Source organism: Phascolarctos cinereus, unplaced genomic scaffold, assembly GCF_003287225.1.
Source record: "Phascolarctos cinereus isolate Bilbo 61053 unplaced genomic scaffold, phaCin_HiC Scaffold_4;HRSCAF=312, whole genome shotgun sequence".
NCBI lineage: Eukaryota > Metazoa > Chordata > Mammalia > Diprotodontia > Phascolarctidae > Phascolarctos > Phascolarctos cinereus.
The window spans coordinates 18,010,182-19,056,369 of NW_027555847.1; the positions used below are offsets into that span (position 1 = coordinate 18,010,182).

At 44.5% G+C, this 1,046,188-nt stretch overlaps 8 protein-coding genes, 4 long non-coding RNA genes and 2 pseudogenes across 20 annotated transcripts; 11 read left to right on the forward strand and 3 right to left on the reverse strand.

Annotated features, from left to right (window-relative positions):
- The first annotated feature begins 104,796 nt into the window (after window positions 1-104,796).
- LOC110196009 (uncharacterized) lies at window positions 104,797-111,373 on the forward strand. Its single transcript, XR_002321076.2, has 3 exons — window positions 104,797-105,136; window positions 109,337-109,445; window positions 110,192-111,373. It is a non-coding gene; the product is annotated as an uncharacterized LOC110196009 (long non-coding RNA).
- A 28,962-nt stretch (window positions 111,374-140,335) lies between these two features.
- On the forward strand, window positions 140,336-208,788 carry AVL9 (AVL9 cell migration associated). 3 transcript variants are annotated; one of them, XR_002321064.2, is made up of 17 exons: window positions 140,336-140,524; window positions 160,980-161,100; window positions 163,564-163,649; window positions 171,750-171,821; window positions 178,691-178,780; window positions 179,659-179,725; window positions 180,755-180,795; window positions 181,778-181,816; window positions 183,401-183,470; window positions 183,766-184,301; window positions 197,433-197,567; window positions 198,428-198,647; window positions 199,901-200,018; window positions 201,947-202,000; window positions 202,466-202,554; window positions 203,062-203,780; window positions 203,948-204,022. XR_002321064.2 is itself a non-coding variant. In XM_020968934.2 (16 exons), the coding sequence occupies exons 1-16, from the start codon at window positions 140,438-140,440 to the stop codon at window positions 204,061-204,063; spliced, it is 1,941 nt and encodes a 646-aa protein (XP_020824593.1). In that variant the 5' UTR covers window positions 140,336-140,437; the 3' UTR covers window positions 204,064-208,788. The 3 variants fall into 3 exon arrangements, 2 of the variants coding, with proteins under 2 accessions (XP_020824593.1, XP_078008224.1); XM_020968934.2 differs by lacking the exon at window positions 203,062-203,780 and having other exon boundaries at window positions 203,948-208,788; XM_078152098.1 differs by having other exon boundaries at window positions 203,062-204,041.
- Window positions 208,789-217,426: 8,638 nt separating this feature from the next.
- Window positions 217,427-246,583, reverse strand: KBTBD2 (kelch repeat and BTB domain containing 2). Its single transcript, XM_020969075.2, is given in 6 exon segments — window positions 217,427-219,555; window positions 219,558-220,083; window positions 222,797-222,962; window positions 228,827-229,338; window positions 233,712-233,787; window positions 246,458-246,583. Coding segments are annotated over 4 exon segments (1,869 nt in total). The 5' UTR covers window positions 228,997-229,338; window positions 233,712-233,787; window positions 246,458-246,583; the 3' UTR covers window positions 217,427-218,548.
- Window positions 246,584-257,669: 11,086 nt separating this feature from the next.
- On the forward strand, window positions 257,670-262,850 carry LOC144454175 (uncharacterized). Its single transcript, XM_078151675.1, has 6 exons — window positions 257,670-261,981; window positions 262,125-262,196; window positions 262,320-262,394; window positions 262,494-262,592; window positions 262,692-262,806; window positions 262,838-262,850. The coding sequence occupies exons 1-6, from the start codon at window positions 257,670-257,672 to the stop codon at window positions 262,848-262,850; spliced, it is 4,686 nt and encodes a 1,561-aa protein (XP_078007801.1).
- A 438-nt stretch (window positions 262,851-263,288) lies between these two features.
- LOC144456604 (uncharacterized) lies at window positions 263,289-263,773 on the forward strand. The gene is made up of 3 exons (XR_013485601.1): window positions 263,289-263,384; window positions 263,482-263,580; window positions 263,677-263,773. It is a non-coding gene; the product is annotated as an uncharacterized LOC144456604 (long non-coding RNA).
- Window positions 263,774-266,537: 2,764 nt separating this feature from the next.
- On the forward strand, window positions 266,538-267,000 carry LOC144456605 (uncharacterized). Its single transcript, XR_013485602.1, has 3 exons — window positions 266,538-266,627; window positions 266,717-266,815; window positions 266,904-267,000. It is a non-coding gene; the product is annotated as an uncharacterized LOC144456605 (long non-coding RNA).
- Window positions 267,001-267,658: 658 nt separating this feature from the next.
- Window positions 267,659-268,128, forward strand: LOC144456606 (uncharacterized). Its single transcript, XR_013485603.1, has 3 exons — window positions 267,659-267,754; window positions 267,844-267,942; window positions 268,032-268,128. It is a non-coding gene; the product is annotated as an uncharacterized LOC144456606 (long non-coding RNA).
- Window positions 268,129-270,086: 1,958 nt separating this feature from the next.
- Window positions 270,087-275,729, forward strand: LOC110195989 (uncharacterized). Its single transcript, XM_020968997.2, has 6 exons — window positions 270,087-270,182; window positions 270,460-270,558; window positions 270,648-270,746; window positions 270,846-270,944; window positions 271,044-271,142; window positions 275,569-275,729. Exons 1-6 carry the CDS (start codon window positions 270,146-270,148, stop codon window positions 275,607-275,609), a joined length of 474 nt encoding a protein of 157 aa, XP_020824656.2. The 5' UTR covers window positions 270,087-270,145; the 3' UTR covers window positions 275,610-275,729.
- A 40,547-nt stretch (window positions 275,730-316,276) lies between these two features.
- On the forward strand, window positions 316,277-320,126 carry LOC110195993 (NF-kappa-B-repressing factor pseudogene; annotated as a pseudogene).
- A 56,871-nt stretch (window positions 320,127-376,997) lies between these two features.
- LOC110196015 (NF-kappa-B-repressing factor pseudogene) lies at window positions 376,998-380,956 on the forward strand (annotated as a pseudogene).
- Window positions 380,957-426,526: 45,570 nt separating this feature from the next.
- RP9 (RP9 pre-mRNA splicing factor) lies at window positions 426,527-463,657 on the reverse strand. The gene is made up of 6 exons (XM_020968969.2): window positions 463,452-463,657; window positions 445,255-445,285; window positions 441,631-441,760; window positions 440,769-440,860; window positions 431,940-432,001; window positions 426,527-427,434 (listed from the first exon to the last, which is right to left on the reverse strand). Exons 1-6 carry the CDS (start codon window positions 463,571-463,573, stop codon window positions 427,233-427,235), a joined length of 639 nt encoding a protein of 212 aa, XP_020824628.1. The 5' UTR covers window positions 463,574-463,657; the 3' UTR covers window positions 426,527-427,232.
- Window positions 463,658-477,007: 13,350 nt separating this feature from the next.
- Window positions 477,008-511,700, forward strand: FKBP9 (FKBP prolyl isomerase 9). The gene is made up of 10 exons (XM_020968970.2): window positions 477,008-477,410; window positions 490,003-490,148; window positions 491,394-491,583; window positions 495,419-495,564; window positions 499,153-499,342; window positions 500,180-500,325; window positions 502,265-502,451; window positions 508,736-508,881; window positions 510,007-510,170; window positions 510,605-511,700. The coding sequence occupies exons 1-10, from the start codon at window positions 477,148-477,150 to the stop codon at window positions 510,779-510,781; spliced, it is 1,755 nt and encodes a 584-aa protein (XP_020824629.1). The 5' UTR covers window positions 477,008-477,147; the 3' UTR covers window positions 510,782-511,700.
- A 5,223-nt stretch (window positions 511,701-516,923) lies between these two features.
- Window positions 516,924-598,945, reverse strand: NT5C3A (5'-nucleotidase, cytosolic IIIA). 3 transcript variants are annotated; one of them, XM_020968993.2, is made up of 10 exons: window positions 552,825-552,984; window positions 546,305-546,359; window positions 534,555-534,653; window positions 533,558-533,627; window positions 532,885-532,931; window positions 531,864-531,949; window positions 530,103-530,192; window positions 522,632-522,794; window positions 521,493-521,693; window positions 516,924-520,206 (listed from the first exon to the last, which is right to left on the reverse strand). In XM_020968993.2, exons 2-10 carry the CDS (start codon window positions 546,338-546,340, stop codon window positions 520,105-520,107), a joined length of 894 nt encoding a protein of 297 aa, XP_020824652.1. In that variant the 5' UTR covers window positions 546,341-546,359; window positions 552,825-552,984; the 3' UTR covers window positions 516,924-520,104. The 3 variants fall into 3 exon arrangements, with proteins under 3 accessions (XP_020824652.1, XP_020824651.1, XP_020824654.1); XM_020968992.2 differs by lacking the exons at window positions 546,305-546,359; window positions 552,825-552,984 and adding an exon at window positions 598,753-598,945; XM_020968995.2 differs by lacking the exon at window positions 546,305-546,359.
- Window positions 598,946-599,397: 452 nt separating this feature from the next.
- On the forward strand, window positions 599,398-972,243 carry BBS9 (Bardet-Biedl syndrome 9). Of its 5 annotated transcripts, XM_020969068.2 has the most exons (22): window positions 599,409-599,730; window positions 623,344-623,466; window positions 626,790-626,940; window positions 629,115-629,179; window positions 640,003-640,116; window positions 689,025-689,199; window positions 697,912-697,996; window positions 701,109-701,292; window positions 702,622-702,751; window positions 731,204-731,385; window positions 741,227-741,297; window positions 744,679-744,732; window positions 750,540-750,642; window positions 755,511-755,615; window positions 761,884-762,024; window positions 764,912-765,007; window positions 771,503-771,675; window positions 777,326-777,478; window positions 892,231-892,413; window positions 915,449-915,671; window positions 968,808-968,918; window positions 969,379-972,243. In XM_020969068.2, the coding sequence occupies exons 2-22, from the start codon at window positions 623,355-623,357 to the stop codon at window positions 969,408-969,410; spliced, it is 2,643 nt and encodes an 880-aa protein (XP_020824727.1). In that variant the 5' UTR covers window positions 599,409-599,730; window positions 623,344-623,354; the 3' UTR covers window positions 969,411-972,243. The 5 variants fall into 5 exon arrangements, with proteins under 5 accessions (XP_078008226.1, XP_078008228.1, XP_020824727.1 ...); XM_078152100.1 differs by lacking the exons at window positions 968,808-968,918; window positions 969,379-972,243 and adding an exon at window positions 968,143-968,795 and having other exon boundaries at window positions 599,398-599,730; XM_078152102.1 differs by lacking the exons at window positions 915,449-915,671; window positions 969,379-972,243 and having other exon boundaries at window positions 599,402-599,730; window positions 968,808-968,916.
- The last annotated feature ends 73,945 nt before the right edge of the window (window positions 972,244-1,046,188 follow it).

Consider the following 1,046,188-nt stretch of genomic DNA (forward strand, 5'->3'; position numbering starts at 1 on the left):
GTCTCTGTCTGTGTGTGTGTGTGTGTCTCTCTGTCTTTCTGTATCTCTCTGTCTGTCTCTCTTTTTCTCTTAGATACACATTCCCTGGCTCCACTCACACAGCCTTGACCTACCTAGCTCTGGTCTTCATCATCTCTCACCTGGATGATTGCCAGAGCCTTCTAATTGTTCTTCTTGCCTCAAGTCTTTCCCTATTCCAAACCAGCCCCACTCAGCTGCTAATGTGAATTTTCTAAAGTGTAAACCTGACCATGTCCCTTCCCTACTCAGGGATTCCCTATCCCCAAAATAAAATGTGCAGTGCTCTGTTTGGCATTGAAAACTTCAAAGCCCGGTCCCTTCCTACCTTTCCATTCTTCTTGCACTGCTCCCCCTCACCTTCCCACTCTCTCAGATCCAGCCACACTTGCCTTCCCTTCACCATGTTCCTTGTACACAAAAGTGCAGCTCTGTCCCAGTGCCCTTGCACTGGTCGGCCCCCGTCCCTGGAATGCTGTCCCCTCACTTCTAGCTCTCAGTTTGCCTGGCGTGCTTCTAGATTCAGCTTAATCTTACCTTCTGCAGGAATGCTTTCTTGGTCCCACATGTGCTAGGCCCTTCCCCACTCCAGTTCTGTCCCACCTGCTCCGTACATGTCTGCGTGTCGTCTCCCCCATTAGACTGTGCGCTCCCGGAGGGCAAGGACTTTGTACCCCTAGCTCTTAGCAGAGTGCCTGGCATACAGTAAGGACCTAATAAATGTTTGATTGTTGATAGATTGACTGGGCTACAGAGGAGGAAACAGAGGCTCAAAGAGATGAATTCCTTTTTCAAGGTTACTGAGCGAATATGTAACAGAAGGAAGCTAAGCAGGTTTCCTAACTCCAGTTGGGATGCTTATTCTACAAGATTCAGAGAGCATTTCTTCAGGAGCAATGTGACAGAAAGGCAGCATGTCACAGCGGATCAGGGGCTGGCCTTTGAGAAGGGAAGACCCGGGTTCAAGTCCAGCTTCAGACACATTCTACCATATGATCCTGGGCAAGTCACTTAACTCTGTTTGCCTCAGTTTCCTCATCTGTAAAATAAGCTAGAGAAGGAATCTTTGCCAAGAAAACCCCAAATGGGTCACGAAGAGTCGGCTGTGACTGAAAGGATTCTACAGCAGCAGCCTAGGACAGATCACAGAAGCTCTCAGTGCCCCAGGCGACAGCTGCTGGCCCTTATGGTGGAAGGAAGGAATTTCCTCCCTCAGGTTTCTCTTTATTAAAAACAAATGACCTTAAATCTCCCCCAGGACAGACAGGGGGCCCCCGAGCCCCAGTTCTGTCCATATTCCCTCTAGATCAACCCTCCAAAAAGCCTACGATTCCCTCAAGCTGAGATCCCAGCCCTGGGCCACGTCCTCTCCAGGCCTCAGCCACAGCCTTCATTAATATCTGTGGCCCAAACGTCCATCGGGTCAAGTCGCCAAGCATTTATTAGGCACCTACTGTGGGCCAGGCACTGGGCTAAGTTCTAGGGATACAGAAAAAGGGAGAGAATAGTCCCTGCCCTCAGGGAGCTCCCAGTCTACGGAGGGAGACACCATGCAAACATGGACACTGGGTAACCCAAGAGGGAAGCCACTAAGATTCAAGAGAATGAAGAAAGTCCCAGACACCCAGCCTGGGGAGCCCCTCTCTAAGGATAAGCCCTTCCATATCCTTGCGCTGGGCCTTGAGCTCCTGACAGCCACCTTCCATTCCAAGCCTTTCCAGTCTGAGAGGGGAGAATCTGGCAGCTGAGGAGCCAGGAAAGGCTTCCAGCAGAAGGGAGGATTTAAGCAGAGTCTTGGAGGAAGACAAGAAAGCCAACAGGTAGAGGGGAGGAAAGAGGACACTCCAGGCCTGGGAGGGACTTTGTTCATCCAATGACATCATGAAGATGACTCGACTTGCGCACGAATTAGATTTAAGTGAGGCAGAGTTGCACAAATTCATCAGCCTCACTGTCTCTTCCAGAGTCATTGATGTCTCCTGGCAGGAGAAAAGTCAACATGATTGGTTACGGCCCAGGCTGCAGTGGATGATCTTGGCATCTTTGCTGTCTGACCAAGCTCTAAGCACTCCACAGCACCTTCACATTGGAAGAAATTGGCCTCATCTGCCCATTCTGCTGGGGAAGTCTTCACGTGCTTGGGGCAGACACCCCCTAACTCACTGATGGGTTGGAGGCCTTTTGCTTACCCTCAGCCTAGTTTGGTCCATCTGCCTAGACAGTTCTACTAGAGCGTCGCTGCTGCGTAGGCTACAGCCTCTTGGGGCCACAGGTGGGAGCTTGTGGATACCAAGGCGGATGAGCAGGCTTGAGAAGGGCTCACCCCAGAGGCCCCCATGCACCCGAGGGAGGGAGATAGTGAGGAAGTCAGAGGTGACCCCAGATTTCAAACCTCAGTGGCTAGAGGCATGGTGGCCCCCGCGAAAGAAACATGGAAACTTAAAGGACAGGCTTATCCACTCTTGGAAAAGGACATCAAATACTACGTGGGGCGACGCCAGGAAATCTAGGCGGTCAGCATTCGACAGAGCTGCTTAAGCTCGTAGCTCAAGCTCTGCCCTCACACGAAGTGTTAAGCAGATACCAGGTATGGCATTTTAATACTTCAGATCTAAAACTCAGAGAAAAATTAATTTCACATCACTGAAGTTGAAAATAGGTTCTGGTAGAATGAACTTCACGCTGCCTTAGCAAACGCTAATCCTCAGCTGGCCATATCTACCAGACAGCAAAGGGGATTAAATTCTCTGTGTTCATTCTTGAATGGTTTTCTTCCCCAAAGAGCCAACTGCGGTGTGTTTGTGACATGGTTACATTAAACAGGCAAATGGAAATCATTAGTGAAAAGTAGGCAGGCAGGAGCCATACGTACAAACTTTTTGTAGCGGCAAAGGAAATTGAGGGGATGTTCACCAAGTGGGGACTGGCTGAACAAGTTGTGGCGTATTTTTTTGATGGGTTGCTATTGTGCTGTGAGAAATATTCCTTTCTTAAGGAATGAAGATGGGTAATGAAGGGTCAGGTACAAGAAAAAGCAGGTGAAGCCAGCGTGGCTGGATTTCAGAGCGCATAGAAAGGAGTAAAATGTAAGAAGACTTAGGAGATGTTATCAAGATAGAAAGGCCAAGATTTAATACCAATATGTCAGTGCAAGCAAAGAATTAAGGATGGCACCAGGGTTATGAACCTGGGTGACTGGGAAGATGGTGGTGTCCTGGACACGCTGTTTTCCTGATGAAAAGAACTGCTATCAATATTTTTACATATGGGTCTTACCTGAGCACCTCTCCCTCGTGATTTACCTTTTCCTGTTTAATGTAACTATGTCATAAACATGCCACAGTTGGTTCTTTGGGGAGGAAAATGATTCAAGCACAACTTGTTCAGCCACTCCCCAGGTGGATAATAATAATAATAATTCATAGGGAGGAAAGATAATGAGTTCAGTTTTGGATACATTGAGTTTAAGGTGTCTGTGAGACTTCCAGTTCAAGATGTTCAATAGACATTGAGTTTAGAGGTACAAGACAGGAGACCAGGAGAAGAGTCAGGGCTGGACAAAACGATCTGGGAATCCTCTACCCAGAGATGATGTTTGAACCCCTGGGAATTGGTGAGATCAGCAAGTGAGCTAGTAGAGAGAGAGGAGAGAAAAGAACCAGACCTTGGGACATCAGATGCTTGGTGAGGGGGACAAGAAGAGCCAACCACGGAGACTCAGGAGGAGTCATCTTACAGGCAGGAGGAGATAGCTGAGGACTAGGAAAGGTCGTTAGATTGGCACCTACGGGGTCATTGCACTTTGGAGGGGGCACGTCAGATGATTTTTGAGTTGGAAGCTCGATTGTAGAGGGTTTAGAAGAGAGTGAGGTGAGACACCAAGCCATACAGACAGGCTTTCTCCCAACAAGTCACTTTCTTTTTTGGATAATATTTGAAAAGAGCCCATAGCACTAAGCCTGGCACCTAGTAGGTGCTATATAAATGGTTATTCCCTTCCCCTTCAGTCTCTTCATCTGTAAAATGGGTATTCAAGTGTAGATAGGTTTATGTAGATAGGATTTTAGTTGGGAAGAGAAGAGAGGAGGAGAGGAGAGGAGAGGAAGGAGAGGAGAGGAGAGGAGAGAGAGGAGAGGAGAGGAGAGGAGAGGAGAGGAAGAGGAGAGGAGAGGAGAGGAGAGAGGAGAGGAGAGGAGAGAGAGGAGAGGGAGAGGAGAGGGAGGGGAGGGGAGAGGAGAGGAGAGGAGAGGAGAGGGAGGAGAGGAGAGGAGAGGAGAGGAGAGGAGAGGAGAGGAGAGGAGAGGAGAGGAGAGGAGAGGAGAGGAGAGGAGAGGAGAGGAGAGGAGAGGAAGGAGAGGAGAGGAGAGGAGAGGAGAAGCGGAGAGGAGAGAAGAGAAGGAGAGAAGAGAGGAGAGAGAAGAGAGAAGAGAAGAGAAGAAGAGAAGAGAAGAGAAGAGAAGAGAAGAGAAGAGAAGAGAAGAGAAGAGAAGAGAAGAGAAGAGAAGAGAAGAGAAGAGAAGAGAAGAGAAGAGAAGAGAAGAGAAGAGAGAAGAGAAGAGAAGAGGAGAGGAGAAGCGGGGAGAGGAGGGGAGAAGAGAGAAGGGGAGAAGAGAGAAGAGACAAATTCTGGCCATTTTTACCCCCAAGGATCAGGCAGAGAGCAATACTAGATGCAGAGCTGACCTTGAAGCCAGAGAGCAGGGAACAGCTGAATTTTCATTCTACTTCTAACAGTACTGGTTGTATCACCCTGGGCAAGTTGTTTAACCTCCCAATATTCCAAGTAATTATCTAAGACTATAGGTTGCAAAAAAAAATTAAAAGTGCTGATCCCCATTGGTAGAAGGAATTTCTTTACTTAGGACTTCCCTGTGCCATTGAAATCACAGATCTAGTTCCTATCCATTTTGATAGGAAGTATGACATAGAAGACCTGGGTTCAAATACTGCCTTGGGCACTTTACTAGCTGTATGACCTTGAGTGAGTCACTTAACCTTTATGTCCTCATGTCTAAAATGAAGGGGCTGGTTTTCAGTAGGCTCCAAGGTCTCTTCCAGCTCAAAGTCTGTGATCCTTTGAGTCAAGCCAAATTCAATTATTTGAATTTCTTGTCACTAATTGTTCTCCATATCCTATCCCTTCCTATCCTTTCCCCCTAAATAGTGGCAGAGATAACTGCAGCTGCAGAGATGATGGTATATTCTCCAAAATCATAAGCTTTCCTTGTAGAAGAGGAAAGAATATTAATGAATTGAGGATGACATTTTTATAGATCGATTCATTAATCTCCAACACCATCCCTCAATTTCCCAGCATTTTTAGTGTCTCTACAGCGGCATTCTGTCTGGCACTTTAATTAGGAATCACATTGGTCTTATAATAAAAAGGAACAAAGAAGTATTAATCAAAGGATGTCCAACTTAGAAGGGAGCTCAGAGGCCATGGAGAGCCACTTGTCCCTGAGATGAGATGCCCTCTACAAACAGACTCCGCAGACGATCATTCAGCATTGGCCCAAAGACACCCAGTGAGGGGGAGCCCACCAACCCCAAGGGCAGCCCCTTCCACTTTGGGATCGCTCCCAGGCTTAGTTGGCAGATTGTTCCTGACCTCAAGCCCTAGTCTGTGCACTTCCACACCTTCCTCTGTTCTGTCCCCTGGGAGCAAACAAACTACTCTGTCTTCTGTATGACAGCCCCTCCGATGCTTGAAACCAACTCTCAATTCCGCCCAAGCCTCCTCTCCTCTAAATGGAGCATTTACAATGCCTTCTACTGATCCTCCCATGGCATGAGCACCAGGCCCTTCACCAGCTTGGTCTTCCTTCTCTGGGAGCTCCCCAAAAGTGACCAGCAAACACTTCACATTTGCTTTCTTGTCTGCCACGTTTTTTCTTGCTAATCTTACTCCTTGATTACTCTTAAAACTGTATTACTATGGCCTTGACATTCATAGAACATACTAATAAACAAATGGATTTATTTCACTAGACCTGTGATTTCAGCAGTTCAGGGATGAACACACTTGGCCAACCCTGCTCTGCACTTTAGGGCCTTCAGGAATTGCTTGGGTCACTGAGAAATGGAGTGACTTTCCCAGGTCATGCAGCTGGTGTGTGCCAGAGGCAGGGCTTAATCCTGGCTTCAAGACTGGCCTTCTGTCCACTAGGCAAGCTCCCTGTTTTTTGAGCGTGGACAGTAAATGCTTAATGAAAGCTTACGGAATTGAACTGACTCAGAGGCTAGATCTCTACCTCCTACCATGCTAAACAAAAAGTCAAACCAAATAAGGGATAAATATTTAACCAACATCCTCAGATTTGGAATACTCACATTTGGAATTATTAAAATAATAATATCTTTTAACATATGTGCAGTCAAATGTAACCCCCTTGAGGGCAAGGCCTGTTAGACTGTGAGCTCCTTGAGAGCAGGGACTGTCTTTTGCCTTTCTTTGTATCCCCGTAGCTTAGCACAGGACCTGGAGCACAGTAGGTGCTTAATAAGTCCCCTTTTGCCTTTGTACCCAGAGTGCCTAGCACAGGGCCTTGTCTTAGGCTTTTTTCCTTCATGTGTTTTACTCTGCCACTGCACATAGAAGCTTCTGCCTCTGATACAGATCTGCTGCATCTCCAAAATTCATCATTTTAAAGAGTTGTTGGGGAGTATAGCTGGATTACTGTTGGAGGCAGGTGGAGGACTTCAATCCCAGTCCTCCTGAATTCAAGGCTGGCCTTACATCCGTGACTCTCAACTCCTCTGGGTCAATACCCAACTTCATTCCCCACCCTCAACACCTGATTCCTCATTTCCAACCCCCTCAACCTTCCCACCCCAAAGTTTCGACCAAACTCCACCCAGCCCAAGCTTGTTCAATCCTGTAAGATGGAAGTCCTAGATCTTTCCCTCTCCCACTCCTTCCATCTTCTAGCTATTACAGAAACCTAGCTCCCCTGATGACCCAGCTTCACTGGCCACCCTTTCCAGTGCTGGCTGCACCTTCATTCACTATCCTGCACTCAGTGGACAAGGTGGGGAGTTGGAATACTCCTTGCCCTCCATTGCCACTTCAAGGTTCTCCCATTACCTTTATCATGCAGTAATTTCTATCATCCATCAAAATCCTGGTAGCTGTTGTCCACAGACCTCCAGATCTTTCCCCTTCTTTCCTCAATGAGTTCCATTCATGGCTCACAATTTTTCTCTACTCTCCAGCTCCTGCCTTCATACCAGGGGACTTCAACATACCTACAGATTCTTCCTCAAACACCCTAAGCCCTCAGTTCCTCAACCTACTCGCTTTCCATGACCTCCTCCATTCCACTTTGGCCACACACAAAGACGTTCAACCTTTGATTTTGCTATCACCCAGAAATGTACCACCTCTATGTTCAAGAATTCTGAAATCCCCTTATCTGACCATACTTTACTAGCTTTTCACTTCTTCCTGAGCCTTCCCTTACAAAACCCTCTGATAACTTTGTACAGCTCCGCCTCACTTAAGTCCAATTCATTGAAAGTAAAGACATTGCCTTCATGACACCATTGGTCCTCCTTCAGAATGAAGGATGAACAATAACATTCTTACAAAAACCAACTTTTCACCCTCCCCATGACCTCCAATCCCTTGACCCCTCAGCTCCCTCCCAGGCCATCTCCCCTGCACTAACTGCTCTCTGCTCATCTTGCCTCTTGATGAACCAATTCATCTCTACACTGCCCTCCTCTCTGGAATCCTTAGCCCCCTTATCATATCACCAGTTATGCCCAACCATGCCCCAACTTTGGATCACTCCCGCCATTTATCACCTTAGTGCCTACACACATGCCACTGAATGAAGGTGGAAAATGTAGACTGGGTCCACAACAAATTTATGTTATATGACCTCAACTGGGCCCTCACTGCTGCTAGGCAATCCTTCTATACTTGCCTTATCAACTCACTAACCCATTCCCTGCAGCAGCTCTTCCAAACCTTTGCATCCCTCCTCAAAGCTGCCATGACTCCCTCTTCCCCGTCCTCTCATCTGAGAACTTTGCCAATTTCACGGAAGACAATTGAAGCGATCCGCTGAGTTGTGCCCCTTCTCGTCTCTTGCTCCTCTCCCACCGCTCAGGTGCCTTCTGCCACTCTCCCTTCCTTTATCCTGGTCTCACATGGTAAGGTGCCCTTACTCCTTACCAAGGCCAGCCCCTCTGCTTGCTCAAGTGATGCTGTTTCATCCTGTCTCGTCCAACACATCGCCCCCTCTGTTATCCCCATCCTCTCATTTTTTTCAGTCTCTCTCTGTCTACTGGATCACTCTCTACTGTCTACAAACATGCCCATGTCTCCCTCAGCCTCAGATAACTTTTACTTGGCCCTTCCATCACCACTACTGCCTTATGTCTGTCCTGCCCTTCCTCAGAAAAGTACCTCCACTTCTTTCCTCTCCCTCTCTTCTTAACCCCCTACAGTCCAGTTTCCGACCTTGTCATTCCACAGAAACCACGCTCTCCAAAGTTACTAATGACCTCTTAGTTGCCAAATCCAGTGGCTTTTTCTCAATCCCCATTCTCCTTGATCTCTCTGCAGGCTTTGACCCTGTCGACCCTGTTGACCCTGATAGTCTCCTCTCTCTAGGGTTTCAGGACGCACCTCTTTCCTGCTTCTCCTCCTACTTCTCTGACCACTCCTTCTCAATCTCTGGATTCTCCTGCAGATCATTGCTTCTCACTGTAGGAGTCCCTCAGGGTTCTATCCTGGGCCCTCTTCTCTTCTCCCTCTACATTACTTTGCTTGGAGTTCTCATCAGCTCCCATGGATTTAATTACTATCTCCATGTAGCTGACTCTCAAATGTGCCTATCCAACCTCAAGTTCTCGGTTGATCTCCAATCTTACATCTCCAACTAGATGTCCAGTAGATGTCTTAAACTCAGTATGTCCAAAACTGAACTCATTATCTTTTCCCCTAAACCTTCCCCTCTCCTCCTGTTGAGGGCAACACCATCCTCCCAATCCCTCAGACTCCCAACCTAAGAGTCATCCTGGACTCCTCACTACCTCCCCACTCCCCCCATATCCAAGCTTTTGCCAGGGCTTAGTGATTTCATCTTTACAACAGCTCTCAAATATGCCCCCTCCTCTCCTCTGACACTGCCCCTACCCTGGTAGGGCACCCTCATCACCTCATGCCTGGATTACTGCAATAGCTGCTCTGGAGGAGGAGGGGTGCGGTCTGCCTGCCTCCCATCTCCCCACTCCACTCCACCCTTCAGCCACTGAAGTGATTTTCCTAAAGTGCAGATCTGACCATGTCACTCTTCTACTCAGTAAACCCCAGTGGCTCCTCACCACCTCCAGGAGCAAATACCAAATCCTCTGCTTGGCATTCAATGCCCTTCCTAACCCAGCCCCCTCCTACCTTTCCAGTCTGCTCACACCTTACTCCCCAGCACATACTTTTCAATCAGTGACACTGGCCTCCTGACTGTTCCATGGACAAGACCCTCCGGGTGTTTTCTCGGGTGTCTACCCAGCTTGGAACGTTCTCTCTCCCCAGCTCTACCTTCAGGCTTCCCTGGCCTCCTGGAAGTCCCATCTAAAATCCCGTCTACAGGGAGCCTTTCCCAACCCTTCTGAATCCGAGTCCTCCTCTCTCTTGTTTGTTCCCTACCGATCCTGTATAAACCTTGCTTGCACAGGTTAGTGTGTTATTTCCCCCACTATATTGTGGCAGGGACTGGCTTTTGCCTCTTTTTGTATCCCCAGCACTATGTCTGCCACATAGTCATTGTTGTTCAGTCATGTCCAGCTCTTCATGACCCTGTGGACCATATATCCTATCCAGGGGGTTTTCTTGACAAAGGCACTGGAGTGGTTTGCCATTTCCTTCACCAGTGAATTAAGGCAAACAGAGCTTCAGTGACTTGCCCAGGGTCGCATAGCTGGTGAGTGTCATAGGCCGGATTTGAATTGAGGTCTTCCTAACTAGCACTCTAGCCACTGAGCCACCTAGCTGCCTCCTAGTAGGTGCTTAATAAGTGCTCGTAAAGCAAGCTCTCACTCTTTTGCACGCAGGAGAGGCTTAATAAACTCTTGAGTTACATTGAATTTTTATTGTTTTTAATATATTTCAATTCAATTCAACAAGCATTTATTAAGCCCCTGCCTATGTGCCAAGCACTGTGCTAGGCACGTTACTGGAGAGAGAAAGAGACCAAGAGAGACAGAGACAGAGACAGAGACAGAGACAGAGACAGAGAGACAGAGACTCGTGCAACCAGGTGGCACATCAGACAGTGTCGTGCATGGAGTCAGGAAGACATGGACTCAACTCTGGCCTTAGACACTTACTAACTCTATGGCCTTGGTCAGGCCACTTGACTTGTGTTTGCCTCTGTTTCCTCAGTTGTAAAGTATGGGTAGTAATGGCGCCCTGCATTACAAGGTTGCAGTGAGAGCTCAATGAGGCAACATTTGTCAAGTGTTTTATAAACCTTAGAACACGACATTCTTGCTAGCTGTCACTATCATCATCATCCTCACTGCAAACTCTAACCAGCCCCTGCCCTCAAGGTAGAGGCGGCTGGGTGGCCCCGGGTCCCCTCCCAGATGTCTGCCCCAGCTCAGAGCTCTGGTCCCTTTTGGGGTCCCTTGGCTGGAATGCTTTCTTTTCCCTAGTTGCTCTCCTCATTCAGTCCTATCTCGCTTGGCATCTTTTCATATGTGTCTTTCCACTTTGTCGCAGTCATCAGATTTGTTATTTTCTTTGGCACCATAACATTCCATTACTTTATTATGCTCTAATTTATTGAGCCCGTCGACAGACAAAGAGCTGGGCCCGGCATTGACTGGCGAGGGAGGGGAAGGGAAGAGAGTGGGCTCATTTCCAGTTAGATAAAAGTACAGGGCTTTCAATAACTCCAAGCTGCCCCCGAAACAAAAACCCATCATTTCGAACTCCAATATCCTCCCAGGGTTGCTATCTGGCTGCCGATCACGAAACAGCAGTCTCCAAAGTATTAAAATTGCGGGCGACCCAGCCACCCATAAAGCCACGGATATTGGGCTCAGTAGACTGTGCCATATCCTCCATGATAATCTGATCCAAAGTGGCCTAAAAGATAACACCCAGAAGATGAGAGTTTGGGAAGCAGGCAGCAATAACAAATGAACTTTCTAAGCCCCAGACAGGGCCGTGGTAGTTGTGTGACCAAGCTCCCAGCCTCACACAACGAACCAGAAAAACCACAATCAACAAAAAAACAAACAGGCACAATTAACAATGGAAGGGGACTGCAACCTCACCTACACAAACAACAACAAAATGCAAATAGCAAAAGCCTTCAGGTTTCAAGGAAGTCTCCTTTTGGAACTCCTCTGCTTAGCAGAGTCCTCCTTGATTTCAGGCAGACTTCTTTTTGACTCCTTGATCTCTATAATGTCCCCCTGTAGTCCAGACGAATCGTGCCCACCTTAGTGTAGGACTGGCATTGATTTGGGTATGACTAGAACATAGGACCAAGTATTGTCAGTCCCACCTGGGACAGGGCCCTTTTGTGTGCCAGCCAAGTATGGAGCCTGACTAACAAAAGAGCTGCAAATCAGTTGATTATCCAAGGGTCATGTTAGCCCAGTATGTCTCATTTGGTTTTTTTTTAATATATTTTTCTTCATTTCTTTAAATATTTTCCAATTACATTTAAAAACAATTTCAATATTAATTTTTTAAAATTTTGAGTTCCAAATTCTCTCCTTCCCTCTGGCTCCTCCCCCACCTGTTAAGAAGGCAAACAGTATGATATTGATTATACATGTGAAATCAAATAAAATATGTTTCCATATTAGTCATGTTGCAAAAAGAAAACATGCAAAAAAAAAAGTAAAAGTAAAAGAAAGTGGAAAAAAGTCTGCTTTAACCTCCACTCAGAGTTCTTGAGTTCTCTGTCTGGAGCTGGATAGCATTTTTCATCATGAGTCCTTTTGAATTGTCTTAAATCATCATCTTCATCAGAGTAACTAAGTCTCACATTTGATCATCCTGATAAAATAGCTGTTACTGTGTACAATGGTCTCTTGGTTCTGCTTACTTCACTTTGCATCAGTTCATATAAGACTTCTCAGGTTTTTCTGAAACCATCCCCCTTGTCATTTCTTATAGCACAATAGTATTCCATCACAATTATATACTACGACTTGTTCAGCCGTTCCCCACTTAATGGACATCCCCTCAGTTTCCAATTCTTTGCCACCACAAAAAGAACTGCTGTAAGTATTTTTGTACACGTAAGTCCTTTTCCCTTTTCTTTGATCTCTTTGGGATACAGACCTAGTAGTGGTATTCCTGGATCAAAGGTATGCACAGTTTTATAGCCCTTTGGGCATAGTCACAAATTGCTCTCCAGAATGGTTGAATCAGTTCACAACTCCACCAATAGTACATCAGTGTCTCAATTGTCCTACATCCCCTGCAACATTTGTCATTTTCCTTTTGTGTCATGTTAATCAATCTGATAGATATGAGGTGGTATCTCAAAGTTGTTTTAACCTGAATTTCTCTAATCAGTAATGATTTGGGGCATTTTTCATGTGACTTTGGATAACTGCTAGGCTGTCTCATTTTTCAAAAGTTGTACCATTTGTCCAACAAAGGAGAAAGTAGATAGCAGTAACAGAGGTGGCAGAGGCAGCACAATTGAGTCACAAAGCGGTGATTTATGCAAAGGACTGAATAACACAAAGCCACACTTAGGCGAGAGAGAGAGAGAGAGAGAGAGAGAGAGAGAGAGAGAGAGAGAGAGAGAGAGAGAGAGAGAGAGAAATGCCAAGTGGACCTGGAGACAGTAGAATAAGAGAGAAACGAAGGGAGGAGAAAGGTCAACTCTACAGGGAACCTCAGAACCAAGGAAAAGGAACCAGAGCCAAAGAGGGGACCAAGGAGCAGTAAGACACAAAGCTAAGAGGTGAAGAGCAAACCCACGCTATACTGTGAGTCCTGCAAACTGTGCAGGTCTGGTGATGGAGGTGGGACGTAAGAGGTCAATTAGGAAGGTGCTTTCAGTTTTTCCCCCATAAACTCCTAAAGTGGCATCCTAAGCTTGGAGCAACTATGTAGATTCCTGATGAAGGCGAGGCTCATCCAAGGAGTGGGGTGCTTGACTCCCTAATAATTCTTCGTCCACATGGGAGACCCCAGTCCCAGTCTGGCACTCAGAGTTAGAGCGACTCCATAGATCTCTGAGGGAGATGAGACCCACCCAAGAAAATTGTCTTGATTTTCAATGGGTTAAGATATGTCTCTATTCCTCAGCTGCTTATAGGGGAACAAGAAATGACTCACATTCAAATGCTTCCAGGGCCTGAGCTCTGAGCGAGAGAGCAAAGAGGAGGTACAAAAATCACCCATTATTGAGAAGCCTCCAACATTGAATCCTGTCTGGGTGAGCCAAGAGTAGCTATGAATATTTTTGAGTAGATAGTGTTTCCCCCCTTTTAGTACCTTAATTAAAGACAAATTAAATAAGGACCTTATTTGGACGAACATCCCATCAGTGGGATTACTTGGTCAAAGGGTATGATCAGTTTTGTGATTCTTATTATATGCAGTCAGATTTAAGTCAAGTCAACCAGCATTCATTAAGCACTTACTGTGTGCTAGGTGCTGTGCTGAGGGCACACACCCAAAGACAAAGACAGACCCTGCCCTAAAGAAGCTCACCTTCAAAACCTCTGAGTTAAACAAAATGAAGGTGTAGAGCGGCGCCCCCTGCCGCTCATTCTCCCAACTCCCCCTCACACCGACAGGTTGAGTCCCCAGAGAGCAGCCGATCGCTCCTCTCCTTTGGATCCTAAGCACACCCCTGATGTGTTATGGCATCTGCTAACATCAGTCATGAGCCCCCATGGGGCACTTTCCTCCAATATCCGTCAGGTTCCATCAATTAGTTTTGAAACTATAACAAGAGGAGTATTTACAAAATAATCCCACAAACCGGGGAGACTTACCTACGCAAGGCCCTAGGGGAAAGTGGGCTCAAACTTGAAGCACAGAGGTGGTGAGGTACACCTGAAGAAAACACATGGGGCGAAGTGGGTACCTCTACACTCCTGGACCTTCATCCCTTCATGGAATCATCACTATGTTCACTTCTGGGGTGGTGCCACCAGTGGATTTGCTCCCTTTGCTCCACTGGGTCAAACATTAAGCTGATCCGTATTTGGTGAGTCATTCACCCAAGACCAGGAATAAAAAAGAAATGAAGAGAAAGAAAGAAAGAAAGAAAGAAAGAAAGAAAGAAAGAAAGAAAGAAAGAAAGAAAGAAAGAAAGAAAGAAAGAAAGAAAGAAAGAAAGAAAGAAAGAAAGAAAGAAAGAAAGAGAGACAGGGAGGGAGGGAGGAAGGAAGGAAAGGAAGAGAAGGAAGGAAGGAAGAAGGAAGAAGGAAGGAAGGAAGGAAGGAAAGAAAGGAAGGAAGGAAGGAGGGAAGGAAAGAAGGTAGGAAGGAAGGAAGGAGAGAGGGAGGGAGGAAGGAAGGAAGGAAGGAAGGAAGGAAGAAGGAAGGAAGGAAGGAAGGAAGGGAGGAAGGAAGAAGGGAAGGAAGGAAGGAAGGAAGGAAGGAAGGAAGGAAGGAAGGAAGGAAGGAGGAGAGAGAGGGAGGGAGGGAGGGAGGGAGGAAGGAAGGAAGGGAGGAAGGAATGAATGAAGGAAGGAAGGAAGGAAAGAAAGTAGGAAGGAAAGAAGGAGAGAGGGAGGGAGGAAGAAAGGAAGGAAGGAAGGAAGGAAGGAAGGAAGGAAGGAAGGAAGGAAGGAAGGAAGGAAGGAAGAGAGGGAGGAAGAAAGGAGGGAAGAAGGGGCACTAGGTGTTCAGGAACACCGGGCAGCCAAGTGAGGAGTACTACCTCACTAAAAAGCCACCAGGGAAGGGAGGGAGAGGCCATCACTGGAACCTTCTTATGCACCCCCAGTGCCAGCTCATCCTCTTCTACCTGTAATATTGACCAGCTATGTGACTGTAAGTAAATCACATAACCTCAGTTTCCTTAGGTGTAAAATGAGAACAATACTAGGGTAGCATAAGAGGATAGAGCTCTGGACTTGGAAGTCAGAAAGACCTGAGTTCAAAATCTGCCTCAGATACTTATTAGATGTGTGATCCTTAGCCGCTATCTGCCTCAGTTTCCTCATCTGTAAGATGGGGATAATAATAGCACCTATCTCAAAAGGTTGATGAGATGACGCATGTAAAGTGCTTTGCAAAATCAATAGCTAGTATAAAAATGGTGGCTATTATCATAATTATTAATATGATTATTATATCTCTCACAGCATGTTGTGAGGACCATAAGAGATAATACGGAGAAAGCACTTTGGAAATCTTAAAGTAATACTTAATAATCAACTGTTATCAACGCTGGATCACATAAATGTTTTTGTAATTCAAGCTAAAGCAGCTCTGAGGTTCCTTCTCACGCTTGTCAGATTGGTAAAGACGACAAAAGAAGAAAATGACCAATGTTGGAGCAGATGTGGGAAAACAGGCACATTAGTGCATAGCTGCTGGAACTGCGGTTTGCTCCAGCCTTTCTGAAAAGCCATCTGAAATTTACCCAGGAAGCTGGCAAAGTATGCATCAACTTCATCCTTGCGTCAACACCTCTAGGCCCACACCACCAAGATAAGAAAGGGGGAAGGATCATATGTTCAAGAATATTTCTAAGCAATTCTTTCTGTGGAACCCCCAAATTGGAAACCAAGGAGGCATCCTGTCAGAGAAACCCATTGTGGTATAGGAATTCATCCCCCTCTCAGCTCTACTCCCATTTCCTGGCCTTTTCCACCATGCCTCAACTGTACTTCCTTCAGCACCAAGAGCCTACTCACCTTGGAACATCTATCATTCCCTGTGACCTTCTCATCCTGGTACATCTCCCCATCATGCCTGCCCTCTTCTCCCACCGCAGCTATCTCACCTTGGGATTGCCCTCAGAGCTACTCATCCTGGAACATCCCTCTCTCATGCCAGCTCCCTTTTCCCATTGTCAGGTTCCTCCCCAGGCCACCGTTTTGGGGAGGGTCCCTTTCTTCGCTTCTCGCCTGGGCTTCTGATTGCCTCGGTTTAGACACCATGCCCCTGGTATTGCTCACTTCCACACTCCTGGCTCTTCAGCTCCCTCATTAGAATGTAAGCTCCCCGAGAGCAGAGATTGTCTTCCTTTTTTCTTATATGTGTATCTTCAGCACTTAGCCCAGCGCTTGGCACAGAGTACACGCTTAATAAATCCTCATTGCCTCTATGTACTCAGTGGAAAATTACAGGAAATAAGAAGAGGTTCAGAGGATACTAGGAAAACCTCTATGAATCAATGTAAAATGAAGTGAATAGAACCATCGTAACAGCATAGAAAAAAGCATCTTTGAAAAGATGTTAGAATTCTGATCAACCCCACGATAAACCACTAATCCAAAAGAATAAAGGTGAAACAGGCCACTCGCCTCCTGACCTGGGTGATGGGCTTAAAATGCAAAAAGAGACAGATGTGAATTTTCAGATATGATTAATAAGGGAATTTGTCAGCTATAGATTGAGGGATTTTTTTCATTGGGTTTGTCTTGTGTCTTTTTATTTGCTTAATGAGACAGAGTGGGTAGTGGGAGGAGGTAGTAGGATTAATTTTTTAAGTGCTTTTGATTGAAAAAACATTTTTAAAAAACAAAGCTAGAGCCAGGGTCCATGTGAGAGATGGCCAAATGTCCTTCTGTTGCCATAGTAACTAAACCCTCATGCATATGTAGGTAAGAATATGTAGGACCCACCAATTTCTCCTCTTTAGAAAAGGGCATTTTTAATAGGGCATTTTAATACTATTGATAATAGCATACATACACTTTAGGCACTCCAGAGGGATGCCTACTTATCTGAGCAAAATGACCCAATTAGAGCATTATATTAACTGCTATTGGGATGTTGGCCAGAGTAAATTCAGGGTTTTTTTTTTTTATCAAGTTTCCTTTTCTGAGGAATTTTAAAATATTCTAGAGGGGAAAAGGTTTGTCTTCATGTGTATTTCTCTGATGATTAGGGAATTTGAATACCTTTTTGCACACTTAACAATTTTCATTTCTGTCTTCAAAATTTCTATTCATGGGCCTTGACTATTTCTTCATTGGGGAATATATTACTTTTTTACTGCCTTAGGCATATACTAGCTGTGTGACCCTAGGCAGATCACTTAACCTCTCTGTGCCTATTCTCCTCATCTGTGGAACAGGAGTAACAGTAGCATTGACTCCACAGCGCTGATATAAGGAGCAAATGGGAAAACATGTTTAAAGCATTTTGCAAACCTTAAAGGGAAATAGTGCTGGCTGGTCTTACTTTTATAGGTATCTATCAGTTCCTTATACTTTCTGAATGTCAGATATTTATCAGATATCTTTACTACAAATATTGATCCTTAATCTGTTTCATTTCATTTAAATTTTTGTTTGTTGCAAAATCTTTTCTCTTTCAATAATAATGCAATCACTTCTCACAGACACACCTTAATCCAGGCCTTCATCATTAATTTGTTGTTCAATTATTTTAGTCATGGCCAGCTCTCTGTGACCCCACTTGGGGTTTTCTTGGCAACAATGCTGGAGTGGTTTGCCATTTCCTTCTCCAGCTCATTTTACAGATGAGAAAACTGAGGTGAGCAGAGTTAAGTGACTTGCCTAAGGTCACATAGCTAGGAAGTGTCGGAGGCTGGATTTGAACTCAGGAAGATGAGTTTTCCTGACTGCAGGATATCCACTGCACCACCTAACGGCCCATCATCGTCTCTAACATAAATTATTGGAGGGACTCCTTAATTGGTCTCCGTCCCTAAAGTCTCTCTCCCCTCCAGTCCATCTTTCTTTCAGCTGCCCAAGTCATTTTCCATAAGTACAGATATGACCATGTCCCTAGCCTACTGGGTTAAACTTCAGCAACCCTCCTTTATCTCTAGGATAAGATGTAATCTTCTCTGTTTAACTTGTAAAAGCCTTCAGAATCTGGCTCCCACCTACCTTTCCAGCCTTATTGGAATGACTTAACTTCCCACTCTCTGTGACCGTGCCAAAATTGTCCCTCTCCCTAGTTCTCACATATTCCATCTCCCATCTCCAGGTCTTTGTCCTGGCCATTCCCTCTGCCTGGAATGCCATTCCCCCTCACCTCCACCTCATCCCTCAGGATGCAACTCAAGTGCTTCTTTCCACACGAAGCCTTCCTTTCCTGATCCTCACGACTGCTAGTGCCCTCCAGCTCATCTACTTTGTCTTTAATTACTTTGTTATTTGTATGTAATGATTCTCTTAATTTTTATTCTGTCTCTACTTATATACATGTTTGTTGTTTCCCCTACTAGAATGTAAGCTCCTTGAGAGGAAGAATTGTTTCATTTTTTTTGTATTTGTGTCCCCAGGGGAAGCTAGTAGGTGCAGTGGATAGAGCTCCGGCCCTGGAATCAGGAGGACCCGAGTTCAAATGTGACCTCAGACATTTACTAGCTTCTGTGACCTTGGGCAAGTCACTTTACCCAGTTTGCCTCAGTTTCCTCATCTGTAAAATGGGTTGGAGAAGGAAATGGCAAACCACTCCAGTTTCCCTGCCAAGAAAACCCCAAATGGAGTCACGAAGAGTCAGACATGACTGAAAAACAACTGAACAGCATAGTTGCTCACCTGTTCTCTCCCCTATCAGACTGTGTGCTCTCAAGAGCAGAAGTCGACTGTCCTTCACCTTTCTCCACGTCCCAGCACTTAGCAAAGTTCTGGCTCATAGTAAGCACTTCATAAATCCCTGGGCCTTTGGTAGGGAGGGAGCCCTCTCTCACACAGACATGATGTGGCCATGAACATGGGGCCTTGCCGTTTCTCTGTCTCTGTTGTGTTTATTTCCTGATATTAGGTGAATGAGGACTGGAAATGGAATGGATGAAATGACGGCCTTCTGAGTTTCCAAATGTCAGGAGGAGCGCCAGAACTACAACAGCGTCCATGGGGGAGCCTGGCAGTGGTGACAGCAGCCATGCCCAGTGAGGAGCCAGTGCTCTGCTGGCCCAGTACAACAGGGCATAGCAAGGGGATAGGAAGAAGCAAGAAGGTAGAAGAGAGCCTGCCCAAGAGAGACAGAGGGAAAAGAGAGAGAGAGGGGCGGACCAGGAGAAAGTCGGAGGGCACAAACCCCTCTGAGGTCACCCGCAAATGGCTTTCAGGTGGACACAGAACCAGTGGTTATCTGAGTTCTCCTCCAGCTGAAGCCACGCCCACAAAACCACCTTTCTTCCTAAAAAAATCACCAAAGAAAATAAAACTTTCCTCTTACTGATCAGCAGACATGTGCAAATATATGGAGAGACAGAGACAGAGAGACAGAGAGAGAGACAGAGAGAGAGAGAGGAGAGAGAGAGAGAGAGAGAGAGAGAGAGAGAGAGAGAGAATGAGAGACAGAGACAGAGACAGAGAGACAGAGAGACAGAGAGAGAGAGAGAGAGAGAGAGAGAGAGAGAGAGAGAGAAGCTTTGTAAACTGTACAAAACCTCAGAAAACAGTCCAGTATCTTCGTTAAGGACCAGAAAACCTTCCTGAAGAGGGGGCAGCTGGACACGCCGTGAGGACCTTTTATGGATGATGTCGCTCAAGATGCTGTTGAGGCTCATAAGGACTGGGCCTGGTGGCCCGTCTGCCCTTTACTCTTCTCTCTGTTTGAACACTTTGCCCTCGTTGGTGGCTCGGCTGGGTGTACTGCAACCACATCCATGTCTCCAAGCCAGAAGAATCCTCTGCGATCCCAGTGACTCCTAAGCATTATTCTTTTACTTGTTTTCCCAGTTCTATGCAGAAAAGAGTCTCAAAACAGTCATATATGTACAGGGGAAAATCACAACTGTCCACAAAGACAAAATTAGGCTGATTCAACCCACAAAGAGCATTTCACAGAGTGTACCAAAGATGACTACTTACTTAGCACCCAGCAAGTGTTTGTGTTGGTGTTCAAAATGGCCTTCATTAACCCAAAGGCAGCAAAGAAAATTGGCTTCTTATCTTGGGAAGAAACCTGGTACCCAGAGAGCCTACCATTTCTATCTCTCTTAGAGCCCATCCAATTTCACGCCCACCTCTGTGCTGATAACAGCTCCTCTCTCCACCAAATCCTGTCTCATGGATGTGACCACAATCCTCTACACCAGGCCATCATTAGCATACACTTGAATTGCTGAAGAATCCCATCCCTTTTCACCGGATTCCAGCCTTCAATCTTAACTCCACAATCCATCCTGCCTGTTTTGGGCAGATTCATCTTTGCAGCCCACAAATTCTTTCTTGAAACTTCCCAGGGAGCAGAGACTCCATAGATTGCTTATAAATTCCAGGTCATCAAGGCAGACATGATAGACATCTTTAAGTTTTATTTTGTGTTTTTTCTTTATTTTTTTGGTGACATTTTAAGTTCTGAATTGTCTCCCTCCCCACCCTGCACTAGAGAAGGCCATCGTTTGATGCAGATATATAGATAAATGCAAAACCATACCAGGTATACTTTTATTTATCAGTTCTTTATCTGGAGATGGGTAGCATCTTCCTTAATAGGTCCTTTATAGTTTATCTGAATATATTTAGTACTCAGAACAACTTTGTTGCTCACAATTATTCTTCAAACAATATGGCTGTTAATGTATACACTGTTCTCCTGGTTCTGCTCACTTCACTTTTCATTACTTTATACAAGTCTTTCCGTGTTTTTCTAGAATCAAACAGCTCATCATTTCTTACAGCACAGTAGTGTTTCATCACAATCATATACCACAACTTGTTTAGCCCTTCCCCAATTGATGGGCATCCCTTCAATTTCCAGTTCTTTGCCACCACAAAGAGAGCTGCTATAAATATTTTAGAAAATATAGTTCTTTTCTTTATTCCCCCAATCACCTTGGGAAACAGACCTAATAGTGGTATTGCTGAGTAAAAAGGTATACAGAGTTTTATAACTGTTTGGGGATAATTCCAGATTGCTCTCCAGAATGATTGAATCAGTTCACAGTTCCACCAACAGTGTATTAATGTTCCAATTTTTCCACATTCCCTCCAACATTTATCATTTTCCCCTTCTATTATTTTAGCCAATTTGATAGGGATGAGATGAAATCTCAAGGTTCTTTTCATTTGCATTCTCTAATCAATAATGTTTTAGAGCATTTTTTCATATGACTATACATAGTTCTGATTTCTTCATCAAAAAACCGTCTGTTCATATTCTTTGACCATTTATCTATTGGGGAATGATTCATATTCCTATAAATTTGACAACATTCTCTATGTATTTGAGACATGAGACTTTTATCTGAGAAACTGTATACTTTTCCCCACTTTCTGCTTTCTTTCTAATATTGGCTACATTGGTTTTATTTGTACAAAACCTTTTTAATTTAATCAAAATTATCCATTTTACATCTCACAATGCTCTCTCTCTCTCTCTCTCTCTCTCTCTCTCTCTCTCTCTCTCTCCTGTTTAGCCATAAATCTGATAGGTAATGTGTTCCATGTTCTTCATTTTGCTTATATCTCCCTTTATGTCAAAGTTATGTATCCATTTTGACCTTATCTTGGTAAATAGTATAAGATATTGAGCTATATCCAGTTTCTGCCAGACTATTTTCCAGTTTTCCCAACAATTATTTTTACCAAATACTGTATCATTATCCCAAAAGCTTAAATCTTTACTTTTATCAAACACTAAGTTACTATAATCATTTGTATTATATGTCTATTCTGTTCCACTGATCTACCTTTCTATTTCTTAGCCAGTACCAGATAATTTTGATAATTACTGTCATATAATATAATTTAAGATCTGGTACTTTAAACATCCATCTTTTACATTTTTTCATTAATTCCTTCAATTTCTTGATTTTTATGGTAGTTTAATTGGGATAGCATTGAATAAGTAGATTAGTTTAGGTAGAATTGTCATTTTTATATTAGCTCTGCCCACTCATGAACATTAATATTTCTCCAATTTTTCAAATGTGACTTTATTTGTATGAAAAGTATTTTATGCTTATGTTCGTGTAGTTCCTGGGTTTCTCTTGGCAGATATACTCCCAGATATTTTATATAGTCTACAGTTATTTTAAATGCGGTATGTCTTACTATCTCTTTTTGCAGGGTTTTGTTGGTGATAACATAGAAATGCTGGTTAATTTATGTGGATTTATTTTATATCCTGCTCCTTTGCTAAAATTATTGCTTCAACTAACTTTTTAGATTTGAATCTCTAGGATTTTCCAAGTATATCCTCATATCATCAGCAAAGAGTCGTTTTATTACCTCATTGCCCATTCTGGATTTCTTTTTTTTTCTCTTAACGCTATTGCTAGAATACTGAATTATATTATATGAGCAACCTTGTTTCACTCTTAATCTTACTGGGAAGACTCCTAGCTTATCCCCATTACAAATAATGCTTGCTGATGTTTTGGGGTAGATTTTCTTATCATTTTAAGGAAAAATCCTTTTGTACCTATGCTTTGGAGTATTTTTAATAGAAATGAATGTTGTATTTTGTCAAAAGCTTTTTCTGCATCTACTGACATAATCATATGATTTTTATTACTTTTGTTATTGACATAATCATTATGTTAATCGCTTTCCTTATGTTGAACTACCTCTGCACTTCTGCCGTACCTCCAACTTGGTCACCATGCATCCATGCATAATCTCTGTAATATATTGTTGTCTCCTGGCTAGTATTTTATTTAGAATTTTTGCATCCATGTTCATTAATGGAATTGGTCTATAACTTTCCTCCTGTTTTTGCTTTTCCTGATACCTTTAAGTTTTAGAAGGGGAATTATATGAAAGAGGGATTAGATATGTTCTACTTGGCTACAGAAGGCAGATCTGGGAGTAAGAAATGGAGGCAGCCCAAATTGAGACTCAATTAAAAGAAAAATATCCTAGCCATTAGAATTACTCCACAGAGGAATGATCTGCCTCAGAGGTGCTGAGCTCCCCATCACTGGAGATCTTCAAAAAAGGGAATGTCTGGTAGGCTACATTGTAGAGGGTATATTTAATCAGACACAGGCTGGATCAGGTGGCCTCTGATTGTGTAACAATGAAAGGCAATGTGACATAATAGAATACTGAACCTGGGGTCAGGAAAACCTGATTTTAAATCTCACCTAAGTATCACCCCGCACCTATCACATTGGTTAATATGACAGAAAAGAAAAAGAACAAATGTTGGGGGGGATGTGGGGAACATTGAGACACTAATACATTGTTGATGGATTTGTGAACTGATTCAACCATTCTGGAGAGCAAATTGGAATTATGCCCAAAGGGCTAAAAAGCTACATATACCCTCTGACCCAGCAATACTACTACAAGGTCTATATCCCAAAAAAGATCAAAGAAAAAGGGGAAAAGATCTCTTTGTACAAAAATATTTATTGCAGTTCTTTTAGTGGTGGCAAAGAAAGGGAAAGTGAGGGGGTATTGAGGGAAATGGCTAAACAAGTGGTGGTAATGATTGTGATGGAATACTATCGTGCTATCAGAAATGAAGAGCAGGCTGCTGTCAGAAAAACTTGAAAAGACTTACATGAACTGATACAAGTGAAATGAGCAGAACCAGGAGAACATCTGCACAGTAATAGAAATATTGTACTGTGATCAGCTGTGAATGACTTAGCTATTCTCAGCAACACACTGATTCAAGACAAGTCCAAAGGAATGATAATGAAAAATCCTATCCCCCTCCAGAGAAAGAACTGATGGAGTCTGAACGCATATTGAAGCATACTTCTTTATTGGGGTGGGGTTGTCTGTGTTTTCTTCCACAACATAACTAATATGGAAATATGTTTCGAATGACTACACATGTATTACCTACGTCAAATTGCTTGCCACCTTGGGGCAGGGGGAGGGAAAGTAGGGAGGGAGAGAACTTGAAACTCAAATTTTTTTGAAATGAATGTTAAAAATTATTTTTACATGTAATTGCGGAAAAAGAAAATATTAAATATTTCTTAAAATCACACCTTAGACACTTATCAACTGTTTAATCTGAGGTCAGTCACTTAACTTCTCTGAGGCTCAGTTTCCCCATCTGTAAAATGAAGGAAATGAATCTGTTGACCTCCAAGTTCCCTGCCAGCTCTAAATCTATGTCCCCATTATCTCTGAACCTATGATTCAGAACTCTCTCTCTCTCTCTCTCTCTCTCTCTCTCTCTCTCTCTCTCTCTCTCTCTCTCTCTCTCTCTCTCTCTCTTTCTCCCTGCGTTTCTCTCTTACTACAAAGCAATTCTTCCAATGCCTTAGAATTAATCCTGTTCTTGAGTCATTCTCATAGCAATCACACTCATTCCTATTTCCAAAACCTCCCTTTTCCTCTGTTCTTTCCCTGAGGCCTGACTCAAGATTCACCTTCATGAAGTGACCCCAGCCCACAGTGGTCTCTCCTTCACTCAGAAGTCCCAGAGAGGTTATATGGCCTTCAGCTATTCTCTTGTTATGACTCAAATGTCTTGTCTCTTCTCAATTAAGACTAAAAGCTAGAATTGTAGGGCTTGCAAAGCACTTTATAGATATTTTCTCATATATCCTCACAACAACCCTGGTGGGGGGGTGGGGATAGGTGCTATTTTTATTCCCATTTTATAGATGAGGCAAACAGAGGTGGAGTGACCTGTCCAAGGTCACACAGCTAGTAAGGGTCTGAGACAGCATTTGAACTCATGTCTTCCTGACTCCAAATTCAGTGCTGTATTGACTGTGTCACTGCCTTTGATCCTAAAATTCTAATGATTCTAATGAGATTCTAAGCTTCTTAATGACAGAAATTGTTGCATCTTCCCATACAGTACTAGGGGTATAGTAGGTGCTTACTGAATGGTGGTTGAATTAGTTCTCAGTGGTCAGTTTAGTATCCTTCCTACCATGGTCCCTAAGTCATGGCAAAATTTAGAAGCTCATGTGATTGTTTCTATTATAACAAGACCTTCATTTTTTGTTTGTTTGTTTTTGCTCTTAGGCAATTGGGGTTAAGTGACTTGCCCAGGGTCACACAGCTAGTAAATGTCAAGTGTTTGGTCTGAGGCCAGATTTGAACTCAGGTCCTCCTGACTTCAGGGCCGGTGATCTATCCACTGCGCCACCTAGCTAGCCCCTATCAAGGCCTTTATTACAGAAGGCCATAGACTGCAGTTTATTTACTTGGGGCCTCTCTTTCACACTTCTAGAGATTTCTGCTGGGAAACTGCAGCCCCTCTCCTCCTCGCCACTGCAGTGACTTGACCAGAGTCACACAGATAGTGAGAAAGAGACAGGACTGGACCAAGGTCTACTGATTTCCAGTATTCAGCTCTTCTGTTCCTCCTAGACCGTGTGATTTCCAGCATGGGCAGGTCCCACCATGGAAGAACCTGGGGTTAGCCTCCAGGCTCCCTGAAGCTAATTCAGGTCACTTTCATTTTTAGAAAAGCTATTTGGCAACTACTCAGTGTATATCTCAGGGGCTCTCCCTTAACAGGGAGGCCAGGGTTTACCTTGGGGGACATCTCACTTCTCTAGATCATTCCTTCTCTGGACAATCTAGGAAAGTCTTATCTGGTGCCATCTAGTACTTTGACAATAACTTCCCTTGCAGGCACCTGGTTCAAAAAATTCAAAGACAGAAAAAGTTTATTTAAAGTATTTGGCTCATTCATCCTCTTTCAAGCTGTTCTAAACTTTCACTTTTCACCTCAACTCTCACAGGAAGGACACGCTGGAGGCAGCTTGTACCAGCTCACAAAAGCTGGGTGTTAAATTTTCAACGTGAGCATTTACACCTTGTGAATGCTTCCAATCAGGGCCCAGTTTATTGTTTTGTTGACACTTTCTTAAGTGTCATAGAAAGTCATAGAAAAAACATTAATAATGTAAATTAAAACTAATACTGTGCTCTGCATGCAATCAATTTTCCTTTCAGAGAACTGGTTGTTAAACATTTATCAGCATGCCCCTCCTCACACAGATCTCTCTCATCCCATTCTATCAGCCAAGGACTTGGCCTCTTCCATCACTAAGAAAATTGAAGCCATTCACTACGAACTTCCTCCTTAACCTTTCTTATCATCTCAGACCCCCTTGGCATCATCCCCTACTCCCTGCTTCTTTCCCCAATATCTGATGGTCAGGCAGCCTTGCTCCTTGCCAAGGTCAACCCCTTTGCATGTGCCCTTCAGTTTACAGTCTCTTCTTTGTTCCAACAGATTGCCCCCTGATCCTTCTCTTATTTTTCTATAATACTCTTTCTCCTGATCCTGCTCTTATATGTTGGAAATTTCTATACTGCCTGCAAACATGACTAAGTGTCCTTCATCTTTAAGAACCTTCAGGAGGCCCTAAGAACTCCTCAAGCTAAACTCCTCTGTCTCTCCTCCATTGCCCAGTGAAACCTCTAGAGAAAAAAAAGACCATCTGCTCTGGTTGTCTCTGCATCCAATCTGCTCACTTAGTCCTTCAGCTTTTGTAATCCAATTTTTACTTCAGCCTCCAAGTGAGACTCTCCTATCCTAAAGCTACCTGTTAACTGACAAATCCCATAGTCTTTTCTCAGTTCTCTTCCTTCTTACCCTCTCTGTTGTATTTGACTCTTCTGGCCATCCTCTCCTGCTGAAGTCTCTCTGGCCTTTCATGATCCTGTTCCCTCCTGGTTCTCCTTCTGCTTGCCTGACCCCTTCTCAGCCTTCTTGGCTAGATCATCAACTTTATCATGTTCTCCAAACATGAGTTTTCCCTAGGCTTCTCTTCTGCTCTCTCTCTCTCTCTCTCTCTCTCTCTCTCTCTCTCTCTCTCTCTCTCTCTCTCTCTCTCTCTCTCTGTCTCTCTCTCTCTCACACACACACACACACACCCCTCACCAGTTCCCTGAGTTTAACTATCATCTCTCTGCAGATGACTCCCAGAACTTTACCTCCAGCCCCAGTCTTTCTTGAACTTCAGGCTCACCTGATTTTTCAAATTGCAATGTTCAAAAGACATTTCAAAATCAATAACATGACATTCAATGGGGATCAATGTTGAATCTTCTAATTGGGTATAAAAAAATCAACTTTACAATTGTGTGTTGAGAGAGGCATGGATCAACAGTTTTTCTGAAAAACTTGGGGGTTCTAATGGACTGTGAGCCCCAAATGGATGAGCAGTGTGGTGTGGCAGCCAATAGACCTTATTCAATCTTGGGCTGCATTAATAGGGACACAGATTCTATGAACAGGGAAGTGGGGAATAATCCCTCTTTTCTCTACCCTTCTCATAACTCACTTTATTATATTCAGCTCTGGGTACTATATTTACTAAGGACATTGATAAGCTGGAGAGTGTCCAGAGAAGAACAACCAGGAGAGTGAAAAGTCATCAGTTCATGACTCATGTATATGGATTGAAGGAGCTTGGGATGTTTAGCCTAGAGCAAGGAAGCATCAGGGGCAACATGAGAGCCATCTTCAAGTATAGGCAGGAATGTCACAGATCTAATCTGTTCTCTTTGGCCCCAAAAGACAGAACCAGAAGGTTCGAGTGGAAGTTACAAAGAGGCTCAACAAGGCTCAACGTCAGTCAAAACTGCCCAACTTCCTACCAATGAGAGCTGTCCAGAAAGTGCCAAAGGGGAATGGGCTGCCCAGAGAGGAGGACAGGGGAGGAGGTACCACCTTGGAGGGCTTCCAGGAGAGGCTGGAAGATCACTTATTATTTATGTTATGGTGGGGATTCCTTTAATATATGAATTATACTCAACGGTTGCTGGATCCCTACTAACTTGAAAATTCTTTGGTACTGTGAGGTTTAAAACAGAAATACTATATCATCCTTCCCGCTAACCCCACCTATCTCCCAAGCACCACCATTCTTCCCATCTCCCAATTTCAGAACCTGGGTAGTCCCCTCAGCTCCTGACACTCTCTCCTCACATGTCCAATCGGTTCCCAATCTGGTCATTCATCTCTCCACCATCTCTCTTCTATCTGACCCCTCCTCTCTCCTCACACAGACTTCACCTTAGTTCCTGCCTCAGTCACCTCTCACTGAGATAATGGCAATGGCCTCCTAATTGGTGTCCCTGCCTCCAGTCTTCTTCCATCCAGCCCAGCAGCTGCAGAAGGGATTTTCCTTAAGCTCAGATCTAACCTTGTCTCTCTCCTACTCCGTGATGTCCAGTGCTACCCTATGACTTCTAGGATCAAGTAAAAATTTCTTCAATTGGCTCTGAAGGCCCAATACACCCTGGTCCCAACCCATCTTCACCAACTCGTTGGACATGACTCCCCATCTTGCACTCTGTAATACAAACTGGACTTCTCTCTGTTCCTCACAAACAACCTTTCCCCTCCTGTCTCCCTGAATCAGTACTGGACATTCCCCATGTCTAGAAAGCACTCCCTCCTCACCTCTGCCTCACATAACCCTTCTTTTCCTTCAAGATTCAACCCAAGAACCATTTCCGCATGAAGCTTTCCTTTCCTGAGCCCACACCTACTAATGGTATGCTTTCCTATCTCTCTTGTATTTGACTGCCTTGTATTTTTTCCTCTTTCTACCTTTATCCATAGCCTAGGGTGGATGGGGAGCCCATCTCCAAGCCAGTTTGGCTCAGTGCGTGGTGTCCATGCCCCTGGGACAGTCCCTTCACCTCTGTGCTCTGAGCATCTCCTTGGGATGATAAATAGCAGAGAAGGTGCCCAAATGCAGCCCCCATAGAGAAAGGTTCCTCACCTGGGGGTACCCTGTATCAGGGAAATCACAGGTGGAATTCAGAACGTGTCTATTCCTTTTTCATTTAGGTTTCTTTACATAGATACGTATATACATACACGCATAGGTTTATTCATACATATACATGCACATGGTTATTTGTGTATACATGGGTATATGCATATATACACACACACATCTTGGTGTGGTGGTATATGTGTGTAGATGTAGATGTAGATGTAGATGTCCCCAGGACATGGCACAGAGCGGGGAGCATAGCAGTTTTCACTAATGCATATTTGCTTTTCTTTATAAACCATTGAAAACTAAACCCATCTCAGAATCCAAAGAGTTAATAAAAAACAGCCCTTCTCTGCTGGTCTGTATAATGAGCCACTTGAACAGTCTCTGGCGTAAGGTATCTGCAGATCATTCCTGGGTTTTCATTGGCTGGAGTTTCTAAAAACCTGCTCCAACGTTCCCTAGCAACACTCTTCTTCCAAGTCAGAGGGGAACAGAGAGTGGGGAGGGGGAGTGGAGAATCATGGAGTTCTATTGTCTGTTCCAGGCCCTTGCTCTCCCCTACCCTAGCTCCCACCCCACAGAATCAAACAATGGCTCTCATAGAGATTTCTCCCTGGTACTATAATTCTGCCATCTTGTCTCACAGGTTCAAGCCTGGCCTTTCAGAATCCTCCTTCAGGAGCATATTCTCATGCCCTGTCCACCTAAACCACTAATTACCTCTAAAAATCCATATATCTTTCATCCTTCCACACACAATTCAGGGTGCATACCTGGAATTTATAAGGGCAGGGAATGGGTGGGGGAAAGTGACCTAATCTTGCTACTGAAAGTTCTTGGCCACCATTTGCAATGCACTAATTCTAGGGGGTCATAACCTGTGGCCCATAGATAGATTTCAGGGAGAAGGTGGTCCTGTAAAATTAAATGGGGGGAGACAGCATCATTGTTTTCCCTAACTATGAAATGAAAGGTAGCATTTCAATTGTTTAAAAGCATTATTCTGAGGAGGGGTCCAAAGCCCCACCCAAGATGTCCAACAGGCCCCTGACAAAATAAATGGTTAAGAATCCTCCACACTACAAGAAGCCTTGATGACACAAAGTTGAAATAAGACATAGTCTCTGCACTCAAAGTGCTTCCAATCTTATGAGGAAACAACATAGAAAGTATATACACAAATAACTGTGATATAAGGGGGAATGGGTATGTTCCGTGTAAATAAAAGGTCCAGGCAAAGGGCTATGAGAAATGTGAAGAAGGACACATGACTTTTCTGGGGTTCAAAGCAAAAATAGGATAGGGAACCCTTGTAGGGAGGGCAAAGGACACGCACCAGGCAGGGACTGTGGATAGTTAAATCTAGTGGAGGTCTCAACATATCGAGGGTCTTCTGTCTTTGTAATTCCATCGTTCAGCCAGCTTTTGGTTCATTGGTTGCTTTTCAGTTGTTCAGATGTGTCTCACTCTTCCTGACCCCATGGACAATAGCATGCCTGGCCCTTCTGTCCTCCACTGTTTCCAGAAAGTTTTCCAAGCTCATGTTCCTTGTTTCCATGACACTCTATCCATCTCATCCTCTCCCATCCCTTCTCCTTTTGCCTTCAGTCTTTCCCAACATCAGGGTTTTTCCCAATGAGTCCCATCCTCTCATTATGAGGCCAAAGTATTTAAGCTTCAGCTTCAGTATTTGTCCTTCCAATAAATAATCTTATTTCATTTCTTTAAGTATTGTTTGATTTGACTTCTTCACTGTCTAAAAGTCTTCTCCAGCACTACACTTCAAAAGTACCAATTCTGCACTCAGCTTTCTTTATCATCCAAATCTCACAGCCCTGCATCACTACTGGAAAAACCATAGCTTCAACTATATTGACCTTTGCTGGCAAAGTGATATCTCTGCTTTTTAGTATGCTGTCCAGATTTGCCATAGCTTTCTTTCCAAGGAGCAAGCATCTTTTCATTTCATGGAGGCAGTCACCATCTGCAGTGATCTTTGAGCCCAAGTATATAAAATCTGACAATGCTTCTCCTTCTATTTGCCAGGAAGTGATGGGGCCAGTTGCCAAGATCTTAGTTTTTTTGCTGTGAAGTTTCAAGCCAGTTTTTAACACTCTCCTCTTTCACCATCATCAAAAAGCTTCTTAATTCTTCTTCCCTTTCTGCCATCAGAGTGGTATCATCTGCGTATCTGAGATTGTTGATATTTCTCTCAGCAGCCTTGGCTTTGGATTTGTCCAACCTGGCATTTCACATGATGTACCCTGCACTTAAGTTTAATAAATAAGGGGATAATATACAGCCTTGTCATATTCTGCTTCCAATCTTAGACCAGTCACTTATTCTATGTTCAGTCCTAACAGTTGCTTCTTGGACCTTGTACAAACTCCTTATGAGATAAATAAGATGATCTGGTACTCTCTTCTCTTTGAGAACCTGCCACATTTTGTCGTGAACCACACAAAGTCCTTAGTGTAGTCAATGAAGCAGAAATAGATGTTTTTGTGGAACTGCCTTGCTTTCTCCATAATCCAGCAAATGTGGGCAATTGGTCTCGAGTTCCTTCACCTCTTCAAAAACCAGCCTGCTGTTGTGGTAGTCCTTGGTTCACATATCGCTGAAGCCTAACTTGCAGAATCTTAAGCATGATCTGCCTGGTGTGTGAAATCAGCACAATTGTTCAAGAATTTGAACATCCCTTGGTGTTGCCCTTTTAAGGATTGGGATATTTTACGATCTTTTACGATCCAGCGGCCACTGTTATGTTTTCCAAATTTGCTGGCATATTGAGTGCAGAACTTTAACACCTTCACCTTTTAGGGTGAATATCATATCATATCATATCATAGATCAGCTAGAATTACATCACCTCCACTAGCCTTATGGTTAGTAAGGCTTCCTAAGGCCCACTTGACTTTTTTCTCTAGGGTGTTTGGCTCTAGGTCAGTAACCATACCATCTTGGTTATCAGTGATGTTAAGATCTTTCTTTAAAGTTCTTGTATACATTCTTGCCACCTTTTCTTAATCTTTTCTATTTCTGTTAAGTCCTTGCTGTTTTTGTCTGTCATGCCCATTTTTGCATGAACCCTTTCCTTGATATCTCTAATTTTCTTAAAGAGATCTTTTGTCTTTCCCATTCTGTTGTTTTCTTGTATTTCTTTGTACTGTTCATTAAAAAAAACCTTCTTATCTCTCCTTGCTATTCTCTGGGATTCTGCATTTAGGGCATATCTTTCCCTTTCTCCCTTACCTTTCATTTTCCTTCTTTCCTCAGCTCTTTGTAAAGCTGTATCAGACAGCCATTTTGCTTATTTGCTCTTCTTTTTCTTTGCAATGTTTTTGTTGCTGCCTCCTGTACAATACTGTGAACCTCTGTCCATAGTTCTTGAGATCCTCTTATCTACGAGATCTAATCCCTTAAATCTATTCATCACCTTCACTTCATATTCACGAAGTATGTTATATAGGTCATACCTATACAGTCTCATGGTTTTCCCTACTTTCTTTAATTTGAATCTGAAGTTTGTAATAAAAAGTTCATGATCTAAGCCACAGTCAGCTCCAGGTTTTGTTTTAACTGTATAAAGCTTCTTCACCATTGGTTGAAAAGTATAAAATCCATCTGATTTCTATATTCACCATTTGGTGTCGCCCATGTGTAAAACCCCTATTAGTTTGTTGAAACAGGGTGTTTGTTATGACCATTGAGTTATCTTCACAAAACTCTATCCGTCTTTGCCCTGCTTCATTTTATACTCCAAGAACAAACTCACTTGTTCTCCCAATTATCCTTTGACTTCTTACTTTAGCATTCCAATCTTCTATGATAAATATAACACCTTTTGGTGTTATTTCTAGAAGATGTTGCAGGTCTTCACAGAGCTGATCAACTTTGGCCTCTTCAGCAGCAGTGGTTGGAGCCTAGACTTGGATTACTGTGATGTTTAATGGTTTGCTTTGGATTCAAGCAAATATCATTCTGTCATTTCTGAGATTATACCCAGTACTGCTTTTCTCACCCTTTTATTGACTATGAGGGTTACTCCATTTCTTCTAAGGGATTCTTGCCCACAGTAGTCTACGTAGTGATCACCTGGATTAAATCCATCCATTCCTGTCCATTTAAGTTCACTGACACCCAAGATGCAGATTTTAATCTTTCCATCTCCTGTTTGACCACACCCAGCTAACTTTGACTCATAGGTCTTACATGACAGGTTCCTATACAGTACTGATATTTGCAACATGGGTCTTTCCATTTGCCACCATAATATGGTATCCCTTTTATATACCATGAGCTGTTCAGCCAATCCCCAGTAGGTCGGCACCCCTTTAGTTCCCAGGGTTTTTTACTACTATGAAAAGAGCTGCTATAAATGTTTCTGTACATATAGGACCCTGGATAGGTCAGAACCTTCAGTTTGTCCTGGTAATGGACTGTGGGTCTGTCAGGTGTTATCAGGGGGACTGGAATGGATGGAGGACAAGAGCAAGGATTATGGGACCATGCACTTGGATCTGGAAGGGACATTAGCACCTGCCTAGGCCAAGACCCTCATTTCAACCATGAGGAAGCTGAGGCCAGAGAGAGGCAGCTGGTTGGGTCAATGGTTAGAACAGTGGACCAAGAATCAAGAAGATCTGCTTTGAAATCCCACCTCAAACACTCAGCAGCTGTTTATTCTAAGGCCAGTCATTTAGCTTCTCTGAGGCTCAGTTTCCCCAACTGTAAAATGACAAAAATGGATTTGTTGACCTCCAAGTTTCCTGCTAGCTCTAAATCTGTCCCCATTATCTCTGAACCTAAGATTCAGATCTCTGTCTCTCTCTCTGTCTTTCTCTCTCTCTCTCTTTCTCCCTCTCTCCCTCACTGTCTCACTGTCTGTCTCTGTCTCTGTGTCTACCTCTGTGTCACTGTGTCTCTCTGTATGTCTTTCTCTGTCTCTGTCTCTCTTACTCTTTTCTCTCTGACCTCATCATCTCCTGGGGTTTAACTATCATCTCTTTACAGAGGACTCTCAGATCAATATTTCCAATCCCTAGTCTCCCCTGAGTTATGGGCCCACCTCATTAACTGCCTATTTACATATTTCCAATTTTGATGTTCAAGAGTCATATCAAATCCGAAAGATGATATTCAATAGGAATGAATGTTAAATCTTCGAATTGGGTACAAAAAATCAACTGTACAAGTTTAATTTTAGAGAGTCATTGATCAACAGTTTTTCTGAAAAGATCAGGGGGTTTTATTGCACTGTGAACCCAAAGTGGATGAGCAGTGTGGTACAGCAGCCAATAGAATTTATTCAATCACCTGCTGCATTAATAGGGGGACAGATTCCATGATAGTTCTACTTTTCTTTGCCCTTCTCAGAGCTCATCTTCAGGATTATGTTCAGCTCTGGGTATCATGGTTTACTAAGGTCATTGTTAATGTGGACAGTGTCCAGAGAAGAACAGCCAGGAGGGTGAAGGGTCATCCATTCATTGCACATGTGGCTAGGCTGAAGGAGCTTGGGATTTTTAGCCTAGAATAAGGAAGCACCAGTGGCAACATAAGAGCCATCTTCAAGTGTAGGCAGGAACATCACAAGGAAAATAGACTAGACCTGTTTTGTTTGGCCCTAAAAGACAGAACCAGAAGGTTGGAGTGGAAATTACAAAGAGGCTCAACAAGGCTCAACGTCAGTCAAAACTGCCCAACTTCCTACCAAGGAGAGCTGTCCAGAAAGTGCCAAAGGGGAATGGGCTGCCCAGAGAGGAGGGCAGGGGAGGAGGCACCACCTTGGAGGGCTTCCAGCAGAGGTTGGAGGATCATTTATTACTTATGTCATGGTAGGGATTCCTTTAGAATACGAATTGCACTTGATGGCTGCTGGATCCCCACTAACTTGAAATTCCTTTTATGCTGTGAAGTACAAAACAGAACCCATATATTCTGTTTCCCACTAACCCCACCTATCTTCCAAATGGCCCTGTTTCTGTTGAAAACACCACCATTCTTCCTGTCTCCCAGTTTCAGAACCAGGGTATTTTCCTCAGTTCCTCACTGTCTAAATCCACCTGTCCAATCAGTTCCCAATCTGGTCATCCATCTCTCCACCATATCTCTCCAATCTGACCCTTCCTCTCTCCTCACACAGCCTTCACCTTAGTTCCTGACACAGTCACCTGACATAATGACAATGGCCTCCTAATTGGTGTCCCTGCCTCCAGTCTTTTCCCAACCAGTCCATCCTCGACCCAGCAGCTACCAGTAGGACTTCCTTAAGCTCAGGTCTGACCTTGTCACTCTCTTACTCAAAGATTTCTAGTGGCTCCCTATGGCTTCTAGGATCAAGCAAAACTTCTGCAGTTAACCCCTATACAACCTCATCCCAACCTATCTTCCCCACCTTATTGTGACTCCCCATCTTGAACCCTCCAATACAAACTCAAACCTTACCCCTCTTGTCTCCCTGAATCTGCCCTGGACATTCCCATGGCTAGAATGCACTCCCTCCTCATCTCTGCCTCACACAACCCTCCTTTTCCTTCAAGACTCACCCCAAGCACCATTTCCACATGAAGTCTTTCTTTCCTGAGCCCATGCCTGCTAATGGCATCCTTCTCTAACTCCCTTGCATTTAACTTTCTTGTATTTTTTCTCTTTCTGCCTTTATCCACAGCCTAGGATGGATGGGGAGCCAGTCTCAAAGCCAGTTTGGCTCAGTATCTAGTGTCCATGCCCCTGGGACAGTCCCTTCACCTCTATACTCTGAGTATCTCCCTGAGATGATAAACAGCAGAGAAGATGCCCAAATGCAGCACTCATAGAGAAAGGTTCCTCACCTGGGAATACCCTGTATCAGTGAAATCACAGATGGAGTTCAGAATGTGCCCATTTCTTTTTTCATTTAGGTTTTTAACATACATACACGTATACACATACATAAAAATATACATGGACACACAAACTCATTTATATATGTACATATATACACCTGTATACATTTACACGTGTGTGTGTGTGTGTGTGTGTGTGTGTGTGTGTGTGTGTGTGTGGTTGATCTGTATGTATTTGCATCCCCAGGGTCTAGCAATGAACAGGGAACAACAGTTTCCATTAATTCACATTTGTTTATTTGCTTACTTTCCTTGATAAACTAATGAAAATGAAACCTATCCCAGAACTCATAGAGTTAACAAAAAACAGCCCTTCTCTGCTGGTCTGTATAATGAGTCACTTGAACAGTCTCTGGCGTAAGGTATCTGCAGATCATTCCTGGGCTCTCATTGGCTGGAGTTTCTAAAAACCTGCTCCAATGTTCCCTAGCAACACTCTTCCTCCAAATGAGGGGGGAACAGAGAGTGTGGGGGTGGGGTGGGCAATCATGGAGCTTCATTGTCTGTTCCAAGACCTTAGTCTCCCCTCTACAAGTTCCCACACCACAGAATCAAACAATGGCTCTCACCGAGATTTCTCCCTTGTGCTAAAATTCTGCCATTTTCTTGCCTTATAGGTACAATCCTAGACTTTCAGAATTCTCTTTCAGGAGCACATTTCATGCCCCATTCACCCAATCCACCAATTGAGTCTAAGAATCCACATATCTTTCATCCTTTGACACACAGTCCCAGACACACACTTGGGATTTTTGAGGTCATGAAATGGGGGGGGGGGAAATGACCTGCCAACCATATGTAATGTACTAGATTTTCGAACTCTGCTTTCCTAAATCAGCAATTAAATCATGCCCTCTAAATGTGAATGTTTCCTAGGTACTTCATCTCTCTGTCCCTCTCTGCCTCTCTCTAACTCTGTCTGTCTCTGTCTCTCTCTGTGTCTCTCTCTGTTTCTGTCTCTCTGACTATCTCTCTCTGCCTCTCTCTGTCTGTCTCTGTCTGTGAGTATGTGTGTCTCTCTGTCTTTCCCTGTCTCTCTCTCTCTGTGTCTCTCTCCATCTGTCTCTCTCTCTCTTCCTCTCTTTCTCTCTCTCTCTTCCTCTCTGTCTCTCTGTCTCTTTCTCTCTGTCTCTCTCTGACTCTGTCTCTTCTTCTCTCTCTGACCTCACCAGCTGAGTTTAACTATCATTTCTCTGCACATGACTCCCACATCTATATGTCCAGCCCCAGTCTCTCCTGTGCTTCAGGCCCACCTCACCAACTGCTTATTTAAATATTTCATACTGCAATATCCCAGAGACATCTCAAAATCAATAAGATGACATTCAATAGGGATCAATGTTAAATCTTCTAATTGGGTACCAAAAAATCAACTTCACAAGTGGAAGATGAAGAGGCATGGATCAACAGTTTTTCAGAAAAGATTGGGGGATGTTAGTGCACTGTGAGCCCAATACGTGTGAGCAGTGTGGTGTGGCAGCCAGTAGACCTTATTCAATCTTGGGCTCCATTAATAGGGGCACAGATTCCATGACCAAGTTGTTGAGAAATAGTCCCACTTTTTTTTGCTCTTCTCATGGCTCATCTTGAGTATCATGTTCGGCTCTGGGCATTAAGGTTTACTAAAAACATTGATACCATGGACAGTGTCCAGAGAATATGCAGGAGCTAAAGGGTCATCAGTTCATTAAACATGGGGATCAATTGAAGGAGCTTAGAATGTTTGGCACAGAGTAAGGAAGCATGGCAGGGATGGGGAAGATAGAGGGGAGAACCATCTTCAAATGTAGGTAGGGATGTCATTGGGAGAAGGGATTAGATCTGTTCTCTTTGGCCTCAGAAGACAGAACCAGCAAGATGGGATGGAAGTTACAAAGGGGCTCAACAAGGCTCAATGTCAGTAAAAACTGCCCAAAATCCTACCAATGACAGCTGTCCAACAAGTGTCAAAGGGGAATGTGCTGCCCAGAGAGGAGAGTCACAGGAGGAGGACCACGTTGGAGGGCTTCTAGCAGAAGTTGTAGGATTACTTATTCTTTATCTTATGGTGGGGATTCCTTTAAAATATGAATTGCACTTCATGGCTGCAGGATCCCTACTAACTTGAAAATTCTTTGATGCTGTGAGGTCCAAAAGAGATCTCCAACATTGTTTTTCCCACTAATCCCACCTGTCTCCCAAATAGCTCTGTTTCTGTTTAAAGCACCACCATTCTTCCTGTCTTCCAATTTCAGAACCTCAGTATTCAACTCAGCTCCTCACTCTCTCACTCCACCTGTCCAATCAGTCCCCAATCTGGCCATTCATCTCTCCACTATATGTCTTCCCTCTGACCCTCTTCACACAGCCTTCAATTTAGTTCCTGCCCCAGTCACCTCTCACTGACACAATGGCAATGGATTTCTAATGGCTGTCCCTGCTTCCAGTCTTTTCCCATCCAGTCCATCCTCAACCCATCAGTTACCAAAGGGATTTCCTTAAGGTCAGGTCTGATCTTGTCGCTCTCCTACTTAATGACATCCAGTGGCTCCCCGTGGCCTCTTGGATCAAGTAGAAACTTCTCCTGTTACTTTGAAGGGCTTATTCAACTTGGTCCCAACAGATCTTCCCCACTTCTTTGGACATGACACTCCATCTTGAACCCAACAATACAAACCGACCTTCTCTCTCTGTTCCTCACAAACAGCCTTTCCCCTCCTGTCTCCCTGAATCTGTACTGGACATTCCCCATGTCTGCAAAGCACTCCCTCCTCACCTCAGCCTCACATAACCCTCCTTTTCCTTCAAGACTCACCCCAAGCACCATTTCTACATGAAGCCTTCATTTCCTGAGCCCATGCCTGCTAATGGCATCCTTCCCTAACTCCCTTGTATTTAACTTTTTGTATTTTATTTTCTCTTTCTGCCTTTATCCACAGCCAAGGGTGGATGGGGAGACATTCTCAAAGCCAGTTTGGCTAAGTACCTAGTGTCCATGCCCCTGGGAGAGTCCCCTCACCTCTGTGCTCTGAGAAGCTACCTAGCATAATGAACAGCAGAGGAGGTGCCCAAATGCAGCACCCATAAAGAAAGGGCTCTCACCTGGGAATACCATGTATCAGTGAATTCCCAGGTAGAATTCAGAATGTGCTCATTCCTTTTTCATTTAGCTTTTTGCACACACACTGTGTTTGTGGGTGTGTGCATACATAAATATGTATACACAGAAATACATACAAGTATATATGTATACATAAGCTATATACATATATGTTGTAAATGTATAAATATATATACGCATGTATGTATGTATATATCTCTTTGTATACCTAGGGACAAGCATGGCATATGGAACATAGTTTCCATTAAACCTTATTTGCTTTCTCTAATAAGCAAATGCTTTCTCTAACCCTATCTCAGAATCCATAGAGTTAACAACACATCCTGTCTCCACTGGTCTGTATAATGAGCCACTTCAACACTCTCTGGCGCAAGGTGTCTGCAGATCATTTCTGGGCTCTCATTGGCTGCAGTTTCTAAAAACCTGCTCCAACGTTCCCTAGCAACACTCTTCCTCTAAGTCTGGGGGGAACAGAGAAGGTGGGGGGGAGAATAATGGAGGTTCATTATCTATTCAGGCCCCTACTCTCCCTTACCTCAGCTAGCACAGCATAGAAAGAAAATGGACTCTCATAAAAATTTCTCTTTTGTACTATAATTCTGCCATTTTCTTCTCTCACTGGTGCAATCCTGGCCCTTCAGAATTCTTTAGAAGAACAACCACATTCCCCATCTATCCAATCCACCATTTAGGTCTAAACACTCACCTATTTTTCAGCCTTACACACTCAATCTCAGGCACACACCTGAAGTTTTTGAGGTGAAGGAATGGATTTAAAAAAGAAAACAATCTTTTCTTCTTACTGAAATATCCTGTCACATATATGCAATGTACCAGAGCTATGCATCTTAACGTGTGGCCGCTACATAGATGTCAGGAGGGAATTGAAAATTGGATGGAAAAAATTACCTTATAGTTTTCCCTAACCTTGAAATGAAATGTAGCATTTCCTTCAATTACTTAAAAACATTCTTTTGAGAAGGGGTCCAAAGGATCCCCTAGATGGCCAAGGGGACGATGGCACAAAAAAGGTTAAGAATCCCTACTACACAAAGCCTTGATGATACAAAGTGGAAACAAGGCATTGTCTCTGCCCTAAAAGTGCTTCCAATCCAAAGGAAGAAGGACATAAAAGCATGTACACACATAACTATGATTAAAGGGGGCCATGTTCAATGGAAACAAAAGGTCCAAAATTCTATGAGAAATGAGGATAGACAGATGACTTTTCTAGAGTTCATAGCAAAGAGGGAAGGGGACCATCCTGGGGAGGGCAGGGGACGTGGACCAGGCAGCTACAGCTGATGGTTACATTTAGTGGAGGTCTCAACATATTAGAATCCTGTTCTTTTGTTTTCTGCCTTTGCTATGCCCTCAGGCAGCCCAGACCTTAGTATACAGCAAGCCCTTCATAAATGCTCACCCTATGTGTCAGTCTGTCAACAAGCATTCATTAAGGACCTACTAAGTGCAAGGCATTGCTGGTGATATAAAGAAAGGACAAAGGACAGTTCCTTCCCCCCCAGGAGCTCCCAGTCCAATGAGAGAGAAAACAGGCTGCCCAAATGCAGCACCCATAGAGAAAGGTCCCTCATGTGCAATACCCTGTATCAGTGAAATCACAGGTAGAGCTCAGAATGTGCCCATTCCCTTTTCATACACGTTTTTTGCGCACACACACACAATTTGGTGTGTGTGTGTGTATACGTAAATATGTATACACACACAGATATGTACAAGTATATATGTATGTACAACCTATATGCATATATGCGTTGCAAATGTATGAATATGTATATGTGTGTATATGTGTGTGTGTGTGTGTGTGTGTGTGTTTCTCTGTATTTATTTGTGTAGCTAGGGACAAGCATGAAGTAGGGAACATAGTTTCCATTAAACCTTATTTATTTTCTCTAATAAGCAAATGCTTTCTCTAACCCTATCTCAGAACCCATAGAGTTAACAATATATCCTGTCTCTTCTGGTCTATATAATGAACCACTTCAACACTCTCTGGCGCAAGGTGTCTGCAGATCATTTCTGGGCTCTCATTGGCTGGAGTTTCTAAAACCCTGCTCCAACGTTCCCTAGCAACACTCTTCCTCTAAGTCTGGGGGGAACAGAGAAGGGGGGGAGGAATAATGGAGCTTCATTGTCTATTCAGGCCCCTATTCTCCCCTACCTCAGCTAGCACAGCATAGAATCAAAATGGACTCTCATAGAAATTTCTCTTTTGTACTATAATTCTGCCATTTTCTTCTCTCACTGGTGCAATCCTGGCCTTTCAGAATTCTTCGGAAGCACAACCCCATGTCCCATCTTTCCAATTCACCGTTTAGGTCTAAAAATTCACATATTTTTCAGGCTTACACACTCAATCTCAGCTACACACCTGAAGTTCTTGAGGTGAAGGAATGGATTGAAAAAAGAAAACAGTCTTTTCTTCTTACTGAAAGATCCTGCCACACATATGCAATGTACCAGAGCTGGGAATCTTACCTTCTGGTTGATACATAGATGTCAGGAGGGAATTGAAAACTAGATGGAAAAGATCACCTTATTGTTTTCCCTAACCTCAAAATGAAATGTAGAATTTCCTTCAATTACTTAAAAACATTCTTTTAAGAGGGGGTCCAAAGACTCCCTTAGATGGCCAAGGGGACTATTGCACAAAAAAGGTTAACAATCCCTACTACACTAAGCCTTGATGATACAAAGTGGAAACAGGACATTGTCTCTGCCCTAAAAGTGCTTACAATCCAATGGAGGAAGGACATAGAAAGCATGTACACACATAACTAGGATTAAAGTGGGGGTATGTTCAGTGGAAAGAAAAGGTCCAAAATACTATGAGAAATGAGGATAGACAGATGACTTTTCTAGGGCTGATAGCAAAGAGGGAAGGGGACCATCCTGGGGAGGGCAGGGGACGTGGACCAGGCAGCTACAGCTGATGGTTACATTTAGTGGAGGTCTCAACATATTAGAGTCTTGTTCTTTTGTCTTCTGCCTTTGCTATGCCCTCATGCAGCCCAGACCTTAGTATACAGTAAGCCCTTCATAAATGCTCACTCTATGTGTCCGTCTGTCAACAAGCATTCATTAAGGACCTACTAAGTGCAAGGCATTGCTGGTGATATAAAGAAAGGAGAAAGGACAGTTCCTTCCCTCCAGGAGCTCCCAGTCCAATGGGAGAGAAAACAGGCAAACAACTGCGTAGACACAAGGCAGGGACAGGATAGACTGCAGAGAATCTCACCGGGAGGCTCTGAGGACTTACTCAATGCTGGTTGATTTCTTCATTACACTTAAGTTGAGACTACCTCCAAGTTTTTATTAAAATCCCCTGCCCTAAAAACAATTCTAACATTTCCCTTTCAGTGACTCCTAAACTGACTGCTGACTGACTCCTAAATTCGGAGGCAAAATCATGAGTAAAGCTATTACTCTAACTGCTCATTGCACCTTAGAATGGAGCCTAGTGTTCTTTTTTTGCATTGATTTATTTATTCATTAATTCTTCCCATTTTAATTATTATTCTCTCTTCACCTCACCTTTCTTCCAATTCAACAACAAAAAATTAAAGTCCAAATCTTCACAATACATGTGAATACACCAGCAAAACAAGTCCCTGGCCCCTCCTGACTCATTAAGAGAAATCAGGACAGACTTCCTGGAGAAGGTGGGATTTTGACTTGGACTTGGAGGAAGGCAGGAAAGGAAGAGAGGAGGAAGGGGAGAATGTCAGGAGGCATAGGGGACAGCCAGAGAAGAAGCCTGGAAGTGAGAGGTGGGAAGTCTTGTCTGAGGAACAGAAAAGCCAGTGTCACTGGGTAGGACCCATGGGAGGAGGAGAGTGTAAGATGTGAGAAGTCTGGAAAGCGGAGTGTGTGGAGGGGACGCAAGGCTTTGAAAGCCAAGCAGAGGTCTTCATATTTGACCGTTGAAGTGATAGGGAGCCACTGAAGTATATTGAGCATGGGGGGTGACAAAAGCAGTTAGAAATTCACTTTAGCAAGATCCCTTTGACACTTGAGTAAAGCATGGAGTGGAACAGGGAAACAGTTGAGGAAGCAGAAGGCAATTGCAATACTGAATAAACGAAATGAAATTTGGGCCTCAGAGTTTGGGGAGTGACAGCAGGGAAAAGGGTGTCATATGTGAAAGGTGTTACAAAGTAAAATGGACAGGCTTTGGTGGGAGATAGACTAGAGAGGGGTGAGAGAGAGGGAAAAGTCCAGGAGGACACCACCTGGTGAGCTCAAGGGACACTGAAGTTGGGTGCCTGAGTGATCAGGAAGAGGAGGGTGGTGCCCTGGACAGTAATAGGGAAGGTGGCAGCAGGGAGGGCTGGGCGTACAGACGAGATGTCTTTCTTGGTAAGGTTGTTGTCACTGTCCTGCTCCGCATCTTGTCACTGAGGTGTTCTCATGTCCTCTGAAACTGTCCATGTTGCCATTTCTTAGGCATTGATCAACAGGTTTTATGGAAAGTTCTGGCAGTTTTAGTGCACTGTGGGCCCAATATGTGTGAGCAGTGTGGTGTGCCAGCTAACAGATATTATTTCATCGCATCTTCCATTAATGGGGGCACAGCTTTCATGCACAGGGAGGTGCGGGATAGTTCCACTTTTCTCTGCCCTTCTCAGAGCACATCTAGAGCTTTATGTTCACCTCTGGGCATCATGGTTTCCTAAGCACATTGATAACGTGCACAGTATTCAGGGAACAGCAGCCAGAAGGTTGAAGGGTCATCAACTCATGACACATATACCTTGAATGAAGGAGCTTGGAATGTTTGGCCTACAGTAAAGAAGCATGGGGGGAATTGAGAGCCACTTCATGGTAGGTAGGGATGTCATTGGGAAAGAGATTAGATCTGTTCTGTTTAGCCCCAGAAGACAGAACCAGCAAAGGGACTCAACAAGGTTCAATGTCAGTAAAAACTGCCCAAATTCCTGTCAATGAGAAAGTGCCAAAAGGGAATGGGCTGCCCAGAGAGGGGGGCAGGGGAGGAGGCACCGCCTTGGAGGGCTTCCCGCAGAGGTTGGAGGATCACTTATCACTTATGTTATACTGGGGATTCCTTTAGGATATGGATTGCACTCAATAGCTGCTGGACCCCTAATGACTTGAAAATTCTTTGATGCTGTGAGGTCCAAAACAGAATCAATATATATTATGCATCCCATCTGTCTCCTAAATTGCCCTGTTTCTTTTGAAAGCACGACCATTCTTCCTGTCTCCCAATTTCAGAGCCTGAGTATTCTCCTCAGCTCCTTACTGTCTCACTCCACCTGTCCAATCAGTCCCCAATCTGGCCATCCATCTCTCCCCCATATCTCTTCCCTCTGACCCCTCTTCACACAGCCTTCTGCTTAGTTCCTGCCCCAGTCACCTCTCACTGACACAATGGCAATGGCTTCCTAACTGGTGTCCCTGCCTCCACTCTTCTCCCATCCACTCCATCCTCGACCCAGCAGCTACCAAAGGGATTTCCTTAAGCTCAAGTCTGACCTTGTGGCTCTCCTACTTAATGACATCCGGTGGCTCCCTATGGCCTCTTCGATCAAGTATAAACTTCTCCTATTAGCTCTGAAGGACCTATACAACTTGGTCCCAACCTATCTTCCCCACTTCATTGGACATGACTGCCCCATCTTCAACCGTGCAGTACAAACCGACCTTCTCTCTGTTCCTCACAAACAACCTTTCTCCTCCTGTCTCCCTCAATCTGAACTGGACATTCCCCATGTCTAGAAAGCACTCCCTCCTCACCTCTGCCTCACAGAACCCTCCTTTTCCTTCAAGACTCAGCCCAAGCACCATGTTTATATGAAGCCTTCATTTCCTGAGCCCACGTCTGCTAATGGCATCCTTCCCTATCTCTCTAATATTTCACTCCCTTGTATTTTTTTCTCTTTCTGCCTTTATCCACAGCTTAAGGTGGAATGGGAGACATTTTCAAAGCCAGTTTGGCTAAGTGTCTACTGTCCATGCCCCTGGGACAGTCTCTTCACCTCTGTGCTCTGAGCAGCTCCCTATGACGATGAATAGCAGTGAAGGTGCTGCAGCACCTATAAAGAAAGGTTCCTCACCTGGGAATAAACTGTATCAGTCAAATCACAGGTAGAGCTCAGAATGAGCCCATTCCCTTTTCATTTAGGTTTTGTGCGCACACACACACAAAGTGGTGTGTGCGTGTGTATGTCTACATGAATATGTAGATACACATATATATATATATATATACAGATATATATATATATGTATGTATAACCTATATACATATATCTGTTGCAAATATATAAATATATATTTATTTGTGTATTTCTTTTTATTGTTAGGCACAAGCATGGCTTAGAGGACATACCTTCCATTAAAACTTATTTACTTTCTCGAATAAGCAAATGCTTTCTCTAACCCTATCTCAGAATCCATAGAGTTAACAACACATCCTTTCTCCACTGGTCTGTATAATTAAGCACTTGAACACTCTCTGGCACAAGGTGTCTGCAGATCATTTCTGGGCTCTCATTGGCTGCAGTTTCTAAAAAACCTGCTCCAACGTTCCCTAGCAACACTCTTCCTCTAAGTCTGGGGGGAAGAGACAAGGTGGTGGGGGGGATCATGGAGGTTCATTATCTATTCAGGCCCCTACTCTCCCCTACCTCAGCTAACACAGAATAGAAGCAATCATGGACTCTCATAGAAATTTCTCTTTTGTACTATAATTCTGCCATTTTCTTCTCTCACTGGTGCAATCCTGGCCTTTCAGAATTCTTCGGAAGCACAACCCCATGTCCCATCTTTCCAATTCACCGTTTAGGTCTAAAAATTCACATATTTTTCAGGCTTACACACTCAATCTCACATACACTCCTGAAGTTGTTGAGGTGAAGGAACGCATTAAAAAAAAAATCTTGTCTTCTTACAGAAAGATCCTGACACACATATGCAATGTACCAGAGCTGGGAATCTTACCTTCTGGTTGATACATAGATGTCAGGAGGGAATTGAAAACTAGATGGAACAGATCACCTTATTGTTTTCCCTAACCTCAAAATGAAATGCAGCATTTACTTCAATTGCTTAAAAACATTCATTTGAGAAGGGGTCCAAAGGCTCCCTTAGATGGCCAAGGGGATTATGGCACAAAAAAGGTTAAGAATCCCTACTACACTAAGCCTTGATGATACAAAGTGGAAACAGGACATTGTCTCTGCCCTAAAAGTGCTTCCAGTCCAATGGAGGAAGGACATAGAAAGCATGTACACACATAACTAGGATTAAAGGAGGGGTATATTCAGTGGAAAGAAAGGTCCAAAATTCTAAGAAAAATGAGGAAGGACCAATGGCTTTTCTAAGGTTGATAACAAAGAAGGAAGGGGACCATCCTGGGGAGGGCAGGGGACGTGGACCAGACAGCTACAGCTGACGGTTACATTTGGTGGACATCTCAACATAGTAGAGTCTTATTCTTTTGTTTTCTGCCTTTGCTATACCCTCATGCAGCCCAGACCTTAGTATACAGTAAGCCCTTCATAAATGCTCACTCTATGTGTCCGTCTGTCAACAAGCATTCATTAAGGACCTACTAAGTGCAAGGCATTGCCGGTGATATGAAGAAAGGAGAAAGGACAGTTCCTTCCCTCCAGGAGCTCCCAGTCCAATGGGAGAGAAAACAGGCAAACAACTGCGTAGACACAAGGCAGGGACAGGATAGACTGCAGAGAATCTCACCGGGAGGCCTCTGAGGACTTACTCAATGCTGGTTGATTTCTTCATTACACTTAAGTTGAGACTACCTCCAAGTTTTTATTAAATCCCCTTCCTTAAAAACATTTCTTTTCAATGACTCCTAAATTAACTCCTGACTGACTCCTAAATTCGGAGGCAAAATCATGAGTAAAGCTATTACTCTAACTGCTCATTGCACCTTAGAATGGAGCCTAGTGTTCTTTTTGCTTTTTGAATTAATTTATTTATTCATTGTTTTTTGACATTTTAATTATTATTCTCTCTTCACCTCACTTTCCCTCCAATTCAACAACAAAAAATTAAGTCCAAATCTTCACAATAAATATGTATAGACCAGCAAAACAAGTCCCTGGCCCCTCCTGACTCATTAAGAGAAGTCAGGACAGACTTCCTGGAGAAGATGGGATTTTGGCTTGGACTTGGAGGAAGGCAGGGAAGGCAGAGAGGAGGAGGGGGAGAATGTCAGGAGACATGGGGGACAGCCAGAGAGGAAGCCTGGAAGTGAGAGGTGGGAGGTCTTGTCTGAGGAACAGCAAAGACAGTGTCACTGAATGGTAGGGCTCATGGGAGGAGAAGAGCATAAGATGTGAGAAATCGGGAAAGGGGGGGTGTGTGGAGGGCAGGCAAGGCTTTGAAAGCCAAGCAGAGGACTTCATATTTGACCATGGAAGTGATAGGGAGCCACTGAAGTATATTGAGTATATTGAGACAAAACCAGTTAGAAATTCGCTTTAGGAAGATCCCTTTGACACTTGAGTAAAGGATGGAGTGGAGTAGGGAAAGAGTTGAGGAAGCAGACTACTCCCCCAGAAGGCCATTGCAATACTCAATAAATGAACTGATACTTGAGCCTCAGGGTTTGCAGAGTGACAGCAGGGAAAAGGGTGCCATATGTGAACGGTGTTACAAAGTAAAATGGACAGGCTTCGGTGGGAGATAGAATAGGGAGACATGAGAAACAGAGAGGAGTCCAGGAGCACACCTGCTGGTGAGGTCAAGGGGACACTAAAGTTGGGGGCCTGAGTGATCAGGAGGAAGAGGGTGGTGCCCTGGACAGGAATAGGGAGGGTGGCCACAAACAGGGCTGTGGGTACAGATGAGCTGTCTTTCTTGGTAAATTTGTTATCATATCACTGTCCTGCTCTGCATCGTGTCACTGAGGTGTTCTCATGTCCTCTGAAACTGTCCATGTTGCCATTTCTTAGGCATTGATCAACAGGTTATATGGAAAGGTCTGGCAGTTTTACTGTACTGTGGGCCCAATATGTGTGAGCAGTGTGGTGTGCCAGCTAACAGATATTATTTCATCGCATCTTCCATTAATGGGGGCACAGCTTTCATGCACAGGGAGGTGCGGGATAGTTCCACTTTTCTCTGCCCTTCTCAGAGCACATCTAGAGCTTTATGTTCACCTCTGGGCATCATGGTTTCCTAAGCACATTGATAATGTGGACAGCGTTATAGAAGAGCAGCCAGAAGGGTGAAGGGACATCGGCTCATGATACATATACCTCGACTGAAGGAGCCTGGAGTGTTTGGCCTAGACTAAAGAAGGATGGGGGGAATTGAGAGCCACTTCATGGTAGATAGGGATGTCATTGGGAAAGGGATTAGATCTGTTCTGTTTAGCCCCAGAAGACAGAACCAGCAAAGGGACTCAACAAGGTTCAATGTCAGTAAAAACTGCCCAAATTCCTGTCAATGAGAAAGTGCCAAAAGGGAATGGGCTGCCCAGAGAGGGGGGCAGGGGAGGAGGCACCGCCTTGGAGGGCTTCCCGCAGAGGCTGGAGGATCACTTATCACTTATGTTATACTGGGGATTCCTTTAGGGTATGGATTGCACTCAATGGCTACTGGACCCCTAATGACTTGAAAATTCTTTGATGCTGTGAGGTCCAAAACAGAATAATATATATTGCATCCCATCCGTCTCCCAAATTGCCCTGTTTCTTTTGAAAGCCCCACCATTCTTCCTGTCTCCCAATTTCAGAGCCTGAGTATTCTCCTCAGCTCCTCACTCTCTCACTCCCCCTGTCCAATCAGTCCCCAATTGGCCATCCATCTCTCCCCCATATCTCTGACCCCTCTTCACGCAGACTTCAGTTTAGTTCCTGCCCCAGTCACCTCTCACTGACACAATGGCAATGGCTTCCTAACTGGTGTCCCTGCCTCCACTCTTCTCCCATCCACTCCATCCTCGACCCAGCAGCTACCAAAGGGATTTCCTTAAGCTCAGGTCTGACCTTGTCGCTCTCCTACTTAATGACATCCAGTGGCTCCCTATGGCCTCTTCGATCAAGTATAAACTTCTGTTACCCTTCAACTTGGTCCCAACAGATCTTCCCCACTTAATTGAACATCTCTCCCCATCTTGAACTCTGCAATACACACCGACCTTCTTTCTGTTCCTCACAAACCACCTTTCCCCTCCTGTCTCCCTGAATCTGTACTGGACATTTCCCATGTCTAGAAAGCACTCCCTCCTCACCTCTGCCTCACAGAACCCTCCTTTTCCTTCAAGACTCATCCCAAGCACCATGTCTATATGAAGCCTTCATTTCCTGAGCCCATGCCTCCTCATGGCATCCTTCCCTATCTCTCTAATATTTGACTCCCTTGTATTTTTTCTCCTTCTGCCTTTATCCACAGCTGACGGTGAATGGGGAGACAGTCTCAAAGCCAGTTTAGCTAAGTTTCTAGTGTCCATGCCCCTGGGATAGTCTCTTCACCTCTGTGCTCTGAGCATCTCCCTAAGATGAAAAATAGCAGAGAAGGTGCCCAAATGCAGGATCCATAGACAAAGGTCCCTCATCAGTGAAATCACAGGTAGACTTCAGCATATGCACATTCCCTTTTCTACAGGGTTTTTGCACACACACACACACACACACACACACAATTTGGTGTGTGTGTGTGTATACGTAAATATGTATACACACACAGATATGTACAAGTATATATGTATGTACAACCTATATGCATATATGCGTTGCAAATGTATGAATATGTATATGTGTGTATATGTGTGTGTGTGTGTGTGTGTGTGTGTGTGTGTTTCTCTGTATTTATTTGTGTAGCTAGGGACAAGCATGAAGTAGGGAACATAGTTTCCATTAAACCTTATTTATTTTCTCTAATAAGCAAATGCTTTCTCTAACCCTATCTCAGAACCCATAGAGTTAACAATACATCCTGTCTCTTCTGGTCTATATAATGAACCACTTCAACACTCTCTGGCGCAAGGTGTCTGCAGATCATTTCTGCGCTCTTATTGGCTGGAGTTTCTAAAAACCTGCTCCAACGTTCCCTAGCAACACTCTTCCTCTAAGTCTGGGGGGAACAGAGAAGGTGGGGGGGAGAATAATGGAGCTTCATTATCTATTCAGGCCCCTACTCTCCCCTACCTCAGCTAGCACAGCATAGAATCAAAATGGACTCTCATAGAAATTTCTCTTTTGTACTATAATTCTGCCATTTTCTTCTCATACTGGTGCCACAGTGGCTTCTCAGAATTCTTTAGAAGCACAGCCCCATGCCCCATCTATCCAATCCACCATTTAGGTCTAAAAACTCACATATTTTTCAGCCTTACACACTTAATCTCAGCTACACACATGAAATTTTTGAGGTGAAGGAATGGATTGAAAAAAGAAACAATCTTGTCTTGTTACTGAAATATCCTGCCACACATATGCAATGTACCTGACCTGGGCATCTTAATCTGTGGCTGATACATACATTTCAGGAGGGAATTGAAAATTAGATGGAAAAAATTACCTTATTGTTTTCCCTAACCTCAAAATGAAATGTAGCATTTCCTTCAATTACTTAAAAACATTCTTTTGAGAAGGGGTCCAAAGGATCCCCTAGATGGCCAAGGGGACGATGGCACAAAAAATGTTAAGAATCCCTACTACACTAAGCCTTGATGATACAAAGTGGAAACAGGACATTGTCTCTGCCCTAAAAGTGCTTCCAGTCCAATGGAGGAAGGACATAGAAAGCATGTACACACATAACTAGGATTAAAGGGGGGGTACGTTCAATGGAAAGGAAAGGTCCAAAATTCTGTGAAAAATGAGGAGGGACAGAAGACTTTTCTAGGGTTGATAGCAAAGAAGGAAGGGCACCATCCTGGGGAAGGCAGGGGACGTGGACCAGGCAGCTACAGCTGATGGTTACATTTAGTGGAGGTCTCAACATATTAGAGTCTTGTTCTTTTGTTTTCTGCCTTTGCTATACCCTCATGCAGCCCAGACCTTAGTATACAGTAAGCCCTTCATAAATGCTCACTCTATGTGTCCGTCTGTCAACAAGCATTCATTAAGGACCTACTAAGTGCAAGGCATTGCTGGTGATATAAAGAAAGGAGAAAGGACAGTTCCTTCCCTCCAGGAGCTCCCAGTCCAATGGGAGAGAAAACAGGCAAACAACTGCGTAGACACAAGGCAGGGACAGGATAGACTGCAGAGAATCTCACCGGGAGGCTCTGAGGACTTACTCAATGCTGGTTGATTTCTTCATTACACTTAAGTTGAGACTACCTCCAAGTTTTTATTAAAATCCCCTGCCCTAAAAACAATTCTAACATTTCTTTTCAGTGGCTCCTAAACTGACTGCTGACTGACTCCTAAATTCGGAGGCAAAATCATGAGTAAAGCTATTACTCTAACTGCTCATTGCACCTTAGAATGGAGCCTAGTGTTCTTTTTTTGCATTGATTTATTTATTCATTAATTCTTCCCATTTTAATTATTATTCTCTCTTCACCTCACTTTCCCTCCAATTCAACAACAAAAAATTAAGTCCAAATCTTCACAATAAATATGTATAGACCAGCAAAACAAGTCCCTGGCCCCTTCTGACTCATTAAGAGAAATCAGGACAGACTTCCTGGAGGAAATGGAATTTTGGCTTGGACTTGGAGGAAGGCAGGGAAGGCAGAGAGGAGGAGGGGGAGAATGTCAGGAGGCATAGGGGACAGTCAGAGAGGAAGCCTGGAAGTGAGAGGTGGGAGGTCTTGTCTGAAGAACAGCAAAGACAGTGTCACTGTATCGTAGGGCCCATGGGAGAAGGTGAGTGTAAGATGTGAGAAGTCTGGTAAGCAGGGTGTGTGTGGAGGGGATGCAAGGCTTTGAAAGCCAAGCAGAGGACTTCATATTTGACCATGGAAGTGATAGGGAGCCACTGAAGTATATTGAGTATATTGAGACAAAACCAGTTAGAAATTCGCTTTAGGAAGATCCTTTGACACTTGAGTAAAGGATGGAGTGGAGTAGGGAAAGAGTTGAGGAAGCAGACTACTCCCCCAGAAGGCCATTGCAATACTCAATAAATGAACTGATACTTGAGCCTCAGGGTTTGCAGAGTGACAGCAGGGAAAAGGGTGCCATATGTGAACGGTGTTACAAAGTAAAATGGACAGGCTTCGGTGGGAGATAGAATAGGGAGACATGAGAAACAGAGAGGAGTCCAGGAGCACACCTGCTGGTGAGGTCAAGGGACACTAAAGTTGGGGGCCTGAGTGATCAGGAGGAAGAGGGTGGTGCCCTGGACAGGAATAGGGAGGGTGGCCACAAACAGGGCTGTGGGTACAGATGAGCTGTCTTTCTTGGTAAATTTGTTATCATATCACTGTCCTGCTCTGCATCGTGTCACTGAGGTGTTCTCATGTCCTCTGAAACTGTCCATGTTGCCATTTCTTAGGCATTGATCAACAGGTTATATGGAAAGGTCTGGCAGTTTTACTGTACTGTGGGCCCAATATGTGTGAGCAGTGTGGTGTGCCAGCTAACAGATATTATTTCATCGCATCTTCCATTAATGGGGGCACAGCTTTCATGCACAGGGAGGTGCGGGATAGTTCCACTTTTCTCTGCCCTTCTCAGAGCACATCTAGAGCTTTATATTCACCTCTGGGCATCATGGTTTCCTAAGCACATTGATAATGTGCACAGTATCCAGAGAACAGCAGCCAGAAGGTTGAAGGGTCATCAACTCATGACACATATACCTTGAATGAAGGAGCTTGGAATGTTTGGCCTACAGTAAAGAAGCATGGGGGGAATTGAGAGCCACTTCATGGTAGGTAGGGATGTCATTGGGAAAGGGATTAGATCTGCTCTGTTTGACGCCGGAAGACAGAACCAGCAAAGGGACTCAACAAGGTTCAATGTCAGTAAAAACTGCCCAAATTCCTATCAATGAGAAAGTGCCAGAAGGGAATGGGCTGCCCAGAGAGGGGGGCAGGGGAGGAGGCACCGCCTTGGAGGGCTTCCCGCAGAGGCTGGAGGATCACTTATCACTTATGTTATACTGGGGATTCCTTTAGGGTATGGATTGCACTCAATGGCTACTGGACCCGTACTGACTTGAAAATTCTTTGATGCTGTGAGGTCCAAAACAGAATCAATATATATTATGCATCCCATCCGTCTCCCAAATTGCCCTGTTTCTTTTGAAAGCCCCACCATTCTTCCTGTCTCCCAATTTCAGAGCCTGAGTATTCTCCTCAGCTCCTCACTCTCTCACTCCCCCTGTCCAATCAGTCCCCAATTGGCCATCCATCTCTCCCCCATATCTCTGACCCCCTCTTCACGCAGACTTCAGTTTAGTTCCTGCCCCAGTCACCTCTCACTGACACAATGGCAATGGCTTCCTAACTGGTGTCCCTGCCTCCACTCTTCTCCCATCCACTCCATCCTCGACCCAGCAGCTACCAAAGGGATTTCCTTAAGCTCAGGTCTGACCTTGTCGCTCTCCTACTTAATGACATCCAGTGGCTCCCTATGGCCTCTTCGATCAAGTATAAACTTCTGTTACCCTTCAACTTGGTCCCAACAGATCTTCCCCACTTAATTGAACATCTCTCCCCATCTTGAACTCTGCAATACACACCGACCTTCTTTCTGTTCCTCACAAACCACCTTTCCCCTCCCTGTCTCCCTGAATCTGTACTGGACATTTCCCATGTCTAGAAAGCACTCCCTCCTCACCTCTGCCTCACAGAACCCTCCTTTTCCTTCAAGACTCATCCCAAGCACCATGTCTATATGAAGCCTTCATTTCCTGAGCCCATGCCTCCTCATGGCATCCTTCCCTAACTCCCTTGTATTTAACTTTTTGTATTTTATTTTCTCTTTCTGCCTTTATCCACAGCCAAGGGTAGATGGGGAGACATTCTCAAAGACAGTTTGGCTAAGTGTCTAGTGTCCATGCCCCTGTTACACTCTTTTCACCTCTGTGCTCTGAGCATCTCCTTAAGATGAAAAATAGCAGAGAAGGGACCCAAATGCAGGATACATAGAGAAAAGTCCCTCATCTGGGAATACCCTGTATCAGTGAAATCACAGGTAGAGTTCAGCATATGCACATTCCCTTTTCATACAGGGTTTTTGCACACACACACAATCTGGGGTGTGTGTATGTATACGTAAATATGTATACACACACATATATACAGGTATATATGTATGTACAACCTATATGCATATATGCGTTGCAAATGTATGAATATGTATATGTGTGTATATGTGTGTGTGTGTGTGTGTGTGTGTGTGTGTTTCTCTGTATTTATTTGTGTAGCTAGGGACAAGCATGAAGTAGGGAACATAGTTTCCATTAAACCTTATTTATTTTCTCTAATAAGCAAATGCTTTCTCTAACCCTATCTCAGAACCCATAGAGTTAACAATACATCCTGTCTCTTCTGGTCTATATAATGAACCACTTCAACACTCTCTGGCGCAAGGTGTCTGCAGATCATTTCTGCGCTCTTATTGGCTGGAGTTTCTAAAAACCTGCTCCAACGTTCCCTAGCAACACTCTTCCTCTAAGTCTGGGGGGAACAGAGAAGGTGGGGGGGAGAATAATGGAGCTTCATTATCTATTCAGGCCCCTACTCTCCCCTACCTCAGCTAGCACAGCATAGAATCAAAATGGACTCTCATAGAAATTTCTCTTTTGTACTATAATTCTGCCATTTTCTTCTCATACTGGTGCCACAGTGGCTTCTCAGAATTCTTTAGAAGCACAGCCCCATGCCCCATCTATCCAATCCACCATTTAGGTCTAAAAACTCACATATTTTTCAGCCTTACACACTTAATCTCAGCTACACACATGAAATTTTTGAGGTGAAGGAATGGATTGAAAAAAGAAACAATCTTGTCTTGTTACTGAAATATCCTGCCACACATATGCAATGTACCTGACCTGGGCATCTTAATCTGTGGCTGATACATACATTTCAGGAGGGAATTGAAAATTAGATGGAAAAAATTACCTTATTGTTTTCCCTAACCTCAAAATGAAATGTAGCATTTCCTTCAATTACTTAAAAACATTCTTTTGAGAAGGGGTCCAAAGGATCCCCTAGATGGCCAAGGGGACGATGGCACAAAAAATGTTAAGAATCCCTACTACACTAAGCCTTGATGATACAAAGTGGAAACAGGACATTGTCTCTGCCCTAAAAGTGCTTCCAGTCCAATGGAGGAAGGACATAGAAAGCATGTACACACATAACTAGGATTAAAGGGGGGGTACGTTCAATGGAAAGGAAAGGTCCAAAATTCTGTGAAAAATGAGGAGGACAGAAGACTTTTCTAGGGTTGATAGCAAAGAAGGAAGGGCACCATCCTGGGGAAGGCAGGGGACGTGGACCAGGCAGCTACAGCTGATGGTTACATTTAGTGGAGGTCTCAACATATTAGAGTCTTGTTTTTTGTTTTCTGCCTTTGCTATACCCTCATGCAGCCCAGACCTTAGTATACAGTAAGCCCTTCATAAATGCTCACTCTATGTGTCCGTCTGTCAACAAGCATTCATTAAGGACCTACTAAGTGCAAGGCATTGCTGGTGATATAAAGAAAGGAGAAAGGACAGTTCCTTCCCTCCAGGAGCTCCCAGTCCAATGGGAGAGAAAACAGGCAAACAACTGCGTAGACACAAGGCAGGGACAGGATAGACTGCAGAGAATCTCACCGGGAGGCTCTGAGGACTTACTCAATGCTGTTGATTCTTCATTACACTTAAGTTGAGACTACCTCCAAGTTTTTATTAAAATCCCCTGCCCTAAAAACAATTCTAACATTTCTTTTCAGTGGCTCCTAAACTGACTGCTGACTGACTCCTAAATTCTGAGGCAAAATCATGAGTAAAGCTCTTACTCTAACTCCTCATTGCACCTGAGAATGGAGCCTAGTGTTCTTTTTTTGCATTGATTTATTTATTCATTAATTCTTCACATTTTAATTATTATTCCCTCTCCACTTCACCTTCCCACCAATTCAACAACAAAAACTTAAAGTCCAAATCTTCACAATAAATGTGTGTAGACCAGCCAAACAAGTTCCTGGCCCCTCCTGACTCATTAAGAGAAATCAGAACAGACTTCCGGGAGAAGATGGGATTTTGGCTTGGACTTGGAGGAAGGCAGGGAAGGGGGAGAGGAAGAGGGGGAGAATGTCAGGAGGCATGGGGGACAGCCAGAGAGGAAGCCTGGAAGTGAGAGGTGGGAGGTCTTGTCTGAGGAACTGCAAAGCTAGTGTCACGGGATGGTAGGGCCCATGGGAGAAGGTGAGTGTAAGATGTGAGAAGTCTGGAAAGCAGCGTATGTGAAGGGGACGCAAGGCTTTGAAAGCCAAGCAGAGGACTTCATATTTGACCATGGAAATGATAGGGAGCCACTGAACTGTATTGAGCAAGGGGTGACAAAAGCAGTTACAAATTCACTTTAGGAAGATCCTTTTGACAATTGAGTAAAGGATGGAGTGGAGTAGGGAAAGAGTTGAGGAAGGAGACTTCTCCCCCAGAAGGCTATTGTAATAGTCAATAAATGAGCTGATAACAATTTGGGCCTCTGGGTTTGTGGGTGACAGCAGGGAAAAGGGTGTCATACCTGAAAGATGTTACAAAGTAAAATGGAAAAGACTTGGTAGGAGATAGGCTACAGAGGGTTGAGAGAGAGGGAAGAGTCCAGGAGGTCACCAACTGGTGAGCCCCAGGGACACTGAAGTTGGGGGCCTGAGTGATCAGGAGGAGGAGGGTGGTGCCCTGGACAGTAACAGGGAAGATGACAGCAGGGAGGGTCTGGGCGTACAGACGAGATGTCTTTCTTGGTAAGGTTGTGGTCACTGTCCTGCTCCACATCGTGTCACTGAGGTGTTCTCATGTCCTCTGAAACTGTCCATTTTGTCATTTGTTAGGTCATCAGAATGTGGCGCCCCATTCATGTCCCAGGACCTGTTCAGCCATTTCTCAGCCAGTCAGCACCTCTTTAGTTCGCAGCATTTTTGCTACTATGACTATTTCTTTATGGATAAGATCCTCATTAGGTCAAAGCTTTCAGTTTGTCACAGTTATGGACTGTGTGTCTGTGAGGTGTTGTCAGGGGGACTGGAATGCATGGAGGACAGGAGAAACGATTGTGGGACCACAGATCTGTAAAAGACATTCCTAGTCCAAGACCCTCGTTTCAACCATGAGGAAGCTGAGGCCAGGGAAAGGAAGCTGGTTGGGTCAATGGTTAGAGAACTGAATCGGGAGTCGGGAAGACCTGCTTTGAAATCCCACCTCAGACACTTAGTCTGTTTAATCTGAGTTCAGTCACTTCACTTCTCTGAGGCTCAGTTTCCCCATCTGGAAAATGAAGGAGATGGATCTGTGGACCTCCAAGTTCCCTGCCAGCTCTAAATTGATGCCCCCATTATCTCTGAACCTTTCGTGAAGAACTTTCTCTCTCTTTCCCCCATTCCTATATACCAACTCTTCCAGTGCCTTAGAATACACCCTGCTCTTGAGTAACCCTCATAGCAATCAGACTCATTCTTACTTCCTAAACTTCCCCTTTCCTCTTTTCCTTCCCCGAGACCTGATTCAAGGTGCAGTTTCCTCAGGAAGTGACCCCAGCCCCCAGACCCTCTCCTTCCCTCAGAAGTCCTAGGGAGGGTATATGGCTTTCAGCTGCTCTCTTGTTTTGACTGGAATGTCTTCTCTCCTCTCAACTGAGAATAAGAGCTAGAACTTCAAGGTTTGCAATGCGCTTGATGAACGCTTTCTCATTTCCCCTTACAACAACCCTGGCATCAGGGGATGTTATTATCCCCACTTCATAGAAGATGAAACTGAGGCAAGCAAAGGTGAAGTGACTTGTCCAAGGTCACACACTTGTCCAAGTAAGTGTCTGGGAGCATTTCAACTCATGTCTTCCTGACCCCAAATTCAGTGCTCTCTTCAGTATGTCTCCTCCTCTAACTCTAAAATTCTAATGATTCTTAAGAGATTCTCAGCAGTTCCAAGGACTTTCATATTACTGTTGTTGAGTCTTGTCCATGACTCCATCTGGGGATTTCTTGGGAAAGATACTGGAGTTATTTGCTACGTCCTCCTCCAGCTCCTTTTGCACATGAGGAAACTGAGGCAAACAAGGATGAGGGATTTGCCCAGCATTGTACAGCTAATAAGTGTCTAAGGCCAGTTTTGAACTAAGATGAGTCTTTTCCACTCCAGGCCCAACACTTCAGGTAGTGCATCACCCAGCGGCCAGGGATACAGTAGGAGCTTACTGGATGGTGGCTGAATGAGTTCTCAGTGGTCAGCTGGATATCCTGCCTGTCATAGGCCTTAAGGTATGGTAAAATTTAGAAGCCCATGTGATTGTTTCTGATATATCAAGGCCCTTGCTCACCACATAAGACTTTAGCCTGCAGTTTATTTACTCGGGGCCTCTGTTTCACACTTCTAGAGATTTGGGGAAAACTGGGAAACTGTAGCCCCTCTCCTCCTCACTGCAGTGACTTGCCCAGGGTCTCACAAATAGCGAAAGAGTCAGGACTGGACCAAGGTCTACTGACTTGCAGAGTTCAGTTCTTCTGTTCTTCCTATACCATGTGCCTTCCAGGATGGGAAAGTCCCACAAGGAATGACCTGGGTTTACCCTCTAGGCTCCCTGAGGCTAATTCAGGTCACTTCCATTTTTACAAAAACTACTTAGCAACTACAGAGTGTATATCTCAGGGCCTTCCCCTCAACAGGAACACCAGGGTTTAACTTGGGAAACTTCTCATTTCTCTGGATCATTCCTTCTCCAGGCAACCTAGGAAAGTCTTCTCTTACGCCATCTAGTATGTTGACAATAACTCCTCTTGGAGGCATCTGATCCACAAAATTTACAGAAAAGACAAGTTTCTTTAATATATTTAGTTAATTCCCACTCTCCCTCCCCATAGAAGCTATTCCAGACCTTCACTTCTCACCTGGACTCTCACACAAAGGACATGCTGGAGGCAGCTTGTACCATCTCACTGAAGCCGGGTGTAAAATATTCAAGGTGAGCATTTACACCTTGGGAATGAGCAAATGCCACCAGTCAGGGCCCAACATATTGCTTTGTTGACTGTCAGGGGGAAAAAATCATAGATGAAATGTTGGTAGTGCAAATTAAACTTTAAAATGTACCACGCATGCTATATTTTTTCCTTTCAGAGAAGTGATTGTAAAACATTTACCAGCATGCTCTTGTTCACACAGCTCTCTCTCACCCCATTCTATAAGCCAAGGACTTGCCCTCTTCTTTCTGTAAGAAAATTGAAGCCACTCACTATGAACTTTCTCTTGAACTTTCCTCAGACCCCCTTGGCATCATCTCCTACTCTCTGCTTCTTTCCCCAATATCTGATGGCCAGGTAGCCTTGCTCCTTGCCAAAGCCATCCCTTTACATGTGCCTTCAGCTCGTCCCCTCTCCTATGTTCCAACAGCTTGCCCCCTGACTTGCCCTTTAGCTCCCTGTAATGCTCTTTCTCTCCATCCCTGCCCTAGGTATTGGTACCTTCCTTACTGCCTTCAAACAAGCCCAAGTGTCCACCATCTTGAAGAACCTACAGAAGGCCCTGCCAGGCCCTCAAGCTAACAACCTGTATCTCTCCTCCATTTTCCACTGAAACCTCTAGAAAAAGAACACTGTGTGCCCTGATTCTCTCTGCATCCAAACTTCTCACATACTCTTCAACCTTTGGTAATCCTGTTTGTAGCCTCATCTCTCAGCTGAAACTCTTCTATCCTAAAGCCACCAGTTACCACTTAATTGACAATCCCATAGTCTTTTCTCAGTTCTCTTCCTTCTTGACCTCTCTGATGCACTTGACCCCCGTGACCATCCTCTCCTCCTGAAGTCTCTCTCTGGCCTTTCATGATCCTGTTCTCTCCTGGTTCTCCTCCTGCCTGCCTGACCCCTTCTCAGGCTTCCTGGCTAGATCATTGACTAGATCTTGCCCTCCAATGTAAGTGTTCCCTAGGCTTCCCTTCTTCTTCATCTCTCTTTATTCTCTCTCTGTCTCTGTCTCTCTGTGTCTTTCTCTGTCTGTCTCTATGTCTCTGTGTCTCGGTTTCTGCATCTATTCTCTCTCTCACCTCATCATCTCCTGGGGTTTAATTATCCCCTCTTCATTGATGACTCCAGATCAATCCCTCCAAGCCCCACTCTACCCTGAACTTCAGGTTAGACTGACCAATAGCTTATTTATGTACTTCAAATTACAAAGCTCAAGAGACATTTCAAAATCAATAACATGACCTTCCATATGGATAAATGTTAAATCTCCTAAGTTGTGCAAGGCATGGATCAACAGGTTTTATGGAAAGGTCTGACAGTTTTAGTGCACTGTGAGCCCTATATGTGTGAGCAGTGTGGTGTGCCAGCTAACAGATACCATTTAATCTCATGCTGCATTAATGGGGGTACATCTTTCGTGCACAGGGAAGTGGGGGATAGTTCCACTTTTCTCTGCCCTTCTCACAGCTCATCTTCAGCATTATGTTCACCTCTCGGCATCATGGTTTACTAAGGACATTGATAACGTGGACAGTGTCCAAAGAAGAGCAACCACAAGGGTGAAGGGTCATTAGCTCACGCCACATATAACTCGACTGAAGGAGCCTGGAATGTTTCGCCTAGAGTAAGAAAGCATGGGGGGGACTTGACAGCCACTTCATATTAGGTAGCGATTTGGAAAGGCATTATATCTGTTCTGTTTGGCCCCAGAAGACAGAACCAGCAGAGAAACCCAACAAGGCTCAATGTCAGTAAAAACTGCCCAAATTCCTATAAGTGAGAAAGGGCCAAGGAGAAAAGGGCTGCCCAGAGAGGGGGGCAGGGGAGGAGGCGCCGCCTTGGAGTGCCTCAAACAGAAGTTGGAGGATCACTTATCACTTATGTTATGGTGCAGATTCCTCTAGGATGTAAATTGAACTCAGCTGCTGCTGGACCCCTACTAACTGAAAATTCTTTAATGCTGGGAGGTCCAAAACAGAACGTAGATATTCTGTTTCCCACTAACCCCACCTGTCTCACAAATTTCCCTGTTTCTGTTGAAAGCACCACCATTCTTCCTGTCTCCCAGTTTCAGAATCTGAGTATTCTCCTCAGCTCCTCACTCTCTCACTCCACCTGTCCAATCAGTCCCCAATTCGCCATCCATCTCTCCCCCATGTCTCTTCCCTCTGACCCTCTTCACGTAGCCTTCACTTTAGTTCCTGCCCCAGTCACCTCACACTGCTACAATGTCAATGGCTTCCTAATTGGTGTCCCTGCCTCCACTCTTTTCCCATCCACTCCATCCTCGACCCAGCAGCTACCAAAGGGATTTCCTTAAGCTCAGGTCTGACCTTGTCACTCTCCTACTTAATGACATCCAGTGGCTCCCTATGGCCTCTTCGATCAAGTATAAACTTCTCCTGTTAGCTTTCAAGGACCTATACAACTTGGTCCCAACAAATCTTCCCCACTTCATTGGACATGACTCCCCATCTTCAACCCTGCAATACAAACCAACCTTCTCTCTGTTCCTCACAAACAACCTTTCTCCTCCTGTCTCTCTGAATCTGTACTGGACATTCCCCATATCTACAAAACACTCCCTCCTCACCTCTGCCTCACACAACCCTCCTTTTCCTTCAATACTCACCCCAAGCACCATATCTACATGAAGCCTTCATTTCCTGAGCCCACACCTGCTCACGACATACTTCCTTAACTGCCTTCTATTTAACTTTTTCTATTTTATTTTCTCTTTCTGCCATTATCCACAGCCTAGGCAGGATGGGGAGACAGTCTCAAAGCAAGTTTGGCTCAGTGTCTACTGTCCATGCCCCTGGGACACTCTCTTGACCTCTGAGCAGCTGAGCAGCTCCCTGGGATAATGAATAGCAGAGAAGGTGCCCAAATACAGCACCCATAGAGGAAGGTTCCTCACCTGGGAATAAACTCTATCAGTGAAATCACAGGTGGAGTTGAGAATGTGGCAATTCCCTTTTCATTTAGGTTTTTGCACACATGCACACCAAGTGGGGGGGAGTGTATACATATTTATGTATACACACACACTCATATATACAAGTATATATGTATATATAACTTATATACATACATGTTTTGCAAATATATAAATATAAATATATGCATGTATTTCTTTGTATAGCTAGGGAAAAGCATGGCATAGGGAACATACTTTCCAATACAACTTATTTACTTTCTCAAATAAGCAAATGCTTTCTCTAACCCTATCTCAGAACCCATAGAGTTAACAACACATCCTGTCTCCACTGGTCTATATAATGAAGCACTTGAACACTCTCTGGCGCAAGGTGTCTGCAGATCGTTTCTGGGCTCTCATTGGCTGGAGTTTCTAAAACCTTGCTGCAACGTTCCCTAGCAACACTCTGCCTCTAAGTATGGGGGGGAAAGAGAAGGTGGGGGGGATCATGGAGGCTCATTGTCTATTCAGGCCCCTACTCTCCCCTACCTCAGCTAGCACAGCATAGAATCAAAATGGACTCTCATAGAAATTTCTCTTTTGTATTATAATTCTGCCATTTTCTTCTCTCACTGCTGCAATCCTGGCCTTTCAGAATTCTTTAGAAGCACAACCCCATGCCCCATCTATCCAATCCACCATTTAGGTCTAAAAATTCACATGTTTTTCAGACTGACACATTCAATCTCAGGCACACACCTGAAGTTTTTGAGGTAAAGGAATGGATTTTAAAAAACAACAATCTTGTCTTGTTACTGAAAAATCCTGTCACATATATGCAATGTACCAGACTTGGGAATCTTAACGTCTGGTTGATACATAGATGTCAGGAGGGAATTGAAAATTAGATGGAAAAAATTACCTTATTGTTTTCCCTAACCTCGAAATGAAATGTAGCATTTCCTTCAATTACTTAAAAACGTTCTTTTGAGAAGGGGTCCAAAGGCTCCCCTAGATGGCCAAGGGGACTATGGCACAAAAAAGGTAAAGAATCCCTACCACACTAAGCCTTCATGATACAAAGTGGAAACAAGACATTGTCTCTGCCCTCAAAGAGCTCTAATCCAATGAAGAAAGGACATAGAAAGCATGTACACACATAACTAGGATTAAAGGGGGTACGTTGAGTGGAAAGAAAAGGTCCCAAATTCTATAACGAATGATGAGGGACAGATGACTTTTCTAGGGTTGATAGCAAAGAGGGAAGGGGACCATCCTGGGTAGGGCAGAGGACATGGACCAGGCAGCTACAGCTGATGGTTACATTTAGTGGAGGTCTCAACATATTAGAGTCTTGTTCTTTTGTTTTCTGCCTTTGCTGTGCCCTCAGGCATCCCAGACCTTAGTATACAGTAAGCCCTTCATAAATGCTCACTCTTTGGGTCAGTCTGTCAACCAACATTCATTAAGGGCCTACTAAGTGCAAGGCATTGCTGGTGATATAAAGAAAGGAGAAAAAGGAGAGTTCCTTCTCTCCAGGGGCTCCCAGTCCAATGGGAGAGAAACCAGGCAAACAACTGTGTAGACCCAAGGCAGGGACAGGATAGACTACAGAGAATCTCACAGGGAGCTCTGAGGACTTCATAAAGGCTTGTTGATTTCTTCATTACACTTAAATTGAGACTACCTCCAAGTTTTTATTGAAGTCCCCTGCCCTAAAAACAATTCTAATGTTTCTTTTCAGTGACTTCTAAATTGACTGCTGACTGACTCCTAAATTCAGAGGCAAAATCATGAGTAAAGCTATTACTCTACCTCCTCATTGCACCTTAGAATGGAGCCCAGTTTTCCTTTTTCCATTCATTTATTTATTCATTAATTCCTCACATTTTAATTATTATTGTCTCTCCACTTCACCTTCCCTCCAGTTCAACAACAAAAACTTAAAGTCCAAATCTTCACAATAAATGCGTGTAGACCAGCCAAACAAGTCCCTGGCCCCTCCTGACTCATTAAGGGAAATCAGGACAGACTTCCTGCAGAAGATGGGATTTTGGCTTGGACTTGGAGGAAAGCAGGGAAGGTAGAGAGGAGGAGGAGGAGAATGTCAGGAGGCATGGAGGACAGCCAGAGAGGAAGCCTGGGAGTGAGAGGTGGGAGGTCTTGTCTGAGGAACAGAAAAGCCAGTGTCACTGTATCGTAGGGCCCATGGGAGGAGGAGAGTGTAAGATGTGAGAAGTCTGGAAAGCAGGGTGTGTGTGGAGGGGACGCAAGGCTTTGAAAGCCAAGCAGAGGACTTCATATTTGACCGTGGAAGTGATAGGGAGCCACTGAAGTATATTGAGCATGGGGGTGACAAAAGCAGTTAGAAATTCACTTTAGGAAGATCCCTTTGACACTTGAGTAAAGAATGGACTGGAGTAGGGAAAGAGTTGAGGAAGGAGACTTCTCCCCCAGAAGGCTATTGCAATACTCATTAAATGAGCTGATAACAATTTGGGCCTCAGGGTTTGTGGGTGACAGCAGGGAAAATAGTGTCATATGTGAAAGGTGTTACAAAGTAAAATGGACAGGCTTTGGCGGGAGATAGACTAGAGAGGCATGATAGAGAAAGAGGAGTTGAGGAGGACACCACCTGGTGAGCTCAAGGGGCACTGAAGTTGGGGGCCTGAGTGATCAGGAGGAGGAGGGTGGTGCCCTGGACAGGAATAGGGAGGGTGGCCACAAACAGGGCTGTGGGTACAGATGAGCTGTCTTTCTTGGTAAATTTGTTATCACTGTCCTGCTCTGCATCGTGTCATTGAGGTGTTCTCATGTCCTCTGAAACTGTCCATCTTGCCATTTCTTAGGCATTGATCAACAGGTTTTATGGAAAGTTCTGGCAGTTTTAGTGCACTGTGGGCCCAATATGTGTGAGCAGTGTGGTGTGCCAGCTAACAGATATTATTTCATCGCATCTTCCATTAATGGGGGCACAGCTTTCATGCACAGGGAGGTGCGGGATAGTTCCACTTTTCTCTGCCCTTCTCAGAGCACATCTAGAGCTTTATGTTCACCTCTGGGCATCATGGTTTCCTAAGCACATTGATAACGTGCACAGTATCCAGAGAACAGCAGCCAGAAGGTTGAAGGGTCATCAACTCATGACACATATACCTTGAATGAAGGAGCTTGGAATGTTTGGCCTACAGTAAAGAAGCATGGGGGGAATTGAGAGCCACTTCATGGTAGGTAGGGATGTCATTGGGAAAGAGATTAGATCTGTTCTGTTTAGCCCCAGAAGACAGAACCAGCAAAGGGACTCAACAAGGTTCAATGTCAGTAAAAACTGCCCAAATTCCTGTCAATGAGAAAGTGCCAAAAGGGAATGGGCTGCCCAGAGAGGGGGGCAGGGGAGGAGGCACCGCCTTGGAGGGCTTCCCGCAGAGGTTGGAGGATCACTTATCACTTATGTTATACTGGGGATTCCTTTAGGATATGGATTGCACTCAATAGCTGCTGGACCCCTAATGACTTGAAAATTCTTTGATGCTGTGAGGTCCAAAACAGAATCAATATATATTATGCATCCCATCTGTCTCCCAAATTGCCCTGTTTCTTTTGAAAGCACGACCATTCTTCCTGTCTCCCAATTTCAGAGCCTGAGTATTCTCCTCAGCTCCTCACTCTCTCACTCCACCTGTCCAATCAGTCCCCAATTCGCCATCCATCTCTCCCCCATATCTCTTCCCTCTGACCCCTCTTCACACAGCCTTCTGCTTAGTTCCTGCCCCAGTCACCTCTCACTGACACAATGGCAATGGCTTCCTAACTGGTGTCCCTGCCTCCACTCTTCTCCCATCCACTCCATCCTCGACCCAGCAGCTACCAAAGGGATTTCCTTAAGCTCAGGTCTGACCTTGTGGCTCTCCTACTTAATGACATCCAGTGGCTCCCTATGGCCTCTTCGATCAAGTATAAACTTCTCCTGTTAGCTCTGAAGGACCTATACAACTTGGTCCCAACCTATCTTCCCCACTTCATTGGACATGACTGCCCCATCTTCAACCATGCAGTACAAACCGACCTTCTCTCTGTTCCTCACAAACAACCTTTCTCCTCCTGTCTCCCTCAATCTGAACTGGACATTCCCCATGTCTAGAAAGCACTCCCTCCTCACCTCTGCCTCACAGAACCCTCCTTTTCCTTCAAGACTCAGCCCAAGCACCATGTTTATATGAAGCCTTCATTTCCTGAGCCCACGTCTGCTAATGGCATCCTTCCCTATCTCTCTAACATTTGATTCCCTTGTATTTTTTCTCTTTCTGCCTTTATCCATAGCCTAGTGTAGATGGGGAGCCAGTCTCCGAGCCAGTTTGGCTCAGTGTGTGGTGTCCATGCCCCTGGGACAGTCTCCTCACCTCTGTGCTCTGAGCAGCTCCCTGGAATGATGAATAGGAGACACGGTGCCCAAATGCAGCCCCCATAGAGAAAGGTTCCTCACCTGGGGGTACCCTGCACCTCTAAAATCACAGGCAGAGTTGAACATGTGCCCATTCCCTATTCATTTAGGGTTTTTGCACACACACACACAGACACAGAGTGGGGGGGGTGTATATAAAAATGTATGCACACACACATATATACAGATATATATGTATGTATAAGCTATATTTATATATGTGTGTTGCAAATGTATAAATATATAAATGTATTTCTTTGTATAGCTAGGGACAAGCATGGAGTAGGGAACATACTTTCCATTAAAGCTTATTTACTTTCTCTAATAAGCAAATGCTTTCTCTAACTGTATCTCAGAATCCATAGAGTTCACAATACATCCTGTCTCCACTGGTCTGTATAATGAGCCACTTCAACACTCTCTGGCGCAAGGTATCTGCAGATCATTTCTGGGCTCTCATTGGCTGCAGTTTCTAAAAACCTGCTGCAATGTTCCCTAGCAACACTCTTCCTCTAAGTCTGGGGGGAACAGAGAAGTGGAGGGGGGATCATGGAGGTTCATTGTCTATTCAGGCCCCTACTCTCCCCTACCTCAGCTAGCACAGCATAGAATCAAAATGGACTCTCATAGAAATTTCTCTTTTGTATTATAATTCTGACATTTTCTTCTCTCACTGCTGCAATCCTGGCCTTTCAGAATTCTTTAGAAGCTCAACCCCATGCCCCATCTATCCAATGTACCATTTAGGTCTAAAAACTCACATATTTTTCAGGCTGATACACTCAATCTCAGGCACAAACCTGAAGTTTTGAGGTGAATGAATGGATTTTAAAAAAAACAATCTTGTCTTGTTACTAAAAGATACTGCCACTCATATGCAATGTACCAGACTTAGGAATCTTGACTTGTCTTGATACATACATGTCAGGAGGGAATTGAAAATTAGATGGAAAAAAATTTACCTTATTTTCCCTAACCTCGAAATGAAATGTAGCATTTCCTTCAATTACTTAAAAACATTCATTTGAGAAGGGGTCCAAAGATTCCCTTAGATGGCCAAAGGGACGATGGCACAAAAAACGTTAAGAATCCCTACTACACTAAGTCTTGAAGTTGAAACGAGACATGTCTCTGCCCTCAAAGTGCTTGCAATCCAATGGAGGAAGGACATAAAAGCATCTACACACATAACTATGATTAAAGGGGGGTATGTTCAGTGGAAAGAAAAGGTCCAAAATTTTATGAGAAATGAGGAAGGACCGATGGCTTTTCTAGGGTTGATAGCAAAGGGAAGGGACCATCCTGGGGAGGGCAGAGGATGTGGACCAGGCAGCTACAGCTGATGGTTACATTTAGTGGAGGTCTCAACATATTAGAGTCTTGTTCTTTTGTTTTCTGCCTTTGCTATGCCCTCAGGCATCCCAGACCTTAGTATACAGTAAGCCCTTCATAAATGCTCACTCTTTGGGTCAGTCTGTCAACCAACATTCATTAAGGGCCTACTAAGTGCAAGGCATTGCTGGTGATATAAAGGAAGGAGAAAAGGGACAATTCCTTCTCTCCAGGAGCCCCCAGTCCAATGGGAGAGAAACCAGGCAAACTGTGTAGACACAAGGCAGGGACAGGATGGACTGCAGAGAATCTCACAGGGAGCTCTGAGGACTTCATAAATGTTGTTGATTCTTCATTACACTTAAATTGACACTACCTCCAAGTTTTTATTAAAATCCCCTGCCCTAAAAACAATTCTAACGTTTCTTTTCAGTGGCTCCCAAACTGACTGCTGACTGACTCCTAAATTCTGAGGCAAAATCATGAGTAAAGCTCTTACTCTAACTCCTCATTGCACCTGAGAATGGAGCCTAGTGTTCTTTTTTTGCATTGATTTATTTATTCATTAATTCTTCACATTTTAATTATTATTCCCTCTCCACTTCACCTTCCCACCAATTCAACAACAAAAACTTAAAGTCCAAATCTTCACAATAAATGTGTGTAGACCAGCCAAACAAGTTCCTGGCCCCTCCTGACTCATTAAGAGAAATCAGAACAGACTTCCGGGAGAAGATGGGATTTTGGCTTGGACTTGGAGGAAGGCAGGGAAGGGGGAGAGGAAGAGGGGGAGAATGTCAGGAGGCATGGGGGACAGCCAGAGAGGAAGCCTGGAAGTGAGAGGTGGGAGGTCTTGTCTGAGGAACTGCAAAGCTAGTGTCACGGGATGGTAGGGCCCATGGGAGAAGGTGAGTGTAAGATGTGAGAAGTCTGGAAAGCAGCGTATGTGAAGGGGACGCAAGGCTTTGAAAGCCAAGCAGAGGACTTCATATTTGACCATGGAAATGATAGGGAGCCACTGAACTGTATTGAGCAAGGGGTGACAAAAGCAGTTACAAATTCACTTTAGGAAGATCCTTTTGACAATTGAGTAAAGGATGGAGTGGAGTAGGGAAAGAGTTGAGGAAGGAGACTTCTCCCCCAGAAGGCTATTGTAATAGTCAATAAATGAGCTGATAACAATTTGGGCCTCTGGGTTTGTGGGTGACAGCAGGGAAAAGGGTGTCATACCTGAAAGATGTTACAAAGTAAAATGGAAAAGACTTGGTAGGAGATAGGCTACAGAGGGTTGAGAGAGAGGGAAGAGTCCAGGAGGTCACCAACTGGTGAGCCCCAGGGACACTGAAGTTGGGGGCCTGAGTGATCAGGAGGAGGAGGGTGGTGCCCTGGACAGTAACAGGGAAGATGACAGCAGGGAGGGTCTGGGCGTACAGACGAGATGTCTTTCTTGGTAAGGTTGTGGTCACTGTCCTGCTCCACATCGTGTCACTGAGGTGTTCTCATGTCCTCTGAAACTGTCCATTTTGTCATTTGTTAGGTCATCAGAATGTGGCGCCCCATTCATGTCCCAGGACCTGTTCAGCCATTTCTCAGCCAGTCAGCACCTCTTTAGTTCGCAGCATTTTTGCTACTATGACTATTTCTTTATGGATAAGATCCTCATTAGGTCAAAGCTTTCAGTTTGTCACAGTTATGGACTGTGTGTCTGTGAGGTGTTGTCAGGGGGACTGGAATGCATGGAGGACAGGAGAAACGATTGTGGGACCACAGATCTGTAAAAGACATTCCTAGTCCAAGACCCTCGTTTCAACCATGAGGAAGCTGAGGCCAGGGAAAGGAAGCTGGTTGGGTCAATGGTTAGAGAACTGAATCGGGAGTCGGGAAGACCTGCTTTGAAATCCCACCTCAGACACTTAGTCTGTTTAATCTGAGTTCAGTCACTTCACTTCTCTGAGGCTCAGTTTCCCCATCTGGAAAATGAAGGAGATGGATCTGTGGACCTCCAAGTTCCCTGCCAGCTCTAAATTGATGCCCCCATTATCTCTGAACCTTTCGTGAAGAACTTTCTCTCTCTTTCCCCCATTCCTATATACCAACTCTTCCAGTGCCTTAGAATACACCCTGCTCTTGAGTAACCCTCATAGCAATCAGACTCATTCTTACTTCCTAAACTTCCCCTTTCCTCTTTTCCTTCCCCGAGACCTGATTCAAGGTGCAGTTTCCTCAGGAAGTGACCCCAGCCCCCAGACCCTCTCCTTCCCTCAGAAGTCCTAGGGAGGGTATATGGCTTTCAGCTGCTCTCTTGTTTTGACTGGAATGTCTTCTCTCCTCTCAACTGAGAATAAGAGCTAGAACTTCAAGGTTTGCAATGCGCTTGATGAACGCTTTCTCATTTCCCCTTACAACAACCCTGGCATCAGGGGATGTTATTATCCCCACTTCATAGAAGATGAAACTGAGGCAAGCAAAGGTGAAGTGACTTGTCCAAGGTCACACACTTGTCCAAGTAAGTGTCTGGGAGCATTTCAACTCATGTCTTCCTGACCCCAAATTCAGTGCTCTCTTCAGTATGTCTCCTCCTCTAACTCTAAAATTCTAATGATTCTTAAGAGATTCTCAGCAGTTCCAAGGACTTTCATATTACTGTTGTTGAGTCTTGTCCATGACTCCATCTGGGGATTTCTTGGGAAAGATACTGGAGTTATTTGCTACGTCCTCCTCCAGCTCCTTTTGCACATGAGGAAACTGAGGCAAACAAGGATGAGGGATTTGCCCAGCATTGTACAGCTAATAAGTGTCTAAGGCCAGTTTTGAACTAAGATGAGTCTTTTCCACTCCAGGCCCAACACTTCAGGTAGTGCATCACCCAGCGGCCAGGGATACAGTAGGAGCTTACTGGATGGTGGCTGAATGAGTTCTCAGTGGATATCAGCTGGATATCCTGCCTGTCATAGGCCTTAAGGTATGGTAAAATTTAGAAGCCCATGTGATTGTTTCTGATATATCAAGGCCCTTGCTCACCACATAAGACTTTAGCCTGCAGTTTATTTACTCAGGGCCTCTGTTTCACACTTCTAGAGATTTGGGGAAAACTGGGAAACTGTAGCCCCTCTCCTCCTCACTGCAGTGACTTGCCCAGGGTCTCACAAATAGCGAAAGAGTCAGGACTGGACCAAGGTCTACTGACTTGCAGAGTTCAGTTCTTCTGTTCTTCCTATACCATGTGCCTTCCAGGATGGGAAAGTCCCACAAGGAATGACCTGGGTTTACCCTCTAGGCTCCCTGAGGCTAATTCAGGTCACTTCCATTTTTACAAAAACTACTTAGCAACTACAGAGTGTATATCTCAGGGCCTTCCCCTCAACAGGAACACCAGGGTTTAACTTGGGAAACTTCTCATTTCTCTGGATCATTCCTTCTCCAGGCAACCTAGGAAAGTCTTCTCTTACGCCATCTAGTATGTTGACAATAACTCCTCTTGGAGGCATCTGATCCACAAAATTTACAGAAAAGACAAGTTTCTTTAATATATTTAGTTAATTCCCACTCTCCCTCCCCATAGAAGCTATTCCAGACCTTCACTTCTCACCTGGACTCTCACACAAAGGACATGCTGGAGGCAGCTTGTACCATCTCACTGAACCGGGTGTAAATATTCAAGGTGAGCATTTACACCTTGGGAATGAGCAAATGCCACCAGTCAGGGCCCAACATATTGCTTTGTTGACTGTCAGGGGGAAAAAATCATAGATGAAATGTTGGTAGTGCAAATTAAACTTTAAAATGTACCACGCATGCTATATTTTTTCCTTTCAGAGAAGTGATTGTAAAACATTTACCAGCATGCTCTTGTTCACACAGCTCTCTCTCACCCCATTCTATAAGCCAAGGACTTGCCCTCTTCTTTCTGTAAGAAAATTGAAGCCACTCACTATGAACTTTCTCTTGAACTTTCCTCAGACCCCCTTGGCATCATCTCCTACTCTCTGCTTCTTTCCCCAATATCTGATGGCCAGGTAGCCTTGCTCCTTGCCAAAGCCATCCCTTTACATGTGCCTTCAGCTCGTCCCTCTCCTATGTTCCAACAGCTTGCCCCCTGACTTGCCCTTTAGCTCCCTGTAATGCTCTTTCTCTCCATCCCTGCCCTAGGTATTGGTACCTTCCTTACTGCCTTCAAACAAGCCCAAGTGTCCACCATCTTGAAGAACCTACAGAAGGCCCTGCCAGGCCCTCAAGCTAACAACCTGTATCTCTCCTCCATTTTCCACTGAAACCTCTAGAAAAAGAACACTGTGTGCCCTGATTCTCTCTGCATCCAAACTTCTCACATACTCTTCAACCTTTGGTAATCCTGTTTGTAGCCTCATCTCTCAGCTGAAACTCTTCTATCCTAAAGCCACCAGTTACCACTTAATTGACAATCCCATAGTCTTTTCTCAGTTCTCTTCCTTCTTGACCTCTCTGATGCACTTGACCCCCGTGACCATCCTCTCCTCCTGAAGTCTCTCTCTGGCCTTTCATGATCCTGTTCTCTCCTGGTTCTCCTCCTGCCTGCCTGACCCCTTCTCAGGCTTCCTGGCTAGATCATTGACTAGATCTTGCCCTCCAATGTAAGTGTTCCCTAGGCTTCCCTTCTTCTTCATCTCTCTTTATTCTCTCTCTGTCTCTGTCTCTCTGTGTCTTTCTCTGTCTGTCTCTACATCTCTGTGTCTTGGTTTCTGTACCTTTTCACTCTCTTATCTACTCATCTCCTAGGGTTTGATTTGATGATGACTCCAGATGAATCCCTCCAAGACCCACTTTACCCTGAACTTCAGGCTATCCTGACCGACAGCTTATGTAGGTATTTCAAATTACAAAGTTCAAAAGACATATCAAAATCAATAACATGACCTTCCATAGGGATAAATGTCAAATCTTTCAACTAGGTACAAAAAATCAACTTTACAAATCTAAGTAGTGTGAGGCATTGATCAACATGTTTTATGAAAAGGTCTGACAGTTTTAGTGAGCTGTGGGCCCAATATGTGTGAGCAATGTGGTGTGCCAGCTGACAGACATTATTTAATCTCATGCTGCATTAATGGGGCACAGCTTTCAAGTACAAGGATGTGGGGGATAGTTCCACTTTTCTCTACCCTTCTCAGAGCTCATCTTGAGCATTATGTTCACCTCTGGGCATCATGGTTTACTAAGGACATTGACGATGTGGACAGTGTTAGAGAAAAGCAACCAGAAGGGTGAAGGGTCATCAACTCATGACACATATACCTCGACTGAAGGAGCTTGGAGTGTTTGGCCTAGAGTAAAGAAGCATGGGGGGAATTGAGAGCCACTTCATGGTAGGTAGGGATGTCATTGGGAAAGGGATTAGATCTGTTCTGTTTAGCCCCAGAAGACAGAACCAGCAAAGGGACTCAACAAGGCTCAATGTCAGTAAAAACTGCCCAAATTCCTATCAGTGAGAAAGTGCCAAAAGGGAATGGGCTGCCCAGAGAGGGGGCAGGGGAGGAGGCACCTCCATGGAGGGCTTCCCGCAGAGGTTGGAGGATCACTTATCACTTATGTTATACTGGGGATTCCTTTAGGATATGGATTGCACTCAATGGCTACTGGACCCGTACTGACTTGAAAATTCTTTGGTGCTGTGAGGTCCAAAGCAGAATCAATATATATTATGCATCCCATCTGTCTCCCAAATTGCCCTGTTTCTTTTGAAAGCACCACCATTCTTCCTGTCTCCCAATTTCAGAGCCTGAGTATTCTCCTCAGCTCCTCACTCTCTCACTCCACCTGTCCAATCAGTCCCCAATTCGCCATCCATCTCTCCCCCATATCTCTTCCCTCTGACCCTTCTTCACACAGCCTTCTACTTAGTTCCTGCCCCAGTCACCTCTCACTGACACAATGGCAATGGCTTCCTAACTGGTGTCCCTGCCTCCTGTCTTTTCCCATCGAGGCCATCCTCGACCCAGCAGCTACCAAAGGCATTTCCTTAAGCTCAGGTCTGACCTTGTCACTCTCCTACTTAATGACATCCAGTGGCTCCCTATGGCCTCTTCGATCAAGTATAAACTTCTCCTGTTAGCTTTCAAGGACCTATACAACTTGGTCCCAACCTACCTTCCCCACTTCATTGGACATGACTCCCCATCTTCAACCCTGCAATACAAACCGACCTTCTCTCTGTTCCTCACAAACAACCTTTCCCCTCCTGTCTCCCTCAATCTGAATTGGACATTCCCCATGTCTAGAAAGCACTCCCTCCTCACCTCTGCCTCACAGAACCTTCCTTTTCCTTCAAGACTCAGCCCAAGCCCCATGTCTACATGAAGCCTTCATTTCCTGAGCCCATGCCCGCTCATGGCATCCTTCCCTATCTCTCTAATATTTGACTCACTTGTATTTTTTCTCTTTCTGCCTTTATCCACAGCCGAGGGTGGTTGGGGAGCCCGTCTCCGAGCCAGTTTGGCTCAGTGTGTGGCGTCCATGCCCCTGGGACAGTCCCCTCACCTCTGTGCTCTGAGCAGCTCCCTGGAATGATGAATAGGAGACACGGTGCCCAAATGCAGCCCCCATAGAGAAAGGTTCCTTACTTCGGGGTACCCTGTATCAGGAAATCACAGGTAGAGTTCAGAGTGTTGCTCTTCCCTTTTTCATTTAGGTTTTTTACATATATGTTCAAATATATTTTACATATACATGTGTGTATGTGTATATCTTAATGTATATACATACGTATTTGTGAGGAGGTATATATGCATGTATCTGTAGACATATAAATATATCTCTATAGACATATAGATATAGAGATACTGCACCCCAAAATACTATCATAGCGCAGGGAACATAGTTTCAATTAACACTTTTCATTAACTCCCTTGGCAAACCAATGAAAACTAAATCTTTCTCAGAACCCAAAGAGTTAACCAAAACCAGCCCCTTCTCTGCTGGTCTGTATAACGTGAGCCACTTGAACAGTGTGTGGCTAAAGTATCTGCAGATCATTCCTGGATTCTCATTGGCTGAAGTTTCTATAAACCCGCTCCAATGTTCCCTAGCAACAGTCTTCCTCCATGTCAGGGGTGTATGGGGAATGTGGGGGTGGGTGGAAGAATCATGGAGCCTCATTGTGTATTCCAGGTCCCTACTCTCCCCTTCCCCAGCTACCACACCACAGCCTCAAAGAAGGACTGTCATGGAAATTTTTCCTTTGTAGTATACTTCTGCCATCTTCTCTCACAGGCACAACCCAGGCCTTTCAGAATTCTTCTTCAGATGCACAACCCCATACCTAATCTGTCCAATTCACTAATTAGGTCTAAAAATCTGCATATCTCCTATCCTTTCATACTCCATCTCAGGTACATACCTGGGAATTATGAGTTCAGGGAATGGGTGGGGGGAAAAAAAACCAAAAATGACCTGGTCCTGCTACTGAAAGATCTTGCCCCCATATACAATGCATCAGACCTGGGCTTCTTAACCTATACCTCATAAATGATTTCTGGTAGGATTGTAAAACTAGATGGGGAAAAATTACATCTTTATTTTCCTTTATCTCAAACTAAAATGTAGCATTCCCTTCAATTGTTCAAAAGCATTCTTCTGAGAAGGGGTCCACACGCCCCCCGCCCCGGCCAGATGGCAAAGAGGCCCATGACAAAACAAATGGTTAAGAAGCCTTGAACTGCACTAAGCCTTGCAAAGTTGAAACAAGTCATAGTCCTTACCCTTGAAGTCCTTCCAGTCCCAGGGAGGATGGGTATAGAAAGCAGGTACACAAATAACTGTGATACAAGGGAAATGTATTCAGTGGAAACAAAAGGTCCTGATAGAGAGCTATGAGAAATCTGAGGAGGGACACATGAATGTTCTAGGGTTCTAGGGTTCATAGGAAAAAAAGCAGAGGGAACCATTGTGGGCAGCACAAGGTGTGCACACCAAGCAGCTCGTTATGTAGTTAAATGCAGTGGAAGCTGCCGTACGTGTAAAGTCTTGCCTGTCTGCTTTCTGTCTTTGTAATTCCTTCATCCAGCACACCTCTTAATACATTAATTTATTGCTATTGTTCAGCCCTTCAGTATTGTCTCACTCTTCCTGACCCAGTGGACCATCACACCCAAGTCCCTTCTGTCCTCCACTCTCTCCCCAAGTCTGTCCAAGCTCTTGTACCCGGCTTCCATGACACCAGCCAGCCATCTCGTCCTCTGCCCTCCCCTTCTCCTTTTGCCTTCAGTCTTTCCCAACATCAGGATCTTTTCCAATGAATCCCACCTTCTCTTTATGGGGCCAGAGTGCTTAAGCTTCAGTTTCAGTATTTCTCCTTCCAATGAACAGTCTGAATTAATTTCTTTAAGGATTGACTAATTTAACATCCTTGCTATCCAAAGGACTCTCAAAAGTCTTCTCTAGCACCACAATTTAAAAGTATTGATTCCGCCGTGCTCAGCTTTCCTCATAATCCAACTCTCACAGCCAACTCTCACAACTCATAGCTTTAACTGGAAAAACTATAGCTTTGACTAAATGGACCTTTGTAGGCAAGGTAACGTCTCAGCTATTTAGTATGCTATCCATCTAGATTTGCTGTAGTTGTTCTTCCAAGCTTCAGGCATCCTTTAATTTCACGGGGGCAGTCACCATCTGCAGTGAACTTTGAGCCCAAGTATATAAAATATGACGATGTTTTCCATTTCTTCTCCCTCTATTTGCCAGGAAGTGATGGGACCATTTGCCACGATATTAGTTTTGGGTTTTTTTTTTTTAATGTTAAGCTTCAGCCAGCTTTTATATTCTCTTCTTTCCCCTCCTCAAGAGGCTTCTTAATTTTTCTTCATTCACTTTCATGTATCCTCACAACAACCCTGGGGGACAGGTGCCATTATTATCCCCACTTTATAGGTGATGAAACCGAGGCCAACAGCAACGAAGTGACTTGTCCAAGGTCACACAGCTAATTAGGGTCTGAGACAACAGATTGGAGTCTTCCTGACTCCAGATTCAATGTTATATTCACTATATCACTGCTTCTGATTCTAAAGTTTTAGGATTCTAATGAGACTTGAAGTCTTCCTAAAGATGGAAAGTTTTGCATTTTCTGTACAGTGCCAGAGTATAGTAAGTGCTTACTGAATGAATGCTGAATTAGCTTTCAGTGGGCAAGTCAATATCCTTCCTAACATAGGCCCTAAGTCATGGCAAAATTTGAAAGCCTACCTCATTATTTCTGACGTATCACTCATTACATAAGACCCTAGACAGCAGTTTACTTACTTGGGGCCTCTCTTTAACCCTTCTAGAGATTTCTGCTGAGAAATTATAGCCCCTCTCCTCCTCCCCATTTCAGTGACTTGCCCAGGGTCACACAAATAGTAAAAGAGACAGCATTGGACTCAAGGTCTACTGATTTCTAGAGTTCAGCTCTTCTCCTAGACCATGTGACTTCCAGGATGGGCAGGTCCAGAATGGGAGAATCTGGGTTTATCCTCTAGACTCCCTGAGGCTAACTCAAGTCACTTCCATTTTTAGGAAAGCTATTTGGCAACTACTGAGTGTATCTCAGGGGCTCCCCCTTAACAGGGAGACCAGGGTTTACCTTGGGGGACTTCTTATTTCAATAATTATCACTGTTAAATTTTCTACAATCTTCTAAAAAATTCAGTCTCATAAGCACAAGATGAGGGAGGCATGGATCAACAGTTTTTCTAAAAGATCTGGTGGGTTTTAGTGCACTGGGTTTAGTGCACATGTGTGAACAGTGTGGTGTGGCAGCCAATAGATCTTATTCAATCTTGGGTGGCATGAATAAGGGCACGGCTTCCATGGCCAGGGAGGTGGGAAATAGTCTCTTTTTCTCTGCTCTTCTCATAGTTCATCTTGAGCATCACGTTCAGCTCTGGGCATTAGGTTTACTAAGGACATTGACAAGCTGGAGGATGTCCAGAGAAGACCAACTGGTAGGCTGAAAAGTCATCCGTTCATGACTCATGTGTATGGATGAAGGAGCTTGGGATGATTAACCTAGAGCAAGGCAGCATCAGTGGGGACACGTAAGCCATCTTCAAGTGTAGGTGGGGAGCTCACAGGGAAAAGGGATTAGATCTGTTCTGTTTGGCCCCAGAAGAGAGAACCAGGAGGATGGGGTGAGAATTAGAAAGAAGCTCAACAAGGCTCAACGTCAGTCAAAACTGCCCAACATCCTACCAATGAGAGCTGTCCAGAAAGTGCCAAAGGGGAATGGGCTGCCCAGAGAGGAGGGCAGGGGAGGAGGTACCTCTTGGGGGGGCTTCCAGGAGAGGCTGGAAGATCACTTATTGCTTATGTGAGGATTTCTTTAGGATATGGATTGCACTTCATGCCTGCTGGATCCCTACTAATATGAAGATTCATTGATACTGTGAGGTCCAAAACAGAACCCATATATTATCTCTCCCACTAACCCCACCTGCCTCCCAAATTGCTCTATTTTTGATGAAAGCACCACCATTCTTCCTGCCTCCCAATTTCAGAACCTGAGTATTCTCCCCTCCTCACACTCTCTCACTCCATTCTCCAATCAGTTCCCAACCTGGGCATCCATCTCTCCACCACATCTCTTCCATCTGACCCCTGCTCTCTTCCCCAGTAACTTCTCTAGTCATCTTTTAAATCTTCATACCACCAGGACCCAGCCTATCTTCCCCACCTCATTGGACATCTCTCCCCATCTTGAATTATGAATACAAACTAGCCTTCTCTCTGTTCCTCACAAACAACCTTTCCCCTCTTGTCTCCCTGAATCTGTCCTGGATGTTCCCATGTCTAGAATGCACTCCCTCCTCACCTCAGCCTCACACATCCCTTCTTTTCCTTCAAGACTCACCCGAAACACCATTTCTACATGCAGCCTTCCTTCCCTGAGCCCGTGCCTGCCAATGGCATCCTTCCCTAATTCCCTGGTATTTTTTTCTCTTTATGCATTTATCCACAGCCCAGGAGTGGTTGGGGAGCCAGTCTCAAAGTCATTTTGGCTCAGTGTTAAGTCCCCCTTCCCTGGGACAGTGTCTTTACCTGTGCTCTAAGCATCTCCCTGGGAAGATAAATAGCAGAGAAGGTGCCCAAATGCAGTACCCATAGAGAAAGGTACCTGTGCTCTAAGCATCTCCCTGGGAAGATAAATAGCAGAGAAGGTGCCCAAATGCAGTACCCATAGAGAAAGGTTCCTCACCTGGGGGTTACCTATATCAATGGAATCACAAGTAGAATTCAGAATGTGCCTATCCCCTTTTCATTTATTTGCAAATATATATGTATGCAAACAGGTATAGATAGATAGATAGATAGATAGATAGATAGATAGATAGGTAGATAGATACATGTATGTATGTATGTACGTATATATATTTCTGTGTGTCTATGTATATAGTATGTTTATGTAAGCATGTATGTATATACACATATACATCTAGCACAGTTTCCATTAATGCATGCTTGTTTGCTTACTTGTTTTCCTTGATAAGTCGTTAAAACCAAACCTAGCTCAGAATCCAAAGAGTTAACCAAAAAATAGCCCTTCTCTGCTGGTCTGTATAATGAGCCACTTAAGCAGTCTATGGCGAAGGTATCTGCAGATCATTTCTGGGCTCTCATTGGCTGGAGTTTCTAAAAACCTGCACCAACGTTCCCTAGCAACACTCTTCCTCCAAGTCAGGGGGGAACAGAGAGTGGGGCGGGGGGAGTCATGGAGCTTCATTGTGTATTCCAGGCCTTTCCTCTCCCCTACCCCAGCTCCCACACCACACAAACAAACAAGGACTCTCATAGAGATATGTCCTTTGCATTATAATTCTGCCATTTTCTTGTCTCAAAGGTACAAGCCTAGCCTTTCAGAATCCTCCTCCAGGAACACATTCTCATGCCCCATCCATCCAATCCACCAATTAGGTCTAAAAATCTGCATATTCATTTCATCCTTCCACACTCAATCTCAGATGGGTATCTGGGATTTATGAGTTGAGGGAATGGGTGCTACTGAAAGATCTTACCACACATATGCAGTGCACTAGACCTAGAGGTTCTTAAACTGTGCTCCATGGATAGATTTCGAAGGATGGGGGCAGGGGGTCTATATAATTAGCTGGGGGAAAATGACATCTTTATTTTCCTTTACCTCTAACTGAAATGTAGCATTTCCTTCAATTGTTTAAAAGCATTCTTCTAAAAAGGAGTCCAGAGGCTCCCCAGATGGCTAAGGGGCCCATGAAGGAATAAACATTAAAAATCTCTGCATTATACTAAGCCTTAATGACACAAAGGTGAAACAAGATATAGTCCCTGTCCTCACAATTAATGAGGGAAGGGTACAGAAAGCATATATACAAATAACTGTGATACAAGACGGAATATGTTCAGTGGAAGGGCTATGAGAAATCTGAGGAGGGACACAAGAATTTTCTGGGGTTCATAGCAAAAAGAAGAGAGGCCAGTTTTGTGGGGAGGACCAAGGACCAGGCAGCGAGTGTCAATAGTTAAATTTAACAAAGGTCTCGACGTGTTTAGGGCCTTGTTCTTTTGTTTTCTGTGCTCGTAATTCCCTCATCCAGCCCAGTTCTCAGTAAATTTGTTATTTGTTCAGTCCTTTAGTCGTGTCTTACTCTTCCTGAATCCACGGTCCATAGCAAGCCATGCCCTTCTGTCCTCCACACTGTCCCAGAGTCTGCCTCAGCTCATAGTCCTTGCGTCCGTGACACTATCTATCCATCTCGTTCTTAACTACCCCCTTCTCCTATTGCCTTCAATCTTTCCCAACATCAGGGTCATTTCCAATGAGTCCTGTCTTGCCTTTACTGGGTCAGAGTGTTTAAGCTTTAGCTTCAATATCTGTCCTTCCAATGAACAGTGTGAATTTCTTTAAGTATTGACTAATTTGACCTCCTTGCTGTCCAGAGGATCCTCAAAAGTCTTCTCCAGTACCACAATTCAAAAGCATTAAATCTACAGTGCTCAGCTTTCCCTATAGTCCAGCTTTCACAGACATACATTGCTACGGAAAAATACTAGTTTTCACTATATGGACATTTGTCAGCAAGGTGATGTCTCTGCTTTTTAATATGCTGCCCAGATTCACCATAGCTTTTCATCAAAGGAGCAAGCATCTTTTAATTTCATGACTGCAGTCACCATCTGCAGTGATCTTTGAGCCCAAGTATATAAAACCTGACACGGCTTCCATTTCTTCTCCTTCTATTTGCCAGGAAGCGATGGGACCAGTTGCCAAAATCTTTGGTTTTTTAATGTTAAGCTTCAAGCCAGTTTTAACACTTTCTTCTTTCCTCAAGAGGCTTTTTAATTCTTCTTCATTCATTTTCTGCCATCAGAGTAGTATTGTCTGCATATCTGAGATGGCTGATATTTCTCCCGACAACCTTAATTCCAGCTTCTGATTCCTCCAGCCTGACATTTTGCATGATGCAATCTGCACATAAGTTAAATGTATAAGATGACAATACATAACCATGTTATACCCCTTTTCCAATGCTAAACCAATCAGTTGTTCTATGTTTGGTTCTAACTGTTGCTTCTTGGCCCACATACAGATTCCACAGGAGACAGATAAGATGATCTGGTACTCCCATCTCTTTGAGGACTTGCCATATTTTGTTGTGATCCATATAAGTCAAAGGCTTTGATGTAGTCAACGAAACAGAAGTAGATTTGTTTGTTTGTTTGTTTGTTTGTTTGTTTTTCTGGAACGCCCTCGATTTCTCTCTAATCCATTTGGTCTCTATTTTCTCTGCCTCTTCTAAAATCAATCTGCTTTTTTGGTAATTCTTGGTTCACATATTGCTGAAGCCTAGCTAGCAGAATCTTAAACATAACTTTGGTGGTGTGTGAAATCAGCACAATTGTTTGGTGATTTGAACACTCCTTGGCATCGCCCTTCTTTAGGACTGGGATATAAACGGATCTTTTCCAATTCAGTGGTCACTGTTGTTTTCCAAATGTGCCGGCATATCGAATGTAGATCTTTACCAGCATCATCTTTTAGAGTTTTAAGTAACAGCTGGAATGCCATCACCTCCACTAGCCTGTTAGCAACACTTTCTAGGACCCATTTGACTTCATTGTCCAGGATGTCTGGCTCTAGATCAGAAACCAAGCCATTGTGGTTGCCGGGGATTTGAAGAACTTTCTTATATGTTTGTTCTGTATATCCTTGCCACCTCTTCTTAATCTCTTCTGCTTCTGTTCATTTTTAAAAATCTCTTGAAAAAACTTTTTAAAAATCTCTTTCCTTGCTATTCTCTGGGGTTCTGCATCCATTTAGGTATGCCTTTCCCTTTCTCCTTTCCTTTTCCCTTTCCTTCTTTCCCTTTCATTTTCTTCTCAGCTATTTGTAAAGCCTTAGCAGGCAGCCATTTTACCATCTTGCTCTTCATTTTCTTTGGGATATTTTTTGTTGCTGCCACCTGTACAATATTTTGAACCTCTGTCCGTAGTTCTTCAGGCATTCTGTCTGCCAGATCTAACCCCTTCAATCTATTCATCATCTCTACCTCATATTCATAAGGGATATTATTTAGGTCATACCTATATGGTCTGATGGTTTTCCCTACTTTCTTCAATTCAAGTCTAATTTTGCAATAAAAAAAAAAACCTCATGATTTCAGCCAGAGTTAGCTCCAGGACTTGTTTTAACTGACTCTATAGAGCTTCTCCAACTTTGGCTGCAAAGTATAGAACCAATCTGATTTCCATATTGAACATCTAGTCCATGTGTAGAGACACTTTTTGGGCTGTTGAAAAAGAATAGTATGACTAGAGAGTTATCTCAACAAACTCTGTTAGTCTCTGCTGTGCTTCATTTTGTACTCCAAGGCCAAACCTGCCTGTTATTCTAATTATCTCTTGATTTTCTATTTTAGCATCCAATCCTCTATGATGACTGTGACATCTTTTTTGGTGTTATTTCTAGAAGATGTTGTAGGTCTTCATGGAGCTGATCAACTTTGGCCTCTTCAGCAGCAGTGGTTGGAGCCTAGACTTGCATTACTGTGATGTTTAATGGTTTGCTTTGGAGTCAAACAAATATCATCCTGTCATTTTTGAGGTTATACCCCAATGCTGCTGTTCTCACCCTTTTATTAACTATGAAGTTTATTCCATTTCTTCTAAGGGATTCTTACCCACAGTAGTCTATGCAGTGATCACCTGGATTAAATTCATCCATTCCTGTCCATGTAAGTTCATTGATACCCAAGACACCTGTTTGGCCACATCTAGCTTACCTGGGTTCATACATTTTACATGCCAGGTTCCTATACAGTACTGATTTTGCAGCATGGGTCTTTCCATTTGCCACCAGATGCATGCACAGCTGAGCTTCCCTTTGGCTTTGACTCAGCCCATTCATTCTTCCAAGAGCTGCTTGGAGTTGTCTACTCTTCCCACCTGAGGGGCTCATCCTCTGGTGTTACCTCTTTCATCATTTTAGTATTGTCCATTGGGTTTTCTTAGCAGAGATCCTGGAGTGGTTTGCCGTTTCCTCCTGCTTTTGTTGGAACTCTCCATTTGGGGTCACTGTGCACGGCGTAACTCACATTTTCATTGAGCTTGCAAGCCCCACCACCAACACAAGACTGATCCAGGAGGACCTCAGTACACAGTAAGCCCTTCAAAAATGCTCACTGTATGTGTCAGTCAGTCAACAAGCATTCATTAAGAGCCTGCTGTATACCAGGCACTGCTAGTGACATAAAGAAAGGCAAAAGGACAGTTCCTGCTCTCAGGGAGCTCCCAGTCTAATGAGAAAGAACACTAGCAAAGAACTATATACAAACTGAATGCAGACAGGAGACTGGAGAGAATCTCAGTGGAAATACCCTAAGCACTAAACACAAGCATTTCTTAAGTTGTTGACTTACTGATTGCAATTAAATTGAGATTAGCACCAGGTGATTACTAAAATCCCCTTCCCCATAAGCACTTGTAATATTTGTTTTCAGAGGTATTGGCCCCTAAATCCAGCTGCATAATCATGAATAAAGCTATTATTCAATGCTTCACTGTGGCTTGGCGAAGACCCTAGTTTTTTTGTTTTTGGGGGGGGTGGCACTTATTCATTTTGACCACATTCGTGGCCAATCCACCTCCACTTCCCCTTTCACCCAACTGAACAATTTAAAAAGCAAAATAAAATAAAAACCCTCACAATAAATAAACATAGATCAGCAAAACAAATTCCCACATTGGCCCCTTCCAAAAACATCTCCTTCTGCCTCCTGAGTCCATTTCCTCCTGGCAGAGAGGTGGGGATCCTGCTTCATCCTCGAGTCCTCTGGCATCATGATTCCACAGTCCACTGAACAGAGCTGGAAGTCTTTCAAAGTCACCAGTCAGCTACTCAATAAACATTTTTGAGCTCCTACTATGTGCCAAGCACTAAGTGTTAAGTGCTGGTGATACAAAGAAAGATAAAAGCAGTCTCTGCTCTTGAGGAGCTCACAGTCTTAATGGGGAGAGAAAACATGCAAACAATTCTGTACAAACACAATAACCTGGCAATGATTAACAGAAGGAAAGAATTCCTTCCTGAATTATTAAGGGAGATGAGGAAAGGCTTTATGGAGAAGGTGTGTCAAATGGTAGCTTTATCTAGCATAGTGTGGAGAGAGAAGGAGGGAGACATTTTGAACTTAAAATGCTACCAAAAATAAATAAATTTTTAGGGAAAAAAGATCCCTTTGATAGACTGGGTGGGGAGGCAATGGAAGCAGGCAGATGCCCCCTCCAGCAGACCATTGCAATAGCCAATGCAGGAGGTGATGAGAGCCAGTGCATGGGGCTTGGAGGGTGACAGAGCAGGGAAAGGAGTGACATGTGGAAGATGTTAAAGTAAAATGGACATGCCTAGATGGGGGATAGAATAGAGAGGAGTGAGAGAGAGTGAGGAGTCAACAAGGGCACCTAGCTAATGAGCCCCAGGGACACTGAAGTTGGGTTCCTGAGTGATCAGGAGGAAGACGGTGGTGCCCTGGACAGTAACAGGGAAGATGGCAGCAGGGAGGGTCTGGGGGTACAGATGAGATGTATTTCTTGATAAGGTTGTTGTCACTGCCCTGCTCTGCATCATGTCACTGAGGTGTTCTCGTGTCCTCTGAAACTGTCCATTTTATAATTTCTAATGGCACCATAATGTGATGTTCAGGCATTCCCCAATAGGTTGGCACCCCCTGGTTCCCAGGATTTTTTTTTTACTACTATGAAAAGAGCCACTAGAAAGGAAAAGGAAGCTGGGTGAGTCAATGGTTAGAACACTGGACCAGGAGTGAGGAAGACCTGCTTTGAAATCCTACCTCAGACACTTAGCAGCTATTTATTCTAAGGTCAGTCACTTAACTTCTCTGAGGCTCAGTTTCCCCACCTGTAAAATTTAGAAAATGAATTTGTTGACTTCCAAATCCTCTGCCAGCTCTAATCTATGTCCCCATTATCTCTGAACCTATGATTCAGAACTTTCTCTTTTGTTCTCTCTCCCCAGTTACCACAAACCAACTCTTCCAATGCCTTAGAATAAATTCTGCTCTTGAGTAACCCTCAGAGCAATCAGACTCATTCCTACCTCCAAAACTTCCCCTTACCTTTGTTCCTTCCCCTGAGACCTGATTCAAGATTTGTCCTCTTCAGGAAGTGACCCCAGCCCACACTGGTCACTCCTTTATTCAGAAGTCCCTAGAGAGGTTATATGGCCATCAGCTGTTCTGTTCTTATCAGCCAAATGTAATGTCTCCTCTCAACAAAGAGCTAGAACTTCAAGGTTTGCAAAGCGTTTTATGAACACTTTCTCATGTCTCCTCACAATAACCCTGGGAGGCAGGTGCTATTATTATCCCCATTTTATAGATAATAAACTGAGACAAACAAAGGTGAAGTGACCTGTCCAAGGTCACACAGTTAGTCACAGTCTGAGACACCATTTGAACTCATGTCTTCCTGACTCCAAATTCAGTGCTCTATTGACTGTGTCATAACCTCTGATTCTAAAAGTCTAATGATTCTAATGAGATTCTAAGCTTCTTAATGACAGAAACTTACATCTTCCATATAGTGTCAGGGGTATAGTAGGTATTTACTGAATTGAATAGTGGTTGGATTAATTATCAGTGGTCAATTCAATATCCTTCCTAACGTGGGCCCTAAGTCATGGCTAAATTTAGAAGCCCATGTGGTTGTTTCTGATCAGGACCCTTACTCACTACAGAAGGCCCTAGACTGCAGTTTACTTCCTTGGGGCCTCTCTTCCACACTTCTAGAGATTTCTTCTGGGAAACTGCAGCCCTTCTCCTCCTTCCCGTTGCAGTGACTTGCCCAGGGTCACATAAATGGTGAAAGAATCCAGACTGAACCCAAAGTCTGTTTCCTTCTAGAGTTCAGCATTTCTGCTCCTCCAGGAGTGGAGAACTAACGGCCTCGAGGCCACACGTGGCCCCTAGATCTTCAAGTGCAGCCCTTTGACTGAATCCAATCTTCACCAAACAAATCCCCTAAATAAAAAATAAAAATAAAATAAATAGACTAAATGAAAAGATATGCTCAGTGATACGTGAACTCAGTCAAAAAGCCACACTTGAGGACTTAAAGGGCACATGCGACCTCCAGCCACAGATTCCCCACCCCTGTTCTAGACCATGTGACTTCCAGGATGGGCAGGTCCCACAAGGGAAGAAATTAGGTTTAGCCTCCAGTCTCCCTGAGGCTAATTCAGGTCACTTTCATTTTTAGAAAAGCTATTTGGCAGCTACAGAGTGTATATCTCTGGGGCTTCCCCTTAACAGAGAGAGGCCAGGGTTTAGCTTGGGGGACTTCTCACTTCTCTGGATCATTCCTTCTCCAGGCAATCTAGGAAAGTCTTGTCTGACACCATCTAGTATCTTGACAACTTCCCTTGCAGGCACAAAATTCAAAGAAAGAACAAGTTTATTTAATGTATTTAGTTAATTCCCTCTCCCCCCCCCAACCCCCACCCCCACCATACAAGCTATTCCAGACCTTCACTTCTCTCCTGGACTCTCACACAAAGGACATGCTGGAGGCAGCTTGTACCAGCTCACTGAAGCCGGGTGTTAAATGTTCAGTGTGAGCATTTACACCTTGGGAATGAGCAAATGCCACCAATCGGGGCCCTATACACACACACACACACACACACACACACACACACACACACACACACACAGAGTACACTTTTATCTATTTATTTTATTGATTTATTTTGATTTATCAACAATCACTTCCACATGCTTTTGAGTTTAAAATTTTTCACCCCCTTCCTCCCCAAGACGGCGCACAATCTATTATAGGTTATACATACACATTCCTATTAAACATATTTTCATATTAGTGATGCTGTAAGTAAGAATTAGAACCAATGCAAGGAACCATCAGAAAGAAGAAACAAAACTCAACAGGAGAGAAAAAAAATGGCAATTGAACTTCCACAGTTCTTTCTTTGGATGTGGACAGCATTTTCCATCATGAGGCCTCTAGAGATGTCTTAGATCCTCGTATTGCTGGGAAGGGTTAAGTTTATCAATATTAGTCATCGCATGACGTGACTGTTACTGTGTACAACATTCTCCTGGTTCTGCTCACTTCACTCAGCATCAGACCATACAAGTCTTTCCAGGTTTTTCTGAAGTCAGCCTGTTCATCATTTCTTATAGCACAATAGTATTCCATTACATTCATATACCACAACTTGTTCAGCCATTCCCCAATTGATGGGCATCCTCTCAATTTCCAATTCTTTGCCACCACAAACAGGGCCCAATATATTGTTTCATTGATTCTCTAGACTTAAGAAACTCATAGATTAAATGTTAATATTGGAAATGAAACTTAAAAGTGTTCCATTCATACTTTTTTTTTTCAAAGAACTGGTTGATAAACATTTACCAGCACAATCCTGCTCACAGCCTCACCCTCCTCCCATTCTGTACACCAAGGACTTGATGTCTTAGCTCAGTAAGAAAATTGAAGCCAGTTACTTTCAACTCAGACCCCCTCAGCATCATCTCTAATTCTCTGCTTCTTGCCTCGGTATTTGATGGTCAGGCAGCCTTGCTCTTTGGCAAGGCCAACACCATTACACATGCCCTTCAGCTCATGCCCTCTCCTTTGTTCCAACAGATTGCCCCCTGACTCCCATCCCTCATTTCTCTATTATACCCTTTCTCTCCATCTCCACCCTATACATTGGTAACTTCCCTACTGCCTTCAAACACGCCCAATGTCCCCATCAATAAAGAACCTTCATGGGGACTCTAAAAGTCCCTTAGGCTGAACCTCCTCTCTCTCTCCTCCCTTTCCCAGTGAAACCTCCAAAAAAAAAAAAAAAACCTGTCTGCCCTGATTGTCTGCATCCAGTCTTCTCACTCAGTCCTCAAGCTTTCATAATCTAATTAATCACTTCATTCCTCAACTGGAACTCTTCTTTCCTAAAGCTACCAGTTAACTGACAAATCAAATAGTCTTTTCTCTTCTTGCCCTCTCTGCTGCACTTGACCCTTCTGACCATCCTCTCCTCCTGGAATCTCTCCTTGGCCTTTCATGATGCTGTTCTCTCCTGGTTCTCCTCCTCCCTGCCTGACCCCTTCTGAGGCTTCCTGGATAGGTCACCAACTCTATCATGTCCTCTAAATGTTCCCTAGGCTTCTCTTCCTTTTTCTCTTCCTTTTGTTCTGTATCTCTTCTCTCTCTGTCTCTCTGTCTGCATGTGTGTCTCTTTCTGTCTATCTCTCTGTGTCTCTGTCTTCATCTCATTGCCTCTCTCTGTCTCTCTGTTTCACTCTCTCTCTTTCTGTCTATGTCTCTCTCTCTCTCTCTCTCTCTCTCTCTCTCTCTCTCTCTCTCTCTCTCTCTCTCTCTCTCTCTCTCTCCCTCTAACTCCCCTGGAATATCTCTCTCCCTCTGCATCCCTCTGTCCCTATGTTTTTATGTATTTTTTTCTTCCTATTCTCTGTCTGGCTTAACTGGGCTCAACTGTTATCTCTCAGCAGAAGATTCACAGATGTCAATCTCCAGCCCCAGTCTCTCTCCTGAGCTTTAGGTTCACCTCACCAACTGCCTATTTAGATGTTTCAAATTGCCAAGAGACATCTCAAAATCACTAAGATGGCATTCAATAAGGATTAATGTTTAAGTCTTCTAATTGGGCACCAGAAAAAATCAACATCCCAAGTGTAAAATGAGCATGGATCAACAGTTTTACTGAAAAGATCTGAGGGTTTTAGTGCACTGTGAGCCCAATATGGGTGAGCAGTGTGGTGTGTCAGCTAACAGATATTATTCAACCTTGGGCTACATCCACAGAGGCACGGCTTCTATGACTAGGGAGGTGGGGGATAGTCCCACTTTTCTCTGCCTTTCTCAGAGCTCATCTTGAGCATTTTGTTCAGCTCATGATTTACTAAGAAAATTTAATACCATGGACAGTATCCAGAGAAGAGCAGCCAAAAGGGTGAAGGGTCATCTGTTCATGCCACAGATGCATCGACTGGAGGAACCTGGAATGTTTAAAGAAGCATCGGGGGACATAAGCGCCATCTTCAAGTGTAGGTAGGGATGTCATTGGGAAAAGGATTAGATCTATTCTGTTTGGCCCCAAAAGACAGAACCAGCAAGATGGAATGGAAGTTACAGAGGCTCAATAAAGCTCAGTGTCAGTAAAAAACTGCCCAACTTCCTACCAATGAGAGCTGTCCAAAAAGTGCCAAAGGGGAATGGAGTGCTCAGAGAGGAGGGACAGGGGAGGAGGCATCACCATGGAGGGCTTCCAGCAGGGGTTGGAGGATCACTTATCACTTATGTTATGGTGGGGATTCCTTTAGGATGTGAATTGCACTCAATGGCTGCTGGACCCCTACTAACTTGAAAATTCTTTGATGCTGTGATGTCCAAAACAGATCTCCTATATTATCTTTCTCACTAATCCCACCTGTCTTCCAAATTGCCCTGTTTCTGTTGAAAGCACCACCATTCTTCCTGTCTCCCAATTTCAGAGCCTAGGTACTCCCCTCAGCTCCTCACACTCTCTCCTCACATGTCCAATCAGTTCCAAATCTAGCCATCCATCTCTCCACCATATCTCTCCCATCTGACTCCTCCTATCTCCTCATAACTTAGTTCCTTCCCCAGACACCTCTCACAGAGATAATGGCAATGGCCTCCTAGTTGGTGTCCCTGCCTCCAGTCTTTTTCCATCCAGTCCATTCTCAACCAATCCAAAAGGATTTTCCTTAAGCTCAGATCTGTCACTCTCCTACTGAATGACGTCCAGTGACTCCCAATGGCCTCTAGGATCAAGTACAGACTTCTCCAGTTGCCTTTGAACGCCCAACACAACCTGGTCCCAACCTATCTTCCCCACCTCATTGAACATCACTCCCCATCTTGAATTCTGAAATACAAACTGGCCTTTTCTCTGTTCCTCACAAACAACCTTTCATCTCCTGTATCCCTGAATCTGTCCTGGACGTTCCCATGTCTAGAAAGCACTCCCTCCTCACCTCTGCCTCACACAACCCTCCTTTTCCTTCAAGACTCGCCCCAAGCACCATTTCCACCTGAAGTCTTCATCTCCTGAGCCCAAGCCTGCTAATGGCATCCTTCCCTAGCTCTCTTGTATTTGACTCCTTTGCATTTTTTCTCTTTCTGCCTTTATCCACAGCCTAGGATAGATGGGGAGCCAGTCTCAAAGCCAGTTTGGCTCAGTGTCTAGTGTCCATGTCCCTGGGACAGTCCCTTCACCTCTACGCTCTGAGAAGCTCCCTGGGATGACAAATAACAGAGAAGATGCCCAAATGCAGCACCCATAGAGAAAGGTTCCTCACCTGGGGTACCCTGTATCAGTGAAATCAGATGGAGTTCAGAATGTGCCTATTCCCTTTTCATTTGTGTTTTTTATGTATATTATTATTACAAACAGGCATATATGTATATGTATATACACACACATATATATATGCCTTTATTATATATATATATATATATATATATATATATATATATACACATTTGTATGTATAGAAGTATATAGATATGTACATGTACGTATATGTTGTGGAATATATGTATATACATATGTATGTATCTGTGTATATATGTATCCCCAGTGCCTAGCACAGGGTAGGGAACACAGTAGCTTCCATTAATGCTTGCTTGTTTTCTTGAGAAGCCAATGAAAACCGAATCTTTCTCAGAACCCAAAGAGTTAACAATATCAGCCTTTCTCTGCTGGTCTGTATAATGAGGCACTTGAACAGTCTCTGGTGCAAGGTGTCTGAAGATCATTCCTGGGTTCTCATTGGCTGGAGTTTCTAAAAACCTGCTCCAACGTTTCCTAGCAACACTCTTCCTCCAAGTCAGGGGGGAATGGGGAGTGGGGTGGAAAGTCATGGAGCTTCATTGTCTGCCCCAGGCCTTTAGTCTCCCCTACCCCAGCTCTCACCCCACCAGAATCAACTAATGATTCTCATAGAGATTTCTCCTTTGTACTTCATTTGGCCATCTTTTCTCCTCAAGGGGACAAGCTTAACTTTCAGAATGTTATTTCAGGACCCAAGCCTTTGCCCCATGTACACAATCCACCAATTATCTCTAAAAATCCATATGTCTTTCATCTTTCCCCACAGGATCTCAAGAACATACCTGTGATTTATGAGGTCAGGGAATAGGTAGGGAAAAAATGACCTGGTCTTGTTATTCAAAGACCTTGTCAACCACAGGGAATGCACTAGACTTCCCTCTTTTTTATTAGAACATCAGTTAAATCCTGCCCTCCAAGTGTGTGTTGCCTAGGTTTCTCTTCTTCTTCGTATCTCTAGATCTCTTTTTCTTCCTCTCACTTCCCATCTGTCTCTTTCCATCCCTTTCTTCTTCATCCTCCCTCTCTCTTTTTTCTCTTTTCTTCCTCCCCCCCTCTATGTTTCTTTCTCTCCATCTCTCTCTCTGACTCCGTCTCTTCCTCTCTCTCTGACCTCACCAAATCCACAGGTTTAACTACCAACCCTCTGCACATGACTCCCACATCTGAATGGCCAGTCCCAGCCTCTCTAGAGCTCAACGCCCACCTCACCAACTGCCTCTTTAGATATTTCAAATTGCAATGTCCCAGAGACATCTCAAAAGTCAGCAAGACAACATTTGACAGGGATTGACGTTCAATCTTCTAATCGGGTAAAAAAATTCGCTTCATAAGTGTAACATGAAGGCAGCATGGATCAACAGTTCTTTTTAAAAGACCTGGGAGTTTTAGTGCACTGTGAATCCAAAATGGGTGAGCAGTGTGGTGTGGCAGCCAACAGACCTTATTCAGCCTCCTGCTGCATTAATAGGGGCACAGATTTCATGAACAGGAAAATGGGGGATAATCCCTCTTTTCTCTGCCCTTCTCATTGCTCATCTTGAGTATTATGTTCAGTTCTAAACATCATGGTTGACTAAAGACATTGAAAAGCTGTAGAGTGTCCAGAGAAGAATAGCCAGGAGGGTGAAGGGTTGTCAGTTCATGAAACATGTGGCTGGACTAAAGGAGTTTGGGAAGCTTAGCCTAGAATAAGGAAGCACTGGGGGAAGTGGGAGCCATCTTCAAGTGTAGGTGGGGAGGTCACAGGGAAAAGGGATTAGATCTGTTCTGTTTGGCCGCAGAAGACAGAAGCAGGAGGATGGGGTAAGAATTGGAAAGAGGCTCAATAAGGATGTCAGTAAAGGCTGTCCAACTTCCTACCAAGGAGAGCTGTCCAAAAAGTGCCAAAGGGGAATGGGCTGCCCAGAGAGGAGGGCAGGGGGAGGAGGCACCACCATGGAGGACTTCCAGCAGAGGTTGGAGGATCACTTATTACTTATGCCATGGTGGGGATTCCTTTAGGATGTGAATTGTACTCAATGGCTGCTGGACCCCTACTAACTTGAAAATTCTTTGATGCTGTGATGTCCAAAACAGGACTCCCATATTATCTTTCCCCATTAACCCCACCTGTCTCCCAAATTGCCCTGTTCCTGTTGAAAGCACCACCATTCTTCCTGTCTCCCAATTTCAGAACCTGGATATTCCCCTCAGCTCCCCACACTCTCTCTTCACATGTCTAATCAGTTCTAAATCCAGCCAGCCATCTCTCCACCATCTCTCCCATCTGACCCCTCCTCTCTCCTCACACAGACTTCACCTTAGTTCCTTCCCCAGTCACCTCTCATTGAGATAACGGCCATGGCCTCCTAATGGGTGTCCCTGCCTCCAGTCTTTTCCCAACCAGTCCATCCTCAACCCAGCAGCTGCCAAAGGGATTTCCTTAAGCTCAGATAGGACCTTGTCCCTGTGTTACTCAAAGATGGCCTCTGTGATCAAATACAAACTTCTCCAGTTGGCTTTGAACGCCCAGTACAACCTGGTCCCAACCTATCTTCCTCTCGTCACTGGACATGACTCCCCATCCTGAAGCATCCAATACAAACTCAAACCACACCCCTCCTGTCTCCCTGAATCTGTCCTAGACATTCTCCATGGCTAGAATGCACTCCCTCCTCACCTCTGCCTCACACATCCCTTCTTTTCCTTCAAGACTCACCCCAAGCACCATTTCCACCTGAAGTCTTCATTTCCTGAGCCCATGCCTGCTAATGGCATCCTTCCCTAACTCCCTTCTCTTTAACTTTTTGTATTTTATTTTCTCTTTCTGCCTTTATCCACAGCCTAGGATAGATGGGGAGCCAGTCTCAAAGCCAGTTTGGCTCAGTATCTAGCGCCCATGGCCGTGGGACAGTCTCTTCACCTTTGTGCTCTGAGCATCTCCCTGGGATGATAAATAGCCAAGAAGGTGCCCACACGAAGCACCCATAGAGAAAGGCTCCTCACCTGGGGGGTACCCTGTATCAGAGAAATCACAAGTGGAGTTCAGAATGTTTCTATTCCCTTTTCATTTAGGTTTTATATGCACACAAGCTCACAAACACATACATTTTATATGTATAAACATACATAGTTTTATATATATATATATAGTGTACATATGTGTGTATATGTATATATAATACATATGTAAATATTTGCATCCTCAGGGCCTAGAAAAGGTGAGAGAACATAGCAATTTCCATCAATGCTTGCTTGCAGGTTTTCCTTGGCAAGCCATTAAAACCAAACCTATCTCAGAACCCAAAGAGTTAACAATAACAGCCCTTCTCTGCTGGTCTGTATAATGAGGCACTTGAACAGTCTCTGGCAAGGTATCTGCAGATCATTCCTGGCCTCTCATTGGCTGGAGTTTCTAAAAACCTGCTCCAACGTTCCCTAGCAACACTCTTCCTCCAAGTCAGGGGTGGACTTGGAGGGGTGGAGAGGAGGGGGTTGGTTTGGAGAATCATGGAGCTTCATTGTCTATTCAGGCCCTTACTCTCCCCTAGCCCAGCTATTGCAACACAAAATAACCAGCGGAGGACTCTCAGAGATATTTCTCCTTTGTATAATTCCTCCATCTTCTCCCCTCAGAAAAATAAGCCTAGCTTTTCAGAATCATCCTCCCAAAGCACAACCCCATGTCCCATCCACACCATACTTCAATTGGCTCTAAAAACCCATTTATCTTTCATCCTTCCACATCCAATTTCAGGTACATACCTGGGATTAACGAGGGCAGGGATGGGAGGGAAATGACCAGATCTGGCTCCTAATACATCTTGCTACATACATGCAATGCACCAGACCTGAGGATTTTAACATCTGGCCCATAGATAGATTTCAGGTGGGAATGTAAAATCAGACTGGAGAAATTATATCCTTATTTTCCCTAATCTCAAACTGAAATGTAGCACTTCCTTCAATTACTTAAAAGCATTTTTCTGAGAAGGGGTCCAGAGGCTCCCCTAGATGGACAAGGGGTCATGGCACAAAACACAGTCGAGATTCCTGCTCCACACTAAGTGTTGATGATATAAAGTTGAAATAAGACATGGTCCCTGGCAAACAACCATGAGAAAATGGGGAACATTTTTAGTGTAAAGAAAAGGTGCAGGCAAATTGCTGTGAGAAACTGGAGGAGAGACAAATGATTTTTCTGGGATTCAAAGCAAAAAGAGGAAAGGAAACTATGGGGGTGGGGTAGAGCAGAGGACATGTACCAGGCAGCTAGAGCTGATGGTTACATTTAGTGGAGGTCTCAACATATTAGAGTCTTGTTCTTTTGTTTTCTGTCTTTGTAATTCCCTCATCCAGAGCTTCGTACCCAGTAAGCCCTTCATAAATGCTCACTCTATGGGTGAGTCAGTCAAGAAGCATTAACTAAGGGCCTACTATGTGCCAGGCATTGCTGATGACATAAAGAGAGGCAAGAGGACAGTTCCTTCTCTCCAGGAGCGCCCAGTCTAATGAGAGAGAAAACAAACAAACAACCACGTACAAACAAGGTACGGACAAGACAGACTGGAGAGGGTCTCACAGGGGAGGCTCCGAGTATTTCATAAATGCTTGTTGATTTATTGATTGCATTTAAATTGAGATTAGAACCAGGTTATTATTAAAATCCCAATAGATATTATAATTCTTCTTTTCAGGTGCATTGACCCCTAAATACTGCTGCATAATCATTAATAAACCTCTTACTCTAATCCCTCATTGTGGCTTGGAGATGAATCTCATTTTAGTTTTTTGCATTTATTTATAATTGCCACATTTATTATCAGTCTGCTTCTACTTCTCCTTTCCCCGTTTTCATCAATAAAAAAATAAAACAAAAGAAAAGAAAAATCCTCACAATAAAGATGATAGACCAGAAAAACAATATTGCACATTGGCCCCTTCCAAAAATATGCCCCATCCTGCACTGAGTCCATTTCCTCCTGCCAGGGAGGTGGGGATCCTACTTCATTCTCGGATCCTCTAGCTTCATGGGTTCACAGTCCACCCAGCAGAGCTGGAATTTTTCAGATTTGTCAGTTAAGTAGTCAATAAACATTTTTTGAGCTCCTGCTATGTGCCAGGCACTGTGCTAAGTTCCAGGGATACAAAGAAAGGCGAAAACAATCCCTGCCCATGCGGAACTGACCGTCTAATGGGGCAGAAAACGTGCAAACAATTATGTACTAACACTATATATTTGAGATAACTTGGTAAGGATAAACAGAAGGAAGGATATTCCTCCTGACTCATTAAGGGAAATCAGGAGAGACTTCCTAGAGATGGTGGGATTTTGGCTAGGACTTGGAAGAAGGCAGAGAGGAAGAGGGAGAGAATGCCAGAAGGCATGGGGGACAGCCAGAGAGGAAGCCTGGAAGTGACGGGTGGGAGGTCTTGTCTGAGGAACAGCAAAGCCAATGTCACTGGATGGTGGGGCCCATGGGAGGAGGAGAGTGTAAGATGTGAGAAGTCTGGTAGGCAGGGTGTGTGTGGAGGGGAGGCAAAGCTTTAAAAGCCAAGCAGAGGTCTTCATATTTGACCATGGAAGTGATGGGGAGCCACTGAAGTTTATTGAGCAGCTGGGGGTGGTGGGGAAGGGATGACACAGTCAGTGAGACTTTTAGGAAGATCCCTTTGACAGTTGAGTAAATAATGGACTGGAGTGGGGAAAGAGTTGAGGAAGCAGACTTCCCCCCAGCAGGCTATTGCAACAGTCAATAAATGAGCTGATCATTATTTGGGCCTTGGGTGACAGAGCAGGGAAAGGGGTCATGTGTGAAAGATGTTACAAAGCAAAATGGACAGGCCTTGGTGGGAGATGGAATAGAGAGGGATGAGAGAGAGGGAGGGCTCCAGGAGGATACCGGCTGGTGAGCCCCTGGGACACTGAAGTTGGGGGCCTGAATGATCAGGAAGAGGAGGGTGGTTCCCTGGAAAGTAATAGGGAAGATGGCAGCAGGGAGGGTCTGGGGGTGCAGATGAGATGTTTTTCTTGGTAAGGTTGTTGTCACTGCCCTGGTCTGCATCATGTCACTGAGGTCTTCTCATGTCCTCTGAAACTGGCCATCTCATCATTCTATATGGTGCCCCATTCATACACCATGAGCTATTCAGCCATTTCTCAGCAGGTCAGCACCCCTTTAGTTCCCAGGGTTTTTTGCTACTATGAAAAAAGCTGCTATGAGTATTTCTGTATGGATAAGATCCTCATTAGGTCAAAGCTTTCAATTTGTCCTGGTAATGGACTGTGTGTCTGTCAGGTGTTGTCAGGGGGACTGGAATGGATGGAGAACAGGAAAAAGGATTGTGGGACCACAGATCTGGAAAGGACATTGGCACCTTCCTAGTCCAAGACCCTCATTTCAACCATGAGGAAGCTGAGGCCAGGGAAAGGAAGCTGGTTGGGTCAATGGCTAGAGAACTGAACCAGGAGTCAGGAAGACCTGCTTTGAAATCCCATGTATCAGCGGTTTATTCTGAGGTCAGTCAGTCACTTAACTTCTCTAAGGCAGTTTCCCCATCTGCAAAATGAAAAAAAGGATTTGTTGACCTCCAAGTTCCCTGCCAGCTTTAAATCTATGTCCCCATTATCTCTGAACCTAAGATTCAGAACTTTCTCTTTCTCTCTCCCCAATTACCACAAACCAACTCTTCCAATGCCTCAGAATAAATCCTGCTCTTGAGTAACCCTCAGAGCAATCAGACTCATTCCTACCTCCAAAACTTCTTACATTTCTTTGTTCCTTCCCCTGAAACCTGATTCAAGATGCATTCTTGAGGAAGTGACCCCAGCCCACACTGGTCTCTCCACTCAGAAGTCCCAGAACACTTCTATGGCCTTCAACTGTTCTCTTATTATGACTCAAATGTCTTCTCTTCTCAGCTAAGACTAGGAGCTAGAACTTAAAGGTTCGCAAAGCACTTAATGAATACTTTCTCAGGTTTCCTCACAACAACCCCTGGAGGCAGTTGCTATTATTATCCCCATTTTATAGATAATAAACTAAGGCAACAAGAGGCAAAGTGCTTTGTGCAAGGTCACATAGCTAGTAAGGGTCTGAGACAACTCATGTCTTCCTGACTCCAAATTCAGTGCTCTATTGACTGTGCCATAACCTCTGATTCTAAAAGTCTAATGATTCTAATGAGATTCTAAGCTTCTTAATGACAGAAACTTTTGCATCTTCCATACAGTGCCAGGGGTATAGTAGGTGCTTACTGAATGGTGGTTGAATTAGTTCTCTGTGGTCAATTCTTTCCTAACAAGGACCCTAGGTCATGGCAAAATTTAGAAGTCCACCTTGTTATTTCTGATGTATTTCTGATATATCAGAACCCTCACTCCTTACAGAAGGCCTTAGACTGCAGTTTTTTTTTTCTTGGGACCTCTTTTTCACTCTTCTAGAGACTTCTGCTGGGAAATTACAGCCCCTCTCCTACTCCCCATTGAAGTGACTTGCCCAGGGTCACACAAATAGTGAAGAGTCAGAACTGGACCAAGGTCTACTGACTTCTACAATTCAGCTCTTCTTCTTCTCCTAGACCATGTGACTTCCAGGATTGGCAGGTCCTACAAAGGAAGAACCTGGGTTGAGCCTCCAGCTCCCTGAGGCTAATTCAGGTCACTTTCATTTTTACAAAAAGTATTTGGCAGCCACACAGTGTATATCTCAGGGGCTTCCCCTCAACAGGGAGGCCAGGGTTTAGCTTGGGGGACTTCTCACTTCTCTGGATCATTCCTTCTCCAGGCAATCTAGGAAAGTCTTATCTGACACCATCTAGTATGCTGACCATAACTTCCCTTGGAGGCACCTGGTTCACAAAATTTAAACAAAGAACAAGTTTCTTCAATGTATTTAGTTAATTCCCACTCTCCCTCCCCATAGAAGCTATTCCAGATCTTCACTTCTCACCTGGACTCTCATACAAAGGACATGCTGGAGGCAGCTTGTACCAGCTCACTGAAGCCAGGTGTTAAATGTTCAGTGTAAGCATTTACACCTTGGGAATGAGCAAATACCAATCAGGGCCCAACATATTGTTTCATTGATTCTCTAGACTTAAATGTTAATAATAGATTAAATGTTAATAATGCAAATGTAATTTAAAAGTGTTCCATTCATACATTTTTTTTCCAGAGAACTGGTTGTTAAACATTTACCAGCACATTCCTGCTCACAGCCTCTCTCTCATTCCTTTCTCTTAACTAAGGAATCAGTGTCTTGCCTCAGTAAGAAAATTGAAGCCACTCCCCATGAAATCCCTCTTTAGCCTTTCTTTTCAACTCAGACTTCCTCAGCATCATCCCCTACTCTCTGCTTCTTGCCCCAGTATCTGATGGTCAGGCAGCCTTGCTCTTTGGCAAGGTCAACACCATTACACATGCCCTTCAGCTCATGCTCTCTGCTTTGTTCTTACAGATTGCCCCCTGATTCTCATCCCTCATTTCTCTGTTATAACCTTTCTCTCCATCTCCACCCTATACATTGGTAACTTCCCTACCGCCTTCAAACACGCCCAATGCCCCATCAATAAAGAACCTTCATGGGAACTCTAAAAGTCCCTTAGGCTAACCTCCTCTCTCTCTCTCCTCCCTTTCCCAGTGAAACCTCCAGAAAAAGACCATCTGCCCTGATTGTCTGCATCCAATCTTCTCACTCAGTCCTCAAGCTTTCATAATCTAATTAATCACTTCATCCCTGAACTGGAACTCTTCTTTCCTAAAGCTACCAGTTAATTGGTAAATCAAATGGTCTTTTCTCAGTTCTCTTCCTTCTTGCCCTTTCTGCTGCATTTGACTCTTCTGACCATCCTCTCCTCCTGGAGTCTCTCTCTGGCCTTTCATGATCCTGTTCTGTCCTGGTTCTCCTCCTACCCACCTGACCCCTTCTCAGTCTTCTTGGATAGGTCACCAACTCTATCATGTCCTCTAAATGTTCCCTAGGTTCTTCTTCTTCTTCTTCTTCTTCTTCTTCTTCTTCTTCTTCTTCTTCTTCTTCTTCTTCTTCTTCTTCTTCTTCTTCTTCCTCCTCCTCCTCCTTCTCTCTCTCTCTCTCTCTCTCTCTCTCTCTCTCTCTCTCTCTCTCTCTCTCTCTCTCTCTCTCCCCCTCTCCCTCTCTCTCTCCCCCCCTCACTCTCTTCCCCTCTCTCTTTCTCTCTCTTTCTTTCTCCTCTCCTTTCTTCTCCCTCACTCTCTCTGACTCTGTCTCTTCTTCCTTTCTCTCTCTCTGACCTCATCAGCTCCCTAAGTTTAACTATCATCTCTCTGTAGATGACTCCTAGATCTTTATCTCTGGCCTCAGTCTCTCCTCTGAGCTTCAGCACCACCTTACTAATTGCCTATTTTGATATTTCAAATTGCAATCTTCAAGAGATGTTTCAAAAGCATTAAGTGACACTCAATAGGTATCAATGTGAAACCTTCCAGTCGGGTAACAAAAAATCGATTTTACAAGTGTAAGTTGAGGAAGGCATGAACAATAATTTTTCTGAAAATGTCTGGGGGTGTTAGTGCACTGTGAGCCCAATATGGGGTGTGCAGTGTGGTGTGGCAGCCAGTAGACCTTATTCAATCTCCTGCTGCATTAATAGGGGCACAGAACAGGGAACCGGGGGATAATCCCACTTTTCCCTCCCTTCCTCATAGTTCATCTTGAGGATTATGTTCGGCACTGGACATCATGGTGGACTAAGGACACTGATATCATGGACAGCCAGGAGGGTGAAGGGTAATCCATTCAAGACACATGTGGCTGGACTGAAGGAGTTTGGGAAGCTTAGCTTAGAGTAAGAAAGCATGGGCAGACATGAAAGCCATCTTCAAATGTAGATAGGGATGTCACCGGGAAAACTGATTGGATCTGTTCTGTTAGAGACAGAACCAGGAGGATGAGGTGGAAGTTACAAAGAGGCTCAATGAGGCTCAGCGTCAGTCAAAACTGCCTGACTTCCTACCAAGGAGAGCTGTCCGGAAAGTGCCAAAGGGGAACGAGCTGCCCAGAGAGGAAGGGCAGGGGAGGAGGCACCATCTTGGAGGGCTTCCAGCAGGGATTAGAGGACCACTTGTTACTTACATGGGGATTCCTTTAGGATATCAATTGGACTCCATGGCTGCTGGACCCCTACTAATGTGAAAATTCTTTGATGCTGTGAGGTCTAAAACAGACCTCCTATATTATCTTTCCCACTAATCCCACCTGTCTCCCAGATTGCCCTATTTCTGTTGAAAACACCACCATCCTTCCTGTCTCCCAATTTCAGAACCTGGATGTTCTCCTCAGTTCTTCACACTCTCTCACTTCGTATGTCCAATCAGTTCCCAATGTGGCCATTCATTTCTCTACCATATCTCTCCTATCTGAGCCCTGCTATCTCCTCACAGTCCTCACCTTAGTTCCTGACCTAATCACTCTCACTTAGATAATGACAATGGCCTCCTAATGGGTGTCCATGCCTCCGGTATTTTCCTATCCAGTCCATCCTCAGCCCAGCAGCTGCCAAAGGGATTTTTCTCAAGTCAGATCTGACCTCGTCACTCTCCCACTCAATGACGTCCAGTGGCTCCCTATGGCCTCTAGGATCAAGTACATTCTCCTCCAGCTTTTTATAAAAGTTACTTTCCTTTTTTATTTTCTTACATTTTAAGTTCTGAACTGTCTCCTTCCCTCCCTCTCCACCCCACACTAGATATGGCCACCATTTGACACAGATATGTGCAGCTATGTATGTATGTGTATATATGTATGTGTGTCCATATGTGTGTGTATGTATGTAAAACCATACTATGCATAGTTCCATTTATCAATTTATTCTTTCTCTTGAGGTGGATACCACCTTCCTTCATAGGCATTTTGTAGTTTATTTTAATATTTATAATACTCAAAATAACTTTGTTATTCAGAGTTGTTCTTTGAACAGTATTTTTGTTACCATATGCAACATTCTCTTGGTTCTGTTCGTTCCATTCTGCATTATGTCATGCAAGTCTTTCCGTGCTTTTCTAAAATCAACCTGCTCCTCATTTCTTACAGCACAGTAGTATTCCATCCCTATCATGTACTACAGCTTGTTCAGCCAATCCCCAGCTGATGGGCATCCTCTCAGTTTCCAGGTCTGTGTCACCACGAAGAGCTACTGTAATTATTTTCAAATGTGTGGGTTTGGGAAAGACCATGGAGCAGGTCAGAAAACTTCAGGCTCTTCAAATTTCCTCCCCCCAAAAAAAGACAGAACATCACTTCAAAGTGAGTTTAGAACAGCAGAAATTTTTTAAAAGTTGGGGCAAAGTAATTGTCTTCTTAAAACAACTTGAGAAGATCCCAAGAAAGACTGGACCCCCAGGGGTGGAGGTTAATCCTGAGTGAAATGCAAACACCTCCAGGAAGACTCTGCTGAATCTACAAAAAAACAAATCCTAAGGGCAGGTGGTTTAGGAGGCAGCCTCAGCCTTAGGAACTTTCATCTCAAGAACAGTGTAGGCATCTGATGGTTGAGTAGGAGAAGATTGAAGGAGTTTCTACTGTGGAGGGATGCCAAGCACAGCTGTGCTGACCAGACATATCCTGGGCTGCAGCTGCGGGGGAGAAGAGGTGGGGACCCTGCTGGCTACGGGCACTTTTGAGTGAGCAGAGTGGGTGGAGAGGGTAGCTGAAGTTTGCAGCCACCAAAGGGACCACACAGAGTGAGAGAGTTTGCAGGACAACATGGCTGGGGCCCTAGCTGTAGCGTAGGGGTGATGAGGAGTGCCCAAAGTTGGTCCTCGAGATAGAACTCAGAAAATAACAGTAAAAAGGACTTGAGGCCTGGGGCATCATTCCTCACATCTGAGGACTAGAACTTTCATATAACAATAAATTGATAAAAATAAAATAAAACAAAATAAAAATGAGTAAGCAAAGGAGAAAGAACCCAACCATAGATGGCTACTACGGGGATAGAGAAGATCTGGGTTCATATTCAGAGGAAGATAGTTGGAGTTTAAAAAGCCACTCTTTTTTTCAATGAAAAACATCAGATGGTCACAAGACCAAAAAGAATTTATTTTTTGTTGGGTTAATCTAGTTCTGAAAGGGGAAGGTTGAAGTCCCTGCTATTATAGCTTTGCTATCGATTTCCGCCTGTAATTCATTTAGCTTTTCCTTTAAAAATGTGGATGTTATAACGTATGATATAGCTTTTGGTATATAGGTTTAGTATTGATATTACTTCATTATGTATGGCACCTTTTATTATAAAGTAGTTTCTCTTTTTATTTGCTTTAATTAAATCTATTTTAGCTTTAACTTTGTCTGAGACCATGATTACTACCCCTGCTTTTTTTGCATCAGCTGAAGCAAAATAAATTCTCCTCCAGCCTTTTTTTTATTCTATGTATATCTCTCATTTTTAAATGTGTTTCTTATAAACAACAAATTGTCAGATTCTGATGTTTAATCCATAAAATAAATTCTCCTCAAGCCTTTTATTTTTATTCTATGTATATCTCTCATTTTTAAATGTGTTTCTTATAAACAACAAATTGTCAGATTCGGGTTTTTAATCCATTCTGCTATCCATTTCTGCTTTATGGGTGAGTGCATCCCATTCACGTTCAAAATTATAATTAGCAGTTGTACATTTCCCTCCATCTGATTTTTCCTGTTTATCCTTCTCTCCCTTTCTTTTTATCCTATCCCTCCGCAGACATCGATTTACTTCTAATTACTGCCTCCCTAATCTGAACCTGTCCTAAGAGTCCCTCTCTTATCCTATCCCCTTGCCCTCCTATTTCTTTGTAAGTTAAGAAGACTTTTATACCCTTGTAGATTTATTCCCTCTTTAACCCAGTTCTAGGTTCTAACACTACCAGCCCTCCTCCCCTATCCTGCTTCCACTGTTAACAGTTCTTACATTCACATCTTGTTTGTATCAAATAATTGCTCCATTTTACCTCTCCCTACTAAATTTTATTTTTTAGAATCATTCCATCATATTCAACTCAATCCCAAACCTTCTATCTATGTATGCTCTTTCAAATTACCCAAGCAATGAAAATATTCCTAAGAGTTACAGAAATGTTTTCCCATATAAGAAGTAAATAGTTTGACCTTATTAAATCCCTTGTAATTGGTCTTAATTGTTAATGTTTACCTTCTTATGTTTCTCTTGATTCTTATAGGTGAAATTTTCCATTTAGTTCTGGTCTTTTCCTCATGAATACCTTAAAGTCCTTTAATTCATTAAATATTCATTTTTCCATGCAGAATTACATTCAGCTTTGCTGGGTAAGTTATTCTTGGTTGCAAACCCAGCTCCTTTGCTCTTTGGAATATGTTCCATGCCCTTCAGTCTTTGAATGTAGAACCTGCTAAATCTTGTGTTATCCTGACTGTAGCTCCACAGTATTTAAATTTTTTTCTAGCTTGTAGCATTTTCTCCTTGACCTGAAAGCTTCAAAACTTAGCTATAATGTTCCTGTGAGTTTTCATCTTGGGATTGCTTTCAGGTGGTGATGGGTGTATTTTTTTTTCAATTTCTATCTTACCCTCCAGTTCTACTTCAGAGCAATTTTCCTTAATAATTTCTTGAAGTATAATATCTAGAATCTTTTTTTCCAATCATAACTTTCAGGTAGACCAACAATTTTTAAATTATCTCTCCTCAATTTCTTCTTCAGGTCAGCTGGTTTTTTTTTTCTAATGAGATATTTCACATTCTTTTCTATTTTTTTATCCTTTTGATTTTGTTTTATTATTTCTTAGTGTCTTATGAAGTCATTAGCTTCCCCTTGCCTAATTCTAATTTTTAAGGAGTTATTTTCTTCAATAAATTTTTTATCTCTTTTCCCAGTTGGTCAAATTTTTTTTCATAATTTTCTTGCTTTTCTTGCACTACTCTTATTTTTTTCCTAATTTTTCCTCAACCTCTCTTATTTGATTTTTAAAGTCTTTTTTTAAGCTCTTTCAGGAACTCTTTTTTGGCTTGTGACCATTTTACATTTTTCTTTAAAGTACAAGTACCTGTTTTGAACCCAGATCTTCTATATCACCATAGTAGCTAGCTATGGTCAGTTTCTTTCACTTTTGCTCACTCATTTTTAGAAGTTTATCTCTTAGTTATTAACTTTATGTTCGAGTCAGGTTCTAGTCCTGAAGCATGGAGGTTAATGTTTCAGGCTTCAGGTTTCTGGTGCTGTTATTTTCTGACATATCTGAGAGCCTGACCTCAGGTATTCCTCTCTGCCACTGAACCATGACCAGGGCCCCCAGCAATGCTGTTACCACAAATGCCCCTACTCCCTATGGTCCCTCCTGTGGCTATAAACTTCAGCTCACTCCTCTGCCCTGGAACCAAAATCAGGGACTCTGCTCTCCTGTCAGTGACCACAGTGGGCAGGACCCCTGCATCCCTTCTGCAGCTGTGCTCCTTGCCTGCAGCCACGACCTGGACCTTTTCTGATCAGCATACCTGAGCCCTGCATCCAGCAACAGCTTGTACTGCAATCTGCCCCTGATCAGCCACCTGACCCCTACAAGGTCCATGGGGTGAAAGTTTCTGAAGCTGAAGCTGTCCCCTACACAGCTGCCTCCATGGTTTGTTGTTAGTTGATTTGGCATTATCTCCCTGGAGGTATTTGCACTTTAATAGGGACAGACCACCACACCTGGAGGTAAGATCGTTCCTCAGTCTTCCCAAGTTGTCTGGGGCTGAACATCTGTTTTACCCTAACTTTTAATGATCTCTGCTGCTCAAAGTTCACTACGAGGTATTATTTTATATTGTTTGTGGGAGAATTTTTTTAAAAAGTAATTTCCAGCCTTGTTCCTCCATTTTCCCAGAATCCTCCCTCCCAATTAATTTTTAAAGCCCTATACTACCTATCTCCAACTTATATTCTCTCACCTCATTGGACATGACTCCCCATCTTGAACTTTGCCGTGTAAACCGGCCTTCTCTCTGTTCCTCACAAACAACCTTACCCCTCTTGTGTCCCTGAATCTGCACTGGACATTCCCATGTCTAGAATGCAATCTCTCCTCACCTCTGTCTCACTCATCCCTTCTTTTCCTTCAAGACTCAACCCAAGCACCATTTCCATATGAAACTTTCCTTTCCTGAGTCCATGACTGCTAACGGAGTCCTTTGTGTCTGACTTTCTTGTATTTTTTCTCTTTATGCCTTTATCTACATCCTAGGAATGGATGGAGAGCCAGGCTCAAAGCCTGTATGCCCCAGTATCAAGTTGCCCCATGCCCTTCACCTGTGCTCTGAGCATTTCTCTGGGATGATAAACAGCCGAGAAGGTGCCCAAATGCAGCACCCCTAGAGAAAGGTTCCTCACTGGGGGGGGGTACCCCGTATCAGTGAAATCACAGGTGGACTTCAGAATGTGCCTATTCCCTTTTCACTTAGTTTTTTTACATATATGTATGTATAGATGCATATAGATAAATGCAAACACACAGAGGTGTATACATATACACACGCATATATATATATATATATATACTCAGCTATATACATACATACATACCTATGTCTCTCTGTGTGTATATACATGTATGTCTATGTACATATATACACACACATATGCGTATCCTCAGACCTAGCACAGGGCAGTTTCCATTAATGCTTACCTAATTTACTTGATAAGCAAATGAAAACCAAACTTGTGTCAGAATCTATAGAGTTAACAATACATCCCTTCTCTGCTGGTCTGTATAATAAGCCACTTGAACAGTCTATGGCGCAAGGTGTCTGCAGATCATTTCTGGGCTCTCATTGGCTGGATTTTCTAAAAACTTGCTCCAACGTTCCCTAGCAACACTCTTCCTCCAAGTCGGGAGGAGCAGAGAATGTGGGGGTGGGGTGGGGAATCATGGAGCTTCATTGTCTCTTAAAAGTGCTTAGACTTTCTAGCCCAACTATCACAGCACAGATTTTTTTTAAAATGGCTCTCATAGATACTGCTCTTTTGTACTATAATTCAGCCATCTTCTCTCCTCGCAGGCACAAGCCTGGCCTTTCAGAGCCCCCTTTCACGAGCTCACCCTCATGTCCCTTCCACCCAGTCCACCATTTAGATATAAAATTCCACATATCATTCATCCTTCTACACACAATCTCATGTACATACCTAAGATTTATAAGGTCAGGGAATAGATGGGGGGGAAACAACCTGGTCTTACTACTGAAAGATCTTGCCCCACATGTGAAAGGGACTTGACGAGAGGTCTTAACCTATGTCCTATGGATAGATTTCAAGGGAGGGTCTATAAAATTAGATGGGGAAAAAAATTACTTCTTTACTTTCTCTAATCTCAAACTGAAAGGTATACATATCGGTTTCAAATGGTGCCCTTCTCTGGTGTGAAATAGAGAGGGAGGGAGAGAAACAATTTAGTACTTAAAATGAAAAAAAAAACATTAAAATTTCTTTAAAAAGAAAAAAAAATTGACAAGTAAGTGTAGGATAGCCTCCCATGGGGAGACAGTTAAGACAGACCACCCCCCAAGCAGACCATTGAAGTAGTTAAGGTATGAGCTGATGAGGGCTGGCACCTAGGAGTTTGCAAAGGTGGGGTGCGATAGAGTAGGGAAAAGGTCTCACAAAAGTATAATGCAGAACTGTTGGTGGGAGATAAAATAGAGAGGAGTGAGAGAGAGGGAGGAATCCAGGAGGACACTAGCTGGTGAGCCCCAGGGACACTGAAGTCGGGGGCCTAAGTGATCAGGAGGAGGAGGGTGGTGCCCTGGACAGTAATAGGGAAGATGGCAGCAGGGAGGGTCTGGAGGTACAGATGAGATGTCTTTCTTGGTAAGGCTGTTGTCACTGTCCTGCTCTGCATCATGTTACTGAGGTCTTCTCATGTCCTCTGAAGTTGTCCATTTTGTCATTCATTAGGGCATCAGAATATGGTGTCCCTTTCATACACTATGAGCTGTTCAGCCATTTCCCAGTAGGCTTTATCTCTCTTTCTCTCTGTTTCTCTCTCTCTGTCTCTCTGTCTCTGTCTCTGTGTATGTGTGCATCTCTCTCTCTTCCATCTCTTATCCTTCTAATTTCTCTTTCTCTATTATTTCTCTCTTTTTTCTCTCTTTCTCCTCTACCTTTCTCACTGTGTTCTCTATTTCTCTCTAACTCTGCCTCTTCCTTCACTCTCTCTGACCTCACCAGCTTCTTGCGTTTAATGATCAACCCTCTGCACATGACACATCTACATGTCCAGCCTCAGCCTCTCCTGAGCTTCAGGCCCACCTCACCAACTGCCTGTTTAGATATTTCAAATCACAATGTACTAGAGATATCACAAAATCAATAAGATGACATTCAGTAGGGACAAATGTTAAATCTTCTACTTGGGTACAAAAAAAGTCAGCTTTACAAGTATAAGTTGAAGGAGGCATGGATCAACAGGTTTTCTGAAAAGATCTGGAGATTTGAGTGCACTGTGAGCCCCAAATGGGTGAACAGTGTGGTGCAGTAGCCAATATTCAATCTCCTGCTGCATTAACAGGGGCACAGATTCCATGACTAGGGAGGTGGGGGATGGTCCCAATTTTCTCTGCCCTTCATATAGCTCATCTTGAGGATTATGTTGAGCTGTGGGCATTATGGTTGACTGAGGACATTGAAAAGCCAGACAGTATCCAGAGAAGAATAGCCAGGAGGGTGAAAGATCATCAGTTCATGACACATGTGGATTAATTGAAGGAGCTTGGGATGTTTAGCCTGGAGTAAGGAAGCATAGGGGAGACATGAAAGCCATCATCAAGTGTAGGTAGAGAAGTCACAGGGGAAAAGGCCCCAGAAAACAGAACCAGGAGGATGGTGTCCTAATGGGAAAGAGGCTCAATGTCAGTCAAAACTGCCCAACTTCCTACCAATGAGAGCTGTCCAGAAAGTGCCAAAGGGGAATAGGCTGCACAGACAGGAGGGCATGGGAGGAGGCACCACCTTGGAAGGCTTCCAGCAGAGGTTGGAGGATCACTTATTACTTGTGTTATGGTGAAGATTCCTTTAGAATATGGATTGCATTTGATGGCTGCTGGATCCCTACTAACGTGAAAATTCTTTGATGCTGTGAGGTCCAAAACAGATCTCCTATATTACCTTTCCCACTAGCCCCACCTATCACCCAAATTGCCCTATTTCTGTTGAAAGCACCACCATTCTTCCTGTTTCCCAATTTCAAAATTCTCCTCAGTTCCTCATTCTCTCTCACTCCACCTGTCCGATCAGTTCCCAATCTGGCCATCCATCTCTCCACCATATCTCTCTCATCAGGCCCCTGCTATCTCCTCACACAGCCTTCACCTCAGTTCCTGCTCCAATCACCTCTCACTGAGATAATGGAAATGGCCTCCTAACGGGTGTCCTTGCTTCTAATATTTTCCCTTCCAGCCCAGCAGCTGCAGAAGGGATTTTCCTTTAGCTCAAATCTGACCTTGTCACTCTCCTACTCAAGGACATCCAGTGGCTCCCTATGGCCTCTAGGATCAAGTGCAAACTTCTCCTGTTCGTTCTGAAGGCCCAATACAACCTGGTCACAACCCATCTTCACCCACTCCTTGGATATGACTCCCTATCTTGAACCCTGTGAGACAAGCTCACCTTCTCTCTGATCCTCACAAAAACCCTCCCCCTTCCTGTCTCCCTGAATCTGTCCTGGCCATTCTCCATGTCTAGAAAGCACTCCTTCCTCAAATCAGCCTCATACATCCCTTCTTTTCCTTCAAGACTCAACCCAGGCACCATTTCCACATGAAACATTCTTTTTCTGAAACCATACCTGCTAATGGCATCCTTTCCTAATTCCCTGGTATCTAACTTTCTTGTATTTTTTCTCTTTCTGCCTTTTATCCACAGCCTAGGATGGATGGGGAGCCAGTCTCAAAGCCAGTTTGGCTCAGTGTCTAGTGTCCATGCCCCTGGGACAGTCACTTCACTTCTGTGCTCTGAGCATCTCACTGGAATGGTAAATAGCAGAGAAGGTGCCCAACTGCAGCACCCATAGAGAAAGGTTCCTCACCTGGGGGTACCCTGTATCAGTGAAATCACGGGTAGAGTTCAGAATGTGCCAATTCCTTTTTCATTTAGGTTTCTTTACATTCATGTATGTGTGTGTGTGTGTGTGTGTGCATACAGATACACAAGTATAAATATAAATACATATATCTCTATATAGAGATATATGTATATATGTGTGTGTAACACACACACACACATATATAAGTGTATATATGTATATGTGTGTGTGTGTGTGTGTGTAACACACACACACACACACACATTTTATCCCCAGGACTTGGCACTGAGCTGGGAACATAGCAGGTTCTATAAATTTTTGCTTGTTTTCCTTGAAAAGCTAAGGAAAACCAAATCTTTCTCAGAACCCAAAGAGTTAACAATACATTTCTCCTCTGCTGGTCTGTATAATGAGCCACTTGAACAGTCTCTGGCGAAGGTGTCTGCAGATTTTTCCAGGGTTCTCATTGGCTGGTGTTTCTAAAAACCTGCATCAATGTTCCTTAGCAACACTCTTCCTCCAAGTCAGGGGGGGAGCAGAGAGTGTGGGGGTGGGGTGGGGAATCATGGAGATTCATTGTCTATTCCACACCCTTCCTCTCCCCTACCCCAGCAAACACAGACAGAATCTCAAACAAGGACTGTCATAGACATGTCTCCTTTGTACTAAAGTTCTGCCATTTTCTCTCCTCACAGGTACAAGCCTGACCTTTCACAACCCTCCTTCTGGAGTACTTCCTCATGTCACATCACCCAATGCACCACTGGGGTCTAAAATTCCACATATCTTTCATCCTTCCACACACAGTCCCAAGCACATAGCAAAGATTTATAAGGTCAAGCAATAAGTGGGATGGGGGGGAACCACCCTAGTCTTGCTACTGAAAGATTTGGCCCCACATAGGCAATGGACTGGACTTGGGTGGGGGGTTTTAACCTGTGGTTCCTGTATACATTTCAAGGGGTTAATCTATAAAATTAGCTAGGAAAAAATTACATCTTTATTGTTCCTAACTTCAGACTGAAATATGACATTTCCTTCAGTTACTTAAAAGTATTCTTCTTAGGAGTCCAGAGGCTCCCCTAGATGGCCAAGGGGCCATGGCAGCAAAAAAAGTTAAGAATCCCTACTACACTGAGCCTTGATGATACAAAGTTGAAACAAGACATAGTCCCTGCCCTTGAAGTATTTCCAGTCTCATGGAGGAAGGACATAGAAAACTTGTACACGAGTAACTGTGATAAAAGTGAGGATATGTTCAGTGTAAAGAAAAGGTCCAGGTAAACTGCTATGAAAAATTTTAGGAGGAACACATGACTTTTCTGGGGTTTAAAGCAAAAAGAGGAAAGGGAACCATCATGGAGAGGGCAGAGGACACACACCAGGCAGCTAGTGTCAATAATTAAATATTAAGGGTCTTATTCTTTTGTTTTCTGTCTTTGTAATTCCTTCATCCAGCCCAGAGCTTAATACACAGTAAGCCCTTCATAAATGCTAGTTCTATGGGTCAGTCACTCGGCAGGTATTAACTAAGGGTTTAACTATGTGCCAGGCACTGCTGGGGACATAAAAAAAAGCAAATGGACAGCTCCTTTCCTCAGGGAGCTCCCAGTTTGATGGGAGAGAAAAGGAGCAAACAGCTATGTACAAAAAAGTTACAGATAGGATAGATTGGAGAGAATCTTACAGGGAAGGCACTGAGTACTTCATAAATGCTTGTTGCTTTATTGATTGCATTTAAATTGAGATTAGCACTAGTTTATCATTAAAAGCCTCTTCCCCAAAATCAATTGTAATACTTGTTTTCAGGGGTATTGACCCCTAAATCCTGCTGCATGAAAAGGAATAAAGCTCTTACTCTAATCCCCAATGGTGCCAAGGAGCGGACCCAGTTTTCTTTTTTTGCATTTATTTACTTATTCCTTTATTTATATTTTCCACATTTATTATCAGTCTCCCTGCACTTTTCCTTTCCCCTATTGCAAAATTTAAAAAGAAAAGTCCTCACAATAAATAGATAGACAGACAGACAGAGAGGTTAGATAGATCAGCAAAACAAATGCCCACATTGGCCCCTTCTAAAAATATGTCTCATTCTGCCTCTTGAGTCCATTTCCTCCTGCCAGAGAGGTGGGGATCCTGCTTCATCCTCAGTTCCTCAGATATCATGGTGTCACAATCCACTGAGCAAAGCTAGAATTCTCTCAGAGTTGTCAGTCATTGAATCAATAAACATTTTTTAGCTCCTACTATGTGCCAAGTGCTGAGGATATAAAGAAAGGCAAAAACAGTCCCTGCCTTTGAGCTCACAGCCTAATGGGGAGGGAAAACATGCAAACAATTATGTGCAAACACTATTTACATGAGCTAACTTGGTAATGATAAACAGAGGAAACAATGTTCCTCCTGAATCATTAAGGGAGATCAGGAAAGGCTTCTTGGAGAAGGTGGGATTTTAGCTGGGACTTGGAGGAAGGCAGGGAAGCCAGGAGGCAGAGAGGAGGGAGAGAACATCAGGAGGCATGGGGAACATCCAGAGAGAAAGCCTAGAATTGAGAGGTGGGGTGTCTTCTTTAAGGAACAGGAAGACCAGTGTCACTGGATGGTAGGACACGTGGGGAGCACTAGGGTGGAAAGTGGAAGAAGACTGGAAAGGTGTGGGTGGGTGTGTGGGCGGGAAGCAAAGGTAGGTCACTGAAGGCAAACATTTCATATTTGACTCTGGAGATAATAAGGAGCCACTGAAGTTTATTGAGCACGGGGGGTAACATAGTGACAGCTTTACTTGAAGAAGACCCCTCTGAGCAAGCACCACTTGTGGTAGCAAGAACTGGACCCTGAGGGGGTCAACAGCTAGGGAATGACTGAACAAGTTGTGGTCTGTGACTGCGCTGTTAGGAAGGAGGAGGAGGACGGTTTTAGAACAACATGGAGAGACTTGTGGGCAATAAAGAAGAGTGAAATGAGCAGAGCCAAGGGAACTTTGGATACAGTAACAGCAACGTTGTTCAAAGAGGAACCATGAAGCTATTCTGAGAATTGTCAACATTCCTATAAACTACAAAGGACCCATTCAGGAAGATGGGATCTACCTGCAGAGAAAGAATGGATGCAGAATTGATGCATAGTATGGGTTTTCACATATACATATCTACACATACAGTTCTCTATACTTATCAGTTTCAAATAGTGGTCTTCTCCAGTGCAACTCGGGGAGGTAGGGAAAGAAACAATTTAGCTCTTAAAATGAAACAAAGAAAATAAATGAAATTTGAAAAAAAAAAAAAGAAGAAGAAGAAGAAGATCCCTTTGACATCTGAGTGGAGTATAGACGCCAGTGAGGAGAGTTGAGGCAGGCAGACTCTGATGCTCTTTGTGGTGGCCAAGACATGAAGGGATTGAGGATTTTGGCCTTTGGGGTTTGAGGGTGAGAGAGGAGGGAAAGGGGTCATGTGGGAAAGATGGTACAAGTGTAAAGAGAACAAGCCTTGGTGGGACATAGAATAAAGGGAGAGTAATGAGTTCAGGAAGGAAGACACCCAGCTGGGGAGCCCCAGGGACACTGAAATCGGGGGCCTGAGTGATCAGGAGGAGGACGGTGGTGCCCTGGACAGTAAAAGGGAAGGTGGCAGCAAGGAGGGTCTGGGGGTACAGGTGAGATGTCTTTCTTGGTAAGGCTGTTGTCACTGCCCTGGTCTGCATCATGTCACTGAGGTGTTCTCATGTCCTCTGAAACTGGCCATCTTGTCATTCATTAAGGCATAAGAATATGGTGTCCCATTCATACACCATGAGCTGTTTAGCCATTCCCCAGTAGGTCAGCACCCCTTTAGTCCCCAGGATTTTTTGTTACTATGAAAAAAGCTGCTATGAGTATTTCTGTATGGATAAGACTCTCAATAGATTAAAGCTTTTAGCTCATTCTGGTGATGGACTGTGGGTCTGTCAGGTGTTGTCAAGGGGACTGGAATGGATGGAGGACAGGAGCAGGACCATGGGACCATAGACTTGGATTTGAAAGGGACGTTACCATCGACCTAGTCCAAAACCGTCATTTCAACCACGAGGAAGCTGAGACCGGAGAGAGGCGGCTGGGTGAGTCAATGAGCACTGGACCAGGGGTCAGGAAAACCTGCTTTGAAATCCCACCTCAGACCCTCAGCAGCTGTTTAGTCTGAGGCAAGCCACTTAACTCCTCTGAGGCTCAGTTTCCCCATCTGTGTAATAAAGGAAATGGCTTTGTTGACCTCCAAGTTCCCTGCAAGCTCTAAATCTATGTCCCCATTATCTAGGAACACATGATTCAGAACTTTCTTTTTCCTTTTCTCTCCCCAGTTACTACAAACCTACTTTCCAACGCCTTAGAATAAATCCTGCTCTTGAGTAACCCTCAGAGCAATCAGCCTCATTCCTACCTCCCAAAGTTCCCCTTACCTTTGTTGCTTCTTCTGGAACCCAATTCAAGATGCAGCTTCTTCAGCCCACGCTGGTCTCTCCTTCACTCAGAATCCTGGAGCACTTACATGGCCTTCAGCTGTTTTCTTATCACTCGAAGGTATTCTCTCCTCTCAATTAAAAATAAGAGCTAGAACTTTAAGGTTTGCAAAGCACTTAATGAATATTTTCTTATGTGTCATCACAACAACCTTGGGATGCAGGGGCTGTTATTATCCCCATTTTACAGATGGTGAAAGTGAGGGAACAAAGATGAAGTGACTTGTCCAAAGTCACACAGCTAGTAAGGATCTGAGACAGCATTTGAACTCATGTCTTCCTGACTCCAAATTCAGCGTTCTATTGACTGTGTCCCCACCTCTGATTCTAAAATTCTAACAATTGTAACAAGATTCTAAGCTTCTTAATGATAGAAATTCCTGCATCTTCCATACAGTACTAGGGGTATAGTAGGTGCTTACTGAATGGTGGTTGAATTGGTTCTCAGTAGTCAATTCAATATCCTTCCTAAGATGGGCCCTAAGTCATGGCAAAATTTAGAAGCCCATGTGACTGTTTCTGATGTATCAGGACCCTCTCTCCTTACATAAAGCACTAGACTGCAGTTTATTTACTTGGAGCCCCTTTCTAGCCCTTCCAGAGATTTCTGCTGGGAAATTGCAGCCCCCTCACCTCCTGGCAATTTCAATGACTGGCCCAGGGTCACACAAAGAGATTGTGAAAGAATCAGGACTGGACCAAGATCTACTTACTTCTAGAGCTGAGCTCTTCTGTTCCTCCTAGACCGTGTGACTTCCAAGATGGGCAGGTCCCACCATAGAAGAGCCTGGGTTTAGCCTCCAGGCTCTCTGAGGCTAATTCAGGTCACTTTCATTTTTACAAAAACTATTTGGGAACTATAGAATGTATATCTCAGGGGCTCCCCATTAACAGGAAGGTTTTCTCATCTAGGGGACTTCTCATTTCTCTGGATCCTTCCTTCTCTGGACAATCTAGGAAAGTCTTGTCTTATACCATGTTAACATTAACTTCCCTTGTAGGCACCAAGTTCACAAAATTTAAAGAAAGAACAAGTTTCTCTAATGTATTTAGTTGATTCTCTTTCTTTCTCCCTATAGATGCTTCTCCAAACCTTCACTTCTCACCTGGACTCTCACACAAAGGACATTCTGGAAGCAGCTTGTACCAGCTCACTGAAGCCGGATGTTAAATTTTCAATGTGAGCATTTACACCTTGGGAATGAGCAAATTGAGGGCCTGATTTATTGTTTTGTTGATTTTCTAGATTTAAGAATAGAGGAAATGTTAATAATGGAATTAAAAACTAATAGTGTGCTCTGCATGCAGACATTTTTCCTTTCAGAGCACTGGTTGTTAAATATTTACCACCATACCCCCTGCTCACACAGCTCTCTCTCTCTCTCTCTCATCCCATTCTGTCAGGCAAGGAATTGCCCTCTTCCTTCAGTATGGAAACTGAAGCCACTCCCCATGAAATCCCTCTTTAGCCTTTCTTTTTGTCTCAGACCCCCTTGGCATCATCCCCTACTCTCTTGCTTCTTTCCCCAATATCTGATGGTCAGGTAGCCATGCTCCTTGTCAAGGCCAACGTCATTACATGTGCCCTTCAACTCATGCTCTCTCCTTTGTTCCAACAGATTGCCCCATCTCACTCTTTATCTCTCTATAATACTTTCTCTCCATCCCCCTCCTTTTATATTGTAACCCTCCATACCCCTTAAGAGATGCTCGAATCACCCCCATCTCTAAGAATCTTCAGTAGACTTTAACAACCCCTCAAGCTAAGATCCTCTTTTCTCTCCTTCATCTCCCAGTGGAACATCTAGGAAAAAAGACTGTCTGCTCCAGGTGACTCTACCTCCAATCTTCTCACTTACTCCCTAAGCTTCAATTGAAACTGTTCGATCCTAAAGCTACCCATTACTACCTACTTATTAACTAAAAATCCCATAGTCCTTTCTCAGTTCTCTGTCTTCTTGACCTCTCTGCTGCATTTGACTCTTCTGACCATCCTCTTCTTCTGGAGAAGCGCTCTGGCCTTCCATGAACCTGTTCTCTCCTGGTTCTCCTCCTGCCTGGCTGACCTTTTCTCAGTGTTCTGATGATCGGATAGATCATCGACTACATCACGTGCTCTAAACGTGTGTTCCCTAGGCTTCTTTTCTGTTCTCTGTCTCTGTCTCTCTCTTTCTCTCTTTCTTTCTCCCTCTCTGTCTCTGTCTCTCTTTCTCTCTCTGTCTCTCTCTCTCTCTCTCCTCTCTCTGTCTCTCTTTCTCTCTCTCCTCTCTCCCTCTTTCTCTCTGTCTCTCTCTTCTCTCTCTCCCTCTTTCCTCTCTCTCTCTTTCTCTGTCTCTCTCTTTTTTCCCTCTCTCCTCTCTCTCTTTCTCTCTCTCTCTCTCTCTCTCTGTCTCTCTCTTTCTCTCTGTCTCTCTTTCTTTCTCTCTCTCTGTCTCTGACTCTGTCTCTTCCTCTCTCTCTGACCTTACCAGCTTCCTAGGTTTAGTTATCGCCTCTCAGCAGATGACTCCCAGATCCATATTTCCAGCCCAGTCTCTCCTGAGTTTCAGGCCCCCCTCACCAACTCTCTACTGAGCTATTTTAAATTACAGCGTCTCAGAGACAACCCCAAGTCCACTGAATGATACTAAATATGGAAAAATGTTAATCTTCTAATTGGGTACCAAAAAAATCAAGTCTGCAAGTGTAAGATGAGGGAGGCATGGATCAACAGTATTTTTCTGAAAAGATAGGATGGTTTTAGTGCACTGTGGGTCCAATACAGATGAACAGTATGTAGCAACCAATCAACTTCATTGAATCTCATGCTGCATTAAAGGGAGGTGGGGGATAGTCCCACTTTTCTCTGCCCTTCTCAAAGCTCATCCTGAGGATTATGTTCAGCTCTGACCATCATGGTTTACTAAGGACATTGATACCACAGACAATGTCCAGAGAAAAGCAGCCAGAAGGATGAAGGGTCAGCCATTCATGACACACATGGCTTGACTGAAGGAGCTTGGGTTGTTCAACCTACAGTAAGGAAGCACCAGGGGAGACATGAGAGCCGTTGCCAAGTGTAGGTATGGACATCATTAGGAAAGGGATTAAATCTGTTCTGTTTGGTCCAAAAAGACAGAACCAAGAGGACAGGGTGGAAGTTACAAAGAGGCTCAACAAGAATCAATGTCAGTTAAAACTGCCCAACTTTATACCAATGAGAGCTCTTCGGAAAGTGCCAAAAGGGAGTGGACTGCCCAGAGAGGAGAGCAGGGGAGGAGGCACCGCCGTGGAGGATCACTTATCACTTATGTTATGGCGGAGATTCCTTTAGAATATGGATTGTGTTTGATGGCTGCAGGATCCCTACCAACTTGAAAATTCTTTGATGCTGTGAGGTCCAAAACAGAACTCCTATATTATCTTTCCCACTAACCCCACTTATCTCCCAAATTGCCCTATTTCTGTTGAAAGCACCACCATTCCTCCTGTCTCCCAATTTCATAATCTGGGTATTCTCCTCAGCTCCTCACACTCTGTCACTCCACCTGTCCAATCAGTTCCCAATCTGGCCATCCATTTCTCCACCATATCTCTCTCATCTTACCCCAGCTCTCTCCTCCCACAGCCTTCACCTTAGTTCCTGCCCCAGTCCCCTCTCACTTAGGTAATGGCAATGGTCTCCTAATGAGTGTCCCTGCCTCCAGTCCATCCTCAGCCCAGAAGCTGCCAAAGAGATTTCCTTAAGTTGAGATCTGACTGTGTCACTCTCCTACTGAATAACATCCAGTGGCTCCCTATGGCTTCTAGAATCAAGTAGAAACTCCTCCAGTTGGCTTTGAATGCCCAATACAACCTCACCACCTCATTGGACATTGCTCCCCATCTTGAACTCTGCAATACAAACTGGCCTTCTCTCTGTTCCTCCCAACTTTTCCCCTCCTGTCTCTCTGGATCTGTCCTGGATGTTCTCCACGCCTAGAATACGCACTCTCCTCACCTCTGCCTCACACATCCCTTCTTTACCTTAAAGACTCAACTGAAGCACCTTCTCTCCATGAAGCCTTCCTTTCCTGAGCCCAGGCCTGCTGAGGGAGGGCTTATCTAGCTCCCTTGTATTTGACTCCCTGCTGTTTTTCTCTTTATGTCCTTATCCACAGCCGAGGAGTGGATGGGGAGCCAGTCTCAAAGCTAGTTTGACACTCATTGTCAGGTCCACCTTCCCCTGGGACAGTCCCTTCACCTCTGTGCTCTAAGCATCTCCCTAGGATGATAAATCACAGAGAAGGCGGCCAAATGCAGCATCCATAGAGAAAGGTTCCTCACCTGCGGATTCTATATCATTGAGATCACAAGTAGAGTGCAGAATGGGCCTATTCTCTTTTCATTTATGTTTTTTTTACATACAAATGTTTTATATATGCATATGAAAAGCTACATATACACATACAAGTGTAAATGTAAATATATGTATACATATATTATCTATATATATATATATATATATATTCTGGATTTTATAAATACACATATATGCATATATACCCATCCATATATATACATATTTTTATCCCTGGTGTCTAATGCAGAGCAGGGAATATAACAGGTTCCACAAATTCTTGCTTTCCTTGAGAGGCCAGTGAAAACCAAATTTTTCTCAGAACCCACAGAGTTAACAAAAAACTTCCCTTCTCTGCTGGTCTGTATAATGAGTCACTTGAACAGTCTCTGGCAAGGTATCTGCAGATCATTCCTGGCCTCTCATTGGCTGGAGTTTCTAAAAACCTGCTCCAACGTTCCCTAGCAACACTCTTCCTCCAAGTCAGGGGGAGCAAAGAGTGTGGGGGTGGGGTGGAGAATCATGGAGATTCATTGTCTCTTCCAGGCCCTTCTCCCCTACCCCAGCCAGCACAACACAGAATCAAACAATGACTCTCATAATCATTTCTCCTTGGTCCTATAGTTCTGCCATTTTCTCTCCTCACAGATACAAGTTTGGCCTTTCAGAACCCTCCTTCTGCAGTACATTCTCCTTCCACATCAACCCAACCTACCACTTAGGTCCAAATTCCAGATATCTTTCATCTGTCTCCACACAGGCCCAGGTACATACCTGGGATTTATGAGGTCAGAGAACTGGTGAGGGGGAAATGACCTGGTCTTGATATTGAAAGATCTTGCCCCACACATGCAAGCAACTAAACCAGAGGTCTTAACCTGTGTCCCATGCATAGATTTCAAGGGGTTAGTCTATAAAAACAAATGGGAAAAACAATTCATCTTTATTTCCCCTATCCTCAAAGAGAAATGTAACATTTCCTTCAATTATTTAAAAGCATTCTTCTGAAAAGGGGTCAAAAGGCTTCCCTAGATGGCCATGAGAGCCATGATACAAAAAAAGGATTCCTAGTACCTTATGCCTTGATGTTAAAGAGTTGAAACAAGACATAGTCTCGGGCTTCAGAGTGCTTCCAATCTAATGGGGAAAAGGCAGAGAAAGTATTTACAAAAACAACCGTGATACAAGAGAGAACCAGTTGAGTGTAAAGAAAAGTCCCAGGGAAAGTGCTATGAGATATTTGAGGAGGGACACGACTTTTCTGGGATTCACAGGAAAAAGAAGAGAGAGAACAAAAGTGGGGAGGGCAGAGGACACATGCCAGGCAGCTAGAGCTGATGGTTAAATTTAGTGGAGGTATCAATATATTCAGGGTCTTGCTCTTTTATTTTCTGTCTTTGTAATTCCCTCATCCAGCCCAGAGGTTACTACACAGTAATCCCTTCATAAATGCTCACTATATCGGTCAGTCAGTCACTTAGCATTAATTAAGGTCCTAAGGTGTGCACTGCTGGTGACGTAAAGAAAGGTGAAAGGACAGTTCCTTTTCTCAGGGAGTTCTCAGTCTAATGGGAGAGAAAAAAGCAAACAACTATATACAAACAATACAGACAGGATAGATTGGACAGAATCTCACAAGGAAGGCACTGAGAACTTAATAAATGCTTGTTGATTTATTGATTGCGTTTAAATTGAGATTAGCACCAGTTTATTATTAAAATTCCCTTCCCCAAAATCAGTTGTAATACTTGTTTTCAGGGCCATTGACCCTTAAATCCTCCTGCATGAAAAGGAATAAAGCTCTTACTCTAATCCCCCATGGTGCCAGGGAGAGGATGCAGTTTTCTTTTTTTTACATTTATTTATTTATTCATTTATTTATATTTGCCATATTTATTGTCAATCCTGTTGCATTTCTCCTTTTCCCTTATTGAACAATAAACAAATAAAAATAAAAATGCTCATAAAAAATAAACATAGATCAGCAAAACCAGTTCCCACATTGGTCACTTCCACAAATATGTCTCATTCTGCCTCCTGAGTCCATTTACTCCTGGCAGAGAGGTAAGGAGACCCTTCTTCATCCTCAAGTCCTCAGGCATCATGGTTTCACAGTCCACTGAGCAGATTCATCAGTCAGCTACTCAATAAACATTTTTTGAGCTCTTACTATGTGCCAAGCATTAAGTGTTAAGTAGTGGGGATACAAAGAAAGACATAAACAGTCCCTGCCCATGAAGATCTCACAGTCTAATGGGGAGAGAAAACATGCAAACAATGCTGTTACAAACACTATATACATTAGAAAAGTTGGTAATGATAAACAGAGGAAAGTATTTCCCTGCTGAATCATTAAGGGAGATCGGGAGAGGCTTCCTGGAGGAGGTAGAATTTTAGCTGGGACTTGGAGGAAGGCAGGGAAGCCAGGAAGAAGAGAGGAGGAGGGAGAGAATGCCAGGAGACATGGGGGATGGCCAGAGAGAAAGCCTAGAACTGAGAAAGAGGTGGGGGGTCTTGTCTGAGGAACAGCAAGAGCAGTGTCACTGGAGGTCAGGTGCATGGGAAGAGGAGTGTAAGGTGTGAGAGGACTGGAAAGGTATGTGTGTGGAAGGGAGGGGAGGCTTTGAAAGCCAAGCAGAGGATTTCCTATTAGGCCCTGGAGGTAATGGGGAGCCACTGAAGTTTATTGAGTGTGGAGGTGACATAGTCAGTGAGAATTTTACTTTAAGAAGATCCCTTGGAGCAGCACAACTTATGGTAACCAAGAACTGGACATTGAGTGGCCACCCATCAGCTGGAGAATGACTAACAAGTTGTGGTCTATGATTGGGCTGGAAGACAACTGTGCTGTTAGAAATGAAGAGCAGGATGGTTTTAGAACAACACGAAGAGACTTGTATGAAATAAGGAAGAGTGAAATGAGTAGAACCAAGAGAAAATTGGATACAGTAACAGCAACATTGTTCAAAGAATAACTGCGAAAGACTAAACTATTCTGAGAATTATAAATATTGAAGTCAACTACATAAGACCCATTCAGGAAGATGGGACCTACCTCCAGAGAGAAAAATTGATAAATAGAAGTATGCTTCGTACGGTTTGATGTATATACATATAAATGTATACATACATATGTGTCTATACATATCTGTGTCGTACTGTCAGGTGGGGAGGTAGGAAAGGAAATTTTTTGAAACTTAAATGTAACAAAAAATTTTTAAAGAGGATCCCTTTGAGAGCTGAGTGGAGGTTAGACTGGAGTGGGCAGTCAGTTGACACAGGCAGACCCCTTCTTCAGCAGGCCATTGCAATAGCCAAAGTAGGAGGTGATTAGGGGCTGGCACCTAGAGTTTGGGGTGGGGTGACAGAGCATGGAAAGGGGTCACATGTGAAACATGTTACAAAGTAAAATGGACAGGCCTTGGTGGGAGATAGAATAGAGAGGGGTGAGAGAGAGGGAGGAGTCCAGAAGGACACCAGCTGGTGAGCCCCTGGGACACTGAAGTTGGGGGCCTGAGTGATCAGGAGGAGGAGAGTGGTGCCTTGGACAGTAATAGGGAAGGTGGCAGCAGGGAGGGCTGGGCGTACAGATGAGATGTCTTTCTTGATAAGGTTGTTGTCACTGTCCTGCTCTGCATCATGTCACTGAGGTCTTCTCATGTCTTCTGAAACTGTCCATCTCGTCATTCTTAGGGCATCACAATATTGTGTCCCATTCATATACCAGGAGCTATTTAGCCATTCCCCAGTAGGCTGGCAACACTTTAATTCTCAGAGATTTTTACTACTATGAAAAGAGCTGCTATAAATATTTCTGCACATATAGGACCCAAGATAGAGCAAAGCTTTCAGTTTGTCCTGGTACTGGACTGTGTGTCTGTCAGGTATTGTCAGGGGGACTGGAATGGATGGAGGACAGGAGAAAGAATTGTGGGACCATACACTCAGATCTGGAAGGGACATTAGCACCTGCCACGCCAAGACCCTCATTTCAACCATAAGGAAGCTGAGGCCAGAGAAAAGCAGCTGGGTGGGTCAGTGAGTGGAGTGAGCAGGAATCATTATTTTGTTTACTGATTAGGCTGGAAAGTAATAGATAAAATGTTAATAACAAAAATTAAAATGCTTTGAAATCCCACCTCAGACATTTAGTGGGTGTTTAGTCTGAGGTCAGTCACTTAACTTCTCTGAGGCTCAGTTTCTCCATCTGCAAAATGACAAAAATGGACCTGTTGGCCTCCAAGTTTCCTGCCAGATCTAAATCTATGCCTCCATTATCTCTGAACCTACAGTTCAGAACTTTCTCTTTCTTTCTCTCTCCCCAATTACCACAAATCAATTCTTCAAATGCAAGAGAAAAACTCCTGCTCTTGAGTAATCCTCGGATCAATCAGACTCATTCCTACTTCCAAAACTTCCCCTTTCCCCTGTTACTTCTGCAGGGAGTGACCCCAGCCCACACTGCTCTCTCCTTCACTCAGAAGCTTTTGAGCAATTATGCGGCCTTCAAGTGTTCTCTTGTTACAACTGATATGTCTTGTCTCCCCTCAACTAAAAATAAGAGTGAGAACTTTAAGGTTCGTAAAGCGCTTTATAAATATTTTCTCATGTACTCTTACAACAACTATGAAAGACAGGTGATATTACTCCCTTTACGTAGAAGATGAAACTGAAGCAAACAGGTGAAGTGACTTGTCCAAGGTCACACAGCTAGTAAGGGTCTGAGCATTTGGCATCATGTCTTCCTGCTCCAAATTCAATACTGTGTTCACTGTGTCACTGCCTCTGATTCTAAAAGTCTAATGATTCTAATGAGATTCTAAAGCTTCTTAATGACAGAAATTGTTGCATGTTCCATACAGTGCTAGGGGTACAGCAGGTGCTTACTGAATGGTATTTGAATTAGTTCTCAGTGGTTAATTCAATATCTTTCCTAAATTAGACCCTAAGTCATGCCAAAATTTAGAAGCCTATGTGATTATTTCAGGACTCTCATTACAAAAGGCTCTAGGCTACAGTTTATTTACTTGGTGCTTCTCTATAACCCTTCTAGAGATTTATTCTGGAAACTGCAGCCCCTCCCCTCCTCCCCATTGCAGTGGGGGCCATATCTATTCATCCTGATCTGCACCTGGCCACTGGACCTAGATGGCTCCAGAGGAGAGAGTGAGGGTAGGGACTGTGCTCACCCAGCCTCACTTAAATCCAAATCACTTGCACGTCATGACGTCTCCTTCCTGATTTCATGATCCTCTTCCAGAATGCAGGACAAACAACAAGTCTATTGCAGTGACTTGCCCAGAGTCACACAAACAGATTGTAAAAGAGCCTAGATGGACCCAAGGTCTGCTAATTTCTAGATTTCAGCTCTTCTTCTCCTCCTAGACCATGTGACTTCAAGGATGGGTAGATTCCATAATGGAAGAACCTGAGTTTAGCCTCCTGCTTCCTGAGGCTAAGTCACTTCACTTGCATTTTCACAAAAACTATTTGAATGTATATCTCAGGGGCTCCCCCTTAACAGGGAGGCCAGGATTTACCTTGGGCACTTCTCATTTCTCTGAATCATTCCTTCTCTGGACGATCTAGGAAAGTCTTGTCTGACACCATCTAATATGTTGACAATAACATCCTTTGTATCACCTAGTTCACAAAATTCAAAGAAAGTACAAGCTTATTTAATGTATTTAGTTGATGCCCCTCTCTCTCTCCCAGTAGATTCTATTCCAGACCTTCACTTATCTCCTCAACACTCACATGAAAGACCACACTGGAGGCAGCTTGTACCAGCTCACTAAAGCCCATTGTTAAATTTTCAGTGTGAGCATTTATGCCTTGGAAATGAGAAAATGCTTCAAATTAGGGCCCAATTTATTGTTTTGTTGATTCTCTAGACTTTAAAAAGTCATAGAGAAAATGAAACTTAAAAGTGTGCTGTACATACTTTTTTTTTTTCCAGAGAACTAGTTCTTAAACATTTAACAACAGACCTCTGCTGACACAACTCTCCTTCATTCCATTCTATCATCTAAGGGCTTGGCCTCTTACTTGAGTAAGAAAATGAAAGCCACTCACTGAATTCCCTCCTCAGTCTTTCTTTTCATCTCAAAACCCATTGACATCATCCCATACTCTCTGTTTGTTTCCTCTGATAGTCAGCTAGCCTTGCTCCTTGCCCATGCCAACACCATCACATGTGCCCTTCAGTTCTCCCTTGTTCCAACAGATTGCCCCCTGACTCACACTTTGTCCCTCTACAATACTCTTTCTCTCCATCTGATACCTATATATTTGGCCTTCCATTCTCCCTTCAAAGATGCTCAATCTTTAAAAAGATGCCCCATCTTTAAAAAACTTTCAGGAGACTCTAAAAGTCCCTTAAGCTTAACTCCTCCATCTCTCCTCCATCTCCCTGTGAAACCACTAGGGGAAGAAAAAAAAAAAAGACCATCTGCTCTGATTGTCTCTACATCCAATCTGCTCACTTAATCTTAAGCTTTTGCAATCCATCCCTCAATTCTATCCTAAAGCTATAAGTTACTTGTTCATTGACAATCCCATAGTCCTTTGCCAGTTCTCTTCCTTCTTGCCTTCTTTGCTGCATTTGACCCTTCTGACCGTCCTCTCCTCCTGGAGACTCTCTGGCCTTTGGTGATCCTGTTCTCTCCTGGTTCTCTTCCTCCATGACTGACCCCTTCTCAGTCTTCTTGGCTACATAATTAAATCACGTTGTCTAAATGTAAGTGTTCCTCCTCCTCCTCCTCCTCCTCCTTCATCTTCTTCTTCTTCTTCTTCTTCTCTTCTTCTCCTCCTCCTCTCCTTCTTCTTCTCCTTCTCCTCTTCCTCCTTCTTCTTCTCCTTCTCCTCTTCCTCCTCCATTCTCTCTCTCTCTGTTCTTCTTTTTCTCTATCTCTCTCTGACTGTCTCTTCCTCTGACCTCACCAGCACCCTGGGTTAAATATTATTTCTCTGTACATGACTCCCAGATATCTACCTTCAGCCCCAGTCTCTCTCCTGAGCTTCAGATCCACTTCACCAACTGCTTATTTAGAGATTTCAAATTGGAATGTCCTAGAGACATTTAAATGTCACCAAGATGACATTCAGCAGGGATGAATGTGAAATCTTCTAATTGGGTTCAGTAAATCAGTATTACAAGTGAAAGTTGAGAGGGGCAGGGATCAACAGTTTTTCTGAGAAGATCTTGGAGTTTTAGTGCACTGGAAGGCCAATATGGGTGAGCAGTGTAGTCTGGCAGCCAACAGACCTTCTTCAATCTTGGGCTGCATTAATAGGGGTACAGATTCCATGACTAGGGAGATGGGGGATACTCCCACTTTGCCCTACCTCTCTTATAGCTCAGGTTGAGCATTATGTTCAGCTCTGGACATTGTGGTTTACTAAGGACATTTGATAACATGGACAGTGTCCAGAGAAGAGCAGCCAGGAGTATGAAGAGTCAGCGGTTAATGACATGTATAGATCAATTGAAGGAGCTTGGAGTGTTTAGTGTAGAATAAGGAAACATTGGGAAGACATAAGAGTCATTGTCAAATGTATGTAGGGACATCATTGGGAAAGGGATTCAATCTGTTCTGCTTGGCCCCAGGAGACAGAAGCAGGCAGTTGTAGTGAGAATTGGAAACAGGCTCAACAAGGCTCGATATCAGTAAAAACTGCCAAACTTCTTATCAATGAGAGCTGTCCAGAACATAAGAAAGGGGAATGGGCTGCACAGAGAGGAGAGCAGGGGAGGAGGCACCACCTTGGAGGGCTTCCAGCAGAGGTTGGAGGATCACTTATCACTCATGTTATGGCAAGGATTCCTTTAGGATATGGATTGCACCTGATGGCTGCAGGATCCCTACTAACGTGAAAATTCTTTGATGCTGTAAGAGCCAAAACAGAACTCCTATATTATCTTTCCCACTAACCCCATCTATCATCCAAATTGCCCTATTTCTGTTGAAAACACCATCATTCTTCCTGTCTCCCAAGTTCATAACCGGGGTATTCTCCTCAGCTCCTCACACTCTGTCACTCCACGTGTCCGATGAGTCTCCTCTCTGACCATCCATCTCTCCACCATATCTTTCCCATCTGACCTCTGCTATTTCTTCACAACTTCACTTCAGTTCTTGCTCCAAGCACCTCTCACTGACCTAATGACAATGGCCTCCTAATGGGTGTCCCTGCCTCCAGTCTTTTCCCATCCAGTCTATCCTCAACCTACATACTACAAAGTGTTTTTCCTTAAGCTCAGATCTGTCACTCTCCTACTGAATGACTTCCAGTGGCTCTCAATGGCCTCTAGGATCAAGTACAGACTTCTCCAGTTGGCTTTGAACACCCAACACAACCTGGTCCCAACCTATCTTCCCCACCTCATTGAACATTTTTTCCACATCCTGAACTCTGCAATACAAACTAGCCTTCTCTCTGTTCCTCACAAACAACCTTTCCCCTCTTGTCTCCCTGAACCTGTCCTGGATATTACCATGACTAAAAGTCATTCCCTCTTCTCCTCTGCCTCACACAACCCTTCTTTTCTTTCAAGATGCACCCCAGGCACCATTTCTACATGAAGTCTTGATTTCCTGAGCCCATGCCTGCTAATGGCATCCTTCTCTAACTCCCTTGCATTTAACTTTCTTGTATTTTTTCTCTTTCTGCCTTTATCCACAGCCTAGGGTGGATGGGGAGCCAGTCTCCAAGCCAGTTTGGCTCAGTATCTAGTGTCCATGCCCCTGGGACAGTCCCTTCACCTCTATACTCTGAGCATCTCCCTGAGATGATAAACAGCAGAGAAGATGCCCAAATGCAGCACTCATAGAGAAAGGTTCCTCACCTGGGGGGCATCCTGTATCAGGCAAATCATAGGTGGAGTTCAGAATGTGCCTATTCCTTTTTCATCTAGGTTTTTTACTTATATATATGTGTGTGTGTGTGTGTGTGTGTGTGTGTGTGTGTGTATGTGTAGATATACAAATATCTATATGCAGATAAGTATAGGTGTGTGTATATATATATATATATATACTTCTGTATAGATATTGATAGAAAGACAGACAGACATAGTTGTATCCCCAGGGCCTAGCACACGACAGAGAACATAGCAGGTTCCATAGATTTTTGCTTGCTTTCCCTAAAAAGCCAGTGAAAACCAAATCTTTCTCAGAACCCAAAGAGTTAACAATACATCTCTTCTCTGCTGGTCTGTATAATGAGTCACTTGAACAGTCTGCGGCTAAAGTGTCTGCAGATCATTCCTGGGTTCTCATTGGTGGAGTTTCTAAAAACCTGCTCCAACGTCTCCTAGCAACACTCTTCCTCCAAGTCAGGGGTGGCCAGGGAATGTGGGGGTGGGGTGGAGAATCATGGAGCTCTATTGTCTATTCCAGGCCCTTCTCCCCTACCCCAGCCAGCACAATGTAGAATGAAACAAGGACTCTCATAGACTTTGTTCCTTGGTCCTATAATTCGGCCATCTTCTCTCCTCACAAGTACAAGCCTGGCTTTTCAGAACCTTCTTTCAGGAGCTCATCCTCCTGTCCCATCTACCCAATCCACCACTTAGGTCTAAAATTCCACATATCCTCCATTCCTCCCCACACAGACCCAGGTACATACCTGAGATTTATGAGGTCAGGCAAAGGGAGTTAAGAAAAAATGACCTGGTCTTGCTCCTGAAAGATCTTGCCCCACATATGCAATGCACTGGACTTGGGGATCTTAACCTGTGGCTCATGTATACATTTTATGGGGTTGGTCAATAAAATGAGATGCAAAAGCCATTACAAAATATTTTCCTTAACCTCAAACTGAAATGCAGCATTTCCTTCAATTATTTAAAAGCATTTTTCTGAGAAGGGGTCCAGGGGCTCCCCTGGATGGCTAAGGGGTCATGACACAAAAATAGGTGAAGAATCCATACTACACTAAGCCTTGATGGCACAAAGTTTAAACAAAACATAGTCCTTGCTCTCAATCTAATGCTTCCAATCTAGGCATAGAAAGTATGTATACACATAAGTGTGAAGCAAGAGGAGGTATATTCAGTGTAAGTGCCAGGCAAAGGGCTGTGAGAAACATGAGGAGGGACCCGTGATTTTTCTGGGGTTTGTAGCAAAAAGAAGAGAGGGAACAATAGTGGAGAGGGCAGAGGACACACCCCAGGCAGCTAGAGTCCATGATTAAATATTTAGGTTCTTGTTCTTTTCTTTTCTGCCTTTGCTATACCCTCATGCAGCCCAGAGCTTAGTATACAGTAAGCCCTTCATAAACGCTCACTCTATGGGTCAGTCAGTCAACAAACATTCATTGAGGGCCTACTATGTGCAAGGCATTGCTGGTGATATAAAGAAAAGGCGAAAGAACAGTTCCTTCTCTCCAGGAGCTCCCAGTCCAATGGGAGAGAAAACAGGCAAACAACTGTGTATAAACAGCGTAGGGACAGTATAGACTGGAGAGAATCTCACAGGGAAGTTAATAAATGCTTGTTGATTTATTAATTGCAATTAAGTTGAGATTGGCACTACATTATTATTAAAATCCTTTTCCCCAAAAGCAATTATTATTCTTTTTTTTAGGTGTATTGGCCCCTAAATCATACTACATAATCAGGAATAAAGCTATTACTCTAATCCCTCACCGTGGCCATGAGAGAACCTGAATTTTGTTTTTTTGCATTTATTTATCCATTTATTTATATTTGCCACATTTATCCTCAATCTGAGTCCATTTGTCCTTTCCCCCTATTGAACAATTAAAAAAGAAGAGAAAAAAATTTTCGAGCTAAATATACATAGATCAGCAAAAGCAATTCCCACATTGGCCCCTTCCAAAAATATGTCTCATTCTGCTTCTTGAGTCCATTTCTACCTGCCAGGGAGTGGGAGACCCTTCTTCATCCTCAGGTCCTCTGGCATCATGGTTTCACAGTCTACTGAGCAGAGCTGAAAGTCTTTCAGAGTTGTCAGGCAAGTACTCAATAACTATCTTTTGAGGCCCTACTATGGGTCAAGCACTAAAGTGTTAAGTGGTAGGGATACACAGAAAGGCAAAAAGAGTCCCTGCCTGTGAGGAGGTCACAGTCTAGTGGGGGAGAGAACATGCAAACAATGCTGTACAAACAACAGATACATTCAATAACTTGGACAAGATCAGCAGAGGGAAGGATATTCCTCCTGAGTTATTAGGAGTGATCAGGGAAGGCTTCCTGGAGAAGGTGGGATTTTAGCTGGGACTTGGAGAAAGGCAGAGAAGCCAAGAGGCAGAGGAGGGAGAGAATTCCAGTGGTGGGGGAGTGCGGGGGGGAGGAGAACAGCAAGAAAGGAAGCCTAGAACTGAGGAGTGGAGTGCCTTGTTCAAGGAACAGCAACGCCAGTGTCACTGGGGAATAGGGCAAAATAAAAGAACACTGGAAAGGGATGTATGTGTGTGTGTGTGTGTGTGTGTGTGTGGTGTGTGTGTGTGTGTGTGTGTGTGTGTGTGTAAGGGAAGCAAGATAATGTCATGAAGGGCATTGAAAGCCCAACAGAGGATTTTGTATTTGACCCTGGAGATGACAGGAGTGACACAGTCAGTGAGAATTTTACTTTAAGAAGATCCCTTGCAGCAGTACAACTTATGGTAGACAAGAGCTGGACATTAAGGGGCTGCCCTTCAGCCGGGGAATGGCTAACAAGTTGTGATCTATGATTGGGCTGGAAGACAACTGTGCTGTTAGAAATGAGGAGCAGGAGGGTTTTAGAACAACATGGAGAGACTTGTGGGCAATAAGGAAGAGTGAAATGAGCAGAACCAAGAGAACTTTGGATACAGTAACAGCAACATTGTTCAAAGAATACTGTGAAAGACTAAGCTATTCTGAGAATTATAAACATTGAAGTCAACTACAAAAGACCCATTCAGGAAGATGGGATCTACCTCTAGAGAAAAAACTGATAAATATAAGTATGCTTCATATGGTTTTATGTATATACATATATATATATATATATATATATATATATATACATATTTCTATACATATCTGCTTCAAATGGTGGCCTTCTCAAGTGTAATATGAACAGGAGGGAGGGAAAGAGCTTGGTACTTAAAATGTAAAAAAAATTAAATTTAAAAAGATCCCTTTGGCAGTTGAGTGGAGGGTAGACTGGAGTGGGCAGTCAGTTGACACAGGCAGACCCCTTCTTCAGCAGGCCATTGCAATAGCCAAAGTAGGAGGTGATTAGGGGCTGGCACCTAGAGTTTGGGGTGGGGTGACAGAGCATGGAAAGGGGTCACATGTGAAACATGTTACAAAGTAAAATGGACAGGCCTTGGTGGGAGATGGAATAGAGAGGGATGAGAGAGAGGGAGGGCTCCAGGAGGACACCGGCTGGTGAGCCCCTGGGACACTGAAGTTGGGGGCCTGAACGGTCAGGAAGAGGAGGGTGGTTCCCTGGACAGTAATAGGGAAGGTGGCAGCAGGGAGGGCTGGGCGTACAGATGAGATGTCTTTCTTGGTAAGGCTGTTGTCACTGTCCTCCTCTGCATCATGTCATTGAGGTCTTCTCATGTCCTCTGAAACTGTCCATCTCGTCATTCTTAGGGCATCACAATATTGTGTCCCATTCACACATCAGGAGCTATTTAGCCATTCCCCAGTAGGCTGGCAACACTTTAATTCTCAGAGATTTTTACTACTATGAAAAGAGCTGCTATAAATATTTCTGCACATATAGGACCCAAGATAGAGCAAAGCTTTCAGTTTGTCCTGGTACTGGACTGTGTGTCTGTCAGGTATTGTCAGGGGGACTGGAATGGATGGAGGACAGGAGAAAGAATTGTGGGACCATACACTCAGATCTGGAAGGGACATTAGCACCTGCCACGCCAAGACCCTCATTTCAACCATAAGGAAGCTGAGGCCAGAGAAAAGCAGCTGGGTGGGTCAGTGAGTGGAGTGAGCAGGAATCATTATTTTGTTTACTGATTAGGCTGGAAAGTAATAGATAAAATGTTAATAACAAAAATTAAAATGCTTTGAAATCCCACCTCAGACATTTAGTGGGTGTTTAGTCTGAGGTCAGTCACTTAACTTCTCTGAGGCTCAGTTTCTCCATCTGCAAAATGACAAAAATGGACCTGTTGGCCTCCAAGTTTCCTGCCAGATCTAAATCTATGCCTCCATTATCTCTGAACCTACAGTTCAGAACTTTCTCTTTCTTTCTCTCTCCCCAATTACCACAAATCAATTCTTCAAATGCAAGAGAAAAACTCCTGCTCTTGAGTAATCCTCGGATCAATCAGACTCATTCCTACTTCCAAAACTTCCCCTTTCCCCTGTTACTTCTGCAGGGAGTGACCCCAGCCCACACTGCTCTCTCCTTCACTCAGAAGCTTTTGAGCAATTATGCGGCCTTCAAGTGTTCTCTTGTTACAACTGATATGTCTTGTCTCCCCTCAACTAAAAATAAGAGTGAGAACTTTAAGGTTCGTAAAGCACTTTATAAATATTTTCTCATGTACTCTCACAACAACTATGAAAAGACAGATGATATTACTCCCTTTACGTAGATGATGAAACTAAAGCAAAGAGAGGTGAAGTGACCTGTCCAAGGTCACACAGCTAGTAAGGGTCTGAGACAGCATTTGAACTCATGTCTTCCTGACTCCAAATTCAGTGCTGTATTGACTGTGTCACTACCTTTGATCCTAAAATTCTAATGATTCTAATGAGATTCTAAGCTTCTTAATGACAGAAATTGTTGCATGTTCCATACAGTGCTAGGGGTACAGCAGGTGCTTACTGAATGGTATTTGAATTAGTTCTCAGTGGTTAATTCAATATCTTTCCTAAATTAGACCCTAAGTCATGCCAAAATTTAGAAGCCTATGTGATTATTTCAGGACCCTCATTACAAAAGGCTCTAAGGCTGCAGTTTATTTACTTGGTGCCTCTCTGTAGCCCTTTTAGAGATTTCTTCTGGGAAATTACAGCATCTCTCCTCCTCTCCATTTCAGTGACTTGCCCAGAGTCACATGAATAGTGAAAGAGATAGGACTGGACCCAAGGTCTACTGACTTGTAGAGTAAAGGTCTCCTGTTCCTCCTAGACCATGTGATTTCTAGGATGGGCAGGTCACATAATGGAAGAACCTGGGCTTAGCCTCCAGCCTCCCTGAGGCTAATTCAGGTAATTTTCATTTTTAGAAAACCTATCTGGCAACTACTCAGTGTATATCTCAGGGGCTTCCCCTTAACAGGGAGGCCAGGGTTTAGCTTGGGGGACTTCCCACCTCTCTGGTTCATTCCTTCTCTGGACAGTATAGGAGAATCTTGTCTAACACTATCTAGTATGTTGACAATAACTTCCCTTGCAGGCACATGGTTCACAACATTCAAAGAAAGAACAAGTTTATTTAATGTATTTAGTTGATTCCCTCTCTCCCTCCCCATAGAAGCTATTCTAGACCTTCACTTCACACCTAGACTCTCACACAAAGGACATGCTGGAGGCAGTTTGTACCAGCTCACTAAAGCTGGGTGTTAAATTTTCAATGTGAGCATTTTCACTTTAAAAATGAGTAAATGCCACCAATAAGGGCCCAATTTATTGTTTTGTTTACTGGTTAGGCTGGAAAGTAATAGAGCAAATGTTAATAACAAAAATTAAAATCAAGTGTGACATCCATACATTTTTTTTCAGAGAACTTGTTGTTAAATATTTACCACCACACTCTTGCTCATGCCTCACTCTCATCTCACTGTATCAGGCAAGGACTCGGCCTCTTCCTTCTGTAAGAATTGAAGCCACTCACTTTCAACTTCCTCTTGAGCTTTTCTCAGACCCCCTTGGCATCATCCCCTACTCTCTTCTTCTTTCCCCAATATCTGATGGTCAGGTAGCCTTGCTCCTTGCCAAGGTCAACCCCTTTACATGTACCCTTCAGCTCATGCCTTCTCCTATGTTCCAACAGATTGCCCCCTGACTCACCGTTTACCCCTCTATAATGCTCTTTCTCTCCATCCCTGCCCTATATATTGGTACCCTCCATATTGCCTTCAAACATGCCCAAGTGTCCCTCATCTTTAAGAACCTTCAGAAGGCCCTACCAGACCCTCAATCTAAAATCCTGGATCTCTCCTCCTTTTTCCAGTGAAACCTCTAGGAAAAAAAAAAACTGCTCTAATTGTCTCTGCATCTAATCTTCCCACTTAGTCCTCAACCTTTCTTAAACTTGTTTGTAGCCTCATCTCTCAGCTGAAACTCTTCTATCCTAAAGCCACCAGTTATCAGTTAGTGGACAATCCCATAGTCTTTTCTCAGTTCTCTTCCTTCTTGCCCTCTCTGTTGCATTTGACTCTTCTGACCATCCTCTCCTCCTGAAGTCTCTCTCTGGCATTTGGTGATCCTCTTCTCTCCTGACTCCTCCTGCCTTCCTGACTGCTTCTCAGGCTTCCTGGCTAGATCATTGACTAGATCTTGCCCTCTAAATGTGAATCTTCCATGAGCTTCTCTTCTGCTTCATCTTTCTCTCTCTTTCTTTCTTTCTTTCTTTCTTTCTTTCTTTCTTTCTTTCTTTCTCTCTTTCTTTCTTTCTTTCTCTTTCTTTCTTTCTTTCTTTCTCTCTCTCACCATCTCTCTCTCTCCCCATGTCTCTCTCTCTCTTTCTCTCTCCATCTCTCTCTGTATCTCTCTCTCCTTATCTCTCTCTTCCTCCCTCTCTTAATCTCTTTCTCTGACTATTTCTTCCTCCTCTCTTTCCGACCTCACCAGCTTCCTGGTCTTGGCTATCATCTCTATGCAGATAACTCCCAGATCTTTATCTCTAGCCTGTGTCTCTCTTAAGCTTCAGGCCTACCTCACCAACTGCCTATTCAGATATTTCAAATTGCAGCACTTCAGAGACATCTCAAAATCAATAAGATGACATTCAGTAGGGATCAATGTTAAACCTTCTACTTGGGTGAAAAAAAAATCAGCTTTACAAGTGTAAGATTTGGGAGGAATAGATCAACAGTTGTTCAGATCTGGGGATTTTTGTGTACTGGGAGCCCAATATGGGTGAGCAGAGTGGTGTGGCAGCCAAAAGCCCTCACTCCATCTCGTGGTGCATGAATAGGGGCACAGCTTCCATGAATAGGGAGGTGGGTGGTACTGCCACTTGTCTCTGCCCTTCTCAAAGCTGATCTTGAGGATTATATTCAGCTCTGGGCATCATGGTTTACTAAGAACATATGATACCATGGACAGTGTGCAGAGAAGAACAGCCAGGAGGGTGAAGGGTCATCAGTTCATGACATATGTGGATCAACTGAAGGAGCTTGGGATGTTTAGCCTAGAGTAAGGAAGCATCAGGGGCAACATGAGGGCCATCTTCAAGTGTAGGCAGGAATGTCACAGGGAAAAGAGATTAGATCTGTTTTGTTTGGCCCCAAAAGACAGAACCAGGAGGTTGGAATGGAAGTTACAAAGAGGCTCAACAAGGCTCAATATCGGTAAAAACTGCCCAACTTCCTACCAATGAGAGCCGTCCAGAAAGTGCCAAAGGGAAGACAGAGCAGAGGGGCAGGGGAGGAGGCACCACCTTGGAGGGCTTCCAGCAGGGGTTGGAGAAGCTCGTTTGCTTATGTTATGGTGAGGATTCCTTTAGGATATGAATTGTGCTTGATGGCTTCTGGATCCCTACTAACTTGAAAATTCTTTCATACTGTGAGGTCCAAAACAGACCTCCTGTAGTATCTTTCTCACTAACCCCACCTGTCTCCCAAATTGCCCTGTTTCTGTTAAAAACACCACCATTCTTCCTGTCTCCCAATTTCAGAACCTGGATATTGTCCTCAGCTCCTCACACTCTCTAAGTCCACCTGTCTAATCAGTTCCCCATTTGTCCATCCAACTCTCCACCATATCTCTCCCATCTGACCTCTGCTATTTCCTCACAACTTTCACTTCAGTTCGTGCCTCAGTCACCTCTCACTGAGATGGCCTCCCAATGGGTGTCCCTGCCTCTAGTCTTTTCCCACCCAGTTCATCCTCAACCCAGAAGGTACAAAGGGACTTTCCTTAAGCTCAGATATGACCTTGATGTCCAGTGGCTCCCTATGGCCTCTAGGATCAAGAAAAACTTCTGCAGTTAACCCCTATACAACCTCATCCCAACCTATCTTCCCCACCTCATTGGACATCGCTCCCCATCTCGAGCTCTGCAATACAAACTCACCTTCTTTCTGTTCCTCACAAACAACCTTTCCCCTCCTGTCTCTCTGGATCTGTCCTGGATGTTTCCCATGTCTAGAATGTACTCTCTCCTCACCTCTGCCTCACATAACCCTTCTTTTCCTTCAAGATTCAACCCAAGCACCATTTCCGCATGAAGCTTTCCTTTCCTGAGCCCACACCTACTAATGGTACGCTTTCCTATCTCTCTTGTATTTGACTGCCTTGTATTTTTTCCTCTTTCTACCTTTATCCATAGCCTAGGGTGGATGGGGAGCCCATCTCAAAGCCAGTTTGGCTCAGTGCCTAGTGTCCATGGCCCTGGGACAGTCCCTTCACCTCTGTGCTCTGAGCAGCTCCCTGGGATGATAAATAGCAGAGAAGGTGCCCAAATGCAGCCCCCATAGAGAAAGGTTCCTCACCTGGGGGGCATCCTGTATCAGGGAAATCACAGGTGGAGTTCAGAATGTGCCTATTCCTTTTTCATCTAGGTTTTTTTACATATATAGATAGATTGATTGAAAGAAAGATAGATACACATACACACATAGATGTAAACATATATATACATATAGGTGCATGTATATACATATGTGTGTAGATGCACATACATATTTGTGTCCCAGGACCTAGCACACGACAGAGAACATAGCAGGTTCCATAGATTTTTGCTTGCTTTCCCTAAAAAGCCAGTGAAAACCAAATCTTTCTCAGAACCCAAAGAGTTAACAATACATCTCTTCTCTGCTGGTCTGTATAATGAGTCACTTGAACAGTCTGCGGCTAAAGTGTCTGCAGATCATTCCTGGGTTCTCATTGGTGGAGTTTCTAAAAACCTGCTCCAACGTCTCCTAGCAACACTCTTCCTCCAAGTCAGGGGTGGCCAGGGAATGTGGGGGTGGGGTGGAGAATCATGGAGCTCTATTGTCTATTCCAGGCCCTTCTCCCCTACCCCAGCCAGCACAATGTAGAATGAAACAAGGACTCTCATAGACTTTGTTCCTTGGTCCTATAATTCGGCCATCTTCTCTCCTCACAAGTACAAGCCTGGCTTTTCAGAACCTTCTTTCAGGAGCTCATCCTCCTGTCCCATCTACCCAATCCACCACTTAGGTCTAAAATTCCACATATCCTCCATTCCTCCCCACACAGACCCAGGTACACACCTGAGATTTATGAGGTCAGGCAAAGGGAGTTAAGAAAAAATGACCTGGTCTTGCTCCTGAAAGATCTTGCCCCACATATGCAATGCACTGGACTTGGGGATCTTAACCTGTGGCTCATGTATACATTTTATGGGGTTGGTCAATAAAATGAGATGCAAAAGCCATTACAAAATATTTTCCTTAACCTCAAACTGAAATGCAGCATTTCCTTCAATTATTTAAAAGCGTTTTTCTGAGAAGGGGTCCAGGGGCTCCCCTGGATGGCTAAGGGGTCATGACACAAAAATAGGTGAAGAATCCTTACTACACTAAGCCTTGATGGCACAAAGTTTAAACAAAACATAGTCCTTGCTCTCAATCTAATGCTTCCAATCTAGGCATAGAAAGTATGTATACACATAAGTGTGAAGCAAGAGGAGGTATATTCAGTGTAAGTCCCAGGCAAAGTGCTATGAGAAACATGAGGAGGGACATGTGACTTTTGGGGGCTTTTAGCAAAAAAATGAGAGGAAATAGTCATAGAGAGGGCCAAGTAGCTGGTGTTGACAGTTACTTTAGTAGAGGTTTTAACATATTTAGGGTCTTGCTTTTTTATCTTCCGTCTTTGTAATTGCCTCATCCAGCCCACAGCTTAGCACACAGTAAGCCCTTCATAAGTGCTCACTCTGTGGGTCAGTCAGTCAACAAGCATTCATTAAGGGCCTACTATATGCCAGGTACTGTTGATGATATAAGGAAAGGCTAAAGAACAGCTCCTTCTCTCCAGGAGTTCCTAGTCTAATGCAGAGAAAATAAGAAAACAACAATGTATGAACAAGGTATGGACAGGATAGAGTGGAGAGAATCTCACACGGAAGGCTCTCAGCACTTAATAAATGCTTGGTGATTTATTAATTTAAATTAAATTGTGATTAGTACCAGGGAGTTATTAAAGTCTCCTTCCCCAAAAATCAATTGTAATTCTTCTTTTCAGGTGCATTGACCCCTAAATAGTGTTGCATAATCATTAATAAACCTCTTACTCTAGTTCCTCGTTGTGGCTGGGAGAGGACCCTAGTTTTGGTTTTTTGCATTTATTCATTCATTTATTTATTTATTTTTGCCATATTTTTTGACAGTCCACCTCCATTTCTCCTTTCCCCTTATTGAACAACAACAAAAAAAAAAGAAGAAAAAAGAAATATCCTCACAATAAATATGATAGCCCAGCAAAACAAAGGCCCACAAAGGCCCCTTCCAAAAATACGTCTCATTCTGCATCCAGTCTATTTCCTCCTGCTGGGGAGGAGGGGATGCTACTTCATCCTCAGGTGTTCTGGCTTCATGGTTTCACAGTCCACCCAGCAGAGCTGGAAGTCTTTCAGATTTGTCAGTCAGCAAGTCAATAAACATTTTTTGAGCCCCTACTATGCACCAAGTGCTAAGTGCTAAGGGTACAAAGAAAGGCAAAAAAAAGTCTTTGCCCATGAGAAGCTCACAGTCTACTGGAGAGAGAAAACATGCAAACAATTCTGTGCAAATATATACAGGATACCTTGGCAATGATCAACAGAGGAAAGGATATTCCTCCTGAGTTATTAAGGGAAATCAGAAAAGGCTTCCTGGAGATGGTAGGATTTTGGCTGAGACTTGGAGGAAGGTAGGGAAGGCAGGAGGCAGAGAGGAGGAGGGAGAGAATGCCAGGAGGCATGGGGCACATCCAGAGAGAAAGCCTAGAACTGAGGAGTGGGGTATCTTGTTTGAGGAACAGCAAAGCCAGTGTCACTGGAGGTAGAGTACTCCATGTACTCTACATGGGAAGAGGAGAGTGTAAGGTGTGAGAAAACTGGAAAGAGGTGTGTGTATGGAGGGGAGGCAAGGCTTTGAAAGCCAAGCAAAAGATTTCATATCTGATCCTGGAGGTGACAGTGAGCCCCTGAAGGTTACTGAGCATGGGGGTGACATAGTCAGTGAGACTTTTACTTTAGGAAGATCCCTTTGAAGGTGAGTAAAGGATAGACTGGAGTGGGGAAAGAGCTGAGGAAGCAGACCCCTCCCCCAGCAGGCTATTGCAATAGTCAATAAATGAGCTGATCATTATTTGGGCCTTGGGATTTGGGGTGGGTGACTGAGTAGGGAAAGGGGTCATGTGTGAAAGATGTTACAAAGTAAAATGGACAGGCCTTGGTGGGAGATGGAATAGAGAGGGATGAGAGAGAGGGAGGGCTCCAGGAGGACACCGGCTGGTGAGCCCCTGGGACACTGAAGTTGGGGGCCTGAACGGTCAGGAAGAGGAGGGTGGTTCCCTGGACAGTAATAGGGAAGGTGGCAGCAGGGAGGGCTGGGCGTACAGATGAGATGTCTTTCTTGGTAAGGCTGTTGTCACTGTCCTCCTCTGCATCATGTCACTGAGGTCTTCTCATGTCTTCTGAAACTGTCCATCTCGTCATTCTTAGGGCATCACAATATTGTGTCCCATTCACACATCAGGAGCTATTTAGCCATTCCCCAGTAGGCTGGCAACACTTTAATTCTCAGAGATTTTTACTACTATGAAAAGAGCTGCTATAAATATTTCTGTACATATAGGACCCAAGATAGAGCAAAGCTTTCAGTTTGTCCTGGTACTGGACTGTGTGTCTGTCAGGTGTTGTCAGGGGGATTGGAACGGATGGAGAACAGGAAAAACGATTGTGGGACCATAGAGTTACATCTGAAAAGGACATTAGCCCTTGCAGAGTCTAAAACTCTCACTTCAACCATAAGGAAGCTGAGGCCAAGAAGAAGTAGCTGTGTGGGTCAGTGGTTAGCACTGGACCAGGAGTCAGGAAGATCTGCTTTGAAAGCCCACCTCAGACACTTGGCAGCTGTTTAATCCGTGGTCAGTCACTTAACTTCTCTGAGGCTCAGTTTCCCCATCTGAAAAATGACAAAAAGGGTCTGTTGACCTCCAAGTTCCCTGCCAGCTCTAAGTCTGTGGCTCATTATCTCTGAAACTATGATTCAGAACTTTCTCTGTCTCCCTGTCAATATAAACCAACTCTTCCAATGCATTAGAATACACTCTGCTCTTGAGTAACCCTCAGAGCAACCAGACTCATTCTTACTTCCAAAACTTCCCCTTTCCTCTGTTCTGTCCCCTGAGACTTAACTCCAGATGCAGTTTCTTCAGCCCATAGAGCCTCTCCTTCACTCAGAAGTCCTAGGGAAGTCACTTCATCCAGTTTGCCTCAGTTTCCTCATCTGTAAAATGAGAAGGAAATGGCAAACTACTCCAGCATCTTCACCAAGAAAACTCCCAATGAGGACCCGACTGAAGACGACTGAACAACTTGCAAACTTTGAAGCATTCCATAGGCTTGAGGTTCTTAGTTCCGTTAAGTTGCCAACATTCACCAGCCGTATCACCCAGATAGTAAGGGACAGAAGTGGAATCTGAACTCAGAGCTTGTGGCTCTAGGGAAGGGGTAGGAGGATGGAGGAGGAGGAGGGAACAGCAGGAGAAGGCCCCGCCCCCTCCCTGTGCGGCTCCCTGGAGGCCGGGTCTCCTGGGCAACGCAGGCCCCGCCCCCTTCTCCCTCGGCAGTGCAGGCCCCGCCCCTTCCCAGGCTCCGCCCCCTCGTCCTCTCGGCGTCGGGGCGGGGCCGGGCGGGGCGGGGCAGGGCGGGATCAGGTGACGCGGAGGCGGAAGCGGTGAAGCGGCTGCGGCGGGTGGGCCTGGCGGGGGCTGCCTCGGCGTCCCCCTGTGGTCCGCGAGCCCCAGGGCGGGCGGCCCATGGAGAAGGCCGGGGGGCGCGGCGGCCCGCGGGGGCCCGTGCTGCACATCGTGGTGGTGGGCTTCCACCACAAGAAGGGCTGCCAGGTGAGCGGGGGAGGGGCGTGGGGAGGGGCTCCAGCCCCCCACCCACCCACGTGGGCGCGGCCCCCACGTGTCTCCCACCCCCCGCGTGTCTCCCCGACCCTCTCTCGTCTGTCCCCCTCTTGCCCCCCAAGTCTCCCCACCCGCTCGCCGGCCCCCCAGGTTCTCGTTCTGGCCTCCACCCTGCCCCCCCCATACCTGTCTTCAACTCTCCCGCTGACTTCCTCTCTCTTGGTTGATTCCAGCCCACATTTATGAAGCACCTTCTGTGTACACTGAGTCACTAGGGTAGACTAGACATGAGCAGGCCCTTGCCCTCCAGACGCTTAGAGTCGCCTGGTGCTGAGGACAGGGGGCCGCTTCAGCCCCCTCCCCGGGCTGGGGCCCCACCCCGCCTTGTGGGGGGGACCAGAGGGTGCCGAGGACCCGGGGGGATTTGGGGGTCCTCTGGGGGGGGCGGGGAGAAACCGGTCATCCTCAGAGCTCGAGGTTTGGGGATGTCTCCTCGAAAAGGGGAGCTGCCCCCAACCCTCGGGCATGCCGGAGCACAGCTTTAACTTAAATCCTGGTCACATCCTCAGTTTACCTCGTGGCCTTGGGCAAGTCACTTCTCCGAGCCTCACCTTCCTGATCTGTACGATGAGGACATGGGACTAACTCGAAAGCTCTTAGCCTTTTCTTGTGCCCTGGACCCCTTTGGTAGAACGGCGAGGCCTTCTCAGAATAATGTGTTTAAATGCATACATCGAAACCGTAGGGTTACATGGGAGACCAGTTGTGATGAAATGGCACAGTGTTTTCCCATCCAAGTTCACAGATCCCCGTCTGCGCCCCGGTCGGTCTTCCAGGTCCCTTCCAGCTTTGAGACTCTCTGACTTGATCGCCTCTTGTTTTCACTCGTGCAGCTGGGTGACTGACTTTTCAGCCCTCCACGTCCTCCGTAAAATGGTCTGTGTGGTAAGGAAGGGCTTGTCTGGGTGTAGCTCCTAGGCTTCTAGAGCTGTCTCAGGTAGGCAATATCAGGCTTCTTCATGAGGCGTTCTCAAGGGCCGTGAAGGTAGGAGCCCTCCATTTCACTGGTTTTATGCTCTTGTCCTTCTGGAGCCTCTCTCAATGGCTGAAGAGCTGTTTTGGACTTTGTTGCTGCTGCGTGGGCCTCTTAGTTGTGGCTTGTGTTGTGTGTGTTGATATTAGCGGTGTGTTTCCTTCGGAATGAGGAGGCACAGTAGAAGGATTCCTATTTTCTCTTCATCGTGGTATGATAGGCACTATAGATTCTCCAGCACTTTGCACCCTTCTGGTAAGTCCTCCTCAGTTGGAAAGGCTTTGAGTAGGGGGCGCTTTGATGTCCTGAGGGTCTCTCTGTTTTCTGTGGCCATGATTCACTAAGTTTGGAAAAGCACCAGGGTGGCGAATTTTGGGGCCAAATGAAATTCTTATAGACCATCTACTAAAATGTAAAAGGTTTGCAGTGGGTGTTGGTAGGGGAAAGCCTCCAGCCAAGAAAATCACAGATAGTTGTGGCATTGAAGTACATTTGCCTTGTAAATCATTTTCAAATACGAAAACCTGTTTTAACTTGTTTAGCAATTCTTTATCTCCTTCGTGTTTGAATTGAGGTCCAGTAGAGGAATAATCAGAAGTTGGATTCTTTATCAAAAGAGGTGGAAGGCCAAAGAGCCATAATGTACAGTAAACTGAGAAGAGTCCACACTCTGATTTATCAAAGGGGCTAGCCATTATCACCAGTGACCCAATTTATCACTCAGCTAGCATTTACTAACTGCCCACTGTGTTCTCTACGTTGTGCCAAGTACTTGGGGTACAAAGACAAGAATGAAAGTTCTGTTCTCAAGAAGCTTACATTCTAGATACTGAGGCACATTTTAGAACAATTTTTGTTACAGAAATCCTAAGAGATCATGTATTTAGGCCTGGACATGGAGATGACATTCTAGCCCCATCAGAGGCGAGATGATCTACCCAGGGTCACGAGATAATAACAAAGGACACCCAGCCCTTTAAAGTTTGCAGAAGCGTTTACCAACATGACCTCGTTTGTGCCTCATTAGTACTGTTATCCCTCCTTTCCTGATGAGGAAACTGAGAGTTCATCAGAGGCATGATTTGAACCCAGGTCCCTCCTGACTACAAGTCCAGCTTGCTCTCACCAAGCTGCCTTGGGTGTCAAATAGAGGGGCTAACAAGTGGATTAACAATCACTTGGGTATAAATGGTATCTCCTCCCTGTCCTTTATCAGCTTAGGAGCTGATAAAGAAGTGGCATTATTCAGCAGTGGTGTTTGAAAAAAGCTCCAGAGCAAAAATGAGTAAAAATTGGCCCTTAGGTTTGGAGGGAGGAGAATGTAAGGGCAGCATGGTGGATGAGAGCAAAGCATACTGGCCTACTAGTAGATTGTGCATCAGAGGATCTGCCCGCTCCTCACCCTCTGGAAGATGACCTGCCAAAGGAAGATGCCTCCCAGGCGATAATAGGATATAGGTTATATATGATAATAGCCCTTAAGTAAAGGGCCGGGGGATTAACCTTGGGAGACCAGCTTTTCAATCCTAGGGCTTTATAATCCATGTTTTTATTATAAACTTGATAACTGTCAACAGAAACAGGTAATCCCATCAGTACACAAAGACTGAAATCTTTCATAAAGCTACAACCACATGCTAACATTTAGTAAAGTTAGAATTAAACAGCAAAGGGTGCCTTTGCTGTCTGAAGCTGAAAGTTCCATTACCTTTGGCTTTGTGGGGGGGGTTCTGATCATGCTGATCTCTTTCCTGAACAAGAAAGGAACTCCCCTTGGAGGGTCTGCTTCCATGAGTGCTGCTTTCCTGGCCATATAGCCCAACCCCTTCATTTGACCAATGGAATAAATGGAACCCTAGAGAGGTTCCTTTAGGGGTCCCAGGCCAAACAGGTCATCTGGGATTCATACCTACAGAGTTTGCCTGAGAAAGGGAACAATGGTGCAGAATGATAGATTGAAAGGGGGAGGGGCGCCTTGGACAGCACTTCACTGAGCGTGTTGGGCGGGACACCAACTGTGGGTTTCTTTTTTGGATATCAACTGGAAAATCATTTGTTGTTCTACTTCAAATTATAACGGACCCAAGTAGTTTTTTAAAACTTGTCCAACTTTTAAAACTTGCAAAGCGCCTTATAGATTATCTTATTTGAACCTCACAACAACCCTGTGAGATAGCAGATGTTGTTATCCCCACTTTACAGATGATGAAACCAAAGCTCAGGGGGTAGCAGTCCATGATCACATAGCAAGCTTGCATCAGGAGTAGGTCAGCTGTCTTTCCACTATTCCATACTGCCTCTTGAATATAATCATCTTAATTGTCAGTTATATTGGTTGACACCCTCTCCCCTAAACACACACATACACACCCATACCATTTACTACTTAAAATACCTAGCATGTGGTGTGTTATCTGGCTGATCAACAGTTTCTTAACTTAAAATACTAAGAAAGATTTAGATCTCTAAAGGATTTGCTTATCTTTTTTGGTGAGGAGATAAAGGATGGTTGAGGTTGTTAAAACCTGTGTTAGGAAAAGGCCTGAGATCTTATAATCACACTCCCCATGCCTAACCCCCTCCCCATTTTATTTTGAATTCATTACTCTGTTTTGTTTTGATGCAAAAGATACTTCTCGGCAAACACCCAAACAAACAAATCCTTCTACAAAGCACAACTAACAAAGGCATGTGAAGAGCATGGATAGAACAGATGTGGAGAGTTAGAAGGGACCTTAGAGCAGGATGTCCCAAAGAGAACACATTATATCTTCCCCACCACCACCACCACCCCAGCCTTCACCTCTTTCCTACTTCTCTATGACCACCTTGCTGCCTAGTTTTGCAATCAAGGTACTTTCCATCTGTGACTCCTCACTCTCTCACACACCTCCCTCTATCTGATCAGTTGCTAAATCCTATTGTTTCTTCTTTTTCAGCCTCTCTCCCCTAAGTCCACTTCTCTCCTCTGACACTGTCTTCCCCTGGTACTGTCCCTTGTCACCTCGTGCCTGGCTTTTGCAGAAACCTTCTGGTGGGTCTCCCTGCCTCGTCTCTCCTCACTGCAGTCATCCGCCACTCAGTTGTCAAACTGATCTTCTTGAAAGCAAAGTTCTGATGATGTTACCTCCCTGTGCAGTAACTCCAGTGGCTCCCTGTTAAATCCAGGGTCGAATAGGCACTTCTTTGCTTGGCTCTTCAAGCCCTTTGTCTCCTGGCCCCTTCCCACCTTTCCAGTCTTCTGACATCTTACTCTTCCCCCATACTCTGCGATCTGTGACATTGCTATCTCCTTACTATTCTTTCATCCCATGCTCCATCTCCCAGCTCTGGGCATTTTCTCTAGTTGTGCTCCATACCTAGAAGACGCCCCCTCCTCGTTTCTGCCTCCTGGCATGCCTCGACTCCTAGCTAAGAGCCCACTAAAAGCCCTTCTGTAAGAGGCTTTTGCTGGCCTACCTTCATACGAATGCCTCTGAGATTAGCTTCCATTTATCCTGGATGGGTTCTGTTTGTGCATCATTGTTTGCAAGGCATCTCCCCCATTTCGACTGGGAGCAGGGCCTATCTTGCCCTTCTTGATATCATCAGTGTTTAGCACAGTGGGTGCTTAATAAATGTGTTGGCTTGACTTGACTTAAGAGCCCACTGAGTTCAGCGCTCTCATTTTACAAGTGAGAGAACTGATGTAGGCAGTGGGGAAGTCATGTTGTCAGGGTCCCACAGCTAGGGGGGATTTGAAGCCAGGCCCTCCTGACTCCAGGCTCAGCTCTCTCCGCCTCACACTGTGGTGTGAACACTGAGGGTGGTGCTTACTGAGCTAGAGGGCTGCTGCTGCAGCTCCATCTTTCCTTTACTCTCACTTCACCCCCAGGTTCCCCCGTCTGCCAGACTCTGGCTTTCCAACACAAGGCAACCCGCCACACTCACAAGCCACAGTTTGTTCAGCAGTTCTCAGTTCACCAGACGTGCTTCCTGAGGTGGTTCTCACTGTTGGACAAGCTAGTCTTCACTTGCTGTTAGGGAATAGCTCCAGGGTTCTAGGCCAATAGTGGAACCTCAGGGGCAGCAGGTAAGAACAAGTTAGCCACTTTTCCTATTTAATTCCTATGTATTCCTGAAATGGCCAGACTTCCACAGCTTTCCCAGTGCCTTTTGGTTGTTTTAATTATTGTTCATCTTTTTTATGGAACATATTTTTATTTATTTCATGAAATGTTTACCAATTACATATTAAAAAATTTCTAAACTTTTTAAATTTTGAGTTCTAAATTCTCTTCTTCCCTTCTGCCCCTCCCCTCTCCTTGAGAAGGCAAACAATTTTATATCAGTTATACATGTGAAGTCATGCAAAATGTATTTCCATATTAGCCATGTTGCAAAAAGAAAACGCAGACCAAAAAAACCAAGAAAAACAAAGTTTTTAGAAGTGTGTTTCATTCTGCATTCAGATTAATCAGTTTTCTCTGTGGAGGTAAATAGCATTTTTCATTATGGGTCCTTTGGAATTGTCTTAGATCATCATCTTGATGAGAGTAGCTAAGTTTTTCACATTTGGTCATCTTTACAATATTGCTGTTACTGTGTACAATGTTCTCCCGGTTCTGCTCACTTCACTTTGCATCATTTCATATGAGTTTTCCCAGATTGTTCACTCACACACATGCACACACCACCCCCTACCCTGTCATTTCTTATAGCACAGTAGTATTCCATCACAATCCTACATCACACCTTGTTCATCCATTCCCCAATTGATGGGCATCCCCTTAACTTCCAATTCTTTGCTACCACAGAAAGAGCTGCTATAAATATTCTTGTACAAATAGATCCTTTTCTCTTTTCTTTGATCTATTCAGGATACAGACCTAGTAGTGATAGCTCTTTGAGCATCATTCCAAACTGCTCTCCAGAATGGTTGGACCAGTGCACAGCTGCACCAGCTATGCATTAGTATCCCAGTTTTCCCACATCCAGCATTTGTCATTTTCCTTTTCTGTTATGTTAGCCAATCAGATAGGTGTGAGGTGATAACTCAGAGTTGTTTTAATTTTCATTTCTTTAAGCAGTTTTTAGAGCATTTTTCATGTGACTATTGATAGCTTTAATTTTTTCTTCTGAAAACTGCCTGTTCATATTATTTGACCATTTATCAATTGGGGAATGACTCTCAGTTTTAGAAATTCTTCTCAGTTCCCTACATATTTGAGAAATGAGGCCTTTATCAGAGAAACTTGCTGTAAGTTTTTTTCTGTTTCCTATTTTCCTTCTAATTGTGGTTGCACTACTTTTGTTTGTGCAAAAGCTTTTTAATTTCATGTAATCAAAAGTATTTTACTTCCCATGATCCTCTTTGTCTTTTGTTTGGTCATGCACTCTTCCCTTACCCATCGATCTGACAGCTCCACTAATTTGTTCATGATATCACTCTTTGTGTCTGAATCATCCATTTTGACCTTATCTTGATATATCATGTGAGATATTGGTCTATGTCTAGTTTCTGCCAAATTACTTTATAGTTTTCCCAACAATTTTTGTCAGGTGGTGAGTCCTTACCCCAATCTTTGAGTGTGTCATTGATCTTTGCGTTTATCAAACTCTAGATTATGATGGTCCTTTACTAGTATGCATTGTTTACCTAATCCATTCCACTGATCCATCACTCTGTTTCTTAGTCAGTACCAGATTGTTTTTGATGGTTGCTGCTTTGTAATATAGTTTGAGATCTGGAACTGCTAGGCTGTCTTCCTTCACATTTTTTTCATTGATTCCCTTGATGTTCTTGGCCCTTTATTCTTCCAGATGAATTTTGTTTTTATTTTTTCTAGCTCTTTAAAATAGTAGTTTGATTGGTATGCCACTGAATAAGGAAATTAACTTAGATGAAATTGTCATTTTTATTATCTTGGGCTCAGTCTACCCGTGAGCAATTAATATTTGTCCAGTTGTTTAGATTTCTCTTTATTTATATGAAAAGTGTTTTTTGATTGGGTGCATAGAGTCCCTGGGTTTGTCTTGGCAGACAGACTCCCAAGTATTTTGTGTCGTCTGCATTTATTTTAAATGGAATTTCTCTTTCTATCTCTTGATGCTGGGTTTTATTGGTAGTGTGTAGAAATGCTGATGATTTATTTGGGTTTATTTTATATCCTGCAACTTTGCTGGAGTTCATTGTTTCAACTAGTTTTTAGTTGATTCTCTAGGGTTCTCTGAGTATAACATCATTTCGTCTGCAAAGAGTGATAATTTTGTTTCCTTGCCCGTTTTATTTTAGTTTCCTTTTCTTGTCTTATTGCTATAGCTAGCATTCTAGAACAATATTGAATAATAGTGGTGATAATGGACATCTTTGCTTCACCCCTGATCTTATTAGGAAGGCTTATCCCCATTAAAGATAATATTTACCCTTGATTTTAGATAGATACTACTTATCATTATAAGAAAGGTTCCATTTGTCCCTATACTTTCTAGTGGTTTTAGTAGGAATGGGTGTTTTATTTTGTCAAAGGCTTTTTCTGCATTTATTGATGTAATCATATGATTTTGTTGTTTTTATTATTGATAATGGTCAGTTACGCTGATAGTTTTCCTAATATTGAACCAGCTCTGCATTCCTGGTATAAATCCCACGTGGTCATAGTGTACAATCTTTGTTATATATTGCTGTAATCTCCTTGCTCTAGTGTTTTGTTTAAAATTTTTTCATTGGTATTCATTAAGGAAATTGGTCAATAGTTTTCTTTCTTTGTCTTTGTTGTCCTTGGTTTAGGTATCAAAACCATATTTGTGTTATGTAAGGAATTTGGTCGGTCTCCCTTCTTTATCTGTTTTTTCCAGTAGTTTATATAGTATTGGGATTAATTGTTCCTTAAATGTTTGATAGAATTCACTTGTAAATCCACCTGTTATTGGTAATTTTTCCTTAGGGGACACATTTATGGCTTGTTCAATTTCTTTTTCTAAGATAGGGTTATTTAAGTATTCTGTTTCCTCTTCTGTTAATCTGGGCAGTTTATATTTTTGCAGTTATTCATCCATTTCACTTAGATTGTCGGTTTTGGTGCCATGTAGTTGGGCAAAATAACTACTAATAATTTCTTTAATTTCATCTTCATTGGTAGTGTAGTCAGCCTTTTCTTTTTTGATGCTAGTAATTTGGTTTCCTTCATTCTTTTTTTAAATAAAACTAACCAATGGTTTATCTATTTTATTAGGCTTTTTTTAACTTTCAGTTTTATTAATTTCTCCTTTGATTTTTAGGATTTTCATTTTGGTGTTTAATTGGGGATTTTAAATTTGTTCTTTTTCTAGTTTTTTAAATTGCATACCCAATTCATTGATCTGCTCTTTCTCTCTTTTATTGATTTACACCTTTAGAAATATAAAATTTCACCTAACGTACCGCTTTGGCTGCATCCCACAAATTTTGGGATGTTGTCTCATTTTTATCGTTCTTTTTAATGAAATTAATTGAAATTATTTCTGTGATTTGTTCTTTGGCCCACTCATTCTTTGGGATTAGATTATTTAATTTCCAATTAATTTTTAATCTTTACTTCTATGGCCCTTTATTAAATCTAACTTTATTGCCTTATGATATAAAAAGGTTGCATTTGGTATTTCTACTTTTCTGCATTTGGTTTTGAGGGTTTTATGCCCTAATACGTGGTCAGTTTTTGTGAAGGTGCCTTGCAAAGCTGAGAAAAGGGTACACTCCTTTCTATTCCCATTCAGTTTTTTCCAAAGGCCTCACTAGCATATCTAACTTTTCTAATATTCAGTTCATCTCCTGTGCTTCACCAGACCAACCCTGATGGGCTACCCCTAACCTAGCTTCTCAGTTCCCTTTATCATCGAGCCATTTGGCACACACTGCCAAAGGAATCAACCCTGATAGGTCTACACCTAACCAGGCTCATCAGTTTCCTTCATTACCAGCCCATTCTGGCTCCCGTTGCCAAAGAAATCACACTGGGGCAACACTGAACTATTCAAAGGGAGCTTTGCCCAACCCGTAGCACAGTGCCTGGCACATAGTAGGCACTTAGTAAATCTTTATTGACTGGTCTGTTTTTCCTACTCTGTGGAAAAAGACAAGGATGTTCATTCCTCCTTGCAAAAGGAAGAATTCCATCAGTGCTTGGAGAGGTGTTTATATTTGTAGGTAGGTGAGGGTAGGGGATTGATAGATAATTGCTGAGTACTTCTAGAAGGACAGCGGAGCACAAGGCTGTTTGTCATGTGGACCAAAACCAGTTGTGGCAAGTCTATGAGCTTGTAAACTTTTTGGTTTGATGACTAATATGAAAAAGATTTGTCATGTCACACGGTGAAGCCCTCTGGCCCTAGCATTCTCTCCTGGAAAAGCATGATTGATGACTAAATCCATGGTCCTGTGATCTCCAAGGTTATTACAGCTTTAATGTTATAAGAGTTTGTGATACTTAGACAATATTCTTCTGCTTGTGCTGTGTGACTATGAATCATGGAAACTACAATCTCCAAAGAATCACAGTCGTGAGTGACTCAAAGAGCAAAGAAGTGTCAGTATTCTATGGCCTGTTACCACTAGTGATTTGCATGCAGAAAGTAGTAGGAAAATAAAAAATGTAGGATTGGAAAAAGAAATGGGTCATGCAGTCAGAGCAAGCAACCCACATGGACAGCCCAGGTGAAGCAGGGGCACCCACAGGATGTTAGAAGATGTGGGGATAGAGAAAATGGGTTATTGTTCACAGAGGCCCCCAGGGAAAGGACCAAGCTCCACCTCATTTCAACCTGGGCTCTGAGAACTTGTTTTTAAAAATATTTTGTAAACGGCCTTTCAGGATAATTGGTTTCCTTTGTAATCCTATGCATTTGATTTTGTGCATTTAAGAACGTTATTCTGAGAAGGGGTCCATAAGCTTTACCCCCTTAGCCCAAGGGTTCTGTGACATAAAAGAGATTAAGTAGCCCTGGATGTGTGGGAAAGCCTCCGTAGAAGAAGCTGTGGAAGGATGGAAGCAAGAGGCATAAGGTTGAAAAGATGCCTAATTTACCACCAGCATGTACTGATGGAAAGAATACTGACATTGCTGCTTGTCGGTATAGGAGCATAATGCTTGTTGTAGGACTCCAGCCAAGACCCTACTAGCCCTAGCGGCCGACTTTCTATAACCCTAAATTCTCCCCTTAGAACATGGATTCTTAAACCGGGGTCTCTGAACTTAGGGGTTTTTAAAAAATATTTTTATAACTATATTTCAGCAATATAATTGGTTTCCATAGTACATAGTTCTGTGTGCTATGTTGTATGCATTTAAAAAGGTAATTTCGAGAAGGTATCCATAGGCTTCCCCAAACTCCCAAGGGGGGGGGGGAGAACGACACAAAAAATGATAAGAATCCCTAGACTAGATCTTCTTGCCTTTTGTCTCAAGACTTTGATCTCAAATACTAAGAAGCAAATTATACTTTTTTCATATAAAGTGTAGCCTGTAGCTTTCAGCCTGTTCTCTTTCTGCATGAGTCACACACACACACACACACACACACACACACAGTGTCCCCACTTTGTTTTACAGTTTTTATAGGTATTCATCCCTTTTGACCCTACCACTCAGTTGTGTGGGTGTTCTATAGTGAAAGTATGACATACATATCTCCATTTTCCAGATTTGGGGTTCAGTTAGTTGCCTAGGGTCATATTAGCAGTAAGTGACCAATTTCCTGGATATAATCTCAGATGTCTTCTGATGAAATCCACCACTGTCTACACTCTACCAATCTTTGTGTTTATTAGATCTTGTAGCCATCTTTTCTAGGAAGAGGGTAGGAGGAAACAGGGGAACTCTGGGCATGGAAGACTGCCCTAAAGGGAGATAAGGACTAGAGAGGAGATTTTCAGGCCACTCACCTCCCCAGTAATGCTTGACAATTTGAAGTAGACTTTGTCCTCACCTCCGCTACTCTTTGAAATATGAATCCAGTTGTGAAATACTTCTTTCGTCTAAATACATCTAAAATCTGAGATAATATTTCTGAGAATTTTGTCATCTTTCAGCTATTGCTTTTCAATTTAAGTCTTTTTGTCTCTTCCTGAGAAGTTGCTCAAAGCCATTGATTGCATGCCTGTGCTGAATACTAGCTTTTTTAAAAAAGATATAGCCTGGTGTTTCCTTTAGAGCAGGTATTTTTATATGAAGCCAGTCTCTCTTAGGCAAAGTAGATGCCCACCTACACTGTCTGGTCTAAGAGCTGGGTCTCATACAGCCCATAGTATTCAGGGCATTGCTTTTCTGTCCCATCTAGGCTGAAATTCCCACCATTTGGCAGGAGCTAATGTTAATCTTCTGAAGGTACTCTTTAAAATGGGCATATATTTCCTGGGATTGAAGGAGAGTCCCTGTTTGGGGCTCTTCCCACATGGCCAGCTTATGTGATCAGATTCATTATCGTCTTGAAAGAAGCTAATGAGTTAATGAGACGTATGATAGCTAAATTTCAGTAGAAGGAGGAATACGGCAGCAAGAAGTCTTGCCCTTAAGGCCCTTTAGAAACAAAAATTATTGTTTTTTATTTCAAAAATTTATGTCTTTAACAAAATAGAAAAGAAAAAAAAGGTTCCAAGGAGGATGATGGGATGATGATGAGGTAAATGCCAGAGAAAACTTTCTTTTGCTTGTTATCTCTGCCGAGGAGATGACATTTGGATTGTCAAGGACAGAATGAAAGTGGCTAATTGGTAGCTTAAATTCAAGTTTAACAAGGACGTAATTAGAAAGCATCGATCTCTCCTTGATAAGTTCAAGTCACCAGTCCCAGAACAGCGCATCCTGGGGCCTGAAAGCACTGGCCAAGCTGACTGCTAATCCGCTGGGACGCTTTTCCAAAGGTCAAGGAGAATGGAAGAAATGTCACACAGCAGGAGAAAGGCATCTTTCTTGATTTTCAGAAAATAGACAAGAGTTGTCCCTGGACTGTAAAGCACTGACCTTGACTTCAATTTCCAGAAAAATTTCAAAACAAATGATTAAAGGGGGAGGAAACATGTAGAGGGAACATGTAGAAAAGGGAAACAATACCCCCAGTAGCCTGCATCACCTGCCTCATCACAATAGGGGGCTCCTAGGTTGGCCCTACATCCCTTTTTTTGGCCTTGAAGATGACTGTTCCTAGAGTTTATCTAGATTTGAGCAAAACATTTCAACAAGTGTTTCTGCTTAAAATCAACTTTCATAATCTTTCATCACAGTGGGAAGGGCTTTTCATAGATATAGATATAGATATAGATAGATATAGATATATATATATATAGAGATATATATATGTTCGTTTTGGGGGATCGGCTCCATCTGAGATTTACCTTTGTTCCCAAATTTGACCTATCATCTTGGAATTACTAGAGGTAGAAATCAGAGTTCAAGCCTTTCTTATTTGTGCATAGGCAATTTGGATTTATAGGATTTACACACACACACACACACACACACACACACACACCAGTCTTTTTACTTTTATTCTATTTACATTGCTTTTTCTTGTACAAAAACAAATCTTTATTTTCATGTAATCAAGTCCATCCATTTTGGGTCCTATTTCTTCTGTTTGTTAAATAGCTGACAATTTTTCTCCTTCCCACCATTGAAACAGCTTTGTCATTCAATAAATTTCCAACTTTGTATGATCTTTTAAAAATATTTAAATCACTGGAATATTTAAATGTTTAATTTAATAATTAATTTAAAGGAATATTTAAATCCTGTGGAATTTGTTGTAGTTTATGGTGAGAGATGAATCTAATCCCTGTCCCTAAAAATTTTTTTTAAATTAACAAGCATGTATTTTCTCTCCTCATCTCCCCTACCAAGAAAAATAAAACCCTTTAAAACCATTGTGACAAATATGCAGAGTCAAGCAAAACAAATTCTTGTATTGTCCGTGCCTGTTCATGTATGTCTCGTTCTGCAGCCTGAGTCCGCTGCCTCTCTGGCAGGAGCTGGGTAGCATGTTTCATCATCAGTTCTCTGGAATCACGGGTGATCACTGGGTTGATCTGAATTCTGAAGTCTGTCAAAGGCTTTACGATGGTAGTGTTACTGTGGGAATTGTTCTCTTGATTCTACTCCCTTTACGTTGCATCAATTTATGCAGGTCTTCTGGGTTTTTTCTGAAACTGTCCCTTTCACCATTTCTTACGGTCCAATGATAGTCCATGATTTACATGCCGTAACTTGTTCAGCCACTCCCCACAGAATGGACGAACCCTCAGTTTCCAATTTGTTGCCACCACAAAAAGTTGCTATAAATATATTTGTATTTTGGTCCTTTTTGTCTTTCTTTAATCTTTTGGGGGAATAGGTCTACTAGATATATTGCTAGGCCAAAGGGTCCAACATTTTTTATTAAGAGCTTCCTCTCCCAAGGTTCTGTGGTCTTGAATTTCTGAAAAACTCAGTGGCTCTCTGGTCCAACCTATGCCTTCTCTCGAAGACCTCCAAGGAGAAGGAAGCCTCCAGCTCCCAAGGCTTCCCCTTCTCCATCCAGCTCACTCCACATTTCAGGAAGGTTTTCCTTGAGTCATTGAGCTTAAATTTGTGTCTTTGCCACTGCCCCCCATTGCTGCCACTTCTCCCTTCTGGAGCTGACCAGAACACATTTAATTCTTCTGTATGACAGATTTATAACAGCAGTTTGGGACCAGGTCATTTCACAAGAATTTGCAGAAGGATTGCCGTTAAGGAGCACAGACTTAGTGAATGCAGATCGTGCAAGGAAATGGTAGAAAGTGTGTACCACATCACGATGGGCTGCACAAATTTAGTACTTAACTGAATAGTGCCCTGGACCTAGAGTCAGGAACACCTGAGTTCAGACCCTGCTTCTCACTCTTACTTGCTTCCTGCTTCAGTTTCCTCATCTGTAACAACCTTCCAGGGCTATTGTGAAGATAAAATACAGCAGTATTTGTAAAGCACATTGTAGACCTTAAACTGTACAAGTGCTAGCTAGCATTTTATTAATGCCTAGCAAGATGGAATGAAACAGTAGAAGCACCCTATTTTTCATAAATTAACAGATGACAAAACCCTGTATAGACCTCACGTACTCATCCATTAAACTGTAATGCTACCAGAGCATTACCACAGACCCAAAGGTTGCCTACAATTGCCTGGAGAGAACATTAATCTGCAATAATTTAAGAATAAAGAAGTAGGAAAGAATTATAAAACCAATCAACACATTGAACAAATGTGACACAAAGATAATGTTGTGGACTCGTGCAGCCCCTCCCCCTCTGCTGCTGGAAGTAGGGAGGAGCGTGTCGCTTTACAGTGGAGACCTTCAGTTTCCGTTTCCATTGTTATCATCATTGTGCGTATTGTCTTCCGATGCGTACTTTTCTTTGCATCACGTCATGCAAGTCTTCTCATGCTTCTCTGCAGTCATCATCTCTGTTGTCTCTTATAGCACAGTCCTCTTGCATTGCCTTTAGGTACCACAATTTGTTACACCAGTCAATGGGCATCTGCTTTGTTCCCCGTTCTAGGCTACCACAAAAAGCCTGCTATAAATATTTTGGTGTGTATGGAGCTTTTCTTGTTTGTAAGTGGCTTCCTGCAGGTAGGACAGTGGAATCTCTGGGTCACAGGGTGTGGACATTTTAGGCATTTTATTTGCATAATTCCAAGTTGCTTTCCAGAATCACTGTACCAGTTCACAACTCCACTGACGTGCATTAGGGTACCTGTTTCTCCACAAGCCTTCTCACATTGACTTCCCTTCTTTTGCCATCTTTGCTAATTTGCTTAGTCTGAGGTGAAACGTTAAAGTTGTTTTGATTTGCATTTCTCTTCTTTTTCATGATCTAGAGCATTGTTTGGTATGGTTTTAGTAGATTGCAATTTACCTTTGAAAATGACTTGTTCATATATACCTATCACTTGGGGAATTACTTTTGTTTTTATCTATTTCTCTTAGTTCTCCATTTATGCCATACTGCTTTCTAGTTTTCCCAGCAGTTCTTATCAGATAGGAGCTCTTCCTTGGGTTATTTATGTTTCCAGCTTTATCGCACACTAGGTTATTGAATTTCATGATTTCTGATTCTTCCTTGTCAAGACTGTTCTAATGAGCTACTTTTCATTCTTAACCAGTATCAGATGGTTTTGATGACTGATGCTTTTTAATACAGTTTAAGATCTAACCCTAATGTCCCCTGCATCCCTGCCTTTTTTTCTGTGTTGCCCTGGATATTCTAGATATTCTTTTGTTCTTCCAGATGAATTTGTTATTATTGTGTTTGCCTTTAAACAGTATCTCTTTGGTAGTTCGATATTGCACTAAATGTGTAAATTAGCTTTGGTCATGTTTTCATTTGTCTACAGTGGTATGCCTAGCCACAGACAATAACTATTCCTCCATCTATTTAAATTGTTCTTTATTTTTAAGGGATATTTACAAATTAATCTCTTCAAATACTGAGTTTCCTCTGGTAGATTGCCTGCTAAAGGTTTTGTGCGTTTGTAGTCCTTTTGAACGGGACTCACCTTTCTGTTATTGTCTCCTGTGTTTTATTATGTCAAACTGCTGTTGATTTTTGTGGGTGAGTATTGCTAAAGCTATTGAGCAGATTTCCCCTTTGACCCTAGAGACAATAGGGAGCCATTGGAGTTAACTGAGTGTGGCCCTGACACGGTCAGTTCTCAACTGTAGGGAAATCACTTTGGCACCTGTGGAGAGTAGGAAGCTTGGATTGTGGAGAGGCTTCAAGTAGGGAGACAGTAGAGTCTCTTGAAATATCCCAGGTGAGAGGTGATGAGGGCAAGATGCCCTAAGGGGGTGTCTGTGTGAGTAGAGAGAAGGGACCAGTGGGTGCCGGGAGATGTTGTGGAGGTGGAAGCCTTAAGACACAGCAAGGGGTCAGATCTGAGGAAGGGCTGAGAATGAGGGGGATGCCCAGATTGTGAAGCCGGGCGCCCCTTAGGACAGTGAGCAGTGACCTTCTTATCACTTCGTCCACAGCCAGTTGGTGATTGGATTGGTATTGCTTTCAGTTGACACATGTAGTGTTGCCTCCATGATTGTGTTGGCTTTCCTTGGTCACGGTGCATTCATATCTTTAGTTCTTTGGTAGTTGTCTTTATGTAGTTGGCTTCGGTAGTACAGCTTTGGGGGGGTGTCTTCATGAGTTAACATCTAAGAATTTGATCCACCTCGTCATTATTATTAATGGTATTTCTCTTTTTATCAATTTCTTCTTTTGAGTGACACACAGAAATGCTGGTGATTTTTGTGGGTTATCTTCTACCAAAATATTTTGCTGAATTGATTTATCCCAATAATAAAATGGAAAGAGAAAGGATTTGAGGTCAGAACAGCTGAATTCAAATTCAGGCACTGCTGTGTTGCTGTCATTTACTAAGGTTAAATAAGCCTTTCACAGCTAGGTTTTTTAAAAAGCTCTTCAGAGTTATTTCCTAGATTTCGTCTTTTGCTATAATTAGCATTTTTTAAAAATGTATTTAAATAGTAAATAATAAGAATGAACAGCCTTGTTTCCTTAGCAGGACCTCTAATGTTTCTCCACAAACAGACAACACTCTTTTTTTCACATAAGTGTTTTTTATCAGCTTAAGAAAAAAATCTTCATTTCTTGTAGTCTGCCCTGCCTTCTTTTGGATTTCGGTTATTTGATTTTCTTCCCTTTTTGATTAAATTTGCTAAGGCCTTATTAATTTTATTGATCTTTTTTAAAAAAATTACCAAGCTCTTTGATTAGTTTAGTTCTCATCTTATTAATTTCTCCTTTAATTCTGCCAATTTCTCATTTGTTTTTGGTTCTTTAATTTGTTCATTTCCCAACATCCTTAACTGGCAACTCACCTCATTGATTTTCTTTTTTCCACTGTCCTTGTTAATATAAGTGATTAATGATCCAGTTTGCCTCTGGCTTCTTCTGCTTTGCCTACATTCCATGAGTTTGGGGTATGCTGTATTTCCATAGGGAAAGGCAGTCAGTAAATGTAGAAAGAATATGGGTATGGGGGAGGGGGGGTTCTGGACCATTTGGGTTGAAGACACCCTCCCCCCACACATACACCCCCCTTTCTAGTCTTCTTACCCTTTCCATCCTTCCCCTCCCATGTACTCTTCAGTCCAGTGACCCTGGCCTCTTGGCTGTTCTAGACTCTGGCTCTGGTCATTTCCTCTGGCTGTCTCCTGGGACTGGAGTACCTCCCTCCTCATCTCCACTTCCAGGCTTCCTTCAGATCCCAGCCAAAGCCCATCTTGTACTGCAGCGGGGTCTGACTCAGACAGAAGTGGGGCAGGACACTAGTGTGGACAGAAAAGATCTGTGGGCTCCACAGTAACTTAAATGTTACTTATGGTTTATTAACATTTTAATGTAGTTCTGGGGAGTGTTTTAGGTCGCATGCCTGTTTGAACCCTCTGTCCCCCAGGAAACCTTTTCTGATCCCCTTCCTTCTAACTTCCTTCTGTGATTCTCTCCCATTTAGACTGTATATGTCTTCTGCCAATTTATTCTGTGTATTTACTTACATGTTGTGTCCCTCATCAGATTGGGAGCTCCTTGAGGACCAGGACTGTCTTTCGCCTTTCTTTGTATTTCTACTGCTTAGTCCAGTGTGTGGCACATAGTAGGGCCTTAATCAGTGTTTGTTGACTGACTTCTGATGCAGTACTCTTAAGAATAGAAAGTGTAATGTTCAATCAAAGAGGCATTTATGAAGGTGGCTGTCTTGTGCCAGGCTTTGTTCCAGGCTCTGGGGATAGAAAGCAGTCCACACCCTCAAGGAACTTTATATTCCACTGGGACAGAGCAACATGTGTCTAGAAAATGAAATACAAAATATATGCAAAGTAATTTCCTGGAGTGCGGCATTAGCTATGGTAGGAAGGGAGGAGCAGCTGGGGTGATCAAGCTAGGCCTCCTGTAATAGATGATACCTGGACTGAGCTTTCAGGTAAATTAGGGATTTGTTGAGGCAGACATGAGGAAGGAGGTGAGGCCTTACAAGCCCAGAGGGGAGGGAAACAGCACCTGGCAGCCAGTTTGGAGCATAGACTATGTGAAGGTAAGGCCCTCGAGAAAAGGTGGTGCCAGGCTGGGAAGCCCCCGAGGAGTTTGCATCTTCTCTTTGGCATCTGCAGCTCTGGGGGCTCCTGTCAGCACCACATCCGCTCTCTCCAGGGGGAGACGACTCACCAGGACCCCCCTGCACCGCAGCCAAAGGCGTCCCTTGGCCCCTCCTATCATTTGGGTAAGCCTCCTTGTTTATCACTTCGTATTTTATGACAGTTAACTCTATCCTCTAACCTCTAACCTCACAGTTAAAATTTTGCCTTTTGGACATTTAGTTTTAATTTTGTGCCCCAGAATGTGATCAGTTCCAATGGAAGTTTTGTGTTATTTTTTAAAACATGTCCTGCTTCTGTCTGGTTGTTGCCATGTTTTTGAGGGAGTTTCTGGGCTGCCTTGGGACCTTTGCTTCTTCACCTTCCTACCAATGTGTTCTTATTCCTTCTTTATGATAACCTTGGGAGTTCTCTATCGGTGGTGGCTGGAGGCTCACCTCTGACCCATGCTAGGGCAGTGCCCCAGGCAGCTCTCCGTGGCTCCCAGATGAGAGCAGCTACAGAAGCTCGTTGGAAGAGGAAAAAGAAAAATCGTTGGGTCAGACAGCATGATTGTTTTGGTGACTCCCCTTCGCTCTGCTCCTTTGACCCAGAAGGTCCCCTGTTTTCTGTCACTCTTGGCTGCAGGAGCCTGGAGGCAAGTTCATCCTTGCTCCTAATTCAGTTAAGCTGACCCAGACAGTATGACCTCCCATCTCTCTTCATTCCAACCCTGTGTCCTCTGGGAAGGGAAGGGTGCTAGCCTCCCCCCCCCCCAGCCAGGGCAAGGGCCAGCAGTGCCGCTGGCTCCCAGCCTTGTTTTTCTGCTGTCATGCCACAATTGATATGCAGAGTGCATCAGCACAGGCTCCCAGGTGACCCAGGCCTGCCAGTCCTCCTCTGCTTCCATGATTAAATACCCACCCACTGCTGCTTCTTGTGAGCTGGCAGCTCTGTGCCCAGGCTACCATCCCCTTCCCCCACCATCATAGGCGCTGCCCTCTCCAGCCAGGAGGGGAGAATAGGCCTGTACCAGAATCAGCACTAGTGTGGCCCTCTCTCCCCTTCCTCATTGGCCTCTCTCTTGATAGCCCCAGGACTAATGGTGACCTGTCTGCTCTGCAAGGGCTGGAGGGCCCCCTCCTCTGATGGCTGCTTAACGTCTTCCTGGCTGCCTCCTCATTAAATTGTGGGGAGCGGGAGGAGCGACAGGAAGTTTGAGCTGCAGTGTTGGCTGAATGGGCCAGTGCATTGGGGGAATGATCTCATCTCCCCATTAAATCATGAGCTTTGGGGCCAAGACAATTTCTGGTTCATTTTATAATCTCCTTTTAGCATGAATTAGGTACCTAGCAAAGAGCTGGCCTTCACCCACACATGTTTGGGCAATGAACTGCTCACGCAGGGCATGCTGCGTGCCCTGCAAAGGGTCTGGACAGGAAATGCCGGTCCCGGTTTCCCATAAAGCAGATAAAAGCAGGACTAGGCGGGCTCTGGCTCCATGACTCCTAGGAATCACTGGAGAAAGGGGTGAGGCCGGCCTGCCGTTCTCCATGCATCTTCATCATGGTTTTTGTCTTGATAGCGTCCTGCTTCCCTCCCTTCCCTCGATCTCTGCTTTCTGCTTTTCCTTGTTCCCCTGACCTTTGTCCTTTTTTCTTTCTGCCCGGCCTGTGCCGCAGTGCCTGGCGCATTGTGTGGTTTTTGTTGTTTAGTCACTTAGTCGTGTCTAGCTCTTCATGACCCCATTTGGGGTTTTCTTGGCAAAGGTACTGGGGTGGTTCACCATGTCCTTCTCCAGCTCATTTGACAGATGAGGAAACTGAGGCAAACAGGGCTAAGTGCCTTGCCCAGGGTCACACAGCTAGGAAATGTCTGAGGCCATATTTAAACTCATGTCCTTCTTACTCCAGAGTTGACACTCTGTGCCACCTACCTGCCTCCACCCAGCACAGAGTAAGCACTTAGTAAATGTTCTGTCAGTCTACCTGTCTGTGCTGTCTATCAACAGAGAAACAGCTAGGTGGCACAGTGAATAGGGCACTGGGCTGGGGTTCAAGAAGACTCATCTTCGTGAGTTCAGATCTGGCTGCAGACACTTCACTGTCTTTGCCTCAGTTTCCTCATCTGTAAAATGAGCTGGAGAAAATAATGGCATACCATCCCGGTATCTTTGCCAAGAAAACCCCAAATGGGGTCACAGAGAGTGGGACAGAGCTGAACAACAATCAGTCTGCCAGAGTGTCCTGTTGATCACCAATTTTCTGGCTAACTCATTCTTTTCTCTTTTAGGTGGAATTCTCCTATCCTCCCCTGATCACCGGAGAAAGCCATGACAGCCACACTTTACCTGAGGAATGGAAGTATTTGCCTTTCCTTGCCTTGCCTGATGGAGCTCACAACTATCAGGAAGGTAAGGGAGGCCAGGCCTGCTGTGGAGAAGCTGGGGTGTCCTGCATTCGAGCCATGGAAGATAGTACCATGGCTTCAGAAACTACTGGAGAGTTTTGCTGAGATGCCCATAACACTCAGATATTTCCTAATAAGTTCTATGGTTGCCGGAGGAAGCCTATGAACTCCTCAAGGGATCTTAGCACAGACTGTGCCAAGTGTTAATCCACCTAAGCAGGGAGTAGCGAAGCCTGGATTTGTGTTTTTGAGGCCTCCAAGGAACAAAGCCTGGATTGGAACCACTCATCTGCCCCTGGCCCTGTGGCTGGTGTGAAGAGGGGGGGCGGGGAGGCAGCCACAGGGTGGCTCAGCCAGTTCCCAAGTCATTATTTTCTGCTGCCTCCTTTCCTTCCTTTTAAGGTCCTGCTGCACATGGCATCCAGGGAGCATGCTGGGCAGAATTTCTATCCCTATCCAAGAAAGATATTGATGTTTTATTCCATTTTCCTTGTAATTACTCTCGAACCATATTATAGGTTTTTCAGACACTCCTTGCCTGCCTTTCTTCCCCTTTGCTGGTCTTTATCACAGCCCCCTAAATGAGTTTGATTCAATTCAGCAAGTATTTATTGAGTCACTGCTGTGTGCAAGGAAGTGTGTCAGGTGCTGGCGATACAAAGAACAGATTACACAGTTCTCCCCAGCCTGTCCCGACACAGAGTTGGTGTGATGATACAGGGTAGGGAGAAGATGTAGGGACAAAGGAGTCCTCCAGAGCCCAGCCTCCCCCGGTAGTGAGACCTTCTGACTGTAAGCCCAACCCTGCTAGATCATGGCACCTCTCATGGGTATGGGGCAGTGCCTCCGACGTGCCTCGGTTTCCATTTTCCGCTTGCATGATGTGGATGAAAGGATGTCAGTGGTATAGCTCAGGAGAGTGTGTTAGGGCCACCAATGAAGCCTTCTCCAGTGGGACATTCAGGAAGGCTCTGGCTTCTCTCTCTCTCTCTCTCTCTCTCTCTCTCTCTCTCTCGGTGCTGACTCTGACCGGGCTGGCTGACCAGGCGCGAAAGGCTTGGAGCAGGTGGTGTCTGTGGCCCCAAGGGCCTGGGTCTTTTGGCCGCCAAGATGAGTAAAGGGCATCTGCTGAGGCCTGCAGGGGCCTGTGCTGCTCACTTACCCTGGGCAAATCAAAGCCTGCTGAGCATGGCCCCAGAGCAAGCGGTCCCTGTCCTGAGAGACATTTGGGGGGCTTTGCTTTGGTCTTGTTTTTTCTAAACCAAAGAGAAACAATCTTGGAACCCAAATCTGTTTTCTCTTAATTGGTCTGAGGCAAAGACGTTGCTGCCAGAATTAAGAATCACGGTCTTTGCAGGCACAGACCGTCTGCAGATCATTGGACTCCTCGGCGTTTCCACAAGCAGCCATCTTGTTGCCTTTCCTGACCGTCACTTTGGCCATGTGGTTCTAGTCCCTCCACAGAGCTGGTATGGGGGTGGGGTGGGGTGAGGCAGCCAATATTCTGGCTGAAACTACCCCCCACCCCCACCCCCCACCCCAGGCCAGAAGTGAACTCCCAGGCTGGCTGGCCTTCCTCCCCTCCCCCCTCTGCCTCCTGCCTCCCACCTTCTCCTGTCAGGGGCCCCAACCTTTTTCTAAGGAAAAGCGATTTTTCCTTTCTTTGAAGCTCGAGGTCATGGTGGGGAGGGCTGTAATCACAGCCTTGTTGAGTGGCTCCTGCCAAGTTCTGTCATTGTGCTGGGGAATGAAAAAGGCCTCGAACGTGAAGTTGACAATAATCACGCCACTCCAGCTCGGAGCCCTTTCCCAACCTAATGAGCAGTTTGCACAGCGGATTCCAGGTTCAAAAGACTGAATTTCAATTTCTTTTGGTTTACTTCAAAATAATATTATTAAATGTGGAAAATTATTTCCAAATTGTGCCAAAGCTTTAACCTGGGGTAATTCAGCCCACAAAGGGTTGTGGGGGTATGGTCTGTTCACTTATGCTGTAGTGAGAAATGCAGTTGCCATAATGATGCTAGAAATGCAGCTTTAATAAGAGCGCAAACAACAGTGTTTAGGATCAGTATAACTTCATCATCTCATGTTATTGAAGACTGTTTATCTGCATCCAATTTTTATTTTATTTTTTCTCAATTATATGTAAATAAAAATTTTTAACATTCTTTTTTTAAAATTTTGAGTTCCCATTTTCACTCTCTCCCTTTCTCCCTCATTAAGAAGGCAGGCAATTTGTTATAGATTGTACATGTGCAGTCATGCAAAACGTATTTCCACATTAGCCATGTTGCAAAAGAAAATGCAGACCAAAAGAAACCCAAGAATAATAAAGTTTAAAAAGTATTCTTATATCTGCATTTAGACTCCATCAGTTCTTTCTCTGGAGGTGGATAGCATTTTTCATAAGTCCTTTGGAATTGAAGACAATTTATCTAAGCGAATTTGTCTGCTTATCTCTTAGATACTGTGTTTTTCCACCTGCCCCCCAGAAATGGAAATGGAATGACAGTATATGGTGTTTCTTGCTACAGACAGATTGAAGCCAAGGTATGTATATCGACAGAAAAAAGAAATCTATCTAGAAACAAGGTTGCCTGTACGCAGGCCACTGGAGTAGGACTTTTCCAAGTCTCTGTGGTGTAGCATTAAATTGAGTTCAGAATGAGGCAAAGTATGTGTGGTATACAGCATGTCCCAAAAGTCTTAGTGCCTCGAGGGCTTTTATAGCTTCAAATTGCACTAAGCTTTTTGATATACCCCGGGTAAATTCTTATTATAATTTATATTTTATAAAGTACTTCATTTCCATCCAAAATACATCCAGAGTCCCTCCCTGCTGTGTGATTTTTTTGTGTCCTTGGATTTTTCCATTGCTGGGATTTGGTTTGTAATTGGAACGATGGAGTAGACATTTTTTTAAAGCACCGTTTTAAAGTTTCAGTATCTTCTCACTCATTTCCAAAGCCAAAGTTTGACTGTTAGTTCCCTTGCTAGTGTGGCTCCTGGATGAAATGTACAACTGTCCTCCATTCTCTGTGGTCCCCTCTCCCTCACAGCCCTCACACCAAAGTTTCCAAGGTTCCTGTTGTTTCTGCCTCAGCAGCATCCCTCACTTCCCTCCCCACTTCTCCATTCACAAAACCTCTATCTCTTCTCAAGCCTTCCTCACCTATTTCCCAGTTTCACCCCTGTGCTCTCCGCCATCTACATAACTACCACGTGATCTTTTGAAGGAAGGTCTGACTGGGCCCTCCTTCTTGCTCCCAAACCTACATTGCCTGTAGACTGAAACACAGATTCCTTAGTTTGGCACTGAAGTACCTTCACAGTCTGGCTCCAGCCTGCCTTCTGGCCTCATTTCCCATTCTAGTTCTGCCTTCTGAGGGGAAATAGAATAAGCCTGAGGGCAGATGTTCAGGCAGCCCCCCTGTCCCACCATGTCTTTTCTTATGCAGACCACATGTGTCCAATTCTTCCCTTCACCCGATCCTGATCTTGCAGGAGCATGAGGCCTTCTGCCATCCTGCTTTTCCATCCCTACACACTGTTTCACTTAATGTCTTTCAAATGTGGTATCCACACCTGACCCCTCTCTCACTCTTACCATTGTCCTTTTTTTGCCAGTTTTGCCATTTTAGACATAGTCTGACCTGGGCAGAGCATGGTGAGACTGTCACCTCCCTGAGTCTGGAGACTGTGCCTCTCCTGATGTGGCCCAAGATTGAATCAGCTTTTTTTTTTTTTACACTGTTGTTTCATATTGAGTCTGCAGTGCGCTAAAGCCCCAGGGCCTTTTGGAGAAGCTGCTGTCCAGCCGCCTTTCCCCTCTTTCATCCTTGTGAATTTGATTTCTCGGTGACCCAAATGTAGGAACTGCCATTTGTCCCTAGTTAATTTCATGTTATCATATTGAGCCCGGTGCTCCAATCTGTCAAAATCGCTATCTTAATTCTGAGTCTGTTATCTCATGGTAGCTGTGCTTCCTAGCTTTGTGCCATTTGCTGATTTGATAAGCAAACCATTTATGCCTTCAGCCAAGTCTTTGATAAAAATGTTAGACATCACAGGACCCAGCACAGATTCCCAGGGCATTCCACTGTCGACATCCTTCCAAGTTGACATGGAACCATTAAGGACTCCTCCTTGAGTCTGGCCAAGGAGCCTTTTCTGAATCCTCCCAAATCTGCTGTTCTTGTGGCCACAGCTCCACCTTTTCCATGAGAAAAGTGTGAGAGGCTTTGTAAAACGCTTAGCTAAAATCAAGACAAACTCTCTCTTCCCTGTTCCCCTGTTCTCCTATTCTGCCAGTTTAGTAACTGTCTAAAAAACAAAAATGTGGCTAGTCTGCCATGAGCTGCTCTTGAGGAAGCCAGGCTGGCTTCTTGGGATGGCAGCTTCCTTCTCCAGGCTTTCTCTGGCACTTCTTATGTTCTGGGGTTATGCTGGGGCCGAAAGTCTAGATCTGTTGGCCTGGACTTCAAATCCCAAGGTTGGCCCTCTTGGGCAAAGTTGGTTATTTGCCCTTTTTCAGCCCTCGGAAGCGTTTCCTGTTCTCCTCAGTCCTCGGACGGTCATTGACGGTGTTTCTCCTGGAGGAGCTGCCTGTAGGCGCTGGGAGCAGCAGGCAGCAGGCGATTCCTTCCCTCCTTGCTTTCCTTCAGTTTCAGCCCCCATCGCTATTTGTGCTTTAGTGGTTCCGGTCCAAAATGGATTCTTCTTGAAAGAGGAAGTAGAGACCAAGCAAGAAGCCCATCCTCGTCCCTGTGGCTGCTCAGCACAGGCCCTTCTCTTCTGTCCCTTTCCTCAGCATGGCTTCCAGACCCGGGTTTTGTTGTCTGTCGCGTCATCCTTATTTGCGCTCTCATGACACCCTTTTTATCAACCTGTGTCGCACTCTTGTATTCATCCTATTGCTCTTGAATCTGCTTGGCTTGGTTGCTTTAGACAGGTCTCCCTTTTTCTTCTCACTGGTATGGTTTCTCCTTAGCTTCAAAATTCGTGCTCAAGAGCTTCCCATGCCTCCTAAGATGATTTCGCCTATAGAATTCTGCTCCAGGGGATGCTACATGTTCTTTCTCTGCGTCTTTTGAAATCTGCCGTGGTGCCTGGGAGACTCTACCTGGGTTTCCTTTCCTTCACAAATTTTGAGATGGGGGGTGGGAAGGAAGGTCACTTTCCCCTAAAATTTTTCTCCTGTCTACTTTAACCACCACTTCCTCCATGTGGGTGAGTGTTGGGTCCAGAGTAGCTGTTTCCCCCTTGGCTTCCTCAAGGCAAGCCCAGAGATGGTCGGCACCTCTACTTTTTGGCAGTAATAGCAGTCTAGCTGCCGTCTGGGATAAGGTCCCCCCTTACCACTCCAGTGTGTCTTCATGCTGGGCTTGCAGGCTGCTTCCCACTCTCCTCCTCCATTCCTCTCTCTGTCTACTCTGATGAGCATTCACCCAGATGTTCCCTGCTGTGCTTCCCCTTCCTGGTCCCTGAATCTCTTCACATGACTACAGTGCTATTAACCGCCCTTCTTTCGCCCTGTCTTTTTGCTGATCCTTGGCTTTTCAAATACAGCTACCTGTTCAGGGCCACATTCTCGTCATGAGTCCCATTGTGCCAAAGCCTGTGAGGTCAAATTTACTCCTTGTCTTAGGATTTCTAGGTCATGCTGTTTGTTCCCATACATTGTGCCGTTGCTGAGGTTTTGTGGCTGTCTCCTTTCTTGGATTCTGTGACTCTGAGGGCATCCCTGCTGCCCACTGCTTATTCTGCTTACATTTTAACCACCTTCTATGTCATCTAGCCTGGCAAATGAGCGTCAGCAGTCTTCTCCCTCCATACTGAGCTGGCAGGCCGCTAAAGCACCTACATGTATTTATATATTACATATAATATACGTATATATATATATATATATATATATATATATTTTACAAACTGTTGTCTAGCCCAACCTGGGATGGGACATAGGGGGATGTTAAGGACTGGTAAAGGGGTCCCCTGAACTTGTTTTTTTGAGTTGTTGTACTTTCCAGAAACACTGGACCTAGAGCGTGCCAGAGGCCCTGAATGTGACAAAGATGAAGGGCCTCCCTTCCCCCTCCCCCAGCTGACATAGTTTGTTGTTGGCATCCCAGACTGGACACCCTGTGTGTCCTTCAGAGTCAAGAGAGGTGCCAGACAGTCTCCACTAGGCTTGTGCAGCTTGGCCTTGTAGATAAGGAAACCATCTATCTTCATGATCTAGCAGTTTTCAAGGGAAAAGAATGTGGCTTTTGCCCTCGCCTTGCTCCTCCCCTTTGGGTTTTGTCCTTTTCCCACCTTTATTGCACCTTTGTCTCATGCCACACCCCTTTAGGTGGAGATTCTGGTATCACCTCCTTCCTTTGTCTTGCTGTCATAAATATGCAAACTTCTGTAAGGACTATGAACTCTTTGCTCTGGCTTTGGGTTCCACATGCATGTTCATTTCTCTTATAATAAACCTAGTTTTCATGTGTTTCATGAAGTTGTTATTTCCTGTTGACACTAGTCACACTTTCCCTATTCCATAATTATATAGTTATTCTTTGAACCCAAGTATATGAATTTACATTTATCCCTTTTAAAATTTTGTCTTCCTAGAGTCAGTCCCATGGTCACCCTCTTGGGACTCTGTAGATCCTACACTCTCATCCATCATATTAACCATCCATCATGGTTTTGTGACCAATGCAAAGTTGATGAGCACACCAACCATGCCTTCACCCAAGTCATACTAAGAATGGTCAATATCCCAGCCCCCCAAGACAGATCCCGTGGCTTTTTCATCAGAGACTTTTCCCCAATTTCACATTGGCCCATGAATAGCCACTCTCTGGGTTCAGTCATTTGGCCAGTTTCCAAATCCACCTAACTGTACCATCCTCGAGCCCACATTTCACCATCTTGTCCAAAATGTTAGCTTGAAAAACTTTTCAAATGTTTTCCTGAAAACATTTGTATATATGTATGAGATAAATCGGGTCTACTGCTAAACAGTGTGAAACTGTTTATAACCCTATGAAAAACCTATGAAATGAAATCTGTTTAATCTGACATGATGCACTTTTTTAATTAAATTAAATTTTATTTTATTTTATTTTCAGATCCACATTTTCTCTCTTATACTTCTGTCCTTATCTTCCTCCCCTTCTGCCTATACTTGAGAAAGCCATAGAAACAAAGCCCCTGTTATAAATACACACACACACACACACACACACACACACACACACACACACAAATATATATCAAGCAAAACAGATTCCCACATTAGTCATGTCCCAGAACAGATGTCTCAAACTCGACTCTGACGTCATCGCCATCACCTTTCTAGTAGGAGGTGGGAACATGTTTCATCTTGAAGCCCTCTGAAACTGTCTAGTCAGAGTTCCTGAATCTTTCAGAGCCTTTTGTCTTCACAGTGTTGTTGTTACTGTATAAATTGTGCTCACTTCATGCTGCGTAAGTTCATACAAATGTTTCCAGTTGTCTCCAAAGTCTTCCTGTTCGTCTCTTCTTATGGCACGCTAGTATTCCATCACATTCATGTACCATGACTTAGTGAGCCATTCCCCAGTTGATGGGTATCTCCTCAATTTCTGAATATTTGTGTACATGTGGGCCCTTTTCCTCTTTTTCTTTGGGGGTCTAGGCCTAGGGGTGGTATTGCTGAATCAAAGGATATGCAGTTTAATAGCTGTGGGGGCGTAGTTCCAAATTGTCTTCCAGAATGGCTGGACCAGCAGTACATTGGTGGCCCTGTTTTCTTTAGTCTCACCAGCATTCATCATTTTCCCCTCTTGTCAACTTTGCGGGTCTGATGGGTGTGAGATGGGACCTCAGAGTGGTTTTAATTTGCATTTCTCTAATTCTTCGTGATTTAGAGTATGTTTTTCACATGGCTGTCAATACTTTGGATTGCTGCCTCTGAAAATTGCCTGCTCATATGCTTTGACCTGACGTGATGCATTCTTGATGACTGCCCCACCATCGCACATGTGCGTGTGCACACACACACACACACACACAGAGATATACAGACATAGAAATGCACGCCATGCTGGTTTCAGCTCTCTACATTCTCACAATCCATCTTTTAATGAAATGTTTTAGAATTTTGTGAGGAATCAAATTCAGGTTCATTGGTGGCCTTGATACGAAAAGAAATCTGACCTGTCGGGCATTAACCAGTAGCTTTTCCTTATATACTTGTAAAGATACTTCTAAGTGCTGCTGCTATCTGGCAGGTCTGTAGAGCTCTGAAGTTTGCAGAATGCCTGTTCACTTTACCTGCATGCTTTACCTCTGTTACCTCTTTGCTGTTCAGTTGCTCTCAGGTAGAGGTGGGGGGAGCAGGGCACCAGTAATAGGGGAGTAATCTCCATTTTACAGAGAAGGAGATCATTCAGAGAAATCTGAACAAAGTAAAGTAAACTCTGTACTTTCTGATGCCTCTTCCTCCATTTGTACCCACACACTCATGAGACTGGTTTCCCAAAGATGAATTGTCCTGGGAGTTCATCATTGCTCCCACATGACTTGGAAGCTTGGCGCCTTGAGAGGAGGGTGGTCAGCTTCAGGGACGTCCCTGGCGGTGGTCCCCACTGACTCAAGAGTGGGCCTGCACCCTTGACGCCATGTTTCCTCAGCTTGCCTGGGGACCCTTCTCTGGGAGAGAAAAGAAATCTGTACCGGCCGACAGGGAGAAGTTCCCTGTAGGCTACTATCCTGCCAGTAAATAATTTCAGTTCTCCAGCAATGGAAAGGGTATCCCTGCTCGCTTTTCCATTAGTGGGATTCTGTGACTGGGCCACCAGGAAGCGAGGAGCCCTCCAGATTAAGCTTCTAAAAGTGGAAAGAACAAAAAAGGAAACAGTGCTGTGCCACCAGGGCAGCCAGATGTGGCCCCAGAAAACCTGTAAGCAAACACTTCTCCCCTTCTTCATGAAGGCAGGGGCCAGTGGTGCAGAGTAATGCATATGTTCTCGCACTCAGGGGACATCTGCTGGCTAGCTTTGCCACACTGCTTTTCCCCCTCTTTTTCAGTCTTTGTTCTAAGGGAGGGTTTTCTAGATAGGGTGGGGGGGAGCGATAGAAAAGCATTTAAGAAGAGATGGCATGGGCCAAGTAATCACTGGAGGAAGGTGAGCTATGAGACAGAGGGGGGGGCACTGTTGGCTTGCCCCACGTAGCCAGGCTGCAGCTGCCCATGGAGCTTGTGCCCACAGGTTCCCAGAGTCCAAGGGAGAGCTTAGAAACTTGCTCGCTTCTGGCCTACAGTCATTGCCCCAAGCAGAGCAGAGAAATTGGACTTGCTTTGGGAAGACACCTGAAAAAATTTCATCCATAAGCTGTGGATGAACTATCTCATTAGCTTGGAGATCCAGTCAAGTCAGCAAACATTCTGCACTGGGGAAAAAAAGACCAGGGATCCTTCCTTTAGGCCACAGTCCTGATGGGGAAGAGGAGCTTCCTCTTCAGATCAGTTTGCAAGAGCCGGGAGCCTTTGACTTACTGTGGGGGGGGGGGAGGTTGGGGCGGTCGGGTCTTCATTTGAGGAACCCTTTCCAGAAGGGAACATTTACTAAGGAGAGGAGTGGAGAAGGGAGGGCGGGGGAAGAGCCCACCAGTCGTAAGAGTTGGCTCCCCCTTGGTGGTCTCAGTCTGTGGTCCTCCAAAGGGATCCTCAAAGACGTTCCAACACACTGGTCATGGTTTGAACATTTGTGGAGGTCCTCATGGTTAGTCTGTGGACAGCCAAGACAACAGAAATTTAAGAGGGATTCACTAGGAGAGAATGCTGTTCTCCTGAGTGGAAAAAGTATGTCTCTCATCCCGGATGAGAAAGGGCCATATGAGCCCCTCAGTATTGGAGATGAAAGGGAGCTACACTCCCCACAGTGTCTGGCACATGTAGGCACTCAGTAAATATCGATTGATGGAGGGATTGACTTTGGATTTCATTGCCTTAGAGCAGAGGGGAGGCCAGTTAGTGCCTACACCCTTGGTAGCATAATGGAAATTGGGCTGGGCTCAATGTGAAAGATCAACTTTTTTGTCTGCGTTCTACCACTTACTCTGTGACACCTTTTAGCTTCAGGCAAAATCCCTGTCACAGAGGGTTGCGCATCTCACAGGGTTGTTGAGATAGTAACAACTCACAATTCTCCATCTCTGGTCTTTATAAAATGCTTTCTTCAGAATCTTTGATGTGAGGAGAACACATATCACCATACCCATTTTATTGCTGAGAAAACTGAGACCAGAAAGGTTACAAGGGTGGGGAACCTTCGACCTCGAGCCACGTGTGGTCCGCTAAGTCCTCAAGTGCAGCCTTTGACTGAATCCAAACTTCACAGAAAAAAAAATCCCCTTCATAAAAGGATTTGTTCTGTAAAACTTGGACTAAGTCAAAAGGCCACACCTGAGGACCTGGAAGGCCACATGTGGCCTCAAGACTGAAGGTTCCCCCATCCCTGTCAGTGACTTACCCATGGTTGCATAGCCATCCAATGTTAGGACAAGGATTTGAACCCGGATCGTCAGATACCCCAGTTCAGCATTCCTTCTGCTACACTGTGCTGCTCTTTGATTATTTCTAGTAAGAGTCTCATGGCTTTGTTTTTTTAATAGGCACTCAAAGTAAGGCAAGCGGACGTAACCAGAGAAACTGTCCAGAAAAGTGTCTGTGTTCTGAGCCAGCTGGTAAGAGAACTTGTAAAGTCCTCGAAATCCGTGCAAAGGGAATCCTTGGGAGAAGTCGAGACTTTGCCAGGGTCTGATTATTGTGCTCCCTCAACTGTCATCTAGCAGCTTCACACTCATAATTAATATCTCTACCACCTTTCCACCAAAGGGTGAAAATTGCCACTGGTTTTCCCAGCAATTAACAGATTTAGTAAAAAGTGGAGGAGGAGGAGGAGGAGTTAAAGTCTTACAGGTAAATTTAGCTCAAATGGGGGGTTTGGTGGGTTGATTTTATCCTTAATTTTTCCTCTTTTATTTTGTTTGGTGTGTTTGATTTTATTCTTAATTTTCCTCTTTTATTTCTAAGTATTCTAAGCACTGTGCTAGGCACTTAGGACAGAAGGACAAAGCCATTCATTCTGCAGTATTTTTTAAGGGCTTTCTGGGTATAAGGTGCTTTGTAAAGCGGGGAGCATACGAGCTCAAGGATGAAAAGAGTTCTTGTCCTCCTGGAAGCTGATGAGTGAATTCATGGCCATGGGCGGAGGAGGGCACCAACTCTACTCTCAAAGAATTTACAGTCTAATGGAGGGGAAGGCCTGTGGACAAGAAACTGTGCAAGAAAGTACACTCAGAGTCGTTTCAGAGGGGAAAGAGCGCTCCTATTGGGGTCGGGTAAGGCCCCCTGTAGGAGGCAGCATCTGAGCCTACCCTTAGAGTAAGCCAGGGATTCCAGAGGCAGAGCTGGAGGCCTTGGGGGAAGGGCCAGAACAGGAGGAGTTGAGGCCAGGAAGGCCACTTTTTCGGCCACTGTCTTGGGCCTGGTCCAGAAGTAGATCCTTGACCAGAACTGGGCCAGGTTTATCAGACAGTTCTCATAGGGGCAGCTTGCCAGTATCTGCTATACTAGGTACTTCCCAGTGGTCCTGGGTACTAGAGAGATAGCCTGGCCTAGGATCCAGCTGGCAGTGGTCATCTTCCCCAGGTTCCAGGCAAAGATCTGAGCAGGCCGCCCAGTTTCCCCACTCAGACCCATGGGGCTTTTATCTTTGGTGATCACCTCTGGAGTCTAGAGTGGACCATTGTTTCACTTACTCCTGGGTCAGCCCAAGGTTTCTGGTACAGTCCCAGTGCCAAAGTCCACCATATCTGGGGTCTGGACTCTGGAGGTCATGGGACACAATGTGAGCCTTGGTCAGATGGGTAGTAGACAGAGGTGTCTCATCACTGCCCTCCCTACAGCGGTGGGCCATTCATTGGATGCATGGTTGCCCACCTCAGTAGGTGCAGGGGTGCAAGTAGCAAGTTGGATTGGGTATGATACCTTCAGGTGCTGACTGCTCAAGAATCTACCCGCAGGCCCCCCCTGTCCTATCCCGTCTCAGGCTTCTAGGGCTGGGTAGGAGCTGGAGGCCCCCCTCGTCCTTCAGATACATTTCCTTGTTAACTGCCTTGCTGGTAGATGAGGTTTCTGTTCTCCATTGGAGGAGGAGGAGGAAGTTTTTGATTTTTTCCCAGTGTGTTTTTTTTTTTGCTTATCAAAGTCCAATGCCTGGTTTATTTATTCCTATTTTGTGAACCTGACAACAATTAACAAACTTGAACATCACCCCACATACAGAAAACAGAACAAGAGAACAGCGTGTGAAACCAGGAATTCTCACTAGGTCCAGCTGGTCTTTTAAGTCTAGCTCAGATTTAACAGTGTCGTTTGAGCACTGCCCTGCCTACCTGTGTCCCCTTCTGAACTTCCTTCTACTCTCTTGTGGGAGTGGGGGTGTTTTGTTTTGGGTTTTTTGGTTATTCATTGATGTTCTCTTCTCTTTTCTGGCATCCCAACACAATCTCCCAATCCCTCTTTGACTCTTCCCAAAGCTCCCCTTGTCCCAAATACAGTGAAGCAAAACAGATCCACACATTGGCCCTCCCTGCATCCATCGCCTTTCTGCCCACAGGTGGGAGGCACGATTTGCCGTCATGGTCCTCTGAACAGACTGTGATCAGTCGTTGCATTCATTTGAGTCCTGAAGTCTTTCCCAGGTGCTTTCCTGAACAGTGCTGTAGTCATTGTCTGTCCAGGCTTTGCTCTTCTCACTTGCTGTCAGGTTTCTCTGAATCTGGCCCTTTCATCATTTCTCATAGCTTACTAGTATTGCGTTATAGTCATATACCATATACCATGTACTGTAACTTCTTCAGCCATTACCCACTTAATGGGCACCCACTTTGTTTCCAGGTCTTTGCTACAACAAAGAAGTGCTGCTACAAATGTTTTTGTTCATATGGTTCCTTTCTCCTTTTCTTTGATCTCTTTGGGGTGTATGCATATTATAGTTTATTAGTAGTGGTGTTACTGGATCAAAAGGTATGCACAGTCTAGTGATTTTGGGGTGTAGTCTATTCGGCAGTGGCTGAATCAATCTGCAACTCCATCAATATCACGTTCATGTTGCTGTCCTCTCACAACCCTTCCCAGGGGTTGTCATTGTCCTTTTCTGTCCTTTTACCAATCTGATGGATGTTCGGTGAAGCCTTAAAATTGTTTTAACTTGCATTTCTCAGTGCTGGTTTGGAGTGTTTCATATTACTTAAGCCTTCTACATGCCAGCGAAACAAATAGACTTCCTGTTCTCCATACATGACATTCCATCTGAGGGCAAGTCAAAGCAACAAGCATTTATTAAGTACCTTCTGTATGCCAGGCACTGAGCTGAGCTCTGGGGATACAAAGAGAGGCAAATAACAGTCGGTGCTCTCTGGAGGCTCACAGGGTAGCAGAAGAGACGACATGTAAACAACTGTGTACCAGTAAGATAGAAATGGGCTAAATGAGAAGATCCGCCCTGAGGGAGGCGAGAAGATCGAGAGATTAAGGGGGACTAGGAGATGTTCCTTGTGGCAGGTAGGACTTCAGCCAAGCCTCCCTGGAAGGTGCAGAAGAGGAGGGAGAGTCCCAGTTGTGCAGGAATGCCATTGCAAACACTCAGGTGGAGATGGCACACGCTCCGTGCAGAGCAGTGGTGCTGGAGGGGAAGGAGGGGTGAGAAAACTGGGAATGTAGCAGGGAGCCATCAGGTGAAGATCTCCAAAAGCCAAACCAGAGTTCCTGTTTGATCCCCTAGATAAGAGGGAGCTGTTGGAGTTTATCAAATGGAGAGGGGTAGATGATGGGGCCAGACCTGCGCCTTAGGGAGATCACTTTGACAGCTGAGTAGAGGTGGGCCTGAGGCTGGCAGACCTGTCAGGCATGAGGTGGGGAGGGGCCTGTACCCGGGGAGTGACAGTGTCAGAGGAGAAAAGGGGGCATGCTCTAGAGACAAAGATAGAATTAGCAGGGCTTGAAATGGGGCCGATGGCATGTGGCACCTCAGAGAATCTCTATCTGCCTTCCAAGCACAGGATAGAGCCACCTTCTGTAGGCTTTTCTGGATCTCCACAAAAGTTGTCCTTCCATCAACACCATCCCCACCCCACCCCAATACTTTGTATAGATTTTATCATCTCCTCTGCTGTTTTCTCTCAGGCATGTGCAGGCTAAGTCCTGCTTCAGGGCAGCACTTGGGCCAGTCCCTGCACCTAGGTCCATACTCGATAAATACCAGTTCCCCTGCAGTGTGCTCCTTGCTCAGGTAGATGAGGAGGAACCAGTTGGTGTATTCACAGACTTGGGAGATTCAGCATCAGAGCCATTTATTTATTTGTTTGTTTGTTTGTTTATTTCTCAAACAAGCCCTGTCACAGTGGAATCCTTTATACTGCATGGATAGAAAACTGACTGGGAGGCTGGAGGCAAAAGGTGTGGATTAATGGGTATTTCTTTAGCTAGGAAAGTACGGTGATTTGCCCAAGATCAGTAGTAGGACTAGTCTTATTTGGCATTATTATAATTGATTAGGATCAGGAAGTGCCCAGGGTACTCCCCAAGTTTACCTGTTAAGCCCATCGGTTGCTAAAAAGCCTTAGCCTGTAGAGTGAAACTTCAGAAAGTTCTCACATGAAGGTGGGCAAGGAGCTTGAGGATGAGCAAACGTGAAGTCACATAGTTAGGGGGAGCGCTACTGAGAGTGACGGACTCTGTCCTCAGGCAGGGGTCTGGGACTTAATGTGGAACATCCAATACTTAGCGCCGTGGCCTGTGTGTGAACCAGGAGCTGGGCGGTGGCCACACGCCACAGAATTTCAAGGAGAGGATAGATGTGACAGCAGGAAGCACCGTAGTGCGACCGTACTATGTGCAGTTCTGATCACATCCTGATCACACCTCAAGAAAGCGTGGGAGCACTCCAAGAAAGGTACCTATAGTGATGGCTCCAGGGGCTGGAGAGAGGTGCAGGGGACCTCAGTGGCTCTCTGATCAGACTCACCCCCAAAAGAATCCACAGTATAACCTACCTGACCAGGGGTCCCCCAGCCTTTGGAAATCTCCAATGAGGGGTTACCTATCACCAGCTGAGGCAGCCCATCCTTTGGGACAGCTCTGATTAGAAGTTTTTCTTACCCTGAGCTTAAATCTGCGTTTCTTTTCCACTTTTGCACTTGCCTCCTTGTTTTTCCTTGGAGGCCAAACATCTTAAGTCTTCTTATCTGTGACAGACCTTCAGATACTTAAAGACAGCTCTCCTGTCCCTTCTCTTGCTGAGGCTAAGCCTCCAAAGGCCCTTTGGCCAGCGCTCAGGTGACCTGTTGCCACCCTTTACCCTCCTCTGGGAGTTCTCTCAGTTATTACTGTCTTTCCTAAAATATGGCATGGTCAAGGGAGGGGGCGGTCTGACCACATCAAGAGTCCATTGATTTCCTCCTTTCTGGACCTGAGTCTTTCCCAGTGCAGCTCAATGTTTTGCTAGCTTTTGGGGCAACCATAGCACCCTGTTGGTCCATATGGAGGCCAGAGTTCACCAGAACGCCCATATCTTTTTCAGACAGACTGGATCTGTAACTCTGCCTACCCCGTGCTATGAAATCTCCTCCCTTCGCCCCTGGCTGTCACTTCACCTTGGAAACTCAGAATTGTGTTCACCCTCTCCATGACTCCCCCACATCAGTCACCAATTTGTTTTCTTTGGTAGATTTGAGCCAGATTCTGAGAGAACATTTCCCAGTTCTTTCAGGATGGCTTTGAATTCTACTGTCATGTTTATCAACCTTTCTGAATTCCTTCACTGACAAAAATATTAAGTAAAACTAGTTCAAGGACTAATTGTCATGGGACAACATTTGTTATGTCTTGTTACAAGAAGGGAACCACAAATAAAGTGTGGAAAGGAACAGCTAGGCATGGGGTGGTCTGGGCAAAAAAAAAAAGTTCTGAATGTTCATTATGGACCATAATTTACTATAAACCACTACTATAAAAATATTATTAAAAAAAACAAACAAAAACTCAAAATGAAATTGTGAAGGAAAATGACATTTAAAGCCAAGAAACAATCATTCCCTTTTTGTAATAAACACAATTGGTATTGCATGCACTTTTGATCTGTGCATATAAAAATTGGCCTCCCATGAAGTCTTTTTCTTTAAAAAAAAAAATTAGCAAACAAAAACAAAACCCTTATAACAAATATTCGTAGTCAAGTGAAACAAATTCCCACATTAACCATGGCTAAAAAAAAAAGGCTCTATGTGCACCCTGAGTCCATTCCCTCTTTCTGGGCCAGGAGGTAAGTTGCCTGTTTCGTCATGGCTTCTCCAAAGTCATGGCTGGTCAGAGTTCTGAAGTCTTTCAGAGTTCTTTGTTTGGGATAAATGGTTCTCCTGATTCTGCTCACTTGAGCGAAGTAAGCTTCCATTCATGCAGGTTTTCCAAGTTCCTCTGAAACGTCTTCTCCATGAAACCTTTCTTTTATTACTTCTTCATGGGGGTGGAGTTGAGCCTAGGTTCTTGATGACAGAGTGGAGAGCAAGTTCAGCCAGATCCCCCCAGGCTAAGGCTTCAAGGGGCGGGCTCAGGGACCGGCTGAGACTGGCAGCTGAGAGCCAGCAGAGGAGGTCGCTGGCCACTAGTCCCCCGGGACCTGAGATGCTTTGGCTACGGCATCTTCCACACCTTCGCAGAGAGCTGATGGTCTATATCCCTAAGGAAATACATGCCCAGATGACATCACAGATTCTCACAGTGCTGCAGTGAAGGCCTGAGAAGGGTCCAGAGAAGAGGAACAGGCTTCAAAGCTGTAGATTCTCAGTGGAGGAAGAAGGACATCATTCACTGACCCTCCCATGTGACACTCCATCTTCTGACTTTTCACTGGCTGGCTGTCCCCCAGTGCCTAGGATTCTCTCCTTCCTCATCTCTGCCTTCTGGCTTCCTTCAGGTCCCAGCTAAAATCTCAGTCCCCCTTAACTCTAGTGCCTCTCCTCTGGTGATTACCTCCAGTGTACCACAGTGGCTTACATGTTGTCTCCCCCAAGCTCCTGTGAACTCTTGGAGGGAAGAGGGTCTTTTGCCTTTCTTTGTACTCAGCAGCTGGCACATAGTAGATGCTTAAGAAATGCTAGTTGACTGTCTTCAAATACATGAGCATTTATGATATGGAAGACATAGTCTATAGGGCCTTAGTTCCCATGAACTGCATGGGAAATGACATTAAGTGATACTGGGAGAAAGGTTGGCTCTACCTAACAGGAGAGTCCAGCACTATGGAAGCTCAGCTCATCAAGGCAGCTTGTACCTTGAGGGCTCATTGGCTGTGTTTTGAACATCACCCTTGGCCAGTTGAGGCTTTGCAGACAGAAGGGCCTGGGACACTGGATGACCTCATGAGGTCCCTTTCAACTTGTGACTCTGTGGAAAAAATGTAGTTCGTTTGAAATCTCCTGTTTTCCCTCCTCTTCATTTTTCCTTCACTTTTGATAATTCCTCCCTAACAATGTTTTGTTTCTCTTGCAAGCCTCTCTATGGTTTACTCCAAGCAAAACTTCAGCTCATTACACATGCCTATTTTGAAGAGAAGGATTTTTCCCAAATTTCAATCCTGAAGGTAATTTTATAATGTGCATCTATGTGCCTCTGTAGGTGTGTTCTGCTAAAATATATATATATATTAAATTAAGTGGGGATGTGTTTGTGAAAGAGGTAATTTGTTAGCCAACACCCTGGACAGAAAAGTGGCATGTTGCATCTCTGATGAGTGAGGCTGGACCCCCTCTGCAATGTGCAGCTCCCTTGTGCGTGTGGAAGCCAAGCCCTATTAGCTTCTAATTAGGAATAATTCAGTAAACTAAAAGAGAATTCAGTTTGAAGAAACACCCGATTACAATGGATCCCTGAAATAGTCATTTCTCTCTGCTGTGCTCTGCTTATGAAAAAGCTGTCCTTTTGGTAAAGTGAAGATATTGGGCAGTTTCTCTGGCCTCTAACACCCATCCCCTCTAGTCCAAAGCAAAGCATCATGCAGCTGCTTCCTGGAAAGTGAGCCATCAGTTTTCTTGAGCATTGCCTGCCTGTGGCATCGAACTCCAGCTCTGCCGTTGACTTTTGCTGCATCACAGTGACTGTGCCGGCGGGCACCCCGTCTTAGTCCTGCAGAGGAGCAGGGAGCAGAATATGAATCAGGAGCTAATCCTGGCCCAGAAGGGGGCTTGGCTTCTCTCTGTCTTGCTCTGCGGCTCTGAGCTCTCTCTTGGTTCTGGTTGAAGAAATAAAAACAAAACCTGTGCTCTTAGTGAAGGGATATGGGGGAAGGGAGATTGTAAAGCAGGGGGCCCATATTGTCTCCACGGTGGAGGTGCCTAGTACATTCAACTCCTCCAGTAGTAAATAGCCATTTTCTCCTTATCTCTACTGGATTCTACAGTATTTCCAGTTCACAATGTTGAAATGTCATAATTACTGTCTCTTAAAATCTGCATTTCCTAGGAGCTCTATGAGCATATGAATAGTTCCTTGGGAGGAGCTTCCATAGAAGGGTCACAAGTATACCTTGGTAAGTCACACTTTGCTAGCCAGAAGAGACCCTCAAGGTTCCTGCTGGACAGACTGATTGATCTGTTCAGTCTCGTCCTCAGGCTCTGCTCTACTGGCCCTGAGGTTCCCTCTGTCCATTATGGCTTGAGCTTTCATCGCACATATCTAGCTTTGGGCAGACTTTCCTCAGATGTGTGTCTCTAGCCTTTATCTGCAGAAGGGAACTCTGTTGAGATGCTGGAACTGTCTGAAGTGTGGTCGCCATCTATACATTATGTCACCCGTCGCAGACTTTTGTTATCTGTCAAACTTCCTCGCTCCCACATAGGCCTCCTCTGCCCCCTGCATTCAATACAGGCTCATTGTTACATATGTTGAGTATGTGTATTATCTGTGCAGGCCCAGTGTAGAGTGGAGGTGTAGACAGTATCCATCTAGTTGGTTATGTATATCTGTATTACCCTCTGCAGCCAATTAGAAGATCTTCAGGGAGGTCAAGAACTGTCTTCATACAGTCCTGGACCCAGTGGCTGTTCAATAAATCCTCATTATCAGGAAATATTTATTGAGTTCTTCTTTGATATTGATAAAAAGCAGTCTCAGTGGTGGATTCTCCTCTTAGCACAATGTACTCACTAAAGACATCCCTCATGCAAATCGTAAGCAAGTTCACAATGACGCATCTTGTATGAAAACAAATTTTCTCCAAACTCTGCCTTTAAATGATCATGAAAAGTTATCACTAGAAAATGTTAAAAGATTGGTTCAGAAAGGGCAGCAGTAACAACGGGTAAGCCAGGAAGACAGATCATGGTAGTAGTGGTGGTTCTTTGTCCCATAAATGAGATTATTTGCCCAATTGGAAAAATGGTTCTAAAGGCCCTGTCCCCCAGATCCCAGAATATCTCTAGATATTTGTCTCCCATGCAGCCTTGTTTCAAAGCCACGTTTATTTAATCTTGGGATGTTCATGCTCCTTTGCCCCCTTTCCCCTCCACATGGCAGTTGGGGAAGGGGCCATTCACAGACTGGCTTCTTTTCACTGCAGGTCTTTCCCCAAGAGATCTGGTCCTTCAATTTCGACACAAGGTATGATTCTTTGTTGGGCTCGAAAAGCAAAAGTAGGAGGCACTTTCCTTGCATTTGTTCATTGGACAGAATGTAGTGTTGCCTTTAAAAATGTTGCTTTCTTCAGATACGGATCTAAAATTCCAGCGCTTCCTCCCCTTCCCTGCCCCCCAGATAAAAGGGAACTCTGCCATATTTCTAGTTTAACCTGAGTCATTTCTTTCATGACTTTTTTATATTCCTATCACAAATAGCAACCATTTTCTCCGAAGTTTTGTTAATCACAGACTTTCTGTTAAGTAAGATTTTACAAGGCAAATTTCATTCTTAGTTTTATTTATAAGTGTAAAAAAAAAGAGGAAGAATACAATGACAGGACATGCTCTAAGGAGAATACAAAGAGTATCACTACTGTTTGTTTCTCTCTGGGGTTATGTCTAAATGTCTGGATCTCAATCAGAACATGGAGCACCATTTTTTTTTTTGGACTTAGCCAAGCATCTGTGGAATTTGAGGTGCCCCACCGAGAAGGGAGTCTAAAGACTGGAGTTGGGGGGGAACATTTTAAATGTCCATCCTGTTTTTTGGTCTGCTGTCATTGGCATAGGCATAAGGCATTTTCCAATCAACCTCTCTCCATTTTGAATATGTGAATGTTGACCAGCCTGTTCACAGGGACTTCTGTAGCTCTCTAGACAAGCCAGCAGCTGCTGTCTTTCTCCCTGTGGCTGGGATGCATCACTTTGAGAAAAGGCAGGAGCATTAAATAATGTATCCCATTTTTAGAGGCACAAATAACCTTTGTAGCATTAGGTTAGCATCTAGGTTAGAGTTAATCTTTTTTTCAGCATAATTTCCTTAGGACTTTATTCGCTTAGCAACAGAAGTTGTATAAAAATGGGATGTTTCATAGCAATTGAAAAATAACCCCTAGGAGTGGGAATATTGAGGTTGGGTTCATTTGTAATCATCTTATGGTTTCTTATTTTCTTTCTCTGGGCAGGTCTTAATCCTATTTAAGCTGATTCTTCTGGAGAAAAAGGTGGGATTTGAAGGGCAGGGCCTGGGAGAGTATTTAAAGTTTATTCTTTGCCTATTAAATAGCTTAGCTGGAATGAACCTAACACCTGGCAGTGGAAGGGGCCTGTAGAAGTGGGTGTGTGCCTTTTGTTTGTAGATCTAATGCAGAAAATGAGGGCTTTTTGATCTTTGAGGGGAGCCAACTCTTGCAGGGCAGCAGCCAGTTCCATACAGTTGTATTTTATGCCACAACACAGGAGGTTTTTTAATTAAATGCCCATTGATGCTGACGTCAGCATGCCCCATCTGTTATAGTAGGCTTACTTTCCTCCATCAGACCTGCTTACCAAGTGCCACCTGACTGTTAGCAAAGGCTGGAGAGAGAGGCTCATTTTTCCCTTGAAGGAGCCATGTTTCTTCTCCACTGCCATCTTTGTCTTCAAGTCTTCTTTTTCTTTGAGATTGGGTCTTCCTGCTTCAGCCAGGATGAAAGTGCAAGACCACTGGAGGACCCAGTCCTACTGCACAGGAGCATTGAACATCTCTTGTTTTCAACCTGGGCCAACTCATCCCTCCTTAGATACTTTGGTGACTCCTACTCCCCAGGGTTTACCATATTGGTGCTGGACTTCACTGGGGCCTCTGATTGTCTTTCCTTGACTACAGCTCAGAATTCCTGAGCTCAAGCCATCTGCCAGCCTCAGCTTCCCCAGAATCAAGGATCACACACAGGCCTGTGCCACCGTGTCCAGCCTTTAGGTCTTTCTTATAGAATCAGGACTCTTTTGGTGTGTGTTCCAAATGTCGCAAGTGTTTGTTTTAGCTGATATAAACAGATAACATACCATCTCAGCAAAGGAGTGGCATTTGCCTCTAGAGCTAAGCAAAGAGTTACTTGCATGGTGGAAATGCCAAAAGATCTAATGGAGCCTCCAATATTAAAAAGTAATAAGAAAATCATTTAAGATAGAAGAACATTGACAAAAGAGACCAGTGTGACAGAGGCTGAGTAGGGCGCGTGGGGGGGGGGGGTGTGTAACTCGAGTCTGTGGTGATACTTTGCATCTTTCTGTCCATACAATACCCATTTACTCTTCTTCTGAATAGAAGAGAACAGAAGTTTTGGGGGTCTGGCCTTGTGACACAGCAGCCCTAACAGATGTGGCAGCTCCCATGTAACGTGGTTCTGTCGACAAAGGGTCACACACCTTGGTGTCATTGGGTCCCTTGGTAAACAAGAGTGTCCACTTGAGAGTGATGGGCTTTGGCTACCTCGCCCTCAGGCCTGGTCTCACCTGGGCCTCTCTGCCCACCAAACGGAGGCAAGAACTGGCAAGTTTTCCCAAGTTTTCTCTCTGCAGTAGGCTGAGCTGGAAAACGTCCTCCCTCCAGAGAGTAAAAGTTGCAAAGCCAACCTGTCCCCTGGGCTGGCTCTCCAAGTGATGCTATTTAATTAGCGAGGAAGCTAGGGCAGCTGAGCAGATTTGCTGCTTTGTTTTGGTTTCTGTTTCTTCCATAGCTGATTTCTCATTAGCCAGATTTGTTTTAAGTTTGTTTTCTAATTGAATCTGTGTTTCTAATTTAAGCAATTGTGAATCCATTTCAGGTTCTGTTTTATATTTCTCCAGTGAATAGATTGGTAGGTGCACTAATGACTGTGTTATCCCTTTTTCCAGGTAAGAGAGTAGTTTTGACTATTTTTTTTAACTTCTAAAACTGAGGCTTTCATGTGATATTAGTATAAAAAACTCATTGGAATAAAACTTGTTTACATTTTTAATGTCATTTTAATGTGATGTTTCCCTTTTGAGATTGTTTCTATTTTCAAACAGAATTTTTTGTAGCCTGTGTTTTTAAAAGGTTGAAATGTTCACAGTTCTAGTTTGTTGGGCCTTAAACAGTGCCATTTCATCTCATGTTCTTCACGTCTCTGTTTTGAGCCACACTTGTGTTGTGTCTTGTATCCTGCAGGCATGATAGAACATGGCCTCCGGGACTGCTCCCAGTACAGGCCCAGAAAGAGCCTCTCTGAGGATGCCGGGCTCCAGCAAGCTACCCGTCCTGCAGATGACTGTGTTTCTGGGTCTGCTTCTGACATGTCGCATACAAATTCAGGAATGTGCATAAAAAAAGTCTCTGGGAGCCACGGAGGGGATGCCTCAAAGGCAGATGGGATCCTGGCCCGAACAGCAAAAGATGCCAGTGGCACACAAGCGTCCGATGGCTCTGGCCAGCCTGTGAGACTTCCTGTGCATGTGACCCCCGAGACATCCGAAAATGAATGGGAGGCCCTGGACCCTGGCGTCTTAGAGAGCACCAGCATGAGAGAAAAGGAACAGGTGGAGCATAAACAGACACACTTCCTTTCGAGGGACCGAGTACCCTCCGAGAGCCCTCCAATTACTGTGCAGCCTCAAGCTAACCTGGGCCAGGTGGTGTTTGTGCCAGGACTCATCTCTGGTTTGGAAGAGGACCAATATGGCATGCCATTGGCCATCTTCACCAAGGTAAGATTCCCAATACTCAGTCTAGTACCTTGAGAAATACCACAGGTGAGCTTTTTACGGTGTGAGAGCATCTTCAGATAGGCAAGTGTGGCCTCAGCTCTTTTCATTTTGGGTCATCTTTACATGTCCGGGGAATCTGTGGAAAGTCCCAAACGGTTACATGGAAGGCAGTGAGAGTTGGGCTGGGCCCCCCCAGCCGAAGCTCACAGCGCTCTGGTGACTCCAGAGATTAGCAATTCCGATGTGATGGTAACAGGCAGTGTCCAGGCTCGGGCTACCCTGCGCTGGCTTCTCCTAGATGAATGGTAGTGAAGGGACTCAGTGGATGGAGCGTGAGACATGGAGTCAGGAAGGCCCAAGCTCAGATCCTGTTTCAGACACTTACTAGCCGTGTGACTCTGGGCAGGTGACTTAATCCTCTCAGACTCAGTTTCATCATCTGGAAAACAGCACCTGCTGCCCCAGGTTGTTGGGAGGATCACGTAAGATGGTAAAGTGCTTAGCAAACCTTAGAGAGTCTCGGGAGCGCCAGCTGCCTCATCACCTTCGCCTCCACAGAGCCTCCGGGGCCTCCTGAGAGAAGTGGCGTAAGGAACGTGCCACTGAGATCCATTAGAATTAGCATTTTATAATCAGCCAGTGAGCACCCTCAACCTTCTTAGTTTTATAAGGAGAGCGGGAAGTGCTGCCCTGTTGAGGCACTGCGCACACCACTTGCAGTGTGTGTGGTGGTTTACTGAGGTCAGGCTGCCCATTTAGGGAGCTCGTCCGTAGGGCCAGAGCCTTGGAACAGACTCAGAGAAAGCGGGCTTCTCTGGGAGCTTGTGGAGGGCAAGGCCTGATTTTGCCCCTAATAAGCACTTATTCAGTGCTTGGTGACTTGACTTTGGTTCCCGCAGATTGAAACAGTTCAGTGCTCAAGCCTTCTGAGGATAGGAACGACTGGGAGAGCTCCCTCTGTATCCTTAGTCTTTCTCAGCTTATTACGACCCTCATCTGTATCCTCACTGCCTGTTTACTCTGCCGAAAGCGAATCTGCGTTTGGGGCGTGAAGTGGGGCCGTTGACCTTGGCACCTTAGGGTCTCTTCATTCCTCACTCCCTGGATTCTCCTCTTTCTGGTTCATTCCAACTAGGCCGGTAAGGAAATGCCTCCCCAGAGTCGGTGGTTACCAAATGAGCAGCCCCTGGAGATGGCCGTTGGGGCAGTCCTTCCAGTGGGAACAGTGACTGTGGAAAGAGGCAAACACTCTTCAAAATTGTCTTTGTTGACTATTTCCCAATCCTCAGGCTGGAGCTCTCTGCCGAATAATGGTCTGGGAGAAGAGTTGGTGGTCAAGGGGAGAGGCTCTAGGGGCCCCGGGAGAGATGAGATGCTGGGAGATTCCCATTTGGCTGGGAAGAACAGGAGCAGGAGCTGCCCTCCTGCTGAGGTGTTGGCTTCTCCAGAGCAGTCTTTGAGAGGACAGGGACAGGCTTCAAGTGAGCTGCCCTGGATCAGTTCTGAACCCTGGAGCAGGCCACTCTCCCCTCCTCTGGTCCCCAGTGTTACAGTCCCTAGGGGCCTAGGGAAGACCCACCAGAGGACGGTGGGCTCTGGGTGACGCTTTCTTAGAGAACTAGCTCAGAGAAGTCCTTCGAAAGACTGCCCCAGAACCTGTGGGCTGTGCATGTGTCTTCACTTCCTTTGGTTCTGGGTAGACATTAGCAGCTGACGTAATTTTCCAGTCTGGTTGTTCTGTTTCAGTCCTTGTTCTACAACTCTCCAGCCATTTCCTTAGAAATTTTAAAATCAATATTGTTTACATTTTTGCTATTTTAATTCCCTCAATAGAAATATTATAGGGTCTGCTGGCTTTTCATTTTCAGTTAATAAGCATTTATTGAGCACCTGCTGTGTACCAGGCATTGGGGGGTTGGGAGTGCTTACTCTTTAAAACATGAAAAAATAAAAATCATAGTGAAGGCTGATCAAAAATGCCAGCATTGACAATTAAAGTGTGCATTCAGAAAGGGGCATCCAAATGGAAATGAGGCTCCACTTTGACTTTGTACTTGATGGAATAGAAGGCAAAAATGAGGCAGGGCCAGGGAGGAGGACTACCCGCGGCAGAAGCTCGGAGAAGACAAAGCCAGCGTGGCCTTTCAAGGTACACCCAGAAAACGTTGCCGCATGGGAAGGATTTAGCACCAACAGGCCGGTCGTGGTGGGCCCTCACCTGCAGTCTCTGCTCTGAGGGAGGCTGAGGTTGACAGGTCAGCTGAGCTGCCTTGGATACAGTGCCATCAGGTTCCACACTGAGCTCTGCCCCATGCCATGATCCCCATTGGACCAGCGGCCTCCCAACCGTGCCCCAGAAGATTGGGTTTAGCTAGGATTTCTTATTAACAAACTAACCCTTGGTAATCAGTCAGCGAGTATTTATGAAGCCCCTGCTGTGTGATCAGCCGTGGTCAGTCCCTGACCTGGGCCTGAGTGGTTAGAAGAGTCTAGCCACTCTTTGGGAGAACATCAGCATTGACAGGGAAGGCCCCTGGTGGGCTATGAGGAGGAAGGCTAGAGAAGAAGACTGAGTCAGGTACTGAGCTCCATAAGAAAGGAGAGAGAATGCCTGGTGGTCACTGGAGGCTGGCTGGCCTCCAGGATCTAGGTGGGCAGAGGGAAGCTCAGTGGCTGAGGAGTAGTGAAAAACAGGCTCAGAGGGGTGCTGAGGAGCAAGGTGTTTGCTCCCTCCCTTCCTGGGAGCAGTGAATCCCCCGTGAGAGAAGGAGAGCTAAGCCTGCCCAGGACTGTTTTCAGGGGAAGCTGGTGTCAAGTGAGAGCCAGAGGAAGGGCATTAGCTTCTTAATTTAAGGCCAGAGATCCAGGGGCATAGGTGGGAGAGGTTGGTGAATCTGGTGTGACCTGGCGGGGTGGGGCGGAGGCAGTAAGATTGTGATCAGTCTGTGCGAAGGGGAGAGCAGGGGGTGGGAAGAAGGGTTTGCTCTGGCAGGCAGGGATTCTGGGATGAGGAGCTTGGAGACACGCTGGGCAGTGAGTCTAGGCAGAATATCTGTGGATGGGAGGCATTCTGGGAGGAAGGCCTATAGGGTGGTGGATAGAGTTTTCTGTCTGGTCTCACCCTAGGGCTTTGTGGGTAAGGCCTGCAGCCTTGGTGGACCCCTCCCAGCACCTTGTTCTGAGTTCTTTAACTCATGGGCAGGACGAGGAGCCAATCTGCCTGTTGTCCTGCCTGACCACCCTCCCCTGTCCCAAAGGACTGGACTTTTGTACATTTTAGGATAGGGGAAAGAAGATCCATTTTTCTTCAGATAACTGAAATTAAGAAAGAATAAAACACTCTAAGCAAAGATAATATATAATACATATATATTATAGTGTATATATAGCATACATTATGTACTATATATAGTATAATATGTAGTCTGTGTTATAGATATTCTAGCAGTGTTATGTAAAATCACAAATGTAATTCAGCCACATGTATTAAGTTAAGGTAAAGCCACAAACATTTATTGAGCTTTACCATGTGTCTGGCCCTGTGGTCATAGGGCAAGTTAAACGTCTATGTGCCAGAAGCTATACTGGGCACTGGTGATAGAGAAATCAAAACCAGCTGTCCCTGCTTGCAGAGACCCTCCTCAAAGAGGGGCAGTGGCATGGACTAAAATATCAGAAGCAAAGCGGGCAAAGTGCTGTAGGAAAATTTGAAAGACAGAGAATTGAGCAGGGCGTTTTACCCAGGAGGCAGCATCCGAACTAGCTTTTGAAAGATTTTGTTTCAGCCGATGAAAAGGAAGTATGTCCAAAACATGGAGATGGACGAAGGAAGGAAAAAGCATTCATTAAACACTTACTGTATTCCAGGCCCTCCAGGAAGTTCGGGGGACACAGATACATTGCAAGACAGTCCCTCTGCCCTCAAGGAGCTTACATCTTACTGGAGGAAACAATATATAAGTGGTAACTGGAGAGCATCGGTATGGGGAGTCGTGGGGATTGACGAGTTGGTCCAAAGGACAGTCAGTAATGCTGGCTCAATTACTGAGCCCTGAGCGAGAGACAGAAGGGTGGGGCATGCGGGCAGCAAGCTTGCCTGGGGTGGATGACCAGCTGGAACAGGAAGCATGGTCAGGGGCCTGCTTGAGTTGGTGCCTAGCCACTCACTAGTCGGGCAGCTCAGAAGACAGGTTGGATTGTGTGGTGTTCCTAGGAAGTCACTGTTTGAAACATAAAATGAGGGCTTTTCCTAAATTAGCTGCTTGAAAGCAGAGCTGCTGATTGTATCACAGAGGAGAAGGAAGTAGAAGCTCAGATCTGAGCTATGCCCATGTTGTTCTTTTAGATGGCTGAAAGTTCTCAGACATATACGTGACTTAACATGGTATCTTTTAGGAGAGATAATATGCCTACCATGTCCGTCTGTCTTTCTCTTTTTGGCATGCCGTTCGGAAGGCTGTGAGCTGATAGGGCAAAGCCAAAGGTCTGTACGCCCTAGGTCCTCCTATGGGAGGGCTGTCGTAGTTTGCCTCTAGCTGGTTCTACAGTCCAGAGCATTGTTTGTGCAGCTTTTGGAGAAAGGGCAAGATTAATGATATGCCTGGTCCTCTCATGGGGTTTTAATGACTCAAATTCCCGAGAGGAATTTGTAAACCTTCCTGGTTTACAGTAAGGTACACAGGAGGATTTCTTTTCTTCAGAGCTTAGATTATCTCATCAGCTCCCTGACTGCTTTCTGGCTTTTGAGTTAATAAGATCAAATGGAAGGCTATGAACCCTAAAGCTCCATGTAAATGCTGCGTCTTATTAATCCTGTGAATAAACTCTCAGCCAGGAGAGAACTTCCAAGGCCAAGGTGGCCGTGGGTCCCGTCTGCTCAGGTGCTTGGGGACAGCCTTCGGTTGGGCCCCCAGTTCATCCATGCCCCTTCCCATCCAGCCCACTCCAACGAGACAAATCATGGGCTCCATTTTCCCCACTGCAGTTCACATAAGGGAAAGACGTAGAACCTCTTGTGTTTTAAACCAGAATCCTTAGTATGCTCATTCGTCTTCGTTCACGTTGAAGACCAGCGTAGATTGAGGAGCTGTTAAAAAGCTGTTGGGGCCAGGACAGGGGCACACAACCAGGAGGCACAAGCCCAAGCCTTCCCTGGCTGTGTTTTGCTCTTACTTAGAGGGAAGAAAGACCTCGGCACTTCCTAGTCACCAAGAAGTCATTGGTGAACTTGTTTGGCATTGGGTGAATCACTGCAGCCCTTCTGTTTTGTAACCCCATATCTGACTGGCTCATCGTGTGGGCAGAGATCCTCAGGGCAGAGTCCAGGACCCTCAAGAGATGGCAGACACAGGGGACACACACCTACCAGAAGCCTGAGCAGGCCAGAAGGTGAGGAATCGGGGAGGCAACCACCTGTGGTCCAGAGCCAGGCATCGGCAGTCAGCCCGACTGCAAGGCAAGCTCCAGATTCAGCTCCGAGCTGGTCAAGGTGTGAGTGGGCCTAAGTCTGAACGTGTGAGAGGAGGGGAAGAATGGGCCAGTGAGCCCAGCTCTTCCTCCACGGTTGTCCTGAAGATGGATGGGGGGAGATCAGTCACTCACCCAGGCACTATAATTTGCACTGTAAATCATAGAACATTTTGATGATGGGTTTTAAAACTGTCAGTTATAAATTGCTATGATGCTCAACCCAATTAGTTCTGACAGCTAATGCTTTCAGATCCATATTTCTCTCTTCTCATGAGTGCCGAGCAGTAGTTCAGAACTGCTTCTGGGAAGGGAGAAGTATTGAGGGGGTTATTGAGGTGAAAGGAGAGGTGTTGAGATGTCCAGAGAGAGGCCAGGACTTGACTTTGAATTCCACCTCAGGCAGCACTTTGTACATCACAAGTCACTTCCCTGAATCTCACTTTCTTCATCTGCAAAATGGGTATAGTAATACTGTAGTACCCCTCTTGGGGCTCTTAGGAGATTCTGTGAAGGTTTGTGACCCCTGACCGTGTGCCAAGGAAGGGTTAGTTATCCCTGCCTCAGTGCCATCAATGCAATCGCTTCAGCTCTGTTGCATGTCTGTGTGGGGGACTCAGGTCTCTAGCCTCAGCCCCACGTCACCAACTCCCTGTTGGACATTTCACACTGGCTGTGCCGGGAGCATGTCTCCATGCCTAAAACAGAACTCGGTGGTGGCATCCTTCTGTCGATTTGTAACCTCGGTGCCTCCCTCGGTATCTCACTTGCCCTTACTCCACATCCCGGTCAGTTGCCACATCCTGCCATTTCTCCCTTCACACCTCTCTCCCCTCATGGACCACGGCCCTAATTCAGAGCCTCCCCACCTCTTGCCTGGACTGTTGCAACAGCCGCCTAATTAATCTCCCAGCCTCAAGTCTTTCCTCTCTCCAACCCACCCTTCGAATGGCTGCCAAAGCGCTTTTCCTAACGTGCACATCCGACCACATCACTCACACTCAATAAACTTCAGTGGCTCCCTGTGATGTTTCGGAGCAAATGTAAATGCCCTTGTTTGGCATTTAAAACAGCCCTTCCTACCTTCCCAGCCATTTACGTCACTCCACGTCGTGTGCCCTGGAGTCCCGTCCCACCAGAACCCTCTCTGGTCTCCTGCATCCCATTTCCATGGCGTTGCCCCAGCTCATCGCTCTTGGAACCGACTTCCTCCTCCCCTTCACCTTCAAAATTCTCCTTTTCCCTCAGAGTCGGGCTCAAGTTCAGTCACATGTTGTCTTCTCTGTTAAGCTCCTTAAAGGTGGGCATGGTTCCATTTGTGTCTCTGTTGGGTGGACTGAGTGTAGCCCTCAGTTCTCATCCTTAGCAGGGTTTACACTGTGTGTGTCCCCCAGGACAGGAAGAAAGGAAGAAAGCGAAATGTGGCCATAAGGACTTCATGGCTGCTGGGACTCAGTACACCTTGTTTTATAGCAATGGCTCACACATAAGTTGGCTGCAACTTCATGTATTTTTAAGATCAGCCGAATTTATCTGCATTTCATTTGCTTGCAAAACTAAAAACTATTTCCAGGCGTATATTTTTAGGAGACTGCGTTCATTTGTTTTTAAGCTGATGGAGCACTGCCTTAACAAATAGCTTCTTTTCTTTCTAACAAAATCAATTCAGAAAAAGAATCTATGGTGACTCAAAATAATCCAAACAGTCTTTTAATTACTAGTGATTGAACACAGCTCTCTTCCAAGACTTGGCGCCTCCAAGGACGCCTTTTTCTGAGCATCCAGTCAAGACCCCAGCAACACAGGCAAGTGTGTGTCTGCCAGAGGAGCCCGGCTGCCTTGGGTTGTTGGCCTAAGCCAAGCGGTTGGTTGGGTGAAGCAAGGCGGTGTTGAGAGTGAGAAGGAAATGAGTAGTGAGACCTTTGTTAACTTCAGTAAGTGGGCTAGTTATCACTCCTGAAATGTGTGGTTTCTTCCACTTGGTCATGCCATCCCACAGAGCAAGTGCCTGTCTTAGTTCATACCTTTGCCATTGGCGCCTTGGGTACTGACCTTTCCAGCTGAGGGCCATCAGCATTTCTACTCTTTCATTTTTACTTACTAGGCAGAGGAGCATTCCATTTCCTGTGGCTAATGGTGGTACTGGATCTCTTTAACGTGACTGCAGGCACGTGGCTTAGCAGTGGGCCAAGTATTTAAGAATCTGTGGGTGTTATTCGGGAACTCAAGTTATGTTCATTAGGAGGGGACAACACATGACTAATCAGGTTAGCTTCTTCCTCACGGAAAATGCAAGAGGGAGGGAATGAAAGGGGAGCTGAAAGGTGGAGTGGGCTGAGGGGAGATTCTTCCTGTTTACTGATATCAATAAGAAGCCTAGTCCATGGAAAAGGAGAAGATTAGAGACTCAATTAATTAGAAACAGATGTGGAAGTTTTAGTTAAAGCTTAAAAGATGTGACTGTTTAAAATAATGAGATGTTTACAAGCAGGTTCTAAAATGCTGTTTCGTTGTGTGCCATAATCCCCAGAGATGCCACCTTCCTGCTCAGTAAACTTCAGTAACTCCCTGTTATCTTCAGGATCAGATACAAAATCCTGTTTTGTGTCACAGGCCCTTCATGACCTCCCCTCCCCTGCCAGTTTTCTTACACCTCTGCCCCCCACTGCCCACTCCCCCAGGCTGTTTGATCCGTAACTTTGGAAGAACAAGGCACTGGTCTCTGGCTATTCTCACTGGCTGCCCCCATGGCTGGAATGCTCTTGGATCTCATTTTCACCTCCGGGCTTCCCTGGCGTCTTTCAAGTCCCAGCTAAAATCTCACCTTCTACTGGAAGCCTTTGCCAGGCCTCCTTATTTCCAGTGCCTTCCCTCTGCTGGTTATTTCCTGTTTATTATACACGTGGGGGGGGGGTGGCCAACACCTTGTATGTTGTGCATGTGTGTTTGCTTGTTGTCTCCTTCATCAGACGCAGGGACTGTTCCTTTGCCTCTTTTTGTACCCCCAACACTTAGCCCAGTGCCTGGCATATAGTAGGCACTTAATAAATGCGTAGTGACTGAAGTCTGGATTCAAGTCGTCCTTCACGCTCTCTTGGCTGTCACGGTTTCTGGACTTGATGACCTCTGAAGTCCCTTCTAGCTTTAGTCTGTGAACTCTGCGGACTCCACAGCCTCTGACGTGGTGGTGTGACCCTGTGCCAGTCCCTTATCCTCCAGATGTGTCAGACAGTTCTAAGACGTACGTAGGTGGAGGGAGTGCTCCCGTGGGCTGTTCACCCCTCATCTCCGAATCTTAGTATCTGGGAAGGCCTGTAACCAAGATTGGTGAAGGTGGGTTTGGTAAACCAGTGGTTCCCAATCTTTCTCCAACTGTAAAAAATTACAACCTCCCTCCCCCCTCAAAAGGCTGCTGCAAATTCAGGGGTGCTTTTAAATGAATTTGTAGTTTACTCATCATAGCAGCATCTGCCTCTATTGGAAGCAGGCCTCTCTGGGTGTGAGTCAGAGTATTGATTCTGGCTGGATTCTATTAACGAGGGGCCTTGCAGCCTCCGGAGAAGGGAAGGCCAGTCAGCACAATGCATGTTCCTCCTTAGATCAGATCCCACACCCAGCTCATTAATGAGGTCAGTGCTGTGTGTCGCCCTGCTTCACAGCTTCATTCAGTTCAACAAGCATCTGTTAAGTGCCTACTGTGTGCCAAGTGCCACGTGAGGTGCCAGGAACAGGGGGTGTCTTAGGGAGCTCGGTCCCCCGAGACAGGTCAGTGCCTGCTCCATGACCCAGAGTCTTAGACGTTCTCAGGGAGTGCTTGGAGGTTAAGTGACATGCCCTGGGTCACTTCCTGGGTGACTTCCTGGCCTTGAGGCTTGACTTGTAGCCCTCCTCGGCACGGGACCGGCACATCTGTGGGACGTGCCCCTGATAGAAAGCCATGGTCTGGGCCATGCAGTTTGTGGAAGGTCGGTAACGATCCGAAGTGCGAGAGGTCTCTCGCAGAGTCTGTGTCGTCCCCCTCAGGGAGGGGTCTCTGAGATTCGCTCGGGGGCCCTGAAGCGGAGTGGCCTTCTTTGCCACCCCAGGCAAGTCCAGGAACCTCTCTGTGGCCTAGGCGCATCTCTGAGACTAAGCTACGGAGAAGGTGGCCGCCTGCATTGGACAGGGGAGGGAGATTAAAATGCAGTTCCGAGCTTCAGTCCCGACCCCCATAAGACAAGTTCCCTCCATGCCCTTTTACAAGGCAGTGTTGTTTACTCCCCCAGGGACTGAGGAGGCAGCTATATATGAGTGGATAGAGACCAGAGTTCAAATCCAGCCTCTGACACTTACTGCCTATGTGGCCCTGGGCAAGTCTCTTTGGCTTTGGTTGCCTCATTTTCCTTATCTGTAAAATGGGGAGAATAGTAGCACCTCCCTCCCAGGGTTGTTGTGAGCTTCAAATGAGAGATTTCTAAAACACTTAGCACTATAACAAAGTCAGTGCTTAATCACTGCATCGGTCCCTTCCTGGCTTCCTGTCCAGATCTTCACTCTTCCATTTGTGCATTAGTCCAGAGGACGATAGAAGGAGCATTAGAAGTCATCAAATCCAAGCTCTTCCCCCTTCCCCCCAAGTGAAGTGAGTGGCCTAGGGTCACACAGCTGGTCAGTGCCATCCATGGGTGGCATTTGAACCCAGGTCTTCCTGACCTTGAGTCCAGCGTTCTATCCACGACACAGTGCTACCTCCCCAAATTCTCTAAACTGTTTCATGCAGATACAGTCATTGATAATTAGATGTGTACGGATATGTGTAGTGGATAGAGGGCCAGCCTTGGAACCCAAAAGACCTGGGTTTCAGAGAGTGGAAAGCCAAAAGAGACCTTGAGAAATGATTTAGTTCATCCCCATGCCTTCAGGCAAATAAAATAGCCCACAAGGTAAACATGTATTATGTTGGAGACATCCACTCATGACTTTGTAATCTCCCTTGATGATACATTCTGGTTTGCTTTACTTTTTTGTTCTCGACTTAAGACACCAAATAAAAATGAGGGCGTCCATATATGTAATAGAACAAAAGTGAGGCTTGAACACACATCAAGTTACAAATCTCTGTTATACAGCTGACTTTTCTTGTTAAGCATATGAGCAGTTTCACATGTCATTTTCAAAAACTGTTCTGCTTGTCCGATTCCTTCCTTCCTCCCTTCTGTCCTAGGCACGTATTAAAAATGCTCCAGTCACCCTCTTTTCTTTCTTTTTGTGGCTGTCTCGTTTCTCCTTTCCCTTTCCCTCCCCAGGCCTCCAAAGAGGATCCCTTCTGGTGTTTTCAGCTCTCCCCGTCAGCCTTGAGTCTCTCCCACCGTCTGCACAACCTCAGCTGGGCCCTCACTGCAGCTCGGCAGTCCTGCACCTCCCTCATCAGCTCGCTAGCCCACTCTCCATAATGACTCTTCCAAACGTTCTCCTTCCTCGGTCCTCTCAGCTGAGAACCTTACCTTAGCGTTCCCGGAGAAAACTGAGGCCATTTGCCGTGGACTCCCTCTTTCTCCTCTCCTCTCATCCATCTTCCTTCTACCACTGTTTCCTTTTTTACTCCTTGTCTCACAGGAAGAGGTGACCTTTCTTTTTGCCGAGTCTGATCCTTCAGCCAGCACAAGCCACACCATTCCAGCCTGCCCTGTCCAGCAGCTTGTCCCTCTGCTATCCGTTCTCTGTCACCTCTGGCTGCTGGCTGCTTCCCTACTTTGTACAGACACACCCATGGCTCCCCTACTTGATCCTGCTGGCCCCAATAGCTCTTCTGCTTTTATGACTGAGTGTCTTGAAAAGGCTAACTGCAGGAGGTGCCCCTAGAACTGTCAGCTTCTGGCTTGATCCTCTCCAGAGCTGCCAGATCCAACAGCATTGCCTCAGTGCTTATCCTTCTTGAGTTCTCTGAGGCCTCTGACACTACTGATCACCCTTTTCCCCTTGATACTGTCCCTGGCTCTCCTAGCTGACTGTTCCTTCACAGTCAGCTTTGCTGTGTTTACCCACTAACTTGGGATGTCCCTCAGCACTTTGTCCTGGGCCTTCTCTTCTCCCTCTAGATTGCTTCACTTGGTGAGCTCATCAGTTCCATGGATTCAATTATCATCTCTAAGCGGATGATTTTGAGATCTGCCTATCCCACCCTGACATCTCTGCCGACCTAAAGTCTCTCATCTGCTGCATTTCAGACGTCTCCAACTGGATATCCAGTGGACTTCTCAAACTCAGCGTGTCCAAAACTGAACTCACTGTCTTTCCCCCAGACCCTCCCTTCCACCTTTCTTCCCTCTTACTGTAGAGGGCAATACCATCCTCCCAGTCTCTCAGGCTCACAACCAAGGAGTCATCCAGGATTCCGCACTATCTTTCCCTTCCCCCCATATCCAAGCTGTTGCCAAGGCCTAGTGATTTCCACCTTTGCAACATCTCTTGAATACACTCCCTTCTGTCCTTTGATTCTGCCACACACGCCCCCATCCCAGTACAGATCCTCATCATCTCATACTTGGACTATTGCAGTAGCTGCTGGTGGGTCTGCCTGCCACGAGTCTTTCCCCACTCCACCCCCCTCCTCTGTTCAGCCGCTGAAATGATTTATCTAAAGCTCAGGTCTGACCACATCGTGCCCCTATTCGGTGAACTCCAGTGGCTCCCGACCATGTCCAGTATCAAATACAAAATGCTCTCTTTGGCATTCAAAGCCCCTCATGATCTAGCTGCCTCCTGCCTTTCCAGTCTTCTTACACCTACTCTTCGATCTAGTGACACTGGCCTCCTGGCTGCTCCACCCTCCTGGCTCCACCATTTTCTCTGGCTGTCCTCCATGCCTGGAAGGCTCTCTTCTTGTCTGCCTCCCGACTCCTTCAAGTCCTAAAATCCCACTTTCTGTAATAAACCTTTCCCACCCACCCCCCTTAATTCAAGTTCTTCCCATCTCTGAATTATTTTCCTATTTATCAGATATGTGTGTGTCTCATTTATAAACAATTGTTTGCTTGTTGTCTCTCCTGTTAGATTATGAACTCCTTGAGAGTGGGGACTGTCTTTTGTCCCCTTTTGTATCCTGAGTGCTTAGCACGGTTCCTGGCGCGTATTGCCTGCCTGGCTGTGCCAGCCCCATACTTGTAGCTCCAGGCATTGAAAGGGGCAAGGGCTTGCTAAATTCAGTCACCAAAGATCACTAAGGGTCAGTCGGCAATAAAGAATGGGATTGGCCACGTGCAGGTCAAGGCCCTCAAAGTGAGCTGAAAGCCGGTGGGATCCAGTTCGAATAGACTTCCCATCATACCCAGGACTCTTCAAAATGCGATAGATTCCTTTTATTTTCACATCACCTACATTTCTCAGTGTGTCTCTTCCCCCAGCCCCTCTTTTCTTTAAAACAAAGAATAAACAATGGAACTACCATATTGGAAGAGTCGAATACGTCTGTAGGCCTCCTTTTCCACCACTGCCCAGGGTGGAGGTCCTAGCCAGGACTTTAAGAGGAAGCTTAACACTAACGTGGTGTTCCCAGAGGAGCAGTTCAGGGAGTCTCAGGTTGGCTCCCCAGGAGTTTCTGCCACAGTTGTTCAATGACGAAGAAGGAAGGTGTCACTTCTCTTCATTCCCTCAAGTTGTGGTCTTCCTGTTTCCTTTCGTTCCCAGGGCTATCTCTGTTTGCCATACATGGCTTTGCAGCAGCATCACCTTCTCTCTGATGTGACTGTCCGAGGATTTGTTGCTGGGGCAACCAACATTCTTTTTCGGCAACAGAAACACCTCAGTGATGCCATTGTAGAAGTACGTCTTGAGTATGGGGAGCAGAACAAAGAAATGGGGGGTTGTGTGGGCAGGAGACAGATGTCCTTGTACCTCCAAGGGGTTTGCATTGAAAGTAACTTCCCCCCTAGAGTGGGGATGGAAGTACGGATGATCCCCACCAGAACGTCTACCATGCTTATCTAATTTTTAAAACTTGCTTTCAGCAAAGGTCAGTCATTTCCCCACATTTCTAGTTCAAAACACTGGTTCTCTTATGGTTTAAAAAAGGTAGAAGCCAGAAATAAATACTCTACCTTATTTTTTGTGAGTACCTCAGTGACAAGATGTAACTCATTGGTCACATTGGAATAGTTGTGGCTAGATTCTTTAGGACCCCTGTAAGATGTGTGGTTTGGGGTTGGGAAGGGGGCAGAATTATACCTCAGTGGAGTTCCAGTGAGTTTAGAAGTGACAGAAAATTTTTTAAAATTCAAGGTACAGTCTGACTTTTTATTTAAAGGATGAGCTCCCTTGTTTGGGGGGCAATACGGTGCTGAGAGAACCTTCTGGTTGTATAACCTTTCGGGCCTCTGGGACCCTTCTAACCCCACATCTACGGACCTGCAAGCTTTTCTTTTCGATCAAGAGTTGCTCACCTTTTCTGTGTCAGAGACCCCTTTGTGGACCCCTTCTCAGAATCAGTTGTTTAAATGATTGAAGGAAAGGCTCAATTTCAGTTAGCGGGTCCCCTCATCCAAGTTCATGGACCCCCGGAAACCTCTTCATGGACTTTTGGGGGTTCATAGGCCCTAGAATGAGAAGGCTTATTTTAGATTCTCATTTCGGTTGTACGGTATATGACATCCCCAAATGATGATACACGCGTCCATGCCTCGTAGGTAGAAGAAGCAGTCATTCACATCCATGACCCAGAACTGAGGAAGATTCTGAGCCCTACCACTGCTGACCTGAGATTTGCTGACGATTTGGTGAAGCACGTGACTGAGAACCGAGATGACGTGTTCCTGGACGGGACAGGTTGGGAGGGAGGGGACGAGTGGATCCGAGCACAGTTTGCAGTCTATGTACACGCCCTGCTTGCTGCCTCACTGCAGTTAGGTAAGAATCCCGCCAGTTGGAGCCCCCTTGCAGAGGGGGCAGAGAGTACACCCTCTCAAACTGAGCTTAATAAAGCAAAACATAATAAATATTTTAAAAATAAAATAATAAAAACTACTTATTATGATTAAATAAATTATATTAATGATATATTGAATTATTACATTAATATATAGAAGTATTTATAAATGAAATGAAAAAAAAGAGCAGAAATTTAAAAAGGAAAAAAAACAAACCATAGTTCAGTCATTCCTTTCTGGGCATACTCAGAGACAGGCCCCCTAAGAGAATTCCAAAGAGCTCCCAGAGGTTTTCTGGGCCATCTCCCACTCCTGAGACGGGCGTCACTGACAGGCTTCAGGCCCCACCAGGCCTGCTGGTGAGACCTTCACTGCATTACTCTTTGGGAGTTCTCAGGTCGCTTCCTAGTTTTCCATTTTGTGAGAAGGCCAAGTGACAGGGATGGCCCACTGCCGTGATAATGTGTAAACGTGCGGGTTGAGCAGAGGGCAGCCATCGGCACCCCAGACCCTGGCTGAGCTGTGCAGCACCTGTGCCATGCTGGCAAGCCCCTCCCATCTGGGAGACAGGATGTTTTACCATGAGTTCAGTGTTGTTTCACCCTTCTAGGTAAGGAGACTGAGGCACCGAAAGATCCGTTGAGTGCCCTGGAATCAGTGTCCTCTGACAAAATAAAATGTCCAGCCTTAGACTCCTGCAGAGTTCTTCCCATCTAACCACATGGCCTCATGAGGAACCGTTGCTTTTTCTTAATAAGGGATGGTCTTAACGTTGGGGCTGTTGGCGGTGGAATCTGACTTGTCCTAGAGAGTGCCTTGAGGAAGCATCCCCGTCTTCCCCCGTGGCTGTTACCAGTGTTCTTTTCCCTTTGTACCTTCAGTAACAGCAGTCCTTGCAGGCTTCCCGTCAGCGAGGGCCACCCCGAAGGCTCTCCATGTGACTGAGAAAATGGAATTGGGGTTTTAGGCCTGAAGTGTGGGAAACGTCCTCAGTCTTAGACACATTGGCTCCTATGTGTGGGAGGGTATGAGGAGTCCAAGTCCCATCCAGATTCTTAGAGAGCTCAGTTGTCAGTCCTCTAACTGAATTGATTTTTAATAAAACTCTTTCCTTTGAAAAACGGACCTGGTGATGAGAAGGGGGCGAGGGTGGGTGGGTGCAGTTCTTTGGGTGGTATTTGCCCCCTCCCTGGCTGGAAGCCCTTCAGGCTGCATCAGATGTTTCTTTGGCAGATAATGAAAAGATGCTATCAGACTATGGGACAACCTTTGTCGCGGCCTGGAAGAATACACACAATTACAGGGTCTGGAACAGCAACCGACATCCGGCTCTGGCAGAAATAAACCCAAAGTAAGGAGACTGGGGGGGGGGGGAGAAGGACACTGCAGTAATTCAGAGGGTCTGCAGGCCCTGCCAGGAAGCCCCTCCACCGTGTCTGCCGCCCTCCACGCCAGCTCCTGCCCGGGTTGTCTCGTGAGTCTGCCCCACTGGCCTCCCTGCGTGGTGGAGGCTGTCCTCATGCGGTACAGGGAAGCCCACGGGCTCTCCCGGGCTGCTCCTCACTTGTTCTCCCTCTGGGTCAGGCACTTCTTTGATCCCTCCCTGACTTCTCTGCCTGTTCTTTTTCCTTAGTTGTTTAGTGGCGTGTTCACACCTAGCACGCAGCTGTCCTTGCTCTGGGATTCCTCCTCCTGCTAGTGACACAGATGTCACAGCGCTCCTCTCCGAGCCTTTGCCCTGGCCGTCCCCTCTCCCTCCTTGCCTTCACCTCTTAAGATCCCTGGCCAGAGTGCTGCCTTCCACAGAAGCCCATCCTCCTTCCCCTCTGAGGTTACCCTCCATCTACACTGCCTTTAACTCCTAGAGACCTACTTATGTGCAGATTGGCTTTGCAGTTAGACTATCAGCTCCCTGAAGGCAGGGACTCTGTTTGCTTTTTCTTTGTATCTCCGGTGCTTGGCCCCAGGCCTGGCACATAGCAAGCACTTTATAAATCTTTACTGATGGAAGCAGTCATGTGTCACCAGTAAGCATTGGCATTAACATCAGACTTTTTCCTGGGAGAAATCTGGAATCAGTAAAAGGGTTCTGCAGTTTCCCAAAAGCAGTCCAACTTGCCCTCCTCATTTTGGTTAATTCTGGGGCCAGCTCCTTCTCCATTTGTAGTATCCAGGGGATGTGTGTATGTGAACACACACTGATGGACAGGTGCACATCGGAATCCGGACAGTGGGCATTCTTCATCCGCTTGGTTTTCTGTGTGTATAGTTAGGCTTCTACATCCTGCCTAGAGGCCCTCCTAGTGTTGTGGGGGATCACAAGTAGGAGCCTTGGGGGCCCCGCCCCCTCCCCAGGGGAGCTCACTTTCCTTGGGACTCTGGGCCAGAGTTCCTCCTTCGAGTAGAGGGCCAAGATCAGAGGGCGTAGACTAACTGGCGTGATGTCCAGCCCTGCCCTTGGGCTCCATGATCAAACAGCGTGCTACTGCTGCATGATCTCGTGAGTGGCCCTGCGGTGGCTGGGAGAGCCTTCTGCTCAGCCCACCCGCCTTCCATCTCCTTCTGCACCCCATGATGTCACCGAGGGTGTCACTCACCTAGTTCAAAAACTCCGAGCGGCCGCTCAGTCCACTCTGCAGGCCTGGATCTGGCGCTCGGGGCCCTGTGCCATCTGGTTGTATCTCACCCTAATCCTGTGTAACCCAGCAGATGGTGATGCAGTGCATAGAGTACCAGGCCTGGAGTCAGGAAAGCCCGAGTTCAAATCCAGCCTCAGACACTTCCAAATTAGGTGATCCTGGGCAGGTCACTTCACTTCTATTTCCTTCAGTCTCCTCAGCTGTAAAAGGGGATAATCATAGTACCAGCCTCCCAAGGCTGTTGTGAGGGTCAGCTAAAATAGTATTTGTAAAAAGAGTTAGCGCAGTGCCTGGAACACAGGAGGTGCTACATAAATGCAGCTTGGGTGTACACCATAGCAGCGCCACGCGTGAGCACCCTTTGTTCTTTCCCCCTAGCCCTCCAGTCCCTGCTCCTTGAGTCCTTGCTGATTTTCAGGGCGTGGCCTGGCTCTGTGTGAAGCCTCTTCTCATTCCCCAGGTCTCTGGCTCCTTCCTGGGGGCTTGGCAGATTCGCACTTGTGCTGTTGTACCTAGTGCTCCCTGCCCTGTCTTCCCAGTAGCTGACCAGATCCCGGAAAGCAGGGCCCAGAGGCCTGGCCATGGCCTCGTGGCACCTTCACGGGTGGAACGGTTAAAATTGTGCCGCTTTGTTTTGCAGCCATCCCTTCCAGGGCCAGTATTCGGTGTCGGACGTGAAGTTGAGATTCTCCCAGTGAGTATCGAGGTTAGGGGATGCTGGGGAAGCCCTGGGGTACCAGTGATGCTGGCTGGTTCCAGGGGGTGTAAATGCCCCGTGGAGGCAGCCTGCTCTCCAGTGCCCCTACCCGGGGGATGGGGTGAAAGCTTCTTTTGGAAAAGTAATGTTAGCTGGGGGTGAATGTTCCCACCAACACAGGGCCTGGAGGCAGCAGACCTGGTTGGAGTGTTGGGTCTGCCCTTTGCTAGTTCCCCAGCTGTGGGCGAGTCACAGCTTCCCAGAGCCTCATTTTCCACATCTCTAAAATGGGAAGAGTGACAGCTCTGCTCCCGGGAGGGGCCGTCGTGTGCCGTCCTCAGCCACGGCCACACAGTCTCCTGCTCGGTCTCTGCTGTGCGTGCACCGATGACATGAGGGGGCTGTAGCAGGTGGGTGGTGGCTTTTTGGGAGTGCCCAACAGCTGAAATTTCTCGTACCCAGCTCTGTCCAGAATAGCGAACGCGGCAAAAAGCTCGGAAACGCCATGGTCGTGACGAGCCGGAACGTTGTACAAACCGGAAAAGCCGTGGGTAAGGCACACCTCTAGTCTGGAGCCCTGGGCTCTAAAACTCATTTCCATGTGGCCAGACTGAGAGAGACAACCACCCACAAAGCTCATCCCCTGCAGGCGGGTCAGCAGACTGACAGAGAGGAGGACTGTCCCCAGAGCCTTCCCAGACTTGGCATGTTTTTAGTTTAGTTTCAGAGAAAGGGTGGCTGTTTGCTTTTACGAGTGAATGTCAGTGTGGTTCCCCAAATGTGCCCCTTTCCTGCTTCATCACTGACCCCGGGAGAGAGAGCTCTCAAGCCTCCTCTTCTCAGACAAGACGTTATCCATCCCCTGCCTTTGTGGATCGTGTGCCGGGGACAGTTCCACGCCCAACGTGCCCTGTCTCCAACCACCAGCTTTTCAGGAGCACGTTGTTTAAAGTAGGGACTGCCATTTGCAGCAGTGATTCCTGGGACATCCCATTTAGAATTAGCAGGTCAGGATAAGTTCATTACTCCAGCAGTGGAAATACCCTTGTCTCCCTAAGGCACCAAGTTAGTGGCCTGGACGACCCAGCATCAGTCATCACCTCACTCTTGGAGATGCTGATAAGGAAGGCCGGAAAGACAAGAACTCACGCAAATGCCCGCCCCGCTTTGTTCCCTCGCACCATGTCGTCTTCTCTGTACACCCCGGGAGCACATTGTGTCCAAGGCCAGCCACAGCTGGCATGTGGTGATGGGCTTGGATGGCTCATTAGGGACCTGCTTTCTGCTCAGAATTGGCCAAATCCAGTACATATTAAGAGCTGCTTCGTGCCGCAGACGTGGTGACAGTAATTATGTTTTGAATGCCTGATGGGATGCTTTGTGTCCTGTGGACATTCAGTACCTTGTTGAACTGTGGTAGATTCATAAAGCCTAGGAAGTAAGACCCTTAAAAGTCTTTTGCTAAGAAATTAATTAACCAGTTACTTGTCCATAATATGCCTATGAGATGTGGGTATCTTGAAATTAGAAATTATCCTGGTATTTTTTTTCATCATTATTATTGATATTAGTCATTTCTAGTCATTTAGCAGATAGGATCTTCACCTTCTTTTCTGGGGAATCTGAGAATTTGGATGGGGAAAAAATGCCTCATTTTTACTCATCTCTAAATGAAATCTTAAATTTCATTTCATATTGCCTTCAATTATTTGCAAACATTCTGAGAAGAGGTCCGTAGGTTTCACCAGACTACCTAAGGGACCCATTATACAGAAAGGTAAGAAGCCCTGATTTAACATAGGCCAGTAAATGCAAGTTCTTCCTTTCCTACTACTCACCTCCATCCATCTGAACTTCTGAAATTCAGGCAGCTGGTGAATGCTTTCTCCTGTAACAAAAGTAAGACTTTTTTCCCCTCCTTCCATTTTCCCCTTCCATATCCAGGCCAGTCCGTTGGTGGAGCTCTGTCCAGTGCAAAGACAGCCATGTCCTTGTGGCTGTCCACTTTGACCCAGTCAACCACACAAGGTCTCACAGACCCACCAGATGGGAAGCAGTGAGCGTGGTGGTCAGAGCCTGCTGGGAGACTGGATCTTTCTGCTGCCTTCAGGACACTGGGTCCACACGAAGGGGAACCAGCGAATGTTGTAAACGGTTGCTCTCTGTGTATTTTTAAAATATGTGAGAGTGTGAGTGAATGTAGCCTAATTCGGAAGCATAAAAGAATGACTGTTATGAGGTTGCTATCTAGAATGTGTGTCCAGATTGACTACTTTTATTTAAATCTGAGCCTTTCTAATGGGACCATGTGATGGTTTCGATTTTCTGATTTGTACATTTAGTTGTCTGTAGAAGTTTATGTAAATTATAGTTAGGTTTTATCTTTTGGATAGACAAATGCCTATTATAATTTGTTCATTAAAAGTAATATCATATATTGATTCCTCTCAGATTGGGCCCACAAATGTTATCTGGCCCTTGGCTTTGTAAGTTTTGAGCCCTTTGCTGTTGGATTTTGTTTTTCTTATTTTATTCTATTCTAAATTAATTTAAGCAGATGTATAGATTCATCCTTACATGACAAGGGTATAAATTTGTTATTGTTTTCCTGCTCTTAATTTCCCTTCCCCCAATTCAATTGCACCTGTTCATTTGCAACTCAAAGATGATGGTGGAAAAAGGTGAGGTTTTTAAAGTTAATCTTCTAATCCTTGAAAACTTGTTATATCACCGGTGTCCTTTCCAGGCTGGCCCTGCCTTCCTTCCTTTACCTAATTCAGTCCCAGAAACTAAGAAGGGCAGGGCTGCATTTGATTGGTTGGAAACCAGTATTTGCCCTGGGACATATTTTTCAAGATGGCTGCTGTTTGTGTCTTCCTGACCCTGGCCGTGTTAAAATCTTCTGTATACACGCATGGATATCTGAACTCAGTGCCTTCTGGGTTCTTCCTCTGCACATTTTGTCCTGTAGGTTTTTCCCCAGGATTTTTGTTCTCATACAGGTGCCTGGCCTTTCTCCCTTCCCAACTGAAAGTCATTCTTCTTTTCAGTTGTTTCCTCCTCAGTATATTTTTAGAAGAAGAGCAAAAAGCTCTGTGTAAAATAGGAGTGCCATTCCAGTGCAAATCTGAATGATATTGATGTTTAAGGAAAGAAAGCAAAGCCAGGGGATAGAAGGGAAGGTCCCTGGCCTCTCACTGCCTGGGCCTGCTGTCAGGTTTGTGCAGAGCTATATGAGATGCTGTACTTGCCCCTGAAAGCTCTGCTTTCCAACTAGCCAGTGGGGCTCTCTAGCAGAAAGGTTTTCAGGGACCAGGTCTAGTGGACGAGTCGCTTTCCTCATGTTGACATTTTCGTCAGACATTCCTCTTGTCTGTAGTACTACGCTAACGTGTCGTGAGATCATGCTTTCCCAGCCCTCTGTTGAAAAGTCATTGGATTTCTCAGTTCCTCAGCAGGAGACCATGTCTCAAGGAGGCCAGACTCATGCTGCCCTCTCAGACACGCGATAACTGCCCGTGTCCATGCTGGTCCTGTGCGGGCCACACCACTTCCTGGACACTCCATCAAGAGCAGGGGTGTTCTTCCTGCCAGTCACGTACTTGGTTACAGGGAGAGACTCCAGGTGTGAGGATGATGACTGACGAAGGGAATGGCAGCCTCCCAGCCTCCCTCTTATCTCCTCCTTGCTGCCCCCCTCCCCCAGTTTCACCGGTGGCAGTGTGTCTGCTGCCTGTCATCTCTCCTGTTAGGGAGCGGCCCATTTGGCCACGTTCTTTGCAAAAGCTTTCTTCCCCCAGGTCGATTGTGTGAAGAGAAAGCCATTCCAGTTCCCCAAGACGCTAGCTGAGTCTCTTAAAGTGTTTGCCCCAGAAGCCTTTTCCTGGCCAGGCCAGGTCCCATTGGGAGTTTCAGAAGTAGTCTACCACCACTCCTTAAGGGGGTAAGGATCGGAGAGCTGCAGCAGTTTTGTCCAAAGAACTGTCATTCGTTGGAAGACGTTGGAGTAGATGAACCAGACTTGCATTGAAGGACCCTCTCTTATCTGCAGTGACTCTGTGTGTGTGTATTTATGGGTATGAATCTTAGCTCTGCCATAGCATGACTTCTTGATTGGAATATGTACCTCAGAGGAGCTTTCCATTAGTATTTCAGTGAGGATAAGTTCAGGTCTTTTAAGAAAACACCATAATTCAATGGATTGAGCATGAGTCATGAACAGAGAAGGAGGTGCTGTGCCGAGTGGAGACAGCTTTGCTCTTGAATTCCTTGTTTCCTCAGCAGGCTTCCATGGACTTTAAGAGAGAAGAGTTTGAACATAGAGAAGAATAGAGCTCAGGATCTAGTTCCCAAGTGAAGAGCTTGCCTGCATCGTTTCCCCCCTGGTCTAGGAAGACTAAAAAGGCATTTTTCCTGTAGCTCTAAAGGTCTAGCAGGGAGCCAGCACAGGATCCGGTGGCTGGCTCAGGGCCCAGCCGGCAGGTGTATTGCCAGCACAGAACTCTCCCCTCACTCCCTGGCCATCTTTTTGACACTTTGACAGGAAAGTTGGGAGGTTTGAGGGCATGTGTTGAAGACCTGGCCAGAACTGCATAGAGATTGCAGACTTTGAGGAGAGCTCATGAAATAAGCCTTTGCCTCCCCATCCAACTGTTGAACATGGATGCTCACCCATTCTCCGTCTGCAGGCTGTCCAGATAAGTGATGCTGCTAGGACAGGTGATGGAGAAAACACTTGTCATTCCAAACCAAGCCCTAAGTAGCAAGTGTTTACGTTGACTGGCACACTAGTTGGGAGAGACCGTCCAGCTGAGTGCCACACCTTCAAAAGGAAGATATTTGATACTCAAATTAAGGCTGATTATAATTGTGTAGAATCCACAATTCCCCCAAAAAAAAATCCCATAAGCATCATGTGTGTGTCTGTATATTCAGTATAACTCTGTTCCCCCCAAGACCATCTAATGAGTGATGTGCCAGCCGCTCAGACTAACTCATATCCTCCTGCTTTAAAAAACCTTTTTAAAGCAATACCCATCCTGCCATGATGGGCTTTGAGGGTAGACTGAGCCCAGGATTCTGTATTTTCTCAAGGAAATCAGTGTTTATAACTATTCCCGTGATACTTATCTTGTGTGACTTCAAAGTGGGGGGCAGGGTTGGAGAACAAGGTTTATAGATGCCTGGGTCAGAGTCTACTGAGAACAGTATTTAATCCTCTAACAGAGTTCTTTTGGAGAGAAGTTGGGTGTTATCAGTGAATGATCTGAGTGTTTCAGGTTCAAATGAAGAGATGCTGTTCTCTAAGAGCAGATAGGAATTTGTCAGGGGCTGGTTTGTATTGGGCAGGGCTTGGAGCTTTGAGCCAGAGTTGCTTTTCTTCAGGTACCCTGCGTCATTGAGGCTGTTGAAGCTGGTAAACCAAGTACTTAATCATTGTTGAATTTGGGGGTGAAGCATACTGGCCCTGTATCTTTGGGGCTTTCTTGTCCCAGAGACTTGTAAGGGAGCTGGACTTTGTGGGGCTAATGTAGCATAGAATCTAGTGACTTCATTAGTGGGAAATTGCAGGGAGGAAAGGGGCAACAGTAGCCCTACCATCCCCCCACCCCTCCCTCACTTGGTGGTTTCTCTTCACCTGCTATTTGGCTCAATAGGGTTTGGGGCAGAGGCCTGCTTTTGGGGTGTCCTAACCGTTTGACCCACCACACTCTGACCTTCTACCCAGTTCTTTTGGGACAGACGCTTGAGTAGACCAGCCATGTCTACCAACAGACGTAGCCTCAAAATCTCATGCAAAGCATGATCCCAGCATCCAGCCAGTTACTGGAGGAATCCTTCTGTGTAGCATAATGTAGGAATGGGAGTTTTCTCATTCAAAATCTCCTGACATATGTGATCTGGAAAGGTTCTTTTCACAACATTCAACGTTCTGTAAATATTTCTTAAGGACAGTGAAGAGAAATAAAGATCTGGTCTTCTCAACAGGCCAGTAGTTGTGTTTTACAAGAGATTTACTGATAGCATCATGATGCAAAGTTTCTACCTCTGATCGCTCCAAAACAAGATAGTGTGCATGCCCAGAAACTGGTCTCTTTTCTGAAATTTCGATGAATTTGTATTTTGCAGTGCCACTTTCAAATTTGCTTTTTTCCTTATTGGTTAAAGATGGGAGACTATATTGAAATCATGTAAATGGGGCTTGGTTTACCTAGTTCTTTTCCACCTCTCGCTGTCCACTGACCTCTCACATGTATTGTGAGCTTCTCAGAATATTTTTTTACTGCAGGATAACCTTCATCCATTTCAGTATGGTGGTGGGGTGGCAGAATGTGATTTGAGTTTCTCAGAAGGCTTCTATGTTTGCAAGGCCATTTTATGTTGTTTTCTTGAAATGTTTCAATATTTTACAGCTGGACCAATCGTATTAAAAAATCAGACTGTCAATGTTTGGGACACCCTGATGGTTTGTGTCTAGATTCCAGAAGCATTTCATTACAGGGAAGATGAATTCTTTTAGTGGTCTTAAGATGACTTTAATATTGGAAACTAAAAACTCGACTCTGTCTCACCAAGGAAGTCAGATGTGAAGTGATCACAGAAGGGGTCCACGGGTGCGTGAGGCAGTCTCCCTTAAGTCATGAGCTTTATCATTTGAGCTGTGTGATTGTAAAAACACCTTCGGTCTGTAAATCATATTGTCCAATTGTGCTGAAGTGTAAAGCACTGTTCTTTCAAAAAGAAAAAAATGAGAATAAAATGTGCTGTTCCTGCCCTGCCTCCTCCATGGTTGACTTGTCTTTCCTCTCTCAGGCCAGAGCTACCTTGGCTTTCTTCAAGACAGCCCTGTTTCTAGGGATGAGCAGAGAAAATACATGAATGGGTAGCGGGAACTTTTCCTACATTGTCTGCTTTTGGCAAAGGGCTTGCTCATGTTTCCGTTACTTCTAGAAAAGCCTGACAAAAATGGGTAGCGGCCAGATGCAGCCTGTGTGGATGAAGGGAGGAGATTTTGAGAAGTGAGGCACAAAATGGGATGCGGGGTCCACTCTCCCCTCAGGACGCACCGTCTGCCCCCCCTTTCTGTGCTCAGCCCACACAATCTCATGCCCATTTTGTGACTATGAGGGCTCATCCTCTACATCCTTATCAGAGCTGCTGGCGGTGCGGTTTTTAATTCCATTTTGTGCTCTGCCCTTCCTTCTCTAACTGTGAATCGAGAAGCTCAGGGCCCTTCAGACTCCCGCTGAGCTGGGTGCCCCTTCCCCCGTTCTCCCCCAGCCAGACTCTGCCTCATTTGGAGGCACCAGGACGCTGGACTTTGGGAAGGGGAGTTCTCCACGATCCCCGCCCCCACCCCGATTTTCCAGCCAGCCTAGCAAGCTGCTGTTCTCACCCTCTGCCTGCCCTCCCCACCCTTTGTTAACTGGGCTGTAGTGCATGTTAAAAAGTAAGCATTTGTTCGGTTGTCCCATGTCCCCGAACTGCCCCTCCTTGTCCTGGCAGCCTCTGGGGCCTGACCTCAGCCATCTACCCCTCCTCCTATCTTTGAACTGAACCCCTGGGGGTGATGGGTTCCTTCCACCCCTTCCTGATTCTGGGGGGCAATGTTGATGGGTGGGCTGAGGGTTGGGCGCCTGGGGCCCCTTCTGGGATGGCAGGCTGAGGTGGGTGGGTGAGGGAAGGCTGCTCTTGGTAGGTTTGAGACTGTGTCTTGCTAGAAAGGAAAAGCCTGCGTGGGGGAGGGGAGGGAGGGAAGTGGTGCTTGCCGTAGGGATGAGCTCCAGGAGGCAGAAACCAGGGCCCTCCCGCTCAGTTGAGCCTCTCTTTTGAAAATCCCATTTGATTCACAGCCCGGACCACCCCCACCCCCCCCACCCCCATCCCCAGGAGCCTGCAGGAACCCAGGAGGGGGAAAGCATTCCAGGCAGAGGGGGATGGGGAGGGAATTCCCCTTCTGGAGGCACAGCCCGAGGACAAAAGGACCCCAGCCTCGGCGGGCTCCAGGCTCCAGGAGGGGGCCGGCAGCCACCCCCCCAGCCACAGGCTTTTGCATTGAAACACATAGTTCTTGTATGTTGGGGGGTTTTGTCCCCGGGGAGGGAGAGAGAGGAGGGTGAATGTTATTTTGCTTTCTTCTTTGTTTTGTTGAAGTTGGTGTTTCCAAAGAGCTGGTTCTTTACATTTCAAGCGCTTTACCAAGAATAAAAATTAGATTTCATCTATGAAAAAAAAGTCTCTTTTCTTCTATCCATGCCAGAGCTGCTGTGTGGGGAGGAGGCATTCTCACGTTCCCTCTCCAAACAAGCCCTGGGCCCATGAACTTGGGGTACACACACATACACACACACACACACACACACACACACACACACACACACAACTGGATTTCAATTTAATTGGTTTCCTTTGTAATTCTGTTTTTTATTTTATGCATTTGAAAACATTCCAAGAAGGAATGCATAGACTTCATGGGACTGCCCTGGGAGGTCCATGACAAAAGAAGGTTTAAGGAGTCCCAGTTGGAGAATGGGAATGCTAAATCCTACTTAAGATTCCCTCTAAAAAGCCCCTTTTACCTGTTCCCACCCACTTCTCCCCTGGCTCTGCCCAAAAGCTGACAATTTTGATTAACAGTTTGGATGGTCAAATGAAAGGTAGCGGATGTCAAGCTCTTTGTAAACTTTCCAGCGTTATATAAATGTTAGCCGTTATTAAGAGACAGGCAGCAGGAGGACTGGGGGGTTGCAAGCCCCTCTCCTCCCTGGCTGCCCTCCCTCCTCCACAGCTTAGCCTGGGACTCAAACCTTCCCCTGGCATTTGCTTTGGAGGAATGAATCTCACTGTTCCCGAGTGGGCCTCACCATCTTCAAACAATATAATACCAGCTAGCATTTATATAGTACTCTAAGGCTTACACAAGTGCTTTACAAATATTCTGTCATTTTGAGCCTCGCAACAACCCTGTGAGATGGGGGTTATTCTTAACCCTATTTTATAGACGAGGAAACTGAGGCAGAGAACAGTTACCTTATTTGCCAGGAGTCACTCAGCTAGTGTCTCTGGTCAGATTTGAACTTGGGGAGCTTCCATATTCCAGGTTCAACAATCTATCCACTGGGCCACCTAGTTGCCTCCACAGAGGGACTCCTGCCTTTTTATTGAGTAGGAAATTTAAAAAAATTCCCTTATGTTAGAAATAGGCTTAACACCAAAAATTTAGTATCAAGAAAATTTATTACAAAGAAAGTCCAGAGGATTTAGACGTTTCTGGCCAGGAGGGGTGGGCCCTGAGTGCACGGGCAAGTGTGCTTTTATGCAGTTGAATTGGGCTCGAAACCTCCCAGGCCGGGATTGGTCCCTCCCCTTTCCCAGGTTACACCTTTCCTTACATGTTTCCCCTTGACATGCTCAAGTATGTTCCCCCTCCCTTGGTCATACGTCCCAGGACTTGTTAATGAGGCTCTAATTTTATGCAGGGTGTGTCAGATAATAGTAATGAAGCTCATTAAGCAGGCGCACTAGCATTTTTCAGGTGGCCTCAGGTCGACCCTACCTGGTCTGAGCTGGCTCGATCCTTATCCTGATTTTGGGGTCTTTTTGGAACCATCCACTTACTTTTTATTGGCTAAGCCCGAGCCCACCTGCAGTGTACCACTTCCTGGAGCTGTTATTCTTTAAATCTCTGCATTATTCTACCTGTGGAAACATAAGCCCTTCTAATTCTAATACTTATGATAAAAACAAAAAAGAGTGAGGTTATAAAAATGTTCAATGCATTTGAGCAAGCCAGCTCATTTCCTAAGTGCCCCCAACATTTTTCCAACCTTGCAGCCAGCATACTACTCCTGTGCCTCACCCTGAACTGAAGGTAGCCCTGCGTTCTCAAAGGCCATGCCACCATGGAAAGAGTACCACTTTGTGGGGGAGGGGGCTTCCCAAGCTGGAAAGGCTTCTAGCCTGGGTTTCTTAACAGTCCTGTAGGTGACAAACTCAATGAGTTTGGGAAGGCTTGTCACCTTTGGTGATGCGATGGTAAGGGTGCCCACACTCTGGAACTCAATAGATCGTCAAAGTATGAAAGAGGCCATTAGCTTCGGATGTGGTGAAGAGAGAGCCACATCTGGAGTAGGGAAAACCTGAGTTCAAATTCATCCCCATACACATTGGCTTTGTAACCCAGGACAAGTCACTTAACCTGTCTGCCTCGGTTTCCCCACATGTGAAATGAGGATAATAATAGCACCTACCTCCCAGGGTTGTTGCCAGGATAAAATGTAGTAACATTTGTAAAGTGCTTTGTAGACCTTAAAATGTTCTGTAAATGCTAGTAACCAAAGAATGCACTTCTTTGGCCACCAAGATGTGGAAGGGAAGGTCACAATCAAACTGATGAAGCCACCTATCCTTGAAGGTACCTACAGGATGGGTGGCACTATTCAGCTGATGAAGGACTTCCAGGCTCAGGAAACCCTACCAGCAGAAGCACACATCTGTTGGAGAAAGACTGTTACAGAATCAGAGTCAGATAGGAACTAGGTTATCTATCCCAACTCACAACTGAAGCCATCCTGGCAACCCTGCAAAGTGGCCGCAGATGGGGTCTTCGCCACTCATTCACTCAGTCTCCTGCATCTGGCTTCTGTCTCCCCCATACTACAGAAACTCCTGCTTCCAAGGTTGCCAGTGATGATCAGATGATCAAATCCAAAGGCCTTTATTCACCACTTACACACTTTTAGCTTTTGAAAATATTGGATGCTCCTGACCACCACTGTCCCCATAATTATGCTTTTCCAACCCTTGTTCCCTTCTTACCTGCCTGTCTAATCCTTAGTCTCCTTTTCTGCTCAGTCTTTCTTCTCCTACCCCCAAGTCGGGGTATTACCTTCAAGGCTTTGCCCTCATAGAATCAAAGACTTAGAGTGAGAAGGCATCTCAGAGGTCATTGATTCCAAACGCCTTTATTTCGCAGTCAGAGAAACTTGGAATACCTTCCCTTCTCTCTCCACAGCCTCTTCTTTGGAGATCTTGTTCATGCCTTCGTTTCCATCATCACCTCTAGGCAGATGACTCCATGATCTATGTATAGAGCTACTCCTGATTTCTGCTGAGCTCACATCTTCCACTGTTATTTCCATCTAGCTGGTACCTCGAACTCAATGCTGCATGTCAGTCTTAATCAGTGAGCCAAGAACTTAATCGTGTCTATTAAATGAAGTTGAAGGACGCACATAAAGCTAGGTGGGACCACCAGTATGGGTGACAGAGTTACTCCATGCAGAGCGATGGACTGCATTTTCAATGAAATTAATTGAGACAAAAATGCAAAAACCCACATTCAAATTCAGTCTATTTTCAAGGACTGGATGGGGAAGGCAAAAAAGTCTAGGGGTTTGAGTGGATCAGAGCTTCAGGTCAGTCAACAGTGTGATCTTGGGCTGCACTATGATAGGTTAGCTCCAAGAATAGAGATGTTAGTTTCCCTCTGCTCTGGCCTGGTCAGAACATGGTGTGTGGCATTTCAGGAAGGACACTGGTGATCCAGAGAGCATCTAGGGTGCTCGTGAGGGGGGTGATATACAAGGAACTGAGGATGTTGTTTGGGGAGGAGGGGTATGACAGCGGTCCCCAAGGACACGAACAAGGGTCTAGACTTGTTTTGCTTGTCGGGACATTGTAACAGAAATACGACTGGGCCGGGAGCCAGGTGCGATCTGGGTAGTAGGTAGGGATGCCCAGTTGTGATACTGAACCTTTGCCCCTGCTGCTGGGAAGGAACCCAAAGACGAGAAAGAGGATCTTCTTCTCTTACAGGCCCTGGCCCTCTTAGAATGATCTTTGTTGCCAAACCTAAGGGCCTTTTCTCAGGCCTTACCCTTTCTACCTTCTCAGCAGCCTTTGAGGCTGGTGATCACTGTCTCTTCTCTGGGGTTTGTGACACTGCTCTCTCCTGGTCCACCTCCTACCTGTCCTGGCTCCTTTGCTGGATCTTCCACTAAGAGCGGGTGCTCCCTGAGCCTCCATCCTCAGCCCTCTCCTTTTCTTGCTCAACCCTACCTCAATTCATGATCTCATCTGCTTCTATAGGTTCCATTATGATCTATTCTCATATCTATTCATCCAACCCTAACTACTGTCCTGACCTCTGGTCTCACATCTGCAATTGCCTATTGAACATCTTGAACTGGAGGTCCACAGATGTCTTCAACTTTTCCCCACCCCCCATCCCCACCCAACTTCCCCATTCCTGTTACATCCGGTTCACAACCTCAATGTCATCCTCAGCTGACCAACCACCCAGTCCCCCAGACAACTTTGCCAAGCTTTTTTCTACCTCCCTCCTATCTATCTCTCACGCACATCCCTTTCTCTCTGCTCATACGGCCATGTGGATGAAGCCCTTATCACCTCACACCTGGACAACTGCAATGGCCTCCTGGTTGGTCTACCTGCCCCTCCAACCTAACCTTCATTCAGCTACTAGAGCAGAGGCAGGTCTGACCACGTCACACACACTCCATCCCTGCCCTTCACTCCAGTGATTCCCTAGTACTCTCAACGTCAACTATGCAGTTCTCTGGCTTTTGGAGCCCCTTCCTACCTTTCCTGTCATCGTGTGCTGCCCTCCACATACTAGATGACCCAGTGACACTGACCTCCCATTCAGTCTCTGGTCTCTGCCTAGAACACTCTCCTTCCTCACCTCTGGCTCCTGGCTTCCCTCCAGACGGCTCAAATACCACCTCTCCTGGTCATCCCTCCCCCCTCCTTCTTGTGCCTTGTGCCTTGATGTGTGTTTGTGTGTGTGTCTGCATACACACACACATTGTTTGCACGTTGTCTCCCCCACTAAAATGTCAATCCAGCCAACATTTACCATCTACTGTGTGCCAGGCACTTTGCGAAGTGCTGGGGACACCAAGAAAGGGGAAAACCAGTCCCTGGTCTCACGGAGCTCCCAGTCTAACGTGGGAGCCAACATACAGACATCAACCTCCACGAAAATGCTCTCTTCCATTCTCCCAATCCCCACGCTCCCAGATCACTTCACATGAAAACAACCTTCGAATGCACGATCAAAATACTTTTCTCCTCCATTCTCTTTTCATGCCCCATTTCCTTTTAATGAAATATATTCTCCCAGAGCCACATTTGAGTCATGGGTATCCTACCACCAGCGTCTTCACGACACTTGGATGCAGTCAGGCTAGCCTTGTGTTGGCACGAGTTTCTTTTGCTCAGTCCTACATCGTGCATTTGTATATAGACCTTAGAGATGTTCATTACTGGTTCTTCTCTTGGACTTTGTCCTCTTTGAAACTCTGGGTAGTAGCCTTCGAAACATCACTCCCTATTCAAAACTCTCCTTACTGCCTTTAAAATCAAATGTAAACATTGTCATTGAAAGGCCCTAACAACTTGGCCCCAGCCCACTTTTCTGGCTTTATTACAGGTCTCTCCTTCCCATATCCGGGCATGCAGCCAAAGGACCCTTTTTACTTACCCTTAAAGACGACACTGCTCTCCTATCTCTGTAGTGGTTCTCTAGGTCTAAACTTCACTCCCCTCTCACCCCAGTCTTAGGATCACCAATTCGAGGCTCTGTTCAAGCACCGTCTTGAATATGAACCTTTTCCTATATCCCTCTCTTACACACGTTTTCCTGTGAAAATGAAAATTCCTCAAGATCAGGGGCCTCTCTATTTTTGTCCCAGGACCCCCAGCACCTAGTAGATGATGTGTGATATCTCTGTGGTATGGACAGTGGTGTGCATGGACACATGGGTTTGGCTACTCCCCCTTGTTTCATTTTTAAAGCCCTTTTGGTTAGATTTGGAAGGTTCCAGGGGAGGATTTTATCAATTCTTATTAAGTATACTCCACTCTTTTATTTTAAACATTTTCCAGAAATCCAATTCCCTTCCTTGAGGTACCACCTTAACAAGCTATTGTCTCCTCCCAATCCTTTCATTTCAACAGGCAGAAGTAATGGAAATACCACCTGTGTCCTCAAGGTCCTCACTTTCTCACCTTCGGCAGAGCTTTTCCCAGGTTCCTCCTGGAGTGATCATTTGTGCCTGAATGACTCACCAGAATTTCGTTTCTGTGACCTTGTCCATAATTCACTTTAACAGCAACAGCAAAAATTAGAATTCATTAAAAATGAGTATGAGAATGGAAAGAGAGCCACAAGATAATACCAAGGAGATTCAAAGAGCCAATGACTATTCCCAAGTGCTCTTCTCCTTGCACTCCTCTCTATGGAGAGGGGCTTCTGAGGGTCTCATAAAAAAGCCCACAGTGACTGATGTACTGATGAGGTTAAATTGAATAATGACCATTTCTAGAAGGCAGTGATTTAAACTTTTCATTTTTTTTTCCAGTGTATTAAGTGAAACTACAAGATATAAGTACACATTCTTTAAAGTAGGTGAGATGTCACTGGTTTTCAAAACTGGAAGGCCATTTAGAATCATGAAGCTCAACTCCTTCATTTTACAGAGAAGGGACCTGAGGGCCAGAGAGGAAAAGTGACTTTCCTATGGTCACACAGCTAAGAAGTAGAGCTGGGTTTCAAATGAAGGCCCATTGGTTCTAAATCCTGGGTTCTTTCCTTTCTCAAAGTAGCCAACCAAATTTAGATCCACACCCAACAAATCACTCTAAAGCCTAATGAACTCCAGGAATTGCTGGGAAGGAGAGATGGGAGAGAGGGGGAGAGGGAGAGTGATAGATGGAGACAGAGACAGAGGGGGAGAGATCTTATCTGCATCATCACAGAACTATCCTTGAAAACAGGGGAACAGATGTTGCCCATTCTAGTGAATTTAGGATGTGGGTAAAAATCAACTTTGAGCACAGGCAAAACTTTGTTCGCTCAAGAAAAATGCCATGTTTAACCTTTGAAAGAAACGGCATTAAAGCCATTGGTCATTCCAGAGGATCTAGATGCAGAGAGATGACCTTTCCCACAGACTTCACCAACCTCAATGTTTCCTCAGACAAGAGAGTCCAACATGGTGGGCACCATGTGCAGTTCTTTAATTCCCACAGCATCCAAAGACCAACACGAAGTTCCCATGCTCTATTTTCTCCTGTAATATTTTCAATTAATGTTTTATTGTTGAAGCAGCTCACCTGAACCTTTCTGGGCCTCAGTTCTGTCCTCTGTAAGAAGAGCAGGTTGTATTAGTTCTCACAGGTAGACCCCAGCTCTAAAACCCAATCAATCTGTGGCCATTAACTGGTGGAATCACCCCAGTTGAGAGGTCAGCAGCTGTTCCTTCCTCCCCCCAGCCACGAGTGCACGGCGCGCGCACACACACACGCACACACGCGCACGTGCATGCACATGCACACACGCGCACGCGCGCACACACACACACACACACACACACACACACACATGAAGAGTCAACATTTTTGAGGTACAATTTCTTTAATAAATTAATGCCAGTCAAAATACAGTGCCGAACAGGATGCAGCTCAACATGCTGGTAACGTTGGTCATGAAGCACCTGTGCTTCTGGGAGAGTGGGGGGAGTCCCGCCTCTTCTAGTGGTTCCTGGGATCAGGTCCAGAGCGGCCCCTGGCGTCTGCCCTGCTGCCCACCTCATGCAGAGGATTCCTGAATGCTTCATCCCCGAAAACCTGACCGTGATCCCACCCCCCGACCCCAAAAGAAAAAAAAAACACAACCTGATAGCTAAAGGGTTATCCGTACACAATCACTCCACAGTAATGCTTCTTATTCAATTAACCAAAATTAAAAGACCTGGTTAACCCACACTAAATCTTGGTTTTACATTGGAAAAATACCTCGGCGGCAGCAGCAGGAAGTCATATATGCATGAGCCAATGTTCCTGTAACACAGGACGTGGAGGCACTGACTGATTCAAACCCCATCCAGACCCGCAATTTCTCCCGCAAGCCCAGCAAGCTGTTCATCCACCCACTGCTCGGAAGACCTGTCCTCCAAAGACCCAGCTGGGAGTGGTCCAGCTGACTGGTCCTGCAGTCAGGGGCTGCGCGCCCTGTGGAACGCCCATCAAACACAAGGCGAAGCTCTCTTGGGACTAGACTGGGAGAGAGGGGTGGGAGCTCACCTCGGAGACCCCCCCACACAAAACGCTTTTCCAGCCCTTCCACAGAGAAGCACGGGAATCATGAACATACATAAAAAGGGTCTCACAAGGACTTGGGATGAGACACACAAGGCACACCCAACCACCTTTATGAAGCAAACCTGACCCACGTGGTAAGGTCACAGGGCTAAAAATAAGATACTCCAGATGCTCAGGCTCTTGTGATACATATAAGAGTTTCTCAATTATCGGATAAACTATTTCAGATTATGGTAGTCTATCTCTCCATAAGACTCACTGATACATGTATTATACTGCTGCAAATATTGAGTAGGGCATAAAAATACAATCGATGAAAGACAGGACTGAACGTTCCCATTTCTGGTCCTCCTCTCACAAAGCTCTCTAAAGGTGACTCCAGAGCACGGGCGGCTGTGCACGTCCTCAGCCCCACCCCTATACAGGGGGCAAGGCAACCATGTCCCTGTCCAGCTCAAAGTCATCGGCTCCGTCAGGAGAAAAAAGACACGTCGGTGGTTTCCACGGAGATTCTTCGAGGCAAGATGGATACAGCTTCCCCACGGCGCATCGGAAATCTCTCCCCAAGTCCCAGAGCACGCGCTCGGATATGTGCTGCCGCAGAGACCAGCGGTCGAGCTCCACATCGTACTGGTAGGTGGCGTACTTTGCCCGCTCGTTTAAGTGGGTTTCTCGCATAAAAACGCACAGAGAATTCGAGATCACCACGGCTCTCACACAAGGGTCAGAGTAGCGCTTGGCAGGGATATTGGCCGCCATCCTCCATTCATTCTTGTTTACGTCGTACACTTCCACGGTGACCGAAGACCCGTCGACGGTGCTGGTCGGCAGCCTCAAGCCAGAGCTGCTGGCGATGTGGAGGCCTCCAATGTAGAAGATCTGATCGCCAAAAGCTGCCGCAGAAGCGAAGGATCTGCTCGTCTGCCTCATGGCCATCTCCACCCAGGAATCTGACCTTGGAAAGTAGCAGTACATGAGATTCAGTGTCATCACATAAATGCAATCATGGACCACGACCGCCGCGCTCCACTGCCAGGCACAAGGCAATGGGCTCACCAGGGTCCACTCGTCCTTCTCAGTGTCATACCTTTCCACAGTCCTCCGGTTGAGCTCCCCCCCGACACTATCTCCTCCAATCGCATAGATGTAGCCTTCACAGCAAACCAGAGAGGGCTTGATGCGGACGAGGAGCATTGGGGTCTTTGGGAACCAAGTGTTCTGCTGTGCATCAAACCAGTAAAAGCAATTCACTGTTCTGAAGGCCGCCTGCAGTTTGCTTGTTTTGCTGTAATTCATTTTTGTGTTTTTCAGAGGAACTTGCCCCCCTGCTATGTAGATGTCATTATCGGGAGTTACAAGGGTTCCGACCTTATGCAAGTCAGCAGGTGGACTACAAATCTTGTAAACTTTTTCTGCTTGGGGCTGTAACAGACAGATGAGTAAAGACTGCCGGGGTTTTCAGAAGCAGCCTCGATGAAAATCATCATTTCCTCTTTAGTCATGCCAAGTCTCGGCTTAAAAAACTTGGGCATAGACTTATAGAGACCCTGAACCACGACAGATTTATCGTTGGGTGGGAGACCTTGAAACCAGGCTCTTTGCGTTACTTCTGAAAGGGCGTCTATTCTGATTTGGCTGAGAACCGAGGACAGATACTGTGACCGGGATTCTGGGTTGTACTCCAGCCACAACATGGCGGCTTCTCGGACTGTCTCCTCCTTCTCCACATTCAAGTTGTCACTACTTAGGATGTCTATGAGCAGGTCATGAGACAGCTGCATGAACGCGTCCTGGTGATACACAGCGGTGAACTTGTGTTCCACCATCCGCTTGGCACTTTGCTTCAACTCCTCACAGCTGAAGAGATCCGCAAAACTCAATAAGCGAACACAGTTCTCTGCATTTATTTTTTTAATTAAGTATTCTCGACATCGCTGTAACACATCTTCTACCTAAAATTTAAAAGAAGGCCAGTGAGAGCAGAACAGACTCATTTGTTTTTTTCACAAGAGATGAACAGCATCAGATACTCTACATACATTATCAGAGTGTTCCTACCTTCAGGGACCATAAACAAAGCATAATTCAGAAGCCAAGCTCATGGTCAAAGGAAGCTTGTGTTTACACTCAGTTTCCCACCCAAGGACCAAAGTGCCCTACTTGTGTGCTCTCAACCCATTATCAAATAAATAAATGAATGAACAGTTAGAGAGATAAATAAATTGAAATCTAGATAGAGAGATAAATAAACTGAAATCTGAAGAAGAAAAAAAACATACACAAATATACAAAAGTATCATTTATACTATGCTTGGACCCTCTCACAAGGGGAAGTATTATAAACAAACCATTAGGTTTGAAAAAAACCTTTAACAATTAATCCAGGGGTTCTTATCCTGGGGTCTGTGAACTTGGGTTTTTTTTTTATATATTTTTATAATATTTCTATAAAATTGGTTTCCTATGTATTTTATTTTATGCATTTAAAAGCACTATTTCAAAAAGGGGTCCACAGGCTTTCCCCAGACTGCTGCACACAGCCCAGGACACAAAAAGGGGAAGAAGCTGTAGTTCAGGGCTTCCCAGAGGCTCTCAGAAGTCACTGAGTCTATGCCCCTAATTTGTAATCATTTATACCTGGGACATTCCTGAAATGGAGTCTTCCCTACTTAGGGCAAATCACCTCAACAATCATTTGTTAAGAATCTCTTATGCGTCAGGCACAGTGCTGAGCATGGGACCAGTTGGACTGGATCACAGACCTTCAGGTTTTAGAGAATGAGTGGGGGTCACACCTCACTCAATTCATAGAGGAGGAAATCAAGACACAAGAACAGCGTCCTCCCCAAGATCACAGAGTAGGGAACGGTAGAACCAATGCTCTTTCAACTATTTATACACCAAGCTGATTTATTAATTATTAGTATAGAGGGAATTATAACAAATAGCCCTGTTAACACTTTCTAGTTACAGGAATGACAAATTATTACTAAAAGTAACAATAACCAAGTCTATAAGCAATTACAAATTATGAACATTTAAATCTCTAATTTTCACTAGCTGACACTTGGTATCCTGGGGATAGTTTGTTTACTCCCATAAAGGAAGGAGGTACACACCTCAGTTTAAGCTGCTAAGACAGTTACTAACTGTTGCATTCATTCATCTGGTGGTCTTTTAAGTGGCTAGTTAGAAAGAGAATCACAGCCACAAAGTTCTTGTTCTAAGACTGGCTGGGTGACCTTCCCCAAGTAGGGATGGCTCCAATTTCAGGCATCCTCCCCTGGGCACCTTCCCATGAGACACACCCTTGAAGCATCTGTCACTATGCCAGAGTAAGTTTATTAAAGAACCAACATAAAATTACTGACTGGCAAAGTTAATTGGAGTCTAGATGTCCTAAAATGCTCTTCCTTTCTTCAGCAATTTTGGAAAAAGTGTTTAGTGGGGAGTCTGCAGGGTTCTTGCCAAGAGATAATTTACCAATAATTGAAAAGCATTATTTACAGTTAGTATTCTCTTTTTGGGGAGGAGGGAGGCAAAGTTTCAGGTCTGGGTTCAAAAAACTTAAGATTCCAAAGGAAGCCGATACAAACAGCTGGGGCCCCGTGTCAGCTCATCTTCCAGTAGACGGGGGTACGCTGGCACACTTCCTACATCCCCTCCCCTCGCCACCCTCTTTGGGGAGGGAAAGGAGCACAGAAATGAATACTGCCTCTTCCCTACCTGACCCTTAGCAGTGACAAGTCAACCTCTCCTGAAATCTAACCTATCTGCCCTGGCAAGGATGACGGATTCCAGAGAAAATCTTCTCCTTCATCTTCCCAAATGTTCACTGGGTAAAATGAGAGAAAACACATGATAATAAATAAATAATCACAGATAAAGACATTAAAAAAGTTTTACTCTGGTTCAAAGATGCCTTGGCCATGTACCCTTCAGTCAAATGGCCTTCAGCGTACCAGAGGAAGATTCACAGAGTTCATCCATTACTCCAAGAGCTTGTCAAATGAAAAAGAAAGGCTGACATCTCTCCTCCCACCTTTGCAGCGGCTGAGGACATGCAACCCGGCAGATATTCCCAAACTATTCTGATACGCTGGCGCATTCTGCTAGATGTTCCCCCACCCCTTTCGTTTGTTGTAAGGGATTGCTCTTAGGATCACTGGAAATGTGAGTGATCTAAAAACAAAAGCCAGCTATAAAAATTCATTCAAATAAAGTAACGCCAATAGAAATTAGGACACTGAGTTTCTTTCCAACGCTCTTGAACCAAAAGCATGTGAAGTACATGAATGCAGTAAACAAAAGCAAAAAGCTTCATGTGAAATCACACATCTCAGAGAAATGGAAATCTCACGTGACGTGTAATTTCCATTAAGCTTGTAGGCAACGTGCCCAGGTCAGTTTCTGTAGTAAGACTGAAAGAAGATCTTATAGTTCAAAACAATGGGAAGCAAACTACAAGTTCTTTCCTTCTTTTGTTCAAAAGGAGATGAGAGGGAATAAGAGTCACCTCTTTTATGTTATAAAACGCATCTTCCGACATTTTAAAATACAGCAGTATGGGAAATCACCACGAATGCTTCCGTATCTCGCCAGGAAGCTATCACAACTCCAGCAGAACAACAGAGAAGGGAGTGCCCTGGATCGATGAACACCCACCTGCAGGAAGCAAGCTGTCTCGTAGAGCTGTTCCACAGTGCTGTCAGTTATCGCCAAATTCCCCGTGTATGCGTAAGCTATGATGAGCTGTAAAGTAGCCGAGTCAACATTCCTCAGGTTCACATGCGTCTGTTTACTTTCGCTGAGTCCAATCATGAACATGGCCCTAGGGGGGAACCCACAAGTCTTAATTTAGTCTAAATATAAGAGCAAAAAAGAGTAAAACTTAATGAAGACAACCGTTACCCAGAGCTTGAAATTCACAAGCCAAGAAAAACTGTACCAAAAGTTTAGAAATGATGCCTAAATTCATAAATACCATAAATGAGAATTAAACTAGATCAAAGGCAAATGACTAATTCAAATCACTAGAGATTCCGAGGAAGTCCAAAGGAATTTAGTTCTCTGCCAAGATGGCCAGTCCACCCCACCCCTCCATTCTCCCTGTCAACAGCTAGCTTAACGTCCTCAGTATTGCATTTGTCCAACCCCTATCATGTCCAATGCCAACACTGTGGAAGATGCAAACAAATGGGGTCCCCCTGTTCACCTTCAAAGTGACGAACACTCAGTTGCAGAGATGCCATTCACACACGTGCCAAACACCAAAGTACCCAAGGCCACACACTGAAAACTGCCAGTGGGAGAGACCGATTTCTTTCCGGCTCTCCAGACGGGCTTTGGAGCCTCCTCACAAGACTGTCGGGACGAAGAATGTCTTGGGCAAGAAACAAGCAAAAGTCCTCCAATGCCTCAGTGCAGTCATATAAGAACCGGCATTACAATCAAAGATGACTCAAAGAGGCCGAGACCTTGGAAAAGCACCACGCCGGGCTGAGTTGATGAAGACCAGTCAATTCAAGATGCTGAGATGCAGACAAACATGCTTGGGACGGAAGCTGGTCTTTCTCCCATTGTGTTTCTGTGTGGTGCCTGACTACGCTCAGTAATAGTGAGTGACTGTTTGTAAAGTGGTACCAGTAGTTCAGAAGGATGGCCAGAGAAGGCTCCCTATAAAAAGAGATAAGCCTCGAGCTAGGCTCTGGATGGATGGATGGATGGATGGATGGATGGATGGATGGATGGATAAGTACTTATTAAGTGCTTCCTGTGTGCTAAGCACTAGGGATAGTAGGAGGAAAGGGTTCTTAAGGAGCTTATGCTCTAACAGGAAGAAAGAACACACACATACATGAAAGAGGTTTCAGCTGCAGGCCAGATGACAGAAAGGCCCCCACTTTTCAGGGGGCTGCAGCAAATGTAGCATCTTCTTCTACGTCATTTCCACCAATAGAACCTTATCTGTCTCTGATGCCGAGCCATTTCACAGCACTAAGAACATTTCTTTTCCAAACCTGCAGCTGCAGAGGAGACAGGGGCTGTAGTGCCCACAGGGTTTTCAGGTCCCATTTCCATCAAGGTGGCTTCCCTTGCTGGTGGCTACAGAGGCCAAGTGGTCTGAGGGATACTGATCTACTACCTAGGGCTCTTGGGACTGTGTCCGTGGTAGCTGGAGGGGATGCAGTGGTTGAAATGGCGGCGGTTTGACATGCTCGGCACCTGCTGCCCCTCCCCCACCCCATCTCTGCTTCAGCTGGTGGAGGAACAGTGGGAGCTGTAATTAGATAAGAGATATGGACAAGCTATGTTCAAGGACAGCAAGTAAACCAACTTGGCTAGTGGGAGAGAAGGTTGAAAAAGCAAACGGGGGCCACAGCAAAGAGAAACTTGGAGGACAGACAAAAGCACTTCTGCCTCATCTGGATGAGAATGAAGCTGTAGCTTTGTAGCAGCAAAGAACTCCAACACAAAAGAGAGGCCCATGTGCTAGACATAAACAAGCTGTGATACATGACTGTCATGAATGAAATACCACTGTGCTATGAGCAACGAGGACTATGATGAATTCAGCGTGGGAAACTGATGTGGACTGACACAAAATGAAGTAAGCCAACCACGGAAGCCATATACATCATGACCACCAAAATGGGAGGGAAGGAACGAACAATAAAAACTGAACGCTAGGAAACAGAGAGGAAAAGATGCCCCACCCGAATACTCTGCCAAGGTAGGAGCGCTGGGGCCAAGACGGCAGGGACACATAGTTCTGTCTTTTATTCTTTGTTATAAGATATGGTTCTCTGAGAAAGGAAAACATTGGAACATGCAGATGATATAAAAACAAAAAGCAACAATACATTGTAGTTAAAAAATAAAACTGAGCAACATTCACGAGGAGGAGGTCAGCATACAAACTATGGACACTCAAGTATGATGCATGAAGGCCTGGGCTAAGGTGGTAGCAACGAGTCTAGAACACAGGACCTGAGGGTCAAGAGATCTAAATTCAGGGGCACATTCTGATGTTTATTAGCTATGTGATCTTAGGCAACTCATTTACCATGACGAGACCTGTTTCCCCACCTGTAAAATGAGGACAGAAATTCTTCAACATGGCCTCGCTCCCAGGGTAACTAGCTGTAAGCAAAGCTCATTCCCAACTGTACAGCTCCACATTCATGCGGGCTAACACAGGGGGGAGGGGAAGGGAAGCAAGTGGGTAAGAAGGAAGAATTCAGGTTTCAGAAACGGGTACCTGGGACCTTGGTAACACCACTGAGATAAAGAGGAGAGTTAAGAAGCCAGTCTTGAAGCAAACAGGAGTTCAATTTCAGACAGTGAGCTGAAAGCAAGGCCCAGGCACCAAGTGGAAATGTCTACAACATTATTTATTGGAACTCAAGAATTAAGATCCAAGTTGGATTTGGAAATCATCTACTCTGAAGTAGTAACAATGGAGAAAGCAGCTAACAGGATGTGGAGAGAGAACAATGCCATGGGTAGAGTACTATCCCTCAGATCAGAAAGACAGACATTCACCTCCTTCCAAGCCACTCAAGGATTCTCTACTCATGGAAGGGTGAAATGGAATAGGGGCTGATGAAAAGAGTCTCCACACTGATATAATCCTGGACCCCCTTCATGTACCTGAAGGAATAAAAAACCAAGACTAAGGACCCAAGCCTAACTTCTAGAGAATGCTCCAAGGAAGGAAGGAAGGAAGAGAGGGAGGGAGATTAACAAAGTACTAAAAAACTGGCTGAAGAGAGAAGAGAAATGAGATAGGGAAACTAAATTTCAAAGAGAATACCCTGCTCACCATCACCAGGATTCAAAACCAGGCTTCTCCAGACCCCACTGTTGGCTATGTTGCACCTGTAAGTTCACGTGGGAATGACACAGCCAGAAGAAACCTAGGCATCGTTTATATCTCTTCTGCTAGACCAGGGTAATGACTTTGGAAGAGCAAACAGAATATGGGAAGTTAAAAACTGGCTAGGAAGATGGCTTTCTGAACCACAACTGTTCACAAGAGCAGTGGTGTGTTTTGCAAGGGATGGAGCGCACTCCATTCTTGGGAAGAAATTTGGCAGGAGATTTAACCAACCTGATCCAGCAGATTTACAAATTAAATTTAGGAAAAAGAGTGAAAAATGCCTTGGTAAAGCCAGAATCTGGGTAAAAGAGGACAAAGAAGGTCCTTTTCAGTTCTGAGCCCTAAGCATAATATAGGACATGTCATGGGAGAGAACAACCATTAAGCGATTGGTGAAAACAAAAGAGTGTTGTGGACTATACTGGTGGTTGCAGGTGTCTCTATCATGATGCATACAATATGAGAGATAAACAGATGCCAAGCCACCACCGAGAAGCATTCAGTCTTCAAAAGCATCACTAATTCTTGGGGGGGATAGGCCTCTCATCACAACTCACACAGAGATAGTACTTTTAAGGTTTAGAAAGTGTTTTCTTCTCAACAGGCCTCTAACATAAACAACTAAATGCCTTCATAAGAGTCAAAGAACTAGGGTCAAGAGCTGGGAATCCCAACAAGACTTCTTGGGCCTTGGACCAGCGCTCGTCTCTCATACCTTGAACAAGAGTAGGACAGCAGAATGGCACTGTTATGAGAAGAAAGTATGCCTCCATTTCCTCATCCGTACAATGGGGATAATAATAATATCTACCTTTCAGTGTTGTTGAGGATCAAATTAATCAAATAATAATTGTGGAGCATTTAACACAGTGCCCTGCGTATAGTGAATACTATATAAGTGTTAGATGCTGTCATTACCCCAGGTTTACCAGACTCATAGCATGTGTAACACCAATTTAGAAAGCACCTCAATTTCAGCAAAGAAGTTAGCAATCTTTCATGATATCCTTGCAGACCACATGTGGAAATGTAGCCTGGACAACAGCAGAGCTAAGTGGAGCCATATCTAAGTGTATAGCCAAACCCAAAGTACTGAGATCAATTTCAGCTGATAGAAAGGCACTAATGTACCCCTGATATCTGTTCTACTGAGTATTTTATCAATAATCTGAAGATACGGAAGGCATGGTTATCAAATGACACAAAGCTTAGAGGAAAAAGTAATGTAATGGACGGCAGAACCAACATTAAAATGGCCCTAATCAACCAGAACAATGAGCCTAAACCATGAAAATGAAATTTAACAGCAACAAACCATCAACTGAATTTAGGGGTGAAAAAACTAAACTGCACCAACCCGGGAAGGAAAAGGTCTGCCTCAATAATCCTTCATGTGAAAAAGACCTGAAGGAGTGTGTTGAGCTAATCAGTGCCCCGTTGCTATGGAAACAGCTACCCATGCCCCGTTGCTATGGAAACAATCAGCACGCTCGCCGACCTAAGCCCATCAGGAGCGGGTACCAAGTGACAGGCCTCGAGCAGCCCAGCCCCCGCCAAGCCGGGCTGGGCTCTGGACTCTGATCTCAATTCCAGGTCCAGAAATCAATCAGTCCAGAGCCTCAGAGGGTTTTAAATGGGTGTAGCTTTATTAATTTTTCAGTAAGTTAGCCAACTGAAAATCTAACTCTGAAGGCAATGACAGGAAGAGTACCAAAAGCATTACAATTTTACCTTCAGCAAGGAATCTGGTCAAGAGAAAACATGATAAAGTAGACCATGATAAATAACAGTAGGAAATGAGGAAAAAACCCAAACTGACTGTTTTCTCCTCCTCAGTAAAAATGCTGCTCCTGTAAACATCAATAATGATTCTAGAAATACCACGTAAAATTTAAGCTTTTGCAAATTTTAAATTTATGAATGGAGGGTCTTTTCAAATGGATTGCTTTAAAAGATCAAAAGAAAATAAAGGGATGACTTCTCTGTTAGCTGGAAACCTCTGTCAAAACACAAAATATTTCAAGGATCCAACATTGTAGCAGGGTGTTTTCCTCTACCATCACAGATCCCATGGCCCCTCCATGCCTTGGTGGCAGGTTTTTGCAAACTGTTCTGGGCCCAAAGCCTCCATTATTTTGTAACCAATTTCTGATAAAGCCCCAGCAAATCCAGGTTGCTCCATGACTCTCAATCAGACAATCTACAGTGGAGTAAACTTACTCAAAACCATTCCAGCTGGGTGGGGCCTCTCCAAGATGGCTCTGTTGACCACTTTAGAAAACTCAGTCATGGCCACACACAGTGAGGTAGGCCTTTTTAAGTAGAGCTAGTCAGAATAACGTATATTTAAAACGTCCACTTTAAAGTCCCACTGTCCCCAGCTCTCCTCCATCATTTTTCTTTCTTCTAATCTTTCATCAGTTCCTGAAGTACAAGAAGATGACACCAGCAAGCATAAGGGCATCGCTATAGAAACAGAGCAGCAAAGCGGTCCGAGGGCTGGCCGTGGGGGTTCAAGAAACTCTGGCTTCAAGGACCGCCACTGAGGCACGCTGGCTTCGGGAGCCTCAGCGAGCCTTTACTTCCCAGGCCACTCGCTGGGGCTCTACGTGTCCCCCAATGGGCACCAGTGGAAGGAGTTTCTGAAGTTTAGCCCACTGATATAACTGGAGGTCTGCATATAATCATCACCACTTGCATAAAGAACTGAACAACACGGGACGGGACACCTTTGAAAATGGGCTCTGAGGGACCAATATTAAAACAAAGAAATCCAGTGTATACACAGAGAGCTGAACAGATAAAATACCTACCTGAAATAAGAGCTACACGTTGCAAGAACCATCTTATGACAAGGGAACTCGGTGCCCTCAACAATTAACACTATATCAGTTAGCAGCTGCTGTTCATAGAACAGTTTTAACTGTTCCAACAAGGAAACGGCATATTCCGTATTGATCTGCCTCTCGTCCTGAGTGGACATGACTGTATTCCATTAATATCTCTAGGACCCGATTAAGGCGGCTGCAGTCTTTCTGATGGGAAGATCAGGTGAATGCCTCAGTCAAAAGAGAAAGAACTCTAAGTGAGGTTATTTGTAGCACGCAGAACCTGAGACACTCAGATTCACTAGTTAATATTTTGTTGCAGATTTAGAACAACTCCTCAATCATTCCACGTTAAGTATGCACCAAACTCTTCTTCAGAGGACTCCAAGATAGTCTGTAGATATGGTGTTCAGATTTGCAATAATGCTGCATAGAAGTGAGAGAAAGTAAGAGAGGAGGTAGATTTCGTGGCAGCATCCTGGGATCCACTTCAGTAACTAAAAAGAAAAAAACTGAATTGAGTAGGGAATCTAGTCCAATACATTTTTAGAAAGCAATGCCTCAAATGACATCTAGATGTAAGTTGTATTTATGTGAAGTGCAATTTTAGACACTACCATAAAAAGAAATGAGATATTCTAAAATGCTATTAAAATCTGAGTAGAAACACACCCTTAATTTAGAAATAAGAGACAGAAGGACAACTTTGATGTCTGATTTCCCATTCCAAAAGCAAACATGCCAGAAAGACAGTAACGAGATGCAAATGCTTGTTAATTCTTATTTTGGAGTTATCTTTATGAATATAGAACGTGAGTAAAAAGTCCAGCAAAGCAAAGCAGGCTTTCTAGGCATTTGGAATGAAGTTGCTTTAAGGAAAACCCATTTTCTTAGAGGTTATTCTTGACAATACAGTCATCTAATGAATTCAAGCAACATGTTACATTAAATTTCATTATCTCCCATGTTCACCATTTATAGTGTACCCCCACCTCCCTTCTGAGGGCTTTTTTTTTACTTACCTCATCCAGAGTATGCACAACATGTTCACAAACCCTATATTCCACCCAAATTGTTCTCCTTGGGTTCCTCTGCACCCCATCCCTCACCTCTATGTCTTTGTACAAGATCTGCCCAGGACCTGGAAGGGCCTCCCACTTTATGCAGACCACCTCCTATGGGGATCTTTCCTGATGCTCCCAGCTGAGAGAGCTCACTTATCTCGAGGAAGGTACTGGCTCCCTTCACTGCCTCTGTCCACACCTGAAGAAACTCATATAGTGCCTGAAACAGCAGGTTCTTATCAAATGCTCTGTCATTTTGTCTGTCCACCTTGTATCTCACCAGTAGAATTCAAATCAATACACGTATTTACTAAATGTCTATGAGGTGCCGGGCCCTGGAAATACAAAACCCAAACCAGAACTATCCCTGCCCTCAAGGAGCTTACCTTCTACTGGGAAGAAACAACATGTATGCAGGGAACTAAATGCAAAATAAATTCATCATCCTATCAGGAATGTGGGAAGAGAACAACTCAGGGAATGAGGAAAGGCCTCTGGCAGGGGGTCATAGCTGAGCTGAACCTCGAAGGAAGCTGAAAGATGTGAAAAGGAAGAAGAGGGCGTAAGCTCTCCTCCAGCAAAGATGGCTTGGCTTTCTACCCCCACTGCCTTGTACATGGCATAGGGGGCTTAATGAAGGTCTGCTGGATCATATCAGGCCAATCTGATGCAATGACTTATTTTGACCAGATGAACTAGTGACAGTGGAGAGCACTTACTCAGGACTAGAGGCCGAGTTCAGATCCTGCCTCTGCAGCTCACTGCCTGCTGACTTTGGGTAAGGCTCTTCATCTCTCTGGGGGCCTCAGTTTCCTCATCTATACAATAAGAAAGTTGGCCTCTTGAGTCCCTCCCAGCTCTAATGATATTATGAGAATAGTAATGATGATGATAATAATAAGAGCTAACATTTCTATAACACCTACTGTGTGCCAGGCACTGTGCTAATTGATTTTTACAATTATTATCTCCTTTGATCCTCACAACAACCCTGGGAGACAAGTTCTATTATTATCCCCATTTGACAGCTGAGAAAACAAAAATAAACAGATTAAGAGATTTACCCAGTGTCACACAGTTAGTAAGTATCTGAGCTCACATCTGAACTCAGATCTTTTTGACTCCAGGCCCACTGCTCTATTCAATGCACCACCAATGACCCTTTTTCTAGATTTCACAACAATAACCAGAGTGTATATACAAGATGCTTCTCTTCTGGGGGTGAAAGATCCTAGAACTCAGAGTCAAGGAGAGACACAGGAGAGCCCCCCTTCTCCTAAGCCCAGCCAATTTTATCAGCCATTGGGAGAGTCCTTGAAGCAGCTCTGTGAGTAGTGCCAAGAGATGGGGTGCAATGGGGTCCCCAACCAGGCTAAGTCACAGGGTCCAGCTAAGCCCATCGCCCAAGGCCTACTGGCCGCTGTAGAGGTGTCCTAGAAGCATGGGCACCAAGGAGAATCTTTGACAAAAACGAGTCACATATGAGAAGGTCTGTCACAGCCAAATACAAAAACACAGACTAAGTGGCCCTAGCGAGAGGAAACTACCAACAAATCAATTAGGGGACTATTAATAAGTCGACTGGCTACAACCTCCTTTGAATCAAGGCCTTTCTACTTCATTACAATGATTAGCACCTGTATTCCAATTTCCACCATCTTAAAATTTCTTAGTCAACATTTTCACATATCATTCCTTGGAAATAAGGATCAAATTATTGCAAAAATGTTGCAAATTATTAAAAAACCAAGAACCAAAAGCACAATGGAAGAGGCCTGAGAAGGAGGTGAGAGACGTGGCTCCTGGTCCTGTTTGCCTACTGCCCTGAGTGATGCTGGGCAAGCCCACTGCTGCCTCACCAACCTGATAACTCGGGAAGAGCCTTGTGTTTCTAAGAGCTATATAGCCCAAGAGTTCATAACTTCACATACTCTTCTTTTGTAGTGAATACATATGCTTCTCTTCCACTTTAATGTGGGTGCATACATATCTGAGATCAGTATTTTATTAGAGGAAATGGAAACCGACTAAGGAGATGAAAATTTTCTCATCATTAATCTATTTTGTCAATAAGTTTACAGGGTTGTTGTGAGGACCAAACGAGATCATCTATGTAAGTACTCTGAAAACCTTTAACGTCCACTATGTAGATGTCAGCTGTTACTAAATAGGAAATTGTACAAGAACCTAGAAAGCAATGCAACTTGAAACACAAGGGATCCAAAAAGACTTGGTGAAGTTCTAGGATCTTAAACTTGCACTAAGTTTTAAGATATTAAAACAGCACCAAAACTTTTGGGACACGCTGTACACAGAAATGGTGCTTGAACCCTGTGAGGTCTGTATTTTAAAATGATAAATTCAAGCTTAATTGACTGGCTATTCTGTTTTATGGAAGACAACAATTTGAACTGAATTAAACTCCTTTACAAACTCTTCAATGCATCCATGCTCTCTTCATGAGGTCTGCAATGGGACCGCCATGGGAGGCTCTCTCCTCCTGAGTGCGTGTTCATTTTCTCCTGTAAGCCCTCTACAGAAGATCTATGCAATGTACTATGAGATTTTTTAAAATGCTGTGGGTCAAATACTGAAGCTGAAGCTTAAATACTTTGGCCACATAATGACAAGATCAAACTCACTGGAAAAGACCCTGATGTTGAGAAAGATTGAAGGCAAAAGGAGAAGGGGGAAGCAGAGGATGAGAGGGATAGAGAGTGTCACAGAAGCAACGAACACGAGCATGGAGAGACTTTGAGAGACAGTGGAGGACAGACAGGCCTTGTGTGCTGTGGTCTGTGGAGTCACCAAGAGTTGAACAGGACTGAGTGACTGTACAACAGCCACAAAGATCCTAGGACAGCCCTTGGGCTACCCATCTGCTACCCTTGGCTCAAGGCAGCTACATGATTGGGCCAACTCTTTTCCCAATCATCTGTTTCTTAGATGGTGTCTTTTCTACCACCTGTTTGAAAGTCATCACTAGTGACACATTAAGGCCAATTTACACCCACCATGCATTTCTGCTGCCTCTTTGTTCATCTATAATGAAGATCCTTCAATGATAATGGTACTGCATGATTTGCAACCATGTAGCATAATAGGAAGAATATGTATCTGTATGTCAGAAAGCAGTCTGAGTTCACTTAAAAGCAGGATACGATTCCTAATCTAGCCCCTCTCTTCCTTGGATTCAGTGCTGGGTCTGGCTGACTGACCATCTGCACTGCCTGCCCAACATGTACTCACTCACCTACTGGACTGCCAACCAAAAACATCTCCCACCACAGAAGCAGACTCCTTTGGCAAGCAAGGGTCTCACACCCCACATGATATAATTAATCGTAAGAATAACATTGCCTACATACGCCTTACCAGACTGTTAAAAGTGGTGGCATGTTGTTCAAGTTCCACCTGTGTAAAACTAATCCCAACAGTTTTTATTGTCAAGTTTTTCCATCCCAAGTGAAAGATTTACAGGCCATGAACAAGAGCACAGGATGCACTCTTGCACATGCTATTTGGAAGGGCACATTCACACAGATAACTGAGCCCTGGATCCACTGAAGCATTATGATTCCCAAGTCCAACCCCGTGCTGAATGCCTAACCACAGCAATGTAACTGGAGTGGAGAAGGCGATCATGTCTCTATTTATGAAGAACACCAACTATACTGACCTACATATTTTCCTCCTTTTTTTTTCCCCCAGAGGCTGTTCTGATAAAATGGGGAAGATAGACTGTTTATGAGGTAAAAGATAGATCTCTGTCAGGGTAAAGTAGATGTCTGAGAGCAGTTTCTCACCTGAACCAAAGTTTGGGGATGTATGTGAGCTATCAGCAGGAACAGTTCCTTTCAGAACAGATGAACAATTGAGGAGCTGTAAATAATAAAAGACATTTTCATTTACTAACAGAAAAAAAAAACAACTAAATACCACTTATACACCTTCAATTTTTCTTACCTGCAGTAGAAACAACTGAATAACCATGGGTGAAATTATGGAGAAAAAGTGGAGAAAGGAATCTTTTTTTTTCCTTACTCAAATTTGGTGCTTGTTGAGAGGGCAGAAGGGGGAGAGAAAAGACCCGAGTAGGAAATGTATGCGAGTATATATAGAGTATCTTCATGCCTAATTAAGTTACGTGATGCTTAGTTTCAAAAATCTAAAGGGCAAATACCTTTAACATGGAAGCTATAAATGAGGATCTCGCTGATACTGCTTATATTCTGCTCACAGAATGTCAGTTATGCAAGAGGGTCTATGCAAGGGTCAAATGGTACTTCCTGCCAAATATACTATTACATGAATTTGATATCGACTGTCAAGTTTCCAACAGAGTTAGTTATGGAAGTATCCAAAACAGGTGTAAAAACAGAACAAACTCTGGGTCGTTTAAGGTAACAACTTTTCATTTCAAGATAGGAAACCTGAATTACATGATAAACTTAACTTCTATTCATTCAAAAACCAATTGTACAACAACTGGGCTAAATTAACAAGGCAATCTTTAGACTAACAATATTTTTGATAACCAATACACTAGAAAAACTGGCTATTCTCCCACAGTAACACCAATTTAAAGATAAAGTGAGTCATTCATTCCAGGCTTATTGAATGGCTGCTGTATATAGAGCACTAGATGAGGTGCTGGTTGAGACACAAAACGTATCTAAGATATGTTCCTTTGCCCTTGTGGAGACTGTAGCACAGGAAAGGAGAAGTCAGAGAGAGAATGATGATCAAAAAAATATTAATTACATCATGACAGGGTTTGAGAGAGACATAAAACAAAGTTTCAATGAAATCCAGAAGGGAAGGTCATCACCTACACAGAGGGTGTGTGTGTGTGTGTGTGTGTGTGTGTGTGTGTGTGGGGGGTGTGGGAGGGGGTGCGTGGTGTGTGTGCGGGGGGATGTGTGTGGTGGGGAGGTGTTATGTGTGTTGAGGAGGGAGGGAGAGAAATGGCTATCTTCAAGGTTTTCTCTAAGGAACGGGTGGGAATTCAATTGTTTGTTGTCATTTGTCATCTGCTCTAGAAGAGGACCCACACCATCAGGAAGGCGATGTCTTGACTTGCGAATGAAGTGGATTTAGGTAAGGCAAAGTCACCAGGCTCATTTTCTTGTCTGGTGCTGTCTGGGTACAGTGGGAAGACGCAGATTAGGATGACTAGCGATAGCCCCAGCTGCAGTGGGAGACCTTGGCCTTTTTTTCATTCACTTTTTAAAAATGTTATTTATTTATTTTTAGTTTTCCACATTCACTTCCATAAGCTTTTAATTTTTAAATTTTCTCTGCCTCCCTCCCCTCTCCCCTTCCCAAGAGAGCGTGCAATCTGATACAGGCTCTACATATACATTCCTATTAAACATATTTTCACATTAGTCATGTTGTAAGGAAGAATTATTATAGGAGGAACCACCAGAAAGAGGAAACAAAAAAAAGAAGAGAGCAAACAGCATGCTTCTGTCTGCATTCAGACTTCAGAGTTACTTCTCTAGATGTGGGATGGCCTTTTCCATCGTGGATCTTTTGGAGTTGTCTTAGATCCCTGCATTGCAGAGAAGAGCTAAATCTATCAGTTAGTCATCTAACAATGCTACTGTTACTATGCACACCTTCTAGGATCTAGATTTACAATACCAAATGCATTTTCGCACAGAATGATTGTTCTCTACAGTGGTTAGGCTCAATGATAATATACTGTAATATTATTATTACAGCATTTGCTACCCATGGAAAAAAATGGGTCAAAATGAATTTCTTACGAGAGTGTAACAAATCCCCAAGCACCTATATGACCAAAAGAGGAGACAGGTTGATCAAAGAGAGAGAATGATGGATAACATTTGGACAACCAAAGAAAGGACTTGAGCTCACTGGGCAGATTCCACATGAACTAGTTACGAGGTCCCACTGACAAGTATCAGGGCAGCTAGGTGGTACAGTGGATAGAATGCCAGGCCTGGAATCAGGAAGACTCCTAAAATCTGGCCTTAGACACGTACTAGCTATGTGACTCTGGGCAAATCACCTAACCCTGTTTGCCGCAGTTCCTCATCTATAAAATGAGCTAGAGAAGGAAATGGCAGACCAGTCTTTGCCAAGAAAACCCTGGATGGGACAACAAAGCGTCAGACCCAATCGAGCAACAACACGTGACAGGTCCCATCCCAAAAGATGAGGCAGTGGGGGATGAGTTGTCAGAACCTCAAGAAGATCGCCGACCTGTCAAAATACCAGAGTGCTGACTTTGTGACCTAGTCTGCAATCCAATAACACCATCTCTCTCAAGAACTGCATGCTGATTTCTGAATCAACTCACAAACCAATCTCAAGTTTTTTAATTGCCTCAAAAAGAAGTGGGTTCCCCTCACTGGAGGTCTGTAAGCAGATAACCAAGTGACCACCTGCTGCATGGTCTGGTGAGAATTCCTTTAAAACATGGGTTCTTAACCTTCTGACAGTCTGGGGCAAAGGTGGGGAACCTGCTCGACGCCACATGTGGCCCTCTAGGTCCAGAACAATTCCCCTTTCTGCAAAACTTGGACTCAGTCAAAAGGCCACACCCAAGGACCGAGAAGGCTACATGTGGCCTCGGGTTCCCCATCCTTGGTCTGGGGGAAACCAATTATATTGAAATAAAGTTATTAAAATATTTAAAAAAGAAAAAACAAGTTCAGAACCCCCAAGTTAATAGTGAATGTTTGTTAAAGGGCATAAATTAGTTAACATGGCCACTGAGACCCCTTACAACACTCAAATTCTGCGTCTATAAAACTGGGAATTGACTGTAAACCACTTTAAGGAGCCAGTGTGAACAGTGTAGCCCAATGGAAAGAGTGCTAGGCCTAGTCATGATCCCTGAAAGGTCATGGGCAAGTCACTTCCTTTCCCAGGCCCTCAGCTTCCCCATCTATTATCTTTTCTCTTTCAGATAAATCTGCAGAGGCAGAAAGCAGAAATCTTATGTCCAGAGAATGGACTGAATGCCCTCAGAGGCAGCTTTCAGCTTGAAATCAAAGACCCCCACCTAAAGTGAATCTCATAGAAGGTCAGAGCCTGAAGGCAGCTGAGAGAGCATCTGGAACCCAGTTCCTTTACTGTTCAGATGACAGCCCAGGAGGTGGGGAACCCAGCACGGCTAGGCCCTTGTCTTCTGGGTCCCTGCTCACTGGGCCTCTGCATTCTCACCTAGAGAAAGCAGGAGTGGCCAGATCTCCAGGTACTCATGGTCAAGTCAAAAATTTACACTTCTCAAAACTGAATCATTTTCCCCTTCAGATCAAAACCTCAGGGAATGGCACAAATCTTAAAATTCTTAGGAAATAACAGACATTAAATTAATTTGGGGGACAAGGGGGAGGTCAGAGGGAAGACGGGGCATGGTCAAAATACATTTGCCCTCAGCTTTCCACACACACAGCAGCTGCCTCACCCTTTGCTCAGTTACTTGTGAACTTTTTTCTTTTGTCTCAAGGTTTTACATGGTAGTTCTGAAGCATCGAGCTTTGGAACACAGGCATGTGCCCCGATTCCTGATGCTGCAGCTTGAAAATAACTGGGAAGTCACTTCTCTCAAGCTGATCTTTCCTATTTCACCTCTTTACAGAACTTCCCCCAGAATCACTTTTTACCTATATGGAAATGGGGACCAATCATTCAACTTGGGATCCAAATGGGACAAAGGTTCTCCACCTTTCCTGTGTCCTGGCCCTCTGGGCAGTCTAGTGAAGCCTTCTCAGAATCTGGCTGTAAACACATAAAATATAACACAGAGGATTGCAAAGGAAACCACCTATGCTGAAATACCATTATCAAAATTCATTTTCAAAGTTCTATCATCATTAAATTTCTCAGAACTATTTTCTAAATCACATCAAATTTCTAAGAACCCCTGAAGCTGGATATAAGGAAATGCCAAATTTTATGAAATGCTATACGTAATACATTGATCTTGCAAATTCACTTCAGCAAGCATTTCCCAGAAGCTACCAATGCGAAAGGCAACCCTGAGAGGACACAGTAGGAGACCACGTGAAGAATAAAGCCTTGGCCTTCAAGGAACTTCCAGTCTCCTTCGAGGCAGAGGCCTGGACACCCTTAAGTACAACATGGCCCAAGAGGGAAGGCACCAAATGCAGGTGGAAGAGCAGAAGAGCAGGGGAAGCTGAAGGTAAGGACAGTCTTAGTCGGGGGAAACAACTAGGAAGGACTTGAAAGAACTAAATTCCATATGGATTAGGGAGAGCAAAGCCTCAAAGGAAGAAGCAGCACTGGACAGGCAGACATAAGGTGGGGACTAGGTTCCAGGATGAAGTGCTAACCAGTGTGTCCCAGGTGGGGAAGAGAAGAGCTTCTATCTAGTTCAGTCTGGCTGAAATGGAGGGCAAACTTCGAAAGGCACGGAAGTTCTAGTCCTGATCCTTCTCCAAGCTGCTGAATCAACTAGTTTTTGACTTGGCTCTTCTGAAGGGGAACAAATGGGTGACAGGATAACATGACAAGGGAAAAGGACCACCAAGAGTATATGGGAGAAGCTAGAAAGCTTGAAAAAAACCCCCCACCAATCCTCACCTCTGATAATTCTTTCCGGTGATAAACAAGACCCCAGGGCTAGGGCTAGAGCTACAGGCCGCCAGTGGCACAAGGGATAAAAGAATGGGCCTGAAGTCAGGAAGACATAAGTTCAAATCTTGCCTCAGATACTTACTAGCTTGGTGACTCCGGGCAAGTCACTGCCTCAATTTCCTCATCTGTGAAATGAAGATAACAGTGTGTACCTCACAAGGTAAGGATCAGATGAAATAATGGCCTGGTACATAGAAGACACTTCAATGTCCTTCCTTTCTTGCTTCCTTAAACAAGTTTCAATACAAAATCATTATCAACCTTCAATTAACAGACTACTGTCTGCAATTAATTAAGCACTAATATGTGTGAGGCACTGTGGCAGGTACTGTCCATAAAAATACCCAAACAAACAAAAACATTCTACCAGTAAGTTAATACAAAATAACCTAAGGGGAGATAAAACACTAACAACTAAAGAGGTCCACGAACTAAAATCTGAAGGAAGCTAAGGAGCTCAGAGGCTGTGTGAGCAACACTAAGAACATTCTAGGTTCTCCTCCTTGAACAAAGTCTGTCAACGTAGACCCTTACGGAAGAAGAGCCTGGAGTCCCCATTCAGTTCTGCCACTTAGCCCTTGGACAACCAAGGCCCTCACCTCTTCCTCTGTACAACGAAGGGCTTGGACAGCTGGGCCTTGCATGTCCCTTCCAACCCATGATCTATGTTCCTATGACACCATCCCCAAGGACTGATTCATGGCCTACCACGTGCCAGAGATATCAACACAAGGGGAGGCTGTCCCTGCCTTCAAGGAACTTACCTTCTATTGGGGTAACACAACTTCTTCACAGAGAAGTCAAACAAATACAAACGGATTTCCTCACCAATTTCACTTTCTGGGACTGAAAGGGGCAAGAATCACGAGAACATGCAGGCCACGTCCCCATCGTCATCTCCTGGCATAGGATCCATGTCAAGGTTCCTACTCCAGCTTCTCAAACTGAGCCACACTCCCTTCCCCCAAGAAGCATCCATCAGGGCCACTCAAGATAAACCCAGAAGCCCAGACGTGCTCATGCAAGAGATTTCTAGAGCCGTACCTGGCTCTCCACTCCCACACTTTCCCCACATACTCTGTGGCTCACAAAAGAAGGAACAAGGTGTAGTTGTACACAAATGACACCGAGTCATAACAGCCTGGATCTAATGAACACCGCCTTTCCTTGACATCTAGTACAGTCTTCAAAGTTCCTGTACATAGCTCCCATTCTGTTCCCCCATACCTCCATCTCCTAATACAACCTAACACTTTTCCCACTTAAACAACTACATAAATAGTTGTTTAGTTACAAAAACCATAATGTAGGTGAAAATGGTTTATTTATAATGAAAAAATGCAAAACTGTTTCAATCAAGTAAAGGAATGAAAAAAATGATGAACTGAAGTAGCTGATTTTGAGTTTAGAAAAAAGGCATTTACCTTGAGAATGTTTGGGGAGAATCGTAAACTTCTGCATACCTTCATGGGATTTTAAAGGCTACACTGATTTACTACTAGCCACTCCTCTGACGCAAATGTATCACCAGCATGACTCTTCAGTCATGAGCAGGGTTCTTTGGATCAAAAATGGAATGAAGAGAGGGACAGGGAAGAACGAAAGAAGTTAATTTTCTCAAGACAGTTGGGCAATAGCTGGAAATGAAGGAAAGGGAAGCACTGAAAAGCAGGTGTGCCCCACACACTACCTCATAACAGGTCTAGAACAGGAAGGACTTCAGCTCATCCCGTTCAACCCCTTCATCTGACAAATGAGGAAACTGAGGCCCAGAAAGATTAAATATATGTCCAAGGTCATTCAGGTGGTGGTAAGGCCTAAAGCCAGGATCTGAACCCTGGTATTCTCATTCCAGATCCGGAACTCATTTCACAATGCTGCCGACACTTTTATAAGTGTCTGTTTAATTAAACATATGTGCTTACGTAGAAATCATTACTGAGGCAGAGTTGACTAAGTTGTAAGAGGTGAAAGACAATGGATAAAGGAAGATGTAGGGTGGGTATCTCACAGGCGGAAGGATGGAATGGTAGGTCAGAAAGTTACTTCCAAGCTGGCCACCACATGGCACCCTCACGTGAACACAACTTGATGACTCTTCAAAGCAACATCTGTGGGGTCAGAGGAGAAAAGCCAGGAGCCATTATGAGAGGCAGCAGGGTGAAGAAAAAAGAGTGCTGGGTTTGGAGTCAGAGAACTTTTCTGACATGGAGGTGGGGGGAGAGGGAAATCACTCTGAGCCTCAGTTTTCTTATCTGTAAGAATGGACAATTCTATCTGCCTCACAGGGCTACTAAGGAAACCACGCTGGTATACGGTAAAATGCTGTCTACATAAATGGACAGGGGTCTGCTGACAATAAAGTTAACATAAGGATGTTACCCAAACTAAAACAGATTTCTGAATTTTAAACTTTATTTACTTTTCACTTTTTAAAAAATTTTGAGTTCCAAATGCATTCTCTCCTCCAGCTCTCCTCCTGTACTGAGAAGGCAAGCAATATGATTATCAATTAAACATGTGAAATCATGCAAAACATATTTCCACCTCAGCCATATTGAAAAAACAAAAAGTCAAGAAAAATAAACAGTGAGAATTTATGCTTCAATTTGCACTCAGAGTTTATCCGTTCTCTCTTCGGAGATAGCATTTTTGAACATGAGTCCTTTGGAATTATCTTGGATCACTGTACTGATCCATCAATTAAGTCTTTCACAGTTGATCATTCTTACAATGCTGCTGTTACTGTGTACAATGGTTCTGCTCACTTCACTTTCCATCAATTCATATAGATCTGCCTATGTTCTCTGAAAACCATTCCCCTCGTCATTTCTTACAGCACACTAGTATTCCATCACAATTATATGTCACACAACCTGGTCAGCCATTCCCTAATCAGGGCATCCCCTCAATTTCCAATTCTTTGTCACCACAAAAAGAGCTGCTATAAATATTTTTGCACAAATAAGTCCTTTTCCTTTTTTTCTGATCTCTTTGGGGTACAGACCTAGTTGCACTATTTATGGGTCAAAAGGAATGTACAGTTTTAAAGTCCTAGGGTGCAGTTATCCAGAATTGTTCTCCAGATTGGCTGGACCAGTCCACAATTTCACCAACAGTGCATTAGTGTCCCTATTTTTCCAAATCTCTTCCAGCATTTGTCATTTTCCTTTTCTGTCCTGTTAGTCAACTAATAGACTGGCTCAGAGTTGTTTTAATTTGCCTTTCTCTAATTATCAGTGATTTAGAGCACTCTTCATATCACTAATGATAGCTTTGATTTCTTCTCCTGAAAACTCCCCATTCATATCCTTTGACCATAATTTATCAACTGGAGAATGGCTTTTATTCTTGTAAATTTGAGTCAGTTCCCTACATATGTGAGAAAGGAGGCCTTTATCAGAGAAACTTGCAGTAAAAAAAGTATTTATATTATTTCACTGTCTACGGTCCCTTTTAGCAAAATGTAGTTTCCCCGACTATCTCTTTTACCTACTCACCCTTAACCTAATGTTGGTGGCTTTGCTTGGGGGTGGGAGGGATGCTTCCAAGGCCTAGTTACAAAACCCCCCAGCTGTCTGGGGACTATACTGCTCCCCCAGAACAGAACAATGGCCTAGTAAGTGAAGTCTTAAGAACCTGCTCCAGGACAGAGAACTCAGTACTCACACCCAAACCTGCAAACATGTCTGCTTTGAGGACCTTCAGGTTTCTTTGCAGGCAAGAGTGTCTCCCTCATGATCCAGGTATCTCAGAGAGGGCTACACCACAGCACCTTGCTTGTGGAGTAGTCAGATGTGTGCTTAATGATGCAAAGCAAATGTTTCTTATATCACTTTCACTAAAGCACAGTTCTGTACAGAAAAGTACCTGGATATCAAAATCCAAGTCCCATCTTTTAATTCAACAAACAGTTTTCTTCAAGGTACTATGGGAAAGAAAAGAAATAGTATTTCTCCACATTTTTCAAGAAGCAAGGGAAAAGGAGGAAAATGTGATATGGATTAATTCCAATCCTACTGAATATGAAAAGAATAAAAGTAACAAAGGAAAATGAAAAGGCCAGGCAGTAGGATAGAGACTCCCCATTTATTAGGAAGCTTCATATGTATCAAAGAGCATACGGTCTCTGGTCTGAACCGGATGCTCTGCCCTCCTCCTACTTTCTTGTCCTTCTAAAAGGTCTACACTGCAACATTCCTCAAGCTTGGTAGGTCTGCTACCCGGGGTAGATTTAGGGCACAAGCAGAAATGTCTCTCCCATTTGCCAATTTAAAGATCATCTTACCAAGACACCTCTGCAACTGGTATTCCTGCAAGTACTCAAGAGAGAGGAAGAGTACAGAGAGACCACCAGAACGGCAAAGGGTTTTGTTGGACACCTGGCATACTGCACTGGTGTCCTCGACAGCAGGAGAGGTGGAGGAAGGCCCCTCAGCTTCTCAGGTGGATCTCCTGTGGCAAACTTAGGGGAAGACATGGACTGGGTAAGGACAGAATGAACAGGCACCCTCGGAGGCAACCCTCCCATGGACAAGACCCATTTCAGCATGTACTCTGTGGTTGTGGGTACTGGACACAAGGCCTTGCTAGTGTCAGAACCAAGGGTAACAACTACCTGTCTCTCCAGTGAGCACATGACTTATGAGGCACTGTGAATGAAGTGTGACCCATCACTTCAGTGTGGAGATTTCTTCAAACACAGGGTCAAATGCAATACTTCATCTTCCTGAGTCTGTCACCCTTGAAGTAGGAGCAATGTCTATGAGGAAAAGACTCATAGAACCATATACCTTGTTTTATTTAACAGATAATCCTTTCCAGTGTGGGTAAGGGAATTTAAATAAGTTATCCAGGGAGTCCCAGGTGATTAATGTCAGGGCCAGGCCCCGTTGCTGAGCCCCATCATCTCCATCACACCATCTGAGGAGCGCTGAGAGAACACATGCTGCCGCTAAAGAATTACAGCTGCTCCCATTAACTCTCCTACACACAAGAAAAGTATCTAGGAAATGCTGAAATCCTTCTAATTCCTGGCAAAGAGACATCTAGTCCTGGAAGTCACTGGTCACACTGAGGTGCCACCTCTAAGGGCCTCAATACCACTCCCCCTCAGTTTGCACTGACAGCCAAAGTCCTGCTCCAGAAATTTAAACTGTCTTAATGGCATTTACTTCAAGATGGACTTTGATAAGAATTACTACCCACAAATGTTTTAGTCATCCTAGTAAATACTTTTTAAAGACTGATTTAGGATTCTGAATTAATAAAAGCCTTTCTACATGAATGTCTTTGGAAAGTGAGGATAATCGAGTGAAATGTGCACCTCACTGCCCAAGATGGAAACCAATTTTCTTTAGAATAAAGAAGGAACTTCACCTTAGTTCTGATAGTTAAGCCTTCCAAGTACTTAGCAAAGGGCCCAGCACATGCTATTCAGTTGTTTTCAGAACTGTCCCACTCTCTGTGACCCCATCTGGGGTTTTCTTGGCAAAGATACTGGAATGGTTTGCCATTTCCTTCTCCAGCTCATTTGACAGACGAGGAAACTGAGGCAAACAGGGTAAAGTGACTTGCCCAGGGTCCCACAGCCTCAGGAAGTATCTGAAGCCAGATCTGAACTCAGGTCCTCCTGAATGGAGGCCTGGAGCTCTTCATGGCACACAGCTGGCACTTCATAAATGTTTGTTGACTGACTAGGCAACTTTCGCCTTCACTTTAAGGTCTTTGTCACTCACCATGTTTAAATCTGTCCATTCATAGATGTGGATTTTATGAACCATCAGCATAAAACCAAACTCACTTCTGTTCCCCGGAGAAATGTACAAGAGGAAAACCATCAGAGCATAAGGATTGCAGCCCCATCAGTACTAGGGCTGATCTCCATCCATGTGCAGCCAGTGGGAATGACCGGAAGAGCAGATTCTAAAGGAACTTGGTAAAGTGGGGGGCTTCTCTGTCTTCTCCACTGTACTGAAGAGAGCGGAAGACAGGGCAGCACTCCAAAACGTGTGGACTTTGTAGAGCAGGACAACTTAGGGGGCTCAAATCTGACTGACTTCACTCCACAGCCACCCAACCGCAAGTCAAAGTGAAGGGAAAAGCAGGCTGACACAGATAATGATAATATTAAAGAAGAGAAAAAAAATTCCTGAATACCGTAAGAAAAACCCCCACCCTGAGGTGAAATACAACCGACTGGATTTGTCCAAAACAATTCTGTTGGGCCCTCATTGACTTCTTACCATTAGTTAAGTAGCCTATTACGAGTTGTACCACTCACTTTTTGGAAATACTGGAGATTTACACTATTAATGTTTAGGCAGAAGTGTTAACGTGGAAAATAAAATAGGAAGAATGCCTTTTTACTTCAAGAAGACCCAAGTTCACTTAGTTACTCTGATCAATACAATGACTCAAAATGATTCCAATGGACTCATTATGAGAGAGAACTGATTGAGTGCAGACTGAAGCAGACTTCCCACTCTGTTTCTTGGTTTTTATTGTTTGTTTTGTAACATAGTTAATATGGAAGTGTTTTGCATGATTTTATATATGTAATTAATATCATATTGCTTGCCTTTTCAATGAGTGGGGGAGGGACTGGAGGGACAGCATTTGGAGAACTTTTTAAAAAAGAATATTAAAAATAAAGTTAAAAAAAAACTGAGTTCAAATTCCTAAATCACTCACTAGCTGTATGATCCTTGATCCTAGGCAAATCACTTAACCTCTTTGTGCCTCAGTTTCCTCAGCCGTAAAATGGGGATAGGACTGTTGTGAACATTAGAGAAGATAAACAGGCACAGCACTTTGCCAGCCTTGAAGTGTTCTCTAAATATTAGCTGTTATTATTACCCCCCCACAGGATTGGGAAGAGAGCGCTGGGCCAACTGTAAACATTAAGTAAAATGACAGCAACAGCATTTCTATTCTGATCACCTCCAAACTAAGAGAGTGTTTCTAAGGGAAAGAACCTTGGGTTAGGACAAGAGATGGGTTCAGATCCCCGAAGGGACACTTTTATTGGAAGGACTTAGAGCGTATGCCTCAGGCTGCTCATCTGTAAAGGGCGGTGAGGCTCTGAGCATTCCTTTCTGTCACAGGATTCCGAAGGGAGCATTCTGCCAACTTTAGAGCAGTCTAACTGCCCCAGAGGAAACACTCCAGGAATTTTAATGGGATGAACACTAAGTTCAGGAATGGCCTGGGTTCAAATCCAAGTTCTGACACTTGAATGACCTTAGACAAACCACTTCACCGCCATGTGCCTCAGTTTCCCCGCTGTAATCTCATGGGGTTGTGAAGAAAACACTGAAAACTTTAAAGCACTGAGGTGATTGCAGACAGGCTTCCTATACCAAATAACCTCAAGAGAAAGCAGTGAAAGGAAAGTCAAGCATCAAATAAGTGCCTACTAAGTTCCAGACTACAGACCCCTGCCGTCAGGGGGCTTCCAGTCTAATGGGGGAGGGAGATGACACTCCAGATTGGCATGGGTACCCCAGCGCCTGGCACATAGTAGGCGCTTAATCAATGCTTGCAGCTTGGCCTGAGAGCCAGAAGGTTGACGGGGCAGGCACCCAGAGGCGCGGGGGGGGGGGCGGCTGTCCTGGGGTCCCAGCCCAGGGGGCCAAGGAGGAGCACGTGTGGGCGGCGGAGCCCCGCCCCCTCCGACGCCCGCTTCCCGGGAGCAGCGCGGGCTGGGCTGGGGCGCACGCGCAGTTCCGGACCCAGGCCCGCGCACGCGCACGGCGACGCCACGCCCCCGGGCAGGGCCGGGCCGGGCAGAGCCGCCCCCAGGCCCGGGCCCAGCTCGGCTCCGAGTCCCTGTCCGCCGCCCCCGCCCCGGCCTCGGCCCGCGCCGGCGGAAGCGCTTCGGCCGCAACACGCCGCCCCGCCGGCCCCCACTCACCCGGGCCGCAGGCCGGCGCCGCCGAGGAGGGTCCGCGGTCCGGGCGGGCGGCGAGAGGAGCAGCGCGCAGAGGAGCCGCGCCGGGAGGGCGGGAGCGGAGGGGCGGTGCTGGGCCACGCTCCGCCCTCACGTCCGTCCGTCTACCGGTCCGCCCGCCCCTCCTTCCGGCTCTGCTCCTCTGATTCCCCTCCGCCTCGGCGCCCCTCCCGGCCCTTGCGGGCGCCCATCTCACGTGACTGGGGGGGGCGCCACACCGCAGCTCCTAGGACCTGGGCTGCCCCAGTGAGCTATTCCGCCTGCGCATGCGTCCTGGAGTCAGCACCCCCCCCAAGTCTCTGCCCGCGCTTTTCAATGAGAAGTGCCCTCCGAAAGCCTCTCCCTCTCCCTCCCTCTGTTCGGGAAAGAGGGGGGCTCCCCTTGGGCCCCCAAGCGGCAGCTGGGACCAGGCTTGGGAGGGGAGGGGCCGTTGCAGCCTTGACCTTCCCTCCCCCCCAGCCGCAATGCAGGCTGCGCGCCCTGCCCCCCTCTCCCTCCTCTCTCGGCCGGGCTGCAGGGGCGACCACCCAGTCGGGGTGAGGGGGTCCCTGGGCTAGGAATTTTCCGTAGAGACGCTGACCCCACATGGATGCAGGTTCCCGAGGGTCCAAAGATGCCCCAGGAAACCGTTTCCACTGTGGGATGCTGGGGCCTGCTATGGCTCTGGGACTGGGGTAGGCGACCCCTCCCCGCCCCCTCCTCACAAGGACCTCACCTTCCAAGGGGCCTGCAAGCCAGAAGACCTGAGTTCAAAATAGGGCCTGGCACTAATTAGCCACGTAACCATGGGCAAGTCACTTAACCGCTGTCTGCCTGCCTCAGTTTCCTTAGTTGTAAAATGGGGATAATACTAGCATCTTTATGAAGGCTCAAGTGAGGAAAGCGCTCTGGAGGCCACGTACTACAGAAGTACACAAAGTTAACTTTACTTACAATTACATTTATACACAGCGGTCATCGCTTAGATTCACGTGCAATTAGTACATTGCATATAAAGTTCATAAATACAAAGCGTCCTTGTATACCAGGTCGGGGGTGGGGGGCGTCAGGAAAGGCTTCATTCAGGAGCTGCACCTCAAAGTCAGGGACCTCAACGGGGGTCGCTGCTTTCTAGGCATGAGGGACCGGCCTGTGCAAAGGCACCGAGACTGCAGAAGGGAAGGCCCGGAGCGAAGAAAAGAGGGGGTGATTAAGGCTGCATCTCCGGGTGGGGGAGAAAGGAACTTCCAGTGAGGCCAGGTGGCCTGGGGCTTTAAAAGCTATGCAGGTGTTTGAGCCTCTGGCAATAGGAAGCCACCGATTTTTACTGAATGTGGGGAGAGGTGGAGGGGAAGTTCAGGACATGGTCAGATCTATGCTTGAGGAAAGTTACTTTGGCGGCAGTGTAGAATGAACTGGAGTGAGCAAAGCCCAGAGGTAAGGGGATCGATTGGGACGTTGTAGCAATTATTTAGATGAGTGGTGAGAAAGGACTGAAGGTAACAATTGCCTAAGTAGTGGTAACAATAATAGCATTTATGTAGCATTGTAACGTTGCAAAGCACTTTACAAACATCGTATTTTATCCTCACAACGACTTCGGGAAGAAGGTGCTATTATTATTATTATTATTCGCTTTTTACAGATGGGGAAATAAGTCGAGAGAGGCTAAGTGAGGCTGAGAGAATGTAAGTAGAGAGAAAGTGTCAGTAAGAGATGTGTTATGAAGGTAGAAGGGCAAAACATCAGCCACTGATTGGGGAAAGTAAAGAGGCCTGAGACACTCACTGGCAGGAAAGAGGTGCTTTGGCCAGAAAGAAGAAAGTTGGGAAGAGGGAACATTTTAGGGGGGAAAGATGAGTTTAGTTTTAGAAATGTTGAGTTAATGCATGTACAGTTTGACTGTCCAGTAGACAATTAGTAAAGCAGGACTGAATATCTGGAAATGTATATCTAGATTTGGGAATCATCTGCATAGAGATGAACAGAATCTAAGGAGATTATACAGAATGGAGAAAACAAGATCATAGGACAGAACTTTGGAGAATACTCATAATTAGGGTCAGGATGTAGCCGATGAGCCAGCCAAGGAGACTGAGAATGAATGAACAGACAGGTAAGAGAGGCCATAGATTGGAGAAGAGACCTAGTGCAGCATGTTGGGGGAGAGTTACAATGATGATGAGGCATGATGGAGATTCATAGCCAGCAAAGGAGACAGAGAAGAGACATTTAGGTAGGTAAAAGGAGAACCAGGAATGAGTAGTGTCACAAAAACCCAGAGAGGAGAGGGTGATCAACTGTCAAATGCTTACAAGGTCACTTTTGTATCTAAGTCAGGTCATCTTTTTGAAAGTTATCTTGGTATATGGTGAATTGTTGGTCTGTACCTGATTTCTAGAAAACTGCTTTCTAGTTTGCCCAAAAGCGTTTGTCAGTAGTAAGCATCTATCTCAGTAACTAGGGTCTTTGGTTTTATCAAAACACTATGCTATGGTGTTCATTTGCTTCTGTATTTTATTCAGTCAATCTGTTCCACCAATTGACCTCTCTGTTTTAAACAGTACTAAATTGTTTTAATGATTACTGCTCTATAGTATAGTTTGAGAACTGGTGCTGATAGATCCCCTTCCTTTCCACTTTTTTCCCCCCCATCATACTGAGATTCCAGACTTTTAGTTCCTCCATATGAATTTCAAGATTAGTTTTATATATCGTTCTTTCCATTCACATAGATCCCAAAACAATTTCTTGGCCTAGTCAGGCTTTTATACTATATCGCTCATGGTGTCTTCACTTACAGTTTTAATTCAACAGGTATTCATTAAGCATATATCATGGGCCAGGCACTCACTCTCTGGGTGCTAGCAGTACAAAGAGAAAAAGAGAAGCAGTTTCTGCCCTCGTGGGGCTAATATTCTACTGAGAGCAAACAACATGTGGAACAGAAGTAAACTGAATTGACTTCAACCCCAAATAACCCTTTTGCCTCATAAATCAGCACAGTCTAACGAAAATGGTTTTGGGGGTCAACGATTATTGATTCCCCACTTGCCTCTGGCCAATTCCACGTTTTTTTTGTCTCTCTGTGAGGTGTTTACAGGAAGAAGGGAGGCATGTTTTACCCTCTCTCCTCCAAAGTCCAAATGATCTCATTCTATTTTCCAGTGGTGCTACAGGCACATTTCCTTAGATTGCTATTTCCATAAAGTTCCTAAATTGATATTAGTGATGGAAACTAGAGGTTGGAAAGGAAAACTGGCTCTCCGCTGCTCAAATGCAAATGCTTTCTACATATGTTGAGCTATAAACCATTTGGACTTGGGTATAACAAAAAAAAGAGTCACCGTTCTCAGCCTAAAGTACATTTTGTTCTTCGATCACTCCAACTCCCCCAAAATGGAAAATTCTAACTAGATTAGGTAAAGGTGTCCATTAAAAAAAAAAGACATGTTTTTCCATTAGGGCATGGCACCCAACAGGTTGCAAACATGGCAAATGCTAGTGAAATTGTCTCATGGGGTAACTACCCCCTTCTTCTCACCTTCTTTGTGGTTAAGGTAGAGTCTGGAAATAACAATTCTTCAGCTTAAATTAGTCTGGATAACCTATTTTACTAGAGTGGAATAAACACATAAATAAAGCCAAACTACAAACAACCTGAAAGTCTCTATTTTGTGTAAAAATCAGAGATATTCTTAGTCTGAAACATGATTAGCTCTCTTTTCCCCCTGCTCTCTGACCATACGCACATGTACATTCCATGCACAACCATTTCCTCCAAATACTGCCCTAATGTTTATTATTCTAAGACTCAGACTGAGGGGGGAAAGGGAAGAGGTTAAGAATGTTCCAGGTGACTAGAGATTAGGGGTCTCAGAGTTGTTTTGTGAAGAGACAGCAAGTGAAGAAGATTCCTCAAACTCTTGTCATGTGAAAAAGAGATTTAGCTTGTTCTACTTGGCCTCAGGGGCAAGGATAGGAAGATCGGGTGAAGGGGTGGAAATTGCAGAGAAGCGCATTTCAGCTTAATGTAAGGGAAAAGATTTCTTTTGGATGTCATATCTTCCTCATCCAAGGTCTGTAGGCAAAGGCTGAATGACCACATCTTAGGGCTGTTGTAGTGTGAATTCTTCATCAGGTATCAATCAACAACCAACAAAAGCGTCTGGTATGTGTAGGCAGTCTAAAAAGTTAGCATTTTGCTTTATCCATTCAGAATAATAGCCACAATCTTGAAGAATTATATGATTCCTCCAAGATGAAGTGAAAGTTGTTCTGAATGGATGAAGCAAAATGGTAACTTTCACTGTGGCCTCAGTTGTGTGACTGTTTCATCATCTTGAGAAATAGCCTTGTTCAGGAATCCTATAAATATCACTTCAAAATGTCTTGCGTAAAGTGAAATGTCTGAGAGCAGGAGGAGACTCTCAGTTTGGACATTGCTCTCTGAAGCAGAACAAGGCTTGAGTTTAGAATGATGACAATTTAATCAATGTTGTAGAGTGGAAAGAACATTAGACTTAGAAACAAGAAGACCTGAGTGTGAATACTGCCTTAGACATTTATTAACAGTGTGACCTTGGACAAATGGTTTCACCTCTCTGGGCCTCAGTTTCTTCACCTCTGAGATGAGAGGGCTGAACTTGGTGACCACTAAAGTCACTTACAGGTCGAAATCTCTGATCCTGGGCTTTTGAAGATTGGAGATGAGCAAATATCCTAATTGTTAAATGGATTCTGGAAACCATAAACCAATGAGGTGAAGGTTTATTGATCCCTGGCAAGAATTTGAAATGGACTATTAAATTTTTTTATTGATTTTGTTTCAACATATCATATAAATGTTCAGCACACTCCCATTTTATTCTCCCACTTCAGTACTGAAAAGAGTTAAGTAACATATCAAATTGTGATTGTTCTAGTAATCCACCATTGGTGGATTCATCAGTGGTGAAATGATTTAACTGTTCTGGAAAACAATTTGGAATTTAGAAAAGTCACTAAAATGTTTGTATCTTTAGTTCTAACATTACTACTTCTGGGTATATATCCTAAAGAGGTTAAACACAAAAGGAAAAGTCCCTTATATGCCAAAATATTCATATTGGCCCTTTTTGTGGTTAAAAAAAATGAGAAACAAAATGGGTACCCATCACTTAGGGCATGACTGAACAAATTATGGCTTATGAATTTAATGGAATATTATTGCACCAAGAAATGGTCAGATTCAAGCCAAGCTGGGAAGAGTCATATAAATTAGTGCTGAGTGAAGCAAGCAGAATCAGGAGAACAATTTTTTTTTTTTAGGTAATTGGGGTTAAGTGACTTGCCCAGGGTCACACAGCTAGTAAGTGTCAAGTGTTTGGTCTGAGGTCAGATTTGAACTCAGGTCCTCCTGACTTCAGGTCCGGTGCTCTATCCACTGTTCCACCTAGCTGCCCCAGGAGAACAATTTATACTACTGTGAAAAAACAAGAACTCTCATCAATGCAATGACCAATCATGACTTCAAAAGGCTGATGAGAAACATACTTCCCAACTCCTGGAAGAGATGTGACAGACTAGGGGTCTTATTATCAGTGTGACAGGGTCAGTATGTGGATTTGTTTTACTTGGTTCTGCTTATTTGCTATAGGTAAGGGGTTTTTATTTATTAGCCGGCAAGTTATAGGGAAGAGTGAGAAGGTAATGATAGTGGTACCCAGAAAAAAGAAAAGAAAAACAGAGCACAAGTGAAACATTTTAAAATACGTAGAAGATCCACAGGTGTGGAACATTGCACATAATGTCATATTTCTTAGGTGTACTGATCAGCTTTTTTCCTTGTCTTCCTCTTTTTAAAAGCATTCTTTGTTATAAGGCATGGCTTTCTAGAAGGGAGTGGGGAAGGGATGGGGAGAAATCTAGGTGACAAAAACAAAAGATATCAATAAAAATCTACTTTTAAAAAAAAGAGGAAAGTCATTCAGAAGGGCACAGAGAAAAGCAGGACAGAATTAGGTTTGCCATATTAAACAAGTAAGCTGTATACAATACAGATATAGGGTGTCATCTATAGTTTATACCTTATGTGTGGAAATGATCATGTTTGATATTTGTCACGTTCATAAAAAAGGAAAGAAAATATTATCACACTATAAGAAACAATGAACATGAGAAATTCAAAGAAACAAGGAAAGACACCTATGAACTGACATAGAGTGAAAAAAATAGAATTGAGAACAATATGTACAATGTAAAGGAAAACAATCCTAAGACATCAAAATTCAGATTAATATAATGAATGACCAATCTTGATTCTAGGAGACTAATGTTAAGACATATTTTCCTTCTCTGGAAAGCAAAGCTATGGTCCATAGCAGTGAAATTATGCATAGCTTGTTGAATACAACCTATTTGTGTGTTTGTCTTGCTTACCTGGTTTTTTTAAAGTGTTTTATTGATGCCTTTTGTCAGATTTACATCTCTGCTCTTTTCTGTTGGTAGTCCTCACCCCAACAGTACCCACCTCCTATAATAGGAACTCTAGTTAAGCATACCTTTTCCATTGTTTATCTTCTTCACAAGACAGGATTCTACATGAGAAGTAGGTATTGCTGGAAAGTAACAGTGATAGAAAAGCAGAAGTATCAATAAAAACGTTCAATTAAAAAAGTGGTAATGACTAGCGGGACCGGCAACCTAACATTTTAGTCGTTTGGAATGGAATAAACCATATTAAATTGAACACAGGTGCATGTGAAGCAGCAGGTCCAATTCGGCTCTCAGAGGACTCCCAGCATTTCCTTTTGTATCATACTGATCTGTGTGTGGGACAGATCCATTTCTTCTGCTGGAGTCTGGGCCAAGTAACCCCTATCATTCATCTCTGTATCTCCTTTGGTGCCTCTAACAAAAAGCACTCAAATGTTTGTGAAAGTGACTAGAGCCACCACCTTATCCCTGTTTTAAGTGAGGTTCACCAGACTGAGGAAAAGCCACAGACACAGTGTAACTATTTATTGAGGCATTTGCCAGAGTCTCCAAGGGATGTCAGCGTGTCTGCATAGATAAATGTGAATTAAACAAAAGGAAGATTCCGAATTCTTTCAAGGACCTTACCCAGATTGTGGAGGTTATTGTCAGCCTGGAGGGGAGACTGTGGTGGAGTTCTTATTCTGCATTTTTGTCAATGACTTGCATACATTCACTCATTCATTCATATTCATTCATTCAACTAGCATTGATTCCACCTACCATAGGCCGGGCAGTGGGAATAAGAAAATTAACACAAACCAATCTTCACTTCTGAAGAGCTTACATTCTGTGGGGCACAAAGGTAGGGAAGCATGCTTATCACATTTTTGGATGACATGAAGCAAGCAGGGATAAATCAGAATAAGGATCCTGTCAAATAAAAGGCTGACTTTAACCAGAAAAGTATAATAATAGGGTGAAATGTCCAATTGTACACTTAAGTTTAAAAATGTATTTGGGCAAGTGGGAGATGGAAGAGACCTGACTTAACAAAACAGTTAATGTGAAAAAAAGACCTAAGAAATTTGACTAAAGCTAAAAATAAATCAACATTGTGTCAAAAAAAAAATTAATTCCTTCTTAAGCTGTTTTCAAAGAAATATTAGTATCTAGAACAAGATCAAAACTACAGATTCTAGGGCAAGGAGCAAGGACAGGGTAAAAGTGGCCAAGAGGCTGATTTAGGCTGTATCTCAGGAAAAACTCCTAACAATGAGAGCTGCCCAAAGTGGAATGAGCTGTCCAAGGAGGGGGATGGTCCTCCAAGTTTTCAGGCAAAGGATGACTATTGGTCTGATAATGTTATAGAGAGGATTTTTGCTCAGACATGTGTTGAACTAGATAGCCTCTGAAATCCTCTCCAACTGTGACATTTCCTTGTTTCTGTACTAGTCAGCCTCTTTATCTTGTGGCAAGAATGAGGAAACCCAAAGGTGCATTCACACTTACAAAGCTAATACCTGGGAAGCTGCCATCCCCCCCTCCCCACCTTCTCTCTCTTATTCTCCTCTCCTCCCCCTTCTTCTTTCATTTTCTTCCACTAGCTTTACATTCATTAAGTCACCACAGCAGTTGGCCCTCCCTGAGGAAGAAAGGGAAAGGGGAGAGGGGCAGGAGAGCAAGAAGGGGAGGTTTTGAAAACTGGAAAGCACTGCTGGCCCCTTCTTCCTTCTTGAGTTGGGGGGTGGGGCACTTCTAATCAGAGTTTTGTGCGTATGTCTGTATTACATAAGGAGTGCAGCTCTCTCCACAGCACTTTTCTGTAAATCTTGGGGGTCAGGGTGAGGGCTCACTTGTTATCCAAACTGAACCCATCTACCTCTTTCCTCAATTCAACATAGTTCCTTTGGGCACACTGATCTGGGACTGGTAGGGCTCCACCTGTCTCTTTGGTGCCATCTAGACCTAAACTGGCTGCTGACACCATCTCTTCACAAGTCCAAATCAGAGTAAGGAGGCAGCTTTCTGAAATTCCAACTGGTGAGCTTTGTGAAATCTTCATTGGATCCTTTTCTGTCTACTACTCCCTCTTCCTGTCCCACCCCCACCCCCATTTTAATTCTTCTCTCCAGGATTCATCAGCCCGGCAGTGAGGGAACTTTGGAATTTTTCCCTTTTGAAGAAATATAAGACTTCCTGATAACTGAGCTGAAGTTGTAATTGACATATGTACCTGGTATTTACCCAAGAGCACATTCATGCACCTCAGTATTAGACTACATACTTTGAACAAGGTCTTCTCTGAAAAGAGAGTTAGAGTAAGGGCTGAATGGAAAAAAGAGGGGAGCCTTGATGGGAGGGATTAGGATTACTCCCTTGTTGTCTTTTGAATTGATTAGCACCTTGTAGCATTTTGTAGTAGTAGCAGTAAGTAAACTGCACTGTTTGATGGCCCTTAAGTGGGACAGAATATCTTCAGCCTGGACCATGAATGATTCTCCAGCTCCTGGAAATTTATCATATTTGGATGACAAATAATATAAGACATCTCCCTTTTTAATGTCCAGTCCATCACATACCCTGGATTCCTGGATACTGTCTATAATCCTTATTCAAGTCAATTCAACAAGCACCTACTATGTGCCAAACGATATGCTAAGCACTGGGATACAAAGAAAGGCCCCCACCACCACGAAAAAAAAAAGTCCTTGATCTTGAGGATGGAGGAATGGAGGAAACAATATGCAAACAACCACTTACAAACTGTTTACGAACACTACACAAGAAAATGTGTGCATATATACATGTGTATAGGTACGTGCACACACACACACACACACACAGAGTATCTTAGAGAAAAGGCACTAGGATTAAGTAGGACTGGGAAAGCCTACTTGCCCAAGGTGGGACTTTAGCAGAGCTTGAATGTTACTGAATATAATTGAAGGAATAATAATAGTAATAATAATAATAGCTAATGTTATATGGCCCTTACCACCTTCCAGGCACCATGTTAAACGCTTTTGCAATTATTGTTTATATCACTTATTAAGCACTTACTCTGTCATGTGGGGAGTACATTACAAATATTATCTTATTTGATCTTCATAATAACCCTGGGAAGTAGGTCCTATCATTATCCCCATTTTACAGTTGAGGAAACTGAGATTAAGTGACTTGCTTAGGGTCACACAGTTGGTATCTAAGGTCATATTTAAACCCAAGTCTTCCTGACTCCAGGCCTGGCCCTCTGACTACAATGCCACCTAGGTCCCTCTCTGGTATGTCTGCAGCAGGTAAGGTATGAGACAGTGGAACTAAAACATCCTTTCTGAAATAAAAGGTTTTAATAACTTCTAGCTATATAATATTTCTCTTTTCTCCCCTTTCCTATTTCACTTCTAACACTCCAACCATATAAGTTATGGTTAACATAGACACCTTTTGTCAAAACAGTGAGCAATTTATTGAGCACCTACTATTTGCCAGGCACTGTTCTTAGCTTTGGTGATGCAAAGGTAAAAAGCTTCTGCCCTCGAGGAATTCACAGTCTAATGGAGGACACAACATGGGGTAATGTGATAAACAACTATGCACATGCAAGATAATTGGGATGGAATTTCAGAGAGAAGGTACTGGAGGTGGGGGAGGAGGTGGGTATATTGAACTGAGTCTTGCAGGAAGCCAGGAGGCAAAGGTGAGGAAGAATATTCCACAGATGGGGGATAGCCAATAAAAAAAAAGCTTAAATTTGGGAGGTGAAGTAAACTAAGCAAGAAATAGGAAGAAGGCCAGTGTCTCTGATTGTTGAGTACATGTGGAAAGGAGTAATATTTAAGAAGTCTGGAAATGTAGGAAGGGGCCCCGTTGTGAGACGGTTTTCCTTGATTCAAGAGTTGTGACTTAACAATTAGTGGACTTCGAAAACTGGGCATCTGACTCCCTTAAATTCTGCCCGTAGGAACGTAGATTTTGAACTGGAATGGACTTTAGAGGTCATCTGTTCCAAACCCCTCTCTGAGGAAGCTGCAACCCAGAGAGAAGAAATGGACTGTCCATTCCTAGTAATTAACAAACAGAATTTGAACCCAGGTCTTCTGACTGCGAACCCAAAATATCATTGCATGCACCGCCCAGCTCTTCAGCTCCCCTTCTGCCTTTCCGTCACAAAGTGCTTGGAGCGTATCCCGAAAAGGCAGGAAGGTGCCATTTCAAAGGACACTGTATGCACTAAAACGATGAAAGGGATTTGGAAGCATTGCCTGGGCTCTCACCAGAGGTCCCAAGGAACAAGATTTTGAGGCTTGAGACCAGCGTCAGTGTCAGGTGTCCGCCAGAGAGGGGGCTGGGCTGGCTGTGCGCCATCCTCATTTCAGTAAGGTGGCTAGAATCTGAAGGCTAGAGAGAGGTCTGCAGTGGGGGGCGGTCGGCCATTTGGTTGCGCCCCTACTCCCCCCACCTCTCGAGCAGCTGCGTCTTTGCTGAGCTGGGCGGAGCCGCCTTCCAACCACCAGTGGCTGCGCTGGATGTTGGATCTCTTGCTGGAATTCATCTGCCGCTGGATGCTGGGTTCCGCGACTGAATTCATCAGCAGCTAGACTCATCTTTGGCTGGACGCTAGATTCTGGATCCCGTACTGGAATTCATCTGCCGGCACCTGTAAATCTACACCAGCCCCGGGCGTTCCGTCAGCTGTTCTATCCTGGTCTTCTTTGGCTGTAAGTACAGACCGCGAACGATGGAGAAACTCCTCCAGATGGTAGAAGGCATGCATATAGACGAGATGCCTTCCCACCAAAGGCTCCAGCCGGAGCCCCCCAGAGCTCAGAAGCGTCCCCTCTCACCACAGGCTGGCCTGAGCGCTCCCAAAAGGAAAGTTGTCCCTAGGTTGGTGGAAAAGCAGCCTGAGACTGTGCAAGGTGTAGATGAGAGTAAGAAAGAGGAGAAAAAGAAAGATGTTGCAGGCATTGGATTAGAGCGGGGAGCCTCACAAGCTCACTCTATCAGATGGCCGGTAGAAAGCAAAAATAAATACGTGCACATCAGTTTGGGTGACCAAGATGAGGGGTCTGAGTTTTCGCAAACAGGATTAGCTTTAGCAGAGACCAAGGTTGCGGCAACTGAAATGTTATCAGATACTGGGGACAGTGCTACAAGTATCGTATCTACTCAGTCTTCTGAAACAAAATTAGCTTGTACAGAGAGCATGCGTAAAGTAACTGCTGTATTTTCAGGCAGTGTGGATGCTGACACAGATCGCTTGTCGCCTCAGTGTTCTGACAAAAGGTTTGCTTCCGTAGAGAACAAGCCTGTGGCAACTGAAGTCTTAGGAGAGAATGTGGAAACTGATACAAGGGCTGTTTCCACAGAGCGTGAGCTTGCGGGAAAGGGAATGCTGTCAGAGAGCATGGCTCCTGTCACAGGTAGCTCGGATTCTAAGTGTCCTGACTCAGAATTGGCTTCTACAGAGGGAAAGGCTACCGTAAAGAGTGTAGTCTTCCACCCTGGGTCTCCTGATGCAAATATCTTGTCCTCTGAGCCTTCGGAAACTAGAAATGTTTCCCCAGAGGACAAGGCTGTATCAACCAAAATGCTGTCAGAAAAGCTATCTTCTACCTCAAGTGTTTTGTCTTCCCAGTGTTCTGAAACTGAGATAAAGGCTGCAGTAACTGATGTGTTGTCAGAGAAAGTGCCTGCAGCCCCAAATGTACCATCTGATGAGTGTTTGGAAACTAGAAGTGTTTCCCCAGAGAGGGAGCCTCTAGTAACCAGAATATTGTCAGAGACAGTGTCTTCAGACACCTCCAATGTCTCGTCTGTCGAGTGTTGTGAAACTAAATGTATTTCCTCAGAAAACAAATCTGTGGTGACAGGAATGTTATCAGAGACAGTGTCTCCCGACCCAAATGTCTCATCTACTGAGGGTTCGGAGACTAGATGTCCCTCCCCTGAGAGCAAGCCTGGAGTAAGTGGCATGCTCTCAGAGGCAGCATCTCCAACTTCAAGTATTTTGGCCTCAGAGGATTCGGAGACTACATGTGTCTCCCCTGAGAGCAAGCCCTTAGCAAGTGGCACACTCTCAGAGGCAGTATCTCCAACCTCGAGCATCTTGGCCTCTGAGGATTCGGAGACTACATGTGCCTCGCCTGAGAGCAAGCCTATAGTAGGTGAAACGCTCTCAGAGACAGTGGCTGCAGTCCCAGATGTTGTGACTGCTGAATGTTCTAAGGCTAAATGCATTCCCTCTGAGAGCAAGCCTAAAGTAGGTGAAACGCTCTCAGAGACAGTGGCTCTACCTCCCGATGTCTCGTCAGCTGAATGTTCTGAGGCTAGATGCCTCTCCCCTGAGACCAAGCCACTAGTAACTGGAACGGTCTCAGAGACGGCGGCTCTAGCCCCAGATGTCTCGTCTGTTGAATGTTCAGAGACCACATGTGTTCCTCCAGACATCAAACCAGTCGTCACCAGAATCATCCCGGACAGACTCTCTCCACCCATAAGCATCTCATCCACTGAGTACTCTGATACCGGATATGCCTCCCCAGAGAGGAAGCCTATAGTAAGTGCACTCTTCTCGGGGAGACTATCTCCACCAATAAGCATCTCGTCTACTGAGTATTCCGAGGGCAGCTGTGCTTCCCCGGAGAGCAAGCCTGGAGTAACAGGCATGTTCTCAGAGATACTATCTCCAGCTATAAGTATCTCCTCCTCCGAGTCTTGGGAAGCTGGCTATTTTTGCACAGACAGAAAGCCCATAGTCACTGACATGTTCTGTGACAGACTGTCTCCGGACACAAGTATGTCATCCTCTGAAGGTTCGGAGACTGGCTATGCTTCACCAGAAAGGAAGCCCATAGTAAGTGGAATATTCTCAGGGAGACACTCACCAACCATCATTGTCTTGTCCTCTGAGTGTTCAGAGACTAGCAGCGCTTCCCCAGAGAGGAAGCCTGTAGTAACTGGAATGTTCTCAGGGAGACTGTCACCAACCACAATTGTCTTGTCCTCTGAATGTTCTGAGAATAGTAGTTTTTTTCCAGAAACCAAACCTATAGTAACAGAAATGTTTTCTGAAAGGCTGTCTCCAGACATGAGTAGCTTTTCTTCAGAGAATTCAGAGATTAGCTATGCTTCTCCAGAAAGGAAGCCTATAATAAGTGGGCTATTCTCAGGGAGATTATCATCACCCATCAGCATCTCATCTACCGAATATTCTGATCCTGAATGCGCTTCCCCAGAAAGGAAGCCTATAGTAAGTGGACTCTTCCCAAGGAGGTCATCTTCACCCATTAGCATTTCATCAACTGAGTATTCTGATATGGGAGGTCCCGCTTCCCCCGAAAGGAAGCCTATAATAAGTGAATTGTTAGAAAGAGTGCGTGCAGCCCCCCATGTGTTGTCTTCCCAGTGTTCGGATGTCAGATGTGATTCCCCGGGAAGTAAACCTGGAGTAGGAGGAGTGTTCTCCGAGACTCTGTTTTCAGCCACGAACATCTTGGCTTCTGAGGATTCAGAGTCTCGGTGCGCTTCCCCAGAGAACAAGGCCACAGGAAGTGGCATGTTCTCAGAAACAGGGTCTCCAACCCCCGATGTGTTGTCTACTGAATGTTTAGATACTAGATGTGTATCCCCCGAAAGCAAACCCGTAGAAGGAGGAATGTTTTCTGAGACTCTGTTTTCAGCCACAGGCATCTTGGCCTCTGAGGGTTCAGAGTCTAGATGCACTTCGCCGGAGAACAAGGCCACAGTAAGTGGCATGTTCTCAGAGACACTGTTTTCCGCCCCAAGCATCTTGGCCTCTGAGGGTTCAGCGGCTAGATGCGTTTCACCAGAGAACAAGCCAGTAGTCACTGGCATGTTCTCAGAGACACTATCACCACCTACAAATATTTTTTCCTCTGAAAGTTCGGACACTCGATGCATTTCACCGGAGAACAAGCCAGTAGTAACTGGCATGTTCTCAGAGACACTATCACCACCTACAAATATCTTTTCCTCTGAAAGTTCGGACACTCGATGCGTTTCCCCGGAGAACAAGCCAGTAATAACTGGCTTGTTCTCAGAGAGACTATCTCCACCCATCAGCATATCATCCACTGAATATTCCGAGACTGGAAATGCTTCCCCAGAAAGGAAGCCAGTAATAACAGGAATATCCACAGACAGACTCTCACCACCCATCAGCATTTCATCCACTGAATATTCTGACACTGAATGTGCTTCCCCAGAAAGGAAGCCTGTAGTTCCTGGACTGTTTTCAGAGGGACCATCTCCATCCACAAGTGTTGTCCATTCTTTGTGTTCTGAAACAAAACTTGCTTCAATAGACAGCAAGTCTTCAGTAACTGGACTATTACCAGAAAGCATGTTTCCATCTACAAGTTTCTTTACCTCTCAATGTTCTGACACCAGATCTACCTCCCCCGAAAGCAAACCTCTAGTAGCCAGACTGTTCCCAGACAGCATATCTCCAGCCACAAGCCTCTTGCCATCTCAGTATTTTGAGAACACATGTGATTCTACAGAAACCAAGGCTGCAGAGACTGGAGGACTGTCTGCATCCACAAGTCTCTTCTCTTCTCAGAGTTCTGAGACAAGATTTGCCTCCACTGAGAGGCTGCCTGCTGTAACCAGACTATTATCAGAGCTTGTGGATCCTGCCACGCTTAACCTGGCTTCTCAGTGTTCTGGCATAAGGTTTGCTTCCAAAGAGAACAATCCTGAAGCATCTGAACTGTCCCCAGAAAGACTGTCTCCTGCGACAGGCTTTGTGTGCCTTCCATCTTCTGAGACAAGAGCTGCTTCCAGAGAGAACGATCCTGAAGTATCTGGAGCGTTCTCTGAAAGATTATCTCCTACAACAGGTATTGTGTCCTTTCTATGTTTTGAGACAATACTTGCTTCCACAGGGAGCAAGCCTGTAGTATTCAGAATGTTCTCAGAAAGTATATCTCCTGCCACAGGTTTCGTGTACCCTCCATGTTCTGCTTCAACAGAAAGTGATCCTGCAGTATCTGGCGAGTTCTCGGAAAGAGTGTCTCCCACAACAGGTATTGCGTCTTCTCTACATATTGTATCTTCTCTACATCTTGAAACAATACTTGCTTCTACAGAGAGTAAGCATGTATAGTATGCAGAATATTCTCAGAGAATGTATCTCCTGCATCAGGTATCTCATTCCCTCCATGTTCAGGGACAAGAGCTTCAACAGAAAGTGATCCTGCAGTACCTGGAGTGAGATCTGAAAGACTGTCTCCCACAAAAGGTATTGTGTCTTCTCTATGTTTTGAAATAATACTTGCTTCTACAGAGAGTAAGCCTATATAGTACGCAGAATGTTCTCAGAGTGTGTCTTCTACCACAGTTATCTCATTTCCTCCATGTTCAGAGACAGAAGCAGCTTCAATAGAGGGCAATCCTGCAGGAATGGGAGTATTCTCTGAGAGACTATCTCCTACAGCAGGTATTGTGTCTTCCCTGTGTTTTGTGATCATGTTTGCTTCCACAGAGGGCAAGCCCATAGCATCCAGAATGTTCTCAGAGAGTGTGTCTCCTTCCACAGGTATCACATTCCCTCCATGTTCTGAGCCAGAAGCAGCTTCAACAGAGGGCAATCCTGCAGGAATGGGAGTGTTCTCAGGGACACTATCTCCTACAGCAGGTATTGTTTCTTCTCTGTGTTTTGTGATCATGTTTGCTTCCACAGAGGGCAAGCCCATAGTATGCAGAATGTTCTCAGAGAGTGTGTCTCCTTCCACAGGTATCACATTCCCTCCATGTTCTGAGCCAGAAGCAGCTTCAACAGAGGGCAATCCTGCAGGAATGGGAGTATTCTCTGAGAAACTATCTCCTACAGCAGGTATTGTTTCTTCTCTGTGTTTTGTGATCATCTTTGCTTCCACGGAGGGCAAGCCCATAGTATGCAGAATGTTCTCAGAGAGTGTGTCTCCTTCCACAGGTATCACATTCCCTCTGTGTTCAGAGCCAGAAGCAGCTTCAACAGAGGGCAATCCTGCAGGAATAGGAGTATTCTCTGAGAGACTATCTCCTACAGCAGGTATTGTTTCTTCTCTGTGTTTTGTGATCATGTTTGCTTCCACAGAGGGCAAGCTCATAGTATCCAGAATGTTCTCAGAGAGTGTGTCTCCTTCCACAGGTATCGCATTCCCTTCATGTTCTGAGACAGAAGCAGCTTCAACAGAGGGCAATCCTGCAGGAATGGGAGTATTCTCTGAGAGACTATCTCCTACAGCAGGTATTGTTTCTTCTCTGTGTTTTGTGATCATGTTTGCTTCCACAGAGGGCAAGCTCATAGTATCCAGAATGTTCTCAGAGAGTGTGTCTCCGTCCACAGGTATCACATTCCCTCCATGTTCTGAGCCAGAAGCAGCTTCAACAGAGGGCAATCCTGCAGGAATGGGAGTGTTCTCAGGGACACTATCTCCTACAGCAGGTATTGTTTCTTCTCTGTGTTTTGTGATCATGTTTGCTTCCAAAGGGCAAGCTCATAGTATCCAGAATGTTCTCAGAGAGTGTGTCTCCGTCCACAGGTATCACATTCCCTCCATGTTCTGAGCCAGAAGCAGCTTCAACAGAGGGCAATCCTGCAGGAATGGGAGTATTCTCTGAGAAACTATCTCCTACAGCAGGTATGTTTCTTCTCTGTGTTTGTGATCATGTTTGCTTCCACGGAGGGCAAGCCATAGTATCCAGAATGTTCTCAGAGAGTGTGTCTCCTTCCACAGGTATCACATTCCCTCCATGTTCTGAGACAGAAGCAGCTTCAACAGAGGGCAATCCTGCAGGAATGGGAGTGTTCTCAGGGACACTATCTCCTACAGCAGGTATTGTTTCTTCTCTGTGTTTTGTGATCATGTTTGCTTCCACAGAGGGCAAGCTCATAGTATCCAGAATGTTCTCAGAGAGTGTGTCTCCTTCCACAGGTATCGCATTCCCTTCATGTTCTGAGACAGAAGCAGCTTCAACAGAGGGCAATCCTGCAGGAATGGGAGTATTCTCTGAGAGACTATCTCCTACAGCAGGTATTGTTTCTTCTCTGTGTTTTGTGATCATGTTTGCTTCCACAGAGGGCAAGCCCATAGTATCCAGAATGTTCTCAGAGAGTGTGTCTCCTTCCACAGGTATCACATTCCCTCCGTGTTCTGAGCCAGAAGCAGCTTCAACAGAGGGCAATCCTGCAGGAATGGGAGTATTCTCTGAGAAACTATCTCCTACAGCAGGTATTGTTTCTTCTCTGTGTTTTGTGATCATCTTTGCTTCCACGGAGGGCAAGCCCATAGTATGCAGAATGTTCTCAGAGAGTGTGTCTCCTTCCACAGGTATCACATTCCCTCCATGTTCTGAGCCAGAAGCAGCTTCAACAGAGGGCGATCCTGCAGGAATGGGAGTACTCTTGGAGAGACTCTCTCCTACAGCAGGTATTGTGTCTTCTCCATGTTTTGTGATAATGTTTGATTCTAGAAAGAACAAGCCTGTAGTATCCAGAATGTTCTCAGAGAGTGTGTCTCCTTCCACAGGTATCGCATTCCCTCCATGTTCTAAGACAGAAGCTGCTTTGACAGAGGGCGATACTGCAGGAATGGGAGTACTCTCAGAGAGACTCTCTCCTACAGCAGGTATCTATGTTTTCTGATCATGTTTGCTTCCACAGAGAGCAAGCGAACAGTATCCAGAATGTTCTCAGAGAGTGTGTCTCTTTCCACAGGTATTGCATTCCACCCATCCTCTCAGACAGAAGCTGCTTTGACAGAAAGTAATACTGCAGGAATGGGAGTACTCTCGGAGAGACTCTCTCCTACAGCAGGTATCTATGTTTTGTGATCATGTTTGCTTCCACAGAGAGCAAGCGAACAGTATCCAGAATGTTCTCAGAGAGTGTCTCTTTCCACAGGTATTGCATTCCGTCCATGCTCTAAGACAGAAGCTGCTTTGACAGAGGGCGATACTGCAGGAATGGGAGTACTCTCAGAGAGACTCTCTCCTACAGCAGGTATCTATGTTTTGTGATCATGTTTGCTTCCACAGAGAGCAAGCCCACAGTATCCAGAATGTTCTCAGAGAGTGTGTCTCTTTCCACAGGTATTGCATTCCGTCCATGCTCTGAGACAGAAGCTGCTTTGACAGAGGGCGATACTGCAGGAATGGGAGTACTCTTGGAGAGACTCTCTCCTACAGCAGGTATCTGTGTTTTGTGATCACGTTTGCTTCCACAGAGAGCAAGCCTATAGTATCCAGAATGTTCTCAGAGAGTGTGTCTCTTTCCACAGGTATTGCATTCCATCCATGCTCTGAGACAGAAGCTGCTTTGACAGAGGGCGGTACCACAGGAATGGGAGTACTCTCAGAGAGACTCTCTCCTACAGCAGGTATCTGTGTTTTGTGATCACGTTTGCTTCCACAGAGAGCAAGCCTATAGTATCCAGAACGTTCTCAGAGAGTGTGTCTCCTTCCACAGGTATCGCATTCCCTCCATGTTCTAAGACAGAAGCTGCTTTGACAGAGGGCGATACTGCAGGAATGGGAGTACTCTCAGAGAGACTCTCTCCTACAGCAGGTATCTATGTTTTGTGATCACGTTTGCTTCCACAGAGAGCAAGCCCACAGTATCCAGAATGTTCTCAGAGAGTGTGTCTCTTTCCACAGGTATTGCATTCCGTCCATGCTCTGAGACAGAAGCTGCTTTGACAGAGGGCGATACTGCAGGAATGGGAGTACTCTCGGAGAGACTCTCTCCTACAGCAGGTATCTGTTTTGTGATCACGTTTGCTTCCACAGAGAGCAAGCCTATAGTATCCAGAATGTTCTCAGAGAGTGTGTCTTTCCACAGGTATTGCATTCCACCCATGTTCTGAGACAGAAGCTGCTTTGACAGAGGGCGGTACCACAGGAATGGGAGTACTCTCAGAGAGACTCTCTCCTACAGCAGGTATCTATGTTTTGTGATCACGTTTGCTTCCACAGAGAGCAAGCCTATAGTATCCAGAATGTTCTCAGAGAGTGTGTCTCTTTCCACAGGTATTGCATTCCACCCTTCCTCTCAGACAGAAGCTGCTTTGACAGAAAGCAATACTGCAGGAATGGGAGTATTCTCGGAAAGACTCTCTCCTACAGCAGGTATCTGTTTTGTGATCACGTTTGCTTCCACAGAGAGCAAGCCTATAGTATCCAGAATGTTCTCAGAGAGTGTGTCTCTTTCCACAGGTATTGCATTCCACCCATGCTCTGAGGCAGAAGCTGCTTTGATAGAAAGCAGTACTGCAGGAATGGGAGTATTCTCTGAGAGACTCTCTCCTACAGCAGGTATCTATGTTTTGTGATCATGTTTGATTCCACAGAGAGCAAGTGAACAGTATCCAGAATGTTCTCAGAGAGTGTGTCTCTTTCCACAGGTATTGCATTCCACCCATCCTCTGAGACAGAAGCTGCTTTGACAGAGGGCGATATTGCAGGAATGGGAGTACTCTTGGAGAGACTCTCTCCTACAGCAGGTATCTATGTTTTGTGATCATGTTTGCTTCCACAGAGAGCAAGCGAACAGTATCCAGAATGTTCTCAGAGAGTGTGTCTCTTTACACAGGTATTGCATTCCATCCATGCTCTGAGATAGAAGCTGCTTTGACAGAGGGCGATACTGCAGGAATGGGAGTATTCTCAGAGAGACTCTCTCCTACAGCAGGTATCTGTGTTTTGTGATCACGTTTGCTTCCACAGAGAGCAAGCCTATAGTATCCAGAATGTTCTCAGAGAGTGTGTCTCTTTCCACAGGTATTGCATTCCACCCATGCTCTGAGGCAGAAGCTGCTTTGACAGAAAGCAGTACTGCAGGAATGGGAGTATTCTCTGAGAGACTCTCTCCTACAGCAGGTATTTATGTTTTTGATCATGTTTGCTTCCACAGAGAGCAAGTGAACAGTATCCAGAATGTTCTCAGAGAGTGTGTCTCTTTCCACAGGTATTGCATTCCACCCATCCTCTGAGACAGAAGCTGCTTTGACAGAGGGCGGTACCACAGGAATGGGAGTATTCTCTGAGAAACTCTCTCCTACAGCAGGTATCTATGTTTTGTGATCACGTTTGCTTCCACAGAGAGCAAGCCCATAGTATCCAGAATGTTCTCAGAGAGTGTGTCTCTTTCCACAGGTATTGCATTCCCTCCATGCTCTGAGGCAGAAGCTGCTTTGACAGAGGGCGGTACCGCAGGAATGGGAGTACTCTTGGAGAGACTCTCTCCTACAGCAGGTATCTATGTTTTGTGATCACGTTTGCTTCCACAGAGAGCAAGCGAACAGTATCCAGAATGTTCTCAGAGAGTGTGTCTCTTTCCACAGGTATTGCATTCCACCCATCCTCTCAGACAGAAGCTGCTTTGACAGAAAGTAATACTGCAGGAATGGGAGTATTCTCGGAGAGACTCTCTCCTACAGCAGGTATCTATGTTTTCTGATCATGTTTGCTTCCACAGAGAGCAAGCGAACAGTATCCAGAATGTTCTCAGAGAGTGTGTCTCTTTCCACAGGTATTGCATTCCACCCATCCTCTGAGACAGAAGCTGCTTTGACAGAGGGCAGTACCCCAGGAATGGGAGTATTCTCTGAGAGACTCTCTCCTACAGCAGGTATCTATGTTTTGTGATCACGTTTGCTTCCACAGAGAGCAAGCGAACAGTATCCAGAATGTTCTCAGAGAGTGTGTCTCTTTACACAGGTATTGCATTCCGTCCATGCTCTGAGACAGAAGCTGCTTTGACAGAAAGTAATACTGCAGGAATGGGAGTATTCTCTGAGAAACTCTCTCCTACAGCAGGTATCTATGTTTTGTGATCATGTTTGATTCCACAGAGAGCAAGCGAACAGTATCCAGAATGTTCTCAGAGAGTGTGTCTCTTTCCACAGGTATTGCATTCCACCCATCCTCTGAGACAGAAGCTGCTTTGACAGAGGGCGGTACCACAGGAATGGGAGTACTCTCGGAGAGACTCTCTCCTACAGCAGGTATCTATGTTTTCTGATCATGTTTGCTTCCACAGAGAGCAAGCGAACAGTATCCAGAATGTTCTCAGAGAGTGTGTCTCTTTCCACAGGTATTGCATTCCACCCATCCTCTCAGACAGAAGCTGCTTTGACAGAAAGTAATACTGCAGGAATGGGAGTATTCTCGGAGACACTCTCTCCTACAGCAGGTATCTATGTTTTCTGATCATGTTTGCTTCCACAGAGAGCAAGCGAACAGTATCCAGAATGTTCTCAGAGAGTGTGTCTCTTTCCACAGGTATTGCATTCCGTCCATGCTCTGAGACAGAAGCTGCTTTGACAGAGGCTGGTACCGCAGGAATGGGAGTATTCTCTGAGAGACTCTCTCCTACAGCAGGTATCTATGTTTTGTGATCATGTTTGCTTCCACAGAGAGCAAGTGAACAGTATCCAGAATGTTCTCAGAGAGTGTGTCTCTTTCCACAGGTATTGCATTCCACCCATCCTCTGAGACAGAAGCTGCTTTGACAGAGGGCAGTACCGCAGGAATGGGAGTATTCTCTGAGAGACTCTCTCCTACAGCAGGTATCTATGTTTTGTGATCACGTTTGCTTCCACAGAGAGCAAGCGAACAGTATCCAGAATGTTCTCAGAGAGTGTGTCTCTTTACACAGGTATTGCATTCCGTCCATGCTCTGAGACAGAAGCTGCTTTGACAAAAGTAATACTGCAGGAATGGGAGTATTCTCTGAGAACTCTCTCCTACAGCAGGTATCTATGTTTTGTGATCATGTTTGATTCCACAGAGAGCAAGCGAACAGTATCCAGAATGTTCTCAGAGAGTGTGTCTCTTTCCACAGGTATTGCATTCCACCCATCCTCTGAGACAGAAGCTGCTTTGACAGAGGGCGGTACCACAGGAATGGGAGTACTCTCGGAGAGACTCTCTCCTACAGCAGGTATCTATGTTTTCTGATCATGTTTGCTTCCACAGAGAGCAAGCGAACAGTATCCAGAATGTTCTCAGAGAGTGTGTCTCTTTCCACAGGTATTGCATTCCGTCCATGCTCTGAGACAGAAGCTGCTTTGACAGAGGGCGATACTGCAGGAATGGGAGTATTCTCGGAGAGACTCTCTCCTACAGCAGGTATCTATGTTTTGTGATTATGTTTGCTTCCACAGAGAGCAACGAACAGTATCCAGAATGTTCTCAGGGAGTGTGTCTCTTTCCACAGGTATTGCATTCCACCCATGTTCTGAGACAGAAGCTGCTTTGACAGAGGGCGATACTGCAGGAATGGGAGTATTCTCGGAGAGACTCTCTCCTACAGCAGGTATCTATGTTTTGTGATTATGTTTGCTTCCACAGAGAGCAAACGAACAGTATCCAGAATGTTCTCAGGGAGTGTGTCTCTTTCCACAGGTATTGCATTCCACCCATGTTCTGAGACAGAAGCTGCTTTGACAGAAAGTAATATTGCAGGAATGGGAGTATTCTCTGAGAAACTCTCTCCTACCGCAGGTATCTATGTTTTGTGATCATGTTTGCTTCCACAGAGAGCAAGCCCACAGTATCCAGAATGTTCTCAGAGCGTGTCTCTTTCCACAGGTATTGCATTCCACCCATGCTCTGAGACAGAAGCTGCTTTGACAGAGGGCGATACTGCAGGAATGGGAGTACTCTTGGAGAGACTCTCTCCTACAGCAGGTATCTGTGATCATGCTTCCACAGAGAGCAAGCGAACAGTATCCAGAATGTTCTCAGAGAGTGTGTCTCTTTCCACAGGTATTGCATTCCACCCATGCTCTGAGACAGAAGCTGCTTTGACAGAAAGCAGTACTGCAGGAATGGGAGTATTCTCTGAGAGACTCTCTCCTACAGCAGGTATCTATGTTTTGTGATCATGTTTGCTTCCACAGAGAGCAAATGAACAGTATCCAGAATGTTCTCAGAGAGTGTGTCTCTTTCCACAGGTATTGCATTCCACCCATGCTCTGAGACAGAAGCTGCTTTGACAGAAAGTAGTACTGCAGGAATGGGAGTATTCTCTGAGAGACTCTCTCCTACAGCAGGTATCTATGTTTTCTGATCATGTTTGCTTCCACAGAGGGGAAGCGAACAGTATCCAGAATGTTCTCAGAGAGTGTGTCTCTTTCCACAGGTATTGCATTCCATCCATGCTCTGAGACAGAAGCTGCTTTGACAGAGGGCGATACTGCAGGAATGGGAGTATTCTCTGAGACACTATCTTCTATAGCAGGTATCTGTGTTTTGTGATCACGTTTGCCTCCACAGAGAGCAAGCGAACAGTATCCAGAATGTTCTCAGAGAGTGTGTCTCTTTCCACAGGTATTGCATTCCGTCCATGCTCTGAGACAGAAGCTGCTTTGACAGAGGGCAATCCTGCAGGAATGGGAGTGTTCTCTGAGACACTATCTTCTATAGCAGGTATCTGTGTTTTGTGATCACGTTTGCCTCCACAGAGAGCAAGCGAACAGTATCCAGAATGTTCTCAGAGAGTGTGTCTCCTTCCACAGGTATTGCTTTCCCTCCATGCTCAGAGACAGAAGCTGCTTTGAGAGAAAGTGATACTGCAGGAATGGGAGTATTCTCTGAGAGACTCTCTCCTACAGCAGGTATCTATGTTTTGTGATCATGTTTGCTTCCACAGAGAGCAAGCCCATAGTATTCAGAATGTTCTCAGAGAGTGTGTCTCCTTCCATAGATATCACATTTCCTTCATGTGCAGAGACAGAAGCTGCTTTGACAGAGGGCAATCCTGTAGGAATGGGAGTGTTCTCAGAGACACTATCTCCTATAGCAGGTATTGTGTCTTCTCCGTGTTTTCTGATAATCTTTGCTTCTACAGAGAACAAGCCTGTAGTATCCAGAACATTCTCAGAGAGTTTGTCTCCTTCCACAGGTTTCGCATTCCCTCCATGTTCAGAGACAGAAACTGCTTTGACAGGGTGTGATACCGCAGGAATGGGAGTATTCTCAGAGGCACTCTCTCCTATAGCAGGTATTGTGTCTTCTCTATGTTTTGTGGTCATGTTTGCTTCCACGGAGAGTAAGCCTGCAGTATCCAGAATGTTCTCAGACAGCATGTCTCCTGCCATAGGTATTGCATCCTCTCCACATTTGGAGACGAGAGCTGCTATGACAGAAATCGATCCTGCAGGAATGGGAATATTCTTGGAAAGTGTCTCTCCTACCACAGGTACGGTATCTTCTTAGTATTCTGGGACAAGAGCTGCTTCCACAGGGAGCAAGCCTGTAGTAACTGAAATGTTCTCAGAGAGCATGTCTCCTTCCACAGGTTTCGTGTGCCCTCCGTGTTCTGAGACAAGCGCTGCTTCCACAGGGAGCAAGCCTGCAGTAACCTGAGTGTTCTCAGAGAGCGCGTCTCCTGTCACGGGTTTCATGTCCCCTCAGTGTTCTGACATAAGATTTATTTCCACACAGAGTAAGCGTGCCATAACCAAAACAGTCTCACCTTCAATGGGCCATGCCATGCGTAGCACATTCTCTCCATATTCTCATGTGTGTTTTCCTTCCACAACAAGCAGGTCTGCAATAACCAAAATACCTACCACATCATCTCAGTATTCTAACTGAAGATTCGCTTTCAGAAAACCCAAACCTTCAGTAACTGGAATGACCTCCATGAGCGTGGATCCTGCCACAAGTTCCTTCATTTCTTCCTGTTATGACAAGAGACTGGCTTCCATAGAAAGCATGCCCACCTTCTCCAGAATGTTCTCAGGCAGTATGGATCCTGTCACAGCTGGAACATCTTCCCAGTGTTCTGCCACAAGATTATCCCCACCCAGAGTAAGCTTACCATAACCAAAATGTTCTCACTTTCAATGGGCCGTGCCATGCGTAGCACATTCTCTCCATACTCCGACACAAGTTTTGCTTCCCCGATGAACAGGTCTTCAGTAATGAAAGTATTAAATAGTAGGGTTCATGCCACACATCCTATATCCTCTCTGCCTACTTATCGAAGATATGATTTCACAGAGGGCATGTTTGCAACAAGCCAGACATTACTCAGTAGTATGGCTCATGCCACGCCCACCACATCCTTTCATAGTTCTTACAGTATATTTGCTTTGACAAAGAGCATGCCCCAGAGAATGGGAAGGTTATTAGGCAGTGTGAATCCTGCCAGGTATGAGGTATGGCAGCTTCCTGCTTCTTATTCGAGTGCTGTGTATTTCTCAGCATCATCAAACAGGGTAGGGCCTGCCACAAAAAATTTGTCCTCTCAGTTACTTTCTGAAACTTTCTCAGCACCAACATTTGAGGAGTTACTACTAACTGCAAAACAAAATGTTATTCAAAGAATTTCTCAAGCGGTCCAGGAGTACTTTAATAATCCCAAGATACCAGCTGGCTCTGGGGTAATTAACTATACACACATCTTAACTTGTTGCTTTCAGGCATGTCACACAAATCCCGAGTTTCAATATGCTTCTTTAGAAGAAATCCCCACTACTGGTGCCTTCAAAAGGAAGGAAATCCCGACTGACAGCTATGCTTGTGAAGTTAGGTGCCATAGTGTCTATCTGACAACAGCTTATGCTGGCAGTAAATACAGATCTAGGAATCGAGCTAGTGAACAGGCTGTTAAACTCTTACAAAAACCTGTTCATGTCAGAATCGTCAAAAAAAGAAATTTAGACATACTTATCATGCTGATGTAGTGGTGTTTCCAACCAGCTCACTTTCATATCAGTATCCTCTGTCCCTAAAATTCTCAAAACATCTTGTAGCCCTCAGTAATAAATCTGGGCAAACTAATTCTACTGTTTGCAGTTTCCAACCAAAGACTAATTTTGTCCTCAACGGAAATGCAAGTGATTCTTCTATTGGTACCTTTAATAATTCTGCCTCCCTTAATGAAATATCGATTGAATACAAGTATGATATAACAAACAATTCATGCATCTGCCAGTTGTTTTTGCCTGGTCACCGCTTAGCTAAACATTATGGAATAACAACAAAAAAAGAAACACACAGCTAAGAGAGCACTAAGTATTCAGCAAAAAACCTAATGTAGTATTATAGCTACAAAGGTCAAGCCATAGGCTCTTCACCTAGGAGATCTGGAAGCATGATTTGAATCTTGTCATTTTTGACAACTTCTTCCATTCTGTACACATACTAAACAACATGGGTTAGGTCAGCAAAGTTGACTGCTGAGCATGTGTCTGAAAGTCTGAGAGGCCACCAGTGGAAAGAGAAAGCATTTCCAGAGAATGACTAGCAGAAGCAGTTGGGGATGAAGAAGAGTGTCAAGCACAAGTCTCTAGAAGATCATCTTTTTAGCAGGCTGCTGATTCTTCCTTACAGAGGCAGTGTTACCTGTGGAACAAAATGTTATCAGAAGAACTTTTCTAATTCAGGGATAAATGCAGCATTGGAGGAAATTTGACCATAGGTATACAGAAAGTTGTTGTGTTCAGAAACACGAGACGATATTTTCCTCTATGGGTAGTCCCCCCAGGGACATCCCAGAAATTAAGAAATTTCAAATCGATAGCTTGTTTGTGAATTAAGATGTCAAAACATAAATAAACGTTTTGTAAAAAGATAAACATGATAAAAAGATGTCAAAGGGTATATCTAACTCAAGTTATGCCACTGCAAGAGATTTGTCTGAGGCTTGAACTACTTAACAGGCTATTATAACTCTTGCAAAAACCTGTTGAAGTGAGGCACTGAGGACAGAAATTTAAAAACGCTTATCATATTGATCTAATGGTACACCTGGCAGGCCTAACTTCATATGATTTTCTTCTAAAAGCTCCAGAAGATTTTTTTTTTGTCCATCAAGACTGCATATTGGCAGTTAGGCTTTATCCTTCAGGGGAAAGCCACAAGTGTCATTGGTGTCCTGACCAGTTCGGGCCAATGAGATGAAAATGTCAACTGAATGTGGTTGCAAGCGTGATGAGCTGCCAGATGAGACTTGGCACTATCAAGTCTTGTTTTGTTGTTGTCTTTTGCAAGACCACTGCTTACCTGAAAGTTCTGGAAACAAAGAAAAAAATCAATATGCCACTGATGCTGAGGCACTGAACGGTCTTCAGAAAATCACCATCAAACACTCCAGCTGTCCCTAAGAAGATTCTCTTTGTTAAACTGGTAGGCTCTTTGGCTAATAATTTTGGAAAGAATTGTAGTTTTCAATGATCTTGTATTTTATGAGAATTCCTCAGATTCTGTATGTTTACTGAGCAGCACAGCTGAATTGAACAGCAGTCTTTTTCAGTATGTCTTTGAAAAATTGGGAAACTGCCAGTAGAAACATAAGGTAATTCTGGAGAAAGAATTAACTGCAGAAACAGTTGATGACAAGTATAGAATGTCAAGAGAAAGACTGCAGAAGAAACTGTGAAAATCTTTAAAAACACACACACACACACACACACACACACAAAGCCAACTAACATTCATGACCCAAATAATGGTACCACTGAAGATGTGATGACAAAAAGTGGTACTCCAAGTCACAAAGAAGAGGCATGCAAACAAGACAACAAAGAGGAAAATTTTGGGAATCAGCTCCTGAGAAAAATGGGGTGTTGCACAAGCGGGGGTTTGAGAAAATGTGAAAAGTATATGAGAGAGCCCATCTCTGTCAGAGAGCAGAAATGAGAATGGCTTTGTGACAATGTAGACAGAATTAATAAAATCTTGAAGAAATACATCAGACCAATCATCAGGAACTACATATGCTCCAAGAGCCACGCTGACCTGACTTTGTCTATAGTTTTCTGGTAATAATTGGAAGCAAACATACGAACTTGCCCAGAAAACATGGTATTAGGAATGAATCTTCTGAAATAGATCTGGATAAATATTTTATGGTAGTTATCAAAAAAAGATGCATGGAAGATTTACTAGATCAACTTCAATGTGAAGGCAAAGTTGGACATTTTGAGTTGGTTTTCCCTCAGAAATTAAGACCAGAATTGTTTATGTAACGGATGAACGTTGAGATACATTATTTGACATAGGAGTTAAAAAATATTGTATTTTCTGGCTGCAGAAACTATTCACTCTGACTTGTTTAACTGCATATTGTTTCCTTCCTTCCTTCAGCAGGTATTTATTAAGCAACTACTATGGACTAAGCACAGAGGAAATCAAGATAAAAATAACCTTTTTCTTTAACTAGCTTATCTCCTACTGGGGAGAAACAACACATACACGGAGAAGTAACTACAATTCTAACCAGAGGCTGGCCCACGAAGGCCCAGTCCTGGGAGCTTGTGAAATGAGATCTGCCTGTAAGGGACCATGTAGCTATTCAGTGAGACTTCTCTTGGAAATCGGTGCTGACACGGAATGGAGAGGCCTGCTATCCATTTCGGAGCATGCACAGGCATTCTGGGATTGTTTTCTGGTCCACATACCAGGAAGAAAATGGTTGAATTGGCTGCTGAGCCAGAACTGTGTATACCGTAGGCACTAACCAGACAAATCACTTTTTTTCTCGGCAGTTTGAATGAAGAAATGCTGTCAGACGATGGCTGGGGAAGCCTTTTCCCTACCTTGTCACCATGTGGCTTTTAAGCTACGTGTCATTTCTTCTATCCCTGTTGCATCTATCTACTCTTTCCCGTTCTTAGATGAAGCAGTACTGGAGACAGAACGACCTGATGAGATTTAAATGTCTGGAGGAGGCAGCGGAGGTTCAACGATGGGAGTCTATGGCAGAGACTGTTGTAGCCACTGCAGCCACGCCAGGTGAGGTGCCACTGCAGCTCTGAGAAGCGACCTGCTGTATCCAGCACAGCAGTCAGTCAACCTGGCAGCCAGCGAGGAAGCGACACCACCGACTGGCAACGCAGTGTTTGGGAGCAGACTCTTGGGAGAAATGTTTTGTAGCACTGGCTTTAGGGCTGAGCCTACCTTTCTGGGGACCAAGGTGGTAGAGGGTAGAGTGTGCCCCTGGTTCAGAGGGATATTTCAACTTTATGCTAAATCTTTTCAGTAAGTATCCCTTTGTAAAAGCTTAATTAGTTGATAATAAGAAAAAATCAACTGGTTAAATTGATAGAGGGGCTCTAATCAATGGTATCAATATATTGAGGAGACATGGGGGGCAGCTGGGTGGAGCAGCTGGGTGGGGCAGCGCATCACTGGGCTTGGAAGCAGAAAAATTTCCGTCACTTATTGGCTGTGTGACCCTAGGCAAGTCACTTGAGCTCTATTTGCCTCAGTTCTTCATCTTAAAATGGGGACACACTGGAGAAGGAAATAGTATACTACTCCAGTAGCTTTGGCAAGAAAATCGCATGAACATAGTCCGTGGGGTCACAATGAGTCAGACATGACTGAACAATCAAATAACCGACAACATTGAGGAGACATTAACTTGTACTTTTTAGAGGATATCAAATAAATAACTGGTCAATTGATGGTGGAGGAAACGCATCAGAGTGGGGGCTTAAGTAGATACATTAAAAGAATTCTACTGCCCCTTAAGCATACCCCTAGAACCCTCAGGGGGAAATAAAGGAAGTCATTCTCTTGGACCCAACCTTCTAGTGGTGATGTTAGTTGGGAGAGTAAGTCCAGAGTCTGACCGCACAAAATATAACAAAACACCCTACATAAATATAAAGTAGTCTGGTGGGGTGGAGACAGTTCACAAATCAGGACTAAGGACAATCGTTACATTTAGAGGTGTCCTGAGCTGAGCCTTGGCAGGAGCTAAGGACTTGAAAAGATGAAGTGAAGAGGAAACGCATTTTCTAGACCCAGGTAATGATCTTTGCAGAGGCTTGGAGAAGAAATATGGCATACTATGTATAGAAAACACAACTGACAGAGGCTGAAGTGTCCAAAAGGGAGGAATAGGAGTCGGAAAACTAAATTGATCTGTTTACTTGTACAGAAGACAAACCAGTTTGGTTTCTGTGTCTTTTAGTTTCTAATTGTTTGAAACATAAATAATGGTGGCTGGTTTGTAATAAAAAATAAAGGCACTATGCCTAATAACAAGATAATGCTGGGTATGGTCCGGGGAATACCGAAAATCTACTTCTGATACTTGGTAGCCGTTTGACCTCTCAACATATGAACGTGATCTTTCTGCAACTCAAGCAACTCTTAAAATCATAAAGAGGTTATGATCTGAGTTGGGGGAAAGGGATCATGATTTCCCTGACTTGATGAAATCACATGCTCATTTGTGCATTCATTTAATAACAAAAACATATGTCCAAATGGTGCCATTAAAAATACCAGCTCTTTTCTTTGCACCTGGGAAAGAAATTTGCATTTTTTCCCAAAAGAGCAAAGCAGTTTGGAGAAAATGTGTAAAGCTCATTCTAACTAGTAAAATACAAAGTAAATTCTGAAATGCTTAAAAAATGCCACATCACTGTGTAACTTCTCATTGAATTTGTATGAATTTGTTCTAAAATGTTTTATCAAAAGAAATTGTCTATATTGTATGTTTTAAAATGTCCTTACAAGATAAATGTAATGATTTTTTAAAGTCATTTCTAGTGTTTCAGCTGGTTATTTCTACCATGTGTTTTCCATAATGGTGGGAATGAGTTATGGCCTCTTAACTAGGTCTGGGTTAAAAATAAGGGAAGGTCTTTAAGTATTGACATTTTTGCCCCATAGCATTGCTTGAGGGAGACATTGAAGGGATTTTTTTTTAAATCTTCAAATCAAGGAGAAAGCAGCTTGATCTATTTAGTTTTGTTACTTTGGTAGGAAAGAATCACAGCCTCTTTGCACTGTGATTTTCAGAGATGCTGGACGTGTGAGACCTCCAGAGCAGCCTCATTAGTGTCAGAACTTGGGCAAGGTAGAAGATAGCCTTGGGGCTTTGCTGATTCAAAGGACAGTTGGCTCAAATCCTTCCCCAAAGACCTCACTAAAGTTAAAAGGTCAACTTTACCATATTCAGAGATTCAAATTGTCTATTTTTCTGAGGGCCTGTGTCTCATGAAGTATAAAAATTATAGAAATTAAATGAGTTTCTTTCTAAATAAAAGCAGGAAAAGCTGGTCAAAATAGGAGCATTTGGGCAACAATAGAACAGACGGTGTTCCTAAAAGAAGAGCCTTATCCCGACTCCAACGGACTTGTGATCTTATCTGTTTAGAGTTTCACTCCAAAGATGCCGGTCAAGCCCATCCACGTCTGCTAGCATGAGTGGGAATGAATCCAGCAGGTCCCCTGTTCAGATAAGCTCATTACTGAAATGAAATGAGACACTCTCATTCAACAGTTAACACGAGATTGACTTAGCTCTACCATAGAAAGAACGGTCAATAAGAATATTGTAGTACTTACCTTTGGTAACAGACCAACCCCCTACTTAATTCTGTAAGAAAAAAATAGTCTAGTCAGCAGACAAGGATGTCAGTCAGTCAACAAATATTTATCAAGTGCCTGCTAAGCGCCAGATACTGTGCTAATAGCTAGAGACATAAAGGTAGATAAATGAAGGTGACAACAGCCCCTCCTCTCAAGAAGCTCCACATTATAGTGACACACAATATGCAAATAACTACATAGGCACAAAATATATCCAAGATAAATAGTAGGTCATCTCTGAGGCATTAGCAGGGCAAGAAGGGAATATGTGAGCTGACCCTTGAAGTAAGCCAGGAGGTCTCTGGCCTTTAAACGTCTGATAAGTTTGAAGAGCTCTGATTCTATGTGGGTGGGCCTTTTATGCCCACAGATGACCAGCACACCATGTCAATATGGACAGAGGCTACGTGGAAACTGTATCAACTAAGACTTTGCTTGATCAGCCCTCAGAACAGTTTGCCCACTGATACTAACCTGCATGTGGGTGAAGAACCTGGCAGATGGTGATGCTGTCATATCCCAACTTGGCGGCAAGGTCTGGAGGAGCTTTAAGAGGACCTTTCACCATTTAAATGGTTTAGGGTTTTTACTGGACAATCCTAACCTTGCAGATGTGAGAAGCCTGGCATGAAGGCAGTATGGGGGAGGGAGCAAGAATGACATTAAAAAGATAGCAGAAACAAAACAGACCTAGAACAATTTACAACCCCATGAAGCAGTGATCAAAAACATAGAGGAGAATGAAAAGCAAAAATCCTGGGTTTACCTCCCCACTTCAGAAGGATTGGTCCATGTGGTTGGCAAAGTGGGCCTCCCGATGTAAGGCAGTGACAATCAGCAAGAGTGGCACAGATGATGATGCCTTGGCACAGTCTTCAATTCTCCATCACAGAGAAGGGTCGTCTTTAGTAAAACAGTCAAGAGGGGAGGTCTCTTGCATAAAGCCTGCTCTGGGATCTAAATTGATACTAAGGTCCTCCCTGTCCCGTCACTCACTCAGTGTTCTCTGGCTCACCCACCAAAGCCTCCCATTCCCTGGGGGATACACTGGGAGATGAGATTAAATTCTGCTCTTTTAAAGGGCTCTCTAAAGGGACTGCTCCTTTCTTCCACAGGGGCCAAAAAAGGGCTCTTCATCCTGGGTTTCATTAAGTCAGCTAGACAATCTAATTTCTTCCAGATTCATACATATTCACCATAGTTATACAGAGAAAGGGTCACTTCCCCACTGCCAGAAAGTAAGGCCCATCCCAACAATACCATCCATTGGTCCTCTAAGTTCTTTCGGGAAGGAGCTGAACCACCAGAGGAAAGGAAGCCTATCAATGGAAGGGAAACTGAGGTATTTCCCCAGGATGTACTGAGCCCCTGAGGGAGCAGAGGCCTTGAGGCCCAAGTAGCTCTGCAGAGGAAAGCATCAGGGAAAGGCTGAAGATGACCAGCCATAATTATGTCCCAAAGCAGTCCATTTTGATCAGGTAAGTTTTTTCTTTTTTTAATTCAGTTTCACTGTATTTTTAATTTGGAATTCTCTCCTCTTCCTCCTCCTCCTCCCTCACCCATTGAGAAGGCAAGAAACACAAAACCCATTACAAAAATGTATAAGTCATGCAAAAGAAAACATGCTTCAATCTGCACTCTGAGTCCATTAGTTCTCTATCTGGTGATGGACAGCATGTTTCTTCATGGATTATCAGCTAAGTTTTCCTGGAAACTAGATCCAAGAAACTGCTAAGTGGTTAATCCTAGCCACCAGAGAGCCCTTCTCTTTCCTCAGGTGGCACTGATTTGACATAGTCTTGGGAAGTTAGGGGCATGATAATGCAGCTGATTAGCGGGCACAAACCTCTTGCTCTTGGATGGGGGAAGAAGGTCAATTCATCAGTTGGAGATAGGTTGAACTCCATTTGGGTCATGTAGGCGCTCCAATTGGCACAAAGAGTCCAGTGGGATGGGGTGCCTACTTCATCCTTACGAAGATCATATGGTCAAATGCCCAGAACCACATGGTGTTACAGACTTCCTATCCTGATTGGCAACTTCTGCTGTTCCTGTAAGGGCTCCAATCTGGGAGTCTAGTTAAGTGGAAAGCAGAGGAACTGATGGGTTCTACAAAGAACTCTGTGCAATGGGAAGCCATCAGCCAAAGACCTCCAAAGCGCAAGACGACTTGGCCAGACCCAAGAATCAGTGTAGATAAAGATCTTTTCCATACTATACTTTAAAGCTAAAGGTTCTTAACCTGTTGGGAGTCTGGGAATAGATTTTAGGGGGTCCATGAACTTGCATGGGAAAAAATGTCATCTTTATGCTCACTTCTTCAGTCCTCTGCAGACTCCACTCCTGACCTTCTGGCCTTCTTTCTTCACCATGACAGTCTTCTCCCCTGGAAGATCACTCCACACCTGCAGGCCCTTCCTCGGGTTGATCTGCTCCTTCCAGAACCCCTATTTTAAAGTGCCCAGGCCAGCTCCTTCCACATTTTCATCATTCTCTGGGCACTTCTCCAGTCCCTCTGGACTTCTTTCCTTACCCTCCTCCACTCAGATACCTTCCTTTCCATTCCTTTTTTCAGCTTTCTTTTATGTGGTGGGAGAAGTCCCTTTAGAATATAAGCTCCTCAAGGGCAGAGACTTCCCCTTTTGTTCTTTTGTATCCCCAGCCCTCAGCACACTGCCTGGCATACAGTAAGTGCTTAATAAATGCTTGTGGCCTTGACTGTACATAGCTGATTTCCTTTGTAATCTTATGTATCTTATGCATTTAAAAACATTGTTCTGAGAAGGGATTCACCAGACTGCTGTCCCGGGGTCCAGGACACACAGAAAAGGTTAAAAGCCTCTGTTCAAGTGTCCCTCCTACACCAGCCATGCAGCCTGCGGCTCCAGCCCACTTGCCAGGGTCCCCTCTGCTTAGGTCAGGGGTTACCTTCTTTTATATTATGGATCCTTTCTGCAATCTGGACAGGCCTACTGACCTCTTCTCAGAATAATCTTTTTTTTTTTTTGGCTAGGCAATGGGGTTAAGAGACTTCCCCGGGGGGTCACACAGCTAGTAAGTGTTATATGTCTGAGGCTGGGTTTGATCTCAGGTCCTCCTGAATCCAGGCCTGTTGCTCTATCCACTGTGCCACCTAGCTGCCCTCAGAATAATCTTTTTGAATTCAGAAAATAAAATAAAAAGATTACCAAGAAAAAACAAAACAAAACCCACTTCAGTGAAAATCAGAATGTAATTTTTTTCTCATTCACATTCACAGTCCCCATGCAATCTATTTTCAGGGTCTGTGGACTCCAAATTAAGAGCTCCTGCAGCCATCCTCTTTATAAGATTAATGACCGGTCTTATTAATATCCTCGTAGGCTGGTAATCAGGAAAGAAAGAAAGCTAAAACCTGAAAGTGTTGGGGGGAGAGCTACCCAGCTGCTCTCAGGGCTGTTGTTGATATTGTTGAAATCTTCAGTCGTGTCTGACTCTTCATGGCAAAGATACTGTGGTAGTTTGCCGTTTCCTTCTGTGGTGCGCCCCCCATTTTACAGCTGAGGAATTGAGGTAAATAGGGGTTATGTGACTTGCCCAGGGTCACACAGCTAGGAAATGTCTGAGGTCAGATTTGAACTCAGGGTCTTCCTGACTCCAGGCCCAGCACTGTATTCACAGTGCTTCCCTGATGTCATAGGATGGGGTAGGCCAAATTCTATACTGCATCCCCTCCTTTCCCCATCCAATCTATCAAACCCAATTCCTTTAGAAAATTCACTCTCTCTTTTGCAGATTCCTATAAAGAACCAGGTGCAACAAAAAGTTCCTTCATGGGACCAGGTATGGACAACTTCCAATGTTAGCCATCAAAAAGGGGACAAAGGTAGTTTATGGGTAAAGCATCTCACTCTTCCAGCACATGGAACTGGACTGTAGAAGAAGGCTTCTCCATATTTGCTCCAGGGCAACTAGGTAGTACAGAGCACTGAGCTTGGCATCAGAAAGACTCCTCATCCTGAGTTCAAATCTGGCCTCAGACAGCTCACTAGCTGTGTGACCCTGGGAAAGTCACTTCACCCTGTTTGCCTCAGTTTCCTCATCTGTAAAGTGAGCTGGAGAAGGAAATGGCCGACCACTCTGCCAAGAAAACCCCACATGGGGTCACAGAGGGTCAGACACAGCTGGAACAACTCAACAACAATAACAACAACAACAACAAACATGCTGCTCCCAGGGACCCCATCCTGAGCAGCCCAGTGATTCACTGACTCCCAGCTGTAATTTCTCTTGAAACCTCTCCCAATTCCTTGGCGGTGAAAGGCTGCCCACCAGCTGGGGGGGGGGGCGGTAACAGGCTGAGCCTGGGGCTTTCTCACCCTGACTGAGGGCCCCTGTGGCTCTTCCCTCTTGCTCATCATCTCTTGACTTACAGTTCTGATCTCAACAGCACGCAGAGACGGCTTCTAGTCTAGAAGCTGGCCTTCCTATGCTCATCAACTGTTAGGGGTACCAGAATTCATGGCAGTGTTGTCCCTCAGCTTTCACTACAAAGTTCATAAAAAATTGAGGACCAGGGGTGTGCTAGAGCCAGCTGCAACCTTGCAAGAGAGGGCTGTTAAATTTTCAGTGTGAACGTTGACACTTTAGAATAGGCAGACATGGGGCAGCTAGGTGATGCAATGGATAGAGCACTGGCCCTGGATTCAGGAGAACCTGAGTTCAAATGCGGACTCAGACACATAACACTTACTAGCTGTTCGACCCTGGACAAGTCATTTAACCCCACTGCCTAACAAAAACAAACAAAAAACAAACACAAAAAAACAAAAACAAAAAAACCAAATCTGGCCTCAGATACTTACTAGCTGTGTGACCCTAGGCAAGTGACTTAACCCCTGATTGTCTCTGGGGCCGGGGCGGGGGGGGTGGAGAGGGAGAGTGAGAGAGAGAGAGAGAGAAAGAGAGAGAGAGAGAGAGAGAGAGAGAGAGAGAGAGAGAGAGAGAGAGAGAGAGAGAGAGAGAGAGAGAGAGAGAGAGAGAACAAATGCAGAGAGAAGGGCCGTTTAGCTGGATCTCAGAGGGCAGGAGGGGGCGTAATGTCCAATGAGGCTGAAAAGGATAGGTCAGAGCCAGGTTGTATAATGCTTTCAAAGCTAAACAGAGGACTTTATATTTGATTCTACGGGCAACAAGAAGCTTCTAGAATCTGGAATTGAGTAGGGAGGTCCCGTTGTCACATATGTGCTTAAGGAAGACTTCTCTGTAAGGAGTACACAGAACAAAGGCAAAACAATCATTGTGGAGGCTCTTGCAATAATCCAAGTGAGAGGGGATGAGGAACTGACCTAAGGCAGCAGCTGTATGAGTGAAGACAGGGGGTCCACTGAAGATGCTGTGAAGGAATCTGTACAATGAGGGAGGGAGATCCGGGGTGACGTTTAGATTAGGAACCTGAGACATAGAATTCTCCTCCAATCCATCTTCTTTCTCTCCCTTGTTCTCTTTGGTGTGCTTTCTTCTTCTTCTGCGAGAGCGTCAGGACTGGAATATCAGAATACAATGTTAGTAGTGGCTCTACTGTCCTTTATGGTGAGAACAATTTGCTATGGAAATCTCTGCAGATCTCTTCAGTTTTTCTTCTGTTTGTTGTCCTTCTCCCATTTTCACTATTAAATCCCCTGAGGATGACACTGCTTGGTTGGATCACCTGCCAAGCTTTCTTCACATTGATTCTACCCTCCACTGCTCACAATACCCCATCATGCTTCTTCATAAAATTTACAAACAAACTTACATTCTAAATTGGGGTTGACTGTGGACAGCATCACTCTCTATTCGACAAATAAATCCAATGTTTGCTAAGATTCCTTTTTTTTCTCCTTCAGTTAAACCTTTATATTAAATTATAACTTGTCTTGTCATTTCTTCTGTTCATTATCCATTTTTCATGATCCATTACTTGAGAATTGAATTTTTCCATTTGCATAGAATACTCTTTCTCATTATTATCCAAAAAACCTTTTTATTAATTCTGACTGTTCCTCAGAGAAATTGGTGCTCTGACTATACAAAGACAACTGCTTCAGGGAAGACTGCCATCTCAATAAAAAGACTTTTTTCCATCTGTTAAAATACAATCAATTTAAGTGATCAAAAGATATGAACAAACAATAATTGCAAAGTATTCACAACCACAAGAAAGAATGCTCCAAATCGCTAATAATAAGAGAAATGAGAATCAAAACCACCCTGAGGTTTCATTCCATATCCTGAAAATTGGCAAAGACAACAAAAGAAATAGCACTAGTTAATGTCAGAAGAGCTATGGGATGATAGGAACACTGTGAAGCTGTGAAATGGCGCAACCGTTTTGGAAGTGATTTGGAATTATCCAAATGAAGTGATTAAAATGTCCACATACCCTTTGAACCAGAGAGTCCATTACTGGGCTTATGCTCCAAGGAAGCTATCAATAAGAAAAAGGGTCCCCATATATCCCAAAATGTTCATAGCAGCACTTTTTGTGCTGGAATTGTAAGGAATTGAAAACCAAGAGGAGGCCCATCAACTGGGGAGTGGTTAAACACATTGTGGTACATAAATGTAACGGAATGTTATTGTGTTGAAAAAATGATGTGTGTGATGAATACACATGGAGAAGCATGGAAAGATCTCTATGAACTGATGCAGAGTGGAGTGAGCAGAGACGAAAAAATAATATACTCAATGGATGCAACAATGTAAACGGAAATAACTCACACACACACACACACACAAAAGCTTATGTAACAAAACCATAAAGATTAAGCATGACCCAAATGAGGAGATATGAGAGGACAATCATAACCCATCCTTTGTGGAGGTAGGAGTGCCACAAGGGTTACACATTGCATGTGTTTTCAGACTTTTTCAATGTATTGATCAGTTGTACTGAATTTTTCCTCTTTAAAAAATGTTATTTATTACGTGGGATGACTCTCTGGAAGGAAGAAGGGGAGAGATATTGGGCATAACTATGATGGTGTAATACAGCAATATCAAACTCAAATTAAAACGGGGCCATAAACCATGTAAAAGTATTCCAGGCCATAACAGGCTTAAAAGACCACATATTAACATCTATGTTCTGTTGTGTTTTTGTTAAATATTTCCCAATTATATTTTACTCTTGTTGGGCCCTCTTCAGGCCACATGTTTGACTCTTCATGTGAAAAAAAGGATAATATCAATTTAAAAAAACTTATTTAAAAATTATATTCAAGTGATCTAGATGTAATAGAGAAGGTCAAAGGAGAAAAAAAAATGTGCAATTTTGTTTAAAGATTTCATTTCCAAGATATATAGAGAACATATTCAAATTATATAAAAGAAATGGAACCTCTCTCTAACTGATAGTCAAAGGATATAAACAGGCAGTTTTCAAAGGAAGAAATCCAAGATTTAAACAGCTAAATGAATAAAAAAAATGTCTCAAATCATTGATAATCTGAAATACAAATTGAAACAACTGAGATTCTACCTACCAGGTTTACGAAGCTGACAAAAATGGAATATTTCAATTATTGGAGGAAAAGTACATGAATGCACTGTTGGTGAGCAGTGAATTGTTTCAGCCATTCTGTAAGGTAATTTGCAACTATTTCACATAAGTCACTAAACAGTACTTACCCTCTGACCTAGTGGTAATGATGGCAACATATTAGAGAAGGTCCTTGGAGTTTGACAGAGTCCTGGTGGCAAACTTGCATTTGGAAGTTTGTGATGATGTGGATAGAGGGCCAAGCTCTCCATTTCAGGGCAGGGGCAGGGAGGGATTCTCTATTTCCTGCCCCTTACTGCATGATGAAGGAAAGCCTTTTGGTTGACTACCTGCCAGTGTTTTCTCTTTATTTTCTGGCTGGGTTTGGGTGGGGAGTACAAAATGCTAGATTCCAGGTCAGAAAGGAAGCCTTGGGCCCTTCCTCTTCTGGGTTGCCGCCACGTGCCTGTGAATGCATGGCCCCACTTTGGCTCGTGTCCTTATTGTGCTACTCTTTCCTGCTCTTAAGTGAAGAGGTATTAAAGATCATATGGACTAGGCCATGAACCTGTAAGCACTGACAGATTGGAGGACAGCGACAGAAGCCCATAACAGAGTTTGCTGACAGCTGAGCCTGGTGCTCTGTGTGGAGCAGCCTTAATGAGAGAACTGCCTGACACCATAGAAGTTTTAAAGGTTAACAGACCCCTTTCATCCAAACAAGTAAGACAAGACCCAGGCTACTGCATACAGTTCTATATGGTACATTTAAAAAGATACTGACAGACTAGGAGCTCCCCAAGAGGGGTCTAAAATGACCTTCCTAGGTCAGCTGAAGGAATAAGGGATCTGTGCTACAAGGAAGAGAAAACTTAAAAGCAGACACAATAATGGCCTTTAAGACCTGTCCTGGAAGGGGGCTTTGATTAATTCTGTCTTTTTGGAGCACAGGACTAGAATAGGTGAAATGTTTGGGGAAATATATTTTGATTCCATATTAAATATTCAAATAATTAGAGACATCAAAAAAAAGTTAGGATTCACTGTCGTGGAATATGAGATCTTCTTCACTAGAAATGTTCCAAGAGAGGCTAGAATAAACATCTCTTGGATGCTGCAGAAAGGATTATCCTGTGGATTAGAGTTTGGGACTAGATAACCCCTAACCTCCATAGTCTTAGAGATCTGACTATATTCAGATTCAGAGGGTTTTTGAGCTAGAGGAGACCTTTGGCATTCATTTCTCACTCATTAAAATACCTACTTATATTCTAGACACTGTGAATAACCTTGTTTTTTTTTAATGGAGGTAAGGGTAGCAAAGGTTAGATTTACTCTCCCAGTTCTATCCTGGCTTTAGTAACTATGTTTCTCTTGATCCCTCTTCTCTCCAGTGTGGATGAACTGGTTGGAACAGGTCAGTGTTAGAGAACTGCTTGTATTCTGCACTGGCAGGCTGGGTCCCCAAAGAGCAGATGCTACCCTCAGGGTTCTTGGGGTAATAGTGAATGCCGGCGGATAGTATTTGTAATGCCAGCTCATGGGCCCCCACTTGTGTGCTGCACCCCATGATTACTATTTGTTATTAGTTAGCCAGACTCAATCAGCTTTTAGAAACAGGTATTTACTTAATATGGTAAGAACAGTTGGCATACATCCCCTGAAATGCTGTGACACTGTCATATAAGTACATTCCAAGTCCAGGGGAAAGTGGGATCAAAAAAAGCCCATGTGGCCAAGGGCTAACTCACAGCTCCTGGAAATCCCTTTGCTAGAGTCCCTAAGGTGGTCGTCTTTGGTAAAGGTGTAGCTTGTCTTCTGGGGTCTTTGTGGAGCCTTTCCTCATCACGCTCAGGCTATTCTCAGCTCCCAAAGACAGGCAATTGTTGGACCTGCTAGCATTAGTGGGCCACATACTTTTAACCGTGGCAGAGTAACTATCTAGGCTAATTCTCCCCCTTACAGGAGCACTGTCCCTGACACGACTCACTCTTTTACTTTTTAAATAGTAAAGACTTGGATGGCATCTTTCAGTAACTCTCCAAGGATTAAACTATTAAGGAAGCAGCCAGGGGCTCAAAATTCTTTCACAGTCCAGAGTCACTGGATACTGTGACTGTCCTATTCATCTTGAGTCCATTTACTTGTACTCAAATTAAGAAAGATTTCCCTTTAAGTCCAGCATAGAAATAAAGCTGGTGAAACCAGCCTGATATACTTACAGACTAGAATTTTTTTTGGGGAACCTTTATCTAAATAGTCTTGTGCCACAGAAAAACCAAATGACAAAACGGTTATAAAGCAACTGCCCATCAACTTGGGAACAGCTGAACAAATTTGGACATATGAATGGAATGGCATACCACGGTGCTATCGGACATAATGACTATGAGGAATTTAGGAACTGAGCCAAACTTGGATTAGCTACAATAAGCAGCCTTGGTTCCAGCTTATCTCATTCTCTGGACTATTCCACCTCCTCACCAGAAGCTTTGTTCATCTTGAGATGCCTTTACCCTCCTTCTCTCCTGACTGGGTCCTTGGCCAGGATCACCATTTCCTGAAGAGCCTTGGTCATGTTCACTTCAATCTCAGCTCCCCTTACTCTCCAGACTGCCCTTTCACTGATACCTTCACTCACCTCCTCACTTCTCTGTTTTATGTTCCTTTAATTAGAATGTAAGCTCCTTGAGTGTATGGCTGGTCTTGTTTCCTTGTGTTTGACTCCATAGAACTTATCACAGTGTCTGGCACATAGCAAACAGTTAATAAATGCTTTATTTATCTTCACCTCAGAGCACAGATGATGAAACAAAGTCTCCTCCTCTCTCCCCTCTCTTCTCCCCCCCTCCATTTACTGTTGTGTTTTGCTTAATCTTTTTTTCTATGTAGCGAGGGAAAGTTCAGTGTGTGGTTGGGCATGTGGAAGTACGGGGTTGATCAAGAAATGACTGGTAGAATAACAATAGAAGTCAATAAAACTTTTTTAATAAGGAAAAAAGCAAATCCTTCTTTATAGGTTTTGCCCTGGTTTTGGCTACATATAAAATACCGACCTCTCCTCTCTTTTTGAACATGCCCCCCTATTCTCTACCTGAATAGTGTGTCATAGTAAAAAACCCAGAATGTCTGCTGGCTAGAGTTATGAGTACAATTGAGATGATATTGACACGGTCAGGAGAGTTTGAGCTTGTTGAAATATTCTATTTATGCCAGATTTTTTAGGCCCTGAGCAGTAAAGAAATCATAAGTTTCTTAAAAACAGTAAAGTCCTTTTAATCAGCCCTTCCCACTTCTTGATACATTGTAGCATACATTTGGTGACATCTAGAACTCTTCTAGAGAAAAACTGGACCGATGAGGTGGTCAAAGACATCTTGGATTTTTTTTTATTAGAACTGCTGTTTAACTTTGCTGGTACGTTTGTTTTAACATGGCACCTCTCGCTGTTCGAATGGGTTAATGGTTTTGGCCTGTAACTGGTTGAATTCTTCCCAGATCCTTCAATAATGCAGGGAGAGGCTGTTTCATGCCCAAAGTGCAGAATCTCAAACCCTATTTGCCAATTTTTAGTCTTGGCAGGCTACAGACCTTGGAAGAATGTGTGTGGTAATGACCCAAAGGAAGTAGTTTAGGAGGAATGCATGTGCCTCCCATAAACTCTTAGACTTTTAATGATTACCAGGATGGCCAGATTCTCAGCATAGCGTGGATTTTCAATAAAACTTTGGGAAAACCTAGAAAACTTGAATCACTTTTTAAAAAAATCTCCCTGCTGCTATCTCATTTTAAAGACAATCTGCTTACCAGTAGTTGCAGTCCTTGTATTCTTGGTGAGATACGGCCCTGGAAAAGAAAGTACCAACATATAAATTCTCCATGAAAACAATATTATGATATGGAGCTATGTCCAAAACCTGGTTTTCTTTTTTTATAAAATTACCACAGATACTGTATTTTGTCAACTATATATTATGTTGTTTGATATAAACATGTAACTATATATGTAAATTTTGTATAAATATGTAAATATATTCAATATAAAACAGTTAAACAGAGCAAAGCAGCAACTAGTTATGTTAAACTCTACATAATACTAGATTAGCCTATCATATAACATTCTTATCCTTCATGATTCCTGCTTTATTGTAACATGTTAGGGGGTGAGGGAGGAATACTTTTGTTAAGTGCTAAATAGGCAGAAAGGAGTGAGATAAAATTCTAGGTTAAAAGGCACAAAACAAGCAAAGGTCAATCAGACGGTCTCTCGGCTCAGTCAGTCAACAAGCATGTTATTATACTCCTACTGTGTGCAGTTTGGTGGGTCCTATTTGGGAGTAACCAGAGATAAGACTGGAGAGGTAAAACAAGGTCCACATTCTAGAGGTCCTTGAATATAATGCTATCATCCTGGGGATTCCCATGGGAAGTGGAGAGTACCCAATCACTTTGAGTTTGAGGTCCACTAACTTCTCTTTGTTCTTCTTTTTTAATAGGTAGATTGGTTGCCAGTAGGTACTTTATAAAGTACTTGCTTAACTCACATAATCCTCTAAGGTAGTCGTGTAAATATTATCTCTATGCCATAGATAAGAAACAAAATGAGGCCCCAGAGAAGTAGCATAACATCCATAATCACACAGTATCACAGCTAGCATCGAACTCTGATCTTTTGACTCCTAGTTCAAATACTCTTTCTAGTAGTATAAACAGCCATCAAACCATGAATTCTATGTGAACCAAAGCAACTGACCTAGAAGACAGGTTACCCAAAGAAAACTTAAGATTCTCACAGAAAAAGAACTCCCACAACAAACCCAAACACCTGAAAAGCAAGCACACTGCAGGAAATAAAACAAACAACTTAGAAAAATGTTGACAGACTAAGAATTCTGGCTTTGTTGTGACATGAATCCAGATTGTCTGAGATCTTAGAACTGTATCTCCACAGGCTAAGTTTTGCCCCTTGGCTTAGAAACCTTTAATAATAAACTCCAAGTGATTAATACTTTGGGGGGATCTCTCTACTTCTTAGGAGCTTTTGTGAGTTGATTTTTTTTTTAAGAGCCAGCTTTTCCCAGTGAAGAAAGAAAATTGGACCTTCTATTTGGGATGTTCCATGTGTCGCTGGGACCCAGAAAAATTTTTGCCCAGGACAGTTTAGTTTCTCACCTGAAGGAAGGAAGGATGAGATGCAGTTTACACAGTCTGAGGAAATGCCTTACATCCATGAAGTCACAGATCTATTAAACTATCCTACTGAAATTTATAGCATCCTAGGTTAAGATCTGAAAGAGACCTCGGAAGTCATCTATTTCAATCACCTAATTTTAAAGATGAAGAAACTCAGGTCTGGAAAGGTTGGCTGATTTGTACCAGGCCACACAGGTTGGCAGGAAGTGACAGAGCTGCACGTCTCTAAGCACGTCTTCTGATTCAGCTCAGGGCTCATGATGTTGCCTTTCAACTAGAAAGACTGCAAAAAGAAAACCTGATTCCAAACTAGAAATTACACAGCTTTGGGGAGTAGCAAAGAAACACAATAGATGCCCACTGCTTGGGAGAGGTAAAACACATTTTGGTACATGAATGGAATATTACTGTGTTGCAACAAACAATGAGCAGGATGGACACAGACAAGTGTAGAAAGACTCAAGTGAAATGATGCAAATTAAAGCAAGTAGATCCAGAAAAGTAATAGATGCAATGACTACAACAATGTAGATAATAAAAAATGAGTGTTGCAAAATTGTAAAAAGCATTGTCCCCCAAGCAGAGGTATGAGAAAACAGCTGCTCCTCTGTGAAGTGGGGGGGGGGGGGCGCGCACTGGTTCATTGCATTCATTGTGGAACATCGCTATGCCAGATTTTTTTTAATATATTGATACATCTGACTGAATTTGTTGCTCTCCTTCTTCCCCTCCCCCCCAATTTTTTCTTATAAGAAATAGCTGTTTGGGAGATGGGAGGGAGAGAACAAAGGGGGAAATATAAACTATTAAAAAAGATTTAAAAAATCAACTTAAGAAATGCTGCTAATCTATGTATTGGAAATTTGCAGTTTTGGGTGCAATCCTCTGCTCTATTCTATAATGTATACAGAAATGCTTCTTTAATTTGGCTTTGCTAAGTTTAGAAGTATTTGAATGGAGAGGGGAGGGAAGAAAAAAGTGGTTACAAAGTGCTAAGCTTCAACTTTCTGGTCAGAATCTGTTCCTGCCAGTCAAGAATAAGGAACAAAGTAGATGTGTTCAGCCCCTCCCTCCACTGCCCAGGCTTTCCACTGCCATTAGTAATTTCTAAGAATAACTTGGCGCTTTCAGCCTGGAAATTCTATCTGGGCTTTAGTAACTATGACAACTGTTTCTCCTGCTCCCTCTCCTCTCCAGTGTTGATGAACTGGTTGGAACAGGTCAGTGGTAGAGAACTGCTTTTATTCACCATCTCTTCTCAGGCTCTATGTGTTGCTAGCTGACTGCTAAAGAGTCATGGTAACAAACATCCTTGGGGAGGCTTTCAGCTGTTTCTCTGCCCTCCTCACTTCCCCCTACCCAGAGATTTTAAAAAGCTGTCATTTAAATAATAACTTAAGAGGAAGGAATTTGGGCTTCCCACCTCCTTTGATCATTTTCTAGCTTTTTTTTTAACTGAAGAAATGCAATTAAAACTTTGTGGACATTTATGCAGTCCATTGATTTAGGGTAACACTGAACTCTGGTCCCTACAACTGCATATATTTCAAAATGAATAAGAGCAATTTGAGAATATATTTGAGACTGGGGCTGCATTTGGTAGGGACCTTCCTAACACCTTTCAATAACAATCGTCACAATGCACATTTGTGTAGTGTATTAAGGTTTGAAAGGCACTTTTCCTGAAATACTCTTAGAAAACAGACATCACAATAACTATTCTCTGTAGCAGTACAGCAACTTTCTCAAGGTCGCAGAGTTAGTCAAGCCAGCCAGGTCTCTGCTTTAGCATTTTTTCCACTATTCCACACTACGTCTCAAGAAATTATGTTTAAAAAATTAAAAAGCTCTGGAGAATTTGTTCCATTGGTCTGCATTGGCCCATTTGTAAGAAGTCGGTAACTGGTAGAAAGCAAAAAATAGGGAAGCATTAGTTAATTTTCAGTGGGACTTATCTATGCCAGTCGTGGGAACTTTAAGCCCAGCCTAGGCAGGTCTGGCTGTCCCAAAGGAATGATCCCTGATGTGTTATAGAGGAAAAGAGGACTCCTAAGAAGCAGAGACTGCTAGGAGAAAGAAGGCAAGAGAGAGGGTGAGGAAAAGAGGCCTGGCCCCAGTGTGGAATGCCTAGTGAGTGCCCTTAGAGCTTCAGCTATCTCAGGAAGGAAGATCAGCATGCCAACATGCCCCTGGATTCCTAGCACCTGGAAACCCCGAGACTTCTCTAGAGAAGAGCAGACTTCTCTAGTGAAGATAGTTGTCTCTTTGGTCAAGCTAAGATTTCATGTCACATCCAAGCCACAAAGCTCCTTTACCCTTGTGTATTCTATCATCTAAATCAATCAATGTCACTCTCCCAATCACTATTTTCCCTGCTTCCTTTAAGGTTTGCCTGTTAGCTGCAATTGCATTTGGTATATTAAGTGTTTGGTGGGAGGGAAGCTAAACTGGGCATGGTTAAGCTATGACCCTCCTGGTCTGCAATGGGCCTCTTTCCCCTCCACCCAACCCTCCAAGCCACCAGATAAAGTGGCTTTGTTTCTGAAACCCAAAAGAGCTTTGCATCCCTGGACTGAAAATCTCTTAAATGTAATAGGCCAAATTCTAGGCCACACCCCCTCTTGAAGACAGACAAGGGAGTAATCACCTAATCACAGCTGTCCTAATTTCCACAAAGGAGGAAATAGCAATCTCCCTTGGAGACATGGAGTGGGGCAGTCCAGATCATTTCTAAAAATATCCATGCTATGCCCATCTCAGGTCTTTTGGGCCTGGTTCAATCTGTCCCATGTGCAAATGTGGCTGCCATTTAGATGGTCCCTCATGGATACAAGGAACTAATCTCTTGTGATGTTCCAGCGACCATTCAAGGTTTCTAATGCAAATATTATCCCGATTTGAAAGGTAAGAAAAGACACTAGGTCCCCAGCTAATGAAGCATCCCCTCTAGGAACTCTGCTACCTCTACAACTCACAATCTTATTCTGGTCTTCTAGAGTATCGTGTCCTTGGGCTTAAGGCATCTGGCTGATTTCCACTCCTAAAACTACAGCTCAGTAGTCAGCCTGTAGACACAATAACCCTAAAGCAAAAGGATGGACTAAGATGGCAGAGTGCAAACCGCTATACAACACTACCCCTCATAATCCTGGGGTGCACTCCCCCAAATGCATACAAATGTCAGTGAAAAGAGTGGGCACCATAGCAGTACACCAGCAGAGAAGCAAATGTGTAGGGAACTCATGTGGCCAAAACACCTCACCCATCTGGCTCCATGAAGCCCCAGTGGCCTTTCTCTTCTGGTGAGATCTTCACGTTGCTGCCCGAGAGCACAGGATCTCTGAAGAGCAGCTCCCTCGGCTAGGTTCCCTGGGCCTCTTGTTTCTGCAGCCAGAATCTTAAGTGCCAGGTTAATTTTTGCCTGGATCCACAGCTGCCAGAGGTCCCACTTTTCAGTGCTGTCACTTGCCCCATGATGAGCTCTCCTGAGAGACTCCTAACCCTTAACCTCCAGGGGAAAGGAGGAAGAGACGGCATTCCTCTCCTTTTCCAAGGTCAGGATAACAAACTCAACAAAAATAATATTTTTAATGAAAAATGATTTTTTTTTCCAAGACAAAAACAATTGTGAGAAGAATGGCATTGTTTTACATATTTCTGCAAATCTTTTAAATGTTGGCCTTAACAGAAGAATGTCTGGATTCTCCTATTTGCTTCTGTATTCAAGTCTGTTGTGATATGTTATTTTGGTTGAAGCACATAAAGAAAATCTGGTCTCATGCAGATAGATAGTTGGAAAAGGAAGGAATATCTTAACAGACAAATAACATCTTAGTATTAATTTGAAAGTAGTTTTGACCTCAATGACCCCTGAGAGGGTCTTGGTGGTTCCCAGGAATTCACAGACCACATTTTGAAAATGACTACTTTATAGAATTAGACACAATAAGAAAATTCATTCAGAGGAAAAAAAGTTCAGTAATATTTAGGGAAATAATTTAGGTTGGCATTGCCATAACAAATTATAAAGCATTTAATTATCAAAAGCATATGGACCTGGATAAAAAATAGAAAAGTTGATTGAGGGTAGATAAAGGAGGGAAACAGGAAGACTTAGAATGAAATCCCACCCAGCAGAATCTCATCTTTAATTAACCGGAGAAAACAAAGCTAGAAAATTAGAGAAGAACTAGTTTCTCAATGAGAACTTGAGGATAACAATTTGTAATTACATAAGATACAAAATTAGTTAATTTTGACATGGTCATTCCATATTGTTGGATTTCTATCCCCAGGAAGTTATGCAACAAGAACAACTACTATAGATATATAAGCATTCATAATGGTACCATTTGTAACAGCAAATAATAGGGAGGAACCCACTTCCCCGATGATGTAGGAATGGCTAAATAAACTCTGGCATATTTATTTAGAGAAAATACAGGATCTGGGCTCACTCTCCCAAACCGTCTTCTTATTCTTATTTTTACTATACTTATCCTTCAGTGTTCTAGGGGTAGATCCAAAGGAGTAAGACATGTCTTTCTCGAAAATAGTTTATGAGCTTCCATCTGACACATTTCAATAAATAGCCTCCCCTCACCTTAATATTTCCCCAATATCATTTGACCACTTAGTCTCTTCTCAATAGCATCAGTGAGCTTTAACAAAGAGATCATTACTGAACAAGCATGGCAAGGACAGAATTACAAGAACCTCAGAAACCTCAAAGCACCCTCTTCCCGCTCCTTCAGTCCCAGAAGAAGGTGAACTTCTCATTTTAGTGGTGGCTGCCAACATCCTCTCCCTCAAGTTCACCAAGGCCTATGTTCTGCCCAGGGTGGGTCCAACATGCCGACACCCTCAGGGAGGTCTCCTCACCTGGTACGCTCTGCTACTACAATCCAGCTGTTGGACTGCGGATGGCTCTTCAGACCTTCTGAAGCTCATGAGGTTGTGATGTGGATAAGCCACCTCCAGTACCATTCACCTAAGATCAGGAAAGAAGAAAAGCAAAACAGAAGCATTGTGTTCAAGGCCATGTGACAACCTGATGGAGAAGCTCCTCTACACAGAGGCTTACAGCATCTTTCTCCTCCCTTGGAAACTGAGCTTTCATCCGCTCACACAGTTTGTATACACATTTAGTTCCAGCTTAGCTTTAGTTCCTGTGCAGTAGGCTGACAAAAATTAGGTAAGAGGATAGCTTCACATGTTCTGACAGAGCATATAAAGGGCTTCCTCCCTTCCCATGGAGCACCTTCAGAAGCAGGCTCCAAGAACCTCCCAGGGGTTTGATGCCAGGCTGAGCCTCAATTTTGCTTGCTTGCAAGACTGTGCTCCTGCTGGCTATTTCCCATCACCCCATTTCATAATGGGTTACTAATACGATATTATTGTGCCATGAAAAGGATGAATATGGGAAATGCAAAGAAATAGCTTGATGTGACATTACATCCACTGAGCCAAGAGGAACCAAAAGAACAATTAGTAAAACGCTAAATGAAGACAATTCTAAATAGCCATAAAATGCTGGCCTAAAACACTGAACGTGGGCGTCTCTTTTCTTTTTAACAAATGGAAAGTGCAAGGTTGCTTGTACAATCAGCTAAAGTCATCCATGGAACTTCCTTTTAAATAAAAAATCAGTGTTCTTATTAATTATCTGGCATTGTACATTGAAAGGAATTTGATTGGAAATATGCTATATTTTATATGATTATAAAACAAAATATACTAATATAATTTTTAAAAAATAAAATATTCAATAAGAATGTAGAGAATGGGGAGATCAACTATAAATGGAATAATTTAAAATTTAGAAAAATCTAAGAGGTATCTCACAGTTGTATATCTCTATTACACAAACCTTTTTTTCCATCCATGGTGCTTTCTTCACATGTCTGCACCTTGTTTTACATTGTCCTAACTTAACGCCTTTACAAACCCCTACTCAGAATGCCCTCTACATACCAGAATCCTATATCCTCTATGAACCCTCCTACTTCCTAAATTGAACTGAGCTTTCAACTAATGCAGAGTAAAATGACTGGAGCCAATTTTTCCAAAAACAAAACTGTAAAGAATGACAACTAAGAAAGATTTGTGAACTCAGATCAATCAATGACAATCCATGATTCCAGATGTTGATGAAATATGCTACCCACCACTTGATAGAGAAGTGATGAGCTCTAGGTGAAGAAATGAGGCGTACATTTTCCGACACAGTCAATGTGAAAATGTGTATTGATTGACAACTGTTTGTATTGTTTCCTCATCAGTAAAATGAGCTGGAGAAGGAAATGGTTTTTTTTCCTCTTTTTTTAAAATCAACTAATAGAATAAAGAAAGCCACTAAGCACCTAATAATGCCTGTGACTCAAAATCAGTGCAACAGTTCTTTACATGATCATAGTGGAGCACTAGAGTAAGCAGATGACAGTGGTGGTAGATGTGAAAATCTGTATTGTTTGACAATTTGATTTTGATACAATGGTTTTGTTTTTCTTTCAACTGAGGGAAGGAGAGGGATGGGATTACCAAAATGGAAAAAAAAAAGTACTAAGGTCATTGAAGCATTTTCTAAATACACAGCAAAACAAAACAAAACAAAAAGAAAATTGGAAACACAAAGGAAATCAGTAAAATCAGTAAGCAACAAAGACAGCTCTGGAAAAAAATACACTGAATTTATTATATATTTTAAAAGAAAAGCAAGCTGTATATTATACCAATATGAGGCTTCACAAGCAATCCTCTTTTTCTGTTCTACTTTGTATTTGGAAATGTTTATGTTATTTTGTGTTTAAGTGCAAAGCACATTTTTTTCTCCCCGACAAAAAGTGAGCTCTCCTACCTCAGTCTCAGAGTTCTTGGTGTCTAAGTGAACTCATTGGATACTTAATGTAGATTGTTTCCCACTGTTAGCTTTCTTTTCATGTGCGTGTTATATCTTGACGAGTTATAAAAACTTCTTTGGGAGTAGGCCTGCATCTCATTCTTCTTGTATCCCCTCAAGTATAGGGATGGGTACTTTCTACCTTCTACCGCCAGGCCCTTCCATTTTTCTCCCTCCCACCAGTCCTGGACTCTTTCATAATCTATCAGGGCTTGGATGAATTACCAATTTAGTGACTTGGAAGTGATATCACTCCTTACCACCAGGCCTTGTCATCTGCCCTCAGACCACCTCCTCCTATCATATGGCCTATTGATGTCACCTAAGGACCTTTGAACCTTATGACTACTGGGTCTTTCCACATGCCTTGTAGATGAACTCTCCCCTAGAGAGTGAACTCCCTGAGAGCAGGGGACTTCCCCCCCCCCTTTTTTCTCTTTGTATCCTCAGGGCTAATACAGTGCTTGGCACTTGGTAGTGCTTAATAAATTCTTATCTCTTCATTCATTCTACATAGCATATACTCAGTAAGTAAAAATTCCTTAAGCAGAATAATCACATTAGTATGTGCAGAGTAGTTTCTGAATAAATATTTGTTAAATTAAATGAAAGAACTGAGCAGAAAACACCATAAGGACTGTGGAAAGACACCAAAGGAGTAAAATATTTATTGACCACATACCATGTGTAACACAGGATGCCTACAGGAGCTGGCAGGGTTTTGGTCTTGAAAAGCTAACACATAGTTGGGAGAAGACAGAACAGAAAATACACAAACACACACACACATACACTAGAATACAAAGAAACCTTAAAAAGCACAGGTTAACAGTGAAAACCAGGTAGGAAAGAATCAGGAAGTATCAGGAGAATCAGGATCAGGATCAAAGAAGCAATCAGTATTTAGTGGTTATATCAGAGAAGACAAAAAGGGAGCAGGTGAATTTTGATCAGGGGCAGGTAATAAGGGCACAAGTATATAGGGGATAGGGGTGGGGATGGTAAGGCAAAAAGATGTAGACAAAACACCCAAGTAGATCTGACCAAGGAGGAATCACTTTGAGCTGAGGTGATTATAAAAGGTTTCTGGGAAGAAGTGACATTATACCTGGGCTTTGAAGGAAGAGAAAGACTACCTAGGAGATGTGTGAGTAATGCTTTCCAGAAGGTAGACAGGCCAGCCTGCATAAAAGAGAACAGCTAATAGTCCCCTTGGCTTGAGATGCGGGACTCGGTAAAGGTGGTGGAATGAGCTAAGGCTAGATAAGATACTGAGACCCAGATTATGAAGGGCCTTAAATGCCATGGCAAGGGTTTTTTTTTTTTTATCCTTCAAACCATCAGAAGACATTCAAGGCCAAGACCTGGTCAAGCCTGTGCATTAAAAAAAAAATGTAATCTTTCTTCTGTGTGAAGGATGGAGAGGAGAGGCCAGGAGGCCAGAAACTCAGACGAGACCCATTTTGGGTGAAGGAGTAAGGATTTCTGCACATTGCGGGGAGGTTTCCGGAGAGGCGGCAGGCATGGACTTCTGCCTGGCCCCGGGGTCCAGCCTGAGCCCTCGGGGAAGTTGCCCCGGCCCTCGAAGGGTCAGTCTGGGGAGCCCCGAGCACCGGCCTGCACGGCCTGCACGGCCTGCACGAGCTCCACGCCAACAAGCCCTGGGCGGCGGCGGCCAGGACAAGGGCAGACGAAGCTCGAACGTGTGAAGCTGGGGGTTTATAAGCAGCACCTTACTCATGGTTGTTCTTGATATTCCAGCCTCCGGGCCGGAGGGCGGCCTCCCGCACCGCCTGGGGCCCGCGCGTGCGCACTCTGGCCTCCCTCGGAGCGGCAAATGGTGCCAGGGGCCACGAGGCCTCGGAGGGCCGAGGCCGGAGCCCTGCCTCGGGACTCGCCTGCTCCGTCTGTGCGAGGCCCCCACCCACGGAGAAGGCCCACCGAGGCTGCCCGGGCACGTGGACGCTCGGACGAGGACCACCGGGGGCTCCGAGGCGGCGCACCCCCTCAGCCACCCGGCTCGCCCTCGGCCCCACCCCCACTTCCGGTCGTCAGCCGGGCTCCGGGTCCCGCCTCCCGCTGGACCTCCCCTTCAGCAGGCTCCGCCCCAAGACCCCTAGCCTCTCCCTCAGGGCGTCCCCCTCAGGGCGCCCCCTCCCTGGAGGCTCTCTTCCTCTCAGGACTCCATTCTTTTTGCTAAGAGACTCCTCTCCACCCCTGACCCTCCCTCCAGGGCCTTTCCTCCCTCTCTCCCCCCCCCGACCCCCCCTGCCCCAGGCCTTTCGCCCTCGGGGTTCTCCCTCCCCGCACAGTCCCCTTGAGTTTTCCCCTCAGGATTCCCCCCCTCATCTGCTCCCACCTCAGACCTCTCAGGCTTCCCCTCCTCCCTTCAGTCTTCCCCTCAGGCCGGCCCCCCCCCTTAGCTCTCCCTCCCCCCACAGCCCCCTCAATGCCCGCCCCGCCCCCCTCCGTAGAGTTCCCCTCCCACCACAGCCCCGTTGAGTTCCCCCTCAGGCCGCCCCCTACCCCGGGCCTTTCCTCCCTCAGGGCACCCCACCTCTCCTTGGAGTTCCCTTCCCCCCCATAGTCCACTTGAATTCTCCCTCAGGCCGGTCTCCCCTTAGTTCTCCCTTCCCCCACAGCCCCCTCAGTGCCCCCCAGGCCTTGTCCTCCTCCTCCTCCTCCCCCACAACCCCCTTGAGTTCTCCCTCAGGCCGCGGGCCCAGCCCCTCAGGCCTTTCCCTCTTTTCCCCTTCAGGCACCCCCAAGCCCTCTCCCACCCTGGGGCGCCGGGCCTGCCCCTCCCTGAGCCCAGGCCGCCTCGATGACAGTTGGCCGGCTGCTGGGCCCTCGGGCCCCCTGCCCTCCAGGGACCTGGAGCGTGGCAGACACCTGCAGGTAACACCTGGGGGGGCTTCCTGGAGGAGGCCAGGGGGCAGGGTAATTAGAAGCCTCCTGCGGTGGTCCAGGTGAAAGAGGGGGTGGGGTAATGAGGAGGGCCAGGACCCGACGGAGGTGGAGGGAGCCTGGCGCCATTGGGTCCAACCCCCTCATTTACAGAGGGGGAAACTGAGGGCCAGGTCAAGCCCACCCAGGCAGTAGGCATTTAGTAGGAGTGCAGTTTAGGAGGTGCAACTGGAACTCAGAGCTTCCAACTCCAGAGTCAGTGCTCTTACCCCGGTTCAGTGGGGGGGAGTCGGTTAAATTCTCCTGAGCGTGTTATTTGCTCTCTGTAGGGACTGCGGCGACATGCACAAGACGAGTTTTCACCAGTCAGTTGAGCATCTCCAAATCACCGGGGGGTGGGGAGCCCAGACAGCCCCTGGGGGTTTCAGCACTAAACACTCGGTGTGATAACTCTCTGACGGGCCAGCTGCGTCCCAGAGTAGGGTTAGCACACTAGAGTAGTGATTAGCCTCTTTAGGAGCCATCTGAGAGCTGCTACTCCTCCCCCCATATAAATGTGTAATAGAATGCAGCAGTCAAGGTGACAAGCTCATACTGTGTACCAGGCACTGTTCTAGGTGCTGAGGATGCCAAAAGGCTTTGACAGTTCTTGCTCTTAAGGAACTCAGTCTAATGAGGGAATCAGCATGCAAACAAATACTTAGAAACAAGCCACAGACAGGTTATTTTGGAAATTATCAACAAAAAGAAGGTATTAGTATTTTTAAATTTTTTCATTTATTTATTTTCTTAGTTTTCAATATTCACTTTTATAAGATTTTGAGTTCTAAATTTCCCTCCCTCCCCAAGAGGGCATGCATTCTGATATAGGCTATACATGTATAATCATATTAAACATATTTCCACATTAGTCATGTTGTGAAAGAAGGATCAGAACAAAAGGGGGAAACCATGAGAAAGAAAAAAACAAAAAAAGTGTAAATAATATGCTTCCATCTGCATTCAAACTCCATAGTTCTTTCGATGTGGAGGTGTCTTAGATCCTTGCATTCCTGAGAAGAGCTAAGTGTGTCAAAGTCAGTCATTGCACAGTGTGGCTGTCACCATTTACAGTGTTCTCCTGATTCTGCTCACTTCACTCAACATCAGTGCGTACAAGTCTTTCCAGGTTTTTCTGAAGTCTGCCTGCTCATCATTTCTTATAGCACAGTAGTATTCCATTACATTCATATACCACAGCTTGTTCGGCCATTCCCCAATGGGTGGGCATCCTCTTAATTTCCAGTTGTAGGCCACCACAAAAAGAGCTGCTATCCATATTTTCTACATGTGGGTAGAAGGTACTAGGATTAAGGGTGATTGGGAAAGACTTCTTGGAGTAGGTAGAATTTAATGGGGACCTCAATGAATCCAAGAGATGAGGCGGGAAGAGATCTCAAGGCACCTGAGACAGTCGGGAGACAGTGTCTGAAGACAGTGTCTGGAGAGGGTTAACAGCAAAAGGAGACCATTTGTCATTGGGTCTTAGATTATATAGAGGGTAGTAACTTTTAGGAAGGCACCAGGTGATGAAAGACTTTAAAAAATCAGAGAATTTTATAATTATCCTAGCATTAAAAGGGAGGCACTGCTGATAAAGGCCTCCTTTCTAAAATATGAGAAATATATATTTCTAAAATAATTGAGTCAAATCTATAACAATACCAGTCATTCCCCAATTGATAAATGCTCAGAGGATATGAACAGGCAGTTTTCAGACAAAGAAATCAAAGTATTTATAGTTATATGAAAAACTGCTCTATTGATTAGAGAATGAAAATTGAAATAGCTCTGAGGTACCACATCACACCTATCAGATTGGCTAACATGACAAAACAGGAGAATGATATATGCTGGAGAAGATGTGGGAAAATTGGAACACTAATGCATTGTTAGTGGAGTTATGAACTGATCCAACCATTCTGGAGAACAATTTGGAACTATGCCCAAAGGGCTATAAAACTATGCTTATTCTTTGATCCAGCAATGTGACTACTAGATCTGTATCCCAAAGAGATGATAAAAAAGGGAAAAGGACCCACATGTACAAAAATAGCTATACAACCCTGGGCAAGTCACTTAACCTGTTTGCTTCTGTTTCCTCATTCATCAAATAGGGATAACAGAACCTACCTCACAGGGTTGTGGTGAGGATCAAATGAGATGATATTTGTAAAGCACTTAGCACGGTCCTGGCACAAAGTAACTGCTATATAAATGTTAATTTATCGTTGTTAACAATTAAGGAGGGTAAGTTCTTAAGGCTGAAAACAGTTGTCCATAGTGTAAGAGTGGTGCCGACACTTCTAGTTTCTACTTTAAATTGTCAGCTGTAGTTTGATTCTAAATTCAGAAAAAGCTAAAATTCTAAATTCTTCCAGCCCATTGGCTGTTATACGAAAGGGCAGGTCTGATTGGGGATCTGAATAGAAAAATTAAGACAGTCCCTGCTGTCCAGGAGCTCACACTCAAATTAAAGGAGACTACATATTTAAAAAGTCAGCTGGGTGGCTCAATGGATAGAGAGCACTGAGCCTGGAATCAGGAAGACCTGAGTTTAGATCCACTCTCAGACATTTACTAGGCTATGTGACTCTAAAGATCTGTTGAAGGTCAGATTGCAAGACCCAAAAGTCCTATGGGTGCAATGGTAGATAGATGTTAAGGATCAGGAGTCCTAAGGCTGTATGAGTAGGTCAGATGACGGTGCTTTGGGACTTCAAAGTTTAAAGGCAGGGAAGATGGAGGGCCTTGGAATGCAGTTTTAGGACAGATAGTAAGGTCTGGTGGTCCTTTTAATCACTAGAAGGGATGAAGTTGTTGACTCTCATCTCATCCAAGCTGCCAAAAAGAGAGGATGCGGCTGTGGGTTGCTAGTCTTCTCACTACCTAGCCATACAAGATGGATTCTTAGTGGAGAGGGATGAGGAGGAAGGTTTCTCCAGAACTTGAGTGAAAAGAATGACCTATTCTTCCACTTCACCTCAGCCACATACAAAGTCAGTCAAACCCTTGATCTTCCCACAAATGCATCACTTCCATGTTCATAAACTCTGAAATTCACTCATTTCATCACAGTCTGTTATTCCATCTCGTCCTCTCCCTTGCAACCCTACACTCTGTTCTTTGTCCATACCAGGACTGTCATTCCTTCCACCGTCCATTTTTTTCCCCAGGCATCACCCATGTAGAAGACACTCCTTTCCCTGCCCCATCTTGATGCCTTGGTAAATCAGTTCAACTGCACACTGCCCTCTTCTTGAGTACCTTGTCACTTTGCCTCCTTATGGTATCATTGATTCTGCCCTGCCAAGTCTCAGCCCTGGATCACTCTCACTCTCTGCTGCCTTCCTTCTTGTACACGGGTTGCTGAAAGAAGCTGAAGAAAATTATGAAGCCATGCTGACTGGATCTGTGCGCTCACTGTTGTAAAGAAAGTTTTTCATATCTCCCTGATTCACTATCCCAGCTCACCACAGAGTTCTCTTCTAAATCTTTCCACCCCTCCTCAAACTTCCCATGGTTTCCTCTGCCCCCATCTTCTCAGCTGAGAACTTTGCCTCATATTTTCTTGAAAAAAATTGAGACTATTCACTGAAAACTCCCTATTTCTTCCTGTTCCTTGTCTCATATTGCCCAAATGCTTTTTGCCACTATCTCCTTATTGCCACATGAAGAGATAGCCCTTCTTGCCAAGGCTAACCCCTCTATATGCAGGGATGATTCTATTCTGTCTCTCCCTGTCTGCTGTCTGCTTACTACCTACAAATATGGCCATGTTTCTTCTGTCCTCAAAAGACCCTCATTTGGCTCGTCCATCCCCACAAACTATCACCCCCTATATCTCCTGCCTCTTGGGTGGAACTCCTTGAGAAGGCCATCTATGATAGGTGCCTCCGCTTCCTTTCCTCTCAGTCTCTTTTGAACTTTTTGCAGTCTGGCTTTTGACCTCATCATTCAACTGAAACTGCTCTTTCCGAAGTTGCTAGTAACAACTTCATCGCCAAATCTAAGGGCCTTTTCTAAATCTTCATCCTTCTTGATCTCTCTGTGGCACTTGATACTGTTAATCATCTTCTTGATACGCTTGTGTCTCTGGGCTTTTGTGACGCTGTTCTCTTCTGGTTCTCCTGCTACTTTTTTGATCTCTCCTCAGTCTCTTTTGCTAGATTTTCCTCCAGGTCATACTTGCTAATCATGGGTATCCCACAGGGTCTTGTCCTAGGCCATCATCTGTTTTGGCTCTTTCCCATTTCATTTGGTGGTCTCATCAGCTCCATCAATTCAATTATTGTTCTCTGTGCCAGTGATTCTTAGACCTATTTATTCAGCCCTAACCTCTCTGCTGACCTCCAGTCTTGCATCTCCGACTGCCTGTTGGATATCTCATCTTGGATGTCCAGTGGACATCTTAAACCCAGCATACCCAAAACTGACTTCATTATCTTTTCGCCAAGACCCTTCCCACTTCCAAATTTCCTCGTTACTGTTGAAGGTATCACCGTCCTCCCAGTCACCCGGGCTCTCAGCTTGAGAGTCATCTTCAACTCCTCGTGATTTTTTTATCCCCTATTTCAAATCTATTGTCAAGTCCTCTCAATTCTGTCTCTATGATATCTCTCACATCTTCCCCCTATTCTCTGATGATATTGCTACCAACCTGGTACGGGGCCTCATCACCTCACACCAAGTTAAAATGATCTGGGCATCTTCACTGGTTTTCTCCCATATTTAAAATACTCTCTCTCCTCGTCTCCACTTCCTGACTTCCCTGGTTTTGTTCAAGGCCCAGCTAAAAATCTCACCTTTTACAGGAAGCTTTTCCCAGTCCCTCTTAATTCTAGTGCCTTCCATCTGTTGATTGTTTCCACTTTATCCTCTAGACAGCTGGCAGTAGGCACATAATATGTTTATTGACTGACTCACTGAATTGGATTCTGAAGAGACCTGAGTTTATAACTACCCTCCCTGTCATTCTTCACTCTGTATTCCAGGGAGTTTGAGGACTTTTTAAACCTAGCTCAAGTTAGGGAAGAATTAGCTCATGCCTGGGAAGATAGAATTAAATTCTTAATTCTTCTGGCAGGTGAAGAGGAAGAGAGAAAGAGGGGATGTACCTGGCTTTCCTGATTGGGATATGTCTGTTGGGATAGCATCTCAGTAGGACTGAATATCCTGGACTTGATATGGTGTACAATAATTGCTATAATTGGGTTGGCCTTATATTACTTTTCTTGAAATGCTTTCCTCTGTAAAGAAAACGCTGTTGTAAATGTACAGCAGAGATCCGTATGCTTCCGGGACATATGCACTTGTCTATCAACAATAATAAGGGTGGTTATTGAATAGAGAACAGTGAGAGGTGAAGGATATGCCAAGCATGACATTCTCAAGGTGTCTAGTTTGACAGCATGTGTAATCTCCCCCACGGTGGCCTCTCTGTTCTTGAGGTTGAACCCTTCCTTGTCAGCTCTCCAATAAATTTTCAAGTCTCTCTAATTAGATGTATGCCCTGCAAAGATCTTGTCTATGCTATTGAATGGAAATGTGAATTATGATGAGTTTTGTAATATTTCTTCCTCCTGTATCCTGTCTCAAACAGTGAATTTCTGTCCTCCCCCAGTTACTTTCAGTATATGATACCACAATGCTATTATTTTATTTTGTGATTATCATTTTATTGCTTTGGTATTTGTTGTAGAATGTGTTATGAAAAGGATGTGGGTATATAATAATGGAAACAAGCAAGACTGGAAGATAAAAGGACAGAGCTAGAAGCTTTTGAAAAGACTTGAAACAGTACAAAAAAGGGTGTGTGTGTGTATTCTGAATGGTTTTCATATAAACCAATTCCAATAACTGATGATTACTGATGTTAACCTGTTAATACAAGCCCCTTGCCTTAACTGTAAATGATGGGACTACTTGCTTGATTCTGTAGATGTGTTTGGTTTGCTCCTTATAGCATCATTCTGATTCATAGTAAAGGTGTTTATGCTAAAACATCGATCTGTCTTTCAAGGGCAGAACATTAATCCACCTACTTGAGTGCTTTGATTTGAACATCTGAATATTAAACCAGTTCCAGGTAGATACTAGATTAGTGGGAACATCAGAGACATCACTACAAAGGCAATAATGGCCTTTTCTCCTTATTGCTCAGTGTTATTTATGTGTTTCCTCTTTTCAGCAGGAAAACCTGTTGAACCATAGGCCTATCTGTTGTGTCTCTTGAATAATTCGAAGTTCTAATACACCAGAGGCAGCACAGTTTAGTGGATAGAGAGAGGGGGTCTTGAAGGTGGGGGAGTGGGGGAGGAGCAGAGGGGAAGCACAGAAAAGTACTTAACTCCTGTGACTTCTCAGCAATACTTCCCAGTCTCTCCATTTGTACAGCCTTCACCTTAATTACCTCTCACCTGGATTATTAAAATAGGCAAGTTAGTGCCTCTTACCCATCTTGGCTGTATGACCTGGCCAAATCACTTAACCTCTTAGTGCCCTGGGCAACTTGATAAAACTGTAAATTGATGAGAAGGGGCTAATCTAATATGCCTTGTAGGGGAATTTCATTATACTGATGAAATCACAGAAATAGTCCCTACACCTTACAATATGCAAAATTGCTATTAAAGTTTAAAAATTTTACCTGGGTTCAAACAGGGCTGAAGGGTGTTTTGTTCCTGAATACTCATGAAAGGTCATTTTGTAGTTTTCAGATCCACACCTGTCAGAAAAAAATTTAGTTTTATTATAGCAACACTCCTCTTACCCCCTCACAAGAAGTCCTTCTTATCTGAGATACCCAAATGCTTTGTGATGACTCTATCACTATGCATACTTGAACCCACAATGATGAGGATAGAGGGGTATAAAAAAATCTTTTTGTAAAATCAGCCATTTTCTAAATCGTTGCATGAACAAACACGTAATTGTGTTACCATATAATGCTGTGGAACGTAGGCAAAGAAGACAGTGGTGAGCTTTGGTCTTTGAACCAAATTGGAGGCCCCTTAAGTCCCTGTGTTGATTCTGCTACACTCTACTTACCTGAGTTCAGCTCCTGCCTTTTCCATCTAGATTGTAGATGAGAAAAGGGATTATGGATGCAGCAGACTCTCAAAGGAGAGTTGGGTTGGCAAAGTTTCCTTTGAAACTGGAGCAAGGAGCAAATGATGTTGGGGGTTTGCAGAGCTGTAGTATTAAGAAGAAGGAACTTGTGATCAATGGCCAGTAACTGAGGGAAGAGAAGAAGAAAGGAAAGGGAAAAAGAGTGGTGTGAATAGTTGAGTTTTTAAATAGGTACTGTGGAGAATGTAATATAACAGCATATGAATAGAAGGAGAAAAGGTGGATGATGAGAATAAGGGTTTGGGTTTGGAAAAGGATGAGCAATGACAGGGGATAGGGACTGGCAGAGGAAGAGATCCAGAAGTTAAGATTTTGAAGGGAGTAAAGTGAGTCTAGAGCAGGAATGATGTCTTGAGAAAGTAAGGAGGGATGGAGTAGATTAGAGGTGGCAAAGTGGGCTGAGAATAAGTTTAGGAGAGATAAGACACAAAGCAAAATGGAGGAATAGGAGGCTGTAGTCAGAAGAATGAGAGTTGTCTGTGTGGAAGTGGAACACACTTAGAGGTGATGATGAGATCAAGGGTTGGACTATCCCTGTGTGTGTCTGCGATGGAGGTGCAGGTGATGGCTGCAGTGGAGGCTGCAGAACTGTGAAGCAGGGGTTTTTGGAAGGACATTAACATGTCAATCACAAGATAACAGCCACCAGGATCTGATTGGGGGAAGGGGAACAAGCACTTATTCTGAGTGCCTAGCATTGGGTTAAGTACTGGGAATTCAAATACAAGTTTAAAAAAAAAAAGTCCCTTCCCTCAGGGAACTAACATTCCAAAAGGGGGGAAGATTGCTCTTAAAAAGGAAGCTGAAAAGGTGAGGGAGTGGGGGAGGAGCAGAGGGGAAGCACAGAAAAGTACTCAACACCTGTGACTAGTCAGCAATACTTCCCTGGCTCTTCATTTGTACAGCCTTCACCTTAATTACCTCTCACCTGGATTGTTAAAATAGACTCTTAATTAGTCTCTTTGCTTCTTGTCTCTTTCTCACTCCAGTCTATTCTCCACAGACAAACTAACGTGATTTTAATATTATTTTCAGATATATATATCCTTTATTTGATAACTTGCCCTAGATCTATTTCCATATTACAAAAATATAAATTCAAGATTTTTATTTTATTATTCTGAACATACCAAAAAATATGAGCATTTCCCTATACAGAGAACAGAAAAAGAGGACTATGAATGAAAACCCTGAATCTTCAATATGTACTTGTGTTTTTTCTTTAAGTATACTATATAATAAATTTAGCACATTAGTTCCAGCTGTCTTGCATGTCTGTATTTTCCTCTGAACCTTTTTCTGTTCTCTTCTGTACACTAAAAAAAAATCCTTTTTTGATAAGCTTATAATTTTTTAGCATAGTTATCACTGCTCTGTCCCCATAAATCCTTCACCTTCCAAAAATAACAACAAAATACATAACACAACAAACTTTCCCTTGTAATCAATAAGCATAGTCAAGCAAAACAAATCCACATATCAACAAAGTGATTTTTTCCCCTTTTTTGTTTTTAAAATTTTATTTATTTTTAATTTTTAACTTTCACTTTCACAAGATTTTGAGTTCCAAATTTTCTCCCCATCTCTTCCCTCCCCCACCCCATGACAGTGTGCATTCTGATTACCCTTTCATTACCTTTTCCTCCAATCGGGCCCTCCTTTCTATCACCCTCCACTTTCTCTTATCCCCTTCTCCTTCTATTTTCCTGTAGAGTAAAGTAGATTTCTATACTCCATTGCTTGTGTATCTTATTTCCCATTTGCATGCAAAAAACAGTTTCTAACATTTGTTTTTAAAGCTTTGAGTTCCAAATTCAAAGTGATTTTCTTAAATTGTATGTGGGACCCTTTCATTCCATTCCCAATGAATTCTAGTGGCTCCCTATTATCTCTGTTTTAGGACAAATAAAAGCTCCTGTATGTCTATTAAAACCTTTCACAACCTGGCCCCAACATACCTTTTTACATCCTACTTTGCTTCATACACCCTATTGTCCAGTCAAATTAGCCTTCTTACTCTTACCTCATACATGGAATTTCATCTTCCATCTCTGTGTCTTTGTCCCACCTGTTGCCCTTGACTGGAATACCTTCTCTCCTTCCCTCTACCTCTTAGAATCCCTGGTTTTCTTCACGGCTCAATTCAAATGCTAGCTCTTGCATGAAGCCTTTCCTGATTTACCTCAGTTACTAATGCCTACCAGCAAATGAGCTTGCATCTATTTTTTATATGCCAGTCTGTAGATATGTTGGTTCCCTTTTTGAGGGCAGGGAATGTTTTACTTTTGTTTTTGTATCCCCAACACCCTGTGCCTAGCATGTAGTAGGAACTTAAATGCTTATTAAATGACTTGTTGGGGATGCAGTTTGTGCTGCTGGGTAAGTTTTTATGAATGTGATTTTATGAATGCTGAAGATGTCTAATCTGAATGACAGTTTAACAATAAAACTACAGGCACATTGGGCACATTGGAAAGGTAGGGCAGGGAAGGGAACTGGGAAAGTGACAGCTTGGGAGAATAAGGAAGATTGAAGAGACAGCAACAGAGAGACTAGCTAAGAGGTTGTGGTGAAAACTGAGAATAAGTTTGAGTGGTGAGGCACAGGGAGAGATAGAAATATAGGAGTCTGTAGACCCAGGACTGGCATGGTGGCAAGGGGCAGGAATGTGAGGTCATAAGGCAGGAGACCTGTGTTTGAGCCCTGGTTCTGATCTGGAACTTGGTGCAAGAAAGTCTAGGAGGTCAGCTGGCAAGAGGTCTTGCTCCTGGTTTAGGCTGGGTTGAGAATCTGTTGAAAGAATTGGGAATTTTTTGGCTTGGCAAAGACACCTGGTTTCAAGTATTTGGAAGGCTGTCATATGAAAGAGGAGTTGGATTTATTTTACTTGGCATAGAGGGCTGAAGAAGGAGCAATTAGTGGAAACTGGGCAAAGGGGGGAAATTTTGGTTTGATGTGAAGAAAAATTTCCTAATATTTGAAGCTTTCCAAAAGTTAAATGAGCTGCCTTGGGAGGCATTAGGCTCCTATTCACTAGAGCAGGGGTGGAGAACTTGTGGCCTCAAAGCCACATGTGGCTGTCAAGGTCCTCAAATTCAGCTCTTTGACTGAATCCAAATTTCACAGAAAAAATCTTTTTATTAAGGGGATTTGTTCTATAAAACTTAGACTCAGTCAAAAGGTTGCACCCAAGGACCTAGAAGGCTACGGGTTCCCCAGACCTGCAGGACTTGAAAGGCAATCGAGATGACTACTTCTTGGAGATATTTTAGAGAGAATTCTTGATCAAGTATATCTGTAGGTTGGGCTACAGTGGGCTCTTCAGTCCTTTGCAACTCTGTTACTCTGTGATCCCATGGTGCTGGTGGGGGGTGGGGAATGGTTTAAGACAAACAGTTAGTTTCAAAAACCAAAATACTGGGAACATATTTTCATATGAACCTGATGAAGAAGACGGAGAAACCGGTAAAAAGACTGATGTGGATACACAAGGAGGTCTTCACTTAGCTTAATATTAAAAGAACATATGCAGAAGGTGGTTGATAGGGGCATATACTTAAGGATGAAAACATTAGAGTAGCATAGACCCAGTAAAAACAGTTTTAGGAATACTAAATCTCAGAATGGGGCACATGAAAAATGATAAGAATTAAAACAGCTTTTAGATAATGTTGTAGCAAGAAGGCCCTGAAAGGAATAGGTTCCTTGCTTAAGTAAGAAGCAGTTGTGAAAACAAAACTACTAGATGCTTAATTGCTTCTGTGTTTCTCTATGAAAAAGAATAATCTTCAAATTGAAGGCATTAGAATAAACATACTTAAAAAATATTTTTGTCCATAAAATAGGGAGACAGAACACCTACTATAGATAATTTTAAGAAACTTAGATCTCCTGTCCTACAGAAGTTATATGCTTAGATATTGAAAGAGCTGCAGATATAATTGCTGAATCATCATTGGTCATTGAGGAAATTGTGGAGAAAAGGAGAAGAGGTGCCTGAAGGTTGGCAAATGTCTCAATTTACTTAAAAATGGTGAAGAAGGTAGACTCTGGAAACTATAAACCAGGGAGCCTACCTAGCATGCCTTAAACAGTTTGTGAGCACTTAGAAAGGAAGATAAGTTGTTAGTGATGAACACAAGTGCGTTTGAGAAAAGCAACCCAGTTTAGATCCCAGCCCAATTCCTATTTCTTTTTGTATTACATGTATTTATGTGTGGATCCTATCTCCTGTACTGAACTGTCAGATTCATGAGCAACTGAGACAGTGTCTTAATCATTTGGCTTTCCTCCAGAGCCCATCACGGTGTTCTGACCCTAGAAAGTACTTAATTGTTTATGGAATTGAATGAAGTAGGAGTTAGCATAACTCTTCAAAAAAATAGGTCATGAAAAATTAACTTCATTTTCTGTTTTACTAGGGTTACCAGATCAGGGAAATGCCCTGAACATATAAATTGTCGAGATTTTAGTAAGCTGTTTGCTATAATGCCATTCTGTTAGTCTGTAGACAAATAGAGAAATGGATTTTTAGTTAGTTGAATGCTCTCCTGTAAAGAGTACTAATTAATATTAACCTGGAGAGAGATTTCTGATGAAGTTATAAAGGGTTCTGAACTTGATCTGCTGTCCTGTTTAGTATTTTTGTCAATGTTTTTGATAAGCATATAGATGGTATACTTTTAAGTTTTTTGGAAGACATAAAACAACGAGTGAAAAATCAGAATCGGGAACCAAAAACACTTGACGGGCAGAAATTACAAGCGAAGAAGACAAGCCTATGTTAATAGAAAGAAATGTCAGTTTTTGCACACAAGTTAAAAAAAAATCAAAAGTGTAAAGAATAGGGTGGAGGTCTTGAGAGCTGGCTTGACAGTAGTTCATGTGCAAGAGAGACTTAGAGGATTTATTTGACTACAACTTAATCTAAGTCAGCAGTGCTAAGTGGATCTTAGGCTGTTTTCAGAGAAGTATGGCGTCCAGAACGAAGGTAGTAATACAGGGAGCTTGTCAAACTCTATTTGATGGCAGTACTGAACCAAAGCAGGAGAGACAAACTCCAGTAACCCACCCAGGCACTTCACCAGTACCTGGAGGGCTTCTCTTTCCTTTAATCTCTGACTTCACTGAGCCTATAGGCCCTCTAGGAAGGGTGTGGGGGAGGAAAGGAAGAAGTGTTTTAGAAGCTGGAACCTACCTGAGACTTTGTTTCCTATTACTTGGGAGAAAGGTGGGGCTGGAAGCAGTTGAACAAGGTACTTAATAGAGAATGGGAACTAGCACAAGCTGAGAGAGACAATTTCAGGTTGTTGTAGTTTGAATAGCAGGATGCTATTTCAGTGTGTGTATGTGAGAGAAGGAGGGAGGGAGGGAGAGTGAGAAAGAGAGAAAGAGAAAGGGAGAGAGAGCGAGATGGGAGAGGGAAAGAGAGAGAGAGGAACAGAAAAGGAGAAGAGCAGGAAGGAGGGAGAGGGAAAATGGAGACTGAGATCGGGAGGGAGGGAGAGAAGGAGAGAGAGAGGGGGGAAAGAGGGAGAGAGAAGAGGGGAGAGAGAAATAGAGAGAAGAGAGAGAAGGAATTTCCCTTTAGGAAAGGGAAGGGATATCCCTCATTTTAGGAAGGGGCCACATTATTTATTATCTACCTATGTGGACATGTCTTCCATGGCTAGATTATAAATTCTTTAAGGACAGAGCCTTTTTTTCCTTTGTATTTTTTGCACCTATGGACAGTGCCTGGTACTAAGTGCTTAATAAATGCATGTTGATTGATTGGGTTGCTGAAGTCTTGCAAAAGCAAAATTCCTATTTTTCCTTCCTTCCCCTCCTTCCAGGGGGCTTCTTTGAAAACAGTGGCTTTAGGCTAATAGGGCTTTATATGGCACCTTGCTTTCTAGACTTAAAATACCCCCTTAATGATGCCTTTCATGTGTCAACACAGAAGTTGGGATGGCAACTTCCTCAAATCTTATTAAAAATGAGATCCCAGGGTGGTGTTTGACCTTTTTCTTCTTTATCTGAGCCGGTCTGCTGATACCAAATTGGAGAATGTTCTAGTTTGGGGTTTGCTGATACCAGATTGGAGAATGTTCTAGTTTGGGGTTTTAAAAGACACCAACTCTTCTGAGAGATGTTGCTTTATTTGGGCCTTACAGCCTAAGAGTGGTGGGCCACCTTGTGCCCTCATTTAAGAATAATGACAATTTGTGGTGTCAGGTAATAGAAGTGAAAACCTCTGTGATTCTTCACATACCTAGTATTTGCCAAGGAAATGTTCTTTCAATTTAAGTATTTGAGTGTTGGTGATAAAAGCTCAGCCCTTTTGTGAAATGAGGAACAGAATGAGGGAGAGATTGGAGAAAGCCCTGGGTAAAATGCAGAGGGGTGCCTTGGTAGAAGGGGATAAGATCATGGATATTACTTGGGAGAAAGTGACCAAATTACACTGATATTCCTGAAATGGGGCAGGATGTCTTTCAGCTTGGAATATGAAGACTTCTCCAGCTCTAGGAAATTAGTCATGTTTGCCTGACACCCCTACTTCCCCACCTCTCCTTTTTAAATGTCCAGACTATACAGTACAGCACCCTACCTATCTGTCTGTAGAATCCTGTCTGTAATGCTTATTGATTGCCTGCCTGGGGCAGGTCATCCAGTGGGACTGGTAATAGCCTGCTTTCCTAAAGGGAAGGTTTTGAGGTCTTCCAGGCACATTTTTTTTTTCCCATTTGAAAATGTGAATTCGCTTTCCCTTGACTCAGGATAGTGACTGGCCCAAGTTACACAGACTTTCTCTCCAATCAGGAATGAATTTGGACAGTTAAAATCCAATTCTGCTGGAATAATTTTGTTCTGATAGAAAATTATTCTATTGGTGGCCTTAATAAATCTACCCCCTTCAACAGAATGTCACTTGAATACAAATATGATACGTCAAGTAATTAATGGTGCTGTCAGGTGTTTTTTGGAAGGCCAAAGCTTAACTAAGGTTATGGAAACAAATTTTTAAAAAGTATATATGCAGCTGCTGATAAGGCACTTAATATTCTGCAAAAAATGAAATCCAACATTGCAGACACACAAGTTAAACCAGTAAACTATTCTACTAAGGACCTGACGTCTGGTTACCCTAACTCTGCTTGTAAAATCTTAGATTTAGAAGTGGAATGGACTTTAGAGGTTCTAATCTAGTCTTCTCCCTCCCCTCCCCTCTGCACTTTACAGATGAAGGCCAGATAGGTGGGGAAGTGCCTCATCCTCAGCTGGTAAAGGACTGAGTGAGGATTTGAACACGGGACTTCAGGTTCCAAACCCAGTGATTTCAACATTGTATGGCCACCGTCATCAGCATCCCTTCTGAGCTTAGAGCTCGTCCCCAAAAGGTTTCATTGTGCTTAGAGCTCATCCCAAAAAGGCAAGAAGGGGCCATTCTTGTGTGCATGAGAAAGGCGAAAGTGATTTGGAAGTGTGGAAGAAGGCGTCTGGATTGTGGATTTCATTAAGTATTGGGAAGGAGCCTCCTGCCTTTGGGAGGTGGGAAGCTGAGAGAGATTAGAGGGTGGGGAGAGGGCAGGGCAGCTACCTAGCAAATTGTTGACTCTAGCTGCTTTACTTTTCTTCAGGGCCTCAGGCCAGCCCGGGAGCAGGGGTAGGCAGGGAGCCCCCTGAGCCCCTTCTGCCCTGCTGAAGGACAGTGGGCCAAAGCGGGGTAATCCCCACTGCCTTTTCCCGGGAAAGGCAAGTTCTGGGAGGGAAGACTCTGTTTCTGCCATTGCTAGAGGCGGTGCCACAAGGAAACGTATCCAAAGTGGTCGGGGCACCCATGCAAAAATGATGGAGGACTTTGAAGGGGCTTTGGAGAAAAGCTCCTGTCTCTTCTAGGATTGCTTTGGGAGGGGACACGGGCCCTAAATGTGCCTTTGCGGCCCCGGGACAGGTCTGCTGGAGGGAGGGGGAGCTGGTGACAGGCCACTCTCACGGCTACCCCCAGCCCATCGTCATCCCCAGCCCCTTGCTGATCCCCACCCCCACTGCCATCTCCTACCCTCATTCCTACCCCCACCCCTTTCCCATCCCCGGAGGTGAGGTGGCCGCTGGAGTCTGCAGCCTGGAGGGAGGTCCGCAGAGGGGGTGGGGCGGCCATTGGGCTGCGCGCGCCCCCCCCTCCCCAGGAGGTGGGCGGGGCAGGCTCTCTGGCTCTGGAGTGACCACGGCAGCGGCCGCCGCAGCCGTAGCGGACCCCTTTTTGGACCCTGATTCGCCCGCCCGGATACGCCGCCGCCGCCACTGCCGCCGCCGCCGCCGCGCCGCCGTAGTGACGCGCTTCGCTCGCCGGCTCTGGCGTGGCGTGGCGTGGCAGCTGCAGCGCGGCTGGGCCATGCCCCCCCAGGCGCGGCCCACTCCTCTTCGCCCTTGTCTGCCCAGCCGGGAGCGGTGGTGCAGCGCTGGCCGGCCGGACATGGAAGCAGGCCCAGGGTGACTTAACAGTTTCTGGGGGGGGGAAGGAGGTGGGTCTGTGCAGGCCCCGCCCCCGGCCGGCAGCCCGCCCCACGCCACGTCTGACCATCTGACCAGCCGTGGGGGCGGCCCTGTGCAGCTCCTCCCTGGGGCGGAGAAGGAGGCGATGATGGCGGGCGAGCGCCTGTTACTGGGGGATGACTTCCTGTCTCCGCCAACGCCTCCGCCGCTGCCTCCGCCGCTACCGCTGCAGCCGCCGCCAATACCCTCCCCACCGCCGCCGCTGCCTCCGTCTCCTTCTCCACCGCTGCCAGAGCTCGAACCCGAGCCCGAGCCGCAGCCGGAGCCCGAGCCCGACCCGGAGCAGAAGCTTGAGGAGTCTTTGGCTCAATGGCGCTACAGCCACGAGAGCGACCGGCAGTGGGGGCTGAGGCGCGAATTCATCTGCCGGCACCTGCATAGCTACACCGGCCCTGGGGCGATTGAAAAGCTGCTGTCCCTATCTACCGCCTGGACGAACCACATCTTCCTGGGCTGTAAGTATGGCCCACAGTTGATGGAGAAAATCCTACAGATGGCGGAAGGCATCCAAATCGGGGAGATGCCTTCCTTCAAATTGGTGGTGCCCCAGCCCCCTAAAGTGCAGAAGCGGCCCCTCTCTCCACATGCTGTCCCGAGCCCTCCCAAAAAGAAAGCACTCCCTAGATTCCTGATGAGACCTCGGTTTGAGCCTGTACATTTTGTTGCTAGTAGTAAGGAAGAGGAGAGAAAGAAAGATCCCACAGACTCGGGAAATGAATGGGGAGATCCACAAGTTGACTCTATCAAATGGCCAGTAGACAGTCTCAAAAGTTATGTACGGGACAGATTCCGTGCCAGATTTGGAAAGACTCTATTTTCTCAAACTCGGTTTTCTTTTGTAGAGAGGAAACCTACAACAAGCAGAACATTCACAAACTGTGGGGACCCTGCCACAAATAGCTCAAGTTCTCAGTCAGTTGCTGAATCTTCTTCTGCAGCAACATTTCCACACTTAATTTTAGCTACAAAGCAAAGTTTTATTGAAAGACTTTCTGGAGCTGTCCAGAGAAACCTTCCTAAGAAAGAGATGTCTCATAGATCTGAGAAAAGTAGCTATACATTTATATTATCTCGTTGTTTCCAGGCCTGTAAGACAAATCCTGAGTATATATACGCTTCTTTAAAAGAAATCGCTCCTTCTGATATCCCCAGAAGTAAGAAATTCCTGACTGATGGCTATGCCTGTGAAGTTAGGTGCCAGAGTGTCTATTTGACCACAGGTTATGGTGGTAGCAAGAATGGATCTAGGGATCGAGCTACAGAGCAGGCTGTAAAACTTTTACAAAAACCTGTTGAAGTTAGAATTGTTAAAAGGAAATTCAAACACACTTATCATGATGACTTAGTGGTATTTCCAGCTGGCTTATCTTCATATGATTTTCCTCCGGCCCTGAGGGTCCCAGAAGACTTTCTCTCCATCAGGAATGAATTTGGGCAGTTACACTCCAATTCTGCTTATTCCCTTTCCAAACGCTGGAATAATTTTGTCCTCATAGAAAATGCAAGTGATTCTATTGGTGTCCTTAGTAAGTCTGCTTCCTTCAACAGAATGTCAATTGAATACAAATATGATATCATGCCAAATAATTCATGGCGCTGTCAAGTGTTTTTGGAAGGCCAATGCTTAGCTGAAGGTTATGGAAGCAAAAAAACAAGTAAATATGCAGCTGCTGATGAGGCACTGAATATTCTGCAAAAAATGAAATCCAGCATTGCAGCCACACAAGTTCAACCAGTAAGCTATTCTACTAAGGAATGTGGAAAGAGGAAAGATTTAAGGGACCGAGTAGTTTATGGGAATTCCTCAAATCCAGCATGCACACTAAATGATACAACTCAGTTCAACAAAATAACTGTTGAGTATGTGTTTGAAAAGCTGACTGTCCTTCAATGGAAATGTAAGGTAATGCTGGAGAAAGAATTAATTACAGAAGCAGTTGGAATAAAGAGGGGTGTCAAGCATGAGACTGTAGAAGAAGTTGTCAAAATCCTTAAAAAGACTAGGCCAACTGCCTTTAACAACCTGAAGAGAGGTACCATTGAAGACATGATCACAAGAAATGAACTTCGGGGGCGCTCAGGAGATGATGGTTATCAACAGGAGATCAAAGAGGACAATATTGGAAATCAGCTTTTGAGAAAAATGGGCTGGATGGGTGGAGGTTTAGGGAAATGTGGTGAGGGCATCTGTGAGCCAATCTCAGTCAAAGAGCAGCATAAACGAGAAGGTCTGGGTCTTGATGTGGAGAAACCAAGTAAACTTTACAAGAGATACATTGACCAGATCATCAAAAACTATGCCCATTCAGAGAGCCACACAGACTTGGTTTTCTCAACAGAATTTACCAGTGATGAACGAAAGCAGATACATCAGATTGCTCAGAAGTATGGTCTTAAGAGTAAATCTCATGGAATGGGGCATGATAGATATTTGGTGGTTGGTAGAAAAAAGCGTAAAGAAGACTTACTAGATCAAACAAAACAAGAAGGCCAAGTTGGACATTGTGACTTGCTTATGCCTCAAGGAAATTGAGGCCAGAAATGTTTGCTGTGTGAATGCTTAATTAGATTTTTTTTTTGAAATGTTAATTAAAGAAATGCTGCATTTTCTGGTTGCAGGAGATAACTCATTTTGAAAAGTTTTCTTTTGCTCATTTCGTGAAATGCTTTCTTAGGAGAAATTGGAACCTAAAGAGCTTCATTTAATTGTACTAGCATAATCCTGAAGACAAAATAGTGCTATTATTGTGTCTTGATATTACTAGTTCTTTCAGATGTTAATAATTTGTAATAAAAACACATGTCCAGAAGGAAAGACTTGCTGCCATTTAAAATATGGTTCCCATCTTGCCATTGGAAAAGAAATTTGCATTTTTCCCAAAAGCAAAAGAAATTTGATGAAAATATAGAAAGCTGGTATTAACTGCAATAAAAGTATTTTGATTTCTGGAATTTCCCAAAATGCCATATCATTTTGTATTTTATCTCTTTTAATTTGTGTGAAACTAGTTATTCTAGAATGTTAGAGTAAATTGTCTATAATGTATGTATAAAATGTCCTTACAGATAAACAATATAATGCTTTCTTAAAGTCATTTTAGTGTTTTGACATTATAATCGCTACCATATGCTTTCCAGGATGATGGGAGTGAGTTACTGTATGTTAAATCCATTTGGGTTCCAAATAAGTTGAGGTCTTTGGCCATTGACAATATTGCTTGATTACACTGATTGATGGAAACATTGGAAGAACTTTTAAAATTCTTAAAATCAAACTGATAAAAGAAAGCTTAAATCACTTGTATTCGTCACCTTAGAGAATGTCATAGCATTTTTCCATTGTAACTTTCACAGTGTTTGGATGTGTGGGACATCCAAGGCAACAACAACTGTGTCACAGCTTTGTGTAGTGCTGAAGACACTTATACTTGGTGCTTTGCTTCAAAGGACAGTTGACTCATCCCTCAAAAAGCTTACTAAATGTTAAAGAAAAATTTTGTACCATGTTAACAGCTTTTATTTTTCATGTATTTCTGAAGTAATATGTTTTCTGGAATGTAAAACCAATATTAATGAAACAAGTGCTCTTTTGAATAAAAGGGGGCAAAGATGAAAATAAAATGACTTGTAGTGCTTCACTGGGCAGCAGAATAGCAATTCACATTTTCTCTCTGAAGTAGTGAAATTGTTAGACACATAAATATTTTAACGCTTGTTAAACAAACGTTATGTATGATAGTTAATTTTAAATTCCTGTCATGACATCTTGATCAACAGACAGGTACAGCTTGATTGGTGTTAGTACAAATATAGTGTCCAGGACAAAGGAAGTGATTACTCTACTGTCCATAGCCTTACTGTTACTTTTAATTTCACAGAGTACCTTTTTAAAAGACTGACAAACCAGGGGCTCCCTAGGGTAGTTTTGAAATCGTCTTTAAGTTTCAGTTGGAAGAACTACAATTCCTTATTGGGGGTGGGGTGGGAGGGTAGGAGGACTAAGTTAATAGCCTCCAAAAGGCTATTGAAAGGATATCTGGAAGAAAAAATTCAATTAACTGTGTCTTTTCAGGGGACAGAACTAGAACTAATGGGTGACAGTTTGAGAGAGGCACATTTTGATTCTGTGTGAGGAAACTGTGATACTGAGAGCCATCCAAAACTGGGATGTACTGCTTTGGGAAGTTGGGAGATCCTCATCATGGAAAATATTTAACCAGAAGCTGTAATAAATACTTCTCAGATGTTGTGGAAGGGAATCCTGCATGGGTAAGAGGTTTAGCCAAGTCTTTAACATCCCTTCTGGTTTTAGAAATGTAACTGGTCTGAGACTTAAGGAATTTTGGAGTTAGAAGAGACCTTAGCACTTGCTTCTAGTGATTAAAATACCAGAACTTTAGTTCTAAACATGAAGGTACTGACACTTTTGAGGCTTTTTATTTTACTGTTTAAATGGTAAGATTTAATGTAAAGAGCTGAACTCCTGGAATAGACTGTGACTCAAATTTTTCAAAGACCTCAGAGTGGCAACTATGTTTCATAAAGTTGCTTTGCTTGTACTTGAGACTAAGATAAATTTCTCCTTGAGTCCAAGTATAGGGATAATGGTGGTGATAATAACCCAATAGTCTAATAACCCATAAAGATCAGAATTTCTTTTGTTTTTTTAAATATCTACAGAGGTCCTACACATACTCAAGATTCCCTTAGTGCTGTATCTGTCACATAAAAAAGGTGTCTGCCAGTTGAATTTACAAACACAATTGAGGCCATAGTGATAAAGTCAAAAGGAGAGGCTGCCCTTGTTCAACATTTTTTGGAGGTGGATCCTGTAGATTTGTTAGACTTGATTGCCAGGCTGAGGAGCTTGAACTTACTTGGTAGGCAAGAAGAACCCATTAAAGAGGGGTTTTTTAATCATTGCCCTGACATGCTTATAGCCTTACATAGGGAATATCAATCTGATAATAATATGAAAGATGGGGAGGAGGAGGAAAATGGAGCTGGGGGCTTGTTTGGAGAGCATTGGTAGTTGTCTGGGTGTGTCTTAATGGGGGCCCAATTTCTTCAAGATCTTTATTTCTGAGAAGGAAAAGGTCCAAAGAAATTTGGAATTTGGTTTTTCTGTTTTTACTGGGCTAGTGTTGGAGAAGAAATTCTCTAAGCAGACTTCTCCCCCAACCTTAATGAAGTGGAAAGCTATACAAGAAGGGAGTAGTTAGGAGTAGAAAGTCTTGACAGAGACCAGTACAGGGGAATAAGCATTTATATAGCGCTTACTGTGTGCTAGGCACTGTGCTAAGTAAGCATTGTTTACAAAACATCCTCTCTCTGAGGTAAGTGCCATTTTTATAGTTGAGGAAACTGAGGCAAACAGGTTAGGTGACTTGCCCAGTGTCAAATAGACAGTAAGGTGATCCAGTGTAGAGGGCACTGGGCGTGAAGTTAGGAAGACAGTGTTACTCGCTGTTCGATTCTGGGCAAGTCATGTAAACTATTTGTTTCCATTTCTTCAGCTGTAAAATGGGGATAATATTTCTAAAGCAGTTAGCACAGTACCTGGCTGGCACATAGTAGGTGCTATATAAATACTTATTCCCTTTCTCCCTTCCCTTTATACAGGTGGTAGGTATCTGAGGCTAGATTTGAACTCAGGTCTTCCTGATTCTAGGGCCAGCACTGTCCACTGTACCACCAGCTGCCTCAATATAGGTAAGATCACTGTTAGCTTTATAGGGCCAGTGTTCTCTAAATTAAAGAGCAATCTGCTGTTAGCCATCTCTGAGGGTAAAATCCAGTTCCTTTAACTTTTCCTTCATCCCTCTTAATCCTTTGACTTTCCTTTGGATTTCTTCAAAAAGGGTGTAGATATCCCTCTAGGTTATTGATTCCAGATTGATGTACAGTATCCTGAGTATAAATACTTAAGGTAACCTGAATATTGACCACTTCCTGATTCCTATGTAGATTCATCAAGTGTACCTTTTTAAATGCCTTTCTAGCCTCTTGGTGTATGTTAGAAAACATGCTGCTTGCTCCTCTTCCTTTTATTACTCAGTTTTGTAAATTATTATAAGGTGTTGGGTGTAGCTTTTTTTTTATCTAAGCAAAATACTCTTGCATTGATCCCACTAACTTCATTGTATTTGTTTCTGATCTTCCTAATAAAGTCATTGAACTTTAAACTTCCAAAAGAACTACTTTCTGTCTTCCCATATAGTAATGAGGGGCTCATTGCATGTCCTGGATACCTAACAAACAGCCCATCTGATCCTGCTATCCAGCCCTCTGAAATTTTAAGCAAACGCTTTAAAACAATTAGGTTACACCACTAGTAGATCATTTGAGCCTAACCAAATGCCTCATTCCCTCTAGAGCTCTGTAACTGCTACGATATAGTTATGTTAGTAGGCTCACATCAGTTAGCATTTGTAAATTCATTTGCTGCTTCCTACTGAGAACATTGGATGTAAAAGTCTAAAAACATGCATTAGACAGGGCTAAGGTCAAGCCCAAGACCTGAACAGCAATGCCATTCTTCCCTCCCAAGGTTAACATATAATCAACTCTTTAAGCCATCTGCGTGCCTGCCTAATAGGTGTAGATCACATTTTCCAAGTTAATAAATGGGGCATGTAGGATAAAATTAAAAACCTAGAGATAAGACTTACTGCTTTGCTTTCATCTAGGAGATCTACCATTTTTATCTAAATAGATCAGTAGCTTTCCTTGATTACCCTCGGGTCTGGTTGTCTGTGAAAACTAATCAAGAACTCTGTAAAGGTAGAAACTTACTCAATTCATCAAATATTTAATAAGAGTCTTCTACATATAAAGTACCTTGTTAGGTTTGAGTTACAAAGGGGTGGGGGTGAAGGGTAGTGTGTGCAATATTCACACAGTGAGAGAACACTTAACAGTGGGGACCAGGAAAGCTTTTGAATAAGAGGTAAGCTGTGAAGGAAGCTAGGAATTCTCAAAAGTGGAAATGAGGAGGGAGGAGAGGTTGAGGGTTAGCCTCTACCTGTAAAGCTACTGAAGCAGGAGATAGCATGTTGAAGAACATGCAAAAGGGAGTAATAGAATTCTGTAGGGATCTGTGAGAGCTACATTGTGGAGAGATTTAAATACTAACCTAAGAAGTTTATATTTCAGCTTAGAAGCAGTAAAGGATCAACTTAAGATTTCTGAGAAGGTAAGCGTTATGGTCAGATTTTTATTTTAAGAATATTAACTTGGCAACTGAGTGGGTGATAAATTGGGGAATGAGGAGAAATTGAAAGCACATAGATGAAATAAGGAGCTGTTGCAATAATCCAGGTAAGAACAGTGAGAAGACCTGAGCAAACACAATCGTTGTGGAGAATGCTTTGTTCAGTGGTGGAGTTGAAAGTCAGACTGAAAGGGTTGAGGAATAAGTAAGAGATGAGGCATTGGAAGTAATGAATGTGGAAAACTTTCTAGAAGTTTGACTAGAGATATAGGATCATTAGCTTGAGATGGCAGGAGTCAAGTGAAGAGTTTGTTGTTGTTTTTAAGGATGGAGGAGAATGTCCTATGTGTAGGTAGAAGGGAAGTATGGAGAGGTTGAAGGTGAGAGAAAGGGAGAGAAAAATTGAGGAGACAGGCACCTAAAGTAAGAGCTCTTGGCCTTTTTTGTGTTATGAACTCTTTTGGCAGTCTGCTACAGTCTAGGGATCCCTTCTCTGAACAATGGTTTTAAATGCATAAAATAAAATGCATAGGATTACCAGGCAGAATAGTTATATTGAAATATAGTTACCAAATATATTTTTTCAAAAGGTTAATAGATAAAAACCTCTGTCAGAGAATTTGGGTACAAATGGAAGGATTAGCCTTGGCCAGGGAACGGCTACTACATCACTAGAGAATGGAACAAAGGAATTAATGGGAGACAAGTTAGAGTTTTTAGTTGTAGATTAAAAGATGAAAGCTCATACTGTATGACCTTTATTTTTTCCATAATGTAGGAGGCAAAGTCCTATTCTAAGAAAGAGGGACTAGTATAGGTGTCTTGAGAGAAGAATTGAAATAAATGTTTTGGGCATTATGATATATGGTTAGTCGGGGGAAAATAAAAACATTGCTAAATAACAGTGAGGGCCACACTGAGGTTAGATAACATATATTTGTAATGAACCTAGTCAGTAGAGTTGTATGAACTTTTATAGCAGGGATTCATCAGCATTTGAGTATGTAGAAGGTAGATAGGGTTAGGGTTTGGCAAGGCATTAATGGCAACAGGACAAGGAGACAAATTCAAGTTAAGAGGATAGTATGTAGTTGAACTGGTCAACCCTATGGTAAAGATTGGGAAAAATGAAATTGAGGCCAGAAGGGAGGAGTAATAGACTGGCAAAACAGGAGGAGGTGAAGGTGTACTGAAGGTTGCAATGAGATAGGAGAGCATAATAAGAATATAACTATTATTTATATAGTGCTTTAATGTTGGTGAAGAGAAATGGAAGAATATAGGATATTGTGATCAGAGATAACGTCAGAGTTCAAAAGCATGGTGATAACATCATTATGGGTGATGGTGACATAAGATATGACCATCTATGTGAGGTAAAGGAAAACTATACATCCCAGGAATTTGGGAAGTTGACAAACTGTGGGAAACCAGGATATTTGAGAGGATTTCTGCATGAATGTTGAAGTCCACAAGCATGAGAGTAGGGGTTGAATTGAAAAGAAAGACTGAGCCAATTTTTGAATTCCTTTGGAAAGGAGAAAAGTAATCTGGAGGCCAGAAAATGATTGTAATAAAAATCTGAATCTTTTGGTACAGATGGATGGCATAAATCTTAAAGGAGGTAAGAGGATGAGTAATGTCTAGAAGTGATAGTGATGACAAAAGATTATTTCTTTTCTATTTCTGGCTTCCAAAGGAGAAAATTCTGTGGTGGAAAGGACTAGAGAAGGAGAAGGACCTGAGCTGAATAAGAAAGAAGGAAATTGTGCAGGTGATTTGGAGGGCCTTGGACTTGTGATGAAATCCAGAAATTAAATTCCAAGAGGAGAAATTTGGGAAAATATGAGGAAAAATCGAAGGAGAATGTGCAGTCTACACAACATTCTCAAATGGTACTCAAACCAGATTAAAATTTAATTGAGAAATATTTAAGAAAATAAATAAAAATACAATTAAACATTAAAAAAGGAGGACTCAGTGTGAAGAAGGAAAAGGATTAAGAAGAATAAAGGACCTGAGGAAGTGTACTTAAGAAGAATAAAGTAGTTTGTAAAAAACAACTCAAGAAATTAGTCAGAGAAGGAGGGGATATTGCTCTTGGAAGATAAGATATTAAGGAGGTGATAAAGGGAGTATAAAACCATTAATGAAGTACTTAGGAAGACAGGTGTAAACACCCATAAATAATTCAGAAGACAAAGTTGAAAGGAAGACCAGTGTCATTTAGGTCGAAAGAAGAAGGCCCCTAAAGAGTACCTGACAACATAACTGATTTTCAGGGACAATGGAATATTCTTAGCAAAACCCCTCAAAGTTGTCCTTTAATGTGGAGGGTTAAGGGGAGGAAATTAGAGTGAGGATTTGAAATGGCCAGTGGAAAACGGAAGAATTTTACACAGAGGAGGAAAGAACGAAGGATCTTTATAATTGGAGCTTAAAAACAGACTTGAATTTCATACCGAAGAGGAGGAAGCAACTGATTGACCTCTATGGAGTGATAAAGTACCCCACTGGTGCTGTCAGTTGAGAGATCATTCTGTAGGATTAGAAGAGAGTAATGGCGGTGGTTGGTGATTCCTTGTTTGGTCTGTTGACATGGTTACAAATAGAGAAAAATGTTCCCTTTGCAGGGCATTTATTCACGAAGGAACACCTCCAAAGGCTTGTTAAAACACAACTACTATCTACCTTGGAAATTCATGTGGGCTCACATGTTACTGCCGGATGGAACCGATAAAGTACTGCCCAAAGATTATAAAGACCTAGAAATGAGTCTGAAGACTGTAAGGGGCACCGGGGGTGTTTCATCATTGTATCAATTGAAGGCAAGGGATACAGAAGAGAATAACTGATTTGGGAAGTGAATAGCTGGGTATCGAATAAGATTTCTGGATCATGGCTTGAAATGGAGGCATGACAGACACCTGTCCCAGGGATGATGTGTACTTAAAGGCTGGCGCACACACACACACACACACACTTACATGCATAATGATACATTTGCTTGATGTCTTGCAAGTGTTTTCAAAAGGGCTTTAAAAAGGAAGGAGGAGGGAGAAAAATGCTAATTTATATGTGCAAAACTAGATAGCATAGTGAGTAACTATAATTTAGGAAGAAGTATAGCAGTTAAGAAGCTCAGAAGTTCATAAGAAACAAAATCCAAGAAGAGAATCACTAGGAAAATTTGAGCTTTCTCTGTTTGCCAAAAACACAATAATGAAAAGCTATTTGACCTGGTAATAATTTTCTCCTTCAAAAGATGGAGGAACCAACAAAGGGAAAGTCTGTTTTGTAGTCTAAGTCTCACTAACATGGAGGACCTATTTGCTGGGGAGGAAATGATGGAAACATTGAGGGGAAGTACTTACTCTTCCCTAGAGTTTTTGTTTGGGAAGGAAAAGAAAGGCAAACATGGTCTGACCTTAATCCTAGATTTGGGAGAATAGGATCCCATCGACTAAAATTCTAGGGAATTTTAGCCCAGGAAGGATGGGAAATGTTCAGGAATGAAATTTTGAAGAATCAGTAAGGAAGGAAAATGGAGACAGAAGTGAGCAACATGTATACACAGAAAGCTAACCAACTTAGATCTTAAAGGGATACAGAAAGAAGGAAGCAAAGGCAAATAATAGGATGAGTACAAAAATGTAATAGTCTTGTAAGAATAGTGTTTTGAGTTGCCAAAGCTTCAATGGGCTCAAGCATTCAAGGAAAGCTAACAACAACAAATTTGTTGTTTGCTTTTTTGTTTTGATTTTAGCATTATTGAGGAAGAGTAGAGGATTCAGGCCACTACTTACTGGGAATAAAAGGATAACTAACAAGAGGGAAAGAAGGATTCGTTTTTCTGTTTTCTTTGCCAAGGAGAGTGACTTTAAAATGGAAAGGATAAAACAAAAACTGCAGTACTTGGGAATGGATACCAATTTAAATAAAGAGATAAAGAGTATCTAACTGTACTTGATGAATTTAGTCCCTTCCCCTATATGAACTACATCTTTAGTTACTGAAAAAACTGACAGATTTTATTGTTGAGCCACTGTTAATGATATTTGAAAGCATGTAGAAAAAGGACATTTTATGTAGGACTGGAGAAGAGTACATTTTCTAGTAAGAGAATAGAATGCAGACTATAAGGTAGTGAGCTTGACTTTGATTCTAGAGAAATTATAGAATATATATTATATATGTGTGTGTGTATATATGTATACACACACACATATGTATATATAAAATGTGAACTTGATAAACACCAGATAAATCAAGCATTTCTGTATACAATGAAGAACAGAAGGAAGGGATTATACATGAAACTGAATCTCTGTTAAGGACCAAATCTCGATTAAGGAGAGATTGCTTTTAAAGTGTATGTGTGTGTGTGTGGTAAGTTCCTTTTATTATTTTCATCCTCTCACTAATCTTTAACATCTCTCTGTCTACTTGCTGCTTTCCTGCTGCCTACAAACACACTTATGTCCCTCCCAATAAAAAGCCTTTGCTTTATCCAACCATCCCCAGTAGCTGTTGTCCTAAACTCCTCGAGAAAGCCATCTGCATTTGATACTTCCACTTCAGTTCCTCTCATTCTCTTCTTAACCCTCTGCAGTGTGATTTCCACCTTCAATATTCAACCTAAACTGCTCTCTCCAAAGTTATCAGTGATCTCTTAGTTGCCAGATCTCTTGTTCTTTTCTCAGTCTTCATCCTTTTTGGCTATTCTGCAGTCTTTGATGCTTTGGATTACCTGCTTCTCTTTGATATTCTCTTCTCTCTAGGTATTCATGACACCTCTTTCTCTTAGTTTTCCTGCTATTTTTTCTGACCTTTCCTCCCTCTCCTTTGCTGAATCTTCAATCAGGTCTCCTTTGCTAAGGCTCTATCTTGACCCCTTCTTTTCTCCCTCAGTACTGTTTTACTTGGTGATGTCCTATGAATTCAACTATCATCCCTATGCAAATGATTCTCAGATCTATTTATCCAGTCCTAATTTCTCTACTACCTTCCAGTCTTGTATCTCCAACTGCTTATGGGGCATCCCAAATTGGATGTTCCATAAGCTTCTTACACTCAGTGTGTCCAAAACTGAACTCATTTTCTCCTCACTTTCCCCCTTTCTAATTTTCCTGTTACCATAGAGGTCATCACTATTATTCAACAGAGGTTTCATCCTCAAATCCTCACTCTCACCTTCTATGTCATGTCTGTTGCTAATTCCTGTTAATCCTATGTCAAGACTTTCTCCATTCCAGTCTATCCTCTACTCAGCTATTAAAATGATCGTCCTAAAATTCAAGCCTGACCATGTTATCCCTCTATTCAGTCAACTCCATACCTCCCTGTTTTCTCCAGGATCAAATATAAAATCCTCTTCTTGGCTTTTAAAGTCCTTCATAGCCTGGCCCCTTCCTACTTTTTTTTTTAAATATTTTTACATATTACTCTCTTCTGATAAGGTCTAGATTCTTGGAGTTCTGCCATCCTGTGACACTGGCATCCTTGCTGTTCCTCAAGCAAAACGCTCTGTCTCCTGAATGCAGGCATTTTCATTGTTTGTTCCCCATAATACTCTTTCTTCTCTTCTCTGCCTCCTGTCTTTCTTCAAGTTTCAGTTGAAAATCTCACTTTCTTCAAGAATTGTTTCTAGATTCATTTGACGCTAATGCCTTCCCTCTGAGATCATCTCCAGATTAACTTTTTTTTTTGTGTGTGTGTGTATATATGCACATATATACATATGTATGTATCTGTATTTCTCGTTTGTACACAGTTGCTTGTATGTTGTTTCCCTCATTAGAAAGTAACCTCCTTCAGGGCAAAGAATGTTTTTGCTTTTCTTTTGTTTCCCTAGCTTACCAAAGTGCTTGGCACAGTAGTCATTTGTTGGTTGATTGTGAAATAGGAATTGGATTTCTTTTGTTTGTCCCCAAGAGGCAGAAGTAGGAGTAGTGGGTGAAAATTGCAAAGAGGCAATTTAAGGTTTGAAGTCAGGAAGAACTTCCTAACGACTAACGTTGTTTGGAAATGGAGCTAGTTCCCTCGGGAAGTAGTGAGTTTTTCTTTATTGGAGCTCTTCAGGGAGGAGGCTAGCTGACTACTTGTCAGGTGTTTTAAGGTACGCATACTTTTGGAGATAGGAATTGGACTAGATGGTTACTGAAGTTCCTTCTACCTAGGGAAGGAAATTTTGTGATTCTTCTACATACTGTGTTGGGAATAAAGAGACAAGTAGCACACAGTACACAAGAGATTATCCAGGCATATAGCATTTTGTTGATCACAGAAACCTGGTTCCCTCTGGAAGCTGTAAAGTATATGAAATAAAGAGATCCAACTCTCGTATATGAGGTTCTGTGTGATCCTGGGCATATAACAAATATGGCAATGATATAGACTGTAATGATTGGTGTTTCCTGCTTATAAGGCCATCTACAAAATTGTCTATTAAAGCTTAAAAGAAAAGAAAGCATTATTCCATTCTCCCTTTCCCTTTACATTGACAAAAAAAGAAACAAAAAGAAATTGGGAGTATAGAAGAAACCAACCCTTATTGATAGATTTTTTTTCTTTCAAGGTTTGGATCTCTCTCTCCTTATATTTATTTATTTATTTTGGTGAAGTAGTGGGCTGAAGTGATTTGCCTAGGGCACACAGCTAGTGAGTGTCAAGTGTCTGAGCTCAGTTTGAACTCAGGTCTTCCCTGAATCCAGGTCCAGGGCTCTATCCACTGCGCCATCTAGCTGCCCCTATCTCCTTATATTGAATGGAAAAATATTTGAACTTTCAACAGCTGAACTGCCTAAATCAGTTTGGGAACATTTTCGTGTTTTGGCATCATACTAAAATTTCTGCCATCATATCTAGACACATCAAAAAAGGAGAACCTTTTGCTGGTAGCTGATGAGATGTGATAAGATCTTAGTTTGTCCTCCCTAATCAAGAACAAGTAACAAAGTTCACATATTTAGACTCCCCCCCCAACAACTGCCCTCTCCGCCTTCCCTTCCATCACCATTTGTATTTCTAAGAATAACTTGGCACTTTCAGACTGGAAATTCTATCCTGGTTTTAGTAGTGATGACAGTCGCACCTACTGAGCCATGTCACAGTACTGTAGGAAACTTTCCTCTCTTCTCTAGGGCTGTTGAGCTGATTTGAAGGAATCAGTGTTAGTTCTTAGTTCGCTCTCTAATCAGCAATGCTATGTGTTATCTGATTACCAGAAGCTTTTGTAACAAACTTATCCTTCACAAAACTTGTGTTGTTTATTTAGTTTCCCAAATACTAGGAGTTTTTTAAATGCTGTAATTTAATTGATTACTTAAAAGTTGTGATGGAATTTTAATTTTTCTTTTTTCTTTGACACTATACTATTATGAAGTGATTTATCCAAAGTGATGTCTTTGAGGGCATTTTATACATTGTATTGGCTTAAGGCAACTCTGAACACTTGTCACTATCATAGGTAAGAAGCATACGGTAGTTTGAGAATGTGTTTGAGTCTAGGATCAGGTTAACAGAGTCATAGTTTTGGTAGGGACATTTATGCCTCTGTCTTCCTAGATCATTTTAATAGAGGTTACATGTTTTTGTTTTTTAAAGGAAGAATTCAGGAATAATCTGTTACCATACATGTGCCTTTGCCTTTTGTAAAAGTTTTTTTTTTTGGGGGGGAGCAAAGGACGGAGGGCCAAATAGACTAACTTAACACCATAAATTATTGTTAGCAGGACCTGTACATACCTAGCACTTAATTGTAACTCACATTTATTTAGCATTTCATGATTACAAAGCACTTTTCTTGTTAACTTGCTCCCCTAATAATGTTTTGAAGTACATCTTACAAGTAATATCCCCATCTAACAGATGAGGAAAGTAAGACTGAAAGAAATTAGATGAATAGCTTAGGTTCACAAAGTTAATAGTAGAGCCAGAGCCAAAAATGAAATAATCTCATTTTAAATCTAACATTCTTTCTACTGTGTATGTAAAGCCAAACGCAAATAGAAAATGTCAAAATTTGCCTATTAGACTGACAAAGATGAGAAAAGAAGAAAATGGTAAATGTTGGAGCAGATGTGGAAAAACTAGTACACTGTTGGTGGAGCTGTGAATTGGTCCCGCTGTACTGGACAGCAGTTTGGAACTGTTCGAGAAAACTAACTCTCTGTACACTTTATATCGTTTCTAGGCTTATATCCCTAAAGAAGTAGAAGAAAGAGGAAAAGGATCTATATGTGTGTAAATAGTTATAGCAACTCTTTTTGAGCTAGCCAAAAATTGCAAACTAAGATGAAGTCCTCCAATTGGGGAATGGTTAAACAAATGGCAGTATAGAAGTATACTGGAATATTATTACTTCATACGTAATTATGAAATGGACAATTTCAGACAAAGCTAGGATGACTTATGAACTGATACAAAGCAAAAGGAAAAGATATAGGAGACCAGTTTATACAATAACATTATAGAGAAAAACAACTTTGAAGGACTTCAGAACTCTGATTAATGCAGTGATAAACCATGAGTCCAGAAGAAGGAAGATGAAACACATCACTCACTTTCTAGCAGAGAGATGATGAAAATATGTTTTTGAATATGACTGATGTGGAAATTTGTTTTGCTGGATATGCAGCTATGTATTTGAAGGCTTCATTTTTTAAAAAATTGCTCAGTGGGGAAGTACTAGGAAAGATAGATTAAAAATATGTTACTTAAAAATAATAAACTATTTAAAATATGAAAAAAATTTAATGATGTTATATTAATTTATGACATTATTTGGAAGGGACCCTGGGGGAGAGATAGGAGGCAGTGTATTCTGGGCAAGTCAAACTACTTAATACTTGTCTACCATCTCCCCACAAAACCCGAATCAACAAAACCCAGGACCCTGAACCCAAGAGACTTGAGGATGGCAGGTTCCCCCAGAACATCAGACCTTGTCCCAGTCTCAACCCAGCAGCCATTTTTTAAAGTAAATAGTATTTTGTTTTTTTCAATTACCAATTACGTGTAGATTGTTTTCAACATTTTTTAAGTAAGATTTTAGTTCCAAATTTTTCTCCTTCCTTCCCATCCTACTCCCCAGGATGTCAAGCAACCTAATATAGGTTATACATGTGCAATCATGTTAACCGTATTTCTTAGTCATGTTATGAAAGAAGAAACAGAACAAAAGGGAAAAGCCGCACACGTGCACGGGCGCGCGCGCACACACACACACACACACACACACACACACACACACACACACGAAAATAGTATGCTTTGATCTGCATTCAGACTCCATAGTTCTTTCTGTGGATGTGGATAGCATTTTTTGTGATGAGTCTTTTCGGAATTGTCTTGGATCAAAATGTGAAAAATTATAGGTGATTTGATTACATCTAATTTTTTTTTTCTCTCCTTAGAAATGAAGAAGATTCATGTTAAAAAACGAAAGCTTCTCACTTGGCTCACCTAAGTGTAAAGGTTTTTTTGTTTTCTTTTTGTTTTTTTCCATATCAGTCTTAATGTTCTTTTTTATACTTTCTGCTATATAATGTTGTTTTGCTTTTACTTTACATGTACAGATTATTCCTTCTTTGTGAGAAGTCTCTTGTAATAAGTAAAACTAATATTACAAAGACTTGAATTGAAAATTCATGCAACTTTTTACATTTTTAGCACCCTTACCTTTTTTGGGGTAAATTTTTATTCATTCTAAACTTAAATACAAAATAAGAAAAGGAAAAAATATTTTTGTGTACATAGCAGAACATAGGAGAGGATTCAGTATAAAACAATTCATTTACATTTCAAGAAAATATCATACATTGTTTTTAAAGCCAACCAGCATTTCTTTGCTTCCTTTCAGGTTTTCTTTTTTTTTTTCTCTCTGCTGTGCACTTTTTACAACTAAATGCAGAGAGATATATATCCAGAATTCTCTAATCCATCTTTTTGAAAATAATTTTTTTTGATGTTATTTATTTTTTCTATCATCATAGTTGTGTTTTTGTTTTGTTTTTGGCAGTTGGGGTTAAGTGACTTGCCCAGGGTCACACAGCTAGTAAGTGTCAAATGTTTGGTCTGAGGCTGGATTTGAACTCAGGTCCTCCTGACTTCAGGGCCAGTGTTCTATCCACTGTTCCACCTACCTGCCCCTATCATTATAGTTTTGCCCAATATCCTTCTCCCTCGCCTTCCCAGAGAGCTATCTCATATAACAAATAGCTTTTTTTAAAGACAAAAAAAGGGGAGCAGCTAGGTGGCACAGTGGATAGAGCACTGAAGTCAAGAGGACCTGAGTTCAAATATGGCCTCAGACCAAAAACTTGACACTTACTAGCTGTGTGACCCTGGGCAAGTCACTTAACCCCAATTGCCTAAAGCCTAAAGAAAAAAAAATGTTAAAAAAAAAATTAAAGACAAAAAAAGGAAAAAATCATTGCAACTGGTCAATACATTGAAAAAGTCCAGAAACTTGTGCAATATCTTTGGACTGTCCATCTCCACAAAGGAGTGGGTTGTGAGTGTCATTTAAATCAGGCTTAATCTTTATAATTTTGCTACATTCACTTTAGATTTTTTATTTCCATTTACGTAATTGTAGACATTGTCTATATCTTTTTTGACACTGCTCAATTCCTTCTGCACCATTTCATATCAATCTTTTCATACTTCTCTGTATTCATCAATTCATTATTTCTTTTGTTTTTTAATTTTTAAATTAATTTATTTTAAATTTTCAACATTCACTTCCATAAGCTTTTGAGTTTTAAATTTTCCCTACCTCTCTTCTCTCTCCCCTCCCCAGGACAGTGGGCAAGCTGATATAGGCTCTACATATGCATTCTTATTAAATATATTTTTACATGTAAAGAAGAATTAGAACGAATAGGAGGAACCATGAGAAAGAAGAAATAAAACAGAACAAAAAAAAGAAAGAGCAAATAGTATGCTTCAATCTGCATTCAAACTCCATAGGTCTTTCTCTGGATGTGGATAACATTTTCCCTTATGAGTCTTTTGGAGTTGTCTTACATCCTTGCATTGCTGAGAATAGTTAAGTCTATCAAAGTCAGTCATCACACAATGTGGCTTTTACTATGTATGTTGTTCTCTTGGTTCTGCTCACTTCACTCAGCATTAGTTCATATAAGTTCTTCCAGGTTTCTCTGAAGTCCACCTGCTCATCTTTTCTTATAGCACAATAATATTCCATTACATTCATATACAACAACTTGTTCAGCCATTCCCCAATTGATCTGCATCCTCTTAATTTCCAATTCATGGCCACCATAAAAAGAGCTGTTATAAATATTTTTGTGCATATGGGTCTTTTTTTCATTTTTATGATCACTTTGGGATATAGTCCTATAAGTGATATTACTGGGTCAAAAGATATGCACATTTTTTATAGCCCTTTGAGCATAGTTCCAAATTGCTTTCCAGAATGGTTGGATCAGTTCACAACTCCACCAACAGTGCATTAGCGTTCCAGTTTTCCCACATCTTCTCCAGCATTTATAATTTTCCTATTTTGTCATGTTTTAGCCAATCTGATAGGTGTGATATGGTACCTCAGAGTTGTTTTGATTCTAATCAATAGTGATTTAGAGCACTTTTTCATATGATTAGGTATAGCTTTAATTTCTTCTTCTGAAAATTGCCTGTTCATATCCTTTGACCATTTATCAATTGGAGGATGAGTTGTATTCTTACAAATTTGATTCAGTTTTCTCTATATATTTTAGATATGAGGCCTTTATCAGAGACAATGGTTATAAAAATTCTTTCCCAGTTTTCTGCTTCCCTCCTAATATTGGTTGCATTGGCTTTGTGCAAAACCTTTTCAATTTAATGTAATCAAAATTATTCATTTTGCATTTCATAATGTTCTCTGTCTCTGGTTTGGTCATAAATTCTTCTGTTCTCCATAAATCTGACAGGTAAACTATTACTTGCTCTTCTAGTTTGCTTATGGTATCAGCCTTTATATCTAAATCACATGCCCATTTTGGCTTTATTTTGTTATACAGTGTAAGATGTTGATCTATGCCCAGTTTCTGCCATACTATTTTCCAGTTTTCCCAGCAGTTTTTGTCAGATAGTGAATTCTTACCCCAGAAGCTGAGGTCTTTGGGTTTATCAAACAGTAAATTACTATAGTCGTGACTACTGTGTCTTGTATACCTAACCTATTCCACTGATTCACCACTCTATTTCTTAGCCAGTACCAAGTAGTTTTGATGACTGCTGCTCTATAATACAATCTAAGATCTGGTATGGCTAAGCCACCTTCCCTAGCATTTCTTTTCATTAATCCCCTTGATATTCTGAAACTTTTGTTCTAATAGATGACTTTTGTTATTCTTTTTCTAGCTCTGTAAAATAATTTTTGTTAGTTTGATTGGTATGGCACTGAATAAATTAAGTTAGGTAGAATTGTCATTTTTATTATGTTAGCTTGGCCTACGTGTGAGCAGCTGATGTTTTTACAATTATTTAGATCTGACTTTATTTGTGTGCATTATTTCTTTTAGCATAGTATTATCCCATTACATTTACATACCACAATTTGTTCAGCTGTTAGCCAATTGATGGGCATCTACTTTGTTTCCAATTCTTTGTTAGCATAAAAAGTGCTATTATAAATATTTTGATTTATATGGAGACTTTCTGTGTATCATTGTCATTCTTGGGGTATTAGCCCAGTAATGGAATCTCTTGGTCAAAAGGTATGGACATCTTAGTCACTTTATTTGCATAATTCCAGATTGCTTTCCAAAATACACCATTTCATAGCTCTACCAACAATGTATAGTATGACTATCATCCCTGTTCTTTTAATTAGATTAGTTAAAGGTTTATCAATTTTATTAATCTTTTAAAAGAACCAGCTTTTAGTTTTATTAATAATTTTTTTTTGTTTCCGGCTTATCTGTTTCTCCTCTAATTTTAAATGTTTAGTCTTTGATGCTTATTTTATTTGTTGGCTTCCCAATTTAAAAAAATGCATATTCAGTTCATTAATCTTTTTTTTTTCTAATTTATGTTTATACGGATATGACTTTTCCCCTGAGGACTTCTTTGGCTGCATCACAGAAATTTTGGGATGTTGTTTCATCATCCTGTTTTATTTCACACAGTTATTGTTTCTGCGATTTGAACCAGTCATTATTTAGATTTCATAGTTAAATCTCCATTTGAGTTCATGTCTTTCATTTGTTGGTTTATGAGCCTATTTTTACCATGTTACTGTCGGTAAAGGATATATTTAACATTTATGCTTTTTAAAATTTGTTTGCAATATCTCTGTACCCTCATACATGGTTCATTTTTGTAAAAGTTTCATGTGGGACTTAGAAATGTGTATATTCTTTTGCATTTCCATTTGGAAGATGCCTTTAAGTGTTTTAGCTGCAGTTTCTCTTGAAATTTGTTCAGTTCCATATTTTTACTTTTGTTTATCTTTTTGTGAGACTTATCCAAAACTGAAAGAGGGATATTGAAATCTCCTGTAACTACTGTGTTATTCTTTCTGTTTTCTTGTAGCTCAGTTAATATTTCTTTTATGAATTTGGATGCTAAAGCATTTGACGCATGTAAATTTAATACTGATATTAGTATGTTGTCTATGGTTCTTTTCATCATACTGTAGGCTCCTTGTTTATCCCTTTTTAAATTTTTTGAATGTTTTTGTTAGAGAGCATTGATTATAACTCCTTTTTTGGATTCACTTGATTCATAGTTAAAAAAAGTTTCTATTCTCTCAGTTTGATTCTGTGGATGTCTTTGTTTCTTAAATATTTTTCTTGTAAGCAACAGATTGTAGGATTTTGTTTTCTTATCAAGTCTCTTACTCTTTTTTGTCTAATTGGATTGTTTAATACATTCATAATTAAAGTTTTGAGAGCTTTATATTTTCCTCCATTTGTCTTTAATATTTATTTCAAGTTATGATTTTTTTCTGTCTTCCACTACAAACATAGTATGACTATGTCTCTTTAGTTTCTTTAGCTTAACCTTTTTTAAGGCAATCTTATTTCCACTGGCTATCTTCTCATCTATATTCCTTTCCTCCTCCCATTTGTCACCTTCTTTCCTTTGGAATTTTGTGGATTAATTTCTTTTTCTTGTTTGCTTTTATCTGGTTATTTAATTTTTCTCTCTTTTTCCCTCTTAGTGAAATAGATTCCACCTTCATCTCCTTCCCCTTCAATAAGTCCCGTTCTTTAGTTTTTAAAATTTCATTTTTATGCCCTTTTCTAGAGAGTATTTCTCTCCCTCAGTCTTCACTATCCATCCCTCCATTCTACCTACTCTAGACCTTCATTCTACAATTCATTTCCCTTATGTAGTCCATCTCTATTTTCTGCATTCCTCATGGAATCAAAACTTCTAGGATATCCATTCTGGCCTCTCTCCTCTAAGCTGTTTCTGCCATTGCTTCATAGAGTTTCTGCTCTGGCTTCCCATTTTCCATTGTACCTCATTCCCCCGACAAAGGCCAATTCCTACAAGTGACAGAGAGGACATTGCCCCATGGTAACACTCTCCTCCCTACTTCCCAGTTATTCAGCCTATCACATACCTATACCCTCCCCCTGGTCACCTTCCTTCCCCATTTGCCTCAAAATATCCTTGAGGCCACACCCTCTTACTTCCCTAGGTGCCAGTTAATTTCAAGAATGCCAGTTCCCTCCTTTCCCCGCCCCCAGGCAATACAACTGGTCTTTTCAAACCCCAAATCGCCACAGATATTACCTAGCACAAGGTCCCCATCTCCCTTCACAGAACATTCATTAGTGACATCTCCCTCCCACTAACAAAACAAGGCCTCTTACTTTCTCTTCCCCTTTTCAGTCTTTCCCCTGCTCCTGAACTCCTGCCCTACAGCCATTTTTCTTCCTGAGAGATCAGAGGAGCCACCTGTCATTGCTAGTCCTTGACTTGACCAGGGCATGTCAAATTCTGTTCTCCCCCTTCCCTTCTTTGCACTCTTCCATTTTGTTGTTCAGTGCCACAGGAACATATAAACAACATTAATTCAGCTGTAAGGGAGCTTTCCTAGGCAAGGTGCTATGAGATTGTGTCCATAATGCCCCAGGCCTGCATCTCTAGCATCCCCTCCACTTAACTTCTGCTTTGCCCTATCTCCTTGTGTCCATTGAGAAAGTACCCTTTTACTGGTCTCTCTCCTGTCATTTTGTTGCTGTTGCTGTTCTTGGCTGTACCTCTCCTGTATTTCTGTAGTCTGGAGTTGTTTGAGAAGCAAATACTCTCTTCAGGTCTGGTTTTCTTTCTGAAATGTTTTGAATGCATCTTTATTATTGAATGTTACCTTTTTTAAATTTATGGCTAAGTTCATATTTTTAGACTGGGTCACCCTGTACTACATCCTGAGCTCTGTTACTCTTCAGGACACATTCTATTTTCTCCTGCATTTTCTGGTGGTGAAGAATAGTCATGTGTTATTCGAATTTCCTTTCCTTTGTATTTGAAAATCTTTCTCCTAATAGCTTACAGAAATAATTTTTCTCAATGAAATTGTTAAATTTAATCACTGTATATCTTAGGTCTGCATCTTTGGGTTTTTTTAGAGGCTCTCTATGGATTCTTTCAGTTGGCACTTTGTTTTCTATGTTCAGAAGTTCTGAGTAGTTTTCTTGTATTTTTCTTTTTTAAAAAAATATTTTATTTTTCCAATTACATGTAAAAACAATTTGTAACATTTGTTTTTTAAAATTTTTGAGTTCCAAATTCTCTCCCTCCCACCTTCTCCTCCGTCTCCTTGAGAAGGCAAGCAATTTTATATAGGTTATATAGATTGCCAGTCATGCAAAACATATTTCCATTATGTTGTAAAAGAAAACACAGACCAGAATAAACCCAAGAAAAAGAAAATAAAAAAATATGGTTTGATCTGGATTCATATCAGTGCTTTCTCAAGATGGATAACATTTTTCATATAAATCCTTCGGAATTGTCTTGGAACATTGTACTGTTGAGAATAGCTAAGTCATTCACAGTTGATCATTGTAGAATTGCTGTTACTGTGTACACTGTTCTGGTTCTGCTTACTTCATTTTGTATCAGTTCATGTAAGTCTTTCCCAGTTTTTCTGAAATCATCCTGTTCATCAATTCTTATAGCACAATAGTATTCCATCACAATCATGTACCACAGCTTGTTCAGCCATTCCCAATTGATGGCCATCCCTTTGATTTCTAATTCTTAGCCTCCACAAAAAGAGCTGCTATAAATATTTTTTAAATATAGATCTTTTTTTAATCTCTTTGGGATACAGACCTAGTAGTAAAATTGCGAGGTCAGAGAATATGGTTTTATAGCCCTTTGAGCATAGTTCCAAATTGTTCTCCAAAATGGTTGGATCCGTTCACAACTCCACCAACTGTGCTTTAGTGTCCCAGTTTTCCCATATTCCCACCAACATTTGTCATTTTCCTTTTCTGTCATATTAGCCAATCTGATAGGTGGTACCTCAGAGCTATTTTAATTTGCATTTCTCTAATCAGTTGTGATTTAGAGCATTTTTTTTGTTTTTCTTCTGTATTTATTTTTCAAATTTAAATTTTGTTACATTTAAAATTTTTAATTGTCTCCCTCCCTCCAAAGAAGGCCACTACTTGACAGACAGACAGATGGAAACACACACACACACACACACACACACACACACACACACACATATGTAAAACTACAAAGGTCCTTTATAAGACCTTTGTAGTTGATTTAAATATTTTTAATATGCTGAATAGCTTAGTAGCTCACATTTATTCTTTGAACAATATTACCATTACTCATACCACGTTTTCATGGTTCTGTTCATTTCACTGTTCATTATTTCATGCAAGTCTGTCCGTGTTTTTCTAAAATCAACCTGCTCATTATTTCTTACTGCATAGTAGTATTCCATCAAAGTTATATACCATACTTTGTTTAGCCCTTCCCCAGTTGATGATCATTCCCTCAATTTCTAGTTCTTTGCCACCACAAAGAGAGCTGCTATAAATATTTTAGAACATATAAGTTATTTTCCTCTTCCCCCCATCACCTTGAGAAAGAGAACTAATTGCGGTATTTCTGGGTTACAGTTTTATAACTCTTTGGGCATAATTCTAGATGGTTTTCCAAAATGGTTGGATCAGATTACAGTTCCACTAAGAATGTATTAGTGTCCCAATTTTTCCACATCCCCTGCAACATTTGTCATTTTCCCCTTCTATCATTTTAACTGATCTGGTAGGCATGAGACAATATGTCAAGGTTGTTTTAATTTGAATTTCTCTAATAATGATTAGAACATTTTTATATGTATATATAGCTTTGATTTATTTATTTTAAAACTACATGTTCATATCCTTTGACCATTTATCAATTGGGGAATGACTCATGTTCTTATAAATTTGACAAAGTTCTCTATGTATTTGACATATTTATCTGAGAAACTGTCCACCAATTTTCTGCTTTCCTTCTAATCTTGGATAAGTTGGTTTTATTTGTACAAAACTTTTTAAGTTTAATGTAATCAAAATTATCCATTGTACATCTCACAGTGCTGTCTGTGTCTTGTTTATTTAGAAATTCTTTTCTTATACATATGTCTGATAGGTAATCTGTTCCATGTTCTTCTAATTTACTTATGATATCCCCTTTTATATCTAGGTCAGGTATCCATTTTGACCTTATCTTGTAAATTGTGTCAGATATTGGTCTATACCTAGTTTCTGCCAGATTGCTTTTCAGTTTTCCTAACAATTTTTTTTTTACCAAATAGTGAATTCTCATCACCAAAACTTAAATCTTTACATTTATCAAACGCAGGGTTACTGTAATCATTTACTGCTCTGTATTGTGTGTCTATTTTGTTCTGCTAATCCACCTTTCTATTTTCTAGCCAGTACCAAGTACTTTTGATAATTATTGCCTTGTAAAACAGTTTAAGATCTAGTACTAATAAGCCTCCCTCCTTTACATTTTTTCACTGATTCCTTTGATATTTTGATCTTTTGTTCTTCAAAGTGAATTTTGTTCTTATTTTTTCTAGCTCAAAATATTTTTTGGTAATTTAATTGGGATGACATTGAATAAGTAGATTAATTTAGGTAGAATTATCATTTTTATTATATTGGTTCTGCCAACCCATGAAAAAAATTAGTATTTCTCCAATTATTTAAATCTGACTTTATTTGTATAAAAATGTTTTATAATTATGTTCATGTAGTTCCAGAGTTCATCTTGGCAGGTATACTCCCTGGGTTTTATATTGTCTACAGTTATTTTAAATGGGATATCTCTTACTATCCCTTCTTGCAGAGTTTTGTTGATGATATATAGAAATGCTGATGATTTATGTGGTTTATTTTATATTCTACTCGTTTGCTAAAATAATTATTTGTTTCAGCTAACTTTTTGGTTGAATCTACAGGATTTTCCAAGGATATCATTATATTGTCTATGAAAAGAGATACTTTTACTACCTCAATTCCCATTTCAATTCCTTCAATTTCTTTATCTTCTCTTATTGCTATTAACTAGCATTTCTAATATAATATTGCATAATGTTGATGATAATGGACATCCTTATCTCACTCCTGATCTGATTGGGAAGGCTTCTATCTTATCCCCATTAAAAATAATGCTTGCAGGGGCAGTTAGGTGGCACAGTGGATAGAGCACTGGCCTTGGAGTCAGGAGGACCTGAGTTCAAATCCAGCTTCAGACACATGATACTCACTAGCTGTGTGAGCCTGGGCAAGTCACTTAACCCTGATTGCCTTGCCATAAAAAAAAAATAATGCTTGCTAATGTTTTTAGGTACATGCTTCTTATCCTTTTAAGGGAAAATCCATTTAAACCTATGCTTTTAAATGTTTTTAATATGAATGTTATATTTTGTCAAAAGCTTTTTCTGCATCTATTGATATAAATTATATGATTTTATTACTTTTATCATTGATATAATCAATTATGTTAATAGTTTTCCTTATGTTAAACCATCCCTGCATTCCTAGTATAAATGCTACTTGGTCACAACATATGATCTTTGTGATATATTGTTGTAGTCTACTAGCTAGCATTTAATTTAGGATTTTTGCATCCATGTTCATTAGTGAAATTGATCTATAATTTTCTTTCTCTGTTTTTGCTCTTCCTGGTTTAGGTATCAGCACCATATTTGTTTCATAAAAGAAATTTAGTGGGACTTCTTTGCCGAATAAAAAATTATTTAACATTGGAATTAGTCAATCTTCAAATGTTTGATAGAATTCACTTGTAAATCCATCTGGTCCTGATGGTTTTTTTTTTCCTTAGGAAGCTCACTTATGGCTTGTTCAATTTGTTTTTCTAAAATACGTTTATTTAGATATTCAATTTCATCTTCTGTTAATCTGGGCAGATTATATTAGAATATTTTTTCATATGACTGTAGATACCTTTGGTTTCTTTATCTGAAAATTGTCTGTTCATATCCTTTGACCATTTATCAATTGGGAAACAACTTGTATTCTTATAAATTTGACTCAGTTCTTCATATAATTGAGAAATGAGGCCTTTATCAGACAAACTTGCTGTAAAAATCTTTCACAGTTATGATTCTTAACTTTGTATTTCTCTCCATCCTATTTTCCCTGTTTATCTTTCTCTCATGCTTCTTTCACCCTGTCCTCTGCAAAAGTGTTCTGCTTCTGATCGCTGCCTCCCCCAATTTACTGTCCCTTCTATCAGCACTCCTTCCCATTAGCTTTCCCTCTTCTCTTATCCTCTTCCCCTCCTACTTACCTGTAGGATAAGATAGATTTTTGTACCCAAATGAATATGTATGTTATTTCCTCTCTGAGGTAATTTGGATGAGAATAAGGTTCAAACATTGTACACCACCTCACCTCCATCTTCTCTTCCATTGTAAAGCACTTTCATGTGAGGTAATTTACTCTTTCCCTTCTCCCTTCTCCCAATGTACTCCTCTTTCTCACTCTTTTAATTTAATTTTTTTAGATATCATTCCATAGTGGTCAACTCATAACTGTGCCTGCTGTCTATATATACTTCTTCTAACTGTCCTTATGGTAAAGTTCTTAGGATTTGCAAGAAGCATCTTCTCATGTAGAAATGTAAACAGTTTTAACCTCAATGAATCAATTATAATCTTGCTTTCCTGTTTACCTTTGTATGCTTCTCTTGAGTCTTATATTTGAAAGTCAGATTTCCTATTCAGCTCTTGGTCTTTTCATAAGGAATGCTTGAAAGTCCTCTATTTCATTAAATATAGATTTTTTTTTCCCCCTGAAGGATTACACTAAGTTTTGTGGGTAGGTTATTCTTGGTTGTAATCCTAGCTCCTTTGCCCTTCAGAATATCATTCCAAGCCCTTTACTCCATTAATGTAGAAACTGTTAAATCTTCTGTGATCTTGACTGTGGGTCCATGATATTTAAATTGTTTCTTTCTGGTTGCTTTCAGTATTTTCTCCTTGGACCTAGGAGCTCTGGAATTTGGCTGTAATATTCCTAGGAGTTTTCATTTTGGGATCTCAGGAGGTGATTGGTAGATTCTTTCAATGGTTATGTGATCCTCTTGTTCTAAGATATGAGGGCAGTTTTCCTTGATAATTTGTTAAAAGATGATGTCTAGGCTCTTTTTTTGATCATGGCTTTCAGGCTGTCCATTAATTCTTAAATTTTCTCTCCTTGATCTATTTTCCAGGTCAGTTGTTTTTGCAATGAGATATTTCACATTTTCTTTTATTTTTTTTTTCATTCCTTTGATTTTGTTTGATTGTTTCTTCATATATCGTGGAGTCATTAGCTTCCACTTGCCCACTCCTAATTTTTTTCCCAGTTTTTAAAAATTTTTTCCCCAATGTTATTAATTTATTGATTTATCAACAATCACTTCCATATGCTTTTGAGTTGAAAATTTTTCTCCCCCTTCCTTCCCCCCACCCTCCCCAAAAGGGCGCACAATCCCACTCCTAATTTTTAAGAATTATTTTCTTCAGTGAGCTCTTGTATCTCCTTTTCCATGTGGCCAATTTTTCTTTTTAAGGGGTTCTTTTCTTTAGTGAGTTTTTGTACATCTTTTTTCCATGTGGCCAGTTCTTCTTTTAAAGGCACTCTTCTCTTCATTGGAATTTTGTGCCTCTTTTACCATTTGACCTATTCTGTTTTCAAGGTGTTATTTTCTTCAGTTTTTCTTTTTGTGCCTCTTAACGGTTGACTCTTTTTTTTCCCATGATTTTCTTGCATCGCTGTTATTTCTTTTCCCTATTTTTCCTCTCTCTCTCAATTGAGTTTTAATTTTTTTTGAGCTCTTCCAGGAATTCTTTTTGGGCCTGAGACCAGTTTATATTCTTTTCTTTGAGGCTTTGGATGTAGATGTTTTGACTTTGTTGTCTTCTTCTGAATTTATGTTTTTATATTCCCTGTCACCACAGTAACTGTCTATGATTGATTTCTTTTTGTTTGTTTATTATTTTTCTATCCTGTTTCTTGACTTTTAATTTTATGTTAAAATTGGGCTCTGCTTCCATGGTAGTGAGGGCAAGCTTTAGGTTTTTTTGACTGCTATTTTCACAGCTAGTTCTAAGGATGTGTATGTTTTTAGTTCTTCCATGGTAGTATGATCTAAGGAAACGTATGGTCACTGCTCTTCTGACCTGTGCTGTGGTCTGTGAGAAGCCACACGTACTGTTTTCTGTCCTGAAACTGTGACCATGCTCTAGTGTGCTAGTACTCTTCCTCGCTGTGGGATAGTGACCTGGAACTGAGTATGGGCAGTGCAGCAGAGTCTTGCATCCAGTGCCCCCACAAAGTTTCTTGTAATCTCCTTCTGACTAGTTATCCCAACCCCTTCACCATCTGTGGGCTGAAAGCTCCAGAAGCCACCACTGCTAATTCAGTCACTCTCAAGGCCTGCTGCTGGCTTGCCTGGGTGTTGGGTGGACTGGTCTAAGCTCCATTCTCACTCCAGTGAGGTAGACCTTTCCTGCTGACCTTCTAAGTCATCTCAGGTTGGAAAATTATTTTGCCCCATACTTTTGTTGGTTCTGCTGCTTCAGAATTTGTTTTGAGGCATTATTTTAAATTATTTTGGAGGGGAATTTGGGAGAACTCAGGAAAGTGCCTGCCTTTACTCTGACATCGTGGCTTCTCTCCATCTTGCATTATTCCTTACATAGTAAGTGTTCAGGATTTTTTGCCTTATTTTCTTCTGGGAGACCTATAGTCTTTTCTTTTGGCTAGGCAGTGGGGTTAAGTGACTTGCCCAGGGTCACACAGCTAGTAAATATTATGTGTCTGAGGCCGGATTTGGACTCAGGTCCTCCTGAATCCAGGGTTGGTGCTCTGTCCACTGTGAGACCTGTAATCTCTAGTTTGTCTCTGTTCATCCTGTCTTTGAGATCAATATTATTTTGCTTGAATAGAGAACATGTCTTCCTATAATGTCACTGCTTTTTGAGTTTCTTCTTCTAGATTGTCCTTTACTTTTGTGTATTTATATTCCCAGTTAGTTGTCCTTGCTTTGTTTCTTTGGTGAAACTTGCCATTGCAAGTTTTGTGTTCTGCCAATTATATCTGCATGGCAGGCTATAAATTCTGCTGTCACAATTCTCATTTTTCTTCTAAAACACTCAGAAACAACATATTGTAGTTCTGTGTTCTCTTCAGTGTCACAAGGTCCTCTGCCTCATCAAGTGCTGAATCATTTCCCTTTATTTTCTAGTATTTGTTCATAGATGCCTGAACTCATTTACCAGATTTGGAGGCCATATTTCCTTTTGCTGTTGATATTTTCACAGTTGGTTTATCTTCTTACGTTCAAGATCTTTGAGTTTTCTTCCTCCTGAGATCTTCAGTAATTTCAATCTTTTTTTTTCCCTTTGTTTTTCCTATTGTTTACTTTCTGACTCTCTCCTCTCTAATGTTCATTTTCTTGGGAGCTGGATTGCAAAATGTCTTGGCTTCTTCTCACATGGGGCAATTTACAGTTTACTGGTCTAGGTTTTTGCTCCAGGTGATCTTTTGGGGGGATAGAACTAGCCATAAATGGAGGCTGGGCTCTCTCCCTCAAGCTTAATGGAGAGCCACATAGCGCCCCCCCCCCCGCCCTATACACACATGGTGTCCTGTCTCATTCCTTTTCTTCCTCAGTTCTGTGGCCTGACAGTGTATACTGGTGTCATTTTGAGTTTGGATTTCCAACGCTTTGTGAGAACGGTGAGGGGTTGAAGTATAGGGTTAAATTCGGTTTTAAGCCCAGACATGTATTCTGCCCCTATTCCTCCATTTCTCTGCTCTTCTACAGAGATATTTTACAGCACAGAAGGTTGCCGAAGCTTTACTGTTGAGACCTCTGCAAACTTCTACAATCGTGGTATTAGAAAGCGGGAGGTGGGTAGAGATCAGAGTGTAAGGTTACATTTTCTTGCAAGCCTTTGGGTAAAGTGGCTAGTACAGCTTTGCTACCCAAAGCATGGTGGGTAGTGGGGGAGGGACAGTGGTGATGAATATGAGTTAGGCATTAGTTAGTTCATGGAGTTTTATTTTCTTCTGTTGGGTCCTTAGTGTCCTAGACCATGGAGATAGCTGAAGTTGCTTTGTTTTTGACACATATTTCTTGTTCTTGAGAGGTTTGAGAGGTCATGGGGATCAGAGAAAATGTCTAATCCTCTTCCTTGTGTTACATCGTGTTAATGCTCATTAAGTATGTTAGTTATTTTTAATATGGGCCAATGTGGATGAGTCATGATATGCAATGTAAACTCCTTGAGGCATAGGTTATTTCACTTTTGTCTTTGTTTCCCTAATGTTTGCATGTATGTAGAACATAAGCATGTAATAAACATATGCTGATTAATTCATTGATTGGAGGGAATACCCACACTTATCCAGTAGTCTTATCGTTTTTAGAAACCCAGGAAATTGCCTGGGATCTGTCATTCTTTTGCTTGTTACAACTAAAATAATCACTACTTTTTGACTTTTAGGCTTCTCAAACTTTTATTGACCCCTAGTGGTGGCAACACTTTGCTAATTTATGGATAATTATCTCTGTTTATTTACATAAGGAAATATCAGTGCCTTTTGTAAGATTTAACCTTTTTCCTCATCATGTTTTCTAGCTTTATTACTTTCTTCCTTGGTTGCTTTTTTAAGAAGGTGACTTTCTTGACTTAAAAACTGGAGAGCTGGATAGAGTGACGTAAAAGAGTGCTAGACTTGGTGTAGGGAAAGACCTGGGTTAAAATTCTACCTCTCACAGCTTACTAGTTATGTTACTGTGGATGAGCAAATCATATAATCTCTCTGAGCCTCATTGTCCTTATGTGTAAAATGAAACTAATAATACCTGTAGTTTTTACCTCAAACGGTTGTTAGAAAGAACAAGTGAGATAATATGTAAAAAGGACTTTGTAAAATAAATGCTTGATTAATTGAACCTTAAAAGCACAATATATGTGACATTGACATTCAGTCACTACTACAATATTAATTTGTACTGATTTGTAAGATTTCTTTAGACTGCAGTAAGGTAGATTAAAAATAAAGTAAACAAATATTAGACTGAGGCTTGAGCCACTTTTTAAAAATTGAATTTTTTTTTAGTCGATGAAAATCTACCTTCTCTACTGCTTAACTCTCATTCCCCCTCCACCTCTTCTAACCATTGAGAAAGAAAAATAAAATCCGTTACAAAAATGTATAGTCAAGCAAAACATAGTCCCCCATTGGCTATGTCCATATACATATACACATGTATGCACATATGTGCCCACACATATCTGTCTCTCTGTCTATCTATCTATCTATCTGTCATCTCATTCTTCACTCTGAGTCCATCTCTTTTCTGGCAGGAGGTGGGTTGCAAGTTTGATGGGCCCCTCTGGAATTGTGGTTGGTTAATTACATTCATTAACGTTCTTAAATCTTACAGAATTGTTGGTCTCATAAAATTGTTATTGTCTCCTGATTCTGTTCCCTTCACTCATCCTCAGTCCATACAAGTCTTCCTAGCTTTCTCTGAAACCATCCCCTTCATTATTTTTTACAGCACAACAATCTGCCATCATATTCATATACCACATGTACCACACTTATTCTGCCATGCCCCACTTGAGGGGCATCTCAGGCCTGCACCATTTTGGAAGGAACTTAATAAGAGGCAATGTAGAACATTAAGAAGAGTCTTAGATTTGAGGTTAGGGAGCTTTTAAAAATATTTTTATTTATTTTGTTAAATATTTCTAAATTACATGTAAAAAAATTTAAGATCCATTAAAAAATTTTTGAGGTCCAAATTCTCTCGTTCCTGCCCCTGTCCTTCTTTGAGAAGGCAAACACTTTGATATCAATTATACATATTTCCATAGTAGCTGTGTTGTAAAAGAAAACACAGAATAAAACAATAAAAATAAAGTGAAAAAAGTATGCTTCACTCTTCATTCAGAGTTCATCATTTTTCTCTCTGGAGGTAGATAGTTTCTTTCAAAATAGGTCCTTTGGAATTGCTTCCTGCCTCAGACATTTTCCAGAAAATAGACCTAGGCTATGTCACCCCGCCTCCAGAATCTGTTTCCTTAGCAGGAAAATGGGGACAAGGCAACATGGACAGGGCTAGTGGGATGGATTTGTGACATGTGAGTCATCTTTCCATTGCTGCATATTGAAACCTCTCTGTGCTGCCTCATCTTTGATAAGCATACATTTCTTTTTTTTTTTTTTGGTACCTTACTTCATATTAACCAGAGGGTATTTGAATAAAGTTATCTCACATAAATGCATAAGGAATGAATGCTTCATCTTTCAAGGAATCTTAACATATTAATGAGAAGAAAATCTTTAAAGAGTTATTTTAATTTCATCCAATTTTCACAGCAAATAAGCACAGTGGTATCTGTGCACCTTTCAGGCAGCTGTATGACTATAAAGATTTGGTTAGTTATGGAATATAGTTTGTCTTTCTTATTCTTTCATTGAGGAGGTCCTTGATAGCTGTGTAATAATTCTTCTGAAGAGTTTGCAGAGATGGGTAAGTGGGAAAGCAGTCATAGAGGTTTGATCATTATAAAAGTATTATCAGTTAGCTGTTAACAATAAGGTCTATGATTTTCTAAGCATTTGGCCTCTTTGTCCTTTCGTAATCTTAATGGTTAATGCCTCAGTACATTCAATATTATGTCATCTCTAACATAGACATCCTTTGTGTAGACTTCGAGTACCTGTTTGTTCCTCTTACACAGTTATCCCTTTCACATCACATCTTTCTCCATCATGGTTTCAATATGTCATGGGTCAGCATGAGAAATTAAATGGGAAGTTTTGGGAAGTTTTGTGGAAGCTGCAGACAGCACACAAAGACCAGCAGATGACACAAAAAAAGCTTAGAAACTCAGAAATGCATAAATGTAGATACAGGATTGTATAATATCAATATATTTCATCTTTTATCACCATAAATTTTTTTGTGTGTTTTGACAGCAGGGTGGGATCTCCACCTACTGCTGTAATCAGGCCAGGGTTGGGTAAGCAGATAATTTTTAGGGCACCTTTTATAGCCCCTTTTTCATCCCTGGAGGTGAAAGTGCAATCCTTAAAAACTGCTCAGACACCTCCCTAACTCCTCAATGGGTTTGAGACCCGTCGGTTACTCTCAATCTAGTTTAGCCCATTTGCCAAAATGGTTTACCGGGATAGGTTCTTGGAGCCGGAGGTAAGAATGAGGTGGATTAGGTGGATACCAAAGGTGGAAAGCAGCCCTAAAAAGGGCTCAGCAGCCCTCACACCAAAGGTATTAGTCTCCCTGAACTCACTCTATTTGTGCCCGACCTGTGGTAGAGCATTCTGAGCTCATATTGGGCTGATCAGCCACAGTTGGAGGCATTGTAACTTGACTCCAACATAGTGATGTCATTTTGATCATCTTTGAGAACGAGAGACAACAACCAACCAACCATAAATGTACCCAAATTTTACAAATAAGGTCTTGTAAACACCTCAGAAAAGAAAAAGAAAAAATTCAGACTTCTTTTCTGGTATGAAGGGAGGGCCAAAAAATTTTATACGGGTTTTCCATGCTACAAGGGTACCACTCCCCTAACCCTCATGATGTGGAAGGGATAACTATTATTTTCTTTTTAAACTAAATTAATTTTAAAATTAAAATCCACCTCTACTTCCTCCTGTCTACCTCTCCTGCATTGTAGAAGAAAGGGGAAAAAAACCAAACCTTGTAACAAATATAATCAAGCAAAACAAATTCACTCATTGGCCATGTCCAAAATCTATATTGAGTGTGTCACCTCTTTATCATGAGGTGAGTAGCAGTATGCTTAATCGCTAGTCCTCTGGAGTAATGGTTATTGTTACTGCATAAATTGTTCTTCTGGTTCTACCCATTTCACTCTGTATGTATTCTTACCAGTCTTCCCAGGTTTCTCTGAAACTATCCTTTTAAAAATGTTCTTAAGGAATGATAGTATTCCGTCACATTTATATGCCATGATTTATGTAGCCATTGCTCAACTGAGAGACACTCTCATCAGTTTCTAGTTTGTTTGTTTTTACCACCTCGAAAGGAGGACTCTAAGTGTTTGTGTGTGTATAGGTTGTCTTCTTTCTTTGCTCTTTTTTGAGGTATCGACGTAATAGTGGTATGGCTGGGTCTGAGGAACAAAGGGGGACAGCTAGGAGCACTGGGCATAGAATCAGGAAGACTCATCTTTGCGAGTTGGAATCTGGCCTTACTAGCTGTGTGACTTCACTTCACCCTGTTGGTCTAAGTTTCCTCATCTATAAAATGAGCTGGGGAAGGAAATGACACACCATTCAAGTATCTTTGCCAAGAAAACCCCAAATGGGGTGACAAAGAATGGGACCTTACTGAGCAACTGAAAGCATGAGCCCCTACTCCCCAGATGGCCGTGTACACAAAACCAGTACAGCTGTGTACAGCTGGCGAAAGGACAGGGACTCTTGACTTGGGATGTAGAATGACTCCTATGACACTGTACTGTTTTAATCCAACAATGGCTCCTTCATGAATTTATATTTCTACAAATGATGCTAACATAGAAGAAGGAAGATAAGGTAAGGCACTAACACAGAAATGGCATGGAAGGGAAGTCAAATTTGGTACTTCAGAAGTTCTACTCTCATGTGGGAAGCACACAAACAAAATAAAGAAGGAACAAATAAAAATACACTATGAATCAGAAAAACATTCAGAGTAGTCTGAAAGAAAAGAGAAATAATTTTAAAAATTGAAGCAACTTCAAGTTGACTTGGGATAGTATTGGTAAATTGGAATAGGTAGTATCAAGAAGGAGGCATTTTTAGAAATTCACTAGCATCAAAATCTAATGGGAAACAGGCAGATCTCAAGGACAAAACTGACTTAAAACAGGAAAGGGATAAAAATCAATAGAAAAGGTAGAAATGGAGGAAAGCACAAGCTTGACAATTATAACTTTAAATATGAATGATTAAACAGTCCAATAAAATGAGTCACCAGATATATAAGAAAATGAAACCCAACAATCTTCTGTATACATCTAAAAAATAAAGATATATGTAAAATGAAAACGAGGGGCTGGAACAATTTACTATTCATAATGTCATTTAAAAACCATAGTAATCATGCTGTCATTCAAAGGAAAGATACAAATTCACAATATTGAGAAGTAAACAGGTAAATTGCATTGTTTCCAAAAAATAGACAATGAGACAATATCAGTACTAAACATATATGTACCAAATGGCATACATCTAAATTCATGAAAGTTATCTGAATTTTTAAAAAAGACATTGTAACACAATAATTGTAGGAGTCTTTTTTTTTTTTAAACATGGGAAAGAAGCTTGCTTTTTCCTCAATGGTTTTAGTTCTGTTCTAATGAACTAAATCATATGAAATAATATTTTAATGGTCATAAGTAATCTTTAGTCACTTAACTGCTCAAATTGATCAATGTGGTTGTTTCCTCAAATAATACAAGTCTCAACCTGTCCATGCCTGCCCATCATTTGTTACTCTTGCCCACGTTCTCCTATAATTACAATAACTTTTCTATCAGCGGTCCATCCATCCTTCTGGCCTTCTTTATGTTGTGAGTAGTGTGCATGTGTGTCTGTGTGTGAGAAAAGGTACCAGTGGAGCGCACACAGGTTAATTTCTCACTTTTACACGTGCCTAGTCTATCTTTTTTCCTAATCATACATTTTTCTAATGGTACCTTATATTCCATTCTTCATAATTCTTTATTTCTGATGTATTTCAGCTTTCTCATCCCACAATCTCTACAATACCCTCTCAATGGTATTTATTTTTAGTTCTTTGGAGACTATACTGTTTCATTACTAGTATCTCTACTACAATAGTGGTAGAATATGAGGAGTAAAAAGATGAAACTTTATTGAGAGTAGAGGATAAGTTAGGAGTCATTAAAGGAATTTCCTTCTTTCACTTGTAGACATTAATTTTCCTCTCTCAGAATTGGACGGTTCTAACAAAGATGAAAAGGAAGTAATAGAATTAAACAGAGAAGGTAGAATTGAATGTCATATGGTGACTTCTGATAGGAACATGAGAGAGTATACCTATTTCTTAGCACCATTTAGTGCTTTCACAAAAATAGATCCTATGTGAGGGCAAAGAAAAATAAAAGGAAAAAAAGCAGAAATGCTAACATCTTTTACAGGACATAACACAAAATACTAATTAATACAAGAACAAAAAAAAGGTAGACATAAATAGAGACTTGTTGAAATCCTAAAAAATGATCAAATCAAAGAACAGATCATAAAAACAACAACTACAAAAGAGGATGTTAATAATGAAACATTTCTAGGATGCAGCTTCATCAGTCTTGAGAGGAAAAGAAATCTCCCTTAAACTAAACATTAACAGAATAAAAAAAAAAGGATTAATAAATGCAACTTAAGAAACTAGAATAAGCATCCAGATCCTCTCAAAAGAGGAAATTTTGCAAATTAGAAGAAAATAGGTAAAATAAGAAAGCTAAAAGCTAATTCTTCATAAAGATTAACAGAATTTATAGATTATTTAGGAAACCTGATTAAAATGAATAGGGCAGAAAAATTACCGGAATTAAAACGAAATAAGATGAAATCATAACACAGAATAAACAAAAAGAATTATTAGAATGAACTATCATACATACACTAGCAAAACTGGAATTTTAACCACATAGAGAATTACTTTAAAAGTATAAATTACCCAGTAACATAACCTGAAATAGAGATTTTTAACTCAGTCTCAGAGAGTAAATCTGAACTACCATAAAGGAACCACTGAAGGAAAAAATCCTTGGTCCACATGGATTTGCATCTAGGAGGACATGTATGAACTAATACAAAGTAAAATGAGCAGAACCAGGAGAACAATTTATACAATAACAAGAATACCATATAGACAAACAACTTTGAAAGACTTAGAAACTCTGAGTAACACAATGGAACCAACCACAGTTGCAAAGGACTCATGCTATAATGTGCTTTTCACTTCCAGATAGAGAGATGATGGACTCAGAGGGCAAATTGAGAAAAAAAAAATAGGGCAGGGTGTTGGGGGGAAGGATTTGCATGGCTGATGCACGAATTTGTTTTGTTTTACTCTGCAAATTTGTAACCCATTTTGTTTGTCTTGTTTGCTCAGTGAGTGGGGAAGGAGAAGTGAGAGTGAGAATTTGGAACTGAAAAAACAACGAAATTTAATTTGAAAAAAGAAAAAAATGCAATTAATACCTCGTTACACAAATTATTCTCAAAAATTGAGAAAGAAAATGTTCTAACAAATTAATTTATGGTATACATATAATCTTAATATCTAAATCAGGGAATAATAAAAGAAAAAAAAGTACTAAACATCAATGTCACTAATGAATGCTAAAGGTTTAAATAAAATCCTAGTCAAAAGATTATAACAGTATATGCCAGAAATATTTATTACTCTGACAAAGTGGAGGTCATACCAGAATTGCAAAGATAGTTCAACCCTAGGAAAATAATTATTAACAATTAATATTATTCATCATATTTCAAAAACAAAAATACCCCAAACATGTTTATATCAATAGATGTAGAAATATTCCTTTGACAAAGTATATAACATTTAATGGTAAAAATCGTAAAATGTATAGACAGAGTGGGGCCATTTTTAATGTGATATATATGTGTGTGTGTGTGTGTGTGTGTGTGTGTGGTGTGTGTGTGTGTGTGTGTATATGTATATGTATGTATGTATGCATATATACACACACATACATACTGTTAACCAAAAGTCATGACTCCACAAGATATGGATAGTAATTTATTACCCTTCCACAATACCCAGGACTAGCATTATTTTTAAATAGGAAAACAAAAAAAGAACCCCAAAACTAGAAGTGTTTGCAGTAAATACAGGAGTAAATTAAACATACCTCCTTTCTCCACTATTATTTGGTATAGAAAAGTTATCTATAGCATTAAGATAAGTGAAGTAATCAAAGGCATACATATTGGAAAAGAAAATTCAAAAGTATTCCTGTTTGCTCACAACATGATGGTTTACTTAGAAAACTCTGGATAATAAGGAAAGAAACTAAGGCAATTAATAACTTCAATAGAGTAACAGAATAGAAAATAAATCTACATATCAGCATGTTTACATGGCCATGACAAAATCCTGGAGAAAATAATAGGTAAATCCCATTCAGAATGACTATAAAATGTAGAAATTATCTGGGAGTCAATCTCAAGACATGACATTTAAAATTCTTCATAACCTAGCGCCTTCTTACTTTTCTGGTCCTCTTGCACTTTATTCCCCTCTCTACATCGAGCTCAAACATGACATCACTTCATTCATACCTTTGCAGTGATTGCCTTGCATGTCTGGAATGCTCTTTCTCCTTATTTCTACCTTTTGGTATCTCTGGCTTCCTTCAAGATTCACCTCAAATCTATTCCTGAAGCCTCTATTCTGTGGAAGAGCCAAAAACCAAGCTTTATTCCCTTCACATTCCTGTTCTTGACTTCAAAACTGTGCTCCTGCACTGGAAATCTTCTTTCCTTCTCATCTTTTAGTTCTCTTTTGAGTGTTTATCTTCTCCTGTTAGAATGTAAGCTCTTTGAGGTCAGGGACTTGCTCTCTTTTTGCTTGTATTTCTACCTCTAGTACTTAGCGCAGTGTCAGGCATTGGCACTTAATAAATGTGTGTTTCTTTCCTTCTTTAACATGATATTACCTATATTGTCATGCTTGTCTGAGTTTCCATTTGCTTCTGTGTGTTATGTAATGTCTCGTTGTTTTTTGACATCACAACTGCACCGATTCCCCTGACGGTTCTCCTTCCCTCTGTCTTCAAATGAAAGCCTTCCTTTGTAATATAGAATTAAGCAAAACAACTTCACACATCTCTCATATCTAATAATATGTCTCATTCTGCACCTCTGGTACTTATCTCTTACCTAAGAGGTGGCAAATAGCCTTCATCATTACTCTTCTGGAGTCTTGGGCTTTCATTGCATTGATGATAGTTCTTAAAGCTTTCAGAATTGTTTTCCAGTATTATAGTCAGCATACAAAATTTTCTTCTGGTTCTGCTTACTTCATTCTGCATTATTTCTACTAACATTGCATTAGTGTGTCTTTACAACGTCTGAAAATATTGTTTTCCTTTCTTGTCATTTTTGGCAATCTAATGAATGATATATGGAACCCCAGAATAGTTTTAATTTTCATTTCTTTTATCACTAGTGATAGGAATATGGTTGTTGATAGCTTGCCTTTTTTTTTCTCTTTTTGAGAAGTGCCTTTGCCCATTTATCTATAAACTCTTTTCTTAGATATTTCTTTCAGCTCCCTCCCCATAGGTTTATCGTTAAGATCAATGAGATAATGAAAGTAAGGTGCTTTATGAGCCATAAAGTGCTTAAGTGCTTAGGTAGCTGGATCCTGGGGTACATGGAGGGAAGTAGAGTGGAAAACTGGAAAGTTAGGGAAGGGCCTGATGCAGAGAGCTTTACATTGGGTTCTGGAGGGAGGAGGTGGAAGACTATTGCAGTAGTCCAAATTGAAGGTAATAAAGGGCCTGAACTAGAACTGTGGCTGTATGAGTAGAGAAAAGATGGGAAGTGTTGAGAGATACAGACAAAATCTGGCAGCAGAATGGATATGTGGAGTGAGATTGAGGAGTAGAAGTTATCAGTGTGGAGGACTTGAAGGATGGTGGAATTTCAGAATGGGAAAGTTTTTGGGGGGATTTGCTTTGATCATAGTTCTTAAGTCTGTAAAGTTATTTTCTTTTATGATATTATAATTCCTTGTATAAATTGTTCTGATTCTGCTTACTTTAGATTAGTCTTTCATGTTGAAGAATTCTGTTTTGGGTCATGTTGAGTTTGAGGTACGTTATGGTACTTCCAGTTAGAATGTCCAATAGTCAATTGATGATATAGAGACTGGAGGGAGGAGAGAAACTATGACTGGATATATACATAGGGCAGTCATCTACATAGAGATGATAAATGAACCTATGGGATCTGATGAGATAACCAAATGAGAGAATATAAAAGAAAAGAGGCCTAGGAGAGAGCCTAGAGGAAATACATAGTTAATGGACATGACATTGATGATGATACAGAAAAGAAGACTAAGAAGGAACCATCATGGAGGAGAACCAAGAGAGAAGTGTATTGAAAACCTAAGGAGGAAGGGAGTGTGTATCCAGAAGGATAGGTGATCTTAAATGTAAAATATTTCAGAGAAGCCAAAAAAGCATGAGGATTGAGAAAAGGCCATTATTTTTGGCAATGAAGAGATCATTGTTAACTGTGGTGTTTTGAAATTTTTTTAAATTAAAAAATGTTTAGTATTCATTAAGCTTTTTTAAGTTCTAATTTCTTTCCTTCCCTCTAGCCCCCTCACACACATTGAGAAGGCAAGCAATATGATAGCCATTATACATGAGAAGTCATGTAAAACATATTCAGCCATTTTGCAAAAAAAAAAAAAGTTAAAAACAGTACGCCTCAATCTATACTAAGAGTTTATAAGTTCTCTCTCCAAAAGTGGATAGCATTTTTGGTCATGAATCCTTTGACTCATGAAGGAAAATTCTGTCCACATCCAGAAAAAGAACTGTGGAATCTGAATGCAGATATAAACATATTATTTAATCTCTTTTTTTTGTTTTCTTCTTTCTCATGATTTCTCCCATTGGTTCTGTTTCTTCTTTACGACATGATTAATGTGAAAATAGGTTCAATATGAATGTATATGTAAAGCCTATATCAAATTGCACACCATCTTGGGGTGGGGGGAGGGGAGAGATGGGGAAAAAATTTGCAACTCAAAATCTTATGGAAGTGAATGTTGAAAACTAAAAATAAATAATTTTTAAAAAACCATGAGTCCTTTGGAATTGTCCTGAATCATTGTACTGATCAGAGTAGCTAAGTCTTTCATAGTTGGTCATCATTATAATACTGCTGTTACTGTATACGGTGTTCTGGTTCTGCTCACTTAACTTGGCATCCATACATGGAAATTTTCCCACGTTTTGCATAGTTCCGAATTGTTCTCCAGACCAGTTCACAACTCTACCAAGAGTGCATTAGAGCACTTATTTTTCCACATCCTCTCCAGCATTTGTCATTTTCCTTTTCTGTCGTCTTACCCAATCTGATATGGGTGAAGTAATACTTCAGAATTATTTTAATTTGCATTTTTCTAATTTTTAGTGATTTAGAGCATTTTCATGTGATTATAGATAGCTTTTATTTCTTTTTCTGAAAACCACCTGTTCGTATCCTTTGACCATTTACCAATGGCTGTTAAGTTGTCTCAGTTGCATTATATATAGATATGTATGTATGTATTTGAGGAATGAGGCCTTTATGAGAGAAACCATATATATATATATTTGAGGAATGAGGTCTTTATGAGAGAAACCTGCTGGGAAATCACTTCCCCTCCCATTTGCTGCTTTCCTTTTAATTTTGGCTACATTGGTTTTGTTTGCTCAAAGACTTTTAAATTTTATTTAATCAGAATTATCCATTTTACCTCCTGTGAGCCTCTCCGTCTCTTGTTTGGTCATAAGCGTTTCCCTTATCCATAGATCTGACAGGTAAAATTTTCCATGCTCCCCTAATTTGCTTATGGTATCACTCTTTATTTCTAAATCATCATGTACCCAATTTGAACTTATCTTGGGCTGTGGTGTCAGATGTTGATCTATAACTAGTTTCTGTTGGATTGCTTTCCAGTTTTCCCAGTAGTTTTTGTCAAATAGTGAGTTCTTGATCCCAAAACTTGGATCTTTGGGTTTATCAAACACTAAATTACTATGGTTATTTTAATACTGTGTATTGTATGCCTAATCTATTCCACTGATCTGTTACTTAGCCAGTACCTGATTGTTTTGATGATTACCACTTTGTAATATAGTTTGAAACCTGGTATTGGTAGGCCACCTTCCTTCACATTTTTAATTGATTCTATTTTTGTTTTTGTTTGTTTTTTTCCTTTTTTCCCCCTTTTTTGTTAATTTATTTTTAGTTTTCAACATTCAATTCCATAAACTTTTGAATTTTAAATTTTCTCTGCCTCCCTCTTCTCTCCCCTCCCCAAGATGGCATGCAGTCTGATATAGGCTCTACATGTACATTACTATTAAACATGTTTTCACATTAGTCGTGTTGTAAGGAAGAATTAGAACCAATAGAAGGAACCACAAGAAAGAGGGAACAAAACACAAGAAGAACAAAAGAGCAAATAGTATGCTTCGATCTACATTCAAGCTCCATAGTTCTTTCTCTTGATGTGGATAGCATTTTCCATCGTAAGACTTTTGGAGATGTCTTAGATCCTTTCATTGCTGAGAAGAGCTAAGTCTATCTATCAAGGTTAGTCATTACGTATGTGGCTGTTACTGTGTACGATGTTCTTCTGGCTCTGCTCATTTCACTCGGCATCAGTCCATACAAAATCTTTCCAGGTTTTAATGAAGTCTGCCTGCTCGTCATTTCTTATAGCACAATAGTATTCCATTATATTCATATACCACAACTTGTCCAGCTATTCCCAGTTAATGGGCATCCCCTCAATTTCCAATTCTTCGCGACCACAGAGAGAGCTGATATAAATATTTTTGAACTTCTGAGTTTGTTTCCCATTTTTACGATCTCTTTGGGATATAGCCCTTGAAGTGCTATTGCTGGGTCTTTAATTGATTCTCTTGATATTCTTAGCTTTTTGTTCTTCCAGATGAATTTTTTTACTTTTTTATGGCTCTATAAAATAATTATTTGGTGGATTGATTGGTATGGCACAAAACAAGTAAATTAATTTATGTAGAATTGTCATTTTTAAAATAGTGGCTCGGTCTGTCCATGAGCAATTAATATTTCTTCAGTTGTTTAGGTTTGTCTTTATTTTTGTGAGAAGTGTTTTGTAATTGTATTCATATAGTTACTGGGTGTGTCTTAACAGGTAGATTTCCAAGTATTTTATACTGTCTGTAGTAGCTGTAAATTGAATTTCTATTTCTATCTCTTCTTTCTGGTCTCTCTTGGTAATATATAGAAATGCTCATGATTTATGCGGGTTTCTTTTATATCCTGCAACTTTGCTAAAGCTATTGTTTCAATTAGTTTTTCAGCTGATTCTCTAGGTTTCTCTGTACCATAATATCAGCAAAGAGTGATGTTTTGTTTCCTTGTTACCTATTCTTATTTTTAGCCAGCATTTCTAGTCCAATATTGAATAATAATGGTGAATAATGGACACCTTTGCTTCACCCTGGATCTTTTTGGGAAGGCTTCTAGCTTGTCCCATTACAGATAATGCTTACTCTGTGTTTTAGATATATACTACCTACTTTAAGAAAAGATCCATGTATTCCTATGCTTTCTAGTATTTTAATAGGACAGGATATTGTATTTCATCAAAAGCTTTTTCTGCATCTATTCATAAAATCACATGATTTTTGTTTTTGTTATTGATATGGTCAGTTATGTTTTTAGTTTCCCTAATACTGAACTAGACCTGCATTCCTGGTATAAATCCTACTTGGTCATAGTATATGATCTTTGTTATATTATTGGTGTATTCTCCTTGATAGTATTTTATTTAGAATGTTGCATTAATATTCATTAGGGGAATTGGCCTATAGTTTTCTTTCTCCGTTTCTGTTCCCCTGGTTTAGGCATCAAAACTATATTTGTGTCATAAAAGGAATTGGGTGGGACTCATTCTTTACCTATTTTAAAAAATAGTTTACATAGTATTGGAATGAATTATTCTTTAAATGTTTGGTAGAATTCATTTGTAAATCCATCTGGTCTTGGGAATTTTTTCTTAAGGAGCTCACATGGCTTGTTCAATTTCTTTTTTTAAGATTAAAGTTACTTAGGTATGCTGGTCCCTCAACTATTAATCTAGGCAAATTATATTTTTGTAAATATTCATATGTTTCACTTAAATTGTCAGTTTTATTGGCATATAATTTGGCACAATAGCACCTAATAATTGCTTTAATTTAATCTCCATTGGTGACACATTTAACTTTTTCATTTTTGGCACTGGCTTGGTTTCCTTCCTTTTTTCTTTAAATCAAATTAAACGATGGCCCATTTATTTCATTTTGTTGTCTTTTTTCCTAAAACTGGCTCCTACTTTTATTTTTAGTCCAGTATTTTTCTTTGAATTTGATTAATCTCTCCTTTGATTTTCAGGATTTTTATTTTGGTTTTTAATTGGGGACTTTTAATTTCTTCTTTTTCTAGTTTCTTTTTTTTTAGTTGTATCCCTTAATTCATTGACCAGCTCTTTTTCTTCTTTTGTTAATGTGTTTAGAGAGTAAAAAAAATTCCCCTAAATAGTGCTTTAGCTGCATCCTACAAATTTTGTTATATTGTCTCATTCTTGTCATCATATTTAATGAAATTGTTGATTATTTCTATGATTTGTTCTTTGACTCATTCATTATTTAGTTTCCAATTAATTTTTAATCTATGCTTTCAGGGCCCTCTAATGAATGTAATTTTTATTGCATTGTGGTCCCAAAAAGGTACATTTAGTATTTTTGCTTTTCTTGTATTTGTTTGTGAGTTTTTGTGCACTAATACCTCGTCAGTTTTTTTGTGAGGGTGCCATGTACAGCTGAGAAAAAGGTATTTTTTTTTTCTATTCTCACTCAGTTTTCTCCAAAGGTCTTTCATATATAGTTTTGTAATATTCTATTGATCTATTTAGCTTTTTTTTAGTATTTATTTTATTGTTTAGATTTATCTAGTTCTGAGAGCAGGTAAATTGAGATTTCCCCACTAGTCTAGTTTTATTCTCTAATTCCTCCTACAACTCATTTAACTTTTCCTTTAAGAATTTGGATGCTATGCTATTTGGTGTATATATTTTTAGTATTGATATTGCTTCATTGTCTATGGTACCTTTTAGCAAAAAGTAGTTTTCCTGATTATCGCTTTTAATTAGGCCTATTTTTGCTTTTGGTTTGTCTGAGATCATGATTGCCACCTCTGCTTTTTTTTACTTTAATTAAAGTATGATATATTCTACTCTGGTCCCTTATTTTAACTCTGTGTGTCTATTTCAAGTGTGTTTCCTATAAACAGTATATTGTTGGATTCTGGTTTCTAATCTGTTCTGCTTTCTACTTCCATTTTATGAATGAACTCATCTTGTTCACATTCACAGTTATGATTACTGTGTATTTCTCTCCATTCTATTTTTTCCTGTTTAAACTGGTCTTTTTATTTACCTTGTCCCTCCTCAAAAGTATGTTTTGCTTCTGAGCACTGTGTTGCTTAACCCAACCTCCCTCATATTTCTCCTCCCCTCTTCTGTTAGCTTTTCCACCTCCTACTTCCCTGTTGGTTAATATGGTACCCAGCTGAGTGTATGTATGTATGTATGTATGTATGTATGTATGTATGTATGTATGTGTGTGTATTTTTTTTCTTCATTGCTCACTTTGGAGAGAGCAGTTTCAGTTAAATGATAAGGCCAGAAGGCAAATTACTGAATGTTTTAGAAGAGAGTTAAGAGTAGAGGATGATAAGGAATCAAGATTAGATAAATTTTTTAAGGAGTTTAATTGAAGAAGGAAGGTGAGATATTGAATTAATAGGTAGCAGAAATGTTTGGATCAAGTGAGGGATTAAGGATCAGGGAGACTTGGGTATCCTTATAATCATCAAATAAGGACCTAGTAGATAATGAAAAAAATGAGGTAAGAGAGAATATGGGGATATTAGTGGGGGCAATCTGCTAGAGAAACTGGGAGGGGGTGGGTTCAAAGATATGTGTAGAAGGGTTGGTCTTGTCAAGGAAAAGGACCACTTCATTAAAAACTACAATGAAGGAGGAGATAGTGGGTGATGATGTCAAAGATGTCTTAAGTGTGTTACAAAATCAGTTTAGGGAACAATGCAGTGATGGCTCATTTGAGGCTGAATTAAATTTGTAAATAGATTTATTCAGCATGGGTTCAAGACTTTTTGTATCTCAAAAGAGCACGTGAATAGGAGTTTAGTATGTAGATGGAAGAAGAAATGCAGGACTAGTTTGGCAAGACATGATAGGTGACACAATAAAGGCTCAAGTTGTCCTGGAAAAGAGAACTGGTTCATCATGGAGTGGAGATTGGAAAAGGAGCAGAATGCAGCAAGTGTAGGGTGCTAGCCTAGGAAAGTATGACGAGGTGGAGGGATTGGAAGTCCCAGTAAGACAGGGTTAGGAACTGTAAGACATAGAGGTTGATGGAATAATTAACGATTATGATCAGAGAAAATAATTATAAAGGTCACCAACATTGAAGCGTAACATTTGTGGATGATAGCAACATCAAGGGTATGACCAACTTTGTGTTTACATCAGATGGAAAGGAGGAATAAGTGATAGGAATTGAATAGATTGAGGAACAAGGAAGTTAGGGTATTTGTGGGATATGTGGGTTGAAGTCTATTCTCTGTCCCTTGTTTGGTCAGTAATTATTCCTCTATACAGAGTTATGGAAGGTATTTACTTCTTTGCTCCTCTGACTTATTATATAGTGTTTTATATCTAGGTCATATACCTATTTGAATTTTATTGTGGCTTATGGTGTAAGATGTTGTCCTGAATCTAATTCCTATCAGGAAGCCTTCCAAATTTCCCAGGAGTCTTTTTTTTTTTTGAGTCCTTACCATAGTAGCTGGAATTCTTGTTTTATTGAAAACTGTGCTACTATGATTGATTGCTTCTGGTCTTGTATACCTAATCTCTTCTACATATCAGTTTTTCATATTTTTTATTAGCACCAAATAATTTAATTATTATTACTTAGGAGTACAGCTTGAAATCTGGTACAGATAAACCCTCTTTTTTCAATATTTCCCCTAATATTCTTAAACCTTTTATTCTTATAGATGAATTTTGTTGTCATTTTTTCTAGTTGAGTGGTCTTGCCCTAAACCTGTAAATTAATTTGATCAGGTGACAAGCATTATTAAATGCCTACTATGTTCTAGACACTGGGGATACAAAGAAAGACAAAAGACAGTTCTTGCCTTTAAGGAGATCGTGGCCTAATGGGAGAGACAACATGCAAACACTAGTTACAAAAAAGGTATATAAAGGATAATTTGGAGATAATCAATAGAGGGAAGGTGCTAGCATTAAAGAGAATCTGGACAGACTTCTTGTAGATGAGATTTTAGCTGGGACTTAGAAAAAAATCAAGAGACAGACATGAGGAGTTTATATATATATGTATACACATACATACATATGTGTGTGTGTATGTGTATATATATATATATATATACATATATATATATATATGTATATATATATATAAATTTTATAGAGTATTGTAGGCAAGGGTGATAGCCAGTAAAAATTCTTGGAGTCAAGAAATTGAGTGTCTTATATCAGTGGATTGCAGAGTACATGGAGATGAATAAGGTTAGTATTGTCATTTTGAATATAAAACAAGCTGGGTGTATCCACTACAACATACTACTACCTTTGCTATATATAGGATAGCAAACCTTTTCTAGAATTTTTTCCCAATTTGCTGATTTCTTTTCTTAAATAAGTTTTCGTCTATCTTTATATTTTATAATAGCGTTCCTCCTTCCGCAAAAGCCACCACATATAACAAATTTTTAAAAAGAATGAAAAAATCAGCACAACTGATCAGCATATTGAAAAAGTCCCAAAATATTTGCAGTGTGTAATACCTGTGGAGCTCCCAACTCCTTGAAGGGGTGAGTTAGGGGTGTCTTCTCATATCTCATTATTCAGGTCATACTAGATCTTTCTAATTTTGCTGCATTCACTTTGGATTTTTGGTTAGTGGTTCTTTGCATTTACATTGTTGTAGTTATTGCTATATTTTTTTCTTGGCTCTGCTTACTTCCCTCTGCATCATTTCGTGTAAATCTTGCATCTATGTGTTCATCACATTCATCATTTCTTACAGCCCAGTAATATTCAGTTATATCCATTTGCCACTATTTGTCTAGCTGTTCCCCCAATTGATGGGCATCTATTTTGTTTCCATTTATTTATTGTCACAAAAAGCATTACTATAATTATTTTGATATTTGGGGACTTTTTGGTATGTGGGAACTTTTTTCTTAATCGTTGGTTTCCTTAGAGTATAAGCCCAGTAATAGAGTCTCTGGTTCAGAGTGTATGAACATTTTAATCACCTTATTTGCAGAATTCCAAATTGCTTCCAAAATGGTCATACCATTTCAACAGCTCTTCCAACAATGTGCCTATCATCCCACAACCCCTCCAATACTGACTATTGTCATCTTTTGTTATCTTTGCCAATTTTCAGGATGTGAGATGAAACTTCAGGGTTGTTTTGATTTGCATTTGTTTTATTATTAGTGATTTGGAACATTCTTTCATGTAATTGTGAATACTTTGTAATTTTCTTCTTTTGAGAGCTATTTGTTCATATCCTTTGACCATTTACTTATCAACTGGGGAATGACAATTAGTCATACACACACATGCATTATATATATATATATATATATATATATATATATATATATATATATATATATGTATATATGTGTGTGTGTGTGTGTGTGTGTGTATACATGCACATACATACACACACATATATAATATATATCTCTGTAGATATATATATATGTGTAGATATAGATATTTGTGTGTAGATATAGATATATATAGTTAATGTATTTTAGATACCAAACCCTTATCTAAGAAATTTGATATGAAGATTTTTTCTCCATTCAACCACTTCCTTTCCTATCCTGGGTACATTAATTTTGTCTGTGCAAAACCTTTTCAGTTTCATGTAATCGGAGTTATTTATTTTATCTTTTGTAATTGCTTTTATCCCTTGTTTTTAGTTAAGAACATATCCCCTACCTATAGCTGTGAGAGGTATATGATCTGCTTCTTTTCTAAATTGTTTTATACTATGATCTTTAATATTAAGGTTGCTTATCTATTTGGTATGTATTGTAGAATATGGTACAAGATACTGGTCTCATCCTAATTTCTGCCAGACTGCTTTCTAGGTTTCCTAACAGTTTTTATTGACTAAGCAGTTCTTTCTTCGTAATTTATGTTTCCAACTTTATTAAAAGCTGGGTTATTGAGTTCCATTATTTCTTATTCTCCTTGTCTAGTTCGTTGCATTGATTTATCCCTTCGTTTTTTTAACAAATACCAGATGGTTTTGATGACTGCTGCTTTATAATATAGTTTTGAGGTCTGAAGTACTAGTCCCCATTTCTCCATATCTCTTTTCATCATTTCCCTTGATATTGTAGATCTTGTTTTTCCAAATGAATTTATTATTTTATGAAATTCTATAAAGTATGTCCTTGATCATTTGATTGGTACAGCATTTAAAGCATAAATTAAATTTGGTAGTGTTGTTATTTTTATCGTGTTAGTATGAATATTCCTCTGGCCTTTTGAGTTCTTTATTTCTTTGAGGAGCACTTTGTAATTAAATTTGTACAAGTCTTTTTTGTGCTTAGATAAATTGATCTTCAGATATTTTCTGCATTTTGTAGTTATTTGGAGTGAGATTTTCCTTTCTATTATTGCTTCTTAGGTTTTGTTATTATTATATAGAAGTTGAGTTGATTTTTGAGGGTTTATTTTGTATCCTAGCAACTTTGCTGAAATGTCTTAGAGTGTTCACTGATTTCTCTAGGATTTTCCAAGTATAGCATCATATCATCAGCAAATAGGGATAGTTTTCTCTCCTCTTTTTCTCCTGTATTTTTACCTATCTTTGTGTTCTTTTTCTTGTCTAATTGCTGTTGCTAGCATTTCCAGAATTATATCAAATAGTAGTGTTGAGAGTAGGCATCCTTTCTTTAACTACTGATTTCTTTATAGTTTTAGCTGCATCTATTTTTTTGTGCAGACACATCTCAATTTTAAGTGATAAAAATTAACTTTATATTCTGTGATCTTCTTAATCCTTAGTTTTGTCATGATCTCTCTTCTTTCTCTTCTCTGCGTCCTGACTTCCCTAGTGTTCTTCAAACCTCACCTAAAGTCCTTTCTCTAAGAAACCTTTCCGATCACCCTTAATGCTAGTACCTTTCCTTTGAGACTACCTCCAATTTAACCTGTGTATATTTTACAACGTAAACAGTTGTTTTGCATCATTCTCTCCCTTGTTAGAATGTGAGCTACTTCAGGCAAGGACTGGTTTTGCCTTTCTTTGTATCTTTAGCACTTAGCACAGTGCCTGGCACATAGTAAATGGTGCTTAGTAAATCAGTAGTGACTGGCTAAGCATATCCACAGTTGCAAGAACTATCCCCTTCCTTGCTCTTCTAATTTGTTTATGTTGTGGTTTTAAATATTTAGGTCATAAATTCATTTGGAGCTTATTATGTTATATTGTGAGAAATACTAGTGTTCTAAACCTAACATCTGCCACACTGCTTTCCGTGTTTTTCAAAGAGTTTTTCCTTAACCCAGTATTGGAGTCCATGGGTTTATCAAACACAACGTTACTATGTTCATTTGCTTCATTCAGTGTACTGTGTACCTAATCTGTTCCTCTGTTTTACTTTTCTATTTTTAAACCAGTATCTAATTGTTTTGATACTTACTGCTTTATAGCATAGTTTGAGATAACAGTATTGCTAGGCTTTCTTCTTTCCCACGTTTTTTTTTATGATTTCCCATGAGATCTTTGACTTTTTTGTGTCTCCAGATGAATTTGATTAATTTTTTGGTGGTTTGATGGTATGAAGCTGAATAAGTAAATTAATTTAACTAGTATTGTCATTTTTATTATAATGAGACCCCATAACTATGTATGAGCAATTAACCTCTCTCCATTTATTTAGATCTTTCTGTACATAGTATTTTGCAGTTGTATTCATATATATCCTATGTATATGTACTGCCAAATACTGTATTCTTGTCTCATTGCTATAAGTAGCATATCTAATACTATATAAAATAATAGTAGTGATGATAGATATCCCCTCAACTTACTGAAAATCTCTCTCTCTCTCTCTCTCTGGTATAATGCTATTCTTCTTGTTTTTAGATACTTTCCCCCATAAAATTGTTAAGTTATATAAAGCTATATAATTTATAATGTATTTTTATATGAGTGAGTGTTGCATCTTGTCATTTTTTTGTATCTATAATACATGATTTTTATTGTTTGGGAGTCATAGTGTTTAATCTCTTTAATATGTTGGTGAAGTTTATTTTCTGATTTTTGTTAAGTTCTTTTTTGTGTGTGTTGCTATTCAAAAAGGATATTCATGTATAGTTTTCTTTCTCAGAACAAAGTTGGTAGAATCTCTTATTTGCCTGTTTTAGCAGTTTATATAATACTTGAATTAGATTTTTGTATATTTGGTAGAATTCATTTGTAAATTTATCTAGTCCTCCTCCCCCTTTAGAAATAAAATTTCTGGCTTACTCAATTTCTTATTCTGAGACTGGGTTAGTTAAAAATTCTGTCTTCTGTTAATCTCAGCATTTTTTATATTTGTAAATATATATCCATTTCATTTTTATCAATTTTGTTTGCATATGATTTGGCAAAATAATTTCCAGTAATTTTCTTTATTCTGTTGTTATGAATTCTGTTGATGCCAAGTTAGTTTTCTGCTTTCTTTTTTAAAAAAATCAAACCACTATATTTATTTTTTTAATTTTTTGAAAGTTCTTGGTTTTGTTTGCCAGTTCAATTTTTGCTCTCATTTTTATTAATCTCTGATTTAATTTTTTTAATTTTGAAGTATATTTTCTTTTAATTTGTTGCTTTTCTATTTAGTTGTATACCCAGTGTATTGACCAGTTATTTCTTTCATTGATAAAAGCCTATAGAAATAAGAGTTTTCTCGTAAGGACTGCATTAGCTGTTTTCCCTAGTGTGGCATATTATCTCATTGTCATTTTCTTTGATAAAATTATTTCTTTTTCCTTTAATCTTTTTTTGGGGATTTAGCTTTAGTAGGGCAGAGAAGACATAATTTAGTGACTTTGGGGGCATTGTTCCGAATTGCTTTCCAGAATAATCATGCCTGCTTTTCCTGGGGGGCAAGGTATGTGTATATTGGTTGGGAGAGTTGAAGGAATTTTTCAAAGGACAGCTGCTTACCTACTGTGGATGCCAAGTTCCAGTTATCAGCCAGAGTGTGTGATGGCAGGTCCATTCCCTTTGTGGGCACTGCCTGGTTCCCTACCCCAAGACCCCAGTTGAAGGTTGGGCTGATCTAATTTTTTGTCTCTGCTACACAATGGCACCTCTGGTAGGGTTGCTTGGTTTATATGATCTCATCATGGAGATCATAGTGGCTGGGGGTAGGAGTGCTTTACCCACAGAAGTCCAGGAAGGAGCTGAAGGAGAAGAGTCTCAACCTGGCGTTCTCCCCTACTTTCCTAAGTTTGGACTTCAGGAAGGGAAGTCTGCAAGAATTCCATTCATTTTGATGTGGACAATAGGTGGTGCAATGGATAGAGCAGTGGACTTGGAATCAGGAAGACTCTTCTTCATGAGTTCAAATATGGCCTCAGACACTTACTAGCTGTGTGACCCTGGGCAAGTCACTTAACCCTGTTCCTTCTCTGTAAAATGAGCTAGAGAAAGAAATGGCAAACCACCCCAGTATCTTTGCCAAGAAAACCCCAAAGTGGGGTCACGAAGAGTCAGACACAACTGAACAATTTCTTGGAATGAATTAGTCAATATCCCGTGCCTCACCTCCATCAACAAGGTATTCAGAAAAGAAGGCTGGGAAGGAGGCAGTTGCTGGTCACAGCTATCTCAGTTCTAAGCCAATGAAGCAGAGATGGGAAAATTTTAAAGAAAAAAAGTGTCGGTTAACAAGCATTTACTATGTGCCAGCCAATATGCTAAGCACTTTGGATGCTGCACAAAGGCAAAAACAAGGTCCTGCTTTTAATAAAAACTCATAATTGGAGAAAACAACATGCAAATCACTGGGTACATACATGATATATAGTTTAAATGGTAAGTAGGGGCTGCTAGGTGGCACAGTGGATAGAGCACCAGCCCTAGGGTCCGGAGGACCTGAGGTCAAATGTGCCCTTAGACACTTACTAGCTGTGTGACCCTGGGCAAGTCACTTAACCCCAATTGCCTAAAAAACAAAAAAATAAAAAATAAAAATAAATGGAAAGTAATTTTAGAGAGAATATGTATAGGGAAGGAAAGGAAGAGGGAAGGGGAAGGCCTCTGGAAGAAGGTGGGAATTGAAGTGAGTTTTGAAGGAAGACAGGTAAGCTAAATGGTAGGCATGAGGAAGGAGGGCATTCTAGGCATGGAGGACAACTAGTGCAAAGGCATGGATGAAACCAGACTAATAAGGGTCCAGGTTGTAAATGGCAAATAAAGGCAGCTGATAGTTATAGTGGATAGAGCACTGGGCCTGTAGTTAAGAAGAACTGAGTTCAAAGCCAGCCTCAGAAACTTACTAGCAGTGGTGACCCTAGGCAAGTCACTTAATTTATTTTTGCCTCAGTTTCCTTAACTGTAAAATGGAGATCTACATCACAGGGGTGTTGTTTGAGTATCCAATGAAATATTTGTAAGGCACTATATCAATGCAAGCTATTGTTATTAAGAAGAGGATTTTATATTTGATCTTGAAGGTACTAGAGTTTGCTGAGTAATTAAGTGACATGGTCAGACCAAGGCTTTAGGAATATCATTTCAGCAGTTATGTGGAGGAAGGATAATAGAGTTGGAAGATTGGAGGTAAGAAGGCAAATTAGAAAGTTGAACCAGTATTCCAAGAAATAGATGATGAGAGCTTGAAGTAGAATGCTGTGTGAATAGTGAGAAAGAGGTGGATTTGAGAAATGTTTTAGATAATAAAGCTTGGATAATAAGGTTTCACCTGTGATTGAATGTGTGCAGGAAGGAAGATGTAATGTAATGCCTAGATAACAAAGTGAAGGATAATACTTGGTTTGGTTCCTTAGTCAAAAAAGGGAAGTTCAGAAGACAGGTAGACTTGGGAAGAAAGGTAATGGAATCAAAACCTGTTCCTGCAGTGTTATGTACTGATTCCTACCCAAAAAAAAAACACCAAAAAGTTAGGACCAGAGTATATTGAGAGCCCTCTGCTATGGTGATATGACAGAGAGTAGAGGACTGGGAGGAGGGTGTATGGGAATGAGTGAGGAATTTTTCCTTTGGAGTTTATTCCTGTTCTAGAGTCAGGTTAAGTTATAACCTCTTTAAGGGGATCCCCAGCCTCTGTAGCTGCATGGCCAACCAGTGATTGATGAGAGAAGAGTAAAGGAATTCTGAAGCGAATGGAGTGGTTGTATTGTTTTATTTGTCTATTGTTGGGGAGAGTGAGATGGAATCTTATAGGTTAATCATAGAGTTCTGTGTTGGACATGTTGAATTTGAGGTGTCTCTGAGACATCCAGTTTGAAACTGTCAATAGGCAGTTGTTGATAAGGGATTGAAGCTCAATGGAGAGGCTGGAATTGGGTCTGGAAGTCATCTGCAGAGACAGCATAATTAAACTCATAGGAACTGGGAAGGACTCAGGACATCGCCTTGAGGAAAACTCGCAGTTAGGAGACATGATATGGATAATGAAGACAACTAGAAGATAATATTGTTGTGAAAATGCAAAAAAAAAAAAATGTCTTTAGGAGAAAATGGTCAGCAGCATATAGGCTGAGAAGGAAGAAGAAAAGACCATCTGATCTGGCAGTTAAGAGATGGTTGGTAACTGCAGAGACAACAGTGTCAGGCAAAGGAAAAAAGGAAGGAAACAAGCATGTAGTAAGTGCTTGCAGTGTGCTGGTTACTATGCCAAGTGCTTTACAAATATCACATTTTGTCTTCATAGCAACTCTGGGGGGAGAGATGCCATTATTATGCCCATTTCATAACTGATGAGATCGAGGTGGACAGAAGTTAAGTTACTTTGCCCATACACAACCAGTGTAATTTATACAACTAGTAAATGTCTGAGGTCAGAGTTTGTTTTCCTAAAATCAGTCCCAACAGTCTATCATCTGAAGTACCTAGCTGTCTGATGAAGTTGGTAGCCAGATTGCAAAGGGTTGAAGAGTGATTGAAAGGATAGGAAATGGAGATAGTGAGTGAAAAGAACTTTTTTCAAGAATTTAAGAGCGAGAAAAAAGATATAGGTTTACAACATGAAACTTTAGGCTTGTTTGAAGGCAATAGGGAAGGAGCATGTAGATAGGGAGAGGCTAAATGTGAAGAGAGAGAGAATGAGAGGGGGAGAAGGGATGATTGAGGTTGTAGTCTGAAGAAAGGGGGACATGATGTCATTAAAAGTACCCTTAGAGGGCTTGACCTTAGCAAAAAGGGCCACCTTATTAACAGGAACTAGGGAAAGGAGGAGATACCCTCATAATGTATAAGGAAATAAAGGAATATCTCCAGCATTTCAACTGGCTCATCTGTGGGATAATTATGGGGAGATGTACATTGTATGAGAAGCTTTGTATAGTTTGCAATTAGTGTCATTAGTGGAACTGCCCACAATGATGAGGTCACAGATCCACTGAGTATTAGAGTGCAAGAAAGCACTTAAGTAAAACTGTCCCCAAATTGAATGAGTAGGCCTGTGGAACACTGAGTTTCCTCACAATAGGAGGTCACACAACCTCAGATTTGGAAGGATGTCAAGTGCATACTTGTGTAAAAATTCCTTTTACTATATCCCCAACAAGGGTCATCCAGCCTTTTGCTTGAAGACCTTTAATGACATACCTACCTCTTGAGGCAGCCCATTCCACTTATGGATAACTATAGTTGTTATCTAGTTCTTACTTCCGTTGAGCCAAAATTTACCTCTCTGAAACTCATACCCTTTATTTCTCATTCTGCCCTCTTTTGGCAAATAATAACAAGTGAAATTCTACCCCCCCCCCATAACAGCCCTTCAGTACTTGAAGATAGCTATAATTTTCCTTCTAAGTCTCTTCTCCAAGCCCAGCATTTCCAGTTTCATAAACTGGTCCTCATATAACATGGTGTCAGTGGTATCACCATCTTACTCACCTTTCTTCGGACATTCACCTCTTTGTGTTCTAAAAATGTGGCATGTAGATCTAGCCTCAAATAGAGATAGGACCTATATTTTCACTGGTATAGGGAACTCCTAGGTGAGGAAATTCCCTCTATGATACTGGTTGGCACCTTCTCAGCAACTTCAGTTGCCTAGGGCACTGTTTGATTTGGCTAAGGTTCACAGGCAGTATGTGTTAGAGATGGGGCTTGAACACAACTCTTCTTGGTTCCAAGGCTACTTCTACAATACTCTCCATACCTACAGTTACCTTGAGTAGCACCCAAGACTAAATACAGTATAGCTAATGTCATCTGACCATAACCAAAGTCAGTGGGAAAATCTCTTAATGCAGTCTAAGATCACATTTTTTTTTGACTAGCAGACCATACTGTTGACTCATTGAACTTGAAGTTTGCCAGAACCTTATCAAGATCATAGCATTATAGCTACTCTTTTTACAGATAATGAAACTGAGGCCTAGAAAAATGAAATGATTTGCCCAAATAAGTAGCTGAACTAGGATTCCAACCTGTGCTCATTCTATTGCTCCATACTGCTTGGACATCTTTGTTCAACTAAAATAAAATAACCTCCTGTCAGGGACATTTTAGGGAGGCTAATTGACTTCTAAAGACTGGTTTGTTCCAAGATTTTATGATGCTTAAGGGCATCCCCAATGGCTTGATTTAATTTCTCTATATTCGATACTCATTATTTTACCACTTATTATTTCACCCTTTGAGTCAAGAAAATTTGACTTTGTGCTTCACAGATGAATCTGTTTCCCAGGGCTGGTTCTCTTAGAGTACTTTCAGCTTTTCTTTATCCAGCTACAATGATGAACAATACAATAGATACAAATAGACACAGATTCACAAAATCCACACTTGAAGAGCCTTACTCCCTGGATACTATGGGAAGATCAAGAGGAATGAAGAAGGGAGGGAAAGTCCTTGACAAAGGGGGATGAACAGGAAGGAAGAAGCTAGAATCTACCTAGTCTTTGTTTTCAGCACTGTGAAAGCATGAGCAGTCTCTCTCTTGGAGGGAAGGGGGGTGACTTGATAATCCGATAGGGCTCTAAGAGTACCCCACCTCTGTTGGAGGGTAAGGGGAATGAGTGAAGGCAGCATGTCCCTGCGCCTGAGCCTGGAGCTGCCCCCATTTCCCAAAGGAAAGGCAAATGAGCAGGTGTTCTTATACTTATGAAAGTGGGAAGGAATCAAGAGGGAGGGGGAGGAGTGATACCTCCATGTACAGCATGCTATTCTTCCTATTCCTTTTTATGTATGGTATATATGTATAATGCTGTGCTGCTTCACTCTTCCCTCAAGGCTTTCTTGTCTTTGTGTCTGTCTCTCTATCTCCCTACAGCATGCTGTTTTCTCCCCAGTTGGTTTCTGGTATATGTGGTGTTAATATGCTCACCCTGCATGCCTTTCTATAGCATATGCCTATGTGTGTGCTCATTGCAGCTTGGAACTCCCACCCCCAATCACTTAAGTGGTTTCTATCCCCACGTATAGGGAAGAGTGTCACCCACCTTCTGGGCAGGGTGCCCTTGCCTTTAAGAATTTCTCCTGTCCTAAGCTTACCTAAATCTAACAGAAATATTCCTTCAGTCCTTTCTTTCCTTAGTTCTAGTAAGCTCCTTCAAGCCCAATCACTACCAGGTTTGGATTAGCCCTTACCTGCTTGAAAGAACCACTTGTTTAATTGTCGTCATGAGCATTTATACCTCTGAAATCTGTAAATGCTACAGAGTCAGTCTTGATTTATTGTTTTGTTGATTGTGTAGAATTAAGGAAGTGCTGGAGAAAATGTTAATTGGGTAAAGTAAATGTTCTTCTCTCCACCCCCCCCATTGTTAAAAACTTACCAGTACATCCCTAACTATAGGGTTTTGTGTGGAGCTTTGGTGCCCTCTAGACCTCAAGTCTCCTTTGACACCTTTATTTCCAGATAACAGAAATTAGGGTGGGGATCAGCTAGATCAACAAAAATGTGGGGATATTGTATTTTGCCATTCCCTTGTTCAGGGTATGGGTTCCTCTTCTGTCTCTTGACAAATGATGGAAGTGAAGACCTATTTGACTTGAGATACCTGGGTTTCCTTGAAAGCGCATTGATTCAGGTTCAGTGTCTGTGTCCTTAACTGTTTGCTTTGGGTTGTGTCCTCTGAATTAAGAATGAGGAAGTTTAGGGAGAGGACTGCTCTGGTGAGAAGGAATATGATCACTCCTATATTCACCCGACAGATAAGGCTTCCTAACTAAATTACACTGTTTGATGTTCCTAAAATGGGACAGAATGTCTTTTAGCCTGGGATGTGAATGCTTCTCCAGCTCGGAAATTAATCTTGTTTACCCGACACCCCTACTCTCCCCTCCCTCACCTTTGTAAATATCCAGATGACAGCACAACACCCTACATGCCTGTCTGTAGAATCCTGTGTATAATCCCAGTGCCTGCCTGAGGCAGGTCATCCAGTGGGATTGATATGCCTGCTTTCTGAAAGAAAGGTTTTGTTATCTTCCAGGCACCGATTTTTTCCCGTTTGAAAATGTGAATTGGCTTTCTTTCCCTTGACTCAAAAATCATGACTCGCCCAAGTTACAGAGGCTGCTAATTCATGTCTGGTTCCCCTAACCCTGCTTGTAGAATCTTAGATTTAGACGTGAAATGGACATCAGAAGTTCTAGTCTACTCCCTCCCCTCCCCTCTGCACTTTACAGATGAAGGCCAGATAGGTGGGGAAGTGCCTCATCCTCAGCTGGTAAAGGACTGAGTGAGGATTTGAACACGGGACTTCAGGTTCCAAACCCAGTGATTTCAACATTGTATGGCCACCGTCATCAGCATCCCTTCTGAGCTTAGAGCTCGTCCCCAAAAGGTTTCATTGTGCTTAGAGCTCATCCCAAAAAGGCAAGAAGGGGCCATTCTTGTGTGCATGAGAAAGGCGAAAGTGATTTGGAAGTGTGGAAGAAGGCGTCTGGATTGTGGATTTCATTAAGTATTGGGAAGGAGCCTCCTGCCTTTGGGAGGTGGGAAGCTGAGAGAGATTAGAGGGTGGGGAGAGGGCAGGGCAGATACCTAGCAAATTGTTGACTCTAGCTGCTTTACTTTTCTTCAGGGCCTCAGGCCAGCCCGGGAGCAGGGGTAGGCAGGGAGCCCCCTGAGCCCCTTCTGCCCTGCTGAAGGACAGTGGGCCAAAGCGGGGTAATCCCCACTGCCTTTTCCCGGGAAAGGCAAGTTCTGGGAGGGAAGACTCTGTTTCTGCCATTGCTAGAGGCGGTGCCACAAGGAAACGTATCCAAAGTGGTCGGGGCACCCACGCAAAAATGATGGAGGACTTTGAAGGGGCTTTGGAGAAAAGCTCCTGTCTCTTCTAGGATTGCTTTGGGAGGGGACACGGGCCCTAAATGTGCCTTTGCGGCCCCGGGACAGGTCTGCTGGAGGGAGGGGGAGCTGGTGACAGGCCACTCTCACAGCTACCCCCAGCCCATCGTCATCCCCAGCCCCTTGCTGATCCCCACCCCCACTGCCATCTCCTACCCTCATTCCTACCCCCACCCCTTTCCCATCCCCGGAGGTGAGGTGGCCGCTGGAGTCTGCAGCCTGGAGGGAGGTCCGCAGAGGGGTGGGGCGGCCATTGGGCTGCGCGCGCCCCCCCTCCCCAGGAGGTGGGCGGGGCAGGCTCTCTGGCTCTGGAGTGACCACGGCAGCGGCCGCCGCAGCCGTAGCGGACCCCTTTTTGGACCCTGATTCGCCCGCCCGGATACGCCGCCGCCGCCACTGCCGCCGCCGCCGCCGCCGCCGCCGCCGTAGTGACGCGCTTCGCTCGCCGGCTCTGGCGTGGCGTGGCGTGGCAGCTGCAGCGCGGCTGGGCCATGCCCCCCCAGGCGCGGCCCACTCCTCTTCGCCCTTGTCTGCCCAGCCGGGAGCGGTGGTGCAGCGCTGGCCGGCCGGACATGGAAGCAGGCCCAGGGTGACTTAACAGTTTCTGGGGGGGGGAAGGAGGTGGGTCTGTGCAGGCCCCGCCCCCGGCCGGCAGCCCGCCCCACGCCACGTCTGACCATCTGACCAGCCGTGGGGGCGGCCCTGTGCAGCTCCTCCCTGGGGCGGAGAAGGAGGCGATGATGGCGGGCGAGCGCCTGTTACTGGGGGATGACTTCCTGTCTCCGCCAACGCCTCCGCCGCAGCAGCAGCCTTCCCTCCCGCGGCTGCTGCAGTCCCAGCCGCAGGAGGCAGACCTGGAGCAGAAGCCGGAGCCCGAGCCCGAACCGCAGCCACAGCCGCCGCCGCCCCCAGAGCCGCAGCCGCAGCCGCAGCCGGAGCCTGAGCCAGAGCGAAAGCAGGAGGTGTCAGTGGCTGAATGGCGCTACAGCCACGAAAGTGACCGGCAGTGGGGGCTGCGGCGAGAATTCATCTCCCGGCACCTGCAGAACTACACCGGCCCCGGAGAGTCTGATCAGCTGCAGTCTCTTTCGACCGCCTGGACGAATCACGTCTTCTTGGGCTGTAAGTATAGCCCCCAGTTGATGGAGAAAATCCTGCAGATGGCGGAAGGCATCCATATCGGTGACATACCTTCCTATGAACTGGTGGTGCCCGAGACCTCCAAAGGGCAGAAGCGACCCATTTCCCCATATGCGGGGCTGAGTGGTACTAAAAGGAAAGCGGTTCCTAGATTCCCCCGCTTTGAGCCTGTACATTTTGTTGCTAGTAGTAAGGAAGAGGAGAGGAGGGATGATCCCATGGACACAGATGCACCATGGGCAGATCCACAGGCTGACAGCTTTAGATGGCCAGTAGACAGCCACAGAAAGTACGGCTCCCGAGAGAGTCGGCCTCATCCTGCAGTACCCAGAATGATATCAAATACTGGAGAACCGGCCACAAGTAGTGCATTTCAGCGTCCAGGCTATTACTCTTCTGGGGAGTCTTCCTTAGCAGCAAAATTGCCGGAGTCAATGCTTGCTGCAAAACAAAATTTGATTGAAAGACTCTCTGCAACTATCCGGAGAAATCTTCCAGATTCAGAATTGTATCTTGGCCCTGAGAAAATGAGTTATACATTTATATTAACTCGTTGTATCCAGGCATGCAAGACAAATCCTGAGTATATATATGCTTCTTTGAAAGAAATCGCACCCTCTGATATCCCCAGAAGCAAGAAATTCCTGACTGATGGCTATGCCTGTGAAGTTAGGTGCCAGAGTGTCTATTTGACCACAGGTTATGCGGGCAGCAAGAATGGATCTAGGGATCGAGCTACAGAGCAGGCCATAAAACTTCTGCAAAAATCTGTTGAAGTTAGAGTTGTAAGAAGGAAATATAGACATACTTATCAAGAAGACCTAGTGGTGTTTCCAACTGGCTTATCTTCTTATGATTTTCCACCAGCCCTGAAACCCTCAGAAGACCTTCAGTCTTTTAAGAATGGACCTGGACAGTTAAGTTCTAGTTCTGCTATTGCCAATTTCAGGCAGTGGGCTAATTTTGTCCTCATAGAAAATGCAAGTGATTCTATTGGTATCCTTAATAATTCTGCCTCCTTCAACAGAGTGGCAATTGAATACAAATATGATATGATGCCAAATCGTTTATGGCGCTGTCAAGTGTTTTTGGAAGGTCAATGCTTAGCCGAAGGATATGGGAGCAAAAAGACAAGTAAACATGCAGCTGCTGATGAGGCCTTGAGTATTCTGCAAAAAACACAGTCTAACATTACAGCCACACAAGTTCAAACAATAGATTATTCTCCTAAGGGATATTCAAGAAAGACTGATCTAAAGGACCTTGTCGTTTATGAGAATTCCTCGAATCCTGTATGCACTCTAAATGACACGGCTCAGTTCAACAAAATGACTGTTGAGTATGTCTTTGAAAGGCTAACTGGCCTTCAATGGAAATGTAAGGTAATTCTGGAGAAAGAACTAATTGCTGAAGCAGTTGGATTAAAGAAGAGTGTCAAGCATGATGCTGCAGAAGAAGCTGTGAAGATCCTTAAAAGGACTCAGCCAACTGTGGTTAACAACCTTAGAAGAGGTACGATTGATACCGTGATCTCAAGAAATGAAATTCGGGGCCGTTCAGCAGAAGAAGCTTATCAACAACAGATCAAAGAGGACAATATTGGGAATCAGCTGTTGAGAAAAATGGGCTGGACTGGTGGAGGTTTGGGAAAATGTGGTGAGGGCATCCGTGAGCCCATCTCAGTCAAAGAGCAGCATAAACGAGAAGGTCTCGGGCTCGATGTGGAGAGGCCAAATCGAATTTCCAAGAGAGATATCGAACAAATCATCAGAAACTACGCCCGCTCATCAAGCCACACAAACTTAACTTTCTCAACAGAATTTACCAGTGATGAGCGAAAGCAGATACATCAGATTGCTCAGAAGTATGGCCTTAAGAGTAAATCTCATGGAATGGGGCATGATAGATACCTGGTGGTTGGAAGAAAAAGGCGCAAGGAAGACTTACTATATCAACTGAAGCAAGAAGGCCAAGTTGGACATTATGAGTTGCTTATGCCGCAAGGATTTTGAGGCCAGAATTGTTTGCTTTGTGAATGCTTATGAAGGCAAATTTTTTGGCAAATGAATTAAATAGTTTGAAAGAAATGCTGTACTTTCAGCTTGCAGGAGATATTCATCAAAAAATGTTTTACTTTGCTTATTTCTTCTGATACTTTCTTGGGAAATTGAAATTTAAAATGTTCTGTTTAATTGTGCTAGCTTAATATTGACAACATAGTAGTGCCAGTAATGTGTCTCTGATATTACTAGTTCTTTGAGATTTTAGTAGTTTGTAGTAACAAAAAACATATGTCTATGTGAAAGGAAACTGGTGCCACTGAAAATATGATTCTTTGTTTTTTGCCCTTGGGGAATCAATTTGCATTTTTTTCCAAAAAAGCAAAGCATTTTGGAGAAAATGTATGGAGTTGGTATGAAGTAAGTGAAAGTTTAACTTGATTTCTAGGATATCTGAAAACGTTGCACCATTTCGTACTTTTATCTCTTAGTTTGTGTGAAGCTAATTATTCTAGAATGTGTTAGCAAGTAAGTTGTCTATGCTGTGTGTATAAAAATGTCCTTAATAGCTAAACAGTATTGATGCTTTCTTAATGTCAACTATAGTGTTGTAGGTTATAATTTCTATTACTTGCAGGATGATGGGAGTGAATTACTGTACTTTAATTACATCTGTGTCCACATAAGTTAAAGTGGTTGGGTATTGACATTTTCCCTGTTATCCCTACTTGAGAGTCATTGCAAAGTCTTTTAAAACTCTTAAAAATCAAACTGAAGAAATGAAGCTTAACTTACTTGTATTTGTCACTTTAGTAGAGAGTCACAGCATCTTTTCATTGTGATTTTCAGATTGTTTGAATGTGTAGAACACCTAAGGCAACCGCAACATCATCGCAGCTTTTGTATAGTGCTGAAGATAGATATACTTGGTGCTTTGCTTCAAAGAACGGTTAACTCTTCCGCTCTCAAAAAGCTAACTAAATCTAAAAGACCAAGTTTGTACATATTAACAGCTTTTATTTTTCGTGTATTTCTCAAGTAATATGTGCTCTGAATGTAAAAACTATATAAACAAAATGAGTGAGCTTAATAAATGGAGGCAAAAATGAACAAAACAGTGGTGTGTTTATTTGGGCAGTAGTATAGTAGGTGACATTGTCTCTGGGGGAATGAAGTAATTAAATCACAGGGAAACATTTTTTATACTTGGGAAAACACATCAAACTTGTACATTAGTTAACTAGTCTTATCAACATATGGTAGTCAAAGAATTAATGAGACTTGATTTTCAATTATTAATATAGTGCCCAGAACAAAGAATAATAACCCGTTGTCCCTTTTTACCCATCTACTGCTCTGATCACATCTAGAATATTGTGTTCGTTTCTGTGTAATATAATTGAAGAGAGATGTAGCTGTATTAATGAGTTAAGAGTAGTAATTCTGTATAGTCCTATAGTCAAGTAAAAGAACTCTGAGAATGTTATGCATGGGTTTAGGTTTAGATGAAAGTAGTTGGCCTTAAAGCATAGATAGGGCATCCTGAAAGAAGACTTACTGCTTCAAAGAGTACAGCTAGGAGCAGCAGAGCTTCCCAAATTGGAATAGATTGCTATATGAGGCAGTGCAGTAGGTCTTAATCCTTTAAATTTCCTGTGGATCTCTTCCAAAATATAGACATCCTTTTATGTTATTGATTACAGACTAGGATGTCATATTCCCAGAATGTAGATTTTTTAGAGTAGCTAGAGAATTATTTCCTAATTCCTATATAGATTCACACTAGTATGTATCTGTCTCACATCTTAGGATTATTATTTTCTTAAGCCTTTTAGTAAATGTTAAATGGCTCCATATCGCTTGTTGTTGCAAATGTTTATTTTAAATCCAAGTAGAAAATACTCTATATTCATCCTATTAGCTTCATTCTATTTGCTTCTTGCCTCCTTTAACAAAGTCACTTTGTGGTGGAAGCCTTTTTCTAAGATGTTGCTCTCTTATAACAATGAAATCCATGTATACCTTGGGCACTCAACTATTCTTTTAAAATGTTTTTGACTATTAACACAGTAGGGCCTAATGACCTAGGTACACCCTACAATTGCTAAATAACTGACGGCTAGCAGGTTCACATCAGTTAGTAATTGTTGATTGATTTCCCTCCTCCAAACCCCAACTGAGAACATGAATTGTAAAGGTCTAAAAATATCTGTTGTCTAGGTCTGGTGTCAAGCCCTGTTTCTTGCTCTGGATAATTTTTACACCGTCCACCAACAGGTTAACGCTCTAATTTATGTAGCAGCCTCGTTGTTTTCTATGCAGACCACATTTTCCTAGTTATCGAGATCCCAGGATCATAGAGCTAGAAGAGACTTTAGAAGCCTTCTTGTCCAACCCTCTTGTTTTACAGGTGAGGAACTAGGGCCCATAGGAATTAAGTGACCTACCTAAGGTCAAACATATAGAATAGAATCAAAGTGAAAGAAAATGAGTTGTTTTTATTTACCAGTCACAGCTTAAGGTAACTTGAATTCATAGATCAGTGGCTGTTTCACATCACTAATTTTGACCATTGATTAAGGTTAATCTACTCCCTGTAAAAGCAGAAACCATCTTGCTTGCATGTCTTCTGCATGCCTTCACTAGGTGTCTGAAATGAACACTCATGAATTTCATAGTCACTTGTTGATACTTGAATAACCTGTCTTATGTCACAGCACGCGCTTTACTGTGTTCTGGAGCATACGAAGTGGCCACGGGCTTTCTAGGGTGCCTAGCCTTGAACTGCAGCCAATTCATGGTTAACTAAAGCTCCAAAGACAACACCAGCTAGAAGACGTATGAGCAGCTATATAAGGATTCTCAGCTTAGAAGTGTCCCCATCATCCCAGCAAGAAAAGCATCCACCTAGGAATATAGCATAAACAGTATCCTAGATAGTCAGTGCTATTGTGCTTAGTATACTTATACTCTAGACCACTGCTGTAGTTCTTATAGCTATTTAATGAGTGGTATCTTTTCAAGTCCTTAATCAATGCTTCTTGGATGTGAACATCCATATGTTGCTTACTTTTAAAAAATAATATGTTTTATTTTTACATAACCATCATTTTCCCTTGTATTCCTCCTCTTTCCCCTCCCAGAGAGCCACCCACTGTAATAATTTTTTTAAAAGAAAGAGGAGGGGGGGCAGCTAGGTGGCGCAGTGGATAGAGCACAGGCCCTGAAGTCAGGAGGACCTGAGTTCAAATGTGGCCTCAGACCAAACACTTGACACTTACTAGCTGTGTGACCCTGGGCAAGTCACTTAACCCCAATTGCCTAAAAGCAAAAAAAAAAAAAGAAAAGAAAAAGGAGGAAGAAAGGGAAAATCAGCAAAACTGATCAATATACCAAAAAAAGTAACAATATAATGCAGTGTTCCACACTGATTGATGGGTCCCCCTTCCCCCACATCTTTACAAAGGGGTGGAGGAAGGGGTTTTCTCATTTCCTCTTTGATGCCGTATTTGTTCTTTGTAATTTGTTTTGTGGTGGTTCTTTCCATTTCCGTTGTTTAGTCAGTTCAGATTACTTCACTTTGCATCCGTTTGTGTAAACCTCTCCGTGCTTCTCTGTATCCATCAGATTTGTCATTCCTCACAGCACAGTAATATTCCATTACATTCCTGTGCCACAGTTTGTTTAGTCATTCTCCATTGGGTGATTATTTACTTTTGTTTCCAGTTCCTATTATCACAAAAAGTGCTACTATAAATATCTTAGTAAGCATGAACGCCTCTTTTCTTTCAGTGACTTCTTTAGGGTACGGACATTTTCGTTACTTTATGTGCATAATTCCATATTGCTTTCTCAAATGGTTGCTAATTCATAGTTCCATCAACAAGGTATTATTAGTGTGTCAGTATTTCCACAACTCCTTCAACATTTACTCTTCTGTCTTTTGTTTGTTATCTTGGCCAGTGTGCTGGGTGTAAGGTGAAGCCTCATGCTCGTTTCTGATTTTTATTTCTTTTATTATGATTTGGAGCATACTTTCCCAGAAGCATAGTTACTAGTGTGCAAAGGTGGCTGAGCTGAACCTGGTGAAACCATCTCAGATGAGCTAAATCAGGTGGGGGGGTAACTAGCAGGCCTCAAACCTGTCAGTGAGTTGGGGGATATCAGCCTCCAGCATGTGAAGACTTTCCTGGTGGGATGGGCATATGAGAACAGTTTGTTCCAGCAGCTAAGAAGATGGCTGAAGCAGGTGCTGTGGAGCACTTAGAGTTTGGTCAGGTGTCAAAGATTCCAAGATCATCTGCTGTGTCCTCGGCCATTGCCAGTCGTTTTGACTTTTGTCCTGCCACTGTTCTTCAGCGATTCAGGAAGAGAGAGCGAGGCTAACCTCTTTCTGCAACTCCGCCTAACTTTAATCCATTTCATGCAGAAATGAAGATGTCACCCGTGATGTCACTGGTCCTCTTAGAAAACAAAGGACGAGCAATAACATTGGTTTGCAGTTCTTCTTTTGAGTATAGTTTGTTCATATCCTTTGGCTCAGTCTTTTAATTTTTATATCAGGAATCTATGAAACAGTTAACAAACTGAGACTAATAATGCCATTAATAGCTGATGTTTATGTAATATTTTAAGGTACTCAAAGCACTTGACATGCAAAATCACATTAGACCCTCCCAACAACCCTTTTGGCTGGTTCTGTTGTTAGTCTTTTTTCTACATAGTACATACCAGTACTAAAGGAATCTCGATTGGTGGATAAATATAGATAATGTACTTATTAAGCGTTTAAGATGTGCCAAGCACTGTGTTAAGGACTAGGAATATAAATAAAAACAAAAAAAAGTCCCTGCCCTCAAGGGGTTTGCATTCGGTTGGAGGAAGATGTTTCATAAAAAGGGAATTGGAAATGGGGTAAGGGGAAAGAAGAAAGTATTTGAGGGAAGGGGACACAGCAGTAGAATAATCTGGGAAGAGTTGGGGCTGAGCTGGATTGGAAAGGACCACTTCAATTCAGTAAACATTCATTAAGTGCCTGCTGTGTGCCAGGCACAGGGCTAAGTGCTAGGGACACAAATAAAAAGAAAGTCCTACCTTCAAGGATCTTAAAATCTAATGGAAGAAGTCAGCACAGAAAAAGAAGCTGAAAATGGAAAGGGAGGTCCACTGGGAGTATCTAACCCCCAGAGCCATGATGTCCTGTGGAGTCAACACCAAAGTAAGCTGCTGATGGATAGTGGAGGGTTACCTGGAAAGTTCAGATCCCAGTCCTCTGTAAAGGAAGCATTTGGAATGGTATGGCATGTGTACTTCCTCAAATGGAGATTTAGGAAGGAACTCAGCAATAGGAGGAAGAGTCCACAGGGCTAAAGGCATTGCCAGTGTGAAAAGGTTTCTGGTGCAGAGAATGGAGAAGTAGACTGGAGGGGGGGGTAGTCAGAGGCAGAGCCCAGGATTTTGGCATGCAGCATTTCCATCTTCACATCCCCATTTTTTTCAGTTTTAAGCTCTTTTGATTACATTTGTCAGTGCATGGGCTAATACATTATTAAAAGTCCTTTCTGGACACACTACTTGTATTAGGCCTTAAGCTGATTACAGGCATACCTAGGAGATGTTGCAGGTTCAGTTCCAGACCACTGCAGTAAAGTGAGTCACATGAAATTTTTGGTCTCCCAATGTATGTAAAAATTATGCTTATACTATATTGTAGTCTATTAAGTGTAAATCAGTATGTACCTTAATTAAAAATATTGTTAAATACCATCATCTGAGCCTTTAGTAAGTCATAATCTTTTTGGTAGTAGACCGTCTTGCCTCGATGTTGATGGCTATTGATTGATCAGAGTGGTGGTTGCTTGAAGGTTGGGTTGGCTATGGAAATTTCCTAAGGTAAGACAGTAGTGAAGTTTGTAGCATCTATTGACTCTTACTTTGATTTGAACTGTTGGAGGCCATGGATTATTCATCGGCCTCATTTCAATATTGTTGTGTCTGTGGAAATAGCAGAAGCCAGAGGGTGGAGCAGTCAGAACACAGGCAACAATTTATCAATTAAGTTCATAGTCTTATATGGGCAAGGTTCATGGTGCCCCAAAACAATTACAATAGTAATATCAAAGATCATTGATCACATCACCATAACAGATATAATCATGAAAATGTTTGAAATATTGCAAGAATTACCAGAATGCGACACAGAGACACAATATAAGCGCATGCTACTAGAAAAATGGCACTGATAGACTTGCTTGATGCGGGGTTGCCACAAACCTTCAATGTGTAAAAAATGCAATGTCTGTGAAGCGCAATGAAACAAGTTATGCCTGTAATTCAGTCAAGGTTGGAGAAAAACCTGGGTGAAATTCCTTCACTGACCAAATTAGAATAAGCACTATAGCAACAGAATGTATGTGACAAGTAATCAATATATAGTAAATTCATAGTTTTATTAATCCAGTATACTCTATCTCATGTCTGTCTTATATCAAACATTATATTTAATCAAGAACATTATATATTCCATTATCAGTACATTAGTCCAAGTAATCAGATTTAAAAATAAACTTTGCATTCTAAAAACAATTATTGTAGGCATAGATTTCCTTCCTTTTTCTGATTGTACATAGGCATTGTGGGTATTTGCAATGCTACCTGGCTAACCTCTCTTTTGCTCACAATGTGTATGATAATATATTATCATAATACATCATATTATATTTATACATACAACAATTGATACTGACACCAATAATGCTTCCAACTTTTAGTAGATAAAGAGAACCTCCACAACGATCTGAAAGACCCACAGGTGATATATATTCTTCAGAAGACATACAACAGCTAGCTCATTATACTTTTGCATGATTATCAGGTTCCAGTCTTGGATTGCCATGTTAAACAGTGAGTTGCCTCTTCACCTTAAATTTGAGTTGGACTGTTGCATTTGGAGACAGTTCTTTGGGAGGACATTTCATAATATGTAGTGCCTCTTGGGGGGTCAACCTTGTGTGTCTGACTAGGATAATTAAGAATGATGTATTGGTATGCTCTATCCCAGGCAAATCTCAATTGAATTCAATAAGCATTTTAGTGCCTATTATACAGTGCCACTGTATTAAGTGCTAGCTATACAAAGACCAAAACAATAAAGTTCCTTCACTTGAGGAGCTCGGATTCTATGGGAGAGAAATAACATGTACACAGAAAATTAAATGTAAAATCTATGCAGAGTAATTTCCAGGGGGAGGACACATGTCTAATATGAGGGGCAGTTTATTAATGGTAGAACAAGGCTTCCAAAAAGCACAATCGGAGTATTGGACGTAAAATGGAATAAGGACATGAGAGGGATGAGACTGATATGGATGAGTATGAGGAAGCAGGGAGTGATGGCCAGGGAAGTTTTGCTTAGGCAGACAATTGTTCAAAAGTCATTACAGGGTCTTTTAAATTTAAAACAAAAATGTAGTATAGCTACAATTCATGGCTCTTTCTCCAGGCTATCCCTCCCAACAATAAACAGCAGTATGTCGGTGTCATTTCAGCCTCTGAGTCACATTCACAGAATCTCAGAATTGAAGATTAAAGGCTAGGCGGTAGGACTTCAGAGAGCTTTGTCTTGAGCATGGACCAAAAACTAACCATCTACCCTGTAGCCTTTCTACCCTGTATTGGTCACCAGTCTGAGACCAAGGAACCTTCTGAGACCCACCTCTCTCACCCACTTCTGCCGCCCCAGGATAAATTCTTCAACATTAGAGAGAGCCCTAGGGTGGAGCCGCTCTAACTGATGGTTGAAGAATAGGCATCTTAAACCAGCTAGTTCTCAGCACTTCACAGACCCCCTTCCTTGTTACCTTCCATAAATACCTAGAGACTGGCCATTTATTCTGCTGCAGTACTCACATATTCTCTCCTTTGTTTCCCAGCTTTTATTTGTGGACTGCTAATCAAATCAACATCACCATGACTAATAAGATGATAGAGAGATAATCTATACACTGAGATTCCATTCAGTATCTCTCTGATCCTGAGTCATAGCCTGCCTAGGTCAAAACTCCTTTTCCTGGCTACCATTCCCTGCTCCCTCATGCCTACTCTTCCCAACCCCTCCCTTCCCTTGTCTCTATTCCACTCTGCCCAACTATTTGCGTCTTCCTGAAGTCATACTCTTATTATTAACTGTCTTTTATATTAGACACATTCCCATTCCCTGGAAATTATCTCATATATGTTTCAGTCAGTCAACAAGTATTTATTTAAGTACCTACTATGTACCAGAACTTTGCTAACAGCCGAGGATACAAAGAAAGGCGAGAACCAGCCACTGCTCTCAGGGACCTCGGTTTAATGAGTGAGGCAACATGCAAACAACTATATGCACATAACATATACAGGTTAAATGGCATTCTCCATGCCTGAGGGAGAGATGATGAAATTCTCAGAGTTGGGAGATGATACAATGTGTGAGGAACAGTAAGTAGGCTAATTTTTTTTGTACATGTTTCTTTCCCTCCTCCTGTCAGCCCCCAAATGTAAGCTCTTTGAGATATTTCTAGTTGTTTCATCCAGTTCCTCATATGGCAGATATGACTATGGTAGATAGACTTGGAGTCAGGAACACCTTGTTTTGAAGACTAACTCAGTCTGTAGCTTTATGACCCTAGACAATTTATTTGGGTTCTCAGCCCCAGTTTCTTCATCTGTAAAGTGGAGATAGCCCTCATGGGGCTATTATGAAAAAAATGAGATGATGCATATAAAATATTTTGCAAAACTTACATAGCTGTATAAATTTTAATTATGGTATGTGAATTATATGTATATGTATGTGTATACACACACACACACACACACACATATAATTATAGTATAGTGAATGAGGCCATTCACAATTTCTGGATACTCTTGAATTTATAAATGTCCTTACTAAAATGTGCGGCCCAAACTGAAGATAATATGCTATATATATTCAGGTAATGGGATAGGTGGCTAGTAGTGAGTCCAATCAGCTGGAAATAGCTTGAAGGGATCTGGAAAGAGTCAGGCATTCCAAACATGTCTGGCTCCTCAAAGTTCTCCCCAGCATCCCCATTCCCTACCTGAGGATCAAGGCAAGGTCCATCTTAATTAAATTCAAGAAAGTGCTTAGACACAAGTACATAAAGTATGTTGACGAGTAAAATGAGTGGGAGCTCTTAAGGCAGGTAAGCCAATTTGCTCCCCTAAATATCATTGACGTTTGGTGGGATAGACTTAAATGAATTTATTCAAAACTTATTGAGTGTAACTTATTCAAAAAGAACTGGGTAGGCCGAAGGGGGAGGGAGGCTGTGAGTAGCATTGTACCTTAAAAAGCTGTTCAGAACTAAGTACAAGAACAGGGCTTTTTGGTGAAGAGAAATAGAAGCAAGAACAAGTAATTGTTATGTATAACACAGCAAACTTACTGGGTAAGTGTTCTGTGTGTTCTGGCTGCTCCACTAGCAGGCCATTCCTTGGTCTCTCTCTCTCCCTCCCTCTCTCTCTCTCTCCTTGTCCTCTTCTCCCCCTCTTCCTCTCTCCCTCTTTCTCTCCCTCCCTCTCCTCACGCCTTCCTATTCTCAGAGACACAACGCTAAGATGGTAACTTTGTAAGTGGAGAAATGGTATCAGATGCCATAGATGTTCTGAAAGTAGAAATAGGAAGATTTGGAAATTGTGTCACTTAATGTAGGCTGAATAAAAGTGACAAGTCTAGGAAAAAGTCAGGGTTACAAACTTGGGAGATGGAAGGATGGTGGAGCCTTTGACAGAAACAAAATTTGAAAAAGAGAAAGTTGTGGGCGGGGGGAAGATAATGAGTTCAGTTTTAGACATGTTGAATTTATGATATCGTCAGAACATCCAGTTGGAAATGTCCATAGGCAATTGGCGACATGTAGGACTGAAGCTGGGGGGGGGGAGGGGATAGAAGGGAGTGTTCGTTTCTTTTAATCATGGAACTGGAGTTCTAGTGGGCACTGTGGAAGAGGTGGGACATGGTGAAGTGAGATTGAAGGGGGATGAGGATGAGAGAAAAGCAGGAGGAGGATGCTAACAGTTTTCTCCTAAGTGGCCGGTAGTTGATAAGGAGGGGGATAAAGAAAGAAATAGGAGAAACCCAGGGATAGTACCTAGGTTGCTGGTAGAGACAAAATGGGATAGCGGTAGTAGTAGGGTTAGCAGAAAAAGATTATATATGAAAGCACATGTTTTTCTGATATACAACTGGAGTGTTGTTTTTTAAGTATATAACAAATTCAGCATATTAGTTCCTAAGCTATCCTTCTTGTATCTCCCACTGAACTTCCTTCTGTACTCTTCTGTGCATTAAAAAGATATATTTTTTTGCTCTAAATCATTATTGATTAGAGAAATGCAAATTAAAACAACTCTTGAGGTACCACATCACACCTATCAGATTGGCCAACATGACAAAACAGGAAGATGATAACTGTTGGGGAAGACGTGGGAAAACTGGAACATTAATGCATTGTTGGTGGCGTTGTGAAATGATTCAACCATTTTGGAGAACAATTTGGAACTATGCCGAAAGGGCTATAAAAATGTGCATACCCTTTGACCCAGCAATAGCACTTGTAGGGCCATATCCCAGAGAGTTCATACAAATGGGAAAAGGACCCACATGTACAAAAATATTCATAGCTCTTTTTGTGGTAGCAAAGAATTGGAAATTGAGAGGATGCCCATCAACTGGGGAATGGCTGAGCAAGTCGTGGTATATGAATGTAATGGAATACTATTGTGCTATAAGAAATGATGAACAGGCTGACTTCAGAGAAACCTGGAAAGACTTGTATGGTCTTTTGCTGAGTGAAATGAGCAGAACCAAGAGAACATTGTACACAATAACAGCCACGTTGTGCCATGACTAATATTGATAAACTTAACCCTTCCCAGCTATACGAGGATCTAAGATATCTCCAGAGGCCTCATGATGGAAAATGCTATCCACATCCAAAGAAAGAACTATGAAAGTTGAATTGCTATTTTTTTTCTCTTTTGTTGAGTTTTGTTTCCTCTTTCAGATGGTTCCTCCTATTGGTTTTAATTTTTACTTACAACACCACTAATGTGAAAATATATTTAATAGGAATGTAAATGTATAGCCTATATCAGATTGTGTGCCATCTTGGGGAGGAAGGAGGAGAAAAATTTTAAACTCAAAAGCATATGTAAGTGATCATTATAAATCAAAATAAATTAATAAAATTTTAAAAAAGAAAAAGAAAGACCAATAAGATGATTAATAAAAGCAGTAATAAAGATTTTTTAAAAAGATATATTTTTTATTCTGAATTTAGTGAATACTGTTAAAATTTTCCTTATACAAAATAGAACAGAATAAAAGAATTAGATGTGAAACTATGAATCTCTGTTACATACACCTTATATGCAATCTCTCTATTACATACACCTGGTGTGCATGCAATCTGTATTACAGCTCTTTTTAAAGCTGACCTGCTTATTTGTTTCCTTCTGAACTTCCTTCTCTTCTCTATATTTTTAAAAGGCATCAATGAGCCTTTTTTCTCCCTTAAAAAACAAAACCAAACCAAAACAGTACCAATACCTATCACTTCCCTCCCAAATCTGCCAATAAAGAAAAATACATTTCTTGAAACAAATAATCATAGAAAGGCAAAACCAAATCTATACATGTGCCCTGTCCAAAAATACAAGTATCATTCTATATCTTGAATCTATCACCCCTGTATTAGGAGGTGGGTAATGCTTCATCACTTATATATTAATTTCTACAATTTCTATTATGTACAGCTTGCATATGTGTATATATATATAATATATATAATTTCAACATGTGACTTGCAAAGCTGTTCTATTTATCTGCAGTTTAACCAGCCTTCTGTTCTCTCCTTACCTCACTCTTATTTAACCTTTGTCTCTTCTACCCTCAATCCCTTTACCCCAGCTGAAAAGGAAAGCAAAATCCTTGTAACAAATATGCATCTTCAAGCAAAACAAATTCCCACATCTGTCCAAAAATGTATATGTTATTCTGCTTTTTGAGTCTGTCACCTCTTCGGAGGTGGTAGCATTCTTTATTATTCATACTCTGGAATTGTGCCTGGTGATTGCACCAATCAGAGTTGTTAAACCTTTCAAAGTTGTGTTTCTTTACATTGTTGTTATTATTGCATAAGTTATTCTCCTGGTCCTCACTTCACGTCATCAGTTTATACAAGTCTTCCCAGGTATCTCTGAAGTCAAACTTTCCTAATTTCTTATGAAACAGTAATATTCCATTACATCTTTTTTTTTTTTTTTGGTGGGCTAGGCAGTGGGGTTAAGTGACTTCCCCAGGGTCACACAGCTAGTAAGTGTTATGTGTCTGAGGCCAGATTTGAACTCAGGTCTTCCTGAATCCAGGGCCAGTGCTCTACCCACTGCACCACCTAGCTGCCCCCATTACATTCTTAATCATAATTTTTCCAGTCATTCCCTAATTGATGGGAGCCCCTCTTTGGTGCATTTGAAAAGTGTTTCATTGATGCATTTTTCTTTCTTTTCTTTACTGGGGAGAGCACCACCTTCCCTTCCTCAACAGCCATCCTAGTAAAAGAGCAGACTCAGGCTTGGCCCTAGCTCTCCCTGCAAGTCCTTGAAGACTGTGAGAGTTCTCTATTTGCTTAAAATCTATTTATCAGTTCCATCTACTACTATATCAATGTCTTCTTTTGTTTCTTTCTCTATTACATTTTTCAAAAACTTTTTTTCAGTTACTAAACAATTTTTTCTTCCTCCTGTCTTCACTGCTTTCTCCCCACTGGAAAAGAAAAAGAAAAGGAAAACCCTTGTAAACAAATAAGCATTGTCAGGTAAAAACCAAAAAAGTCTGTATAGTACCCATATTCCAGCCTAATTTCACATCACTCCCTTTCATACCCTCTGTGTTCCAGCCAAACTTCATTACTAGTAGTTCCTAATGTTGACCTGCCATCTCCCATCTTCTTACGTTCACATAAGCCAATCCTCTATATCTAGAATGCACTTCATGCTACTTTCTACCTCTTAAAAATCCTTATTTTATTTCAGGGATCAGCATAGTTTCTATTTCCTCCATGAAACGCCCCACATTGCTTTTAGAATTTCTTAGAATAATTGGGGATTTTCAGGTTAGAAATATTTTATTTTAGATTCAGTAGCAATGGTGACTGCTATCCCTGTTACTATAATGCATGAAATTTCCTGTTATCTCTAGTGTTTATAAATTGGTTTTAAGGGTTAATGTGTTAGATAAGTGCTTTCCCCCCCTCTTCCTCACTGAGACTATATTGTATTAGCTGATAACCAAAAATCTTGGTAAAACTTGTTTTTCAGAAAACTCTATCTCCAACACAGGCAGATTTTAAAATGTAGTCATTTAATTGATCACTTAGGAGGCCACCCAGTTTTTTTCTCATTTCTTCTGTCTTTTCTCATTTCTTATTCTTGTACCTCTACCAGTACCTGAACTCTGCCTCTGGGACCTTTGGCTCTGATAGGTCAGGAAGTCAACAAGCATTTCTTAAGTGCCTACTATGTACAGGCACTGTGATAAGTGCTGAGGATACAAAGAAAGATACAGCATTTACTTTATCTTGCCTAGAACCAGGCATCACTTTCTGCTCATTTCCAGCACATGCTGCCTCATCATTACTGCATCCTTCCCCACCCAACTTTCATGCTTCTTTTTATGTATTTTCTTCCACCATTAAAATGTTAGTTTCTTGAGGGCTACAACTTGCTTATATTTGTATCCCCTAAGATTATCACAGTGCCTGACACATAGTAAATATTTAATAAATTCTCTATACAATGATAGATTCATTCATAAATTTCTTATATTAATATTGTTTTCTAGATATAGTAATAAAATATAACTCATATTTATATAGTACTTTAAGGTTTGAAAATACTTTCATTGCAAAAACCCTATGGAGTTAAGTAAAAGCATTATTATCCTCATTTTTGTAGATGAAGAAAATAAGGCTTTAAAAGTACCAAGATAGGGGCAGCTAGATGGCACAGTGGATAGAGCACCAGCCCTGATGTCAGGAGGACCTGAGTTCAAATTCAGCCTCAGACCAAACACTTGACTCTTACTAGCTGTGTGACCCTGGGCAAGTCATTTAACCCCAATTGCCTAAAAAAAAAAAAGTACCAAGGAACTATAGCCAGGATCTCACATGACCTAGCTGTGGAAATTTTGGAATACAATATTCCAAAAGACAAAAGAGATGGGCTTACCACCAACAATAACTGCAAAGCTGAGTACAGTCCTAGAGAGGAAAAAAAAAGGATCTTTAATGGAATAGAAGATGAAGTTCAAGTATTTCTGATGAAAAGACGAGAAATGTGTAAGAATTTTAAAATACAAATACGATTCCAGAGAAGCTTGGCAGGGTGAATTTATTTGAGTAAGGAAAAGGAGCTGTATGATGATGTAGTGCAAATATTCTCATGGGGTAGAATACATAAGCATATTTTCAGAAACTTAGTAGCTTCAAAGGATATTGAAGACATTAAGAAGAAAAACAGAAGTCTTGGAAGTGGGTCGGTTTTGTTCTGAGGGCTCGAAGAGGGGAAAGAGAAGGGAAAGTAAAAGAATACTCATCTAGCAAGGAAAGGAGGAAAAAGAGGGTGAAATTTATTATTGGGTACATGAGAAGAAAAGTATACAAACATAGAAGGGATAGAGGGAATGGACATTAAGAACAAAGGAGAGTTGAAAATACACACACACCCACACACACACGGAGTTTGGTGTAGAACTACATCAGACCCAACAGGGAAACAATAAAAAATAGAGTGAGGGGAGTTAAGAGGGAGACAGTACCAGAGAGGAAATTTTCATAAGCTGAATAAACTTTCTGATTCTGAAGGAGGGATTAAAGGAGGGAAATAGGAAAGAAAAAAACTAGAATTTAAAGGAATGCCTTAGATTACTAACAATGACTGAACAAATTGTGGTTTGTAAATGTAATGGAATATTACTTCATCGTAAACAATGATGGAAGATGATTGCAGAGAATCCTGGGTAGTATGAAGTGTTATAGAGTTATAGAGTGAAGTGAGCAGAACCAGGAAAACAATTTCTATAAGGATGGCAACATTGTGAAGAAGAACAACTTTGAAAGATAATAAAACTGATCAAAGCAATGACCAACTGTGTCTCTGTCTTCTTATATCTTATTTCCAGATAAATACTCTTTGACCGAGTGACACTGGCCTTCTGGCTGTTCCCACAAACAAGACAATCTGTCTTTTGGATTGAGACAGTCTTTGGTTGTCCCTCATGCCTGGAACACTCTCCCTTTTCATCTTCACCTCCTGGCTTCCTTTAGGACCCAGATAAAATCCCACCTTTTACAAGAAGGCTTCCCTAACCTTTATTAATCCCAGTGCCTTCCCTCTGTTAATGATTTCCTGTTTATCCTGCTTGCTTTGTATATATTTGTTTGTATGTGGTGTCCACCATTAGATTGTAAGCTCCTTGAGGACAGGGACACAAGAAGCAGGGACATATTCTTGAGCTTGGCCACTTATAGACTTTGTTTTGCTTGACTGTGCTTATTGGTTAAAAGGATTTTTCCCTTTCTTTTTCCCAGTAAATTGGATTTGGGGGTAGGTCAGGACGGGAGGAAGGGTTAGCTATAATGATGCCAAAAAAAGAGAGGGTCATTGTAACCTTTTTAAAAAGTGTACAGAAGAGAACCGAAGGAAGCACAGACAAGTAGAACAGTTTTGAAAGTAAATAGAATTTATTATATATTTTTTAAAAAATTGTGAAAAGGCGGTTCAGAGTTGCATACGGAATCCTCTTATTGGTGTATGTATGGAAATGCTGGGGGGTTATGTTTCAGTTCAAAAAATAAAATTTTAAAAAAGGAAATACAAAAGTATCTTTAAAACTAATGTTGATGATAATAACTGGTATTTATATAGCACTGTTAAGGTTTGCAAAGGTTTTTACATACCTTACATATTTACCTTCTTGTCTTTGGGCCTGATCCACTTTGGGGTAAAGGTTAACATATAACTTCCCTCCGGTAACTTATGCAAACCTAAAGGAAATATTCCTTATTAATGCAAAGATACGTAATAAGTTACTTATGTACCCTTCACCTCCAATTAATGTAACTAACAAGATGCTCTATATTTCCAGATAATTTTATTGGATGAGAAGGTTTCTTTGATTGAGTTACAGAATCAATCAAAGGCATAAACATGTTGTGAACAATTCCTAAACACCTATTAACCAACTAACAAATCAAGGTGTAAGCTAGATACAAAGTAAATGAAAAATATATCATGTTACACAGGAAATGTTTTCTGGTTGATAATCAGTTGAGCATGCCTGGTGAGGCTTGGATAAAATAGTGAGCCATTCCAAAAATAGACCAACCTAGTGATGGCATAGCTCCAACTGAGCTTTCAGAGGGAATCACTTGGGGTAGGAAAGAGTCTCATCTTCCCTCTCCTGCCTCCACAAAATGACCTTATAAACACTGAAAGGTTGAAAGATTAGGACTTGTCATCAGCATTGGTAGCAGGCAATGTATACCGGGTCCAGCAATGGTTGATGATACCATCTACATCAGCATTTTATATACCCATCAAGGAGTGGCAGCTTCAGAGTTCTACAAGAACACTGACGATCTTTGGAGCCCAGCCAAGAGCTGTATCAAAGCATAAAGAGCATGGAGGAAGACAAGGACTTCGAATAACCAGGATCCATGAGTTATGCTTTAGCTACACGTGTTCTCTAGTTCGCTCACCCCATGAGCTTTGTACGTACAAGGAGAGAGTATCACAGATTTTTGGGGTATATGTTTTTGTGCCAGATGTTTTTACTCTACCACCTTAGGAAATACTCCTTTCTAAAAGCTAATTAAGTGGCAGATTGGTAATAAGTGGAGGTGGGGAGAGGGGTTACACTGCATATGGGCTTATGAGTAACAGTAAAGTTCTCTGTCCCTTCAGGGTTACCCCTAAAACCTTGAGGTGGGGAGTAGTCAGCCAGCCTCTGGGGCATAGAGTGTGAGTTGGGGGAGTTGGGGAAAGGAGCCCCAGAAGGGGTACTACAGATATAAAAATGAAGGCTGAGACTATGGAAATATATGACATATCTAAACCCAGTGCCCACAGAGTTTGGTGTCAAGCCATATACTTTGCCTGGATGATCCGATATTGTCGTGATAGCTTTTGGACTTAAGACTCTTCTAGTACTCAGCTCCCAGTGCTAGCATATTCTCTCTGAAGAGGGGAATAGGTATAAGAGAATAAAGCTTTTATGTGAAGATTTTCATCTGTAGCAACACTGTAATAGAGTAGAGATGTAGGTCCTTATTCATATTGCAGAAATTTCTGTTAGCATTCATTTATGACTTCCAAGCAACAGTGGGAGGAGCAGAACTTGTGAAGGAGATTTGAAAATTGTGAAGAAGACCAGAGAATGAATTTGAGGAGGAGAAATTGAAGAATGGCTTGAGCAGAAGAAAAAGTTGGATCAGAGGAGGAACCAAGAAGGAATAAGAACAAGAGAAGAAAGTTAAGATAAATAGATTGGTAAGATAAGATATGAGATTAGTAGGAGGTTAGGTGGTGTTCTTATGGCATTAAAACAAGGTGAACAGAGATAGCATGTGGTAATGGGTAAAGAAGAGCTTCAGAGGCCCACATCCAACACATATTAACTTGACTTATCAGTGCCACAGATAGCTCTGTGGATGTAAACTGCTAAGTAGTTGCCAGCCTGCATTTGTGGAAGAAATTTCCTACACCAATGAAATCACAAGTCTAGTTTTAACCACTATCCGCGCACTGCCCCCTCCCCCGAAATCAAGCTTTCATTAGCTGCAATCCTGTCTTCTGTAAGAGGCCTTTCCTGTTCCCCCAACCTCTCTGAGATGACTTCCTGACTTACTGTGATATCTTCTATACACCTAGTGATTTATGCTATCTCCCACATTAGCATGTGGGCTCCTTGAGGGCAAGAACCATTTTTTACCCTTTTGGTATCCTCTGTGATTAGCACAGTGCCTGGCTGAGTCATTAAATAAAAGTGTAGGGAGCCAGCTGCCTAACTTTTCTCTAGTCAGTGCTAGCAAGGAAGGCTGGGACTGAGGGTCTCACTTCCAGAAAGCATAGTGAACAGAACTTTGCAGTGACCTGAAGAGTGTGTGATATTTATATTTCTGTCATAATGAAGTGACTGGGCTGTCTCCTAGAAGAGAAGGTCAAGGGCATTGAAGAACACTCTTCTCTGGTTCATGAAGGAAGAGGAAGTCTATCTTTTATAGTGGAAAGAGCAGTAGCACTGGAGGACATGAGGTCAAACCTCACCTCTGGTGTTAACTAACAGTAAAGTCACTTGGCCAAGTCACTTATCCTTCCTGGGCCTTAGTTTCTTCATCTGTAAAATGAGAAGGTTGGTCTAGATGGTCTCTAAGATCTCTTCTAGCTCTACATTTGTGTTCCTATGAAGGGCTTCAGTGTGAAAACTAGAAAAAGGTTCTAAAGGCAGGGGGAAAACCTGACCTCCTGTGAGGAAGTTGGAAGAATGTGCCACAGAGGAGAAATTGAAAAAATGATTATCATTGAACTCTTGGAATTAAGTGACAGATAATGAAACTCTTCCTAAAGAGGATGGAGCTGGGCCTACTGAAGAAGAAACAACTACTTGTTTTCTCAGATGTGATAAGGCTACCATAGCTTTCTGCCACTCTACACATGGGATTGGCCAATGAAGAAGGAAATAAGCATATATGCCAGGCAGTGGAGATACAAATACAAAGAAAGATAGTCTGTGCTCTCAAGTAGCTTGTATTCACACAAAAGGATAAGAGAGAATTCCCCAGGTTTTGAAGTTGGAAAAGGCAGAAACATGTTGGTTTGGAGAATGAAGGCAAGCTGTCCTGGGCCCTCCTGCAAAATGGACCTCTGGAAGGAACTTATTAATGGGAGGAGGCATAGGCCTTGTGGAGGAATATTTCAGGATGAGTAGGCCACTGGGATAGTAGGCTATTCTAGGGCAAGGAGGTCCCTGGTGCTGAAGGTAGTTCCAGGGTTGGCTAGCAGTACAAAAGACATGGTTTTGAAGTCCAGAAAGTCAGGGACAGGGAAGAGAGAAGAATGAAGGCTGGCTAAAATTAGAATTTGGAATTATGGGCCCAGTTTTTGTCATTTTCCTCCACCCCCTTCCCCAATATGTGATAAGCTCTGGCTTCTCTTCCTTCATTCCTCTGACAGGGATTACCTTTCCCGAAAAGGAGACAAAGCTGTCCTTGGGACCTGATTCTCCCTGGATTTCCTCATGCGATATCCTGGTCATCTAAGATCATAAAAAGTCTCAGCTACATGGAGTCTGGGTCTGTCAGAACTTGATAAATGTCTTAGACTACCTAAGTTGCCATACCCGGCTGGCCTGCTGACTAGATTTTTTTTCCTGAGGAGGAGAGGGAAACAGGTCTACCAGAGCTAAAGATGAATGCTGCTGTGTCTTTGTTGCAAATCATTACTGTGTTAGGACAAAGCAAAACTCTTTTTGTCAGCTGTTCAGTAACTTATGAGTGCTTCATTTCGTCCCACAATCAAAACTGAACTAAGAAAATGCTGAACTCCAAAACAGAGAATGTGATATGGATCCACAGGTGTTGTCAGGTAAGAGGAGAACCAAAAGGAAAAGAAACAAATAGTGGTGGTGACTTCCTGCTGAGGAGTATTGAGGCAGCTATTTGTCAACCTGACAACAATAATAGTCTGCTGTCTTCCTGGGTCATGAGTCCAACACAGGGTGGACAACCCCCCAAGGCTTGTGTCAAGCCATATAACTCTCTACTTCTGGTGATCTATAGAGGTATAAATGATACCTACTTCCAGAAGAAATCAAGAAATTATTGCCAAAAATGACAAAATATTGGGGGGTGGAGCCAAGATGACAGAGGAAAGTCAGGGACTTGCCTGAGGCTCTCCCAAATTCCTTCCAGAAAACTTTAAATAACACCTCAAAACAAATTATGAAGAGGCAAAATCCACAGAAGGCTGGGGTGAAACAATTTTCCAGCCCAAGACAACTTAGAAGGTTGTCAGGAAAGGTGTATCACGCTGTGGATGAGAATGGAGTACAGTCCAACACAGGCGTCTCCTTGGCAAACCAACAGCAGGCCTCGGGAGTGACTAAATCAGTGGTGGCAGTGACTGCTTCTAGAGCTTTCAGCCCACAGATGGTAAGGGGTCTGACAACTAGTCAGAAGGAAATTACAAGGGTCCCTTTGCTGGCAATGGGTGTAGGACTTCATTGCATTTCCCATAGATGGATCTGGGTCACAGTCCTGGGTTGTAGTACCTGGGTAAAGAGGAGGACTAGTAGACCAGATCTTGCAGTTGCAGGGGAGAAGAAACCCTGGTCAGAGGTTCAGAGCAGAAAAGAGTTCCCGTGGCCACTCACAGACCAGAGCACAGGCCAGGAGAGTAGTAAACATACCTCTTCTTAGATCATAACGCTTTGGAAGAACTGAAAGCTTACAGACACCCAGGACTAGCTCTGAAAACAGCTCCACAAAAAAACCTGAAGCTTCAGACAATGACCCCTCCACGCCAGGAGTAGAACACAAATTTAATATAAAGCTAAAAGTCAAGAAATAGGCAGGAAAAATGAGCAAACAACAAGAACAAAAGATCCTGACCATAGAAAGTTATTATATTGACAGGGAAGATGAAAAACACACTCAGAAGAAGATGACAAAGTCAAAACTGCTACAATCAAAGCCTCAAATAAAAAAAAATGTGAATTGGTCTCAGACCCAAAAAGAATTCTTGGAAGAGTTTAAAAAAAAAAGGATTTTAAAAATCAAATAAGAGAGGTAGAGGAAAAATTGGGAAAAGAAATGACAGTGATGCAAGAAAATCATGAAAAGTCAACAGCTTGGTAAAGGAAGCCAACAAATTACTGAAGAAAATAACACCTTAAAAAATAGAATTGGCCATATGGAAAAGGAGGCACAAAAGCCCACTGAAGAAAATAATTCCTTAAAAATTAGAATTGGGCAAGTAGAACTTAAATGGACTCCGTGAGACATCAAGAAACAATGAAACAAAATCAAAAGAATGAAAAAAAAAAAAAGAAAATGTGAGCTATCTCAGGAAAACAACTGACCTGGAAAGTTGATTGAGGAGAGATAATTTAAGAATTATTGGACTACTTGAAAGCCATGATAAAAAAAAAAAGAGCCTAGACAACATCTTTCAGGGAAAATTACCCTGATATTTTAGAACCAGAAGGTAAAACAGAAATTGAAAAATCTACCAATCACTTCCTAAAAGAGATTCCAAAATGAAAACTCCCAGGAATATTATAGCCAAATTCCAGAGCTCCCAGATTAAGGAGAAAATATTGCAAGCAGCCAGAAAGAAACAATTCAAATATTGTGGAGCCAGTCAATCAGGACTTAGCACCTTGTATTTCAAAGGATTGGAGGGTTTGAAATATGATATTCTGGTGGGCAAGGGAGCAAGGATTACAACCAAAAATCACCTACCTATTAAAACTAAGCATAATCCTTCAGGGGAAAAATGAATATTCAATGAAGCAGAGGACTTTCAAGCATTCCTGATGAAAAGACCAGAGCTAAATAGAACATTTGACTTTCAAGTACAAGACTCAAGAAGCATAAAAAAGTAAATAAGAAAGAGAAATTATAAGGATTTCAGTAAGGTTAAACTGTTTACATTCCTAGCTGGGAAGATGATACTTGTAACTCTTTAAAATGTCTCATTATTAGGGCAGTTAAAAGGAGTGTACATAGACAAGAGGACACACACAGGTGAGTTGAATATGATGGGATAATCTCTAAAAAAAATTAAGGGGTGAGAAAGAAGAATGTGCTGGGAGGAGAGGGAAGGGAACAGAGAATGGAGGAAATTATCTCACATATAAGAGGCACAAAAGAACCTTTACAGTGAAGGGGAAGATGGGGGAGGTGAGTGGGAACCCTTGAACCTTACTCTCGTTGAAATTGGCTCAAAAGTGAATAACTTACATACTCATTTGGGTATAGAAATCTATCTTACCCTATAGGAAAGTAAGAGGAGAAGGAGATAATGGGAGGCTAATGGAAGAGTGAATTAGGGGAGGCAGTAAGATGCAAAACACTTTTGAGGATGGATAGAATGAAAGGAGAGAGTAGGATAAATGGGGGAAATAGGTTGGAGGGAAATACAGTTAGCAGTCATAACTGAAAAAGATGTTACAGTAAATATCTCTGAGAAAGGCCTCGTTTCTCAAATATATAGAGAAGTGAATCAAATTTGTAAAAAAATAAGAGCCATTCCCTAATTGATAAATGCTCAAAGAACATGAACAGTTTTCAGACAACGTAATCAAAGCTATCTATAGTCCTGTGAAAAATGCTCTGAATCACTATTGATTAGAATAATGCAAATGAAAACAACTCTAACATACCATCCCTCTCCTATCAGGTTGGCTAATATAATGGAAAAGAAAAATGATAAATACTGGAGAGGATATGGGGAAATTAAGACACCAATGCACTATTGGTGGAGTTGTGAACTGATTCAGCCATTCTGTAGAGCAGTTTGGAACTATGCCCAAAGGTCTATAAAACCATGCATACACTTTGACCCGGCAATACCACTCACTGCTAGATCTATATTCCAAAGGGATAAAAAACAAAAAAAGGATCTATATGTACAAAAATATTTATAGCAGGTCCTTTAGTGGTAGCAAAGAATTGGAAATTAGGGGATGCCCATTAATTGGGGAAAGCTGACCAAGTTATGGTATATGATTGTGATGGAATACTACTAATAAGAACTGATAAGCAAGATGCTTTCACAAAAACTTGGAAAGACTTACATGAACTGATGCAAAGTGAAGTGAACAGAATCAGGAGAACAGTAATAGCAACATTGTACAATGATCAGCTGTGATTGACTTAGCTATTCTCAGCAATACAATGATCCAAGATGATTCTTTTTTTAAAAAAAAATTTTCCAAGACAGTTCTGAAGGATTTATGATGAAAAATGCTATCTGTCTCCAGAGAAAGAACTGCTAGTCTGACTGAAGATCAAAGCAAACTTTTTAAACTTGTTTGGTCTGTATTTTCTTTCACATCATGACTGATATGAAAATAGGTTTTATATGACTGCACATGTATAACGTATCAAATTACGTGCCTTCTAAATGGGGAGGGGAGAGGAAAGGAGGGAGAGAATTTGGAACTCAAAATTTTAAAAAATTAATGTTAAAATTGTTTTTAAATGTAATTGGAAAAATAAAATATTAAATACTTTTTTAAAAATGAGACTATTAGGAAAGAAGCAGGTGGTGTTTTTATCATTGTTACTGAGTCAAGAAAAGGGTTTCAGAAGAGGCAGATTTGGGAAATGAACTTGTAGTTAGGAAGCTGGTATTAGAAATGAGATTTGCCTAACATAAATTATAGAAATGAGAGAATCCTGGTTAAGGATAAGATATACTTCCATAAGCACTGGCAAGAATACAGGTGTTCTGAGTCTGACAAATCTAATGAAAAGGTCTTTAAACTGAAAAGGAAGGGAAAGGGAGAAAAGTGCCTACTTATAATCATCAAGCTTCATGTCACAGAGAGCAGGTACAGTGTAGGAAGAACAGAAGTAGAAGTTCCAGAAATAAAACCTGTGGCCACAGATGTCAGTACAAATGTGTAAAAAAAAAAAAAAACAAAACAACAAAGTGAACAAAAGCAAATTTGACCTCATTGGTATCCTTGATACTTGGTGTAGGAGAAGACGCGTTGAATGGAATATGGCTCTGAATGGGTATACCTTATCCAAAAAGAACATATTACATAAAAGGGGGTAGTGGTCATTGTGAGAGGAGTAGCATTATATTTTATTAAGATAAACTCATGTGAGGAAATCTAAAAACCAGAGTAAGGAAATGTGGTAGAAGAACATTTGGGTGTAAAGATCAATAATGAAGGCAGAAACAGAAGCAGTGTCATCAGAATATATGATAGGCCACCCAGACAGAAAGTGCGAACATGAGAAGTCTGGGAAAGGAATCAGGAGCCTTACCTGGAGGCGTGATGAAGTAGAAATAAGAGACTTTTCGAGATGTAGAGGTTCTCAATCTCTGCCAAAAGAAAAGCAATTAGGGGCAGCTAGGTGGTGCAGTGAATAGAGCACTGGCCCTGGAGTCAGGAGGACCTGAGTTCAAATGTGGCCTCGGACACATAACACTCACTAGCTGTGTGACTCTGGGCAAGTCACCTAACCCCAATTGCCTCAAACACACAAAAAAAGCTTAAAAAAAAAAAAGAAAAGCAATTAACGTTGTGTTGTCCTGCATTCATTCTAATTTCATTCTTGAAAAGATAGAGGAATAAATGAAGGGAACTTTTTTTTTGGTTCTGATTCTCTCAAGAGAGGAGGAGGAAGAATAGGGGAATAGAAGGGATGGAAATGATGGGAAGGAGGTTGGAGGTGGGTAAAAATGACGATTTCATCTTAGAACTTGTGATGGATAAGAAGAAAACCAGCCAAAGTTGGACATGCACCCCAGACTGTAGGAAAACAAAGAATTTCAAAGGCTTCAGATACAGGATATTTTGGATCCCACATCCTAAAATTCTTCAGAGGGCCACCAAGGACTGAGAAGCTGACAAGAATAAAACCCCAAAGACACAAAGCAAGACATTGCCAATGGGAGAAAAAAAAGAAGCTGCAACAAGACTGATGATGATATACAGGGAACTTTTAACCAACTTAAAATTTAAAGATATGTACAAAACATGGAATAGAAAACATACAATAAATACAAGAGAATGGCGTGGCGGGGCCGTATTTAGAGCAAGTATCAGGAGAATAAAAGCTCAGAATAAGTTGAGGCTGACGAGGGAAGCTGAAGACAATGACACCAAAAGGTGTTTTTAGAAAGATACTTTGGTGAAAGGCGGAGTATCAAAAAACACATTGTACTATTGTTGGGGCGGAGGAAATGATGCTAACTAAGAAGACAAGACACAGCATCTTGACTCTTTTGCTTTCTCTGCTAAAGAGCATGAGTTTTGTATGGGAAAAGACAGAACAGAAGTGACAAATGGAGAGTTGATATGCAAGATGATTAGACACCTAGAGAGCGTTGAGCTGCCTTCAGTTAAGTTGTCAGCCCCAGAAGAACTCTGTACTAGAGTACTGAAAGAACCATGAGATGTAATTGCTGAACCACTCACTATCCATGACCTTGAAATGATCAGAGAGAACAACTGCAGTGCTATAGGCCTAGGTAAGGAAAAATGTGAAGTAGAATAATCTGTAGACTCTAAGCCAAGTGAAGTTAAGTTCAATTCCTGGCAAAATTCTAGAACATATTATTTAAAAAGATGAATATATCAAAGTGGAACTGGTGATAACAAAGAACCAGCATGGCTGTGCTGTGGGAGAAATATCTCCTTTCTGAGTTCATGTGGTGAGTTTGTCCTTCCTTCTCCAAGAGGACCGTGACATCAGGAAGCTGATGCTTTAACTTGCGAGTGAATTGGATTTAAGTGAGGGAGGGCTGTGTAAAGTCACCAGCTTTATTTCTCCTCTGGAGCCATCTGGATCCAGTGGTAAGATGCAGATCAGGATGACTGGAGATAGCCCCAGATGCAGCGTGAGAGACCTTGGCCTTTTTAAGCTAAGGTCTTTCTCAGATCTCAGTTTGACTGAAGCAATGCCCATTTAGTGATTAAGGCCAGGTAAGAAATGAGGCAAAGAATGGCCTCTTTGACCTAGTTTAAAAAAAAAAAAACAATCTGAGGGTGGAAGACCCTCAAGGTTTCGGGCTAAAACAGAAACAATTTCTATTTATATTCACTGTGAGCTATCAGGGCCCAAACAATGATCACTGAGTAAGCTTGGGCTGGGGCCTATTATTGGCTAATCAGTGACAGCCAGAGTGAATTGGGTTTAAGGCGTGATCCTTAAAAAAGAAATCTAGCTGGTAAACCTCAAGATATCTTTTGAGGTTTTAGTAATCAAAATGTACCTTCCTTTGGGCAGAGCACCCACAGGTAAGGGTATGATGCCCTCTGCTGACAAAGGGAGAAGAAAGAAGAAAAGAAAGGAGAGGAGAGGAAAGAAAAGGATAAAGAAGAAAGGAAGGAAGGAGCAGCATTGCCCAACTGGAACTGACCAGTTGAGTCCCCAGTGGGGCAGCTCATACTACTAACAGTTGTTTGTCTTTTCGTTCTCAAAAATGACCATGACATCAGGAAGCTGAAGCCATGATTTTCAAGTGAATTGGATTTAAGTAAGGGAGGACTGATGGAATCCTAACAAAGCTGCCCCCAGTCCCAATATTCTAACTTCCTTGTGAACACTGAACAGCAGGCATGGCCTGACTTAACCACAGTATCTGACTTTAACCACACCACAGGCCCCCAGACTCAGTACAGCCACTGCCCCCAGATCCAGTTCACATATTTGAACAGGTGTGTTCTTATACTCAAATCACAATCACATCATCCATTTAGCCCAAGACAGGACCACAATAGCTAGCCACTTAGAAAACAGCACAACCAGGCTATTTGACCACTGAACCACAGAGGAGACCCCTCCCCTATTATCTAATCCCTTAACAAGCCCCTCCTTCCTTTTTAATATTCATAATTTCTGTTATGTAATCAGCATCAATACACTATAAGTTTGCCTGTGTGGTCTTACTAAATTGCTGGTTCCTTTTGGAACCTGGCCTGTTTCTGAGGGCCATCAATCCTCAATAAATGCCTGTACTTGGATTAGAGGTGGTCTGACTCAGAATTCTTTTGAGACGCCTCCATGACACACTGTGAAACTGCAACAGGGCTGAGCAGAGTCACTAGCCTCACTGTCTCCTCTACAGCCATGTGGGTCCAATGGCAAGATATAGATAGGTGATGGCTCCCCACGTGGTGAGTAACTGCTATTAAATATATATTTACTACCTCACAGAAATCATAGAGGTAGAAACCTAGGTTTTATTGATGTTCAAGCATAGCTTCAGGTATCAGAGAAAAGCTGAATTCCAATGAGGACTCTTATAGGTCCTCTTGTAGGCAAAATTACATCAGAATAAAGAAATAATTCTTTTACGTATCACAATCTTGTACATTTGTCTTAAGCTATAAAAGTTACAGAGAAACCTAGAAACCTAGTGCTTTCTTCAGTGTCATAAAAGTTGAACAAAATCAATTTAACAGTCATAATCTCATATATCCCCTAAGGAAACAAACTTCATCACATGAACTCAATAGGTAAACTAACATTGAGAGGAGGCACAGACAGGCTGAGGAGGAGGATTTACAGGTCTCCAAGGAGTTAGGGACAATTGAGATTCTTCTTCCGACTTCTTATCTAAGGAATGTTTAAGACACTAAGTAAAATTTCACATCCCATGGGACAGATTTTGGTAAGGTAAGGTTAATATTAACCAAAAATTGTAGGAGGAATGGTCTTGAGTCCTGAATAATAATAAAATAATAAAAATTTAAAATTCCCATAGCAGCTACATTAAAAATAGGTTATATCAGCAGTACTTTTATAGAGCAGTAATGAGACCCAGGAGGAAATAACCATTCAAAATAATAAAATGTCTGAGAATCAGTTTACTAAGACACACTCAAGACATATATAAATATAATTACAAAACTTTAAAAAATAATGACAAATAATTGTAGGGATAGTTATTACTTCTGGTTAGGTTGCTAGGCCATGTCTATGTAATCAAAATGATGATATACTAAATTAATGTATAGGCTTAGTGCTACAGCAATCAGACTACCACGAGGGTTACTTTATAGAGTTAGACAAAATAATAAAATTCACTTGGAGAAACAAAAGATCTAGAATCTCAAGGGAAATAATGAAAAGAAAAGGAGAAATGAGGGGGGAATAGAACTTTCAGGACTCAAATTATTCTCTAAAGCAGTAATCTTAAAAAAGTATTTGATACTGTAGCCATTCTTGAAAGTAATATGGAACTATGTCTCCAAAATCATTCAGCTGTGCATACCATTTGAACCCAACAATGTCAAAACTAAACAGATCAAAGAAAGTGGAAAAGGACCTATGTGTTAAAAAATATTTATAGAGCTGTTTCTGTAGTAGCAAACAGGACGGGGGGGGGAGGGAAAGGATGCTCATCAACTGGGAAATGTTCAAATAAATTATAGTGTTTCAATGTAATGGAATTGCTACATAAGAAATGATGAAAGACACATTTTCAGTGAAAGCTAGGAAGACCTGTATGACGTGATGCAGACTGAAGTGAGCAAAACAAGGAGAACAAGTTATACAATTGAGAAGATTAAAACTGATCCTGTATCATTTACTAATTGGTCCTGTTTATAAGTAATTGGTTTTGTCCTCTAACTGCTTAAGTCACAGTTCTTTGTGTTTGAACTAAGTTCAGAGTTCAACTGGTCCATAATGGATTAAGTTTAAAAATCTAGCTCTTTTGCTCAAGGAAATTAGCTGACCTTGGAGAATTTTTAGCCCTGACATCTTTACTGTACCAAGCTATCCTTCAAGGATGGCTGGTTTTCTATCCAAAAGCCTGGGCCACTATCTTACGCTCAAACAACGAGTGCTTCTTGGTGTCATGAGAGAAGGTTGGAGGTGGAGGTGGAGGCGGGGTTGGAGTGGGGAGTGTCATTGCTAGTGCCCCTTACCAAACTTTTAGACAATCATGTTGTTTCCTGTGCCTCAGCTTTGTAGCCAGTCATATTGCTCTTAATCTCATGTCATCTGTTCTTTGTTCTGTACTCCCCAAAATCTATAAAAGGGGAGCTTTTCTTTTGCTTGGGGTCTTTGGCATAAATGGAAGCAATCCATTGACCCATTTATTGACAAGTAGCATGCCCCTGCTAATAAATATTATGCCTCAGTTTACCCTTTTTAAAAATTCTAATCACAACAATTGGTGGCAGCAGTGGGATGGTGAGATAAAAGCTTCCCTGCCCAGATCCTTATCAGAATCTTGACCCTTATTCTACTGGGCCCAAGTGGAGCAAATTTTCCACAAAGGGAGGGTTTCTGTTAGGGACTTTGTGGCAGTGGATTGGCTCTCTGTTCACAATAATTTCAGATCTTCTGTAGCAAAAAGGGTGAGTGTTATATGATTTATGTCTGTTTTGAGTGTTTCTATTTGTGTTCATAGCTACAGCTTTTAAATTTAGGAATAATTGGCATAGAGAGAGAGATAAAGATGGAAGCCTAGGTCTGCTCTCCACAATGGGTCTCTAATAGAATGCATTTTATTAGGGAATATTTCTCCAAGTAGGATAGAGAAATAGATGAACAGCTGGAGCCTATAGCAGTTTTTGACACCCCCTGATTCTGGGAGATTATGGTGTTTCCTACAGCACCAACTGTGTTACAGTATCTTTCAGAATTTAGTGGGACCTGGGGCCTTCAATGGTCCAGATTCAGTGATTCCTAGGACAAATTGCAAATTGACCCCAAATTTCTATGTTTGAGGTTGTATGGCCTCCAGCAACCAAACTGAGTAAGGCAATATGTAAACCTGTCAGTGGCATTTTGTTAAATTATGCCAGTCATAGATTTTTTTGAGCAGAGGAAACAAATTATTGGGAAAATTAACTATTCAGAAGGCTGGCAACTACAGCCTGAACGATAAAGAAATACTGGAGCCACTATCTCTCACAGCTATCTGTCGGTGTCTGTGTATCTACAACTATGTCTGCATATGGTCTGTCTGTGCCATTTTAATAAGATATCTTTTAGAAAATTGTGCACATGAAACTTAGAAGGAAAAACCTCTGTCTTGCAGTCTGGTTTTTTTTTTTTTAGTTCTTTAAGCCTTCAAAACAACTCTCTCTCTCTCTCTCTCTCTCTCTCTCTCTCTCTCTCTCTCTCTCTCTCTCAGTCTCTCCTACTCTCCCTCCCTCCCTCCCCCCTGCCCCCAAGGGAAGAGATGGATAAGAGATAAGGGAATCTTTTCCCTCAAACCATTGAAATTTATGACATCTTAAATGCACATTCTTTTTGCTTTGACTCTCTAAACTGTAGTACTGAATGTTTTTTATAAATGCTAAAATAATCTTGTGAGTTTTGGGGTTAACATTCTTTAAAATCTGTTTTAAGAGAAATAAGAGCATTCCTCCCCTCCCCCCCCCAACATGACAAATTTATTGTTTTACAGCCAAGGAAGGTCATTCTTCTGATTAGAGAAGAGCTTGTAAGGAGAAAAAAAGAGGCTGAAGCTCACCTTTTACTCTTTCCTGGTTCATGGAAAAGAGAAAAGTTGTGTAAGTTAGGGAAATAAGTTTTATTAGAAAATCTAATTGGATACTTGGGAGTTAAAGTAAAGCATAAATTCAATAATAACTTTTAATTAATGTGTTTTGGATTTAGAAATGTTGCTGTAATTTATGAGATTTCTGCCCATTTTTAATGGAGTATATATCTGAATTTTTTGAGAACTGTTTTGCTTCTGGTCCACAAAAAAGAGAAGCTTATTTAAGAAAGCAATTTGAAATGTAAGTGAAATTTATTTGGATTTATTGCTGTGAGTAATATACCAGAACTTAATTGTTATTTGAATAGACCAAGTTTTTGTAGGATGGTAAAGATTTTTCTAATTGCTAAAAGCATCTTAAAGGATTTTTGGTCCCTGTCTTAGTGAATAACAGAATTGACAGTGATTCAACAGAATTTATTATAGGTAAAGTACTGGCAAAGTCACAACTGTAGAAGTAAAAGTTTTTTTTTTTTAGCAAGTCATTGGTTTTGTTTAACAGCAATATATGCTAAAATTATAAACGAGGAATTAAGTGGAGTAAAGATTAGAATATAGTAGTCTGAAATACTATCAGAATAAGAAGGAGAATTTTTATTATCATTATTATTATTTCGCTTTTTTGCTAGGCAATCGGGGTTAAGTGACTTGCCCAGGGTCACACAGCTAGTAAGTGTTGTGTGTCTGAGCCCGAATTTGAACTCGGATCCTCCTGACTCCTAGGCCAGAGCTCTATTCACTGCACCACCTAGCTGCCCCTAAGGTAGAGAATTTAGGCAGTGAACAAAATAAAAGGAAGTTTAAGGGAAAACTATGAAGGTAGGTAATAAGAAAGGTATAGGTTTTTAGACCATAGGAGAAATGTATAAAAAGGAAAAGAAGGTTTGAGTATGTTGAAAGAAAGGCTTGAGGGAGTTTTGGCTTTAAGTGGGAAAGTTATATGAAACTTCAGGTGTTTATTTTATTGGAAACTATAGTAATAAAAAATTGCAGTTTGATTTGGAAGTATATAGGGAAAAGTTACAGAGAGCTAAGAGTCAACTGACAGCAATGGGGTCTTTCCGAGATTATTAAACGTTGCCATTTGTGATTTAAAATCTAGATTTGAACTAAATTAAAATGAGATTTTTTAAAGTGGGATGATTGGAGTATATTAAAACCTAATATCAGACTGACACTTTTAAATTCTTTGGCAGTGGATTAGTTAGAAACAATAGGCATTATAATATCAAATGTTTGAAATACATAGCTCTTGTACAAAATAATGCTAAGTAATTGAAATTATAAATTGAGAATCTGTATAATACCATTTAGAAAATAGATCTGGGTACAGGTGAATTTATTCTGGTCTTATTCTGAGTGAAATGTGTCCCTCCTAATAAGATGCTTATGCTTATGGGAAGTCAGAATTTATTCCGCTATTTGGCATTAAGACAAAATGTTGGGAAAATGCATGGATCTGAAAATTTGTTAGCGATGTTATCTTAAAGCAAGTTACCTCAGTTTATCAATCTGTGACATGAATAAAGAAAGTACCTAACATAAATTTGATAATTTATTTTAATAGAATTGTTCAAACAGCAAATTCTTTTTAATCTGGATTCTTTTGGGTTATTGATTAAACTGTTATGGATTCAATTGTTAAAAAAATTATGTAAATTACTTGAAACTGTTCATTTGAAAATGCATTAGATAATGATGCTTTCACTGTGATTTTAATATAGCAGAGATCTCTTTCAGTGTTTAAAAAACTTTTGTGCATTGGTTTATTTGAGGGACCAGATCCTCATCCTCCATTACAAATATTCCTTGAATGGGAAAAAATTGCAAAAAAAAATTTCACAAGTATTTATAATACAGAGGATAATTATGTGCTGATTTGTAATTGTGAAAATTATGAAGTTATACTTGGAATAGTGTGTCTGAAGTTACAGTTACATCTTTGACCAATTTAGTCCTAACAGATTACAATCTTAGTTTTTTGCTTTAAAGGGGTTAGTAAGCTATTATTTATTTGTTATCTATGTGAACTTACAGAATGTGATTATTTTTAAGAATTATAATAACTGCCTTTTTACATCAGGTTGAATTTTAAGCTATATTTGGGAAGGAGAAATGGTAGAAGACAGTATTAAGTAAAATCTCTTTTGTGGTTTTTTTGAAGGCCTGATAACCTAGCTAATTTATTGCAACAATTTGAGAGTGTTGATAACAATTGTGTCCAGCCCTACTGTGATTAGTGAGACTTTGCTGGTTGAAGTAAAATCCTTTTGAGACCCTAAATTTTCTTTTTGAGCTTTGTTTTCAGGTTTATTGCATCCTTGGGCCAGTGTTTCACTGCTTCAACAAAAATGCCATCAACTCAGTAGGAGTGGTATCTGAGATCTAGGCTAGTGGATAGCTTTACCTGGGAATAAGACTGGGAGGGTGAACTTAGGGAAGCATAATTATAACTCAGTTTCCCATACAAGAAATCTATCTTCCCACTTGGTTAATTCTGAGCCTGGCTGTGATATCCTGTCATGCACTTGGCTGCTTAAACTATTCTTCCCTGAAGTTGGATGAACTAAGGATGCTTTCTCCTATTATACACACAGAGTTGTTCTGTGCTGTTGGGCTTTGGCCTGGAAGACCAGACTGATGCTGTTATGATCATGTCCCTGCTTTTCCCTCTCATAGGAAATATCCCTAAACAGGGCAAGTTAAGTGGTGGTGTTTCTGATTAATGTGATTGTTTCAATAATATATCCGAAACAACTAAGTACATGAGTATTCGGACTTGCGATTTGCCTGTTTATAGTTGTCTATGTTTGTATATTGAAAAAAGTCCTTCTATTTTTTGGAATAACTCAACTAATGATGTAAGAGTTTGTGGGAATACACACGCACAAATGCATACATATCTATAATGTATGTATAATGTATGTGTATGTATAATGTATGTATCTATCAATTATTTCAAGTTCAAATAAAAAATCTTCAGTTTTGTTTTAATGAAATGAATTTTACTGTAATCGGTAGTCTTAGGGGAGAGTCATTTGTATTGGATTCTAAATTTAAATTCTAAATTCTAATTCTAAAATACCAGAAGGTAGAATTCTTAAATGCCTCTGAATTACATATATAACTGTATGTTTTATATATATGGGACTTCTCAAAATTTTTACTCAAAATTTTACTCAATTTTGCAATTATTTACAACTCCAAATTTTAAATACCACTTAATTTCATCTAATTCCAATTCAATTCCAGTGTACTTCCAATGTAATTCAATTCCTCCTTTAGGATGAGTAGAGACTGATAAGGATCTTATCCTCGAATAAAAACATAGGCAACAGGACACATTTTATAAGAAAATGACTTTCTCTGGAACTGCAGTTGATTCTATTGTGTTGATCAGAGTTCTTGAGTCTTTCAAGGTTGTTTCCCTTACAGTATTGTCTAAATTATATTTTCCTACTTCTGCTCATTTCACTTTGCATCAATTCATACAAGACTTCTTAGGTTTTTCTAAAGCCACTCCTCTCATCACTTCTCACAGTATAGTAGCATTCCATCACATAACACATACCATAACTTCTTCAGTCATTCACAAATTGATGGATGCCCCTTTAGTTTGCAATTCTTTGCTACCACAAACAGGTGTTATAAATATTTTTGTACCTACAAGTCCTTTCCCTCTTTCTTTAATCTCTTTGGGGTATATATCTAATAGTGGTATTACTGAGTCAAAGGATATGCATAGTTTAATAGCTTTTGGGGCATGGTTCCATATTGTTCTCCAGAATAACTAGACCGATTCACTGCATTCACTACTCTACCAGCAGTTCATTAATGCGTCTGTTTCCCCGTAACCCCTCCAGCATTTGGCATTTTCCTTTTTTTCAACTTTTCCAATGTGACGGGTGTAAGGTGGTACCTAAGAGTTGTTTTAATTTGCTTTTCTCTAATTATAAATAATTTAGAATATTTTTAATATGGCTATTGATAGCTTGGATTTCTTCCTCTGCAAACGGCCTGTTCATATCCTTTGACTGTCAATTGAGGAATGGCTTTTACTTTTATAAATTGAATCAGCTCTCTGTATATTTTTCAATTCTCTGTATATTTTAGGAATAAGACATTTAGCAGAGAAACTTGCTGTAATTTATTTTTTTTCTAATTTCCCATTTCTAAATTTAGCTGCATTCTTTTTCTTTGTGTAATAACTTTTATTTTGCATAATCAAAATTTTCTATTTTAACTCCTGTGAACCTTTCCATCTCTTGTTTGGTCATGGACTCTTCTCCTATCCATAGCTCTGACAGTTATTTCTCCCATATGCCTCTAATTTGTTTATTATGTAATTTTTATGTATAAATCACCTATTTGTAGTTTTTCCTTGGTATAAAGTATGAGGTGTTGGTCTATTTCTAGTTTCTGCCAGACTGTTTTCCAGTTTCACCAACAATTTTTGTTGTTTTGTTGAATTTTTTTGTTGAATAGTAAATTCTTGCTCCCATATCTGGGATCTTCGGGTTTGTCAAACACTTGGCTACTATGTTCTTTTGTTTCTGTATATTATATAACTAATCTGTTCCACTGGTCAACTTCTCTTTCTTACCTAGTACCAAATTATTTTAATGATTATGGCTTTGTCATGTAGTTTGAGATCTAATTCTGCCAGGCTACCTTAATTTTCTACTTTTTTCATTAATTCTCTTGATATTCTTGACTTTTTTATTCCTCTAGGTAAATTGTCATCATTTTTCTAGTTTTCTAAAGTAATTCTTTGGTAGTTTGATTGGTATAGCACTTAATAAGTAAACTAATTTAGGTATTATTTTTATTATATTTACTCAGCCTTCCCATAAACAATATTGCTCCAATTATTTGGATCTGTTTTCATTTTTGTAAAAAATGTTTTATAATTATCTTCACATAGTTTCTGTTTGTTTTGGCAGGTAGACTCTCAAGTATTTTAGACTATCTGTGGGTTTGCTTTTTTAAAAAAACACTTGATCTTATTGGAGGAGCCTCTCTCTGGGTTATCCCCATTGCAGATAATGCTGGCTCTTGGTTTTAAATACATACTATTTGTCATTTGATGAAAAGCTTCATATATTCTTGTGCTTTCTAGTGTTTTTAACAGGAATGGGTGTTACATCTTGTCAAAAGCCTTTTCTCTATCTATTGATATAATTGTATGATTTTTGTTGGTTTTGATATTAATCTGGCCAATAATGTTTATGGTTTTCCTGATATTGAACCAGCCCTGAATTACTGATGTAAATCCAGCCTGGTCTTAGCATATACTCTTTGCAATATGTTACTGTAGTCTCTTTGCTAATATTTTATTTAAAATTTTGCATCAGTTTTCATTAGGGAAAATTGTCTGCAGTTTTCTTTCTCTTTTTTAACTCTCCTTGGTTTAGATATCAAGACCATATTTGTGTCAGAGACAGCATTTAGTACTACCTCTTCCTATTTTTTCAAAGTTTATGTAGTATTGGGAATTAATTATTCTTTAAATGTTTGGTAGAATTTGCTTATAAATCTACCTGGGCCTAAGGAATTTTTCTTTGGGAGTCCTCTTATGGCTTATTCAATTTCTTCTAAGAAGATAGGTTTTTTTAAAGTACTCTTTCCTGTTCTGTCAGTTTAGGCAACTTATATTTTTGCAAGTATTCATTCATTTCATTTAAATTGTCAATTTTATTGACACATAATTGGGAAAAATACTTCCTAATTTCTTCTTCATTGCTTGTGAATTTTTTTCTTTTTTGATACTAGTAATTTGGCTTTCTTCCTTTAAAAAAAAAGTTAGCTAATTGCTTATCTATTTTACTGTTTTTCTTTTTTAAAAAAATCTCTTAGTTTTATTAACTAAGTGGATTTTTTGCTTTCAATTTTGTTAGTGTCTCCTTTGATTTTCAGGATTTCTGTTTTGGTATTTAATTGATTTTTTTTAATTTAATGGTTTTCTAGTTTTTATAGTTGCATGCCCAATTCATCGATCTATTCTTTCTTTATCAATGAAAGCTTACCCTAAGCACTACTTTGGATGCATATGCCCCAGATTTTTATATGTTGTCTCACTTTGTCATTTTCTTTAATGAAATTGTTAATGATTCCTATGATTAATGTTCTTTGACCTACCACTCTTTGGGGTTAAATTATTTTGTTTCCAATTAATTTTTAATCTTTGCTTCAGAGGCCTTTATTAAATGTAATGTTTATTGCATTATAATTGGTAAAAGATGGACTTAATATTTCTAATTTTCTGCATTTGTTTGTGATTTTTATGCCCTAGTAAATGGTCAGATTTTCTACAAGTGTCAGGCAGATGAGAAACAGGTATATTCTTTTCTATTCCCATTCGGTATGCTTGAGTTCTTTCATCTTCAACTTTCTTAAAATTCTGTTCATGTCCTTAATTTCTTTTTTATTTTTTTTTGTTTGTTTGTTTAGATCCATCTAGCTCTGAGAGTTGAGTCCCTCACTGTTAATAGTTTTATCAGCAGTTTCTCCCCGTAACTCATTAACTATTCCTTTAAGAATTTAGATGTTATGTGATTTGGTAGATTTATATTAAGTATTGACATTAATTCATTGTCTTGGTAACTTTTAGCAAGATGTAAATTTCATGTTAATCTCTTTTTATTAGGTCTATTTTTGCTGTTGCTTTGTCTTAGATCAATATTACTACCTGTTTTTTTTTTACTTCAGCTGAAACAATATATTCCACTCTATCCCCTTATTTTAACTATGTTTATTTCAGATGTGTTTCTTATAAACAACATATTGTTGTATTCTGGTTTGTAAGCCATTTTGCTATCTTCTTCTGTTTTATGAGTGAATTCATTCCATTCGTATTCACAGTTATGATTTTTTATTGTGTATTTCTATCCATCCTTGCTCTTATGCTTTTCTTTCTCCCTCCCCTTTAAGAGATTGTTATGCTCCTGCCTAATCCCTCCCTTAATCTCTCTCTCTCTCTCTCTCTCTCTCTCTCTCATCCTCTCCTTTTTCTTTAGCCTCTTTGTCTTGTTTCCCATTTGAGTGAAATGTATTTCTGTACCCAACTGTGTTATTATATGTATGCATGTGTATTCTTTGGGCAGATAGGTGGCTAAGTGGATAAAGTGCCAGGCCTGGAGTCAGGAGTCCTGGACTGCTCTTCCTGAGTCCAGATCCAACCTTAGACACTTAATAGCTGTGTGGCCCTGAGCAAGTCAGGCCTGTCAGCCTCAGTTTCTGCATCTGTAAAATAAGCTGGAGAAAGAAATGGCCAACTACTTCATATCTTGGCCAAGAAAAACCCAAATGGGGTCACAAAGAGTTGACGACAACTGAAAATTGACTAAACAACATGTGTATTCTTCCCTCCGTTGATGAATTAAGGTGAAAGTGAGGTTCAAGTGTCATTTGCCCCCCTCCACTTCTTCCTTGTTTGTATCGACTTCTACTTGTGGACCTTGATTATGTAAGATAATTTCCCCTAGTCTTCCTTTCCTTTTATCTCCTGGTATATTTTCTTCCTTTCTCTTTCCATTCTTCTTTTATCATTAGGTCTAATTAGATTCTCTCTACGACCTCTGATGATGTTAGGGTTTACAGTGTATGTTGAAGAAATTGAAGTGTATGAACACTGGGATGTTAGGAATGGTTCAGGTTTTAACGAGCTTTAAATGCCAGGGTACTTGATATTCTATCCTAGAGGGAGGCACAAGAGTTTATTGAGTAAGGGGTGACATGGGCAGATCTAAACTTTAGGAAAATCACTTTGGTGGCTGACTGGATTGATTGATTAGTATGAGGAGAGATCTCAGACAGGAGACTCACTAGCAGGCTATTGCAGTAGTTCAGGCATGAAGTGATGAGGGCCTGCACCAAGGTGGTGGTAGTGTTAGAGGAGAAAAAGGATATGTATACGTATATATAAAACATATGCCATGAAGGTGGAATCAACAAGCCTTGACAAAAGATTGGCTATAAGGAGGTTAGAGATGGTGAAGTACAGAAGGTGACAGCTAGGTTGGGAGTCTGGGAGACTTGAAACACGTATAGTGGTACCTCCAAAAGTAATAGGACAGTTAGAGAAGAGGATTTGTGGGGAAGTATAATGAACACTTGTTTAGAAATGTTGTTTGGGATGCCTGTGGGACAAACAGTTGAAGATATCCACAAGCACTTAGTGATTCACGATTATACTTCAGGAGAGAGAACTGGACATATAGCTCTGGGAATCATCCACATGACATATGCTTGTTGATGTGTCAGAAGCAGAACTGAGAAAACAATACAGTGGCTACAAAAATGTAAATAAGAGTAAACAAAGAAATTAAATGCTAGTTATGACCAGGCTTGGCCTATAAGAGTTGAGAAAATGTCACTCCTTCCCTTCTCTGTAGAAGCGGAGGACTGTAGATGTAAAACAATGCATGTGCCGTCAGACTCAGCTGATGTGTTGGTTTCTTTGTTGAACTTGCTTTTTCTTCTTTTTTTGATTCTTCAGGATGGTCCTGTAGGCTCCAAGGGAGTGGGGAAGGATATATTTGGTACTCAAGATGACATAAAGCCAAAAGATCTCAATACAATTTTTTTTAAGAACAGGCCATGCAAGAGTAACTTTATTTCCTTATGGGAAGGGTTCTTAGATGAACAGGTGAGGGGAAAACTATCTATACTCTAGTCTAGATTTTAGCAAAGCATTTAAAAAAGGTCTCTCATTCTATTCTTGTGAAAAAGATAGGGATATCTAGGTCATAGTGTAGTTAGGTAAATTCAGATCTAGCTAAATGGGCAAGTCAAGAGTAGTCATTAATTGATCAAGGGATTTAGGCTTGGTCTTCTCCTGTTCAATATTTTGAGCAATGGCATAGATTATGGTATAGATAACATGCTTATCTAATTTGCAGGTGATACCTAATGGGGATGGAAACTAAAATAAATTTTTTATTAGATTTCATTGATATAAGCACTTCTTGGTGAAAAAATTCACTCTACCAATACAGATAATAAGTGTTTTCCACTTCATATTTTTAGTTACCTGGTACATTAAAAGGGTCACTCAAGAATGTGTCTGAGGCAGGACTTAAACCCAGATCATTCTGATTTTGAAGCCAACACTCTCTCCACCATACCCACAATGCTTCTTTTATTGGATAGGCCAGACCTTTCAGCCAAATTTAATACAATGAAATTAATTGGGTATAAAAGCAAACTTGGTTTTGAAAGATCAACTTCACATTTACAAGATGGGGAAGGTGTGGCCAGATGGCAGTTCATCTAAAAACAATCTAGAGGTTTTAATGGACTTCGAAATCAGTGTTATCGATGGTGAGGTAGAACAACCTCCCCTCCCCCACCAAAAAAAGCTTTAGGTTCCACCAAGTGGCAAAGTGTAGATATCTATACCCTGCCCTTGTTGACCACATTTAGAATATTTTGTTTGGGCATGAAGTTTCAGGAAGGACATCAGTAACCTTGAGGGCATCTTGAGAAAGGAGACTAGGAAAATAAATGACATTAAGCTCATGTCATTTGAGATTAAGCTGTAAAGATTAGGGATATTCACCTTGAGGAAGAGAAATTTTAAGGGAGACAATAGCTATTTTAAGGCATTTGAAATGTGCTGAAGAAAGATTATTCTCTTTGGACTGAGAGAGTTAGAAGTAAGAGCAAATTTCAGCTTGACTTGAAAAAATATTCCCTAGCACTAAGCTATCCAGAAGCAGAATGAATCGCCTCAAGAGGTAGTGGTTTCCTCATTATTCTAGGTGTTCAAGCAACGGCTGGATGACCACTTTTTGTATTGACCTAGGTGGCCTCAGAAGTCCCTCCCAATCTAAGATTCCCAATATGTAACTCATAATTATGGGGTTTAAAATATTCTTGTGGGCTGACCTAATAAGTCATAATTTCCCTTTGAGTGATATGATCAATTTTTGTACCTCTGGGCTCTGAGCTACTATAATTACAGTGATAACTTCTCATCTGAGATAAATTCCATAAAAGAGAGAAAGAGAACACTGAGAATTAAGAAACCATCATAGTGTTCCTGGGCTAAAGTCTAGTTAATTGTCATTAATTGGATATGACTGATTAAATCTCAGGAGAGAAGAGTGGCTGGCAAGAGAAGGTAATGGGCAGGAAAAAGTCATCACCCTAAATCACATCCCCAGGATACAGAAAAGGCCTGGGAAGAATCTAGCTTAAGTACTTGGCAGAAGAGCTAGCAACAAGGCCTGGCCAACTTTATCCTCCACAGGGACGCTCACCAGGCTGCCCTCATCTACTCCAAGGGCTTCACGTTTTCCTTCTCCACAGATGACTCCTAAATCTGAATCTCTAGACTTGACCTTTTTCCGAGTTCCATGTCTCAGTTTCCAACTTCCAGTTAGATATATTCATCCTGATGTCCAGACAAAACCTCAATCCAAAATGTCAAAAATAGTAAGAACACCATCATTTTTACAATTGCTTAGACTTGAGACCCGAGTGTCATCTTCAAGTCTTTGTTCTGCCTCAGCACCTCCTCTCCGCAGTCACCACTTCTCATTTTAATTTTCCCAAAATCTCCTAGATCCACCCTCTTTAAATTGTCACGCCCACCATTTGATGTTATATCATCACTGTCATTCAGTCTGTTGTAATAACTTTTGATTCATCTCTGCCTATCACGCCTCCTGTCATCAGTTCTCAAAACCTTTGTCAAAATAATCTCAGTGCACAGGTATGATCAGTCCACTTCCCTGCTTCAAACCCAATAGTTCTCCATTGCCTCACAAAGAAAGTTAGCTTGGCATTCAAGGCTCTTATCATGTAGTTCCCACTTACCTTTTTAGCCCTATTTTTCATTATTCTCCTTCACATGTTCTCTAGCCCAGTTGGCCTACTAGCCATTCCCCAATTTTATTCTGCCCTGTATCATGTTTACATTTTTCTTTATGTTTTATATGTTTTCCTCCCCTCAATCTTATTGAAATCCTTTTCTTCCTTCAAGGGACAGCTCCTGGATATCTCCTGGAGGGAAAGGACTTTCTTATTTCTTTTTGTATAAACTTAGCACAGTACAGGAGCTGATACAGGGGTGGGGAACCTTTGGCCTCAAGGCCATATGTGACCCTCTAGGTCCTTGGGTGCAGCCTTTTGACTGAGTCCAAGTTTTACAGAACCAATCCTTTTATTAAGGGGATTTGTTCTGTGACATTTGGATTAAGTCAAAGGGCCGTACTTAAGGAACTAGAGGGCCACATGTGGCCTTGAGGCTGCAGGTTCCTCACTCCTGATCTGATATTTGTTAAGCATTTAATTAATAAAAATGCTTTTTTCATTCATTTTCTCAGTTCCAACTTAGACACTGGGATTCCAGGAACACTTGTTCTCTTGCCATTACCACAGCAACAAGATGAGAAACATGGAAGATTCTCTACAGATTGGGGATCACATGGATGGGGATCTCTAATTAAGCCCCAGTTTTACATTTCCATAAATAGTGCAGTACATTAGGGATGGGAACTTAGGAATCTAACCTTGATTTTCTCCCGCTAGTTGTATAAGGGAATATTTTGCCCAACAGGCATGTTTGTTGTTTGTTTTAGAGAATGTCTTCTTTGTCCAGTTCTTGACGAAGACGTGAAATTTAGGTACAGGTGATGCCATTTGACAGTATAAGCCCAAAGGCAGTTATTAATTACAATAGCCTGCTTAGAATCATGAAGAACATAAAAATCTTGCTGACAGGGACCCAAGATATTAACATTAAAAATATTGATTAGGAAATTGGATCAGCTCAATCTCTTTTTGCTATAAAACATAAACACACGTACACACACACACACACACACACACACACACACACACACAAAATTACCTGGATGAAAATCACAAACTAAAAGCAACTCACGGGAAATTCCACATGAGGATCCTGGTTGGGATGATCCTTTGGGTAAAGACCTCTCCCTTTCAGTAGATGAATAAGGAAGGGAAATACTAGTAATACCTGATTCATATAGCTCTTTAAGGTTTGCACATATCTCTTTGTAGTCTCACAACAATCCAGTGAGGTATCACAAGTATTATGTTTATTTTACAGATAAGGAAATTGTGTCTCAAAGACATTAAGTGAGATTTATCTGTGGTTGCACAGTTGGTATTGAAATGAATAAGGATTTGAATCCAGGTCTTCCAGACCCCATTCTAGTACTCTGTTCACTGACACATCCATTAAAATTAAGAGTATAAAGAAACTAAGATGGTACTGATAAAGGGCTAGTCTTAACATTTCAATTTGTAATGATCAACAGCATTACAGCTTTGGCACAAAGTATCTCTTGGACTAATTGAAACTGTAAATCCAAAAGGAGCTATTATGGTGTATCAGCACTGGGCCAGGTGTCAAGGAATCTGTATTCTGGTTTCAGGTCTGTTAACTAGCTAGATGACCTCGGAGAAGTCACTCAGTAGCCCTGGACTTCAGCTTATTCATCTGGAAAATGGACTAAGTGATCTTTGTGTTCCATGTGTTCATAAGGAAATTTCATGAATTCAAAACATCCCCATGATTTTTGTTCATTTTAATTAAATGTCAAGCATTAGTATCTAGTGCGATGCAACTTTTTAAAAAGTTCATCTCATTACCTGTTTCAGGTGGGATCAAATGCCACAGGTGCCCATTCCCCCCCAATGGATGATGCAGGAGCCACCAGGCCACAATATGGGCCCTTCTGACGTGCCCTTCAGCCTCACCTGGCCAATCACGTGACCTGCTGACTCTCCCTAGGGAACCCTGTGCCTTTCCATCTGTCCTGTATTTGAGCCCTTCTCTATCTATTGTTGCCCGATTAAAGTGTGAGCTTCTTGAGAGAAGGAACTTTTCTATTTGTATCCAGCAGTACTTGGTTCATAGTAAGCAAGTAATAAATGCTTTTGTATTTATTCTCACCACTCCTACCAAAATGCTTTTCCTCTCTGACAACTTATTTTCAATGATGACATGACCAATGACCCAGAATTGTAACCCTGGTCATCTTTTACTCTTTTCTTTTAGACCTTAAAGCCAATCAGAAAAGACCTATCAATTCTGTCTAGGCAATAATCCCTTCTATGATCCTTTCCTCTCTACTCATATGTGGAGTAAACCATCTAAGTTTAGGCTTTCAATATTTGAATGAAAAATTTAAGTGCTTACCTCGTGCTGGGGACTATGCTAAGTGCTAGGGACACAAATATGAAAAATGAGACTTCTGACCTTGAATTATGATAGGAGAATACAACAAATACGAGAAAGTTGTAACCAAGGAAGGGTATTTTGGTTTGAGAACTCACAGTGATGGTAGATATAACAATAGGGTAACTGACCTTTTTTTTTTTAAACAATAGTAAATTTATTTGACCACTGATCTTGGAGCAAGGGGACACAAGGATGAGTGGAGTGAGTAATGGCACACCAGGTGGCAAAAAGCTAGGGCAGAACATCTTATAGAGCAGCTCCAAGCATGTCATTCTACCTTGGTTAACTTCAGTGGTTCTCTGTTGTCTTAACAAAATGCTCTGTTTAACATTTAAAATCCTTGGTAACTTAGCCCTGCAAAGCTTCAAAAATGTTTAATGAATTTTAACTGAATTGATTAATCTTAAAAGTGCCAAGACTACAGGATATCTACCCAAGAATTTTAAAAGGAACTCAAGGGTGGAAATATGAAATTGTTGGCCAAAAATACCCGTAGCTCTGTAGTTGAAATGGCTAGGACACATTAGTATTAATAAACTGATTTCTATCCAACAGTTCCAGAGCGGATGTGAGGAAAAATGAATCATGTGTTCATGCCAGGCAAACTGGTGAATGTACCATAAAACACATGATCATTGAATACATAAATGAACAGAGCACTGGGGGGCAAGGCCACTGGGCTTTTGTAAGAACAATTCCACTTATTTAGACTTTCAAAAACTTTTTGACAGGATTCCTCAGCAAAGAACGTTAAAAATCAAATCACCATGGAACTAGTCATTATTTTGTTATAGATAAAGAACGTCCAGAAAAACCAAATAATCCAAATGAGCTAAGGGAAGGGCATTTGATCCTCAACAGATAAGTGGCAGTTACAATTCAGTGGAGACAAATTACGGTTAATATGAAAACCCCAACTGTACTTAGTTATCAGTTACAACCTAGGAAAGAGAACTGACCACACTGCAGACTGTTCCTTTCAGACAGCTGGCTGCAATCATTATAAAGACTGCAAAATGCATCAGTGCAACATGAAAAAAAAGACTGAACATATGTAAATGGAACTTAGTTGTTGAGTTGAATGGAGAATCCGTTATGTGACCATACCAGCTTCCAAGAGGTCTAAAGCCCCCGTTTTAGGTAAAGCCTCATCTAAAAGGAAGAGGGAAATAGAGGAATGGGGCCTGAGGGAAAATCCTCCACTTCCCCATTGATGTAGGGAAAGGACAAGCATTGAGTGCCTTGTGTGTGCCAGGCACTTTGCTAAGTGCTTTGACAGTTATGTTATTGGATCCTAACCATAACCCTGGAAGGTAAGTGCTATGTGCCATTTTACAGCTGGGGAAGCTGTAACTTGGCCCCAGTCATATGGCTAAAAAAAAGCATCAGAGGCCAGGTTTAAACTCAGGTGTCTCCTGATTCCAGGCCCAGCACACTCTTCCCTGTACCACCTACCTGCCTTCTTATACACTTGTGGGAAGCAAAGACCTGGGACCCAAACACTCAGTAAATAACCTGCTTCCTGCCCCATCCCTAAGAGAACAGAATGAGGATAAAAGTTAATAAGAGACAGAGAGAGAGAAGGCTCAGCAGCAAGTTGAGGGGCTAATCTTAGTTAGCTCTGAAAACTCAGACTGCCGCCTTAACTTAGAGTGGAGGGTAGAGAAATGATCATAGTGCCAGAAATCCCACTAAGGATCTCAGTTTAGATAGAGTGAAATGGCTTTGGTAGTCATTCTTATGCCAGAAGCAAAACGATCCAATTGAACTGAATAATAGCTGTGACTAGACACAAAGAGAAGAGGAGCTATGACTGCAGTTGGGAAAAGCTGAGGAGAAAAAGAAAACTGAGTCGATCTCTTAGAACCAGAGGGCCAAGGAGAAATAGAAAGAATCCACTAGTCACCTCCTATAAGAAACTCCAAAATGAAAACTCTCAGGAAGATGACAGTCAAAATCCAGAGTTGCCAAGTCAAAGGAAAACTACTGCAAGCAGCCAGAAAGAAAAAAATTCAGGTACTAAGGAGACATAGTCAGGATCACACATGATTTAGCAGTCATCCCTATAAAGGAACAGAGAGCAAAGAATATGATATCCTACAAGGCAAAGGATAATAACTTCCTCAGCAAAACTGAGTACAATCATAAAGGGGGAGAAATGGACCCTCAATGAACTAAAGGATTTCTAAGCATTCCTGATGAAAAAACAAGAAGTTCAAACTCAGGAGTTAAGAGAAACATAGATGGGTAAATACGAACAAACGACCATAAGGGACTAAACAAGGATAAACTGCTTACATTCCAACATGAGGAGATGAAGCCTATCATCATTAGTGGTCATAGAGAAAGTCTAATTAGACAGCAGGCCTGGGAGGGATTCTCTTAGAACTTGACCTTAAAAGAAAACTGGAAAGAGAGGGGAAGAGGAACATACTGGGGGGGGGGGGGGGAAAAGAAGGTTAGGGAAAATTATCTCGAGTAATCAGGGGGCACAAGTAGTCTGTATAAACAAGAAGGAAAGGCTAGAGGGGAGGCAGCTGACACTTGAAACTCACTCTCATCTGAACTGGTCAAAGGCAGGAAGAATACACACACAAAACACAGCTGGACACAGAAAGATTTCATTCAATAGGGAAATAGGAGGGAAGGGAGAGAAGGAAGAATTAAAAGAAAGGTAGATGAAGGGAGGGATCAGTTCTGGGCCAAACCAACTCTAAGGATACACAAACATAAGCTTTTCTTGAAGTGGCAAAGAATGGAACTCTGAGGAGGTGCCTGTCAATTGGGGAATGACTGAACAAATTATGGTTTATGAATGGGGTGGAATACTATTGTGTTATAAGAAATGATGAAGGGAATGCTTTCAGAGAAATAAAGGAAGACTTGTATGAACTGATGCAGAGTGAAATGAGCAGAGCCAGAAGAACAATTTATGCAGTGATAACAATGTAGTAAAGACAATTTTGAAAGACTTAGGAACTCTGTTTAGTTTAATGATCAACCACTACTCTAGAGGACCAATGATGAAACAAGCTACATATCACCGAATAGAAGGGTGAAAGACTCAGAGCAGAATGAGACAAATTATGGGTATGTATGTGTATTTTTTCTTTAGACACAGCCAACAAATAGGAAATTTATTTTGCTTAAGTACATGTTTTTAATGGGTTTTGTTTTTCTTTTGTTCTGAGTAGGTTAGGGTATAGTTAGGTGAAGCATAGAGAAAGGATTTTTGCTGCTTGAAAATAATTTTTCCTAAATATCTTTGTGAAGCAGTTACTTTAGTGGAGTTCAGACTCCTAAACAAAATAATTATAATGAAGATGGAATATTTCATATGGTTGCCTTTTTCGTGTACCACCATTATAATTTAAACAAGCTTCTTGTCTGCAGCAAGGATGTTCTCTTTTAAGTCCGAGTTAACTGAGTGTTATTATTCAACACCTAATAGCACTCACTTGCAACTGCTGAAGATCTAGAATTTTCAAGTAAGTCAGCCTATAGCGCCACTAACCCTCTGCTTTCATGGGGGAATCAAATCTCTTTTGGAAATGCCTGGAATATCTTCATGTCTTTATATCTTATGCTTGATTTTCTTAAAAAAAATCTATCACAAACTGCAGTAATCAGGGAAGATGACAGTGAGTCCTGCAATACGGCATAGAAGCTACTCAGTATCATGTTGAATTCATCACTGTTGGCAGCAAGAGCAAAATGCCACAGAAGTGATGCTAATGACACACATTTCTTCGTTCCTTTTTCTGTGTCTGCTTCTCCTGTAGTATCTCTGACATTCAGCTATGATTCTGGAGTAACGAGGCGGATTAAAAGAAAACTGCTTTTTAGTCAGAGTCTGAACTCTCATTTGACTTAGATTTATGCTTTTTTTTCTTTTTCTTTTTCTTTTTCTTCTCTTTTTTCCTCTTCTTATGTTTCTCCTTCTTCTTCTTTCTCTTATGCTTCTCCTTACATTCTGAGGAGCTGGAAGTACTGCCATCTTCATCTGAGGTAGAATCCTCTAGTAGCTTCTTTAGCTGTTGTATCCTAAACACACAAAACTCAAGTTAAAAAAACAAGTCTTTTTAGAAGATGCAACTCATGCTACCTCAGAGTACCCTGAAATCACAGATCTTGATTCACACCCTTTATTTACCAAAGCCAAGTGTTGAATCTTTGTTCTACCAAAAAACTTAGCATCATAATAACTTACAAAAACAGAAACTTAAAGAGAGAACCATTTGTGGCTTATGGATGAACTTGGAAATATCAAATTTTCTGGATACTTGTGAGTCTATGCAAAGTAAGTAAATAAGCAAAGTAGTATATAGCCATTCATTTTGAAATTAGCAATATCTTAATCTTTAGATGCTGGCTAAGGCCTTTCCTTTAACAGTTCTAATTTTGGACTTCTGGCCAAGATGGCTACCTGAAGAGGGGGCTCTCAGAAATCTATTCTAGTACAACCTTGAAGTTTGTTATCAGACTGAATAATGACTAAGAAATCCAGTAAGAAACTACGGTAAGTACTTATACCCTGGAATGTACAAAAATTCTGCCAAAAGCTCCTGGGCAGTAATGCCTCTCCTCATTAATCATCTCTCTCTTCACAAAGCCAGTACCAGTATTTCTGAAGGGGACCAGGGATGAGATGGATACATAGCCTGCAAGGTTTTATGTATGGAGGCAGCAGGAGTCAAGACTTCCCCTGAGAAAGCCCCAGGGAGCTGAAGCAGGTAGTGACTAGTGCAATGCTTCAGTGCCCTGACTAGATTGGGACATCCCAGGCACAGAGGTTCAAAGGTCCCTAACATTCTATCCTGAGATGTCAGAGTGGGCCTTGAAGACCCAGTCCTTTGAATTTCAAAGATTTAGGTGGACGTCACACTGGAAGGTAGCCTACATTATTTAGAACCCAGGAGACCCCAGGGCAAGATCAATCAGATCTAAACACCCCACCCAACAAAGCAGCAGAGGGCACAGGTTGACTCTGACACAAAACCCTAATTTAGGAATTAAATCTGAAAATAAAAGTAAATCAAAGAAAGTACTGACAGGTATAAAACATTATCCCAAACCGAGAGATCCTCAAAAAGAAAGCATGAGTAGAATGGCAAGCAGGGAGAAAATGGATCTTCCAGAAATGATGTATGTAGAAGAAATGAAACGAGATAAAAGAAAAGCTCTGTAGGAAAGAATTAGGAGAATAAAAGGCTTAACACAGAAAGTGGCATATCCTAGTCAAGAAATGTAATCCCTCAAAACAAGAATAAACCAAACAGAAATCAGTGGCACTATAAGATAGGGAACTGAACAAAATCAAAAGATTGGGGGGGAAAATGCAAGATACCTGATATCAAAAACAACTGACTTGGAAAACAGGTTAAGGAGAGGTAATTTAAGAATCAGTGTACTCCCTGAAAACAGTGATTCTTAAAAAAAGATGTGAACACTGTATTTTAGGAAATCACAGGTGAAAGCTGCTCAGATTTATTAGAACCAGAGGGCAAAGTCAAAATAGAAAGAATATGCTAATAAACTCTGGAAAGAGCCCCAAAAGGCAGAGTTCCAGGCATGTCATTCAAAATCTAGAACTCCCACACAAAGAAAAAATACTAAAACCATCCAGAAAGGAGGAGTTATAGTAAGTACCAAGGAGCCATTGTGAGGATCACATAACACCTGGAAGCTTCTACTAGAAATGAGAAAAGACCTTTTAATACAATATTCCAAAAGGATAAAAAGATATAAGCTTGTAAGCAAGAACAATTTAGCCTGCCAAGTTAAATATAATCCTTCAGGGCAAAAAAATGGACCTTTTATGGGACAGGTGACTTTGAAGCATTTCAGATAAGACCAGGGCTTAGTGGGAACTCTGAAAGACAGACCCAAGAGTTCAGAGAAACCTGAAAAGGTGAATTTGTTTGACCGACTGGAAGAAGCTATATGATGATTTAGTGCTAACACTCTAATGGAGGAGAAGAAATAAGTGTAAGTGTCCCTTTAGAACCTTAATATATTCAACAGATATTGAGAGTTAAGAAAAACAGAGGTCCCATGAGTAGATTGGATTTGTTCAAAGATTAAAAGGATGGAAAATGAAGGGAGGGTAGAAAGGAGAAAGAATGGGGTAGAATTGATATTTCTCATAAATGGGATACCTGAGAAGAGTATACAAACACGAATGGGAGAATGGGCATAGTGAGCATCAAATAAACCCCTCTTCTTACCTGAAAGGGACAAAGGAAGGTTGACTACACACAAAAATACCACCACTACCACACAGTGTGGTATGGAAGTACATCAAGCCAAACAAGTGAAGATAAGGAGAGGGATTTCAGAAAGAAGCAACACCCGCGAGGGAACAGTCATAAGCAGAATAAACTTCTTGATGCTGAAGGGGGGATTAAAGAGGGATGTTGGGGAGGGGGAGTAGGGGGTGGGGAGGACGGATGACATGACGATGACAAAAAAGAACTAGGTTCTAAAGGAGTACTTTAGATACCTGTTGGATAACTGGGAAATGGCTTAACAAATTGTGGCCCATGGAATATTACTGTGCTAGAAGAAATGATGAAAGCTGATTTCAAAGCATCGTAAGTAATATGATTTTTTAAAAAAATCATTTACTTTTTATTAAAAGGAAATGAGTACAACTTAAATCCTAGGTCCATCAGCAGAGACATATGCATTAAACAAAAACCTCATCATATAAAAGTGAACTAGGTACAACTAACTTTAAACCTCATTTAATCCCATTTAAGAGGTGGCTAGGTGACGTGGGTAGACTGTTGGACCTGGAGTCAATAAGATCTGAATTCAGATTCAGCTTCAGACACTTGCCAGCTGTGTGACCTTGGGGAAGTCATCTGACTGCTGTCTCCCCTCTCTGTTTCCTCACCTGTATAACAGGTATAAATAATAGCCCTTACCTCCCAGGATGGTGAAGATCCAACGAAGTAATATTTGTAAAGTGCATTGCAAATCTCATCATATGAATGCTAGCTATTATTATCATCTGTATAGTGTCGATTTCCTAGAACCTCATAACCTCTAGCAGCAGGATGCACATATTCTCAGCAAGACTTAGCATCAAAGTACTAAAAAGGACGAGGCCTTGCTGACCAAATCAGCTTCCTGGGAACTCAGCTCCTCAGTACTGATCCAAGGGTCTCTTGACTTAGGAGTTACCTCCTTCTTCTCTTCTTTTTTTTCCCAACCTTCTATATATATTTTATCTATTTCATTAAATATTTCCCAATTATATGTACAATAATTTTTAACATTCATTTTTAAAAATTTTGAGTTTCAAATTCTCTCTCCTTCCCCTCCCCGTTGAGAAGAAAAGACAAGCAATGTGATACCAGTTATACATGTAAAATCATAGAAAACATGTTTCTATATGTTGCAAAAAGAAAAGCAAGAAAAGTAAAGTGAAAAAATTATGCTTCAATCTGCACTCAGACTTCAGTTCTCCCTCTCAAGGTGGACAGCATTTTTCATCATGAGTCCTTTGGAATGATCTTGAATCACTGTTAGAAAAGTCTTTCACAGTTGATCGCTGTTACAAACTTGCTGTTCCTGTGTTCTCCTGGTTCTCTGTTCATTTCACTTTATGTTAGTTTATATAAGTCTTTGCGGGTTTTTTTTAAACCATCCTGCTGTCATTTCTTACAGCACAACAGCATTTCATCACAACCATATACCACAGCTTGTTTAGCCATTCTCTGATTGATGGGTATCCCTTCAATTTCCAATTCTTTGCCACCACAAAAAGCTGCTTATAAATATTTTTGTACACATAGAAATTTTTCCTTTTTTTTCTTTTAATCTCTTTGGGATATAGACCTAGTAGTGGTATTGCTGGGTCAAAAGTATTCAGTTTGATAGCCCTTTGGGCATAGTTCCAAAATTGTTCTCCAAAATGGTCATACCAGTTCATGGCTCCACCAACAGTCCATTAGTGTATTGAATAGTATGAACTGACAAACAGGACAGTGAGTAGAACCAGGAGAGCAATTTATACAAAGATAGCAAAATTAAAATTTTGAAATGACCTAGCACATCTCCAAAAGATCTGTGATGAAGCCTGTTACCACCTCCTGACAGGGTGGGGACAGATACCAGGTACAGAGACGTGCTCTTTTGGACATGACTATTTGTCTATATCTGTTTGTTACAAGAGTTTTTCTTTTTTTCTCTTGGTAAATATGGTTGTGGGGGGAAGGTGGAGTGAAGGGTCAAGGGTACAGGACTAGCAATAGTGGTAGCAAAAAAAAAGAAGTGGGCACTGTAACAGTAAAGTACAAAGGTGAACAAAAGAAGTTCTGAAGGAAGCACAGATCAGCAGGGCAGCTTTAAGAGTAACATGACGCAAGCAGTATGAGATGGAGACTTAGGATTTCATTTAGCATCTTCTTTGGGTATTCTGCTCATGTACGGAAATGCTCTTTTTCTGAGCATTTAAGTCAAGAATTAAAAAAAAAATTAAGGCCCAAATTTTTACCATTTGAAATTTGAAGTAAATATCATTTCATTCAGAAAAGCCTTACCTCACATCTTTTTCATGACGCTTATTCTCCCTTATAATGTCATACATGGGATCTTCATGTGCCTTTAGGAACAGATAAGAATGAGATCTCATGAGATATGTTTGGCCATTAAAAATGTAAATTGTTTCAATGAAAATCTGTGTAATTCCTTTTTTTTTTTCATTTGAAACCTGTGATTCTTTTCCTAGGAACTTTCTTCAGTATTTAAAGGACCTATGGGTTTTGCTAGTGTAAGGTATTCCCTGCCCTGACCCAGGTTATAATCTTTCTAGGACTTGGACTCAGAGTTGTTGTGACAGAAAATTTCACCACCCTAGGATGAGCTTGACATTAAGCTTCTCTTTGCTCAGCTTTAAAGAAGCTAGCACTATGGGGTAATACTATTTGATAGGACTTTTTAGAAGCAAGTAGCTGAAACATGAGAATCTGAGCTGAAACAACAGCTTGTTAAGAAATTAAATATATGCAAATTAGTTTTTCAAAGTGTCTGAGAATAAAACTGAAGAGGAGGCTATTTCACTCATGGTGAAAGTTCAGGTTTGGGGAACTTGAGCCATTTATGCTTTTCTCAGAGAAGAATTCCAGCTGGTTCAGTGGACATGAAATCAGTAATCTTTATAGAATTTGGAAGAGACCTCAGAGGCTGATTACAGCAATTCACTTATATCAATGAGAAAGCTGCAGGTCTAGAGGTGAAGTGAGATGGCCAAAGTATTTAACTGGGTCTGGCAAGAACCATGGCTGAGACGGGGACGTTGGCCACAGGGCAGCAGTAGGACCAACCCTGACTTTCACTTCAAGTGTGCAGAAGTGAGGGATCCTCAGGTGTAGAAAGCTGCATGTGCTCTCAGTATTTTTCCCCCCAATATATTGATTAGTTTTGCTGATTTTTTTTTCTTTTTAGAATGAATTCATTATTATAAGGGATGACTTGCTGGGAGGGCAGGAGGGAGACAGGGGTGAGTGGAATATGGAATTTAGAAGATACACAAATAAATGATATAAATAAAATTTCATTTTAAAAAAAAACCTCACCATGCTAAGTTATACCTATCATTGAGATCCTAGAATAATACAAGACTCAATACCCCCAAAAAGCAGCAACAGGACCAGCTAAGACACTCCCTACAAAACTCTGCAGAGCCTGGTCCTAACATCAAGTCTGAAGTCAGGAAGTGGGCTGGAAGAATAAACAAACAAGGAAAGAATCCCACCATAAAAAAAGTTATTGTTGACATGGATACTTAACACACAAAACCAGAAGAGAATGACTCCAAAATATCTACTAGTAAAGCCTCAAAGAAAAACCACTTGGGCACAAATTTAACTAGAACTCCTCAGAGAGATGAATCAAGATTTTTTTAAAAAAATTTAAACATGTTTTCTTTTTTTTTCTTTTAAATATAAATTTATTTATTTGTAGTTTTCTACATTCATTTCCACAAGTTTTTGAGTTCCAAATTTCCACCCTGTCTCACCCCTTCCCCCCACCCCAGGATGGCATGCATCCTGAATATCCCGTCACCTAGTCTGTCCTCTTTTCTTTCTCTCCCCCCTTCTCTTATCCCCTTCCCCTTCTATTTTCCTGTAGGACAGGATAGACTTCTGTACCCCATTTTTTTTAAACATATGTTTTTAAAACTTTGGGTTTCAAATTTTCTCTCTTTCTCCCTCCCCACCCACCCTCATTGAAAAGGCAAGCAACTCAATATAGGTTATACATGTGCAGTTATGCAAAACACGTCTATAGTAGACATGTTGTGAAAAACTAACTCTATTTCCCTTAATCCTATTCTGCCCTCCCATTTATTCTATTCTTTCTTTTGACCCTGTTCCTCCTCAGAGTTATTTACTTCTGATTACACCCTTTTCCAATCTGCCCTCCTCTCTATCATCCCCCTGCTTTCTTGTCCCCTTCTCCCCCTATTTTCTTGTAGGGGAAGACAGTTTTCCATACCCAATTGAATGTGTATGTTATTCCCTCCTTAAGCCAAATCCTATGAGAATAAGATTCACTCATTCCCTCTCACCTTCCCCCATTTCCCCTCCACTGTAACAGACTTTTCTGTTTTTTCTTTGTGAGATAATTTACTCCATTCTACCTCTCCCTTTGTTCTTCTCCAAGTATAATCCTCCCTCATCCCTTAATTTTATTGTCTAGATATGACCCCTTAATCTTCAACTCACCCTGTGCCTTCTATCTATCTATCTATCTATCTATCTATCTATCTATCTATCCATCCATCCATATATAATTTTTTTCCTCCAACCACCCTAATACTGACAAAGGTCTCATGAGTTATAAATATCATCTTTCCATGCAGGAATGTAAACAGTTCAGTCTTAATAAGTCTCTTATGATTTCTCTTTCCTGTTTACCTCTTCATGTTCCACTTGAGTCCTGTCTTTGAAAGTCAAATTTTCTATTCAGCTCTGGTCTTTTCATCAAGAATGCTTGAAAGTCCTCTATTTCACTGAATGACCATTTTTTCCCCTGAAGGATTGTACTTAGTTTTGCTGGGTAGGTGATTCTTGGTTGTAATCCTGTCTCCTTTGCCCTCCGGAATATTATATTCCATGCCCTGCAGTCCTTTAATGTAGAAGCTGCTAAATCTTGTGTTATCCTGATTGTGTTTCCACAGTACTTGACTTGTTTCCTTCTGGCAGCTTGTAATATTTTCTCCTTGACCTGGGAACTCTGGAATTTGGCTATAATATTTTTAGGAGTTTTCCTTTGGGGATCTCTTTCAGGAGGAGATCTGTGGATTCTTTCAATTTCTATTTTGCCCTCTGGTTCTACTATATCAGGGCAGTTTTCCTTGATAATTTCTTGAAAGATGATGTCTAGGCTCTTTTTTTGATCATGGCTTTCAGATAGTCCAATAATTTTTAAATTCTCTCTCCTGGATCTATTTTCCAGGTCAGTTGTTAAACATGTTTTCATAAATGAAATTAAAACAGCAGATGAAAAAATTGGAAAACAAATTTAAGAGTTAATGAAAAAAAATTGGGAAGGGAATAACAGCTTGGCACAAGGGTTCAAAACTTTGAACAACAAACATCTTGAAAATTAGAATGGTCTAAACAGAAGCTAATGATTTTATGAGACACATATTAAAATAAAGCAAAAAGGCTGAAAAAATAGGGGAAAAGTAACGCATTTCATAGCAAAAATGACTAGCCTAGAAAACAAATCAAGGAAAAAAATTTAAGGATTAATTGGACTACCTGAAAATCACGACCAAAAAAAGATATGTTTCAAAAAAAATGTCAAAAGAAAACTGAGTCGATCTCTTAGAACCAGAGGGCCAAGGAGAAATAGAAAGAATCCACTAGTCACCTCCTATAAGAAACTCCAAAATGAAAACTCTCAGGAAGATGACAGTCAAAATCCAGAGTTGCCAAGTCAAAGGAAAACTACTGCAAGCAGCCAGAAAGAAAAAAATTCAGGTACTAAGGAGACATAGTCAGGATCACACATGATTTAGCAGCCCTATAAAGAAAAGAGCAAAGAATATGATATCCTACAAGGCAAAGGATAATAACTTCCTCAGCAAACTGAGTACATCATAAAGGGGGAGAAATGGACCCTCAATGAACTAAAGGATTTCTAAGCATTCCTGATGAAAAAACAAGAAGTTCAAACTCAGGAGTTAAGAGAAACATAGATGGGTAAATACGAACAAACGACATAAGGGACTAAACAAGGATAAACTGCTTACATTCCAACATGAGGAGATGTGTTATATCATTAGTGGTCATAGAGAAAGTCTAATTAGACAGCAGGCCTGGGAGGGATTCTCTTAGAACTTGACCTTAAAAGAAAACTGGAAAGAGAGGGGAAGAGGAACATACTGGGGGGGGGGGGGAGGGAAAAGAAGTTAGGGAAAATTATCTCGAGTAATCAGGGGGCACAAGTAGTCTGTATAAACAAGAAGGAAGGCTAGAGGGGAGGCAGCTGACACTTGAAACTCACTCTCATCTGAACTGGTCAAAGGCAGGAGAATACACACACACACAGCTGGACACAGAAAGATTTCATTCAATAGGAAATAGGAGGGAAGGGAGAGAAGGAAGAATTAAAAGAAGGTAGATGAAGGGAGGGATCAGTTCTGGGCAAACCAACTCTAAGGATAACACAACATAAGCTTTCTTGAAGTGGCAAAGAATGGAACTCTGAGGAGGTGCCTGTCAATTGGGGAATGACTGAACAAATTATGGTTTATGAATGGGGTGGAATACTATTGTGTTATAAGAAATGATGAAGGGAATGCTTTCAGAGAAATAAAGGAAGACTTGTATGAAGTCTTCATCAAGTCTGCATTAGGCAGACTTGTGAGCAGAACCAGAAGAATAATTTATACGATGATAACAATATGGTAAAGACAATTTGAAAGACTTAGGAACTGTGTTCATTTTAATGATCAACCACTATTCCAGAGGACCAATGATGAAACAAGCGATATACAACCTAACAGAGGAGTGAAAGACTCAAGAGTGCAAAATGAGACACTGTATATACATACACATACACACATATGTATATCTATATTTATAGTTTTCTTTTAGACACAGCTAATGTGGAAATTTGTTTTGATTATACATGATTATAAAAAAGAGTTTTGATTTTTTTTGTTGTTCTGTTGGGGAATGGGATGAAGCTGGAATTGAGTATGTGTTTTTGCTGATTAAAAAAACCCAAAATGAACAAAAGTTATTTTTAAAAATATGAAAGTACTAAAAATAATTAGGAAAGATATCTTTGTTAGAATTTATTTCTTTTAAAAGTTTGTTTTGATGGGGCAGCTAGGTGGCATAGTGGATAGAGCACTGGCCCTGAATTCAGGAGGACCCAAGTTCAAATCCGGCCTCCTACACATAACACTTACTAGTGTGTGACCCTGGGCAAATCACTTAACCCCATTGCCTAGCCAAAAAAAACAAAAATAAAACAAATAAAAAAGTTTGTTTTGGGGGCGGGCAGGTGGCACAGTGGATACAGCACCGGCCCTGAAATCAGGAGGACCTGAGTTCAAAGCCAGCCTCAGACCAGATACTTGACACTTACTAGTTGTGTGACCTTGGGTAAGTCACTTAACCCCAATTGACTTGCCAAATGAAAAAAATAAATTTTTTTTTAAAAAGCTTATTTTTTAAAAAAGTTTGTTTTGAAGCATTTTTCTATTTAGTGCTTGTTTACAGTTTAGCTTTTGTGATTTTAATAAAGAGATATGCTTGTTATAAAGCAGACTGAAGTTTCTGGTTACAAGTCTTTGGAGGCTTTAGTTAAAATCCTTTGCATCTCTGGCTAGGCAAAGGTTTTGAAATTCAGATAAAAGGACCAAGGTACTGTCTTCACCCCTATGACATCTGGTAGAAGTTACCTCATTTAAAATGGAAGCGATTTTCAAAAACCTTTTAGAGAACTCCAGTCTCTAATATGAAACAGGTGATATCTTTACAATACTTGTCATCTTGCTAAGTTCCTCCTGCTTAGAAATATAGGTCAGAACAGTGACAGTCATAAGATTTTTCAGAGAGTCCCACAAGTGTCCAAACACATGGCTACCTCAACTGTAGGACCAGCTAACTCCAGTACAAAATAGAGACCCAGAGCTCTGACCAGAGGTAGTCCTTCCTTAAAGTCAACCATTCTATATGCATCCTATCCTATCTTCTCCAGCACATTTATCACCTTCCCCCACCATCTTCAATCTCTCCTTCCCCGCCTCCTACAAACATGGTAAAATCTCCCCCATCCTTAAAAAATCTATCATTAGACCCTACCACCACTCAAGCTACTGTCCTGTATTTCTCCTTTCTTTTACAGCCAAATTTGGGGGTAGGAGGTAGGGAGGTTAGATACACTTGCTGCCTCTACTTCCTTTCCTCTCATTTCTCAATCCTTTGCATTCTACCTTCCAGTCCCATCAGTCAACTGAAACTGCTGTCACCAAAGGTACCAGTGATTTCTTCACTGCCAGATCTGATGGGCTCTACTTAGTCCTCATCTTTCTTGATCTCTCTGCAGCATCTGACACTGTTGGCCATCCTTTCTTTCTAGATACTTGCATTCACTCTCTGGGTTTTCATGACAAGGCCTTCTTCTCTTCTCCTGACACACTATCTATTGGTGAATTCGTGAGCTCCTGTGGTTTTAATTATCATCTTAATGTAGATGATTACCAATTCTTCATCTCCAGCTCTAGTATGGTTTCTGGGCTCTAGTCCCCCATCACTAACTGCCTAGTGGACACTGCCTACTATACTTCCCACAGGCGGTTTAAATTCAGCATGTTTAAAACAGAAGTCATTCCTATGCTCCTCAAATCTATTCTCCTTTCAATCCTTCCTACTTCTTTTCAGAGCATGATCATCCTTCCTGTTACCCAAGTTTAACAAACTCAGTTCATCTTTTACTCTTCACTCTCCCTTACTCTACATATCCAATCAGTTGTCAAATCTTGTTTTTACCTCTATGACATCTTTTGCTTCCATCTCCTCTCTACTTACCAGGACACCATCCTAATTGACACAGACCTTCAATATCTCTTTCCTGCACTATTCCAACAGTATCCTAACTGGTTTTCCCAGGCCTCGGGTGTCTCCCTTCTGTAAGCCAACCTCCTTTTCATCCCTCACTCAATCAACTTTGTTGTCCTTCTGTTACCTCTAGGATCAAATACAAACTCCTCTCTTGGACATTTAAAGACTTTCATTTATAGCCTGGCTCCAGCCCTGCCTCTCTCCCTCTTTAGGTGTCTACATACAGTCCAGGCCAAATGGTTTTCTTGCTCTTCTTGGGATATGACACTCCATTTCCAGTCATAGCTGTAGCCACAAGACTGGCTCCTTCTCATGCTTGGGATGCACGTTTCTCTTCACCACCACCTCTTCAAAATTCAACTCAAGCGCCAACTTTTACATGAAGCCTTTCCTGACTGGTGGCACAGTAGAAAAGAGTACTGAGCATGAAGTTCAGATCTGGCCCCAGACACTTCCCAGCTGGGTAAACCTAGGTACTTAACCTCTCTCAGCCTCAGCTGCCTCAAGTGTAACATGGAGATAATAATAAAACTTCTCTGGGCTATTATGAGGACCAAGTAAGATATTTCTAAAACACTTAGTACGGCGTCTAGTATAGGGCAGGCACTTAATAAATGCTTGTTCCTTTCCCTCTAATGTCTACAGTTGCCTTGTATTTATTTTGTATGTCCTTATATAGGTACATATTGTTTCTCTTGATAGACTGTAAGCTTCTTTTAAAAAAATGTATTTACTTTTAATTTTCAATATTCCCTTTTATGAGAGTTTGAGTTCTAAAATTTCCCCCTCCCTTCCCCTCCCCAAGACGGCATGTAATCTGATATATGCTATACACGTACAATCGTATTAAACATATTTCCATATTGGTCATGTTGTAAAGAAAAATCAGAACCAAACGGAAAAACCACAAAAAAGAAAAAAAAGAAAAAATACCATGCTTTGATCTGCATCAGACTTCATAGTTCTTTCTCCGGATGTGGATAACATTTTCCATCTTTAGTTTTTTGGAATTGTCTTAGATCACTGCATTGCTGAGAAGAGCTAAGTCTGTCAAAACTGGTCATCACACAGTGTTTCTGTTAGAGTATAAGCTTCTTGAGGATACGATCTGTTTCATTTTTTTTTATCCCTAGTGCTAAATACAGTGACTGACACAGAGTAAACACTTAATGAATGCTTTTTGATTGGCATTATAATGATTTAGTACTAATCCTCTGAGATAAGTAAAAATGTGATCTAACAGATAAGATTTAGTCTTTTACAAACATCACACTTTACAAACTGTAATCAAATAATGTCTTTTAATGATAGCTTAAAAACATTTATACATTTAATGATATGTAATGATTTAGTAAATTATAAATAAAAACAACAAAAATCAACAGCACTTTTGAAGTCAAGGGATATGAATAAATTTCAGTAAAAACTTTAGTCAACAACTACCTAAAAAAAATAATCAGAGAAATGAAAATTAAAGCAATTCTGAGGTATTACTTCACATCCCATCAAATTGGTAATAGGGTAGAAAAATTCACTGTTAAGACTGTGACAGGCAGATAGCTATACAAATTCATTGCAGGCAGAACTGAGAATTTGTCTAGCCATTCTGTGAAACAATTTGGATTATTCAAGAAGAGTTTATTAAGCTATTTTTATACTTTTGCCCAGGAATCCTGCCACAAGGCTTATACCATGAAAATCAATGACAGCAAGAAATGACCTAGATGTATAAAAATACCTAAAGTGGCACTATTAGTCAAGCAAAAAGCAGAAAACAAAACATTTGCTTATATCGAACAAACTCGAGTGTATGAATGCAATGAAATCATTACACTTTGAAGAATGACGAATGTGAGGAACGATGAGAAACAAGAGAAGACACAGAAACTGAGTAAGGACAGCAAAAGCCACAAAGGGACAAAAGAACACCACATACAGGGACTGCAGTGACATAAATGAAGGCCACACAATTCAAGTCAAACACAGCTGTTAATGTAGGTACTGGACTTAACCAGTTAAAGCTGCATGTTTCTTTTAGCAATCAGATAACTACCAAAGTGAAAAGTGACATACAGCCTAAGTTGCAATCACTCTATTAGAGGATTCTGCTGAATTATTTTGGGGAAAACGTTTTGTAGGGCATAAGTTGGGATATGTGTGCTGTGGTGAACCAAATATAGTGCCAGCAGGAAGTTAACCTTCTCTTAGACAAGTCATCATGCAGATGTCCACCAAAATTCAGTATCTGGAAAATACATCTTGATACTATAATTTTGTACTTACTACTCTGAATTGTTCTAATTTCTGATTGCCTTTGATAAAGAACGGGCATTCTTTGTCCCCTGTTCTGTGTCCATACCGTTTACAGCGCCAGCCTAGAAGCCAACAAAAAAGTCAACGTTTCAGTAAAACCGCCCACGTTGGTTACACAAAACAGAAGACTTTCAGTCACATCAAGTTAGTCTTTATGACATTCACATTTTGTTTTGTTTTTTGTTTTAGTGAGGCAATTGAGGTTAAGTGACTTGCCCAGAGTCACACAGCTAGGTTTTATGTGTCTGAGGTCACACTTGAACTCAGGTCCTCCTGACTCCAGGGCTGGTGCTCTTTCCACTGTGCCACCTAGCTGCCCCTGACATTCACATTTTGGAAAGTAAATGCAACTGACTAATTATGTAACACATACATAAATAGAGTGAGCCTTTCTTCAAGACACCCTTTATAATAGGGGAGTATGTAATGAATAGCTACGTCACCAAGTTCCCTTTCACTTTTAGATGGCTCTAATTATTTTGAATTTTTCCTTTAATATAAGTCTAAGTTTGCTTCACTGTGTCTTCCACATCTCTCTCATAGTATCGCCCCCCCCCCCCGGCCAGACAGAACAAGTCTACATCACAATAACCTGTCGCAGTCCCCTTTCCTCCACCCCCTGCCCTGTCTTTTCTTAAAACTAAGTATTTCCAGTTGTCTTTTTGAGAAAGTGGAAAAAACGTTGAGCTAAGTCTTGAAGAAAGCTAGGTACTCTAAGAAGCTTCCCCTATGTTAAGTAAATTACCTATGTATGGGAAAAACATGAATATAAATTCACAAATTGATGACACTGTAGATATTCTGAATGATGAGAAAGGTAGAGATCACATACATTGCATAACCTTGACTTCTTTCCCCAGGGGCATCCAGAGGCCTTTAGTTGGAGCATGAGCCAGAAATTCTCTGGCATGTTCATTGCCTGGTACATCTGGTATACAGTCTTCTGGCTTGGTCTCATCTTCCTAAACAAAGAAGAAAATCTGTAAACAAAAAGCCAAAAGGACCAGCCTTCTCTTTAAGTTGTTTTGGAGCACATCTCACCATCCCCTTGATGGAGATGAGAGAAAAAGAAGAAACCCCTCCCACATTATCCCTTTCAGGGAACTCCAAATGCAGACAAATTTTATGTACCAGAAAAGAGACAGAAATACTAGGAAAAATTAAATCACATGAAAAGAAATTGATTTTTTAAAAATTTATATAAAGTCACAATTTAAACGGAAAAGAAAATTCCCAGAAAACAGACTAGAATAAATAACTCAGAGATAATTTCTAAGTCAGATTTTAAAATCAAAGCATGGCTTTCTAAAATGTAAACAGTATTTCAATGGAAATAGCTCCTTTCACCTGGAAGGATGCTGCCATTCTTTCCAAATTCTGGATGTGGTGCTTGTTAGAAATCTAATAGTTTTAATAAATGAATCATTTCTCTAGCCTTCAACTGAGGATAAGTGTGGTGTCAAAAGAAAACTCACTGTAGTGTGACAGTGCTTACGTTTATGCAAAATTTATTACTAAATAGTAAACAAACAGAACTAATTTCATGGTTAGAGAGGTCATTTATGGATCAGCACTGAATGAATGAAATATTAGTCCATCCCAAATAAGTAATAATTACTATTATTATTATCATTATCGCTTATAACAGGGCTTATTATGGTCCAGGGGTGTCAAGCACTTTACAATTATCATCTCATTTGCTCCTCATAACCCTGAGAGGCAGGTGCTATTATTACCCCCAGTTTACAGATGAGGAAACTGAGGCAAACAGAGGTTAAATGATTTGCCCAGGGTCACACAGCTAGTGTCTGAGGCTGGATTCGAACTTGGGTTTTCCTGACTCCAGGCCCGGTGCTCCATCCACTGGACCACCTAGCTGCCTCTTACATAGTTAGCATCCATGTGGAACCTTCATTCATGATTTAATAATGAACTCAATTCGACATTTTAATAAGCATCTGCTTTGTACGGGGCACAGGGTTAGGCACTGGGGATACAAAAACAAAATGAAAGTTTCTGACCTAACCTAGAAATAGCATTCACCATTCATCTGACACTCACTTAATCTCTTATAGCATCAATTTCAATCCCATTATTTAACTGGAATGATCCTGTGGCTTCTTCACTGCTCAGTCTTCTGGTCCTCATTCTTTTGGACATCGATACCTAACTCCTCCCAAACAAACCCTCCTTGGTTCTCATCCCATTGCTCTCTCTCAGTTCTCTTCCTGCCTGTCTGCTACTCTTTCTTAGGGTCATTTGCTGGGTCATTGTGCTCCTGCCCTGTAAGTGTGGCTGAATACCAGCTGTCTCCTCTGCTTTGATTACTTGTTAGTTCCCATGCAGATGACTCCTCAATCATCTTTTTACTGAACTTCCAGCCTGCATTACTGACTGCTGAAGGACAGCTCTACCCAGAGATCCCTTAAGTGTCTCATACTCAACATGCCCCAAACCTCACTAACTATCCTTCCTCCAAACTTTCATATTTCTGTTGACAGCACTACTACCCTTCCAGTAACCTAGATCTGCAACCTCAGTCATCCTTAACTCGTATAACTTTTCTTCACACTCCTGATCCAAGTTCCCACATCTTGTCAATTCTGCTTTCATAACATCTCTTGCATTCAGTGTTCACCTCTCCATTCCTACAGACTCAAGCCCTAGTTCAGGTCCAACTCATCTCTAGCCAGGAATATTGCAGAAGCCTCCACCCAATTAATAATATTCCATCCATACAACATTCCATACAGCTGCTAATTGATATTCCTAAAATACAGGTCTAACCATGTCATTATTCTGTCCAAAATTTTCGGCTATTACCTTGAGGCATTGAAGACAAAAAACCAATGCCTCCCATAACTTGGCTTTCCCTTTTCCAGTTTAATTCCATAACATTCCCCTTGCACACTCCTATCCAATCAGATTTTCCAGTTAGGTGTTTCTCTTTGGTACAGGTAATCTACATTTGACCTGCCTCCTTCAAACCACAACCCAGGTCCCTGCTATATGAGTCCTATCACGATCCTTTCCCAGTTGTTAATGCTCTCTCCTTTTTGAAACAAGTACTTTGTATTACTGGGTATACACTTTGTATTTTATTTGCTTATCTGTATATTTGCTGTTTTAGCTCCTCAGTGGAATAGAAATTCCTTGAAGTTTGGGATGATTTCAGTTTTGCCATTGAGTCTCTGGAATTTAGCAGAATGACTTACATATAGTCAATGATTAATGAGTGTTTCTTGAAATGAACTGAATTTTCTAATAACTAGACTATTAACTATGAAACAAACTTTTCAAGATTTAATGGGAGGACTTGAGTTCAAATTCGGCCTCAGACACATAACACTTACTAGGTGTGTGACTCTGAGCAAGTCACTTAACCCCAATTGCCTCACGAAAAAAAAAATCCACCAGGCGTATGAATCCCCTTTAGGGGCATCTAGGTGGCACTGGATAGAGCTTCAGCCTTGGAGTCAGGAGGACCTAAGCTCAAATTTGGCCTCGGACAGTTGACACTTACTAGCTGTGTGACCCTGGGCAAGTCACTTAACTCCGATTCCCTCACCAAAAAACCAAAACAAAACAAAAAAGTTAATGAGCTTCCTATCATTTTTAAAGAAAGGCTTTAGGGGGCAGCTAGGTGGCTTAGTGGATAGAGCACCGGCCCTGGAGTCAGGAGGGCCTGAGTTCAAATCCAGCCTCAGACACATAACACTAATTAGCTGTGTGACTCTGGGCAGGTCACTTAACCCCAATTGCCTTACCAAAAAAAAAAAAAAAGGCTTTAAATGGTCATTTGTTTGAGACATTGTGGAAAGGATTCTTTCATTGGAAAACAGTGTTTCCCTATGTGCCTTCTAATTCTTAAGGCACTAAAACCTAGCCAGGGAGCCTAGTCTGTATAATAAAGTACTAAAATGTGCAGCACAGTCAATGTGAAAAGATAACGGCATATAAGAGAAGTGCCATCAGTAAGAAAAAGAGCAGTACACGGTGGAGGTGGAGCTTGAGCTGGGCCTCTGTCTAGAAGACAGAGGACGTGTCCACACGGACGCATCCTATAGATTGGAAGTTCTGAAACCCCCCGTGGGGTCTGTGGGTAGATTTCAGAGAGTCCATGAACTTGGTAAGAAAAAAATTAAATCTTGAATGTAATTGGTTTCCTTTAGAATCCTACATATTTTATTTTATGCATTTACAGAAGAGGTCTCTAGGCTTCACCAAACTACCAAAGGTGTCTGAGACATTAAAAAGGTTTCAAGCCCTACTCTGGATGCATTCACAAAATACTTTAAAAAAAAACAATCACTGGTAGCAGAGAAACAGTGTTACCAAAAGTGCCTTAAGAATCATTATGCCATCTTATAATTATCTGATTTTACAAAAGTTTACTCAAAATGCAATTATTTTTAATGATTAGATTATAAACAGCAAAATAATGAACTATACTCACCTTGATAAGTCCAGGAGGAGGTTTTTCATAACTAGGGGGGAAGGGGAAGAAAGAGTCCATCAATCACATTCATATAGCAAATGATGGTCTAATTTTAATTACTTTAGGCAGGAACAGAAACAAGGCCAAAAGAGTTTGTGTTCAGACCCAAATTTTAAAAAAATAATTCAAATCAGACAATATAGCCCTTTCTAGCCATTAGTTGGAAGGTCAGACAAACATATATAGAATCAGAGATTTAGAGCTGAAAGGGACCTCAGCTAGGACTGAAGCAAATAGGAATGAAGAAACTTATTGGCTGAATGACCCTGAGGAAGTCGTAACCTTTCTGAGCTTGTTTCCTCACTTGAAAAACAATGAAAGCCCCAAAATAGGTTTATTGTGATAGATAAAAGGAGACATAAACTATTTTGCAAAACTTTAAAGCACTATAAATTGGCTATTATTATTATTTTAAAAGTGGCTTTTAACTGTCAGGTTGTATGGGAGATGTGACAGGGTTACAGGGTCATTCCGAGAAGAAATGGTTCTGGACTGGGACCTGCCTTCAGACTTTGCAATGTCTATCACAAACACAGGCTAAAATTGCCCCCCCTCTAAAAAAAAACCAGCTACTTTGTTGGGAGAGTAAAGACAATGCAAAAATGGATTGAGGGGCGGTCTTAAGAGTCAGGAAGACCCGGGTTTAAGCTCTTCTTCGGACATCTTCTAGCTGTATGACCTGGGGTAGGTTATGGCACCCAGTTACAAGGATACAGCCAAAGTGCATGAGACCCTTGGGTGTAAGCAGGCCAGATCATCCTGGGACACGCCTTAAAAGGGTCAGCTCCTTAAGAAGAGCAGTTCTTTTATTCTTTGTACTTGGGAAAGTACAAACCTTCAGGGATAATGGAGCTACCACACTTCAACTCTCACACAGAAGAGTGCCAGATTTAAGCATAGGAGACAGAAACAGCATCACACACACACACACACACACACACATATTGGGATGGTGTGTACACATGTAGGTATATATACACATAGATGTATATGTTATGTGTGTGTATGAGAAAAACAGATAGATTAAAAATAATAAAGGGAGAGAAGAGGATGGAGCTAGATTGCCTTCAGGAAATTGTTTAGTTATTTTTCAGTTGTGTCTGACTCTTTGTGACCCCATTTGGGGTTTTCTTGGCAAGGATACTGGAGTGGTTTACCATTTCCTTCTCCAGCTCATTTGACAGATAAGGAAACTGAGGCAAACAGCATTAAGTGACTTGCCTAGGGTCACACTGCTAGTAAGTATCTGAGGCCAGATTTGAACTCAGGAAGATGAGTCTTCCTGATTCCAGGCCTAGCACTCTATCCATTGCCCCACCTAGTAGCCCTTCAGTAAACTGCAAAGCTTTAATGATCCCAATAAACACCATTATAATGTTTATCTTTTTTTAAAAAATGTTTTTTTCAAATTACAAAAATCCATCATTCTTTCTCTCCCACCTTCCACCAACCCTCACTGAGAAAGGAAGAAAAACAAAACCCTTGTAATAAATGTGCACAGTCAAGCCAAATAAATTCCTGTACTGGGCAAGTCCCATCCACGTCTCAGTCTGTACCCAGGGTCCATCACCTTTCTGTCAGGGGTGAGTAGCATGTTTTTCATGCACCTTCTGGTCACTGCATCACTCAGAGTTCTTCAGTCTTTCAAATTTAGTTTCCAGTTCTTTGTCAGCACAAAAAGAGCTGGCATTAAAGATGTTTGTGCCTCTGGCTCTTTTTCCTCCTCCTCTGCTCTCTTTTGTTATCACTGGCTCACAGGATCACAGTTTAATAACTTTGGATATAATTGCCGGACCAGGTCCTAGCACCAGCAAGGGTGCTGGGGTCCCTCCAGCATTTTTCTTCAGCTTTGTCAATCTGATGGGCTTGAAGTGGATCCTTAGAGTTACTTTAATTTCTCTACTATAGTTTTTTCCCCCCAGGGATGGAGGAATGATTCAAATGCCATGACTTTTTTTTTTCCAGAAGGAAAACAAAAGTACAGAGAAAGAGCTAAAGATCTGAGTCTCAGCTCTAGATGTAGAGCTGGAAGGATCCTCTGAGGCTGCAATACCATCACTGGACAATAAAAACCAAAAGCCCAAAGAGGTCAACATTGTGTTGTACCGAGAAATCAGCGAGCGAGACCCAGACGTAATTTAAAATGTGGATTTATTAGCGCGTGGCTGCAAGGGGTACGCACCCCCACATCAAGCAGCAGCGATCAGGGGTCGAGCTGGGGTTTATATGGAAAAGAGCATGGGAAAGAAATGCCAGGGACAGTGATGAGGTAATCCAAAGGTGCAGGTGTCTTTGGGGGCTATGGATGGGAAAGTACAGGGAGTATACCAGACAGGGAGGGGGATGGATCTTTGGAGTCTGGCAGGAGGAAGAGTCCTTGGGCTGGCCGAGGACACCCCTGTCCCTCTGTCTTGATGAGAGAATGCTCTGCAACAAGGGAAAGCTTTCTCACAACACAGGAACTTACTAAGGAATTGGGAGGCTTCCAGAGACATGATCTGATGGCTGGGGCCTGAGCAGCCCAGCTCTGTGTTAGCTGTACCAGGGAGAGAGATAAGGGTCATGCTGAGGCCCATGCATGAATAACTGCTAGGCACAGTGTCCTTGGGCTGGGGAGTGGTTGTCAGAGACAGTGTTTCTGAGACTAGGGAGAAATTGGGGCACAAGTACAAGCACAAGCAGCCGAGCACCCCATCATTACGGGTCAGAGATCACACCAACCAGACCAGGTGTCCTGGTCTCTGGTATAAACATAATTATCTAAAGCAATTATATTGCAAGCTTTCTTATCCATTTGCATTGGAGGTATGGGCTGTGCTGAGCTATGCAAGAGTACATTTCCCTATCGTTTAGATGTAGGAAGAGAGAGGTCTGGGGCAAGATGAAGCAGTAATTGCTGCTTTCCATGGCTTAATGGGCCCTCCTACCTAAAATGATAAAATAATGTGCTGCATTACAATTGTACCCCTTGTGACAAGAAGTCAGGATTCAAACCCATGCACCTACACAGCTAGTGTTAAAACCAGTCACTCGCTTCACTACTAAGCCCTCTGTGTATGGGCCGCATGTCAATTTGGGAAAAAAAATTTTAAAACCCAACTCTGGGATTTTACAAAGACAGCCAAGACAGTTCTGTTGCTTTTGGTGACAACTGTCATTTTCAAATCCAGCTTCCTAGTATGAACACTGAAAAGACTGTGACAGTCAATATAAGCAGCCTGTCATCTAAAGAAGTTGCTAATCTAAGGAAAACAGCTGTGACTGACCTGCAAGGGACAACTGGTCCTTCTACAAAGCTACCTTACTCCTAGGTCTCCCCAGCCTTGCCTGAGCTGTCCTCATGGATACACACTTTTTGCCTTCTCTGTAACAAAGGTTTTGCAATTAATTTGTCAACTTAACTAAAAACCTGTCATGTCTGAGATAAGTACTTGTGTATAGCCTGTTCTTCCAGATTAACTGGTCTTTCCAGAAACCTTTGGATTCCTCATGCTTGTCTGTCTTGATGACATACCATTTAAAATCGGTCCCTCACATAGCGGACCTTTAAGTTGCTTCATTGTATTTAATATATGCTGCTGTGAAAATCTTTGAACACTTCATTTAAAATGGGATACATACAAGTTGTGGTAATGAACTCTAAACTGCTTTATTTGCCACATATTTGGGAGGGAGGTTACCAAGTGCTCTAATATTAGACACTGTGCTAGAAAAAGGGCCATTTTTCTTTTATGAGCATAAAAAAAATAACTGTAATTATTTTCTCACAATGTGGTCCAATGGAAAGTTTTTGTTCCGGAATCAAAGGACCCAGGTTCAAATCCAGTTCTGTCAATGATCAACCCATGTGACCTTAAGAAAGTCACTTCATCAGTTACCTAAATTCAATTTAACCGGCATTTATTAAATATATAACTATGCTGTGCAATAATAAAAGCTAACATTTATGTAGCACTTCTTATGTACCATGAATGCTCTAAGCATTTCACAGCTATTATCTCATTTGGTCCTCACAACAATCCCAGGAGGTTGGTGCTATTCTTATCCCCATTTTACAGTTCTGGAAACTGAGGCAAAAAGAGGTTAAGTAACTTGCCACGGGTCATACAGCTAGTAAGTGCCTGAGGCCAAACTGGAACGCAAGTCTTCCTGACTCCAAGCCCAGTACTAGCTTTTTGATACACAAAGACAAAAAATATCCTTAAAGAGCTTTGACTCTACTGGAGATTATAAAATGACTTTATGTCTTGTGTCCTTCCAGCTATAAAACCTCTGATCTTATGATCCTTCTTTCAGATGTGGAAAACAAAAGAAAGCAGGGAGAGATCCCTGCACAGACAAAGATTTCACCCTGACGTGGACTACATATTATTGTCAAGTGCACCAATACGGTGATGTTTTTAGAAGGCTGCTTTCCCGAAATGAAGTTTAAATGATTTTTCTAATGAAAGCTAAAGAGGACAGCAGAAATCTGTTTAAGTATGGGAAGAATATGTAGACCAGCTGCTGGCTTTAGTAAGAAATGTGAATAACACACATCTGAAGGGACCAAAAGAGGGCCTTTTTGTAAATAACCAATAAATCAATTAAGCTACAAGAGCCACAGAAACAAAATGGGATAGCTACGGGCTAGATCTGTGGTTCATTGAAAGAAAGAACTCTCAGATGGGGAAGCATCCTCTACCACTTCAGAGCAGCACACTGCCTCCCACTTACTGTCTTAGAGACATGCCCAGAGCACTAAGAAAACTGCCCAGAGACACACAGCCAGGATGGATACACCGTGGTGGAAGCTGAGCTCAGGTTTCCTGATTCCCACAAGCCAGCGAGCTATACCACCACAATTTCTACCCAACATCTAGCCCTTCTCCCCCCCACCCTCACCCCATATGGCATGATAATTAAATAGTAACCAAAACAATGTGGAAAAGGAAATGTCCATTAAATGTAGTTTTCACAATTCCTCCCACTGTTTTAAAGAAAGAAGCATGCCCCAAATTGTAAATGTGCATAGAACTATTTATTCTTATTCTAAGTCTTCTCTGGTTTGTGTAGAAAAGTAAATACAGTTACCCTGCAAACACAGCCTGCTTTCCAACACTAGCTGGTCACCAAACTGTTAGCCATGAATCAGTAAATTCTTTGGCCACAGACATAGGAAATACTAAACTTGTAAAATAGTCTTTGGTCCAATTTGACCCCTTTCTGCTTTTGCCAAGACAGTGGTAAGATGGCAGAGAAAAGGGAAAGGGGGATCAAGATTCACAGATAGTCTCTAAATATTGACTGAACTCTTGAAGCTCTAAAAGTCTGATCTCTGGCCAATGACCAATCAAAGCATTTAGATTATGGGAGGAATTGATCTACATGTTATCATTATGAATCAAACCAGAAGACACAAAGTATTTCGAGTTCAATGAAAGAAGAGCTCCTAGATTCTCTTCAAGGAGAAAAACAAAGGAGCTGTCCAGGGGCAACACTGTTTCATGGGGCAGTTGGTCATCTAATCTTGCGGTGCTCATAACAGATTGCCATGAAAAGCAGAGAACTTCTTAGACGATGTCTGTTGTTGAGATGAAGCTAGAGAATTTCTAAAAGAACTTCACAAAATCACAGGATCACAGACTTAGGGATAGAGGGGACCTTGGAGATCATGGAATCCAAACCCTTTACTTCTAAAGGTGGAGAAGCAAAGACTCCAGAAAGGGAAGTGGCCTTTTCACCATTACAAAGATAAGAGAGAATGGCCGAGTTGGGACTGGAATCCAGGCACTCTTTCCACAAAGCCACTTTGCCTCCAGATGACCCGTTCTGCCTAGCAAGGCACAGTCTACCTGAATGCTGAGTAACTTCCATCTGGAAGTGGGCGTAGAGGGAGCACCATGTCAAATATGGTTTAGAAACAAAAGATGAGAGCACTCAAATGATTGTAGACTACTTGGAAGCCTCATATCTGGATATAATGAACAAGCTGGAAGGTGGTCTATGTGACAAGCACCCAACAAACGATGGCAATAGTTCTGTCTTAGAGAGGAAACAACTTGTGATGGGTCTGGGAGCTATTTCACAATCAGTGTCAGTTTATAGTCTGATTATCAACTGGTAAAAAGCAAAGACTAAAACCAATATAAAATCAGAACAAGTCAGTCCACAAACATTTTATGAGGCATCTACAATGAGCCAGGCCATGTGCTAAGTGCTGGGGATACAAAGAAGGCAAAAGATTAGTCCCTGCCCTCAAAGAGCTCCCAGTCTCATGGAAGAGACAACATGCAAATAACTAAATAAAAGCAAGATATATACACAGGAACAATGTGGACACTGTGATTAGGGGAGGGGGAGGGACAGGTAAAGGCTTCTTCTAGAAGGTGGAATTTTAGTTGGGACTTGAAGGAAGCCAGGAAGTCAGAAGTAAGAAATGCGGAGGGAGTATCCCAGACTTGGGGGAATGCACTGAATCAGAAGATGGAGTATTTTGTGCAAAGAACAGCAAGGAGGCCAGGGGATCAAAGAATACTTGGGGAACCCTAGGGGTGGAGAGAAAGGAAAAGGAGGAAGGTATAAGTAAGGCTTCTTCACCCTGCAAGGTAGGAGAGGGCCAGGGCCAGGATACGAAGGGCTTTGAATGCAAATAGAGGATTTTATATTTGATCTTGAAGGTAAGTTTACTGAGTAGGTAGATGACAGAATCACTGTATTTCATTCCTATCTTCTTACCTACCCCAATGTACCATGTCAAGAATCAAGTAGAGGAAAGCAGCTATACCTGAGGGTATAGTGGAAAGAAGCCTGGACTTGAGACTTAGAGGGCCTGGGTTCAAATCCAGACTCTCACACTTACTGTGTTAGTCACTTAACCTCTCTAAACCTCAATTTCCATCTTTGAAAATGGACTAAAAAGGTTACTTACAACTGCAAATATTCTGATCCAGGTACTTACAACAGAAATTCTTGCTGGAAACAATACAATTCTAAAGGCATACAGGAACTGATATTTAAGACATCTTATGGAATTACAGGATTTAATTAGAAAGAACCTTAGAGATCACTGAGTTCAATCTCCCTACTTTTTCAGCTAAGGTAAACAAGATGCTCATATTTGTAGGTGACATCATGCAGTCAATGAATAAAGGTCTGGATTTGGAGTCTTGAGAGCTTTAATTCAAATCCAGAGTCTCCTACTTTACGTATGACCTTAGCAAGTCACTTCCACTTTCTAAGGTCCCCTCCAACTTGAAACCCTATGTACTCGGGGTTTGCTGACTCAAAGTACCATGGAAAGAAGCATAGTGAGTGTGAGGTGGCTTCAGCACATCACCAACAGTGATTTACCTGCAGGAAGGGGCATGAAAGCCCAACGCATGTATAGAGAAAGAGGGTAAGGCCCGGACAGTCCATTACATTGGGACAACCTGAGTGCTCAGCAGTGTCCACACAACATTAACAGAGTAAAGCAGGGGTCTTTGGCACATGAATGAATCCCCTAGGAAGCATTCAGGGAAAAACAGTGGCAAGAGTAAGTTCAGGATGAGAGGACATGGATGAGCCACACTTTGCAGGGTGCAGCAAGCATCCACACTGATGGCATTAGGGAGCCACTGGAGTCTTGAATTATTTTATAATTTTCCAGAAAGGAAGGTGCCCAACACTTCAAACTTACATGATTGTTCCTCGTTTTAAATGCATCAATTTGTGTCGTGATTAAAAAAAAATTCTTCATTTTTCAATAATCTACAATTATTAAATGCAGTTATAATAAAAATGTACATGTGTTTTGTATGATTTGATTTATGTGTGTGGACAGCTAACAAAAAAGGTATATATTTGTCTTCCTGGTTGTGCTTTTTTTTTTTAATCAGGAGAGACCAATTTTTTTATACCATTTCTTTAATAGGAAATATTTTAATATTATTCCTTTAATTTTTAAATTTTTTCTTTAACTTCTTTAATATTTCTTTAACTTGCTCAGATTGCTGTCAGTAATTAATTCTGCGAAGCAAGGTAACAAAACATAGGTAAGAGGCTAGAAACCACTATTTAAGTTTTTCTGGCTACTAAACAAGTCCCTTTTGACTTCTGAATAGTGGGATCTTTTTTAGAATGGCCTTTCGCTTAAGTGAACTCAACCCAGATGTTCCCGTGTGTCTTTTTTTGTATCTAGAAAATACATATGGCACGAGGGAATATAATATCTCCCCACCGACAATTATTTTATATGAGACCAGCTTCTGGCTCTAATTCTATTCACCTGAACTACAAAAAAAAAACTGCTTAATTTACTCCTAAAACAGACCTCTCCTTCATAGTTCTGTAAACCCACACTGAGACAGGCCAGCTTTGGGCATGTCTCAGCCTCTGATCCCTAAGCTAGAGTACAGGAATCACATGGTACAGGAGCACAGAACTCATAACAATAATTCTTTGCTCATGTTTGACTAAAGCAACACGAGTAGTCTGGGGAAAGTGCTGTGCCACAGTCTACTATTCATATTCTCAGAAATATAAGAATCATGGCACAAACAGAGTCTTGTTCCAGATGCTGATACTGGGGGGTGAAAAGAGCTGCTTCCTCTCCACATCTAACCTCACTGTCTTTTTACCACATGACAGTTACCACCAATCTACTGCCGTGCCTCTCCTGCGTGGCCCTCAGCTCTGGGATGATGGTCAGACTTTTGAGGGACAAGCCAACTCCCTCCTCGTGAGATTACACTTAGTGTGTCCTCCAAGAAACTGATCATTCCCCTCCAATAAATTTGCACTTGGCACAATAATGGCTAGTTACAACTGGACCCATTCTACCATGAAGGTGCTATCTGACTTGCAAAATCATTTTGTGATAGATTCTATTAAATGGGTGACTATGAAGTCGACTAGTCTACACACCAGGCAAGATATAATGTGAAAAAGAAACCTGGTGCCCCTATCTGATCACGTATAAAAAATGAGAGTATGCACACAGTAGAGGGACTGCTTATTTGCCCAACTGCGACAAAAGTAATGAAGCTCATAGGGAAATGTGAATATTCTTCCTCGGAAATAATCACTTCTCTTTTTAGCAGCTAGGTGGCGCAGTGGATGGAGCACTAAGCCAGGAGTCAGGAGGATCTGAGTTCAAATACAGCCTAAGACACAGGCTGTGTGACCCTGAACAAGTCAGTCCTGTTTGCCTCGTCTGTAAAATGGGCTGGAGAAGGAAATGGCAAACCACTCCAGTATTTTTGCCAAGAAAACCCCAAATGGGTCACAAAGAGTCAGACACGATTGAAATAACTGAACAACAACAAAAAATTATATGAACATGCCTTAGGAGCATCTTGTACTTCTGACACAGAAGCCTGTCATGAATCTGGGGAAATTCTGGGACTTCACCGAGACTGCTTAGATGCTATCGCATTCTACTTCAGGGCAAGCACTGCTTCCCAGATTCATAGGATGCAAAGGCTTTCAAACCACAAAGATGAGGTATCACATGCCACCTCCCTATACTGCCACAGATTATGTGATCAGAAAGATGGACAAATAGTATATTCTTCAAACTTCTCAAACCCTAGAACCTCAAAAATTAAAAAAAAATCATGTGCCAAATTTAGAGTAATTTTGGCTGAAGCCACGAGAAAAGCAGTTCAAATCCTCATGAATTAACAGCCGAGAAAATGCAGAACGTACATCTCCACTCCCAACACCTCTGCCTGCCACAGTGCGCACAAGCAGACTTGTGGGCTGGTGGCTCAAAGCGCACCTCTGGTGATCCCCCATGGCAGTGATTTAGCTACGCAGAGAGCAGGGCCATGACTTAATGAGGAGCGGCCCAAGCCAGAGCAGAATGAGCCAGGCCAGGCCTTCTGGACCTAGGAGCAGCCAACCCCTGTATCATCTAATACACGGAGACTGAGGCTGCCCAGGAGCCCCGCCTGGGAGTGGGGTGGGGGGTGAATATCCATGGAGCAGTGGAAGTGATACAAGTCAGAAAAGAAGGAAGACTCGAAAAGACAGGTGTCAGGCAATACAAGAGAAGAGCAGAAAGCCCCAAGACGGAAAGAAAATGTCTGACAAAAAACCCTAGTTCATAAGCAAGCAGAGAGAATCAGAAAAACAGAAGGACTGATAAAATTCAGAAATTAAAGTACTCTGGGCAAGCATTATAATAGAAAGGAAAACGAACTAGTACTATTCAGTAGAAGAGAGAATCCCACAGGTTCCCCAGAGAGAATACAACAGCAACAACAGAACTTCCAGAACGGTTCAAAAGAGAAAGACACTCTTTTTTTGGGGGGGGGGAGGCAATCAAAAAAGATTTGACTTGCCCAAGGTCACACAGTTAATAAATGTCGGAGGTTGGATTTAAACTCAGGTCCTCCTGACTCCAGGGTCACCACTCTATCCACAACCTAGCTTCGACCTAGCTGCCCCAAAAATACACTCTTAAAAGAACAAATTAGGAATGAATTTAGGTTAAAAAACAAAAAAAAAATTCTCTCAATGCAGAATTAAGCAATACAAACAACAAAGTATGGAAATCGTACAAACAATGGAGAGTTGTTCTCCCAAATCAGAAGCTGTGAGAGACAGAACAGATTTGGAACACAGACTTTGAGAGAGAAAACTTTGGTAGGAGAGAAGCAAAAGGCCACCATGTTAAAAAGACACATGAATCCTATACAAGCCAAAGCATCTGACATCAAAGACAGGATGTGCAGAGAGAACTCAGGCATCGCCCGTCAGAGAAGATTCAAAAGCACGACGCAGGACGTGATACAAGAAAACAGGCCAGAACCCTGAACACACCCAAAAAGGGCACTGATCAAGAGACTCTACAAATTGCCATGAAAAAAAAAAGAAAAAAAAACATGCTTTAAACTCCAAGATTTGTGGTGATAAATGTCACATTGCCAACAGCAACAGTGATAGCGATGCTGCAGGAGCCAGAAGGAAGACCTTCAGCTGTGAAGGAAAAGACAATTAGGATAGGAGAGAATCATCCACAAGAAGCCAGAAAAGAGGGTTGAGAAGTATAGTCGCAAAAGAAATGGAGCTCAGACTACCATCCAAGTAGAAAGGAAACTAAGACATTCAGCGGTAGAGAGGAGAAAAGTCAGCAAGCGACTGAGGAAAGCAAGAACCAGGCCGAGTCCTTCTCTTGGCCTATTTTGCCAGGGATTGTGAAGAAGGTGTAGCTGGGATTTAAAGAGCGACTACTGATGCAGGATCTCCTGAATGGAGCCAGGATTCTATGAATGCAAGAAGAAAGGAATAGAAGAAGAGCTCTAAGGTAAGTCAGCAAGGATTAAGTGCTTACTGTGTGCCAGCAGGCATCGTGCCAGGCACTGGCAAAACAAAGACAAACATGAAACCATTCCAGCACTCTAATAGGAGAGACAGCACATATACCTGAATACACACAAACTACGTATAAAATGATTACAGGGTTTTAGAAGAGCGCCCTCCCTCTTTGGAAGGAGGTACCCCAGCAGTCTGGGGGAAGATGGTCAGGAAAGGCTGGGCGACCCCAGGAAGGAGGCAACCGAAAGACCTGGAGACAGGAGACGGAGCGTTCCACGTGGGAAATGGCCAGTGGGCCGACGTAGCCAGAATGCAGGATGCAAAGGGGGCCTAAAGGGAAAAGGAGGTAAGCTGGGCCAGGCTGGGAAAAACTGGAGATACCGACCAGAGATGTTTCTTTCTGATACACTCAGAGGAGCCAGAACGTGGGTGCTGCCATCGCCACACCACTTATAGATCTTGATCGACCACCTTTGCTCAGTAACCTCTCCTGTTTTGAGGGTCCTTCAATCCAAATTCATCACCCAATCAGGCTTCTTGTAGCTAAGTGACCCTCAGGACGCTCTCCTTCCCTCTTCAAAGACTTCAGTGCTTGGCTTTCTCCCTATCCCAACTCCCACCCTGACAGTAGGGGACTTGACGCTCCCTCAAACACTTTTAACTGCGTGGTTCCACACGTGACGCAGTTCTCGTCACCTCCTGTTGTACTCCACTTCTGCTACAAAGAGACAAACATACGTGATTTTGCTATCCCACTTCTAAGTTCATAAACCGAATTCCTTTATCTGATGATAATCTTTTATCTTCCAGCTTTCTCTCTACGTCACGTGACTCCTGCCGTGACTTCCAGTCCCTTCCTTCCACAGTTTTTTTTCCCTCCGTCACCAGCCTTGGACTGTCCATATTCCCCCTTTTCCTTGACTGCTTCTGTACTCCCTGCGAACATGCCTATGTCTCTCCCATTCTTAAAAATAATCTCAATTGCTCCTTCCCCCCCCACTAGCTATTATCCCAAGTGTGGCTAAACTCCTTGAGATGGACATTTATAAAAGTGGGCCTCCACTTCTTTCCTCTCCTTTTTAAAATTCCTTACAGTCTGGCTTTTGATCTCATCAGCCACCGTAATCCACTCAGGGAGCGCTTCATTGCCGGATTTAATGGTCTTTTCTCAATCCTCATCCTTCTTGACTTCTGTCACTCTTTTCTCTCTAGGTTTTGAGGACGCCACTCACTGTTCGGCGACTTTGCAGCCTCTCGTCAGCCTCCTTTGCTAAGTGTGGGTGTCTCACAGGGTTCTGTCCTGGACCCTGTTCTCCTTTCCCTCCACTCTTTCACCTGATCTCATCGGCTCCCATGGATTCAATTACCATCTCTATGCTAACGATTCTCCTGTCTGCTCATCTAGCTCTAACCTTTCTGCTGACCTCTAGTCTCAAACTGGATGTAGAGGAGACACCTGGAACTTGGCATGTCCAAAACTAAACTTAGTATGTTTCCCCCAAACTTTGCCTTTTTCCTAACTTCCCTATAACTCTTGAGGGTGACACCTCCCAGTCCCCCAGGCTCTCCCGCTAGATGTCATCCTTGACCCCTCCCTTTCTGATCCGTGGCCAAGGCTTGTCGATGTTGCCCGTGACACATCTCTCACATCTGCCCACCCTCTGACACTATGACCCTGGTGCAGGCCCTTACCACGTCATGCCTGGAGCACTGTGACGGCTGCTGGTGGGTCAGCCCGCCACACGGCTCTCCTCACTCCACTCCGTCTTCCACTCAGCTATCAAAATGATCTACCTAAAGCGTAGGGGCCACTAGGTGGTGCCATCATGCACCTGGCCCAGAGTCAGGAAGACTCATCTTCCTGAATTCTAGTCTGGCCTCCCTCACCAGCTCTGTGAGCCTGGGCGAGTCACTTAATCCTGTTTGTCTCAGTTTCCTCATCTGTAAAATGAGCTGGAGGAAATGGTGAACCACTTCATTATCTCTGCCAAGAGAACCCCAAATGGGGCCATGAAGAGTTGGACATGACTGAAAAACAACTGAATAACAAAAAGTGTAAATCTGACCATATATGTCACTTTCCCTGCCTCCTCATTCAGTAAACTCTAGTGGTTCCCCATCACCTCCGGGATCAAACATACAATCCTGTTTGGCTTTTCAAGCCCTTCCTAATCCAGCTCTCTCCTCCTACCTTGTCAGTTTGCTTACATTTTACTCCCCCCTCACTTGGGAGTGATCCCCTCGCTGCTCTTCCGCCAGCCGGCAAACCCAAAACTGCTGACAAGCTAATCTATATTTTCTTATATAATCTCAACTGGCCTCTCACCATAACATTCCTTTTATATCTCTCTAATTGATTCTCTATCCCACCCATTTTGTGGCTATTCCAAACCTCCCCTTACCCTCTCAGCTGAGGACTTTACTTCACAGTTACCTGAAAAATAAAACTGAGGCATACCCTGAAACCTCCCTCCTCTTACATCTTGCAGATGTCTTCCCCCACTATCTCTTCATTCACCCCTGTCTCACATGAAGAAGTGGCCCTTCTCCTTGCCAAGGCAAACCCCTTTCCATAGACCTTAGACCCCATTCCATCCCATCTTCTACAGAAGATCATCTATCAACCCTACTCTTCTCACCAATCTTAAGTCTTTCCCTGCTGCCTACAATCACCCCTATGAGACTCCCCCATCCTCACTGGATTTGACCATCGCTAGCCATTATCTTCTGCTAGCCATTATCTTCTATTTCTCGTACCCTTCCTGGCTAAACTTAAGAAAAAAAGCTATCTGCACTGGGAGGTTCCACTTCCTGTCCTCTCTCACTCTTCTAAACCCTTTGCAGTGTGGCTTCCAACTCTATGCTTCAGGTGAAACCTCCGTCTCCAAGTTTACTAAGGATGGCCAGATCCAGGAACCTTTTTACAACCCTCATCTTTCTAGACCTCTCCACTGCCTTTGACGCTGCCGTCCCCTTCTTCTGCATAGTGTCTCCTCTCTAATGTCTCCTGGTTCTTTTCCTTCTCAGTGTCCTTTGCTAGTTCTTCATCATGTCATGCCCACTAAATGTGGATAGTTCTCAGAACTCTGGCCAGGGCCCTTTTTCACTTTATTCTAGTTTCATTCTAGGCCATCTCTTCAGCTCCCATGGGTTTGATGGGGTGCTTGGACCCCAATTTCTCCCTAGTCTCAGAAACACTGTCTCTGACAAGCACTCCTCAGCCCAAGGACACTGTGTCTAGCAGTTAGTCATGCATGGGCCTCAGCACGACCCTTATCTCTCTCCCTAGTCCAGCTACACAAAGCTGGGTGAGAGAGTGCCGGGCTGCTCAGGTCCCAGCCCTCAGATCATGTCTCTGGAAGCTTCCCAATTCCTTAGTAAGTTCCTGTCTTGGGAGAAAGCTTTCCCTTGTTGCAGAGCATTCTCTCATCAAGACAGAGGGAGAGGGGTGCCTTGCCCAGCCCAAGGACTCTTCCTCCTGCCAGACTCCCAAGATCCATACTTCTGTCATCTCCCTCCCTGTCTGGTATACTCCCTGTACTTTCCCATCCATAGCTCCCAAAGACACCTGGACCTTTGGATTACCTATTCGGTACGCCTGGCATTCCTTTCTCATGCCCTTTTCCATATAAACCCTAGCTCCATCCTCAGTCTCGCAGGCTCCTTAAGAATCCCTGCCTGCTGAAAAGCGTAACAATGAATCTTTGCCACCTTGACTTAAAGAATGCTTGAATCTGTGAATTCGTTCCAGATGACCCGTCCTATACTCCGGTCTTTGAGGGGTCTCAACCTCTCAGGTCGCAACAGGTTCAGTGAACATTTCTATGCAGATAATTTCCACATCCAGCCCAAATCTCACTTCTGAACTCCAGTACTAGATAACCAGCTGCCTTTTGGACATACCTAACTGGGTATCCCTTAGGCATCTCAAACTCAGCATGTTCAAAACAGAACTCATCTCTCTCTGCAAATCATCCCTTCTTGCAAACTTTTCTATTCCTACTCAGGCTACCACCATCCTCCCACTCAACCAAACCTGCAGCCTTGTGTCATCCTCAGTGCCTTATTCTGAATCACACCACGAAGGTGTTACCAAACACTGCTGTTCCTCCCTTCACAACATCGCTCACATCTGTTCCCTTTTTCTCTACATCCCTCTTGGGCTGTCTCATCCTGAAGCGTCCCTCAGCACCTGGGGCTTCTCTGCAGAACCCGCAGCCGGCTCACCCAAGTTGTTCTCTCCTACCCCCCCCCCACCTTGTGGAGAGGGGGTCCAGTCCCACCACCTTTCTGCCCTTCCAGACTTCAGACACCAACACGCCCTTCCCTCTCTACGGCTCCCTTTTAGGTGCGGTTTCCATTATTAGAATGTAAACACCTTAAGGGCTAGGAGTTTCTTCCTCTGTACCTATGTGCCCAGGGCTTGGTACAGTTTGAGTTATTTATACAGGCTCCTCTTCTTCCTTCTCTTACAACAGAGGTCCTAGCTCAGACTCTCACCCCTCTCAAAGGAACTTCTACAAACCTTTCTAGCTGGTTTCCCTGTCTCAGGGCCCTCTGGTCCATCCGCCACTCAGTCGCCAAAGTGATCTCAAAGTCCTGCTTAGTAAACTCCAGCAGCTCCTATGAAAGCACCTGTGTACCCACGCTCCTTCCGACCTTTCCAGTCCTCTGACATGGTCCTCCACTGTGTGTACTCCACAACCCAGCTCTTGGGCTCCCTCATACAACACACAACATTTTCACTGGCTTTCCCCCATACCTAAGGCCCTCCCTCTTCACCTTTGCCTCCCAGCTTCCTTCAAGACTCAGCTCAAACCCCCCCCCCATCGGCAGGAGGCCTCCCCTGGATGCTCTCTCCCCTCCCCCCCTTCACAGTGCCCTCAGTCTGAGATCAGTGTGTGTGTGTGTGTGTGTTGTGTGTGTGTGTCCATCTACTGAATCTAGCTGTTGGCATGTTGTCTCCTTTGTTAGAATGGAAGCTTCTTGAAGCTAGGGACTGTTTTTGCCTTTCTTGGCTTCCCACCACTTAGCACAATACCTGGTACACAGCAAAGCGCTTAATAAATGTTGCTTGTTGACATGAGAGTGGGGAAGGTGAGGGGTGCTGGTGACATGATGAGACCAGCTTATTTTTGTTTTAAAAAGAAAATGAAAGAAACGAGTGTTGGCTGCAGCAGACATATTGGAAAGGGAGGGCCAGGTAGAACTAGTAACTCCGGAAGAGCAGCACTGGGGTGGCCAGGTTTGAGAGAACAAAAAATGACAGCTGGGGAAAGGGGATTTTCCCTAATGCAGTCTTTGATTGAATATCAGATGGCTTCATACCCAGAGAAAGAGGAGGGGGTTGCCAGAAAGTGCAACAGAGAAGCAGAACCATTTGGCTCCTTAAAAAGTTCCATGGTGGCAGAGGTCAGTGTTGGTTAGCTCTAGAACTCCAGGGAAGAAGGGATATTTGGTCCCATCTTGGTCTACAGCTATTTGAGTGATTGGGTTCTCAGGGTCCTGATAAGCTAGTAACAGCTGCTAACTGCATGGCCAGAAGAGTGTGACTGGTGGAGCCAACTTTGAGCATGAAGTCCTAAACGCCAAAGGTCTGGTGTCTGAGGCTACGGTCTGGGCAAGGCCCTAGACAGGAGAGGCCTGGTGGGGGGCTCTTGGGTGGGGCAGGCACCGGGAACAGGGGCCGCTGCCAGCTCCCACGGCGCAGTCCGGTGAGTTCCATGCGGGAACTACCCTTTCCTCTTCTCCCTCCCTCACCTCCGAGATCTAGTGCTGGCACACTCATTGCAGGCACCAGCCTTGTTTAGGCCCTCACCACCTTTCAATCGGTCTGCATGCATTAGGCGCTTACTCTGTGCCAGGCAGTGTGCTAAGAAAAGAGGCGAAGGGTCGTGGGCTGCAAACAAACGAGCTCTGCGCCGCGGGATAAATAGGAAATCATTAAAAGGAGGTCAGCTCTGGAGCCAAGAGCCGTTAGGGAAGGTGGGATTTTAGGTGGGGCTCAGGGGAAGTCGGGGAGGTCAGTGGTCAGAGCAGACAAGGGCGAGTGTCCGAGGCCTGGGGCGGCCAGAGACTGTAGAAGGGTGATGGGAAGCCGGGAGGCCAGGGTGCCGGGGGGGGGGGAAGGGAGGGGGCTCGCTATGAAGGGCCACACAGCGGGTCACAGGGAGCCTCTGCAGGAAAATGGATGAGCCTTGGCTTTAGGAAGATCGAGGTAGGGGCGGAGGGAGAGACGAGGCAGGCAGACCCCTCCCCCATCCCCCAGCAGCTATGGCCTTAGTCCGGGTGCAGGGTGACGAGGGTCTGCACTGGGACGGAGGGCAGAGCAGGGCACGTGGTCCAGCCCTTCTGGTTTGTGGATGACTGAGGTCCGGGACCTAACCACTCCAGTGAGCAGGGGCTGCACACAGAAGGTGATTAATAAATGCTCCCTGGCTCGGCCTCCCCTAAAAAAGGATGACCTTTTCAAAAGTGGCCTCCTCGGTCAGGGTGCTTTGCTCCGGGGGCGGGACCAGGGAGGTGGGAGAAGAATAACCAAGGAAAGGAGTTTTCCGAAGTGTGAGCACGTTGCGGGGCCGGCTGGGGGGTAGGCCAAAAGGCTTCTCTCCTTTGGCCCTCAGTTTCCCCCTCGTGCCACAATACCAGTCACAGAGACGTCGTCCGCGGCCCCCCGCCCCCTTCCGGGCCCCCCTCAGTCCTTCCTAGCTGTGCGGCCTGCCTGGTGGGAGAGGGGAGGAGGCCAGCGGCGCAGCGCGCCCCGCCCCCCCTCCGTCCTTCCCAGCAGCTCGGCCTGCCTGGTGGGGGAGGGGAGGAGGCCAGCAGCGCGCGCCGCGCCGCGCCCCGCCCCCCCCGGGCGGCCCGTAACTCACAAGGACTCTAGGTGCTGCAGCTGCTGCCGCTGCTGAGCGTCCCGCCGGCGCCGCTTCTGCTCCTGGCGCCGCTGCTGCTCCAGCTCGGCCGGCTCCCGGGCCCGCTTGGGGGGCGGAGGCATGGCCGGGCCGGGCCGGGCCGGGCTGGGCCGGAGCTCCCCGCTGCGGCCGGGGGGAGGGGAGGAGGAAGAGGAGGGAGGAGGAGGAAGAAGGCGCCCTCACTTCCTCCGGCCGCCCAGCCCGGGCCCCGCCCCGTCGGGCTCCCGGCCCCGCCCTGCTCCCCGCCCCTCCGCGGGTCTTCGGGCTCGGGGCCTTTCGTGGCTGGCACGTGGCGCTCGAGGCCAGTGAAGACCCGTGTTCTGGGAGCCAGAGTAATGCCCCGGGGTAAAGTGCCCCCTCCCGACCCTTTGCTCTGGGGGACCCGGGGGCTTCCCTTCCTTAGGGTCGGGGGCATTCCAATGCAGAGGGAGGGCTGCTGTCAAAACAGTGAAGAGGGATGAGGACCCGGGCCGGGGGTGAGGGGCGGGCCACCGGTGCAGGGTCAGCTCTCGGGGAGGAAGGGGAGCATGGCACTGACCGGGCGGGCAGTGGTGTGGGAGGGGGCTGGAAGTTGGCCTGAGGGCGCTGAAAGCGCAGAACGACACCGCCTCCCTCCCCGTGAGGAGGGGAGCATAAGTGGGGGGCATCTGCAAGACTTCGCAACTGACTGGATGTGGGGGACACACAAGTAATGATCTGTGAGGGAAAATGAGGCAAGGCTTCACAGATGAACTAGCGAGTCTGAAGATCAGTCAGTTGACCAAGAGGCATTTAGTAAGTCCCTATTATGACTTGTGGCATTGTGCCAAGTCATTGGGGGGCAAATAAAAGAAATGAACAGCTCCCTTTCACAAAGAGCTTACTTCTAATGTGGAAGACATCAAGGACACATAATTATATACAGAATTAAAATAAAGCTAATAAATACCAAGTACCTAACTTCAAGGTGGTTTGGGGGATCAGAAAAGCCTTCACTAAGGTGATGCTGAAGCTGTACCTTGAAGAGAGGGAATCTGTAAGGCAGAGGCTGGAGGGTGTGCCTTCCTGGGATGGGGGACAGCCGATGAAAAAGCACACCCCTGCCTTACGTGAAGAGGCAGCCCTGCTCTTTGCCACAAGCATCCCATCCCATCCACTTTCCCCCAGCTGATTGCTCCTTCTATCATCCCCACTTTCTCACTAATCTACAGTCTCTCAGTCTACCCACTACTTCTCTACTGCCTATAAACATACTTCATCCTCAAAAAACCCTCCCTTGATCCTTTTATCCCTGCCATGGTCCCATATCTCTTCTGCCCTTTGTAGCTGAACTCTTTGAGAAGGCCATTTGCTTCCTTCTCACTCTCTATAATCTGACATCTGTCCTCTTCGTTTAACTGCTCTCCCCGAAGTTACTAATGACCTCAATTGCCACTTCCAATAGCCTTTTCTCAGTTTCATCCTCCTGGACCTCTCTGAAGTCTCTGACACTGTAGAACACCATATCTTCTCTGATAGTCTCTTTTCTCTAGGTTTTCAGGGCATCTTTCTCTCCTAGGTTTCCTCATACCTACCTGACTCCTCCTTTTCAGACTCCTTTGCTGGATTTCCATCCAGATCACACTAGGATAACCCAGGGCCACAGGACTCTATCCTAAGGCCTCTTCCTTTCTCCTTCTATTGTTAAGTTGTTCAGTTGTGTCCCACTCTTCAAGACCCCATGGATGCCAGGCCCTTCTGTCCTCCACTATCTTCCAAAGTCTGTCCAAGTTCATGTTCACCATGATGCTATCTGTCCATCTCATCCTCTCCAATCCCCTTCTTTTGCCTTCAATCATTCCCAATGTCAGGGTCTTTTTTTTTTTTTTTGGCTAGGCAATGGGGTTAAGGGACTTGCCCAAGGTCACACAGCTAGTAAGTGTTATGTATCTGAGGCCAGATTTGGGCTCAGGTCCTCCTGAATCCAGAGTCGGTGCCCTATCCACTGCGCCACCTGGCTGCCCCAGGTCTTTCCCAGGGAGTCCCATCTTCTCATTATGTGGCCAAAGTATTTAAGCTTCAGCTTCCAGTAATAGTGTGAATTAAGTTCTTTAAGCATTGACTGATTTGAACTCTATGTCCAAGGGGCTCTCAGAAGTCTTCTCCAGCTTCATAATTCAAAAGTATTGATTCTTCGGTGCTCAGCTTTCCTTATAGTCCAACTCTTACAGCCATATATTGCTAATGTAAAAGCCATAGCTTTGACTATCTGGACCTTTGTTAGCAAGGTGACATCTCTGCTTTTTAGTATGATATCCAGATTTGCCATAGCTTCCTTTCCAAGGAATGAGCATCTTTTAATTTCGTGGCTACAGTCATCATCTACAGTGATCTTTGAGCCCAAGAAAATAAAGTCTGACACTGCTTCCATTTCTTCTCCTGCTGTTTGCCAGGAAGTGATAGGAGTAGTTGCCAAGATGTTAGGGGTTTTTTGTGTGTTAAGCTTCAAGCCAGCTTTTACACTCTCCTGTTTTACCCTCCTCTAGAGGTTTCTCAATTCTTCTTTACTTTCTAAAGTCAGAGTGGCATCATCAGCGTATCTGAGATTGTTGATATTTCTCCTGACAACCTTAATTCCAGCTTTTGATTCCTCCAGCCTGGCATTTCACACGAGGTACCCTGCACACAAGTTAAATAAATAAGGTGACAACATACAGTCTTATCATACTCTGCTTCCAATCTTAAACCATTCAGTTACTCCATGTTCAGTTCTAACGGTTGCTTCTTGACCTGCATACAGGTTCCTCAGGAGACAAGTAAGATGGTCTGCTACTCCCATCTCTTTTGAGGACATGCCGCATTTTGTTGTGATCCACACAGTCAAAGGCTTTAGTGTAGTCAATGAAGCAGAAGTAGATGTTTTTCTGGAACTCCTTTACTTTCTCCATTATCCATCGAATGTTGGCAATTTGGGTCTCTAGTTGCTCTGCCTCTGAAAACCAGCCTGCTCTCTGGTAATTCTCGGTTCACATAGTGCTGAAGCCTAGCTTGTATAATCTTAAGCATAACTTTTCTGGTGTGTGAAATGAGTGCAATTGTTTGGTAATTTGAACATTCCTTGGCATTGCCCTTCTTTAGGATTGAAATATAAACTGATATTTTCTGATCTAGTGGTCACTGTTGAGTTTTCCAAATTTCATAGTGTACTGACTGCAGCACTGTAATAGCATCTTTTTTTTAGGATTTTAAATAGCTCAGCTGGCATTTTATCACCTCCACTAGTCTTATCGTTAGCAATGCTTGCTAAGGCCCACCTGACTTCATTCTCCAGGATGTCTAGCTCTAGATCAGTAATGGTTATTGGTGATGTTAAGATCTTTCTTGTGTATTTCTTCTGTATATTCTTGCTGCCTCTTCTTAATCTCTCCTACTTCTGTTAAGTCCCTATCATTTTTGTTTATCATGCCCATTTTTGCATGAAACCCCTCCTTGGTATCTCTAATTCTCTTAAAGAGATCTTTTGTTTTCCCCATTCTCTTGTTTTCATCTGTTTTTTTTATATTGTTCATTAATCTCTCCTTGCTATTCTCTGGAATTCTGCATTCATTTGAGCACATCTTTCTCTTTCTCTTTTCTGTTTTCCTCTTTCCTTAGCTATTCATAAAGCCTCATCAGACAGCCATATTGCTTTCTTGCTCTTCTTTTTCTTTGAGATGTTTTTTGTTGCTGCCTCAGGTACAATATTGTGAACCTCTGTCTGTAGCTCTTCAGACACTCTACCTACCAGATCTAATCTCTCAAATCTATTCATCACTTCTACTTCCTATGCATAAGGCATGTTATTTAGGTCACTTCTATATAATCTGGTGGTTTTCCCTACTTGCCTACTGAGCCACAGTCAGCTCCAGCCTAGTTTTAATTGACTGTATGGAGCTTCTTCACTTTTGGTTGCAAAATATATAATCAGTCTGATTTTGATGTTGACCATCTGATGATTTCCATGTCTAGAGTTGCCTTTTAGGCTGTTGAAAAAGAGTGTTTGCTATGATCTGTGAGTTATCTTGACAAAACTGCATCATTTTGTACTCCAAGGACAACCTTGTCCATTTTTCCAATTATCTTTTAATTTCCTGCATTAGCTTTCCAGTCCCCTGTGATGGATGTGACATCTTTTTTTGGTGTTATTTCTGGAAGGTGTAAGTCTTTATAGACTTACTTTGGCCTCTTCAGCATCAGTAGTTGAAGCCTAGCCTTGTATGTTACTGTGATGATGGATGGTTAGCTTTGGACTTGAACAGATATTCTGGACTAAATAGCCTGCTGAGGGGTCTGCCTGCCTCAAGTCTCTCCCCACTCCAGTCCATTCTCCATTCAGCAGCCGAAGGATTTTCCTAAAGTTCAGGTCTAACTATGTCAATCCCTGACTCGATAAACTCCAGTGACTCCTTATCATGTCCAGGGTCAAATATAAAATGCTTTGTCTGGCATTTGAAACCCTTTATAGCCTAGCCCGCTCCCCTTTTCCAATCTTCTTACACCTAAAACCTTCCTGCCCCCACCCCCTGCTTCAATCCAGTGATGCTGAATTCCTAGATGTTTCTTGTACAAGATGCTTCTCCATCTTCTGATTCAGAGCCTTTTCTCTGACTGCCCCTCATGCTTAGAATGCTCTTTCTTCCTCATCTCCACCTCCTGGCTTCCTTCAAGCTTCAGCAAAAACCCCACCTGCTACAGGAAGCCTTTCCCAAGCCCTCTTAATTCTAGCGCCTTCTCTGGATTGTGTCTCCAAGCTGTATACAGCTTGTGGGTACAGAGTTGTTGGCATGCTGTCTCCCCCTTAGCTCTTTGAGGGCTGGGACTGCCTTTTACCTTTCTTTGTATCATCAGTATGTAGTAGCACAATGCCTGGCACATAGTAGGTGCTTAATAAATGCTCGCTGACTGATCGGATAGAGACAAGTCAGGAGATGGAGTGCTATGTATGTGTCATAGAGAGAAATCTTGTTTGGCTGCATCACAGAGCTCAGGAGGGTGGGTAATTTATTATGAGGCCTGAAAGCTACCCAGGTTATGTGAAGGGTTTTTAAACCATCACAGAGTCTAGCTTTTATCCTAGAGGCAACAGGAGACATTGAAGTTTGTTGAGTAGAAGAGGGAAATGGTCAGAACTGCACTTTGAGGAAAGTCACTGGCAGCAGTGTGAAAGATAGACAGGAATGAGGAGAGCCCAATTAGTAGGCCATGGCAACATTGAGGGAAAAGGTAAGAACCTGAACTCAGGGCATAGCTGGAGCAGTGTTGGGGAATTTCTCAGCCTGGATTCCTAGAGAGCCCAGTGAGGGGGCAGCTAGATGGTGCAGTAGATAGAGCACCAGCCCTGGAGTCAGAAGGACCTGAGTTCAAATGCAGCCTCAGACATATGATACTAGCTATGTGACCTTGGGCAAGTCACTTAATACCAATTGTCTTGCAAAAAAAAAAAACCCAAAGGAAAAAACCAAAGAAAATCCAAATCTAGAGAGCCCAGTGAGAATATAATCTGCCAGAGACTAGAGGCAAAATAAACTGAAAGGAAAATAAGTGTAGCGGGGCACTAGGAGGACTGCTCCTTAGTAGCAGCTTCAGCCGAGGTTTATACAGCTTTCTAAGGCCCCGTAGAATACCCAGGCGATCGGCAGCATTCTCGGGGTGGGAGTCACTGGACCAAAGGCTAGTGTTCTGTCACACAGGGAAAGCAGATCACTTAGGCTCCTGTTACTGGAGGGTGTGTCACCCTGCACGCTCCAGTTCTGGTTGGTGGCGCTTACAGCTGACCAGCTAGATAGCCCCTCCCTGAGGAAGAACAAGGTTGATATTTTGGTCACTCAGTATATGTCTAAAAGGTGCTCTCTTCCTCTGCACTTCCAGCCCTTTCTCCCCTCCCCCATACTCCTTTTGGATTGTAACAAATTGAGGCTGCACAATATCGATGTTCACCTAGGCCATAATCAAGATGATCAGAGCCAGGTAGAGCCTTTAGGAGGGCAAGCATAGCTGGTTGGGATAGTTCTCTAGATGGGGTGTTTCCCAGTGGGGAGATGGGGGAGGGAAGATGGGGATGGGGAGATATCTTTTAGGGTGGGAAGGCTGGTGTTGACACAGAATGGGTAATAGCCTGGCTAGCTTAATGTACTTAATGTACTTACTTAATCACCCCCTAGGACGAAAAGGAAAATCTTGAATCTGTTGTTACAAGGTTGAGTTGAGGTGCTCATCATGTGGGATCTAGTGAAGATCTCTGCTCAGCAGACTTTGAGGGTCTTATCATTTCTTATGGAACAATATCTAATAGTATTCCATTACATTCATACACCACAACTGGTTCAGTCGTTCCCCAATTGATGGGCATCCCCTTAATTTCTAATTCTTTGCCCCCACAGAAAGAGCTGCTGTAAATATTTTTGTACATGTGGGTCCTTTTCCCTTTTTTATGATCTCTTTGGGATACAGCCCTAGAAGTGCTATTGCTGGGTCAAAGGGTATGCACAATTTTATAACTCTTTGGGCATAATAACTTTTCATTTTCAATAACCAGTCTGCTTTGTTTTCATATTTTCAATAACACAGTCTGCTGTGCTGTTTATAAATCCAAAAGAAGGGGGCAGTTAGGTTGTACAGTGGATAGAGCAATGGCCCTGGGTTCAGGAGGACCTGAGTTCAGATCCAGCCTCAGACATCTAACACTTACTAGCTGTCACTTAACCCCATTACCTAGCCAAAAAAATAAATAAATAAAATAAATCCAAAAGAAGTTTTTGGTAGTACAGAGCATATACCTTTTAATACCTAAAACATCCATTAATCAGAAGAGCACTATATTTTCTAGGCAAATAAGTGATAACTAAAAATTTTAAAATCACAGCTTCAGATCAAAAGAGGAGCTAACCATCATTAGAATAATAAAAATGCACCACACTATTTGATAGCATTCCAAAACTCAACAGCACTATATACCGTATTTTCCACATTCACAATGCCAGCAACTATAAAGATAACACTAAGATATATGAAGTCCTGGACATAAAACCGAAACCCTGGGCTTATGAGTCCTGCTGGAGATTCTGATGTCTGGCAAAGATCATGGCCCTATATTGACTCTGAGTAAAAAGTCACAAGTTTTGTGTTCTCTGTTGTTGGGGAATCAAAATTGAATTTCATTTAAAAATTTAAGAGAACCTTTATATACTTCTGATTACCTTTTAATTAAGCTTCATTTCTACACTGTCACTCTAGGCTGGCTTTAATTCCTTTTCAATCTTTTGTCCTAACTGATAAGCTCTCATTAAGCTGTTCAAATCACTCTTTTCATTACTCCATGTTGCTTCAGTATTTCACTTTCTTTCTAATAGTTTTTTTACCTTGTACTCAGTGCTTTCAACCTATTTCCAAATCTAGTTTCCTTTTACTCCATTGAATCATTTTTGTAAATTATTCCAATTTTCTCATACAGCTCAAATTCATTGCAAAGCTTTGCTTTTAAGTGATCAGGGCTAAGCCTTTCAGGTTTAGTGGCAATTTTTCATTTTGCCCTATAAAACTCTGACATTTTGGGTTCTTATTTCCAAACTTGCATGCATGATTCTAGCCTAATTCCTTGGGTGACTTTAAAATATATATATATATATATATATATATATATATATATATACATATATATATATATATATATATGTATATATATATACATATATATATGTATATATATATATATACATATATATATATAAAATCCAATTACATATAATAATAATTTCTAACATTTCTTGCCCCTCCTTACCCTCCTCCCTCCTTGAGAAGGTAAGCAATGTGATATACATTATACATGTGAAATCATGCAAAATATATTTCCATATTAGCCATGTTGAGAAAGAAAACACAGACCAAAAAACAACAAGAAAAACAAAGTTTAAAAAAAGTCTGCTTCCATCTGTATTCAGAATTCATCAGTTCTTTCTCTGGAGGTGGATAGTATTTTTCATCATGAGTCTTTCAGAATTGTCTTAGATCATTGTTTTGCTGAGAATACCTAAGTCATTCACAGTTGATCAACATAAAATATTGCTGTTACTGTGTACAATGTTTTCCTGGTTCTACTCATTTCACTTTGCATCAGTTCATGTAAGTCTTCCCAGATTTTTCTGAAACCATCCTGCTTGCCATTTCTTATACCACAATAGTATTCTATCACAATTATATACCACAACTTGTTCAGCCATTCCTGAATTGATGGGCTTCCCCTCAATTTCCAAAACTTTGCCACCAAACAAGAGCTGCTATAAATATTTTTGTACATATAGGTCCTTTTCTTTGGAATACTGACCTGATGATTTTGTTTCTAATTTACTTAGAGAATTAAATTCTGGTAAATGATTTAGAGAAGCTCACTGTATTGTGGTAAACCCAACTCTGAAAATTAAATCTTGTCCTTTTTTTCTTTTTTTTTTCTTTTAGGCAATTGGGGTTAAGTGACTTGCCCAGGGTCACACAGCTAGTAAGTGTCAAGTGTTTGGTCTGAGCCCGGATTTGAACTCAGGTACTCCCGACTTCAGGGCCAGTGCTCTATCCACTGTGCCACCTAGCTGCCCCTTGTCCTTTTTTTCTTAAATGTATTTGATATTGCCTTCAAAGCCTTCGCTCAAGGTAATTTAAATGAGAATATTTAAGAGGACAATATAATACCTGTTAGGTGGTTCTTAGGTACTACATAAGGTTTAGCTACTGGAAACTTAAAACTACAAAATTTTTTTAAAGAATTTTTCCACTTTTAGAGTCACCAAATACAAAACTTTTAAACTGGTTTCAGTTTCCTGTAGACTACTACACATTGTTTTACTGAACAGATATCAACACAGACTCACAGAAAACACAGGAAACAAATACTTTCATTGCTAACAACATTTGGTCATATAGCCAGAAATCTAAAATGCATTCTTCATTTAGAATAAAGGTTAAAGTTTAAAAATTAAAGAATCTTTTTTTGTGGGGGGGGCAGGGAACTTTTTAGCCATATCATTTTGTCCAAGAATTTGAAGGTTTCATTTCTCTAGTGTGTGAAATCATTACCTTCCTTTCCCTAAAGAGCAGTAAAATCTTCTACTTTCCAGGAAAGAGAGAGAGAAAGAGAGAGACAGAGACAGAGAGACAGACACACAGAGAGAGGCAGAGAGACAGAGACACAGAGAAGGAGACAGAGAGAGACAGACACAGAGAGAGAGGGGGAAAGGGAGAGAGAGGGGGAAAGGGAGAGAGAGAGACAGACACACAGAGAGAGACAGAGAGACAGACACACAGAGAGAGGCAGACAGAGACAGCAGAGACAGAGAAAGGGACAGAGGGGGGGAGGGGAGAGAGAGAGAGGAAAGGGGAGAGGGAGAGTCGGCGGGGGAGAGAGAGAGAGAGCGAGAGAGAGAGAGAGAGAGAGAGAGAGAGAGAGAGAGAGAGAGAGAGAGAGAGAGAGCTATAGGTGCACTTGCTTGCAAATTTCACATAGTCCCTTCTTTTAACAGTCCGAGGGAAGTGCACTCCCTGAGAAGGGTTCCTTCCATTAGCTTCACCAGGCTGCCAAAGTGGTGCATGATACAAAAAATGGTTAGGTACTCTGCTCCAAACAGCCTTTTCGTTAACTATAAGTGCTATCAACGTGTGGTGATTATTTTCTATTTTTTGGTAGTTGGTGGATCCTGGAGAAGCAAAATAGGGCAGAGTAGAAGAGCAGTTTTTTGAGATGGAGGATCGGGGAAAGAAGACACTCTTTAGTTAGCATTGGTCTTATCCTACAGAGAGGTGTCTAAATCACAGAATATCAGTTGGAAGGGAGCTCGGAGGCTACCTGTTGTAAACCTATCCAAACAGAAATCCCTTCTACAACACACCTGTGGTTATTCAGACTATGTTTGAGAAATTACAGAGGAAGGCACCTCCCCCTTCCAATTTCTGTCCCTATCTGTAGAGGCCTGCCCATGGGCCTACCCATTGAGACCTGCTGGGTCATGACTGTGTTATACAACATGTCAACCACCTCTTTTTAATCATCTGTAGATCTGATAAGTTTGCTGTTTATTTATGCCTTTATTCAAGTCTTTGACAAATACGTTATTCAACATCAGGGCAAAGGTCGGATCCCTCTAAATTGACATCAGACCCTTATTGGCTGGTTTTTGGGTCCCAACATCCAACCAACCTTCTAATCTTGTGGACAAGATGAGCATAAAAAAGCTCTGTAGTCAATTTTAAAACAAAACATTTATTAAACACTTACCACGTGCCAGGCACTGTGCTAAGTGCTGGGTATACAAAGAAAGCTCCCCCCCCAAAGACTTTTCCCTCAATGAGCTCACAGTCTAATGGAGGAGGGGACAGCATGCATAAACAAGTTATGGATAGCATACATCTTAGATAATCAGAATGGGGAAGGCACTAGAATCATCTGTTCCACTAGAGGAGAACAGGGGCTTTTTAAAGAAGCCCTTCTTTGTATCTGTTAGTTTAGAGGCAGCTAAATGGCGATGGCTAGGGTGGCACCTGTCTAGTCTCAGATAGTTTTGTCCTTCGTCCTTTGTTTGTGCAGAGGACCAATGACATCATGGGGCCATGTCTTGACTTGGGCTTGGATTGGATTTCAGTGAGGCAGAATTGCACAACGTTGTCAGCCTCACTCTTTCTTCCAGAGTCACTGAAGTCCAGTGGCAGGACAAAAGTCAAGGCAACTTTGGATGGCCTGGGATGTGGAGGATGACCTTGGTGTCTTCAATGTCTCACTAAGCTCTAAGTGTACCACAGCACCTGCCTCAGCTGACTTCATGGCTGTTGGAACAAACTGTCCTCATCCGCCCATTTTACTGGGGGAAGTCTTCACATTCTGGGAGGCAGACACCCCCTAACTCACCAACAGGCTTGAGGCTCTTTAGCAAATCTTTGGAGATGGTTTTACCAGGGTGTGGCTGAAGCACATGCTCCTTGGAGCCGAAGGTGAGAGCTGGGCTAACGGTGGCCACTAGAGGCGCATGAGCAGCCCTGAAAGGGGCTGGACGAGCCCTCACAACAGAGGTGTTAGTCCTTCCTGAACATATACCAATGTCTTGACCTGCCCACGAGCAATTAATGTTTCTCTTATTTTTAGGTCTATATTTCTGCAAAGAGTGGTTTGTATAGTACTTGGGTGTGTTTTAGTAGACTGACTTCCAAATATTTTAAAGCTTCTGTAGTTATTTTGCGTGGGACTTCTTTTTCCAGCTATACCTACTGCGTTTTATTGGATACTTACTAGCTGTGATGGAGAAGTTATTTAATCTTTGCCTCAGTTTCTTCATCTGTAAAATGGGAATAATAATAGTACCTGCTGTCAGGGTTGTTGTGAGGATAAAATGAGATAATATTTATGAAGCACTTTGCAAACTTTAAAGCATTATATAAATGCTTGCCACTATCCTTAGCAGGGTTCCCCGCTCATAGTAAGTGTTTAATAAATGCTTGTTGACTTGATTTCTTGACTTTGGATCAGTTCATAGAAGTCTTCCCTTTTTTCTACATTCTTCATTTCTTTGGGCACAGTCATATTCCATCACTCTTCTGGATCCCAAGATTTTGGAGTTTCCTAAATACTCAACTCCTACTTCTACAGCAGCCCATACCTTCACAGTCACACTACTGATGGAAAGGAGTAGTGGATACAAGAGCCCACTGGGCAGATTATTTGTTTACTTTAAAAACCACTGGATTCTTAAAGCAAAATGCCTCCTTTTTGGCTCTTTGGGAACAAGGGGCCTCCCTTGAGCAGCTCCAGAGGTCTGATCTTCTGAGCATTAATATTTAGCCAGCCCATAAAACAGGGACATGTCCCCTAGGAATGTTCACTCCTTTCTTGGAGAAGATTTCATACAGAGGCACAAACAGTGAGGTTTTTCAAATGCTGTTCCCAGATGAAACTGTCCTGAGTGCATCCAGCTAGCAAGCATTACGCTGTCTCATTTTCTATAGGTAGTAGGGTATGGGGCTTGGAGCCAGGAAGAACTTAAGAGAAATCTTACTCAGTTGTATGACTTTGGGCAAGTTACTTAGCCTTTTTATTCTGTTTACTCAGTTTTGAAAAGGAGTCAATAATATGTGCAATATATAATCTGTGTGATCCCAGGATCTTGACTTTGGGTGCTACTTCCTTCCCAAGCTTCAGTTTCTTCATCTGTAAATAAATACAATAATAATTGTAACACCTACTGTATGGGGTAATTGCAATGAAAATCCTAAACAAATCAATCATGGTCCTTAAACCCTGGAAGAAGTGTTCCAGGGCCTCCTCAATGACTCTCATAGCCACTCCGGGACCATATTCCTCATGGGAACTACCAAAAGGATGAAGAAGGCCCATTATTTAGATTTCCATACCACCTGCATTGGTTTCTAAAGGTGAAGCACACTTCAGGTGTGTAGGGAGTAAGCAGAAGAACATTTCCAACTTGCCAGGCCCGTGGTAGAAGCTTAATAAATGCTTGTGGAATGGGACTGGATAGTTACAAGGTCTGCTTCAGAATCCCTGAACTTGAGAACTGTGCAGGTCGTAGGGGCCAGCCAGCTTCACCTAGACAGGAAAAGGAACCGTCACTAGAATCTTCCAGAGCATGGGGGGGGCAGCCTTAGACAGAAGACCTCCGGAAAGAGCTGGGGAATGGGCTGCCTCAAGTGGCTTCCCGTTCCACTCTGGGACAACTCCCATTCTTAGGAAGTCTTGCATCTCCCAGTCTTTGCCCTTTGGGGCTAAATACGGATCGAAGGAGTGCCCAAAAGCTCCTGCTCCAGAAGCAGGTCTAGGTGGCCTGGTTAGAAGAGATCGGGCATTCATGTTTCTTAATTGCAATTAAGAACAGACACAGAGAACAGTTACTACTGTTTTCTTGCCCCGCAACTGTCCTTATTCATCAATGAAGTCAGAGAATATTAAGCAACCGAGGCAGCTAATAGATATGCCTGCCTGGGAGAGCTGATCTGGGGCAAATGTCCGTCCCTCTTTGGGGCTGCACTAGACTCTGGCTTCTGGGGTCCCTTCCAGCTCTAGGTCTGGGGTCCTCTGATTCTGAGAGTCAGGGCAGTGCAAAACAAGAGCGCCGGCTCAGACGGTGTGATCCTGTGTGCCCCTGGTTCAGTCACTTTCCCTGGCCTGGCCCCACGCTCATACGTGCTGTCCAGGACGCCGGGGGCTAGACAGTCGGCCCCGTGCGCTCCTGGGTGGTTTGGGGAATGCAAGTTCGCCTAGAGCTGGGCGTGGGCGGGTCGCCCCGGCTGGGGCTGCTATCGACGGCTCCTCCCCCGCAGCTGCCCGCCACGTGGCTGGAGTCTCGAAGCAGCGGGGCCAGGGGCTGTGCCCCCCCCCCGCCCCCGCTAGCCTTTTCCCACGCCCCTTCTCGTCTGGCCCAGCGGGCTGGGCGGAGGGGAGGGCCGGCCCTCCGGGATCCCCTCCCAGGCCCCGGCCCGGCCAAGACCCGCCCCGCGCGGCCCGCCCTGGGGAGGAGAGAAGGGGCCGGGCCGGGGGAGGCGGAGGCTCAGGCCCCGGGAAGTTGTCTCCACGTTTGCAAAGTCTGCGGCCGGAGCCCGCGCCGGGACCAGGCCGTGCCCCCCTCCCGGCCCCCCACCCCGCTTCTCGCCCCGGCTGGGCACCGTCGGGGGCTTCATGGCGGCGCTGCCACGCGCGGCCCGGCCCCGGGGCTCCCCGGGCTGGCGGCCCCGGCCTCCGCCGTCCCCGCCCCCGCCCTCGCTACTGCTGCCCCTGCTGCTGCTCGGCGTGGCGGGCCGGACGGCGCCGGGCCTGGGGCCCGAGCTTCAGGTGGAGCGGCGCTCCGTGCCCGAGCAGTGTCCGCGGACCGTGCGCGCCGGGGACTTCGTGCGCTACCACTACGTGGGCACCTTCCCCGACGGCCGCAAGTTCGACTCCAGGTAGGGAAGGAGAGCAGGGGGAGGGGAGAGTGCACTCAATGCAGCCCCGTGGGGCCCCCCACCCCCAGCCATGGCCCCTCGACGTGGACCCGGAGTGTGCCAGGCGCGCTTCTCCCCGGCATCCTTCTAGACGTCCTGGGCTGGGGAGGGGCGCCCCTCCACCTCGGGGGCCAGGCTTGCAATTGTTTTTGTCTCTGAGCTCCCAGACCTCGCCCTGCGCTGTTCGAGTTGAAGTTGTTTAATGAATGCTTTTTGGATCCATTTGAATCTGGAGAGCCCGGGATTCAAATCCTGCCCCTGACATTAGCTACGTATCCAGCCCAGCCCCTAGAATTGTAAAGGGACTGTCCCTAACTTCTTGTACTTAAGCAGGTCCAGCCATCCAGCTCCCCAGGAGACCTCTGCTGGACAGGGCTGCTCGACTCAAGTCTAAATCGGCCTCTCCATAATGTCCTCCCGGGTCTGCCCTCGGGGGCCGGGGGATGCCCAGGTGTCCTCCGCCTCGGTCTTCTTTCCGCCGAGGTACACAGCCCGGTTCCTTCAGCCGTTGCTCCTGGAGCTTGGCCTTTGCCCCATTGGGTTTCCCCTCTTGGAGGCTATCTCTATCCTAGAGTCTCAGGCATGCCTAGATGTGCCCCGACAGGCGGAGAAGAGACCCATGGGGCAAACAGGTGGCGGTCACTCAGGGGTTTAGTAGGACCAGAATAACTAGCACTTGCCCAGCTCCCGAGCTAGTCTTTAGCTCAGTGGATGCTCACGACCAGCCTGCCTGGAGAGCCAGCTCCTCTCCCTGGCCTGGTGGGCTCAGGTCAGTGAACTTGCAGGGGGAGTCTGGGTTCCATCTCAGGTCCTTGGGGCACCACGTCCAGGCCTGATGTCCCAGCACTGCCCAGACCGAGCTTGCACATTCACTAAGAGCCAGCCTCTGCACTTGGGGAGGCCTCTGAATTTCATCTGATTAGACTCAGCCCAGTGTTGCGGCCAGTGAGGATGACTTGGGTCATGACTCCGTCAGCCCCTGGTTGGCCATCCCTCCCAGCTTGGAGTCATCTGCAGACTTGACATCTGGGCACTTCTTATTAATCAATTAATGATCAAGCAGAGTATTAAGCACCTATTGCATGCCAGAAGCAGCACTGATCAAAAATATTAAGCAGCCGGACAGGTAGAGATCCCAGTGATCCTCCTCTGTCACTCTTGAGCCTGATCTCCTCATGACTAAGATGGGAATGAGCCTTGGAGTGCCCACTGGCTGCCAGGGGAGATGAGGAGACAACAAAATGAAAGCCAAGATTGTTCCGGTCCATAAGGAGCTTCTGCAGGGGAGGTCAGGGGGCTCTGGGTGGTAGGGTGCCCTTTGGGTCTTCCTTCTTTCATCCTAGCCATTAGTACTCAGAGAAAGTTTTAGAGAGTAGGGATATAGGATTTCTCTTCTTTCTTTTCCTTTTCTTTTTTCTTTTTTTTTTTTTTTTGGCTGCTAACATAGGCTTTGCTCTGGCTCGGAAGAAAGAAGCTAATTGTGCATTGAAATATAGCCAGTGTGCAGAAACATAATCATTTCCCAGATGAATTTTTTAAGTTATTGGTTGGCTCTGCTCTGGGACATTGTCGATTTCAGGTTTCAAAAAAAACCTTGAGTATCCTTAACCAGGCTCCTCATGCTGCCCTGAGCAGGCTTCAGGAAGAGGCAGAAGGGATGGGCAGCTGTCCCCCTTCTCTCCCACCCCCTTTGAGGTCTGCAGTGTGAAGTGGAGGGGTCTTGGCACCTGAGTGGGGTGATACTTTGGGTGATGGCTTTTCCGCCAGCTACTAGTCTTCCGAATGTCTTAAATGGATCCCACAGAGTTTCAGAGAGAAGTCCTGAGGATTATCTTTCTCTTTACCTTTAATTTGGGCTCTGTTTAGAAGCCACGTGGTTTCTGTCCAGATCTCTCTACCCTTACTATTTTGTTCTGGTCTTCACAGAATCACGAATTTCAGAGGTGGAAGGGATCTCGGCCCAGCCCACATCCGAATCCTTAGTACCTCGTACCTGACAAGTGGTTATCTATGCCATCTATATATTTATTGTTAATCTGATTAATAAATATGCATTAAGTGCCTACTATGTGTTGGGAGCCTTGAATATAAAAAGTATCAACAGCACAGGACCAAGTGATCTTCAAGCCCCCTTAGAGGTCTTCAAGCAGAGGGAGATCCTCCAGGGGTAGGAAACCTGCAGCCTCCAGGCCACATGGGGCCCTCTAGGTCCTCAAGTTCGGCCCTGGGACTGAATCCAAGCTTCACAAAACAAATCCCCTCAGTAAAAGGATTTGTTCTGTAAAACTTGGACTCAGTCACGAGGCCTCACCTGAGGACCTAGAAGGCCACGTGTGGCTTTGAGACCACAGGTTCCTCACGCCTGTGACCTAGCCCCTCTTGAGAAGGCCCTTTCTGTTTTTGGATTGCTCAGATTGTTAGGAAGTGGTGAGAACCTCAAGTGGTCATTCCCTGCATTAGAGGATCTGTGTAGAAGCTTCCTTTTCAGAAAGGAAGAGCATTCATTAATTCATCTCCACTCTCAGATTTCTGTGTTCAGCTGTAGCTAACTTCTCTTAACTAGTGTCTGCTGACTAGAAATCTGCACCTGGATGTCTCATAGGCATTTCGAACTTGACATGTCCAGAATGGAATTTATTGTCTTCTCCACCCTATCTAGGGAGCTAGATTCAGAATCTCTTGCCAAATGTTGATATTTCTGTTATGGAAACTGCCAGATTCATAACTTCAGAGTTATACCTCTCTTCCCCTCCCCATGTCCACCCCGCTGCCAAGGCCCCAGACCCTTAATTCCTCAATACTCTTGTATTTACCACCTGGGTTCCAGTTTTCCCCGGGAAGATTCCAGATCCGTGAAAGTACAGGCTCTTTTGCTGGAGAGAGAGGGAGGGAGAGAGAGAGAGAGAGAGAGAGAGAGAGAGAGAGAGAGAGAGAGTGAGAGATGTGTGTGTATGTGTCTATGTCTGTCTCCAGTGCTTGCCACTTTCTGGGGAGGTGCTTAAGACATGCCATGCTTGTTTCACGACTGAATGCCTCCTAATTGGCCTCCCTGCTTTTGGTTTCTTCGTTGGAAGCCATCTTTCTTCATTGGCAAATTCATCTTCCTAAAACACCGGTCTTACCCTGGCATTAATTCCCTTGCTCAGAAATGTTCTTTGGCCTCTCATTGCCTTTAAAATAAAAAAAGCAAACCCTTCATTCCGCTATTTAAAGCCCTTTACAATCTGGCTCTCGCCTCTCCTTCCAGACTTAATTCACACTGGGCCTTTGGCTGTTTCCTGAACTTGGTGTTCTGTCATCCGTTTGGCCCTTGCATTTGTGTGGACTGATGAAATCTGCTTCCTCCTCCCTTCCCACGGCTGGGCCTTCACATCCTCCTCCAGCCTTTCCTGACAACCCCCTGCCCCCGATTGTGAGCGCTCTGTCTGTTCTCAGGTTCTCTCATCATATCTGTTTCCCTGCCATCCAAGCTCCTTGAGGGCAGGCGAAGCATCTGGAACATTGTAGGTTAGATTGAATAAAACTGACAATCACATACATGCAGAATTCCCCCAAGATGAACCCCATGTATCGGTGCCAAGCTGGAAGACCGGCCCTCGGGCCTCAGACACCTGAATGCCCCCCCAGGTGCAAGAGGAAGCTCTGTATTTGTTCCCTGGAGCTTGTCCCTGAAGTGCTTGTTCCTGCTCCCGACTTGACTCTTTTCTGTCTTTGGGCCCCTGTTCTCCTCATCTCCACCTTAGGAAGCTTTTGACTGTCTCCTCCTTCCAACACCTGCAGCCAGACCAAGTTGTGTCCTGGGTTTTCTTCTCCACGTTATTGGCCACATGCATCCCCTCTCTCTTCTTGTGGTTTCTGCCCTAGGTCAGACTCTTGGAATCCCTTCCTTACAAGTCTTTCTGTCTCTTCTCTCTCCTTCTGCCCCTTGGGAAACCTTCAGTGGCCTTCTAGTTTCCTCAGACCCCATGATGCCTCCCAACCGTGCATTTGTTCGTATGATTTAAGAACCCCTTGTCGAGGGTTTCTTTTGGAGACTCTGCTGGGTGTGGGCAGGTGCAAACCAACTTAAAATAAGGACCCGCTAGGCTGATGTGGAGAATACAGCCCGGCTCGTTGGGGAGCGACAAGGCCTTTGTGCACGCAGAGTTCTCCTTCCTCCCCTGAGTCCCTGTTTGTCTTCAGGCCTGAGCGCCAGCAGCACCTTTTCTGATCTCTCTTTCTGAAACTGTGGAAGACCCCCCATTAAGTTGTTTCACACACACGTTTTAATGTGCACATTATATATAACGTGTATGTGTGAGACGCGTGTATACATACATGTATATATGGACATATGCATATAGATAGTAATATATACTCATATGTAGTTGTGCTATATATGGGTCTATACATATATAATATGTAGACTGTGTATGGATAGAGAAAGAGAGAGAGGATTTCTTGAAGTTTAGGAGATACTTGGCATTCTCATTTAATTTGGTTCTGATAAAAATGAGTGCATTTGATAAAATGGGTGGAAACCTTTAAGACTGGTAGTGCATAGAAAATGAAGGCTAGGAGGAATTGCTGACTCGTACATAAGGGACATCTTCAGGATCAAGCTATAGGCATCAGAGAACGTTCTGTGAATTACTGCTTGGTTTTTTAATCTTGGAGGTGGGTTATAGATTAGGACAGTCACAAGGTAGATGGTAAGAACTTTGAGAAGATAGCATTTTTGTTCAAGTTCAAGGATTTGCTGAACTCTTGCTATAAAATTACTGCTGATCTAAGCACTGATCATTTGTCTCTGCAGAACAGTGAGCAAATCGAGTTTTCCATATGTAAGAGGGAAATAGCAAAATGTGACACAATGCTGAGCCTGTGGGAACTGTAAATATTAATTTATTCTTTGACTAATTTCAGTCTTGCTCAGTTCCGTGAAAATTTATATGTAACACTGCTTTTCTGCCTTAGTAGTAATTTTGAAATGTTTAAAAAAAAAATGGAAAGGCAGTGAGTTCAAGGCAGGGTAGCCCAGCCGTTAATTAATCCATTTACGATCCACTAAAGAAGACTTTTTCTTTTTTGCACGAGTTAATTTTAGGATAAGGTGAGATGTTCTTCCAGTAGCCTCATTGGCCAACTACAGGATGATGGGAATTAGCCGTGTGGTCGGAGGTTAGATTCTGGTTGTACAGAGCCTCTTTTCATTTTGGAGTCAGGGCAGCCTGGTGGATTGAGGGCCAGTCTTGGAGGTGGGAAGCCCTTCCTCCATAACTACCTTTGATCAGCGCTCTATCAGCCTACCCGAGTGTGTGGTCTCTCCTTTAATAGAGTGTAAGCTCTTGGAGAGTAGGGGCTGTTTTATTTTTGTTTTTTAACTCCATTGCCTTGCACAGTGTCTGCTGCCATGTGTGAGGAGCTTATTAAATGGTTAGGATTGATTAGCTGACCTCCACTCAGACATACCAGGTCTGCCACTTTGAGCACTTGATTAAACTTTCTGGGCCCTAGGAAACTGGCTAAGTTTTACATTGTCAATGAGTTGGTGGTCTGCGTTGGTTGGGGGAGAGTTTTCAGGATCCCCCCCCCCAAAAAAAATGATGTGTTTCAGCCCAGTGTTTTCAGGATTGTGCTACAAATTACTTTTCTGGGAGGCCTCTTAGGTTGTGGTTTTGTTTGTTTATTTGGCTGTTTGTTTGACTGTTACATATTGATCTTAACTAAGTATTTTTATTGATTTTTTTCCCTTTTTTTTTCTAGTCAGTATTATGCTAAACTGATTGGTCGTTTTGAAATTAGGTGTTGTGTAAAGGGAATTGACAGTTAGCTCTGTAGCAGCTACTTAAAATAAAGACAACGGTGTAATTTCATTTGGATTACAGAGCCTTCTGCCTCTGCCCAGACACAGTCACCAAGTCTCTCCCGCCACATTTCTCATTTCTGGCTCTGATGTCTTTGGGGAGGTAAAACGGCATTTCTTCTGTCTGTTATTCTTTCCCTTTTAATTCAATAAGTATTTAAGCACTTAGTACTCTGTACAGGGCACTCAGGAATACCGACAGAGCTGAAATAGGCCCTGCCTTCCAGGAGTTTCCATTTTGCTAGAAGACATAAAGTGTCAGGAGATAAATATAGCTTTTCCTGGGCCATTATGATAACTTCCACACAGGCCTTCACTTAAAGGAGGGAGAATCGAGGAGGGGGTGGGGAGGACACTTGCAAGGGGAGGGGGAATCAGGGAGGAGTGGGAGCTGAGCTAAGGAAGGGGAAGAAAAGGTCCTGGGAGGTGGAGGTGAGGAGGGCTAAGGATCCCAGGCCTCAGGGTCAGCCTGTGTGGGCGATGGAGTCTCTGGCTGGTCGGGAGTCCCAGTCAGGCTGGGATGTAGAGCTCAGAAGCGGCTGAGATAACTCGGTATTGGAGAGAGGCTTCCTGTTTGGGGACAAGGAGGCCTTGTTTGTGCTGGTGGTTATTACAGCAGCTCCCGGCCTGCTGTGGCTGGACCTGTGGCCTCACTGGGGCATTGTCCCTGGGCAGAGCTGAGAGGCACCGAAAGGGAAGGAACGCTGCAGGAGACATGACCCCGTCCACCATCTTTCTCATTTGTCCCTGAGACTTCATCCTTGCCAAGAAATAATAACAACAGTCAATATCCAGTGACTCAGTGAATCCTCCCAACCACCCTGTGAAGGGGCTTCTCTTTTTGTCCCCCATTTTCGGATGAGAAAGCAGGGTTAGAGGATGAAGGGACTTGTCCAGGGTTACACAGCCACCAAGTGTCCAGGGTCTAACGTGAGCCTGGGGGCTTCTTGACTCTAGGCCTGGAGTTCTATTGCATCACCCTCCCTGGTCTGAGAAGGCAGGCCTTGAGGTGGCTGGGTCAGTGAGTGCTAGGTCTGGACTGGGAGAGAGGAGTTCAAATGTGGCCTTAGGCACTTGACAGCTAGGTGACCCTGAGCAAGTCCCTTAACTGTGGAATGGGGAGGATAATGGCACCTCTGCCTCCAGGGTCCTGGTGAGGATCCGATGGAAAGGTTTTGTGAAGTTCTTAGCATGGTGTCTGACGTGTGCTGTGTGCTTAATAAATCCTCCCGCCTTCCCTCCTCCCCTCCCTCTCTCTCTCCCTCCCTCCCTTCCTCCTTCTCTCCCTCCCTCTCTCTGTCCCTCCCTTCCTCCCTCCCTCCATTCCTTCCTTCCTTCCTTCCTTCCTTCCTTCCTCCCTCCCTCCCTCCCTCCCTTCCTCCCTCCCTCTCTCCCTTCCTCCCTCCCTCCCTTTCCTCCCTTCCTTCCTCTCTCCCTTTCCTCCCTTCCTTCCTCTCTCCCTCCCTCCATTCCTTCCTTCCTTCCTTCCTTCCTTCCTCTCCCTCTCTCCCTTCCTCCCTCCCTCCCTCCCTTCCTTCCTCCCTCCCTCCCTCCCTCTCTCTCCCTCCCTCCTTCCTCCTTCCCTCCCTCCCTCTCTGTCCCTCCCTTCCTCCCTCCCTCCATTCCTTCCTTCCTTCCTCCTTCCTTCCTTCCTCCCTCCCTCCCTCCCTTCCTCCTCCCTCCTTCCTCCTCCCTCTCTCCTTCCTCCCTCCCTCCCTTTCTCCTTCCTTCCTCTCTCCCTCCCTCCATTCCTTCCTTCCTTCCTTCCTTCCTTCCTTCCTCCCTCTCTCCCTTCCTCCCTCCCTCCTTTCCTCCCTCTCTTCCTCCCTCCCTCCCTTCCTTCCTCCCTTCCTCCCTCCCTCTCTCCCTCCCTTCCTTCCTTCCTTCCTCCCTCCCTCCCTCCCTCCCTCCTGTCCTTCCTTCCCCGTGGTCTTAAGAGACCTGGGTCACATTGGATCTGAGAGAGCCGAGGAGTCATGAGAATCTTTGGAGCCAAGCCAAGGGTTGGGTTCCACTTCCGGTTCAGACCCACCGTGCTTGAATTGGCTTTTGGCTTGATGTGGTCTCCTATTAGAGATTTAACTGCAGGACTCACCCTAAGCATTGCCTTCTGACTCCCCCACCCAGCTGCTTCGGCCTTTCCTACAGATGAACATTTTATCTCCTGCTCCTTGAGGACCAGAACATTTCCTTTTGTCTTTTTAACTGCAGTGCTTAGCCTGGTGCCTGGCACACAGTAGGTGCTTAGTAAGAGTTTGTTTTTTGATTGAAACTAGACCAGTGAGGGTTGGAGTTTTGTCCCTAGGCACCCAGGATTTCACCAGGGACATGCAAGGCCTGGTGCCAAGTGATGGAGGGTACCTCCACTGGCTGCCACGTCCTTGTGGCTGCAGAGAGGAGGCAAGTCATGGCGCCTGACCTCATTTGGGGAATTAAATGCAGCTTGAGCTTCAGGCTGGGGCCGAGGTCTGCTAACAGCGTTGGAGAGAGCCTGTGAGGCAGGGTGGGTTTGTTTCTTCTTCTCCCTTAATCCCTTCTACTCTAAGGTGCCCTTAATTAAGAAAGGCTTCTTAACCAGAGTGTGGGCATAGTCCCATGGTCTGCAGTGTTGTGGTGTGTCTCCTGCCCGAGGCACCAGGTGTTAGGAAGGACACTCCCAAGTGGGATGGCACAGGGTTGTGAGACCACAAATGGGGGAGGTTTATCCTGGAGAAGAACAGCATGAAACAGGCTGTGATGTCTGGCCCTCATAGGCCTTCATAAATATTTGTTGATTGGTGATAACTCTCTTCTGGTCTCTGAAGGGCAGTCGCTTGGACAGATGCTTAGATTTGTTCTTCTGGGCCTCAGTTGGCCTGATGTCCGAGAGAACCTCACAATAAACAGAACTTTCGAGCAGTGTGATGGCTGGTTGGGCAGAGGCTGGGGGTGGTGGAGCAGCCCCCTCTGGAGGTCCTTGGTTAAGGCCAGATGGCCCCTTGTTGTTGAGGCGTGAATGAGTTGGATGGACTGACCTCTGGGGCCCCTTCGAGGCAGGAAGACTTGGAGTCACCTAGGACCCCAGACACTGGCTAGCTAGGTGACCCTGGACAAGTCCCCTAACCTCTCTCTGCCTCAGGGTTTTTTGGTTTATTTTTTAAACAAAGTAGCCAGTACACATTTTTTAAACAAAGTAGTAGGCACTTAGAAATGCTGCTTCTTTTCTCCCCTTCCCTTTGGTCTCTGAGATTCTGCAGACCTCAGTTTCCCCCTCTGCAAGTCCTCCTCCAACAATCAGTCTTAGGGCACCAATAACTCACACCCGAACGTTCTAGGTGTGGGTGTTTGCAAGTATTCAACTCCACTGTTGAGTCGTTTTCACACAGCAGACCTTTTTAATTTTGAGCCCTTTGCTCTAGGGCAGGCTGAGGAGCCTTGGGAGAGAGCCAGGAAACAGATGAGGGCTGAGCTCGGGCCTCTCCATCGGCTTCCCGTGCAGCAGTGACGTCATCCCTGATGCTGCAGGCGCTCGGCAGTGGGAACTGGGAGGAAAAGCACGTTGGCCCATGATTTCCTAGCATGAGAATCGCAGCCATCTTCACACGTGTTACATCTGGGGAAATACTGATGCACTGCTCGGTCTCTATTAATAGAATTGGCTGGCTCAAACTTGGGGGCAGCTGGGGATACGCTTGTAGCTGATGTTCGACAGGCGCAGGCTGTGGGCCTTTGGGACCTCAATGTGTGGATGGGGCTGACTTAGAATTGTCCTGAGCAGAGACCTCTACTCCCCGTGTATGGGTGCTTGCCTCATCTCGTGGACTGGGGGCATCGAGGATTCAAAGAAAGAGAGCGGAAGGGAAGTGGAGGGTGGAATTTCAGATTCGGAGTTGGAAAGGACCCAACGTCAGGCGTGGTGCATGACTGTAGCACGCTAGTGTAGACAGATCGTTACCCAGTCTTTACTCAAAGATGTTTGGGGTGTTTGGGGAGGCCCACTGCCTTCTCAGATTAAATTTTTAGGGAGTTTTCCCTCATGTGGAACTCAAATCTAGCTCTGTACAATAGCCCTCCATTGCCCTGAGCTCTGCCCTCTGGGCCAAGCAGAAGAGGACTGATGAATCTGTCTTCCACAGCATATCCCTTCATGTACCGGAAGACCTTTATGGCGTTGCCCAGTCCTGTAAATGTTTATTAAGCACCTGTCACGTGCCAGGCGTTGTGCTGCATGCTAAGGATCCAGTTAATAAAACGAAAGACAGCCTCTGCTCTCATGGAGCTTATACTCTAAAGGGGGAGACAGTACACAAAAGGAGACAGGAGGGTGGGGGGGAGAACGCGAGGGGTACCTGGTGTGGGATCATCTTGTTTCATGGAGTTGAAACCAGGCAGGGCAGCAGATGCAAAGTGGAGTGAGCTGAGTCAGCTTCTGCCCGCTATAAAGGAAGGCATTAGGAGGCATTTGGTGGTCTGCCCTCCAGACAGAGGGGAGATGCCCCTAATTCTGAGCCTGTTACAGTTTGATAAGCGTGCCATCTCTTCAATCCAGCAAGCCTTTACTAAGCCCCTCCTATGTGCCAGATGCTGTGCTAGGCTGAGAGAGAGAGAGAGAGAGAGAGAGAGAGAGAGAGAGAGAGAGAGAGAGAGAAGATTCTTATAGTCCTTGTTGACAAGAAGCCAGATTCTAGGGTGCGGGTGGGGCAGAGTAAGTCTGGAAAGTTAGGAACGATCCCAGTTACAAAATGCTTTATAAGACAAACAGAGGGTTTTATACGTGATCTTAGAGGCAATAGGGCCATTGGAGTTGATTGCGTAAGGAGGTGACCTGGTCAGACCTTGGCTTAAGGAAGGTCACCTTGGTGGCTGGCTGGAGGATGGACTGGAGAGGGAGGGCAGAGAGTCAGGGAGATCAATCGGGAGGTTATCTGATTAGTCTGGGTGAGAACAGAGATAGCGAAGAGATGAACTTTGGATCAGGAAGAACTGAATTTGAACCCCAACAAAGACAGTTCTTGGTGGTATGATCTCTGGCACTTTATCTTTCTCAGCTTCACTTTCTTCATTTATAACATAGAGATCAAAATGGTGGCTCCCTCTCAGGGTTATTGTGATGGTCACCAAAAGCTAATGTACATAGAGCTCTTTGCAAAGTGCTGAGTAAGCGCTGGCTGATGTGATTATTTTGGAGGATGGTAAGTTCCATTTTAGGCATGCTGCATTTGAGCTGGCAGAGGGACATTCAGGTGGAGACATTCATGAGGGCTTAAAAATACAAGAGTTCAGGGTCAGAGATGTAGATTTCTGTGTCATGTTTACAAAGATGACAGTAGAAGGAAGATCAGATTAAGAAGAAGAATGACTAGGAGAAGGCTTGGGCAACATCCTCCTGGGGGGGGCTGATGATGAGCCAGGATCCAGGAAAAGGGACTGAGGAGGAGTGGGCAGAAAGGTAGGGAGCTAGGAGAGAGCATTGCCCCAGATGTCAAAGGAGGGCAAAGGATCCAGGCAGAGGGGTGATCAGCTGTGTTACAGGCTGTAGAGGTCAGGGAAGATGACCTCCCACTCACCTGACCCCTCAAAGTTGGATTTCTGACCTCACCAGGAAACTGAACTCGCTCCACTCCCTAGTGATGTCTCAGCCGCCAAAACAGTGACCTTTTCTCAGGCCTCATCCTCGTTGGCCTCCCTGTGCCTTTGACGCTGGTGACCGCTCCCTTCTTCTGCACGCTCTGCTCTCTCCTGACTTCTGCGGTCCTCCGGTCCTCTGACTTTCCTCCCATTGGCTTCTCAGGCCCCTTTGTGGTATCATGGTTGGGCTTCTGTCTTTCAAAGCTCTGCCCTCAGCTCTCTTCTCTTCTTTTCCTACACTTCTTTTCTTGGTGATCTTAGCTAATCCTAATGGCTCAAGATCCCCAAGTCTAAATTTTCAATCCTATGCTCTATGTTGAGCTCAGGGTCTGCCTCACCAACTACTCCCTTGATCTCTCCACCGAATGTCCCTTTGTCATTTCAAAGATACATATTCACCGTGGAACTCATGATCTCCCCCATTAAACATGCCCTTCCTCCAAGCTTTCTTCTTTTGAGGCCACTGCTACCCCTGTAGTCATCCAGGTTTGAAATCTCAGATGAGACTGAGACCCTTATCTCTTCCTCACACCCCACAGCCAATCAGTTGCCAAGATTTGCTGATTCTCCTCCCTCAGTACCTCTCACATCTCCCTTCTCCTCTCTGGTCCACCACGTTCTAGATCAGGCTCTCGTCCTCCGTGACCTCGATTGTTAACAGTGGTCTCCTGGTTAGTCTGCTTGCTTCCAGCCCCCTCTCTAATCAGCAGCCAGTAGAATCTTCCTGTGGTGTAGGTCTGACCTTGTTCCTGTCCTGCTCAGTGATCTTCAGTAACTCTCTATTACCTTTCCTGACTCTGAGTCCAGAGCTCTGTCTCCTGTACAGGGTTTATGAGATGCTTTTATACATATGGCATCTCACCTGAGGAATGAACACTCAGGGACTGATGAAGGCATTGAGGCTCTGAGAGGTTAAAATGATATTCCAGGCATCTCCTCTCGATGGAGCACCAAGGACAGTCCATCCCCGGAATCACCTCCATCAGTGGCCCTTGAAGTTTATGGCTCTGCCTTGGCTTGTCTGCCCCGAGGAACTGTCCTGGGTCACTATTGCCAAGTGAAGGGCCATTTGCTGACACTCCCCTTTCTCCTCTTCTGCAGCTATGATCGGGGCTCTACCTTCAACGTATTTGTGGGGAAAGGTCAGCTGATCGCAGGGATGGACAAAGCCTTGGTTGGCATGTGTGTGAATGAGAGGAGATTTGTGAAAATTCCTCCCCAGCTTGCCTACGGGAGCGAAGGCGTCCGTGAGTACGGCTCAGAAATGATTTGTGGTCATGACTGAAAAACATTAATGCCCCTTGGCCAGGGGTGGGCCCTTAGGAGATCTGATCAGACTGCCCGCAAGCATTTATTAAGCACCTTCTACCTATGTGTGCCTGGTGTAGAGAGAAAATCATTAAACAGGCCCTTACCCAAATTAGTAGCAAAAACAGTCTCTTCCCTCAAGGAGCTTACATTCTAATGGGCAGGGGAGGCACCAGGTACATATAGAAGCATGTACAGAGTAAATGTAAAAAGAATCTCTATCTCTGTATATCAGTACAAAATAATCAAAGCCAAGGTAAATAAGGAGGGAGGATGCTGCAGCTGAATCAGGAAGAGCTTCACGTAGGCAGGAATGAGGTGGCATGAGGGACAAGTGCAGGAGGCATGTGGCAGGTCAGTGCAAAGGCATGATTGTGAATCTGTTTGAGTTGTTTGTGCCCTGTGTCCCAGGAGGCCTGGGGTTAGCCCAGGGGGTGGGTCTTGTTTGGTATGGATCAGATGAATCCTGTGGAGAGGGGGCAGCAGGCCCACTCTGTTAGGGCTTGCAGATTGGGCCCCAGCGCTCTGCTGACCACCCAAAAGAGTGTCCTTTGGAGAGCAGGGAGAACAGAGCCCTGACCCAGTGGGGATTTCTGCAGCTGGCCCTGCCCCGGGGCCCACACGCATGCATGTGCACACTCTCTGTCCCCAGTCACTTTTCAGGGTGTAGGTGGGGGCAGGCTTGTGTTCCCCTTCATGTTCTCTTTCCCTTGTTTTACAGTCATGTGTGATTCTCCATGACCCCATTTGGGGTTTTCTTGGCAGAGGTACTGGAGTGGTTTGCCATATCCTTCCCCAGCTCATGTTATAGATGAGGAAACTGAGGCAAACAAGGTTAAGTGACTTGCCCAGAGTCACACAGCTAGTGAGTGTCTGAGGCCAGATTTGAATTCAGGATGATGAGTCTACCTGACTCTAAGCCTGGCTCTCTATCCACTGCACCACATCCCCATGTGGAGACTACTAGGGCCTCCTAACCAGTTATTCTGTTCTGTCCAGTCATTTCAGCTCATCTAGAAGGAGCCAAGCAATCTGACTGGCTTTTCCAGTGTCCTTTTCTTTGGAATGATGTGTGAATGATTTAAGCAGACTTTTGCCTTTTGATTTTTTGGCTGGTTTTTGGAGGTGGATGAGTGGCGGTGGCCGGGCAGCAGGCTCAGTTTTGCCTCATTTTGCATTTCCAGCCGATGTCGTCCCCCCTGACTCTGTGCTGCACTTTGACATCCTTTTGATGGACCTCTGGAATTCTGAAGACCAAGTTCAAGTTCATACTTATTTCAAGCCGGCTAATTGTTCTCGGATGATCCAGGTGTCTGATTTTGTAAGATACCACTACAATGGCACGTTCTTGGATGGGACTCTATTCGACTCCAGGTAAGGTCTGCTTCTGACCGTGACGCCAGGGAACCACAGGCCTGCTCGACTTTCTACCTGCTTTTTGTTTTTTTTTTGACAACCGAGCAGCTGCTGGGAGGCTCGTAACCTGAATCAGTCTATACAACTGCTTCACTTTCTTGAGTCTGTTATATCAGAGGGAAAAAAGAGCCAAAGCAAGCTACGTCCTGAGAGATATCCCAGAGTGACCAAAGGACATGTTAGAGCCTTTAGGAAAGGGTTAGCTCTGGGGAGGAAATCTGGGGAGCAGATGAAGGAAGAATTCACAGCGGTTTAAAAATTCCCAGAAAGACCGGAACTTAGAAGTTGGGGAAGGGAGAATTTTTGGGGGAAACTGACTAATATGAAAGGCAATAGTGGGAGCAGTCAACCACAGATCTCAAAGCTGAGACCAAAACTATAAACATCAAGGAAGTAAGAGACAAGCTCCGAGGGTAGCTCGACTACAGCGTTGGAAACCACACAGAGACGAGGGACAGGTGGAGGATAAGTTGAGATGCTTTGCCTGAGGATTCATAACATCTTGGGAAACTTAGAAAGAGAAAAGAATAGGAGCAGTACATCTCTTAGTTTTTCAGTTATTCAAAACAAACACCAGTTTATGAGAGAGAATTCATAGAACCTTGAGAAAGTGAAAGCTTCAATTTCAGCTCTCCTAGAGGCACGTTATTGTCAAACTTCGGGAGTACAATGACCAGAAAAGAATCCTGTAAGCCTCATGGGACAGACCAGGGGATGTGAGTCAGGAACACAAAATCGGTGGGTTTGATTATATGAAGAAAAAGGATTGGGTATTTAAAAAAAAGTAGTATCTTTAAAAATTGACACTTGAGGACAAAGGTCAGAGTTTTTGTTTTCTGGTCAGAGAATTTTGTCTGAGTCCTGGCTCTGACTTTTACTTATTCGATTTGGGGTAAGCTACTTAACCCTGGACCTCAGTTTCCTTATCTGTAAAACAAATGGGTTGTATTAGGTTATTTTGAAGGTCAGATCCAATACTACTTATGTGATCTCTCATCATCCAGAATGGGCAAAAAACTGATAGAGATATGTAAGAGTCACGTGTGCTCCCAAGTGGAGAAATGAATGAATGAAAACGCATTTATTAAGCATCTGCCGATTTCCAGGCCCTCATTGTGCTGTGTGAGAACTATTTGCAGAGAGCTGGACAGCTCCTCAAGGAGCTTATGTCCTTATGGGGAAGCCAGCGTGGGCTAGGGGCCGGAGCGGCAGGGCTCTGGGTCTGTGAAGGCCCAGGGAAGAGGAGGGCTCAAAGAGTAATAAAAACTGTGGGTCACTACATGAGAAACTGTTCATATCTGTCATAATTCATCTCCATCGAATTGGCAAAAGCCGCTGCTTCCTTCCCAGAGGTAGAATTCATCTGGGGGGGCTGCTGCCTTATCGGTGGCTCCAGACTGGTGCCGGCTTGTTCATCACCTCCGGCTCAGTGGGTCTCCCCAGGAATCTTTATGGTCTCTTTGTTTGAAGCCACTTGGCCTGGGCCCAGGGCCTAGCAGCTGAGGAAGGGCTGAATAAATTGTGATGCATTAATGGAATGGAACAAGAGAGAACCCTAGAAATGACCAAGTGAAGACCGTAAGGAAAGAGGGACTGATGCAAAGTGACACAGGCCGAGTTGAACCTGTGGTCACAACTGTCTTTATTTGTGTCCTTGCTCTGAGCCTTTCCATTTCATCAGGGAAGGGAACTCTCTCCACTGGTGCAGAGCAGCAGAGTAACCCAGAGTGCCGGGGGAGTCGGGAGGGGCGGCCCTTCTGCAGAGTCACATGGCAGTTGTCGGAGCAGGACTTGAACCCTGCTCTTTGGGCTGGTACCCACCCTTTCAAATTGAAGCTATGCATCTCTGCAGTTTTATTCCTTCAGAATTATTTGCTCCAGGAAATGTAGAATCAGAAAAGGAATTTGACCGGGCCCAGGTGTGAGCAAGGCTACACTGTTGTGTAGCCCCACGTGCCTTGTGATAGGTGGGGCATTCACGGTCTGTGATTTGGCAGCATGGGGTCCATCCAGTGTGGGGGTGACCACCCTGTATGGGGGTTCCCTTCCTGCAAGTTGCTTAGGGGCACTGGGAGGTAAAGAGAGTTGTTGGGACCACCCACATTTGAACCTAGGTCTTTCGGACTGTAAGCCTGGCACCCCGTCACCTCTACTTCCCTACCTCCATGCTGATGCTTTTTACAAAGAGTCATTTGACCCTCACAAACAACCCTGTGCAGTTGTGTGTGGGTGAAACTGTTAGGTTTGCAGATCAATTCAGAAGGGGACACCGAGCAGCTGTCTTGTCTTCATCCTAATTTCACTAAAATGTGTATTTCTCTATTTTATCAAAATGCAAGTTGTTTAAAGTTGTCGTGTTGAATGTGGCGTGGATTTGGAGTCAGAGGCCCCAGATTCGCATCTTGGCTCTCCAACCTGGGACAAGTCATGTCCCCTCTTGGGCCTCAGTCTCCTCTTCTGTACGGTGAGCCCCCTGCAGCTCTGAGGCTGTGCTCCCAAGAACTGTCTGTGGCTTGGTGACGGACTTTTGTTTGTCGTCAGTGAGGAGACTGCAAAACCTCTGCAGGATAGCTTTACCTGGGAAGCAGCTGTCCCTTTGCTGTGTGGGCTTCAGTGCCTTCAGCACTGAGCGACTCTCGATTTATGTTTGTTTTTGCAGAGGGGAGGTGAGCAGGGTGAATGTGGTGACTTAGGGGAGGTGCTAATAGGCTCCCGTGGTGTTGGCTGGGGGTAAGCTAGAGAATGAGCCCCCGCCCCTTAGCTCTCAGGTTATTCCTGCCCATGTCATCCCTAGGAGATTTTGCTAGCAGGACTGTGAGAGCTGATTTCGGGAAAATTCAGGGCTCACTTCTTCCAGGGTCCCATATGTCAAATGACTACGATGTCATTATATTTGTTCATTAATTCATCCAAGTATTTATTTATTTGCTCATTTATTTTTAATTTTTGACATTCATTTTAAAAAAATGTTGAGTTCTGAATTCTCTCCAGCCCCTCCCCCACCCTTTGAGAGGGCAAGCAGTGTATCAGTTTTACATGTGAAATCATGCAAAACATACTTTTGTATTAGCTATGTAGCAAAAATAAAGGCAAGAAACAAAGAAAGTGAAAAAAGTCTGTTCCATTCTGCATTCAGAGTTCATCAGTTCTTTCTCTGAATATGGATAGCATTTTTCATCATGAGTCCTTTGGAGCTGTCTTGATCATTGTATGGCTGAGAATAGCCAAGTCATTCACAATTGTTCATCGTATAATATTGCTGTTACTGTATACAGTGTTCTGGTTCTGCTCACTTCACTTTGCATCAGTTCGTGTAAGTCTTCCCAGGTTTTTCTGAGAGTAGCCTGCTCATCATTTCTTATAGTACAAGAGTATTCCACTACATTCATATACCACAGCTTGTTCAGCCGTTCCCTAATTGACAGGGATCCCCTCCATTTCCAGTTCCTGGCCACCACAAAAGGAGCTGCTATGAATATTTTTGTACATGTGGGTCCTTTCCCCTTTGTTATGATCTCTTTGGAATACAGACCTGTTTTTTTAGTATATACTTAAATAAGCAAAGTCTCTCCCCTGATAAAATGAATACTAGCTCTCAGTTGAGGGTCAGGTGGTTTTTGCCTTGGTAACCCCAGGGCTTAGCAACGTGCATTTTATAAATACTTGTTCTTTGACTTATCAGTTTGTTCATAAACTTCAGGAATACTGATTGATGACTCGGGAGTGGATACTCAAAACGTATGGGGTCATGTGGCTAACGGACCAACTAATGGATCGCTGTTTCCTTTGATAGCCACAATCGGATGAAAACTTATGACACCTATGTAGGGATCGGCTGGCTGATCCCTGGGATGGACAGAGGCCTCCTGGGGATGTGTGTGGGGGAAAAGCGGATCATCACCATACCACCTTTCCTGGCCTACGGAGAAGACGGCGATGGTGAGTCATCTGTCTGTTTTTGTAGCACTTCTGAATTCAGCTGTGGCTAGGTGGAACCTTGCCAGGCTTTGTGTTAAGGAAATTGTCTTTGGAATATTTGGGTTTGGGAAGGCAAGTAGAAGTCTGGCTAAGTCAAAATAGCATATAGTAAAAAACAGTCAGCTCCCTGGGACAGTCCCCAGTTAGAAATCCCTGATGAATCAGTGGCCACTCTATGCTCTTCTCCCTCCCCGCGCCGCCATCTTGTTACTAGATATTGTCACTGGAGCTGACTTGTTTCCAGTCTCTCTCCCTGGCCTGCTCCCTCGCTTTCTTCCCATTCTCCATGCTTCTTGGGGTTCAGTGAAGCCCAGGCTCCTGCTAGGAGCAGTAGCACCATACCTCAGCACACAGAGGTGTGGTGACGAACATGGTCTGAACGTGCTCCAGTAGCCATAACAAAGGCAACACGTTAATATGTTGGTTGAGTGTATGATGTGCCAAGATGATACATAATCCACTATATTTTTGATCCCTCGAAAATCTGAGCTGAAGCCAAAGAGCAGAATCGTTGAAAATGTGGATCAAGATGCCACATGTATCCTTTTGGGAAAGAGAATTCATTTATTATTAATTTGTTATAGACAAACACATTTAATATTGATTTCATGAATTTGTTTTTAATACCATTAGCAATCCTCACTTAGATGGTGCTTCAGAGTTTGCAGAGCTACAGCAGCTTCGTAAGGGGGGCTTAGCTTCCTGCCTCTCTCAGAACAGATGTGCAGAGCTCCTGGTGGCATTCTGGCATATTGCTGCCATCACCGAGAGGCAGTTGTGGTGGAAGATGTGGAAGAGACCTCAGGGCCTATTTGTTTAATCCATTTTTAAAATTTTACCTTATATATTTAAATTTTTTAAAAAATGTGGATGTTCTAGTTTGTTATTTATTTATTTTAAACAGTTCTTTCTTTTAAAATTTTGAGTTCTAAATTCTCTCCTTCCTCCCCCCATAGAGAAGGTGAGCAATATGATGTCAATTATACACGTGTTTCCTTTGTCTAATCCATTCTTGGAAGGAATTCCCACTTGGTTCTGATTGCCAGGAAGTCATCTGGCCTCTTCTGAAGGCCCTGGAGGCGGGGGCCTCCCTGCATTGGAAGTCTGTCCCCTGTTCCCTTTGGGACTACTCTCGTTAGGAAGATTCTCCCTGCCGTGATGCCCAGTTCTGTGGCTCTGCCCTCCCCGCCCTTCGGTGCCCAACGGCAAGTCTGACTACGTGACAGCCTGTCAGATACTTGGGCATGGAGCGCTGGGCGGGGAGTCAGAAAGACCTGGGTTCAGATCTGCCCTCAGTCACTCGGCTGGAGTGCGCCTCTGAGCCGATGACTCAGCCTCTCTCTTCCTCACTTGTAAAATGGGCCTGCTGAGAGCGTCTTCCTCCCAGGATTGTGGTGAGGTCCAAGTGAGATCATTGGACAGCGCTGATAGCACAGTGCTGGCACATAGTAGGTGTGCTTCTTTATTCCCTTCTCCCTCTCCCTCCCCCGCTTTCTCCAGCCTAAACGTTCCTAGTTCCCAAAGGAAAGCTCCGTTAAAGCAGAGCTGTCAGCTGAGTGCCCTGCTGCTGGGTGGCCCGGGCCTTGAAGTTACTTTGTAGTCTGTAGACGTTCATCTAGACGGGAGCCTGGTACCTCTCCCAGGAGAACAGAAGCCCCTTGAGGGCAGGGGCTATTTGTGTCTGTGTGTGTGTAGTGCCCAGCGTAGAGCAGTCACTTAGCAGGTGTTTGCTGATTCACCAGCAGACACGCAGCAGAGCTTTCAAAGGTCCAGGATTTCCCCAGTGTGACAGGCTCCTCCACTCCTTAGCAGGCGTTTTCTTCATATGCCGTGGCCAGATCCTTCAGCTGGGGTTTCAGACCTCCAGGGATGAGCCTCTACAAACTTAGCTAGGGTAGGCAGGGCTGGAGGTCACAGACTCCTCCTCCTCCATCACTGACCCCCTGCTTGAACCCTTTCTCATTGGGGAGGGCCCGCAGAGGCTGGCACCCAGCTGTCCTCGGCTTTGGGAATCCGGGAGCCTCCCCAGGCCCTAATAGGGCATTAGATGCATGTGTGCAGGACATACAGCACTCTTGGGTGTGTGCGTGTGTGCATGTGTGCACGTGTATATGTGTGTGAGTATATACAAACGTGTGTGTGTGTGTGTTGGCACACTGGTTTCCCTGCGTCTGGGGGAAGGTGAGGCATGAGGCATGGTGGCGGGGCTGCCTCTGTCCAGCTGGTGCCCATTCCCTGGCCTCGCTTTGTGAGATGGGAAGGAAGATTGAGGAGTGTGAAGAAGGTAGGTCAGTTCCTTTGACATGATTAAGGGCCTAAGAATGGTTTGTTGATTGATTTTTTATAGCCAGCAGCAGCCCTCAGTTCTCCACACACAGGGGCATTCCTAAGAGGATGGAAGCCCCTGGAGGTCTTTTGTCTCGTCATGGTGCTTAGCACATTTTGGCCCAGACCTGCATCATGATTTTATTGGTGTCGGAAACTCCCTCCCCAAGTGCTCATTGGCTCCTGCTTAGCAGCTCCTGGCCTTAGGGAGAGACACAGAATTCCATTTGGGCTGTTTTTAGTCAATGAACGTTGTTAAGAAAGTTAATTACAACTTTCTTTAGGGCTAGTAATTTTTCCTAGTCTACCATAGATGAGAGACGGAGTTTTGCCTTTTTCTTCTGAAAAATTGAAAGTTTTTGTAAGTAACAATTTCCTGTAATTTTTCTTTCCCAAGGCTTCTTAATCATCTGTTCTGTGCTCAGAAATTTATCCTTCAAAAAAAATTGTATAAAATTTTATTTTTTCCCAATTACATGTAGACAATTTTTAACATTTAACATTTAAAAATTTTTTTGAGTTCCAGACTTTCTCTGTCCCTCCCTCACCTCTTCCCTCCCTAGAACAGTAAGTGGTTTGCTATAGGTTATATATATGCCATTATGCAAAACGTATTTCCCTATTATCTGTGCTCAGAAATTTGGAATGTGCTGCTGCCTTTAATGTCTGACTCATGTTGTTGAAACCCATCTGGAGTACCATAGCACGCACCCATGTGTGTCTACCTCCTTGTGTGTGCACACTCGCACTTGTCCCTGTGTTCCCCCACAGTCTGGGCCCCTTCTCCTCTATCCTCCCTCACCAAAGGCTCTGGGCCTCCTAGTCTAGGTTTGGTCCTGGGGGTCTGACCACCAAGCGATTTGTCTCTATTGACTCCCTGGAAATCTGCATAAAGTTTAGGTGGGGTTCAGGCCTCCGGTGCCCACACTAGAGCTCCCCCTTGCAATAGGGGCATAGGCTGAGAGACCATGCATAAGATGCGAAGCAGTCAGGGCTCACACAGACCATCACCCTCCCTACCGAAGGTCTTGTTTTTAGGAGAAGGTAAGCCCCTTGAGGGCCGGGTCAGGCAGGGCCCACTTTGCACCTTGCCTGTGCCTGGCATGCAGCGGGCACCCTCCAGACCTCGACTCGTGGCCTTAGCACAGATAAGAGGCTAGATTGGGGCGGCTCCAGGACTGACTTGGTGTGACGCCTCCTGTCCAACTCCGCCCCTCCCCCCAGGTAAAGACATTCCGGGGCAGGCCTCCCTGGTGTTTGATGTGGCCTTGCTGGATTTGCACAACCCCAAAGACAGCATCACTGTCGAGAACGTGTTTCTGCCAGAAGAGTGTGAGCGCAGAAGCCGCCCCGGGGACTTCCTCCGCTACCACTACAATGCCTCCCTGCTGGACGGCACCTTATTTGACTCCAGGTAATACAGCGGCCGTTAGGGACCAGGCCTTCTGCCGGTCGCTGGGCCGGCACCTGTGGGAGCTTCCTGGAGGGTCCGCCTCAGCGTCCCACATTGTTTCACATCCTCCTGCTTCGAGACCTTGGCTCTGCCCCAGAGGGCTCACTTGCTCTGCTCCCAGCTCAGCTGTTCATTTCCTCCCTCTCTGCTTTTGCTCCAGCTGTGCCCGCTGCCTAGAATGCAGCTGCGCGTTGGCCTCGGCCTCGCCGGATCTCCCAGTCTTTGCACATCTCCACTGTTCAAGCAAGTCCTGCTCGTGCAGAGCCTGGGCTCGTGTTACTGAGTTTCCCTCGGGCCCCACTTTGGCGAATGGCCTTGATTAAAGCCCCAGGTTTGTCTCTGTGTGAGTGAGGCCGACTCTGTCACTGAGCTAAATTCTCATTTTTCATAGCCAGTGTGGATCTGTTAGAGCCTTGCAGTCACGTCCCCTTGGGGTACGGTGGAAAGAGGTTTGGAATCGGGGCCTGGATTCACGTCCTGGCCATGTGGCCTTTGTAAAGCACTTCCCTGCCATTTGGCCTTGTTCTCAGGTTGCTCGGCATGCCCTCTGTGGGAGGCTAGGCCTTCCTTCCAGTCAGGCCAAGTGAGGAGACTCGGGACCTGGGTTTAAGTCCTGGGTCTGACCCTGGACAAGTCAGGCCCCTTCCCAGGCCTTCATTTCCTTTCTCTGTAAAGCGGGGCGGGGCTCAAACTTGATTGTGTTGGGGGGGGCAGATGCCTCCCCGCTGAGACCTGTGACCCCTGGTTGGGGAGAGGAGCTCTTTCCTGACCAGGCCAGTTTGTGTGTGTGCCCTTCAGCTATTCCCGGAACCGCACGTTTGACACCTACATCGGGCAGGGCTATGTGATTGCCGGGATGGACGAAGGTTTGCTTGGTGTTTGCGTTGGAGAGAGACGCCGCATCACCATCCCACCTCACCTGGCCTATGGAGAAGAAGGGCGAGGTGAGCGCTGCTACCCGCACACTTGCCCGAGTCGGCCCACGTCCTCGGGCTGCTAGCGGTTGTGTTTGGGAGCTACAAGGCTTAGTGAGCTGCATCCCAGGTCAGAATGCAGACACGCAGAGGCCTCTTGCTCACTTCTCCCCTCTGCACTTCCTCTGGTCCAGCGACAGTGTGTGCTCCACTGTCCCTCTCCGGGCTCCATGTCTTTGCCCTGGCAGTGGCCCATGCCTGGAACGCTGTCCCTCCTCAGCTCTGCTTCTTGGCTCAGCTCAGCTCCCACCTTCTTCAGGAGACCTTTCCTGGCCTCCCGCCGCTTCCCCTCTAAGGTCACCATGTGCTTACTGTGTGTGTGCCTCGGGGTACCTGGTGACCTGCGGGGCGTCTCTCCCATTCAGATTCGGTCAGGATTTATGGTTTCTCCTTTGCCTGTCTGGTGCGTGGCCCAGTGTAAGCACTTAGTAAATGCTGGCTGATTGCTGGCCGTAACAGGTAAAAGGAGGAAGCACTTCCAGGCCACTTCCCTCCCCTCTCCAGTTAAAAAAAAATCAACTGAGCAACAATTTTTTTTTTTTTAGTGAGGCAGTCGGGGTTAAGTGACTTGCCCAAGGTCATACAGCTAGTGCGGGTCAAGTGTTTGGTCTGAGGCTGGATTTGAACTCAGGTCCTCCTGACTTCAGGGCCGGTGCTCTATCCACTGTGCCAGCTGGCTGCCCCTGAGCAACATTTATTAAGTTCCTGCTGTATGCCAGCTGCTGTCCTGGGTGCTGGAGCACAAAGACAGCAATGAGGCAGGAGAAGGGGAAACTGTATACTTGGGATTTCCTCCTCTGGGGTGGCCCAATTTTCGGGGGCTCAGCAGAACTTGATGAATGATTGTGTCTGGGCTCCGGCAGGCCCTGTGGACTTCTCCGGCTTCAGCCTGTGTGGCAGCCTTGCCCGGCCTCCTGGTGCTAGGCGATGAGACCGGGGATGCCTCCAGAAGCTCTTGGAGCCCCTCCCTGCCCTCCCTTGCTCAGGTCCTTAGCCACCCTTTGGAGAACGTACAGCATGTGTGGAAAGGTTCTTGGTGGTCCCCCCTTTACACTGAGATTGGGGGGCTCCAGCACGGTTCACACCAGATCCAGGGGCCTGGGGGCAGAGGGAGGGGCTGCCTTTGGAGGGGGTCAGCTGGGAAGGGAGGCAGGGTGTGGCCAGCAGAATACTTTCATTCCTCCATTCACTCCTTGCTATAATGGGGTCTTGGAGTAAGGAAGACCCTGTTGGCTTTCCCCACCCCTAGAACCCACCCTCTTCCAGTTTTGCCTGTTTCTGTTGAAAACCACCATCCTTCCCGTGCCCCATGTTTAGAATCTCTGCGTCATCCTTTTCCCCTTCCTGTTTTACCTCCTCCAAAGTCTACTTATCTGCCTCATCTCATTGATTCTGCCTTCACAGTCTCTCCACTCCAAGCTCACCCCCTCCTGCACCTTCGCTTGGACTCCCTGCTCCCAGCCTCTCATTCTCCTCTTCATTACATTCATAGCTGCCCACATCCCCTTCCCTCAGCTCACATCTGACCGTGTCCCTGTCTCAGTGAATGCCTCCATGACATGGCTCAGGCCTCCCTGTTGAGGCCGATTGCCCGTCGCTGGCTTCCATCCAAACTGGCCACTCTGGGACCCTGACCTTCACCTCCTGCTCCTGTCCCTTTATACAGACCGGGTGTCCCAGGAGGCCAGAATGCCTCCCTCTTCTTGCACCTACACCTTTGAGAGCGCTCAGCATCCTTCAAGGTTCTGCTTCCACGCCCTGCCAGAAGCCACTCCTGACATGCACATTAAGTATCCCGTGTCCTGCTGACCTGTGGTAGCCCATCCCCCCAGGAGAACACAGGCCCCTTGAGGACAGGGCTCAGCCTGGCTCTGCTCCCACCCTGACACGCCGTCTTCCTGTGCTATAGGGAACATCCCTGGCTCTGCCGTCCTGGTCTTTGACATCCACGTCATTGACTTCCACAACCCTTCGGACACTGTCAACATCACTTCACGTTTCAAGCCGGACAACTGTTCAGTCCTGAGCAAGAAAGGGGATTACCTCAAGTATCACTACAACGCCTCCCTCATGGATGGCACGAGGCTGGACTCCACGTGAGTGGGGCCATAGGTCCAGGAGGCCGTGGGGGTCTGGAGAGGGATGGCAGAGACAGCTTGTTCTGTGGGGCTCTCGGGTGTGCGTGGGTCCCACGAGCCGTCGGGTTCCTGGGGTAGGTTCAGAGAATGGAGGTGCCCGTGACCTCAGAGGGGGAGCCCTTCCCATGTCTAAGGAAACAGCCTAATGATGAATGTGATGTTGGGTGGATATGGAGGGTTTCTGTCTTCTTCATCTGGGAACAGAGACAGCAGGGTCTAAAGTGGGGGGAACTGCCCAGGAACCAGCAAGTGCGGGGTTCGGGTCCTGCGCCTGATCCTCCAGGGGCCAACCTACATTGGGGCAGGGAGTTTCCTTACTGGAGAAGTGACAAGTGTAATCTTTGTTCCTGCCCTTCAGGAACAGTTTTATCTGTAGATGACAGTTCTTTCTCCTATGGTAAACACAGTTCCATGCTAGTGTGTTTGTCTGTACTTGGATATGGGAAGGGCCTGAATCCATCCGCATGGAGAAGTCCTTCCTGCCCTGCAGATAGCAGCCCATGTGCGGGAGCTGTCTGAGGCAGGGAGAGGTCAAGTGACTTGTCCAAGGTCCTATAGCTGTTCAGAGGTGGGATTTGAACCCAGTTCTTACCCCCCCCCCATTCTCTTGGGTGCGTTTGCCTGTGTGCACTTGGGAGCAGCATCTTCATGTGGGTCTGACTGTCCCGTCCTCCCCTCTGTGCCCAGGAGAGTAGCTGAGGGGGACGGTGCTCTCTCCAGGAGGCGCCCCACCGCACCCTGCCCTGCACGGGCCTCGGGGCACATGATGGAACGGGGAGGGGAGCACCTAGCATGGCCCCTCCTTCTGCTGCTCTCCCCCCATTTTGTCCAAATTGCATTCGCTAGCTGGTGCTGCTCACGCTTGTGGCCTGCTGTTGGGGGCACAGCGTTGACCCCCGTCTGCCCTGCTGGCAGCAGGTGTGGGGTGCTGGAGGACACCTTCCTCACTGGGGCATTGTGAGCTCTGTGGCTGGCATCGTAGGATGTAGAGCTAATCCAGCCAGCAAGCAGTGATTAGGCAGCAACAGGGCCTGGGAGGGTGAATGGAAACAGTCCCTGGCCTCAAGGAGCTTGGGGGTAGCAACACGTATATAAATACTTCTACACAAAGTAAACACAAGGTACTTTTGCTGAGTGTGGGAGGGCCACTAACAGCTGGGAGGGGGATCAGGGAAGGTGTCCTGTCATGGAAGGGGGCTTGCGTTGAGGGATTCCGAGAGGCCCAGGTGAGGAAAGAGCGTGCCAGGCATGGTCGGCCCGGGTAAAGGTGTGGGGGTGGGAGATGAGGAACAGAGAGCGTCCGGTTGGACTGGCCCGAAGAGAGTGAATGAGAACGGGAATCGGGGGGGTTGGGAGCTCTAGCCCTGTCGTTCAGCACATGTGGAGATGGGCCCAGCAAGGTTCCGCAGCCCCCCAGGTGGGGGTGTCAGTTCAGGGATTTGCACGCAGGCCCTCTGCCAGAGAAGCTTCCCATGCACGTGTGCTGATGTGCACTGGTTGGCGGGTGTTGCAGCAGTGGGCATTGATGTGGCCCCCAGAGGTTTTCAGATGGATCCTTACAGCTGCCCATTGAGGTGGGGGAAACAGATGAGGAAACTGAGGTGCAGAGCTCATGCTTACACTGGGGTGCTTCTCAGTGCCAGGGCCAGTGTTCTTTCAGTTCACCCCCCTGCTCCTCAAAAGTTGGTCTGAGGCGCTGTCCACCAGCACCCCGTCATTCCTTAGGACATAGAGTCGTAGAGCAGCTACAGGAGCGCGGCTACAGGAGCGGCCAGAACGAGGGGCCTGACCTGCCACCAGTAGGGGAGCTCGTTGGGGAAGGAGGTAGGGAGGTCATGGCCGTCTCCCTGAGAAGGCCGGGTGGCCCTGTGCCAGTGTTCAGGAGGATGCAGGTTAGAGTTGGGATTGATAATGAATGTCCTTGCCTGTGCCATGGTCCTGTGACGTGAAAGGAGCCAGACCGTGGCCCTGGGGAGTGAGCCTTTCCTGACAGCGGGGATGGGGTGCCCCCTTTCCATCTGAGCCACGTGTAGTTCATTCACAGCATTCTCAGGGGAGTCTCAGTCCACAGTGACTTGGGGTTTGTGACACCATTGTATGCCTTGAGCTTCATTTGTATGTGGCTGGAAATATTAGGATGAGATGGATTCCCTGAGATCTTGCTTCTTTGGGGCTTAAACTTGTGTTTTTAAGTAACGGAAGCAGGGTCTGGCCTGTGACGAGGAAGAAGGTCATTTTTCACGGTCAGCTGGACGCCAGGGCAGCAGCATCTGGTATGGCAAGCAGCCCAGAGAGCGTGATTGGACGTCAGTGTTTCAAAGGAGACTCCCTTAAAAGTAAAACTTGGATTTTGGGAGAAGGCGAAAGGTGAGAGGAAGAATGACCTGAAGTCAGAGGAAATGAACCGTAAGAGAGCTGCCACTGATGTGTAACACCACGAGCATTTCCCAGCGCATTAGCCGCCAAAGGCTTTGGACGAAGCTTTCCCCAGATTCGGAGTGCAAACTACAAACGGCCAGCATCCAAGCAGAGCATGAATTGAAATGATTCTGAGCTGCCTCCTGGGCCCGGCAGGTTGGCCAAGGGGACAAAGATCAGTGGGGGAACACTGTCCCTTTTGTCACGTTGCTTTGGTCTGCCCACAGGCAGTTATTGTTTCCCCAAGTGTTCAGCTCTGTCATCACTTGTGTGAAGAGTCTTTTGGAATGTGTTCACGTAGTTGCTGAGTGTGTGCTAGCCCCCAGGCTCCCAGGCGTTTTGTCCTGTCAGCAGACACTTTACGTGGAATTTTCTCTTTCTAGCTCTCCCTGCTGGGTTTTGTTGGTACTCGTCTAACTTTAGAGCCATGATGCTGTGCAGGCCACCCAGTCCAAGTTCCTTGTTTTGCAGAAAGATGTGCTGGCCTGGCCAAGAGGGCATTGCACGCCTTTTAAAAAATTAAATACAGTTTGAACTCTGAAGAATCGAGGTTGATTTCTGGAGCAGTTAGCCTCCACGTCTCCCCGGGCACAGGAGGGATTGTCCCTAGTCCTCCCTGCTGTCAGGCCTCTCTTTGCAAGGCCAAGCAGAGCTCCCAGGCATGGTGCCCAGGGCCACCGGCTCGGCATCATTGCCACTCACGGCTTCTGAAGCCGAGACTTCTCCAGGCTCCTGAGGATCATGATCTGTGTAAGTGGACGGCCTGCTTGAGCCAAAGTCGTTTTGGTTCCTGGGCTTTTTATAAAGCCAGTTCAAGCTCTGCTGGACAAAAGCCATCCTGTGGGACAGGTGGCCAGCCGTAACTCAGGAGGGCTGAGATGATGATGTGAATTGTGGAAGAATTAGGGCTGGCCTTGTGATTTCTTTGGCACAGGGGGCTCCTGGCAGAGCAGCCTGTCAGCCAGTGGCACCTTGGCATCTGCCCCAAAGCTGAGGGTCCAAATAGTTGCTGAGGCCCATTTCAGCATGATAGGTTTCCTTTGCATCCTCTGTATTTGGCGCACACACTCACACACACTTTATCGGCTCCACTGTAATACTTTCAAATGGGACCTGTCTGTAATGTAGTAAAAGAAAGGAAACTGGTTTGGGGCTGGGAGGAGGATGGTGCGAATGAGAAAACTGCAACCAGAGTTGATGAGAGAAGGAAAGGACAGCGGGCAGCAGAGGTGAGCAGGTTCTGCAGACTGCTCTTTGCCAGAACAGCTCAGCTCCCGTGTATGGTGTGAGCCCTCCCGTTTGGGGATCCTGGGCCTGCCTCTTTCCTGCCTCTGACCCTCTCTCCCAGTTCTCTGACCCCCGTCGGTAAACAAGGTCCCTCAGACCTCTGTTACCTATCTCAGAGGGGGGAGGGGAAATGTTTTGGAGAGCTGAAAGCACCATGTCCCTGGGGCCTCTGGTTATTTAGTCTTCCCTCTGAATCTTGACTAGAACAGTTGCCATGGGCACAGATGTCATTGCCTAGTGCAAGGAAGGAGAGAAGGGAAGGAAAGGAGGGAGGGAGGAGGGAAAAAAGGAAGGAGGAGAGAAAGATTGAAAGAGGAGAGAAGGAAGGGAGGAGCGAGGAAGGGAGGAAGGAAGCCTTTATTAAGCTGCTTGCCAGGCACTGTGCGAAGAGTTTTAAAATGATCTCTTTTGGTCCTCATGAAAGCCCTGGGAGGTAGATGGCTAATGTGATCCCCACTTTACAGCTGAGGAAACGAGAGCAGTTAGGTGACTTGCCCAGGGTCACACAGCTAGGAAGTGTCAGAGGCCAGATTTGAATGTGGGTCTTCCTGAACCCAGGCCCAGCCCTCTGCGCCAGATTGGCGCCGAGCTCTGTGCCCAGGTGAGTCCTTGGAAAGCTGAGTTGGCCTGTATTTGGGAACAGACTTGAAGTTGTTTAGCAGGTTAGGTGATGCCTGAGCTTGCACCCCAGTCGAGTATGCAAGAGCCCAAGGTCAACTCCATATCACCGTGAGGGCTCAGAGGGGGCTCCTTGAGACCCAGGCACCACGAGGTCATGGAGGATGTTGTGCTCGCTCCACCGAGTCCATAACCGATCAGAGGAGCTTGGCCTGACGATCTCCCAAGGAAAGGCCAGAGGCCTGTCGTCCACTTTGGATGTCCTGCGGAGCGTGTCCTTTAGCATCTTGGACAGGAGCTGCCGGTAGACAAGTCAGGTGTTTGGGGAACTGCCTGGCAATGTTTACCTCTAGGATTCTGCCCCTCTTGTGTGGCTGTGAATCTGTGCACTAGAGATTTTGGAGGTCACGGGAGAACGGTGGTGCGATGCATGGGGAGAGGTGGTAGAGGGCGCTGCCCAGAAGACCTGCAGGAAAGGATGTCATCAGAGAAATGTTCAGTGGACAAAGATGGCAGGCTGGCCCCCAGCATGGGAGGGAGCGATGGACCCCTCTGGTGTCCTTGCCATGGCAGGAGAGGAGGAGAGGAAGAGGAGGAAAGCTCCGCCATGTTGGGGGGGGTGCTGGGTCTTGGTGCTGGCTGTCTCCCAGGCCTGGGGTCCTCCCCCTCCTCCCCCTCCTTTCCCTCCTCTGTCTCTTGGCTTTCCTGGCCTCCTTCTAGACTCAGCTCTGACCCGACCTTCTGCAGGTACGCTGCCCTCCCCTGGCCCATGACCCCTCTGTATATATCTGGTTATTTACATTCATTCGATCAGCAAACATTTATTAAGCCTCTGCTATATGGCAGGCACTGTGCTAAGCTGTGGGGATACAAAAAGATCCAAAGCCAGCCCCTGCCCTCAGGGAGCTTGTGCTCTAATTTACACGTTGTCACTTCCATTAGAATCCCCAGAATTTAGCCCAGGGTAAGTGTCTAATAAATGTTTGTTGACTGACTGACCACTTGGAGGGACGTTCACATTGTTCTGAGGGTCTGGGGATCAGGGATAGGACAGCCGGAGATGAGGCAGCACTGTGAGGTCTGCAGCACTTTACGTGTGCGCTCACATTTGAACTTCACAGCTGTTGTTATCATCCCCCTTTTACTGATTGGGAAACTGAGGCTGAGAGAGGTTATGTGACTGCCTGGAGACACACAGAAGGAAGGGCCAGGGGCAGAATTTGAATTCCGATCTTCCCTCCTCCAAGGCTAGTGCTTTCCTCATTGTGCCCTCGCTGCACTGTGGGGCTGGCGGCCTTTTCTTGCTTTGGGGGCCAAGGAGGCACGGTTGTAGCCTGAGGCAGGCAGGGTATGTCCTGTGGCCAGGAGGCCTGGGCATGTGGGGTGCCAGACTTTCAGTGCTAGAGGCACCTCCGTCTATCCAAAAAGGAACCCCCCCCAAAGCCCTGTGTGATGACCCCCTGAGGCCCAGCCCTTTCTCTGCCCCTCACTTTCCCCACATGACTGTTGTGTTCCCCAACCCCAGGGCATAGGAGCCTGGGTCATTGACTTAGACGTGCTCAAGGTCAGGGCCACCAGCACAGAGCCCCCCTGGTGCTGGGGGGCATCTCCTGGCCCCGATGGCACGGCCTCACGAGATTGCACTGAGGCCCGTGCTGGAGAAAAGGAGGAGGGAGCCCTGGGCTTCTGCCCATGTGCTCGGGGCCTGGCCCCCTCAGGGGAAGGGGGGTGTCATCGTAGGGGCAGGGGGCCCCAAATGAGGGGGTTGGCTCAGTGTCGGCTGGGTCTGAGGACGGCGTCATGTATGATGACAATAAATACCAGACAAGAATCCTCAGAGGAGTGCTCGCCACAGGGTTGGACTTTTTGTGAACAGATTTACAAGTTGCCAACACAGAACATTCCATTTCATTTTTCAGACTTAATTTGGGCAAAACCTATAATATCGTTCTGGGATCGGGACAGGTCGTGCTGGGGATGGATATGGGACTCCGAGACATGTGTGTGGGAGAGAAGCGGACGGTCGTCATCCCACCCCACCTTGGCTATGGGGAGGCCGGAGTGGGTGAGTGAAGGAATGGGAGGGGAGGTCGGCCCTGGGTATCACTTTGTTCATTCCTTTCTGAAGGGGAAGAGGGTAGGTATGATGTTTAAATCTTCATTTATCTTCCACTTAAAATTGGAAGTAAAAATATCTAGCATTTGGTTAAAATGAGCTTCCCGAAGCCTTGTCCTGCAAATGCTGTCGATACTGACCCTTTAAAAAAAGAGTGTGTTCAGCCAAGATGACTTTCACCTCCCGAAGCCACAGTCGTGACCAGTTGCGGGGGTGCAGGCAGTCCTGGGACCCCTATGGGATGCCACATGGCTGAGCCCCTCTCTTTCCTGGGGTTGTGGGCCGATGACCATGGAAGGCCTTTAGCTCCCAAACATTCTCTATTCAAATAGGAAATCCTGGAAGATTGAGGACTAGATGAGGATGACCCCACGAGGTCCGAGCCGTGGAGCCCAGGAAGGCTTGGGGCAGCCCTCTTGCTGGTTTAGGGAGGTCGTGTCCCGATGAAGGGATGCCCTAGGTCTTTGTACGATCCTGTTTCATTAATTGGTCTGTCAGAGTGTAAGCACCTGGGGACCAGGCCTGGTCAGTTAGTCCTCTTTCTCCAGCACTTAGTACGGCCTGGTACCCTGTAGACACTTAACAGATGCTGCTGCTTGGGGGGTCCACAGCTTAGGAGGTGCAGTTTTGTGCTTGGAGTCTGGAAGATGTGGGTTTAGACCTGGCCTATATATTCGCTCTGGGACCCCGGGTAATCCACTCAATCTCTGCCTGCATCCGGCAGCTCTCCAGGACAAAGATGGGTTGTGATTTGCATTGGGGGAAGGGAAGAACCATTTATATACAAACATATGTACACCTACTAGGTGCTAAGCACTTTCATGAATGTGATCTCATTTGGTCCTCGCACCAGCCTTGCGAGGGAGATGCTATTATGGTCCTCATTTTACTGATGAGGAGACTGAAGCAGATAGAGGTTGTGTGACTTGCCCAGGGTCACACAGCTACTAAGTGTCTGAGGCCGGATTTGAACTCAGGTCTACTGTGCTATAAGCTACCTATAAGTTCCTCCACCAGAACTTCCCTGTGGCTGACTACATCTGTGCCCCTGGGGCGGGCTCTTTGTTCTCACAGCGGGAGAGGTGCCAGGGAGTGCCGTGCTGGTCTTTGACATTGAACTTCTTGACCTGGTGTCCGGCCTGCCTGAAGGCTACATGTTTATCTGGAACGAGGAGGTGTCCCCCAACCTCTTTGAAGAAATCGACAAGAACGGCAATGGAGAGGTCCTTCTGGAGGAGGTAACTGGGGGGGCCAGCCCCTGCCTGGTGGACCAGGGGCCCCCTTGTAGGCTGCCCATGGGGGAGGCCTCCAGGCTGGGGCGGGCTGTGGCCTGCTCCACGCCTGGATGGCGATGCTGACAAGGACATTTCTCTTGTCGTCAGACCTCAGTTTGCCCTTGGCAGCTGTCTTATGGGACCAAGTGGGAGGAGAGCGGTCCCTCCTCCATGGGTAGCCCCTTCACATAGGCCTGGAGAGCGAGAGCCACCCTCCGAGGTCAGGCAGTCCCACCCCTTATTTTACAGATGAGGAGACCGAGGTTCTGGGAGTGACTTGCCCCAGTCTCGCTGGGTTTGGCCCCACACTCTTGTCCTCCCACACTGGGGGGGGCGGCTTGGGTCAGGGCATGTCTGTTGGCCATAGAACAAAGGCTCCCCCTTCCTTTTCTCTGCAGTTCTCAGAATACATCCATGCCCAGGTGGCGTCCGGCAAGGGGAAGCTCGCACCAGGCTTTGATGCGGACATGATCGTGAAGAACATGTTCACCAACCAGGACCGGAACGGAGACGGCAAAGTCACGGCAGAAGAATTTAAGCTGAAAGACCAGGAGGCCAGACATGACGAGCTGTGACCAAGGGAGAGGGGCCGCCTTGTCACCTCCATGGCGCGGCTCGTGGGTGGGAGGTGAAGAGGGACATCAGCCCCAGAGTTCTACTGTGTAAAGACTTTTGCTTTTGTTTTCTAACTTCCAGTTTCTTTTTGTTTAGAAGTTTCTCTAGATGTATAAAGTCAGCAGAAGAGAGCCCCCTCCAGGGTATCAGCCAGCCCCCCCAGAGCCTGGAATCCTGGTCCTGGGTCCCAGAGAGTCTGCCCCCTGCCTCCCCTAAGGCAGCCCTTTGGCTTCCTTGGTCCTTACGTCCTGCAGGTCGGGCTGTCCTCTCGTGGTCATCCAGTGATGAATCCTGGGGCCAGAGTCCTCCTCCCCTGCTCTGTAGAGCAGGGCTACTTCCCCACTGCTGTGCCCCAGCCCCCTGAAGTCGATGGCCCCCTCCTCACAAGCCTGTTGTTAAATGCACAAGATAAAGTCCAGGAATGACAGAGGTGGCCGATCCTGGGGAGACGCAGGTATCCATGTCCCCCGAGGCTTAGTGCACGCTTCCAGTGGCACCAAGACTTGGGGGACCCTCAGTCCAAGCTCACAGACCCTGGTGTGTGGCTGCCCTCCGCCAAGGACCAGCCACCTGCCGGTGCCCGTCTGCCTGGCACAGGAAGCCATTGGCCCTCACACCAGCCTGTCCTCATCAGCCGCTTCTCTGACAAGCGCGAATGATTCCTGAGCCTTCTGCTGTGCCCGCCTCTTCATCTCATGTAGTGAAAACTGGGCGAGAGCGCTGGCCACTCCCAGAGGCCCTGGGCTGCCGCCGTTTATCTGACTGTGTGATGGCATTGCATCCCAGTGTAGCTCAAGAGCAGACCATGAGAATGCTGGGCCCGGGCCGTGCCCCGTGGGCTGATGGCAGAGTTTTTGTTACATAAAACAGTGAATGAGGTTTTCTGGTGGCAGTGTGTCTTCTTGGGAGGCCGCCCGCGATGGGGCACAATCTGGGGGGGGCTGAGGAAGGTGTTTTCCCGCTGAGTGTGAGGACAGAGCTTAGCGCAGAAGCCCCAGGCGTGGCTGTGTGAGGCGGGGCCATCATTTAGCCTCCCGGTGGCCCGGGCATTCCAGAGGGCACAGCTTGAGCAAAAGTGCGAGGGCAGGAGAAGACAGGGCCTGTTCTGCAGCGTGGGGGGAGGCTGGAGAGTGGTGAGCCCAGACCCTCGGGCCTCCCAGTCCAGACTCCCACAGCCTCTTTCCGTGTTCATTGTGCCCCGCTCGGCACTCTTGGCTGGCTCTCTCAGTTACTATGATTGGCTCGAGATCCTAAATGGAACCAATCAGAACATTTGCATAAGATTGGTGAACAAAAGCCCTCCTGCAGGCTGCTGAGCCCTGGAAGCTAGGTCTGGAACACTGGTCATTTCGGTTCCTTAGAAAGGAATGAAAACAATGTGATAAAAAGGAACAGCTGAGAGACCACTGGCTCCTCTTTGGGGTTTTCTTCTGCCCTGTTCCCTTCCTGTGCCCAAGGTGGGAAGGGATCCCTTCCGGCCCCATTCTCAAGGCCCAGCTCACAGACCCCGGTGTTGTCTGTCCTTCATTCTCAGAGAGGACCGTGACACAGGGAGTGATGCTGTGACATGCAAGTGCATTGCACTGAAGTGAGGCCGGGCTGCGCAAGGTCACCAGCCTCACTCTCTCCTCCGGAGCCGTCTGGGTCCAGTGCCCAGATATGGATCGGGACGACTGGAGAAGGCCCACGATGCAGTGGGAGACCTTAGCCTTTTTAAGCAAAGGTCTTTAACAGGTCTCAGTTTGACTGAAGCAATGCCCATTCAGTAATTAAGGCTAGGTAAGAAATGAGGCAGAGAATGGCCTCTTTTAGTTAGTTAAAAAAAAAAAAGTCAACCTGGGAGGGAAAGACCCTCAGAGTTTCTGGTCAAAACTGAAAAATTGCTATTACCATTCACTCTGAGCCATCAGGGCCCAAAAAATGACTTCTTGTTGGCCAGTCAGTGGTCTACGTTTAAGGCTTGGTTCTTAAAAAAGAAATCCAGCTCATAAACCCCGAGATATCTTTCGAGGTTTTATTGATCAAAATTCATATTTCTTTAGGCAGAGTACCCACAGGTAAGGGTATGTATGTGCACAGAGGGAGAGGAGGGACAGGAAGGAGGGAGGGAAGGAAGGAAGGTGAGAGAGCGTTGCTGCACTGGAACTGGCCAGTGGGGTCCCAGTGGGGCAGCTCATGCTACTGACAGTTGTTTGCCCTTTCTTTTCGAAGAGGACCCGTGACATCAGGGAGGTGATGCTGTGACTTGCAAGTGATTGGGTTTAAGTGAGGCAGGGCTGGGCACAGTGGGAGACCTTGGCCCTTTTAAGCTAGTCTTTCCTGGGTCTCAGTTTGACTTAAGCAATGCTCATTCGTGACTCCTCCGTGGACCACATCTGTCCTTCCTGGGCGTTTACTGCCGCCCTCTCCCTCCCCCGCCCCAGGCTCCACCACACTGTGTCACTGAGGGCTGTTTGGTGCCTTCCCCTCCTCCACAGTGAGCTCTGTGAGGGAAGGGAGGCGGCCTCATTGATACCCAAGACCTCAGCTCCCTCACTTTACAAATACGGAGACAGGCCCACAAAGAGGAATGGCACGCCCAGTCCCCAGTCTGGAGCAGAACTGGGGCTTGGACCACATGGTCTTCACTTCCCCCGTGCCACGTGGCCATGCTTAGTTTCCCTCGTCATCGAGTCTCCCACCATGCCCACGGTGCCCACCTGTGGCCACCGTGAAGCTCTCTACCGATGCCGACTCTTGCCTAGCAGGGGGAACTCGGACCTTGCGTGCTCCTCACCAACACAGCCTCTCCATTGGAAGCTGGGTTTCCTAAGATATTACCCTTAACAGACCCTGGAAGTGGGCGCTCAGCCTGGCTCTGCCCCTTGCTGTCGGGGTGGTTTCCTTCCTCTGGGACTCGATTTCCTCATCTGTAAAGGGACCAAATGACTTCTAAAGTGCTGATTTTCAGGCCCCGAGTTCAAGTTTGGCATAAATAGGATATTTATGAAATAAATAGGAAACTAGGTGGAGTGGGAAGCATGCCTGGGTTGGGGTCTGATGACCAGGGTTCCAATCCTGCCTTGCCATTTCCTACTTTTCACGATCTTAAATATGTTTGTAAATGCCAGTGGATTTTGGTGCAGCAACGAAGAGAAAGCGGCCCCCATTGACACAACACTGCTCTGAGAAAGCTGCATTTTTGTTTTCCTTCAGCCAGAGAAAACTTGGATTTCTGGCAGAGCTGTTTGGATCATCTGGAGAAAAGGAGGTGGAAGGGGGGCAGGGGAGAGAGCTCAGTCTCCTTCCCTTTGAGATGGGTTTGTTTTTCAGACAGCCTCCCAGACTCAAGCGGGGGGCTGCTCTCTGGGGCCCCTCCGCAGATGCCAAGGCTCATTCTCTCTCTCTCTCTCTCTCTCTCTCTCTCTCTCTCTCTCTCTCTCTCTCTCTCTCTCTCTCTCTCTCTCTCTCTCTCTCTCTCTCTCTCTCTCAGGTTCCTTCCCTGGAAACTCAGAGGGTTCTAATTAAGAGAATGCAATGCCCGAAACCCACTGCTAGAAGCTTGGGGGGGGAGGCCGCCCACTGCCCTCTTGGAGCTGGTTTCAGATAGGTAGCAAACATCTGATGCTGGTGGCCGTCTCTTTCTCCTAAGGGCGCAGATCTCTGGTGACATCTTTGCTTTACAGAGGCAGAGTTGAGGCTTTGCTTTAAATGAAGACCATTAAGTGAGGCCTTAGGGCTTCTCCCATACCGGGAGAGGCCTTTAAAGGGGAAGCCACCTCAGACAGCTTAGGAGCACAGCAGCGAAAGGGAAGTCGGCTCCCCTTCATGTTTTATGGAGCTGGCTTTCATGGGTACCAAGAACTGGAGGGAAGGATTTCACGAAAAGGGGCAAAGATGGCTAGGGCGTACAGGGAGGGGGTGGGATAACTCGTGTGGAGCACAGTTCTGGAGCTGGACGGGGCCGTACATCTGCAACTGCCTTGCTTTGCAGATGAGGCCCATGTGGGGCCTGTCAGTCAACAAGCATTTATTAGACACCTACTGTGTGCCAGGCACTGTGCTGAGTGTCGGGGTTAGACAGAGAGGCAAAACCCGTCCTCAAGGGGCTGGCAGGCTTATGGGGAGACACTGAATTAAATGAATGCATACAAAAATTGGATCAGGAGTTCCACCTTTTGTTGTGCATGGACCCCTTGGGCAGAGCCCCTTCCTCCTCTTTCTTTCCCCCTCCTCCTCCTCCCCCTCCCTGCCCTCCTCTTCCTCCCCCCTCTTCTCAGCAGGAGCCTCCCCCATCTTAGGTTCTGGTGGGATCATGGTCCTCCCCCCATTCTCCTCTGCATGATGCTCTTCCCCTCCCTGCAGGCCCCAGCCCCTCCTCCTTGGAAGCCCTGCCTCTAAGTTGGGACCAGCATTTTCCATTTTCATAGGAGCTTGGGAGCCATTCAGCGCTGCCCACCTCCCATTGAGCTGTGCCCTCTCTCCCCTTCCCTTTGCCTCCGTCCCCCTCTCCCGTCATCTTTCATGTGCGGCTGCTTTAATCTCCTTTCTGCACAGTCACTCATGTGCTACCCAAATAAGGCTCCCCCCAATGCAGGCGCTGACAGTCTGAACCAGAAGGATTGCCTCAGGGTGCAGGACCCCCTCTGGGGCTGCTTAGCACTGAGGGGGGTACGTGACTTGCCCAGGGAAACAATCCCACATCAGGAGTGAGACTTGAACCCAGGTCTTCCTGTGTGGTGCTGGTGCTACCCATTGTACCATACTGGGGCTACAAAGATAAAAACAGTCCCTGCTCTCAAAGAACTTATGCTCGTGCCAGACTGGAAAAGGACCACAGCAGCGTGACTTTGGGCAGGTCATTTAGACTTGGGGAGCCTCAGTTTCTTCATCTGTAAAGTGGGAGGGCTGGTCTTCCCTCCAGTTCGTCCTCTTCAGTTGTGAGCTCCATGAGGGCAGGGCCCGTCTTTGCCTCTGTCTGTATCCCAGGAGGTTAACACAGTGCCTGGCACACAGGAGGTGCTTGGTAACTATTTATTGAACTAATAAATGTTATTGAAGATAGGATAGGATTTGGGTCGTGACCCCCAAGGGTATGGGGGGCAGAGGTGGAGAGAGGAGATCAGCTCGGGGATGCCTCTGGCTCCTCAGTCAATAGGCAGCACTCTAGCTGTCTCTGCTGCCTGCTCCAGGGAAACCTCATCTGAGTAAGAAGCTCTTTACGAAGGAACGCTGCGGTGGTGGGGGGCTTCAGGAAAAGGGGAGGGAAGGAGAAAGGTCTGGGTGTGCCTGGAGTAGGTGGTGCAAGAAGGAACGCCGATCAGCAGGGTCTGGGGCCGTAAACGGGAGAGAAGGGAAGGGTCCTGCCCGGGATGAGGCTGTGCGTCCTCCAGCTCTGCTCTGGACTCTGCACTTTGCACCGGGCAGGGTACACCCCCTCACTTTTTAGCTCCCTGTTTTCTTCCCTTGAGGGCAGGGGCTGCCTTTCTTTCTGCTGCCCTTGGCCCAGTGTGCCTGGCACCTAGGAGGTGCTTGATAAAGGTTAGCTGTGTGCCTTTGGATAAGCAGCTTAACTTGTCTGGCCCGCGTTTTGTCATTTATGATGAGGGGATGAAACACCATGATCTGGGAGGTCCCTTCTATTTGTAACTCCATGAAAGCACCATGCTTATTATTGAGGTGGAATGGGACAATTACTAATCCCTCAGAACAGTGGAAGCCTTGGCCTCGAGCTCCCTCCTTCGTGGTCTGGCCCACGTCAGCTGGGAATGGTGAGAGTGGCTCCTGTGACTCGAGGCCAAGGCTCAGGCCAGTGTCCAGCCTTTGAAAAAAAAGCCTCTCTTGAGTAAAATGAGCATGGGAAACCTGGAACCCTGCCGAAGGACCAGCTCCAGGATGGCAGAATGGAAGATCTGGGTTCAAATCTTACTTCTGCTACTTACCAGGTGACCTTGGGCCAGTCCTCAGTCTTCTCATCTATAAAATGAGGAGTTGGTCCACTTGGTTTCTTTCAGCTCTGACTCCTCAACCCATTGTCCTCATTTTAGGGCAAAATCGCCTAAATTCAGAATAAAAGGCAGGAGGGAAGGAGACACGAATGCCAGTCAATGAATGAGACACAGCGAAACACATGCCATTTTTATTCTTTTCAATGAGGCTTCCCCTTTGAACACACACACAATTAGAATGCCAGTGTGCAACAACACAGTGTGGTACAGGTTAAAGAGCCCTCATCTGGAGTCAGTAGGGACTGGGTTCAAATTCTGCCACCAGCATCTCTGCCCTTGGGAAAGTCCCTTTGCCTTTTTGGAGAATCAGTAAAAATGGGAATAAAAACCCACCAAATACCTTCCTTGTAGGGCAGTGAGGTGGCACTGTGGATACAGCACAGGCCCTGGAGTCTGGAAGACCTGAGTTCAAATCTAGCTGTGTGACCCTGAGCAAGTCACTTCACCCTGTTGGCCTCAGTTTCCTCATCTGTAAAATGAGCTGGAGAAGGAGATGGCAAACTGCTCCAGTATCTCTGCCAAGAAAACCCCAAACAGGCCCTTGAGGAGTTGGACGTGGCTGAACCACCATCACCTCCTTCCTGGTGCTCCCTGGAGCTATGAGGGTCCAAGGAGATATGATGCATAAAGTGCTTTGCAGATTCCAGTGCATGAGGGGCTGTCTCTGAGTCAACTTGGGGCACCTGGGGGCTCCAAGCCGTTTTACAGATGCAACAGAAGTAGTGCATGTCTCAGGTAGGATTCGAATCCAGGTCTTCCTGACACTAACCCTGTGCTCTCCTCAGCCCTATCCACTCCTGCACAAGGCGGTCTGTAGACCAGGCTTCCCCTCTTGTGCTTCTTACACCGAAGCACACTCCCCCCGCCCACTTCCATTTTCTTTGGCACTCAGGGTTTACCTGTGAGGTAGGGCCTATGATTATTATCACCAAGCCCATTTTACAGATGAGGTGGCTGAGATTCAGAGAGATCTGGGTGTTCAGGGCGGACCTGGGAATGAAAGCACGGAAGCCCCAGCTCCTCACAGCAAGCTCACCTTGAGAAAAAGCCTGCAGGGGAGTGACATGCTTCTGTGCTCTTCCACCAGGCTGCTCCTCCCTGGGAGGACTGGGAAACCCCTGGCCTGCAGGGTTCTAACCTTGACCCTGGGGCTCTCCTAGGGCCTCAGCAATGGGCCACTGGGTGGGGAGGGGGAGGGGGCAGATTCCAGAGGGCAGGGTGATTCTTGCCTTCCTAGCCCCAGGGCGAGCACGCAGTAGATGCTTAATAAGTGCTGCCCTAAGGCTCCCATGAGATCTTGGAGGACCTTAGGAGGCAGTTTGGTACAGCGGGGAAGAAGAGTGGCTCTGGAGTCCAGGATGTGAGTTCAAAGGCCACCTACCAGAGGGACCCGGGTAAGTAACCCCTTCCCTGGGGAACATAGGTCTCATCTATAAAACAAGGAGGTAGATTAGATGGGGGCCACTAGGTGGTGCCATTGTGCACAGAGTGCTGGGGCTGCAGGCAGGAAGACTCATCTTCCCAGGTTCAAATCCAGCCTCGGACACTGCCTGGGTAACCCTGGGCTAGTCACTTCACCCTGTTTGCCTCAGCTGCCTCATCTGTAAAATGAGCTAGAGAAGGAGACGGCAAATAAGTCCAGTATTGTTGCCAAGAAAACCGCAAAGGGGGTCATGGAGAGTGGGACACGGCTGATCAGACGGATGCCAAGGTCGCCTCCAGCTCTCGAGCGGGGATCCTGCTGGTGACCTGGGACAAGTACATCCCTTCACCTCCTGGGCCTCAGTCAAAGGAACTCCCCCTCTCCTCCGCTGGTCCTAGGGAGCCACTGACTTTTCTGAGCAGAGCAGCGACACGAGCACGAGGATTCTGGCAGCTGGATGGATGAAGGAGAAAGGAGAGGGAAGCATGGAGCCTTGAAGGCCGCTCCAACTTGACTGTCTAGGACTCCCTTCAATCACTGCCCCAACAAGCTTCTGCTTGAAGCCCTCCACGTCCGCTCCAAAATGGTGGCTGCTGCGCTCTGTGCCTCTCCAGGGCTGGCCAGACTAATCCACGCTCGATGCTTTTTCACACATGTGCACAGTTCATATATGTTTCTCATCATGAGATCCCGTCTGAGGCACTGATGCTCAAGCTAACCATATCTGAAATTTATTCTCTGCCCTGTTCTGAAGCATTCCGACAGTACCTCTTCTACCTCTTTCCACGGCAAACGGATGGCATTTCAGCACATTACAGCTCAAACACAATCACGTGCGTTGATCTGGGAACCTAACCACCATTTACAGCCTTGTTTCTCTGGGAAAAGCTATTGTTGAATTTCAAAGGACTCAGAAACTTCTGGCCTCCTCCTGTCCCTCCCCTGGCGGTTATTTTTCAGGAACTGGTGACCACACCTTGCTTACAGAATCTTGGTCCAACGAGCCGGCCACTGGTCCAGCAGAGACGGCAGAGGTGGGGGCCCCAACTGCAGAGCCTGGCTCCGTGAGTCACTCCCTGAGGGCCCGAGATGCCACCTCAGTAAAATGCAAGGGTCTCCAAGGCTCCCTTCCAGCCCCAGAACCATGACCAATGACGACCTGACCCCAGAGACCCTGGTCATTTTCTTTTCCATCAAGAGTTGAAGTTGAGCACCTTTCCCGCCGCCTCAAACTGCTAGTTGTTGGTGTGCCCATATAAACCAGGCCCAGCCCAGGGTTTTCCCCAGGGGTACCACGGGCTGGCCTTTCTATCGTGGGCCGTCACATTTCACCAGAATGACTGACCAGACACAGCGAATCGGGCTACCCTGAGGATCAGCTATATGACTTTAGAGTCAGTTCTGCCGCAGGCTGCAGTCGGGATGCCTGGCTAAGGCTGTCTTGACTGGTGGGGGAATACACAAAATGTACAAAAAAGGCAACATTAAAACCTGAGCATCCCCCCTGTAACAACAGATATGACTCAAACCCTGGGAATCACAACACACACTACGACATTCCTTAAAACATCCATGATAAAATGAAAATGCAATCCACTTCTGGAGAGGGAGGGCAAGGAGGCAGTTGTTTCTGCAATCTGGCTTTCCCGGGGCTTGCGTCTTTTTGTGAGTTCTTGCAATCTGTGGCTGGGAGTGTGGCGAAAGGTGAAAAGACTTTTATTTCAAAGCATCCCCTTGATGGAGTCGCTATGTTATTTGGAATATGATCAGAGGGCAGCCAAGCTATGGGAAGCTGAGCCTCCCAGGCCGGAGGACAGCGAGGAGCGAGGCCACCAGCGTCCTCAGGGAGGAAGGCTCCCTGCCTGCCACTTGCTCAGAGGATCTTCTGGAGGATGGAGCTGACCAATGCCAGGGATTCCTCTTTCACTAGGACGATATCATAAGAGTCCGTGTATTTTTCTAAGAGTTCATCCACCTAGGGGCCAAGCAAAGACAAACCAGACAGTGAGTGGCCAGGCGGGCCAGGCTGGGTCTCCTGGCCTTTGGCTCAGGCAGTCACTGCCCTAAGGCCACCTGGCCACCGAGGAGCCTTCCCCAAACAGAACACAGCCCCTCCCTCCTCTTGCTTCCACAGGAACCACCTCGGCCTTCGTTGGCTGAGAGGCCTCGACTCTGCCGCCATCTTTAAAAAATAGCTGGGAAAGGCGGAGGGGGGGTCCAATGTAAACTCCTCTGCTGGGCTGGCAGTCAGTCGACAAGCATTTATGAAGCACTTACTATGTGCTGAGCCCTGGAGACACAAGCCAGTCAGTTTTTCAGCCCTACTACGTGCAGGCACAGTGCTGAGTGCCTTACAAAGAAAGGCAAGAACAGCCACTGCCCTCAGGGAGGCCGCAGTCTAACGGAGAGAGACACTGCACAACTTCCACGCCCAGACAAGACAGGGAGGGGATGGCAGCGCCCCCGGTGTGGGCATCCAGCGTGGCTGGAGTGGTGCCACGAAGAGGATTCTCTATTCGGTCCTCCAGGTCAGAGGGAAGCGGGCTCACACTAGCCTAAGGAAAATAACTTTCCCTAGTGAGCAGAGGACGGCCTGCTGGGAAGACTGAGGACCCAACCTGGGGTGGGAGGGGCTGTGGGAGCAGAGAAGGGGGAAGCTAGGAGCCCCCGCCCCTGCCGGCCTTTCCGGCCTTCCCATGGCACCACACGTTCCAGCCACGCTGATGCCTTGTCACTCTCCTACACACAAGCCACCGCCACGCCTTTGCGCCGGCTGAGCCCGATGCCCGGAATGCCCTCCCTCCTCACCTGGGCTCTTGGAAAGGCCAGCTTCCTTCAAGGCTCAGTTCAAGAGCCATGCTCTTCACAAAGCCTTTCCTGGGCTCTCCCAGCTTTTGTTGTGCTGCCCCACCCCCAGACCTGGTATTGATCTTGTATCTATGCTCTGCGATCACTCACGGGTGTTTGTGTTGTCTTCCTGCCAGGATGTAAGATCCTTCTGGACAGGGCTTTGTATCCCAGGACCTGGCACCTAGCAGGTGCTCACAAAATGCTCGCTGGTTGACTTACCATCCTGCGTGTATTGCTGTTTTCTGGAAATGGACTTTGGGCAGTGATGGTGCTGGGTCAAATCGAGGCTTGCCAAGAGACCCGGGATGGCCCCTTCCGTGGCACGAGCATCAGAGCCCCCCCCTGCACCCCACAGATCACACCCGGGCTTTAGAGATGACAAGAAGGAGCATCGTGGCTCTGGGTACTCACACGGTCATTGAGATAACCGATTTTCAGAATGTTGTCCACGTTGGCCACACCGTCTGCCATCCTCAAGTCTCCCAGAGAATCTCCTAGCAGGATGATGTTACTGTTGTCTTTCAGCTGCTTAAAGTACTGTGTGTTTCTCAGGGCACCATCATGCTTGTTGAACACATGAATCAACTCTCCCTTAAATCCTTTAATCACCCCCTAAAGAAAGGCAGACGTTCTCCGTCAGAGGGACGCCTTCCTGTTCCTGGGCTTCCCCATGAGCCGCCTGGTCTGCTGCTCTGGAGGACAGCCTGGCTTTTCGGGGATGCAGTGTTTTGTGGGTGGATATGGGGAGAGGCCAGGCAGGGCTCTGTGATACAAGAGACCAGACTAGCTAACCTAGGAGTCAGCCCCAGGAACCTTGGCCTGTACCAAGGCACGGTGGAAACAGCCACCCCACAGGAACTGCTAGCCTTCCCTCACGGAGGGAGAAATCCACCCTTCATCTGTATCACTGTCATTCTCAAAGCACTTAGAGAGATCACCCCAAATTCACAGGATGTGGAGTTGTGGGGTGAATTGGAGGTACAGAATCCCATTGGCCGGCCACCCCATGGGAATGCCAAATCAGCCTGGGGTTGGTGGTGCGTCTTCCCCAGGAGAACGTAAGCTCCTCGAGGGCAGGACTGTGGATACAGTCTGCATGCCCCATGCCTGGGCACGTGGTGAGTGCTTACTACATCTCTCCCTACCTGGCTTGTTCATCTGTACTGAAGAACCCAAGGTCTCAGAGCAGGGATTCTCCCCTTTCTCTTCCTCCCCAACTACAGAAAGTTTCTTGAGTCCAAGAAAGTAAGTTCCTCTGAAAGAAGCTCTCTATCTCACCCCTGACATATTTTATCTATGGTTTAGAGATAAAAGGTGAGTCTTTTTTTTTTTAAATTAAGTAAAGAGCTCTGGTACAGTTTTCTGGAGCTGACAGAGCACCAAAAAGATGACTAATCTTCATTTGGCAAAACCGCCAGCATGGGCCGTGTGAGTTCTGCCCTTTGGGTGGAGAGCAGGCGGATGCATTTACTTTATTAAAAATTTGGCCCCAGCTCTCCCAGACACCATTTCCCTTATACCACACAGCTGGAGAAATGGAGTCTACTTACATTGTCATCAAAATCCATAAAGTTGGACACGACTTTGATGTTGTTATGATAGACCCCGGCCTGGCAGATCACCTCTTCCAGGACATCTCCAATACCGGCAGAAAATATGAACACGGGGATGTTATGTTCTTTGAGTTTGTCAAAGAAATGTTCATAGCCTTCCCTGCAAAGTTTGGAGACGGAATCGATTTTATGTAATTAAATCTTTTTTTTTTTAATGCAGGCTGAATGATGCTTGAGATTTTACCAAGCAGTTTTCTTTCTTTCTTTCTCTCTCCCTCTCTCTCTCTCTCTCTCTCTCTCTCTCTCTCTCTCTCTCTCTCACACACACACACACACACACACACACACACACTCACACACACTCACATACACAGACACACACACACACACACACACACACACACACACACACACACTCTCTCTCTCTCTCTCTCTCTCTCTCTCTCTCTCTCTCTCTCTCTCTGTCAGATCCCCCCACCAGTCCTAAGGGGCAGGTACCTCCCATTAAACAGAAGCTCACATAGGGTGAGTGGGTCCCTCAGCCAGACTTGAACCCAGGCTTCCCGGGCTTTCAAGTCCAGTGCTTCCCTGCAGCTCACTGCCTCTGCAGTGAAAGGGAAGGGACAAGCCATAATTCCTTCCCATCTCAGGAGGTTGAGGGCCTATTTTTTGGGAACCTTTTGTGATTTACAATCCATGTTCATCTACAGAATACTGCATCCAGAAAGGGCTTTGGTTGTTCTGCAGCAGGGCAGGCGCCTGCTCCAGCCACAAGCTAGTAGCTGTGCTAGGGGTGCAGATGATAAAAAACGACTCACTGACAGCTGCCCCTGGCAACACCTTTTGGAACAGCCACTGCCTATGGGGGAGGGGAAGCCGACGTCTCAGAGCTCCCAACAGCTCATGCTAAATGCTAGCCAGCCCAGCCAGAGCTGGGCCTCACCTGGAGCTTAGCTCTGCCCTACCTTCCTTCTCCTTCCCACCTTTCTTTTTCCTGACTCCTCTCTCTCTCCTCCTCTCCTCCCCTTACTCCCCTCTCCTTCCCAACCCTCCCCCTCTCTCTTGCCCCCTTCCTTTCCCCTTTCTCTCTCCTTTCCCCATGTCCTCTTTTTCTCCCTCTTTTCTCTATCCCCTTCCCTCCTTCTTTTTCACTCGCTCTCTTCTCCTCCCTCCTTCCTTCTCTTTTTTCTCTTTCCTTTCCCCTTCCCTCCCCCCTCACCTCTCCCTTCCTTTCTCTATTTCCATACTTTCTCTCCCTCTCCCTCCCCTCTATTCTCCTTCCTTCCCTCTCTTCCTTTTCTTTCCTTTATCCCTCTCCTCCTCCCCCTCCCCCTCCCTTTCTCTCTCCTTCTCTCTCCTCTCCCTCCTTTCTCTTTCTCTCCCTCCCCTCTCCTACTCCCTCTCCCCTCCCTTTCTCTCTCTCTCTCTCTCTCTCCTCTCCTTCCCTTCCTCTATTTCCATCCTTTCTGTTTCTCCCCCTCCTCCTCCCTCCTTCCTTCCCTCTTTCCTTTCTCTGTCTCCCCCTCCCTTTCTCTCTCTCTCCTTCTTTCTCTCACCTCTCCCTCCCTTTCTCTATTTCCATCCTTTCTCTTTCTCTCCCTCCCCTCTTCTCCTCCCACCCACCCCAACAAGCTTGCTGCCTTGTCTGCCCCTGAAGCTGTGCCCTATTTAAATGATATGTTACAAAATCTATGATCCTATAAACCTTTTAACATATGCTAGTTTTCCCAAGAACACTAAAAAATATTAGGAATGCAGAAGAGAGAACAATCTTCTATTGACAAACGGCAGTTAAACGAGCCTTTCCCTTCCACTCTGCTAGACACACTTCATCCTCATCCGGTCTTCAGACTTCAGAGATCTCTGATTTCAGTGGTGTGGGAACTCCCTCCACCGGTGCTGATTACCACTCCTGTGGCCTTCAGTAGGCAGTTTTAGGGGTCAGGGATCAAACAACATCTCTGCTTCTGGCATCCCCTCTGTCCTCCCCCCCAAGAGACTGAGCCCTCCTGCACTGGGCCAGGCTGGTCCTTGGCCATCAGAAGAGTCCCTTGGCCTGGCACAGCTGCTCAGTGTGATCCTCCTGGGGTCACCTCTGTGCCACAGGGAGTCCTGAGGACCCTGAGTCCAGGCCCTGCCAGACATGAGGAAGCTTTCATAAAAGAATAATGCCATCAAGATTTTAATTTGGTAAGAAAGCTGCAAACGGGCGCCTGAGCAAAATAAGGGGACACCAATTCAAGGATTTCCTTTCTAAAACTGAGACTCGATATCCAATATTCAAGGGCAGCCAGGCGGCCTGGAGTCAGGAAGACTCATTTTCATGATTTCAAATGTGGCCTCAAACACTTACTAAAGCTGTGTGACCTTGGGCAAGTCACGTCACCCTGTTTGCCTCAGTTTTCTGTAAGATGAGCTGCAGAAGGAAATGGCAGACCACTCTAGTATCTTTGCCAAGAAAACCCTAAATGGGGTCACAAAAAAGTCAAATAAGACCAAAAGAACCAGAGCTGGAAAGGACCTTGGCATCACTGAAAAGCCTCTACCTCAAAGCTGATTTGCAGCGTGAAGAACCCCAAGGAGGGGTGGGAGGCACCCACCACCGGTCAAAGCTGCCCGCACTGCTCTCAGTGGTGGCCATGTTTCCTCACATGCCACCTACTCCTACTTCTGCTTCCAGCAACAAGCAGAGAAAGACTCCTCACTCTCTTCTGCTAATTAAAGCGATCTGCTATTCAAAATGTAGCATGTGGGGAACAGTTAAATGAGTCACAGGAAGAAAGAGACTAGTGGAGAAGCCCGCCTTTCCCCTCCCAGAACGAGATCAATCTAACTATAAAGTATGTAAGAAAGAAGCTGAGAAGAGCTGGAGAAAACTGAATGGGAACAGAATGGAGTATACCTTTTTCTAAGCTGTAGACTGCACTTTTACAAAAACTGACTGTATTAGGGCATAAAAACCTCACAATCAAATGCAGAAATGTTAAATGCTCCCTTCTAGGACCTTAATGCAATAAAAAATTACATTCAAAAAAGGGCCTTGGAAGCACAGATTAAAAATTAATTGGAAACTAATCTAATTCTAAAGAATGAGTATAAAAAAATCAATAATTTCATTAAAGATAATGAAAACAATGAGACGATGTACCAAAATTTGTGGAATGCAACCAAAGCAGTCCTTAGGGAAAATTTATATCTCTAAAAGCTTATATCAATAAAAAAGAGAAGGAGAAGATTAATAAACTGGGCATGCAACTAAAAAAATAAGAACTAAAAAAAGAACAAATTAAAAAGCCCTAAACACCAAAACAGAAATCCTAAAATTAAAAAAAGAAATGAATAAAATTGATAGTAAAAAGAAACACACTGAATTAATAAAACTAGGAGCAGGTTTTATAAAAAAAATATCAATGAAATATACAAACCATTAGTTGATTAAAAAAAAAGAAGAAAAACAAATTACCAATATAAAAAAAGAAAAGGATGAATGCATCACTAAGGAAGATGAAATCAAAGCTATTATTAGGAGGTATTTTGCCCAATTACATGCAAGTAAAACTGATAATCTAAGTGAAATGGATGAATATTTACAAAATTATAAATTGCCCAGATTAACAGATGAGGAAATACAATACTTATATAACTCTTAGAAAAAGAAATCAAACAAGCCATAAATGAGCTCCCTAAGAAAAAATCCCCAGGACCAGACAGATTTACAAGTAAATTCTACCAAACATTTAAAGAACAGCTAATCTCAAAACTGTATAACCTATCTGAAAAACAAAACAAAACAAAACAAGTAAAAACTGGGGGGGACTGTGCTAAGATAATGGATTAGAGGCAACAGCCCCAGCTGAACTCCCAACACTCCCCTCCAAACAACTTTAAAATAACACCTCAAATCTAATTTTAGAGCAGCACAGCCAACAGAAAGTCAGGGTGAGACATTTTTCCAGCCTAAGACAAATTAGAAAGTTGGCAGGGGAACTCTGACACAGGGTAGGGACCAGCCCAGAGTGCAGCAGCAGCAGCAGCAGCTTCGGGAACTCTTAGCCCAGAGATGGTATGGGAGTCAGACAACAGGTTACAAAGCAACTACAGGGGACCCTTTGCAGGCACTGGGTGCAGCTAATGCTGACTGGCAACTCCACTGTCCATACACAGTTCTGGGTCACAGTTTCAAGGTGGAAAAGAGGCCTTGTGTTCAGTCACAAGGGAGCAGGGGCCCTGGTCACAGTTCCAGGACCAAGAGAAACACTATAACTTGTAGCTGCAGGGGAGCAGGGGCCCTTCCTAGGTAAAGATCAGAGCACAGGCCAAGAGAGCTGTGAGCACACCTTTCCCAGGATCACACCACACTGGAGACACCCAAATTTGCAGACTCCTAGGACTAGTTCTGAAAATGGTAGCACAGAATCAGCCTGAAGCTTGGCACAATGCCCCCCCCATCCCAGGTGAGCAGAGTCCAACTTTAACATAAAGTGCCAAGTCAAGAAACAGGCTGGAAAAATGAGCAAACAAGAAAAAAAGAACTACACCATAAAAAAGCTACTATGGTGGTAGGGGAGACCGAGACATAAACTCCGTAGAAGATAATGATGTGAAAACAGCTACAACCAAAGCCTTAAAAAAATGCAGTTGGACATAAGGCCAAAAAGAATTCTTGGAAGAGTAAAAGAAAGAGATAAGAGTAGTGGAGGAAAAATTGGGAAAAGAAATGAGGATGATGCAAGAAAATTATTAAGAAAAGAATAAATAGCTAGGTAAAGAGGCACAAAAAATACTGAAGAAAATAACACCTTAAAAAACAAAATTGGCCAAATGGTAAAAGAAGCACAAAATTTCACTGAAGAAAAGAACTTCTTAAAATTAGAACTGGCAAAGTGGAAGCTAATGACTTACCAAGACATCAAGAAACAATAAAACAAAAAAGAATGAAAAAAAAAATAGAAGAAAATGTAAAATATCGTATCAGGAAAAACAACTGATTGGGGGAGGGATCATTTAAGAATTATTGGACTACCAGAAAGCCATGATAAAAAAAAAAAGAGCTTAGACATCACATTTCAAGAAATTATAAGGGAAATTATAAGGAAATTATAAGGAAAACTGCTCTGATATCTTAGATCCAGAAGGTAAAATAGAAATTGAAAGAATCCACTAATCACTTCCTGAAAGAGATCCCAAAATGAAAACTCCCAAGAATATTGTAGGAAATTCCAGAGCCCCCAGGTCAAGGAAAAAATATTGCAAGCAGCCAGAAAGAAACAATTCAAATATTGAGGAGCCACAGTCAAGATTACACAAGTTAGCAGCTTCTACATTAAAAGATATTCCAGAAAGCAAGGTAGCTACAATAACTTACCCAGCAAACTGAGTACAATACCTTGGGGGGAAAAATGGACACTTAATGAAGTAGAGGACTTTCAAGCATTCCTGATGAAAAGACCACAGCTGAATAGAAAATCTGACTTTTAAACACAAAACTCAAGCATAAAAAGGTAGACATGAAAGAGAAATTTTATGTCTCTTATGAGACTCAGTAACATTAAACTGTTTACATTCCTATGCAGGAAGATGATACATGTAACTCCTAAGAACACCATATTATTAGGGCAGTTAAAAGGAGTTCACATAGGCAAAGGACATGGGTGTGAGTAGATTATGTTGGAATGATCTCCACAAACAAGTGAAGGGGTAAGAAAAAGGGATGCACTGGGAAAAGTAGAATGGAGGAAATTAACTCACATAAAATAGCCGTGAAAGGAAGAGCTTTTAGAGTGGAGGGGAAAATGGGTGGGGCAGTAGGCAATGCTCGAACCTCACTCTCATTGGAACTGGTTCAGAGAAGGAAGACTACATATACACACTCAGCTGTGTACTGAAATGTAACTTACTCAGTGTAACTGAACTATGCATACAGAAAATACAGCAAAGAACTGGAAATCCAGGGGATGCTCATCAGTGGAGGACTGGCTGAACCAGTCATGGCATGTGATTGTGATGGATGGGACTGGATGTAACATAAGAAATGACAAGCAGGTGGTTTCAGAAAAATATGGTGAGACCTCTGTGAACTGATGCCAAGTGAAGTGAGAAGACCCGGGAGAGCACTGTGCTCAGTGACAACAGTGTGGTAATGGTGATCACCTGTGAAAGATGTGGCTCCTTGGCTACTCGGATCAACACAATCATCTAATTACAATTCCCAATGACTTCTGATGAAAAATGCACTCCACCTCCAGAGGGAAAACTGATGAACTCTGAGTTCAAATTGGAGTAAATTTTTTAACTTTTTTTTTGCCCTTTTTTTGCAATATGGCTAATGTGGAAATATGTTTTGCATGATTCTACATGCATAATTAATATCATACTGTTTACCTTCTCAGTGGGTGGGGAAGGAGGTGGGAGAGAAGGAATTTGGAACTCAAAATTTAAAAAGAAAAGAACGCTAAAGATAATTTTTTTTTTACAAAAAAACCCCCAAAACAACATAGGTAATGAAAGTGCCCTACCAAATTCCTTCTGTGACACAAATATGGCTGTGATACCTAAAACCAGGGAGAGCAAAAACAGAGAAAGAAAACTACCAACCAATTTCCTTAATGAATGTCGATAACAAAAATTTTAAATAAGACACTAGCCAGATTATGGCAATATATCACAAAGATCATACATTATGACCAGATGGGATTTATACCAGGAATTCAGGGCGGGTTTAATATTAGGAAAACTATAATCATAATTGACCATGTCAATAACAAAAAACAACAAAAATCATCACTATATTAATAGATGCAGAAGAATCTTTTAAGGAAATACAATGCCCAGTCCTACTAAAAAAAAAACCCAACTAGAAAGCATAGGAATAAGTGGAACTTTTCTTCAAATAAGTAGTATTTATCTACAACCAAATGCAAGCATTATTTATAATGGGGATGAAGCCTTCTCAATAAGATCCAGGGTGAAGCAAGGCTGTCCATTATCACCTCTATTATTCAATATTGGACTAGAAATGTCAGCTATAGCAGTAAGAGAAGAAAAAGAAATTGAAGGAATTAGAACAGGCAATGAGGAAATAAAATTATCCCTCTTTGCAGATGATATGATGGTAGACTTAGAGAATCCTGGAGAATCAATTACAAAACTAGTTGAAATAATTATAAATAAGAGAAGAAAAAGGAATTGAAGGGATGAAGACAGGCAATCATTGCCTCCAAAACTATCCCTCTCTGCAGATGACATGATGGTACACTTAGAGAATCCTGGGGAACCAGTCTCAGCTGCAGACCACATAAAATCCTCAGGAGTCTACTGCCTTGACGGCTGACGTGACCTGCCAGGCTCCCACTGCCAGGATGTGCAGAGAGCAGACCTGAATGCGGGTTTCCTCCCTCGCAGGCTGGCTCGTTCACCCCTCCGCTGTCCAGCCTTCCCCATAACTGCCCTCCTGGATGGCTGAGCTTACTTGAGCATCACATCGGATTCTTCCACGACTCCCTGCAGCTTGCTCTTCTGTAGCGCCTGCTCCACCAGCAAAGTGTGCGACTTTGTGTACCTGGGTTCAAGGTAAAAGGGGGAAATGTCAAGTTTGCTCTCCTAGCTCCAAGCCGCCTCTCGTTCTCTAAGAATCTCTGAGTGGACTCTGCAGTCTCACTCCTACCCCCGAGAACAAGAAAACCCTGGCTTTGACTCTGATGATCTTTGGGAGGCCTTCCCTCACCTGCTCAGGCCCACGTGGAGGATGTCACTGCTCTTGTGGCAGCAGAACCAGCCTCCTCTCTCCCAGTGATTCCCACTTGGTCGGATGGACATCCGGGAGGTCAGGGCTAGGCTCTTCTGGCTGAGACACTTAGGCTAACAACCTGGCTTTGAATTTTTTGAAGTTAAGCATTAAATTTAACACCAAGGGTTCTGCTCCTTTTCTATTTTTCTTTTTTTGCTTTTTTGGTGAGGCAATCAGGGTTAAATGACTTGCTCAGGGTCATACAGCTAGTAAGTGTCCAGTGTATGAAGCCAAATTTGAACTCAGGTACTCCTGACTCCAAGGCCAGAGGTCTATCTACTGTGCAACCTAGCTGCCCCTACTTTTCTATTTTCTAAAAGATAAAGAAAAGCTGGAGGAAAGTCTCAGAGAATCATTCCAGTTTTGGAGGTGGAGCGACCTTAAAAATTACGTGGTCTGGTCTCCTGCTCTTATAGAAAAGAAAGCTGAAAAACTAAGGCCATTGGACTTCATGGGAGAGGAGACAGGCACAATCCATCAGAATCCATGGCCTTGTTCTTTCTTCTCAGGCCCCTGGGAGTTCAGTGGAGACAGCGCTGGCCTGAAGTCAGGAAGACCCGAGTTCAAATCTAGTCTCTGACATTCACTAGCTATGTGACCTTAATTGCAGACCCGAGTTCAAATCTAGTCTCTGACATTCACTAGCTATGTGGCCTTAATTGCAGTCTGCCTCAGTTTCCTCACTGGTAAAATGAGCAGAATAATAGCACCTACCTCCCAGGGTTGTTACAAATATCATTTGTAAAGTAAATATCCCATTAAAGCACTGTATAAATGCTAGCTATTATAGCACATGATAATAATAACAACCACTATTGCTATTACTGGATATATTTATAGGGAGAGTCTTATGTAATGCAATGACTGTAATTTAAGGTTAGTGAGCAGTAAAAAAAAAAAAGACCAGGTAGGTTTGTTTCGCCACCAAAAGGCTAGTGCCTTCCCGGGTGAGATAAACTCCAATTTCTCCTGTATCTATATCTTATTTAAACATGGTTGTCTGCACATTGTCTCCCCAATAGACTGTGAGCTCTTTGAGGGCAGGGGCTAATTGCCTCTTTTTGTATCCCCAGTGCTTAGCACAGTGCCTGGCACACAGTAGGGGCTTAATTGACTTGACAAAGCATTAAATCTGCCCTATCTGCCTGTGACACTATGACATACTGGAAATTAGGCACGGGAAATGGGGCTAAGCCTGGGATTTCACTGGTGGAGGGGAACTCCCACCCATTCAGGTAGGTGGTACCTTCTCTGCAATTAGATATTAAACACAAAAAATTCTAGAGTCTTTACCCCTTTGGGAACTTAGCCTTTATTATTATTATTATTATTTTAAATAGGTGGAAAGGTTCTTGGTTGTGGCTGGAATTTCTTTTCCTGCTGACCTCTGGCTCCTCCCCACGCCCCCACTTGTACCCACTTACCCCCAATATCTCCACTCACCATTCTACCATGTAAGGGTATTTCTCTTCTATTGTTAGGACTGGATCGATTTCAATGGCATAGTATTTTTCCCTTAGTTGTAATAACTGGAAATGAATCAATAAATGAATTGTGAAAGGGGACCGCAGAGTTTTATCTGCCTTATTATTAATCTACACTACAGAAAACAACGCATACGAGGCAATCATACAAAGGTACTTTAAAACATGTAAAACATGTAAGGAAAATCAGATTATCCTATAAGCACAGAGTAAAGTACCACTTCCCAGCAAACCCAGCAAAGCATAGGCCTGCAGGTTAGACGGTTAGTCAATGAACACTTAATAAGTGCCTCCTATGTGCCAGGCACTGTGCTAAGTGGGGATCTGAGCTGATCAATACTTCATGTGTGCTCTACTCCAAAGCCAGCTTTCTTCTTTTACATTAAGATTTTTACTTTTTAAATCAAGTTCTAGAATTAAAAGACTTAGGATTTCATTTGGGAATACTAAACTTGGCTCAGATTGAGGTCTTGGGACTAGGTCTACACCGACACGTAAATACTGACAGTGAAGGAGAGACCTGAGGAATTTTCTGGATACTTTAAGGCCAGGGTTCTTACCTGGGGGGGGGGGTCAATTAACTTGTTCTTTGACTTTATTTCAATACAAGTAGTTTTCTTTGCACTCCTCTGCATGGTAAAAGCTGGTTTCTGGGAAGGGGCCAGTGGGCTTCACCAGCTGCCAAAAGCCAGAACACTGGCTCACAGGAGTACCCCAAAAGGGGAGAGCCCCAAAGTCACCCAGACTCCAGTGGTCTTGTTGTGCTTTGCAGGATATTTGGGCACAGACGCACAGCTGCGCTTTTCCATTTTTATTGGAATTTGCTCTCATCATGAGTGAGCTCCTGGTAATGGGTGTGCTACAGTAAAGTGTGCTAAAAACAGAAACCAGGCTAAATGTATAAGAAATACAAATTACAGAAAAGCAGCTACAGGAAGAAAAAATAATTTGGGCTGACAGCTGTTGCGGCTACCATTTACCTTCTTTCGACATTCATCTGTAACCAGTTTACAATTGTCAATGATATCTAAAAAGAGAAAACCAAATGATTTGTCAGTGAATCGCTAATTCTCCTGGCTTTGGGTCTGATGATATCTTTGACAAAGCTGAAATGCTCAAAGAAATCTCCCGCTTCGCTCCCATAGCCAGTTGGGCCCCATTACAAATGAAGTGTCCATCCATCATTTCAGAGATGTACACTGGTAACAGATTATTGCTATTACTGAGCTCAATGGCCTTCAGCAGTCTTACGACCCCATCCTTATTAATCCCACAGCATCCTTCCTATTCCCTACCCCGCCACTACCCCCAACACTCAGTGAAAAAGGATCAATGAACATTGTATTTTAAACTCTGGATTTCAGCCAATATGCTTATACATTTAGTTTCTGGAAAATGAAGAGGCAAAGGTCACCTATATGTGCCTCTTTTTGGCCTCATTGTACATGCAAATGACCACTAACATAATGAAGGAATAGTAATTGTCTCTTGTGATTATCAAAATACCACAAAAGGGTAAAAAAAAAATCACATTTACACACCACACGCACACACACACACACACACATCCCATGGTTTACTAATTGTACTGGAATAAATTTTTACCCAGCCTGAGTGTCTAAAGTTCTTTGGAAATATGTACCCCAAACTTACTATGAGATGTTGGGCATCTTTTTCCATTGTAGGAAAATCTGCTTAATGTCATATCAAAGTCTGTAATTATCTGTAAGAGAAGAGGAATAAGAAAAAGCATTACCTACAATAAAAATCTCAGACACAAAACATGCTAGCTTCTCCAGTGTCCTGCATCTTCTTTTGCTCTCTCCACCACCCTCTAGACATTTCTAGAGCCCCTTCCCCATGGAACAGAGAAGATGACTGTCCAAATCTTGGTGGAGGGCTCAGAAATGTGCTAATCTTGGCCTAAAGAGAATATAAGTGGGGGATGTGAGAGGGGACAGGACACAGAGCGTTGTTTGGGGTCCGGGGGCAGCCCCTAGTCTTTTCATTGAGAATAGATAGAACTCAAGGTGGGCATCCTGTCACTAAACTGACCCCCTCAAAGTACTTGGTCTAGTAATGAAAACTCATCTGAGTTGGGTGTTTTGTGGTAAGATCTTTGCCTTTGGAAAACAAGAATATAAATATATTAGTGGGAAAAGGCAGAACCGTGACACTGATGACTACAGGTTTAATGGTACTTCAGACATTTGGCCAAAATCACTTGGTCATAAATTTGAAGAAAAGTGAGTGCATTCACGCAGGTCAGAACTGTGTTTGTCCTCCACTCATACCTATCACAAGAGACTGTCTTTGTTATGAAAACCACCAAGCTGTGTTTTCAATTCAAAGATTGAAAAAGTGACTCGGAAACCTTTGGATGTCTGTTTGTGAGCCCAGGAAAGGAGGAGCTTAGCGACTGTCTTGGCAACTAGTTAACCTTACACCTTCAAGAGCAAAGATAAACTGAATTAATTTCACATCTATTAATTTTTTACTTTTGTTTCTCACTGAGGGATACCAATGAACTTTGGACCAACTGTAGAGCTGTCTTTGAGATGGTTGTTTAAATCTGTTTCTTATTCAACACTCATGTCACAAGGGCGACTGAACTCGATAGTCAAGGTGATCATGGCTCCTCATGCCTCACCTGGAGTTTGGCAGCCCCTCCTTTAATCAGGCCACAGAGGATCTCTTCCACTTTGGCTGGGTTCTTGATGTGAACTGTGCTTTTCTGGAATTCCGGCATCTGCATTGATAGCAAAGCAGGTGATTAGTGAACATGATTGTGTTCTCCTTGGAGCCTGGTTCCTTTAATACGGCCAGAAGCTTGTGCTTGTCAGAGACAGAGCCGAGGGCTCATCTACTCACTTCCTTTCTCATTCAGTAACACAAGTGGCCATCCACCCAGGAAAAACCAAGTGGATGAAGAATGACTATTGGCCCATTTGTGACATGCAGTTAGATGACCTAGAGGGCGTGTCCACCAGCATGCATGTCTTCCTGTGTGCGTGTGTATATGTTGCATGTGTGTGGGTAGATACACATACATATGACTGTTTTGGGGGTTCTGTCACACTCTCCGTGTCAGGGAGGTGGCTGTAGAGCCAATCAGCCAGTCACTCAGCCTTACTATGTGCCAGGTACTGTGCTGAGCCCTGAAAACATGCAGGAGATACAGGCATATGTGTTCTTCATAGCTAACTCCTGAGTAAGGTAGAGTCTTCTTGGTCCTATTTCGGTTCTCGGTCATGCCCTACCTATCTCTGTGGGACCTGTGCGGTCGCATTTTAAAACTGAGGTTTTGTTTTCCCTCACCTTGCTGACTACCCAGACGTGATTCTTTTGTGTGAGGATGCAGGTTTCATCTCAGACTTCTTCCTGGAATTCTGAAACCGGGGAGCCCCTGGCCCTCTGCTCTCACTGTACAGTAACTGGACTGACCAATCTATGCAAGCAGTTTTCTGCTGCAGCTCCCAGAAAATCTATTTTTACCCTACTTTTACCCTCTTGGTAAGGACATAAGAGTCCATGATTTCATATCCTAGACTGTGGCCCCTAAATTCTGTGCGGAGACACCATCTTCCAACCTGCCGGTCCCTTCCTGGAACCTGCTGTCTTTATGCCTCTGCCTCAGAGGGACATAAGACAGGAGCGTATCCCCTCGCCCCTCCAGGCTGGATTTTCCTAACCAGCTTTCTATGTGCAGCCGTGCCTTCCTTGTTCTTTCGGCTATATCATTTCGCCACATGAATCCTGAGAAGCGGGCAGGCTGTCGGGTTTGATAAGTCTCTAGAGACTCCTTCTTACTTTACAGATCAGTCTGCTCCCAGGAATCGGCATGCTTCCCCCTCCTATCTGCCAGTCACTCCTCAGCAGAGAACCGCCACCCACCCACCCCTGCTACTTCACTTTGATTAGTCCTGGATGCTCTGGGAGAGACATTTTGTTCTCCTCATTATTTCCTGAAGCAGAGAAGCAACTTCCTCCTCACGTCCCGGCTCCATCCCCATTCCATGGCTCCAAAGGTTCGGTTTCCTACATTTCTGTCCTAAGCCTGTCTATAGGGCATCCCTATAGAGATAGAGGCTGACATTCTTCTCTGCCTCTCCAGTATTTTGCGTTCTTTTCTCCCTTTGAAGCAGTCCTTGTATACTTTCAATCAGGAACGACAACTGGGGAATCAAGGCAGACCCACCCTGCAACCCTGGTGACCCTCTGGGAACTGTGCCTAGAACAGGCCTGGAAGGAAATGGGCCGATCACGTTGCCCCTTCTGCCACTCAGGGGGACGCTCCTCCTTCCTTCCAGAGCTTGGGCCCCGTGGGCTGACTAGTGGCCCCTGCCTGTGAACCCCTTCTCAGAATGAGGCACAAGACGACAAAGAAGGCCAATCATCCCTTCTTTTAAAAAAGAGCTCAAGGACCCTTGCCCTAGGGTAATAATAAAGTGTCGACTCACACGTGCACAGATTGTCCCCAAAGGCTTCGATGTCCGACAGACTTTGGGAACAGCCTGTATAGTGCTTTAAAGTTAGCAGGATGCTGGAGAGAAATCATTCCATTTCTGCTTTTTAATGCCCTGAACCTGTAAGCAGCTAGGTGGACAGAGTATTGGGCTTGGAGTCAGTAAGACCTGAGTTTGAATCTGGCTCTGACACTTACTAGCTATAGAACCCCGGGCAAGTCACTGAATCCTTCTTGGGCTTGATTTCTTTGTAGGTAAATTGGGGACAGTAATGCATCCCCCCACTCAGGTTTGTTGTGAGAATCAAGAGATAAAATATGCAAAGTGGTGGTGCGGTAAATAGGGACATGCTGAATCCGAAATCAGGAAGGCCAGAGTTCAAATCCACAAGCTAGACCTCTCTAGGCCTTAGTTTTCTCATGTGTAAAATGGGGAATAATAAAAAAAATAATAATAATAATACCTGTCTCCTAGGGTTATTGTGAGGAGCAAATGAGATAATATTGGTGGAGCATTTTGCAAACCTCTCTAAATGGTAGCTAATATTACCATGGCTATATCTCCATTTTAGAGATAAGCTCAGAGAATCAGTGACTTGCCCAGGGTCACAGAGCCATTGAGTGTCAGAGGGGGATTTGAACTCGGTGCCCTAGTGACAACAAGTCCAGCCCTCTGCCTCCACCCCGCTGCCTGACATCCTCAGCTCTCTCCTGTTGCTCCATCACCTGCTGCCACATACAGAAGGGAGTGGATGGACATCTGGGGATGAGAGAATTTACAAAGGTCTGGACGAGTAGTGTTAGGAGGAATAAGAGACACGTTACTGAACTCTATTCAAAGCTGAGGAAAGCGGGTACTGAATCCTGCTCCCTGGGCAAGACTCTGTCAACCAGGGCTCTGAACGCCCCTCAAATTGCTGAGAGATAGAAGTGGAAAAACAAAAGAAACAGAAATCCATCCTGTCTTTCAGGAGCAGCAGGGAAGGTGCCACTCTCTTGACTGCTACAAGAAAAGAGTCACGCTCCCCCTCTGCTGAGAGCATGCCGGGCCTGGGAGCACTGACTGCCTTTAGAGGGGAGTGCCAGGTGGCCCCCTGACCCCGGGTGCTGGGGGCCGGCCCGCCGAGGCCGCTGCGGCTGCCTCACACACAGCTTCCCTGGCCTCAGCTGGATGCAGGCTGATTGGAACCACAGCACGGCCATCCCCTTCTGTCGCTAACAGCCAGCGGCCATTTGGGGAGCAGTCCTTGCATCCGGCTCGTTTTCAAGCAATGAGACCAATTCCTCTTTTCCTGCAGCCAAGCTTGCCAGGTGCTTTAATAACAGGCAGGTGCCTTGGGCAATGTCTATCTGGTGGTACAGACAGCAGCAGAAACAGGAGGGATGGCTTCAGTTACAGTCTAATCAAGGAAGTCTTATATTCTATATCATCTATGCGGAATCAATTCTGGGGCAGGCTTCTTGACATTTGAAAGCTGAGACTCGGGCTGCAGACATGGGAAAAAAATGAATGTTCGCCTCAGATCCTCTGAGGGTGCTGCCTTCTGCTCGCCTGGCAGGTTAAGATAATCAGTTTATTTATCATTGCTGTTATAAATCAGGGGGCAAAGAGCATGGGCCAGGCCCGGGGGACACTGAGTCACGGGTGTACGACTTCCAAACTCTTATACCCCTGCATTAACTCACGTAAGGCAGCAAAGAAATGGACCAGCCAGATGTCACTAGGAGAGAAACAACGGTGAGGTGGGCAGGGATGAAGAAAAGACAGAAACACTCTTTTCCCCTTCATGGAGGGTGGGGAATAAAGGGAAAAAGCTCTGGCCTTGGATTCATACCCCAACTCTATTACTTAGAACCTGGGTTATGCTGGACTCTAATTTATGGGTTATAATTTCCCAGAGACTCAGTTTCCTCATCTGTAAGTGAGAGGCTTAGATAAGACGGCCTCTGAGCTCCCTTTTAGTTCCAACTCCGGATCCCACGATAAGGAGGCCATTCTTTTGGAAGCAGCGAGGTGGTGCATTGGGCAGAGAGCGCCAGGCCTGCAGTCAGGAAGACTGAGGCTCAAATACAGCCTCATCCACTGCTGGAGGCGTTACCCTTGACAGATCCTGTAGCCCTTGCCTCAGACTCCTCAACTCCAAGATGGGGAAAATAAAAGCACCGATCTCCCGGGGCTGCTGTGAGGGTAAAATGAGATTACAAATGTAAAGTGCTTTGCAAGCTTTACAACTATTACAGAAATGCTCATCACCATTATTATTACAACACTTTTGGAGGATGCAGGTTGTCAGACGTTGAACCATACACTATTCTACTATCTCTCTCTGACTGTACAGAGAGTCATCTCCAGGCCTTTGGAGCAGAGCAAGAAGGACGCTGGGATGCACTTATGGGGCAAGATGAAGGGCTCGAGGTTTGGAACAGGGCAAAGCCCAGAGGCATAATCCCAAGATGTGAGCTGGGCTGTGCCAAAGGGCACTGGAACCTTCCCAAAGCACACACAGGGTGTGTCCACACTGCCAGGGTTCACTCCCTAAATTCCTTCTTTTTGATTATTTCCTCTCTCAGTTCTCACACACACCAACACATGTGCTCACTGAGCTGGGCCACATGGCACAAAGAAGAATGTCATTCTCCACATTTGCCCGGCCCTTCAAGGGAGGTCTTCACAAAGTTTTCCATTTCACACATGAGAAAAAGCAGTTAAAGTTTTCCGTCACTTTTGGAATAAATGAATAAATGTGATTGAGTCGGAGTCACAGAATCTGCGTTCCATCCCATCTTCATTGCTTGGTCCCTGTGGGGCCTGGGGTGAGCCCCTTCACCTCTGGGGGACTGGCCTAGTTCAGGGGCGGGGAACCTGCAGCCTCCAGGCCACATGGGGCCCTCTAGGTGCTCAAGTGAGGCCCTTGGACTGAATCCAGACTTCACAGAACAAATCCCCTTAGTGAAAGGATTTGTTCTGTAAAATTTGGACTCAGTCAAAAGGCCGCACCCAAAGAGCCAAAGGCTACCCCTGGCCTAGGCAGTCTCTGAGACTGTCCCTTCTGGCTCCATTCTCAGAGCCTATAAACTGCATGGAGGCCACTTACTGGCCGATGTACCTTGGGCAGGGTCTACTGGCTACTGGCCATAGAGTTATTGGGACCAAACACTACTGATAACAAAGAAAAACACCCAGTACATTTTCACACTCACTCATGTACATTGATCAGTCCATATTAATGTGGACTAAATGACTGATATCAATAATATAAATTCTACAAATGGGCAACATTAATGTCACTTTGAAGACTCCTGAGTATTTAAATGAATTCATTCAGTTTCCTCACTCATAAAATGGAATAACAGCACCAACCTCACAGGATTATTGTATCAAATGAGACGAGTGATGCAAAGGGCTTTGCAGACCTTAGAATGCTACATAAACTACCATTACTTTTCTGCCCAGTGTCTGTGTCTGGTCAGCTAACAGCGGCCCCCAGTGACCCACAGCAATGTTTCTGCCAGACGCTGCTCCTCATACCTCATGGGGAAAAAGACACTAAAGTCACCCAGCACCTTGAATGCTCAAAGAAGATGCCCACGGTGTATGAATATGTGTGTCTATGGATTTACACACACATTTGTAATATAAACACACACACACAGGTTCAAGGGTTCTGATTAACACGCACACCTTTAGCTTCTTTCTTTTTTTCATTACCAAAGCCCTGTTCCCAGCCTTGCCTTGGGGTCCCCTTCAAGTTTTGATGTTTGCTGATGTGACGCGGGGGATCCTCCTGAGTTCTTTGGCTAATTTCTCTGTCTTTCCCTTTCGTACCAAAGGTGGGCAGGCACCCTACTGTACTTTTCATGGCAGTGCCATGGCCTTATCCTCATCATGAGCTCTGAAAAAGTGTCTATTTGCCCTCAAATTCTGTTATATATTCGGTTGAGGGAGATTACATGTATATAAGTAAACAACAGTCAATCCTTTTTTGGGGGGGGCAGGAGGAGGCACTAGCAGCTGGGGTGAGGTAACAGGTGACATTTAATTTTTTTTAATATTTAAATTAATTTATTTTTAGCTTTCAACATTCACTTCCATAAGCTTTTGAGGTTTAAATTTTCTCCGCCTCCCTCCCCTCTCTTTTCCCCTAGACAGTGTGTGGTCTAACATAGGCTCTACCTACACATTTCTGTTCAACACATTTTCACATCAGCCATGTTGTAAAGAAGAACCATGAGGAACAAAGAAACAAAACAAAACAACAAAGAGAGAGCAAGCGGTAAGCTCTGGTCTGCATTCAGACTCCATAGTTCTTTCTCCGGATGTGGACAGCATTTTCCATCATGAGTCTTTGAGAGGGTGACATTTAATTTTGAAGGAAATGGGGGATCTTAAGAGGCTTCAACGTCTTCTACAAAGCAGCCTGTCTGGACCATGGACTGTATGAAGAGGAGTCACGTAGGAGAAATGGAAAAAGAGTCTGAAGTCAAGTTGTCAGGGACTTTAAATGCCCCAAAGAAGGACTCCTACTTGATTCTGGAGGTAACAGGGAGCCCCTGGAGTTTACTGAGCAGAGGGATGCTATGGTCCAACCTGTGCTTTAGGCAGAGCCCTTTGGCAGGTAAGTAGAGGACTGGAGAGGGTGCATGGTTGAGGTAGGGACACCATTTAGGAGACCTTTGAAATATTTCAGACAAGAGATGATAACTGTCCAAATTAGCGCAGAGAAGAGGACAAATTCAAGAGGTGTTATGCAAGTAGGACCTATAGTCTATGTGGTATGAGGGACCTGGGGGACTGGAAGGAAAGTCTGGACCTTAGGAAGAGGAAGGCTTTGGACACCTGGAGGTAAGGATGCCCAGGGGGTATCTGGTTATTAATGTCCAAAGGGAAGCTGGTGATGTGTGACTGGCACACAGGAAAGAAACAAAGGCTGAGTATACGGATCAAAGAGTTGTCTAGAGACATGGTGATAAGCCTCACGGGCGCACGACACCATTCAGGAGTGCAGGGAGAGAAGAGGGTCCAGGCCCAAGTGTGGGAGGATAGCCCAAGACAGGTGTGGGCTCAGATGGGTGGAAAGAGAGGACTGGGTTAGGAAAACAAAGAGAAGAAGGGATACCCAGGAGGAGAGGAAGGCCAGTAGCACCTGGTGTTACAGAGAGGTCAAGAAGGATGAAAACGGGGATGCAGAGCTGGAAGGGATGCTATGGAGTCCACCCCTGCCATTTTACAGATGAGGAACCTGAGAGTGGGAGAGCTTAAATAACTTGCCCAGGATCACACCACTGGTATCTGAGGCAAGAATGGAAGCCGTGCCTTCTTGACTCCAGCCCCAACACTATAACCACTAAGAGTCTAAGAAAAGAGCATTAGATTCATTTATCAAGGACAGACTACAAAACATTGTATTTTTATCATCTGAATTTATAGGATGTGCTCATCTCTATGAGCTCTCTAACAAAGAGAAAACAACCCTTCCATAGGATTTTAAAGGATAAAATCCCACAAAAGAACGATTGGGATAATTCTCCAACAAAGACTGAACTAGGCACAAGGTAAAAGTGAATCGTGCATTTCCTGTAAACATTTTAGCCAGAGCCATCTGGGAAAACTCTCATTCCCTCGTTCCAGGAAACAAGATGTGTCTCAGCTAATTGCAGTAATGTATTGGTACAAACCAGAGGCCGTGTGTCCAGCATCTGGCGAAAGCTACATGAACAATCTCAAGTAAATTCCCTTAAAGGAAGACACGCCGGCTATCTGTAAATGCACCAACACACTTGTGGACAGAAAGATAACCACCTGTAAGGTAATCCATCTTCACACGGTTATTCCAGTCATTTTACATAGATCTCTTACTCAGATCTCTCCTCAGAGCTATCAAAAGCCAGTTTTTAATCTCAACTCAATTTTCCCCCCTGTTGCCTACCATGCATAATTGGGCTGTCTCTTTATGACTATGATTCAGTTCCTTTGTCAACTGATATGTGCTCAGTGAACGAGAATATTTAATGCCGTCTTAAGAAAAACATAATTGGGAAAACCAATCTGCCAAAAATTATATACAGCCATGCATTAAAAAAGATTTCTTTTTTTTTTTTTTTAATCATTTCTGGCTAAATGAGCAGGGCATGCATGGAAATTTCCAAGTGCTTCTATCTGGGGAATCTTGCCCTCTCTTTTCAGATGCCAATGTTCTTGAATGAGAAGGAGAAATGTCTTCTCGTCCCTACTTACAGATTTTTATTTTGTTATATAATCTAATGAACCCTACAGCCAGAACTTCAGGAGCCTCTCTTGAGGATGTCACTGACAATGATTTCGCACCCCGGACAGTCCTTATTTAAAGGGACCCTGCTGGGATTTCCCTTTTCCCTCCTGTGGTGAAGCCTCCCACCTTCCTCTCCCCTCCAGGCACACCAGGGAGGGCCAATAACTAACTGGAAGAGCGAAAATCGGAAGAAAGGCACCAGAAGTTCTGGTGGGGGGTAGGGAGGTGGGAGCACAGGGGACCTGGGCACAGATGGATGATTCTCAAAATTCTGTCTTGATTTGGGATGAGACCAAAGACCGAGGAGCCTTGGAGACTCGTTCAAAGATACTGCTTTGGCTGGTGTCTCACTGTAAGGCGGGGCAGATTTGTGAGCAATAGGAGGGAGCTGGGAGGGAGGGCTCCATCCCCTTCTGCTATCAGAGCTCACTGGGCAAGGCCAGGACTTGGGGTGGGCTGGGGGCTCCTCTCTCAGCTGCCTTGTGTTCAGTGCTGTGAGTAGTTCGGCTTTCCTGTAGCTCTCTGGGGCTAACGACTACCCACTGAAGGGTCTTACGTTTTGTCTTCTTCCTATTAATAAAACTTTATTTCCCCCCTCCAATTAAATATTGTGATCCACCCTTTTGCACATCTTAGGATATGGGTGGGGGTGGGGGCGAGGGTGTGCCTACATTTGTCTAGACTTCCTGGGTAGGGCCCATAAAGCAAGGAAACCCAAAGGCTACCTTTGGGGGTAGGTCCAGGATTATCATTGAGGTACATGGTGAGAGGCAGCCTGGGCGTAGGGGGAAGTATGTTGCATTTGAAGTCAAGAACACGAGGGTTCACTGACTGCCTGGGTAACCTTGGACAAATCGGGACCTCTCTCTGGCCTCAGTTTCCTCATTTGTAAAACGAAGCGATCGGACTGGAGGACCTCCAACGTCACCCCCAGCTCTCTATCTAAGATCTGCTGTCACTGCCTCGTCACGCTCCGGGGCCCAAGGAGAGCGCCATGGAGGTGGCTGGTCAGCATGGGCAGCGTTGGGCCTGTGGCCGGCAGGAAAAGGTGATCAGAAGGCCTGTGCCACCTGAGCCCCTCCCTGGGTCTCAGGGAGAAAGCGAGGCAATGAGACCAGATGGTGTGTGAGGTTCTTCCAGACCCAGGGGCCCTGAGACTACAAGAAGAGCCCGCAGGCTGGAATGGCCTGGGACGTCGGGATCTGCCCAAGGGGGCACCAGAGATGCCTGTGATGATGAAGCTGGCTTGGGGAGTTTTCTGAGGTCTCGCTGCCCTCTAAATTCTGGTACCTGGAGAAGGGGGCAGAAGGAAGGTGGGGTCCTAAATGCCCTGACATTGCTAGTTCTGGAAGAGCTGGCATTTTCCTAAGCAGGAACAGAGAACTATAACTCCTATGGCAAAATGACTGCAGAGGGGAAACAGCCCTTTTCTGCCCCAACACGTCTGTGCCATCAAAGTATGGGCACAGACCTCCTGCTCCCCACCCCCCTCCCAGCCAGGCCTGTGACTTTCCAGAACAGTGCTCCCTCCCTGGCCACCGTGCTCCTGGAGGCCTGCCTTCCCCACAGACTATAAGCTCCCAGGGGGCAGGGCCCCCCTGGCTTTGGTATTATCTCCCTACTTCTTTCATTCACTTGTAGATCCTCAGACAGGGTCTGAGACAGACAGACAGACAGAGCTGTCTCCTGAGGGATTCCCCACAGGAATTCCCTTTATTCGCACTTAAGTAAGTGGGATGCTCCAAGCAGAGCAGGGCACAGGGGAGAGCTTCCTGGAGTGGGCCACTGGCACTCCCAGCAGGGGCCTCCCCTCGAGGACTGATTTCTTTTGTACTTTTGGAGGTTTGGGCAAGAATCTCAGCTCTCAACAGACTTAGTGCTTTGGGGGCTCAGGCTGCAGAGGCCCAGAGACCTGGGCCCCAGATGTCACCAGGCTGAGAACAGGCGGGACAGGCCTAGGCCTGGTGACAGCTTCAGCACGTTTCCAAACAACTGCAAGAAACAAAACCACGCCGCCCGCTCTCAGGGGCCTCGAGACCGGGCAGAGAATCCCTGCACACAATCCCACCCTGGAAGAACCGAATCTTGCTTCTTCCCCTCCACGGCTTCTCTCAAAGCCCCCCCCCCTCCTCACACAACTGACCCCCTGCTCGGACCCTTGTGGCCTTCTCACTGCCGCCCTGCCTCAGTACTCTCCCACTGCCACAAGGCCACTCAACGGTGACCAGGTCACTCTCCTACTCAAGAAACTCTGTGGCTGCCTAGAACTGACTCGGATGAAATACAGACTCCTTGGCTACCTTGGCAGCCTCATTATATATCCCCCCTCCTCCCTGCCCTCCATGGTTCACTCATTCATTATTCCCCCCCTCCCGTTTCTTGCCCTCTATGTTTCATTCATTTATTCCCCCCTCCCTGCCCTCCACAGTTCACTCATTCATTATTCTCCCCCTCCCATTTCCTGCCCTCTTTGGTTCATTCATTCCGGCCTTCTATGGTTCAGCCATATGACCTTGTTCCTCATACATGGCACACCAGGAGCTGCTCCTCCCGTGCTCTGTCCTAACCTTCCTTCCTTCCAAGCTCAGCTCAAGCACCATCCTGAGTGGCCACTCCAGACTCCCCCACCTGCCAGTGCCCTCTGCCTACTCAATCACCTCATATCTAGAATCACAGACCCTGTGGGTCATCTAGTTGAACTCCCTAATTTTCCAGGTGAGGAACTGAAGATTGATGGATGAAGAGACTTGTCACACCACTGGCAACAGCCTAGTTCTGACTCCAAAACCAGCGTATGAAGCAGCCGGGTGGCACCATGATTAGACAAGGTGTCAGAAAGACCTGAGTTCAAATCCAACCCAAGACGCTTATATTAGCTTTGTGACTTTGGGCAAGTCACTTAATTTTCGCCTGCCTCAGTTTTCTCAACTATAAAACGGGGATCACAATAGCACCTACCTCCCAGGGCTGTTGTGACGACCAGTGAAATAATGATTGTAAAGCCTTAGCACCAAGTAGGTGCTTATAAAATGCCTGTTCCCTCTTCCCCTACCCAAGCATGTTCTCTACTCTACCATGTCACCTCCTATCCTGACCTATGGACTGAAATACTGAAAAAGGAAAAACAAAGAGAAACCTGCCAAGGCCAGAAATGGAGTAGAGATTGAGGGGAGATGGGAGTAACGGGGGACTCTGAAGCCCAGGGCACCGCTGCTGTCAACATCTGGTTTTAGCGTTTTTGAGTGGGGGAGGGGAAGCTGGGTGATGCCATGTCTACAGCTTTATATTATATTTAAGTGGTTAAGAGGCCCACCAAAACATTGTAGGAAACTATGATACTTAGAAGGTAGGAAGTGGTTTCATTCTAAGATGACATTTTAAATCAGAAGCACAAGAGAGAACTGGGCAGCTGGATCAGAATTAGGAAGGTTTGCATTCAGCTGTGGAACAACAAAGGCCAGAACACAAGTCTCACCCCGCCACCAGTGACGGTGGTGGGCTGCTGGCCAGCGTCTTGGTTTCCATGAGAAGAGCTGGAAAGCAGATGGGAAGCAGGCTGGATAAACAGGTACAAAGTTCAGCTCTCACAATCAATTTTCCTTTGAAGTTAAAAGTGAGAAGGCCCCAGAACAGACACATGGCACTGGAAATATTTCAGATACCCACCATTTTCACAAGTACGGCGTACTCTTGCTTATTCATGTCTCAGCTACCCGAGCTTCTGGGTTATTTCAGGAGATAAATCATAGCAAAAGAGAAAAAAAGAAAAAGGTATGTGTGACATACTTAGGCTTCAGGCTCCTCCTTCACACCTGACATGCATCTTAACACTGCCTTGTTTGATCCAGACGTAACACCAACCTTATTCCTACCTAACATGTGTTGAGGTTTTATTATAGATGCCCAACCTGGAGGTCAAATATTTTGTGCTGGCTTTAGCAGAGGCATATGGAAGCCTGCTAGAGAGGATGCAGCATGTAAACACATCGAAGAGAAAAGTAGGGTAAACCACATGCTGATATAATTAGTCTGTGGAAATGACTTTCTACACTCTAGAAATGAACATACTAGAAATACAGATATTATTTTCTGTGCCTTTGTCTGTTACATTTTGGAAAAAAAAAGATTCTAGTCTTGCTTGTTGCCCGCTAATATTTAAAGTAAACTTTTTCCCCCAATAAAGCTCACAGGAAAATATATGAATTTGTGTCAGTTTTGGATTGATTTTAGTTTTAGCCTACTTTGTAAAAACAGGATTTTGTTATATCAGTCACATCAGAGAGGTGAAAAGGAAAAACCACGTCTCTGTTAAAAGTCACTCTTGGGTGATCTAGAGATACGCTGTCTTATTTGTCATTTAAATGAGTTTTGACAGACTTGACCTTTTCAAGGCTGTGACATTACATGACTCCTCGGCTGAAGAGATGGGAACAGTCCCTATGGAAATACTGTAAGGGCAGATGAGAGAAGTCCAAGAGAGCTCACCACCCCTAACGATAAACAAGTCAGGAGGCCACCCAGGTCAGTCACCTATGCTAGGGCATTACCAAGTGAACTTGGCTTAGTCCAACTTCCCTGGGATGGGTTCTCTCTTAGATTGGAAGCTTCTTGGGGGCAGGGCTGGTGATGTATGAATTTCTCCATCTCTAGGACACAGCATGGTATCTTAAACATAGTAATTCAAACCTTTATGTGGGTAAAGGTTGAATCAAGTCTTTCCTTCCTGGTCTCTCTAGATAATGTTGACATTCCTTGTATTCTAGACTTCAGTCTTTGTGGCCTGGATTGGGAAGTTGCCACCAAGTGCTGGGGAGGATTCTGGGACCCTGGGGGGGAGCCAGTCCAAGGATATTCTGTTCTTAACCACAGGAACATGGTCAGAATCCAGTTCCATAAAAATTCACTAATTATTTACTAGGGCAGGGCAGGATGCTGGAGCACTCCTGCGATGCAAAGGCAGATATGAGCAGATGTGACAAGGCCCAATCTCAAGGAGTTTACGATCTCCTGGTGGTGAGGCAGGCACAGAACGGATGAAAAGGATGAACAGGGCGGAAGTGGGCTGAGCGTCACGGGCATAAGCGAAGTGAGGTGGGGGCACCTTTGCCTCCTCCTGAGAGTCAGGCCTGGGGAGGGAGGAGAGAGAGGCCAGAACATTCCTCATTACATCGGTGTGATGTCAGACATTTTGGGCATCTGGGACCTCAGTGGGATGAGTGGCCCTTCCCCAGGGTGGTCACTTTTTCTCACTACACGAGTCTTGTCCAGGCTTTCTCTGCTGCCTAGCTGGTGGTCCTCACCCCACCCCAATGTCCCTCTTCCTCTCAGCTTCCTTGCTTTCCCTCAAGACTCAGCTTGAATCCCCACTTCTGCATGAGGCCTTTTCCCACCAGACAGTGCAGGGCAGCTAGGGAGTGTGTCTTTCCTTTCTCTGTATCCCTGGTGCTTAGCACATGGCCATATGCTGGGAGTCCACTTTTCTTTTCTAATACATTCAGGATACTCTTGTAGCATTTGGGCTGCCTGTTTATCTCCGCTCCCAACTTCCCAGAGTCGCTGTGAGCTTGCGCTGCTTCGGCAAGCCTGGAAACTCTGCAGAGCGTCCTCTAATATCCAGAGCTACTGTCAAAAGTCTGTCCTAACTAGATACACAAGGACAGTAAACTGGATAAATAACAATGACAACGATGATAGCTAACATTTATAGAGTGTTTCCTGTGTGCCAGGCACTGTGCTAAGAGCTTAGAGATTGTCTGTCGTCTAGACTGTAACATGCACTTGAATGGACTGCTAACAGAGGTCATCGATCTACTGACCACAGGCCTTGGACAGAAACCACAAATGGACACTGCACTGGGCTGAGAACTGAAACTGAAGGAGAGAGGTCGGGACTGTTCTGGTGAGACTGAAAGTTCTCTGGTGTATGTTCCCCAGGAACAAAGGCTTATCTATGAATTATCTCAGCATTCTTCTAGTGGTGATGTCTGGGGGTGAGTCATTGAATATGGTGGCTTTTACAAACCAGCCCGGAGGCCAGCCCAAAGGCTGACAGAGATGGCCCGGTGGGCCTAAACAGTTCTAGCTGACACATCACAAACCAGGAATTACGGAGAAGCAGCGAAATTGTCAGAGAACTGGACGACTCAGAAAAAAGATGGGCTGGTCATGTAGTAAGAGAACGAACTGATGGATGGGCCAGTGGTCCACTGGTATTGACGAAATGTCAAAGGAACGGAGGAAAGCTCTCAGGAAGTTAGGTGGACCCTCTGTGGTAATCTCACAAGAGGACAAAGGTGAGAGGCCAACAATAGGGAGCAAGATGCATTATGGGAAGGAATGTCCAAATCAATGACCTCACAGGCCCACTGGGTCACCCAAGTTACCCTTTTGGGTTCCCTAGAAATGGGAGTCATTCCTCAGTCTCAGGAAGTCGAACCCACTTCCTTTTCCAATACCTTTGGTGATGGTCAGATGCAGCCCCCTGTGCACACCTGTGTGCAGCCTGGCCCTCATGACCCTGTCTTCTGGTGCCCTCGAAGCCTAGCAGGTCCCCCTTCGCTCAGGGTGAGGTCTCCCTTCTTAGGCTCACTTTTTCCTTTCTGACTCTGGTTCTTCCAAGATCTCATTATCTCATGATCCCCTCCATTATGGCTCCAGCCCAGCTCCCTACTCACTGGCTGGTCTAATAGCTCTTATTTAGACAGAGGCACTAGATACCCCTTCTAAAGTCTTAGCCTCAGGGTCCAATCCCTTTCCTATGTCTCTGTGACAAGTCATGGCCCAAGCTCAGATCCCTTCCTCCTGGAAGTAGATTGTTCCCAAACCATTAAAAAATCCAACCCCACAGTAACTAAACTTAATGCATGGGTGTGGAGGACAGTTACTGTGGCCTTGCCTCCCAGGCCCTTTTCTCCCATAGTCCAAAAGGTCACCCCTCCTCAGAAGGCTTCTGGGGCGGCCTTCCAGCCCCTTCTTGGGGACCTTGGGACACAGGCAGTAATTTGCACATCTGTAAAACTGACGCTTTCCTCTGAGGACTGATGTCTTTTCAGAAGGCACTAATTACATACCATTTTTATTAAAATCAACTGAGATAATGTATGCAAAGTGCTTTGAAAATCTGAAGCTATTATCAGTTGTCTGAAAAGGGAAGAACAATATAGAAATGTCTGGGCAAGGGTGTGGGACTCCTATGGGAACCTAGAAAGACAATTTTCATATCCTGTCAAATGAATGTCGAAATATGTGGCTCTAAGATTCCAATGCATAACGTGGTTAGGAGATTGTTACCCTCTGCTGCCTCTGACTCCTGGCCCCTCAGGGCTACTCACCATTAGAGAAAAAAGGCCAGGATTGATGGAGAACTAGATTTAAAAAAAAAAAAATCAGACCTGCCTGACAAGGAAAATCCCTTTACCAATACAGATAGTTGGACACTTGTCTGCAAGTTAAGAGTCTTACAGCATTGTCTTGGGCATTGAAAGTGACTTGCCCAGGGTCACACAGCCAGGATGGAACAGAGGTGGGGCTTGGCCCTAGGTCTTCAAACTCATTCAATCCCCTGTGCCACACTGTCTCTCTCCAATTTTTTTTTAAACTAGGGTTCTCAGCAGCTTATTGAAGGCTCACTTTTAAATTCTACTTTATAAAAATAACCTTATATCTTAATACAAATTTCAACTAATCGCATGGTCCCTTATGAGGCCAGATTTCACAGGACAATAACGATTTCTCTTGGTTTGAAAGTAACGCCCCTTGGCCAGACCCAATTCCATCATTCCCAAGAGTCAGTATTTTCATGTAAGCATAGAAGTGTCAGAGATGGTGGCATAAAGGTCAGCCTTCTGGCATGAACCTGAAAGAGTCCACAGAAAATCAGGGCAGTGTATTTTTAAACTGATGGTCTTGTAAATATATACAGTCCCGGTTTTCTATGCCAATTGTCACTCCATCACCTGTTACAGATGCTCTGGTGATGTTGGAAAGCTAGCCCAGGCCGAGTAGCCCGAGGCCAGGCTAGAAATGAAAATCTTGGAACTTCATGAAATCTCTTTCAAGTACAACTTTGTAGTGGTTGTTATCTGTAAAACAAGGTTTTGAAGACCCTAGAATGCTGACATGTGGAAAACTGATCTTTTGAAAGTGGATACAAATTACCTGGTGAGCTTGCAGTCTGTGCCAACATCACTAGAGAACCAGGCTATAGACTAAAACAAGAGGTAAGAACCCCCTTATTAAAACTGGGTCAAACTGGTCAATCATGGAGATTTTTATGAAAAGTACTTTGTTTTAGGATAACTAGGACTTGATAACATAGAGTTTACAAAATCTCTTGATGAAAATTCATTTTATACACAAACTTTTTAGTGGCTTCTTATAATGAAAAATATACTTGAATGCTTGAAATTCAAAGGAATCAAATGACTTCTAAAATGATGTTTGCTCTTTCTGCCTTAAAAAAAGTACCTATGTTTAAAACAGAATCCCTCTCGGCATCCAAGTTAATTAATTGCTTAATTACATAGGTCTCCTCTCATAAATAATTCTACAAATTTTCTACTAGAATCAATGTTTAGTTTGAAACTTAAAAAACCATACAAATGACATCTCATATTCTAATAAACCTTTAAGAATATTACTAAAATTTAAGTAAACCCAAGAATTTTTATATTTTCATTGATTCAAGACCCATAAAGCCAGCCCCCAGAATAGCTTTTAAAAGTTTCATCTCATTTTAAGAAACATATTTCCAAGTCTTTTCTTGGTGGGTCAGACCACCGGATTCTGGGCTAAAATGGTTCCTCCAGGGTAATTAAAGTAAATACTTTCTACTTGAGCACGAATTTCAACACTTGCAGGAATACAACATCAAACTGAGAATATGAAACTCAAAACTGAAACTACCCTGCAGAGTGTGTTCCGTCCCAGACACCATCACCAGACTCAGCTGTGTAAATTTCGAATGCTAGTGGTACAAAACAGCAACTGAGACCCGATTTCTTAAATAGTCCAAGTCAGTCTTTCCATCAGAGCTTTAGAGATCCTAAGAGAACCTTGGAACTCCCAGTGCTGGCCAGGGCTTTGGTGACCACCCAGCCCAAGCCTGTCACTTTGCAGACAGGCAAGGTGAGGCACAGGGTTGTTGTGACTTGCATAGACAACCTGATGTAGAGATGGATCGTTTTTGCTTTTTTTTTTTTTCAAGGAATATACAAAGTCATCAGCATCGGCCGTTGTAACCTTGATGAGTTAACTTCCTGGAAGCAGTAACTTGTGACTGAACCTAGGTGCTGAACTTAAGAGCTCCTCAGAGCTCTGTCCCTGATCCTGTCCTGGGGTCCCCAGGTAGAAGAGCTTGAGCTGCCTACAGATGGTCAACAACGTCCCAGTCAACCACCAGAAGGCAGTGGCTTCATCTTCTGACCTTCTCCTGCCTTTGGGACTCTATAGGTAAATGTATACAAAAGGACACCAGGACATCCACTCTGGGACGGATTCGAGCTTCTCCACTGTTGCTAAACAACCCAGTGAATCCCCAAAACAGCGGTGCTTTAGGCTGTTGCTTTCACACATTTACATCTTAAGCTTCTAATTTACCAAGAAAGACTTACAGAAGTTTTACTGTTAAGAACAAATCATTTATAATAGCACACCAGAATATCTTTACTAGTTTAATCCCATTCTAAGCTACCTCATCTTTGTTATCAAAATATTATTATTATCATATATTATATTATCATAAAAATAAACTAAACATGTCTCAATCATCTATACTGGCCACCCAAAATGGTTTCTAAACCTGGGCACACACCTGACTCTCCAAACTGATTTATAGGGTAAGCGCATGTAGATGACATTGATTCATCCAAGATCTACGTATTATTCTTGGATATGATATATTATATATTAGCTTCTGGCTAATAAGTAAGATAGCAAAGAGAAAGCTTTTGAGGTTAGCCCCTAATACTTGAATGTCCCTTTTTTACGCATTTCCCCTTTTTTTAAATCAGAGGGATTAAAAGTGCTACACTGGACTCTGCTGGTTCCTGTTGCTTTTTCTTTCGAAAGCTCTGCCAGGCTGTCTAACTCTCCGGGGGAGCACCCCCAAATCCAGCTGGGAGCCGTGCTCCCAACACAAAGTTAGGCTAAAGAAGCACATCTGTTGACAGGAATCAGATACACTTACCAGCGAAGTTTGCCGGAGGAGCTAGAGCAGTAAAAGAAAATTCTTCCTGCCTGCGAATGACTAATATAGGCAGCCCAAGGTGCAACTGAAGGCGGTCCCAAAGGGCCTGACTAATCCCTGTGCAAAACAAACAGTCCTGGGCCACACGTAGTCAGCAACGCTTGTACTTTGTTGTGCTCAGGGACGGAGCTGCCTCCTCTGGCTGGGAGGGAGCATTTGCTACATTGACAAGGAGTCTGGGCAGAAAGATGCAAACCTGGACTCTTGAGGCATGGGAAATGGACTCCACACAGAAAAAAGTTCCCTTGGTTTACTGATCGTGCAAAAACATTAGGGGAATTGGTGCATTACCAACATTAAAAAGAAAATGGCAAACTTTTAAAATAAAAGATGTAGTAAGTATTTTCACCATTTAAAAAACACTAGCCGTGTTTTGCTATAAATAGTAATGTTGCAATAAACTGATACTTATGTGTCAGGACACAGGAGATAAGAGTGGATATGCACTCACCCTCTCTCAGCAGTTTTATCATTGGGGCACTGCCAAGTTACATTTCTGTAAACAGAAATCTAGCCCGAGCATTTTTTCAGCTGTCAAAGGCCACAAGCATACTTGTTTATGTTGAATGTTTTAATAAACTACATATCATTAAATTATGCTATAGTTTCCATTTATAGTTTTTTTTTTGTTTTGGTGAGGCAGTTGGGGTTAAATGACTTGCCCAGAGTCACACAGCTAGTTAAATGTTATGTGTCTGAGGCCACATTTGAATTCAGGTCCTGACTTCAGGACTGGTGCTCTATCCACTGGGTCACCTAGCTGCCCCTTATAGAAGGTTTCTAACAATGCTACAGTGAACATCTTGCTTTTAACACACATTTCCCCAGTGAGAATGGACACAGAGAATCTCTGAAGCTCCCGGCTGGATGGGACCTGTTGGGGTTAAGTCCGGCCCACACCCTCAACAACATCCAGTCAGTGATGGGACGCAGCGTCCACTGGCCCATCTCCAGTGGCAGGGGCCAGCCGGCCTTAGGGATAGGCCGTTACCTTCCTGGAGTGCTCTAATTGCTCATTAGTCCTTCTCCATCTTAAAATCACTTCTTCCTGGCGGTAGCCTCCACCCCAAATTCTTCCTAAAGTGGCCCAGCCAGAACAGACCTCATCGCTCTTCTGCTTGGCCATTTGGAAGTATCTGAAGACCCTCTACCCCCAAAACACACACCCAAGTCCTCTTCTCCCAAGGCTAAACCCACCATCACTTCCTTCAACTAGCCTTCATCGGTTGTAATTTGTATGAGACACAAAGCGAGGAAGCAGAGCTAGCATACCTCGATACATTTTAGCGCTCACAACACTGGGAGGTGGGTGCTATCATGATTCCCATTTTATAGCTGCCGAGACTGAGGCAGACCGAAGTTAAGTATCTGAAGAAGGATTTGAACCCACCTCGTCCTGACACCGGGTCTTGACTTCTCTCTAGGCCTGGGCAGAGGGACAGAGATAGAGATAGAAACTGTGCTCCTTGGTACAGGGAATTCCCAGATGAGAGAACTCTTTCCATCAAGGCAGGTCAGCGCCTTCACTGACCCTCCAGTACTGGCAGGTTAAGAGGCTTGTCTGGAGTCACTCAGCCACTGTCAGAAGCTGTACCTGAACCCAGGCCTTCCTGACCCTGACACTGCCTCTTACTACAAAGCAGGTCCCCTCTAACCTACAAAAAGTTCAAAGAAAATGCACAGTCACAGCCGCACTTTTTGTGGCAGTAAAGAATCGGAAACAAAGTGGGGAATGGCTCATGAATATAATGTAAAGATTACTATGCCATAAGAAATGACAAAGATGAGAGATGTGGAGAAACCTAGGAAGACTCACGCCCAGTGAACTGATGCAAGGTAGAGGGCATTCAGACAGGAGAAAGAGGAACACAATGCCGAGAGAATACAGAAGACGACAAGCATAAAGGGCAGGAGCCCTGTGGCTGGCTAATCCCAGCTCCAGCAGGCTGGGAGTGAGTCACGCTCCCCACCTGTTGGCAAAGTGCGGCCCTGTGGGGGCAGAAAGGCAGGGCCAGTGCGTGCTCTGACAAGCCAGGGCTTCTACTGGGGGTCCTGGGGGAGCGTCTGGGTGGCCACAGGGACGTCCAAAAACCAAACCAAATGGAAAACAGACAAGCAGACAGAAGTTCAGAAGGGACAGGCAAACAAGGCAGTTTTGTCATTATCATGCTATAGTTAATGTAGCCTTTAAAAAAACAAACCACGTAATACAAGTCAATAGTTTCATTGACAATCCTTTTTCTATTCTTTGTATACTGAAATCATGTTTGTGAAGTTTATAGAAAGAAAATAGAATTTAAATAAATAAGCATTAGGCCTAAGAAGGTTATAGGCCTACCCACTGGATCTAGTCCTGGACAGCCACCAGGTGGGAATGAGGACAGCCAGAGGACGATGACCATGCATGGGGAAGGCCTTGAAATTGTGCCGGATGGTCAGCTGAAGAGCTGGGGGATATTTAGCCTGAGGAAGAGAAGATTTGGGTGGAAAATGCTCCCTGTTTTCAGGTATGTGGAGGCCCGCTGCCCAGAAGACAGACGGCTTATTCACTTGGGCACCAAAGGAAAGAGCCACAGGTTGCTAGACTTCAGGAAAGGAGAGCCATCCAGAAGCAGGACAGATTGCTTCGATTTCCCATTTACTGCAGGTCTTCAGGACAAGACTGGCCGAGTGCTTTGGGGGTCGGTGGTGGAGCCGTGATGTGGGCTCGATGACCCCTGAGGTCCCTCCCACTCTCCGGTTCTGTGCTTCTGGTTTCTAGGCCCCTCAGTGATGGGTCATCCTTGTCTAGACATGCTCTGGTTTCCAACCAGCTAGGAAGCATCACCGAGATGAAGTCGTCCTTGTCCGCAAGGAGTCTTCGGTCTTATGGAGGGTGGTGCTGATAGCGACACGCCTGTCTCACGTGAAGAGGTGCCCTTTCTCCTTGCCAAGGTCACTAACCCTTCAACATGCACCTCAGATCCCATCCAATGCCGTCTTCTCCAGCGGATGGATCACCCTTCCTCTCTGCACATTTTAACCTTCAGTCTTTCCCTGGACATCACCGCCTCCACGTCACCTGTGAATGCGTCCATGCCCCCCACACTTACAACTGATGCTACCATTGTGGCTGGCTCTCCTTCCCTTCTCAGATAAACCTTGAAAACGCTCTCTACATTTGCTGTCTCCTCTCTTCTGAAGCCTCAGCAGCCAGGCTTCAGACTTCCTTATTTTCCTGACTCTCTCCTCCCAAGTCCTCAGTGATCTCTGCACGGCCTTTCCTGAATCCTCATTCTCCTCACTCTCTGATACCATTGGCTGCCCTGTGCTCTTGAATAATCTCCCCTTCTAGGCTTTCATGACCCTGCTCTTGCCGAGTTCTCTTCCTGTCTATTTGATGGTTTCTTCTCAATCTCCATCCTGGCCATCCCCCCTAACTGTGAGGGTCCCCTAAGGCTCTTCTCCCTTTAGGCCACCTCATCTGGAGATCTCCTCAGCTTCCATGGACTCAACTATCATCTCCAGGCAGATGATGCCAAGACCTGCATATCCGCCCCTCCCCCCTCCTGACCCCAGCCTCACATGGCCGACAGACTTTGGGCCACCTCACACACATCTGAAGCAGAATATGTTCAAGTATGACCTCGGTATCTTTCTCCCCAAAGCCTTCCCTCTTCCTAACTTCAAAGGCACCACCACATTCCCAGTCATCTGGGCCCACCACCTTGTGTCACCACCCCCATATCCCCTCCATCACCACGTCCTGTAAATTCTGCCTTCCTGGCCTCTCTCCCGTCTCCCTTCTCTCCTCTGCCACTGCCCCACTGCAGGTCCTCATTCCCTCACACCTGACCCACAGCCTCCTAGTTGGCCTTCTGACCTCGTCTCCAACTCTCCAACCGCTCCAAACCACCCCACCATTCACCTGCCAAACTGAGGTTCTGACCAGGGCACACCCCTAGTCAATAAGCTCTAATGGCAACCCCTTCCCTCCAGAATCAATGGAAACGCTGCCTCCTAAAGCCCTCCATAAGCGGGCCCCTTCCCACCTTACTCACGTCTACCCCTAGAGGCCTCTCTGCTGCCCCTCCCCCATGGACTCGAGGCCTTTTGGTCGTCTGCCTCCCATGCCTGGAATGCTCTCCATCCCCTCCACCACCGCCTGGCTTCCTCTAAGCCTTAGCTCAGATCCCACCTTGCGCAGGAGTTCACTTCCCAGGCGCCCCCTCCCCCAGTCACCACCCATGTTGTCTCAGTGCTACCTAGTTATTTACATGCTATCAGCCCCTTTAGAATGGGAGCGCTTTTAAGGAAGGTGCTGGGTTTTTGTCTTCCTCTGGATTCCAAGCAATTCGCATAGTATCGGGCACATAGCAAGCACCTGAATGCTTGTTGACTGACTGCCTGATGGTCACAGAAGCAAAACCAAGGTGAACTGAAAGAAGGAAGGAGCCCAGAAAGCGGAGGTGGGGCCGGTCAGGGAAGGCACCAGAGAACAGGTGGTGGGGAGCCGAGTGAAGGACGGAAGGAGGAAATGAGGAGGGAACACATTCCAGGGACTCGGGCTGGCTTGTGCAAACCAGAGGCGGAATGCCAAGTATGGGGAACGACCGGGAGTCATCTCTGAAGGGAGGGGCTGTAGTCACGTGTCACTGGCTCCCCAGAAGTCAGGGAAGACCTTGTCAGGGCACTGAGGGCCTGTCAGGGCTTCCCCTGCGCCAGGCTCTGGGCTGGCCTTGACCTTTGGCCCAAGAGCTGATCTCCCAGAGAGGGAGCTGCCGGGAGGGCCGGACAGTTGGCCTGTCTACGGAGGCAGCGGGAACAGGAGTCTGAATCGTGGCGTTAAGATTCAGGACAAAAGCCATGGCTGCTCTGGGGCAAAAAGAGGCCGTAACGAGAATGAATTTCACTCTCTGCCCAGGGCCTCTGCCCAAAAGCTGTAAGCCTGTAGTAATGGGATCTAGATACTCCTGGGTATAACACAGCCAGGGCCTCTTCCTCAATACCCTCCCCCCTCCCCCCTTTCTAGGAAGACGAACAGCCTTGAAATGGGTCCAGGGAGTAGCTAATTGGTACAGAGCCTTTTCTGTTTGCCAAGTGTTTTACATATATTATCTCCTGGGATCCTCAAAGTAAGCCCTGGAAGGTAGACACCATTACCCCATTTTACAGAACAGGAAGTTGAGGTGTAGAGTGGTTTACTGGCTCACCCAGGGTCACCCAGCTCTGTGTGAGGCCGAATTCAAACTTAGTTCTTCCTAACTCAACATGCAGCGCTTCAGTTCACGATCGACATTTATGCCCTGAATGGAGGGAGCAAAGTGGTATACTGGCTAAGAGTTCTGGGCCTAAAGTCAGGAAGACTTGGGTTCGAATGTAGCCTCAGAAGCTTACTAGTTGTGGGACCCTAGGCAAGCCACTTAACTTCTGTCAGCCTCAGTCTCCTCATCTATAAAATGGGGATCAAAATTAGTATCCCCTTTACAGGCTGTGGTGAAGACCACTTTGGAGTGCTCTGTAAATGCAAGCTGTTTCTACTGTGATGATGATATGACTGTATTTATTCAATAATTTTCTTGCCCATGAATTCTTCTTGCAACTATTAAAAAAAATCATTGCTCTCTTGAAGGGAAGCCACACAGAATCCCTGAGAGCAGTGAAGCTGAACGCCCTAAATGTGACGTGAATAACTGTGTGTCAGTGTACAAGTCTGCTCTCCCTCGATGGGGAAAGAGAGGAGTCTGCATGCTTCTCCTGGAACACCGCAGATCCAGCCTCCCCTGCTCCACAGACTGCTGTAGCTCCATAGCGCCTCTGGGATCAATGAGGTCCTCTGACATTTAAAGCCTTTCCCACCCTGACTGTCTCCCTCCATGCCCTCTCCAGGCCAGCCACACTGGCCCTCTGGCTGTTTCTCACATGTCACTTCATCTCTTGCCTTCCTGCCTTTGCACAGGCTTTCCCTTCACAACACCACCTTGTGAATGAGGTCTTTCCTGATCTTACCAGCTGCTAGTGCCTCTCCCCACAAATTACCCTGCACTTATCTATTACTCAATTACTATATTTTGTATACGGTAGGTGTAGACCTTGTTTTTAGGGCACCTAAATGGTGCTGTGCACAGAGAGCCAGGCCTGGAGTCAGGAAGACTCCTCTTCCTGAGTTCAAATCTGGCCTCAGACACATACTAGCTGGGTGACCCTGGACAAGTCACTTGAAACTGAGGTTTGCCTCAGTTTCTTCATCTGTAAAATGAGCTGGAGAAGGAAATGGCAAACCACTCCAGTATCTCTGCCAAGAAAACCCCAAATGGGGCCACAAAGAGTCAGACGAGACTGAAACAAACGAACACAAAAAACAACAATGTGTTGTTTTGATGATAAAATGTAAACTCTTTGAGGGCAGGCACCATTTGATTTTTTGCACCCTTAGCAGAATGCCTGGCATACAGCAGGCACTTAATAAATACTTCTTGATTGACTTAACCTGGATCTTGTTTCTATTTTATGCTGCCTTCATTTGCATTTGGTATGTGTATTTCACCACTACTTCCACAGGAAAGCTAAGAAAACAACATTTTTCCAATGTATTTTTTACCCCTTCCTCCCTTCTGCTTCTTTTTCTCTGTTAAAGCAACGAGCAGACCACAGGCAGCTGTTCAGCAGGACGTTAGGAGAGTGAGGGATTTCACATGGGCAGTGTGGTGTTCTAGATAAGAGCATCAGACTTCAGCAAAGGAAGGAAGACTGAGTATGGCTGAATTTCAGCATCGTCAGAATTACAGAGCTTTCCAACTGAAAGCAACGTTAGGGTCCGAGGGCCCACAGCTTCCTGTGATCCTGACCGATGCTGCTGCAGCCCTGGAGGGCCCCCCACCCCCTTCTCGAGTCTTTCTGGGCAGTCAGGTCAAGGCACAGCACCCATCCCTGCCCTCCCGGGCTCTGGCCAGTACAGTACTTAACATGAAGCCAAGATCGTGCCCATAGTGTGCGCTGGAGAACTGGTTCCAGGTCACCTCCCTCTGGGAAGTCTTTTCTGTGGCTAGTCCACTTGTCTCCAGGCAGTGTGCATCGTTAAGTTGTTGTTCAGTCACGTCCGACTCGCCATGGCCCCATCTGGGGTTTTCTTGGCTAAGATACTGAAGTGGCTTGCCATTTCCTTCTCCAGATCATTTGACAGATGAGGAAACTGAGGCAAACAGGGTTAAGTGACTTGCCCAGGGTCACACAGCCAGTAAGTGTCTGAGGCCAGATTTGAACTCAGGAAGAGGAGTCTTCCTGATTCCACTATGCCACCCAGCTGCTGTGTGTGTGTGTGTGTGTGTGTGTGTGTGTGTGTGTGTGGCTCCAAAACGTAGCAGTGGTGGGTTTTTTAAACAGGATCCCACATCTAGGTCTAGAAGGTACCTCGGGCGTCACTCAGTCCACCACCATGCCCCCATTGTACAGATGAGGAAACTGAGGCAGAGAGAAGTATGAATGAAGTCATACCGCTGCGTCAGAGCTGGGACCCGGAGCCAGCTGGTCCAACCTCAGAGCCAGGGCATTCTCCATCACACTAATGACCTTATCCAGGTCCATGTTTTTGTATTTCTAAAGGCCTGGAGTCAGGAAGAGCTGGAGAAGGAAATGGCAAACCACTCCAGTATCTCTACCAAGAAAACCCCAAATGGGGCCACAAAGAGTCAGACGAGACTGAAACAAACGAACACAAAAAACAACAATGTGTTGTTTTGATGATAAAATGTAAACTCTTTGAGGGCAGGCACTATTTGATTTTTTGTATCCTTAGCAGAATGCCTGGCATACAGCAGGCACTTAATAAATACTTCTTGATTGACTTAACCTGGATCTTGAATATTTCTAGTATTTCTAGAGAAAAATACTTTTTTTTTAAAGGCGGTTGGGGTTAAGTGACTTGCCCAGAGTCACACAGCTAGTGTCAAGTATTTGGTCTGAGGCCACATTTGAACTCAGGTCCTCCTGACTTCAGGGCTGGCACACCCCCTAGCTGCCCCTAATATTTTTAAGAAATGGTATTCAAGTTCTTAGGGAGGGAGGCAGATAGGACAAGATGGAGAGAAGTCTCAGATTTCCATTTTAAAAACAATTCCACATCATATTTGCAGGTTAATCACTAACAGGTGTGTAGCCACTACCTATATTTTTCAAGATGAGTCAAGAGGTATTAGTTTCCTCCACATCAAAAGCACATGAAGACTTTATGGTATGAAGAAGCGAGTCAGGAACACTAACATCTCAGGATGGTGAGCCATCACAACCCTTCTGTCTTCATTATTCTTGTCTCGGTCCTCCTATAAAGCCTTCACAATCATAAACGACATATTTATAGTGCTTTTTAAAGTCTGCAAAGTCCTTCACATACATTCTGTCATTTCATCCTCATGACAGCCCTATGACTCCTCTGAGACAGTGGCGTGCCATGACTTCAGACACACAGTGTCACTGGAAGAGCGCAGGTCTTAGAAAGACAGGTTTTGTGGCAGGGAGAAATCTGGAGGCACAATTTGAGTGGCACAAGGTGATGCACAATTTGCTGAAGGCAATTTGGCTACTTCCGCCCTCTTGTTGGACTAGGGCACAGCTCAGAGCCCTTCTAATTGGGTGTCATAATCTGGGCAACACAGTTTTGGTGACAGTCTAGTTTGGTCTGAATGTAGAGACTGTTGGGTCTTCTCTTTTTTATGTATAGATTGTTGGGTTGATCTTTTATTGTTTTGCAGATTGTTAGGGCAATCTCTTCCGAGGGCCTACAGATCCCACTGTACAGGTCTTGTAATGGTCAGTGGGCTTAAGAAGTCATCACAACATCACAGGTCCACATAGACTATCTTTTCCATTTTCCCAGCAGATCCTGATGAACGGTGCTCCATTATTTCACAGCTGAGATACAACTCACCATCAGCACATACACTAGGGTTGCTCATGGCTGCCATATTTCTCCACTTGGCAAACAGATCAAGTGTTTGCTGTCTGAGGTGGTTTCAGGGATCTTTCTACAATTTTGTGATGACTTCTCCATACCTGCTAAATTTGTCTGAGCTATGACGCTCAATGTTATTACTTGTAACTATTTCCTGTTTTCTCAGAGAACTGGGCTCAGTGAAATAGGTAAATGATTACAGCTGTTGTAATTCTGATCTTTGACTTAATCCATGGTCTGACAGGATGGGGAGGGAGGGAGGGAGAGAGACAGAGACAGAGAGAGAGACAGAGAGAGACAGAGAGAGAGAGAGTTGACTCTGAAATGACTCCTATGCATACCTAAAAAATTATCTATCTGCTATGATTTCATCAATTCCATATTAGGGGGCGATTTTTGGTGCTCGCCAACCTCAGCACCTTCAGATGTTGGTTTAAATTTTTTTTGTAAAGATGCACTGGCCTTTGGGAAGTCCCCAGAATCCTTTAGTGACCCCAAACTTCTCCAGACACAAAAGCCCATCTGTTAAAGCACCCCCACTCCAGTGATGTTGCTGGATGGTACTTGTAGGACTCAACAGTCTCTGGGTGTGATTCAGAGCAGCACAGATCAAATAAGGAACCACAGTAAAGGATGTCCTCAGAGAAATGTGAGATGCTGACGCTGACAACTACAGCTAACGTTCACACGATGCTCACCATGTGCCTGGCACTGTGCTAAGTGATTTACAAATGTTATCTCATTTGATCCTCACAACCCTGGGAGGCAGGTACTATTAGTAACCCTATTTTACAGATGAGAAAACTGAGGAAGACATCGGTTAAAGGAGTGTCTGAGGCTGGATTTGAATTCAGGTCCTATTGACTCCAGGCCTGACACTCTGTCCACTGCATGCCCTTGCTGAAAAAATAAACAGCGGACATCCCATGCACCCCATGGGTATCTTCACGATGTTAGGAGAAAGAGTGCAAGACCCCGACTACACTAGGTGAGGCCTTTGGGGCCACGCTCTGGGAGGACACGGGCAGGCGTCCCATCAGATGGGCTGGCGAGCCAATTCCACATCTAACACGCTGTGTGCTGGATGATAGGCGGCCTCCTAGTTGGGCTTCCTTTTACGTTCTATTGTTCCAATGTCCTGGTTCTGTTTATTCTGTCCTGCCTCGGTCATCTTCCTGTGCTTTTCTGGACTCTTGTCACTGGTCATTTCTCAGGGCACAATGACACTCCACTCCATTCCTGCACCTGTTTGGTCAGCCATAGTCCCAGATTCTCTTCTTGAAGAGAACACTCTTGAAGAGTGTTCACAATGTGGGAATTTGTTAGCCTTGGGCCCCTTTCATTTCTTGATCCCAGCCTTTTCCCACCCAGTTCCCCTGGCCTCCCTGCTCATCAGAGTCCCTGAATCTCAAGGCTGCAGCCTCCCTGCTGGTCTTTCTGCTTCTCTCCCTCCTCTGTACTTCGAGGTGGGAGGACCATGACACCCAGGAAGTGGTGGCTCCAGGTTGGGGGCCCCTCGGTGACCCATGAGGCCAAGCCCCCGGAGTCCTTTGTGTAGACAGAGGCCGGGAGCCATCCTTGCACTTCATTAGGATCTCTCTGTGTCACCTGGCTTCAACTAGGGAGAGGCGGTCAAGCACAACGGGGCTCAGCTCCTCCAGGGCAGGGAAATCACTGGCCAACTGAAGAGAGACTTTGTATCAGCGATGCTGAATGACAAACGAATGCTTGTCTATGGTCTGGGAAGGGATCCATGGGGCCCTGGCTCTAGAGCAGGAAGGGACCTTGCGGCTGGTCAGTCCAACCCCCCTCATTTTACAGATAACAAAAGAGGCCCCAAGAATGGTGAGTGACTTGCTCAAGGTCCCACAGCTGCTATTCTTTCCCTCTAGCTCCTCAAGTGCGGCCCTCTGACCGAACCCAAACTTCACGGAATAAATCCCCTTGCTAAAAAGATCTGTCCCGTCAAACTTGGACTCGGTCAGAGGGCTGCACCTCAAGACCTAGAAGGCCACATACTTCGGTAGGTCCTTCTTAGCACACTTCCTTTTACTGCAGAAGCTGAAGAAAGCCACTGAAGGCTGTTAAATTCACCCCTGATTTGCCCCCTACTTCAGGGCTTGGTTGCTTCTCAGAGCAGGAGACACAGACTGGCTGAGGGCTTCTATTCACATAGAGGAAGCATGGGGCTAGCTGGTCTGAAACCCAGGAAGAGCTGGATTCAAATTCCACTTCTGATACATCCTGGCCGTGCGACTGTGGGCAAGTCACTTAACCTCTAGGTGCTCCTGGGCAGCATTCTGGGGAAGGCGCTGACCTGTACAGGTAGCAGGAGTTTCCTCAATTGAGAGTTCTAGGGCTACACTGATAACTGTTTAACAAACAGCTCTCCAGAAAAAAAAAAGTATGCATGGTACCCTTTTAGGGTTAATCCACAGTAACATTTTCTAAGTCACTTTCTTATATCTGATCAATCAAGAAAACAATAAAGCAAGCCCCAGTGTTGCTGTGGAAAAGCTCACGCTGAAAAGTCACCAATTAGCTTTGCAGTCAGCTTCTCTGAAGCGTTCCTCCTATCGATGAGATCCAGGCCCTAAGCCTATACTCTTTGGGTTTCTGGTTCAGTAAACCCTGCCTGGATCTGAGCCCTGCTACCACATCCCCTGAGAGCCCACGGTCGCCATCATACCATGATGAGATGCAAGACTATGCCACTTTGCAAGATTCAAAGCATTTTATCTTTACTCAAATATATTCACTTTAAGTCAAGTCAAACCCCCACACAATAGCCAATGTTGATGCCACGATGCTTCTAACAGTCTAACAGATTCAGCTGGGATTCAGCTGTTTTCCACGGAAGGATGCGGCCTGCTGGTTCATGAGGCTCCAGCAGCCCTCTGGCTCTGCCTGCCACGAGGGAGCAGGGAGGGGGAGACACTGGCTAAGTTCTCCCCATCCCTACGCTGTCCCCCCGCAGGAGGGGAGATGTCTCTCCTTCCTCTCCTGGCAGCCAGGGTGTCTCTGTCCCTCAGCGGCTGCCCATCCCAGCACAGGATGGAGGTGCCAGCCGCCCAGGGATGTGGGAGCTCTTCAGAGGAATACAGCAGTGGAGAGAAGACACTGAGAGTCGGGCTGCCCAAAAGGTCCAGAGGGAAAGGATTTAATCCAATGTAAAGTAACTTCTGGCTGCATTTTTTATAATGGGGGAAGGTGGAGAGGAAGGCCAGGCAGCTCCCAGCAACACAGGGCCTTAGATTTATGCAGACAGCGTCTGCTCTTTGTCGCCTCGGCAGCTCCGGACTCGTTGTCATAGCAACCAAATCCCATCTCATCCCTCCCGCTGGCAAACTCTGGTTTTAGAATTCAGAAGCCTGGAAGGGGGAGGGAGGGCTCTCCATGGAGTAGCTAGGGCTTTGTACCAGCTTCCTTTCTCAAGCAAACAAAGGCCGAGCTTGTGGGTTTTACTGGGTACAAAGCGATGCTTACCACCAATCTGAATAAAGCCTTCTAACTTACCTTCCTCTGTCAAATTGGGGGAGCCAACTTAAAAAGCTAAACGTTGTCATTAGACACTATGCCCACTTGGAAATGTGCCTAAAAGCCCTAGTGCATTGGAAATACCTTCCAAACTTTGAAACCTCAAAAAACCTAATCCAATATGCATCTTTAAAATGCATTCATCAATATCGATATTCTCTGCCCCTCTCCCACGCCTGGCAATCCCTTTTGGAGGCTGGCAGAAACAATACATGGGCAAAGGAAAGAAGTCAAATCAGACACTGTAAAGATCTTTTATTCCTTTAATATCTGGATAGGAAAAAATAAATCCTTTCCCTAAGCCATGTGAACAAGCCCTTCCCCCTCCTCCTTTCAATAACCACAATAAACTTTTCAGTTATGGAATCACAAAAGTGTTTTCATTTTCACTAGAAGGAACTCGAGAGACGGTGGAGCGTGGCCTCTCTGATTTTAGAGAGAAGTCTGTGAGGAGAAGCCTCCTGTCCAAAGGCAAGCAACAAGGTAGTGACCAAGACAAGCCGGATCTACTCCAAAGATGCCTCCCCCAGAATCCCATTTGGTTCGGGGATGCTATTGTGTGCCCCTATTTACTATTCTAGGAAGTCTCTGGGTAAAAGAATGAAGCTATAGTAGAAGCCAAGACTCAGTTTCTCTATCCTGACCTTTGCCCAACTTCTTCCCACTTCTGGTATTTCATGAGAAGGGGAAAAGAAATAACTTCCTTCTCTTAATTAAATTTTGGCTGGAGAAGGGATGGAGGTTTCAAAGGCTCCTGCTGTTAGGATGTAGGTTTACTGCAAAGAGAGTACTAGACAGAGCTCTCTGTCTCCAACTAAACAGCTCAGCAGACCAGGTGTTTGTTACTTTCCTAAGACGTGTCTCTGAGTTCCACCTTCCGCCTCCAGTACAAAATTCCTGAAGTACTCCAGGTATGATGTCAACCACCCCAGGAACAGGGAAGAGTTGTGGCAGGAGGGCCAGTTCAGAGTGGGGAGGGCAAACAGGATTAATTAGGAAAAAGACTTCCACTACTGATCACATAGGGCTCAAGTCATTAAACATCTATTAAGCCCCCACTACGTGCAAGGCACTGTGTGAGGTGCTGGGGATACAAAGCCAAAAAAACAAGACTGCCCCTGCCCTTGACAAGCTGGCATCTGACATGGCTCATAAAAACAGTTGCTCAGCTGCTATCATCCTCATCCTCAGCGTTTTCATTCATTCATTTACTCATTCATTCATTCATTCATTCATTCACTCACTCACTCGAATTCATTCAAATAAGAGGTAGTGTTGTATGGCACTGAGATTGCAGTCAAGATTTGAGTTAGAATTCTGTTTTGGACACTTACTAGCAGTGACCCTGGGCAAGTTACATAACTTCTCTGGCCCTCAGTTTCTGCATCTGTAAAATACACGGGGTGGGACTCCTTCCAGTCCTAAGCTTATGTGAGCTGGAGACGGAAATGGCTGACCACTGCAGTACCTTTGCCAAGAAAACCCCAAGTATGGGATTTTCCGTGGAGAGTCAGATAGCATCAAAATGACAGAACAAAAAGAAAAGGAACCTTGTGCTAGGGGTGGGGGTGGGTGGTGGGTGGCGAGGTGGTGAGGAGAAGCTTCCCCGAGGGGCAGATGGGAAGCTGATGCTTTGCAAATCTTAAAATGCTAAATGAAGTGTATGAGGGGTGGTATTATTATTATTACTACCAATTACATTACTAATTACCATAATATACAGTAATACATTACATGACAAATTACTAATCATTATTATGATTATTACTAACTACAAATCACTAGGTAACTAAATAACAGAAAAATAAATTGAGATGCTATTTTCTAAGAAAAATCTTTTCATTTTCTTGTGTAAAATATTTGTCAAAATGATTGTCAACAAAAATTTACTAAAAACATGTTGCACTTAAAACAGGGAGATGTTAAAAAAAAAACAGACCAAAAACTAATTACCAGCTCTTTGAGCTGCGGTACAGACTTACGGCCACAAATAAAAGCAGAGGGGGCCTAACTCTTAATCTGGGCGGATTCATTCATTCATTCATTTCTTTGTTGGAATATCTCCCATCAAAGTAATTTCCTGGCAGTTTGTGCCCCTGCGAATTTCTTGAGGCTGCTGGTTTTGCTGACTTTCTCGCAGTTTAATTTCCTGTATGAAACGAATGGCTGCTTGGACAATGGGAAGGAGAGATTTGTGATAGCACAGTGTAGGATGTATAATTTCTCAGAAATTTGTCAGAAATTGGGGGCCAAATTCTCTTTGACTTTGGTTTTTGGGGATGCATGATCCTGGAGTCCGGAATTTCGTTTTCTTTAAAGTTAGCTCCCTGGGCTTGGATTAGAACAAGATGAAAACTGCGTATTTTGCTTTTGTATCATTTCTGTATCAGCCAGTTGGCATTCTGTCCACTGTAAATGATCTGCTGCATTATCTGGGGTTGGCATTTTGTTTTGAGTTGTATTAGAAGCAGCTAAAGAGTTTTGTAATTCAAGCTTGTACAGTAGTTACTTGGTACCCTTAACGCTTTCTGCCCAATCCTGGTCACCGCTTACAGGAAAATTCACCCTCTGCTTCAGATACGTGGCAGTACTGAAGCCCTCTCCTTGACTTTCCCTTTAGTCAATAAATCATTACTTTTGTAAGAGGTTTTATATGCTGGTAATTGACTGGGTTTTTTTTTTTGGGGGGGGTTTCAGGTGAACGTGAGAAAATCTTAGCATATTAAAAAGGAATAAAAATAATTTGGAAAGAAACCCATTTGCACAAATTTGTAAGCTGGTGGCAAAGAATTGCTTGAAATCCTGCCCAAGAAAATGCTGAGTACTAATATCAGTTTTAACAGCAAACACACAGAAAGCCTTGATTAGTGATTCCCTTATCTTGTCCTGGTCTCAGGCTCATCAGCCAGTTCTAGGCCATCTCTAAGCCAGCCACTGAACCGATGTCCTCCCTTCCCCGTCCCCAATTCCCTTCCTCCACACTCTTCTAACTCTATTTCTGAGTACCAGTCACTGAATCCACATTGTCCTTCCCTGGAAGGTTTCCCCCCGACCCCATCCTAAATAAAGGCTGACAGGAAAATAGCATTTTAAGGTTTACGAAGTCTTTTCCATATGGCATTTTATCTGGGTCTCACAATACCCTGTGAGGTAGATTATCCTATTTGACAGCAGAAGGAGTATTTGAACCTAGACCTTCCTGACTCCCAAGTCCCACGCTCTACCCAATCTACCACCATGGCTCCCAACATGTACCGAGCCTTGGTATGATACTCAGAAAGATTTAGTAAATTAGACTGAAGAAGCCATTTATAGGGATGAAGAAGGCGGCATGATGTTCAAAGACCAAATTAAGAAAAAAGGAACCAAGCCAACAGCAAAGACCCAGTCCTGCTTACAGATGAATAATTTCAAACCCTAAAGAAAGCCACACACACGACCTAGACTCTGCTCCCTTTCTACCCGCGAACCTTCCCTGACCCGCTCCATTCTGATCCCTCCAACTGATCAGTGCTCTCCTTGACTTAGAAACCCCCCCCCCCATAGAGATTGCCACCTATTCACACCCCGCCGAGCTTGTTGAGGCTCTGTTCACATCCTCTCATTCAATCTGCCAGAGGGAGGCCTTTCTTAGTTCCTCCTGACACAGTGAGGAGCACTATTATTTTAAACCTTAAGTAAAGTCACTTTAATTCTCCGATCCATGCTTGGCTGAATTTGAATTTGTGCAAAAACTGGAAAGTTCAAATGAAAAACTATTTAATGTGACAAAACCCATACTGCCTGCCAATTACTGAGAGGCAGTGGGTGGTGTTTTTTTAAAAAAACAATCACTTGACTCGCGTTCAAGAGAAGCCATGATTCAAATCTCGCCTGTGAAATTTACTGTGTGACTCAATTTCTCTGAACCTGTTTCCTCATCTGTAAAATGAGGATAACAACACTGGTTAGGACCCAACAGACAGGGCCATTGTGAAGCTCAAATTGTCTAATATATGTAAGTGTCAACTATGATTACAATTACTTAGTTGAATGCCACAATGCCTTCAGTAAATGGGCTAAGGGTCTTTGAGGCCAGGCTATGGTCAGAAAGAAAGGGAAAAATGGAATCTCACTTATTAGTGGCTATGTTTCCAGGGTTAAGTGGTGATAATTTTATTATGGAAAATAGATGGTATTTGCTTTTTAATTCCCCATTAGTACCTTCAAGATTTATTTAAAAAGGGACCAAGATTTATACTATAATTTTGAGTAATCAAGCTCTGACCTAGAAAATCTTTTTAGTGGTACTAATAATGTCTATGTTGCTTCTGAAAAACTATAAAATGGTGCTTTAATTTAGCTATAATTAAAAATAATTAATTCAAAAAACCACGGGAGAGCTCTGGAGTATGCCTTTAAAATGTCTTGATAAACTCTTCATCACAACATGCCCTTCCAGGTATCTAGTCAATTTATCTTTGTTTAGCCTAAAGAAATATGTTATTAGAGATGGAACAATTCTCACCTCTCCCTTGTTTAGGGGAAGGTAGAGTGCTTCTACATCATGAAAGCCAAGTTAAAAAGAGTACCCATATCACAAAAGGGCTAGAATTTTTGAAACTCTCAGAAAGGACGGGTTCTTTTCATTGAGAGAAATTTTGTTTCGATGTGGTGGACAGTTCTAAACAACCACATGGAGTAGGCAGCAACGAAATCGATTTCCCTGAAACAGAGACGGAAAACAGCACAAAGGCGAGATTGAGAAGGGCGGCAGATGAACATGTAATCTACTGTCTTAAGAAAAAGAGAAGGGTGGCCTTTAAGTCCAAAGACCCAGAGAACATGGACCGTCGGCCTCAGAGGAGAGTTTGCTGCTTCTTAGCGCGGTCTCCCTTTACCAAGGGCTCAATGACCTATGTAGGCATGATTCTCTTAACTCTGCTTCCTTCACTTTGGAGAATTCCACCCAAGTCTGTCTAGAGGAAATTATAATTTCTAGAGGTTTCCAGAGCTTTCTAAATTTACATTACACTACTGGGCACGCATCTGTCTCCCATTTATGTCTACTTGCCTTGCTTCTACAACTCAATCTGCAGGTGTTTGTGCCGCATCAGATTTCTTTGATTGTCCCCCATTGAGCTAGTATGCATGTAACACTGCCCAAAAGATGGTAGGTGCAATGGATAGAGCACAGGGCCTGGAGTTAAGACCTCAGTTCAAATTCAGCTTCAGATTCTTACTAGCTATGTGACCCCGGGCAGTCACTTAACCTCTGTTTACCTCAGTTTCCTCAACTGTAAAATGGGGATAATAACAGCAGGTTATTGTGACATTTGTAAGAGTGCTTAGTACCCTGCCTGGCACACAGTAGACGCCATATGAATGCTAGCTGTTATTATTAACAAAAGAAAATTTATGTTAATTTTGTTATCCCCTCTGTAAGTTTATTTCTTCAGTTTCTGTTACTTTTTGAAACTGTCAGGCTGGGTAGTTTATTTTGCTAAAAGTCAGTGAGTTCTTCATTACTCTGAATTTTAGGCCCCTCCTCTCTTTCTTGGGAAAAGTAACAGCGATAAACAGAGGGATTTTGAAGTATTTTGATTTCATCACTGCTAACACAGATCTATCAACATGCATGTAAATAAATCCGTATCACAGCCAAACTAGAGGAAGGAAGGAAACAAGGGATATTAGAGCAGAGTCAATCCATCCATCTTATTTTATAGATGAGGCACTGAGGTCCAGAGATGAAGGACTTGGCCAGGGTCACCCGGCTAATTAGATTCCAGCCACAGCTTTGCCACTGAGTGTCCCCAAGTCCAGTGTTCTAAACCACAATGCCTCTTCCTGTGACTGCTCAGGGGAACCACATTTTATAATCAAGTCAAAAAAAATTTATTAAGTACCTACTATGTGCCAGGCTCTGTACTAAGTGCTGGGGATACAAAGAAAGGCAGGAACGTGGCCCCTGCCCTCCAGGAGTTCCCAGGCTAATGGAGGAGATAGTAGCTACGGACAGACAAGATACAGACATGAGGAACTGGAGATAATCAGCAGAGGGAAGCCAATTAAGCCTTCCTTAGGCATTATGGGTGATTGAGAAAGGCTTCTTGTAGAAGGCCAGGCTTTAGCTTAATCTTGAAGGAAGTTAGGGGAGCCAGGAGACAGAGAGGAGTAGGAAATGATGGTTTTCCAATTTACTGTTTACCCCCTTGAAGGAAGAAACATGGAATGGCAAATTCTGAACTTCTTTGTGCAAAATCTTTATGGATAAAATAGGCAAATATGGCATCCCCCTTCTTAGGCTCAAGTGGTAGGTCATGTTGGCCATGGACAGTGGATTACAATGTACAAGGACCCAATGGGGGTTGAAATATAGCTGCTTTTATATCAGTTGTATACAAGAAAGAATCTGCAAGCGAAAAATGGATTGTGGAGGGCTAGAAAACAGAGGCTTGGACTATCGAGACAGTTACTAAAATGAAGCTTAATGGATTTTTTTCTCATTCTTCTTCATGTAACATATTGCCTATCCGCAGGCATTTTCATGAGTCATTCCTTCTGCCTGGAAGGCATTCTTCTCTTCATCTCTCTCTTACCTGCCTGGCTTCCTCATTGCACAGCTTCCTTACTGGTCTTCCTTCCTTAAATCTCTCCTCACTCGGATTCCTCTCCTATGCAGTGGCCAAAATGCTGTTCCTTAAACGCAGGTCTGACCATGGCTACGCCCCTCCTCAAACTCCAGTATCTTTCCCTATTCCTTCTAGAATAAGATAGGATAACACAGGTTTTTAAAGTCCTTTACAATCTGACCTCAGTCTATCTTTCCAGCTTTATTGACTTTGCACCCCACTGCCCAGCCAAACTAGCTTTCTCTCTGGTTCTTTCACCACCTCTGTGCCTCAGCACTGGTCATTCCTCATGCCTAGACCGCACTCTCCATTTTAGAAAACAGAAGCACTTCCTTCCTTCCTGATGTAGCTTTAGCATCACCTACTAGAAGATTTCCCTGATTCCCTCAACTGTTCATGTTCTCCCTTCCCCCCCAGTTACCTTAGAGTTCATTTGTATTTATGCCCTATATACTTATTATGTACATGCATGCTGGCTCTCTTGATAGAATGCAGGCTCCTGCAGAGCAGGGATTAGTTTTTTTTTTTTAAATTTCTTTTTGTCTCTATATCCCCAGCACCTACCACGTTGCTTGGCAACAGGGCCCAGGCACTTAATAAATGCACTTTGTTTTCAACAAAGGTTTAAAAAAAAACCCCAAGCCAAAGGTGGACTAATGACCAAAGGGTCAAATTGGCAAAATGTGTGTGGAAAGTCCCAGGCTAGAATTGCCTTAGGTCTAAAAAAAAAAACGTGAGTTTGATCATGTATATCATGGCTTAAGGGAAGCTAAGCTGTAGACATCAGTCTGAGGGTGGATGTTAGGACTTGTTACCTGGGAGGAAAGCAGGCTCTAGCCAAGGAAATGGAGAGGTGCTGCAGGGGTATCTCCAGAAAGAAGAGATAACTGGCAAATGGGATAAGGACCCAGGGTGAATGAGTTCTGAATGTTAGGAAATGGGTGGAAAGACTTAATATGGAACATCTGAAGACATGTGGTCTTAGGGGCCAGATAGGATGATGCCTGCATGTACCATGGGCAAAATGAAGGCAAAGTTTGTCTTTACCTCCTCTATCCCAGAGACATTTGGTACCATCCTGCTGTTAGCCAGCTCCCTAAGCAGGGTCCACAGCAAGGCCCTACTGCTTCTTACCATCAGTCCTTGGTTTGGGTCCAATTTGCTTAGCACCCTATACCTCTACCTCTACCTTACCTCTACCTCTCCCAGCCTCCAAGATGACAACCAGTTAAGCTGACAAACAAACCTATGCTAATGGACTAATTCAAGAAGGCCACCCCTCTCTGACTCTGTTCCTTCTTGGGGAAAATATGTTCTCTTTAATATTTTAGAGGCAATGCCTTACCTTGATGCAAAAGGGAGTCCAGTGCCTGGAATTTTTGACCAGGCCAGAGGGGCAGGGGCGTACGCTTTACTCTGGAAGGGATGAGATCTGCTTTGGCAGGGGGCCCTTCTTACCACATTGTTTAAGGGGCTACTTCTGCCTACCTGTAAGGTCAGGTCTTCCAAAGAGGGGCTTTCCAATTGAACTAGAATTAAAGCTCTAACCATCCAGCATACACCTTGAAAGGAAGGGAGTAGACCACATAACTTGGGGAAATAACCGTGTGGGTGTTTCTGATTGACTCTAAAGGTAGAAGGCCCCAGGACGGTGTGTAAATGAGCACAGAAAATGAACTGTCTGTGGGCGAGGTGCTTTTCAGACACTGGCAAGCAATGAATGGGAAATGTCAGAGCCCAGCGAGTCCATCCGAGAGAGTGGTGCTCCCCCTTGCGACAGAGAAGCGTATGGCCGCAGATTTTCTGTCGGATTTGGAGGCAAGTTGCCTAGCAACGATGCAAAATGCTAAGGCTAGAGGAAAGTACATATGTCATCCTGTCACCGAATGCAGAATATTGATTATCACTTGTTAAAATGGAGAATTACAATGCAATTGTTTACTCCTTTTAAAAATTTTCCCAGATGTATTTTTATTTGTTTCATCAAACATTTCTCAATTAAATATATATGTATTTTAAAAATCTGTTTATTCTTTATAAACACACAAGTCCTACTAAGAATGTCGATATCAAAACTATCTAAAAATAAAGAACGGCACAAAGACAAAGGCAGAAGGACAGGAAGTGGAAGCTGCAGCTGTCTAAGGGGCCAAGATAATTTAATTATGCAAGGGTAACCCAGGGAGACATTTTGCAAGCATTGTGCAAAGGAAGAACAAAAATGCCTCAGCCGAGGCAGCCGGTCTTTCAGCACACAAACAACACTTATTTATTTTTTCTCTAAAATACATAGTTTATTGATCTCTTTTGTCTTTATGGCAGTCATTTTTCTGAAATAAAAAAAAGGACCTTCTCATCCCCCACTCCCCCTTCCCCTCTCCAGGTTGAATAATCCCTAGCAACAAAGAAAGCCCATTAGGGAGAACACTGGTACAATAAATGCCTGTTGGGGAGGACTGGGTTCTCAGCATCTGACAAAGTGTGTAATATTCTGCGATGCCTCTTTACTTGAAGAGGGAGCTGGCTTTCATTAAATGTATTCTCCAAGGGATCCTATTCAACGCTTTTCTTTCCTTTACATGGTGGTGGCCATTCTGTAAACGTTGTATGTTTCATTCTGTCTATTTCACTCAGCTCATACAAATCTCCCTTTGTTCTTTGCAGTCCCTCACCTTCCTCACTTTTGAATGTATAGGAATATTCCATTATATTCAGACTACAGTTTTTTTTTCTGTCCTTCCCCAATTAGTGGGTGCCCGCTTTGTTTCCAGTTCTTTCCCACCACAAATATTTCCTACTACAAATATTCTGATGTTTGCTGCCTATCCACTGGCCCTGGGTTTTGGGCTTTGACTTGCTTGGGATACATAGCCTGTGTGGGATTTCTGGGTCAAAGGATACACTTTGTCTGCTCCCCCCAGACTGAGGCTCGGGCTCATTTCAGAGCTCCCCTAACACCTGGCCTGGAGCGCCAGCATTTTCCAAACTCTCCACCCTGGACTCCTGTCATTTTTTGTGCTCTTTGCTAATTTACAGAGCAGAAGGTGAACCCTTAATTGTTTAAATTCCTACTTCTTTTTCTCTGGGTGATTTGCAGCAAGTTTTTCAAAGGGTCATTTATAGTTTTCAATTCTCCTGAAAACTGTTCACATCCTTTGAGCTGTTGTCCGTGTGAAACCTTTCAAGTTTCATATAGTCAAAAGCACATTTTGTCTTTTGTCCTCTTTTCTCTCTTTTGTTTAGTTAAGAATTCTTCCCTCACTCTGGTTGTGAATAGTGTAACCTCCTCGCTTAACCTCCTATTTTTTTTTTTAATGATGTGACCTTTTATATTCAGACTGTCTATCTCTGCTTGTGCTTAGACAGTCTATGGCAGAAGATGCTGGTAAAGCTAATTTCTGTCAAACCCTCTCATTTTCTTTTGAGCAGTTCTTCACAATGAGGGGCTGGGGATTAGGGAGTCCTTTCTCCACTAATTACAAACAGCCTTTAAATGAATTTTGTCCAAAAGAAATTCATCAAAAAAGGGAACAATTATGTGTCACTTTTGTATCATTTTTATGGGAAAAATAACACCCACGGAGCAAAACCACCACCGCCATCACCACAAAAAAAGAAACCCCCAAGTACACAAAAATCTTCATATTATATTATAAAAATCATGCAGAAAAATCAACTAAATCAGTTAACAAGGATTTATTAAGTGCCTGACGTGCTATGCATGGAGCTAAATGCTGGGGATAAAAAGACAAAAGTGACAGAATTGTTGCTCATGAAGAGTTTCCACTTTACCTGCGAGGCTGAACACTTCCATAAACATAAGCAAACTGAACACGGTGCAGGGTGAGGAGGGAGTGGATCTAGTAGAAGCAGCTGGGGGAAATCAGGGTGGGCTTCCCGAAAGTGGGAATGAGCTGAGTGAGTCTAAGAAGAAACCTGGGGTTCTGAAAGGTGAGAAGGCAGTGCATTCCAGGTGTGTGTGTGTGGGAGAAACCAGGGCAAAAGTAAAGAGAAAGATGGGGAATGGAATACTGTGTCCATGGGACAGCAAGCAGAGCAGTTCAGCCAAACTGCAGAGTGTTGGGAGTGCAGGAATGTGTACGAAGACAAGAAAGAAGGCTGCGAATAGCTTAGAAGAAAAGAAAAAAAAAAGCTGTGAAGAGCTTTAAATGCCAAATCGAGGAGTTTATAGTTGATTCTAGAGGGAAGAGGGAACCACTGCAGATTACTGAGAAGGGGAGGTGCCACGGTCAGATCTGCCCTTCAGGAAAATTGCTCTGTAGATGAGTGGAGGATAGATTGGGAGAGGACATGAGGCACTGAGACTGACTGTTACTGCAATAGTTCAAGTGAGAAGTTGATATCATAACTATTGATGATGGCCAAATCACTGCAAAAAGGAGCATTCTGAAGGTTGGTCTGTCTGTCTCTCCATCCATCTGTCCATCTGACTGTTTATCCATCCATCCATCCATCCATCCATCCATCCATCCACCCATCCACCCATCCATCCACCCACCCATCCATCCATCCATCCACCCATCTATCCATCCACCCACCCATCCACCCATCCATCCACCCATCCATCCACCCACTCATCCATCCATCCACCCATCCATCCACCCGTCCACCCACCCATCCACCCACCCATCCATCCATCCATCCATCCACCCATCCATCCATCCACCCACCCATCCACCCATCCACCCACCCATCCATCCACCCATCCACCCATCCATCCACCCACCCATCCACCCATCCACCCAGCCATCCACCCACCCATCCATCCATCCACCCATCCATCCATCCAACCTCCCCCCCCATCCATTTTCTACATCTTCCTTGGGATCCTGCGTAGGCCGTACCAAGTGAAATACCAAGTCCCCCAACGTGCATTAGCATCTATTCTGGCCACATATTGCTCTGAGCCCTCCCCAAAGGAAAATGACCTCTAGATTCCTGGAAAAACTGAGGACTGAGCCTATATCCTTTGTATCTATAGTAAGAGAATAATAACAGTAAACTCCATGAATATCGGACTTGAAAGTCTGTAAAGTTATTGAAACCGATGCTCTGACTCTGGAGCCCAGGATGGAGAGGCCTTCAGCAGAGGCCAGGGGGCTTCTGTTCCCCAGAGGGGTCAGTGCCCTCAGTGGAAGGTTCCAGAGCTGGAGCCAGGCCTGGCTTTCATAGAGGGCGTGCTGTGGCTGCTCTCTGGGCATCAAAGAGTGTGGATGCTGCAGCTACAAGTAATGCCTTGTGAGTTCCATCCGCTCTCAGTCAGTTGATGAAGCTTTGTCATCCAAAACACATCCAGGAGCCACTGAGAGCTGGGAAGAAGACACCATTGAAAGAGTCTGTGCCAGCAACCCCAGGCCTTGCTAATCCAGAGATGAACACCAGATCTGGGAGGGGGGGAGAACCCCAGAAAAACCCAAACCTCCTCCAGGTATAAGCTGAATTTATAGCAGTCCTGAGTACATACGTACTCTGGGATGTCTGAAATGTCTAAGAGATGGCTATGCTTGAGAATAAAGATGCCAAAGAGTGTGAAATATTCGGCAGTCAACAAACATTTACTAAGCCCCTGCTGTGTGCCAGGCATTGGGCATAAAAAGACAAACAATGAAACATTCCTTACCCTTAAGGAGACATTCACCTGGGGGAGATGGCACGTGTATACATGAATAGAGAAAGACAAATCTATGTGATAATAGCTAGCATTTAAATTTCACAAAGATTCTCTCATTTTATCCCAACAATGCTGGAAGGTAGGAAACTGAGGCTGGCACAGTTAGCACGAGTCTGATACAAAAATGATAAAGACGAGGTGTTTAGGGAAGGAGGGCTGCAGCCTTTGGGACAAAGATCGGGAAAGGCTTCACGGCGGAGAAGGTGCTTGAGCCCCGTCCGGGGGGAAGAGAAAGATTCTACGAGGTATGGGTGAGGAGGGAATGAGGCAAGGCGCATTTATTAAGCACCTACTCTGGGCCAAGCATGGTGCCAAGGAGTGGGGGTAAAACCCCCCAAATGAGATAGTTCTTGCCCTCACAGTCTCTGACTACACATCATGTTGGTGGTAGGAAGTGACTAAAAACAGAGTTAACGAACAGGCCAGAAGGTCTTGTAAAAGTCCAGAAAGAATTCCCAAGAGAATCAAATACATTTAGCATAATGACCTAGAGTTAGGTCAAACTGGAATTTTCTCAGTGGTTTCCCTCCAGTACTAATGGTCTGCTCTAGGGGAAGAAGAGGCAGCCCAGCCTAACGGAATGACCAAGAAGCCCTGGGCTCATGTTCCACAACTTCCTAGGGCCCGAAAGCTATTAGCTGACCCACGCCAACCTGCATTGGGAGAGGGATCTAACCTTGCGCAATCCCAGGTCCAAGCCTTATCCTTACTCCTTACCCAAAACTCAAGACCTTCTGTCCAACCAGAATGGATCTGGGCAGTCAAATTGTCTTCACTTGCAAAAGCAAGTCTTTTCATTGGTATGCTTAACAATTCTGCCTCTTTCAACAAGATGCCAAAGGAACATGGGTGTGACATGGTGGCAGGCCATATGCAGCCCGCAAGGCTACTGCTTAGCTGAAGGATATCCAACAAAGAAAGAAACAAGCATGCAGGTGGATGAGGCATTGATTATCCTTCAAAAAAGACAATTCTACATTCCAACCATTTGGAAGAAAACTCTGATAAGCAGGCTCTTGACTAGGGAATTTATAAGGGACATTGATAGGATCTCTGGTTTGTAAGAATTCCTCAGATCCTGTATGTTTCATGAGCTACAGGGCCAGCTTCAGCAGAATGATTATCCCAACTGCCTCCATGAGTTGGAAGAGTGCCCCTGGAGGTGCAGAGTACTTATACTGCATTTATATCTGGAGAAACAACACCCTGTGGAAGCAGCTGGGGCTCTGAGCAGCCCTCACCGAAAGGAAGTTGAGGGAGGAGCTGTGAAAATCCTGAAAAAAGCTCAAGGCAAAGATGCAAACACACCACCAGCAAGAAAATATTTCAAGAAACCACATGCAGGGCTGCTGGGCAGAAGAAGTCAACAAGAGAGAGCAAAGAGAAGGTGTAGATCCGTAAGAGACCTGAGCACCCCTGAAGTGCAACTGCCTCATTTTAGAGAGAAGTACCTTGCTAACGGTCCCACCGGTCATAGGGGGCAATGCCATGATCTGAACCCAAGTCCAGTGCTCAACTGTACCTGCCCATTTTACTACTCAGATCTCCTGAGTCACTACTCAAGGGCTTGGTAGACTGCAAACTCTGAAGCACTGACATCATCTCAATGTTACTCAAATAATTCTGCGTTTAGCTAACTTCCTTCTGAAGATTCCCTTCACAGGTGTCATAACAACTTCCTTCACATTTTTAAACACATTTCCTGGTTTGTTTTTTTTTTGAGAATGTATGGAGGACAAGTGAACCATGGATCATGGCCACAGGCTGGCATGCACTTGCTCTCTTAGACTCACCAGCTTCTTCTGAGGCTTGGCTCATATTTCCCTGTAATAGGAAATCTTTTCTAATTTTCCTAATAACCTGTGCTTTCTGCCTCAAGTTACCATGTATGTATGCATGTACACGCTGTACTTACATTCATTTACAAGCTCTATTTCTCTCAGCAGAAGGTAAGGTCTGTTTCATTTTGTCTCCGTATCCCCAGCACCTAACATGCTGCCTGGCACACAGCGGATACGTAATAACTTGCCTGTGGGATCAGAATGGCTTCTCAGAAATACAGTTACACAAATGGATGTCTTGCATGTTAGATCTCACTTTGCTTGGCTCCAACTCCTATGAGCCTTCCCTCATGCCATGATCATTGTACCACGCTGTCCTGTGGCTGGACCCTCCTTCTCTAAGACAGGGAATAAATACTAAGCCCAATTCAGAGAGATTACTTACTCCCCCATTCCAGCATAGAGATACATAATATCTGTATGATACATATATCCCAATACATGACACCCATGGATGTTAAGTGGCTTACTCAAAGAAACACAGGTAGGAAGGAGAAGAGAAAGGCTTTAAACCTAGCTTCTCTGATTTGAAATCTAGAACTCTAGTGCCTGTATCAAAGAGAATTAGCTTTTGAGAAAACAGGTGGGGGGGTTAGTGAAAAGGGGTACAGCCAGCTGTGTGCCTGTCCCCCTCAAAAATGAGCTAGGCTTTGTGCTCAGTATAGAGAGTAAATAAAATCAACAAACCAAGTCAAGAAAAACATGTAGAAATAAGCAGCTACATAAAAATGGCCAGGCCACCCCAAGACTAATGGGTGTGCTAATTCTGAATGTGCAGTGGGATTCTGGGCTAGGATAAATGCACATAAACAGTATATCTACTTGCTCTCAAAGTTAATCAATATAAAACTATTTTCAACCTAATGACCTTTGCTACTCACATATTTACAGTATTGCATTAAAAAAGATGGCCTGGGGGTAGATGGGCCAGTCGGAATCATCTCTTTCTGTGTCTGAACCACAATTTGTCTGCTATAAATTGGATTTCCAGTGATAATCCTTTAGGTTGAATGATTTCAGTTTCTTCACCTTGTTTGAAAAGCATTTTTAAACAAAGACACTGCCACTTTTTGACCTTCAGCCTGTTGCCAGACAATATGTGAAAAATCAAACTGGTCAGTGAAGTAGCCTGGGCGTCAGTCTTGTGTGTCCTGACAGGGCAGAGATGGACAGGCTGCCTGGTGGATACCGTCGAAGTAATGCTCACTAACCAGATATCTGGAGGTCAGCTTAGCAAAAGCTGTCAATTACTGCTGCCAATTGCCGGCCTTGGTCCAGAAACCCCCAAAGGAAATGATTATGTTGAAAAATAAAGGACACTCCAGCAGCGTTGTTGAAATATTGCCTTATTTTACCTTCTCCTAGATGAATTTTCCCTGTTCGATGTTATGTATTGCTACCTTTTCAAGGCATTCCTGGGGGAGAACCAGACAGGCAGAGAAGGTAGCCTGCATATATTTCACGATTAGTTCAGGCTAACAAGACTCTGAGAGTCAAATACAGAAATCCAATACATATCACCCGACAGGCTGAACATCCCTCAATTCCAAACCAACCTCATTAATGTCGATTACTTGGGATCCCAGGGGGTCCTGTTTTAACTGAAAAAATACCGGCCGTGAGCAGTTATAAAACAAAGAAAGCCCCTCACACCCTAAAGTTCATAATTTTTCTCTGACAGTTTGGTTTCTTGAGTATCAACTTGAATGGATTTCATCTGTCGACTGATATGGAGTAAACATAAAAGATGAATGTCCCAAGTGAAGGGACTTTAGGTGGCAGTGGTGAGGAGGAAGAGATGGGGTGGGCACGCAGGAGAGAAGATGGTCTGCAGAGAGAGAGATAGAAAGAGAGAAAGAGAGAGAGAGACGGAGGGGTGGGTGGGAGGGTGTGTGGGGGGTGCAGATCTTTCTTGGAGAATCAGAAGCTGAGAATGCCCAGGTGAACTGGGATCTGCACCTCTGGAGAGAGCTCTGATATCGATGAGCTCGCGTCTCCACGCAAATGACCGCATGAGCACCTTTGGTCACTCAGGGACTTCTGAAATGGGGGAAGCTCTTGCTTCTTAAAAACCTCCCAGTTTAGGAGCATTCCACCAAATAATGGGGCATAAGGTTGGGAGACAGCAGGCAAGGAAAATGTCATCCAGTATGACTGTCATCCTACTGATAGAGATCACCCTTACCACTAAGATCATCTCAAGGTACATTAAAGTATACATACGTATACCAGTAAGAAACCCTGTGTGATTAGAGGACTGGTATATTACGCCAGACTTTAAACTGTTAGGGAAGTGTGCTCTTTGACAGAATCCTAGGATGAATCCTTTTGCAAGGCCAAGCACTGCCTTCTCCCTTATTACAGCATCTTCCCGAGTTCAAATTCTGCTTCTGATTCTTACTCCCTGCTTGACCTTGGACAAGCTCTCTCTCCTCCCTGGGCCTCACTCTCTCATCTATAAAACAAGAGGGTTCAACTAATGGTTTCTGAAGTTGCTTCCAGCCCTAGATCTATGAGAAGCATGGGTTTCCCAAGTTTGCCTTTCAGCAGCAAACTTCTCCCAACAGTGGGTCATCTGGACTTTAACACCCTTTCTTTAGCTTCTGACCCTATGCTCCTAAGACTGCGGGGATCTCAGTGGCCAAAGGCAAGGACCCTTTGGGCCTTCTACCAATATCCATCCCAGACTGACCTTCCCGGTGGCTGGACAACATCGACCACATCTTCCCCCCTTGGTTTCTAAGAAATGGGACTCTTGTTTCTCCTCCCAACCCTCTGAATGCTCCCTTTCAGTCTCGTCTAAAGGCCCTAACTATGGGCTGCCACCAAACTGGGGTCCTTGGCCTACTCTTCTCTTACTTGTTTTCTTCTTATGGCTTCAATGATCATTTCTACATCCAGAGAAGGAAACAAGCATTTATTAAGCACCTACTATGTGCCAGGCTACACGCTTTACAAAAATTATCTCATTTAATTCTCCCAATCACCCTGGGAGATAGGGGCCATTGTTACTCTCATTTTATGGATGAAGACCCGAGGCAGCCAGAGGCTAGATTTGAACTCAGGTCTTTCTGACTCCAGGTCCAGGTCTCTCTCTCTATCTCAGGCTTGATTTCTTTCTGGAACAAGGGCTGCTTGCTGGATGGTCCCAAGGTTACTTCAAACTCAATCTGCATAAAGCAGAAATCACTGTCTTCCTCACACAACCAGGCCTCTTCCTGATCTCACTTTCCTCCAGCATGTCACCAGCCTCCTCCCAATGCCCTGGAGTCTCCTTTGCCTTTTCCTCCACGTCCAATCAGACCCTGAGTCCCGTCCCTTCTTTCTGCTTCTCTTTATGCTCTCCTCCCTCAGAGGATTACAGTAGCATCTTCTTTCCAGTCTCTCCCTTCTGAAAGCTGCCAGGATCAATGTTCTATAACACCGCATTTAGCCAGTCACTCGTCTGTACCTCAGCTCCAACGTCCTAGAAGCTTACAGGATAAAATGAAAACTCCTCAGTCTGGTACAAAGCCTCTCGCCCTCTAGCTCCAGCCTCATCCCCCATTTCTCCTCCACACCCTCCCAGCCCCGCATTCAGCCAGGCTGCTCCACTATCACTTGGGAATGTCTCCCTCATCGGGTCAGGGAGGTTTCCAGAAGTCCTTTGGTCCTCTAGCTGAGATGCCATTCCAGCCTCCATGCCCTAGCTCATGCTGTTCTTCCTACCAGGAATGCTCTCCCTTCCTTTTTGCTGATCAGAATCCTGCCTATTCTTCAAAGCTCAGCTCAGTCCCTCTGCAGGAAACCTCCTCACCGAAGGCTGCCATAGCCCACACTTCTCTCTCCTTCTTGTACCTTTCCTAAAAACAACTGACCTGCACCAGTCACTGGATACAAACACAATCAGAAAATGCCCTCTGATATCTAGTTAACTTTTCATGTTCAGGTCTAATCTCTCTAAAAAGAATGCAAGCTTACCGGACAGTCCGGGCAAACAATATCATCAGGGTGTTTTCTGTGTTCAAAGAAACAACAAAATTAGATCTGGCTAATGAATTTCAACATACCTTAAGACTTCCATGTAAGAGGTTTCAATCCAATCAATCAACAAGCATTTATTAAGTACCTACTATGTGCCAGGCATTGCAGATACAAAGAAGCTAAAACACAGTGCTTGCCCTAAGGAAACTGACATTCTAAGAGGTAAGCCAACACGGAAATCACAGGCACAGGCATGGAGTCTACAGAGAGGACAGGGGACGTCAGGAGGAAAGGCACTGGCTGCTGGGGGACCGGCAAAGGCTGCCTTCCCGCACAGCGAAGATCTGAGCTGAATCTTGCAGGAAGCCAGGGAAACTGAGAGGCACCTGTGAGCAGGTAGAGCAAACTAGGCAGCCAGAGATGGGGAGCGCCAGTAGGCCCATGTAGCTGGACCATAGGGGCCACTGAGACTAGGAAGGCTTTAATCCAGTGAGACCCAAGGAATGAACTCTACTTGGGAAGGATGGTCACTGGGAGTCCCCATTCGGTTTGGGAGAGAGCTTTTGGGAGAGATCAGGGTGGGGCATGCAGGGAACGCATAGCCGTTCTAGAAGCAGATCCTGGGGAGTGGGCAGTGGTCAGGGATTTGGGAACAGATCGGGCCTAGGACCCAGGGGGTGAATGAGATCCAGTTTTCGAGGGAGTATAATCCTGAGCTGGCTGAAATGATTAAAAGCCTTCATCAAGGATTGGAGAGGCTGCTGTTTATCGTGCTGGACACTGGGAAGGATGGGGATAAGTCAGAGAATCCTCCATCACAGCCAGAAGGGTGGCAGGGGATGAAGCAATGAAGGTCAGCAAAGAGCTATGTGGGAGAAGACCTGCAAAGGGCCACAGAAGGGCCTTACAAGCCTTGTCTGGTTTCAGAGCTCCTGAGTTCATTTCTCATTTAAACACCTGCCTGCATTTGACCTGCCATTTGGGGCAGCTGGGTGGCACATGGATACAGTGCTGGGCCTGGAGTCAGGAAGATCTGAGTTCAAATAGAGCCTTAGATACTTAGTCGCTGTGTGACCCTGAGCAAGTCACATTACCCTGTGTACCTCAGTTTCCTCATCTGTAAAATGAGCTGGAGAAGGAAATGGCAAACCACACCAGTATCTTTGCCAACAAAACCTCAAATGGGGTCACAGAGAGTCAGACATGATGAATAAGAAGTTTATTTCTCATTTAAGCACCTGCCTGAATTTGACTTGTACCAGATTAATAATGTCCCTAAATTTCTCTCTCTCTACACTTTTTTTTTATGGCTTTGATTCAATTTACTAAGCAAAACTCATTCAAAACTCAGAAATATGCTTTCCAGTTAAGACTGAATTATGGAAGCACAGTGCATGATGGGATAATTAAGGAGGGCCTGAGAAATCTGAATGTGGGCACAAGTCAATTAATTAAGTTCTTACTGGAAATTGGTTTCTAACATCAGATGTGATGGTTAAGTTTTCTGAGGGGGAGTAAAAGATATAAAGGATGAAAGTGGATTTATTTTTTCTAAACCAAGTCTAAAGCTTTTTCTTAGTGTCCATGAAATAGCTCATTGGCACAAATAATACATATAACATATAACAACTGGCATTGCAAAGCATGTTAATGGCTCCAAGCTCCTCCCATGAAATAAAGGTCATCTTTCTAACACCAGTGTTCCACCAGGCTGGTCATGGGCCAGTAAGACCCAGGGTGGCATGTCTCCAAAGTACTGAGAATGCAGAGGGGCATGGAGGGTATAAGCAGCAGCAGCAGAGAAAAGATCTCACAGGGGAAACGAGGGATGGGGAGAGAAGTGAAGCTGGTCAGGTGTCCAGGGCTAGGAGACGAACTGACAGGCACTCAGTCTGAGTCCTCCACTGGTACTCTGGCAGTGGCAGCAGAAGCCAAGGAGAGCCTCCAGCCCCTCGGGTGGACCTCCTATGAAGAATATGGCGGGCAGGCAGGTATGAGGGCACAGCCAGAGGATGAGATCCCAGATGCACTTGAGAATTTCAGACATAACAAATCATGAGAGTGCATATATATCCTTTATGGCCTTTGAGAGGGTAAGTGCCGTGCCTACAGTCCCCAAGCTGCTGATAACAATAATACTAAACAAACAAATGATATGCACTGATACTGACTTAAGCTTTAAGCTTTGCAAAGTGCTTCCTGCCATCATGTCCTCTAATGCTCAGAGCATCCCTGTGTAGTAGGTGCCTTATTACCCCATTTTACAGATGAGGAGTCTCAGAGAGGGCAAGGGACGTGTTTTTGGTCTGACTGTATGTCCAGTGGCCCGTCCCCTTCACTAGACTGGTAGCCCACCAGAATTCCAACTCAAGCTGACATTTTCTGATGCCCAATCATCACAGTCTGTTATGCCACAAATAAGTTTACTATGTTTAGGGAACACACCAAATTCTGATGGCTCTTGTCCCCCAGAATCAAATGATGTTGGTGGGAGAGAACAAAAAAAAAACACATAGGAAAAAAGACAGTAACACATGAGCAAATTAATTATAGCTACATAGTAAGACACACGGGGCTGCGAGGTGGCCCAGTGGATAGAGCGCCAGGCCTAAAGCCAGGAAGACTCATCTTCTTGAGTTCAAAACCAGCCTCAGACATTTATTAACCCTGGGTAAGTCACTTAACTCTGTTGGTCTCAGTTTCCTCACCGTAAAATGAGCTGGAGAAGGAAATGGCAAACCACTCCAGTATCTCTGCCAAGAAGACCCCAAATGTTGGTTATGAAGAGTCAGACATGACTGAAACAACTGAACAAACATCACGACCACCATCGCAATAAGTAAGAAACACAGACATGGAGGTATGGGGAAACACAGGCTGATTGAAGCCAGATAAGGTTAACCTTTCAGAGCTTGACGGAAAGTCAAGTTTGGAGGAGGGGATGTGGTTTTGACAAAAGGAGGCAATTCTTGTTGAGAAGCAAATATGTGAAAGTGAAAGGCCGTGCGGTGACAAAGAACTGGAAACTGCAGGGATACCTACCAACTGGGGACCGGCTGAACAAGTTGTGGTATGTGATTATGATGGAATACTATCATACTGTAAGAAATGATGAGCTCAGTGATCTCAGGAAAACATGAAAGACTTGCATGAAATAATGAAGAGTGAAATGAACCAAACCAAAAGAATGGTGTACACAGTAGCACCATATTGTCTGAAGAACAACTGGGAATGACCAAGTTCTTCTGAGTATTATAAATACTCAAATCAACTACAAAGGACCCATGAACGAAGATGCTCCAGGGAAAGAACCGATGAACAGATGCATCCATAGTATACTTTTACATACATTTATAAATCTGTGTCAAATGGTGGCCTTCTCTAGTGTGGGGAAGGGAAGGAGGGAGGCAGACAGTTCAGAACTTAGAATGTAACAAAAAAAAATTAAATTAATTAAATAAATAAATTTAAAAAAAGTGAAAGACTGGAAAAAAAAGGCCTCTTTCATTGAAACTGAAAGGCCAAATTGAGAAGCAATGGGAAACAAGGGACCTTAGTTTGGGGGCAGGGGAAAGAGGGTTTGACACCTTGTAGGAATTTGAAGGCAGGGCCTGGCTTTGCCATCCTTTCTCTAGAAAGTGATACAATTGCCTTGTAAAAGGCACAGCCATATTCAATGGTTTGTCCAGTAGTGATGGAAGGTCTTGAGTCATCTACATTCTTTCTATAAGTCTTTCCCTTCTTGGTGCTAAAAGGAGACACCAGTAAGATTGTGGAGCATGCAATCTACGGCCACCATTTTAGAAACATAAAAACCAGGAAACCTTCAGTAACTCAGAGCTGACTACCTGGAAATCTGTGGTAGGAGGGGGAGGGAAGAAGAGTGAGTGAGACAAGTTTTTATTTTCATGATGAAGGAAAAAGACGGTTTTCTGAGAAGCTACTTGAGGAAACAAGTTGCTCTGAAGCCAGACGGACCTCACCATACACACTTAACTTGCCCTCGACGTATTCAAAGTCTTATACAAATCTCAGTTTTATTAGTTGCATTGTATCTTGATTGCGTTAGGAAAGGCAGAGATTAAAAAATGCACCAGAAAGTATTGTAAGGTGAGCCCCCTTCTCCTTAGAAGGGAATGAATCACCCCCAGTCTGCTTTTGAAGCCTAGGTTACCAGGATCAAGTTGTCTTCCACGGAGTTTCACTTGTACTTACCTGGCTCTCATTTGCACTGAAACCTGCAATACTGGATTACAAATGACCTTCAGTCACCCCAGCAGGATTGGAAGGACCTGCCCTGGCCAGTACTGTCTACCATTCCTCAGTCCTCCTGTGTACCAGTACATGCTGCACTTAAGGGCAGCTTCCTAACTCTTGTTCTCCTGGAGTCGGTGGAGGAAGAGAGGGCGGCTCGAGATCCGAGAAGCAGAGAAGGCTGCAGCACAATCCAAGCTTTGGACAGGGAATCAGAGGCCTGGGTTCTAGACTCAGAACGAATCATGACCATGGCTCTGGGCGAATCACTGAATGTCTCTGGGCCTCCCCTTCCCCATCTGGAAAATAAGGGGGAGGGTCTTGATTTCTTCTAGACCAGAGCTCAAACAGGCTGCTACTGAACCAGATTAAAATGGCACTGCGAAATGTTTAACAGGATACATAACAACACAACAGACCTGCGATGATACTCATCTGTGGTTTTCTAAGTCAATATTCCCCCCATCCCCACCAGGGATCCTTATGTATGTGTGATCTAGTGGCCCCTGCTGTTAGACCCCACGACTCTCGGCAAATTGTATGATTTCCCCTAGAGCCCCAGGTACAACCAGGCAAATTCCGGCCCCTGAAAATCCCCTTCTGAGTGGTGCAGGTACGTGCTGAAAGTACTGGAAAAGGATAAGACTGCTGCTCTTTAGAAACAGTCATCTAAAATGATAATAGGAACAACATGAGCCCCCCCCCCATGTTATTGGGCTTATTACTTATTAAGTAATACTTAATATTACTTAGCCCTAGAATCTCCCCCTTGGTAAAACGGTGACAACATTTACGCTACTCATTTCATGGGGCAGCTGGGTGGAGCAGTGGATAGAGCACTTGGGAAGCTCAAATGCAGCCTCAGACACTTAGCAGATGGGTGACCCTGGGCAAGTCACTTCACTCTGTTTGCCTCAAGTTTCCTCATCTGTAAAATGAGCTGGAAAAGGAAATAGCCAACCACTTCAGTGTGTCTGCCAAGAAAACCCCAAATGGGGCCAGGGAGAGTTGGACATGACTGAAAAATGAGTCAACAACAACAACTCACTGCAAGGAAAGTGCATTGAGAGCCCCCAAGCACCGTATGATGTGAGCGGCTGTGGTGATTACCCTGTTTCGGGGGGGGGATTTACACAAAGACAGATGGAAGAAGGCTGAGAACCGAGTGAGTGAAGCCAGCAGGTCACGAAGCATTTATGAAGTGCCTACTACATACCAGGAAGGGAAGTATTTGCATGCTGCTGTCTGGAAAACAGAGAAAAGGCTCTGGAGAGGGGTGCAGCTCTCATCAGAAATACTTAGAAACAGAACAATGATGACTGTCTTCATGTCTGCTAAATAAATCAGGCCTCCCTACCCAAGTGGGGCCAGAGAGCTTAGTACACACAAATGTGTAGGAAGGGACTCGAGAGATGAGTAATGAGGTGAAAGGGGACCGGTGGATCTCCATATACTCCTGTCCCCAGCCCTCACCACGGACAGAGACGGTAAACAGGGCCAGTGACTTGTTTCAGCCACATGGGCAGGCCAGGAAGCTTCTTCTGTGACCTGCCAGAAGGGGTTGTGTTTGGGGCTCTGCCTGGGCCCCGGAACCACACCTGTGTGGGTGTCACAAGGGCAAGTCTGTCTTGGTCCTGGAGCGGCAGAAAACCTATCGCTCCTGTTGAGGTCATGGGCCTGGAGAGTAGGAAATAAGAAAGAGTCACGATGTAAAGAGAAGGGGAGAAGGATGTAAAGAGAAGGCAAGAAGGCTGTAACGAGAAGTGGAGAAGGATGTAACAAGAAGGGGAGAAGGAGGTAAGGAGAAGCCCCGGTGTCTGAAGGCCGGAGCAATGTGACAAACACGGGGCCCTCTACACCAGTCTGTCCAAACCAACACCCACCACCTTCTGGGCATTCATATGTCAGAAGGAACCCAGGAGTCCGAGAGACCGAGAAGGCCGGGGTAAAAGATGCAGGCCTGGGCAGGGATCCTCAGCCTGGGGACCAGCAATTTTTCTTCCAAACATTTTGGTGGCTGCACTTCAGTAGAATTGTTTTCTTTTGTAATCCCCTGCACTTTCCACATTTAACAACGTTATTGTGAGGGCAGGCTTGACCAGCCTGCCAAAGGGGTCACTGCACAGGAAGATGAGGGAGCCCAGACTTGGGAAACAAGTGATATTTTCATGCTGAATGCCGGCTGAAGGTGGGGAATTAAGGAGGCAAAGTGGCCAGCTGGCCAGGAGGACACCTGAGAATGGGGCTTGGGTTTCCAGACCAGGGTTGAATAAACAGGAATAATGGTTTCTAAGCCAGGCATAAAGTGCATACAATAGGGCCCAGGGAATACCTATTTGTCTGGAATCTGGGGGTGCCAACTACAAGGGCTTTAGACTAAAAAGGGAGGCTTTGCAGGCAGTGGGATTCCCAGATGAGTGAGGAAATTAAAACTGTCTTAAGCAGCATCTGACTGGCCTCATTCATTGTATTCATGTCATCAGGGCCGGGGGAACCATAACTAAGGCAGACGGAAATGACAGGCTTAGCAATGGGATTGCTATGCACCTGCTGATAAACTCCCCAAGATCCTGGAGAATGACAGAGAGAGCATGGGGGCCTGGACAAGGACCAATGCTGGACTCACTTTCAAAAAAAGGGACTGGGGTGGCATCTGCGAGCTACAGATCAGTGAGCTTAACATCGGTTACTGGCAAAACCCGAAAGCCCATTAGGAATGAATGCAGCCGTTTGGAAGCATTTACTCTGTGCCAAGCACTGGGGATGCAAACAGAGAGGTAGGCTGGCCCGGCTGTCAAGGAGCCCCTGCTGCAACGGGGGAGGCAGCAATCTCGAGAATGGTACAGCTGCGAGTCCAATGATAAGGTCCCCTGGTCCTCGGGATGCAGTGGCGAGGCAGATGGCCGGGCCTGCTCCTTAGGGAAATTTCCAGCGATAACGCTCTCTTCCTCCTAAGAGGGACTTGGGGAGCGCTCAGAAAGGGAAGCAGCGATCCTTAAAAGACAGAATAATTTCACCAACAACGGGGCCTGGCACGATCACTCCCTTCCCTTCTGTGACAGGGCAGCTAGGCTGGGAGACCAGGGTGGTGCGTTAGTCACAGCACACTTAGATTTCTGCAAAACAGTGAATAAAATCTTTCATGTTCTGCCGGAGAAACAAAGGTCCTTAGCCTGGGAGTCTGTGAATTTGGTTTAAAAAAATATATATTTTGATACCTACTTTTCAGTAAAGTTGGTTTTCTTTTTCTGGGTAATCTTATGTATTTTATTTTCTGCATTTAAAGACATGACTCTGGGAAGGGGGTCTATAGACTTCACTGGACTGTCTGGCCACACAAAAAAGGTTAAGAACCCCCGTGCAGATCTGGTGCTGTTGGGTGGATTTGGCAACGGCTGAATGACTAGGCCCAAAGAGGAGTCTCTCATGGGGCCATGTCAGCTCGGGAGAAGATTTCCAGTGGGGTGCCTAGGCCTTGTGCTGGTCAACATTTTCATCAGTGACTTGGACAAAGGCCTGGGTTACATGCCAATCACAGGGTGGGCCTGAGCACCCAGTGAGACAATATGTGTAAATCATTCTATGAACTTAAAGGTGCCATAGAAATACTAGCTCTTGGGACACAAAACCAGGAGAGGCAGAGAGAGTGTGGACCCTGAGAAAATGTGACAGGCTTGAACGATGAGCCAAAATAGATGAACTCTGGTGTGTAGGAAGTTCTACTCTTGGATTTTTTTTTAAAAATTGACTTCACAAATATAGGCTGGGGAAATGTGGATGAACACCAGGTCCCATAGAAAAGATCTGGGACTTCTGGTGGGCCACAAGCTCCAGGAGTCAGTGGTGTGATAGGGCAGCTGAGAAGCGTTGCCCACTCCCAGCCACGCTTGACTCAGCTACCAGAGTGACGTCCTTCCAGGGCTGTCTGACCATGTCACCTACACCCCTCAGTAACCGCCAGCAGCTTCCTAGTACCTGTAAGATGACAGAAGTGAAAAACTGAAAATTGATTTCAATCCTGTTTTTAAGACTTAATCAAGCTGGCATGGACTGGATGCTCTCCCACGCCTGGTAAGTGCAAACTCCTCACCTTGGGAACTTCACCCTTCACCTACACTGGCCAGGCCTTCCACTTGGAATTGACTCAATTCTATTGTGAATTGAATCTCCACCCTTGTATTATCTCCCTGGGGAGGGTCCCATGAAGTGGTCCCATTCTTTGAATCTGCACTGTCTACTTCCACTGGGCTAGAAACAATGTCCATATTTTATATAATGAGGACTTCAAATAGTATGCATCCAAATCCATGTGACCACTTCCCTATTTGTACTACTCAGGACCCAGCTGCCATCTTCTCACATTCTACTACTTGCCCTCTGTACTCCATGATCTGGCCATTCTGGCCATGGCTTGGTCTTGCTCTTGGAATCCCTGGCCTGCTTTAAGCCTCAGCCCACACTCCACCTCCCCTAGGAAGCCTTCCTGGCTCCCCCCCAACCCTGCCTCCTCCTCATCCCTTCGAAGGTCACCCTCCTGTCTCCTCTGCATCTCTCTTGTCCATTCTGATGTCTGTACCTTGTCTCCCCTCTCAGAATGAAGCTCCTTGCTGGCATGGGCTATTTGACCTCGTTTCATGTCCTCAGCCTGGCAAGGTTCCTGGTGCCCACTAAGAGATGGACAAATGCTCACAGACTGCCTGGCTGCCCGAGGAAAGGCTCCAGGGAGGCTCATGGCCTTGCTGGACTTTCCTGGTTCATGCTTCGATGTGACACTGTCTCCACTTCTGGACGACCAAGTCAGAGGTGGGGGGCCAGGACATTAAAAAGACGGCAGGGTGAGCCACATGGGTATCCTTGAAAGGTGGGACATTTGGTGTGGAGATCAGAAGTCCTGGAAAGGCCGGCCCAGAGGCCTTTTCTTGCCTGGCTCCAGAGGCCAGAACCCTCACAAGGAAGAGTGGAAATAGGAAAGGAAGACTCAGCTTGGCCCAGTAAAGACTCTCACTAATCTGAGCGCGCTGGGGCTGCCTGGGAGGGAAGGCATTCCCTCACATTGGAGGTGCTTTGGCAGATGTTACCAGACGTTCTGGACTGCATGCCACCCCCCCAATTCTGGGTCTGGACCTATTTGTAGCCCAGAGAATTACGGTTATTTTTTTTAGGTCAGACCGATGAGGTCATCAAAGTGGGAAGGCTCAGTGTGGGCCCTCCCTCTGCACACAGAGAGCACCCCCAGCGCCCCGCTCAGGGTTGTGAAAGGTGGGATTTGGACTCGTCTTCCCTGACTTCAAGGCCAGCGCCAGCTTCCCGTTCATGGGCTTTGCTGCTTCCCATTGAAGCATTATTACTCTATAATTAACTTTTTGCTAATGCAGGCTGGGCCTCCTTTCAGCTAGTTTGCGTAATTAAGGTTTTATTGTGGAATGGGACAAACACGGAGGACACGGCAGGATCCACCAAAGCAGACTGGGTTTCTGGAGGCGAAGCCCTTGTCTCCTCGAGCTTCCTGTGGGTTTCCCTGATGTGTGATGAGGCAGGGGCTCTGTGCTACCTAATGCTCTCCTCACCTCTGGTGGCTCATTAGCCCTGATAACTGGGCTGGCGATCTCAGCGGGCAGTGAGACAGGCAGGAAGAGGGAGGTCCCTGAGAGGAGCTTGTGAACGGCTCTTCAGCCCCTCTCTGCCCATCAGCTTGGGCACCCGCAGCAGGAAAGGTTTGGCCTTGGGGCCTCCTAAGCCATCATCCTAAACAGAACCTTCCTTCAGGAATCAGAGAAGGAGCACAGAGAAGGCGGCTCGGGGGCGCCACCGCGCAGAGAGCGCTGGGCCTAAAGTCCAGAAGACTCATCTTCCTGAGTTCAGATCCTGGCTCAGACACTTACTATCTGAGTGACTCCGTTTCCTCATCTGCAGAATGAGCTGGAGAAGGAAATGGTGAAGCACTCTGGTATCTCTGCCAAGAAAGCCCCAAGCAGGATCACGAAGAGTGGGACATGACTGAAAAACAGCCAAGAAGAAAGCTATCCTCAAAGCCAGCAGGTCCCGGGTGCAAATCCCAATTTGGACACACGCTGGCTGGGCGAATCTGGCCCCGTGCCTGCACTGCTCAGCTCTCTAATCAATCAATCAAGGTTTGTTAAGCGCCTACTATGTGCCAGGCTCCAGGCCAGAGGCTACAGAACACTCCGGAGTGAGGCCCAACCAGATAAAACTACAATTGGGGAACATTTAACAAAATAAATAAAAAAAGGATAAAACATGGAGAACATCACATTTCAAAACTACATCACTATGAGGCCTCCAGCGAGCTTTATGTACAGATCAGTGGCCCGGGTTTCACAGCTCCAGGAAGCTCCTACAGAGAGGGTGGCTACTTGAATTGGTGGAGGGTGTTTCCTCGCCTGGGAGTTCCCTATGGCTGTGAAATCCCAGGTCCAGGCCCTCTCCCTAAACGAGTTAGGGGCCATTGCTGCGGCGTCTCCGGGCAGCCTGCTGGACAGTGCTTAATGCTACAGAACCAGTCCCAAAAGGCCAAGCTGCCCTTTGTGAGAAGCGCCCCTAGCTGAACAAAGATTTCACCTGAGGGCAGGCGTGGTCATCGTGTGGTCAGTGGCAAGGTTCTTGGGAAAAGGCCACTGGCCTCCTAGCTGGTGTATGGTTAAGATTCTGGCTCCCCCAGCCTCACCTTCATTTACTCTAGTGTGAACTTCCTCTGAAAACACCCACTGAAGAGTTTAGATTTCACCTAAAAACCACGGAAGTTTCTAAGCAGGAAAGCAAAGGAACCAGGGGGTAATGGTCAGTAGTGAGAGGGGCGTGGAGGGGAAGGGTGGGGTCAGGAAGGATATTGCTCTAATTTCAGACTAATTTGAGGTGAGTAACAGCACAAGGCGGAACCCAGGAAGGGCCCTGGATGGCTGAGGCCTCTGGGGCCAGGAGAGGATGTTTACCCCGATGCCAAGGTCAAAGTCTAGGATGACTATCCTCTTCCTGTAGCCAGATAGATGGTGCTTAAGGGAAACCAAGTCCTGAATCTTAAAAACGATGATGCTGTTTAACATACTTTAGGCAGATTGTGGCTCAGTGGACAAAGCTGGGATTTACAGTCAGGAAGACCTCTGGTGGAGTCCTGCCTCAGGCACTGCTAGCTGTGTGTCCCTGGGCAAGTCACTCGTGCCTCAGTTTCCTCATCTGTCAAATGGAGGTAGTAACAGCACCTTCCTCCAGGGTTTAGAAGACTCAAATCAGTTAACACATGCCAAATGTTACACAAACCACTTAAAAACTGATACTTTTGTATCAGTTAGCTGCTTCATCAGTACAAACGGCATGAGGATCAGAAGAAAGGATGGTGGTTTATGTTGAAATGAAAATGGGGACATGGGCGCACAAATGGCCTGCCACAACTGGCCGGTCAGGTGTCGCTCGGCCAACCTGAAGTCTGGCCACACGCACGCTTTCGGACATAAGGCTTTTGTCTGAACCGTAGGAATGACCCAAGCACCAAACGGCGCTTTCTTTCTCCAAGAGGACGCTCCCATCTCAGCCACCGAGGTCAAACTGCTGAGGAGAGGCCGGCGGGAGTTCCCTGGACTGTGTCCCCAGATTCTCTGCAGGCATGAAGTGCAGACGGCCACCCTGGGTCTGTGCAGCTCCAACGGGGGGACCGAGTAGCGGAAGACAAACCTGGAAGACTGCCCAATGGCCTCCTTCCACAGGACGTGTGTCCTTCCTGATTCCCCAGAATGTCACATTTTATGCTGGATTCGCTGTATAGACACTTATATACCCCATAGCTATGCTTGCCTCGCCTTGTAAAATGTACAGGCCTCGAGGCTAAGGGCTGACTGCTTCTTGTGCCAGGCACACAGTAGGTGCTTAATAAAGGCTATTGATTAAGAAGAAAAATAACTGCCATGTATGCAGCAAAGAGGGCAGCCAGGTGGCGCAATAGAGTGCCAGGCCTGAAGTCAAGAGGATCTGAGTTCCAATCCAGCCTCAGACACTTCCTAGCTGTGTGACCCTGGGCAAGTCACTCAATCCTGTTTGCCTCAATTCTTCATCTGTAAAACAAGCTGGAGAAGGAAACGGCAACCACTCCACAATGTTTGCCAAGAAAACCCCAAATGGGGTCACAGAGAGCTGGACATGAGTAAAATGACTCAACGATGACACCCAGCAAAGAATGCCTAATGCCTGAGCCCCCACCCTCACTGTCTGACTGAGCTCACAAGGCGTTTATTAACAGACTTTGCACGAAGCCAGATCCAACCACTCCGGTCTGGAGACTAAGAAGGGTGATTATCAAACAAAAAAGGCCAGTCTAAGGGTGGAAGAGAGAGTGTGTGTGCGTGTGTGCGTGCGCGTGAACAGCATCAAAACAGAAACTAAAACATTAACCGTGCTGCTTCTTCTGGACGTCTGCAGTAGACTTTGGATACGATGAATTCGACTCATGACACACTGAACACCAATCATCATTCCCACCGCTGTGGGCATTAAGTCACCATCGCAGAGCAGTGGGCCGGGCCACTGGGAGAGAGGGTGGCGCCAGAGAACACCAGGTTCCTTCTCTGACGTGGGGGGGGCAGCTCGTCTGCCTCCAAACCGTCCTGGGTGAGTACGCCAAGGCGAGTGCTAGCACGCCCATTGTACAGAGGAGGTAATGGAGGCTCAGTGACTTACCCAGGATCACAGAGCGGGTCAGTGCAGGATCGCAGCTTTTGAGCTGGGAAGGGCCTTTGACGCTCAAAAGTTCTACCTCCTTGTTTTACAGACAAGGAAACCGAGGCCCAGAAAGGCGGAACGATGTTTCCTAGGTCATACTGGCAGTAAGAGGCAGGATCCAGACCCAGGTCCTCAGGCTTCCCATTGAAAATTCTCTGCAGAGAACTATGTTGTCTATATTGGAACGAGAATGATGAGATCTGGACTTGGAACGGGGCTCCCCACCCCTGCACTTTTGTTATTCCAGGAAGGCCACAAAGTGAGGGCAGTGGACCCTTCTGCAGGGTCAGGACTTTAGGAAATGTTACAGCCCTGGTGATATTAAGAAAATAATTTATGACAGAGTACAGCTCTCAAAAAGTCACGACACATTTTTTGGTCTTCACAACAACACAATAAGTAACACTGGGATTTTTGCTGTTGTTTGTTCAGTCATTTTTTACCCTGTCCAACTCTTCATGACCCCATTTGGGGTTTTCTTGGTTCCTTCTCCAGCTCATTTGACAGATGAGGAAACTGAGGCAGACGGGGTGAAGTGACTTGCCCAGAGTCACACTGCTAGGAAGTGCCTGAACCCAGATCTGAACTAAGGTCTTCCTGACTCCAGGCCTGACACTCTATCCACTGTGCCACCTATCTGCCCCTGACACAGGGATCATGAGCTCCATTTTAGAGATGAGTTAACTGAGTCTCGGGGAGTCCAGTCAGTGTGTGCAGGGCCACCCGGCTAGAGTCTGGGGTGGGATTCGAGATCACGATCTCTCCCTATTCGCAGGACTCAGCACAGTGCCGGGCACACAGCAGGGGCTTCCAAAGCACTTGCCGAGCACCTCCCGAGTCCGGCTTGCATCTTCCTGCACCGTGCCGCCAGCAGACGGCGGTTAGCCTGCTTTCTGCAGGGTTAGCGTCTGTGAGGGGCACCTCGGGCTCCCATCACTGACCACTGGGGTTAAATATAGCTTGCTTTTTGAAGAAACACTTATCTGAGGATTCCCCAGCCTGGCCCCAGGAAACTTCAGAGCAGAGAGAGATAAAGGAAAACCTGATAGTGGCTTTCTGCGGACCTGCTTCTTAGAGGTCCCACCCTGGGAGCCCTGAAGGCTATCTTAGGAGACCACAAGAATTCTCAGTGGTCTGAGGCAGGAAGGAAGTGTTGAGGCCTCGGCTGGCCTCCTCCAGGAAAGAGAGGCTGCTCCAGACCTGGGCAAAGGGTTTCTCTCACTGGTCGTCGGAGGGTTCTGGTGACCCCTCTGTAGAGATGGGAGAGCCCAGCATGAGGAAAGCCTGCTCAGCCGGGGAAGGAAAGAAGGAATTTGGCACCATGGAGGTCGGCCTCGATGCTGGGCCAAGGCACAAAGTACAGGAACACCTGGACTCCAGGACAGCCCCCCCCCCCAAGGGGAAAGAGAGCAAAGCAAGGGAGCTGGGGCCCCTGAGTTCACTGAGCAGGAAGCCTCATATTCTCCGGGTCCAAAGGTGGGGCTCTGTCCTGCACTGAAGGGTGGGGGTGTGCACCTGGGGGTGGAGGAGGCAGGCTGGCCCCTTCTTCAGGATGCTTGGGGGGCTGGCCAGGCTCCTGCTCACCTCCCCCCACCTCCTCGTCAGTGACAGCGACACTGCCCAGTCTGCATCCATGAAGGGAGCAGGCCGAAGAGAAGGGAAGATCATAGGGGTGGGGGCAGGGGCGAGTGGCTGAATCTGAACCCATGTCTTCTGACTCTCAGCCTTCCCCAGCCAAGCTACAGGTCCAGCAGTCTGGGCTGAGAGGGCACAAGGTGGCCAAAGGCACAACGGGAGCTCCTGGAAAGACCTCAGAGGCTCCTCAGACTGACCTCCTCGGTAAACTGAGGCACAGGGACCATAAGTGACCTGGACCCGGAAAAGACTTCAGAGGCCCCTTGGGTTAAGCTCCTTATTTTACAGACTGGTAAACTGAGGCACAGGGTGGACAGGTGACTTAGGATCACGGCCCTAGACCTGGAAGCCCTTGGAGGCCCCTTAGACTGACCCCCTCATTTTACAGACCAGTAAACTGAGGCACAAGGAGAATAAGTGACCTGGGATCGCAGCCCCGGAAGGGACTTTAGAGGCCCCTTGGGTTGACCTCCTCCTCCTGTTACAGACCCTTAAACTGAGGCACAAGGAGACAAAGTGACCTAGGATTGTGAGCCTGGACCTGGAGGACCCTCGGAGGCCCCAGGGCCTGAACCCGCATTGCACAGACCGGTAAGCCCCGGCCCGGGGCTCAGGCGCTAACCCTACGTGCGCTGTGCGCCCCGGGCCGGTGTCTTACCCTCTCTGGTCGCGCACTCACCATCTCGATGATCTTGGTCTTCCTGCCCGTCCTCTTCTTGGCCGTGAGCAGGTACTGCGCCAGCACCAGCCCGGCCACCAGGGCGCACACGCTGGCGCTCGCCACGGCGCCCACCCGTGCCACGGCCGCCGGGTCCATCGCGGGCCACCCGGCCACAGCCTGAGCCACCTCCAGGAGGAAGAGCGGAAACCGAGCCCCTCCCCCGCTCGCACGCGCGGAGCTCCGCGGTCCCGCCCCCTGAGTCCAGGGCCCCGCCTCCCGGAGCCTAGGCCCCGCCTCCAAGGGCCCAGGCCCTATTTCCTCCAGCCCCAGGCCCCGCCTCCTACGGCGCAGGCCACGCCCCCTGCAGCCTAGGCCCCGCTTCCTACAGCCGAGGTCCACCTCCCAGGGTCCGGGCCCCGCCTCCCACAGCCCAAGGTCCTCCTCCTCCCCTGGCCCGTCTGAGAGTACGAGGAGAGCGCGCGGCGCTGTTGGGCAACACGTGTGCGCGGCCTGAGCCACTGAGACGGGACGCTAGAGGGGGGATCAGAGAACGGCGTCGCTTTCCTCTGCCTCCTCGACACTGCCGGACACCCCCCTCTCCTTGGCGAAATGGTATAGTCCAGAACATCCTACGTTCCCTTTGAGAATGACAGCTCCGTGCTCTCCCACGGACCAATCGAAACGTCCTTTTCCTCTGTCCCGCCCTCCCCTCGCGGGACTACGACTCCCACAAACCCCCGCGCCACCGCGGCCTCTCATCCGGAGCCGCCGGGTTCGTTGTGAAGTGCTATGACAACCGGGGCGGAGATGGCAGTGGGTCCCGGAGAAGGAATTCCGCTGGCGCCCCGCCGTCGGCGCCCCCTGGGCCCCGTGAGCCGGCCCACCTCCGCTCTGTGAGCCGGCCCCCGCTGCTCCCCGGGCCCCTGCCCGTTGCCTTTCCGCTCCTCTGTGCGGCGCCGCCGCCTGTGGCTGCTGTAGCCCGGTGCTCTCCGCCCGGTGAGTACGGGGGCCCGCCCTCGGGCACGCACGTGTGTCGGGCGGGGGGTCCTCGAGAGGGGAGTGGGGGCCGCAGGTGAGCTTCCCCAGGCGCGAGTGCGCGTGCGCGCCCACTCTCGGTGCACCTGGTACCCTAACGTCACCTGTTGCCTGAGCCTCCAGAGATCACCCAGGCTTTGAACTCGGCCAGGGAAATTGACACACAACTTTTAAAAGCCAGGCTGACTTTAAAGAAAGGCAAGAGCGTCATTGTTTTGCTTCCTCCCTACTTTGCAGGCTAGGTGGACTCTCAGAGCTTCTTTCTGTGCGCACGTGCTGAGGCCTGCGACGGACACCTGGAAAGCGTCCCCTAAAGGGGGTTATTTCCCGCAGGACTCGGCCACCTCCCCCGCCTTTTTTTTTTTTTAAATTTGCAAACGTGTATCTGGAGGTTCTGGGCAGCGATGATGGCTCAGAGCTAAAGTTTGCAGGCGTCCCGAAAAGGAAGACTTTTACAAGTAGAGAGGGAGGGTCCGCTTCTTAGAGGAAATTCCTCTTTCCCTCCCAAATGTACGGATCTAACGTTAGAAGGTGTTCTTATAAGAGGATGATAACTGTAAAAATGATGTTCAGGAAGTCTGTTGGCAGAGCGACCGGACAATTCTTCTTTAAACAAATCTCCTTTGATTAAGCTGATGAGATTATCCCTTGTTTAAAATGTGTGCAGCACCAAAGGATTGGAAATAAGACACTTAGAGAATGAAGGAGGAAAACTTTAAATTTTGAAAACAACATGGTGACCTCATAGGATCATAGATGTAGAGCTTAGAGACCATCGTGACCAACCCCCTTGTTTCTGAGATGAGGGGCAGAGGGTGCAATGACTTGTCCTTGGTCACCCAGCTGGTTAGTGAGCAGGGATGTGAGTCTGTGTCCATCACTGGCCACTACACCTGAAATATCAAACTTCTTGTGGGGCGTCTTTTTTTGGACTCTTTGGGGGATAGGTTTAGTAATGGTATCACTGGTCCAGAGGTACGCGCGGTATAGTGACTTTTAGGGCATAGTACCAAATTGTTTTACAGAGCACCTGGACATTCACAGCTCTACCAACAATGCACCAGTGTGCCTGTTTTTCACTGTCCTCTCCAGCATTTGTCACTTTCCTTTTTGACCACTTTGCTAATCTGATAGATATGAGGTGGAACTTTAAAGATCCTTTAATTTGCATTTTTGTAATTGTTGAGTAATTTGGAACCTTTTTTCACGTGCCTTTTGATAGCTTGGATTTCTTCCTTAGAAAATTGCTTGTTCAAAGGGCATCTAGGTTGAGCAGTGGATAGAGCGCTGGCCCTGGAATCAGGAGGAACTGAGTTCGAATCTGGCTTCAGACACTTACTAGTTATGTGACTACAGGCAAGTCAGTTAACCCCATTGCCTCCAAAAACCCATACCAAACAGAAAAAGAAAATTGCTTATTCAGATCCTTTGACGACTTTATTCATTGGAGAACATCGATGCCTTTTCTAATAATTTCCCTAAAGATAGATCATTAACTGCATTGATGTATGCATGTGTGTGTGTGTGTATATATATATATATATATATATATATATATACACACACACACATATATATACATACATATGTTAATGTACATGTGCATATGTAATAGCTTTACTGAATTTGGATGCAAAAATGGATAGAGTTGGGGTGTGTCTGAGTGCATCAGGGAGGAGAAAGATATGAGCCGAAGAAGAAGGAAAGGCACACGCTGTGAGCTGGAAGGGCCTCAATGGTCCTCTGGAGTGGCCCCGACCAGCCTAGAAGCCCCTCTTCCACATCCCCAGGTACTTAGGAAACAGATGGTGTGTTGGGCGCCAAACAGCTTTGCTGTGATTCTGCAGTTGACCATGTGTCAGACTTGAGGGGTGGCTACTGGTGGGCCTGAGCCTCAGTTAGTCTCCTGGCCATCATATCCCCCAGATGTTGACTGGGAGGGATGCCTGGGCCAGCCTGTGTGTACAGTGATAGGCTCTTCCTTTCTTGTGAGGCCTCAGAAAATACAAAAGCATTACAGGGGTCTGCTTAGGACCTGGGTGTTTTTTTCCCCTTAAAGACCATTTACTTATTTTTACAAACAATCTAAAATGTATGCTTTTTGTTTTTACATCACTGTCATTTCCAAATAGAATCCTCTCTCTTTCTGTGCCAGAGAGCCATCTCTTTTAAAAGAATAAAAAAGGAGAGAGGGAAAAAATAGTTCAGAGCTTAGAGACCATCATGACCCACCCCCTTATTTCTGAGATGAGGAACAGAAGGTGAAATGACTTGTCCTTGGTCACCCAGCTGGTGAGTGAGCAGGGATGTGAATCTATGTTCATCACTGGCCACTATACCTGAGATACAAAACTAATCAATACATCAGTGGAGTCTGATGGAGTATGTACTATTCTGTTCCCATAGTCTACCACCTCTGCAAAGAACAGAGGATTTATAAAGATCTCTTCTGTGGGGCTGAGGTTGGTTCTCATAATTACTAACATTTGGGGCTTTTATTTGTTCTTTTGTAAACACACCACCTGCCCTGGGCTGAAAAAAATCTCTTTTCTTTGCCACAAGTAGACTAACTCATTAATTCTTGAATGTATTCTATTTGATTTCAGAAACTCGGCTGGCAGGATTTCCCAGCAGTCGGTGATATCACTACCACATTAGATAAAACCCCAAACTTTTCTCTTATTCTTGTGACTGTCCTACAGTTTCACCAGTAGAAGAGGAGGAGGAGAGGGTTTTGGAGCTGTCCAGGATGACAGAGGTTGAAGTTGGGGGGCGGGATTTGTTACAAAAGGAAAATGGGTGAGACCAAGAGAAGGAAGCTGAGTGTGCCTCTGAAGAGATGCAAGATTTGAAGGGGAAAATGCCAGCTAGGGGATTCAAAGCTCCCCCGCCCTGGGCGGCCATCATAGCACTTCTCAAGATGAATTGGCTGTAAGAACTACAGGCTAGAGCAACAAAGTCTTAAGGGCTTTCTTTCCAGAAAGTTTGGGGAGTACAGCGGGGTTATATGCAGTGTGTAATGGCTGTCTTCCAGCTGTGACTTGTTCAGAGTGATACCTCCAAAAAGGGAAGGCAGAGGGACTTGGGGGATACCTCTCCATGCTCCTGGTTATCAGGGACGATGAAGTATTCCTTTAAAAAACAGGAGAAGGGCTTGAATGTAAAAGTAGAGAAGAAAAAGGAGCTGAAAAGGCCGAGGTGACTTGAGTCAGAGACTGGAGGCAAAAGAAGGCGCCCCTGACCCTTGAGGCTAAGGAACAGAGATGTGTCTCCTGTCTAGGAGGAGGGGGTTGGGCCCTCTGAGGAGGAAGGACAAGGGGCTCCTGGGAGGTGAGACATCACATAGCCAGCCTCTGAGCAAGAAGGGGCAGGTTATGGCTGGTTGGTGCCTCTGCTGAGGGCTACTGAGGCAGCCTCTGGTCAGCCTCCTTCCGTGACAGGTAGAAGAACCTTGTAGGATGTGTGCACTGGTGGTGATTCCCACAACCCCCATCCATGTTGGTGCTGGGAGGGAGCCAGAGGACGCTGCGAAATATGATGAAGTCTTGCCTTCAAGAGCTCAGATAGTGTGTCGTACAGCCACCAGGCCTTTATTATTACTAAGCATCCCAACGTGCCAGGCGCCGTGCTCTCAGGGGGCTGCTGCTGAGCAGGGATGGAGCTTATCTAGCAAGAGGTGCTTCAAGGCAGGGAGGAGTGGTACGTGTCCATCCGGGACCTGTTAGGGAGACACAGTATCTGAAGGAGACAGCAGTCGAGACACCTAGAAATTCCCAGTGGACAAAAATCAGGCGAGTAGCCAGCAAGAAGCCCCTGGTTGGAGATGTCTCTGCACAGATACCTACGATGTGAGTACAGGGAAGGCGAGCCATGCGAGGAGGCCCTATGTTGGACCTTCCTCGAAACTAGGTAGGATGGACTGCGGCTGGGAAAGATGATGGGCCGGGCCTGGGCTTGCTTTTGGCCTTTGTTGATATTTCCGGTGCAGGGGACCATTTCTGCCATTTGGTCAGCCCATAATGAATGCTTATTAATCAATTGGCTGACTCCAAAGAGACAAGAAAGGGCTGAGGGGTTGGCGGAGTGCTAGTGTAGATACGCTCAAGTCAGGAAACCCAGGAGGCTGCAGGGAGATGGCCAGTAGAGGCCGATGTGCCAGGAACTGTGCTGAGCTTTAGGGACACAAAGACAGGGATAAGTCCCTGCTTGCAAGGCGCTTACAGTCCAATGTGGAAGACAGAATTCAAACGACTGTGTGCAGCCCAGCTTTAGCTGGGATAAGCACGAACTGGCCAACAGAGGGAGGGCACCGGAATTCAGGGGAGTAAGGAAGGGCTTCCCGTAGAAGGCAGGGTGATGGCTGGGACTCGAAGGAAGCCAGGAGGCAGCGGGGAGGAGGGACAGCTCCCAGGCATAGGGGACAGCTAGGGGATGGGCCCCAGTTTGGGGGATGGAGGACCAGTCAGGACGCCAGGCACGGGATTGAGTATGTGGGTAGGGGAGAAGGTGAGAGAGATTGAGGGGGGAACAGATGAGGAAAAGCCTTGAATGCCAAATAGAGGGTTTTCTATTGCATGCTGGAGGTAATAGGGAGCTACTGGAGTTTAATACTCGAGTCACCTGCTCTTTAGGAAATGCCCCTTGATGGAGGATGGACTGGAGGCAGGCAGACCCCCCCACCCCTGCACTAAGCAGTAGTCCAGGCAGAATGTGATGAAGGCCTGCCCCAGGGTGGGGGCAGTAACAGGGGAGAGGAGGGGGTGCATTGGAGAGACAGTGCCAAGGTGAAATCACAGGTCTAGGCAACAGACTGGATCCCGGGGTGAGGGGTCTGAGCCTGAGGGCCTGGGAGGGTGGGGATGCCCTTTACAGCGTGAGGGAGGGGAAGAGGAGGGAGGACACAGGAGGAAGATATGAGTTCTATTTTGGGCATGTTGGCCAAGTGTAACATGTTTACGGGACGTCCACTTGGAGCTGTGAGGTTAGAGGTCAGCAGAGAGGGTGGGGCGGCAGAAGTCGATCTGAGAATTGTGGGCATGGGGGTGGCCAGTGAATCCATGGGCTGTGATGAGGGTGCGTTGGAGAGCACGGCCCAGACCACACAAAGGGGAGGCGGATGGGGTGGAGGAGTTTTGGGGATGGTTCTGAAGCCTGGTGCAGAGGCTGCTGGTTTGGGGTGGGGTCTCTGTCTACTCAGATGCCCCGCTTCCCTGCAGAAGCAGAGCAGTTCGTGCTGTCTTCCCCTGCCTCGATGAGAAGTTCAGTATACACAAAAAGGGGCACCCCGTGCAGGGGAGCACAGCTCTGCAGTTGATTTTGGCCAAAACAGAAGGATCAGTCACTGGGTATAAATGATGGAACCTAGTGGGGAAAACTGTCATTCAACCCTAGGGCTCGTGCTCAAGAAGGAGAAGAAGGCTGCACGTGACCTGACGTGTAGCTGGGCCTTGGAAGGATCAGGGAAATGACAGGGAGGACCCATGGACTGAAATTCTGGGCGCAAGTTAGGAAGAGAGACAGGCATTGTAAGCGTGATTTCATTGCTGTTAGCAGGTGAGGGGGCCCTGCAGCAGAGCGTGGCCTGGAGGCAGGAAGACCTGGGTTCAAATATGGCCTCAGACACGTACTAGCTCGGTGATCCTGGGCAAACACTTCAGCTCTGCTTGCCTCGGTTTCCTCATCTGTGAAATGGGGATAATAACAGGACCTCCCTGCCAGGGTTGTTGTAAAGACCAAATGAGATAATATTTGTGAAGTGCTTAGCACAGTGCCTGGCACGTAGTAGGTGCCATCTAAATATTAGCTATTATTATTATTAGGTTGCCCCCGTGAATGGGAAGCACTGTCTTCTTACCTCTGCCTCACATGTGACTAGCCTTTTCCCCTTCAAATCCCGGCTTCACCTCCACCTGTGATTTGAAGCTTGGCCTGCCCTCCCAGGTACCAGTGACCTCCATCCAAAATGGCGCTGGCTTTCACTGAGCTGTATCTATGTTTGCACTCGTTTTCTGCCAGGTGACTCCAGTCATTTGTGTGAGATTCTCCTCAGTGGTGGCTGCCTGTGGAAGGAAGAGGCCTTGACCTCCAGCTCACCCCCCCTGGGCAACAGAGGGCTCTCTCGGTTGGTTTGAGGTCTCACGTCTCTGCGTATCCGAGTCTCTCTAATTTCTCCAATTTCTGCTCTCTCTTTGCTTGGATAAGTGGGTTTACTTGCTTATCACTATTTGTTGTGGCCTTTTGCTTACCTAGCATTTGGTGAGAAAGAGTTAAAACTGTGGGTACAAATTTGGGGTGACCCTCCTCCCTTAAGAGCCATGAGGGAAGTGACTTTTTGTTTTGAACCACAATTGCCCCCTGGATCAGGGGTGGTTAAATCAAACCCCTGGAGGGGTGAGACAAGAATGGTTTTAACATTTTAAAATAAAGGGGGTTTTTTGGGGGGCACTAAAAGTGTAAAAATTATTCTTCGCTTGAGGGGTATATTACAAGTGGAGAGCCAGCTTCTGCCCTAGACCATCAGTGTGCTCAGCCAGGCAGATCTAGAACTCTGGAATTTGCTGACCCCCACTAGGCCTTGCAGTCTCTAGTTTATATTGGTTATCAGTACATTGAATAAAGAAAAAGATCATGTGCTTACTAAATTTTCAGCTTACGTAAAGCTAGGGTGGGGGGAATAGCTAACAGAATGCGTTCAGGGTCCAGAAAGATGCTGACAATGTAGAATGTTGGTCCCAAGATGAGATTGAATAACAAAATTGGGTCCAGGTCACTGTGGCTTCATTTTCAGGGGACAGCGATAATACTGGGGCCCTCTGCCTTCCTCACCTTTCCTCAGAGAGCCTTGACATCATCAGGCCAGAGGAGGCCCCTGAGCAGCCTTGAGTGACCCTACACTTTCTGTGGGGGCGGGCAAGGGAGATAGGCAGAGAAATGCTTAGTAACCCTGCTTGCCCTCAGGTCTCAAGGTTAAACCTGGACTAGGAAGATTAGCTAGGATTTCCCTTAAAGTCTAAATATTGTTTCTATAGACTCTGGTCTCAAATATCCTAGGAGACGCCTTCTTCGGTCAGCTTGAAATGCAGTCACGGTCTGCTTTAGGAAAATTTAGGAGAACATCAGAATTTCTAATAGGGGATACTCATTGGACTAGAAGCAGACTTCTCTTGGTTTTCTGTACATATTGAGATAGTCTGGTGCAGAGATGTCAAACTCATTGCTGGATCAGGTGAAAATATAATTGGGAAATGTTTAACAAAAGCAATTAAAATACAACTTGTTTAATTGTGTCTAACTCTTTGTGACCCCATGGACGTCTACCACCAATACTGTCTATGAGATTTTCTTGGCAAAGATAATGGAGTGGTTTGCCATTTCCTTCTTCAGTAGATTATGGCAAATAGAGGTTAAGTGACTTGTTCAGGGTCACCCAGCTAGGAGGTATCTGAGACTAGATTTGAATGCATGGCTTCCTGAATCTATTCACTGAGCTGCCCTCCCTAGTAGTACAACATAGATAATGTTTTGTTTTTTTTTTACCTTGAAAGCAGAAAGGAGTTTATTGCTTTCTCATGAAAAAGGGTACCTTTCCTAGTCCCCATTGCTGGCCAGGAGAGTATGAGTTGGTTACAGAAAGGAAGCCTTATTTATACCCTAATGTGAGCTCCTCCTCCCTAATTCCCTTCCCCTTATTCCATTGACTGGGCTTTTTACACAAGTTTGCCCTGGGACAAGAAAAGGCAGGAAGTTTTGCAAGGGCAAGTAGTTCAGCTTGAGGATAGGGCTATTCTTCCTGCTACATGCTTAAAAACAGGGTCTGAGTGGGGAAGGGTTTTGAAAACAGTACAAGAACTATTAACAAGAACTACTGACCCTTTGAGAAGGCTTCACTTCTAAGAGATCATCTTAGAAGCCCAATGCTATAGCCTGTCAAGATCTTTTTTTTTTTTAATTCAATTTTCTTTTTTTTCAGTTTTGGATTCTCTCCCTCCCTCCATCCTTGTCCCAGTCACTGAGAAGACAAGAAATACAAAACCCACTATAAATATGTATAGTCATGCCAAACAAATTTCTACATTAACCAGGTCTCACCCTCCCCCTGCCAAAAAAAAGGAAAGGAAAAAAGAGAAAATATATGCTTTAATATATACTCTGAGTCATCAGTTCTTTATCTGGAGGTGATAGCATGTTTATCATTAGTCATTTGGAATTATGGGAAGGGGGTCATTTTGTTGATCAGAGTTGCTAAGTCTTTCAAAATTACCTTTACAAAATTGCTGTTCTTGTATAAATTATTCTCCTGGTTCTGTTCACTTCATTTTGTATCATTTCATACAAGGCTTCCTAGGTTTTTCTGAAACGATCTCCTTCATCATTCTTAAAACACAATAGTATTTCATCATATTCAATGCCATACCTTGTTCAACTCTTCCCCAGTTTATGGACATTCCTTCAGTTTCCAATTCTTTGTCTCCACAAAAAGAGCTGCTATGAAAATTTTTTGTACATATGGGTCCTTCTCCCCTTTCTTTGATCTCCTTAGGCGATAGACCTAGTAGTAGTGTTGCTCAGTCAAAGGTATGTATGCACAGTTTAGTAGCTTTTGGGGGCATAGTTCCAAATAGCTTTCCAGAATGGTTTACAGCTCCACCAACAATGCATTAATGTACCTATTTTCCCACATCTCCTCTAACATTCATCATTTTCTGTTTTTGTCATTTTAGCCAATCCAATGGGTATGCGGTAGTAACTCAGAGTTGTTTTAATTTGCATTTCTGTAATTATTAATTATTTAAAGCATTGTTTGTATGGCTATTGATAGCTTGGATTTCTTCCTCTGACAATTCCGTCTTCATATCCTTTGACCATTTATTTGGGGAATAGCTCTTATTCTTATCAATTTGACTCTATTCCCTATATTTTTTTTTTTAGAAATGATGCCTTTTTCAAGAACTTTGTGGATCCTGACTCTATCATCCAGTGTCTTAGCTATCCTTCCCTGCAGATTTGATGATCTGACCATCCGTACCTTTATGAAAGTCTTTGAAAAGCAAGTCAGAGCTCAGCTTTTCTCTGGGGTACTCCACTAGAGATTTCCTACCACGTTGACATTAAGCCGTTAACAACTTCACTTGGAGTTTAGCTCTTTCAGCTGGGTTCCAAATCCATTTAACTGCCCTCTAGTCCACATCTCTCTATTCAGAGTCCAAAGGGAATGCAAGCACCATCTAATCCAATGTAATACCTGAACCCAAATCCCAGCAGAATGTAAGCTCCGGGTATTGCCATCATGACTCAGCTGCCTTCTCATCCTGGATCTTCCCTCAGGGTCGTGACCTTCTCACCCTGGAACATTCTGCCATGCCAGCCCCCATCTCCCATTGGTGGGCTCTTTCCAGGGCCTCTATTTTAAAGAAGCGGCCCAAGCTGGATGCTTTATTCTCCTCTTGGACGTGCTTCTGACTCTCTGAAGTTTACCACCATCCACCTATGTGGGCACCTTCTCTCCTTTTCCTCCCTTTTTTCAGCTCCTTTTATGTGTTGTCTTTCCAATCAGAATGTAAGCTCTTTCTTTTGGCTTGTATTTGTATCATTTTTAAAAAAAATTTAAATATAAATTTATTTCTTTTTAGTTTTCAACATTCCCTTCCACAAGTTTTTGAGTTCCAGATTTTCACCCCATCTCCCCCCTCCCCCATCCCAAGATGTCATGCATTCTGAATATCCCTTCCCCTACTCTGTCCTCTCTTCTGTCTCTCTCCCCTTCTCTTATCCCCTTCCCCTTCTATTTTCCTGTAGGGCAGGATAGACTTCTGTACCCCATTTCCTATATTTATTTCCCAGTAGCATGTGAAAACATTTTTTTTTAACATATGTTTTTAAAACTTTAGGTTTTAAATTTTCTCTCTTCCTCCCTCCCCACCCACTCTCATTGAAAAGGCAAGCAACTCAATATAAGTCGTACATGTGCAGTTATGCAAAACACGTCCATAGTAGACACAACATAGATAATGTTAATTTGTGGTTTTCTATGACAATATGCAGCTGTAGGGATGGCTTTCTTTTCAACTTTGACATAGTTGGCCTACTGTATTCACTCCCTTGGAGGGGCAGCTTGGTCCTGGAGTTAGGAGGACTCTTCTAAGACTGCTTGCTTCAGTTTCCTTAACGGAAAATGGGGATAATAACAGCACCTCTTTCCCAGGCTGAGTGTGAAGATCAAAGGAGATTATTGTAAAGTGCTTAGCACAGTACCTGGCACATAGTAGGGGCTTCATCAATGCTTATTCCCTTCCTCACTTTCTCCTTCCTCCCAAGCCAGCCTAGGCTTCAGCCTTGAGCCATACGGGGCAGCATTTAAGCCATGTCTGGCCTTACCCTAGCTCCTAGGAGTGTATGGGCCCATTTCCCATCTTATCTTCAACACTCCTAAGGTCCAAAGCCCTTTGCCATTGGGGAGCTGGGGATGGGAGCAGGCTGTGTGGGCCACATGTGGGCTGTCTCCTGGGTGTGGTCTTGGCTTGAAGCCCTGGAACAATCCTATGGGATGAGTTCAGCCCCACCCCAGGACCTTGATACTCTCCTGGCTCTGGACACTCGGCACTCTGAGAGGTCTTGGTGACTTAGCGCAGTGAGGGTTCCTTCATTCTGCTTTCAGTTAGATGTCACAGTGTCCCTGTCACCTGGCCATTCACCATGGTGGGGGGGCAGGGCTTTGGAGGAGAATTCTCAGCTCCTACTCACCTTATCCCCATGTTCCAGAGTCAGGCAAAAAGCTGAGGCAAAGTTCTCTTCCTCCTCTTCCCCTTCCTCTCCTCACTGTCTACCTCGCCCCTCCTTCTCCTCATAGGAGCCTGGATTTAGATCAGGGAAGGCCCTCTGGGCCACACCTCTCATTTGAGAACCAAGAGGTGGTGGGCTTCAGCCACGGCCCACAGGCAGTAGGGATGAAGGCAGGATTTGGACCCAAGTCCTCTGGTTGGAAGGCCAGGCCTTTAAAAAAAAAAATCTGAATGTGAACACAGTTAAAAAGGAGTGTTTCCTTATACACAGGAGGACACAAAAAGGGGATTGTATATGAAACCATCAGTCTTCATTTCGTATTGCTTGCTTTTAATTTATTTTTATTTTTCATTTCTTTTTTTAACTTTTATTTCTTTTTTTTTTTAAAGGCAATTGGGGTTAAGTGACTTGCCCAGGATGTATTAACAGGTTTTCATTTTTTTCTTCCTCCCACCTCCCCCTAATTGGGGGGGGGGGGAAACCCAAAAAAATCCCCAACAAAATCCTTGGAACAAGTTTGCCTACTTAAAACAAAACAAATTCCTCACTGGCAGAGGCCAGAAATGCCGGTCTCCCCTCAGTCCTCTTGTTGGTCATAGCATCGAGCAGAGTTTTTTAAGCCTTTCAGAATTGTTTCTCTTCACAATATTGTTGTATTCTTGGGTTCTCATTTCATTCTGCATCAGTTTCTACTTTCTAGGGTTTTCTGAAATTGTCTCTGGGTGGTTTTTCCAGTCCCCTCTCTCCTCCTCCCCTTTCCTCCTGGCTCCTTTCTCTTGTCCTCTCCTTCTCCCAGCTTGTTCTTCTTGTGACTGTTCCCTCCTTGGTGTTATCCAACCTCTTCAACTGTCCCCTGCCTGCCCGCCCCCCCCCCCATTTCCCTGTTGGGTTTGATGTATTTCTGCACCAAACTCTGTGTAGTGTTGTGTGTGTGTGTGTGTGTGTGTGTGTGTGTGTGTGTGTGTGTGTGTGTTCAGCCTTCCATTGTCTGGTTCAGGTAAGAATGAAGATCCTCTGGTACCCAGCCTGTCACCTCTTCCTCTCAGTGTTCTTGCTTCTTTCTTTATCCTCTTTCCTCTTCTTCACATCTTCAGAATGGAAACCCCTCCTCCACGCCCACGTCTGTTTTTCTTATTTAACTGTTGATCCCCTTCAAAGACATTGAGGTTATGAAGGAAGACTTGTTTCTTCTCCCTCTATTACAACGCTGCCATTATACAGTTCTGTGACTCCTTTCAGTTGTTCAGGTAAATTGACCTTTCCAGGTTTCTCTAGGCTCTTGTGTTTACATTGCAGAGAACCTGCCTAGCTCTGATATTTTGTCAGCAGTGCTCAAAAGTTCTCTTGTCCATTGAGGGTCCATCCTCCTCCCTCCCTCGTAGGATTGTGCTCAACTTTGCCAGGTAAGTTACTCTTTTAAAGAGATTTAATTAATATTTTTCAGGTAACAAAACATTTATTTTCTTCCTGCCTTACCCCTTACCTCGACTCCATCCGTTGGTAAAAAAAAAAAAAAAAGAAAAAGAAAATCTTTTCAACAAACAAGGGTAGTGAGTACTCTCTGGCCTCGCTGTCCAGGTGAGATTGGCTACATTTTCCCTCTAGAGTTCTCGGGATATCTCTGGATGCCTTTGTCCAGTGCTATCAGCTCTAGCCCCAGTTCTGGTGTGTTCTCCTACTCTGACCACCGGTGACTAGTGCCCCCATTCCATTGAACACATTAACATCTGTTACCTCTCGCAAACTGATGTACAAACCTTTCTCCCCAGCACCCTAAAAGTGCACACTTTTATACCTCTTTGGTCTCCTGAGAAGGTGGGCTCAGAATTCATGCAAATTTGTGTATGGATTGGTTCTATCACGTTCATGTCTGGATGGGCGTGGCAAGGTAAGACTTCATCTCAGCTGCTGCTCTGCTGGATCCTGAAAGTCGCTTCCCGTTCCTGGAGGCCTCGGTGCTGAGCTGGCGCTCCTGGACCTCAGGATTGTGCAGGAGTCGGGATTTGACATTTGATTTCAAAAACTACTAATGACGAGTCAGGGAAAAATAATTTAAGACCAATCCCTGGCCTCCCTGAAAACCATGATAAGAAAGACAAAGTACAGACACGATGTTTCAGGAAATCATAAATGAAAATAACCCAGCTCAGTCAAAACCAGAGGACAAAAAAATCCACTGATCGCCTCTTGAAAGAAACCCTAAAAGGAAAAATTCCAAAGAAGGCTGGGAAGAAATGTTTGTACGTCTGTTACATTTAGCTTCTAAGCTAAATGACTTACAGTTTCTGCAAATTTTTTTGTCAATCTTTTGATTTTGTTCTGTGTTACTTCTCACTGTCTCATGGAGTCAACTTTTTCTGTTTTGTCTGTTCTCATAGACCAAAGATTCCTATTCTTGGGTAAGTCTGATCACTTTAGTTTGAGGTGACTCAATTTCTTTCCAATTCTTTCCTCCTGAGCTTTTATTTCATCTTATCTCTTGCTTTATTTCTTCTGGGCATTTGTGTAATCCTTGTGAAAAATCTGTTTGTCCTTGGAGCCTCTGTTTTGGTGTTATTCTTTCCTTGTAGGTTGGATTTTGGGTCATCTCTGGATCTCTAATGAGTTATTATCATTATTATTTTCTTTAGTTTATTATTCTCCCTAGCTTTCATTCTTGAATTGGGGCTTAAGCCAGGGCCAGCCCCTGCTAGGTCTTGCTTTGGGCACCGTGGGTTCTTACACTGACTTCTGCCTCTTGGGTCTTTGAGGTTCAGGAGCTGAGGAGCCGTGGATCTTGAGGGCTCTCTGTGTCATTTCAGGACCGAATGTTAGGCACCTTAGAGCCCGGGGATTCCCTGTGCTGAGTAATGCTCTGTCCTCACTGGTTCCTGCTCCTCCCAGTGGCTTCCGAAATCCCTACTTTGGGTTTCTGGCCAGCCTGCTTTCCCTTTTTCAGGAATCCCCCCGTGCTTGCTGTCTCTAGGTGGAGAACCTTGCAGACTCCATGTTTCTGGTGCTGGCTTGGATGGTGGCCCCATCCACCTTTTTCCGAGGGTTTCTTGCCTTGGCATTTGCACAGTTTGGGGCTAGGAAATCAGGTGCTTTCGTTTCATGTTGGTTTTCCTGACCTAGTGATTTGTGATGTGAGTTTTAGGTTTTTGCAGGAGCTGACCCGCTGCCTGATCAGGCAGCCCTCCACCTCCTTGGCTTCTCTGCAGTGGGATGCTGCCTGCTTCCCCCACTTCCCGTGGCTTCTGTCCCAGGGATTTCTCAGTTCTCCCCCTGCCTCATCATTACTCAGTTTTCTTTGCCGGATCATGCCCATGATATGTGGGTGTCCCCTCTCCCCTGTCCTGGACCCTCTTCTCTTATCTCTCTCAATTCTCCCTCCTTTGGTGATCTCATGGGTTTAGTTATCTTCTCTAAGCAGATGACTCCCAGATCTATGATTCCAGACCTAATATCTCTTTTTACCTCCATTCTTCGATTATTAACTACCTGGTAATTATTGCCACCTGAATGTCCCACATGCATCTTAAACTCACTGTGTCCAAGAGGGAATTTCTGTTTCCTCCCAAACCTCTCTCTCAGATTTTCCTCTTTCTTGTTGCTCTCACCAGCATCCTCTAGTCCCGAGTTCTGCAGCCTGGGAGCCATCTTTCCTTCTTCTCTTTTCCTCATTCCCTCCATCCAATCAGGAGTCAGTCTTTGTTTGTTTAACTTTCACATCTTCCCTTCAGGCACACAGGTGCTGCCTTCATTCAGATCTTTATCACTTCTTGCCTGGTCAGCCTCCTAATCAGCCTTCCTGCCTCTTGTGTCCTTCACACAACCACCAAATTAATGTTACTTAAACCCAGATCTGAGCATCGTTCCCTTGCTCAGAATCTTCAGTCGATCTCTATTGACTTGAGAACAATGCCTGCGGACCTCTCAGTCCATCATTGTAGGCTCTCCTCAGTCTCACTCCAACCTTGCCAGCCTGATTGCTCTTCCTCCCAGTATCTCTGCTGCCTCTCTGGCTGGTTCCCCATGTCTGGAACCAACTCTCTTCTCACTGCTGCTCCATAAACTCTGCTTTGCCTAATGCCTCCTCCTCCATCGATCTTTCCCTGCCCCTCCCTTCTCAAGTGACTTTGTATTGGCGTAAGTTTGGAATAGATTTGTCTTTGTTAACCTGTGAACATGTTTTATTCCCTGTCCCTCTACTAGAATGGAAAGCGTCTTATAGGTAATAGGTGCTTGGCAAATGTGCATTTATATTAATTGAAAATGATTTGGTTATGCAATCATTGGCTAAAGTGTGATCTCCTTGTTATGCATTTATGCTCTGTTTTGGCTGAAGGATGACCTGTCATGTCTGGCCTTTTGTGGGAAAGCTTTGACATTCACAAATATCAAAATTGATTTTGCATATTACCAGATACACATGACATTCACAGATATCAAAATTGATTGTGTATCTTCTGTGAAAGCCAGAGAAGACTGGACTTCTCTTTTGACTTTGAAGCTGTCAGTTTCCAGTCTAGCCATTTTTAGAAAGGGATTTGTTGGGGATAGGGTTACTGTCTTCCACACACCAAAGATTTGGGCATTTTGGTTTTCTGGAGAAGATCAGTGTGAAGGGTACTTTGCCTACATTTCCCGCTGTTTCTTCCTGTCAAACTTGGGAGAGTGGGGCTTCAGAAGGATTGGGAAAACGCTCTTAGTGACCAGTGGCCACTTTTCTGACATTATTTTATTTGCAGAATATTGGAGTTTGGGAGGAGCCTCAAATAGCACCCGCTTCAACCCCGAGAAAAGCCCCCTGTGCCCCAGGCCTTCTTGGCAGCCGGGCAGCTTTGGGAGAGGGAGCCCAGTGCACTGTGGGGCCGTTATTGGGACGGTTTCCATAGAGCCGTGCAAAATCTGCCTTGTGCGGTCTCTTCCTATTGCTCCCACGTGACATGCCTGACAGTCTTTTTTTTTTTTTGCATGATAACTTTATTATATATTTGAAAGGATTAGCAAGTTGTACATAATAGATTTTCAGTTTCAGGTGCAATCATCTCTTTTTATTATACGGTGGTGTGAACATACTTGTTTTATTCCATAAACTAAAAGTTATAGATATATTTTGTGTGTATATGTATATGTGTATATGTATATATATATATATATATATATATATGTACATACACATATGTATATATTTAATTTATTTTAAAAATTAATTAATTTATTTTTAGTTTTCAACATTCACTTCCATAAGCTTTTGAGTTTTAAATTTTCTCTCCCTCCCTCCCCAAGACGCATACCTGACAGGCTTACAGATACTTGAGGAGAGCTGTCATGGCTCCCCTAAGTTTTCCCTTCTTCAGGACCATCAATCCCAGTTCCTTTAATGGATGCTCTTGTGCCATGATTCAAGGCTCTTCATTATTCTGGCTGCCTTCCTCTGGGTACTTGGCAGGGTGTCATGGCTCTTCCTAAAAGGTTGCTGCCCACAGCTGAACTCAGCATCCCAGCTTTGATCTGACCAGGATGGACTTAAGCAGAGCCCTGGAAGCAGTGCCTGTTTAAAAAATGCCTGCTGGTGTCAGTTGGGATTCCACCACTTTCATTTTCAAATTTATGCCTCCCGTTACATCTGTGCGGCCCCCCTTGGAACAGATTGAAAAAGAAGGAAGAAAGAAGTGCTTTAGTCAGGCCAGCCATCACATCCATGGCATCTGCCGGGAGAAGCCGGCAGCTCTTTGGAGAGAGGAGGGAGGGCCGTGCGCCATCTTGGTTCTTCTCTAGGGCCGAACTTGGCTGTCGTCAGTTTCATGTTATCGTTATTTCCATTTGTGTCATCGTCATTGTGTCTGTGATTTTCTTGGCCCTCCTCAAGTCACTCGGCGTCAGTTCATCTGAGTGTCCCGTGCTTGTCCCAGAGCCTAGTGTTCATTTCTTACCAGGTGGTAACGTTCCATTCCCTGCGTGTACAGCGGGCTGTCTCATCGTTCCCTAACGGATGGGCATCCACTTTGATTCCTTTTTTTAACCACAGAAAATGCTGCTGTGGATGTTCTGGCGTCATGTGACCTGCCTCCTTGGGCTATGTGCCTAGCAGTGGTATCTCTGAATAAAAGGGCCTGGGTGTTAGGGTACTTCGTTCACTTTTTTTTCCTTAGCATGATTCTATTTTTTTTTTTTGCCAAAATGGTTGGGCCCGTTCATAGCTTCCCCAGCAGATGCATGTTCCTGTCTTCCTTCAGCCTCAGCGACTCTGGCCCCATTTTTTGTCATTTTTGCCAGTTTGCTGATGGTGAGTTAGAGTTGCTTTGATGGGTATTTCTTTTATTTTTAGTGATTTTTTTTGGGGGGTGAGGCAGTGTGGGGGTGACTTGCCCAGGGTCACACAGCTGGTAAGTGTCAAGTCTCTGAAGCTGGATTTGAACTCAGGTCCTCCTGACTCCAAGGCCACAGCTGTATCCACTGCATTACCTAGCTACCCCTATTTTTAGTGATTTTTAGCAGTCTTTCATTCAGTTGTTAATAGTTTTGTGGCTCATTGGCTCATTTTGTTGACCACTTGTCCACTGGGGCATGGCTCTGAGCCTGGTAGATTTGTGTGGTTCCCTGTTGATCCTGGATCATCCTCTTAATGGGGGGATTTGATGCCAACATGGTACTTCCCTCTTGTCAGTTACCTTGCTTATCCTACACTAACTCGGTCCCTCTTAACAGAGTCACTGATGGCATCGGGGCTGCCATGGAACCCAGTTGTCTCATTGAGCTTGCAGCCTGCTCCAGCCCCTGGGTCCCCATCTAGCCATTCCTTCCCCATTGTGACCTTGTGGAATTTCCTGGAGCCCTCTGGAGCGAGTCTCCCCTTCGCTTCCTTCACTCCCTAGCATTTGTCTCCCAGGTGTGCCACCATGCCCTGCTGCTGCTTACATTTTAATAAGGCCTTTGAGGGTCTAGCACTGGGCCATTCAAGATCTTTGCAGCCCGACTGCTCAGCACGGGGCCTTCCCCACTGGAAGCCCTGAGTATATAGTCATTAAAAGAATGAATGGATGGATGGATGGATGGATGGATGGATGGATGGATGGATGGATAAATAGATGGATAGATGGATAGATGGATGAATGGATGGATGGATGCGTGGGGATTGTCAGTGGAGAGTTACTTCTGGGAATGGTGTGGGGAGCTGTAAGAAGAGGCATGAAAGAGAATGGGGGCCATGGAGAGTAGCCCACTTTGAAGAGAATACTTAATATGCAAGAGGAAGAAGTGTGAATTTAGTTTGAATAGGTGGATTAGAGCATGAGATCAAACATGTTCCTGAGGTAAGAGACAGACAAATAATTGTGCTGTTGGGTGTGATGTGGAAGTTTAGTGCAAGAGCTACAGGGTCATCAGTGAAATACCAACTCTGTGCTGGGGATACAAAGGCATAAGAGAAGCAGTGCCTGCCCTCAGGGGGCTTACATTCTACTGGGGAGGCAAGATGTACATATCCAGGTATATAGACAGCATGAACCAAGTAAATACAGGGTGATCTTGGGTGAAGGAGGCCCATGCATTTGGGGGATGTGCATTGGGCAAGGCCTCATGGGGCCACGATGTCGTTTAGGCGGGATGTTGGAAAGTGAAATTGAACTGGGAGAGGACTCAGGGAAGGCAGCAGGGGAGGACGTTCCAGTGGAAGGAAACATCATGAAAAAGGCAAAGAAAGAGGAAATGATGGACTGCATTTTAGGAACAGCCAGTTTAGTCTGGTGAGAGCAATAGTGTGTAGTGGGAGAGACCATGGTTAGGCAGGTTGGGGCCAAGTTTGGCTAACTAAGCTTAGTGCCAGTGAAGGACTTCATCAGCCAGAGAATGGGGATCTAAGAAAAGCTTTGAATGAGAGTCTCTTTTCTCTCCTAGGGTTCTGCCATGCTTCTCTGTACCTGTGTAATGTAAATATTTGCTGAATTGATTCGATTAAACAGTTTCCCCCCTTCTGACTTCACGTGGGAGGAGAAACCAGCTTTTGGGGAAGAGAAAAACCTCTTTCCTTTCCTTGATTCTCCTCCTGAGTTGGACTAGGCTGTGACCTTGTAGATTCCTCCTGTGGCCACACCCCAGTTGGGATTACAGATCGCAGCTGACTCTGCTGAGTTATGCTGATATGAAGTATTAGCACAATTCCAGGATCTGGGGAGGAAGGGGGTGGGTCAGGAAGTGGGAGCAAGCCTATTTTCATCCATTCCCCCAAAGTTTGTTAGGTCAGAGAATCAGGCTCATCATGTGTTTGGGAAGCCAAAAATAATAACACAAAACCCAGGAGAAAGTTAGTTTTCTGAATGCATCTGGACTAAAAGGTTGAGTTCATAGGCCCACCAATGGTTATTTTTTTGCCATCTCTACCCTTCCTCAGATCCTCTCCCAACCTTCCTTGTTGGGAAGTGGCTCCTTCCTTCAGTAGGAATACTGACCATAGTCACGGGGCCTTTTCCTCTTTCTAGTCCTCTCCTCCTGATCTCCTCCGTTCCTTTGGGTCCAGTTAATCAGTGCCTTGACCTTCATCTTCTCTCCTCTCCCCCACCTCTCAACACCTCCTGCGGCTTCTCCCTTCTCGCTCCCCTGAAGCTGCTCTCAGGATGGCCCCTTCATTGTCAGTCTCAATTCTCAGCCTCTTCTGTAGAATCTCTGACCTGTATGTTCAGCTGTACTGGTTCCGCTTTGTCCCCCGTTGCTAACTGCCCATTAGACAGATCCAAGTGAATGTGCCGGAGGCTTATCGAGCTCAGTATGTCAGAAAGGGAACTCATCATCTGGGTCATGAAGGGCTTTAGAAGCCAAAGAGGAGAGCTCCTGCTGGCCTTTGAGGCAGGCGGGAATCATTGGTGGTTACTGAATAGGGCAGTGACATGGCCAGATACACCTTCAAGGAATGTGATTTTGGTACCCGTTGGAGAATGGATTGGAAAAGTGAGATGTGAGGCCCAGAGGCCAGCTGGACGAGAGAGAGCAGTAAGGCCTGGCTATCAGAGTAGAGAGAAGGGGCCGAGGTATTGTGGATGTAGAAACAACAACATTGAGGCTCAGTTGTCTTTCTGGGGTGAAGGGCAGGGACGAGTTAAGAGTCACTCTGAAATTGTCAGCCTGGGAAACTGGAAGGCCGATGGTGCCCTCACAGAAACAGGTGTTAGGAATGGGGTGGGTTTGGGGAAAAGAGAGCGAGTCCCGTTTTGGACATTTTGAGCATGAGATGATGCTTGTAGGATGCTTGTTTGCACTAATAGGCACCTGGAGATGGGGAATGAGTCACTCGTGTGCATGGAGATGATAATTAACCCCCCTGGGAGCTCATGATGCTGCCAAGGAGAGAGCACGGCCAGGGCAGGTGGTGTGCTATAGAGGATGGAGGGGCAGGCAGACGGGGGCGGGAGAATCAAAGACGGGAGGGGTCGGAAGGAGGGGGTGCTCAGAGGAGGTTCAGAGAGGTGAAGAATTGAGCCAGACAATGAGGAGACCCCATCCCGAGAGCAGTGACAGCCGCGTGATGAGGGCAGAAGCCAGAGCAGAAAGCGTTGATAGGAAGGCGAGAAGAGCCCGGGAGCCGTGCTGTTTCACCCCCCTCTTCCCTCACCCAGCCCGTCCAGGCCTGCACTGCTCCGTTCCTCCTAATTGGTCTCTGCAGCAAATTTCTCTTCTCACCAATTGATCGGCTGCCTGGCTGTGAAAATGAGTTTCCTCCACCTCCGGGCCCACTGAGCCAGGCTCTGCTCTAATTGCCTCCCTGTTGCCTGTAGTATTGAAATACCCCCTCCCTTGGTGTTTAAAAACCCTCCACAGTCTGTTGCGGGCTTCTTTTGCCAAGTTTGTTATGCGTCTCTGCCTTTCCCGCCATGCCCCATGCCCCATGCCTGGAAGGCAGCCCCTGCCCACCTTTGCCCCCGAGAATCTCAGGCCTCCCGCGGTGCTGAGCCCACCCATGCCTGGCTCCCTGAGGCCCTCGTCCCTGCCTCCGGAGAGAGCCTGGCACTGGTTTGTGCGTCCATGGCGTTTGCCCCGGTAGAGAGTGCACCCTTTGGGGGTCAGGGACTCTTCTGCTTTAGTCTTTGTGTCTCCGGGGCCTGGTGCCGGACAAGTATAGAGCAGATGATAATAAATGCTTCTCAGGTGCCTTTTCAGCCCACGTTTGGAGAGTGCTTGGCAGTTGGCAGAATCTTTCTTGCAACAGCCCTGCGCGCGAGTATGTATCTTCTCCTCTGAACAGAGGGGCTCTGTAGCCCTCAGGGCAGCCATGACTTACATGACCATTGCCACATGGACAATTGAGAGCTGACACTTGTGCCAGGGCTTCTGACCCTGGCACAGAGCATCCTCTGATCACCTCAGGGGCTGCCTCGTCCAGCCTGGACAGGTACCCCACTGACCAGGGCTGTCCATCCCTGGGGGAGATCTCCAAGGAGGGGAACTGTTCTACAGGGGGACGGCTTGTGTGACTGGGAAGCTTTTCCTGATGTGAAGCCTATATATACCTATATATATGTGTGTATATGTATATATACCTATATATATGTGTGTATATGTATATATACATATATATATATATATATATATATATAGGCCATACATACACATGCAAGATAATTTGGGGAGCAGAGGTACTGGCAGTAGGGGGAGGAGGTAATCAGGAAAGTCTCATGTAGAAGGTGGCCTGGGAGCTGACCTTTGAAGGAAACCTGGGTTTCTACGATTGTGTATGTGTGTGTGTGTTGTGTGTGTGTGTGTGTGTGTGTGTGTGTGTGTGTGTGTGTGTATACACGTACCTCGCTGAAGAAGAAGGGAAGGCGGGGGATGCCGCCCGCAGATGGAGAGGCAGGTTGGAGCCAGGCTGTGAAAGCCTTATGCTCCTGGATGGGGATGTGGCCTTGATTGTGGCCACACTGCTTAGCCTCGCCCAGACTCAGTTTCCTGACTTGTAAAAGGAGCAGGATGGAATTGGGGGCAGTTACTGGGAAGTGACCACAATGTAAGAAAGGCCTTGGTACAGTAGTTATTTCAAAAATTAAAACCGGTGACATGATTTCCCTCATAGGACCAGACTCGGGGCCAGGTGCGTACTGGAAGGCTGTGCTGCTTAGGAGCCAGTGGGGGCTGGGGTTATATGAACGATGACATTCTGTTGGAAAAGTCTGCGGCTGAGGACTGCAGTGCTTCCTGAGGCTGGGCCTGCTGCCTGCCTGCCTTTAGGTCTGGGCTTGGTAAACGGGGTGGCTGCATCATGTTATCAGTAATACTAGCTGTTGGAAAGCCCTGGGGATTGCAGAAATCATCCCAGACCTGCCCTCTGTTGTGGCCTGTGTGCTTCTCTTCCCTTGGGGACTTCTTGCCCCCCTGTGCTCTCCCCCTCTCACCTCATTCCTGCTCCCCTTCCTGAGCAGTGGGGGCTGGGGGCAGCGTGTGACCGCTTCCCAGGTGGCGGCAGCTCTCCACAGTTGTTTTCTAGGATGGAGCAGTGCCATGCCCAGAGATGGAGCCTGAGGGATGGGCCTGTTGTCCTTTCCGTGTCCCTTCCACCAGGGAGTTGTGTGGTCTCTTGGATAATCTATTTAGATAACAATGTTAATTGGAGGACTTAGTAAGCGTTGATATAACTCTGGGCTTGGAGTCAGGAAGGTCTGGGTTCAGATCCTGCCATAGACATTTACTTGCTCTATAACCCTAGACTTTACTTACCCTCTTTGAGACTCAGTTCGTCCCTTGAAAATAAGAGTAGGAACACTTGGCCTGCAGAGTTCTTGCAAGGGTCAGATGAGATCATGTAAAGCACTTTTATTTTTTTTTAAATTAATTAATTTTTAGTTTTTAGCATTCACTTCCACAAGATTTTGAGTTCCAGATTTGCTCCCCATCTCCCCCCACCAATGGCATACATTGAATACCCCTTCCCCCAATCTGTTCTTCCTTCTATTATGCCCCCCCATCCCCTTCCCCTTCTATTTTCCTGTGGGACAGGATTGATTTCTGTACCCCATTGCTTGTATATCATATAAAGCACTTTGTAAACCTGAGACAGTCAGCTACCTGTGAGCTGCATTGTTGATACTTCGCTGGGTTACCTTGGGCAGATCCTTCCACCTTCCTCACTTCAGTTTTGTGTCTGGGGCGCAGTCATTTGGGGGACGATCTTGCTTACCTTGAGGAAGATGCTCAACATATGTGCTTGTCATGTTTTCTGAAGCTGATTTCTCTGCAAGGGGAGAGTCAGCTTTTGAAAAATACTCAGGCCTAATTCTTGTGGACAGGCTTGAATGGAGTTCTCTCCCCATTTTGGGTGAGATAAATGAACTTCAGGATACTAGGTTCCATTTGCAACCAACCTTTTTGGAGCCTTGGAAGAGAGAATGTCCCTAATGATTCCTAGGGGGCTTTGCTCAGCCTGGCTGAGCTCTTTGAAGCCATCTGACTTGATGGGTCAGATTGAAGGAGCTACTGAAATGTGACCTGGGAAGGGAAGCCTGGGGGGGGCGGGGAGAGCTCCCTGGCAGGGGTGAGGGTGCCGTCCTTGGAGGCCCACGAGCAGAAGTGAGGTGATGGTGGAGAGGCTGTGCTATGGGGGATTCCTCTCCTGTCTGGGTGGGATTCGATTGCCTCTGAGCTCCCTTTCGGCGCTCTAAATCAGAAGTTCTGTGAAGGTTTCATACACTTTAGGTTGCCGTCTCACAAAGAAGATTTCGAGTCAGTTTGGCAGCTTCTTTCCAAGGCCCCTCAGTCTTACTGATTCCCCTAAAGAGATTCAGGATGTGAAGTGCAGAATTTACCTTGAAGATCATGCTTTATTTTTAGGGCGAAAGAAAATGTCCTTGTTTAAAGCTCGAGACTGGTGGTCTGCTGTCCTGGGAGAGAAAGAAGAATTTGACCAAGGGTGTCTGTGTGTGGCCGATGTGGACAACAGCTGCAGTGGAGAGGGTGAGCAGCGCTGACGGTGTGGGGTGGGAAGGAAGGCTCTGCGTTTCAGCAGCATGTCCTGTCCTGTGGGTTTGTAGCACTGGGCCTATCGGGTGGACACTCAGGTTTCTAGGCAGGAGTCCAGGCCAGGCCCCAGACCTGGGAGGGACCTGAGAGAGCCCAGGCACAGGAACTGAGACCAGAGGTGGAAGGAGGCTCGTCCTTTGTCACACAGCTTGTGAGGCTCAGTTCTGGAAACAAAGGACCTGAATTCAAATCCTGTCTCTGCACCTTGTTGTCTCTGGATGAGTCATTTCCCTGCTTTGGGTCTTCAGTTTCTCATCTGAAAAATGAGAGGGTTGAGGTGCCTTCCTCGAGTGCAAGTCTCCAATGTTTATGGTTCATGAAAGCATGCTTGCTTTAGTTTAATAGTGAAGTCCCCAAATGGGCAGCTAGCTGATGCGGTAGATAGCTGTGTGCCCCCGGGCAAGTCACTTCTCCCTGTCTGCCTCAGTTTCCTCATCTGTAAAATGAGCTGGACAAGGAAATGGCAAACCACTCCAGTATTTCTGTCCAGGGAACCCCAAATGGGTTCACCAAGAGTTGGATACGGCTGAACAATGCCAGAGGCCCCGAGAGAGGAGAATGGATTAAATGCTTTTCTCTGCTATTCCATTTCCCTGCTATTCCATTAACTAGCTGCTGCTGGGCTTTTAAAAATTTATTTACTTATTACCTTTTAAAATGGCCTCTTCTCGTCATTGAGGAACAGCATTTTGTTCTTTTAAACTGGTTTTCAAAAACAAAGCCCATCTAGGATTAAACTCATTTATACTGCTGTCCTCTAAGGCCTCAAGCTGTTAAATCTTGTTCACCAGATGATGCAGCCAGCGCTGCTGAGGCAGCCTGGGGAGAGCATTCTAGCGCCTTCCCAATCAGTCTGGGTGTAAAAACCAAGCCATCCCAATTTCCCCCACCCCCTATTTCTGCTGCCGGTAATAAGATCAGCAGAAAAGGCCCAAGGAAAGCTTAGAGAGGTTAGCTGGGCAGGTGGATGGGAGAGGATCGTTAAGCTGCTAATCCTTAACTCTTAGATGGCCGGTGAAAAGAAGAGATTGACCCGACTTCTCCTGTAGGGCCCAGACTTCAGGGTTAGGGCTGGTGTCTTGGGAGAGGTCAGTGAAGAGGTGCCTGAGAGAAGAGGAGTCTGGGGGCACGAGGGTGCTGGACCTCTGCAGTGGGGGGCTCTGTGGAAGCTTTTCCCCAGGTTTTCTGAGGCTGTCCAGAAATCAACATAGATTTAGCTTTCTTTGGCAGTTGACTGGTTTGCTTTTTAATAGAGGCCATGCACTTTTGTCTGCCAGGAAGGTGCTGTAGGAGGTCACTGTCTGGGTTGGTGGTCATTGGCACACCAGAAAGCCTCTGGATTTTGGGTAGTTCATCTCATTCTGTGGGACTGGGAAGGCGAGGAATTCAGTTTTGAAATATTTAATGCAAAAGAACAGTTTTTTATCCTAATGTGATCAGAATATGCTGTTCAGTTGTTTTCAGTCACGTCTGACTCTTCGTGACCACATTTGGGGTTTTCTTGGCAAAGATATTCGGGTGATTTGCCATTTCCTCCTCCAGCTCATTTTACACATAGAAAAACTGAGGCAAACAGGGTGAAGTGACTTGCCTGGGCTCACACAGCTAGAAGTGTGTGAGCCTGGATTTGAGCTCATGAAGATGAGCTGATTCCAGGCCAGGGCTCTATCCACTGTGCCATCTGGCTGCCCCATCAGAATATGGTGGAATCTTATTTTAAAAGATACATTTGGAAATTGGGATACTGCTTATTTTTCCTCCCTGTAGTGCAGCTAAACCACGTGTGTCAGTTACTTGGTCACCAGGTATGGATATGAAGCTGACAAAATACGAATCCTCCCTTCTGTGACTGACCATGTTTGTTAATCTCCTCTGTTCTCTGGTGAGTGTTTGCAGGGAATAGGGAGAGGAACTCTTTGATCTGAAAGCCAACAAGTTCTTGAGCTTAAAGCAAGAGAAGAATTCAGGCCGATCCCTGGAGATTTCCAGGGAAAGTCTGTGTCTGCCATGCCGTGATCCTCAGCTGAATGGAGAACTGGGATTCAGGACTGGGGTGCAGGGAAAGAGGGCGACACTGAGAGCCAAGAAACCTGGGTTGGAAGCCCGGCCGTCGACACAGAGCTCTGCTCTGGGCCTTGATTTCTTCCTCGTGTCAAGTGGGGCTAGTCATGCTTGCTCAGTCTGTCTCCTGGGGTTTTGAGGAAGGCGCTTTGCAAACCCCGCCCCCAGTGTTACATTTCTGTAGGTTTGGACCATAAACACCTGCTTTTGAATAGCAACAGCCCAGCCTTGTGTAGCCTGCAATGCCATCGCTGCTAGAATTGGTTTGCAGCCTGGTATTATTATGTTGATGGATGGGAAAAAATCTCTGCAGTATTGCATCACATTTTGGGTTTCTTTTAGATGTTTCTTCTGGCTGCCAACTTCTCTGGGATCTCCTGGGGTTGTTTTTTTTTTTTTGGCAGTAGTTGTAGTTTGGGAAAGAGGGAGGATCCCTGGTTTTCAGGCCTTTGAAGGACCTTTTGTCCCATTTCTAGATGTCTTTATAAATGGAAGATGCACAATGCCACCCACATTTCAGGCTCCATGGGAGCTTCCTTCTGAGTAGGTTAGCATTTGACAAACATCCTCTCGTGAATAAAGAGGCAAACAGATGGTGGATTCACTGCCATTGGCCTGAGAGAGAGCACCTGTGGTCACCCCCAAGTTAGTGGAGGCAAGGTAACATCATTGGTGATTTATAGCTATTTTGGAGAAGCAATCTGTTACTGAGAAGGGCAGCTGGGGTGGTGCAGCAGATAGAGCACCAACCTAGGAGTCAGGAGGACCTGAGTTCAAATCCAGCCTCAGACACTTACTAACTGTGTGACCTTGGGCAAGTCACTTAACCCTGTTTGCCTCAGTGTCCTCATCTATAAAATGAAGTGGAAAAGGAAATGGCAAGCCACTCCAGTATCTCTACCAAGAAAACCCCACATGGGGTCATGAAGAGTCAGACATGGCTAACTGATTTAACGATATGTCTTAATATACACATTAATGACTAATGATTAATGACACATTAATATATGTATTAATGGCCAAGAATACTATTTCCATATATTTGCTTCTGAAAGCATCTTTATTTATGAAGCGAGCAAGGCTTGTATCTCATACCTAGTGCGCGCGTACACACACACACACACGCACGCAGAAGTGAGCTTTCCATGGTGGTTTTGTTGATGGTGTCTTCTCCATATTTCTTTCTCCTTCCCCAGATAAAATAGTTGTGGGCAGTTACATGGGTTACCTGAGAATCTTCTCCCCACACCCTGTCAAAGTGGGGGACGGAGCACAGGCTGAAGATCTGCTCCTCGAGGTTCATTTACGAGATCCCATACTCCAAGTGGAAGTGGGAAGATTTGTTTCGTAAGTAGAGTCGACAAAAATGACAGTGATTACCGTCTTCGTGACGGTGATTGCAGCTTTTGTTTCCCTTCAGACTGACTCTGTCACTTCTATGAGTGTCTGTGCCTGAGAGCTGAATGCCAGTTATGAATCTAAACGTTTTCCTTGGTACGCTTTAGGACCCTCATTCTGTGCAAATTGTCTGTGGTTCCGTGGGCTTGCTATGCTAGACCTTAAAGGCAGCCAACACCCAGCCTGCCTGGAGCCCCCATGCAGAAACTGCATGGGAAACACCCAAAGCTCCAGGAAAAGGCAAAGCTAAAGAAGAAATTAGGTGCCACCAACTGGAGGTCATCACCTTTTAGCCTCTAAGTTTGGGATTTTAAAATCAGCTCCCTTCTGTCCTGAAGGAGGGAGGGGCGCCCTGTGTGTCAGTCTGCCCTTTGAGGCTGGGCAAGGCAGCAACCCCCATGCCCAGTGTGAGGGTTTTGTAACTTCTCTTGCATGGCGTAGTTATTTTGGAGAATGGGCATTTTCTTTACAAATATGTGATTTAAGAAATGGTTATTTCCTTAGGTGTGATTATTCTTTGGTCTCTAGAGCACATGGATTCTGTTAAGCATGCATTCTCTGTGGATATTTGTCATGCATATGTATTTGGAGTGAGAAAACCCATTAAGAAGGAAGAAAAATGAAGCTATGTGTCCTCTCTTACCAGAACCATTTTGTTTCTGAGCTGAAGCAAAACTCGCACCAATCCTGGGTGTTATCTTTCCAGGTGACAGGGTGACAAATGTGTATTGTCTCCAGAGAGCTGCTTAGCTCCGAGGAATTGCATAGATTTCAGGTGCAGTGATAAGCTGCTGGGAATTGAATAGACTGTTTCGTCTAATGGCCAAGTTCCTTCCCCCCTCCATCCCCCCCCCAAAAAAAAATCTGGCTTGAACAAAGCATGAGTGCCATCTAATTACATTTTGTGTGAGATGGAAAATGAGAGACAGTGAAAGGGAAAGATGAGACCTACGGTGAAAAAAAGGGAACTCATCTGTTTGTCCTGGGCAAAATTGAGGTGGTGGGGTCTGAGGAGCCTCCCAAGGGGGCTTGTGTTATTATTTAGTTTTGTTGGCATTTGTGAAGTGCCTTCTATGTCCACTGCACTGTCCTAAGCAGGCAAAGGTGACCCCCTTATTTCAGGGGGTTTCCAGGCTAAGAGGGGGGCTCTGACATAGGCACAGCTTGTCAGAATGCCAAGAGGGATGTGCTGGGGCACAGGAGAGGTCCAAACAGAGCTCCGGGAGGCCCTGAGGAGGGGGTACCTTTACCTTTGGCTAGCAGGGCATCAGGGCACAATTCAGGAAGGAGGAGGCATGGATCTGAGCTTGAGAAGGGGTTCAGCAGGGGGAGATGAGGAGGACCTGGCCACAGGTAGGATGCAGAAGGTGGGGGAGAGGCCTGAAGGCGAGGTGGTGGTGCCAGTAAAAGGAATAGCAGAGTGGAGAGGAGGGGCAGAATCAGTGGGGCACAAGAAGAATTCCACTTTGCACACGCTGAGTTTTATCTGCTGGCCAGGTGTCCATCTGGAGATGGCTGTCATAGAGTCAGAGATGTGGGAAGGGTGCTCAGGGGAGAGGATGGGCTAGACTCGGGGGAATCTTTTGTGGGAGCCTCCGATCTCCAGGACAGAGCCGAGAGATTGTAAGGAGGCCAACGTGAAGGGAGAGTCAGGATATGAAGACAAGAATCGGCCGTTCTTTCAGAAACTTTAGGGAGAAGGGAGGAGAGATCTCAGACAGTAGCTTGTGGAGATCCCACGGCCGAGGAGAAGGAGGGTGTGTGTGTGTGTGTGTGTGTGTGTGTGTGTGTGTGTGTGTGTGTGTGTGTGTGTGTGTGTGTATGTGCACTCGTGTCTGGGATGGCATGAGTAGACTTATGGGTAGAAAGTTTACATTTATTTCTCAATGTAAACCCTTTTGTGGGTGGTGGTTCACCTAGTCTGCACTATAATCCCGTCCCTCCTTGGGATGTGAGCCTCTCAGGGGCAGGGGCCGTTTTTGCCTGTCTTTGTCCTCTTGGGGCTTAACCGTAGTCTCTGACACTCCTCTGTTCTGATTAAATGCTTGCTGTCTGACTGACTGACTGACAGTCGTGGCCCTGTCTGATGCTGCTGTGTAAACTGTCCCCCTTTCCTTTGACAGAGGGACGGAGCTGCTGCATTTGGCCGTGCTGCATGCCAGAAAGCTTTGTGTCTACTCTGTCTCAGGTAAGAAGCACACTCTGCGGTGCTGCGGCTCCTCAGAACATCTCACGGCTCCCTTTCTTGATTAAGGAGCTTTCTGGAGGCTGCAGGATGGCCTCCTCACCTTACATGCGCTCAGGTGGTTCTCTGAGGGTTTTGATGAGAGCCCAAAGCCAGGAGCATGGGCTTGAAAGCTTTCCGGTGGGCTTTGTTCTCTCCCTCTTCTCCATTAGCCTGGGCTGCGTGACTCAGACGCTGCTGATGATAAGCTGTCATTTACCAGGCCCTGAAATGTTTTTGGGTTTTACTTGTAGTATCTTATCTGCCCAGAACAACTTTGTGAAGTAGATCCCCATTGTTCAGATGAGGAAACTGAGGCTCAGAGAGATACTTAGCTTTCCAGTCTTTGTGGGCAAACCTTATTTCCAGTCTCCTTCCTCCTGGGAGCTTCACGCAGAATGGCCCAGATTCTTGGTGCTCAGGGCACAGTGACTGTTAGTTGGCTTCTGAATGAGGAGTGAAGGGCTTGAGAAGCACTTGTCCCTGGCTTGCAGGATGTCCCGGTGGCGGCGAGAGTGTCACCTGCCACACACAGTGCTGAAAAATCCCCTACATTCTCTGCCCGGGCCTCTCCCTGACCGGTGGCAGCCTGAGTTGCCTGGGTGATGCCGCAGCAGGGAATCTGGGGGGTGGGGAAGCAAGGGGAGCTTCTAGCCCCTGTAGTTTTAAGAATTAGGAACCTTTGCTACAAGACCTTTTATGGAGAGGTAAACAAAGGTGCTCTGGTTCAGCAAGTGCCCTAGAGATTCCTAGAGATTCTCATTCTTTCTAAACTCCCCTGGACAGGATGTTTTTAGCTCTCAGAACACCTTGCATGTCTTTATTTTTCTAAATAATATCTTATTTTTTTCCAATTACGTGTAAAGATAATGTTTTAATTCATTAAAAAAATTTTGAGTTCAAAATTTTCTTCCTCCCTCCCTAACACAGTAAGCAATTTGATATAGGATATTTATGTTGCATATATCTTTAAAGAAAGGCTGTATGCTGTTAAATTTGGACATTAACATAACTTTTCCTTAATACCTCATTGAAAAGATAGTATTAATGATATCTACGTGTCTGGCGTGTTTCTGTTTCTGTACTTTGAGTTAGGAAGACCTGGATTTGAATTCTGCCCCAGATGCATCCCAGCCCTATGACTCTCTCCTAGCCTCAGTTTCCCTGTCTGTAAAATAGGGATCATCAGAGCCCCTCCTTCTCAGGGTTGCTGGGAGGATGGGCTGGAGTATGGCTGGAAACCCTTTGCCAGCCTCAGCGGGCTCCAGAGATGTGAGCCGTCAGCATCATTATTAAAGGTTCCAGGTGTTGCTTTATTTCTGTTAAGCCAACAGTGAGGCATGTGCCCAGGCTGACATTCAGAGCTCGGCACAGTCTGTCTCTGCTGACCTTTGCAGGCTGATTTCCCATGGCTCTCCTGCCCGGCATCTGGGTCCAGCCCCCCAGCTGAGCTGCGTGCTCTGCTCTCCCCTGGGTCCCAGAATCCTTGGCTTCTTCCCAGTAGAAGCTCGGCCCAGTGCCCCTTCCCAGAAGCACCCTCCCCCCCACTTCCTGGAAATGAATTGTATTGGACTTTGGGTAGAGTTTGTCTTAATTTTCTGTGAACAAGTGTTTTCCCTGCTTCAAGGACAAGACAGGGACATCTGTTTATTGTCTTTATGGTCCCAACATTGAGCTTTGGGCTTGGCTTATAGGAAGCACTGAGCCAATGCTGGTGAATACATGAATCTGTTTGAAAACAGAAAACCCTGTCAGTGTGGTGCAGTGGGTAGAGCACTGACCATAGGCCGGGATGACTTGGGTTCAAATCCTGACACTTGCACTTCCTAGCTTTTGACTAACTTCTCTCAGCCTCAGTTTCCTCAGTGATGATTTTTTAAGGTTGAGGGAGACTTGGGCCTGTCTGGAGGTAGGCAAAGGATCAATAGAGAGGGAAAGGCTGAAGATATGAGACAGAGACAGGGAGATAGAGACACACAGAGAGAGAATAGAGGGAGGGAGAAAGGGAGAGAAACAGAGACAAAGAGAGACAGAGAGAAAGACAGATACAAAAAAGGGAAAGAGGGAGAGGGAGAGAGAAAAGGATAGGAACAGAGAGACAAAGAGACAGAGGGTGGGAGGAAGGAAGAGTGAGAGAGCTAGAAAGACAGAGAGACAGACACAAAAACGGGAAAGGGGGAGGGAGAAACAGAGGGAGGGAGGGAGAGAGAGAGGGAAGAGACAGAGAGAAACAGACACGCACAAAGGGAAAGGGAGAGAGAGAAACAGAGAGAGAGGGAGGGAAAATAGAGGGAGAAAGGGATAGAAACAGACGAGAGATAGAGAGAGGGAGGGAGGGAGAGAGAGAATACAGAGGGAGGGAGAAAGGGATAGAAAGAGAGACAGAGAGGGAGAGGGACAGAGAGAGAGATGAGACAGAAAGACACAAAAAAGGGAAAGAGGGAGAGGGAGAAACAGAGAGGGAGGGAGGGAGAGAGAGAATAAAGAAAGGGAGAAAGGGATAGAAACAGACGAAGAGAGAAGAGAAGAGACAAAGAGAGACAAAAAAGGGAAAGGGGGAGGGAGAAACAGAGGAGGGGAGGGAGAAACAGAGGAAGGGAGGGAGAATAGAGGGAGGGAGAAAGGGATAGAAACAGAGAGACAGAGAAAGGGAGAGAGACAGAGATAGATCTAGAGAGAAAGAGAGAAACAAAGAGGCAGAGGGAGAGGAAGGAAGAAAGAGAGGGAGAGACGGGGAGAGGAAGATGAGGAGAGAGAAAGAAAAAGAGGGAGAGAGAGGCAGAGAGACAGAGAAAGAGATACAGAGAGAGGAGAAGAGGGGGGGAGAAAGATAAGAGACTGAGATGGAAAGACAGAGAGAGAGACAGAGACAGGCAGACAGACACAGACACACACAAACAGGCAGACAGATACAGAGAGACATACTAGAGACAGAGAGATGGGGAGAAAGAGGGAAAGAGACAAAAAGGGAAAAAGAGTGACAGAGATAGGGTGAAGGAGGGAGAAAGACAGGGAGAGACAGAGAAGGAGAGAGAGACAGAGACAGAGAGACACAGAGAAGAGACAGGGAGAGACAGAAGGAAAGACAGAGAGACACAGAAGAGAGAGGGAGGAAGAGAAGGAGAGAGAGACAGACAAAAAGGGAGAAGGAAACAAGGGATAGAGAGACACATAGAGACAGAGGAGGAGAGAGATTGACGTTATAATCTGCTGGGAGGGAATGGGAGGAGGGCCACGTATAGAGGAGTTGACCTGGGCAAGGAGAAGGATAAAAGGGAAGGGAATAAGCATTTATGGAGTAGCCCCTATGTGAGGTAGGTGCTTTTATTATCCCCATTTTATGGATGAAGAAAGTGAGTCAAACAGAGGTTCAGTGACTGGCCCAGGATCACCCAGCCACAAGTATCAGGGCCTGGGTTTGATCTTGGGGCTTCCTGGCTGCCGGCCCAGCACTCTAACCATTGGGCCAGCCCCAGTCCGAGGAGCAGCTGGATTTGCAGCTCTGCTGTGTGCCAGCGAGGCCCTGGACAAGCCTTAGTCAAGCTCAATCTCTGATTGCTGGGGTTGCGTGAATACATAGGGATGCCGATTTCATTTGTGTAGAGCCTATGTGTCCATACACGTGTATACGTGTGTCTGCATACACATACATGTGTATGAATACACACACACACACGCACACACATCACAGACAAAATAAAGGACTGTTCCTTCCCCCCCCCCAACCAAAGCATTTGCTGAAATGGCTTAGTAAGATTACAGCACCCAGGACCGCAGATAGCAGATATCTACAGCTCCCGGCCTGGGATGGGGGGGACAGCCCCGGACGGGGACATCTGGGCCTCCAGGGCGCCCCCCCCGGCCCCCCGGGGTCTGTGGGCGTGGCATCTACATTTCTGGGCCGGCCCGGGCATCGCTGTGCAGAACGACCCCGGCTGGCTGCGGGGCCCTCCAGTGTTTTTCTGTACAAACTCTTTGTCCGGCCGCCTCCATCTGCGGGCCCCCCCCGCCGGGGAGGCCCGTTCCACGTCTGCATTGTTCCCAGTGTCCAGCGCTGCACCTGCGAGGGCGGGCCCTCGATTGTTAATTGATGGCAGCTGGACGTGGCCATGGGCAGAGCGTGCTGTTACAACGGTACGCCCAAGAAAGGCCGGCATTTCCACAGTGCTCCGGGAGCGGAGGCTCTCACAAAGAGGGGGGGCCTCTCTTTCTGGGAGAGCCCGCACAGAATGGCGCCCACCCTCCTCCCCTTCAGCCTGGGAACCGCTCCCCGGGCATTTGTCGCAGCTGCCCCCGAGAGAAAGCCTGGGCCGCCGGCTCGCCGGGGTGCCTATTCAGGGCCGGCCTCTCGTGGCCTCGCCCTGCCCAGAGCGTGTGTGGGCTCCGGCTGCGCCCCCCGGCCGGCAGTGCATCTCATTTGGGGCCGGGGCCGGGCCCGGGCCGGGGTGACGCCCGCAGCCATTGTGGGCGCACTGCGGCATCTGGTGCACTGGGCCTAGGTAACTGGCCGTGCTCGTTAGAGGCAGCCGCATTGCACTCGTCCTGCGGAGCTCCTGCTCGCGCATGGCATCAGCCCGTCAGCGGGGCCTGCGGCAGGACGCGCGAGCCGAGCGCGCCCTCTGGCGGCCGCCGGGGTGTTCTGCGCCCGGACACCGCCCTTTGTCCGCGGGGACCGTTAGGGGCCTTGCTCCGGGGTCCGGCCGGGCCTTCCCTGCAGCCCAGGACAGTGCTTGGGCACCGGGGGATCACGGCAGCTGGCGCCGAGTGACCTTGGCGGTGCCGGTGTGTTACAGTTACAGTGACCACAGTGACCGATAACCCCCGACCTTGGCAGAGCGACCTTGGGCTGGGCAGACGCTTTGCCGGGTCGCCTCGTTGGCCCCTCCCCGCCGTTCCGGGAGGGCTGATGTGGGGTGTTCTGGGCCCCAGCGGCCCCCCTCACGTCCCAGCCCCTCCCTGGGCTCCCCCGGATCCAGGCCGTTGTGCATGGCGCTGACCCGTGGTCTTCCCAAAGCACAGGTGTGGCTGCGCTCCCCCCTGCTCTCCCTGTCGCCTCCAAGGTCAGCTGTGAAGCTCTTTGTTTGGCATCGAAAGCCCCTCACGGCCTGGCTTCAGCAGCCTTCCCACACGCGTGGCTTCCCTTCCTGCATCCTGCGGCAAATAGTAAACAGCAGTGACGATTGCCGGCGCTTCTGTGGCGCTTTGAGAATTGCCAGCGCTTTACACACGTCCTCCCATTTGGTGCTCACGATAACCCTTTGAAGTAGGTGCTCCTATCATCCCCATTTTACAGATGGGGAAATGGAGGCTGAGAGTGTTGGAGTGACTTGCCGGGTGTCCCAGAGCAGGATTTGAACTCAGGAGATGTCCTGGCTCTGTTACCTGCACCACCTGGCCCTCTGGTCTAGCCTGTCTCTTGGGTAGTTCTCTGTCTCCGTCCCTTTACGTTGTCCCCTTGCCTTTTCACATCTGCCTCTTACATTAAGACTGACTCCAACCCCACCTGGCTCAGACACGCCCAGTGCCGGGTGACCTCGTCTGGGTTGGGTAGGAATTCCGGGCGTAGTTGTGTATGGTTTGCTGTGCCCTTGCTGGAAGCGAAGCACCTTGACTGCCAGCACAGACGGCTTCATTTTTATCTGTGTCTCTAGAACCTTTCAGGGGGTGTGGGAAGAGCTTTCCTCTGGCAGGGGTTCCTTCCTTGTTCTGGTGAAGCCTGTGGTTCCTTTGGCAGAAGAAGCTTTCCAAATTCTCTGGGCCTTCCTTGGGAGCCTCGGGCTTCTGCCTCTGCTCCTGTAGGAGCCAGGCCCCTGGGTTCCCTCTTCTCCTAGTGCTTGGGAGGCCATTCCCAGACCCAGTTCTCCTGTTTCTAGCTCCTGTCTCCTATGTACTGTCGTCTGGTCCTGCGTCGTGGGCCCCAAGGACGCTGTCACCGCCTGGGGAATCAGGGGAGGCCCTGAGCTCTCATCACCTCCCTCCTGCACTCAGTGGACTTCCCAGTCAGTGACTGTGTGCCCGAACTCATTCTTCAGGGATTGGCTTCCTCCCGCCTGCCACGCTTTCCCTGTCCAGTGCTTCTCAGCGTCCCCACCTGCCAGCCCCCTGACTCCCCTCTCCTCCACCTACTCCTCCCACCTCTGGGTCTTTCCACCCCTTCTGCTGTGGCCTTTCCTCTGGAATGCCGCCTTCCAAGTTTAGAAACTTGGTTTCATCTTCAGCCTCTCCCTTTCCCACTCCCCCCATCCTCGGGCCCCCTCCTGGTGATACAGATGTCCGACACCCTTCCTGGCCCTGACTGCCCTTTTGCTCATAGCCCGACTCCCTGGCCAGCGCCGGGGAGCCAGGCTGTCTCTGCTGCCATCACTCAGGAGCCTCCGCACCTTTGTGGCCCATTCAGTCCAGCTGCTATCTGCCCAGCCCACGGCCTTCTGTCTCCTTCCTCCTCCTCAGCCTGCGTGGTCCAAGGTGTTTTCTTCTCCTCAGCCCTCCCTCATATAGGAAACTTCAGCACACACAGAGATGCTCCCCCAGCCCCTTGACCTCCCAGGCCTTCAGTGCCCACATTTCCCAGCTCCACACAGGTCATTCGTGGTTTCATCACTCCCATGTGTTCCACTTTCGTGTTCGTGGCTCTGATTGTGGTCTTTTCTCATTCCACTTCCCCCTTAAACTCCTGTCCCTTTTCATCACCTTCACCAGGACTTTTGATCACTTCATTCCTCGACTCTGTGACTGCCGTGATGGCAGGCATCCTCTCATCCCTCCTGGAAAGATCCCTGATAGGGACTGCTCCTCTTCCCCCTCCCTCTTCTCCCACTCTTCCCCCTCCTCTCCCTCCTCTTCCTCCCCCTCCTCCTCCTCTTCCTCCTCTTCTTCCTCCTCTCCCTCCTTCCCCTCCTCCCCCTCCCCCTCCTCCTCCCCTTCCTCCCAGGTCTTCCTGACTCCAGGGCCCAGTGCTTCCCCCCAACCCCCCAGCTTCTTCGTTATCAGATCTCTCACTGAGGAGGCCTCATGATATTTGCCCCACATCAGCTGCCATGTGGAGGTCCTCATTCTGCAGAGCACCTCTCTTCCGCCTGGGCATAGGGCATTGGCCCCCTTTCTGATGACTTAGCTTCCTCTTTCCTGCTGGGGCCAAGCATTTGATGGAGGGCTACCATGATTTCCCTTAGGTGTCCCTCCTTCCAGAGTAGTTTGCAGCTCTGTGACCTCGGTAACGTGGCAGCTCGTCCGTCGGCACAGACTGTGACCCATCCGGGTCTTAGTGTGTCCTGGGCCTGAGATCCACATCCTCCCGTGGCTTTTCTGCAGGGGCTTCAGTGAGCCCATTAAGGGCCTTCCTCGACATCTTCTGGTGTTGCCTGGGATGCCTTTTTGTCATCCCTTTGTCTTTCCTGGTAACCGGCTCATTTGCCTTTCTGGTCATCATTTTCTTAGATAATAACTTTTTCAGGCGGCACAGGGCTGGTTGGAGTTAGAGGAGCTGGGTTCCAATCCTGCCTTGACACATACTCCTTCTAAGGAATGACTTGAGCATGGCCCTTAACCTCCCTGGGCCCTTTCCTCTTCTCAGAGCACCGGCCTAGATGCCCTCTGGCCCCTGTTACGCCTAGACCTGTAATTCTGTGTTCCTGTGGTGTTATTCTTTGGAAACGTTCTTCCCATTCCTCGTGTTCTCCTTGCACGTTTCTCTTCTCTGTTGGGTGACACGGAACCTTATTTCTCCAAAAGTGTGATGCTCACTTCCTTACAGTTCCCTGCATTATGAGAAGCATGCTGGTGTGTGAGAGACTGGCCTGCAGAGATTGGGGAGGGACAGAACAGACTCTGATATATTTGTGAGGCGCAGCACCGCCCACCCCACTGGACGCCACCGACTTGCACCTGCAGGTTAAGTGGAGGTGCTGATGGCTGTCCTGTGTCTCGGGTACCTTGGGAGTCCAGCATGCTCTTGCTCGTGAGCCTTCACCAGGGCACTTACCTTTAAAAGTCAGTAAGAGGGCACCATCACCTTATAGTTGGGGTTCTTAGCCCAAGATCCATGGGCTCCTAAGGGGTCCATGCACCCAAATGGGAAAAAATGACACCTTTTTTTCAACAACCTCTAACTGATGTCTAGCATTTCCTTCAATTATGAATGTTGGAAACAAAGTGTTGTGCAGAGAAGGGTTCCCCAGTGGGGTCTGTGACCCAGAAAAGGGTGCGAGACCCTGCAAAGACATTTGCTAAATGGCATTGTAAGAAGAGTTGGTTATAACCTTCCCTCTCTAGGCTCGTTAGGACCCTCCCTCAAGGACACAGCCCATCTGTGCAGAGAGGCCCACACCTGGGGACACATGTAGCCTGGGTGACGGACGCCTCCATCCAGTACTAGAAGCCCTCTGTGTCCTTTCCCTTCCTTTGGTGACCTCCTACCGCTTCTTCCAGGCTCCGGGTCTCCTCTGGGCTGGTCACTCATTGGGGCTTCCGGGACCCGTCATCTCTGCCTCTTAGCTCCTGACAGCCAGGGCTAGCTCTCTAGTCCCCAAGCTTCCCGTTCAGTGCCTTGACTCATTGGACCTGCCACCTTCTAGGAGCAGGGCCTCCTGCCGGGTAAGGATGGGCCTCAAGGATATGTTATGTTTGTCTGGGATGGGCTAGCTCCCTGGGTGGTCTTGTCCCCCTGCCGGACGTAGGGCTGTGTCGATGTGTCAGCCGGCTGATACCTCAGCGCTTTCTGTGCCAAGCCCTAGGCCTGCAAATTTGAATCCTGCCTCAGACAGTTACCAGCTGTGTGACCATGGATAAGTCACTTTGTCAGTCTCCATTTCCTCATCTGCAAAATGGGAAAAAGAAGTCATAAGTATGGCTGGCATTTATATAGTGCCCTCCCCTCTCATCACCAATGGCGCCTGGCATCAGAAGCCGGTGAGCTCAGCCTTCCCTGTATTAGGGTGATTTTAGGTAGGACGTGACAGGCTCTTCCCCGCTGCCCCCAACAAAAAGCCATTTTTCTAGAATGTGTTTTTTAGTTTGATTGAAGCAAAGGTTTCACTGGTGTTGTTAATACCCAAAGGAGCGTTTGAGTATTTTCCTTCTCTTCCTCTGACCCCCTTTCCCTCCCCGTTATTGCTCCCCACAGGGACAGACTTTCTGAGGTCTTGATCGGCTGCGTTAGCCTTGACTGTCTCGCAGCTGTGATGCACTTGCAAACCGCCAGGTATTGTTGAGGTAAACCCGGAGAGCTTGTCCGACCACTCGTTCCTGGGCCTCTGTCGTCTGTGTTTTTAAAGGCTGGGGCAGTGCCTTGCTGCATCACACATTTATGGTAATTAAGCCCTCAGTTGTGTTGTCTTGGGGCTTTTTAGCCTGTGTTCTGGGCAGAGCAAAGCTGACTTTGTTTTCAGCGTCAGAGGATGGCTCATTGCTGAGCCCGTGAGGGCCAAGAGAGCTTTCCGACGTTACTGCGGCCCAGATGAGTGAGGAAGAGAGAGCTCAGTAACCCTGGGGATTCTACCCCGTCGGTGGTGGTGCAGTGTCACCATAGCTCACCACGAACATTTTATTCATTTATGTCTGATTGCTAGGGGTTTTGTGTGGTCAGTCTGTGTGGTGGATGTGTTTTATTTTGACTGGGAGCGCCACATACGTGCGTGCCCTACAATGTGCTTCTCGTGAGTGGAGTCGGACAAAACTGCTCGGATGGCCTCCTGCCAGGTGTGTGCAGGCGGCCCCCCGGGCTCCCTCCCGGGCCTGGCTTCTGGAGCTTGCCTCCAGCTGCCCCAGGGCCTCTCCCGCTCTCCCCGCTGCCTCCGGTGCAGAGTGCTCTAGGCTGAGCTCAGGCTCTTTCCCCGGGTCTCCTGCCCCTTCTGACTTGTCTTGTCTGCCAGGTCTGTGAGCTGCAGGAAGCCCTGCTGAGTCCTCCCCATTGCAGCTTCTCAGTCCTCCTCCTGTCCCTCTCCTCCCTGTTGTCTGGCTTTTGGGTATAGGTTGTGTTTACTGAGCTCTGTGCGTGTTGTTACCCCGGTAGAGTAGAAGCTTCTAGAGGGCAGGCAGCGGTTCCTGTTTGACTCCGTCTCTTCAGCACCTGACACAGCCCTTGGTGCATACTAGGCGCTTAATAAAAGCGAATGAGCCAGGCGCTGTTTCTGCAGTGGATAAGTTGTTAGAGCTGGAGTCTGGTTTTGCCGCCTTTGTGCTTTGAATTTTCTTGTTTGTTGGGAGCTTTGGAGGGACTCTGTCACGTGGTCTGTTCCTCTGTGTTGAAGGAGGCTCTCTTTGGAGAATGATTTGGGCTTCGTTGGCTCATTTAGCTCACTGGGGGAAGTAGACACGTTTTATCCATTAAATTAGAAGAGACTTCAGTGTTTTCATGGTGGGATGGAAAAATAGCGTCATTTGAAAGGAAGTGGGGGATTTTGGCCTCAGATCCTTTGTGTGTCTCTGTATTCATGTTTTCCTAATTACTCCAATTACTCCAAGGACAATTAACTCGTTTTATTTTATAGCTGGAGCTGGAAGGGTTTTGGGAATCAGCCATCAGCCTCATCCCCACAGACCTGGCCTTTCCTGAGGAGGTGCCCAAGGTGGACCTTCCACCCGACGGTCACACAGACCAGGCCCAGGTCAATAAGAGCAGAACTGTCAGGGTCCATTTGGCTTGACTGTGGTCATGCTTTGCCGTATTTGAGTGCAATTCCTGGAATTCAGGAAATGAAGGTCTCCAATACAGGTCAGAAGGGGAGAGGAATCATTCACCTGAAATCTGTGTTCATAACACACACAATCATAATCTTCTCTTTTTGTAGGAACGCTGGGCAGTGTGGAACATGGGAACCAGTACCAGGTCAAGCTTATGTACGAACATCATCTGCAGCGAATCGCCTGCAACATGACGTACGGATCCTTTGGGGGCGTCAAAGGTAACGTAGGCTTGTCTGTTGTTTTCAATGCTGGCCACAAAGTGAGGCCGAGTGAAACTGGCTGGCCGCCCAGGCCACGAAAGGGAGGCGAAGTGAGACCAGCACATGCACGTGCCTGTCCTTTAGACCTCTCTTCAGATATCCCAAGTAGAATTTCACTAAATCACTCCTAATAGTGTAAAAAATCTGTCCCAGCTTGTGGGTTTTAAAAAATGATTATTACTTTAGTTTCCCTTTCTTCTCTTTGGAAGTGGTTGTTGGGATGAAACAAAGTCCAGCTTTGGGAGTGAACATTTCACAGCTTTGTCTTATATTCAGATCGTTAGGTTCAACGTATTTCAGGATTTCTGTTCAGCTTCCTTGCAAACATCCAGAACTTTAAAATGCTTTTACGGGTCCCACAGATTGGTCCCAACTCCTCCCTGGATGCCCTCCCCGGATAGCCAGGTCATACTGATATAGGGACCCTCAGGGCCAAGGTTGGCATCACGGCTGTGCCTTTGGCACTGCTGTGGCCAGAGTCAGAAGTGGAGCCAGGTTTCTCAGCAGCTGTGAATGTGTGCATGCATGTGTGTGTGTGTGTGTGTGTGTGTACACGTGTGTACACGTACCCTTGGCCCCACCCTGGCCCCTTGCTGCCTCTGAGATAGGACAGGAAGAAAGAGAATCTTCTAAGTTAATAGATATTTCTGGAACACCTGCTCTCTGCCTCCCCAGTTCACGTCACCCTGCCCTTCTGGTTAGCTGGTCTTTCCCTGGGGGCTGGTCTGTGCAGGGCTGGCACTAGGGGCTGTGGTTGGGTTAGCATCTTTATTATGACTCTTCCCTGCCTTCGGCCAGCTTGCTTGTATGCCTCAGTCTTTTGGGGGGCAGGCCTGGGCCTGGCCTCAGAGCTCACAGATGAGCTGGGAGCACACATTGCGTCTTAGGAGCCTCTCTCTTCTTCATCTGAAGGCTTTGGTCATCCTTGGACCGCCTCCCCCGTGAGGCTGGTATGGGGAGGCCTTGTGGTCCTCCTGCTAGTGCCCAGGCACTCTAAGCCATGGTCCTGTTGTTTCCCAGTGAATGAGCACTGTCTTCTGTGGAGTCCCGCTTGTTGGTGTGGTGTGAGCGCTCTTTCGAATAGACTCTCCACACAGGAAGGGGCTGGAGTTCTTTCCTTCTTGTTTCCCAGAGGCCCTTCGTCGGGCCGCATCCCAGGTCTCTCCTGGGGCTGCCCAAGTGGGAGGCAGGAACCTTGGGCAAGGAGTTAGGAGCCACTGGGCTTGGCCCCTGCCTCCAGCGCTCAGTTCCAGGAGGACCCGAGAGGGATATTGCTGTGTCTTAGAGCACCATCTTCACGTCAGCTCATGCACTTGTATGAAATCCAGTGGTGTAAATGAAACCGAGTCCAAGGCAAGCGAGAAAGCCTTTAAAAATAGCTTTGCATTGGTATCTTTTTTCTCGGCATCCCCCAGACCGAGGCCATCCCTGCTCATGAATGATTTTTAAAAATAACAAGTGCTTGTGGACCCCAACCTCAGCAGGGGGCGGGCCCGGTGTCCTGCCTCGGTAGAGGGCGGGCTCCGTGTCTGCTCTTTCCTTTCGGGGATGAAACTTATCCTGAGCAGTTGAACAACACTTAGTTTCGACCTCTGGTTGTGGCTTTTTTCCATTTCCATTTTGTAATAATCCCTGGGAAGATCAGTGCCCTACCCCCTGACCCCACTCCAGCCTGGCTGCTACAGCTGTCACGGAGGGAGCAATCCCTAGGAGAGAAGCGCCTCGCCTTCCTCACCACCATCAGCTTTAACCACTGACCGTCTCCCCATGGTGGGCAGGTAGGGGTCCTGGGCGTGGCAGCCCCCACTGGATTGAAATCCCAGCTCCTAGCCAGGCCCTGGGAGAAGGGACCAACCACGCCCGCTCTCTGTGCGCCAGCCGTCCCCCAGGGCAGGCAGCCAGCCTAGCCGAAGCATTGGGGTGTCTGATGGATGGGAGGGTGTGGGCCTGGGTCATCGAACCATCCCTTGGCTCCTTGACAACTACCTCCCTTCACATTCCAGTGGAGATGGCCCAGGACCCTGAACCCAGAGCCCCTCCAGAGCCCTCTGCCACCATCCTAGGCATTGGCCCCTGGGGAGCTGGGCCCCGTAACTGCTCCCGCCCCTGTGGCAGCCTCCCCTTCTGGAGCAGCCCAGTCCAGGGGCAATGTCAGACACAGGCCAGCTTGTATCGGGGGAGCAACTTTGAAGACGAGCCCTAATCATCTGCTCTGCCGCTGTCCCCCAGGGCCCTGGGGCCCTCCATTCTGTGCTTGTTTCCCTGCCTCCCCAAGCCCAGGGGTTGGACCCAAGTGCTTGGTAAAGGCTTGCGTGTCGTTGGTGGGTTGGAGCCCCGGCCTCGCCCTAGCTCTGGGAAGGTGGGGTGCGGGGGGATTGGAGGCTCTGGTGTCAGCCCCGGCCTTGTGGCCAACGTGAGTGTGAGGAAGGCCCCACGGTTCTGCCTCCCTCCGACCTTCCAGCTGTGAGCTGGGGACCCTGCCACGGGAGAGCAGGGGAAGCATCCCCAGGACAGGGTGGGCAACCCCAGGGCACTGCCCTGTCTTGTGGCCCGGCCGCCGCTAGAGGGCAGCGTTGTGTAGTCTAGGAGGCCCCAGCCCAGAGCCTGCGGAGGGCTGGTCTTGGAAGGGTTGTCCTCTCTTCCCTGTCCAGGGGGCCTCTGATTGGAAAATGGAAACGACCACTGAGGGCACTGTGGCAGGGAGGGGATCCTGTTCTCAGGAAGGCTCGGCCAGGGGCTCTTCAGGTAGGCTCCCACCGGGATCAGCGGACATTTATTAAGCACTTACTGTGTGCTGGGCACTGTGCTAAGCCTCTGAGGTGCTAAAAAAGCCACTGACGGCATCCCTGACCCCAGGAGCTCACATTCTAGTGCAAGGGACAGTGTACAAGCGATCATAGACACGCAACATGCATGCATACACATGCAGACATGTGTGAGTGTGTACATAGGATATACAATACATGTGTATGTATATAGACAAACAGGCATAAAAGTGCGTATGTATTATACACATACATATGTGTATAGACACGGATGTGTATGAGTGTGCACATATTGTACACAGTGTATAGACATGTGTAAGTGTGCATATACTTTACACACATGTAAGTGTGTGTATGTGAATGGGTATGTATGTGTATATGGTAATCTCAAGGGGAAGGCTCTAGTGGTGGTGGGAGAGGCTGTGAAGGGCTTGTTGCAAAGACAGCGTTTGAGCAGAGTCTGGAAGGAAGCGAGCAGGGGAAGAGGGAGAGCCATCCAGGTGTGGGCCAGCCAGTGGCAGGCCATGGGGTCAGGAGACAGAGCGTCCTGAGCACGGAGCAGCAGGAGGGCCATCGAGTGCATACCTTTCAACTGGAAGTTCAGCCCCTTGAAGATCCCAGGGACGTCTCACCACGTTTGCCATGAGGTGAGGAATTTCTCAGCCACAGAAACTCTTAAAGATTGTGGAGAAGTCCATGCAAATGGCACTCATGCGCTCCCTTAGTGTGTACTAAGCACCTGCTGTGTGCTGGACACTGGACCTGGTGCTGGGGTAATGCAGAGACCAAAACAACAAAAAGCAGTCCGTCCCCTCAGGGGTCTTCCATTTCCTTGGGGGTGGGGAGGGGCCTGAGTATTCAGATGAGTCAGGGGAAGGGAAGGGACTCTCCCGGGATGGGGTCAGAAATCTTGGGGGCCATACGGGTCATCGTCCTTGGGTTACTGTCCTCTCCGTGTTGGTTATCGTGATGGTCAAATGAGATGATCTGGGACCATAAAGCCCACTCCAGCCCTGGTATTGGGGGTCTGTGCACCACCCCCTCCGGCCCGTAGCTCTCAGATGTCCACCTAAGCTGCCTGTGGAGACTGCAGCGGGGACCCCAAAGCTCCTCTTCTTTATCCACAGGCGGTGGCCTCCTCGCTCTGTGTTTTCACTCGTGATTCGTTTTTATCTTGAAGCATAAATCTTATTTCAGTTGACAGAATATTCATCAGAGAGATGAAGAAAGTCCCAAGAGAATAGGAAGAGCAAAGCTTGAAGGTTGTCATCTAGCGCCCCCCTCCCGGCCCCCCAAGAGATTGTCCCTCACGCGTCTGTAGCTTGAGGTATCTCCACGGGGTGGGAGGGCGCGTGTGTTCACTTTGTCAGGCAGTCGTGGGAGCGGCCGCGTCGGCCTGTGTTCCGGGCCCATTTGGACCTCTTTGGCCAGCTCTTGCATGTCTTTGTTGCTGCCATTAATTATGGATCTGGGTTCCCAGGGCTTGGAAGCCTGTGTTGGAAAGGGGGGTGTGGGGCTGTTGTTAACGATGAAAGTCCCCCATAGGGGCTGCCTGTATTGTAGACTGGCACAGCGTGGGAGTTTCATCAGTGGTAGTTGAATTGAATAAGAAACTGGAGAGAGAACTTTCCTCCTCCCTCGTCCCGGTTTTTCCGCTGCCTGGCCATAGGGTTCAGGCTTGCCTTTCTCACGTGGGCAGAAGCCAGAGTGATCTTGGTAACTTTAGTCGTACCCTGCCCTGGTGTTTTGGTGGCGTTCTTCCGACCTTGAGGAAATGGGTGATAGGCAAAGGTGGGTAGGAGTGGACAGCCGCCAGTGTTTCCGTAGGACCCACGGAACGGAAGCCGGCCTAAGAGCGGGCGCCCCGCATGATGGGGAGTCCTCTTTTGGAGGACTGGCGGGCAAATGCAGGCGAGAGGATGAAGACCCCTGGCTCGGTCGCGATTTGTGACAACAGAGGAACTAGCCTTGCTGGTGAGTTCAGGGATCCAAAGATCCAAGCGGCTTGTTCGTTTTTATTTAGCGTTTTGTAGGCACGTGGGCTTTTATTTGTGGTTGTGGATTGCTGAGTGTTTATTGCAGAAACTGAACAAATCACAAGCTAAAAGGCCTCAGTGGGTGCTTGTGGATTTGCAGGTGAGGATGTTCTGAGGGGAATTTTGTGCGTGTTGCTGCTTGGAAGGACAGTTTCTGTTATAAAGCCTGAAAGATTTCATTTTTCATCATATCATAATACAGAATGAGAAAACAACTGTTTGAGATTCCTGAGGGTGCTGAATTTGGAAATCACTGAAGAACAGCCAAAATTAATATCCTCTACTTAATAAAAAATGGCTTTCTGGTATTTCCAAGTTTGAATTCATCTCTTATTTTTTTTGTAAATAGTATTTTACTTTTTCCAATTACATGTAAAGATAGTTTTCAACGTTCATTTTTTTATAAGATTTTGAGTTTCAAATTTTTTTCTCCTTCCCTCCCTCTACCCCCACCCCCCCAAGATGACAGGCAATCTGATAGAGGTTATACATGTGCCATCATGGAAATATCTTTCCACATTAGTCATGTTGTGAAAGAAGAAACAGAACAAAAGGGAAAAGCCACAAAAACAAAAAAACCCAAAAAAGTGAAAATAGCATCCTTCAGTCTGCATTCAGACGCCATCTTTTTATGATGTGATTCAGACTTTTTTAATCATTGTGTATTATTTGGGTCAAACTTAAAAAACAAAACAAAACAACTGATGAGCCTCTCTCTACACAGCACGCAGGCTAGAGGACAGTGGTCCCCCAAAGACCAGAGGTGGCCTTGTCTTTGAAGATCAAATGACTCTTTCCTATCTGCTGTAAATCCTATTCTTTCTCTCTTTTCCTCCTCCCTCCCTTCCTTCTCCCCTCCCTCCCTCCCTCCTTCCTTCCTTCCTTTCCTTCCTTTCCTTTCCTTTCCTTTCCTTTCCTTTCCTTTCCTTCCTTTCCTTCCTTCCTTCCTTCCTTCCTTCCTTCTTCCTTCCTTCCTTCCTTCTTCCTTCCTTCCTTCCTTCCTTCTTCCTTCCTTCCTTCCTTCCTTCCCTTCCTTTCTTCCTTCCTTCCTTCCTTCCTCCCTCCCTCCTCCCTCCTCCCTCCCTTCCTCCCTCCCTTCCTTCCTCCTTTCCTTCCTTCCTTCCTTCCTCCACCCTCTCCCTCCCACCCCCTCCCTCCCTTCCTCCTCCTCCCCTCCCTCCTTCCTTCCTTCCTTTCCTCCCTCCCCCTCCACCTCCTCCTCCACCCCCCTCCCTCCCTTCCTCCCCCTCCCTCCTCCTCCCTTCCTTCCTTCCTTCCCTCCCTCCCTTCCTTCCTTCCTTCCTTCCTTCCACCCCCCCTCCCTCCCTCCTCCCTCCCTCCCTCCCTTCCTCCCTCCCTCCCTCCCTCCTTCCTTCCTTCCTTCCTTCCTTCCACCCCCCTCCTCCCTCCCTCCCTCCCTCCTCCTCTCCTTCCTCCCTTCCTTCCTCCCTCCCTTCCTCCCTCCCTCCCTTCCTCCTTCCTCCTTTCCTCCCTTCCTCCCTTCCTCCTTCCTTCCTTCCTTCCTTCCTTCCTTCCTTCCTTCCTTCCTTCCTTCCTTCCTTCCTTCCTTCCGTCCGTCCCCCTCCCGTCCCCCCTCTCTCCCTCCCTTTTTCACTCTTGCTCTCTCTTTTTCTTTCTTCTCACCCCAGAAGAGTCCATGTGGCTGTCAGGTGCTGCCATCATCTGGACAACAAGTGTCAGCACAGTCCTGGCTGCATATTGATAATTTTGTTTTTAGCCAGGAGTGGGATGGTGGTTGCTCTAGGCCAGCGGGGTCCTTGTCCGCCTTTCCATTGCTCTTCAGATGGTCCTGCTCCCCGCCCTGTCTTGTGTGCTCTGGCTTCCTGCTGAATTAATTTCATGATCCGATGGGAGGTTGGGGTTGTGTGTGGCCATATTGCAAACTATTCACTGTTATATGAATTCCTCCCTTTTGTTTCTCTTCCTTCCTTTAGACATTTAGTTTTATTTTTCTGAGTTTTATTAGTTTCCTTCTTCATATTTTTAATGGCCTGAGTCATTTTTTCCCTGACTTTTCTGACATTTGTTTCAACTTTCAGTTCAGTGGGAGGCATCCGGCACATTCTGCTCCAGCCCCTTTGTTGTGGCAAATACTCTGGAGATGACCGCGGAGCAGTGGCTTCCTCCCCAGTTTCACCAGCCGCCCCAATTCAGGATTATTCTTTACTTCAATTTTTAAGTCAGAGCTCTTGGGTGCCAGGTTTGGGTTAATTTTTGACAGGGTTTTAAAGTTTTTAAAAATTTACATTTTAATGTGGTTCAGACACTCACTGCGGTATTGCTGGCCTTTTTTTTTGCAAGTTTAATGCTTTAGTTGTAGGTATTAGCTATCCTTTTAAGATTAAAGATATTCATTTATACACTTATAGTGTATATATATGTATAATATACGTGTGTACATGAGCATAGGCACGCACATCTATGTTTGTGTGCATGCTTATGTGTAGATATCTCTCTCCCTATCTAGTCAGTCATCTGACTATTATTCAGCGTAGTGGGCATTTAGTAAACATTAATGAACACTGTGCCTGCTTTTTGCCTGGCACAGTGCTAAATGCTGGGGATTCAACTACAAATAAAGATAAGGACAGGCCCTGCCCTCAAGGGGCAGGCAGTCTAATGAGGCCTAGACAGAGTGATGCCAAAAAGGGGAGGGGAAGGGGCATGTTGGAAAGGGCCAGAGAAGTCCCCAGACCATACAGCTGGGGCTTAATTGGGAGAAGCTGTGTTTTGAGGCCCTGGAGCTCATGGCCCTGCCGGGCGATCAGAGGGGAACCTAAGACTGAGGAGATGGGAGGAGCAGGCGGGCAGGCTTGCAGCATAATGAGATTTCCCAGTGGTGAGTTTCCTGGGTGTGGTGGAGAGGTCCATGATTCTGCTCTCTGCACCTCCCCGTCCCTCTCCCCCTCCCCTCCCCTCTACTCTCCCCATCCTAGGGAAAGCCCTGTGCGAACCTTCCAGGGCTGTGTAGATGCTGGCTCTTCCCAGGACCAGCTCTGGGGTTTCCCTGGGTCAGGGAGCTCACAATTCTGCTTTCCCTTCTGCTGACCAGCCCCTGTTCTTCCTCCCAGTTTATATTTTTGGTTGAGATATTTTGCTTTGATTTTGTCAATGTAAGGAGCTCCTGGCTGAGAAATTCCTCTCATTGATGTGACTGGAAAACTTGTCTGAAATGGACAGTCTAGGGTATAGCTTGAGGCATTGAAAGTGACTCGGCCAGGGCCTCTCAGCCCTTGGGTGTCAGAGGGGGGACTTCCTGACTTCAGGGCCAGCCCTCGCTCCGCTATACTGGGCTGTCGTTCTGGATAAAAATGATACCAATGTATACTTTTTCAGCCTCTCCCTCGAAAGCTGGTCAGTTCTCTGGGCTGGTGGTTGTCCCATCAGGGTCTTCTCTGTATCTTACAGCTTGTGAATTTTGTCAGTTAGCATTGTCAAGAGCAAGGAGTCTTAACCTGGGTCCTTGATCTTGGTTAAAAATATATTTTGATATGATCGGTTCCCTATATAATCCTCTGCATTTTTGTTTTATACATCTAAACTCATTCCTGAGAAAGGGCCCAGGTTCTTCATCACATCGCCCAGGGGGTCCAGGACATCACAGAAGGTAAGAGCCACTCCCTGGTGTAGATGTTTCTGGTTCCTCCTTCCTCCTCCTCTCATTCCCTCTGCCATCAGCTGTGCCCACGTTTGGCTGAACCAGTAACAGTAATACTGACTCAAAAAGAAATCCCAAGCTCGACATGGTAACTTCACGTGTAGCCCTCTCTTAGATTCCACTGGGACCTTGAAGCAGACCTCTGTAAAGCTTGGGCATAGCCCCTCTGTCATCTCCTTCATCAGTGTAACTCTTCCACACCATAACCGTTCCACACTCATCTACACTGTCCACGGCTTGATAGCAGGGGTCTGCCCAGAAGGGTGGGGGCTGAAGGTAGAGCGCAGGCTGGAGGAATCGGGAGGGCTTGGTGGGCTGGGTGGCCAGGGGGCAGGGGGCGCGTCTTCTGTTGTAGGAATCACGGGACTGCCGGTCAAAGTGGCAGTGGGAAATATATGGGCATCTGCCTCCCCCAAGGGCCAAATAGCTTTTCTGCTATGGGGTCTTTGATTATTTATGATTTTATCAAGTAATCTAATCTGAGACAAGTCAGCATTTCTTTAGCATCAAGAATCACATTTGCGTATTTTAAGAACCTTGGCACTTCCCCACTTCTCCATAACTTCATAATAGCTAATAGCTGAGATTTCTGCAGCACTTACTATGTGCTAAGCTCCTAACAATTATCTTGTTTGATCCTGCAACAACCCTGGAAGGGAGCTGTCATTATTATGATCCCCATTATAGATGAGGAAATCAGGCAGGCAGAAGTGACTGGCCCAGGGTCACACCACCAGTAAGTGCTGGATTTGAACTTGGGTCTTCTGCCTCCAGGCCTGTGCTTATGCGCTGTTCCACCAGCTGCTGGTATGAGGATGACTTTTTACATATTCAGAATGAACACTTAAAACTAGTTTGGAATGGTCTAATCATTGTTGTTGCCCTCATTGGGAGGCAATCCTGGCACTCGATACCTCTGTGGCTCTGACAGGTCGTATAGCCTGCCCGGTTCTGTTATCCAGGCTGTGAAGTGAAGGGGATGGACAAAAGGATTTCTGAGCCTCCTTTCAGAGTGAGAATTCTGCGACCCCGCAGTTGTTGGGGTCAAGTTCTCTGGTTCTGGGACCCTCTGGGCTTACAAAGACACCAAACGTTAAGCCGTAGATCAGCGATTGATGCAAAGAGAGGTGGGTTTCCCAAAATAAATCACTAAGTGTCTTCTTTTCTGGGTGTCCTGGTTCTTGGTGTCTCCTCCTGTCCCGCCGTCTGTTCTTTGACGGCTGCCGTTGCCTGCCTACCAGAGTCACGACTCAGGAGCTGGGCTTTGGACCTTGGTGTGCCATGTTCTGTCTCCAGTCCACCTTCCAGTTTTCTTTGTTACTGTCCTAGCTGTGCTCCAGCCAAACCTCACTGGTCATGCTCTAAAATTCGGCCCCTCTGTCGAGGCCTGATTCAGATACCACCTCTTTCATCATGCCTCTAGCGAGACACAATCCTTCAGAGCTTAGATTGTCTAACTGGAGGGTTGGCAGAGGCCTTAGGAGTTCTGTGGCTCCGCTCCTGGTTTGATGGATTTTACAGATGAGTAGACCAAGGGCCAGGTAAGTGAGTTCCCCGAGGGCCCAGGGCTTACCAGGATGCCTGCAAGAATCCAAACTCAGGGCTTTGGTTTCTCTGCCCATTGCTTGTCCACCAGAGCTCATTCCCTCCCTCCATCAGAAGTCAGCTTTTCTCTTACCCTCTGTTTTATCTCATGTTAGACTCCTTTCTGTGTTGTCTTGTCCTCCTTATCAGACTTGAACAGGCAAGAGTTAACTCGTGCTGTTTGTCCCAGTAGCACAGGGTCTCGTATATAGTAGGTGCCTAATAGATGTTTGGGTTAATGTTAGAAGAATGTTGTTGTTCAGTCATGTCCAGGTCTTCGTGACCAGTGGACCATAGCATGCCAAGCCCTTCCATGAGGTTTTCTTGGCAAAGATGCTGGAGTGGTTGGCCATTTCCTTCTCCAGTCAGATCTCTCCCCTCTGACCTGTCCATCTTGGGTGAGCATAGCTCATAGTTTCATTGAGCTACTGCTCGAGCCCCTGTGCCATGATAAGGCAGTGATGGGATGAGGGGGGTAGAAATGTTAGATGATACTCACACTCATATTTGGAAACTGTTTTTCAGGGTGATCAAACTCTTTTGTGGAAACCATCTAAGAAAACAGGCCTTTGTGTCTTGGTTGCCAGAATCTTTTGATCATGTCAGTGCCAGGGTGACCTCTATTGACACATTGTCCCATCTTGTTCTTTGCCTGAGGGGATGGACTTCCCAAGTTGCCTTGGCCAGAAAAATTCATCGCGTGGTGGCTAAGGTCTGGTTTTTCCATACAAAAATTTTAAAAATGATCTTATTATTTAAGAATTGTACCTACCTTCTCTCTATTTTTTCCTTTTTTTTTGGTAGATTTGAGAAAAAACACTTCCCCCCCCTTCATCCTTTTAATGCTCTCATTTCACTAAATCATAATGTGATTTTCCATCAGAAATTTTTTCCCTTAGGGAAAAACTTCAAGCAAAAATACGGTACTAGTGGGGGTACAAATTATAGAATGACAAGACAGCATAAGAAAAGGCCAGTGTGTTTGCAGTTCATTTATCCAGAAAGGAGCATGGGCATGCCTTCCATGTCATTTTGCAGTTGTTGTCATTGGACTGATAGAACACTGGTCTCCAGAGAAGTTGCGAGAGCGGCCCCATAGCCGGAGCTCAGCCCCACGTTGGCTGCTCATTCACAGTCCAGTTTTCTTTTGACCTTAAACGCTGCTGCAAGATGAAGAGATTTTTACAAATAATAAATACCAGGCTTCAGGAATATTTTTAAAAATAATGAACAGACTACCATAAGCTTGTATGGGATTACATTGTCACATAAATAAAAATTCATGAATTCCTGGGGTTCTGAGGTCTGCCAAAGAAAATAGCCAAGTGAAGGCTCGGTGAGCCGCCATCCGTCGAATTATATGGCGGTGCTAGATAATCTAATCCTTCACAGTCCAGGGTAATGTCTAATTGTCTGAAATGTTGGGATTTCGTCTTTACTGCTGGAGAAACCAATCAGTGGGCACATACTATCACTGAAAGTCTAGATTCCCCCTGGGCCATCTGGAGCCTTTGATTACCCTCCAAAGATTGGGTTGATAGGCAGAACACAGCTGGCCTTTTTGTGGGCGCGTTAGTGCTGATAACAGATCCGTGCTCTTTTTGGGGGATGGGGAATTGGCTGATAGGGCGTGGATAGCTCTTGGGGCACTCCTGAACCGTTCTCCATTGGGCCCCTGTCTCCCCAACAGATGGGGCTGATGCTTCTGAGAGGAAGCTGAGCAGAGCATCAGCTTCTGTTTCTGAGTTAGTACCAATTGTAAGTACTTTGCTGTGTGGGAGACTTTCTCCCTCTCGTTTCTGAGACAAATTTCTGGAGCCTCAGAAGACTTTGACTATCAAGAGTGTTCTTGCTGCGTGTTGGATTTTCTCGAGGGCACGCTGTTCCTGCTCCAGGACCTACTAAACAATGCTGTTCTCGTCTATCATCTTCCTGTATGTTGAGTTGGGTAAAAATTCAGTTCCTGGGAGAAGATTATCAAGAGGGGTCTAATCATCTAACATTGAACTTGGTTGTATCTCCCAGTCTCCCGGAGACTCTGCTGCAGAAATTCAGGGGTGAAATGCTTCCCTGGCTACTGTCAATAGCCGCCATCTGTCTGTGGGGGGAAGGGCAGAAAGGATGTTGGCAATCTCTCAGGGATGTTTGAAAACACACAACAGCAAACCTCCAAAGACTTTCTTGTGTGAGGCTGGCTGTGGAACCTGGCATGATGGGAGTGAGTTCTCTAGAAAGCTCTTGCTGTCAGGGGAGGGTGACATGCGGTAGGCTTGATTTGTTCTGAAAAGCGTTTTCTAAATGCATATAAAACACGAAGTATTAAAGATCAGTACACAGAAAGTAAGCCTCCGTGGAAGGATTTGAACTCACGTCCTGTCACCCCAAGGCCAGGGCTCTCTGTCCCATGCTATCTCTCGTCTAGGGAAATGAAAAGTTTTGCTTCTTGCAAAAGAATAAATCACCTTGGCCTACTGCTGACATTTAAATACTACGTGATTTGAAGACTCATAGTTTTCTCAGATTTATTCCTGAGGCATCTTGGCATGGGACCCCCTACTTCCATCCCGCTCCACCTCTGTGGACGTGGATTAAGTCAGGCTCTTTTCTTATTTTCTGTTGATTTTAAGATCAAGTCACAAATTTTTAGAGATAGGGAGGATCTGAGTGGTGATTTGAAAGCTGCTTCCTAAGCTATAATATGCTTCTTCCAGGAAGACACCTTCTGTTATCTCAGCTGTACACCCACCTGACACAGCACGCTGCTTAGCACATCGTCAGCACTCTACAAGTGTATGTTAACTTCTTTTTTCCCCCCACTTAATAGTGTTTTATTTTTTCTAATTACATGTAAATAGAGTTTTCAACATTCATTTTTGTAAGATTTTGAGTTCCAAATTTTTCTCCTCCCTTCCCTCCCTGCTTCCCAAAACAGCAAGCGATCTGATATAGGGTATACGTGTACAATCATGTTAAACATATTCCCGCATTAGTCATGTTGTGAGAGAAGAATCAGAACAAAAGGGAAAAACCCATGAGAAAGAAAAAAAGAGAGGAAAAATAGTATGCTTTGCCCTGCATTCAGTTCTTTCTGTGGATGTGGATAGCATTTTCCTTCATGAGTCTTTTGGAGTTGTCTTAGAGCCTTTCATTGCCAAGTCATTCACAGTTGATCATCACACAATGTGGCTGTTTCTGTGTACGACGTTCTCCTGGTTCTTCACTCAGCATCAGACCATACAAGTCTTCCCAGGTTTTTCTGAAGTCTGCCTGCTCATCATTTCTTATAGCACAGTAGTATTCCATTACATTCACATACCACAACTTGTTCAGCCGTTCTCCAATTGATGGACATCCCCTCAGTTTCCAATTCTTTGCCACCACAAAAAGAGCTGCTATAAATGTTTTTGTACATGTGGGTCCTTTTTCCTTTTTTATGATCTCTTTGGGATACAGACCTAGAAGTACTATTGCTCAGTCAAAGAGTATGCACATTTTTATAGTCCTTTGGGCTTAGTTACAAATTGCTCTCCAGAATGGTTGGGTCAGTTCACAATTCCACCAACAATGCATTAGTGTTCCAGCTTTCACAAATCTTCTCCATATATGTTGACTTCTTGATCTAATCCCCCTATTTTTAAGATGAAGATGCCAAGGCCTAGAGGAGGTATGATGTCAGCAAGAAATTTATTCAGTGATTAAATAAAAAATGGCAAATGTACTGTTCCTGCACCCCAGAGTTCACATTCCAGTGGGGGAGGCCAGAGGTCATCCAGCTAGCAGCCGAGTCCCGGAGCTCCGGTGTCAGAACCTCAGGCAGAGGCCTAGTCGCACCTGTGTCGTCACTGTCTAGCAGCCAGCCAGCCCCTGAGGGTCTCCCAGGGGTGAAGAGCACTCTCCTGAGGCTGCATCCTCCACCTTTCTGTGACTGGGCTTGTGGTATCATCAGGTGGAGGATATTCTGGTTTGAACAAACTCCCTTCGCTGGCACAGATAGCAATTGGCCAGGTTATGATTTAGGATCTTAGAGCAACCTAAATCACAGGATTGACGAGTGTGATGTCTTCAAAGGCTGGACTTGAACTCAGGTTGTCTTCTCTATCTGCCCTTCCATGCTGCCCTTTTTCTTCCCTTTTTGGCTAGCTGGGAGTCTCAGGAAGCTTTTCCTTATGTTAAAATGAAAGCTCTCTCTTTGTATTTCCACTTAAAGTTCATAGGTCTGCCTTGTAGTTGTTGAGTCATTTTTCAGTTGTTTGTGACCCTTTGTGACCCCATCTGGAGTTTTCTTGGTAGAGACACTGGACTGGTTGGCCATTGTCTTCTCCAGCTCCTTTGACAGATGAGGAAACTGAGGCAAACAGGGTTCAGTGACTTGCCCAGGGTCACGCAGCTAGGATGTGGATGAGGCCAGATTTGAACCCAGGAGTGTAAGTCTTCTTGACTCCAGGCTCGGCACTCGACCCACTGTGACACCTAGTTTCCTCTGCCCATTAAAGCAGAGTCTAATTTCATCTTTCTTCCATTTGGCAGCCCTTTAAATGCCCCAAGACAGTATCATTGTCCTGGCTACTCCTTAATTAAAAAACAAACAAACAACTTTTCTGGACTTATCATCCCTAATTCCTCTGGTCCCTTCTTGTCGGGGGTGGTCTTCGGCCATTTTGGCTGTGCTTCAGTTGGACAATGACTTTCCTAAAAATCGGGTGCCCAGGCCTGCACATAGTTGATATGTGCTCTTGCCAGGCAAGGTTCAGCTGGACAAAGCGTCTCAATTCAGGCTGACGTTGGGTTTTGGGGACCATGGCATACTCTTAGCTCACACTGCGTTCACAAAAACGCCCAGATATTTTTCAGAGAAATGGTTATCTAGATGTCAACCTGAATTGGTTGGACCAAGTTTCCTCTCTCAAGAATGAAGGCCCAGGTCCTGTCCCATCCCTGCCCCTGGCCATAGCTCTGTTGCCTTGGAATTGTGCAGTTAACATTTTGAAGCCAGTCAGTATGTTAAGGACTCATCCCCATTAAAGTTCCTCTTACTAGATTCAGACCAGTGGTCTAGGCTCTGAGGATCTTTCTGGTTTCTGACCATCGTCTGCCATGTTGGTTTTTCCTGTGTACTTGGTGTCCTTTGCAAGTATGACAGGCGTCCCATCTTCCTCCAAGGCACTAATAAAAATGTCCAACGACTAGACCCTGGGGAACTCGGAGACCTTCCTCAAAGTGGCCTCTAACGACGACTCTGAGCCACTTCTTTGGTCAGTTCAGAACCCCCTGTTAGACTGCTGTCTGGCCCACATCCCAACATCTGATTCCCAGGATCAGAATAAGAGGCTTTGTCTAGTGTTTGCGGCACGGATCGAGGTTTACCTAGTGTTCTCGGATTCTTCCAGAGTACAGGAAGTCCTCTTTAGTGTGACGCTGCACTGGTCCGTGGCAATCCAGGCTTCCTGGTGTCAGCCATCCCTTTAATACAGTGACCTGGTGGTGCAAGTGGAAATCAGTGCTCCCCCTCTTGGGGCTCAGGAACCTCTTCTTTCCCTTTTTGATGTGTGCTTTCCCCCAGTTCTGTGTCACCTCTCCTGTTTGCCTCAATTTTCAGAAATCCCTAACTCAGTAATCATGACCTTTTCTTCCTTCAGGGTCCTGGGGTGTGGAGAGCCTCCAAACTGGGGTGTGAGGAGGAAGGACATCTGGCCTTGAGAGGAAAGTGAAAACACTCCTTTTGCTAGGGACAGGAGGAGTGAGGGAGAGGCCTTTTGCCTCGTCTTGGAGGGTTGCATTGTAAAAGCAAAGCCCTCTTGTGCCGCGTTGCTGGGTGACATTGACCACTGACTGACTGGAGGATGTTTTTTAAGAGCCCAAGACCAGAAATATTTGGATCTTTATAGGTATGAAAGCACTTTGCAAAGCCCTGTACAAATATAAGGTGGTTCCATATTTTGGGGTATTTTTGTTCTCCAACATTCTAACCATTGTAAAAAGAAATTAAAATATAAAATACACGAGAGCAAAGCATTTCAGTATTATTGGAAAAAGGTTTCAAATGAAAGAACACTATGGCCTGTGTTTCTTTTAAACTTTTAAGATGCTAAATTGCTTCCTTCAAGACTGAATGTCAAAGGTAGTTTAATTGACCTCCAGAGGGTAAGTCTCAGAAATAATGGAACTTGGCAAAGTTGTGTGTCAGTCGGGCTTCGTTAAGCAGTGCTGACCCTCATCTGTTTTTGTTACTCTCTCCATTTTTAGAAGTGTTAATATGTGTAAGTGCTTTGGACTGGAGCTGCTGTACTGGCCCAGTGGATCTTCTTAAAGGAAGTGGGCCTGGGGCCCATGAGCAGCTAGTCTGTATGGAATGACCCCCGTGAGTGGCACATCGGCTGTGTAGTAAAACGTAGTGTGATTTCTGCTTGATTGTCTCTTTGCTTATTTTGGTAGAGAGTTCCTAATAACGTTTTGATCTGGTTTGGTTGCACTTGGGAGTGTTGAGGGCCATGTGTTCAACACCTCAGTGTAGACCGAGGGATGGATAGCAGATCCAGGAAATGCTGAGAGTCAGAGGCGTGGGGAGAGAACTGTATGGGGTGAAAAGGCACAAGTGCTGTGGAAGTAACCTTCTGTTAGGGTTTCACTGTGCAACATGGATCTGAGAAGGTGGAGACTAGCTGTAGGAGGGAGTTCCTTGAGGAAGCCCCTGTCCAGGTATGTGAGATAGGGTGGGGACAGAAGGGACCAGAGCTAGGAGCTGGCGAGGCCTTCTCCGCCTGAAGCCCCACTTCTGGGCACCTCATTATTTACTTGAGGGTCAGCCTGCTGTGGGTGGAGACCAAGCTTGTATCTTTGTATCCCCAGCTCAGCGCCATGCCTGCTACGTTGTGAGGGCTTGTTAACTTGATTTGACCTGGCTCGGAATGTTTAATCTGACATGTGTTTATCGTGAATGACAAAATAATAAAGGAGTTTAGCTGGAATATCCTTTGGCTAATATCCTTCTTACTTCCCTCTGCCATTTAATCTGATTCCCCAAATGGGTGATACTTCAGCTTGCCTTTTGCAGCACCCAAGGACGTCTAGTTATCACAGGTCGCCAGCCTTCCACACATCTGGGATCTCCTCCACTTGAGCAATGCTGTCACCAGTGCACATCTGCTCCATCCATGCTTTCTCTTCCTGGGCTGTTTTTATCCATGTTTTCAGCTCTCTGGGGATCCCCTTCTCCTCCTGGAGGCCTTACTCTGGGTCTTCTCACCTTCGAGGGCTACCAAACAAGGGCATGGCTTCTCTTCCTTGAGTCCTTCTCTCTTGTGTTTCCTGGCAGTAGTTTTTATACCATTTACCATGTCTCAATCACCATCAGCACTGCCCACGAGTCTGTGCTGTCTCTCCCTGGATGGCTCGGCCTTGCTCTCTGGGCCATCTGCACTGGGGCTCTTCTGAGGTCATGCAGCATGGAGCAGCAAGTGTTGCTAGTGAGAAGAAGGGTTTTTGGAGCAGGGAGTGCCTGGGAACCCCGGGAAAGCTTCGGGGATCGCCAGGCGTTATCCGTCCCTCTCTACCATCCTGCTCATTGGCTGTCTGCAGCCCACGTAGACTGACTTCGTGGCCTGAGGGCCTCTCCAAGGGTCGCTCTCTGGTTTTCCTTTGTGGCTTGCCAGTATAAACAAGCATGTGGTGATGCACACAAATATACACATACGCACATGTATATATATGGTGTACAGAATAAATATAAAGTGAATATGTACATATATTCACGCACACATACATATATACGCATACACGCATGTACATGTGTGTGTATGGTATACAGAATAAAGTGAATATATAAATATATACATATACATATGTATGTATACAGTATACAGAATATAAAGTGAATATAAATACATACACACACATATATAAAGTGCAAGGGAGTTTGGGGAGCAGTAGCCATTTGTGGTGGGGGATCAGCAGAGGCTTCAGGTAGAAGGTTGTTTTTGAGCTGTGTCTTAAAGGCAAAAAGGCTCTCGACAAGGAGGGAAAGCATCCCAGCTGTGGGGGATGGCCAAAGCAAAGACTTGAGTGTTGTCTGAAGAACAATGAGAAGGCAAGGATGTCAGAGAGGAGGAAGGTGAGTAATGTCCGGCGAGGTTCTGAAGGGCTTTGGAGGCCAAACAGAGGAAGTGGTATTTTAATGTAGAGGCAATAGGAGACCACTGGAGTCGAGTCCCCTGGTCAGATATGTGGTTGAGGAGAAGGACTTTGAACAACATGGAGGATGGACTGCAGTGGGGTGTCCCATTTGGGCTGATGGAATGATCCAGGTGAGAGGGCTGGATGGGGGCCTGAACGAAGGGGACAGTTTTCAAAGTAGAAGCAAGGGGAGGGCATAATGATAATGCCAGAGTCAGGAACCTTGGAGACCTTAAGGATGGTGGCACCTTCGTGAGAAATAGGGGAGGTTTTGGTGGGGAGAGAATTAGCTCAAGCATATGCTTGATGTTGCCAAGCAGAGAAACATGGCGACCCACAGTACAGTGAAAAGCAGTGGGGGAAAATCAGCCTGTAGGAAACCTGGACCAATGTCCAGCCAAGCCATCCTGAGCTCAGGTCTAAGCACGACTGAAGAGGGACAACAGATAGATGTGAGACGGAAAAGATCTGGTGTTGCTTCTAAAGGGAGCTGTTCACTTTTTGATAGTCATAGAATAGCCCCTTTTGGACCGCGTCAGTTCAGGTGCCAGTGTGGTAAAGGTCACTTGAGAAGCTGATGTTGGGAAGAATTGTGGGACTTGGCCAAGTTGGGCTGGAATATCCATCTGTTGCCTCCTCTACCCCTGGATTCTGCCCAAGGTATAAACCAGATAGTAAATGCTGTAACTAGAGCGGAAGAGCAAAGTAGATAGCATTGTTTTTGGACCGTTGTGCCAAGAGGGGTGTGGTCTTTGCTAGTTGCTCACCCTGTCGGGGTGAGAGCTGCACCTTCCAGGCTGCTGCTGCTGCTGTCAGGCCACTGGAGTTGAAGCACAGTTAGTTTGATTTCATCACAATTTAAAAAATAAATATAAAAGAGTATTACAAAGAACCCTTTTTGTTAGGGCCCGAGAGGAGGGATTGCTATTTCAGAATGATGGCTTATAGACCACTGCTCTGAACTTTCAACTGGGACTTGGTGACAGGTATCAAGACTCTTTTCTAATAATAGGCAGCTCTCCATCAATCTTGAAAACAAGTCTTAGCCAATTAGGCTTGGAAAGTTAGGAAAAAAAAACAGGAAAAGACTCACAAGAGGTAGGTTTTAGGCATTATTAAAACTCTAATTTAATGTCCACCTTAACCGAGTGATCTGCAGATTTGGCTGGAAGCAAGCTTACTATAGAACCTTTGCATTGTCAAGTTTACATTTATCCTGCCATAATTAATCCTCATTGATACACTGGCACAGACTTTACTCTTTGTAAGAGTAACAAAGCAATATGGTTTTCAGGAAGTTGGACGAGGGAGGTGAAGAAAAGAGTGAGGAATGAATGATGGAGTTGATTTTTTCCGTGTTCCAAAAATATTTATCGCCATCATTCAAAAAAGAAAAGAGCTACTGATTGGATCCCCCAATTATATTATGTGTTGATCAGTCCAAGAGCGGCCTTTCCACTGCTGAGAAAACCACAAAATCAAAGAATTTAAAAATGATTTTTTTGTTGGAAGGTAAAAGTTCAATGTCTTCTTTAAGAGAATGCTGCAGTCGGCTTATTAATAGATTTAGGCACTGTTCCTTTAAACCCACGTTTAAGCTAACGCTAAATTTAAAAATATGGTCATACAAAAGCTTTTAACTTTGCAGCCTCAAACATGCTTGATAATTTCTTTGTCTAACACCTCATAAAATTCATTCTCCCAGAATTGTGGAAAAGTTAAGCACAGTCGACCCTTATTATAAAGTTTCCTGTTACAAGGGTGCATGGCTTACACATATGTTATACTTTATTATTAAAAAAAATTCCTCCTTATAACACCCCCTTTGTTGTAACCCTCAACATACTTTGCCTTCAGGCTAGATCTGTAAATGGAAGTAAAATGAATTCAGACAGATTAGTGAGAAAGAAAATGCTTGTTTCTTTTTCTCTCTTGCTGAGATCTTTCTTTTGCTCCCCAGTAGTTTTTCAACACCCAGAGTTTGCTTTTTCCTTAACTTTTTTCATATTCTTTTGATGTATTTCCTTTTAAAATACAAGATGATAAAACCAGGTTTAGTTATCCTGGAAACCTGTGTAGTGCTCCATTCTCTTTTCCCCTAATCCCTCCTGAGGTTTATCGTCAAGACACTGAACAGTGCAGAACTTCATCAATCCACTGTGAGAGGCCACATGAAAGTTTCCACTCCTCCTTGTTGGTGCCCAGTTTTCCCTAAATGCATGAATGTTATTTTCCGAATTAAATCTGTGAATGCTGCTCAGTTATTGTTTCCATATTGTATTACGCTGTCTTGTTTCAGCAAGGATTCGGTCAAGCCTCCTGAAGGACCTGGCTGAGACAGTGCAAGGGAATCAGGGCTTAAAATGAGCTCCGGTGAAGATACAGGTCAGAGTTCAGTCTGAGCCCCAACTTTGTGCTGGTCGTTTTTAGTTGTTAGTGGGATCTCCAGAGTTTACTGAAATTATCTTTCGCATTAGTTCTGGAAGGAACTGTTTTCCTTTTCGTTGGGTTAAAAGATAATCACAAGCAATATTGTTCTTTATTTGAAAAGAAAAAGGAAAAAGGATGAAGACTTTACACGTGCATTTGTCTTCTAATTGCCCTTTACGGGTATTAGAATGTTAGAAGACTAAATGAGTAAAATATATGATAATTCCTTTCTTTAGACAGAAATTGTGTTTGATGCTTACTGTGTGCTAAGTAGAGGGGATACAGATATAAATAACCAACGTCGTCCTTGCCCTCCAAGAGCTTGTATTCTAATGAGAGAAGACCGTAACCTAAAGGCAGGGAATAAAGTTAAGGAGAGAAGGAAGAAGGGGAGGGGGAAGGGAATAAATATTTATGATGGGCTTACTATGGTCAGACCCTGTGGTAAAGCACAAGGGGTATGAATACAAGTGAAAAGAAAGGGCCGCTAGGTGGCGACAGTGCAGAGAGGGCCGGGAGTCTGAAGTCAGGAAGACTCATCTTCCCGAGGTCAAATCCCACCTCAGACACTGGTCCCCGCAGTCCTTGGCCCTGTGTTCAGCAGCAGCAACCCATGAGTTTCATCGTTGGAGATGACGTTTAGGAGGAGGCGTGCCTGTCTGCTTTGCTGCTGCGTCCCGAGCACCAGAGGACTCTGCCCTCTGACTTCCAGCTAAAGGATCTGCTGCGTGTTGTGTCTCCTTTAGAAGGAGGCCTCTGTGAGGGCACGGGCTGGCTGACGCTTCTGTCTGGACCCCCAGCACAGTGCCTTACAGTTTAGTAAATGCTTCCTTCCACCGTTCACTCCGGCAGGCTTCTTCAGGGGCCTTTCTTCCTTGAGGCCTTCCTAGCTGTGTACCCAGGCTTCGTCTCCACTGTTGCCTCTTTCCCTTCTCTCCCGCTGGGGAAAATCTGTGGTGGTGGAGGGCATTTCCTTACCTGGAGTTCCATACACCGGTGAAATCACAGACCTAGGCCCTCTCCCATTCCTTTTTCTGAGGCTTTTCTGAGGCCAAAAGCAGCCATCCGCTATAGCCCCTAATGGAGGTTTTAACGGTCCAGGGATCACCTTTTAACACACATACGTATATGTATATTGTATGTATATATATGTGCATGTGTATTTAAGGCAGTGGCTCCTAGCCTGTAGCCAGAACCCAAAGGAGGATGGCTGCCCGTTGGTGTGGTGCCTGGTTCGAGGATCAGCCGCGGCCCAGCACTGCCACTAGCCTCTTGCCATTGTGTGAGGGGGGACTCCTGCAGCTGCTGGCTTGGGGTTTTGCTTCACATTTCTAGAAGCACAAAATGAGATGTAGAGAAGGGGAAATGCATCTGAACGTGCCTCACGCATAGCTTCACTTTGTGAATATTTTGTTTTTCATAGTGCGTGTCCGTGGTTTCCCTCGATAGAGTGTAAGCTTCTTGAGGGCAGGGACTGCTGGCTTTTTGTCTCTGTAACCCCAGCACGTTGCTTGGCCCATTGTTATCGTTCAGTCATGTGGTCGTGTCCAACTCTACGTGTCCCCTGGGGTTTCCTTGGCAAAGATACTGGAGTAGTTTGCCATTTCCTTCTCCATTGTGCCCCCATTTTACAGATGAAGAACTGAGGCAAATAGGGGTTAGGTGGCACATGGCTAGTAAGTGTCTGAGGCCGAATTTGAGCTCAGATCTTCTAACTCCAAGCCTGGTGCTTTATCCGCCGCACCCATGCCTGTTTGTACCCTGATCATCCTTATTTACCAAGTGTTGTGATTTCTGAGAGAGCGGCCCCCGTTTCGTTTCCTGCTGGCTGTTCTGTCAGCAGAAGGTGGCCCGTGGCTGGTCATCTTCCTGTCGGGATGAGAGCGGCTTGGGATGCACTTCCTGCGTGGCTGCTGTGATCTGTGTGCGATCCGCGGGTGACCTCTCCCCAGGCTCCTTCCATGATGACAAATGACAGACCTCCGAATGAATGCCGGCCGAGCCAGCAATGTGAATAGTAACTTTTATTCCATGAGAAATAAGGTGACCCAAAGGATGCTGTAGATTAGGGAACAACCAACCAGAGCTCGGAGCCAGTCGGGTCGGCTTTTGGCTTCATCAGGTGTTTTCAGTTCAGCTCAATTCAGAAGTGTTTATTAAGTGCCAGGAGGCACAGAGACAGCGATGGAAAGGGCCAGCCCTCCGAGAGCATCCAGCTGAGCTCTGTGGGCGCTTTGAGGGGTGAGTAACGACAAGGCAGTTTCAGGGCCAAAGAGGGGCTTGCTCAGCCCTTGGGGATCAGGAGAGACCTCTTGAGGAGGGGTCCCTCACACAGAAGGAGGCGCAGGTGAGGAGGGATGGTGTTATTAGGCTTTCCTTCCTGCATTCCTGCTGAGAAATTCACCCGGATGCTTCTCTTGGTCTTCAGCCTTGGCAGGCTTGGGCCCTGCTGGTGCCCCTTCTTGAATGGTATCTTTGGCCACCTCTGCCGAGGTTACAGACTTTAAGGTAGAGGGCTGGGGTGATGGGGCCTTATTTTGAGTCTCTTTGAACTGCTTCCTCCGGGCTTTGCCAGATAAGAAGCCAGCCACCTATGGCGTCATTACCTTCTGCCTTTCTAGATACTGTACTTAGGCTCTCCCTCGCCCTGTGTGACCATGTGCTTGACCATGTGACCATGTGCTTGACATTGGTGGGATCAGAAACACATGTCATTCTTCACTCCCCTCATGTTCCTCCAAACTGCAGTGGAAACCTTGGCAGGAAAAAAAAGGCTATTTCAAAACAAGTGTTCCCCAGCACAGCGCGTAGCACAGAGTAGGTGCTTAGTAAATAATTGGTCCCCCCCAACCCCAGCTCTGCCTGTGACATGTGTTCTCTGTGACTGCTAGGTTAGGGAGGAGGCTTATCACCTGGCTTCTAGCTAGCTTTTATCAACCCTTGCCTTTACTGAACTCAACAAGAACTTGGCATTATTATTTAACATTCAGATTTGTGGTTTCCCCACGGGCCTAAGTAATGACCGGAACCTAGCAAGGATGAATTTTTACATGTAGAAGTCTTCTGCTAACTGGCCCAAAACCCCAAAGTATCTGGGGTTTTGTGCTGACAGGTGTGTGCAATACAGGTGACTCTGCACAGCTGGTGCAAAGCAGCACCTGATCTCCTTGGCTTCTCTCCAGTGCCAGCACAAAGTCTCTTCCTTGTAACCCTAGAGAAGAAGATCTTTGAAGCCAGCTAGTTGTCTGGCCAGGAGGGTGGTGATATCCCTCCAAACCTGGGGTGGAAAAGGCCAGACTTAATCTTAGCTTGGGGGCACAAGCTTCTGGCTTTTGTTAGTTAAGTGTAGGCCCTGTGAAGCTCTGGTCTGGGAGACAGAAGCCTAGGGGAGGAGGCTGGCTGGCGTGCAGTAGGGGGCCCTGTCGGGGACTAAGGGCAGCAGAGAATACTTGCTCAGCAGCGATTCCAGTGTCACAGTCCTTGAGGAACAGACCCAGTGGAAACAATGTCCTCACCAAAAGACATCCCCGAAGATGGTGGTCCTGAAGTACTGGGCCCATGAGGAGCCTTTCCATATATATTCCTTGATAGCCGTGAGATGCTGCAGTGCATAGAGTGCCAGGCCTGGAGTCAGGAGGATCTGAGTTCAAATCCAAGGTGACCTGGGCAAATTATTTAAATGCTACCTGCCTCAGTTTCCTCATCTGTAAAATAGGGATAATAATAGAACATAACTGTTACGTGCTTAGCAAAGTGGTACATAGTAGGTGCTGTATAAGTGTTAATTATTATCATTGTTAACCCTTCTGCTTGTCCGCTGATAGATAGTGTATATTTCTGGGAGAGTGTACCCCAGGGTAATGGGTAGATGTTCAGTTGGGACTTTTCTTCCTTTACTGATTCATTATAATCATATGCTTTGGCTTTGAAATACTTTGCCCTCTGGCCAAGTAGAGGACCCCCCCCCCTTTTTTTCTCTAGCATCTTTTACAAAGTCACTTTGCAGTCTCCTTTCTAAAGAGACAAGTTTGGAAGCTTTTTTTCTCCCGTTGACTCACAGAGGGAAATAACATTTTAAAAATCTGTTGTTTGCTGAGAAAATGTCTTTTGCTGTCTCCAGACTTAACCGTTTTCTTGTACCTTCTGAGCATTTCTTCAGACGTGAGGGGAGACTCTGTTTTTCTGGGGGTCTTGTTAATAGCAGTGAATGCATGAGACTTTAGGATTTTTATAGACTACATCATGTAATCCGGGCAGTGACTAGTGGCCTGGAAGCTTTGTTCCACCTGGCAAGGAAGGAGACCATGCTGTGAATTCGGTCTCCTGCGGTTCCCCGCTGAAGCTGATGGGGCTTCCTTTGATTGGCATCTCCTCCTTGATGGAGCTAGACTGAGTCCACTGGTCCTTTGAAACCCCATAAACAGCTGCTAAATCTGCGACGTTTGACTCTCTAGAAAAGGTCAGATTTGAACTCGATCAACAGACATTTACTAAGCACCTACTGTGTGCCAGGCCCTCCACCAAGTGCTGGGGTACAAAGAGAGACCACAGACGTTCCCTGCCCTCAGGGAACCCACAGTCTAACGGGGGAGACAGCATGCAAGCAAGTGTGTACAAGCAAGCTCTGGACAGGATGTGTTCGAATTAATTAACGGAGGGAAGGCCCTGGATTCAGGGGGTGCCTGTAGAAGGTGGAACTTTAGCTGGGACTTGAGGGAAGCCAGGGAAGCTAGGAGGCAGAGAGGAGGAGGAAGGGAATTCTAGGCACTGGGGAACAGCCGGGGAAAATGCCCAGAGTCAGGAGAGGACTTGTCGGATGCGGGGTGTTGGGCTACGGCGGCCTTTGGAAGTCAGGCTGACGCCTCTGTCTCTGAGAACACGCCCTATTGGGCATCAGGCTGGTGCTCCGTAAAGGGTTCAAGGAGACACCAGGCACCCCTTTTGGAGGCAGGATGGATCATTGGCAGATTCATCCACCCAGCAGGGACAGACAGTGGCAGAAAGTGAGAGTGTGGCTGAACCTTCCATGCTAGGCATCAGGACTTGGAATGGCCTGCTTGGGTAGATGAACCTTTAGGGAACTCAGTTGTGCCCGCCTCTGGAAAACTGGCCTTTTGTAATGGCAACTATTGTTGCCAACGTGACCACTTAGTGGTCAGAGCATCTCTGATGACAAGCATCCCTATCATCAAACCCAAGAAAATATGGGAATCCTATGGCCACTATGCCAACATGTTTTCATGTTTGATAAAATAATATGCTTTATTGTATTGATCAAAAATGAGTAGAAATTTCACGTCACCCTTCCTTTTACTTTTCTAATGAGCCGAATGGCTAATTTTGTGCTTCTCAGGACTGCGGGAAAGTGATGAGATTAGTATCAGTTGTGAGAAAACAGTCGCAGTAACTGTCCAGTATCAGCAGTTAAACCAGGCATTGGATTTTTATCTTCACTAATGACTCTTTTCTCTGCCCACATAGCTTTTCCTGTTTCTGTCTCTTGATCTCCCTTGAAAGCTTCTTTTTTCTTTGATGTTCTGCTTTCCTCTCCATCATCCTCTGCTTTTTGGGGATGTAACTCAGGACGTCACTGTGTGGGGTCACTGACCATCTGAGAGGACTAAATAGATTTATTTGGCTATGCTTCAGCCTCTCTTTTCTGTTTAAGTGCATTTAATGAGAATAATTCACTTTTGTAAAGTAATTTCAATTTATGAGATATTGTCCTCACAACAAAGCTAGCATACATAAGTTGTACAGTTATTCATATTCCCATTTAACAGATGAGAAAAACTGAGAATCAGATTAAGTAACTTGTTCATATTCACACTGCTTAGTAGGGGGATGAACTTGAGCCCTGGTCTTTTGACTCCCAGTCTAGGGCTCCAGTGCATATTAAATCCCTCACCCCCTCCCAACCCACCACTCCCAGGTATTTAATTAAACCACTAGCACTTTCAAAGCTGAATCTGTCTTTTTTTTTTTTTTTGGTCTTTGAATCCCTAGCATTTCATACCCTACACATTATCGTTAGGAAGTGCTTAATATCTGTTGGACGAATTTTTCTCTATTACTCACAATGCCAGGATTATGGCTTCACCTTGTCTGCTGAGTTAACATCACCAAGAGGAGGAAGATGCTGTTTTATAACCAGATCCCAAACTCCCATTCCCGGGCCAACTTTCTCCAAAGTGCTGCCTGGGGCTTGTGACAGGGCTGGAGGAGGAGAAGCTGGCAGACGCCTTCAGCCCCCTCCTCTCTGTGGCTCGGGAAACCATTCCAGGCTGGGCCTGCCTTTGCCAGGAGGAGCATCTGGGCCTGCTCAGATGGGAGCCAGGGTCACTTTTTCCAAGTACATTGCGAAGAACCCAAGATTTTAAATGATTGGTTCTCACCCAGCTCTTTTCCCCAATTTGGATAAAGATCTCGACTTCTTTTCTTTCCCAGAGAATTGGTGACTATGAGGCCTGGAAGACGAGGGTCAAGTCAAGTCAACAGGTCTTCATTTATTAAGTTCCTCCTGTATGCTGAGCATTGGATCGGAGGCAGTCACCCTCAGACCACCTGAGAGGTGTCCACTCAGTCAGCCATGTCTTTTTGTCCTCGAGCCTTTCTGGTTCCCTGTCACTCTGGCATGAGAGGTCAGGGCGTCTTCACCTTCTTTGTGCAGCAGGGAGGTTTCACGTCATGCTCTTGGGACCGGAGGCCTCTGTTGCCCTCGTTTTCCTTTTCCCCGAAGCTTTGTAGCAGAGTGTATGAGTTTAAGAGATGGGATTTGAGAGTCTTTGCTAGCATTAGCCGGCGCGGGGGTGCTGCAGACCGAGTCTCTTGTTCTGGGCTTTGTGCTGGTTCTCACCTAGCGTGGTCACTGGCGCCTAGTAGGTCCTTAATGAGTGTTTGTTGAATTGGACTGAAGGATGTGCTTTAAAAACTGCCATTACAAATGGAACATTTTAAACAGAACCCATTTTCAGGTAGATGGCTCAATGGATAAAGCACCGGGTTGAAGTCAGGGAGTCATTCATTTTACAGGTGAGGAAACTGAGGCAAACAGGGTGAAGTGACTTGTCCAAGGTCACACAGCTAGTAAGTGTCTGAGGCTGGATTTGAACTCAGGAAGAGGAGTCTTCCTGACTCCAGGCCTGGTGCTCTGTGCCCTGTGGTGCCACCTAGCTGCCCTAAGTAATAAATAGTAGCTAGCATTTATATAGTGCTTTAAGGTTTACAAAGTGGTTTACAAATATAATCTCATTTGATCCTTACAACAACCTTGGGAGAAAAGTGCTATTTATTATTCCCATTTTATAGATGAGGAAACTGAGACAGGCGGAGATTAAATGACTTGCCCAGGTTCATACAACTAGGAAGTGTCGGAGGCTGGATTTGAACTCGAGGTCTTCTTGATTCCAGGTCTGGCACTCTATGCACTGCACCAAATGTGGTCTGAGATGCTTACTAGCTGTGTTATCCTGGGCAAATCATTTCATCACTGTTTGCCTCAGTTTCCTCATCTGTAAACTAGTGATAATGGTAGCACCTACCTCCCAGGGTGGTTGTGAGAACCCGGTAAGATCGCATCTGTAAAGTGCCTGGAACGCAGCATCCCATTCCATCCCCCAGCTCTCTGTCGCTGACTCCTTGGGCAGCAGTGGGGAAGCCGAAGGACTCCTCAGAATCATGGTTTAAATGCGTAAGATAAACTATACAGCAGTAGCAGTCTCATATTACAAACCAGCTGTAGTGAAGTACAGTTATCACAATATGAAAAAAAAGGTCACGGGCCTCAAGTTAAGACCCCCTAACAGATTAACATTTGTTTATGTGTAGTGAAGTCATCTCTTATGTGGCGAAGGTACATGTAACTTGATGACTCTTGCGAAAGTTTACAGTTGTGTAGCAGTAAATGAGGTAGATTTTTTTTGACTGGAAGTCATGTGGCATTAAGTATATTCTGATTTCATCACATGATTAGTTGTATGCAAAATGTTTTAGGATCTGGTAGACTGAACACTGAGGAAGTCATAGAGGGTGCAGAGGCCTAGATTCAAGATCACTAGAATAATGGGTGCATTTTTAGTCTTACCTACTGCCCTTTTGTGCATTTATCCTAAGCATAAAGCGCAGACAGAGTGTTCTTATCGTAACGTCTTTGTATTTTGCGTGAGTGACACCCTGTCCCAAACAACGGTAGCCGACCTGCTGCCGGCTGGGGGACTGTCCTCTTGAGGCTGAGACGATTGAAACCATGTAGTGCACACTAAGTGATTCCATCTGATCTGTTGAAAATTACTGTGGGCTCCATTTTCACTTTATAAATATGTCACCGGCAAAGCCAACTGGCTGCCGTCAGCTTTTCAAGATGGACGTTTCTGGCGGAGCCCTTGGAAGACTGAACTTCTGAAGTGAAACATAAAAAACCTATTCACCAGTCACACATTAAAACAAAATGGCCAGAGGAAATGGGATGAACTATAAAAAGCTCTGGGATGAAAAGTAGCATTTTCTGGGCAGTTTTAATTTATTCTTTTAGTAGGTTTTTTAAAATAATTGGGTCTAATAGAACCAGCATACTTATAAAATGCAAAAAGATTTAAAGTCATTTTTCTGATGATGCAGAGAAAAAATTAGAGTTGATGTAACTACCCGTATAAACTGAACATCTAAATGTGAAGACTGTTTAAAAAGAAAAATGGATGCAAGTGATGCTTTTTTTGGTTGTGTAGATGCTGAAGTGTAGACAGAAGAACATAACTGGGAGTCAGAGGTTCCATTCCAGGCCTCTTCTTCTGCTGCCTGGCTCTGGCGTCTTCAGGAACTCCGGGCTTAGATGGCCAGTCGACTCTCTGTCTCTAGAATAGGCAGTGCGTTGACCTGATGCTTCACAGTGGCTTGAGATCTTCAGGACTTGGGGACTTTCATAAAATAATCGTGTACTGTGTGTTGAGAGTAGCAAGCCTGTTTCCAGACTGGTTAAATGTTTTATTGAGGCTCGAGTGATGCATTCAGTGGAAGGTTCAGACAGCCAACATTCTGATTGGGGGACGAAATCTCTATCTGTGCACTGGAGGTCATCGTGAGAATGTTTACAAGGATGGACTCCTTGATGGGAGAAACCTGGTATGATAAAAATGGAGCCCCTGGTTGTAGAGAGGTGATGGTGGTGTCAGCCTCAAGTAGAAACAATCCCCACAGTTGCATAGGAACTTAGAAAACCACAAGTGAGCATTATCTGTGTTGTATTCTAGTCTTATTTATTTATTTTGTTAAACATTTCTCAATTGCATTTTTAAAACTTAATTTTTAATTTAACATTTAATTTTTTAATTTAAAATTATATTACATTTTAGTCTGGTTTGAGCAGCATGTGGAATTTTACCTGTAGCCCATGGACAAGTTTGATGACTCTGATGTAAAGGAATGAATTCTCTAGGAGGACCTGTTCTCAGATGATATTTTATCCATCCTTATTATAGTCCCCGCAAAGTGTTTTCTACAAAACCTGGATTTATTTTAGAAGGAGAGGTTGTGTCGACATTTTTCAGGGGAAGTTAATCTACCTAAGCTTCGCAGCTTCCATCTTGGGCCTGCGATATCCTGATTGGTGAACCAATGAGTGTATAGTCCTCCAACCCATTTTCAGCCATCTGCCCTGCTTCTTCTGTCTCGTGTTTCCAGACTGGACTTCCAGAAACCATGCCTCTAGTCCCTGGGGAAATTAATTTCACTCATTTTTTGAATTTGTGCTCTGGGACTAAAAACTGTCTTGACAGATGAATGAATGAGAGCAAACTTACCTAACCCCATATATTTAGCCTGCAGACCAGGCCATAGCTCATTTCCCATCCAGCTGTCCACCTGGGCCTTCTTGCCAGCCCCTTCTTCTGTCTCCCCTCCGACCTTTCACCTCTTACTTTGGGAACAGCATTCAGATCGATTAGGCTGTGGCTTCTCCAAAGGATATGCCAATCGGCAGCTTTATGGATCAGCTTGCCGTGTTTGATAACTGCTGGAGGAAGGAAAACTGTCTGCTCTTCTCCTTACACATCTTTTTATTACCAACATTCTGCCAGCATTGTATGATAGCAAGACATGGAACATGTTGGCCTCCAAAGAATCGCAGGTGACCTTCACAGAGGGCAGTAGAGAGAGACATGTGGTGGACTTGCGCAGGGTATACCATGGAACCCATGAAGAACCCTGAAAGGATCTAGAGTCAAAGATGTCAACAGGGAGCCATATGATAGGAAGAGAAGATACAGTGGTTGCTTGCCAAAGCCGAGGGATGACAGAGGGGTCAGTGGAGTACTCTACTGTATCTTCCTGAGGGGAGAGGGAGAGGAAGGCCTCCAGTACCAGGGGTGGACACTGTCCCTGGAGAGCGTGGCCAGGAGTGGTATGGGAGGCAGTCTCTCTCGTTTCAACGTTTGACTGTTGGAAGTAAAGACCGAATAAAACGCCAGCTGTTGTCAGTGATGGGACTGCATCGTTTTAAGAAGTTGGGCCCATCTGCTCCGTTGCGTTTTGATTTGTGGTCATTATTCGAATGTTGTTCTTGGATAGTCTGACTCAGTCGGGTCCCACGCTAAGCTTGTGGCGGGCCTGCTTCCTCCTTCATTGATTCTTATGCTTTTGCTTGCCAGTACTGATCCTAATTCAAAGAACAAGTGTTTACGAAGTCCTGACTGCGTTTGGGGCTAGATATTGCCCTAGGCGCTGAGGATCCGTAGAGGAGCACGACCTAGGCCTTGCCCTCAAGGAGTCTGCAGTCTACCGGTTCCTAGGCACTGTTGATCTTTATGGCATCAGCCTTCTCTGTGTTACCAGACGCAGGCGCAGCTGATCTTCCTTTTCGCTTTGGCCCCACCCATTCATGAGTATTGGAGCTACTTGCAGTTGACCTCTGCTCTTTCCCAGGAGCGTGTTGGCCGCCTTCCAGCTCGAGGGGCTCATCCTCCAGTGTCATCTCTTTTATCATTTTAGTACTGCCCATGGGGTTTTCTCAGCAAAGATAATGGAATGGTTTGCTGTTTCCTTCTCCGGGGCATCACTCTCTATGGCATTGCTTATAGTTGCATTGAGCTGTGCAAGCCCCCCCACCATGACAGGGCAGTGATCTGTGGTGGGAGCGTTTTCTTTCATAGTAGGTGCTTAAAAATGTTTGTTGATCCATTGGTTATTGGTTCTTTATTGGTCATTGGAGGAGATACCCTCATTGAGATGATCACAGACACATTGGAGTATCACCGTATTACTATTTTTTTCAGCCTGTTGACAGGCATTTGTTAATTGCCTGTTATGTCTAGGTTCTGTATTAGGTGGTGTTGTTCACCCTTTGTTCTTGAAAAGGACCAATAAAGTCGTGAGGGTGACGACTTGAGTGTGAATTGGATTCAAGTGAGGCAGAGCTGTGCAGTTGTCAGCCTCACTCTCTCTTCCAGAGTCATAGGGAGGCAAAAATGGGACCATCCTTTCTCTCCAAGAACCTACGTTCTGTTGGTGGAAACAACACACACACATAAAAGATGACGCAAAAAACTACAGAATTATTGCCATTCGGTGAAATGCATCATTTTTACAATCTCCTACTTAAGCAGTTGCCCTTTATTTCTATAATCATATAACAAAGTAATTATGTAAAATGTGACACATTTTGATTATGTGCTCCATGAGAACTCAGTGTATATGTTCATATCCATGTTTCTAATTTGGTAAACAAAATCCAGATTGGAACAGATGCTTTTTGTTTTCTGTATAATTGCAAGAGAAGTGTTAGATCACTCAGAGAATGTCTGAACACAAACAGTTCGGGATATTTAGAAAATGCTTTTAGAGTCTGTAAGTGTAAATGCACAAACTTACTGATCAGAGATTAAGATGATAACAATAGCAAGCATTTATGTAGTGCCTACTGGGTGCCTAGAAGTGGACTAAGTGCTTTTATAAATTTTTTAAAAAATTTACTTTATTAATTTATTTTGATTTATCAACAATTACTTCCATATGCTTTTGAGTTTAAAATTTTTCTCCCCCTTCCTCCCTACCACCCTCGCCAAGATGGTGCACAATCAGATATAGGCTATACATTTACATTCCTATTAAACATATTTTCACATTAGTGAAGTTGTAAGTAAAAATTAAAACCAATAGGAGGAACCATCAGAAAGAGGAAACAAAACTCAACAGAAGAGGAAAAAAAAAAGACAGCAATTCCACTTTCACAGTTATGATTACTATCTGTGTCTTTTTCTCCATCTTTTTTTCCCCCCAGTTTATGCTTTTCTTTCTCCTTTCTCCTTTCCCCCTCACTAGTGTTTTGCTTTTGGCCACTGCCTCCTTCAGTCTCTCCTCCCTTCTATTATCCCTTTCCCTTTTCTTCCCCTTTGACCTTGCTGCTTCTTCCCTCCCTTCTATCCTCGCTCCCTTTTCTTTCCCCTTTTCCCTCCTACTGCCTATATGGCAAATTAGATTTCTATACCTAACTGATTATGTTATTCCTTTCTTGAGCCAAGTCTGATGAGAGTAAGGTTCAAACAATGCTCACCCCTCTCCCTTCTTTCCCTCTACTGTAATAGGATTTTCTGTCTTTTCCTGTAATGTAATTTACCCTTGTCTTCCTCCTCCCTTCTCAGTACATTTTCTAAGATCAGACTAATCCACCTACGTGGATCCATTTAACCCACTTGATTCGATTTTTTTTTATCATTATGTAAAAGTCAACTAATTTCCACCCCCTTTATGTATACTCCTTTAACATGGTGTAATAACAATACAGTTATCAAGAGTTGCAAGTGTCATCTTCCCTTGTAGGGATGTAAACAGTCCGCCTTTATTAACAACATTTTGCATCTTTCTGTCCCATTTACCTTCTTTCTTGAATCTTGTACTTGAAGATCAAATTTTTTGTTGAGCTCTGGTCTTTTTATGAGGAAGGTTTGGAAGTCTCCTAGTTCATTGAATATCCATCTCCTCCCTTGAACAATCATGCTCATTTTTGCAGGGTAGTTGATCCTTGGCTGCAATCCAAGCTCCTTTGCCTTAGGGAATATCATGTTCCATGCCCTGCGGTCTTTTAATGTAGAAGCTGCAAGGTCCTGTGTAATCCTGACTGTGGTTCCATGATATTTAAATTGTTTCTTTCTGGCTGCTTGCAGCACCTTCTCTTTCATCTGGTAATTTTGGAATTTTGCTATTATATTCCTTGGCGTTGTCAATTTGGGATCTCTTTCAGGTGGTGAGCGGTGTATTCTTTCTATGGTTATTTTCCCTTCTGGTTCTAGGACTTCCGGGCAGTTTTCCTTTATGATTTCCTGAAAGATACTGTCCAGGCTCTTTTTTTCATCATGATTTTCAGGTAGTCCAATGATTTTTAAATTGTCTCTCCTGGATCAATTTTCCAGGTCGGTTGTTTTACCGATGAGGTATTTTATGTTTTCATTCATTTTTTCATTTTTTTGTTTCTGTTTGATTCTTGCTCTCTCATAGAGTCATTAGTTTCCATTTGTCCAATTCTAGTTTTTAACAGATTGTTTTCTTCTGTTAGTTTTTGTACTTCCTTCTTCAATTGGCCAATTGTATTTTTAAGGGATTTGTTTTCTTCAGTGTACTTTTTTTCCAGTTTGCCAATTGTGTTTTTTAGGGACTTGTTTTCTTTGGTGTACTTTTTTTCCAATTGGCCAATTGCATTTTTTAAGGACTCTTCTACCTCTCTCACTAGAGTTTTAAAATTCTTCTTGAGCTCTTCTAAGAAGGCTTTTTTGGCTTCAGACCAGTTCATATTCCCTTTTGTTGTTGCAGATGTGGGTTTGCTGACAATGTTGTCCTCTTCAGAATTTCTGCCTTGATCTTCTCTCTTCTCATAATATGAATCTATGGTATGTTTCTTTTTACTCATGGTGTTTATTCCCTGACCTTTAAAGAGATTGAGCTCTTCTGCTGGGGAGCAGAGGGCACTGACCCAAGCTTCTTGTGTTGGGAGCCTAGGTCTTGGTCACTGGCTTTGTGTGCTGGGGCCTCTTATGTTGGCAATTGGAGGCTGCAGGGTTTTGGCAGCTTACCTCGTGTTGGGCTGGAATCAGCAAGGCTGGAACTTTTAGGCGATTCTAGGTTGTCTGCTTTTCCTTTCCTTTAACTTTTTTCAGCTCCTTTTAGATGGGTGCTGCAGGGTGTTCATCTGCCTGGGGCCCCTTGCAGTGCTGCCTCCCTCGTTTCTGCTAATGCACCAGGAGATTCCTTTGCGGTAGAGTGCACCTGGTGGTTTTCTGAGCTGGTTTACACCGATTCCCCCGCCCTCACTGAGGCACTCGAAAGTCCAGGTGTTGGTGTTTGCGTGCTCTACCACCTGGGCTTCAGGGTCTCCTCCTGGTCGACAGTTGGAGGCTGTAGGATTTTGACTGCTTACCTGGTGTTGGGTTGGAATCATCAAGGCTGGGACTTTAGGAAGACTCCAGGTTGCTTTCTTCAGCTCCTTTCAGATGAATGCTGCAGGGTGCTTATCTGCCTGGGGCCCTTTGTGGTGCTGCTTCCCTTATTTTTGCTGAGGCACTGGGAGACCTGTTTGCTGGGCTGCTGCACTGCTGCTCCTCGTCTTTCTTCTAGTTCAGGTGTTCCAGGGTTTTTTTTTCTGGGTGATATTTTGTGGATTTTCAGAGGTTGATAGGGGAGGGTGAGAGTGACTACCTTTTTACTCCACCATCTTGGCTCCCGGAAGTGAAAGTCTACTTTTACAAATATTACCTCATTTGATCTACGCAATAGCCCTGAGAGGTAGGTGCTGTTATTATCCTCATTTTACCCCTGAGGAAACTGAGGTGAATAGTTTAAGTGACTTGCCGCCCAGTACTAATTATCTGGTATAGGAGATGAACTCAGGTCTTCCTGATTCCAGGCCTGGTAGTCTATCCACTGCACTACCTAACTGTCTAATGTTTATGATACCTTATATGTTGAAATTACTTGAAATATAGTTACCAAGAAAATTATTGCATAGTTGTATTAATATTCACTATTATTTAACAAGTGTTTAAGTAAAAAGAAAATAAATTTAGACTCTTCCTTGTTAAATCCATATGTCTGTTGACATAATTGAATTCTGTGATGAGAATCATTCATTCGTTGACTTCAACTTTTAACAGTACTTCGCAATTCTTGTTTCCTTGAAAAAAGTATCATATATTTTTCAGGCCCATAGGAGAGATAAAGTAATTAGCCACTGTCTGGAAACTTAAAAAAAAAAACACTTAAAAAATCTAAAAATCTTTACATGTTAAATGCCATCTGAAGAACTCACCAGCTGCCGGTTATCAGTGAACCTTTGGTGCTCAGGATTTGAAAAGCCATTGATGATGATGATGGTGATGAAGGGTCCACTGATGTCTTGGTGTTATTCCTTACAGTAGACTGAAAAAGCAGTTTTGCTTCTTTGAGGTTCCTTGAATAATGGATTATCTTACTTTGTTGATTCATAAAGGCTATAAGAAAATTTATTTTCACACATAAATTTATCATTTTGTTAAAGGAAAGTGCTATATTTGCCTTAGTAAATAATTATTGTAAAATAAAACAAATGTTTCTCTTGGTTTAGTTAAAACATTACAAAATATTTCCTAGGCAAAAAAGCAAGTCTGAAAGAGGAAAAGCAGCATGATTGGTCAGGCTGTGCTCCACATCTTCACATTATGCCCTGCAATTTTGAATGTGCTCCCCAAGAAGAGGTTGGGTTGCTGTAACTTTTCCATGTAAATTCACAAACATTTGGTGACAGGGTCTAAATGATAGTTTTACTTTTACTGGGTTTGGACTCTGCAAATGAGGGGAGTGTGTTTTGTAGCCTTTAAAGAAGATGATTGTTTTTATATTTCTAGGGGAGATATTTGGTAAAAGCCTGTATCCATTTCCTCTTGATTTTTTAAAACAATCCCATTCTTTGTTTTGCTTTTTTCCCCCCAGAGTATAATGGGACACGTATGGTACCTAGATATATTGTAGCGGTTAATTGAGGATAAATTTCATGAGTTGTCAAAAAAGAGGAGATATGATCAGTGAGGGTAATTGATAAATAGTCTGCACACTCCATTGGCCTCCATGTGAGGAGAAAACAAGGGAAGGTCCTTCAGCGTGTTGGGTGAGCCCTTTCTGGGGAACTGAGAGGTTGCTGTGGATGACATCCCACTGGATGGACTATGAATGTCATCATTGGAGGGAGCACCAATACTGATCAGATCACTGATCCCAACATGGTAACTAAGGGGATTTTGTCAGTTATCTACTAGCCTGGACACACAAAGGTTTGCTTGGTGAGATGGAAAATTTCAAGATAGTCAAATATTTGTTTGAATGACCCCTTTTTGTTTGTTTGTTTTCTTTTTCTTCTTTTTTTTTTGGCTAGGCAGTGGGATTAAGTGACTTGCCCAGGGTCACACAGCTAGTAAGTGTTATGTGTCTGAGGCTGGATTTGAACTCAGGACCTCCTGACTCCAGGGCCAGTGCTCTATTCACTGTGCCATCTATCTGCCCCTTTGTTTTCTAAATGACTGCTTTTTCACTTGGGATCTGAGAATGCACATTTCTCGGTACTACCATGGCCCACAAGAGTTCTGCCACTTATTTTGTTTCCATCTGAGTCCCCTCCCCACACCCTTATTGCAGGTGATCTGAGCCTTGTCTGTCCCAGAGATGCTTTAGGATGTCTGCAGTGGACTTCAAGACCCTTCATCCATTCCTCAGGCCTTTTCATATCCCCCGTCCCTTCCTCTCTCCTTTTTTTTTTTTTGGTTTGTTTTTGGGCAGTTGGGGGTAAGTGACTTGCCCAGGGTCACACAGCTAGTAAGTGTCAAGTATTTGGTCTGAGGCCAGGTTTGAACTCAGGTCCTCCTGACTTCAGGGCCGGTGCTCTATCCACTGTGCCACCTAGCTGCCCCCTCCCCCCTCCTTCTGGTCACAGATGAAGAACTGTCTATTACTCACTGAAACCATCCTTCTCTCTGGGCCTTGGACCCCATTTCCTCCTGCCTCTTCCAGCTCTTTGTTCTAGGACTGTCTTCTCTACCTTTGATTCATATTTAATCCTTTCCTCACTCTTGGTTGCTCTGTGTGATCTACAAACTTGCTCGTGCCTATATCCCGAAGCCTGGAAGCACCTTCCTGTGACCCTTAGGGCCCATCCCTCTCCTTGTCAGTCATGTCAGTCATGGCTGACTCTTTGTGACCGCTTTTGGGGTCTTCTTGCAGAGATGCTGTAGTGGATTGCTATTTCCTTCTACAGCTCATTTTCCAGTTGAGGAAATGGAGGCAGACAGGGTTAAATGACCTGCCCAGGGTTACACAGCTGGAGAGTGTCGGCCAGGATTCACACTCCGGGTCTTCCGGATCTGTTACAACGCTCTATCCACCATGCTGCCGAGCTGCCACTGTGTAACAGAATCCAGGCTTTGCTCAAAGTGACCTTTAAAATAATTGGGGTTGCCCCAGAAAATTGGGGGTGTATAGTTGTTGGCAGTTGACTAAAGGCCTCAATTCAGAAAGCCTACATGAGGCAGATCCAATTAAATAGCTGACTAGAGGTTCCCCAGGCCTGGCTTGTCGCTCTGTTCCTCCAGTAAATTCCTTATCAATTCTTGGATCAAACTGCTTAGTGAGGAGTCTGAGTATTCTGCAGACTTGTAATGCTGTTACAAAGGAAAATAATGAAATATAGTTAAAAAATCTCATTTATTAAGCAGACAGTTTCTTAAACACTTTCTGTGTGCAGAGCACAGGGGTGCTAGGGGAGATGAAAGACACTATGTTACTATCATCATCCCCATCCCCATCATCATCATTGCTACCACCACTGCTGTGTTGGGAGGTGTTGAATCCCAAGCAGGCAGGGCAGTGGACGTTCATAACCTGAAACTCTAGAGCCCAGCCCTAAGTCCTTCGGCTTTCTAAGAGGAATGTTGCTATCACCTGTGTCCTGACATTTGGCTAAAAATGTAATCACGTTACTCGTGTAAGCCTGAAATACTGAAAAGTCAGTAACAGGACGCTATCTCCTACTGCAGTATGTGCTTTCCTCATTTACAGCCAGCAGAGGGAGCCTTTTCTCTACTTTTCAATCCCAGCAGCTTTGACTGAAAAAATACCATTTTATTAGTAAGTCCTATGCAGCCATTTTTAATAAGTTGCTTGTCTTTCTCCCTAGACTAATTAGTATTCAGATTTTTTTTTCTTGTTTTTAAAAGGAATACATAAATGCATACATATATACATACATACACACATAAACATATCACACACATATGTATGTATACATTTTTTTCTTGGTTTATGGGCTCATCTGGAACCTGTGAGGTTCTAGACCCCTTCCTCTGAGTGGTTACCTATAACTATCGTTTGGACATAGACTTGGCTGTGTTAAAAAACGAATACTTAATGGATTGACCAATGGTCCGATGTATCTTTTCATGTATCCTTCCTAAGATGCTGGTGCACGTTGTGACGTCTGCTGATCTAATCTTTTATGAGGCAGGATGGCGTCATAGAAGGGGTGTAGTCTTTACAATTTGAGGACCTGGATTCAGCTCTTATTTCAGTTCAGTTCAATCAGCAGTAAGTACTTGGGCTATGCCAGCAATTGGGCTGAGCGTTCAAGGACAAGACAAAACAGTTCTGAACCACAAAGATCTTACACTCTACTGGGGGAAATAATTGATACCGAGACTTTAGTGAGTACACAATTTATTCTTTGTTCAAATGATTCCATGGCCTCATCAGTCTGGACCTTCCCTCTGGTGATGCGGATTCCTTTCTCCTTATTTCTGGCTTCTTGATGTTTTCCATGTGGTTATCCTGTTGCCTCTATTAGTTTAGATTCTTCTTGAGACCAGGGACTTCATCTCCCCATCAAGGATGCTTGTGACTAATGTGTTCCTATCCTTTTGACTGACCCATTCCATACTGAGTGGGCTAACAAGCACTCTGAGAACTTTGAGACCTCTTTTTTGGTGCTGCTTATGGAGCCAAATCATTCGGAGAACTTCCATGATATAATTTGTCTTTTGATGTTCTGGATGTGGCAGCATCTTTAAGACATTTTGACGTTCATGGGGCCATGCAGAATCATAGAGTTGTCAGAAGCCGTTTCTTCCAAGCCATGTGTGTCAGGAATCCCCTTCTCTAACACACCTGACCAGGGGACTCCTCCAGCCACCATATAGTGGAAGAGGCCCTACCCATCTTGGGGTAGCCCATTCCACTTTGGGACATGGAGCCTAAATGTAGCATCTGCCTCTGGGGTGGAAAATTGCCCCTTTGTGGGGCAGCCTCTCACATCTTCCTTGTCTTCTCCTCTGTAGCCTAGACACGTCCGGGGCCCGTACTTGAACTCTACCAAGACACGTCTTCATAAAGCTTATTATGGGGGTCTTATTTACAAGGGCATTGATGTCTTTAATGCATCTCAGTATTTACTATTATCCAGCTCCAAGCAGGATTTTAGAGGGATTTTGTTTTCATTTGTAGGTCACTACATTTGTAAGACTCCTTTACAAATTTTTCCAGGAGCAGCCTGACCAGCCCATTAGTTAAACAACAGTACTCCTTTGTTTTTACGATTAAAAAAAAATTAAAGCTGTGATACTTTTGCTTTTTCCTTTAAGAGAATTCAAGGAAGTTCAGCGGGCGCTAAATGCCAGTAAAGGGGGCTATGCAACTGGCAGCTTAGGGAATCCAAAGGTAAGAGTTGCCCTTAATTCACTTGGGTTTTTCTCTTAAAAACCATATGGGCTGTGGATGGAATGGGAGCCTTTCTCTCTCTGCCATGGATGACCTGGCCCGAGAGAGGTTTGTCACAACCCGAATTTTACATTCATTTCTTTGGTTACCTAAGGATTGCCCATTTCTTGCCATTTATCTTGATATATTATGAATTTCAGGTCTGTTGAAGAGGTTGCTAACATATGAGATAAAGATGTGTTTCTTGGAACCTGAATATATAGCCCAGGGGTGCATTCGGCCTTTATCTGTGAGTAGAATTCTCATTAATGCAAATGAGGAGCAGATGCGCCAAACGGAGAGGGAGGAGGAGCTGGCTCCTACTTTGCAGCCTTCTTCTTATGTCTTTCTTTAGGCTCTTTGACCACTGATTGCATATTGCCTTTTATCATAGTTGGGCTTGTGTAAGGCTCTTGGTTTTCCTAACAGACTCATCACTCTAGAATTTTTGCCTTTGAGGGAAGAAGAGAGAAATTCTAGGCAAGCGCTCTCCCCTGGGTGACACAGTTTTGTCTGTCTATGTCTGGATTGTCCACGAAGGAAGACTACTGGGATCCATTCGGCTTACCACCATCCGGCATCTTTTCCTGGGTTTCTTTAGGGCCCAGCATGCTTGTTGTGCTAGGGTGATTGCTATTCTTGGAACGTCCTTCTGATCAACAGTCGTTGTGATGCTGCCAGCGACTTGATGTCTGGCTTCCCGATGTCCATTCCTCATTTGTTAAATGAGGGGTTGGGCTGATTGACTCTGTGGGCAGCAGGAGTGCTCTTCGTGACAACATCGGCGTGCCCTCTCTGTGGCAGCAGAACCCAAGCCCTGGCTGGTCCGAACAAGTCTGAAGGTCTGAGGCTTGCTGAGTTCGGAGAGGCCCATCATCGCTTCTCCAGCTCAGAGTGGCATGCAGCTCCCAGCAAGCTCCCAAAGACCATCTCCTAAGGTAGAGAGGTTGCTGTTTGCATCAGTGGAGGGAATGCCGACCAAGTCATAAATCCTTGTGGTGTTGAAGAAGTGTGTGTTAGATGATAAGTTCACTAGGAATTTAGGGGTAATGTTTGAGACAAATCCTTTACTAGTGTATCTTGATTCATAAGTATAATGAAATGTGAATAAACGTTGCTTTCAGACAAAATGGTTAGACAGGCTGGAACATTCCCAGTTCACTGCTATTCCTGAGAATCTCCCACAGGTCCAAGAAGTCTTGAAGCTAGTGGCTGGGAGAGGGCTGAGGCTTCTATTGCATTGGGTTGCCCTGCCTCCTTATAAGACACATTCATTTGACAAGCTCAAAATGGAAGCCACTTTGTGCGCACAGGCATCACAGGGAGGCGGCATGAAACTCAAGGACAGTGGGAGAAAAGGTAGCGTGGGTTCCTGTCGCTAGAGTAAGTTATTTTTATCCTTAAAATCAAAATGTGGACAATTTTTCAGAACTATATTCCCTGGACCAGGGGTGATATGGGTACAAAGGCATACTGCTAGCTGACTGCTGGATCTCTCCATCTCCACGTCTGTCCCCCAGTCGCCATCAGGCCAATGTGTCCAGGGTGGAGTTTGGGATCTTCCCTCCGCATCTCACACCCAATTCTGCCTCCTACCACTCCCCTAAGCTTAGAATCTCAGGACCTTCTCTGACTTTTCCCTCTACTGTCCCATGCCTCCAGTCACTGGCCAAGTCCTGTTATTTCTTCTTCCACACCTACCTTGCCCCCTCTTTTCCCACTCCTGTTGTGCCTCCATCTCTTTTCACTTCTTATTTTACAGAAGGAACTCCCAAACCACCTTCATGCCCTCCTCAAAGGCTCTCCTGTGCGATGGCAGCCAGATGGTGCAGTGGAGAGATGCTGGGACTCCAGGAAGATCTGAGTTCAAATCTGGCCTCAGACACTTCTGAGCTTGTGACCCTGGGCAAGTCACTTCACCCATTTGCCTCAGTTTCCTCATCTGTAAAATGGGGATAGTAATACCACCTACCTCTCAGGGTAGTTGTGAGGCTCAAATGAGATAATACTCATAGTACTGCACTCTTAGTACAATGTCTGGCATATAGTAAATGCTAGATAAATGTTAGTTATTATTATTATTATTTATTATTATTATTATTATTATTATTATTATTGTTATCCTTTACCTTGTTGCTTCATGACCTGCTATGATCATGTCCCTCTCGGTCCAGACACCTTCAGTGCTTCCCTCGTCCTTCTCAAATACATCTTGAGCTCCTGTTCTCCACATTCGGGGCCTCCGTGATCTGACCACCTACCTGTCCAGCCTTCACCCTATGCTCTGTACTCCAGTTAGTCAACATTCCAACCAAGCTGGACTGTCCTCCATCCCCCTCCAGGCCTATTCTCGTCCCGTCCTTTCCACTTTCTTTTGTCCATATGTCTTACCTGGAAGGGCCACTCTCCCAACAGTCTTAGTCTGTTGACCTTTCTCCTCCCAGTCAAAGCCCAGTGAAGTTTCTGCTCCCACCATGAAGTCTTCTCTGTCTGCCTTTTCCTCCCTGTATTTCTCACACTCATTTTCCTGCACATCTCCTGTGTTCGGATCACATTCTGCCTTGTATTACTGTGTATGGGGTTCTTCCCCAACCCCTATTAAATTGTACGTGCCTTGAAAAACAATGTTCTTTCTGTCTGGTACGAGCCTACCGTTCCCGATTTATTTTATGTGACTCCCCTTTATGGTTCTAATCATTCTGGCTGACTCGTCGCTGAACTCTGTTCCTTCTCTGTGGTTTGATTACCACCCTGTGAATGGGCAAAGGGCTCAGCATCCCTGCTTTCAGCTTCCTCTCCTGTAAAGTGACAGCCCTTCCTGTGTGCAAGGTGGATCTTGTGAGCCAATCTTCATGGCTGTGCGGCATCCCCTGGGCCTAGAATGTATTCCCTTCCCAGCTTTTGCCTCCCAGAATCCCTTGCTTGCTTTCAGGTTTGTCTCAGGCAGCACCTGTAACAGGAAGCCTTATTGGATGGACTGAGCTGTTAGTGTTTGCTCAGCTCCTCAAACTAAGTCATATTTACTTTTCTATCTAAATGTGGCAAGGCGCCCGGAGACTGTAAGTGACTTGAGGGAAGGAACAGCTTTCCTGTCACCTTTATATTCCTAATGCCTGGTACAGTCCCTTGCACCTGCAAAGAACAATCTTTGTGTGCCTAATTCCCAGTATATTAGCCTGCACATAGTAGGTGCTTAATATGTGTTTGTTGAACTCAATCACATCTACCTTATGGAATTGTTTGGAGGTTACTAGTTGTTAAAAACCTAGCTCAAGCAAATGTACTAGTTTTACTTGTATGAAGACTAATAATGAAAAAAGGGTCAACATTTGGATGCCAGATCCTGTAAGGGCCAGAGAGTCTTCTGATGTTATCTGTCAGACTTCTATCACATCCATTCTTATGCTGTCAATCATAACAAACATAATGCATTTTCAAATTAAGATCACAGCCAAGCCAAATGAAGAGTGTGTTGCAAATTTTCTGCAAGAAAAGGTTAAAATTATTCAAGAGAAAATTGAACAGAATGCTTCTGGAATCTTAGAAAATTCTTCTCTTCCTTATAGACAGTGTTCAGGTGTTGCTCATGTGTTTTTTCACAGTTGGAGAAGGCCAAAGTTTGCAGTTTGACAATTACATGTTGAACTGTGATGAATCACATTTGATTTTTTTCACTTGTAATTTTTACTAAATGTGTAATAGAATTTCTAGATGCCCGCCCCGCAAACAAAGCAAACAAAATACGCCAACTCACTGCATCATCGCTATGCCAAGATATGAACAAAAATTTGTCGTGGAAGCCTGTTAATACAGCATTATTAGAGAGTTTGTTCCTATGGAGTATATACCTTATGTTTCAGTTTTCCGTATGTGATTATATGGTACCAGGAAATGGGGACTTACTGATTTATGTTCTCTTCTGGGACTATTTCCAGTTTATCCTGTATGTATCTCCTTTCTGTATAATTGTGTGCATGTTGTCTCCCCCATTAGACTTTAAGTTACCTGAGGGTAAGAGCTGCGTTTTGCCTTTCTTTATATTTCTAGCTCTTAGCACAATGGCAGGCACATAGTAGGTACTAAGTTAGTGCTCTTTTATCAAGATTTATCTGAACTTTTTTTTTTTTGGTATTTTTCCTTGCTTTTCAAAATGAAAGGTGTTGATTCCCAGCTTTGTGCGGTCTTGTGGGGCCCAATCCTTGCTGAATTGGTTTGCCCCTTCCAGCTGTTAGAGTCACAGAGACAGTTTCCTTATCTGTAAAATGGGAATAATAATAATAGTGCCTACCTCTCAGGGTCATGAGATGAGATGAGATATTAGCACAGGGCCTGGCACATAGCAAGGGCTACATAAATGTCACGGATTATTGTTATTAGTCTTTTTGCTTTCCTGGTAGTCGGTAAAAGATGGAGAAATGTCCACACTTTGAAGTTCTTTGCTTTCCGGGGTGCCGTGTTTGAGGTGTGGTCAGTTACGCGTCATTGCTCACTGCCAAAGTTGTCCTCTCCCCAGTCCTTCCTCGTGTGCCATTCCCCTTCTTGAACTTCCTGCTCACCACTGTTCCAGGTGCAGGAGCTTTGTTTGGCTTATTCCCCCTCCCCAAAGGCCTTAGCTTAGCTCAGCCTTCCAGCAAAAGGACCCTAGTCCTGTAGCAGGAGTACAGGAGTGATGGACCAAGCCATGATCTTGAGTGTCCAGAGACCCAAGCTCGAACCCCTGCCCTGCCCTGTGTGACCTGGGACAAGGTGACTAGTCGCTGAGCTGTAGTTTTCTCCTTCATCAAATGGGGTCGTGATGCTCGCCAGGTTATTGTGAAGAAATCGCTTTGTGAACTTCAAAGCCCCATGTAAAGTGTTATTGAGACAAAACACCACAAGCTGTGCACATGGGCCCAAGTCCGAGGTAGGTTCCAGGAAGCTTTCCTTCCTGGTTCTCTCTTTGTCTCAACTTCCGTGACATGGACACTCTCTGTCGAGGCTTCCTATGCTCTCATCTCTTAATCGCCAAGTGTTCTAGGTATGTTTCCTTAGGGACCCAGACCTGCACACCTACACCGCAGTTCTAGTGGGGACTCCATCTGTACCGTCCCAGGCCGCCATGGTATTAAATACTGTCCCTCCCCTGCCACAGTCCAGCCAGACCTGCCTCCCACAGGGCATCCTACTTCCCACCGTACCGTTGCCTAAGCATCCTCGGTGCCCAGAATCTCCTCTACCTCACCTTTAACTCTGGGAATCCTGAGATTGCAGCAGAGCTCAGCTTGGGCATCGCCTGTCACAGGAAGCCTTTTCTAAAGTCCTGCAGTCTCGTAGTTTCTTTGTATCTAATTTGCATTTAGTGGCACATGACCTGGGAGCACGTGAGGTCCTTGAGGGCAGGGATTGTTGCATTTTTGCATGGTCTCTACAGGGCCTAGCACAGGGCTGGGCACATAATAAGGACTTAATAAATGCTCATTGATGGATTGCTGTGTTAAGACCAGAACCTTGTTCCTGAGACTTCTGTGTCGGCTAGAGCTTCATCACCAATGCTCCAAGATGTCAGAATTACCCTAGGGGATTGGATTTGGTACCAGCACAGTCGCTGGCTGGACCCAAGCTGAAGGCCTCCATGCCTTGTTAATCACCGATGGGGCAACTCGAACCCTCTGGGACCTTTTACCCACAGGCTCTTAATAGACCTCAAGATTGCCCAGGAATCTGCCACAGGACAGAACACTGCGTTACTTACAGCAAACGCCGGCTCCTACCCCACTAAAAATGTGTTTTATACTTAGAGCCCTGCACGTTTCTGCATTTGCTAGTACCTCTTTCTTTGTGCTCTTTTCTCCCCATAGTTAAATCAGATGGTTTTGTACTGGTGGTTCTTCCCATTTACGCTGGCGTGTTCTTGGTTCTGCAGCCTCCGCTCTGCATCAGTTCATGCAGGTCTCCCTGTGTGTCTCTATTCATCATTCCTCACAGCACAACAAGAGCCCATTACATTCATGCACCAGAGTGTGTTCAACCATTTCCAGGCCCGTGGGCCCTCCAGCACCTTGCTGCCACGAAGAGGCTGCTGTCACTACTGTGACTCTGGTGTTGTTCAGGACCTTCCTTCTTGTCAGTTACCTGCCAAAGAGAGCAGGATTTTAACTTGTTATTTTTCACAGGCATCCGGTGAAGTGAGCTGAGTGCGGGCATAGGGACATTTAAACTAGCCCCCGCGATGTCCACACATCAAGGGGACTGTCCTGGAGGAGCAGGAGGCCCGTGGGCGCTCCAGCCACCTGCTTCTTCTCTGTTTGGGGAAGTTACGCCGTGCTGCCAAATCCTTTCATCTGTTCATTTGCTCAAACAGAACAGTCTCCGAAGCCTTTCAAGACTGATTAACCTGCTGGCTGGGAGGATATTTTCTGTTTCTTCTGTTTTCTATCCTAGATGTCGACCTAACAGATGCAGCAAGAAGAGGCTCTAGCAGTTTGCCATGAATTTGGCTTAAAAAGAAAAAAGTCCTGCTTGGAAACGTGGAAAAAGAGAAGAAGAGGGCTGCTGTTTAGATGGGCAGCCCTGTCCTTGGCTCATTGGGGCAGTGGGCAGACTTCTGGGTGTGGCCCTCCCTGGCTGGGCCATCTCTCGAGTCACAGGCTGTGAGATCACCAAGGCAGGCCTTGCGGCCCCGGGGGGCCTGGCGCGGTGTCCGCAGCCTCCTAGTTGCTTAATAAATGCTTGTTGATTGCTTGATTATATTGCTGGAGAGAGGGCTTCCCTGTGCATCTTTTGCATCTAAGAATGAACAGTACCATAAAATGGAACTGAGGCCAAGTGTGTTTAGTGTTATTGGCCTCAGTTTCTCTGTCCTAGAAGAGAATACAGGGACCAGTTTAAAAAAACAAAGGAAAAACTGAAATTCACGCAACACTTTAAGCTTTGAATAAAAAAAAAATCATCCACTAGGCACTTACTGTGTGCAGTGTTTGCCCCATGCTTTCCTCAGTGCCAGGATCGCAGTCCCCATTTCAGAGTGACTTGGCCAAGGGCTGCACAGTGTCAGAACTAGAAGTCAATCCCACATCGACCCATCTTCTCCCTCTTCCGTCTTCTCTTCTGCTTGGAGCGACCGACCCAGGTCGCCATGCTCATGTTTGCGCTGTGTTTCTTAGCGTCGATGAGAGTGCAGGGCATGTTGGACATGCCAACCCCTCCCTCGCTGCCCATCAGACACCTTTTGCTTTATTCATGTTGTTTCTCAGGGAGGGTTACCCTTCACATGAGTCGCTGAGCTTGGTGCCTCACACTTAGTAGGTGCATAACAGTATTTATGGATTTGTTTTTAGTGAGCCTATTTCAGTTAATGACTGAGCTGTTTCAGTTACCAGATGGAAGCCCTTGACAAGCTTGGGAGAGTTTGCCTTGTTTATTTAGGGGTTTGGGGAATAAAGAGTTTTGCTTTGACCATAGGAGTGGCTTTTAACCAAGGGAATTTTGGCTAAGACCGAATCACAATAAATGCCACTTTTTATAGATTAAAACCACTCTCCTGTGACTAATAGAAAAGTTGAAAAATATATATGTTCTGGCAGTATTCTGATTACCTTGTAAATGTGGAAGAACTGAAACTTAAACTTAAGTTTTCCTTTTGCCCTTGAAGTATAAAAATTCTGTTATGGCTTTGGCATCTTCATTTCCTCCACTGCTGTGGGTTGGAAGTTCTCTTTGTCTCTTTCCTCTCCCCCGTTCTCTCTGATTGGTTGCCATTCCTGTCAGTTCTCACTTCCCAGCATCTCCCCTTTCTCTCGGGTCTTGTGGCTTCCGTGCTGGCTAGAGGGCTCATCACCTCCTGCCTGGCCTGGTGCCCCGCCTTCTGATGGAGATATCAGTTTCCCATCCTCCACATGGCTGCTGGAATCAAGCAAGGCTCCCACCTCTTACTCCCTCTGCTCAGAAGCCTTCAATGGCTCCCTGTTATCTTTAGGATAAAATGCTCCCCACCCCCAGGGGACATTTAGGGCCCCCCAAAACCTGGCTCCAGTTTGCCTCTGTAACCTCATTTCACACTCCCCCCCTTCACAAAATCTGTGTTCCAGCCAAACTGGATAATCCCCTGTCCTCTGATGGTGACGTGGCGTCTTCTGCCTCCATGCGTCTCTGTAGTCCTCTCACGCCTGGAATACGCTCCCTTCTGATTGCTACCACTTGGGGTTAGTGCGTCTGGGTAAAAATTCCTGATTCCCCCGGCTGATCCTCTTCTGTCTCCTGTCAAATATTCCTAGAGTTTTTGCTCCTGCTTCTTAACAGTCTGTGGATGTGTCATATACCTCCTGGTGGATTGGGAGGCATTGGAGGGCAGGCTCTCTGTCATTTTCATCTTTGTATTCTTCTTCCCAGGACCCTGCACACAGTAGATGCTTAATAAATGTGTGGAATTGAATGACTTGACAATTACTTTGTTTTGTTTATTTCCTGTTCCTTCAGGTCGAGACTTGATTTGTATCCAGTCCATGGATGGGATGCTCATGTTATTTGAACAGGAAAGTTACGCATTTGGGCGGTTTCTCCCTGGTTTCCTTCTGCCTGGCCCTCTCACTTACAGCTCCCGGACAGATTCCTTCATTACTGTCTCTTCCTGCCGCCAGGTTGAGAGTTACAAGTAAGTGTCCTTTGGAAGTCTCTGGAAGTGCTTTCAGGTGTATGCACTTAGGTGTTAATTAGGAGCTCAAATGGGTGATTGTGAGAAATGGCACATTGTTTTGGAGACTCAGCACTGCCTGTGTGTATAGGAAGACGAAGAAAGAATTGGGGGAGTCGGGTCTGGTGTAGATGTTGTTGCTTGAGTGAACTCAAACCAGGCTTCATGTTGCTGGTAAAGGGTTCCAGTGCCCCAAGGGGGCAGGGCTTCTTTTTCCTAAGGAAATTTTCCATTCTTTAATAAATTTTATTTGAGGACTTTTTTTTCCCTAGCTAGAACTACTGTATACTTCAGCAAATAAGGGGTCAGTAGTTCTCAGTGAAGAAAGACAAGGAAGGAAATACAGAAAAATCCAGGGAAGTAAAAAGCCATGTCACCCCCCCCCCATCTCTGGCCAAAAAAAGTAGCATTTTAGAGTGTGAAGGGTGGGAGGTGCAGCGTCACCCTCCCAGTGCTCCTCACAGGCACCAATGAAACGGGACTGATCTCAGCAATGCCTCGGGTTCCTAGTCTCGGCTTTGGCTCAGGAGGAGCAACGGCTGGCGGAGCTTAGGTCGGCTACCTCTAGCCCTTACAAAGGACCACCCAAGTCTAATGTGCAAATTCCTTAAAGTTTGAGAACATTTAGGGGCAAAAAGTGGTGCGTCTTCCCTCCTCAGGTCACATGGGGTGTGGAGCCCATCTAAATGCTCTGACGTTGGCTCCTGCATGGCGATGGTGCTGGACTGGTCATCAGCATAAAGATAGTCGCTTTGAGAGCTTGAGGGGATAGCCGTCCACCTGGCCCATGCCTGCTGAAGAGCTGAGCACGGCCGGCCAGGCCTGCTTTTCACTTCTCACACAGGGCTGGAATTTCTCTGTGCCAAGTGACTGTCTTGGCAGGGCTGCCCTCCCCAGTAACAATAGAAAGGCCTGAAGACTCCATTACTTCTGCTTTGAAATATGTGTGTTGGAATTAATTGGTAGTAGTTCCAGAAGTGATTGGATAAAGAAGTAATGTGTTAGTTTCCTTAATGTGCGGGTTTAATCTCACTGAAGCCCCCACTGTTCTTGGGGCCCAGCCTTGCCAACATTCCATTCCACTCAATTCATCTCCTTCTAGGAGGGAAACAAGGTACATTTTCTCCATTGGGTGACTTGGTAAAAATGCGTGGGAGATGGATTCTTAGGAAATGATAAAAAACCTGAGGGCTTCAGGGGCTGGATGCAGTTTATGATTTCATGTGTTTTTGTGTATGGGCCTTAGTGTTTAAAACATTAAGCTTACTTCATGATAACCACTGACACAGTTCCTTAGTGAGTGAAAAAGCAACATTTGCTCCTCTCGGCTGCCTCTGGTTTGCTGATTACTCACAACACAGGGCAGTCCAGGTCATCAGAATGAATTATTTCCCCGATATCTGTTTTTTAAAAATTTCATATTTCATTGCTGCTATAAGATTCTTATGCCCAAATGCAAAATGTCTGTGGGAATTGTGTGGTTGTTTGGGGAGCCCGGCATGTTGGGGGCGATATCTGATAGCCGTGGACTTTCCTTTCGAATGAGGAGGGAGCCCGATCACCTCATGCAGCCCCTTCACTGGACAGGTGAAGAAAGCGTGTCATGCTGAGCTTTGGAAGGTCTGGGGACTCCCTGCTTTTGGGGTTCCTGAGCAGTCACACTGAGTGGAAGGTTACAGCCTCACTGCTTCCCATTGATGCTCTTCCCTGTGACTTAACTTTATGTAGTTTTATAGCAGACATGCTGATGTGCTTCGGAAGGGAGAGTGCCTCCTGGTACCATGGAGCTGGGAATGGAGACCCAAGAGCTGCGCCATTTCTGTGCAGTGTGTTGCTGCTGTCTTCCTAGCCTCCATACTTGGAGGTCGTTTTTGGCTCGTTGGTCTTCTTTCCTGCTCGGCTCTGATAAGCCGTGCCGTGGAATTGGTTTCTGCATCCATCCATTCCTTCCCATTCCTGCTACCATCTGGGTTATGCTCCCATCCCCTCTTACCTCCTCACTGCTGTCCCAGTTCTTCCTCGTGCCCTCTGATCTCTCTGCCCTCAGGTCAGTCCCTCAGACAATGCCACACTTAGCCTATTAATCTCCTGCCCAAAGATTCCACTTGTTTCCATTTCCTTTGAGATAACAGCTGTGTTCCTCAGCCTGGTTTCTATATATTTTATCATCCAGACCTGTCCATCCATTCAGCATTTAGTGAACTCCTTTCATATGTAAATACTGTGGAAAGAGAGACAGCAATAAAAACAGCCCTTGTCCTCTGGGAGCTTCCATTTAATTAGGGACATAAAATATTCACATAGGTAAGAAAGTAAGCAAGATAGTGTGTAGAGAACAAGAGCCCTCCCAGCTGGAGGGATCAGGAAGAACGTTGTGTAGGAGAGGGCCCCTGAGCTGGTGAAGGAAGCCTGGTGGAGGCAGTGATGGCGTGTGTGTGAAGGTGGGAGGAAGGGAATGGTCAGTAAGCAGGGGGGGCTGTGCCATGTTGTGTGTGAAGGGGAAGGAGATGAAATCAGCCTAGAAAGGTAGGTGGGAGCAACATTGGGGGGGCAGTAAAGGTCAAGACTCATATATCCTAGAAGCATTAGGAAGATCCTTGAGCAGAGGAATTACAGTTGTGTGGGTGAGAGAGTAGAGAGACTGCATTCAGGGAGCCTAGTAGGACGTTATTATATTAGTGCAGGTGAGAGGAGACGTAGGGTGAATGTGGGCAGGAGCCGTGTGAATGGAGATGAAGGGACAGATGTGGATAATATAGAGGCAGAGTCAGTAAGAGTTACCTCAGCAAAAATGGGGAGATCCGGTGGAGCAGCAGGGGAAGGTAAGATAACGAGGTGGGTTTTTAAACTGTTGTTTGAGATGCTGGTGGGGCATTTAGAGGGAGATGTTTGGCATGCAGCTGGGGGTATGGGATTGGAATTCAGAACTGAGATCAGGAGGGATGTGTGTGTGTGTGTGTGTATTAGGAGGCATACATATACATACATGTGTATCTATCTACATGGTATACACACACATACACACACACACACACACACACACACACACACACACACACATATGGAGAAGGAAAGGGCAAACCACTGTAGTGTCTTTGGCAGGAAAACACCAAATGGGTCACAAAGAGTTGGACACAGCTGAAAATCACTCAACAACATATATGTATGTGTGTGTGTGTGTGTGTGTGTGTGTGTGTGTATGTGTGTATACATATCCATATATGTATGTCATCTAGAGACAGTATTTTAATCCTTGGGAATTGATGAAGTCGGCAAGAGAGTGAGGAGTATAGAGAGACAGGAGGACTCAGGGCAGAGTTTTGGGGGGGACACCCAGGCCTGGTGGACAGCAAAAGGAGGAAGCTCTGTCTAGTGCAGGGGATGGAGAAGAGGTCATCTGCGAGGGAGGAGGAGAACCAGGAAGGAGCAGAGTCACAGAGGCTGCGGCCAGTTGATGGCCAAGGTCAAGAGGCCTAGGAAGAGGGAGTCCAAGGAAACTCGCTCTCATGCTGAATGGGAAAGATGTCCTCGGTTACTTGGGAGAGTCATTTTAGTGGAGTAGGGGCTTGGGAGGCAGAATGCAGGGGATTGAGCAATGAAATGGAAGCAGTGAAGATGGACGCCTTTTTCTAAGCACTTGATGAGGTCCTGACCCATAGCTTGAAGGAGCGGCAGGGTCAGGTGATGGGTTGTTTAGGATTGGGGGGGGGCGGGCCACCCAGAGCCTGTTTGTTGGCAGCCAGGAAGACGCAGATGAGTGAGGAGACGTGGAAGATGGGAGGAGGGAGGAGTAACCTTGGCAGGCTTTCTGAGATGGGAGGACATGTACTCAGAGGATACGGTAGGGGAGGGGTCGGTCACTTTTTAGCGCCTGGTGCAGAGGAGGAGAAAATGAGAGATGCTGGAGGCATGATGAGGGCTGAAGAGAATGCTCATGGCGGATGGCCTCTTTTCCCAGTAGAGTAGCAGTTGTCTGCTGAGGAGAGATGGTCTAGGAAATGTGAGGAGACAGAAGAACTGTCAGCGGACCATGATAGAGAATCAATCGAAGAGGCGCCCAAAGATTTCCATGTGGAACTGTTTATTAAGGCGAGCCCAGCCCCTCGTGCTGTGCCCTTCTGCAGCAGCATGAGAGCTTGGGAGGCTTGGGGTTTGCTTGGCAGTAAGCAAACAAACCCCCTACCAATACCTACCTTTATTTCTGACTTCTTCACTCCCCCAAGCTCATGCCCATGTTGCCCTGTATTCAGTCCTGCCTCCCTGCGTTTGCTTGTGCTGTGCCTCCCATCTTTTCTGCCTGTTCTAGTCCTACCCATCTTTCAAGCTCCAGCTCTAGTCCCGTTTCCTTCTGGAAGTCTTCTATGATAACTCTATCCAAAAAATTCTGCTCCCTCCCTGAACTTCACCTGAAATTATATTGTACCTAATACTCATTTCTGAACTCCATAGGACTTAATCTTATGAGTAACTGTTTGCTGAGCCCATGGTCTGCCTTCCCAAGAGGACCTTAAGCCCCCTGAGGAAAGGGACCATCTTCTAAACTTCTCTGGGACTCTCTGCTGCATCTAACACAGTGCCAGAGCCAGACGGGGCCCTTCAGCCGGTATTTGTTACATTGCATTGGCAACCCTATTTAGCAGTGTAATACTTGGCTTGTTCCAAGTCGGCTCTGGGTTTTATAAAACAGTGACTTGATTTAAGCAGTCTGTCTTTTTCCATATGAGCTGTGGGATCAGTGCCTCTGCAGGGAGCACCCTTGTGGATGAGGACACAGATCCATTAAAGTCATAGGACCATAGGTTCAGAGCAGGAGGGAACGCAACATCCCTTCCTGGCTGTTCCTCTTATTTTAAAAGTGACAAAATTAAGGCTTCAATGAATAAGTAGCAAGGGTGAGATTTAAACCCAGGTCCTCTGATGCCAAATCCAGACACTTTTCCCCGCATCACATTTGCTCGTCTGCTGAAGTAAGGCTATCTAGAAGTAGTGTGGAAATGGTGCCTGTTGGAAATTGAGGCAAGGTGAGTGGAAGCCGCCATCTTGGTCGTGAATTATGGGCATGTAAACCAAAAAGGACTTTTTGTTACTGAAATCTCAGTGAAAGACTTTTTGTAAGTTTCACTTAGGAAGTTACGTACCCATAATTATGTTATTATTATTAGTTGAACTGAAAATACCAGTTCCCTGCATGCAGATTTTCTGTTTATCTCATGACACTTTCAGTTTTTGAAATGGAGACCCAAAGTCACCTCCACATCTTTGTGTGACAGACAGCTTGCGTTGGAAAATAAATGATTTGGGCTTTCTTACTTTTGAAATCTGTGGCATCTCGGTCCTGACATGCTGTTTTTATGCTGTGACATTGGGGAGCTCTAAATTATGGGGCAGCTTTTGGCCTCAGTAGCCCACAGTTCCTCTGCTTGGGGCTGGCTTGTCAGAAAACACTGCCATTCATCCTTGCCATGACTGTGTTTGTGGTTGGTGGGACCCTTCCCCAAAAACGTGTGCAGAGCTCTTTCATAAGTCATTCCCCACTGGGCCTCATTAGTCTTTCAGCCTTCTCCATGAGGGAGTTAAGAGTCTTCAGCTCTTATCCCTGAATGCTTTTGAGTGGTAAGGGGAAAAGAAAAGATTTAGTTATTTTCCTAGCATCTGAATTCCCAAGCTCTCTTGGAATTGTTTTTAAATATAAAATTAGACATAGATTTTTATATGTGTTATTAGTCATAGTCAAAAAGAGGTCAGACAGCAAGAATTGCAAAAGAGATGCTGTTGTCAATTTGTCATCATCTAAATTTACTGTTTGTTATAGTTAAGCTATAAAATCCTGTTCTGATTTATCTTCCGGGAAGAGAAATTGATCTGGGCTTGGAAAGCAGGACTGCCTTTTGGCTGTGGCTCCAACTGGACTTGGGATCTTGATGAGGCCACTTTAGGGGCTTAACTCATTGAAATAATAACTCTTTGTATCTGCACAGAGAGTTTCTAAAAGCCCAAGGAGCTCTTAATTTTCAAAAACTTGTTCACTAGTCTTAACATCACCCTATGATGGGTCTATAGTTAAACTTACAGAATTTCTGAGCTGAAAGGAGCCTCAGAGGCTGTTGGGTCCAGTGTGTCCCTTTATAACATGCCCAGTGCCCGTAAGTGGTCATCCTACTTTGGCCTGAGGGCATCCCTAACTTCTTGAGGCAGCCCAAAGGATTAGAGAGGATTGTCATACATGAAGCCCAAACCTGCCTCTTTCAGTCTTTACCCGCTGTAGCTGGTTGTGCCCTCTGGGCCAAATAGAGCAAGTGTGACTTCTAGACATGGCAGCCCCTCACATACCGGAAGGACAAGGTCAGGTCCTTGCTATCTTTTCTTCTCCAGGTCAGATAGCCACTGTTTCTTCAATTCATTCTCCTGCAGCACGACCTTGAGGACCTTTGTCATCTTCCCTGCCCTCTTCATGTGCTATTCAGCTTATTCATGCACTTCCTCAGTTGTGGTGCCCAGAGCTGAAATAATATTTGAGATACTGTTTACCTAGGCCAGAGCCCACTGGGATTATTCCACACTGCTTTTGTTCTAGACACTGGGCCCCTGTCAGTGCAGCCCAAGACTGTCATGAATGTAAGTGCTTTTACTTTAGGACTGGTGGAGATGAAACATTGAGAGAAGTGGGTGAGGCCAGAGAAGTTAGGAGCATTCCTGTCTGCCCCGTCTTCCGATCCTACAGCCCACGCTGTTTCTCTTAAGAGAGATGAAGAAAGCATTTGCTAAACACTTACCTGTGTGCCAGGCCCAGTGTTGCTAAGTGCTTGGGATCCAGAGACAATCAAGCAAGGTGATCTCTGCCCTCTGGGAGCTTACATTCTAGTGGGGGAAGGCTTTATAGGCTATAAAGGGAAACTGGAGGGATGGGCAGGAGGCGGAATCAGGCAGAAGCTCACACATAGAACCTGGGAACCCGGGGGCGGGGGAAGGCAAGGATAATGGCTAGAGCGTGTCCAGCATGGTGGAGGAGATAACCTCCAAGTGAAAGAATGGCAGCCATGTGATACGGCGGGTGGAGGCTGGGACATGTGGCCTGCACAGGCAGCATTTGTGGGGCCTTTTGCAGTTTTTGAGACCTGTGTAACATTGTGGGGAGTGGGGACATGCTTTCAGGTAAAGAATAGATTTTCACGAGGAGCTTGTGGACTCTGTCTCATCTCCTATGCCTGAAATTAGGGCTTTCCCAGAAGATGGAAGGAAGCATTGGCCCATGGCATGGGAAGGATAATGGCGGTGGTGGTTTGGGCAGCCCACTCATTCAGGCCCCTTCTGGGTGCACTGTCGAGCCTTTCCTGAGCATTCTGGGATGCCTCCAAGCCTCACTTCCTGGTCCTGAAGATGTCTTCAATGTGGAACGGCCCATTAGCTTGGGGAACTGTGGACATGCCACAGATAAACTAGGCTGGCATGCAGATTTTGACAGAGAGGTGTAGATGTGATGTTAATGCTCACCATGTAGATCTTGTTATGCCATGCAGTCCTGGAAATAAGTGCTGCCACGTTTGTCCTGGGACTTAAAGAAACCAGTGTGCACCTGCTGGAAATTGGCTAGCAGTGCTAGCAAACAGTACACTGGCTTCTCTTTTTTCCTTATGTTTGAAAAAATGGGAGTCTGAGGGTTGGAGAACACCAAGTGGTCCGTAAGCAGGCCTGGTCTGATTTTTCTCTTAGCCTAATGTTTTGGTGAAGTAACAGGAGAGAAAGTAACTCCTAAAACCGTACTTTTCTTCTTATTCCAGTGGAACAAGGTGGGCATTATACCAACCCAGTAGGTAATGATGCTACTATAACTGAAATGTGCAGCTCAAATGAATAGTGGTCAAATTAAATGATGAATCCCTATCCACCTCCCATAAAATGAAATTGTTCCAAGAATGGTATGAGCCCAACAGACTTGGTGAAGGAGAAGGTTCAGATCATTGCATCCCAGTTCTAGAGTGGGAAGGGACTTAATGAGGTCATCCAGTCCAACCGCCTCCTCTCACAGATGAGGGAAATCAAGCCTCAGAGATGTTAAGTGACTTATTCAGGATCACACAGGCAGTTGTGAGAGCCACCCCTTTGGCCTCTTCCTCCTATCAGTCATTTCCTCCTTTATCTTCTGTGTTAAAGACAGTGCCCAGGCTGCCATATCTCCATCCTGCTTCAAGCTCAACCCCTACTCTTGAGACATCATCCACTCTACTACTCCCCTTTAGTCTGTAAGCTTCTTGAGGACTGGGCTGGGGGTGGGTCCTTTTGCTTTTCTTTGTATCCTCAGCACACAGAAAGGACTCACTGATGACTGACTAAGCTATGTTGCAGCTATGTAATTTAGTCTCAGGATGCATGTCAGGACCTAGAATGCTTAATATTACAACTTACAGCATAAAATTTTACTACTTCCCAATGAAAACCTTGATCATGATTTACAGGCAATTCAGGGTCACACTCCTTCCCCTATTTTAACAGTTTTAATGTAGGATTTTAATTTCCTAATATGGTTTTTGACATTTTACTCTCATGGCCTAATAAAGTTCAGTGCAAATTCCATTTCTGCTTCTCCTTTAAAAAGAGTGCTGTACGCAGGGCCCAGGAGCACATCTGTCTGCAGCTGTGTGCTCAGATAGGTTTTTGTCTCTGTTTTTCAATCAGGTACCAAGTGCTTGCCTTTGCAACAGATGCAGATAAAAGAGAAGATACAGAGCAGCAAAAGCTTGGCGCTGGCAAAAGGCTGGTGGTAAGCAACCCTTTTTTATTTTATAGGTAATATTTATCAACAAAGTATCAGAAGGAATGACGTTCTGCTCACCATTGACTGACATACGATACATGCAGATCCTTGTGCCTGTAAATAGTTGATTGTCAAGCACTGCTTGGGCACCGGTTGTGCACCAGGCACTGTGCCGGACCCTGAGACAGAAAGGAAGAAGGCCTTGCCCCAAACGGCCCACATTCCACAGGGGGAGCACGACACGTACACAGCACGCATAAAGGTGCACAGAGCTTCGATGCCAGTGGGGGAGCCTCACAAAGGCTTCCTGTAGGTTGGGGAGGCGGCGTTTACGCTAGCTTTTATGGGCACATGGGGCCTGAACAGAGGCGTGGAGGCAAGGCTGGGCGTCGTGCGTGGGTGACAGTAGGAAGGCCAGTTTGGCGGGCTGTAGTGCGAGTGAAGGGGAGTCATGTCGAGGAAGGGTTTTTAGATGCCCCAGAGAAGATCCCAGTTATTCCGATGACACCCACTGGCTTTCTTTCCCCGGGCGAGACTCAGCCTCTTGGGGTTCCAAGCAACCCTTTCAGACATAAGATGCTGATGAGTGGCTGACCCGCCTTGGCAGAAGGAGTTCCTTTCCTGGGTCTTCCCTCTATCATTGAGATAGCATTTCCATCCCTCTCCCTGTCCTTGGCGCAGACAGGTATCATTGGAACAGGGTCTCATGGTCCAACCTGAGCTTTAAGAAAATCACGTAGGCATTTGTGGGGAGGGTGGATTAGGGGGCAGAATCGACGGGGGAGTCATTGTGCCTGGGGTTCTCTGCTTCTGCCTACTTCAGTCTGCGTCAGTTCAGATCGGCCTCCTCGGGTTTCTCTGAATTCTTCCAGGTTGTTGTTTCTTAAGGCACAACAATGTTCAGTAGGCTCTCAGGCCAGTCTCTTGGGTCTCTCCCCAATCAATGGGCAACCGGTTGGGTCCAGTTGTTTGCTACTACAGCGAGTGCTGCTGCTGGGAGTATTTTGTTAGATGGGAGGGGCAGTGTTCTTTCCAATGCACCACATTACTGCTGTCCTAAAAAAGCTTGGAGAGCTCCAGATAAGGCCGTGGAAGCAATTACATTATCAGAAAATAAGACCTATGAGGAAGAAATTGGGAAAACTGGAATCATTTACCCTGGAGGAGCTTCAGTGGTAGCCAGAAAATTGGATTAAATCTTATCCTGAGGAATTCGGGTGAGACTTAAGGAAGTCTGTCACTGAGCACTAAAACATTTTACCAAGGAAAGTGATGGACGCCTTTTATCTGGACAAATCAGGCTGTGTCGATGTGAATGAAGAGAAGGTAAAGAGATGCTCTTCTTCCTTCGGTGACATCCTGGGTCATGGGGTTTGTTCCCTGGCCTGGAGCTCGGAGCTGATGACTCCAGGGTCATCGATCGGCCCCGTCTGGGTCCCCAGGCTCTTGTCTGATGAACGCATGCTGTTTCTCAGAATGGACTCAGCAGTGGAGGGGAATCAGCTCCGTGGTCCATGGTGCTAAGAACATCGTGCTCATATGCAAGGGCTTGGTCCCATCAGAGTCCCCAAGAAAAGGAAGCACTTGGGCCTCCACAGCAGTGCTTTTATGATAACAATAATCAATGTTTCTGCGGCACTTCAGGGTTTAGGAACCTGCTTTCTTCTGGGAAGCAGCTCGTGCAAATGTCATCATGGCATTTTACCATTGAGGAAATGAGGCTCTGAGGGACAGGAACTTGCTCAAGGTCCCATAGTCTCAGGCAGGATTTGAACCTGGGTCTCCTGCCTCCAAGCCAAGCACTTTATCTGCTGTAGCACACTGTCTGTCTTGTGATAGAAAGGCCTTAAAAAGAAGCCTCCAGACAATCAGACTGAAAGGGAATCACTAGGTCAGTCTTTATTAAGTCTCTGAGGATTGGCCAATTCGCTTTTGTGAAGGTGAAGGAGATAATTGATGCCTTGACTCTGCATGCCGGGGTGCAGCTCCACAGAGAGCCCCTCATGACTGCTTTGGCGCTCAGGGATGCTCAGGGAGGCCTGGTGGGTCTGCGGCTCCCAGAGCTCTCCCCATGGCAGCTCTGTCTGGCTGCCCCCAGGCTGGCTCTGGGCAGGTTCCATTTCCCTAATCCCAAAGCCGGCGCTTTCCTGACCTTGGTATTTAGTCTGGAAATCCTCCCAGTTAGATCTCTAAGCGTCAAAGTGGGAGCTTTAGTTCGTCCGTCACAGGCCTGGTGTGGGAGGCTCCGGGGCTGTGGCTGTGGGCCTTTGCGCCTCTGCCTTGTCAGGTCGATACTGGCGTGATTATCATCCCCAGTTTCTGCGAGTTCTAAGATGCCGAGTGACAGTCTGTGCCAAAGCTGGGATTGTAAGCCTGCTGCTCCTGACTCTGAATCTGGCCCCTGGTCCCTGAGGGTATGGTCCCAGTGTGCCCTGGTCCTCAGTTTGCCCACCCTGGCCTTCTAGGGTGCAGTTTGCCCCCGATGACTTCTTCTGCTCTGCCTGCAGTGGGCATTCTCCCTAGTGAAGGCCTCTCTTTGTACTTGGCCAGTGAGCGAGCCCACATTCGTGTATTCTGCACTTTTGCTCTTGTCTGGATTTTCTTGATTCTGTGAGAGGTGCTTTTACCGTCAGCATTGTGTACTGCACGGGTACAAAGCGTTCACTTGGACAAGTGCTCGTGGCCTTGCTGGAAGCCATCAGGGAGCCAGTCACCTCAGCAGACTCTGCGTGGGTTCTTACTGTGGCCGACTGCCGGTGCTTGGGCCGAGGAGAGCACCCTGAAGAAGGCCCTGCCTTCAAGGAGCCTGCAGTCTATTTTTAAACCCTGTCAAGAAGTGCCCAAGAGCACAAAGCATGGGGTTTACCATTGTAGAAAAGCGCTTGGCAAAGGGGACATAGTTATGAAGCTGGAATTCTCCAGGGACTGGAAATAATTGTTCCTGAGACTCTGAACCTCTAAACTGTCCTGGGAAGTGTAGAGGCCAATAAGGCCAGCTCTTAAAATGGTCTGTAGCCCAAGGGAATGGCGCGTGGAGGCCCGTGGGCCGGCCTCGTGGTTGCTCTGCCCGACGGCGCTGCCCCTGTTGTATTAACTCATGTTCATTGTTTCTTCGAAGGTGGATTGGACTTTAAACATTGGCGAGCAAGCGCTGGACATCTGCGTTGTCTCCTTCAGCCAGTCGGCCTCCTCTGTTCTTGTGCTTGGTGAGAGAAACTTCTTTTGCCTTAAGGACAATGGGCAGATTCGATTTATGAAGAAACTGGGCTTCAGCCCTAGTTGTTTCCTCCCATATTGTGCAGGTGGGTTTCAGAAGAGATGCGTGTGCAGGTGCGTGTGCGTGAGAGTGTGTGTGTGTGTGTGTGTGTGTGTGTGTGAGACGGTGGCTCTGTGCTGAGGCTACTTTCTGTAAATAGAGGAATAACCTTTTCTCCTTCAAGACTCTATGGAAATTTTAGCCTTTGAAAGTTAAGAAGAAGTTTGACGTAGGCACAGCTCAGGTGCTGTCTGCCGTTTTCCTCTGTGTAAAACGATTCACAGCTCAGCCTCCAGTGGGCATTCACCTTTCCAAGCAGAAGCCGCTCAGGAATGTCGTCTTGATGAGACGAGCAGGTACCTGCAGGCAGAGTCGGTCCCCGTGATGCTCGGCTCCGCGCATCCTGCTCCCGTCGAGCACTCGTGAAGTCATTGCCCCTGGGGCGTTGCTGGGTGACCAGGAAGTCCGGCAGCCTCCAGGCCGGGGAGGTCACTGAGGGCCGCCTGAAGGTGGGGCCAGGGTGTGGACGGTTGGTTAGAAGCAGACGCTGTACCAGTGCTTTGGGAGAAGCCTTGGCCTGTAGGCCTTCATGTGGGAAAAATAGGCCAATTTGTGTCACAAAGAATGAGGCTTATGTGCATGACCATTTTTAAGGTTCACAAAATACTTTCTTCGCAGTAACTTTGGGAAGGTAGGAATCATTGTCTTCATTTTACATATGGGAAAACTGAGGCCCTGAGAGGCCGAGGAGCTACTAGATGGCAGCTAGGTGGTGCAGTGGGTAGAGCGCTGGGCCTGGAGCCAGGAAGATCTGAGTTCAAATCTAGCCTCAGACAGTTCCTAGCTGCGTGACCCTGGACAAGTCACTTAACCCTGTTTGTCTTAGTTTCCTCATCTGTAAAATGAGGATAATAATAGCACCCCCTTGGGTCCCCCATCTGCCTGGGTTGTTGTGAGGACCAAATGAGATTTGTAAAATGCTCTGCAAACCTTAAAATGCTACATGCTTGCCACTGTGATGATGGCGTAACTTCCCTGGGTCACGTAACTTGTGAGTAGAAGAGCTGAGACTTACGAGGACGGTGAGGACATTGATAACACCGGCTGGAATGGATAGAGCGTTCTTTGCACACAGTCTCTCCCTGGCCCTCAGGACGGCTCTGAGGCGTGAGCTCAGTTCATGTAAGTTATAGATGTTGCTGTCAGCCTCACAGAGAAGGGTTAGACATGGGACTAGGGCCCAGGTCTCTGCTGACTCAAGGCGCAGCCTTCTGTCCTCCACAGCTCAGTACCTTCTTCTGCTGCCGGCAGGGCCGGCGTGTGCCCCATCTTTCTTTTTTGCTCAGAACTCTGCTTTTCTCTCTTCTGCCAACAGTGTCGGAAGGAGCAGTCAGCACGCTGATTGGAAACCACAGTAACATGCTGCACATTTACCAGGACGTGACGCTGAAGTGGGCCACGCAGCTTCCTCACGTGCCCGTTGCGGTGAAGGTGGGCTGCTTGCAGTGAGTACTTCCATTCATCACGGGTGTTCAGGGACTTAAATCCTGCAGGAATTCTGCTAACTTGTGTAAGCTGTTCTGAACTTGTCATTAGTCACAGCACTTATTAGGAAGACAAATAAGTGTCTTTCATTGAGTGAACATTAAGAAGCCCGTGCAAAGTACCATGAATATTGTGGATTTCACAGCTTCTAAAAGATATTTGCTGCAAAAGCAGGGATGAAAGTGGGTTAGGTTTCAAGAGAATTGTTTTCCTCTTGGAGTATTTCCTTTAGATCTCCAAGGCAAAGAAGCTTTCTATGTGTTTGTTTTAAGTAAATAGTATGATTTGTTCTTATTCAGAGGTTGATGGAATCTCAGATGATTCCACTCCACATCTTGTTTTAAAGCTGTTTTGTGAATTTTCAATGGAATTTTTATATTGCACGGTCCATTTCCAAGCAGAACTACAAAAGACCTTGTGTTGAAGATAAGTCAGATTTAAGCAGAGCCATCTTGGATATAAAAGCAAAGAGAGATGCTGCATCCAAACACCGGCTTTCTGAGGAATGGGACAGAAGGGCTTGGGGAGAGCCAACTTGGTCATTTTTCTAGATGATCAGGAAGAGCAGGGATTAGGTTTTGACCATGAGCTCTTTGGAGCCTTACGTTCAGAAATTATGTGGCTTGGTTGTTGTCTGTACGTAAGGAGCTCTTTGTCATGGGCACTGTTAAAATGAATGAAATCTCCAAAAGTGGAGGCCTGGAAATGTGTACATACAGATTGTTCTGTGATCACAATGAACTCTATTTTTTTTTTAAAGAGACAGGTTATACCTTGTCCAATTTCAGTTAATAGAATCCTTCCTCTTGCCTTCCCTCATGTCAGACACAGGTGATTTTGGGACCCATCTGCTTCAAAAATGAAGTTGAGACAAATAAAATGTTAAGAAAATTTTACCTTTCATGATGGCAAAATGTTGGTGTTTAAGCTGCAATATTTATTATTATTAAGAATCACAAAAGTGGTTTGCCAAGTATTCAAATTTAAATTCTAAGGTTAATGTAAAGTTTGAATTAAAAAGAAAAGTCAGGCTCTTAGAAAAATCACTTGCATTAATTTCACTAGACTAGAACTTGGGTATTCTCACCAATTCTGGTTTAAGTCTTGAATCACATTTTGTGAACTGGTAAGTATTTGGCAATTGCTAGAGACCTGCTTTTGGCAGATCAAATTTGAGAAAAATTTTGTTTAACAAACTCTTCCAAATGTACCTTAGTTTGTGAAGAGTAAACATTCTGTTGCTGTATACTTCACGTCATCGTTCATGTTTTTACTTTTAATCAGTAGCAGCTGTGGGCTGTCATATGCTCTCGTGTGGTCTTGGGGAATGGATCAGGGCCTGGCAGCCTCTTGTGACTCATGGCACCCCTAGGCATCAAAAGTAGATGCAAAGAGGAACAAAAATGGATGTGTCTTTAACAAGATTCCCCACTGCCCCTTATTTTGACCCTCAAGGCTTTAGAATTCAGACACCCCCAGTTGCTGCACAGCACAGCCTCTGGCCTGGCCATCCCCCGCCCCCAAGGAGGGTGCTAGCCGAGCTGAGCTCAGAGCTCTGGGCCAGTGTCTGAGTCTAGGCCCATGGGGGAGGCCTTTTGTCAGCCTCACGTAGCCGTCCATGGAGGCTGACTGCTTTGGCACCGATGGGGATGGCATCTGGCATCAGTAGAGGGAGTGCCAACACATAGAACCGTGGAGTGCTGAAGGAAGTTGAGGAGTTTCATTGTGATTTACTAGGCCCAGAAATGGGTGATAACACAGGTCTGTGTTGTGTCCTGTAGCGTTTGAGTTCTTGGAGTTTAAACAGTTTTGATAAATATGTTTAGACAGCAGAGTTTACATATCAAGGAAATGATTACCATTTTCTAATGTTTCCTTTGGGTAAATAAGAAAATGATGAGTTTGGGCCCAGTTGATGCAATTAGACTTTCTGATCCGGAAATTCCCATTCTTGTTGGGTGCTCTGGGCTCTTTGTTTCTCTTCATCGCCCTTTGGCCTGTCTTGCTTGGCGCATCCTTAACTCAATTGGATGTTGTCTTTTGACTTTAAATATGATTTTAAATATTGACAGGTAAGGTAAAGGGGACTGGGACAAGGCATACTCATTAACTGAATTAACCGACTCTGAGTGTGACCATGATTTCTGAGTTTCCTGGTTGTTCACGTATGTTCTCAGGCTGACGAGGTGGTGATAAGAGCGCACGTTGATCCGGTGTTTCATGGGCAATGCCTTCTCCGCAGCAGGGATGGGAACCAGGGTCTCCAGGCCCTCTTGGCGTCTCTGTGACTGGAAACTAGTTAAGTGACCTTGGGTGAGTCACTTAACCTTTGTGAGCATGTTTTTCTCATCTGTAAAATGAGGGGGATGGTCGTTGGGGTGATCGTAGTTGTCCTGCCTGCCTGGCTTGTGTGGTTTTTGGGTCATAGATTTAAAACTGAAAGGGACGTAGAGGCCATCTCATCCAAGCCCTCCATTTTATAGATGAGGAGACTGAGGTAGAGGTAAATGACTCACCCAAGGTCATGTCAGTAGTACACAGCAGAGCTGTGGTTACAAGTCCACTCCTCTACCTCCAAATCCAGAGTTTTTTTTTTCCCCCAGTGTACCACACTGCCTCACCTACAACTAGAAGCTACTATTGGTATAACAGATGTTGTTAACAGCAAAAGTTCCACATAATGAAAATATTTTTAAGCTCTGGCTAGGGGCCCAGGGCCCCCTTCCCCTTTTGTTACTGAGAATTCTCTAGTTTATATAACTGTGAGTAAAATGAGTATATTTTTCCAGAGCTTGTATGTATAGCCGCTTCCCATGATGAAAAGCATTTAATATTTTCTTCTTAGTCCTTTGTTTCTCTGCTGTGGGATGCCTCCCCCTTTCTGTGCTGCCCCCCTCCTCGAGAAGCCCTCCCTCCCTGCCTGGCTCCCGGGTGTTCTTTTCTGAACAACATCGTATGGTCTGCACCCTCTTTCATTCTAGACTGTCTCCTACTGTTTGCCCCTGCTTATCTTGATAGCCCCTTAAGGCAGGGATCCTTTTGTGTTCATGTCCCGCGTAGCTTCTTAGCACATAGTAGAGGTGGAGGTAGAATTAGCACATGAAGCCATTATGGGTCAGCGTGGTGGATCCTCAGTGAATCTGGGCCGGCTTTTAGTGATCGCTGTTTTCCTTTATAGTTTTTCACAAACCTTTTTAATAAGGCATTCTAGAATTTTCCCAGGAAAATTCAGCCAACCTCACTGGCCCCTTGATTGAAGAATCCATTTTCTTCCTCTTCTGAACCAAGAGGACTCAGTTTGCCCATCTCCAGTCTTCCACACCCTCTCATGATTTCCCAGAGGTCTCTGACAGCAGTTTGTTGTAGCTTTATCTGATGCCTTGGGCTAGAAGTCCACATCCCATCTTCTATCTGCTTTTGTTTCCTGAAGCCTCTGCCTCCCATCAGGTGTTCCTAGAAACAGCCTCGTCCAGGACTGTGGGTTCCTCCATTCCTTCTGGCAGTTTTCTTTGGCCCCCAAATGAAATACCACAAGCAAGGACTGGTCATCAGGTTTGATGGTCTGGGGAGGCTCCCATTGCATTCTGGATCCCTTTCCTGGGAAGACACCTCATCTCCTGATCCTTCATGTCAGGTTGACAGATGATGCCTTGGTATCCCTTGGCACGGAACTGTTCCCCGCCACAACTTTCTTTTCTTTCTGTGAGTTCTGCTGGGTTTCCTCTCTCCTCCTGGCATCTATCAGTATCTCATCAGTGGAGCTTTCAAAGGTATTTCTTCCTCAGTGGGTCCATCTCAGCCCCTGGTGCCCTTGGGATAGTGGCAGGTCTCTGTGGTTCTGGGGGGGGGCCCTTTGTGTCCCCTTCCTTCTCCGGGGGGCAGGTCTGAGGTGGGGCTGAATTCCCCTTTGCCTTGCACTCATTTTCTTTCCTTGTTTTCTTCTCTGTTCTTTGAAAGAACACATTGTCCGTTCTGGAATGCGTGAGGAGAGACGTTTCTCCATCCCTTTCACCTCCCTGTGTTTCCATATATGCAGCTATAACTGGCCAAGTTATATAAGCAGTCTTATGTTGGCAGGTTCCTGGGAGGGGCTGTCTCCTCACTCTCCCTGCGCTGTAGTTTGCTTTTTCCAAAGACTCATGTTCTAAAAGCAGAGTTGCTTTTTTACTCAATCAATGACAAGTATTTACTAAGCACCATTTCATTTCTTATGTGGAAGATACAGTACTAGGCACAGGGGTACAAGTACAAAGGATGAAAAAATCCCTGCTGTCGGGGAGCTTACATCTATAAGTCGATATCTATTTTGAGTCTTGTGGAAATACTTTTTGGAAGAAAATAAGTTGCTTTTAGAAAAAATAGTGTTTTATATGTATATAAATACACTTCCCCCACATGTTTATATGTGCACTTATATAATGTTTTCTTCTTGTAAGGCCACTATTTGGGGTTTCGGGGTTGGCCCCTTGGCTTCTCTGTGCCTTTCCAGTTGGCCTTCTGAGGTCACACAGTGAGTGTGATCACTCCGGTAGAGTGAGATTCTTCTTTTCTAGAGTCACCCTATGGAACTTTGTTAATTATCGGGAACATTTGGTGGCTTAAATTTGGAAATTGCCTTGTGATCATTTAAATTGTTATTTTACCCTCGTGAAATAAACAGAGAGGAACCCTTTAAAATGGGAGCTGCTGCTTCTTGTTTTCCCGTTTCATGTGGACGTTCCTCCTATCAGATGAAACGTCCAGGTGTGAAAGTTAGTCAGTAGCCTCCTGTCTGGCCGCCCGTCGTGGTCCTGGTGCTGTTTTCATTTTTCACGGAGTGATGGGAAATGCAGCGTCCTCCTGTCTCACCAGGAGCGCAGCACTAAGTACAGTTCCATATTGTTCAACCTTGGCTAAAATTCCAGGGTAAAGCTGATGAATTTGCAGCCAGAGCTTTTGGAGACGCGCTAGAAAGAAATACCACGAAAGATAAGTAGGCGCTCTCAGAATGTTGGTCAGATTTGCCCATTTCTGTTTTATAAATTAAACCTTTTAATAGTGGAATTCTCCTTATTACCACTTATTTCCACTGTAGACCTTCTGTAGGCTTGTTGGCAGTGGAGTTATGAACATCTCCTGAATCTGAAATTTTTAAGCAAGTATAAACTTCTCTTCTGGTAGGAATCAGAGCTTGGTGGCTTGGATTTCCAGTGACTTATTCTAGACCTAATTTGGTGGTAGGAGAGGTACACCAATAGGACTAGGGTTTGACATTGTAAAAATAAATAAGTCAAACAGCCATCTGCCCATGAGAATCTCTTTGGCTGTTATTGGGAATCAGATGCATGCATGTTGACTGGAAGGAACCTCAGAAGCCAGCTAACCTAAACTCTTCATTTTACACACAAGGGGAAGGGAAATGACTTGTTCAAGGGCACACAGATGTGAGTGAAGGAAGAGAAGGCACAGTGTTCCCTTTCCTGCTGATGGCTAGATTTCTACTCAAGTCTGTGGACCTCTGGATGAGTTGTGCTGGAGGAGACCTCCTCTCTCTCCTCTGAATTGAAGCCCGCAGAGCACGGGCCAGCCTGTAGGGAAAGTGAGGGTAGCGTGAGGCCTGGTAGTGAACTTGAGAACAACGTTCAATTGGATGGCGATCTTTTGGGCAGACACTGCGAATGAACTCTGGGCTGCGTCCTGAATCTCATAAGAGCAAGAGAGGGTGCTCTTCGGGACATTGTAGACTTCTCTTAATGACCTCAACTTCTCCCTGAAACAAGGACCCCTATCTTTAATACTTCTAATGATGACGAGACAGAAAGGTCCATGGTGGGAGTCAGCAGGTTGTACTATCACACACGAGGAATGATTATGGGAAAGCGCCATAGAAGAGGGGAGTCATGGAAGGTACATGTGAGCAAAAAAGAAGGGGAGCAGCCAGCAGGGAGGCTCTGTTGGGGTCCCTGCAATGGCAGCAAACAGAGAGGAGGGCCCCCAGCACGTTGGGTAGGCCCCTGTTGGTAACTTAGGGAGTTCATTGTGCAGGAGATGCTGCTGTCTGCACTCGTGAGATCACGGGACCGCTGATGTTCTGTGGTGGCACACATGTAGTGTTTTCCTTTTCAGATAGGCTGATAGGCCCTCAGTGCGTTGGGTGGGCAGTGTCCCCTAGGGCATGGGAAGGATTCACACGGTAGGCGCAGGTAGGATAGACTGTGACCTGAAGCACTAATGGGAGTGTGAGAAGTGGGGAAGTGTCATAAAACACTTTCTCCTTTGAAAGGGGAAAGATGAGTGTTTCTTTACGTAATGCATGTTGCTTTCTCCCATACAGGGAAGATAATACTCAATCATTTAAAAATCATTATGGAACAGTTAGCAGAGTTCTTTTTAAAAAAAAAAATTCTTCTGAGAACCATTAGTGGGAACAGGATCCATGCTTGTTTGTCTGTGGGATGGGGCTCCCTTGGCCAACCCCACTCCCTGGTCAAGTCCCCGCTGAATTCTAGGGGCTCAGCCTCCTAATTCTGCTGGGCACTGGCAGATTGCTCTTCCATTGTTTGCTTGGAGAAAAGAGGCTTGCTTTCCTAAATACTTAAATAGGAAATAGAAAGGCGAACTCAGTGCTTGCTTTTTAGGAATGGGCTTCAATGGGAGCATGGTGACCTTGGGGCCAAGCCTAAGGCCCTCAGTAGACTGATGCGATCCCAACCTCTATTTCTGTGCCAGCTTTGGAGTGCGAGTAGAAATCGTGGCAAAATGGGGGACTGTCGCAATCCATGAGTACCCCTTGGGCACCCCATTGGTTGGGTGAGGATGCTAGGCTTGCATCAGAAAGCCTTCATTTAGTAGGTGCCTGGGGTTTTGTAATACTGCTCCCTCACTCCCCCCCCTTCTCTCTCTCTGTCTCTGTCTCTCTGTGTCTGTCTTTGCTCCTGTGTGTCTGATCATACCATGTTAGCCACCTTCTTGCCATGGCTATACTCCCAGTCCCTGGTCTGGCCTTCTTCCCATCTCTTTGCTGCCTTTTCTCACTTGGCGATGTGAGTTGAATCATCCCCTCTGATGCTTGCTTCTGCCTTCTGTCTCTGTCCTGAGCTGCCCAGTGAATGTTTCAGTCATCGCGCTCCGCACGCTCCCCCAAAGCCCAGTAGGGTTCTGAGGTCTGCCATTTTGAGTGTCACTGTCCTTCAGACAGCCAAGTACTTCTTTGCTGTACTCTTGGAGTGGCCTTCTAGTTGGATCCCCTGTTCCCAGGCTTTGCCCCCTCCAATCCACCCTCTAGACAGTTGCTGTGGTGATTTTCCTAAAGTCCAGATCTCTCCTGTTCATTAACCTTCCATAGGAACTCTTCTGTTTGGCATTGGAGTCCTTCATGGCCTGACCCGAGTCTCCCTTTCCAGGCTTATTGAAGTGTGAACTGCCCTAGGACTTCTGGGACACCACCCGACTCCCCTTCATGCTCTCTCTGGTCCCACCAGACTGACCTGGATCATTCTCACCCATGGCACTCACTCTCGCGGCTCATGCATTTTGCATTAACAGTGTCCTCCAGGCCTGGAAGACTCTCCTGCCTCCCTCTGCTCTTAGAATCTTTTGTTTCAGAGCTCAGCTTGAAGGCCGACCTGCCCTGACTCCTCTGGGTGCTGGTGCTACCCCGGCTCAGTCAGTAAACATTTATTAAGCACCTACCGTATGCTCAGTATTGTGCTAAGTTCTGGAATACAGCTATGGAAAAGACAGTCCGTGCCCTCAAGGAGCTTGCAGTCTGCTGGGGAAGACAACACAGCAAAGGAATGTGAAAAGTGAGGGTGGGGGGATGTGGAGAAGGGAAGGTACTCAGCTTGGGGCTGTGATGAGGAAGTCCCAGAGTGCAGCCTGCTGGGAAATAAAGAGATAGAGCTCTGCCCTGGACATCTTCAGAGGATTTGGGAGGAGCTCCTTGCTCTGCCCTCAAAGCACGGGGGTCCCCAGGGGCAGAAAGAGCCCGGCTGATGTGATCCGGTAGGACGCAGAGGCTCCTGGGAGCGTGATGGAGAAATCCAAAGGGCTGCGGCCCAGCGGGAAGTGACGTTTCCCACAAAATTACCTTGTGTATTTTGTATACACGCGCACATACCTATACATATATATATACACGTAGATGTGATATATTTTGACACATTTATTTTGCGTGTGCACGAATATAAATATGACTTCTGGAAGAGAAGCGGTTCGGTAGAGTGGAGGGAAAAGTGGCCTCCCAGGCAGGAAGACCCGCATTAAAATCCTGCCTTGTCCAGCTCTTGGCTGTGTGACCCTGGGCAGCTGCCCCAGGCCACTGTCTGCCCCCAGGCATCGGTGTCTCCTCTGGGGGCCCGTCAGCACGGCGTTGCCACCAGCTGCACGCTCTTGGGTCTGTAGACCTGGAGCTGGGCGGTCTGGGTGAATCAGGAACTAGTTACTGTGTCATCTTGGAAAAATCACTGGACTGTCTCTCCGTGAGCTCACTGCCTCTGCAGAGTTGGGAAATACTATTTATGGCCCTCCAGTGCAAGCATCAGGAATATTCAGGATGCCTGGAGACTGGGGTCATGGGGATTTGGGGCTTGAAAAATTCTCAAGTTCTGCCCAGGAAGGGTGAACCTTTTTTTTTCTTTTAAATTAATTATTGGAAGTTTCCTAAAGCTCCTCCTGTATTAAGGAGCTGGCGTGGGTCTGGCAAGACCCCAACGCCTAACTATGCTGTTGTGGCCGTTGAGTCATTTCACTTGTTTGGAGGGGTGGCCATTGCCTTTTCTAGCTCATTTTATAGATGAGGAAACTGAGATAAATAGGGTTAAGTGACTTGCCCAGGGTCACATAGCCAGTGAACATCTGAGGCTGGATTTGAACTCGGGTCCTTCTGACTCCAGGACCACCAGGCTATTCACTTACCATCTGGCTGTCCCATACCTAATTAAAGTGCTGAGCTATTAGAATCAGGTGGAGAATAGTTTAGTGCTGGGTGGAGGGTGTTCATCTTGAGCTAGTGACTTCTGCCATTTGCCTGTAGGGCCTTCCTCCCTCTCCTTGCCTGGGACCAGTCCTTCATGCTGCCCCCTTCAAGGCCTCCCTGGGTGGGTGATGTCATATTCAGCAGTGTAGGCCTCAGCCCATCCGCAGCTCCCCCTTCCGGACCGCTCTTGTCTGTGTTCTCCCCTAAATCTTCCACGAAGGTCTGGCAAATGTGCTGGCAGCCTCCTTGTAGGTGCTGGAACCCTGGGTCCCCTGGAGCCCTGCGGCCTCTGCTCTGCTCTCTCTCATCCCTCCCTCTCCATCCCTCCGCTGCCTGTTTACTTTGATTCCTCCATTTTCATCCGGTCCAGCCCTGCTTCCTGCCTGCTGGTCACTTGCTGGGTCTGTGCTACAGCCACCTGCTTAGATCACTGCTCCCTCCTTGGCTTTCTGCTGCCTGCTGGGTCACTTGCGATTTTGCTTTTCATTTTACCTCCCCAGGAAATACAGACCGAACCAGAGGCAGCTGTCAGGGCCGAAGACGCTTTCTTGTTTTTGTGGAGCTCACCAGCTTTGTCTTAGAACATTCCAATGAAACCAAAGGGTGGGCTGCTTTTGAGAACACTTCAGAAGTTTCAAAGGGCAGACTAGATATTAATCATTTGGAAGAATAATGTTCTCTCAAAGCTTTGTTCATGAGTTTTGTATCCAAATATCTAAAATCCTCTGGATTTTTAATTTAAGTATCTCTGCCTGAGACCACAGTGTAAGATCCAACAGATGTGGTCGGCCTGTGAGAGCATTTGGAGGGTCAGCATTCCAGAAAAGTGTCTACTTATTTTTCATTGCAAAGGAAAGAAAGCTCTTGTAGGTGGTGGCGTTAACTTTGTGTTGACATTATAACAAACTGAAGCCACCCAGGGCAGGCCATTTTTAGCGTCTCATAGTGTGGGTTTATTTCAAGCTTCCTTTCCAAAGAATTTCGTTGTCTCTCAAAATTAGGCGAGTGCCTGCTATTTCCTGTTAATTGTGGGACCTTGGTGGAACATGTGTGTTTTGGGTGACTGATCTGAAGCGAAAATGTTTTACCATCAGGACTGAATATTGCAAAGCTTTCACTTGCTCAATTTGTGGGGGAAGCCCTTTTTTCAAAACAGAAGACAAGAACAGTTTGTCAGTGATGGCACAGACATATGTAAAGTCGGTGGAGATCTGGTGTTGGAAGGAACACTTCTCTATTGCCAATGAGTGGAGCATAGGCTTGGGTCAGGGGACTCAGACACGTGAGCTTTGGTTACAGGAGCACATTTTTGATGGAAACAATATCAAAATAATTGAAGTTTAATGAAAGTGTGTATATGAGTGTGTGTATATATGTACGTACACACGCATACAAATGAAAACCAAGCCAGACTGGGGTAGTGGGGAGGGGTGTGGAGTAAAGACAATCCAATCACTTACAGCTTGTTCAGTTTTTGGGGTCCTCCAGATGCTAAGAAAAGCTTTGTTCTCCATCCTGGCCCACCTCTGTCTCTTTAGTGTAATTGACTGACATCACCTCAACCACTCCATTAAAATCACTCAATAGAAAAATGGCAAAATGTAGGCCTTATGTACTTTTATGGAAAGAACATTGTAGATTTGAAAGTTGTAGTTGGGTAGAAAGATTTGGTTTTGTGTGTGTGTGTGTGTGTGTGTGTGTGTGTGTGTGTGTGTGTGTGTGTGTGTGTATGTGTGTGTGTTGTGTAGTATAGTATTATAAGCTCTAGAACAGTGCCCCATGACCAGACCAGGTTTCTGGTCACTTAAGTTACTGTAGAAAGCTTGGATGTCTTAGTGTTAGCTGAAATGAGCCTCCTTTAAATGCATTCTGCTTGAATTCCTTCCCAGCCCTGCGCAGGGGCCTCCTCCTGCAGCCCTGTCTCCCGATCCCAGACCCGTTAGTGGGTCCTCCCTCTTGATACAATTTTGTAAGTCCCTATACGTCGGTATGTCCATACACCTGCTGTATCTTCCCTGTAGAGGGTCAGCTCCTTGAAGGCAGGGACCATTTGATAGTTTTTGTAGCCTTTGTAGCCCCGGCACCCCTGGCACATAGTAGGTGCTTTGTGAACACGTGTTGAATGGGAATAAAGGATGTAGTAAGGATTATATCTTAAGCCTAGGGTTTTTGGGTTTTTTTTTTTTAGCATTAAATTAAAGGTAGTGTTGTACAGTGGATATTATCAGAGCCAGAAGGATGCATCCGAAGTCCTGCCTCTGGCACTCACTGAACATGTCAGCTATGTCTCCCAGGAACCTCAGGCCAGATTGTTGGTACGTGGTGGCTTGAGGTGCATGGGCCCTAACCACCAGTGGAATGGACAAACTAAACCAGCCTTTTGTTGCCAGGCAGGGATGGTGGTGTATAAGGGACTCTCTTTCCCTCCCAATTTTTTGAATGACATTTATTATTTAAAAAAATGTTTTTGGAGAAGTACATATTATTCAGCAAATGGTTCTTTGTGGAAATGGTCTGTTGAGCAGAATAGGTTGTTGTGGAATTTGCCTTTAAGTGATTAGGATTCTTTAAAATTAATTTTTCTCAGTGGCCAAAATCAACTGAACTTGTTCTGAATTGAACTGTCAAATGATGAACGTTGTGGACAGCTTTTTGGACATGTTACCATTGTACCCAGTTGCCAGAACAAAGCTCATTATTTGTTTCTAGTTCTGCCTTTTGGGGGAAGAAAGTCCAGTGAGAGAATCCCAGAATGCTGGTCATTAAGGGCCGCGGCCTAAGGTTCAGTGTCCTCATGCTCTGGGAATGGCCCAGTTATGCCTCCTTCCTCAGCTTTGTTTTACTTCTCCTTTGGACCTTGCTCAGAATTTAAGGATCTAGTTGTAGGCAAACTTCATTAACTTCTTAAAAGGAAGGCATTTTTCAAGGTCAAGGTGTTCTAATCGCTTCTCTGTTGTCTTGTTGTCCTTGTGAATTCCTGAAACCAAAGGTGCTTTGGGAAGCCTGGGACTAGAAGCCACCTTCCCATCCCCATTGGCACTGACTCTTCTGGACTTCGAAAGCATTTTCCTCAGATACCTGATTTTCACTTGTCAGGAACACCCCCTTTTCCAAAGGTATTTAAAGCATGCAGTGTCTTCATGGTTTTATCTTTGTTACCGAGAGAAACCACTGACCATCAATTGATTATTAGCTAGCCTAATTAATAAATTGATTATTAATTACCCAGAAGCTCTGTCTCTTGGGTTTTTCATTCATCACAATATGAAACATTTTTAGTTTCCTACATATCTTTGTAGAGTGAAAGTTGTTAATCTGGGTGTCTGTGGATAGATTTCATAGGGCCTGTGAATTTGGATGGGAAAATCGATATCTTTATTTCAGTATAATTGGTTTTTGTTGCAACTCTCTGTAGTTTATTTTATGCATTTAAAAACATGGTTTTGAGAAGGGGCTCATGGGCTTCCGTAGCCTGCCCCCAGGGGTCCGTGGTACAAAAAAAGGTGAAGGACCTCTGATTGAGAGTATTCTTGGGATTATAGACTTAGTATATGTCACCCTCATGAGTGTTCCCTTTATCATTATTTTAGATTCTTTTAAAATGTCTTTTTTGTCATTTAAAAATTGATTTTGGCCTTGACTTTACTTCCCCAATCCCTTTGCCGTGTGCTCAGGTGTTTGAGGTCCCAGATTCTTAGACATTGCTTTCAGTCAGGATCTCAACTTCGGTGTCTTCTGTTATGTGAAATTCTTTTTACGTTCTTGTAAAAATATACACTAAAGCTCTGCACCGGTTACTGATGTCACAGTAGGAATGTTACAGAGGAAAGGCGTATAGTAAAAAATATCCTCGCAAACAATAGCGCATCCTGGTGAATTTGCAGACTTGGGCTCCAGGCTTAATGGAGAAAGACGCCAATAGTCTGGAGATGGAGGGAGGGGAGTAAGAGAAGCCGTGGCTTAGAATGGAAGGTGCTCCTTGCTTTCTCCGTCCACACTGGTCCGCCCTCGCCTAGACCTTGAGAAAGGTGCTCTGTAGTCTTAGAATGGAAAGTCTCACACGCGATTTCCTTTGAATGATGGTGATCCTCAGTTCTTATCACTTTGTCCCAGAAATACGGCCCTTTTTGAGAAGTAGGGACAGACAGCTCTTCTTATCTCAGGGCTCTTCCTGGTGTGGACGCTTCCTCCCTCAGTGGTTAAGCCCTTAGAGCAGCTAGATGGTACAGTGGATAGAACTCTGGGCTTAGTGTCAGGAAGACCTGAGTTCAAATCCTGCCTCAGACATTTACTAGCTGTGTGACCCTGCGCAACTCACTTCACCCTGTTTGCCTCAGTTTCCTCATCTGTAAAATGAGCTGGAGACGTAAATGGCAAACCACTTCATATCTTTGCCAAAAACCCAAAGTGAGGTCACGGATAATTGGACGTGACTGAAATGACTGAGCAATGTTAAGCCCTCGTGAGGCGCTGGAAGGCCACAGAACTTAAGCCTGGTTCCACAGTGGGGAAGGGTCTGAGGCAGAACTTGAACCCAGACCTTGCCCCATCCCATGGAGTTTGTCGTCGGCAGTTCCTCTACTTTCCTCCCTTTGGTTTATGGCAAACCAGTCCAGGGCCCCATTAATCCACAGCATCTTGTAGAGCGAGAGGCTCACCACCTCTTTCTTCTCCTCTCTTCCTCTGTTTTTCCCCTTCATTTTGTGCTGTCAGCGAGGCCTTTTGGAGTCCCCTGTCTGCTCTCTGGGTTTTCTCGTTTGGTGGAGCACTTTTTAAGAAGTCTAAGTGTTTAAGAAACACTTGGCTTTTCTTGGGAGAAGAGTAAGTGGAATTTTCCACTTAACAGCATGCTGACTTTGAAGAACAAGTGTAGGGGCCCTAACACAGTGAGGGAGGAAATCAAGGTAGTGTCAGCTTTTACAGATGAAGAAACTGAGGCCCAGACAGATTAACTTGCCTAGGGTCACACAGGCCTCTGGGGCGGGTAGTGGATAGAGCACGGGCCTACTCTGGCCTCAGACAGTTACTGCATGTGTGACCCTGGACAAGTCCCCTGACCGCTGTCTGCCTCGGTTTCCTCCTCTGTGAAATGGGGACAATAACAGCACTGTCTGCTTCGCAGGGTGGTTGTGAAGCTCACATGAGAGGACGGTCCTAAGCTTGGTGCAATGCCTGGCACACGGGGACCGCCAGTGAAGTGTTAGCTGTTGCTGTGGTTGTTAGTAATGATAAAGCCAGGACTTTGGAGGTGATGGGAAGTGTTACGGGCCAGAAATAGAAAGTGACCCTCAGTGATCTTAATTTTGAGGAAGCCGAGTTTGATACACTATCCTGATGCTGTAGGGGAGCCCACCCAGATACTCTAAATCCTGGGAGATTCCAGAGTGGCCAGCGTGTGCTTGGGGTCAAGATCCTGGAAGCAGGTTTAGGCCCAGTCACCTCCCGGTGCCTCATGTCCAGCCCCTCGAAGGATCCTGCCCCATCTTCCTCCTCCATTGACTAACCTCTGACTGCCCGGACCTGAATTGTTTCCCACCAGGGACATATGAACAGGCTGGCCATGAGAAGAATGAAGGTGGAGGGCCCTCGCAGATGCCTCCAGCCGGCTTGTTTAGACTCCCACTTGTGGTTTGTTTATGATGGGAAATGAGATAGAATTCAATAGTGTATCTTGAATCTGAGGCCTTAGTACTTTTGTTATAAACAACAGGGGAAGAAAAAAAAAAGCAAAGGCCAATAAAATCCATCTTTCCGATGGAAAATTGTCTGTGCTTGGATGCCTAGCTGTCCTCACCAGTTCCAGGTTGAAAAATAAAGTTTCATTGGAAATCTCTGGGTGTGTTTGATGGGAAGGGGCTCTTTCCAAAGGATCATTGTTGACTTGAGAGGGAAAGTTCTTGGACTTTCTAGGATGTACGCCTCAGAACACAAGCCAACAGAAAGAACATTGGAAAGAAAAAGCTCCTGGCTCCAGGGGGCATCCTGCTGGGCGTTATTTGTGATGGATGTTGGCATCCCTGTGGGCTCATTGTCTCCTGTCCAGCCAGGCAGCCCCTCACCATTCTTCTCTCGCCAGACTCTCAGACCCAAACCTGGTCCAGAATCCTTATGCATCAAGGGGCCAGGAATCTGCTGCCCATGGACCAGAGGGGCATGGGTGTGGCCTATGGGTAGAGAGTGGACATTTCATTCTTTTGGATTCCGTTAAAAGCTTTGTTTGCGTGTTTCCATCAGCTTAAATAAGTGGGGTGGATTGGATTTTTTCAGATAAATTTGATCAGTTCCATTCAGTAGTACCAACATCACTTAGCTGAGGTTGCCAATGACAAAAACCACAAAAATAATGTATGTGCATGTAAACACACCCATACAAACATGTGTGTATACACACATGCATACACTTACATACATGCATGTATGTATGTGTGTGTGTGTGTGTGTGTGTGTGTGTGTGTGTGTGTGTGTGTGTGTGTATGTGAAATCTCAGATTCTCCCCCCATCCATCCTGAATCAGTCCTTAGACCTTTGGAGGGCATGACAGTGGCCTAGAACCGACAAAGGATTCCCCTTGAAGGTTTTTTTCTAACTGTTTTTCAGCCTCAGACCCATTGGTCAGAGTATTGGCTTTTGTTAGGGCTGAGCTCCTGGCTAGGGCCTTTATCATTTCAGGAATCTGCCAGGTAAAGTTTGTCCAAATAAATCATATTTGATTTTTTAAAATGACCAACTTCTTCACTTGCAGTCTTCCTTCTGTTGTGGGCAGTGTTCCTGGAGCATAGTATGTCATTACATCATAGGATTGGGACCTGGAAGGAATCTAAGCCCAACTTGCTCATTTTACATGTGAGGAAACTGAGGCCCAGAGAGGGGAGCTGAGAGCCAGACCTCACATGCCAACCTCAGTGTTCTTTTCAAGATCCCAGGATGCTTCTCTTTAAGCGTGTGCCCAACATAGGCAGAAATCATGGATTTTCAACCAAATGTAATGCCTGCAGGTGAGCTAGTGAGCAAGGTCATGTTATCCATTTTTGGGCAGTCTGGAGAGCCCTGATGTAGTGGGCACAGCTTCCTGGCACTAGTCAGGTGAAGATGACTTACATCGGAGCCCAGAGTGAGGAGAGCGCTTTGGGTTGGGGATCAAAGACTCAGAATCCACAGAGAAAGCCAGCTTGAATGGGTCCTTTGACCAGAGAGGGCCAAGCTAGAAAACCAACCTATTTCATGGTCACACTGAAAACTGATGTCTTGGTTAGTGGCTTAAACCACTGTTCAGCTAGCCTTTTCCTTTCTTTTTTTTCTTTTCCCAAATTAGAGAGGACAGTTTGTAAGATCTTGAACTATCAAGGGCCAAAGAAATGCCTGTTTTTTCCATACAGCAAGGCAGAGGCTGGGCTACTTTATGAAGGGGATGCTGTCCAGGCAGCTGGTGCTGAAGATGCAGCTGGCCTCTCTTTGTCTTTGGAGCCCCTCCTGCTTAGGACATCACATGATGGGCTGCAGAGTCTGTAGAGCTGGACTCTCTGGGTGCCGTTTCCCATGGTTTTCACGCTTCCTTTGATAAGGCCTCTGTGCTTGGTTCATCGTGTTTTTTTTCTGAAGCTCTCCACATAGCGCTGCTTTCAGTTTTTGTGTTCTTGTGACCTTAGTACACATAGAAACGAGGAGAAGTGACATTGTCATGGCAGAGGTTATTGCATTTGGCCCAGTGCCTCACTGTGCTGAGATGGTTTGTCTGGAACCTGAGCTGGTTCAGACCTCATGGAGCTGATCGATGCCATCTTTTGTTCTAACGCGTTGAACTGGCACAGAACCACTTGCTGGCTTGATGCCCCTCCTGTGCACACACGGCAGAAGCCTGTGTGTCTGTTGCACTTTAAGCACTGTGTGTGGCACAGTTGGCCTGTGCTGAACACACATTCAGACAAAAGCATGGGTTTCTTCTGCACGCAGCTCAGGCTGCTGCATGCTAGGTATAATCCGTTCAAAGTTGAAACTCGATGATTGTATTGAACCTTCTAGTCTCGCATAGACTGGGGACAGTCCATCACCCCCATTAGTCTCTTCAGGGGAGTAACCAAGGGAAGACAGCAGCATATGTTATACGCCTCCACGTACTGTCTTATGTGATCATAAGATACCCATGAAGTAAGTAGTCATCAGCCCCTGTGTAAGACAAACGGACGCGTTGACCTGATCACAGGGGAAATGGTTTCCCAGTGCCAGGCTCAGATACTGCTGTCTGCCTCGATTCACTTGATGGGTTTCTCTTCAAAGTGAAGTTTCATTTTTTTTCCTTCTCTAACCACAGGACTGACTAGCAGCGTAAGACAGAGATTCTTCAGGCTAGAATTCTCTGAAGGCACCTCTGGAATCTTGGCCATATCACTTAACCTGGATGCAACTCATTTGTTGAGTATATAACATAACAAAAAGTGTAGTGTCTTTTCCCCCCATTACCAGGATATGGTAAAGGCTGATGGACTTTGTTTACAGCTGGGGACTGTCTTTCAGGAGTGGTGGGGAGCATCCCAGGATGTGAATTAGATGGGCTTTCTTCAAAAACGATAAAAGAAAGTCTCAAGATGGTGAAGGTTGGTGGAAATTGTCTTCGCAACATCCTCATTTAGATACTTGCTAGATTCTGTCCAGAGTAAGGAACTAATGGAGAAGGAGGCAGGGGAGGAGGCAGTGTGTCAATTAACCCACTTCCCCTTATCTGGGGTCAGGGGAGAGGGCGGGCAGGACCACGGGAAGCTCTGATATTGGAGCCCCCATGATGCCATGGGAAAGGAGCTTCTCTGCCGTAGGCCTGGACCAGTGGTTAAGTTGATAAATTCTAAAAGGCTCAACTTCATGGACTCTTTTAAAATCTTGGATTCTTACCCTTGTTTCAGCTCCTCATGTCCTTTTATCCCATTGGGCCTTGGTTTTCTCTTTGGTTAATTGAGGGTCCTGGACAAAGTGTTCTTTAAAATCCAGTCTGGTTCGAAATCTGTGAACCAAAGAAATGTAAATTAAGCATGGAGTCTTGAAATTATATATTTCTTAACATAGGGAGTGAATTTTATTATCTTTCAAATATTGGTTATCAATAATGAAGAAAACAGTGTTAGGAAAGTATTTTTCCTTTTCTCTTTTCAGCTCTATAACCATACCTGCTGAAGTAATCTGCATCTACTTCTGTTGTGTAGGACAAGAAAGGGCAGGAAAAGAAAGAGAATAAATCTTTTGTTTAATTATTGCAGCATAAAAGTCTCTTACAGTCACACAGCTTGCCTGAAGCTAGGACGATAAAGTAATTTTCTTTTAAAATAAATCAAAAGTTGGTACTAGCAGACAAATCTGGTAAGTCAGAGAGTTGAGTTATTGGATTGATATTGTATGATGGAAAATATCTGAAGCATTTTGATTTCTTAAAAGGTTATGTTGTGAAAATTTTGTTTTGTAAGAGTAGACATACAAAAAGCATATGCTGTTGTTATTACCAGAATCCAATAAAAGATAGCTTTTCAAATGATTACCATATGTGTGTGGGAGTTGCTTTGCACAGTCAAGTTATTTTCGATACCAGAGTAATTTGTTTCATATTTTGAGTGCTTCCCTATTGAAAATAGCCCTTCAGAGGTAGTCTTTTTTTGACTGGAGCATAATGTGTAATCAGATTTTGTTGTTCAGTTGTTTTCAGTCACGTCTGACTCTCTGTGACCCCGTTTGGGGTTTTCTTGGCAGAGATACTGGACTGGTTTGCTATTTCCTTTTCCAGCTCATTTTACAGATGAGGAAACTGAGGCCAGTGGGGTAAATTGACTTACTAGCTGTGTGACCTTGGGTAAGTGTCTGAGGCCAGATTTGAAATCAGGAAGATGAGTCTTTCTGACTCCAGGCCTAGCACTCTGTCCACTGTGCCACCTGGCTGCCCCTGCATTAATCAAATAGTATATAACAAAAATCTTTTTCAAATGCTATTTTTCCCAATTGCATGTAAAGACAGTTTTTAAGATTCATTTAAAAATATTTCAAATTTTCTCCCTCTTTCCCTTTACCTTCCTCCTCCCTGAGATGGCAAGCAATTTGATATAGGTTATATATGCGCAGTCATGCAAAACATATGTCCATATGTAATAAAAATCTTAGCACACAATAGAAATTAGATGCTCAATGGACAGTTTGCCAAATGGAGGTGCGGTAGCGCAGAGGTGGTGTGTGGTTATAGCAGCCATGAGGAAGGGGCTGTGCCACGTGTGAGGTGCACATGGGCGTCAGGGGGCTGGGAGCTCGCAGGAATCTGAGGGGATGCCGGCTGGGAACTCATGGTGGCATCGTGCATTGGCTTGGGTTGGGGTCACCTCGACTACTCTGAACCTATCATAGATGTTAAAGCAAGTCACGGTTTTTCTTCGAGTTGGGTAGGTTGGTCGTATTTGAGTGTGTGCAAAGTTTGTTGGGCCTTTTGAGTTCAAAGGGAAGATGTGGCTCACCACCCTGTTGGCTGCAGTCAGGGTCGTCCACAAGTGTTTACCAAACACCTGTTACTGGCTGGGCGCTGTCAGGGATTTTGGATAACAGACAAAGCTGACTTAGTTCCCGCCTTCAGAGAGCTTACTGGATTATAGAACCTCAGATGTCTGTCTTGCTGTTGAAGTAATGATGAATGGAGAGGGAGAGGGGCAGCACCTGGGATTTCACTGGGCTGTGGAAGTCCCAGGTGAGGAACCTCCATCTGTTGATATAGGTTGGCACCTCCTCTGTGACTCGGAGTTGGAGAGGGTTCCCTGGGGCATTGAGAGGTGATGTGACTTGTCCAGGGTCCTACAGCTAGTGTGTGCCAGAGGGCGGAGTCTGAACCCAGGGCTCCCTCCTCTCCTGGGCACTGCTGTACATCAGGATAATGTGGGGGTGTGCTTTGAGTGGTCCACCAGCAGCTCTGGCATGGCGCTGGGCCTTGATGGGGCTCCTGGGGGCTCATTCCTTATTGGGATTTGGTCATGCTGCCAGGGAGCTCCTTTGGCTTGGAAGCCCCAGGTCCCCTGTGGCCTCTGCCTTGTTAAAAGCATCCTAGAAACAACTGGGCTTCTCCAGGCATTCCAAGAAAGAAGAGGATCCCAAAGGATGGTTGGAACCAGGGATTCACTTGAGCAAAAGTGGAGCAGATTGAGTGAATCTGCTCACCCCAAGGAGGAAGAATGCCTAGGGGATCCCTCTGGGGGGCTTCCACCCCTCCTCAGGAGCCTAGTAAGTGTCCGAGGCCAGATTTGGGCTCAAGTCCTTCTGACTCCAAGGCCAGATATATGTGTGTGTGTGTGTGTGTGTGTATGTGTGTGTGTGTGTGTGTGTGTGTGTGTGTGTGTGTGTGTGTGTGTGTGTATGTGTGTGTTGTGTGTGTGTGTGTGAAACGCATATTGTATCATGTTCTAACAAGGAAGTCTGCATGCTTATTTTACCTTCCCTGGGGCAGGAGCTGTGTCTTCTTCAAACTTTGTGTCTTCTCCACAGAGAGGGAAGCCGGAGGCCTGGATTGTGTAGATGACATTCTGGAGTGCTCTGCCTCCTCATCTCCATCTTCCAGCTTCCCTGGCTTCCTTCTGTGGGAAGCTTTTCCTGATTCCTTTAATTCTAGGGCTTCCTCTGTGTCCTGTTTGGCCTGTAGAGAGCTATCTGTCTGTAGTTATCTCTTCCATTAGACTGAGCCCCTTCAGAGCGGGGCTTTTTTTTGCCCCTTTTTGCATCCTTGGGCTTAGCACAGTGCCAGACACACAGTAGGCACTTAGTAAATGTTTATTGGCCAACCCAGGCGCTAGGGAGTAAGCTTATCATTACCAAGTCTTTGCATAACCTCCCCCAAAGGCTGGTGCTGAGTCTTCAGAGCACACACTGGGGCAGCTTCTGCCCTGCTGGGAGGACCACCCTAGGGAGTAAGGAAAATCTCCTTGCTGGTGGTTAGCCCCTAAGTGATGAATCCTTGGGCTGTGGCAACCTGTCAAACTAAGAGAAATCAAAAGTACTCCGTGGTCCTGGCTCCGTGTCATTTCCAGAGTAAGAGCGGTAGAATGGTGGGAAAATGGACTGAGGAAACCAAACATCTGGCAATTTTTAGAAAACATTCACATAAATATTTGCTTAATAATAACAGCTAACATTTATTTAGTGCTTCAAGGTTGACGAAGTGTGCCATAGTGGCATCGACTCCCTGTTATCAACATCAGTATTTGAAGTCTGGAAGCTCCTCTGGGGTCGGTGCTAATCTGGACTCCTGGGAAAGGAAGGGATTTTATAGACGAGAAGTTGTGTTTGTCCTAGGCTACTAGATGTCAGCAGGAAACAGATTTCAGCCCAGTACAAGAAGGAATTCCTAATAATTTCAGGTATTGAAGATAGGTTCCCCTGTGGTCAAATGTGATAACATTTGTGAAGTGCTTAGCGCAGTGACTGGCACACAGTAGGGCTAGATAAGTGCTAGCTACAATGATGATGGTGAAGAGGAGGAGGAGGGGGAGAAGGAGGTAATAAATTCTCTTGTACTGGCAGTAATTCAGGTATGGCTTGATAAGTGCATGTTAGGGACATTGTTGGAGTTTGGATAGATTTCCCTTCGTGGTCCTCGCGAGGCTCAGATTTCATGAAGAGTCAGTATCACAGCCAGAACTTCTCCTCAGGCCTTCCAGTTGTGAGCCTGGTGTTCTTTCCACTATAACAGGGGTCTCTGACTTTATGTTTGAGGGGTTTTAAGAAACATTTGATTGGTACATTTTGTTTTTACATAGTTGACATTTCCTCCAACAAATGCTTCACAAGGTATATCCCCTAAAAAAAGTTAAGCAAGGCCTTTGACCAGAGAGATTGTGACTGATGCTGTATATCACTTTCAACTTCTGGAGTTTACTGATTGGTAAAAAGAAAAAAGTTCTTTAATAATTTGGTACAAACATTGTTGTCCTTGGTATTTGAGCTAAGTTTTGTTGGTTTTTGCCATTATCTTTATGCTATTGTCGTTGGATAGATAGATGATATACATTATAAGTTATACATATCATATATGTTATAGTACATATATTATAGATTATAATGTACTTATAAAACATAGTTATAAGTATACACATATGTGTATATATGCATATTTTAATGTACTTCTGGCTCTGCTTTTTTCACTCTTTGAAGAAGTCTTCCTATGTTTTTCTGAATTCTTTGTATTTTTTTTTAAATAATGCCGACTGAGAGTTAAGATGAGATGTGATAAATGTGTTGGGAATCAAGAAGCAGCCCTCTTAAATGATCCACCCCAGTGCCATTCAGCATCACGTTAATAGTGAAAAAGACTGATGGGAGGTAAATCAGGACCCGGGTTCCTTCAAGGGAAAATAGGAGTCAAGGTCTTTGGGAAGAGTGGGCAGTCCTGAGCTGAGCCTGTTAATTACATGGTCAGGATTGGGAAGAGAGGGAAGAGGTAAAAGTAGGGAGAAAGACTGGAAAAGGTGGGATATAAAGAATGGAGCCCTCAGGGCAAGGAAGCATAGGGTAAAACATTCTGAGGCAGAGGGAGAAGGGAAGGAGATGAGATGGTTTTGTTGGATTTCAGAATTTCAGGATTGGCTCTAAGGATGGAGAACGCTTAGGGGTGAGATCGAGGGGCTGACCGTTTTTCTGATGACATCCCTTCAGCCCTTTTGTTGGCAAAATACTTGTTTAATTAGATTGGCCGTGTGTTGCAGGCTGCTCATGTCTGCATCATGTACAATACTAATTCTTTAGAGAGTGGTGTATTCCATGACTCACAGCTATGCGCCTTCACGAAAAAGCAAACTGACATGAAAAAGCCCTTCCTCGATTTAGGGAGAAGCCTGGCACAGCCTCCCAGAAGCCACCCAGTGTGCCCTGTTATGTGCTGATGGACCAGTGCTGGGGCTTCTTCAGCTGTTTTGTAGATACATGTTATTCCATCAGTTGCTCCTGGGAGGGGGGTGGAGGTAGGGAACTTTTTCTCTCTTTCTTTCTCTCCGTCTCTGTCTCTCTCCCTTCTTCCTTCCCTTTCTCTTTCTCTCTCCTCTCTCTCTCCCTCTCTCCCCCCTCTTCCCTTCCTGTCCTCCCCACAGATGGAGAGAGAGGAAAGATCGCGAGCCGTGGTGAGTAGAGAGTGGCTTTGGAGTCAGAAAGACATGGGTTCAGGCCTCCCCCAACAGCCCTGAACAAGTGGCTTCAGCTTAGTGCTCAGGTAAGACTAAGTTGTCAGAAGAGCTGCTGTCCTGCACCAGTAGGAAGAATTGCTTCACTGGGAGTTGTTTACACCTGTGAAATCATAGCTGCAGACTGAAAAGAGGCCTCATTCAGGGAGTTCTTGCATGCTCTGGGGTTGGATGCAATCATTACAATGTCATATGCAATAGGAATTTCTGGAGGACCCCCTCACCCCACCATTGGCAGGGAAGGATTCCTTGCATTTGGACAGTGAATGACAAACATCTTTGGCCAGCACATTTTGTGTTATTTAGCAATTGATGGTAAAATTATGTCCATTTTTAAGTCTAAAGAAATCTTATATGATCTTGACATGTGGCTGGGAGATGCTTTCTTAGAGGAGAGAGCCTTTAAGGTCAGGGTTCTTAAAATGACACCCCTGAGTTCCCAAGGGGTCCATGGATAGATTTGAACAGAGTCTGTGAGCTTGGATGAAAAAAAAATTGCCTCTTTGTTTTTATTAACTTCTACTGGCAATTTAGCATTTTCTTCAATTATTTAAAAACATTATTCTGAAGAGGGGCCCATAGGCTTCCCCAGACTGACAGCCACACGGGGTCCATGACACACATAGACATCCCGGCTTGAAAGTAGGATTTGGCTCAACTGAGTCAGCGGTTTTTTCTACTTACCTCCCAGCCAGTGCAGAGAGGCCTTGTATTCTTTATACCTTTCAGTAAGTCGTGACCATAAAGATATGGTCTGCTGCAGAATATTATTTGTGAAGCTTTCCAGCTCCCTTCTCATCCTTTCATCAGGGTTGTGGTCAATGTGGTTTCCAATAAAGGTTTTGTAGGAGTAGAAAAGTAGACATGAGGATGAGGGGTTTTTTTCTTTTGTTTGTTTGTTTTTGTATGGACCTGTGACTTCCCTGATGTAGGCAGTCCCCAGTGAGTAAGCTCCATCTATTGTTACACACTGGCAACTCTTTCACAACTTGGTGTCTTAAAGCATTGCCTTGCACACTGAGAGGTAACGTGATTTGACCTGGCTAGAATATATTAGAGGCAAGATTGGAACCCAGGTCTTCCTTACTCTGAGGCAGGCTCTCTGTCTTCTAGGACATAGTGCCTCTCATGGGGGTCAGTAGTTGTGATATTTTCAAAGTCACTTTTGGAGGGCAATAGTAATATCATCCTTGATGTTTTCCCAAGTATTTGGTATCCATCTTTCACTTTTTGAAATATCTTGAGGGTCAGTCCTTCAACATCCTTCTCCCTCAGCACAGACTTTCTCCTTCTCGACTTGGTTTAGTCCAGCTGCTCTTCCAAGATTTGTTTTTCATTTTGTAGAGCCATTTCTACTTCACTCCTCGTGAGATTCATGGAGAAAAGCGTTCGGGACAGAAATCTCTGTAGCTTTTCCTTCTATTTCCCATCTGTTCATTGACCTTCCTCCAGTTCTATCTCTGAATGCACCAGGGATGATCTAGGTTAGTCAGATCCTTTGCCAAAACTCTCTAAAGTTTTTTTCCCCACTGCTGCTTCTCACTCATTTATTGTGTAATGTTGTTTATAATCTTCTGTCATCCTCTGTACGACTTTACAAAGGGGCTTGTATTTAGACCTGTGTTGCCTTTGGTTGCTGTATCGCTGTTTGGCATGGAGATCAGCTTTTCTGACTAAAATGCTCTGTTCTCTGTTTTCTATCCTCCTTTGACTTTTCTGTGATGCTTGGTTCACACCATTTGAACTTTGCTAGAGAATGATAGGGTTCTGGGTCAGTGTCCCTTCTTTTATTCGCTTCCCATATTCAATATCAATGGCTTGTTTAATAGGTCAGTTCTGAGTCGCCTCGGCTGTATGCCACAACTCATTTTTATCCTTGTTTGATATTGATTTTTATCTTTGCTCTCACACTCTGCTGTTCTGACTGTAAATAGGCAGCTGACTTGAAAATGACTCACGTTTTCCTGTTGCTTCTTGTTCAGATACGCTTAGTTACCTTTTTTTTTTTACATGTGTGATATATATCACTTGGTTTCTCGATGTCCAATATCTTCTAATTCTTTGCATAGAATGTATTTTTGTATATTCTTGTACAATCAAGCCTTTGGCCACTTTCATTTATTACTCCTGAACCACATTTCCCAACATGCTTTTCTTCATTTTCCCTAATGCTTGCTTTTGCACAGAAGCCACTGAATATTAAGAGATATATTAATTGAATTTGGAAAGCCCTTTTGAGTTTAGAGCATTCCTTTACTTCTTCCTCCTTTGAAGCAGCTATTGGCACATAAGCTGTAAGTATTTCTGTGGTGTGCTTTTTCTAAATGCTGTTTATGAGCCCTGCAAAGCCAGATGGCTATGTGATCCCCAGTAGCTTTGAATGCACAATAGAGTCACCTGCAGCTGGATGGACATTCCATAGAGCTAGTCCATTGGTACCTCTACTGTACTATCATATGTGCTGGTCCATCAGTATATATTTTGAACAAACATTGCATGTAGGTAATGGGCCTAGAATGGAATAGAAAAGAGAGAGTGCTGGTGAAATAATTATTTCAATGACCTCAACCGTCTCCCTGAAACAAAGTTCTTCTAGTTAACACCAGGGTTCTTCTTGTGATATTATATGGCTACAGATCACAGAAAACCACAAGGTCTGAGGAAAAAAATTAGAGGTCATCCAGAGGGTGGTAGACTCATGGTGGGTTTAATTAGGCTGCTGCATGTTAGGAATGATCACATACGTATAGACGTTAAAGATATCATCAAAGAGTGGCATGCCTAGAAAAGGGGGTACCCTGGGTTTGCTGGAAAAGGAATGACTTTTAACATATGGTTTTGGACTAGATGAACACTGAGGTCCCTCCCAGTTCTGAGATTCTGTAATTCCATCTCCTGTGCTGCCTTGGTGCCCCATTAATGTAAAGGGGTCTTCCAGTTGAGTGGGTCTTCTGGAGGGAGATCTACAGAAGTGGCCCTGGATGGGGAGGCATGGGTGGGTGAGTTGCACACGTGTGCAGTTGGTGGGAACAGCCATAGTGATGATGTCACAAATCTGTTGAAGTACTGTTTAGTTCAGGGGTGGGGAAACTGTGGCCTCGAGGCTACATGTGGCCCTGTAGGTCCTCAAGTAAGGTGCTTTGACTGGTTTAACCTCTCCTTAGTTCTTGCCATGTGCGTACCTTCTGATTCCATCTTTGAAGAAGGAATTCGGGACAGAAAGGCATGAGGCTTCTGAGTCAAGGCACAGCCAAAGTACATATTGATTGAATTCGAGGGTCATAGCCATTTCTTTGTTGAGTTTCTCTACTTCATCCTTTTAAATCAATCAAAGGATCATAGAGATATAGCTAGAAGGGATCTCAAAGGCCATTTAATCCACTCCACCCTGCCCCACCTTATTTTATAGAGGAGGAGTCTGTGGCCCAGGGAAGTTGCTCCAGGTCACATAGGTCATGCTGGAGATGGCGTTTGAGCTGACGTCCTCTGATTCCAGAATAGGTGCCCTTGCCACTGTATTGGACTTTGGGCATAGAAGCAACCAACCCTTCTTGGCTTGGTGGTATCATGTTTCTGCTAATGTCCATCCTGAGCATCAGAAAGGGAGATAACCATGGGTCCCATGGAAAGATATCTTTTGTTACCTTTGGGCGTATGATGAAATCAGTGGGAGATAGTATGGCATTTCAGATTGAAATGGCCTCGGAGCTGAGAAAACCTGGGTTCGAGTCCTGTCCCTGGCACATTTAGATTGTATGACTCTGGGCAAGTCAATTAACCTCATTGCTCAGGGCAGCTCTTTAAAATTGTATAAGTTAATGTATAATATAATATATAACATGATAAGTTAGTGTATAAGTTGTAAAGAAGGCCTACATTGGCAGAGGAAGTTTCTTCATCAAGGGTTCCTTATGCCAGTGAAATCCCAGGTACTGTTCCTATCCCTTTCCACTTTTAGATTTCATTCATAACAGGAATGTCAGGACCTCAAAGTGGCACGGAGCTGCCCTGTGTTCAGAAGACCCTGCTGAGAAGGCAAAAATTCTGAATCCTTCTCCTAATCTGAAAAAGCATCAAAGATGAGGCCAATGACACATCCCCAGCATTGGGACTGTCAAGTGAGAGGCGTAGGGACATATGGAAAATAAAGATGTAAAATGGTGTTTCTCCTTGTGTGCCTTCTTCCGCCCTTTGTTTCGTCGTGATTAGGGAGATGTGTGCTTGCCAAGGGCTGTCTGCCCCTCTGTTTGGAGATGCCCTGGGTCGACGTGGGTGGTGAGCTCCTCCCTGTTCTCCATCCTCCTCCACATACCTACATATGATTTGGCCCAGAATCAGTTAGGAACAGCCCCAGAAGCTAGAGTGCCTTTGGAAAGCTGTCTAGAATGCCCAACAACCCCCCAAAATAGCCACCTTTCAATGCTTGTGATCGTCAAGTCTTACTGTATGGCCATAAATGACCACAACCTCTGAGCAGTGGTGGGCATGTTTACCAATGATGATGTCTGTGTAAGAAGAGGCATCAGAGATACCAGTAAAATATATATGTGATACAGAAAGGAGACGGATCAGCCATGTAGCGAGAAGGAAGACAGCTAGGTAGCTCAGTGGATAGAGCTCCAGACCGAGTTCAAATCTTGCCTCAGATACTTATCACCTATGGAACCCTGGGCAAGTTGCTTCATGTTTGTCAGCCTCAGTTTCCTCATCTCTAAAATGGGGCTCATAATAGTACCCACTTCCCAGGGCTGTTGTGAGAATACAATGAGATAATACATTGAAAGTGCTTGGCAAACCTTAAAGTCTTATATAAATGCTAGCTACCTAGTAGTAGTATCAAGAAATATTAAATGATCCCAAGGAAGGTCTCCAGTACAAAGGATGGCTAAGACTGCATTGTTTCTTATGGAATGTTCAAATACCAAAAGCTTTGTCCAGGCTTGTTGGGTAGATGTTTTATGTTGAATTTATGGGACAATGTGGGTAGTGATCACCTGGGAGAAACTGGTGTGAATGGCCCCAGAGCAAGTACAAGACCACAGATTCATTGGAGTATAATTGATTTATGCCTGCCAAAGTCACTACAGATATACACCTTTAAAATAATTGGAATTGAGACCGCAAAGTCATTTTTAGGTGAAAGTAGCTCCTGGTGTATTCCCTTTTTTGAGCCATCAGGTTCTCTTATTGTTGCGTTTTCTTCTTTAAGGCATTCATTAAAGTTCAGCAAGGCTCCTCCTGAGTTTTTATTGAGTGCGTGTTTTTCTTCCATCCCGCAGAGGTCTGAAGGGCGTGATCGTCACTCTGAGCGATAACGGCCATCTGCAGTGCTCCTACTTGGGTACGGACCCGTCTCTTTTCCAAGCCCCCAAAGTGGACTCTAGAGAAATAAACTATGAAGAGCTCGATGTTGAAATGAAAGAGCTACAGAAAATCATCAGAGATGTCAACACATCACCAGGTAGGCAAAGGGCTGCCTGCTGGGTGGGGCCTTCTGTCACGACGTGGCGCAGGGAGAGTCTTGTCTTCTGCATACCTGGGATCATTTTTTTCTTCCTGCCACTTCAGAATAGCACCTATGAAAACAGCATTACACTCAGCCCACAAGGGATCTGTGTTTCATTTGTGCGTTGAGGCCGATGGGAAACCGGTGTCCTCCTCATGGGCTAATGTGATTCAGAAATTGGCCAGCATTGTGTTTTTCTTTATGCTCTGAAGTAAGCAGAAAATGCCAGTGGTGAGGGATGGGACTGGGGGCTGTAGAGAGAACATTAACACTCTAACCCGTTACTTCTTCATGTTCTCAATTTTTCTGGTCATTTCAGTTACCTCTCTACAGAGGAAAACGGACACTTTGGCACAGTTTGCCAAATGGCAGGTATTTGTCAATTGCATGTGTCATTCCCACGGGTAGCTGCAGCATCATGTGGGAGGAGTGTAACTAACTGGTAATGCACTAATTACTGGGAGGTCAGTTACTAGTGACAGTTTCACTTCCCGAGTTTTCAGTACTGCAAGTATTATGTTACTGTTTGATTCCCAAGGATGTCATTCTATGATGAAACTTTTTTCCTCAAATAGCAGAAACTGAGTGCTTTCCATTAGGCATATGAAAAACATTACTTTTCAGCATCAGGTCAATGTATTTTAAAAAAATTGGAAAAAATATGAACTTTTTAAACGAAACGCGATGTTGGAACAAGTAGGACCAATAAGAGGAGCATAGCGTCAAAGGCCAAGGAAGACAGATGAAGCCGGGTTCCTTCCCTGATTCCCTCCACCACACCCACTTCTAGGCCCTGGAGTCTTTTCTGTTATAAAGACTTTGTTGCTCTGCTGCTTTTAGAACTTTAGAGAAAGTGCAGATCAATTTTAAGTTAGTAACACAGATTCAAGTAGGATTATGGTGCCTTGGTCCTGGTTATCCTCTGTTATTAAACTTTTAAAGGAAAAAACAGTGAACTGAAAGGCCCAGAGTGGACTTGTTTTTGCCCCAGTACACACGCCCACTTAGAGCATGTCAGGGAAATCTGGGAGGCTTTTTTGGTGTCGCTTCTGCTTAGAAGGTAGCTAAATTTTGATCTGCCCTATTGAGGAAGGCAGGGTTTTCCACGGCTGACAGTACTTGTTTGGGTCAATGGTGTACCCGTAATAGCCTCAGGTTCCTTCAGTTTTAATTTGTGGGGAGGAAAGGGAGTGTGCATTTATAGAGTACCTATTCTGTGCCGGGCACTGTGCTGAATAAAGGCTTTACAAATATTATCTCTTTAACCCTCACAACAACCCAGGGAGGGCTATTATCCCTATTTTTACAGCTGGAGAAACTGAGGCTGAGAGAGTTATCACCAAGCTAGTCTGTATCTGAGGGAGGATTTGAATTCAAGTCTTCTAGGCCCAGTGCTCTGTCCACTGTGCCCCCTAGCCACCTCAATTCTAATTGGCAAAAAAGGTGGCACTCATCAAACGTGAAATTCCCAGGGCTCGTTAAAGCAACAGTATTTATTTATGATTATAAATAATTATAACTTCATTACAAAGCTTGATGCTTGATGGTGGCATTTCCGCTTACTCTGGATGGTTGGCCTGCCTCGTCACTCTCTCTAAGCTGTATGTTAATGCGATGTTGACTGATCTTCCTTTGTAGAAAGTCCCATTCCTGCTCCAGGTGATTGCTAGGGATCCCTCTGGCACCCCTGGGCTGGAGGCTGCAGGGCTGTTCTCATGGTAGTCTGGGTCCCTGGGGGGCTGCATAGGTTCCAAGAGATTTTGGCACAGAGGTCACTGTTTGTGTCATCTCCAAATGGACGTCAGAACATTTCAGGTCTTTTCTTTCATTTCTGAAGAGAAGATTTTTTCCTTTAGATATCTGTGAAGGAGTCCTCTTTGAAAAAAACAGTATGGATTGGAGGGGGAGCCAAGATGGTGGAGTAAAGGCAAGGACGTGCCTGAGCTCTCTCCCAAACCTCTCCATATACCTTTTAAAAATGACTCTAAACAAATTCTAGAGCAGCAGAACCCACAGAAAGACAGAGTGAAACACATTTCCAGCCCAAGACAGCGTAGAAGGTTGGCAGGAAAGGTCTGTTGCACCTGGGTGAGAGAGTAGCTCAGTCTAGCTCAGGATGTGCTAGTGCAAACCAGGCCCCAGCAAACCAGGAGCAGACTTTGGGGCCACCTGAATCCGTGACAGCAGTGGCAGTTTCCAGAGCTCTCAGCCCACAGATGGTAAGGGGATCGGACAGTAGATCAGAAGAGATTCATAGGGGTCCCTTTGCTGGCACCAGGTGCAGGACTCTGTTGCATTGCGTATACTTGAATCTGGGTCCCACTTCTGGGTCTGGGTCCCAGTCCTGGGTCTTTGTCCCAGGGTGAGGAGGAGCACTGGCACAGCAGAGCCTGCAGCCTCAGGGGAGCAGGGACCCCGGTCACAGTTCCAGGGTTTGAAAAGAGTGCTTGTGGTCACTCACAAACCCAGGCGCAGTACAGGGGAGTAGTAACCATACCTCCCCCCTAGGTCATACCACCTTGGAAGAGCCAAAAACTTACAGGTCCCCAGCATTACCTCTGAAAACAGCTATGTAAAAAACCTGAAGCTTGGGGTAGTGCCCCTTCCACTTTAAAGTGGGGAAGCAGAGCCCCACTTTATTTTTATTTTATTTTATTTTTAAAATTTTATTAATTTATTTTGATTTATCAACGATCACTTCCATATGCTTTTGAGTTGAAAATTTTTCTCCTGTTTCTCCCCCCCACCCTTCCCAAGATGGTGCACAATCTGATATAGGCTTTACATTTACATTCCTATTAAACGTATTTTCACATTAGTGAAGTTGTAAGTAAAAATTAAAACCAATAGGAGGAACCATCAGAAAGATGGAACAAAACTCAATAGAAGGTAAAAATAAGTGATAGCGATTTGACTTCCATAGTTCTTTCTTTGGATGTGGACAGCATTTTCCATCCCGAGGCCTCTGGAGATGTCTTAGATCCTTGTAATGCTGAGAAGGGTTCAGTTTAACAATATTAGTCATCGCATAACGTGGCTGTTATTGTGTACAAAGTCCTCTTGGTTCTGCTCACTTCACTCAGCATCAGACCATATAGGTGTTTCCAGGTTTTTCTGAAGTCAGCCTGTTCATCATTTCTTATAGCACAATAGTATTCCATTATATTCATGTACCACAACTTGTTCAGCCATTCCCCAGTTGATGGGCATCCTCTCAATTTCCAATTCTTTGCCACCACAGAAAGAGCTGCTATGAATATTTTTGTACATGTGGGTCCTTTTCCCATTTGTTTGATCTCTTTGGGATATAGCCCTAGAAGTGCTATTGCTGGATCAAAGGGTACGCACATTTTTGTAGCCCTTTGGACATAGTTCCGAATTGTTCTCCAAAATGGTTGGATCATTTCACAACTCACCAACAATGCATTAGTGTTCCAACTTTCCCACATCTTCTCCAACATTTATCATTTTCCTGTTTTGTCATGTTGGCCAATCTGATGGGTATGATGTGGTACCTCAGAGTTGTTTTGATGTGCATTTCTCTAATCAATCACGATTTAGAGCATTTTTTCATATGAATATAGATGGCTTTAGTTTCTTCATCTTAGAACTGTCTGTTCATATCCTTTGACCATTTATCAATTGGGGAATGGCTTGTGTTCTTATAAATTTGTCTTAATTCTCTATATATTTTAGAAATGAGGCCTTTATCAGACAGACTGGTTGTAAAAATTCTTCTCAGTTTTCTACCTTCCTTCTAATCTTAGTTGCATTGGCTTTGTTTGTGCAAAAACTTTTCAATTTAATGTAATCAAAGTTATCCATTTTGCTTTTCATAATGTTCTCTATCTCCTGTTTGGTCATGAATTCTTGTGCTCTCCAGAGATCAGATCGGTAAACTATTCCTTGTTCTCCCAGTTTACTTATGGTATCAGCCTTTATATCTAAGTCATGAGCCCATTTTGGCTTTATTTTGGTATATGGTGTGAGATTTGGGTCTATGCCTCGTTTCTGCCATATTCTTTTCCAGTTTTCCCAACAGTTTTTTTCAAGGAGTGGGTTCTTATCCCAGAAGCTGGGGTCTTTGGGTTTATCAAATAATAGATTACTATAGTCATTGACTACTGGGTCTTGCATATTTAACCTATTCCACTGATCCACTTCCCAATTTCTTAGCCAGTACCAAGAAGTTTTGATGTTTGCTGCTTTATAATGCAATTTAAGATCTGGAATGGCTAGGCCACCTTCCTCTGCATTTCTTTTCATTAGTTCCTTTGATATTCTGGACTTTTTGTTTTTCCAAATGAATCTTGTTATTATTTTTTCTAACTCTATAAAATAATTTTTTGGTAGTTTGATTGGTATGGCACTGAATAAGTAAATTAACTTAGGTAGGATTGTCATTTTTATTATATTAGCTTGGCCTACCCATGATCAACTGATGTTTTTCCAGTTATTTAGATCTGATTTTATTTGTGTGAAAAGTGTTTTGTAATTGTGTTCATAGAGTTCCTGGGTTTGTTTCAGGAGATAGACTCCTAAATATTTTGTAATGTCTACAGTAAGTTTAAATGGGATTTCTCCTTTTCTATCTCTTGCTGTTGCAGAGCCCCACTTTAGCATAGAGTTAAAGGTCAAGAAATAGCCTGGAAAATGAGCAAACAACAGAAAAAAATTCTGACCATAGAAAGTTACTATGGGAGCAAAGAAGATCAAAACACACACTCAGAAGAAGACAACAAAGTCAAAATTCCTGTATCCAAAGCCTCAAAGAAAAAAATGTGAATTGGTCTCAGGCCAGGAAAGAGCTCAGAAAAGATTTTAAAAATAAAATAAGAGAGATAGAGGAAAAATTGAGAATAGAAATGAGAGTGATACAAGAAAGTAATGAAAAAAGAGTCAGCAACTTGGTAAAGGAGGCACAAAAAATACTGAAGAAAATAATACCATAAAAAATAGAGTAGGCCAAATGGTAAAAGAGGCACGAAAATCCAATGAGGAGAAAAACTCCTTAAAAAATAGAATTGGGGACAGCTAGGTGGTGCAGTGGATGGAGCACAGGCCCTGAAGTCAGGAGGACCTGAGTTCAAATGTGGCCTCAGACCAGTCACTTGACACTTACTAGTTGTGTGACCCTGGGCAAGTCACTTAACCCCAATTGCCTAACCAAAAAAAAAAAAAGTAGAATTGGCCAAATGCAAAAGGAGGTACAAAAGCTCACTGAAGAAAATTATTCCTTAAAAGTTAGAATTGGGCAAGTGGAAGCTAATGACTTTATGAAACATCAAAAAACCATCAAGCAAAAACAAAAGAATGAAAAAATAGAAGACAATGCAAAATATCTCATTGGAAAAACAACTGACCTGAAAATAGATCAAGGAGAGATAATTTAAGAATTATTGGAGTACCTGAAAGCCACCATAAAAAAAGAGCCTAGACATCATCTTTCAAGAAATTATCAAGGAAACCTGCCCTGATATTCTAGAAGCAGAGGGTCAAATAAAAATTGAAAGAATCCATGAAGTCACCTCCTGAGAGTGATCCCCAAATGAAAATTCCCAGGAATATTATAGCCAAATTACAGACCTCCCAAATCAAGGAGACAATACTTCAAACAGCCAAAAAGAAACAATTAAAATATTGTTGTCAGGATAACACAAGCTTTAGCAGCTTCCACATTAAAGGATTGGAGGGCTTGAAATATGATATTCTAGAGGACAAGACAGCTAGGATCACTTAGCTGGCAAAACTGAATATAATCCTTCAGGGGTAAAAAAATAGACATGCAGTGAAATAGAGGACTTTCAAGCATTCCTGATGAACAGACCAGAGCTGAATAGAAAATTTGACTGTCAAATACAAGATGCAAAAGAAGCATAAAAAGGTAAGCAGGAAAGAGAAAGCACAAGAGATTTAGTAAGGTTAAACTATTTATATTCCTACATGGGAAAATGATATTTATAACTCCTAAAAACTTACTCATTATTAGGGCAATTAAAAGCAGTATACATAGACAGAAAGCAGAGGTGTGAATTGAATGTGATGGTATGATTATTCAAAAAATAAAATTAAGGGATGAGAAAGAAGAATACACTGGGAGAAGGGGAAAGGGAGAGATGGAGTGGGATAAATTATCTGACATAAAAGAGGCCTGAAGGAGATTTTACAGTGGAGGGGAAAATGGGGGAAGGAGGGAGCACATGAACCTTACTCTCATTGGAATTGGCTCAAAGAGAGAATAATATACACACACTCAGGTATAGAAATCTATTTTACTGTAGAGGAGAGTAGGAAGGGGAGAGGACTGGAGAAGGTGGGGAAGGGGGGAGAGCTGGTAGAAGGGAGAGTACCTTGGGGGAGGTAAAATCCAGAAGCAAAACACGTATGAGAATAGAAAGGGTGAAAGGAGAGAGAGAGTAGGATAAATAGAGGGAAAATAAGATAGAGGGAAATACATAGTTGGTAGTCATTACTGTGAAAAAAATTTGTACAATGAGTTTCTCTGATAAAGACTTTGTTTCTCAAACATATGGAAAATGGAGTCAAGTGTACAGAAATAAGAGCCATCCTTCCATTGATAAATGGTCAAAGGATATGAGTAGGCAGTTTTCAGACAAAGTAATCAAAGTTATAGTACATAGAAATGCTCTGAGTCACTATTGATGAAACAAATGCAAGTTAAAACAACTCTGAACTCCTACCTCACACCTGTAATATTGGCTAATTTGACAGAAAAGGAAAATGACAAATGTTGGGGATGTGGCAAAATCAAAACACTGTGTTTTAACTAGTATTGGTGAAGTTGTATACTGATTCATCCATTCTGGAGAACAATTTGGAACTATGCCCAAAGGGTATAAAACCATCCATGCCCTTTGACCAAGCAATACCAGTACTAGGTCTGTATCCCAAAGAGAAAAAACCAAAAAGGAAAAGGACCTATGTGCAAAAATATTTATAGCAGCTCTTTTAGTGGTGGCAAAGAACTGGAAATTGAGGGGTGGTCCATCAATTCGGAAATGGCCGAACATGTTACATATAATTGTGATGGAATACTACTATGCTTTTAAGAAATGATGAGCAAAATGTTCTCAGAAAAACGTGGAAAGATTTACATGAACTGATGCAAAGGGAAACGAGCAGAGCCAGGAAAACACTGTACAGGGTAACAGCAATAATGTATGATGTTCCACTATGAATAACCTAGCTCTTCTCAGCAATACAGTGATCCAAGACAGTTCTGTAGGACTTATAATGAAAGGTGTTTTCCATTTCCAGAGAAAGAACTGGTAGAGCCTGAATGCGGATCAAAGATACTTTTTCTTTACTTTCTTTCTTTTTCTTCTTTTTTTTTTGGTCTGTGTTTTCTTTCATAGAATGACTTACGTGGAAATATGTTTTGCATGACTACATATGTATAACCTATATCAAATTGCTTGCTTTCTCAATGAGGGGAGGGTGGGAGAGAATTTAGAACTCAAAATTTGAAAAAAAAATATGTTAAAATCGTTTTTGCATGTAATTGGGAAAAATAAAATATTAAATAAAAATTTAAAAAAGAAATATTGGCCAAGAAATTACTAATAAATCAATTTATTTTTTAAGAATGAAAAAAATTATTTGTCCATATGTGAAAGATATGAGGTTACAGATTACAGACATCCTTTTTTATGAAAACATTTTGTTATTTTATAAAAGGATTAAAGTTGCTTGAGATCAAATATATGTTTAAAGCCCATTATTCACTTAAGTATCTAATATTCTGATTTATTGACTTAAATTTGCCAAACATATTACTGACATCTGGAAGTTTCTGTTTAGTTGGAAGGGACTTCAAAGGGCATGTAGTCTAATCTATATAAACTCCTTCTTCACCATTTGCACTGTGCTCGTCCAGCTGCTGCTTCAGAGGGAGCCCCCAACCTATTCTGCTTTGAATCAGATGGGGGTCACGCATACGTACATGTATGTGTATACGTGTGCATATACACACCTATACGTGCCCTCAACATTTGTTGTTGTTGAGTTGTTCAGTTGTGTCCTACTCTTTGTGACTCCATTTAGGGTTTTCTTGGCAAAGAGACTGGAAGTAGCTTGCCATTTCCTTCTCCAGATCATTTTACAAATGAGGAAATGGAGGCAAACAGTGTTAAGTGACTTGCCCAGGGTCACACTGCCAGTAAATGTCTGAGGCCTTCCACAGCACACATGTGCATAAACACACACACCTATTCACAATGTACACATACATGTCCTATGTGTATGCATGTATTACATATGTATGTTGCCAGTCAGTCAACAAGTGTTGATTAATTAATAAATTGTTGTGCCAGGCACTGTCCTCAAGGAACTCGCATTCTAACTGGGGAGACAACATGCCAGTAACTGGGTACATAGAAGATGGAATGTCTGTGGAAAGCCTTTAGCAGTGAGCTCATCTAATCCCTGGCAGACTCATGTAATTATTAGACAGGACCCGTTTCTGTGTGTTCTAGAATAAGGTATCAAAATAAATTTTCCATTATTGTTTCAAGAAACCCGGAAGTGTGTGAGGCTGGTCCGATGATGGGAGGGTTGTAGGCGTGGCCCTGGCAGAGTGTTTGCTCAGGCCCTTGGAGGCTGCTAACGGCTGCCTCATCGCCCGTTGGGCTGCAAGCACGGGGGATGTTGGTTTTTCCTGCTCGATGCTGCTCATTGCTTTTCTTTTAAATTTATGTACTTTATTTTTAGTTGAGGAAATAAAACATTTCATAACATTGTATAATAATTTTAAAATATTGCACACGAAACTATAAAATCTATAATGTACAACTTGCTATTCTTCTTAGATAGATAATAAAGTTAGCATGTAATTTTCCCCCTTTTTTCTTCCCTCCCACCACCCTAGAGATGGCTACCATTATACAGAAATAGGTGTATGCATGCACGCACATATATATGTTGGTGTATGTTTGTGTGCATGTGTGTATGCACATGAAACACACTACACAAGGCACACATACGCATACGCATTAACACATAAGCTTGTATATACACACATACATACATGTACCCATACACACATCCATACACATATATAATTGTATACAAATGTGCCAGGCAATGTACTTGGTGTAAACACAGGTAAAACCAGCATGATCCCAATAGTATAAGTCTGCAGAAATAAATACAAAATTCATAGGTATAAGGACCTCCTCTTTGAGGAAAATCCTTTGACCAGTGGATGCTGCTCATTTCTCACAAGGGGGAGGAAATGCATGCGTGGGAAGCAGTGGAGTTGCAAACAAAGAAACAAACAGATAAACACATAGGTAGGCATCAGTAGAGCAGTACACATGAGAAAACAAAAGATTCAGAAGAGGACAGCAATGAGAACTTTGTTGTCAAATTTGTGTGCCTAACATGTGCCTAAAAGCCAGACCACATCCAAAGTTTGTGGTTACCCCAAAAGAGTCCTCCTCTTCTTTTTTGCACATTGGAGGAATGTTTGTGTTTGTTGATGGCTGTTCAATTCATAATCAAAATATATATATGCATGTATATATATTTTTAAAAAGATCTTTCTGTGGTCTAGTTGATAGCTTAGGATTAGAAATTATGTGCTCTTTTATTGACTAGTTATGTCTTTCATTTAACCAGTGTTTTTTCATTTGTAACCCATTAGTTTGTTATAATCAATGAGATTAGTTATTTCCAAAGTGGAAAGTAAACATGGGGAAGCCATTTCTGATGTTGGTTTTTAGGGGGCCAGCTCAACGTTCCTGTGGAAATACTTACCTTGGACCTTTCTTTGCAGGTCCTCTAGCTGAGAAAGAAGGTTTTCTGTCGATTTTTGCCTCCGTCTCCTCCACCCTGGATAGTGTGTCTGTATGTAAATTCATTTCCTGGGGGGGTCATGAAGAATCAGTGCTGGTTGTAGGGGGCAAGGATGTGAAGTAAGATCTGGGACCAGTGGAAATTTCAGAAGAGTTCGTTTTAGGCCCAGTTCGCTCTAAAACAATATGCTTCCTCCCTGCTACAAGTGAGAGGACGGGAGGAGGCAGCAGCTGGGAGTGATTCCTACCTATCTTTGGGCTCATTCTTCTCCCGGTTTCCTTTGGCACCTCTCTGTGCACACTAGAGCCTGGGACCTGGACCTTGGGCCCACAGATCTGGTGGACCAGGAGGCAGGGTTAAGTCGGAGTGCGTAAGATGGGCAGGGTGCCCTGCTGTGAGGGCGAGCGCCGCTACATTTAGAGAGGCTGATGAATGTCACAGCCAGAGCAGCTCAGAAAGACAGTCTCCTGAGGCAGAGAAGGGTTGCCGTCAGTACTGGTGGAGGGCATAATCTTACTGGTGAAATTGCAGATCCTTAAAGTTTCATAAAAGTAGAAGACTCCAATAATTTTCTTTAAATGTCCATGGTTGAATGAGCAGAATCAAGACAGTTCAAGCTGTGACTTTTGGGGTAACCTTTTAGAACCCCAAGTCTTATTTGTGTTGTTTGGGTTGGTATCTGTCTTACAAAGAAGCCATATATTCCCCCCTATTTTTTGAGGAGTCTCTTAGCAGTATTTAGCTTTCTGAAAGCATTGTGGAGTGATAGCCCTCTGTTCTTTATTTTCTATCTCTTGTTTTCCTCTCTGCCCTCTTCTTTCCTCTATGGCCAGAGTGATTCTAAGGTATGATGTTGGGACAGAGGATTTAGGTTGGTTTAGGGGTGTGGGTGGCTGCAGAGGCCTACAAGTGGGACAGCTCTTGACCAACCAGCCAGGTTCCTCTGCCCCTTTGCTCCATGCACAAGATTAGTTATCCCCTGCAAGCCGTATTTTACAGCCTGTGTTCTGGGTCTGGTGAGGTCTGTGAAGTTGACATCTAAGCGGGACCCAGCTCCTAGAGTTTGCTATATTTAGCTCTCTTAACCCATCATTCAGCCTGGGAAATCACTTCAATGCCTGGGCGTCAGAAACCTAATATAATAAGTGGTTTTCATGAGGTTTTCTAAGACCCACCTTAGTGCAAACATTGAGACCCAAGTTGTAATAAAAATCATGTTACCGTGCCACAGCCCAGTGAACGGAGTGAGCTTTGAAAACCATGCCTCCACGTAGGGCATGTTCAGCTCCCTGAAGCACATAGGAGAGGCACTGTTTCCAGCCTGTCCAGCTTAGTACACAGTTTTTCACCTGGCCCGACATGGAGGCATTTTGGCATTGGCCAGCTGGTGCTCACACCTCTTCCCTGTCTCATGAGGGATGCCTTTTGGCTTTGGGCCACATGTCTTTTTCTAGTTATTTTTTTCCTAGGTGACCTTAGCACAAGTTACTTAGGATGACTGCTTGCCTTTTGGTATCATAACAACTTTTGGCATTTTTAGGAAAGGGCCTTGACAAAGCAACGTGACCTTGTGGCTACCTGCCTCACTCCTTCCTCTCCACTCGGTGTCTTTTTCCAGCTTCATGCTTCTTCTCTTGATGTGACTGTTGTCAGGAGCCATCATTCATTCATAAAAGAGCAGCCAGTTAGTATTTAAGGGAATACTGTTGGGAAACAGAAAGAAAACTCTGGGCCTGGCTAAAATAACATTCTTCCTTCTCCATTTGGGGGACAGTGCTGTGTTGCTTTTGATGCCTGACCCCTCAAATACTCAGATGCTCAGACGTGCTCAGGTGTTAAGAAAATGGAAAGGAAAGGGATCCTTTCGTTTTTAGCTCCACCTTTGGAAATGGGAGAAACAGAATTTTGTCATTAGAGTGAAAAGCTTGGTTTGATATCTGCCTTGAGATTCACAATGAAGGTGATAGGATCTTAGCTCTTAGGCCAGAAGATTCCTTAGAAATCGTCTAGTTTCACCCCCTCATTTACAGATGAGGAAACTGAGACTCAGGGGAAGTGACTTGCTGAAGGTCACACGGACACTGAGAGGCAGGTCTGGAACGTTGCCTCCACATTCACTCCAAATTCATCTCTCCACTTCACCCGGAATTAAGAAAGATCAGATTGCGCTGAGATGAACAATATAGCTTATGATTTTAATACATTTAAGGATCTGTGATGAGGGAAGAGGTGGGGCCTTCCTCTGCCAGCACTGATTGCGCCTCGTCTCTCACTTAGCTCTGTGCTCTTGGTTGCCTGGGGCCTAGAGAGATTAGGAGCCTTAGATCATGGCCGCACCACTTGTGTCTTAGGCCTTCAGCCCAGGCCCTCCTGTCCCAGCCCTGCCCTTGCTCCTCCTTCCTCTACTGCATGATTTATTGAGAATTGCTGAACTTGTTACATAATTCTAGAAGCAAGCATTTCCATTGGATTTTCCTTATAAAGAAACAAAATCAACAATTATTTCCCATTGGTTGGATAGGACTTTTATTTTATCTATCTACCTTCACCTTCCAAGACATAAATTTGTGTTGCAATTATTAGATAGGTTTCACCTGTCAAATTTTATTTTTATTTTTTTAATATAGAGTGAACACAGAGTTGTTTCTAGAGACAAAACCTTTTTTTTTTTTTTAAGGCAATTGGGGTTAAGTGACTTGCCCAGGGTCACACAGCTAGTAAGTGTGTCAGGTGTTTGGTCTAAGGCCGGATTTGAACTCAGGTACTCCTGACTTCAGGGCCGGTGCTCTATCCAGTGTGCCACCTAGCTGCCCTGAAACAAAACCTTTTTTAAACGTAAAAACATAGTGCAAGGAAAGGAAGCTGACATAGTTATAGAGCTCTCTTTTTTGGAATAGTTACTATAAACAAAAAAAAGCTAACTTATCAATTGCCTTTTAGCCTTAAAACCTTTCTTAATCTCTTTTGGTATTAAGGAGCAGGCCCTGGGAATGTGATTCCCCTTTAGGGGGAAAGATGCCTTTTCCAAATTGAATGTGCAAAGAAGGCTTTTCAGAATGGAGAATGAGAAGAGACATTTATATGCGATATAAACATCAAGTTGTAGAAACAGATAGTTTCAACAGGCAGAGAGATTGGAAGTGAATGTCTTTGGAGATGTAGAGTGTGACCTTTCCTCTCCCTGCTTTTTTGTGGGATCTTTAAAATCTGAGTTCATGCCTCCCCCGAAGAGGAGGTATAAACATCTCCATTGCATGTTGTGGTCTGTCATCAGTGATAGATCCTTTACGGTCAATTCCCTGTTTAATTGGTTGATGGTGCGGGGTTCATACTGCATCCAATGTGTTCACTCCTTCGTGTGTAGTTGGGATCCTTCTCCCCCCTCCCCCCTGCTATTCCGGGTTTCCTGATTCTCTCTTTCTGTCTCCACAGCAAGCCGCCAGCCATGCAGTGGGAGCTGAAGCCGTGCCCTCGGTCACAGTGCAGGTATCGAGGGAACCCTAGGGGGCCCCACGCCCGACAGTAGCACACATTTCATCGTGGCATTTTCCCTGCAAGTTGTTCATGCGTTGGGCAGGAAAGTCTCCAGGGTGGTTCATGTTTCAGGGGCTTGTTCTCACAGGCCGGAGGAGCAGATGGCCTTCATCTATAGAGGATGCATTTCCTGACAAAGTATATTGTAGCACGAACCTCATTTTTCGCCACCCGTTTTAGGTGGTTATGACTCTTGTAAAATGACTTGAGTGCCACGTGTTGACCTGGTGGCAAGCATGGGCTGTCTTTAACTTGGCAGGGGCCAGGTGCGTAAGGTTCTGATGAAGTCTGTTCATGGCTTGTGGGGCATCTTAGGTGTCATTAGGGATGTGAGGGGATTGCTGCCCATCGGGGCTCCCTCCCAGAGCATCTGACCCATTGGTCAGTCCTAGAACCTTTCTGATGACCCGGACATCCTGTGGTCGTTTGAAATGAATTCCTAATCTGCTTCTGCAACATCTGAGACGGATTATCTTGCCTCATCCTTCCGTGAATTGGCTGTAAAGGGGACCACAAGAGGGAGATGGAGGTGGGCATTCTGTGGGAATCAGGCCAGCCATGTGCAGTTATTCATTTCCCCCCCCAAATGCCTCAATCTCCTCACTCTGGGTGACTGCCTCCGTTTCCATGAGTTCAGTTAGCGCCTCGTTCGCAGACGCCTTCCAATCTGCACATCACCCTTTTGTCTCCTGACCTCCGCTCTCCACCCCCGGCTGCCAAGACATTTCCAGTTTGGATTTCCTATACACGTCTCAAACTCGTACTTTCCAACACGCATCTTTCTGTAGCCTTCACCGAGAGGCATCTTTGTATGAGGAGAAGATCAGCGGATCTAGATCTTACCTCTGCTCCCTCTTGCCTGTGTGACTTCCCTTTTTCCACCTAAATGTTTCCTCATCTAGACAGTGAGGTGCTTGGAGCCAGTGACCCCCCGAAGGCCTTGCCAGCTCTGCGTCTGTGACGCTCCACTGAGGCCTCTCCTTTCTGTTGAGGGGACCGCCGTGCCGCCTCTATTCGCATGGTTTCCAAGCTGGGCCCATGGTGCTCCACTGTTCACAAACCATCAGTGGCTCCCTTTTATCTCAAATCCGCTCTTCTGAGCCCTTCCCCATCTCACCACAGACCGGCCTCCTCTAGGTTCTGTACCCTCTGTGTTCTTTCCTCTGGCTCCCTGCCCTGGCACTCGCTTCACCCTTCTCCGAAAATCTTTTTTGGTGCCCCTCCCTGTGCCCCTCTCCCTGCCCCCCCATTGCTAGTGCCCGGCCTCCTGAATTACCTTGTATTCAACTACCTTGGATTCTATGTGTTTTCTGGAAATACTTATCTATGCCCCAGGCAGCGTTGGGTTGTGGGTTCAAGTCCTGCCACTGATACAGGTTGGCTGTGTGACCCTGGGCACATTGCTCAGTGCTCTAGGCAGTTCTAGCACTACAGAGTTGTAGAGAAGGTGCCAGTCAGGATGTGTGGAGGGGGTTTCCTCACCTGGGAGCTCCCTGTACCAGTGAAATCCCATGTCTGTACCTTTGTATGCATTCAGTGTACCCCCAGCGCTTAGCACTGTGCCTGGTGCTGAGGGGAGCTTAATAAATGCAGCTGATTGATCGGTTGTTTCCTGAGCCGGAGGCCAGCTCTCCGCCCACAACACCAGCCTGCTGTGCCTTTCGGAGTGCGAGAAATCACACTCACGTGGTTTTCAGGCGTCTGTTGAATGGACAGCTCGGTGAGCGTTGTTCTGTCTGGCAGAAAATAGTCAGCATTTCCTAAACGCTGGAAACCAGAGAACTGGGGCCCTTGGCAGTCCAGGCAGAACTTGTTTGGTGCCCTCGCCCCGCTCTCCCTCCCTCCCTCCCTCCTTCCATACGTACATACGTACATACGTACATGCGTACCTGCACACTTGAGACCACTTGGATGATTGGTCGCTGCCCTTGGAGAGAGATGTCAGAGAACGGGGTGTCGTCAGTGGGGTTAGTCTGCCCTGGGTCCAGCCGGTGGCTCTATGCTGAAGGCAGCTCACATGCGTGATGACTCCCCAAGCTGCTCTCTTGGGGTTCCGCCGTGGGAAGCAAGGGTGGTCTTCCCCAGTCTTCTCTCCCCCAACTCCATCCCCTTAATGCTACTTAGTCTAGAGAAGCATTAGTGGCAGGAAGTCAAGTCAGGAATGCTCCGCAGCTGGGGTTCGGAGGGCAGGCCTTGCTCATCCTGCACACTGATTCGGAAGCGTCTTGCGTCTAGATCAATGAACGTCACTAATGTGATAGACTCCGGGGACCTGGGTCCGTGCTCCCTGCGCCTTCTTTCCTGGACGAGATTGGCCAAATCGTTCTCCATCTGTGTCCTTCTTTGTAAAATGAAGGGATTGGGGGAGGGGGAGCGCGGGGCGGGGCAGCAGCCTCTAAGGTCCATTCCACTCCTGAGCCTGAGTAACTGTAAGTCAGGACCCTTTGCCTCCTGTTCCCTCCTTAGGTTTTGAAATGGCTGGAGTCGCCTCCTTTATGAGAAGATTCTTCCATAGTCTCCAACTGCTAAGTTGTACGCTTTGGGTCTTCTTGTCAGCATTGTGCGGTGGAAAGACTTGCTCACTTGATTTGGAGTCAGAAGACCTGAGTGTGAATCCTGGCTCTGCCATTTACGGCCTGCATGACCTTGGGCATGTTACTTCCCCCTTTGGGTCTCAGTTTCCTCATCTGTAAAAAGATAACTTTGTGCTCATTGACCTTTGAAGTTCCTTTTAAATGGCTAGTTCTGTGCCCACATGAGGCTTGTGCGAAACCTGTAGGACAGTTGTGTGGGGGCCTGAGGGACTTCCTTGCTCGGCCTGACGGCTTCTCTACAGAATCCAGCCATAACTCTCTTCTTATGGTCACGTGTAATGACGGCGGCCAAGATGTGCAGCCATGTGAGGTTCCGGGATAGTAAGTAAGTCCTTGTAATTGAGGTCATTTTTTCCGTCCGTTCCAAGTGAAGATGAGGCTACCTTCAGTTTGGGCTCATGATGCGTGACCATCTATCCAGGCAACCAGGAAGGACTTTTGGCATAATGCGTGTATAACAAGAATGAAAATGCAGGATCATGTTGCCTAAGGATTGTGTTTCAGTTTGTAAGGGAAGCTCGAAATACCGTGGAAAATCCTTAAATTTTCCTCCCCGCCCCCATAACTTCTCCTTCTCCCCAGTTAAAATAGAAGATTTACTCTTAAGCCAAGCGTTGGTTAACTTTTTGGAGTTTCTGACCCTCTTCTCTGATACTGTGGTTATGTCTTCAAACGCCCCTGTTTAGGCCTAATGCATTGTTGGCACTCAGTAAATCAGAGTGTTGTGGATATCCTATCACATGACCCACGTCAGCCAAGCACCCAAGTGCAAACCCTTCTTGGATGTCATTCAGTGTAAATTTGGGCAGGGCACAGCAGGAGGGAGTGCCATGGCTGAAGGGTCTCCTGTTTGTTTCTCGTGCTCATCTGTTCGGTTTTATTCTTTAAAGCAGAGAAGGTGTGGAGGGTTTAATTCAGTTCCAGTGGCTTAGTGCTCTGCGCACAGTTGGTTCGCTTCGGCGTTGCGGTTGTTTGAAAGGAGGCAGTGACCTGCCCGTGTGGCTGGTGGGGCTCCCTCTGCCCACAGCCCATCAAGTGTGGCATCTGGGGTGACATGCTGTCTGGAATAATTATCCTGTCTTGAAGAAGGCCCTCTCATGGCACACCAGTGCCCATGGAACTTGGGGCACTCTAAGCCACTTTCACTGGTCATCCCGCCAGTTTCCACAAACGTTTTGTGTTGGTTTTGCCCTAATGGTTAGTGCAGATATAATGTGAACGCTTACCAGAGCTGCTGAGGTTTATGGAAGGAAACATATCACTTAAAATAAAGATGGGATTTTTCCAGAATCTAATGGTGTACATCAGTGGGCTCAGACTCAAATAGGAATGGATGCCACTAATCCACACGCAAGGATTCCCATGGTCTGCCTGTTGACTTAGTTTTAAAATGTAATATTGTCTATATTTTCTTGTATTTTTAATTATTTTGTTAAACATTTTCCAATTACATTTTAAACCAATTTGGGCCTCGCTTGGGAGTGTGGCCTGTGTGTTTGACACCTCTCTTGTACATCCAAATTATCCATTTATTCATCATTCCGTAGTCTTATGTACTTCCCCCGTCCCTACTCGCCCCCTCCAAAGAAGGCATAGCAGTTGGAGTTCCGTGATTTTTGTTGTTCACTCATTTCAGCCGTGTCTAACTCTCTGTGACCCCATTTGGGGTTTTCTTGGTAGAGGCACTACAATGGTTTGCTATTTCCTTCTGCAGCTCATTTGATAGATGAAGAAACTGAGGCAAATGGGGTTCAGTGGCTTGCCAGGGTCATACTACTAGTAAGTGTCTGAGGCCAGATTTGAACTCAGGAAAATGAGTCTTCCTGACTTCAGGCCTAGCACTATATCTACTGCAGTGCCACCCAGAGAAGTAGGATTAGGAGGGGAGCAATTCTGTCTTTTGTGGGGGAGCCAGGGTTTGGCTCCTTGGCTTTTGATTTTGAGCTCGGTTTGGAATGGTTAATAGAAGAGGCAAACAGGGAAAATGTACCCTCTTAGAAATGGGAATTAACACACTGCAACCCATTACAAAAGAAGGATCACGCAGGGGTGGTGGAACGGATGTCATCAGAGAAAGAAACGCCAGGGGAAATAGGAGCAGCTAGACCTTGAGTGACCAGCCTGTGTGCTCTGCTGGTATCTTTGCAAGGTCAGGAGATGAGAGGAAGGCCTACGGTACATTTGTGGACCACTGATGGAGATGCAGGTGACGTTGCATGGGTAGGTATGGTTGGGTTTCAGTATCCAGCAGTGAAGGGACTATATACATTGATGAGATCTCAGATCCATCCAGATTTGAAGTAATGTATACGAGGCACTATTTGAAGGGCTGCAGGGGTTGCAGAGATGAAGAAGCCACAATTCTGGCCTCAGGAATCTTCTAATTGGCCAGGAAAACGAGGCAAGACAGAAGTAAGTGTAATTCTAGGCAGAAGTTTTGGAGTGCCAGTGAACTAGGATTTGGTAGTGGGGCTGAAAGAGAAGGGAGAAGTAAGGCATTATAAAGTAGAATGGACAGGTGGATGATGAAGTAGATGATATAAAAATGATGATACCATGAGTAGAAATTAGGAAGTCAGGGGGAGTATTTGTTCTTGAGATAAAAATGATGAGAGTTCAAGGTTCCTGAGTGGTGGGTGATACTTGGAAATGCCCACCAGTCAATGGGAACAGCAAATGACGATAATTTGTGACGCTTAGTGTCATGGATTCTTGGAAGAATCTTCATAATGTTGACAATGTCACTGATGGCTGTTCCCCTGCCGTTCTGGGTGTTTCTAGCGATCAGCAGCGGGCCATGCTTTTTCCCACTGATGTTTCCCTGTTACCTCCTAGTGATTGGTTGGTGCTAGTTTCTCCTCCCACTGATGCTGAGAGATGGGGTAGAAGTGGCCATGCCAGATGTTGCTGCTCCGGCCTTGAGTCCAGGACCAAGGGAAGATCTGAAAAGCTCATCACTAGGCTTGTTACCAAGTGGTGATTCCTTTTGCAGATCCGTAGACTTTCAAAGACCGTCTACTAAGATCTGAAAGGTTGTGGTTTGTGTCTGTGGAGGGAGACCCACCATGGCCAACCTGGGACCCTTGGGTCTTTGATGTTTTCATCTGAACTAGCCCAGAAACAATGTCATTTTCAGTAAATACTTCATCTTCAACTTTCTTTTAGGTCATGATGCAGAGCCGGCTAGCGTTGCAGAAAACCAAGCTGTCCATTTATGTGGAGTCACCGTTAGCAGCCACCTGTGATCGCTTCATCTTTGACTCCTTAGGTGAGTTCCCGTTGCTGTGTCTCGTCTTCCAGGGAAGCTTGTGAGCTCTTGACGTCGGGCCGGGCTTTGTAGTTTGCTGTCTGCGGAGCCCTGAACGCGGTGCTCAGAGCTCAGAGGCTGATGGACAGTGGGGCCAGCCCCGAGCTGAGCAGGAATCCTCGGCGTCATGTCTGACCAGCTACCATCTGGGCTCAGTGAACGCCATCGGTGAGCAGGAGCTTCAGCTCCTCCCTCCGATTGTTAGGAAGCGTCTGCTCCCCTTCTGCTGATCTGCCCCTTGTGCCTTCTGTGCTGAAGCCAAGCTCAACAGATGTGATCCTTCTTCCATACGAGGACCCTTCACACACGTGGGGACAGCTGTCCTGGTCCTGTCCATCCTATCCCTAGGCGCATCTAGTTGGCAGAGTGGGTGAAATGCTGGGCCTGGAGTCAGGAAGACCAAAATTCATATCTGGCCCCGGCAAGTGCCCTAGCTTCTGGCTGACTTGGTTTCCTCACCTGTAAAGTGGGGGTAACGACAGCACCCACCTTCTAGGGTTGTCATGAAGCTCAAATGAGATGATCGATGTAAAAGCATTTAGCATGGTACCTGCACACAGTAGGCCTCATGTAAATACTTCTTCCATTCCCTCCCCCTTTCCTCAAGTCTCTTGTCTTCAAGCTAAACATTTCCAATGCTTTTATCTGAGTCCTTCTCAAAGGACTCAGTTTCATATCCTAGCCCCTTCCCAGTTCATCGTCCTTGGGGGCCTTTGCTTCTGTTTGCCAGCGTCCTGCGGAACTGAAAGAAAAGCTCCACCGTGGAGAACACAGAACTGGTTCCTTCTTTATTCTGAACAGTTAATCCTTTATGAATGCAGCCCGATTAGTTTAACGCATGCGTCCATCTGTCTTCGCTGCCTGGTCATCCTCACCAATCTGTCTGGCACTCACGGCTCCGCCAGCCCTCGTGCGCTTTTCACTTGGCCTCACGTCTCCTCATGTCACTCCCCGTCCTCAACTTGTACAGTTGATTTTAAAAATCCTAAACGTAGAGTTTTATGTCTCTCTTATTGGGCTCTGTCTCATTAGACTTGGTCCATCATTGCAATCCAACTTTGTCATTTGAAATGTAGGCTGTCTGTCCCAGGCTGGTCAGGCCTTTGTCACGGACGCTGACCGTAACACTGACCTGATGCTCTTTGGCCGATGGCAGACCTTGTGGTGTTCTGATAGAGACTTTCCTCCATGAGGACAAGTGCCCAGGAGTTCCTTTTAAGTTGTGTGCAGCAGGGCCTGGTCCTGGGTCCGCTGGGCCGCCATCAGTTGTGTGCCCAGACGGCAGTTACTTAATCCTGGCATCCTGCTCTAAGATGGGAGCAGTTGTAGGGTGGCTGTCTTGGGGATAAGCCTTGGTGCCTTGCGGGTCCCTGGCCTGGAGATGTGCTAACTCGTGTTCCCTGAATCCCTGGGGTTAGGTGGGATTCAGGAGTACCTGTTACCCGTGGCAGTCCGTGGAGTTCACTGCCAGAATCACAGAATCCCTTCTGGGTCCCTCCGGTAGAGCTCCTACCCGAAGAGACTCCCCGACTGAGCTTCTCTTGACCCCCTCCAGTGGGCGCCCGTGACGCCCAAGGAGCTTCCCTTGCTGTGCTCGGAGGGTTTCAGATGTAGTTTTTCCTTGAGTCAAGTGTCCACAGCTTCTCTCTTGTGATTCTCATTCAGAAGTCAGAGCGAGAAGTCGCGGCAGTCTTTCCCGTGACGGTCCTTGAAGCAGTTGTTAGTAGCTCTCACGTGCTTTCTGTTTCCTCTTCTCCAGACTAATGGTCCCCAGTTCTTCACTCCACCTTTGTGGGCATAAAGTTGAGGCCCTTCACCATATCTGCCGCCATTCTCTGTGCGTCCGTGAGATGAATAATCAATCAATCCACGAGCATTTATTCAGCGCCGGCTGTATGTCAGACACTGGGGACACACGTGCAAACAAGGAAGCCATCCCTGCCAGTCAAGAGCGTCTGCTCTTGGTGAGCTGGAGACGGTGCTTCCGGTGGGGTCTGACCAGGACAGAGTGCAGGGGGCTGGAAGCTGCCTCCACTCACTGCCTCCGCTTCCTTTCTGCTTACTGCCAGGCCCTGGAGTTCTGTCTTCTACCTCAACACTCAACTGAACTGTTCTTGTCAGAGGATCTCATGTATCCTTCGTGGCCAAATTGGATGACCTTTTTTTTTTTTCCAATCATTGTCTTTGACCCCATGACAGCACCGGACACCATTGACCACTCTCTCCTCCCAGAGGGTCTCTTGGTTTTCTGCCTCCCCTTTGCTAAATCTTCAGCCATATTCTGCTCCCTGGCTGTGAGGGGACTTCAGAGGCCCTCCTCTTTTCTGCCCCCACATTCTTTCTGGTGGTCTTGTCAGCTCCCACAAGCTTAATTTTCATCTCCTTTAGTTGACTCCCAGATCTCTTCCTTTAGCCCTGCCCTTGTCTTTGTAGCTCCAGCTTAGCATCACCAATTGCCTATTGGGTTTTTTGGACTGGATGTCCGATAGGCATCTCACACTTATCAGGGCCACATCAGATCTCATGTTTTCCCCACGCTTCCTTTTTCTGGGATGGGTACCACTGTCCTTCTTAGTCATCCAGGCATGCAACCTGCGTATCATCTTGGAACCCTCATTTCCTCTCATGCCACACATCTATTGCCATTTATTAGTATTTCTGCCTCTATAGCAAACCTCACTCATGTCCATGTCCATCTCTCCACTTGCATGTCTGCTCCCGAAGGCCCTGGTTACTTCTAAAGTATAGCAGCGGTCCCTAACTGGTCTCCTTGCCTTAAGCTGTACCCTCCTGCCTTCTGTCAAATGGATATTCCTTTATTATTATCATTATCATCACAATTGACGCCTCCTGCTTTGTGAGACCTTTATTTCCCTAAACATCCTTCTCCTTCCCTCATAAAAAGAATTAAAAAAAAAAAAGGAAAAAACCAGTTCAACAAAAATGACCAGTGCATCGGCCAGGGCCCACTGGCTGTGCCCTGTCCCACGCATACTCAAGGAGAGACGAGGCACACGCTTGTTGCTTTGCAGAGCTTAAACTGCCACAGAAACATGGCGTGTTGCTGGTTGGTGCCAAGTTCTCGTTACAGTTTGGATTGTTTTTATTCTGTCCTTTCATATTGTTCTAATCATTCTGTCTGTTATTTTCTTGGTTCTGTTTCTTTGCTTTTGTGTCATTTCACTTAAGTCTTCTTCTGCTTCTCTGTGGGTTTTTTTTTTACATTCATTGTTTCTGGCAGCCTGATTTTATTTCACGATATTCAAGTATCATAATTTGTTTACTTCTCCCAATCAGTAGGTCCAAAACGATATCCCTAAAACATTAGTTTGAGCCCGTCACTGCCGTCCTCAGAAAGCTCCCATGGGCTCCAGGATCAAATTCGAACTCTGCTCTGTTCTGTGTTCACGTCCTGGCTTTGGTGGACTGTTCTCGCTTTGCTGTTAATCAGCCCATTTTACACACTCTTTGGTCAGGCCAGACAGGTTTGCTCTGCCTCCTTTCTCGATGCCTTTGCACTGGCCAGAAATGCCTTGTCTCCCTGTATCCATTGTGGGAAATCTGTTGTTTCTCTGAGCTCAGCTCAGACTCCACCTTCTGCATGAATCCTGTTCTAACCTCAGCCTCCCTCTCCCTGTCCTTCCCTCACAGCTGCCTCTGTGTCTCCCACCAATTTCCTTGTATTTATTTTGTAAATACTCATTTTATCTATATCTGTCTCTCTTCCCTTAGAGAATGAGGGCAGTGCCCTTGTTTTAGGAGAGGGAAGAAACACCAGCAAATTCCAAGGCTGGACCACCGCCCACTCTGCTCCCCTCCGTCTCCTAGAGTGGGGTTGTGGATTATGAGGGTAGTGTTGATGTGAATGGGATGTGCTCTTTTCTGAGTCACCCAGACACAGCACTTTTTCTGGCAAATTTTCCTCCTGGGATAATTGACTTGGAGAAGGGGTCTCGGAGGCCATTGAATCCAACCCGTCATTTTACAGATGAGGCAACCGAGGCACAGAAAGTTGAAGGGACTTGTCCAGGGTGACTTATCTGACACTTTGCTTTTTAATTCAGGGCACAGTTAAAGTATACAAAAACCACAAAGGACTTTTAGGTAGAGCCTTAGTAATAATGAATGAAGCCAGTTACATGGCACCAGGAGATGATGGACATTTCTGAACACTGACAATAATCTAAGTGGCAAAACCTTTGTGCTCTATGAAGTGAGATGGGAATAATTCCAGTACGGCCCCTGGGTTTCTCTAGAGGCCCACGGCTTGGCCTGATATCCAGAGAGGGAACATTGCCCTACAGAGCCCCAGTGTATAGTTTACCTGAGGCAGACCTACTTTGCAGAGCCTGCTTTGTAGTGAGGAGTGGATAGTGAGGCCTTGAGTGTAGCTGTCAGGGTTCTGGGTCAGGAGCTAAATTCTTCCCTTTGGATGTTTTTTGAGCTTTCCTGCAGGTCAAATGACTGAGTTCTGCTCTTGACAAGGAATGAATGTCTTGAGTGTGCTTTTCAGTCATCTCCCCATCTCCACGGACATTTGGCCTTTCAATGTGACTAGTTCCCTCTGGGTTTCTGGTTACTTTGAGACAGACATATTTAAAAGGATCATCTAACTTTTGGACTCCATTGTACCTTTCAGACAATAGTATGTGTTGTCATTTCCTGTCTCTTCCACGTTTTAGAAGGGCATCTAGAGAAATTCGAGGAGAAAAAAGCCTGTTAGTCCTCTTAATTTTGAATACTGGAAAATGTGTTGGCTCTATCCAAAAGCCTCATTTCATTTCTTTACTTTTCATTTCTTTTTTTCCTTTTTCTTTCCATTGCTGCAGAGCCAGAGATTCTGAAAACCATCAGCTTGTCTGTGTTTCTGAAAGGAAATTACCTGCCTTCAGAACTGGAAGGCACTGCCATGGCCTCATATAGCATGCCCACAGGTAAGCTGGGATGTCCCAAAGAGACTCCAAAGTCTCATTTAGCTTTTGAATGAATAGTAGGAGGGATTAAAATGCTGCTCAGGAATACATTAGGGAACTGCTTTATACATACATACATACATACATACATGTGTGTGTGTGTGTGTGTGTGTGTGTGTGTATACCCCCATCTTAATGATGAGGAATCTTAGCAGTGACGAATGATATGATTTTCCCGAATCACTGAGTTAGTATTGTAGGTGGGATTTGAACCCAGGTCCCTTCAGCACTCTCTGTTTCCGCTAGCTTCTCTGTAGCATGCTGCCCCCCAATTCCACGTCCCTTATGTACAGATGTGCACACACACATACACATTCCTGTACACGAGTGAAGGCAGTGATGCGGCTGTTAACATGAATTTGCCAGATCTAATGTTTACATTTAGAGAAAAGCCAATCTCCTCTCTTTTTCCTCATAGGAAAAAAAAAAGATTGCTTCAGGGGAGAAAAGACTCCTCTGAAATTGTAAACGTCTTAATTGTGACTTTAAAATAAATGTAATGCTGACAGGTAGCCACAAGGGGGCATTAGAAGACATGAGCCCATGGCGAGACGCTGGGGCCTACGCTAGATTTCCCGTTGCCTGCTTCAAAGTTGGCTGCTTTTTTGTGCCCTATAACTGTTTCTGGAGCCCCACTACCACTACTGTCAGAACCCCAGCACGTAGGCCAGGGAGCACCCTGAAACTGGGAAGAGATAATTGTCCTTTATATCTCACCACTGGAAAGGCCTCTTCCAACTTTGTGCTCTTAATTTAATTGTGTTGTTGTAAACTTCAGACCCTTCCAGAGTAAACTTTCACCGATTTTGCATTAGTAGAGTCTGATTTAATGAGATTTTTACAGATGTAGTCAACTCTGTTACTTAAGGATGAGTTATTTGCTCTATGTAATAGAGCAAATATTCTCCATTTTGCTGCCCTACTCACTTTTTCACTAATAATTAACACTTTCATAAAGAAAATCGGCAGTGGAGAGAGAGTGGAACTCTGTTTACTTGGGATTATTCATTAACTAAATAAAATAGTAGGGTGGGGCTGAAACGGATTACTTCTGTGAGAGACCTGGGTTATTTGTGGACTTCTTCTGCATTAGTATTTGAGAACCAGAGTGGTGCCTTGTGAATGATGTAGTGTCTATGGGATAGTCTGAGTTTAGCTTGTTTCTGTAAGCTGATAAATATTAGATTTGTTTTGTACTTTTACACAAGATAATTTAATTTACTGTCTTGTGTTTCCTTTTCCCCCACCCACTTTTCCCCACCTTCTGCCTCTGATTATAGACCTCAATCCAGATGGTAAGTGAAAGGAGACTTTTAAAAAAGTGAATATCACAATGGACACTTAGTTGGGCAACAGATGCAGTACTGTGCGACCATACACGTGTAAGCACTGTAGCTTGTAACTTTATGGTTCTTGAGGATGCTGCTTTGCCTAGATTCTTCTGGGCACAGGATTATAGACTGTGGGAAAGAATGGGGGCAGAAATTTGAGAAGAGAATCATTTTAGAAAAAATTAAAGAAATAATCCAATTACTCCTTTCTGGAAAAAGTAAAACAAAAATTTTGAAAATTATAAAAATTTATATTTGCCGATTGTTTGCCTGGATCATTGTTGGCTTTGCTGTGTTTGGGAAAATAGTCATTGGAAATTGAATCCTCAGGCATTTCCTGTGCACATCTTTGCCTTAATCTTGCCTTTCATAGACCCAGGCTTACTGCACTGCCGTGTACTCCCCTGCCATTGCCTGACTTGGCCGCAGAAGCTCCCTCTGGAGGTCACGCCATCCCAGACCCTTTAGAGCAGGGGTGGGGAGTCTGCAGCCACAGGTGGCCTTGAGGCCTCAGGTTCCCCACCCCTGCTCTAGAGTTTGGGAGATCCTTCTGAAGTTCAGACTCACTGACTTTTAATATTCCTATTTAAAACACACATTTCTTCGTGTCAGCGAGCGTTTATAAACCGAAGCATTCTGAACTTCATTGTCACAGAATGGTGCTGAATGTTGCTTAGGTATTTTTTCTTTCAAAGTTTTTTTTAAAAAATGACTTAGAATATTCCTAAAGGATGCATTTTTACTCACTGTAGCTTCAGCTCTGCTAGTAGTGGGATTAAAATGCTAAGCAGGGACGAATTAGAAGATCAGAGCACCCGGGAAATGCCCCTTTGTACTTGTCAGTGGGATTGTACACTGAGGCTGCGTGCCCTTCTGGACTCTGATCATGGGATGAGACCGAAAACAGCCTATGTTTATGTGAAGAACAGTGTGGACTAGCTGTTTTAACAAATGCAAAGCTAAATACGACCATCTTCTTCTGTCCTTCTCACCAGGTAGTTTAGAAACATAATTAAATTTTGGGAAGTAAAGTTTAAATGCTCAAACCAACCCAGACAACAGGCGGTAAGACGTTGCTTATTCGCCTATTGCACACACACAGGGTTTTGTATTTCAAAGACTGAACCCTTTCAGAGGCCTGAGCTGTTCAGTCTGTGGTAGAGCCAAATAATCCTGCTTTGGCAGGAGGAAGGAGAGAATGTAACGGAGGCTTTAAGTCGTCCCGTAAGAGTTATTTGCCATTTTGGGGCCATTAAAGTTACATGACGTGGACAGTGTAGAACATGACTCTGGATGAAATACGGTGACCCGTGGGAAAATGCAGAGGTGCAGAGGGTCTGGCTTCCAGACGGTGCCACTGGGGCTTTGTGCCTTTTGTTTTCAGTTCAGAAATCCTCCACCTTGCCCCTCCAAGCGGCTTTCGGAGGTAGGGAGATCATGGACGTATGAACGTATACCAATATCTACATACACATGTTCAGATCCCTGCATGTGATACACAGTGCACATATAAAATACCGTGATGTGTCTGTCAATAGATACATTACATACATTTATATACACATACACATGTATATGGAGATAGGGAGACATCGATACCTAAACAGCAGAAAGGTACACACATCTCTCAGTTAAGATATATGGCCGCCTCAGCCATACACATCCCTGCCTGCAAACGTGTGTGTGTAGGTGTGTGTATATACATCTGAATATATCTAAATGCATAGAATTGATATGTAATATATACATGTATACCATTTCATGTTTTAATATGCAATATTAATATATTAATAAATGCTTGATTATAGTTTCTTATAGGACTCCAAAATATTTCAAATGCTAGGTCCAAATCCCTTATAAAGGCTTCATATGTTGTATATAATATATGTGTATATATATACACACCTATATATGTACATGTCTTTCTCTCTCTGTTTCTCTCTCTCTGTCTCTTACTTTCTCTCTTTCTCTATCTTTCTGTCTTTCTCTCTCTCTTTCTCTCTCTCCACCTCTCTTTCTCTGTCTTTCATCCTTTCTCTATCTTTCTCTCTTTCTCTCCTTCTCTTTCTTTCTCTCTTTGTCTCTTTCATTCTCTCTCTCTTTCTCTCATTCTCTCTCTCTCTCTCTCTCTCTCTCTCTCTCTCTCTCTCTCTCTCTCTCTCTCTCTCTCTCTCTCTCTGTCTCCCTATTCTCACTTGCAGTTATATATATTTTTCAGCAGTTTTCGGATCTGTTTCCTATTTGACAGTGATATTGGGCTTAAGGAAGTAACAGATGTAATTACTATTTTGCTTCAGGAAAAAAACATTCTGTCTGAAGATAATTTAGATGTTCATTTTCCCCACTGTGTTAAATAAGTGGGTGATGATTGCAAGCTATGCTTCTCTATCTGTGCTTGGAAGAAAACTGTTGGGGTGTTCAGTTGTGATGATATCGGGGGAGAGGTTCAGTGCTAAGCACAATTAAGTTTTTGGGAAAAAGTCCCTAGCTGAGAAAATGAATTGACTCCATTTTTTTTCTCAGGGCTGCTTTAAGAAACTTAGCCACCCCAGTTAAAAAAAAATCTTTTTTTTTTTTCATTTAAATCATGTATCTAATAGGGAGAAGAAACACTTAATTCAGGAAAACAAATACCACCTGGCTGTTTCCACTAAGGGGAAAGCCACCATTATGGCTGCTTTCAAAAGGTTCAGTTGCATTAGATTTCCCTTATGTTTGGCTCCTTCTGTTGAGCAGAACCAAAGTTTCCAGGTTCTAGGTTCTGTCAGAAGACAGAAAAGAATCCAAATGTTGACAGCAAGCTGCAATGTTAACAGTTCAATTTTCTCAAGAAAATGGATTTTTGTGAGGTGTAGAAGCTGACAGAGATTGTACCCAAGAGCTTTAGATCTAGCATTGAAATGCTTTGGTGTTCTGTAAGGTGCCATAATCAATCATTCAGTAATCCTCCAGTATTAATTAAGCACCTACTATGTATGTGCCAGGCCCTTTGCTCACAGCTTGGGCTACAAAGACAAAATGAACCAGTCCATTCCCTCCTGGGGCTTCCACTCCATTGGGCCATGCTGCTTTCTGAACTGTTCTCTGGAAGCTGGGATTTTTGTGTGGCCAAAATTGGCTGATTTTCATGCTGGCATAATTAAAAAAAGACAAACCAACTCATACAATCATTTAATTAACTATTAGCCTTATCATTTAAAAAGATAATATTTTAAAACAGTTTTTCACATAGGCTGGTGATCTGAGAGGAGGAAGAAATTTTGGGGGAATTGTGCACATCCTGAATAATTAAAAACCTTCGATCCCATGAAATTTGCTCCTTGAGAACAGGGACTGTCTCTTTTGTGTGCTTCCCCTGGAGCTTAGAATTGAGGTTTAATAAATGATTGATGATTGATTAATCAGTTACCTTCATGTGTGAGATCACTGGATCATCAGATCATAGATTTAGAGCTGAAAGAGACCTCAGAGGCCAGCGCCTTCATTTTTACAAAGGAGGCAACAAAGACTGAGCAAGGGCAGTGACTTGCACAGGGCCACGCAGCCAGTGTTAGAGGCAGGTTGGGAGCCAGGATCTTCCTACCTCTAAGTTCAGTACGTGAACTATAGGATCATCTAGGATATCACCACGTTGTAATGTCATTAACTGGCTCGAACGGCCACTTGACTTGAGTCATTATCTCTTCTTTTTTGGTTTTTAGGTTCCTTAAAATCTGTTTCTGTATATTTCTCTGCTCACATGCTTCTGGAATCTGTGGTTTTACCAGTGTGGATACCGGTGCTTAAACCTTGCCCCCTCTGTCACGTAGTAACTTGTCAGAGGGTTTCCATGGCTAGAACCTTCTTTCCTCCCTGCTTTGAACCCCACCTCTCCCCCGCATCCCACTGCCAGTGGCTTTAACATGAGCCTCTCTGGACTCAGCAGAGCTGACCTTTGGGCAGCAGCCTCCGCCTGGGGCCCTGCTCCAAGCTCATCCCTGCTCGGTGTGACGTTCTAGAGCTGGTGAGCCAACCGTGTTTCCACAGCATGCAGCATCAGAGAAGTTCCTTTCTGTACCTAGATCTTCTTTCTCTAAGGGTTTGGACCCTAGGGGTTTGGATTCTTAGCCATTGAGAGAAGTACAAAGCCTGGCTTCTTGCTTATGTCAGCCCCTCATTTCTGAACCAAAGATCTAGACAAGTTGGAGTTGACCAGTCTTAGCCTGAGGTGGCACAGTGGATACAGTACTGGGCCTGCAGGCAGGAAGACTCATCTTCCTGAGTTCAGATCTGGCCCCAGACACATACTAGCTGAGTGACTCTGAGCAAGTCACTTCACCCTGTTTGCCTCAGTTTCCTCATCTTAAAATGAGCTGGAGAAGGAAATGGCAAACCACCCCAGTATCTTTGCCAAGAAAACCTTAAATGGGGCCACAGAGAGTCGAACATAACTGAAAAACACCAGAACAGCGAGTGTCCCTTGCCAATTGGATTCTTGTATATGTTTTAATTTTTCCTAGTTTTTGAATAGCACTAACCTTTGTCTACATTTGAATAACTCCACATCCTGGGCCCTTTGGTTCTGATTTACTGTGCTCATGGATTGGCATATTGGGGGCTTCCTTCTGGAAACTTTATCCCATTGGTGATGGGAAAGTGGGAAAGCCTGGGCTGTGGTGGCCTTGGTGGAACTGACATGGCTGCAAAGGACAGCCATCATACCAACGCCCCTGGGCTGACGACCCTAGTACTGGACTGAGACATTGGCCGGGGAAAATTCTCAATTATCCATTGTGGTATCAAGTCTACAAAGTGAATAGGACAAAAAAATCCCATGTTTCAGAATTGTAGGGCCTTGGAAAAGCATCGCTTGATCCTCAAGAATTTGCACCCTGGTTTTTTTTTTTCTGATATTTCAGGTATCCTTCGAATTGTCCAGTGTAAATTCAGACTTCCCCTGAAATTAATATGCTTGCCCCATCAGCCTTCCAAAACAGCGAGTCACAAACTCACGATTGATACAAACAAGCCTCCTATCAGCCTTCTCAGCCTCTTCCCAGGTAGGCCTTTGGAAGCTCTGTGTGTGTGTGTGTGTGTGTGTGTGTGTGTGTGTGTGTGTGTGTAACATCGGAAATGTTAGGCATTTAAAATGGACTCCCCTCGTCGGTGAGCAATGATAGGGTAATTATAAGATAATCACCAAGTCAGCATAGAAGAATTTCTCAAGGATTCGTCCCGCCCCTCTTCATTTTGCCTGGTCAAAGGTGTAGCTTATATCAACAAAGTAATAACATGTGGCTTTTAAGTTTGATTCAAAATATTTTAATGATTATTTTGCTTCACCACTCAAAAATGAAAACATCAAATGTGTCTTTAGAGATGGCAGGCTTGCTTTGCCTGGAATGTAAATATTTATTCTTCATCTTTATGGTAGGAACATAAAATAAGCCCCCTTTCTAAGTATGCCCTTATGCCCCAGGTGAGTAATCCTAGAAATGGGCGCTCTTGGGCATGCTGATGCTTCCAGCATCTGGAACAGGAACATGTTTGTTCCTTGGCCACCGAAGACTGGGACAACTCTGGGATGCCCAGTGTTGCTTTGTGAGTACGAGGGGGATTGTGGCAGAGCCCACGGGGGGCTAACGCTTCTTTCCCAGCAACTCAGCACAGCTAGTCCTGGGGCAACTTCGGCTGAGTGACAAGGATCTGTAGCAGCCCCCCATTCCTAAGCCACCACATGTATCTGCTTTTTGGGGAATAGTGTGGAATTTTGAAAAAAAAAAAGTCTGCTGATTTCATCAACTTCATATGCCCCCTTAATAAACCCAGCTTTGCTACCTCTGAGATGCAGCCTCAGCCTGGCCTTTGTGGGTAGGATTCAAAATACAAAGTATACTTCCTACAAGGTGTTAGAAATATTGTGGTAAGTCAAGATTTGTGTAATTAACTACTTAAGAGTACTTAAACTTTAGTTTTGATTGTTTTGCAAGGTATTTCCATAGCTCTTACTTTTTTTTTCAATACATTACCTTACAAATATCTCCAGATTCGGCACCTTCCATAAAGAATGTTTAATTTTTGATCTTTGTTTTCTTTGGGGGGAAAGAGAAGGTGTTTGTGTTTGCATGATTTGCATTTTGAAGCTTTGTTTACTTTGTTTTTGGATAACTGGAGCCAGATTGGCACTCTTTACCAAAGGTAGATCTGTGGAATTAATTTGAAAGTCAGAGTGATGGCTGTCTTCCGTATTCGTCATTTATCGTTAACAAGTCCCTTGTACAGCCAGTCACTGTCTTCCCCTGGAAGTAGAATTAGAAATTGAGTTGAATAAGATGCTGGAATTTTGTGGATGCTCAGATGATTTGCTTTGGCCAAGTGTCTTGTTCCTGGGCGTTTGATAATTATATTTCAAAGTGATGAGGTCCAGTGGATGGTTGACTCAAAATGCCCGTCCTTGAAGAGGGAGGTAATGATATAAAATAGGCTCCATCTTTCAAGCTGAGCAGACCTTTAATGACTCATTGTTTTCTGAGGGATAGAATTATAAAGCACTCTAGGTCAAACTGAGATCTCCTGGCTGCTTAGTGAGGGCGTAAACTGGAGAAATCTGACCCATTCTTCCCAGACTCGTACGTTTATGCTGCCCAGTCAACCCCTTGGGGAGGGTGCTTGGTTTGATTTCTGTAGCAAACACATGAGCTGAGTGTCAGTCAAGACCCCGGAAGTGTCAGTATTGATGGGGCCATAGCTTCTTAGAGTACATGACTGTGAGAAAAATCCAGCGTGCCAACTTATCAGAGGTTAGACTTTTCTTTGGAACGGGCTACCCCAGGGACAGAGGTCCTGAGCAGAAAGATCCTTGCCATCGGGGACCAGAGAGGTCTTGGGATTCTCTTTAGGTGAATCTGAGGTGATCTGGTAAATTCCTCTACTCAATGGCCTAATTAGGGCAACAGTGACTGATGAACTTCTTGGTGTGGTCTAACTTGAAATGTATTTAGAAAGTTAAATGAAATACATTAAGCAGTGTGAAGGAGGTTGAGGCATTCCCACTTTCTAGAGAAAGACAAAAGCCTGAGAAATGATTTAACTCTATATTCCTTTAATGTCTGGAAGCTCTTTTCTGAGAGTTCTCGGCATATCAAATATGAAGAGGTTTATTTTCATATTTAAAATTGATGAACAAAGAATTAGAAATACCACACCAAATATTTACCTGGTCCCTGTAAAAGCTGGAGCTCACCATGGTCTTTCTTTTAGTGTTTACTTGAACATTGAAGTGTTTACTTGAAGTTGGTTGATTTGGAAAAAATGTGTTGACCCAGTGCAATAATACCAAAAAATCACCCAAATAAAAATTCTAAAAAATTCAGTTGAGTACAAGGCATATTTAACTCGATATCTCCTTAGGTCCCTGCTGATGCAGAGAGACTTTTGTCTTCAGAGCCTTAAGGCCAGCATTCCTGGTTTCTGCCTAGGGTCAGATCCATTCCAGGGATGCCTGTTCCTAAGGATAGTCTTTCTCAGCCATGAGGATCAAGACAACTTTCGTCAACCTGATTTAGCCAGAAAATGTTAGAGTAGTGAGATCAATAGAATGGTACCTTCTCAAAGAAATTCAGTTCAATCCAACATGTACTTATTATGTGCCACTATTTATTGTGCATTACAGCTGTGTGCTGGGGATTACAAGTATATTAGGGGATGGGAATAAAGAGAAAAAATGGACCAAATTCTTGCCTCAAGGAGCTTGCATTCTACTGGAAACTAGAAATTAGAATGGCCAACCACTGATATACGAATAGGGTTTCATAGACCACACACAAGAAGCCCAGCTCGGGTAACCGGGCTTTCCTGAGAAGGTAGCAGAAGACTAGACCGTTTTCCTTTTGTGACTTGGATTTAGCCAGCATTGAAATGCCTCTCTGTGCCCTCTTTTCCTTTTAGGCTTTGCTAATCAGTCTGATGATGATCAGGCAAACGTGCTTGGATTTCGCTTCATAACTGGCTCCCAAGTCACCGTCCTTGCATCCAAGACCTCCCGTAAGTCAAACTGAATTGCTGTTGCTATTTGAGGCTGACAAATGAAGTGTCTGAGTCTTGACATGTTTTGTGGAAAATTGGTGGTAAAGAGTGGGTCAAGAGGAGGGAGCATGGCGTCCTAGAAGAGGCGGTGACGCTGGAGCCGGAGGTCATCCTGGGTGGTGATCCACATCCCGGATCTGTTGTTGACTTGGTGTGTGACCTCGGCAAGGCAAGTGACCTGTTTCCTCCTCTTTACCAGGACAGTGGGGATAGGCAGAACGCCCCTCCCTGGCCACCCCACCTCCCCGTCAGTGTCTCCTCCAAGTGGGATGGGATTGGAGGCTCCTTGAAGGCAGGGACTCCTGTTGCTTTTGCATCTTTATCCTTAGTTTTGATGCCTAGTCAGTGCTTAATGAATGCTTGTTTACTCATTCATCTCTTCCAGCTCTGAATCCACTAGAGAGTGAGTGGGGCACCTTTGCTAGAGTGGGGAAAACGGGTCCTAGCACTCAACGCTCTTCAGGCGTTCCAGGCCCTCCCGGGGCTGCATTCTGTCATGTCGTGTCTGGCTGTCGAGGCTCTGCGTGGTTTCCAGACAAAGACTTGCTGGGATCCAGAGGAGCCTGGTGCCTCGTGCCTCTTGCCTCTTGCCTTGGTTCAGCTCCTTCCACGGCTCTTCCTTCCCTCGGCGCTGCCTTGTTCTCTACCATTTTCTTGTTCTTTAGGACGACGGGGTCCCACGTGCCCACTAAATGTTCTGTTGAAAACTTTTTAACAAATGGAGCAGGGTTGGTTTCTGATCCTGTCTGCGTGCTTCATTCCCCTTGGTAATGCTGTATACAAGATCTTTACCTGAGAGTGGAGAAAGCAAAGAGAAGAATAGTTTGTACATTGTATAGATGGAGATTATTTTACTGAATTACATGTATTATTTCATTTTAGTGGGATAAAGGCAATTTAAAATGATTTGTAGGACATTTGTGTTTCCATGGACATTGTCTGCATTGGACTAACCATCTGGATATTTGGAACCTTCAGATGATTGGCTAGACTTTTAATTTTCACTCCTGTATGTTTAGAATACCTCAGTAGAGCTTTAGTGTAGGTCCAGCTTAAGGATGAGAAAGCATCCCTCTTTAAAAAAGCAACTTTGCCTCTATGTACTCACCTCATCCAAGAGTGCAGTCCTAATCTTCTTCCATGCTTCAGGTCTGGCATTATTTCTTTAATGTCATCTACTGTATGTGGGGCCACTGGAAGTGAGCTGCTAGGTGGTGCGGTGGATAGAGTGCCAGACCTGGAGTCAGGAAAACCCATCTTCCTGAGTTCAGATCCAGCCTCAGACACTAGCCATGTGACCCTAAATCAAGTCACTTAACCCTCTTTGCCTCAGTGTCCTCATCTGTAAAATGACCTGGAGAAGGAAATGGCAAACCACTCTAGTATCTCTGCCAAGAAAACCCCACATGGGGACACAAAGAGTCAGACACAACTGAAAAATGACCCAGCAACAATAAGGGGCCTTGGGCAGTGAGGTTGACTTGGGTTTGCTATTGATCAATTTCTGTCTCTTCCTCTAAGAATAAAATTGAGTTTTACAGACACTTTCTAATAGACCCATTGCTGCCTCATGAAGAGTCTTTCCTCTAAACTCTATAGAGTATCAATCCAGAAGGACTCAAAATACGCAAAGAAAGCAGGATCTTTTACACGAGAACCATTCAAGTCCTTTGTAAGTCAGAGAGAGTCAACTCTGGAGGTTGGTGCATGGGGTTGGCGGATCCTTAAAAGTCATCTGCGTCTAAAACCATGCTTGATATGTAGGCCAAGCTACGAGGGAGACAGATGGCAATTTTGGTTCAGTTTCCTGATTCACTGTGGACTAGACCGAAGCCGCCAAGTGGTAACACTGTGCAGTTGATTGTCTGAGGTATCGTATCATTAAGGGAGCCAAATAGCTTTTTATTGCCAGCAAGTGATAGACTTTCTAAGTTAATTGGAGCTTCTTACATGAATGTGAAAAAAAAGAGAGAAAGAGAAGCGTTGAGATCATGTCCTTCAGCCAGCAGACTGCTTTAGCCAAATTCCTCAATCCCCGTGTGTTATTCCCAAGTTGAAGAAGCAAAGTCTGGCCTCAGCATCCTCCAGCTCACCAAACTTGGCGAGTCCCTGTTTCTAAAATAAAAAACAGCCTCGTCAGCCTGGCACTGAAGGGTGCAAACTACGTCTCCGTTTTTGTTCCTCTTTGCTCCCCTTTCTGTGCTCTGCAGTTCAGCTAAACCAGGCCTGTAGTTATTCCCCAAACTCTTCCCACTGGGCCATCTCCCACCTTGGAGGCGCCTCATGAATCCTAACTGTAGCCTTCATGTAATGCTACCTCTGAGTAGAGAAGGCCGGAGGCTGTAATTGTAGAGACAGCTGGTGGTGGTGAAAAGAATGTGGGGCCTGAAGTGCAGAGACCTTGGTTCGAATCTGGCCTGGGTGAGTCACAGTGTCTCAGAGACTTGGTTTCTGTATCCCTGAAGTGGGGATAAAGATGGCTGGTGGGCCTCCCTTTAGAAGGATAGGTTTAAGGCTTAAGTTATGTTTGTAGAGTGCTTTGTAAACAGCAAACCAGTGGATGAATGTCAAATATTATTGTCACTATTGTTACTCGTCATAATTCTAATGTCGAGAATCAGTCATGAGACAGAACAATTTGTTTGTCAGACAGTAAAGAGGAAAGGTTAATCCACCTGCGAAGGCAGGAAGGCGGGAAGGAATCAAGTGCTGACTTACAGCATTTGTAGACTCAGTGCCAGGCACTGGGCCCCAGGATCTCATTGCTTCTTACAACAGCACACACAGGTGGGTGCTTTTATCCCCATTTTACATTGGAGGAGTCTGAAGCCAACAAGTTAAGTGACTTGTCCAGGATGGGAGAGAGCCGAGGACGGGGACATGGCAGCTTACCTTGGGCCACGTTGTGGAGAGCCTTGAACGTCAAACAGAGGAGGTGATACTTAGGCCTCAAGGGATAAGAATTCACTGGAGCTGACTGAATCAAGGGTGACAGGGTCAGACCTACCTCTGCTTTGGGAAGATCACTTCTGAAAGCAGAGTAGGTGATCAGTTGGAGTTGGGGAGAGACCAGTGTGGGCACCGTGCAGTCACTGGGGCAAAAGGGCCTGAAGCTAGGGGTAGCCGTGTGAGGGAAGAGAAGGGGACAAGATAGATGCAAGGGATGCTGTGGCCAGATAATGGGGTGAGGTATAGGGTAGGCATGTATGTCGTATGTATGTGTGATATATGTGGCACGCATGTATATATTCATGTATGTGATGTGTATATATGTGTGTGCACGTGTGTTTGAAGCTCTCTTGGACAAAAGAGGAAAGTCTGAAGAAGGGGAGGCCTGTCAGGGTCTGGTGGTGACAGGCAGGCAGGGTGAATGACGAGACAGGAAAGGTAGCACCACTCTGTTCTAATTTGGCTTCCATTTTCTCTGCCAATGAGGATGATTGTGGGAGGAGAGAATGCCCATGGCCAGGAACGAGCTAATCGCCCAGATCAGTGAGCTGCTTGCCGCTCTGGGTGTATCGGGCTACCAGGCCCCGATCAGTCTCCTTCCCGGGTGATGGGACCATTGGGGCCCCAGGAACGACCTTTGGAAGTGCATGGATGATGGGAGCAGGGCTGCCGGGTGCATGCTGGGGCTTCCTCCAAGGGGAAAGCTCCTGAAATTGAAGAACATTTTACAGAAAGCGTGGGTAGTGAGCGTCTAGAAGAGGAGAGGCCGTGATGATTCCAAAGAAGCACAGTCAGCTGGAAGACCCTCGCTGCCTCTCCTGCTGTGCATGGCGACTCGGCGGGTGGATTGGGGGACGCTCCTTGGAGAGCTGACCCAGCCTTGCCCGGCCCTGGTGTAGAGAGGGAGACAACGTGCAGCCAGGTGGGGAAAGTCGTGGAGAGCTGTGAGCGGTGAGAGCAGGAAGGACTTCCTTGGTCAGGCAGGAGTGAAGCATCGATGGTTTGGAGCACTTTGGAGCGAGGGGGATTAGCTGTCCAGTGAAGGGTACGGTGGCCTGAGGGAGATGTGATGCGTTTTTCTTTTAATATGTACAGCATTAATAATTATTGCTTTATATGAATAGTATATGAGGGTTTTTATATTAAGATTGTGGTAGTGAGAATGGAAAGTAGATTTTGTCGGGATACAGTTGCTAAGAAGCGTTGAATGATTCAGCGAGGAGGCAAGGGAAATAGGGCTGTTAGATCTCCTTCTGAATGTTCGTGTGCTGATGACCTGAACCTTGGGAACGTGGGATGACAAAGTCAGCAGGTCTTCAGGGACCACAAAGCTGACCTGAAGGTTATAAAATGAAGTTTAACGGACAGCAGCATGAAATCCTGTTCTCTGATTTAAGAAATGCAGAGTTGGGCAGGGATACACCCTCCACCATTTGCATGAAAAGGATCTAGGCATGTTAGTGGACTTCCCACCCAACATGAGTATGACTTAGGCAAAGCATCAAACCAGCATGGAGAGGCATGGTGTCTAGAACAAGGGTGGTGCCAGCCCTCCTGCCCGCAGCCTCATGGGACCACACCTGGTAGATTATATTCCATTTGGGTGCGTGTTTTAGGAATGACCTTGACAAATTGGTGCCTCCTGAGTTGGGCCACTGGATCTCCTCAAGGCTAGAGAAGGGCCATTTGAAGTAATTTGTGATGTTAATTTAAGCCTGCAGAAGAGTTGACTTTCCAGGCTTCATTTGCTGTCTTTGAGCTGAGGAATAATGAACATAGATAATATTTACATTTGACCTGGCACCAGTGAAGACCGTAGAATGAGGAACTATTGCAGTGGTGGTTGTGGTGAATAGCGTAGAACAAGATGGTGGCTATGGGAATGGAAAGGGAACGAGAGAGAGTCAAAGGCAAAGTCACTAGGCCTTGGTGACTATTTTAACAGTTTGCTGAAAACTACCATGGATGGCAGTGAATGGTCAATGCAGGCCCCTGCTCCCTTCAGATGAGCATTTTACTCCATCTTTACAAGTACCATTGGGTTCTGGGTTTGAGAAGTCCATACATTTAATGGCACATTTTGCGGAGAGGCAAACATACTTAGAGGTTAGAATATACTTGTCAAGAGGATGCATTTCCTTCTGTTTCTCAGATTTAATTAATTCATTCAGCAGATATTCACTGAGTGCCTAGAATGTGGGAGGTACTGTGTTAGGCCCCCAGGGGCTGCAGACATTACCAGGAAAAGATAATCCCTCTCTATTCTCCAATTGAGAATGTAATGCAGAGTGATCCCACCCTTTCAGCTCTGTACCGAGGACCTTGAGAGGATGGTATTTTGTTGTGACTATGACCTGATGGAAGAGCAGCAGTGGTTGTTGCAAAGGTTCACTCAGTCAACAAATATTCATCTTGGGTCTGCACCTTCCAAGCCCTAGATCTCGGCTCTCCTTGTTCGAATACTCCTAATGGCTGACCTTTACATAGCGCTTCGTTTGTTGGTGTCGTCCAGTCCTTTCAGTCACGTTGGACTCTTTGAGACCTCGTTTGGGGTTGGCCGTTTCCTTCTCCAGCTCATTTTACAGATGAGGAAACTGAGGCAAACAGGGTTAAGTAGCTTGTCCAGGGTCACACAGCTGCTAAGTATCTGAGGCTGGATTTGAACTCAGGAAGTTGAGTCTTCCTGACTCCAGGCCTGGCCGTGCTCCCTAGCTGTCCATACAGCACTTTAAAGGTATACGCAAAACTCTTTACATGTATTCTCTCATTTGACCCTTACAGTAGCTCTGGGAGGTAGGTGCTATTATCATCCCCATTTTACAGTTGGGGAAACTGAGGCAAACTTTTTATTTTAAAGTGACTTACCCAGGGTCACAAAGCTAGTAAGTGTCTGCGGCAGGAATTTTAGGTCTTCCTGGCTGAGTCCCAAACTATCCCCTGTGCCACCTGACTGCTCCGTGCTGGTGTGATGAGGCGGAGAGGGCTGCTTCCCTCACCTTTTGGCCCCTCTCTCTGATAGATGAACATGCGTTTGTATGCTCTCTGTTCTTACTCTCAAGCTCCACCTTCCAAATTAATACTGTGAGGCCACATTCAGGCTGCGGCTGAGTTGAGGGGAATCATGTTGCCTGTGATCATTGGAGGCCAGGTGCTTCGATTGACCCAAATTGTCTCCAGAGGGCATTTCATTTTTCAAATATTTCTACGGGCCTGCATCATGGCTGCTCTTACCCGGTGTGATTCTGTCCCAAGATGCTCACTAAATGGAGCCTTCTCTGTAGCTCCTGGTGACTGCCCCCCTTGGGAGCCAGGTTGTGTGGTGGGGGCAGAAAACAGTCATCAAATGGCAGACATTTTTATAGAAGGCCAGTGGGAGTTGGAGCTGCTTTGGGAGGAGCAGGCAGGCGAGAAAGCTTCTGCTGACTGAGTTCTGGCACCCAGCCTCTAGATGACGAGCTGATGGCTAACGGCGTTTCTCCCCTCTCTCGGTGGCTGTTTTGGCAGAACGGTATCGGATCCAGAGCGAGCGGTTTGAGGACCTTTGGCTCATCACCAAGGAGCTCACTCTTCGTCTGCAGGAGCATTTCGAAAAGCAGGGAACCAAGGATTTCACTTGTTCTTTCTCGGGGTGCATTCCTCTGCAAGAATACTTTGACGTAATTGACCAGCACTTTGAGGTACGTCCGATGATGTTAAGTATGGTTACAATCATAACGTTCCTTCCGTTGTATGTGAACATGCATCTACCTCAGCTCGTGTTCAGCAGAGCTATAGCTTGAGTTATCTTTCCCGTAGGAATGGTGTGTTTATGTTGATCCTCCCAAGATACCCTGATTTCCCTGTGACTAGTGAGTGGCCCATATTTATGAGAAGACTAGAAGAACAAGTTGGGACTGGGAGGGCGGCTAGGTGGCGCCACAGTGCGTAGAGCTCTGGGCCCAGAGTAAGGAAGACTCATCTTGAGTTCAAATCTGGCCTCAGACACTAGCTGGGTGACCCTGGGTAAATCACTTCGTCCTGTTTGCCTCAGTTTGCTTGTCTGTAAAGTGAGCTGGAGAAGGAAATGGCAAACCACTGCAGTGTCTCTACCAAGAAAACCCCAAATGGGGTCACGGACGGTCAGACACGACTGAAAATTGACTCAACAAAGTTGGAGCTGGATTGGGCATGGAAGAAGGTAAGTGAATTAATCCGTATGGAGATTACTTCAAGTCTTGGCCTTTTTAACACAGGGCTGCACGCGAATGACTTGAAGCCTGTCTAAAATTTGTGGACTCCAGGTTAAAGGCCCCTGGACTAGAGGAGACGTACCCGATATTTTTGGATAAACAGACCAGAAGTTACGTGTGGTCATTTATTCCTCAAAGTAGTCACCCTGGTGGCCTGTATTCCTATTCCAAACAGGTTTCCAGTATTTTGAATCCTTCTTTGGCTTTATCTTCAGAGTATAAAATACTTTCGAAAACCAGTTGTAATGTCCTGAGGAGTATGGATTCCATTTTGGGGACTGCCTCGAATTCCTTTGGAACCATAGCTCCACCTCCAGTGTCATAAAAAATCCCTTGCTCGGCATTCAGAGCTCCTCATGCCTTAGCCCCCTGCTCTCTTTCCAGTCTTCCCACACCTTATGCCCCAACACATACTCTCGGGTCCAGTGGCCCTGGCCTCCTGGCTCATCCATGCACAAGACCTCCCACTTCCCAGCCCCACGTTCTCTCTGGCTCCCCCGGCCCGTGCCTGGAGTGCTCTCCCTCCTCATCTCTGCCCCCTCCCAACTGAAATCCCATCTTCCACAGGAAGCCTTTTCCCCCGCCCTCTCAATATCAGGGTCTTCCCTCCGTTCATTTTTTCCTGCAGTATATGTCCATATAGACATATCTACACATCTGTATCTATTTATCTGGTTTGTTGTCTCCCCCGTTGGACTGTAAGCGCCTTGAGGGCAGGGACCGTCTTTTTCCTCTTTATGTATCCCCAGTGCACAGCCCAGTTCCTGATACATAGTAGCTCTTTGTGGATGTCTGTGACTAACTGATTAAGGTCTGGTGAGCAGTGCAGGAATCAACCTGGCTAATGCTGTTTTGAGGAAAGTGAGATATAATTAAAAGAGGAAAGAGCTGTTCCAAATCGCAACAAACAAATTAATATTAAACCATTTGAGGCAAAATGGCCTTGGCTTGAGCCTCCTCTCATATGTCTTCACTTCAGTAGAAGCTCTTTGAGGGCGCAGACCATGTCCCTGTGGTCTTTTTCTGACTGGCGCCTGGGATAGGCCTTGGCTTGCTGCAGAGGGCTACTCAGTGCTCTTTGGGTGATTGGCTAAATGTGCACGTCTTTGGTTCCAAGGATTCATCTGAAAGATGGCGCTAAGTTAACCTCCCCAGAATCCAGTAGCTGGTATGTTTTTTAAAGACATGGCTGTTCACTTGTACAAAATAGTATCCACGTGGGCCATAAAAGGGTAGTTCAGGCAAGTTTCTCTTCTGTGGTCCTTAGGCATTCAGAATTAATAGAAGAATTTCTGTACAGAATAAATACATAATTCTTTACAGCATCAGGTCCTTAGAGAATAAAGAGCTTGAAATAATGTTTTCTTTGACTTGTCGAGGTCTTATGAGGAAAGGAAATTCTGCAAAGATCAGTGTATTTTTATGCCAAATGCTTTCAATTTGGGGTGTCTGAATTTTTTCATGTTAAAGCAGTCTGATATATGTGATACATGATATATAAATAATGACCTATGGTAAATTACATTTTTTTTCGTTCATTTCCCTCTTTAACCTACTTTTGGTCAGATGAACCTGTGATTTCTTTGGTATAGGGTAGGAACTCCCTCTACCCATGCAAATCTGTAATTTACAGTCTAGCCTGTGTCTGGGCAGTTGAGAGATCTGGGACCTTGTCCATGATCAGACAGCAGCCGGATATCCACTGTGGCATGTCGTATTCTGTTTCGTGGTATTGTAGTCAGATTACTATATTCCTTTAAACATTTCTGTCGTTCAGATTTTTTATTAACAATAAAAGCTGCTCATGAATTGCCTCCTATGTGATGAGTGTTGCAAATGGCTCTGGAGGAGAGAGTTTCTGTCCCTAAGCACTCACCCTTAGGGAGATTTCAGATCAGCAAGTCGGGCTACCTACTGTGTCCAGCTTTCTCATAGGGAAAGACTCACAGCTTTCATTGGGCAGAGGTACTTCATTTGCAATGCACCCCTGTCGTTTGCCTAAGTGTGCTTCCTTTTATGTTCTGTGTGGATGTGGTAAGAAAATATTCATGTACAGTTAAACTATATTGAAGAAAACCATTGTCCTTTTCTCCCTAGTAGTGCTGGCCTCCCCCCGCCTCCCCACGCATGCACACACACACACACACACTCACACTCACACACACTCACACTCGCACACATGCACACACTCTGCAAGACCCATTTCTTTATTTGCTGTTGGGTAACCTCGCACTCTCTCCACCTTCTGCTAATACCATTCAGTCATCTCTGGGAGTTATTGAAATGGAAAGATTTCTTTCTTCATTGCTTTTTGTAAGGGCCAAGTGCCTCTTTCTGCCGTTCAGTTTTTCCGCCTATTGGCTGCGTTTTGCAGTTGCTGCATTTCCAGAAAGTTGCTAGGTTGATGAATTATTGAGGTACATCGCCTCGGTTCGTGAACGACTTCCTCAGAGTCATTTTGCTGTCCTTTGAAGCGCTTTCAGGCAGAAGGCCGCCTGGGGCACTGGAGATTGTCAGCCTCCAGGAACGGGGCAGACTCCTCTTCTCTATGACTTTGTGTCAACAGAGAAGGAAATATTTCTGTTCAACAATACACTATTGTATATTTTTGTGCCTTGTTTCTAATTCTGCCACTGGGGGCTGACAGAACGTATCGAATCATTCTTCTGCCGGGTATTTGAAGATGACTGTCACGTGCCCCACCGTATGTTTTTGCTTCTTCTCTAGGCTTAAACGTTCACTATTGTTGTTCCATCATTTTGGTCGTGTCTGACTCTTCCTGAACCCATTTGGGGTTTTCTTGGCAAAGGTACTGGAGTGGTTTGCCATTTCCTTCTCCAGCTCATTTTACAGATGAGGAAACTGAGGCAAACAGGATGAAGTGGTTTGTCCATAGTCACATAGCTAGGTGTCTGAGGCCAGATTTGAAATCAGGAAGATGAGTTTTCTTGACTCCAGGCCTGGCTCTCTATCCACTGTGCCACCTAGCTGTGCTCAACTCTGCACCCAAGTGCTCGCCCATCTTTATTCCCATTCAAAGATATATTTTTGAAATGACTGCCTGTCCGACTATATGTTGTACTTGGACCAGTAGGCCTTCTTTGTCCTCTTGTCCTTACTCTATGGATCGATTGCTTGGCACATGCCTTTTCTCTTTGGTTTTGGGTAGGGTGCCCCCAACACTATCAAATGCTTTAATGGTAGAATACATCCACCTAGTTTGTATCTCATTTAATGTCAGTGGATGATTGAATAAGATTATCTCCTAGGTAGTGTCTGTCATGGAATGGGAGGGAGCTCTTTTGAAGAGAGCCTTCAAGGTCAGAATTTACTCTGTTGAAAAAAATACTTAGTTGCTCTCAACACACCATAGACTTGATATGATTTATATTCGTTATAACTCAGTCATTTGTGTGCCTGGGTAGATGTGGTCTGCTGTAGAAACTGTAGAAACTCATCTCCAGAAGCCTTGTTAGAGCTTTGTCACATATACCCTCAGGACATGGCTCATGGGCCATTTCCATAACGATTATGGAGTTGAGAAAAGGAGGTAATTGACATTTGAAGACCATCGTACCCTGGCTCTGATCTACCTTCCCAGCCTTCTTACAAGTCTCATTTCCCTTCATGCGTTCTACAGTCCAGGCACGTAGTAGTCACTTAATATATGCGTATTGACTTGGCTTCACATTAAGGCCATTGCCCTTCCCCATGTAGTATATTGGGCACTGAGATAGTGGTGTCCAAATGCCTCAGTTGTTGTCCCTGATGAAGCTGGATTTTGACAGAACGCTGGTGGGTCTTGTTAATTCCCAGGGTGATAGTGCCTTTTTCCAGGTTTCATCTATAAAATGCTTTCTGAATCAGGTTCGCTTATTTCAAGTGTTTGGCTTTTTCGTTAGGGATTCTTTTCCCCTAGAGTGTATGTGTTTGTGTGTATGTGTGTTGTTTTCAAGGGCATTTCTCTGGTTATTAGCAAGTATGGGCTCTTTTTCAGATGTGTTGAGAGTTGATGTTTCTTCTTTTGAAAGTTGTTTCTTTATCTCCTTTGACCTGATTAGCTCCTGATCATATCAGTTTATGTCTGTTTCCCTATAGGTTTTGTTTTTCCTTTTTTTTTTTTTTGTGAGGCAATTGGGGTTAAGTGACTTACCCAGAGTCACACAGCTAGTAATCCCTATAGGTTTTGAAGTCAGATTTTTATCCGAGTTGTTTTGTCAGAAGATTTCTCTCCAGTCCATCTCTTTTCCTTTGTGAATAAGTCTTGTTGATCTTCGTTTGTTTTTTACACCACAGTCTTTCCCACATAGGAGCCACTTCACTCCCACTGATCCTTCCCTTGTCATTTGTCTTTTCTTTTCACTTTAGTTAAGTTGATTTCATTTATGTGAAAGCTTTTTATTTTTATATAACAGCATTATCTTTTATAATACTCTCTGTGATGCTGGTAGTTATAAATTCATTCACTTTCTAGTTGTGAAAAATGGAGTCCTTTACTCTCTCCTAGTTTATTATGATATGACTCTATATGACGAGTCATTTTCATTTGGCTGATCGGATAATTTGTAGAGAGAGGATATATGCATTTTCCCCTATGCTATCACGATCCATTAGTTAAAGCATGAAGTAGATTTTTCAATTTACAGTTGCATTCATAAATATTTTGTAGACATGCTGTTGGTTTTCTTATACATTCAACACATTACTTCTTAAAAACATGGACATTTTCAACAGCTGTCTAGACACATTATGTATACTTTTATATTTATGGTGTGCCTTAAATTTGGGGGATTTCATGCTATTGTATTTGCTTTGTGAAATAATAGCCACCTCACTTTGGAAATCTTTTAATTAGTATGTATTGTCTTATTATTTTAATTTTCAATAGTATTTAATTACTATTAAGAGAAATGCTTTAAAAGAAGAATAGTGGATCTCAGAGTCAATCAAAAGCTTGTATGTAGCACCTACTCTGGGCTGGACATTAACTTCATTCGTGGACTGAAAGCCACCTCCATTTTTGATCCTAAATGTGTCTGGCATAACAAAGGGTCTTTATTGACTAGTTAACTGGAATTTTGGAAATTTTTAATTGTAGCTCCGATTGAATGGAGAAAAAGTTGAAGAGCTATTATCTGAAAGAGCCATCCAGTTCCGGGCCATCGAACGACGTCTGCTGACCAGATTCAAAGATAAGACGCCCGCCCCTCTTCAGCATCTGGACACCTTGCTAGATGGCACATACAAACAGGTCAGTGCAATAGGCATCATTTTTTTCCAGGATGTTGGAGATTCTGGTGCGACTCAGCATGGGAGTTTGCCACAGGGTGTCCTCCAGGGTAAGAAATGTCTTTCCCTGGATATGATTCAAAAGCATTTTGGGGCTTTCAATCACTGTGATCGTCATCTTGTTCTTAGAATCATCAGTGTGAGATCTGAGCCCTAGGTTTCATCTTTATCCAGTGTTTGACTTTATGGAGACAGAAACTGGGTTCATTCCTCTCTCTGCCTCCCTTCTTGAGAGGTCCAGGTGAGTGTCATAGAGTGCTATTTTGGTCAGCATTTTCATGAATGATGTGATTGAAGTAAGTGATGGCCTGCTTATCAGACTTACTGATGACATGAGGTTGGGATGGGTGCCTCAAGAATAGGATAATGGATCAGAAAGCCCAAGCCATGTATCTTGGTGCTTCTCGTTTGGGGAGCTAGGCGGTGCTGTTCTTATGCACGTTTGCCTCTGTGTTCCAGGCAAACAATATGCCAACATCTCTGAAGGTAAGTATTTTTTCGTAGCCTTAAAATGCAACTTGTATTTGCTCACCTAGATGTACATTTAAACCAAAAGATGCCAGGCAGACTGAAGGACCGCTGCAAAATTTCTAATTGCCAAAAAGTAGCAATCAGTGCCCTTTTATATGGACTATGGTAACTCTGCTAGGCCTTATTGATTCCAGGCTTTTTCTTGGCTAGTATGACACCTGCAATCATATTGACTCTTAGTAAGTTCCTTAGAGGTACAAAGTCATGAGTGCATCTGGTCTGGTAGTTGGAATTTAGTCAGATGAGTTCTCCAATCCCCAAATCCTATGGCCCAGTGGGGAATATGGGTCTCTGGGGGTGGAAGGGAAGGAGAGATCAGAACTCTCCTCTGCTTTCTCAGCTTGACCCTCCACCCTTTTATCATCTCTGTGAAGAAGCCTCATAAACTCTAGCAGAGAGCACTTTGGGATTAGCCCTCTGTCCCAAGCCTGGGCAGGTGCAGAGTATTTTAGGTTCTGGGTGTCGCTCCTATCCTCAGTTCAAAGATAATTGGGGGTACTTAAAGGATTTCATGACACCGAGTCAGTCATTGGTAATGGTCCTTTCCCGAGGAACTGTTGGATTTTGTCCTTAATCCTACATGTCTTTTGATTAATACACAGTATCAGTTATGATTTTAATGGAATTTGATGAGAATTTGACTCTAGGATATCTAGATTACCCACACCAATGAGATCATAGTTTCATCAAAGAATGAGTTTCTCTTTGACTTTTCGTATTCAGTTTTTTAATTCTGTAAGGTTTCCTTTCATATCATTTATGAATTAAAGTTCATTTTTTTGTGTGTGTCTTATAAATTTTTTTCAATTGACAGACACTTATTTTCTCTCTTTTCTGTCTTGGAAAATGACACATATTGGGTGGGCTATGGAGAAATGGGGCCATTAATGAGCCATTACTGATGCTGTGAATTGGGACAGCCATTCTGGAAAGCAATTTGGAGCTGCGCCCACAAGGTTTCTACCTTTTGAGTCAACAGAGTCACTACTCGGCCTGTGCCCCAAAGAAATCAAAGAAGGAGGAAAAGGGTAGAGAGCCACACTTTACTCGTATGTGAAAACAGATATTCATAGTAGTATTTTCTGTGGTGGCAGAAACTGAGGGGAGCCTGTCATTTGGGGAATGGCTGAATGAAGGTCATTAATTTGGTTTGTCTTTAATACATAGTTTCAAAATCACAGATAATAAAAAGGTAAACACCTTGTCTTTTTAGTCATATACTTGGGATATTAAAACAATATACAAAATTAATTCAGGAAAAAATCATGAATTTTGCAAACTGTTTGAAGTGTTAATTCAAAATACGTTTCGGGCCTTTATGAGGATATCTGTTAAATTATAGAGCCAGCTCAGCCTCCCCCCTAACAGAATCATACAGCCTGCAGGCGAGAGGAGTGAGGGGGAGCGTGAGAACTTCCTTGTGGCGTGTCTTAGGGAACAGTCCTGTTATGCATGGCCTGCAGTGGCAGAATTCGGAGACGCGTTCTTGTTGGGTGGACAGAACGTTTCCTGAAGTGGGGGCTGCGTCCAAGCAGAGGTGGTGGTCGTGGTGGTCTCCCCTTGGCTGGAGGGCTTCAAGGAAAGGCTGGACAGGCCACTTAGGAGGAGGAGGTAGAGGCGACGCTTTCATTGCCCTGTGTTGTTCCAGACCAGCACTTGTTAAACTTTTTCCACTTGTGACCCCTTCAGCACTTCTTACATTGTGGTCATGACCCCATGTGGGGGTCACAAAGGAGGTCCCTTCCAACTCCCAAATGCCTAGTTTTCCTTTTATCTTTGGTAACATAAATGATATGTAAGAGTAGAAAATGATGAAACTCTTTCCCTGGCCCCCCCCCCCTTTTTTAAAGGAAACAATGACTTTTGGAGGCAGGAGGCTTTTAAAATTTTTATCATGTAGCTATTTTTGGGGAGAGGAGATTGAACTTGTGGAATATTCATTTCTCTGTAATATTAACCACATTATATAACATGAGATTGAGAGACAGCATGGTGCCTTGGATAGAGAGCAGGCCTCCGAGTCAGGACATCCTGCTTCTGGAATATACGGTCTGGGGGACCTGGGGCTGGTTGCCGGATAGAGGGTTGGTGCCACCATCAGTGGTCATCCTTAAAAACCCTGACCATAGAAGGTGCTGATTTCTGCTTGTACAGAAAATTCCTCATCACAAGCTCTTCACACTGTTGAAACCCCAGATCTATTTAAAAAACAAAAACAACCTCCTCCAAATCGCCTTCTGTTTCCAAGGTGTTGCTGGGCCTGACTTGCCACTCTGGCCCTGGCTGTCATTCTTCTCATCCCTCTTGATAGGTGGTCTTGAGAGGCAGTGGGGTCTCTCCTTGCTCCCCCTGGGCACTGCCATACACCCCTCCCCCCAGCAACTTCCTTGTAACCATCACTTGGCAAACCCTCCTGCTTTGACAGGCCTTTCCATTCCGATGTATCAGCAGGTTTTCTGGAATCTTGAAAGTACCAGAATCAAAGGATGCAGAATAATTGATACATTCGTTATTCTAATTTGTGCTGATGATGCTAAATTTAATTCAGTTGATTAAACAAATATGGGTTGAGATTTCAGTATGTACTACTGGACCCCATTCTAGATGCTGTGGAGGAAACATAGATGATTAAGACCACAACTCTTCACTCTTGGCCCTTAAAATCTAGTGTTGGTCCCAACTAGTGAGAGAGTAGACCGGGACACCCACAATGATGCTATGAGGCAGAACAACTTAAGTGATGTAGGAAAGGCCCTGTTGAAGAAAAAATACTAATGCCATTATTATGCTCCACAGTTTGGGCTCACGTCTGGCAGAAACAACTTCATGTCTTGCTTGGAGAGATACCCAAACTGCCTTTGTGCCCCATGCCCCGGGGGGTGACTGCCCCAAGAAGCTTTGACGTAACATCTATAGGAACCTTTAACAAGGAGGAGATGCCAAAACACAGTCTGGACTACCATTCCATCCCATTCCTCCTGGAAGAGTCAGTGGGTTCTTCTCAGGGATCTGTACAGAGAACCTTAACTGCAGAAGAGGTAGAGAAGGTGCTTCCCTTTCCAAGGAAGAAGGTGTTCCCCTAGGGGAGGTCCTAATGCCAAGAGTCAAGTTCGGTTATCACCAGTAGGCCATTGGCATTTGTTCCTTCTACTTTCCTAAGGGCAAAAGTAGAAAGAGTTTTAGGTTGGAGAAGGAGTAATGCTTAATGTTTGTAGACAGACTAGCAAGAGTTTGTTTGTTGTTGTCTGCTTGCGTGGTACTCAGAGAGAAGAAGGAGGAGAGAATGAATGAGAAGCATTTATTAAGCATTTACTTTGTGCTGGGCATGGGTTAAGCTCTGGAGGTAAAAATTCAGCCAAGCAAGACAGTCCCTGCCTTCCATGAGTTTATGTTCTTATAGGGAAAGACAACCAGTATGGGTGGTGATGGCCAGGGAGGAATGTTCTGGACCGAGAAGCTAGAGCAGTGGTGGGTGAAGTCATAGGGTGGGGATGAACGTGCTCTTTCTTGGTTTGGTAGTATTGGCTAAATTGTTATACTTTGAGTTGTAAAGAGTGTGTGTGTGTGTGTGTGTGTGTGTGTGTGTGTGTGTGTAGGGGTCAGTGAGTGAGGGAGCCATGAGAGAGGTGCAGGCATGGAGAGGGCTGGGAATTGATGTGGTGGGTCAAGGTCCAGACAAGATAAACTGATGCTCACCCCCTCAGAACTTAGAGTCTCGGGGGTGGGAGTTTGAGTTCTACATTGGATTGAATTGGAGGTGGAGGTTGGAGGATAGTGGGTATGGGGAGGAGCTGGCTGGGAAGTTCAAGTCGGGGGATGAGGGAAAGCTTCATGAAGAAGGTTGTGTTGGAGCTGAGCCTTGAAGGGTTGGTGAAATCTTGGTAGGTTGGAGATGGAGAGGAAGGCCATTCTAGGCAGTGAATTAGGCAGACGTGGAGAGGTGGGAAGGTTCACATGGGCACGTACATACACACACACACACACGCGTCTATTGGGGACAGTGAACAGGAAGAGAGGATAGAGCCTGGCTAAGGTCCTGAGGGGCTGCCCCACGAGTAAAGTGTGTGATCTCTGCTGGCGGCATTTGTCATCCTTACTTTGGCTGCTTGGTTTTTAACTTTTGGTTCTTGGTTGTGTTCTAAATATGTGATGTAATAGATACACATAGCTGATAGCTGAGTTCTCGGTAGATGAGTTGCTCATGGGATTTAGACCTGGAAGGTACCTGGCCATGTTCATTCTTTCTAGTCTTCCCGGAGAGGATGAACAAAACCCACGTTCTTAGTAGCTGTTGATGTCATCGAAGAGCCGTGTTGTATTCCCAGCTGGCGTTGCCCTTGGCTGCCAAGTCTCTCCACGTGGCAAGGAGACCATCGGATGTTTGCTGAATGAAGTGGTTTCTGGGCTTTTTTTCCTACTCATTGTAACAGCTGTTTTCCATTGGTTAAATTTCTCTAGGAAATGGTGATAATCAGAAGCATTGTTCTTATTCTCATTAATTTCCTTTTTTAAAAAAATTGCTGGTTTGTTTAAGTAGTTGGAGCTGTTGTAGTGAATGGCCTCCAGTATCATCTTCTCATTTTTACCTTTATAATCTTGTGTTGATTTTGACCTTTGCCCTACCCAGCCAGTGCTATGATGGCAGACGGACGGCTAATCCTGAGATAAATCCCAGCCACTTAACTGGTCATTTTTTATGTTGTGCTTCTGTTCTTGCCAAGCTCAATGTCTTCTGACTCACTTCTTGGAGAAAGTGTTTTAGATAGCCATACACAGGACATCTAAGCTGTCTATAAAACTTGGATGTAATTAATTTAACTTCCACATTAATTCTGGACCATCTTTTCTGACATAAGAGCTTAGGGTCAAGGGACCTTAGAGGTCAGCCTCTGTAGCTATGAAGAAATGGAGGTCTAGAGAGACTTAAAAAGGATTTACCCAAGGTCACATAGAGCCAGGATTTGAACCCTGATCCCCTGTCCGAGTACCTTTTCTGCTGGACTGACCTTCATATGGAAGTCACGTAGTATTAGTGTATTCACTGATGTGCTTTGGAGGAATTTATCTTGGGTTCTTTATAGAACTTCTTTTCTTGATCTTCTGTAGCAGATTAGCGTTAATGGATTGGATAAAAACAAAATTTACTTATGTTTACGCTTATTTACTCATGTGTATCAGTAACACAGCAAAGTAAAACGGCCTTGTGAAATTCAGTTCAATTCAGCAGACATTTGTGCCTGTTGTAGGCCTGGAGATTCAAATGAAAAAAAAAAAAAGAGGTTCTCTGCTTCAAGGGGATTCTGGTCCACTGAGGGAGAGAGGATATACACAGTATTAATGCTGGAAAAAAGGAATACTGGCAATTGCTGAATCCAGGAAGGCTTCATGGAGTCAGGGGCACCTGGGCTGAAGGCCTGTGGGTAGATACTGAAGCCCCATTGCTAACTACTTCATTGGTTTCTTCTTCCACATAGCTGCAGCTTCTTGCCATTCTCTGGTTTCATTTATCACAAGAATGCCGTTAAAATGGGGTTGAATTCCTTGTAGGGTGTAGACTTTCTGGTGTTTGGCCAAAGAAATCAAATGAAGGGTACCAGCAATTGAGTTAATATAATATTTATAGATAGTCTGTATTTCTTTTATGTGTTTTCAAAATTTATTATTTAACATTTGTTTGTTTTCAGATTTTGAGTTCCAAGTTTCCTCTTGGAACTCCCCCACCCAATAAGAAAGTGAGCAAATTGATATCAATTAATTATACACGTGAAATCACGCTAAACATATTTCCATGTTAGCCATGTTGCAAAATAATAATAAATAAAAATTAAAGATAAAGAAAGCAAGACAATTATGCTGTAATTTGCTCTCAGAATTCTGACGGTGGGGTAGCAGTTTTTCATCAGGAGCCATTTGGAATTGTCTTGGGTTGTTGTATGGAGCAGAATATCCAAGTCTTTCGTAGTTGCTCTTACTCTGCACAGGGATCTCCTGGTTCTTCTTACTTCACTTGGCGCCTGTTCATAGAGGTCTTGCCATATTTTTTTCTGAAGCCCCCCCCTTGTCATTTCCCCAGCACGAGAGTACTCCATCACAATCCCGTACTGTACCTTGTTTAGTCGTTGCCCAATTGATGAGCATCCTCTCAGTTGCTAATTATTTTCCGCTACAAAAAGAATTGCTATAAATAATTTTGTACGTATGAGTCCTTTTCCTTTTTCCTCAGTCTCTTTGGGCTACATCTCTAGTAGTGGTGTTGATGGGTCAAAGGGTACGCGGTTTTATACCTCTTTGGCCATGGTTCCAAATTGTTCTCCAAATGGTTGGACCACTTCACAACTCCACTAACCATGCATTAGTGTACCTATTTTTTCACATCCCCTCCAGAACATATTGTTTCTGATTGGTATGAGATGGCACCTCAGAATTGTTTTAGTTTGTGTTTCTCTAATCAGTAGTGATTTAGAACATTTTTGTATGACTATAAGTAGCTTTGATTTCTTCTGGTGAAAACTGCCTTTTCATATCCTTTGACCATTTATCAATTGGGAATGGCTCATATTTTTATAAATTTGACTCAGTTCCCTATATATTTGAGAAATGAGGCCTTTATCAGAGAAACTTGCTGTAAATTTTTTTTTTATATATTACTTCATTGTCTGTGGTACCTTTTTAGCAAAATATAGTTTCCCTGATTATTTCTTTTACTTAGGGCTACTTTTACTTTGCCTCTGTTCATGACTGCTACCCTTGCCTTTTTAACTTCAATGGAAGCATGGTAAGTTCTGTTCCAGCCCTTTATTTCAACTCTGTGGGACTTTCTGTTTCGAGCGTGTCTCTTACAAGCAACGTATTGTTGGACTCTGGTTCCCTTTTATGGGTGAGCTTATCCCATTCACATTCAGTTATGATTACTAACTGTATATTTCTCTCCATCCCATTTTCTTCCGTTTATCCTTGTCTCTCTCTTTTTATCCTGTCCCTCCATAAAAGTATATATTGCCTCTGACCACTGCCTCCCTTTTAATTCACCCTCCTTCTTATCCCTCTCCTTCCCCTCCTTGCCCTTGCTTTCTTTGGATAAGATAGATTTCTGTACTCAGCTGAGTGAGTATATATATTCTTCCCTCTTTGACCCAATTCTGATGAGAGTGAGGTCCCCCCCTCATTTTCCTTTCCTCTGTAAAAGCTCTTCCTTGCATGCCTCTTTTATCTGAGAAAAATTTTCCCCATCTTACCTCTGCCCCGCCCCCCTTCTCCCAGTGCATCCCTCTTTCTCACCACTTCATTTTTTTGGAGGTCATCCCAGCAGAATCGACTCATAACCATGCCCTCTGTCTATGTAAGTGCCTTTTAATTGCCCTAATGACGGTAAAGTCTTAGGCATTACATGTATCCCTCCAAATAGGAATGTAAGCAGTTTCACTTTATTGAACCCCTTATGATTATGCTTTCATGTTTACCTTTTTATGCTTCTTTTGAGTCTTGTGTTTGAATGTCAGATTTTCTGTTCGGCTCTGCAGAGTCTTTTCATCAGAATTGCATGAAAGTCCTCGACTTCATTAAGTATCCATTTTCCCCCCTGAAGGATTATACTCATTTTTTCTGGGTAGGTTATTCTTGGTTTTAATCCTAGCTCCTTTGCCTTTCAGAATGTCATATTTGAAGCCCTCTGCTTCTTTCACATGGAAACTGCTAAGTCTTGTGTGATCCTGACTTGTGGCTCCATGATATTCAAATGGTTTCTTTCTGGCTGCTTGCAATATTTTCTCCTTTTGGCTGTAATATTCCTGGGGGTTTCTGTTTTGCAATCTCTTTCAGGAAGTGATTGGTGAATTCTTTCAATTTCTGTTTTACCCTCTGGATCTAAGATATGAGGGCACTTTTCCTTTATAATTTCTTGAAATATGATGTCTAAGCTATTTTTCTGATCATGACTTTCAGATAGTCCAATAAATTCTTAAGTTATCTGTCCTTGATCTATTTTCTAGGTCAGATATTTTTTCCAATGAGATATTTCACATTTTCTTCTATTTTTTTTTCATTCTTTTGACTTTGTTTTATTGTTTTTTTGATGTCTTGTGGATTCATTAGCTTTCACTTGTCCAGTTCTAATGTTTAAGAAATTATTTTCTTCAGTAAGCTTTTGTACCTCTTTTTCCATTTGGCTAATTCTTCTTTTTAAGGAGTTCTTTTCTTCAGTGAATTTTTATTCTTCTTTTACCAATTAGACCTATTCTGTTTTTTGAGGTGTTATTTTTCTTCAGTATTTTTTTGGGGTGCCTTTTACTAAGCTGTTAACTCTCTTTTCATAATTTTCTTGAGTCACTCTTATTTCTTTTTCTAATTTTTCCTCTCACTCTTATTTCTTTCTTTAACTATTCCAGGAATTCTTGTTGAATTTGGGTCTGATTAGCATTTTTCTTTGTGGCTTTGTCATAGCAGTTTTCACATTGCTGTCTTATGAGTTTGTGTTTTGATCTTCCTTGCCACTATAGTTGTTTTTTTAATGGTCACTTTTTTTTTTTGCTAATTTTTTTCCAGCTTCATTTTTCTTGACTTTGAACTTTATATTAAAGTTGTGCTGTGCTCATCTTGGACTGGGGAGCACTGTGCCAAGCTTCAAACCTTCAGACTTTTTTTGTGCTACTGTTTTCAGAGCTAGTTCTGGGGATCTGCACGTCTTCAGTGCTTCTGAGGTGCTGTGATCCTAGGAGAGATGTGGTCCCTGTTCTCCTGGACTGCACGCTGCTCTTTACCCATGAAGGGCCCTTGGTCCCCTGCAGCCACAAATAGCAGCACGCCTCTCCGCCCTGGAACTGCGACCCAGAACTACATACTAAGCAATAGAATTGCCAGTCAGTGCCAGCTGCCCTCGGTGCCAGGATTCGGGTTCCTGTCATTTCTTTCTGACCGGTTGTCCAACCCCTTCATCATCTCTGAGCTGAGAGCTCCTGAAGCTGCTGCCTCATGTGTTACAGGTCAGCTCCATGTCACTGACCTCTTCTGCCAATCTCCTAAGTTGTCTCAGGCTGGAAAAGTGTCTTACTCTGACCTTTTGTTGACTCGTCTGCCTGAAGTGTTATTTTAAAGGTGTTTGGAGGGGAATTTGGGGGGAGTTCAGCTGTCTCGTTGCCTCTAATTCACTATCATGGCTCTGCCTCTCTCAGCCTGTGTTTCTTAGAGGCACCTTCTTCCCGCTTTTGACACACAGCCATCATGGCTGCAGAAACCAGTAGGGCTCCACACATGTCTATGAAGGCATCATAAGGCTGCAGGGAAGGTGTCCTGCAGTGTGCATGACCATTGGGCCTCCCCCTCTCTGTAGGGGAAGTAAACAGCATCGTAGATGCCTAAGGAGTCGCAGCCTGGCGTTGGCTTCCTTCACAACTGTGCCCGTGTGCCACCTTCTGTAGGCAGCTTTTCCCACTCCCCACAGCTGCCCGGGTGCTTGCCCCTCTAGGATTATCTGGTATCTTCCCTGTATGTGTGTACTCCCACATTCAAATGTAAGCTCTTTCAGGGAGGGTCCCTGTTCCTGTCTTCCTTTGTCTCCCCAGTGCTTAGCCTAGTGCCTGACACATTGTAAGTGCTCAATAAATGCCTTAAAATTTGATTTATTTGTTCATTCATGGTCTCTTTGGCCACATAATTCCTGATCTAACAGCCTTTCTCTTGATTCTGAGCTTAGGCTGCTTCTCCCACCACAGGCTGTGGCCATCACCTGGACCTGTCCGAATGCCCTTCCAGCCTGGCAGAACCCTTTAGTTGCTCGGGATTGCTGCCATGCCATGAGGCATCCTTGGCCTGGGATTTTATGGATTATAACCGAGCCAAAAACACTGATGTGATATTGGGCTGCACTTCCAAGAAGCAAGAAGAGATAGATGCTTTGTACTCTCCCCTGCTTAGGTGACATCTGGGGTACCACGTTCAGTTTGGTGAGGGGGGTACATTAAAAACAAAACAATGTTTTACTGTCTGTTTTCTATGAGTCTTTACATTATAGTCATTCTTAGAAAAACAAAGAAACACATTCCCCTGGGCTTCCTATTTCTTACTGATTGACTCCTCCTTAGTGACAAAATAAAATGAATACCCCAAAACCATCATTCCATACAATGACCTCATGTGACCCCCTAGGTAGTAGTGTATTTTAGTAATGTCCTTCCTCTTTCCATAAGGAAGGAGTACCTTTCACTCCCTGCTTTCCAGTTCACTTGATGGATTTTTCATTTTTTTACAGTTAGACTTCTCTTCAAAGAGCAATTTACATTGCTGCAGTCATTACATACCTTGATCTTCTGGTTCTGCTCATTTATTTCAGGATCGGTTCATATAACTCTTACCAGCTTTCTCTGAATTCCCCATATTATTTTTATCGCACAATAATATTTCATTAATCCTTGTATTGTTGATTTTTTTCAGCCATTCTTTAATCGTTGGCCACATGCTTTTCTTTGCTACCACCCAGAGTGCCCCTATAAACATTTTGGCGTAAGTTGAATCTTTGTTTTTGTCTTTTGACTTCCTTGAGGCACATACCCAGCAGTGGGAACTCTAGGTCAAAAGGCCTGGGCAGTTTAAATTGAAAAATTCTGAAATGAAATCCATAATGGTTGAGTCAATTCACAGGTCGTTCCCCTTCCCCCAATCCCTAGTAGCGTATTAACGTCCTTATCGTTCCATAGCCCATCTGCCAATGACTTTTCCAACTCTTTTGTCATCTTTGACAATCAGCTTTTAGTTGTCCAGTCCTTGCCATCTCTTGATTACTCTCAGAATATCTCATTCATAGAATAACTGAAGTAAAGACCTGCCTTGACCTGTCTCCTTCCCCCTTGGCCAGTGTTTCTCTATTTGGTTTGTGTGAGAACACATTGACCTTTGACCTCCTTTAAATTCCCCATCTGTTAGGATGAATGAATGTTACTTTGGGTTATGTCATTGAGCTGTCTCCATCACCACCTACAGAGGCAGCAAGAGGACTGTGGCCGGCTGACTGTTAAGTGGGCCATTGGACCGCTGTCAGCCTTCTCCAAGACAGATTATTAAAACCTTGGGGTAGTTTGCTCATTTTTCTTTCGCAGACTTAAACCCCCTTAAACGAAAAGTTAAAATTCCGTAGGTTCCCAGTCCCGTGATTTATATTTCATCAGGTTGAATAGTTTCCCTGATTGAGGATTGAAAGTATAGCCACTGCCATAGGAAATGAATGAACGAAACATATAGAAGCAGGATTATGTTTCTTTGTAGTGGATGCTATGGAAAAATGCCATTGAGCAACACTGGAGAAATCTTAGAGGAAACAGAACTTGGGAGCCTCCTGAAACTTGTTTCCTGTTCCTCATGACTCCACTTGCTGCTGTTTGAGAGTCACTTACAACATAAAAGGAGTCTAAGACTGATGCAGTCCGGGATGAATTCTGGTCGTTATTCAGAAAGATCAGTCACTTGCAGAAGCAAGGGATGTCCAGAATATTTGGTTTTACTTTCTCTGCATGAAATATTTTGAAATAAAAATAGTAACGATGTTTTGTTGATGGGATGAGATGGAGAAGAAAGTGACGACATAAAAAGAAGCCTTCCTGTGTCATAGCATTGGCTAATTAGAAGAGAACTCAGTCGGTGGACATCGTAGATAGGGAGTTGGCCTCAGAGCCAGAGAGAAGCGGGTTCAAATCCTGAGTCTGCCATGTTCCGGCTGGGGGACTCTGAGCACAGCACTCTACCTCTCAGTGCTCTCGATGACTTTCCAAGACTCTTAAGTTGTGGATCAGTCCCTGGTCAACATTGGTAGAACTGAGGGTGCCTTCTACAAATGAAATCCCAGGGCCAGTCCAAAGAAACAGGTCTAGTCCTGTGTAACGCAGAGGGTTTGCAAAGACAAAAGCAGAAGGTCTTGCCCTCGAGGAGCTAACGTTCTACTAGAGGAGGCAACTCATACAGAAAAATGAATATATAACCTAATCACAAGGTGATTAGTTAGCAGTTGGGGAAGTGGTGCTAAATAAAGGGCCTGATGGGGCCTGGGCTTGTGGTGATTTTTGTGATGTTGTAAGAATAGTTTCTTTTTTGGTGAAGTGGAACTTAGGTGCTATTTTAAACAAAAGATCATTTTTATGAATATGTTTAGGCTTTTAATGCTGTCATAGAAAAACCAATAGGCAAAGTTGCCATCAAATCGTGCGTCTTCATTCAGTGGATCTGTGCTCTCATACACGTGGGTGTTTTCTCCATTGGCACAAGTGGCACTCCATTTGTGCCTTTTATCCTTTGTTTAAGTGCCAGGAGCTGTGCCAGACTTTGGGTGCACAGAGGCAGAAGAGAAACAGGTGACCGTTCTCATCCATCTTACCTCCATCTTCATCTCTGGAACCTCCACAGACTTTTCAATAAAATACTCCAAGGACCTAAGTAATAGGGGCTTGATTGTTGGGTCTGTTTCCTCATCTGTAAAATCAGGATGCTAATGACTGCCTTAGCTTCAGTCTCACCCTGGAACCTTCCTCAAGCTCTGAGGCCTCTTCACCCTGGAATGTGTCTCCTCCATGCCCTCTTTCACTGAATTCCTCTTGGGACCTCCCATTTAGGAGAGAGGCCCAGGCAGGCCAGCCTTCATTTCCCTCCTGTCTGTGCTTCTGACTTTCTGGACTTCAATACCGTGGCCCGGTGTGGGCACCTTTCATCTCCCACCCCTCTGCCCCCTTTTATGTATCTTTCATTAGAATATCAGCTCTGCGAGGGCAGGGATTCTTCTTCTTTTGGCTTGTATTTGTATCCTTGAAGCTTTGTAAGCACTTGATAAATGCCTGTGGCCTGCTTGTCCACCTTAAAGTATCACACTGTTTAAAGGTAAAGTCAGAAGTGCCCAGACCAGGTGTTTCCAAGGACATGCAGACATCCCATGACTCCTGCTAGGGCTGTAGGCAACGTGTCTAGACACTGGCCCGTTTGTATCAGACCCACAAAAGCCAAGCTGCCACGTCTGGAAAGGGCCACAGAGTACACCATTGCTACTCAAACTTGAGGTGCAGAGGATGAGGACACTTAGCTAATTGGTCACTTGGTTCCATTCAGGATAGCTGTCATTGCCTTTACACGGCTAATGGTGAATGTTTATTGCATTTGGCAGAAAAGCCGTGGGAGGTAGGTTCCCTTTCATGTTATAAATTCTTTGTGTACATTAGCTTGGCAGAGTGGGGCTGTCTATGGTGGGCTCTGTAAGCTGAGATAGGGGAAGTGGGACCTACCCTCATAGTGTGGCCTGTGCATCGGTGGGGATTCAGTTACCCCGCCTTTCCGCCTCGAAGTCAAACACTAGGTCTCTGTTGTGGAGCCCAGGAGAGTGCTCGGTGAAGTACGGTTTTAATTGCGTTGGATAACACGTGTTCTATAATGGCCAATAGTCCGTGCTGTAGAAGGGTACTTGGCTGGCTTTCCTCTTCCACCCAATAGAGGATGCATTAGGCATCCTTTTCACAGAGGTCCTGTGGTTTGGAATTTGCTATTTGTTACTTTTTCTATACCTAAAATTTCCTTCCAGCCTGTTGAGTTGTGCAGGACTAATATATGAAAGCTCTTCCAGAATCCTCAGGCTTTTTTTTTTTTTTTGACTTCTGGCTTAAATGGGCCTGTTTCAACATTGTAGCCATCAGGAAGTGTGACTACATTCCAGGGAGGAGGAAAACCAGTTGCCTGGGAAGCCAGGAAGGTGTCAGCTGGCTAGTATGGCTGGTGCTTGTTTGTTTCTTGTTGGGGTCATTAGAGAAGGGCCTCTTCCATCAGAGGGAGCAGAATGGAGGGACAGAAAGGTCACGGGCATCTGTAGCTATGCGGAGTGGGAAGGATTCGCGGAATGGGCAGGGCTGGCGCCCGAATTGTCTCGCTTGGTATGTTCCCCAGGAAGGGCACGCTCTATCTACCTTGAATATTTATTTGCCGGGCCCTCATCTGTTTGAATATGATCATGATAATAGCAGTATTAATAGCTAGTATGTATATGATACCTGCTACATGCCAGGCGCTGTGCTAAGCACAGATAACTCACTTGGTCCTGGATTTCTCATTTCTCTGCACTGATTTGCTCTGCAGATTAACTTGCGGAGAAGCGTGGTGGGGAGGTGGGGAGGGAGAGTCCACTCATTCTCACAAAATAGAGACCTTGTCATCTTGGGATGATCTGTCCATGGTGTGTCCACGTGGGTGTGAGTACGCTAGGGAGGTCCCACTGTGGTAGTTCAGAATTAAAATATCCACCCTCTCTAGTTCAGCTTCCACATGGGAGAAGAGTCAAAGACATCTCTCCTGATGGGCTGGATATCACTTTATTCAGATAGTATGTGGACCTAATCACTTCATATCTGCTTCTTTGTGACCCAAGAGGGCCATAGATACTTGGCATGGATCCACACGAATGCCTGGGAGCAGCCAAGCACCTGGATGGGCCTTGGGACCACCAGGGGTGGGCGAGGGGGGAAGATTAGGGGAAAAATATTCCCTCCCCTCTCACGTCCCCCACCATGGGCTGTGCTGGCAGAGCTCTGGAATGGCCCGTGGTGGGAGGGCTGGCCTTGTACGTGCCTTCCTGGGCTGCAGGTCCCTTCATTGGCAGCTGTCAAGTGCAAGTGCTCCCTGTCAACTTCATGTCTCCATTCCTTCCTCCTTTGGTCCTTTTTCCCTTCTCTTTTACCCAGTTTTGCTACCTTACAAAGTGAACAGTAGGGAGGAAAGAAATCTATGAAGTCTGAATGCAAGTGAGTGAGGGCTATAAGAACATTTGCTGTTCCCAAACCAATTGTCCGGGCCATAGTTTGCTCACAGAATCGTAGGTTTAGAGCTGGAGGTGACCTTCGAGGACATGTAGACCAATCCTCCCCTTCCCTCATTTTATATTGAAGGAACTGGGGACCAGAGAGGTTACGTGATGTGCTTAAAGTGACCGGGTGATGTGGCAGAGCTGAGATTGGAACCCAAGTCCACTGACTGCAAATTCATTGCTCTTTCCTCTTACCATATAACTGGCAAAGTGTTTCAGTGTAGAAACCTGAGAATGTAGAGTCTGACCAGTTAACAGAGTGTGTCTTGTCCTCGTCGGTACTAAATTCCATCAAAGCAACCCTACTTCTATGGGCCCAGTGAGATTGAATTAGCTTTTAGAAGACACAGGGGAAGTGCAAGTGTTACTGCTTAGTAATTGGAGTTACGTCTTCTTAGATGGAGGCATCTCACCCTAATTGCAGTTTAATGAGTGTTACACACACGGTGAGTGAAGAATAGGCCTATTAGTGTATGAAGCGTTCCAGTTTTAATCTCCATCTGGCATAATTTCTCTCTCCAGGGCATTTGCATTTTTTATAAACTCATTGTGTTCTCTTTACCTCTGTCTTCTTCTGTTATGGTATATTTTCTCTCTCTGATTTGCTACATCAAGCCTAGACCTCAGGATGCTGCTGCCCGAGGTCCCAAGGTCCCAAGGTGGGCTTTTCATCCTGGATGCTTCAGGAGGTGCAGCTGTTTACTCACATGTCTTAGCATCCAGTCTCCTGAACCCGATGGGGGCCCCTGAGCCTGTTGTTAAATTTCGCTTTTGTCCTTGGCCTGCCTTTTTTTCATCAGTGTCCTCAGAGGTGTGCTCTCAGAGACAGGATGTAGCCAGCATGACAATAAAACCATTACTGAGTCCATTACAAGGAAATGGGTGTCTTCTCTCTTTGTGTCAGTGATGATAGGAAAACATAGAGGCAACCTCTCATTTGTCATGATGGTTGGCCGTGTTGTCTGTCTTCCTGTTGAATCACTTCTCACACAGTGATTCCGTTTGTATCAGTTTTCTTTCAGTGGGGCTCTGAAAAGACTGAATTCAAAACTGGCTGTTGTATCAACCCATGCGGACCTCCCCTTTTTGAAGGAGAAAAACCAAAACTGGTTACATGATGTGTGCTGGAGGTTATGTTATCATCTGTAATGACAGAAGAAAATAGGATGTGCTCATGAAGTGTCATTAGCAAGATTGGACGAATGATTTCAGTTGGAAATTGTCTCTGAATACCAGGGCCCTGGTGGAACAGAGGGCGTTGGAGTTGATGGTGGAAGGTGAGGGTGTCTTGATTCTTTAAACACAATTCAGCAAAAAAGAGAACTCTCTGGGGTCGAGGGTGCTCTGTGTAATTAGAAGTGATGAACTCTGAATAACACACTTTAATGTAGCAGATGTGGGGATCATTAATAAGGTACTATGACCCCTTACATTGGATCGCACCTTGGGGCTGTTAACGAGGGGAGAGTGAGACGACGTCCATCCCTTAAAGGGGCAGTTGCCTTTGTTTTTCATTGTTGAAAAATGCTCGGCAGGACGCCTTGGTCAAGGTGCAGTGGCAGAGGCTCGAAGGAGGGCTCAGATCACCTTCAGCGATGGAACAGAAGCAGTCCAAAGACGGCGAGAGCAGGTGCACATCGCCCTTGGCTCAGAGCTGGATCCGGCCTCCTGCCTGCCACAGGCCCTCTGTCTTGGGCATCCTACCTCTGATGAGCGGAGTTCCCTTCCTTACTCTGGCTCACTGTACCCTGAACATGCCCATAGATGACTCCTCTCTGTTCTGCTTGGTTCAGTGACGTGGCCTCCACTGCCCCCCGGGTCTGAGAAGCAAAACTCCAAGGCAACCTCTTCTAGTGGGGGTTTCTTGGCTTTGATGGATTCCCTTCATTTCTCATGATCTAGACTAGGCGTGGGGAAGCTGCGGCCTTGAGGCCACACGTGGCCCTCTAGGTCCTCAAGTGTGGCCCTTAGACGGAATCCAAACTTCACAGAATAAATCCCCTTCATGAAAGGGTTTGTTTTGTAAAACTCGGACTCCGTCAGAAGGCCACACCAGAGGATCTAGAGGGCCACGTGTGGCCTCGAGGCCGCAGGTTCGCCACCCCTGGGCTAGGTTGATCTCATATGTGGAAGCACAGTTGCGGTAACATGAAATAGCCTTCATGGGGGAAGATGGCCCACTCTCCCTTCCTCCTCTATAGGGCACGCACAGGTGCCTTGTTTCTCTAGTATAGATAATGGGTTTGCACTGACTGACACTTTTTTGTGTGAGTCCTCCTTATGATTTGAAACAGGGATCTGCAAGATGTTTTGACTTGGGCTAAGTTCACCATGCTAAGCAACTAGAAATGCATATACGATAATAATCATCACAGTTAGCATTTATACAGCATTTTAAAGTTTGCAAAGCACTTTATAGATATCTCATTTTATCCACATGATCCTGGGGCAGGTGCTGCTGTCACCCCAACTTTACAGATGAGGAAACTGAGTCTGTGAGCGAGGGACTTGCCCACAGTCTCCCAGCTGACAGAGGTGTTCCTCACTCCTGAGGTCTCCTGAGCTCGGCTTTGGTTTTGTGCCTTGTCTCTGCACACTCATCTCCGTGGGAGAGGAAGGGATTTGGACTTGGAAATCTAGGGAACCCTGAGCCCCAAAGTCGCATGGCAGTTATTAAGTGAATGGCCCTTAGGTGGTGAGCAAGGCTGTGCGAGGCTTCAGGAGTTAAATCCAGAGGCGTAGCTTGGCCAGGCTTAGGCGAGCCTCAGGACCGGGAAGTGGGATGTAGGGAAAGGACACGAGCTGCTTCGCTGAGGAGGAGCTTCCCTACTCTTGGGCTTCTAGGCTAGACATCTCGGGAGGTAAGAGGCCTGGAAGCCCGGAATCTCAGGAGAATGAGATACACATAGCCCTACCAACAGGAGGACGGCAGAGGAAGGTTTCCCCTCTCCCCCCAGCCCAGGCTGCTGTCGGTCCAGTGGCCGAGGTTGCCTCCTGGCAGAGCCCTTTCTTCTCTGGAGGAAAGGCAGAGAGTGGCAGCCCAGACATGGGGCCGAGGGGGCCTCGCAGGGCACCTCTGAGAGTGGGAAGAGCCCCGGGACAGCGCCAGCAGGCAGCGAGGGGGTGGGCATTGCCAGTCACCTGCCCCCAGCCACACGTGGTCCTTACATGTAGGCATCACAGCCACACGCATTCCGTGTATGTGTGTACCCTGGCCGCGTGTGTCGTCCACACGTGTCCACTCTCCACGTGATTTGTTTCCACACTTGTGGGCGAGTGTTTGCTGTGGAAATGTTCGATTGCTGCTTTTCTTACCCCGTCGCTTTCTTCAGTGTCTTTGCTTTGGACTCAGCTGTTCTTGCTGCCTCGTGCAGGCCATTGATGGGGGCTCAGGAAACGTGGGCTTGACAGGATTTACATCCACAGAATAGCTCCAACCTAGGGCAGCTGTCCCTGGGGGTCTGCCCTGGGAGGTGGGTGCCCACCTCAGCTGCTGTACTTCGAGGAAGGTGGCAGGCGTCCCCTGTCCTCCAGGAGCTGGCAGTCCTGTGGGATCGAGGGGGGAGGAGAAGACTATGGTAATAAGGTTTGTGGAGGACTTTACATTGGTTATTTGATCGTCACAACAGCCCAGTGAGAAAGATGCTGTTATCGTCCCTATTTTACAGATGGGGAAATTGAGGCAGGCAGAGGGTAAGTGACGTATCCAGGGTCACACAGCTGGTAAGTGCCCAGGAGCAGATTTCTCACCCCGAGTTCACTACGCTCTTAACTTCTGTGGGGGAAGGTGACAAGAGCAGAAGAAAAATATGAAAAGTGAAAGAAGGACATTTGAAGAGGGAGAAATGACTGGCCTGACAAAAATGGTAGTCATAGGGGTTTATGTGAGTGTGTGTGTGTGTGTGTACACATGTGTGTGCATGCACAGGACGTTTGCCGAAAGGGTCTCCTAGAGGAGATCCCCGCCAGCCCTTGGGCCAGGGCCCACGTAGCATCCCCCTTCCTTGACGTCGGCAGTCCTTAGCGGCTGTGCCTCCTCCACAGCTCAGAGACCCTGCTGGCCCTAGCAAGTAAGCTTGGGGTGACGGACAGAAAGCATTGCTCAAGTGTGGCTGATATTTTTCTTTGTAACCAGTGAAGGCCCTGATACTCTGAGTGTCAGCTCTCCACTGCTGGCCATCAGCCTACAAAAGGGTATTCGGATAATTTTTAGGATGAGAAGAAAAAACAAAATTCAAAGGAAAATAATGTGAAAATCAAAATATAAGACAAAAGAAAATACACTTCTGAGTGTCCTTTTAGGCCCCCAGATTCAGCTCCCAGGGAAAAGCTGTGTTAAATCTGAGAGGGGAGAGAAAAAGACAGAGACAGAGATTTTGAATGTCACTGATCTTAAATAATGTCAATTCTGAACCTTTAAAATAATTGCGTTTTAATGGTGGAAAGATGATCGGTCTTTCTTGCTCCGAGATGCAGACTGTTTTATGCACACAAGCGAAGGAACCATAAAAATTGCACAGTGGCCTTCCCGGGGAGGCCTGGGTGACCTCACAATAAAAGATGACTCAACCATTGCCTTAGTGTCTGGGCCTCTACACAGCTCCCAGAATTCTGCTCCAGGAAGGTGAATGGCAACCTGGGTCTCTAAGTCAATGGGCAAATGTCTTGTACCTCCAAGTGAAGCTGTAAAGATGCACGTGTGAATTCCAAGGGAGCTTCCTCCCCCACGAGGCCCCAGAAGCTCCCTGGAGGGGTCTGCCTTGACTTCTGCTCCTGGATCCACCCTGCATACCATGCTTGGAGGCACCCATGCCAAGCTCTGGAGTGACCCACCCGCCCCTTTGTTCTTTCATGTGGCCATCTCACCACAAAGAAAATGAAAGTTTGTAACGGCTATTTGTTTTTTAAAAATATCGTATAAACTTGTTATAGCAGAATGGTTCCTGTTGGCTCAGATACCTTAGAATAATCCATTCTGGAAATAGAAATCCCCTGCTTTTGTCTTGTTTATCATATCACTCTTGTAGGTGATTAAACCAAGAGAGTCCTGTGCTTAATGCCAAGAAGACGTGGATTCGAACCCTGCCTCTGACACTTGCTCGCCAGCTCTGTGACCATAGACGAGGTGCTGAACCTTTCTGATAACTCAGTTTTCTCATCTGTAAAATAGATGATACATACTTTATAGGGTGGTTTCGAGGCATAAATGAGATAGATAATGAATGTAAAGTGTTTCACAACATTTAAAGCACCATGTGTCATTTGCCTTAAAAATATATTTTAGTTCAAAACTGGTAAAGATTTTCTTTAAAATCAAGTAATGCTGTTATGATGAACTTAGAAAGTGATACTGAGGGGCAGCTAGGTGGCACAGTAGATAGAGCTCCCACCTTGGAGTCAGGAGGACCTGAGTTCAAATGTGCCCTCAGATGCTTGAAACTTACTAGCTGTGTGACCTGGGCAAGTCACTTAACCCCGATTGCCTTACCCAAAAGGGAAAAAAAAAGAAAGAGATACTGAAAAGCAAAAAGGTAAATATGCTCTGAAAGGAAAATTGATATTATAAAGAGAGCCCGTAGCTCATCCTTAGGAGGTTCAGTTGAGAGTTGGGGGAGGGACAAACTTGTCTCTCTCTCTTTTTTTTATTAGTATGCAAATTTGCTTTTGTCTTTAATAAATAGTAAAATTATATATATACTGAAGAATTGTTTCAAAATAAATTTCTTTACAATTTATTGTCAGTAAATGTTTGATTTGTATGCCTATTTTATAAACCTATATACTTGGGATCATGTAAAATTTTCTCAGGGGAAAAGGGGTCATTAGTGGAAAAAGTTCAAGAAGCTCTGGTCTAGGCTATACCAGTTTTTTGGTTTAAAAAAAAAAAAGGCACCGGCCCTGAAGTCAGGAGGAACCGAGCTCAAATCCGGCCTCTGACCAAACACCTGACACCCACCAGCTGTGTGACACTGGACAAGTAACTCAACTCCAATTGCCTAAAAAAAGAAAAAAAGAAAAAAAAGAAAGAAAAGTATGGAACTATAAATCTGCAGACAAATACTGTCACCAACATTATCATCACCATCCTGATAATAATCATGTAACCTCTGTTCCAAAGCCCGTTGGTATGGCACTCTGTCCTCATTGGTAGAGATGAGTGCTTTGCCCGGTGTGAGGGGCAGGGCAGATTTGGTGAGAGGCAAGAGAGCTCCAGCCTTCACCAGTCCGCCTTGAGCATCCCTAGGGACTCATCCAAGCTTTGAATCTTCTTTTTGATTCTTCAACCTTTGAGGTGCTTTGAATGCTTCTGGCTTCCGCTTCAATGTAAAAGGTCAAAACTTCTGGCTTCCAGCTCTTCATGTTCCACTGGAGTCCTGTATTTGAAAGGAAAATTTTCTATTCAGCTCTGGTCTTTTCATCAGGAATGCTTAAAAGTCTTCTATTTCACTGAATGACCATTTTTTCCCCTGAAGGATTATCCTCAGTTTTGCTGGGTAGGTGCTTCTTGGTTGTGATCCTATCTCCTTTGCCCTCTGGAATATTATATTCCATGCCCTGTGGTCCTTTAATGTAGAAGCTGCTAAATCTTGTGTTATCGTGGTTGTGTTTCCACAGTACTTGAATTGTTTCCTTCTGGCAGCTTGTAATATTTTCTCCTTGACCTGGGAACTCTGGAATTTGGCTATAATATTCCTAGGAGTTTTCCTTTGGGGATCTCTTTCAGGAGGAGATCTGTGGATTCTTTCAATTTCTCTTTTGCCCTCTGGCTCTACTATATCAGGGCAGTTTTCCTTGATAATTTCTTGAAAGATGATGTCTAGGCTCTTTTTTTGATCATGGCTTTCAGATAGTCCAATGATTTTTAAATTCTCTCTCCTGGATCTATTTTCCAGGTCAGTTGTTTTTCCAATGAGATATTTCACATTGTTTTCTAATTTTTCATTCTTTTGGATTTGTTTTACAGTGTCTTGATTTCTCATAAAGTCACTATCTTCCAATTGCTCTATTCTAATTTTTAAGGAAGTATTTTCTTCAGTAATCTTTTGGACTTCCTTTTCCATTTGGCCAATTTTTCTTTTTAGGGCATTTTCTCCTCATTGGCTTTTTGGACTCTTTTGCCATTTGGGTTAGGCTATTTTTTAAGGTGTTATTTTCTTCAGTATTTTTTAGGGTCTCCTTTAGCAAGCTATTGACTTGTTTTTCATGATTTTCTTGTACCACTCTCATTTCTCTTCCCAGTTTTTCCTCTACTTCCCTTACTTGCTTCTCAAAATCCCTTTTGAGCTCTTCCAAGGCCTGGGACTGATTCATATTTTTCTTGGAGGCTTTGGATGTAGGAGCTTTGACTTTGTTGTCTTCTTCTGGTTGTATATTTTGATCTTCTTTTCACCAAAGTAAGATAATATAGTCTGACTCTTTTTGCGCTGCTTGCTCATGATCGCCAATTACTTGAGTTTTAAACTCTTGTTAAGGTAAGAGTCTGCTTTCCAATGTGGAGAATGTACTGTCCCAGGCTTTGGCGGGGTTTGTACAGCTGTTTTCAGAGATACTTGTAGGGACCTGTAAATTTTCAGTTCTTCCAAGGTGGTATGATAAGGGGCGAGGTGTTTACTCCTTTCCTGGCCTGTGACCACAAGTACTCCTTTCTGTCCTATAACTATGAGGAGGGGCTCCTCTCTACAATCACTACAAGCTCCACCAAGCCAGCGCTCCTCCTCACCCCAGCACCGATGCCCAGAACTGTGACCCAGATCCAAACAGGGGCAAAGCAAGAGATTCCTGCCTCAGCACTGGCAAAGAGATCCCTGCAGTCCCTCTCTGATCAGCCACTGGATTCCCCTCAGTCTGTGGGCCGGAAGCTCGGGAAGCAGCTGCCCCCCCCCAGGGCCATGCTCTTGGGGAATGAGCTGAACCCGCCTTCCTCTCTGACCACCGACAGAAACAGACTTTTCCCACTGACCTTCTAAGTTGTCTTTGGCATGGGTGGATTGAGGAGTCTGGAAACCTCCACAGCTGCCCGAGATTCAGTCCTCTGAGGCCTGCTCCAGGTTTGCTGCGGCCTGCGTGCCCATGCGCTCCCAGCCTGGTGCGATATGCCTTTCTGGTCAACCATCCAGGTTGTTTCACTCTGTCTTTTTGTGGGTTCTGCTGCTTCAGAATTTGTTGAGAGCCATTTTTTATCAGTATTTGGAGAGGTTTGGGGGAGAGCTCAAGCAAGTCACTGCTTTCACTCCGCCATCTTGGCTCCACCCCCAACAAACTTGTCTCTTGAGGTGGAATAAGAAGGAGACGAGAGCAGGGGCCAGATGAGGAAGGGACAGGATCGCTGACTTGGGCACTGATGTTGGAGTGTAGAGCCAGCCATTGTCCCCTGGCTCCCCGCGGCTGGGGCCCTCCCCCCACCTTCACCTTGCACTGATTTCTTTGGCATCAGTTGACTCATACTCACTCGGCCTCTCTGGGAGAGGGAGTGCCTGTCCATGGATGGTTCCTTACTGGACGTCGCCTTGCCGCATGTTCTGGACTGAGTCCCTTTTCTGAGTCTCAGTTGCCCCATCTGTAAAATGATGAGATTGGACTTGACCGCTAAGGTCTGTCTTGGGTTGGTGTGCCCAGTATTTTCAGTGCATATTCAGTATGCATTGACATAAAGGAATCCCTGTCTATACGATGGGATTATGTATGTGTCTCTGCTATTTGAGTTATGGCTTTTGTGTTTGTTTTAACTCTTTTAAAAATGTCTTTTGTCACATTTTATTTATAAACTCCCTGAGAGATGTTTGTGTGTTCTACTGGAAGGCCACAGAAACCCCTATTAAATTAGAGCAGGGATTCCTAGCCTGGGATCCAGGACCGTGGTTTTTATTTTGATAACTAGAACTGCATATAAACAGTATAATTACTTGCCTTTAGAATCCTCTGTATTTTATTTTACACATTTAAAAACATTTTTGAGAAGGGGTCCATAGGCTTCCCCCCAAAAACATGATGAGCCGTTGAATTAGAAGCAGGGTGATTTCATTAGCAATTTTCATTTTTGGTTTTAGCCCTGACTCAGTGCCTTGTGTTGTTATCAGTTTGTACTGTTGGTTTTGGCATTAGCTCAAGAGTCTGTGTGTTTCACATGGTCATCTTTGATGCTGAACGCTTAAAAATCACCTCAAGAATCTTAGGGTGTTCTTTGTGATGTGAGGAAGTCACTGCGTATCCGTGTTGCGCACAGACGCCATTCAGTGAGTGTCGGTTGGGCTCCCAGGGAGGCCCATGGGTGACTCTTGAGTCTGTATTGTAGCTACAATCCAGTCTGTTTGCAGCGGGTTTAAATCTCCCTTAGTGGTCCTTGTGAGCATAGAGAAGTGAAGTTACTTTCTAAGTTCTTCAGACTGTTGTGAACACCTCAGGGAAGCCGGTCCAAAGTACTTGATGCCTGTGGGAAAGTGCCACAACAAAATTAGTATTGTATTTTTGGAATACAGCCTGTTTGCTAGATGGAAAGGGCCTGTCCTGCTAATGTAGCTTCAGAGGATCTACAGTATACTTTTCCCCAGTTTGCTTGGACCGAACTCTTGCATTTTTTCAACCGAGAGACAGTACGCAGTGTGAGCCAGGCAAGTCAAACCATCAGCGCCACCTTGACCACCATCTCTCCTCAGACCCAGATGGAGACGGCTCAAAACGCTGGGCCCAGGAGCCTTGGGAAAAGAGGCAGGCTTCCTTCCAGCCAGTGCCATCAGCCAGGGAAGCCACTCTTGGGAGAGGCATCCTAGCCTCTGCTCCTGCAGGGGCTGTAGCCGTGCCTACTGAAGACCCAGAAGAGAACATTCTGGTTACTGAAGTCCTTGGTGCCATCAGATCTCTCACCATCAGAACCTGAGATGATCTATTTGGTGCAAATGACCTCAAAGAAGAGGCAAGACTCTCTGCTTCACTGCTGCAGCCTTTTCATCCGACACATAGCTGAAACAGCCCATGTCGTGCCCTCATTAGCATGTGAGCCTCTAGAAGGCAGAAACTGGCTCTTTTCTGTTTGTATCACCGGGGCTTCCTGTGGTACTTTATACATAGTAAGTACTTCAGATATTCTTCTTCATTCAATATAGTGTGCACTGATGTCGTTTGTGGTTGGCTTTCTTTCCTTGGCTTCCTCCTCATTCAGTAAGATACGTAGGGAGCTTACCCAAAGACCAAGGGTAGGGAAGTGGAGCTTGCATTGAAAGGAGGTCATTGGGACTCTTACGTGACAAAGCCAGTGAGCTGCTGAAACGTGTTGGAAGTATTGGTCATGTTTAGGTGCCTGAAGATCCTTTGAAAGAAAGTCTTACACGGATGTCAGTTATAAGCGGGAAGGTCCTTGGCCTATTTGTCTATATTAATGTTCAATTGGCTTAATGATAATTTTTTGTATAACCTAGGTTTTGTGTGGCTGGTAGTTTGACATTTGGGTCTTGTGATGAGGACATTTGTGACTTGTTTCTGATGATGTGACTTAATTTTGATGGATCTGTTTTCACCCCCTGACCAAGGAGAAGAATTGTTCCCTGGGAGACTAAGTGTGTGGCCAGCATGTCTTTTCTGGCCTCACCCCACCCCCACCCCCAGCAGTGAAATGCCAACACTCCTGTCTGGGTGCCATAACTCTCCTGGCATGTATTGGAGATGGGTCATGAAAGGTCATTTTTAAAAAAATGGTGGAAACTATTTTTTCTCAATTAAATGGATGAAAACAAGGACTGGCCCAGTGCCCTGTGGTTATTACTTTACAGGCCCAGGGGGCAGATTCCACTGCTGCCTGCCCAGGTCACTGGGAGCTGAGGATGCTGTGGTGCCTTTGCCCTGAGAAGAAAATAGGGCCACCAGGGATCTTGGAACCCAGGCCAAGTCTGGGTTAACCTGGTAGAGGCCAAGGAGCCCTGATGGGAAGCCTACCACAACAGCCCCAACATCTAGGCAGCTGAACTAGAGAACGATTGGAAAGAAGCTCATGAAAAATGCTGAAGATGGATTTCTGTGCCCCATTTTCAAAGCCTGCCCTTCCTTCCCCTGCTGGACAGCAACAGAGACTGACCTAAACCCCAGGTTCTCTGACTTCCCATTTTGACTGTTGGTCGCGGCCAGTTGGCCAGGAAGCCTTGTTGTTTTTAGTCCTTGTTTTGTGATGCAGCAAAATCCCGTTGTCTGATTGGGTCTTATTGTAATGTGCGAAAGTCAATTTGTTCTGTGTGCGCCGGCTCAAACCCTCTCATGTAAATTCCAGACCAGAGTGATACCTTTGGTCCCTGCTACCTTCGTTACTCTGCATCCCCGTACATCAGATACTCTGTATATGAGAATGAGGGCACAGGATTCATGACAATACCTGTTAACCGAAAGAAAAAAATAGACCTTTTTCTGTGTTCGGTTAAATTTGTGCATCAAAAAATTGGAGACCATTCTACCCATTTTGAGGACAGATATTAGGTTCTGAATATAATATTTTGTTTCTCTTTCATTTTTCGTGACCATAATTGTTAGTTTGCTTCTGACTTCAAAATAATTATTTGTGTGAGAGGATATACCTGGAGCATTGTTAATAAATATTTAAATGTATGGAAATTATTTATTTGTTCCTGAAATGAATACATTTTCTAATTAAATTCATGGTCAGTTTATAGCAATTTGCTTTTTAGTGCTAGCTAGCATTTATATTGTGCTTTGAGGTTTGCAAAATGCTTTACACGTGTCACCTTACTTGATTCTCACAATGTTGTGAAGTAGGTGCTGTCATCTCCATTTTGTGGATGAGGAAACTGAGGCTGAAGGAAATTGTGACTTGCCCAGGATCGTACAGCTAGTAAATGTTAAAGGCAGGATTTGAACTCGGGTCTTCTTGACTCCAAACCATTTAGATGCCTCCTAGTGTAGATAAATAGTATTTAAGTTCCTAAAGATTGTCTCGTGAAATCATTCCTTATCTATCATGGGTTAAAATTGTTTAAATTCCAGATGTTTGTAATAACCATTTAGTTGGTGTCCTTTGCAAATTTCTCACTGCATCTTTTTGAAATAACACCTCTTGGGGATGGCTGGGCTGTGCCCCTTTTGTTTGGTGACTCTGTTTTCCTGTCCTGATCCTCTCTTTTTTTAACTGCCGTGCGTGGCACACGTCCGGTGGGCCAGCCTCTGGCTGGTCGTCGTCAGTTTCCTTCCCGAATGCCTTCTCGTCCTCTGCTGCACGTCAGAGTTTTGGATGTTGTCGAGCCTTCCTCGGCTGAGCACGACCTGGTGGCTTTCTGTTTGTCCGGAGGACAGCGGGGCTTCGAATCACACTAATTTAGGGCTGACGTTGGGAGGGACTTCAGAATTCATCTCGTCTCCACGGAGGCTTAGCGAGGCTTGTATTCTAGCACTGGTCACCGTAGAGCTAGGCCTTGGACCGAGGTCACCCGAGTGCCAGGCCAGTGTTCTCCCTGCTGTAGCACAGTGCACTTGGGTCAGGTCAGTTATCTTATATCAGTAACGTAAAGCGAACTCTGAATCGGATCCGTCCTCCAACAAGCGTTTGTTAAGCACCGCTGCGCGCCAGGTGCCTGGCATATGAAGATCAAGTCGCCTTCGCTCTCAGGGAGGTTAATAACTACGAAGTACCTACTGTGTGCCAACCAGTGCACTAAGCACTGGGGGGGCCACGAAAGGCAGAACATCCTCTGCTCTCCGGGAGCTCGCCGTCCAGTGGGGAGGCCACAGGCAAACCGTCACCCGTGCATGAGCTACATACTGGAAGCATTAGAGATCAGTGGGAGGGAAACGGTGAAAGGCTGCTGAGTGGAGAAGGTGGGATTTCAGCTGGGACTGAGGGAGGCCAAGGGGCAGAGGAGGAGGGTGAACATCCTGCGGGGGGGGGACAGCCTGAGAAAATGCCCAGCATCGGGAGCTGAGGCGTTCTGTGTAAGGAACAGCAAGGAGGCTGGGGGTGGGGAAAGCTGCGAGGGTCTCTAAGGCACAAATAGGATTCTAGATTGGATCCTGGGGAGGGATGTGGTCAGACCCGGGCTTTGGGAAGGTTACTTCGAGAGCCGAGTAGGAGATGCCTGGAGTGGGGACGGACTTGTGGCAAGCAGAGCCCCCAGCCGCTGTGAGGTGAGGAGGGCCTTCATTGGGGTGGGGCGCTGTCAGAGGAGAGAAGGGAAAGAGCTAGGAAACGCTGTGGAAGTCCGATGGACAGGCCTTGACGACAGATTGGATGTGGGGAGGAGGCAGAGCGTGTGGAGATGAAGTAAGCATATCTAAGTGTCTGTCAGAGTGACTGCTTGGTGATGGGGAGGCATGAGCTGTGAGGGAGTGAGGGGGTGATAGATCAGGGAAGGAAGCAGAGGGGAGGGGGCAGAGGGAGAGCCTCCAGGTGAGGACCACAGTCTGTGGAGAGTCATGGAAATGAGAGATGAAATGCTATGTGAGAGGAACGGGGAGAAGGCCAGTTTGGCATGTGAGGGGGAGGCATGGACGATAGTGTTGGAAAAGGAGCTGTGAAGGGCTTCAAATGCCAAGGAGAGGAGTTTGTAAGGCAGCGAGGGGGCTCTGGACAGACTCCTGCGCTTGGAATCGAGAAAGGCCTCTGGTTGAATTCTGCCTCAGGCGCTCACTGTGTCACTCTGCCTCTTGGCTTTCTCCTGTGAAGAATGAGGGGTGGGACTCCATGGCTTCCAGCAAAGGTCCTTTCAGCTTCGAAATCTATGAACCTAAGATAGGATGTGATCTTTGAGGCAGTGGGGAGCCACTGAAGCTTATTGGGAGAGTGATGGGGTCCTGCTTGTGATTTAGGACTGTCACTTTGCCAGCTGGATGGAGGAGGGACGGAGCAGGGAGGGATTGGAGGCAGGGCTGTCAACGAGGAAGCCATTGCAGTGGTCTGCTTGAGTCATGGTGAGAGTAGAACAAAGGCAGTGTCTGTGAGTGGAGAGAAGATGGTGGATGTGAGAAACAGTGTGGGCAAAACTGGTAGAAGAGCACAGTTTGGTCTCTGACCATCCTACTTTCCTATCCGCTTTCTTCTAACTGTGCCCACCGGCAGCCCGGCACTCAACATGGAGGGCAATGATCGAAGTCACGGTGCAGCGTCATAGGCAGAGTTGGGCAGTCCTGCTCCCAGAAGACGAGTGCCCACCGACGTTCACTGGCCCCTGCCATCTCTTTGCTCCCTTTGGGTTGGGCAACAGTGAAAGTTCTAGAGAAGGCAGAGCTACCTCCAAGACCTGTTCTTTGCACAAGAAATATTCCATGGAAAGCTCTCCCTGGGAACACTCTTCAGAAGATTTATGTGCATTATAAAGTCAGAGAAGGGGTCATTCTGGCCTTTTCTTTCCAAGCAAAGAGGCCAAGACATAATTTTAGCAGGTATTAGTAAAAATCGAGAAGTATTTTGTGTATGCTGGGACAGGTGCCAACATCTGGGTTTGTAATTCCCAAGGCAGGGAGAAGGGTGAAAGTTTTTCCTCATTGCCCTCAGAAGATTGTTGAAACAAGCCTGCCACATTTCTTTCCATTGCATCTGTGTTACTGAGTCCTCTCCAGACACTGTTTTGTAGAATACTGGGCCAAGATAAATAGATTTACTTTTCACTGAAAGAACTCCAGTTTGAACGGACCGCAGGTGCATTTTTTGAGGCAGGGACAGTGGGTAAAAACTCACAGATCTGTCATGGAGATGCCGAGAAGTAAGTTCTTTGGCCTTCTCTCAACTAATCACAAACGTGTCCATTTTATTTTGGAAGTGTTATTTTGTAATGTAATAAATAGCCCTTGAACCTTTGGTGATGTACATCTAGGAAAACACCAGCAACTTTGACAGGGGTGGAGGCACAAGTTTCTGCCTCTTAACAGAAAAGAAGAGCTTAATGAGCAAAGGCCAAAGACTTGGTCGAGTGGTAATAAACATTCAGCAGTAATAATAATAATAATAGTTCTAATCACGATGGGGATGTTTATTAGCTTGTATCATCATTTATCAATGTGTGGGCTGGGAAAGGAGAAAGAATGTGTGTTTTCAGACAGGGTGACATTTAATGAGATAAAGGATATGCACAATTACCCATCCAGATGTGCTGTATTGAAAATGAAGATCCTTTAACCATATGCAGGGATTTCTGTCTTTCCTTATTGAAGGGCTCTTTCTTTCTTGATCATCTGGGATGTCGTAAGAATAAGGGGCCTGTTCCAGCAGAGTGCAGCAAAAGACAGGGCTTGGAAAACGGACCTTTTGTCCTTCCTTCTTTGATCTGGCGTGCCAAGCAGGGAGAGAAATGCCGATTTATCAAACTCCTGAAAACAAACACAGGTCTTAGAAAAATGCCATCTCCCATGACTTTCAACTTGGATATTTTTAATTTATAAATGCACTTGGGAGCACTGATTCTTCTAGGGATGACTGTAATAAAATTATCCTTTTAACCAAGTGAGGAGAACGTTGCTATGATTACAACCTAGAGTTGTGGCTTTATGGTAGAATATAAATAATTAGTTTTACTTTGGAGAATAATGTTCTTATTAGAACACTGCATAGTTGCTGTATGCTACAACAGGTAGATATTTGCTTCTGCAGATGAGCTGATCTCGCCCCTTTGGTGAGATTTACTTCTGTTTCTAATTCACAGCCTGTGTGAGGGTGAGGAAGAGCAGCCTGGCAGACAGAGGGTGAGGCGTGGAGTCAGGAAGACTCGGGTTCAAATCTTACCTCCGTATGACAGCCAATAAGTCATTTAGAATCTTTGAACCTCAGTTTCCCCACTTCCCTGTGCACATATTGTTTCTCTGATAGGATGTGAGAGCCTTGAGCGAAATCCTTTCAGTTTTGTCTTTTCTCCATAACCAGCACAGTGCTCGGCACACGGTAGGCACTTAATAAATTCTTCTGGTTGCTTGATTGATCTGTAGAATGGGAACAATGATGCCCTCAGTAGCACTCTCTCAAGGGCTATTCCGAGGCCCAAGTGACAACGTAAGCTCAGAATGCTTTGCAAACTGGCGTGCCATGTGAATGTCAGCTTTAATAGTAATAACAGTGCTCACGTATTTATAAACGTCAGTGAAAGTATTGTAAACTTTCAGCATTCTGCTCATCTTGACTTTTCTGGGCTAGATTGCATCTTCAGGGGCAGTGGGAGGGATTGGGAAGAAGAGAATCCTGGGGCTGAATCCGGCTTTGGGATGCCTTGGGCAAGTCATGTAGCTTCTCCCTTTCCATGCTTCCTCATCTCTAAAGTTAGCGTTTGGACCCAATCACTTCTAAGGTCCCTCCTCCTGACTCTAAATCTGTGACCCTACAGACATTCGTATGTTTTCTGCTTGATTTTTTTTTGTCTTGGTGAAGTAGCAGACTCTCCTTGGGTGGTATTCCTTTGAAAAAGGCATCCACTCCCTGCCCTGTGACGGAGAAAATGGCAGGCCTCCTCAGACTGGCACCTGGCAATGGTCTGAAGAGCTACGTGTGTGCATTCCAGGCCCCACTTAATTTGACTTCAAGTGAATTCCCAGATTATGCGTATTTAAATATCAATACAAGAGTGCAGTTCCGAACTTGAAGAGGTGTGGTTTTTGGGATTATCACTCATTCCAAATTATCCAGCACTCTGTTCTCCTCCACTGGTATGGATAAGCCCCTTATGAGTCAACAGAACAACGTGGCCTCCGTGGTCGCCAGTTTGGTCCTAGGCTGCAGTTAGAGCAGCCTGATGGGGCCGGGAAAGGAGGAGGAGGAGGTAAGAGCTGGCCCTGGTGTGCTTGGCCCAGAGTAGAGTCTGCAGCCAGGAGCCCTGGGCACCATGTTTAGGAAGGATGTTGACATAATGGGGAGCAACGTGAATGGGGAAGGGCCTGGAGTTTCCTATCACATAAGGATGGGCTGAAGGACCTGGTGTTGATTAGTCTAGAGAAGAGATATACGTGATGGCTGTCTTAAGCATCAAGTCCACTGGGGGGGTTACAGTAGACTGGGTGTAGGCTTTGGAGTCAGGAAGACCTAAGCTTGAATCCTATCTCTCCCCCCACCCTGATATCAACATGTAGGTCTAGCTACAAGTCAATAGGTATATGTCTGTTGATCTATAGATAGATTGACAGATACAGAGAGAGCTCTTTAAGCTTGCTCTGTCTTTCTACATATGTCTTTATCTGTGCACACACACACAGACATTCTTCTTGGCATCCTTAGCTCTTGGCATGATGCCTGACACATGGTAGGTATGTAATAAATAAGCTTAGTGACTTGACTTGACCATCCTAAAATGAAATGACCTTCCTCAGAAGGGAGTGGGGTCTTCCTCACTTTAAGTGTTCCAGTAAAGCTGGATGACCATGGTTTGCTAGGGCCCTGGGTTCTGAGAGGTGAGCTGTCGCCTCTTCATTCTCAGAATCAGGCTACCCCAGCACTTCGTGGCCATTGCCAGACCGCAACACTGGCCTCTGGCCACCCCTCTCATCCCCCTCTTGCCAGAACTCAGGCTTAGACCCTTGGATCCTGCGCCCTGGAAGCTACTGCCTTAGCTGGCCCATAACCAGACCACCCCCAAGTTATTTCAGAACCGTGCCACTATCTGCATATGGCCCCCACCTTCCTCTTCCCGTGTTTAGGTGTTATCTTCCCTTGTTAGAATGTAAGCAGGGGATTTTTTGCTTGCTGGTATTTATATCCCCATTGCTAAGTGCTGTTTCTGGCATGTAGTGAGTAAGTATTTAAGAAACACTTTCCCACTCACTTATTCTTTCATACATTCTTCCATTTGTTCATATGCTAGAAGGGATTGTTTCTTAGTTGTGTATTGGGCTGAGTGGCTTCAGAGGTCTTTACAACTCTTAATATTTTGTGATTCTATATTAACTTAGAGTAGTGTGTAATAGACAACCTAATCAAATGAGCGAAATCCTAAAGACCCAGGTAACTTCCTCTTCCAATGCTGCCTCTCAAAGAGAATTTGCACCTTAGGTCTGCCATTTTTTCTGTGATTTATGGCATCTGTGGATTTAGCATCTCTGCCATATACATCAAAGCCATTTTGGAAACTCTCGAGCCCAACCAAGAAGTCCTTGAGAGGTATTGTTTTATGTCTGAGGATTTTGTCTGTGGCTAAGGAGTCGTCCGTGGCACTCCTGCACCCTTTAAATCTTTCTTCTGGACCTCAGCCTTGTCAGCCCCTTCCTTGTTATGGGTATACATTATTCCTCTGGGCTGATCCCCTGGCTTCTTTGAAGTTTTTATCTTTTATATCTCTAATGATCATGGAGACGGAGAATCCCCCACTGGAAGGAACCTTGGACATCCTCATAGAGCAGCCTGTCCCAGATCAGGAGCTTCCTCCATTGCAGTTCTAACAAATGACTGCCTGGACCCAGCTGATGCTGGGTTTCATTTGTGAACTTATACATGGATGGGTTACCTCCCATTATAATGTCAGCTCCTCAAGGGATGGAGATGATTGTATTGTTTTTCACTGAATCCTGAGGGCTTTGTGCGGTACCCATGTTTAAGAAATGCTTAATTGACTGATCACTTGAAAACCCATTTATTGATAATTTATCATCTCTTCAGTTGGGCCAGTCCCGCTTTGGGATCACTATAATTATTAAGAAGCTGTGTCCTATACAGCGTGTGCCCAGACTCAATGCACGTTGAATCTTGGATAGCCCAGAGACTTTGGGAATAACGTGTGTTTGTTCAAGCTATGTTTCTCTCCAACTCCTCTTCATCGCTTCTACTTTGTAGCATCCTAGATTTAAAGAGGAATAAGGCCTTAGAGTACCTGGCATTGCTTGTGGATTGTTTAGAAGCCATCTGGTTCATCTCATGTTACAGATGAGAAGCCTGAGGCCTGACTTGTGTAAGTCACCCAGGGAGGGCTGGCAGAGGTGGGCTTTGAACCCAGATCCTGGACTTTTCCTTCTGTGCTTTGCTTCCTGGAATTCTTCTTCCTGGAACCTCAGAAGATAAGGTGACTCATCCTTTCCCCTGAGTTCTTCTTCCAGCTGGAGGCAACTCTGATGCCCTCCTCAGCCTGAGATTTCCTTTCTGAGCTCAACATCTCTAGTTTCCTCCGTCAGTTCTTCTGGAGTGACTGTCTCTAGTCCTTTCACCTTCCTGGTCATCCTTCCTGGATATGCTGCCATCAGGCCATCACATTACTTCAATGCAAAGCCAGAACAGAGTATGGGGCCCGGCCAGGACGTGGTATGACATTGTGACCCTTCCTTCCCACGTCCTGGACAGACACCCCAAGATGGTGTGAGCTTTTTGGGCAGATCTTGGGACATTCTAGAGAGCTACAACAGCCTTCAGAAATCACTTGCTCCATTTCCCAATTTTTACATATGAGTCACCCAGGTGATAAGGAGCCAGCCCTGCCCTCCGAGGCCCAGCCAGATGCTTTTCTCCCTGACCTTGTGGGGCCCCTGGCTCCCAAGCCCACTTTCAGAGAGCTGTGCCACCCCCATCCTGTCCTCTGTCCAATTCATTTTCATTTAACTACTGTGTCAGACTTTACTGCCATTATTGCTGAATTCTGTCCTGCTCTTTTGGGCTCATCACGTTAGCCTACTGAAATCTTTCTGGACCCTGATGTGCTGCTGGTCTCTCCCAGTTTTCCGTCATCTGCAGATTTCATATGCACTTGTGTCCAAATCTTTGACAAAAATGTAGAATAGAATGGGCCTCTGTGCCTTCCCTGGCCCTAATGCCACCCCTCCAAATTGATGTCAGTCCGTTCATCATCATCATCATCATCATCACTGGGCTCTGGTGTTCAGTGAGTCCCTGAATCAGTTCACAGGAACAGTCATCTTCCCATGTCTCTACATGTTGATGTAGGACACACGGTGACTTTGTACTGGACTTCTTGAAGCTGAAGTTCAATGGTCCCATCAACAAAGGAGAGGAGGGTTGGCTTGTCTGGCGTGGCATCTTCCCCCTTTCTCACAAACACCACCTGAGTAAGCCTTCACTGACCTCCAGACTGAAGAACCCACTTTCATGTTTTGAGATGCCGAGGCATCATTTGTCTCAACTTCTTTTGATATAATTTACAGTGGGGAAGGAGGGGAGGGTACCATTAACCCAAGCGGGAAAAAAAAGATAGCAATTAGAAAGTTAGACTGAGCTCGCGGAGAGGGGACTGCACTTGGAGCTGGGCCAAGCTGCGGTCACTTCTTGTCTCTGATACGGTTAGCAGGGCTGGATGGCCCGGGCTCACTCTTCCCGTACCTCAGGGGGCGTGTCCAAACTGTGCATTCCAGCGCGGGTGCTGACCCGCATTGGCAGAGAGGTTTTCTTCCCTAGGAATTCTGTGTCCATGAAGTCACTGACCAAAAAGACAGCAAGCGTGGTGGTTCTTCTTGTCACTGACCAGTGCGGTTCATGGGAATAAACAGGCACTTAGATCATTTTGGTGGCGGTGGGGTACTGAGCAGAAATGAGATGTTCCACGGCAAAGCCAACTTCTTTATTTTGGGCTGCAGATTGAAGAAAAGTTGGCACCTGTGAAATCACTGTGGGGTGATCCTTCAGCTGCGACCAGGGAGACGTGCTCGTAGCTCTTGCACCAGACTTTATAGCAGTTCTGATTCTTTTTTTCTTTTTGAACATTTTTCTGCATCTGTATTTAGGCCGTGTCAACTGTTGTTGTCTAGAAAATTACTCTTCAAGGATTTTGGTTTTAAGGAACTTGAAGGAAATTTTTAAAATTACAAATAATACGGTTCCACACTCATCCGTTCTTCCCAGGGAATAGCTTTATTCTGTAATTGAGGCCCTCGCTTGGAAAAAAGCTGACAGGTCCATGAATGAGTGAGACCTCGTCAGTCCCTTGGGGCATGTTAGATCAGTTGTCGACCCACTTTACCGAGGGGCAGAAAGCTGTGAATCATTTCCTCTATTGCTGTGTGCCGGAAGAGACATGACGTGAGAGTGTGGATACATTAAGGATACCGAATACAATTTTTGGAAAGCAGATGTCGATAGCTCTTTTCTTCCAAGTTCTTTGTGTCAAACCTGGCTTACAATTTCACGATGATTGTTGAGATGGACCGTAGAATTCCGTCACTGACCAGCAGCAGGGAGTCTTCGTTTGACACCAGCCAGGGTGCATTGAAACGTACAAACTAATCCATACCTTACCTTCAGTCGTAGTTGTGGGGGGGGGAATGACTTCTTGCTGACAGATGATTTGGCGAATGTAATCTGGTGAAGAAAAAGCAACAGTTGATGTAGATTCCTAGTGTTTTGGCCCAGTTGCAGCAAACTCTCCCTTCCTTTCACTCTGGAGAGATAAGAAATGGATTGTTATGCAGTGTTTGTATTTAGGATGCCTTCCTCTGTTTTCATTTAGAGTATTTATTTTCCATCAGCCTGTAACAACCTAGCATTGATTGGTGCATGTTATGTATTATTCATACCTTGATAGTTTCATCCCATTATCTTCATGAGCATTCGACTCCATTCTAAGAAGATATTTTATGCGAAAAGCCTTGCAGACCAGCTTGCCTTGAGGTTTGGAATTCATTCCGCTTCCACCAAGAAGACGTCTTTGGTGTGGTGGCGCATTTTTGGTCACAAACCAGAGAGAAACAGGACTTACTGAATACGGGGCCGAGGCAAAGGCCAACGTCGTTTCCTTTTTTTTTTTTTTTAGTGCAGTGGTCCATGGCTCTGTCTTTTCAATAATATTTTCATCAAAACAGACCAGTCCTCCAGAACACCATCAGAATGCCAGAATAACTCAGTCACAATGGATGGCAGTAGCATGCCACAAAACACCGTTCTGACGTTTGGGACCAGCCACCCATCTTGTCCTAAGGGGATGGTTTTTGATGGCTTAAATTGTCCAGTTCCTGGAGCTGAACATATGACTTCGAATGTGGAGGTAATTTGAGTATCTAGATGTGCAGTAGTAGTCGGCACTGTATGCTGGGCCTGCTGCGAAAAAAAGGAAAGCCAAAGCCACATCTCCAACTTTTCACATTTGTTTCTTTTTTATCAGGAATTCACAGGCTTAGCTGGTAACATGACTCACTTCTGTAGATGGTATTTTTTTTTTAAGGAGTAAAGATTCTAGCTATAAAAATAAGATAAGCTTGAAATAATCTTGCTATAATTTGTTAGCAATAATAATAGCAGATACTTGTAGAGAGCCTGAAGGTTCTAGAATGTGCTTTACATAATGCTCTCATTTTATCATTTGGTGTTGAATAATAGGACTTTAAGGTGCAGCCAAAGACATGACATGGTGGAAATCTGGGGGCAAAATAAATCACTAAATGTCTGAATGCTGATCAAAGTAAATGCAGCAGTGAGCTTAGGGAAGCTTCTTGAGAAGAGAGCCAGGAGCCCGTCACTTGATCTCATCTCCAGCCTCTAGGCTTCTTTGGCAGGACCTGGAAATCCCACCTCTTGCATTAGAGAAATTAAGCCGGATGGTGACTTTTGTCCTGCTGTTCTCAGCAGTGGAAACACAGTGTGCAGTTGGCCCCCTCAGATGGGAGTAAACTGAGGCTACGTCCGTGGGTGGCTGGGGAGAAAGGAGCTCTTTGTGTCTGTGCTCTGGGTCTTCTCTCCCCAGGCGTGTTCTGCTGGGACCCGTTTGGACTGGACGTCAATTTAGATTGTGTGGCAAGGGCCAGATGAAAGGCTGGCTCCGAGCCTGGTGACGTCGTTGATGGGGGGGCTCCGGAAAGCCTTGTGAGTGTTTGAGAGATGTCTGGTCGCCATGTTGAGTCGTTCACAAGTTACGCTGCTTTATACCAAATATCCGTATTGCATTTTAGCTTCAAGTGGATATCGCATCGATGATGAAGTTTGCGTGTGGGTTGGCAAATCTGAATGTTCAGCGCTGGTTTGAACCAGTTTGTCCTGGTTGCCAGGAACCTAGTTATGTGGATGTTGTTCATGGAAAGAGAGCCTCTATTCATGATGGGGAGGTGTTTTACTTTACCTTACATCTTTCAAATGCTGCCAAAAGAATGGGTGCTTGATGTGTGCTTTTGTGGCTGGGGGCCAACCGGTCCTTCATTTTAGACAAATTGTGAGTTCTCAGAATGAGCAATCCATCATTTGGGAATTTATGGTTATGTTGGAGCATGACAGGTGTGATTCATAGCTTCAGGAGGCATGAGCACGTTCCCACGGACTGAAGGAATAGGCAGGCACTGCTGAGGTTTTCTTTGATGTCATTCCTGGACGGGCTGGGCTTCTTCTGGTCAGTTCAGCAGCTATTTCTTAAATGTCTCCTGGGTGCTCCCTTCTTTCCCCCTGCCGCCTGTGTCTCCTTTCTACCTCTCCCTCTTCTTCTTTTTCTCTCGTTGTCCAGTTTCTATGAAGTTTCCCCGAAAAGATTGTATACATCATACTTGTATTTATGTTGCTATCTCAAGGACCTGTGATTTCATCAGTATGGAAATACTTTTCACTACAGCATGTAAGTAATATATATCAATCAATGAATATTTGTTATGCACCAGGCATTGTACTGGACACCAGTGATACAGATACAAAAAAATGAAATAATTCCTACTTGAGGTGAACTAAGATTTGAGTGGGGGGGAGAGGATTGGTATGTGTAAATACAAACGCAGCAGAAATACAAAGTGAATCAATCCAAGTATAACAAAGTCGTTAAGGAAAAGGTAACCTGGGAGAGTGACCGGACACTAGCGGTTGGGGGATCAGGAAAGATTTCATGCAGAAGGTGGTGCTTGAGCAACATCTTAAAGAAAGAGAGGGAGGGGAGGAAGCATCAGCAGCAAGAGAAATGCTCTTTTCAAGGTGTTTGGTTGAGACAGGAAGGAGAGATATGCAGTGATAGCTTGGGGTAGATGGTGGGCTCTAGTAAGGATTATTGTAGGATGGGACATGTTTGAAGACAGCAGGGAAGGGACCAGTTGATAGGAGAAGTTGAAGGTGTAGTTGAGAGAGGAAATGACTTGAGGATGAGATCTGCTGAAGCCAGTGGGAGAGGATGGACTCCAGTGTCCACGTCTCAGAGAGATTATTAGCCTTGGCAATGGCAAGGGCCACTTCTCTGTCACATCCTGAGGGAAGAGAAGACAGTGGGACATAAGATTCTGCCGGAGGCAAGTAGGGCTTGAATGAAGTCATTAGCCACGCAATTAGTGTGTGTGTCCCTCCCAATAGTGATTGTCGCACATTGTACATTGTAATTACACAGAGATGTCAGGAGAACCAGCAGAAGACCTGAGCATGCTGGGTGAACCCCTTGTGGGGACCTTGAGAGGGCATATCCAGAGTTGCCCAGGATGGGCAGATGGGAATGGGCTGTCATCTGAATTGTTGGAAGAAATACCCACAATGATTAGGACGCATTGAGTATTGGAGTAATTATGTGTAAGTAATGAAAGTAGCAAACTTACTGAACCCTGAAGAACAGGAAATAGACAATGAATCAGTACTGTACTATTATGGAGCATAGAGCTTTGGTCCTAGAGTCCGGCTCAGCAAGACCTAGGCTTAAGTTCTGCCTCTGAAACATTTGCCAGACGACTGTGAGAAATCACAGAATCTCTCTCTGCCCCTCAAGCAATTCCCCAAAACCTCTCCATGAATTTATAATGGGTCATGATCTGTGTTGGTGGAGGGAGTTATAAGATTACACAAAAAAGTTTTAATGCATTATATTTTTTTTCACTTTTAAAAGGACATTTAATGCCTTGAGTTTAATTTAAAGATAAACAATCGATATTTAGTTTTCACCTTCTCCAGTGGTATGATTTGTTCCAAGCCAATATTATTTTTATTTTTAATTAATTTATTTTGAATTATCAACCATCACTTCCATAAGCTTTTGAGTTTAAAATTTTTCTCCCCCTCTCTCCCCACTTTCTTCCCCAAGACGGCACACAATCTGATATAAGCTATATCTATATCTATATCTATATATATTCCTATTAAACATATTTTCACATTAGCGATGATGTAAGGAAGAATTAGAAGCAATAGGAGGAACCACCAGAAAGAGGAAAGAAAACACAACAGAAGAAAGAAAATAGCAAATACTGTGCTTCGACCTGCATTCAAGCTCCGTAGTTCTTTCTCTGGATATGGATAGCATTTTCCATCATGAGGCCTTTGGAGATGTCTTAGATCCTTGTATTGCTGAGAAAGGTTAAGTCTATCAATATCAATTTTTTTGTGGCTGTAATTGTGTACAACGTTTTTCTGGTTCTGCTCACTTCACTCAGCATCAGACCATACAAGTCTTTCCAGGTTTTTCTGAAGCCTGCCTGTTCATCATTTCTTATAGCACAATAATGTTCCATTACATTCATATACCACAACTTATTCAGCCGTTCCCCAATTGATGGGCATCCTCTCAATTTCTAATTCTTTGCCACCACAAAAAGAGCTGCTATAAATATTTTTGTACATGTGGATCCTTTTCCCATTTGTATGATCTCTCTGGGATACAGCCCTAGAAGTACTATTGCTGGGTCAAAGGGTATGCACATTTTTATAGCCCTTTGGGCATAGTTCCAAATTGTTCTCCAAAATGGTTGGATCATTTCACAACTCCACCAACAATGCATTAGTTTTCCAATTTTCCCACATCCTCTCCAACATTTATCATTTTCCTGTTTTGTCATGTTGCCCAACCTGATAGGTGTGATGTGGTACCTCAGAGTTGTTTTGATGTGCATTTCTCTAATTGATAGTGATTTAGAACATTTTTTCAGATGACTATAGGTAGCTTTAATTTCTTCATCTGAGAACTGCCTGTTCATATCCTTTGATCATTTATCATTTGAGGAATGACTTGTATTCTCATAAATTTGACTTAATTGTCTATATATTTTAGAAATGAGGCCCTTATCAGAGACACTGGGTGTAAAAATTCTTTCCCAGTTTTCTGCTTCCCTCCTAATCTTGGTTGCATTGGCTTTGTTTGTGCAAAAACTTTTCAATTTAACGTAATCAAAGTTATCCATTTTGCTTTTCGTAATGTTCTCTGTCTCCTGTTTGGTCATGAATTCTTCTGTTCTCCATAGATCTGATAGGTAAACTATTCCTTGCTCTCCCAGTTTGCTTATAGTATCAGCCTTTATATCTAAATGATGAACCCATTTTGACTTTATTTGGGTATATGGTGTGAGATTTGGGTCTATGCCTAGTTTCTGTCACACTCTTTTCCAGTTTTCCCAGCAGATTTTGTCAGAGAGTGAGTTCTTATCCCAGAAACTGGGGTCTTTGGGTTTATCAAAGAATAGATTACTATAGTCATTGACTACCGTGTCTAATGCATTATATTTTACAAGTTAAGCTAAAAGCACTAAATATTGCTTAGGTCATTAAAGACCTACGTATGAGATTGGGCAAAAGTACTTCGGTGGATTTACGATTTCATTGTTGTGTACCCTCATGTAGCTCGTGCAGGTTGCAATCCATCTGTCCCTCAATCTCCGTAATTTTTGTCCCTGAGGATTTACCCAGTGCTTTGCTCTGATTTTTTCAATTCAGCCGTTTCTCAGTTGTATTTGACTCATTGTGACCCTATTGGGAGTTTTCTTGGCAAAGATGCTGGAGTGGTTTGCCATTTCCTTCTCTAGCTCATTTTACAGATGAGGAAACTGAGGCTATTAAGCAGGGTGAAATGACTTGCCCATGGTCACACAGCTAGTAAGTGTCCGAGGCTGGACTTGATCTCAGGAAGAGGAGTCTTCCTTGATTCCAGGCCTGGCGCTCTCTCCACTGGACCACCTAGCTGCCCAGTTCTTTTACTACTTAGTGGGTATTGTTGCAGCCCTTGGATTGTCTCTCTCTTAATCTCGCATTCTCATTGCATGACTGGCCCATGTCCTTTTCCATACATGTCCTGGGTGATGTCTTTGAGGTCACTTCTCTTGTCTGTGTCGTCTTCATAAATGTATTACAGCCTGCTCCCCAACACACATGGCTCTCTGTGGCTTCTCCACTTAACCGCCACATTGGGTCTTTTGAGATGTTAGTATTTTGTGATTCACAGTCGGCATTAGAAGCGTTGTAACATCACTGGGAGAATGTTGGGGTTAAGAAGATTGGTTTATAGTAGGTGATCATCTAAAAGAAAATGATAAGGTGTGTACATCCTTTCACTGAATTATGTGATGCTTAATCATACTTAATCATTGATGATTCAGAGGTGCTTTCTGTGTTGGACTGTGATTCGGGGCCATTATTGTGGGTCATTTGTGGACATCCGTTATCCTCCTAGAGTGTGACTCTAGAACATAGACACAGTTATTCAAACGGTGATTCTAGAATGTGGACACCAATTATCCTCCTGTACTGTGACTCTAGAACGTGGAGGAGATTAGGAGGATTACTGCAGAGCTCTTGACACATCAGAAAAGTTTCTTTTCTTGAATTCCACAGATGGTTGTAGGATTGTAGCCTCAGAGCTGGGGTATATCTCAGAGACCACCTGGTATAAGACTTTTCTTTTACAGACAAGGAAACTGAGGGCCAGAGAGGTCACCCAAGGGGTAAATGGCAGAGCCAGGGTTCAAGCCCGGGTTCTCTGATGCCAAATTTGGTACACTTTGTCTGCCCCAGACCTTTGTTGGATACTTTTAATCTCTGGATGTTAAGAGCTGGATATACTCCACATGATGCTGCCTCCACTTTGGCATCCCCCACTCCTCTTGTCCCACCCTCCATTGGAACCTTAGAGTCTGTTCTGGGGGCATTGGGCTCTGAGAGATAAACTTCCCAGCCATCTCTACAACCTGCAGATTATACTTTGGCCATCATCCCTATCACCATCCCCTCCCCCACTTTGGTCTCCGCTCTGAGGACTTTGAGCTCTCCCAGGTGACCTTTCACTTTTTTTTGCCCTGAGTCAACCCTCCAGGACCTTTCTAGGCCATCTCCATACCAAGTCACATCCACTGTTGCCACTATCTTCATCTCCATCCACATCCCCACCACCAGCTCCACTTCCTTTCTTTCCATCTCTCCGTCGCATGTGGTCTCCCCCCCATTAGAATGTAATCTCCTTAAAGGAAGAGAGTGTCTTTCTCTTTGCTTGTATTTGTATCCCTGGTCCTTAACCCAGTGTTCAGCACACAGTTAAGTCCTTAATAAATGCTCACTGTCCATCTCTCTGTCTTTCTGTTTGTCCACCTAACCACCCACCAATGCTGTGGATTTTAGTAGAAAAGATGAGGCCTCTGTACATCTTATTGGGAAGGGGTCCTGTACCTATGATCCATCCTTCAGGGCAGTTATTGAAAAATTGATCAAGGTGCATAGAAAGAGCTTGCAGTTATGGGAGTAAGCTTGAAGGAGGTGAGTGAGGAAGAAATAGCAGAGAGAGCCTGGGAGCATTCTCGGGAAGCCCCCTTGGAGTGAGCAGGTGAGCCCCGGGGTGGGTGAGAACAGTGAAAGGCGGGCCTGGAAGATGCAAAATGCGCAATGGGTGGGAGGCTCTCCCAGCCTCGGCCCTGTTTCCCTGTTCCTCTCCTTTCCTCCTCACCCGAAGCTGCCTTTGACGGTGTCTCTCTCCAGGCCCCTTGTGCCTTTGGGGCCCCAAAGTTGCTTTGTGCTCGAAATATGATGGGCCACCACTACGTCCTCTCGGATTGCTTCAGTGGCTCGGCTATCTCGCTTTAGAGAGTCTGTGACTTGGGTGTGAAGAGGCTGCATCCGGCCTTATTTCAAGAATTGGTGCTAATGTGCTTTATTGTAAACCCTGAAAGTCTTTCATTGAAATAAGTAACTTCTGTGGCCTCACGGCTGCCCACAGTTTCCCCCAAACCCTCTTTAGTGTTTCATTTTCAGGAGAATTCCAGGCACAGGCAGCACTTAACAGTCACCTCTGATGTGTTAGAAGAGATTGAGCGTCCTGGGTGAGGCCTGTGTTATTGATCAGAGACCTCAAACTATCACTTCTGGAATAGCTCTTGCCATTTCGAATAAAGCCCCAGCTCATAAATTGTGTCAGAGAGTTAACTGTGGCAGGCAGGAAGATGGCCCGAGGAGCGCTGGCCCTTAATGACGAGCTAGCAGAATGTAGCTGCCTTGTCAGCACCAGAAAACTGTTCAGGGGTGAACCGCATCCAGTGATTTCTAGTGCATGCGGCTGGGCGGCAGCTCAGCCATTTACACCCTGTGTATCCTTAGGAAAGTCACTTCTCCCTGGTCCTTAGCTTCCTGTGAAACGAAGGGACAGAGGGTCCGAGAAGCCTCTTCCAGCTCTGACATCGTTATTTTTGAAGTCATGGAACTTCTGTGGGCCTCAGTTTCCTCACCTGTAAAATGAGAAGGCTCCTTCTGGCTTGAGGCCCATGATCCCATCAGATAATCTTGCCTTTCCTTTCCAATCCTTTATACAGTTATGCCAGTATTCAACATTGGGGAGCCTCTCCCCAGCCTTAGCATGGATAATTTACCTTTGAGATTCAAAAGAAATCTCCTTTTGCACTGTCTTCAGAAATCCTGGTCAGACATAGAAAGTGAGGAAGGAATTCTGTGGGAAAGTGATTGGCTCATAGCCACTCTTTTAATAATGATGAACTATGAACTAAGGGGACGGCTGAACAAGTTAGGAGAGATGAACACAGTGGAGTCCTACTCTGTCAGCAGAAATGTTGACGCCTTTCCTCTTTCTAGAGAATTCCCTTTCAAGACTGCCTGAGGAGAGGGGGACCATACTGGGAGGCGTTCACGTGCACTCCAGCCCTTCCCCAAGTGTCGCTGTCTTCAAAGGACGCCTGTGGGTGGGCACAGCCCACTGTGTGCCCCAGAGTCAGGAGTCCTGGGGTTTGAGGTGACAGCATCACCCAGGTGGCTTCCTCCTCATCCCTTGCGAGCCTGTGCTTGCCTGCCTGCCCTCACGCCACCTAGAAATCCATCTCTCCTGCCTCAAGTGTTTTGGTCACAAGTGAGAGGGCCGCTTTAATGGAGCTAAAGTGACCCCTTGCCCTTGGCTATTTTTGAAGCCCACCTTTGGCACTTGCATTTCTTTGGAGGCCTTGGGATGCCAATGACAGAAGGCCTGAAGACTCTCATTTGTTTTCCAGATCAGTTGTAAACAGTGTCAGCTAGGCTGGTTTTCTTCTTGCACATGGCCTTTTGTACCAGTTTTTTTTTTTTTGCAAAGTAACTGTGCTAGGCACATTTCTATCCAAAAATCGCTGCCTCTCACTCCTTGTTTGTTTCAAATACTGTTTATGAATCACTCAAGGGTGACTTTTTCAGGGAGTTTACCTTATCTCAGGCCAAACACCTGACCAGCACATTACATTAAAATTTCCAAACATTATAGTATGTTCTTCTAAATAATTTCAAAATTCAGTTAGTTTGACAGTTGAATCCACGAACTCTGAACCTCAAAACATTCAATACTAATTGCAGTATTGTGTTTGGCAGGGCTCTGGTTATTGATTTAGATTTTAAAAAAATAGTTTGCGTATCTCATCTCTAAATAGACAGCGTATGAAAAAGAGGAGTGTGGGTGGTGGTGTCCAGGCTGTTTGTAGAGCCCAAATATGAGCATTTGATAACTGACCTTTCCTCAAGAGAATATTATTGGCGTGCATTTCAAGTACATTGGGAACATTTTCCAAAATTATTACATTTGCAGCAGAATAGGAAGGAATGAAAATAAACAAGCGTGGGACGTTGTTTGGATTAGAACTCCAAAGTCGCGCAATGTAATAGATTATTATAGAAAGAAATCCGCTTTGATATGTTGAGTGATCCTTTTCATGGGAATGAAAAGTTGTAGCAAGCTTCAGTGATGTAAAACAATAATACAAACCCTTTCTGGTGCATGGATGGACCTGCGGGGGAGGATTAGCCCAGTCTCTCCTCTACTCCACCAAAGTGACTTGCTGTAAGCACCCATCTGCTGACTATAGATAGCCCTCGGTGAACTTCACTGGCTCTCTGTTGCCTCCATCACTAAAGAGAAACTCCCGTGTTTGCCTTTCAAAGCCCTTCACCCCCTGTGCCCGTCTTTCCAGCCTGTTTGGACTTCACTCCCTATCCCCTGCCCCAGTCCACCCAGACTAGCCTTGTGGTCGTACACAAGGGGTGTGCTGGAGCGAGGTCCGTGGCTAAATGGACACCTTGGACCTTGGTCAGTGCAACAAACCAGGGCTCGGTTTAATTGTTCTCTTGACTGTCCGGATTTGGGAAAGTGATGGAGAAAATGGTGATTCTGCAGGTTAAGCTTGAAAGCATGGGGCATGCTGTTTGTTAAATGTTTATGTGCTCACCCAGGACGCCTCAACCCTGTCTACGCACACCCCAGCCACAAATCTTCGTAGCTCTATGACAAGACGCTCTGGGACCTCATGTCTTTGTTAATGAGATCACACCTCTTTGGTGAGTTCTGGAGTGAATCAGTCCAGTGTGTAAATGAAACAGCTTATCACGTGAATCTAGTGATTCATTCAATCATCAGCCCGCACTGGTGGCAGACACCCCCTTAGTCAAGTTAGGAAGGAGAGGAGGACTTGGAGCCGTTGGGTGAAGTCAGGTGGAGTGGTGTGGGATCTAGTCAAAGAGTCCAGCCCAGCTCTGGGCCTGGGAATGGCAGAGAAGACGGTTCCAACAGCTTCTTTGAGTTCTGTCTGTGCTGGGGTGGAGGGTGTCCCAGAGGTGGGGGAGGGGGTTGCTTCCCATGCCATACTGAGGAGTAAATGCTGCTAACCTAACCCTAATGAACTCTGGCTGCTACTGATAGTGAAGAGATAATTAAGGGGGAGGGAAGTGAGGAGAGTGGCTGAGTGACCCCACTCGGAGGACCCGGCCTGCCTATGAGAGTAGGACTTGGGCAGAGGAGCTCAGGGAATGTGACGCCTGGAAGCCCTCCTCCCTCAGCTTCCTTCCTTCAAGACACAGCCGAGGTACCCCCTTCTCCATGAAGCCTTCCTGATTCACCCGGCTGTCTACTGTCTCCCCCCTCATGATGTTGTACTTCTTCTGTGTGTGTGTGTATGTGGTGTCTCCCAATAGAACACAAATGCCTCGATAGGAGAGGTTATTTCATTCTTGAGTCTTTGAATCCCCAGCACCAAGGCAGGCACATGGCGGGCGCCTAATTAATGCTTGTTGAGTGGTTGGACCACTGACTGAGGGCTGTGCTTGATGTATCTGCTTATTAATGTTCGTGTTTGTCATCACCTTATTTGCATCCAATGGTCTCCACCTGTATTTGGCCAAATCTCCTTCTTTTCAGTGGCCACTTTTCACACTATAAAACGGAGCCAGAAGTCAATTCAAATTCGTTTTGCACAGCTCTAAAAAGCAGCGAAATCTGTTGGAAATTGAAAACAGAGTTGGACAAAGACTGTACCTCATAAACAAGCCATTTGTCTGGCAAACATCAGTGTAGGGCAGAGGTGTCAAAACCAGGGCTTGTGCAAGGCCTGGGAGACTCTCGAGTGGGATGAGACCAGATCGAAACGTAACTGGGAAATGTTTAATGAAATAAATACAATATGGTACAACATAGAGAATGGTAATTTGTGGTTTTTTGAGTCAGTATGTGGCCCCAGGGCCCATTTCTATTTGATCTTGACACCGCTGGTGAACAGGACAGCGTAGGGTGTGGTGGCAGGTAATGAGATTAATTCTTGCCTGGGCAGAACTTTGGAGACGTCCTCTTCAGTCATCACTGGAACACTTCTGCCTTTCTCCATTCTCCAGCATCTTCTGGACCTCGTGACACTTGATCCTCGCAGTGACCCTGTTCCGTTTGGAGTTGGGGGAGGTGGGCCTGAATCTCATCACTGCCCCTTGCTGCCTTTTTGATGATGGCCTTGGTTTCCTCATCTCTATAATGGTCCAGATGGCTCTGAGGTCCTGTCCATCTTTGAGCCTGTCATCATTCTTGCCATTATCCCAGATAAACTGAGGCTTAGAAAGAGATTTTTCACAACAGGACAGAGCTGAGATGTCTCTGACTGTCAGTCTGCTTTGCCCTCTGTGGCCCAGGTGGCCATCCCAGTGGGGCCTCGGGCAGGACTTCTGCCATCCCCAGAGGTGCTGGTCCCCTCCCCTGGAGAATGGAAGCACTTTGCCTTTACTTTGTATGAAATTTTTTTTAAATTTTATTAATTTATTTTGATTTCTCAATAATCACTTCCGTATGCTTTTGGGTTTAAAATTTTTCTCCCCCTTCCTCCCCACCACCCTCCCCAAGGCGGCACACAATCTGATATAGGCTATACGTTCACATTCCTATTAAACCTATTTTCACATTAGTCATGTTGCAAAGAAGAATTAAAACCAATGGGAGAAACCACAAGAAAGAAGAAACAAACAAAGAGAGTGAGCGCAAATAATATGTTTCCATCTGCATTCAGATGCCATAGTTCTTTTTTTCTGGATGTGGATAGCATTTTTCATCACGAGGCCTCTGGAGATGCCTTAGATCCTTGTATTGCTGGGAAGGGTTAAGTTTATCAATATTAGTCATCGCACAGCGTGGCTGTTATTGTGTACAACATTCTCTTGGTTCTTCTCATTTCACTCGGCATCAGACCATACAAGTCTTTCCAGGTTTTTCTGAAGTCAGCCTGTTCATCATTTCTTATAGCACAGTAGTATTCCATTACATTCATATATCACAGCTTGCTTAGCCATTCCCCAGTTCCTCTCAATTTCCAATTCTTTGCCACCACAAAAGGAGCTGCTATGAATATTTTTGTACATGTGGGTCCTTTTCCCATTTGTATGGTCTCTTTGGGATATAGCCCTAGAAGTGCTATTGCTGGGTCAAAGGGTATGCATGTTTTTGTAGCCCTTTGGGCATAGTTCCAAATTGTTCTCCACAATGGTTGAATCATTTCACAACTCCACTAACAATGCATTAGTGTTCCATCTTTCCCACATCTTCTCCAACATTTATCATTTTCTGGTTTTGTCATGTTGGCCAATCTGATGGGTGTGATGTGGTACCTCAGAGTTGTTTTGATTTGCATTTCTCTAATCAATAATGATTTAGAGCATTTTTTTCATATGACTGTAAATGGCTTTAATTTCTTCATCTGAGAACTGCCTGTTCATATCCTTTGACCATTTATCAATTGGGGAATGGCTTGTATTCTTATAAATTTGACTTAATTCTCTATATATTTTAGAAATGAGGCCCTTATCAGACAGACTGGTTGTAAAAATTCTTTCCCAATTTTCTATCTTCCTTCAAATCTTAGTTGCATTGGCTTTGTGCAAAAACTTTTCAATTTAGTGTAATCAAAATTATCCATTTTGCTTTTCGTAATGTTCTCTATCTCCTGTTTGGTCATGAATTCTTCTGTTCTCCATAGATCTGACAGGTAAACTATTCCTTGCTCTCCCAGTTTGATTACAGTATCAGCCTTTATATCTAAATGATGAACCCATTTTGACTTTATTTGGGTATATGGTGTGAGATTTTGGTCTATGCCTAGTTTCTGCCATCTTCGTATGAATTTTCTGTTCACTTATCTTGTGGTGTTTTGTCCGTCCCCTCCCTGCTCCTGCCACAGTTTTTGAGAAATTGAACTGAAGTCTATAAAGTAAGACCTTTAGAAAGGTCATATCCTTATGAAGGACGAGGGAGAAGGCTGCCCTTAGCACAGGTGAGGTGTTTGCCCTGACCTCTGGCATGGCCTTCACACTTGTCTGTCACCTGGTATTTAGAAAAGAATACCACACCCTGCCCCCCTCCCCCCCTTCCCCCTGGACATTCTTGACCAGACTGTCTGCTTTTTCTGGTGGGACCTGTTCTACAAGGCTGGGAAAGCTCAGGCCCTGACTTGGACATTGTACCTTTGAATAGATTTACAGGATTCAAATGGCCCTTGGACAGTGATTGGCTTAGGTGGTATTCCTAGGGTTGGGTCAGACCCAGCCTACTATCCTGAGACAGGGTCAGACTCAGCCTGCTGTCCTGATAGCCTGCATTGGCCAAAGGCCTCAAGGACTGGGGACACCCCCCCATGCCCTACCAAGGGAAACTCTGGCTTCTTTCACCCTTTAGATTTGGGGGGGAAACCAGGACTTCCATCTCACTGTCAGAAAGCTCAGAAATAATGAGAGAAATTGTTCCAAAGTAGTCAGATGTTATTACTTACTTGGGTTATGGTAATATTTTCCCATAGGCCTCCTGATGAACCCCTATTCCAGATTGAGAGCACCCATGAGACTGTCAGAATTGGGATAAGAGGCAGTGTAATCACCTCATGCAAACTGCGGGCTTAAGTCCTTTGGTTGGGAATGCGATCAGGGCTGTACAAGAGAGCGGAGACTTTATCGGTCTAGCTGACATCAGTTAAATGCTTACATTTCACTGGAAGTGTGTGTGTGTGTGTGTGTGTGTGTGTGTGTGTGTGTGTGTGTGCACATGCATACACACACACATAGGCATTTCCATAGGCTTTTACTCCTGTGTGTCATTACACACTGAGTAGCCACCTTGGCTCCCAGCCAGAAGAGTCACGAATGGGGTCCAGGGATGCAGGTAGGCCTGGCTTTTGGTGCCGATCGTATCGATGGCCAGCCTCAAAGTCAGTGACCTTTGTTACTTTAGGGCCCACTTCCCAGTGGACCGCACCTCCCACGGTTGGGAGAAGACTGTGTTGTGTGTACACGGCCTCGGGGCTGGCATCTGCTCAGTTTAGGCTGGGTATCACAGTTTTGGAACTCTCTCCTTCCTGTTCAGCCATTCATTATTTAGTTATCGCAGCCCCTCCAAGTAGAACTGAACTATCAAAGACAAGGAGGCGATGCTTAGCTTTCTTTTTCACTTTTATAACTGTCCCAGAATTGTATGATGCTGTGAGATTTGTGTCAGTTCCTGAGATGCCTTTCCTGTCAGACCTCATCAGAGACATTTATGGCAAGAGGTTTGGTTTTTGTTGTTTTGGCGGGTTTGGCTCTCTATGCAGCATAAAGAGCAGGCCACGGCGGGGCTGCTGATTCAGCCGCCGCAGCGCCTTCTGCGTCCTTGGCTCCCACGTCCCTCCTACTCGAGCTCAGGCCTTCCCCGGCTTTCCCAGGGGCTGCTGTCATGTCCTCCCTGATGTGTCCCTCCCCTCTCTCCTCCATTTTCCGTATCATTATTCCTACGTGACAGATCTCTTCATGTGCGGCCCTCTGCCGTGAGACCGTGTGGTCAGTGTCCTGAGAGCCTCGAAAGCATCATGTAAACGTCAGCGATCAGAACAGCTTTATTTATCATTATCATCATTGTGGCTGACCACATCAAGTTCAGAATCCTCCACCTGACGTTCGAGGCCCTCTCTCTGTCTGCTGCCTAAAAACCATCCCACCTTTCCCAGCTCAGTGCCTTTTGCCCTCTGTGTGCTTTGCCTACAAGTAGGTTGGACAGCTGCCCCTAGAACATTCACCATGCTTTCACGATCTGTTTCTTTTCTTGGCTACAGCCATTCCCTTGGCCTGTAATGTCCTCCTTTACTCTCTTAGCCTTCTGAATTCTGATCCCGCTTTTCACCTTTGAAGGCCAGCTCAGTTATCATCGATTCTGTAAGCCCTGCCCCCAAGATCTCTCTGCTTGCTAATGTCCTTTCCCCTCAGACCTCACAGGACAGCTTGTTGTATAATTTACAGTTGCACTTGTCATATGTGCTGTAAATATCCGGGCTGGTGTCATCCTACATTAGACCTTAAGCTCCTTCAAGGTGAGAACTGTACCTTATCTAATCTCTGTAGCCCTTCCTCCCCAAGTGCCTGGCATAGCGCTCTGCACAAATACATATTGTACTTTGTTGGCATCTCAGTCACACATAATGATGCATGCGTGTGAGATATAGTCTTTTTATGAAGATAGGGGAATTTCTAATGCGTTTTAGAAATATTGCTATCTAAAAGAATTACTGTACTATGTCATGGATTTAATATTCTGCCATTTCATCTGGGTAGGTGCTGCCTTCATCCCTGATGATTACAGTCTCTGTGTACCTACATTAGGTCACCGACACTAGTTACACGTCTCGTGAGATCTTTTTAAAGCCAGTGATCTTAGCTGGAGATGAGACTTACTGAGAGACTGTTTTGCTCAGGAAAGAAATAGAAATGGACACTTAATGAGAGATACCAACCACAGAGACATTCTGGGAAATTTCTGAGTCAGTAACAAGTACAGATCCATCAAAAGTGACTTCTATAAATTGAACAGATGGAATCCTTAATAGCATCTCTAGAGATTAAAGACACACATTCTTATAAGTAGGATGTCATTAGATTGTTTCCTGGGCCCATGTGAAACTACTTATCACCAGGCCATAGAGGCTGCGGGTCCCAAAGTTAAGCCTCCTCAACCTTCATGACCAGGTCATGAAGGACTTTAAAAGCCAGAGAGGATCTGATATTTGATCTGGAGGGTAGCAGGGAGCCTCCAGAGTTCATCGAGCAGGGAGGGTGGCATGGTCACCACCTACACTCTAGAAAGAATACTGAGTGGAGTGGGGAGAGACTTGAGGCAAGGAGCTTCCGAGAGGCCGTTGCACTAGGTTGGGTGTGAGGAAGATCTGGGTGCAAGTTTTGCCTTTAAAACACCGACTCTAGGACCCTGGGCAAGTTGCGCAATTTCTTGGTGCCCCAGGCACCTCTCTAATACTTTAAGTTACAAAGAAGGTGCTACTGCATTGGTGGAGGGTGCTTTTCCTCATTGGGCATTGCTTGCACCAGTGAAATCCCATTACGTCTAGAGAAATGACACGCCCAAAGTTAGGAAACAGCAGACTGTCTGGTAACATCTCCCAAGGATAGCAAAGCAGGCAGGCTTCTAACAGCAGAGAGCTTTTGAGAGCTGCCTTCCCTCCCTGTTCCTCATGTGCTACCATCTGGCCCCCTTTTCTGTGCCTTTGCCCTGAGTGTCTGTCACGTTCGGAATGCCCTCTCTCCTCATCTCTGTCTCTTGTGGCTCAGTACCTTGGAAGAGGCCTTGTTGATCCTCCCCAGCCACCGAGGCCTTCCTCTTTAAGGTTACTGTGTTTTGAATCCATGTACCTTTGGCATACGGCTGTTCACGCTCATGTTCATGCCTCTCCCCTTGAGGACAAGAACAGTTTTTCCTTTTTCTTTGAGTCCGCAGTGCCTGGCACATTGTGAGGGCTTAAGAAATGTTTGTTGATTGACTGAAGAATTCATCGACCCACAGTTCATCTCCTGATGAGCCTCTCTGAACTTAGGCAGCCTAGTCTCTGGAGTAGGGTGCATACGTATAATTCATCTCCAAACCTGTGATACCATAGTTTCATGAGATCGTGTTTACAGAGCTTTGCAAACCTTAAGGCATTATGTTATTAATATTCATAATAATTGTTGTTATTATTAATGTAACATGCCTCCCAGGGTTGTCAGTATCAGATGAGATAGCATGGGTAGAGCTGTGTAAATGCTAGGTGTTATTAATGTAACATGTGTAAAGTACTGTAGGAATGTCAGTTGTCATTGTAGTTATTATCATTAAGAATAGGAAGGACATGGATTTCATGTCATCTTCTCCTAGGTCTGCTGCTTTTTCATATTATACTAAGCTTGTTCTGTAGGGATTTGAACATCGATCTAGTTCTAATAGTTAGTGATAGACTATAAATACCATTCATTCATTCTCTTCACTCCTCAGCCATGCATGTTGTGGGAAACTCTGACACGGGAGGGTCATTCAAACTCAGTTCCGTTGACTAAGCATGCCAGACCGCGAGCAGCACCCTGGCTGCCCTCTCCCCTCAGAGCCTGGCGGCAGCAGCTCAGGAGTCTGAGCCCATGAGCCCTGGCAGTGGGGACACTAAACAACACACGCTGTTTTCTGCTTTGCCCCCTACCCTCAGGGCCATGGGACTTTTCCATCAGACTTACAGCTGAAGCCTTCCCTGTGGGGTCTTCCCCTTTCGGATGCAGTCTCCCTGCAAGCAGGGAGCATCCGTCTTTTCTCGGTGTGTCCCAATATTTAGCCCACTGCTTTGTGCATAGTAAGTGCTTGATAAATGTATCCTGTTTCTAATTGGTAGAAAGCACCGTGCTAGGTGCTAGGGATGCAAAGATGAAAACGAGACAAAAACACCGTGTCCTCATAAACCTTCCATTGGGAGGTGAAGAGGGAGGAAGGAGGAGGGAAGCAGGAGGAGGCTTGAGCACAGACATCTCAGTACATGATGATTTGGGGAGGGAGAAGACTTTGGGTAGAAGATTGCAATGGGGCTGAGCCTTGGGGGCAAGCTAGGGATACAGAGACAGGTGAGGCAGAAGTGCCTCACTTTCAGATGTGTAGTTTTCTCATATTCAGTTCAGTCCAGTCATTTTTCAGTTGTGTCTGACTCTGTGACCCCGTTTGGGGTTTTCTTGGCAAAGATGCTAGAGTGGTTTGCCATTTCCTTTTCCAGCTCATTTTACAGATGAGGAAACTGAGGCAAACAAGGTCAAGTGACTTGCCCAGGATCACACAGCTACAAGTGTCTAAAGCTAGATTTGAACTCATGAAGATGAGTTTGTCCTGACTTTAGACCTGGCATTCTTATCTCCTGAGCTACCTAGCTGCCCCAGTTTAGACTGTTCAGGATTCCTAATTCCAGCCATGAAGCTTGTTGGGTGATGGAGCTACTGGATTAAAATTTATTAAATATCAATGGAAACAGAAGGCAGTGGGCTTGACTTTGCTGGGGTCACCAGACAATCTGTGTGGGCTTCTTTGACAATGTTAAGTGAGGTGCCCTCTTCTCAGGTAGCTGATTTGTTAGGTGTCAGGCTAGGCCCTAGATGAGTTCTTGGTTCATCTATAAGGACGACCCCTAGCAAATCCACTTCCTGTGTCTCTCCATTGTGTTCAGTTGGAGAATAGTGGTGGGGATGAGCCTGTGGAACATGACACAGCAAACCCTGGAAGAGAAATAGGTACTGCTGCAAAACTCTTTCCCTTCTCTCTTTAGGGCTGTTGCCTGTGTCCCACATGTCAGGGATTCTGTTCATATACACTGGTGTTTCTCCTATTTCTGGGATATCCATTGTGCCATAGTGAATGCAGATGTACGGCCTTGTTTTCATGTGTGTGGCAAGTGTAATCATTTCTGTGCTTTATCAATATACTAGACCAGAAATACATATGCAGTCAAATTCCATCTTTCTTAGTTTCCTTCTTCTTTCTCATATTTGTTGAATACTCTCTGCTTAGCTAAATCTTATTTTTTTTCTCAATGATTATGTCAAAAAGTATTTTCTTATTTGCAATAATTGCTTTGGTGTCTTTCTGGATTAGGAAAGATGCTTTGTGATTAAAAGCAAATACCACAAAAATACACCACCAGGGTGGGGTCTGGTACTAACTGTGTGCTAGAGTGTTAATCGGGGAAAAATGCAATTTCAGTACAAGGCCATCCAGTACTCAAAAAGGGGAAAACAGGATTGAAGCCAATTTCGGCCTCCTGTGTGCTCTATTTTCACAGAATTGTTAGGGCTTAATATTTGGTGGTGTTTTATTGTGATAGTGAAAAAAAAGAGAGTAAGTCATCTACTATAAATGTGTAAGTGTATGCCTTTTTTGCATACTTAATAACAAACAATTCCAGAAATATTTGGAATATGTCAAGATAATGAAGTAATTAGGTTTGAGGAGGAACTTACATTCAATAATAGAGGTATGTAATCAACCTCAAATCCACAAACCAAACATTGGAATACCCCGTTAACCTCCCAAGATGTGACTGTTTGGATAATTCCATGGCTCTTTAGCTAAAGACTTCAATGACCAACCCATTTTTCCTACTAACAAGAGTAGACATGGGGCTGGAGCCCAAGAATGTGGAACTATGGAGTGTGAGTTCTTACTTTCATTTAAAGGTTTGGCCCCTTGTCAATGGAGGTAACTTGTAGTGGGGATTCTCTCATCCTTTATTAGAAGTTAATTCGTGTCAAAAGAAAAAAAATGTCTTTAATTAAAGTTTCTTTTTTAAAGTGTCAGTTGAATGGCTGCGATAATGAATTTTCTTTCATTCTTCCTTGTGAAAGAAGGCGGACCATTCTGTGGAGAGAAGGAAATATGGCAGTGTCCTTTGCTAGGGCCACTTGAAATAGCACAAGCAGATTTGGGGGATAAAAATCCTTTTCCTGTAAAAACGTGCCTAGACTCATTTCTGTTAGGCCAAGACAAATAGTCACCATTGAGTTGTGTTTGCTGCCCTTCTTTTGCTTTGTTTTTAATGTGACTTTTGTGGTTCTTTATTTTTCTTGTTAAAAAAGGGAAAATCTGACCCAGAACCAGAACCATCTCACTCATTTCCTCTCCTCCCATAGAAGCATTTGATTTTCATGCCTTATTTTGGTCATTGTTTTTACAATCAAAAATAGGCATTTGGGGCTTTCCAGTTGCTCTCCCACACAAGCCACTGAACAGCAATTATAGGACCCAAGCGTCCAATGGAAGAGAAATGTTATGCCTCAGTTAACCTAATGTCAAAACGTATGCTGTATTAAGCATTGTTCCAGCTAAAAATGGAAAAGAAACAAAAACACATGTGTGTAGTGTTGTTGTTTACACCATTTGTGTTTGTTTGTGGTGAGTAGATCCCAATTTCCACAAGTTCTGAGCATGACTCAGAAAAAATCAGTCCTGTCCTTAAGTTGCATCAAGGGCTGGAACATCCGTGACTAAGCTGGGCAGGCAGTTATGGTACTCTGGTTGAGGATGCTTAGCCATAGGTGGGCCTCAAGCCTCTCCTAAGACTGAACCTTGGGAGAGAGATTAGGATTTATCCTTTTGCCCTTTCCATTGGCTTTGGAGGCCTCTGGGGATATTGTTTACACAGTAGATGTGCTCTCTTGAAAGTCCCCTGTCTGACATGCTGGTTAATGATCAACAGAACCAATTATGTTTGTAAACCTGGCATTATTGCTGGTATCTTAAATATTTTCAAGAGACACAGCAGGAAGTAGGAGTCAAGGAGAATTAAATTATTCACTTAGTTTGTTCTTGTTAAGAAAAGTCAGTGTCTCTACAAAGCTAGAGGTTTAATTAGTGTTGACTGACAGACCTTCTGGGATGGGACAAATAGCCTCCCTTTTCTGGCCCTTTCCATGGGGATGCAGATTTTTGAGACTTTCCCAGGATCGAAATACTTACACATGGCACTAAAGTTGCTGTAATTAGGTAGCCAACTTCACTGTCCTACTTTAAAGGGAGAAGATGCTCATAACAATTCATTTTTTAGTGGGAATGATACTGCTGTGCTTTGTTTCACTTAAAAAGACCTTTCCAAGAATACTGCCTTCCGTTCCTTTCATATTCCCAGTACCTCCACGTAGCCAGAGTTTATCGTTACTTCTTGGATTCTAAGATTATTCAAAAGGCATATATTTCTTAGTATAAATAGAAGCATTTACATTTTCCTTAGCCAGCTGGTAAAATTGTAGTGTAGGTCAATTAGTCTGGGAATGTGAAAGATTCATGTGTGGGAAAAATTGGGACATTTGTGTCTGAAAGGAATGTTATGTTATATTACCCTAAACCAGATCAACCACACTAGAAATTTTTTGTGAAAATTGGTTTCCTAGTTAGTTATTTTTATCCCTTTTTAAAGAATGACATCAATTTCTCTCACATTTATTTAACATTTGTAGATCAATACAATGCCAGAGGTTAAGTTTCTTGTCACAGTAATCCAGCAAATGGCAAAGTTAGGAAGAGACTGGGAGGGTTTTGATTTCTTAGTTGTCTGCTCTAAGAAAATTAGATACTTCTCTCCTGGGGTGAACACATGGAATGATTTGAGAAGGTGGGTGTTCTGTTGGCTTATGTGATGGAAACATACTTATTTTACCTTGTACTATTCCTTGCAAAGACTTCTGGATTTGGTTAATCTTTTTGTTAACTGTTTACTTAAGAGCGAATAGTAAAAATAGCTGATGAATGCATTAAAAACACTGGTAAACTTGATTTAGAGGTGGGATGTGTCTGTCTCTTTCATCTCTTTGCATCATTCTTAGAGAAGAAAGTGTGCTTTGTTGTGTCATAGTTTAATTACTTATCCATTTAAATGGTTTTTTCTCCTCTTCCATAATTGCGTGTGACATTATTAACACACAAATTAGTCTTGCATGCATTTTTCTAGGCCACTTTAACAACTGGTGCCACTGGATCTCAGGGTTTGAGATTGTGTTTGTGTAAAGCAGCTGGGCGTCCATTTTTCTTTGTGCAAAATGTGAATGCTCCCTCTCTCTCATCTTTGTTTTTAGGGCTTATGCTAAATACCCAAGAAGCGAGAAACTAAGGGTTGTAGCTAATTGTCTAGAACATGGGATTGGGATGCCAATCCTGGCAGAAGCAAAATGAATTACAGTGAATTTGGCATGGGACATAAAAGGAAGTGGTCAGTTTGAGTGACCCTTCCCTGGCCTGTTGACAGGTGTTTGCCTAAGGGAAGACCACTCCTTGTACTCCTTTGCAAGTGTTATGGAAGAGTGGTTTATTGGAACACGAGGGCATTTCTAAAGCTCCCAGCCCCAAGACATGAATGATGTCAAGCCTTCCCCAAGTGCTTTGTGTTGAGGGAGCGATTGCTTGTCACAGTGGACGAGATTAGGTGGAAGAAAGTCCAGCTCCCTGCTTCTTTCCTTGCTGATAGGGCCTCATGAATGGCCTTTCCACCTTTGATTGGCAGCCCATTGTCCTTGTCATTAATGAAATTGCTCCTTAACCCAGTGCCTTTGAAGGATGCAGCTTTTGTGAAGTCGGGCAGGCTACTCAGCTGTTCCCTTTTCTTTCAAGAGCTGTAGTACGCTCATTAAAACAGCAGGAATGAAGTTGTGGGATCAAGAACATGGCTGTTAAAATAGTCATTAAAATGGCTCTTAATGCCAAGAAGAGAAATGGGAGAAGAGCTCTGCAAGAAGACAGCACCAATGCCCCCCTTCTTTTCCTCCCAGCCCCACTCCCCATCCCCCGGCCTTTTCTTCACACCAAAGCACATAGGTACTTTTAAGCTGTCTTTGGTTCTAATCTGTTGGGCGACATTGTTGTCTCAGTCTGAGAGTTTTCTCTAGTTTATTATGATTGTTTTAACATCTCCTGCTGACCCCATTGTCAAGTAGGAACAAAGAATTTAGAAGATATTTGAAAGAACCGAGTTACCCAAATGGGAATGGTTAGGTTATTAAGACATAGGATTGAAATCCTGCTTCCAGTGATTTCTGAGCTTAGAGTTTAAATGCCATCTCTAGATTTCCCTTGCCCTTTAGAGTGGTTTTAAAAGCTAAACCTTATGTGCCGTGCATAATAAATGAAATAATCTGATCGGGATTGTTTGCACTTAAAGGATGTATTGTTAACACCAAATGTGCTGGGCTTGGAACCTGGACACTGGGTTCAGTCTTTGTCACTTAATCACCAGATGACTTTGGGAAAGCTACTTAACTTCATCTATCAAATAGGAAACATCTTGTTTATACTTCTCACTTAAACAAGATTCCTGTAAGGAAAGCACTTTGTTGGCCAACCATCAGGTCATGTGAAGGGGAGTCACTGTCAGCAATACACACATAAAGTGCTTTCGAGTATATGGTTTTGTCATTTTATTGCTCTTTGCATATTTGTTTGTATTTTATTGATACACACTGGTATCAACGTTCCTGAGAGCTGGCATAGTATAATGTCTAGAGAGTGGCACTTGGAATGTGGTCCTCCTGGTTTAGGTTCCATCTCTGACACAAACTAGCTGTGTGACCCTGGTAACCAGGCATGAATATCCCAGTGCCTCAGCAGCTCTCTGTGCTTAAGGAAGCTCCTCACCAAGAGCTGTCTGCACTGGTGAAGTAGCACACCTAGTCAAAAGATAGTATTAGGATTCGTATTCTGACCACTTCGAACATCCTTCAGGCAGTTCTGATGTCGTACTTGTGTCTCAGTGCTGATATGGACTGATGAGGACTTCGCTGATTGCTCCCAGGCATTGCTGGTCCCTTCCCCATCCTAGCTAAAATGAATTTCTGTTTACTTTGTATAGTCTTAAGTATGTTCATGCTGTTTCTCCCAAAAGAAAATAAGGTCTTTGAGGCCAGAGGTGATTCATTTTTTGTTTCGGTGTTTCTAGTACCTAGCACAGTGCCTTATACATAGTAGGTGCTTAATAAAGACTTGTTGAATACATGATGAGTGGTTCAGAATTAATTCTAATGAATACATTTTTATTGATATCTTTTGTTTTTATTTTGCATAACTGTTCTCCTGTATCCCTCCACCACCCTCTCTCCACTCCAAGGAAGCCATTCCATATCACAAAGAGCCTTTTTTTAGTGATAAAAGAAAAAGAGCAGTAAAAACCCAGCAAAACTGATCAATAAACTGAAAAAATTCTGACAATATATGTAGTGTTTCCTACCCTCTAGTATCACTTTTAAGTAATTTAAATAGTTTTCCTAGTAAAATATGACATATTTTCCTTTACCAATATGGTATAACCTTTTACAAACACTAGCAACGAGTGATGGAGATAGTAATTGCTTATGAGTTATCGGACACATACCATATTCTCTTTGTAGAGGAGAGAAAATCAGGGAATCAGAATTTAGAAGTAGAAGGCATTGGAAATAATTTTGTCTAACTCTAAATGAAAAAATATATGAAAATTTGTATAGTGATGACCCATATATAAAAATGTTACATATACATGTACAAAATGCACATATACAAATAGAAATCCGTCAGAAAGTCTTACGTATTTAAGTTTCATGACCCACATTGTTTTTGACATGACAAGAAGGATGTTGTTTCCCCAAGATCCTTTACTTCCTGTGTAGTTCTTGGCTTGCTGTGAAAACTTTTCTTTGGCTTCCTGATCCAGCTACATGACTTGTCAGTTAAAAGCCACCCTCCACCCCAAATTAGGGACTGCTGAGCATTCAGCAAAAATCACCCCCTAAAACAACCACAGTTCAGGTTCCTCCCTCACGGTGACACCGTAGTGTTCCATATGGGAATATCACACTCGTTGTTCAGGTTATGGTGATGAATAACCAGTTCATTCTGGAAAATAACCGTAATACATTCCCAAATGCTATCTCTTTATTTTAAAAACAAAACGGTAACAAAACAACAACAACACTTCCCTCCCGAGAGTTTGTAACGTTGTTCTCCTACAAAATATCGACTTTTCTGGATGACTCAGTTAAAAATGCTGCCCCTGATTTCAGTAGCCCCAGAGTATCTGCTGGAGCCTTTCATTTCCATCAACCTTTTAAGCAAGGAATACACCTTATTTAATCTGAAGACAAAACACCTGACCAGATAGAATGCGTGGTGGTTTCCTTTTCCCCTTTGTTATTGGCATTAAGACAAAAGGTTTGTTCTAAAAAATACGCGATAGAATTTATCCCATTGGGCTGAGTTCCAGTAGAGTTCTGCTCTTCTCTGGAGTCATTCAGGAGTCATTTCCTTCAAGTTCTGTGTAGGTGATGGAAGGAGAGGTTATAAATAAACCTAAGGCCTTCAGTGCCACATAGAAATAGCGTGGAAACAGCAAAGGACACACCATTTCTAGACATTCTCAGAAGAAAACTGAATTTTACCCTAAAGACAATAGAGAAGCTATAGAAGTCTAATGATATTTTAAAAAATTTTGCTTTTAGATAATTAGTTACTCACATTTTTATTATAAACAAAAGTAGACAAGATACTTATCTACTGGATGTCCTTTTTTCCCCCAACCCTCTTTAATAACATCCTTAGGATATAGTTTCAGTAGCAGGCATTCTTTTGTCAAAATGTATGATTAATTTTGTAACTCTTAGCTTACTTTTCAAAAAGGGTGCCCTAATTCATAGTTTTATCAACCATGTAGTAATGTACCTATTTCTACACGGCTCAGCCAACATGAGATTTAATTGTTTTAATTTTTTTTTAACTAATTTGATATATGGAAGATATTACTTCTAGTTTGTTTAAAGTTTGAATAACTTTTCAAGTAGTTACTAAGAATGGTACTAGGACACATGTGCATAATTAATAATTTCTAACTAATTTATTGAGATAAAAAATTATCTGTTCATATTCTTTGATCATTCACACATTGTGCAATGGTTGTTATTGTTATAAATAAATTCCTCATAGGTTCTAAATGTCAGAATTTTTATCAGCTATGTTTAGAACAAAGATTTATTATTTGATCTAGTTTTGATACTTTTTTGGCAAAATAATTTTGTTTTTATAAAGCAACTATTACTTTGATTCCTAAATGATTTCTTCTAATGTTTTGATAAAATATTCTTCCCTTCCATATTTGAAATAGATAGGAATTTAGAAAAAATTGTCAACCTGAAATTTATTGTAGTATATGGTATAAGATTTCAGCAACAGACAATATATGCAATCCAAAGACCAGCCTAAGTATGTACCGAGAAGCTGAATTAGTAGGCTGGCCACTAGGTGACCAATTCTTTGACCATAAAACAAACCAAATTAGCAAGTGTTCCTAGGTACTATGTTACTTTCTTCTGCTTCCAATGTGCAGTTCACGGAGTGGCAGAAAAGCAAGGGAGAGAGCACTGAGACACTTTAATGTTAGTGTGGCTGAATTGAATTGCGCTTTCTGGTCATCAGCCGGTGAGTTGATGACTGTACCCCATCTCAGTATGCTCAGTGGCAATCTAGCTAATAGGAAGAACAGTGCATGGTCTCACCAGAGAGATGTCAAGGACCTGAAAGAGTTGCTTTTACTGCAAACCTGAGGGAGGGAAACAGCACTTGTGAGACCCTCAGTCATCATGTATCATAGCACTAAAGACTAGCGTAGGCAAAGGCCCCGCTGTCGAGAGAGATGGGCTGTGTACACCCACATTTGGGGTGCGGGATGAGGAAATATAGAAATTGTATGAAAAACTTGGCCAAATCCTCTAAGCCAAGTTAACATATGCCTTTCACGCTCTGTCTTCAGTGTGAAGAAAGACAGAGGATGGCAAAAACATTGGAATATGTAGAGCATAGGGTTTAGGATTAAGGAGTGAAAGGGGCCGTGAAGACTGCTAGAGTTCTTTATGCCCACATGTCATGAATTTTGCTAGGAATTGAATTCAAACTAATTATCCAATACGGGGCAGATTCCCTTCTCTCTCCCCTCCTCCAGCCCTTCAGTTTTCCATGATTTTTCAGAGATAACTACCAGTGACTTTGGTCCCCAACGTTGTTCTTTGGGAGCTAGTGATCTGAAAGCACGGAGGGCAGCGAGGTGTTTTCTTCCCATCTTCCCTCCTTTTCCTGTGTTTCAGCTTCCTGTCAGCCACTTGAGTTCTGCCCTTTCCAATTCAAATATCATTTTTCTTGACAGAAATCAAAGCAAATAGTTGAATAGTTCCACCTTTCCTCTCTCTTTGGTTATTGCTGACCTCCCTGTCACACACAGTGACCTCATCTCTTCTTTAATCCTTTTTCCCCAATGTAGCTCTTAAAAACCCACATGCTTTGTTCTCAGCATTCCTTGCCACTTTCCGCTCATTCTGAACTTGGCCTGTCCCAGTATTAATCTTTTACACTGTACCGTGCTTCTGGATTTAGTCTTCCTGTTTTTGAGGCTCAGTGGCTAGAGCAATGGACCTGGAGTGAAGAATTGGACCTCAAGCACTACCTCGCTGTGTGACCTTGAGCAAGTCACTTAACCTTTGTCTGCTTCAGTTTCCCCATCTGTAAAACAGGGGTACTAATGGCACCTGCCTTCCAGGGTTATTGTGAGTGTGAAATGACATTTATAATGCACTTAGCAAACCTTTCAGCTTAAATGCTAGCTATTATTATTTCATGTATTTTGATTTATTAAAAATTGTGGATATTTTACTGTATATCTTATACAAATTAAAGATCTGAAAATACATAACAGTAAATGCACAACTCATTTAAGATAATTTTAATTGTGTATCAGAAATGTAAATTGCTCAATATTTTAATGTTAATGTTTGTAACAATTCACTTTTAGCTGTGACCTAAAAATGATGATGATCTTTACCTTATTTCCATTAAACTTTCAGAAAAGTGTACCTAAAAGAAAGTTATTGGCTCATAATTATGGAAATGGGCTTTAATAGTGCCATGTTTTATACTTCAAATTAAACATTTATATAATGAGAACTAATAATTGATTGAAAAATTATTCGTTCATTTCCTTTGACCATTTATCCAGTGTACTTATGTTAAAATATCAGTTGAGGGCCCCAGGGAAGTCAAGAATAAGAGAAGATAGAAAGGACACTTCCCACCATCTATGACTCCCCAAGAAATGAACTGATTCTCCTGAGCCTAGTTAAAGAATGATATTGATCCCCTATATTAGCCTTTAAGAAGTGTTATTTTACATTCCATTATGTTACGTTAAGAAACGTCCAGTCAGTCACCTGAAAAAGCCCTTTGAGTGGCAAATCTTCCAGACTTCAGCCCGGTAGAGGCCCAGAGAGTCAAGGCAGCTAGGGCATACAGAGGCTCGAGGGATAGTTTTTTGTGCTCAAGTTGACAGGAACAAAAAGACCAAGGTTGGTTCAACCCCAGTGATCACAGGGAGGCTGCCCAAAGGGTAGGTAATCTGTGGTTTGTCATTGAGTCAACCAATGTTTTTTTAACGCTGGTGAGATGATGTTCTTGTGGTTGCCTGTGGCCAAAAGACTGAGGTGCCATCTATATGGTGGCCATTTGTTTGAGCCAGTGATCAAATAGCTTAAAAAGCTGAAGAAAACCAGACATTTGGCATCATGTTGACCAAGGAAGGAAGGAGGAAAATAAGAAAGGAAAGGAGGAAGGAAAGAAAGAAGAAAAGAAGGAAGAAAGGAAGGAAGGAAGGGAGCCATCATTTGAATTTTTCACTCTCGACCTAGTGTATGTTGCCGTGGTATAGATTTAGGTGAAGAGGCAATGAGGATGACTTCATAAACTTTCTGCTCTTCTGTTCCCAGGTTCAATTGACTTTAAGAAGCAGCCTAGCACTTTGTTCTGTAATGCTCTCAGGGGCTTAGACTGGGGAAGACTTAGGTTTAAATCCTGCCTCTGACACTGCAGATAATTGTGCTAGCCCCAGAGAGCCCCATGACCGCTGTGTGCCCCAGGCTCCCCAGGACTCTGGTGCGCATGGAATGGCACTTTAGTTGATTGGCTAGGATAAAGTCTTCTTTCACTAGGAGCAAAAGTAATTTTCAGAATAGTCGAGCTAAGATTGAAGAAGAGGAAAGGTCCCCTGGGAGGGTTGGATCCTTGCGAGGGAGGAGTGTTGTATGGTGTGGTGGAAGGAGCCCACGGTCAGGCTTGACAGGTGCATCTCACCAAATACTAGCCTCTGAGCCTTTGTTTCCTCATCTCTAAAACGAAGATAATGACTGCCCCAGTTACAGTATGAGCTGATTGTGAGGCTCACATGTGATGGGGAGTGTGAAAGCGGTTTGAAAGCTGCTGAGGACCCCACAAGGGCATGGCCTGGAAGTGAAGCTCTGGACTTGGCAGAGCCGGGTTTGATCTTGGGTCCATCTCACAGGTTATGCTCCTTTGGGCTTCTGCTCCCCCTGGAATGCTCCATTTCCCCTGAATCCATTAGCACTTGGTTCATTTTGCCTCTGCCTTAGGCCTGCCTTGGAGCATAAGAATATAAAAAAGGTGGATTCTAAGCTCCCAAGGAAATGCTCAGGTGAACACAGTGCCAAATGAAAAACAAACTTGATTTAACCCGACCAAAAATCCGCCAAACAAAAGACTTCGGTTGTGATTGGTCAAATTGGGCCTTTTTTCGCCCTCTCCAGGAGCCTAAGGAGGACTTGAGGCTCCTAGCCCTGGCTTCCAGGCTGGACCCTTCAGAAAAGGGGAAACCATTTGGGGTCACCCCGACTTCCAGACCCATGGTTTTGTCCTGAGCTTGCGAACTCCCCTGCAAGAGGAGAGTCCTCAGGAGTCAGCCAGGTGATGGAGTAGATAGAAGTTCTGGAGTCAAGAAGACTCAAGTTCAAATCCAGCCTTAGACATTTACTAGCTGTGTGACCTTGGGCAAGTTACAACCTCTGTCTGTCTCGTTTTCTTCAGCTGTAAAATAGGGATCATGATAGCACTGACTTCCAGGGTTGTGGTGAGGGTCAAATAAGATAATATATGTAAAGTGCCTAGCAGAGTGCCTGGCACACAGTAGGTGTTTAAGAAAGGTGTCCTTCCTTCCTTTCTCCATTCTTCAGGATTGCTAGAGAGGCAAGCATCCCAATGACGAGGTGATCCTCTCCTTCCTCTGGTACCCAGCTAGTCCTTTGACCTCAGAGCACTGCCCTGAGGTGGAAGCTTCCTATATTGGGAAAGGACTGGGACTATCAGAGAGGTGGCCCCTTTCCTCTTGTCCCCCTGCAATTTGGATACTTCCTTGTGCTAGTAGAGGGTCCCATGCAGCTGTAATCTTTCACAAGGAGGCTTGGGCCCTGGCTGCTGGGGTGGGAGGGGGCTCTGCTTCCTGTCAGGTCTGAGAACTCATCTGTGTAGTCCAGGACAGCTTCGCCCTAGGAGGTTTGGGCCAGGATTTCTGCCAGCTCTCATGCCTAGGAAGTTTTTCTTGACCTCTCGAGCCTCAGTTTGCCTCTTTGTACTTCTACCTGTGACTCCTGGCTCTGCCCTCTGGGCCAAGCAGAGCACGTGTAATCCATGACAGCCCTTCAGATACTTTAAGGCAGCATTCATGTCCCTTCCCCCAACTCTTTTCCCCAGGCTAACCCTCCCTAGTTCCATAACTGGTCCTTATAAGGATGCCTTGGGTCCAGGCCCTTCTCCATCCTGGTCATGCTCTTCTTGGCCTTCTTCAGTATATCACTGTCATTCCTTTACCGTGGCACACAGAGTTGAAAGCCGAGCTCCGGATGAGGTTTGATGAGAGCAGAGGACAGTGAGATGATCACCTCCCTGTTCCGGGACTTCTTTGGACTGCCCTTCATATTTAGATTCTAAATCATGTTGATTGAACCTGCAGCCCTCTGGAGCCCCAAACCTTTGTGAGTTCCAGTCTTTGTCGATTTCAAATAGACCTCACTGCCATTAATGATATGGTGGACTCTCATGCCTTTCCATGTTATTCTCAATAGCGGGTTACTTCCTTAGGTTTATGAGAAGGGGCTTCGGTCATCCTCTCTAGTTTTGGGCATCTTGTCATTCAGAAAGATGCTTGATAGATCTGACCACTTATACATTTCTGGCTAATCTGTAACTTCTCCCGGTATTCTTTAAATCTCATTGACTACATGCCAAGATGAGCTCTAGTGGCATTAATTCCATTTTATTACCAAACTAGCTCCCTGATTGTCATTTGTGGAACTAAGTTCGCTAAAATATGTGTGTGTGTGTATGTGTGTATATGTGTCTGTACATGTATGTATAAACACAGACATACACAAACATGTATAAATGCATGCACATATATATGCACATGTGTGCGTATAGAATATGTATATTTCTTTACATGTATACATGTATAGATGTATGTGTGTTTATATATACATATATACATACATGCATGCATGCATATATATATATATGTAAGCTCGCATGCAATTGATTGATCATGAGATTGAAGTGCGTCTGACAAAAAAAGTCTTCCTGTATACCATGAAGAAGAAAGGGTTATTGCTTAGTATCACGAACAATAAAATATTTTCAAATTTTTGTCATTGGTAATGAGGGCAAGTCATATTTTAAGATCTTTTATCTGTGGCTTAGAGACTTTTAAATATTTTGCCTTTTGATGGGAATGTCCCTGAGGTTAAACAGTGTTGAATAATTCAGTAAATACAATAAATACAAGTACAGGTGATACCCTACATTTTACCCAACCAAGTTAATTTCAGTGAGTTGAGTCCCAAATTTTCGGTGGGTCATTGTGCGTGTACACCCAGTGTGTGTCGGGTTCTGTCTTTCTTCTTAGAGAGGAAAATGCAAATGGTGGACCAGAGATCTCAGTAAGGAACTCTTTTTGTTTGGAAAGATTACCAGTGATAACACACACAACAATTACTCTAAGTAGACAGAGTGGCTGCTTCTAATGGGCAGATACGGAGAGATTCTGTCTTTGGCCAGAGGAGAGGAGTGATTGAAAAAGCTGAAGCCAGTGGATGAAATACAAAAATGTAGCTACTTCAGCCCGTTGGCTGAGCTGCTCGCCACTGCCATTTTGAAAAGGATTTTGTCTGTCATTGTGCTGATAATTGCTCCTGATAAAGGGTGATCAGGCTCAGCCATGGTGTCCTATGATCTCAGTGTCATTGAAAATGTTCATTCATTTCAAGGGACAAATGTTGGGGGAGGCAGATGTTTGTGTTCTCTTAATTGCCTGTCACGGGATGTTGTAAGGACTAGGGTCTCATTGATTAAGGGAAGTGTGTCCAATGCAGGGTTTTGGTTTTTAAGTTTCGTTGATGTTTCATTTTTTACATTACAAACGTTTATAGATTGTCCCTATTCTTTGAGAGGTCTCTCGTAATTAGTAAAACAGTTAAGTAAAACCAAACCTCATCTTGAAAGTATACGTGATGTTCTACATCTGTAGCACCTCCCTTTATTTTTAAAAATTGTTTTTAATGAGCAGAAATCCCTTTTCTCTCCCTCTCATCTCCCACCCCATCAAAATGAAGAGAAAAGAAAAGCAATCTCTTGTAACAAATGTGCATCATCAAGAAAACAAACCCCTCGTTGGCCCCTTAAATCCACTGTCACTTTGTTCAGAGGCTGGTAGCAGCTTCATCGTCAGTCTAGTGGAACCATGGGCTCTCGGTCTATTGATCAGAGTTTTGGCGGCCTTTGTAGTTGTTTGTCTTTACAATGTTGTTGTTATGTATTTTGTTCTTCTTTTCTGCTCATTTCATTTGTTTATCAGTTTATGAAAGCCTTCGAAATTGTTCATTTTTATAATATTAATGTCATAGTATAAATTGTTCATCTAGCTCTGCTCCCCCTTTCCTTCTAATAGCACAGTAATATTCCAATACATTATATACCACAGCTTTTTCAGCAGTTCCTTAATTTGTGGGCATTCCATTAGTTTCCTTTTCTTTTTTTTTACCACCCCAAAAAGACTTGTTATAAAATAAGACATTTTCCTATTTCTTTGATCTTTTGGGAGGTATAGGCCTAGCAGTGGGGGCTAACTGGTTTAAAGGGCATACTTTGTATGGAAATCCAAATTTTTTTCCAGAATGGTTCTAGCTATTCCCAACTCCATCAATGGGGCGCCCCTCCCAGCATTTGTCGTTTTCTTTTTTTTGGTCGTCTTTGCCAATCTGATTGATGTGAGGTAGAATCTGAGCTGACTTAACTTGCCATCCTCTAGTTAGCAGTGATTGGGAGCATTGTTTTTTTCAGGCTGTAGATAGCTTGGGTTTCTTCCCTTGAAAATTAACTGCCTCTTCATATCCTTAAATCCTTTATCAATTGGGGGATGATTCTTGTTCTTGTAAATTTGAATCAGTTCTTTATTAATCTTGGAAATGAAACCTTTTTGTCAGAGAAACTTGCTACAAAACATTTTCCCAGTTATTTTTTCCTTTTAAATCTTAACTTTATTGGATTCATTTGCACAAAAACTTTTAAATTTTATGTGATCAAAATTTTTCCTTTTGTCTTCTGTGATCCCGTCTTCCTGGCTTGGTCATGAACTTTCTTTTGTCCGTGGATCTGGTAATTTTTTCCATGCTTCTCTCATTTGTTTTCAGTGTGACCTTTCATAGTTAGGTCATGAATCCATTTGGAGCTTATCTTTATATAAGGTAGGACACATGGTTTGAGTTGAATTCCTTCCTTACTGCTCTCCAAATTCCCTAGCAGTTTTGTCACATTGTGAGTCCTTATCTCAGTAGCGAGGATGTCTATGCTTGTCAATTTGCCGGGTACTGGGGACATTTTCTTCTGTATGTTCCACACCTAATCTATTCCACTGCTCAATCTATTTTTTTTTTTAACCCAAACCAAATTGTTTTGAGAGTTACTGCTTTGTAGTCTAATTCAAGCTTTGGCACTGCCAGGCACTCCCTACTTCTTTTCATTGTTTAATTGAATAGGCAGAATGATGATTTGCAAACTCTTTGGCAAAAAAAGATCCAAAGAACTGGTTTCTTAACTAAGATAACCAGAGGCAACATGGCAAAAGGTATAGAAGCTTACCCTTGAGTCAGCAAGACCGTGGTTCAGATCTTACTTCTGAGAGTAGCTAGTGAACTGTGTGGCCATGAGCAAGATGTGTGACCTCGCCAGCCCTTAGCTGTGTAATGTATGTCAATGGCATGATGACAGCTTCAGCCCCGGCCCTCCCCAGGTTGTGGTGGGGTCATCAAGAACTTTGGAAACTTCAAATCGATGTCAGATGCCATCAAAAACTAGTAATGACATAAATCTTTACTCTAAACCCGCGGGACGTCTTCAGAAAGTCCTTGCCTTACCAGAGTCACCCATTCGACTGTTTAGCATAGGTTCTGTGAGAGTCAGAGTTGTTTCAAACCTAGCACAATGCGTGCTACACTGAGGAGTTTAGTAAACGATTATTGGTTGATTGATTGATTGATTGATTGAATTCAGTTCAGCATTAAGCATCATTGAGGTAGGTACAGAAAATATATTAAAAGTTGAGATGAGACACTGTCCTCGCGTTATGGTGTTTGTGCCCCAGTAGGGGGATCTGTCACACACCAACAATTCTAGTTCAGAGGGTGATCAGCGTCTGGGCATTCTGGGCCCTCTGGGTGCCGGCCAGTCTTGAGGACTCCTTTTCTCCTGGAACATACTTTGCTCCTCCTGCTTGTGGACTGTATTCAGTAAGCAAGAATAGCTACTGAAAATCTTTGAGCACCAAAGTGATGTCCTCTCACCTCTGCACTGGGGAGATTAATTTGATGGTTGTATATGAAAGATATGGTTGTTGCAGGGGCAGAGGGGAGGTAAGAATGCTCTTTTTGGTGGTTGCATCATTGGTGGGGAATAGGGAGAGAGGATAGTCATCAGTGATCACAGAATGAATCAGATTTACCATGCATTGATCTGGCCCATTTTTTAAGTAGTGGAGTTAAAAAAGGCTTACCTTTACTTAGCCTAAATTAACCATTTATACAGATGTAGAAGAAGAAGAAGAATTGTTGGGACTGGCTTTTTTACAAATAAACTTTTCAGTAAATTAAATGTATTGCTTATGAAGCTCTGGGAATCCTCACCCCAAATCACGGGCCCTTGAGATGTCACGTGAAATAATCTACAGAGAGCAAAATATGGGATGGGTAGGCTGAGTGAAAACTGAGTTGTAGTGTCTAGTTGAAATTTTTTCAAAGTACGTACAGTCGAAGGAGTGGCATTTTTTGGACAAGACTCACGCGCACTGCCATCCCAGCCGTCCTAGACTGGGCTCTTTGGCCCTTTGTGGTCCGACAACCTGGACTGGACGTTGGAGGGTCTCGAGCCACATTCCTTGCTCTGCCTTCAGTTCATTGTGTAAACTCAAACAGACCAGTAGAGCACGTTCTCTTAATTTCATCAGGATGTGTTTTTTTTATTTCCTCACAAAATAAACAGTTGTAATAGGATGGGTCATTGACAGGGCTTTGGCTGATTCTTAGTGTTCCTAGGGTGTTTGGGCAGCTAGGTGGCGCCATAGTGCATAGAATGCAGGCTTGGCCTCGGGAAGGCTCATGTTCTAGGGTTCAAATCTGGCCTCAGCCACTTCCTAGCAGTGTGACCCTGGGCAAGTCACTCAACCCCATTTGCCTCAGTTTCCTCATCTGTAAAATGAGTTGGAGAAGAAAATGGGTAAACCACTGTAGTATCTTTGCCAAGAAAACCCCAAATTGGGTCACAAACAGTCAACTGAAATGGCTGGATGAAAACAGCAGCAGAGAATTTGACATGTGTTGTATTTGGCTGTTAACCATCATAGAGAAGCAGTATTGAACTATGGTATATTTATTTAGGTTTCCATCAAATTGGTAAAATGTTTTAAGTAGTGCTGTTGTGATTTTTTCAATCCTTCTAATAGCAACATCATTAAATGATGAATATTATCCCCCCATTTTCTGGTAAATAAGGAGTCGACAATTTGACTGGGATCACTCACTTAGTTTTTTATTGTGTTGGACAATTAGGACCTAGAGTCTTCTCACTATCAGGCCCTTGAACTGAGTCATATATTTCTGTGAATGTATTTCAACAAACATTTATTAACTGTCTACGGTGTATAAAAGCATCATGATGGAGAAAAGACACAAATCAAAAGTCCCCAGATCCTAACGTCAAGTCCAGCTCATAGCTTAGGAGGAATCCATAACAGCTTTTACTCGAAGACTTCCCTTGGGGGAGGGACCTCTACTTCCCAAGTTAGCTCATTCCCTTTGGGACAGCCCTGATCATTCTGACATTGAGCTGAAATTTGCCACTTTGGATCATCCACCCCCTGCTCCTCCTTTGAGCCTCTGGGGTCCAGCAGAACAGCTTCCCTCCTTCGTTCACATGGTAGCCTGTCAGACACTTCAACAGCCCCTGTCATGTCATGTTCCTTCTAGGTCTCTAATCTAAACATCCCCAGTTCCTTTGACCAACTTTCATATGACATCATCCTCAGTCCCTTCACCTTCCTGGTTGCCCTGCCCTGATTTTGACCAGCTTGTTCATGTCCTTTCTAAAACATGGTATCCCCTGCTCTGCTTTGGCTTTGGTGTGATCAGAGCTGTATTTAGTAGAATTACTGCCTCTCTCAGTCTTAATGTTCTCTCTCTTAATGTGGCCAAGATAGCATTTAGCTTTTTGGCTGCAGTGTTGCTCTGTTGACTCCTGTTGCAAGGCTCATCCTGGTTCACCAGGGGACTCCTCTAAGAATGAATAAAAAACATCAGGAGTAGAAATGATTGCTCAAAGGTAGCTGCTCCATCCTCTTCCAGTGACCTGGGAGGTTGTTGAAAGCACTGGTAATGGAGAGAGGGGGAGTTGTATGTAGCTGGAGCGACCAAGGGGCAATGTCACATCTCAGGGCCTTCCTGCCAAGGACCTGCCTATGTAAGCACATCACCAGATACTTGGCCGCTGGGAGCCAACCCTTTTTAGAAACAGCAACTCCTACAGTCCTAAGGTGCAGGGGAACTGCAGTTATAGTAACCCTTCTTGTGAAATCATGGGTCCTTGAAATATGGAAGTAATTGACCTGGTTAAAGAGAAATTACACGTTTGTTCCTTTAGAGGCAGTTGGCACATCTAGAGCACAGTAGAAATGTTCAGGTGAACTTATTGTGTCCAAAGGGATAAAAGGAAAGCAGATGAGGAGCAGATGTGAGTTTTGTCTGAAGACCAGAACCTTGATCATCAAAGATGTTATTTTTTTTTGATATTTAGAGAGGACAATGACTATGTGAAAAATACAAGCTGGATCGCTTTCCAGAAGTAACGTAGGGCCGATTTCTTATGCAATCCTTTGGGGAAAATATGCACACTCTGAGGAGTTTCTGGATCTCGTCCTGGTAAAGAAGGCCAACGGTAATAAATAAGTGAGAAGCTGCAGCGCTTCTTCCTCCGCTGGACACGAGGGGATGGTATTGACTAACATGGGGGGATGGTGCATCACTGGGTGTTCTGTCACTGGTATGTCTGGTATGAGTCAACTGCTTTGGAGATTTCTTTTGGAAAGAAGTAATTGTGGGACACGTTGAGAGCCGATGTTAGTGGTGTACTTAACTCTGAGAACTTGATGGGCCAACTGGCCTTTCGTTGCCCTTTCAGCCCCTCTGACCTAATATATGGCAGCATTAGCGATCTCATTAAAACCAGTGCCACTTTCCCTTGCTAACAAATTGGGAAACTTTAGCATTTGGGGAGCACCGCATGGCAGGTGCCATAACCTTACCACACAACAGTACGCTTTTCCATTTGGACACAATTGTGAAGAAACGATTGATTCCAGATCTTGTCTAAGTTATGACTTGGATGGCCACTGATTTTTTTAGTTAACTTTCTACCAGATGGTGGAAAACAGGTTCATGTCAGGCCCTGACTTGGCCATGATTGGTTAATATGACACGGAAGCTGATTGTTGCCAAATTCATCACTGTGTTTAAAAAAAAAAAATCTCACCTAAACTAGTGCTATGTTTGGGACAGTGATCTTGAAAGATAAGTTTCCCCTCTATATCTAGTTTAGAGGTGTTTTTGCAAGTTTAATAAAATACTGTCTGTTAGCCCTTGGAGATCTCGGGAATAATGTCATTTTGTAAACCAAAGTGACAGCGAGTCCAGAATTCAGAGACTAATTAAAGGCTCATCTTGGTAGTTTCTGCTCTTCACTCCTGGTTTTGTCTGCTGGGGCCAAACAGAATGTCTTTAATCTCTTTTCTCTGAGGCAGCCCTTCAGCTACTTGAAGACTGCTGTCCTGGGATGCCAGGCCTTAGAACGGAAAGAAGTGCCCTGGATATGGATTCAGAGGCCCCAGGTTTGAATCCTGCCCGTGCTTCTGAATACCCGTGAGACCACAGGCGGCCCACCTTGCCTCTTGGGGTCTTGGTTTGCTCCTATTTGTAACGAAGTGGTTGGACTCGATAATCTCTGAGGTCCTTCCCAGCTTTAAACTGATGATTTAATTCTGTGCCCTCCCCAAATCTTCTCGTCTCCAAGCTGCCTTCAACTGATCCTTTTTTGGCTTGAGCCCGAGGCCCTTCACCATTACCTACAGGGTAGTATGCCTTTAAGAATTCTTTCCTTTCCATCCCATCATTTGCTTCCAGGATTCATTTGGTTATAAGAATTTCAGAAAGAAAAAAGAGAATACGTTTTTAAGCGTGATGGAGCTATTTATACTTTGTCTCTGGAAGGGTGTGACTTGGTGTCTCCCAGACACGGGCTGATTAAGCTCCAAGTTGTTGCTCTTTGGGGAGAAAGTTATTAAAAACACAGTGAGTCCGGGCCCCGTCTTCCCTGGGGGCAGTCTTTGGCTACGTCCCAGTCAGTGTGGCCTGTAGCTTTAATCTGATCTGGCTGCAGTGGAGAAGGAAGCGTTCATACTTAGCAGTTGTTGGGGGAAGTTTTTAATTTGCTTCAAACCAGAATGGTTTAACTTTTGAGCCTGTATGGACTATGGCTCCAAACCCAGATAGACTAACAGTCGCTTCTTGGAGGAATGAAAACCTTGCGTGGCTGTTTGGGGTCGGACATTTTTCTTGGCTACTTTTTTTTTCTAGCTTTAAAACAAACCTTGCCATTCCTGCCGTAAGGAATGTGATGTGGATGAATGTTTACCATAATCTGCGGGGCAGGGCCTGGACTTCCCTGGGACGAAGTGAATGTTTATTATGCTCAGCTCTTATTCTCATCTTTCGAGTCTGTTGGTTGACAACAACCATTGAGGTGAAGGCTTTTCGGTATTACAGTAAATAGGCCCCTTTGGATAAGGTCCAGACTGACCCACTTGGGCAGAATTCTGAGCTGTACTGATGGCGTTTTAAGTGCCAGTCTTTCTAAAAATAGCAATTTGGGGCCACATTCTGGCCTTGCTATGGACTAGAGATAGGTTTGCAAAGCACTGTATGATTTTTAATGCTTTTGATCCTCGCCACAAATCTTGTGAAGCTGGTGCATTTATTACTCTTCCCATTTTGCATATGAGGAAACTGAGGCTAAGAGGCTAAATAACTTGCCCAGGGTCTTTCTGACTTCAAGTCCAGCCCTCTACCCCTCAGTGTGCCAAATACTATGGCACGGGAGATTCGTATTCTAGCAGATCATCTATCTTGTCTTTATCAGTGGCATCAAAATAGAGTAGGTAGGAAAACTTGAGCCTTTTTTTTCCCATCAACCTAATTTAAAGCATCATTTCATTTCGGCAAACATTTTATAATCATCTGCTACATACAAGGCATACAGAGAGAGATGATGGATTCTAAGTAGCTTCTAGTCTATTTCAAGATGAAACCTCATCTTCACTGGCCCCGTAAGTGTGCTATGAACTTAACGGTTCTTTCAGCATTCATGTGTTGTTCTTGAGGGATTGTGGTCAAAAGTGGGAAGGGGAAGAGAGACAGAGCTTCCCGGAAGAAGGAAGTGATGGGTACACTGCTCTCTAGCCTGGTCGGGTCACGTCTGAAGCGTTGGGTTTAGCTCTGGGTTTAGGAAGGACGCTGATAAAAATGAGTGCATTCAGAAACGGTGACCAGGGGGGTAAAGAGCCTTGAATCCCTGTGATATGGACCAAAGGAACTGGCCGTGGCTGCCTGGAGAAGGGAAGGCCTGGATGGGTGCCTGTCTGTCCACTGTCAGATGGATGAGGGCTTCAACTTGTTCTTTTTCACCCTAGAGGACAAAAAGAAAAGCAAAGGGTCAGTGTTGGAAAGAAACAAATTTAGGCTCGATGTGAGCCCTTTCCTCAACCTCCAAATAGTTAGCGCTTTCCCAAAGTGGCATGAGCCAGCCCAGGAGGCAGGCCAGGTGACCCCTCATCAGGTGCACTCTGGTGGGGATTCCTTATGGGGGATGGGCTGGACTAGATGATCCCTGTGCTAAAATTCTGTAAGTCTGTGTAAATGAGCATTTATGGAAATTCATTTCAAACGTGCATTTGCAAATGAATACAGACAAGGAAGATTATGTATGGACTAATGTATATCAACTCTTTTAAGTAGCAGCTTCAAGGACAAGTGTGTTTTGATGTTTTATGTGAAATGAACTATTGTAAAAGCAGTGTGTCATTTTGTGTGTGTGTGTATGTGTGTGTGTGTGTGTGTGTGTGTGTGTGGACAGAGACAGAGAGACGTTTAGAATCAGAGAGAGAAGAGAAGGGAAGGGAAGAAGGGAGTAGAGAAGGCCTTCCCCTAACTTTGTTTCAGGCAGTTGTGTCTCAGAAGCCGTTTGGACTAAACTTCAGCCATCACACCACCAAATTAGAATTAGAGTTCCTCTTCTTCCTCCTCCCCCTCCTTCCACTCTTCCTGCGCCTCCCCCTTCTCCACCTCCTATGCCTTCTGTGGTCAAGGCACTTCATGGGGAGGGATCCTATTAATCTCCAAAGGGACATGTGATTTCACTGCATGGGCCTTATCTTGTAAGTGTAGAAAAAAGTGCAGAAGGGGAGGGAACAGGAAAGGAGGATGGCCCCGGGGCACTCAGTGCTGCCAGATCTTAGGCTGGGTCAGGGGGGCACCGAAGATCGTGGCCAGGGGAGGGGCTTAGAAACAGGGTTTGCACACCGGCTGCAATGGGCTCGTGTGCAAATGAAAATGTTTTCTGATCTTTATTTTCCCCAAACGCTTCATCTGGTCTTTTAATGTGTTCAGCTTATGCCTGACTGCTTTGAAAACATACACACACATGGATACTTTCTAAAATTAGTGCTTGGTAATATGGCCTTAAATTATGTATTTTTTTCCCCCAAAAAGCTCTTTTGAATGTCATTGGAAGTCCAATGGGCCCATCAGTTTCTGCTGCCTGAAACAGCACCTGTAACTAATACAGCATCGTCGAGATGGAGCTGGAAAGGCTCTCAGAGGACATCCCGGAGTCAGCACATACAAGATCAGAGAAAGAGGGGGACTGGTCATGTAGCCTGAGTGAGGAGGAATTGTTACGTTCTCAGAGTGCTGCCCTGGTCCCTCTGAAATATTAAAATCATAAGAATAATAACTGTCATTTATAGAGTGCTTCCTGTATGCCAGGCACTATGGCAAGTGCTTTCCAGTTATGATCTTATTTGATTCTCCCAGCAACCCGGGAGGTAAATGCTATCATTAGCCCTCTTTTACAAGGCAGACAGGTTGGGTGACTTGCCCAAGGTCACAGCTTGTAGGCATCCGAGTCCAGACTTGAATTCAGGTCTTCAGGCATGGCACACCATCCTCTGTGCCATCTAAATCACAGAAGAGGGCTGCCATTGTCTGGGGGGACCTTCTGCGGAGGATTTGTGGAAGGATATGGATGAGGAGCAAGCCTTCTCACCCTGGATGGAGGGTGTATGGCCAGTCCTTTCTCACCCAGAGATCATGAGCCCTACAGGGACCTGAATGGTCAGCAAAGGACGCTTGTCTTACCTCCTCACTTGGTGCTTGGGACATCGTGCTTTGATCTGATAGTGCTTGATCAGGAGACAGAATCCGCCTTCCTCCGAAGCCGGGGACCTGTGTCATCCATGGTGAGAGGGCACCTGGTGAAGCCTGTGCAGCCCAAAGAACCATGAGTCTAATGTCTTTGGGGCGATAAGGTTGTATAGCAAATACGCTGTGAGTCTTAAGTTACTCTTTGGTAATTTCCCGTAGAAATAGAGGCAGTGGTGACGTTAGAAGGCGCAGCATTGTTGATTCTTTGAATGTTGTGCTGCATTTCTGCCTCAGACACCCTGTGTGTCTTTGGCCAAGTCACTTTAACTCAGTCTCGGTTTCTTCATCCGTGATATTAGGGGCCCAGACTCACTGACCTCTGAGATTCCCCAGCTCTGAAATCTAGCATTCTATCATTTCCCCTCGAGAGTGGAAAGAGGAGTCATTGGGTTGAGTGCTGGTTTGGCCATTGCCTTACTGGGTGACCTCAGGTCTTTGGACCTCACGTTCTCATCTGTAAAGTGAGAAGGACTTGACCTTGAAGGGCACTGTTAGCGCCAACAGTCTGTGTTCTGGGATCTTATCTAGAGTTGCTGTGCTAACTTCATTAATTAGAAGAGTCACGCTATCCGAGGAATATTCCCCTCTTAGAGAAGAGGTGGAAATGTCACTAAGAAGGAAGATGGCGAAAGACCTCAATGGTACCTGGAGTGTCCTGGGTAGAGGAGATTTGTATTCAGTGTGGTACAGTTGGGTGGGTAATTAGCTGAAGGAGAAAAAGATACCAAATCTGAAGCCTTATTAAAACTAATGAAATGAGGATAATGGCCATGAAAAAGAGGTGGCCATTAGAATATCAACTCTCGGCCTATGTCACTACTTTTCTATCTGTGCAAAACTTTATTAGGGTTGTACAGACTTGAATTGAGAACATCCTCAATGAGGAAATTAGTAACCCACGTCTTTATGATTGCAAATGTGCCAAAATGCTTCATTCTGCACTTGGCTGAAGGATGTCAGTAATACAGAACCCCACTCTGCTTACTGTTTGTTGATTATGAAAAAGCATACGAGTTGGTAGAACAAAGCTGTAGGACTTCAGTGCTGTCTTCTAATAGGATATCTCCCATCTCTGTATCAAAACTGTTCCAAGATTATAATGGCCGAAAGATTCCGGTTTGACATCCCTCTGACCAGAAAGATGAGGCTTGACTAGAGAGATGTCTGTTTGCTTAAGGGACCTCGCTCCCTCAGTATTGGAACTCAGAATGCAGGCTGGAGACAGATTCTCAATGAGTGGCTGTGGTTCTTCAGATGGTTTCGTTATTCTTCGTGTGGCATTATGTTGATCATATCAAGCCATAGAGCATTGCAGTGCCTCCTGGAAGAGACTTGGAACCATTCAGGAGCACTCTGATCCTCCAGACCGGAAAGAGCAGGTGGCTTCAGAGTACTGGTATAGCCCAGATTCCTTTTCGCCTTTGGGATAAAATGCAAAGTCCTGAGCTTGACTGGTATTTAAGGCCCTCTTCAAACCTACTTTTCCATTCTTACCTCACATAACCTCTCTTCTTGCCTTTTTTGTTATGACCAATCAGCTGTTCCCTAAACTTTCTACTCCATTTTCCATCTCAGTTCATTTGCATTGGTTTACCCACCTTCTCAAGCTTCAGTTTTCTCATCTGTAAAATGGGGGTAATGCAACCCCAGAGATAACCTTGTTCAGTGACCCTCTGATGAGCAAAGGCATAAAATGGAGAGATGTGTGCTCACCGAAGGTCCCATAGGATGTCCTCTGAGACTTCATTTTGCATGACCACATCAAATGCCTTATTTTGTAGCCAGCACACAATCAGCACAGTGTTATCTAGTGTTCCTGCCCTTTTTAGCCTGCCATATGACAATGGGGATGTCATTGGCCATGGCGGCGGGGGGAGAACAGCCCTTTTGGAAACTTGTCCTTCCCTTCTATTTTTATCAAGAATGCCGTCAGCACACAGGCATATAAGTGGGTAGTAGATAATGGCCTTTTGGTCTCCCGTTGTGTCTGTGAATGTGATGTTGCACACCATTTTCTCCCCATTCTTTTTGGCTCTTCCCGTCCCTAAGGGAGATTGTAAAGTGGTCCCAAGATGTATCCTCTATGGCCTCTAGTACAGATATCATTTCTAAGTTCATCTTCCCATGTGTTTTTTCTCTCTTTTTTTTTAATATACCATACTCAGCTGTTATTGTCCAAATGCAGTGGTTTTCTGTCAAGGGTAATGAAAGTAGATTGTTAAAGAAACGTTGACGAGCACCTCCTGTGTTACGGCTGCTTTTTCTCCCCCTGGCAGTTTCAGCTGGGAATGCTCTCAGGTTGACGTGGTTCACTTCAGTCTTGCACCAAATTTTCTGTAGACTTGTCTCCACCAACTTTGCTCTTTGGCGTTGTCAGGTGATAATGCTCGTGCTCTTTCACTACGCTCCTTCTTAATGTCTTAAAGTCACTTTTGTATTCTAAACCGTTGCTGCTTTCTCACTTTGGGTGGCAGTCAGTTAGGTTTTTGCTGGCTGAAGTGGTTTGAGGGCTCTCTCTCTTCTGGCAACTATTTATAATCTTGAATTATAATCTTTATAATCAGGCTCTCTTCTTGCCTTTTTTAGTTATGGCCAACCAGGTCATCAGGTAGACGATTGCAGGCAGCAGTGACGATCTTTGCCTTTTTCTCGGTTTGGGGCACTGATGGCCCATTTCCGTCTTTCTGGTTGGAGCTGTTGTGGTTGTTCAGAATTTTCTCATCTTCTTATTTGATGTTGATTCTGAGCTTTACTCTAGCTAATTGATGTTCTGACTGTTCACCAGTAGCTGATTCTGAAATAAGCCCACGTCAGTAACTGGACATTCCCTGTTAAGATGCAGTTGATTTCATTCTGTGTGTGTGATCTTTTTCAGTGTTCTCCACGTCCAGCGCCTTCTGATTCCCTTTCTGCAAGGCGTATCTATCATATGAAGGCATGCGTCTTTGCAGGAGGTTACAAGACTTTGTTCTCTTTTTCTGCTGTTTCGTGTCTTCTGACTTCTCTCCTTATTTTCTCTCATTCTCATCTTCACACTGAAATCACCAAACACAAAACTGTACTTGGTTGGAGACGTTTGTGGGATCCCATCCTCTGACTTCTTCATCCCCTGTCACAGATTTTGGTGCATCGACTGCAGCTGCCTTCCAGACACCGTCCACCCCTTACTTATGCTCATCACGAGCTCTCCAAAGACAGGATGACCAAACGACTCATGAATTGATGCTTCTTTTTGTTGTTGTTGTTGTCGCTTTTGCTGCTTCATCAAACTTACTTCTCCACTGCCATTTTTTGCATCTTGAAGGAGAGGATATCTTTTCACTGAGCTCCACATTGCTGTTGTATTCTGGTTTGGTTTGTGGTGAGAATGGCATTATCAGCATAGATCATTTCTTCCAACATCATGTCAACTTCTTTGTCATCGGACAGTTAAGTTAATGTTTGTGTTCAGATATGCCAGCAGATCTGTGACCTCCTTGCCATGGACGTTCCCTCTGACTATTGCAGATCGCAGCCCATCTGCCTTCCCATCTGATGGGACTGTTGTCCAATAAGTTCACTAGCCGGCCTGACAGAAGCTTGCTCTCTGCTGACGTGGCCTTGGGTGACCCACGCTTATGGCCACCATACAATGGGCCACGAGGAGATGTCGGCGGATGACCCTTTCGTGGTTCTTATTCAGGTGCTTTCCCCCATGCTTTCCCCTTCTGCTTCCCAAACTTCCTCATATTAATAAAGTTTCTTAACAGACAGTGCCACTCCATTGCCCCTTTCCTCAGTTCTACTCCTGTCCAGGGCCATGTGCTCTAGTCATGTGTTTCTTCCAACTACATCGGACTCATAACTACGAGGTTGAATGTGCTTCCTTGCATTAAGGCTTCGGCTCACCGAGGGATGTCTTTTTATCCTGAGTACATTTCTGCAAAACTTTCCTGATAGCCTGGGTTGTGTTGCTGCCTCTCTTCTTGGATATCATGCCCTATAAATTACTTTTCTTTTTTTTCTATTGTTCTTCCCATATTCCATTCTCTGGGGCATCCTGACTGGTGGAGAGATGGGAGTGGCTCTTCCTTCAGTTCTCTTTTTGATCTAAAGCCCTCTTGATCACATCAGCCAATCTATTAGCCAGGAGCTCTGAGGACAAGGCTCCTGCATTTCTCAGTGCAGAATCGGGAGGCTCTCTATGCATTTCTTATGAAGTACCTCTATTAGTGGCTGACACTGGGTGAGTCAGAGTTAAAACTATTTGACTGAACTCAAGTGTGAATTTCAAATATATTGCATCAAGGGCAACATCATAACAGTGGTTAAGATGTAGTTTTGTTTTGTTTTGGGATGAAAGTCCTCCTTATCAGAAGACTTGGCCTAGCCAAGGAGCATTTGTTACCAATTTAGTAGTCATGGTCTGCCTTGAGAAATGATTCCGGCATCTTTTCATTCTACATGAGACAGAATATGATTCATTAGAGCCCAACATGATTCTGTAAGACGGTTCCTTAAGCTTCATTTAGGCAATCACGAGACGGCCGAAGTGTCGGACAGAGGATCCTGCCAAGGAGGGGAGAGAAGCAAAGTTGATATTAGCACTTTTAAAGCCCTTTGCACATGCTGTTCTAATCTCCACCCAAACCTAATTTAGAGTTGATAGCTAATGGTATTTCTCATCCACTTTCCCCAGTATATGGTTATAATGAAATCCACATTAGAAAGCCAAAGAATCATGAATAGCATATGGACTGGAAAACTCAGAAAACTGCTGTTGCGGGCTGGTGGGTTGTTTTCTTTTTCAAACTTTGCAAAGAATTCAGAGCTTTTGGGATACCAGATTTGTTGACCTTCAGCCAAACACAGCTTCCTGTTTTTAAGACCAAATGTCACCAAGAGAAATCTCAATATTCCTTGTTATAACAGTACTCATAAAAGTATTTTGAAAAACTTTATTGGTTAAACAAAATGATCTGAAAGTCTGTATCTCTATATAACTATATGTCTATATATACATATATGTGTATAGCTTTCTTTTTTTTGGAGGCAGTCAGGGTTAAATGACTTACCCAGGGTCATACTAGCTATATGAGTAGCAGTTTGTAAGTGTCTGAGGTCAGATTTGAACTCAGATCCTTCCGACTCGGGCTGGTGCTCTATCCACCACCTAGCTGCCCTCCATCTCCCACTCCCATTCCTTTTTTTAAAGAAGATCCATTCCTACAAATCCTTATTGAGGCTCTGGGTTCTTGGCCCTCCCCAGAATGCTGTCCCAGTTTGATCACTTTTGCCATAAATAATAACAGTGCGCATTTATACAGGATTTTTTTTTGGGGGGGTGAGGCAATTGTGGGTTAAGTGACTTGCCCAGGGTCACACACCTAGTAAGTGTTAAGTGTCTGAGGCTGGATTTAAACTCAGGTCCTCCTGACTCCAAGGCCAGAGCGCTATTCGCTGCACCACCTGGCTGCCCCATTTATGTAGGATGTTAAAGTTTGCAGAGTGCTTTACCTATGTTATCTCTTTTGATCCTCCTGACGGTCCTGTGGCGGTAAGTATTGTTATTATCTCCACTTTATAGATGAGGAAACCGAGGCTACATTCAGTGTTAGGAAGCTGCGTGTGTGTCAAGATTTGAATTCGGGTCTCCCTGACTTCTGGTCCAGCACTTTGTCCACTCTTTGGCCAGAGTCACAGAGCTGGAGGGGACGTCAGCAGCCCCCTGTGCCTGCAGCACATTCCGCTGCACCCAGCCAGCCTCTGATCTATGGTGACAGCAAGCCCTTCCCCCTCCTGGCAGCTCATTATGAGGATTCTGTCCTGACCTTGACTCTTGGTTTATCTCTTTGCGGCTTCTCCTTAGTGAGTCAGTCAACAAGCCTTTATGGAGGGCTTGTTGTGTGCCGGGCACTGTGCAAAGAACTGTGGGAGCTAGGAAAGGGGCAGATGTTCCAGCCCCTGGACCCAGCCTGAAGCGCGGGGGAACCCGTCTGGCCCAAGGGGCCCTGAGAGGCATGAGATGGCGTCCCTGCCCTCCAACAGCTTGCTGTTTACTCGGCAATGTCAGTGAGTGTACATGTAAAGAAGGATGACCATGTAAGATAGTATCTGTCAGCTACAAATATAAAGGAATTGTGAGCAACAGGGCAAGGTTTAGCCCTTGAGGGAAGGCCTAAAAGGAGACTTGAAGAGAGGGTTGGGCTTTTCATGAACTGAGAGGAAGCTTCCCAAGGAAAGGCATCAGCAGAGGCGGTGCGGACGTGTGTGCGTGTGTGAGTGTGTGAGTGTGAGTATGTGTGAGAGTGTGTGTATGTGTATGAATCTGTGTGAGTGTGTGTATGTGTATGAATCTGTGTGAGAGTGTATGTGGGTGTGTGTATGAATCTGTGTGAGTGTGTGTGTGTGTGTGAGTGTACATGTGTGTGTGTGAGTGTGTGTGTGTGTGTGTGTGTGTGTGTGTGTGTGTGTGTGCGCATGCGTGCATATGATGGTGTGTGAAGAACAAGAGATTGATTGGACCGGGATCCTCGCGGGAAGCAGAGGCTGAGATTGGCAACGACTTTGCATGGTGGCGGTAGATCACAGCCTGGCTTTGGGGCCCGAAGTCCGCTGCAGTCATCTAGGTGCAGGGAGGGGAGACGTGCAGGAGAATTATTTTGAAGGAAGAATCCAGAAGGCATGGTGACTGAGAAGGAAGAGTCAGCCGGGGAGATTGTGGTAACTTCATTAATGGAGGCAGGGACATTGGGAAGAGGCCCATAGAATCCCAGCACTGGAAGTATCTTTAGTGATCATTCATTCATTCATTCGACAAGTATTTATTCTGAAAGAACTATGGAGTCTGAATGCAGATTGAAGCATACTATTTGCTGTTTTTTTTTTCTTCTGTTGTGTTTTGTTTCCTCTTTCTGGTGGTTCCTCCTGTTGGTTCTAATTCTTACTTACAAGCTGACTAATGTGAAAATATATCTAATAGGAATGTATATGTATAGCCTATATCAGACTGCGCACCGTCTTGGGGAAGGAGGGGGAAAATTTAAAACTCAAAAGCTTATGGAAGTGATTGTTGATAATTCAAAATAAATTAATTAAAAAAAAAACATGCGTTTATTCCAACTCACACCTGCAACCCCGCCCACTCCAATCATGCTGAGAAGGGGTCACTCAGTCCCTGCTTGCAGACCTCCAGTGAGGGGGGACACCTGCCTCCTGGGGCAGCCTACTGCACTTTGGAGACAGGCTGATTGTTAAAAACTTTTCCTTCCCCAGAACCTGAAGGTTCTTCCCTTTGGGACCACACAGATCGATTCCCTCTTTCAGACCATGGCTCTTTGCCCATTTTCTTCTCTTTTCTAGGCTAAATGTCCTCAGAGCCTTCATTCTCATATTCTTTGGACTCAGGTCAGGCCCTTTACCTCCTGAGATGGATTGGCTAGGATCACCTGGAGCGGGGCTCAGTCTTATTCTTGGGAGCTCTGCCTGCCAGTTCCTCCCAAGAGCATGGTTGGTGGCTTTCCTGGCTAGCGTTCCATATCGTTGACTTATATGGACCTTACACTCCACTGAGCACCCCAGATCCTTTTCAGACAAATTTAACTGCAAGTGGAGTCATTTTTGAACATACTTGTTATATATCTTTGTCAAATTGCATCTTACTAGGTTCAGCTCAGTTTTCTGGCCCACCATGATCTTTCTTCTAGTTTGTCAGCTATCCCTCCCAGCTGTGGATCATCTGCAGACTTGGTAAACATACCGTCTATGCCTTTATCCAAATCGCTGATGAAAATATTAACAGCAGCAAGCCAAACACAGATCCTTGGGGCACTCCACTAGAGACCTCCTTCTAAGTTGTCATCAGACCATTGATGACTTCCTTCCTAAGTCCAGTCATTTCATTCAACTAGTCTTGAAACCATGTAATGGTATTATTGACCAGTCCACATCTCTCTCCAGCTTTTCCAAAAGAATAGAATGAGATATTCTACCCAACCCTTGTTAAATTTTGTTAAAACTCTCTGTGGAATTTCCCCGAATTGCCAGCTTAGTAACCCCGTCAGAAGAGAAGATGTAGTCACTCTAGCCTGAACTAGTTGTGCTGACTCTTTGTGATCACATGGAGGAAGCCCCCCTATGTCCGATTAAATAGAAAAAAGGAATATATTGTGTTTTATATTTTCTTTAAATATACAGGGAAAGCACTGGGGGCCTCCCACTAGCTAGCCTTGAGATCGGACTAATGGATGTTGGCACAAAGCATCTGCTCATAGGAGGCACTAGATATGAGGCAAGGTTGAAAGGCCTGAGGGCATTCAGCCTGGACAAGAAGACTTACAGACATGAGAATTGTCTTCAAGCTTCCAGAGGGCCGTTATATGAAGGAGGAATCAGATCTGTTCCTCTTGGTCACAGAGGGCAGAACCAGGGACAACAGATGGAGCTGGTCGATGTCAGGAAACATTGCCTGGCAATCGGAGCGATCCCAGAGCAGAACTGGCTCCCTCAGAGGTTCTGGTTGGGTCCCTGCTTCCTTGAGGTCTTAGAGGAAAGGCTGAGCGATCTGGTGTGCGGCAGAGCTCTCTTCTCGCTCAGATTGCACTAAGTGGCCATGGGGGCCCCTTGGCATTCTGGTCCTGCTCCACATTGTTGTCACATGTCATTGACTGTTTGGGGCTCCGCATCTGTGAGAGGAACCGACTATCCCACTACGTCTGACAGCATTGTAGAGGTTGAGGAGTCGGTGTGTTACCTGAGCAGAAAGTGAGCTCTGAGATATAGTTGTGTTCATGGAGCCATTTGGTGGTGAACATGGAACCTTTCTCCCTTTCATGACAAGCCTTTTTGAAAGGTGAGCATTTTCCAGAGTGATTACTTCTCTCTCCCTTTTAAAAAAAATATTTAATTTTAGTTTTCAACATTTGCTTCCATAAGATTTTGAATTCCAAATTTTCTCCCCGTCTTTCCCTTCCCCCTACCCCAAGATGACATGCAGTCTGATATAGGCTCTACATAGACGTTCCTATTAAGCCTATTTTCACATTAGTCGTGTTGCAAAGAAGAATTAGAACCAGTGGGAGAAACCACAAGAAAGAAGAAACAAACAAAGAGAGTGAGTGCAAACAATATGTTTCCCTCTGCATTCAGATGCCATGGTTCTTTTTTTCTGGATGTGGATAGCATTTTCCATCACAAGGCCTCTGGAGATGTCTTAGATCCTTGTATCGCTGGGAAGGGTTAAGTTCATCAACGTTAGTCATCGCATGACGTGGCTGTGATTGTGTACAACATTCTCTTGGTTCTGCTCGCTTCCCTCAGCATTAGACCACACAAATCTTCCCAGGTTTTTCTGAAGTCAGCCTACTCATCGTTTCTCATAGCACCATAGTATTCCATTACATTCATATACCACAACGTGCTCAGCCATTCCCCAACTGATGGGCATCCTCTCAATTTCCAATTCTTTGCCACCACAAAAAGAGCTGCTGTACATATTTTTTTTACATGTGGGTTGTTTTCCCATATATATTGTCTCCTTGGGATACGGACCTAGAAGTGCTATTGCTGGGTCAAAGGGTAAGCACATTTTTATAGCCCTGTGAGCATAGTTCCAACTTGATTTCCAGAATGGTTGGATCAATTTACAACCCCACCAACAATGCATTAGTGTTCCAATTTTCCCACCTCTTCTCCAACATTTATCATTTTCCTGTTTTGTCATGTTGGCCAATCTGATAGGTGTGATGTGGTACCTCAGAGTTGTTTTGATTTGCATTTCTCTAATCAATAACGATTTAGAGCATTTGTTCTTATGACTATAGATAGCTTCAGTTTCTTTATCTGCTAACTGTCTGTTCATATCCTTTGACCATTTATCAATTGGGGAATGGCTTGTGTTCTTATAAATTTAACTCAGTTCTCTATATATTTTAGAAATGATGCCCTTACCAGAGACACTGGGTGTAAAAATTCTTTCCCAGTTTTCTGCTTCCCTCCTAATCTTGGTTGCATTGGCTTTGTTTGTGCAAAAACTTTTCAATTTAATGTAATCAAAATGATCCATTTTGTGTTTCATAATGTTCTCTGTCTCTTGTTTGGTCATAAATTCTTCTGTTCTCCATAGATCTGACAGGTAAACTGTTCCTTGCTCTCCCAGTTTGCTTATGTGATCAGCCTTTATATCTAAATCGTGTACCCATTTTGACTTTATGTTGGTATATGGTGTAAGATGTTGGCCTATGCCTCGTTTCTTCCATACTCTTTTCTAGTTTTCCCAGCAGTTTTTGTCAAAGTGAGTTTTTATCCCAGAAACAGGAGTCTGTGGGTTTATCAAACAGTAGAATACTGTAGTCATTGACTACTGCGTCTTGCGTACCTGACCTGTCCCACTGATCCTCCCCTCCACTTCTCAGCCAGTACCAAGCACGTTTGATGATGGCTGCTCTGTGCGACGACTTAAGATCTGGAGCGGCTAGGCCGCCTTCCCCTGCACGTCTGTTCACCAGTTTCCTTGGCATTTTGGACCTCTGTGTGGTTATTCTTTCTGGCTCTATAAAATATTTTGTCGGTAGATCGGCTCTTCTCTTGTAAATCTCTCCTCACTTAGAAGAGAGGATGGTTTTATTCTCAAATGACAGAACTTGCTTTTTAGATTTCACTGAGAACATGTTTAGTGCTGTGCTGTGAGGGACGGATCCAAATAGGAAACAAGTTTGTACGATTGGGGGAAAAGGGATCTCCTAGAAATAGTCATACTTTTATAGTAAGTTTGTTGAGCTTCTAATTATCCTGGTCTTTTTCTAAACGTGCTTATTTTAGAACCTTTCATTCCATTTGAGAGTGAGCCAGTCTTTAGACTGCCTGCTAATATTCTGTTAGAAACCACATTCACTGCAGGTGTTTTGAAATTACACAGTGGGAAATGCCTGACTCTGGGGCTGTGCAGGCCGTGCCAGCAAGCTTGGATGGCCCTGACGGGGATGGGTGTCCCATTGGGTTGCTGTGGGCAGGCCATTTCTGCTGGTCAGACCCCATGCAGACGTGGCCGCTTTAGCTTTCTGGTCAGTCCTGAGCAGGGCTGAGGCTCCTTTGTTCCTTCAGGGACAGGGACGGCTCCCTTCTCCTGGTCCAGTGGGGGCATTGGCATATGAATGAATCCATGGACTAAGTCATGAATTTTGATTGTGTAACACTGGGGAAAGCTCCTACTTAAAGCTAGTGTAGCCCAACAACATTTATTCAGGGTCTCTGATGGGCCAGACCCAGCGTCCTGTGCTGGAGATATGGCGACAACAGCCATGTGGCTCCTGCCCTCTGAGGAAGTGATATTCTACTGAAATCCTTCCTCTACTCCTCCCGTCCCCTGGTCCCCCAGACTAGCCAAAAGAAGTGTGGCTGAAGCCGTGTGAGAGGCTTAGTCTTCGGCAAAGAGCTCTGAGCCTTTTTGTGCTCTGGGAGACTCCAGTTACCCCGTATTCTGGGCCATGGCCCCAACAATAACACCTGCCCTTCAATTCTAATTCCATTCAATGGATCCTTATAGAGCTCCTAAATCCCGGTGGGGCTGAGGGAGAGATGGAGGAGGACCAGGAAAGTGTCTCAGGAGAAGGAAATGCTGCTTGGCCTGGGCCTCAGAAGAAGAGGCACTGGATGGAGACGGGCAGGATGACATCTGGCCAGAGCTGCTCATCTCATTGGGCTGTAGCAGAATGAGGTCAGAGGAATGACAGCAGCCAGTCTAGCTAAGACAGGAAAGGAAGGCTGGAGCAGGCTGGGACCAGTCCAGGGAGCTGGTATTTTATTCCACTTCTCTATTCAGAACAAATACAGACATGATTCTGTAAGCTGTGGAATAGTTCAAGTTCCCTTATCCATCCAATGAAGAGAAACTTGTGGACAGAGAGGCTAAGGAGCTGGGGTTCCATCACAGAAGAGTCAGTTACAGGGACGTGTCCAGGATGGAAGCTCACTGCCAGCTTGCCCACCTGGATGGTATGTCTTCTGCAGGTGAAATCTAAGTCCTTCCATGAATACAAACTTCAGAGCAGATGGACTTCTTGTGGGGAACTAGATTTATTGTTGCTGCTGCTGTTGCTGCTGTTTTTAACCAGCTTATCACAGAGAGAAGATATTCTCTACAAGAAAGCTTTCTCCTAGGCCTTCACAACATTTTCTCATTTAGGATTTTCTAAGTGACTGAATTCCCCCAGAAATACTCAGCATCTGCGCTTACATTAACTACTAATAACCTTATTTTGAAAATCGGGTAAATCTCAAAGGTACATTGTATCCCTTCCCTCTATCTAGAAATAAAACCTCAAATTTTGGGAAGGAATAGAAAGCTGAGAACACATTGGGAAACCAAGCAGTATAAAAGTCCCAAATATTTATGGGTTTTCTCAATCATCTCTAAATTAAGATCTACTGTACAAGTTGGTTTAAAAGGAGGGAGTATAAAATTTGAAGCTTATCTGAAAATAACAATAGTAACCACAACATATGTTTGTACTTAGAAGCCGGGAGACCGAAGAGCTGCAATAGATACTTTGCTTAGGTCTTTAAAAGAAATAGAAGTTATCTGAGAAGAAAGATGCGTCCACTTGTACGGGGGTGGGGGGGGCAGGACTTTGCTATTGTCAAGCCAGGGAGGAATGAGGCTAAGAGGGCTTTAATTCCCCAAAACCTTTTATGGTGGGAACTTGCTTTCTACGTTACATGGCAGGTACTGTGTTCTAGGGATTTCTTTGAAAAGAGAAAGTTAGAACAAAGGCATCGGTGTAATGCAGTCCTTCAAAGCTCTGTGATTTTTGTTAGTGTGGGGCCCTGGCCCACTGAGACAGATCAGCACACCCTTGACCATTTCATATGTCACCTTTCAGAGCCTCTGTGAATTTAAACATTATCCCCTTGCAGCCCACCTTGTGCTGAATCACTCTTGACAGGGAGGCTGGTCCTTGGAGGCTGAAGGCTAGCCTTTGTCTGGAGTCTTTCCAGCCAGGGCCCACTCTCTGTTCACAGAGCCTGTGAGAAAGAGGTGATGTCCACCCCACAGGGAGTCACTAGTCCAGTGAGCAAGGAGATCGCTGGCTTAGGATGCGGAAAGGATGGAGCAATTGAATAAGACAGAAAGCAACAAGATAGAATTTTTTGGACAAATAAGACTTGTTTTCGTTAGCAACATCATCAGCTAAGACAAAGGAAAGCGTGTCCTTGGCTAGTTAGGGCATCTGTGATGAGCGGCCCTTCCCTGAACATTGGGTCTGATCTGCAGGGAGGGCTTTCTCTGGGGATCCCCTTTCTTACCTAGCTGGCAGCAAGGCCACCGTGGCCTGTGCTTAAAGAAAGAAACAATGGACAAGAACTCTAGAACCGTCCAGAAGATAAAATGTGGCAGCTGATGAGACAAGAACGCACATCCCTCCGTTGTGTCTTCTGAAGTGGGTTAGTGGAGCCACCACGTATGTTAATGACCAGAGCAGAGATGGCGTGTCGAGGCAGAGTTGAGGATCCTTCTGAGAGTATGTTTGCAAGTGACATAGGGAGGGTAAGCAGCCAGCCTCTGACACAGGAAGCCTGGCCTGTGGGACCTGCTGACTCACTTCACTCCTCAGGGCTCTGGACAAATTTTTATCACTGTAAGTTGCAGAAAAGGTGCCAACCTACATTGGTGGAGGGACTTTCCTCACCCAGGAGTTCTGTATACCAGTGAAATAAGATGTCCAGTTCCTATATTGTTGGCCAGGCATCGTGCTGGTCTCCCTTTACAAATTTGTCTTGTGCCCTAATGGGATTCCACCTTGGGTCATGATTATCTCTTTGTTGTAGGCCCTCTACTTAACCTAAGCTGCTTGAGGGCAGGGCTCATGTAGCTCCTAAGCCCAGGGTCTCCATTGCTTGGCATGATGCCTTCTGAATACATAGCAGAGACACAGTATCCATTTGCTGAATTAAGTTGAGTTGTTCAGTGTGAAGAACTCCATCATTGTTAAGGCTTGTACCCACAGATACACACAAGTGTTAGGAAAACAAGCCTCATCCCCTTTCCTGATTCCAAATCCTTCTAAACCTCCTGTCTGGAATGGAATGGGCTCTACAACCTTCCTTGCTCCCTCCTATCTGCCTTTGCAATGTTCTTTTCTATTGTTGTCTTCACACACCCTCCATTCCAGTCCAACTGGCCAGTTAGGACATGGCCTTTCACTCCCGCCTTCATGCCTTTGATGAGCAGCCTCCTGTCTAGAACGCACCCTGTCCTTTCCACAGAATCCCAGGCTTCCAGTAGAGCTCCACCAAACCCTCCCTCGTCCATCCTCCTACTCATTGGCACTTTCTTCCTCTTCAAATTGCTTGTACGAGTTTACGTCTACATATGTGTGGATGTGTTGTGCCCCCAGCAAGAAGTTAAAAAATAAAATCTCCAGGGCTTGGGACAGTGCCTGACACCAAGGAAACCCCCCATAAATACTTGTTGACTTGCAGAGGTTTCATGAGGCTAGTAAAATCCTTTCTGTTTCCTAGGGGTTGCATCATGAGACACCTCCGACAAATGCCTCCTTTTTAATTTTAATCAACATTTCACCCTCGTTTTATGTGAGTAAAATCCATTGCTGAGGTCCTTTTAGCTCTAACAGTCTGTGGTTCTGTGTCTCCTGGGCACTAACAAATACTATTCCTTCCCCCAACTCTTCTCCATGGGTTCTCAGAAGAGTTTTGTTTTTAAAAAGGTAGATTTCTGGTTTTAATGTACATACATAAAGAAATAAAGAACTTGTTCCTGAGAACTGAGGAGATAAAGAGAACCTGAGTCTTTGTTATTAGCTGAGTGGCATCCAAGTGCCGAAGTCTCTTACTACCCTAGGAGATTTTTTTAGCTGGCTTCCTTGACCAGCCAGTGCGACATCGGTTATTTTATCCAGACTCTGTGCCTTATCACATTTTCTGATACTGATACGAGGAATGAAAACAAAAGGTGGGTGTGTGGATCACTTACTGGGTGATGGGAATCTTTCCCCACTTGGTTAGGCTCTGGAAGCAGGTTCAGATTTCTTGAGTATAGGGTCTACTAGAGCCTTCAGATTTAAACAGGGATCCTTGTCCTTGGGCGTGAGTAAAATAGAAGGTGGATTGTTTGCGGGCCGCTCGGGACCAGGGCCCGTGCAGGCAGATAGGGTGCCCTCCTGCAGAGGACCCGGTTCAGCTATTTAGGGGAGAGAAAAATGATCCACATTATCCACTGTTGGGCTGTGTCCACCAGCCAGGGAGGGCACCGTCAGAATGTTAGGAGGGAGTCCTCCCCCAGACAGGGATGTAGGAGAGGGAGAGGGAGAGCCGATAGCAGGTCCCCAGTGGCCCCAGGAGCCTTGTGATTGTTGTTTGTTCATGCAAAGGTTCAGGGTAAGCGGGACTAGTGAGGGAGGACAGAGCAGGGGGGTGTCATGGGCAGAGTGTGGACCTGGTGTCAGAGGCCCCAGGCCTGAGGCCTGGCTCACATAATTAATAGCAGTAAGACCGTGGGGAAGGCACTTTTTCTCTCTAAGGCATAGTTGCCTCACCTCTAAAATGGAGATAATTCCGTCAAATTCAGCCAGCCTTTGTTAAACTCTCTTATGTACAAGGCTAGTTGCTGGGGGTCCCAAGATAGAAGCAAAACAACTTCTGTTCTTGAGGATCTTATGTTATACTAGTTCGGACAGTAACCATTCTGCATGCCTCCTGGTGTCCAAGGTCAGATCCCTCAGCACCCAGGCAGAACCACTCTGCAGAGTGGTGTGCAGGCAGGGCACCAGTGTTGGCTCTGCCATGACCTTGCTCTGTTACTTTGCACAAGTCACTCACCCCGAGTTTCTGGGTCTCAAATGTTTTCCTCTGTAAAATGGGATGATTTATGAGGTTCCTCCTAGCTCTAAGGTTCTATGAGCTAGGTTTGTTTTTTGGGGTTTTTTTGCATGGGGAGGTGGGGCACCTGTGATTTTGTTGCCGTTATGGACCCCTCAATGAGGACCCCTCTACTCATGTGGATTGTCATCTGCTCTTCCTTTTAGAGTCTGAGAGACTTGCCTGAGACCCAAGCAGGGAAGGAGGGAGGATTGGGGGAGGGGTAGGTGACTTGTCCAGGGACACACAGCCAGCGTGTCAGGTTTTTCTGACTCATAGACTGGCTCACTAGCCTCTAGGCCGCACTAGGTCTTCAGTCAAACAGCTCTTGAGGATCCGTTCTCCAAAAGTCTGTGGGATTCAAGGAACCAAGTCACAGCCTCTGCAGCCCCCAAGCAAACATTAACGAACAGACAAATACGTTATGTGGTGGTGACAATGCTTGCAGCACCCAGACATCTATATCAGGCTGTCTGGTTTACAAAGTACGTCTTACGCCTGATCTCCCTGGGTCCCAACAGCAGCTCTCTGACATCAGTGCCCAGGCATCTTTGCCTCCCGCTTACAGATTAGGAGGAGGTTAAATGCCTGCGGTCACCAGATTACCGAGAGATGGCGCTAAAACCTGGTCCCTGGTCCTGTGACCACCTGAAATCCAGTGATCTTCCCACTCTCCAGGGTGCTATTGCCGGAGAGAGTCAGCAGGTATAAGACACGTACACATGAGCCTCTCTACACTCAGGCCAGCTGGTCCTTGGACAGCAGCACAGTGTGTCAGCAGCTTTTCCAGTGAGTAGATCCTGCCCAAGCTTGGGGATCTGCTGACAGCGTCTTCAGGAACATACCATGACGACAACTGGTGTAGGAATTGTTGGGAGACGCATAAGGGGCAAGAGCAGGCCACGGTATAGTTAGGGGCATCTGGGTGGCTCAGTAGGTAGAGCTCTGGACCTGCAGCCATCGGGAATCCAGTTCAGATTAGGAATCTAAGTCAAATCTCAGCCCAGAGGCATACTCATCATGTGACCTTCAACAAGTCAATTAACCTCTGTCTGCCCCAACATCTCCATCTGTAAAATGTGGATAATAACAGCACCCAGACCAAATGAGATGTTGGTAAGGGGCTTTGTAATCCTTATAGCACTACATAAATGCTAGCTCTCACTTTTATTATCATCACCAATTGTGCATGAGAAATGGTGTCAAAGATAGCATCCATTTATGTGGAGAACATCATGCTAGGGTTTGTTTATGCGAAAAAGGAAGTGGATGGGTCACCTCCAAAGGGAGGGAGGGATTAGAAGCGGACAGTCCCAGGAGAACAGCCGCGGTGCCTCACCCTGATCCCCTGCTGCTGGTGGTGTTTATCCTTCCTTGTCTAAGAGGACCAATGACATCAGCAGGGCAGTGCCTTGACTTGCAGGTGCCCTGGATTTAAGTGAGGGAGGCCTGGGCAGAGTCACCAGCCTCGCTCTCTCCTCCAGAGCCGTCTGGGTCCAGTGGCCAGAGGTGGATCACCACGACTATAGATGGCCCCCTGAGCCCCTCTAGAGGTTGATAAAGGCCACACTGGGAGAAAAGGCATCCATGTGATTGGTTTTTAAAGTTCCCACTCTCTAGCCCTTGGATGAATGAAAAGGAGCATGGTAGTGAAGGTATGAGGATGTGGGTCTTTGCGGAAAGGTTGACAATAATTGGAGTTGGTGACTCTGCAGGAGGACAAGTGAAGATGATTTAGTGGTCATTTTCAAGCACGTGAACTTCTGCCAAGGGAACATGCCTGGCAGCTGCTCTTTGCCCATGGAAGACTAAACCAGAGGAAATGGATTTAATGGCCAGGAGAGCCTAATGAAGGCTGTCTTCACTGCTGAGATGAGGAAATCGTCAAACAACTCCTGGTGAGGGCATTAGGCATCTCCATTCCTAAAAGATCTTTGCAATGAGTATGGACAGAGCCCTTTCCTAAAAGGCCTAGATCAACAAGCAGTTTTCAGAACATGGCCCAGGGATCCCTGGGAGTCCCCAAGAACCTTTCAGGGGTCCATGAGCTAGGTCCATTTTCATAACAATACTGAGACATATTCATTCTTCACATGTTAAATATTGATAAACAAAAACCATGTAAATAGAAATTCTTTGGGAGGGAGGTCTTCAATACTTTTAGAGACTTTTTTGAGGTCCCAAAGTGTGAGAACTGATGATATAGATGTTTATTTGTCTTTTAGGCAGAGGAGTGGTTTGAGAGCCTGTGCTGAGCTGGGCTTGACTTGGGGAACTTCCCTGGATGTTAGAATAAAATGAGAAAGTCTAAGTCATTCCACAGTTAACAAAGGGAGGTTTACTTCTGGAGCAATAGAGGCTATCCTACGGGACACCTTGAGTGGATTCAGCCAAGGGACACTTCTTGGCCTGAGCACCAGGGCATGTCTGGAGCTCCTGGTGGCTGCCTTGTACCCAGGAGATGAAGGGAAGTGATGCCCACCGTCAGAACCTCTAGTCACCTGAGACAGTCAGATTGCAAGAATGATCTCAGAACCTCGTAAGGAAAAACTAACCTACCTTGCCAGAGTGTGCAGGGGTGGAGGTGTGGGGGACAAGGTGGTGTCTGTGTGGAGGAGGCAGTGGGAGGAGGTAGGCTACTGCTTCTGCCACAGGGCTCTTCCAATACTCCACTTCTGCAATTTGTGCTTTACTCAGCAGTGTGCGTTCTCCCATGTAGAATACATGATTGGCATGTTCATCAGTGGCTTTACAAAGATGGCTTTTATTTTTGTAGTGGTTTGACCACTAACGACATAGCTGAGCTCCAGAGATGAATATAGCTACTGGTTGGGAAGGTGGCCCAGGGCTGCAAAGTTGACTTCTCAGATTAGAACTTTGGCTGATACTCAGCACTTATGTTGTCATATATCCAGAAGAGGACTTTTTGATTGGAGTCTAGCAAGGCTAATAGATACTGTAGTACAGAGCAGCTTGCAGAAAGAGTAGTCATTAATCCTTTTCTTTTTCTTTTCCTTCTTTCCTTCTTCCTTCTTTCCTTCCCTTCCTCCCTCGCTTTTCCTTCCTTCTTTCCTCTCTTTCATTTCTTTCCTTTTTTCTCTTTTTCTCTCTCCCTCCCTTCCTTCCTTCCTTCCTTTCTTCTTCCTTCCTTCCTTCCTTCCTTCCTTCCTTCCTTCCTTCCTTTCTCTTTTTCTTTCTTTCTTCTTTCCTTTCTCTCTCTCTTCTTTCCTTCTTTGCTTTTCTTCCTTTTCTTTCTTCCTATCTCTTTCCCTCTTTCTCTTTTTCTCTCTCTTTCTCTTCCTTTTTTCCTCTTCCTATCTCTTTCTCTTTTTCTTTCTTTCTTCCTTCATCTTTCTTTCTCCTTTATCTTTCTTTCTCCTTTGTCTTTCTTTCTGCTTTGTCTTTCTTTCTCCTTCCCTCCCCTCCCCTCCTGTCCCATCCCGTCCTGTCCTGTCCTTTGCAAGCTATACTCACAGTAGACTGCATTCTCGCGGCCAGAGTTCTTACAAATCACTGTCCTAATGGGCATTCATAGTCTCAGGCTATCATCTTACCATCTTATTCTATAATACTCTGTTAAATCTCCTGGAGCTTGGGGTAGGAAAACTGCATGTCTTTGTAAAATAAATATCACTGTGTACCAAGAGGATGAGGAGGAATCCAAGGTTTATAGCGTAGGTCTGATGCCCAGGACACCATTCTCCCCAAAGTTGAATGGTACAGAAAAGTCACATTACTGACAACCTCATTCTCCACAGGGCTTCTCTAACAAAGACCCTGGGCTTCAAGCACAGAAGTATTGTTTTGGCAACGTTTCTAATCCTTTAGCTTATACGTGAATCCTGGGGTCATAGCCCTGTTTCACACCCTCACTTTGTCTTACACTATTTCCCCATGTCTGAATCATTCTAGTGCAGGCCTACGGGTTTCACACGTTTTGATGTGTCTGTCACAGATGACTCTTGTTGGCTTGCCTTGTAGATGACACAGTGACCTGTGGTAGAGAAGGGGGCAGGGGACCAGGGACCCTTGGGAAATGTGTACTTTTGAGCCAGAATCGCTCGAAGTGAAATATTATCCAATTTTGCTTTGATGTGCTTTGTTGTCCAAGACACTGTTCAGCTCCTAAAACCCACTGCAGTCTGCGTTATCTCTGCCTGTTTGATGAGGGTCTGCCGCCTTGTGGCAGATTAATTGTTCTCAAACCTTTTGGTTTCAGGAACCTTTCACACTGTTAATTATTGAGGCCCTCTAAGAGGTTTTGTTTTTGTGGGTTATAGCTTTTGGTATTTGCCATATTAGAAATTAAAATACCTTAGGATTATTATGAAAACAGTTTTGGCTTTATGGACCCTGTGAAAGCATCTTGGGGACCCCCAGGGACCCTTGGACTACACTTTGAGAAGTGTTCTGATAGACCACATGAGTGCCGGGGGACCTGCTTCCATTGTTCATACCATCCACTACATGGAATCTTCTAGTTGGGAGAGATGATGCAAGCCGCCTAATCCAGCTTATACCTTAACCACAGTCTGCCCCATTCCTGGCATGGGTCCTTCCTGCATTTGCTTGAAGACATCCAGTTAGAAGGAACCGGTCTTTTTCTCTCTTTTGAAAACTAAGACCATGTTTTTCTGTCTCTGGTCCCATGGCACCTTTTCCATATCATTCAGGGAATTCCTGGAGGGAAACTCTGACTATTCCCTCTCTTCTCTTGGGTTTCCCTGGCCTGTCTGCTCTGGCCTGTCCACTCCCTTCAGTCATTGTCCTTGAGGCACAAAGCAGAGACAAAGTCAAAGCTGGGTTGTTCTGCCTTCACTGTGGCATTGGTTAACTCCGGTGTCCCTGCCCTATGGTGACAGTTCGGACTCTTCTGTCTCAAGTTAAGAGACCTTTCTAGTGCCCTTAACATTGAGCGCTAGGCACAAGACCCTCTGGGCTTGAACATTCCTCTAAACTCTGTTCTCACAGGAGTCGGGACTTGTATTTGTTTTCCCTGGATTTTATCTTTTATATGTGGCTTTTTATGTGTGTGTGTATACAGGTGTTTATGTATGCATAGATACAAGTATGTGTATGTGTATGTGTGTATTTATATTCACACATGTATATATAATATATGTATATATGTATGCACACAACTAAATGTGTGTACACATGTGTATATGTGTATATACATACACATACATATAACTTATTCACATATATATACACAAGGTTTATCTATTGTGTATATGTATATGTATACATACACCTAAATGTGTGTGTGCACACAAATGTGTATATGGATCTGAACTATCTATATGTATGTACCAGTATATGTGCGCACATTGATGTATATGCACATATGCATGCACATGTACATGTATGTAGAATCTATATGTATCTATATAAATACATGCATCTGCACATGTACAAGTGTGTGTACATGTTAGTTTATTCCTTGAGCATCCATTTTTGGTCTTTAGACAGCTCCCTATTTTTGTCCTATATATAATTGTTTGTGGCTATGTCATCATGAGTGTCCCATTTTATTTATTTTTATTTTTATTTATTTGTTTCTTTTTTTTTTTTTTTGGTGAGGCAATCAGGGTTAAGTGACTTGCCCAACATCACACAGCTAGTAAGTGTCAGGTGTCTGAGATTGGATTTGAACTCAGGCTCTCCTGACTCCAGGGTCGGTGTTCTATCTGCTGCACCACCTAACTGTCCCCAGTGCCCCATTTTAAAGCTGATTTTATCTCTTTTTTTATCCCTGTTGTATTCCTTTGCCCCTTTCTTTTAGAGGTAGCTGATGGCACAGTGGATAGAATGCTGGGCCTGGTGTCTGGAAGATCTGTGTTCAAATTCATCCTCAGACACTTACTAGCCATGTGACCCCAGCAAACCACTTACCTTCTGTCTGCCTCATTTTCCTCAAATGTAAAATGGTGATAATAACAGTACCTACCTTGTAGGGTTGTGTTGAGGATCAAATAAGATAATATTTGTGAAGAGCTTAGCACAGTGCCTGGCATATAATAGGTGCTTAATAAATGCTTATTCTCTTCCCTTCTTGTCCCTTTTCTTTGATCACTTAAAGCCAAAAGAATGGAACAAAGCTACACCTAGGCCTGGCATCTGTCATTTTTAAAAATGAGGCGGTTTTGATTTTTTTTTGATGTCCTGTTTCTTACATCATCATAGTTTCCCCCAATATCTAAGGCAAAAAAAAAAAAAGGAAAATCACCACAGCTGATTTACACAGTGAAAACGTCCCCAGATGTGTGGTGTGTCTGACACCGTACCTCCCGCTTCACAAAGTGGGGCAGGGGGAGGGGAGGGGCCATCTTCTCCTCACTCTTCATCTGGGTCCTGATTGATCTTGCTAGTTTTCTAATGTTCACCGTTGATTTTTTGGTGTGCTGTTCTTTCTGTTTACACTGTTATGGTCACTGTGTCTGCTGTTCTCCTGGCTCTGCTCACTTTCCTCTGCATCAGCTCATGTAGATCTTCCCAGGCTTCTCTCTGTTCATCACAGCCATCATTTCTTACAGCTTGGTAATCCTCCGTTACTCTTGTCTACCACCGTGTGTTTGGCCATTCCCCAATTAATGGGCATCTATCTTGTTCCCAATTCTTTGCTGTCAGAAAAAGTGCTACTGTAAAGATTTTGATGGATATAGGTACTTTCTTCTTATCTGTGGCTTCCACGGGGTATGGCATTCTAGTTCAAAGGATACAGACATTTTAGTCCCTTTGTCTGCATCATTCCAAAATGTTTTCTGAAATAGTTGTACCATTTCGCAGCTCCACCAACGATGTGTGTTCCTATCTTCCCTCAACCCTCCAACGTTGTTGTTGTTCAGTCTTTTCTGTCACATACAACTCTTCATGATCCCGTTTGGGGTTTTCTTAGTAGAGATACTGGAATGGTTTGCTGTTTCTTTCTCCAGCTCATTTTACAGATGAGGAAACTGAAGCAAACATGGTTAAATGACTTTTCCAGGGTCACACAGCTAGTAAGTGTCTGAGGCTGGATTTGAACTGGAGTCTGTCTGACTCCAGGCCCAGCACTGACTGTATCCACTGCACCACGTAGCTGCTGCCTGTCACTGACTACTGCTATTTTTTTGTGGGGAGGTGGTGGTGAGGGGAGGGAATCCTTGCCAATTTTCAAGGTGTGGGGTGAAACTTCAGTGTTGCTCTGATTTGCATTTCTTTTGTTACTGGTGATTTGGAGCATTCTTTCAAGTAGTCGTGAATCCTTTGCAGTTCTCTTGATCACTGATGAGGGTCTGTGGGGAATGGCATCTGGTGCCCTTTGTCCTTTCTAGAGGACAGTGGGGGTCTGAAGGAACACTTCTTTCTTCTCTTCCCGTGTTAGGAAGTAAGTGTGTGATTGTCATTTCCATTCTTTCTGCTCCAGGGTATTTACCTTTCTAGAATGCGTCTATCTCTTTCATTTATGTTTCAAAGATTCTACTCAGTTTTGATGATTTTCATCAGGAATGTTTGAAAGGTCTATTTTTTCCCTCGTAGAATTACTTCCTCAGTTTTTCCGAACAAGATATTCTTAGAGGTAAATGCTTTTCTTTTACCTTTTGGTCCTTTTCCCTTCTTTAGGTCATATTCTAAGACTTCCTCTCCTTTATTGCAGTTGGCAACATAATGTAATCCTGACGCTTATGGTTCCCCGGTACTTGAACTTTTTCTTTTCACCTGCTTTTAGAACTTTTCTTTGACCAGGAAGCGCTGGATTTTGGCCGCAGCCTTCCCGGGTGTTTTCAATTTGGTCTTTCAGGAGGTGATCAATGGACTCTTTGTATTTTCCCTTGGCCCTCTGGTCCTACTGAATGTGGGCAGGCGTCTTTTAGGAAGTGTTGTTTCCAAGTGTTTGGTTTGGTCGTGGTTTTCTGGGATTCTCCCTTCTTGAGGTCTGTCCTCACTAAGTTGTTTTTGATCACAAATACCCCCCCATTCTTTCTCCTTGCCAGTCTTTTGACCTTGGTTCTGATATTTCGATTGCCGATTGAACGCTTGATCTCTGTTTTGCTCCATTCTGGTTTCCAGGGAGCATGCCGCTACTCAGGTTGTGCTTCTCTCTTTTCTTCTGAGCCGTTTGCTTTCCCCGCGGTTCTTCATTCTACAGCTCTTGCTCTGTGTCTTCCCACCACTCTGGAGTCCTTGTGGCTGTGCCATTTTGAAAGGCCTCTCCTTGTACTTATGGCAGATTTACCCTTATCTTCTGGGTTACCCCTTGAGTTTTTTTTCAACTCTTGATACTTCTTTATTATATCCAGAATTTTGTCTTGTTTTTCCTCCTGTCTCTGTGTATCACTTTAGCTTCTGCCTTGGGACTTTGTGCCTGAGTCAGGCTTCTCTCCATTCTGCCTTCTTGAATGGGTTGCACTGTCCCTACCTGGTCGTGATCCCTTTACAGTCTGCATCTTGCTGATCTGCCACGGTCTGACTGTGGTATTTGATTTTCGTTTTCTCTTATGCCTCTCTTCCACAAACCTGGCCTGAGACAGAAAGCTAAGCCTGGAGACAGGACCATCCCTGGCTTCTGGTGGCCCAACAAGGGTCCTAACTTCTGCCCCCTCGTTGTCTGACTTTGTTCCCCTGAAGCTATGACAGACCCTGGCCAAATATCAGAGCTTGTGCTGCTAGCTTCAGGCCTCCTGGACTAGAAAATGAGTGCGCCAGTGTTATCGATCTGCTTCATATGGCATCGTTTAACATCTTTGCTGGCCTTGACTATAAGTTTTCATACCACTGGCTTTATTGGAAGTGCCATTCCTTATCTGTCTTTTTATCGTTGAGTCATTTTTCAGTCATGTCTGACTCTTCATGACCTCATCTGGGGTTTTTTTGGCAAAGATGCCAGAGTGGTTTGCCATTTCCTTCTCCAGCTCATTTTACAGATGAAGAAACTGAGGCAAACAGGGGGAAATGACTCACCCAGGGTCACACAGCTAGGAAGTATCTGAGGCCAGATTTAAACTCAGGAAGATGAATCTTTTATGACCTTCAAAATGAAGTGGTCACTTCCTCCCAAGGTTTCCATCATTTCTCCTCTGGCTACAGGCCTGTATTCATTAGCATTAGCTCCAGGGTAACAGTTCCCCTTGACTTTTCTTCCACTTAGAATTCCATTAGGATATAATGATCTTTAAGACAAGTCAAGACTTTACCAACTACTGTGCCCCAAATAGAAAGAAAGCTAGCCCAGATGGCTAAGTAGTTGAATTTATGTAGACATGTAATTGTGTGCCTTACAAGCCACCCACTAAGCTAGTTAAATGGTTTGGTGGATACCCACTCATCCATCTGTCATTTCTGAACATGGGAGATGGCATTCAGAGCCATGCGGTCAGCTCTGTAATTATTAAAATGTCTTCATGTAGCAATGCCATATGCAACATTAATAAAAGGGCTTCTAAACTTAGAAACCATTCAAATCAGATCTCATTGATGTTGATTTTGGAAAGGGAAGTCCCCAGAATTCTCTATGGCTTGTAAAATGAGCTATGACATTGCCAACCGGGCAGTTGAAATTTAAGAGCGATCTGTTGAATAAGTAACCTTATTCCAGAGAATATTCATTCTTCTTTTTACAATTTGATTCCATTAATTATTATTTTAAGACTAGGATTTCATTTTACTATAGGTAGCTTTATGGAAAGGGGTAAAAATTTGGTCAGCCAGAAAAAAGTGAGGGGGAAGGGTAAAAATAGAAGTCAGCTTGGGAAACGATTTTATTTTTAGCACAAAGCTAACCAAAAAAATGGTGCTGTTTTCCATTCAGCCGATTGAGGTACCTGTCCATTTGGCGAATAAATTTTATGGAAAGGGTAAAATTTGCCTCCTGTCAACTTAGTCATGGATACTTATGTCTTCCCACATTTCCCTTCCCCATTGTAACAGTATGAATTTAGAAATACCAGTCAAAGCCTGAAATTACCTTTTTGCCTCTTTTGCCCGTGGCTGCTAATTGTGCCTTACGGGGTCAGTCAGAACACATCCGATGCTACTTTCACATGAGCACCCTTCCGATCCTTTCAGACGTTATCATGTGCCCCTCCAAATGTTGTTTGCAAGCAGATCCTCAGGTTGCATGCTCTCCATTCCTTCCAGCCATTGGGTATAGAAGGGGCATGCGTATGCTGGGAGATGCCACCGTAGCTAGGATCTGAATTATATGAAGCACTTGAGTAACTGCTGGCGTTTGAATCTCATCGTGGCAGCCAAGTTCCTAAGAAAAGGTCAGTGACCAGCACAGGTTCTAAGGGATAGAAGATGAGCCACACTGCCTCCTTATAGTAGAGGTGCCCCCTCGGTAAAGGCAGCTCTGGAAGTGACCACCACAGTACTCTGACCCCTAAGGGCACCACCGGGCCAGATCCTGTGGATGCCAGAGATCTGGAGATGTCTAGGAAAGCGTGGAGTTCTTGTAGCCACCTTGGTGATCCAGGTTTGGTCTCCAGCTCCACCTTGATGCCTAATTGCCGCCTCCATTCCTTCTTTGGCTTTGAAAGGCTGCTCTCAGGAGAGGAGCTGGAGAACGTCTCCCCTGTGGCAGAGAAGGAGTCAAAAACTCAAGCAGTTGGCCCCACCAGTGAGCCTGGGGGCTGGACTCCACCTTCCCTAGCATCACCATGGCCAAAGAGAAACTCTGGAAGAGGAAGGCACCTGAGATCTTGAAGTCAGAGCTGGTTGAATGGGCTGCTGCCAGGAACGCCCGGTCTGAGATTGCTGAGAAGCTCGATCACCTGGTGGAGTGAGGTGGGTGAAGAGGGGAGCTCCACCCTTGTATGTAGTGTTCCCCCTTTCTTCACCCCTTCTAGGAGCCTGGACCACCGTTGTCGGCTGAGCCCTTCGCCCTGGCAGAAATGTGCCTCTTGTCCTGGAGGGGCACGGGCACTTGCCCTTTGGGCTGCCTCGGGTCCCTCTGCCCAGGACTTTGATCTTCGGTGGGGCAGCTGCAAGCTGCAGAGGACTGACTGCCTTGTTACCACCCACTTTTCTTAGCTGCCTACTCAGTGGCTGCTGCGCTAGACTGTGCTTGGGCTCATCCTGATGGCTTTGGAAGACAGTGTCCTGAGGGGCTTCTTTTCCCCTTTCCCAGGTTTTAACCAGGAAGAATAAAGGAAAATAGCAAAAAGCGCCGCCTGGGAGCCACTCATCCAGTATAGACAGGTCCTCCAGCGGGGGCTCGTCAGTCACAACACCCTCGGTTGCGTGCCTTTGGGATCATTGTACCCGAAGGGGAGAGGCATCTAGAAAGGAGTGGATGGCCCACGTGTGTGTGTGTGTGTGTGTGTGCATGCGCATGTGTACACACACACACACACACACACACACACAAACACACACACCCCAGACAGTTCTGTTGTTTCCGTGGGACTTCACATTGGCTGTGTAACAACTGAGCCCTTTTTGTCAGCGGTTTATGTAATTGTAAGGCAGAGTGAAAGTATGACCTGATTGATCACTCCCTGTGTACAGAGTTCTAGTAAAGTCAAGGCTAAGTTATGGACCAGGAGGTGGGAAACAGCTGAGCTTTCTGGGCCAGAACTCGTGATCTCCAGTATGCTTCCGCCTCCTATTTTTAAAGTATCTTATTTTCTAGCTTTTTAAATAATGCAAATAGAAAAAACAAGCAATGTCTATCTTCGGGAGTTATATGTCTCAGGAGGTTTCTGGAGAACAATTCATCCCAAAGTTATGTCTTTTAAAGAGAAAATAAAACGACTAAATTAATGGATAAGAAGAATCCAGTAAATACAACTTATATAGCTTTTAGTAAATCATTTGATACAGTGTCTGTTGAAATCCCCCTCATGAAATTAATTAAGCTTGGCTAGAAAACAAGCTTGTCCTGCTGAATGACTGTGGCCCAGGGCCAACAAACAAAGATGAATGATAAGCTAGAGGGTGTCAGTTTGGGGGCAGGAGACGGTATTCTGCTACCAGGGCCATTCTGCTTTCATGTCATTGTCTAGTCCTGCTCAAGATAGGACTTGGTGTATGCCAGTGATTTAAAAAAATTTTTTAAAAGATAAGCCCTCTGGTGGGGAGGAGATTGAGGAAGAGGAGGTGAGGGAAGAGTTGGTAAGAAGGAAAACATAAGTTGAAAAGCCAGGCCAGGTTGCTACCAGGCTCTCTGCTGAGTAACAGAAGATGCAGCGGGTGATTTTTGTAGTAGAGGGAAGCCATACTTGACCAGGAAGCCAAGCTGCAGAAAGTGTCAGGGAGTTTCAGCATTTGTCTGACTCAGCCTGATTCCCTAAAGCTTTGGTCTTTTTTTGCCTTGGCTCCTTGGGCTCCCTGCCCTGCCTACTGATGACCTGTTGGGCTGGTCACGGGGTGATTCACCAAGCCTCCTCCTGACTCATCGTCCCCCCTCTGGTTGTGTGTTCATTCAGTCTTTATTAATGTTTTAGAAAGGACGGAACAGAAATGTTCAAGTGTTACTTTTGCACACAAGAAGGATAAAAAATAATACATGGAAAATCTAAAATCTGAGTAGGGGAAAAATGCACAGATTGAAGATAGTCTGCAGTATGATACACCCATTCATAAGCTGTTGTTGTTGTTTGTCCATCATTCTCAGAGAGGACCGTGACATCAGGCAGGTGATGCCATGACAGGCAAGGGAATTGGATTACAGTGAGGCAGGGTTGTGCAGTCAGCAGCCTCACTCTCTCCTCCAGAGCCATCTGGGTCCAGTGGGAAGATGTAGGTCAGGACTGGAGAGGGCCCGGGATGCAGTGAGAGACCCTGGCCTTTTTAAGCTAAGGTTTTTAACAGGTCTCAGTCTGTCTGAGGCAACCCCTATTCAGTGATTAAGGCTAGGCAAGAAATGAGGCAGAGAATGAACTCTTTTACCCACCCAAAAACAAGCAGTCTGGGAGGACAAGACCCTCAGGGTTTCTGGCCAAAACAAAACCAGTTGTTATTTACATTGACTCTGAGCTAATCAGAGCCCAAACAGTGACCAAGTGGGACTTGGCCTGGGACCTGTGGTTGGTCTTAAGTGTGTAACAGTGAACATTTACCTGAATTAACAAACTTTTTATTGACACTAATTCACTCTATGTACTTGAACGTTACATAGTATAGTATAACATCATAACATCCCACAACACAACATGTATGCATTCTAAAAGTACCAACTCTAGGTTATAGTGATGATCCCTTGCATTTCTTTGGTGTTTTGTTCCTTCCAAATGCCTTCCTCTTTGTTCCCCCTCAACAATCCCAGGAGGTCAATGATTCTTATCCACTTTTAGAGATGAAAGCTCCCAGGAGGTATTTCAGGAGCCCAGAATCACAGAGTCGGGTGGGACGCTTGAAGCCCCTTTGTCCACCTGTTCCTGACTAAGAATCCCATCTATGGTATACTCATCATACCCAAGTGGTTGCCTAACTCCAGTGAGGGGAGCCAACTCTTCACTAGGGAACCTATTCCACCTGGGGAAACTTTAATGTATTTCAAGTCTAAATTTGCCATTTTCAGCTGTTGCTTTCAGTCCGCTTAGTCGGAGCACGCAGGACAAGCCAGATGCCTCTTTGGGTGACATCCCTTCATATGCACAGGGCCAGCTCTCATGTCTCCCCTGAATCTTCTCCCTTCTGGGCCAAGCATCCCTGGCTCTTTCAGCTAATCCTTCTACGTCATCAACTCCAGATCCTGCCTCATTGTGGCAGCCTTTTTCTGGACGTTCTCCAGTTTATCAATGCCACTCTTCAGCTACACCATTCAGAACTCAACACAGTGCTCCAGATGTGGTCTGATCAATCACCAATCAGTAACCAGTTATTAAATGCCTACTATGTACTAGGCACTTTGCTAAGTGCCAGGGATACAAAAAAGAAACAAAAGACAGTCCCTGCCCTCAAGGAGCTTACAGTGGAATGGGGGAAACAATATGCGAGCAAATATATACAAGGCAAGCTCTATAAAGGATAAGTAGGAGATAATTAACCGAGGGAAGGCACTAGAATGAAGAGGGAATGGGCAAGGCTTCCTGTCCAAGGTGAGATTCTATTTGGGACTTAAAGGAAGCCAGGGAGGTTAGTGGTCAGAGCAGAGGAGGGAGAGTGTTCCAGGCATGGGATATATTGTGAGAAAATGCCCAGAAATGGGAACATGGAACAACTAGGAGGCCAGTGTCACTGCATTGAAGAGTATATGTTGGGGAGTAAGGTAAAAGAAGACTATAAAAGTAGGAGGGGGCTGGGTTATGAAGGGCTTTGAGTGCTAAACATAGGATTTTGTGTTTAAGCCTGGAGGCTATAGATGGGGAGCCACTGGGGTTTATTGACTCTAGGGTGAAATGATCAGACCTGGGCCTTAGGAAAATCACTTTAATGGCTGAAGAGAGGATAAAGGGGAGTGGGGAGAGCCTTGAGGCAGGCAGACCCCTCAGCAGCTACTGTGATAGTCCTGGGTGAGGTGATAGGGGCCTGCACTGGAGTGGGGGCAGGGTCAGAGGACAGAACAGGACATCTTTAAATGGTGTTACTGAGGTGAAATTGACAGGCCTTGGTACCATATTGGATATAGGGAGGGAGAGAGAAGGAGGAGTCCAGGGTGACTCCTAGGTTGTGAACCTGAGGGACCAGGAGGATGGTGATGCCCCCTACAGTAATAGGGAAGGTGGTGGGGTAGGGGAGGAATGGATGAGGGCACCATATAGGGGGAACAGAGAACATCTCCCTTGTCTAGGACACTGAGCTTCACTTAATGTAGCCCAAGGTTGGATTAACTTTCTCAGCCGCCCACTGTTGACTCTCACTGAGCTTTCAGTTCACGAAAGCCCCAGATTTTCCCCAGGTGAATTGCTCTCAGGCCATGCCTCCCAGATCCCGCAGTCTCCATAATTGGAAGAGTCTTCAAGACCTGGAGAATGAAAAGTGGTAGAAAGATCCAAAGTCATGTCCGTAAGAATCCAAAGCCTTAGGATGTTAGATGTGAAGGCATCTCAGCAGACGTCTAGTCCAACTTGTCTTATAGGTTAACGAACTGAGGACCATGGTGGGGGGCGGCAGAGCTGGTGTGGCCAAAAGATGTGGAGTTAGTGGAATCTGGAGCCCAAGGCAGCTGCTTCCCTGCCTTATGTCTCCTTCTATGCCCCATTGTAGTTTGTATTTCTGGAATTATCTTTAACTTTTCAAGTGAAAGGATGCTGTTTTTGAGATATGGGTACTCAGGAAGAAGTTGCGTTAAAGTGACTTTAGCTCAGCTTTCTAGACTGAAACCCAGGAAAGCTCTGACATCTCATTTTGACGTTTAATTTTTATTGGTGACGAAATTGGCTTCCGAGCCCAGCTTAGCTGTGCTCCTCCTAATAAAAGGATGTAGGTTGTTGAAGAGAGATATTCTCTTCCAGGCAACGAAAGAGGTTCTAGCTTGAGGTTAAGAGAAAATTTCTAAATGGTCCCTTTTAAATTCATCTCCAAAAAGGGAGCAGAACACTCATGTTGGTATTGTCTTGTTGGTTCTAAAGAGGAGATCTGTGATATTGGTAGCAGTTCTTTTGTTAATTTTGAATTGTTTAGAATGACAAAAACAGCCTCCCCCTCCCCCCAAAAAAACCTGAACCCAACCCTATTGTTTTTATGAAAGGAAAATTCTTTAAAATTTCCATCCTTTTAAAGGAATTTAATTTCTCTTTGACTCAAATAAATCAATTAAGCAGGTACTGGTCTGGGCACTTTGCCTCTAAGGAAATTATACTTTCCCAAATAATGCAACACATATACTGATAAGTATATAAAAAAATATAAGAAGTAGATGCAAAGTGACTTAGAGGTGGGCTCCACTCACAACTTAGGGAATCGGGAAAAGCCTGAAGTAGGAATTATTATTCCAGGTGAGTCTTAAAGAGAGGTAGGGATTCCAAGAGGAAGAACATTTCAGGCCTGGGAGGCAGCTTGGACAAAGGCAAAGGGGTAGGAAATGGAATGACAGGTACAAGAAACAGAAAGTAGCATGGCTTTGAAGAAACATAGAATGTGTGAAGACAAAAGCCCCTGGGGAGGTTGGGAAACCAGAGAGATCTTGAGGCAGCTGTTGGATGACTTTCAATCCCAGACCAAGACCTTTGCATTTCACCCTAGGCATGATAGGGGGTCAGGGAAGCTTTTGGGAGCAGGAGAAGAACGTGGCTAAGCCTTGTGCTTTGGAAACATCAGTGTGTGGAGGACCAATTGGAGAAGGAAGAGACTGGATTACAGGAGGTCAGTTAGGAGGCTGTAATTCTGGTGAGCAAGAAATTTGGGGCAAGAAACCTTAGAGATTCCGACTTCACAGTTTTAAGTGACTGACAGAGGTAACAAGGAGCTCCAGCAGGTAGAATGCTTTCCCTGTCTGTACAGGCCCATTGAAGTCCCAGTCCTAACGGGGAGCATGGAAAGTGGGAAGCCTTCAAGGCTCCTCCTTGGGCAACTCCTCCACCTTGGGCGAGTCACTCAGCCTGTAGGGTCCTCTGTTTCCTTTGTTGTAAAGTGGGAGGGTTGGATCACGGGGACCCTAGCGTCTCTCCCAGCTCTCAACCTTGGTGACAGAATGGGCAGTGAAGTTTGGGTGAAGGCATCGGCCCTGGCCAGGTTCACTATTGTGTGACTCATGTCTGTTTTGCCGCTGCTTCTCTGTAACCAATTTTAGAGCCTGTCTTGGCAGCTGGAAGTATTTGGGATTAATTTCACACCAATTTTTATGAGTCAGTCCAGCTTTTTCCCCCGAGCAGCTCCCTGGGTGGGGGCGGGCGCCGCTTCATCCTTCGGCATCTGCCAATATGGCACTTGGACATGGACATGTCCTCTGGGCTTTCCATTAGATTTGGAGGCGGGAACCAAAGACAGCTCTGGGCATTGTGTTTGAAGTCATTAGCATTCATTGTTTCCTAAGGTTCTTGATAGCTGTATCCTCTGGTACCCAGAGAATGTGCACAAGCCTGCATACACACACACACACACACACACACACGTGCGCGCGCGCACGCCACACTCCACAGCCAAGCCCTAGCAGCTGGTCAGCCTCGTATCTGGGTTCAAGGTGAACTGTGTGATCTCCCAGTGCCATGTCAGAAGGAGCTGTGGCAATGAGTCCCAAGATCCCAGTCCTTTAGAATATGCCCATTCTCTTCTAGTTCACTTGGCTCTCTTGGATAACCAAGTCAATGTAGATGTTATCAGCACCTTTCAATGGAGAGTGTGGCCAACAGCTGGTGAATTTGTGTAGGCCAGGGGGATTTTACTCCAGGTGATATACACAGAGTTCTTTGATTCTTTTCTTACCCAATTCTGGGACTTTTGGGGGACAAACAGCTTTTTCTGTGGTTGACCCTGTACCGCCCCTGCTTAGTTTTAGATGGCGTGAGGCATCCTGAGACTCCTCCTAGATCATTACTTTTTTAAAAATCGTATTTACATTAGCTTTTTTCCCTGAAAAAGTTTCTTTTTTTAGCTTATTTTTTATTAATTTATTTTGAATTATCAGCAATCACTTCCATAAGCTTTTGAGTTTTAAATTTTTCTCCCCTCCCTTCCCACCTCCCTCCCCAAAACAGCATGCAATCTGATATAGGCTATATATACATATTCCTATTAAACATATTTTCACATTAGTCATGTTATAAGGAAGAATTAGAACCAATAGGAGGAACCACAAGAAAGAGGAAACAAAACAAAATGGAAGAAAAGAGAAAGACTGAATAGTATGCTTCGTAGATCATTATTTTTTGGTGGGCCTGCTCAGGACTGGTGCTCTGTCCTGGGATGTTGCTTCACCAGCTGGCCACCCCAGTACTGGTGCATTGGATGAAGATGCCTGGGTCTTCATGCAGAAACAGCCCACCATGCTAGCTGTCACTTGCCTTGAGATCATGGTGGGTAGCAGAAGGAAGAGCTGCCAGACTTGGGGTCAGAGAACCTCAGTTTGGTCCAGGCTCTGCTCTTATCATCTGAGTGACCTCAAGGAAATCGTTCTGCTAAAAGTCCCTTCTGGATCAAAATCTACAGTCCCAATCCCACATTTCACATCATTCCAGATAAGCAGGAACCCAATATGTCACTGACCATTTAGGCCTCCAGGTTCTTCCATTGACTGTTCTTCTCAATGAGAAGCTGCCAGCACAGAGTGACAGGCAGAATTCAGCAATGGCCTCTTCCTGATGTCATCATCTGTTCATTTGATGTTCCCATGTAGAAAGAGGAAGGCTCGTCCTCTAGTCTCATTTGGCAAAGGGAAATCTTAGGGCAGAAGCTTCCCAGCCATATGCTCAGCCCCCTGAGTCCCTTTGTAGAGATTGGCCTTTCGTGCAGTGTCTTCTGTGTCTAAGCAGGGGCGTGCCAGAGGCAGCTCACAAGAGCCGATTGTTAAAACGTGAACATTCAGGCCTCAGAAATTGGCAAATGCTACAAATCAGGGCGTGATTTTTGTTTTGTTGATTTTCTAGACTTAAGAAAGCAATGGGGAAAATGTTAATAGTATAGGACAGACTATGGGGATAATATAGGATTTGGAACAACTTCCTTCCTGAGCTGTGGTGGGACTTCGATGAGTTAATGTCTCCAGGGTGACCTAGAAGGGCTAGCTTGTCCTCATTCTCCGTGTGGCTTCTGGAGGCTCTGGAAGCTGAGCCCCCCGTGTCTCCCCCTCCCCCAAGGAAGTTGGGCCCACCCAGCCAGGGACCTGCCTGATGACTCTTCAACAAGCTCGTTGTTTCAGGGCCCACCGGCCTCAGAGCTGTCCCTCTCCAGCATCTTCTCATGCTCTGGCAAGACAGACAGCGGGGGGAATGGGCACTGCTTCTTGGAGGAGTACACGTATTCCTTTTAATGAGCACAGGACTCCCCGAGGCGTCAAAATCAAACACCCGCTCCAGATATCTCGTTGTTGCTTTCAGTTCTTTTTTTCCACACGAGCATTCAGAAAAACCCACAGTCCAAACCGGCCTTGCCAATTTTGTCCTAAGGAGATTTGGCAATGGAAAGCTAACACACCCAGCCGAGCCTTCTGCCTCGCCGGTCACTGGGGGCCAGTGCCTGACATTTAAAGATGATGTCACTCAGCCAGCTTTTTGTTTGGATCTCCGTCCACCTTTCAGGTGGGATCCTGAAACATGGTGTTGCAAATGGTGCCACGGCATATCAAGGGGACATCTTCCCATGATGTGCACTCCCCACTTCCCTGTCTTACCACCTTGGCTCAATGCAGGTGCTGCCTCCTGTGTGAGACCTACCCAGATTCCCTCTTCCTCAGCCAGGGTGGCCCTCGGGCCCTTGAAATTCACTATCTTTGCACATATTTTTGTTTACTGATCTTTCCTGTTTCCAAACCTTCTCTCTTTTCTGACTAACATAAAGTTAGAACAAATGAAGGAAGACCAGTTGTACTGTGGTAGGTTCTTGAGAGTAATCTAACAGTCTGGAAAGTCACTGATGCCCTGCTTGTGTCAAGGGCACAGTGATCCTTCCAAACATCCCTGTTTTCCAACTCATCCACTTCCATTATGCTTCCCTCTGCCATAGGTTTAATTCTATCATCTCCACGGACCCTCTTTCATCTGTCCCCTTCTCTCCATTCTCAAAGCCACCACCCTAGTTCAGCTCCTCAGCATCTCTCACCTAGAATTACAGTAGCACCCATTGGTCTCCCCGCCTCTGGTCTCTCCAGTCTCCAGTCTGGCCTTCTCCCAGCTGCCATGTTAACGTTCCAAAGCTCTGGCCTTGCCATATCGCTCCGCTCTTCATGAAGCCCCAGTGCTTCTCTGTTGTGTCTTGGATAAAACGCAAATGCCTTTCTTTGGCGTTTAAAGCCCCTCTCCCTCTGCCCTAGCCTGTCTTTCCAAGCTCATTGCCTAGGCCTCCCTATCTTTTGCTCTGCAGTCCAGCCAGGCTGGATTGGCCGTGCCGTCTTCTGGCCGTGGCCTTTCTGCCATGGCCCTGCTCGTTTGTTCCCCATTTCTGGAATGTTCAAGCATCTCCTCTTAGGTGAGGCCTACCCGGATTCCTCAGTCAGGACAGCCCTCTGTCCTTGAAATTGCCTGTAGTTTTGTTTGCTTGTCTTTTTACATGTTGTCTTTGTAGATCAAAGATAAGCTCCCCAGGGCAGGGATTGTTTTGTTGGGTTGCTCTTGTTTGTCCTTCAGTCTAGAAGAGGACCAGTGATGTCAGGAAGGTGACATCTCGACTTGCATGTGTGTGCTTAGCAAATGCCTGTTGATGGCTCCCTGAATGAATGAGTGGCAGTAGCCATGCGAACATGGAAGTGTTACTTCTGTCCCATTGCCACGTGGATCGGAGATTGCTTTTAACATGTTTGCTGTAGCACGAACAGAGGGAGTAGACAGTCCCATTTATTACTCCCTCTGGCTCGTATTTATGGAAGACCATGTTTATCGACTTGTCCCAGATAAAAGCAGGCATGTGCCTGGAGATGTGTTGGTGTCCAGGGCTCCTCAATGACAATGATGTTCTCCCTTTTCTGTTTCTGCAGGTAATCGCCTTGGCAGATGCCGCGGAGGAGAACCATAGCAACCTGCTGCAGTCCTTCACCAGGCTGAAGAGCGCCACCCACCTGGTGATCATGCTGATTGGTCTGTGGCAGAAGCTCAGCTCTGACCAGACTGCCATTTTGGAGGCCGCGTTTTTGCCGCTGCAGCGGGACTCTCAAGAGTTGGTAAGGGCCGGTCTGCTTGGCATGGGGAAGGTCCTCAAGGGAATCGGTGTGTTAGCAGAAGGGACAGCACGTGTCTAAAGTGGCCCATAATCCTTGTTTTCTTTTGGAGGCACACCCTTCCCACTTTTCTGAAACCATGATCAAAGTCGGCAATTTAGGTGGATTTTTTGTAGCCACTTTTTAGTGCGTGTTTTCTTATGGTCTTCTGTCACCTGGAAGCCTGGGAATGGTTATTTGAGGGGCTGAGGACTGCCATTAAGCCATCCGGTTAGCCAGTCCTCACTCCTCTGGCCAGTGAAAATACTGGCATGATTTTTGCTTGTCATTCTTCAATTTAAACATTGGTAATATGGGTAAGACAGGACTCAGAGTACTTCACTAAAGTGAACCCTGAGCTAGAAATTGGAACAGCTCTCCCAGGAGGATGGGAAATCAAGAGCCATACTAGAGTTTGGGGAAATCTGGTAAAGGATTATTTAAACTAGAGGTTTTGTTATCGCACATCCTGGAGTTCCTAAGAAAATGGATGAAATTATTCTTTGGTCAATTTTTTCCAATTCCTGTGTTTAAAAAGATGACCCTGGAGATTTTAGGTCTGGAAGCTTAATTGAGCTCGGTGAAACACTGGAAAGGTGCTAGGAAAGTGAACACAAAGTCAGTCGGAAAAGTTGAGAAGGGAATGTGAGGTAGGTAGCGAGGAGTGTGCCTTTGGAAAGAGCAGGGTTCATCAAGCTGGCCGTAAGTCATTACCCTTTGGGTTAATACCACAGGTGGATGTCATCTATCTGATTTCTTATTCTTTCCTGGATACCACAGGGGTCAGTCAATTGAAACCATGGATCTAAAACACATCTTTTCATTAGCTCTCTCAATGAATACAGCTAACCAGTAGGAATTAATGGTAGTCAAAAGTCCTCTTAGGAAAGTATTCAGGAACAGATAGAATGAAGCCGAGTGGGCCCTAGAGGGATTTGAAGTGGTCCGTCATGGCACAAGGTAACATGGTCCTGGCTGGTTTTTAAGGGGTCTAGGTGATCGCAGAAAGAGCACAAATCACTGTGTGTCATACTTTTGAAACCAGGAAACCATGGACTGAGAAGCTTTGGGAGCCATAATTTGTCATCTCTTTATGGTCCAGTGGTGGACACAGTATTGGGAGAAGATCATTTGGTTTGGGGTCTTCACGTGAAGTATGGGAAGGAATTGAAGCTGATAGAGGGGAGAGAAACACAAGAGGAGTCAGAAGATGAGGCCTGATTGATGATTTGGCCACAGCAAATCACGATCGTTGTCTATTGAGGCACAGGACAAGGTTGTGGGAACCCACAGGTAGCAGGTGAAATGATGCTGATCAAATCACAACTTTGTAGGAAGTTTGGAACAGAACAAGCCAAAATGGATTCTGGCTACGGTACAAAGAAGTTTCCTGAGCGGCAGTTCCCCAATAACTGAGGGCCTTCCTCCTCACTTAGATGCAGCCACTCCTCTGGGCCAGGGAATGAACGGGCTTGATCACCCCCTAAGGACCCTGGAGGCCTTCTGGACTGGGACTCCCTGGTTCCTCTGGGAAGGTTCCTGAAGGCATCTTCTGCCTTTCATGGCAGCAGGGAAGGGTATACGCCTTCTAGGCTTGTGGGAGTCTCTCAGTCCCTTGTTATGAGTGAGGTTGGTTAGACATGCTAACCATGCCACACTGGTCAAGACAGGATCTGAAGATGTTTTCACGCTGCTTTTCATGCTCTTCCTATTCGGTCCCATTCTGAGGTTCAGTCTGGGTCTCGAACTGTTGAGATAGCTTTTGGAAGAACAAAAGGAAAGCTAGTGCACATCTTGAAAACTAGGAATCCTCTTTCATTCTTGAAGACAGAGTCATTCTGTATGTGGTTTCGATAGGGTTGTTCATAATCCCTCACATTATGTCTTTAGACCTCACGAATCAGTGTTATTGGATGGGCACCCTACTGAGAGGCTAACATGAAGGATGGAAAGTTAAAATTGCTTGGAAGGAAGGAGAGCATGTGGGCAAAGAGAAGCCACTTACCCGAAGGTTGAAAATACATCCCATATTGAAGTTATTTAAGATACCACAGAAATCTGAAAGTAATTTAGACACAAGTTTAGTTGAGAGGGGGTGGGGGAGCAAGTGGGATGTAGGTGGGGGTGGGGACGCCATAGACATGTGGCTGGTATTTACAGACAGAAGCTCTCGGCTAGTGTGCAGATTTCCCCACAAACGAAGAACAGCGGTGAAAGAAAGTGCTTGGGAGAATGTTCACTTCCTTTTCAAACAACTCCATGCTGTGGATTGTTGTATTTTTGTTTGGATGGAACGTGTCAGGAGGCAGGCCAGCCCCAGGAAGCCCCTGTGCAGTGGTCTTGTGCTCCCTTATGCTCCCCAAAGGAAAAGGTCGAGAAGCTGTTGTTATTGGCTCAGAGGAGTGGAGGTTGGGGTGATGGAAACCCAACATGGTGTATGTGCTGAAATTAACGTGCTGACGTGGAAATAGTGTCACAACATGTTTAGCTAGCTCTATTGATGTTTCATATGCAATTTATACTTCATCATTTGAAAAAAGAATGTTCATTGCAACATGACACTGACATTTTGATATACGTGTCACTCCATTTGGGACAGAATTCTTCCTCATGTCCCACACCCAGCTGTCTCTCCAGAAACAGTACCCAGTTCTGACAGTTTCTCAGGATCATTGCAAAACAAGGAAATCCTGCTGTTGCAGACTCTTGGGTGTTCTTCCTTTGTGCTTGGAACATCCAGGCCAAATGGCCCTTCTTATTTTGTCTTGAGGGAAATGTGAACTGGAATTCCAGTCGCGCCCTTCTAGAAGGACTCCAAATAATGAGTCTGTCAGTGGATTAGAAAATGCCTTGCCCTTCCTCCTTCCACGAAGGGCCTATTTTTCCTGAAGAGTGTCCTATCTGACAGTCGGTCTTATTGAGCATGATGAATTTTCCATGTTTGCCTTTGCTCATTAGAGTCTAGTTTGAAAAAATGGTATGATGGGCTCGTGTGGTAACCATTTGAAGATTCCTCTTTTCGTGTGCAAAGGACTGTACCAGCTAATGTCTCAGGAAGCTCTAATGTGGTTGATTTTCCTGTAGTTACACTTGCTACTCTTTCAATTTCTTCTGTGGAGAGCCCGCCAAAGCAAAATGGCAGGAAGGCATGTGTGGCCTCACCTGCCAATGGATCTTTTCCAAACTCTTTCTTCCTCCTTCAAAACCTTTGTGTGTGGGGATGTGCGTGCCACACCATCACCATCCTGCAAGTCCAGCAGTCTGTAATCACAAATACCTGTTCTTGTGCCTTATTGTACCCAGCTAGGAAATGGGGCCTCTCCACCCCCACCCCCACATGTTAAGAGGCCAAGTTTGGTTGTAAAGCCTGTGATTTTTGTCCACAGGCACTTGGTTAACTATGGCGAGCAGATACCCACCATTTTAGACACTTTCTTAATCCAAGAGTCTTCTTTCAAGGACAGTTGTAGAATCAGAGCATCCTGGAGGTGATCTCATGCAAATTGGCCCCTCTACCACATCCACATGAATGGTCGTCCACCCTTGACGTGAAGACCTTCAGTGACATACTTAATCTACCTCATAGACAGCTTTAACTGGGAGGAATCAAGCCCAAATCTACTTCTTCCCAACATCCACCCATGGCTCCTAGATCTGCCCTCTGGGGTCAGGAAGACCTGTCTAGTTCCTTTTCTTTCTATTTTAAATTTTGAAAAGTGTTCATGAACAGAAATAGGTTTTCTATCCCTCCTACTCCTCCCTTACTACCATCGAAAAGAAAAAGAAAAACAAAACCCATGTGACATCCCCCTATAGATGCCTCGGCCCCAGGTGGGCTGGAGCCCCTGGAACCTGGCAGGTGGCAAATTTGTTGGTAGGGGTGCTCCCACCTTGGAGATTGGCAAAGGCCTTGCCTCAGGGCCCAACGATGGGTTTGTTGATTGTCTAAACTTATAAGTGGTAGAGAAAATGATAGTGATGCAGAGTCGACTTGAAAGTGTGTCACATATAAACATATATATAATTATAATTATCGTTATTGTTACCATCATCATTATTGTTGTTGTTTTGGAGAGCCAGTTGTTAAACATTTACCATCATGCCTCTGCCTTGGTGGCGTCTCTTCGCACGGTAAATTCCTGCCCAGAACTTCCATGAGGAAGTGCCTAGGCCCACCACAGTCCACTTCTCTCCCAGCTCAGCTCCTGACCCTCTAGACTCTTCTACCTCTGGTCTCCCCCCATGCAATGTGAGATCCTTGAGGGTAGGGACTGTATTTCCTTTTGCTTGTATTTATATTCCTAGCACCCATCACAGTGCCTAGTTGCAATCAACACTTAATAAATGCTCTCTCTCTCATCTCTGTCTGTCTATCTGATATGCATAGTCAAGCCAAAAAAATCCCCACATTGACTGCATCTGAAAAATACTTACCGCATTCTGCACCCTGAGTCCAAACGTCCCTGTTGGGAGGTGGGCAGCGTGCTTGAGCATCAGTCCTCTGGGGTCATGGATGCTCACTACCTCGATCGTAGTGCTTAATGGTTTTCAAAATTGTTTGTTTTCATGGTGGTGGTGTTATAAAAATTGTTCTCCTGGTTCTGTTCACTCTGCATTAGTTCCGGTTTGTCTGAAACCATCTCCTTCGTCACTCATGATAGGCTTCCATCACATTCACATACTGTAGTGGGTTCAGCCACTTCCGCAGTTGATGGACACACCCTTAGTTTCTAGTTCTTTGCTCCTGCAAAAGAGAATTCCCTTTTCCCCTTACTGCCTTTTAAATATCTAAAAATAGCTGCCGTATGTATCCCCCCTCCACACTGTCTCTTCTCCAGGGTACACGGTGCTAATTTCATAGAATTTGAGGTGGACGATACTTCCAGGGACCATTCAGTCCAACTCATGGCCTTCCAGCATACCCAGAAAGTAGGAATCCATCTTTTTTGCTTGAAGAGCCCCAGTGTGGCCTTCCCCGATTGCTAATGGCAGCAGTGAGGCAGTGGATAGAGGCCAGGCTTGGAGTCAGGAAGGCTTCTCTTCCTGAGTTCAAATCTGGTCCCAGATGCTTACTGGTGTGGGACCCTGGGCAAGTCACTTAACCCTGTTTGCCTCAGTTTCCTCAATGGTAAAATGAGCTGGAGAAGAAAATGGCAAACCTCTCTGGTATCTTTGCCAACAAAACCCTAAATGGGGTCACAGAGAGTCGGGCACACCTGAAAAGTAACTGAACAACATGTGAACGGCCAAGTCACCCAACCTGTCTGTGCCTCAGGATGTTCACTAGCCTTGCTCATCCCCCTTGTCAAGCCACCTGATATCTAACTGCTTTGTATGTGTGATCTCCAGGCTCTTCCCACTGAGTCTGTGTATACTTGTCGATGTCCCCATTGTCTCCCTTTTTAGGGAGCACCTGGTGGGTAGGTGGTGGTTGTCCCATTCTTCCTGTTTGGCCCCTCCACCCCTGGTACAGCACCCGCTATCAGCACTTGGTTGTTGGGTGATAGGATTTGAGAACCTCTCCTTTCAGGATTCTTGTTTCCTTCTTTCCCAAACTGTTTTTGAGAGAAAGATTTTTTCCCAACACAGTACTGTGGTTTCTGGTATAGAGCATCTGTTTAGCGTAGGAACTCCTTTTGTTTGAGAAGGGGCTTGTCAGGACTCACTTGAAAGGCTTAAAGTGTTCAGGCGTCATGGGATTGTTTTGATGTAATGACCACGGCGTGGTGTCTGGGCCCCAGCATGACTCAGATGCTTCATCATTACCATTATTAATGGCTCTTTTCAGAAGACTCACAAAAGGAGAAAGTGCTTATTACAGTGAACAGTAGAAGTGGATTCTTATTTCTGTTACAGTGCCATAAGAACTTTAACTGTCTATGGGAAATTGGTGGGAAAAAGGAAATATTTTGGTATTATCTTTGATGGTAGCAAGAAGGGCACAGACAATACACATGTGCAAAACACACACACACACACATGCACATGCACACGCACACATGCGTGCACATGCACAATTTGTCTCCATGATGACTAAGAGTTAGGAGTTAGCTAAGAGTCAGGAGTTAGATGCTCTGCAGTTGACTTCCATCTGGCACTTTGATGGTGGACTTATAAATGATGTTGTGGGTCCCAAGAGTTGCTGAATGGAAATATTCTCTCTGGACTCCTCTTAGAGTATTCTTTTCCTATTTTTTAGAACAATGGAAATGCATTAAATTAAACCTAGATAGGATAAAATGCACAAGTTGACATATGCAACTTACCCCTGCATTGTTCTGCTCTAGGCATACTCCCCTGGGTGGGTTTATATGGTGGTGGAGCACATATTCCAAAGGGGGAGCCCAGTGAGTGAAGGTTGAGTCACAGCAGTGGCCTAGTGCCTGCTTCTCAAGGTGAGGGAAGCAGATCAGCCACTGCACTTGCCTGTGCAACTTGGTCTCAGAGAGCATCCTGGACCAGGCCCTCATGCCTGCATCTGTCTCCATCTAGGCTCAATGGAACCAGACTCAGGAGAGAAGGGGTGTGAGGCACTAGACCTGCAAGCACAATAGAAATGCTGCTGCTGGGGATGAAGAAGGAGGAGAGGGAGGGGACGGAGGAGGAGGAGAAGAAAGAGGAGGAGGGGAAGGAGGAGGAGGAGGAAGAGGAGGAGGAAAAGAAGAAAGAGGAGGGGAAGGAGGAGGAGAGGAAGAGGAGGAGGAGGAGGAAAAGAAGAAAGGAGGAGGGGAAGGAGGAGGAGGAGAAGAAGAAGAAGAAAGAGGAGGAAGGGAAGGAGGAGGAGGAAGAGGAGGAAGAGGAAAAGAAGAAAGAGGAGGAGGAGGAGGAAGAGGAGGAGGAGGAGGAGAAGAGGAGGAGGAGGAGAAGAAGAAGAAGAAAGAGGAGGAAGGGAAGGAGGAGGAGGAAGAGGAGAAGAGGAGGAGGAAAAGATGAAGATGAAGACAATGCCAGAGTTGCAGGAAAACCAGCCTCCCATATTCGATGACAGGCTTAGACTTTCACCAGCTTTGGTCCAGTGTCCAGAGGTAGCTGGTGTTCTTGCTCTCTTGACCAAGCAAGCTCATGGCCGGTCTTGATTTATCCATCATTTTTGAGACAGCGCATCATTTTGTGCCCCATGGGCTCGCACCAGTGTCTGGGCCACGGGTGGCGTTCCGTTCCACGCATTACCCAGCGTCTCCTTTGGGCCCAATAGACTTGGAAGAAATAGCACTTTCCTCTCATTTACTCAACAGAAGCCGCCTTTGGGTTGGACTGTCATCCATGCTGCTTTATTGCTAATCTAGGGGATTATACCAGTCTTCTCCCAGACCATTTGGCTTCATTTTACTTTTTGACCTTTTCTATTACAAGACTTTATTGTAGCTTCCAAACTAAATAATATTTCACAGAATGGGAAGGATGAGCTATTGCCTTATTCCCTTCTTTTATTTGGTTAAAAAGATATTTAGGGTTGGGCCCTTTGAGTCTTTTTGGTGCATTACATTGAAAAACTGTAGTTCTGGTTTGGGGCCCATGGATTTCCTGTTGTGTCATATCTTCCTCACCCCTTCCCCACAGTCCAAGGAAGCCAAGTGTGAGCACTTTCTGTTGAATTAAGGGAAGAAATCTCGGTGGGTTTTTTGTCTCTACATGGAGAAGACGCAGCGCTGTAACAGGTGGCCGCATTTAGGTCTGCACCGCTAGGATTTATGTTCTTTCAAAGCACATTAGCATCAACTCCACAGAATGAAACTCAGTCTAGCTGAGATGCAGTTTGAAATAGCCATGTGGACAGGCCCGCACTGTCCCCAGCAGTGAATAAAAATTGGCTGAGGAAATTGTGGCTACTGTTAGGAACGATGTGCTTTGCTTTTTTGTTTAGAGTCGCCAAATTTTCCAGACTCCGAGCAAATAAAATCCAATTTCTAGTTTTGGCAGTGGGTCTCCCCCCATATGCCTTTGTGGCTTTATAGCCATTGAGTCTCACCCTGGAGCCAACAGTTTTTCCACGCAGTTTCCAGGGATGTCAGGATCCAAACCACGTCCACCCTCTCTGCATGTATCAGCTTCTTTCACATCTTGCTGACTTAACTGGGAATGTGGTCCTACTGTTTGCTGCGAAATGATTGTTTTCTTTAAAAAAAGAAATTAGGGGCTCATTTTGCCCTTTCTCACCCAGTGAGAAAGACGCCTCCCCTGAGGAGCATATGAGGTCTTTGGCCCGTCTTTTATTTGGCTGTTTTAATGTATGATGTAGAGATGACATATTTCACAAATGGGTGTGTGTATAAAGTGTATGTGTATGTGCATGTATGTGTGTGTGTGTGTGTATATATATATATATTATATACATATATGTACATATAGTGTGTTTGTACGTATGAAATGCATATATATATATGTGTGCATGTTTACACATGTACGTATATGCATACATATTCAGGATGGAGAAGTGTGCTTTCATTTTCTTCTCCTCGTGCCTGTCTCTTTCCTTTTCCCTCCTTCTCTCTCTTCCCCTCTCACCTCTTTCTCCCTCTCTCTTTCCTTTCCTCCCCTCTCCTCTCCTCTCTTCTTTTCTTCTCTCCTCTCTTTTACTAGTCTCTCTTTCTTTCATGCTACCAAAACAGCCTGTTGAAGAGCAAAACATTTAGCCACTGAGTTGTTTGTTTACCAGTACAAAATTGAGAGCGTCCTGTCTCGTGGTTGTATTTTTCACTTTTGAAAGCTGAGGTGTTTAGGCCCCGTGCTGATTGGCTGAAAGGTCTTCCAATGCGAACTCCCGGCTCAGAACGTTATTCCCTCCACGAGACCCCCCAGGGAGTGAATAGCCTGTTCCCTTGGGGCAGTGTCGCCTCTCTCCAGCCTCCTTGGAGAAGAAGGGACCCCTTGGAAGTTGCTGGTTGTGGTTTCAGAAGCGGCGGTGGAAGGCCTGTGGAGTCCAGATCAGATCCTATCATGCTGTTAACGCTTGGGTCAGTGACATTGAGATGTGGGCCTTGGTTGTGCTTTCATGATGGAGGCTTTGGTCAGAGATCTTTAGAACTAGAGGGGACTTTAGAGGTCTTCTGGTCCAGCCTTCATGTTCTACAGATGAAGAAGTTTGCCACATCGCCATAAGGACCGTTGTGTGATTGGCGGCTTAGCCCATTTAACCACAACCATCCAGGTGGTTGCTTTCCCCTCTACCACCACCCCCATTGGAATTCTAGAGGAAAGTGACCAGAAAGGTAGCACCTGGATCTTCACGTAGGGATCATCTGCTCATGGGTAGCCTTGACCAATGAAGAGAAGGGCAGACACATTCAAAAGCAGCTGAAGCTTCTGGGTGGTCCCCGGAGCTCCAACTCATTAAAGGGGGAAGAGGATAAGAAAGAGAAGACTCCTGGGCCGCTTTGTACTGAAGTGAGTGGTTTCACATTTGGGTGATTTTTTCCAGTGTTCGTCACCCATTCCTCATTGTGGTTGTTCAGGATCCACCCTGGTTTTGAGTGGGGTTGATCCCGAGATGCTTTGTCTGGAGGCTCTGATGACTGAGCCCTCCCAAATGTCTACTTAGTGCACTATGTCAGGAGCTTGAGGCTGGGCTGGAGAATCCCTGTTTATGTGAAATCTGCGCCCATTGAGGGTAGGAATGGAGATGCCATAACCTCGATGCTTTCACCTAGAATGCAGACACAGCTAAGGCAAGGCCCACTTGTTGCCACGCTTCTCGCGAGGGGTGGACGGCACACCAGCGGCAAGAACCCAGGGAAGGGGGTGGGGGAACCAGGAAGGAGTATCCAGGCACATGCTAGTCTGTGCTTGTTTTTGACGATGTAGTAAATGTGTATTTGTCCAGGAATAGAGGATATGCCTTGTGGTTTATTGATAACAGCATTTTTGTTTGCAGTCAGTTTTTCCTCTTTCCAAACATGCAGCAACATTTTGCAGTAAAATTCAGCATTGAGTAATGGAAAGAGCCACGGCCAGGACTGGCCCACCTGGGTTCTAGGCTGGTTTCTGCCATTAACTTGTTGCACAACTTTGGGCAAGTCATTTAAATTGGAGGTTGGTGACCTTTTAAAGGAAAAGAGCCCTTTGGGGGATAATATTTTTTATTGGGAGAACAGCATCATAATACATTTTTTTAAAAATTGAAGTTAGAGGGATTTTGTACAAACCTCATTTGTACTGGTCTGTCCATTTTGATTATTTTATTTGACTTACCAGTCAATCTATCACCAAGCATTTATCAAGCATTTATGTGCACCAGGACTTTATGGGATAATCCCGACTCCAGCCCACCACCCGGGCCACATCATGGCATGGGTCCTCCCTGTGTTTGGATCAGCCTGTCACCAGTCAATAGTCCAGCGAGGGCAGGCCAGGCTACCTCAGATTTAGGGTTTAGGCCCTATTAAAAGAGCAGAAAGTCACCTTCCTTGGTTTGGTCCACATGACTCCCCACAGACTGTCTCTCTGTAGATCAGGAGTTCTTACATTGGAGTCCCTAGAAGGGGTCCGTGGGTCAGATTTCAGAGGGTTAATAAAGTCGGATGGAGAAAAAAATACATCTTTATTTTCACTAACCTCTGATTGAAATGTAACATTTCCTCTAGTTACTTAAAAACATTATTCTAAGAAGGGCAGACTTCCCTATTCAGTAATGAAACATTGCCCCATTAATCTGTGACCTACTAGAAGACTAACTCCCCTGGCTGAGTTAGGTGGTGGATGGGCGGAGCTGTTAGATCACCCCCTTCCCATTTAAGCCACCTAGCTAGAAACCCTTGGTTGCCAACCAGGCAGCGCCTCATATAAAGTATCTAGTAAATGTTTGTTGACCGAGTGACATTACCAGCTGGGAACAGAGGTCTAAGGAATCAACCCTTAACTATGACCTTTCCAAGGACTTTGGGGAGTGATGGACCTAGCAGTAAAGTGTCAGGTGTGAACAGTGGTATTACCAAGGAAAGCAGGGAGCATGGCAGGGAAACCGGCCTCACCCAAGATGCATGTGGTCATCAAGGGGTAGCTGACTAGCCAGTAAGGAGAACTTTGGGCCCTGATGACTCAGCTAACAGATGAAGCACAGTGGCCCTGCCTTGGTGCCCTGCACTGCGCATCATGATGTCTGGTTGGACCAGCCTTTGTCATAAAGGTATGTCTGTTCTTTGGGACTTGCCTCGTTGCCAACGCTCTCCTTTTAGTGAATGAAGGGACACTGCCCGTAGAAAGGAATCTCCGGAAAGTTAAGTCTCTCCAGCCTCCTTTCCCCCAAGGTCATTCCCTCGGCCTAGGGCTGCCAGCTGTTAAGCTAACAAAGTATCCTTGTCTGCTGTTCCCTCACTACTGATTCTGCTCACCTGGGGACTTTCTCGCCATCTTAACTCCTTTTCAATAGGCCCCTGAAACGTTGGGAGCTGTCTCTCACTGTGCTGCTAGTTTGCTTTTCTCGGAGGACGATGCAGTGTATATCCATAGCCCCCAAGTTCCTGGGACTAAAGATGACAGACTTCTGCATCCCAAGTGGAAATAGGAGGCAGCCACGTGCCCGAATGGGCAGATGGACTTAGAGTCAAGGAGACCTGAGTTTGAATCTTGCCTCCAACGTGTGTTAGCTGTGTGATCTGGGTGAGTCGCTTAGTTTCTCTCAGCCTCAGTTTCCTCATCTGTAAAATAGGAATGGTGGCAACAGCTGCCTCTGAGGCTGAGGTCAGGATAGAATCAGAGTATTTGTAAAGTGCTTTGCAGACTTTAAAGTGCTGTGTAAATGTCGTTGCTGTTGTTGTTAAAGAGACTAGCGTTCTGATGCCATGCAGGCCATCTCAGTTAGCCACCTGCTGCTCCAGAACCTCGCACACTGAAGCTTTACTGACGTGTCAGGTCTTGCCAGTGAGGGTTCATTGAGCACTCACTCTGTGCTGAGTACTGTACTAAGCTCTGGGAGTATGTCTGAGAGCGGAGCCATCATTGAGGGCACACTGCCATCCCACCCCCAGACACACAACCAGGCCTAGTGTGCTGCTGTCCCCTACTAGACATCTTTGGTGCCGGGACCCCCACGAGCCAGCTGAGCGTTGCCGCCTTTCATTAGCTGATCTGAGACTATACGGGGAGCTCACGGAAGCTTGCCTTTGCTGTGGGTGCCCCACCTAGAGGGCCACCACCTTAGCAATCCCTCGGGGGTGCCATCTTGAGTCCTTGGGGCTGCAACCCTCTCAAGACTTGTGGGAATTACCACCTCCCATTGTAGATAGGATGTCATAGACCTCTGTGCTTCCCAGATAGCTTTGGTGAGGCCGTCCAGTCTGTCCCCAGCAACTATTTGGGACATTGCCACTGCCCTGTTCCCATTTTCCCCACTAGCTGGTCTGAGACCACGGGCCTCTCCACCGTTCAGATGGAGACACAGACCCAAGGACCGTCCCAGCCCATTTCCACGCTCCAGGACAATCAGCTTTCTTAGGCAGTGGATGATGCAAGCCTGCTCCTCTCTTCCCTTGATGTGCTAGCTTTGGGGAACGTGAGTCAGCCAGTTTGTCTGGAGTTCAGAGTGCTGGATGAAGAGTCTGTGGAACCAGAAGCCAGGCGGATATCGGGTGGCCAGCTTCGTACTTTGTCCTAGAGGCAATGGGGAGCCGTGGGTGGCTTTTGAGCCAGAGTGTCATGTGGTCAGAGGCATCCCATGGGAAGGTGATCTTAGTATCTGTGAGGAGGCTGGATTTGGAGGCTATAGCAACAGTCCAGGCAAGAAGTGAGAGGGTAGGAGCTGTGGAAGTGGAGAGAATGGAACCGTTGAGAAGTGGCCGTGACAGGCAGCTGGATCTGGGAGGGAGAGGGAAGAGTGGAGGCCGACTCTGAGCCGGTGAATTGGAGTAACTTTAGCATGAGGAACTTGTGAGGTTTAACTCTTTTCATTTTACAAATGAGGAAACTGAGGCAAAAAGGCGGGGTGGCTCGCACTACATTTGTGGCTACGTCTCTTGACTCTTGTTTACTGAGTTTTCTTCCACCCCAGAGAAGCAGCCATGGGGTGGGCTTGACTTTAGTGTTAGGGAGGCCCGAGTCCCACCGTTAGTCACCTCCTGGCCCTGTGACTCTGGGCGGGTCACTTAGCCACTTCACATTCCAGGTGTTTCTAGGAAAGGATCAATGTAGAGAAGGGGCTGATCTGCACGGGTATCCGAACGATGTTGCCTTCTAAACGCTGGGTGCTGGCCCCGAGTGTAATCGAATAATCCGTGTGCGGGGTGACCTGATCAACAAAATGAATTAGACAAGGTACAACTCAAGGGCATTCATTGCCTCTCTCACGAGGAGGAGAGCTGCTTGGTGCCAGAGGGTGAGATCATGTGACTGTTGCCTTACAGTCCCCTCGCTGCCCCCCAGAGTTCCCCACCCCACCTCAGTGTTGGTCATGTCCACATGTGTCCAAAGCCAGGCCCTTAGATTTCTTCCACTCTCTGGAGCATTGAATCAAATAACAAGAGCTCCGTGGATGGAGAAGGGAACTGCCTTCCCCTCTTCTCTTCGTTATCCACTGGATTGTCTGCCATGAAGAGCCTGAGACCACCTCTAAACCTTCAATCAGAGCCTCTGTAGGAGGCCGTCAGATGTCCTGGGCCTGTGGTAAGGCGGATGCAAGACTGCATTGTCTTCTTACAGCTGAAACAGTCAGGTCTGGGTTGGAGGGGATGTCAAAAGGAAACCTTTGGAAATGAGATGGGCCAAGGATTCCCAGGGCTGTGTGTGTGTGTGGAGGGTGGAGAAGAGCACCGTGCGAGGGTATTTTCCTCTTTTAACTGTCCTTTAACTAAGCCCCACTAAGGCCAGTTAGCCTGAATTTAACAAAGAACTTGGAGATTTTGATCCACTCAAAATAAACGGACCTCCACTTTATTTTCCCAGGGAGGTTGGCGAGCTGGGTGGCTCAGATTCCATTCGCTGCAGTCTTTTCACTACCGAGGCCTCGTTGAGGTTTGGCTTTGTCCAAAATGGCTGAGAAAGAAATAATCCCAAAGTTTACACAAGTCGTTTTAGCTCTGTTGGAAGAGATGAGAGACTTGCTGTGGACACCTTGCTAATCCTCATTCTTGGGTCAGTGTGAGCCGGTGGGGCTAAAAGGGCCCATCATTTTCTGGATACAGTTTTCGAGAGTTTAATCATGGCCTCCTTAGAAGAGTTAAGCTTAAATCTTTATTACTGCATATGTGAGCTTTGGGAATGCTCACTGTGAAAACAACTTGTGCTTCTTATCTGGATAGCCCAGACAATGTAAGGCCAGTGGATGAAATAAATGAATGAGACTGGAACATTGTTTGGCCTCAAAACATCTAACAAAAGGCCATTTTTATGAGGCTTCTCTCCTCACCCCCAAACCAGGCTAGGGACATAATCTCTGTTTATTCAATCAGATTCTTTTCCTCTCTCTTTTTTGGAGTGCAGAGTGCTGATATTGGGTGATAAATGTTCTGCGGGTGTTTTCTCCTATGCCTTGGGAATGAAGGATGTGAGGATGTTTGGATTACAAACTTGTTTTAAGGGGCTTATCTCTCGTTTGAAGGGGAAAAAAAAATTGGACTCATACTCTGCATGGAAATTTCAGTCCTAAAGTGATATTTTTTTAGAATCAGGTTTTGAAAAAGGAGAAAAAATATTTCACACGTGACCTTTTCCTGAGGATTTCAAAGTACACCATAGATGATTAAGCTTCATATCTCCTGGGTAAACTAGTGATTATAAATATCATTATTCCTCTTTTATGAAGAAGCCAGCTAAACTTGGGGACATGTACTGCCGTGCCACAATAAGGCTTCAGAAGAGATAAGTCTCAAATGGGACCTGGAGAGTTTACAACTGTGAATTGAGATGAAGGATTCCCACCTGAAGAGGTAGTGAAGCTCTGCTTAAGTGATTGGTGGAGGAGTTTTCATAGGATTAAAATAGAGGGTGGAGTGGGTGGAGAGAGAAACAGAGAGAGAGGACAGACAGACAGAGAGACAGAAAGGGGGGGAGACAGAGAGAGAGAGAGAGAGAGAGAGAGAGAGAGAGAGAGAGAGAGAGAGAACATATTTGGCGATAATAATAGTACCTACTTCACAGGACAGGACAGGGTTGGTGCAGTTATGTTTACAGTAGTCTTAAAGTCATCAGGAAAATCAGAGCAGATAATCATGAACCCCCTCTTTTCCTCTCCTCGACATCTCAAGACCCCTTGATGTCATCTCAGTTCATTTCTTTTGTTTTAATATAAATTTATTTATTTTTAGTTTTCAACATTCACTTCCACAAGTTTTTTAGTTCCAAATTTTCACCCCATCTCACCCTTAACCCTACCCCAAGATGGCATGCATTCTGAATATCCCTTCCCCTAGTCTGTCCTCTCTTCTATCTCTCCCCCCCCTTTTCTTATCCCCTTCCCCTTCTATGTTCCTGTAGGGCAGGATGGACTTCTGTACCCCATTTCCTGCATTTCTTACTTCCCAGTAGCATGTGAAAAATTTTTTTAAATATGTTTTTAAAACTTTAGGTTTCAAATTTTCTCTCTCTCCTCCCCCACCCACCCTCATTGAAAAGGCAAGCAACTCAATATAGGTTGTACATGTGCAGTTATGCAAAACACTTCCTTGTAGACATGTTGTGAAAAACTAACTCTATTTCCCTTGATCCTATCCTGCCCTCCCATTTATTCTATTCTTTCTTTTGACCCTGTCCCTCCTCAGAAGTATTTACTTCTGATTACACCCTTTCCCAATCTGCCCTCCTCTCTATCATCCCCCTGCTCTCTTGTCCCCTTCTCCCCCTATTTTCCTGTAGGGTAAGACAGATTTCCATACCCAATTGAATGTGTATGTTATTCCCTCCTTAAGCCAAATCCTATGAGAATAAGATTCACTCATTCCCTCTCACCTTCCCCTTTCCCCTCCACTGTAAGAGCTTTTCTTTTCTGTTTTTTTTTTGTGAGATAATTTACCCCATTCTACCTCTCCCTTTCTTCTTCTCTGAGTATAATCCTCCCTCATCCCTTAATTTTATTCTCCAGATAAGACCCCTTAATCTTCAACTGTGCCCTCTATCTATCTATTTATCTATATACACATACGTATATATTTTTTCTTCCAACTACCCTAATACTGACAAAAGTCTCATGAGTTATAAATATCATCTTTCCATGCAGGAATGTAAACAGTTCAATCTTAATAAGTCTCTTATGATTTCTCTTTCCTGTTTACCTCTTCATGTTCCACTTGAGTCCTGTATTTGAAAGTCAAATTTTCTATTCAGCTCTGGTCTTTTCATCAGGAATGCTTGAAAGTCCTCTGTTTCACTGAATGACCATTTTTTCCCCTGAAGGATTATACTCAGTTTTGCTGGGTAGGTGATTCTTGGTTGTAATCCTATCTCCTTTGCCCTCCAGAATATTATATTCCATGCCCTGCGGTCCTTTAATGTAGAAGCTGCTAAATCTTGTGTTATCCTGATTGTGTTTCCACAGCACTTGAATTGTTTCTTTCTGGCAGCTTGTAATATTTTCTCCTTGACCTGGGAACTCTGGAATTTGGCCACAATATTCCTAGGAGTTTTCCTTTGGGGATCTCTTTCAGGAGGAGATCTGTGGATTCTTTCAATTTCTATTTTGCCCTCTGGTTCTAATTATCAGGGCAGTTTTCCTTGATAATTTCTTGAAAGATGATGTCTAGGCTCTTTTTTTGATCATGGCTTTCAGATAGTCCAGTAATTTTTAAATTCTCTCTCCTGGATCTATTTTCCAGGTCAGTTGTTTTTCCAATGAGATATTTCACATTGTTTTCTAATTTTTCATTCTTTTGGATTTGTTTTACAGTGTCTTGATTTCTCATAAAGTCACTATCTTCCAATTGCTCTATTCTAATTTTTAAGGAAGTATTTTCTTCAGTAATCTTTTGGACTTCCTTTTCCATTTGGCCAATTTTTCTTTTTAGGGCATTTTCTCCTCATTGGCTTTTTGGACCTCTTTTGCCATTTGGGTTAGGCTATTTTTTAAGGTGTTATTTTCTTCAGTATTTTTTTGGGTCTCCTTTAGCAAGCTGTTGACTTGTTTTTCATGATTTTCTTGCATCACTTTCATTTCTCTTCCCAGTTTTTCCTCTACTTCCCTTACTTGCTTCTCAAAATCCCTTTTGAGCTCTTCCAAGGCCTGGGACTGATTCATATTTTTCTTGGAGGCTTTGGATGTAGGAGCTTTGACTTTGTTGTCTTCTTCTGGTTGTATATTTTGATCTTCTTTTCACCAAAGTAAGATAATATAGTCTGACTCTTTTTGCGCTGCTTGCTCATGATCCCAGCCAATTACTTGAGTTTTAAACTCTTTGTTAAGGTAAGAGTCTGCTTCCAATGTGGAGAATGTACTGTCCCAAGCTTCAGGGGTTTGTACAGCTGTTTTCAGAGATACTTGTAGGGACCTGTAAATTTTCAGTTCTTCCAAGGTGGTATGATAAGGGGCGAGGTGTTTACTCCTTTCCTGGCCTGTGACCACAAGTATTCCTTTCTGTTCTGTAACTGTGAGGAGGGGTTTCTCTCCACAGCCACTACAAGCTCCACCATGATGCGCTCCTCCTCACCCAGACCACCCCCAGAACTGTGACCCAGATCCAAACACGGGCAGAACAAGAGATTCCTGCCTCAGCACTGGCAAAGAGATCCCTGCAGTCCCTCTCTGATCAGCCAGTGGATTCCCCCTCAGTCTGTGGGCTGGAAGCTCGGGAAGCAGCTGCTCCTCCACCCCCCCCCGGGCCATGCTCTTGGGGAATGAAGCTGAGACCCCGCCTTCCTCTCTGACCACCGACAGAAACAGACTTTTCCCACTGACCTTCTAAGTTGTCTTTGGCATTGTGGATTGAGGAGTCTGGAAACCTCCACAGCTGCCCAGATTCAGTCCTCTGAGGCCTGCTCCAGGTTTTCTGGGGCCTGCGCACCCACACAGCGCTGTGCTCCCAGCCAGCGTGATACACCTTTCTGATCAATCATCCAGGTTGTCTTGGGCTGGAAATTTGTTTCACTCTGTCTTTTTGTGGGTTCTGCTGCTTCAGAATTTGTTTAGAGCCATTTTTTATGAGTATTTGGAGGGGTTTGGGGGAGAGCTCATGCAAGTCACTGCTTTCACTCCTTCATCTTGGTTCTGCCCCTCAGTTCATTTCTTCACTTAAACAGTTATTAAGCACCAGCCATGTGCCAGGCACTGTGCTAAACCCTGGGAATACATATAAGAAACAGAAAGAAGCCCCTGCCCTCAAGGAGCTTACCATTTAATGGGAGAAGATAGCACACCAAAGGAAACTAGAAAGGGGTGGAGACCCCAGGGGTACTTGGCCTGGGGACATCTTGTTCTGAGGAGTTGAAGCCAAGCAAGCTTCAGATGGAGAGTGGATCTCCTGTGATCTCCTCCTCTACTCCATGCCCTGACAAAGAGGTGTTTCTTGCTGAGGTCAGCTGCTTGGGTCAAGGATCCCTCGGTTTCTGTCCGCTTTCTCCAGCAGACAGTCCCCTCTCTAATCCCAACTTCCTCCCCAGTCCACCGCGTCTTTTCTTGCTGCCTGCAAATGTACCCAAAATTGTTTTCACCAGACTCCACAAGCCTGGCAAGCCCTTGTACCATATCTTTCTTCCCTTTCTCTAAAAGCCAGTTTTAGAGTCTTCACTTCTCCCTTCACTCTCTTCTAAACTGTTTGCAGCCAGTCTCATCACTCAACAGAAACCGCTTTCTCCAAAGTTGTAAATGATCTCTCAATCACCAGATTGGATGGCTTTTTCTCATATCTCCTCCTTCTTGAACCATCTGCAGCATTAGATAGCATTGACTGTCATCTCTCCCTACGTACTGCCTCCTCTGGAAAGTCAGGACTCTGCTTTCTTTTGATGTCCTTCCTATCTGTCTGACCACTCCCCATGTCCTTTGTTGGATCATCATTTCTGTGTCTTATCTCCTACCTCTGGGGTAGAACCCCAAGGTTCTGTCCTGGCTCTCCTGGTCTTCTCCCTATATGCTTTCTCAGTGATTTCATCAGTTTCCATGGGTCCAGTTGCCATGATTATATGAATGACTTGGAGATCAGTAGGTCTAGCCTTAACCTCACTCCTAAACTCCAGTCCCTCATCACCAGCTGTTAATTGGACATTTCCAATTGTATATCTGTGAGTATCCCAAACTTTCTGTGTCTAAACCATAACCATTTTTTTCCTCCAAACTCATCCTTTTCCAAACATCCCTGTTACTTTTGATGGCATCCATCCCTCAGGTTTATAACCTTAATTGTTGTCCTTGACTCCTAACTCTCACTTTCTCCTATAAGCATTCAATGGTCATATTCTGTTTCTGCCTCTGCCTCATCTCTCCTGTATGTCCTTTTCTTTCTCTTTGGCTCCCAGGGCTCTGTTGTAGCTTTATAAATTCTCAGGTCTTACTGGCCTTGACTAGATAACTGGAGGCCTTACTCAGCTTTATCCTTCACAACATATTTGTCAAACACATCAGTTACTTAGGGGGAATCATAAACAAAATTTGTATGCTGATCTACCAGGAAATCTTTTTGGGGGAATCTGGGTGTCATCTGAATAGAAGAGATGGCCCAAGTCCTGTGATTGCCATAGGAAAGAATACACACACACACACACATATACATACATACACACATATATACATACACACACATATATATGCACCTACATATATATTTATATATAGATACACATATATACATATATGTATATGTATATATGTATTATATGTGTGTGTGTGTGTGTATATATATATATAGATATAGATATAGATATAGATATAGATATAGATATAGATATAGATATGAAAGAATAAAGAGAGCTTTAGGGAAGCAATTACCTGTATATAGGAGTTGGAAGAGCCTGGAGCAGTCAAGCGGTCAAAGAGAACCAGGGAAGTCCAACACCGTGGAAGCCAACAGGTGGGAGCAGCGTTGTTAGCTGCTCTGTGTTGACAGGTTGACTCCCAATGGGTATAATGCCCACCAACACATGTTTTGCTGAGCCTTGTGCAAGGGTTGACCAATTCTAACTGGATGAGCATTCCAGAACGTGCCTCGAGCCATGGGGATGGCCGAAGTATAGAAATGACTGAAAATATCCAAGATCTCAGAGAGTTCCCGTCATGAGTCTTTTGGAGATGTCTTAGATCCTTGCGTTGCTGAGAAGGGCTGAGTCTATCAAAGTCAGTCATCGCACAGCGTGGCTGTTACTGTGTACAGTGTTCTCGTGGTGGGAACCCTGTCTGCCGTATTCTCTTTTCTTCCAGAAATGCCCTGGAAGGGCCACAGGAACAAGCAACAGCAATAGACATGTAACACTTTGAAGGGGACAGAGCACTTTATAGACACCGCCTCATTTAATCTCAGAACAACCCCATGAAGTAGGGATTATTATTTCCATTTTAGAGATGAAGAAACTAAGGCAAATGTACATTTTATAAAGAGTTCTAATACTTTGATCAAAATTCCAAATATTTCATTGTGGCTGCCATCTTCTTGTCACTTGGCTGTTTGGAGAAATTGGAAAGACTGTCAGATTATGAGTCAGAGGGCTTGGGTTAGAATCCCGTTTCTCCTTGTTATTATTCCTCATGACGTTGGGCACCGCTCTAGGCCTCCCCTTCCTCTTTAGTATAATGGAGGCATTGGCCTACATGGCCTTTAAGGTCACGTCTAGCTCCAAATGCTGTCTGTAATGTTGATACAGAATTGAATAGCAAGGTTGTGGCCTTTTGAGGGTCAAAAAGACTTCAAAAATCCTATGAAGAGTTATTGGGTATCTCTTTGCCCTCTCCCCTCCTGCCATGCACCCATTCTCTTGGTCAGTCAAAGAAAGCAAAAGAATATATGCATTCAAGCAGTGAATCTAAGCCAAAGATTTAGCAACATAATGGGCAAAAGTAAATGGTTTTTTGGGGGGAGGGTGTTTGATAGACCCAAACAAGCCCTTGTGTGAATACGGACCCCCGAGTGGTGCTTCTTCACCATGGAATGGCGATTTGTTTCCCAAATGTTTGCCCTGATGGTCGTCACCATTTTGTGATGACTTTCCTTTGTTTGATCACACACACCTTTGTATCATCATTTGGGTCCTGTTAGTAATCACCCTATGTACCAGAAGTATTGGATCTGAGGCTTATTCTGTTAAAGAAATAGGTGGTGCAGTGGATGGAGCACCAGCCCTGGAGTCAGGAGGACCTGAGTTCAAATGTGGCCTTGGACGCTTGATGCTTACTAGCTGTGTGACCTGGGCAAGTCACTTAATCCCATTGCCTAGCAAAAAAGACAAAAGCAAAACAAAAGAAAGAAATATCCAGCCAAATCTTGAAACAGGATGGATGGAGGATTTGATGAGAGCTGCACGTCGGTTGTAAAAAGGGGAAAGTATCCTTTGTCATAACCCAAATTATGACATACACACTTCCCTCATCTAGCTGCCAGTATTGCATAATGCAGAGATTTGGAGAATATGAACATTTACATCTCTAACATTATCTCATTGGATCCTCACAACAATTCTAGGAGGTTGGGGAAACTGAGGCAAACAGAGGGTAAGTGACTTGGCCAGGATTACACAAGTGTCTGCAGTCTGATTTGAACTCAGGCCCGTCTGACTCCAGCTCAGAAGTCTGTTTGCTGTTCCACCTGACTGTCTCTGAAGTAGAGCAAAACAAATTCTTTCTCAGAATTGGAAACTGAGAGGATGCCCATCAACTGGGGAACAGCTGAACAAGCTGTGGCGTGTGAATAGAATGGAACACTGTTGTGCTATAAGAAGTGATGAGCAGGTGGACTTCAGAAAAACCTGGAAAGCCTTGTATGGTCTGATGCTGAGTGAAGTGAGCAGAACCAAGAGGACTCTGTACACAGTAACAGCCACATTGTGCCATGACTGACTTTGATAGACTCAGCTCTTCTCAGCAGTGCAAGGATCCAAGAAATGCCATCCGCAGCCAGAGAAAGAGCTGTGGAGTCTGAATGCAGATCAGAGCACGCTGTTTGCTCTCCTTTTGCTGTTGTTTTGTTTCTTCTTTCTTGTGGTTCCTCCCATTGGTTTTAATTCTTCTTTACAAAATGACTATTGTAAAAATATGTTTAAAAAAATAGTTCTTTCTTCCTACCCCAAACTTGCTGGGTTTTGACAGTGGCTCCAAAAGCAAAATGAGAATATCTCCTCTCCACAAATATTCTGTAATCAAAATGTATTTTTTTCTTAAAAAAAAAAAGTCTTCTAAGTCTGTTTGAAATGCCGAGAGTGTCACAGGAGGCCCTCTAGAATGGTGCTGGTTGAGGTGGGTTTCCTCCAGTCAGTCATGGGCAGTGAAGTGGCACAGTGGTTAGAGCACAGGGCCTAGAGACAGGAAGACCTGAGTTCAAATCTGGCCTCAGACCCCGGGCGAGTCCCTTAGCCCTGTTTGCCTCAGTCTCCTCCTTTGTGAAATGAGCTGGAGAAGAGAATGACAAACTGCTCCATTATCTTTGTTAAGAAAACCCCAAATGGGTCGCAGAGAGTCAGACACGACTGTAACGACTGAACGCTGACAACAGTAGCAAGTGATTGACGTGACTTTGTTTTCCTGGTTTCTGATCCCCTGGGGTAGGCTCTTCAAGGATTGGGAGAGGACCAAGGCAAATACTTTTATTTACTATCCCCTTCTAGTTTGTGGTGGACCATCAGTTCTCTTGCTGCCACCAATGGTGAACGAAGGTGGTAGGAAGTTTGGCATTTTCCCTTGGGATTGGAGTTTTGCATTCTTCAGGGAATTTCCCCTGGTGGCTCTTCCTTCTGCCATGACCCATCCAGACCTTGTCATCTTCCATAATCCCTGCTCTTGCCAACCCACGCATCCCCCCCAGAGGACCTTCCTAACACACCAGGGACCTTCCTCCTGTTCTTTTTGTTGGGATTCTTGTAGAAACTCCCCCAGTTCCCACACATGAATGTGCTCCCATTGACTTCTTCCCAATGACTTCCATTGCCAACTGACTCCTCTCCTCAGGGCTGGGAGGAAACGGTGGATGCTGCAGTGGCCCACCTGTTGAAGACTTGCCTCTCCAAAAGCTCCAAGGAACAGGCCCTGAACCTCAGCAGCCAGCTCACCATCCCCAAGGACACAAGCCGTCTGAAGAAGCACATCACCCTTCTCTGTGACCGCCTCGCCAAAGGGGGCCGCCTCTGCCTGAGCACCGACGCCGCGGCTCAGCAGACCATCGTCATGCCAGGTAAGACAGACGCGACCATCCCCGGAGGAAAGGAATCTGCCCGGGGTTAGATCTGGAGCTTCGATTTCATGTGAGAGAAAGGAGAGCTGAGAAAATTGCTCCCACATTTTCCTGCAGCCATCCCAGCTTAACCACTGGGATAAATGTTCTGGGAGTATTTGCTTGCTAGACATTTTTAGAATGGTATGTCTTTTTTCCCCCTGCTTTTGAATACATGATACGTTTTGTTTTCCTTCTAACCAATAAAAAGCGGATTAGAGAATCAAACTATTTTTAAGGTAAAGTTTAACTAAATGTGATCGCAAGATACCATATTTCATGAACATAAGTAGAATAATATACCAGCTAATGGAACCCAGATGAATCTCTTCTGCAGCTCTCCTGGGTCCCAGGCATCAAAGTCAGTGAGGGCAGAGATGCTGAGCCCAGCACCGTGGGCTGAAATGCAGGCGCCGACGTCAGCACCCAGTCGGTCCCCGTGGCCCTGGGTGGCTGGGGTCCCAGCGCAGAGGGGCTCCCCCTGCCTTTAGGCTTGGCCTGGTCCTTCTTAGTACTCCCTGGCCACTTGTAGCCATAGCATTCAGAGTGAGACTGGCCACGTTTCATGGGATGAATGCAGACCCTGGTGGGGACCTTGTTCTTTCTCATGGCATTTAGAGCCCCCCCCCCATGAAGCAGGGCCCTCGTTTGGGGGCAGCATAGCCTTCCTCTTCCTCTTCCCACCCGTGCCCCTGGCTCGCACGTCCCCTGGCTCTGACGCTTACAACCTTGGACAGGTGACTTTACTTTGCTGGCCTTCCACGTCCTCAGTCGTGAAATGGGGGGGTGACTCAAGGGGTCTTAGCCTGTGAAGAATTCCTCTGCTGATTCTCTCTGTCTCCACTCTGCTTTCCCTTGGAACAAAAACGAAAATGTAAAAGAATTGAGAAATGAGTTGGACCCACTGCCTGTGAGTGTAGCTTAGACGTCGGCATCTGTCCACCCCATCCCTTTTGTTTTTAAACACATGCGTGGCAGCCCCTCAGTAGCAGGTGGCAAAAGGAACTGTTTCTGCAACATCGATGTGTGTAACTGGAAGCCCATTTTCCCCAGCAAATGTGCTCTCCTCAGGCTAGCTGCCCAGGCTAGCCCGCTCAAGCGAAATTCATTCATTCTGTTGGTTAAGTGCTCCACACTTGCAGAGAAAAAAACAGTGGACAGTAGACAACTTTGGCAGCTTTGAGGGGGGACTCAATCTATGATTTGTTTGGTACAGAGAACTCCAGATGAGGAAGCTCCTTTTACCAGTGAGGATCAGCACCTAGAGCACAGTCACTTGTCCACTGTGAGCTAAGTGACTTGTCCAGGGTCACACAGCCAGTCTGGGTCAGAGGCAGGGCCCAGCACTGGGGCTTCCCGACTCCAAGGCTGGCTTCCCCTCCACTTTGGCAATAAAATCATTAAATAACAGAAAAGCACCAACGTTGAATGAATGAGCAATTCGTTTTTGTGAATACTTGGCTGCAGAGTGACGGATGGTGGGGGGGAGGGGTGGGTTGTCAGTTCTGGTGACTTTATATACAGGACCTCCATCCTCCGAAGCTTTCTGGGATATGTAGTCCGCCGGGAAAAAGGTCCACCCCAGAGTCTTCTGATAAACACTGCTCTCTTCACTTAGGTCACCTAAAGGCACATTTCTCAGTCTGTACCGAGAGGCTTCCTAGGAAAAGAGCATCTTAAGCCATGGGGCCCATAGGGTCATGGAGGACTGGAGCCAGAGTCACCTGAAGGCCAAGCTGGTGGGCTTCAGAGCCTGGTATTTGGAAAATTGCTTAAGGGGACAGCTTTTGGGGGGTGGGGGCAGAATGAGAACAGTGGTCTTGGAACAAGGAAAGAAGGGAAGAGAGTGGGGGCAGCCTCCTCCTGGTCAGCCTGGCCAACACAGGATGTGGCCCTTCAGGAAGGTGTCTTGGTGCCTGGTTTGTGAAGTTCCTCCCCTGGAGCTCAAGCCCTGGCCTGGAAGCTGGTGAGCAGTGGTTAAGTGGAGCTCAGCGTCATTGTGGGGAGGTGGAGTCTGGCCAGAGGAGACCCTTACTGCCATCTTAGGTAGTGGTCCTTTCTTCTCATGCCTGGGTGTTCCTAGGAGGGAGAGTGCTCAAGAAGCAGAGGAGAGAATTCCTTTAGGAATGAGGAAGACAAAAGGGGCTTCTCGTAGAGCAATGGCTCCTTTTTTCATTTGGTCCGGTATTTACCTTTGATTTATCCCTTTTGTGGCTATTGATAATCATAGGAAGGCTGTCCCATTTGCTTAAACCTAAGTATGTGGCTGCATTTTTAGATTAGTTGAACACAAATTCTTTCATTGTGTCACTTCCTGTATAGTTCCCTGTGATAGGAAAAGGCAAGTGGTATATCCCTGACATCTCTATACATATACATATAAATGTATACACACACACACACACACACACACACACACACACACGTATGTATATATGTATATGTATGTGTGTATGTATATATGTATATAATGTAGATTTTACATGTGTAGTTCCTGGGGGCACTTTCCTTAGCTCAGAGGTCAAGTTCTCAAGTAACAGCTATCCTAGGTTCAGATACTCTGTCGATCCATATCTCCTAAAACCCTTGAGCCCCCACCAATGTAGTTACCTTTAATAATCAGCTAGAGGACAAAGCTCAAAGAAAAGGCATTTGATGAAATAGCATAGTAAGAAAAGGAGCAACAAAATATCTACCCATAAATCTGGGATGCCCTCTCCCACAAACACATGTAACATCCATGTGAGGAATAGATTTACGCTTAGAATATATGTGGAATGTATAGACAGGACACCTACATAGAGGGTCATACATGTAGGGATCACCAGTGCCCCAGACATGGGCATTGAGGGGCAGCTCACACTTCTCCTACGTGGCTGCTGATATCGTCTATTCATGTCATTATGCCATTCCCCACTTATCTCTGCTATATGCTATTTGGCCTGATTGTGTTGTATTGCACACTTAGTTTCTGCTAAATGCCTCCAAGCTTTGTCCTTCAGCTTCTAACTCTACTGAAACCTGTGACTTTCCATTCCTCTGAGGAGATGGGGGAGATCGGGTGCCACTGGCCTTTCCTGGTTTAAAATCTTTACGTGGGCCTTTTAGAAAAAGCAGGAAATCTTTGCCCCAAGATCCTCAAGAAACCTCCTCTGCCTTGTTCCCCCAGAGCTTGACTCCATGTTCTCCCGTCTCCTCTGCAGGACTTCTGAGCCACCCAGGTGCCAAGTGCCTTAGGAGAAAGAACAGAGTCTGCCCTTGGATTAGTCTTCCTATTCCAGGGGCTAAATCTCTCTGAGTTCTGACCCTAGCGCACACTGATCAAATTTCAGTCTTTGAGTGCTATACTACAAGTCAGGTTAATGGTTATTTGCTTAATAACTACCAAACAGCCCAGGAGTTTCAGTTTTTCCAGTTTTTGGACTGTTTCTTTTGTTCTGGAAGTACATTCATGCCCCTGTTTCACCTTCCTCTGGTTGACCAGTGTGTCCAACAATCTCCATTTTAAGGAAAGCTCCCAGACTAGCCGTGAGTGGTTTCTTTTCCTCTCTAGACTACACTTCTAACTCTGGACTTTCTCTACCCTGCCAGAGAAGCCTCCTCACTCTGCAAGTTCACTCCAGTCCTGAACTTCTCACACTTGGAAGTATACTTTACCCCCCAAGACCCCTTCCCCAATGGGCTGTTTCCTTGCAGAACCTCTGCTGCAAGGAAAATGCCCAGGCCAGCTATGGCTTCATACCTCTTCTGACTCTACTTTGAACATACTGTACCATGCCCTTAACATGGTGGTCCCTTCCTTTCCCCTCTCATCCCCGTTAGAATGTAAGCTCCATTAGGGCAAGGGCCATCTGTCTCTGCCTTTTGTTGTATTTGGCTCAGCACAATGCCTGGTACATGGTAAGCTGTAATAGATGCTCATTGGCTGTTCTCCCAGCTAGAGGCCTAGGTAAGGAAGCTTATAGAATGGGGCAAAACCGTCAGTGTAATCATGGTGTGGCTCAGCTCCCTTCCTGGCCCTTTCAGATATAGATGAGCTTAGTCAGAGTGTGAAAAGGGCTTTACTGGGCTCTCCAGAGGGACAGTTGGGGGCAAGGAGGGTTAAATGGTTTCCCAAATCCTTCCCTTGAACTTGAGGAAGTAGGACATCTGACATGTGGGCCATGGATTGCACTTCCCACTAGACTCAGTTGACCTGAGGAATACAGATCTGTGGCTCAGTGGAAAGAGCCCCGGATTTGGAGTTAGAGAACTTGACCAAGGCTGCTTAGTCCTCTGGCCTTGGCTGACCAAGGGTCTCAGTTTCCTTATGTGTGAAATGAAGGAGGTGAACTAGATGACTGAGCTCCCTTGAATTTCCAAATCTGGGATCCTTAATATATTTAGAGGCAAATTGGTTTCATGTGTAAACGATTACCATTCTTTCATTTCCAACTTATATTGGGCCAGCTGGGGGAAAAGAACAGTTTCTTGGAGTGTCCCTTCATTTTTATGGGGAAGGTCTTGACTGTAGCCGCATGAACCTGATCTGATCCTGGGGTTGTATTGGTGTTGCCTGTGATGGGCCACGGCCAGGACATCAGCTCTTCCAAATGCCATGAGTTCTTTCTCTTAGTCACCCAGGCAGTCAGTCATGTGCTGGGCCGTGTTATTTAAACATTTTACTCCTAAAACATCAAGTGAAAATGGCGTGTGAGAAAAGTTACTCTGTAACTCGTAAAATCATAGAATGTTTTCGAGTGGGGAGGGGCCACAAAGGCCATTCAGACCAGCTCATTCACTGTGCATGTGAGGAAACTGAGGCCCGAGGAGAGGAGGAGACTTTAGAGTTTGTATGGTAAGCTGTGAGAATGTCAGCAGATGCCTTCAGAGCAGAATGGCCCCAGGGCTGTCATTTCAGCCTTTGGGGTTTTTGCCCTCGGTTTTACTGTAGTGAAGATCATACTCACAGCCTCCTCTCTGATCTCTAGAGATGGACGCTGTTTGAAAATGGGCCACCCTTCTCAGCCCTTCCCTTGCTGAAGTTTATGGAGCCTGTCAAGGTCTCTGGAATGGATTGCTGCAACCTTTTTCAGTCGAATTCTTCAGATTCCTGAGCTATCCAAGGAGCTTTCCCCTTATCTCTGGCCTGCGCTACAGTTTTCATATACACGGCTTCCTGCTATGGAATATGGTTTCCAACAGGCCAGTTTCTCGTGGTTGTCTCAACACATTCCTTTTCCCCTTGTTTCAATTCTGTGCTTTCCCCTCTAGATTTATGAACCCCTAGAACCTTCTAACATCTATGGTTGATACAGTAATGGCCCTAATTACCTACCTAATATCTCCAACACGCATTCGAAATGTACTGTGTCAGTGGGCTTAGCCCGTGAAATATGGAGACGTATTAATATTGTGCTCATGAAAAATACATGGCTTCTATTCCCTTCTTAAGGTCTTTCTTTCTAGTCACCTCACCCCTCATTTTGCTGATTTTTTTTTTCCACCGAAGAGTGATGTGAGGATAATGATGTCGCAGTTAATGTGGTCTTGGTGATCAAGTGGTGTGGACCCAGAAGAGAGAAAGCTATTATATAAAAAGTGTAGTGGCTAAGATCTTAAATGTCACTTAGTCTGAGTAAGTGCCTCAATTATTTAGGAAGCTAATGCAAACCAAGTTAGATGACTTATGAATGTGGTCAGATGAACTGTAAGCCATATCGGGCTGTATTCTCAGCCATGTTGCCTTTGATGCTGGCCAAACTGGGAGCTTAAAAAGGTTGGTAAAAGGGTCCTTCCAAGTAATGCATCTGAACCAGAAAGGCCGTATTGCTAGGTAGTGAGATCCACCCAACCAGTTCCTATTCCCACACTGTGCTGTGGATTGGAATATCTCTTTTAATGAAATACCTAGATGACCCCTCTTTTTGTTGGGGCTTTTTAAAGTTCCCTTTTAATATTTAAAACTATGTCATTTAGTTAATGGTCCACTTAGTGGTTTGATCTCAGTTTGAGGAACCTTCTGAGTCAGTCATTTCATCAGTGTGCCTGAAGTCTTTCATATAGAACAGTCCCTTATCTGCCAAATAAGGCACCTAAGATTTGCTCCATACAGTGAGGGTAGCTTTCTTTCCTATTTGTTTGATGGTGACATTATCAGTGCTTTTATGGGACTGACTGGCCTGTGGTTCTTTATTAAATTACAAGGCAAATTGGATTTCTTTCCAACTTAGGAAAATACCCACGAGCAGCAGTTAAAAAGCTTTTGAGCATATTTCTTTTTCTTTTGGAAACAACAATACTTAATTTATAAATTAGAGAGGAGTGGGACTAGAAGCTAGCCAATAATTCTGTCCAGAGTCATGTGGAGAGTGAGGAGGAAGGAAGACAGAGTTTCCAAATATTATCTTTATACTTTTGTCATTACGTGGATCTGTGATGTCATCAGGGAATGCATGCATGAATGAAAGAAAAAGCGTGTATCAAGTGTTTACCTTGTGCTTTTAATCCTCAGACCCTCTTCATCCCATGCCCTTCTCCTTGCCTCCACCTTAGCTGCACAGGGGTGGCCTGGTTGTATCTGGGCCTCACCATTACCCATTTAATTAAAACCATACCCTCCTATCATCCCGTCTTTCCCCAGGACTCACCCGCCTCACCTTTTCTTTGCCTTCATCTATACCTCCCTGCCTCCCTTTCAGCCCCTCAGTTTCGCTGTCCTTCCCTTCTAGTTCTCTCTCCACCTTTCATGGTTCAGTGTCTTGTTGATAAAAGAGTTCTTGTGGAGTGCTTCACATTTTTATCAATTATTAGGATAGAGGTGTAGGTGGTATGTTGCAGGGGACGCACAGCAAGGAGAGTCACCTCAGCTGCGAGGTGGCGGCGTCAGGGTTCAAAAAAAGATCCTGGCACATCAGAACACTGCACTGAGCTGATTTATGTGAACTTTTAGAGTTGGCAGGACATTTTCCTCACAATTGCCTGTGAGGTTGGTAGTTTCTTATCCACTGAGGAACCCGAGGCTTGGAGAGATTAAGTGTTTGGCCCAGGATCACCTTTTCTCGGCAGCGTGAACTGAGACCCAAGCCTTATGCCTCTGAGACCAGCGTTCTTTCCATTGCACCAGTCTCTTGTGAGGTTTCTTTGTCCAGGAAGAAACCGAAGCAGGGAGAGGGGACTCTGGAGGACCTGGGAGCTGTCCAGCTCCTCTTTCCCACAAGCCTGCTTTGAACAAGTCCTTCCCCCCCCCACCCCAGTTTTGGAAACTGCTTCAGTCTGGGAGAGGAGGCTCTGAACCAGTCTACAACATATACAGTGGCTGTGAGTTTGCTGAATACACTTTTCAGGGCCGTATGATTCTTGTGGGTCAGGACTGGTGGGCTCCTGAGGATAGCTTCCTTTTTGCTGTCTTCATTGGTTAGCTCGTACAGGGCTGTCTCTCTCCTGCCATTTCCCCATACCTTTATGTACGTATCAGTGCATATTCACATGAGGTTGCGTCTCTGCTTTCTTATACGTGGTCATTGCTTATTTATAAATATCTGGTTCATGCCAGGCCACTCATTGCCCTGTATCCTGATCCTGTTCCACCTGTTTTGTTAAAGAAGATAATTAAATGTTTAAAGTCCTCCTTTTTTAAATTTCTGCCTTTAAAAAAATCACATTCCTTTCCAAATGTGTCCCCTTCCCATCACTCGGTGAGCTTTCACTTGTTTTTGTTTTTCCTTTTTTAAATGATTTATTTATTTATTTATTTTGAGCCTTCACTTGTAACAAAGATTGACAAACAAAAAGTAATTTTCCCACACTAGCCACCAGGCTGATTGGGTCTGACAGTATATGGAGTGGTCTCTAGCCACGGTCCTCCCCCTTCCCTCTCATCACTGTTGAATACAGACAGGTGCATTTTTTCATTTCTTCTCTAAGACCAGTCTTAGTTACTGTAATTACACAGGATTCATCTTTATTTTCATGATTTTTTCCATTTACATTATTGTAATCACATACATTTCTTCTGGGGTTCTGCTGACTTTACTCTGTGTCAGTTCGTATCAGTTTTCCTATGTTCCTCTGAATTCTCCATATTGTTTTTTATGGCACAGTAATAATATTCTGTGACATTCATGTTCATTCAGTCCCCAATCACTGAGCACCTAGTTTAAAGATAGTAATGTATGTAAATATTCCCATGCATGTAAATAATTTTTGTGTAAACAATTCAGGCTTCATAGTATCTGAAAATGACTTTATAACCTACTTGTGCTTCATTATCAGAAATCCTAACTAGAGCTGGCATTTAGAGAGCATCTGACACTTTACAAAGCATTTTACCTAATTTATCTCTTTTGAATCTCTGGATGACAGTGACAGTCTAGGGCCCCCAGATATCATATTACGCAGGTGTTATTATTTTGTTATTTGTTTTAGGAAGAAATGGAAGGTCAGAGAAATGAAGTTAATAATAATCAGAGGCAGAATTGACACCCAGGTCTGCAAGACCATTTACTGTGCTGTAGTTAGACAAATGGTGGTCACTTTTGTGTTTGGTGGCACCATGCTGAGAGAATTACAAATTCTTGGCATGTTGGCATATTTATTAATAACATTTGAGCTAATTCATTGATTAGACATGTTTCTAAAATGCAGTGGACAAATTAATCAGGCTTTTCCAGTTTCGTTTTTGTGCTGTAGACAACACACTTTGATGTCCCGGTAGCCCTGACCAGGCCAGTGGTTTCTTCTGGAGTCGATGATGAGCTAGGCGTCTTGCTCTTTCCCCACTTCACCAAGTCAAGAAGAGAGAGGCTTTTCTCGTAAGTGAAAAGGAACACCCTCGATTTTACAACCTCCCATAACAAATTGCAGCACCAAAGTTTAGCTCCCCCTCCCCCTTCTTGGGTATGACACATGCTTTTCACTGGAAGTGACATAAAGTATACTTTTCACAGCTAAATGTCAGAGGATAGTTTTCCATGAATTCACATCAGAGCCTTCAAGAGCTGTCACTTGGAGCCTGCAGTTTCACCTCATTTTAAAATCAGTTGGTGTTCCACCCGCGCTTTGCACCCTTGCCACTAAACAAGGTGTTCTGTTTTCACTGATGTGTTTATCTGACCTTTGTATGGAGCCAGAAGTCTCCACCAGGGTTCTTCCTGTCTGTCTGTCACTGTGGCAAACTTGGCTCATGACTCGTGGGCAGTGGACTCGAAACACCCTGGGCTCGGCCACATCACCTCGTGTTTCTGAAGGTTCCCCCCATCTACCTGAATGATAGATTTTCTTCTTATGCCTCTGCTGTAGTTGACTTCATTTGAGCCCCAAAACATGGGGTGTGATTTAAAAAAAAGAAATACATTCCCCGAATGAAAAGGGTGATTGATGTCAGAATCTCTGTACTAGACAAAAACCGTCCTATCATTATTTGTCTGAATCAGGGACCACTGATGCTTGTCACTGTTTTATTTACTCCACAGCCCCCTCCCCATTCATCACCCCTCACCTCTGATGTTTCAAAGAGGAATTTGGGATCATTAAAAAAATACTGCAGTTTCTCAAGGACAGTCCCACTCACTTATCCTCTCCTCCTGTCCAATTCTGAGCCCGGGTCATTGTCCATTTACAACATCTAGCCATGATGTATACCCATATACATATGTGTGAGTGTGTATATGTGTAATATATACATAATATGCATTATAGATATAATATTAATGTCCTGATGGATGAACTCTAAAGATTGGTCTTACAGCTGCAGGCCTTAGTCTGGACAATAGCCATTTCTTATTCTCTTGTTTCTTCTGGTGGCCATAGATAGACCAACTTATTTGGAGAGACAGTGGTATCTGTAGGGAGCTCTTCAGGGTTTTAATGCATTCAGCACAATGTCATCCGCAAACAATCAGCTATGGGAAATCCCCCTTGGAGAGCAAACAGTTGTTGATGGGAAGAAATAAACCCTTTTCTACTTAAAGAGGTTCTACTTTGTTTATTGTGCTGATTTCATTAAGAATTGGAAAACATTTGTGATTATATAACTTGCTATATGGTAAATACTGCTTTGTGATGATTAGTAAAGCAGAACATGGAAAACTCACAAGCCCTCCAAACAGACATCAAATAAACACTGCTTGCCATTGTGATGAGCAGTCTTAGGATCAGCAGAATAGCTCACTGTTAATAATGGCTTTGGCTTATGTATAGAGCGCTTTCCCTCTCATATGAACCTCTAAGAATGGCTGTATCTTTCATATTACATCAGAGAACCCAAATTTCAATCAAAACATGTCTTTCAAGTAATGTCTGTATAATGATATCAGAGACAGTGTGGTGGAATGGATAGCACTCCTATTCCGGTATCAAGAAGACCAGATCAGGCGCCAACCAGTTCAGCTTCAAGTGCCTCACACCTTGCCAGCGATGACTTGCGTATGAGAAGAATCTTTAGAGACATTTATCAAGGAGGTGGAGAATTGGTGAAGGAGGCCGGTCAGGTCAGTTACATACCAAGAATGAGATGCAGCCCATGTGGTGCAGAGGTGTCTCCAGAGTAAAAATGATGAGAGGAAGGCCTCCAGCGTGTTGAGTGGCCCCTCTGTGCGGGAGTGGAAGAGAACTGACCAGGAGGAGAAGGTTAAAAACATCTTTGCCTAGAATCCTGTGAATCTTAACTAAGGATCTTTAGACGGCATGGGAGGCCAGAAGAGGAGGGCCGCTCGCTCATCTCAGGCCTGCTGAGCCAGATGCCACAAAGAGTTAAAGGGACGAGTAGGAAGAGGGCCAACAGAGATCAGGGAAATCCGGGGAGAGAGCCAACCATAAGATGCATACCCCAAGCTACAGGGTTACAAATGGGCGAAATATGGGTAGTCCGCAGGGTGAGATACGTGTCTGAATTCAGAGCGGTCCCTTTGACCTCATAGGTATCACTGAGATTTGGTGGGTATGGGGCTTCTGACTGGAATGTCACAGCAGAAGGCTGTATCGTAGTCAGATGGAATAGGGTAGATTAAAGGCCTGACAGAGAAGCATGGGAAGAAAGACTCATGCGAGGAAATCCAGGAACTGGAAGGGGGAGGAGAGGAGAGAGCAACAGAAGCCGTGGGCTTGTAGACATGGGCTCCAGAGCCCTGGCCCATCCGCCCAGCCCCACTGCCGCCGAAAGGACGCCCTGTCTGACGAGAGGGAAAAAGGAGCAAATGGCAGTCTTAAAGAGTCTGCTTCAATGCGTCTGCTGTGGCCATGTTGAGATGACGCCTTGCTTGGTGCAGTCCCAGAGATGGCTTTGTTAAACCATCCTCTGGCTATCAGTATGGAGGCTGGCACAGAGCAGGGAGACGTGTGCTCACCAAAGGTGTTTCTCTGTGTCTTGGAGGGTGTCTTGCAAAGTTCTTAAATGAAAAAGGAATTCCCTTTTTCGATAATGAGCTTGTCCAGATGCTCACGTTTGTAGATCACGTCATCATACTGATTGCTCCCAGGCCCAGGACGCTGCCTGATCTGCTTGGTGAGATCTGTTAGCCTTCGAAAGAGACTGCTTCTCCCAGAAGAAAACAATACACCATCGATGAAGAACACCAGTTATTGAGAGGATAACGTGCAGTTGAATTGGCGGCCCATTGAGATGATCCTGCGGATGGACGATGAGATGGGCCCAGAATGGAGTAGGAGTGGGAGAGGCTCAATTGCATTTGAGAATCAGCTCGGCATTTGTAACCCTTCTGAAGTGTTCCTGAAACACAAACCTCAGCGTGATGCCATCTGGCCGTGAGTCATGGGACTCCTAACTCGATGAAGAGTCAGAATGATGGATGAGAGACCTACGACCAGAAGTAGGAGGAAGCGTGTTTACAGGTTGACTTAGAGATGGAAAGAGCTTGAAAGACGTTATCTTGGACATGTGTGTTCAGGAGAGGAGGTGGGCCAGGCTGGTAGTGAGAGTGAGGAATTCCTCAAGGATAGCCAAGGGGTTGAAGAGTTGATCCTGGGGTTCTAAAGAACCTCGAGGAAAACCTCCAGCGTGTTTACTAGGTGATGACAAGAACTGACCCGGGGGAGAGGTCACTGGGGGCTCAGCATCGTGACAAGAAGACATGTCTATGAGCTTATGGATGCATTGACATCCGAGACCTTTAACCTGCCCCTCTAACAAGGAGACCCACCTGCATTCATTAAGCACGTTAAGCGCATGGTAATGAATCCTGGCGGGAAGTCAAACACAGACCACTCTGTGAAGATTACAGGAATTTCCCCTTGCTCTCCGTAACTTTGGGGTTCAGGTGCTCAGGTAGGACCATTGGTCTCTGTGGCTTCCCTGAACACCCCTGTCACCAACTCTTGGACCAGCTACTTGGTTTTGCTTTGGGTTTAGGGCTGTGAGGTGTCAGCTACAAGAACTTCCTGGCCAGGGCTGTTAACAAGGACTAAAGCAGCTAGGTGGCATGGTGAGCAAAGTGCTGGGCCTAGAGTAAGAAAGACCTGAGTTCAAATCTGGCCTCAGACACGCATTGACTGTGGGACATTAGGCAAGTCACTTAACCTCTGTTTCCTCAACTGTAAAATGTATGTAATAGCAACATCCGCCTCTCAGGATTCCACCTCAAACAGAAATTCTCTTGTAAATGAACAGAATTCCACTTAGAACATGAAGTCCAGTGGAAGGCCAACAATTCATCATTCCTCTTGTCTGATTTCATTGAAACCTAGACTAATTTCTTATGGATGAACTTATAAGCTGACAGGCCAATAACATGCCCTCATGTAATTTTATTTAGCAGGGGATAGGGACTGGACCCATGACAACATATAGGGAACTCCCAGGTGAGAAGGCTCCCTTTACTGATCCAGGTCAGCACCTTTGCTGTAACTTACCATCTTAGTGAGTTTCCTACAGCACCAAGAGTCAGGGACTTGCCCTGGGTCACATGGGTGGTCAGAATCGGAACTTGGACCCAGATCTGACTGGCTCCAAGGCCACACTCTATCCACTGGGCCATACTACCTTTCCTAATTTCATTTAACAGGAATTAATGTACCTCTTGAAGCCCTATGGTCTTTTACTCACAACTTTCCCGACTGAAGCAAACGGAAGTTATTTAATACCAGATGGAGTCATCAGTAGTTTCTGCCTTTGTTCCTTGTCTTGGCACGATGGCAGATATAGGTAGGCCAATGGAAAGAACGTTTCATTGGATGTTCCCAGGCTGGGCCTGCTTAGTTGAAATACTTCTTTCAGGCATCTGAAGAGGAGTGGAAAGTGTAAGAAGGCTAAAGCAATCACATTTACCAAAATGAATATTTAAAGAGAAGAAAATCATGAATAATATATGCCCAAAAAGAGATCCCGCCAGCAGTGAGAGCTTCATCACTTTCATTCCTCGACATGGAAGCCAGGCACTTCCAACTCACCTCATCTCTGTCAATTAGGAGTGCCTGGGTGTTCAGACTCTGACTGGGGCCTTCTTGTATTGGAACCATTAGATGTTAATGGGTCCAGCTTAAGTGTAAGTGGTCAGGGCTGATTCCTAATGCTGCCTTGTGCTGGGGGGAAAATAATTCTTAGCAAAAGAACCATCCCCAGTGGCCACACTCATTTCAACAGTTTCTTTCCTACACAAATTGGTGTTTGTGGGAGGCCACTGGCCACCTGTGTGGCAAGTCCTCGGTGACACACCAGAAAAGTTGATGGTCTGCAGACCTCGGGGAGCCTTGATGATAAGAAGAAAGAAGGGTGGAGCATGGGACATTTTATTTTTATATTTTTACTTGTAGAAAGGAACAAAAGATACCACATTCTGACAGTTCTTCCTTTATGATAGCCAAGGAGGTAATTTTATTTTTAAGACACATGAGCTGGAAGCTGTCTGCAGTGACAACATCACAATACCATTGATGGGGACTGCTATTGCTTCACCCTCTTAGGTTTACACAGCCCTTCCTTCATGGCAGCCCCGTGGGGGTAGTAGAGAGGAGTCAGGGAATGTCTTCTGCTCTTTGTAGAAGGCTGGCAGTGAAGACAGGTAGAAGGGGGAAAGGACAGTAACTTCAGGCCCGTAGGGTCAAAGGTAACAGTTTTGTAATGACAAGTAACACCTGAGTATCTGGGGAAGAAGGAATTAGCAGCAAGGGACAGACTTAAGACAAGACCTGATTGAAGAAGCAAGGACCTGGTGGAAGAAACAGGAAGAGATGGGGTCAAATCTTGGTGTTTGTCTGACGGCCAAATCTCTCACTATAGTTTTGATGGTGGGACAAAATGAGGCACTCGTGAGTCATGGAATAGTTGACGAAAGGAGATTTACTTTGCCCTAATGTAGCAAGGATATGCAGTGAGGATACAGTCACCTCCCTCTGACCCCCAACCCTGTCTAGGCTGAGTCCAGTCATGGCATCATGGTGACTCTGGTGGTCTTCAGAAACCCACCAAGCCTACACTGCCTCTAGCTGGGACTTTTTATGCCTTTAGGTGATCAGGAAGTTAGCTTAGGCCAGTCTCATACCCAGACTGGGTGGGAAGAGTGCCAGTCACCCCAATTCTTATGATCAAGGCCAGGAAATTGGTGTGATGAAAGGAAAGAGGGCTTTAGAGGAAGAAGAGCCAATTCATATATTAATGAGCCCATCAAAACAATCACTAGATAATTATTTGTCTTTTAAGCGCTGTAGGTTCAAGCCACAATGTCATGTGAGCTACAGCCTAGCCTTTTTTCTCCAGGCAAGTGTGCTAACTCATCCTAATAGCACCCCCTGTAGCTAAATGCTGCTCAGACCATCTCCCTGCCTGTGTTCTGTCCCCTCTGCAAGCCTTCCTGTGATGTCCGACATAATCTTCCTAATGCACGCAACCAACCTCATGACTCAACTGCTCCAGAACTTCCAGTGGCCTCCCACTAAGGACGAGCTCCTTAGGGTCTGCTCCCAACCCACCTTTTGTCTACCTGAAAGAAAGAGGGCTATCAGAGTAGCAGCAGGAAGGGTCTTCAATGGAAGGAAGGGAGTTGCGGTTTGGGACCCCACAAGGCACCAGAGTATTGGAGTGCCCTTGAAAGGCAGAAGGGGTGGGGTTTAAATATATTTCACTGGGAAGAGAGTCTCGTGGAAGACACAATCTTGTGAAACTGTTACAAAAGTTGTTTTGCATAACAACCATAGAGAAGCCTGGGGAGGTCACAACTGTGGGCTCCAGGAGCAGCAACAGGGAGTTTCACAAGACTGGGCTCCAAATGGTTTGGACCTGCTCCAGCCAGGGGGTCAGTGGGGTTAGGGTCAGGTAGCCCCTTCCTGTCACTGCATTCAGCACTTCCTAGCTTTACCTTACATGCCTCCTTTTGATACACTCTACATTTTAGCCAGAACAGATAAACTCACTATTTCCTGCTTTCATCCTGCCTCTCCAGGCTTTTGCTAATGTAGTTCCTCATACCTGTAATTATTCTCTGTCCCCCACCTTTGTTTCTTCAATTCCTTCCCTTCCTTCACAGCTCAGGTACTTCTTCCATGAAGCCTTCCTTCATCCACCCAACTTAAGAGATCAAATCTCTCCTATGGCTCTGTTTGAAACTCTCTTATTTACTTACCATGTTTTCTGTTTCTTGATTTTGTCTTACCCTCTGTTAAGTAGTCATCTCTTTGAGGGCAGGAGCTATATATCTTATCTGTGTAACCAGCATCCATGCCTTTGTACATCTGTCAAATGGAAAGGCGTGAGAAAAGAAAGGGAGATTTTTTTTAATTCTGTGCTCTTGGGAGGACTGCTACTTGAAACCATTTCCCAAGGAAAGAGTTTCTACAACCTTCCCCATAATGGGGCGCAGTCTCTCCCCAAGCTTCTGACCAGAAAGTTTTCCTTAATGTCTTCCCCACACCCCTCCTCTTGGAATGAAAGCATTCCTTTGGCCTAAGGCCGTCATGTTCTTCCATGCAGTATCTCTTGATGTTTCCCCTGGGAAGATCCCTTTAGTCTCCTCTAGGTTCCATGACTGTAGTGACCATTGCCTTGATTCTTCAGTGGCTCAGCATTCTCATCATCTCCATGTGAGTTTTTTCTTCAACCCCCCAGACCCACTCAGAAGTATGGATCATGACCCAGCAAGGCCATCTCCTCCCATACAACTCTTGTCCATATCCTTCCTTAAATCCTCTGACAAGGAACCACACATGTCAGAGACCTCCTGCAAGGTCTTTTAATTTCTCCTCACACCACTCCCCTGTTGCCTGTCACTCACTGTGTGACTAGTTTCCTCCTTTTCCAGCCATGAGCATCCTTGATGCTCTCTGTGACACTGCCTTACTCTTCTCAGTCCTCACTGGGGACATCTGTCAGCCCATGCTAGGAATTTTTCTGTTGCCCTTTGGGTCACCTGCGTTTGTGATGCTTCTGAGACCATGGTGTTCCATCAATGAATCTACTGTATCAAGCCAGGCTCAGCCTTTGATGCCTCTCCGATTTAGCCATCTGCCAGGACACCAGGCCCTACTCAGCACAGGCCTCCTAACTTCTGCTCTGTCACTACACAAATTCTCCCACCTCAACTTTACACACTCTCACACATAGTCTGCAATAGTCATATCAGTTGGTATCCCATCACTTGGCTTGCTGCTCTGCACATATGTTTAATAAATACTTTTTCACTCATATTTTTTCTACAATGCTAATGCTCTTGGAAAGGGCAGAATGGCCTGCTGCCCTCATGTCTCCACTCCCAATCCCTGTGATCAACTGATCAACTGATTGTTAAATTCAGCATCCTGTAGGTGATTATGATTCTTCTCTTTCTTTGGATTTTGATTTAGTCAAAAGGCTGCACTTGAGGACCGCAGGTTCTCCACCCCTGGTCTAGAAATTCAAGAAATAGAAATGTTCAGTTCTGTCCCTGTAACCTTGTAACCTTTCATTCTGCTTTCCAAATAAGTCTGGCTTTCCTGGTCCATCTCAGGGTATTGCTGCAAGAAATGAGCAAAGGCATCAGAGAAATGTGTTTCTTTTCTCCAAGTACAGAAAAGGTACAGCTTAAATACCATTTTTAACCTGTTTTCAAGTTGATCATGAAATCTTTAGAGTTCTATTTATGGCACCACTCTTCCTGAACTCTGTTCTCCCCAGTCCCTGATTCCTGAGGCTAATTGTTACCGTAATGAGAGTGAGGAGAGAAGAGGAGGGGAAAATCTTTTCCATCCAGAGGTGGGAAGACAACAGTAAAACTGGGAGATGAGAAAAGAAAATTGAAAGATGTAAAAATAGGAAGGAGACTCGGGGAGTGGTAAAGCAGAGGGAAAAAGAAGTAAGTCATTTTTAGGATTCCTAGATTGTGAGTCATGGTGAAAATTTCCTAAGAAAGTTAAAAAAATAAAAGACCTTGGGATCCTGAATAAGAACAATGGACTTGTATTGGGTTAGCCTGCCCCTCTAAGCATGGGTTATTATTTTAACTACCCCTGACAGCTCTCTTACCAGTAACCATCCATAATTTGATGAAAGCTGAGCTTTATTAATTTTGACCCCTTCCAAAGGCCGAACATTCTGGCACTTAAGTCCTTGACTGTAAATTAGAGTTATCACTGAAACTAGCGCAACTTCAAAGTGGACATGTGATTAGCAGGACACTGGACTTGACTAATTGTATTTCCATTTTAATGACACACAGTCTTCTATGGGACCACGAGCAGCTGAGCTGTGCATTTCAGAGAACATTTACTCAGCCCTTCAACTTGACATTGGAGACCAAAGGAGAAGATGGATGATGCATGGTGGATAAAGGGGTGGGACCACTGTGGGACGGCCAAGAAATGTTGGTCCCCAGCAATCTCTTTGTGAATTTGGTGTTTTCAAAGGAGTGATTTCCATCTTGTGGGTAAATTTCTGTTGCCTGGCACTGTCTGGGATTCACAGTGGCCTCTCAGGAGGAAACACTAGGCAGGTCACGCTGGCAATCTCTCGATTCCCTTCCTCCACCCTTCTTTAAAATGTTGCAGAAGACAGCGGGACGCTGTTTGTTCTATCTGTCTTAACTCAAGATTCCATCAGCATGCATTCATGTTATATCCAGGGGACAGAATTAGATTTTGTCTAAGATTATTCTGATTCGCTGTAATCTGACACACTCTACAGTTTAGGTGGGCAAGCGCCCATGTCAGCCAGTGCTGACGTCCTGGTGGGCATCCAGCACCAGAACACCTTGGAAACCTCATGAAAGTTGGTGAAGCAGTAAGGGGAGAGAAAGATTTAGTGCTTACGGAGCAGATGCCTGTATTCATTGCACTGGGGTGCCCTTCCTCATTGTTAAGTAGAGAGGGTAACACCTGGGAGTGGGGAAGCCTGCTTCCAAGGGGGTTCCAGTATCCTCTCCTTCCACAGGGGATGTGCTAGAGGCATAGCCCACCGCCTTCCACTCCCTCTCTGGAGAGATCATTCACACTAGGCAGTGATTCAGATTATCTTGGTTGGAGTAATAAAGGAAACATTTTTCCAGAATAGAGTATAGACATTCTTGTAAAGTTAGGGTTTTGTGCACATTGTCCACTGAGCAAGAAATTGTCTTTTGTCTGTCACTGTGATAGATATGGTGGGAGCTGACCTGAGGCACTAGCTCTCACAGGTTTCGTACATCTTCCTCTGTCTCCAAAGGCCTTCCTTTACGGCTGCACAAGTGCAGGAGACACTGGTGAACACTTCAGTCACTTCTCACTTGGAGTGTAACTGGCTTAGTTCTAAGCTGAGGTCAAGGTGATTGATCAGAAACAAATTCTGACACTTTTTATGATCCCTTGGACAAACGCCCACCCAGTATTTCAAGACAGAGACACAGGGAGTGCTGCCAAAGACGTGATTTGTATTTTGACCCCTTAACCAGCTTTATTCCAGGCTGGTAGACATCACAAGGAGAGATGCCCCGCTCCTTGGTCATTTTCACCGTACTCTGAGTGATGCCTGTGGAGCAAGGTGGGGTAGCCTCTGCGCAGGTCTGTGTGGACTGCTCAGACAGATTCCTGCTATGGCAGCAAGGCTCCTTTCAGCAGTGTTTACAGTGGGCCACTACATCGTCTCTGGGCACCGCTGCCAGTGGGACAAAATATTTACTGGAACTTATGTTTTATTCATTCCATCTTTGACATGCATTTCTTGTCTTGACCGGAATGCGCTACTTTTTTTTTTAAAAGTGTTATTACTTAATTATGTTACTCTGACTCGTTTTGGAGATGAAGCCATGGTCTTTTATACTGTCTCTTGTCTCCCTCTTGATTTTGCGGGAAATGAGGCAGCCCTTTGCTCTCAGTCTCATTTACATGGTTTATAAATAGCTATGTCGTGTCAGCTGCTTTCCTTAACGTCCTCCTCTGAAGCCTCACTGTGGGGTGAGGGTCTCCTGTGGCTACCAAAGGCTTGGCGGATGAGCCCAGTGGCACACTGGGTGTGGGTTTTGAGGACCAGGCCAGCAAGGCTCAGAGAGGCCCAGCATCAGAACTTTTTTTTTTTTGCCCCAACAGCTTGTGAAGACTGTTTGCTGAGGTGCAGAGAGGTTATGTTTTATGTCTGAGTCCTGGGAGGACTGATCCTGATGTAACCAGAGGGCCTTGAAGTAAGAAGCATGTGAATTCACTCCGCTTACAGTGGCCTCCTTTATCTTCCTCTGTAGAATCTTCCCATGCTCCATGTCCGCGTGGCTTACCCGGGAAGGCATTTCAATATGGTGGAAAGTAGTTCTGTTCTCTTCTGCCAGATGTTCTAATACTTCCGTGGAAAGTTATATAAACAGGGGTTCCTGGCATTGGATCAGTCTGTTTGGAAGAGTGCACAAGGTGAAAAACAGAATGTGTGCTCATCCTCTGACCAGAGCAACAACGTCTCAAGTATTTCTAACTCTCTGCTCTGAAATTTGAGATTGGAAACAGATCCACTCTTTTCCTCCAAAGACTGAATTCACTCCTCGGGGATGGTCTGTCTGAGGCAAGAAAGAGCTTGTCTTCTTTCTTTAGAATCAGCCCTCCTGAGCCAGAGACACCAGGAGCTCTCATTGCAAGGGGCTTTGAGCAAGTCACTGAGCACCAGCAGTCCATTGAAGGCCTCAGATAAGGTGATCTCTGAAATCTCTTCCAGTCCTAAAATTCTGTGACTCTTCTTCCTTTATGGATCAGAAAGGCAGATGTCCCCAGTTTGCCCATCAGCTCCTCCTCTCCCTCCTTCCTTCCTTCCTTCCTTCCTTCCTTCCGCCTTCCCCTGGTAGACACTCTTTAGCTTCCCACCTGCCCCCTTTTCACTGGCTTCCCCCTGGTTTTTTCAGAGGTTCTGATGAGAAGTCCACCACCCTGCTTTTAGCTGCTCTGGATTCGGTGGCAGGAAATAAGGACTGGAGTGGCAGTGAGGGCAGTGAAAGCAAATGGCACAGATTAGAATGGGAAGGGCTCTTGTTTGAACCCATGATGCTGATGAACTCTGAGAGACAGAGAGAGAGCGATGGGGGGGGGGTAGAGACAGAGAGAGAGAGAGGGAGGGAGAGAGAGAGGGAGGGAGAGAAAGAGAGAGGGAGAGAGACAGACAGACAAGAAGAGGATCCAGGACAGAGCCCTGGGTAGCAAAAGAACAAGAGATGAATGGTGAACCAGCAGAAGAGACTAAGAAGGAGTAGAGGTAAGCCCCACCCACTCATTTTACAAATGAGGAGACCCAGGCCTAGAAATTAAGTGACTTGCCCAGGGTCGCCCAGCTGGTGAGTGTCTGAGGCAGGATTTGAACCCTGACCCCACATACAGCGCCGTCCACCACCTTGGCACACATGAGAGTTAATTGGCTAATGAAGATCTGCCACAGAGCCTCCTTCCCATTCAGCTCACAGCACGTAATGATGGTGCAGCATTATTCCAAGGTACAGTGTTTCCCAAGGTAGAGTTTACTGGTGTTCCATGCAACAGGAATGAATGGTCAGGAAACTCTCCGGGCCGGTGGCAATTGTCAGGACCAGGTAGAAGAGGGAATGACCGTTCTTCTCAATGTCTAAGGAAGGGGAAAGCTAACAGGCCAAATGGGCTGCCACGTAGGGGGCAATGACATGTATGAGGTGGAAGGGCAGCCCTTTGCAAGGGAGACATACATCGGCAGTAGATGGGGTCGAGGGCTTAGCCTGCTCGGAGGACCTTTTCAGAAGGCAGGCCTGGCAGGGAGGCTGGATGCCCTGCTCAGAGTCCCCAGAATGAGGAAGGGTCCCCTGGCCTGCAGACTGCCTGGGTCCCACCTATGGGCCAGGCTGGGTTTCTCTTGCAGGTTGAGAGAGAGACCCATTACCCTAAGGTGTGTGTAGCAATGTGGCCATAATCCATTGTATGCCGAAAGTGCTTCTTATGTGCATCATTTTTCTGTAGGAAAACTTTTTCCCTCTTTTTCTCTAAACTTTTCCTGACCTCTTTGTGTTACATTTATTCTGACTGACCTTACTATGGGCACAGTGCAGACTGGCTGTGTGACCAACCCTGGGCCCAGGGCCCAGGCCACTCTTTAGGACTGTAACCCAGAGGGCAGATGCTTATTGACATTGTTCAAGGCAGTACTTCCACCAGGAGGCACAGAGTCAGGTGCCGGCTGTTCTGTGTGCTTACAGTCCACTGGGAGACTGCAGCATATACCCAGAAATGTACTTACTGTACAGGGAAAATTGAGGAAGGAAGATCAGGGAAGACTTCATGGAAGAGGGGCTACTGAGCTGGGCTTTGAAGAAAAACAAGAATTCGGAGAGCTGGACATGAGGAAGGAGTCAGTCAGTCAGCATTTATTAAGCTCCTACTGTGTGCCAGGCACTGTAGGCATGAGCAACGTATGTGATTGGTGTGAAATGTTCAGGGAGCAGCTTCTGGTCCAGAGGCAGCTCAGTTTGGAGGAAAGAGATCTAACTTTTGATTCAAGGGCTTGGATCCAAAGCTGTCTTGAATGCTTAGCAACTGTAAGACTTGGAACAAGCCATGCTGCCTCTGTGGGCCTCAGTTTCTTCATCTGTAAAATGAAGATAATGATTATAGTGCCTATCTTCTGGGGCCGTTGTGTGGATCAAAGGAGATAATAATTGCAAAGCACTTAGCGGAGTGCCTGGCACATAGTAAGCACTGTATAAATGTTAGTTATGTTATTAGACTAGATGCCCTCTGAGGACCCTTCTCTCTCTAGGGTTGAGTCTGTGAATGGGGAGCAACTCAAGTAGGTCTGGAGAGGTGGGTGAGAGCAGCTCTTTTAGAGCCAGTGGAAAAGCCTTCTGAGCAGGGGCTGAGCTGGTGAGACCCATGGCTTAGCAAGATGCCTGTGGCAGCTGTGTGGATGGTGGATTGGAGAGGAGAGAGTTGGAGTGGGAGAGACCAATCAGGAGGCTTTTAGAGTAAATCAGACTAGAGCCTGTATGAGGAGAGGGAAGGGGATGTGTGCAGGAGATGTCATCAGGCAGGATAAAACAGGACTTTGTGACCCTTTGGCAAGGGAGGATGAGGGAGGGAGAAGGGAATAAGCATGTATGTAGTGCCTTCTGTGTACCAGGCACTATGCTGAATGCTTTGCAGATATTGGCTGCCTTCTATAGAAATAGAAAAACGTGGGCAGCTCTAGGGGGAAAGAGAATGAATTCCGTTTTGGACGTGTTGAACTTGAGATGCTTATGGGGCATCCAGGAGGTAGGTGACGATGGACGACTGAAGTTCAGGAAAGAGATTAGGGTTGGGTAGATAGGTTTGGAAGGGATCTACGTACAGGTGATACTTGAACTTATGGAGATGATGAGATGTACGAGAGAAAGAGGACCCAGGGCAGAGCCCTGGAGAGCTAAAGGGTGGTAGATGACTGATGATCCATGAAGGAGACTGAGACGGGGGAGGGGGGCCAGCAGGCAGGGAGATAACCAAGAGAGCAAAACCGTACCCCAGTCAGGGAGCATTTGAGAGGCCATCTATTCCAGAGTCACCAGATTAGTCTGGAAAACTCCATCGGAGCCTTTTCTCCCCGCTCTCAAAATGATCCCTTGACCGTCCATATTCTGAAGTCATTTTGCATTAGTGGGGATTGCTTCATTTATTTGATCCAGACCTACCAGATTGGGGATATTCTGCTATTTAAGGGGGGATTATGGCTGTTTCATTGTTATCTTGTGATATTTCCATGTTCAATGATAAATACCCAAGATTGTGTAATAGCCAACATTCGCATGGGAATTAAAGTAGTGTTTGGATCAATACAAAGCATTAAGGCTTATGCCTCTGAAGATGAAGTGTCTGTTGTAAATATGACGGCTGAATAAGGCTCTAAATAAATTAGCTGTGTGCGGCCTTTGGAGTACTTAGCACATGCATGGGCAGGAGGTGGGGATGGCAGAGCCTGGGATTGAATCCTAGGACTAATTGCCATGTGGTCTGAACTGACCCGGCTGGATTTATGCTCTCGTCTTGGGTAGATCCGTGCTCTCATCTCTGTGGATGCTGATTCATGCCTTCTTTTTCTTAGACAATTGTTGTCCCTCCCAGCTCTGACCTTCTGGGATGATGTTTTATAAATGTGTTGAAAGCACTCTCCATGATGTAATAGAACTACGGAGTCTTCAACTGGAAGGGGTCTTTAGAGATCCACCCCCTTCATTTAACAGATGAGGAAATCAAGGCCCGAAGAGATGCATTCCATTGTCTCGCCTCAGCCAGCTCATTGGCAGAGGCAGCTGGGTGGTTCAGTGGTTAGAGTGCTGGACTTGGGAGTCCCAAAGACTTAAATTCAAATCCTGGCCCTTCACTTGCTAGCTGTGTGGCCCTGGGTGAGTAATGGACCCTCTCTCAGACTCAGTTTCCTTATCTGTAACATGGGGACAAACCCATTTTACTTCCCAGGGTTGTTGTGAAGATCAAATGAGAAATAGTGCATGTAAAATGCTGTGCGAACCTTAAAGCATTATGGAGGTGCTGGTAGTCGAAGCAGCCAAGCCGGCTCTTGTAGCTCAGAATTGGATCCTTCTCTCACTACATGGTATGAGTCCCAGAGTGAAGGCAACAAACACAATAAGAAAATATGGGGGGAAACCCATTTAATTCTCGAATTTCTGTTTCTGCCGTCCAGCGCCTCACTCTTCAAGGAAGGGATGGGCAAAGGAAAGATGCGTTCAGAGGCCAGCCTGCTCTTGCTTGGGTTGATGGAACAGACAGAGAGATGAGTGGCCTGGTGTCTTTTTTTCCCTTTTCCTGTGATCTTCCCGACAATGAAGCCTGATGTCTTGTGTCCTTTGAACCGTAGAGAGCAGCCTAGTGCACGTGGGTCATTCTCCCTGGTAGCCACTGGCCTGGGTGATCAGGTGCACATTCTCCCAGGTACACGTTTAATCTCCTAACTGGTAATGGGCCTATCTCACTGTCTGTCCAACGTACTTGAACGGTATATGTGTAGAGATAGACGAAGGCAGTTGGCTGTCCGTCCAGTTGAATGTCCTTTGGTTTTCTTGTGTGGATTGTGGGTCTGTTCTCTTTTTCATGCTTATAGTTCTCACTGAAGAGTCCCTGTTAGGGGACTCATACATTCAATGCAACAAGCTCTGCAGACAGAATTTCCTGATGGACACTTCCACCGGGACCCTGAGTAGGCCTCTGCAGGACAGTGGCAAACACTGGGTGAGCTCCCTGATTCAAATCATTGATGGCAACAATTTGAAGATTTGTGATAAGCGATCAACCTTTATCGTTGCATCTATTGAGGAATCATGTATGATCACATATTATGAGGGGCACCATATTGGAAGAGACCCTCTGGGGTGATTTTGGGTGCACGGAATCAGACAGAGCTGTGAACATCCAGATGTAGCCCTTTTGCCATCGAGGTAGGCTGTTAGTGGACACTGACAGACTGGTTTCCAGTGTTTTCTCCCTGTCTTGTCCTCCAAGTTTGTGCCATAAATACTTACGGGGTGTTATAGCTCAGTTTGGATCTTCCATCAGGTTTTCCATAGAAGGAACCCCTCTCCATCAGTAGAGGATTCAAAAATATGTGAAGTTTAATGGCAGGATTTGATTTGATTTTGCACGATTGTTTGTATCTCACCTTGTCTGGCACCCTTTGACTTTGCGAGGCATCCTCAGCGCTGTCAAGTGGTTCAGCCTCAGAGATGGTAATGGCTTTATCAGTGGAGATGAGAAGGCATTGCCATCTGCCTTTCTGTTCCCCCGGAAAGGACCACCAGGCCTTTCCACCCACCCTGTACCTCAGCCTTCCTATTCTCACCGTCTCCCCCATTTGAATGAGAGCAGGAATTTTAATGCTTTTCCATTCGTAACCCCAAACTGTGTTTGGCACATAGTAAGCACTTAATAAATATGCCCTCCTTCGTTCACATAGATAATCTTTGTGATGTGTAAGACTTCTAAGTTATCTACAAGCCCTTTGGCTTCTCAGGTCTGGGTGCTGAACCGTTTCTTCCAGCCTATTTCCTCTCTGCCCTGAGATCATTGAGTCTCAGCTTATGTTGATTTATGTTGATTTTGTTGGTTTGAGGGATGTGTATCTTTGGCCTCTCGAGCAGATGTCGGCCCCATGGGCCGTGGCTCCTGGTGTGCTGTTTCCACCCTTCCCAAGCGCTGCAAGGAAAGATGACAAAGTGTCCCAGGAAGTGGGGTGGTTATTTCTTCGGGCCCAAGATGATGCCAACTCCCTCGGCTTCTTTGCCTCCTGGGGGGGATGTGCAAGCCAGCCTTCCTTCACATCTTCTGTTTTCATTTATGGTCAGAGTGACTAATCACAACGCAGAGAAACAGACTCTCCAATCAGAACCAGGCCACTTATCCGGCTCCTTGATGTCTTTCAACCGCATCGAACTTGAACAGGCTTTGGTAGGGTGATTAAATACTTTGAAGCTGAGAACTTTTCTGACCAGTAACCATTTGTCTTTTCTAAATGAAGATGACAAGACAGAGTCTAGAGAAGATTCTGCTTACTTTGCTACCCAGAGTTGCCTTCGCCCTCTAAAGGACGGAGAAGGACGCAGAGCGATTGGCCCGTGGGTCCCGTCTCTGTCGCTTTCTGCGCAGGGCACTACTGCTGAGCGCCTTTGAAAGGTTTCAGACTTGATCCTGATTCCTCAGAGACCTCGAGGAGCTGCACTGGCTCCTGCTTCCTCAAGCAGAAAATGTCGACTCTGCTGTTTGATATGTCTATGTGTGTGTATGTGTGTGTGTGTATACACACACACACACACACACACACATACACACACATACATATCACAGACTGATTTCAACCCATCTTTCCAGACTTTTTTTCTCATTATTTGTCTCTCTTCTGGCCAGATCGGCCTTTTTGCTCTTCCCCACACACATGTCCCACGTGCACGTCTCCTTGCTTGTGCAGAGCCCGACCCCCGTGCCTGGTATGCACTTCTTCACATCTACCTCTCGGAATCCCTGGTTCTATTTGAGGCCTTGCTCAAGTGCCGCCTGTTACAGAAGCCCTTTCCTGATTTCCCCAACTGCTAGAGCTTCTCCCCAGAATCACTTTCTGTACATTGTGTGTCCACCCGTTTGTGCTCATGATGCTTTCCCCAGTCAAGAGTGGAAGCTCTTGGAGGGCAGGGACTTCTCCATTGTCGCAGGCCCAGAGCCTAGCACAGGGCCTTCCATAAAGCAGGTGCTTGTTGACTTGGGCTTCATCCCTCCGGGGCTGGACTCTGCCCACGGCAGCCCTCTGGCAGCCCGGTGGACCGCGCCTCTCTCTTGTCCCAGCATGGCTGAATTGCCTGAGTTTGACTCTCTGCCCCTTTCGGGAAGACAAGCAGGAATCGCAGAGAGAGCAGCAGATCTTGCGTCCTTCCTTAATTTCTTCCTCGCTCCTGCTTGATTTCTCGGGTCGAGTGGACCGGAGCCGAGCTCATGAGGAGCTTCCGCAGTGCTCTCTGATGCTTTGCCCATCTGTCATTAGCGTGTCTTTGTTCTTGAGGCAAGACTCATCAGGATCCAATTTGAAGATGTGTGAGCTGTTGTTACCTGTTAGAAACCAGCCCCGTGCGAATGAGGGTGTCTGTGCCTCCTTTCTCTATGGGCCAGATTCCAAACCAGTCGATGGAAAAAGAGCATAAACCCCAGGAGTGGGACTCCAAGGAAAGACATGGGGAAGTGTTAAATCATGAACCAAACCCGCTTGAGCTTCCGCAGGGGGCAGCTTCCTCACATCCCATTCACCGCAGCTTGAGTCTGGCCTCGCCTGCCCATCTCAGCTGCTTCCTCATCATCACACAGGACCCTTCAAGGCCCCAGAAAGCCCAAGCTGAGTTGTTGGTGTCAGCTGAGCTCTGACAGCTCGGAAATCTTTGCACTGGGGTCACCTTGTTTTTGAATCCTTGTTAATGCTAGGTCCTCGTTGAGGGACTCTGTCTTCTAGTGTTTAGTCTGGAACTTGTCCTGTCCCTTGGGGGCCTTGCAGACCAAAGACTAATAACATTTCAGTATGAATTAAAGAGTCCGGCACAGCAAAGGGGCTGAATTGCCCAAGCAGTCAGACAGCGTGCTGTCTGATTTCTTAATATTGCAAGGTTCCAGAGGGGTCGCCGAGCCATTCAGCATCTAAGTTGGCATTAGTTATTTTTGTCGTGCAGAGGAAAATTTATTTTCTAAATTACTAAGCAATTAGATGTGTTTCTTAGCATCTTTGGTGAGCTTGGCTCGGATATGTTGCACAGCCCCGTCCTGAGGCTCACGGGAAGTTTGTTTTCCATTAACTGAATCTCAAAGATAAAACAATATCGACAGTGTCTGGGCTCCTCCCTGTTATGCTCATGTTCAGATGCAGTCAGTTCGATTATGCCATGAGTTAGACAGCAGCCAGACTTCCGAATTGACCACGAGCACTGTGGCACTGCCCAGCCAGAGAAATGAAAGAGCTTGTTATCCCTCCACCGACCTGAAAAGAGCAGGTGAGCTTCTCAGGGTCAAGATGTGAGAACGTCCCAGCTCTCCGAATCTCCTTCCTCAAAGCCAAGCGTTGGTTTCTTAAAGCTGAAAAAGAAAAGAAAAAAATCACTATCAGTTTGCACTGAGGTGAATTTTATGCAGCGAAGTGAATTTCATACACAATGGGGCAGGTAAAAAATGTGGAACAACAGAGCTAACCATTTCATAGTTAGTACTTTTCTTAAAAGTAAATACCCCGATTGGGTCGTGTTATTGGAGGAACAAGTTTAACAAAACTGCAGCTGAGTTCAAGTGTAGACTCGTTCTAAAACAGGACGGTGTTCAGTGCTGGCTGTTGGCCCTGCTTTTACTTTGTTCTTCCTCATGACTGTCATGGAATCTTCAGAGGCCACGGGGCCAGCACATCCCTGTCTGAGCATCCACCTTACCCTCTACCTAGCACGTGATCATCCACTGTTCACCTTAAGATCTTATCTTCAGAGATAGGAAACCCTCCACCTCCTGAGATGGCCACTCCCCGCTCAAGGGACTCGCGAATAGTTAGGAAATTTCCAATCAGCTTCTCATGTACTTACCATTTTTTCATAGTTCTGCTCTCTGAGGCCAAAGATGAATCAAATCCGTCTTTTAAATGATAGCTATTTTTAATTTTTTTCTTTGAATTTAATTAGCAAGCATTAATTTTCTTTCGCTTCTCACCAAACTCCTCAACTGAAAAAAAAAAAAAGAGAAACCAAATCTTACAAATATGCATAGCCAAGCAAAACAAATTCCCAGATTGACTGTGTCTGTAAGTTTCCATCACATGTCTCCAAGGAGGCGGAAAATGCACTTCCCCATCAGATCTCCGGAAGAATGGCTGGCCATCGCGCTGATCAGCTTTCTGAAGTCTTTCAGAGCTGTCTGTATCTCTTTGTTGTGATTGTATAGCTTATTCTCCTGGTTCTGCTCACTTCCCTCTTCATCAGTTCTTATAAGTCTTCCCAGATTTCTCTGATACCATCACTTTCATCATTTCTTACAGCACAATAATATCACACTGCATTCATGTGCCATGCTTAGTTTAGGCGTTCCCGAATGGATGAGCACTCTATTAGGTTTCGTTTCTTTACCACCACAGAAAGAGCCACCATACGTATCTTTGTATATGCGGATCATTTCCCTTTTCCTTTGATCTCTTGTATTGGTATAGCTGGGTCAAAAGATAGCCACAATTTGATAACTTTTGGGCCATGGTTTCAAATTGCTTTCCGTTTCCCAATTCCACCAACAATATAGTAACGTACCTGTGTTCCCACAGCCTGTCCAACATTTGTCATCTTCCCTTTTTGTCGTCCTTGCCAGTCTTCTAAGTCATATGATCACTTTTTAAATACTTAGAGGTAGCTATTATTTTCCCAAAGTCCTCTTTGTTCCAAGTTCTTTCAACCCAGTGCTACTGTGGCATGGTCTTTGAGGTTCCTTAGCATTCTCATCATCTTCCTCTGGATTTTCTCTGACTTGTGATTGTCCTTCCCAACACCTGACTCTTACATTTTGTAAAAGGTATAGTGGAAAAAAGGGGGGAGGAGGGAAATCTCCATTTTCTGTCCCATGTCTTCATGAGATATCCATGTAATACTGTGGAAGGCACTGTTGTCATATAGTTTAACAATCTCAGGTTTATTTGAAATTTATCTGTGTCCCAGTCTAGTATTCATCAGATCGTGTCTCCTGTCCCTCGTGAAGTGAGGGTCACTGGGAAGAAATCAAGCATTAGCATCAGGGCACACTAGAGGGGAGTGACTTAGGCAGCCTCCTGGGAGGCAGAAGTCAAAATAAGTGTCAGACCAAGTGTCAAATTTCTGCAGATTATAGCTGTTGAATCCTCATTAAGAAATGCATGAAGGAGCCAAATTCCCACACAGGAAAAGTTCTTCCCCAGGATGGAAGGACCCAGGGAGCACAGATTTAGCCCAAGCATTGGGCTAGCCACGATCCTCCTCCAGAGTTCTTGGCTATTACTGTCAACCTTGGGGAGCCCTGAGGGCAGCAGCCAGATGGAGACCAAGTGATTCAGCAACTCTGAGTCTTTCCTCCTTCTCCTTGGTATGCCACACAGAGCCCCTAGTTTATAAGAAGAGCCAAATTTATGTTTTGGAGATTGTTTTTAGTAGAGTCGCTTTTTAAATTGCTGGTCGGTCACCATGCCAAATTTTGTTACCTGGCTGAATGGTCCAGCCTGTCGGAGGAGGAAAAATATGTCTCCACCCTTGTCAGATAATGGTCCTTTTACACGTCCTATCTCCAAGTTCTTTAGTGCTTGCCCTAGAGGAATCTGTTGGACACATTTGTACTTATGTTTTTAAAAGATCAGGGGTTTGGGTCCTTATTTCCAAAAAAGAAATATCTTTGGTGGAAGTAGATGACTGCGTGAGGGTAACCAGCAGACCTCAAGATCATCGGTGAGTTAGGCAGGCATCTGCCCAAACTTGTGAAGGCGTCCTCGGTGGCATGAAGGTGGCAGAAGCAGGTGCTTAGAGTGCTTAGAGCTTGGTCAGACATCGAAGGTGCCAAGGTCATCTACTGCATCCCTCACCAGTTGTCCTGACTTTTGCCTCACCACTGGGTTCTGATGACTCTGGTCAGCAGGGTGAGGCTGATGACTTTGTACAGCTCTGCCTCACTTAAAACATCCAATTTATGTGTGAGTCAAAAAATGACCTCTAGCAAGGAAGCTCCTCCTTCTTTATTATTATTAATAATAATAATAATAATAATAAAAATTAAGAGTAGCAAGAGGACTTCCCAGTACGTGATCTCATTGATTCACACAACAGCCCAGTGAGGCAGGTGCTACTGAGAACATTATCCCCACTTTAAAGATAGAGAAGCTGAGGCTGAGAAAGATGAAGTCACTTGCCCAGGTCACACGGCTAGCCGCTGTCAGCAGCAGTATTCAGACCCAGGTTTTTCCGGCTCCTCTCTCTAAAGCAGAGGTAGAGCGGAGGATTGTCCCTTGGGTGATTGGTGTGTGATGATAGCCCAGGAGGCCACTCAGGCTCAGTCTTGACTTTCTCTTCCAAACCGGAGGCTCATAGTATGACATGAGCTGTTCTCAGCTGATGGTTGGTAGCCAGAGGCAGTGGAAAGGAGCCAGTGTACCTCACCGGGGCACTTGTACCAGTGCTGCCCTGTCCAAAACCCCAGCCTAGTAATGGCATCTAGGGTCAGGCTGGTAAGTGGCTGATTCTGTCTTGAGGAAACTGAGAGAGGGAAAGAAAGAGAAAGCAACACACCACTTTAGATAATAAATACATGAACAAGTAGCTGGGACTTGAGCCTCCCTGGTTCCAAGGCCAGCGCTGAAACCCCACCCAGCCACGTTCACTCTTTTCCTTTGAAAAGACCCTATAAATTCCTTCGGCACAATTGTAGCTTGCTTCCTTTCTTTTCTCCTTCCCTCCCTCCCCCAAAATCTTGCTTTCAAAAGAATTTTGCCCCAGGACATTCAGAGACCACATGTTGTATTTTTTCCTTCTCATCGCCAGCTCTTAGCCCAGGGCTCTTAACCTGGGATCTGCGAGCTTGTATCTGAAAATATTTCGATCACTGTATTTTAACATAATTGTTTTCCTTTGTAATCCTATATATTTTATTTTATGCATTTGAAGCATTATTCTGAGAAGGGGTCCCTGGGCTTTACCAAACTGCCAAGGGGTGGGGATAGTGGGTCCGTGACATAGAACAGGGTAAGACCCCCTGCCTTGGACGAAGGCCACGTATCTGACCCAGAGCTCTCCACTGCTTCCTCCACCCGTTGATGACGTAAAGTGTCCCTCGTGACAGCCCTGCTTTGTCCTCTTTCTCCTATTTCCTGTGGCTTCTGAAAGATTGTTTTAATTTCCTCCTGCCTAAACCCGTCCGATTCCATTTCCTGATGTAGAATTCCTCTGATATTTTCTCATGTCGTGTGTTCCTGGATCTCCTTTCTAAGCCTTCAGCAGCCAGCAGCCCCCTCTTCCTCTCTGCTTCTTTATTATTTTGCCTTTTCCATAGTTGGGCATCTTTTCTTAGGGGGTGCACTCTTCCCTTCAGTAATTTAATATGGGCAGGTAGAATTTGATTCAAATTCAAATTTCATCATCCTTGGCCTCCTCAATGTTAAACTGTAAGAAACAACAATAAACACGTCTGTGTGAATCATTAGGAGCAATGAGACGATGCTTTGAATAGAGCGCTGGGCCTGGAGTCGGGAAGCCCTGAGTTCAGATCCAGCTTCAGGCCCTTACTAGCTGTGTGACCCCTGGGTAAGTCACTTTACCTCTGTTCGCTCATCTGTAAAATGGGGATAATAATAGCACCTACCTCCCAGGGTGCTTGTGAGGATTAAATGAGATAATAATTATAAAGCATTTACTATATGCCTGGCACATAATGGGGGCTCTGTGTTGGCTGTGATGATGATAATGATGTCTTTGCTGTCTTTGCTGTTCCCTGTGGCAGTTATGTGAACCTCCCTCCGAGTTTTCCTTGCTTTGACTTGATTTCAAAAACTGTCCCTAGCAGAGGGATTACCTGCTTGTGTGGTGGGACCATACGGAGCCATAAGCGGTGATTGTGGTCCCCGGGACAAGGGCCATGAAGTGTGCCAGGATCAAAGTCAAGAGAGAAACCTAGGGCACAGGGCCCCGTGGAAGGAGCTGGAGACACTTTTAGGTCCCTTTGGGCAGGGACTCTGGGACCCCAAGAGACAGTGAGAGGAAGGGAGCAGAGCTGATCTGGGTCTGGGGAAAGTGACACAGGGTATAACTGCTCATTGGAAGAAGGCGTACTTACCGTCTGCCATCTGGTAGCTTCCTGCTTTAACTAATATGCATGGTCGCTGAGTGTACAAGAACCATTGGCACCAGGAACCAGATGGCTAGCCTTACCCCGCTTGTGATTTAATACCTCCATGTCTGCCACTTTCTTTTTTTTTAAATTTCCATGTCCCCATTTTCTTTTACATCTTCTTCCTAACCACAGTGGATTCCAGAAAGTCACAAACTTGGGTGATAGTCACAGAATGTCCCAGCTGGGAGGAATCCCAGGGACCCTGTAGCATTTCTCTCTAGAGGGAAACCGAGACCCAAAGAGCTAGTGCAGCTTGCTCACTGTCTGGAGTCTGCAGTTGACCAGATCATCTACATGTTGGCTTCTGCCCTTGACTGCCTTGTCCCCTTCTGCTCATTCCATTGACACCAGACCATCTGCCTTTTCCCTTTGGATTCTCTGGGTGCTGAGGCTGTTGGAGGAAGCCACGCCACTGAGTTCACTTGGAATAACTCAGCCTTCACCTTGCTTACTTAATATCAACTGGGCTCTCTGCAGCATGGAAAAACTTTTATTCTTTCCTGATTAACTTGCTCTTACGCTCCCCCTCAAGGGCTGTTCCAAACCTTCCTTTCTCTCCTTAAGCCCCTGATGTCTCTCTCAGGAAATCCCTTTGCCTCTTACTTTATGGCCATCAGGTGTGAACTTTCTTCTTGTCTAACCCACACTTCAAACCCACCTACATCTTCACACATTCTCTCCTCTTTGGTTCCTGACTCTCATAAAGAGCTGGCTTTTCTTCCCAAGGCTGACATCTGTGCATACTCTCTATCCCATCCCCTCTCATCTCTTCCAGGAGCTTGTCCTATTAATCATTTCCCTTCTCCCTCTCATTAATCATCTCTCCTTATCTTCTGACTTACTCTCCACTGCTTAGGAGCACTCCCATATCTCTCCGGCCCTTAAACATCCTTCACTTGCCTCTGCTAGCGCCTAAGCCTATTGGCCTTCATCTCTACTCCACATCACTCTCAACCACCTAGAAGATTCACAGGTTCCTCTGCTTCCTCTCAGCTCACACGTTCCCAGTGGCATGCCTCTGGCTACTCAGCTGAAACAACTTTTTCCGGTATCACCCACTAGCTGTGCTATGCTGAATCCAGTGGCCTTTTCTACATCCTCCTCCATCTTGACCTCGTGGCAGCTTTTGATACTGCAGACCGCCCCCTGCCCATCTGCATCATGGGTGATCTCTCCTTCCTTCCTTCCGTGATGCGACTTCCTCTTGGTTGTCTCCCCGTCTTTTCATTATTCTTGGCCAAAATATCATGTCTTCTGCCTCCTTAGTCTGGGGGTTGGCTCTCCAAGACTGTATCTCAAATCCATTCCTCTTGTCTCTTTGAAGTTTCCCTTTTCAATATATGGAGCTTCATGTATTCAAGTATCATCTCCACTCAGATGACTCCCAAAGCTCTCAGTCAGTCTCTTGGTCTGTCTGTCTCTCTCTCCCTCACGTCCCTCCTGAAGTATTGTTATGCCTCATTAGCTGCCTGCTAGCTATCTCCTACGTGTCCCACAGACATCTCAACTTCGGCATGTCTAAAACAGGGCTTCTTGTTCCTCCCCTAACCCTTTCCCTCCTGGACGCTTCTCTGTCTGTTTAGAGCATCCCTGTGACCTCAGAGCGCCTCTTCCCTCTGTCCCCCAGGTCGGTCTTCCCTGCACAACGCCCCTTACCCCTCTCCATTACACGGCCCCCAGCCTCATTCTGCCCTTATCATCTTGTATCTGGTTTGTGTGGCCTCTTAATTGTTTCCAGTCTTCCTCCTTTCTAATCCAGCCTCCATCCAGCCGCCAAAACCACCCCAGGACGTAGACCTGATCGTGGCGCTCCCCTGCTCCAAAACCCTCCGCGGTACCTTGTTGCCCATACAATAAAATAGAACGCATGCTCCTTGGCCCCCCATTTAAGGGCCTCCGTAACCCAGCTCCCCCCTAACTCTCTACTCTGACACTATTTCACACTCTTTCATGCTGTCCACGTTCCAGCTGAAGGGGATCACAAGTTGGTCTGCACGCCCTCTCCCATTGGGCCGCCTCCCATGCCGGAAACGGCACTTCTTCCTCATCATTGCCTTTCAGACTTGCCCTCTTCTTCTAATGCGCAGCTCATTGTCAGCTCCCTGAGCCCCCAGCCCCCAACCAGGAGGGTGTCCTTTCTCCTGAGACTGGCACCCACCAGCCCCTTCCTTATGTTGTACCTCACTCTATGTGCCCTTGCCCCCACAGCAGAATTTAAGTCTGGAGAATATTGGAATTGCGTGTCCTTTTTTATCTTGATGTCACCTTAATTAGCTTTTGTTGAATTCCTTGTTCCCCACCCTGTCCTTTCCTTCTCTGTGTCTTCATCTTAACTATGATCTCTCTCCTTTATTTACCTCCTCCCCAAACATCTGAAATCTCTGATCTTCCCCTTCTCCACCCACGTCTTGCTGACCCCCATCCCTCCCTCAGTCCTTATGCCCTCTGATTTTACCTTCCCTCTGGCCCTAAGGGCCATCCTTTCATCCCCTCGGGTTTGTAGCAGCTCTAGGCTATTTGGGTCCCATTTCTTTTTTTTCCTTCTGGGCTCCTAAAGCCACTGCAGATGTGCCTGTCCCTCTTTAACCCCCATACTCTGTGGGAGCTTGCAAACATGGGCCCTTGGTTTACCAACATAATCAGTTATGTTAATATTTCCTACCAATGAGGCCAAAAAAGTAGGTTGAGGTTGGTGGCAAAGGGCTTTAAATGCCAGATAGGGGTCTTTATATTTGTTCTTTGAGTCAGTAGGGAGGCAGTGGCAGATTGTTGTGTGGTCAGACCTACGCTTTAAGAATATCACTTGGGAAAAAAAGAAAAAAAGAATATCACTTGGACAGTTTCAGGAGATAGGAAGACCAGGAGGCCAGGTGAGGTCTGAGCAGGGCCTGAACAAGGGAAGGCACATTGTGGAGACAGACATGAAAAGATTTGACAGCTGTTTGAATATGTGGCATAAATAGAAGTGAGGAGTCAAGAATAACACCAAGGTTGAGTATGGAAGGGATGATTGGAAGGACAGTGGAGCTCTCCAGAGTACTAGGAAAATTCTGAAGAGGGATAGGTAGGGGCGGGGAAAAGATAGGGTGCTGCCACCAGTCAGTGGCCTTGCTCTCAGAGCTAGATCTCTACAGGTTGCCTGCCATAGCCATGAGGGGTGTGTGTGTGTGTGTGTGTGTGTGTGTGTGTGTTGGGGGTGGCAGAAGGGGAATAAGAAATGATAAATTCCCTAAGGGGCCAACCAGGGCAGGAGAATGGGGAGGTTGGGAGTTTACACAAGCCTAGGAGGAAGACAGAGCAGTGGAATTAGTTTTGGGAGAAGAACAGGAGTGGACTTGTTGAAGACAAGCTTTACTTGCCACCCTTTGGTTGGGTGGTCACACACCCTTTGGGGGTCATGCCACAAAAGACCGAACTTTGGAGGACTGCTGTTCTAGTTTGTGGGAAGAAAGTTTCCTAGGCCTTTTTCTTCTAAGACTTGCTAGGAATTGAAATGGGGTTGAATGTGGAAAACTCTTAAGTAATTCTAAACTTGGAGAGATGGCTAATTTTTTCCTCTGTTTGCTTTGGTGAAGGAGAGGTGTTCACGGATGTAAAAACGTTGGGGGAAATTTAAAAAGCCATGTGCTGCTGGAATAAAATATTTTACAGTTGTTTGCTTAAAATTTTCATTAGGCATCATTTAATTTTGAAGTTAACATGGGATAGTGAACTATTGAGGGTCACAACTTATGTCTTAATGACATCAAGGTGGGTTTTTTTTTCCATTCTTCGTTGGAAACTCTAGCAGAAGGAGGCTTGTCAACCGTCATTCTTAAAGTCTTCTGAAAATTCATACTGAGTCGATCCAGTTTCCTGTTATTTCTTTCAGCTCCAGCTTTTAAGTTTATGTTAGCCCTAGGTGCATATTGTGTGTATGTGTGTGTATGTGTGCGTGTGTGTGTGTGTGTGTGTGTGTGTGTGTGTGTGTGTGTGTGTGTGTAAAAGGAATATTTGGGGCCAAACATTTCCTTGGAGCAACATGAGACCTAGACAGAAAGCCAGAAGGTCTTCACTGAAGTCCTGGCTTGGTTACTTCCTTGCCATGTTACCTCAGGGAGATTACTTAACTTCTCTGAGACTCAGTGTCTCCTTATGTGAAAATGGAGAACATAGTACTTGTATCACTGATTTCAGAGGAGCTAGTGAAAAGACACTTATTAATGCCAGTCTGATCAGAAGAGCTCTGGTGGGATGTCCCAAGGCAACAAGAAGTCAGGTCAACAAGCATTTATTTAGCATTTATTTCCTGTATGCCAGGCACTAAAGTCAGCCCTGGAAATACAGAGAAAGTAAGAAGCGGGTTGAAAACCAGGAATCTTCTGGTAGCTTTCTACTTCAGTTGGGTGAGCATAGTCAGCAATGGTGGTTCCTGCCAGGCCTCTGGTCCTTGTATAGTAAGTCTGTTATATTGTCATGTATATATTGGAATCTATTATACTGCGTATGACATACATCATTTATATTACAATGTATATTAAATATATTACTACCCCAAGTCTATTACTTATGTGATAATACACATTATAATATAGGATTATATTATTTGTATTAAATATATTGCTTGTCGTGAGTGTGTCACTTTTCGCCTCAGTTGTCTGTGTTTGTGGAGACTGGGCTGCAGTAAAAGCAGCCAGACGTTATCAAGGTTGCAGTATCACTCAGGCCTTCGAGTTGGGCTAAGAAATCCTTGAAGTTTAGGAATTCATCCACGCACTTGGGCTCACACCTTTGGCTCTAGTCAAAAGCGTCATCCACAAGAGAAGCCCCAGGAGTGAATCCTTCCCGCCGTAGGCTGTGTCGGGTTCAGCTGCCATAGGCGCCACTCCGGGGACTCAAGTTTTAGTTTGTAGCAGAATCGAGCCAGTGGCATAGACACCCATGAGGTGGTTCTCGAGCATGTCCCCTCAAAAGCATTCTTCTTGGGGGCGGCTAGGTGGTACAGCAGATAGAGCACTGACCCCGGATTCAGGAGGAGCTGAGTTCAAGTCCGGCCTCAGACACTTGATGCTTACTAGCTGGGTGACCCTAGGCAAGCCACTTAACCCCACTGCCTGACAAAAACAAACAAAACGAAACAAAAAAAGCGCTCTTCCTCAGTCTCCGTGCACACGGTAGCAAGTGAGGGTCCGAGACAGAGCCTGTTAATCAGGTAGGGCAGATGCAGGAAGTCCACGCTAGCCACGGGCACAGTCATAATCAAGAGCATCTCCCAAATGGTATGGCTCTAGTATGCTCCAGGAGCAGGCAGATGCTCTGGGCAAGAGGAGAGATGAAAAGGTTTAGAATAGCTGCTCTGGTAGGTGGGGTGAGGAATCAACGAGGGAGTTGTGAAAGGATTGCCTTGCTGCAGGGAGGGCCCAGGTGAGAGGGTGTAATGTAAACTTGTGGTGAACCTGGGCAGCACAGCTTTGTAATTGCCTCCAGTTCAATTTAGCGATATTGAATAAAAAGGATGCAGATGCTGAATGTGCTCTAGTGTTGGGGTTTAGCAAGAAATCTTTGAGAATAAGGCAGGGGGCAGAAGAACAGAGTAGAGTGTAGGGTACAGAACTGATTCACCCAGGGGAACATTCAATGGCAGAGGAACAGGAGGGGGGAGGAACAGTTGCTCCTGAGCCCACACCAATGTGCTAACCCCATCTTGATTATTGGTTTCTATCAGTGAGTCAGCCAGATTTAATCAACATTTAGAAAGGGATATTTACTAAGGTGAGCAGCTAGTTGGCACAGTGGATAGAGTACTAGGCCTGAAGTCAGGAAAACTCATCTTCCTGAGTTCAGATCTGGCCTCAGATGCTTACTAGCCATGTGACCCTGGGCAAGTCACTGGACCCTGTTTGCTTTAGTTTCCTCAACTGTAAAATGAGCTGGAGAAGGAAATGGCAAACCACCCCAGTGTCTTTCTCATGAAAACCCCAAAGAGGGTCACAGAGAGTCAGACACGACTGAAATGGCTGAACAATAACAATTTACTGAGGTGGTTAGTACAAAACATTCTCCCAAAAGTCTGTGGCCCATTCTCCTACCGGGGGACAGTGGGCTCGTGTTTAGAGAGCATGTGTAGTGAAATGGCAGTACCAACTCCTGCTGCTAGAAGCCCTTTCTCCCTTTTGGGCAGTTCTCATGGTAGGCCCCATACATAGGAAATCGCTTTCTTCTGGGATCCTCGTCGGGTCCTCACAGTGCCTAGTCTCTCTGCCCCTCAACCCTCACATAGGCTACTGGCTGTTTCAGGGACACTGGTAGGATGCTGAGGAAACATCCATATTTTCAGATCCTCTGAAGTTTGCAGGTTCAAGAAGCCTGAGGCCCTTCCCCCCTCACCGCTAAGGGATTCTCTCCCAGAAGCCCTTATTGAAAATGCCCAGCCAAAATAGCCCATGACCAGGCTCCCTTAATATTTGATACAAAATGCACAGGGCGTTCCTGAGCATCCGTGAGCTTTGTGCCGCCAACCGAAGGATTGATTCATTAAAGTAGCCTGTCAGAGCTAGCAGATATTGTGAGTTTAATTGGGGTGGGATAACGAATCGATTGACTCAGTCTCCCCCATTCTTACAGATATAAAATAAATACAGGGCAGTTTCGGGGCTTTAGGCACATGGAAAGGGATGGAGTTGACGCATTCTTCTTGGCCCCAGAATTTGGAGCACACAGGGGAGGTGGAGGGCAAGTGGAGAGAGTCCTGGTTCCAGTTCCGAGGTTCCAGGTCTCTGTGTTTAATTATTTAAGAGATTGTTCCCTGGCTGGTGTCTGCTGTCACCGTCCATTACTCCCTTGGCCGTGATCTCTAACCTTTGGTACTGTTTTTAATCAGAAGTTTCCTGCTGCCACAGGGCTCTCGCCAGGCTGGGCAGCCTTTTAGCACTTAACATCTCCAGTTATCCCTAAGGAGAGACAGCACCTCCATTTAGTCCTGCAGGGGCTTCTCTCCTCTTCTGTCTTGGGGAAGCTAGGTGACGCAGTCACTAGAGCACTGGGGCTGGGGTCAGAAAGACCTGAGTTCAAATGTGGCCTCAGAAACTTAGTAGTTATGTTATCTTGACCAAGGCATTTAACCTGTTTGTCTCAGTTTTCTCACCAGTAAAATGGGGAAACTAAGAGCGTCTGCTTTGCAGGGCTGTTGTGAGGATTAAATGAGATCCTGATTGTAAAGCTCTTAGCAAGGTGCCCGGCACATAGTAGGTGCTGTATAAATTCTATCCATCATCATCATCGTCGTTATCATTATTGGTCTTATTCTATGACAGAGTTCACTGACTCCTTTCTTTGCCTTCCTTCCCCACTGAGATTCTCAGGCTTAGGGAAAGAGACCTCAGGGGACAGCTAATTCAACCCCACTCATTTACAGAAAAGGAAACTGAGGCCCGAGGAAGCTAACTCACTTGCCTGAGGTTGCACAGGTTGTATCAGGTGGGATTCGGGCCCAGGTTTTCTGACTCCAGAGTCGGGGCTTGTTCCACTACAATACACTTAAATACAAGGGCTGTATAAACATGTGGTGAGGGGCGTCAGTGCAAAGAATAACAGGAAACACTGGGAAGTTTTGAGGAAAGTCAAAATAATGGTGAGAGGGATTTTACTCCCACAGAAAAAAAATGTGAAGACATAAATGGTTGAGTTTCGTTGGGAAACAAAACAAGACGGAGGCTTCGACTGGGTCGTCATTCCAGAATATTCACTAAGCTGTTCTGATAGGATGTGGCCGGCCCGTGGCCGCGAGGTGCTGAAGCAGAGCGGGCTTCCCGCACGCCAGGGGGCGACTGATGACTTCCGTGAGACTTTGTCTCCTGTGTGTGGTTTGCCACCCCATCCCATGGAATCCTTCTCAAGTCGACAAGTGCAAGGAAGACCTCACTTCTTCCTCACTCTTTCACTGGGTGTGTGTCTGTCTTCCTGCGGGAAGCTTGCTTGTTATCAGTACATCGGTCACCAGCTGGAAAGGGAAATTGGAAGCAGGGATCTTTGGGAACATAGCTTTTTGACGTCGGTGGCTGCTCTCTCTCCTTCTGAGATCTCAGGTGTTTGGCCAGCCCCACATTGCCAAGCTTTCATTCCCAGAGCTGGCAGAAGAGGCGGACACATCTTTCATTAGAATACTGTCTGCTGAGAAGCCCTCTGGCCCTCATCGGGTAGACAGTGGGAGATTTTTAAATTGACAAAGGATGCTTGCTGCAAGATGTACTCCGAAATGCATTGTTTCTGTTCATTGACTTCCGCTTTGAGAAGACCCCCAGAGCTCCAACCACTGACCATTGTGACTTCTCATGAGAAAGCAAATCTACCCCGTTTTTAGCCTCTTATCTTAATTTTCCATCTGTTTGTGTTCTGTTATCTTGTAGGCTTGCATTTCTCAGTAGTGGTGGAAATACTGGTAAATAGAAAGCCACGGCTAGCATTATCTCTACTGAACATTGGTGAGCGACCACTTGAAAAATCGACGTCCCTCTGAGGGGAGGTGAGCTCAGAACTACAGCCTGCAGCATTCTTAAATGAGTGTCTTTTACAGGTAGACGCTAGATTTCGGAGAACGATACAGAGCTGATAGTCTTGGACTTCCAGCTTGGGAAAGTCAGTCCAATGTTTCTGTACTGTGCCTCTGCTCCTCCCCCAACTCTACTCTCCTTTTTTAGAAGTGAGGATTCCTTTTTAAGAAGCTGTATTTAATAGCTTTGGGGCCTTGTGGTTCCTAGCTTTGTTTGTGACTTATGGAAGTCTCTCCATTTCCTCTGTTCAGTTAGAGTCTCTGTGATTGCGTTTGTGATCTCTCGTGGTGGCTGCGCCAGGTTTCTGCTGGTCAGCTCCTTGGGTCTGGCCCCACAGACTTACCCCGGTTCCTCTGTATTCTTTTTTCCTTGTCTGGAAAATGACTTTAAATGACATTGTTTCTTGGGCAGCCACTGGAACAGCAAATCTTTCTATCTACAGAACCACTTGGCATGGTGCCCAAGGTTTTATTCTGTTTCTTTATTGTATTAAAAAAAATTAGAAGATGACAAAGAATCCCTGTCCCGGTGTCCTTTTTCTCCTTCTTGAGACCTCTTTGTCCCCAGAGCAACTTGGCCAAGCTTATACTTTGGCAGCCAGCACGCACTCCATATAATTTCTGAAACTTGGTCTGGACCCTGACTTCAGCTTGGGTTGTGGAGCGATCTCAAGTGGAAGGAACATTGCCAACATCTTTTGGGAAACCGTCATCATTGATGCAGTGGTTTTGCTCTAGAGACTCCTGCATCTCTCGTTGTTCACTAGCCAGGCCAAATAAAAGTCTGTGCTTTGGGCTCTAGTTGTTATTATTTTCTTCTTCACCTCTTGATGTTCAGGGGAGTTCAGATTGAAGCCTTCCCAGGGCGAGTTGCTCTTCTGGTACTATTCTCTTAGGTTTGGCGTTCTGGGAAATACTGCTCAAGTGGTTAAAAACCATTTATTTTAGTAATTGAGTAAAACCATTGGACTGAAAGCTCATCATCTGATAATTATCATTATTACTTTATTATTATTATCATTATCATTATTACTGTTAGCTTTTTTTTTCCTGACTCTTTGAGAGCTGGGACCTTAATTTTGTTTTCTTTCTCAATGGTGGGCACATAGTGAATGATGAATGTATACTTGCTGGCTAGACACCTCTAAACGCTTCGTTCTGCTGCTATTCTATTTCTTTTTCTGTGTTTGTACTTTTATAAGCAAGTATTAAAAAGCATTTGAAAATGGCAAAATCTTGGAAAGGAGTTTTTTTTCTCCACCTCTGATTTCTGTATCCCTAGGGCTTAGTGACAGAGTAGAAACTTAAACCCAATGGGAGAGAGTGTTTTTTGTCCTGGTTAAATACTGTTCTTATCATTTTGTTGAAGACTAGAGATCTTCCGTCTCATTGCCAAGGGCCTTAGCTTTTGATCAACAGGCCAGGAAAAGTAAATATTAACTTTCCCTCCTTCCTCATTTCCAGACACTAATTGAAGGCTCCTTTTGTATTCCTGTTTGGGACTTTTAATGGTCTTGTTAACATGTGTGAAAAACAGTGTGTTTGGAGACTCCAGCAAAGTAGTTGGTACCTTTCTCCCCCCTTTAAATACTGTTTATATTCTTTCTGGGTGTGTGTCTTTCCAGATTCTTCAGATTAGGAACCAAATGTGTTACAAAAACAGATGTAACACAAATGAGTGTGGTCCCATTTCCTTCTGGGAGCAGCACTGAGAGAACTCCATAACCTGAAGGTGCCTTCACGCTCTAGCCCGCTTGCCCTGACTGGAGCCTCTCTGCCCCCAGCTTGGCTCTCTCATGACTGGTGGAAGAACTCCGTGTCAGACAAGAATCCAGGCGTCCAGGGTGGGGGTCATCGGGCAACAGCACATTCTTGCTCTTGCCAACAGCTAATGGGGAATTCACTTTATGAAGCCCTGTTTACAGACTGACATCTGGAGAAATTCTTAAACTGGACCCATTCCAGTCTGTCGGATTTATGTGCTGCGCTTACTTTTTGTAAGTAGGACTATTTTTCCCCCTGCTTGGTACAGCTTCCTGTAATTACCAGTAGACAAAGATAGTTGTGCTACCAGTTTCTGCATCCTTTGTAGCAAGTCCAGTGCCAGTTTTAAAGGGTGGCCACGCTAATAGACTGTTTGCAGAAGGGGCCTTAGAGGCCATCAACCCCTCCCCGCAATTTTCAAGATGAGGACACAGACCCAGAGAAGGGAAATTCTGTACCTAGCATCACACAGCTAGTGTGTCTCTGAGGTGGGATTTGAGCCCAGGTCTTCCCGATTCCAAGTCCAATACCTTGTTCACTGCACCACACTGCTTCTCACTGTGTAGAAGATTAAACTATCTTGTAGCAGTCTTCTAAATGGACCTGCTTGCCTGGGATCCTGACACCCTGCCAGACCCAGGGTTTGGCTCTTAAACTAGATAGAATGCAACTCATTTGGGTGCTCTGAAAATGTGCTAGACACACTCACATTCGCACATTTGGTTTCTGCTGAGAGGTATGACATGGAAACAGGTAAAGCCTTGAACATATTTTAGGCTCTGACACTGTGTGTGTGTGTGTGTGTGTGTGTGTGTGTGTGTGTGTGTGTGTGTGTGTTGGGATCAAAGGATACTTAATAAGTAGAGGAATTGACCTCTGGGGTTTTCTACAGTAATGCATATGATCATCTCCAGTGCTATTCTGTGGTTATTCTATGTCATAATTAATATAAGTAGTAACTTAACATAATTACTACATATAATTAGTAATAACTAAGATAATAACTGATATAAGTAACAACTAAGCTAACATGTAATATAAATTACTTACTAATATAAGTAATAAATAGCATAATAACTAATATAGACAATAACTAACATAATGTAGATACTATAAATAACTAACATAAGTAATAATGGACCTGATTAATAACCAATATAAGTAACAACATATTACATAGGTCATGAGTAATAAATAGCTAACATAATAGCTAATATAAGTAATTAATCTATATAATGTAGTAACTAACATAATTAATAACTGATATAGGTACTAACTAGAATGTTACACAGGTAATATAAATAATAGCTAACATGAGCAATAAATGATAATAACGAATATAAATAACAATATAACATGTAACACAAACAATATCTAATATAAGTAATAACAAACAATAACTAATATAAGTAGTAACTAATATAAGAGACATTAGAAATAACTGAAATAAGTAATAACTGGCATAATTAATAACTAATATAAGTAATAACACATTACTTAGATTACATAAGTAATAAATAACTGACATAATAACTATTATAGGTCATATAAGTAATAGCTAATATAAATAATAACTTACATAAGAAATAACTAGCATATATAAGTAATAGCAAATATAAGTAATAACTAACAGAAGTAATAAACAAATACAACATAGATAATGGACATAGTAGCTAATATTGCAGGACAGCGGGGTGTATGGAAACAAGCCTTTGACTTGGAGTTAGAGGGTTTGGGTATGAAGAGCGACCATCAACACTTCCTTGGTTATGGCAGAGAGATGGTTTGGTGGGTGTAGAAGAAAGAGGGCCCTATCTGCAGTCTGTGGACCTGGGTTTGAATCTCATATATTCCACTTTGTCTCCTGTGACCACAGGCAAATCATTCACTCTTCTTGCCTCAGTTTCATCATCTGCACAATGGGGACAATATTCTGAGTCATGGGTCTCCCAAGATCTTAGACTTGGAACTGGACACGATCCAAGGACCAAGTGCCTTTGGTAGATTGGAGGTTCAGACCTAGATTTACTGACTCTGAATCCAGAATTTTGCCAGTGTACTGGGCTACCTCTTGTGTAGGGAAAATGGTTCTGGCCTTTGAATGTGAGTAGTTGTGTTTTGGAGAGATTGCTGCAGTTCACCACCCCTTTCCTCATGTGGCTGCCACAGGGAGGTCTGGCACAACCCAAGGGAAAGGGGGAATGGGGAGCAGGGGGACAGAGAAACCACAGAGAGGATTTGTGCTAGCTAGCATTCTTTGAAGGAATACTATAAGCCAGCTCATTTCTCTTGGAACTCGAGGGATGAGTGCATGTACACATAGAGGCCCGAGCTGCTCTCTGGTACAGTGGACAGTTCGTTGGGGGAGGGAGGGGCGATGCGTCGGTAGCTGAGGTGCTGGCTCTGGTTAATTGGAGGTGGCTAAAGGTGTCCCTACTCTGAGCCCTGGTGAAAGACAGAAGACACCGTTCTTGATGGGCTTGTTTAAGTTCAAGGCGCCTGCCACTAAACTGGACTGCCACAATTCAGTCTCTCCATTTCCATGATTGTAATTTTGTCAGAATTTGGAAGGAAAATGGTACTTCATTTCTTCCCCCACCCCCCCACCCCCGATTCCCTAATGTTAGGACTAAAATGTTTATTCCCTTTGACCCAGAACTACTAGCATGTTCCCCAGGGAGATCAATGGCACAAAAATGGTCCTACAGACACCAAAATATTTATAGTAACACTTTTTTTTTTGGTAGTAGCAAAGCACTGGACACAAAGTAAATGCCCGTGGACTGGATGTGGTACATGCATGTAATGTCATATTATTGTGCTATAAGAAATGGTGAATAGGGTGGATAAATAGAAGTGTGGGAAGACTTACATGAACTGATGCAAAATGAAGTGAGCAAAGCCAGGAAGACAGTATACCTCATGCATTTATTAAGCACCTACTATGTGCCGGGCACTGTGCTAAGTACTAGGGATACAAAAAGAGGCGAAAGACAGTCCCTGCTTTCAAGGAGCTTACACTCTAACAGGTAAGAAAACTTTCAAATAAATATGTGCAGAGCGAGCTCTATACAGGATAAATAGGAAATAATAAGGCACTGGGATTAAGAGGGGTTGGGGAAGGCTTCCCCTAGAACGTAGGATTTTAGGTGGAAGGCAGGGAGGTCATTAGTTGGAGTGGAGGAAGGAGAGCCTTCCAGGCATGGGGGACAGCTAGAGAAAAAGCCCAGACTCAGGAGGTGGAGGGTCTTGTTCATGGAACAGACAGAAGGCCAGTGTCACTAGATTGCGAAGAAGACTGGAAAAGTGGGAGGGGCCTGGGTCATGAAAATGCCCAACAGAGCCTCTGTGTTTGATCCTGGAGGTAATAGGGAGCCACTGGAGGTTATTGAGTGGGAGGGGGCGTGTGATACGAGCATACCTGTGCTTTTGGAAAATCCCTGTGAGTGAAGGTTGGATTGTGGGGAGAGACTTGAGTAGGCAGCCCCCGTGGGAGCTATTGCAGTAACCCAGGTGTGAGGTGATGAGCACCTGTGGGGGGGGGGCGGGATAATAGCATCAGAGGAGAGAAAGGGGCTTGTGCCAGAGATGTTAATGAAGATAAAATATTAGCTAGAGTCCAAGATGTCTCTCAGGGAGGGAGCCTGGGGGCCTGGGAGGATGGTGTTTTCCTCTCCAGTAATAGGGAAGGTAGGAAGTGGGGAAGGTTTAGGGGGAAAGATAACGAGTTCTGTTTTGGACCTGCCGAGTTTAAGGTGTCTAGTGGGCACCCATAGAGCTTGAGATGTCTGAAAGGCAGTTATAATGCACAAGAATTACAACAATGTAATTAGAAAGAGCAGCCAGCACAACACTGAATACGTAATTATTGAGCTCATTCTTGGCTCCACTGTAGCTTGTGAAGAGGCCCCATCTTCCCACTTCCTGGAAGAAGAGCTAGGTTGTGGATGGGGAACACCATGTGCAATGTCAGACTTCTTTCTTTTTTCTTTATTATATGGAGTAGCTTATAATGGTGAGGTATACGGAAGGGATACATGGGGAAATGTAAGTGTTGTAAAAACAAAAATATTTCTAAAAACTTACTTGTTTTAAAAAAAAAAAAAGAAATGCCCTAAGGAGTGTTGAAGTCATTCAAGAATTACTGTTCCTCAGAAAACTCCTTCTTACAACTGGTAATAAAAATAAAAAGACTTCCCTTTGCCTGTGGAGTAAAGCCCTTGATGATGGCCCTCCACAGTCCGGCTCCAGACTGCTTGTCCGGCCTCATCTTATATTGTCCCCCTTTATGTGTTCTGTGTTCCAGAAACCAACCGATTGGGCCACTCTCCATCCCCTCTTCTCATGCTGCCCTCCCTGGTGGCTCTGCCTCCCCTCACGGGAACAGGAATGGACTCCTCTTCCTTCACTCTCCTCCTCCATTGGCCGAAATCCTTCCTTTCCTTCAAGGCTCACCTTCGTGAAGCCTTCTAGGTTTCTCCAGGCGAGAGAAATATTCTTTCTCAGTTTCCTATTTCTTTGCCATTTATTTTTACTGTCCCTTTCATCATGATTATTCATGTGCTTTTCCTCCCCACTCCCACCCTCATCATGTTGTAAACATCTTGAGACCAAGACAGTTCCCAGCACATAGTAGGAACTTTATGTTAAACTTAATGTTTAGTTTATTGAATTGAATTCACAGACTCTAGCCTGTCTCCTCTTTCTTTCCCGGAGAGTATTTCTTCTCTTCTCTTTTGTCTAGATTTTAAAAGCCCCCATTGAAGGAGGCTACATTCCATTTTTTTTTCCCCTGATGCCCATCATAATCAGCACATTAAATCATTTTTCTGAGCAGCTATATTTTCTCGTCATACTGTCTAGGAGAGGAATCAATCGGCCCTTAATGTCTCACACGAACTACTGAGGAAATCCCTTTTCGATAAACAGGCACCTAATGTGTTAGAATCTCGCCTCTGTTGGGCTTATTTGTCAAGAGAGATGGCTGATGACTTCAATTATGGCCCAGGCTCACTTATTTCCTCAATATAGTGTCTGTTTGTGGTGTTTTCACTGTAGTAACAAGACTTGTACCTGAAGTTTTGGCAGCATTCAGCGGAAATCCTCTCTGCCCCGTAGACATTTAACAGTGTGCCTCTATAATTATCCTTTGTAGACACACACTGAAGATGGAAACAGGCAGGGACCAGGGCCGAATGGCCCAGTTAGAATAACGTCCCCAGGACTGAGGCTCTTTGTGGGCTGAGAAGGCAAAGGACTGCACCAGGAGTAAGAACGGCTGCTCAGAAGTGATGTTGGCACAGACGTGGAAAAGCCCACGAACTAAAGGAAAACTGCGTTCACATTCTATAGGAGTGAAGCAGGAAGCAGTGGGGCTGCCTGGAGCACGTGGCAGACGGCCAGTGTCCGAACTGGAAAGTGCAGGGAGACAGGCGTGGAAGAAACCAAGGCCAACGTCTAGCCTGGGACAGGTGGACTCATTCTCACAAGGGCTTGTTTGGTTTTTCAAAAAAATAATTAATTTTTATTTTTCACCATTCGTTTCCATAAGATTTTGAGTTTTAAGTTTTTCCCCGTCTCACTTTCCCCCCTCCCCAAGACAGTGTGGAATATGATATGGACTGTACTTATACATTCATATTAAGCACATTTTCCTGTTAGTCATGATGTAAAGAACAAATAGAATTAATGGGAGGGCCTTGTTTGAATACAGGTCCACTGCCAAGTTCAACTTTCCAAAGACGCAACTCAAGGCTTCTTTCCCAGTCCACTTAAGGACAACCAGTCTATGTCTTAAAGTGCCCAGTCCATCCCGTGAGTTCTGTGCATTGCCCTGTGAAGCTGCCTCTTCCACCCGAGTCTCTGTGTCTGTCTTTGAAGACAGTGCTTTGTCCTTACCAGTGGAAGGCAATAATACCCTCCGTTGGAACCATTGTCCTAGGGTTGTGCCATACTGACCAGCAGAGCAGCAGTCAGGTTATCAGTGCCAGCCTCTGTGGCCCACGAGGTCTAGCTGGCCCCAAGCTTCACACCATTCCTTACCCAATCTTACTTTCCATCCAGGCCATAGCCTGGCCCTCCAGCCTGATGCTGTTCCCTCCAGAGCACAGGACCTTCTGAGGTCATATCCAGGGTGACTTAATGCAGTCAGCTTGATGGGGCAACCACAGACAGGGCATATCCTAACAAATATCACGCTATTTAATGAAATCAGTGCCCAAGACCGTATACTTCGTAGCAGGTCCCCTCCTGTGTGGACAGCTTCTCCTCCATCTTGCCACTGCTATGTGCCACACCCCTCCCCATCTTTCAGTCTCTTGTTCTGGGAGCAGGAAGCTGATCAGTACTATCAGTGCTTCTACAAAGAGTGGGCCGGCTGACTTCCTGAGGCTCCATTCAGCATGAGGTCATAGGGTTAGAGGCTGAGAGCTGGAGGGAACCTGAGAGGTCGTCCGTCCAACTCCCTCATTTCACAGATGAGGAAGCTGAGACCTAGAAGGGTCCAGTAGCGTGGCCATTGTCACACAGACAGTCAGATGAGAGAATGGCGCTCAGATGTTCCTGACTCCAAAGTCCAGATCTCTCTGCCACACTTTTCCCCAAACTTCTGCTGTCCTGTTCCCGTGACTTCCCCAATCGGAATGCCATCCCCTGGCCACTGCTTCTCTTTATCGGTTGTTTCTGTCAGAGCGTAAACTCCTTGACAGCAGGGACTGACTCGCCCCACTGGATCCCTGGCCCTTAGCATGGGGCCTGCCATATCGGAAGTGCTTAATGAATGCTATTCGTGGATACAGAGAAAAAAGTAATAGTAACTAACATTTATAAACACTGTGCTGAGTTCCTTGTGAGTATTATCTTATTTGATCCTTACAGCAACCCTGTGGGATAGGGGCTATTATTATCCCATTTTACAGGTAAAGAAACTGAGGCAAACAGGGTTAAGTGACTTGCCCAGGGTCACACAGCCAGAAGTGCCTGAGGCTGGATTTAAACTCAGGTCTTCCTGACTCCAGGCCAAAAAAAAAGAGATTTGGGTTCCACGTTGGAACGGATTTCCCAATATTTAGAGCTGCCCCCAAATGAGGTGGGCTGCCTCTATAGGGTTAGTGGGGTCCTCTTCCCCGAAGTCTTTAAGCAGAGGCTTTGCTGTGTTGCAGTTGCCATTCTTGTCCATGTTCATACTGGCCTAGATGGCCACGGAGGTGCCCTTCCACCAGAAAGCGTGTAATTCTGTAGGGCAGGAACGCATTGCTGCTTCGTTGCTGGATTCTGCTACCCTTTGGCCTCTTTTGCATCCTCGGTGCTCAGCACGGAGCCTGGCACACAGTAGGTGCTTAGTTGATTGAGCATCGCACGCCAGTTTCATGCAGATATTGTTGAGGTCAGGTGGCCTGCGGAGCTTCCTTTCCCATTTCAATATTTTGTACATTTTCTCCAGTTTCATGTAGCCAACTTACCTGTTGGTTTCTTGTTACATGAAGAGATTTTATGGCACATTGTTAGAACTTAAGAATCATTCTTTAGAAGTTTTATTGGGGAAAGAAATAGCATGATGTTTGGATTAATATTATGAAACACTGCTTGAGAGGGGGCCAGGAGAGTTGTGGATTTGGAAAGTACTGAGTATTTGACCTCTAACTCAGTAGAGGCCCATTGGCTTGGATGCGTCATTGAAAACACTATTGGTGTTTATCTGCAGCTGTGCGTGCTCAAGACCTCATCTAGGACAAGCACCTTCCCTATTCTCTGGTGATAGCCTGGGATCAACATTTTCAGTGAAGAAAATGGAAGTCAGGATAAAGGGACCAGATGAAAAGCACTTTTACCTGTTTTTCATTCATCATATATCTCCTTAAAATTCATTGGGGTTTTGGGGTATTGATGCTAATTATTTGGCCATAGAGCTCCTGGGAAAATATTCATCTTGTCTGTGGTGCCGGTGGTGAAACTGACAGTGTAATAATTGCAGTAGGATTCCAAGATCTTTCTTTCATCAGTAACTGGTTCAGCATGCCCACTTCAAAGACTGACATCTCTGTTCATTTTTGCCAAGCAGACTTCAGTGTAGATCAGTTATGCTCATTTTAGGGCCAGGGCAGTTTTTTCTTTAATTGATCCAATTTGTTCTTAGGCACTTAATCGCTTCTTGTTCAATACTCTCCCACCCCTTGGTACTTTCCTCCTAACAGTGTTATGGTTTTTTTTTTTACAGCTAAACAAAACCAGTTACCATAGTGATTGCAATAGACAATGCTGGTAGTTTACCATTTCCTAACAGAATAAGGAAGTTGTGCTGATCTCAGTCTCTTGCAACCAACACTGGCCCTTGTCTTTGGCCAGCGGTGTTGTCTTTGTTTAAATGGCTGCAGCCCCTGGTTCTTTGGTCCTGTTTTCCTGCCCTGGGCCAGTGTGTACAAGTCTTCCCGTCCATTTTCACATGCCTCACGTTCATTGTTCCTCTCGGTGTAGGAATATTCCATTACAATCTGGTGCCACAGATCGTCCACTTATTCCCCAAATGATGGGGCCCAGACATTTTCACCAGCTCGTTTTACAAGGAAATAGCAAGAGCTGAGAAAAGGAAGGCCAGCTTCCTTCTAGTGAATGTGATCCTTCTACTTCACTGTATTGTCATCAAAACTTAAAACTCTCAAGAAGAATGCATCTAATTATTCAAGCATTAAGAAAGGATAAATTATCCTTTAGAATCTCCTTTGATTTTCTAAGCAACAAGAAAGAAAGAAAAATTGGTCAATAATCTTTCTATTGTATCAGAATATGCATCCAGCAAATTAGGACATTCTGATTGAAGGGAGACGATCCTTCAAAAGAACAAGGCGTGGCCTGATAGACTTTTTTCTGAAATGAAGCTGGAAGATCGTGTCTTATACAGAGCCAGCCTCAGCATCAAGAAGCCCTGGTCCCAAGTACAGTGCCCTCTCTGACCTCCATCTGACTGTGTGAGTCATTTCAGTAGCTCTGGCAACTGTCGGAGACTATAAGAGACCAGAGCGGAACCCGATCTCAGTTGCTGAAGGGCGCTTCCTCACTTGGAGTTCCTTAACTCCATTTAAAAAATAATAATAATTTGTAAAAGTCTTTAACAGAAATAAGAAATTAGTTTTTTAAGACACTGAGGAGAAACTCCAGTTGAGTAGAGTCAATACAACCAGGAAGGAGGTGTCAGCTGTGTTCTCCCTGGGCCCATCCAGCAGAACCAGGAGCATTGAGGGGAGCTACAAAGAGCTCCGTTTGGGCTTGGATTCTGGAAAATCTTCCCACGACTGAGAGGGATGCGCTGTCATGAATGCCTCCGTCTTGGAAATCTTCCAGCAGGAGCTCGGAGACCTCTGGGTTGGACATGGGGTCATTGGAGTTCCTTTTCAAATCCAGGTCACACAAGGTGGTCGCTGAGGTCCCCGCTTCCTCCAGAATCCTGCTTCACGTCTGCCAGATGTAGGAGATGGTGGCAAACTGATCCAGTCAGGTCACAGAGGAAATTCAAAAGTTCTCTCAAGGTGTGGGCTTTTATTTATTTTTTTACACATAACCCCCCAGGACCTTTATGGGGGGGTTAGAGAAGCACTCTTGCACCCCATTTTCTTGGACTTAGCTCTGACTTGAAATCTTTCACTTTGTGGCGCCCTGGCTTGCTGTTCTGTCCCTAGGGCACATGCTGGACAAAGTTGTGGAGTTTGGACAAAATCTCATGATGGGAAGAGGCTGCCGCGGACCCTTCTGGGACCCCAACAGATGCTGCTGCTGCTGCTACACTGTTCCCGTTTGGGGTTCCCGTAATCTACATGGAGAGAATCCATACTGGGGCCCCACGTGATGGGAACCATGGTCTGTGTGATCAGTTAGGATACAGAGGCAGCGCCATTTTGTCTTGAGCATCGCATGGTGGGCAGGGAAGGAGAGAGAGCTGGGTCCTTGTTTGTTGCTTTTATTTGGTGCCATTTGGCCACGTCGCTTCTCACCTGTGTTGTTATCTGGCGGTGGGAAGGCAGACTCTGTTCTGGGCCCCCCTTCAGGCTCTGTTCTTCTTCTTCATCCAGGTGGTTGTGCTACCATCCCAGAGCTAGACCCAGAGGAGAGAACAGCCGAGCAGGACTCGAGCAGTGTGTTTCCCGACCAGAGGCACCTGGCCACCCAGACCCTCAAGCCAGGTAAGAGGAGGAAACCCTTTGCCAGCCGCAGCCCTGCTCCCCATCTCCCAGCAGACCTGAGGCTGATCCTTTCTCCCAGTATTGGAAAAGACTTTGCCATCCAGGAGGACCTCAACTTCCCATCGTCTCTCCTCTCCACTTAGATCAAAGGTCCTTTCTCCTTTTTTGTACCATGACCCCTTGGGCAGCCAGTCTGGTGAAGCCCACAGACAGACCCTTTCTCAGTATGATGGTTTTGAATGCCTGAAGTAAAATACAAGGCTTACAAAGGAGACCAATTATATTGAAATAACAGAAATCAAAATGTAAATTTAATAAGAATATTCGTAGACACCAAGTCAAGAGCTACCGATGTAGACCCAGGTCATTGAATCTTAGGATTCTTGCCTCTGCAGCTGAGATTGACCAGGCTGTTTAATTTTTAATTATTTAGTGCCCCTTCCCCTCCTTTCTTTTCCAGAATTTTCTCCCCCTGTCACATTTCTGGAATAATCAGAATGGAACCATCCAGGTGGACAGGAGCTAAGCCTCCTCAGTTAGCGAGATGGAGACCTCATGCCACATGCAGAAGCAGCCTAGGGATGGTCTCAGGCTTGGAGCCTGCTCACCTCTGCGAGGGGGTCTTTGGGTGGAGGCAGGAAGGAAGACATCAACTCTAGGGACGTTGATCCACTGGAACTCGGACTCCACTTCTCTTTGGAGAAAGCAGCGTTCTCACCTCCTTGTGCCTGCTTTGCGGGGATGGAACCTGATGGCCACATTGGAGACAGTTGGTTCACTACTGAATCCTACAGCCTGAAGGCTCCTATCCAGAAAAGGCACCACTGTTCAATAAAGCTACAGTAGCATGGATTTCATTTGCCGTCTGAGGCTTATGTTAGCTGATGTTTGTCCAACTTCCCCTGTCAAAGGGAAAGAATGCTGAGACCTCTCTGAGCCATCATAAGTTGTTAAAACAATTCTTTAAAAACACACAAACACAACCTTAGTGGTCTTCGTGGTTTAGTGCGAGCGCCTCTCCTTGAAAGAGGCAAATTCTGTGCTAACCTGAAAAACGAACTTTCTGTGTTTTCAAGGTATGAGAAATCAGCCTGCCGCCATTCTCTTTTTCCAGGGCCCCATTTTGTAATAGGGGCTCACAGTTCATAATTAAACTTTAATGGATTTGGGAACCAGAGAAGTTTTCCTGCCAGCTCTTTGGGGTTGAAGTGACATGTTCAAAGCCATTTTACTCCTAAGTAGACATGTTTACACTCGTCTCGACCCCTCCAGAGACCCCACACTGTGGGGAGGGGAGTATGTAAAAAGGTCCAGTAAAAAGTTCATTGCTGATCTCTTTTTTAAGGAATTGAAAACCAGCACCGACTATATTAACTATTTTTTATTTCTATTATGCTTCTTTCAAGGAAGCAAAAGTTATTTAAAAAAACAAATTTACAGTTAAACATTACTTAGGCCCGAAGTAGGACGATTCCCGCCATCAGCTTTAATCACATCCAGCCAGTGGCGCATGTACCCAAAGGTGATAGCCCCTTTGCCTAGCTTGGGAAGTTTATCGTGGCAATGCCCCGCAGAGCCACCGGAGGGGGGAGGGGATGGGATGTCAGGACGTCGGGACATCACAAAACCTGCCTGTCCTGTGCGGATGAGCCTCCATCTCTTCTCATCTCCTCCTTTTTCTCAGGTGTATCTCTATGCAAACCTGTCTGCCTGCTCTCCCCCGTGAATCTTTCTTGTGACTCTCCTCTGTTTTCTTTTCTGGTGTGTGAGTGTGTGTATATGTGTGTGAGTGTGTGGTGTGTGTGAGTGTGTGTGTGTGTGGTGTGTATATATATGTGTGTGGTGTGTGTGTGTGTTAGTGTGTGTGGTGTGTGTGAGTATGCGTGTGTGCGTGTGTGTGTGGTGTGTATGTGTGTGTATGTGTATGTGTGAGTGTGTGTGTGTCCCTTCTTGACATGATGCTTCTCCCTCTATATGGTTCTATCATGCATCCCTTCTTCTTTCTTTCCCCTACCCCCTTCTACTCTGGGCCCTCACACTCACCTGCCTGCATGTTCCAGTAGCCCCCCACTCCCGTCCACTCCTCCTCCTCCTACCAGATTCATTTTCTTTATAGCCCTCTCTCTATCCATTCATGTTTTCCTTCTCCAAACATGTGGATGGATTGGTAAGCTCCCAAATAGAATTTGGACACCTCAGCACGGCATTCAGGACCTTCTACCATGTAGTACCACCCTAGCTTTCATGTATGTTTCCTTAACCTGAAGGTATGTGTAATGAATGTTCCTGCCCCCCACCCATCTTTGGGGCAAAGCAAATGGTAGTATCCAAGCATCACGCGCTTTCATCCTTCCTTACCCGCTATCCTCTCCTTCCAGGTCTGTCTTTGATTCATTCTTTGGTCCACTAAGACCCTCTTTTCCAGCCTGGAGCTGTGGCTTTGACCTCCCTGACTATTGAGTGCCTGGCTTTGAACCTTCCCTGCTCTCCTTTTGGCCTTGCATATTGAATCCTTATCGGCCGATCAAACCAACCATCACAGATGTTTTCCTAAGTGCCCACTAAGGCCAGGCCCTGCTAAAGTAAATACAAGTAAAGAAAGAAAGAAAGAAATGTCTCCCCCAAGGAGCTCCTCTGTCGGACGAGTCTGTTGACACAACATTCAGATGAGTCAGGGAGCTGTCAACGTCCACTCTGGTTCCGGGCCCCGTCAGGGTCCAGACCAACGGCACGGCCATTGCATACCACATCTCGGTTTGGGTCCAGCCAGACAGAACTACCTGTCACCCCTATGTTTTCCCATCTCTCTTCCTTGGCTTATGCTGCTCTCTAGACCTGGGATGTCCTCTGCCCTTCATCTGCTCACTGCCCGCCCCTGCCCGAGTGCTGGTAATGGTCCCCTTGTCCATTTCTTACCCAGCACCTTTGCACTTCTCATGTCTTCGTCATGCGTTATTTTTCTTATTATAGTCATTTGTGTATTTGTCATGCCTCTTACTAGAACATAAACTCCGGGAGGACAAAGACCAAGGCGTATTGTGTCTTTGTATCTCCCTTCAGTGGAAGAAGCAGAGTAGATTCTTCATAAATATTTGTTGAATGAACGAATGAATGACTATTCTCTGCTCGTGGGCTGTGCGACTGTCTAGTCTTAACCCTTCCTTCCCTTTCATCTCTTTTCCCACGCTATGATATAGAACTGAAAAATAGGGGCTTATTATTTGTTAAATGTATTTTTAAGTTCACTGTTCTTAATTTTCAAAGTGCATGAATGGAATATTTTGTACTTATTTTTATCTCAAAATAAAAATAATGTGCATCAAAATCAGCAGATTCAGTTTCTTGTTACGTGCAGCAGAGAGGCCGAGGACCTGGCTTGGAATCTCAGCTCCACCATGGGTGACCTGTGGGACCTTGGACAAGGCTTGTCACTTTCCTGGGCCTCAGTTTCCTCACCCGGACCAGATAGTCTCAAAGGTTGAAATCTGTGATCCAGTGTGACCATTGTCTTTTCCTATGAGTCAATGACCTTCAGCGTAATAAAGTCTTATCACCCCAGGGAGATGGTGTTTGAGACAATCCTCTCTCAAATACCATTTCCCCTGAGTTCCTTGCATCACTTGGATTATAAAGCCAGGTCTTCTGATGGTGAGGAGTTTGCCTGTCAGAAGTTTGGTTTGGAGATCATTCTAATTAACTGAAAGATGTTAAAGGCCTAACGAGATGACCACAAGATTCTCAGCTAATATTTGAATCACTTTAGAGTCAGTATTTCCATTTACTGGCAGTATGTATCTGATCCCTTTTCATTTTTCACCACTTGGCCTCTCAGAAGGAAATGTTAATGCACATTTTTGAACGATGTCAGATGTGGCATTTCAGTGTTCTAAAATAATTGGATTGACTGGACAGAATTGCTTTTCTAAGTGGCCAGATGCCAAAGGGCATCCTAGATGCGGACCATCTAGCTTTCACCTGTCACTGATGGTGCCCTGGTGCAACATTTACCAAGCTCTCTGCCAGGCAGAGGGGAAGGAGGGATCAAGAATCAGATTATAACTCAGCCCACTTTTCATCAAAACTCACCTACGTGACGGTGTTCCTCCCCGTGTGACTTTGGCTCTGTTTAGAAGCTCTGGAGGGCAGGACCCTATTTTTGGATTGTCATGTCTCTGATGGGAAGGGGGCTTTCTGAGGTCACCCGACCCAAGGCATACTGAGACGAGAGCCCAAGCACCAATGATGTCCCCAGCAAGTGACCATTCAGCCTCCTCTTGGAGGCATTCATTCATAAGGAAGCCAGCCATGCAGGATGACCAGCTTCCTTTCTAGACAAGTCATTGTCAGGGATTTTTTCCCATCGAACCAAAAGCTGTACCTGTGACTTCTACCTACTGCTGCTAAGCATGCTCGTGGGGTCCAGATATGCAGCCTAATCAGCACAGCAACCCTGTAGGTACCTGAACTTATCCTTTTCTCCATGTGCCATCTTTCCTCCAGCCTATCCATTCCCATTTCCCTAAGACAATGCAAACATGGGATGGTTCCGAATTCTTTCAACATCCTTGTCACCTTCCTTCTGGGAGGCTCCAGTTTATCACCCTCTTCTTAAAATGAGGTGCCCAGAACTGAAGACAATGTCCTCCTATTAGGCACCAAGCTCCCGATAATAGAAACCAAGGTGATATTCTTTCACAAAGGTGATGGGGAGGCATCACTGAACGATAAAAAGGACCATCACTGAACAGAGACTGTTCCCCTGAGTCTAAAAAGGCTGTCCTTCTCTCATGCTCATTCCCCATGGACAAGCCTATGGTCTCACCAGGAGAGGTGAACGAACACCACCACACACTGCTTATGTGTTCTGATGAACTTATTTAGAGTATGTGACAGCTGACCAGACCCCAAGAGGTACTAAAGGTATGGGAACATTACTGTCTGAGGTGCCTTTGCCCATGCCAGTTCTGTCTTCTCTGAGAAGAACATTCTGTCCTGACCTATGAATGCCGGCGCCTTAGGCCAGCAGCCACGGCCGGTGACTACCACGTGTCCGTAGGGCAACAAACGACGTGGGGGCCGTGGTGTATTTCTTTTGTCTCGTGTGCCCTTCTGTGGGACTGGCTCTGATGCTTAATTCTTCATCTCTGCTTCAGAGCTCCTAGCATTTTGATTGGCGGGGCGCTGGTGCCTCCTGCTTCATCTCTAAGCCTGTTTCTTGAGATGGTGGAATGGTGGAGACTAACGGTCTCTCAAGTTTATCAAGTGTATCCTAGAGATAGGAGCCCACTGACATTCCCTTGCAGGTGGTGTGTCTTGGAGTCGGGGGCCTGCAAAGTGAGGCACCTTAGCTGCTCAGGAGTGCCACAGTCAAGCAAAAAAATTGGCAAAATATAGCCATGCCCATATGCATGTATGTGGAATAATGATAATAGTAATAAGCATCTGACCAGCACAAAGTGTCAAAGAATTCTGTGCATGCTAAGACAAACATCTCTATTTTTGCCGTCCTATATGTGGATAATTGCTCTTGCACTTTCATTATAATTTATGCATATGTGATGGGGGAGACAAATCGAGTGACAACCTTTGAGGGAAGAAGACCTCAGTGCGAGCCCCACCCTCCCACATCCTAGCCATACAACCAAAACATACAATCCTGCCTCTCAGGGCTCAAGCCTTCCTGTGAGACTCAATCAAGACAAGTCACCAGTCTGCACTGGGGGAGGGCGTTTCAATATGGAGAGGTCCCTATATGAATGAAATCACAGGTTCAGACCCTGTATCCATGATTTTATATACCCCCACACACATATACATAAGGATGGAAAGTGTGATTTCCTGACTGCCTCATCGAATATAGGTCAGCGCCTTCTGTGCAACAAAATGTATAGAGAGTTATACTTGGAGGGTAGGTGACTTGCCCAGGGTCACAGTCCACATGTATCAGAGACAGGACTTGAACCCAGGTCTTCCTGACTCCACAGACAGCTCTCTATTAACTGTGCCAGACTGCCTGTACACATATTTGTGTGTCTATAAACATATGTCCATATATGTGAACGTGCTACAGGTATTTATACATATACATGCATACACATATAGACATGCATGTGTGACTACATGGTGTTCCAAAAGTTTTAGTCTTTTTGTCCCTAGTTTTTGGGACACCTTGTGTGTGTGTGTGTGTGTGTGTGCGCGCACACGTGCGCACGCGCATGTGTGTGTATATATATTTATGTGTGTGTATGTGTATATATATATATGTGCACATGTAGGTATGTATGTCTATATAGAGAAGCATATATAGCTTTAATGCATGATTTAATATATAATATATATTTATAATATGTAATATAATATATATTATATAATGTAATAATATATAATAATAATAACAACATAGCTTTATAAGATAGTATTATAACATCATATACATAATATGGCCTTATAGTATATAATATACATAACACAGCTTTATACTATGAATGTGTAACAAAGCGCATATATTTATGTCGCTCGAACAGCTTAACACCGCACCCAGACTTTGCAGAATGCGCTGTGTGTACATACGTGTACATATCCATGTCTATTAAATATACACATGCAAACTCATGAAGCTGTAGCAGTTGCTAGTGCCTGCTAGCGTTTTATTTCCCCCTCCTCCCAAACCAAACAATTCCGCTGCGTTCTTAGAGGCTGTTCTAAGGGAGGGTTGGCGCTAGCAAGGTTCTGTGAGCTCACGGACAGACTTGTCCTGCCGCCTGAGTAAATAGCTTGAGTAAATTCACATGCCCTTGCTTATATGGCAGCGTGTGAGCATGAAGTCATGCCTTCTGCCATGGGCAAAACTTGGGTGGGTGCTCCCAGCTAGAGGCTGATTTTTGGATGAGGAATGATGAAGCCCGGGAATCCTATGTCCAGTCCATACCTGCAACCCAGGCTTTGAGATCCCTTGAAACAAGGAACCAACCGCCCATGGACTGGCTGACCTTTCACTTATGAATAAGGGGATGGTGAGATTCTCTCTCCATTCATTCCATCCCTTGGATGACCAGCTAGGTAGCACAGCAGATAGAGGGCTGGGCCTAGAGTCAAGAAGACCTGAGTTCAAATCTAGCCCCAGGCACTTAGTAGTTGTATGACCCTGGGTACTTCACTTAACCTTTCTGTGCCTTAGTTTCTTCAAATGCAAAATGGAGGAAATAATGGTACCTACCTCCTGGGGTTGTTGTATGGATAAAATGAATAAAATGAGACAGTATGTGTAAGGAGCTCAGCACAGTGCCTGGCACACAGGAGGTGCTTAATAAATGCATATTCTCCCCCCTTCCCCCCCTACCACTGCTTATATCCCATCCCATGGCCTGCCAAGTCTGACCCTCAGGATTTAAGTGCCATACCTGCAGGGATTATAAAATCCAGTTACAGTGGATTTGGGGACCTTTCCTAATTTTATGGATTCACTTTTGAGGGAAAAAGATTGAGTAGATTCAGGGATCCCACACTGCACCAGTGGCAGCCAAAACATTCAGTAGCTGCCCACTGATTTGCATTGTAAAGAAGCTAGGGTGTCTTGGGTCCAAATGGGAAGTACTGATTTCAGCAGAAATGTAAACCGTCCCCGTTTCTTAGCCATGGTGGTCTGTTGAGGCAGCGTGATCTTCCCATTGTCTGGTTCTTGGGGAATACTACCTTCTGCTCCTAATGTGCCATGGGCAGGTGGAGGCCACCTCAAGCCATGATCACCAGCTGGATCCCAAGCTGCCTTGGGCTTCTTCCCTGAGCCAGGACCACTGGGGTGTGCTCAGCACAGAGATGGTTCAACAACCCAATGATTAGCCAGGTCTTATAGGCCTAATCCTGGCCAACAAGGTCTCCTCATTGACCACACTTTGGCCTCAGCTGCCACATGGCCAAGCAGACCTCCACTGCTCTCTTTCCCCGGGGCCTGTGTCCTCCCCACCATGGGTCTATACCCATGGGCTGCCCTGGCCTCAGCATCAGTGGTGGCCCTGCCGCTTGACTCCTCTGCCTCTGTCTGACAGCTTCTCTCTCTCTCCCTTTTTTCTCAAATGACACACCCAGTCTTCTCCTAACCTCAGATTCACACCTCCAGGATCACCTCTCAGTCCTTCCTAGGACTGAAAGAAGTACATGCCCTTTGGGACTACATTCCTAAGGAGCTCTAGGCTCTGAGAGCCTTCCCTCTCTACCTGCAGAGAACCTCATCTCGCTGCAACCTCATTACCCATATAAAGTTCTTTGCAAACTCTAAAATGCTATAGAAATGTGAATTGTTAAAATTAGCAGTTTGTTGTTATTCAGTTATATCTGACTCTTTGTGGCCTCGTGGACCATTGCACACCAGTACTGTCCATGGGGGTTGCTTGGCAAAGATACTGGAGTGGTTTGCCATTTCCTCTCCAGTGGATTAAGGCCAACAGAAGTTAAGTGACTTGGCCATGATCACACAGCTGCTAAGTATCTGAGGCCGGATTTGAACTCAAGTCTTTCTGCCTCCAGGCCCACTGCTTTAACCACTGAGCCACCTCACTGCCTCCTAAAATTAATAATACCCGCAGCAGTAATAACACTCAGATTCCCATTTATGAGACATGGATCTCACCTTCAGGGAGTTTATGGCCTTTGTAGTAGGGGATATGACATGGATGGTGACAGCAGCAATAATAACAAATGACTCCCTGGGAACTGGAAACTCTTGCTTCCCTGGGTGCTAGTCACAGTGGTGGAAGACAGTGGGGAATCATCTTTCATAGTGCACATCTATGTGCCCTTTCCCTTCTCAGACCCACAGCATCTCGGGTCCTGACTGTATCACCCCTTCAAGCCCCATCCTTCTCTTCTCAGGGAATGGGATCGTAGGATGTAGAGCTAAAAGGGACCTTCTGGGTCACCTGTTGCAATACTTTCATTTTCCAGATGGAGAAACTGAGGCCCAGAGTGAGTTGGCCAAGATCACAGAGAGTAAGCAGCTGGCCTGGGGCCTAAACCCAGGTCGTCTCCTAGAACTAGTGTTCTTTCCACTGAGTCACATGGGAAATGACCCTGCCTCGCTGAGAGCAAACGTCTGTGGTCCTGCTGCCCTGTTGGGCTTGCAGAGAAGAAGGCCTCATTGGCTTGTCCAGCAAGCTTCTATCCAGTGTGAACCTTTTATGAACCCTTTTTGTTACTTCCCCCAGTAGCCACCCACCAGTGGTGAGAGACAGAGGGACATTTTCCTTTATAAAGCACATCTGTATTCCCCTTTTGCTTCCTCAGCCCAGCAACCCTTAAAAAGGCCCTAACCCATCCTTCACTCTGCCTCCCCTGCCAGTTTCCCAGTAAGATTTATTTTTAAAAATAAATAAATAAAAGTGGGGGAATTAAGCAGGTCTGAACCCCATCATCATTTGGATTCTTTCTGTGATGGACTAGTTGGCAAGGCTGGTGATAACCAGGGGCTGGACCTCTGGAGGACATCCAAGGGCCTAAATATTGTCTTTCTGAAATGATAATATTTATGTTTAGAACCGACATGTTTGCATCTGTCGAATAAAATAAGTAAAGACATGGCAGAGTATCTCCAATAAGGAGTCTGTGGTCTAAAATGCGTCTGAGTCAAAGTGACTTATGGTTGGGGAACAGAGGCTTGCACGGCTCTGAATCTGCTCACTCTTCCATCTCTGACCCACAGGGGCTGCATGGGATCAGCGGTTCAAGCCTACCCAGGCCGCTGGGTTACCTTTATGCAAACCCCAGGGTAAGAAAGATCCCAGACTCGACTGCTGCAGAAATGTTCAGAAGCCTTTAAAAAAAGGCCTCTATTGAATTGTCTGACAGTGTCAATTTTGTGACATTTTCTGGTTCCAGTATCCTAAATAGACAACTGTCCTTGAGCTGTGCTCAGATGCTATACCGTGACTCGCCTTCTTCGTTACGCTGCCCCCAGCTCAGAAAGCCTCTCCTCCTGAGTGCGGGATGCCATGAACTGTTTTTGATTATAACTGGTAATCATCCCATGCATGCCTTTGACAGTGAATTAGAGAATAAAAGCTACAACTGAGTCTGTCTTCAGAGAATTCCTTTCCTGGGGCTGATAAAATAAGCCAGAGGTCAGTGGGTAAGAGGTACAGGATCTTAGGCTTCCCGCACTACCGCACCTGAGCCGGAATGGATGTTCTGAGACATTTCTGAGACAAAATTCAGCTCATTTCAAGGAGACAGCGAAGTACAGGGGAAAGGACATGGGTCATGGAGTCAGAGGAAGCAGGAAGGCTCAGAACCTGCCTCTGATGCTCACGACTTCTGCGCTCCGCTCTGGGCTCCCGTTTTCTCATCCGTAAAATAAAGGGGCTGGACGTGATGACCTCTAGAGGCCTTCCTGCTCTAAACCTATGACCCTGTGGTTTGTCAAACAAGGGGGCTGCATTTAATGGTCACTGAGGTCCTTGCCGGCTCTAGACTTCCGATCCTATAAGCATTGATTAAGCTCCTCCTATGTTCCTGGCACTGTGAGAGGTGCTGAGGATATGACCAAAATGAAGACAAGTCCTTGTTCTCAAAGATCTTTCTCTGGGGTCACAGAGGTAGGAAGTCAGAAGATGGGACTTGGAACCCCAGCTGTGCTACTTACTAGCTGTGTGATCTTGGGCAAGTCATTGGGCACCATTTTCCTCATCTCTAAAGTGAAGAGATTGGATTAGAGGATCTCTGAGTTCCCCGATTTCCCTAAGTCTATGATCTTGTGAATATCTATGAGCTTTCCTTAGTGATAAAAGGAGCTTAACTGCCGCTCCAGTCCAATGAAGCGAGATTGCCAAAGTGTGGTAAGAATGCTTTTTACCTCAGTATTAACTTAAAGTTCCAACTTCTTCTCTTTGTTTCAGCCCCTCTAATTCTCTTCAAGATGCCACCATCCTGCCAGTCTCCTGTCATTCTTGACTCTCCAATCTCCTTTACCTCAGTTGCCAAATCTTGCCATTTCATCCCTTTCACATCATCTCTCCTATCTGCCTCCTCCTCTCTATTGCCATAGCGACCCCCCCAGTTCAGGTCTTCACTACCATAGATGATTACCACAGCCTCCTCGATGGGTTCCCTGCCTCCAGGCTTTCCCCACTCCAGTCTATCCCATGCACTGCTTATCAAAGGGATTTTCCTTCAACACAGATCTGACCATGGCACTCCTCTACTTGGCCAACTTCAGTGCCCTCCTATTGCCTCTAGGATAAAATCTACTCATCTTTTCAGGTTTTAAAGTCCTACACAACCTGGCCCCAACCTATCTTTTCATCCTGATTGGCCATTACACCCCCTTCTGCACAAATGTGCCTTCTCTCTGGGCCTCACACACATCTCCCATCTCTGTACCTTTGCTCATCTCTGGGCCTTTGCCATGGCTGCCCTCTTTCCCTGGAATGTATTCATTCCTAACTTCTGGATCAAAGAGGGGGCATCTCTTCCTCAAAGATCTGGCTTGAGTGCTGTCTTCTGTATAAAGTCCATCTTCATCCCCTCAGCTTCTAAGGTCTTTCCTCCTAAACTACCATATATTTAGCTACTTTCTATATGTTCTCTTTATGTGTAATCAGTGTATGTATATATGCAGTGAATGTGCATACGTGGATGTACACATAGATACACACATGTATATATGCACATGTGTGTGTGTCCTGTTAGAATGTAAATTCTTTGTAAGTAGGAATTAATGTACTTGTTTAAAAATCCCCAAAGCCTCTTCCCAGTGCCTCCCCCACAGTAGGTGCTGAAATAAATACTCAGTTGATTGATTCAATCCCTATGCTTTACCAATCTTGAGGTTTAAAGATTCTTAAGCACACCTTTGTTATTTCAGAATTACTTTGTAAACTTAAAGCGATATATAAAAATGCAATGTTATTCATTCATTCAACAAATCTTTATTTTAAAATGTGACAGGTGGCTATTATTTTGACAGCACCTACCTTTCCCAACATTTCTCCTCCCCCTCCCAGACAGGTAGCCCTTGTAACAAAAATTTAGAAAGAAGAAAAAAAAAAGTTCAGTAAAACTTACCAAGACATCAAAAAAGATCTGAGATTTTATGTAACACTCCGTATCCAGCGTTCCACCTTTTCAAAAGTTGGAGAGGCACCTTCTGGATTCAAGCATTTTGCAGCATTCATTTTTGATTGTTTTTCAATAAAACTTTATTAAGCACCTCCTATGTACAGAGTATTGTATTATCTCTTGATGGTTACCAGTGATATGCACAATGACAGGATTGGACTCCATGGCCTCTCACGCCCCTTCCAGCTCTAAATCTGCAATCCTGTGACTCCATGGAAGGAAATCATCTACCTTCTCAGCATCTGCTAATGGTGCTCTCCATGAGGGCACATGGGGGTGGAAATGGTGATGCCAATAGTTTTTTCTGTCGCCCCTGTGTGAGTACACAGCCCTGCCTGAAATGTGCAGGGCTAGGAATAATACCGTTCTTTGAGTTTTACAAACCTCTTGATATTGATTGTCTTATTTGGTCCTCATAAAAACCCTGTGATATAGGAACTATTCCCATTCCCATTTTATAGATGAAGAAACTGATCCTCAGAAAAGTTGGCTTTTACCCACAGACACATAGCTTGAAAGTTCCAGAGGCAGGATTCCAACATGTTCTCTCCTGACTCCAAGTCCTGTACTCTTTTCACTAATTGTGATGCTTCTGCTCATGGCCCTATCTCTTCCTCACTAGCCATGGGGCTCCTTTCCTCAGTGGTGGGGGCAGGGCATCATTGCAACCCAATTCCAGCATGGTAGCATTTCAGATGGTGGGAAAATTAAAAATTAGGTAAGCTGTGGAAATCTTTGGTCCAAAGGAAAAGGTTTGACATATGGAACCCAAGCATCCCTTAGGGCACAGACCTACCCTTGCCATCCTAGTTCTTATCAAACCTTCCAAATGTGGTGTTGAAAGATCTTGGTGGAGATTATATTCTCCTGGGGTTTCCAGTGAGGTCTCTCATAGGCAGGGGTGTTTTAACATGAGAAACCACATGAGCTAACAGGACAGATTAGAAAGTCCATAGCAAAGGAGAAGATCCGGTCTCATCACAGGCATGGACTAGATTTCATGTTGAATAGAAGGGAAGATTGGCTTGTGAATTGGGCTGGAAACGGTTAGGAAACAATTGGTTTCTGGCCAGACTGGTCTGCTGTGACCAGCAGAATTCCCTTAGCAAAAGCAGTGCTTCCTTTTGTGCAGTTACGAAGCAGGTGCTAGATAGAATATGACTCCTGGAATCAGAAAGACCGGTACTTATTACCTGTGTGAGTCTGCTCAAATCATGTGAGCTCTCTGTGCCTCATTTTCATTGTCTCTAAGTTGAGAAGATTGTACTCACTGGCCTGTAATGGTCATCTAGCTTTACATCTGTGATTCTTGGATGGTCCTTGGAATTCCAAAAAGCGGAGGCGATGGCAGGGAGTGTTCTCAGCATGAGGAATATTGTCTGTACAAAGGTACAGACACGGGGGATGGGAGATGGAATGTCATGCAAAGGGAATAGTAAGTGATTGGTGTATCTGGAGTATACAGTATGGGAGGGGCAAGAATAGTCAAATTTCTATTTCTGGAAAGATATATGGGAGCAGTATAGGGAAGGGCTTTTCATGCCAAACAGAATCATTTGTATTTTGTCCTAGAGGCAACAAAGACACTTTGAAAATTTTTGAGGAGAATGGCACAGTCAGATTTGTGTTCTAAGAGTATCATCTAGGGAGATTGAATGAAAAGGTTTTGGGAAATGATTTCTTCCTTGTGAAAAGTACTGTGAATGAGGAAATGGTCTGCTTAGGTACCTCAGAGGGCTAGGAGGCATGATAAGCCCTCAAGGTGTAGGCATTGATTAGATTAGATTCAGTTGGATTTATGAACTCTCTAAAGTGGCAGAGATGTGCAAAGAAAAGTCATTCCAAGGAAGAAAAGGAGGAGTTGTCCAGAGACCAGTGTGCCTAAGGACATCATTGGCTAACCTAGAGATTTAAACATGGACAGAAGATGAAGGCAAGGACAGGTAACAGGAGATGGATGTGGCCATTTCTTCTCCAAATGAAACATCCCCACTTCTTTCCACTGGCGTGGCCTCAAGAGGCTCTCTTGGTCACGCTCCTTTGGACGTTCTTCAGCTTTTCAATGTCTTTTCTGGAAGGTGGAGCTCAGAACTGGCCGCCGAACTGGGGTGTCTTAATGTGGGTAGGATGCAGAGAGACTATCACCAGCTTCTTCTTCCCGGGCCTAGGATCACATCATGCCCGCTTCTTTGGCATCCATGTCATGCAGTTGGCTTATATTGGGTTTGCAGGTCACCAAAGCCCCCCAGATGATTTCCATGTGAAAAGTTGCCTAACCATTCTTGAATTAGTAGACTCCTGGCCTGTGATCTCACCCCATCACCTTCTGGAGAATGGAATCAGAGAGCCCCAAGGGTTGTTCTTAGAATTTGTATTTCTAAGGCTTTATCCAAGCCATATCCAAGTGGCCTCCCCACCTTCCTTTTCATTTATCACTTGCATCTAGAAAGAGAGAGATGATTCAGATCTTTCATATGGCAAGAGTGTTACATACATATGGCTGAGTGAGAAGGGTCCCAAGACCACTTAGAACTCCAGTCCCACTAGATGTTTAGTAGAGTACAAAGAGACAGACCCACCTACCACATGAGAGAGATTTACATTCGTTGACCCACACACACTTTTCCCACTTCCTCCATGGGCTTATACCTAGTGACTCTTCACCACTTCTATGACCCCCGGTGTTACTGATCTCACAACACTGGAATGTCTGCATGAAGAAAGACTGCCAAGGTCTTAAATTGCATTCATTAGAAAATCAATTATTCCCTTAATCATTTTCAGTTTCATTCCTTAAAAGATGGAACTGGCCTTAATTTAATAAAAAAATGTTAAAATGTAAGTATATATCTTGACATATATGAGGCCAGAGAAGTTGGAAGACTCCCCTGGGGAATGATCCTTCCCTAGGATGAGGATGACCTCAGTAGGCCTCTCCCATCTCTTATTTCCCGGACACCAGGTCAGGGTTCACTTCTGTGCATCTAATCTGTTTTGGGAGAAGTTATATCTTCTTCAGGTCAGTTCCAGTGTTTTTTTTTTTTTCTCTTCATCAAATCAGATCATGGCTCAGTATAAGTTTCACTCTTCAAGAAGCATATTTCTTTCCTAGCAAAGAATGGATTCTTTTATTTTTGTACTCAAAAGGGGAGTGATTAGTTAGGGAGGGGAAATATCTGTTTTTATGAAAATCTTGTTCCTTGTTTCATTCTTTAAGTTCCAAATGTCATGTAGATTGTCCATAAAAAGCACAGTATGGTGTCATCAGATCTATGCCAATATGATAGCAGCTAGGTGGCTCAGTGGATAGAACACTGGGGCTGGAATCACGAAGACCTGCATTCAAATCTAGCTCAGACACTTACTAGCTGTGTGACTTTGGGCAAGTCATTTAACTCTGCCTCAGTCTCCACATCTGTAAAATGAGTTGGAGAAGGAAATGGCAAACCACCCCAGTGTCTTTGCCAAGAAAACCCCAAATGAGGTCATAAAGAGTCAGACATGACTGAAACTATTGAACAATAACAAGAAGGAGAGGAGTGGGACAACAGCTGTGTAACCTTTGTTTGCCTTAATCCACTGGAGAAGGAAATGGTAAACCCCTCGAGTATCCTTGCCAAGAAAATGGTCCATGGGGTCATGAAGAGTCAGACATGACTGAAAAATGATTGAATGACAACATGGTCAGTGGCAAATGTCCTGATTTTGCCACGTGAATTCCGGCATGTTGTTAATATCAAGTCAAGTCAACAAACATTTATAAAATGCTTACTCTGTGCAAGGCACTGTGATAAGTTCTGGGGGTATGCGTACTTGTGCAAAATGCTTGCGCAAAAAGACAATTCCCTGCCCCCAAGGAAGTTACATCGTCATAGGGGAAGGTAGCAAATAAAAGGGGTCTTAAAAGTAGAAGGTTGGGGAAGGTACCATGCAAGAGATATCTTTTATACCACTTGCTAGACACAGGTCTTCATTAGGAATATGCCACAGCCTATTTATGATCACTGTGCTTCTCTTCAATACCTTTTGGTTCACTCATAACTTTGGAGACTATGGCGGTCCACGATTTGCAGCCATGTGGCATCACTAAAAGAATATCACTGTTTAAAAGATGTGTATTTGTTTCAGGGAGAAGTTTGTCGTCATCAGAAGTTGCATGATTTATAAATGCAATCAGCCCTCTTTTTTTCTCCTATTCGAGGGTAGGTCAAGTTGTTATTGAATCATAATGTTAGTCCAAGATACAGGTGTTGATAGACCAGCTCTATGGGTTATCTATTCTACTGAATATCCTGGTCCAGATAATTGGCATTTTTCATCCACTTGGTTTTTCTTGTTGGCATGGTTAGACTGAGCTCTAGTAGATGATTTTGGATGTAAGTTAGGAGACTGTAATATTCCAGAGCTTAGGTGTTATCTAGAAATAAGAACTGCTGGAAAATCTTACCATTAATGAGGGTTCCCACTTTAATTTAGATTATGTTCTTCACATTCTCCATCATGAATAAAAAATACTTTTAGTGAACATATATCATTCTGTTTTATACCTCATTTGATATTAATAATCAGAATCATCAAAAAAGTTAGTTCTGTTACATCTTTGGAGGAATCTTGTATGATTTTAATATATTCATGAGAGTACTTTGATGGAGAAGAAATTTTAGGGTGACATTTTGCTCTACTCAGTTGAATGCTTTTTTATAATTAACAAATAATAAACACAAAGGACCTTCAATTCTCTGCATTTTCAGTTGATTTTGTACTTAGCTGTGGAATATCATTTGCAAAAGCCTGCCTGTTCCCATCTCATAGCTTCAACATGGATGCTATTAAATAGGCATAGATTATGTCATAAAAATTTCATATCAGGCACACATAAGTTAATATTCTAACTTTGGTTGCCTTTGCCTGCCACCTGCTAGTACTTTGCAAGGAGATCAAGTGTTTGCTAACTGAGGCAGTTTCTAGCCCTCTTGGTCCCCTTATTATGATGATTTTTCTAATTCAGATAAACTTTGTTAGCAGATGGTGATGGTTTGTTTCACTGTCCATCATTTTCTCCATTTCCCATTTGGAGATTGTTAACAACTTCTTTAAATAAGTCATTTTGGAACTCTTTTAATTTCATATATATAGATATACATTATACGTTGTATGTATATGTGTGTATGTATATATGTCTGTGTGTGTGTGTGTGTGTGTGTGTGTGTGTGTGTTGTACCACCTCACATTTCATTCTGCTCTAGTGAGATGATGGTCTGCCCATATATAGTCTGATCTGGATATGATTCCCATATCAGTAACCAGTCATTTCTCAGCAGTTAAGTCGGTTTCATTTTTTGTGCTATTATTTACTGCTTACCATATATAGGGTCTGAGCCGGAAAACAGATATATACATATAATGACTATAATAATATACATTTAAGAACTCAATAAAATGAAGCTGAATTATATATAGTCTGAAAGCATTTCTCCTCTTTCCTTTTTCAGTTGCGATCCGTATTTTCTAACCCGTGTTTGTACATTTTTCCCTATGTCCATCTTGGTACTGAAATCACAGACTCTTAGAGTATACACTGATTTACCTTGGAGAATGCTATTATTGGATTCTTTGTAGGGTTCTTCTGCCTCTTCATCCGCTGCAATGGATGTTGCTGGTCTCTCCACAAAAAAGCCCGGCAATGTAAGATGACCAAGTATCCTATGAAATGATGATTTTTGTTACCTTTGGATGCACAGTAAAAACAAGTCTGCCCACTGCTTTATTTGCTCCTCCACAGAGGACCAGCAAGCCTTTCTTCCATTTGTCTGCTACTGACTTCCTTTTATCTTCTGCTTGCATTTATCACAAGAGGCCAATATAGATATGATTCGGCTCCTTCAGTCATCTGTTCAGTCGTTGGTCACTAGACAAGGATCTCCCTTAGAATACCAACTACTGTTTGACTTTCCTCAGTAGGGTTTTCCTCCCACAAAGTATAGAGAGAAGCAATTTAAATGGTGCAACCGCAGTCAGGTCAGGCAGCTGTTACCAATTATTAACCCATATATTCTAGGTGTCAGGGAAAACTCATAAGACTGTCACTAAAGAGGATTTTAAAGTGACCTCCTATACAGATGAAAACCTCCTGCTTTGTTTTTTCCGAAGAGACAGATCACCTTTTGAACAAGTTAGAAACATGTGTTAAGAAAGAATCAGCTCGTTAGACTGGAGGAAAAGCCAAATGATTCCATGGGCTTCTCAAAGAATGTGAAGTCATTTCCCACGGAAGGCATTGCCAACACCCTGTGCTACAGAACCAATAGAAGAGGGAAAAGACAGCTCCAATCCTAGGGGGCAGGAAGACTCAGCTGAGGTAGCTTTGGCTGACTCGGGAAGCTGGTGATGGTTTTATACTAGCCCCAAGCTCCCTTACTTGAAGGATCCTTTGCCAGTCACCCTCTGGGGAGCAGGATTTATAGTCCTTCCCTGATTTGTGCTAAGGAATTAGAAGACCATAGGATCTCAGATTTAGAGCTTGAAGGGACCTCACAGAGCCATCTTGTCCAATCTCACCATTTTACAGGTGAGGAAAATAAAGCCCAGGGAGCTGAAAGAACAGAGATCCAACATTCTGGAGGGTAACCACCTGCCGTTGTTTGGGGGCAGCTTAGCCTCTGTTGAGCACCCATCGATATCCAAGTGGTGGTTATTGCCCAAGAAGACGTGGCACAGTCAAGACAGTCAAGTTCTCTTCTCCACCACTAGCCTAAAAAGTCACAATATAGAGATGATATTGAAGCCTGGACTCGGGCAATTCAGAAGACATGGGTTGAAATCCCACCTCTGACACTGTATTCTATATTCCTCTTTATACGTTTGCATTCAACCACAAATGTGCCTAGCTTAAGGAGAGTGTGTTGCAGTGGGAAAAGTAATGACTTTAGAACTCGAAAATGTGGATTCAAATCCCGCCTTTGGTGCTTCATTCCTTTGTCCTCTTGGGGGACTCACTTAGCCTTGGCAGGCTTCAGTTTCTTAGTCTACAACACAAGGGGTTGGATTGATGACTTTGGTGATTCTTTCCGGATCAATCACACTGTGGTCAGATAGATTCAATATGCTATTTCTTCCACCTCCACTCTCCAAACTTTCAGGAAAACTCCTTTGCTGGAGACTAGCTTCAAGCTGCCTTGGGCTCATTCTCTTGGCAGGTTTGAGGCGAGCACAAAACTCTTCCAATTCCTTGTTCCATCCACATAGGCAACCCAAAGGGTTAGGAAATCTATTTTTCTATAGGCCATGGGCAAGTGAGCCCTTGTGTTCAGGACACCCACATTTCCACCTAAGCCATTGGCTGTCTCAGAACATTACTGCCCCAGTGGGGCTTCACCGACACTTAGAATTGTTAGTGAACTTCCTGGAATATTCAGTCTCACATGGGAAGCAACCTGAAAGGCCATCACTTCTGCCTCCCTCTCATTTTACAGATGAGGAAACTGAGACCCAAGGAGATAAAGGTGATCTTGGCTAAAGTCACAAAGGCCATAAGCATCAGTGGTAAAGGTTTGATCTGAGTCGTCTGATTCTAAAGTGAGTATCCCACCCACCATCCTATTCAACCTCCTTAGACTGACCCCATTTTTGAGGACAAGGAGTTGTTTTTTGGGGGGGTGATTGCCAATGTATAAAATGGAATCTGAGAATACATACAACTATACAGATGGCGGCTGGACCCAACAGTAAAAAAGACCCTGTTAAATGACTATTTCTTTGTGACTTACCTGCTTGTTGTGTTAAGTTGTTTCAATGGTGTCAGACTCTCGGTGACCCCATGTGGGGTTTTCTTGGCAGAGATACTGGTCTGGCATTTCCTTCTCCAGATCATTTTACAGATGAGGAAACTGAGGCAAACAGGGTGAAGAGACTTGCCTAGGGTCACACAGCTAGTGAGTATCTGAGGCTAGACTTGAACTCAGGAAGATGAGCCTTCCTGACTCTAGGCTTAGCACTTTATCCACCGCTACAAAGCTGCCCTGTGACTAGGTTGGCATATATGTGCATATATTCACATATATACATACATATACATATATACATGTGCACACACACACACACACACACACACACACACACACACACATATATATATATATATATATATATATATATATATATATATATATGTATGTATAAATACATCTTAGCTCTTCTACTTTTCAATAGTCAAGACCTAAAATGATTTTAGAAAAAATTTCCCTCACGGTGCCTGAAAGTCCAAAGTATTAACCTGATTGCCAAGACTTTTCTCCATCCTTTGGGTCCTTAGGGCTCTTGATGCAGCCTCCAAACACATGGGCCTTTGATCTCACGCAAACTAATTTTTCATATCTGGTGCTAGTGATCATTATTTATGTATGATCTGTATGGTTTACTTTATGTCCCCCAAGGGTACCAGACTCCGCGTCCCCTTCGTTTTCTTTCTGTTTCTTTCTGTCCTCAGAGCCGAGGATGGTGTCCATTTAATGTGCTCTCTTTTATGATGCAGAAGGCCTTTGATCTCGGGGGAGGACGGCAGGCAGGCACCAGTTGGTGGTGGTAGACCCTCATTACAGTCACACACTGGGCTCCTTGCTGTTCCCCCTATTTTCTCAGGCTGTTCCCCATGCCGGGAAGGCTCTCCTTCTTCATTGCACACCTCCAGGCTTTCCTGGCTTCCTTCAAGCCCTCAGCCAAAATCTCACCTTCTCCAGGAAACCTCTACCTGTCCCTCTTGCTTCTCCTGCCTTCCTTCAGCTGATTATTCCATATTTATCTTGCATAAGGATTATTCATACCTATGTATTTGCTTGTTGTCTTCCCTCCTTAGACTGTGAGAGGCTCAGGAGTCTGTCTTTCGCCTTTCTTTGTCTCTCCAACACTTAGCACAGTGCCTGGCTCATGCATAGTAAGTAATAAATGCATGCTTGTTGCTTGGCTGACACACATTGGCGTCAAGAGGGAGCTTTGGCCTGGCAGTGTCGTTGAATGATCCAGTAGGTGGAGCTGTGGAGTGCCAGTCGATGCCAGTATAAGAAAGGAGAAGCACCATAGTGTAGTGGACAGAGGGCCAGCTTCCAAGGGGGAAGGGAAGGTAACTAGCATTTATGAAGTACCTTCTGCGTACTAGACTTTTCAAATGTATCATTTGAACCTTACAATGTTCCTGTGAGGTAGGTACTATTATTATCCCCATTTCACAGCTGAGGATACTAAGGCAGACAGAGGTTAAGTGACTTTCCCAGGGTCACACAGCTAGTAAGTGCCTGAGGCTGGTTTTGAACTAAGATTTTCCTGGCTCCAGGAAATACACTGATCCACTTAACTACCTAATAAAGGAAAACAGTGTGCAAAACAACATAATACATCTAAGATATAAAGGAAGTACTTGAAAAGTAATCTCAGGGAGGAGGTACTAGCAATGGTAGAGACCAGGAAGAACCTCTTACAGCCAGTAGGTCTTGAACTCTCTTGGTGGAAGCCAGGAGATGGAGGTAAGGAGGAAGAGCATTCTAGGTATGGGGCCAGCCAGGGAAAAGGCACCAAGCTGAGAAATGGTATTCAAGCAACAGGGAGAAATTAGGTGCTCCTTGAGGAGGGGAGAAAGAGAAGAAGACCGGAAAAATAGGAAGGGGTCAAGTTATAAAGGGCTTTTAAAGCCAAATAGGATTTTCTGTTTAATCCTGGAGGTAACAGGGAACTGTAGAAGTTTATACTTTATGTGTTTTTTTCTATCTTTATCATCTTTTCCTCTATTCTCCTTCTCTTTCTCCCCCTCTCCTCTCCTTCTTTCTGCTCTTTCTTTGTCCTCTTTTCCTATTCCTTCTTTCTTCTTCTTCTTCCTTCTCTTCCTTCCATCTCCTCCTCTTTTTCCCCTCCTCCTCCTCCTCCTCTTCTTCTTCTTCTTCTTCTTCTTCTTCTTCTTCTTCTTCTTCTTCTTCTTCTTCCTCCTCCTCCTCCTCCTCCTCCTCTTCCCTCTCTTCTTCTTCTCTTCCTTCTCCTCCTCCTCTTCCTCCTCTTCTTCTTCTTCTCCCTCCTCCTCTTCCCTCTTTTCTTCTTCTTCCTCCTTCTCCTCTTTCTCCTCCTCCTCCTTGTCCTCCTCCTCTCTTTCTCCACCCCCCCAGATTGTAGCCTTAGAGGCAGCTGGTGCTTGGAAGTTCATTGAACTTCTCAGGGTGATTCTTCTTCAAGTTCCCATGTTTCCTTGGGGCTTAGGTGCTGCCTTTTTCATGAGATCCTTCCTGATTCCTTTCATTACATCGAAGACCCAGATACTTTAGGTAGTAGAGTTTAAAAGCCATTTACAAATCGTGAAACAATTCTATTTACTCAGAATGTCCATTTGATGAGGATTTGAGATGGATTCAACACAAGTACACAAAGCATCTGTGATTTCATCATATTTGAGCACTCCCAGGGTGGAAACTGCCTTTCCGCCCCCCCTCCCCCCACCAACATCTTGTAAATCACAGATAATTTACAACTTCGTAGATGTGTCCTAGGAAGTTGCCAGAAGCACATAGAGGTCAGGTGACTCATCCAGGGTTTCACAGCTGCTAAGTAACAGAAGCAGGATTTGAACACAGGTCTTTCTGCCTCCAAACTCAGCACTCTCCCTTCCTACACCACGCTACCCTCTAAGCCAGAGTCTACTCTAGTCCATCTGAACTATACAGTGGATTTCCCTCTAGGGATCACGTGTGTGTATATCGATAAGATATGGTGGAGACACACAATAAAGTGTGGTGTCCATTTGCTTTAGTTTGCTCTTCATCCTGGGACCGGGTGCTGCCCAGTGCTACCAAGACCTTTCTCCAAGGCCACCAAACAGTGCTTTAAGGCACAGCGTGCACGCCAAGAACAATTCTTCCCTTACCAGCTGTGGTTGATTGACAGAGGTGCCCCCAAGCATGCTCTTGGATGCCCCTTGCTATGTACCTCTTCATGGAAATCCTATGGCCAGGCATTGGGTTTCACGGTTTTCTTCACCCTCCCTGCAAAGCCCCATTACTGCTTCTTCACATCCCCAAAAGGAAGAAGAAAAAAAGAAACCCCCAAACCTTCTCAATACTGTATAAGAATAATCTGTTGTAATAAATATCCTATGCTGAAATCAAACCCTAGGAAAGTGAGTGTTAAAAATGGAGGTAATTAATTCCTCATGCAACATGCTGAAATTCAACACAGCTGGGTCTGTTTTTTTTCTCCTTCAGACGGTTTATAGTCTGATGGAAAATAAAACCATGCTGTCTTTTAGGGTGGTGTAATTTCACTATATATCCTTTCTATTATTTTGCATATTTTAAGCATTTATTGACATGAGCATGAATATGATGGTTGACCTCCACTCTTCCATGAGATGCCAATTATTCAGAGGAGCTGCTTTCCTTCCAGCATTGGTCCAGATGTGCTTGCTTGACATTATCACTGATAGTAGAGCCTCAGCTCAGGTCAAGGTCACGTTCTCATTCATGGGTACAGCAGACTTTGCTCAGAGGAGAACTTGAAAATTAGGTTTGAGATTGTCTAGAGAAGAAAGTGAACCAATTGACAAGCATTTATCAAAGCACCTACTATGTTCCAGGCACTGTACTTCATGCTGGAGATACAAACACAAAAGTTATATAGTTTCTCCTTCCAAAGATATTATATTCTTCTGAAAAAAGTAACATTTAATAGATTGTGTTTGTTTTTTAAATCACCAAAAATTCCCTGTTATCCCTCCCACTCCCTAGAGAACCATCTCACATGATAAATGATATTTTTAAAGAAAAAGAAGAGGAAAAAATCAGCAAAATTGATTAAGACAATGAAAAGTAGCTGAAAATATGTGTGCAATGTGCCACAGTTGTGGACATCTCCACCCCCCCACCCCATGTGAGACTGGGATGGGGGCATCTTCTCATATCTCTTCCTTGGAGCCATGCCTGAAGAGCTTACCTTCTGCACTGAAGACAATCTGCTTACCTTGGTATTTCAAGCCCTCCCTAATTTCTCCCCAACTTATCTTTCTACTCATCTGTAGCCCAACTAGAATACCTACTGCCCTCCAAACACTTTTAGGTAAATGTCTAGAAGGGGTCAAAGACATCATCTGGTCCAAACCTTACATATTTTAAATGGGGAAACTGAGGCTCAGAAAGGAGAGATGATTTGCCCAATATCACACAGGTGGGAAGAGGACACGAGTCTTCTGACTTAATAACGACTTTATCATATAATGTAAAATCAATTTCTAACAGCTTTGTGGAGAGCAGTAAATGGTATGTTTCATCTTGGAACTTTGACTGTTGTAATTTAGGGTGACTCACTCTGCTAAGAGCTCCTTTCACCATTTTGCTAAAGTATGAAGGGACCCAATGCTCACATTCCAATTCCTTGGATGGGGATATGACAGTGGATCTTACAGAGACTCAAATCCTATAGGACAGGGTCTATACAGCTCTCTTTTAAAATGTTTAAGTTCCTAATACATACCACTGACATTCAATGGCATTCTTTGTCTTTATGACAACAGAAATGTCTTCTTGGTTCTAATTACTTTAAGGGAATTCTATCTTTCCCCTCTGGCATAATATCCTTTCTAAGTTTTATAGCAAGTTAAGATATTCTCACTATGAAAACCTTTGCTCTTTTTGACAAAGTTGTTGCTACCGTTTTGATGGGGGGCTGGTACTTTTTTGGTTCCAATTTTCCTGTAAGCCTGGCTTTTTCATAACCATGTTGAAACAGGAAGATATAAACACTTGTGTTCAATCATATTTCTTCATTGCCTTGTTGAGAGAAATCCCCAATATAATTTCCATTCTTTGGGGGACGATAACTTTGATTTAAAGCCTTTTTTTTCATTAAAAATGATGAGGTAAGTACTAGGAAGCAAACAGCCGGTAGAAGATCAGAATGGTTTTTACATTTCTTTTGGTCTTTACAGCTTACAAAGCATTTTACCCAAATGATTTCCTTTGATTGGTTCAATAGTGCTACTAGTATGGCGATTCTTATCTCAGTGTAGTAGTGACTAGACTGATGGGTTCAAATCCAATCTTCAAAACTTACTATCCACTTTCTTAATTTATCTGATTAATTTCTTAATTTCACCTTTATTTCCTCACCTAAAAAAATAGAAAGAAAATATCTATAGTTTTACCCTTTCAAAGTTTGTTGTGAGGACCAAATGAAGCAGTATATGGAAAGTGCTATATGAACGTCCCTGTTATTATTCCTTGCAGAGATAAGGAAATGGAGGCAGAGAAAGAGAAAAGTTTTTGCCAAAAGTCACACAGAGCTAATAGGCAGAAGATCTGCGACTTGACCCCAATTCTGCTGCCCAGAGCGATATCTTTCTACCACACCGAAGTGTCCACTGAACAAGGAGCTGTTGGGGGAAAGACCGTCTTTTTAATGGTTTGGGAAAGTAGTTCCCAATTTGTTAGGTTTTCCAATGCTCTACCTACCCCGCTGTCATTCTGTTTTGGGAAGAAGATCTAGAATCTTACTTAGCTAGGCACCATAATTCACACAAGTCAAACACACAATCTAATGTTATGGCTCTCATTCATTTTAATATGTTGTGTGTGGGGTAGGAGTGCGGGACAGTCGCTAGTTACCAAATCACTAACTTTTGACAGACATCTACAGTCATCCCCAATGCACACTCCCTAGTGACAGAGGAAAGAGATAGAAGACACGGGCATCTCTATGTTGTTCATTCACTTCCCAAAGTCTCTGCTCTCCCTCACCCCACACTCACACGCTGCTCCCATGTCTAAATGCTCTGCTCACTGTGAATTGTAACTTTCCTATAATACTGTTACATTTTCCTCACCAGGCTGGCTTTCCATACACTATACTTTACCATATACCAATAATCATTCTCACTCATCATGTCCTTAAATACCACCTGAAGAATTGTAATGAATTCCTTCCCTCTGTAGCCACCCCTACAGGAGTGGAAGCCACTGGGAGACTCTTCCCAGGGAAACAGCTGGATCTCTGCTTCTCACAACCAAGAAACTGCGCAACATCCCACCATCTTGGGCTTGGCTCCCAAAGGGCAGACTTAGGAGGACTGCCGGGTAGAAGCTTCTGGAGAACAGATGTAAGGAAATAAAACCCTTCCTAACAATTGGAACTATTCTGAAAAGGAATCGGCTGCCCCTTCACCCAAAGGTCTTAAAACAAACACTAGCAGACCACTAGGGGAGGTCTTGGTCAGGCACACTTTGGACTAGACAATCCCTGAGGTTCTTTGCAGTTCTTGGATTCTGTGATTCCTGCCCAATATCTATCTGGCTTCAGCTGAAAGGCAAAACCAGCCACTTTTCAGGGATGTTGTAGGAGGGAGTCGTTTGCCGGTCTAGGCCGGCCTAAATGACCTCTAAGCTTCCTTCCCGCTCTAAGTTCTGGGACGCTGTGATTCTTTCCCCCAGTCCTCTGCAGGGCCATCGCAGGAGCAGTGCTACCTGCAGGGTGGCCTGCTAGTGAAGATGGCAGGCGTCTGTTGCTCGTCATCTCTGCTGGACTGGCACAGGAGAAAGCACTGGAGGGCTCATTTCAGTGCCTCCTGCTGACCTTCTTTTCTTTGCCTTTCTCTCATCCTGATCCCTCCCTGTCTTTCCAGACTTCTTACACAGTACTCCCTGCACACATGCTACAGTCTAGCCATACCAGCCTGCTCGTTTCTCACATGACAATCCATCTCCCATCATCACACCTTTGTACCAGCTGTCCCCTATGCCTGGAATGCCCTTCCTTCTAACTTCCACCTCTTGGAATACCTGGATTCCTTCAAGACTCGGCTCCAGGGCTAGCTTCCCAGGCTTTTCCTGGGCTCCCTGCTGCTAGTGCCTGGTTCCCTCCGAAGTTACTTTGTATCTACCTTGTTGATTGATGTATATTTTGTTTCCCTCACTACAATGTAAGCCCCTGGAGGGCAAGGCCTCACTTTTTTTTAATCCCTTGTTCCTAGCCCAGTACTTGACCCATAATTAGTACTTAATAAAAATAATTGTAAATCACTTAGCGCAACAGTGCCTGGTACATAGTAAGCATTATATAAATGTTATTATTATTCATAATATCTAGCATTTACGTAGTGCTTTAAGGTTTGCAAAGTGCTTTGCAAATATTACCTCATTATTCCCATTTTACCTATGTGGAAACTGAGGCAGACAGAGGTAAAATGACTTATCCAGGGTCATGCAGCTAGGAAGTGACTGAGACTGGATTGGACTCCAGGCCCAGGACTTGAGGCACCCTGGCACCCCCAGCTGCCAATTCTTGCTTGGTTGGATAGTGCTGACGGCCACCCCAATTATTCCTTTAGCCTCCCTTTCTTGCCTGAGCTAGAAGTCTACAATTAAAGGTCCTTTCATCGGAGAATTTTTTCTTTACCATTATAAACAAGGCCTCTCAGACCCTCCTTCTCAGGACAGGAAGAGGGCCATGTGACCCTTTCCCACCTGTGGGCCTCATCTTAGAAACCTGTGACTTTTTCCCTGCAGGAATTCTGGGTTAGCTAGGATGGCTGTGATGAGGGTGTTTTGGGTAGGGCCCCTGAATTCAGTGTTTGGAAGAATGTTTTATCCACTGTGCCACCTTGCTGCCTCAGCTAAAATCTATTAGTGCTTCCTGTGTGCCAGGCACCATGCTGATGACTTTACAATTATCTCGTTTGATCATCACAACAACAAGGTAGACATTTTATTATCTCTAATTTACAGTTGAGGAAACTGAGGTAGACAGCAATTAAGTGACTTGCCCAGAGTCATACAGCTAGGGAGTGTCTGAGGCTGGATTTGAACTCAGGTCTTCTTGACTCCAGGCTACCTTGCTGCCAGCCTAACTCAGAGAGAAGCGACCTGCCCATGGTCACATAATTAGGAAGTGTCAAAGGTAAGATTCTAACCCAGATCTCTCCTGACTTGTCCATTATTTTTTAATATCTCTGAGCCTCAGTTTCCTTCTCTGGAAATGAAGGGGCCGGGCCATATAGAAGAAGGGGAATAATCATAACTCTGGTGCCTTTCCCATTCACCCATTGTCCTGATACCAAACCTCGGGGCTCCCCAGCTCGATTAGCCTTGGCTGACTTCTTTTCCACCCCTTTTTAAAATCTGCTGTGGCTTTCTGATGTCTTGAAAGGCCCCCTGCAGAATTAAACAGCTCACCCGTTTGTGGCCCTTGGGGAGCCTCCCTGCCTGGACCCACAGCAGGGGGCCTCTCCCATCTCTCTGGTTTCTGGATCTCAGCCTACTGACCTCACTTTCTCAGTGTACCCAAAGCCTGACCTATGATCCCAGGACATTTTAGCTCTCTCAGATAGGTTTCCTCCTTCTTAGGTTCGATTAGCTCAATGCACGCTGCAAATATCACCGATTCATAGACTCTAAAGGAGATTCAGGAATGAAAAACAAAACTCCCCACAAGTGCCCTGGTAATTAGTTCACTCAAGCCCACCACCCCACAGCTTTATTATTTTACTGGACAGAAATAAGAAGTAGAAGTGACATCATTGCTTCTCTCTTTCTACTAAAGCAGACATTGGGGGACACAGCGTGTGAAGAATATTGAAGAAGATTGGAAAGGTGTAGTTGGATGAAGATGCTGGTGCCAGATCCCCATGGATCATAGGATCGGAGAAATCTGCTGAGTCTAGGGACTGTTTCTACCTTTTCTTTTCTATCCCCGGCCTTTTGTAATCCTAGCACATAAATGCTTTTTTTGTGAATGAATAAGAGCATCCCTTTGTAGCCTGAAGGGAATTTAACTATCATAGCACCCTAAGATCATAGGTCCAGAGCTAGAAGGGACCTTAGAGGCCAAAGAACCCAACCTCTTCATTATCCAGATGGAGAAACTGAAGCTCAGGAGTTTAAATGACTTGCCTAAATCTACATGGGGAGTATTTGAGAAAGAATTTGAACCAGGCTTTCTGACTCCAAGCACAACTCTCTTTCTACCGTGTGGCCTCTAGTCATCTGGTCTAATCCCACCAATTTACAGGGGAGGAAACTGAGGCCCAGAGATGGGAAGAAAGTAGAAGAGGGTCACCCAGGCAGTAGGTAGCAGAGTCAGGATTTGAAGACAGGTCCTCTGATTTAAATCTAATATTCAGTCGTGTGCTGCAGTTCTTATGCCACTTGACCCTTCTTTATGCCTGTAAAATGTGGATGTGGGTTGGTTGCTAGGGATGGCTTCTGGAATGCATTGTGCAAATGCACAGCTTTTCCCGAGTACTTGGCTTCTTCTCTCCTGTAAGATATGTGGAGAATGGATGTCTCAATGCCCTCAAAAGTTTTCCTACAGGACCGAGTTTTTGTGCATATGCTTAAAGTATTTCATCTCCGTCTTGTTCTTGGTCTGCATATGTACAGATGTATGTATGTGTATGTGTGTGAGTGTATGTGCACTGTACACATGTGTGTATGTGTGTATGCATGCATGTACATGTGAGTGTATGTGTATGTATGTATACATGTTCATGTGTGTGTGTGTCTCTACTTCAACAAGAAGCACGCTGAGGATTGTCAGTATCAGAGTTTGAGTGGACAGGCTTGTCCATCAGGTCTGTCGATGGCTTTTCCAGTTTTGCCCTTCGGTGTTATTGGGATGCTCTTCCTTCCCTGGGGCTCTTGCAAGCTTTCTTGAAGGTCATTTTGATTCCTCCACTGCTCTTCTCAGCTTTACGAGATGATGTGCATGATCTCCTACGGAAGTTTTTGCAGATGGAGTCATGCTCTGAGCCAGTTTGGCTCTCGGCCGCCATGTCTCTGAGCTCGGCACAGAGGCTGGGGAAAGCGTCTTCTTGTCTCTTGGCTTTCTCATTTGGTGATTGATTGACTTTGGTTAAAATTCCTCACAAAATGCTCATGGTTTCTGTTGCTGCCTGCCCTCTTATTCACTTCCCGTTGTTTCACAGAATCACTGAATTTGAAAGCTGGAAGGGCCATTGAAGGCCATCTGGTTCAACCAACACACAAAGGAAAAGCTACAACATCATGACCACATCAATGGAGAGCAGCCAGGAGGCACAACTGGGCTGGGAGTCAGGAGGACCTGGGTTCAAATCCTTCCTCAGACACTTACTAACTGTAGGACCCTGAGTACGCCACTTAACCTCTGTTTGTCTGTTTCCTCATCTGTCAAATGGTGATAATAACAGCACCTATTTCCCAGAGTTGTGAGAATCAAATCAGATTACATAAATATATATATATATGTATATGTATATGTATGTGTATATATATATATATATATATATATATATATATACGTATATACACAAACATATATTATTATGTGCACATAGAGAGAGAAAGAGAGAGAGAGGAGAAAGAGGGCGGGGCAGCTAGGTGGCGCAGTGGATAGAGCATCGGCCCTGGATTCAGGAGGACCTGAGTTCAAATCTGGCCTCAGACACATAACACTTACTAGCTGTGTTGACCCTGGGCAAGTCACTTAACCCCATGGCCTAACCAAAAAAAAAAAAGAGAGAAAGAGAGAGAGAGAGAGACAGGAGAGAGGAGAGAAGGAGAAAGAGAGAGACAAGGAGAAAGAGAGAGGGAGAGAGCACTTATAACAGTGCACGGCACATAGTAGGTGCAATATTAATGTTAGCTATTCCTTAACATCTCCCAGTCTCAGTTTCCTCATCAATAAACTGGGAACATCGGGCAGAGCCAAGATGGTGGACAGAAAGCAGCAACTTGCTTGAGTTCTCCCCCAAACCCCTCCAAATACCTATAAAAAATGGCTCTAAACAAATTCCAAGGCAGCAGAACCCACAAAAAAGATAGAGTGAAGCAAATTTCTAGCCCAAGACAACGTGGATGATTGATCAGAAAGGTATATCGTGCCAGGCTGGGAGCAGAGCGTGGTGTGGAGTGGGCACACAGGCTGCAGCAAACCTGGAGCAGGCCTCAGAGGACTGAATCGCAGGCAGCTGTGGTGGTTTCCAAACTCCTCAATCCATGAATGCCAAAGACAACTTAGTAGGTCAGTGGGAAAAGTCTGTTTCTGTGGTGCTAAGAGAGGAAGGCCGGGTCTCAGATCCAATTCCCCGAGAACGCTGGCCTGGGGGTGGGCAGCTGCTTCCCAAGCTTCCAGCCCACAGACTGAGGGGGCATCGAGTGGCTGATCAGAGGGGGACTGCTGGGATCTCTCTGCTGGTGCTGAGGCAGGAATCTCTTGCTTTGCCTGTGCTTGGATCTGGGTCACAGTTCTGGACAGGGGTCCTGGGGTGAGGAGGAACACTGTCACGGTGGAGCTTGTTGTGGCTGTGGACAGGAAACCTTCCTTACAGTTGCAGGACAGAAAGGAGCACTTGTGGTCACTAATAGACCATAGCGCAGGCCAGGAAAGGAGTAAACACCTCGCCCCTTATCATACCACCTTGCAAGAACTGAAAATTTATGGATCCTTACAAGTATCTCTGAAAACAGCTGTATAAACCCCCGAAGCTTAGAACAGTACATTCTCCACATTGGAAGCAGACTCTTACCTTAACAAAGAGTTTAAAACTCAAGTAATTGGCCGGGATCATGAGCAAGCAGCGCAAAAAGGATCAGACTATATTATCTTACTTTGGTGACAAAGAAGATCAAAATATACAACCAGAAGAAGACAACAAAGTCAGAGCTCCTACATCCAAAGCCTCCAAGAAAAATATGAATCAGTCCCAGGCCTTGGAAGAGCTCAAAAGGGATTTTGAGAAGCAAGTAAGAGTAGAGGAAAAACTGGGAAGAGAAATGAGAGTGATGCAAGAAAATCACTAAAAACAAGTCAACAGCTTGCTAAAGGACCCAAAAAAATACTGAAGAAAATAACACCTTAAAAAATAGCCTAACCCAAATGGCAAAAGAGGTCCAAAAAGCCAATGAGGAGAAGAATGCCTAAAAAGAAAAATTGGCCAAATGGAAAAGGAAGTCCAAAAGATTACTGAAGAAAATACTTCCTTAAAAATTAGAATAGAGCAATTGGAAGCTAGTGACTTTATGAGAAATCAAGACACTGTAAAACAAATCCAAAAGAATGAAAAATTAGAAAACAATGTGAAATATCTCATTGGAAAAAAACTGACCTGGAAAATAGATCCAGGAGAGAGAATTTAAAAATTATTGGACTATCTGAAAGCCATGATCAAAAAAGAGCCTAGACATCATCTTTCAAGAAATTATCAAGGAAAACTGCCCTGATATATTTAGAACCAGAGGGCAAAATAGAAATTGAAAGAATCCACCGATCTTCCTGAAAGAGATCCCCAAAGGAAAACTCCTAGGAATATTGTAGCCAAATTCCAGAGTTCCCAGGTCAAGGAGAAAATATTACAAGCTGCCAGAAAGAAACAATTCAAGTATTGTGGAAACACAATCAGGATAACACAAGATTTAGCAGCTTCTACATTAAAGGACCGCAGGGCATGGAATATAATATTCTGGAGGGCAAAGGAGATAGGATTACAACCAAGAATCACCTACCCAGCAAAACTGAGTATAATCCTTCAGGGGAAAAAATGGTCATTCAGTGAAATAGAGGACTTTCAAGCATTCTTGATGAAAAGACCAGAGCTGAATAGAAAATTTGACTTTCAAATACAGACTCAAGTGGAACATGAAGAGGTAAACAGGAAAGAGAAATCATAAGAGACTTATTAAGGTTGAACTGTTTACATTCCTGCATGGAAAGATGATATTTATAACTCATGAGACCTTTGTCAGTATTAGGGTAGTTGAGGAAAAAATTATATGTATGTAGTAGATAGATAGATAGATAGATAGATAGATAGATAGATAGATAGATAGAGGGCACAGGGTGAGTTGAAGATTAAGGGGTCATATCTGGAGAATAAAATTAAGGGATGAGAGAGGATTCTATCCGGAGAAGAAGAAAGGGAGAGGTGGAATGGGGTAAATTATCTCACAAAAAAAACAAAAGAAAATGCTCTTACAGTGGAGGGAAATGGGGGAAGGTGAGAGGGAATGAGTGAATCTTATTCTCATAGGATTTGGCTTAAGGAGGGAATAACATACACATTCAATTGGGTAAGGAAATCTGTCTTACCCTAGGAAAATAGGGGGAGAAGGGGACAAGAGAGCAGGGGAATGATAGAGAGGAGGGCAGATTGGGAAAGGGGTAATCAGAAGCATATACTTCTGAGGAGGGACAGGGTCAAAAGAAAGAATAGAATAAATGGGAGGGCAGGATAGGATCAAGGGAAATAGAGTTAGTTTTTCACAACATGTCTACATGGAAGTGTTTTGCATAACTGCACATGTATAACCTATATTGAATTGCTTGCCTTTTCAATGAGGGTGGGTGGGGAGGGAGGAAGGGAGAAGATTTGAAACCTAAAGTTTTAAAAACATATGTTTAAAAAAACTGTTTTCACATGCTACTGGGAAGTAAGAAATACAGGAAATGGGGTACAGAAGTCTGTCCTGCCCTACAGGAAAATAGAAGGGGAAGGGGATAAGAGAAGGGGAGAGAGATAGAAGAGATGACAGACTAGGGGAGGGGGTATTCAGAATGCATGCCATCTTGGGGTGGGGGGAGGGGTGAGATGGGGTGAAAATTTGGAGCTCAAAATCTTGTGGAAGTAAATATTGAAAACTGAAAATAAATTTATATTTAACAAAGGAAAAAAAAAAAAAACAATAAACTGGGAACAACAATAATAGCACCTACCGCAGGTTTTGAGGCTCAGGTGAGATAACATATAAAATGCTTTGTGAACCTTAAAGTGCTATGTAAATATTATTATTGTTACTATCAATTATCCTCAGAAGAGCGGGAAAGCTCAGCCTCTGGAGGCAGTTCCACTTTGAGAGCTCTTGAATGGGCAGCGCGTTTTCCCTAACGTCCTGCTTACACTGACCTCTTTGCAAGTTCTACCTGGTGTTCTTGGTTCTCTGGAGTCCACCACAAACCTCATCCCTCCCCAGGATGACCCTGCATTGACAACGATTGACACCTCCCAGCCTTTTCCCCAGTTCATGTGGCCTATTCCCATAGGGTAAGCCAGGTGGCGCAGTGGATAGTGATGGACCTGGGACTGGGAAGACCCAATTACAAACCTAGTCTCAGACCCTAGCCATGTGGCACTTGGAGTATCACTTAACTACTGCCTGCCTCAGTTTCTTCTTCTGTAAAATGGGAATAATAACAGCCTGCTTTCCAGGATTGTTGTGAGGGGTCAAAGGACATATTTGTGAAGTGCTTTGCATAACCTAAAGTGCTTTAGAAATGCTAGCTATCGATTTTTTTATTATGTGACATGAACCCCAAGCCCTTCACCAGCCTGGTTGCCTCCTGCTCATCAGTGTATTTCCTAAATGTGGTGCCTAGGACTGGACATGCTACCCCAGATGAGGGCAGAGGACAGTGGGATCATCACTGCTCTATTCCTGGGTGCTCCACCTTTCCTAACGAATCCTGGGATCGTGTTTACTCATTTGGCTGCCACGGCACATCATGAATTCATACTGAGCTAGTGCTCCCCTACTCCCCAGAGGTCTTTTACAGCGTCTTTTACAGGTTACAACCATGGCTTCCTCAGTTTATACTTGGCACCAATAGCTTTTTAAAGCAGATCAGGTTGGAGTCGCCTTACTCACACACTCTTTGTTCTCATTTTTATTCTTCTTCTAATTTTCCTTTTGATCTTTCTTCTGATAAATTGATATTCAGATTATATCAAGGCAGGTAATTCAGAAATGAGTCTCATGCTGGTAACCAATGATTTGTTATGTTAACATCTAATTAATTTCATTCCTCATGATGTGATTCAGGTCCTGCCATGTGTAATGTCTCCCAAATCACTCCTTGAGAAAAGTATTCAGGTTGTACACGCATAGGACCTAAGCAAAGTCTTTACCAAACTCATTTTTTAAAACTCTCAGACCAAACTTTGCAACTGTTTTTTTTTTTGCTCTCCTTGCCTATGTTCACTTTTGTGTGGAAGTTGCCAGATACTAAAACATGTGTTGATCTAATTTGGAGAGTCTTATGGAACTTACTGTAGAATTTCTGTGCCTCCTCATCTTTGGCAACAGACATTGGGGCTTTCCCCATCGGGATGGTCTTTTTTGCCAATGCTGGTCAACAGTGCTGCCGTATGAGAGGTCTGCCCAAGATGGTGGCTCTTGTTGCCTTGGGGGCTATGATAAGGAGCTTTGTTAGCTCCTTTGTTTGCTTCTCCAAGGGGAACCTCTCAGCTACCCTTCCAATAAGCTTCCTTTTGTCTTCTGACTTTATAGCAAGAATGTCAAGACAGAGACAATTCAGTTCATCTAGGAGTACATCCTTTCATTCGTCACTGAAAAAGGACCTCACATCAAGTTCTGCATCCTGTCTTCTTCCACTGTCACTTTAGAAACAAAATCCAAATGCTGCATGTAAGTACAAAGTGATGTATTGGGGATTGCATTCCTTTAGGAATAGAGCTGAGCGAGAGGGAGTGAAAACTTGTGAGCTGCCAAAAGTTCCTTTCCCCATTTATCTTTATGTGAAATACTCCCTTTTCAAAATCACAGCCTTTTAATTGGCTTTTGGCTCTGGGGAAAATTTACCTTATTCTTTACCCCATTGATAGCTAATGCATATAAGTGGTTTTTTCCTTATTGCCGGGGAACCCTTTATGGATCCTTAATGACTGCTGTACTCACTTACATAACTGACCTTTTCCATGGATGAACTCTAGCACCACACTTCTTGGGTCTGGAGTCAAGAAGACCTGGTGATCTTGAACAAGTCACCTTTCTGAGCCTCACTTTCTTCAGTTCTCAGATAAGGAGATTGCACTATATGGCCTTGAAGGTCCCTTCCAGCTATGATCCTTGTTCAAGGTTGCACAGGTGGTAAGTGACAAGAGGCAGGTTTGAGCCCAAGTGCTCTAACTCCAAATACAGAGCCCTTTCCAGCCCTTTCCATCATGCTAAACAGCTCTTGTTACATCTTCCCTGCCAAAAAGACAGTGATTGACTGGTCTGCTTCTATTACTTTTCAAGTGGAAATTGCCCCTTCCAGATGAATCTCAGCTGGTCATTTCTCCACATTTTTTATAAATACCTGTAGAGTGATGATCTCATTCTATGTGAAGAGCCTCATGGAAAATGAAAACAGAGTGATCTGCATTATATAAACTGTTTGGCTTAAGTTTCCCCCATTCACGTTGGACTTTGTGTTGTTTTCATTTTGTCATTTCTTTTAAATTTTTATTATTGTCCCTTTTCAACTGCAGTATCTTTCTCTTAACTTCCCCCAGTCATCCACGGAATCCTTCCTTGTAACAAACAAACCAAAAAACCGTGAAAGAAAGTCCCAATATAGTAATTGCATCTGATAGCGTATGCCCCATTGGGCGCCCTTAGTCCCTGCCTCTTTACTGAGAGGGAGGTGTGGCTCATGATTACAGGCAGAGCTATTCATTCTTTTTTCTGTTTTTAAGTTTCCTTTGCACCTCTCTCTTGTTACCCATACAAGACCACTGTCCTCCTGTGGTGCCAAAATTGTGCCTACATCAACCGATGAAGATGTATTGCCACTTCTGGCAAATGATGAAACTTATTTGAAGGGTAGGAATGAGCAAGAGCAGAAGCACTGGTCCAAACCCAAATTGCTTTCCTGTAAATGGCTTGGGTGGTAGAGAGAAATGCAGAAAACAGGCTTTGTTACCACAATCTGTTTCTGAATCAAATAGCCTTGATAAAATTATGGAGGTTGGAAGTACCCTCAGAGGCCATCAATCAATCAAAAAACATTTATTAAGCATCAACTAGGTGCCATTGCACATATCTAAGCACTGAGCATAAAGACAAAAGGGAGGCAGGCCCTGCCCTCAAGGAACTTACATTCTATGGAAAGAAAAACATTACAGATTTATATGAGCAGAGAGGAAACAGATACAAGGTGATTGGGGGCAGGAGAGGGTGCTAGCAGTGGGGTGGGTGGGACAAGAGAAGGCTTCATATAGAAGATGGTGCTTGAGATGAGCCTTGAAGAAAATGAGGAATTTCAAGAGGGAGCAAATTCTTAGAATGGGGCGTAGACTAGGCAAAGACAGAGATGAGAAAACGGAAGCTATCTCATTTCACCTATACATGAACAAGAAGGCCCTCTACACCTTTGCTTGTATACCTCTGGTAGAGAAGAAGCCATTACATGCCAAGGAAGCCCTTTGCACTTATGTATAGCTTATTGTTGGGAAGCTTTTCCCATCATCAAGGCCTCTCATTAACTTCCACCCATGGCCTTTCATTTTGTTTCCTGGGGCCAAACAGCACAAATTCCAGTGGGCAGAGCCAGGAGTAGCAGGTGAAAGTTGTAAGTGATGAAATAACAAAGCATTTCCTCCCTATTGAAGACTTGTGCTCCTGAATGTAGGAGATGTTCCAAGCAGGAAAGGTGATGGATAAAGGAGCACCATTCCATCTGAGGTAGAAGGAATGCTCTCTCCTGTCCTTGGTTACTTTCCTGGAAGTGATCCAAGGAAGATGTCTTGGGGAGGGTTCTGATAAGAGAAAGAAGGAATTACAAAAAGAAAGAAGGCTTACAGTTCCTTAAGAAACCTCCACTTCCACACAAATATGAGAAGACATTCTTTAAATCTTGGCTTAATCCCACGTTGAGAAAGAGCTCTTGCTCTGGATGCCACAGGAAACACTTTTTCGTCAAAAGATCAGTTGTTATTTTCTTATCTTGCACTAAGCTACCCTATGTGGTTGGTCACTGAAGCTTCACTTTGTCTTGTACTTATGATCCATGACAATTATGTGGCCCAGAATAAACAGCCTTTAGAGCAAGACTGACAAATTTATCACTTGTGTTGAAGTCAGCTCCCCATCACTTAAATAAATATCCACTTGGTTAGAGGACTTTCTCTGCCAGGCAGAGAAAAAGAACCTTCCTGGGCTTTTGTTTGATGTTAAACCCCAGAAAAGAGGCTGATGAGCTGGAATGGGAGACATGAATGCTGAATCTCTGAAATAGCTCAGATGTCAGAGCTCTCACGGAAGTCAGATACCTTTGGGAAGCAATTTGGCTCCTGGGTATTTGGGAGGGGCTCAGGCCTCTCAGAATGGGGCCAGTTTTGTAAAGGCCAGAAATGATTCTAAGTAGAGGGGTTAGGAAGGGAGGGGAGATATGTGTCAGTTCCACACGGGGTGACATTTTAACTTCCAATCAGTTTACTGCATTTCCTCATAATGATGGACACTCTGGACTGTGGTGCCTCTTTTCCTCCCTAGTCCTACTAAAATAGTGACACTAACAAAATACTTAGAGAGACAGGGCAGCCAGGTGGTGGTGCAGTGGATGGAGTGCTGGGCCTGGAGTCAGGAAGACTCCTTTTCCTGAGCCAAATCTGGCCTCAGACACTTACTAGCCTTGTGACCTTGGGTAAGTCACTTAACCCTATTTGCTTCAGTTTCCTCATCTATAAAATAACCTGGAGAAGGAAAAGGCAAACCAATCCAGCATCTCTGCCAAGAAAACTCCAGATGAGGTCATGAAGAGTCAGATACAACTCTACAACAACAACAACACTGGGAGAAATAGCATGGTCAAGAAGACTTGGGTTCAACTCCTGCCTCTGACATATACTGTCTATGTGATCTTGAGAAGGATCACTTAACTTCTCAGTGTCTCAGGGAATGATGGTGATGATGATGAAGATGATGATGGTGATGGTGGTGATGATGATGATGATGAAGATGATGAAGATGGTGATGATGGTGATGATGATGAAGATGATGATGGTGATGATGATGATGATGATGAAGATGATGATGGTGATGATGATGATGGTGATGATGATGAAGATGACAATGGTGATGATGATGGTGATGATGGTGATGATGATGAAGATGACGATGGTGATGGTGATGATGATGATGATGAAGATGATGAAGATGGTGATGATGGTGATGGTGATGATGATGAAGATGACAATGGTGATGATGATGGTGATGATGGTGATGATGATGAAGATGATGATGGTGATGATAGTGGTTGTGATGTTGATGATAATGATGATGATGATGATAGCTATCATTTATACAGTATCTACTATGTGCCAGGCACCATACTAAGCCCATTACAATTATTATCTCATGCAATTCTCACAACAACCTTGGGAGGTAGGTGCTATTATTATCTCCATTTTACAGTTGAGAAAACTGAGGCAAACAGAGGTTAAGTGACTTGCCTGGGGTCCCCCAGCTAGTGTCTGAGGCTGGTTTTGATCTCAGGTCTTCCTGACTCTAGGGCCAGCATCCTATCCATTCTATCCGCCTAAATGCCCCAGAGGCTAGACTCTAAAATCCTAAATTATAGGCAAGTTGCCGATTAGCATCTTTGAATGGTCCATATGAAGAGCTGCCTCCCGCAGTGAAATCACTGGTTTAAACCACACAGTTTGTATATATGCATGTGCAGATATACACATACATCTACAAACACAAATGTAATGATCAGATATGGATGTAATTGACTTATAAGTGAGTATAACTGGATTCCTCTCTCCTTCTCCTCCTCTTCCTCTTCCTCTCTCCTCTTTTCTTCTTCTTTTCTTCCTCCCTCCTTTTGTGAGAAGCAATGGTACAATGAATAGAGAACTCCCTTCAGAGTCTTCAGGTAGGCCTGGGTTAGAATCCCACCTCTGACACATATAGGCAGTTGGACCCTGGGTAAGTCTCTTAGGGGTCTGGGCATCTTTTAAAGTTATACGTCACAGAGAGTGAGCCATTTGTTCTTCTGGGAGGTCCTCATATCAGTAAAATCACATCTAGCCCCCATCCCTGTGTGTCACTTTCTGTGCATTATTTCAAGGGAGCCTTCCCATGACTCTGGGAGGAAGGTACTGCTGGTATTATTGTTCCCATTTTAGAGATAAGGAAAGTCAAGCTCAGAGAGTCTAAGGGAGATGTATATACACACACACACACACACACACACACACATATATACACCTATATATATACCTATATATACATATATATAATTATATAACATATCATATAAATATGATGTTAATCAATAATAATTTATTAAGCAATTAATATGTGCCAGGGTCAGTTAGGTGACACAGTGGATAGAGCCTAGAACCAGGCCTAGAACCAGGAAGACTCATTTTCCTGAGTTCAAATCTGGCTTCAGACACAGACCAGCTGTATGACCCTGGGCAAGTCACTTCACCCTGTTTGCTTCAATTTCCTCATCTGTAAAATGAGCTGGAGAAGGAAGTGGCAAACCATTGCAGTGTCTTTGCCAAGAAAACCCCAAATGGGGTCATGAAGAGTTGGACATACTGAAAGGACTGCACAGCCACATCCGTAACAGTATGTAGCAGTGGTAGGTATACAAAGAGAAAGCAAAAATAGTCTCTGTCTGAAAATGCTCTATTTGAATGTTTAAGTTCAGGATAAAATCAATTTCTTAAAAAGAAAACAGAGATAAAAATTGGACAACAGGATCTGGGGTGAGCGAGAAAGCAGAGTAAAGGACGACCCCAAGGTTCCAAACCTGGGCAGCTGAGAGGATGGGGTTGCCCTTGATGATTAGCAGGATTGAACCATATTTTCTTTCCCCTTCTCCATTTTTCTTGATTTTTTTTCTTTTGCAACGTGGCAAATATGGAAATATGTTTTGCATGTCTTCATGTGTCTAATGGGTATTACACTTCTTGTCTTCTTACTGGGGAAGATGGGAGGGAGAGAGTTTTGAACTGAAAATGAGAACTGACATAACAAAATATTAAGGGAAGTTCAGAAGTCCAGCGCGGCTGGGGGAATGATGATGAGTTCAGTTTGGGGCATGTTGAGTTTCAGATGTCAATAAGGTTGTAATTCTTAAAATTTACTTATTCCATAATTTTTATTGTATTGTCCATTCTGTCAGAACGGAATATAAATGTTTTTGTATCAGTAACACTAATCTTTTCCTAAACTAAAAACATGCTCATACACATTTTTAAACAAAGCACCTACATGATGTACAATCATCACCATAAATTTTGCTAAGACTCAACACCCCCCTACATGCATCTCCTTCTTTAAGCTAGGACTTTTGCTCTGGAATTTCTCTATTCAGCTTTCAACCTTCATCTCTCTCCTCCATTCCTCTTTCTTCATAAGGTCCCATAATCAACTCACTTTTCCCCTTTCTCCTCTCTTTTCCCCTCACTCACAACCTAAACTGTATCATTCAGTAGTTAACCAAAGAATAACACTATTTTTTTCCCCCTGTTTAGTTACTGGGATTGCTCATTTGCAGATGTAAAGTACCTTTATATTATTGTGATATTATTATAATTTTGGTGATTCAGATCTGTTCCAGAGTCTCTGTTCTTGCTGATTTTGCAAGTAAAAAAGGAGGATTAAGATTACACTTTCTCACTCCAAGAATTCCTCATATTCACTTTTATGTTTAAATATCCTTTTTTTTTGTCCTAAAAAAGAATGCTGAGCTTTCCTGGAAAGCTGAATTAAGGATAAGTTTCTATAGTTCTTAATTTTCTGGAAATAACATTATGGCTTCTGTTCCTAATTCTGTAGGAAAATTTTATGGAATTTGAACAGATATTTTTTGATACATGACCATTTTTTTCTTCTTGTAAGATAATTTCTTTGTCATTATAGTTTTGAAGCTCAATAATGATGTGTCTGGGTGGGTTGAGTTTTGGGCTCTGTCATGTTGGCATCCTGATAATCATATCCATTTTTAACCTGCCCCTTTCTCCAAAATTTCTGGGAATTTTTCCTAAATGAGTTCCTGAAATGAATTCTTTCCTTCTTTATAATTTTCCAGTAACACTGAAAATTCTGTTTTTTTTTCTATTTTGCCTATCATCAAGAACCATCATTTTCATCTGCATTGCTTCTGAAAAATTTCAGAATTGATTAATTTCCTGAGGATCGAATATAAAATGCTCTGTTTGGCATTCGAAGCCCTTCCCAACCTAACCTCCTCTTGCAATTCCCTTCTTCTTATGCCTTATTCCCTGACACATACTCTGATCCAAAGACGCTGGCCTTTTGGCTGGTCCATTACAAGACCCTTTGGACATTCTCTTTGACTGTCCCTTATGCCTGGAATGCTCTCCCTTCTCACCTCTGCCTCTTGGCTTTCCTGACTTCCTTCAAGTCCAAACTAAAATCCCGCCTTCTAGAGGAAGCATTTCCCAGCCCCTCTTAATTCTAGTGCCTTCCCTCTTTTAATTGTTTACTATTTATCCTATATCTATAGTTTGTTTGTAGATATTTCTTTGCTTGTTGTCTCCTCCGTTAGATTGTGAGTCTTCTCAAGGGGAGAGTCTGTCTTTTGCCTTTCTTTGTGTCCCCAGTGCCTGGCCCGTGGTAGGCATTTTATAAGTATTTAGTGGCTGACTTTGTCTTTATGCTATTACAGTTTCTTCTGCCATGCTGTCCAGAATGTCTCATCTTAATATAATCTATTGTTTTATTTACATTTCCCCACTATTTCTTTTTTACTGAAAAAAATTTTTTTAACATTCTTTTCTTCTTCAATTTTGAGTTCCAAATTCTCTCCCTCCCTCCCACGCCCTCCCTCTCCTACCTACTGAGAAGGCAGGAAACATGATATCAATTGTACATGTGAAGTCATGCAAAACATATTTCCATATTAGCCATATTTCAAAAAAAAAAGCAAAAAAAGATAAAGGGAGAACATTATGCTTCAATTTGTACTCAGAGTTCATCAGTTCTGTGTCTGGAAGTGGACGGCATTTTTTCATTGTGAGTCCTTTGGAGCTGTCTTGGATCACTGTATTGATCAGAGTAGCCAAGTCTTTCACAGTTGATCTTCATTACAACATTGTTATTATTATGCACAATGATCTCCTACGACTTGTTCAGCCATTTTCCAATTGAGTACCCCTTAGATTTCCAATTGTTTGCCACCACAAAAAAAGCTGCTATAAATACACACACACACACACACACACACACACACACACACACACACATATATATTTTACATATAGACCCTTTTTCTTCTTCTTTTATCTTTTTAGGATACAGACCTAGAAGTGGTATTGCTGGGTCAAAGGGCATGCACAGTTTTATAGCCCTTTGGCTATAATTCCAAATTGTTCTCCAGAATGGTTGAATCAGTTCACAACCCCACCAACAGTTTATCAGTATACCTATTTTTCCTCATCCCTTCCAGCATTTGCCATTTCTGATCTATGGTACCTTTTAGCATAATATAATTTCCTGATTATTTCTTTCAGTTAGGCCTATTTTTGCTTTTGCTTTGTCTGAGATCATGATTGCCACCTCTGCCTTTTTTTTACATCCACCGAAGCGCATTCGAGTCTACTCTAGCCCTTTATTTTAACTCTGTGTGTGTCTTTCTATTTCAAGAGTGTCTCTTGTAAACAACCTATTACTGGATTCTGGTTTCTAATCCATTCTGCCATCTGCTTCAGTTTTATGGGTTAGCTCATCCTATTCACATTCACAGTTATGATTACACATACCCTCCATCTCATTATCTTTTTTTTCTCTCTCTTTTTATCTTGTCCCTCCTGAAAGTCTATTTTGCTTCTAATCACTGCCTGCCTTACTCAGCTCTCTCTTTTATCATCCCCCAGCCCCCACCTTTCTCTTATCCTCTTCCCCTCTATTTCCCTATTATTTAAGTTACTTTTCTATACACAGTTGAGTATGTATTTATATTCTTCCCTCTTTGATCCAATTCTGATGGAGGTAAAGTTTAAGCATTGCCTTCCACCCTCCCCATTTCCCCCACTCCATTATAAAAGCTTTTCCTTATGTGCCTTTTTTTATGTGAGAAACAATTTCCCCATTCTACCTCCCCCTTCCCCCTTCTACTGGTGCATCCCTCTTCTTTACCCATTCCTTTTTATTTTTTATGTTTTATAAATCCTCCCAACATAATCAACTCACACCTATGCCCTCTGTCTATGTAAGCTCCTTTTAAGTGCCCTAATAATGATAAAGTTCTTAGGAGTTACATGTATCATCTTCCCATATAAGAATGTAAAAAGTTTAACTTCATTGAGTGCCTTATGATTTCTCTTTCATGTACGCCTTTTTATGTTTCTCTTGAGTCTTGTGTTTGAATTGTGAAATTTTCTATTCAGCTCTAGTCTTTTCATCAGGAATGCTTAAAAACTCTCTATGTCATTAAATATTCATTTTTTCCCTGAAAAGAGAAAAGAACTTAAGAATCACTCAGTTTTTCTGGGTAGGTTATTCTTGTTTGTAATCCTAGTTTCTTTGCCTTTTGGAGTATAATATTCTAAGTCCTTTGCCACTTTAATATGGACACTACTAAATCTTGTGTGATCCTGACTGTGGCTGCACAATATTTGAATTGTTTCATTCTGGTACTTGCAATATTTTTTATGAGGATGGGATCTAGACCCCCCTCCAAAACCCTGGACTTTCCCACATGGCTAAATCTCTGGCATTCGCCTGAGGCTATAATCCCATCAACTGGCTTTCTTTCATTGTGGCTACACCCAATCTCCCAATTCTGTTAGCCTTAACCTAGCCTAGTCCTCCATTGTCTTACCTCCCTATGCCCCCCCCACCCCATATCCCATCCTTAATCCTAGCTATGTTCCAATCTCCCAGGAGTTTTATTCACCCCAGCTTACTGGCCACTCCCATCCAGATCCTCCTTAAACCCCTCCTCCAGTCACCCCAAACTACTTGGCCACTCCTAGATCCCTCCCATAGTCTTTTGGTATATAAGGTCCATCTTGTCTTCACTAAGGGGCTCTGATTCTTATAATCTAGCCATTGCTATCTTTAATAAACCTTGTTTTTGGCTGAAAGAAGGCTTGGGTCAAATTCTTTCAGGCAGGACCCACATGTTGTGATTTTGGGATTCTAGGACCCCTAACCTCTAGCCCTCATCATTTTCACCTTGACCTGGAGCTCAGGAATTTGGCTGTAATATTCCTTGGAGTTTTCATTTTGGGACCTCTTTCAGATGATCAGTGGATTCTTTTAGTTTCTATTTTACCTTCTGGATCTAAGATATCAGTGCAGTTTTCTTTGATAATTTTAAAAAGATGTGATGCCTACATTCTTTCTTTGATCATGGTTTTCAGGTAGTCTAATGATTTTTAAATTATCTCTCCTCAATCTATTTTGTGATGAGATATTTCACATTTTCTTTTATTTTTTTTTTACGTTCTTTTGACTTTATTTTATTGTTTCTTGGTGTCTGATGTAGTCATTAGCTTCTACTTGCCAAATTTTAATTTTTGAGGAATTATTTCTTCAGTGAGCTTTTGTATCTCTTTTTCCATTTGGCCAATTCTGCTTTTGAAGGAGTTCTTTTCTTCAGTGAATTTTTGTGCCTGTTTTTCCATTTGGTCTACTTTGATTTTTAAGGTGTTATTTTCTTCAGTGTTTTTTTTTTGCCTCTTTTACCAAGCTGTTAATTCTCTTTTTGTCATTTTCTTGCATCACTCTCATTTCTTTTCCCAGTTTTTCTTCTACCACTCTTAGCTCCTCTAGCAATTCTTGTTGGACTTGGGTACAATTAGAATTTTTCTTTGAGGCTTTGTTTGTAGCTGTTTTCACATTGTTGTCTCCTTCTGAGTTTATGTCTTGGTGTTCCCTGCTTTTTCCCATAGTAGCTTTTTATGTTCAAATTCTTTTTTGTTGTTTGCTCATTTTTTCAACCTACTTCTTGGCTTTCAGCTTTATGTGAAAGTTAGACTCTGCTCACCTGGTGTTGGAGAGGCACTGTCTCAAGCCTCAGACTTTTTTATGCTGCTGTTTTCCGAACTAATTCTGGGGGTCTGTATGTTTTTGGTGCTTCCAAAGTGGTATGATCCAGGGAGAGGTATGGTCACTGTTCTCCTGGTCTGTGCTCTGGTTTTTACCCAGGAAGGGCCCTTGCTCTCCTGAAGCTGCAAGCCCTAGGGCTCCTCTGTGCCTTTCAGCTGTAACCAGGGCACCTGCTTCCTTGTGACCAACCAGAAGCAGTCCTCTCCACCCTGGAACTGCAACTCAGAACTGGGATGGGCAACAGAGCTCCTGGTCAGTGCCTAGTGCCAGCAGAGGGTCCCTTGTAATCTCCTGTCTGACCCCCTTACCATCTCTGAGCTGAGAACTCCCAAAGCTGCTGCTGCTGCTGCTGTTGCTACTGCTGCAACCACTGTTGCCATCACTGGGTGTGTGAGCTCTGGACCTGCCTCTATGCTGGCGTCACAGACTTTACTTACCATGCTCCTAAGTTTTCTTAGGCTGGAAAAATGTCTCACCCTGACTTTTTATTGGCTCTGCTGCTCTAAAATTTGATTTGAGACATTATTTTAAACTTGTTTGGAGGGGAATGTTAAGAGAGTTGACCTGAGTGACTGCCCCTAATCCACCATTGTGACTGCCTTCCTCCACTGATGTTTCTTAACTACTGGGCTTCAGTGCTCTATTAGGAGATTCTTTAATTGTCCTAAGTTTCTGCTTTTATTTCATCTGATGGTATTTTTGATAATTCTATTTCTTCCTCCAGTGTATTTAATATCCATGTTTGTGTGCCCTGAAAAATTTCTGACTCTATTTCTGATACTACAATTGAAGTTGTTTTGATACATTTTTTTTTCTTCTAGCATTTTTGCCTTTACCTCTTAAAATTCCGAATAATTTCCCTTTGTTTTGGGAATCTTTGGTTTATTTAATTCTTTAAGTGATTTGTACATTTTTGTTTGAGGATTTATGGTAGTTTTCCTCTTTGGGGAGGGGGCTAAATTTCAATGAGATGTTGAAGAGGAGTCTCTTCTGAGATTTTTCACTTGGCCAGCTTTCTGGAATTCTTTGCATTTATTTCATAGAATATTGCCTGCTTTATTCCAAATGAAACTGGTATGACTCAGTTCTCTTGCTGATGGGATCAAATGCCTAAAAAGGATTCTCTACCACATGAGGCAAATTCTCTCAATTTTCAGAAAAGTTCTGTAATCTCATTAAAGAAAACAGAAGCTTTGACCTCTCTGACATGTTTAGGAAAAGTCATTCCATATGTGCAGAAAATTGAAAAAGTAATTAGGTCAAAGGGCAAACATGCAAAAAAAAAGATGCTAAATTCAATGCTATCTTTTGATTACAACTTTCCCTTTTCGTATTAATCCCTGATTATGAGAAAGCAAAGCCTGGAAGCAATGCATCTGAATATCAAATCTCATTTTTTTTAAAGGCAAATGAAAAGTAAAGAGAAGGGTGTGGCCACCACACCTCCCCCCAGAGCTTTTTGGTCCTGTAATGTTGAGACCATTACTTCTACCCCCCTCCTTATATTTCTGAGCTCACTCTTCTGTCTTTAATATCTGAGTTTGGTAGACCAAAATAGCCTATTGTCTATGGCCCTTAATGCAAAGTCTACTACCAAAATAATTCTGTTACCAGATTCAAGAACAAACCATCTCCCTGGGATTTCACCACTTCAAGGCTAATGTCTGCTTTGTTAGTTCTAAGTCACACAGAGTTAGCACAACACAATTGTTCACAGTAATGGCAGTGCCAAGTCCCGTGATTATCTCCAGTTTATCCTGTCTTTGTTTTTGTACAGAGTTCTTTGTATGTTGTCTCTCCCGTTAGAATGTAAGCTCCTGGAGGGAAGGAATTAAAATAACTCTCAGTTCAGTGCCTGGTATATGGTAAGGGCTTAAGAAATACTTGTTGACTTGACTCTGAGTGTGCTAAGGAGCTCCCTGAGGAGAACGTTTCTTTTTATGAGACACTTAGGAAGACATGACTTTGGAGTCCCTGGCTTCCTGTAAGCCTTAGATCAGGTTCTACTTGCCTCCAAGAATCCCTTCTTATTACCCTAGGTTTTTTTTTTTTAATTTTACCCTCTTGTAAAGTTGTCTTGTATTTATTTACCTGTTCACACGTGGAATGTAAGCCTCCTGAAGGCAGAATCTCTTCTTCAGTTTTATCTTGATATTCTCAATGCCTGTTAGAGGGTCTGGCACATCAGAAGTCTTTAACAAATGCTTCTTGGACGGAAATGAATTAGATGGGACAGAGGCAAGAAGTGAAGCATCTCAAGAGTTGAAAAGAACTGATAGGTGCCATTTACTCCCACCTGCATCTGAACACAAATCCCTTCTATAATACCCCCCAACAGATAGCCATCCAGCCTCTGTTGGAAGCCCTCCAGTGAGGAGAACTCTTCGATATCCCAAGGCAGCCTGCCTTAATTGTTAGGAAGTTTATCCATACCTTAAATGCAAATCTGCTTTTTTTTAGATACCCACCTACTGTTTTTAGTTCAATGAGTTCAAGTGAATTGAAATTCACTTCCCCCATTTACCCACCCCAAATGTTCCCTTTCTTTCAAGAACTGTGACCATACCCATTGCTTCTCTCTCCCAGAGTCCTCTGCCATTTGGATGGATTCTAGGATGGAGAACCTATAGCTTTTGACCAAACTGGCCACAGATATTCCTTCTGCAGACAGGAAGCACAGAGCGTGATATTCTCTTTTCCTAATGTCTCTTTTATACAATTTTGCAAGGACAAGTTAAGGCTAGATGGCTATATAAGGCTATGTAAAGGGACTGCCTGCAGATCCCACCCCCAATTTTAATAGAATTTTCATTTTTGTTAAGGGCTGGGCTGTGCGGAATCTTTTCTTAAGAGGAATAAAGTGGGTCACCCACAGGGACCATTTACAGAATGCTATTCCGTGCTGCTTTGCAGACCCCAAGCCTGCCCTGGTAACTCTGATCTCAATTCTTCCTGCTAATTGACTTGTCAAACACACTTTCCCGGAGCCTCACAGTGCATGCATATTGAAACAATGCCACAAATAGACAGGAGTTGGGGAACATATGTGAAAACATGCAATTGTAAATATTGGCTCCTTTATTACCCCAGCCAGGGACTGAAATCCAATCCGGTGTCAGCTGGCTGCTTCCGAACCACAGTCTCACGCTCTTGTGTGTGAGGGAGTATAAACTCACCCTGACAGTTTTGGGTATTCAGACCCCTCCCCAGAGGCCACCGTCTGGGTCTGGTTTGGGAACATCAAAGTCAATGCGTTATTTTCACCCCCTTTTTTTGAGAATCACCCTTTTCCAAAATAAAATTTTAATCCATATCGTTCTGTCTACGAGAAATTCAAAACAGACCTTGTGTCTCAGATAACTGCCATTTCTATAGACTCGAAGGTTTGCGAAATACTTTCTTTGCAACAACCCCGTTAAGGAGGCAAGACTATTATCCCCATTTTGCAGATGAGAAGCCTGAGCCTCAGAGAGGTCAAGTGACTTGCCCAATGTCACATAGTTTGGCAGTCATATATTTATATAGCCAGGAGTATTCTGGTAAATATTTAACAACCAGCTCTCTGAAAATGCACAGCACACTTTTAAGTTTAATTGGCATTATTAATATTGTCTCCATCACTTTCTTAAATCTACACAAGCATTTTGCTTGCAACAAACTTGGTGTGGTAGCATGATTAAGACTCTGCAGATTCTCTAAATCACTCTAACCTATCAAGTTCCATAGATTACCCTAGATCGGAGCATTCTTTGAGATTATGCAAAAAAAAAAATAGTCCTGGACACAGAGTGTCATTAAAACAAACACATAGGCATGCATGAATTTGCAACATTGATAGTTTCACTAAAATAACACTGTTGATACATTATAAGCAGATACTACCAGAATCACTATATGCATACACACATACATGTATATACATACATACATTTATATGACTACATATATGCATGCTATAATGCTATACCTTCTAGATAGCTATATAGTATAACGGGAGTTGTACTTGTATCTATCTGCTGTCTATCTTTTCAGAAGATTATTTGCAAGCATAATTCTTCCCTTTTCCCCTTGTAGTACCCTTTGCCCTATTAGTTATTTCCATATAGTGGATAATTTCCTAATGAAGAGCCGCCTGTTTGCTCCCTCCTCAGATTATTTCATCAGAAATGCAGTTTCCTAGAAGTTTAGTAGGAGGCATTCATGGATAATAGCACCTGATTCTTCAGATCACACTATTTCTAGTTCACTCAACCTCCATAAAAATTCCTTTAGAGCAGAATCACAGACCTTTAGAGTTGGAAGGGAGCCACACCTGAATGAAAGCCCCTAAATTCTTGGTCTCACTTCCTCTCTTGTATGGCTGTAACTGTGAAATGTTGTAGGGCGTATCTTCTCTGTACCTACTGCTCGGTCTCTCCCGCTTCTCTCCTTCAACTCCCCCACCTCCCATGCAAGGATTGGGCTTAGAACTCTTTACATAGCTAGCCTTTTAACAAATACCCATCAAATGAATCACAAGCATCACGATATCCAAGGGTTGAAAGGCTCTGGTCTAAATTAAATTCTGGCCCAAATGACCAGAAGAGGGAAAGGACATGAACCCTGAAGACAGAGAGGAAAAAAAAGTCCCGTCAAGTCTAAGATCTATCCAGTTGAACCCATACCTGAAACAAATCTGTTTTATAATACACGAAAGAGAGAATACTGGTTAAGTGCTTAGCACACTGCCAGGCACATGGCAGGTGCTTAATTCCCTTCTTTTTCCTTTCCTTGTTCCGCAGTATTCCCACCAAGTGGCTGATTAGCTTCTTCTTGAAGAACCTTATGGGGATAAAACCCTTATATTCGGAAGTACCCATTCCACTGTGGGACAGCTCCAAAGTTTTTACTCAAATCAAAGCTAAATTTTCCTCATTGTGACTTCCACTCATTGCTCCAGATTCTGTCCTCTGAGGCCAAAGAGAACAAGCCTTACCTCTTTGCCCTATGCTAAGCCTTCACACGCTTGGACACATCTATCACGTCACCTTGGAATCTTCTCTTCTCCAGGCTGGACTTTGCTGGCTCCTTTAAGCAATTTACACATGGTGTGAAGCTAAGGCCCTTCAGTCAATCAATCAATAAACATTTATTAAATGCCCGCTAAGTGCTGGGGATACAAAAAGCAGCAAAGGCCAGCCCCTGCCCTTAAAGAGCTTACAATCTATTTAAAGAGACAACATGCAGACATACACACTTACATACATATATACATAATATAAATATACATACGTACACACATATACACATATGTGCATATACACACACAGAAGATAAGTAGGAAGTAATTAGCAGAGGGAAGGCACTGGAATTAAAAGGGATTTGGGAAGGCTTCCAGTAGAAGCTGAGATTTTAGTTGGGAGTTAAAGTAAGCCAGGGAGTGAAGTTGGAGCAGAAAAACAAGTGTTCCAGGCAGAGGGGACAGCCAGAGAAAATGCCTAGAGCCAAGAGATGGAGGGTCTTGTTTATGAAACAACCAGGAGGCTGGTGTCATTGGATTGAAGAGGGCATCTTGGGAAATAAGGTATAAGAAGGCTAGAAAGGTAGGAGGAGGCCAAATTATGAAGGGCCTTGAATGCCAAACAGAGCATTTTTTTTGGATGCTAGAGGGAAAGGGAGCCACTGAGGTTTATCGAGTAGGAGGGGGTGACATGATTGGATAAGTCATTCAACAAACATTGATTAAGTGCTAATTATGTGGTGCACATTGTGTCTTCTTCTGGACTCTCTGCAGTTTATCAGTGCCCTTCTTAAACTGTGACCCACAAAATTGAATACTCATTATTTCAGTTGTGGTCTGAACAGGGCAAAAAACCAGAGGACCCTTGTGCCCTTTGTCCTGGACGTGTTCACTCTCTTTATTCATCCCAAAGATGTGCGATGCTTTTTTTGGTGCTTTCTTGTCTCCCCAGTCACACTGTTGGCTCATATTGAACGGCAAAGCCCTTAGATCCTTTCCAGAAAAGCTGCTGTCTAGTTGGGACTCCTCCATTTTGTCTTCATGAAATTGATTTTTTGAACCCAAGAGTAAGACTTTATATTTATTCTTATCACATTTCATTTTATTTGATCTGAACAAATGTGTTCAAAACTTGTGACCATTTGACCTTGATGGGATGAAAGTGGCTCTAAAGGTAAGCTATTTAGCTCTATGAAATAACTTTAAGTGCTAGAAGGGGATGATATAGAAAGGAAGGGTAGAGTTTACTGCTAGCAGAAAAACAAATGAAGTCTAGTTTAGTTAGTTTAGCTTTAAAACTATTCTTTACAGGTAAGTTAATGGGCCACATCAGACTCCAATACTTCATATGAAGTGTGTTGTAAGTGTGAGGTGGAGGCATCCAGGATGGAGCCTTCTATTTTCCCCAAACATACCAGAACTTGTGCATCCCCATGAGTGCCTGTAATGCTAGGCAGTTGTCTCCTTGGCCAGCTGCCCACCGAGTTCTGTGATTCTTCCCTTGCCCACATTGTTTCTGGGGGTCCTTTTTTGAAGTTGTTAAAAGTGGCAGCTTATGAACCACTCAGAGTCCTCTGATTTCCTGACTTCACAGTCACATCTTGTTTTTATTACAAACAAGAATTCCAGCGAGATCAGCAACCTTCTCAAAGAGACTTGATTCTGCCTAACATTTTTCCCTTGTTTAAAAAAAAAATTAAGTTCACTTTCAAAAGATGAGAATTTGCTGCCACCACTGAGGATAAAAGACAGAAAAAGTAATTGTTACAGGTATTGCAAAGAATTTGTTGTGGCTTCTGAAAGCCATACCCAAGAGGGGCCTGAGCACTTGGTCACCTCACTGGATGAAATCAATGGACCATAGGCTTATATACTCAAAGCTACAAAGGAATCAAGCCTCCATTAAATCCAACCCCCTGTTTTTACAGAAAAGAAAACCAGGGCCCAGAGAAGATAAGGGGCTAAGTATCTGAGGCAGAATCTGAATGCAGATCTCCCCGACTCTATCTACTCCCCTTCCTCACTGGCTCTTGAGGGTTTGTACATTAATCTAAGAGATAATCCTCATAGCTCTAGAACTCAGGGTGCTTTAGAGGCCAAATACTTCAAAACCCTCATTTTATGGATGAGGAAACTGAGGCTTGGAGAGTTTAATGACGGGCCCCAAATCACAAAAGTGGTGAGTATTAAATGGATGACATCCAGGCAGGAAGGTGGTGCAGTGGATGGAGTATTAAATTTGGAGTCAAGAAGACCTGAGTTCAAATCCTGACTCAGACCCTTACCAATTATATGACCTTGAGTAAGACATGTAATCACTCTTAGACCCAGTTTCCTCAGCTGTGAAATGGCAATAATTATAGCACCCAGCTCCCAGGGTTGTTGAGAGAAATCAAATGAGGTAACCTGTGTAGAGTGCTTTGCAAACTTTATAATGCTCTAGAAATGTATTTCCTTTGGTTATTGTCTATTTGGCTGTATAAATTTGTTTTAAAAAATCAGTCATCCAGATGTGCTCCAATGGAAAGAGTTCTGGATTTGGAGTCAGTAAAACTGGGTTCAAATCCTGGCTCTGACATTACTGGTGTGACCTTAGGCAAATGGGCCTCAGTTTCCTCATCTGTAAGATGAGAGAACTGGACAAGGTGGCCTCCAAGGTCCCTTCTGCTCCAAGTCAATGATCATCTGAGTCCATCCTGCTCTGCATGTGACAGATGCTCGGCTCTTCCCCATTCTATATAAGCATGTACTTCAGTAATTCCCAGCCAGTTCTGCAGGGGTGCGAGCAGACATGAGGAGCCAGGCTGATGCTTGCCATGACAAAGATGCTCTATGCAAAGCTGGAAATGCTGCCAGGGCAGCTGGGGGTTGGGGAGGGGAGGCAGTACTTAGCCCACCTCCCTTTGTGGTCAGCTTGTTTCAGAGAGAGGCGACTGGGAATTATGGTCTATTGGCGTGTCAGACATCCGAATGGAAATGTCTATGGCAGTCCCTGCAGTCCGATTTAAGGTGAGGAGCAAAATCACAAAAATGCCCTATATTCCCAAGATTCTCTGCAGCTATGGGCAGAATCTCCTTCCTGATGGGTTCCTGGACATGTCCTCTTTTCAGTGCCAGGTATAGGGAAAGCATGAAGAATTTCATAACATGGGTGCCTATTTTCATAGAGAATCACCCAGAGAGTTCATCGGGAATCAGAGCGCATTATAATCTAATAAACCACATTAGTGTATATTTTGTAAGTATAATGTATACATGCATATTAGATTAGGCTTTAATCTAATATAGTGGTGGCAGAGGTCAACTGGGAAATTCCAAGAGGCAGAAATTGAGGCTTGTTGACTAAAACCACAGTGATGTCAGCCTCTGATTGCGCCTCTGCGGACCATCACTGGGCACACGCCCAGACACAGTGACACCAAGTGCAGCCTAGCTTCTGAATCACAGGGTGTGAGCAGAGGAAGTGAGGAGGGCCTCCCCGAGGTTGGCAGGCTCCTGATGATGAATTTGTGGGAGCCGTACACAAGAGTGACCCGTGTGGATCGTTTGCACTCTGCACCATGGCAGGGAAAATTCCAGTCAATGGATGAGTTCGTAGACTCATTGGAGTGTTTGGGTTTCAGAATGGGGAGTTCCCATGAAGCAGAGGAGATAGCCAGCTCTGGTCACCATTACCCCAAGAGGCATAGGGCACCAGTCTAAGAGAAGGAGTTACCAACTCCAAGGTGCATTAGGCAGGAAACCTGCCCTAGCCCCATCTGTTAGCTTGCTACGCTGTTGGCCATGAGTCATTTCATCAGCCACCAAGCATTTATTAAGCGTCCATTATATATGCCAGGCGCCATAGTAGGAGACACAAAGATAAACATACAGCAGTCCCTGCTTTCAAAGAGTTTACATTCAGTCTAGAGATACAATCTGTACATACTTGCATTCATACAGACCTTCAAGAAAGATAGTCATCTATGACATACACTGTATGTGTAGATAGAGCGAGTGCTAAATAAATTCAATGAAGTTTAGGGAAGGAGAACACTAGTGGTGGGGTCCACAACCCCACTTATTCCAAGCCTCCTTTGTTTTTCCTGGCATAAACAGAAGGGGTGTGTCCTGGCTGAAGGGGTGGTGAGGATGTTATCACTGTGGCTTGATGACGACTTGTCCTTCATGATAGTCCAAAGAAAAGCTCTCTACTTTGGGGAGGGCTCCTCTGAGATCTGCAGGGCTCACTTGCTGAAGGGCTCCAGGGCTGCCCCACCTCTTGATCTTTTTACCCACCCTGTCCCTTTTTTAAAATGTTGGTGTCCTGTGCTTGTCCAGATGCAACCTTCCCCCGCCCCAAACTCATTCTCTCCCCATTCCCTGCCTGCCAATCCCAGCCAATACTTAGCCTCTCCCTTTTTGTGAGATCAGAGATGGGAAATGAATTGATGTGTGGCAGTGAGAACGTTCCCATTTCCTATGAACCTATAACTTTTAGCTGTTCCATTTGTCTTGGAGTGGAGGAAATGATGGAGGCATCCTATGCATTGATGAAGAAGAAGGGAAGAGCTTGGTAGACCTGGCTAAGCCAAGTCCAAGAGCAGCCTCTCCAAAGGACCTTTTTTCTTTCCTCCATGACCTTTGGTACCTGAGGCCCAGCTGTTTGAACCATGCTCCAGGGACTGAGACCTGGTGGTATCCTTTGCCTTAGATCCCTCTTCCTTCATTACCTAACATCCCCCCTGTTCTGGCATGTCCCATTTTGGGCCTTTGGCCTCCCCTACACGAGTGAAGAGAAGGCACAATAAAGGTCCATTCCTTTTCACATTATTGGCCCATATGATTTTTTTTGTGTGTGTGAATCTGGGGTTAAAACGAGGTTTTGGGGCTAGACATGGATTTCATTTATTTCCAATATCCTCTTCTGGAATGACAGAGAATCAACAGTCCGGATAAATCTAACCACAAAGAGCTCTCTGGATTCACAGGAACGCTGGGCTCAGTGGAGACAGGGTCGCTGCCAAATGTCTCATATCCTTGCACACTGTCCTCAGTTTGGATGAGATTGCTCTTTGGCACCGAACCCCAGACTTCTGCAGTTATTGGCTCCCTCCCTGGATGATCAAATCCGATTAAATGTATATGTTGTTTAATTTTTTTAAAAGGATTTCAAAATCAGGCGGATCATTTTAATCTAAGTTCAGTGGCCAAAGTTCATTTTCTCAGCATTGTAGTTTCTTAGGGATGCTTAGACAAAATGAGCTTCTTCTTGAACTCAGGGTGGCCTAGATTTTAAAGTAGGGCAAAGAGAGGAAGGTCTTTGCTTTCCCCTTTTAAAAACTGAGCGTCTGAGCTGCTTTATAATTCAAGCAAGTGCACCTTAAGTTGACGTACACTATCTGTTGATCGTTCTGTCTTTTCTTTTTTTCCTTAAATTGTCTTGTTAATGTGGAATTACTCTGTCATTTACTAACACCACTTCCATCCCTCTCCACCCCTACAACAGAATCCTTCCTTGTAACTGAGAAGTGTGGTTAAGTAAAACTAACCAGTACATTGACCACATCTGCCTGAGTATGCTCCATTCTGTTCCTGGAGTCTCCTACCTCTCTACCAAGAGAAGGGAAGCTTGTTTCGTTATCAGACCTCCAAGGTCAAACTGGGTTCTTGGATTTGTCTGAGTTCTGTTGTCTTTCAGGGTCTTCGTTTCACATTGTTGTGGTCGCTGTGTGTATTATTCTCCTGATTCTGCATGATTTCGTGGAAGTCGACTCAGCTCCTCTGAATTCTATTGGTTATTTCTCTTATGACTCAGAATGACTGCATTCCAGCACTACCATTTGTTTGTTTTTCCACTTGCACGTTACCCCTGAGTGCCCTCACAGATGTTTGGCCTCTGGCTTCCACCTCCTTGAGGGGAATGCCCAGCGCGGGGTCACTTTCCGTCGCCTTTCTCAGCCTCGTTCTGAAGGGTTGGCCCGAGTCAGCGCGCCAGCAAGCATGCGTGGGCTTTTCCATCGTCCTGCCAAACGATCCTTGAGTCTTTCCACTTGCCGCACTTGCCGGTTTGCTAGTTTTGAGGTGAAACCTCGGAGTTGTTTTAATGCTCGACTCTCCTGTGACTTAGAGCATTATAGCTTGCGTTTCTCCTTCCGAAAATTATTTATATTGGATAGTGGGGACAACATTGGCTCTGGCTCAAATCTCCCCTTTGATGCTTACTGCCTGTGTGACCTTGGGCAAGTCACAAGCTCCCTAAAATTAGAGGGTTGGGTTAGATGGTCACTGAGGTCCCTCCAGCTTTCAATCTAGTGGCCCATGATCCTTTGGCCTCAGTTTATATTTTTGAAAAAGCAATTTTGAAATGCTGACACCTGGGGAATGGAGAGTGTAAATTTATCCAAATAATGCATGGTGATTCATTTGTAAGGAACTCAAAGAAAGCTAATTGGCATGAAGGGGCCTGTTGCAGGTGATAGGAACTTTAAAAATGGACACACAGAGTGAAGGACACATTCCTTCCTACTGCCCGCCCTTTCCCTGGCCTCATAGAACCAGATCAGCCCATCATGTTCTCCCAACACATCGGGGGCCTCTGGAGAAGTACCCCGCTGGTGAGAGGAAGCATAAGACTAGATTAGTGGTCTCCACTGGTATTTTAAATCCATCAACAGAATTATTGATCAGTGACTACGTTAACTGTAGCCTGCACCCTGAAAGTTACATGAACATTGCTGAGTCCCACACATCACCTTTCTTCTGGGTAGTCCTATTGCAGGTGTTTCTGGCTGATGATCCTAAGGGGAAACAGTTACTGCATCTTCCCATGATTCTCGTGTGTGGCAGGTTGGCTCATCAGCATCAACAGGGACCTGCCCTAGGGTCTTTATGAGTAGCTCACAAGTCGTTATGAGACCGACTTTCCTTAACTTGCATTCGAACATGTGCAAACTTGCGCCAAACACAGTTTGGGGTTTCCTACAGAAATCATTGTCTGAAGTCCCAGGAGTTAAACCTAGGCCGTTTGCAGTAGGCATCAGGGAGCCGTATGTAATGCATGAAACAGGAGTCTGTGGCGGGCAAGAACGACCATTGTGTGCCCCCCCAAACCTTCTCTAGGGTGAATATCCTCAGTCCTTTCAACCAGTCCTCATGTGGTCTTCGTCTTGAGATTGCTCACTCCCATGCTCGTCCTTCCTCTGGAAGCTCTCTAGAGCATCCTTCTTTCTAGCTGACATTCTGCCTTTCTTTGTATTCCCAGCACTTGGTACAGTGCCTGGCACCAGTAAGCCCTTAACAAATGTTTCTTGACTGATGCATTGAATAACGTATAGAGCCATTTGCATTTTCTTTCCTCATAATGGTGGAATATGAGCTCCTTGGGGGTAAGAACCTCATTTTTGCCTTCCTTTTCATCCCCAGTCCTTAGCATTGCCTATTATCGATGACCCCTTAGGTAAGATCATTCAGTCAATTCAAAATATTCCTTACCTAAACTATTAGCTAACATCCACCTATTTTGCCTGCAAAAGCAGCGTGAAACACCGTCAAGTGCTTTGCTGAGATCAAGGTAAACAATGTCTATAGCATTCCCCCTAGTTATGCTGCCAAAAATGAAGTGAGCTTGGCTTGGCATGTCCCATTCTTACATATTTTCCCATCATCTCTCTTCTGAGATCCGGTCCTGAATCACCAATGCCTTGCTAGACATCTTCACCTGGATGTCCCAGAGGCATCTCAAATGCAGCAGAACTCAATATCCTCCCCCTAAACTGGCTTATCTTTCCAGACTCATTTTATAATTCTTTCCTTCATACGTTTGTCTCCAGCTCAGCTGACATGCTAGCCCCCTGCCACTTCATCCATTGACTCCATGCCTTTTCACAGGCTGCACTCTCCTCCCTTCCCCTCCCCTGCCCATGTCTGGGTTGTTTTCTTTGCTCACCTGCCTCTTGGCCTCCTTAGCTGCCTTCCCAGCTCACCTTGACCTCTTGGAGCCCTTTCCTAATTGTCCTCAGATGTCACTGTTCTGTCCCCACCTCCTGAAATCACTCTGTATTTACCACATATGCTTTTGGCGGTCACTTACCTCTGTATATGCTGTTTCCATGAACAAAGTGTAAGCCTCCTAGGGTAGGGACTATGGAATTTTGGCTTGTTTTCTCTGGAGCCCAGCATAGCACCATGGCAGGTGCTTAATAAATGCTTCTTAAATGAAGCCATGCTAGTGCTCAGTGATCCCCTCTCCATTTCAGTTCCTTTTAACCGTATCTTGTAGACTCTTGCCAGGAATCAAATTCCAGTTCTATCTTGATTGACTCCCGTTACTGTCTCCTAAACCCTCTCTGATTTGTTTTCTGGCCTCATCACTCACTCCGCTGCTTCTGCTCTCTCTGAATATGTCTTAGTTGCTAAATCTGATGATCTTCTCCTCAGGTCTTGTCCTCCTTGGCTTCTCTGCAGCCCTTGACACTGTGACTCCCCTCTCCTTCTAGTAGCCCTCTTCCCTGGGTTTTCAAGACATTGTGTCCCCTTAATTCTCCTCCTATTTGAGGGAGTACTGCTTGTCAGTGGTCTCTGCCAGATCTTCAGCCATGTAATGCCCATTAACAGTGGGTGTACTGTGAAGGCCATCTCCTCTCTCTCTAGTCTCTCAATTGGTAAGCTAACATTTGCCATGGGTTTAATTATCATTTCTACACAGGTGTCTCATAGATCCCTGTATCCATACCTATTTCTCTTGAGGTCCAGGCCCACATCACCAGTTGCATATCAGACATTTCAAACAGTATGTCCCATAGATATCTCAAACTGACTGCATCCAAACCAGAAATAATTATTTCCCTCCAAGTCCACCTCTCTTCTGGATTTCCTTATTTCCTTCCAATCTCTCAGGTCTACATCCTATACTCCTTATTCTACATAGCCAATCAATTCTACATCTTATTTCTACCTTCATAACTCATCTCCACACCCTCATAGTCAGTCAGTTAACTATGCATTTGTTAAATTCCTGCTAGGCATTGTGCTAAGCATTGGGTATACAAACAAAGAAAGACAAAAAAATAATAATCCTTCGCCCTCAAGGAGCAGGTCTAATGGAGCCACCTCCTCTGATCACATTCTTATTATTTTCCATTTAGACAATTGCAATTCCAATCCTAATGATCACCTGGCCTCATATCCTTCTCCTCTCTAATAAGTCTCCCATACAGCCACCAATGTGATTTTCCCTACGCACAGACATGACCCTACCGCTCCTTGACTCAATAAACTTTGACTTTAGAATAAAATATCATCTCCTCTGGCTTTTAAAGCCCTGGCATCACAAAGCTTTTGAGCCTCATTAGATAAGATTCTTCTTCCCGAATACGCAGTCTAGCCAAACTGACCCTCTTGTCTTTCCTCAACTCAGTATTCTCCCTCGTCCCATCTTTCTGCAAGACCTTCATATTCACCTCAGCCTCGCAGAACACATTGCTTCCTTCAAGATGCAACTCAAGTGCCATCTTTTCTACAAAAATCCTTTCTCAATTCCCCCAATTTCAGTGTCTCCCCTCTCTAAATCTATATTTATGATCCCAACAATAATTAATAATAATGATAATATAAAGCTTTAAGATTTATAACATACTTTATAAATATTAACTCATTTAATCTTCACAAAAACACTGGGAAATTGGTTTTATTATTGTCCCAATTTTACAGGTGAGGAAACTGAGGTAAACAGTGTCAAGTGACTTGCTCAGAGCAATGCAGTTAGCAAGTATCTGAGGCCACATGTGAAGTCAAGCCTTCCTGACTGCAGCTCCACTTAGCTGCCTTGGATGAGGAAAGATATAGAAGAAACACGTGAGAACATTGTTAGTGTGGGAAGCACATCACAACCCAGGGACCTCTCAATGTAGGAAAGCATTCTACAGATTGACCACAGCCCTTCTATGATCTAGGACAGGGGTGGGGAACCTGTGGCTTTGAGGCCACATGTGGCCTTCTAGGTCCTCAAGTGCAGCCCTTTGACTGAATCCAAACTTCACAGAACAAATCCCCTTCATAAAAGGAAGAAAAGAAAGCTTCTATTTTCAAGAGCTCAGGCAATGTTGTTGTGACCCCCATGGCTGGGTTTGAAAGGAAACAACCCATAAACAGCGCCTTCAAGTGTGACAGAGCTTGTGGAGGCCAAGTACCACACAAACGATCCTTCCACATCTCCCATACTGACACCCCTCAGGCAGAATCCCTGAGGACCAGGTGAACCCGGAGGCATCTCAGGAAGGTCACATTGTGGCCACATGGCCATAGGGTCAGGCCTTTGGAGAAGTGGGAGATTCAAGGTTGACCTGTGATCCTGGAGTTGGCCTATAATGAGAACTCATCCAGGACAATAATTCTAGGAGAGAAAATGCAGATGAGTGTCCTTATCAACACGAGGACTCCTTCTGCCAAAACAGAGCACAATCTGTCTGGGATCTTGGAGATGGGACCTGGGCAGTTGTCCACACACAGATCACGAAGTGATTTGCTTAGAATCACAAAGCTTGGAAGTTTGAACTTGGAAGTCAGGAGTTTGGACTTGAAATGGTCCTTCAGACACCAAGGCCAGCATTGTCTCCACTGTGTCGTCCTTCCTCTCCTAGAAGCAAATCTAGGATGAAAATTTCATGGAATTGGCATTTGAAAGAAAGAATATTTGTACTTTTTTTTCTGTATAATTGCAATTAGCTTTCTCCCTTGGACTGACTGAGAAGTAAATGGCTCCATTTGAAGGAATTGTCGAGGAAAGAACCTTGGATCTGGGGTCAAATTTTTGGCTCTCCCATTTACTGGCAGTGAGACTTTGAGTAAATCACTTTACTTCTCTGGTAAACTGGAGATTGTTTTCAGTCATTCCCCAAATGATTGGAAGCCACTTTGTCTTTTTTTTTTGCCACCACAAAAAAAGGCTGCTCTGAATATTTTGTTAAATGTTAAATAACAATAAATCTGTAAAATAAAAATTTCAAATATCTTTTTGTCATTGATTTATATGCCCCTTCGTGGCATGATTGGATAAAAGGGTAAGAACCTAGTTACCAAAAAAAAATTGATTAAAAAAAGGAGATGCCAAGTGTTGGGCTTGGGTGAGAGACTCTTCTGTCCTCATCTTGTCTCCCATGCATCAATTTCCCTAAGACCAGCCTCACTTAGAGGCTGTTTGGTCCAAATCCCTCATTTTGCAAATAGGGAAACTGAGGCCCAGAAAGGTGAAGTGATTTCAGGACCATAGGATCATAGTTCTAGACCTGAAAGGGACTATAAAGGTCTAAATCCCCTTATTTTACAGATGGGGAAATTGAGGTCTAGGGAGGTTAAGGGACTTGCATGAGTTCATGCAGGAGTAAGCCTCAGAAGCTGGATTTGGCTTCTCTCTCCACTGTACCATGCTGTCCTAGGCTATCCTTTTCTCACCCGTGTAATGTTCTGCACCCTTTCAGCTAAAGGTATTTGTGATACTTGCCCCCAAAATGCCAAGTTATGCTCTGCCCACAGAGTTATCTGTTCCATAGATAACAAGCAGAGTGTGTCCTTGAACTTGTATGCAAAGCCCATCCAGCTTGGTGGCACTGAAGGCCCACCTTATGCTCTCCTGGCATGGCTTTGAGAACTGAGGCTTCAAAGTCACACTTGAGTGGAGGCCTCCGGACAGAGCCAACACTAACAAAAGAAAAGAAAAAGAAAGAAAGCCAAGAGGACCATGGCAAGGTGTTTGAAGACAGTTGCGAAGGAATGTGACACAGAACATGTGGGTTTTTAAGCAGGTCTTAGAAACAAAGAATAGAACAGATAAGATCAATGATTAGAGGCAGTGACTCTTAGGGAAAGTACAAATTTGGGGTGAGGGGGAGAATGTGATATCAAGAACCACATGGGAAGGAAGGGCTGTTGTCAGAACAGATAATGTTGGGATGAATGAAACTATAGAAACTTTGAAAAATTAGGTTTGGGTTCAATTGTATGCAGAGACAAAAGGAAGCCATTGCAGAGATTCTGGATTTTTTGTGCTTGTCTATTTCATTAACAAGGGTTCCATTTGGCTTAATCCATGTATGGGCTTGTCTTCCAGGCCAGCTGTCCCAAGCGATAAGTGAAGCTCTGTGCTGATATGGACAGAGAGCAGGAGTGGAAGGTGCTTGGGACATTAGTCATCTCTGCTCCATGGACCTGGGGCCAGCTGGTTACCCTTGGAGTTGAAGAGTTGTATGTAATTATAGCTCCTCCTTCTCATGGTGGAAGCTGGTTTTCCTCAGATGAGGAAGAAGGTCAAAAATGTAATAGCATATCATTTTTACTCCAGGGTGAAACCTGGATAATAAAATGAGATGAGATGAGATGAGATGAGATGAGATGAGATGAGATGAAATAGGATGAGATGTGTGGGGGGGTAAGAGAGAGAAAGAAAGAGACAAGATGAAGAAGAAGAAGAAGAAGAAGGAGAAGAAGAAGAGAAGAAGGAGAAGGAGAAGGAGAAGAAGGAGGAGGAGGAGGAAAAGAAGATAGAGACAAATAGAGAAGAGGGACAGAGAGAAAGGGAGGAGGAGAAGAAGAGAGAGATAAAGAGATAAGAAGAAGAGTGTGAAGGAAAGAGGGAAGGAAAATGGGGGAGACAGAGAGAAAGAGACAGAGAGATGGAGAGAGAAAGAAGGAGAAGGAAGAGAAGATGAAGATGAAGAAGAGATAGAGACAAAGAGAGAAGAGGGAGAGAGGGAAAATGAGAGAGAGAAAGAAAGAGAGGAGAAGAAAGAGGAGGAGAAGAAGAAGAGATAGAGACAGAGATCAAAAAGAGAGAGAAAGAAGTGGTGTAATTAAGTATGCCATTTTCCCCTGAGTTCTAGAATGCTTCTGAACAAGTGCTCACTGAGTACAGTGGAAAGAATACTGTCTCTGAAGTCAAATGGCTTAGACTCAAGCCCCAGCTCTGATGCTCACTACATGTCAGGCCGTGGGTAAGTGACTTAATCTCTCTGGGCCTCAGTTTCCTCCTCTGTAAAACTGAGTAAGTTGGAGTAGAAGATCTCTCAGTCCCTTATAGCTCTAAGTCTAAGCTCCAAAGAATGTCTGTTATTACTAATGCATTGTTGATGGAGTTGTGAAATGATCGAACCATTTTGGAGAATGATTTGGAACTATGCCCAAAGGGCTATAAAAATGGGCATACCCTTTGATCCAGCAATAGCACTTCTAGGGCTATATCCCAAAGAGATCAAACAAATGGGAAAAGGACCCACATGTACAAAAATATCATAGCAGCTCTTTTTGTGGTGGCAAAGAATTGGAAATTGAGAGGATGCCCATCAATTGGGGAATGGCTGAGCAAGTTGTGGTCCATGAATGTAATGGAATACTATTGTGCTATAAGAAATGATGAACAGGCTGACTTCAGAAAAACCTGGAAAGACTTGTATGAACTGATGCTGAGTGAAATGAGCAAAAACAGGAGAATGTTGTATGCAGTAATAGCCACGTCATGCGATGACTAACTTTGACAGACTTAGCTCTTCTCAGGATTCAAGGATCTAAGACATCTCCAAAAGTCTCATGATGGAAAATGCTATCCACATCCAGAGAAAGAACTATGGGTTTGGAATGCAGATCGACGCATACTATTTGCTCTTTTTTTCCTTCTGTTTTGTTTTGTTTCCTCTTTCTTGTGGTTCCTCCTATTGGTCCTAATTCTTCCTTAAAACATGACTAATGTGAAAATATGTTAAATTGGAATGTATATGTATAGCCTATATTGGACTGCACACTGTTTTGGGGAGGGAGGTGGGGAGAGAGGGAGAGAAAATTTAAAACTCAAAAACTTATAGAAATGATTGTTGAAAACTAAAAATAAATTAATAAAAATTTAAAAAAAAGAAAAAAAGAATGTCGGTTATTGTAGGATCTGAAGAGTATTAGTGAAATGAGACTCTGCAGAGCAAAGATGTAGGAGATATTGAGAATCTTCCCTAAGGTTCTAAGCAGCTAAGTAACAACCACTACCATCACTACAACAAACAGTTAACATTTGTATTGTGCCTTATGATTTGAAAAGCATTTTCCATACAGTATCTCATTTGGTTCTCACAACAACTCTGGAAGGTAGGTGCTATTATCCCCATTTTATAGATGAAGAAACTGATACAAACAGGTTAAGTGACTTGCTTAGGGTCACACAGCTAGTAAGTGTCTGAGGCTGGATTTGAACTCAGGTCTTCTTCTATCCAAGTCTAGTGCTTTATCCGTTGTGACACCTTGGTTCAAATCTTGCTTCATACACTAACTCACTATGTGACTTTGACCAAGCCACTTAGACCCTCTGTCACAGTTTCTTCATCGGTGTAATGAGGATCACAACATCCACCCATTGCAGGCTTGTTGTGGGAATATAGTAGCACAATATATGTAAAGCACTTGGCACGCTTCAGAATAGAAATGGGAGCTGTTATTATCATCATCATTATCATTATCTTTGCCTTTGAGTTTCTGTTTCTGAGGAGTGGAGGCATTGGGGAAGACAACTGAATAGTTTATTGGAAAGAAACCAGTTCAGGACTGTGAGAAGTTCCAACTCAGTGTGAGCTCAAATAGAGGAGCACAGATTGAGTGAATCTCCCCTCCTCTCTCCCCAGCCCCCCGCCCCTCACCGACTTTTGGCATTGTTTATGGCTGATGGCAGGACAGCAGGTGCCCGCCTCTCTCAAGTTTCGGGAAAACTTTCACTAGCTTCCCAGGGGTAGGTTTGGGGAAACTGGAGGACATTATATTAATAAAATAACTGGTCCCACTAGACCGATGTTCTTTTTAAAGATCCATCACAAGGGCGTGGTTTAGCACTGAAAAACATAATGCATTTCTGGATTACAACTGACACAATCCTTTTGGAGAGCCTAGCTGGGGAAAACCCAAATGTCCACAGTCAAGCATGGGGAAGTACCCTTGGAAACACTCATAAAACTCAAGGCTTTTTGCAGATGTGGTTTATCTCTTAGCTTATCTACATAACAAAATGTCAGCTTTGGCCAAGGACCCAGCAACAATAGCATCCCATGAGGCAGTGCTAGGACTAATGGTAGAAGGATTAATGAAAGGAAAACTGTCCAAAGAATTAGAGATGTCCCAGGGTGCAATGAGCTGCCCTGGGAGGTGCAGGACTGCTCTATTTCTCTCTTTGCCCTCTCACGTCCTCATGTCTCATTGGAAGTGTTCAAGCAAGAGCTGGAAAATCCCTCATCAATGGGCTGCCCAGGGACTCTTGTTCCCAGAAGCCTTTGAAGGCCCATCCAAGTCTATGGTTCTGTGATTCTGCTCCTGATCACAAAAAAGGGGCAAGGGCCAAGGCTGTCATCCTGGGAAGGGACTCCAAACTGTGATTTTTACTGGAAACAGTCTTGCCTCCTTAGCTATGGGATCAAACATGGCTTGGAATCTTTGATGTACATGTTGTGTATCATTATAACAGCAAAGGAAGGGAGATCCTCATCCAGAGACAATCAGGGAATGAATAGGCATTGTCCATGAAGCCAGGGGCAGGAACAAGGGGTTGGCAAAGTGGGCGGTTGCTCAGAACACAATGAGAGGGACACTTTTAATGTGAATTTTTGTTAAGGCACAATTTTGAGGGGGAAGGGGGACAGCTAGGTGGTGGAGTGGATAGAGTGCTGGCTTTGAGTCAGGAAGACTCAATGCAAATCTGGCTGGAGACACTTTCTACCTGTGTGGCCCTGGGCAAATCACTTCACCCTGTTTGTATCAATTTCCTCATCTGAAAAATGAGCTAGAGAGGGAAATGGCAAACCATTCCAGTATGTCTGCCCAGAAAACCCCAAATGGGGTCTCAAAGAATCAGACACGACTGAAAATGACTGAACAAGCTAACACTGATCACAGTGTATGCAACATTCCACACCCCTACGACCTCACCTCCAAGAAAATGAGGGAAATGGATTTCCTCACCTCTAATACAGGGTCAAGGCAGATTGTTATAATTACACAGCAGTCAGTTTCATTGTGTTTTTCTTTTCATTAATTATCATTTTAGTCATTGTATGACCGATTCTTCATTTAAGAATGCCTTCCAGACATGGTGTCAGTGATAGATAGTACCGCCTCAATGTATCAACCTAGAAAATTTTGGGTGTAATGAATGAAAAGAATTGTGGCTTGGAATATAGCACCCTTCCCCTCAGCCCCTCACCTCAACACAGAAAGTCTGTGCCATTGTGTCTTTTAGCATTATCTCTAGCCCATCGTGTTTGCCAAGAGTTTTGCAAACCTCAGAGTGCTATATTAGTGTTATCATTTTTTTAATCGTTTTCATAATGGATATCATTCTTGCTGTTTCTCCCCCCACTTTCCCAGAGCTGTTTGAACACTTTTTTCTTTCCTTATTCCCCTCTTATTCAGGTTAATCTTGCAGAACTATAACTAGGGTAGAGTTACTGGGGCTTTGTCTCATGAAACCAAAATTTAGAAGGAGTTGAGGGCATGTGGAACCTTTCCGCACCATAGAAATAGCTGAGCACAGAACCTCCTTAGCAAGGATGATTAGATAAAAAAGAAAGCTACTGGATGGCCCAGCGGTAGCGTCTTTCCGTGTGAGCTCTTCCCTAGCCTGTTGGCCATCCTCTTGTCTCCCCAGAAGCATTTGTGAGTGCATTTCACGTATGTTCTCTGAGTGTACGTTGTACTACATACCCCAAACACGGCAAATATTAGCTATGGCCATTTTCTCTACAATTGGTGAGGTCGTGTTTAGTAATTAATGACTATGAGTGACTGAAAAAGATAATTCACCTCTCATAAGACCTGACTAGCGCTTGACGAGTCACTTCAAGCTGAGCCTAATGTTTGACACTTCCTCACCCTTTTAAAGGCTACAGTCATTTGGACTATTCAAAGACCATAGTCAAATGTAGAATTCAACCTCAAATCATTATAAATAGGTGTCTGACCTCATGCCTTAATCTGGAAACCAATCCATAGTATAACGTGAATATATTGGCGTTGCACAACGATGTATGATCAATAAGAATGGTCAAATATATACTTAACTCAGGCCTATGTCGTTGGCCCTGACCTCAAAGGTACCACTAACTTTTCTTTTTAATTTGAAAGAGGGAGAGAGAAACCTTTGACTGATATTTTCTTCCCTACCTCCCTCCTTCCTACCTTTGTTCCTTTCTTCTTTCCTTCCCTCCCTCCTTTCTTTCTCTTTTTTCCCTTCCTTTCCTCCCTCCCTCCTTCTCTTCTTTTTTTGCCTGCCTCCTTCCCTCCCTTCCTTCCTCCTTTTCTTCTTTCTTTCATTCCTTCCTTCTTCCCCATCCCCTTCCCATTTACAGAGGTTAAGTGACTTGTCTAATATGTAGACAATAGGTACCAAAGACAGAATTGAACGCAAGTCTCCTGACTAGAGTCAATGCTCTTCCCTTATATTACAATGTTTCCTGGCCTTCTTCCCTTTCCATTTTCCTTCCTTTCTTTCTGTTTTATTGTTGACTTTTTTTTTCCAATCACCACAGTCAGTTCCCCTTAAAGAATCTATTACATTTGGCTCCACTTTGGGTGTTTCATTGGGAAAGGCCAACTGTATTCCATTCACTCTACCAAAGCGTCTTTTCTTGTAACAGAGAAAGACATTTAAGCACAGCCAACTGTTATGTGCAGTGACCACATCTGATAGTATATCCCATCTTCTGTTTCCACAGTCCTGGTTTCTCTACTGAGAAGAAGGTGGATTTCCTTAGGCACTCTGAAGGAGATTATTAATTCCTATTTCCCCCAGAATTCCACTGAAGTCCTTGACTTTAGCCAGCCTCAAAAAGATGGGTGCAGGCTCTAAAGACAAGTCTAAATCTTTGGGACATTTTGTCTTTTAGTAAACTGTACTGGAAGAGGTTAAGAGCTGAGAGATTAGTTTCCTTTTATTTTGTGGAATGTTGGACTAGGAAAAGGAGAGAAAAGGAATAGCCCTGGAGGCACCTTAATAAATAGTACTAACTTTTAACAGAATGAAAAAGAATTCACAAGTCATGGGATGGGTTGTTTTTAAGGAGTGGTTATTTTATGTGGGACTTTTCTTTTTAAATGACAGACCTCTTTTCTTCTAGGAGAAAACCCTCCCATTATTTTTATTTTTTAGTGGAGCTGGGTCTGAAATGTCATGTCCAGATGTATTCACTTTCCCCCTGCAGTCTAGCTAGTTCTTTGAAGCTGATCACGTTTATGCATCTTGGCTCATGTTAGAAGATGTATCTCTGGGTGTAGTGTTTGATCGATCAGTGTCATCCAAAGTCACGAAGGAAAACCAAATCTTTTTTGAAAATATGTGATACAAAATTGTTTTCAAAATGACAGTGCTTGCCTGTTTGTTTTTTTTAGCTTTTTATATCCCGTGCTTTCTTGAATAACCTTGATATGACTTAGAAAATATAAGATTCTCTTTTTAGGGAAGGAAATGCAAGCTTGTCTAAGGTTATTTAAAAACTCAGATACTTAAATGAATTTACAATCTCATTGATATTCTGTTCACTGAGCTAAGTGGCTCAAGTGGATAGAGCAGTGGGCATGGAGGAAGGAAAAGCTCAGTTTGAATGCTGCCTCAAGCACTAGCTAGTTGACCCTAGGGGAGTCACTTAACCTTTCTGTGCCTCAGTTGTCTCATTTGTAATATGAGGATAATAGCACTTTCCTCCCAGGGCTGTTGTGAGGATAAAAATGTGGTAATGTTTATAGTGTTTTACAAACTTCAAATTATTACAGAAATGTTAGTTATTATTGTTATTATTATTATTATTATCCCCTTTATAACATGAAAAGAATTCAAGAAGTAACAAGACAAATTCAGTTGCTTGGGAGGAGATATTAGTTGCTACAGATGGTTGTTATTAGCTCTCCAGGAGCTTCCCATTTCAGCTAATTATTCTTGCTAACTCCGTGCTAAGCTCAAGTGTGCCTAAAGGAGCATATGTTCAAACTTCTGCACCCTCTAAATTCTGTTACCCTGGTTCAAAGTCCTAAAGGTCCCTCCCTAGGGTTAGTTCTGATGATAGGCCTGCTGGGTCTGCCCAGAAGGGATCACATTTGGGGCTTCATCCAGCTCTGGGAACTATGTTTTAGGAAGGACCCTGACAAGGTAGAATACAACCTAGGAGAGTGGCAGAGACAGGATTAAAAATTAGCAATGACACCATCCCAGGAAGACTGCTCAAATGAATGGGGATGTGTAGCCAAGAGAAAACTTGGGGTGGAGTGCAGAGGGACACACATGATTCCTTGTTTGCTAAGAGGGGAGGCATTGTGATGGGCATCAAGGTGGCTCAGTGGGTAGAGCTCTGGACCTGGAAGCAGGAAGACACGAGTTCAGATCTAGATTCAGACACTTACTAGCTGTGTGACCCTGGACAAGTCACTTAACCTCTGTTTGCCTCAGTTTCCTCGTCTATAAAATGAACTGGAGAAGGGAATGGCAAACCACTGCAGGATCTTTGCCAAGAAAACCCCAAAATGGAGTCACAAAGAGTTGGACACAACTGAAAACGACAGATATAAGGTGGGTGTGAGCAGGCTGCAACACAAATTGAGGAATAATGCTGGAGAAGACATGTAAAGGATGTCATTGGCGAAGCACTAGGAAGAAAAACTCCACTAAATCAAAACCAAAACCAATGAGTCAGGCTTGGAGTAAGAGGGAGGGATGACTGATGGGCAGCCTCTGTGCTTCACTAGTCTTCTCGCACTGTCTGAGGAAGCTCCCCAGTGTCTTGGGTGGGTGAATCCATGGGAGGACATGGGGCGAGCATCACACAGGATGGGCAGGCATGCATGGGCTTACAGTCTGCATTGTTAGAAGGAATGCTCCCATCGGTGAGCTCACCAGTCCGTTGGAGGCATAAGGAAGAGGGAGCATGCTTCTTTCGCAGTGGAGAGGCAGGAATGAGCGCTAATGAAAAGCTACAAGGGGGCAGCTTTTACCTTCATGTGAACGAATGAATTCTGGGGGTCTGCCTGCCACAAGCCCTGCTCCACTCAGCTGCCGGAGGGATCTTCTTAAAGCACAAGAGCGACCACGTGCCGCCCCCTTACTCGAGAACTTCCAGTGCCCCCCTGAGACTTCCACAATCAAACACAAAACCCGTTGTCATTCAAAGCCCTTCATAACCTCCCCCCCTCCTCCCACCTTTCTAGTATTGTTACTATACTCTCCCCTCCCCTCCCCCCCAGCACATTCTCTTCAGTTCTGTGACGCTGGCCTCCTTTCTGTTCCACAGCTCTGACCCTCCATCTCTTGGCTCTGGGTATTTTCTCTGGCTCTCCCTCATGCCTGGAAGGCTGTCCCTCCTCTTCACTTCTAAGTTTCCCTGCCTTCCTCCAAGTCCCAGCTCAAATGCCACCTTCTCCAGGAAGCCGTTCCTAATCCCCCTTGATTCTAGTGCCTTCTCTCTCCAATTATTTCCAGTTTATCCTGTCTAAAGCTTGTTCACACGTTGTCCCCTTCCCCACATTAGACTGTGAGCTCTTTGAGGGCAGGGACTGTCTTTTGCCTTTCTTTTTTATCCCCAGGGCTTAGCACAATGCCTGGCACTTGGTAGTACTTAATAAATGCTTATCGAATGAATGAATGAGAAAGTGTTTATGGAGTGCTGTGTGCTGTATATACAGAGAAAATACATCTACTCAGTCAAAGCCCTCCAGTAATGAAACAGACAACTCCAGAAGTCCCAAGCAAGACTTCCAAATAGAGGCTGAATCATCCACATGGGGGACATTGTAGAAGAAGGCATTCTTGCTCAGGAATGACTTGGACTGGATGGTCTGGGAGTTCCCTTTCTCCTAGTCTGAGATTCTGGGATTTTGTGACTTCTGGGCTCATCCTAAAGCAAGCAGCTGAATTTCCTAACAATCCCCAATAGATGTGGCTACTTTATGTAGAGTCTGTGTGTGGTCCAGTCCAAGACTTTAGAGTCAGAGACCTGAGATTCAGCTCTCAGGTCTGTTATTTATTACCTGCATGACTTCAGAAGTGGCTTCCCTGCCCCAGGTTGCTCAACTCTGAAATGCAGAAGTTTGGACAAGGTGACCTATGTAAGGTCCCTTCCCACTGTAAGTATATGATACTACATGTATTCACATTTATTGTTGTGTGGTCCAACTCTTTGTGACCCCTTCATGGGGCTTTCTTGGCAGAGATAATGAAATGGTTAATCATTTCCTTCTCCAGCTCATTTTACAGAGGAGGAAACTGAGGCAAAGAGGATAAAGTGATTTGCCCAGGATCACACAGCTACGAAACATCCGAAGTCAGGTTTGAACTCATGAAGATGAGTGTTCCTGACTCTATCTGCTTGCTGCACCACCCAGCTGCCCATACCCACGTTACATTTTCCTGAAGTATGAGGGATTATGTTGCCACTTCCTGTTATGTTAAATTCTTCTAAAGATCTATCCTGGGCCATCTCCTCTCCCTTTGTGAGAGTGTACATCTCTCTTATTTTACAACATAAGTTCTTTCATGGGCAACATAGGGATTTATTTTGTTTGACTCCATAGCTCTCATAAGTATTTTGTCTTTCTTTTAGTTTGGTGGTGGGAGGGGAATGGAAGGGAGAGAAACTAAATACTTGATCTTTGAAAATTAAAAAAGCATGTAAGTTCTTTAAGGACAGGGACTAACCTTTTGTTCTCTCTTTGTATCTTCATCGCCTACTATAGCCCCGGCATGGTGAGTGGTTTCTAAGTATTGTGGATTGATTGGGTTTCTCCCATAGGTTACATGATAATCTCCAAGCAGGTAACTCCCAAATCTACATTCTTCATCTCTCTCCTAGATCCGGTCTTGTGTCCCCAGTTGCCTGCTAGATATTTTTATCTGGATGTCTCATAGGCTTTACAAGCTCAGTTTATCCAAAAGAGAACCAAGCCCGTCTATTCTAACATCTCTATTTCTTGTCGAGTGTCCCATCATCCTCCGAGGCGACTCAGATTCACAACCTGTGAATCATGCTTTACTCTCTTCTCTTTCTCAATCACTTGCCAAGTTTCATGAATTCCCCCTTGCACCGTCTCTATTGGGGTCCTTTAAATTCTGAGCTAAAGATAAGCTGTGAGTACCTGGTATAAAAACTCATGTTGTCCTTTTTTCCTCAAAGTGACCACGTCCCTCAGGTCATTGTTAGGAAATTAACCTTGAAAGGGTTTTGTCTGACACTTAAAAGGTTAATGAGCAGAAGTGTTACCCCAGAAATGAACATTCAGTCCTTTCCATGGCATTTAGGTGACAATGCGACCTATAACCAGTGTAACCTAAGTGATTGGAGGTGGTTTCTGTAAAAGAGAACAGTTGTGTTACTTGTTGATTTTAATTTGGGGCCAAAGAAAAAGGCGAATCGCAGCCCAGCCGCCTGCATGATGTGGGGGAGATCACTTCATCTTCTGGGCTTCAGCTTCTCATGTGTAAAATGTGGGAGAGGAACAAGATGGCCTCCAAGACCTTTTCCAGATTGAAATCGATGACCTTGCCTGGATGACCTTAGGGTCCTCACCCAACCTCTCACTGCCCCAGTTTTCTCAAGTGTAAAAAGGAGTTGAGCAAGTTAGCTCCCAAGACTCCTTCTGCCTCTAAAGCTATGACTCTATTATGTTCTGTTATCTCTTGTCTTATCTCCTCTTAGGAAGGATGGGTCTCTAGTTTGTTTATGTGACTGCTTCATTTTGCCACCTATATTCAGATATTTCTCTCTCTCAATATCTGTAGGTATCTCTACACCTATGGGTATCTACAGCTTCATCTAATGTATATCTACATCTAATCTATATTTTACAATTTCTATAGAAACTGGGACAAAGAAGATGGAATTCCAAGGAAACTCAATAAGTCTGATGGAAACTTGTAGAGCAGAGGCACCACATCGGCGATTAGGATGGTCTCACTTAAGATGCCTGGGGATTTTTAAAAATTACATTTCTGCCTCCCTCCTCTTCCCACTCTCATTGCTTGGTTTCTTGCTCCCATAAATTGTGCAGACTGACTTTTCATTAACTTTGAACGCTGAAATAATTCTTTGTATAGAATTCTTTCATCACACGTGATTCCAAAGTCCCCCCAGATCAAAGCCTGCCGGCTTTGTGGTGGGCCCGGCCCTGTATATTTCACGTAAATGGTACAGCTTGCCTGCATTTGAAACTGGCGCTTGTCCAATTTCCCATCTCTTTGGTAGATAATGGGACCCACTGATACAGTCCTCAGGACAAGAGGCCATTCTGTGCACCAGTCTGTCTCCCCAAGGAGTTTCATACAGATGCTGTCTGTTGGGCCAGTGAAGTCATTCTGACATTCCCCTCAATATTATCTGAAAATTCATGAAGCATGGGAGTTATTCTTGGCCATGGGGGGCTGTGTAGGGAGAAGGGAATGGACGGGGAGTAGAGAACTGAGTCATTGTTCCAGCGACCTTGGTCTCTGTTGTTCCCGTTAGGACGGTGGGCTGTGGTTAAAGAGGCCCAAAGGTGAAATTAAGGTAAACCGAGAACAACAAGAAAGGAGAGTCTTGTTTCTTGGAGGGGCTGTTTTCTTGGTCTGAAAATGGCTTCTGTCCTGGAGGACAGCTTTTTCTTTTTTTTCTTTTTTTTTTTTCATTTTTAAATATACTGGGCTTGAGAGGAAATGATGTGTGAGAGACATGGGAGAAATAGCTTGACAGTTCTCCGGCCCTAAGAATAACAATACTAAAATAATACAGGCACCTTTCAAGTCGCTTGCCTTCTTTTTCGCACAATGTCTCATTCATCCTTGGTGACTGAGACCCAGGGAGGCCAAAGGATGTTTCACACCCAGGTCATAGTGGTGGTACAGTGGTAAGTAAGCATGGTGGCCTACAAAGAAGAGAGAATGAGCCTTGGGAAGAGATCATCTATCTCAGAAGAAAAATGAAAGGAGCATTTTCTCAGGAATAAATCAAGGGAAGAAACAAGAGGCAGACACACAGCAGACACTGCCTGGATCCTTCTTAGTCTGCAGAGGTCTGGCGTCATCCAGGTGCACTGGATTTTCCTCTGAGGAGTAATTAACTGCATTGTGGAGGGGATGCTGAAAGATGTGGAGGTCATCGAAGGCTGGGCGAGGGAGCCACAGGACCTGATGGGCACTACTGAGCCAGGAAGACTTTGAAGAAGGATCCAGATTGGCCGTGCTTCACTCTCAACTTTGCCCTCATGCTTTAGCTTCCTTCTTCTTCCTCTGGGGTCCCTTCTCCCATTGCTAGGTTCCTTCTGGAATCTTTATTTTAAGAAAGGGTCCGGACCAGCCTCCCTTTGTTCTCCAGGTCTTTGCTTATATTTGCAACCCCAGCATTTAGTACAGTACATTTAGTCCTAGCACATAGTAGGTGCTTATTGACTTGAGTCCAAGCCATATGTCTGTCGTTTGAGTACCAACCTGATGAAAGTTGGAGAGGCTCACCAGTGGAAGTCTGGCCTTGACATGATACATTATTCATTTATTTTGACCGTAATCCATCGTAAGATCACAGCTATAGAGCCCTACAAGACCTCAGAGACTTTTTAGTGCAGCCTCCTCATTTTAGATCACTAAGGGAAGGAAAATGACTGCCCAAGGTTAGACAGGGGGCCAAGGTGGGATTTGAACCCTGGTTTTCTGACTTTAGATTCACTGCCCTTTCCCCAGGGCAGTGCTGTCTTTATTAAGAAGGGTCATGAGTGAAGAGTTGTAAGCTATATCTGCGCAGGACGAGCTCCCGACGATGAAACAATGGATCCCTTGTGGTGTATCTGATGGTTGCAAGAGAGTGTGTGAGCACCGTATCAGTCAGTCAGTCAAAAACATTTATTAAGAGCATGATGTACCAGGCATCATCCTACGTTTTGGGGGATACAGAAGAACAAAAGACAGTCTCTGCCTTTGACGAGCCCGCAATCTAAGGATTACATAGGCATGTTGCTGGCACTAGGTTAGTGGCCAACAGTGCTGTTCATCACCACCATTAAAGGCGAGGGATAGAGCAAATTGGACGAGATTACCTACAGGGTCATAGCTTTGGAACCTTAGGGGTCAGCTTCCTTGTCTGGCATAAAGGAAACAGCCTTAGAGAGGCTAGATGACAACTTGACCATGGTCCCCAAAGAAGTGAGTAGCAGGATTTGAACCCAAGACTACAAAGTCAATGCTCTTTTCATTAGACCAAAAGGGCATTGAGTCAATAGACCAAGCACACACAATGCATAGGAGGGACACAAAAGAAAGATCAAGGCAAAATTCCCAAGCACAATTTGAGGAGGAAGAGGACATGTCAAGCTAAGGAAATTGGGGGTGGCTTCATGGAGGAAGTGCTCCCAGAGCTCAGAACTGAAAGAAGAGAAGGATTCTGTAGGTGGGGAAAAGAAGTGAAGGCATTCTAGGCATGGAGAAAGGCAAACATAAATGCTTGGAAGCAGAGGGTTGGAGTAACAGCTGGGAGTGTTGGCCAAATTGGCTCTATCTGCTTCATCTTTCACCCTCATGTCTTTGCACAGGCTGTCTGGAATTCACTCCCTCTTCACCGATGCCTCTTAGAATCCCTTGTTTCCTCCAAAGCTGTGCCTGAGACACCACCTACATGAAGCTTTCCCTGATTTCTGCATCCCCCTTCATCCACATCTACAAGTTCCTTTCTACCCATAAAATTTTATTTTGTACATGCTAATTTGTGTCATGTTGTGTCCCCTGATAGAGTATAAGTTCCCTGAGGCAGACCCAGATTTCATCGTTTATTTGTATCACTAATGCTTAGCACTATGCCTGGCACTTATTTGTGTATATGTCATCTGCCTGAAAAGAATGTAAGATCCTTGTGGGAAGGGGCTGTTTTTATTTTTCTCTTTGTATTCCCAACAACCAGCATAGTGCCTGACACACAGTAGACCCTTAATGAATGAATGTTGATTAATGTGGAACAAGAATGAATAGGTTGGAGCTAAGTTGTTGAGGGCCATAAATACCAGGTAATGGATTTATGTTTTGTATTAGAGGCAGTAGGGAATCATGAACAGGTCCTGATCTGGTCTGTGTATGCCTTTACAGAGTCTATGGTGGCCAAAGAATAAAGGATGGGCTGGATAGGAGAGAGACTGGAGACCAATGGAACAGTTAGATTATGACAGTATTCTAGGGGAGAAGTGATAAGGGCTTAGCCTAGGATGCTCACCATGGGAATGGAGAAAAGAGGCTGGATTAGAGGGTTGTCATAGAGACCATTCTGGCAACTGACTGGATGTGGCTGATGAGGGAGAGAGAAGAGCCAAAAAGGAAGGAAAGGCAAGGGAAGGGAAAGGAAGGCAAGGCAAGGCAAGGCAAGGGAAGG

Excerpts from the sequence above, each read along its gene's own strand:
- AVL9 (XM_020968934.2), top strand. The coding sequence starts at position 140,438 with ATGGAGAAGGCCGGGGGGCGCGGCGGCCCGCGGGGGCCCGTGCTGCAC. Across the intron at positions 171,822-178,690 it reads TCTGTGTTCTGAGCCAGCTG|CCTCTCTATGGTTTACTCCA; the intron begins GTAAGAGAACTT and ends TTCTCTTGCAAG. Across the intron at positions 200,019-201,946 it reads CTGGCAGAAATAAACCCAAA|CCATCCCTTCCAGGGCCAGT; the intron begins GTAAGGAGACTG and ends TTTGTTTTGCAG.
- NT5C3A (XM_020968992.2), bottom strand. The coding sequence starts at position 598,890 with ATGGACCCGGCGGCCGTGGCACGGGTGGGCGCCGTGGCGAGCGCCAGC. Across the intron at positions 534,654-598,752 it reads AGACCAAGATCATCGAGATG|ATGCCGGAATTCCAGAAAAG; the intron begins GTGAGTGCGCGA and ends CTATCAATGCAG. Across the intron at positions 522,795-530,102 it reads GAATCCGATGTGATGCTCAA|GGAAGGCTATGAACATTTCT; the intron begins GTAAGCTCAGCC and ends CAAACTTTGCAG.
- RP9 (XM_020968969.2), bottom strand. The coding sequence starts at position 463,573 with ATGCCTCCGCCCCCCAAGCGGGCCCGGGAGCCGGCCGAGCTGGAGCAG. Across the intron at positions 440,861-441,630 it reads AGAAGTCAAGGTTATGCAAT|GCTGGCGCTGTAAACGGTAT; the intron begins GTATGTGATCTC and ends GTTGGCTTCTAG. Across the intron at positions 427,435-431,939 it reads CGTCATGAAAAAGATGTGAG|GATACAACAGCTAAAGAAGC; the intron begins GTAAGGCTTTTC and ends TTGTGTGTTTAG.
- FKBP9 (XM_020968970.2), top strand. The coding sequence starts at position 477,148 with ATGGCGGCGCTGCCACGCGCGGCCCGGCCCCGGGGCTCCCCGGGCTGG. Across the intron at positions 500,326-502,264 it reads CTATGGAGAAGAAGGGCGAG|GGAACATCCCTGGCTCTGCC; the intron begins GTGAGCGCTGCT and ends CCTGTGCTATAG. Across the intron at positions 508,882-510,006 it reads CTATGGGGAGGCCGGAGTGG|CGGGAGAGGTGCCAGGGAGT; the intron begins GTGAGTGAAGGA and ends TTGTTCTCACAG.
- LOC144454175 (XM_078151675.1), top strand. The coding sequence starts at position 257,670 with ATGGAGAAACTCCTCCAGATGGTAGAAGGCATGCATATAGACGAGATG. Across the intron at positions 262,395-262,493 it reads GAGACTATCTCCTACAGCAG|GTATCACATTCCCTCCATGT; the intron begins GTATTGTGTCTT and ends CTCCTTCCACAG. Across the intron at positions 262,593-262,691 it reads GACACTATCTCCTACAGCAG|GTATCACATTCCCTCCATGT; the intron begins GTATTGTTTCTT and ends CTCCTTCCACAG.
- LOC110195989 (XM_020968997.2), top strand. The coding sequence starts at position 270,146 with ATGGGAGTATTCTCTGAGACACTATCTTCTATAGCAG. Across the intron at positions 270,183-270,459 it reads GACACTATCTTCTATAGCAG|GTATTGCTTTCCCTCCATGC; the intron begins GTATCTGTGTTT and ends CTCCTTCCACAG. Across the intron at positions 270,559-270,647 it reads GAGACTCTCTCCTACAGCAG|ATATCACATTTCCTTCATGT; the intron begins GTATCTATGTTT and ends CTCCTTCCATAG.
- BBS9 (XM_078152100.1), top strand. The coding sequence starts at position 623,355 with ATGTCCTTGTTTAAAGCTCGAGACTGGTGGTCTGCTGTCCTGGGAGAG. Across the intron at positions 741,298-744,678 it reads CCACCCTGGATAGTGTGTCT|CAAGCCGCCAGCCATGCAGT; the intron begins GTATGTAAATTC and ends CTGTCTCCACAG. Across the intron at positions 750,643-755,510 it reads CTTCATCTTTGACTCCTTAG|AGCCAGAGATTCTGAAAACC; the intron begins GTGAGTTCCCGT and ends CCATTGCTGCAG.